Source organism: Peromyscus californicus, unplaced genomic scaffold (assembly GCF_007827085.1).
Source record: "Peromyscus californicus insignis strain IS unplaced genomic scaffold, ASM782708v3 Scaffold_4__1_contigs__length_199733344, whole genome shotgun sequence".
In the NCBI taxonomy this organism is placed as follows: Eukaryota; Metazoa; Chordata; class Mammalia; order Rodentia; family Cricetidae; genus Peromyscus; species Peromyscus californicus.
Window position 1 is genome coordinate 105,906,063 of NW_026294562.1, and position 1,140,000 is coordinate 107,046,062.

At 44.7% G+C, this 1,140,000-nt stretch overlaps 1 protein-coding gene and 2 long non-coding RNA genes across 3 annotated transcripts; all 3 read right to left on the minus strand.

Moving 5' to 3' along the window:
* Positions 1 to 10,946: 10,946 nt before the first annotated feature.
* LOC128095107 (uncharacterized) lies at positions 10,947 to 13,236 on the minus strand. Its single transcript, XR_008213157.1, has 4 exons — positions 13,158 to 13,236; positions 12,826 to 12,879; positions 12,155 to 12,208; positions 10,947 to 11,001 (listed from the first exon to the last, which is right to left on the minus strand). It is a non-coding gene; the product is annotated as an uncharacterized LOC128095107 (long non-coding RNA).
* On the minus strand, positions 13,235 to 19,477 carry LOC128095108 (uncharacterized). The gene is made up of 4 exons (XR_008213158.1): positions 19,423 to 19,477; positions 18,104 to 18,157; positions 13,860 to 13,913; positions 13,235 to 13,268 (listed from the first exon to the last, which is right to left on the minus strand). It is a non-coding gene; the product is annotated as an uncharacterized LOC128095108 (long non-coding RNA).
* Positions 19,478 to 48,654: 29,177 nt separating this feature from the next.
* Positions 48,655 to 784,012, minus strand: Tenm4 (teneurin transmembrane protein 4). Its single transcript, XM_052714273.1, is given in 34 exon segments — positions 48,655 to 49,585; positions 52,589 to 52,731; positions 58,918 to 60,532; positions 63,495 to 63,791; positions 67,767 to 68,002; positions 70,952 to 71,124; positions 81,406 to 82,283; positions 87,721 to 87,875; positions 92,339 to 92,571; positions 101,062 to 101,082; positions 103,304 to 103,553; positions 107,635 to 107,778; positions 110,038 to 110,305; positions 112,833 to 113,094; positions 120,259 to 120,378; positions 134,567 to 134,783; positions 147,874 to 148,020; positions 156,541 to 156,567; positions 164,265 to 164,450; positions 183,092 to 183,292; positions 186,936 to 187,130; positions 189,362 to 189,463; positions 224,915 to 225,125; positions 226,702 to 226,916; positions 233,318 to 233,488; positions 259,147 to 259,382; positions 272,533 to 272,788; positions 326,320 to 326,470; positions 326,473 to 326,531; positions 427,421 to 427,690; positions 430,935 to 431,222; positions 556,524 to 556,622; positions 638,616 to 638,671; positions 782,871 to 784,012. Coding segments are annotated over 32 exon segments (8,496 nt in total). The 5' UTR covers positions 556,534 to 556,622; positions 638,616 to 638,671; positions 782,871 to 784,012; the 3' UTR covers positions 48,655 to 48,826.
* Positions 784,013 to 1,140,000: the final 355,988 nt, after the last annotated feature.

Consider the following 1,140,000-nt stretch of genomic DNA (forward strand, 5'->3'; position numbering starts at 1 on the left):
AAAACAGTACACATAAATTGTATGATGATGAGGTCAGTGTATAAAATATATATTTGATCTATTTTAGGGGGAAGAAAGGCTTTCTAAGACCTACTGGTGATGCTGGGAGGTTGTTTGCTGAGAAGCATATACAATGTGAGTATACTAGGGTGCAAGCCTGAAACAATGGAGCTTGTAAATCAAGGAAGAAATCATAGATTCAGAAGGGCCCTGATTATTTAAATATTAGCAAAATAAACTATGCTAAATTTAATGTGAAATTAACTACCTTGGGAAATATTTACATACATATTAAGTGAATGAAATATTCATTTTACATTAAAAATTGCAAGTCGTCCATAAGCTAAATACTAAAATTTTGAGTGTTTAAAAATAAAAATAAAACATCACTGATTTGGGATTTTTTTCAGGACAATTAGAATTATTTTTAAATTTTTTTATTTATGTGTATATGTGTTTGTCTGTAGGTGTATATGACATGTATTTGCAGGTACCCCATCAAGACCAGAAGATCTGGAGCTGGAGTTACAGTCAGTTGGGAGTTGCTGGATGGACATGCTGGGAACTGATCCCATGTCTTCTGGAAGAGCAGCAGTGCTTTTAACTACTGAGCCATTTCCCCAGCCAGTGGTTCCCAATTTAAATTGGGATTTTGCTCACATAATGACTTTGAGAGGTATCATTTACTGATGAACAGAAATGTTAATTGGATGTATAATTTATTTTAGCATTACCATACATTATCTACTCATATACATATATATTATAATATAAACTTTTCAAGGGCATTTGTAAAAGTAAACGTCTTTATTTGAAATTTAAATTAATAGCATATATTTCCAATATATTAATTCATATGTGCTATGAGTACACAAATACAATAAATAAGCATAAAATAAAGATGTATATGGCATCATATACATGTATATATGTCATCATAATGAATAGGTTCAGTTTTTAATTCATTAGACCTCTAATTTTTTAAATGTGCAATCATTCCCTTTTGAAATATTTACTATTAAATAATATCATTTGTTTTATTTTTCTTAGTTTAGGCTTGCCTTTGGCAATGAGCTAAATCCAAAATTCAATTTACTATGTTAATTTTCAGATAATGTTAAAATTACTTTACTCTTTGTTACTTGCTAGGAACCAGAAGCTGGGTAGCTCAGAGACCTAGGAAATACCAAACACGACTAGCATCATCATCATCATCATCATCATCATAAATAATAATAATAATAATAAACAAAAGTCAATGAAATGTTTCCTAATGGTACTCTGCTATACTTCTAGATTGGAGCCTAACATAATCATCATCAGAGAGACTTCATTCAGCAATTGATGGGAACAGATGCAAAGACCTACAGCCAATGATCAGGTGGAGTTTGAGGACATCACAAGAAAATGGACCACCAAATCAACTAACCTGGGCTCATGGGGCTTACAGAGACTTAATTGACAAACAAGGAGCATGAAAGAGTCTGACCTAGGTCCTTTACATATAGGTCATGGCTGTGTAGCTTGGTGTTCTCATGTACCTCCTAACAATGAGAGTGGCGGCTATCTCTGATTCTTTTGCGTACTTTGGGGACCTTTTTCCTTCTACTGGGTTGCCTTGTCCAACCTTAATATGAGGGTTTGAGCCTGATCTTATTGTAACTGGATATACCATGTTTGGTTGAAATCCCTTGAAACCCTGCATTTTTCTGAAGAGAAATAGAGGAGGAGTGAATCTGAGGGAGAGGGGAGATGGGGGGAAGGGACTGAGAGGGGAGGAGTCTGGGGAAACTGTGGTTGGGATGTAATATATGAGAGAAGAACAAAAAAGAAAGAAAAAAAGAAAGAAAGGAGGGAGGGAAGAGAGGGAGGGAGGGAAGGATGGAGGGAGGGAGGGAGGAAGGAAGGAAAAGGAGGAAAAGGAAAATTATTTCATTCAGTGTGGGAGAATATAGTAATCTAGACAAAACAGCCACTGTCTTCATCAGATCATCTGTGTCTGCTTAGAGAAAACTACCATGAGTGGGACTGTTGCCTGTTAACATCAGAGAAAGAGTGAGGAAGAAGGGTCCTTTAACCCTTGTCTGAGGGTCTAGCTGCTCGGAGCTATTTGTAAGTCATTCTCCCCTGATTCAGTGCAGCTTCAGTAGTAACAGAAGGACTGGAGTACATGGGTGTGTGCATGTGCTGAGGCGGTGGGGGCGGGGTAACTCCATATGCATAGCTACAAGGAATCCATCATCTAACCTGAAGAATTTCTAGTGTGGCTGCACTGGGGTGACTCACACACTGTAAGTAAGCCCCCCCCAAAAAACTCATTAGTTTAGGCTGGAAAAAAATACATCAGCAGTTAAGAGCGCATACTGAACTTGTAGAGTACCTGAGTTGGGTAATATTCGTAATATATATATTTAGATTTAAGAAAATCTTTAAATTCAATTGTTGTGGATATCGCTCTGTATAAATAAAATGCTGATTGGCCAGTAGCCAGGCAGGAAGTATAGGCAGGACAAGCAGAGAAGAGAATTCTGGGAACAGAAAGGCTGAGTCAGGAGACGCTGCCAGCCACTGCCATGAGTACCAACATGTAAGATACTGGTAAGCCACAAGCCATGTGACAAGGTATAGATTTATAAAAATGGGTTATTTTAAGATAAAAGAGATAAATAACAAGAAGCCTACACGGCCATACAGTTTGTAAACAATATAAGTCTCTGTGTGTTTCCTCGGTTGGGTCTAAGCGGCTGTTGGACTGGCGGGTGAGAGAGATTTGTCCTGACCGTGGACCAGACAGGACTAGAAAAAATTCCAACTACATTCAGTAGTCCCCATGGTTGAACCTTGGTGGAATCACACTTTGGGGTTATTGCTTGTGGCTCTATAGATCCTGTTTACTTTTTCTCAAAGAAGAAGATTTTACAACAATCCATTTTAGAAATACTTGAATTAAAGGCCAGGGAGAGAACACTTACTGTAAAGACAAATTGTGTAAGAAGTTCCATGGCTCATTGATATAAGTTGCACAATTTTCCAGTGCTTTAAGAAAGTATAATTTTTTTATCAACTATTAAAAATTCATAACCTAAGGTACATGTGCTACAATATTATAACTTAATTTTCCTACTTGTTCAATAGCTGTGTGAATGATGTTTCTAAGTATAATTGTCACACATGATGTTCTAATCAATATTCTATTAGTCTTACCTGTTTATGAGAACATACAGAAAAAGTGGTAACGTCAGTTACTAGTAATTTCAACTCCCATTATAAAACATTACAGCAAATTAGTTATTGGTCTGCTTTCCTTTTGCCTCCAATGCAGGCAAAATAAAGATAAAAGATATGTTTCTTTTGATAAAATCTATATTATGCATAGTGAAGACTGTACATTCTAGGTGGGCTAAAGAGAGTAGTTTGTAAGGTATTGAACTATCCCATAAGCCCGCTGAAGAATTAGTACAGTTATTGAGTAGAAGCACTGTTAAACCATTGGTCATGTCTCTGAAGATGCTAGTCATTCTAAGAGGCTGAATCTCTCAGGTGAAGAACTCAGGCCACACCCCTCCCCCACTGCAGCTTTCCCTCTCCGGGACAGAGATTTAAGAAGTCACCTGCTGTGATTTACAAATCTTCCCCTTTGGTCTTAGTACTCAGATCCTCCACCCATTCTTGACAGATAGGCCATCTCAGACTGAAAATACACAGTGTGAAACTTCCTGCCACCTCTAAAAGACCTAATAGCCAAAATCTGGCTTGTTTTTGGACATTAAACATGCTGTTTACATCTCCTTGGTGAAAGTGTTCTAGCAAGGGTCAGTTCTAGCAATGTTTGAATAAGTCATTTAATTTGGGAAATTTCTCTGAAGGCTTTGCCCTAAAGGTTCCTCTCCACTAATCATCTTGCTTGCTTGCTTTCTCCTACTCTTATTTTAAACTCTCCATGTTAATGAAGTCCCTCTCCAGGCTTCAGTGGAAGCTTTTCTTCTCATTTACTGTGCTGGAATGCTGTTTGTAACACTTTGTTCTGTTCCTTTTCTAGTGCTTTCCCATGACAAGGCCGGACATGGTCGCCAGGATATTTCTCTCAATAAAGCTCATTTCTGAAATGTTATGGGTGAGTTGCTTTTTTGAACCCACTTGCTGTACCTTTACGCTTGCATGTCTAGCAAGGGTGTTCTTCCTACATTCACAGAGGCAAAATGAAATTAACTGTTGCACCAGACACTGCTGCTGGCCCGCAGGAACACAAAGGTATACAAAGATAGAGTCTCAGTTCAGCTTTAGTTTACAGAATCCACTCGGTACAGTGTATAAGCAGAGTGACATCATAAGTCATTTAAGTCTGGCATGCTTCCTTCACGATCAACTCCCTGTTTCATCACAGTTTTACTTATCACATATTCCCAGACCTGTGTTGTTTGGTAAATACATTTAATGTAAAAAAAACACTAAGTGGAGTGCTGTGGGATGGTCTGTATGTGCTCTGATTGGTCAATAAATAAAACACTGACTGGCCAGTGGCCAGGCAGGAAGTACAGGTGGGACTAACAGAGAGGAGAATTGAGAGAACAGGAAGGAGGAAGGAGACACTGCCAGCCGCCGCTGCCATAACAAGCAGAATGTGAAGATGCCGGTAAGCCACGAGCCACGTGGCAAGGTATAGGTTTATAGAAACAGATTAATTTAAGATATAAGAACAGTTAGCAAGAAGCCCGCCACAGCCATACAGTTTGTAAGCAATATAAGTCTCTGTGTTTACTTGGTTGGGTCTGAGCGGCTGTGGGACTGCCACGTGACAGAGATTTGTCCCTGACTGTGGGCCAGGCAGGAAAACTCTAGCTACAGTGGAGTATATTTTTTTAAAAAAATAGTTCATGAAAAAATACTTAACAATATTTGCTACACAAATTTATGCTTAAAATACCTAATATAAATATCAGTTTCAACAGTATAAAAACATGCATTAGATTACTAAGTGGAACACATTTTGTATGTGTGTCAGTGAGTTTAGAAATGATATTTATTTAAAGCACAAATGGCAAAGCAGGAATACAATATTAGGCACAGCAAAGTTTTCTATGAGGTTACTATAGATTAATTGCTCAGTGCTTTAAATAAGTATGATATAATATAAATATTACAACATAGAAAACACCACACTCAATGCCATGGTTTAGCAGCATGAGAAATCAGATGTGATACTCATTTTGCAACAATAAAACTTCTACTCAAAGAAAACAATCCCACACTATATTATTTTGTAGCCATTGATAACCACATCTGTCTAATTCTAATAAAATCACATTCTACATTATTTTGTAGTGCTACTACAATATTACAATTCCCAGTTTCTAGCTTTACAAGTTAGAAAAGCTGTAATAAAATAATCTTTTTAACATTTTTTCTAACATTTAAAAATTAATTTAAAAATATATGCACTATATTTTGATCGTATTTTTTCCTTTCCCCAAATTTCCTGAAGTTAATCTATTGTTTTTAAGTAAAGATTGAACTCTTGAATAAATCAACCAGTTTGTGTTGTCTTTAGTTTACAAGAGTTCAAGCTTTAATTATTAATGCCAAGGTGAACTTTATTTTGTTAGTAAAGTTTTGGACAATGGAATAGCTTCTCACACCACTAAAACAGATCTTACATTGATGGGCAAAAGTAGATTATTTTGTCTATCAGATAAAGCCAGTTTATTGTGTTAGTTTATTTTATTTAAAGCAGAAAGCACTTCAGCACATTGAGTTAAGCAGCTCTCAGGTTAGAGTTAAGGGCTTCACATTTCAAAGGAAGAAGACCTGCATGTTTAATGTTCAATAGCGCTGACGTCAATTCAATAGTACTCCACTCCATCCAAATGAATACGAATATTTTTAGAAACTTGGTGTAGTCATCACAGACTCCATGCACTATGTAATACATCAATACAAAGCTTTTCAATTTTTGTTTCCCAGTAAGTGGAATAGCTTAAAAAACAGCCCTTCATATTTTAAACTGGTATTTAAAATGAGCAAGAAGATGAACTAAAATTTCAATATGGATTATCTTTGAAGAATTTACCCAAAATCAAACAGGGATAATTCTACTATACTACATACTAATAAAAAATGAAAATATGATACATGGAATGACTCAGATAAATCATTTGTGATACTTAATTATTAGTATATGTTACTGTGTGTGCATAAATTCAGGATCAGTAATTTGAAAATTTATTATATACTACTTTTAAACTGTTACAATCTACTTTATCTCACATAAATAACCTTATATTAAATTACTGTTAATTATTTCCTTTCCCTACTTTATTGACTTTGTAACTTATATTTCAATGTTAAATATATTTATTTTTATTTGAGACATATTACTTAAATGAAGTAGCAATTCTATATCTTCAAGTTGTAGATTTTAGATGAGAGATGACCGAAATAAATGATACATAATACCTCAAATTTTATAAATATTTTAAAATAGAAACACTTAAAATAATGTCATGGTTTAGCAACAAAGTCAACTGTAGAGTATCAGTCATTTGCCCATACAAATATTAGCTGACTACAGCCACTGTTAAAAAACCGAAGTAATTGATCTATCTTAAGTTGGTGAAATTTATTGTTTGATATTAGTTTTTTGAGATGAATCAATGTCAACTCAGGCATGAATAATGAATTATTTTTAAATCATATGAAATGTTCTATTTTTTATTTATAACTTGATGGATTTATAATTTCTATAATTGAAACTATGAATAAAGATGATATAAACATACTTATATGTGGACACATAATTGAGCATGAAAAAAATATTATTTAGGCTAAACATTCAAATGACAGAGAAGATCATGTTAGAGTCTATTAGGTAAAAAGAACTAATTCTCAAAGACACCAGTGTCAGTTCACAAACAGTACAAGTTTATGATGATCATTATTTAGTAATAATTTCATAAATAAGAACATGCCTAACAGTCAAAAAATGGTTATATGAACACTTATTGTTTGCATATTGACTAACTTTTAATTTATCCAACCATAGTGGGTAGGTACCTTGAGAAGCATAGGATAAGTAAACTGAGCAAAGTTATGTAGGTGGTAAGAAGTTAAGATAGTTTAGGAATTTGAATTTGATTTCATTACCCTATTATCTACCACATTATATTTTATCATTTGAGGTCAGAAGAAAAGCAAAAGATTTCAATTTCCTCAAGCAAGATTTCAACCAAATTGTGAAGAAATTTTATACCATTAATCATCCAAAAGCTCTGAAATAATACAACTGAAAATTTAATTGGTTTTATAATAACTAAAATTTCAAAAGAATTTTTGAATTCCTTTGTAAATTTTTGAATTTGTAAAAATCAACTTAGATTGTACTGCTGAGATATAAAGGCTCAGTGAGACAATATTTAACATGGAAAAAATGTTTATAAGACTAAGATAACTCTAAAACTTAGTCGTGTTTTTAATTACTCTGTGACTTTGGATCACTGAAGAATGAGCCATTTGAGAAAGTAAAATTTTGACGTTCACCACACAGTCTGTTAGGAACAGTATAGAAATTAAGACAGAAAGAAGTGTCTATATAGAAGACATTAAAAGATATGGGTGGTGCAAGAGATAGGACTATAGAGCACTCACTATGAAAACAGTAAAGTATTAAGTGCTTAGCAGTAAAGATACAGGGCATTTGGATAGAATAATATTCAAGTAATGAGGTTAAATGTCTAATAAAAAGTCTTCCACCAAGAGTAGCCTATGTAGAAAATCAATGCATTCTTACTGAATTTTTCAAAAAATTTAAAGAACTAAGACTAATTATTCAATAACTATTCCTAGATTAACAGGGTGAGAACCTAACTCATTCTACAAGGCTAACATTGCCCTTGTAAAGAAACCAGACAATGATACGAAAGTAACAATTGAAGTATATCCTGATGATTACAATTTAGAAATTATAAATTAATAATAAATGAAATCAAATATCACATAAAATTACTCATTAAGATCAAATGAGACTTATTTAAACAGTGAAAAGACAGCTCATATATAAAAATTACTAAATATATCACACTTAACAGTGAATAATGAAAGTCACGTGATCTTGTCAATGGATGTAAAAAGTATTCAATAACTCTCCCATCCTTCATAGTAAAATCCCTGAACAAATTAGTTACAGAAAGACCGAGATTCAGCATTAAATATATTACATATAGCACATCATCAGGTGACATCACGCATAACAGGGAGAAGACTGGTAGTGGCCTCTAGAATCCTCATCCAGATGAAGATGTACACTCCCACACATTTTAAGTGAAATAGTACTGAACATTTCTACAGCAATTAGACAAGAAAAATAAATAAAAGATACACTAGTATGAAGAGAGGAATCAAATCCTTTCTTATGGTAGAGTAACCTAAAGACTCCGTCACAGAAGGACTATTGATCATATAATTCAGCAAAGGAGAAGGTTAAAAATGCAAAATGTAGTATTGTTAAGATACACTGATAAACTTGATAGAGATAAGAATAAATGATAGAAAAAGATGAAAATTGCAACAAAGAAAATTACAAAGGAAGTAAAAATCTAAAGTGAAAATCCACAACACTGAATACCTATCAAGATACTAATAATGTTCTTCATAAAACTACAATTAATCCTACAATACATGTAAAAGCACCACGACTCTCCCAATAGCCAATGAATGCTGATCATAAAAACAGAGCTAAATTCAAGTCATACTAAGGTGTCACAGTAACTAAAATAGCATGGCATTAAAAAAAAAACAGTCTAATGGAACATATAAGAGATCTCAGAAAGAAACCATATATCTACAGATAGCTGATACTAAACAAGAGGTCAAAATCAGGCATTTTAGAAAGAACAGGCTCTTTATTAAATGGTGCTAGAAAGAATATTGTGTATTGACCCTAAAGTATCACTCCTTACAAAAATCATCTCAGGCTAGAATTACAGACCCATAATATAAAACCCAACATGTGGAACTACTTGAAGAAAAGCATAGCAGGAACACTTTCAGACATCTGCATAAACAATAATTTTTGATGATTGCCACTACAAAGGAAAGTAGTAGACAAATGGCGTGATATCAGATAAAAAGGCTTCTACACAGCAAAGCAAACCATCAGTAGGGTCTATACACAGCACAGAAGAGGGAAAAAAACATATGTCAACTATTTGACGAAGGATTAAAGTGCAGAACATAAAAGGAACTGGACACAGCAGTAGTGACAACTACCAAATGAAGGACAGGATTAAAAAGGGGCCAATTATCTGAGTGGACACTTGTCAAAAGAGGTAAAATGAACATTTTTCAAGATGTTCATGAGGTAAATGCCATAATACTCCAATTAGAATGGTCATATACTCCAGTTAGAACAGCTATTACAGAAAAGGCAGCAAAAGCTGCAAAGATACAGAAAAAAGGAAGTGTCATACACTGTTGCAGTAATTTAAAATAGTAGATCCATGTGGAAAACAGTGTGGAGGTTCCCAAAAAAGAGTAAAAGTAGATCTAACGTATGGTCTAGTCCTCCCCATACTTATTATATTTCCAAAGGGAATTAAATCCACCTACCAAATGCTCCCTGCACTCTTGTGCTCTTTGTGGCACCAGTCATGACTGCCAGGATATGGAATCAACAGACATTAATGTCCACAGAAAATGTGGCAATTATATCTAATGCGGTATTAGTCAGGCATAAAGAAAGGTGAAATCCTGTCATCTGTGAGAAACTGAATGGAATTGGAGGACATTATGTCATGTGGAATAAGGTAGACATGGACACTAGAAGACAAATGGCTCTTGTCCTCATTTATATGTAAAAGCTAAACTGAATATAGGATAGTTCTAATACTAAGAATAGTGGGGGGAGCAGAATGAAACATTAGCAGGTCCAAAAACAGTGGTAGAGATAAAAACTTTTATTTTTACCGACCTCACAATAGTTGTGGAATGACTACAGTTCACATTAACCTAATATACAGTCTATGACTATCTCAAAGGCAGAAGCTTCAAATATAAGAAACAAAAGGTCATAAGCCTGTTTTATCAATGCATTATTATAGATCTGCATTAAAATATCAAAGTCTTATCTATTAATATCTGAAATTATTATTTCTAATTAATCTAAAATCTTTAAATCTCTTTGCTTCTATGGTAGTCAGTATTTTGGGTTGTTTTGTAATATTTTACATCTATTTATTTTGTTTGTCTTCTTGTGTGCAAAAAATGTGTATGGAGGTCAAAGTCAAAGGAAATGTGTATGGCGGTCAAAGTCAAAGGAAATGTGCATGGAGGTCAAAGTCAAAGGAAATGTGCATGGAGGTCAAAGTCAAAGGCAAACTTGCAGGAGTCAGTTCTCTCATTTTCCCCGTGTGGATTGGGGAACTGAACACAGGACATCAGGCTTGCTGGCAAGCACTTTTACCCACTGAGACATCTCACCTGCACAGAAACCATTAATGTGACCATAGCTACGTTTTTGCTGCTATAGTCCTTTATGAAAACTCTCCTTCATTAAAAATCCTGTTTCCAAGCCCATGCAATCTGACAACATAAGACAGCCTACAACATAGATGGATGCTTGCACTCCATCTACTGATAGGCATTTCATGCTTTCACAATGTGTACACCGATCTTTGCACATTTCACCCCCATGGAGAATACCAGGGGCTGAAACTGTTGAACAGCAGTCAACATTTATCTAGAGAAGCAGGTAACTCTCGACGGAGGAGTTGTTTGATTCATTCAAAACTGTGACAGTAAAATGGTTAAGCTGTACTCTGAGTTAGTGATGAATTTTGACATACTGAAGAAAGTGGTTATTTTTCAGCCTCAGATGCTGCCTAGAGCTTGCATGGGTAATATCAATCTAAACACACAGTGAATAATTCAAATAAAGAATGAAAAAAAAAAGCTTACTCTCTTTCCGGGAGGACCTGGTGGGCCAGCCTCACCAGATGGACCAGGGGGACCCTGGAAATGAATACAGTTAGATATAAATGTATAATGCACTGTTTAATAAGCTGGGTATTTTTCACAGCTAACATAATTTCTCCAAATAGGAAATGAAACTGACTCTCTGCTCATTTATACACATCTGTCTTTCCTAAAAACCTCAGCTCCCAGTCAGTGGGCTGAACTGCTTCTACATATCCACAGAGTGAGCTAGAAAACTTATTTAGTAAACTTCTTCATGGATATAGGAAAGTGCTTCAAATTTTCTTTTTGGAAGCCTATGCCATTTAAAAAGCAATAATAAGGTTTCAGCAAACCCCTAACATATACATGTATACATCTTATCATATCTTACAAACTGTGCACATATTGACTTACTACCTCTAAACTGCTTCTCATACAACACTAGCATTTTGTGCCACTGTGTAAACAACTATATGAGTATATGTGCTCTAAGTATACCTTAGACTTCCAACACCTGAGGGACCGAACCTTGTAAGAGACTCAGCTGTCCTCAAAACTATTTAAGTTAATGCCTTCCAAATTTCTCCTTTCCTAAGGAACTCATGTGGCCAAAACACTTCTGTGTCGTTCAAAAAAATATTAAAATGTCTATACTGTAATTTCATTTAGCTTCTTAGCTAAAATAGCTTAAGAACTACAACAAGATATAGTCTGATATTCTTATTTTTATACTTATTAATATTTAAAAAGTATTATCCTTCTATAAACAAGTGGGAGTCTAGGTGTCTCTGACTCTTTTGCCCATGTGGGGGACCCATTTTCTCCCACTGGATTCCCTTTCCCAGACTTTGATTCCAGGGTTTATGCATACTCTTATTTTATCTTGTCTGCACTCAGGCCTCCTCTTTTCTGAGGGAGTGGGGAGGATGGGTCTGGAAAGGAGGGGTGGTGAAGGGGGCTAGAAGGACTGGAGGGCAGGAGTCTGTGCTTAGGATGTATTGTATGACAGGAGAATGGATAAAAATTAAGAAAAATAGATAAGTAACAGTAGGACAAGCTCATAAACATATTATGACACATTTCTGAGAAATGTGTACACAATATACACAATGAGCTTCAATTGTGAAAGACTGATCTTTCTGAATTGTCTTTTAAAAAATATTTGGGCTATGTAAGATGAGGGGAAAAAGTAAGCTTTCTTGCCTACCGGTTGCCCTGGATCTCCATCTTCACCCTTGTCTCCCCCGACACCATCTTGCCCCTGTAATTGACAGTAAAAATTAACACAGATTGTTATATCTTATTATTATAAAGTTACAAAGTTTACACAGACTATCTTGATGTAGCGGTGAAATAAACTGTGATCTGATGAACAAGTAAAATTACAGTATTTATTTTTTTTGGATAATAGTGCCTCTTCCTCTTTCCACAAATACTTGGGAAATTGTTATTATACTTGACTGGGTATAAATTATTATTTTTTTTTTTATAAAGAAAGGAGGAAGACTCACTGGATGTATAAGACTAGCGCTTCCATTCACCAGGAACAGACATAATGCAATTCAAAATAGGATTTGCACAATAAATAGCATTAAGAAATAAAGTCTGAACTTAGAAATAAAAGTATAGCTGCTACTTAGATAATTTGTTTGGGTAATCCAAACAAGTTTCAATAATAGTGCAAATGAAGAGGACAGTTGTGCAAGAGAGGTACAAGAGTCACCAGTTGGATAGACCTTGTGGTCAGTGTGATTTCTGGTGTTTCATATGGCTCGCTGACCTTAGAAGTTCACTTGTAACATAATTTTTTCTAATTATTACTACAGACTGAGGGAACAACCCCAGCAAAGCATCCTTTTATTTCTCCACGGTACTTACAGCAGGGCCAGGTTCTCCAGGTGGGCCAGGATCTCCAGGAAAACCAACAGGCCCCTAGAGAGACGGTATGAAAGGAAAAATAGAATCAAAACAAAGTTCCACAGGGTTGTTTGTAGTTTAAGAAGTTAAAATCATGGCAGCTGCTGGTTAGATATATTCTCCAGCTAGAAAAAAAAATAAATTAATAAAAATGAAAGGAACTAAGAAGGGATGCAAATATATCAAATGACATAATGACTTTGATTTTACCGGAATTCCACATTTTTAATCTGTCTATGAGAAGCTAATGAGGGAAACTGACACACATTTCACTTTAAAGGGGATAAACTCACCGGGTTCCCCTTGGGACCATCATCACCGGGCGGCCCCTTAGCACCAGCAGGACCCGCAGCACCAGGGGCCCCAGCTTCTTCTCCTTTCTCTCCTCTCTCTCCTTTGGGACCCTAAAGAATACAAAAAAAAACCAGTTACTTTATAAACACTGTTTCCAACTCTTAATACCAAAATAGTGGGCTGGAGAATTTTCAGTTTTTCTACTCTGTATTCTATATTGCAAAATTTCTAACAGACTCTGAACTGAATTAATTAAATGCCAATAGTCATGAACCCTCAATGCTAGATTGTCAAAACATTTCCAGCTTGTCAAGGGACTATAGAAGATTTAATGGCAGTTTAATTTATGTTATAATAATAAATTTTAGTTAGCAAATGTTTATTTAATACAGCAAGAAAATTGTTTTTTATCTATTATGGACAGTTCACTGAACACAATGTATATAATGATTGTCTTATCATTTTAATGACTTAAATCATGTAAATGTGACCTTTTAAAAACTTAGATACTATCAAAATATGCAGAGGATAGTCAGTTATTAAATAATATGTTTATGTATTCATGGTCACAGTTAATAAGTTGGAAAGGAAGAGTAAAAAACAGATACTGTTAGGATTCAAGTTCAATGTTCAAACCCTCTAAAAATAATTCCTAAATATCTAATGAAGCCTAATAATGGTTTTATGACTATGGGACTTACACTTGAGCCAGCTTCGCCAGGGGGCCCTGGGTTCCCGGCTTCTCCAGGTTCACCCTACAAAGAAAGTATCATATGAGGGTAAGAACATGGAAATCTTGTTTCTATTTGTAATAATGACTTTACTATGGCCATCCTAATTTAGACCAGCCTCTATCTTACTGTACTGCTTAAAACACACCAAAAATCTAATAAGAAAGAGAACTTGGATTAATGGTCTCAATAATTCAAGTGAGGAAACAGACTAAATGCTGATTCAGTTTTCATAGATGAAATCCAGCACATCAACCCAGGTTACCATGAAGCTACAACAAAAATCAGAATGTTTTCTAACAGTTTGCATTTGTGTGGCATCAAAATTCATATTATATCATGATTATTGATTTTAAAAATGGGAATATTTTTACTAAACTATAAATTCACTCTCTTGCTAATAAAATATATCAGCAAAAAACTTGGCACTATATTGATAATCCTATAGAATGAGTTAGTGGAGATCAGTGTGAAATTCAGAATGTACTTAATCAAAAGTCTTTTATTTAAGTGTTTAAATATTATAAATTTAATAGCTTTTATGATCTCATTTTAATCCAGTTGGATATTTGCCAGGTCATCTGACAAGTAAAAAAAATCTTAGAAAAACAGCAATCCATATTTAAATGAAGATATCATGAAGGGTATCCAATTTGTAATGTTTATGTACAAAGACACTTTCCTCAGATTTAGCTATGAAGTCTACTGCTAATGTTGTTCTTCTTAGAAATGCATAAAAATATGTCCTTATTCCAGTGATTACTTAAGTGAAAAGATGCAACACACACACACACACACACACACACACACACACACACACACACACACACAGCACACACTCACGCACACGCAAACTCACGCACATGCGCCCCGCGTACGTACACATGAGCCAATGTTCCATTCAGCACTCTCCTAACAACTCCAACATCAGTGATTGAAGGCATTATGAGGTGGGTGGGAGTCTTGTAGTTTTTAATTTTAAACACTGATATCCCAGGTCTTCCTGGCACATACCAGTAATGCTAGGTTGGTTTGAAATTTTCCATAGTAAAAGCAAACATATTCCAAAGAAGAAATTATTTCACAAAATTTCTTAGTCTTCTGAAATACAAAGAACATTTTGACTTCTTGAGGTGTTTGTATAGTTATGACAGCATCAAATACTTTCAAGGAATTCCTTAGTTGTGGAATTGCATGTCAGTTTTGTCTTTCCCAAGATAAATGGCAAATATATCCTGTATTTTGGACAATTATTACAAGTATAATATCACATCTACATTTATATATGAAGAAAAGACTCATTCAACTATCCTAATATGATAAAATAATATATCAATAATTGTGGGGGTTGCTATTCACATATTGAAAATGAAGCAAGTACTTTGTCATTCAAATAAACTGTAAAGCACCCATATTAAATAATTTAACACATGGAATATAAGCAACATTTACTAAAAATCTTGGAAATGAACTGAACACAAAATGTTTTTCTTATGTGTCACATTATCATGTATTATTGTGGAAAGTTGGAACTAGAAAATAAAACTATATATTTTTAAGTCAACATCAATATATTTTGCTCATCTCTTTCCATCTTTGTTAAACATAAAGGAAGTTATATTCTGGAAAATATTATTTCCAATTTTCAAAAATGAAGAAAATAATCATATCAAAAATGTATTTAAACAGTAACATGTAAGGGTAAAAACTTCTATGAAATCTTTGAGAATAGTACATCAATATTCACTTGCTTTCAGAATATTAAAATTCTTTATGCATATTATAAACAAACGCATATGATATAAATCACAAACTAATGAAGATAAAAATCAGTAATTCCTAAAAACGTCTGTACTAAAGTCTTTTAGAAATGGATTGACAAAATTGCAAACAAATACAGCAATGCAACAGAATATGTCATGTTAAGGAAGTCCATTCCATGGTGTGAATAAGGTAACAGGTATTTACTCTATGGAAATATAATGGTGAACGGGATAAAGGAGTGTGCACTTATCATGCCGTATTGCTAGTGCACTCTCCCCTTACTTAAGAGTGCTTCCTGCAGAAGCAACAACAAATTGTTCTGCATATTCAGAGTAATTACAAATTATTGTTATTATGAAAATGTGTTGCTTATTTGGTCTGAGTAAACTGTTGAGAAATCTCCCATAATTACACAGTTCATGAAGAACAGATTGGTATATTCGCACAAAAGAAATCATGGCTCATGGTCATCAGCCTCTGTTTTTCATTGTAATTGATGGATATAATTTTCCAAAATAGAAATTGCAGTGGAAATCAGTCAGAATCCATGTTGATGTCACAAATTTATAATATATAAGATATTATATGATATCAGACTTTTTTAAAGTTAAGATTAGGGTTTCCTATCATTTTTCTCTGTCATGAAAAAAAATTTTTAAAGGAAAAATATTGTTATCAAATAATATGTTTCAATTTAGGTATTTACAGAGTATAAAAGTCACCATAGGAAGATCCTAGCACATGCACGCGCACACACACACACACACACACACACACAACTTTAAAAATAAACAAATTTTAAATGAATAGATACAAATTAACTTAAAAAACTAACAGTCAAATCACCAGCCTTATTGAATATTACAAGACTCAAAAAATGGCAAACTGTTATCATTTGACCTTTTTACCTATATAACAATAGTGTGAGGACTTCCCTCTAACTCCCAATATTGGCAAAAGTGACTATTAATGGGATTCATAGAAGACAAAGTATAAAAAAAAACAAAGTACTTAAAACTATTCGCTTGTTATTGACAATCTTTAGGACATAGGTGAAGCACACTGAAATGTCTATTCAAATTACAGACTATTCTTAACTCTCTAGGCAACATCAGAGCCCAGAGGACATGTTCTCAAGAAAAAAGTTAGAGGGGGTAAAGTCCGGTAGGATTTTTCAAGACAGTGGTGTCTCGGATGCTGGTCTTGCCTTATGCTTTTTATGCTAGGACTAGTAAGCTTAATTGAGAATTTTTTTTTTCCAATAACTGCGCCTATCTCAACATATAGCTTTCATTTTAAGACTATAAACAAACCTCTAAAAGCAATTGTTAAGGAAACTGTATTCTTTATCCACTAAGAACTGTAAAGTGTAATTTGTTTTTAATTTAGTAATTAATGAGCTATTTGAACAGTGAGTCATATGCAGTTTATTATAAATACAAGAGTCGGGATGAAAAGCAGATATAAACATCAATATAACACAGTCTAATCTCATTATGCTGCTTTTTGGAGGGTTAACTCATTTAATGAAAATAAATGAATTTAATTATAAAATAAAATGTGTCAAAAAGAATGCAAAGCAAAGAAGAGAATCATGTTTCAAGGTTGAAATAAAAACATTACAGCTATTACTCAATAGTTAAAGTAGATGTGAAAATTTTACATAGTTTCCTTGTATAACATTTTATGGTATGAAATTAATTTTTTGTCCTTCAAAACTGGCAAATAATTTTCTTAAATGAAGCAAATGTCAATTATAATTTTCTTTAAAATTCTATTAAGACGTGAGGTTGAATACATAAATAAGAAATCAAAGAATCATTTTGACATTTCAAAAAAAGAAAGAATAGATTTTTAAGATGAAATAATGTTTACCAGGAAAAAGAGCTGTTCTGAGCACAGATGTTATGGCATACGCCAAGAGGCTTTGAAAAGTGCCAGAGATAGGCTGAAGTGTTAGTAATGAAAAGGTGACAAAAATCAGTGATTAATTGTTTTTCTGACATGAAAGACTCCTTCAGCCTCTGGATCAGTTGTAGAAAAGTGTTTCTCCTGCTTTAAGTACCAACTGTCACTAACTGTAGTCCTCGTCAGACATTCAGAAGCTGAAGTGTAGCTTGGCATTGTCGCTTTCTAACGAGAAACATTCACCAAATCACTGCAATTAAGCTTCAGCTTTCCCTGTTCATGAAAGCAGATAACTATGACTCCAACACTGTTCTGAGACAGGAAGTAATCCAGATGCAGCATCCATCACCACAGGTGGTCGATACAAAAAGACACAACATCAGATACTAATTTCAATCTGTGCAGGGTCTACAGTAAAATAATACTGAATTTGTGAATATATGTACAACACTTAGCACTGACCTTACGTTAGCAGCATGCAAAGTATGTCCCACAATTATCAAAGCTTGTGATTTCCGGCTGTCTTAGCCAGTGGTCCTTACCTTGTCTCCCACGCCACCAACAGAACCAATAGAGCCCGGGGGTCCTTGTGGTCCCTGAGATGTAGAAAAAAGAAACAGTGTTATACTTTTAATGAAATGTTCATTCACATGCACGTGTCTAGAGTTTTTAAAGAGAGCATTGTGTACAGGAATTTGGAGTAAATTGTGGGGTGGAACAAAAGTAATGACTTCTACAGTTGTCACACTTACTAAACAACAAATAATTTAATATATTATACCAGCTTTCAATTTCTCCAGAATTTGGAGCATAGGGCAAAAAGACTTCCAGATTTTGTCATGTACTTGGTAGTTGAAACAAAATTCCAGTGCCTATGCCATGGAAAATCAGGACAATTTTATGATATGATTTTATATTGAATCCCAGTCATGACTGTATTTAAGAATGACTTGCTGCATAGGAAAAACAAACCCCCTATAAACTGCCAGGCATTAGATTCCTCTGGGGGATGAAGGCTCCATATCTTTTCCAGTTTACCAGCTACTGATATTTTTTATTAGTTCTGACCTGATAAAATTAAAGGCAAGCATGTGAGAAAATAAATCCAATTGAAAGGAATGTGGAAAACATGTGGCTTCATTTGCAAACATGAAGTTAGAAGTGGATCACATAGGCCTAGAAAATCTATAGACGATAACAGTAGCATGGATACATTATTACATTTCCAAATTCTATAATATTCCATCAGAATGCTGGACCAGTTTCTAAGGGGAATGTTCTCTTTAAATGACTGAGAAGGAACTGTTCCTCTCAGTGGAAAGGGTGCACAAATGCACAATATTTCTCTGAATGCTTTATAGACTAGAAATGCATGAAGTAAAGCATTTAGATAAAAGCCTTTCTGTGGATACATACCTAACAGGCATTTAGAGTACACATCTAGACCAGTACATTCAAAGCCAATTACAAACTTCTCAATCATTGCCAGAGAAAAAGCTCAAACTGAAGAATTTAATAACTGTTTACAGAACAATATCATATCTTAGCTACAGTGTAAGTATACGCTTCTGAATAATAAGGTTCATAATGATACAAGTGATATTTTTCACCAATAAATATATGTTAAGTGTGAACTGGATTTCTATTTTTATACTAGTTTGTTAACTGGTCAGGAAAAAAGCTATTTCTTTCTGTCTATAATGATATGGATGAGTAGATGATCATTGGGTTCTTGTCCACTTCTAAGGATAAACCATGATGAGATTATCTCCATTGTATCTCATAAGCCATCTGCCAGAATATAATACTGGCACCAGAATGTCCCTTTGCAATTAATTAGCACACACTTCACAGTTCTTACATCAGCTCCATTGGGACCTTGAGGGCCTCGTGGGCCAGGAGGACCTGGTGGACCCTAGAAAAGACAAAATGACAGAGTTTGCCAAGATCACACACAAATACGGTAAACATTTTCATATTTTAAGATAACTAAGATAGTCTTGTGTCTATGAAATCACAGGCAGAGGAGAAACATCAGGTCTACAAACAAGCAGAATGAAGACAATATTATATCACACTATCAAATGACCCTTTACTCACTGATAGGAAATTAACACTTAAAAAAAAATTAAAGAATAGGAAAGCAACACAACGAAGCCTATTGCTGCTACAAATTATTCACAACAAAGTCAGTGACATACTATGGAAATATATTTTACAGCATAAAATAACCATAACGTGAAACAACAACAACAAGAAGAAAACTATTACTGGACTAGTTCAGAATTAGGGAATAAATGAACAAATATTGTTTTAATTCGTGTGAACATGATTGAGTGTATGAATCTCAGGTTTGACATTATAGAATTGGAAATAACTAGTTGCATTCCTACAATGAAGATGCTATGTCCTGATATACACTAAAATTACTCCCGGGATCCATTTGTTAAAACACTGTTGACCAACATCCCTTACTTCTAGGTTGCAATTAAGGTAGTTCAAAATAAAGAAATAAATAAAATGAGATGACAGAGAAATGAAATAAAGAGAATAGACAATAGTGAATACCTAGTCATTAGTATTTTTTTTTTTTAAAAAAATCTCAGTTTAATCCAATGCAAACAGTTGAAGCTTTTTCTAACCTGATCTATCATATGCTCCAGGAGAATGTATCAGTAACTCTGGGAACCACAGCACTGGCTCTAAAAGTGTACGACAGTGTGTCTCCTGCTGTTTCAGAGTATGTCCTCGTCCCCATATATACCGTGGATCCTCACAGTTAGATTTGCTGAAGACAGGAAAATTTTCAAAGTATATAATAAATCTGGGTGTTGCTCTTAAAGTGAATGAAATGTAACTTACAGCTATACAACTTCAAACTAGGAGTAGACCCCCACAATCAGGTGTAGTTGGTCAAAAACCTCCATGGTATTTTTGTAGATTTTTTTTTTTTTGTCCTATTGGTCTTTTCCTTGTATATTTTGGTTTCTGTTTTGTGGGGTTTTATATGTTTTTTTTTTTTTTTTTAAGAGAGAGGGCATAGAGTAGGTATGTGGGGAAGAGTTGGGGGAGGGCAAAGCATGATCAGAGTATATGGTATAATATGTTAATTAAAATATGTATTTTGAGCTGGGCGATGGTGGTTCATGACTTTAATTCCAGTACTATGGAATCAGAAGCAGGCAGATCTCAGTGAGTTTGAGGGCAGCCTGGTCTACAAAGAGAGTTCCAGGACAGCCAGGGCTGTTACACAGAGAAACCCTGTCTACAAACAAACAAACAAACAAAATATTATTTACATGTGTGTGTTGTGTATATGAGCATGTGTATGCCAATGCCCATGGAGGCCAGAAGAGGGCATTGGATGCCCTGGAGCTGGAGCCACCTGATATGGATGTTGGGAACACTTGATGTGGGTAACGGGAACTGAACTCCAGCCCTTGTGAGAGCAACAGCACCATTGATCATGGAACCGTATCTTCAGTTCCTGAAACTGTAAACATTTTCTATTAAAATCTAGAAAAATTCTCCATTACAACATTCTGGACAATGGTTTTTGTTTCTGCTTTTGTTATCAACATTAAGATAGAAAACACAGGTAACAAAGGCAAATACAGACAAATCAAGTTTCTCTCAAGTTAAAAGCTTCTGCATAGCAAATGATCAAACCACAGAATAGACTATTTGAAACCCTTATACTTAATAAGCTGAAATACATAAGATACTCAGTTCAATATTCAGAAAACAACCTGATTTGTATGTGCAAAAAACTGGAATAGAAATTTTCCTGAAGACATAGAAATGTTGAGTATGTTAGAATAAACAAACAAACCAATAAAAATATACAAAACTCAACACCACTAAACATCAGGGGGCATGAATGTGAATAAAAAACTCAGTGAGCAGTCAGTCACTTTATATCTGCTAAAATGGCTCTTATTAGAAAGACAAAGAGTAGCAATATTGTTAAGGATATAGAAAAAAGAGCACTCTGGCATGTTGATGATGAGATTATAAATTATTATAGCTGTTTTAGAAGGTAGTCCCTACTAAAAAATTAAAAATAGAACTACCAAATATTTCAAGCATTTTGCTATTGATATACATTCAAAAGAGCACAGGCTGCTCTTCCAGAGGACCTGGGTTGGATTCTTAGCATCTACCTGGTAGCTCACAACCATCTGGAACTCTAGTTCTAGGGGATCCAACGTCCTCTTCTGATTTCCACAAGACCTGGCACACACATGGTACACAAACATACAGTCTGGCAAAACATATATACTCCTAAGGTAAAATAATTTTAAAAAGTAATAATGTACTACTATATTCTTAGAATTGCCAAGACATTTTTATCTCAAAAGAAAAAATATGAGGTAATATGTTAATTGTCTTGAGTTAATCATTCTACAACATAAATATTCCATCAATCATTATGTTATTAATATATACAGTTGCTAATTTAAAATATAATTAAAATAAATTCAGAGAGAAAAATTTGAATATATAGTGAGTATTCTTAACTTTCAAGAGCCATCGAGACAGTCTATGGGCTAGGGTTACCCTACTGGCTCACGGAATGGAACTAAGATTCCTTGTATGGGTTTCTTATGTACCTATTAGGTTCATGAGTATAAGCTTGCATTCAAATTTTTTATGTGCTCATCCAGGCATTGCTCTAGGCTTTGAGAGAGACAATAATGAGCTATTCTGGAAACTGCCATCAGATCCTATCTCTTGCCCCAGCGAATAGGTGTCTCTCTCGGGCTTGGGATCATGTGGAAACAGTGAAAATAAGGAAGAGTCATTTTGACCAAGGCTGTATTCCAATCACGGAATGATCCCTGTCCTAGTATTTATCAAGTTTCCAAGTTTGTTCATCTTGAGAGCTTGATGACTCTTTTTATAAATTATCCCTTTTTTCTTTTTAAATCTTTTGAAAATTTACATTGTTTAAAAGTAAAGCCAGGCAGTGGTGGTGCACCGCCTTTAATCCCAAGCACTCGGGAGGCAGAGCCAGAGTGAGATCCAGGAAAGGCGCAAAGCTACACAGAGAAACCCTGTCTTGAAAAACCAAATATATATATATGAAGAGAGAGTTATAAGATCAGTTGAAAGGGTCCCCATACCCTTTAGTTAGTTTTGTATTTTATTGAATTCTGTCTTCATATGTGTACAAATGCATATTAGAATATTTATTAGAATTTATGTATAGGATATATATGTGGAGATGGACAGTTTTTTCCTGATCTATTGCAAAGATTCAGACATTATGCTCCTTTGTTTCCAGATTCTATACTGTTTATTTTTTTAGAGTTGGGACTCATCTTAAGAGCTTGGTTGGAGGTTCTAGCAGGAGAGAACAACTTGTATACTGTGTTGATTTGAATGAAAATGTCCCCATAGCCTCAGATATTTGAATACTTGGTCTTGAGTTGGTGGTACTCTTTGGGCAGGTTTTGCCAGTGTGGTCTTGCTGGGGGTAAGAGGTTTCAAAGCCAAAAGACATCCTCAGCTCACCTCGCTCAGTTTCCTGATTTTTTTTTTTAAGATGTGAGTTTTCAACTTTCAGGCCCAGCCACTCTGCCTCCACTCCTCATTATGGACTCCCTATCCCCGAGAGACCACAAGCCCAAATAAACTCTATCTTCTATAAGTTGCTTTGGCCATCATGTTTTAATCCCAGCAGTAGAAAAGTAACCACTACATATACTCTTGACCTCTAGCTTCCTCTATTGGAGGCAAGTATGAAGTAGCAGGAGAAAGAGAGAGAATGTCTGCCCAATTCTGCTGAATCAACTCTGGGGATGAATGGGTGATAGGCATTGCAGCCAGATCGCCCTTGTATCCTTAGGACTTCCTTTCATATAACCCCGATTCAATGATAAAGTTTAGAAAATTTAAGATTAATACTATTTTATAATACACACACTATTTTTCAAATTGTACCAATTATTCCAATAATATCCTTTATATAAAATTTCTCCTTGACCTAAGATCTAAACCCACATTATCTATTTAATTTTTATGTCTGTTTTTCCTCATTAGCTAGAGCTTATTTCTGTTGTTTATGATTGAAGGATTTTAATGGTATAGAGTCTGTTGTTTATGACCAAAGATCCAACACAATTTATCATCCGTTCCTAACCGACACTTTCATCTAGGCACAAAAGTCTGTCCCTTAGAAATCAGTATTGTAAGCCTCATTTTCATATTTATTTCTATTTTTACATAGGTATAGATGTATATCATATATACATATGTAACATATATATGAATATATATTAAGAAATTTATTCAGAATGACACTGTACATTCTCAATCTGTGATTTAAATCCAAGCCTATTTTATCCCAAACCCCTGGCTTATTTCATTTGAGGCTTGGAGATATTAGCAAATTGTAATCCCTCAGGAATCTTCCATGCTGGTTTGGAAAAAAAGAAAGACAGTTAATTAGAATAGATGACAGCGAATTTTAAACAGAGAAGTATGTACAAGGTGGAGATGAAACTTGATCAATAAATTTATATCAAGAAACATGGTCAGGGCTTCAATAGCAATGGAAGAAGATAAAATCAGTTTTCTTCCTTGGTGAAACTGAGTGTTTATAGATTGTCTGTCTACTGTCCAAAGTATGATTAATATCAATGCTGACCAGCTAACCTCCACCATCTGCACTGACAGTTACACATTTAGTTAGCTAACACTCTTAACTTTGACATCTGCTAATGTGACCATTACCTCGGGAATGTTAGGGACTCAAGCAGTTCCTATATGATTTCAATTCTTAGCTGACTGTTCTGATTAAGTTGACATTATCCAGTTCTGACATTTAGCTGTAACATATTACAAAGATCCTAATCTGTAAACGTGCATAAAAATCTGCCCTGTTTAGTCTGATAGTTTTAAAATATTGGCATTATAGAAGGAACTCTGAAGGCAAAGTGGTCTGATCCCTTCAAGAAATCTAGAGTTCTCTCTCTCTCTCTCTCTCTCTCTCTCTCTCTCTCTCTCTTTCTCTCTCTCTGAAAAGTAAGCATCAGGCAGGAGGAAAACCAGAGCTTCAAAACCAGAGCAAATAGCATCTGCTGTTTTGTGGGTTTAGTTCTGAATCTGGTGGCAAAGAGAAAATATGTAAAGGTGAGGAGCTTAGTTGATTGGGCATCTAGGGAGGTTGTTGGAAAAACTATGAATAGTCCAAGGGAAGCAAGAAGATGCTGACAAAGCAATGGGTCCCCTGCTGAGCCAGAAGCCTGAGACTTTGCTGAGGATCTCTGCATGGATGTGGGCCATCAGTGAAATACAGGAAGCATAGGGTAAATATATATTGGTGTCTTATTGCTCCCAATAACATACATTTAGCAGATAGGTTATCTTTTAATGCTTAACTCTATGTTGTTTATAAGTAACTTGCCTGGTAACAGTATGCACTCAAGCAATATTGTATTATATTATACTGAAAGATTTATCTTGGCTTGGCAGGGGCCAAGAGGTAGCACTTAAACACCCAAAGAGAGTATAAGTGCGGTTACCATAGTGGACATTGGACAGCCACCAGAGTAGCTTGGCTCATGTAGATTGCATTGGCCAGAGGATTGTAGACTTTTTTTTTTTTTTTTTTTTTTTACTAAACTCCTTGATTTTTCATAAACCAGAAGATTCTAGGTCAACGGAAGACAAGTTTAATCTGAATCATAAAAAGAGGCTCATGGCCCTACCAATCAGTTCTCAGACTTGAGACTCTTACAGAACACCCTGTAAGGGGAGACTGGGTACCCTTAAGGAAAGATACTACTAAAAAATTCATGTGATTAATATTTTGTCAGGATTTTCCTCAAAGGACACATAGCCTTTTATCTGAGTGACTGGACTGAGGAGAGAAAATCAGAACCTTTGGATACTACAGAGGCACAATGCCTCTGAACTGATCCTAGTTCTTAGGGATCCAAAACACCACTGTGGTCCACAGAGGAGGGCCTATGGAGGCCAGGCAATTATAGAGTTTTTATCCCAGGTTCCTCTGGAAATGGATCTAATAAGTCCTTGGACATGCCCTGTGGTCATTCCCCCGGTTACTGAAGCATAACTCTAGTAGGTAACACCGAGCAACTGACAGTCTCCACACTGCCTTTCTAACCTGTAGAGGACTGATCACCACCTTGGTGAGAAATAGTACTCATTGGCTGAGTGGAGTTGCCCCTTCCTTAGGAAAATGACAGATCCCCAAACAGTGCTTTGTTCCAGGAAGGATGACAGAGCTCAGCGTCAGCATCGAGGATCTGAAAGATTCCAGGGTGGTGTCCCATTCCCTTCCATTCCAATTATTTAACCTGCTTGTTCAGGGACACAGAACCTAGAGAACAAGAGGAAATCGTCACAAGTTTGAACAGGTGATATTTCTGACCGCAGGTGCCATACCAGGTGTGGTTTCATCAAATAAATTAGCACAGCAATTGAATTCAGCAAATCCGATTTCCTGTCCGTCCGTCAGTCCCCGTCCCCGTCCCCCCGTCCCCGTCCCCCCGTCCCCCGTCCCCTCCCCCCCCGGCTAATTTTCTTTCAGCTGGTACAACTAGCAACACACCTTTACAGTCTTTCCCTAAGCAAGTGTCACTTTTCTACCCTATGTCATAATTTAGTACACAGAGATCGCCGTCACTTTTTCCGTCTTCAAAATGCCACTCTGTTCTGTTCTGTTCCTGTTATGCTATCTGTTCATCGAGTGGACAAGAAGTAGAAAGTATTTCAGGCTTATTGGTTAAGATATGTGTCAGGCCCTGTGGTCTTAAGAGTGGGAGAACTATCCCTGACCCCCCACCTGCAACACTTGGGAGAACAGGCTCCACACCTCGCCAGGGCAGCACTATTGAGCGGAGGTGTGGGTGAGCTAGCCCCCGAAGTTGTGAGTATGGGAGAACTGCCCCCATTTCTCATCTGTCCTTGTGGCATAATGGGCGGGGGAAAGAAGCCCATCATCCCGCCCCCATCAACGCCTGGGGCATGTGGGGGAGCTGGGCCCTGTTGTCTTTAGAGTGAGAGAGCTATCCGTGATCCCCACCAGCTGCAACACTGTAGGAGAGCAGGCCCTACACGCTGCCGCCAGGGTAACTACAGCAGAGCCAACCCTGTTAGCGGAGATGTAAACATGGGACAGCGGTCTCCATTTCCCATCTGGCGGACGAACCCTACAGCTGCCCAGGCCCAGACCCCAGACCCAGGGTTATGACTTGGCCTGCCCCAACATCCACCCTCATCTATTATTTGCGAAGCACGTGAAGGGACCTGACCCACAGACCCACAGCTGCCGGTTCTCCACAACACAGGGCACCCGCGGGATGTCCAAGAAGAGTCCTAGTGGGGGCCCAACATCAAGGAGAGGAGACCAGGGGCCTCGAACCAAACCAATGGCTCTTTGCAATGAACACTTGCAAGTAGAGATGTATGGACCAAGGAATATATGGTGTGACTTGCAGCTTCCATGACAAGTTTTTTTTTTTTTTACTTTTCTCATTTTTTTTCTTCATTTTTTTCTCTTGAATTTTGTTTTATGGGTGTGTGTGTGTGCAGGTGCACAGGGCAGATGTGAAGGGACGGGGAATGACATGAATGGGATCAAGATACATGATGTGGCCGGGTGGTGGTGGCGCACGCCTTTAATCCCAGCACTCGGGAGGCAGAGGCAGGTGGATCTCTGTGAGTTCGAGGTTAACCTGGTCTACAGAGTGAGAGCCAGGACAGGCACCAAAACTACACAGAGAAACCCTGTCTCGAAAAAAACCAAAAAAAAAAAAAAAAAAAAAAAACCCAAAAAAAGTGATGTGAAAAACACAAAGAATAAATACATTTTATTAATAATAAAAAGATATGTGTCTGAACATGGGAAAAGTTTCAACAAAAATTCAGGGATTTGGGGCCAGAGACATGGCTCAGTAATTAAGAACATTTACTGCTCTTACAGAGGACCTGGGTTTGGTTCCCAGCACCCACACGGCGTCTCACAGCCATCTGTAACTCCAGTTCCAGGGGATCTGATGTCTTCTTCTGACCTCTTTGGGCACTGTTCGCATGCACAGATATATACACATTTATATGCAGGCAAAGCATACATGTACATAAAATGAAAGTAAATTTTAAAAAATCCAGGGACCTTAATGAAATTTCTAATGCTCCTTTGCTGTGGAAAAGGGGTGCAGGATAAGATGATATATATGGCTTATCTTACAATTAAAAAAAAAAAGATACACTACATAGTAGGCTCCTTTGGGTTTTGGAAGTGACGTTCCTCAATTTTCCTGCTTGTTCCATATTGAGAGCCGCTGGTAGTGAAAGTCTGTGAGAGTATACAGCAGTGACAACTAGTGTTCAGAAGGTCAACCTATCAGAACTAAGGAAGGGTTCTGTTAGAGGAAACCATCATGCAAGGCGTTATGGAATTACTGCCTTTTGAATGAACTGGCTGTCTCTTGTAAAACTTCTTGTGCAATAACAGCCATGATTCTCCCCATTTACCGTGCATCTCCATGTTATGTGTACATGTAATCTCATGACTGCATCTCAGTCTTGGGCACAACTTTCCCTATACATTTGGGGTAATTAGACAACTGCCCCAGCTGTGTTTGTTTTTCATAACATATATCTGGCCAGGGCCATTCTCCGGACAAAAGTATTTCAACAAAGATACCTTTTTCCAAGGACAAAACTGCACATAGATAAACATTAGCTCATCTCACTCACAGATAGAGAAAAGAACCACTAGCAATTAAATCCTCAAGTCCTTACCTTCACCCCAGGTTATTTACACAAGACCCTAACTTAAGAGATTTACTGCTCACATTCCTGGGAGGATGTTTTAGCCATTTGCTAGATATTGAGTTAAGGCAGTTTTCTTCCCACTGACCCAAGGAGATTGCCTCCAGGCCAGACAGGGCAAAAGGTGTCAAGCTTCTTTCTTGTGCAAATTAAGTTTTTATTCCTCCTCAGCCAGGTGGTATTCCTAGATTACTCGGAGTGAAAGTGCTTTTACTAACCAAATACTACATTCTCTGATATAGGTTGCTTAGCCACCTAGCATATGTCCCCCTCCCCATCAGAAAGCAGCTGCAGCTGGGATGAGCGGGAAAAGTGGCACCAAAGACAGTTTACTTTCTTGTGACTTATTGACCCCTAACATTTTACCTAGCCATTTCTAGATTATAGTTTGAGCACATAAATTCCCTAATTGATCTTAGCCTTTAGTTGACCCTACCAGAGAACTCCCCTTTAGTCACCCCCCTTTTGGGTTGTAATTGGAAGCTGACAATTAATTGCTTTATGTGTGGGTCCTTATCACCTCTCTCTGAGACCCTGAAAACTTCAAGCCTTGCATTACTTTGCCAAAGAATTACTGTGTGGGTATATATGCTGCTTCTCTGAGAGCACTGGGAGAATAGGATTGATGGAGAAGAACAAAGATAAAGACAGAGATGGAAAGAACTAGGTAGAATGATGAGAGAACAGCAGGAGGGACTGAGAGCAGGAGGGACCGAGAGGAGTTAAGTAAGAGAGCAGAAAAGAAACTGTGTAGACAGAATCGCCATAGAAGAATAAAGTGAATGGACTAAAGAACTCAGTGTGCTTAGATTCACTGAATATCCCTCAGATTAGACTCCTCAGCTGGTTGGTAGATTCTTCCACGAACCCTGGGAGCAAACAATATAGGCTGGACCTATTATTGTTTGCGTTAGTTCCATATGTCATTCTACCTGAAAATATGCTGCTAGTTTTGAATGGATGCTACACTAAGAGACTTCTTTGTACCAGGTCCAGGCTACTCTGCTATTTGGACCATGTGCCACAATTTATCAATGGTGCCTGACATTCCAATGGCAAATAGAGCTGCTGTTTGGAGTCTTTGGTAAACTTCTATGATGAATCACAGAAGAGTCCTTTAGAATCGTGAAGCAAAGCACTAATGTCTTCTGTGGACAATCATTTTCATTTTTTATAAAACAGCTGTGACTAGCTAGTAGGCCACAGAGATTGAATGCCTAGCCATGGGGCACCAACATACCAACGAACCTGAGCTGCCCATCATGCACTGAGTATCAGTTGAACCATCAAGCCAGAAAGCTGAGTGTACCCAGCAGTATCAAATGGAAGTGGTATACACATGACTAGGCTTGCGTTGACTCTGAAGGCTAAGTTACACGAAGACATCACCCAAATGTTTACAGTTCCCATCACTGCTACAATACTTTCTTGCTCCCAGCCTGTTCCTATGGCTTCAGGGGTTGTTCCCTACAACTCTTTGACAGAGAAAGAGAAAATTCAGGCCTTATTTACAGCTGTTTCCTTGTTTCCCCAGGACACACAGGCATCTTCAGGAGGTGCGCAGTGACTGCACTATATCCCTCTTTATGGGACAATCAGGGAGGATGTCCGAGAAAGAAACCCTCTTACTGGCTAGCACGTCACAGCACACCTGGCTCTTCACTTCTGCGTGGAATGACCAGACATGTGGTTCTATGGAGAGCTGTAGGCTGTGGTTGCTGGTTTGGTTGGATGGTCAGAGACTTGGGAGGAACATAATTGGAAATTAAGGACTAGGCATGCACATAGACCTTTCTTAGTGGGTTATGTTCTTATTTCATTTCTGTTGATACAATACCCTGACAACATGCAACTTAGGAAAGAAAGGGGATTATTATTACTTTTCAGTTTTTATTTACTTTTTCACACAATACATTTTGATCATATTTTGTCTACTCTCCCCAACTCTTCCCAGATCCTATCCACTTCCCTAACCACCCAACTTCAAGATTTTTCTCTAAAAGAAAAAAAAAAAACCAAAATCTAAGGGGAAAACAACAAAAAAACTAACTAAACAAACTAAAAGAAAATCAATAAGAAAAAAAAAACCAACCAAACAAACAAAAAACCAAAACCCAAACCCACCAAAGCCAAAACAGACAGACAAACAAGCAAGCAAACACAAACAGACAGTGCTCACACATAAAGCCATAAAGTCTTTCAACTCCTGGCGTGGGTCCTGCCCTGGAGTGTGGTTGGGATACCCAGCAACACCCCATCGGAGAAAACTGATATTCCCTTTCTCATCAGTTATATTTTCTTGGTTATGGATGGGACTTCATGATGTGCAAATTCACATGCCTATCTACACTCACCTCCATACTCTTACACTCACACACATTCTCACAGTTACACACACCCTCACACAAACACACTCACCTATTCTTACACACTCACACAGCCATACACACTTATACACATAATCATGTGCACACTTAAACTCAAATAATAGCACCCCCCCCCATACACACCACTACCACTCACACAAGCACACTCAACATTCACACTCAAACATATACTCGCCCCTCTTCCTTTACTCTCGCACAGTCTGTGTTGGTTCTGTTTCTTTCAAGAATCATGATTACTATAGCAGGCATTGGTGTTTGTGATGAGAATATTTAATTTCTGCTTAATAGGAAGGTTTACTTCACATGTTTAGTCCTAGTAAGCTGCTTATAAGTTACTTTTCTTGCAATACTAGGTACTCAAAAGTGTTGCATGGGATTAAGCTGACATTGGATAGAGTTACGCTACATAAAGTATTTGCCATCAATTCCTCAAAGCCCCGATAAAGGGGTTATTGGCAGATATAGCAACTATTTATTGGACAGATGTTGTAGAATAAATCTCAGTGACCTACCAGAGACACAAACAGATAAGACCCTTTTCTCTACTTTCACGGAGCCTCCTGACAAGGATCGCAGTTATGACTGTTGGTTGTCAATTTTATTACTCCTTATTCTTTCAATTCATACATTAATTTTCAAATTAGAAGTCTGTAGAATAAAACCAGCATCAGAATGAATGTCTGAGGTCGTTTGGGTGATCTAATCTAAACAATGGTGATGCAGACTTTTCCCCGTTTTGGGGCTGAAAGCCTCACTCATGCTAGGCAAATTCTCTACCATTGAGCGGTGTCCCAGCCCAGATCCATCCATTCAAAAAGCTCTAGGAAGAGCAATGTACTTCCTGTGTGATCTAGCCCTGTCTCTCAAAGCCAGTCCTGTGAAGTCTATTATTTGAACCTTCCAGTTTGGTGAATATAGTATATGTCTCCATTAACTTCTCTGATTTCTTTTGAATATGGGATACGAGGTGCTGTGGGATGGTCTGTATGTCAAATATGTTGCTGATTGGTCAATAAATAAATCACTGATTGGCCCGTGGCCAGGCAGGAAGTATAGATGGGACAAGGAGGAGAATAGAGCTGGGAAGTAGAAGGCTGAGTCAGGGAGACATGCCAGCCGCCATCAGGACAAGAAAGATGTAAAGTACCGGTAAGCCACAAGCCACATGGCAAGGTATAGATTAATAAAAATAGATTAATTTAAGCTGTAAGAACAGTTAGCAAGAAGCCTGCCATGGCCATACAGTTTGTAACCAATATAAATGTCTGTGTTTACTTGATCGGGTTTGAGCGGCTTGGGACTGGCGAGTGAGAGAGATTTGTCCTGACTATGGGCCAGACATCAGTTTCTTTTTGGTTTAAACATTGTCTTGTAGTTCTCAGCATACAGAGTCTGTGCATGCTTAATCAAATTTCTGACTACACTTTTTTTTCCTTGCAGCTATGGCTTTAAGATTTAGGGTTTTCAACAGATAATTACTATTATGTGGAAATAAAATTCACTTTGTCAATTGACTTTGTGTGCTTGCTAAAGTCACTAGTCAGTTACAGTATTATAGAAGAAGATTCCCCGGGGGGAGTTTTCTATGTAGGAAATCACGTTATCTGCACTTAGGGCCAGTATTAATTTTTTCTTTTGGGGCCACTTGCTATGTAGCTCAGGCTGGCCTCAAACTCATGCTTCTCCTGTCTCAAGCTTATGAACCTCTTGGCTAAATGTCACTTAGTTGTAGTATATTATTTTTCCATATTATTACACTTGCTAATATTCCACTGAATATTTTTGTATGTCTATTTATGAGAGATATTGGTTTAGACTTTCCTTTGTGTGATACCTGTATTTTATATTACTATAAAAGTAATGTTGGCTTAAAATGTGAGCTAGGAATTATTCCATCTTCTTTTGCTGTCTGGGAGAGGTTCTCTCTCTCTCTCTCTCCTCTCTCTCTCTCTCTCTCCTCTCTCTCCCTCCCTCCCTCCCTCCCTCTCCCTCCCTCCCTCCCTCCTCTCTCTCTCTCTCTCTCTCTCCTCTCTCTCTCTCTCTCTCTCTCTCTCTCTCTCTCTCTGTCTCTCTCTCTCAAAGTGAACAGATACTTTGTAGCTCAGACTGGTTTGGAAATTAATATATAGACCAGACTGGCTTCAAACTTGTGGTCCTTCAGTCTCATAGAATTATATATGTCCCACTATTATATATGTTTGCTGGAATAATATATGTCCCCATTATGCATGGCTGTTTCTCTTTTTGTGAGATCATCTTGCTCTACAGCCTAAATTGGTGTCAAACTGGTGATTCCTCGGCCTCAGCTTTGCAAGTGCTGGATTACAGGCATGTGCCACAGTAGCCAGCAACTCATTTCTTCTATTAATTTAAGTGTTTCAAAGAATCCATTAGTGAGCCGGGCGGTGGTGGCGCACAGCCTTTAATCCCAGCACTCGGGAGGCAGAGCCAGGCGGATCTCTGTGAGTTTGAGGCCAGCCTGGGCTACCAAGCGAGTTCCAGGAAAAGGCGCAAAGCTACACAGAGAAACCCTGTCTTGAAAAAAACCAAAAAAAAAAAAAAAAAAAAAAAAAAAAAAGAATCCATTAGTGAAAGTATCTAAATCTGGGTATTTCTTCTTCACAAACTTCATTAAAACTGTGGATTTAATTCAAATAGTATAATACTATTCAAACAATCCATTTTATCTTGGTGAGTTTGGGCGGTGGTTTGTGATTTTCAAAGAATGAGTCCATCTCACGGAAGTTGTAGAACTTGTGTATATAAAGTTGTTCATAGTGTTCTCTAGTTAGTCTTTTTTTTTTGTTGTTGATCTGTGGTAATATTCCTCATTTCATTCCTTGTACCTATGTCTTCTCTCTTCCTCTATTTATTAAATTTTATTAATATTTTTCTTCTTTTTTTATTTAAAAGTTTTTTCATTTTACATATAAACCACAGTTCCCCCCTCCCTCCTCCCCTCCTCCCACTTCTCCCACCTCCCCCTTACTCTGTCTCCCAACCACTCCTCAGAGAAGGTAAGGCCTCCCATAGGGAGTCAGCAAAGTCTGGCATATCAAGTTGTGGCAGGACCAAGCCCCTCCCCACTGCATCAAGGCTGAGCAAGGTATCCCTCCATAGGGAATGGACTCTAAAAGCCAGTTCATGCACCAGGCATAAATCCTAGTCCCACTGCCAGGGGCCTCACAAATTGCCCAAGCCACACAACTGTCACCCACATTCAGAGGGTCTAGTAATTTTATTAGTATTTTAAAAGTATGATTTAATTGATTTTCAGGGCCTTGCTTGTTGTCTGTTTAATTGATTTCTTCATTATCTCCTTTCTGCCTGCCTTAAGTTTCTTCTGCCCTTACTCTCCAGTTCCTTAGGGTGGAAGGCTTATTGATTTGAGCCCATACTCTGCTTCAGTTACATTAAGCTTGTGGGATTTCACTCTTTGAATCAGGTAATGGAATTGTGTGGTGATCGTCCCACATGTATTGGAAAAGGACATGCACTGTGCATTGTTGCTGGGCAGAGCACAGAGTCGATCAGCTTTAGCTGGGTGATGGTTGGCAGAGCACTGGGTCTACCAGATTTAGCTGGTTGATGATGGTTGGTAAGCACTGAGTGATCAGAACTGGTTGGTTGATGTTGGGCAGAGCACTGAGTGATCACATCTAGCTGGTTGATGACTGTTGGCAAGCATGGAATCGATCAGTCTATCAGATCTAGCTGGTTGATGATGATTGGCAGAGCACTGAGTCCATCAGTTGATCAGGTCTGGCTGGTTGATGGTTGGCAGAGTACTGAGTGGATCAGATCTGGCTGGTTGATGGTTGGCACAGTTGTTTTACAACCTCTCCCGATTTTCTGCCCACTAATTCTCCTGATGACTAACAAAGACACGCCTGTTGATGTCTCCAATTATGACTGTGGATCTGTCTCTATCTTCTTTCATTTCTGTCAAGTTTTTTCTCGTGCATTTTGAACCTGCTTTCAATGCGTGCACAATTAAGTACATTATGTCTTCTTGGTGGATTGACTCTTTTATCATGGTAATTCGTCCCTTTCTTTGAAGTCTGCTCTGTTTGATGTCCATGCAGTCACTCTGGCTTGCTTTTGATTACTGTTTTCATGGTATATCTTCTCCCATCATTTCACTTCTAACCTATGCACATCATCAGGTTTGAAGTGACTGTTTCACAAAGCATATAGTTGGATCATATTTTTTTTTTCCTGCTTTCTAACATCTCTTTTGTTTTGATGTGCTTGTACCGGTTTATGTTTGAAGTCATCACTGACATATTTACATTTAGGCTTTTTTACTGTATTATTTTTCTCTTAGTTTTCTTGATTTCTTTTGGATTTTTTTGAGCTTTTTAAAGGTTTATTGTGTTTTTGCCATGTCTTTGCTTTTTAGTTGTTGCTTCAGGACTTAAAACAGATGTCCATCTTGCTTTGTCCAGAAACAATATCTTATTATTTCGAGTGCAATGTGCAAATATGCTACCCAGGTCCCTTCTGTCCTTTTACTGAAAATCCATCCCAGAGTGCTGACCCTTCCATTTTCAACAGTGAAACGTATTTTAAAGAACTTAAAAATAATTTATTACGATTACCGAAACAGTTTCCACTTCTGCTGTTTCTTGATTCCCGAGGTTGCGAGTTCCTTTCTGGCCTCATTTCCACTGTCTGAAGAACGTCCCGGAGCAGCTCTGTGAGCACAGGTACTTGGGAGAAATCCCTTAGCTCAGTTCATCTGAGAATTTTCATTTGATCCTCTTTCCTGAAGGTTCTTTTCACTACACTCAGAATTATGAGCTGACATTTCTTTTCTTTCAGCACTTAGAAACGCTATGGGTCCTGACACAGTCATTTGAGTCATTGTTTCCCTGTAAGCCATGTGTTGTGTTTTCCCCTGAATACTTTCAACTAAAAGAAAAAAATCTTTAATGCATGTGTATGTACATATTCATGTGTGCACACGTGTAGGTGCACTTTCGTGTGTGTGTGCACGTGCGCGTGTGTGCATGTGGAGGCCAGAGGTTAATGTTGCGTGTCTTCCTTCATCATTCTCCACCTTATCTTTTGGGTCCAGGTTTCTGGTTGAACCTGGAGCTCATCAATTTGGTCAGACTGGCTAGCCAGTGAACTCTGCCAGTTTCTACCTCCCCAGCCGTAAGATTTCAGGCTTACACCCTGTTAGATGGTCCCGTGACCCCCGAGCCTCCAGTCCACCTTCCCAACCATACTTCCTCTGGCTGACTACGATGAATACTTTCATCAGCTTACTTTAGGCCCGCTGATTCTCTTCCTTTTCTTCTACACCTGGCCTGGCCAGCGGGTTTTGAGGCTACTGGTTCCATTTACTTTAGTTGTTATGTTTCACTTGCATCTGCTTTAAATCTATTGATTTTCTCAGACGTTCTATCTTACCAGCTGCTCCGAGCTTCTGTTCTTACTTTTATAATAGCTGCTTTAAAATCTCTATGAGACAATTCCCATATCTATGTCATCTCAAAATTGGCTAAATTGAGATTACTGTTTTTTCTTTTCTTTTTTAATATTTTTGGTTTTTCATGTGCCAACTATCCTGGATATATTTTTAATATAAGGTTCTACCTGGCAGTGGTGGCTCATGTGTTTAATCCCAGCACTTGGGAGGCAGAGACAGGCAGATCTCTGAGTTCAAGGCCAGCCTGGTCTACAGAGAGAGATAGATCCAGGAGGACAGGCTTCAAAGCTACGGAGAAACCCTGTCTTGATAAACCAAAAAAAAAAAAAAAAAGGAGGGGTGGGGAGGGAGGCGCTGGAGAGATGGCTCAGTGGTTAAGAGCACTGGCTGTTCTTCTAGAGGTCCTGAGTTCGATTCTCAGCAACCACATGGTGGCTCACAACCATCCATAATGAGATATGGTGCCCTCTTCTGGCCTGCAGGCATACATGCAGACAGAACACTGCATAATAAACAAACAAACAAACAAACAAACAAACAAACAAACAAATAAATCTTAAAAAAGGAAAAATAATATATATATAAGTTTGGGTATTATTTAAATCCTAGAGCATTTTTGAAGACTGGCTTTATTTTCATTTATTTAGTCTTTACTTTTTTTTTTTCCTTTTGAGACAGGGTTTTCACTATATAGCCCCCACTAGCCTGGAACTTTCTGTGTAGACCAGGCTGGCTTTGAACTCACAGAGCTCTGCCTGCCTCTGTCTCTGATATGCCACCACCTCTGGCCCATTTATTTATTCTTTTGTGTGGTGCTGAGAATTGAACACAGGGCTTTACGAGCTTTAGGTGAGGGCTCCGTCATGGAGATATATACTCACACCAAGTTGGGTATAGACAGCAATCATGAACACCCATTTGTAGACTGCGGTCCCTAAACTGGTTTTCAAAGACTTTGTAAAGCTATTTGGATCTGTTCTGCCCATGTGTCACTGGATGGGTCTAGGACCAGGCCATGGTCTATTTCTTAGCTTGGTTCTCCAAGCTTAGGGTCAGACCTGAGCATGTGGTACCAGGGATGTCTAGGCATCACATGTTCACCAACAGCTTTATGGGTTCCCTGTCAAGAGTTCCTCCCTCGCACTGTACAGCTCATGTTTTCTGTTTCCCCGAGAACCTCTTTTGGTTTTACAGTCAGAAGCCTCAAGCGTTATTTACCACTCTCTGACAGAATCTTCTGCAACTATACAAACTGCTTCTGAGGCCGATGGATGGGAAGCTGGAGAAAGATGCAATGGGCTCCCTCCATTCTTGAGACAACGCTCCAGTCAGCGGAGCAGCCCCCGTGTGTCCTAGTTAGGGTTAATGTTGTTGTGAAGAAACACCATAACAAAAGCAAGTTGAGGAGAAGAGGGTTTATTTGGCTTACACTTCTGTACCATTGAAGGAAGTCAGGACAGAAACTCAAGCAGGGCAGGAACCTCGAGGCAGGAGCTGATGCAGGGGCCGTGGAGGAGTGCTGCATGTTGGCCTGCTCCTCATGACTTGCTCCTTCCTTATGGCTTGCTCAGCCTGCTTTCTTGTATAACCCAGAACCACCAACCTAGGAATGGCTCCACTGACAATGGGCCTCCCCCTATGAATCACTAATTAAGAAAATGCCCTACAGGCTTGCCTGTAGCCTGATGTTATGGAGGCATTTTCCCAGGCAAGGCTCCCTCCTCTCAGATGACTCTAGCTTGTGTTGACATAAAATTAGCCAGCATACCTCAGACTGTGTATCTGTGGGCCTCTGAAGTCCGACCCTTCTAGAAGGTCCCTTTCCTGTTCTTTTCACAGGAAATAGTTGGTTGTCCTGTGCACTCACTTCTGGATATCCAGGTTCCCTTGAGCAGAGGCTGTGGGATCTCCAACAGTGAAAAAGAAGTATGCCCAGCGTCACCTCAGTGGGACTCTAGGTTCATGTCCGTATCCCCAATCTGCCTGCTTAGGTTTGCTTTTAGAGCGTGCAGGACTCTGCTCTATACATTCTATCAAGTTCTGCAGCTGCTCCTTTCTTGGTTTCAGAACCTGAAAGTTCTTCTAAGAGCAATTACATTGTGCCATGTTTGGTTGATATCCTTGGGAGGTCTGCCCTTTTTTTAAGGGAAACGGAGGGGTAGATCTGGGGGAGAGGTGGAGGGAGGGACTAGAAGGAGAGGAGGGAGGGGAAACTGCAGTTGGGATGTAATATATGAAAGAAGAATAAATAAAAGAGAAGAGAAAAGAACAATTGCAAGCAATAAAGGGAAAGCGAACTTAAGTCAGCATTTTTACATTGCGTTAATACCTCCAAATCTTACCTCTCCCAAGAGTAGGACTGACAGACTCTATGCCCGTCCTGTCCGGATATGGCAGTATACACATGGACTAGTCTTGCTTACAACAATAAAGCCCGATTGTTGTGATTGTTCCTACAAGCCTGAGGAGCTTGGAAACGTGGGGCCCAAGAACATAGGAAGCGGCGGCCCTCTGAAGAAATATCAGATTCAGGCTGGATGAAGTTCTGCAGTGTCACTTCCAGATGTCTCTCACAGATAAATGGCATGCAAAGTAAGGGGGGAATTACAAAATGGCTTCAGAAATAGAACAGGTATGAGGGAGATTAAATAACTGTCCTTACGGTATTCATGAGACAACTCAATGAAGTCAATGTGAACTGCCTAGCGCTGCCTGGCAAATGGTAGATGAAAGTTATTACTGCATCAAGCCAACTCTCAGAATCCCATCTCAGTCTCTTCATTTGTAAAGCATTGGCGACATCTCCTCAAAGCTGCTTAAGGACCTGAGGATTCCATCTTACCTGTGCAGAAAGGAAGGCAAGATACCACCAGTACCTAGTGTAATGCACATATCAACCACTAGATGGCAGATCAGGCCAGCCTATGTGGAACCCGGGATCCATGAGATGCTGGTCTTGTTTTGTAGTAAGAAGCTGCCTGATTTACCCACGGCAGCCAGCAAGCTTCTCTCTTGCTAGGTAGGCAGCATGGAGCTAAGGGTTAGAGTTGGTGGGGTCTTTAGGGAAACAAGTTCGTTTCTCTGCAGGGCAGAGAGGTAGTCCTCAGCTCCAGTTGGACCAGTGTTCAAGCATTTCCTAACTTAGCTGTGTCTGGATCTTTCATCTTGTCACCTGAGTCCCACTGCATCCCAACCCATCATGTATCACCTGTGTGCAAGTCCAGTCTGGTTCTGCTCTCTTCCTCCCCAGACTAGAGGCAAACTGTACCTATGTACCTACCCATACCTGACATCAGACGCCTTTCAGGGAAAGTTTACTAAGTGACTAAATAAACGCACCATGGTTATTCAGTTGGCTTTCACTAGCAGACTCTTGGTCAGGGTTTATACATTTCCGTTTTGTTTCTGAGCCCAAGAGGTAGCCTGGCTAACATAAATAGCATGCTAATTCCTGAAACTCAATTGCTTAGGCTCAAATCTTAGTTGTTCCATTTGCTAGCTGTATGTCCTTCCCAATATGCCTCAGTTTCTCCTCTTGAAGACCGGGGACACTAAGGGCACCTCTTTGAGTACCCTATGGCCAGGGTTAAATGAGCAGATGTACTAGAGAGCTTAGAAAATGCCCGGCACGTCGTAGGATCCCTGTCCGTGTTGACTGCCTTCTGAAACTTGCCTTGCCCTGAGGAAGACTGCAAAATGCATCCGAAGAAGATTTACCAAGGGCCTGGCATGCCTGCCTGACCCTGGCAGCAGCATCTAAGGAAAAGAAGTTCTTCCTCCTCCTCCTCATTGTCACATCACTGACGGTTTGAGGGTGCCCAGGGTAAGTCTCCAGCTCCATGAGTCAGGGACACTGCATTATCCACCTTCTTCCAGCCTCGGGCTCAGCAGTGGCTTCTTCAGGTGGCTACATGAGAGTGCTGGGAACAGCACATTTACCACAGAGGGATTAGCTCCACAGTGGCTCAAGGACCAGAAAGCACCAGGGCAAAAGAGGAAGGACCCCAAGGCTTATTTTCCTCTATTTCTTCACCAGAGCCTATTGTGCTTTTGAGGCAGCTTCTGAGAGCCATTGTTCAGACAGGAGTGGAGCCTACGACCTCGAGGAGCTCATCTTGTTTGTTTTTAAAACTATGTATGTATGTGTGCATGCATATATATATATATATATATACACACACACACACATACATATGTATATTTTCATTTGTTTGTGTGCACATGGGTGTGGAGTTCAAGGAACAATTTTCAGTAGCGTGTTCTCTCCTTCCACCATGTGGGTCCTGATGTCACCATGTGGGAACTTATGTCACCAGACTTGGCAGCAAGGACCTTTACCTGCTGAGGCAACTTAGAGGCTCTAGTCCTATATTTTGTTATGGGAAGCCATGTCCTGCCTGATCGCACATTAGTAAGGATTTCTCTTCTCTTCCTAGATCAGAGGCATACAGAAAGCTAAGAGAGAGAATCAGAGAAGCCATTTAGATGTAATATGTGTACACGGCTGGCTGTAGGTCACCAGGGATGCTGTATGAAGGTCACCTGAACTCCAGGAAGTGAAGGAACTGGACAGGAGACTGGTGTTGGCCAGCCTTTGTGCAAGGCAGGCTGAAGAGACGGCAAAGTGACCACTAGGTGGTGCTATCAGTGTGACGAAATCATGAGTGTAGCTATGAGAGTGTCAGCAGGAGAGCTGGCAAACGTCTCCGAGAGAAGACAATCTCAAGAGTCCTCATCTAAATACATTGCAGCCCTCTAGTGAGACTTGGGGTGGGAGTGGAGACTGACTTCGGAAACATGCAGGACTGTGCAAGGGGAGACACTAGGAGAGAAGGAGGCAAGTGAAGACTATGTGGCTGTCCGCCTTCTAGTCATCTCTTCTATTCAACTCTCAGCCCCTCTGCTGCCGTACTCTTGAGAGGCTGTCCTAGCATGCCTTGGTCCCTTTGCCCCACCACGTCTTCCACCTGAAATACCCCTTTTCATTTCTCTCTCTCTCTCTCTCTCTCTCTCTCTCTCTCTCTCTCTCTCTCCCCCCCCCCCCCTCTTCGAGACAGGGTTTCTCTGTGCAGTTTTGGTGCCTGTCCAGGAACTCGCTTTGTAGACCAGGCTGGCCTTGAACTCACAGAGATCCGCCTGGCTCCGCCTCCCAAGTGCTGGGATTAAAGGCGTGCGCCACCACCAAGCTCCTTTCTCTTTTGACTCAGTCAAGGTGTCACCTTCTTCTGGAATCCTATGATCTCGCCCCCAAAGGAACAACTGGCTTATAGCTTCTTTCTAACTCATTTTCCTCACACCTCCTCCTAGCACTTTGGTAGACTCGGGTGTTTATCATCAAGCCAGGGGTTTCTGGGTTTGCTTGATTCGAAGATCTTGGCTGACTTCAAGAAGCAGACAGCCACAACCCAACACATCCGAGGACTTTCCCACCCACACAGCATAGCCACTCCTTTGGAAATCCAGTGCCCACTTTGTATCAGGGGTCTTGAGAATGTCCTAGAATGCTGAGAGATTATCAACACTGGATAAGCAATATGGACACGACATGGCTTATATAACCCAGCATAAGATGAAAATAGAGGGTCCTCCCCCCTTAAAAAAAGAAAAAGAAGGAATTCAAGATGGTGACAGCAGGACACTGAACAGGGTCCTAAGCATGCAGCTCTGTAGGGTTGCACTGGCCACACCCATGTGGCCGGCTCCAAGTGTAGGAATGCAATACAATCTCAGGTGAGCCTGTATCTGCTGATGGGAACTTGAGACGTGGTTGTCCATCTCCCAGTTTCTTCAGTGCATGAAGCCCTTCACATGGGAAATTCCTTGGTTCCCCAACCTTAATACTAAGAGAGATAGTTTAGAATGTGGCATTAGGTAATCCTAGATTCATATTCTGATTCCATCATTAGACACAAATCATGAACCTACAGCTCCTCTGCAACACCATGTATTGCCTGTGGTTGTGGGTTCAATAAAGATGGATGCCTACTCTGTCTACTGAGACCTCACCATTAAGACATACTACTTGTCCCCAGAAATATCTGGTCAGGGAGACTGAGGCAGACATTGGGCCTAAGAGTTGAGTAACACTTGCTCAGTGGGGATCATCTCCTGTGTGCTTTTGGAACACAATAGGATCAGGTAAGGAATGACGGGGAGGAGTCCAGAGACCCAGGGGAGGTTGTACAGAATCACAGAGATGTGCACACCATTTCTCTAACAGATCTATGGTGCTTCTTGTGCCCGCTGCCAGGGTAAACTGGGAGTGAAACCAGATGGAGTCCTGCCACTGTTAACTCAATGCAGCCTGTCCTGCTGGCTTGGCTGCACTCATTACTAACCAATGGACATGTATCAGGACACAGGACTCTACCAGCCTCTCTGGATGAAATGAATGAAAGCTGTGTGTGTTCATTCTCCACAGCCAACACCGCCAAGTCTTCGTGAGCTGCCCTAGCAACTTCCTCTTAAGTGTAGAGAGAGACAGAAGTACGTGGCTCTCCAGGGCAGCTGTGACTGATAACTTCACACTGGAGGGACTAGACCCTTGAGACAGAGAGCCTGACCTAAGGCTGATGGGGAGCTGGATTCCTGTTTGGGGCACTGGGGACACTCAGATTAGATTCAATCTCAATCGACTAGGGGAAGCTTTCTCTCTCCCAGCGTGGCCCCGTCTTGAACAGCTCAGGTCAGGCTAAGGTGATGGCCTTCTGAGAGTGGGATTTGTCTCAGGGTGGTTTTGAGAATTTATTTCAGCTGGGTGTGAAGATTGTGCTTGAAAGACTGGCGGGTGTGAAGGTCTGGGTGCTTGACTGGGTGCTGACTGGGTGGTGCTGTCCGAGTTCTCAGGCAGCCTACTGTGGCACATGGGAAGGGAGGGTGGCACAGAGACCTAGTGCAGCTGCCCCACTGGGAGAAAGGGGAGATTTTCCTGACTCGGGGCATCTGAAGTGCCACACGTGTTAGGCAGTTTATTATGCACAAGGCGTCAAGGGTAGTGTAGACACTCACAGTTCTCCAAGGAGCAACACTGGGGACCTATTGGAAATGCGCATTCCAGGGCTACGCCCAGGCCTGCTTACTCAGTAATCCAGGGGAGGCAGGAGGTGCTATGCTTTTATAAACTGCAAGACAAAGTTTGAGAAGCACTGGGGTAGTGTAAAGAGTGCTAAGCTTTGGACAGCAGTTAAGGTAGGGGGGCTGGGTTGCCTGGACTGGGCTGGGGAGAGGGGGATTCTGGTGTTCTGAGCAGTGTACTGCTTTATGTACTTTCTTTTTTAAGTGATCCAAGAAGTAACCACCCATGAGGTGTGTGTCCCCACCTCTCATGTAATTAAGTGACCCACCAAAGGTCAGCTCATGGCACCAGAGTCCCCTCTGTGCCAATCTGACTCACAGTGGAAGGTCTTCACTGTGGCTGCTGCGTGCCGCTCTGCAGTGGAGTTGCCATCCGGCCTGGGTGGAAGAAAGGGGCCTCCAGCTTGAAGCTCCTTTCCCCAGAGCTTGGTGTGGGCCAACCCCAAGGCCAACGAGAGTGGCATGACATTCCTGGCCTGGAAGGACAGTGATTTGAAGTTTCCTAAAGTTTGCCATGCACACCCGGGAGCAGGGCTCCCTAAATAACTTCTTCAAAGCCACCCTTTCATCCCTGACTCCGAGGGCACACAGCTTAAGTGTGAGATTAAATGGGAGAAGGACCCGTAGAACTATGCTAGACTGAAAAGAACCCAGTGAGGTAAACACACTGCTAAAGCAGGTTTTTTCCTGTCTCCCTAAGTTGTACCAAGTGATTATAATCTTGTCTCAGTTGAACATGGACCTGTTCATCCCTGTGGCAGGTCCTGTGTCTGGTGGACAGGGTCCAGTGTTCCTGCCCTTTGGAGTCTGTCTCTGAAGCCAGTGAACATAGGAACCAGGACAGGACATGGCCCGGGGGTGGGGGGCAGTTTGGCACACTACCTGAGGTGAGAGCTGCTTCTATATTCACCCCGTCTTTTAGTAAAGTGAGGCCTCGGGTTTCTGTGGCCCTCTGGACATCTCTGTCCACGACACGTAGGACCTGCTAAGGACTCCGGGACTAAGATGGGGTCTTCCTCCAGCCCTCCTGATAACTGCCACTGTCTACCAATAAAGGCCACTGCACACCTTTAAACACAAAATAGTCTTTTATTTGTCAACGAAGGCTACACGGGATCACTTCTGATTTTCTTTTTATGCTTTTTTCCCCCTTTTTTTCTAGAAGGTATCTACATCTGCATTTATTTACAGCCTTGTTGGTATTTACACAGTCAAGAATACAGTGTTAGAAACACAAAAGTGTTGAGAAAAAAACTTCTCAGAATTAGTTCCAGACTTCAGGAAAACATTTCCACATGGTAAGGCCAGAGTCTCCAGTGTTGGTCATCCAGAGGCAGCTCAGAATTGTCCCTTGCCAGAGCTGCGGGTTCAGAGGTCCTCAGAACAATGGGCACGTTCAGAACAGTGGGGTTCTGGTGGTGAGTGGATCAGAGCTGCTGGGGACCCCCAGACATCTGTGGGTCTGCTTCTGCTGGGACAGCCGAGCCTGCCCATGGGCAGTCATCCCTGAAACATCTGCCCTTAGAATCAATCACATTTTTCTTAGGGACCAGGAAGTAGCCCAGTCTTATGCCTTTGGCATTCCCCAGAGGGTAAGAAACACAACACAGGGCCCCACCAAGGCCTCCCAAACATAACACAAGGTTCCCACCCCATGCCTTCCCGCTTTTGATCCTCCACAACACCTCAGAGCGCACCACTGTTCGGGGCAGTCAAGTACACAAGGCTGGTTTTGAGAATGAAAGGTTGGAGAGGATAAAGTTTCTCTCTGTCACCTGAGCAATGAGTCTTTACAATGAGTTTGCTGTTTTGGGAAGGCTAAATAAAAAGGCCTTGAACTACAGTTCTTTTTCCGCTTCCTTCCCCTCCCACAAAATATAGACAATGGTTTTGACCTAGCTGAGGATGGCATACCTCCCACGGAGGGCTTTTAGTCCTGATGAAGACCCCAGGAGGAAGGGGAGGCTGGGTCTTTCTGGGACCCCATGGGAGGCGAGTCCCCCCATCCCCAGGATCGGGAGCAACCTCTTGGGCTAAGAGGCTACTGTGAGGGGTGAAGAACATTCTCATCTTTGTGTGATGCGTGATCAAACCCCAAAGTCCAGCACCCTGCTGAAAGCCAGCAAGCTCCTCTTCCCGGGTACAAAACCCACTGTCACTCTTCTCACCGAGTGGCCACCAGAAACGCGAGGGCTGCCCATGGCAAAGCTGTTTTCTAAGATGTCACACTGAAAACCTACAAAGGCAGCAACTTAGAAGTCACAGCTGAGAGGCCCCTTGTTCTTCCTCCCTTGCTCTGTGTCTGTGAAGCCCTGCCCAGTTAACTCAGCTCTTCCGCTGCTCCATTATCTGCTCCCTGCCCCCATCCCATCCCTGTTATTTGCAGGCACTTGTCCAGCCTCAGTCTCCCATTAGCTTCCCAGCGTTTCTTTCAAAGCTTGCATCCCTCAGTTGAGTCAGTTAATTCTTCACCAGCGATTCTGAGCCAAGTGTCAGAGGCTAAGGTGTGGTTTACCGCGGAGTCGATATCACCGCTGTACCCTCTAGTGATGCTTATCTGGGAGATGGTTGTAAAGGGGTGGTGGGTCTCAGGGTATAGAAGACAAAATTGGAACTTGATAAGGTCTTGGTTAAGGTCATGAAGGAGGGGCTGAGGCTGAGGGACTGATTGGCAGTTATGGAGGGTGGAGGAGGCAGGAACTACTTGAAACGAACCTTAGCGGTTCAGAAGCTACCACCCTTCAGAATCGCAAACATCGACCAGTGAGGAAGACCTGGTAACTCTGTCAAGTGGATAGATGTAGTTAGTGCCCAAAAGACAGGTGCTGTCCAGGATGACATTTAATACTCAAAGCCTTCTACATAGGCAAAAGGAACTGTGGCTTATGCCTTCAAACCCACCTGGGAGGTGGAATCCAAACTTAAAGGGCCAAGGTCAGAGTACCCGTTCAGAGAAGACAGTATCAGTGTAAGGTAGAGCCACATGGTGCTGTCTAGCCTGCAGCTGAGGTCCTCTATAGCTCAGGGAAGCTTGCTTGTTTCCCCTGTAGAATCTAGGTACTCTCTCTGGGATATAGCCCAGGAAGAATATCGGGTCATTCCTTTAAAAAAAAAAAGAACACCCAATAATTCATTGTGTTTACTAATCCCTAAAAATCTATTCTTTGAGGGAGGAAGGTGGTGGAGGAGGAAGACACAGGCTGGACAGGTACAAGGAGATGGTTCCCTTGGGTCACATGTAGTCTCTGGGTTACAAGTAAATGTCCTCAGCACATCTCAGCCAACGTCAGGCAGCCAGCACCGGCTAGATCAAGGAGGCCAACTCACAGGACAACTCTGCCCCAAGGACCCTCATAGCAAAAGGACATTTTGAGAGGCATACGTCTTTTGGATACAAAAAGAATTATGTTTTTCAGGTCAAACTATTTTCTATCCCATCCAAGAACAATCGTGCCAGAAGCGAGTCCCCATTACCAGGTACAGTGGGCCTGAGGGGGCATCGAATCTGACCCAGCAGAGCTCTGATCCAGAGGCAATGAGCATCCAGTGGATGAAGCGGGTCGTGACACACTGTTGCAGCAGTGTGACATATTATTTTTGGAATCAGGAAGAGCACTTAGCGAAGACACATCCTCTAATCCCAGTGGGACAACATAAGGCGAGATGTCTCCTCCCCGAGAAGCGTTGGACACCTCCCTCTGCCAGGCAGAACCCAGACTCCACATCGCTCTGATTCTCATGCAGTAAGAGACCTTCTTGGTTTCATTAACTCATGTCGTATTCTGAAGACTCTGTAAGGCTATAAAGGTGCCATGAGCTTATCAGTCCAACAAGGTTTCCACGGGGAATAGCTTAGACTCAGAATTCATTTTCCACACTTAATGCAAATGTAACCCATAAAAGTCCTATTTTCTAAGAAGCCCGGCTCAAAAGGAAGCATTTGGCTTCCCCCCATCTCCCAGAGCCTCCTGTGAGTGCTAATGGCAATGGTATCTAGGCAGACAAACCACGAAAGGAATCCTCCAGTGAGCTCCCAGCTCTTGCTGTGACACTCTTCTGCTCTCAGACCTCCCCTGGCCCGCTGGCTGCTGCCTTCCTCTGGGCAGCCCCCCAGCACAGGCTGCACCTGTGCCTAGCCTCGTCCAGATGATGTGTGCATATGTGCAGAGGTCTTCACAGGAACAAAGGCTAGCCTGGTCTTCTGGATCCACGGGCACCAGCCTCTGGCACCACCATCCCTGATCCCAGTGGGGTTGAATGACCCTGATAGGCCATACCAAAAGAGCTCTTTCCTCTTATTTCAAAACAAAACCCCAAACAATCCTGGCTGGGGTTCTCCAGTGAAGAACTCCACAGAAGGGATTTCCTGAAAGTCCAGGCCCTGGGACTCCAGAGCCTCTGGGAATAGCCTGTAGAGGGAGGCAGAAGAAACGCCAGGAGCTGGTTACAAGGATCCCTGGCTCATGCCTTTGCTGACTCCTTTCTTTGGCTGGTTTGTTTCTCACACATCTTTCCGGGATCAAACACCATCAGGCATCTCTTGCCACACTCCAGATTCTCGGTGGTGGCAGCTGAGTACTGGAAGGGAGATAACCCAAAGCCATGGGGACAGGGCTTCCTCGTTCCCTGGACTTGGAGGGCTTGCTGTGCAGTGCTGGGTCTCACGTCTGACTTTGGGAGAGAGGAGGAGTTGAGCGAGGGACACCGTGGAAGGTCAGCCACTCACAGACATCCTGGTGCTTTTGCCCCTTGGAAAGGATGGGGCTCCAAGCCCAGGTTGTTACGTCACCAGACTGGGGGAAGGACCTAGGAGACACCACTCTCTCTACTTCATTATGGGGTTGAGGCTGGCACTGACAGCTACACTAGAGATTTGCAAAAGGGAGAGGGGGTTTCGTTTAGCATCAAAATATAAAGCTCGGGCAGGAGTTTGGGGTGGCTTGAAAAGGTGCTGAACAACATCACGGAATTTTCCAGAGCATGATGTAGGTCCTCAGGAGGCACAAAACACGGTGAAGAGAAACTCACCACTCTCTGTGGGAGCCTAACCAAAGCTCCCGAGGCCCCACAAGGCCCCGTTCCTCTCCGCACCCGTCACTCCCACCCAACCCCAGTCTAGGAAGAAAGGGTTACACATGGGACAAGTTAGACACTCATGTCTCACGTCACACTGGGGACCTAGGGATGGATGAGGACACACCCAAGGAGATGTGTACCCCAAAGAGAGGAGAAATGTACCCCAAACAACAGGGAAAATTCCTCAAGGAAAAAAGGGAACAAAAGACAATCAAGTTATCATTGTGGTCACACTACAGAAAAAAAAAAAAAAAAACTTCCATTCTTTGCAAAAAAAAAAAAAGTATGAAGGCCAAATTAGTGTTTTTCTTAAAAAAAAAAAAAAAGGATGTTGCACAAATTAACAATGCAACCAATATCTTTCTGTTTTGTTTTCTGCACTTGTTAAAAAAGTTTTTGTTTTTTGTTAAGTACAACACAGTCAGGTACACGGACACAGAAGAGTGGCTGTCTTTGGCAAGAAGTCCGGGCCTTGGCCCTCTCTGTCACCTTCGGCCCATCTCGCTCTGTCTCATGAAGTGGATGTTGTTGGCGCTGTCGGACAGTTCTGGGTACTGCTCAACGGAGGTCACAAAGAAGCCGTCGTAGCCTTGCACCCGCCCTGTGTTCAGCACCTGCTGCCTCTCCCCCTCTGTCCAGGCCCTCAGGCCTTCCTCCCCTTCCCGCAGTCTTTGCTGCTCCCGGGCCCAAGCCTGGCGTACAGCTCTCTGCCTGGCCAGCTCCAGCACCCGTGCCTTCTCCTCATCCACGGTTGTCCCATAGCGGGTGTTCAGGCACAGTGCCCTGTACTGCAGCTGGATGTCAGTGTAGCGTCTAGTCCTGCCACTGAGCATCGTGTTGATCTGGGACACAGTGACGTTGACCCCGTTCTCCAGGGTTCGCCGCCCCCCACTGAGGCCCAGGATGGCCAGGTCACCTTCAGAAGGTCCTGGTTTCACAAAGTAATGGGTATCCACCCCATCAATGGTGAAGTGAAGGTTCTCTAGATAGTGGGCATTGTTCAAGATGGCCGCAATCCTCCGCCCATCCTCACTGGCCACACTGATGATGTCTGTGGTCACTCGACCATCTTTCAAGGCAAACTTAACCCCCTTGCCAAAGATGGAACCACTGGAGGCAAACTTCTTTGTCTCTGGGGCCTGTTGGCAGCTGGTGATGGTGGAGCCATAAAGCTGGTCAAAGCGTTCCAAGGTAACAAAGGCCTTGAGTTGCTTCTGGACTTCACATTGTACCCCGAGGATAGACTGATGGGGGAGGGCCATGAAAAAGAGAGAGGGAGAGAGTAAGACAACGGGGAAAAACAAACCCCCAAAGCACTGAGAATCAGTGCAAATGGCGAAGCCAAACCTACAGGTATTTATTAGCTTGTAGCATCTGTTTTGATGGTGCTGACCATCAGAACACTCAGCCATCCTTCATCCATTCATCCCCACAACCTTCTATTCAGGGCCAGTTCAGAGAGCAGCTGCTCTGGCCAGGGCCTTTTCTGAGCAGTGGGGATACAGAATGAACTGGACATCACCTTTGCCCTCAAAGAACTCATTGTTTCATAGGCCCAGACAGACATGACAACAATATTACCACCAAATGTAATGACTGGTGGTCTAAAGGATGGAATAGCTAATAGATACAGTAGCATTTCTTGTTCTTCAAGCTCAAGAATTACCATTCAACACCCTTCTTGACCCATAGAAGATATTGTTATTATTTGCTGGTTACTTTTTTTTTTTGAGACAGAGTCTCACTATGTATCCCTGGCTGACCTGGAACTCACCATGTAGACCAGGCTGGCCTCAAAATCAGAGATCCACCTGTCTCTGCTTTCCAAGTGCTGGCATTAAAGGCGTGTGCCACCACATTCAGTTTCAAGTTCACTTCTAAGGAAACTAAGGCTGACACAGCTCCTCACGGGCCTACTCCACGTTAGTATTCAAACCCAGGTCTGTCTGACTCTGGAGGCCAGTGTCAAGGGCAGCTGCAGCAGTGAGAAGCAAACAGAGCTCGGGAGATGCTCAACCTAACGGTGGGGAAGAGAGGGAGCAGGTAGGGTTCCAAGGAGAGGGCCAAGCCCGAGTTAGGACTTCAAGGATGTGGAGGGTGATGTTAGCGGAGGGATGGAGAGAAATGCATGGTATTAGGAAAGCCAAGCATTGTCTCAGGCCCTCACTTTGTTCTATTGCTCCGCACCCCCATTATCCAAACTTGCCACGAACAGTCTCTGGCCCACAGTGCCTCCTTGGACCTCCTCAAGTATCCCTGCACTTGGCTGCTGTGGGGTCAGGTTGGATCCCATCGGCTTGGTGTACCATCTTTCTGGCCCTCTCCCACTCTCCAGGAGCTCGGAGAAGCTGTGCTCAGGGCTTTAGGGCTTTATCAGCAACTCAGGGCACAGGCTTTAGCAACAGACCCATCAGCCTCCCATTGAAATTAAGTCCTCTTTATAATTAATAGAACCCTGTCTGTGAACAATTATTTCCTAGAGTTTCACAAAAGCCGGAGTGCTCAACAACAAAGATCTCCAATGCTTGCCAAGGGCAGAAATCAATAATTCATTGACAGGCAAGGTTGGCAAACAGGCAGTCAGAGGCAGGGACACTGGGGAGCACAGAAGAAACCTGGCGGGGGAAGAAGCACTGTGTGGCTGGAATCAGCCTGGGGGACAGCCGATACTGGGACATCTGGACTCAGGGGCTGGGGTAGTAAGGTCCGGTACAGGCTAGGGCAGAAGGAGGAGGGGCTCTGTGGCCGGGCAGACTCAGCTTCATGTCCTCTTCTGTCATTTCCCAGCTGAACATCCTTGGGTAAGTTTCTCTGAGCCCAGCCCCCTTATTTATGAACTGGGCTGTTTACATGGTTCAGTTGTGTCCCAGAAGCCCCTACAATGTGCTAGCCTGTGTGTTGGGCACTAACTAACTGAGATGCATAACTTAAGCTGTTGGGATGCAGCATCTAGTGAAGGAATAAGAAAGAAAATAAAAGTTGAACAGAGCAAACCACTTGAGCAGACTCGTCCACAAGTCTGGGAGGTGATAGCAAAGATGAGCCTAAAGGAATTAATCTAGAATAAGAAACAGGGACGTGGTGCTGGTGAGCTGGCCCGGTTAGTAAAGGGTTAACCCCACATGCATGAGGACCCCCGGTTCAGATCCCCGGCATGCAGGTAAAGAGCTGAGCATGGAGGCACACGTCCATAATCCTGGCAGATACAGGAAGATCCCTGGCTCTTTTGGCCAGCTCGTCTGAATCTGTGAGCTTCTGGCTCAGAGAGAGACACACACAAACATAATCTCTCTCTCCAAAAGATGATTGTATGCGCGCGTGCGCGCGCGCGAACACACACACACACACACACACACACACACACACACACACACACACACACAACCATGTATACACGTATACCAAGGTGGAGGAAGGGGAATGGGAGGAGGGGGAGACCAGGAAATTTTGCAAGCACAGGATCATGCCATGCGGCACAGCTGCTTCTCCCAGAGTTTTCTATCCCTGGGCTGGCACCCCATGGAAGACTTGGTTTCTGCTGATCTACTCTTGCATCCCAGGGGTTGCAGTACAGAGCTGGACATGGAATCTGTTCCTGGTATAGTATTCATGAATGGAGGCTGAGCTTGGGATTAGCAGTGCATGAAGTGAGCAGCAGGTGGGATGAGACTATTGCAAACGATCTTTCCAGCCATATAATTCCAAGTCTTTGAAATCTGGTCATACAAGGAAGATTTTTTTTCTTTCCTATAGCCCTTCTAGTCATGTTCGGCTAGATGACAGAAAGTGGACAGATCTGGGTTTGAATCATTTCATGTATTAAACCTGTACATTGAGAAGAATACCAGCATGGTATATTTGTGAGCTAACTTAAGTACAGTGTCCCTCAATGCAGGTACATCAGGTGCTCAAAGAATATCACATCTGTATTCAGAACACGCCTCTCTTAGTGCTTTTGCCCGAATAGTGACAAAGGCCTATTTTTTTTTTTTTTTGTGGAACTCTAAACTTGGTGGACCACACAAAACTCCTTCATGCAGCCTGTGAGTGTCCATATGCTGCTACAGCTGGGCCCCTGGGGCCTGCTTGGCTATAGAGTTGCTGTTTTCTGAAAGCTGTCTGGCAGGAACCATGAAGGTGCTGCCTCAGTTTCCATCGCTGGCTTGAACATTCCTGCAGAGTTGGTGGGACCCCTCCTTTAACGTCAGAATGGCCTGAGGTGTGGCTGTCATGTGGGGAGGGGTTACCTTGCTGTTGTCCCATTCCTGAGTTTTCATCTGTGTGTGCACAAGCTCGTAGGATGGTTCCATGGCATCTGTGTCTGGTTTGGGATAGCCAGGTATCACGTTGTGTAACTGGAATCCAAAGGTGAGTAGCCAGCTGTTGACATCTGGGTGGAGAGAAGCAGAAATATGCCTAGGGAGTAAGTGGACTTTGCCCAGGGGCCACAAGTGGGAAGTGACTGGTGACAGGGCTGACATTTACATACACTGGGAAATAATGTCCTGGTCTTAAAGCCAAATGTGCTCCTGGGCCCCCAGCAATCCCTCTCCCAGGCATATGCTCAGAACTGTCTTCCAATGGGTAGAACCAAGAGAGGAAACCCAGGCAGAACCCAGGCTTCCAGATATCTCTTTCTTCTCTCTTCCTTACCCACTTACCCTGAGGTAGCTGCTGATGGATGAAGCTCTCCCAGGCCCATCCTCACCCCAAACATCAATAGGAAACACTTGCAAAGGTCAGAAAGGATTTTAATGGCTGCCTTGCAAAGAGAAAAATTCACTCAAGAAACAAACTGTGTTTGTAGTCATTAGAACCTCGGGGCCAACGCGCCTCTGGGCAGGCGCTGGCTAGTACGAAGATCAAAGGACTCTCCTCTTGCTACTGTCTTTCATTTCTGACAGTACAAGGAAGTCACCCGACCTCCCAGTGCTTTAGCCTGCTAGTCTCTAAGCTTACTAATCACATTCCTTGAGTTGCAAGTTAAAGACAAGGTATTTTGGTGAGCATTCGGCTCATGGAGTCAGAAATCTATGGTCCTGGGTTGGGGTGTAGTTGAGTTGGTAGAGCACTTGCCTAGCATGCATGGAGTCCTGGGTGCAGTCTCAATCACTACAAAATGTGATGCCTGTCATTCCTGCACAGAGGAGAGGGAGGCAGGAGGAACAGAAGTTGAAGGCCATCCTTGGCTACATAGTGAGTTTGTGGCTAGCCTGGGCTACATGAAATCAATCTCAAAACAAAGCCAAGCCAAGCCAAGGATGACAACAATAAAAATCCATCCAAATAATCAACCAAAAAAAACCCCCCAAAAGCCGTGACCTTAGATGGGGGTCGAGGTGGGCTATCAGTCACTTGGCCCATGTGGCAGAGAAGGCCTACTGTGCTGGTAGATGCCGTGTCCTCACAGGACCCCAAAGGGAGATGAGACCTGGGCCCATCTGTCTTCTAAATATGATAAAAATCAGACATGGATTAGGCATGGCATTGAAGGCAAACAGTGAGAAAACCATTGTCTGTCTGGCATCCTTGGAAATGGAGGTTGGTACTGTAGGCAAAGATGGCTGCACATGGTGAGGTGCCCTAGAGGGGGCAGTGTGGAAGTAAGCAGAGTGGTTCTTAAAGGCTGAGGAAGAACCAGAAAGGACAGAGCCTGGGGTGGCAGGAGAGAGGTGATCCGAGCCTTGCTGGAGGTAGTCTGTGCGGCAAGGCGGCTCAACCTTCTTTGGGAAGGGGCGGCTGAAGATGCTAAAGCACTCGTCAGACAGACTCAGAATCCAGTCTCAGTGGCAGGGGGGTGGGGTGGGGTGGGAGAGGTGTGCAAGGTTTCAGGCCAGCCTCAGAGCCAGGTGCCATTTGTCTTCTTTGCAATGGAAGCACATCTCTGTTGGAAGGTCCTGTGGATGACCCAGGCCTAGGAGGAAGTGATCACCGCACTCCCCGTGGGGGTCAACAGTGTGTTCTTGACACTGTTGTGACCCATGTGTCTCTCCCATCTAAGCCTCTCACATTTGTCTGCCTCTTCGGTTGTTGCTGTTTTCAGTTGTCCCAGGCCCCTCCACCGGGGACCCAGGTTTGTTCTCACTTCAGCCTTGCTATGCAGGTCACAGAAGGGAAAGAGCATGGCAGCTGGGGCCACACCAACCCACCTGCTGCCTCCTCAGTGTCTAAACGTGAACTTGGAGAGCTTGCTTAATCCTCAGAGATTTAGTTCCCTCGCTTGCATACTGGCAACAGGAATGGTCGTAACTACTCTTGGAGGAGAGTAAGGATATCACTTGGAGGTAGTTACTGTAGAGCAGCTGTTCCAAGCTTGGGCCTAAAACACTGGGTTGAATTCACAGTATCCAGATCAGGTACTGGTTTTCTGTCTTTGTCTATCCCAAGACCCCCATTTTCTTATTTGTAACAGGGGGGCTTGGATGACTTCTCCATGGCCCTTTCCTCACTGAGTTTCCAGAAGTCTCTCATTCTATGATTCTCGGCAGATGGGTCTTTGGGAATTAAAACAAGCAGAACACGGGGAGAGAATACCTCACAAAACCCTTTTTCTTCAGGCTGAGAAGGTGCATCGGGATTTGTGGTTGCTTCTATCTGGAATAGTGCACATTCCCAGGAAAGCAGGGGCCATGGGGGAGGGCTGGGCTTTAATTATGAGTGATGGAAGATGGGAAGCTTGCTATCACGTCTTTCAGGAAAATGTCAGAGATCTATTTGTTCACTCGCTTTCCTACCGGGCTTTTCTGAAGCGCTGGGAATTGTACTCTTCTAACCTCAGGGGCAGGCTCTCCTTCCTGTTGAAAAGCTCGGCTTTACCTGTCAGTCCCAGAAGTCACTGCTCTGCCGGGAGGGAGGGATAAAATGCAAACGATTTGAATCTCTTTCACATGTGCATAGCTTTGTTCTTCACAGAATGTATTTGAATTAAAAAAAAACACTAAGCATTTGAAGTCTGACACCGCAGTGTTCTAAGGCTTGCCTCCCCATGCCTTTGTGGGAGGGTTACTTTACCTGTCCTGAACTTCACTGTCTGCCTCTGTGTTCCCCATCCCACGTCTCGGTAAAGACTCAGCATGATGATGTGTGAGACATACCTGTGGCGGACATGTTAGGGTTGCCTCCCTCCCAGTGATCCAATTCTACCTTCTTTCTCTAGGGGTGGGGCCGGAGCACTGAAGCAGCAGTGGACCATGGATCCAGAATAAGCCAATCAGTGTATTCTGTCCTCCACAACCCCAGTAACTGCTCCGTTGTCACATGACCCAGGCCTACCTTACCAGAGCATACCTCAGGACCTTTGAAAGTATGTTTGGGAAAAATAAGCTTTCTTTGTTGTTGTGATGTGAATGAGGACGCACTTAGGCCGCAGAGAAGATAAAAGATGAGGTGTAGTGAAAATCAGTAGAATCTGAGTTTCCTATTAGCCACTGCAAATCATGTCTGATGGTCTGAAAGTCTGAGTGTTTAGACAACATTTATCTCTCTTTTTCATATGCCACAGGACCCACTATGTAGGTAAAATCAATTTTGGGGTCATGACCAGTATTTTCCTTGAAGTGGAACAGGCTAGACTAGAAAATATATAGACACCGAACTTAAGGACTGCATTGCAAACCTTTGGTTTTAGTGTTTCATTGTGATACCCCCCCAAAAAATCTTTTTTTTAAATTCTTTTTTAAGATACATTCTCATGTATTCAGGCCGTGTAGTCAAGGATGATTTTGAACTTCTGATCCTCCAGTCTCCACCTCTGGAGTACTGGGGTTACAGGTGTACAATTAGGTGCAACACCACACCAAATTTACTCAGTGCCAGGGATGGAGTCAAGGGCTTTCAAAATTCCTTTCTTAAGGTGGGCTCAAAGACACCTGTGAAAAGTGGCATGAGTTCCCTGAAGGCAGGCACGAAGCCTTCTTCTCTGCTGGGTCCTCAGCGTGAGCCTGGCACGGAGAAGGTATAACTAATATGATGTTTGTTGCCTTTAACTGTCTGGGAAATGAAACACACACTGAAAATGCAAGGAGTCCCTTGGACAGTGGACAGCCGTGCTAAAAAGCAGGCTCCAGAGACCAGTGTGATCATCATGGGAAACGCTCTGAAACCGAGAGCCCTGATCTGTGTGATGCTCCACAGACCCGTGGTCCTTCGGAGGCTCACGGGCCTCATCTGTAGAGTGCAGAGAATTGTCGTGATCTCACAGGGTTGCTGCCAGGCTTAAAGGAGACGGCGTCTCCAAGTGCTTGGTAAAGGGTGTTCAACCATCCAGTGCTATTCTGGGAGGAGACTATATGCATATGGTAGTGTACAAAGGAAGAGGGGAGGACGATGATACTTTGGCAAGCTTTAACCATTTTTTTAATGGAAAATTACATTTCCTATTACAGTATTTTTTTTTCCCTCCAGCTATAGTAACATGCCAAGATGTCTCACAGGAAACTCACTAGAGGGTGAGGCAGGGGGCGTGCTTTGTGCAGACAGATGTAATGGAAATGTCACCCTAATCTGTCAAGTCTCTCCAGCAGCCAAGTTGAGCATGGGAACACTGTCAAAATATATGTATTTATCCCCAGCCCCCGAGTATGTTTTCGTGACACCTGCGTACCACCGAGTCCTCCCTTGGATCTGTGTGTTTGGGACTCTTCCTCTTAATTGAACAACCTAGAATGTTTCCTGGAAAAGGGAACCCTCCTGCTGCTGCCAGCAGAAACAGGATCCAGGGGAGGCCATCAAGTTTTAGGGTGAGTGAGCTAGACACAATGCCCTCTCTCCATTTCTGTGTATTGACCCCGGTCTCCTGACTGTCTTTCTTGCTGCTACTTGATGAAATCTGTTTCAGAAGCCGGCCTCCGGGATGAGCTATTCTTTGAAGGCTTCCCAGCACTCTGTGGGGAGAGCCAGTTCCTAGTCTTCTGGGTTTTCATGGCCATCTGTGCAAACCTTCCCCTCACACTGGACCACAGCGTGCATTTCCTCTCATAGTGGGGATTCCTCGAGGGAGGGAATCATCTTTCTATTCTCAGAGCCTGAGCCTGGGGAGGGCGTGGAATGAAGGAAACAGACACAAAAGAGGGGCCTAGCGGATTCAATCACAAGATCACCAGCCTTTCTCAGTACAAATTCTCCTCACAAGGAGCTGGCTGGCTTCATCCAGATCCCGTAGAGATCCCTATGTGACTTGCTGGGTGATTGTAGCAGCCTGAGATGTCTCCATCTGAAGGACCTACAGGACACTTCATTTGCTAGCTGGTTTCAGAGAAATGAAAGCTAGTGTTCCCCTTTAAAGCAGAGGGTGAGGGAAAGGGGACCAGCATTTGCTATGTGAGGCATCAAATGCGGGTCTCACATCACCCTTGCCACTAAGCTTCTATTTGTTCCATGAATTATTTGTTTCTTTTTAATCTTCCTTTCTTGCCTGCTTAGGATGCATATACATATGTACACACACACACACACACACACACACACACACACACACACACACACACACACACACACACATTTTGAGACGTAGTGTTGTGTATCCCAGGCTAGCCTCAAACTCACTGTGTAGTCAAGGATGACATGGAACTCTTGATCCTCTACTCTCCACCTCCTGAGTGCCGGGATCCAATCTAGTGTTTTGTGCCTGCTAGGAAGCACTCTGCCAAATGAACTATATCCTCAGCTCTGGATGGTTTCTTAATCTTCTACTTTATCTCCACAATTACTGACTTATTTTTTTTTATTTTTGTTTTTTTTTTGAGACAGGATATCTCTGTAGCTTTGGAGCCTGTCCTGGAACTTGCTCTGTAGACCAGACTGGCCTCGAACTCACAGAGATATGTCTGTCTCTGCCTCCCGAATGCTGGTATTAAAGGTGTGTACTACCACTCCCCAGCTGACTGCTAACTTATATTGATGTCTTTTTGTGCCTGATTTAGTTTTTTTCCCTTTGCAACTGGGTCTCCTACAGCTCAGACTGGCCTAGAACTCCTGATCCTCCTGCCTCTACCAGACCCCCAGATTATCTGCTTTAGTTTTAGGTTTCTAATGGTTGCTCTAGGGTAGCATATGAACATTTATTCAACCAGAATAAGGATAGGTATTCTAACTGTCTGATTTATTTTGAGACAGGGTCAGGGTCTTACTATAGCCTGGCTGGCCTGGAACTCATTGTGTAGACTAGGCTAGCCTTGACCTCACAGAGACTTCTGCCTGTCTCTGCCTCCCGAGTGCTGGGATTAAAGGTATGCGTTACCACTGCCTGGCTGAGACACTAGGATTTTATGGTGAAGTAATTTAGGAGAGTTATAGATAAGTATACTAAAGAGCTCTTTTTACTACAGAACCTCTCAGAGCCTTCACAAACTGAAATATTATAAAACTAATATATTATGAAAAATTAAGAATGTGGTCCTGTCAACTATGTTTGATGATGGATCCATTATTTCCCGAGTAGTCTCCAAACCAGTTTTTCTTTAAATAGACTTTGGAAAACAATGCTATTAGGGATAGTCCGTGTCTCCTGCCACCCCCTACCAGCTTTCTCAAGGAGGAATGGGGTAGGTCCTGACCTAGGGTGTACCTCAGTCCTCACCTGTCATGAAGCACTTGATGTCCTGAGAGTTGCTGATGGGGTTGTTGTTCTTAAACATGTAGAGATGAAAAGGCACGATGCTGCTACTACTCAGGCGTTTCCAGAGTTCATGGTCTGGGCTCGTCCAGCGTCCGGCCAGCACATCATAATCCCGTCGGCCCATGTGCACAAGCTTGGTGAGCGGATCATAGAGGCCACCGTGGTAGCCGATGATGATCTGGAAGTTGGGGTTTGTGTCCATGTAGATCTCCCCATAGGCTGTATACAGGATCTGCTTAATCATCAGGCCAGTTCCACTGAAGACAGCAAGTGGGGTCCCAATGTTGTCACAAGCTATGTAAAACTCATCGCCACTGCTCAGCTCCATGGCAAAGAGGTGTCCCTGCAGGTCATAGTAGAGGGACGTGATCTCAGAGCTGGAGTGGTTGTAGAGGTGGGTGACCTTGGTGGGGTTGGTCAGGTCTGCATAGAAGAACTGTAGGTGGTGACTGTGGCTGCTCTTGCTGGATACTCGCCGCCCCAGGCCGTCATAGCGGTACCTGACGCTCCAGCCGCTAGCCCGGTTGTAGGCTTTGATGAGCAGGCCAGCTGAATTGTACTCGAAGACATCCCCACCCCGCTGCCTCAGGAAGCCATCCTCGTCCATCTTGTACTGCACATCACCCAGCCTAGTGATGCGGTCACGGAGGTCGTACCGTAGTGGTGTGAGCCGTGCACTGTTCCCAGGGCTCAGCAGGTGTAGGTTCCCGTTGAGGTCATAGCTGTAGCGCCAGAGCGGCTTGTCATTGATGGAGACTGTCTGCAGCTGGCCATCAGCATCGTACTCATAGGAGTAGCGGGTGGTGTTGGCATAGGGTCCCACCTTCAGCTCCTTCTTCACTACCCGTCCCATGTTATCATACTGAACAGTCATCCAGTACATGAGTGACCGGAAAATCTCATACTGTACTTCCTTCATCCTGCCATAAGCATCAAAATGTTTGGTATGGGTCATGACGGCTGTGGTGATGATCTGGTTGATGTCATAGTAGATGACACCAAACTTCCCAAACTGTTCTGTCTTCCCTGACACATCATCGTAGCGGTAGAGATCGATGGGCAGTGGGGTCTCGTTGATCACAGCCTGCATGCTGGTAACACGGAAGCTGTTGTCATAGTTGTAGTCAAAACGGGCATTGACCATGCCTTCCTCTGTGAAGCGGAAGATCTGACGGTCGATCAGGGGCCCAATCTGACGGTAGCGGATAGTGCAGGTAAAGCCCTCGTTCTGTAGGTTGACGGTCTTCAGCATGCCTGCTGTCTCATCATAGGTGAAGCTCACCTTGGTGGTGTCATACAGAGTCTCGGCCAGCTTTGACAACTTGCCATACTTGTAAATCACCCTGCGGCCAGTGCCCAAGTAGAAGGTGTGCAACAGGTGCCCATCCTCAGTGAAGTCCTGTATGACGGAGGCATTGCCTTCCGGGGGTTGGTAGATGTTTCTGTAGTAGCCCACTGAGCGAATGGTCTCCAGTGTCTGCCTGGCTACATTGGGCATGGTCACGGAAGAGAGGCGGTCATTCTTGTCAAACTCGAAGATGTACTGCCTCTGGCTGTGGAGGTGAAGCACCATGGACTGGAGGGAGAAGAAAACCATAGATGAAGGAGGTGAGAGAAGGAATGACAACCCACGTACCCACTTGTCCTGGAACTTGCTCTGCAGACCAGGCTGGCCTCAAACTCAGAGATCTGCCTGCCTCTGCCTCCCGAGTGCTGCGTCACCAGCTCCCAGCTGGTAGATTTGGCGGCTAGATGTAGGCTTGTTATCTGGTGACTTTCCTAAGGCAGAATATTCACTTTATGCCCCACTTCTGAATTCAGAAGTGGATGGAAGGCTGAGGAAAGTGGTGGCTTTGTATTGTGCCAAGCAGAGCGTTCCAGCCTGTGCACCAGGGGTTGTTAGGGAGGTGTGTGGCTGCGCTTTCTCTCAGCCTTTGGCCTTGCAGGGTCCACTCAGGCCGTTTGTGTTCCTCTTGTGAGCAAGCAGTCTGAGTGTCTGCTCTTTTGCGCGGTATGGATCAGATCATTTCTGCATGTGATGGGGTGCGAGACTGGGATGCTCTGGCCTAAAGTATTTGTAACAACTTCCCTCCTGCCTTCTCTGACCCAGACTTCTGACCTCAGTCTCTCTATTCAAGCAAGAAGGAACACAGCCTGATGGTCTTAAATCCTGGCAGCCTTTGCCTGCTAAACAGCTTCTGTGGCTTCCCTGTGCCTGTAGCATAAAGATCATGTTTGAGAAGGGCACTTTAGACTTTCCCCACCTTTTATGTAGTAGCGAGCTGTGGGCCCACCCTGGGGTAGGCAGGCTGGAATGGGAAGGGAGAACCTGTTCTACCATTGCATTCATTGTGCGACACTGGCATGTTCTGTCTTCCCAGGCATGGCTTTGCAGTGAATGGGATGACTTCCACAGTCTGTCCTGTAGCCCTACAACAGAACCTTGCTCTCAGGTATGCTCTAGCACAGGTAGAGACATTTACCATAGGACAAGCAGAGCCTGGGGCCCTGAACAGGTGCCCAGGGCAAGAAACAAAGTGAGGACTATGGATCCAGAAGTGGGGCATAAAGCAAATATTCTGTTTTAGGAAAGTCACCAGATAACAAGCCTACATCTAGCTACCAAATCTACCAGGTGGCACACGCCTTTAATCTCAGCACTTGGAAGGCAGAGGCAGGCAGATCTCTGAGTTTGAGGCCAGCCAGCCTCGTCTACAGAGCAAGTTCCTGACAGCCAGGGATACATAGAGAAACCCTGTCTTGAAAGAAAAACAACAAAAAAGCAACCTCCCCCTGCCCCTCAAACAAAACAAAACAAAAACCTACCATTCTCCTTCCCCCATATGAGACCAACTTCTGAATTTAAATAATTTTAAAAATTATCCAAAAATGTTTAGGATTTAGGTCATTTTTTTTACCTTTTCCTACTCTCTTTTCTGCTTTTTTTTAATTTTTTTATTTTATTTTATAATATAATTTAATTCTACATATCAACCACGGATTCCCTTGTTCTCCCCCCTCCCGCCACCCTCCCCTTTCCCCCAACCCACCCCCCATTCCCATCTCCTCCAGGGCAAAGACTCCCCCGAGGATTGAGATCAACCTGGTAGACTCAGTCCAGGCAGGTCCAGTCCCCTCCTCCCAAGCTGAGCCAAGTGTCCCTGTATAAGCCCCAGGTTTCAAACAGCCAACTCATGCACTGAGCACAGGACCCGGTCCCACTGCCTGGATGCCTCCCAAACAGATCAAGCCAATCAACTGTCTCACCCATTCAGAGGGCCTGATCCAGTTGGGGGCCCCTCAGCCATTGGTTCATAGTTCCTGTGTTTCCATTCATTTGGCTATTTGTACCTGTGCTTTATCCAACCTTGGTCTCAACAATTCTTGCTCATATAAACCCTCCTCTTTCTTGCTAATTGGACTCCTGGAGCTCCACCTGGGGCCTGGCTGTGGATCTCTGCATCCAGTTTCCTCAGTCATTGGATGGGGTTTCTAGCACGACAATTAGGGTGTTTGGCCATCCTATCACCAGAGTAGGTCAGTTCGGGCTGTCTCTCGACCATTGCCAGCAGTCTATTGTGGGGGCATCTTTGTGGATTTCTGTGGGCCTCTCTAGCACTTTGCTTCTTCCTCTTCTCGTGTGGTCTTCATTTACCATGGTCTCCTATTCCTTGTTCTCCCTCTCTGTTGTTGATCCAGCTGGGATCTCCCGCTCCCCCAAGCTCTCTTTCCCTCAACCCTTGTCCTTCATTATCCCCACCCACGTCCAGGCTGTTCATGTAGATCTTATCTATTTCTCCATTATTGGGTGATCCCTGTGTCTTTCTTGGGGTCCTGTTTTCCAGGTAGCCTCCCTGGTGTTGTGAGTAGCATTCCAGTCATCCTTGTTCCACATCTAGTAGGATTTAGGTCATTTTTGATTCCTAGTTTCTGAATGAAGTGAATCCTGAACCAAAGTGGAAGGGATTTGCTAGGCCTCCACCTGATATTAGCAGCAAGGGTTAAGTTTGCCTCAGATCTGACCTCCAGGCTTCTGCTTGGATCTCTAGTGTGAGGTTGCCCTATGTGTGATGATCCTGGGAGCAGGAACCCATCCTGTGTCAGCACCCTCCTGAACCACACTATGAAAGTCTTGCTTCAGAGTCCAGCTAGGATGGGCCTGCTCTTCTCCATCAGCAAGGCTTTCATGTTTTCTTGGCCTAGGGACCTCCTGCTCACTACACTAAACCCATCCAGATACCTCCTGGGACCCCCTTTCCTTTTGGAAAATGGGCATCTCCCCCTTTGGAAACCACAACAGTCAGATTTATCCCCCTGAGATCAGCAGGTTAGGCTTGGCCATGGGGAGCAATGATGAAAGCCAGTTTAGTTGTGAATGCCTTCAGCTATTCAGGAGGCCAAGGCAGGAAGGTCAGTCTAGGAGCCCAGAAGTTCAAGTCCACCTTGGGTAGTGTAGTGGTACCCATCTTAAAAAATAAAGCCACAATGATCAGGCTTCTGTGCATCAAGGCCATTGATGGAGGGAGACAGATACCTACCTTCTCTAAGTATGTATAGCTCCACACCTTCCCATCTGCAAAGATCCGGGATGTGATGCGCCCTGCCTGATCATATTCCATTCTCTCAGACATGATGCCCCTTTGGATTCCGGCAATGTGACCCCCAGGGGAGTAGGTTACATTAACACCATTCAGCCTGCTGCTAGGTGACCAGAGGCTAGGCCTCCCTGCCTGGTCATACAGGATCCGAAGGGTGAATTTGCGGTGGTCATCATAGATCTTCTCTGTGCGTGTTACACGGTCAAAGTCCAGAGACAAGAGGTTTCGGTTGTGAACCTGGGAAAAAGATAAGAAAGCAAGAGACTATGATGTGGACATCGGGGACCTGGCTCTGAGGACCAACTGCTAACTGTGTTGAGCTCCTGAGAATAGAAGGCAGTACAGGTTGTGGGCATCAAAGTCACTCTACCATCTGTTAGCTCTTTGAGGTTTCCTTATCTGTACAATAGAAAAAAATATACTTCGTTGGCCTGTTGTAAAAATAAAGATAGCATGGGTGATGAGCATACAGTATCTCTGGCCAAAGAAGGCACATGCTTTTATCATGTGATATATCAACAGGACTTAATTAAAAGAAGACGAGGAGGAAGGAGGGGAGGAGGAGGAGGAGGGGGGGGGAGGAGGAGGAGGAGGAAGTCAGATCTTTCTTAGCTCCATCCTAAAAACAGAACTCCCAAATGGACCTGGCAAATCAAGACCTGACCCACCCGCTCTGTGCCCCACGCTGTGCTGGGTTGGATTCCAAGGTCACCAAGCCCAGGGAAGCGGCAGATCTGTGGATTTCACTTTCACTAGTACAATAGATACTTGATGGTTTTCTGAGCAAGCCCTAGCATTCCTGGGGCTCTATACTTGCTACTTTTTGGGTCTCTCCTGCCTTTGCCCACAGTCAAGGCTTCTGGGTCATCTGCTATCTCCCAAGACATCTCCTCCTGTTTCTCCTCAGAGGTGGCTGGGAGGCAGGAGCGTCACATCTCCAGTGGTTTCTCTTGAAGTCTGGTTGGAACCAGTCTTAACTCTACAATACTTTGCTTTTGCTCCAGGATCAGGAGCCCCATCTCTATAGCCTCCCTGAGGTCTGTCAGGCCACCACCAACTCAGTGTCCTTTTTGAGTCAGAAATACAGACTCCCACAGAGGAAGCTGCAAGTTGGAGCTAGCTCTGTGTGTGTGTAAGAGTACAGAGGTATGAGTGGGGATACACAAGGACCTGGAACTTTCTGTTTAGGCTAGGCTGGCTGCTCAGCGAACCCCAGGGGTCCACCCTCTGTGCCTTCCCAGAGCTAGGATTACAAACATGTACCCCCATGTCTGTTTTTTGTGTCCCCCCCACAGGGGTTCAGAGGAATAAACTCAGGCTGCCAAGCACCTTACTCATTAGCCATTTCCCCAGCTCTCCTGCTCCATATTTTAATACAGAAATGTGCTCTGGAGCCCCTGGATTTGACCCCTAGGCACAGTCTGTCCCCAAATGTTAGCAGGTTCTTCAAAGCTAAGACTTCCCACTGGGGGTGGGGAGGGGTGCCGGCCTGACAGGGCACAGGGGCACCTTTGCTGTCTCTTCTACTTGTCATGCAGTAAGTTTGACAAGCAGGAAGACCCAAGAGGAAAGTAGGTAATTAGGTCACACGATGTAAAATGGCATGTGTGGCTTGTGGAAGTCAAAGGTCCTTTGGGGATCTGTATATTTAGTAGAGGGTTTTGGTATAGGCAGGTGTCAGGATTAAGGCTGAATTTCAACCTTGACTATGTGACTAGCTTTTTTGTGTGACCTTGGTCAAGTGCCTTTACTTCTCAGGGACTCAGGTTCTTCCTGCGTATACTCTTAGACTCAGGAGTAAATCACCAGGGGACTGCTAGGTGCATAGAAGGCACCGGATAAATGGCTATAATTACTTCTACTAAATGACAGCACATGATCATGGTCGGTCCTAGAGGAAGGAGAGGTGTGGGTGTCTTCCCCCACTCTCCCATACAAATGTCAAGGCCCCGAAAATAAGGATTTATAATGATGATGCTGAGACGGTTTTAGCTGTGAATGGCCTGGTTATAATAAGCTTGCCTTCCCTAGGGTAATCAAACACAATTGTAGAAGCAAAAACCGTGTGGCAGACAATTCCCGAGAAAAATCAGAGGTGTTTGGAGGCTCAACCCGTGTTCTTTGCAGAGAGGGTACAGGAAGAGAGGGGGTCACATTGTTGACAATGGCGGTCAACCTTTGAAAAGCACCTTTTGGGAGATCCTTTTATATCCCCAGTGTTGGTGCCACCTAGATAGCCTCCCCCACCCCCAAGGACCCTAGTGAAGAAGGGGATCTATACCTTAGTGAGAAAATTAATAAAACTGAGTCTCGCAGTTCACTGGGGGAAGCACCTTGTGTTTCCTGTGCTCTGCAGTGGCGGCAATGAGATTATTTTACATCTTTCTTTATTAAAAAAAATTCCCAGCTGTATAAAAAATGAGCTCCATTATGGGGAGGCACACCCGGCTAACATTCTCATTCCACACACTGCCACTGTGGGTGGCCATTTATTTTGGGAGGAAGCAGAGATGTGACCACCCGACTAGAGTATCATCTATCTCCGGCTGGGAGAGGGACCAATTAAAGCCTGGGAAACTTCTGGTCGTGTTCACACGGTAGAGAGAAACTCCTAATAGCACTAATCACTGCCCTTTACAGAGCACCTGGGATCTGCAGCCCTGGGCTAGGTGCTTTGAATACATCATCTCCTGCATCTGCAGAGGAAGTTTAGGCTCAGAGGAGTTGCTGGAGGCTACACACGAGACCCAGCGGGAATCCAACCTAGGTCAAACTTCCCATTTGGCACATGGCCTCAGATGTGCATTGAAGGGCTCTTGAGAATGCAGATGAGGGTTTAGTGAGACCACAGATGGTGGCAGGGAACAAAGACAGCTAGGCCTTCCACAGGAACTAGTAGGAGGCAGGTTTCCACATTAGCTAGCTAGCTACAGAATTCTTGGCTGTTGAGGGTGCAAAGGAAGCCTGGCTTGGGGCGGGGGCGGGGGGGGGGGGGGCTCTAGGTTCCGCTATTGGATAAGTTGTTTAACTGTTGTACTTCTGATGTGGATCTATTCCCCAGGATTTACAACCATCTAGTTTTATGAGTCTGAAACAATTACTTATCTTCTGGACTTTGCCCCATGTAGAAGATGGGAACATGTATATAAACTTTCCTGGTTGCAAGGCAGGGGGGATTCGAGAGGCCACTGTTGCTCTGAGGATTTATGTGGCTCACTTCAGCTCAGCTGCTGTCCACTGAGCACCTGTGTTCTAGGAGGTACTGGGCAGAAAGCCAGGCCCAGGTCACCAGCTGTCCCCCCTCTGCGGCCCTTTGGCTTCTGCTTTGTAGTGCACATTGCTGGGCAATCGGCTGGATAAATACTCAACCACTGAACTGAAGCTCCAGGTCCTCTTAACCCTGGTTTCCTCTTTACCACGCTTTACCACCCTGCTAGGCAAGTGCTCATCCATATTCTCCTCCTGCTTTAATGCCCTTTAACGGACCCTTTGCTTTTTGAAACTGGGGGAGAGGGAAGGCTACTGGGCAGTGAGTGCTGGGCCCAAGTTTCACTCAACAGAAACATGGGGATGGGGGTGGGGAGGAGCAGACAAGGTGCTCAGGGTTCCACATCCTGAAAAATGCTAAAATACCAGACCTCCACCCTCAACAGTGACAGCTATGGCAAGGTCATCCTGATGGGCAGGGACTTGGTACAGAGGCAGGATGGCCTTGAACTTGTGATCTTCCTGCCACCATACTTAGTCCTTTTCATCAAATGTAGCTTATTTTCTAAAATTCGGGGACATACTAGCAATGACAGCAACACCACAGCAGTAAGGACACCAGCAGCAGAGGTTACTGATCCCTGATGTGTGCCAGGCTCTGTGGGAGACGCTGGGCATGCCACTGCTAATCCCTGAAACAGCATGTAAAATGGGCTTTATCTTCCAGTGGCTGAAACTGGGGCTCTAAGATGACTGACATGCCCACGTTCAGTCATGGAATAAAATAAGTTGGAAACTCAGCCCAGACTCAACCCCAAAGCCAGCCATGTTCCCGGAAGTCAAAACTGAAAAGGATGTTCCACAGCCTTTTGTTACATGTGGTTCATGGTCTCAGGTCTCCCTTTGGCAGATGAGGAAACTGAGGTTTCAGGGGAAGTTTAAAAGATGGAATCTGGGTCTCTAAATATACCCCCACCAGATTAGTGCTTGCAAGATTCTGCTCACCCGCAGACGGCGCCCGAACACTGTGACCTGACCACGGGCCTGCTCCTTGCGCTGGCGCCATTCCACCAGGTTGAGGCCATTGTCGATGGGTAGTGTGACGTTCCTCTTGCCCACAGTGGGGTTGACAGTGCCAGCCAGCAGGTGGGGCTCGGTCTGCAGAGCCACTTCCATGCCATTGGCTAGCAGCAGGCGCAGGGAGCCATCAGCCCCGATGTAGTAGCTGTTCCGGACTTGGTCTGAAGGACAGGAGAGCAAAGATGCTGAAGAGGAGGGAAGATGGAGGCTAGGACGGGGGTCTGAATGTGTCCCCCAACTATAGAAGCAATACATTGTCACTGAAGAAAACTATGAAGGTATACGGAGACTAAGCCCACCACTCAAAACGATTGGAAATATTTTGTATGTTTGTAGAATTCACAATATTTCCTAATGCATTTACAGAGTCAAATAGTTACTATGGAGTTTTTCATCAGCTTATGCATCGTATCGTGCCATTAAATATTTTTAATAAATATTTGAAATAATAACTACAGTCTTCCATTATATGGCAATTCAATTTATTTAACAGCACCAAATAGATATTTAATTTGTTTCAGGTTTTTCCAACTACAAATAACACTGTAAGAAAATGTATGTCAATATTACTAAGTGGAAGAAGTTAGACACAAGTGGTCATATATCCTTTCTAGTTGGTAAGTGTTCACAATATGATAGCTAGCATTATTATTATTGTATCTGCTCAGTGAGTGTTTGGTGGATTAAATTAGGTATGTCCCAGGCTATGTAAAACCACAAAAATATAGTGCTGGGAATTAGAGAGAGAGGGTTCTGTGGTTAAGACATTTGCTGCTCTTGCAGAGGACCCGTGTTTGATTCCTAGCACCCATCTCTAATTCACAACCGTCTGTAACTCCAGCTCCAGGGGGATCTATCTGATCTCCTCTTTTGGCTTCCATGGGCACCAGACTTGAATGTGGTGCACATTTATAACTGCAGGCAAAATTCTCATTCACATAAAACAAAATAAATATATCTTTTTAAAAATATGTAGTTTTCATGGGAAACGCTCACTGAATCTTCCCCACAAGAATGACATCAAATTAGGTCTTCCCTTTGCCTCCCCACTCCATCTTTCCACACTTTATCGCTCACAGGGATTCTAAAATCTGCCTCAGTGTTGCTACACATCATTCACTGACAATCTGTATTCTGCTTCCACTCGAAGAGTGGAAACGCCTGTGTCAATTTATCTCGTAAAGCTTCTCCTTGCTGAATGCACATGTGTCTATTACTGTTGACTTTGGACGGACCAGCATGTGGGGAGGTCCATCTCTCACGATCCTAGTTAATGTGGGCTGTGACTGCCCAAGGCTGCTACTCATTAGCAGCTACTTCTCATTATTTCTCGTTCGGACCTGAGATGAAACCGAAAGAGCTTCTTACGAAGACTCTCCTGAGATGGCTGCCAGGCTGAGCACCCGAGCCTGGGACACGGAACAGACGGGCAACTTGCAGGGGTACCAGGCAGAAAATAGATACCGTGTCCTTGTATTCTAGGATGTGCTTTTCCCTTTTATGTCCCGATGTTTCTGGAATTGGGGTGTGTCTTACAATCTAGGCTGAACGTTGTGGTTTTATTCCCCTCCCCTGAAAAGCTGTGATTAAATGGTGGTACATTTTAAAACTGAGAAATGTGGCACTTTTGAATTTTAAAAAAGTTGCCCAAATGTAAAAATTTATTAAAGCAGGCTTAGCAGTATAAAGTGGGCAGATGCAACAATTCTTGAGGGCAGAAGGTAGGCTGATGGTCACACATCTTAACAGTCATTGGCTTTGCTGTCCTAGTTCAGACAGAGTTCTCATCAGATGGGGTCTGGCAACTTCTCTTGGTAATAATCCTGCCATAGCATAAACCCCACAGTGTGTCCCAACTCCTTGTTAAAGAAAGAAATTCCTGGACATGATCTCTCTTTCTCTAATAACATCTATTTTTCATCCAGCTTTTTGAAAGAGGAAAGCTATGTTTGGGAACAAAAGCAGTAATGCAAACAGACAAACATTTGTTTCCTTGTGGTAAATTCAACTGCTTACTAATTAATGAGTTAATCCAGCAAGTATTTTCCGAGCAATACTCTGTGCTTGGCCCATGTTGGTCACTTTACAAATGCTGTCTACAATATGTCTAGGCAACTCTGTGAGGCAGATCTTATAATACAGCCCCATTTCTAAGATCAAAAAAACAGGCTCAGGGAAGAAGAGTTGACTCCCTCCAGTTCATCTAGTTGGGACCATGCATTGGATAGCAGGTACAGGTGCCCCAGGTTCACTCAGGGATTCCACACTACCCAATACCCCTTCACCATGCTCTCTTTCCCTGGAGAAGAAACACAAGGGCTGAGGTATGAGAAGGCAGCAGAGAGAAAGAGAGAGAGAGAGGGATAGAGAGAGAGAGAGAGAGCGCTAGACCTTGGATGCACAGTGCAAAGCTCCTTTTACTATTCGATGTCAAGGGTTTGGGAGTGCCTCAAGCCAGGGAAGAAGGGAAAAGGCAGCCAGGGCTTTCTTAAGTGATGCTAGCTTTGCTTTTGAGTTCATTAAATCCACCAAAGCTTCAGGCACTACCCTGGGGTCACCACTTCCCATAGGAACAGTCTAGACAGGGGATCCACAGCAAGATTTTCTCACTGTCATTTACCTGAAGCTAAAATCCCAATCCATATCTGGGATTAACTGATGGGTGCATGGAAGGGTCTCTTTCCTGTGGAGTTCTGGCAGAGGCACAAACCTGTCCTGGGCTCCTGGAAGGATTTCTCCATGCTGCGATTAGGTGTAATTACTCAATCCTTTGTTCCCTTGCACCAGTGTGAGAGGAAAGGTTTTTAATCTGGGAGCCATTACCACAGCAGAGGAGGAGGTCACCTGGATTAACAGCTAATGGATTCTCTCTCCTTTGTTCTGAGAATAATAGGACGGGACAATGAAAAATTACTCCCTAGCATCTGGGAGACATTTTACAGGTCTCTGCCTGGTGTGTTTTACAAATGAGGTGACAGGACAGAGAAAAACCAAGAGGGAGTCTTTCTTGGTCTTGGACAGCTACTGTAGTAGTTTACTGCCCTGGTCATCTTCCTCCAAAGGGGTCTTCACCTCTGGGTCTCAAAGGCCCCAGGCCCTGGCCGACTTACCTTGCAACAGAGTGTAGAAGGCACCCGAGGCAGACAGGTTGGTGGTTATGGTGACGTCATCCTTGCTGGAGGTCTCTACTTGCACGTGTACTGAGCTGTCTGTATCGCTTCGGAAACTGCTCACCTGGCCAGTTGGAAAGGTCACATTTGTCAGGCGACCAAAGCTGTCATACCTAGAAACCAAAGGGGTGGCACTTAGTGACAGAAGTATGATGGTGCATGTCATGGTTAGCTTCAGCTGTCAAACAGACAAAGAGTCACCTGGGAAGAGGAAACCTTGATGAAAGAATTGCCTTGATCAGACTGGCACGTGATCACGTCTATGGGAGCATTTTCTTAATTGCTAATTGAGGTAGGAGGGCCCCTGCAGGTGGTGCCATTCCCTAGGCAGGAGGGCATGAGCTGCATAAGAAAGCTAGCTGTGCTACCCAGAGGGATCCAGCTAGTAAAAAGCATTCCTCCATGGTCTCTGCTTGAGTTCCTACCTCCAGGTTTCTGCCTTGACTTCCCTCAGTGATGGACTGTGATGTGGATGTGTAAACCAATCAAACTTATTCCTCTTCCAAGTGAATTTTGATCCTTGTTGCTGTGACCACAAAGCAGAACAGTGCGACAGCTGGGCTTGGGCTGTGACTTTGCACGTTCTGGCTTTTCTTTCCAGTCAGATCTACTCCCCAGTCTCCAACTTCTCCTTATCCAGGGTTTGACATAGTTTCCTAGATGCGACTTTACCTGCTGATAGCTAGCAGGAAAATGGATCACTTATCTGAATCTTTCTTTCTTAGTCCACATGGCAGGAAAGATATCCTTGCCATGCCGGCAGCCCAGCATGGAAAGGGCATTGCTTTCTTCTAGAATGTTTTGGAAGACTGGTGTACAAGTTGGTTCCCTCTTGGGACTATGAGTGCTCCAGGTCAAGACAGCCCTGTGGAGTCAGAACACTAGGCTGAGAGTCTGGGCTCACACCACCTGGCTTCTGTCACCTGCTACCATGGTGATCCAGGGGTGCTGACTCCCACTTCATCCCTGCTTCAGCATCGTTTGGGACAGACATCAAGAAAACAGTCAGAAATGAACAAATAAATGGACGCAGAAGTGGGCATGGGGAGAAAGAGACCATGGTTCATTCACACACTGCCTCCTGCAGGACGTGGCAGACCTGGGCACACAGTAGGTGCACGATAAACTGCTGAAAGCACAAATCTAGAGGCAACCACTCTCATTAAATGATACTTCAGCAATCTCCCCAGGCTTCTCCCCTGAGTGTTCATCTCCAAACAGAAAGAGGCTTTGTATCAAGGCAGACAATTGTAATTATTATGGAAGGTGGCTTGTACTGCATAATTAAATCGAGCCAGAGGAAGATACAATGAAAAGGCCCTGTGCCTTCAAGATCTGGTTTTCATTTTACATGCGACAGCCCAAACCCAGTAATTTCCACTCTTCACATATTCCATTAGAAGGACTGAATGTCTTAATTAAATGAACATCAAATGGAACAGCCAATTTATAAATTTTTGTCTCCTATTCATTAATTTCAGTATCTCCCAGAGCTTGAGAAATGCCGATGGATCTTCCAGCCTCCTGATCAATACCTGTGATTATCCCATCAGAGCACTGTTCCTTTCCCTCTGTGGGGAGAACTGGAGCCTCCCATCCATCCTCCGGGCCCTGAGCCCTCTGCCCTTTGGGCTGCCTCTGCAGAACCCCCACAGACCTGCTGAGAGCTCCTGAAGCAGGGTAGAGGGATCAGGGAAAGATAGTTCTCTGAGTAACTTAGGTTCCGGGTGGCTGCTTTGAGCCCTGGGTCTGTTTGGGTGATGTTGGGACATTATCTTAATTCTGATTATCAGGGCTTTTTTGTTTGTTGATTTGGTATGTTTTTTGAGACAGTGTCTAGTGTAGCCAAGGCAGGCTTTGAGCTAACTGTGCAGCTGAGAATCCTTCTGCTTCTACCATGGGTGATAGGATGACAGACATGCTTTCTACTACAAAAACTCCCAGAGCACTGATGTGTCTTCTTCCAAACCAGGAGAGATGGCATAGTCTGGGCTGGGGGTCCCATCTCTATCCTTAACAGAGGTGAACCTGGAGGACAACACTCAGCTCTGTTCCCTCCTAACCTTTAGGCCTCACCACAACCAGTGGTAATGCAGTCAGGCTCATGGCATAACCTCGGCATCTACACTTCCTCCTCCATGAGGGAGAAAAATACACAGTGAGGACCAAAAATGGTGATGTATTTCCTGTGGATGTGAACTTCTTACTAGGGCCTTCAGTATCCTAGGAGACTGTCCTCAGTGGAATGTTGGCTCCTAAAGGGAGGGATTCGACTGGTCATGGCTGAATGCCTAGAACTCGGAGTGCTTAAGAGTGTGAATGGGGGTTGGCTGTGCGACCTGACTCCTTCCTGTTTCTCTTTCTGCCTTTGCTCTTCTGAACTATGTTGGATTCACTATGCTTCTGTCCCAAACATGCTACGCCCAAGTGTTATGCTGGGGTGCTGTTCCTTTTGTAGAGATTGATTTCTTCCTTTTCATACTGACACAGCTAGTTCCTTTTATATTGTGTTTCAGTTCAAATACCCTAACTTCACAGTGAGGTCGTCCTTGACTGTATCTAAACAGAGCCCCCCCCCCATCTCTACCACATTATAGTTCTGTATCCTCTATCTATATTCACTATCTTATTTACCTGCCTCCTCATATTGGAATGTAAGATTCATGAGGGCAAGGACTTGGTCGGTATTCTCAATGTTTAGAAGAGACTGAGCATGAAGGTACTGCTCTGCGATGTTCACTGACTGAATAAGAGAATGCTAGCTGTTTTTGTTGATCTTTTTGGTCTGATGGAAAACCATCATATATTTTAGATCCCCTTCTATATGAAGAAAGAAGAGCTTACTAATGTTCAGAGCGCTTTTCAGGTATCAAGCGTCACGTTAGCATCTTTCAGGGTAGGGATTATTACTGTCACTTTACAAATGGCAATGATGGAGGTCAGAGAGGATGAACAACTTGCCTAGAATGACACAGCTCATAGAAGGACACATATTCAAAATCAGGTCTGCTTGACCATAAAGATTGTGGTTTTTGACCAAACTTTCCATAAAAACGATGCTGTTTCAGATAAAGAAAAAAAACCTTTGTGTTCATCTCTGCTTTAAAGGGGAAAAAAAAATCCTGTTTGGAAGTCTCAAGTGGGTCAAGAAGACTGACAGTTTTCAAGATGTTCTGCTTGGCTCCGGCTGCAGCTCACTTTGCTGCAGAGCCAGGTCCCTGTTGGAGAGGGGGAGGTAAAGATGGCCAGATGATTGGCTTGCCACCATATCTTTCCACTGACTTTTTTTTTTCACACCAGTTTTCCGAAGCATCTTTACAGCACAGTGAAAGAAAACACATAAAAGATTCATGGAGCTGCCGTGAACTTGGCTTTCAGAAGAGGACCGCTAAAGGGTACCTTCACACACGCTGCAAGGCTTTCTTCACACTGCATACTTCATTGCTAGCCACTCGCTACGTGCAGCGAGTGAGGAAAATGCCAAATTGCCTCTGTGATACACAACTTTTGCTGCTCTTGACTTTTCAGTTGGATAACAAATATGTGATTTTTAAGACTTACATCTGTAATGATTCTAAATACCAATGTCACCAGCAAAAGATCTGGTCACTCTGTCGTTTGTAAATAATTAGAATTCAAAGCCAGTTATCATGGTAGTTCCCTTGACCTCTGGTCACTGTAATGGATGACATCACATCACTGGGCATTCCTAAGGCCAGGCAGAGCCAGAGTACTTTCTGGATTTTACAGTCATGACTTGTACTGAGTATTTACTGCAAGATTGAGTCCCAACAATGAATTCTAGCATTCAGGATTACCAAGATCTGTAAGATCTGCAGACCTTATCATAAGCTCACTGGCCCTGTTCCAAGGCCAGGTGTCTTGTGGGAGAGCACTGAGGAGTCACATCCAGCAGGGATAGGATCCTGGCTCTCCCGCTTACACGGACCATGCCACGGAGTCAGTCAGTGTCTATGCGGACTGTGCTGCTCTCTCCTAGAGCTATCCCTTGCCACTCTTTGTTCTCTGAGAGGCCAGCACTGTAGACTGCACAGTGGGCACCTCCCCTGGTTTGCTTCACTAGGGTCAAGTCAGCGGTAGGCACTGGAAAGAGGTGAGATCACGACATGGTTTCCTTCCGTTTCTCCCTTAGTCCTTTCACAGCTGCACCTATGGCAGCTTCTTTTAGGTCTTTTCCCACGGCTACAACTTCAGGGACTTGTCCTGAAGGCTGGTAATGGCTGTTCATTCTTCTTAGTGCCTGTGGGTCTCAGCCCCTTTTGGTGATCCCTTATCCTTCCCTGTCCCTCTAGACCCCTTCATCCAAACGCCATTTTTGGAATCACATCTCCGTGGACAGATCCTTGTTTTTATTTTTTCTTTTTGCACTTCTATCTTTTAGTTTGAATGGGTTCTGGTGAGAATTTGCTGTTGTTCTTATCATTTTTTTCCTCTTATAAAATATCCCATCCCCCTTTTTGGGCTGTTTTCAGAAGATTCCTCCTTTTAAACAGTTTCATAGTTTGAATGTGATATTCTTAGAGGTTTCTGCCTGTATAAGTATGTGTGTGTATGCATATTTTGCCTGGTACTGCATATTTGCCTGGTACATTTTTGGACTACGGCCCACTATTAATTATGAGTACTTCTTGGTCATTATTTGCTCAAGTATTTCTTCTGTCTATTTTCTCTTTTCTAGACTTCCACGGCATGTACATTTGGCCATTTGATATTCTCCCACAGCTCTCAAATGTCCCACTCTGTGCTTTCTCTTTTCCTCTTTGTGTGTTAGTCTGGGCAATTTCTATTGACCTGACTTCTTTCCTTAGCTGTATCATGCCATCATCAAGAGCTGTGGGCCCATCAAAGGCATTCTTTATCTCTGTGGCCATGTTTCTCATTTTTAGCGTTTCCATTTGATACTTTTTCTCCCACATTTCTGCTGAAATTGTCCATCTGATCTTGCCCTGCTGCCCACCTTCTCCATTAGAGCTGTTAATATAATTACAGTTGTTTTAAATGCCCTGAAAGGGATTTTCAACATCTGTGTCATACCTGAATGTAGGTCTGATGACTACGCTTTTTGCTTTTCTTGTCTTTTTGCATGGTCAGTTGGAAAATGTGACATCTTGTGTAGGACAGTAGAAACTGCAGTGAATTTCCTCCTGTGAGGTCATTCGTGAGTGTGTGTGGGGTCATGGCTTTAGGATTAGGGCTGGCTTTGAAGTTCACTGTTTCTACGGTTAGCCTTGGTGCATCACAGGCATTAGGTTCTTCTAGCAATAATTTGAGAAACTGCTTTGCCAGAGCTGTTTTTATTGACTTTTTTCTCTGCCTCCAAGTCACTCACTCCCCCTTCAGCTTTGGGTTCTCCCTAGTACTGTCTTCGAGGGCCGTCTCCTGTGTGCTGGCCCACTCCTTACCCTTTTCTCTACTGTATTCTGTCTCTTAGTTTTGCTTCGAGATTTCAGGCAGTTGCGGGATGTAGGGAGCATTCTCCATTGTTCTGACAGGGCTTCAGGGGAGGCGCCCATGGGTGCCCAGGCTGTTCCCTGCTCCTGGCTCTTCTTAGGTAGCAGCCCTGGGCTAGAGACCTAGCCCCACTCTTCTCTCAGCAGTTGCTATTATGTTCTCTTCCTCTCTGTTTCTCATTGAGCTGAAATGGATTTTCACCAGTGTCTAAGGAGGATGCGCAAGTGCCGTTTTCCTTTGCTCCTTAGGGGAGACAGGGTGACAAAGGTGTGGGTGGAGGGGGCAGGTGATCCCTGTTAGCACCTGCCATGCCCCCCTCTCATGCCAATTGTGAGTGACACTTCCCCAAGTTCTTCTGTGTGTGTGTGTGTGTGTGTGTGTGTGTGTGTGTGTGTGTGTGTGTGGTTTGTGTGTGTGTGTGTAGAAGCCCCCATTGTAGTTTGCAGGGGTGGGGTGGATCATGAAGAGGGCATGGACTCCCCCCATCAATTTCTGCAGCTCTAGCTGAACTGCTACTGTGGTGTTTGGCTGTGTCTACCCAGGCAAGCTGGAGCTTAAACGTTGTCCTTTCTGTAGGTTGAGTTCTTGGATTTGGGCCAGTTGCTTGCCCTGTGACCGCAGAGAAAGGCGTTGAGGAAAACTCATGAATTTGTCTCTTGTCGGGCTTATTTCATTGTAAAGTTGGGAAGGATGCTCTTTTTAGCTCTCATATCTCTCAAGCCCAGACTGAAAGCCAAGTGTTCTATTTGAACTGTGTGAATTGAATTCTATGTCCTGCCAGGTGCACTGATAACGCCGGAGCCAGGATTGGTATCTAGTGTTCTCACGTGTGTCTCTTCTTAGCTCCCTTCCCTCCTGGATCTATGTTTCATTCATAAAAAATTAATAAGCACCTACGCGGTGGAAAAGCCCTAAACTCGAAGCAGAAATAAATGTAAAGAATTAGTAAGGGACTCGCATATTTAATGCGAGTGTGATCATAAGGGGAGTTGTCATGGGGCACTACGGGAGGGTAGAGCCACCTCCCCTTGCAGAGCATGCGGAAGTTTGTGACTCACTCCCATCCAGGAAGTCAATTTTGGAACTAGCCTCCTTCTGTCCGCTTCTTTCCTTGCTTGCTTTTCCTTTTTTAGACAGGGTCCCGCTATGTAGCACAGGTTGGCTTGGAACTCACTGTGTGTGTAGCCCAGACTGCCTCGGCTTCATGAATACTGGGGTTACAGGTGTGTACCACCACATCTGGCTTTATCAAGACTTTTTTTTTTTTTTGCCATTAAGTTCAGTGTGACTAGGAGTTGAATCTGAAAGCCATGGTACCACCTCCACAGAGCCAAAGACTGCATTGCCGTCTTCTAGAAGGGTTTTCCCAACAGACATGGGGCCCGAGTAACCTTGACTCTCCACAGCAGGAGACTCTAAGACAAGTTTCTCTAAAGTATATGCTGTTCATATTAGATGTCTTGTTTAATCTGTTAAGAGGATTGATAAAAACCAACTTAAAATTTGTTTTAGTAACAGCCCACACCACAGGCATGCACATTGGGTTTGGATCCACTAAGCTGCCTCATGATGCTAAAGGGAGACACTATATTTCAGCAAATGGTTCATTAGCAAAACTCTGCTTTATTCATTTAGGTTAAAATATGCTGTAATGATTTCTAGGTAGTTTTATCATTTATTAAGTAATTTCACTTTCAGAATTTATGTATGTATGTATGTATGCATATGTGTATCGTATGCATGTCTGTATGTAGTTTCAGATAGACTCAGAAAGAGATGTACAAAGGCAGACAGAAGACAGACAGACAGATACACACAGAGGTGTGGGGATCTTAGAGAGAAGGGGACCGAGACCAAGAGGGAGAGACCGAGAGAAACCATCAGAAGCAGACAGAGACAGACACTTAGAAGGAAAGGCAGAAGAGGACAGGTAACAGAGAAGGGGGCAGAAACCTAGAGAGTGAGGGAAGCAGCAGCTCAGAGAAGAGTGTAGAGCCCCAGAGAAACAGCAGGACAGACTCACCCAGAGAAAGGGGGCAGGGCAGGGATTCCGAGAGACAGAGGCTGGATACCCAGAGTGAAAGCAAGGCAGAGACAGAGAGAAGGGGGATTATCAAGTCTTTCCATCCCCAGAATGGCCCGAAGACAGCGACAGCTCTGTGTGGTGGAGACTCCGGTGTGAGGCCCCCAGGCTGCCCTTGGTTCCGTGGGTCCAGTCTAGTGAGAACTGGTGTCTTACACCGTCACTTTGTTTCCAATCTGAGCTGGAGCACTTTGCTGGGGCCCACAGTGCACCCCATTTTCTAGCCCATTTTGGGTACCCTCAGGACCTGACTATTTTCCTGGCTCATACCTCGAACTCTCAGACTTGACATTTGATTCTACTCGTCCCGCCTGACTTCTGGTTCCCCCCTCTAGTAAAACGATTTTTCTGCTGCTTCCCTTGCTTCCCTTGCACGCTGCTCCTGTAATTACTGGCACTGCCACAGTGTTGTTGCAAACAGCAACAGCAGATGTCACTGAACCCCCTGTATTTGATCTCATCGGTAGTCCATGCCTCAGACTGCCCCTAGAAACACTGCTTTAATCCCAGCTACGCAGGTAAGTCAGGAAGTACATAGGGAGCTGGGCCAGTATAGCAGGAGGAGCAGGGACTATGCTCTGCTTTATGCCTACTGCACAATTGGAAGTCATTAAGTACTTTCTCTGGGTCTTAGTGTGTTCATAGGTAAAGAAGAATATATGGATGATACTTCTTACTGACTGGGGAGACCCTTGTCAATGCATTTCTGTGTCAGGCCCAGGGGCTTGCAAACCCTAGGTGCTATATAGATAGATATTGGGAGAAGAGAGTGGTACACAGTAGGATCTAAAAATAAAAGTGAGTTTCCCTTTAATGGTAAGCATGATCCATTCCACTTTTGGTTTGTGCCAGGGATCAGTGTTCCTCCTCTGCTCCGATATAAAGTAAATTTGAAAAGTTTAAACGTTGTTTAAAAAATACAATTGTAAATTGGTCAAGTGTTCACCTTACAAATATGAGGCCCTAAGTTTGGAATCCAGAGTCCACATAAAAATGCTGGGCCTGGTAGTAAAGGCTTTTATCCCAGCACTGGGGAGGTGGAGAACATCAGATCGTGAAGCCTGCTTGGCCAGGTGTCTAGCTTCATTTCTGAGTCCCAGACCAATGACACACCTTGTCTTAAAGGGGGTGGATGGCATTCCTGAGGATGACTGAGGTTGTTCTCTGGCCTCCCTACACATGTGCTCATGCAAACGCATCCAAGCACTCACAGGAACTCATACACCCGCATAATCATTAAACCACCGTCACCTGAGGCTGTGATTTACACGGAGAAGGAGGGCTCCCTTTCAGGTGAAGGTGTAGTAAAGGATTTTAGTTTTCGGGGGTTGTGGGCGTGATAGTAGAATTGGTGTGTTCGCATTCAGTTTGGGATCTGAGGGAGTGACCTTGGGAACTAATTGCGTGAACAGATTTGCTCTGACAAAGAAACCCCTGTATTGGCTAAATAATGTATAAGGAGTTTCTACCAGCCAGTGGGGGAAATTGAATTATTTAGTGTATTTCCATTTCAATGAGTTAATCAAGATAATTGCTATTTTCCTGGATCTTTGTCTTTTCTTTGCAATTAACAAGGCCCCTGTTTGGAGAAAGGAATTTAGCTTGTGAACTTTGTACATAGGGTTATGACATTTTTTTTAGTGTAAATTATATTTAAAAATCAATTATAACCCCCCGCCATTGGATCCACTATAGTGTTCTCACTATATTACAGGCTGCAAATGAGTCTCTCTCGGCCTCAGTTTTTGTAAAAGAGAAAATATTACCTGTCACCCCCAGTGCTGTGAGGATTAGCTCAATGACTGGGTTTCTAGCACACAGCTGATGTTCAACAAGACTAAGTTCTTTGCCGGCTCCTGCGGCCTGTCTAATGCTGACATCTTCAGCAGGCTCAGCTGTCTTGAACATGACCAAGAAGAGAAACTTAAAAAAAAATCTCATATCGAAAAAGAGATGTTACAAGACCCATTCATTAAAACTGCACCTCCGTCTTCTATATATGTGTGAGATGAATGCTTTGCCTAGGACTGTAATGAACTGAACGTCTGCCTCTCTGGCCGCACTGCTTCGAGACGCCTCTCTTGTATGAAGAGTAGGAAGCAGTTACTTGAAGTGAGCACTCTGTTACCCCTGAACACAGGGAGCACAACCACAGCCCTGCAGTGAGGAGGGAGGCAGCCACACCACACCCATTAGACACATAAGCAAGTAGTTCAAAATCATTTAGTTCATTTAGGGGTGAAGGGTTCTGTGTCCTCACTTCTGGAAGTTATTTCTGTAGCGCAACAGGATAGACAATTGTTATCATTCCTTAATGAACTTGACTTATTAAAAAAAAAAAAAAGGCCGGGTGATGTTTATGTGTTTGAGAAGGGAGAATACAATGGATGCCATAAGTTCATCCAAAATTTAAAAAATGGAACTTCAGTGATGTAGAAAGTTCATCCATGTGTTCCTTCTATTATCACCTCTGTTTATATGAAGATATTAACCCTTTAAGCACTTTTGGTCTACGTCATGTTCCCATGGTAATATGAGTGGGTGTCTACTGTATCCATTTTACAGATGTGGAAAGTGAGACCTAGAGAATTTAAGCCCATGGTAGAGCTGGGATTAAAGCCCACATCTGTGAGTCCAAAGCTTATACCTTTTCCACTATACCATTTCCCTTTTAGGATAAATCATTCAGAACATGAACATGCATAACCTACCGCTGGTAATGGTTTTCAGCCCCAATCCTGAATTAAAACGGAATACATGAAAAATTACAATCTGTCAATTCATTCATCTTCAGTCTCACAATGCATCTCATAAAACACAACCATATCTTGATACTTACTCATAAAACGTTGTCCACCCATTTTCATTGCTTTTGGTTGCCAGGAGGCCAGAGTTGCCGTGGTATGTCATCATAGCCAGCTCGTGTCCTTGTGTGGTCACACTTCTGAGTGCACTGTTGGTGCCCATGGTTACCCAGTATACCTGGCCATCTGGGACTACCAGCCAGAGCGGCATCCCGGTAGAATCTCGGCGGACGTTCACCATGTTGCCATTGTTGTCCGTGATGTGTGTGATGTCGCCGTCCCCCGTGTAAGTAAAGTTGTACAGGTAGTCTCCTGTAGGCAGGCTCTGAGTGTACAGATGCTTGCCACTGGTGTCAAAGAGGTACAGCTCCTGGTCAATAGGGGAGGACAGCTCATACATGTTCTGGGTGTTGAGGAAAGGCTTGTTCTTACGGATGAACCGAATTCGGATGTTTCCAAGGTCGGCCACGTAGAGCTCCCCATCAGCACATACAGCCAAAGAAGATGGAGTATTCAGCTTTGCATCCTTGGCATAACCATCATCTCCAGAGAAACAATCACAGTTGGCATCGTTTTTACAGTCACAGCCACTGGGGGCACCAGCGACCAGGGAGATCTCACCACTTGTAGTGACCTGCCTGATGCGGTTAACCTTTTTCTCATCCGTCTCGGCGATATACAGGACTCCGTTGTGTGAAACAGCCAAAGCAGTGGCTGATTCCAGGGTTGCGTGGATGGCCACCTTGCTCAGCAGGAAGTGATCGATGCCGGGAACCTGGCAGTGCATAGGCCTCCCAGCAACAATGCGCACCTGGTGGTTTTCGGAGATCTGCAGGACCACATTGTTGTCGAGGACATAGAGGGAATTGTCCATTGGGTTGATGGCTAAGTCTGTGGGCCACTCCAGGCGAACCTGACAATGGAGACACCAACACTCAAATGATGCCAGGATGCCCACTGCTAGTCACCCCCAAACTCCCAATGACCCACTATTGTGTCCAAAGGGCCTTTATATACAGTTTGGCCCAGCCTGGCAGAGACTGAAGAAGGGGACCACGGCCTCAAAAAGCAGTAGCTGAGATGGAGACTTTGGAGTCAGACAGGCTTAGGTTCTGAACCTAGACCCATCACTTACAACCTTGGGCAGGTTACTTTGCTTTTCTGAGCTTCAAAAAATTCCTATTAGGAAAACAGGGGTGACAGCTGTACCTCCTGACACACAGTAAGTGCTCAAACTCGGATGATGGATACAGAAGTAGGAGGGAGAGGAAGATGGAGTCTGGAGCCTGACAGAGGAGTTGTTAGGAGGATTTAAAAAGATCTTCATGAAATGCTGACCTGACTCAGGCATGAAGATGATTAACACAAAGTTGGGTCTGGGGGATGTAAAGTGAAAAAACCCCATGCCCCTGTCTGACACCTTGTTCTATTTTAGTGATTTTCAGTTTTGGTTCCATATTCTCACTATTTATGGAGATTGTAGAAAACGTTCTGAGTTGGTGTGATTGGCCTGCTCCCTTGGGCTGTTTAAAAAACTTCCTGGGTGATTGTTTCTTGGGTTGGGGACAACACCTGGGTTCTTCTCTTAAAGGGGAATAATCAGACCTGCAGTACTGGCCTCCCCTTGGAGCTGGTCAGAAACCCACAATGGCAAGCTTGTCCCAAAGCTACTGAACCTGTACAGACCCCTTGGGCAACTGAGTTCACACTGGAGCTTGGCAAACCAGATTTATGTGGGGGTCTCTGGGTCTTCACAGAGCAGGTCCTCCTAGAAGCGATTAATGATACTTACGGTGGGACTTAGGCTCAGAGCCTGGAGCCTCACACTGAGTCTCTCTTAAGCCACGCTGGGAAAGTGGCTGGAATCATGGTGAGAATTCAAGTGGATACTAGTGGGCTGCAGCTCTCAGGGTCTGGGGCGAGGAAGCTTGACTCTAAGGATTGTTGGACATATCACACAAGGGCTGGCACTAAGAGAAGTCCTTGGCCAGCCACACTGCACACAGTCTGGAAATGCTGACCATGCTTCTTGCAGCTGGCTTTCCAGCTCTACCTGAAGACCCATCACCTTGACATTCCTGGGCTTCCTACAGACACTTGACATTGGGGTTTCCTCAGACAATATGATTAATGTAATTAGAAAGTTTATTTTCTAGGAATTTGCTCTTGCATGCTAGTGTCTATAGTGTTTTTCAATCACACCCATTTTAATAATGGCAACAAAACAACAAAAACTCCAAACCAAACAGAGCCAGCTCATATGCCCAACAACCGAGAACTGGCTAAATAATTATAGCAATTTACTTTACTTGTAAATTAGAATGCTGAGAATAATCTTTTAACATGATGCTCTAGGCCAGTGGTTCTCAACCCTTCTAATGCCGTGACACTTTAATACAGTTCCTCATGTTGTAGTGACCCCCAACCATAAAATTATTTTGTTGCTACTTCATAGCTGTTATTTTGCTAGTGTTGTAAATTGGAATGTAAATATCTGACATGCAGGATATTTGATATGTGACCCTAAAGGGGTCATGACCCACAGGTTGAAAACACTCCCCTAGGTGGATATGTAATGATGTGGGGGAAGTGTTTGCTCTGTGCTAAACAGAAAAAATGGACTACAGAGCTTCAGGAGGAGAATGAGATCAACTAGGGAAACACAGATGTTAGTTTATGGACAAAGAGGAGATTAAAAAGCTTGAAGGAAACATACCAAAATGTTAACCATTCTGGGATCAAGGATGGTGTTAATATTCTTTTTTATTTTAATTTTAAAAAAAGTTGCTGCAGTGTATATATGGTTGTTGGCACATGAAAACAACAACAACAACAATAACAGCAACAACAAAATAAAAACAACCAAGCAAACAACAACAATCCCCCCAAACGTTGCCCCTCTCTGTCCCCTTAGCTTAGAGCCATGCCCAGGATGGGCTAACACAGCCCATGCTCAGCTCCTGTATCTTAAAGCCTCTTGTTCCTCACCCAGCCCCAGCCTCCATCTGTCTGAAGAGCAGGGGAGCTTTCCGCCCCTCCAGAGCTACTGCTGCCCACACTGCCCAGTGCTCTCTGGGGCATGGTCCCGCCAGTTTTCAGCTACATCAAGAACACAGTTTGCTTTAAAGTGACAGGAGAAATTTCAATTTCCTAAAACTCATTCCTTGTCAACACTGGCCGCTAAATATTTTATACCCTCTGGTCCTGTGGCACCTTGGGGACTTACTTGCAGAGACCTTTCTGCCTGTCATTATGATGAAAAGATGGCGCACTGATGAGGGGGGATGGGTGGGAAGGAGCAGAGAGGGAGCCAGTAGAGAGACTGGGGTGGGGGTGGGGAGAAGAAATGAACAGGTGAGCATTTTAGCATTTTCTGCATGTTTCTTTATGTTACTATGTGCCTGGGAAAGAAGGCTGCTGCTCTCAGCTGCTCTGGGCTCTGACACACCGCTGGCTTGATGTCTCTGCTCCAGATCCCATGCATACACCTCTCTGGTTTCTCCTCTGGTTAATGATGACGCTGCCACAGCTTCAACCCCCATCATGGAAATGTTGGGACTGGACCTTAGAACTTCCGTGGTCCTCGAGCTCCTATGTTCAAGGGACCTGTGGTGGAGGGGGCTCCCTGTCCCAGCTGTCCTGAGCACTCTGTATCTCCAGTAAGGTATTTTGATATTTGCTTTGCCACAGAGTGATGAGTGTACACAAATACATTGTCACAGGAATAAGTGAATGAATGTCTACAAATGGTACACAGAGCAGGAGGGATGGGGGCAGGGTACCTCACGTCCTGTTTGTTTCCACAGTCACTAATGGGTCAGGTCATCTGACTCAAGTTTCTTAAACCCCCGCCCCCACACCCCCAAACTTCTTTCCCCATATGTAAATCAGAGCAATCAATATTATCCAGGGGAGCTATAGCAAATGAGACAATATACAAGGAAGTTCTTTGTAGAGTTTCAGGGAACTAATATTTACATCCTATTACCAGCTGGTGGCCCTGTGCTAGGCAATTATGTTCATGATTTCATTAGAAAGATTCATTTCCCCATCCTTGATGAAACCCAGTGTAGGGCTCTGTTTATAAGGCATTTCCTTTTGCTCAGCCTCAGTTTCCTTCACTCGGCCCTGGGGACTATGGCAACTCGATGAGAAAAGAGAAGTTGTACTCAGCTCTGACCTCATTTCTAGCAGAGTGCCTAGCACATAGCAAGTTCTCATTTTGGTTCCATAGTATGGAGGGGTGGCCCTATGTGGGGAGCTGAGAACCAGCCTCCAGGTCTTCGACATCTGCTTGTCTACCGCATGCCTCCTGCAGTATCTTTTGGGGTTTGGTCCTTCTCGCCTCCCAAATACCATGCTTACCTGCTTTCCAGGCTTTGGTCATGGTTTCTGTGGGTGTTGTTAGTAGAGGGAGCTCTGAAAATACCACCTCCCATATGTGTATGTAAAAATATATGCCTGGCTTAAGAGTTCATTGAAAAAGAAAATCAATTCTTACATTCAGACAAAGGCAGCAAGGACCAGGAGTAGAGAGTTTACTCCATGATTTCTCAGTATGTGGCTTTTGTGTTTTTTCCCCCTTCAACATGCCAGCTGCCTTCCAAAGCCTTTGGTGTGAGTGCCTGGCAGCGCCTGTATCTAAACCTAAACAACTTTCCAATGTGTGGATTGAAAACGTTCGGCTCCCTGTGCTGCCTGGTGGAGGGCCCATTTAGAGAAGCAAAAATACTTGTCTGCACATCCTTAGGTTTTGGCGGCTTCCTCCTGGGTAATTCTAGCTTGCTCACAGACTGGAGAGAGAAGCTCTCGAGCCAGCAAGGCGAAGCCTGCCAAACTGCAAAGACGAGTGGCAGAGAGCAGATTTTACTCTGGAACGCATCATCCCAGAAGCTGGCACAGGGGGACACCGCACCAGCATCGCGTTGGGATGGGATGTGGGTGCTGGAGCTGCCAACAGTGTGGTCATGGGGCTTGGAGGAAGGAGCTCAGAGATGTGTGTTAGTAACGGAGGAAGGCATGGCGAGAGGGGCTGGGAGAGAGCTCCTGTTGGCTTCTTTATGTTCTCTAGGCTCTGATAATGTTAGCAGGATGGATGCTCACCAACTGAACTCAAGCCAAGCCCTGATCCAGGACCTGGCAGTAAAGGACCTGGTCATTGCCAAGTCATCATAGGATATACTCAGGATATATTGGATAGCCAGTCACTGGGTCTCAGCTGGGTTCCTGCTGTCTACTTGCTAAGGCCCAAATTCCTTGGTATAGTACGAGGTCCTTCTCTCACTGGCTCTAGACCACACTTCTTATCTCAACTCCCTTCAAAGTGCCCTCTCCTTTGGCATTCAGCCTTCCAAAGTAGGGTCTCATGTATCTCAGGCTGGCTTTGAACTTACCATGTAGCTAAGAATGACCTTGAACTTTGGTTCTCCAGCCTCCACTTCGCAGAAGTGGGATTACAGGAGTGTGTCACCATATCTAATTTATATGGAGTAGGGTTTGAACTCAGGGTCTTATGAATGCTAAGCAAGCATTCTATCAACTGAGCTGCATCCCCAGACTTCCAATGTTCTTTGAGCACACAGGCCTAGTAACATCTTTGCATCTTTGCATATACTATCTCTTTTCTATTCTTTTTTTGCCATCCAGCAAACCCCTGGTCCAAACCTGGTACCCATGTCACCTCCTTACTGGAAGTGGATGCTAGGATGCTTTCGATTCATTACATCTGAAGTGATGAGCATTGTTGAACCCACATATTGTTTTATGTGTTTCCAAGGCAATCTTGCCATGCTGATGTCAATCACTTCATTGTATGGTTAGGAGAAATGAGGTTCAAAGATTTCCCAAACTCATCCATGCACCAAAGCTTTGGGTAGCTAAAGATCTACTGAGTGGTACAGCTAGGGATCAATTAGCTATCCAACAAATATGGGCTGTGCTGGCTGTATCCCAGGCACTCTGGTTAAGTAGAGGAGATGACAGGCAGAATTCCTGTCTTGGTGCAGCAGCTTATGGTATAGAAAATACACAAGTGTCTGTACGTGCTGTCAAAGAGGAAGTTCAGGGCTATGAGTTTAAATCCACACTGGTCCGCTGGCCCTGGGAAGGTTTTGTCACTGTCCTCTGTGCCCCCAATCCAGCCATACACTTGTTACACCTAACAGTAAACTCTCAGGGCAGCTGGGTTGGGGTAGTTTCTTCCTTGCCTTTGAACTCTGGGTACTCAGCACAGTGGGGCCCGTTCAAAGGCTTGAACAGTGCTAAGAGGAGTAGTCATCAGGCTGGCTCGGTAACAGAAGATGGGAAGAACACACAGGCACACAGGGTTCCAGCAGACAAAGTCTTCTTACCTGAGAAATATCCATGACAGAGTCACAGCTGAGGGGCCTGGCGGAAGTGAGGTCATTGGAGCCCAGCAAGGTGGAGATGATCCCATTTTGGTCGACGCGTCTGATCATTGTGCCATCCACGAAGTAAATGAGCCCAAACTTGTCCACGGTAATTCCTGGGGTGGAGAAGGCCAAACGGAATTCAGCATTGGAGATGAGAAGGAGCCATATAGTAGAGACTTTGGAATTTGACATCTACTCCTGTCTAGCTCTCTGTCCCTCTGCCAGGGTCTTGGCCATGGAGGTAAGCACTATAGCGCTGAGCTACACCCAAATCCCTCTAGTTTCCATTAACAAATTATTACTTACTTTTGTTTACTTTTAAATTTTAAGAAAAAATCCAAAATTGTTATTATTTCTTTGAGACAGGATCTCATATAGAACCCAGGCTGGCCTCGAGTTCTAGATATAGAGAGGATGAGCTTGAATTCTGGAAATGCGTCTCTACCTCCTGAGAGTGCTGGGTTACTAGTGTGCACTGGCACACTCAATCTTATGCAGTGCTGGGGATTGAACCTAGGGCTCTGTGCATGTCAGATAAGCACCCTATCAACTGAGCTATGCTCCCAGCCCTTCCAGTCACCTCTTATACAGATGAACGGGGGCGGGGGGCAGGGAAGGTGCCAAGGTTTTGAGTGTCCCATGAGCTAGGGATTAAAATCCATCGTCCTAGACCTCAGGTCCTGGCTTCCTACTTTGCTGTCACAAGAGACTTTTAATCTTTCACGTGGCTACCAACAGAAACTGGGTCTCTGAAGCACTTGAGGTGGAGGTCGGAGAGACATTTTCCAGCATCACGTCACTGTGAATTATTTAAATGAACCTATTTCTGAAGTCCTGCAAACACAATAATGGATCTCCTTCTTAGTCACAGTTTCTCTTTTCTTTCAAGACAATCATACTTGAAGTTCACCAACCCTTATTATTTCAGTTTCAGTGATCATTATAAAAGGCCAGTCTAAAAGAATCCCATGGGTTCGTGTAGAGAATGGGTTTGCTGCCTTTAGGGTCTGAGGAAGGCATAATGAAGACGGGGGTCCAGGCTATCAATCATCCAGCACCCCCCTTTTCACCTGCTGGGTTCTTTCACCTGGTCACCGTTCTCCAGACCTCTGTGACCAAGCACTGGACCTCTTGGCATCTGTTTTCTCACTTGTTCAATCAAAGGGCTGACTGCAGCCTGCATTTCTGCCTCAGCCCGAGAACTTACAAGGAGCCCATGGCACCCCCAGGTGGCTGCTTGAGAAGATCTCATGTGAAGCTTGCATTTCTGAAGGGCACCCTGGGTGATGGTACAGAACAGTCAGAAGGCAACTCCGGAGGTCGTTCCTTCTGGTCAGGAACTCATTTCAGAGTCACCTAGAGAACTTTTGCTTGGCCTCATGTCTGGCAACACCACTCAGGGGATGGCAGGGACTGGGGCTGATGGATGTGTTCCAAATTTCTGGGCGGTTATCTGCCACCCGTGTACACAGTGAGGGGTGGCAGGTTTTGAAATGGAGGCACAGGACTGAGTCAGAACCACGTGGTATATTGTGGGAAATGACAGACCCAGGAAGGGAGGTGGTAACCTAAAGGGTAACCTGGTCACGTGATACCCTCTGTTTTCTTCTGGCCAGCCAATGGGAGGAGGTAGAGGAGGCATGGGGCGGGGCATGCCTGAGCTATGGGGCTCCTGATTGGGTTACTTCACTACTGATGCTTGGTCTCCTCCTCATTGCTGTAGGGGATGGCAGTTGGTGACTGGGAAGGCCAGGGAGGGACCTCAGTTGGTAAAGAAAGGACCTGAGTTCTTAGTCGTGGAACCCACAAAAAAGAAGCAAGGCATGGACCAGGCAGTGGTGGTGCACGCCTTTAATCCCAGCACTGGGGAGGCAGAGGCAGGAGGATCTCTGTGAGTTCGAGGCCAGCCTGGTTTACAGAGAGAGATCCAGGACAGGCACCAAAACTACACAGAGAAACCCTGTCTCAAAAAACCAAACCAAAACAAAAAAGAAGCTAGGCATGGCAGCACTCTTACAATCCTGACATTGGGCAGGTGGAGACAGGGGGATTTCTAGGACTCACTGAATTCTGGGTCAATGAGAGGTCCTGTTTAAAAAAACAAAAAACAAAAAACAAACAAACAAACAAAAAACAACACCCCCCACCCCCAAAATGTAGAATGGCACCTCTGGTCTCTGGCCTCTGTACATATGACTGTGTACTCCTGACATGCACATGTTCACCTGCACAAATCACATAGACACACACATACACTCACACACACCATAGACACACAGACACAGACACACACACAGACACACACACACACATACACACACACACACACACACACACACACACACACACACACGGGGGTGGTGGTGGAGGGGGACACACACAGCTAACTTGGAATTCTTAGGTCCCAATACTCATTAGTTGACCACTGTGAGACAGCCAATGCTCTGTGGCTTCCAAGGCCTGGGTGGGTTCTCAAGTCCATGTGTCTCTTTCAGGCCAGCAGGATGGGTTCAAGCCTCCAGGGATCTCTGAGTGATGGCCAGAACACTCATTCCATCCCTCTTTAAAGGACTGGGAAGCTGGAAGAGGACTTCACACCGATGTGCAGGCAGCTTCAGGGCTGGGAGCCTTTGCTGTGGTCCTGCCTAGAATGTCAATTAATTTCCTTCCTTAAGCAGCAGGACATGAGTCTGCCTGTCTGCCTGGCTATGCCCCGTCTCTCCCTTCCATCTGCCAGGACTGATGAGCGCTCCATGAACAATTGGGTTTCTTGTTTACAAAGTTGGCTGCGCAGGCTAATAGAAGTGATATGTCCCCTGATTAATTACTTCATTTTTTCTCCTTTTGTTGTGCTAAATAGATGGACATCTTTTCTCCTCCCCACTGCAAAGTGACTGCAGATTGCAGTACCCTTGTCATTTCTATCTGGGTTAATTACAGGCTTTTGGGCAATGGTACTGCCACTCCATCTGTGTGGGTGAGGGAGGGGACCACAGGCGTTCAGAACAACGCAGAAATGCCAGGAGAGAAGAAAAATCTCTCAGCAAGGAACTGTTTTAATTGGAAGAGAGTAGGATGTTGCAGCTGACAGGGGCCTTGGGGATCATTTAGCCTAACCTGCTTATTTACAAATTGGGAAACTGAGGTTCGAAAGGGGAGAAGCCTCTATTGGTAGCAGAGAAAAATCTCAGTGCAAGCCTGTGCTTGCTCTCTACTGCTCACTCATTACTGAGGAGTCACAACTAACAGGGAGTTTAACCATTGACACAGTACTTCCCTTGTACAGTTATCACCTGACCATTCCATTAGTTATGTAGACAACCTGCCATGATGCTATATGATGCTATACGATTATATAATACACTATAATGATAACAATGGGGATCTCCTCTGATGCTGTGTTTACTGTGTACTTAGTTGTCTGTATTAGACATTTCTATTCCTGATATTTAAGTTGGATTATGACTATGTGGTATAGCCTTGTGGCACAGAGGAGGAAAATGAGGTTCAGAGAGGTTAAGCAACTTGCCCAACATTACACAGTTACTGGGTAACAAAGCCTGATTTGAACACATGATTTTTCTAGAGTCTAATGCTTTGATTTGAAACCAGACCTTGAAATTTGGCGCTCCTTAACAATATAATCATTTCTAACAGTTTTACAGGAAGGCATGTGAAATATATCAACTTTGACCTCCAGAACAGTCTTAGGAGGTAGGCACAGATGGGATTATTATCCTCATTTTTTTTTTTTTTTTGAGTAGGACCTGACGTTTAGAGGTTGGAAGTCACTGGCTATAGTGCTTGCAACATAGTAAATGCTCTACTGAAGGATGTCTGTTGGCAGTGAGGGCTTCTCTTCTGTCAGGCCTCCTCAGTCTCCAGGAGTACAGGTCTCTCAGCTTAGAGCTCCATACACAGCTCTTCCTTCTTACATCTCAGGGCATGTGTCTCCTCACTTCTATCAGAGTGCGTCCCATCCCAGATTCATTTATTCTGCTACAGTGAGCTTTGCTATGTATTACAAAGCTCTGTGCACTTGGTAAATGCTTGATGAATGCAAAATTAGAGACTCACTTTTTTGAGTCTACCTTATATGCAAGGAGGACAGAGGACAATGTCTTTGTGTAGCAATAACTGAGAGAAAGCCTGCACGGGATGGGGCATTGGTTTGTCAGAATCCTACACGGCTGTTAAAAATGAGTAGCTAGGAGACTCTTTATTGTCACGGAGAAGTCATGCTGTATCGTTTAGATAAAAGCAGCTTACTAAAGAGTATGCTTGATGTGGTTTCATCTTATTTGACTGCAGTGACTAACATGCACAAACATTCAGAGAAAAAGATGAGCAAAGACAGGTATTGTTAACTTGGATGTTTTCGGGCAGGTGGAATTATCACAGTTCCTCTGTATATGCTCTCTCTGCCTCTTTGTCTCTGAGGTCTCTTGCTGATGATTGTCTATATCATATATATCATATATATACACACATACACACACATACACACACATACACACACACATATATATAATTTCAATGTCAAACAAATGCTATTGTTTTAAATGCAAGGCCTTACCCCTGGGATTAGTGAGTGTGGCTTCTGTGGCTTTCCCACCATCTCCGCAGCGAGTATCATCAAAGGGGAGGCACTGGTCACCAGTCCCTGCCACCACCTCAGAGTTCTTGACCAGGTCCTTCACCACTGTGGTGGACTTGATCTTGAAAACCCGCCGGCTGTTGGTGTCAGACAGGAAGACGGCCCCACTCATGGGATCTGTGGCCAGGTAGTATTTGTGTGCTGGGCTGTGACTGCAAGAGAGGCAGGGCTAGGGTGAGCACTTTTCTTCTCTCCATCACATAACTAGAGATGCACAACATGACTATGGCCATACCACCCAGAACATGCCCGATCTCATTGACCTCAGAAACCAAGAAGAGTTGGGCCTGCTCAGTACTTGGATGGGGACATACAGCATGAATCCTCCACCCATGTGACTTTAAGCACAATGGTCTTATACGGATGCTATCTTTTTTGTGGGTCATCTGAGAGCTTGGCCTAATGATCCTCCCCCCTTCAATTACTAATGCAAAACCTCTTGCCTGGCCTGGGTTCATGGCTCAGTCAGTAAGGTGCTTGCCTTGCAAATACCAGACTTGAGTTCAATACCCAGAACCCATGTTAAAAACACACAAAAAACCCCCAACCAATCAAACAATCAAAATTCCTGCGGTGGGAATATGTCCGTATAATCAGTGTTCAGGAGGCAGAGATAGGAGAATCCTGGGGCTCACTGGCCAGCTAGCCGACACTCCTTTAGTCCATTGAGAGACTGACTCAAAAAAGAAAAAATTATATGGGGCCCGAGAAACACCACCCAAGGTTGTCCTTTGGTTTCTACATGCATGTACACATATCTAATGCCTAACTGCACAGACATGTGGCCCCCCTCCACATATATACATATATATATATATACCAAAAAATCCCACCAGGCCTCTTGCTGATTATTGCCTATATCAAATGCTAAAAACATACTTTCTTTTCTTTCTTTTATGTGTATTTGTGCTTTGCCTACATGTGTGTATGTAAACTGTGTGTGTGCAGTGCCCATAGGAGCCAGAAGAGGGCATCAGATCCCCGGAAACTAGAGTTACAGACTGCTGTGAGCTGCCATGTGGGAGCTGGAAACTGAACCCAGGTCTTCTGGAAGAACAGTAGGTGTTCTTAACTACTGAGCCATCTCTCCAGCCCAGCAAATGTTTCCTTAAAAAGATTATCAATGAAGTTTTTCACAGGAGACCTGCTGATTCAAGATAGGAGCATGGAGGAGGTACTTGGCTTTAAATAACAACCCAAGGATTTAAAACAAGCCTTTGTTTCTAAGATTTTTACAGCGACTTCCAATTTCATCTTGGGACTGACAGATAAGACACTGACTAGTCCTGCCTCCTGCCAGTGTCCACCCCACTTCCTATTGTTCCTCACGGTGGACTTGTCAGGAGTCCGGGTGTCTCCCTCCTGCAGTCAGGCATAAATGAGATGTAGGATCAGTTTCCAATCTGCAGCAAACTCCAGGAAAAAGGAACAGAGCAGAGGAGAGGTACTGAGAGGGGTCTGTTTCTGGAAGAAAGTCACAAAACCCGGGCTCTGGTGACAGGAAAGAAGCCAGACCATGCAGAAGCACGAAAGGGAGGAGGCACTCTAGCCAGAGGCTGGGGAAAGTGCCCAGGGTATGAAATCAGATCATCTCCATTCCAAGGCAGGCTCTGCAACTTGGATGCATCCCGTGGCCCCTGGGCCTCCAACTACCTTCAGCTAGAAGATGGGAGTGTTAACGCTTGCTTACACATTGGGAACATTCAAATGAAACTGCATCTGTCAAACATGTAGTGTGATGCACGGCACACAGGAGGTGCTCAGCAGTCACGTCTGCTGTTGAGTGATGCTGTTGGCCTTTGCCTTTGGAGATGACTTTTAGGTAGGCCTCTCCCATCAAGCCCCGATTCTACTACTCAGTGGTACTGATTATAGCTTCTTCCACATCTAGAGCACATGGTTTCTGGGCTCACCACTGGGAGCGCACTGTGATGTTGACTTTCAGCTCCTTTGTGTGCTCTGATCATTCTCTGGTCCCTCAATCTTCATCTCAATATTGTACATTTATAAAGCATAGAAATTAATCCAGGTCCTTTGGAAAAACTTTTTATTTTACAAACTGGTGATGATCCTACATGAAGCTTGGGCCACATGTGTGCAAGTGTGCATGTGTGTGTGTGTGTGTGTGTGTGTGTGTGTGTGTGTGTGTGTGTTTTAGGGCCATGGGGTTTTAGCTTGATCCTGACTTCTCATGATTAGAATATCCCTTGCTTTGGGTAGCATCCTCTGGGCCAGAGCAAGGTGTCCAGACCTGAGACTCTCATCATTTTTTCCTTTGAGTTCCACTAATATGACATTCTGTTCTCCGGTGGCACTTCCTCTCTAGCCCCATACTGTTATCTCATTGCCCCCTTGTGAATGAGGGCAGGGTCCTCTTCCGGCCCATGTCTTTTTCAGACCTTTTCTCTGATTTGACCCAAATCCCACCAGGTCGTTTCATCTTATAAGACTCTCCCATCTTTCAGAAGGAGCACAGATCTTCCAAGCCAGATGCACCTTGGGCCTTTCCTCACAGAAATCCCACACTGGGAACACCCATACCAGGCCCCTCAATGCATTTGGCCCTGCCTGCATCCACTCCTCTGCCCTGTTCCTCCTCTTTGCCACTTATTCCCCAGGCTCCCACTCAGGGACTTTTTCTGGCAAACTTCCCTGGCCATTTCTTCTCTGTGCCCTAGGGTTTATACTAGCTCACATGAAACACAAGGCCTGGCTATTTACATGTCTTTCATGCCACCTACCAGTCCTTAAAGGGGAAACTGCCAGATTTTTATTCACTTCTGCATTTCCAGTGCTCAACCTGCAGCCTCCCAGCCCTTCGGAGCCCCTTGTCTTAGGTAGGTGACATGTGTGTTTCCAGTTTATTTAGGTGGTATTTGCATTGAAATCACTTAGCTTTTCTTTTACTTCTCATGGGTTTGGTGATAATAGCCCAGACATCCTGTTTATCTTGAGATGTTCCCTGGGACTGAGAAGGAGGCACAGAATTAATCTTCCTAGACAGCCCTGATCCTGGCTTAATAAAACCCAGTGATCTTAGATCCTGCTCTGTCATGCCAGAGCATCCTGGGCTCCCAGCTTCCCCATGACAGCCAGGAGGCAGGGGGACTAGTTCATTTCTGTGTGCATCACTCATGATAAACTGGTGATATCTACCTTGGCAGAAAGAGGACCCTGAGGGAGGATGGTGGAGGCCCTGTCCACTTAGATTAGCCCCTTGAGTTTCCAGCTCACATCACCCTGTACTGCCCTGGAGAAGTGTCACTTGTGTGGAGCTTCTCAAATGGGTGAATTCCAGGAGAGGGTGGCCTTGGCAGGATTGTTCCAGATCCTATAAAATTATGGCTGCTTCTTGTATGCTTATCTGGTGGTCAGCATCGAAGGGAAATGCTTGCTCTGAATGGAGAAGGGGAAGGTTTAACTGGGGTGAGTCAATGAAATAGTTGTATATTCTTCAGGTGGCCAATGGTCAGGTCAGGTCTCTGCTCTGCCCACACACAGGCATTTAGAGACATATATACATACATTTATACAGACACACACACACACACACACACACACACACACACACACACACACACACACACACTAGTTGCTTGTTTTGAGACAGGGGCTCATTTATCCCAGGCTGCACATCAAACTTACCACATAGCTGAGTTTATCCCTGAACTTGGGATTGTCCTGCCTCTGCCTCCAAAGTGTTGGCATTACAGGTGTGTATCACCAAGCTTGGCTTTCTTTAGTGCTGGGGATAAAACCCAGGTCTTTGTGCAAGTACTCTGCCAACTGAACTACATCCCTAGCTCCACATTTCTTGCTCATGCCAGCTGGCATTGGCAGCTGCATTGTGTCTGTGGTTCCCACTGGTCCTTCCTCCAGGCTGCAGCCCCAGCAGCCTAAGGAACAGAACTGGGGAGCTGATCACATGGACTGGGATGTGTTTGACACTGAAGAATGTGGATTCTGTCCTGGCCTCTGTGCCTGCACTTGATACACATGGCCTCATTCCCCCCATAACTATCATATTGTGTAGGGACTGTCTTCTTACATTTCAGAGAACTGAGGCGGACAGAGATGAAGTACTAGACCACAAACTGAGGAGTGAGTTTCAATCTATGTCTGCTCAGCTCCACGGTCTATTCTTTCTAGTTCCCCATGTGACTCGTGACTGCCACAGTTCCCAAGCATGTCAGCACTGCATCCCAAAGACCGGAGGATCTGCTGCAAGCCATACAATCCTTGAAAGCATATGATGGAAGAAAGCTCCAGGCTTCCTTCGACTTGCTCATCTCAGGAGATTCAGCTGATCACTCCCTACCATTCCTGGACCCCCACTTTTCTGTCCTAGCACACCACGCCCTTGTGTTTCCACTAGAGCTAGGGCAGACCTGGCTTCTCATGTCTGTAGCACTTTCGATGGTTCTTCTCTCAATAAAACCTTGAACTTGGGACTGGAGAAATGGTTCAGCAGTTAAGAACATGAGCTGATCTCCCAGAGGACCTGAGTTCAATTCCCAGCGCCCACATGGTGGCTCACAACCATCTATAATTCCACTATTGGATCCAGTGCTCTCTCTGGCCACCAAGGGTACTGCATGCATTCAATATACAGACATATACAGGCAAAAACCCATACATATAAACCACTACCACCACCACTACCACCACCACCACCACCACCACCACCACCACCACCACCACCGCCACCACCACCTTCTTGAACTCTTTTAGATTCCCACTGCACAGACTCAGAGGAATTGTGCTGAATTTATGTGTGAATGAATGAGTGAATGATGAATGAATTTAGCCTCGTTGCTGGAGTATTCACTGGAAACACCCATTGCTAGTGATCTTAGACTGGCCATTCTATACATCAGAATCACCTGGAAATTAGAAGAAGTAGCCTGAACAAAAGTGACTGAAGGGCTGGGCTCTGCCTATAGGGTCTCTTTAAGTGACCCTAGGCACAGCCAGCTTTGGGAATCACGCAGAGCTTCTCAAAATTCAGTGTGCTCAGGAAACACTTGAAGACGTTACTAACAGGCAGATCTCAGTTCCATCATGCAGAGCTTGGCATTTCTGACAGTTGCTGAACAGTTTGACATCTGCTTCAAACCACACAAGCCTTGAAGGCATGTGATGGAAGATGGCATGTAGTGGAGGCCCCAGGCCCAGGTCCATGGACAGGGAACATTTTCAGGCTCCACAGACTGTGTCTAATCCAATTCTGATATCCAGGACCCTGAGCAGGGCCAGGCTCAGAGCTGGATCACAGCCCTGTTCCATAGCTTGCAACAGGGAACTCCAAGGTCTCTTGCTGTTTGCTAGCTCTGGGAGTGTAACCTTGGCTATGGTAGCATTCCTGAAGTCAGTGTGTTGAAGTCAATCCTCCTTCTACCCTCTTTAGGAAGAAATAGGGAAATTCTTGGTAAAGACAGGGAGCTTAGGAGTCTCTTGTGACAAAGATAATTTTCTCCCTACTTCTGAGGGAGAAACCTCCTTAGGTCCCAGAGTAAGATCTCCCTTGAGCAAGGGAACCTTATTTAACCACTTCGATGCAGCCCTGACAGAAATTAGTTCAATTTTTTTCCCACCAGTAGGCAGAGGTGAGTGCTGGAGCCAGATAGGCAAAGGTTCAAACACCAACTCCTCTACCCACTTATTACATTTGCTTGGGTAGATTGCTTTGCTACTCTGAGTCTCTGTTTATATCTGAGAAATGGGGGCAGTCACATCCACTTCAAAGGGTTATTGGAAGGATAAAAACCACATGAAGAATATAAGCCTCTGCATACAGTGTCTGTTCTGATAAAAACTGAGATGGTTAATAAGTGGTGACTTTTTTTTTTTTTTTTTTGAGACGGGGTCATCTATTCCAGGGGACCTAGAACCTACTGTGTAGCCAAGGATGATCGTAAACTTCTGGTCCTCCTTCTTCTATCTTCCAAGTGCTGGGATTAGAGGCCTGGATCACCACGCTCAGTTTCTGTGGTGCTGGGGATTGAAGCCAGGGCCTCAAGAATACTAACCAAGTACTCTACTATCTGAGTTACACCCCCAGCTCCGCATGGCAGCTTTTAAGCAAGTCTGGTGATCCTGAGAAATCTTTAGAACATTTATGTTGGTGCATAATAGAAAAGCTATGTATTCTTGACATAATGCTATCCTGTTAATCTATTTTCCATGAGAGTTAGGGGTTCCTTTGAATTAGTACAATACGTGTAGCTTGGTTTGAGGGAGATTATATTCATGCATACTTCTAAAAAGCAGGCTTCCAACAGTCCTCCTTGACCCCAGGGAAGAAATCATGGAAGACATAAGGATGCTTATTTCCTGAACAGCTCCACAGCAGCAGATGCTGAAGAGACTGCAACCACTGGGAATGCCCAGGATAGCAGGTGGCATGAGGCTGAAAGAGTCAAAGACCGAGAAAAGTCTATGCTGGGGGTATACACACACAGGCCAAGGTTCCCATGGAACCAAACGCCATTATTGGAAGAAATTGAAACAGTGGACAGATGAAGAAGGTAAACTCCTATTACTTCCTTAATCTGTCCAATATTCAGTAGAGGGGATGCTGAGGCTCAGAGAGAGAAAGGGATTTGCTAGTATCCAGGTACCAGCCAAAAAATCACAGCTGGGACTCAGGGTCCTGCCTCCTTGGTATCTTAGGAAAGTGGCTGGCCATGGGTGAGTCTCCTTTCCACTGTGCTTCACTTTATAGACAGATTTTTTCTCCCCCGAGGAAACAATGGGTTGAAAGAAGACAGGGGCCTGGTTTTGACCCCATACTATGGCTGTAATCAAAAGATCACTGAAGAGGCTGGAGAGATGGCTCAGCAGTTAAGAGCACTGGCTGCTTTTCCAGAGGACCCAGGTTCAATTCCCAGCACCCACATGGCAGTTCATAACTATCTGTAACTCCAGGATCCAACACCCTCACACAGACATACATATAGACAAAATACACATACATGCACATTAAAAAACAATCACTGAATGTCAGAAGTACACACACCCACACATATCCATACCCCTACACAGAGACAATCACGATTTCTTCAAGTGATAGGGGATGTGAATGGTCCCGTGGCATAAGACTTCCCAGCTGTGTCTTCCTGTACCACAGTCATGTCCCAGGGAGATGTCACCATGGACTGAATGATTCAAAGTTAAATTCCAGGTTTTAATTTAACACACACACACACACGAAGACAGATCATCGAACAGTCCAGTATCATCCATACGAAGCTCATTGAACTTAGGCTTCAGGGTGAACCAAGACTATTTCTGCACTGGGAAGTGCACATTTCCCACTGGGGACAGTGTAAACCAGGAAATCAGTTATGTTTCCATTATTACTCTGGCTGCCATGGCTTAGAGTTTAAGGTCTGACCACTGATGTTCTTCTTTGTTTTTACTTTTGGTCTCAATTTCGGCTGGATTTATCTTCTTATATGTGTCTTTGGTTGTAAGAGGACTAATTTCCTTTTTGGGGAAAGATGGAGACCTCTTATCATCATGATTATCATAATTATGGTAAATTGTAATATGCTAATTACAAACCAGTGTATAGAGACTGTAACAGTTATTAAAACCACTATCAACGTTTTTCCATAGTAATTTCTGAAACTTCTCTCTGTGCCTGAAACTGCTGAATAGTTTTCAGAGATCCTTTTTTTGTTCTTGACAATAACTTTTAATAAATGTAAGATAAAAATAATGAGAGCTGAAGCAATTACTCCAGGGTCATATCACTGGGAAATGCCATTAGCCTTGTCTGTAAACTGGCTATAGTCACAGATGTCTACCTCACAGGGTGGTTCACACATAAGGTGGTATTCATGTGAGTCTCTGCTGTGCAGTCAATACTCTACACATATGAATTATTACTTAAAGTAACATATGCCCATACACACACTCCTCCTCACGTATATTGACATAGACGCAAAGTTAATAATGACTGGTAGTTCAGGTTGTCTGTCTCGTCACTCTCCCAAACAGCCTTCTTTCGTCCCAACCTAGGACCATCCCACGCACCATTTTGATCTGAGTCTTACGTAGACAGCTGAGAGTCTTCCCTGCAGCTGTGCAAAACATAGCTCTGCTGCTCGTGTCAGTTTTCAAATCTACACACTGACAGTTTGTGTGAGGACTGTTCTCTTCATGAAGTCACTGTGATGTCCTATCTGGAGGAGCCTCTGGAGGGGGTCCCTGGCGTTCCATGTGCTCTGACTTTGGGGTCTGGAACTTGTCTGTTTTCATACTCTTTACCTCCATAAGATGGTCTCAGCACTTCCTTCCCATCATGGTCATTTCACTCAAAAGTCTAGAGGATGTGCTATTCTAAGGATTAATCATGCTGTGGGTCTCACGTTCTTCCCCTGTTACTCTAGTCTGTCACATCTATAGACTACAGGACAAGTGCTTTACTTTGCCACAGGTAAAAGGAGTTCAGACCTTTGCCACCTACCCCACCACTATTAGTGGGGTGTTCTAGATGCAACCAATTATCCCCTATCAGCTTCTAACCACACAGGGTTCCTTTGCCACTGAGCCATGTGAAATTGACAAGTGTGGCTTACCATACAGCATGCAACAAGGCAGGGGAGAGGCAGGAAATTCTCCACTGGTTGGCTTACCTATGTCTGAAATCTTTATTTCTGACAGAAGACAGGAGAGCAGGGAATAGAAGAAAGAACGAGGTGTTAGCAGCAGGGTTAGATGCATTATTAGCAGCTGAAAACTTGACAGCAATGGTACTGTACAACACTGTAATAAATAAAGACCTAGCAGCCATGACACTGATCCATTTTATATTGGATACCCCTTGTCAGTGAGTTCACTTACAAACAGCTACCCATCACGGAAGCAGCCCGGCTCCACCTGCACCGTACTGCTGACTTTGGGAAGAGGAAAGGCCTGATACAGTGTGCTGCTTTAGCAGGGCCTTGGAAGAGATTGGGGCAGTTGATTCTCTTCCCTGGACAGACATGCACCCAGAGGTACACAGGCTTGCTGCTCCAGGTCTCTGGATGCCTGCTTTCCTATGAAAGTTTTCAAAACATGGGGAGCCTACAAAGAGCCTACTCAAAATATGGCATGGGATTGGAGAAGGAGTATAATTAGGAAGGGTGTGACACAGAGAAAAAGGCCCAGCAGGAAAAGACTGGAAGAGGATGCTAAGATGACAATATACTGAGTTTCCTTTCCTAATTTCATTTATTATTCTTCTTGACCTTCTTGGAGACTTGTGTGATATTCAACAGTGGTAGAAGGGAGGGAAGGAGGGAGGGAAGGAAGGAGGGAAGGAGGGAGGGAAAATAGGATATCTTGTTTGGAGGCTATGAAATGAGAGGCCTCCATTTCCATGTGAGCTGTAGAATGATATTCATTCAGCAGGGAATAACTTTACAGGATGGAACAGCTCTCATTGTTCTGGGTGACTACTCTTTGGCAGGGCAGAGCTGTGTAATGGTCTTCTAGGTTTGGGTTTACCACTCTAGATGTTCGACTCTGGGCGCATCCTTTCAATTCCCTGAGCTTGCTTTCCCTTATTTGCCAAAGGTTGATAATGCTACTACTTTACAGAAGTGTCACACCGGCGGACAGTAGGAACCGAACTGTCCTTCCACACCCTTTGGAGGATGCCCTTCCCTCTCAAGTCACGCCTTGCTCATGTGGTTCCAAACCAGGATACAGGTGGGTTTTTGCTTCAAGACAGCTGTAGAGAAATCTTCCTGCAATTTCTTCTGAAATTGAGGGTGGGGCTCCCCTGTCTCTGAAGTGCGGCTTCTCTCTAACCGTAGAGCCCACCCTGTAGCAGGGCTTTGGTTCTAAAGAGACCTGGCTTATGGATGTCGTAGGATATTAGATCACAATGTGAACCCTGAGTTTGCATCTGCATTATTAAATAAAATCAACCTTGATTCAGGGACAGAGCCAGCAACTAGCTGACCAGAGTTAGACATAGAGAATCTGGAGGAACCAGGAGTATGGATAGAGAGACACATAGGAAAGAGTAGGGCGGGGACTTGGAGTTTCGGCTTCTTTTTGGTTTGCGATGAATGGAGATACTGTCTCTGGCCAAAAAGGAAGGTCAGCTGGTTGTTGCTTGTCCTCGTTGACCTAGCAGGTTTTCACCTCCCATATCTGACTTCTAAGTCTTTGTTGGCAAATAGAACAATAGAGACTTAGTTCAACCCTATATATCTCTGCCACTGCCAAGCTGGGGCCACTGCCTGACTGGCTGGTAGGGTGCTGACTGCATGGGCAGTGTAGCTGCAGATGGTAATTAAAGTATCAGTAGATTCATGTGCAGCCCCTAAACCAACAGAAAGACATCATAGGGCCATGGGGGAAATGCACAGTCGAGCTGTTCTCCAGCTGGATGGAGGGTTGCAGTGTTCCATCACTCATGGTCAGGAATGGGAGTCTCTCCCTGAGGGGGCTCTACTGCACCCAAAGAGCAGAGAGGCACAGCCTGCATCAGCCTCAGGCCTCACTTCACCTCAACCCTGACCGGACAGAGGTAACTGCTTCTGAGGAACACCAAGGAACAGGGCCAAATGTGTGACATTTGCTTGCCATGCATCCTTCGTTCTTGCAAGAAGACTCTTATAACCAGTTCTATCAGTTAAGTGCAGAAAGAAGGTACAGTGGCTCCATGGGGACCAATTTTCAGCTGTCAGCAGTCTTCCACATCATCTGGATGTGAAGGACAACTCCCTGTGTCTTCATCTCAAAGCACGGGGGAGGCAGCATAGTCTGGCAGGTGTGACTCTGTCCTGTCCTACTTCTCTGGTCCCCATGGGTAAGGATGTTGGGCCTCTTGATGTCAAGGAACATTGCCAGGAATCATGGGGAAGGCACCCCCTTACATACCTCATCTCCAGGATGTTGGTAACATTTCCAGAGGGGAAGATCCTGCGGATGTAATTGAAGTCTCCCACATAGAGACTCCCATCAGAGCCACAGGTGAGGGCCACGGGGGCCAGGAGCTTGTTGCCATCAGCAAGACCATTACAGCTGGGGCAGGAGATGCTCCTCCTGCGCCCATTGCCCATGATGCTGCCAATGACTGGTGGCTGCTGAGACACGAACTGATTCTCTCCATTCCCTTTGTGCAGGATGCCTGGGACAAGGAGAGGACATTAGCATCAGTGGTAGAACAGAGACTGGGTCCTTCTTCCTTTGGTTGGTCAATGTTACCGTGATTTTGCCAAATATATGAGGCCTTGGCCAAATACTTCCAGGCTTGTCTTACCATAGTGAGACCCAAGGGTACCTGAAAGACTTCACCATTTACTGACTGAATTCTCACCCTAGGCCTATGTGACTGCACTATTACCACTGCTGTGACAGACAGAATAAACCAGTAATCTAGCCAAGGCCCACAGACAAGAAGTGGGCAGGCCCAGAATCTTTCTCTCCCTCTCTCTGTGTGTGCATGGGTACATGTGTATATGTGTGCAGGTGTATATAGGTGCACTTGGAGGCCACAGGACAACTTGTGCCACCCTTCCTCGGGTGCTACCCTCCTGATAATTTTGGAGCAGGGCCTCTCATGTCCCGGAACTTGCTAAGTAGGCTAGGCAGGTCAGTGATCCCCATCTCTTCCTCTCTAGGGTTTGGATGGCAAGCATATTCTTTCACGTCTGACATTTTAAAAGATACACTTTACGTGTATGAGTGTTTTGCTTACATTTACATATGTATACCACATGTGTGCCTGGTATCTGCAGAAGCCAGAAGAGGGTGTTGGATTCCGTGGAACTGAAGTTACAGATGGCTGTGAGCCATCATGTGGGTGCCGAGAATTGAACCCAGGTCCTCTACAAGAGCATGCTCTCCTAATGGCTGAGCCATTTTTCCAGTTCCCAGCCTTCTTCTAACATCTTTTACTTGGGTTCTGGGGATGGAGCTCAGGTCCTTGTGCTTGCAAGACCAACATTGTATTGACTGAGCTGTATCTTCAGTCCCAGAATGCAGCTCTTGACCATTTAGGCCATGCATCTCTCCTAGGCTCTGTCTGAATCTGTGTACCACAGCTTCTTAGGTACACATGCTTGCTTTTCTCTTTCCACCAATCCCATTTCAAGCGTAGAGATTATGTCTTTTTCATTTCTGTATCCCCAGTGTCTAGCATAGAATTGGACACAGAATAGATACCAATTAATGTTTATAGAAATAAAGGAGAGAAACACAGTCTCTGCTCACCAACACGGACCTAGGTTGTTGCCTGGTTGTACAGTTGACAGGTTGATCCTACATCTTGTAGAGATCGCCAGTGTCTTCACTACTCATCCTGCCCTGGAGCCTCAGTTTCCCATCAACCAAATGAAGGGACTGACCTCATTTTCCTTCTCATGAATCTCCACTGTTTCTTCATTCTTAGCCATCCTTTTTTATCTGAGTATTGCCATAACCTGCAGGTTGGACCCTGTCTCATGTCACACCTGTTTCCACGATGCCTGAGTGGGACTGGGACCCCAAAGGCCACAAGAATCTCCTTTCTAGGTGTAACCTCTAACAACGGGTTTAAATTTTATATAGTCTAATCAGTTGTTTTTCCAGGTCCAAGTTTGTGCCTTTTTAGGTTTTTAGGAAATCCTTTCTTAAGATTTAAAAGTGGCTTATATTTTCTTCTATTAATTTTAAAGTGTTTTCACATTTGGATGTTTAAAAATATTTAAATTTATTTTGTATAGAATGTGGAGTGGGAGTGTAGCATAATTTTTCTATATACACTGAAGCATTTTCTTCAGTATTAATTCTGAAGCCTGCTATCCAATGATATGTGATGCTTTCTCTATAGAATATGAAGTTTCTATTTGTACACACGGTGTATATGGCAGACCTGCCCAATTAGCCACTGATGGCCCATTGTGGTGGTTTGAATAGTTGTGGCCTCCATAAACTCATGAGTTTGAATGCTTGGCCTATAGGGAGTGGCACTATTAAGAGGTGTGGCCTCGGAGGAAGTATGCCACTGTGTGTTTGGGGGTTTGAAGTCTCATACGCTCAAACTATGCCCAGTGTGGCACACAATCTCCTTCTGCTGCCTGTGGATCAAGATGTAGAACTCTCAACTCTTTTTCCAACACCATGTCTGCCTGCATGCCACCATGCTTCTTGCCATGATGACAACAGACTAAACATCTGAACCTGTAAGCCACCCCAATTAAATGTTTTCCTTTGTAAGAGTTGCCATGATCATGATGTCTCTTCACAGCAATAAAACCCTAACTAAGACACCCATCCATCCTTTCTTTCTTCCGTTGCTAATGTAACTCCTGACATCTAACTGGGCGTATGTGTCCCTGGAGCATTTATGACCCCAGGCCTGAGGCAGCCTCATCTGTGACTGAGTCTTGGCCAGTGGCACATAAGTGTCTATGCTGTGGACATCTGCTGGGCAGCATCCCCAGAATGGAAGGGCTCGGCTCATGGTCCTTTTTCTCCTCCTTGCTGATGGAAGTGTGGATGTGCAGGCTAGAGCTCAAGTAGTCACCTCGGACTGTGGCCTTGGGGGTAAATAAAGGCCAGTGTGAACAAGAACAGAGGAGTCTGGGCTTCTGAGCCTGCAGTCCAGGATAATCTGCCTCTAGGGGCTTGCAGGTGAGTGAGTGAGAAACCAAGTTGAGCTTGTTTGAAGTTCTGCTGCTTTGGAATTTTGGATACTGAGAACCAAACCGAGTTTTTTGTTTGTCCCATTTTCATACACATACAATGTACTTTAATCCCATTCAGCTTCTCCATTGCCTTCTCTTTTTCCTGTCAGCCTTGATCTTCACTTGGTTCCTAGACAGATACCTTTCTACTTCTACATCTTTTAAGAGAAAAAACTAGATTCTTCACATGAGAAAAAGAGGGTGTTTGAATCTAGCTTCTTTTACTTAACGCTCTTATCTCCACTCCTGTCCACTTCCCTGCAAATAATGTCGTTTTGTTCTTTGTAATGGCAAGTAAGACTCCATTATATAAAACACGTTTTCTTTATCTATTAATTTTTGATGGACTGCTAGGCTGGTTGCATAATTTGACTATTGTGAGCAGTGTGGCAGTAAACATGATACTTAGGTATCTCTGTGGTATGGTGAATTACATTCTTTGGTGTATCTGTTCATTTGGTTGATCTGTTTTAGTTCTTTGAGAACCTGCCGTACTTATTTCCATAGTGGTAACAATGACTTACATTTCTGTCAGCAGTGTATAAGTGTTTCCTTTCCTGTATTCTCTCTACTATTGTTATTTTCTTTTCTTCATTTTAGGTTTTTTTTTTTTAAATACAAGTATGTAGTGTATGTTGAGTATATTCCCCTCATACTACCCGCCCCGCCATAATCTTCTTGATGTTGGCCACTCTGACTGGGGCGAGATAGACTTTCATGTCTTGATGACCAAAGATATTAAACAATTCTTTCTCATATTTTCTGGCCATTTGTGCTTCTCCTCTGAAACCATCCTGTTCATCACTGGTTCAAGCTACTGATCCTGGGTCAGTTCTGAACTCCCTGCTCTGCCCTATGACTCTATTTACCCATTTCTCCACCAACACACAACACGGCTCCAGGATTTTCATTTTCTAACTTCATTCTGTGTCGAGTCCCTTTCCTTTGCTCTTACTTTAAAGACTCACAGGGATGGAAAGTCCTTCATTATACATTTTGATTTCATTTTTCCACTTCTCTACCTTAAACCTGCCGTGGGATTGACAAGCATTCCTTCCACTTTTAGACTAGGCAGGAGATGAGCAACATCGTTACTATGACTCCTATTCCAAGGCAGAGCATGGTGAGACTGAATTTCCTGAAGTACATAAGATTGACATCTATTGTAGATCAAGCCTGAAGTCCTAATTACCCTGGGTTCCAGCTGCTTATGCCTGAGCTTTGGAAGTTCTTCCTTTGATCTCACTCAGCTCCAATTACAATGGACTTCTCTTCAAGTCCTCTACTTTGGAACTCAGTGCCTTGACTCGGGCTCTGCCCTAGAGGATCTACTTGATATCCCAGGCTAATCCTAGATCTTCTGGGATGCTGCTCAGGGCTCCTCTCTCCATTGCTGCTTGGATGACAATGAATGAAGTGTTTCTCCCAAGCCTCTCTTGGAGCCCATGCTATTCACTGTATACATCTTTTTTTGAGGGTACATGGGATTGCAGAGAAGGTGGCACCTTAGCCTAGCTCAAGGACTTCCATGGTTCCACTCACCACTCTGGATGTTCAAGGCGTGGTGCTTATCCAGGCTCCAGCCCCCCAGTTTGGAGGCATCGATTTCATAGCCCTGCAACACTGCTGTCCTTTTCTCCCACAGGATCAGATCTGGGCAGGATTCATATTCATAACCCACGGAAACTATAGGGACACAAGAGCAAAGCGCACAGGTGAACAAAGCCTCTGACCTGACCCTTAGCCCGATAGGCAAGCCTCTGATGATCTTGTATAGAAAAAAAAAAAAGATCATGCTTTTACTTGGGCACTAGAACCATGTGAAGTACCAGCACAGTGATGCTGGGCCTTAAAAACTATTAAAAAAAACCAACAACTGTATATTATTAGGAAAAGTTAAATGTGCCACACACCTTCAAAGGACTCAAGTGAATTGATTCTGTCGAAATAATCCTTTAAAATGTTTTGTATATGTTGTGGTACTATTCATATGTGTGTGAGAGCATGTATATGTGGGTGTGTGTGGAGACCACTTGGCTTTTACATTTATTTTGAGGATCCAAAATCTAGTTATCATGCTTGCATTGCAAGTGTTTTTACTGTTGGTACCATCTCCCCATCCCGGAAGTAATCTTTAATAAGGAAAGTACCCCCATTAGCTCACCACTGTAACCTTATTTGTGGCAGTAGGTAATTGGAGGTGACACAATGTTTAATCAGGTGAGAATTTAATCATGTCCAATCCAGGGATATTACTCAGCCCCTGGACATCATGGTCATGAAGACCAGCTGATGTCATAGAAATGCTTAAAGAAAAGCACTCAGTTGAAAAGGCTGATTGTTTTTGGTCATCTGTGATTTTAAAAAATTCCTAATTCCCTAAGCTTGGCTTCTGTGGTGGCCTAGGCAGTGGTCTTGGGAAAACATCAGCTGAGACAGGCAGGCCATCTGAGTGCCCTCTTCTGAGAGGGCACTGTTTACCAGCTGACAACAGCTGACCATGTGGAAGAGACAAGAATGAGTAGCTGGTCAACCTCTGAAGGCTGTTCACAGATGCCTTGAAAGATGGCTACCTATCTACAGCAACAGGAGAGTGGGCTCGAAGATGTCGCCACGTCTCTGGCCATGATCATCTCAGCAAATGAGCCCCGGAACTGGAATCTCATGGCATGGACCTTTTGAAGCTGCCTAGTGGGAACCAAACATACTCATTTCACTGGAGGAGGCTTTAGGGTCTTGACTTTATTTTTATAGATGATAGAAGGGACTGTGAATGGTGAGATATAGAATTTCTGCTCCCAGAAAGCCCCTGTATCACAGGGTAGAGGTGCAAATCCCAATGAAGGGCTGGATGAATCTAGCTTTCTTCCATCTATCTGTGCTTCCTTGGGATGTCACCTTAGCATCCTCAAAAGGATGTGGCTGTGAGGATTCACTGTGATGCTAACATGTATGACAGCACAACCATGGAGCAAGCGTTCAAGGGAGCCTCTCATTCTCTTCCTGCCTCCCACCACTCCTTCCCACGCTCTTCTCTCTTCCTTTTCCAAGTACAACTTTACTTCTTGGTTCCTATCTGTTTTTGCTAGGTGAAGACAATTGAAAGAGAATAGGGTTCAAGATGAAGGAATTTGCTGGGCTGTTGCTCCTCAGTCATCTTGTTAGGTGTTGTGACTACTGACTGCCTATCTCTGAAGCTTCTGGGACCCTGCTCTAATGCAGAAGTTGGAAGAATAGTCATCCTGCAAAGCCCAAGATCCTGGTGAGGAGGCCAACTTTGGCTTCATTCCTAAAGAAGATAGTGAAAACTATAACAGAGGCAACTTCTCTGATGGGAAATAAAACCATGAGGTCACCTGGGCATGGTGTCACACACCTACAATCCCAGCACTAGGTTATGCTGACTCAGGAAGTTTGTGAGTTCAAGGCCAGTCTGTACTACACAGGAAATCTGAGGTTACTCTGGGTTACAGAGGGAGGCTCTGTCTCAACAAGTCAAAACAAATATGAGGCCAGAAACAAAGTTTAGCTCTTATAACTGAAAACATGGAATCAGCCCAACCTTAGCTCCTTTATTTTAATTTTAGAATTCGGCAGGATGGCTGTGGGGTGGCCAGATAACATATGCATATTCTACTTTTCTGGCACACAGTGTATTTTAGCCCATCACACACCACCATAGTATTTTTCTGAGGTCTGTTCTGATTCTGTAACCACTTTTCACGCTCGGGCTTTGCAATGCATCCTTCTAGGCTATGGATGGCCACTGAGGTCTTGCAGCCCCATTCAGCCCCAGGTGGTTTTGACCTGAAAAGAGGAAGGAAGGAAGGAAGGAAGGAAGGAAGGAAGGAAGGAAGGAACATCCATGAAGGAAGCCGCTTCCGGTTCTGCTCTGTCTCTGCCCATGTGTGGAGCCTGTGTCACAGACACGTAGGGGAGTCTTACCGAAGGCTTCCGAGAGTCCAAACACCTTCTGGTTGTAGACATCTGTTTTGTCCCAGATGAAATAATAGGACAGGTCAGGGGCTGCAGCAAACCACTTCCTGAAGAGGCGACCCTCGACTGCCACCATGAGGTGGACCTTCATGAGGTTGAAGGGGATTGTGGGGTGTGTGAGGCTGATCCTCAGGACAGACTTGTAGCCAGGGGTGCGGCTGCTCAGATAGCTCAGCCTCATCTTGCAGCCAGCAATGGTGATTTCCTCTTGCAGGGCCTACAGCACAGACAGATCACGGCAGGGATGTCACTGGAGGTCACGGCGGAAGTGACATTGAAGACTTTGTGGACTTCGGGTGTTCAGGGGGCACAGGAGGAAGCAGAAGGAAAGGAGGTGAAGAGGAGAAGGAAGAATAGCGGGAAGAAGGTGGGGAGAGGTGAGGGGAGAGGAAAGGGAACGAGGAAGGAGGAATAGCTCTGGTCTCCAGGCCGGTTCCTACATGGCGTACCTGCATTAACAAACTCACCTCCATGAGCCTCGGGGCCCCTCCCCTGTGTAATATGGATGAAGATATTTTATCAGAGCCCTGAGAGGACACATAAGATAATGCACATGGGATACTCAACAATGCACGCCTCTGACTCATTAGCTATTTCAGTCAGGAAAACACAAGAACCTGGGAATCTGCACTTCCTTACTGAATTAGCACCAGTAAGGCCACATCCGCGAAGTGCCAGGCCCATCACTGTCATTAGGCAGGATAGTGGTACGGCTGGTACCTGTGGTACAGAGAGCAGGGGTGCCATGAAGAGACACTAAGGTAAACTGCAGCCTGAGCCTGATGGATGGTTTCTATCCAAAGCTTTCTTAAAGTGAGATGTAGTTTCCATGTGTCCTTTCCAGGAAGGTCAACAGAGACCACACGGCTGACCAAACCCATCATCAGGCAGGGCTTGAGAGCCTGGCAAGAACCTGTTCCAACGTCCCAGTTCCTCTCCAGAGAGCTCGGGTTGGCTACAGTCTGCAGTGCACACTGGCTCCCAACTCCAGTGCCTTCCAGATGAGCCGAGTAGGGAAGGCAGCAGGCTCAGGCTGAAGATGGAAACAGCGAATTCCAGATGATCACCCGTAAGGCAAACGCAGGGGACTGTCATCAGCGTGATGCTCTGGGTTCTTTCTCAAGAAGGGAACATTAAATCAATTGAGTCTAACATGTCCATTCAAGGGACGATGGCTATTTTTACCCTGTGTTTACAGAGGAACTGAGCTGTTTCATTCTGTTTATTCCATAGAAGGATGTAGACTTTTTGTCTATGCTTCTTTCTTGACTACAGGAAATGCTATGGATTGGTAGGGACAATCCACTGTTGTCTTCTCAGGCCACAGTTTATAGTTCCAGGCAAAGCAGACTATACACGGGGGTGTGGGGTGTATGTGTGGGGGAGCCACAGGCAGCACTTGAGTGCCGGCCTGATGCCCTCATAAATATTTCCCTTCGTTAATGCACCCATCACAATTTCCACATCCCAGCACTTGCAAAGATTAACCAACAATGGGACTGGGAAAACAAAGAGTTCGTTTTTATGTGTTTTTGCGAGACTAACAATAAGCAAGGTTTGTGCCCCAGCTGAACCTGTAGGCACCCAGCTCAGAGAGCACTGTAAAGAGGGTGTGACCTTGAACCTCATTTGTTCCACAGTCCCTGCTCCTGGGAAACGATGTCTGGCTGGAGCTGAGCCAGGGCTGAGTAACAAATTACTTCTCTCCAGCAAGTTCTGTCTCTGCTGACAAGCATTTCATACAAAAGGTCAGCCTGGCCATTGAGACGGGAGACAGGCGCTGAATCTCTGAGAAGTGAGCACAATGAGAATTCAGAAACGGCCGTGTTTCCTTACTGGGGACTGGCATTGGAAACTGCTCAACAGGGCACACTCAGTGAGATGTGTTTGCTCATCCGGGCATGAAATACACACACATAAATGTATAAACGCTCTGTTCCGCCAGCACCAGGGCAATCCATTAACATGCACATTGCTGGAGGTCTCATTAGGCAGGCAGGTGACCCAGGCCTCTCTGGGCTTCTACACTGCCATTTCCCTATCCTTGGGCCTTCTTTTCTGCCTAAAGACATCAGACTGGGGATGATGGAGGAGATCCAACTCAGTATGGCTTTGCTCGGTGAAGAATCTATCTTCATTTTCATCATATTAAAATATATTTTTCTCAATTACTTCCCTTTAATGATAATTAAGAAAAACATTTGCATGTGTAGATTTGATCCAAAGCAATCCTTAATTGGCACGAAGGCAGCATGTGCTAAATAATCTTAGTAATAATAACAGCTAAAATTTATCGAGCACTTACTAGGTGCCAGACATTGTGCTAAGTACCTCACGTTACATTTTTCTTATTTACTCTTTATTAAAATTCTTACTAGTTGGGATCCCATGGCTTATTCCTATTCATAGAAACTATTATTATAAGTACTTTTAGCAGAAAGACCAAGAGAAGTGAGACTCTGAAAGCGGAGGAGGAGCAAAGTAGAGTGAACAGGATGGCAGAGTGGAAAGAACCAAGGAGCTTATTGTAAGCCCTAGTGTGCCAGGCAGATTGTAGGCCCACACCAATCTTTAGCATGGAAGATGGCCCTCATATCCTGATGCCATATCCACTATAGGATTTGGCCCTTGGGGTCTCACCCAGGCCTACATGGGTGCTTTATTGATTTCCACGGTCTCTGAGATTCTCCCCTGTCCCCAAATAAAATAAAAGATGGCCTGACGTCATCAAGAAATCTGAGTACCTGGATTTCTGGGACAATGGGGCCTTTCTCAGCACAGGAGCTAGCGAAGGATGTCAGCGGGGATGGAGACACCACAGGGTTGGGGCGGGCGAAGTTGCTCAGGTCACAGCTAGGAATCTCATTCTCCTCATGTCTCATGATGATGGTTTCCATGACAAAGAAGCGGTCCCAGGGTAGCCACAGGGTATGCTCTTGCGTGATGAAGGGTGCCCGTTCGAATCTCAGGATGATGGAGATGCCGCCGTTCGTGACCAGGTCAAAGCTGCAGTTGGGGACGGCAGCAGGAAGAAGAGGAGGAGGATGAGGACAATGAGATACTGAAAGGCGAGAAAACCACAGGAAGGGGCTGAGGCCTTGGTTGAGAACTACTCTAACATCCAGAAACTGGACTGCAGCCACAAATAGTGACAATGACTCCAGAAACCACTAGTTGTTGCTATAAAACGATTGGCCAGGGAAGGTTTACAGGCCAAATTAAGCACTGCACGGGAGCTGTTTAGTAGGACCCAGGGCAGCTGGTGAGCCTCTGCTACGGAGGTCCTGGTGCTGTCACTGTGTCAGAGTCAGAGCTCGCTAAGGAGCCAGCAGAATGAGACTGAGTAAGTGGTACCCGGGCATTGGGAACCCTGAATCCAGTCCTTACTGCCATGAACTATAGTGTGACCATGAGTAAATCAGCCAGCCTCTCTGAGCTTTGGTTTTCTCATCTATAAAACCCAAAGGTTCATGTGAATTACTTTTCTGTGTGTATGTGTATATGTGTGTGTGCCTGTATGTGCATGTACTGTCTGCCTGTGTATGTGTATGTATGGAGATCACAAGCTGATATGAAAAATTAAAAATTTAAATTTTTAATTGTTTTAACAGCCATCTGCATTATTAAGCCTGCTGAAAAAAAAATCAAATTTTAGGGCAGAAAATGAAGACTTGAGGGCAGTACAGGCGACATAACCCTTGAAAGACTTTGTTTGCATCAAACAAAATTAGAGAGTTGGTGATTTTTTTTTTTTTTGCTGGTTTTACTTTGGAATTGTAATCAAGGGTTCGATAACTTATGTTTAAAGGAGGAGGTATACCTGCTGGTCAAAATCATTTCTGTCTTGGGCATCCTCTTTGAAGGAAATACAACACACATCCTTTTCAAGGAAACAACCACACAATTTCCTTTTTCTATATATTTTAGAGTTACTAATCAAGTACAATTCTATATGTAGGAATATGCTTTCATCTTTAAATAAAAAATTAGCATTTAACAGATTTTTGAAAATCTATTAAACATGCATTTGCAAATGTATGCAAAGTTTTGGCAACTGCAAACTTCATTGTATTCTAGACAACATAAGCACAATTGTCATTGTTTGATACTATGGATCATGTTCAAGCCCTCACTTGAATTTACTTTGAGGCTTTGGTTTTTGTGTGTGTATTTGTGTGTATGCAGTTATAAACATAACAGAAGTGGGTCATAGTCACTGATACTAGTTCACTTAAAAATTTGGAATTGCAAGTAAAGAAAAACCTGATATTCGGACACATTCTTGACTTGTTAAAGACTAGTTAGATGTGGTTGAGTTTGTTTTGAACCAATGGATACCTACTTAAATATCTTCACTGTCCTCTCAACAAAGCAAAGTTATAGTCTGCTGGTCATGTTATGATTAGGAAGGAGCATGCAATCTCAAGTTTTCGTTTCCAGTGGAGTTTGGTTGTTAAAAGGTTTTTTTTGGACTAAGCTTTTTGGCAGTGAGATCTAACATTATCTCACTGGAAAGATGAAGGCCCTGGTTAGAAATAGAAGTGGAGATCCAGTCTCAGCGTGTTAGAATTAGGGTTATTTAAACACTGCATTATCATGGGACTCTTTCTGATTTTGAATTACAACATTGTTGCTCAGGAAATCAGTATTTTTTCCTAAGTATGTGCATATTGCACTGTTAGATCATAGAAATATATGCTTTATTTAATTCATTTTATGTATGCAAAAGCTATAAATCTTATGTATAATGTATTTTATATAATTGCAAATGCATTAAACCATTGTTAGCATGTACATCTGCAAAACTAGTTTTTAAACTTTTTGCCTTGTTTTTCATATTTTAAGGATATGCAAAAATATTAATAAAGTTTCTATTTTATTAATTTGAAAAAACCAAAAAACCAAAAAACAAACAAAAACAAAAAAACAAGCTGATGCGAGTGTCTTCTTCAATTGCTTTTGTACATTATTATTGTTTTTGTTATTTGATACATCACTCTCTCCCCTATCTCTCTTTTAAAATTAAAAATTTTTTTATACAGGGTCTGTCTATGGTCCTGGCTGTCCTGGAGCATACTATGTAGACTAGGCTGTCCTTGAACTCAGAGATTCTCCTGCTTCTGCCTCTCATGTGCTGGGAGTAAAGGTGTGCACCACCATACCTGGACATTGAGACAAGTCTCTTCCTGAACTAGATCCAACAGTTTTGTCTAGACTAGCTGGTTGGTAAGTATGTCCCTGGGACCCATGCGTCTCTCCTCCCAGCTTTCATGTGGGTGGTGGAGATCTGAATTCAGATCCTCATGCTTGCACAGAAGCACCTTCTCCACTGGGCCATCTGGCTGTCTCTCAAATGGATTGTTCTCAAGTCCTAAGTGGCCAAGCAGTTTGAGACTGTGCAATTAGAACCATGGTATCTTGTAAGTAAAAGGGGAGATGGAAGCCTGAGTGCCTGGCTGAGACGAAATCACTGTGACTGTGTGTCCAGAGCCAGTAGCTCAGCTTCTGTTCATGGCTCTCCAGCCATTCACTGCCTTAGACAGCTTTACACTGGACCTCTTGTTTCAGATTTGTGTGGGAACATGTAGACAAAATCCTCCTTACTTTATTTTACCCTCAAATAGGACCCACCTCACCCCCTGCCAGAACATATTAGTAGTTGTAGGGTTCTGGTGCCTCAGTCCCTACCACCTGCAGAGAAATTTTGCCAGGTGCTTGCCCTTATAAACTGTGGGGATGTACACCTTTCAGTTTTGGAAGTCCAAGGAGTATGAGTCCCCATTTGCATACCTTAATGTTTTTGTCAGCTCTCTGGGAGGGGGGTTAGCCTCTGTTCTACAGACACATGCTCAGAGGCTGGGTGAGTTCAGGCTGTGCACACAGGGACTAGAAATCAAGGTGTGGTACATATCCTGTAGGATTGTCTGCTGAGGCGAGAACAAGGCTTGGCTGTCACCTCAGGCCCTGTGTTTGGTGAGCAAGAGTCAGGCCTAGAGTTTTGTTATTTTCCTAAAAAGATAGTTTGAAGTCATGGAATAGCTGAGCCCCTGGGAGGGGAGTTAGGGATCGTGTACCCAAGTCTCTCCCAGAGTGATGGGCTGGTCACTTCTACGAGTCACCATCAAGGGGCCATTCATTTCATACTTGGCCTAATCTAGTTACCAGGTGCTTGCTGCAGCCACAGGAAGACAGGCCCATCTTTGGGTAATTCTGACCATTAGGGCTTTAGTTTTTGTAGCACATCTGGGTCTCCCTCATCCTAGTTCGTATGGATTGGGATTGTTTTTATCTGCTCTGATGACTTGAGACCAGTGGCTCCATCTGCCAGCTCTCCTCTACTGTAGTATCTCCTTGGACAAAGTCTTCTCAGGAGGTACATTTAGCTTTACAGTTTTATTTTTGAGACAGAGTCTCTTTATGTAGACCAGGCTGGTCTTCAACTCAGTTCTGTTCCAGTCTCAAAGATGTGAGATTTCATGTATGTGCTATCATACCCAACTAGGGTACACTTGCAAAGCCCATAGTCACTTTCTCCACAAGGCCTTGCTCCAGCAGAATTCTAGTTCCCTCCTAGGGTCTATTCTATCATGGCGACTCCTAAGAGCCCACACTGTAGTATACTGTAATTGCTCCAGTGCCTGGGCCATCAATTTCTCTGTCCTTCCAAGGACAGGTCTAGCCCTTAGGCTATAGAATGAATACATGAGAGACACTACCACTTGTGGTGATATACTGTGTACCCTAATAAAATTCGCCTGAAGATCAGAAGACAGAACAAGCCAATAGATTAAACATAGAAGCCAGGCAGTGGTGGCACACACCTTTAATCCTAGCACTCAGGAGGCAGAGATCCATCTGGATCTCTGTGAGTTCAAAACCACCCTGGACTCCATGAGACTGACTCAAACTAGGAGAGAAACAGAGCCAGGCAGTGGTGGTACACACCTTTAATCCCAGCACCTGAGATCTCATGCCTTTGCTTGGGAAGTTACACGCCTTTAATCCCAGCACTAAGAAGGAAGTGATACGGTGAGTGGAGAAAGGTAAAGGCGTGAGGAGACAGGAACTAGGGCTTTTTGGCTGAGAAAGCTCATTTGGCTAGAGACCTATTGGCTGAGGCTTTTTCAGGATGAGGAGTTGGTGAGGTAAGAGGTGGCGGCTATGGCTTGTTCCTTCGTCTCTCTGATCTTTCAGCATTTACCCTAATATCTTGCTCCGAGTTTTTTATTATAAGATCTTTAGAAATTCGAGCAACAACCACTGCTTCTAAACTGACTGTCAAATGCTCTGAGCCCCCTCTTACTTTGGCTACTGACACAAGTCAACTCTGATCACCTCTGTAGTTGGGTGAGACCCCTCAGTGAAGGATGTCATCATTGCCTTGACAAACACTCCTCTGCATAGCTGTGACTGCTGTTCCAGCTGCTCTTTCCTTCCTTCTGACATTTAACCATCTGTCCCAGAGGCAGCTGCTCATGGGAGACGACACTCCCAGTTGTGGGTCCTCAAACTCCAAAGACAGACTCTTCTCTCTGCGGGAACTTTCCACATACTTGGTTGCTCAGGGCCCTTTCTATGCCAACCTTTAGAAGTCAGACACCACCATCCTTCAGTAAGTGATGATGGAGAAACACCAGAGTGGGTATTTGTTGTTGTCTAGGAGTCCAGGCTGTGGCTGTCCAGGAGAATACCCACAGTTTTGGGGGAAACATTGACAGGCTGACATTCTTGTCACAGAACTAGTCAGGATCTGTACTTTGCCAGAATGTTTCTAACAACCAAACAGAAATTTGGCCAAGCTCACAGGCTTTGCTCAAGAGAGACAGCCTGTAGGGAGGGAGGGGCAACAAACGTGGAAAGATTTCTCTTCAAGGCTGTGAGCAGGCCAGGGCAGCTGGCCATGCCAGGAGATGAGTGCAATGGGCTGAGGCTGGGCCTGCTCATCGGGCAGGGAAACCCTGTTGTGAATGTGAATGTGACCCCAGAGGGGAGGCCTGGTTCCCAAATGGATCCCACTCTCACTGGTCCAAGCACAACTGCTTATATTACAGGTGAGTTATACCACCCTTCCAAACCTCAGTTTCTCTATCTGTAAAATTAGGCTGACTGTCATAATCACTTGGTAGGGATACTAGTTAGCTAGATGGGTGATGGATGGAAGCCCAGGCTCCCTCATATTCCCTGGGCATCACATTCAAGACAACCCCCTGTTTCAAGTCAATGAGCCTGACCTGCTCCCCGTGTTAAGCGTTGTCTTAGTTTTTCTTCATGACTTGTAATTTCCATCTTTTAAATGATCTTTTCAGGTAATTTCTCTGTTACTATTTTCTGTGTATGAACTGGTGTTAAAATTTGAAGCCGTGTGTGTGTGTGTGTGTGTGTGTGTGTGTGTGTGTGTGTGTGGTGGGTGGGGAACTGGTGAGAGTGTCATGGTGCTGCCTGGAGATTGAAGATGACACAGGCAACTCAGACGCAGCCTAGGCCTTCGGGGCATCTCCATTCATTCTCACCTCCTGCCTATCTTTATCCTCATGGCTTCTCCTATGTATCAGGGGTAAGAGAAATTGAGTCAGGGAAAAGAGGAGGGCAGTGGGCCAGATGCTCCCTGCTCACACACAGCATTGGAAAGAGCATTTTAGCCCCACAGTGCATGGGCAAGAACTGGTTTGAAATGCACGTTCTAAGCTGCACCATTTCTGACCATGTCACAGTATGGGAGACTGATGCAGGAAACCTCCCTTTGGGCACCTAATATCCTCGACAAGCAGTAGATATGGCCAGCATAGCACAAACAGGGAAATCATAGCCTAGGGAGCTAAAGAATGGGTGATTGCTGAGGTCGCCACATATAGGATTACTATGGCATGTTTCATGGACCTTGTCTAAGCAAGCCCAGAGGTGCCTACTGACAGTTTGCTCTTTCATGTGGTAAGTTTTGTGGCAAAAAGAGCAGTCTGGAAAAGCTCCATTTTTGATGACTGTTCCCCTGTGGGTGGGAGCGCTCTAAGAATATCCATGCCCTAGGATACCCACAGCTGCCATTTCTGTACTATCCCAAACCCGAAGAGAGACATAGTGAATAGGGGAAGCTCCTTCCTACCCTGGTGGGTCTGCTGAGGGGCTTCTGGGCAGAAATGTGCTGGGCAGGGAGCAGTGGCCTGGCCTGACCAGTTTGCTCCCTGGGGACTGGCACAGACCTCTTCCAGCTGGGCCCTTCCCACTGCCACGGAGGAGGGAAGGCACCCCACACCAAGCTTGCCAAGCTGTCTAAGAGGCACACATGTCTCCAAACAGATGAGTCCTGATTCATTATCACCTCGGCTGGGACATGCTCACATCTGATATTGGATTAAAGAGGTGCTAAAATCAATCAGGCTGGAGCATAATTTCTAACTCAGAGTGAAGAATCAACCGTATGGGCCCACGCTCAGCCAGATGGACTGACACCACCTGATTTCATTAAAAATAGAGGACTTAGCACCATTGACGGGCGAAATAGTCCACTCGCCTTCTCTTTTCTAAAATATTTGTGCTACTAGCTCCTCGTTATTCAATAATTCATCATAATTTGTAATTTCAACATCCACTATTTACTTGCTTACTATGTGTCGCATTAGGAAGTGAATCCTAGTGTGTGGCAGGAAATCATGGTTTATTAAACACGTACTATGTGCTAGGTGATTCCTCCTCCACTGTACTGTCCTATCCATTCTTCTGATTCTCACGACGGGTTTATGAGGCAGACAGGGTTACAATCATGCTATGATGGAGAAGCTGAGGGTTGGGGAGGCACTCTTTGCCCAAGTCTACTCTAGTCACCTGGGGAGATCCAGGGCCATCAAGGAAACCCTAGCTTTACTTCATACTGTTGATAGTTCTCAGGGGGAACTGAAAGGCCTATGAGGAATCACTGAAAAGATGACATGGATAAACAGCCCTGTGTTTACGTCAGAGCCTCATGGGAAGGTCGGGCTTAGTCTACAGCTCAAGGGACAGAGGTCAGAGTCAGGCACAGGTCACAAAAGACAGTCAGTCACAGAGCTGGGTGTTAGGAGGTAGGCTGTCTGGGTCCAAGTCTGACCCTCTGTCCACATAATCAATCCTGAGGCAGCTATGTTGCAAGACCACAGGCCGGCCCCAACTCTCCCTGGCCCACAGAAGGTCTCCTACCTGCCATCTTGCCTGCTGATTGTGTACCCAAAGAGGGGGTTATTGATGAAACTGATGTTCACACCAACCAGCGGGGTCCCATCTGATGTCATCACTTGTCCACGGATGACACATGCATGCCTGTGGGAAGAGAAGCGGGAACAGCATGAAGTACCTTTCATGGTTAGCAGGGAGCCCCCAGAAGTCATAGCCAGAAGGCTGGTCATTTAGACACACCTTACATCCAGGAGCCCCAGGTGTTCACTTTTGATAATAATCTATCACCTCTCAAGGTATCAATGTGTCCTTGAGATAACCACTCTGGGGAAATGTTTTCAAATTTCTCACCCCAACGTTGTTTTTCTAAGGCTATTATTTGATGTAAGGAGAGAAAGCTGATCCCAGGAAAGAACACAGTATAGTTACGATGGGACTACAGAGTCAGGTGCCCTGGGTTCAAATCCCAGCTCTGCTACTTGCTACATCTCTGAACTTGTGCAGCAGGTACGTGTCATGACAATGACAATGACAAATGACAATGACCACCATCCTGTTACTGAAAGTGAGGACACAAAAAGAGATCGGGATGGAGGGGTGTACCTCCTTCCACCCGGCATTAGAAAGAGAAGAATAGATGATCGCATCTCCTTGGGGTGTCTCCTTGGGAACCCCTCCCCACTCCCAGCCCTCACTCCTACTTGTTCCCTGTACTCTAGACGAGAAACCATGTGTTTTCCCTGAGTTTGCCAGGAGAATGTTGTGTGGTGTGTGTGTGTGTGTGTGTGTGTGTGTGTGTGTGTGTGTGTGTGTGTGATGTTCTCCCATCTGCCTAAAATATCATTTCTGCATGCGCCTCCCAACATTCTCGTCCCTCAACACCCACTTCAAAGGACGTCTCTCCTCGAAAGCTTTCTTGATGTTCCTGCTCAGGCCTCATACCTCACTCCCTCAAAACCTCACACAGATTCCTTGGCACCTTGCCAAACTGCATATCCCTCTCTTCACCTGTATCTCAGGCTGAGGGCATGGCGAGGCTTTCTCCATAGTGCAGTGCCTGGACCATAACTAGCAAGTATTCGGTCAGAGTAAAAAACAAACAAACAAACAAACAATGGGTATCGAGCAAATGAACGGGATTATTTGCCGTCGTCTAGTGTGACGGTTTGCACATATTTCGGAAATAGAATCATTTTATAGACGACATTTTCCAAGGACCTCAAAGTAGGAAAAAACCAAAAAGAAGACCTGCCCTAAATGCAATGGTGACAGAATTCCTCCTTCCTTTGGGTGGTTCCAAAGGAAACTTGGTGGGGCCTCTGAAGGAACCATCCGGAAAGTTGCAGGATCCTTTCATTTTAATAAAGAGGGGCCACCTTGTTATGTGCCTGAAGCCACTGGGAAGGTAGCAGTGGCTGGACTCTGGGCCTTACATTTCTAGGCCCAGATCTGTCGGTGTGTTTTCCACAAGCAGTGGGTGGGATGTCGGTGTGAGTGAATTCACTCTCCAGTGACTGCTCTGAGAGATCAGGCACTATGCACACAGCCATTGATGACAGGTCTCGGGCAAAAATGCAGGTGCTGTTACTCACGTTCTCTCCATTCTCCTGGTTCAGGAATCCCTTTTTTTTTTTTTCTTCTGGACTATGGAAGAGCTACTGATAAGGCCTGTGGGCATGTATGGGGGGAAAATAATCTCCAACTCTATCCCATTATTATTAGGCACCCAGATCCTTACTTCCCTCAAGTGATAAGCTTTTCTCTGTTTGATGAGAAAAGCAATTAACACCAGGCTTGCAAGCAGCTGGTCTCACTAGTGTCAGCTTGTCCTTTCTGAAGGCAAAAACAACTACCCACAATGCACTACAAGCTTCACCCCCCCCCCCCCCCCCACCTCACCTCACCTCACTCTGCACAATCTGGCTAGTGCTAATTCAGTCAGTGGTTTCCTTCCGAGGCCCTTGGTCTAAATGCAATTACGTGGCAAACCAGTTAAGCAGGCGAGGCTCAGTGAAGACTTGCAGTCCTGTTCCGAAGGTCTCTCAATGTATTTATGTGAAATTATCTTTCCACTAATGGGAAGGATTTATTCCATCAATTGCATTCAGCTGGTACTGAGAGAGGCTTTCTTTAATGGAGGACAATTGAATTTTGTATTGCTGGAACTTTGTCCTTCTAGTGAATTACTAACAGATCTCAGCGCCTGGCCCTGGCTACTCTCCAGCCTCCTGACATGCACAGTACCTTTGGATTCTGCCTGGACGGTAAGCAGCCCTCTGAGGGTGGTTTCCTTCACGGGGCTGCCCTGGCTGCCCCCACCCCATGCGCGTGCAGGCCAGCATCCTCTGATTGATTGCTCTTTGGGGGATTTCCTGGTCGTTGGGAAACGTTAACTCAGCACCATTTGGCTATGGTTTAGTCTCTGTCCAGCAAACCAGAGCAGATGTAATGTTAGTGCAGGCTCCTGCGGACTGCTTTGGATTCTGGAGAAGATTAAGTGGACTCGCCAAGCCCCTCCAGGCCACTGAGGCCTCATGGCAAGACAGACATTTGGCTCAGAAACCAAGTCCTAGAGGAAAACACTTCCATTCTCTTTCTGTTTAACCACAGTTTCCAGTTGTCAAGAAAACCCTGTTTAGCATTAAGACTTCCCCGCAAAAAAAGGAGGTGGGGAGGTCACTTTGTGGAGGCCTCTGTATGTGTTTCGTGCCATGTGCTTTGTCTAGGGAGGTTTGAAAAGACGTGAGTGCTAGATTTCCCAATGATTGCTTCCTTCACGCAGTTATTCAATGGGTACTACCAGTGGGGTATTGGTCAATGTTTAAGGCTAGATTAGAGAGTGCGAGGGAAAGAGAGTAGGAAAGGGGGAGGGGGTGGGACTGGAGCAGTTGTAATTTGTAGTATTTACCCATTCCTGTGGTATAAATACTCCCATCATGGCTGAATTCAAGCTACTGACATGAAGCCACTGAATACAGAGTTGGGAAGAAATGCACAGTAGTATACTATTATGTAATATTTCTGTGTCAGGGTTACATTAGTCTCAAATAAGCTTAAAAGCAATGATAATTATAAAATACAATCAAATACTTAGGAAGTGATAAGTTTTGAGTATTTGTAACCCTCTAATATAATTCAATTTTATATAGTTTAGGTTTTTTAATTTAAATTGAAAATTTTATTTTGCCTGTATGTATGTCTGTGCACCACATGCATGCCTGGTGCCTGTGGAGGTCAGAAGAAGGCATAGGATCCCCTGGGACTAGAGTTATAGACTGTTGTGAGCCACCATGTGGGTCCTAGGAATCAAACCTGGGTCCTCTGGGAGACTAGCCATATCTCTAACACAGTACAGTTTAATCTTTATTAATGGCCGTTTAGCAACCAGCCTACCGAATTCCTAAACATTTAATAATTGGTTCTTTCAGTTCTTTTTGTTTGTTTGTTTGTTTTTTGTTGTTGTTTTTGATTTGTTTTGTTTTTCAAGACAGGGTTTCTCTGTGTAGTCCTGGCTATCCTGGAGCTCACTCTGTAGACCAGCCATGAACTTGTTATGGACTCGGAGATCCACTTGCCTCTGTCTCCCAAAGGCATGGGCCACCATCACCAGGCTAATAATCAGTTCTTATGAGCTCAAATGGGTTGGTGTTTGCATTCCCGTGGGACATGGACACTGAAGGTCAGGCTTGGTGTTGTGACGGGGGCTAAGATACAATAGCTCCTTCTTGGACTGTAAAACTCTGTCTCGGCAAGAAACCACTGACGAAGGTGAGAATCATTGTTACTTCAGGTTTCCCAGCTAGCTCAGAGCAAACCTGGGCTAGTTGTTTGTTTGTTTGTTTGTTTTTCCAATTGGATAGATGAACTGGGGTCCTCTTGGAAGACAGAACCTCAACTGAAAACATGTGTACATCAGATTGGCCTATAGGCAAGTCTGTGTGGGCATATTCATGATTAATGATGGATATGGGAGGGCCCAGACCACCGCAGGCAGTACCACTCCTGGGAAGGTGGTCCTTGGCTCTATAACAAGGCAGGCTGAGCAAGCCACAGAGCGCAAGCCAGCAAGCAGCACCCTTCCATGGCCTCTACATCAGCTCCTGCCTCCAGGTTCCTGCCTGGAGTTCCTGCCCTCAAACCCTTCATGGTAGACTGCGATTGGGGCATGTAAACCAAATAAACCCTTTCCTCCCCAAGTTGCTTTTTGGTCACAGCATTTTATAGACAGAAATAGAAAGCAAGCAAGGACAATGTCTCTTATTTTCCTCTTGGTCACTTTCTTGGGACAATGGAGGTTGGGGGTACTACTTTCTAGTCACCCTTAGGGTCTATTACACTATCAGCACTCCAGTGAGGCTGTCATCAACTCTTCCTGGTGTAATTAATACCCTTTCCTCTGAGCGTCTCTAGACCTTATGATTATTTCTCCATGGCATTGATTGTCCCACGATTACACCGCTCACCTTTACAAAGCTGGCTCACATGTCTGGGACTGTGACTCACTTCCACTAGGTAGGGCAAGCATGGGATGCAGCCTCCTGTTTGTTAAGTGAATAATGACCAAGAACTTGAAACTCAGAGAGAATATATTGGCTCAAGGTCACCCAGATATTAACTCGATTGGCTTGGTTCTCATTTCTGAATCTTTATGGCGACTGCTGTGTCATATATCTACAGTCACAAAAATCCCAGCTGCCTCCAATGAGCCAGGCACTGTGCTAGGTGCTAGAGTTACTGAGGTGTATGAATCCCAGTTCCTGGTTACTTGCTAGAGCTTACACAAGCCATTTTGAAATGCCCTAGTGTGTGCGTCCCTGTTATCAGAGTGTCAACACATGGAATTAGCATATGTCAGGCAGCTGGGACACAAAACAAGCAATTAGGCTGGATGAACCCTGCCAGGAGGCAGCGCTCCTGGCAGGCCAGCAGGGCTGGTGTCACACACAATGGCATTAGTCCAACTGTACACTCAGAGCCTGAACAAGGTGCCCTTGCTGGTGGCAATGAGATCTGCCCAACTGCTTCCTGAGGCCAGAGGCCAGGCTTGGGATGGAGAGAAGAATCTGCTGGAGGGACAATGGATGGATTGCTACCCAGCCCTCCTTCAAACAGAATGGAACAGAGAAAAAGAAGCAGCCTCAAGTGTCACTCAAGGGGAAAGAGCAGAAAGAACTGTGGTTGGGAAGCCACAGCTTTTCTGGTCTGGTAACTAGCTGACTCTGGAGAACCGCCCCACCTTTGAACCTCCATCCTTTCAGGATTTAAGTGTACTGAAGTTTTCCCCAATCTGGTGTGAAACAGAGTCCAACATGTATTTAAGAGCTGGGGGTTTTGTTTTTCCAAAGAGTTTTAATAGTTTTTACCTGGTGCCATGCAACTCAGTTCAAGCAGCCTTCAGAACAGGTGGCTGGCTGCAGAATCTTAATGGGGTTCATAACCATGCTTACTCTCGCCTCTGAGCTGTTCTTATTGTCTTCCACTGACCTTGCTCCCTGGAAATCTGCCTGCTTATCTTTCAGCTCAGTCAGAGCATTTACCAAGCAGTGGCCACCATTCCTGGCCTGCTGGGCGATTTCTGTAGAAAACAAGTCACACTTATTCCCAAAGTGGGCTAAACTCCATGTAGATGGGGCCAATCACATTTCTCTCATACTCTGTTCCCAGCACTGGGCATGGCTGATGCTCATTTTTAGGAGGAAAAGAAAATCATCTTCCAAGAGGCTGTCCTAGAATTCGAATGCGTGGCATGGCATAAGCTCTTAATAAATTATTTACTGAATCAAGAGATGTGATGCTTCTCTTACTGATGGTGAGGGTGGTGTCAGAGAACCCTGAGCCACTTGACCTTAATGGGGATGTGTTTAGGGACCCCAGGCTGAAAGCACTGAAACTTCTTCCCAAGGTGGGGAGGGGATCCCTGCCCTCAGTGGTTCACTTGGCTTCTGCTTGCACCCCTTAATTCAAAAACTTAACAAAAATGTCAGAAAGGAAGTTAGGTTTCAGGTTTACTGTTTGAGGAATAGTGTGAAAATAGACAAAGGAAATGTTAGCTGACGGGAGAGAATCTACAACTTCTTTTTTTCTTTTTGGTTATTCAAAGAAAATAGCTGATATTCAGGGCATTGGAAAAATCAGTAGGGATCTAGGTAGCAAATACTAACTGCATGCTTTCCCTGCCTTACAGTGTTTGCTGCTCCATGCTGCTATTGGTTATGTAAATCACTGCACTGCATAAGGCACTTTAAGTGGATTTATATGCCTGACTTGTACAAACCCTTAAACTGTCTTCTGTGAGCTCCTGCTGACTGAATGGGATTTTTCCAGCACCAACCACAATTTATCCAAAGTCTGTAAGAGATGTGTCTACAATCATACTGCTTTTAAAGGAGGCTGGGCTCCAGGCCCAAGCCGGGCTGCTCTGAGCCAGTGCTCAGTAGCGTGAAGCTTCTTTGTGTGTTGTGCTATGTTGTGTGGCATAATGAACTAGTTAGAGCCAGCTGGAGATGTCGAGTGTGGCAGCATCTTGCTGGAGAGATTTTTGAAACGAAGATGCTGAACTTGGAACACACAAGATTCAGAACAGATGCCTCTACCATTTACAAGTCTATGACCTTGACCTCCTGATGCCATTTCTCTGTGCCTCCGTTTTTCAAGTTCTAAAACAAAGGCCGTCAGCTGAGTCCCTCTGCCCTATGGTTTGGGAGTTGGAGGTGGAGACTTATGCCCATCACTACTTATAGAAAGTATTTCTGGCAACGCCTGACAAAGAGCACACTCTGGTTAAGGTTTTGTGTTATTTCTGTATATCAGCTTCAAACAGCAACTGGGTTTCTGGGTGTTTCATCTCACCGAATCTTCAAAACAACCTAGTGGGAATCAGGAGCCTCATGATACAAAGAACGAGTCTCCTTTGTCCAAGGTTACTTGTTTCACTGCCCAAGAGCTTGATCTAGGTCCCCTCTCCCAGTGCACTGAATGTCTCTGCATCACCACAGCCTCCTCTGCTCATGCTTCCTGTGATAGACAAGGGGGAACATGCTTAAGCTGCAAAGCAAACAGAGATGGTAATTCCTTTTGAAATCAATAAAGGGATGATCAAGTGGCCGAGGAGGAGTTGTTAGCTGCTCATCAGGATGATGGGAGACGTTGCTGCCTGCATCCTCAATCGAATCCACCTTGTTGCTTTATCATCATAAACATTCATTTCAATGTGGGGAGGGATTTTTAAAAACCAACATGAATAATATATTACAGCTGACATTTTGGAGGAAGCAGGATCTTTATCTTTTTCCATCTTCCAGTAGGTAATTTATCATTGTCTTTCTTTCCTTTTTTTTCCTTCCCTTTTTGGTAACTGATGGGGTAGCCTGTCAGCTCAGTTTGTTGTGAAGGAGCAGGCAAGAGTGTAATTCAATAATAAATTCCCTCCAAGGCCAGCTGTCAGGAAGTTGGTGTTTATCTGAAGTTCATTAGAAGATCCCCATGGCTCAGCCTCTTGGAGGATCTTGGTGGCTGTCTGAGACCTGGGACAAATGTGGGGGCAGGAGTCTGGGATGGGGAGTGAATGCCCATCTGGAACTCGGTGACACCAACACTTGGGTGTAGTTTATGTTTGGCAGTAGATTGGTCAAAATGATATCACATATATGACCATGTCTTTTTTCCCATTACCTTTTCTTTTTGTAAACTCTCATGTTTAAAATTTCTGAAAACTTTGGGTTCTACTTAAAGGTGTAAAAGAAAATTTGAAGGCTTAAGAGGCATAATGGTAAGTTCCCCTCTGATTAGAGCTGACTTTGAGTCTTGAGTCAGACACAATGCTTTCACATGGTTTGTGAATCTTTCTGGGTCCCTGCCTTTACATCCCCTTTCTGGTCCCCATCTACCATGTGTCGCCTTCTCCCACAGGACCTCTGTGCTTACCATGCTCATTTACTTGACTTCCTAAGCCCATCTTGATTTCAAATGTTAGAGCATGCCTCCTAAAGAATGTGACCATAATTATCTTCCAGCTCCATTAAAATCCTCTATTTTCTGATTACCCTGGAAACTCATGCTGTTCCCCATCTTGGTTCCTCAATCTAGCATGCATTTCCAACTGCTGTGTGACTGAAACCCACAGGAAGTAATCCAGTTCTCCCTGCAGCACACACACATCCACACTCATTCACACACATACATATCCACAAACATACATATACATACACGTTTCACATAACCTCACACACCCACACACTCTCAGGTACACACATGCTCACACAGCCACACACTCTCACACCCCTTGCCATTTTGGGTCTTTCCCTTCTGTTTTCACCAAGTCCTATCAGCTGAGTCTTGTAGCATCCTGTCCACATCCATCTGCTGACTGAGTTGACAACCAGCATGACTTTCAATGTCATTTTGTTTCTCAGACCTAGACAGGATTCTCAAATATATTCTCAACCTATATGCAAATAGCTTTGGGTGCTTATTCTGTCAGTCCACCTTCTTGTAACCAGCTACTATTCATGGAGGTGATAGCTGCCTTACATCCAGCTTCCCAACCTTCTTAGTCCCGCTCAGACATCTGCATAGCCAGAAGAGGAAATTGCTCTGCCTTGAGGGTTTCCAGAAGATACACAGGCTGCTGTCCCTTTCTTGGCTGTCTGATTCCACGTTCCATAGTCTGTTGTATTTTCTTTCTGTTTGGACAGCTGGAGACCCTTCTTCCATCTGAGACCTCAGTAGCTCCTTCTCTGTCACTCAAGTCTCACTAGCAAGTGCCCCTCATGATATTCACCTACGGTGGCAGGTAAGGGCAGTTGGTGATCCTGGTATCCTGGTCAGAGAGGACAGTGGTATTTAAAGCATCTCACCTGGTGATGGTGACACCCAGGCTTGTATGTGGATCCCCTGAGGTTCTTTGCAGCTCTATCACTTTGTAAGGTCATAACGCTTGCAGTGGAAGAGTGTCAGGACTACTGTCTTGGTTAAGCCTATGCTAAGCACATGGTTTAGCATGGTGTTGGGCTCTGTGACACAGATGAATGGTGTTACTGTTTGGGTAGGAGGTGTTTCCTAAGGGAAACAGGTGCTGAAGGCTCACATAGGTGACTGGCTCACAACGGCTCTGGCCTAATTGATGGATGGATCTACTGATGGACTCATAATAATTGCCCACATCATTCAGATGGTGAAAACTGCAGGAGGTGGGGCTCTATTTAGGGAAAATAGGTGACTGAGAGGCACATTCTTGGGGTCATTGTCCCAAGTCCCTTCCTCAGTCTCTCTCTGCTTCCTAGCTACCATGCAGTGAACAGTTTTGTTCGGCCACACACTCTTGCACCCTGATGTTCTGCCTCTCCACAGGCCCACAGTGATGGAGCAAGCCACCCATGGACTGAGACCTCTAAACCATGAGCCAAAACAAACCTTTCCTCCCTTTAAGATATTCTCATAGGTATCTGTTGACACAAAGCTAACCAACTTCAACAGGAGGCGGAGGGAGGCCTTCCCTGCTTTCAGTCTTTTCTGAAGTGCTTTTGCCTCAGCTCTGAAACACCACTGTGGTTTCTTTTATGAAGTCCAACCTCCCTTCCTGAGGAACTGTGGCCCACCCCTCCATATTCCATTACTTCTGGCACCCTATGGGGTACCGCAGAGAAGCACGAGAATGCTACCCCTATTGTGTAGCTTCTTGAGTTACGTATCTCTTTGAGGACTCTCCTGCTTCTTCAGAGCAGGCATGGGGGGTGGCTGCTGCAGAGAGGCCTGTACTCTGACAGTGGGTTGTTCATTTCCATCACTCATAGGGGTCCATCCAGTTCCAAGCAGTAGCCTTGAACCCTCAATTTGAATCTCCCTGGGCCTGACATATGGCAGTGAATCTGCAGAGCAAAGAAGTTACCCTTCTGAGGCCTGCCATCCCTACAGAACTCACAAGCACTGTGGGATGACCGTCTGCCTCTTGGAAGCTGTGGAATGGAGTCGTAGTCAAACTAGGCAACTGTGGTACAGCACATAGGGTGTCAGGGTGTGGGTTCGGCACAGGCCTGTTACTGTTATACATGGACCCTGAGGCAGGCCTGTGCATCAGCTGCACCCTGGAGAAGTGGATCCCAATGTTAGCTGGCTGGCCAGAACAGTCTTTTCTTATCCGCAGGCAGTGATCCAGCAATCTAAACCCATTTCTCCCACTGTGGCAGCTGGACTTTTCTGGAGAGCAGTTGATTCTCAAGCTTTGCCTCCAATTAAGAAAGTGGAGCCGGCAGCTCTTCACACCATCGCCTCCGTCACTGCACCATTAGGTAATTATCCGAGGTGTGTCTGGGTGGTAGGTGCTTCCGGTTGAGCCTTTGTGTACCCCTTTCCATTTCACTCCCCAGGCAACCAACCCTCTGACACACACGGGGCTCCCCTAGTCTCTCAGATGAAGAGACTGGACCTCTGGAAGCATAACAGTTTTTCCCCAAGGCCATAGAGCAGGGAAAAGGACGCAACTGCCCTTCAGCCCAGGTCTGTCTTAATTGCAAGGCTTGTGCTAGTTTGTGATAGGTTATCACTATAAAAGCCACCATCTACTGATCTGTTAGGTGCCAGGCTCAGCCCATAACCAGGAGGAGACTCAGGGGATATGTTCCTGTTGGCGTGGAGCAGGCTGGCACGAATAGGACACTCCCTAAACAGATCCTTTATTTTAATCTTTTTATGGCTGCGATGAAATATTTACTATATTTCACACATTCATGACTTGCGGTAAAGTCAGGAAGGAAACACTTACACCACCCTCTCACATGAGAGGAAAGAAAGCAACAACCTGAGCTGGGTAGCAGACTCCACTTCATCCCAACTGCACGAAGAAGTTATACCTCTGGACCCACTTGAGACCATGGAGTAGGCACCTGATGCTTAAGTGTTTCTGATGACCAGTCACCCAGGCTAATTTGACAGAGGGATGTTTGGGGACCCGTGGTGATTGATGGCTATTTCTTCCGAATCTAGATCAGCAAGTAGCAGGGGCAAACTGATTCTGGCGAATGCCAGGAGAGAGGGATTTCATACTAACATTTTGGAACCTTCCATTATCTGCTCATTTGTAGAACAAATACCATATTCCTTCTTGAGGTGTCACAGGTTTGGAGAGATGAACAGTCTCTGCCTTCCAAGTGTCTGTAATGTAACTGAAGGTAACAGATGCGTAAACAAGGACCTGGGAACTGTCTTCTCTAGCTTCTGCTCCTCACCTGCAGTGTGGTGTCTGGCAGGTGACCCTGAATCCTCTGTATAAAACCAAGTAAAATATGTAATGTGTCCATCTGTCCTCCCTTCCCTTTCTTTTTTTCTCCTCCCCCTTCTTCCTCTCTCCCTTTCCTTTCTCCCCCTTTTTTTTAAAGTTTTATTTATTATGTATACAGTGTTCTGCCTACATGTATGCCTGCAGGCCAGAAGAGGGCGCCAGATCTTGTTATAGATGGCTGTGAGCCACCATGTGGTTGCTGGGAATTGAACTCAGGACCTTTGGAAGAGCAGCCAGTGCTCTTAACTGCTGAGCCATCTCTCCAGCCCTCCTTTCTCCCTTTTAATTTTTCATTCTTCAAGGCAATTTATGTGTACATGCATTCCTTGAGCAACTACTGAGTACTCTAATGCGTGAGACACAGGACTTGCCTGGAGCACACAGACCAGAGGGGCAGCAGATACTGGCATGACTCATTTTATTGAGTCCCTCATCAGAGCCATGTACACAGGGGTGGCAGAGCCGGGAGCTCAAGCGGAGGTTAGCTTTGGATCTTCCACTAGCACAGGCTTCTCAAGTCCACACTAGCCTTCGGTACTGGAGAAGCAGTGCTGAGAACCCAGTGCAGGCCCCACAGCCTCCCGTAGTGCTTAAGCAGCAGGCTCAGCACATAACCAGGAGGACACCCCAGGGGACGTGTTCCTGCTGGCACAGAGCAGGTTGGCATGAATAGGGCACTCCCTAAACAGAACAGCTACAGGCAACCGACAAACCGTAGCCCTAATCGGATGCCATATGGGCTGGTCATGAAAGGCTGAGCAAGTAACATTTTCCTTGGTAGGAATATTATTTATATCTGCAGTTGATTAAAAGAACTCACGCCAGGGGAAGGCCCACAAGCATATATACAAAATCACACAATTGAATAAGATAACAGCAGCTTCCTGCCTAGAAATAAAAGCGGCAGCTCTGGCCAAGAAACGTCATTTTTTTCCCCCCTCACTCTTGCTGTTCCTAGCTCTAGCATGTGACTGGACTTGTGCATGTGGAAAAGCCACTATATCCCTTTTGGGATATGTTTAAGAATGTGCCCTCTAACGTATCCACATAAGTGGGACATGTGTGTGCGTGTGATGGCTTGTGGAAGTGAGGTTGACGTTGGGTCTTCTATGCTCTTCACTTTATTTTTCCAGACAGGGTCTGTCACTGAACCTGGAGTCTGACATTTCAGCTGGAATGGCTGGCCAGCGAACTCTGGGGATCTTCTTCTCTCTGTTTCCTCAGCACTTGAGTCCCAGCAGCGTGACTTGGTGCCTAGCGTTGTATGTAGGTTCTGGGGGTCGGAACTCAGGCCTTCAGGCTTCTGCAGCAAGCACTCTCCTGAATGAATCATCTCCTCAACACTACCACCCACACCTCTAAAGAGGTGACCCTTTGAATGCTGCTGTGTGTTATGACCCCCTCTCTGGGCACAGAGTACTTCTGTCTCTCCTTTCACTTTTCCCATGTCCCGGAGTCCCCCACTAGGACTTGCCCACGGGGCACAGTGGGAAGAGTCTCTCATGGCTCTGGAGTCTTTGCGTCTCCACCCTTACATCTGCTCCTGGAGCCAGCACTGTGTGTTCACTGGTTCACCGTCTGCCTGATGTAGAGTCTTCCCAAATCAAGAGCTTTGAACTCCAACCACCGTGTAACCTCCAGAGTGACTTTAAACTGCCAACAGACCCTTCCTCCTGGGTCCCTTTCTACACTGTATCTGCTCCTTACCCTTTCTCTGCTCAAGGTGAAGCCATCGCTTTCCTCCTACCCCCTGGTCCTGCCTTTAGATCCTCATCCTGGTGACACCACTATCCACTCAGACATCCACCGACAGGAGACCCCTTGGACCTCACACCCATCTCTGTCCAAGCCATTGCTTCCTCCTTCCCACAGTCTCATCGCTTCCCACTTTCTCCGTAGGATGGGGACCCCTTGGCCCAGAAGTCCTGAACACGGAGGCACATGACCAGTGACTCCTGGATTCACTGTGCTGACTCAGTGGAAGCGGTGCATACATGAAGCATCACTGTATTGGAAGACATTCCAGAGAACTTACTATAAATCTTTCTGGATGCTGCATTGGTTTAATGCCCTTAGCAGATCAGAGCAGACAGTGCCATCTTTTGCTGGCTCCCGGATGCTGCCACGCCTCACGCTTTTCTGTGAACTCGTTCTCTCTCCTCTGAGCCTCCTCTCTTTCACTGGCCTAGTTAACTGTCTCTCATCTTTAAGACTTGGTTCTCACCAGGCAGTGGTGGCACACACCTTTAATCCCAGCGCCCAGGAGGCAGAGGCAGGTGGATCTCTGTGAGTTCAAGACCAGCCTGGTCTACAGAGTGAGTTCTAGGACAGCCAGGGCTGTTACACAGAGAAACCCTGTCTTGAAAACAAAACAAGACAAGACAAAACAAAACAAAACAAAACAGACTTGTCTTGCCTACTCATGTCCTGGATTCTCCTGCCCAAGAGCACCTCCTCTGTGTCCCTTAGGGTCCTTGTCACATATTTTTGGTCAAGCATATCGTAACTATATTCATTTTATAGCCCAGTAGACAGTAAGTAACCAACAGGCAGACAGTATGTTCCACTCATTTCTGTCATCTTAGCACTGGACCGGCCAGCACACAGTGGGTCTCAGTGAGGAAATGTCCAATGGATGACACAACTGTCAAACAAAGAATGTGTGGCCATGTGGCCTGGGGTGCCGCAGTGGTCCCTGCCTCCAGGTTAGTAAACAGCTCTGAGGGCAAACAGTGTCAAAGCCCTTCAGCTCACGTGGAGACCACAGGATCAGAAAGAGCTGACTGCAAAGTGGGTATTGATCCAAGATTCCCCTCAGACCTTTGATTTTTCACTCTTGCCATCTATCACCCAGTGGGAGCGCCAGAGCTTTGCTCATAATTTGGAAGCCCTTGGACAGCAGTTTTGTCAGTGTGGGTACTGGAGACTGCTTCTTCGCCTCTCCTGCAAACACATTAGAACCTCCAGGGCCCACCGACCCTCTCAGTTTGCTCACACCCAGACATGACTCAATCTCCCCGCAAGAGCTGCTGGTGGAGCTGAGCCCCAGCGACTCACCCTCCATCAAAGGGGTTCTCGCCAGGGATGATGTGCGTGCTGTCCCTGCCCACGAGGAACTTGATGCGGTCGTAAAAGGAGTGCAGGTTCTGTTGGGATACAGGGGCCTGTGTCTCTTGGATGATGTCCAGAGGGTCAGGGGAGCCGAGGCACAGCGGGTTGACATGACAGAGGGGCTGGAGGCAGCAGTCAGGGTCCATGCAGTCCACCAAACCATCTGCAGGGGCGACAGAGCACGGAGTTTATACAGCTATGTTCAATCAGCCATGTTAGCCTCGCTTTCCTTCCCTGGCAAACTTCAAATGCAGACATAAGCCAAGGTTTTTTTTTCTGAGCACAAGAAGACCCAGGTACTTCAGATACTTCTGGCCCCCAGCCTTTCAGTCTAACAGGTGATACACATATTAAGTAAGTCAGCATATGGTGTGTGCATTGTTTTTCCTCTTCTAAAGCAAAAGCAGGAAGAGTTTATGGGAAAGCCCAGAGGAGAGAGAATGCACACTCATCAGAGATGCTAAGCCAAAATGCTGGTGTTTGGGGGGGCGTAGCAAGGGATGAGGCGGCAGTGTTGGTTGGGGCAGCTGTGCTGGACTGTTTAGTTCATGTTCGTGAGCTGGAATTTTGCCCTCAGGCAATAGGTACCCCTACGGGCTTGAAATAGAAGGTGACTTCATTTGAGGCACACTGTTAAAACTCACAGGCAGACAGGAAGAGGAGTGGCGGTGCTGAGGCGGCACAGAGGAGAAATAAAGCCGCTGGTCAGAGCGGCCCACTGAGGGAGAATGGCCAGCAGATGCTTTTGAGAGACTCAGTGGATAACACCCGAGACCTGGGGACCACCTGGCTCTGGGCAGAAGAAAGGGCGGTAAGGCCCTGTAACTGGAGCATCTCCACCAGCTGTGGGATCGTGTGGCTCCCAGGCACAGCCCTCAGCCCTTCAGAGGCCCAGCTCTGCCTTCTGTGAGCTGTCATTTGTAGGGAGTTCTCTTTACCACGTAGATGGGTAGCTTCAGGACCCCCAAACTATGACAGCTTGTCGAACTTTCCAAAAATGCAAAGAAAGAGATTATCCCAGGTTACAAACTGGCTTTACTATTGCGAGGTACTTTTATAGTCCCCAAATAACAGTTTAGGATGGGTATCAAACCTAGAGAACAGAAGACAGTGACCACAGCGTGGGCTAGGAAAAATCCAGAGTCACATCTGTATATATTAGAGGCAGAGATGACACATGTACTGCCTGAGTTCAAATCCCAGCTTGCCTACTTATGAGCTGTGTGACACTGGAACACTTTTCTGCCACCCTGGTCACAGATGTGCTTTGGTCATCTCTGCTGTGCCCTTAGCACTTAGTAGACATGTTTAAAACATGACTGTTACATGAATAACAGCAACAACAAAGCCAAATAAACAATCAATGACCGAAGCAGGAGATACCGTGAGATGCTAGTCTGTAAAAGTCAGAAGATGATATCTTCAATCAACCATATTCAGCAGTATGATATGATGGTGGGATCATGAGACTGAAGTTTATTTATCAGCACTGTCTGTAAGACTGACCCCAGACAACTTGCCAAGTTCAACCTCTCGGAATACCGTGCCCTCACCAATAATGTGGGAGTAATCCTGGCACACCCATCTCACTCCCGTTTCCCTAGGGTTTATGGTGTAGAATCCGCACCTAGGGCATGGCATCCATAGGACAGTACACCCACTGGCTAGCCCCAGTTCTCACCTCACTGGCTGAGTCGCTCAGGCCTATCCTTCTAGGATGGTTCATGGCAGAGTAAACAGTGCTTAAGGAACTTATCTTTAGTCAAATGGCCAAGCCTCTTGGTTGAGCCCAATCCCAGTTTCCCATGCCCCCTAAGTAAATTAGGGTCAATCATCCCTGGCTATATTCCCTTTTTTGTTGTTGTGGTTTTTTCCACTTTTTTCTCCCATTTTCTGTATAGTACCCAAGAGCCTGTGGCCTCTTGGATGGTAGCACAGCCACAGAAACTGGATTCCAGAGCTAGATAGCTGAGGATCAGATGTCAGATGACCTTGGAGAAGTCACTTAAACTATCTGGTCTCAGATTCTTACATCTTTCTCTCTTTTGAAAATTACTACATTTTCTTCAGGTGTGTTTGTTTGTGTGTGTGTGTGTGTGTGTGTGTGTGTGTGTGTGTGTGTGTGTGTGTGCGTGTGTGTGTGTGTATAAAAGCATGTACCATAGTGTGCATGTAGAGCTAAGGAGACAACCATGGGAATCTCTCCTTCCACCCTGTGAGTCCTAAGGATCAAGCGCAGGTTGTTAGGGTTGGTGGCAAGTCCCTTCACCCACTGAGGCATTTTGCTTAGCCAGCTTCCCATGTTTCTTATGAAGATAATAGGAGTGTTATGTAAGTTTCCATCCCATAATAAACTATGGAGCACTACATCCCCAAATCCAACAGTGCTGAGTACACAGTAGGTACTAATACAGGGTAGTTTCCCCTTTGACCTTGAACTTACAGAACCACCCTGTGTCCCTCACCCCAGTATTATTTTAGATGGTAACCTTGGCTTGTCTTCTAGCTTCCAGGTCCCCCCACTGCCTAGCGAAGCACCCACCCTCTCCTGCCATCGGCAGGTTTCATCACACGTTTTTTCCATTGCCCTCATCAGATGTTGCTTAAACACATAATTACAGCCCAAGCAGAGGGTTATTTGCATTCTGCTATTGACGTGAGCATGACAGCTTCAGTGGCCGTATCCATAACTCCGCAGAGATGCTCCATTATTCAATCCCAGCGAGCAGGGACGTTGACCATTAAATCAGCTAGCACAATTGAAGGGCCGTGAAAAGTCATGGCTAATTTGAAATTTTATTAGCTCTTGCCTGCTCTTGTTTACCACCAAAGTAGTCCCTGGAAAGCCAGTCTTCACCTTTTTATAAACACTCTTCTTGGTGGCACCTGGGAGGGACTGTTTCCTGTCAGGGAGGGATGCCTACTCTCCAGCCCTGAGGAAGGTGCCCCAGGAATAAGGGTGGTTCTCATCGACAACTGTATTGGGTCGATGAGAGTGACAAATGGCAGTGATGTTGGGCCCTGAATACTTGATAAGGACTAATGGCCTTAGCTGCCACCCATCCTGGGAGGTAGCCCTGTCGTCACTGTCAATTCAGGGAGGGAACCACAAGTCAGGAGTGGTAAAGCAGTTGAGGGGGGATTTGAACTCAGTTCTTTCTGACCTATGGAATGCTCTTTAAGGCATTCTGGAGAGACTCATGAGCATAGTTTTTTAAGTGGAGAGTAGGAACTTAGGAATCCTACTGAAACAATGCCCTTCCATGCCATGCTCAGCACTTAAGACAATTTCTCTCTATCCAGATGGCCACACCCCATCCCCACATGAGTTGTGTGACCCTGCACAAGTTGCTTAATGTCTCCAGCCTCAGCTTCCTTAGTTATTCATAACAACAGACAAAAAAAGATGCTTCGTTATTTAGACTGGGGAATCTGTCCCCATCGCCTGTACAAGGCTTCCTTTGGTATCTGTGACAGTGAAACAGATTGTCTAGAAAAGTTGTAGCTTGACTGTCTCCAAACCCTGGAGACAGCATGCATGCTCCACAGTGAACCATATGCCATACCTTAGGCATTTTATTTAGGATTGCGTCTTGCATGAGTTCTGGAAAATTCTCTTATAAACTGGGAATGCGCCTCTATTTCTCTTTAGCCCTTTCTTCGGGATACTAATAAAAGTTCAAAGGGCCGTCTCCCATTTCATGCCTCTCAAGTACTGCATTTCTATCTTTTTATTTGTGTCTCATTCTGATCGATGTCCTTAGACTTCTATTCTACTTCACTTATTTTTCCTTCATTTGTGTCCGGTCTGCTATTTAATTCGTCCCCTGGCTCATTAGTTTGAATGACCATACTTTAAGATTTGTAGATGGTCTCTTTGGGACTTTTCAAAGTCTGCCTGTCTTTTTCCCTGATAGTATCTTGTTCCATCCTTATGGTTTTATACATAAGTTTATCTCTGTAGTGGTATAAAACTTATTTATGGTATAGTCTCTTTCGGATCACATTCTTGAGAGGGGCAATCCTCTTGTATGCTATAGTTGTTAACCGCAGCCTGTAGTCAGCCACTTCCCACCTGTTCTAGAATTCTCACTGGGGATCTCACATGCTTGGTTAACCCTCTAGCATGATTTTTTGGTGACTTCTGCCTGCCATGCCAGAGTACCACTCATGCAGGATTGCTTTTTGGGTGGATTTTTCTTTTAGCTTGGCATTAGTACTCTGGTAATAAGATTATTTCAGGACCTTTATGCTGTGAGCTCTGTCTCTCAAAGATGTCTCTTTCTGCACCCTAGCTCCATGCCACCCACTCTGCTCTGACAGGCACATGTTTTGGAGCTCGCCTTTGAGGGTTCCAGTTCTCTGTGTGGTGTCGGCAGCAATGCCTCACTGGGAGCGTGCCCTGTCACTATGAGTGTGTCATGGCTTCTCTGCCCACTGCTCTGGCTTTCCGTTTCATTTTATTTCTGAGTTCCAGGGCCCCTGCTCCCCCTTTCTCCTTAGCTAAATTTTAAAGGTAAATTGTTGTATCTTGTGGTCAATAGGGTGCTATGATGACCTACTTGGGCATTTTGCTGGAAATAACTGTCCCAGCAAAAGCTCTGAGCTTTTTGCTTCCATCTGTTAAATGAATCACCATGAAACCTACTTCACAGAGATGCTGTGAGAATCAGAGAGGGAGGTGGTAAGAAGCTCCTATGTAAGGACCCAGCCAAGGACACTTGTGGCTTCTGACAGGTACTTCCCTTCAGCGAGCATCCTGGTAACCTGGCAACCAGCTGCCGTTTGATCAAGCCCCGGTCTCTTCCTCTGCACACATTCCAGGTAGGGTTTTGGGTACAGTATGACCTCAAAGGACTGAACTGGATAAAGACAACCCTGGTGACACATGTAAATTAAGGTACTGAAGCTCTCAGGGCCCTTTCAAACTAGTGTCTATAAAAAGGAGATACCACAAAAACCACACTCCCGCCAGAAACTTTGGGACTGCAGAATTGCCCACTGTGTGCATGCATGGTGGGTTGTGATTGATGCCAGGCTAGAAATTCTGCCTTCCTTCACCTCCTTCTGCTGATGCTTCCTCCTCACACACTTGACAAATATTTGCTGAGCAGTAAATGTGGGCAACTCTCCTATTGTCATATTTAAATGAGACTCATATTTTGAAATGAATGGGACCCACAAACTTCACTCTCAAAGCTGCATTATATTAGCCCAGCGTTTGTACATAGCCTTTGTTTTCAAAAGTAGCATATAGCAGCCTGTAACACTGTGCATGTCTGCTCCACAGTGTGTGTGTGTGTGTGTGTGTGTATGTATGTATGTATGTGTATGTGTGTATATGCATGTGAATGTATGTATGTATTGTATGTGTGTATATATGTATATGCATGTATGTGCATGTGTGTGTTTGTGTGTATATGTATGTGTGTGTGTACATGCATGTGTGTTTGTGTGTGCTCTTTCACAATTCAACTTTCTTAGGCATCAATGATAAGTTTTTAGAAGATGTGTATGATAAGGAGAAGTGCTTTGGACAGGAAAGTGAATTCTTGGGAAGAAACAACTGAGCTATAATTGGGGAGCACCTCTGGTTTGGAAGTATTTATATTTTCTGGGTACCTCATGGCTCATTTAACTGTACATTTCAAATGTGATTTATAAATTGTCTGTGTTTCATATATTTGATATTTTCATTTAGAGGTCCTCATTTGATCACAGAAGGAAAAGTCAGGCACACAGAGAAATACCCTCAAGGGCCTTCAAATTTTCAGTGAAATTCTTCTGACTTAAGAACTTAACTTTTGGGAAAGAATATTTTTTTTCTCTCCAGAAACTTCCTTTTTCTTTGATCTCCTGAAACCTCACACTCTTATATGGTGATGGTGTGTAGAGAAATGGAAGAAATGCGAAAACTACCTTTTGGGCTCCTGGAGGATGGAGGGGCGCGGCGGGTACCACATCCAAGAGTGACCTCAGATGGAGAGTGGAGGGTGAAGCAAAGGGAAGAGAGAGGTGTGATTGAGTGATTTACCCTGAGTACTCTGCCAGTGAAGAAGAAAGGCAGATGAGGGGCAGGCGAGGCCAGGGTCTCCGGGACAGAACATTAAACTTTCTCAAGGGGATCATGTACTCCTGACCCTTGAACCCGAGATTCGGGTACTCAAATGCTGTGCACACTTCCACCTGTGGGCCCGCACCATGCCATCTCCCATCCTCTTCAGTGCCTGCCATGCAGGGAGGTATCAACTGCTCCGCAGAACTGGGAGAAGACAGACATTTAGGCTGGAAGCGGTCACTTTAGCCGTGGCTGTCATAAAAGTGAGTAGCAATATGCTCATGAAAGCCCATGGTGGGAGGCTCTCCAGCTTCTTGGGATTGTCCAGAGGTCAGTGGTTGTAAAGGAGGAAGTTAGCAAGCGAAGGCTTGGTGTCTTCCCCACGCAGTGTCTATACTTGGAGCTTTACAGTCAGGCACTGTGGTGTGGAAAAGGGTAAAGACCTCTGCTGGTTGCGTGGCTCTTCTTTGGGAACATATCCTAAGGACCTGATTAGAAATGGCTTCCCCTTTGCTATGTGACCCCAATAGCTGCTGTCCCTGAATGGTCACTTGATAATAAGTCTCTTTCTCTCCTGCCAGCATCCCCCTTAGTAAAAATGAAGGAAGCAGCCTGCCTGATACTCACCTCCCAGGATTCACATGCCATTGGCTGTCTTCACCAGGGCTGGCCAGTTGTGAGTTCTACTCAGAGTAATGGATGAGCTAATTTTTTCATCTTTCCAAAGGAGGGTATTGGTTTGGGGTTGAGATTGAGTGATTTACCCTGAGTACTCTGCCAGTGAAGTGGCGGAGCTGGGAATTCAGTCCCTCATCTTTCTCCATACATGGATGTTAGTTATTTCCACAGTCTACATCTCTTTACATCAGTGCTTGGGGTATTCTGGTTCCCCTCACTCCTGTTCCACTGAGACAGGGGCTGACTTGCTTATTTCTGCATCTCACATACATAGTACAGTACCTGGCCCATGCAAGCATCATGCTCACTGTGTAAACGAACAAATGCATGGATGATTATGTGAGGCTCCCATATGTAATGGATGAACTGTTTGGCCAGGCCCATCGAGGGTGGGAACCGTGACAGAAACTGTACCGGGAGAGCTCAGCCCTCTCATTGAGAAGAAGGGAAGCTCAGGAGGTAGTCGAGATCCCCCAAAGTGAGGACCCACCTCAGCCCAGGGTGGGATATATCCTAGAAGAGAGACTGCTTAACTGCAGACTAGGATTGCTAAGAACAAGCAGTTTCACTGTGGCTGTTCCAGGCTTTCTTGAACTGGTGGTTTTGAGAGCCTCTCTGCCAGCTTGCATCGGCCAGCCTCATCTTGCTGTTGTCTGCAGTCTGGCCATAGAACTGTCTTACAGCAAGCTGTGAGCAGCCCTGGGGGAGGCCCTGGGGAAGGAGGCAAGGGTATGCCTCCCCTTTCTGTACACATCCCACAGAAGTTTTTGTCATTTGCTATAATGAATTCCGTGCCTTCTTTCAAAAGGGCTTGTGAAATCTTTATCTGTTCCTTGGAACACAAGATTTTTAAAGGTCAATTTCTCTCTTGTCTCTTATCACGAGAAACGTGGTTTAGAGATAGTCTGGAGGGTGACCAGATTCTAGGGCTTTGTGTGAGCCCTCGTTCCCACAGTGGGAGATGGGGTGGAGCGGGAGAAGGAAGGATGGAGAGCTTTGTTTGCAGTTTTCTTGAAATTTCTCCTTCTGGGCTGCATCTGTCAGTTGGGGTATTGCAAGTCACAATTGTCTTTCATGGGGCCAAGAGCATCGGAAGACATGATGATACCTTGAAGCTGCTTCGAGAAGCTTTATCAAAAAGGAGCTGGCTGTTTAGATTCCAGGGGAGTTTTTATTCTGGCATCTTCTTTACAGACACAGCTCCTGTCTAGTCTAGCTCTCCCGCTGATCCACTGTGTGAGGCTGGGTAACTTATTTCAACTCTCTGAGACTCTGTGTCCTTGTATGTAAATGTCTCTGCCTGCAAGTTTGTTGAGGGGGGCGGAGCTTGAAAATGAGGCATATGTGGACTTTTTATTCTATGAATATGCACTTGTTTGGAATAGTTTTTTTTTTTTAAGATGAGGTCTTAATTGGTAACCCATGTTGGCCTTGAGCTTGCGATCCTCTGGCCTCTATCCCCCAAGTGTTAGAATTATTGGTGTGAATCAACATACCCAGTTTGGAATATGGATTTTAAGAAAGGAAATAAAAAAAATTAGTCAAAATCCACCAATATATATAAAATATACTATACCTTTGTGTGAAAAGGGTAGTATAAAACTTCACAGGGAGCAAAATTCCAATGAAAGACAATTATATATCAACATATATTTTATGGTAAACATGATGCTCTGTGATTTCAGGAAGAAAGTTGGGAAGAGAGCTGACACTTGCAAATGATGAGTTGAGTAGCTCACCCGAGGCCACACAGTCAGCACAAGGAACCCAGAATCTGGATCTGGGGGATGTGATTTTCCTCTTTGTGTTACAGTGCCTCATCGTAGGCATTTTAAAGCCATAGCCTGTAGCTTTTACTATGACCCTGCCATGGAGGCGCCCTGAGGTAACAGACACTCAGCACAGGTGGAAAACAGTTTCACCATCTCTGAAGCAGGTGTGGGAATTACGTGGATGGTCGCTGTGTGTCATGTGAGAAGATGTGTGTGATTGCGTTTCATGAAGGGATTCGTATAGGATAAGAGAGAAGAAAGTCGTCATCAGCAACTGAGACACACAGAGGAGCTGAGTGAATGTCAGAGCTCCAGTTCTTGCCTCTCTGGGCCCTCTCAGCACCCAGATCCCTGGGGTGAAATCTGAGGCATCTGAGAAACCCAACAGAGGCTTGGGAGACCAGCAGCTCCCTAGTCACATTCAGGATGCTTTCTGGTTTTCAGTTCAGACAACAAACAACCATATGTGAAAACAAAACAAACCAATAAACCTGCTCCCAACTCAACCATATTGTGTAACTTTTTTTGTGTGTGTGTCTCACAGATTAAAAACAGTGCAATAGCGTTCTTAATGAACCTTGGAATTCAACTTGAATTCGAAAAAGATTGCTTTAAGCCTAGAAAGTTGGGGAAATAAAAAGAGGAAGGAGGAGTTTTGAGGTAGTTTGAAGGGTGGTTGACACAGTAGCCAGGTCTGAGGTCTGGGTATAGGGAGGGCAGCCAGGCCTCAACCACACTGCTCCTAGTCAGTGGTATGGCCTGGACAACAATAGCTAATAAGCCTTTGTGTCCTTCTGCTAGGGAGATGGTGAGGGACATCAATACCACTTTCTTCATAGTGTCCCCATTGAGCAACAAGCCATCAAATGATACTGGAATTCTCCCATGCTCTAGAAGGCTCTGTGACATTTTTCAAAGCCTCTTTAGGCCTAGGTAGACACTCCCCACATTTCAAGGAGGAAGAGAGTCTCTGGGAGAAGGCAGAATACTCTAGATGCACAAGGCTACACGTAGTAGCTCATGCTGGAGCCTGGAGTCTCAGTCTGGGCCAAGCTACTGGGTTTTTTTTGTGTGACTATGAGATACACGGCTCACATCTTACTCTGGTTTTCCTGTTTCCTTGTCTGCACCATGCATGAGGGGAGAAGGAAGGAGATGGAGTTCCTTCTAGCCCTGTTACCCAACATTAAGCTCTGCTAATTTCTCCTCCAAGCCCCTGAGTCATTTCAACCACTCAGTGGGCCTCTTGCATTATCCCTCTCCATCCTGAACTACTTTCCAGCATTCTGCTGCATCCCCTGCCTTGGCTGACATGAAGGCGCTTATTTCATTCTGCTTCCATTAGATGTAGTCATTTGGAATAACAATTTCTTCTGAATGACTGTGAGCTTCCTGAGGGAGACTGGGCCATGATCACTGATCCTTGGATCCCCTCAGAAAAGAGTGTAGTGCCTTGTCAATAGCAAGAGCCAAGAGCATGTATGCTCGATGAAGGGAAAATAGTGCAGTGCTAAACAAGGCCTATGTGTGTGCTCCCGCACAGTGGAATAGTGCAGTGCTAAATATGGCCTATGTGTGTGCTCCTGCACAGTGGAATAGTGCAGTGCTAAATACGGCCTGTGTGTGTGCTCCTGCACAGTGGGGTAGTGTGGTGCTAAACATGGCCTGTGTGTGTGCTCCTGCACAGTGGAACAGTGCAGTGCTAAATATGGCCTGTGTGTGTGCTCCTGCACAGTGGGATAGTGTGGTGCTAAACATGGCCTGTGTGTGTGCTCCTGCACGGTGGAACAGTGCAGTGCTAAACATGGCCTGTGTGTATGCTCCTGCACAGTGGAACAGTGCAGTGCTAAACATGGCCTGTGTGTGTGCTCCTGCATGGTGGGATAGTGTGGTGCTAAACATGGCCTGTGTGTGTGCTCCTTCACAGTGGAACAGTGCAGTGCTAAATACGGCCTATGTGTGTGCTCCTGCATGGTGGCTCTACTTTTCCTTCTACAAACTGTCTCTGCTTGGGCAAGAGATAAAAAGACAGTAAGGGTAAGATTTGCCCCTCCTAAGCCTATAGTTTATTTCATCCATGCTACTTTACAAACAAGGGGCCCTCTGGGGTTCCTCTGGACTCCCCCAATGGACAGAAAGCCCACTGAACTTAGAGTCTACCAAAGTGAGGTATCAAAGACTTGCCCTCCTGAGAGGGTTGCATTTCCAGTCATGATGACCTATGGGAGGTCTTCCTGGGAAGCTGTGCCTCAATTCCCTCTGAGGTGTCAGTATCAGCTGAATGGCTGGATACTCTTCTGCGAGGGCAGGAATCCACAGTATCACGGTTACCTCCCTTTCCTCTCTCTCTCTCTCTCTGGCTCTTACACTTTGCAAGGGCAGAGACTCTCAGATTTATTTCTGAAGCTCTGGGAGCCAGGGCCTGACGCAGTGCAGATGCTCAGTGAACATTTGTGGAGCAAATGAACGAACCCACAGCACAGCTTTGTACGGTGTTGCCACAAAGTACGTACAAACTCATTTTCCTCTATAATATGCTTCAAGAAATGTATGAGGTATGTTCTCTCACAGTTGGGGATTTTCTGGTTGTTCTTTTTTGCTTTTTGCTGGCTCATTGCTCAGAGCAGCTGGAGAAGGCTCCATTTCCCTAGGGTCTGGATCATTTCCTATAACACGGGGTTTGGGGCTACTGTGGGCCCAGGTCCTCTGTGAACACTGGTTATTTCAGTATTGGCTGTCTCCGAAGCATGGTCACCAGGGTGTATACACTAGTGCTGCATTTTATGGGGCAGAGTGAACAAACCCTGATCTGTAGCCTGTTCTTGTGTGTGTGTGTGTGGGGGGGCACTATATGTTCTCTGAATATCACAAAGACACTTAGTTCCTTGGCTGCCCAGATGTTCCACAGCTGTGTGAAAGCTTGGGCCAAGACCCTGGACTCTGGGGAAGGAAATGGTTTCCCAGTGTGGCTTCTCTCCTTTTTCCTACTTTTCCATGGATATTACTGTTTATCACTGGCCTTGCAGCCACACAGGCAAAATGCAGTGGGATGATGAGGGCATCGTATAGACAACGGAGGCTGATCTCTTTCCTTCAGATGGAGTCTGATTGTTCTTTCTCTTGCCTGAAGACAAGACTGCTCGATACCCTACCCCACTTTGCCCTGCCCTTTTCTATGTGATCTCTTGAGAACAAAATGCCCCTTGCCTCACATAAAACCCCTTCCTGCTCTAGTAACACCTTCCCGACAAACGCTTTCCCATTCCCACAACTAACACGTAACCCTGCAACCACACTTAGCACAATCCATAAAACTCAACCTTCCTCTGAGTTTCTGGAGGATGAGCAGGACTCAAGCATCTCTCTCCCTGGTTCAAGATATGGCCCTCCAAAAGAGACTCTGCATGTTTGGGCAACTGAATGATGGATGCTCTCTCCAAGTTTCAGCTAGATTAAGGGACATATCAACACTGTGGGATTTCAGGAGGACACACACACCTCTGCTCAGAGATCAAGGCCTAACCCCATGGGCACCTTGTTCATAGTTTTTCTCATAGTTGGAGTCGGGGGTTATCTGCATGACTACTTTCTGAATTTGGGCAGTGGAAAGAATGACTGCAGGGCAGTCCGGACAAACATCAATGCTCTAAAGCAGCTCTTCTAGGATTCCAGAGCCAAAGCAGCCAAATGAATCAGAGTGACCACAATAGTACACACTTGGCCTTTGGATCCTTAAGTGGTCTGAGATTGTAGAAACACTGTAGGTAGGAAATTTCCAAAAGGTAGGATACCAAGTTTCTAGTTCACCAATTTCTAACATTCTGCAGAACACAAGGAAGTCTCTGGGTTTAAATCAAAGAGAGCTGCTTAAGTGTGTCAGCCGCCAGCATTAGAAAGAAAAGCTTTCTTTGTTTTCACATCTGTCTTTTTTATTTTTCCAGTAGTTCTCTGAGGTTGGTAGAAGCAGATTCTTCTAGGTGGGAATGTGGAGTATATTATGGAGTATATTATGCAAGTTTACACACTACAAAAATGGAAGCTAATTTTATGACTAATATAAAGACTTGAATAACCTTCATGGGAAAACTGCCTCACTTTACAATTGGAGAGAGTAAGGCTCAGAGACACTGGTATGGAAGCCCCAGGTGGAGGTAAGGTCAGAGCTGGAATCAACATGGGTTTTCACCCCAAGTTAATATTTCATAAGACTAACCCCTCTTCTCTTGGGTTTTGGCTGTCCGGCACTTGACAAAACTGCAAAGCAAAGTCAGCTATTATTACAAGCCTATAGGGATGAGAGAGTGTGAGGGGAGAGTGTCCCTGGTTGTTCCTGAGAAGGGTTACCTCCAGAAGCAGAGGCGAGACCTTGATCAAAGTGAGTGAACCTCCTCCTCAGGAGAAGCATCCTTCATGGCTTCTGGGATACAGAAGAGGGTTGCTTCTTCAAGCCCTGGCCAGGTAACCATTCCACCATGGGGCTAACTGAGGATGCTCCTCCATACCTTCTCTCCATTGGCCAATAGATGCCGATTAATTTCATTGACATTCATTTGTTTTAATTAATCAAAATGCAATAACCAGCAATAGCACCCAATCCTTAGGCTACCTGTACAGTCTTCTGTGTCCTAAAGGCCCCTCACTGTGGATTAGGATGTTGGGGCCTTGCTAACCCAGCAATGTCCACCTTTTTCTCTCTGTCTCCTATCCCTGGACCTGCCCAGGGCCCAGAGATGCCAGATCCCTACCTCCATCGTTGTCTTTGCTGTCTCCACAGGCCGTTTCCATGGAGGTGTCACAGCCAGCTCCTCTCCAGCCCAGCTGGCAGACGCAGTGCCACCCATTCAGGTCCAGGGTACATCTGCCATTTCCATTGCACAGGCCAGGACAGCCCTCTGCAAGACAAAGCGGAGAGTCAAGGGCTGGTGCCCAAGAGCAACTGCTACCTCTGCACTCATGCTCTACCGCCTGCCTATGTGATGCTTTCATATCTGCCAGTCTCAACAGCTCGGGGGCAGATACCACGAAGAATCTTCACTTTACAGAGAAGGCAGCAAGGACTCAGAGAAGTCAGGAGACTTACTGAGGGTATGGTCAGAAGCAGCAGAGACAGGTCTGGAACCCACAGCATTGCCACCTCCCCCTTTTCACAAATGATCAGGATTCGCAGCTGCAGCCAGTGGATTAAGCCTGCCTGAGCCTGATTAGGGAGGTCTTCCATCCATCCTCAGCCCTGTGCTTGGTCTCCTTGTCTCTTGCCTACAACTCACAGAGATACCCCTGCCTCTGCCTTCTGGGTGCTGGGATTAAAGGCGTGCGCTACCACACTTGGCCTGGGGCTGTACTTTTTTTTTTTTTTCCAGTTCTTGCAACAAGGTCAACTTTAGTGGATCTTAGGCTTTTCATTTATTTGGTCTCATTTTCTCCTAGACAACAGTCTTTGCTTTGAGAAAGAGGGCTTGGACCTTTCTGTTACCATTGTGTTTATACTCTAATTTGAAAAGGGCTCAGGAGACTGTCACAACATAGACTAACTCCTGCCCATCTCAAGTACAAAGGAAGATCTAAGCAGTGCTAGCCACTCACTGTGTATCTATCCACCTGTCACTTGTTCAGCATCTTCTCTGGGTTAGCTACAGTCACAGAGATGAATGATACCTATTGTATTCTTGAGAAGCAGGCATCCTACCAAAGGATAACCGAGTGCCTAGACGGAGGCCTAAACCACATCATGGGAAGTAGGGGACAGCTATGGCCATTTGAGAAGACGTGGATGACCTAATTATAGGACATGGGGCTGGAGAGGTGGCTCAGAGGTTAAGAACACTGGCTGTTCTTCCAGAGGTCCTGAGTTGAATTCCCAGAACCCATAAGGTGGCTCATAACCATCTGTAATGAGATCTGACTCCCTCTTCTGGCCTGCAGGGATACATGCAAACAGAACACTGTATACATAATAAATAAAATCTTAAAAAAAAAAAAAGAATAGGACAATACTTAGACCCTATTACTTCTGCTCTGACCCTATGATAAGGTGGGGACTTTTTGGTACTAGTCAAGTAGACTTACAGGTTTTTGATTACTATCTTTTTAAGCCCCACAGAGTTTGTGGCTCAGAAGGTAAAAACCTGAGCAAGAATAATGACCTGAGTTTGAGCCTAGGAACCTAGGGTGAAAAGAGAAAACTGAGTCCTAGAAATTGTCCCCTGACCTCCATGCCTGTGTCATGTTACGTACAAGTCCTGCATGCTTTGGTGTGTGTGTGTGTGTGTGTGTGTGTGTGTGTGTGTGTGTGTGTGTGTGTGCATACACACACACACACACACACACACACACACACACACGCACACACGCACACTCTTAAAAAAAGGAAGACATGTGTGTTTAAGAAAATGCTAGGTTTCATAGCTCATGTTAGCTTCTATTCTTTCATTTGAATACTTTTCATTTCTATTCTTTCACTAAAGTCCTTATTTCTATAACAGCCAACCCTCTTCTCTGAGTGGCTATCAACTCAAACTGTGTCGTCCATGGCTGTTTTCCCTCCCCTGCTCCAGCCTCCAGGGAAGGCATGGGTTATATTGTTTTACAATGATGAGCAGCAAACATCTATAAGTTGGGCTGTAAACTAAGCATTCTGCAAATGAAACCAGGGAAAATGAACCTATTACCGTTTGGGGGGTTGTTTTCATTTTCTTTCTTTCTTTCTTTCTTTCTTTCTTTCTTTCTTTCTTTCTTTCTTTCTTTCTTTCTTTCTTCCTTCCTTCCTTCCTTCCTTCCTTCCTTCCTTCCTTTCTTTCTTTTTTTGAGATAGTGTCTCATGTAACCCACACTGACTTCATATTTGCTATGCAGTTGGGTTGACCTTGAACTTCTGATCTTCCTAATTCTGCTTCCCAAGTGCTGGGGTTACAGGTGTGCACCACCATGTCTGACTTATGTGGGGGTGGTGGTGATTAAGGCCCACGCTTCATGAATACTAGGTGAGCACTCTATCAGCTGAGCTATCCATATCTGTGACTCATTATTTTTAAAAGGGACAACAAATGTGAATGTGGCCATGTAGTGCCAGACCTGGCACACATAGAGCAGCTGATTAATCAGAACCTAAGACTAGTGTTTCAAGGACTTTTAAAAATACATACTAAAATTAGCACACAAAGATTAAATACCATCAAGGGCTTTTGATAGTTGACTCTTATTCCAACAAAAATGTTCATTTCCACTTGAGATGGTCAGTGTGGATGCCAACCAGTCAATACAGTCACTGTCCTTTCCATTCAAAGGAAGACTCACTGGTTGCATGTGTTCTCAGAAGCCAGTGGAGATCACACAGAAAATGTAGTAGTAAACACAGAGCATGTGTGGGAGGCTACCAGCATGACCATCCTCAAAACTGATCAAGAAGAAAGCTGTCAAACTGAGTGCCTGGAGCAGTGGGTGACATGCAGGTGACTGTTCTGGGTTCTGACTAAGCCACCATGATCAGTCACACAGAGTGACCTTGGCAAGCAGAGCTTCTCCTGTCTTTCAACTAGTCTCACTTAAATTTTGTCCATCTGTCCAGGGACTGCTTTTAATTAATCCACTTATACTGGGGTTAACCTTAGAGGAAGAAGGTGAAAACTTTAAAAATATTAAGAGATTCTTTTATTTTTCTGTAAGATACAGCATCTCATAAAGTGCAGAAAGGACCCTTTATTTGTGCGCACAAGCTCAGGAGCCACACCAAAGGCCAGCTCTATGACTCTATGGTTGGTGGATTCAGCCATGTTATTAAATTTTTTGAACCCCAATATTCTTAATTATAACAAAGGGGCATCAGGAAGGCTCCACATGATAAGAAATCTGTTATAATCATTGGGTTCTGCCATTGTAGTGCCAAAGCAGGCATATGCTCTCTGTGAGTCATGAGCATAATATGTTCCAATAAAACTTTATTTACAAAAATTTGTGATGAGGTAGACTTGGTCTGTGGGCTATATAATTCTTGTAGATGCCTCAGGACAGCAAAGACAATAATAGGTGCCATGTACTCAAGGCCTACCATGGCTGGCCACTGGGCTAGGTGCTTTGCATAAATCATTCCTCAAAGAGGTGACTTTTGGGGGTTGGAGAGATGGCTCAGTGTGTAAAACACTTGCTGTGCAGGGGTGAGGTCCTGAGTTTGGATCCTTAGAATCCACAGAACCAGACACAGTCATCTCATTGTGTCTTCTTAGAGATGAGAGGTTGAGACAGGAGTCTCCCCAGAGGCTCAAGGGCCAGCTAGCCTGGGGCATCAGTGGTGAAAAAGAAACTCTGTCCAAACAAGGTCTGGGGTTATCCTCTGGTCTTTGCAAGCATGCTGCGGCTTGTATGCACCCACATTCGCACACAAAGCCTGGCTGTGTGTGTGAGAACACACACATTTTAAAAAATAGTCTTCCAGATTTTCAGAGAAGTTCCAATTTCACACCATTAGTCCCAAGTTTTTAACTGAAAAACAAAATATGATTTGTAGTTATGGGGACTCTGAAGCTTGGCAAACTTAAACTCAGATCTTAACAAGGTCATTGGACTTTCTGTTTGTGAGAAGATCATCCAATTAACTCTGAACTTCAGTCTTCATATCTGCAGATACGAAAGAGGCACTGAAAAGATTAAATGCCATGGTATATGCCAGTTACTCACCCAGTAAGCATGGGAGCTGGCAGTTCAGCATCACAAGGGGCATTTAGCATAATGAACCATTAATATTAGACCGGTTTTTAACACTGTGTAACTTGATTAAGAACCGCACTCACTGGAAAGTAACGGTACTTCGCTACTCCAAACTGTGCCATAGTTTAGGTCTCATAAATACTAATTTCTATGATGTGAAGAGGCACCCTGGTGACACGCTTCAGGGGGTCACCACGCCCTGCAATTGGCATTGGTGTAGCATGGGCAGTGTCATGAGTCCCAGTCAACCCTATCATCACCTCACACTTCCAGAGAGGCTGTCCTTCCAGTGACAATTACTCTGGTTATCGATTCATTTTGCAATTAGTTTAATGGTCTTCCCCCTCTGTTAGAAGGCAGGCTCCAGGAAGGCAATGGGGGGCTTCATCTAGTGCCTTCACACAGCAGGCCCTCACCATGTACTTGCTGAAATGAATCAATAGATCCGAGAGAAATGGGCTCTGCTTCTTCCCTCCTGACTGGGAGGAGTTGAGAAAGCTACCTTCCCTGTCTTGGCCCCAGTTTCCTGATGGATAACATGAATGGTACTTCTGGAAAAACTGACCCAGAGAAGAAGATCAGAACATCAGATTCCATCAATCAATTCATAAATTTAACACATTTTATGCATCATCTACTGGATGCCGGGCTTTGTGTTAATTGATGGGTAGAGGGAGATGCTGGCCTTGAACTTGTGATTCCCCTCCTAACTCAGCCTTCAAAGCGCTGGGATAACATGTTTGTGCCACCCACATCTACTGGGTCTTAAGATCTTAACCAGTCATTCTCATAGGGAACTCTGTGAGGCACTGGTGGTAAGGGGTCTTTAAATGGAGTTTCAGGGGCTGGATGTGGGGCTCAGTTGGTAGACTACTTGCCTTGCATGCATGAGCCCCTGAGTTTGGTCCCCCAGTACTAGATGTATAATCTGGGTGTAGTGGCGCATGCCTGTAATTCCGGTTCGTGGGAGGTGGAGGCAGGAGGATCAGGAAACCAAGTCATCTTTAGCTCTACAGAGCTCCAGGCCAACCTGGGCTAATGACCCTGACTCAAACAACAACAGTAACAACGACAACAACCAACAAAAACAACGGAGCCTCTGTTGTCAAGTTCAAAAACACTTCAGCTCTTGTCTTAGTCACACTGAATAGTGATAATCTGATTAAAGAAAACGCCTTGTTTATTTTCAGAGCATTTTCCATGTCGGCCTTGGAACTCTTCTTTCCCCTGTATTGCTATAATAATCTCTTTCGTGGCACCCCTCTTGGGTTCTTGTGGATTCCTCTGGTTGCCTATTGTACACACTCAGTGTTTCTCAGAGGCACCCAAGGGAGGGAAGCTCTTAATATGGGGCCATAGGGACACTTTATCCACTGTCAGTTTCTTCCGATGAACCTAGTTCCACCCTGAGGACCTGAGCAGTCCCTTTGGTTTCAGAGGGGCCTCGGAGTACTTGTGAGTGGAAGAGGTTCACTTTTATTCTCCATTGCTTCTGGCACCCATCACACCCCCATTAGCCAGCAGGAGGAAGTCTCCTCTGGGGTGACTTGCTGACTTTTTTAAAGCAATATGCCTATCCTTCCCCATGGCAGAAGCTCATTAATTCCACAACCCCTGAAACTCATCAATAATTCAGAACCTGAGTGACATTAACAATCCCCTATGGAAGGACTCACACCAGGCATTTGCTGGAGCCAAAATAATGTAGTTTTAAGATTTAGAGAAGGGCTAAGCTTTTCAAAAGAAATGATGCCCTTTAAATGACAAGGGACCACTTCATCTCAATATCCCCCTTGCAGCTGGCCAGCATCAGGTATGGCCAGGAGCCTTGCAGAATCTTGCAGAGTACTAAGCGGCTATGCGGCGTGCCTCCCGCCTACCAAAGGCCCGTCGCCTGCCCGTGTTTTGTTCTCTCGCACTTTTTCATCTCTGAGTTCACCTCCCTGCACAAGATCAGCATCTTTTCTCACCTAGATGACAGCACTAGTGTAATTGACCTTCTAGTTCTTAATATTCTCCCCAACTCCTTCTCACGAAACGGCCTAATGGGAGCCTTCTAAATCACAAATGTCTGCTGCCCTGCTTTGAAGAAACCTTTGGTAGCTCTCTTAAACCTCATGTCAATCAAATTCCACAATCTGCAAGCCCCCTGCCTAATTTGGTGAGGTCTCCAAACTGGCACCATCACAAACCCTTATCACACTTGTTGGAATTATTTGCTTTCGAGTCTTCTCTGACAGACTGTAGACACTCTGCGAAGAGAGCCATTTCTTCTGTGGAGCATCTACATTTCCTGGCAGGTTAGGAGGCCGCCGGGCAAGTGAATACTATTTACGTACTCTCTACCAACGCACTTGGAAAGAGAACAGAGTGGGCTTTTCTTTGAACTCCAAAATACCTACTCTGCTCTGACAAGTCTCAAGCAGGCTGTGCAGATCATGCAGGCTTTGAGAATCAGTGCCCATCACACTAGAACACTAGCCAGATGGGGTCTGGTTCAGATCCAGATTTTGCTAAGAAGCATTTGTCTTTTTACGCAAGTTCTGATTCACTGACCTCAGCCAGACAAAGGTCTAATGGTGGAATTTTCTGAACTGAAGATCAGAGCAGGTAGCTTGAGAAAGGATGGAAACTACTTGCCAGGAGGACATATGTGATTTGGATGTAAAATATTGGGAATTATGAGACATTCTTGGTGACTTATGGTGACAGAACATAAAATGTTAGAAGTCTGGATTTGATGAGAAAGTCCAAAGCTTTGGCTTCACCCCTTCCCAGAAATGTAACCTGGGTGAGCCCCCAAACTCCCTCAAATTCGGCTTCTTTTTTCAACCAAATGGGCAGCATTAAATCTGTTTCCTTTGAAAAAAAATTAACAGGACTCAAGACTCATGGGTGCAAAGAGCTTCACACAGTAGGGAGCAGTCACTTAATAATGATTCCATTATGAATTCAGTCGACACTCTGATGGTGATGATGTATTGAATGCTTGTCCCAGGTGAACACTGAGATACATCTATTTCCTGTTGGTACGATTTTGTTCTCAGCAAAGGCCAGTGTATTAAAGTCAATGAACCTTGCTTCCTACCCGTCTGGTTGGGTCCTAGTAATACATTTGCTGCATTGGCAAGGCTAGGCCAGCTGCAAAGCATTTAGTCTGTTATTGGTCCCTATTGTTAAAATGTGAACTGTCCCCCATACACTCATATTTGAACATATGTTTCCCAGCTGTTTAGGAAGGTGGTGGGACCTTTTGGAGGTGGAATCTCATTGGAGGAAAGTGTATCACTGGTGGTGGGCTTTGAGGTTTTTGGAGTTTGGCTGTATTTCCTGTCTTTTCTCTACTTTCTGATTGCTGATGTCATGGGACTGTCAGCCTCATGTTCCTGATACTACTTTTTCCACCATGATGGACAGTATCCCCTCAAACAGTAAGCTGAAATAAACTCATTCTCCCTTAGATGTCTTCTCCTCAGTAATTTGGTCATAGCAACAATAAAAGAAGTAATATAGTTCCCCAAATTTTTCCTTAATTTTTTTTTAAAAAAGTTGCTGTTCTCTCTTACCAAAAGCCAATTTACCCTTTTCTATTATAATTTCAGATTTTAATCTAGCTCTCAGAGTCCTTCAAGTCAAGAGAGAGAATAAGAATATGATGAAAACATAGTGTAGCTTAAATCTACCCAGCGACATTCCACCCAAGGACTAGCGCTTGGTAATCACCACTTCATGTCATCCTGAAGCCGACCTCGTGAGGCAGACCCACCACCGTGCTCATTTTACAGACAAACGTGCAATTGTGAAGTAACCTGCCCCAAGGTCACCCTGGCTATAAAGTGTGAGAGCTGGGATTCAAGGTCTGATCACAGAATATATGTTGCTAACCAACGAACACATGTATTGTGCCTGGTGTTACCTTTAGACCCAAGGATTCAAAAGCTACGACATGATGTTTCTCCATAGGAAGCATTGGGTCTTTCTAAAGTTTCAATCTGAGCCTTATTCTTACAGCTATGAGGTCTTTGTGGAGAATTAGACATCACCTAAGTGAATGTTTCAAATATTACAAATCACTTTGCCATTAGGGGATACTCTTCAAAGAACAAACTTACCAAAGCCGGGCCTTCTCTGTAAAGGAAAACAGACAGCGAGCAATAGACCACCCACTCCCCAAGGCTGCAGCCTCCTTCTTGTTTCCAGAGCCTGGCATGTGGACCTAGCACACAGTGGGTGCTCCACATGTGGCTGTTGGATGAAGGAACACAACAGTAATGGAATGCAGTCCTCAATATTGTTTTTTCTTGCTCTTGAGCCTCTTCCTTTTTTCAGGCCACCCAGGCTGGTTCCCAGTATCTGAGTTCTGATGGGCCAGAGGCCGTAAGGAATGGACGGGGTGACATGAGATGGGGTGGAGGGGGTGAGAGGTATGGGGGTGGGGTGCAGGGGTGATGGAAGGATAACAACACAATGGTAATGTCACAGACAGATCTGAGTGACTTGGGCAAAGAACAACATTCTAGGTCTATTAACCACTCGGTGACCCCAAACCCACCCTCATTAAGTAATGGATACTGTGACAAAGCTGGGGATGTGGCAGCATATAGACACTGTCATGCTAATGGTGTGTATATACATTTTTATACGCACATTCCTTTTATGCTCACACACAAACACAGACACAAAGACAATAGGAAAATAGAGGAAGACCATACCTTTAACTACCCTATCCAGATAGTGAGCTTGGGAGATAAAAGACAGGACATTTAAGGTAGGACCAAGGAAGAGCAATACTGCCTGCCATGTAACCATGCCAAGTGTTAGGAGACACTAGGGAAGGGTGGGGAGTCAGGGTGGTGCCCAATGTTTGGGACAGGACTCTGCCACGGTGTGAAAAAAACAAAAACAAAGTCAAAACAACCGAAGACAAAATGACATGGGATAGAAGGAAGGAGAGCAAGCACATCTCCCATCGCCAAGGGGTAGTGAACTCATTCCGGGATCAAGGCATTTGAACGTAATCATATAACGGAAGACACATGGAGAAGGCCAACAGAAGAAAGAAGCCTGGGAAGCTGCACAAGTGGCCACAGTCCTGCTCCGTCAGGGTCATTAAAGTTCATGGAAAATTACAGCTAACCCCTTGGTCTACCCAGAGCAATGGCCAGCCTCCCTCAAGGGGAAGCAGCTATTTCGACAAATTATCTGGGCAGACAAGTTCCCGAGAAATTAGAGGTCGGAGGTATGCAGATTTTGCACAATTTCTGATATATACTAGGCTTCTAGGTTGAGACTTTGGTTGAATACATTGCTGGCTTGTCTGTTTGGCATTTCAAAATTATCCGGGAACATACACACGTGTCTGCACAGACTTAAATGCAGAATATTTGGGTGTACCAAGTAAGATATACCCCTACTTCGTGCATCTTACGAGGGATGTGAAGCATAGGTTGATGGATGCCACCGTGAAAAGTAGGAAAAAAGAAAGGGAAAGTTGGCCACATCTTAACTCAAGAGACAGAATGATGCATGCTTGGTTTTCCAATGGAGGGGTTATTTGAATTATATGACAATTTAAAATCTTGCCTACTTGTGAGGATATGTGTCAAACATTGCTCTGATGTATGAACCCAGTGTGTACATGACGTAAGTGTCTGAATGCCCAGAACAGGACTGGCCTCTTCAGTCCCAGACTGTATCAGTAATATATTTTACCTTCCTCATCTAGGTATAGAAGATGCTTTCTTTTCCAGTTTCTCTACACCTCTTTTTCCTGTGTTCTCATACAGGCCAGGCAGGGGAGCAGTCTCCTAAAGCAACCAATGCCTCCAGGTAGGCTGTACCCCATCCTCAGCTTGATTTTCACATGTGACTCAAAAGTCCCTGAGACATGACTAAACTATAGTGGAGTGGCTTTTCTAGAAGCCATATGGTTATATAAACTATGAGAACATTTTTCTTCATTTCATAAACAAGATAGACAGGTACCATTGCTATCTATCTATCTATCTATCTATCTATCTATCTATCTATCTATCTATCCATCCATCCATCCATCCATCCATCCATCCATCCATCCATCTATCTATCTATCTATCTATCTATCTATCTATCTATCATCTATTTATCTAACAGTTATATATCTGTTTGTGTCAAAATATGGGTAGATGAGAGGCTCTGTTCTTGGTTCATGTATCAGTGCAGTAGCTGATATGGTGATATATGCACCAGGAGCCACATAGCCAAGTGGAGAATTGGGAACAGGTGATTGAGTAGGGCCTGCACACATCCCTTTATTCTTAGAGGTGCTAAGGTGGGGTCTGTAGAGCAGCAGGATGTAAGAATGTACTGTGAAGGGTAATGACTTTTAAGCAGGAGTGAATACACAAAGCTGTGGAATGGCAAACATAGGGACCACCCAAATGAAAAAATGAAACATGGGGAAAGCTCATCTTGAAAACAGCCAGGAGGTCTCTGGCCAAGGGGAGAATTTCACTGGCTCTTGGTTCGTCTGTTTCTTTAGTTGTATAAAAGTTGATTCATTTAAATTTGCAAAGTGGTCTAAACTCAGTGACAGAATGTGTGGTGTGGGCTGTGATTGCCCTCAAAGATGTCTAGGGTAGATGAGTCCCCCTCACTGGGATCCACCTGATCACCTCACTGTGCAGCTTGGGCTTTGAGGGGGTTTTCTGAACAGAAAACATTCTTGATTGTCTCCAGACTCAGTGGTGACTCCTGAAGGTTAGATATATTCCACAGGATAATCTCCTGAAAGATGGGGCTGCCTTCAGACAGATCTCTCTTTGAATGCCATTTCATTTTCAAGGGACTGTAAAGTACTATAGATCTCTATTACGAACAAATACTTCAGTCCCTTTTAAAAATGCTTGCTAATTTCTCCAGACCACAGGAGGGAACAGAAGCCAGCAGAAGCGTCTGAAGCCGCTCAGGGTGTTTTCACAGTGTGGGTTTTCAGGAGATAAGAGTGGGCATTCAAAATTTCAAATCCTGAGTCCACAAACCAAAAGGGGCTCATTTGTTACAATGACACCACAAATCACACTCAATAAAAAGGCTGGAAACACCAGCCACGGCCAAGTCCAAGAGTTCTCCGGAAATGGAACAGAACTTCCTTATCTTGGGCTATAGAAAATGGTGCTTGAAGTCCAACACCATTTACTTAAAAAGACAAATGCAGGAGCCTCCACTGTTACTGCTTGAACATCTTGACACAACTGTTCTCGAACACCACCTCGAAATCCATGATATTAAGGTATGTAGACAAGATGTTTGTGTTATGAAATGGGGGTCCAGGATTTCATGAAATCTCTGTCAGTCCACTCGGGGCTTCAGGCTGAAGGTGGTGGTGGCAGCAGCTCCCCTCACAGGCTGCAGTTATTTCCCTGTAGCTGCACGGATGTTTCTTGGGCTCTGGCTCTCTCCTTGTCACTGAGAAGATGGAGAAACTGCAGCACAGAGTCACTTACGGTAGGTTCTGGGGTGTGGTTTTAGGTCTCGTTGGCCTTCCTGGGACCACCAATGCGAAGATGCAGTTTTCCACTTTCCTGGACCCACAGAGGTTTCTAAGGGTTTCCTCACAGGAGCACTGGGGTCTCTATCAAAGACTGGAGGACATGGCAAGAGGCTGACCATTAGGACTTGCATCACTGGTTCACACTATGACAGATGAGGCAGAGATCATTATAGCAGGTGGCTGTATGTTAGTTATAATCACCCAAACGTCTTTCAGGCAGATACCAACTACCAATGTGATGGTCTTATTAAGATCTAACAAATTCATGTTCTTTTTCTCCTTGAATGCAGGACTGCTGGATGAATGGTCAGTGGTTCCCACCCTGAAATGACTCCACAAATCTCATTTATTTCCTTCCAGTTTTCCATCCTTATCACATGTGCTGACATCTCCCAGAGACACCCGTAATCAGACTCCTACTTTGATAGCTCCAGGTGGATCCTTGTGTGCTCTTTCCTCCTCTCTGCCTTTCCTGTTGGGTCTCAGGCACTGTTGTGAGAAAAAGCTTTGGAGGATGAACAGCACAGGGTCATCACCCCGGGTACTGACACCTCCTGAGTGGCTTCTGAGCTCTTATTGAAGAACAATCTGATTAGGAAGTGAAACCTGAGAGCTACCATTCAAAAGTGGACAAAGTGCTCTGGAAGATTCTGTAGTTTTCTTTAAAATTCCCCTTCATCATGAAGTCTGGTTTTGCTCACTCAAGTGATTGCATCATCAGAGTGTTATTTTGATCTTTCCTCCCAGAAGAGGCTTTTGTTTAAGAATCAGGGTTTATGTGATTGGACAGCTCTCCTGAAGCTCAGTAAATAATTCTGAATGTCTGGCATCTCCCGCAATCACAGCTTTGGGGTCAAGGTTGGATTTTATAAATGAAATCAGAAGCTGGCATTGCCCACACGTGTTTTGAGGCTTCATAGATGAAGGGCGCTGAGGTGAATGGAATAATCACCATAGAATTGATCCAAAATGTAAGTGTTTTCAGAAACAGGGGGAAATATTAAACACCTTCTTAAATTTAACAATGATTTTCAGCGTTTCTAAAGAAATTAGAGGTCAAGCCTTGGACTTGCGGGACCCATAACATTCCTGGAACAGACATCTAAAATGCACTTCTGATGACTGTGTATGTACCATATACTTGACGAATAGAGCCATGCCAGTCCATCTTACCTTAGCTTCTAAACTAGGAAAACACAGCTCCACACATGCAAGTGAGTGCCCCATATGCAAATGAAAGCATTTGTATTGAAGGAGCAAAAAACAAGATTGAAGAATCCGTCTTTTTTGGGGAGCAGTTTCAGGTGAACCACTTTTGGGATGATGGGTGGTGGAGGAGAGGGCTGGAATTCCATCATCACTGGTGACATCACCCAGCTGCACATCCTGTGATTCATCGAGAGAGAAACTGTCCCAGGCATCCATGTGGTTTTCCCAGGACAATCTCACCAGAGACCTATCCTCTAGGTGCTAAAAGTGGGTGATTCTTCACCAAAGGCACGGTAGGGGGTGGGACTCCAAGTGGCGCATTCTTACAATAAAAAAAAATCCTGTCAATAAGGAAGATGCCATTGACACATTTGTGTGATGTCTACTATAATATTCCACTCTGGGAAGTGTCATCGAGGGAAGAAGTTTCTTCTGCTGGGGACTTGGCCTAAAGAGCCTGAGTTATCTTGGTCTTTATGTGTTTCCTTCTTGCTGTAAGGGAAACATGTCATTCCTTCCTGTTTGTGGAGGGCAGCAGTGTGTAAATAAACAGACCCTGAGTCTTTCCCTTCCACCGCACGGAGGTCTCTGAATCAGCATCAAGGGTACCAGCGTCTTCTCCGGTTGGGAGAAAACCGGATGGCAGGGTAGGCACTAGCTGCAGGATAATGACCCATTCTGGCACAGTGAACTGATGACATGAAAAAACTGAATGCTTGACATCTCTGACTTCTCACATCAGTACCCTCTTTCCCCTACATGATGCTCACAGGGATTTTAAAAAAAAGAAAAGGATTTCTTCTTCTTACCACTTCAACAAGGAAAGGGGGTACTCATGATTGTCTCTCTAACTTGAGCCCCCAACCCCTTCTATCCTACAAGGTTACTGACGTGTTCCTTCAGCATGAGGGTGTTGGGTTTCTCACGGGGATGCAGCTGGCCACAGCAGAGACCCCAAAAGAGAAGGGAGCCATGCAGGGAAGTTACACAAGGACAAAGAGAATGCTCACCACACAATGAGAGAATGGAATTCCAAGCCCAAGTCCTTTCATCCGAGCCACTGTGACTAGCCCATGACCTCTTCTGTGTCCTATGACATTTTTTCTTTTTTTGATATTTATGGTTGCCAACCTTTCTCTTCTGCTTTGCACATTAACCTTGATGCATTTCTCATCTAAAGGGAAAAATCATCTGCAACCCAAGAAGAACCCATTCTTAAAGGGGAACAATGGGGCAAGCAGGGGAGGTGGAAAGGAGGGCAGGGCTGCTGGGTGCCAAAATAAATGGAATCTTCCTAAAGCTGGTCCAATGACTAGCTACTGCAGATGTAGCCCAGCCTGCCCATAAGCTCTGACATAATCCTCTACAGTGAGACCAAGGGAGAATTTCCCTCCAGGTCTATCAGTTGACACAGGTGAGAAGTCTCTCTTATAGAGGGCAGATACCCTCTGGAATTCGGCAAAGCAAACTCAGAACTCCATAAGCAAGGGATGAAAAACGTGTTCTCCTTGAGTTCTCACTGTTTGTTTCTTTTAAAATGTGTGTGTGTGAGCAGGGCATAGTGGTACACACTTAATCCTAGCACTTGGGAGGCAGAGGCAGGTGGATTGCTGTGACTTTTGGGGCCAGCCTAGTCCACATAGTGAGTTCCAGGACAACCAGGGCTACATAGTGAGACTCTATCTCAAAAACAAAACAAAACAAAACAAAACAAAAACGAGAGAGAGAGAGAGAGAGAGAGAGAGAGAGAGAGAGAGAGAGAGAGAGAGAGAGAGAGAGCATGTGTGCACAGCATGGAGGCCATAGAAAAACCTTAGGAACACTATCCATCTTATTTGAGATAGGGCCTCCCATTGGCCTGGAGCTCATCAGTTAGGCTACACTGGTTAGCTTCTGAGCTTCCTACTGCCTCTGCCACTCTGGTGCTGGAATTACGGGCATGGGCCACCACACCCAGCTTTGACATGGCTTCTGGGGTTTGAACTCAGGTCCTAATGTTTGCAAGGCGAGCAGTTTACTACCTGAGCCATTTCTCTGGAACCTGATTCCTTGTTTAAATGGGAACGGACTTCTGGGTTAAGATGCTGAAAGGTTAGGCTGTCCTCGGAGAAAGGGAGAGAGGAAAGCAGAGGCTCTCAGACGACAAGATTCCCTCTTCACTCAGGGAATTCCAAGACAGACCTGAGGTAGGATGACACTGTCATACAGAAGTCGTCAAGTAGCACACAATGAGACGGGGTGGCACAGTCGGCTGTGGGGGAGAGAAAGCTGTGTCACCAATATGAAGGCATCTCTGAGGAACATGGGCCAAGGCAAAGTGGGGCGACTCTGAGCCTGACTAGACCAACAGGGCCCAGCCTCTGGGCAGGACCTGAGCTGGATGCCTGGTGGACACCTGGGTACCAGCTGTAAGGACTGCAGGGCAAACAGCTGGGAAGGGAAAAAGCAAGCTTCTAACTCTTGTTTTAAAAAGTTATATGCCCTTTACGCTTAGGTCCCCGAGAAAGAGAAAATAATCCATACCTCTTTGCATTGTTAGAAGTGTAAAATGATGCAGTTAAAGCCTTAGGCACGGTGCTTGGCACATCATAAATACTCAACAATTAGAAGCCATTATCGTTAATAAATATAACATGGTCCATGGCTGTTTATTAACTTGGTGATGTTGCCGGGGACCAAAGATAGGAAGTAATGGTAAAACAGGAGGAACGGATACAAGGTAGTGTGCTCTTTGCTTAGAAGTCCTCTGTCTCTCAAGAGCTAGGGCTTTCCTTGCCATTTCTATGAGGCCCAAGAGGTCACTTTCTGTACTGAGAGGCACCTGGAATCTCGCTTATAAAAGCCATGTGCTTACCATCTGATCACAAGCCCTTTCTAAAAAAAAAAAGAGGAAAGGGAAGAAGTTAAAACGCGTACACAAAGCAGTTGATTCAATAAAGAGCTTTTTTTGGTGAGTGTTCATTCCAGGATAATAAACCAAGCGAAACGTCTGGCTGTGTTTAAAATCAACAAAGCCAGCAGGAAAGGCAGAGAGACGGCAAGAAGTGATCAGCTTGTTTTTAAAGCTGCCGACAGTGCTGTTTCAGCAGGGACTGGTGTGGAGCAGCCCCCAGAGAGGAGAAAGGAAGACAGATGCAGACAGGATGGAAGCCCGGGGCAGGGGAAAGAGGAATGCAGATGTAGCCTAAGGACCCTGGAGAAGAGTTTTCGCCAGGATTAGAGGCCTCTTCAGGAGCCTCAGATACTACTAGGATCCACACAGACATATAATGAAACTGCTAACGATGGCTACGTGTTTGGAGTATTCCACCCTGTGCCACCCTGTGCCAAGCTCTTTGCTTGCGATATTCTTTCCATCCTACAGGTGATGAAATTGAGATTCCGAGGGGGCAATGGCACGTGCCCACCGCTGCCATTTAATTCATCTCTGGGCAAAGAGCGATGTTGCCTTTAGCTCAGGAAGGGCTCACTAGCAAAACCTGCTAACCAGCTAGATGCCACGTGGGGAATGCAAACTGGAAGGATGCGTGTTGAAAATGACAGATGGTGTTTAAACCCAACTGATGTCCAGGAGAAGCCAGTCATAATGTCATCAGATGAAAGGACTTTTGGCATCTATCTGCATGCAATGGAGGCCCAGACTGGCCCCGAAGTGTCTTGCAGAGCACTCAAAATGCCCTGGGATGTGTGCCATACCGATGGTGCAGTGCTCGCCGTTCCAGCCGGGGCTGCATTCACACTTGCCATCCCGGCAGGTCCCATGCTCTGCACAGCGAGGGTGGCAGGCCCGTTGGTCGCACGCGGCCCCCATCCAGCCATCCTCACAGCGGCAGGTGCCTCCTACGCAGACGCCATGGCCACCACAGTCAGCAGCACAGATCTCTGTGGGCAAGAAAGAGGGGCAGAGGGGCAGGGGTGGGAGGAGAGAGAACAAAAACTCATTGAGCCAGTTGTTGCTGGGAACAAGGGTCACACTTGGCCACCTAGTTAGGCTCTGTGAGCCATGGGGGATTCCAGAGGCTTGGCCGAGTAATCTCCATGGACAATGACCGCCAAGAACAAGCCCTCAGCAGAAGCCTGCCAGCACTAGCCTCGTCACCAGAGTCGGAAGGGGGGGGATTGTGTAGCTCCGCTCTGTTTGCTTTTCCCTTTGCCAGTCTGTCCCTGCCTTTGTGCCTGCCACTTCCAAAGGGGACCGGCCTTCTGAACAGATGTGAGAAAAAGTCAAATTTAATTAAAAACCAGTTATGTGTGAAAACAAAGTGACAATGAGTCCCTGTCACCAAATGAAGTGCTTGTGGGCCTGGCGAGGACCCCATGAAGAGTTTCTCTACAGCCTGGACTCCAGTGGAGGCAGAGAGAGAGAGAGAGAGAGAGAGAGAGAGAGAGAGAGAGAGAGAGAGAGAGAGAGAGAGAAAGAGAGAGAGAGATGGGGGCTTGGGAGGTGGGTGGAGGGTGGTTCACTCGAGTGTTTTTCAGGGTTGTCCCAGATCTAGGTTTGTCCTGAGATGATGCTGGATTTAGTCTCCAGCCTTCAACTCCAGGCACCATTTAAATGAGCTTTCAGTTCCAAAGTAAACAGCTGGGGGAGGAGGACACTTCATGGCCAGAGTGGGGCTGCCTTGTCCTTCACAAAGGCTGGTCTGTGTGGGTGCAAAACACACAGGGCCCGATTCACAAGTCCCTTGGGCTCCAAGTCAGCAGCGGCTTCATGCTTCCTGAAAAGCTGGGACCAACAGGCTTCTAAACTGCAACTGCTTTTTAGGAAACTTGTGTAGCACCCCCTCCCTGCAGGATCTTCTCCAGGGCTCCGATGGAGGCCTAAACTTGATTGACTCATGCCTCATGGCCCAACAGTCCTCCAATGTATGTGAAAATCGCAACAATTTGAAATTTTTTGCAACTGGGTTAAGTGGAATGTATGTCAAGCTGTCCTCACCCTTTTCTCCCTTGTCAGAGGCACTGCTGGTCTAGAAGTTGCTAATAGTCTAGGCACTGTTACAAAAGGAAAGGAAAGGGACTGGGAGGAGGCTCAGTAAGAGTGTTTGCTGCGTAAGCGTAAGTCACCTTAGTTTGTGACCCCTGTACCCACGTAAGAGCTTGGCATGGCTATAAGTACCTGCAGCCTCAGGGTCTCCCAGCTAGCCAGCTTGGTTGAGCTTCAGGTTTAGTGAGAGATGCTGTCTCTATCACAGTAGAGGGTGATAGAGTAGGGGAACCTGAAGATGTCTAAAGTGCTGTTGGGCACCAAGACAGATTCTATGCTACAATACCCTCCATGTTACACAGTACAACCAGCAGGTCCAAGGCTTGCTCAAGGTCTCTCCTCCTCTAAGGAGTCTCCTGCAATTCACCAGTGGTTAGCCGCTTGCTTCTCCCCACCCCATACTACACTTTAAGGTGCTTCTCCATGTTACAGTCAGATCTGCAGCAGCCCCGGGCTCAGGTTCCTTCCTCCAATCACCTCTGTTCCTGAATTGATGTTTGTTAAATAACAGACAGATCAAGATGCCCCATGTGACAAGGGCCCGAGGGCTGAGAGTTCCTGTGTATGCCACTCAGCCTGGCTCAATGTCCAGCAAGCCTGTCTCTCTGCATCTCTGCAGGCTGAAGATGGAACTGGGGAACTCACGTCCCACATCCAGCAGCTCTCCAGGCTGGCATTCTCCTCAGACAACATCTTGGGCTTTCCCAAAGACAAAGAGCAACAAGCTTCAGGCTCCAGACCCCTGTGGGTCATGGGTTGGGTCATATCTCTGACACTTCCATCTGTTTGTGCACACTCAAAGGGCAGTGACCACCTGGTGACTCTGGGGGCTGGCTGCGCACCCTGGGAGAGAAGAAGAACTCAGCATCTGTTTGGGTTTGGCCAGCACTTTTTCCAAGTGGCAGTTGATGGTGTGAAAGTAAACAGCAGATAGTACTTCTGTTCACTGAGGTGTGAACTGGGAGAACTGTAAGCAGCTGAGACCAAAGCTGTGGGGTTTTAGGCGGCAGGGCATGAAGAGGCAGAGAACAGAGAGCCAGGCTTTGCCCTACACTTACCTACAGGCCTTCAAGTCTTAGCTAACAGGTGAGGTCATCCCTCCGTCTTTGGTATCAAAGGAGCTTGGTCCCCACACCACTAACCTCTTGAGTACCCAAATGCATAGGTGCTCAAGTTCCTTAGATAAAAGAGTACATGTGTGTTTAATGGACATACAGCCTCCTCTATACTTTAAATCATCTCTAGCTTAGTTTTCATGCCCAAACAACTGTGTTTGTAGCTGTTTGCTATCTGTGGAGAGAATGGTGGCAAGGAAAAGAAATGTATATTCAGTGTAGATGAAACTTGTGTTTCCAGTCTACAGTTGGTAGACTTTCCAGATGCAGAAGTTATGGACACAGAATGTGGGCTTCTCCTCAGACTTTTTAATTAGGCAGTGTTGACCTCTAGCCTGGTGACCTGCTCAGTTGCTCTGAGCTTCCCTTCCTTCCTCTGTATAAGGAAAATGCTGAGAGCCACACTGCAGAGGTGACTTCGTGCCTGATCTAAGGGTCAGGGAATCCTACTGATTCACTTGTAGTGATTTCTCACACATGTTTACCCTGAGCCCAAACTGTGCCCAGTGCTGGAAATGCACAGGCCAGTGAGATACAATCTCTGCCCCAAGAGAGCACAGTCCACATAAAACAAAAGTGATATTGGCATTCTAAATAGTCAATATATGAATATGGCATATGTATTGCACATAGCCATTACTAATGCCTGGACCTTTTTGCTTGGCTACAGTGGATTAAAACCATGGATCTAAAGAGGAGACAGATCCAGGACTTACCCATGGCTTTGTAACTTACTGACTGAATACATTGCACTGCATTATACGATCCATTGAGCCTCACTTTGCATTTCTGTAAAACAGGGGGAATAACTTCCACTGCACTACTCTCACTGGCCTGGTATTAGATCACACGAGGTAACGTGGGGGAAGATATTTTTGATTTAACACTCCTATCAAGTTTCACACTTTCCAAAGCACATTTCACATACTGTTTCTCACTAATTCTTACAACAATTTTGTGAGAACACCTTGTTACTGTCCTTCTTAGAGATGTGGCTTCTGAGAGCTACACAGTCCACGGACGCTTGATAAGGTCTTGCAGGCATCTCCTGCATTTTCCTTCTTTTGGCATCCTTCAAACAATGCAGTCCAGCAAAGCAGACATTTCTTTAAATGATGCCTCAGAATAAGCAAGACACATACCCAGGAGAGACCTTCCTCAAAGATCCAGCCGACCCCTCTGGCCCCATTGTTTTTTTCTTTGTTACATCCAATTCTAATCCTGGGAGTCCATGAGATGAAATGGGATCTTCCGGGCAGAGTTCCCAGGATGACATTGCATTTTGTTCTTTGCATGCGGAGTTGGATCACGTCTAAGCACTCTACTTTCTTTCTGGTTTATGCTGGACATGTTCTCCCATTGTCTAAGGCTGCCTGGTGGCTGGGTACTCCTCCACAGGCCCTTTACAAGCTGACTTGTGAGCTCTTGCACATTTTAATGGAAGGGGCCCAAACCGGGTGACCTTGATGTTTATGGGGTGCTAACTGATGGTAACACAGAAAAGCCTGTTTGACCTAGTGGAAGAGACCCTCAATGCATGACGGGAGGAGAAACCTGAGACTCTACTTTACCATTTGGCTTCAGATTGTAGTCTCTATTTTTCCCCTCAAAACTTTGATTTATTATTTTTGCCTGTGAAATGAAAGGAGCTGTTTTATTTTTCCTTCTCAGATTCTGCCTTGACATTAAAGCAGATAAAACTTCACAGAATGCATGGTGAGAACCAAACAGGACAAAGCTCTAGAATGTGCCTTGACGGCTCATATGCCATTTACATAACAGAAACAGTCTCCTATGAAAGTGGGTCACAGCTCCTCTCTAAATCTCAGGTTTCCTTCTTTCTAAATGGGCGTGGGGGGTGGGCATCAACCACTTTCAAGAATGTTGTTGCCGGGCTCATTCTTGCATGGGTAATTTCCTAAGGGCAAAAGTGACAGTGGACTTGAGAATCAAACCCTGACAAACCTTGCTTCCCTGTCCCCTAAGAGTTTTGCTCCAGCACAGCAGATGGATGTAACCTAGGTCTTTCAGGTTAGATGAATTGGCATGCCCCAAAGTAAGAAGCCTAGCACAAAATCTATGCCTGGCACAGTCAGAACATGATAAATTTCACATGTACTTTGTATTTATTTTTTTTAATGATAAAAGGAAATAAGACATGGAAAATGTGGCAAAGTCGAAAGATCAGTGTGCATGTTGATGTTCGCCTCACGCCTAACGTAAGAAAACACTGGGCAATGGCTTCTTAACTTTCATGCCATCAGAAGCAGAGTTTTCTGTCTGAATGCGGAGGACCCCAGGGTCTGGAAAGTAATTGTTTGTGACACACAAGCGGTAGGGTGGACTTGTGTTCAGATGGGAACACCAAACTTCCCAGCTGTGGGCCCCGGGGAAAACTCCTTAACCTTTCTCATACATACTTCTTCACTTGATCTGTTGAACGATCAAAGAGAGATAAAGAAATGCTTCCTGGAGAAGTCACTTCCATGTCTGTTAGTTCAAGCCCATCTCAGGGCCATGATATACAAAAATTACCATCAAATACATTCAAACAGAGGTTCAATGTTCTCAGCAGATAAGCTCTTAAGACCCCCATCTCCAATCTTTATGAACTCTGTAACTGTTAAACGTCTTGGTCTGTACACCTGCAGACCCATCTCCCTTGTGTTACCCCCTGAGCTGTCCCCATCACCTGTCTATGACACGGAAGGAAGTGGACACATGAGAAACAGGCGAAAAGGATAGGAAAAGATGTAAGAGTTGATTATTGGTAATTATGCCCCAAAGTGTATATACATCAGGGAAAAGTTGCCCCAGGCTCCTCTCATTAACCACCGATCTCCATTCAAGCCAAGATGAAGCCTGGGACCTATCACAGGTGTGTTTCAATTTGCGGGAACTTACTTGGCATCTCATTCTTTAGAAAAGCTGGTAGGTGAAGCTGTATCTTTACTCTAATGGGAGAGATTCATGCACACTTTCCTCATAAAGTATCATCTACTTGGAAAGATGTACATTGGCATAAACTGGGAGTAGAGAGGGCACCACACCCAAATGCCTGAACACGCCAATGGAACAAGGGAAATGAGGTGAAGATGGTTTTGAAATTCCTTGGGGGTGGAAACAGTCTGCCCTGTGTGACCTCTGGGAAGTCTTCCTAAGTCTGTATTGAGCCCTTAAGGGGGTTCTATGGTTCCATGTTGGACTTGAGGTTTGGAGAATGACCTTAGAAATTTCAGTAGAGGGCTTAATAGTTTAAAATGTTTCCTGATAGCATTTTCTGTCTAATTACTTATCTTTGAAATCTTGGCAGATGTTAAGTCCAAGTCACACTAGCCAGCATGAGTCAAAACAAGGAAGGAACGAAGTGTCCACATGTCCCAGAGTCATTGGTGGTGCTCATACATATTGCCCTCATTAACACCTCAGGACAGTTAGATTTGCACTCCTATACCCCAGCTGAGCAAACAGCTTGGGCAGATGAAGTGATTTGCTCAACAGTCTATTATCGAGAATGAAAGATGACTGCCTATCCTAGCTTTCTTGGTCCGTCAATTGTGCAATCAATTGAGGTAAGGCCTCTGATGCAATCTGACAGTGTTCTGTGAGTATAAATTGTTTAGTAGATCATTGCCTGAGTTAAACAACATGACTGCTGAAATTGGAAACCAAGGCTCTTTCCTCACCCTACTCTAAACCCTATTAGATTAACCGCCTCTCTTCTGCTTTTTTCTCTATCCATCTGCCCAAGCACCAGACTCTCTGTCTGTCTGTCTAACCAGCTACTTCATCATTTAGCATGTCACCATCCACCCACCCAAAGCATGTGGTTTGGACTAGTTGCTTCATCTCTCTATGCCCCTGCTTTCTCAAAAATCACATAGAAACATGCAAAATGAGGTAAAGATACCAAGGTCTTGGGACCAGTTCTATGAAGTCTGAGGAAGGTGCTTCATGTTCTTTCCACCTTCCATGGAGTAAATGATTATTATTCAGCAAGCACATCATGTTTGTGTACTGGAAATAGCCAGGGGAAGGGAGATTCCAAGATGGGAGGGGAACAAGGAGATGGCATCCCACTGGGGTGTCTTTGAACAGTTGGTGAGCACTGAACCCAGAGTGTAATTGGAGGAACAGGCTTTGTAGGCAGCTCATCACTTGGGCATAGAATACAGGCTGAGAGATGTATGGGGCACAGACAGTATAAGGGACCATCCAGAATAATGGGGAGGGGTTAAGCAATAGTGTCAGGCCTCAGGAAGTAGGGGGAAAGAATACCTGCCAAATGGAGTGCTGGTGAATAGATGTGAACACTGAGATAGCCCTTCTGTGGACTGAGCACTATAACTCTGCGTGTGTGGAGAACTGTAGCTGGAGGCCATGGGAGAGGTTGCCCATCATACCCATGCACAGTCTGCCTACTGGAGGGTTATATGTCCAGAGGTAGTGAGCAGTTGAGTGAGCCTGGGAACTGCAAGGTGTGTGAGAAAGAGAGGTACAGACACAAGGGAACTGGGTGGTGAATAAGGCAGCCAGAGGCCTACGACCCTGGGGTGGGGTAGAAACGGAAGAAGGAGGGAGAGCCAGGGGAGAGCTGAAGGTGGCTTGTAGGTGGCAGGCTGTCACCAGGAGATCCTCTCAAAGTGGATGGAGAGTCAAGGGAGGGAGAGCCGAGGACTCAGAGGGGCAGCTTTTGTGGTTAGAGCATGGGAAGACAGCTCAGAAACCTTCTAGCCATTCTATGGACAGGAAGACAAGGCAAGAAGGATAAGGGAGACTTGCCTTCTGTACATGGTGACAGACGTGCCAGTACTTGAGCAAGACCTTGTTATCTACCTCAGAAAAGCGGTCATGTACAGCCATCTTTGCCAATGCCACAGGAGAGCAGCCACTGTACTTTGGGGCCCTTCCTCTGAGCTTCTGGGTGGGTTCTTCCTACGTGGCCCTCCTTGGGTCCATCTACATAGGCTCAAGTCTAAACACTCTTTCAGTTCCCGCTCAGACACCAGCTCCCTTTTGGGTCCCCCTCCTTTAATCCTGATCAGAAGCAGCCTCATCTTTTCTGCTCCCAACACTCCAGGGCATCCCTGTATGCACTATTTTCTCAGGGTCATTCGTCTACAGGCATTGCCTGGAGGGCTCTGCCATCACAGATTAATGTCTGCATTTCCTGGCGAGTCTCACACGGCAAATGGGCAAATGTGTCTCCCACTACTTCTCTGTGTTGCCACACTTCCGGCATGGGCCAGAGTATACCATGTCATTATCCAAGGTTCTCTGATTTCGCGCGGAGCAAAGGGTCGAAGTCAGGTAAGGAGCTGTGTGTTCAGCCACTTCCCACCTGTGGAGAACAAGAGCTGCCTACCTCTGAGCCTTATCTGTGACATTTCTAAGATTGTGATAATGACGACTCTCCACCAGAAGTTTAAAAGTAATTCAAAAATATGCCGAGCATCTGCTATGTACATGATATCCCTAGAAGCTCAGGATGTGGAGATAATATAAAATTAGACCTATCTCTAAGGAACCCATGTGCAAAAACTAACACAAAGCCAGCCACTTGCCCAGCACATGGTAGGTTATTAGAGTACAGTTAATTTTTCTCCCCAGGGTGAGAATCTCCTTGGACTTCCAACAAACTATCGTTACCCAAGTATGGCAGCCCCTCCTTCCTTCCCTTGCAAGCTGAGCAGATGGTTGTTTTGTCTCAGTGCAGGTTTCTGGAAGAAACCAGGAGAGGAAGCAGGTACAAAAAGAGCCTCTGACATACGTCCCTGCAGTAATTAGTCTCCTCTAGACATGGAGGCCGAACTCAGCCACTCTCCTGTGCGTTTCAACTTCCCTCCCTATAACCCTCCAGCCAAAACTGCTCCAAGTCATGGCTCTGCTCCATAGACCAAGAAGGCACAAAGCTAATGAGCCTTGGAAAGCACATGGCCTTTCACCTCATTCGAGGAGCTTAGAGAGCTCTCAGACCAGGCAGGGACGAGAAACCCGGGATGGAGGCACAGAGCAGGGCTTCACACCTATTTCCTCCAGAACTTCGATTTCAAGTCCTGACAAAGCACCTTGGCAAGAAGCAGCAAGCCACTGCTATTCATCTTAATTGGAGGTGAGCTGGCTTCCTAATTAGAGGGCTTCAAACCCAGCCCAGAAGAGGACTCTGCATGGTGTCTGAATTGGCAGGATAACAAACCAGGAAAGGGCCAGGGAGAAGAGAAGCCAAATAATATGACCAGGATGCATATTTTGGCAGAGTTAGAAAATCCCTCACCCCAAACTCCTCCAAGAGAGCTAAAGGGGGTAAACTGAGGAGAAAGATGATGCCAAATCTTCCCAAAGATCTCTAATCCTGGCCCCCTTCTAGTCATGAGTCCATCTACCTAGTTTTTCTAGACACTGCCACCTGGATGTCCCCTTGGTACTTCAGACAGCATACTGGTCTTATACAATCTTTCTCCTTATTTATTTACTATTATTACTATCATTTGTGTGTGTGCATGTGTGTGTGTGTGTGTGTGTGTGTGATATGTGCACATGTGAGTGTGTGCCCATGCATGAGCCTGAGGAAGCCAGAAGAGGTTATTAAGTGTCCCAATATATCACTCCCCTTTATTTCTTTGGGACAGAATCTCTCGGCAAATCCTGAGCTAGGTTAGTAGCCAGGAAACCCTGCCTCTGCCTCCCATAGTGATGAGGATTTAGAGCTGTGCAGCCATGCCTGGATTTTTAATGTGGGTGCTGGGGATTTGAACTTGGGTCTTCATGCATAGCAAGTTCTCTTCAGCCCTGAACGTCTCCCCCCAATCCCTAGAGCTAGCTTTCTAAAACCAAATTTACCCATGTCAGACCACTGCTTAAAATTCCTTCATGATTCCCAAGGACAGACAAAAACTCAAACTTTCCCAAGGCCATTCACCTTCTGTTGCTTGTGTTCTCCATCACTTCTTTCTTTCATTGCTACCACAAATACCTAAGATGTTGTGCCACATTACTAGAAATGCCCAGAACAACACCCTGATCTATTTGTAGCAGATGCTACAAATACTTGGTGTTTACGGTGGGCTGCAGCAAGGAACTATTACTTTTGTCTAGACTGACCAATCTCTGTCACCCACTTTAACTCTGACCCCCCTCCAAGAAGCTACCCATATGAGCCCAGATGAAAGAACTGCACATATCCTTCCTGTTTCTTGGAATCGATTTCTATGGCACCATAGGGAGTTTTAATGATCAACTCAGCACAACTGAGAGTTGCCCGGGAAGAAAGTTGCAATGAGAGACTGTCTAGATCAGTCTGGCCTGTGGGCGCGTCTGGATTACAACACGTGAAGTCCTAGCCTGAATGTAGGTGGTGCCATTCCCTGGGTTGTCCCTGTTCTAGTTTGTAAAACACCCGAGAAAGCCGGGCGGTGGTGGCACATGCTTTTAATCCCAGCACTCGGGAGGCAGAAACAGGCAGATCTCTGTGAGTTCGAGGCCAGCCTGGTTTACAGAGTGAGATCAAGGACAGGCACCAAAACTACACAGAGAAACCCTGTCTCGAAAAACAAAACAAAAAACCCAAACAAACAAACGAACAAACAAACTCAAGAAAGTGAGCTGAGCACAGGTATGCATGTGTTCCTTTCTTGCTTTCTTATCTGTGGATGTGATGTGATTAGTTGTTTCGAATTCCTGATGCCTTGACTTCCCTGCTCTGATGAACTCTGACCTGGGATTATGAGCTAAAATAAACCCGTTCTCCAATTAGTTGCTTTTGTCAGGGTATTTTATCATGGCAACAGGAACCAGAACTGAAACACATGGTTCCTGGCACGACATGAGCTGATTGGCATGATCCTGATGCCTTGACTTGTCAGCTTAGCACAGACCTTCGCAGTCGTCAGTGAAAGAGTTGCATGGGGGGTAAATATGAACCCTGATCCCAGAGGGTCCTGGCTTTGAATCTTGGTTTCCACAAAGTATCTTTGGGCAAGTCACCCAAGTCCCTTGAACCCTGGTTTCCTGGGAACAGCCCCATCTGCCATGTCAGAGGCTTAGGTAGCTGCTGTTTGAATAAATCATGAAGCACATATGGGAAGGGGCTCTGTAAAATGTAACATTTCCATTCAAAGAACAGGCTTTTTTCTTCTTTTAAATTACAAGTTATCGTACCAGCAGTTTGATTCAGGAAGATGACTGGAGATTTGCTACAAAGTGTCAGCCCGAGCATCCAAACAGAAGCCTGACGCTGAAGTCCAATTGCAGGAGGGCTTCTATTTGCATACTGAAAGGCTCCAGTTCTGATAGAAAATGTTCCGGGGCTGTCGAGGGAAATTCTGTTAAATTACAAAGCTGCCAGCTTTTGCTTTATCAACCTTTAACTCTGGCAGTATTTAGCAGTGTGCCTGTCTGGGCTCAATTTTCCAGTCTTTGATTAAGTGCTGGGAACTGACCATCTCGTTCTGTCTAAACCTCTGCTACTTCCCAGCCAAACGGGTGGGCTCTTCCCTGCCTCCCCCATCTCACTCTCCTCTACACTAGTGTCAATCTCATAGATATTTATTATTCTGAACTTTGATACTTAGGCTGTCACTGGCTTTGGGAAGGGGTATGGGAAATGTCAAGTCTCAATGGATATTATTCCGCTGGTGAAATTCTAACCTTGAGTTTCCCGGCCTGTAACATACCTATACAGAAACAGCCCGGCCTGATCATTTCCTTTTGATGTTTAATTGGCTGTCGGCACAGTGCTTTCTGGGCTGAGAAGGTAATGTTTCTCAGAGAGAGAACAATTCTGGCTACACAAATGAGACTTGTAACAGGGGCGAATGCTTGACGCCGAATCTAATTTTCTCTCCCATCCATGAACATCAGACAATTTTTCTGGCATTAAAGCATCTCACTCTGTCTTTCTGTCATTAATAAGAATTAAATTCTCTTCCCTCAAATTTAAATGTAATTATATTTTGCCTCGTAAATAAAATTGAATTACCATTTTCAAAATTTAGCGCTAATGCAATGGCTATGTTCAGAGCTTTAATTTTTCTTAACCCTGATGCTACTTTCAGCTTATTTTTTTAAGCCTTTAGTTCATTTTGCTGTCGATTATGACTTAATTTAATACAGAGCTTTTCAACTTCTTATCCAGCCAATCCATCCAATTATTTATTGTTCTTTTACATGCTTTGTGATTTTCTTTTTATTTTCTTCTTTTCTTTTTGTAAGGAAGGAGAGAGATAGAGAGTGGAAGCTCGGAGGATCTAAATCTGAATTCTGGAAGGTCTCCATCCAAATTCTGGAAGAACCTAGGCCGGGTAGATCTGAGAGCAAAGAAAGAAGTGGAGTCTCAAAGGGAAATAGTTCAGGCTCATTGAAGCATTTGTTTTGTTTTGTTTTTGTTTTCCGAGACAGCTCTGCTTGTCTTGGACTCTCTTTGTAGACCAGGCTGGCCTTGAACTCTAGGAGATCCACCTGTCTTTGTCTCCTGAGTGCTGGGATTAAAAGCATGCACCACCATGCCTGGCTCATTGAAAGAATTTAATCCAGGATTTTGGTGTGCATAAGTGCTAGTGTGTGTGTGTGTGTGTGTGTGTGTGTGTGTGTGTGTGTGTGTGTGTGTGTGTTGTGCAAGTATGTATAAGTACATGTATGTGCATACGTGTGTGGAGGCCAGAGGTCACCCTTGGGATAAGTTGAGGCTTGACCATATAGCCTGGTCCTACTCCAAATCCCACATGATTTTACTGATAGCACATGCTGCCTTCAAACCCATGCCACGCAGTCTCTGATGCATCTCCACCTGTTATTCCATGAAATTCAAGTGCAATGAAATTACAAGAATCATAAACTACCAGCATGAGCATTTTACAGGCAAGAATCTCTGCCATGTACTGCTTCTGTGAGCCAGCAACCCAGAGGAATAAAACACAGTGACAGGCTCCTCTCAAATAAAAGTAATCTACAGGAGATAAGATGGGAGAGAGCTTGCTGAGCAGGGGGACTGAAGACTCAGTCCATGAGGCTGAGAAGAGAGGCTCTGGGGAGAGAGTGAGAAGGAAGACCCAAGAAGAACCTGGCCTGGGGCCATTGGGGCCTAGAAAGTGTCAAAGAGCCTGAATTGATTTTAGAAGCCAGTAGACTCTGGAAGAAAAGTAGGCTTTGCTGATTTTAAGGATAAAGTCATCCCTCCCCCTCCCTCTATCTTGAGCCAAAGAAAAACCAGCTAAAGCCCTTGGGTGGAGGCTGGGTACATAAGGAGTGTACCCGATATATATGAAAGTTGCTCCCCAGGGAGATGGCTGGGAAGAGGTGAGCCAGTGCTGGTCCTTGTCCAGGAAAGGTATGGGACCAAGAGGAATGAGGTCTGGACTGTGATGGAATGGAGCTGAGGGCTTGGCTTCAGCTCTGTGGAGTGAGTGGAGGCAGAAGGGAAGGGAGAGAGTGAAAACGGGAAAGGGAGGCACGAGACAGTGCAAATGTCCATCTTAGGATGCTGGGCTTTTCCCAGAAAGCTTCAGCTGTAGCCCTTCTTCTGCACTCCTTGGGGTTCTGTTGCCCCCCCCCCCCCTCACTTTGACACTCAGTGCACTAATCACGAGAACCCAATAGGTGTCCAGCCCTGTGCTGGGATACTGACAAACAGACCCTGACCTCATGTTGTTCAGTTTGTCTTGAGAGACATGGCCACGAAACAGCACTCAGATTACCACCATACTTAATGTTATGCTTTGGATCCTGAGTGGCCCCAGTGACCATATGTTTAAGGATTAGTCCCCGTTCTGCGGTGTTACCACCTTTTAGTAGGTGAGACTAAGCACAAATACGTTAGTTTACTTGGGGCACATCTTGGGAGGGAGTAATGGGACCCTGACTCTTGTTCCCTCCCTCTGTCACTTCCTGGCAGCCACAATGTAGCAGCTCCTGCTCCAACACACAGTGTGCTGCCTTGGCACCAACCCAAAAGCAGTGAGGCTGTGGACTGAACTTCCTAAACTGTGAGACAAAATTAAGCCTGGCTCTTTCTTACTTGATCCTCTCTCAGGCATTTTGACATGGTGACAGAAAACTGATGAGCATATTTAGGAAAGACTACACCCAAGTCTGGCTGGCATTTGCCACTCACTAAATGAAAGGCGGTGGGCACTGGGAGCAATCCTTCTAAGCTTCATGTTTCCTCATCCAGCAGTGTTAATAAGAGCAGCACTCATGTGTTTGTTATTTATCTTGCTGATAAGACAAAATAACCTACCAAAAGCAGTTTAAGGCAGGAAGGGTTTCTTTTGTCTCACGGTTCAAAACTACAGTCCATTGGGCTGGGGGAGGTTATGCCAACAATGGCTGGTGGCAGCTGGTCACACACAGCACCTTCAGTCAGGAAGCAGAGCCGCAGTGAACACTGGTGCTCAGCTGGCTTTCTGCTTTTTATGTAGCCTGGGAAGTCCCGCCCGTGGGGTGGTGTCGCCCACATTTAAGGAGTGTCTTCTCACCTCGGTTGACCTAGTCTAGAAACCGCCTCACAGATGTAACCAGAGGTTCATTTCCATGACTGTGCTAGACCCTGCCCAGTTGACAATCAACATCACCCTCGATATCACAACTACCTTTATGGGGCTCTTATGAATTCTGGCCATCTTAATGGCTACAGAGCATGCAGTTCGAAGGCTGGTCTGCAGTGAGCACAAAGAAACAGATGGCCTTGTAGATTAACAGTCTATACTACTGCTTGTCAAGAAAGGGCAAGATACTGGCAAGGAGACCTCTTTTTGATGGAAAAGTGTCTGAAGCAAGAGCTGAAGACTTAGATAGAGAGGGGCCAGATTTAATTCAAACTCAGTCTCTGGAAAGCTGGGAAAGTCATTTCTCCTCCCCAAGACTTTCCTTTCTATAAAATGGGGGTGGAGATCATATTCCCTTATCATCAGCATCAATATCACAAAGGATTTAGTCAGTGGCATATTTGAGGCAAGAGATTTGACTTTGTGGCTTCTGAGAGTCTGTCCCCAGCTACCTTATCTGGCTTGTCAAGAAGGAGGACCATGTGAATGAGACTGGGTTTGAGGAGATGTTTCTGGGAAGCAAGAACCTGAGTAAACGCTGTGTAAGATCTGACTTCACTGTTTCCACAGTCCTCACGAAAGTGCTGAGGACCCTGTCAGCTCACATTTCATTACGGGGCATGTTGACTTATGCTACCTTCATTAAATCCTGTTCTTGGTGCCAGACGCTCATAGCATGGAGGAGACAGTCTTTTCCCCTAGGAGGCAGCCAGCACAGTTATCTCTGTCAACCCATCCACTTGGCCGTCTGCACTGAGGATGGTGTAAGGATTGCTTAGGATGAGCCCGCTGGCCTGCAGCTCCTGACGAAGACTCAGCGGTATCTGTGCCTACCTCCTGTGCCAGGCGGCAGGAATCATAAATCACCCAGGCAGCGCTGGGCCGGGTTCTGGGAGAACTACTTCACCGACATTTTCTCACCTGCCCTCACAACAGGTCTGTAAGGTAAATCGAATGTAGGAGAAAACAGGGTTGAAGGGGCTCAGCCACTGGCTGAAGCTGCTGAAGGGCAACAAGGCTTCCTATTAGGGCTCTGTAACGGAGGCCGCAGTCCTCGAGCAAGGTCCCTGGACATGAGGACAGCCTCTTGGCTGTAGTGGGTCCAGGCAACGAGGTGTCTCTTGCTAGGCCTCACTAATGGTTCTTGAACAGCTCTTCTCAGTGAAAGTCCTTGGAAGGAAGGTTACAGAAACACATCACATGCTTAATCTGTGATGGTCACCACTATGCATGCGTGTGCAAAATGACTTAACGTAATGATGACACACTCCACTGTGATTTGTATTAGTGCCTCTGTACTTTCAGAAAAGGAAATTGAAGTACTGTCTGTCACCCAGCCAGCGTTACACAGCTCTTCTGCGGCAGACCCACTGGCTTCCTGAGGTGAAGTGACAGCCGAGGAGTGATAGTGCCTGGAAGGAGGCAGCATGGGGCAATAAGAAGCAGGCTAGACCTTGAACCCAGGGCTTGTGCCTGACTCTCATCTCCTAACTCACCAGTGTGCCTTAGGTGAGTCACAGCCAACCCAGGTCTTATCACAGGCATGCATATGATTCTGTGCTCACCACCATCTCTATCTTTCATGGCTCTGTGTGTGTGTGTATGCATATTTGTGTGAGTGTGTGTGTGTGTAGTGTATGTGAGTGTGTATGAGTATGTATATATGTGTGTGTATGCATATTTGTGTGAGTGTGTGTGTGCAGTGTATGTGAGTGTGTGTGCATGTGTGTGTATGAATATATATATACATATGTGTGTGTATGTGTGTGTGTGTGTTCCTATACGAAATGTCTTGGTGTGCCATGGGGTACTTAACAAACACAGTATGTCATTACTATTAATAAGGGGAATAATAACTAAGTCAGTAGCCATCTTTAAACTCCTGCCCGGGCAGCAGGCACAGGGCCATTTAGTCAGTTACAGACTAGAGACTTGAAGACAAAGTGCTCACTTCTGAGAGGTACACTGCAGCTTCCCTCTTGCTTTGCCCTCAGATATCTTTGTGAATACCTGGTACTTTCTCCAATGGGTGTTTTAACCAAATCATAACAAGCAATAACATTTATTGAGCACATATGGGCCAAGTTGCAAGCTAAGCTCTCTTTAACATTATCTTAAACAATTCCCACAAAGAAGTAGGTTCTATCATTATCTCCATTTATTTTGGCTTAAGGGGTGATATAACTGGTCTAAAGTTATACTTAGTAAGTAGCCAAGATTTGAACCCAGGTCTATCTGCCTCAGAGATTCCTCCCAGCATGGGACTCTCCTATGCTTTTCTATGTGAGTCCACATACATGTCTGGTATCAGCTATGGCCATGAGGCCTATGACTAAGAAGGATGAGATCAATGAATCTATTCAAAGTCCTTTTCAGTTGTGTGTGTGTGTGTGTGTGTGTGTGTGTGTGTGTGTGTGTGTGTGTGTGTGTTAGTACATGTGTGGAGAGATCAGAGGTTTTCTCTCTTGATCACTTTGAAACTTTATTTTTTGGGACAAGATTTCTGACTGAACCTGGAGATGTACTGGATGGCTAGAGAGCCCCTGGGATCCACCTGTCTCCACCCCTCTACCTAGTACTGGGGCTTTAGATATATAAGGTAGCACCTGGCCATTTACATGGGTGCTGGGGATTGACTTTCACGCTTGCACAGCGTCTGCCCATGGAGCCATCTCTCTAACCCCCTTTTCTAATGGTTTTGTCATCATTGTTTGCAGGCCCAACTGAAGAGTACTCAATAAGCTCAGCCAAAGGTATCCCTGCCTCCTCCCAGGCTGTGGAATTTCATTGGGGATTAACAGTGCAAGGCACGGGTTATAGACCCATCGTAAATTAACTTTTCGGCCACATAATGAACAATACAAGGCAGCGTGGCTTTAAGGGGACCATTTATTATATTGCAATAAACAGAGCTATATAAAGAGACTTATTCCTGAGACTGCACATCTGTGCTCACAATCATGTCTTTACGTGAGCTTTGCAAACAGGGATAAAAGTCCAATTTAGACTGTGCATTGAACAGCAATTCTCCATTCAGCAGGAAAGGTAATTCAAGCTTTTCTAAAGGCATGAATGGTGCATGGGTCTAGTTTTTGCCAGAGATCATAGCCATCTCTCTTGATCAGGATCAGAACTGTTAATCCAGACCATAATGAGCTGACTTGAGCTTTGCTTTAACAGTATGGAATGGTCGGACAGCTATTCGAGGTAAGTCTCCCTTCCCTACTTCCCAGAAAGCACACACTACAAGGCAGATACTTTCTTATCTCTCCATCCCATCTGATTAAAAAAGCATACAGTAGGTGTATTAGAATGTGGTGTAAGTTGGAAAGGGGGAGGCTGATTTTTTTCTTCCACAGGCTTTGTTATGGATGACATGAGTTGTACGATGTAAATCTACTACTGCCGCTGCTGTGTGAACTAGTTCACACATGTTCTCATTTAGTCCCCACACTGGGAGGGTCTAATCAGAGGGTGTTTACAAAGAGGTTACCAACAGAATTACCCTTTGTAGAACCAGATGCCCCAGTCATGTGCTTGTCCATCCATCCATCTATCCATCCATGCATCCATCCATCCATCCATCCGAGCAACTTTACCAAGCAGATGTAGTAAGTAGGTAGACCTATGTTGAGTCCTGGGGCTGCATCCACTAACAGACACATTTGCTACTGTTCATTCATGGTGACTACTGTCCAGTAGAGCTCTAAGCCAGAAAGGCATTGCAGGCACAGAGGACCCTAACATCCACACTGAGCTTATCTTTCACTCTAAGGAAAGGATGAAACTAAAAGGATAGATAGCATGGTGGGGAAGGTGCTCCCCATGACCCCTATTTCCTGCAGCGCTCTTAGGATCCCTTGTGGCCTTGGCACCAGATAAGTCCCAGTAAAATACATCTCAAATCATAGGAGCCACTGTCAGTGCTGATAAATGACACTTGCTATGGTTTAAAATTGAAATGTTCCTTTGTGGGCTCGTCTGCTGAACACTCTGTGCTCAGCTGATGATGCTACTTGGGAATGTTCTAGAAACTTGGAGAGCTGGAATGCTGCTGGAGGCAGCAGGTCACTGCTATGAGGTGAAGTGTTTGAATGTGAGGGGTCTGCCATAGGCACAGGTGTTTGAATTCTATGCCCCTAGCCGGTGCTGTTTGGGAGGGTTGTGGGGCCTCTAAGAGGTACAGCCTTAATGGAAGAAATGTGTCACTGGGGGTGGGCTTAGAGCCTACTCCCACTTCCTGCTGAGGCTTCCTTACTGGTAATAATACGGCCCTCCAGCTGAGCTCCTGTGGCATATCTTCCATGCCAGAATGGAATGAGTCTTCTGGGACTATAATCCAAAATAAATCCCTCCTGAAGTGGCTTGTCAGGTATTGTATCACAGCAACCAGGCAAGGAAGCAATACTGTCACTGTAGGCATGCCCTGTGGGTATCATGTCCCTGTCCCCCTCCTGTCTCTTGCTCTGTTTCTCAGCCATCATGTGGTAAAGAATGTCTTCCACCACATACTCTTACCATAATGATGGTGTGCCCCAAGCAGTCATGGACCTAACCTTCTGACACCGTGATCTAAGAGGAATCTCTCCTCCTTTAAGTCATTCTCTCGCTATTCTGTTCAGAGCTATACAAAAGTACCCAAAACACTGTTGAGAATCCCAGGGCTGGACAAGTTGAGGATGTGACTTTTGACTTCTTTGCTCACCCAAAGGGGAGGCATCAAAGTGTAGAAGGCAGGGAAGAAGAAGAAAAATCCACAACATGAGGAGTCCATGGTTAGGAGACTGAGGGCAGGGCCACACCACCCACTAGGGCTGAGTGGGCACATGTAACAGTGGAACCCTCCCTCCTCCCATGCCAAACCCTTTCCCCCATATTTACCAATGGAACAGTCATGTCCAGTCCAGCTTGGGTCACAGTTGCAAAGTCCAGTGTCTGGGAGGAAGGTTCCGTGGCCTGAGCATTGGTCCAAGCATGTGGCCCTGGGTGTTTCGCAGTTGGTGCCTCCCCATCCCACAGAGCAGTGGCATTCGCCTCTCACACAGACACCCCGACTGGAACATGTGGGGTCCATGCAGTCCACTGTGACATGGAAGGAAGATGGTACAGTGAATACTGGGACAGCAGAGTGAGGCTCCTGGGAAGGGGCATGCTGTTAAAGTGATCTGTCCACTCGGGTTGGTTGCAGGTACAGTGAAAAGCAGGCCTTCCGTGAATGGCGAACCTGAGCTCCTGATTGCCCAAGGCTGTTTCTTCACCTGTAAAATGCGGCTACAAGTCTCTGCTCTTTGGCTTGTGAGATGAACTGAGTATAAACATATATCAAGCATCAGCATGGCACCCGGAGCCTGCCATGTTTGCTAAAACTGCAGTAAGAGAGGGAGGCACAGATGAGGAAACTGAGGCTCAGAGGGCTAAATAATTTATGCCAGGTCACACACATAAATTCTAGCAGAAAGGATTTTCCTCGTGTGTGTGTGTGTGTGTGTGTGTGTGTGTACATGTATATGGTACATGCACATGAGTGTGTGGGTATATGTGTTCACACATGTGGATCAAGATGTTGGGTGTCTTCCTCTACTGCTCTCTGTCTTATTGAACTAAGACAGGATCCCTCCTTGAATGGAAGTTCTGAACTTTCTAACTATAAAACAGACATGGCCAACAATTCCTACCTATCAGGTCACTATAAGGACCAAGTGACAATGAGGACCTGAGAGACTATATGGACTATAATGTCACAGAGGGTTATTTTTCCATCCTTTCAGGACTTTGAGTAGTGAGATTTGTGCAAACTATGGGCTCATCTATAATTCAGACATTTAAATGCACTAATTTCATTTATAATCCAGAATATTTGACTTTTATGTTAAAGACTGGGAAACCTGGTCTGGGTATAAAAGAGTCACAGGCACAAAGGGGTGGAGACTTTACAAAGGAGAGCATTCTGGGACATTTGTTTTGAAGGCTAGTCTTCAGAGAAGGCTCTTCAGTCATCTCAGTTTTAAAAGGAGTTTGACTTGACAATCTCACTGGAGAGTGAGAAGGCCGGGGGCCAGGAGTAACTGGCGTTAAAACCAGAGTAGTGACAGTAGCAAAAACCGTCATTCATTTAGATGCTCATCTGTGATACATTTTGGTATTAAGCATTTTATGTAGCTCTACTTAATCTGTTATTTCTGTTCTGTAATTTTTCCAAGGCACTACAGAAGGAATTTACATTTCAGTCTCTCTCTCCTGTCTAGATCACTTGCTATTTTCTCTTGTGATCAGACTGGTTCAAAAATACATTTGTGCATATATGCTTGCATAAACACATGAAGGGCTTTAAAAATAGAAACCAAATCAAAACAGGGAAAGTAACAGGACAATGTGGGGAATTAATAAAGCCCAATGTAGGCAAATGACTCTTCTCTCATGGTCTCCAGACACCATTTAGTAACGGCTAAAGCATGACCTGCTGAAGTTCGGGTAATTAAAAATAATAAAGACAACAACAGTGATAAATTCTCATGACGGGCCTCAGATCCCGGAACCTCGGAAGGATTATTCCAGCCCATTAGGCTACTATGGTAATTCCCTTGGTCCAGAGAGCTTTCCAACTTGACAGGAAACAACTCAGCGTGTCCTACCCAGAGACCTATGAAGGTATTTTCCCATTTTGTGAGTGCCTGGCCCTGCTTTTGGTTGACCCTGCCTCTGAGGACCCCAGGGTGCCCTCAGTGTGGATCCTGTAAATATTCAATGTTAGCTTGCAGGCTGGGAAGGTATCAATTTTAGTGAAATGTACTTGACATTACAGACCTGTCTTTCCACAAACAGAGGGACCCAGGAACCAGAAAAAAAATCCCACAGTCTCAGTAGAATAAAGACCAGGAGGAGCTGGTGAGGGGTCACCTCCTTTTAAGACAGTTGGTCTTCAGGTCTCTAGGTAACTCAGAAGCATGGGGGGCTCACAGAGTTCCAAATGGCAGGGACAAGGTAGTTCCTGGCACTCCAGCTAGACTTGATGAACTCACTGAATGGCATTGGCCTTGAGCCCCAATCTTCAACTGAGGGCTGTTAGCTATGCTACAGTGATACTCTGCCAAAGAGGCTTTGAGTGGCCTGGATCTGCCCCCTTTGGGGCCTCTGGGTGACAGAAGCTCCAAGAAAAGATAAAGCTGTTTTCTTCCCTCACACTGAGACAGCCTCGTGAACATGGGTTATCTCCTGGGAGCTGTGCGTAATGCAGGAAGAACCAGCATGCCTGGGAGGGAGGAGGTGTCTGGGAGGTAGGCTAACTTGGTTTAGATTCTTTCTAGAAAGCATGCCAGACAGCCCCCTTTTCCTCTTTCTCAGAGCCAAGATTCCTGGCAGAAGCTTAGCCCATTAATGAATGACGATGCCCACATGGCCAGGCTGCAAGCACAGGCTTTTCCCCCAAAACGTTCCATGCCTCAGTGACCACACAAGCCATTAGATGCCCTTCAGGACCTAGAAGGCAGCGTCTCACTTTTCACTGCAAAAGATCTAAGTTTGCACTCTCCTGCCCCTCCCCGCATCCCCTTCAAGCATCCCACCCTTGGCTCCTTTCAAGCTTTAAAAAATATGGGGCCATAAACTTCAGAAGAAGGAAGAGGGAGAAAAGAGCAGGCTTGTTAGCTGATGTTTTATAAACAGGGGGAACCTGTTAGCAACAGAGCCCAGGGAGGAGGGCAAGGAGGAGGGAGGAGGAGGAGGTAGAACCCCCCAAAACCATTATTATAAACACGAGGCTGCGCAAGCACGTTTTTACCAGAGAAAAAGAAATAATAAAAGAAATCAGTCCCAGATGGCCCTCTTCAGAAAGTAGACCGGGAAGAAAAACACTTCATTTCAAATAGATAACGTAAATCAAAGTTCCAAATATTATTATTATTTTTTTCTCTTTGAAAAAATATCCCACAGCTCTGGGGCACTGTCCAGTGTCCTTCTGTCTGGGGGAACAAGACATGGGCAGGGCTCAGGTAGGACAGTCTAGTTCTAGTAGGAGTCTCTCCTCTGAAGGGTCTCTACCTCACATGATCAGAAGAAAGGGAGAGCGGAAGATCTTCAAGCTCAGGGTAAGGAAAACCAGGTTCCTTTGTTCTGGAGACTGCTCTCCTCTCTCAATAGCTCCTATCATCCCCAAAGCTACGGGGGTCTACATCAGGCCCCACTGGCTCACTGGAGGGCTATGTGCAACTGAGACAGGAAATGCCTTTCAGACATCGATCCCGCCTGGCTTCCTACTTTAGGTCTGTTAACGTTCTCTCTTTTAAGAATGGTGCTGTAAATGAAGGGTCTCCATTAAATACTAAATGGGTTTAGAAGACTAGCCTTCTTAGGAACCTCTCCCTCCCACTAGGGAGGTAGGAAACAGGAGGTGGTGACGGTAAGTGCCTACATTGACAAATGGCAAAGTCCATCCATTTCCAAACTGCGGATGAAGACAAGAAGGTGAAACTTGGTCATCCCCAGAATAATGCTACTAATATCACAGCCACATTTACGGAGCATTACTAGGTGTCAGCCACTGAGCTAAGTGCTTGATATGGGCTATTTAATTCAGTCCTCACAGTGGGCCCCTGAGGAAGGTAGCCGCGCTTTATGGAAGAAGAGACTGAACCGGGACTCAGATGTGTAATCGGACTTCCAAACATTAAAAGCTATCCCATACTGTGTGCTGGCCTCCACCTTAGAGGCAAGCCTGTGTGAGTCTTACCTTCCTCACAGCTCTCGCCCTTGTAGCCAGGGTTGCAGATGCAGGTGCCCATGATGCAGGTGCCATGGCTGCTGCAGGCCACATCGATGCATTGGTTGGTGGGCACGTCACACTCGGCACCCTTCCAGCCACTGTGGCATAGGCACCTGCCCTTCATGTACTGGCCATTCCCACTGCACAGCACAGGACAGGAAGCTGAAGAGACAGCACCGGGAGCCAGGGTGAATCACTACCCAGCACCTTGCCCTGGGTCTCCGTTCCCCCTCCCCTCAGCTTGGCCGCTAGCCTCAATTGCTTTGTCGGAAACGCCCGTGTGTGCCCATCATCCACTTCCCTTGTGTGCCTTCATCCCAGCTGAAACACCTCTGGAATTGGAAGGGAAGGTGTGTGATGCAAGGCCAGCAGCTGTCAGAGGTGCTACCGGTTCCTCCAGCCTCCGCAGATTCAGATGGAGCGCCCTGGCTGCCAGGAGCTTTAGACAGGAGGCTGGCATCTGTTCCTTATTACCACTGGAAAAGACAGTGTCTGGGGCTCCTGGCTGCCTGCATCACCCTTCCAGCACTCTCCTGTTAGCTCTCTGTTGTCACCCCACCCCCAACCCCGCCACTGCAACATCACTAACCCTGGTAAGTCTCTGCTTTCCTTGTCTTTCAGACCCCCATTCCAGCCCCTTACATTCCAGCCCCTCAAGAGAAGAACAGAGCCCAATTTAGCCCAATCTAAAGTATGTTTCCACTCTGCCTCTTAGCATAAAGGTTTTGTGATCATCTCTAGGAAGAACATTATATAAGGATAAATTATACTGCATTGTGGTGTAAGTACTCGCCCGTACCTGGGATACAATAAGGCTGTTATATACGCGACTCTTAACTTGAAATGTGTATGGAAAGAGATGGTAATTCTCCTTAGAAGGAATGACTCAGCTCCCTCTGCACACCTTCACTGTGCCCCACCTGGCTTCTTTCCTTTCTGAGAGCACTCAGCAGGCAATCGCCACGCTTCCCAGGCTGCCAGTGTGGCTGTCTCTATGCAAGTCTATTTAGCAGAGTCCCCAGAGCTATACCCTGGATAGAATTTCTAGGCTGCTATAGCCTTGGCCTGGGCAATCATCTCTGCTTTCCATTTTTGAACTTCACAAGCCTCAGAGTCAGGTCCAACCCCATCTCTTCTCTATACCTTTCTGAGTGGAACTTCCTCCTGCCTGGCTGAGATACCCACCCTTAACTTGCTGCCTCTATTTCAGGGATCCCAATGCTGCTTTCTAATAGTTGGTTTACTCTCACAGAACAGCCTGGGAGCTCCAGGCCTGGTGAGTGGGGTAAGTCTAGCTTCCGGCACAGCACAGACTTCCTAAATGAACATGAAGCCAGTGGCTTCTGGGTAGAGAGATGGAGAAACCGAGACAAGAGGCCATTTTGGTTTTCCCGTGGAGAACACCAAGTTCTCAGGACCACAGATCTCTAGAAATTTCCCTGTTCATGCTCCTGGGACAAAAATGAAGGCCAAAAGCACACAGTAGGTCTCAGGTAGCCTTGAGACTGTCTCAAAAGTTGTTGTCTTTATCAGTGTTACACTGAAGGTTGTGGTGGTATTTTACTTGTACTGAAATGTGATTTTAATTGTATGTTAATAAATAAAGTTGTCTGGGGGTCAGAGCTATTAGAGCCATAGCAAGTGCGTGGTGGCGGTGGCGCACGCCTTTAAGGACCTGGAGGGCGGTACATTCAGGCAGTGACGAGGCAGTCACATGTTTGGGTTTACAACCAATGAGAAGGCAGAACAGGAAGACTTTAAAGACATACACACAGGAAGTAGGTCCTTTTCGGAGAGCTCTCTTGGCTGGAGAGGATCCCTGAATCAGGAAGGGTGAGGCTCTTAGTTCTGACCTCTTGGCTTTCTTCTCTGAATTGGCTCTGTGTTTCTTATTTAATAAGACGGTTGGTTACATCTACAGAAGGTAGCATTAGGGTATGCATGAGAGGAGAGGCCAGATGTCCAAATCCCTCTGCTGGCGTCTTAGATGAGGTTCCGCCTGTGCTGTACAAAAGTGGAGTGGCTCCATGTGCTTCCCACCCACAGGTCAGAGAGAAGGGACATCAAAGGTGCTTGACAAGGGCTGATGGTCCCTCTAAAGACGGAATCAATTTTTCAAAGGAACCCCCTTCTCCACTCTCATTGTTCCAGTAAGGAACACAGTGCTTCCTGTCCTGGCCTATCCCGTGTTGTCCACAGCTGGATACCAATAGCTGATAGGGTGTGGCTCACCCTGCCAGCTCCCTTCCACAGGCTGCTGAGGAATGGCTCTTGGCAGTCCTTCCGAGGCACCTCAGGAGTCAGCTTGAGTCTGAAGCCCCCTCTGAAAAGTGCACCCCAGACATCCATAGTGTCTGGGAAGTAGTTACCCCTAGGCCCATGTAAGTGCTCACCTCGGCCGCAGTCAGGGCCCAGAAAACCCAGGAAGCAGTGGCAGGTCCCTGAGATGCAGTCACCATTACCGTAGCAGTTGCTGGGGCAGTTATCCACTGATTCTAGAAGAGAAGAGAGGGAGAGATGAGGGAGGAGACAGCTTCATGCTGCAGAGCCCAGGTCCAGACTCTTGAGTGCCAAGACCCACCTGAACACATGCGTGCATGCGCACGCACATGCACACACACACACACACACACACACACACACACACACACACACACACACACACACTTTTCTGAGACAGGGACTCAAGTAGTCCAAGCTGACCTTGAACTTGCTATGTAGTGGAGGATAACCTTGAACTTTGGATCCTCCTATCTCCACCTTGGGACTACAGGTGTGCACAACCACACCCCGTTTTATGCAGTGCTGAGGATGGAACCCAGAGCTCTGTGCATGGTAGGCCTGCACTCTACCCACTGAGTCACATCCCCAGCCCTGTGCCACAGTTTTAAAAATCATTGATGTATCTTTATAAATAGGTTAGCACTGCAGCTAAACATTGTTGGAGGAAGTATGACTTATGAACAGTAGTTATCTTTAGTTCTATTCCATGTATGCACAAGCATGTCTTCTCCTGCCTTCTCTTCCACTTCCCATATATCCAACTACCCCTCTGCGCCTGCACCATCACCCCGCCTCTAGCTGGGACTCTATGGCAGCCTGTGGGTGGCCTTTTAACATTCTCTCTCTCTCTCTCTCTCTCTCTCTCTCTCTCTCTCTCTCTCTCTCTCTCTCTCTCCCCCCCGTCTCTCTCTCTGTCTCTCTGTCTCTCTCTCTTCAAGACAAGGTTTCTCTGTGTAGCTCTGGTGCCTGTCCTGGATCTCGCTCTGTAGACCAGGCTGGCCTCGAACTCACAGAGATCTGCCTGGCTCTGCCTCCTGAATGCTGGGATTAAAGGCATGTGCCCCCACTGCCTGGCTCTTTTTAACATTCTCTGTTCTCCAGTGTCTTCACCTGATAGCCTGATAGATCTCTGTGATGTGAACTTGATGCTGTTATTCTGGTATTAAAAACCCTCCACTGGCTGCATGAGAAATCAATGCTCTGTCGAAAGGCACAGACCTTTCCCTCCTCCCCTCACTCAGCCACCCAGCCCACTTTTGAGTGGACTGTTTCTTCCTCTGACTCTCCTAAGGACCTCTGACAAATACTTTGTGTGACGTGTCAAGGAAGCACAATTGATTTCAGAAAGACTTTAATAAAATATGAAGCAGTTTGTTGCTCTAATTAGTAAACAGAATATCTACAAAAATGGTCCATTGAGAATAGTCACTTGTCAATAATTCTGGGTGCAGGACAAGGCACAAACAACTGTGCTCAGAACATCTGCTCGGGCCACGTAGTCCCACAAATCTGTTTTACGTCACTGTTACCAAATCTGGCATACACACACACACACACACACACACACACACACACACACACACACACACAGTTTCCATTTCATCAGAAAGAAAAAACAACCAAGAGAGATGAAACAATTTGCTGAAGGTCACGGAGAACAGTCACAGAGGCAGGATTTGAGTACATGCTTTAGGACTTCAAGCTTATACTCTGTCCATGATGCCACACTCTTTAGGCCCCGCAGAAACTCATTCCACAGCAGAAGCCAGGCATCTGAAGTAACCACCAAGGCAGCAGAGGAACCAGGGAAGGGCAGAGAATTCTAGAACTTTCAGAGGTTGAAGGACTCGAAGAGACCATTAATTTCTATGTACTCACTCAACAGAAGGGAAACCGAGACTCAGAGGCTGGGCATCGACCCACAGACTGAGCTGGTGGAGGAAAAATGAAAGGAGTCGGCTGGTAGGGCAGGCAGGATTAAGGATTCAGTTCTTCTTAGCTCACAAGGATCCATCAAGAATCCAAGACTGAGGGCTGAAGAGATGGCTCCACTATCCTCCCCTCTCTGAACCTCACTTTCCTGTTTATACAGTGAAGGTGATGGTACAGGTGACTCCCTGAGACTGTTTCCTGTTTTCAAATTGTAGCGATTATAGTGAGTGAGGAGATCAGTTGGATAGAGAGGGTATCAGAGCCCAAATGCAGCAAAGTGCTCAGGATACAACGGCAATGCTGGGACAGAGGGCTTGGATGGTAGCCTGGCGACCCAGAAGAGGAGTAGGAGGCACAGAAAGGGTTTCCTCGGGGCTGGAGCACACATTGCTCCTGCAGAAGCCCTGGTTTCGGTTCTCAGCACCATGAGGCATGTTCCCTGGGGCTTGCCGGAACTCATTCTATAACAGAAGCCAGGGGGTTGGGGCAAGGCCACCAGTGAAGGCAGTAAAGGAGCCAATGGAAGGAGAGAACCTTCTAGAACCTTCAGAACTTGAGAATACAGAAATGGGAACAAGAGGCACTTCTCACGTGTGGCCTCACTTCAGGGCTAAGCGGTCTGTCTGGGTTGTGAAAGAGAGAGGCTTGTGGGCCAGGGTCTGAGCGTTTTTCTATTTTCCACAGGCTTTTCCTGAGAGAGTCCATGTTCTTAGGTGTTTAAATCAGTACTGTCTTCCTAAATACATTTCTAAATAAAAACCACTCAAGAAATATCATTCTGAATGTTGTTTTAAAACCCAAGAGTTTGAGTAAAGTTCAAGGTCAGGTGAGTCTTCCTTTAAGCTACTGCTAACTGTATAATGGGAGGGACAGGCTCCCCGGCCTGGTGCAGCAGCCCGGTGCAGCAGCCTTGCACATGGAGGCAGAGGGCCTGGTTCTGCATCTCCTTATGCTCTGGAATGGCTGGGGGCCACGGCCTTGGGTCTTCCCCTACCTGTCTCCTCATCATTGTGCTCATTCCTCCCATATGTCCCTGTTTCCACTTCTGTTCCTCTTCCAGAGCTAATCCTAATGCCACAACCTCTGAGAAGCCTTCTTGGCAGCTTCAGCAGGCCAAGTTCCCATCACCATGGAAACACCATATGGTCAACTTTGTTGACTACGAACCTTCGAGTTTAGAAACTGACTTTATTCATCTGGGTATTTACCCTGGAATCTAAGCCACACAAGGCTCCCGGTCTACTTCTGATGCTCTCGCTGAAGGAATTCACTAGGGGGTCTCCCAGATCGAAAATGCTGTAGTTCAGTCTTTCTCAAGCCAAAGACATGGGCTATACCTCTCAACAAACTCACATGAACCACTAGCTGCATTTCAACAGGACCCGCTTGCAGGTGACTAGCCTACACTTTGTAGATTCTGATTTTATGAAGTCTGCAAGACATAAACCTGTTTATTACCTGCCAAAAACAGTTTGCTGTAATTGAGTGAGGAAAGCATATTTTTCTGGGACTCAGTATAGTGTCAGTTGCTAAATCTGACAGAATGGAAGCCGGGATGCTTAAAAATTTGTCCTGATCTGTTAGTGTTGGGGAAGGCGTACATTCTAAGAGACACAGAATAATTTGAAGAGGGCACTGTGAAACGGAAGGGAGTCATTTGGGAATATTTGCTTTTGATAAAATGTTTATGTGTATAGATTTTCTTCCACACAGAGGAATTTCAGCAACCTGGGATCTACTTAAGATGCTGGAGAGATAGCTCAGCAGTGAAACGAACTTGATGCTCTTGCAGAGGACCCGAGTTCAGTACCCAGCAACCACATGGTGGCTTACAATCATCTGTAACCCCAGTTCTAGGGGATTGGATGCCCTCTTCCGGCTTCTGTGGACACTGCATGCATATGGTGCCCATGCATACATGCAGGCAAAACATTCACACACATTTTTTAAAAATGCAGACAGAAAAAGAAAGGTTAAGATCCACTGACCACCTAGCATATCTCTGTGCTAAAGTCTGGGGGAGACGTGACCATCACAGACTCCCGAGAAGTGTGAACTTTACCACGCAAACCTGTTTTATGTTCCCAATCAGTGTGTGGTGAGTCTCTGCCCTGCATTCCTTCTGCACTGCTTATGCTCACACTCCAGATGCTTTTGTTTAGCAGAAGGTATACCTTCAGATCTGCCTGAATTGGAATTAAGAGTCCAGCTGCCTGTGAGGACCCGGTTTTCACAATTGAGTGTATGGCATGCTGGACAATGCAGGCCTTTTCGCCCTGGCTTTTTGTTTTCTATCAGAGCAGTGGGCCTTGGTAGGAGATCTTCAGGCATTTGTTTTCTCTTCCATCAATCTTGGAATGTAAAGCTTAAAAGTTTCTTTGCTCTTTCTCCGGACAAGGGTTGAGAGTGGGAATGTCCTGTGGATGCTGAGCACAATATTGCTGCAGATACAAAGGGGCATCTTCAAAGGGAAAAAGGACAAAGGTACCCCCCGACCCCCAGCACAAGGAGGTTTTGGGAGGGAGGGATTCATGACATAGATAGTGGGTATTCCACTGTAGGGTCTATTCTGTTTACTGATAACTTCTTATTGGAATCAAATCCTCAACATAGTCATACGGTCCCATATGACACTGAAGTCCTTTGAAGGCAGATACATGGGAAGTCCTGCCTGCATTTGCTCCTTCTATGGTTTTCTAAGGCACCACCAAGGAAACTATAGACTAGAGGAGGAGAATGGGAGGGACTCAGGAGCCTCCTTTTCCCAGGGCCATGATAATGCAAGGGAAGGGGGCATCTCCTCTACCAGCTCACACCAGGGATGGCCATAATGGACACATTTGCTTGTGGTCCTGGTTTGAGCAACCAGAACCCTATGGCCCTCAGAGAATGGTGTTGGACCCTTCACCAAAGACAAGGAGGGCCTCTCAGCATCCTCATCTCTCTGTTCCCCTCCGATGTGTCTGAGCCTGGGCTCACTACCCCCATTTTCTTTCTATTTCTGTGTCTCTCCCTAAGCTGTAAAGATAGGTGTCTGAGACTCGTTGAGAACTTGGCTGAGGAATGAAGGCTTACCTATTACCTAAGCAGTGGTCCAACCTTCTGATGCCTACTTCTGGCTGCTCTGTAGGATGATGACAGCTAATGCTGTAGACAAGATTGAACGTGGACCTCAAGACATGGTCTTGACTTTAGCTAGTGAAATTTACACTTCATGTTACATCTGTTCCATCCCGTTTGTTTCTGACAAAGACTGAGCTCAGTTTATGATGAGCAACCAAAAGGAGAAACAAAACAGAAGAGATGGCAATCTTAGTATTTAATTCTACCTTAGGTCCTGGTTGAGAGAAGAGTCTGAGGCGGCAATTCAACCTGTTCAATGAACCTATAAACACACAGTCATATAGTCTAACTCAGTCCTTACATTTCATCCTGTTCAATGAACCTATAAACACACAGTCCCACAGTCTATCTCAGTCCTTACAATAATTGAAAAAATAGGTATCATGGCCAATCAGTTTGCAGTTTAAATGGAGACTGAGAGCTGAAGTTAGTTGTTCAAGTTCTCTAAGAAGGTAAAGCTGGTAAGTGAATCACGACCTGGGAAGTGCTGTAAGGCCTGAGACAAAACACAGCGGACTCTGGAACCAGGTTGTCTCCTATGACACCTCTCCATCTTCCTTTGTGAAGTGGGGTTAGTAACAGAACAGTGCCTATTTTGGAGAGTTATCATAGAGAATAAACAGGGTCATATTGTACAAGTAAAGTAGTTGGCCCAGGACCTGGCTGAGTTGGTCTTTAAGGAAAATAGACACATATCTTCCATTTGTGAACTAAAACAAAACACTCATTTGGTCTAATAAATCCAAATAAGGAGATTATTATTATTAGAGGGTAAACACACACACATGCAAAACACAGAGAAACTCCTCATGGTAAAAATGAGAAAGCAAACAATCCATGTTCCTAGTGTGCAGGGGGCAGGGTGTTGGGGTAAATTTTCTCCTGGGGAAAGCATTGTCAAAGCAAATTAAACCTGTTGTCTCTCTCAAGCCCCAACTCCGGCACACTCATGCCAACACCTAAAAGAACTTTTCTCCCGTGTTTTCCAGATTGGCACTGGGCAGGCGCCAGGTGCTGGAAAGCTGTCCTGTGGCCTGTGAGGTGTCGGTCCCAGAAGGCACTCCAGCTTTCTTTGCAGATGATTGAATCCAAAGGTCTTCTGCCTGCAGCCGTCTAGGTCAACACAATGACAAAAACTTGACAGAACCCCTGACAGCCTGGGCTTGATGCCAGCCCTACGCTGGCATTTGAGCTGGGAGACCTGTTTTCAGTCAAACCCAGAAGTCTACCAAACCATGACAGAGACGCTCTGAGGAGGGGTCTAGGAAAAAAGTCTTCCCTCAGCTTTATATGTCTTGGCTCTTCCTTCATTATTTCTTTGGGTGAAATCAAATTCCACCAGCAAGATGATGAGTTCCTTAAAGACAGACGCCATGTCTGGTTTCCCAAAGAGCCTGATGAGGGTTAAACTCAAATCAAAATGGTCAACGACACTTGCCGTGTTGGCAACTAGGCAGGGACCTGATGTAGAAGGGGAGGAAGGTCCGAGAGTAAGGCACGGCACAGCGGTCAGGCTGGAGAGGACAGGGGAGCATTGAAGAAAAGACCTTTCCTTGCCTCTGTTCTTCTGTACGCTGCTTAGAATGAAGGCAGTGACAGGAAGCTCACAGCTGGACTTGCTGCATTCTCAGATCATATTTAGAGTTCAGAAGTTCACATCTGGCAGCCACATTGAAGAGACTGATAAGATAAGCCAGGGCATGCTCACCAAGGAACAGGAGGAAAGATAAGGAAAGCCGAAGCCACATTTCAAAGAAGGAATTCTTGAAGGGATTGAGAATTGATCTCAGGCAGTATGACCTTCGTTTAAAATACATACATTACATGAAATGAGAAGGAGATTTTGCTCTGTGGCCCTGATAGGCTGACCTATCCAATGAGTAAGGACTATCTATAGTCTGGGAAACTGGCTTTGTATGAGTCAGGGCAGAGCCCTACTTCCTGGTTGGGTTGCGTTCTACTTATGTGCAAATGTCTGTCCAAATACCGAGGACTGAAGACAGGATGTGTACACATCCTTTCAATCTACAGTATCACCCTCAATACAAAGCAGGGGTTTGCTGAATGCTTGCTAGCCAAAGGACTGAATGAATGGTGCATGGCCCATGCTGGTTAGTTTTTGTCAACTTGACACAAACTGGAGCCACCTGGGAAGATCACACCTCAGCTGAGGAATTGCCTCCATCACACTGGCCTATGGGCATGTCTGTGGGTCATTTTCTTGATTAACGGTTGATGTGAGAGGGTCCAGTTCCCTATGGGTGGTAGCACCCCTGGGCAAATGGTCCTGAACTGTATTAGAAAGAAAGCTGAGAAAGTCATGGAGAGCAAGGCAGTAAGCAATGTTCCTCCATGGTCTCTGATTCAGTTCTTGCCTCCAAGTTTATGTCTTGAGTTCCTGCCTTGGCTCCCCGCTGATGATGGACTGTTACCTGTAAGCCCAATAAACCCATTCCTCCCCAAGTTGCGTTTGGTCATGGTGCTTATCATAGCAATAGAAAGTAGCTAGAACAAGGTCATACATTTTCAGTCTCTAGATACATTCAAGCAGGGGATACACTAATGACTGGTGGGGATATCTTGGATGGGCGGTTAAATATAAAGCCTGAAACTTAAGGTATGAACCATTGTATAAAAGAACATGCTAGATATACCAAGAAACTTGGGCTCCTTTCCTGCTCCTGCCACCAGAGTTTTAAGTGACCCTGGCCCAGTCTCTTCCTGTCTCAGGCCCTATCTTTCAATTTCCAATGTTTATTTAATTTGCTTAGCAAGTATTTGTGGGGGAACTGCTCTGGCTTTGGAGGTATTCTAGTGAAGATGATGACCAAGGTGATTTGTGAAGTCTAACATCCAAAACCCAGTGAGTCAATCCCAGTTGACTCTATGGAAACTATATCAGTCAATGAAAAGCCTGAGAAAATCATCCTGACGTTTGTGGTTTGTGGGTGGAGAAGGAGTTTGCTCATTTCAGGGCAGACTCTACCATCTACTGGACCACTGGACTCACTGACCGCCACTGGCTGAGCCTGGCCTCTGTTCCTGGGTCTGTTGGCAGTGGCTTTCTCGGGTGTCACAGGCAGGCTGCTCACTCTGGTTCCACAACCTTTCCAGAGAAAAGGACATGTGTACTGTCCTGCTTTGACTGAGAGCAGGTGCTGAAGAGGCCCTGAGATGCAGGCCAAGTGGTGACAGAGACTGATAAGCGCTGTGTCACTCAATAGCAGGAATGCAGAGGAGGGCTGAGGGGTCAGTGCTCAGAGGGACCTTTCCTTCCTGGGATCTTTTACCCACAGGTGCTTCTGGCAACCAATACTCCATTCAAGTTTCTTCCAAAGCAACAGGTGCAGGCAGGCTGCATAACATCACCCTTCCTCTGTCTATAGTTGTCTGGACTAGGCCAAGCATCTCCTGCAGGGAGAGCCCATTTACAAGTTGAACCCCAGTCTGGGTCTCAAGCTACTGTTTTGGACCAATCAGGATCTTGCTTTTTCATATTCAAACTACAAGAGATCAACTAGAAAGGATGAATAACACCAACATTTGCTAGCACCACAAGGTAACTGGGGTTGACAACAATTAATTTTATACTTCCAAACAGCTAGTAGAAAGGACATTGACAGCACTCAACATTTGTCAAAGAAATCATAAATGTTTGGAGTGAGAGATATACTAATTGCAAGGATCTGGTCATTACACATTGTGTACATGCATAGAGACACCACCACATTACCCTTTTGTGCAAGTATTCTGTGTCATTTAAAACTGAAAATATACTTTAAAGATTGGGAATGTGGTGTTTGGTGGTGGGAGCAAAAGTCTAAATAAAGCGAGGAACCAATCCCAGTACTTAGGAGGTGAGGCAGGAGGGTCAGAAGCTCCAAGTCATCCTTGGGTACACAGTGAATTTGAGGGCTACATGATACCCTGTCTCAAGAAATAAACAAACAGAAAAGTAAAAAAAAAAAAAAAGAAGAAGAAGAAGAAAAAAGGAAAGAGAGGACTTGGAAAGGCCACTCTGGCTAAGGAGGAACCCAGACAGAGGAAGCCAGGATGCCAGGCTGTTAGCTGAGAGAAGCCAGGACTGAGGGCAAGCAAGGCCTACGGAGACAGGAGTTCTCAAGATGCCCGATTCCCAGAGGCTCTTCAGTGCCCTCAGCCCCAGCCCACAGCGCTTTGGGAAATGACTCTACTGCCAAGCTGGCTTTTCCTTGAGGTCACCTGAGTGTGCTTTTACCACTGGCAACTGAGAGAAGCCCAGGACATCATACACTCACCAGTGCCTCTTCTTGGGGTCGCCATACCTGACTCTGCAGGCTTGGAGTAAAACTGCCAAGTGCAGAACGTAGTGTTTTTATAGCATTTCCACACACAGGTATACTTGGTCCCTATGAGTAAAGGGTCATCGTTCCTTATGTAGGACATGTGGATGCATTCCTCACATGTAAGAAGTAAAGCACAGTGCTCACCCCCCCCCCCATTTTATACATGGGGAGAACATGCAGGCCCAGAGAACTTGCCCAACTTTCTGAAGCTCGGTGTCAGACTAGTATTGAACTTGGGTTATTCTACTCCCCTTTCACCTAGGGGGTCTCCTGTACAACTGCCTGTGTCACCCTTTTTATCTTTAATCTCATAGGTACAGAATCCAGACTGCCTAGAAGATATGCACAGCCCAGTAAACCCCAACAAGAGACAGTTTGGGTTTTGATCATTTACCAAAGGCCTACTATCATTCCAAACTGAGCACACAGCCGGAAGCACTCACAGGTGTAGCCTGTCTAGTATCGAGTCCTTATTCTCTAATCATTCATTCATCAAGCTAATGCTGTCAGGAAACCCCAAAGCCTGCTTCTTGTTCTCAAGGATCACTGGTGTATTTGTTTGTTTGTTTTTACTTTGACTGAACACCCATTATAAGCGGAGAAATTGTTTATCGTGGCTCACGGTTTTAGGAATCATTCCATCAAAGTGGGGAGGGAGGGTGGGAGTGAGCAAAACAATTTAGATCACAGCAGCTAGGAAGGAGAGAAAGAGAAAAGGAGAGAGAGAGAGAGAGAGAGAGAGAGACAGAGACAGAGACAGAGACAGAGACAGAGACAGAGACAGAGAGCAAGCACAAGCCTGCAATCTGGCTTTCTCCTTTCCTTTTACTCCACCCCCACCCCCAGTTTATCAGGGCAGTCTTCGGAACACTCTTCCTCCTACTCACTATACCCAAGTGTCAGGTCACTCTTCAGCGACCACTCACCTACTGCCAAACATATGCCTGGTCCAGAGGTCCTTCGGAATAGCGGCCTGCTTCTATGTGAGAGCAGCGATTTCCAACCTTTGGTCTACATCAGCCATCTCAAAGCTTGTTAGAACATAGAGACCATGGGCTCTACCCCTTGAGTTTTCAATGTGATAGTTTAAGGTAGAGAGGTAGGGGCCCGGGTGGTGCTGAGGCCAAAGGCCTAGGCCCCATGCTGAGGACAGCAAGGATGGCACTTTATACACAGGAGGGTGAAGACAAGCCAGAAGTGGCAGGAAGATGCAAAGAACCCAAGGATGCAAGAGAACTTGTGGCCCAGTTCCAAAGAGGAGGGCCTGGTCCTCCAGGAGCTACCATGTGAGTAGCTTCCAGAATAGACTGCCTTTTGAAATGCTAAGCAGCTCCGGGGAGAATGGAGGCCAAGCAAGAGCCAGATCCAGAATAGTCTTTTTTTTTTTTTTTTTTTTTTTTGGTGCTCCCACGCAGTGACCTGCTAATCATCTTGCCAACTTCATGTCAAGCCTGTCTTTGGGACAAATTACTTAAGAAATCAGCTTTCTAAAAAGCTCGACTCAGCTGCTGGCTAGAGACTTCCATCTAATGAGCATCACTTTGTGTGGAATTATTCCAGGCTGACAGACAATGAAGGAACAGGAACAGGCTTGGAGGTGGGGGTGGGGGTGATGCTAATGATTCCCCAATCATTTATCTAGGCTACTCACCAAGGCGTTCTCTTCTGCTTATGGATCACACAGAAAACCAAGTCTCCCTCTTGCCTGAGGTCAGGACAATTACTTTGGAAGATCCATACAACTAATTGAGGATGACTTACATGGCCCAGGGTAAAAACACCTTTGGGTGGCTCTGAGGATGCCTCAGAGGGTAAAAGTGTTTGCTGCCAAGCCTGAAGAGCTGAGTTCAGGTCTCCACATTCAAGCCAGACACATTGTGCAAGTGTCAGTAAATCCCAGGGCGTGCCACTGGGGAACTGGGAGGCAAAGGCAAGGACATTTTAAGAAGCTCCAGGACCAGCTAGTCAGGCTCTTACTTCAGCAAGGAGAGCCTGTCTCCGTTAAGGAGGAAAAGTGAGAACCAACATCCTTATCCCCTCATGCGCACACCTGTATCCCCACACAAGAACACAGACGCATCTACTCACAACAAAAATCTCCCCCAATCTAACCGACTAAATCCCTTACTTCAGAAGTAGAGCTGTCCAAGCCTGAGTTACCTCCAGCCCAGACCCCTGCATCAGTGATCTGTGTGGTCTTTGCTTGTTAGCCTTCCCCTTTCACACCTCCATGCTATGGCAGGCAGAGCTGTCAGTCTGGGATGGAGTCTCTTTCTCACCATCTGGAGCAGGCTTCACCAATGGGACCCCTCTGGACACATTTGTTTGTATAGTGTTTTTGAAAACTTGAATTAGATGCCAGGATTTTTCAACAAGGAGATTTCTGGGGAAAATCTTAACGCTGGTTTTTGTTTTAAAACTAGAAGCAGTGATGTGATAGCAATCTGCTTGCATTTAGGGGAGGTCCAGACCCCCGTGGTCAACCATGTGCACTCTGAAGCTTCCTAGCTTCCTGCCACCTGCCTGGTCCCAAGCTTCCGAAAGGCCATGGGGTCTGGAGCAGGGTCCCCCCACAGTGACTTGTTTGGGTGTCACAGTCACATACCATCTGTCCTATTGTTCACTTAGCATTTCTTTGAATTGTTGAGTTTCTGAAGCAAATTTATTTAAAACAGAATATTTAATATCACTATGAAACAATGACTCGCCATCCCTAATTACAGCTCTATCAGCTCACTTGAGTAAACCCGTGATTTCTGAAATAACCTGTGCCATCTCACAGAATCTTGAGAGCTACACTTTAGGAAACACAAGGAAGGTGTTTTTTACTGCCCTTTCACATGGCATTCTTTGGGGTCTAGCTCTGCTATAGAGTGAGTGTTTAGCATGCCTGAGGCCTGGGTTCAATCCCTAGTCCCCAAACAAAACGGAACCCAAACACATCTCTTTGCCTCAAAGGTCACCCTTCTCACGCTATAGTCTAGTTCCTCCCCATAATCCTGCCTCTTGAGTCCACTCACCCTTCTCAGCTTCCCTGGGGCAGTCAATGCTGATAAAATTCCCCCATTAATCCCCTCTTTGCCCTCCTCTTCCTTCAGATCCAATTTATTTCTTTTCAATGATTTATTTTATTTTTTACTTACGTGTGTATGTGTCTGTGTGAGTTTATGTCATGTAGCTTCATTTGTGTGGGTTTTCTCAAAGCCAGAAGACCCTTGGGTGTCAGATCCTATGGAGCTGGGGCTATAGCAGTTGTGAGCCGCCTTGAGTGTGTGCTGGGAACTGAACCTGGGTCCTCTGGAAGAGCAGGAAGTGCTCTTGACCACTGAGCCGTTTCTCCAGACCCCAGACCTAATTTATATCATGCCCCCTCCATGAAGCTTTCGGATTTCTCCTAGCGAGACTGAGCTCGCCTCTTCTCCTAATGGCAATTTAGGCCATTCTCCCTTGTCTTACGGCATCTACCGTGTGGTCATTTACAAGCTCACATCTGAGTGGACAACAAATTCCTGCAAAGGAAGGGGTCCATTGCCACTCATCTATGCCTCCTTATGACTGATGCTTTGCTTTGTCCCAAGGCCACCCTTGGTGAACTGCAAGCGACAAACACAATGACAGCTGAAGTCTTCGGGTGTGCTTGGCCTCCGGTGTTAAGGTTGGGCTCCCGCTCTGCGGCCTCCTCTTGTTTCCTTATTAACTTCTTTTTGTCTTTAAATTTCCATTCTGCCAACTTTTCCCAAGCCTGTGGTTTCACTGTCATCCCCTTCCACTGGACCCATTATATCCAGCTAGACCTGCTTCTGCGTTCTCCGCTCAAAACAGCAGTGGCTAACCATGTCGTGGGAGGGCATGTCCTAATGAAATTTTGTGGGGCCTCCATTCCCTATTTCAGTAGGAGCTGTCAACATGGTTTCCATGAATTATGGACTTGAATTGCTTCTACCAGGACATAGCACAAGAAATTGATTAGCAAGATGGATAAATTCTCTGCCTCTGGTGGATTTTTCTTTACAATAATCATAATATGTGTTGGTCAGTCACACAGTGATTTGAACAATCTTTCTTTCTTATTTATCTACTAGATAACACTCAGTCTAATAACTTGGGTCTATATCTACGGGCCAGAGGCCAAGTTGGACTGCTGCTCGACACCAAATCTTATTAGAGATCATGGTAATGTGGTTATATGTTCATGTTCAATATTTTATAGCTGTCCCAACCACCTAGACAGCTCATGCTCTCTGCCTCAAGGCAGACACCACCCCATGGCAAACACAATAGCTACATATCTTGCCAGGAACTGAGAAATAGCTGCTGCTGTGGAAAGTGCATAGAACCTTCCAGTCACTTCTGACTCACTGACACTGGCAGGCCTTTAAGCTGCCTTTGTCCTGGGTTGTAGTTTAAACACTGGTCTTGCCTACAGAGGAAGGCTGCCTTGTTCCCGGCCCAGTGAGAGGCTCACATTCTGCATGTCAGGGCTCCTGTGTATCCAGGGAAAAAGTCTGGACATCTCGAGCTCTGTATGCCTGGGTGAAGCAGCCTTGAGTATTCTGCCACCACCCATGGTGGGCCAGCCTTCCTTTAACCCCTTGTTTGGTTCTTTCCACTTGCCCAAAGCACCCAGTGGTCAGTGGGAGTCCTCATTCTTTGCTGAGCCTCTGGACTTTCTCAGGCTGCTCAGGCAGGAGCCTACTTCTAGCACGATTTGACTGCTCACACAGACAGAGCTCTCTAGTTCATAGCTGAGTATGACCTATGCTGTAAGATGACCTCTGACTGGAATTCCAGCTCTGACTCTCACTAGCATCTCTGAATTCTGGTTTTCTCACTCACATATCTTCGAGGCAGTCACAGGGTAAAGAGGATACAGCATACCCAGCATTCAGAAGGGCTTGCTATAAAGGTCTCAGCCATGAGAGGTAAATGAATTTCATAAAGAAAAGACACGTGTATGTGCCACGCCAGAATCTATGTGATACAATGGAAAGATCATGCATGGGCTTTAAAAGAGCAAGACCCCAGGCTTCTAATTCCATAGTGCCACACACATGTAACCTTGAGGGGGGTCACTTTCCTGTTCCACACTTCTGTTTTCCTGGTCTGAAAATGAGAGTAAGTGTAAAGCTCCTGACACAAACACACTCCAGTATCGGTAGCTGTGGACAGGGGGCCATGGGCCGTGCTTTGTAGCTGACTGTTGGCTGACCTTCATCGGGGGTGGGGAGGGGGGGCAATACGCTGTGTGTGCAGGTGTATGTGCTTTATGACACCAGGGTAAGAGTGAGCCTGGCTGTGGGCCTGGGAAAGCAGCAATTAACGCTCCCTCACTGTCTTCACAAAGAAATGGTTTATATTTTTAAGACACAACTGAGTCCATGGGAGATCATGTTTCTTCCACCTGCGGGACACACATCATACTGGGACAGGCCCACACTGTGGATGCTCAGTTCCCTCTTCCTTACAGCTCTGACCTCCCAGGCACCCACAGATATTTCATAGACACAACTTCCTCTTCCTGTGAAAGATGACTTTCAAGAGTCTAATTGACTGGGCCTTTCTCATGAAATCTCTTACTACTGGCTAGTTCCTGCCCCTACCCCCCACCCATGCCCTGGTCCTGTCCTCCATGAATGCCTTGGTGATGTTCATGACAAGGGATGATATATATATTTTATGACTGGGCCTGTTCTATCTCTACAGGCAGGGTGTAGGCCCCAGTGACCAAGGCAGTGTGCACCCAGGGAAAGCCACAAGACAGCTGTGGCCTACTCACTGTTTATTTAAACTGGGGGGTAATTAGGAAGCAGGATGGGTTTGTGGGTATTGAGGCTTCTAAGGGATGTAACAGCGTATAGGGGAAAAATGGGCCAAATCCTTCAAAGGGCAGATTCTTCCTGCTGATATCCCTCATATGGATCCCAGAGAGGGAGCACCTCTGTCTGTGTGAGTGGCTACAAGGCCTCTGTCACTCTGCCTTTCTGGCATCCCCAGGTACGTAAATGCAGGAGCCTTAGAGTGCTCAGGTCATGGTGGATACTGCCCTGGTCACCTGAAGGTTTGACAACCTCTGGTTTGCTCACAGTCTGGAGACAATCATCAATGACAGCTTCCTTCTCAGACTTACTCGGGGGACACTTCCTTAGATTCTGTGAGAGCCAAAGCGGGGCTAGAATCTGTGGTTTCTCACACCTCCCATCTCTGTTCCTGTGTTTCTAGTGTAGATAAAAGGAGGCTGGGCAGCTCAGCCAGCTGATGGAGGCCAGGAACAGGGTCGGGGGAGACTTCCTACAGTTCAAGCTGGAGGCTGGAGGGAGCTGTATTTTAGGTAAATTGAGTGCTGGCTATTGTAAATATGTCTTCTCTCTGAACAGCCTTTTGAGGTCAACTACAAGCAGGGTGGCTGAAAGCACAGGACTGGGCCTAGGGCTAAGGTTCCCCCAAAGTTTGCTCAGTCCTCAGGCTTTCTCACTGAGCTTCTGTGCTGGGATTCAGACTAAAGATATATATGGAAAAACACAATATGATGCCTACTGTCCATCAGGTAGCATCTATGTGACTCATTTAGTCCTTCCAGGGGTGATGGAGATAAGGACCTTCTCAACACCTCAGAGCCCAATGGCTACAGATCCTCTCTCTCCCAAGCCTCCCTCTCTACTCTTATTCAACACTCCAGGAGCTTCTTTCCTGGAGTCTGTGCCCCCTCGCTCTTTCGAGCCATTCTTCTGTGCTCTCTTGGTCTACCTGGGCATAGAGTGACCCTCATATTGGCCTTCTCAAAATCCCATAGACAGTTCACCTTGCACAGCAGCGCTGGCAATCTTCAGTGTTGTCCATGTCAAGTGTGGGACTGTGGGAAGCTCTCAGAAGACTCCGGCCTTCCTCTTTGAGGGCTCTTGGGAAGATGAGTGGTTTTTGAAAACTTAACTGGGCTGGCCACTTGCGATCCAGTAAGCCATGGCCCTCAGTGACAGGACACACTTGTCTGTTCTCTATCAGCTTGGGGACCTGATGCATTCAGTCTTCAGTTGTCTTATCTAGCGTTTATCTCCAGCCCATATCCACTCCGTTAATGGAGATTTTATTTTAACATTCCTATTTTTAATGTCCCGGGGCCCTTCCATACTCTCTGATTTATCCCCCACTGACTGTGTGCCCCTGTTTTATAGAGTAGTGAGATCGTTCGCCCACTGTCTTGATGGATCGATGCTTCTTTGCCTTTGAAGTTCCCATCATTGGAGTTGGCCCCACCATTTCTTTCCTTCTCATTCTTTTATTTTCTCCTATTTGCTTAGTCTTTTTCTCACTTGCTGGAAGATTTGCTCGGATGCCTGATAATCCCCTGGCCTCTTCATATTTAGGGATGAGAACAAGCAGCGCCCCGCCAGCTGCTGCCTGTCACTGCAGGATGGAGACTCTTGTATTTTGTGGCTAATCCCCTGCAGGCACTATCTATAGGGGCTTTTCATTCCCTCATATAATTTATTTTTCTAATAATCTCCTGCCTTCGACAGAAGACATGTATTTGGCTGTCAAAAACAGGGTCCAGAAATGTCACTTTCTGCATTTAGCTTACACTTATTTCCTGTTTTCTGTGTGTGACTCTCCCCTGTCCCCACTGTGCCTTCTGCCTGTTGTCCTGAGTATGAAGCCTCTCTGAATATGCCTAAGGAATATGCCTCAGTTCCCCTGTCTGTGTGTGAGGCAGGATAGCTGGGAGACTGACTGCAACCGCCTCTCTATCACACGGCTGTCTCACTTCCCAGCTGTGCCTCCTCTCGCCTTCACGGTCCCTGCTCTCTCTCCCCATCCCTTCCAGAAGTTACCTGGACTCTGCTTCTCACTGTGTTCTCACTTCTCCAACCACACATGCTCACGGCTCAGCTTTCTCCAATCCACCCACTCTCCCCACTGTCTGTCTGACAAAAATCTGCTGACATGTCTTGTCGGCCGTTGTCTCATTCTTTCAACCTTGTGTGTTTATTACACAGTTGTTTGTTTCAAATCATTGTTCACATTATAGGGGGAGACTCTGTTGCATTTGACACTAGCTTCTGGGTCCTCTGTTCTGAAGTCTCCTTTCCTCAGCTTTACAAATGGCATGCTTTCTGGTACTCCGACCACTGTAGTCTCCCATCCTCACTCTCCTTCCTAGTTCTCCCTCCACCTGTTAAAAGCTGGCCACCCTTAGGCATCTGTCTGAAGCCCTCTTCTCTGCCCTCTCCACTCATCTGCCCACCTGGCATTTGGAAGCCTCAGCTTAGACACCACACACTCACAGTTAAATCTTTCCTGACTCCTATTCGGATGAGGTCAGCATCCCTTGTTAAGTATCCCTAGACCCCATGCTTTTCCTCTCTGGGTCATCACACTGCATTACTGATCAAAGCCTGTCTTCCTTGGGAGACTTTGAGAGCATCCAGGGCAGAATTCATTCAGCCTCATCAGAGCAGAATGCAAGGCACACAGGAGGAGCAGAAGAGACACATAGTGAATATGACACATGCTGACAGTGACATATGAGTGAATGAATGAATGAATGAATGGCGACAAACACAAGTAAGAGCATAGCATCTAAGAGAATTCTTGTCCAGGTACCTCCTGAGATCATGGCTGTCAAAAACCTTTTTGGTTAAGAGCCTTAACTTTTCCAAACCTTAGCTGCCCCAGCTATGAAATATGGACAATAATCCCAGTAGCGTCCTACTTTCCTGTGTTGTGAAGATTAAAACAAAAAAAATGAAAACATGATGTCCCTGTGTTTAGTGAGCCACACGCTCTATACAATGCAAGGGATTATTACTGTCGTGTGAACTGTACTACACAGAAATTTCTAGCATGTTTCTGGCATGGGTGATGCCCGAAACAGAATGGCAGGCTCAGGTTTTCACATCTCAGGATTTTCTACAATACGCTTCCTTTTGTAAAGTGAATCCCCACTAAGCCTTCTCCATGTTCTTTAACACCAGGCACAGGGCTCTAGAGAGCACCTGGGGGCTTTCCTTTCACCTCAGGCAAAGCTGCTTTAGAAAGAAGGTGTGCTTCAGGGATTGGGGCTGTTCCTTAATGCAATTCATTAAGAAACAACTGAAAACGAGGAAAATATTTAAAGTATTTACATGCAAACACCGATGTGCAGCAGAGAGCTAAGACACAGGTATGTCCATACCACCTCACCCACAGGTCTTGTCCTGATCCTCTGTTTGTCCATTTGATCATTTGTGCCAAGTGGAAGAGGAGGAACTTTTAGAAAAATCCCAGTTGTTGGAGGTCTCTGGGTGACGAAAGTTTCATTTCCCATACATCCTGTCAGGGAGGACTCAGCTCAGAAAAGCAGCGGCCTCCATCCTGCCTGGCCAACCCTAGGCTTGATGCAGCCATTTTGTCTCCACAGCAGGGAACACGCAGTGGGGGAAAGCCGTGGTTTCAGAGCCAAGAGATGTGAGTTCACATTCACACATCCCCTCAGGATCAGGCAAATTACATTGATATGTATTGATAAAATAGATGTGTTTATATTGTAAATTCCACACCTATGTCCTACTTCTGGGGTCAAACATTTTAAGAGTTTTCCTATTTTCAGACTTTTTGTAAGAGTTTTAGTGACCATTTAATGTTCTATAAGTGGACATACCACGATCTACCTCAGTGCTTTCTTATTATTGGGCCTTCGGGTTGTTTCCAAATTGTCTCATTTGTAAACAAGGCTGAGATAAATATGCAGCTTTTTCCGGCTATGGGTTTATTTCTTCATGAGAGACTCTCAGAAGTTCACCATTTTTATGGTTTGATACAAACAGCCAACTTGTTTTCCCAAAGGGCTATAGTAATTCACAATTCAGCCAGTAACAGCTGCAGGTGCAGGTACACCACAGACTCTGTGGACAGGTAGTTACTGGAGTGATTCCACTCATGAGGTTAAACAAATTGACTCACCATTGTTTCAGTTTGTACTTGATTACTAGTGAGGGGAAACATACTTGATGTATGCTCCTCTCAAACCATTTATTTCTTCTACACATTCACTTTAGCCATTTTCCTGAAATACACTGGCATTCCCACTCTATGAGCTTTACTATTATATGTACATATATATGCACATTAGCTTTTAACTCTTGCTCTCCATATTTACTGCAAGCAGTTTCCCAATTTACTGTTTTTCTTCTTATTTTGATAAGCTTATAAGACATATGGAAACTTCAAATATTTATCTAAACATTTGGCAGTTTTTTCCCTTGTGAATTCTTCAATGAGTTCTAAAGCTTAAAAGTCTTTCTCTGGGCCAGGGATAGGTGATATTGGGTTTTACCCTCTTTGAGTTTGACATTTAAGTATTTACCTCTTTTGTCCATCTGGAATTCTTTTGGCTTATGTTAAGAGCTGAAGTCTGAATCTGAGGCTGAAAATTCAAATTCTTCTGGAGGCTAGGCAGATAAGTTAGGAATTTGGGACTTTTTTGGTTTGTTTCTCTTTAAAAAAAGATTTTGTTTTTAGTATTTCTAATTTGTGTGTGTGTGTGTGTGTGTGTGTGTGTGTGTGTGTGTGTGTGTGTGTGTGTGTGTGTGTCTGTGTCTGTATGTATGGACATGTGCATCTCTGTGTAGAGCAGATGATGTGAGATCCCCAGGAGTTGGAGTTATGGGTGGCTATGAGCGGCCCTGGTTACCGGGAACCAAACTCAGGCCCTTTGTAAGTGGAATAAGCGCCCTGAGCTGATGACCAATCTCTCCAGCTCCTGTTTTATTTGAGTCAGGGCCTCCTTTTTCTCTGGCTGACCTTGAACCTAGGCAGGTTCTGATCCTTATACCTTTGAAATGTTCCAGAGGGACGCTGATATGGATGGTTGCGGTTACATAAGGAGTCAATGCCATGGACAGATAGACAGACAATGTCACGCGAGGGGCTCTGAGGAGAGTTAAGGCCTCACCACTAGAGTCGGCATAGTAGGGGCTCCGAAGAGAGAAAATCAGGGCCCATGTGGTAGAAGTGGGAGTCTCCTCTTCTCTTTCTGATGATGGGGTCATTACATTTTTCTAGCCTTTACCTCCCGAATGCTGCTCTAATGGGCATGAGCTACCACACCTAGTTTATGTGGTGCTGGGGACTGAACCCAGGGCTTTATGCATGCCAGGCAAGCATTCTAAACAACTGAGCGACACCTCCAGCCATAAGCAGACAGTTTTCTGAAAATCTCTCTTGTAAATAGTGAAACAACATTGTGGGTTACAAAACAAGTTCATGTCCATCAGCCATGTCAATTCCCCTCATTACCACTCCCCAGTTTCTGGTATAAGCTGATGTTTTTCCATTTCTATCTATTGACTAAATCTTCTTTTCCCTACTCACTTGGAACTCTTGCTTTTCAAATGCTAATTTTTTAAAGTATCACTGTTAGTATTTCTAGGCAATTTTGTTTCATCAATCAGCTTGGCTCCCATTCTCTTTTAATTATTGTAGATATATGATATGGTGAGATCTTTAACACGGACTACCATTCATTATTCTTCCTTTGGAGAGCTAGTCTAGGTTTTCATCTGTCTACTATTCCAGATGAAGTCTTCAACCGTTCTGCCAGATCTCTACAATTCCCTTTAGGATTCTCTTAGGCATTCTTTCAAACCTACAAATTGTCATCCCAGAATATTTCAACCTTCCTAGCCCAGGAACATGCTATATGTCCTCATTATTCACATTCTGTTTTACATTGCTCAGTAAAACTCTGCAGTTTTATCATACACGTCTTATATAGTTCTCATTAAGATGGCATAGTAATATTTATTAATTTTCTTGAGTAGGACATTTTTAGTGTATTGCTCAAGTGGTTTTTCAGGTATTTTGGAAATACCTTGACTTTGGAAAAATCTATCTATACCTCAGTTGCATGTTTGGGCTCCTTATTAAATAATAGCTTTTCAATTAGTGATGTGTATGTATGTGTGTGTGTGTGTGTGTGTGTGTGTGTGTGTGTGTGTGTGTGTGTGCTTTTTACAAGTATAAACACATCCCTCACAAAAATAATAACTAATTTTGCCTCAGTCTCTTATTTCTGTTATTCTCTATACTGACCAAAGCTTCTAAGACATTGTCTACTAGTGGATATATCATACTTGGTTAGTGATTTTAAAGAACTATTTATAATATTTAACCTAGAAGTTGAATAATGGCATTTTGATAGACACTGCTGTTTCCCCTGCTCTTTCTTTGTTTTATTTTCAGTATCTTTGTGACCCAATATTGTCATCAGAAGGGCTTTTATCACTTGTACACACAAGTCAGCTCTCAGGATAGTACATGGTGCCCTCAAAAAGCATCTGAAATTTGAGTGCATCTGAACCAGATGAACTGGGTTAGGACCCTGGGTGTGATCTCACACAGAACTCCCTGCCGATTTTGGAAAAATAGGGTAGTAATTCTGACCATACAAGGTCATGATGAGAATTCCAATGAACTGGTGTATTTCCATTATACTCAGGGTTGTATTTGGAACTTGGAAAAACTCAGTGGGTTTTATTTCTTCTTCCTCCACTTAAAAGAAAGGTAAGAGTGACACATCAATATCCCCAAATGCAATCTTCCTAAGGAACACCTTGTGTTTAGAGGTCTGCAAAAATGCAGGTTCCATTTGTGGCAGACACTATGCTGGCTGTCCTGTTTTGGTGCCTATGGTCATTTTTCATGTTTTCAAACTATGCAGTCCATCTCTTGCACCCTGAAGGGGTTCTTTTGACCTGTGACACCCAATGGAAATAAAAAGTCAAGCTGACATGTAATATGAACCACGGCTGAAACAAACTATGCTTCCATTAGCCCAGAACATGAGTGTGCTCAGATAAAGGCAGGAAGAGGCAGCAGCTCAAACTTAAACCAGATGTTCAGAAAGCTCTGGCTTACACTTTTTCTATTGCCCTTCACATAACACTCATGAGCCTGTCATTGATGTAGAAGAAGGTCCAGTACTCTGTTTAAGCATTAGGAACAAGCTCAAGCCCTTGTCAAAGTCACCATCACTGAACCATGGCTTGATTTTGAAGGAGCCATTCCCCCAAGTAATGGTCCTGGGTACTCATTCTTTGGTATGGGGAAGTGCTAGAGAGCAGCAGAATTTCAGCACAGCCTGTACATCTTCCTCATGTGGTGGGAGGGAAATGGGGACTAGGGAAGGGATGCTCACTTGAGAGTGGTCAGTGTACATCAGTGATTCTTCAGTCAGACCTGTTTAGATGCAATTCAAATCCTACCTCTGTTTCTGCTGAATGCTGCTTGGGGGCAAGTTTGTTGGTTTCTCTGAACTTGGTTTCTTCATCTATAAGGGGAAATAGTAGCTGTTTCTGCCTGTCTAGGACTGTCACAAACTTCAAGTTAAGTGACCCATGTGTAACACTTCCTGCTTCCTGGGACCTGGTAAGCACATGCAACACTTGGGTGACTATCCCAATAATAGCAACACATACTCCTATGGGCCAGCATAATTCTGATTATTTTACAAATATTAGTTCATTTCTCTTCATCATTCCCTCAAGAGGTGGGTGCTAACATTATCAGTTTTTCAGATGAGGTAACTGGGCACTGATCAGTTATGCATCTTGTCCAAGGTCACACTGCTAATAAGTGGCCAAGTCTGCATGCAAACACAACTACTCGCGTCCACTTCCTAACCACTAGGCCCCATGGGCTCGGCTGTTGCTTTGCCTGATAGTCGATCCTTTGTACTAGTAACACTCAGGTAGTTTTTCACAGAAGAGAACACAAGCAGAATGGCTGTCCTTACAGGGCACCCCGTGTCTAGAAAGTGTTGTGGTGGGGCATCTTTAATCTCAGCACTGGGAGGCAGAGGAAGGTGAATCTCTGAGTCTGAGGCCAGCATGGCTTATGGAGCGAATTACCGAACAGCCAGGAGGACTACATGGAGAAACCCTGTCTCAAAAAAAAAAAAAAAAAAAAAAAAAAAAGAAAGAAAGAAAGAACTGTGACCCAGTGATAAGCTCTAAGACCCCTTATCTTCCCCCCTGCATCCTCAGGCCTGCTTTTCCCTCAGCACCTCCATGTGCCCCCATGCCCTGTCAGAGCTCATCCTCCGCCTGTGCCTCCCCCTCCTCCATTAGACGTCTACTGGGTCCCCAGCTTTCTTCTTTGGCTTCCTTCCCATTGCTGACAACACCCTCAGGGCTCCCCTCACCTTACATAAACCTTTCCTTCAACCTGCCTCCTCCTCAGGTTACGCCCATCTGTCTCTGAGCCTGCTCAAACATGAGCTGTTTCCATTCTGCCTCGCTCTCTCCTGAACTCATGGTGACCCTGCTTCTGCCTACAGCCTGCACCAGGGGTGGAAGCTGTCTCACAGAGGGTGCGCCCCCCCCCCAACATTTACCAACTCCAGCAGCTTCTCTGAAATTGCTCTCCTTAACTTCCTTGAGTTTAGTCTCTCCAGATGTCTTCCCTTTTCTGCCCTCTAGATGTAGGGGTTCCATCTCTAATTGAACCCCACTTTCAGCTCTAACATCTTAGCTATTCTACCCTGCTCCCTACTCTCACCCCCACGCTGAGTTGTCTTGGGGTTCTGTCTCCAGCTCAGCACTATGCTCAAGTCAAGCCATATTTAGCTACCTACGAACTGGTGTCTGCAAGCAACTAACATGCACTCTGAAAATCTGGTAGCAGCTCAAATCTAACATGAATTTACATCTTCCTAGCTCTTCCTCCTAGCATATGTCATTCATTCATTCATTCATTCATGCATTCATTCATTCATTCAGCTATCCCCTCCCCCCATGTGTGTGTTCATCCATATGGAGGGCAGAAGACAACCTTGGTGATTATTCCTCAAGTATTGTCCACCTTGTTTCATGAGGTAGGATCTTTCATTGGCCTAGGCTAGGCTGTCTGGTCAGTGATCTGCCTGTCTCTGCCTCCTCAGTGCTAGGATATAATGCCTGCCATCATCCCCAACTTTTTTTTTTTAGTGTGGGTTCTGAACATCAAACTCAGGTCTTTTACCAACTGGGATATTCATTTCTCTAGTCCTTGTCAACCCATCCTTAAAGATAAACATTTTGTGCCTCTCTTTAACAGCTAAAATTCAAGTGGTCAAGAACAGACTAGGGCATGCTAAGGTACACCCTCTCCTTTGTGAAAAGGAAATGCACTGCCCCCCTGTCCAGGCCCTCTCCTCTCCCCACCCTTCTGGCTACAGACTCAGCCTTCAGCTGGTCTCCTGTGTCAGTCTGAGGACCCAGCATCTCTGTGCATGCCACTAAGAGCCACACAGCACACAATGGGTGCTACAGCTTGGCCTAAACCATGCTGCATGCCCTCCTGTCTCCAAACAAGACTCCCAGCTGGTCTACAAAGTCCCTCCTGGCTGTCCTTGACTTCATTTTCTAGGCTTTTCTCTGGGTGCACACATCCTCATGCTTTTTTTCTTTTTACTCCCAGACTCCTAGACATACTAGGTGTCTTGCCCAAAAATGTAAGTGTGGAAAGGAGAGTGGTACAGACAGTAGGACCACGTGGTCTTGGATCCCAACCATGGCCCCTGGGGTGACCGGGTGTTTAATATATAGCTAGTCATTTCAAGAGCATGAGCTTCATTTTGCATTGTGGGAGAATACTCACTTTGTACACCTTGTTTTTCTTTTCTGTGTGTGTGTGTGTGTGTGTGTGTGTGTGTGTGCGCCGTGGCCCTTTCTGGTCAGTTTCTCAGCCTGTCATGCAGTTGTTTCTCATTAACCTCTCAGTTTCTCCTTGCTATGGACTGAACTGTGTTCCCCTACCAAGTTCGTATCCTCAACTGACTGAATTTACTTGGAGACAGGGCCCAGAAGGAGGTCATAAAGGTTAAGTCAGGGTATCATGGTGGGGCCTTAGTCCGACAGGACGCGGGGCAGCACTAACTTTGCCTCCTTTGTTCCGACACAAGTAAAAGGCCCCAGGAAGTGAAAGCAAGCTGGTGAGAAAGGCCTCACAGAAACAAATTCCACTAACACCTGGATCTTGCGTGCCTTGTTTCCAAAACAGCAAGAAAAGAAGTTGAGACCTCAGCCTGTGCGTTTTGTCCCGACAGCCTTAGCAAGCAAGCATCCTCATCTTCTCTCTTCCTTTTCCTGGCGACTGCTTCCTTTTGCTGCGTCCTTCCTCTTTCTACTGCTCTGCTTTCTATGGTGTCAGCTGCCCACCGTCAATCGAGGACAGTGTACGGTAAAGATGCTTTGAAAAAAAAATGCCTTGAATTGACACATCACTATCTACAAGTGGAGATGTTCTCTACACATGCTGTGCAGTGAATAAACAGAGATAGTCTGCATATCTATCACATCATTAATCTATTTGTGGTGAGGATACTCAAAATCTTCTAGCTATTAAAATATGTTGAGGGATCACTTTCAATAACTTTAATTGCAGCACACATTTGTAGTGGTCTAGTAGTTATTGTTAACTGCTGTTGCTTAATTTATTCATTAAATTTTATCATAGGTATATATGAAGACATCCAGGGGTTGGCATCATCTACTGTTTCAGACAACCACTGGGGTCTTGGGACACGTCCTCCACACACAAGCACTACACTCTTGTTCTGGGTTTCCACCTCCGCGCTGGCCCCGAGTTGCTGAAAATATTTACACACTGCTTCCCAGCACTTCCAGCACTCCTCACAGTGAGCCCTTTGTGCCTCACAGCCCCTTCTCCAGCCTTGGCAGTGGGGACAGCCCTCCTTTCTATGCCCACAAGAACTCCCACGGGCCCCTCTGTTCCTGCAGACCTCATTATGGGGTAATTACTCATGAAAGGGTCAGTTCCCCCACTTGATTGTAGGTTCTTTGAGGGCAAGGCTTGTTTTATTCACTGCTAAATCCCCAGCACTTCCTCCAGCAGATACTCAGCAAATGAATAAACATGAAAACAAATAAGAAGATATTGATGCTCTCACAGTGTTGTGAGACTCTCTGGTGTAGGCTTTTATATAGACCTTGGTGAGGCTGAGTGTGAAAAACCCTACACCTCTTGTACAAAACCCCATGGCTCATGCATACAGCAGCCAGAATTCAACTCAGCTCTGGCTAACACAGAGCCTTTGCTCTTCTTCTGGACCACACTACCTCTCTGGGCACAGCTCTGCTGCAGCTTTAATTCTGATACCCTTCACTAGGCACCACGGATGCAGTCCCGGCAGAGCTCCTCATCCTGAAGCTAGGGCACACCCAAGAGGTGTTACAAGACAAAAGGCCATACCTTTTGTCAGTAGCACCATGAAGGAAAAGAGAAGGTACCAGCAGCTCTCACAGCTGATGCACTGGCATCTCTTCTAGGCAAGAGAAGCAACATTTTAGTAACTGACGAGAAACAATATATCAGAAAACCCAGCCACCCATTGCAAAAATCAAAGTACTACTGACAAAATGTCTTCCATGGATGACCTCACCTGACTTGAGAGTGGGAAGAGAACTTTTAGCAGGGTGAGGCCCAAGTTAGGGATGCCCTCTCAGCCAGGAAGGTGAACCTCAAGCACCAGAGAGAGCAGGCATCCTGTATATCTGGGAGGCTTGGAAGCCATAGTCTGTAAAAGCCCTTCTGTCTTCATGATGTTCTGGCTATGAGTGCATAAGGACACACAAATGCCACCATGGTAGAAACTTGGATATAGACCTGGTCATTGACACACAAGAAGAGTGTGCAGGCTGGTTGCTAATTTATCTATGGGACCTTGCCCATAAGATAAGCAGTACTGAGCCTTGAATTCTTCACTTATAATATGGAAATAGACAGAGTCTAACTATCGGGTCATTTGGGAATTCATAATGTACTAAGTACCCAGGCTCCACAACATTGTTACGATCCTGGGTGAGTGATATATGAGGCTTCCCCAGGTCAGATTCAGTTTTCCTATCTTAAGAAGACAGAGAATTCAATGTTAAGGAAGGGTTCCAGCATTACGTAGCTTCACTGTGGGTGTGGATGAGAACAGAGTCTCAGAGCACCTGGGCTCTTTCTGCTCAACTTCCCTCAGCATGCTCTCCCAGTCCCCACCCTCACAGCTCCTCTGCCAGCCCCATGTCTTCACTCACTCCCTTAAACAGACCCTTCTTCCCCTCTGCTCCTCTCCTGTTCTAGCCTCCACCCTTGGAAAGTGTCATCCTAACTTCCGAGGCTGGCCAGTGACATCCAAGGCTTGGATGTCAGTCTGTTCTGCTCACCCATCTCCACTTCTGGCTCAGACTACCACCAGCGCTGCCTGGACAGCAAGAAGATCTTTCCCAGAGTTCCCAGTGCCTGTGACTTGAAGAAACTTTTAAATATGTGTGTCAGATTGACCCCATGTCCTGCAGTGGCTTCCCTTATTACTCTCCGGATTTGTTGAAAAAAAGAAATCTCGCACATGCCACAGGCCACATGAAGACCCTCACAGACGGGCTCCCGGCTACCGCTCCAGCCATTCCAGATACACACAGCCCCCTGAAGCCCACACTCCATGAGACCTCCTGAGTTCCTGGAACACCCACCCTGTTCCTTACCAAGCTTCACATTGCTCCTCCCTCTGTGTGGTCTGCTCTTCCTCCAGCTCTGCTCTTCATCCTTCCTGTCACACTCCACCCCCTGCAGTGTACTTCCGGCCTCACGGGTGCTCCTCTGGAGAGCATCTTCGTTTCTTACCCCAGTGCACCCTGACCATTTGTGGTCATGGAGCTTTACATATATGTAGAGTTCATGATTATATTTAAACTTGAGAAGTTAAAACATTTCTGCAGATTCCAACGGGGCAGGAAACATGGTTATTTTTTGTACACTGACATGAATGCCTGACCAGGCCATGGAAGATAAAAAGGCAGTTAGGAACCACTGGTTGAATAAATAGACAGATAATCTGATATTGTCTCAGTCTGTTTGCAATCTGGCCTTTGCTTTTCTGCCTCTGAGACTCCTGTCCATCCACCTTAAAATATCATATGAGGAGCTTTAAGGCTTCTGGACACAGTGTTGGGTTCTCTGGGTGGTGTGAAGAAACTGAAGCAAGTCTCTCCCCTCTTCCCCAGTTACATGTAGCATTTTCTCTTCCTTAGCTCCATCTCACTTGATCCCCCTGGAATCACTTTCAAGATCGAGTTGTGTAGCTGCCTCATGACTGGACCTAAGCCCTGGGTCAGTCTCCCACACAGTCCAAGGGCTTTTGGCTGGTGTTTGCTGACCTAAACAGCAGAGATGAAGTCTGTGGCAGATGCTGCTCACTGCTTACCCCACACTTAATTCCCTTGTTTCTGAGAGAAACCTAGTTTTGGTTGGAGAGCCAACATAGCAACTGTTCTGTTCCAGACATCTTATAACCCTGAGTATCCAGGAAACATAACTTAACCAAAGGGATGTGTGCTAGATGGTTTAGGGGAAAATCCTGTTTTCTTCCTTTTCTTCTTTCCCTAATGATCAGGAAAGTGAGGCCTGGCTCTAGCTCAAAGCATTTCCAGGACTTGGAATAGGTTACTTACCACTTCTGTAGTGTGTGTGTGTGTGTGTGTGTGTGTGTGTGTGTGTGTGTGTGTGTGTGTGTGTGTAGCAGTCACCTTATGACCACAAGAGGCAGCAAACATGAAAATAAAAGCTCAGAGCAAGCCCGGCAGAGCACAGAGGGGACGGGGCCTAGTCCCCAACGTCACCACTGAACTGCTGGACACACCTAGGCTGGGAGTGACACAAGGACATCAAAACCCCTGAAATGGCACTTGAGTGTGGTTCTTGCTCTTCACACACTAGTCACATGTCTAAGTCCTTCCCACACAGGCAGGCCCTCCTATTGCTGGGCATTCATGGCATCTTCGGATATCTTCTCTTTTCTGTCTTTGAGGTTTCCAGCAAAGCACTCAGAACACTCAGATATCTGAGGTAAGATACCCACAGCGGCAGCAAGTGGGGGGCAGTGGGGAGCCCTGACCTTCAGGGAGCAGGGGCATCTACTACAGGGCTAGCTTTCCAGTCCACAGACAGAGTGTTCTGATACTCCAGGCTCTTCCTCTGAACAGAGTTTTGACCATGATCTCCAACACGCCGACTTGAGCTCTCCTTTGACCTACAATTTATTCCCCTTATACCAATGCTCAGGATAAATCACTGTATCAGGAGAGGTGAACTCAGGGGGCACTGTTCCAAAGGAGTGTTTCCATTAGAAACCCCACAAAGCACTCCAATGCCATTTACAAGAAGGTTAATTTAGTATCAAGAGAGCCAGATTCATCACTACTCACTTCCTACTTGACAGAAGAAATCAAAGGGAAGGGAGATGGGGAGTGGTGGAGACTGACTTATTAGAGACTGAAAATGAGTCCTCAGTCTCCTTTCTTGGCTTCTTCTTGAGGTGCAGCAGCTGGTTTTTATATGAACTGTTTTCTCACCAGATCCTCGCAAGCATACTCAAAGGCTGGTGCCTAATCAGAGCAAGGGGATAAAGAAACAGAATGATCCAGCATGCTTCGGATAATCATGGGGGCACCTGATTATGAGAGCCCGCAGAGAGGCAGTGATGTAGGTGCAGGAACCGACGTGTCCCTTGTAACAAAAAGCAGTGGATTAGAAGAAATTGAGAGAGCCCACAGCTAGCACCACTGCCAGAGTCCTTGTGTCTTTTTCATGTCCTGCCCCCCACCCCAGATCTCCACCTATAACCCCAGTAAACTTCCTGGACGACATAAGTGAATTGTTCCTGTTCCAGGCCTCAAAAGAAAGCCCTCTGGCTTTTGTCCTTTTACCTTCTTATACAAAATCCTATCTCAATGCCCAGTCCTTTCAGAGTGAACTTTTTGCTCAGGGTGGCATTCAAGGCTTTCCTTGATGGCTCACTTCCCATCATGCTCTACTCACAGAATTGCCGAACCACACAGCCAACTCCTGGGGTCTAGCTACCCACCTCTAGCTCATGCCATTCCCAGGACTAGGAACAGGTTGCTTACCATTGACTTTCTATTTTTCCTCGGTAACGACTACCTTTTAAATTTAATTTTTATGTAGCCTGTGTGTGTTGCCTTATGCGCATGTGCAGGCACCATGGCAAACATACAGAGGTCAGAGGACAACTTGTCGGAGTCTGTTCTCTCTTTACAGTGTGTGGGTCCCAGGGATCCAGGTTTGGCAGCAAGGGCTTTAACCACTGAGCCATCCCACTAGCCCCCTATTTTCTTTAAATATGACTATGCCACCCACTCATTAAGGGCCAGATTAAATGTCCCTCTAGCCCAAGAGCCTCTGGGAGCCACTCAGCAGGACACACCCTCCCCCATTCCTGCTCCCCCCCCCTCCCCCCGGGAATGGCCTCCCTTGTGCTTTTCTTTGGCATAGAGGCAGTTTGTTCCTGTATAAACCCCATCTCCATCAATCCAAAGCACTAGCTGCTTTCTCTAGGTACTCAGCATGGAAAAAGGCAGGGATAGATAATGGACAGAAAGCCGGGAGAAAGGAGGATGGAAAGAAAGAACAGAGCTGAACCGCTTTCAGTGCCTGGGTGGATGGAGGACAGACTTCTGCAGCTGTCTGAACATAAACAAGTGGACCCTTCCTGTCAATTAGCACTGGAGGACCAGATCGCATTCCTTATAAAGACTCCCATGCCTGATGCTTCTTACAGTGGTTCTCATTTCTCTGACTGGATTTCAAATCCACCGTAGGCCACCTCTGTTACTGTGTCAGGTTGATCTGTCCTTTCATGCTTCGGCAGCAAGCCAAATGAAAAGATAAGTTGCTAGTTGGAGACCCAAAATACCTCAGTGCTAACTTGTCAGGCCTGGGGGTGGCAAGCTATCCAGGGGAAAGTATTCTCATTTTTCAAGTTTTGGATACCTTAAGATTTTTCACCACGGTCTTTTTAATGACTCCTCAAGAAAACTTCCTGAATTGATGCGAGGTGCTTGCTTATAATTGGGAGGCAAGTTAACAAGGGGAAGTTATGATCCACAGAACACAAACGGAAATGAAATATTAAATTGTATCCATGACAAATAGCGAGACTCTGTTGCATGGTGGGGACCTGAGGGGATTTAGAATTCAAGTTTCCATTCTTGCTTAGTCTTTAATTTTGGGGAAGTCATCTAAACATGCTGAACCTCAGCCCCTTCATCTGTTAAGTTAAATTGAAGTTAATATATCTCTCTTAAAGCTAGGGAGATGTATCAGTGAGTAAAATGTCTGCCTTGCAAGAACTAAGGCCTGAGTTCAACTCCCAGAACCTGCATAAAAAAAGCACTTGGGTTTAGTGGTACACATTATCCCAGTGCTAGGGCTTGATAACTATCCTAATCTAAATGCTGAGTTCCGGCCCAGGAAGAGACCTTGTCTCTCTCAAAAAGCAAAAATGGTGGATGGCACCTGAGGAACAACATCTAATATTATCCTTTGGCATCATATGTACTCGCACATGCACACACTTGTGCATGCACATGCGTGCGCGTGTGCGCACGCACGCGCGCGCGCACACACACACACACACACACACACACACACACCACACACACATACACCTCTTTCCTAAGGCTATTGTAAGTTACATAAGAGCAAAGCACGGTCTCCAACACAGGCTAGACATGCTTTCAATATTTGATGAATAAATTAACAAATGACTATGTGGAAAACAAATTAAATGCAAAAAACTTATAAGGGGTTGATCCAGGTCAGGGGGTGGGGGGCAACGTGCTAAAGACAAGGAAACCCTAAGCGCTGCAGTGAGGCAGATGTGAATCACACCAAGCTTCTCTTGCAGCAACCCTGAACCTCAACTTCCTCATTTGCAGTGGGGAGGGTTGTGTCCTCATGGAGTTACTGTAAGTCTTAAAGAATGCATGTAAAAATCCACTGCAAACTGCAAGAGGTGAGTTAGACTCTAGCTGGTGGGATATGCCTAGCCAGTGGGATCTTGTGACTTCATTAATACTTGCAGTCTGCAAGACTACCACCCCGCAGGGGAGTCAGGGGTAGAAATGGTCCCCGCTGATTCTGGATTTCCCCATGCTAGGGGAAGACTGTTGTTTTTGAGAACAGATGTCATATTTTATTCTAAAACTAGCTTGGGTTCAGTGGGGAGTGTGCAGGGGTGTGTGTGTGTATGTGTGTTTGTGCACGCGTACATGCGTGCACGTGTGTGGCATAGATCCAGTCTAGTGAGAGCTCTATCAACATGAGGTCTCTGTGTGGAAATATTTGTATATCCACTTTAGAAAGTGCTTTTAGATATTTTTTTCAAGGCAAAAGATAAACTCATTTAATTTAGAGTCATCAGCTGGATTGCATTAAATGGAGGGAAAAGCAAAATCGTACACAATGCAGCCATTTGTTAAACACAATTATTTCTCCCGTTACTTAATTACAAGCAGACATAAATACGCTGAATTCTGACATCTCAGGTCTTCTTGAATTCTCGATCTGTGTTTCAGCATGTAATGAAAGGAGGGTCATATTCCAATTTGTGTGTTAAGCAAACCCGAGAGTTATAATTGTATATTGGGACCATAATGACTTTGCTAAAGCAAGACCTAAACTTTTAATTAACCTGCCAAGACAAATTACAGCTCACAGTTCACAGGTAACGATCACAGACAGCTGAGACTCAATGCCGGGGACTCTCGGGAAAGAGGGATTAATAGCAACATCAGAACCAGTCTGTTTTTATATTAAAGGAAAAAAAAACAGTGTTCATTAAACAATCATTGTAGCTTGAAGGGAGGCAGACAGGTCAGAAAGGCAGTGAGAGAAAATGGAAGGAGAAAGGAGGGAGACTGAGCACTCTAACCCTTCCATCTATTGAGCACATGCAGCGGCCCCACAGGTACCAGGCACTCTTTACTTCTTTTTCTAATCAGCACAACAGGGACTGCAAACTACCACTTTAAACATTTTTTTTCCCAGACAGAAAGGGGGTGACCTGCCATTGACGACCACAGAAGCAACATGGGATTACAAGAGAAGGGAGAAGCAGGACTCAGTTCTCATGGGGTGTTTTGGGAGCTTTGTTGACAGGAAGAGTATGGGGACCCTCCCATCTGCCCACAGAGTCAGAATTTCTGAAGAAAGGGCCAGGAATCTGAACTTTTGCTTGATGATTCCTTAGTCTGATAGCCTTTGAGAAGGACTGTGATCATAACCCCTTGCTGCTCACAACATGCTCAGCAGCATGGGCTCCACTGGGTGCTGTCCCCCGAACTGCTGGAGCAGATTCTGCATTTTACCCAGACCGTTGGGTAAGTCTTCAATGCATTGATATACAGAAGCGCAATAAAGCTTAGTGGCTCTAGCATACATGAAGGGATTAAGGGACAGTTTTCATCATCTAGGTAAGAGGAGAAGAACCTGGATGAAAAGGAAGACCATGCTTTAATTATAACAGAGCAGGTTAGCAAGCTTTGACAAGCCAGGGGTTGGCTAAGGGGCATCCCACAATTTCCATGCTGTTTTAAGGTGCATATCATAATTAAAAATGGCTTTCTTTAGGGATTGAAATGAATAATCTCTATACTCAGTTACTAAAACAGAAATGGGACTGTAAATGCTCCTAGCTCTGTGTAGGCCCAATACTGTATGCCTCCTTGTGAACTGTGCCTAGGAGACCAGGCTGGGAGACCAGGCAACTTGGACACCATGGGACATGAGAATTATGTCCCAAAATCAAAGTCACCATATCAAGAAAGAAAATATGTAGTGGCTGCTGCCTAGCAGAACCTGAAAAGTGCCAGTTTAGATGTTGGTGCAGCCAGAGCCCAGCCTCTAGTGGCAGGGTCTGGGAGCTCTAATGTTGCCCTCCATGTTACCAACAGTTACTAAGACAGGGCTTCAGATTCCAGAATCTTAAGAAACCAAGAGACGGAAAAAAATACATGGTCTGCATGATGTTAAAAGGCAAGTTCATGGTAGAGCTTCCGGACTAAGCCTATTTCCCATTACACCACACAAGAAACTGCTCAAGAAGGAAACCAGTAGCATGGCAACTACCTAGACCAGGGCTGCTGAAGGGAACCTGGGCAGAGAAAAGGCCATGCTCCTGCTTATTCCCTACCAACCAAAGGACATTGCCCATGGAGACTCGATGTGCATTGTGGAGACAGACTGCATCGCCAGTCAAGGACAACGCAGAGGGACATTTCCTTCATCAACACCAGTTGTTGGGTGCCCATCCCCTTCTTTGCCATCCAGGCAAAATGTTAAGGCTGAGTGTGTAGTAGAAGCTCATCAGTCATGCTCCATTTAACAGAACAGCTCACTCTGCCTCAATACTGAGGCAAAACTGCAAATAAGAGGGAAATGGGCTGAAAACAACTATCGCTGTTAAGAGGGAGAATCGGGGTCTTGGAAGAATGTTGGAAACCTAGTGCTAAATTGAGTTATTTTCCTTCAACTCCATTTCCCTTGACAGAGAGACTCCCAGGCAAGGACCAAGAGCTTTCAGGGGCACCCTAAAGCATTCACAAAGCAACAGTCCTGTTCAGGACTTCCGGTCTGTGTTATGGCGAAGTTCTTTTTCCTTCAAGGATTTTTATTTCTAGACTGCTTCCTAATGCTTCCAACAGAAGGTCAGAAAAATTCTGACTTGGAAAACTAAGACTATCCATTTGCATATGGTAGCCATCTAAGGAGGATACAAAATCTATGAGAAGGGATATACCGGCAAAGATAAGAACGTCTTTTTAACAGGGAACTAGGCTACCTACACACATGTAGACTTTAGAGGTGGCCAAGGCCCTTTACCACTACATGGCACAGGGACAATGTTTCAAACTCACTTCTCATACCAAGGCTCACACTGTGTCAGAGAACAGGACATCTCTCTTATCAGCGAAACCCCAAGGGCACCTGCAGACTGCTCTTCCAGCTCCCAGCTTTGCAGTTTCCACCCTCTTTTCAAGCTGTTTTCTTCTTTCTCATCTGCCAGCATTTGTTGATTTCAAAAGTAAAACCAAACCCAAACCAAACCAGACCCAAACGACCAATCAGCGAGTTGAACTAGGTGAGGCTTTAAAGACAGGTTGGAGGCAAGTGCCAATGAGGGGAGATGTGTCCTCTGTGTGGCTTGCCACCCAGGATTCTTATCTCAATGTCAGTTTTGCCTCCTAGCTCTTGAGAGGCATCTGGGTGGTCCATACATCACCCTTTTCCAGCAACTTGAGTCCTTATCCAGGAAGTCTACTTGGAATGACTTTGCACCATGCTCTGATTGGCAGCTATAGCTCTGGGCATGACATATTCAATTCCAATACCCTGCCAGCACCATCTCCTGAATCCATGACCTTCCTCTCATTCAAAGACACCGTGGAGGCTATGGCTGCTTACCAATGGTGGTGGTGAGAAAGGAAACCACTTCAGACTCCTTCCCATCATTGTAAAAGGCCAGGTGCCAGATTCCCGAATCCAGATACTGGATGAAACCGGTCTCATGGCTGGATGGGGGAACGGCACCCCGGGACTGGCGCTGGGGACCCTCCAGACTCCTTGCCTCCTGGGTTAGGAGCCTTCTTCCATCCAGTAGCTCCACAAAGTCAAACTAAAGAACAAAGAGAGTAAAATTAGCAACAGACATCCCCACCTGCCAAGCTCCACATAGGAACTCTCCTAGGGAGTCTAGAAGGGAAGAAAGAGTCAGAAAGGGAAGCCAAGAGAGCGGACCAATCAAGCCCTCCCCAGAACTACAGTCTTCTAATTCTTTTGTGAATGTGGCGCAACTAATGATTATTCATTGTCGTGTTTTGTTTTCATTTGGGGACATGCAAGTCTCTACTTGACTATGTATATATTAAAATAGCTATGTTTTCTTTGGTGGCAGGTCTCTCAGTAGAAACCCAGCCACTTGGTGATCACTGGGGGTTCATGCAAGTATGGATGGTCATCTTAGGGGTTTGCAATGGGATTAGAACATGAAGTGGAGTTGGGTTAGTCATGAGCTAAGTTGTTTAGCTCAAAATTCCATCAGTAATTACATGCTGTGTCAAATACAAATGCCAATTGATTTGTATTTCAATCAATTGATTTGTATTCCAGAAAAGTCCATCATGCAGTGTGAACATCAGGTGGGGGGTTAAGCCCTGCTGCCTCACTAGGAAGCACCCCAAGTAACTACCTAGTTAGGTTTTAGTAGATGGAAGGTATTTATCTCACATAAACTGAAGCTGTGGCATTCAGGACTACTGTATGATGGCTTTGTGGTCACCAGGGATCAGGCTCATCTATAGCTCTGTGACCTGATCATTGGCTATAGTCCTAAAACTTAACCAAATGTTGTAGCTAAAAAGACCGCATATGGCCCTAGGATGCGTGATGGATGTTTATGGTTTTGATTATTTTAACTCCAAAGCTAATGTGGTGTGTGTGTGTGTGTGTGTGTGTGTGTGTGTGTGTGTGTGTGTGCGCGCGCGCACGCGCATGTGTGGAGGTTTCACAGGCCTCTGTTCTCTCTGACTCATGACACCTCCTTTTCTCATTTCTTTCTTTTCCTTTCCCCTTCCTCTCTTTGGATGCCAGAGACTGAATCCAGAGTCCAGCATGCTAAGCACATGCTCTGTCCCTGAACTAGACTCCCAGCCACTTGACCAATGTCTTTATTTCTGGTACATGTGTGCAAACAAATGTGCAATCCTGAAGAAGAGAGGAGATGCACGAGGCAAGGAAAGTACTGTTTACTTTTGAGCCAGGTCCCATGCTATGGGCTCTGTGACTGTTCCTTGTTACAAGGATCCTACTGGGCAGTTACTGTTACTCCCCACTTTATAGAGGAGGAAACTCTCGAGGAGACGATGAATCATGAACCCAAGCTTGCATAGCCAATGGCAAGAGGATTCATGCTCAGCGTGTGGTTTCCTCTTTAGGTCACATTACCTACTGTAACTTAGGAGACAGTGTGATAGCAGAAAGGCAGCTGAGAGGTGTCCTAGAATTCTCCAAAGAAGCTCCAGAGAGCTAACTTCACTTTTCTGGGAGGCAGGATGTTAGTGGGACAAATGGATGAGTGGCTTATAAGATAACCTGAAGTTACCTTCAGGCTTTAGGACCCAGCTGGGTTTCTGACCTGGGTTAGGATCTGAGCTGGCTCCCAGGAGGTCAGTTGGTGTGTGGGGTCCAGTTACCTGAGTATGGGAAGGGGGAAGGCCTTTTCTTCCATAGATGCCAACCAGAGCTGCTTTCCCCAAAGACACATTGAACTTCAGATGCACAGGGTGGTCTATGAACACCTGAGATCTCCAGAATGTTCCAGGTGGAATCTTCTGGGAAGCCCGTCTGCCCACGTCGATTTCGCCAGAGTCTATAAAACTGTCCTCTGGAAAGAAACTACTTGGCTTTCCTACCAAGACACGGGGAAGGGAAGACAAAAGCATTCTGGTTAGCCAAACATGATACGGAACCAGCGTCCCAAAATCCAAGGCTCCATTCTGCCTCACACCCCGACAGAGGTCTGCAGCTAGCTTCCTGAGCCCCCCCTCCTCCACAGGAGTAAGATAGTCTAGAGTTTTTCCTCCAGTGATGCTCAAATTGTTCTGCTAAAAATATTCATTCTTCCAAAGCAGTATGGGTCCTCCCAAAGGACCATCTGTTTACTGCATAATGCCACAGCTTGGTAAGATATTTTGATCCTAAAAATAATCATTGGTGGTCACATGAGAATAACTTTGTGACTGTGTGTGTGTGTGTGTGTGTGTGTGTGTGTGTGTGTGTGTGTGTGTAAAGGCTGTATGATAAAGTAGAAAGGACAGAGGGAATGAGGAGGCATGATGGGAGTAGAGGGAGGTATTTTATGTTTATGTGAGAACTGGAAGCCACATCCTAAGGCTTACATATGCGAGTGGGGGGTTGGGTTTGGAACAGGGCTATGAATTGACAAAGAGGGAGAAGAAGGTTCTGAAGAAGGGAGGAAACATGTCTGAGGGGGCTGTTGTATTTTGGTGGGTGTGGGCATCAGTGTGTGTGTGTGTGTGTGTGTGTGTGTGTGTGTGTGTGTGTGTGTGTGTGTTAAACTGGTTGAAGGAACTTATCAAGGGTGAAATCTATAGCATACTTAGAAATTTAACCCAGCCCTCAGCCCTGTACCACAAGGGGGGGAGGGCACTCAAGAATGAGATCTGCTCATTTCTCTTGTCAATCAGCAGTGGCTGCTTTCTGGGGGTGCAACACACCCCAGGAAGGAAGGGTACTTACCAAACTTCCTCTTCATAGTAATTAAACACACCAGCTTATAAGTGAGCTAAGCCCTAACTTCCTGCCTTCTTAGCAGTTGGGAAGAGGGGGGCAGGAACATTGGAAAGACCACCCTTAGGACCCTGAAAAACCCAAACTAAGCCAACAGGCTCCATTGTATTTGTCAGTAGTAACCTCCCCCTGGGCATCATGGCTTTGAGGCTTTTTGTGTGGTTAGAGATACTCAGAGATGTTCTAAGACAACAAGAATCATTTGCAAAGAAAACACGTTTGTGCAACGTTTTGCAAAAAGCATTTGGAGAGAAGAAATTACAATATCTCCCTGCCACCCCACCCCCCAGCTTTGGAAGACTCCTTACAAAGCACATTTGATGCTGAAATGGAGCTTGGCAGGGCATTGTTGTAGTCATAAAATATTTTACTGTTTTAAATAATAAAATTCAATTTAAATGTTAAACTTCTCCATATGTTATCATTCCCTTATAAACTCCTAGGCAGAAACATCAGGATTTTAGCTTCAAACCATTAAGTGTTATTTTAATTAAAAATGTGCCAACAAAAAAAAAAGTTAAAATGCACACTATCAATAAAAGTACCATGGATATTCTATCATTAACACAGGAAAGAGTTTGCATTTAATTCCTTATGGAAGGAATGTGCCCCAGACTTTTACCTTGAAAACGAAGGCACACAAACCTCCACATTGTGAGTCACGAAACTTCAAAGACAGGAGCCCAATTCACAAAGCATTAAGATGGGAGAGAATTATTCACATTCTTCTTCATCTGATCTGTGGGTTCCCAGGACTATAACCCTTTTATTGTGCAGGTAGAAAGTGGTACACCCTCAGCTTTAAGTTTTCCCAGGGAGGCAGAACTAAGGGGGCATATGAAACAAAAGCAGGGTACATTCTGAATTTTTCACTCCTAGGAAGGGCTGAGAGAGAAGCACAGACTGATAATTTGAGGGCCTGTTTCCTCTGAATGTAAGAAGGAGTCAGAGCCCAAGGGCTAGGAACCGTCTGTACTCCAATGTTCTAGTGTCTCAGAATAAATAATGGAAAACTGCTCCCTTGTTTTAGACAACAGGGCTCCTTTCTCCACAGCAAAGAGGAGATTGTAATTTGGTGACCTTACAGGTCAGAATGGGTCCAGAGATACCCTCCAAACCTCAGGCAGGAGGCTTAGGCAGGGCTATGTGGCTCTTGCCCCAATAAAGTGACAGGAGGGGATTTTTCTTTTATTGCACTTTCTAGTGGTTCAGGAATGTGGGCCAGGTGGGAGGGAAACTCTGTCTCCACACTGGACCAACTGTTGGTGTAGATTGCTGGTTGAGAGGAAAGAGTGAACAGCTTCTACCACCTTTAGTTCATGGGAAAGATGCCTGAGATTGCCAGGGCTGGGCTGGGGCTGGAAGAGCAAAAACAAACAAACAAACAAACAAAAACCCTTCCTTCTTGACTAAAGAAAAACCCATCCTGCCTTTTTGTTTGTTCAGATCATAAGATTTCTTGACTTTAATTCTGAGCACAAAGCATGAGGACTCGAATATAAAATGCCCCCACTGCAAAGCGGTGAAGAGTAGGGAACGAGGCTAGAGACCGGTAGAGGGGGAACATTCTGAGTATCAAACTCATCTCCTCATGTATATTCTGGAAGATAACAGGTATTACTAGAAGAAATGGTAGTGCAGGCAGAGGTTAATGAGTTCCAGCTGTGTCGAGTGCCTGCATTTTCATTAGTTCGGGTGATTCTCATGATACTAAGAACATCTCTACACTGAGGCTCTGAATGCTTAAGAAGCCAGTTGGAGATGAAGTCACTTGAGAAACCTCTTTACCTCTTAGAATATGGCTTCTCTGTAGACTAAATAAATGAGTGATGAGTTAAATATCTGAAGAGACACCCTCAGTGGTGATGGGGTGCACTGACCCTCTCAAAGAGCAGCAACTAATGGGGCTCATGGGGTAAATGTCAAGACTTAGCCAGGTCCTAAGTCCAGTTAAGAACTTTGTGGAGTAGCCAGGGTCTGGAGACAGTCTTGAGAAGCATGTTGTACCACTCACTATGAGGTATCTCTAGGCCTTACCAAATAGCATGTGATGCTTAGCTTAGACCTTACTCCTCCCAACAGCATGATTCAGTTTCACAGCATAGATTCTGTTGATAACCATCTTTTTCTTCTTAAATTTAGAAAGATTCAGGCTTCCTAGAGCAATGCTGTGCAAATATGCAATCACATTGTAAAAGAAATCTCTCAGCCAATTGATGAAATGATCGGGTAGGTCCACCAAATGTGGATTATTTGGAAGAACTGGAATTCCCATGCTTTCCAATCACAGTCTCTGACCAGAGACCCATCTATCCAGGTTCTAAACTTCTATTCCACTAACAATTCCTCTACCTTTTTTTTTTTTTAAAAATTCTTCTCAATGCAATAGATTGCACAAAGAATCCCTTAGTTTCCTTAGCAACAGTTTGAAATTTTTTTGGTTATCAAAATAAGCTGTTCCGTTTTGGAGAGCCCAGCTGAGCCTGTGTGCAGCAATTTGCATGGTTCAAACTGATGGGCAATTTTGATTCCATTGCAAAGAGAAAGCATGATTCCTAGCCCACCAAGTCAAGTGTCAGAAATGCTTGTTTATTCAGTGATGTCCCCCTTCCCCACTAATGCAAACACAAGGTCTTGCGGGGTTGCTTCAGGAAGCTGCTACATTTGGTTTGTGTCCCATGATGACCCTAAAATGGCTACAGCCACTTTGAAAATACAGTATAAATTATACTTTGATGTTATTCTCACAGACATGACAAACACAGTCCTGGGATTATCGTGTATTTAATTTGTATAATTAAAAAGATGTACTTTAAAAATATTTTAAAAATATCCCAAACCTTAGTGTCTGAAGTGGAATGGCCCCAGACTAGGTGGACAAGATGAGGGACACCAGCTGAACTGAGGACCACTCTAGATGAGTAGCTGCCCTCTGCTGGGCTCTGAGAAGAGCCATCCTCACCCTTGTTCTATGGGCAAGAAAACTAAGGCCAAACAGATGAGGAAACTAGTGTAAGTTAACAGAACAAAAGAAAGGCTGGGTTGAGAGCCACATCTGGCGCTGTGTGGCTCCAAGGCACACTCACCCCCTTTTAATCACCTCATACTGCTACTCCCGCCATCATGGTGCAGAGACGCTAATCTTCATTCTGTAATTGATGTTTTTCCCTGATACCGTCAGAAGGGACCAGAAATGTGCCCTCACAGTACAGTTAACATTTTCACTATTGAGATACAGTCTAAGGAAGCAGAGGTTTATCATCACAATTAAAAACAGAAACTGAGTAGACAGTGGTTTGACTGGGGTGGGGTGGGGTGGGGAAGAACCACGTGCTCTCCCATAGACTATAGGAAACTTTCCCTCTGCTTTTCAGGCACATGCACTTTTTTTCTCACAGTAATTGCTCTTGCTGCTGACTGTTTTCCAGTACTGCCCTGCATTTAAGGGGTTTATAAACAGGATTTCCATTTGCATCAGTAATGACAGATAATCCCTTTAAGCAAAAATACTTCAATTAAAATAAGCCAATAAGGCAGTGCAATTTTATTTTGTCTCTTATCTACACCTCCTGCCTTTCCGGAAAAACTAAAGAGAACCCAAATAACCCACAAACTAATTTCATTAGAGTGGAAGATTTCAGATAGACTTAACTCCCGCTGAAGGAATGTCTGTTAGGGATCACAGTGGGAAGAAACTACATTGTGTTACAGGAGACCCTTTGCTAATTCCATGATGGGTAAAGACATTTTAAGTGTGTTTTCACAGGCTGATCTAAAGACAGTTGTCCCTTTCTGAGTCTTCACTAGTGGCAATAGACAGTATAAACTGGTGTGAACATTGCAAGCCACCAACAGGACCATGGACAGTACCACCTTGGTTGGAAAGATCCCCAAAGACCATCACTTAGTCCTATGATGATTCTTTTAGAAATTTCACCTGTAGATTATGTAAGTCGCAATGCACTCTGTAGAGAACCTGTGCTCTGGGCACTGAGCTCAGCGCTTTTTTGAAGAGGAGAGAAGTGGAGCCTGGAATGTCTAGCTCAGGGGACATGCTTAAGCTTACACCCCAGTGTCCCCTTACATCACACTGACTCCTCTAGTGGCCTCATACATGCTACCTTCTTCCCTACCCTGCTACCGGGCAAAGGGGCATACATTATTTAATGGTTTAGGTCTTAAAGTCTTTAAAAAGACAAAGAGGCCTGGCCTTTTCTTTCTAAATAGTGGGTAAGTCTTTAGGTTTGATTCTTTCAGAAGCCTCCTCTTTTCATGTCCCTTAAATGTGTCCATAGGTCAGTAGCTGACCTTGAACTTCAGGATCATCATTGCCGAGGTCATGAGGAGGTACTTTGAGTAAGCACAAGTTACCCTTCTCGACAAAGGCAAATCTTTGAAAGGACACAGAGACCCACAAGATATGGCCCCAGAAGTAGGTGAGGCCAGAGGAAGCTTGATGTGAGCTGTAAAGGTAGGAGACATGGCTGCTCTGCTGCCTGGGGAACAGCAGAGCAGCAGCGCAGAGCACAGTAGATGCAGCGGGAGGGAAGGCCACTGCCCGTGAGCCTGAGCCACTCTTGGTTGACAGTGAAGGAAGTCGTAGCTACGAATTGTTATAAAGACCCCTGAGAAATTCAAAACCTGGGTCTGTAGACTAGCACTCAAGAATGCCAGACCCAAAATGTCACCACCACCTCTGTCGTCGGTAGAAATATCTTTGCCTCACTGCACAACAGGATTTCACATCCATGTCATCTTTGAGGTCCTGTAACCATGGGGGTGGGTCAGGTGGGAAAACTCATGGAGGGAGTGAGAGACCTCAGGTCCCAGATCTGAGTTCATATACTTAATTCTGACATTCTGTGGGCCATGTCACTTCATGTGATCATTTGTGTTTGCACCTAGAATGGACATAACTAATTATACCTACTTCACTGGGTTTCTGTGAAGTTTCAGTGTACAATGAAATGACCTTAGTAAGACGTTTTGATAACACAGTGAGTAAATGGTAATTATTGTTACTACTGCAGAAGAGGAAGCTAGGTCAGATAGCTTCTACTAGTGACTTGTTCCGGGTCACTGGGGTGGGTTGATCGCCTGGAATGTTTCCATTGAAACACACGGTCCAAAAGTCTTTTCACTGAAATACACTGTCCCCTACTATGTTCCACACATGACTCTTCATCCCACAGGGCTTCCCAGAAGTGCTCCCCCTGACCCCACACAAAGATGGATAGCTGGCAATGTGGATGCCCCTAATGCACCCTTGGAAGCATGGAATGGGATACTGCAGAGCACCCTGGGTCCTTCTGAACCCTGCTCTGAGCTCACACTGACAGGGAATTGCGGTGAAGACACAGGTAGACCACAGCCGGCATGGAGTGTACAGGATGGAGGAAGCATGAGCTGGAGTCAGGCACATGATGGACAGGATGGAGGCCTTCTCCATTCAAAGGCAGACACAGAGGACTCACAACACAGACGACGCAGCAACCCTACCTTCCGTGGCTCCTTTGCCTTTCCTGTCAGGGTTCTCTAAGCCAGTGCCCCCTGAGGGATACAGGGAGACGTCCGTTGGCACAGGCCAACTGCTGGCTGTGTCCTCCGTGATCTCATACATCTGCCCCTCCATCGGCTGCAGGTGCCAGTTTAGGCCAAACAGGTGCATGGCTGTGGTGAGCAATGAAAAAAGTCATCCTTTTCTGCTGGAGGTGGAAATGGAACTCCCAAGCCACAAGGAAAGGGGGTCTGGGGTGGGGAACACAGACCCAAAGTTCACTTCAACAACAGCCCCCAGAGAGAGATTTCTTAAAGTGTCAGGCCCTGCAAGGGGACTCGAGGTGCAGTGATGATCAAGGTTGAGACCCTGCCCTCGAGGGGCTCACAGTCTGGTAATGTTTGGAATGGATGAGAGAAGTTGGAGTTTCAGGAGGTCTTGACCTTTTTCTTCAAAAGAGAAATGACAATCTAGAGGGGAGAACTCTAATTTGTATCACAAAGGATTATTTCCTTAATATAAAAGTAACACCCACCAATAAGTAAAATTTAACAATGCAGTAGAAAAATGGGCATAGGTTATGGACAGAAGGTGACAGAAGAGGAAATACCAAGGGCTCTCAATCACATGAAAAGGCTCCTAACATCACTCACTCCAAAAGAAATCTAAGTTAAACTCTGAAATATTATTTTTCACATATGCTTTGGCAAAGACAAAAAGGACCGGAAATACTATGTTGGCAGAGGATGGGAAGCAAGCACCCGCACACTTTGCTGGTGCAAGCTCGAATTGGTATGTGATAAAAGCCATAAAATTTAAAATACATTCACCCTTTACCCTGGGAGTTCAAGGTCCCAATTCTAGAAACTTCTCCTCTGGATATACTCACACATCTAATAAATTATATACATACAAGGTTACTCATTACAGCATAATTGTAATAGCAAAATTTTGTAAACTGGTCCATTGATAAGAGGTTACGTAGGGTCTATCCACATAACATAATAGCAGAGATCACAAACAGACTGAGAAAGCTTTTTATGTGTTTTATTTTTTCCAGAAGAAAAACCATTACCTGCAGAAGAATGTGTTCGACACACTGCTTTTGGCTTTAAATTGTACAGAGTATCTAGAAGGATATGAAAGACTGTCGTAACACCAGGTGATCCATGTGAGGGAATAGGATGCTGTAGGGAATGGTGTGTGTGTGTGTGGGGGGGGGGGAGATGTTCTGCACATCTTCATTTTCTACCATGGGCATGTTTTCCTGATTTAAAAATATTTTTCCCAAGTAGGAAGCTATCAAATAGTCTGCTGCAACAATCTAGAAGAGGTGATAAGATACCCAAGAATGAACACTGAAATATCCAATGCTTGAGAAGGCTGTGAAAACTGGTTCCTAAAAGACTTGTAATCTAGTGTGTGGCAGCTGTGGCAGCTTCACTCTGGGAATCCAAAATGGGCATAGCGGTGCACACCTGTAACCCCAGCAGTGGGGAGGCTGAGGAGGCAGACTGGGAGGGGAAGATCTGTAGAGATGGGGAGCCAGTCTGCTCCATTTAGTGAGACCCTTTCACAAAACCAAAAAGTAAGGGTCATGAAGAGATGCCACTGGTAAAAGCATTTGTTACCCAAGCCTGATGTTCAATCCCTGGAAGTTGCCAAAAGCTGGTGTCTGGAGTATGCTTAGTGGTAAAGACAACAAAAGAAATTCTGCCTCAACAAAATGGAAGGAGAGAACAAACCCCTAAAAATTGTGTTCTGATGTCCGCTTGAGTGTTGTGGCATGCATGTGCCCACACTCACACATTACTACATTACACACAGACACAGACACACACACACAGACACAGACACACACAGACACAGACACACACACAGACACACACACACACCCAAAACAAAAAAAAAATCCTACAAAATGAAACAAGACGTGAACCTTGTCAGTGGTCTGTACTCAGCACTTTCAGGATGCTTCCTCTGCCTTTCACATATGTAGCAAGCCTTCACCTTCGTGGATCCCACGCCATGGTATATGTAGTACCCCTTCATCTCATCGATGAAGCTATTTTTAAAGGTCCTCTGTGGCAGGCTCTGGAGAGTTAGTATCGACTCAGACAGCCAAAGCCCACAGTAAAACCGGGAAGGCAGATGGATTAAGGAAGTCCTCTCAGAAGATCAAGGCCCAGAGGAGGGGTGGCTGAGAAGAAGGACCATAGAAATGCAGGAGGATCTACAGACAGGAAGGTCCAGGGAATTTTACTTATTACCTACTGTGTGTGTCTGGCAACTTATACACATTATGTCTAATTCTCATGGCAACCCCACTAGACCCAACTTTGAGAGGATAAACAAATATTAGGTTTTAATACAAATTAATTAAAAAATCAGAGTTAGTTGAAACCATAATATCTATAAGACAATGACTGAGATGTATTACTCTGTACCAGACACTGTGCTAAAACTAATCAGAGCAATGTATACTTTAGCTTTCGTGCCAACCCTAAAAGGTTAATATTTATAGCCAGACATTATAGATGACCAAGTGAAGGTAAGGGGGCAACTGGCAAGTGCAGGGTAAAATGGACAAGAAGAAGCAGAGTCTGGTCTAGAACCCACATCTGCCCAGACCTGAAAACTCACACCACGAGTCTTTCTATGGAGCCCAGGCTCCACCCACTTAGCTGCTGCCTCTTATCAGCTCTATTTCACAAGGTGGCCATATGAAGACACCCCTTCCTGGACGTCTGACAGCTTCATGGGACTTTTCGTCTGCAGACTGAATCACAGGACTCTTCCACAGGATGCTGAGAAATAGATCCTCGTGCTATAGATAAGTTCACGGATGGTGGATCTGAGGACCTACAACAGCCTTTAAGTCACAAAACACTATAGAGGAACTTGGCACACAAAACACATTCTTGTGACTCCAGGTCCATATTCAAATCATGTAGCGGACAGGCACATGCTTGATTCAGCCAGGAAGTTGCATCTTGGTGACAACAGGGAGAATGATCTTTGGCTTTGGCTTCTATGATGTGGGACCAGAGTAAGCAAACTGGTTCTGAACACTAATTGTTGCTTCCTTGCTGCAGTAGTATTATCTGAGAAATGGGGAAATACATTCCGTAGTGTTTTTAGTACCGGAACAGTGGAGTACTGTGTCAGAGGGGTGCTGTATCAGAGGTGTACACCATGCCAGTGAGTACTATGCTCGTAGTATACCATGTCAGAGGAATACCATATCAGAGGGGCACTGTTTCTGAGGTGTATACCATGTCAGTGGGATACTGCACAGTAGTGTACCATGTCAGAGAGGTTTCATGTCAATGGTGTAGCATGTAAGGGAGATACAATGTCAGAGGGGTATGTCCGTGGAGTACCATGTTGTAAGGGTACAATGATTTAGTGCACCATATCATCAGTGTGACACCATGTGGCAAGGAACTTTGTCAAGTGTACAGAACTCCCGTGTTTCCCCAGGCATTCGGTTTGTGCTGTCGATAAGAACAGTGATGGTGACATCAGCTGCTCCCACCGACTGAGCACCTTTTTAGCCAGGAGTACTGTGCCAGGTGCTTCACCCTGCTTTCCACTTCTGAGTAATGGTGACAATAAGGAGACAGCTTGCCCACAAGGAGGGAAACTGCTATCCTAGGTGGAATTAGCTCACATTCCTACTTACCTCCCCACTGCTTTAATCTATATATTGGCAACTCCAAAGGTAATGGAGAACTTCCTTGAACTACACACAACTCAGATGTTCGCCGTTAAATGAGCAGCACTTCTTCCCCCATTAGAGTCAATTATCTTATCTAAGAGTGCCAAGTGCTGTCTTGTTAAAAGGTCATGAGAATTAACTAATTCCAGAATGAATAGAATGCTCACAGCTCTGCGAAGAGAAACATTTTTATTGTCAAAGTTTTCTCTTAATTTTAGGAAGATACAAAAGCAAGCCTTTCCTTAAAAAATGAGGCAGGGTTTGGGTGGGTGGGAGGGCAGAGTCTCAGCGATGAATCTGGTTCCTAAGTCCAGGGTCCCAGGGGGAGTTAATAGGGTAAGACAGTTCACAGTAGGGGGAGGGATCTGGAAGTATACGGTGGTGGGGTGCTGACATCTTATCCTCTCTGTTCTGCCTCCCTGGTGGTAACAGAGGCCCACACAGCTGTGAGGGTGACAGGTAGTCTCTGGGGCCTGTGGAAGAGACCCCTGTGAAAGCAAAGCTCCATTCAAAACCACTTGTGACTGATTCCCCAGAGACTGGGCCACCCTGAAATAACAATGGAGGATGGTGGTAGGGAAAGGACCTAGGACATCACGATGGAGCTGAGAAATACCTTGTTGATTCTTCACTACTAACCTACTAGGCAAGAGGTACCCACTGGTGTATAGTAGCAAGTCTGTTGTGGGGGTAACCAACTATTTTCTGATTGGGATTCAGGCCAATAGACAGGAGGGAATTTAATCTGGCACTATAAACCTCATAAGGAGCCCGGGGCTAGGAGAACGTAGGCCTTAGTTGGGAAAGTGCTGCTGTTACTTTGCTAAATGAACATGATGTGCCTGTCAAACTGCCTTCTGCATAATTGTGTCTATCCCCATAGATGGGTGCTGTTGGCAGCGTTGGTCAGAGACACTTCTTTAAATAGCATGTTGGCCAGAGCGCTGAGACTATGTGACTGTTGAAAATGCTCAGCCATCCATGAGACACCTTTATCGCCCTCTCCCAGGCTCAGAAGACAAGAACACTAGGGCGGAAGGATTAGGTAGAACATTGTAGAATGCTACCTTCTGCTCATGGCGCGACCTTTGTACTCTTCAACTCACGCTGCTAGGATTACCTCCTGCACAAGACGGAGCCTATCAACATTCAATCATGGAGCAGGGAGGGCCTTCTGAGGCCCCACCCACCCCTGGCAATTAATAGCTGCTGGTGAAGAGAGTCATTTTCTGTTGTGGTGTAGCCAGTGGTAAGATGTTCATGCTTCTGTAAGTCACCTTTCACCCACCTATAGGCAAACCTAATGAAACTGTTTGTGTCACAAATTAAAAAAAAACAGGACATGAAAGTCACAGGGGAACTAGCAGGAAAAGGAAGGTGAACAGTGGGAGTGGGAGGGGCGCAATAGAGAGAAATGGAGGGTAAATATGATCAAAATGCAGTATATGCATGCATGAAAGTGTCGTAATGAAAGCCCACTATCATGCATGATTAGTATATGCTAATAAAAACCACTGGAATCATTGGAAGGTGAGAATTACAGATGTGGGATTTGAGGAGGCAGAGGCCAGCAAGCAATAGCATCTTGAAACCAAAATGAAAAGGACCTTTATTAGCCTGCCATCAGGGGTCCCAAACAGAAGTCATGCTAGTAAGCCCTCAGCTCTGTCACTGTCCTGTCTGGCAGGTGGTGAGTTTTACAGTCTTGGGTGATGGACAAGGGGAAGAGGGAAGAAGAGAAATAGTCTGCCTTACTTGGTTTTCTCTGACAGATGGGCAGACAGACAGACAGACAGACAGACAGACACACACACACACACACACACACACACACACACACACACACACACAAACACACACACACGCTCAGTCAGGAATTCGGTCCTCAGAATCCAGAAGCTGTAGCCACCATCCGATCCCTGACAGTCATTCAAGTCACAACAGTATCATTTGAAAAGTGTGCTCCATGGCCAACAGCTTGTGCATGTCACTCAGCCTCACGCTCATGTAGAGGTGGATTGGGAAACATCAGTGAAGAATGTATATATTGGTATTGAAACGGAAGCTGAACTAAGGGGACCTTTGAGTCACTGCAAAGGGTTACGGTGAGCTACCTACCAAGACCAGACAGCAGAGCTGCCCTAAAGGTAGGGCATGTTTCAAGCTCTTCCTCTTTCTACACTTTCCTTTTAGTTGAAGATACAGGCCACATAGAGCTACCCACAAAGTAAAGGGCAAAATGAGTGTTGGCGGCTGGGGCTGATGGGGCCACTAAATATAGGGTCTCTGCCCCACAGTAACCCTCCTTTGAAGCTGTATAAAGCAGTGAATGCAGTTGGCCAAATGTTCTGAAAGTAACAACCGTGGATTAAAAATAATAATAAAAGAAGCCAAGAAATATAAATGATCATTCCCCAGGTGCTAAGGATAGACCAAACCATTCAAACAACATTATTATTATATCATATGATATTATTATATCATAATTATTGTATTCTTCACTCTCTGAAGGATGAAGAGTAACCACCCACCAATAGACATTGCAGGATTATGTAAATTACACCCTGCACTGTGTATTTATAACGAAGGTGCAAATCCCAGCTCAAGTATACTGAGAGTGACCTAGATAAGAAACTTGGTTTCCCATTAGACAACTTGTAATTCAATGAAAAGGTGACAAGATGCTTGAAGAGTTCAGAGAGAGGCTGTGGAGAAGTAGCAGGGTTCACAGGATCACCTACATTGAAATGTTAATGATTTCTAAAAGCCAAGAGCCAGGGTGGGAAAGTTCAATCGCTCCAGCTCTGGTCCATCTGATCCTGGGGCTGACATTTTCCTATCACCTTTTCCTGCCCAGTGAGACATGAGCGATGGCTCAGAAAGTGCAAGCTTTGTCCTGACATTTGGAAAAAAAAAAAAAAGACTCCATTGATGTTCAGACACATGGAAGGCACCCTAGCACCCACCCCAGAAGAGGCAATTAACAAAGTCACTAAGCCAGTGGAGGACCAGGAAAAGGGGGTGTGCAACTCCATGCAGGAACTCCCCTTGCATTTGTTCTGCAGCAGCATTTGTCCAGGGAGAGAGTAGAGATAGTTATAACTGCAAGTAACTGTCGGTCCAAGCAGCATTTAAAACATAAATTTTATTTATTTATTTTTATCTGTATGAATATTTTGTTTGCATGTGTCTCTGTGCATCACTTGCATACCTGGTGTCCTCAGAGGCCAGGAAAGGGCATCAGATGCCCTGGAACTGAAGTTACAGATGGTTGTGAGCTGTCACGTGGGTGCTGGGAATCTAAGTTCAGTCCTCTGGAAGAGCAGCCAGTGCTCTTAACCTCTGAGCCGTCTCTCCAGGCCCATCAAGTGACACTTTTGTTTCAAAAGTGGGAACCAACCTGGACACATGGTTGGCTGCCTGCTTTTCTGTTTTCATACTCACATTTGGGATTTTTGTTTGTTTAAACCTAGTCACTTCTATGAAATTGAGGTCACTAGGGTGTTCTGACTTGTGGTCTTCCAAGGAGGGAAAAATAACAATATCAATATAAACCAAGGTGCCCTGAAAAGGTCACAGTTATGCTGGAGGTTTTGCAGATCAACGGAATAGAATTTCATTGGTTGAGGAGAGTTGGAATGCTGCAGATCTAGAGCCAAAATTACCTAGGGCTGCCTTCAGTCTTCTTAATAGTCTTTTATTACTTGCTGCTGTGAGCAATTTACTCTCCTTTTAACATCAGATAAACTTTGGGATGTAGTACATAATCAGACCACTGGCGTCCACCAACGCCAAAGCTAAGCTATCTGGAGCATCTGAGACTTGTAGGAAATCACCCTGCTTTGCTGTAAGTACCTGGTATCCCCACGAAGTATCTGGCAGATGCATTGATTTAGAATTTCCTTTAGTTTTTGGTGGCTATAAAGATTTCCTTAAACTATGTCCAGAGTAGAACATGTCACTAGAGTCACCTGAATCTGTATTCCCAGGTCATGGTCTCCATATTTGGCTGAGGACAAACTACTTCTCACTGGTGTTTGACAACAACACCAATAATGACAGAAAAGGCAAGACCACACAAACAAGAGCAGCAGCTTTTCATCTCTCAGCCCGCATTCCTGCTTTCCCTATAAAGTTACCACACTTGAGAGTTCTGACCGAGAACCCAGTGACACAGAGATGTGTGTGGCAGTGTAACAGGAGAGAAACCAGAAGCGGCCTGGACACCTGACACAGGAGACTGGCTAGGGTACAGCCACCACACACATGACAACAGCTATCATAAACATCAACGACAGCCCACAACGAAGAAGACATTTGAGATGTGGTGTTGGGGCAGGGAGCAGGGCATAAAAATGCAGGTTTTTTTCTGGCTGTGCTTCTGTATGTACTTCTGTATATGCATATAAAAATCAACAAGAGCCAGGCATGGTGGCGCATGCCTTTAATCCAGTACTTGGGAGGCAGGCAGGTGGATCTCTGTAAGTTCGAGGCCAGCCTGGTCTACAGAGTGAATTCCAGGACAGCTAGGGCTGCTGTACAGAGGAACTCTGTCTCAAAAAAACAAAACAAAACAGCAACAAAGAAATAGATTAAAAGGATACTTTGCTTTGAATCAGGGTGTTAGGCTTATAGATATGTTTTGTTCTCTAGTTTCCAAGAGCCTGTTAGTGCTATTCTGCATATGAGAAGAGGTTCTGTAATAAATCTCTGGCAAGGCAGGATCACTCTAAGGGTGATGGAGCACAGGGGAAGGGCTCTACCACACAGCAGGTGTCAGACCCCAGTCCCCAGAGCAAGAGTTAGACTGGGTTCACAGGTGAGAATGGAGCCTCAGAAAGGCTCTGTGACTCCCAAAGACACACAAGAATGTGACAGAGTGGCATTGGAATCCAGCTCTTTGTGGTTTCAAAGCCTAGGCTCTGAGTTATCATCTTCTGATGAGTTACAATGGCTAAAATTAAAACAGTAACAATAAAACAATGCAAATGTGTGCTGTAAGCACAGCTAGACTTGATCTTTGGGGCACTTCAAGAGGAATCCTTTTTAATCCTGACTGTCATAATCAAAATCACATGCATGTCAGATTGTAGCCAAACGCAGGGTGGGGACTGTCCAAAGCACAGAACATGGTTGTTTACTGACTTTGAGCAAAAGTCTTAGCCTCGCTCACCGTTAGCTTCCACCTCTTCAAAATGAAGCTTAGAACACCTATCCCAAAGGATCAAAGAGATGACATGTGGCATTGTCCCAGAGCAGTGCCGAGCACACACTAAGAGCTTGATAAATGGCAGCTGTCATAACCACCGTCACTTGATAGCTCGCTGTCCTTAGCTCCTGTACTTACTGAAAAATTAAGCCAGTTCTGCTGTATCCCCTGTTTTTCTTTCTTTCTCTGTATTCCTTATGACTTCCCTGCCACCCCGTCTGCAGGTCCCTGCTAGCTGCAGGCGCTCTCTTGTTCCCGGGAGTTGACAGACTTGGGGCACGGAATGAGAGTTATTTGTCCAACAGATAAAACAGCTTTTAAGGGGAGAATCGCTATAAAGCAGGCTGACAGGATCCCACCGGTGGCTACGTGGGGCTAATTTTAAATCAAGTAAATATACTGCTTTCCCTCTGGTCTCTGGCTAGAATGTGGCTGCAGCAATCAGGACTATGGTTCCTCACTCACAGACACACTGTTTCTGGAGAATGGGCTCTGGCATCATGGATCATTTTTCTGCACTGTATAGAACTGGGGAGAAGGGCCACTTATGTGCAGCAAACATGTGAGCCCATGGTCAATATGGATGCCCTTTTAACTGGAAGGAACAGAGAACCTTGAAAGGCAAACTGAAGATAAAAGGAAGCAGGACTTTAATTTGTACAGAAATTCTTACTGCAACAATGGACGAAGAAAGCCTCCCTTCAGCCCCAAGCAGGCTCTACCAAGACCTCTTCCATGCATTCCTACTGAAGGGGCTGACCTGCTCCCTCCAACCTTTCAAGCTGCCTCAGCCTCACCACCTGGCTTTTCCCTGTCAGTTGCCAACAATGCTGATTCTACAGTGGGGCCACAGCAATGATGAACGGGGATGACCCAGCCTGGCCTCAGTGGTCAAGGACATATGGCTACCTCTCCAGTGTTGGTACTCCAGTTGTGGGGTGACTTCCCTTCCTGCAGCTGCAGTCTCCTTGTCCCTAAGATGGCAGCACCAATCCCTGCCTTCAATGAGATGGAAGGTAGTGAGGTGGCGTTGGTGTGCACTGCAGTGTGGTCCACCTCATCCTGTTTCTGTGGTGTAGCAGAGTTGGTGATGAAAAGTAAAATAAGGAGGACTTGCAGAGTTAAAGAGGCCTGAGATTTTTGGTTGAGGATGGAGGAAGGTTGCTACCCTGAGCGTTTTTGCTTTGGAGACCTACTAGTCCCTTCAAAGAACAGTTGAGGAGACTCAGCCTTGGTCAATGCATTGGGGGAGGGACCTGGGCAAGAACTGAAGCCACATCTTCAGGCTACAGCTTCGAGCTCTTTCCATTTAAAGATCTGGTTCTGAAGGCACATAGAAAATCAATCACACGTGAGAGCAGAGGACAATCCTTAGAGCTTGTTGTCTCGCCCAGCACCACTTTCCAGTTAGAAGGAGTCCAACCCAGTGTCCATAGTATGGGCAGTAGGTCCCAGCTCAGGCCAATGAGGAGAGGCCTTCCCTCCCCTCAGGGCTGAGAAGCCTCCTTCCCGCCTCCCAGCATAGCTCCAGAGATGTGAAGTGGGGTGGACAGGGACTTGTGAGGATCGTTATTAAAACAATCACAGCTCTCACTTAAGAACTGTTCTCCTGTGCATGGTATAATGTTGGAGAAGTCACTTTTACCATGTCACTTAAACAACTCTTCAAGGCAGATACTGTTAGTAACCCAATTTATAGATTAGGTGTCTCAAAGCGGAGCTGGACAACAGATATTCACTCGGTTTTGTAGTTTTAAAGAAGCGGACCCCTAATTGTTTACAATTGCACCGTTTACTAACGTGGTGCTATGGCCACACACAGAGTCCTAGTGACTCTGGGTCCTCAGCTTTGCTCACGCTGTTGCCAAGGAAGCAGAGCCCCGGCAGGCCCCCCTCCCTTATTTCATCTCAAGTGGAACAAAAGTGGCTTCATAAGACCACTGCGGAGGGAACAAGCAGTCAGAGAGTGGCCCTACAGAGAGGACATGCTGAAGCCTGCTGAGGGTCTGTCTGCACCTTACGGTCCAGGCTTTACTAATGACCTTGGGATCAGAGAAACCCGGGGGGGAACAGCGGGCCTATTCACACCACCCAGCTGGGGGCAGGCAGCGGTGCCTTCTGGGCCGCAAAGCCCTCAGCAGTCAAGCCTGGGAAACTGCTTGTCACTTCCTCAGGGGGTGAGACAGAGATTCTTCTCTGCAGCACTTGCATCCAAGCTGCAACACTGATCACAAGTCTACCGACGGCATGCATGGCGCATGCAGTGACTGCCTGTTACTCTAATCCCACCCTCCTTCACCTTCAGAGAAGATCCAACGCAGTTGAATTTCAAACGTTAAGTTTGGCTAGTCCCGGTGGCGAGAGAGGAGATACCTGCTGCTATGCTCCACTTCCATACCCCCTAGATGATAGGCTATGGTTGGGGCCCCAGGACAAAGCGTCCATGTCCTGATTTCCTTTGGCACATGAACCATGTGACTTATCCTTTGCTTTTTCTACGATCAAAGTCAATTAGGAAGTGGTCCCTACTGTCCTTCATGTGGGGTTTGAATTTGGGTATGTATTATTAGGCTTTCCTCCCTGGAACATTTGCTTTGGACAGGAATGAAGGCAGAGAACTTACCTTTATCGACTTGTGGGGTTTATTCTGAGGGGAATGTTTGCTGGGAAACCTCACAGGACAGCCTTTGATGTCCCCTCTTACCATGGGACTCTCCAGGCTCCTGCCCTCAGGCATTCCCCACTCTTTGGGATCATTGTGGTTTCCTTCCTTCCTGTCCCCAACTGTGCATATGACAGATATGAAGTCCTGTTGTTCTCTGTACACACAGACCCCTGTGTTCGGCTCAGTCTTTGATTAGGAAATTTGAGGGAAGTACAGGCACCATGAGGATGATGGTATGAACCATAGCTACGGGCTCTAATCAGAAGCTATCCCATGTCCAGTGCTGTGTCAGTGTCTAGATAGAGCAAATTCCAGGCCAACCTGGACTACCTGAGACCCCGTCTCAAAGTGCAAAAAATAAAAATGAATGAATAAATAAATAAATAAAAAGAATCCATCCTCACCAAGTCCCCCGAGGTATGTAGTAGTATTACCTGCCTTAACAAGATAAGGACATTGAGGCTCAAAGAGGTTCAGCTACGTGACTAACCTTTCCATTTAGTGCAAGGTACAGATAAGTTTAAATCTGAGCTGGGCCTAGACTCACCATACCCTATCACTTCCTGATTAAATATAGAACCCTGCAAATGGCAAACACGGTAGAGAAATGGGTCAGTCCTTTCATTATATGAACCTGCTGAACTGCTCAACTTTTCCTGGCAATATTTCTCTGAGACAACAGGCACTTGGGGTAAGATCTCATCACAAACAGATTTTAGAGGGCATTTCAGGGTGTGTTAATTAGCATGTCTGATGAACTCCATTCCTTCTTTCTACATGGAAGTCTTGCTTTGTGTGGATTCCATTGTCCCTCAATGCACCTGTCCAGTCAACATCAGTGCTTTTGATCCTGGCCTGGAATGTCTACTACCTTATCAACTTTTAGACAATTTCCCTTTTATAAGGCTTACTTCCGATATTGCCTCTTCCCTGGAGGACTTTTTCCAGGCAAATGGGACCTCACCCCTGGTCTTTACCCATTGTCTCACACCTCTCCCTGGCAATGCCCTGATGGTGTCCATCTGTGTTTCCATCCCTGCTTAGTTCCCTGCCAAGATTGTGCTCAGTCGGGTAGAGCTGCAGACAGAGCCAGGCCCCCAGCTCTGGCCTTTACTAGTCAGGCAATAGTGGGTGAGTCACTAGACTACGTTGACCCTTTGTTATTCTCCCCCATGTCAATCAAAACGATATAAAACCATCCTTGCATTCTTGAACAAATTACATTTCAAGAGGGCTCTTTAAAATTTATTGAAAATAGTCATTATTATCATATTGCTTAGCAGTCAGTGAAATGAAAATACTCAAATATTCCAATTTGATATAGTCTATGATTAGTACACAGACTGTTGTAAAAATTTCTATGTAAACTATCAGCAGGGTCTCAGCCTTAGGTTGTATATGCAACACTAATGGACTCAGTGGACCGTATGCCTTAGAGGGGAGTTAGGAGATACAAAAATGGCAAAGGGGAGTTTGCAGTTGTGAGAAAAAGGAAATGGCATTTACCCCCAAATTTTCACTGAAGACCTGCCCCCCTTCTGCCATCTTCTCTTAATATTCTTGCTGCATGTACAGCTACGTGCAATTGTGTGTGCTTATACAGAGACACACACTGACTGAGACATGTAGAAGAGGAGCAGGGCCTCACTCCAGCATCCTATGGATGGATTGATGGATGGCATTTGGGACAGTGTGACAGGATGGGGACCACGGCCCTGGCATTTGTTCTCCTGCCCATTGGAGGCTGTGAACAAAACCTAAGTCTAGGCTCAAGGGCATCAGAAATCTAGCCACCTGCCAATCACCAACAGGAAGGTCTTTCTTCAGAGTGGAATACAGTGACAACCTACAAGAACCTGCTGAAGCCTAGGGGGTGGCAGGACCAGAGTCCCTGATGTGTTGCTGTTGAGCAAGTGGTGGCTCGGTCTCAAGGTCTCCCAATAGTTCCCAGCCCACACTTCACCCCATTTGCTCAATTCAGAAGCATCAGGGTTATAAAGCATGGTCATTCCAAATGGCACAGACAGATTCAAGCTGACTCATTCCATAGAAATGCAGTCAGTTCTTCTCTGTAGCAAGGAGTTCCTTCCATACACAGCTCAAGTGAGAGGAGAGAGCCTGAGTCCTTCTGTCCTCAGCCAAATGCAGACACCAGAGGGAAGAGGGCAGCCTGGAAAAAGAACAGCAGCCTTCTCCCGCCCTTAGCCAGCTAGCTCAGAACCCGTTTCCCATTTGGAAACTGGAAGTGAAGATGACCCAACACCTAGCTAATGGTTGGTTGAGATTGTTGGGAAGATCAAATGCAAAAACCCAAGCATCATTTGGAGCTGGACCTCCAGGCATGTGGCATAGTCACAGTTCATGTGAACTGCTATTGACTGTTTCATCAGGTCCAACACCCCAAGGTGTCCGGGAGGGTCTTAGAGGAAAACTTCACACGGGAAGGCAAAAGCTCCAAGTGCGCTGTGAGCTCAGGTGCAAGGCGTTGGGCGTGTCCTCAGAAGAGGTCTGTTTTTTTGTTTGTTTGTTTGTTTGTTTGTTTTTTCGAGACAGGGTTTCTCTGTGTAGCTTTTCCTGGATCTTGCTCTGTAGACCAGGCTGGCCTCGAACTCACAAAGATCCGCCTGCCTCTGCCTCCCGAGTGCTGGGATTAAAGGCGTGCGCCACCACCGCCCGACTAGAAGTGGTCTGTATAGCGGTAGGACACCGGGTTTCTAGGCCCAGCTCTCTAGATGGCCGATTGTCACAGCCGAGTAAGTAATTTAACTACTTCAGCCCCAATGTCCACCTCTGGAGATGTTTTTGCTAACTGTACTTGGTGGAAGGAATGCTCCAGAAGGTTGATTGTCTGATAGGCCTCTCACAAGAGCCAGGCTTATGATGCATCTGCCTAGTCAGCCTCTCTTCCAATGGGGCAGGCAACAGAAGCCACCCGTACACATCTTGATTTCTATAGCTCTACACCCAGAACACTTTAGTGCAACAGACATTGAGGCCCAGAGAGGTAAACACAGAAAAGGACATGTAAACATGCCCTCCACAAATAACTGCTGTTTCTATCTGCCGTCCTCTGCCTCTGTGTGGTTAGTCCTCCCTCCAAAATTCATTGATATCTTCTCGCTCAATGTCTTCCTTGATTTGCAACTCCACCTCTTGTGGAAGTTTCAGCTGAACTTCCTGGTTAGAATGAATTGGTGTCTCCTGAGGGAGCCCACAGGGATGAGGTTCAAAGTCTATACCATAGTGTTAACAGCCACCTCATATTGCCAGGGGTTCCTTGCACATCTGGCTCTCTAGAAACCTCTGGATAATTCAAAAGCATTAAGCAGCTTATCCAGCTTTGCCAATCACAGCCCAGGAGGACACAGTCCAGCAGATGGGTCAGTGTTAGCCTCCTCACTGAGTGTGGGATGCTCCATCTACTAATCCCAAATTACTGAAAACCCTGCATCCAAGACAGCTCTAGGGTGTAGAACCTGAGAAGGTTAAACTTCTGGAGGACCCAGCTGCCTGACAGTGACACCTGAATGCACTCAAAGTCTTCTGTGGGCCTTGGGCTAGGCTAGACCTTTTGCAGATGCTGTCTCATCAGTGACTCAAAACACCGCTTAGATATCAATTGATAAATTACCAAAGAGGAAAGCTGGGGAGATGACTCCGTGCTTGCCTTGGAAGCCGAAGGATCAGAGTTTGATTCTGAGAAGTCATGCTAAAGAAAAAGAATCCAGGCATGGTTACCTCTTGTAATTGCAGCACTGGGGAGGTGGAGACAGGCAGAGCCTGCGGGCTTGCTGGTTACTAGCCTAGCCTCTTTGATGAGTCCCAGGCCAGGGAGGAACGCTATTTCAAGAAAAGATAGACGGTGTCTGAGGAACAACACCCAAGGTTGTTTTCTGGCCTCCATGTGCCCATATACCCATACACTCATGCACTCATGCACACACCACCCCCCAACACATGTGTAAACACACACACACACACACACACACACACACACACACACACACACACACACACACACAAAGAGAGAGGAAGTCAAGACTGATTCTAAAAGTAGTGGCCTGAGCTGCATGAAGACTGTACGGCTGTCCTTAGGACAAGGCTGTTACCGAGTGAAGGAAACACAGAATGGAAGAAAAAGTACTGTGTTTGTACAAGCATGGCTCCCTCCTCCCCATCTTTCTCTGCTCCCTGCCGAGAAGACTGGCTGAACCCTGCCTCCTGCCCATGTCCCAGGCTCCAGCACCCCATGCGACTCCCTGATTCAACTGACTTCACCTTTTACAGAGACTACAAAGTGAAACAATGGCCATCAAGGAAACCAGTCCCTCCCACGTGAGTAGATTTAAATTATGTGACCACACAGTAATGAGTCTGGAATAAAAATAAGACTGAAGGAAAAACTCTTTCCAAGGACTCTGGAAATTTGTAAAACCACAGCCTTTCCACATTTGTTGGGTGAAGTTGCAGAAGCACCCTGAGATACAGCCATGGCCATCTCCTGCCCACTATTCCTGTGTCCCCCCCAGGGGGCTTGATTGTCCAGATTGCTGGTATTAAGGTGAATACACTCATAAACTTGGTTCTGTCTTTCTTGGGACATTTTTAAACTCAGGAGCTGCTTGGCCCACAAATTCAATGTGTCCTGTCTGCCAGGGTGCCGGGAGACAGACTGTCCCTGCTGGTGGCTATTACAAGTTAGTACTGGGTGCCAGCAAGTCACTTTATCCCCAGAATGGCCTGTTAACTGCATTCCCAGCCCGGGAGAAAGAGGCCTGTCGAGAGCAGGATTCTTGAATAAAATTGCCCAGTAACCAGGGACAGACTAAGGCAGAGTCCGGCTGCTCCTACACAGCCATCTCTGGCCTTCACTCTTCTAGTCCCACCCTCAACCCCATTTCCAGCAGTCATTTTCCACTCATGTGATCTAGACTTCAAAAGCACAAAAGAATTGGGAGCCTCTGATCTTCCCTCCTCATCCCTCCCACCCCCTGTCTAGTGTCTGCTGGTTCTAGTCTCAGTGTTTTCCCGTCTATCTTTCTTCCAAGGAACTTTGGCCAAACACATGCTGAACCTGGACATGAGTAGCTGTGGTGACAGCACAGTATGATGGGGACACTTTCTATCTCCATGGAGCTTGTAGCCCAGTGGTGGAGACTGATAGTCACCACCTAATGTCACAGTGATTTCGATTGTGACTGTGGTACCGAAAGACATATGACTAAGTTGCTGGCTTAGTGCGAGAGGTATTCAAGGGCTTCCCTGAATAATGGCATTTAAGTAGAGTTCTTTTGTGGGTTTTTAACTTGGGTTTGTTGAGGCAAGGTCTGGCTTTGCAGCTGAGGCTGCCTTCAAACCCACTGATCTATATCAGTCTCCTGACTGCGTGGGTTATAGTAGTACACCCCCATACTTGGCTTGGGTGAGGGTCTTGAAAAAGAACACAGGGAGAGAAGCAGGTGGCAGGTGCCACCTTCCAGAATGAAGATGTGCTTCCTTGGGTCACTTGTGACCCCCCTCCCCCACTTCCCACTGATCTCAGATGACCCAAGATCACACACAAAGCTCCATGCTTGCAAAACAGTGAGAAGACGAGACACCTGAGTAGGGCCTGGGATTCAGTCCTATCCCGCAGCATTGACCTGTCAACACCCGATCACCCAGGAATCCCATTCTGGAGGAAGAAAGAAGGAACCAGCGGCGGCGACGTGAAGATGTCCACGGAAGTGTTATATACACAAATGAGGAGAGCAGTAACAGAGCTAATGAACTTGACAAGGAAGAGAGCTGGGCCACGCTGGAAAGCACATGCACACAAAGACTATCAACCTGTGCATTCATGTCGCTATGCTAAGGCTATGGCTGCTGCTCCTTAGGAAGGTCACGTGCAGCAGCACACTGAAACTCCAAGATACACTCAGAGTCCCATTCTCGTAACTCATGTTAAAAAAAAAGAAAAACATCCAGGCATGGTACACACTTGTCATCCCAGCAACGGGAAGGTACAAACAGGCAGATCCCTGGGGCTTCCTGGCCAGCCAGCCTAGCCTATTGGGTGAGGTCCAGGCTGATGATAAACAAGACAAACAACAACAGACAGAGAGACAGACAGTGCCAGGGGAACCACACCTGAGGTACAGAGACAAGACACCGCTGCTCCAGGAACTTGAAAGACTCGAACATATCTTAACATGTTCTCAACACTTAACTGGGGTCAGAGCATTATTTTAGGTAGTTGCTGATTTTAAAGTTAGTAGCTAAATGCATTCTTTATCACACTTCTCAAAAAGCAGTGCCTGAACTGAGAAGGGAAGAGGGGTTTCCAGAGGCCGAGAGCAAAGAAAGGGAGCTGATGATGAAGAGCAGAGGGAACTTTCTAGAAGGACGAAAAAGTTCCATGCTTGGCTCACATTGGTGGCAACAGGTTTCCTGTCTGTCAGAACTCACAGAATAGTGTCTATGTGGCCATCAGATTGCAATAACTGATTTAAGAAGCAAGGGTGGGGACCTCGTGTCTGAGTAGGTGTGAGGGTGAGGGAGACATTCTTGAGTGGCGGTGGTACCTAGTTCTGATGTCAGGCTCTGAGGTTACAGTCAGAGCCCTGGACATTGCTGTGGGAGGCTGATTTCATCCGTCGGCCCTGGAATTCCCTTCCACCTGCTGTATGCCCTGTGAGGCTCGTCTATGTGGCTCCAAGGGGCTCTGGCTGCTGATTGGGTTCCATCATCAAGAGATGGGAGGAAAGGAAGAGAGAGAGACTGAGACATGTACCGCTCCATCACCACCATTTGCTACTGAGGACCAAAGCTCCCAAGAAGCATCCTAAATTGGCCTTCTCCAGGCTCTGGTAAGCACTCCCTCTTTCCCTGCCATGCCTGGAGAAGTAACAATACCCTGGTACCATTAGTTCAGTGTCATTTTGCTCCTTGGCACATTGGTACTCGCCTTTGCAATTAGCTTCTTTATTACATAATTCTCAAATTAAAAAGCAAATGAACACTCAAACACACAACTAAGTAAGCAAATAGAACAACCTACTGCTTGGTAGTTCTGCTGCCAGGAAGGTCACCCCCAAACTGTTCTATCGTGAGCAGCTCCTCAGACTGGAAGACTTTCTTTCATGCTGAGCTGAAACATGTTGAGTGAGTCATAATTTCAGTCAGTCTCTTGTTTGTTCATTTTCATTCCTGCCTTACAAGTAAAAAACTGAGAGCATGATGAAGACGAGCCTTGCCTGGATGGCAGGGCTAGTATCTGCGGGGGGGATAACACAGACAAAGACCATGGGCCTATAAAGTCTGTGCACTTACCGCTCCTCTCATTCCAGATGCCTGTGCATGTGGGCAGAGGCCAAGGGAGGACACCAGATGTCCTCTTCTACCACTGTCCAGCTTACTTCTTTGAGATCGAGTCTCTAGCCAAACATGGAGCTAGCATGGTTAGGGTGGTCAGCAACCCTCAGAGATCCTTCTGTCGTGTCCTCCTGACATCATTGGGCTTACAGACAAGTGTACAACTATGCCAGGATTTTTCTGTGGATGCTGGGGATCCAAATTCTAGTCCTCATGCTTATACCCAATGGACCATCTCCCAAGCCTCTCCCATCTTTTTTACACCTCATGCCTGACTCTGTCCTCTGAATTCCACAGAGTGAGTCTGCTTGCTCTCCAGGACAGCATTTCTGACATGCCAGTCTCTAGGCCTTCTTTTGGGGGAGCTGGAAAATATTTGTCTGATGTCAGTTGTAAAGAACTGCTGTTAGCGATTCCTACAGAGCAGTGAGAGGAATCAATCTTAGAGAAAAGGCATTAGTGCAGGATCCTGGATCTCCATCCCTTCCTCCCTGTGAAAGATCAGGTTCTATGGATTCCTTCCCCCATTCTTTGGGCTATAAAGCTAAACCCATGGCTTCCATCCAAAAGACCTGACATGAGGTTGAAGAGAAAAGAGAAACCATGAGCCTAGCCACTCACCAATAACACCCAGGCTCAAAGTGCAGCAGGTCTGTGCTCACGAAACAAAGGACATCTAAGACCTGAGGCTGCATGGAGGAGCCAGACTCCGATAAGGAACTGGGGAGGGTGCTACCATCGCCCTAGCTTCCGTGGCTAATGTTTTCCCTATTCTTCTCAAGTCCAATTCATTTGTACCTGAATCCCAGGAAGTAAAACAAACATTTCTGTCACCATGCTTTGGCTCATATCTTTCTAAGTTGAGTACCTACAGCAGACTTAAGCATTATGTAAGGTCCTTAATTCAAGAAAGCCTTTTTGAGCACAGCCACCTTGTGCTGGGCTCTGGGCAAGATAATAGGCTACAGGAGATGTGTACTGCAGCCTTCTTGGGACAACATGTCTACTGTCACTTCCTGTGGTATTGCTGCCACACTGAAGGCCAGTTTATGAGGTGCTGTAGTGTGAATGAGAAATGTCCCCCATAGACATTTTGAACTGCTGTGGGATGTTCTGTATGGCAAATGTGTTGCTGATTAGTCAATAAATAAAACACTGATTGGCCATTGGCTAGGCAGGAAGTGTAGGCGGGACAAGGAGGAGAATAAAGCTGGGAAGTGGAAGGCTGAGTGAGAGAGACACTGGCATCCGCCATGATGAGAAACAGCATGTGAAGATGCCGGTAAGCCACGAGCCATGTGGCAAGGTATAGATTAATGGAAATGGATTAATTTAAGCTATAAGAACAGTTAGCAAGAAGCCTGCCACGGCCATACAGTTTGTAACCAATATAAGTCTCTGTGTTTACTTGATCGGATCTGAGTGGCTGTGGGACTGGCAGGTGAGAGAGATTTGTCCTGACTGTGGGCCAGGCAGGAAAACTCTAGCTACATTGAACGTTCGCTCCCAGCTGTTGGCGCTGTCTTGAAATGTTATGGATCTGTAAGAATTGGAGCCTTGCTAGAGGAAGTGAGTCACTGGGGGTGAGCCTTGAGGTTTCATAGCCTGGCCCCACTTCCTGCGCACGCTCTGCTTTCTGATTACGTATAAAACGTAGCTGTCTGCCTCATGTTTTTGCCATCATACCTTCTGTGCCGTGATGGACTCTAGTCCTTCTTAGATTATAAGCCCAAATCAAGACTTCCTTCCTCACTGCTTTTGTTAGGTACTCTGTCCGAGTGATGAGGAAAGTCACTAACAAACGGGTGAGGTGTCAGAGATCTTTCAGGAGCCCGCATTCTCTGTGACCACATTAATTGCCCAAGTGCACCTCTGCTGACACTTTCCAGATGGCCTCAGGAACTGGATGACTCAGGCTCCGCCAGACTCAGCACTGCAATAATGTTCCACCAAGCAAAGCTCTTTCAGAACTGCCTCTTGAAGAACAGCAATTAAGCTTGGCAACGTTCTCACTTATGAATTAAACTATCACCACTTGGTGCCAGAGTTTGTATAGTGTTTTCAACCCACACCTAGTTTCTGGTAGAGGTGAAAATATGACCTAATTAATAAAAAGATCTGTCACTGCTTCTGAGCATGCAGGAATGTCCCACCCAGAGGTGGCTACAGCTCCTGTTTGTGAGAGCATGCTGGTACGATTCCTGTAGTCACAGAACTATGGACCGCAAGGAGCTGAATGAGATCATCTACATCCATCACATCCCAGGCTGAGAGAGTTGAAGTTCAAGGAACAGGAATGACAGTCTTCCAAAGTCACCAGCAAGGGATGTCTCCTTGATAACAGGCCCTGTGCTTTTCACCATTGTGTCCCTTAGCCTAACTACAGCAGCTCTATATTATTCCTTCTACCATATACAAGTAGAAACAAGACTCAATGGGTTATACTACTGGAGGGCACCATGCTTCCTTAAAGATATTACCGTTAAAGCATCTCCACCCTTCAGGGTGGGCCTGGACTTAATGTGGAAGAGCCAGCATCCCAGGGTGCTCTGGGGCCTTCATCTAAATGGAAAGCCTTTCTCCACCTGATTCCACCGGGCTCTCCTGCCAGACAGGTGCTTGAAGCATCCTCAAGATCATAACCTGCCGCTCATCCACTGCCGTTTACACAGCTTACAGAAGCAAGGGGAGCTGTCAGCCTCACATGGATACAGCTAACTGTCAGTGAAGCAAAGTCAACTTCTGTCCTAGTTAAAGAAGAGACATCGGGGGTGGGGGGCACTTTAGATGACAATTCCTTTTGTGGCTGCTCTCCTGGAACAGCCAGACATCCTACAAATGTGCTCTGACAAGCGCCCCGTTTGCTTTCTCAGCTGCTCTAGTGAGGAATGCAGACTAGAAAGCTGGCAGGTTATAGCAAAGCAAGCTTGGTCCAGGTCTTCCCTCAAAAGATAAAGAGGAAGATAGTCTGCTTTGTGACAATGACAGAAGTCACACCAGTATCCAGCTACCACTTATTCTCTCTGCACCAAGTGTGTGTGTGTGTGTGTGTGTGTGTGTGTGTGTGTGTGTGTGTGTGTGTGTGTAGGGCAGGGTAGGTACTCTATAAACTTTCTTCCTCAAATTTCATGGCAACCCTGTGATGTCACCACTTATGTCCCCACTTTACAGATATGGAAACTAAAGCTGCAGAACGTGCAAGCAGAGGAGATGAGGTCTTAAAGTCAGCGGCCTAATTTCAGAAGCCAGGCTCTCCAGGGGGATCTGTCACTCATGCGAGCCATGCCCATTGTATGAACGATATGGAAATGCAAAGCTGAGGTTCTGAGAGGTTAAGAAAGGCGTCTAAGCCTACCCAGTGAATAAAGATCCAAGGTGGGGCCCAAAGTGGGGTCTTTCAGTTCGGCATCATCCATTTGAGCTAAGGACCTACAGCACCATGCCTAAAGGCATGGTTTTGTAGACCCTAAGCCTTGGGTGAATGGCAGCTGTGTCATTTACTGCCTGTAGCATCCTGGAAAGTTGTCCCTTTGAGCTTTAGATCCCCATGAGAAAGAAATGCTGATTCCACAGAATCACTGGGAGGGCCCAGAAAGAAGAAGCATGTCCTGGATGTGGCCTAATGCCAAGGCCACATTTGAGATATATATATATATTTTTAAATCAAGATTGGAAACCTACAACATAAGGGGAAAGACTGAGCTCCAAGGATTAAAAGTATTTTTTCAAGTGTCAGAATCCCTATGGTTGGGAGAGTCACTTCTTAATGTTAGCCACGTGACAGTAAGTGAGTCATTTTAGCTCTGTGGGACCCAGGGTCCTCAACTGCAAATAGGATCCAACCCAGTGGCGTTAGGAGATTTCAATAGAAAAGTGCAAGTGAGGTGTCTGAGCTAGAAAGAGGCCTGTGGAAAACTCAGAACTAAGAGCAATTGATCTTGTGAATGACAGTGACCACTGGCATCCTTCCTAGTCTATAGTTTTGTTTTACTGAAAACGCTCTAAGCATGATCAAAATGCTAAGAATAAAGCATCGTTTACACGACGGCACAGCATTACCCCCATACCACTTTCTCCATGTTGTTCTGAAGCAGATGTCTCTAGAAAAGGAAAGGTAAGGTAATCCATGGGGACCAGCAAGGATCTGAAAACAGGAAGAAGAGTCAAGTGGGGTGAGCACACCGCATGGCTGCCTGTCCGAATGGGAGTCCTTTGGAGTAAAAAAGACCTACATTTGCCCCTTTGCAGATATCACATGGCTGTGAGAAGGTCCTCCGTGAGGGGGGGGGGGTCCACCCCAGCCAAATAAAGCTTGCTGGGGGAAGTGAACGGAGAGAGCCCAAAGCAAGTTTCCATGGAGTGTTAACTCCGATTTCTCTATTTTCTCATGAAAATACCAGTAAATATGTCTGAAACTTAAAGGTCACTGGCTGCTCATTTTTCAGCACAGTTCCCAACTAAGAGGCTGAATGTCAAATAGATCTGTCAGGATCACCACCTTGATATGGCTGCCCTGGGCAGATATTAGCAGAAGCAACATTCTTTTCCCGCCCTCTGCTTCTGTCTCCTCTCTGCTGGCTAGGTGATGCAAGTCTTATCTGAAATTTGATAGGCTGTAGAAAATAATTATAAATGAAAAGGTTATTCATAATTTTTAAATGAGTTAATTAGTAAACCCAGTCAGACTCACTCATTGCAGTAATTAATAATTGATTATACTTGAAATTAAACACAATTTTTCATCAAAAATCTAATTAAATATCTGTGCTTTTTGCCTGTTGATTAGATCAGTTGGTCTGCTGGAAAAGAGTCATTGTTAAGATATTTGTGCTTGGCTGAAACAATTAATTTGATTTTTAATAATTGATAGTTCCTTACAAGTTAGTCATTACAGCCTGCAATTATGGCCAAGCAAGATGCCCACATGCTCATTCTAGCCTTCATCAGTTGGAAGAGACCAGGTACCAAGGTTAACATGTCCAGCCCTTGAAAAAAAAGGGTGGCTGGTCCCCACACCTGTAGGGCATTTCCCTGCACTGCTTAACTCCAGCCTCACAGACATCCTTCTGGGAAATCAGTCTGAGGGTGAGCAGTCGCCATGTGGGAGAGCTGGTCTCTTGGACTGTCTGATACTGAGGCCATGCTCTTCCCAAGCTCTTGCTTAGCTTGTCCAAATGACAAAGGGAATGCCTAGACTTGCCTCTTTGGTGTCTTTCTTGGGGGTGATTGCTATAATCCAGCCTTACATTTATCACAAGCGTGTATTTACTCTTAGCGAGGACATGTTATTTGTGGACCAACTACCTCTGATTGGAGTTGCAAATTCTCCTAAACTTATCTTACATCTACCTCCTTTCTCCCCATGCCACATTGTCATGGAGCCATCAGTTTTTCCTGACTAGTTATTTGTAGCCACTTCCTAATAGCTCTGCCATCAGTTCCTTCTTTATGTAATGAAAACCTAACTGGCCTACCATTGCTGATAGCTCTTCCATGGTTCTCTGATTGTCCACCCAATAATGAGCCCACCCTGTTTGCTCCAAGGTGTTCATGACAGACATCACTAACCAATCACAGAGGTTCTTTTACATTTCATCTGAATATAGCCTCAGGATCTTTCTCAATGTAGCTTTCCAGGCAGCAACAACAAATTATTGGTAGAAGACATATGAATTGTGCACCATCTTGTTTCAGAGCTATGCATTCTCTAAGCCTATATTCATAAGGGGAAAAAAAAAGACCTGACATAGGGGAGATATTAGAATATTCTTGGAACTGTCACCTTCCTAACTGATTTTAAGAAACTGAGGACCCATTAGAGGAAATTTAACTTACAGTTTACAACAACATTTGAACTCCATCTATGTTCCAATTTTTTTCATTTCCAAAACAAGTGGTGGTTCATGTTCTATTAATTATTATTATTTTTTTTGTGATGTCGTGGTAGTACCTCTCAAGACAGGCTCACTTTGCACCCATGTTGACAGCCTGCTAGAGAGTTCTTCACAGGGGGATGTACTCTGTCTTCCTTTGACCTCTGCTGGTCAGTTATAATTCCACTTATTGGCATATACTGACAATCCCATTTGCTTCCAGAACTTTCTCTGAACTCCTTAACATGGGTTCAAGGCCTTCTTAGGCTAGCATCATCTACCTCCAACCTTGGAAAAGGCACCCAGAGCTAAGGCACTTTGGATTCCTTTCCTCAGAGGCTTATTATCATAGAGGTCTCAGACTCCTCACTGAGCCCACTTCTTTCTAGATTAATTGCTTTTCCAGGAGAAGATCAAAGAGGGGAATCACAAGTAGGAAACCAGATTTTGCTAATGCCAAGGAGAAGCCATCTGCTGGAGCAGAGCCACAAGTCACAGAACTGAGGACTTTCTTATGTACCCTTGGGTCAGGTAGGAACTCCGTGCTCCCCTCCCCCCGTCTCCCCCTCCCCCGCCCCGCGCCCCAAACCAGTGTGGCTCTGGACCTCTGCTCTTCCCTCAGCCAGCTCTCAACTCACTGGGGCCTGGTGCTTCTCATACAGGATTTCCTTGGGTTCTAACTGTACTTGAACAATCATGGCAGTTTCTGGCAGTTTCTACAATGCTATCATACCACCCTGCCGGAAACTCACCTGGAGCTTTCCTGATCATTTCCTTTCACCCTTAGGATCATCTCCCTATCTGCTCTTCAGTTTAGCCTTCCTGACCCAAGCACAGAGGACAGAGTGACCCTATGGCGTGGGTCACAGACCACACCAGTGCGAGATTTCTTGGTACAACCTGTGTCCTATGACTATGATGCTGGTGCAGTGCCTTTGATGACCCCAGGTGCTTTGGTTGGGCCAAATGGGAGCCACGGGGAGCCAGGGGGGTGGGGAGGATGTGCTTACCCACGAAGTATGCGAGCAGGATGACCAGTGTGGCTGAGATGACGATGGCGCTCAGGGCTGCACACTTCCAGTTGCAGTACTTGGAGGGCTTCTTGAGGTTAAAGGCTGGTCGGGAGAAGGTGCTGCGGGGCAGGGGCCGGGGTGGGGGCGAGTACACGGTGCTAGATGTTAGAGGGTACCCCGGGGATGAGGTGCAGAAGAGCGGGGAGGTGCCTCCGGGCTTGAAGAGGAAGTGCCTGTGGATAGAGAGAGGCGGGAAGGTGTCAGGGTCTGCCAGATAACCAGGTACCCAGGCCAACCTGTAAGATAAAGGCGCAGAAGAAGGAGCATGCAGAGGAGCCTAGAGAAAGAGAGAGAGAAAGAATCATCACAGGGAAGATGACAGGGTCAGGAAAATCACGGACTGGACCACAGACAGGGCACAAGAAGACACGTTTCCACAGAGCACTAGTAGGACAGTGCTACCCACAGGAACACCCACCCAAGGCGGGCAGCATGACTCACTCAACAGAGGTTGCCCTGAAGTCCTTTTCCTGGGAACAGTGGAGCTGGGGTGGGGGATGGGTCTGTTTTCTACAGTCATTACAATAGCTCAGGGAGTGTGTAAAGTCCTGCCTGTCTCTTGGAGGCCACTGGTATTTTATTTTTTCCTGTTGTTCTAATACCTGCATTCCAGTACACCTTGGTAAGGTGCTGGAAGCCCTTCTTTTTAAATGAGGCTTTGATGGGGTAGAAGCCAAGAAGTCACTACTAAGTTCTGCCCATGAGTGGATGGCTGGTAACAGTGCCCTCACAGCCTCAGGAGCCTGGCTGTTGTCTACAGAGCCCATGTGAAAGCTATGTGGAGGAAAGACTGGCAATTCCACCCTGTAGCCCAGCTGCAGTCTTGAAGGCAGTGGAGTATAATCAAAGCACATGGTTGTGGCCAGAGGAAGTGTTGAAAAATCCTGCACAACGTGACCTGAACCATGGCCATGCAAATGGTCTTGGACTTGTGCAAATCTTGAGTGGACTTCGTGACTTGTACCACACAGCCTTGGAATCTTAGGACAAACCCACTCCTCCTAGGGTAGAAGACATTCAGACCACAGAGTGTACACTCAAGTCCAGAATACATAAGACACAGGGCCTGTACTGTGTAAGAATTGCTACATGAGATGGTTTCCAGAATGGCGAAGGCAGCCGATGAGATGCTGAGGGCTGCATATTAACAAGACGGCTGTTAATATGCTGGGGATGGGTAGTAGGGAGTGGTAGGGTATTCCAAGGACAAACTTGCAAGTTGAACATGGACTTGGGGATGTGCATGCAACATGGCATCCCTTCCCCCAGGCATTCCCAGGGAAAGGTCTCAGGGGTCTGCATGCAAGGGCAGGAGCGACCAGGAGAGCACACACAAAGGAGGAGCATGGGGGTGCCACCTACCCGTCACTGTAAGCCCCATCATGGCGGGAGGCGCTGAGAATGTCCATCTCAATGAGGTTGTCCTGCAATGTCCCTAGGAAGGGCTGCTTGCCTAGGTTTCTACGCACACATGGAGACATGAATGAGGCAATGAGTCATGCATCGATGAAGGGGGTAGTATAGAAACAAAGGAAGAATGGCTATCGGGTGCGGCTGTGCATGAGACCAGCAGGGACAAAGGTTCCAGGCAACAGGTCAGTGTGCAAAGCCACATGTGCAGAGGGTCCCCCTGGCACACAGCATCCAGAGGGAGCACTCTCTATACAAACCCGCATGGCTGGAAGCTGTGTGCATCCGACTCCGGTTCTCAGCAAGGAGGACTGGAAGGTGCCCAGCAGTGGGCGAGGCACATTATATCCATTTTCTCAAATGTTCAAAATAGATGCTATGCAAAGAAGTCAGGGTGATCCCACTTCTACAGATGAGGACACTGGGATGTGGAGTTGTCGTGGGACCTGCCAAGGTCACCAGCAACAAGGTTCAAAGCAAGAATTTGAACTTGTTTATCTGGATCCAAAGCCCAACGTTCTCTCCTTGACTCACTCCACATCTGCTAAAGCAGCTTCTGGAAACACCCACTTGGCTTCTCTGAATACACAAGAACACCAAGCACTTGTGACCACTGTCTTCTAAAGAAGGAGAACATTCTGGAAAGCCGTACCCTGCCCAGGTCCAGCAGAGCCCCGGGGACTCGATTGGTGCACTGAGATAGGGCCAAAGAATCTGTATTTTTCTTAAGTCCCTGTGGATGAGGACCTGGATGGAGTCTTACCATCTTTCAGCTTGTGTGAGAACTGGGTGGTAACTGATTAGTAAGCAAGATAGTCCCCTGAAGACATAGGGTGGGATCTTTACCTATGAGGGCAGGACAATGCTTATGCATTCACCTGACTGTGCCCCAGGATAAAGACAGCCATCTGGGTCTCAACTGTACTTGCTAGGTGATGCCATTCACCCTCAAGTGCTCTGGACCCCACTTCCAGCTAGTTTCAGGACTGCTGCTGCCTCACGGTAGGACATACTAGAGGGAGGAGAGATGGCAGCAAGCCACCTCTGGGCTCCAGTCCTGCCAAGGAACCCTTCTGCCTCTTACCGGGCCTTAGAATGGACCACTCCGGTGCAAGGACTTCCTGATGTACGACTTTGGGTAAAAATCTTAACTTCTTTTAATCATCCTTGCTGCACACTGGTGATTACAGCACTAAGAGATGCATAGGTTGCGATGGGGTCCACTGAGATGATGCTAACTGGGACAGTTGCCTTATCCTGTAGCCCCACACATGGGCTGCTGCTCTAGGAGTTCTGGGATTGGCTTACATTTTTTCTACACCCCTACTCCTATGGAGCCAGCTCTGTCACCTTCCTTTCAGGCTGGTGGGACACAGTTCAGAGAGGCAACTTTTCTGAGGTCGGATCACACGGGGAAGAGGTGGCAGCGTTCGTCCTGGAGCTGGTTTGTCAGGGCCCAGAGCTCAGACCCTCTGCTCCACACCTCTGTGCACTCTACACAGTCTGACCTTTGCCTACCACTTCCTCAAAACAAAGAGAGAGAGAGACTGTAAGGACCATCTGGAGGTCCCACGCCACTAACACTTCAAGGACAGTGGAGTACAAAGTGATACTGTTTTGTAGCTAGGACATTGACAATGAGGCACTAGTGGGCCTTGTCCTGTAGAGAGTCACAAAACAGAGCCTGGGCCGTCACGACTGGGATTTTCGGTTGTGAGGCTCCCAGTGTCTGGGAGGAGTGCATGCAGGGGTTGGCAGTAAGCACTGTCCATGAGAGGCCTGAGGAACAAGGCAGATCTGAATTCCGGCCCCAGCTGCATCCTTCATCCCCCTTAGGCAGATAATCACTCGGAGAATCCATCAAAGGGTGGTAACTGCCCACTTACACAACCAGAGGTGAACATGTGGATCTTTTCTCTGCACTTAACCCTCCCCAGTCTTTCCCAGGCCCAGAGATCTTACAAGATCTGGTTTGGATTGCTCCTTCAAAGTCATTTTCCTGGTACAGATACACTGGCTTCCTTGCTTCTCTCAAACAAGCTAAGCCTGAATTGTCCTTCCATACATACTCCCATACATCATACCTCCTTCCACAGTGATGACTTCTCACCTGCTTCCAGCAGCTCCCCATCTTTCCCCCAGCCACTCACTGACTCCTTGCACTGCTTTAGTACACACATAGTCGCACGCATGCATGCACGCATGCATACACACACACACACACACACACACACACACACACACACACACACACACGCACACTGTGTCAAGCCGTCATGTAAGATCTCAGGAAATGATGATGGGGAACACAGGGGTGCTTGTCTGCAGAGTATGTTTCTTTCTTTTGTAATTCCAGTTCTATAAGGCACTTGTCCTTTCTGTCTAGCTTGTTGCTATGTGCCTAGAGGAGAAGATGGTTTGCTACATATATGCAGTCACTAAATAGATCTGAGCTGAGTGCTGCTAGATTCGGTATATGCAGAAGGAGGCCTGCCCGGCATATGGCAGACACATAGTGCCTAGAGACAGCAGCAGGCAGTGGTTATTATTATCTCCTCTAGTCTCTTGTTTTGAGGAGGATTTTTAGTCTCTCTTCATCCTATCTCACCCTGCACAAGGAGGCCCCACAGTGTCAGCTCAGAGGACCTAAACAGAGTTCTCCAGTCTTGCTGCATTGATGCTGGCTACATAGCCTGTTTCTGGGAATACTTAGGAGTTTGGCATCAGTCTACATTCCAGAGAATCAAGCCTGTACCTCATAATCACCAAAAAGTAAACAAATAAGCATTTTTTTTTAAAAAAAAAAAGGCCAAGAAATACGCTCAAAATGTTAATGATAGGATATTTCAAGTGCCTAGATCAAGTGATTTTTATTTTTAATCGGAGTGTCTGTATGCATGTTCATGTGCGCTGGTACATCAGAAGGTTGGAGGATGATAACCTTGGGTGCCCAGCCCTCGGCATCATTCATCTTTTTTTCCTTTGAGATAGGGTCTCTCACCGGCCTGGAGCTTGCTAATTAGGCTAGACTGGCTGGCCAGTAAGCTCTAGGGATTCATCTGTCTCTATTTTCCCAGCAGTGGGATTATAACGTGTCCTATCACACCCTGAATTTTTATGTGGGTTGTGGGGATCACACCATGTCTTCGCACTTGGAACGTAAGCACCTGACCAGGTGAACCCTCTCCAGCCCTATTTTAACATTTACAATTTGAAAAGAAACATGTTTGGAAAGGGAGAGAGCTGACAAGTGTCACTTAAAAGCACAGAGACGGAAGATAAGGAGACAGGCAATGGAACGGAATGAAGGATTTCTCAAGCTACGCAGCGATGGATCTTCCGAAAGTGCTTCTGTTAGCATGCCAGCTCACTTGGGCATTCGTCATTTACATCACTTGGAATTGGGGGTTGGGGGACACATGCACTCGCTGAAAGTGATGCTGATTCAGACTGCTGTTGCTGTGGTGAAACGCTATACTTTTCAAACTCTGTTTAGTTCTGGTTCAAATTATTTGACTTGTGGGACTGATGAGGAGACTGAGGTCCAGGGAAACCTGTATCCTGATCCTAAACCCACACAAGTCAGTGAGTGGCAGAGCAGAAATTGAGTCATGGGTGCCCTGGCTCCCAGATCATGAATTCCCTAAATTTTATACACCCCCCCCCCCAACACTTTAGATGTCTCGTTCCTCTGAGAAATAAAAGGTTCCTGGAGCTTTTCTTAGGATCACAAGCTGTTGTGCCCACCTGGGATTGCAGTCCTCCTGGCAGCTCCCTGCTCACCCCTGGGGCAGCTCCCTGCTCACCCCTGGGGCAGCTCCCTGCTCACCCCTGGGGCAGCTCCCTGCTCACCCCTGGGGCAGCTCCCTGCTCACCCCTGCTGGCAGCTCCCTGCTCACCCCTGCTGGCAGCTCCCTGCTCACCCCTGCTGGCAGCTCCCTGCTCACCCCTGGGGCAGCTCCCTGCTCACCCCTGGGGCAGCTCCCTGCTCACCCCTGCTGGCAGCTCCCTGCTCACCCCTGCTGGCAGCTCCCTGCTCACCCCTGCTGGCAGCTCCCTGCTCACCCCTGGGGCAGCTCCCTGCTCACCCCTGGGGCAGCTCCCTGCTCACCCCTGGGGCAGCTCCCTGCTCACCCCTGGGGCAGCTCCCTGCTCACCCCTGGGGCAGCTCCCTGCTCACCCCTGCTGGCAGCTCCCTGCTCACCCCTGGGGCAGCTCCCTGCTCACCCCTGGGGCAGCTCAAGTATGGATGATTGACTTATGACTAGGTATGATCTTCTTGAGGGTGGGTGGTGTTTCTACCTCCATTTACAGTTATGGAACCTGAGGCTTGGCAAGACTTCTGAGGTTCATAAGGAAAGGAAACAACAGGAATGGGGCTAAAAGCAGGTGTCTTTGACTTCCGCTGTGCTTGAGAGGGAGCTTGGCAGGCAAGTGCTGTGCTGCTGCAGGAGACCTTCTCTGAATGGGGAGGGATTTGGTCCCCTTTACACACAGAAGAGTCCCTCAGCAGCCTGAAGCTGAGGCTTCCAGACCTACCAGTGTGATCCAGGGCGGGAACAATTAGCCTCAAAAGGGGAGAACAAATGGTCTTGGGAAGTCCCCTGACCTTCAAGAGAAGTGGGTCTTCAGGATGGCCTCACCCAACAGCCAGAGTGCTTACATAAGCCACTGTGCTGGACTGTGTTTCTGTCCACAAAGCCCTGGGACGGCCCTCATCACATCTGACTGTCGTCTCCATTGAGAGGTGTAGGGCAGTAGCGGTCATACCCTACATGCTGCAGCTGACACCTCATGGCGTGCGGGTGTCAGTGACTCAGCCAAGTGACTCCTGAGGAGCCGGCTACAGCCCTGGTGTTCAGACACATGAACGAAGGAAAGAAACAAACAAAACCCCAGCTCTTCCGGGCTGCAGCTAACCTCTGAAAGGCCCATCTCATAATGCCTACTTAGAAGTTGTGAGCAGCGACTCACTAACTTCTGTAGTCCTGACCTCATGACCTCAGGATAGGTGGGACGTCCTTTACAATGACCTGATGCCCTCTGCTGCTCATTCTCTCTGTCATTCTCAGGAGACCTCTGGTCTCCCACTTTACCCAACTATTTATCATCCTACTCAAATCCTTCCTCTTTTCCTGGCTCTGTTCCTTTGTCCAGCTTCTCTAAACTGAGTATTTTCTCTGCTGAAACCCCCTGCCAATGGATGCCTTGAGAAATCGTTTCATTTCTTACTTATTTTTGAGACAGAGTTTCACTACGTAGCCTCAAACTCACCATCCTCCTGCCTTAGTCTTCTGATTGCTTAGGGCTACCTCACCTGGCCCAAGAAGACACTTGAAGTTATCAGGAAGATGGCTTTGGACAAAGCTAGATGCAAGGACTTTGGGAGATGGCTCAGGTGTTCTAGCCTGCCCACATGCTGGCTGCAGGATCTTAGGCAAGTAACTTACTATTATTATTATTTTTTATGATTTGGATCCTTCCTCTCTCCACGGGAGGTGGTGATGGTGTGTGTGTACCAATAAGGCCACTTTCTCATGCAGAAGCATTAGAAGCAGTCCTGACTGTGTGAAAGGCCTTGTCTAAGACTGGCCTCTAGTTGGCATCTGGGAACGTGGGCTTCAGGAGGGCTCCCCGTGTGAACTGACAAGGTGATTGCTCTGTGTGCACAAACTGCATATTCAACCTAATGCATGTTTTCTCCCTGGAGGCTGAAATTTCAGTATGTTCCAGGCAGAGGTTGTCCATATGGTAACCTTTATTATAACCCGAGGACACTGGGTCCCTACTGTGCCTCCTGGCTGGCAGAACTCCACGTGTACCATAGTTTTTGCTGGGGGAGCAGGGTGTGCCTATTCTGGGTGAAGCTGCTGGGACCTTGGGCTTGGTTTGAAGCCCTTGATTTCACCCCACCTCTATCCTTCACCAATTCTGTTTCCCATCTTTTCACTGCAGTAAACTTAGAGCTGTGCTCACAACAGTATCGTGTGCCCTATTAGCCATTCACCAAACCTGGAGTGGTCTTGGAAACCTCAAACAGACCATCTGTGGGAGAGCTGGGAGGATTAAGGGGTTACATGGGCGAAGGACTCTGAGTAGCACCTGGCAGCTCCCAGGGAAGTCTCCAAGAGTGTTTGTCATGGTCACTGATGCTCTCTGGCACATGGAATGATGTCTTCTCCTCTGCTTGCTCTGTTTGCTCCATCCATGGATCATCCATAGTGCCTGTCTTCCCTCCACAGGTCCACCTCCCTCTAGGAGCTCCTTGCACAGCAGTGGGGTTTGCCTTATATGAGATCTTATACACAACTGAGATCAAATCACCCAGCGACAGGGAAGACTGCCCATTCCAACTTGGCAGTGTCTGTTTTACAAATAAACTAATGAGGCTCAGGCAGGTTAGGTGACTTTCTGGGGTTGCCCTGACCCATCCCCGTGTCTCATTTGGGGAACCACAGTAGGGTTGGCCTAGAGATCGCAGGGTAGTCCTCGTCCCTGAGGTCACAGAGGTGGTTTCTCAAATTCAGTATGACCACAAAAGGGCTCCAGGCTCCTGACCCAGTCCTGGGATGAGCTGAGGCAGAGCAGAGGTTTGGCAGCCTTCTGTTTAGGCTTCCCCTTCATCCAACGGGAGCCTGATTAATCAGCCAGTCCCTGTGAAATCAATTAAATGCTGATGCCACCGCATGTCAAAGGAGTGGATCAGAGGTTGGGGGACCTTCGACACGTGGCTCCACATAGAAGAACCGCAGATGCTCCTGTAGGGCATACTCCAGGTCTAGGCAGCCCAAGTATGTCCAGGCTCCTCCCCGGATGACTTAGTTAACCGTGGGGATTGGAAGAGGTACAGGGGATAAGAAGGGAATGAGCCTCCAGAAGCTCCCACTCTCCATCCTTCTGGTTGCCTTGCTTTTCTGCCAGGATGAAATACAATCCCACTTGGTCACCCTACCAGCAGCTATGGTATCTGCACACAGGAGCTTAGCTTCTCAGTATGGACTCTGCTTAACAATGAGAAAAGGATGTGTGTGTGTTGTGTGTTGTGTGTGTGTGTGTGGTGCCAGGGGGGCTCTCCTGGGTATTGGCAAAAGCTGTTGGAGATAACCTGTCAAGTAGGACTGGCTCTATTGGGCCTCCTCATCTTCCTGTCTGTACCCTCAGGACTTCTGACTCTTCATCTCAGTCACATGGCTCCGGGGCCATTGGGAGGCTGTCCCTTTCCCCACTCATGTCTCAGTTAAACATATTTAGTCACCCGTGTCTTCCATCTTCACTCTTTTTGTTTGTTTATTTAGTTTTGTTTTGTTTTGAGACAGGGTTTCTCTGGCTTGTTTTGGTGCCTATCCTGGATCTTGCTCTGTAGCCCAGGCTGGCCTCAAACTCACAGAGATCTGCCTGGTTCTGCCTCCCGAGTGCTGGGATTAAAGGCGTGCACCACCACCGCCCCACTCCATCTTCACTCTTTTTAGCTGCGTATTCATATTTTAAGGCCCTACCATGCTGTGGCAAGCACTGTGCCATGTGCTGGGGACCCCGCAGTAATTAAAGCACAGTGCGTCCCCCAGCTTCCTCTGCCATGACGATCTGTTGCAAGGGGCTGTTTTCTTTGCTGTGTTTACGGATAACAAGTACTACTGTGAATTAGTGGAGCCCCCAAGACAGCATATTTCAATTCAACTAGGCCCTCTGAATGTGGGCGATAGTTATGTGGCTAGATCTGTTTGGGGAGCCCCTGGCAGCGGGACCAGGATTTATCCCGGGTGCATGAAATGGTGTTTTAGAGCACATTCCCTAGGGTGGGACACCTTGCTCATCCTTGACACAAGGGGGAGGGGCTTAGTCCTTCCTCAACTTAGTATGCCAGACTTTGTTGACTCTCCAAGGGAGGCCTTACCCTCTCTGAGAAGTGGATAGGGGGTGGGATTGGGAGAGATGGGGGGGCAGGAGAGGGGGGAAAGAACTGGGATTGATATGTAAAATGAAAAAAAATTAAAAATAAATAAAATTTTTTAAAAAAGAAAAGCCTGTTGGTGGAGGATGCTGGGTTAAAGATGGCTGCCAAAGCTTTGACACTTCTCCCACTGAGAAGTGGGGCTTGAACTTGACTGGCCCATGACAAGTTCAACCAACAAAATAAAGCAGAACTGACACTATGCCATTTCTAGGCCCAACTTATAGGAGGATCAATGGCTTTTGTCTCAATATCTTGGAACCCTGATTCACACAATTGTCCTGTTCAGAGGATCATAAGCAGAAGTCCCAAGGCACCTTAGGGCTGAAGGAGTCCCCACAGATAAGTGAAATGCATGTGATGAGTGCTAAAGATCAGTTGACTCGATTAATACAATGTGGAGCAGAAGAGTCATATATCCAAAACCTTTTCTACTTCCTGACTTCCACTGTGAAGAACCAGTCGCATGTTTCCTAAGCCACTAAGTTGGGAGGAATTTGTCATGTAGTAATAGGCAACTGGAACCAGAAATCATTATTGTTTTCAGGGGTGAAAACTCGCAAGGTCTAGGTCCACTAATGAGCAGTAGGGTGGGAATTTGAGTGTGTGTGTGTGTGTGTGGGTGTATCTGACCCTGAGGACTGTGCCTTGAAACACTCTAGATGGTGAATGGCCTGTCATATCCTCAGGACACCAGGTCACACTTCTGCAAAGCAGTGAAGGGACAGACCCTTCCCACTCCTCTTCACTCCTGTGTTGGGTAGGGACTCATGGATATTTTCTCAATGACTTATTTCTTCAGAGTATTGACACAGGGAAGCAGAGCTTTATAAAAATATAGGAAATGGCTCTTACAGTGTGGTTTCTAGATGCTGGGCACTGTATATGTGTTCCTTACATTTGCTTCTTTCCAAACTCTTTGAAAAGCATAATTTTATATCCTAATCTGTCAATGAAGAAATCAAGGCTTGGGGATGTTGAATAATTCACTCAGCTGGCAGTTATGTTTAACGTACAGATCTCATGTGGTTGAAGATAGCTATGAATGTGGCCAAACACAAAATCATTAACTTACCTAAAGCATTATGAGATGTGTGTGTGTGTGTGTATCATTAACTTACTTTAAGCATTATGAGATGTGTGTGTATGTGTGTGTGTGTGTGTGTGTGTGTGTATCATTAACTTACTTTAAGCATTATGAGATGTGTGTGTATGTGTGTGTGTGTGTGTGTGTATCATTAACTTACTTTAAGCATTATGAGATGTGTGTGTGTACTATTAACTTACTTAAAGCATAATGAGATATGAGTGTGTGTGTGTACAATTAACTTACTTAAAGCATTATGAGATGTGTGTGTGTGTGTGTGTGTGTGTGTGTGTGTGTGTGTGTGTGTGTGTTGGTTGGTTGTTCTGTCTGGTTTTTTTTTGTTGTTAACTTGATTATATGGTTCTCAAGTGTGAACTTATTTGACATGTCATGTTGTCACGCAAAAGGTTCAGCATGCTTGAAAGCCAACGTAAGAGGATGCCCATCTACTTAAAAAAGTCCACAACCTTTTCCTGATGCTCAGTGACTGATTCTGCCCACTGAACTCCGCAAGTCTCTGTCTTCCACTTCATCTTGTTAGTCTGGTGCCACCAGCCTGGTAAGGTCAACATTAACATGCAGAATTCTGATGGTGTCATCTAGCAGAGTTGGTACCACTCTTAGTTTGGTGGGCTATCCTCAGATGCACAGAACTCTGGAGACACAGAGGAAGCCTTCTTCAGCTACTCAGCCGGGCTTCAGGACTAAGTAGGACTCAACTAGACTAAGAAGTGAAGAAGAAGGCAACCAGTGGCAGCATGCAGAGGCCTGTGCAGAAGCCTGGAAGAGCACAGACTTGGAGAGGGCTACATGCATACACTGAATATTAAATATATGCAATCTAACTATATATAATAATGGTATGCTGCACGTATACTGATGAATTATGAAAGGGTGTGCATGCCTATATGCAAGTTTTGGTGGATTGAAGTGGTATTTTTCTTCTTGCTTATTCTATTTGCTAACTGCTCTATGGTGGACATTATTTGAATGATAATGAAAGATGAAAGCACAATTTCAATCATTCAAACAATGGAGACAGGAGGACAGAGGACCAGCAAGGCAGGCAAGTTCTAGCTGATGGTGCAGGGGAGGTGAGTTGGGACAACCTTTACATCACATATTGACCATCTGGAAAGCCTCTCTTGGTGCCCTTCTCCTGCCTCGCTTTCCCCTGAGAAACTTACAGACTCACAGGAGGAAGTCCTACTTTGCTTCTAAAACGAACTTCCAAGTAGCGAGAATGGCATCCATGATCCATGCAGATGGCCAGAGCCACTGATTAGTTGCTGGTTTCCATCAGCCATGTCCCACTCAATAAGCACTGAAAATAATGCAGACTTGGTTGGCTACCCTGGGTGGGATAACAACAATGAATCCACTCTGTAACTGACAAGGGCAAGAGAGGCATTTTAGAAGATGTGAACAGAAATGGTAATAATTAAGACACTGGGGTGGGTCATGGTAGGCTCATATCTCTGAGAAACTTGGGTTTGGAAAATGGGTTTGGGAAAAAGATTCCACAAGTATAGAATGTAACCAAAGGGTTGTGATTTTTCTCTTGCAGACCCCACATAATCAATGTGCCAATACCATCACCATCATCATCCTGTCAGGCAGAGGCAGGTGGATGGACCTCTTGTGTGTTGGCTCATTTCCCTTCCTCAAATGTGGTTTGTCTTTGTACTCCTCACAAAGAACAGGAGTTTGGAAAAAGAAAACCTATGCGTGCCGCTTCTTTAAGAGAGAGGGTAGAAGAAGATTTGCTAGGCCAGCCTGGAATACTTCACCTATGATTTAGAAAGCAGGGAGAGAGGCATGCCAAAAGTGCTCTGCTCAGGTGGTAGAATTACAGATAATCTAATTCTCTTTTTATCTTCCTATAATTTCTTAAGTGAGCTGCATGGTTTTATAAACACACACACACACACACACACACACACACACACACACACACACACACACACAATTTGGAAAACAATGGCTAAGCACAGGGGAGGGAGATGGCTGCAGGACTCAGCCTGGCTGCAGTCCCTGGGCTGAAGGAAACATCCCATGGCAAATCCCAGAAGAAGGGAATGAACTACAGGGCAACAGTACTGGACAGAGAGTCTAGCACCCTGGGTTTGAGTCCTAGCCATGTATCAACCTCCCATGTGATCTGAGCTGGTCACAAACCCACTAAGTCTCACCTCCCAGAACTCCTGAATGAGGGCATCATGGGAAAACCCATCTCATCAAAACGTGTAGAATACATGGAATCACCATATGAAAGCCTATGCTACCGATGCTGATGGGAAAACCGTAAGGGCTTTCTGGGTACCGAAGGGTTAATAGACCAGGAAACAAGAACAGAAGTGGAGACTGGCCTTCAAAGAGCACCTTTCACAGTCCAGATAGGCCTGATGCTAGGCGTAGAGCAGTTGAATCACACACAGCTGGCTGAGTTGAGGACCCATTCCAAGTGGATCCGAATGCCTGCCTTGTCCTAAACCTGTGCCTACCTCCTTTGTGCATTTCTTGCCTACTTTTATAAAAGCCTTGCCCAACCAGCCTCATTGCCATTGTGTAGACAGGGCAGTGATGTTCGTGAGTTTATCAACTTGACTGATATCATACCTTTAATAAACAGCAGGCTAGCACTGGACCTCAGCTCTGGTGGATTCTAAAATCCCAGCTTCCCACAGCTCTCTCCTACCATTGGAGAGTCCCAGCCCAAGGTAAGGCATTTCATACCAGCTTCTCTAAAGTGATAGGAGGCAGAGACACATTCCCTGCTGACCTGGCCAACAATAGACTTTAGACCTTGGTTGGTCTGCCCTCTGCCCACCCAGCCCTCCCTTTACCCTCCCAGCCTCGGTCCACTGGGACCCACCTGGTCTCCAGTGGGATGTTACTGTTGAGTAGCCAGTTGTCCTGGGCATGGGTTGGCTCCTGGGCGTTGCCTGCTGGGGGCTCCCCGGAGAGTGAGTGGTCTGTGGGTGCCGGGCTGGGGTTGCTCCTGGGGGTGAAGTTGCCCCTGTTCAAGGAGTTGATGGAGGCCGCGTGGTGCTGGTTGGGGGTATGGGCGTGGGGGAGTGGTGGCGGTGGTGTCCGGAGCCGAGGGTGGTTCTGCAGGCCGCCGGGATGATCTAGGGAGCAAGCAGTCATGGTCAATGTGCTGCTGGCTGGGTGCCGCCCCTGTGGGGAGGAACAACATTAGAGGCCTGAACAAGACTGCAGGGGCCAGAATGAGTGCATCTGGCACTAGCAAATTACACATTAATTCATTCAGTCCAATTCGGAGTCCACAGAAAGTTCTGAGTTCCTTCTGTTCTGTGTGTGTGTTGGGGCAATAAACAAAATAGAAATGTCCACCCCATACGTTGAACTTAAACTTTAGGAGAGTAATAAGAAACAAGATCTTGAGAGCAAGAGCAAGGGAGAGAGAGCAGGCGTGAGCATGAGAGACTAGTTGTCCATGTCAACAATTTGACTCCTGTCAACAACACCACATTTTATCTGTCAGACTTTTGTGGGTTTTGTCTTTACAGTATACTCTCACACCGGTAGCTTCCTCACCTGGGAATGAGTGTGTTTGACATAGAAGTTTTGGTGCCCCAATCCAGACTTAGTGATTCAAGAACCCCAGGGAAGGGGCCCAGGAATCAGACCTTACAGAGCCTCCCAGTGACTGACCCATGCTTCACTTTGAGAATCACTGACCCAAGGAATGGTGCACAGTAAATGAAATTAACAAGGTAAATAAGCCGCAATGTACAGTTAGTTAAGAGTCTGATTGATCTAAGAACACAGGGCCAGGGTAGAGGCTACGTCTGTATGAAGCACATGTACCTAGGAAGGTATCGACCGGATGTCCTCTGGGAGAAGGTGGCTTTTGAGAGTGGTGGGCATGCTGTGTCGGGGTGGTTAAAAACTACCGGAATACTTACTGAGCACACACTGTGTGCCAAAAGCTGTTCTGAGCCCCCACACAGATGAGAAGACTGAGATAAATATTTTCTTCAGTCCCCTCAGTGACCTAGAGCAACAGGTATTATTATTATCACTAATATGCAGGCAAAATCCAGGTTTTGGAGTGGATACTTCCAGTTCCTATGGGAATGTGGTAAAGTGGACGCTATTTGCAAATAAATAAAGAAAAGAAAATTTGCTCTCCTGATGACAGGTCTGTGGGTGACTCCCTTTCACCTAAGCTACTCCAGAAGCCTCCTCGCACAAAGCAAATAGTGTAACAGGGGAAGAAGTTAGAAAATTAGACTCCTGTCTAGATTCCGACACTTACTAAACATAGAACCCCGGATGAGTCACTCAACCTCTTTGAGCCTCGGTTTTCTCATCTGTGAAATGGGAAGTGCCTTTATTACCGAGATGAAAGTGCTACAATGAGAGCAAATTGGGCAGCTGACGGGAAAGAGATACGTTAATGGAGGCTGTATCCCTCTGCTTTTAAAGCTACCTCTTACGGCAAAGAGGTACAAAGTGATCTGGTGGGACACTGGGGGAGGAGGCTAGAAGTAGAACGGAGAAGGAAATGATAATACATCCCAAGGCGACACATTCCAAGCTGCTACCTTCAGTGTAAAATGTGTGCTGGGCCGGTAGACCCTCTGGACTCTGATGAACACCTGCCTTCCAGCCTCCTCTTTCCTCAGCTTCCTTATAACGATCGACTCCAGCCACGTGACCCTCAAAGGTCAGGAGCGGCTGAAACTTCATTGCTGGTAAGCAGGGTCCCCAGAGTCCGTCCTGTGTGGATGAAACCCAGTTTCCCTGAAGATGCTGAAGTCCTGGGTTAGCAGAGAGCTAGCACAGTTGTCCCTTGAGGGGACAGTGAGAACCTGGAAGTCACTATGACCTGTGTAGGTAGAGTAGCCACTCTTCTCCCGGTGAGCAAATGGCCTTGTTCAAGAAAGTAAGCAAGGGGAGGGCCAATGGCTGTGTCCAGCTCTTCTCAAGCAGCACTTTGGTTTGTCTGTATGAGACAGGGTCTCCTACATACCTCTGGCTGTCCTCGATGTCAGCAGTTCTCAAAATGTGGGTCATGACCCCCTTGGGGGTTGACTGACCCTTTCACAGGGGTCATATATTTGATATCATGCGTATCAGATATTTACATTGTGATTCATAACAGTAGCAAAGTTACAGTTATGAAGTAGCAACGAAATAATTTTGTGGTTGGGGACCACTACACCATGAGGAACGGTATTAAAGAGTCACAGCATTAGAAAGGTTGAGAACCACTGCACTATGCAAACCAGGCTGTCCTCAAGCTCAAAGAGCTCTGCCTCCCTGCCTCTGCCTCCCAAGTGCTGGATTAATGGTGTGAACCACCAGGCCTGACAAGCAGCATTTCAATAGAGGCAGACAGAATCTGGGCAGGACCCAGCATGAGAAGAAGCCTCGGGACTGAGTGGCCCATGCCCTGTGTGGCCTTTGTAGCTGCAGGGTACCACAGCAGAGAGGTAGCGAGTGATCCTCCCATGCCATGGCTGTCCAGGGCCAGCAAGGAATGGCAGACTCATCTGCCCTGTTCTAGAAGGTATCCCCTTACGACATTTTACTTAATTGATATTAACAAACGCTGCTGTGTATTTAAGTACCTACTATGAGCTTTCACATCCTTAACTTTTCTAATGCTCACAACAAGCCCTTGAGGGAATTATTGGCATCATTGCTATTTTGTTTTAGGTGGGGAAGCTAAGGGCGGAAAAAAAGTAAAGGTCCTTACGAAACCACAGTGTGACTTCTGTCTTCTGAACCAATGTGCCTTTGCATCTAACACAGATCACTGTAGTCCACGGCCAAAGGCAGTAAAAGTACCCTTAGAGAGGAGAGGAGTGTCTGGGCTGGGACAAGCTGGCCTAAGACAAGACTTTTACTATGTGTCTGAGCAGTGACACATGCCTCAGTAACTGTTTAGAAGTGCCAGAACATTGTAAAGTTCTGCTATAGTTTCAATCCAAACTCTCTTCCCACAGATCCAGCAGCCACCCATATCACTCCATCCAGCCATGTATAATCTGAGCCATTTTATTTTACAGACACCACCTTCAGTGAAGGCTACTAGAGTATCAAGTTTGGCAAGCCTGTTTTTCCAGAAGCCGTTTTTGGTTCTCCTAAAAACTCCTTGGGTTTATTTCGTGACTCATGCATATAATTGCAGAAGGAGGCTGAGGCAGGAGGATTGTTTCATATGAGTTTGAAGTCAACTTGGGCTTCACAGAATGTTCTATGATAGCCCGGGTTATAGTGAGATCCTGTCTCATAAAACCCCAAATAAATAAATAAATGTTTGTAGCTGTCATGGTTCTCCAACACCTTTCATTTTATATGTGCAGAAACCCTGAACACTGGCTGGTGTCTTTGCTGACTCTCCTCAAACTGAGATCATGCAGTCGTGCCCTTCAAGTGCTGAACAGAGGAGTAGATCACAGAAGTAGTCTGGGCCTTGGTGTCCCACAGCTCTGAGTTCAAGTTTTGTCTTTTCCACTTACAAGTGGTAACTGTGGGGCTGGCAAATTGTTTCCTGACTTCCCATGCATGCTTTGGTGAACACATACACACACACACACACACACACACACACCATGGCATAAGCACGTGCACACACATACATACATACACATGCACACATATGCATGCATACACACACATGCATGTGTATGCATACAGGTGCTCAGCACAGTGCCTGGCATGCAGCATTTTAACTGTATGGTAACTATTTGCTTTCCAGTGTCACAGACTAAACCCAGGGCCTCACATGTGTTAGACAAGTACTCTGCCACAGATCTACATCCCAACCCTGCAAATAGTAGCTACTAGTCCACAATAATGATAATGGAACATGAATGAATAGACCATAAAGCATTAAATGTCACCATGGAGATGACTCTTCAGCATTTACAACAGAAGTTCTAAAACAAAGGAGTGAGGGGAAAGAACAGGAAAATACTGAGCAGAAGGGCAGAGCCCATCTATGATGGTTGATGGATTTCACTGTGGCCAATCCACTGACTTCTGGAAGCCAGAAGAGTGCCTGGAGCTCAACATAGATCAGGAGGCAGCCAGAATGGCTGGCCCTGACCCTCAAGCTAGCTACCCAGGGCTTCAGATTTTCAAAGAGAAAGGCTGTTTGATGCATTAGACAAGTCTCTCAGGGCAAATGAGGGCTGATACCAAATCTACCTGTCCTGAGCTCACAGTGGGCCCTGGGGAAGCCCTATGTTTTGTTCAGGGACCATTGGGCTCTCAGATAAAGTTACACTCCATCCTTGACAATGTTTCGGGGGTAGTTGGTTGAGAAGAGTACAGAGCACAACCCAGGAGTCTCACAGAGCAGCTTCAGCTCTGTCGCTGACAGGTGAAGTGACATTAGCACAAGCCACCACTTTTCCGAGCCTCTAGCTACTTACTCATTTAGAAAATGTACATGTGTTAAAAGGTCCAATAAAAGGTAGAGAGAGGATAGTCTTTTATAGGTTGAAAATAAAGATTCACAAACATGGTCAACTTTGAAATGCTCAATCTAGTTAGACATCTGCTGATAGAACTGTGTGTGACATCATCATGCACACCACTTCACATGTATTGAGCCTAAGTGACAGACACTAAATGCTTTACTTAGAAAACCCTGCAAGTCGCCGGTGGTGGCGCACGCCTTTAATCCCAGCACTTGGGAGGCAGAGCCAGGCGGATCTCTGTGAGTTCGAGGCCAGCCTGGGCTACCACGTGAGTCCCAGGAAAGGCGCAAAGCTACACAGAGAAACCCTGTCTCGAAAAACCAAAAAAAAAAGAAAACCCTGCAAGAGTCCCCAAAAGAAGAGGCTATTGATATTCTTCACAGAAAGTCCAAACAACTTGCTCACATTTAAGTGAGGGACCCAGAATTTGAACTTCAGCAGATTGGCTTGAAGTCTGCAGTGTGAAATCCTTCACTTGTGTTCATTAAGTGAGTCAGGACAGGCCAAGTGTACCCAACAATGTCTGTCACACAGGGTGTACCTTCCAAGTGTTGATGACTGTCATCCTTATCACCTGGTACTCTAGCCTCTCTGGAGCACCCCGCAGGCACAGAGGGTGGGGGCTTAACTTTAGCTCTTGGGGTCCAGGAAGACTGCATGAGAGGTGAAATATGACCTGTGTCTGGGGGGGGGGGGGCACTCCAGGCAGAGAACGATGAGTGTGCAAGGAATTAGAAACCTAAGAGAGCTTGGCTGCTGGGGCACACTCAATTAATAGTGTGAGTGTCTGTGAGGAGCCGTGGCTGTGGGTGAGGTAGCGACAGTGAGGCAGGCCCAGGTGGTGGCTGCCTGCAAGTGAAAGGCTAGAAAACCTGGTCATCATTCGGAGGGGAGGAGCTGGTTCTGTGGCCACTTTGGCATTGAGAAGGCTCTGAGGCTGGTGGAGAATGAGGCAGGGGGTGGGAGGTAGAGGACCAAGCATGCCCCAGATCAATGGCAGGTACCTTCGTAGGAAATGGGTTGTAGTGAAGTAGGCCCCGCTTCTGAGAAAAAGGCACAAACTTTCACAGCTTTGGTTTAGCCACTGGACTCAAGTGCTGAGCTCTAAGGACATCAAATCGTTCCAAGAAAGGGTTCCAGGTCAGGAGCTCTCATACACCAACTCTGCCAAACCGCAGACAGGTGCCCAAAGCTCTCTTTGCTTCAGAGTTAATGATGACCACAGTGTGCACCGCAGTCATTAATCGGGCCCTGAAGATCATCAGATATGAAAGATGATAGAATTTAATTATCATAAAACACAAAAACTCCAGCTGCCTGAGCATGCCAACAGAAAGAATTATTTGGCTTCCATTAAAATGCCATCGACCACCACTAACTTAGGATGGTGATGTAGAGGTGCTGAGACCTTAGCTAATGAACCTTGGCCTGCAAGACCAATTTAGAGAGGCCAGAGAGCTCTTTTTCACCGCAGTCCAGAGCAGCAGCTGACGGCCCCGCTTCTAATCTCAGGTCTGCCTCCTTTAAGCTGTGGTGGCACAGATCATTTATTTAACTTGAGTTTTAACTTTGTCACCTGTCAAAGGTATATGACAGTAGCTGGCAAACTGTAAAGTCCCGTGTAAGAGTTAGAGAGAATTATCATTAGTATTATGTTTCAACCTAGAATGGATTCTAATATAAAAGCAAGCCCTGGTGTGAGCAGGAGGTGAGGGGTAGATCTTAGGGGTGTATTTTTCGTTCATTCACTTTGTTCCTGTATTAAATGCTTGCTGTTCACTTTCATTGATGTCTCTTTAACAGCCAGTGTACAGGAATTCTCAGTGGTATTTGGCCTGACATACTAGATGGACTCAGGGAGAGGGACAGGCCCTGCAGGTGGGGCAGCCCCTCCAGAACTTCCCATGCTGGGGGTAACATAGCCTTGAGGTTGCAAGACGGCTGCTTTACTTTCTCATTGATGTGAAGCAGAGCAAATACCCAGGTGATGATAGTGCTTTGCATTGTGCAGGTTGGAACAGTGGGGCAGGGCATGCCAAAGCTCCAGCGTCTGGTACAGTGATTCCTATGACGGGGCTAGAAATGAGGGGGCATTCTCAGAGTCCCCGAGGCTGCACTGGCAGGACACAGCTAGGAAAGCTGGCAAACACGTCCTGGTTAGCCCATCCCAGAGGCATGCACTGCAGTGGCAGTGGGAAGGCAGACAGCCACGTCACTGTTTGCTCCACTCTTAGTTCTAGATCATTCTCTGCCCTTCTCTGACCCTTGAAGACAGCATGCCTGAGATTCCCTTGTCCCTGAGCTGAATTCCAATAGATTTGGCTCAATGTGAGGCCAGTAGAATGCTTGAGGCAGGACAGCAGACTGAAGGAAAACCCCCCCACCCTCCTCCCCCACCCCTACCCCCTCCTCTCCTCAGCCCCGTGCAACCCACTCAGGACATAGTTCCCCAGCAACAGTGACATTTCTCCAGGTTACAGAACATGTAGATGTAGTTGTCTAAGAAACTTCTAGGAAGAGCAAGGGCTGGGTCTGTGTGCTAAACTAGAAAAGGCTTAGGTGTGTAACGGGGAGGGAGAGGGTATCCAGGTAGGTGGTTGGTGTGAGCAAAGGCTGTGGCTAAAACAGACCCAAGATGGCATGGGGACTTGGCTGCCTGGAACAGAGTTCTACTGAGAGGTCACAGAAAGACAAGTCTGGAGCCTGGCAGTGGCTTTAAGGGTGTTCAGGGGCTCACTCTGACTTCTGAATTTTCAAAGTCAATGGTAGTCATGATAATGAGACAGAACCCTCAGGGCATTAAATGAACCTGTAGTTTCTGTCCAGCAATAGATGCCCTGCTGGATCAGGACTTGGGATGGGGTTGGGTGGAGGACCCTGCTCTCTGTAAGCAAACAAGGAGAGCAGAGCCATGTTCTAAGACCATCAGAGAGAGACACAATTGGCAGTGCTCTCTACTCCCAGTCACAATCATTCACAAACTAAGCGAGCTCATCAAGGCCCATCCTTTCTAAGTGTGGTGTGTGGCTGGCTTGGCTGGGCCTCCATCACAACAGTATGACTAACTCACAGCATCTAGGCATGCCTCTTGTGATTGTTGCTGTCAGAAGCTAATTCACACTGTGACCTCCAAGTAAGGCACCTATTGTACCTGAGTCCCAATTTCCTGGACGGACAAACAGTCCACGAGGTAGAGGGAAGCTTCTCTAATTTTAGAATGCAAGACTGAATCATGTGTGTTGGGTGAACTTGTGATATTTTCTCATGAACATCTGGATGCAAAAGATACTCCCAGCATCCTCTGTGTGGGATATGCTGTGTGGCTGGGTACCAAATAAGGTGAAAGAGAGGAATAGGCTGCTTCTTTCTTCCCTGCTTCCTGTTTCCATGTCTCCTGCAAGCTTTCCTCTGGATTTATAAGTACTAGTGCTAGAGACACGGGTGGGCTGGACCCAGTTGCTGCTGTAAAATTTTAACAGATTTGTTGGAAAAGGCCAACTGGAAGCCTGAAGCGTTGTTGGTGGGGTGTCATTTCTGGGTGTGTGCATTCCCTCAACTTAAATCTATGTCTACCTCGAGGCTGAATTTGTTCTGGGAGCTTTCTAGCTGTCAAGTGAGTTTTCCTTCCTGTCACTGTCACCTTTGTAGCCTTTTCAAAAGTGGTCTGACCCATAAACAGTCAGGTCAAGGCCTAAATCAACAAAGGGTCACAGTTGATAGGTATGACAGGAGCGATTTTGAGTGTGTGTGTGTGTGTGTGTGTGTGTGTGTGTGTGTGTGTGTGCAAAGAGTGCCTGTGTGTGTTTAACAGGAGTAGGGTGTGTTGGAACAGATACACAGTCCATGGAGTGCAAAGCACCAAGAATGAGGGCAGGCTATTGTCACACTGTGCCATAGGTGGAGAGGGACTAGTGGAGACTCCCAGATGAGATCATCTCATACAGTGGAGGGTGACCTTCCACTGGACTTATTATTGCTTCCCTAACTTCCTGAGATAGGGAATGGTCCCAGAGGAAGGAGGAGGACCACTCCTGTCAGCCTGGAAATGGAGGGCTTAAAGACTGTGTGTGTGTGTGTGTGTGTGTGTGTGTGTGTGTGTGTGTGTGTGTGTGTGTGTGTAGGACTAGCTTTCCAAGCCTCATGGCTTATGTCCACACAGTCTACATGCCAGGAGGTTAAACACCCAGTTACACCCTGTGTGGCCGAGTTCAAGACTGAAGAACTTCCCATTTTGGCTAGTAACTCATTCATGACTTTGGATGGGCTTCAATTTGTCTATCAGGAAAATGGGATTCCTCCATTCATCAGAGGATCTCTGGTAGTCTCTGACAGGCTTTGATAGTCTGAGTCCTAGTGACTTCCTTTTGCTCCTCTCAGGGAATGTCCTAGAAAGAAGATGGCAGGATGGGAACTCTGACTGCCCTCAAATAGACTGAACTTGGAAGAGGAATGGATTGTCTCCATGGAGCCTTCCACAGATAAATCCGGACCAGGCCAGGCAATTACTAAAACTCAACAGCAGTCCATTTTAAGAACAAGCAAACTGGATCATGTCATTCCTGGTCTTCAAGGCTGTTGGTGGTTCCTCTGCATGGTAGTACCCACACTCTCCACCTCCCTCCATGAAAGGTGCCAAGCTCAAGCCCGTCTTAGACCCCTTCATGGAGCTATTTCAGTCATAGCTTTGCATATACTGTTCTGATTGGAAGGCCATGTCCCCTTCATTTTCGAGTTGACTCACATTAGAAGCTGCCTTCCCTAGGAAGCTTTCTGTGACTCCCTTTTCCCTAGTTTGAGGTAGAGGCTCTTCCTTGAGATTCATCAAGCCTCTATAACTCACTAAGTCATCACCATATTCTTAGAGCGCACTGGAGCACACAGTTTGATGGAGGGAAGGGGGCCCACTAAAGGTTTGTGATGTGGCCAGTATGTAGAAGGGGAGGGGAGATTTAGGCCTGAAGCTGCCCAGCCTTAATCGTGGCACTCACATACCCCAGGAGCCTGCTCTGGGTTCTTGTTCCCTTTCAGCCAACCTGTTGCTATCACCTAGGTGTGCTGGTGTCTATCACAAGATAAAGCTATTTCTTCAGAATTTACTGATGGAAATAAAGTTGAAGGAGAGAAGGGAACACGGTGATTTGTCCTCCCGAGGGGACTCTCTGGATGAAGAGAATTAGAAACGACCCCATAAACTGCCCTGACCTTCAGCACTGGGGTCTGTTTCCACGACACGGGCTGCTCCCTTCAGAAGCTCCGAGAGCCATGTCTTTATTTCTATTTCATACCCTCCTAACTGCTGATGAAGACATAAAGTGTTTACAGGCACTCAGTTATCAGCTGTGCTCCCTGTGCAGTTTGGAGACTGTCGGGGCAAGTGTAAAGAAGGATCAGTGTTCCTGGAGTACCCCAAACCCTCCATGCCTCCTGACTGTCGGCAACAGTGCTTGGGTGCAGAAGCCGGTGGTGTCGTGGACCCCCAAAAGAGGGGTCATGATATAAAAGGGACAGCACCAAGAAATAGATAGTATCTGTGTTTTAAAGATCGGGAACCTGGAGTTCTGTGTGGTCCTGTGGGTCACCCACTTTCAAAGCCCATGAACAGACCCTCAAGCCTGACTTCAGAGGCCACCCCAGGGGCCACCCCAGGCTTTACAGAGCTGAATGTGAAACCCCTGAGTCCCAACCACAGCAGCGTCCAACCCCATCAAGTCTCAATACAGCATGGTGGCATCCTGTTCGTGTGATGGGCACCTTTCTCCTTCAGGCTCTAACACAATGGGAGAAGAGGTCAAAAACATCAGTTCGTTACCCAGGCCAGGGAGGTACTTTTCATCACTCACGACACCACCACAGCTGGGCTTTCTTTCTGATACACACTCAGGAGGTTGTGGGCGGGCATTCTACTCGTCAATGTCCAGAAGCCCAGTCATACTGGAACAGGGAACATTTTTGTCCTCTTGCGGCCCTCTGCAAAGGGCCTGACTCTGTCCCCAGGCCACAGAAATGTATTATTAATACCAATAATGGCCTCAAAGTATCAAAAGGAAGGCCACTGCTTATTTTGTTAAGCACTTTTGGTACCAAGTGTCTTTGAGGCAGTAGGAGGAACACATGGTTCTGTGTTAGGAAGGTAGCCTGGTACTGAAACAGCTGTGGACTAACACGTATGGACTCACACATGTGACTGAACTCATCCTATGGCATCTTCCTGATATGAAATATGGAGATACCAGTCCTGGGGGACAGTGCCCACAGAAAGAGCTAAGAAAACCCATGGCCCATAGCATCTGCCCTCTAGCTTTAACTACATCTATCATTGTATTCCAGAATGGGAAACTGAGGCACACACAGGAGCAATCTGCTCTTGCTCCATTGCTACTCAGTGCAAAGATAGGACTGCATGTGTCACCTGCCTGTCCTGGCGAGGGCAACGGCACACTTCCCACACTTAACCCTGCTGTTCACTTCACCTGGCAGTCAGGAGGCACCCTGTAAATGCTGTCATTATCAATTGTATTGAGAGGGGTCTCTTCAGTGCTGCCCTCTGGTAAATGCCCTCCCAGGAAGTGATGGGAGTTCTTTGACCTTTGACAGCCACAGCATCCTGGACTGCTTCATACTGGCACATCTTGATGAAGGTGACAGATTGACTAAAAAGGTCCGAGAACCCGGAACAGGACTGCAGGGCATATGAGTACCGTAACTCCAACTCCAGCAGCCTCAGGTTCCAGTCTCACCTTTCCTGTTACACACTGGCCTTTTTCCATTCCCTATTATCCGCATCAGCAAGGTCCGTGACACCACGAACCTGATTTCGATGCAGAAGGCATACACCTGGGCTCATTCCCCAAGTGGATTCTTTTCTTTCGGCTGTGGAATATTTTATTTTTCCAATTTCAGAATCTACTTATGTTAAAAACGGAAGAGAAAGAAATCCAATCAGCCCAGCTCAGGTTTGCGAAACAAATAATGCAGCCAGCACAAAACCTTAATCAAACAGTTATATTCATAGCCATGGTGATCAGAGCTCTGCCTAATTTACACCGCCCAGGGTGTCCTAGGAAAATGCCTCCTGTCAACATTTGCAACCAACACCAAGACAGACGTTGAGGAGGCAGCATGGTTATCCAGGCCTGGCATCCTGGGAAATCAGGGGCACATGTGGACTTGTAGGCTTGTCCCTCAACCTCTGCTTATACCTGAAAGCCATTCTATAGTCTCTTTTTCTTTTCGTTATGTGATGAGGGGAAAGAAGTGAGCTCTGAATCTGGCTGCTTCCTTTGCTTTATGTCTATGGTTATGGTTAGAATGTGAATTGTCCCCTGACAGCTCATGTGGGAGGAGGGCTCAGCTGTTGGAGGAGGTGGAATCTTGGGGACTGTGACATTAGTAGAAGTGGGCCATTGGGGGTGGGCTTTGAAAGTACGACCTCTTTCTGGTCCTCCTTTAAGCTTCTGCTTCCTGATCTACCAAGATGTGAACAAGCCATGCCACAGGCTCACACCACCGAGGACACCATCCACCCCGGATGCCACGCCATCCACACCGTAAAGCACTGATGTCTTCTGAAACCATGATCGAAGTCTACCCCTCTCCTTGAGTTGCTTCTGCCAGGTATGTTGTCATAGCAAGAAGAAAAGCGACACAACTAAGACAGAAAATTGGTACCAGGCGTGGATTCACTGTGAGAAAAGTGACCATGTCATCCTTGACCCTTAGAACTGGCCTGCAGGATGTGAAGGGGTTTGGAGTTGTGGGTTAAAGAAGCTGGAGAATGCTGTATGCAGTGCTTAATGGGCCACTGTGGTGGGGGTTCAGAAGACTGGAACGCCGATAGAAAGTGTGGGCAGTAAAGACTGTGCTCATGAGGCTTCAGAGGGGACCAGAGACTCCACTGAGACATAGCCAAATGCTTGGTTCTCAGCTGGCACTACTATTTTGGGAGGTGGTAGATCCTTTGGGACTGTGGCCTATTTAACAAAAAGTGTATCTCTGGGGGCTGGCCTTGATGGCAACATTGGTCTCTGGTTCTGCAGAGGCCTGAACTCCCCACTTCCTAGTTTGATAAGATTTGAACCAGTCACATCACAAGCTGCTTCTGCAATGGACCGATGCTCACACTGCCCTGCCTTCCATGTCACGATGGACTGACCCAGCTCTGGAAACCATGATCCAAGGAAATCCTTCCTCCCTTAGGTTGCTTAGCAATGAGAAAAGTAGCTGATACATGTTACTCCAATCTGTGTAAGAACCTTTGGGGGAATTACTACTCAAAGTCCCAGTTTTGTAGCTGAAGAAACTAAAATACAGAGAGGATTTTGTAGGTTGCCCAAAGCCTGATTTGCTGATGGAGACAGGATCCAGACTTAGGTGGTCAGCCTTGGAGTCTGTGTTCTTGATCCTCACATTCCATGCCTTGACTGTCACGCGCATCACCCAGCATGCCGGGTGGTAAGTTCTTCACTACTAATCGGAAGCCCAACAGTCAGCCAGTGCTGCTGTAGGATGATGACTCCACTTTCGGTGGGGCTTTTTGCAGCAACGGCCACTGTTCATAACACCGCTGTTGGATGGTGTGATTTGTAAGATCCAGGAATCAGTGTGGGATTATGAGGTCCTGTAAACACCTAGCGCTTCCGTTCACTACGCTACAAAGACTTTATGGATGAGAGGGGAAATAGGGAAGATGCTGCCCATCTGGAAATCAGGCAGGAGTCACTTGATTGGGCTGTTTCTTCCCACCATGCCTTTGGCCCTCAAGCGTCTAGTATATAGGGCCTTTGCTTGCAGCCATTTCTTCTCACTTCAGTTACCTCCGGACTGGAGCATCCCTACTGTCGGCGGGTGAATCTGGGTAGAATAAGGCAGCCAATGAGCACCCTTGTCCTTCTGGCTCGGGTGTCTGATTCAGGTAGAGATATGTGACCCTGCTGTCTTTTCCGGCTTCCTCCTCACTCCCTGAGGTTGGAACTCACCTCAGACCCTGAAATGACACATCCAAGCCCTTCCTCACTCTGCAGACAGATTCAGCCCTACCCTTTGAAGGTCATTCATACATTGTGACCGTGATCCTGAGATCACAAGTACCTGCACTCACTCAAGTATACACTAATTCCTATGTCCATGAAAGTCTCTCACTGCTTTGGGGGTCCCTTGAGATAAGTCCATTCATTGCCATGCCACGTGTACCCAGTGTGATACTTGCCACATAGTAGGAACAAATGGTGGGTGAATAAGCGAACAGAAATGACTGTCTCAGACTTCACTAACATTTAAGCAAATTTCATGAACATTCTGTCCTTACAATAAAGGATGTCCATTTCCACTTCATAAAGCAAATGCCCTGTAATGATCTGTGGGTAGTAAGTAAGAAGAGGGTGTCTGCTTTTAAGTGGACAGAGCAGGATCAGCACAGAACCACAACAGCTGTGCTTCTGGGCTTGGAGATGGGCAGTACAGTCTGTGGGTCATGGTGACATGGTTTGTGCTTTTTAAAATAATGTAATATTTTTATTTATGCTGAGAATTTCATACACGTATACAATGTATTTCAATCTTCTCCATCCCCTCACTCCTCTCATCCAATTCCTTTTGCCCACCCAACTTCATGTTATTTTTAGTTGTTGTTGCTTTTATAACCCACTGGGTCCAATCAGTGCTGCTCGAGTGTGCATGCGTATGGAACCAGCCACTGGTGCACTGGCAACCTACCAGTGGCCACGTTCCCAAAGAAAAATGACTCTCCCTCCCGCCAGCTGCCATAAATTGCCTTTAATGACCCTTCAATGGAGGGTGAGTCCTCAGGAGCCCCGCCCCATCCTCACTGGAATTTTGAGGTCTGCACTTTTCTTCACATCCCCAGTTCCTGCTGTATAATGCAGGAGCACTGTTACTAATCACACTTACTCCCATTGATTTTTTTTTTATCCCTGAGGACAAACTACCTCATCCCTCCTTAATCTAATGACTAAAATTAGGCAAACGCAGCCATCTGATACACATTAGGCATCACCCCAGAAAGGAAGACATCAAACGAAATATGACCAAAACCCTTCTAACGTCTCCATTCTCTTAACTGCCCATGCAAATCAGGCAGAGGCCTTCCAAATAGGGAAAAGCTGTTGGAGGCTGTGTATGTTCTCAGGACCCTTCTTTGGGTCAGGTCACCCAGGGAGCACCTCTGGGTGCTGCCCCCTTTCCTCATGAGCGAGCACTGAGCCTCCCATGCCAGGCAGGCACTGTGGTTTTAAGGCTTTACGATGGTGTTTTCCAATCCACAGTGTTGCACTGTGAAGACTTAACACCATCACCCTTATTTCACACAGAAGGAAACTCGTGCTCACGAAATGAATGGGAAGCTCCAGGCTGCCTAGAAGGTGGTCAATTCAAACCCAGGACCAACTTAATCCTGCATGTGTAGGCACCGTCTCCCCTCACTACTTCCTTCAGCAACCTAGTGAAGCTGGAGATGGCCAGCTTTGTGAAGACTGACTTACAGAACGCAATGGGTACCACCTGCAGCCTTGCATTCGGAGGCCTAGAGAGGGATGGTTGAGATGCCCAGGTTCATCTTGGTTCTGGATATGCAGGACCTGAGGTCTGGTCAGGGAAGGCCATAGAGGAGCAAGCACCTCCAAACACATGGGAATTGTGCCTGAAGGAACTTCAGAAATAACATCTCTGTTCCTCCCTCTCAAGGACTCAAATGTGGCACTGAGGAAGATCTCTAAATGTCAGAGCCTCTGTGAAGATTGTCTGCCCACTGCTTTCGCACACATTCGAGGTCTGCGCTATAATTACAGATATTTCTTCCCTGGCCCTCCATATTTGCCTTGTCTGAGCCCATCTGTGCTGGGCTGGAGTCAGCACAGGAAAGCATTGCAGGCAGGCTCCCAGAGGAACTCTGTTGTCCCAGCAGACTGATGGGGAAAGTTGCTAATTGAAAGTGGAAGGCCAAGGCAAGAAGAAGAGAGGCAGTGGCTCTGGGGAGCCTGGAGTGAGGGTGACTGCTCCAACCAAAGCCCTGGCTTTGCTCCATCCCAACAGCACATGCTGCATCGTTCAGCTGCCATCTCAGACTTCCTGAGGATCATGGGAAGCCCTGGAGCCTCCATATTCACAGACCTTTCCCCTCCTGACCTCAAGGTAGAGGGCAAGCCAGACACTAGCACCTACCATGTACTAAGGCCAGGTGATGGGTGTGGAAAGAAAGAAAAGGAAGGCCCTAAGGTACCAAGCTTCCCTCGGGGCCTAGGCTCAGGGCAATGAGCCCTAACTGTAGGCAGCATGGAAATCAGGAAGGTCCTGGGTGCGTTGCATATCCAGTGGGCTAGGGCTCGAAAGGACAGATATTCTCTTGCCAAATTTGAAGAGGGGACCCAGGAGGAGCAATAAATAACTACCAGATGGCGGCACGCAACAGGCGCACCGCAGGATGTTTTGTTCAAGGTCTCAGAGGCAATCTCTGGAGGCCTTGAAGATGGACACAGCTACATGATAAGGACAATGTATAATATGCAGGGACAGGGCTAGCATAGGCAGGCAGGCAGAAAATAGAGGGAATGTGGTTTGTAGCATTCAGAGGCAATTAATTTAATTAAGCATTGCCCTCCTGATGTCTTTATGGTGACAGCTCTTGTTACTTAACTCTTCCTGTGTTTTTGCCCAGTGTCTCCAACTAGGCCATCTTGTCAAAACATTTCTTTAAATCTCTGGCTCTCCCTAGAGTCCACGTAGTTCTCGGTGTGAGACAAAAGCTGCCACAACCGTTACTAACAAACGGAGGACCACTTTCCCAAGTTAGAAAAGGATGCCAATGATGTGACTGCCACTTCTGAACATTCCATCCAAAGGCCAGTCACTGCTTCAGAAAGGAAGTCCACTGCATGGCGAACACAGACGAAAGGTAGATCCATGTGACAGTGTGAATACCCTGGTCACCTGTATCAAAGGCATGATTGCAGTCCAGAAGGAGCATCGCCCCACAGGTATGGTATACTTCAGTGAGCATTATAGCCCAAAAGACCAAAATAAGAAAATAAACAAAATATCACAAGCTCAACATACAAAGGTTGCGCTAGGAGGCTCCCGGGGGAGGTGGGGAAGCTTCGGGACTGACCTCAGAATCAGGGAAAGATCATTAGCACCCACCATCCTTGTCCCCATGTCCTCAGACTGCAGGAAACAGCTCAGCCAGGCCTGTACTGCCTCTCTTTCCTCCTGGCACCTGCTGTCTGCCAGGCAATGAATGAATCAGAGAAGACAATAACAAACAAGAATGCTTCCTCACAAACAGAAGGTAGAAAGGTCAACACTGTGCAGCAAGTGGCGTGTGGTCAAGTTCAGGGTGTCACCTTTTCAGTCACCCAAGGGCTCTATGATCAGAGGCCTCATTCTTTATTTCCTATTCTGTTACCATCTTGAAATTCTTAAAATCAATTTTAAATAAGGGGCCCTACATTTCCATTGCACATTGGGCCCCATAAATTATGTGGACACTTCTGAATATGGAAAAAAAAAGAGCTTTGCCATCTGGCTTCCATTCTGCCCTTTGACAGAGGAGTAAGGTCATTTGGGGAAGTGACCACTGCTGAAGGTGTTGGAGAGACAAAGAGGTGACTCCATCTCCTAGGGCAATGAATAGTTCAGAAATGAGTATTTAACCTAGTTTGGGACAATGAGACTCAAAGGTGGCTTCCTGACAGTCCTCTTTGTTTTTTAACATCAATAGGTATGAAGCCAGTCTTTCTTGGCCATTAAATGTTCTACTGCTACTAACCGCCATCTTCCAGACACAAGGCGGGGTCAGCTTGACTAGATCAAGGAAAGCTATGGAGAGTGCCCAGATCCTTCACAGTTCCATCTCTCTCCTGAGCAACTAACCCTCAACCTACCCAATCCCTGGGCTTCCTTTTACGTCAAACAGCACCCCCCGCCCCCCAGTATTTGGTGCTGTTGCTGAGTTGCAGCTAAAAGTATCTCAAGCGACACAGTCAGACGGACTTCATCTGAAATCCAGTTCTTGCCACTTACCCACATTACACCTTCAGCAAGCCTTATTTTCTCTCTCTGACTAGAAAATGAGGGTGAGTAATCACATTGTATAAGCTAGCAATGGAGACCAAAGGCAGTTATTCCGAAAAGAAGCTCGGACAGTGCCGGCTACATGGAGGGGCTGGGTCACTGACAGGAATCATGGTGGTCAACTTCTGAACCCGATGGATAGCTGCTGCCACTGAATTTCCTGGTGTTAGGTGGATAATGAGCTAAATATCCCAGCTACAGAGAAAAGCAGTAGAAATCCTCATTAAAAAGAAATTCCTTCCTTTGCATAAAAAGCAATGTACAACTATATCAATAGAATTTAAGGGACTGGAGAAGCCAATTGAATCATGTGGACATTGCAGAGGTAGTCAGAGGTTTGCTCCTTTGGAAATCAGGACCTTCCCCAATCACTCCTCACAGTGGGGCTTTCTTCTTAATGAATGGTAACTGCAAAGTTCATGGAATAGTCCAAGATGGCAAGGGTGAGATTTTGCAAAAATAAAAATAATAGTGGTGGAGCATGCCTGTGGTCCTAGCACTTGGGAGGGAGCAGTTGCAAGATCTCAAGTTCAAGGCCAGCCTGAGCTACATAATGAGACTCTCAGTCAACAGAAATATCACTTCCACTGCCAATACCCACCCTAGTTTCAATTGCTGTTTGAGTAACCTTCTGAGATGGAATTCTTACACTATATTCTAATGTTGGTCTCTTGAAAATGTTTAATCTTCCCCAATAAGTAAGTAACAACCAAAATGTATGATTTCATCTTAAGAACTGAATTTTAGTGTAGAGAATAAATTCTAATTCTAATGGTGATGGGAAATAAACAAACCACTCCACTCACACTTGAGTTATTTCTACTTTAAAAGAAAAGTAGGTGTAGACAGGAGTGGAGAAAATGGTTCTTTCTTTACCCATTATATGAACCATTTTGTAACCGGATAATTTCAGAAGAATCTTAAAAATTTCTACTCACATAGGCTCTTTACCCTGCCTTACACTGTCTCCCTATGAGGCTGGTACAGGGAGAGAGAGACAGAGCCTGTTAGCAGCTCAACAGACACGTACCCCGGTGTGGGTGTTTCTCAAAGATGGCACCAGTTGTGCTGGGGAGATGGTGACATTGCAGATGCTTTCACAACCCTTCCATGTCAGTTTGAGAGTTCCCATATGGTACTTTTACAAAACTATCAGAGGAATGTTCCAGAAAGGCATTTCCCTGCCTGAAATCTTTCCCTGGTACCTTATCACCCTTAAGTGCAAGTCTCTCAGCCTGACATTCAAGGTCCATTAAGATTTGGGTTCTTTTATAGTCTCATCTGTCAACAATCCCTTGCATTAAGCATCCTGTCGTGGTCGCATGGAAACCATGGAAATTTCCCAGAAAGAAAGAATCAAATTAACAGCTCAGAGAAAAATGAAGGCATATGCGAGAAAGGATGGGTGGTGAGAGGGTGTTGCTTAGCATAGAAGGAAAGACAATGGAAACCAGAACCCCAAACCCCACACTTCACATAATCATTATTATAGAGCCAATGACTGTTCGTTTATTTAACAAAAAATGATTATACTAATTATGAGGCCTTGTGGGAAGAAGAACAGCAAGAGAGCAGGTGGTATGGGAATCATCTTCCTTATACAAAATCAACAGGGGAACACCTAAGAGAGAGAAGGGCTGACTCAAGGGCTTTTCTTTTGTATTGTAGACCTTTGACAGAAAGGTAACTTCTAAAATTGTGGGTACAGATCACTTTCACTTACAAATAACCACAAGGAAGAAGTTGTTCTAAGTCACAGAAGCCCAACTCCAGCACCAAGTTTCATATGAATGTCAGAGACGCTCTGAGCCAGGGGTTCTCAATCTGTGGGTCAAGACCCTTAGGGGTCAAAAGACGCTTTCACTGGGGTTGCTCGAGGCCATTGGAAAACACTGAGATTCACATTATGATTCCTAACAGTAGCAAAGTTACAGTTATGGGGCAGCAATGAAAATAATTCTATGGTTGGGGGTCAGGACAGCATAAGGAGCTGTATGTATTAAAGGGTAGCAGCATTCAGAAGGTCAATAACCACTGTTCTGAGAGAAACCCCAGAAAACGGAGCTGCAGAGTGGTGATTTACAAAGGAAGAGAACATGCTTTCCAATGCTGCAGTGAACACCAGTGACTGGGAGGTCATCTGGACATGAGCTTGAAGGCTTTCCAAATGTGTGCTTACCTGGCCTGACAGAAGATAATTCTGCAGACTGGAGGACCAAAGATTAAAACTTTTCTGACATTGTACATGTTTGATGCTTCTTACAAAGCACTGCCATTCACCAGAAGATTTGGTGATTATTTCCTAACATCAAACTCATCTTTGCACACTGTGCACCAATGTTCAGTGAACCATTGGCCTGCCGTCCCTGTGTGAGCAGGATCTGAAATTTCCTCAGCAACAGTGGAATATTCTGCTGTGTGACCGGAACTTGTTTTGGATGAATTATCTGCTTGTGTGCATTGCGACTAGTAGCATAGGGATTGATTTAACGTTGAAGTCATTTCCTCACTGCCCCATGCCATTTTTTTTAGTGCTCTATTTGCTTTGTCTGCATGGATTGTATGGCAATTTATTCCCCGTTTATTTTTGAAGGAAAGAACCAGTGATGTATTACTTTTGTATTAGAAAAAACAAACAATATCTGTAAGGAAAGTGGTGGCCTCCATCCAGACCTTTGCTCATTCTTCTACTACAGGTAATCAGGCAAGCATCAGGGAGTATGAGGAGATGATCAGCAAGGGAAGGCAATTGGGGAAAGCGGAAACAGATCAGAATTAAAGGTCTCTTGAAGGAATGAGATTTGAGTAGAGAGCTATATGACTCTGAGAGGGAGAGGCTTTTGTTATAGGAGCCTTCACTCCAAACCTAGGAGGGATGGTTGTCCCATCTGGGTAGAGGCTGGCTGGTTATGTCCCAGAATGTTCAGTAGACCAGACAAGCACATGACTGACACCCACACACTCACGTCCTGTTAAAGGGCTCTTTGCTTTGAAAACTTACAAGATGTGTACAAGTATTCTGTCACCCTCACTAACAGTGTCTTTCAAACCAAGAGACATGTTGAAGCCCAGATCCTGGCACAGAGCTGGCACCCAACCAGGCATAGATCTCTCCCACCCATCTCAAAGGGTCTCTTTGCTGTTTTTTATTTTTTAATATAAAACAACTGAAGTGTATTTGTTTAAGATACATTGTAAAAACTCAAAAGGATGCAATTCGGAAGAAATAGGGCAAAAGTAAAACCATAGTTGAAGATCCAGAGTTGATACAGAAATGAAGAAAAAGAAAGTAAATCCAGACTGGTCAGGGCTCTTGGCTGGAGACCCGCTTTGGGTGAGTCTCCTGCAGGTCCTTCTTAGAAGCCACCGGCCTTTCTAACAATTGGTGGCAGCAGGTTGCTCCTCTAGCAAGCTCTGGGTGGAGAGCATAGTGGATCCTGCCATCAGTTAGGGTGGACTGTTTGCTTAGATGGATACGATGCTGGGTGTCCACAGTGTGGGTGTTAGACGGATGGCCACTGGAGAGCTACAGGGGGCGCTTATTACTCAGATCCTCATACACTGTGCAAGCTGCTCCATAGAGGATCTCTGTCCATTTGAAAAGCTTGCCTAGCTCAGGGAAGGCAATTCCTTTCTCATCAAAAGGGTCATTATCATCCCCTGGAGCTGGTGACCCTTACCTGGCTGGGCTCCCTTATAGGCAATGCTGCTAGTGTTTGTTAGGGTCATATTTTTTCCCTTTTGGCAGGGCCTCCTATAGACCATGCTGACCTTGAACTTGTATAGCTCAGGATGATCTTGATTTTCCTACCTCTGCCTCCCAAATATAGGGATAACAGTCATGGACCATTCACTTGGTCATGGTTTGGTTGGTCGTCAAGGCAGTGTTGGGAAGGAGAAAGGAACTCTGAGAACACCCCAGCACTGCCTCTTCTGTCTGTGCACAGCAGACCCCCGAGACAGCAGGACTCCCATTCCAATGCCCTGGACATCAGGACATGTATCTTCTAAGTGGTTTTCAACCACCCCCAGACCTTCTTTAAGGAAAACACCAAATTCAAATCTCCCACTGCCCACTGGTCCTTCCATCCACATGCAGAATCCCACAGCAGGGTGAAGGATGACACTACTTTCTCCAAAGCTGCCATCACCACAGTCATTCTATTCCATGCTGCCCCATGGGGCCCTGGGTCTTTCCTAACGCCCTACTCTGCAGCCTCTAAACAGCAGCCTGAGGTTTTGGCTCTTTGTCTAGTGACAGCTCTGATGTGGCCTGTAGCAGTTTTTTGGAAGAAACAGGGAAATGCAGGCAGAAATGCCATCTTTAGTAGAGGCTGTCCTACCCACCTGACTGTGACATAACACTTAAAGAAACCAAAAGGTTTTTTTCTCCATAGTCATGACGATAAATGTATATGCAAAAGCTTGGGAGGCCACTAATTCCTAAAGCAACTTCTCATTAATTAAATATTCAATAAAGCAAAAATACTTAAAGCAATACAGAAATGGTTCCAAAGTCTACAAAGGGATTAACAGAATTATTTAGCACTGAAAAATAGCTTTCAGGCAGGGGACATGGCTCAGTGGATAAGAACACTTGATTCACAAGCATCAGGGCCTAAGTTCGAATCCTCAACACCTATGCAAAGTGGCAAGCATAGCTGAGCATGCCTGTAACTTTGGCACTGGTAGGCAGAGATACACATTCCAAAGAACAAGCCTCTGGTTGAGTGAGAGACTCTGAATCAAAGCAATAAGGTGGAAAGCAGTAGACTAGATCAGGAATCTTGCTCTGGCTTTCACATGTGTGCACATATTCATATATGCATTATATACAACACATTCAAATACTTTTAAAGTATGAATATATGTCTTAGAGACCTGAGGACATAGTTCAGTTGACAGAGTCCTTGAAGAGCACTCACAACCACTAGGTTAGATCCCAGCACCCCATACAATTGTGCATGGTGGTGGACGCCTGCATTCCTGGTGTGTAGGATGTAGAAGCAGGAGGATCTGAGTTTAAGGCCATCCTCTGACACATAGTGAATTCTGAACCAGCCTGGGCTAAATGAGGCACTGTTAGATAGTCATGGATCGACAGGGAGTGTGTGGGGGACTGGAACAGGAAGATCAGGCGGGGAGGGAGAGGGAAAAGGGGTAAGTGAGGGAATATGGGGAGGGACAGCTAAAACAAAATGCCATTTGAGGGGTCATATGGAAACCTAATACAGTAGAAGAGTATTAAAATATAGACATATATGAAAGAAATCTAAATTGGAATCACCAAATAATGGGGCAGCAGGGTGGGGGCATCAAAGCCACAACTAGACATCTTTTACCACCAAATGAAATGTCCAGTGCTGGGAATGGGTTACAGCTAAGTGAGTTCCTGGCCAAAGAGGTCCCATGGAAACCCCCAAACAACCCATGCTATTGCCTATTGGTTGCTCACCACAGATTGGTGGTAAGACCCTGTTTCTGAAGACAACACCTATATTATTCACTGAACGTGGAGAAGTCAAGCTGGTGCCTACCTAAAGCCTTCACCTCTATTGACTAGTTAGTGTTCATGGTACGGGAAGGTATACTGTACAGCACCATAGGAGAAAGGTAAACACCAAGTCAGCTACAAACCCGGAGATCTACAGTGATGACCTGCCTGAAAAATACACCGGTGCAGTAGTGGTACAAAAGTTGTGGGAGTAACCAACCACTATCTTATTAGAATTAAGGTCAGCTCTGTGAGATGGAATCCATGGCTGACACTGCCCAGGTGACCAAGAACCTGAGGCTAGACAGGCTGTGAACCTAGGAGAAAACCAAGTACTATTGTTCTGCTAAAGGAATGTAGCAATAAAGTGACTCCTAATGACATTCTGCTACACTCATAGATCATTATCTTGCTCAGTTATCATCAGAGAAGCTTCCTCCTGCAGTAGATGGAAACACGCACAGGGACCCACATTGGACAAAGTGCAGAGAGTGAGAGATCTTGGGACACTCAGTCCTAAATGGGATATCTCCGTCATTTCTCTTCCCTCAGGCCTCGGGAACTCTGCAGAAGAGTGGGTGAATAATGTAGGAGCTGGTGGGTATGGAAGACAGCAAGGAAACAAGTCCTTCTAGACACAACAGGACTAATGCACATATGAACTCTCAGAGACTGCGGCAGCGTGCACAAGGCCTGCACAGGTCTAAGCCGGATGAGGTCCCAGTGCTGAGAAGGGAAGACGGCACAAGTCCCCATCCCTAACCCAGAAGCTATTTCTAATTGAGAACCACTCACAAAGGAAAGTTCAGTTTTCGCCAAAAGAGTGTCACTGGGTATACAAACCACACTTAAGGGCAGGCTCCACGCCCAGCAATAGATGGTCAACCCGAAGCTAACTCAATGGTATTTCTTGACTCACAATGCTTTGTTTAGCCATTTCCCCCCTTGTAGACCTTTTGCTTATATACTGTGGTTTCCAATTTTATTTTTATGGGTTTTCCAAGTGTGCAAATGTGTGTGTTTCAGCATCTGGATGAGTTTCTTGTGCTTTTTCTTTGGCTCTTTTCTTTTCTGTTTGTTTGGTCCTATTGCGGTTTGCTTGTTTTTATTTTATCTCATTGTTTTTAGATGCCTGTTTGTATTCTAATGAGAGAGAGAAAGAGAGGGTGTGGAGTTGGATAGATGGAGAAGTAGGGAGGATCTGGGAGGAGTTGGGGGAGGGGAATCATAATCAGAATATACTGTATGAAAGAAGTCTATTTAAAAAAAAGTACGAAAGAAAGAAAAACTAGGTAAGAACTATATCTTGGAAGGCACAAGTGTGGAGGTTACAAGCATGGCTTTGGAAACAGATCTAAGTATGTTCAGATCATAACTTTCCTGGTTCCTGACTGTGTGACTATACGTATACTGCATAACTTTTTGAATATGCTTTTCTTCACAATTAATGGAATTAATCCTAGCCTGTAATTATGTAATCAATGATCATCGGCAGAATTAAGTAAGGGGATGAGAGGCCTTCTGCACAGACAGAATCCTGGTGAGAAAGTGCTGAGTAGATGGAGTCGGCCTTGAGACAGAACTGGATCCCAAGCCAGTGTCTAGAGACTGTCTGGCTTCTCTTTCCTCATCTGCACAAATGGGAATTGAGCATCTGATGTGGAGGTAGGCTTCCTCTTTCTGCAGATCATGGGCGCAGGAACCTGCAAGAACATGGTGGGGTGGGCCCTAAGTGGGCCCACTGTCAGGGCCACAGCGCTTTCTCTTTCCTCTGGACAATTCTGCCCCTAGACGTTTTATTCCACAAGGCACAGACACAAAAATTCAACAAGTACTGAATACCACCTTCCTAGGATCTGCACAAAAAAGTAGCCCCATGCCTTTAGCCCTTTTTACTTATAACCCAGACTCTTTCAAAGACCACTAGTGAATTTTCACCTCACTGCCTCCCACCAGGTGGTTCTAGACATTCACGGGGTGAACTCAGCTGTCAGTTGAGGTTGAAATAGGCAGGACAAAGAAACAGTCATCAAAGTGCTTCCGTGTGCGGTGAGTAATTACAGAATCTGCTAAATTACAGTGATTAGGCATTGCCAAGGAGAAGTCAAAAAAAGTCTCCAGCAACTTTGGAGATGGGAGGGGGCGAGTTTAATTAAACAGTTCTTTGCTACTGATTTAATCTCTCCCTTGGAAAAACCCACAGGTTCCAAGGGACAAGAGGGAGAGAGTGCAGAGAAGGACCCAGGGAAATCCTCCCACAATGGAGCCGCCTGGGTCTTTAAAGGGTTCTTGGGGAGTTGTGATGAAGTGAGAGATGGTGGCCTTTATTATGGAAATGCCAGAACTAAGCCCAGGATTGGGGTCCTTGAGGGAGGCCATGAGGAGGGTCCAGTTATAACCATTCCTACAGGCCTGCTGGGGCCAAGCCGAGCCTCAAGTGGCTATAGATTTTCTCTTGAAGGATTTATTCTCCTTATGTCAAAAGTTCACTACCCCCAGACTCTGTCATTTGGGTACAAAAAAAATGTGCTTTTAAAAAAGCCACCAAACATTGGAAACAATGGCTTCTCTGCCATCTACTTTACCAGCAAAGGTTCCTTTGAAGACTAATTAAATTTCGATTTTGGACTGTAGAACACCAGTGCAGTCGTGGGCTGGGCATGGAGGGATTAAACTTAGACACAGAGGAATAGCTCTGAGCCTCTGTCCAGAATGGATTTCTGTTTTACAAGGAGAGCCTCACAGAGGGATTCTAAGGACGAGAGAAGGCCTGCTGAGCTGCCAGTGCCCAGGGAAGGAAGTCCCGGAAGGACTGACTACCAGTGGGCATCTAGTTCCTGTTTAACCACTAGGCCTGTGGAGCTGGTAAGAGAACTCAATGGTTAGCAACTCCTGCTGCTTAATCATGAAGACTGGAGTTCAAATCCCAGCACCCATGTTGGGTAGCTCACAAATGTCTCCAGCTCTGACAGTGCCCTCTAGTCTCCATAGGTACCTGAACACACATGTGCACATACACAAAGATATATGCGTATACACGTAAGTAAAAATTTCAAATGCAAACAACATGGACATTTAAACACAAACACATTGCACAGTTTTAATATGATGAAGTGATAGTAAGATTCTTAAATGAGAAAGGAACTGATTGACCAACCTCCTGGAAGCTGTTTTGATAACATTACTTTATTAAAAACCTCTTGTGGCTCCTCCAAATACCTCTCTCCCTGCATTTAGTGAGTTAGCTGGAATGTAGTAAGGAGAGCAGTGGCCTTGAAGTTGGTCTTTACAGGCATGCCCTTTGAGATACCTGTTCTTCCTTCTACCCAGAGCTAAGAGTTATTTCTCTTGGGTGTGTGTGTTCTTGACAATGACTTCAGATCTCTGAGTCTAGTGGCAGAATCATTCTGAAGATGAAATTCCATTCGTGTGAAGTGGGTTGGGCCACTGTGGGTCCTCAAAAAAAGCTCCCAAATGTAGTAAATGCCACCCTGAATTCCAGCTGGAAGAACATCCCAGAATGGTGTGGATATGAGCCCTTTCTTCCGTGATAGCAATAATTAAAACCAGGCTGCTAGCAAACAACAATTGGCCACATTGACCCTTCGGAGGCAGGAAACTCTCATTAAAAGGTCACCTTTGGGGCCCAGACTGCATATGGTCCAGGGGAAGGTTCCAAATGGCTGTACTTTCCTTTTCCAGCATTGCCAACAGGATTTGAGAATCCACAGGGCTTCATCTGCTGTTCTTTAAGCAAACAGTTAATGTAGTTTGAAAGTTCACTTCATCCTTGTGATGGCTGCTAGCAATGCTCCCCCAGCATGTTCACTCTCCCTTTCAGGGAGGTCAGGGCACTTTCCCAGAAGCCTCCAAAGTGCTGTACTGTGACATGGATTCTCCTTGCCCACCAATCACAAGGAATGTTACAAGGCACATAGTGAGTAGCACCCTGCCTACACCTTCCTGGTACAGCCTGGAGGATTTCTCATTATCTCTCTTTTACTGGAAAGCTACTGCATGTCTGTGTGTGTGTGTGTGTGTGTGTGTGTGTGTGTGTGTGTGTGTGTGTGTGTGTGTGTTATGACTGCACATGCCCCTTAATGCATGTTTGGAAGCCAGAGGCTGATATCAGGTATCTATTTCTATGTTTTTCCTCCTTATTATTCAAGACAGGATCTCTCACTGAACTGCACTGATTAACTGGACTGACTGGACAGGAAGCCCCAGCAAGCCTATTTCTTCCTGCCAGGTGCTGGGATTATGGGCATGACACATCACGAGGCCCAGCTATTATGCGGTCGCTGGAATCTTAACTCAGGTTCTCCTGCTTCTGCAGCAAGCATTTACCAGATAAAACATCTCCTTAGCCCAAAGCCAGCCTTTACAAAAGGCATGCTACCACTGAGCACTATTAGTGGCACTGATACATATGACAAAGGATACCCAGAGCCCTGAAGGGAGATACTGTAGCAAGTGACTATGTGGGACCAGCGTTGTCCCGTTGTAAAGCACACAACCTAGAGCTCTGCTTTTCTCTGCTATAAAATAATATAAAAGAAATGCAGTGAAAATGATGCCTGCACTTGCATCCAAGTATCCAATGACAGTGTCAGAGAGAAGTACTGGCCATGGAGACCCAAAGGAAGGAAAAGGCATTTACCAGTATCCACTGTCATCTTATTTAATCTTGACAAAACATCCAGGGGGTGAGGTGTTATTGTCCCCCTGTTCAGTATGTGGTAAGTGATTGGCTTCAGTCCTGATGCTGCTAAGGGGTAATGTCATCATTGCCATGGCCAAACTTTGCTTCTCATATCCGTCACTCTCGACAACTATGTGACCTTAAGCAGGGTAATAAAACCTCTATACCTCAGTTAGAAATGATATGAGGGGCCGGGGGTGTAGTTAAGTTGGAAGTGTTTGCCTGGAACGCAGGAAGACCTGGGTTTGATCCCCAGCACTGAGTGGCAGTGCTACCTATCATCCCTTCACTTGAGAGGTGGAGGCAGGGGGATCTGAAGTTCAAGGCCTCTTTAGTGAGTTTAAGGCCAGCCTGAGCTTCATGAGATATAGACATCTAGTAGACTGCCTGGCACATAGAAATACTTAAGAAATCATAGCCATTGCCATGCAGAAAGGGCTAACCAGATGAAGCACACCAGACTTGAGGAAGGTCAACCTCACTGCTTCAACTTAGCAAAATCCACAATCTAGGCATAATGAATTTAACACCCTACAAAGCAAACAGAGCAAGTAAAACACTGTCCTGAGACGGGGAGGCTCCACCCCTGACAGATCTTAGGTCAGATCCACACAACACTTGAGGCACATCAGTCCAGGTCAGGCAGCTACAGGCCGATGGGTTTGACGATGTTTTGTCTTCTGCTCACCCTTCGGTGGGAAGACAGCTCTGTGACAGCATGAACAGTGCGTGTGTGTGTGCGTGCGTGCGTGCGAAGTGGGTAAGGGAGAATCCTGGAAGTGTTCTGAAAAAATAGCAGAATAAATATCACCAATACTCAGCTAGCTTCCTGGGGAGACTGGCTGACCACCTAAATCTGGAAATCTACATCCTACTCTCCCCATTTGGACAAAGGGAGGTGGTAAGACATACATCACAAAGTTATAGGTCTTGGGTTCAATACCTTTGCCATTGAATATACCAAAGGGGAGAGTGAGGTGCCCTGGAGAGACAAGAGCATATTGAATTTAGGCCCTGGTCTCAGGGCACCAAGTGTCTGCTGCAGGTCGCACTTATATAAAGTGGGGCTGCTGCTGACCTGGGTAGAGGCCTCCCATTGAGTCTGCGGTAGGGGCTGCCCAGGGTTTCTCCTCTGGATGAGTAAGACTTGTTTTCCTTATCTGTATGAAAGGCATCACACTCTCCTCAGAGGTCAGAAGCGAGAAAGGAAAGACACGGCAAAGAAGTTACCTAGACCTGCACCTCACAGGGGTGTAGGAAATGTCGGCAATTATTATTGTAATACAGGTTTGGGGGTTAACTTGCTGAAGAAATTCAACATATTATTATTCCTCTTCTTATATCTACTTCATAGGCCTTCAATTAAGGCATAATTAAAGATTAGCTGAGGTTACAGGGGGGCTGCCCACATTTACTTTCTTCATCGGTCCTCTGTGCTCCTTGTAACTTTTATTCAAGCCTCAGGCAAGACATAAAGCTACTCTCCAAACCTCCGACCCTGCTAAAGGCAGATGAGATTTTTGAAACATGTGGAGAGCATGGCTGTGGATTCAATCAGTTTGTGTCTCAGAGGCGTTCTGGAGGCCAGGGAGGCTGCCGAGGAAGCAGGGGTGGGTGCTGAGGGTGACAGCTCCAGCTGGCTCCTGAGGTGCCAGGGGCAAGACCCGGTGTGCTCTGGTGTCCATGAACCTCTGTTCTGGTAGCACAGAGTAGGAGAACCTCTCTGTGACCAGAAGAAGTGCACACATGTGAGATCCCCTCACCCTGGCTGTGCTTGTGAAGAGTCCAGGGCCTTACGTCTGGCTATTTCCATCTACCAGCTGCAGGCTGGAGTTTAAAATCCCTTTGCAGGAAAAAGGGAGGGAATGAGCACCACGCACAGTAAGGATGAGACCTCCATTCTGCCTCTGTGAAATACTTCTAGGAAGAAAAAAGACAGTCATAACTTAGGCAAGGCACAGTTTTGCCAGTGAAGGGAGCCCGGCCCAGCTCCTCAGGATGGATCCAACCCTGGAAAAGGGAGCTGAGCAAATGTTGCTGGGGAAGCCTCAGCCCAAAGACCCATCGACACTTCTACCCAGGCTCATCCACATATGTTTTAAAAACAGGAAACCCAAACCCTAAAAAGAAGGTACCAACATTAGCCACTAAAAGACCCCAGTTCCGTCCCTCGTTGCTTTGTTATATGATGAATATAGGATTCCTAGCAAATGAGGAGTCATCTGGGACCTTTCCTGTTAAAGACTCCCTAGGCCTCCATTTCTTTACCATTTGGGAGTTAAACTAGAAGAGCTGGGGGGTTTCTTCCCTCCACTCATGTCGTGGCAGTGCAGTGGGCACGGCTTGGGCACATCCCAAGAACTCTGCCTGCTTCCCAAGGTGACTTGCACACAATCGCTTCACATGAGATCAAATTTCACATACTCCGGGGATCCAGCCATTACCTCGAGCACGCTCACCTGATCTGCTTCTATATGAGTTCATAAAGTAGGCGGTGGGAGATGTGTTAATAGCTTTCATGAGGTGCTGTGGCCCGGGATCTGGGGATGATATGAATTATGCTTTGTGTTAAAGTCTACTTTATTCTCCTGGGAGGAAGAAAGCAGACATACTCTAGGTGGATTGTTTTGGTTTGGTTTTTGGAGCCCAGGGAGTTTTGATTTACTGTGCGGAGGCGATTGTGTCTCATGGCTCACATTGATTTGGGTTCTACTTTTGTAACTCTGTGAACTTTGTGAGCAAGGAAGCATAAGACTTTTAAGAGTTTCTTGAACCCTTGGAAAGCAGGAAGGGGAATGTGGGGGCTAAGCACCTCTTAAGTTCTAGGCACCTTTCAACTCCCTGGGCAGCGGCTCTGTGAGACCAGCTGTTGTGCTCTGCCCACTTTACAGGTGAGGGAATGGACTCAGAGAAATAAGCTAATGAGCCAAGCAAATGGGTTTAATTACAGAGTTAGCATGCTTTGTTTAGCACACATGTGTGTGTGTGTGTGTGTGTGTGTGTGTGTAGAAAATGAAACGGAAGAGTGATTCTGAGTACTGGATTAAGAAGCTTGGGTCAAAGGCAGGTATCTGGTACATGGAAACACACAGGACAATCTCTCATGCATTCTTCAGAAAGTTCAGAGGCCCCACGGTGTCCTGGTACATCGCCACAACATAAATTGTAACAAATATACAAACATGTGGGAAACTTTTAGATAGGAACCATCCCTCTGACAAAGAATTTCATACTTCCAAATTCCAAAGAAATACATACTTCAAGAAAATTGTTAACATATTTTTAAAATCCTGTCTAGGGAGTTCAAGGAGCTGAACTCTGGTCTAAATCTACTATGGTTGGATGGAACCAGGTCGAGCCAGTCACCCAGTGACCTGGAGGCAGCGCTTGCTCCCTTGAGATGGTGGGTTGTACATCCGGGGCGACCTCTAAGGCTTTTCTGAGTTAAAGTTCTAGGATGCCATCTGCAAAATCCACTTAACCTAACAGCTCATTCCCCAGTGAGGGATAAATGAGGTGTTACAGGGCTGCCTTGCGAGTTTTCATGTGGGCAGTTCATCTCCTTCAGCGGGGAGGTGAGTTCCTGGAGGGCTGGAATGTGTCTTAACGTCTGGCGCCTAGCACATGCCCACAACTGTTAAGTTGACGAGCAGAGTGGATGACAGAGAGGATCTTATCATTCCTAATGCAGTCTAAAGAAAGTGAACTTAGGAGCCAGAAGCATGAAATCTTAATATCGCTTCCCTCTGAGCCCTGTTTTCCTCATTTACAAATTGGGAGCAATAACGTTAGGCTTCCTCACAGGGTTGTTTACCTCTTATTATTATTGCCAAGTTCAGGATTTTTATTGAAAGGAAGGTGAAAGAGAGAGAATAAACAAAAATCTTAAAGGCCGCAATTAGCTCTGTAATGAATAGCTTTATTAGCCTAATGGCAGCTGCATAGATGTATCCATGTTCGCTTGGTGTGCAGTTTGGCGGGACTGTGAAGTGGGGAGTGCTGATCACGGGCAAGAGATCATCTCTTCGACTAGTGGGTAGTATAGTCTATGTGCCTCTCGGTATTCTACACTAGCTGCGGGAGGCGGGGACCGCCGTTCTCATTCTCAAGATCAGAGAAGCAAAGTTCAGAGAGGTTAGCTCGCCTGCTAACGTTATACAACTGGTAGAGGCCAGCGGATGGGCAAGACCGGAAGGTTTAATGAACTAGACTGCAAGTTCCCACTAACCCGAGCCCTTCAATAGCCTCTCCGCTCCGTCACGACAGAGTGTGCTAGAGTGAGCACATAGGTGGGCAAGAGGAGATACCATGCAACTGATTAGAGCCCACGGGTCAAAATCAAGATGGAGGTCGTAAATGGGGGGAGAAGGGAACTGGAAACTGCTATATATTTTCACCAAATGTAAAGATCGGTTAATTAAGGAACTTACTCAGTAGAAAAATGGCATTTAAAGGACCCTTCAAAGCCACTTCCCTTCTTCAGGAATTACTTTTCATCACTGTGATTTTTTTTTAAATTAGGTTGGAAATGTGGCCCAGAGCATTCCTGATACGGTTGCTCACAAACCAGTGGTAGAGTGTTTTGTGCATGAAGGACAGTGACCCCAGGCACGTCTGAATCTTGGGGCTCAGAGGAAGAAGAAAGGAATCATATGAACATTGTCCTCCCTCCATCTGGAAATGAGACCCAACAATATTTAGGTTTGCAGAATTTAGGAGTGACTATGCCACAAATGCCAGCAATGTGTTGTACTGGCTACAAGTCCTGGGAATTCCTAGGAGGATACTATCGCAAAGGGGCTGGGAAGTTGTTCAGTCTGTATGAGGGCTCCAGTTCCATCCCCAGGACTCACATCAACAGCCAAGCATGGTGGTACGTGCTTCTAATCCCAGTGTTAGGGCGGTGGCTACGAGCAGATCCCTGGTGTCTGATAGCTGCCAGACAGCCTGCTTAGCAAAATGGTAAGTCCTGGTCTCATTAGGGGATCCTGTCTCAAAACAAAAAGGTGGCTAGCTCCTAAGAAATGGCATCAGAGGTTGGCTGCTAGTCTTATAAGCACATGTACTCTTATGCATACACGTGTACCCAAGTAACAGCGCGCGCCCCCGAGGTGGGGAAGCACTGCATATACCTCCTGCTTAGAGACACCAGAGGACATTACCTAACAAATTAACGTCTCTGAGATCTCATGCAACAAGAAATGACCTTAGTCTTCCCAGAGTTTATGTGTCTGTGGAACCTCTAATCCAAGCAATGCCTGTAAACACTGCGCAGGGCTAGCTCTTCAGGAAGAGCATTTGGAACACTCTCTCCTTCTTGCTTCATTTCAGTTATTCCAAGACTCAGCTCTCTGCAGTCAGTCACTGTCATGATTACTGAATGACTTTTCTAATACGAATCCCGACTTGACTTTACTTTTAATCGGAAACTTTCCATGACTGCTCATTGTTCTAGAATAAAGCACGGGCTCTTCCGCCCGATGTTCAGGCTGCTCCCTAACACCACGCTAAGTAACAGCAGCCCTAGGCTACTCTCATCACCATGCTGCCCTCTGGTTCCTGATGATGCATGCTCGGTTTCAGCTTATATTTGTTTATTTTGAAATAATCTTGACTCATCTAAAAGTTGTAAAAAAAAAAAAAAGTACAGAATTCCTTGGTACTTTTTGCCCACTGTCTCTCAGTGACAACGTTCAGCTTTTCCCAAATAGTTCTCCTCGGTTCCTGCCTCTGACTCATCTGTCTTGAAGTCCATGTCTGTGTCTCACTTCTCTTTGCATCTGTCCTGGAACCTGGCACTGAGCACGGATCAACAGATGTAGGTTTGGGGTTCCCAGACTGACTGTCCCATTTCGTGGTAACAGTTCAAACAAACCAATGAACAAACAAACAAACAACAAAAACCAGAAGCAAAAAAAGAAAGAACCAGATCAAACCCACTCAGAATTTACCATTACTTCTTTGAAAAAGATACCTGAGGGTGAAGGATGAAGCTGGAGGAAGGGAGTCCTGGTGAGCAAGTGCCTACCCCGATCTGCTCTTCTGCAGCAAGCACAGCTTTGTGCCAAGCACAGCAGGCCATCATCTGGTCGCCCACAGACATGGCAAAAAGAGGGCTGCCTTGGCTTTCTGGCACCTTGTCAGGCGTACGGGGCCTGACTTGCATAATAGATGCAGTTTACATAGAGTGGGTGGTGAACACATTTCTGTACACATCCATCTCCCATCCCAGACCAGATTCCACGTGGCTGCAGCAACTTTCTCCCAGCAAAAAGTAAGTGAACAGAGAGATGAGTTTCCAGGCAGTACTCAGACTCCAGAAGAATGCTTCCCCTTTCTCCAAAGACTGGGCTGTTTCTGGGTCTAAGAAGACAGTTTGCTCTCTCCATTGTGGAGCTAATCATGCCAGAGCCCTGGGTGACTTAACTGCTGCCTGAGGGAATCTCGTGCAAACTTAAACCGAGACTGTCCACTTTAGAAGGCAGCCCTGTGGCCTTTCCAGTCTCGATAGGGGGCGGGGGTGTGTGCTAGTTCACACCCATGCCTCCTTTTTCACTCCGGCCATGGCATTGTCTGAAACAGTTTTCCTTGCTCTGCTTGGAGAATTCCCAGGTAACACAGTCTGAGTGACAACAAGTGTCCAGTCCTCTCGATCCTGCTCTTGGTCCCCGCAGCAGCCCATAGCAACTATAAGCAAAAGGGGTTAACTGCTACCGACCTCCTGGAGAGGAGGCGGGTTTAAATGTAAGCACACATAGAGCACCCAGAACAATCAGTAGCTCTTAACCAACCTGCCTGTGCAATGGCTGCAGTGGCTACAAAGCAAGGCGTTTCATTATCTGCCTGTACGGTCTTTACACCCTTGCCAGGCCACCGGCTCTTGGAGGGCAGGGATTAGGTTGTCAGTTGTATGGCAGAAGGGAAATTAATTACTTTCTAAGAACTTAATATTCTGTGGACCCTAGAGTGGTATGCTTTTACCACAACATGTATGAAGCAGAAAAGTACAAAGAGGAAAACAAAAGCCATCAGCTCCAGGACCCTGTAGAGAACCAGGGAGATGGTTCTCTCTGCTGGGGGACCTGCTGGTATATGCACGTAAACTTAGTAAATTAGGTCCATGTCCACTACAGCATTTCTATCCAGTTTCTTCTCAGGGATTTTTATACCTTTATTATTTCAACTATAATTGTAGGTGCTGGGGATGCAGCTCAGTGATAGACCACTTCTCTGGCATGCATAAAACCCTGGACTCAGTAGTTCCCAGCACTGAAAAAAACCAACTAACCAACCAAACAAACCTACCAAAACCAAACCAAACCAAATCCCCAAGATTTTAATAGCCACTCAAAACATGGTTGTGTGGACAGAAAACAGTGTTCTCTGACCCCCTTCTACTACTGGACATCCATGGTGTTTTCAGTGTTTTTGCTTTTGAAACCACTTCAAGGGACAAGGTGTTTTGGGTTCCAGTTAAACAGGTCTTTCTCCCATTGCAGGATTGATGCTCTGGCCGAGGAAGAGCAGAGAAAGGTTCTTCTTCCTGGGGACAGTTTAAATGACCATGTGGAAGAAGAGCAGATGTTTCCAGGTGGGCCTGCCTACTCAAGAGACAGACCAGACTGTTGGCTCAGACTTAAGTCCATTATGCCTCTACCCCCCAATATTCCATCCCATTAACATTCCTCCTGGGAAATGCAGTTCCAAAGGACAGGCAGGCATTGTTGGGACTCAAGGGCCCTGAGAATGGGCCTGTAACCTGAGTCCCACAGGCTTGGACTCACTTGGGCAGGTCACTGTGGGGACATACTGGTGACAGATTAAAGTGCATCTCAGAGGCCCAGATTGTGTTTCCAGAACACAGGTGTGGGGAGATTATCTTTCTGACAAGCCAAGCACTTAGCCCAATCTCCACAGCTGCCTTTGCTCCCGTCTCTCCTAGGCCTACCACCAACAGCAAACTCAAGCCTTTCTACGTGAGATCCAAGAGCTGTCTTCGCCACAGCCCCCGTGCCCCAAAGACTTTACCCAAAGAGCCTGACAAATTGCCTCACTTTGTCACCCGAGAGAATGAATGAGCATCCTGCATCAGGAGTGGCTGCACTGTGTGTGTCGCTCCACGACAGCGTGTCTCGGGAGCTCTCTGCTGGAGTGGTGCCGAGACAAACAGGCACTTTGACATAGGGGGCCTGTCTCCTGTTAGTTGCCTGCCTGTGGGCAGACAGAGTGGTTTTTGAGCCTTTCGGTCGCGTCATCTATTAAAAAGGGGCCTGAGTGTCTGTCCTATAACTGCTGTGAAGATGAACCATGGACTGACACATGAAAGCACTCGGGGCCCCAAGGAAAGGTACCAGTGGAGACATGTACAAGGGACCTGGTGGTCTTGAAGAACAGGAGGTAGGTATGGGCAGGAGGGCCTCCACACCGCAGCCTAGGCCTCCCATAGCCCTTAGCCAGGCTGTGGAGGGAGGAGAAGAGAGGAATGTTCAAACAGGGTAGGGCTGTTCTGTGCAGGTCTTGATGACATGGGTTCAGGTGTGACTCGGAGGCAGCTTGGTCCCAGCTCTGGGGGCAGGGAGGCAAGCGCTGGCTGGGGGCCAACTAGGAACATGCTAGATGCAGGTGCTGGGCAGGAGGACATGGGAACAAGGGCCCAGTGGCTTTCTGAGGCCACCCCTAGGTGTCTTGCAATGCAGAGCAGGCTCTCTCCCCAGGCTGCCCTGACTCATTCTCACCTCACAAAGCTGTCCCTGAAGTGGGTAGGAGCTGCCTTTGACAGAACCCAGACTGCATTCCTGACCTGTCTTTCTCCCGGCTTCTCTTCTGTAGGCTTGAGCATTTTCTGATCTCCTACTGTGTGCTGGCTTCATGCTTTTATCCACAGACTTCCCTGGATCCCTGTAACATTTGTGTGATGTAGTTATCTCATCCTATACCAGTGGGAGACTTTGGGGACGAGGCCCTTTAAATGGAGAGAACCAGGACAGTACAGTTAGCTACACTGAAGACACTGTGGACCTTAGACCAAGTCACCAACTGTCATTCCTTTAGTGCAAGGGCAGAGCTTCCCCCATCCATCCATGCATCTTAGTGGTTCATAGGTGCAAGCGTGTGGCAACATGAGCAGCCTATCCTCCAAGAGCTGATGGGCCAAAGAACTGACTCATCCCATTCTTTGGGTACCAGTTCCCCTGATCTGCTCATCTTTTCCGAAGCCCTCTTGCCAACGACTCTCTTCTCTCTCCACATAAGAGTAATTATCCCTATTGTGCAAAAGAGAAAAGCAATGCTCGGTAAGGGAGATGGAGTGTCTAATGCTATGTGGCCACACATGGGGAGAGCAGTGAACTGAAGCCTTTCTGGATGGCTCCAGAGTTAGCACACTATCACCAGTCTTTGCAAGGGAACTCCCGGAAGGCTAGGAGGCTTGTGGCCTCCCAAGTGTAATGAAGGTTCCACCAGACCTTTCACCTGAGGAATTGTTCCCCTCAGATCCTGGCACAAGGATTCTTTTAGATCCTCTCTTCCTGGCCCAGAAATTGCACCAGTTCTGCTCCCCAAAAAATGAGGCTTACATAGCCATCCTTAATGAGCACATTGCAGGTGACAAGCCCTAGGCCTGTTTCAGTCATCAAGTATGCAACAGTCCTCAGTCTGGCTCAGGAGGGACCCTGAAGGAAGGTGGTGATTTCATATTCCAGTTTCTAGGCTGTTTTTCAGAAGCTTGGGGTATAGTCCAAACAGCATCCCGACTCTTGGAAATTGCGAGACAGAGCAAGAAAGCACACCCTGGTGTGGTGATGAGGGCCTGGGGTAGGCATGGGGGGACTCTTGACCTGGGTAGTACAGAGATTAAAGTGGAAATGCTGACCCTCACCTGCAGAAGGCCAGGAAACAAGCTCAGTGCCCTTCCCACCCACATCTGTCCCATTCACGTATTACTTCCTCTGTGCATGGGGGAAAAAGTCACACTCAGCAAATTGACATCATTTACTTGCCAGTCATAAATTCTCATCTGTCTGGAGCAATGGAAACTGCCAAGGCAGATCAAAAAACGATATTTTTCTTTAGTAAGAACCCTCCTAGATCTTTGGTAATAGTATAGATAGGACAGCCCATTGGATGGTCTGAGTGATCCAAGAATCCAGGAGCCATATTAATGTCAAAACTAGTCATGAAAATAGACACCCAAGGAGCTGAGGATATGACTCCATTGGTAGAATGCTTGTCAGCCAGCGTGATACCCTAGGTTTGATCTCCAGGATCATATAAACTAGGCATGATGAAGCACACCTGTAATCCCAGCAGTCTTCAGGAGTGGAGGCAGGAGGATCAGAAGTCCAGTGCCATCCTCAGTTATATAGCAAGTTTGAGGCCAGTCTGGGATGTATGAGATCGGCCTCAAATGAAACAAAACAGAAACTCCAGATACTCAAATGGGAAAGCTAACAGAAGGTAAGCAAGCATTCCTCCTATTTCCTGCTCTGCGTTGGAAAAGCTCCTATGTACTAAGTACCCAAGCTGCCGAGTATGTTATTAACAGCATGCCTGCTTACATACAACTTCTGGGGACATCTGCTGTGCAAAGGTGTGAATGTGCCTGTGGTACAATTCCTATTGTACATGCTGGTAGGGTCCACCTTCCCACACCTGCCCTTGTACGTACTCACACTGCCATGTGCCTTGTCCCACGGAAGCCAGCAGAGCAGGTGGCTTTCACTTCCCTTTAGTGTTAAGGCAGGGGAAAGGGAAGGTCCGGAGGACCCAGAGACTTTTGAGTAAAGAAGAGCGGGGCCCGAAGCACTAATTGCTTGGGATGAAGTGGCTGAGGTTGTTTTGCTTTGGATTGAATAACCAAGCCTGTTCCAAAGCCACCCAGGTCTCAGTCCCGATCCTGTAGAAATGAACAAGGCACCTGACTCCATTGTGCTGTGAACATCTTTGCCCAGCTTGCGGCCTGCAGCAGAAAAGAAAGGGCTTAGGAGAATTAGTACCCCCGTGCCCTCCTGCGAGGCAGTGGCCTTGCTTTGGAGTGAAACATGGACAATTCTTCTGCTGTGTCCTCCTAGCCCTTCAAGCCTCCCAGAGGTTGAAAGATTCGGCTCAGATGCACCTTCAAAGGGCAGCAGTCACAGCATGCTTTCATCATGGGTTGGGGTGTTGTAGGTAGAGCTCTGGATGTCGGCTGCCTTCCCCTGTGCTCAGTCCTGCTGCTCAAGAGTAGCTCTGGAGAGATGGGTCTGGCTTTCAGGGGGGCTTTTGGTCTCTCAGGTTTGGGGCTAATTGTGGCTCTGTTCATCAAATGTCTAGGCTAGAGTCTCTGACAAAGCAGTCACTGCCCCCTCGTCCCTGGGTTAGCAATGCCATACTCTGTTGCACCAACAAAGCTACTGAGGCTCAGAAAGGTGTACTGATGTGTCTGGGCCATTCCATCAGTGAGTAGCAGAGCTGGGGTCCAATCTAGGCCTGTGACACTTCAAAACCTCTTTCTGTTTTTCTCAGACAAAACATCTCCAAAGGATAAAATAAAACAAAAACAAAAACAAAAACTTTTGGCGTGATTTTCCATATGACTTATCTTCTATTAAGAACTGTACTTTGCCGGGCGGTGGTGGCGCACGCCTTTAATCCCAGCACTCGGGAGGCAGAGCCAGGCGGATCTCTGTGAGTTCGAGGCCAGCCTGGGCTACCAAGTGAGTTCCAGGAAAAGGTGCAAAGCTACACAGAGAAACCCTGTCTCGAAAAACCAAAAAAAAAAAAAAAAAAAAAGAACTGTACTTTGAGAGCCAGAAAGATTATTCACTGGGTAAGCATGCTTGTGGCCAAGCCTGTTAACCTGGGTGAAGGCACACGCATGGATAAGGAAATCAGTGTGTTTTTTTTCCCAGGGTTTTTTTTTCCCTTTGACTACCTTTTAGATAAAAACAGGAATTTCTGAATAACTATTTTGTCCATTTCTATGTTTCTGACATACACTGACATAATCAGAAAGCGCTTCATGCACCCAATGACTAACTACACACCTGTGTAGGCTGGGCAACTATGCACTAAATATTTTTGAGGCTGAAGCCCAGAGAGAGGGACCAGCTTATCCAAGGTCACACAGCTTCAGAAATCCAACTCAAACTCAGAAACAAGACTCCCTGGCACAGCACCCCCGACCCCCAACCACAGAATTCAGCAGCTTCTGTGTTTGATTGGATTGTGGTCTGGGCTGGAGATGGGGAGGGGCATAGAGCAGAGTGCTTGGGGCCTGGCTGGGAAAGCAGAAGGGAACAGAAAAGACTTTATGGCCAATGGCTTCCCCCTTAGCAAACTTTACAAAGGAAAGCTCGCCTTTGCAGTGCAGAGGTTTTTCATGTTGCAGCTCGCGTTGAATTGTTTTATGCCGCAGCCATAAACCTCTGACAGAGAGGGTGCAGGGACGAGCCTGACCCAGGTTTAACTGTGGCCCAGCCACTGTAAAGCTAGGGTTATGAGGCTCACTTCTGGTGCCAAGGCAGTTTAACAAGTATGAATGCACATAATTCCTTCCAGCCCTGCCTCGGCATAGAAGAGCTGGGGTGGGGCTCCCTATATCCTGGGACAATGTGGTTCCTATTACCAGCCATAGCGCCTTGCTGAGGTCCCCTCTATGCCCAGCCAGACTCCTTTCATCACGATACCCAGCTTTGGGTCCTCTGTAAAACTTCAGAGTGGTTCTGCAGCCCAGCAGGGAAGGAGATGGGAGGAGTGGGTGCTCTCTCCAAAAAGGGCCTGTCTCACCTGTTTGAAGGAACCCTGTCCTGAACTCCAGTCTCTCTGCAACCCACACACAACCACTACTCTTATTCTGAAAAATCTCACCCCTAGAGGAACTCTGAAATAGTACAAAAACATCCCTACATTCTTTAGCTAAACCTGCCATGGCTAACATGTTGCCATGTTGAGGAATCTATATTCATATGTAGTTTATTTTTTTTTAAACACAAGTTGCAGGCTTCAGTACATTTCCTATTAGCACACAGCCTAGAATCAGGATGCCCCTGTAGCCTCAGTATCACAGCATAGCTAAGTTAATGAGCAACAGCCCTGCAGTGTTCTATACACACCATATCCAAAGACTCCCACATTTTTCTTTACATCTTAAAAATAAATCAAAATCTGATCAAAATATAACTGAGATTTGGTTGAATTTTGTTGAAATCTCTTAATCTAGAGATGCTTTGCAGCTACCCAAACACCTACAATTCCTCTTTTTCATGGCACCGACTTTTCTAAGCCACTGGTTCTCAACCTTCGTAACGCTGTGACCCTTTCATACAGTCCCTCATATTGTGGTGGGCCCCAGATATAACATTATTTTCATTACTACTTCATAACTGTTATTTTGCTACTGTTATGAATCATAATGTAAATATCGGATGTGCAGCCTCAGGGGGGTTGTGACCCACAGGTTGAGAATCATCATTCTAAATGGTCCAGCCTCTTGCTCTGGGTGGGCAGGCTGACTGCGTCCTCAGCTAGCTTTCGGCTCAGCATCGTTGGTGAGCCTGTCTGGTGTGACAGGCTGTTCATTCTACCAATCCCTTGTTCTTTCATCTCTCCCTCTTGTCTTTCTTTCCTTTCTTTTTCTTTTCTTGTCCTGTTCCTGAATTCTGGATGGAACCCTGGGCCTTGTGCATGCTAGACAAGTGCTCTATTGCTGAGCTCCAACCCCAGTCCTGAGCTTCTCACAGCATTGCTCCCAGCCACCTCCACCATGGAGCTCTGTCAGGCACTGCATCCCTGCTAGAATTAGTTCCCACCATGGTTTCTTCTTTTGTAATTAGGAAACAATCTGTGACAAAGGACCAACTCTGTGGGTCTGTCATCTAAACTGCCCCTGCTCTCCCTGTGCCATCCACTTTTCTGGAGGCTCAGCCTCCATGAAGTCATGGTCTCCAGGAGCCAGCCAGATGCCAAGGTCAATGGGTATTTTCACATTTGCCTCCCTCTACTTTAATTTCTCTTTAGTTGGACATAAAAACCTAACAATTTCACATATTAATGGGGAAATGTGTATGTGTGTCCTCTTGATCCCTTAGCTTGGGCTCCTCCTAGAGAGTGGGGTCTAGCTCAATATCTGGCAATCTATAAATACATCAGACATCTTTGTAGAATGAATGAATGAGTGAGTGAATGAATGAATGAGTGAGTGAGTGAATTAGTGAGTGAGTTAGTGAGTAAGTGAGTGAGTTAGTGAGTGAGTTAATGAGTTAGTGAGTGAGTGAGTGAGTAAGTAAGTGAGTGAGTTAGTGAGTTAGTTGAACAAACATGTCAGGGCAAAGTCTGGACTGGAAAGGCTGGGCTTGGCATCCCAACTCCCAGTCTTCATACAGAGAGTACATTTAATCAATAGTTTTCCTATTTTGAAAAAAACCTAATATTCAAAGTGCTCATTAATAGGATCTTATTCAAAAGCGAACATAGGGGACGTTGGAAGGGCTGCTGTAACTGAAGGGTCTAGTAAGGCCAATGAGGCGATGATGTATTCCACTGGTGCAGTGGCTCAGGGAAGGAGGGAGCGAGTGAACTCTGGAGGGCCATGACTGCCAGGAGAGAAGGCAGAACTGGAATCTGCAGCGAACAGAGCAGCTGGACTCTAGTCCAGGCTGGTTAGGTGTGGGCCCCATGTAGGATGGGTGAAGCTACATCATGATCCTCTCTGTCCGGCTCCACTCCCTTCTCACCCTTTGTCACCACAGTACTCTTTGATGTGGCCTGTGCATTATCCCAGGGCTTCTCCTGCTGGGCTGGGAGCACCTCTGGCTGGTGAGCAGAGTTTCTGGGAAGCAGAGGGGGCAGAGGCCTCCTGTGCTGGGAGGGACTCAGGGCCAGGCTGCTGAGGGATTTGATGACCTGAGAAGCCAGTCCATTGTCCAGGCCTTAAGGGGCCACTGCCCCCTTGCCATTAACTCACCTCAGGATAAAGGCCATCACCAGTTCAGACAAATAAGCGGCTCAGCCGGACCTCATGCATCATCTTGTCACCCACACAGGGGCCCAACAGGGGTGTCTTAGAGCCGAGAGCACTGGAGTGCAACTCAGCAATTTCCATTCAGCCGGCTTCTGATCAGGGCCACGGGGTTTGTTGCCCAAATGCACACTCAGCTCTGCCCTCCCCTCCAGCCAAGGGGGCTAGCAAGGAAATCTCTGATCTGCTTTGGAGGTTCCCCTAGACCCTGTGGCTTCCTGGGGGGCTGTCAAGAAAGGAGGACAAAGGCTGTTAGACGACCAAAGAAGGGACCCAATGGGGCAAGAAGAGATCGGGTTGAAAGGCCAGGCACACTGGGGGTGCAGCATGCCACCTGCTATCTGTGCGATCCTGGGAAGATTGTTGTATCTTTCGAAGGCTTACTTAGCCCAGTACGTTACTAACAAGAACAATGACAACAATAAAGAATTTCCATTTCGATCTTGACACCAGCCAGGTACTTCGCTAATGCTTCACCTCACATTCTAAAACTAGGGAAAGGAGGAAACTCAGAGGTTCAATCATTTGCTAATCACAGCTAATATAGTAAGGAAGCTATGTTGTAACTCTCTTGCTCCAGAGCCTTCTCATCTCCTGGTGGATTCAGACTGGACAGAAGAGGCAAAGCATCCAGCACAGCACCTACGCCCCGAGGTGCTTGATGATGGGACCCACTTTTCTGCCACACAATCTGAATGTCACTTCAAGCCCAGTTGGGTATAGAGTAGCACCCCGCCTTCAGATGGTACTGCTTACTCCATCCCCATGTCAACCCCCGGAAGATGGCGTTTGCCAGAGGACTGCCTGACAGAAGGAAGAAGGTGAAGTGGATGTGGGTCTCGATGGTGGACCTGTCACACTAGCTCTTATTCCACAGAAATGAAGAGAATTCTGCCTGTCTTCAAGGGTTCCAGTGGACCCCAGTGTCTCTGTCACATAGCTGCTCATAGAGGACAGGACTGCAGTCTGACCAGAGCATGCATCTAGCAAAGAACCCTAGACAGCGTACACCAGGCAGGGACTCTTGTGTGGTAAGACCCCAGCATGAACCTGGGAGTTATCTGGCTACATATAGGCAACTAACATGCAATACACCAATGTCAGGCCAATCATCGGTGAACATGCAGACGATACAGGGATCCTCCAGGTTGCATGGAACCTCTGTAGCTCCAGCCTGGAGAACCCACTTGTCCTCATGATGCCTGCCTACTTCAGGGCTGAGCTGTTGAGGTGTGAGTCCATCCCCCAGAGGCCGGAGGAGAAAGCAGACTGATGGATCTTCTCCACGGGTCCTAGCACATAGTTGGTCCTGATCATAATTTGTTCAATTGAATTGCTTCTGAAGGGTAAACAAGGCTCTTTCTTTCCATATTAGTCAAATGAGACCCCCACCCCCACCCCGGTCTCACTTTAAAATGAGTAAGTGTACAGAAGCTTTGGCTCTCAGCATTGCTAGAAATCAGCGGCAGGCTTTGTCACTGGGCATAGAGGACGCTGTCTTAAGAAACAGGTAAAGATTGGACAGAGGGCCTGGGCTTTCACGTCGGGAGTGAGGCCTTGAGCCACTGAGATTAGGTTTTGGAAGGATCACTATGGCTGAAGGGAGGCATGGGAAGGAGGCAGCAAGGCAGAGGAGATGGTACTGCGATGGTTCAGGGCAGGAATACCCTAAGAAGCACTATGAATGAGGAGAGCCGAGTCCATAAAATCAGCAAACAGGGAGGTGGCATCTCAGCTTCCATTTCTTGTCAGGATGACAGTAGACAAATGATCAAACTTCCGTACATACGCAATAACCTTCTCACCCTGAAAAAATGCCCTCTATTGGTTTCTAATAATAAGAGGGGAGACTTAGGGGAGAGTAGGCACGGGGGGCAACACTGAACTGTAGCTTGCTCTGCCCTTGAGCCAGTCCCCGGCTCACAGATGGGTACTGGGTGAGACAGAGCGCTCCTAAGGTCTCACAGGTAGTGGGGAGTAGAAACGAGTTCTCCTCGGGTATGTATGTTGGAAAACTTCCTCTGGGGCACTGAAAGAGAAGTTTCTGGAAGTATAAATACATGTACTATTATCATGAGCTGTTGCTGCAGCTTTCTAGAGTTATTTATAGAAACATGATCTACCAGGAGAGAGGGAAGGGGGCATAAATGAATTACCAGTCAGTTTCCTCTCCTTTCAACTCCATGGGGAAGGCCGCCGGCCAGAAGGAAAAGGCATCACGGTGCCAGACCGGTGGGGACCAGGAACAGTGCAGAGACTCTGGCTAGGAATTCAGCAAGGCAGTGTTTCTAAGACCCCCTTGCTATGTTTGCTTAGCTGCTGCCTTGGGCTCCCTTCCTCCTTCCCGGCCTGAAATCTTTGGAAGTCACCCAGGGCAGTGTGTGTGTGTGTGTGTGTGTGTGTGTGTGTGTGTGTGTGTGTGTGTGGTGGGGTGTCAGCTGAGAACTCCTAGGCAGAGTTATTAATTGCTGTGGCTCGTCTAAGCCTGGATGGGAAGGAATGAAGGCATCTGACTTCTTTCCAGGAGATCTGGAAACTTTTGTGCTACGGACGCGGGAAGAAGGAAAGCGACCTCCGCTGGGCATCTCTCGTAGGGAAGATGCTCTGTTTTCTCATTTGCACAGCAATCTTGTGAAGCTGTCCAAAGAAATCTGACAAAAGAAGAGCTAGGCCAGGAAGAGTTTGAACAGACTCCACATGGCCACACATCACAGCAGGGATCTGTGCACCCCCCAATCATCTTTCCCTACCCTGCTTCCATCTGGACACCCCCCTAATCATCTTTCCCTACCCCAGTTCCACGTCGCGCCATTTCTGGTTCTTCTAGTTGTGTAAAGCAAAGATTTTTTTTTTAAGTTGTTGAATCTCAAACACCTACATAAATAATGGCAATTCAGAGGAAGCCACATGGTTTCCTGGTCCACACTGAGAGCCATTAACCAGTAATGGGGGATCCAGCTGAGCTCAAAGCACCCAGCTCAGACCTGATGACAGGGGTAGAGGGCCAGAGACAGAGGGGGAGGGTAGGAACAGATGGCCTGCAAAGACCAAGCTTAGGGGAGGGAAGAAGACTGGGTGCTGGGAGCAGCCGGAGACATTTATTCTCAAGGTGAGAAGGCTGTGGGGGGGGGCACTAAATGCCTAGACAGCGGTCTAGAAAAGGCTGCAGAGCTGTGTCCCCTGTGGATGATCTACGGCCTCTGGTGAGAACAACCATTAAATAGTTCTCCCATGGGGAGGGCTTCCTTTTTCAACCCTTTGCACGAAGTGATGGAGGAAATCTCGCCTCGGCATCCAGTGCGTGTTTTAACATTCAACACTTGCCAATGTCCCTGTTTAACAGAGAGAGGCAAGGCTTTGCTCCACAGCCTTGAACAGGCATGCTCTCCTCAGAACATGATAACCCGATTTCATTGTGTTTATTTTTACAGTTAGCTTCTATTTATGGCCAATCATACACTTGCCATATGGCAAGGGAATTGCGGCAGTGGTACCCAATTCCCTCTTAAACCAAGGAAATTCAGTTAAATCAAAAAAGTTTGGGGAAAGAGGCAGTTTAAAAGAACATACTAACAGTGTTGGTGGGCATGATGCTAGGGTCCACACCGTGATGCAGACACAGAAACAAACATGGTCTGGAAAACGTTGATTGTGTCCAGTTCTTTCACTGCCCAGACTCGAAGGACAAGACTCCTGCAGGGTGACACAGAAGGCCAGAGATAGACTGAGGGCACCACTCGGGTGTCCTGATTTGTAGCCCCGTCACTAGTGGAATTTCACGCTAGCTCGGGTCTCAGCAGCGCCATCAGCTGAGGTTTGGAACTGGAGAGCAAGCTTTGTTGATGGCAGTAGCCTCCCAAGCTGGACTGACTGTTGAATAAGCCAATCCTAAACGGACATACAGCTGCCCTTCTGCACACTCTGGCACACAACACTCATCGAGGCCCAAGCTCAGGCATCCTTAAGGCTCTGGGGATCTAAGCGTGAAGGTGCTGGACGGGAACTTCGGGAAAGAGAGGTTTGCCCACATGTGAGTTATGCTAACTTCCCAACTCTCCTTGGCCTCCTTCCGGGCTCCTCCTCAACAGCCTGGGCACCCAGGTGTCAGAGATCCTTTCAGATGTGGTCTGCTATAAAGGAGGACTCTACAGAGCCGGCCACTAACATTTCCATGGGAACACAAAGCAGACTGTTTCCAGATGGAAAAAGTCAGGGCACATGGCTGACATGCCTCCTCGTGGGGTGGCCTTGGAGTCCTGAGATCCAATCAAGCCACACGCTAAATGTGCTATTTTTGTACTTTTTAATACAACTGTATTTGGGGAAATGAGTGGATAAGAAATAACGTGGGTGACTAATTAGAGGGCCTTGGTTCTCCCAGGACACTGGGTTACATTAATTCCAAGTGTGACTTGTTTATTTTGTAGGGTCAAGGAGAAGCTTTACCTCCTAGAAAGCCAAAGTGGCAATTAGATTACAGTCACCAGAGTCTGCCTGAGGTAACGCATGAAAAAGGGCTTTGTAAACTACATAAAATAGAAGTGACCCTGTTGAGGGTATCCCTGCTGCCCCCAATTAGGGGGCATAATAATTTGTTCCTGGTGGGAGGCATAGGTGAGCCCTAGTCTAGTTAAAGGGAGCACCTGGCAGAGGACAAAGAGCAGAGGAGATGGGCCTACAACTGCAGACCCTGACTGCACCAGGACCGGTCTCTACCTCTGTGGATCTGCAAGACTGTGCCTGGGTGGCTCAGTGCACTGCTCCCGTGTCATGTGCCAGGGGTGCTAGTGGGAAGGAAGAAGTAAGGACAAACAACGGACTTTTCTGTGTAGTTGTGATTGTTTTCAAGTTTGAAGTTAGGAGGCAAACATAGCCAGAGCTGGCCTCCACAAACTTGGAACTGACACAGGAAATAAGACACTGGCAGAAGCGATATCTGCTCTGAAGACAACAAACCTTTGTTGTTTCAGCAGAGAGAGCTCAGCCAGGAAAATGCTTGTCTCACAAGTGCCAGGACCTGAGTCTGATTTCTAGCACCCACATAAACATCTGGGTATTGTGGTGGACACTTAAAATCCTAGTGCCAGGGAGGTAGAGACAGGAAGATCCCTGGTGCTCACCGACTAGCTAGATACACATAATTGGTGAACTCCAAGCCAAAGGAAGAAGGAAACATTGCTAAGGATGGCACCCAAGGCTGTCTCTGACCTATATGTGCATGCATGCACATGCCCCCCTCCCCACATGTCCACACACATTGAACAACAATAGCAACTTTGAAGCTGGGCATGAATATGGTCATGGGTAGCCGTTCCTATAATCCTAACACTTGGGAGGCTGGCATGGGGGGATCACAAGTTGTAAGTCAACCTGGACTACATAACAAGGCCAAGGACCCAAAACACCAAACCAAACCAAACTATACTAGCTAAGCAACCAACCAATCAACTTTGTTTGGTTGCAAAATTTGTCTTGAACAGCCATGAGGCCTGGAGTCTGTCTGTCAGTTTTTCTTTCTTTTCTTTTCTTTTTCCCTTCCTTCCTTCCTTCCTTCCTCCTTTCCCTCTAGCATAAACTATTTGGATGCTTTACTGCAGAGATGGTGATGTGCTTGGTGATGGGAGGGGTTACAGGGCGAGTACACAGCGTTCACTCTATTTACTTTGTGAAATCTGAAAACACTGGAATCCACAAGGCATGTGGTTCCAAGGGCTCATTTATTTTATAAGATCTTTCTGCTTACAACACTGTTCACCTTCATCTCTCTGAAGACCATCCACCAACATTTAGCATGTCAACGGGGATGAATGAAGAAAGGACGGATTTCATTTGTCTTCCTTGTAGGAGTAAGGAGATTGAACTGACTTCGGCACACAGCTTGTGTCTTAAGAATATATTCACCAACAAGCATCTTCTGATGCCAGAAGAGCTGAGGGAAGCGGTGGTGGACAGGATTGACAGAGTACTTTACACACCCTAGCAGCCTTTTGCCCTGGGAACTGTCAAGCAGGCAGACCCAAGTCCCGTGGCCACCATGGATTCCACGAAATTCATAGTGAAATAAGAAAAACAATCTGGCTGGGCACATCTCTCTATCCTTAGAGGCAGGCATCACTTGCCTTCTGATTTCACAAGTTGACTTAAAAGGACCCAGCAGACTCCCCTGGGAATACTGCATAGGTTCTAAATTAAGGTTTTTTTTTTTTTGTTTTTTTGTTTTTTTTTTAAGAAAACACATTTTGGAGGGAGCTTGCATACATAGCAGTGTTTCCCATTTAGAAAGAAAAATAAACACTCCTCTGCTGGATTGGAAGTCAAAACAAAAATAATCCCAGCTGCCTAAGACCTAAGCAAGTCAATGAAAATGCTAAACAACCTTGCTGCTGGCCAGTGAGGCATTTTCTAAGGCCAGGCAGGAAGGACCCGGAGCCAGGGAAAGCCAAGGACACATGTAGGGTTTGGTTTTGGGGGATTTTTTTTTTTGCAATAATTTTGCAACAAATTTTTGTATTGAAAATATCTAGTCTGATTCATCTATGAAACCCTTGAAATCCTCATAGAAATATGCCACAAAGATTCCACGTTATGGTCTCAGAGAGGCCTGGTGTTCAAATCTGACCCTATCACTTAGAGGCCCTGTGAGGCAGAGGAAGGGGCTCACCTCTCTGGGGCCCTGTTACTTTGGTGAGACTGAAACATGTCGCAGGGTAGATAAGAGGAGTCAGTGACTCCCTAAGGAGGCTCCCCAGCGCTGGGTGCTCATCAGTGTTTGTGAGGTGACAAACAGGAGTGAAACAACCCAGAAGTGTTCAAAAAGAAAAAAGTCCAACCCAGCTCTGGGGAATTCCTTCTATCTTCAGTCTTACTGTGGATACAGAAAGACCTGGGGTTGGCATGAGATAAAAGAAAGAGAGACTCTGGAGGCAGTACGCTTTGGTTCTGAGTCTCTGTCTTCCAGTGGGGCCCTGGTTAAGTCACTGCCCTCATCTCTGGGCTTCAGTTTCCCCCAAAGTGAAATGCCAATAAATTCAAGCCCAAAGATGACAACGCATATAGGAAATGTGTGCATACAGAAGGTGCTCATTAGATGCATGTTCTCTCACCATCCCCCAACACCCCCAGGCTTCGAGAAGCTCTTCACAGCCTTCTCAGGGCTCTTTATTTCCTGACCCTATTAAGCCCTACCCCTAAATTTCCAAAGCCCCCTGGCTTCAGAATTCAGATGAGCACAATTCATGAAACACTGTTGGTTCTAGACGTTTCTATGGGGTTAGGACAAGCATCTACTTAATCCTAACCACTTCCTGAGAGCCTGGACTGTGACCAGTTGATATTTTGGTGAATTCTGTTCCTATTCACACCAGTGACTTCTGGACGAGTGCCCTGGGGGAGGATTAGGGTTGTGATGACAGAAAGAGTCCTTTACCCTCTCTTCTTTTCTGTGGGGACAATGAGCTGTGTGGAGAAGCCCCACGCTTCGCTCTGCACTTTACATGGGGATTTCTGCAGGGCAGCTCTGAGGTCTGGCAGACCCAGGTTCCAGCTCTGGCTGGAGCTGACAGGGCTGCTAGGAGAGACTCCGGAAGAATAGCTAGAAGGCAGCCTGGGCCCTGAGAAGGCTGGTTCCAAAGGGACAGCTCCCTCCCACCACTGGAAAGTGAGAAACCTCTGCACTGTCATCCTCCAGTAGCCAGGGAAGCAGCCGGTGTCATGTAAAGAACAGTCGGAATGAAGTCTCAGGTGAGCCACCCTTCAGGGGTTTAGCATTTGACCTGCCTAGGGTGGCCTCAAACCTCAGCTCAGTAGCAGCAGAAGGTGGGGTATGGCCATAGGGATGCCCAGGACCTCTTAGGTTAGCAAAGTGCTCTGCTTTTGACTCACATCCCTACTACACAGCTTTGTCATTTTAAAACTATCGAAACCACAGCAGGTTGTCCTTACCTCATGGGTGGAGCAACTGACTGGCTGTGAGGTGATAGGGACCTTGGCTAAGATGGCACATTGAGGATCTGGCTCTGTAGCTTGCTCACTGGGTCATTTATTCACTTATGAGGTAAACGCTGAATAAAGAGCATTTGTAAGACTGGGGACCGAATTGATAAAAGTGTTGTTTCTGGAATACAGATTGCATGAGAAAGTCACTTTTCACTTTGCTGTATTATCGGAGGTGTAAACAGACAGCCTTACTTTTATAATTAACAGAAGCAATAAAGATAATTTCATTAAGATATATTCACCTCCCCCTGAAAAATCAAATAAAACCTTACAAACATTTACTGGACCCACAATGTAGTGACCTGCTTATTGTCACTTGCACCAGGACAGGACCCTCCTACATGGGACTTCAGGGCCAGGAAGACAGTAGGACTCTCATGGCACCTACCCCAGAACAGGAGCCAAGTAGGACGCAGACTCTCCCTTCCCGCAAAGGACACATTTACCAATGACGTTTAGAGCGGCCCTGGGGAAAGACTCCATAGTATGTCAAGGCCCCTAGGAAGTAGGAGCACAGAGGAGCTGAGCTGAGCTAACAGCGGGAGGCCAAAAGCCTCCCGTGGGCTCTGCACATCAACAAAGCAGCAGCTCCTCAGCCTGCCTCAGAACTATGACAAAGCCGCTGCTCTGGGTCAGTTATTAGCAAAGGGGGGAGATTAAGGACCTTCATCTCTTGTCCTCTCTTTTCCTGCAAGCCTTATTTACTCAGAAACGAATGAAGAACATTATCATTTATCTATCAATCTATCTATATTTGTTCTATATATGTGCACTGATATATACATATATTGATAGATATTTACACACATAATTTTTCTTCCTCATTAAGCTCATGATGATAACTGGCAGGGGCATGATCAGCACCACATGACATTAATAAAAACAGAGTATCTTAGAAACTGCTCCATCCCTGGTAAGATGGCCTGAGGCGAAAGAGTGATTTGTCAAGGACAAATAGCCAGTGAACTGCAGAGCTGAACATGGAACACAGGTCTTTCTCCTATAGTTCAGGGTTCCTGTTTCTGTCCTCTTTGAGGATGCTCTGTCTCAGAGGAGGCCCCAAAGATATGGGGCCCTGGGGTGAATGGGTTTGGTCAGAGTATGCAGGGCTTGTGTGTGCATGCTCTATTCAGGCCCTGCAGAAGCCAGTGATGTTCTCTATGAAACCCGTCATACCCTTCCGTGTCAACAACTGTTTTGTGCCCAGTTCCGAAGTGCAAAGGAGTGGGAGCGGGCTCCCCAGCTCCTACCCAGGATTCTATGTCTGTGCATGTCCAGAATAGTCCTGGTATCAAAGTCTGACCCCATCCGACCCATTCCTTCCCACCCAGCCAGCATCTCCTCCAGGAGGCATTTTCCAGTTCTCTCAGGCAGTGTGGAGACTTCCTTTCAGTCACCCTGGCATCCAGCATACTAGGCTCTGTCCTCCCTTATCACCTTTAGCTGTCTCCCTCTGCTCCTGAGAGAAGAGACAGCCTTTGGTATCTCCCTGAGTGTGCTGAGTGCTCCACGACATGTGGAGAGCTTTTTACAGACAGCTCTGTATGTCCTCCACAGGGAAGTGGCAGGTGACGAGGCAAGCCCCACCATTTCCCAAACTTCCATCCCAGACACTATGATGCTCTTCATTGTGACCTGGATACCATGTTGCCTGCTTTTACATTTGAAGAAACTTGGGGAGTCAGTGAGACTTGTCCAAAGCCCTCAGGCACAGGGCTTCCTTTGGATGCAGAGCTATATGGTCCCGGTGTCCACCGACAACCCTGGCTCATGCTTCTCTCAATCTAAGGCACCTTTTCCAGAATATGGTTTAGAATGTAGCTCCATACAGGCACGTATAGGATTTATTTTATTTGAAATTATGTGTATATGTGTTTATCTGTGTATGGGTACATGCACATGTGTGCTGATGCCTGCAGGGGCCAACAGTATTTGATCTCCCTGGAGCTAGAGTTTCAGGTGATTGGGAGGCACCTGATGTGGGTGTGGGAACCAAACTCAGCACCTCCAAAAGAGTAGTAGTCACTCTTAACCCCTGAGCCATCTCTGTAGCCCCATACAGGCAATTATAAATAAATGCCTGCCACATCAATACAACCACCCGCAGTATTTGTTAGGAAAGCCTAATTTCTTTTCTTCTATCAGAAACCTTTGAAGGTGCCATTATTGTGACCCCAGGTTCTCTCACACAGAGTCTTATATCGCTCTTGCTGGCTCTAATCCCCAGCAGGAACATCTTTGCACAGAAGTGCACTGGCCCCGCTGGACAGGTGGGTGTCTCGGGCCAAGTGTAACAGTGCAGGATCAGGGTGGTGCTCCTTCACCACATCCTCCAACCTCCCCTCCTCAAGGAAAGCAGAGGGAAGTGGAGAAAAGGAGTGAACCACGGGGAGAGCATGCTGAAACCCAGCTCTTTTGCCTGTGGTCAGTCAGCTCTGCAGCTGCCCTGAACTCCAGGGCAGAGTACTTTCAAAAACAGCCCTGAGCTTTGGGCAACATCCTGTCCCTCAGTTTCCTCATCTAATGAGGGACCCTGTAATACCCCTCTCTGGGTAGCCTTGTGTGTAGGATCTGATGAAGCAACAGGTGACTGCCTGACGATCTCTCGCACCCAGCAGCAATCTGATAGGAGAAGCAGCGTGTCCCCTCACCCTCCAGTTTGTGTCTTTGTTCCTGCCTGGAATTGAGTCTCTTGCTGTCTGTGTACCTCTGTCTCGCGCACCTGTCACGGGACAAAGCCTTCTCCTTGCAGCAGAGACTGTAGCTGGCTACCCCAAGCCCACAGAACCGCCCAGGTCCCTGCCTGCTCACGAGCCCCTCCATGCACCAGGTCACTCGGCTCTTGCAAGGGGCAAGCGGCCGGAACAGGCATACATAGCCCATGAAAAGAAACAAACCATTAAAAGTTAGCAAAAGAGAGAAGCACTTACCGTTTGCTGCGACCCCCAGGCTGGCGGAGCCACTTTTAACTAAGAATGAGTTAGGGACAAACTCTTCCTCAGAGTCTGAGTCCGGGGTTGGCTGGGCCACACCGTTGCCTAGCAACCGCCTCTGGCTCTCATTGGCCGGAGGGGAGGGGGGGGCGGGGAGGGGGACTGCTCAATAGGGGTTGATGAAGCAGATGAACAATGCAAGGGAGCACCTGCGGGCCACAAAGACAAACACAGACAGAGAAAAATAATGAAAATCGGTTTCGAAGCACACGGGGAAGGGGGAGGCAACAAAATAAAACACGCATCAACGGGGGAGGGAGCTCCGAACGCTACGATCTACTGCACGTGTGGCCTGGACAGGGGCTGTCCCTGTGCAGAGAGAGTTGGTGAGCAGCGCTTATTCTGAAGAGCAGGGGCGGGCCCACAGAAGTAGGCCTAGCAAAGACCACCTCAGAAACAGCAGGAGCGTCTTGTTTAGCCTTTCTTCTTTTCTTTGACAGAGGCCAGAAAGCCTGGAGGTGTCTACTGCTGACTGAGCCTTTACAGAACAAGAGGCTGCCTTCTATGAGCCACAGTGGCCTCTCTGGTAAAATGAGCAGCAGCCGGGGTTGGGTGAAGGCTGAGCCCCTGTGACCCAGCCATTCTGTGATGTCACTGAACTGAAATGATGTTCTTATTAGTGAGATTTGAATCCGACTTGCCTGCACCAAGTTCTGGGCCTCATAAAAGGTAGTGAGAGCTGGAAAAAATGATCTAAGGCTCTCTCCTCCACCTTTGGCGGTCTACAATTTCAGTGTAACAGAGTTTTAGTTTTCTGAGGATTTAACATTTTATGATTCTTAAATTCTGACATTCTTTGCAAACTTCTTGAAATCAAGAGTTTTAGCAGTCTTACTCACTCTTTTTTCCTTTGATCGTAACATAATGCCAGGCTCTCACAAGGCACAGAAGAGATATTTGCTGCATATATTAATGCTAGAGATACAACATGCTAGGATCCTTATGTCCTGATAGCTGAAATGATAACACCCTGTCATATCAGGACGCTGGCATTCTATGAGTTCCAAGACAAGACTCTGGCTCCGAGTTTCTGTGTTATAGAACTAGCATATAGTTCTATGTTTCCAGCTTTCCATAGTTCTATGAGTAAACTCCCAACTCTTCAGAAGGAGGAGGTGGCAACTTGGAAACACTCACAGTCTTGTCCTTTCCACACATGCAGTACATCGTGTACAAGAGGGGACATAAACACAAACACATAAAAGTATACAGTACAACACAGGCACCACTCGCCAGCAAGGGCTGTTATTTTCTCCCACCTTGACTGGCAGAATGTGTATGATACCATCGTATGTGAACAGCTCAGCAAACAGACTTAACCCCAGGAAACACAGCCCAGCCCAGATGGGTCATCGTAACATTTAGCAGGATCTTAAGAGGTACAGAACTTCTGACTTGTGGCGACATATGATAGAAGGCTTCTCAGCTCACAGCTACCAAATCTGGCAGTATTTAAAGGATTCCATCACTTTAGCGTCAACCCCTGAGCTTAATTGTGCATAACAACACTTTATAGAATTGCTTTGTGATCATTTGACTGGTTATTTCAGAGATTTACCAAGGGCAATGGAGGTAGTGGGGATCAATGACCAAGGTATATTCTTCGGGTGGGTTTTCCTCCTGGGTCTTGGTTTCTTTATCCAAAAACTTTGGACAATGGTTAAACTGTCCAAACTCATATCCCCGATTCACCACGAGAACCTTCCCTGACACACAAGTCAGCACAAGAAGGCTGAGCACACCTTTACCTGCCTCAGCTCCCCATCTGATGCCACTGTTCTCTGTTATAGTTCAAACATCTACAACTGCCTCCAACACTAAAATGTACAATACATCCTGAGGGCATGGTTCACACTTAGAATGGGCTTCATGAGTTTAACAGAACTGAAGTGTACGTCACTGCCTACCATTTTATTGCTTCTATGATTTGGGGGAAATGACTTCCATGAGCCCATTTGAAAGCTCTCTGCTCCACATGCACTCTGATTTTTGTCCAGTCGCTGTAAGCACTAAAGCTGATCTTTGTGAGTCTCCAGTATACACGAACATGGAGGAATCTAGGGTCAGTGCTCACTAAATGTTTAGGAAATTGAACAAAACCATCACACCAAGACCCCTGTTCATGACTCTTTTCCCTGCAATCCCAGTTTTTGAACTTTTTTTCTCTACCAGGCTGCATGTATTAACACATATATACTCATTTTCTCATCTTTTATTCACTCTCCAGTCAGAACCTCTGATGAGTCTGAGATAACCAGGGTCACACCACATACAGAAGTTACAGATTCAGACCAAAGCTAAGATAGAGGATACATTGTTCCAGGGTGCCTATGACACCCTCCCTCAGCAGAACTGTCAAGCTTCACTGACTTTACAGTTATAGAACTAAGTTAATTGTTCCATCTCAAACTTCAGGACCCAGGTTCAAGTCTAGTCCTATGTCTCCCTTAGGGCTTCCCATCTTCTTCTGCTTTCCTGTCTTGGTCATTCCTTGAGTTAAGGGTTCTTCCTGAATAGTCATCAGAATTCTCTAACAAAGAGTCAAATCTTCGGAGGTTGGGAAGTGTCTATGAGGTACAGACATTGCCAGAAATGTGTTCATTACCTTCTGTTCACTCACTGGCAGCCATTAATCACAATGATCTCCAAGGTAGCTGATTACACAATAATTTCCCAATAGTCAAGAAAACCTTAGGAAATATTTCCTTTGTCAATTCAAAAGTAGTATGTGTTTTATGATGCACATATCATAGCAACTGGAAAATGTGGGTGGAATGGCATGGTTGTTATCCTTGGATTTGTTTATTTTTCTTTACTAGAGTAGTGGATGTCTGGAAATGGACAGTGAACGTGGCTTCATCCTACAGATATCTCCTAAGTGTTTACTGTCATGCTGGCAGAGGAGGATCACAATGAGAGACCAGGCACTAAATGGCCAGTGGGAGAGTAGAGAAAAGGAGAGCACACACGGGCAGAGGTGGGACAAGCCAGACAGCATGCCACCCGATGTAAGGATGGAAGGCTGGGGTTCATTTCAGCTGGGGAAGCAAGACAGGCTCCAAGGAGCCATACAAGATTGCAATGGACACACTATGGTATGAACCTGTTTGGCAGAGGGCAGAACACTCACACTTAAAGCTCCCTTGCTTCTGCTGGTCTCAACGATCTATCTATCCCCTTCTAAAGTCTTGTGCTACTGTCAACCTCTCATCCGGTCTACAGAGACCTCTAGAGGCGGGCCAGTTGCTCTTGCTCCCCTGGATTAGCCATTTTTCTCTAAAGGTGTGAATGGACCCAACTCTTTGCACTGAATCCACCTGGGTGGCATGCCTAGAGTTCTATGGAAGTTTTACCTCTGAGCTTTGCACACGCTGTTCATTCTCCATGGAGTCTTCGCTCTCCTTGCTACCACCCAGTTTGTCTTGGTGGTCTTACCTTATCCTCTGGGCTTGACTTCATGTGACCTTGGGCAGAAAAAAAGCCTCTCTGATGCTGCACTCCTGGATTTCACCCCACTTAAGTGCTCCCCTGAACACCCTGGATCCTCCGTGTTGCAACTTTCCCTACTCTGCAGTGTTTAGTTGTTCGTGCCCTGCTTGGCTTCTCTGTTAACCTATTTTTCCTGCCAGGCTTAGTGTCTCCCCTAGAGTAAGCAGGCATCAATATTTGCTAAGTGAATGGAAGGGAGGAGATTATCTTGATTGGGAGTAGCTTTAGATGGTGGATACTAGGAAAAGGAAATCAGATTCTACCTGGGGAACCATGGATGCTTTTGGAGCTGGAAGGTGACAAGACCAAGGAGTGCTCTGTAAGCTTACAGCATCTACGCAGTCACCCAGATTTCCTTCCTGGTTCACAGCTCAGTAGGATGTTAAATGTCAACATGACCCAGGGATTGCCTTTAGAGTGGAGCCACCTGCATACTCACGTAGGCCAATAAGGATGTCTGACTCCTGGGGGTCAGGGATGCTGAGGGGAACCCGGAAATATAGATGCTGCTACTGTGTGGTCAGATGAGACAGGATGACTGGAATTAGCCTTCCCGACACCATTCCAACAACCAAGGGGGCTGCAGAAGGGTGCAAAGAGCCCGTTCTTTGGGGAAGGTTACAAATAGCTACTCTGATTTGAAAAGCTTAGGGAGACAAGGAAGAGACATTTCAACTTGTAACATCAGTTAGACATTTGCCTCTGTGTCACTCGTATGTATTCCTTTCTGTGCACGCATGCAGGAAGAACTTGCCTATTATGTAAACTATAGAATAACTGTATCAATTAAATACTAGATTGCTTGAATTTCTTTGTAATTTTAATTTTTGTTAATTCTTGTACAGATATATATTGTATCGAGCATCTTTTCCCAGTTCCCCCTACTCTCTATTTTATTGCCCTTCACCTTTCTCATTCATCCCCTAGACAATGTCACCTCTACTTTCATTGAATATATACATACATGTCATGTACATTGCTTACTGGGACCCTGTCCCAGTAAACACAGCTTTGGCACGGAGCAGGTGAGGATTGGCAAACTGAGGGAGAACAGATATTTGCAAGGTTGGAGTGGGAGGTGGGACAAGCATGGCAGAATTCTTGCAGGAGACCAGCAACGGGTAGATGCTTTTCCACAGAATGCTCTAGATACAGATTAATTCTCATGCTAAAGCTTGAGAAATAAAATCATATGTCTGCAGCCACAGGACTTATCAGAGAACTCAGATCTCCAAAGCTCTTAGCATTGAATCCTGAGGGTGGAATTGATGAACCCTAGTTTGGATTCCCAAAGAGGCGCAGGGAAAGAGACACAGAGAAAGCAGAAGGACCGTGACCTCCCCACTGGTCAAACCCGGGATCAAAGCCAAGTTTTACCAGCTAGGTGACATTGTGTGTCACTTCCTATAGTCTCTGTTTTCTCCTTTGAAAACTGGAGCAACAGCAGTTGAGTGCGAAACGTTGCTGGGGATTTGTGGCCTGATACTCACTAGCAGTCCAGTAGTCTGCTTGCTCCCAGAAAAGCCTCAACCAATATGGCTCTGTCTGGTGTCTCTCCAAGTAGAGACCAGAAGAGGTGGGTTTTGGAAAGAGACAACGACAGTTCTGCAAGTCTGCCAATGAGACTTTTACAAATTAGTATTATTGATAATGTAACAAAAGAAGAAAGTATTTGGGAGAGAGAGAACTGTAAGAATACAGGTCAGAGAATCCAGACAAATAAGGCACACCTTTGTGTGAACTGATGGTAGATTTTTTTTTAAACATTTGAAATCCAATACATATACCGTCATGATGTGCTAACACTTGGGTGGCCGAGGCGGGAAGAATGCTGTGATTTGAGGCCACCCTGTCTCAACCACCACAAGCAATAATGAAACACAAACAAACATACGAAGGATAAGAAGGAGTGAAACGGAAAGAACTCTGGCCTCTAACTGTAGTACAACAGTCCTTGAAGGAAAATCTTTTAGCATTCTGCATTCTGCAAATAATTTTGGAGTGTTCCAGAAGACTAAAACTGCATGGCACTAGTTGATAGACTAGTTTATTTCTCTCAAAGAAGAACCATTAACAAATATGACTCTTTCCCACTTTGCTTAGCATTCCTGAGCAATCCATTTGACTGCCTAAAGGAAATTGTATTGATCAGTGTTAACCCCATCTAGGCTATGGTAGGGAAATTTGTGGCATGTGTATGATGTAGAAAGTGGTGTGTGTACATTGTAGAAAACTGTGAGCCCTTATCTGGTCAGTTTTAGCTGTGGAGAGGGAAGTTCATGGGAAATTTCTTAGGTCACCTGGAGAGCTTCCTAGGAACGATTGGACAGGCAGCCCTGAGGCATGGGAGACTTTATGCAAAGTGCCGAGCCTGGCTCACAGACATCACTCAAAGACTGACACCTAACATACACATACAGAACACAACAATGGATGGGTTGCCTCTTCTCCCTCTTCTCTTCTGGCATCATTCAATCACTCTACCTAGAAGCAAGTGCCTTCCCTGTCTTCTCACGATCCAGCATCATCCAGCTGTCCCATTGAACAAGTAAAATCTTACTCAGTACTCAAGTACTGAGAAGGGGAAGGGGCACTGACAATACCTAAGAGACTGGGGGTTGGTCAGGAGCTCTATTGCAGCAGCAGCATGGCCTGAATCTTCTGCCAGTGAAGTGTGTTCATGTCTACAGCTTGAGCAGTCTTTTCTTCTGGCAGGGACCACGCCCCACTCATCTCTGTGCTCTGGCCCAGCCTGGAGTCTCCCATCAGCAAGAAGTTGCACGACTTGCTCCCCTGGTTATTTGCACTGATCCAGTCTCATTCTTTGTCAAAGGGATGAAAATCTGGTAATCTAGAGTGCCCACCTGGTCTGGCTTTGGGGACAGCTCCAGTTTGTACCTGCTGTTCTGCACTGATCACTAGTGGCACTCTGTTATGTAAAGGATCTTATTTGGATAAGGTATTATGTGGTCATGTTGTAGGGCAATGAGGTCCACAGCAGAGGCAGCAGTCTTGGGCCATGGAGCAGGAGGCAAGAACACTGGGCACACTGTTCATGATCCCAGATGGGCACAGAGCATCTATGGTCCCAGCACCCCTCTTGCCTTTCACTTGAACTGAAACCTCCTAGGTTCTTTCCTGGTCCACCATTCCCAAAGACGGAAGCAACAGTAGTCTACACTTCCTGGTGTTCAGAAGACTGAAGGAGACAATGAAAAGGATTCAGAACAGAAATGGTTTCAGTTGCAATGGAAAATCAGATGCTTCCAGCACAGCAGAGGCTCCTAAGATCTTTATAGAAGTACGAATTTGGAGAAATGTAATTGAAGAAGAAAGTGAGCTAAACTTGAAAAAAAATCTTTATAATGTCATCACCACATGAGCAGTTTTAAATTTGAATATGTGTTTACATCTTTAAGCTGTTGTACAATGACATGCTGGAGAAATGGTCTAGTGTGTAGAGGTCCTTGTCATCTAGCCTGACAACCTGAGTTTGAGCCCCTGAGCTCACATGATGGAAGGAGAGAACCAATTCTTGGGAGTCGTTATCTGACCTCCCCATGCACGCATTGGCAGATGTGTCCCCTAAATAAATAACAAATAAAAATGTAAAAACATTCTGTAATGAGCATATTTAATTATTTTCATATTTTTAAGCTGGTGTTTTAAAACTGTAGGGAAAATGGAGAATTAAGCATGAAAATATCTTGTGTTTAGTAGTTGCTAAGGGAGACGTTGGTCTTACATATAAATACACATTTATACACTGAAACTAATAATATATCTAGGTATAAACTGATTTTTAACCAAGAAATTCCATTTCTATAATTTTATTCAAGAGTAGCTTTTGAAAGATTTTTAGGGGTGTTCTTATTACATAACAGTAAAAAAGTAAAATTTTAAAGAAAATTCTAAAAGGGTTATACATCTTTCATTGTAAAAGCAAGTGCAGGGCTGGATAGATGGCTTAGCAGTTAAGAGAACTGACTACTCTTCCAGAGGACCCAGGTTCAATTCCCACCACCCACATGGCATCTCATAACTGTCTGTAACTCCAGTTCCAGGGTATCTATCATATCATACAGATATACATTCAGGCAAAACACCAATGCACATAAATAAAAATTTTAAAAAAAACTAAGGACATACTTACATAAAGTTAAGACACAGAAATACAGTGCCAGGATAGACAGATAGATGTAAACTGTGTTTGTAAGTAGGAATTGGAAAAACAGGATGAAAACTGCATGAAGGAAGGCTCTTTTGACTCTTAAACAAGTGTGTGTGTGTGTGTGTGTGTGTGTGTGTGTGTGTGTGTGTGTGTACACATGCACATACACACAATCTGTAAAAAATGTTAATATCAGTTATTTTCAGACAGTAGGATTATGAAGTTTATTTATTTTATATTCTCCCTCCCTTCTTTCCTTCCTAACCCCCTCCCCTCCCCCTCTCATCTCCTCCCCTCCCCACCCCACCCCTCCCCTGCCCTTCCTTTCCTTGTTTGGTTTCACTCTGTAGCCCATGCTTGCCTGGGACTCAGTATACAATACAGGCCTGTTTCAGACTCAAACTCATGGCATTCCTCCTGCCTCAGCCTTGCTGGGACTATAGACAAGAGCCACCGTGCCTGACTTCTTCACTGCCCATTCTTTTCAAGGAACAAATTCATTGGTAAGATTTGAAAACAAACAGCAAACAATAAAAGTTATTTTAAAGGGAAGATAACACACAGAGAAATACAACTCAGGAACAGTTTTCTCCTTAGATCCCTGGGGGGAGGGAGGTAAGAACAACCCGCAGATCCCAAGCTCAGGCCAGCAGCACAACCTAACAGATCGGTGGGTCTCCTGCCTGCAGTCCAGCAGTCCCTCCTAAGTCACCCATCCCCACAGTGTTTGTTTTCAGAAGCAGCTCCTGGTCATCTATCTGCCTCTATGACTTACACTGGGAAAATGGTCTTTGAGAACAGGACACAGTAAATTACTCAGGGCACTTCTCTCTCCTCCTCACAAATTTCTCAGGGAGTTGTTTTGTTTTGTTTTGTTTTTCATTCATGAAGAACAGAGCTCTGCTTTCATGGACTTGCCCAAGGAGTAGCTTCCTCTTCCACACTGAGAAGATAGCCCTGGGGTCTTCACATGGGGACGGACAGTCTGTCAGATAGTATGCTGTGTGGCAGAGCAATATTAGAGGAAGACATTCATTTATTTTATATGATCTCCATTTATTGGAGAAATAATTCACATGTCATACAAGTCACCCATTTCAAAGACACCATTCAGTGGTGTTGAATATATTCATTGAGCAGCATGACTGTTACTCTAACCCATCTTAGAATGTTTTCATTACCCACAAAGAAAGCATCATAGTCAACTGCTGGCGTTCCTTGTGGTTCCTCCAAACCCTGTTACTTGGGACAGTCACAGATCTGTTCTCTATCCCCATGGTTTTGCCTATTCTGGAATTTTCAAGGAAATGGAATCATCTATTTCAGGCTCTTTTGTGACTGGCTTCTTTCACTGAACATGTCTTTAAAAATTACCTAATATTTCCCCATGCTGCCAGATAGCACTGCACAGGATGGATCCGCAACATTTTCATTGTTTCCCCTCTTGGCTACTATTATTGGCTGTTAAAACTCGCACTCGAAGTTTTGTATGGTAGTATGTTTTCACTTCCCTTGGGTATAAACTTAGGTGTGGAATCGCTGGATTGGATGCTGTCCTAGTTAGCTTTGTCAACTTGGCACAGCCTAGAGTCACTTGAGAAGGGAGTCTCAACTGAGAAATTGCTCAGATCAGAACAAACTATGGGAATGTTCGAGGAGGTTGTCCTGATAGTTAATTAGTATAGAAGGACCAGCCCACTGTGGGTGATGCCATTCCTTGGGCAGGTAGTCCTGGGCTATATAAGAAAGAAGAGCATGAACTGGAACAAGGCCTCAAGTATGTACCATTTCTCCAATTTCTGCTATACTTCCCCGGCTCTGAGTTACCTGGTTAGAGGCAATGCTGGGAGGAATAACAAGCAGGCATGACTTCCCTCAATGATGGACTGTAACCTGTAGGTTAAAACAAACCCTTTCCTCACAAAATGGTTTTTTTTTTTTTAGAGTAACTTATCACAGCAACAGAAAGGAAATGAGAACAGATGGTAAGTCCATGTTTAACCTTTTAAAGAAGTGTCAGCTGGCTGTGCAAAGTGGCCGTATCATGTTACATTCCCACTAAGAGCTGACTTGTCTACATCCTTGCCAACACTTGTTATTATCCAACTTTCTAAGTGCATCTGTTCTCGTGGGTTTGATCTGCATTTCCCCTACAGCAAAGCTGATTGGTTTTCATGTGCTTCCTCACCACTTGGGTATCTTCTTTGGAGAAATTTCTCTTTGGTTTCTCCTTGGTTACTTTACCTATTTTTAAACTGAGTTATTTGCGTTTCTTAAATTTTATTTTTATTTTTTATAAAACTCAGTTGCAGCCCTGACATTTTCCTTCAACAATTTCTTTTATGTGTACTTTCTCAGGCACTGTTCTGAGCATGACTAACAGGTAAAGAAGGGCAGATCCTTGCCCTCAGAAAAGTTGTATTTTACTAGAAGAGAAAATCAGTAATCTATAAAGTAAATATCTATATATGAGACAGTCAAGCGGGGGTAAACGATATGAAGAGATATTAAGAGAGTACAGGGCCAAGTGTGATGCTGTGGGCATGTTGTTTTTAGCAGTGTGGTAAGGGGTGGTCCTTCTGAGCAGGTGACAGTAGAGGTAAGTGAAAGATGAGCCATTTAGTATCTGAAGACTGCCTCTGCTTCAGGTAGAGAACCCGGCAATGACAAAACCCTTGCAGCAGAACTGTCGTCATTTGAGGCACAGTAAGGAAGCTAACAGGGTTAGATGAATGGAATTAATAAAGAGAGGACCACAGACAAGCCTGGAGACCTTTCCAGGGGCTAGGTCATAGATGGTTACATTCTGCAAACTAAGGCCACCAGGCGCGTGTGTCTTATGAGTCATTTTCCCCAGGACATGGATGGATCTTATTCATCACATGTGTCCGCAGTGGTCCCACACATAGTTGGAACCTGTTACACGTTAGAGTGGGTCGCATTCCATGTTAGAGTGGATCATAACTTACTAATCTCCTAATCGAAGCAGCACCGAGCTGTAATAGTGCTTACGTTTACACATGAGCTTCGCATTTGCCATCTCCTCTGATCTAACCCTATCCTTCTCCCTCTGTGGATAGGGGAACTGAGGACAGGTGATGCGATTTGTGCGGGGACACATGATTCCAGTTATAAGGGGCTAAATGAGACTCTAGCCTAGGGGAGGTCCAGTGAGTAAGATCTAGACCTGAAACTCAGACTTTGGGCAGGTTGCTTATCTTTTAAAAACAGGATGTCAAGATCTGGTCCTACTCTACATGGTCCCATGAAGAAGAAATGAACACATGAAGATCCAGCAGGTGATCGATCATTCTCTCTCTCTCTCTCTCTCTCTCTCTCTCTCTCTCTCTCTCCTTCCTCCCTCCTTCCCCCTTTCTCCCCCCTCATCTCCCTTTCATGGCCAACCACAGTCAGACCCCAGAGCAATTCTGTGGGAACCTTGACTGCAGACAGAGTGCTAAAGCCAGCCTTTACCCTGGAGGGACCCAGACTTCCAGGATGCAGGAGACAGAAATGCATCACATGACACAGGAGAGGCCTGGATGAAGAGGGAAGGAAGTGGCAAGGGAGGGACTGATGGAAAGGTGATTGGCAGATGCTCTAAGTTCCAAGTCCCAGCAATAGCCTAGGGCTCCTCCCAGGCTTTTGCAGCCTTCCCCAGGGGCTGGCTCCTGATGGGTATAGGATGCTTTATCTAGGTCGCTGGAGGCTAGGGCAGAAAACTACTTTCCATGGAATATGGGAAAAGAGGAAGATGCAAGGCCATCTGTATTATCTCTCTCTCTGTGTGTCAAACTGTGCTGGCAAATGGGATGAAACAGCCATTGAAATTGATGGCAAACATCAAACTATCTGGCTACAGAGAGTTCGCTCTATCAGGGAGGCCTGGGCAGCTTAACTTCTATACTGAGATGTGATTAAGAAAGTGCTTCCAAACAGCTGCTCAAAATCATTTATTACTTCCTGAGGCTGTATCTCCAGATATCTGCATTCTCCCACTCGATTTACACAGCTGCAACACTCCAGGCCTCATAACCGAGGAAGAGTAAAACCTGAGTGCCAGTTCCTCTACTCGGGTACTGGCGATCTCAGATGCAGAGGCAGAAGTCAAGGATGGGGAACCGCTGGGGAAGAAGAGCCAGCTTCTGGAGAGTAGGGTGGTTACAGACATTAACTGGACACATACTATGTGTCCAGTACTGTGGAAGCCTTTTTATATGAATCATCATCTTTGATATGCAACCCTTCTGAAAGATGTCAGGGTCCTCCAGCTGACAGATGTAGAATGGGATGCTCAAGCAGCGTACCCAACGTTCCTCAGCTCACGGCTGCTGGGCTGGGCTGTGGACTATACTCTCATGAGCCCTAAGCCCACACTCTTGCCACTAAAAGATCTGAATGTGCCAGACTAGGCTAGGCTGGCCAGCAAGCTCAAGGGATATGCCTGTCTCCACCTCTCTGATGCTGAGATTACAAGCATGCCCCGGTCTGTGCAACATTTTGCTTCTTTAATGTGTGTTCTGGGATTCAAACTTAGGTCCTCATGCTTAGAAGTCAAGCACTTTACACACTGAGCCATGTCCCACTCCCTTTCGTCCATCCTTTATTGGGTACCAGAAGGGGTCAATAATATGGGAAGTCAAGCTACTTTCTCAAACCACTGAACTGGGGAGATAGGGAGCTGGGCCTCAAACCCGGATCCTGAAATCAGAGCTGGAGTTCTTTCTGGAAACACACTCTGTGTTTTGTGAGGTCCTAGAATGGGAGTCAGGGATGAGCATAACCAATGAATTGGGTGAAAACCAACCAGGAAACAGAAAGTGTATACAAATAAAGCCACCATTGTGTGCTTATCAGTTGCAGTGTTTTCTAAATAACTATGAGATCTCAATAAAAAGTTCAAAAAGTAACACAGAGCCATGCTTGGTGAAGGTTAGCATTCCGTGAGTGACATGTCCTGGAATGGCTTTTTTCTGCTAAGTGGACTGACTCGAAACAGCTTGTCTGGGCTCGCTCCCCAGTCTCATTCCCGTTAGACTTCTATAGATTCTTACAACTTTGAGGGAAAGTATAAACAGAATAAGAGCCAAGTGATCCATGAGTTCCTCTCTGTCACTCTTGACCATCTTGAAAACTCAAGAGACACACTTGGGGCAGAGTGGACGGGGAGGGAAATGACTGCCCAGCCCCATCTTGTCTCCCGGTGACTTTGTCTCATCCAGGCGAAGGGTATCCCCAGAGGAAGGTTCTCAAAGGAGGATCCTTGAGTCGGTTTGAAGGACGAATAAGAAGAAAAGCAGACTTGCTTTTTACTCTAAACTGTTCTGTGTACACAAAGGAGCTTTTGTGTGAGAAGGGAAAGGAACAGACATTTATCACAGGCCTCTGGTGCGCTGAGCACTCTACTGAGTTCTTTAGGGGTGCTTCGGCAACACGGCCTTCACAAAAGCTGTTGGTCCTTGCTGAACAAAGACTATTCAAACCTGAAAACCAAGGCCTTGGCAGGGCCAGTGCGTCCCTCCTCACTGCTGTGACAAATATCTGACAAACTCGACTTGAGAAAGGGAGGGTTTATTTTCATTCATAGCTTGAGGATAGAATCGATCATGGTGGTGGACACAGGGCAGCAGGAACATGAGGCAGCTGGTCACATGGTACCCAGTCAGGAAGCAGGGACATGAGTGCTGGTGCTCAGCTCACTTTCTTCTTTTAGTGAGCCCAGGGCCTCAGTGGACGGGTCCATGCTGCTCACATGTAGGGTATGTCTTCCATCCTCCAACTGTAATGAACTCAATCTGCAAGTTCCCTCACAGACACAACCAGAGATTTGTCCCCTAGGTCCTGTCACGTGCACTATCAACACCATCCTCCACAGCCAACCTCTAAAGTCTGTAGGGGACTCCTGCCTGACTTCCCAGCTAATGGTTTGCCTTTCCTTGACTTACAGTGACATGGCCACAGAATCTCACTTCTATTTCTGTCACAGGATGCTCTTCCTATGGGTCTCTGTCTTCATATGGCATTCTCTCTACAAGGCTACTGGTCCTTTTGAATGAAGGTCCTACCCTACCCAAGATGACTGCCTCATAGTTAACTGTAGTTACAGTGACCTGATTTCTAGATAGTCATGTGCTCAGCATCTGGAGGTTAGGATTTCATCCTATCTAGTTTTGTGAAGTTGTGGGGTGATGGGGGACCCTACTTAACCCACAATACCACCTTGTAGAGCTTCTAGCATAGAACTTTCTTTGACAGATGGGTAAGTTGAGGCATAGAATGGCCAGATGACTGGCTCAAGAGCTGTAGGGGCAAATCACAAACCTAGATCTGCCCACAATGCCCAAAGGGTGTCTGCCATAAGGCTCTACCTTGCCAACATGGGGTTTGCTCAGCTGGTGGCCATTCACATGTAAGGACTTGCACATATACCTCTATGAGGTAAGTGTATCCCCATCTTACTGCTGAAGAAAATGAGCTCTGGATAGGCAGAAGTCATGGTGTTTGGAAAAGGGCACAAGTAGAGAAGACTTGTCTCTCCACACTCCTGCAGTCTCACTATGAGATCAATGGCATTGTGGTCGGGGTTGGACAACAGAAATGGACCAAGAACTCAACAAAAACTGGCTTGACCCTCAAAGCTTTCTGCCCATCCTAACAGAATAAACTGAAAAAACATTAAGGCTTTGAATATTTAGGATTCTTTTAATCAAAAAAGTCCATCTGGAGATAGATGAATTTATCATTTGGAAGCTGAGGGTACTAGAAGGACCAGTTTAGGCAGGGTAGCAGAACCACAGTATGGCTAGCCAAACAGTGCCTTGCTTTCTGGAGGGCAGAACACAGTGAGATACTGGTATGCAAAGCCTCTTTCTGCCTTTTAGGCAGATCATGAGGAGCAACATTCCTTGACCAATTCGAAGGACTGCATTGGCCTTGGATTTCATAGGGTTGGGGAAATGAAGGAAGAGAAAGGGGCCTGCAGGGTAGGAAATGCATTTAGGATGTTCCTTTGTGCTAAATGCAGAGTGTGTTGGTTGGGGAGGCAGGTGTGTGCATACAAATCTGTTCAATGTGATCTACCTTAGGTCCTTGGGCAAGCCAGAGAATGCAAGTACCAGTTACAAGAGATGCTCAAGTCTCCTTTTGGGGGGTTCTTCTACATATGTGTCATGCCCAGACAGTTTCTCACAGTACCACAATGGCTCTAACCAACACTGCAGTAGAATCATGGAGTTAGATTAGGCCCTTACCTGCCTTTGCAAAATTTTCTGTCTAGTGGCCAAGTGAATGCAGAATAGGTCAATTCCCCGAATGCTATGAGGCCAGGCAGCCCAGAGAGGTCCCTTAACTCATGGAGGACTCAATGTCAGCTTCCTAAAGGAACTGATGCTTTTGGAGAAGCCTAGTGGTAAGCTCTGGGGGTGAGGCTAAGGAGGCAGGTAGGCACAGATGTGTGCTGAGTGTGCATGTGTGTGCTGCATGTGTACAGGGCAGGTTGGTCAATGTCCTAGTCAAAAAGAGCTGCATGTGCTGAGGCCCACAGGTAGGAAAGGGTGCACTAATGCTAAGGAACAGCAGGAGGAGATAAGTGTTTCTAGAGAAGAGGTAGGGAGGGGCATAGACCTGAGTAGAGAGAGAGTTGGGGGTCTGGGAAATCCTCCCGTACAATCTTGTCTGCCATAGTTCTTTGGTTCTAGACCCACCAGCAGTAACCAAGTAGGCTGCACCACCAGAATTGAGCCACCAAACTTGGCTGAAGCTGAAAATGAACATGTGATCAGGCTACCTTCTGAGCTCTCCTAACGCTCCAGTAATAAAGCCAGCAAGATCGATTTGCACCATTCTGCGCGTCCCGAGTCTGTCTCTCCGAGTTTCTCTTTATTACTCCCATTTAGCAGATGAGAGGAGGGAAGTTCAGGAAGGTTAAGTGACTACATTCTGAAAGTCTATGATTTTCTGAAGGAAGCCGCCCTCGAGCATTCTGCCTGAATAACCCAATCCTTTGCTCTCGGGAGGAATTTAATTCGGGGGAGGAAAAAAAAAAGACTCCTAATCACCACAATGATCACAGTGGCTACTATCGATTTCATACTTTCTCCTTAGCAGACCCTCTATCACACTATGTGGAAGACACATATCCATTTTTAATCCCCACAACCATCTGATGAGGCAGATACTTATATTCTCCCCATTTCAGAGATGAGGCGCCTGTTTACAGTGCTCAATCAGCCTGGCCAAGGTCATGTGGTCCCACAGCCTGAGCAGCCAATCATTCCCCTCTGAAGCTTAAAATCAGTGGAGATCTTGTAGCCAAACTTTAGGGAGATTTTCACAAGCAGGAAACGGTGGTATGGAGCAGCCTCGCCTTGCAGCCAGAGCATGAAGCCTGTGTTTAAATCTGTTTTACCATTTACAAGCCGTGCAAGGCTGAGTGAGAATTCCTAAGTTCTCAGATCTTCAGCACTCCATCTGTAGATGGGGACAGTGCTAGGATCTGCCTCACAAGCTTGTGCAGGGTTTGAGTGCAGACCTCAAAGCTCCACTTGGGCATCTGTGGTTACTTGTTACCTGTTCTGCACCAGGCATTATACCTGACGCGCCTTATCTCTGATTCTCACAGGAATGTGTGTGTGTGTGCATGGCTGTGTGTGTGTGTGTGTGTGTGTGTGTGTGTGTGTGTGTGTGTGCATGGGTGTGTGTATGTGTGTGTGCATGGGTGTGTGTATATGTGTGTGCAAGGCTACGTGTGTATGTGTGCATGGGTGTGTATATGTGTGTATGCATGGCTATGTGTGTGTGTGTGCATGGCTATGTGTGTGCATGTGTGTGCATGGCTATGTGTGTGTGTGCATATGTGTGTGTGTGTGTGTGTGTGTGTGTGTGTGTGTGTGTGTGTGTGTGTGTGCTGAGGATTGCAGAGCACGACAAGCAAGGGAGCAAAGGCAGGAGCAGCACAGAAGACCGAATTGAGGCCTCAGCTATTGTTCTATAATAGAAATGTAATTATTTCATAAGGATAATAACAACTCATCCCTTGCTGGTGCAGGAAACCCTTCCATGCCATTATCTCACTGCATCCCATAATGGCCCCACAGGCTGGGGAGCAGAGCTAATTACATTATGTTTTGCTTGTGGCAGCCTCTCTTGGTCGCTTACCAATACCCATTGCCCTTGCTAACAGCATCTTGACTCTTCGGCAGGGCAGGCCTCTATCACATGCCCCGATTGCTGGATTGTGGCTGGCAAATGACAGTATTCCCAGTCTCCTCTTGGGAGTGTGACCATGGGTCAGTTTGACATGAGGAGAAGCTTGGGGTACCCTGGATGTTGAGCCATCTGCATATAATGCTTGAGACTGTAGTAGCAGAAGCCAGAAACCTGTTCTGAGTTTTGGTAAACCATGTCTGGAATTGCTTTGCCTTAGGACTTCTCACTGAGTGAAATAATGAAGGACTTAGTTGATAATAATAATAATAATGGTTACAGGTGAGTTGAGTTTGGCTTTTGTATATGTCATCTTAAGATATTCCGCCTTTCTTTGGAAAGTTGTAAAGATTAATCACTATCATTTTGACTGGATTTGGAATCACCTAGGAGACACACCTCTGGGTGAAACTCTGAGGATGTTTTCAGACAGGTTTCACTGAAGAAAGACCCACCCTGAATATGGGTGGCACCATCCCATCTGCTGGGGTCCAAGGCTGAATAAAAGTAGGAAAAGGAGGAAGCTACCTGAAAACTAGCATTCATCTTTTCGGCTTTCTGACTGTGAACACAATGTGTCTGATCATCTCACAGCCCTAGCACTGTGCTCTCTATGCATGATAGACTCTATTCTCTGAAACACCCCTTTGCTTGAAGTTGCTTTTGTTAGATATATCATCATAGAAACAATAAAAATAACACAGCATTCCTAAAAGTCTGCTCTGACTACTCCAGCTTTTTGTACTTATTTTCAAGTCACAGCTTATGCTAGGAAGAGCTCCACTGCTCTGCTCAGTTGCCAGCAAACTGTGGCTCTGTTCTTTGGGTTTCCCTTCAGACATCTCCAGTGTCTGAGCTGATGTGTCAGAGGGCAGGCATGGGAAGCACACCCAAGAAGCCTGGTTAAATTGGCTGCACAGTGATCCCAAGGCTGCTTCCCCCACTGTTACATGAGATGCTGGTATCTGCTTACAGGCTGGTTGTGGTGAAAGGGTGGGCACTGGTGCTATTGGTGTTCCCCCACGGAAAGGCTGCTTCCCTCAGTCAGTAGCAACCCCAACATTTTCTGGTTAAGACTTCATGCCAGGCACAAGGAACCTGTGGTGAATGAATCCTTTGCTTTCTTGGTCTTTCTACTCAATTAGGCAGAGACACTTGGATGCCTTGTCTCATTTCATCCCAGGTCCACTAAGACTTTTGATTCTTCTAAGGATGAGTGGCAGAGAGCAATCTTATTAGGGATAAAGCCACAGTAAGAAGTCCCACCTCCTGGGCTTCTACTTCCTGCCTGTTTTGGTGATGGCAAAGGCATGATATCTGGCTGTAAACCTTGACTTCCTCTTGGAGGATCCCCACAGCTGGCCTCAGTGTCATCATGACTCAGGTGGTTAAGCAGGGCCCCTCTTCCAGCCCTTCTCAACACCCCCATAGAGCCTGCACTTTGAAGCCTGTCTAGATGCAATGGGGACCATCTTGCTGCCAATTTTCCACACAGCCATTCAGCCAGGCCTGAACTTGTACACTTCCCAAAGAGGGACTTATCCAAAATGCAACAGATGACTCCCTGTGTCAAAAATGATTTCCTGAGGTCCAGATGAGCCATCCCAGGCACTACAGTGCTCATTGGTGCTAATGTCTGCTGCTGCTTTGTGAGAAGTTGTTATTCTATGATGAAGCCTCTGCAATTAGCTTATGTTAAAGGCAGGCTGAGGACTGTCCTTGCTGACCTCTGTAGAGGAGGGTCTCCATGGCTGCTCTCACAGTTCCTGACTACACACAAGAACTTGCTGTCTTGATTTCTCTGGTCTTTTTGTAGACTTTTATTATGACATATGATACCCTTTACAATATCTGTTTGGAAAGCATATTTCAAATACCACATCCTTGGGAAGAGGTGGAAGAAATCACCCTTTTAAGCAGGCTGTAAATACAAGGCCATTTAATGCCTAGCCTCCCATTCATATTTGTTAAAGCACTCATTTACTTAACAAGTCTTCATTCACTCATTCATTTATTCATTCAAAAAATATTTCTTGAAAGTCACACATGGTAGTCCCTGGGGCTATGCCAGTGATACTATCCTATGTAAACTCACAGACTCATGGAATGTTCGCTGATATTCTTTGCATAGGAAATATTTCCATAAAGGCTCATGTATGGGGGATTGCTCCTATCTGGTAGTGCTGTTAAGGGATGATGAGATCATGAGGGTATTCATTTTATCAGTGGTTTGATCCATTGATGAGTTTATACTGAATGGACTATTAGAAGGTCGGCCTGGTTGGAGGAAGCAGGTCACTGGGGGAATACCTTTGAAGTGCATACTTTGCCTGTCACTGGTCCCTTTCTGTCTACGCTTTTGCTTCTTGTCTGCCAGGTGGTGAGCAGTTCTGTACCATCATGCTCTCTTGGCAATGGTGCTCTGCCTTACCACAGTGGACCCAAGGAATCATGGACTAAAACCTAGAAACTTTGGGCCCAAAAACATCTTTCCTCATTTAAATTGCTTCTTTTTGGTATCTGCCACAAAAACAAATACACAAACAACCCCCCCCCCACCAGCACTTACTGTGTGTTATGTTTATGTTATTTTATGATGTAGCTGCCTGAGACGTTTTATAGGTGAGGGTGACCTCTGCCAAAGCTCAGATCAACTGAACCCTGCCCTTCTCTGTGTTTCCACTGTGTTATGCGTTCTACTCTGCAGCACAGAACTGAGGCCTACTGTGTGTCTGCAGTGGGGATGCAGGTGGGTGAGTCAGGCAGAAGCTTTACACAGCCTGGACTACATCTGCTGGAGGGGAGGTGTGGTGGCTTGAATAGGAATGGTCCCCATAGACTCATGCATGTGAGTGCTTGGCCCATAGGGAGTGGCATTTTTAGGAGGTGTGGCTCAAGATATGCCCAGGGTGGTACACAGTCTCCTTCTGCTGCCTACCAATCAAGATGTAGTACTCCAGCTCCTTCTCCAGCACCATATCTGTCTGCGTGCTGCCATGTCCCACCATGATGATAATGGACTAACCCCTGAAACTGTAAGCCAGTCCCAATTAAATGCTTTCCTTTATAAGAACTGCCATGGTCATGGTGTCTAGTCATAGCAATAGAACACTTTAAGATATAAATGAAAAATTCTAGAAATAAATGACTCCTACAGCATAGGATTCTGAGCAGTGTGATAAAATCTCATGCTAGCCCATAGGTCCTCCCCAGGATGAGAAGCATCCCTCCATCCATCTTTCTTGCCTATTAGTATCTTATCAAGTATCCAGTTATCAGAGTGACACTGTCTTATACAACAATGCTTGCCTTCCACTAACTTTTATTTGCTTAATAGTAATTATTAAGCATTTAATAAATGATGAGATCAGGGAAGATATTAATGAAATGAGGACTAAGAGACAATACAAAGAAACAAAGAAACTGTGAGCCAGTTCTTTGAAAAGATAAACAAGATTGACAAACTCTAGCAGAACTGGAGAATGTTCAGGTTACTGAGTGGAGGTCCTGCTCTGCCCTTGGTCTGACCAAAAGAAAGAGGGCTCAAATCAACAAAACTGGAGATGAAACAGGGCGAATTACAACATATGCTAATGGAATCCAGAGTGTTCTTAGAGAATTCTTTAGAAAACTACATTTTAAAAACCTGGAAAATGAAGACATGGATAAATGCCAAGACACAAATAACATACCAAAATTAAATTGAGAAGATATACACAATTCAAACAGATCTATAATAAGCAATGAGATGGAAGCAGTTTTGAGGAACTTTCCAACAACAGCCCGAGGTTCTGCCTCAGTCAGTAGATGCTTGTCTAGCATGTACAAAGCCCTGGGTTTGATCCCAAACACCACATAAAACAGGTATGATGGCTCATGTCTATAACCCCAGAACATAGGAGGTAAAGGCAGGAAGACTGGGAATTCAAGACCAGCCTTGACTAAATTGTGAGTTCAAAGCCAGCCTGGGCTACACAAGACCAAGACCCAATTTCAAAAATAAAATAATTAAATTAAAAAGAGTCTTCCAATATAGAAAAGCTCAGGACTAGACAGACTAACTACCAAATTCTACCAAACTTTGGACAATAATTAGCACCAGGGCTCCTCAAATTATTCCACCAAATAGAGTGGGATGGGTGTTACCAACCACATTGAACAAAACCAGTATTACCCCAGTACCAAAACCAGATAGGGTACAATAGCCAAACACTATGGACCAATTTCACAGGTGCAAAGATTTGCCACAATAAATTCATAAGCTGAGTTCAACAACACATTAAGAATGTCACACACCGTGGCCAAGTCAGTACTGTTACAGAGATGAAAGAAGACGCACTATAGCTCATCTCCGGACTCAGGGACAGACGTCACATCAATAGCTTAACAGATGCCGAGAGGACCTTTGACAACGTGCTCCACGCCCATGAGAAAAGCCTTGAGGAAACCAGGGATTTGTGGGAGAGTGAGTAGGAAGGCTCCTCAGGTCAAGTCACTTACTGTCGAAGCCTGACAACGTGAGTTCAATCCCTGGTTTCCACGTCAAGTGGAAGGAGAGAACAGATTCCACAAAGCTGTCCTTTGACCTCCATCTGTGTGCTGTCACACGGGTCCTGATGCACAACCTAGTAATCAAAACTGTTCTAAAAAGAGAAATCGGAACTAGAACCCACCTCAACACAGTGAAGTCTGTATGCGGCAGACCTACAGCAATGTTACACCAAATGGAGGGAACCTGGGGACACTGGCTCTAAAAGCAAGAATGAGACAAGGATGTTCACTCTCTTTCCTCTTATTTAGGATAGCACCTGAATTCTAAGCCACACGTAAGGCAAAAGAAAGAAATAAGAGGGATGCAAGGAAGAAAGAAAAAAAGCAAATTAGCCTCATTTGCAGATGATATGATGGTACACTTAAAAGACTCTAAAACAGTGGTTCTCAACCTTCCTAATGCTGTGACCCTTAAATACAGTTCCTCATGTTGTGGTGATCCCCAAGCATAAAATTATTTTCATTGCTATTTCATAACTGTAATTTTGTTGCTGTTATGAATTGTAAATATCTGATATGCAATCCCTGTGATAGGGTCATTCGACCCCCGCCAAAGGGGTCACGACCCACAGGCTGAGAACAGCTGCTCTTAAGACTTCACCATAAACTCTTTCAGCAAAGCAGCAGGCACAAAACTGGCATACAGAAAGCTGGAAAACAATTCCATTCACAATAGATGAAAAGACGCTTAAGAAGAAGAGTCACTGAGAAGGAGAGAGGCCTCTATAGTGCAAACTTTAAAACACTGGAGAAACTGAAGAAGACTCTAGAAGATGGAAAGATGCCCCCTCCCACTATACACACGTGCGTGCACATGCATGTGCACTCACAGATCAGCAGAGTTAATGCACAGAAACTGTCTATGTTACCAAAAGCAACCCACAGACTCAGTGTAGTCCGTACATTAAGGGAAAAATGCCAGATTCAGAAAGAGGAATACTTTGCATTTGCATGTGTGTGTGTGTGTGTGTGTGTGTGTGTGTGTGTGTGTGTGTGTGTTTACACACATACATGATGTTAAAGTGCTTGGGGTGGTAATGGTGGGTAAATACGATCTAAGTACAGGATATGAATATGTGAAGATAAAATAATGAATCTTATTACTTTGTATGTTAATTTAAAATAGGTTAGTACAGGCTAGGGCTGTAGCTCTATAATAGGGTCCTTCTCTCATATGCACATTACTCTGGGTTCAGTCTCCAGATATGTGGATGTCAGAGGACAACTTTGTGGGGGTTTGTTCTCTTCTTCTATCTTATGGGTCCTGGGGATTGAACTCAGGTCACCAAGCTTAAAAGGCAGGCCTCTACCAACTGAACCATCTAATTGTCCCCCAGCCTGATTTGTTCAAGGTTTTTTTTTATCATGAAGGGATGTTCAACACTGGCAATGGCCTTTTGACATCTATTGAGATGATAATGTTATTTTTAAAGTTTTCTTTGATTTATTTTCATTTTATGTGCATTGATGTCTTGACTGTATGTATGTCTCTAGGATGTGGGATCCCCTAGAACTGGAGTTATAGACAGTTGTGAGCTGCCATGTGGGTGCTGGGAATTGAACCTCGGTCCTCTGGAAGATCAGTCAGTGCTCTTAAGCTCTGAACCATCTCTGCAGCCCTAATAAAGTTATTTTAAGACCCCCCCAAAATGCCTCTAACATGAAAGACTTTTAATTTTTCAAAAGGCAGAGAACAGATGTTAATTGAACACATACTATTCTCCAAACATAGAACTAGGTGATTTTTATATTTTATTCTTCTGTGTCACCTCTGTGATTATAAGCAGGATCATCCTGGTTTCTAGAGGGGGCAACTGTGGCTTGGGAAGATTCCATGGAAACCTGTCATGTTTTAAGTGAAAGACGGGTATGGGACTACATTTTCTGACTTCTGGGACAGAACTCTGAAGTCACATGGACTAATCTGACTTAACCAGATCCCATACCTTGAATCTAGTTTCCTAGACAGTCGAATGGAGATAATTAAGTTTCCTCAAATGGATTCTGTGAAGTTTAGATGGGGAATGAATATGAGTATGTGGTTAACGCCTGCTCAACAAAAAGTTTAATAACTTCCGGGACTAATTACAACAACTGAAGCAGCTACTATTTTATTGTTTCTTCTCAATCATATTATCCCTCTGTCAATCACACTGCCTTCCAGTAGGGCCCATTTATATGTGGCCTGTGGTGACGATGATAGCATAATTGTGATGTTCAAGGCAATTGTTTTTTCATAATGTTCTAGAAATAATCCAAATACCCATCAACAGATGCATGGGTAAATGAATTGTCATGATTCATGCCTGCCATGTCAAGCTACATAGCAATGAGCAAGTGCATATGCAGCACTATGGATGAATCCCACTGACGTTCACACATTTGTGGCAAGTGAAAGGAACCAGACACAAGAGCACATGCCTTAAGATCTGTCTCTACGAAACTCAGTTGCTCACAGAAGTGACGCACAAACTGTGGAGTGGTTATCCATGTGTAACAGTGCTTGGGTTGCAGAGAGCAAGGGGGTGCGTGAGGGAACCTGCAAGGATTTGTTGACAGTCTTTCTTGTTTTGATCTGTGTATAGCTACAGGGACTGACGGACATGTGATCCAGTATCACCCGGCAGTGCCCTGAAGTCAGCATGCTTTATAGACGTTAGTGTACACATGTCCTTTAAAACTTTCTGAGCAAAGAGCTGTTATGGGAATTCTGTCATGGGTCGGCTAGCCAATTGAAAGGAGCGGCTTGTCCCAAAGGGTGGAGTTTTTATTAGATGGTATGTGATTGAATAAAAGGCAGGCCCGGAGATGCACGGTCTCTTGGAAGGTAGACTGGCAGCGAGCCACAGGAGAAAGCACAGCTGACCTGGTTCAGGTTCCCCATCCCCTTTCAGAACGGAGGTCATTGGTGGTGGCAAGGGCAGCCAGTAGTGGTGTAGCAGCTGGACCCATGGCAGATTCTTCGTTCTGTCTTATAATTATTGGGCATGGATTTATACTGAGATTAAATGGTAAAGTAACCCCTTGGCTTCCTTCTTTAGAGAGCAAGTCAAATGCAAACCTTTTTTTTTTTTTTTTGAGATAGGGTATCTATCAAATCTAAAAATGATCAATGTAAAGTTTCTGTAGGTAATAAACATTGTGGTTATCTCTAGATGCTGCTTTCTATGTTGTAGAACCCTGAAGCACTTTTAACATTCTATCTCATCTAAGTTTTTCTAAGTGTTGGGAGTGGACACCAAGGGCCTTGTGCATACTAAGCAAACCCTAGTCCCTTCCCTACCCATTCTTTTATTTTACTTTTTAAAAATAGGGTCTTGTTAAGTTGCCCATGGTGGCTTCAAACCTGAATTTCCTCCTGTGTCAGCCTTCCAGGCACCTGAGATTGTAGGGTGTGCCGCTTCACTGGGATTATCACATCAAGCTGTCACAACTTTGAGGGGTAGGTACTATCTTTTCTATCTGAAAAATTAAGAAGTTGGAATATGACGACTCATGTTCTTTGCCTCAGGCCACTCACCTTCATGGGGCCAGGACTGGGGGCCAGGTCTGTGCTTCACCAAGGCCTTCACTATAATTACCTCCCTCCATTCTAAGGGACCCCATGTGAAGGCCACCCTCTGGCTCCCACTTTTACATTCATTCTCTTGTATAAGTCACAGTGGAGCCGACTCGGGACCCCAACACTGGGAATACAGAGCATTTCCAAACCTAGGAAGACCTTGTGTTTCCTCAAATCACTTGTCGTGGGGAAATCAGCCACCATGGTGTGAGGATGCTCGAAGAGCTGTGAGGAGGCATGCATGGTGAGGCCCTGAAGCCACATGCCAGCAGCCAGCCTCAGTCTTCCAGCACTGAGTGTGCCATCCCAGAAGTGGATGCTCCAGCTCCAGTCACATCTTTAGATGACTGACTGCAAGCCAGGCTGAGACCTAAGTCTGGCTAGCATGCCAAGATAATCATGAATCCTGGCCCCCAGAAACTTTGAAATAATAAATGTTCCAAACAGTTAAGGTGCAGGGTAATTTATCACAGAACATGTGAAAAATAATACAAGGGGGGAAAGACCACAGTCATTCAATGGTGAGCAACTTTTTAAAAATATTAAGTTTTTATTTGTTTCTGTGTGTGCATGTGTGTGCTGTGTATGTGCACATGCGTGCACGTGCATGTATTTGCAGATGTCTATGAAAGCCAAAAGAGGGTGATGCCCTGGAGTTAGAGTTAGAGTAAATATTGAGCCACCCAATATGGGTGCTGAGAATCAAACTCAGGTCTTCTGGAAGAGCAGCAAACACTCTTATCTGCCCACCCATCATCTCTTCAGCCCTTTAAATGAAGAAATTTTCTCTCTCTCTCTCTCTCTCTCTCTCTCCTTCCTTCCCTCCCTCTCCCTCTCCCCCCCCCCCCCCCGGTGTATGGCGTGCCCACATGCATGCATGCAGAGGTTAGAGAAAGACATCAGATGTCCTGCTCCAAACTCTCTGCTCTGCTTTATTCCCATCTCACTGAAGCGGAAGCTGGCTGATGGAGCTGAGCTGGTGACCCGTGAGCTACCAGGATCCCCTGGTTCTGTCCTCCCTCTCCACTGGCATCACAGGCACAGGCTGCCATGTGTGTTAGGGATTCAGATTCAGGTCCTGAGCCTTCTTCAGCAAGTGAGCCATCTCCTCAGTCCCCAGAACCGACTCAAAGGACTCAGAAAGCCTCACTTGAGGGCCGAGATTTGTGCGGTAATTCCTAATGGTTTCAGTTGTTCTATCTTCATGGTTCTCCTTGGAATTTCATTTTTGGGTTAGATCTACAAAAGTAAGACTGTGGATCAGCCATTCCACACTCCAGCTATATCCCCATAACCTTAAAACTGTAGGCCTGAATAACGTGAAACTGTGGAAAGTAAAACCTGCTCATTGTTTATTAATAAATTAGCTCCATGAAAGACAAAGAGCACAGCCGTTCAGTGGCATTTGGTAACAGCTCTCCTCATTAGAATATTAATCACCAGTGTCAAGACTCACTGGATTCTATTAGCATTAAGCAAAGGTTAGCTTTTGGTCAGCACTTAACATTTAAAGACTGCAAGAATCACAGGACGTGGGGAAGAGCCTACCTACATGTTTGGCCCCATCTTCTGTCCCCAGGCAGATGCTTTCATCTTATTTGATGTACCCAGAGGTAGAGACCCACACGCCCTCCTCTGGTAGTAATTGTGCTTTCTATGTTTTGTTTAATACCGACAATCAAACACATTTCTGTACCTCACACCCAATTCCCCGGCTTTCATTTTGACACCTTTTCTCTTGCTCCGTCTTCTGAGAACAAGAGAATCAAATGCTAAGAACCGTCTTCAGAGACACGGTGCAGAGGGTAATGAAATCACAACTCAACCTTCACATCCAACAGCTCACACTCCTCGGCGTGAACTTCACTGGAGTTTCCCCACTCCTGCTGGACACAGCCTCTCAGAACCCACCCCTCTCCAAAGCCACAGTGCTCGAGAGTGTGGTCTGCATGAAGACAGCTCTGCACACCCTCTTTCACTGGCTCATAGGATCATTTCGTAACTTTTAAACTTTTAGACTTACAGGCATGTGAGAGGTGTAAGAGTCCTTTGATGCCACCCTGGAGTTTTGTGATACAGAGAGAACTGCTCGAAGCCGCTCAGCAACAGGGTGTCTGGGCTCGGCCTGGGACCCATGCTTCCTGATTTAGCTTTAAGTGTCTCTAGTCTCTTGTGTGGCTTGAGATCATCACTCAAGCATGCCCCACCTGCATTTAAGTCTATTTTCTGTTCCTATTGATAACATCAAGGCAGTGCCATCTGCAACAGTAAGGACATGAGCCTAGCCAGGGCCTTGGAGTCTGTGGAATACACTGTAAGTTTTTTGTTTTAGTAAAGACAATCTCAGCGTGCTGTTCAGGAGTGAGCTACAGAATACTGCCAGCATCACAAACACAAGCTACTGAACAACTGAGTACAGGATTCCGTTAGCCTTTGAGAAAGGTATAGATGCATGAGCTTGGTATAGAATTTCTAGAAAAACACACATAAAGTTGTGAATGACAGGGTGAGGTAGATACTAATGCCCCTTGCTTTTCATTTTATACCCTCCAGCATTAATTGAATTTTTAACTGTGTGACGTCATGACTTTTTATAAGAAAAATGGCATAAATATTTAAGTGTTTATGCTGGGGATTTTTGTGGGTTTCCTCCCTCTGCTTGTCACGCTTTTCCATTGTTTGACTTTTTTTTTAACCTATCATGCACTATTTGCATAATTAGAAAAAAAGATATTAAAAAAAATACATAGTAGCTGTAGTGACCTGCACCTAAAATACTTGTTCTAGGTGACACTTTTAGGACACAAAGGGTAACACTGCACAGATGAAATCAGTTTGCCCATGTCTCATGGCGATGATTCTTGAGGTGGCTGTGAGATGCCTGTGTGCATTGAGTGGCTGCAGCTGCCTGTATAGGTCTTTTCAGGTTGTCACAGTGACTAAGATCCCTATTGCTAGCACTTAATACCCTGGTGCCATGAGTGATAAGAAAAAAAAATGTTCTGCCCAAAATGCCAATGCAGTCTTTCTAAGAAATACTCATAGAATATTTGAAAGTAGATTTGTGGAATGTCTCTGTCCCCCAGTTGACCTTCACACTCCCTTTGAAGAAGAATTTGTTCTTGTCTCTTGTTGATAGAGAGGAAATATTTAGGAAGTAGGTTCCCTGCAGGCCTTCTAGAGAAAACTCCCTGAGAAAGAAAGAGGCAGATGGGGGCAGGATTGCACGGAGTACCTGAGAGGCAAGAGAATTTGAGCATCAGATGAATGCTTGTTTATGCACATGTTGTGCCAAGCCCCCTTAGTCTCCTCCCATGGTTAACAGAGAGCTCTCAGCCCCATTTTACAGATGAGTAAGCTGAAGGCAGGAACTTATGCCACTGAACTTTGAGGCCCTTGGCTAGCAAATGGCTCAGTTCAAACCCTGGCTTGGCTTCCCAAGCCCTTACCCCTTGCCAGGCTCCAAGAGGCTTCCCTCACAGCCACAGAGGAGACCAGGTGGCACCTGGAAGCAATTTCTTCCCTGGTTTCCCTGCAGGAGCAGGGCTACTTTGGTAAGGGAATTCACGGTGGGAAATTAACCTCTGTCTGCAAGGGCCAATTACACAGTCTGGAAAATAAAGAGCAACCTAGGCCTGGACGCTGGTAAGCACCCTCCTGCCTCCGCTGCCTGTGGAGGTAGCCAGGAAGAGCCTGGGACAGGGCAAGGGGAACCTGCTCTATTTTAAGAAAATAGTTCTGTTTGATTATCCAATAATACCAAGCTATAAAGCAGGGACAACTATGGATTTCCTCTAAATTTGAAAAATTGTGAGCCATTAACTTTTCACTTTTAAGGCAGATCCATTTGAAAAGAATCAAATTCCCCAGGCTGTGGAGAGAGCAGGAGTCAGTTACCATGGACTTCTGCTAGGGACAGATGCTGAGAGAATGAGCAGTTTCTGAGATTGCTTCCCACCATCCCACTGACCCTGGGTCTCTGCCCAGGTCCTCTCCTGAAGGCACAAAGAGTTTCTTCTTCCATGGGTCCTTTAAACACTGGCCAGTGTTCATTCCTTTAGACTCATCTCAGCTATGACTTCTTCCAGGTTGTCCTTTGTGACCCCTGCAAGCTGGCTCAGGACCCTCCAAATCCACATTGCTGCCTTCTCTCTTACAGAGATCCCTTTTTCATAGGGCTCTTTGATTGCACTGTGCATTTCTTTAGGGTGGAAAACATCTGATTCATATTGGTATTCTTATTGCTTATAATAGTGCAGGCACCCACTATAGTCATGCTTTCTGGGTTCATGGCTGTATTGCCTGTGAATGGATTTTTTCCTCCAAAGGTAACACTTGGTGTGGATCTAGAGTGAGAAGTGGACTTCACCAGATAGGTGTGGGAAGCACAAGATGGACTGAAGGGATACAACAAGCAGACACAAGAAATGTGGAAATACCTGATGAGTTAGTTGCAGTAGGGAATAGAGAAAATTAGTCCTGAAAGAACAGTCTAGAAGAACCACTTATTACTTATGTGACCTGAGGCAATTTATTTAACTGTTTGCCCTTTGGTTTTCCCAGGATGACTTTAATTAGGTGTTTATTAATGGTTTGCCACAATGCCAGCCATCCAGCGAACACTCAATAAACTGTGGGTTTAACTAATATTATTCTGGAAGGCAATGGTTATTTTGAAATTGTGTCTTTGTTTCTAAGAAATTGTTTCCTTAGATGACTAAGACTTTATAACTAACTCGTGCTATTCTTATGGTTATTCATTGGTGCGATTCATTCATTATTCTAATTCACGTATTGAGGAACTACTATTGGCAAGATATTGCAACGTGCTGTGAGAGCCCTTGCCACAAAGTCTGAGGACCTCTGCTTTATCCCCGGAATACACAAGATGCGAGGAGAGATTCCCACAAGGTCTCCTCTGTTGACATGTGCACTGTGAGACATGCACCCCAAATAAAATACTACATGTAACTTTAGAAAACTGATTATCAGCCACCAAAATTCAGAACCTTGTAGGGGTAATGAAACAGACATGGAGCTCTGGACTAGGAAGAGTCCAGGTAGAGCTGAACAGAGGGAAGGGAGAGTCTGTGGGAAGATGGTGAGCTACAGAAAGAGAAACTGGCTCATAGGAAAAGGATGATTGGTGTCCTCAACATTTTCTTTATAGCTTATTTTCAGTGATTTTATTATGGTTTTATGTTTGTTCTTGGCATTTCTTGAGCTTCCTGAATCTGTGAGTTTAGTTTATATTAAATTTGGGGAATTATCATCTATTATTTAGATACATCTCCTTGTACAGCATTCTAATTTCATGTTGTACTAAGTAATATTCACCTACAGGTCATTCGAAGCTCTCTTCAGTCTATCAGACAGACAGACAGACAGACAGATACACACACACACACACACACACACACACACACACACACACACACACTCCTTTTCCTTGAGTTTGGACAATTTTCATAGCCCTATCTACAAACAATAGTTAAAACAATCAATGAAAATTTCATTTCCAATATACTTTTCAATTCAAGAAGTTTCATTTGGTTTATTTCTTCAAGAAGATTTCCTCTTGGCTCACTCATGTTTGTATGGCTTTGCTTTTCTTAATTATGGGTCCTGTACCCTCCTTTGCATGCATGGTGTTTCCGCTGTCCATTGTGTGTTATGAGTGCCATGACATCTGTGTTGAGTTTTGCTGAGGTGGGAAAGGAATTTCTGGGTAGATTAGCATGGTCATGTCAAAGCTTAGTCTAAACTCCATGAGAACAAGTAGTCTTCACTCCCTGACTAAGTTAACCCTAACAGATGACTTTCTGCGGCTGCTCCGAGAAGTCTACAACATCCACACAAGGCCTTTCTACTCCAAATGATTAACTGTCTCTCAGCTTGTGCAAGTCCTGGCACACAGGTGCTCAATAGGGCTTTTATTTTTGGATTCCTTTCTCTCTAGTTAACCAGTTTTCAGTTCCCAACATGCCAGCATCTGCACCTCCACTGATAAAATGGCTGTGTTCTGTTTGATCTCTCCTTCACGGTTGCTGCATAAATCTCCCCTAGGCTTAAGCTGGGATAGCCAAACATGTGATCAATGCTGTTTGCTCATCTGAAACTACAACTTGGTATTGCCTTTCGTTCATTATCAGAAAATGATAATTTTATATATCATGCCCATTGTCACAATTATCTATCAGATAGGATGGGTAGTTCCAGTCACTAAAGAATAGCCAGAATAGAAGTCTGGAGAATGGAGATTGCTTAGAGTTACTTGATGAATAGGAAGGACTTAGATATTAGGCAATGAATGAGGAGGCTCATTTCAGCAAGACTGGCAAAGATTTGTTGAGTTCCTGACATGTGCTATGCACTAGGGATTTTGTGGTGAACAAGACAGATGTTGTGACCTGTGTTCATGTCAATGACTTTTGGGATGCCTACTCTGAGCAAGTCACAATTGGGGCAGGAATTTGGTGTCACAATAAAGAAAAAAGGCATACTTCTTCTCTTTAGAGAGTTCACCACGACTTTAGGAGAGAGATATAAATGAATCAGCCAGGTGACGAAGTCATGCCTAGGGTCCTGTTGGAGAAGAGAGGTGATAGGTGTCCCCACCTCTGTGATATACGCACAGTGTTCCCAAGAATGACTAAGAGTTAATCAAGAGACAATGTCACACACAAAGGCCCTGCAGGAAGCTTGAAGTATCTCAGTATGTTCAGATGAGATGAGTCTGAAGAACAGATAGGTCTCCAGGGGCAGTCTAGGCTGTCTGCTATGTTCATAGTTTGGATTTTATCCTGAGGGCAGTGGGAGGAGCCATGGAAAGCTTTTAAGCAGGAACTGGAAAACTCCTGTCCTCAACATATCCCAGGAGGCAGCTAACCAATCTAATACTCCAAGGAAATTTATGGGCCTGGGAAGGGCTTTAGAACTTAATGCTTTTCTACTAGAAATGGAAAGACCTTTCATGAAAGCCATTTGGATAAAAATAATAATAATAATTCAAGATAGTAACAAATGGATCCTATGGGGTCTAAGTCACATCCAAGAGATGCAGAAAAGAGATACAGAAAAATAGTGGGTGTGTTTCCTCAGGAAGCTAGTAGGTTGGAAGTATTATAACACTTTAGATTAAGAATGGCCCTTGAAAAAAAATCAATCTCTCCCCTCCCTCTCAAAAAAAGAAACTGAGACCCAGTGAGATGACATACAGATGAGGGGCGACTGAAGAACTTTTGCTCTGCATAGGTAGATTGTCATTTGAATCCTGGCTTAGCCATGTGCTGGCTGTGGCCTTGAGTAAATGACTTGTGCTCTCCGGGTTCTGGTTCCTTTGTTGAACATCAGAGGATAACAAGTCTTTCTTGCTGGATTGAAGACAGACATACAAAAGTGACCCAGAGAGAAGCTGTTTTAGAGCCTACAAAGAACTATTCTGTGGAGGCTTCTCAGCTTGTCAGCTGCCTATCTGCACAACTGATTCCACAGAGGAAAGAGAGCCCATCATGAGACTGCTTCCTTGGAAACAGACCCAAGAAGAGGGAGAGGAGGCAGTAGATTAATGATAGCAACAAATCCCCACCCGCCCTATAAGAAAATGGGCCTTATTTTTCTCCCTATGTATCTTGGCTGACCTTACTATCATCTCTTTAATCAAATGCAGGAGTTGGGGTGAATTGCTGGTTCTTGATTTAGACTTTAAGAGAATGGCCACTTCTGCTTCCTGTCTATGGGAATGTTCAGCTCATGAGATCAAGTTCTCAGGAAAGGAGGCCGAACTAGGCAAGGCAGAAGACCACATGAAGAGAGAGAAGTTCCAGCCTTCCAGCAGAGCAAAGCCATTTTGGGAGCTCTAGCCACTGCCATCACAGCCCCGTAGCTGAAAACCTGGAGTAGGACTTAAGACCTACTTGGTCAACCCACATAATTATGAAAAAAAATACATCATTGTTATTTTAAACCATTTGGGGAAGTTCATTCCACAGTGAAGGACACTCAGAAGAAAAAGGAAGGTTTGCTCTCCTGCCTAGATCCAGGCAAGGTTTGAAGCTTGCTGGGAAGGTCTCAAGCAGGGATGCTCTGGGGCCCATGCACTAAGACAGCACACAGTGAGATGTAAGTCCTTCTTTACCTCCCAGTCACAGAGCATCTACATGTCAATGACAACAGTGGATGGAGCAGAGCAACAGCAAGGGAAGGTCTGCAGCCTCAGGACTGCTCAGAGCACACTACACGGCCAGAATTGGTGGAGGGCTCAGCTACAAGTGAAGAGGCAAAAAGTGTAGCAATGGCAAGTAGAATGTGAATTATCATGACGTAGCTTAAACTCATTTATAGGCTTCCAGAAAGCCCCAAATGGGTGGTAGACTCTTTGAAAGTTGTTGGTGGTAGGGGAGTAATACAGGAAATATAGATTATTATTCAGTGTGACCAAAAATTGAAAAAGCATGGGAACAGTCACATTTTTGTAAGTAAAATTACTTTTTAATTAATTAACGTATTTATTTACTTTTTATGTGCATTGGTGTTTTACCTGCATGCATGTCTGTGTGATGGTGCTGGATCCCTTGGAACTGGAGTTAGAGACAGTTGTGAACTGCTTTGTGGATGCTGGGAATTGAACAATGAACCCTGGTCCTCCGGAAGAGCAGCCAGTGCTCTTAACCTCTGAACCATCTCTCGAGCCCCAGTAAAATTCTTAAAATAGTGCTTGGTCCATGGTAAGTGTTCACATGTGACAGTCTTTATCATTAGGGAAGGGGTCCTGACATTCAGGGAAGTCTAGCAGTTTCTCTCCATGAGACTTGATCCCTTGCCAACTAGTCTAAGGTTGTTTCAGAGGCAGCTGCATTTACATGAAGAATGCAGAGGATACTCATGGGAGACTCGGGGAAATCTCATCAACCTCTAGAGTTTGCATTTGAAAGTCCTTGTTTTGGGACAAAAAGTAATTCTGGGCTCTTGGGTGTTATGAATCTCTGAATCTTGAAGCAAATGTCACCTTTCTTTGTCAAATCATTTTGCAGAGGAAGCTAGAGATAAAAGTGACTTCTGTAACTTTCAGTCCGCTCAAGAAAGGTACGACAATTGTAATACAGGGCTACTCACAGACAGGCACAGCCCCCCTCCCAGGCAGCAAAGAGGACAGAACCTCCACTACCAGCTCTCATCTCATGGCGAGAGGGGTGAGGCCCTGTTTAAGGGCACAACTGATTCTTTGCTTCTGTGCCCAGAAGTTTGACTCTTGAGGAATTTGGAGACTCAATGCACTTGCAGGCTTTGGGCAACAAGAGAGGGTCAGCTTTAGGCTGGCTCCTTTATATATTAGATCTGTGTGTAGGCTCTCAGATTCCTAAACTGAATAAAGGTCTAGCATCCAAAATGATGGAATTTGGAACTGCAGCACAAGGAGGTGCGTACAGTTTCATGAAGTCACAAGTGCTCGCATAAGGGGAGAGACAGGTCTCCTCGTTCTTTGCTTAGCTGTGCACTGTCTGAGGAAAGATCATGTGAAGGCATTCCAAGAAGGCAGTTGTTAGCTTATAACCCAGTCCCTATAAACAACCAAGTCTCCAGAGATTCAGGCAAATCCTGTCAGCCTCTGTCTTGGGCTTCATGCTCCAAAGCATTATATATAAATATATGTTTCATGTGCCACCTACTCCAGGCTATTTTGCTAGAGGTAAGTCTTCCTTCCTTAATGCTCAAAAAAGACCCCCCGGGGGGTCCAGGCATAGCAGAAATAACCCCCAAGGTAGAAAAATGAACTGGAATTCTGGTCTGGCTAATTTCTAGTTGTGTAATGATAGAGAGGCATTCAACTTATCTGAGCTTCATTTCCTTTTATTTTTAAAATGCAAGTAATTAAACAAACGTGTGTGTGTGTGTGTGTGTGTGTGTGTGTGTGTGTGTGTGTGTGTGTATGTGTGTGTGTGTGTGCCATGTGTGTGGTTGCCCATGGAGGCTAGAAGAGGACATTGGATTCCCTGGAACTGGAGTTACAAGCGGTTGTGAGCCACTTAACACAGGTGCTGGGAATTGAACTTGGTTCCTTAGGGAGAACAGGAGTGCTCTTAGTCTTACCTACTGAGTCATTTTCCCAGCTGCCATCCCCTTCATTTCTTTATCTTTGAAATGGGACTAACAGCATTTGCCTCACCTCTCTCTCCTGATCAAATGAGACCATGGCTGTTGAAAGAGTTTAGAAACTTGAGAGGGGACTCCTAGCTGTGGCCAAATGAGGACCTTGGCAAAGCAGCTCCCCTCAAAAAGAACTAGAAAGTTGGACAAAAGTGACAAAAACATCCATTTCAAAGTCCTGGAAACTGAGCAAAGAAATGATATACAGTAATCAAATCTCTTAGATGAGAGAAAAAGATTCTGGAATGTTCTAAAATCTAGAGGCAGGAAGATTAAAACATAAGAAATGGAAAACATGGGTTGATATGAACCGTCTTGTCCACATGCATTTTCTCATTTATTCTTGTAAGGAATTTCCAAACCATCCCGGAGTGCAATGGCATTTGCTGCTCAGTATTGCAAAGAAGGAAGAAAAAGAGAAAGAAGAAATGGAGCCTTCTTAGAGCAGTTCCAGGTTTTAGCAGAATCCTTAGTATTAATCTGAAGAATTTGTGATAAATTAAGATGCATTTTGTAATCCTCATAGCAACCACAATAAACCCTTAAGCCATGTTTAAAATACCAACAAGGGAATTAAATGCAATACTGAAAAGTTTTCACACACAAAGGGTTGAGACGGAAGAGGGGTATTCAAAAGACAGGACATGTCTAATGAGCAAATGAGAAATGTGAATCTAATCTCATAGACATTAAACATGACTCAAGGGAAGGAGGGTGCCGTGTAATCCAATTTCTCTAGGAGGCTTACCTCAGCTACCTCAGCTTGATGATCAGACAAGTAGCCTGAGAGGACAAGAAGAGAAGCTTGATGCCATGCAAACAAGAAGCCACACAAAGCTAGTGTGGCTACTGTACACTAACTTAGGAGAAGAGACATTTCCAGAAACAAAGAGAGGTGTGGTAGAAGATAGTCAGCACATATGAAAGTATGCCGTAGCTGAGTGCCCGTCTAATGGAAACTGTTTGTCGGTTTAGGAGTAGTGGTAGTGTGCGGTTGAACCTAGGCTTAGCAAATGTTAGGTAAATACCGGACCCCTGAGCTGTAGCCTCACCCACTTTTCTTCTCTTATTTGGAGACAGATCTCACTAAGTTGTCCAGGTTGGACTTGAACTCACTCTGCATCTGAGGCAGGCTTTGATCTTTCTGCCTCAGTCTTCTCAAGAGTTGAAATTACAGACATCCACCACCAGGCCCTGTCTAAACAAAACTAAAGACAAAAACAAAACAAAACAAACAAAACTAAAAGCCAAACAAATAAAACAATAAAAAAAACCCACTCTCAACAGAAAAACCAGACAGAACACTAGCATGCTATAGAACAGTGGGTCTCACCTTCCTAATCCTGTGACCTTTAATACTGTTCATCATGTTGTGGTGACCTCTCACCATAAAATTATTTTGTTCCTTCTTCATAACTGTAATTTTGCTACTGTTACAAATCATAATATAAATACTTGATATGCAGGATATCTGATATGGGACCTCAAAGAGGTCACAACCCACAGGTTGAGAACAACTCCTATACAAGATTAGATCAACATTGTACAGCCACCAAATCTAACAGATGTCCAGCGGACATCCTACTCAATGTTTGCCAAGTACACACCTATCTCAAGAGGACATGGAACACTCTCTACATTATGTGTTAGGCCAGAAGACAAATATTAATAGATCTGAAGGGATTGAAGTTATACAGTGTGTTATCACCATAGCAGAATTACGTTTGAAATTATTACCACTATCACCGTCACAAAGAATGAAACAGGGGAACCCCTGTCCTATGCCCAGTTCATCAGAGTACAACCTACAGCAGGCAGAGGTCTCTCTCCTGGGAGTACTCAGTTTTTAAAGCATAAGAATGGCATCCCCAGTACTTCTCTTTACCTCTTCTTGATTGCTACTCTATGGAGTGCAACTCAGAAAAAGTTCTGGAGACTTTCCCATTGGTTGGTTGTCAGGGTCAATGCTGTAAAAATGGAGCATTCACTTATATTGTCTAAAACACAACCTAGGACCTTATTCTGTACAGACCTTCATTGTGGGCTCTGAGTAATACTGCAAGTCCAGTTCATAGTCCGACAAATGCCGAGCAGCATCACTTACTAAGTCAAGGACGTGCTTTGGAGCACTTCTTTAAGAGGTTAGCACTTGACTCTTCCCCGAAGCTTCGTGATGCAAGCAAGATCCCCTCATTTCACAGATGAGAGAACTAAGACATAGATAGTTGTGTTCCAAATTCATAACGGAATATGTTAGGCCTGGCATATGTACCCATCAAATTTACCTGAATAGCCTGGGCCTCAAAGCCTGCATGAGAGAGAGAGAGACTTTGCTACCTTTGGTTACAGAGTATAGAGTTAGAGAGAATTCTGAATGCAAAGAAACAGGGGCCACTATAGATGTTTTAGACAGTTATGATGGACAGTTCTTACAATTAAAAAGATTTTTTTGTTTAAAAAGTTTTTAATTTCTTTGTTTGATGTGTATGGGTGTTTTGCCTGCATTGTGTCTGTGCACTACTTGGTGCCCGGTGCCTCTGGAAGCCGGAAGATGGCATCAGATTCTGTGGACCTGGGGTTACAGATGGTCGTGAGCTGCCATGTGAGTGCTGGGAATCAAACCTGGGTCCTCTTCAAGAGCAGTCAGTGCTCTTAACCATTGTGCTAGCTCTCCAACTCTGTCATGGTTAATTTTATCTGTCATTTGGGCAGGCCATGGAACCTAGATGTTTGGCCAAATATTCTGGATTTTTAAAATGAATGACTATTTAAGCAGATAAACTTTGAGAAAAGCAGATTGTTCTTCACAAAGGGGAAAGGAAGCCTCTTCCAGTCGTTTGGAGGCCTTATTAGAGCAAAACCTGACTTCTCTTAAGGTCATCAGACAGCCCCCATCCTGGGCTTACCACACTTCATTTCCTGGTTCCCAAATCTGCAGCCCATCTTTCAGAGTTTGAGTTTCCCAGCTTCCATAGAGGCACAAGCCAATTCCCCACCATGAAACACTTTGTGTGGAGTCCGACACCTCACTGGAACAGTTTCTCTGGAATAGCCTGGCCAGTACAACATCTCAATGACCTTTAAATGAGTTTAATTGACTGGAGCACTCAACTATTTTTGGTGAGCATTTAATACAGTGAGTGGAGGGTGGGCGGGGAGAGCTGCAGGGGAGGCAGTTTATGACTCTCCCTCTGTGGGTATGGACACAGAAGTGGAAGAAAGACCTTGACAGTGTTATCCTTAGTATGGTGTGCAGAGGCTAGAACACAGGCCTCCTAGTGCCCAATGGTGTGCAAAGAGAGGCTGAGTCTGGTGTTCGGACCCAACTCCTGAGACTGCATGCACAGAGTGGGTTCCTGATGTAAATAGGCCCGCCTGGCCACTGCTGGAGGGAGCGTTAAAACCTCAACCAGAGGCTTAGGCAAGGAACTCCCTCCTGGAAGACAGAGATACTTTGCATAGGCTTGGGTTCTTCCATCTTGAGACCCATAAAGGACCCTCACATCCCAAGTGAGCATCTGTGGGTGAAGGCATAGTGCCCCCATGCTGGCTCCTCCTCTAACTCTCTCCCCTTCCCCTTTCTCCTCTTAAAGGGTAGCCATCTTTCCCAAACCCTCTGCCTTCCACTCACCCCACTGAACTGCAGTTGGAAGATGGCTTTTTTTTTTTAAACCATCACTGTACCCTGAACCCTCACAAGGGCCCACTGTGGCCTGTTTGTTGCTAGTTCTGCCCCAGATCCCAGTCCCAACTTACTGTGTGGAGTTCTAGCAGGCATCACTTAGCAATGTGTGGTGCCACTGGGTTTAAAACAGCAGGGAACTCTGAGTTTCAGAACTACAGCTCCTGGTTGGTGAATGGGATTTTTATGAGGCCGCCACAATCAGTCTTGCATACAGGGTGCTAAAAATTTTTATGGCTGGCTAGGATTCGTTGGAAGCGCCAAGCTGGAACGTGATGGAGTTCCCTATTAGAGAATGTCCCCAGGAAAGCAGGCTTGCATGGTTCCCTGGTACTCGGAGGTGTCAGAGAGCTGGTTTTATGGAAAGCAATTTCCTCAGTAAAGAAAAAATATGCTCCAGAGACAGAGCGATTTCGGCACAGGGGCTCCGCCGCCCCCGGTTTAACCGGCGTCCTTAGCAGGCGGTCCCTGGTGATTGCAGAGACAAATGGGTCCTAAGTATTCTGCTGCCAGCAAACTGCTCCTCTGTATCTTTCTTTAAAATATACACTTTTTTATAAAGATAATGAAAGTTCTCAAAAAAATAAAAAAATAAACCACATTGCAATGACATCATTCACATAACACTAGCCTTGGTATTTTGTTACATATTACAGGTATTTTTGACAGAGTTTGAGCATAGCTGTGACATAGCTTTATAACTTTTGCTTAACTTTTTTGTGATAAACATTTTGGAGTCATGGGAATCTTTTTGTAGATAGGCCTCATTTTAAGTAACTTCATAATATTCTGTTAGGTTGATATGTGTAAGCTGGTGCTACTGTTTTTTGTATTTTTGGGTTTGGAGCTGTTGTGTGTGTGTGTGTGTGTGTGTGTGTGTGTGTGTGTGTGTGTGTGTGTATAAATAATGACATCATGAACATCTGGTGATATAAAACTTGCTCACATTTCCCGTGAGTTCCTCGGCATGAAGTTTAAGGCCCAGAATTCCTGGGCTCACGGACGGACTATATTTTACAGTGTCATGGTATATGTTTCAACTTGCCTTCCATAGAGATGATCAGGAGGCCCTTCTTTCCACCCTCCACAGGGATACCTAGGTGGCCACACCTTTGTGGACGCTGTGCTCTTCAGCTCCTAACACATCAGATAATTCACCTCACTGTGTTGTGAGTTTTCGGGTTAAAGGCCAGGCTGAGCATTTAGGCCATTTGTGTATCACCTGCCCTTTCTGTTCTAGCAGAGCCCTTGTACTGCACGGTTTTCTCTAGAAAGACTTGTCTGCTTGTATTTGCTACAGGAAGATGTTTCACTCATTTGTTAATCCTGGAACATTTCTCCGGTACGAATCCAGCAGGGGACACACGAGGGTCTAGTGACTCATGGTATCTGTTCCAGGTCCCAGCTTCTGGGGGGTGTGGAGGGATTGGTAGGATTTGTTAGGTATGTAGGGTACACATGCTGGGGCCTGATTCAATTACAGGTCCTCAACTAAGTACTTTATCATTCTCACACTGGAGCCTGTACACCCAGATCCTGGGGACACGAAGACCAACCTACACCCTTCTTTGTAAGTTAACGAATGCTCCTGTGCCTAGAACCTAAGAGGGAAACAAATGCTATGTGATAAGGGTACGGCCCAACATTTGAGGTTCACATTGGAGCCTGGCTCTTAGGCTACAGGGCCACACAGAGTTGATGTGGAGGGGTTCCCCCTCCTTACCTTTATATGGTATCTTTTATGTGTCAATCACCAGGACAAGGAGTTTAAAATTTAGCTTTTGCTCTAGAAGAACTCACAGTTATTGGGGAGAGGGCTTTCCAGGGAGTGTGCAGTGTACATACATACGGCAGTGGGTAACGGGGCCCCTGGTGCTCAGAGGAGACTGGGGGAGGACAGGGTACAAGTCTTCATTTGGCTTATCCTATGGTGATGAAGTGTCCCACCTTCAGGTTACCAGGTGACGAGCAAGCAAGGAAAAGATGGACAAAAATCCCATCAGAAAGCACTAGCCCCAGTCCAGTCCACAGGGGCTTGGGAGACAGGCTACAGGCTTCAGAGCCAGGCTCTGCCCCTCATTAACTGGGTATGCTCCTTTCCTCTGGTTCTCAGTTTTCTGATCTCTAGAAGGTTGCTTGTGAAAAATAGATCAAGTACACAGAATGTTTGATAGAAAATTAGTGAGTTCCCATTTCTGTCCTTCCTTACTAAGCTTTTTGGGAATAGCCTCTTTTTAAAAAACTTGCCTGAATAAGCAAAAGTTAAGAAGAAGTCTCACATGGATTCTGCTCTACCCTGCTCCTTAGAGAATGTTCCTTGCCTCTGCCTGGCTGAGCACTATCCAAGCTCTGCCTTTCCCTGGCCTCCCAAGTAATCCCCCATTGGAGCCACAACACTGGCCCTGTCCTAGGTATCTTTGCTCTGCTAAGGAAGAGTCCCAAGACCCAGCTTGGTCTCAGCTTTACCTCCGTGTCTGGGTGTCTGCTTTGGTAGCCTGATTAAGGCCCTCCTAGGCCAGCCCTGCCTTACTTCTGTGAGTCACCTTCTCAAGAAGACCTCTCTGAGGCCCTGGCATGTGTGCTTAGATTCCCAAGTGTGGAACACAGGGCCAGTCCCCTGCCTGCACCCGACTGCTGCTGGATAGAAGCCAGCCAAGCCCTTGCTTGAGCCCCTGTCCAGCTTCCAGAAGGCAGCCTAGCACCACTGCCATTTCTCTTCACTTCTCTGGCGGCTGGGAGGCACCTTGGACCGGAAGTGGGCGTTACTTAGAAGAACATTACACTGGGCATTAACAGAGTCACCAGGCATAACAAAGAGGAGACCATTCCTCATAAAGGGGATCCTAAATATCATCTTAAAAAAATCTTTTCAAAAAAAAATCTTTTGACTCCAACTGTCATTGTGATTCAGGAGACCTCACTCTGTAGTTCCTCTCTCAGTCTCCCTTCTTCAGGTGACATCCTTTCGCCTGGGAGGAACCTCTGGACTGTTTTCTGCCCAGGGCCATGGGAGTATACAGCAGGTGACAACTAGTGTTTGACAAGTTGACCCACCAGACGTATAACTCCCTGATGGGGAGCCTCACCTGGCATTGGAGTCCCTGGCTGTGGAAACCGGTGTTTTCTGTCTGTAACTTTCTGGGGTGCCACTGCTATGCCTCCCTAATAAGAACAGCTGTGGGGTGCTTTCCACAGCCCTGTGGTAGTGTGTTTTACATCTCTGGGCACACATTCTGCTGTGGATTTCTGTTTAAGCTGTATAATCCTGATGAACAGAAATATTACCAGAATACTCTTCTTTACTGACACAGAAAAGTAATAGCATTCTCAGTTTCAAAGACAGCCTTTTACACATTTTGCAAAGATCTTAGAACTAGTCCAAACAGACTAAGCTGCCCCTACAGAATATACACAAAGACCAATTCCCAGGTGTTGTTTATTGCTAAATCAAGGCCAGGGTGTCTACATCAAGACACAGTCTGTGCAGTAGCTCCCTTTCTGCATGTACCCTGATGGCTCAAGGTTCAGCCAACTGTTTAATGTCTGGGACCCCTCACCAACTTAGAGCTATGTGCATGGGTCAGTGTGACATTACCAGCCTAAGAGAAACTACGTGACTTATCTTGTGTTTTGAGAACGGGTAGGGCCCTGAAAATGAAACTTATAATTGTCCAAAGTTTGGCTGTGGAGCAGCAGCGGCAGTGGGGAGAGAGATGGCTGTGTAGAGCTATGTGAGAGCTGCTGCAGCATGTGAATGAAGTGTGTGTGTGTGTGTGTGTGTGTGTGTGTGTGTGTGTGTGTGTGTGTGCTGGGTGAGAGATGAAAAAGAAGAAGAAGCATGAGAGAAATGTGAGGGAGTGAATGGGTGAAAGAATGAGTGAGTAAATAATGTAGAAGTAAGTGTGTGTGTGTGTGTGTGTGTGTGTGTGTGTGTGAGAGAGAGAGAGAGAGAGAGAGAGAGAGAGAGAGAGAGAGAGAGAGAGAGAGAGAGAGAGCTGTGTGAAAGAGCTACTGCTGTGTAGAGGAGCTATGCCTAGGAACTGTGGAAAGTGCTGTGTGGTGAGAGAGCTATGTAAATGAGATGTTTAGCTGTGGCCATGTGGAGATTTGGAACTGTGTGGAGGCAAGGAAGATGAAGCTGTGTAGAAAAGAGATGCAGAAGAGAAATGTATGTAAAAGATAGATGTATAGACATGTGAAAACAGGTATAACCGTGTATAGAGATGTATGGCCATATGTATGTAAAGAAAGACATGTAGCTGTATGCATAGAATGTAGCAATGTGGAGATATGTAGCTATACAGAGACAGAGTCAGAGACCATGCTTAAGATGAAGTAAAAGAGAAAGTTAACACCAGAAAGCTTGTGTGTTTCCTTATTTGACCAGTCACAGATAGATTAAAACTTGTTCCTAATTACTCTCAGAATAAAAAGTTTCCTACCCCTCACTACTCTGAGGCATTACTTTTATTACCCTGAGCGGATTGTGGGAGCTGTCCTCTCACGGTTTGTGTTAGTTTTCCCTTCCATACATCTTTCTATAAAACTTGACAGACTGTAACCAAGGTGCCCATGTGGAGCCTTCATGATAGAAAGTGACCAATCACTGCTGGTTCTTGGTCCAGGCCACGGCATTTCCACTGGAGAAATGGGACCGATAGAATATGAACTTGAACTCTGTTAACATAACTTTAAGAGCTTTGAACTAGAAAGACATAGAGAAGTCAGATCTGTCACTACATAAATCCTTTAAAAACATTTATTATTATTTTTAAATTTATGTGTTTGTGTGTGTGTCTGCATGAGTTTATGTGTACCGCATGCATGTAGTGCCCTCTGAGGTCAGTAGACATTGTATGTCTTGGAGCTGGAGTTGATATGGGTACTGGACATAAACTTGGGTTCTCTGCTAGACTACGAAATGCTCTTAACCTCAGAGCCGTCTCTCCAGCCCTCACCTCTGTGTTTAATCCCTGTGCACTCAGCTATGCCCCTTCCATGCAGGCGGTGGTCTCTTCTCCTTAAACAAGACAAACTCTTCCAAATTAGGATGTTTAAGGAGCCATCCCACTTAAGCCCAGGCTTTCTCCTGCAAAAGCTCAAAAGAAATGGGTGCTGAGCTGGGTGGTGGTGGTCCACACCTTTAATCCCAGCACTTGGAGGCAGAGGCAGGTGGATATCTGTGAGTCTGAGACCAGCCTTGTCTACAGAGTGAGTTCTAGGACAACCAGGGCTGCACAGAGAAATCTTGTCTCAAAAAACAAAACAAAACAAACAAACAAACAAGAAAAAAGGGTGCAGATGGCTACTAAGCACCCATTTTTTTTTTACCCTGGATTTCCCCCTTTTAATCTTAATTAATAACTGAGAATGTGGGATGTGGGAGCCCACAGAGGTTTCCTAGTGAGATCTGAGCTTGCTTTACCAGCAGGGATGCATAAAAGAATGATTGGACCACAGGCCTGGGTACTAGGTGTTTGGAAGGGTCTACACTTTGTTGTATCTAGCAAAGGGGAGGTCTTTTGCCTCACCCTGTGGCACTGTTATAAAAAGTCCTTTTGAATAAAGTTCTGGGCTGTTGGGTATTGACCCAGGTCCTCCCAAAGCTATTCTGTATTTCTGTCTTCCTTCTTCTCGGCTAGGCTTATCATTCTACCTAATATTTCTTATTCCTCTCTCATGATAGGAACCCTTTAAAAAGTGGGAGCAGGCCTTTCACAGTGGGAGTGTTTATTTAGAGGAGGAAACTGAGGCAGAGTTTCCCCACTGTCTGACACAGAGTAGGAACTTAATAAATGCTTATCAATCTGAACTGACCTCTAAATTTGTGAGAAGTGACATTTTTCTGAAACTGTGAGAAGTGTAAGCCTTATTGACAATGTGATCTGAAACACTAGATTAGTTGTAGGGGAGAGGACCACAAGTTCTGAGTTTGCTGTATATTCAGTGTCTATCACATGTGTGCTCTTCCATCCAGAGCACAGAACGAAGACTTCACAGCCCTGCTCAGCCACAGACTACATTTCTCAGCTCTGTGTATCTAAGGAGACCCAAGGCACTGGATTTCACTTATGGAATTGGCCAGAACAGATAATGACTATTCTCAGCCCAGATGCATAGGACTCAGGTTTCCTCTTCACTGCTTTCTCTTTCATAGACACCTCTGAAGTGCTAGGCGAAAGAAGAGCCACAACACAGAAAGAATACAGGTCTCTCAATCATACCCAGCATAAAGAGATGTTGCTGCCATCAAGGAACACTGTCCCAGACTAATGCAAGAACAAGTGAGATTTTTACAAGCCTCTGGATATTTGATTTAACCTGCCAATAAAACTGGCATAGAAGTTGGTGTTGTTCTCTCTCTTCATGCTTCCTAGGAAGGGTACATTCATGGAATGGCAAACATTCTTGATGTCAACACAAGAGCACCCATTGAGAACCTTCTTATACTTCTTCCCCAGTATCCTTTCCCAGAAGTAGGCACACTAGACTAGCCTTCATTCTCTGTAGTACCACCTGGAGGTAGTGGTAGAATCCAGGAAGGCTGGATAAGTAAAACGTCAAGGCCAAATCAAATTCACTGGAAAGGGGACTGTAATCAATTAGCCATGTCTGCCAAGGGTGTAGGAGAAGGTACCTTGATCTGTACATGCATGCCTGCTATTCAGGACTGGAAGCAATTATTCTGGATTGTAAGTAATCATAAATGAGGAAATACTGAAAGCAATACAGGTCTTCCGCTGAGAACTAAAGCTCAAATTCTTAATTGCAGCTTCCAAGACCCCGAGTACTCCAGCTAGCCAGGATGGTGACTTCCAAGACCCTTAGTGCTCCAGCTAGCTGGGATGGTCACTTTTCTGGGATGGTCACTTTTCTGGTCTCTTTACCTTTTGCTCTGCTCCCTGCTCACCCATGGGCCAGGCCTCCTTGCTCTTCCCTCAACTCACCAGGCATTCTCCTGTCTCAGAGTCTCTGAACTGGCTGCTCTTGTCTCATCTCCTCATCATTCTTGGTTTAAATGTCACCTCCCAAGTCTCTTTTCTAACCAGTTTATTTTAAAATTCCACCTTCTTTCCTGCTGACTTTCCTGCCCTATGCTCCCAATCTCCTCCCTTCCTACTCTACTTTTCTCTGTAGTTCCTCACTGTCTAACAAACGATGACATTCCTACCCATTTCACTTGTCTCTCCTCAATGACAGGTGTTTTTGCTATGTATATCTCTAGTGCGCAGCGCATTCCAGAGCCTACAAACAGAACTGCGAAGTACTGAGCTGGTCTGGGACTCTAGCTCTGTGAAGTTTCTTCCACAGCAAGAATCTGCCCTTTACCTCACCCTCTAACTTCTTCATTATCTACAGGATGCTGAAGGCTGGAAGACCCCAGCAGAGTAGGTCAGACCCAGCTCTGTCCCTCACACAGCTCCTCAGTCATGCAGGAGTGAATCTCTATTTCTGAGGTTGTGTGCTGACAAGGAGGCGGAGGCCAGTAGAGCTGGGGAATCCATTTATCTACTAATTTATTATCTAATTAAGGATCACAATGACAGTGCTATTTGTTCCAAAATGCCCGCAAACTAAACCAATACAGCATATGCACATTCTAATCAATTAAAATGGTTCTCCTTAATGTCTGCCTTCAGCAGCTAGTAACTGTTGCATTCCCAGGTCCAGGGAAGGGAATTGCCTTTGCACTTCATTAGACCCCAAACAGTTTAATTGCTCGGTGGCCACCAATAGTGGAGAATGAGAGGGACCCAAGGTATCCAGTGAAGTGTGAGAGGGACTCTCTGCAGAGAGAATTGCTTTTGCTCTTTTCCTTTGCAAAAAAAGTAATATAAAAGAGAGCATGTGGGTTCTGGCAGACATGAAGGGGAGAAATGGTAAGCAAAAGCCTTCACCCATTAGCCTTGCAGGCCTGGTCAGAGGCTGTGGCTTTTACAACCAGGAAGGCCAGGGATAGTGGATTTGTTGCTAATTGTTAGGGTAAGCAGGGAGGGTCATGGTCTCCTTCTCGGGCAGCTCCCTGATTCTGCACTTACTTCATGACTTCACTCTGAGCTGTGTGGTGTCCCTAAAAGACTAGACATCTTCTAGGTTTATATTGGCGGGGCCTAGCAGGTGGTTATAGGAAATGTTTGTTGAGCTAAACTGAAATCAAAATACCTATTTAGGTTGTTGGGAGAAAACATCAGTTTTCATCTTGCGGTTTGGAGGCCAGTGATCACTAACTTACATTATAACAATGCATGCTTATTATCTGCCAGGCACCATCTTTTAACATGTAGAATCCACAGAGGGAGGAGGGTGGCTTGGGGGTGTGCGCGCACATATATATGTGTGTGTGTGTGTGTGTCTGTGTGCGCATGCACATGCATATGCAAGTGTGTAGGTATACTCACAGGGCATGTGTAAAGGTCCACTTTAGTTTTTGAGACAGAGTCTCTTTTTGAACCTGGAACTCATGGATTGTCTAAACCTATCAAGGTCACAGGAGCCTTTGGCCTCTACCTCACCGTGCTAAAATTACAAGTGCATACCTCCACTTTTTAGTTGGGTGCCAGGGATCTGGATTCAATTCTTATGTTTTTGAAACAAGTACTCCACCCATGAAGCTATCTCCCCTAGCCAGCAGGAAGTACTTTTATCACCCATTGCAGAGATAAAGGATTGCTATAGAGCTGGGATTTAAACCCGGGCAACTAACCCTTTTGTTCACAGTCAAAGCCAAAGCCATTGCAAACACTTTTGGCTGTGCTGAGTGGTAGCAATAACTGTCCTCATCACATGGTGCTCTACTGCCTCCTGAAGAAGGAGAAATGCTAAAGGCCACTTCTCTCCAGTTTACATCATGGATCGATCAGCAAAGTATGAGAAAAAGAGAGTGCTGATTTCATAAGGAAAAGCTCTCTCTCTCTCTCTCTCTCTCTCTCTCTGTGTGTGTGTGTGTGTGTGTGTATGTGTTCCAAGAGACATACTTATTGTCAATTCTCCTACAGAGCAAAAACCTATTAAATTAAAGTAATGGGTCATGAAACTCATTGCAGCTTTCCAGTAAGACCTATTATGTGAAAGGACCAAAGAAAGGAGGGAAAAAAATCCTACAGTATTCTTGCATGTGTGCTAGGCTTGCTGTAGGAGGTGCCACCATGAGAGAGACAGCTCCTTCCCTTGCGGAGCTTAACATCTGGCATGGAGACATGCAATAAAGGGAAACAAAAGGAACAGCCAAAAGAATGGACCTAAGTATTATGCTGGAGATTAATTATTTTCATTTAGACTCCTTGAGAGAGGAGGGCAGAGAGTTGTTCAGATAAGATCACCAGAAAGGGCTGGAAAGACGGCTCAGCAAGAAAAGGAGTGTGTGCAAGCCTGATGACCTGAGTTCAAGTCTCAGAACTGACTCCACAAAGTTGTCCTCTGACCCCCATATGCAAGCCATGGCATGTATGTCCACACACGATAATAATAAGTGAATTCATAATAAAATATTATTAGGAAAAATCTCTCAAGAAGGTGACCATCAGGTTGATAGCTAATGAATAAGAGAGGCAAGGACTGTCAAAAGAAGTTGGAAGAGCATTCCAAGAAGGGGAGTAGCATGTGCAAAGCCCAGAGGCGAGGGTAGTTTTGATATGTCAGGAACTGAAGGTGTGACTGGGGAAGCATAAGCAGAAGAGTAGAGAATGATCTATAACCCATCAAAGACATGAGTATGTCTTAGAGATGCTCTGGATTTTTTTTTTTTTGAATAGAAGGAAACCATAGAAGACACAGGAATTGAAGGGGGCATGTGACATGTTATTCCAACTGCAGCAAGGAGGTAGATTAGTCCATTCCTCAAGACAATGAAAGCTGGGGGCCACACAGGATTGGGGATTACAGTTATGATTTGTATTTAATGTTTTATTTGGAGGCACACTGCAATCAGGATGAAATGTAAATGAGTAGTTTGAAACCGAGGTGTAGTTTGGCATTTGAGGTGATGACTGGGTCAAAGTCATAAATTTGGTTGACAATTTGTAGAGAAATTTTTTTCTTTGGGAAAGCATCCAGCTGTCAACCCCATATTGGACCCCAAGGGGACTGAGAGGAGAGGTATGATTCTGAACCAGAGAAGAACAATGTTGTGGGATATCTGTTCACTGTGAAGATTTATTGCTGTGATTGGTGTAATAAAAAAGTTGAATGGCCAGTAGCTAGCTAGGCAGGGGTCTTCTAGACAGAGAGAGAACACTGGAAAGAAGGTGGAATTGCCAGCCAGACACAGAAGAAGCAGGATGGGCAGTATGGAGACACCAGGGAGACACTGAAGAGGTCGGACATGCAGAATAGAGTAGGGTAACCGAGCCATGTGACAGAATGTAGATTAATAGAAGAGGTTAATGTAAGTTATAAGAGTTAGTTGGGAACAAGCCTAAGCTAAGGCCAAGCTTTCATAACTAATAAGAAGTCTCCATGTCATTACTTGTGAGCTGGCTGTCCAAAAAAAAAATTTGACTACAGAACAAGTTTTGGCATTGAACAGACCAGCTGGAACCTCCCTTATGGCGTATCTTTGTTGTATAAACTGCTGTAAATTTATTCATCTTCCTGAGCTGCCTGTCTATAAGGGACAATGATACCAAATATCCTATACACCTTCCTGAGCTGCCTATCTATAAGGGGCAATGATAGCAAATATCCTATACACCTTCCTGAGCTACATGTCTATAAGGGGCAATGACAGCAAATATCCTATACACCTTCCTGAGCTGCCTGTCTATAAGGGGCAATGATACCAAACATCCTATAGCATTGTCTGAAAGTGTTATCATGTTGATATGTGCACAGCCTGGTTCCTGGTACAGGATAATTTCCCAAGCAAGCTATTATTCTCATTAAGGAAGATGCACAGAACTGTTGGGGGATGAGAATGGTGGAAGAGAAGAGATCAATATTTATTTACCTATTTAGTTAGTTTTCTGAACTTCCGGCAGATCTTTTGTCTATCCCAGAAGTTACAAGTAACAGAGCAGTTCAGACTCCATAACTTAAGAAAAATGGCTGAAGAAATAAAGTCTAAATCAAGGAAGTTGAGGCTCAATGAAGTGGGGTGGGGAGGGAGCAGCCCTCAGTTTCCACACCTTTGAGGTGTTTCACATGAGGAGAGGAGCTGGCCTTGCTTTGTGTGGTTCTGAAGGTGGGAAGCAGAGGGGCAGCTCTGGTGGGCTCTACTAGATTCCTGGAAGAATGTTCCCAAGCAGGGCCCAGAAAAACTGACAGGTATGCAACTTTGGGTCTTTAAAACATGTTTACATTTGTAAAAAGGACTCTGGAATTCAACAATGTGGAGTGCTGGGAAATGTGAGGGAAAGAGAATGGATGGGGCAGAATGAGTTTCTAGTGAAGATCATCACATGTTATTTGACTTTTGAGCCAAGGAAACACACCACATGTTCAAATATTAAACTGGACATGGACAGGAAGCGAACAAGCATGAAGGCAGGGGACTTGCAGGCAGGAGGGTGGCTGGCAAGCATACAAGCAGTCAGGCAAGCCAGTACATTGGAGCCCCAAGGTCCACACACATGGTTCAGGTTGCCCAAGGGGCAGGGCTGGTGATGCGGGCATTGCACTGCTGGCCTGTCCAGAACCCAGGGCTCAGAAAGTCTCCAGATCCCATTTAAATTCTACTGCTGCCATCCTGAAATTATTACTCATTGTACACAAAGTGCATTTTCATTTTGAATTTGGTCTCATATACAATGTAATAGGTCCTGCTTGGAGAAAAGGGGGAATCTCACTCTCAGAGGTCATATTTCCTGACTGTGTGTAATAAACCCCCTACTTCTAGTTGTTTCTAACACCAAGGTCTATAGCTTGGATGAGCATGAAGCAGCTGGCCTGGGATGATCGTGGTTTGTGCCTGCTGCCCTAGGGTTCTTGGCTGTAAATGTTTAATGTTTCGATTGTAAATTCACCCTAAAGTTCTCTCTCTTGCCAGTATCCAGCTCCTTGTTCTGGTGGTCAGGGATGGGAACCCCATTCATTTGGGATGCTTGAAGATCCAGGCTGCTACCTGGGCTCTGTTTACTACATCAAAAATGTATACACACACACACACACACACACACACACACACACTCAGTCTGGCCTAGCTCCCTGGTAAGCTGATTATTTATAATGTGGTAGAAGATAGTTTTAAGATAAGGAAATGGAACTTGGGCCTGATTGAAACAATGTGCTTATCTCTGTCTCAGGAGGCAAGAGTGGCTGGTGAGAGAGAGATTACCCGGAATAGGTTTACTTGCTTCCTGGAGACCACCCCCACACCCCGCCTCATTTTCCAAATGGGTTTAATATATGAGAGGTGATTTGAGCCAGGCACAGTGAGTAGAGTGGAGGTGATTCACTAAGGCCAAGCTGATCCATGTGTTCTTCATAGATTTTTTTTTTTTTGCCAGACTTTCAAATTAGCAGACTTAGAATGGCCGAGTTGGCCGAGAGGCTGAAATGGAGATGGTTTTATAGAGTTAGCATAACCGCATTTCACAGAGGGACAAGTCCAGAGAGGGGCAGGACTCTGGTAGGATAGAAGCATGACTCTGACTTTCCTACTCTTCCACTATCTCTTGGGTTTCTTTTTCTGGAAGATTCTATTCCAGAACACTTGTTTGGGTTGTTTCCCTCCACACTCTTGTGACCCAGCGAAAGCCACTCTCCCATGCACAGTGCCACCCTATGCTTGTACTTGAGAGAAGGAATTCCTCTAGGGCCCGGCCCGTCGCTGGGTCCCCAGGACTTGGACCAAAGCCATATAGGGGGAGGCAGTTGAGCAGGAAGCAGCATCGCATTGGCACTGAACCTCCACTCTTTCACTTCCTCAAAGATGAGGGGAAAGGACCTGTCAGCAGAGGTGGAGCAACCTATCCCCTCCAAAGCCAGCTCCTGCGTCTGAATGGACCCAGGGTGCCAATACCCTCACAAGAACCAAAATAGCTAAGCCTGTTAGAGCAGAAAGAATCTTTGGAGTTCCTATCAGGTTGTTGCCTCTTCTGGAATGCTCCCTCCCAAGTACTCCTTTTGTTTTGTTCTCAAAGCACCCTTCCACCCCAATTCTTGCTTTCTTATTATTTGAATGAATATTTATTGACCATCTTCTAGAAATTGTGTTCTGTGCTATGCACAAGTCCTTTGGTAGCAGTTGAGAGAACAAGGTCACAGCCTGAGGAGGAGAGTCTGATGGAAGAGATGAGTAAGCAGATATGAGAAGGCGAAATTGGAAGGGAGCCCTGGGAATACAAAGGATGCCCTCCTCAAACCAGGATTCCCAGAGAAGTGAGATATTGGAAGGTGAGTCTGGTGTCTATGAATTGGAGAAATAAATGACCCTCAGGCATGTGAATACTTGTTGCTATTTCTTCTTTTACTATCTTGCTACTGTGCCAGCTAAAAAGCTTTGTGAAGATTTTAAGACTCTTTCATCTTAGCAGTGTGATGGTGGTACACACCTTTAATCCCAGCACTCAGGAGGCAGAAGCAGGCAGATCTCTGTGAGTTTCAGGCCAGTCTGGTCTACAGAGCAAGTTCCAGACAGCCAGAACTGTTATACAGAAGAACTCTGTCTTGAAAAATCAAAACTAAACATGAAAAACAAAAACAAATACATACAAACAAACAAAAAACCTCATTCATCTTTTTACATATCCATAGCTCATCTCCCATACCCAGAATTCAACACTTATTTGTTAAACAAAACAGTCAATCATAGCCCAGATGTAGTGCAAAACAAAGCATCCACTCTGCTAGCACAGACTTCACAGGGTTATGTGACTGATACAGAGAATTAAGAGACCTCCCACAGCCCCCTGCTAGACAGCAGGATGGCTGGGACCATTCTGTCACCCAACCTCAATCATCAGTTAGCATTGCAGCAAGATTGAACACTAATTTTGCAGACATTAAAATTAAAAAAAAAAAGCTATTAGAAATCTCTTCCCAAATGTTGTGCTCATGTTGCTAATTCTGTTTTAATATTAACTATCTCATTTGGAAATTACATTTCAATAATGAAAAGGTTATCTCTACTGTAAGATAAATAATGAGAAAGACTCACTGGCTTAGACTTGATCGTTTGAGTTTCTGCCATTGGAGCTGTGGTCTCAATTACGACCCAACACACTGATTAAATATCAGCCAAGCATGAACAATAGCTTCCAGCTCAGATCCTCCCTCCCCACCTCATCCCTGAAAGCGTTTGAACCTTAGAATATAAATGGGAATTTTCCTCACATAAAAAAGACAGCAACAAAACCCCTTGCATTTGGGACCCTGCTGCCTAATGTCACTGACATTGTCACCAACAATGTTCAGATTGCTTGTGTGGGCCTTTCTCTTCTCTGAAATCAAAGATCTAAGAAGCAAATACATAAAAGTTAAACAACAAAACAAAAAAAACAAAAATTGGTCCATCAAGGTGGTTCAGTGGGTAAAGGTGCTTGCTGCCAAGCCCCACAACCTGAGTTCAATCCCTGGGACCCACATGGTAGACAACTTCAAGTTGTCCTCTGAGCTCCGTATGTACACCATGACACATGCAGCCCATCCACAAAGCATTAAAGAATGTTAAAAATAATCTTAAAGGACGAGTGGCTAGACAGATGGCTTAGCAGCTTTGAGTACTCACTGCTCTTCCAAGGGATTCAGGTAGATTCCCAGTACCCACCTGGTGGCTCCCACCACTTGTAATGCCAGTTCTAGGAGATTGGACACTCTCTTTTGGCCTTCAAGGGCTTGGGGTATGCATGTGGTGTAAAGGCGTATATGTAGGCAAAACATCCATACATATAAAATAAAAACCAATTTAAAAAACGAAAAAGTCAGGCGGTGGTGGTGCACGCCTTTAATCCCAGCACTCGGGAGGCAGAGCCAGGTGGATCTCTGTGAGTTCAAGGCCAGCCTGGGATACCAAGTGAGTTCCAGGAAAGGCACAAAGCTACACAGAGAAACCTTGTCTTGAAAAACAAACAAACAAACAAACAAACAAACAGAAAAAAGGACAGGGTCTTCTCACTTAACACTGTGGCAAAAGGGACAACTGAGTTTTTAAATGTTATTTACTTTTCTGTGTGTGAATCTGGGAAGCTTTTCCTTCTACATACCCCTCATCCCCCTAAACTTCTGCATTTTCAAGTCTGCTCCCAAGAACACAAGCTTCTGAAGACAGAGGCCTTTATGATCTCCTCCCGGGTCCAGGCAGCTTCTGTTGAGGAAATGGTCATGCCTCCTGCAGCTGTTCCTCTTATATACAAGACTTATGAAGAGATGCCTCGGGTTCACAGAGCTTCTGAGGACAAGGTAAACACTACTGGAGGAGGGATGTGAGGCAAGGATAGGAAGATAGCTGATAGTACACATTCACTTGATTCTCACCCCTGACAAAGGAAGGAGTTGTGGTATTTACATAGTAATATTAGCTGGTCATTGGTTAATGGCAGCTCCCATGGTGTGTGTAGCAGGGTAAATGATTGGGGATGAGGGAAAATTGAGCCAGAATTGGGGCTGGCTGCATTGCCATCCTTAGTGGGTATGAATTGGATACCTACTACTCACAACTTTAGATGAACTCTGACCATATGATGACATGGAAAACCCCAAAGCATCTAAAGGGGCAAGTGTAGGCTTTGAACTAAGATTTTAGAACATGAGAGATTCTCTAAGCTACTTATCATATTCTAGTATGCCATCGCCACATGTATCCTATTGGCTTAATTTTTTTAATTACATTTATTTGTGTCTGGCTATCTCTCTGCTTACCATGGGGGCATGTATGCTGTTGAGAGAACAACTTGCAGAAGTCATATCTCTCCTCCTGCCATGTGGGTCCTGGGGCACAATTGCAGTTCATGAGGTTTAGAGGTAAGCAGCTTTGCTCACTGAGCCATCTGGCCAGCCTCCTACTGGCTTTGATGGTACAGACTTTTTCCAAAGGAAAATTCCTGTGTCTTTGGGTTGAGCAAGTACAAGATCGTGCGAGAAGTATGAGAGTGGGTGGAGACACACAGCCAGTTTGGCTCAATCATTCCTCCATGAAAGCAAGTTTGCAGAGAGACCAAGGAGGTTTTGAGGGGTGAGATAACCCAGGGATGTGGTGGCAGACAGGCGAAAACACTAATAGGAAGTGCCAGGGAGCCCCAGTAACAGTGCTGACTTTTACCAATTAGCTGACATTTCACCAGCCACCTATTTGGGGCCAGGCACGATGTCATCCTCACATGAATGTATCTCAGGGAATCTCACAGCCACCCTGGAAGACATCGTAAAAACATGATTTTGCCTATGGAGTGACTGAAGCTCCAAAACTTCCACAGTAAACTGCAAATCAAGGCGGGAATGCGAGCCTGTTACTCATGGTGTGACCCTACGGTGCCCTGCTCCTTGGCTGTTCCTTCACAGCCCTTCAAAGGATGTGCTACTGGGCTCAGCTAGGCGGTAAACATCCCCTGCAAAGGATCTTTGTGCTGATTGGTGATTAAAGCAAACAAGATAATCAGTTCCAGGACCAGAGGGAGAGCGGCTCTCACCCTCATGCATGCCTCTATTCACAGGACCCTGGAAACCTTTCAACATGGCAGCGGCTGCGGCAATTACCCCTTAGACTGCAGAATAAAGGGGTCCTGTCTGGAAATGCAATTATTTCAGAATAAAAGGTTTGAGAAAGGCATACGCAACAAAAGGAAGTGTTTTGGTTTTCTGAAAGTGATATTCCCAATGAGGGCAATGACTAGCTTTGATCATAGTCTATAAAGCTTTGTTAAAAAAATGATGGGGATGATGAAGATAACCAAGAGGGCAGTGATGATGCACATATTAAGAGGATGATGAAGATAATGGTAGTGATGATGAAGAGGGTGGGAACAATGGACATTCCCTAAGCACTTAAATAGGCCAATTGTTATGGGCACTTCAGACTGTGATTATCACAGTAACTGCAATGGGGATAAGCATCTCTACATAACACACAGGAAACTAAAATTCAGAGAAATGAAGTCACAACCCAAAGCATGAACCCATAACCACTAACCCAACAAACTCCCTTTATTTATTCTTCCATTTGCTCATTTACTTTGAAAAATCCATTCATTTATTCAGCAAACACCAGTCTCGGGTCTACCTACTGCAGCTACTAGACCCTTCTAATTTCCATGTGTCAAGAATATGCCTCTATCCTCACATTAGGGATAAATGGAAATGAGTGTGAATTACATTCAAATCAAGATTTATCACAATGAATGGTCTACAACTAGTGTAAAAAGAACCATTAATGATTTTTCAGCTCCTATAAGCTAATGCCAATTATCTGCTTCGCTCTTAATTAATGTGGCAATAAAAAGCTACTCAGTAATTGGTTGAGAAGAGAGGGGCTGCCTTGCATCTCCCTGATGTCTGTGCCCTAGGTGGCAGCCCAGCTGAGCAGGGTTGGTGGATTCCAGGAGGAGTGCTTAAGGCTCACAGAGCCGGGCTAGCATCTGGGGGCAAACATGAGTGGAGATTTAGACAGACAGCACTTACTGCTTGGCTACTGTCTATAGGATAACGGAGGGTCTTGTTCTCTGACACTGCTGAGAGTCATTGCTAGATATCTTGTATGACACAACAGAAGGAACATTAGATACTGTTAGAAGAACTGTACAGTTCTTAGGTCATTCAGTTAGTAACTGAAAAAAAAAAAGCATTTGACCATATCTGTCCATGAGCTTTGGAAGTTTACATAAGAGTTGCCGTAGAGATACTTCTCCACTCATTCCGTAGTGAGAAGGACAGATACAATGGACTTTGATAATGATGTCAGTGCAAGGCTGATAGCCAGGGGATCTGGATTGTAGGTCCACGTCTATCTCTGACTTAGACTATTCACCTGCCTGGAATGGATTTGTTCTTGATGCCTCAGGGCCCACTATGATTGTAATGTGTCCCCCCAAATTCACGCGTTAGAAACGTACTTCCTAATGCAACAGTGTTAGGAGGTGGGGCCTTTTGGGAGGTGTTTAGGTTACAAAGATTCCTATCTCATGAGTAGATAAATGCATTATAATAACAGCTTGACAGAGGAGGTGTGGCTCTTTGGGCCTTGCTGCTTTCTGCTGGGTTTGAATTCACATGGTTCTCCCTGTCCAGAGGCCATAGTGTTCAAGGTGCCACTTAGGAAGCAGATGGCAACCGAAGCAGACAAGGCAGAATCTTCACCTCCAGAGGCAAGGGGCTGCTTGGTTTGATGCCCCAGGTCCCTTCAGCCTCCCTGACTGTCTTTTTCCATTCTAGTCTTAGTCGCTCCCCTGCTGTTTAAGTCATCTGATCATAAAACAAGGCCGATGAAGCATATATTGATCTTACCAATCTATGCATCTTAAATGTAAGCCCTCATAGTATCCTCAAGCTGTGCATATCCAAGAAAACACACCTTTGTAGTCAACAAGTAACCTAATGGGAAAGTTGTACCCAGTCTGGAGAAAATTGAATTATATCCTGAAATGAGGATATTGTGGTTCCTTGCCTAGATCATCTGTGCACATTTCCCCCTCAGTGAGAAGGCAAGAATGGGAGGGCAGGAATCCCGTTTTCTACTCCGTTTGCATTTCCCATAGGCCCTGCACAGCCTTGGCATAGAAAGAGATCGGTAAGGTTCACTACCTGAATCACTGTAAAATGACGGCACCTCTCCTCAGAGGTCATAGTGGGCGGAACCAAGACTGCCACCCGCAGATTCCACAGGAGGAAACTGGGGCGCAGAGAATCCAGAAGGCCTGGCCAATGGCTGCACATTACATAGCAGCGGGGGCGGGGCTTGTACCAGGTCTTCGGACTCCTGGACCAGGCTTCATACCACACCCACTGATGGAGAGATTGGTTCCTCCTTCAGAAGAAAGAGAAAGGTGTTAGGAACTGCCTCTTCTGAAGAATGGCAGTGTGCTCTGGGAAGACCGCCACAGTCAGCACTGGGTTGCTGCGGATCCTTTGAGAAGCCTGGAGGATGCTGGGTAAGGAAAGTGAGGGCAGACCCTGGTATTTTCCCACTTGAAACAGCTCCCTGTTGTTGCCATAAAAGCTTGGTTATTTTGTCCCTAACATTAGACAGTAAAGTCCCTCAGGCAAGGTCTAGGTCAAATTCATGTGCATTTCTCTACTTCCAGCATCAAGAGAGATTTGGTGTAACACTGGAATCAAGGAAAGAATGGTTAAGTCTATCAATGTGGGACATCTGCATGCATTCAAATACTAGGTGTGACCCCATAGACCCTCGAGCAGCAACGTGCCTTGTAACAGATATCAGTGATAAACATATTTTTTAAAACTATTCTGTAGGGCAGGAATTAGCTCTTACTTTCAAGATTTATTTTAATGTGTGTGTGCGCGTGTGTGTGTGCATGCACCTGTGTATATAGATGCCCATGAAGGCCAGAAGAAAAGGAATCAGATCCCCTGTAGCTGAAGTTAGAGGTGGGTGTAAGCCACAAGATGTGGGTACTGGGAACCAAACTTGGGTCCTCTTCAAGAGCAGCAAGTGCTCCTAACCACTTAGCTATCTGTCTGACCACTATCATTTCAATCTAGCAGATGGTGTAAGATTCATTTACTGAACTGTGTCAGGTCTGTTGCTGGGGGTAGCTCATCCAAATCTTGGCAACGGTGGGCACTCTGTGATGGGTCCTATTACTATTCATACCCCTTAGATGAAGCCCAAGGTCTTATGGGTAGAAACCTTATTTAAAGTCCAACTGATCCGGCTCCCCAGCCTGAGCAGTTCCAGCCAGAGTTGGATGCCCTAATGAGGTGCTTGTCACACTGACAACTGAATGGAAGGTAATTGGGACTCTTAGAGGAGCAGCATAAACAAGCCCAACCTCTGGGTGTGAGTTGCATGGCTGGTTTCTGATTGCATACATGCATGCTGAGTGAGAGTGGAGGGGAAGGGAGGGAGGGAGGGAGGGAGGGAGGGAGGGAGGGAGGGGGAGAGAGAGAGAGAGAGAGAGAGAGAGAGAGAGAGAGAGAGAGAGAGAGAATCTGATCCCATTTGGGGATCAACTCTTAAATATTCCCAGATGCTGCAAACCTCTGTTCCCTATGCTGTAAAGTGGGACAACAGTCTTAGTAGCGATCTCAGCATGTCTGAGCCAAACACAGAACAGCACCTGCCAGGTATGAACTGGAAGTCAAATGTCCTCATGCCAAGAAGAACCACAGGTAGTATATTTGACTTTGTGTGTGTGTGTGTGTGTGTGTGTGTGTGTGTGTGTGTGTGTGTGTGTGACATTCCTTAAGGGTATTCCACCAGCTCTGCATGCAAAGTCAGAAATAACCAAACTATAACAGTGAACACAGTGAGATCAATGGAAACGAGCTGTCCAACCTGGCACTGTTAGGACAGGTAGGAGGAAGAAGAACAAGTGTTGGCAGTCGGAATTCAGGGCGTGGGAGAGCAGTTAGCAGCTAGGAGAGAAAGCTCATTGTCCAAGGAGCCGAGTGGGAAGGTTTGCAGAGAACACCACCGAGCCAGCACCCAAAGCTGCTTTCTCCCATCAAGGTGTGGAAAGAACCTTGAACTGTTGGGCATCTCCCGTCCCTCCCCAGTGGACCAGAACAAGAACTCAGTGGTACTAGAGAGCCCTCTTCACACTTTTTTGAGTGCCTCTTTGGAGTCGAGCCCTGTTGGGGGACTTTCTATGAATTAGTTCATGTGGTCACAACAGAATGAAGAATGGAAAGGATTACCATTCCAGTTTTATAGGGAAGGGGCTCAAGGACTTCCTGTCAGGCTGAGTGAAAAGCTGGGTAGTCAGTCTGGTTCCCCAAGCCTCACAGAATGGCTTCCTTGGTAAAATGAGTCAGGGTGATTGTATAGTGGGAAGGACAGGCTGCTAGGAGTCCCACAGAAGAGCAAAGTCCACATAATCTCTTGGGAATAAACAATCCTATGTGAAATAAGCAATCCCATGATGATTCTGGAAACTTTCTGTATAAGACTATGTGCACGGAGCAGGGACTCAGTGAAACCAGTGACCAATATTCTGGCTTTTCTGATACTTCACATTGAGGTCTCCTTCTCAATGTGATCTTCTTAAAGATTCATTTTTATTTATTTATTTTAAAAAGTGTGTGTGTGTGTGTGTGTGTGTGTGTGTGTGTGTGTGTGCGCGTGCGCACGCGCACACGTGCATTTGAGCGCACCCCGTAACTGTGGCGAGCAGGATACATGCACATGAGACATTGGATTGCCCTGGAGATGGAGTCGGTAACAGATAGCTGAAGTTGCCTGATGTGGGTGCTGGTAACCGCTTTCAGGTCCTCTGAAAAAAACTAGTATGCTCTCTAAACTGCTGAGCCATGTCTCTAGCCACCAGTGTTACTTTTTAAAAGACTAATGGATAGAGAGGAAGAGGAATAAAACGTTGTTCCTAGCAGACGCTCCCACAAAAGCCCCCTCTGTGAAAGGGGAGAGGATATGAGATGACTGAGGAGGCAGAGAAGGGGCAAATGTGGACTTGGGCCCAGAGATTTGAACTTGGAATTTTCTAGACCTAAATAAGAGTCTTGTGAAATTCAAGAGGAGAGGTTAGAACAGAAAATGCTCCTAAGAGTGGGTTTGTGGTTTGTGGTTTTCCTCCACAAACCACAGAAGGACAGAAATTCTCCCCAAATTAAGGAGAGGCCAAAGATTCCTGTATTCTCCGAGTTTCTGATCTAGCAGCGACTTGGTGATCACAAGCTCCAATTCCCATTTTCATTTCCAGCTGCAGCCAAGGTCAGGAGAGAAGGACTCTCCCTGGATCACACAGCTATTTTGCAATAGACCCAGAATCAGAGACTCCTCTGATCAAAGGTAGTTTTGGAAGAGGGCTATGTGAGTGAAGTAGCCATAGTACCTGGGTCCTACCTGGCCACCCAGATCACCCATGGTGCCATCCTGGAGATTGGCATTCTCAGCTGCATCTTCTTTCCTGAGTGCTGAAGGTAGGTACAGTTTATCACAGTCTTTCCTTAACTCTCTTCCACTCATTTCTTCTTACACCCAGGCCTGTCACTGCCATGGTCATTTCTCTGATCTTCGAATCTAGCCAGCTCCAAGATTTCCATGGGTCATGGAGAACCCACTTCCTCCAGGCATCATCATCTGAGAAGTGTTTACTGAATTTGTCATGGCTTCAGCATCCTTAGGTCTAGCAACAAGAGCCAGGTACACGTTAGGTATATGCTAATGATTGAGACTCACTTCAGCCCCACAGTCCTGCAGCACAGGTACCACTAGCTCCTTCTGTAGACTGATGAGGCTCACATGGGTTCACTACTAGAAAGGTTATGCAGTTATCATAAGAAACGCCTCAATTTGATCTTGAGAAATAAAACACTCTGTCTTTAGTGGGCAAAAGTTGGTCAAGGCCTGACTACATGTATTTGATCCCAGCTCCGCCACTACTTGGCTATGTGATCCTGCACAAGGTCTTAATTTTCCTCTGTCTCAGTTTTTGCTTTTAATGGGGTGGTAGTAAAGATTTACGGCAAAGTAAATGTACAGCATTTAAGACATAATGAGAGAGCAATTAATATTAGTTGTTGCTCTTGGTATTACTAGCATATGTCAATTTATCTAGGTCTCCAGACTCCAGACTTTGAACTATCTGTCCCTCAAGCTTGTCTGAAGTAGTCTAGCCTTTGGTTCTCTGGAAAATGGAATATGAGGTGGCCGTTCTCCCGAGGGAGGTTTCTCATACTTAGGAGCACCCCTGAAAGGACAGAGGGGGCCAGCTTGGGCAGGGGAGAACTTGAGGTGGAGTACATACTGCAGCCAGTGTCGTGGAGCGCTCCGGAGCTGAGCGGCCTTTAGAAGTCATCTTGCACTCAACTACTGTCAGTGAGAGTGTTGCACAGGTCCGAAGTACACCCCAATTTCTGCTCATGTGCCTTCACTCTCTGCTAGGGTTACAAATATTAGAGCCAGCCTCTGCCTGCAAGGAGCTCAAAGCTAACACACAAGGCATCTTCTAGAGCTGCTGTGTTCCCTCCTGGCCTCCCTTCCACAGCCTGGTCTGTTGCTTTCATGTGTGCTTTCTGGGTCCCGGCAACACATGCTCGAAGCATTTAACAGATGGGTTTCGCTTGTGTTTGCCGCCTCCCCCACCTTCAATCGTTTGCTTTCTGTCCAAGGGCACTGGATCACAGGCTTAGGCTCCCCTTTGTCCGTGTTCTCTACTTACTGCATCATTAAATTGTTCTCAGCCAAGTACAGCAACCTATTTCATGTTAGATGTTTGGCTGTCTTGGAAACCCAAGAGCCCCTGGGGGAACTGAAGGCCCGAGAGGACAGAGTGATTTAGAACTCCTCAAAATCAGGCCCCCACATTTCTCAGTTCTATTCCTATAGGGGCCTTTGCAGTTGGAATCTTAATTCAGAAAGTTACCTTCGAAGTTGGAGGGCAAAAGAAAGCAGGGAGAGTGTAAAATGGGATGAGGGTGGTTTGGTATTTGTAACAAGTAGCTCTCTCTATCCATGTGGGCTCTTTTCCAGGAAGCCCTATTAATAATACTATTCACTATGGAAACGGCTTTCATTGTGAGAAATCCCCAAGTCCTTTATGGGGAGAAATCATATCACCCAACAATGAACTTGATCTGCTGAGCATGGTAAGTTAACAGCTGTTAAACAGCTGTATTTCTCTAGCTGAGGGAAAGGGCCTCAGAACAATTTAGGGAAAGACACTAGCCACCACACTCCTTCTTTAATGGGACAATCAGCATCCCCCCCCCCCCCCCCCGCCATGGTGAAGAGCGCAAGACTGTGCCTACTCAAATGGATGGAACTAGAACAAATCATCCTGAGTGAGGTAACTCAGACCAGGAAAGACAAACATGGTATGTACTCACTCATAAGTGGATATTAGTCATTAAGTAAAGGATAACTATGCTACAATCCACAGCCCCAGAGAGGCTAGATAGCAAGGAAGGCCCAAAGGGTGGTGCGTGGATTTCCCTGGAAGGGGAAATAGATGAGATCTCCTGGGTAGACTGGAGGTGGGTGGGGATGGGAACATGAAGGGTTGGGTTGAGGGGTGAATGGAGGAGGAGAGTAATGAAAGAGATGTCTTGACTGGGGGACATTTCAGGGTCAGGTAAGGGAAACTCCCACGAATCTATAAGGATGACCCCAGCTAAGACTCCTAGCAATAGTGGCTGGGGTAGCCTGAACTGGCCTTTTCCTACAGTCAGATTGGTAACTATTTCAGTTGTCATCAGAGAGCCTTCATCCAGTAACTGATGGGGATAAATGCAGAGATCCACAGCCAAGCACTGGGCCGAGCCTGGGGAGTCCTGTTGAGGAGAGGAAGGAAGGACTATACGAGTCAGGGGCCAAGGTCATCCCAAGGGAACCCACAAAAACAACTGGCATGCTCATGGAAGCTCACAGACAGGATCCACGGCTAGGGAGCCTGCATGGGACAGGGCTAGGCCCTCTGTGTATGTGTGATGGTTGTGTGGGGTTCCTGGCAGTGCGAGCAGGGCCTGACCCTAGTGCTTTGGCTGGCTTTTGGGAACCTGTTCCTCATGCTGGGTTGACTTGCCCAGTCTTCATACAAGGAGAGGAACTTAGTCCTCCCTCAACCTGATAGGCCATGCTTTGTTGGCACCCATGGGAGGCCTTCCCCTTTCTGAACAGAGGTGAAGGAGGGGTGGATTGTGAAGGGGGGAGGGCAGAGAGAGGGAATAGGAAGAGGGAGGAAGCTGCAGTCGGGATATAAAATAAGTGAAAAAATTTAATTAATAATAATAATAATAATAATAATAATAATAAAGAGTGTATCTATTTGGTATTCAGACAATCAGAAGAGAGACAGGGGAGCCAGGACAGTCACTTGGGGGCAGAGCTGGAATATGGCAAACACCTCATGGGCCAGGTACTGTGCTAAGCCATTTGCAAAGGATCAATTAACTCCTCACACCTATGGGATTTGGAACCTTTGTATTCCCGTTTCATATGACAGGAAACAATCTCAGAGAAGTGAAAAGACCCTTCCAGGTTTACCTGGAGAGAAAGGGGAGCACAGGTTGGGCTTCCAACTTCTCACTCAGAATAAGAAAAAAATCTCAGAAACTGCTCCATTCCCTTCCTTGAACTGACTCTACAGAGGGGCTGTGCCTCATACAAAAAGTGAAAGAAATGGGTGTTTCATCTGAACATGTCAACCAGTCAAACTTGGCATGTCTTTTCCTTCCAGCAGGGAGGAGGCAGGATCACACACAGGGTATCCGGGGCATCTGTCCACTGGTCCTGGGCTATCAGCTCTTGCTCCTCCACTGCTGGGAGTTTTTCACAGAAACACATGGAACAGAGGGAGCCAGGTCTAGGCCCTGTGGCAGATGACTGATGGGCCTCATATCCTACCATCCCCGGGAAGGGCCGATCCTCCTTACTTATCATTCAGCCCAGCTAACTTGTCAAACCGTTTCAGCAGACCCCTTAAACAGCCATTCTTTCACCAAGAAAAGCCAGGGTGGCAGGCACTTGATCGAGAGCTAGCACCCCTGAGAAGCTGCTCATTGGCCCTGGGAAAAGGCCCTGATGGATATGGATGGGGGTAAAGGATGGAGAAAGCCAGAGGGACATAAGAGACAGGCCAAAACAGGAAGGAGGCAGACAGAAAGGAGGAGGAAGGCAGGGGGTGGGGAGAGAGAGGAGACAGGAAGGCTGGTGAAGGCACATTTATGTAGGTGATGGATGATGTGATGAAAACTCCCTCTCCCCCACAAGGCGGGGCCTGGGTTTGCTCACTTTTACATCTACAGCACCCAGCCTAGTGGCTGAGATGAGGGAAGGGGTGCTTTAAGTATTTATCAAGTGAGATTAGAAAGAAAGAGAAATAGTAGGATATCAGTCTTGGAACCGAAGAGGAATGCAGCAAAGGCTTAGTTATTAAATACCTCCTTAAGGTCAGGAAGTAGCTATGGGCAGGGGAGTCCAAGAGACCTTGTTTTCAGGCCCGGGGTCCAGCAGCTCCCACAGGAAAGAAGGACTGAGGGAAAACGACCAACGGCCAAATGCTGCCCTCAAGCAGCTGGGCCCAGGCCAGGGTGGGCAGTCATAGGGACAGACACCTCTTCATGAGGACCCAGAAGCTGGCAGCATAACCACAGTCTTGGAATAGTGGAAGAGGAGGGTAGACAAGGGCAGGGTGAGAACTCACTGCTGCTCTCTTAGAATCCACCACCAATCCAGACATGCCATGGGCCCATAAAGAAGTGTGCCGAGTATGGAATGACAACCGAATTGAAGGATGAGAAGGTCAAGGCTGGAGGTTTGAAGTGGTATCTGTGGAGGAACAGTGTGACATGGGAGGTGGATACAGAAGTTAAAAGGGCCCTGCCTTCAAACTTGGGGTCTCTGGGCACAGTGAATGAATCTTATTTCTACTCACACACTGAGACAGCTGGTTCTCAAAAGGTGCCCATTTTCTTCCTCAGGGGATACTTGAACATGTTTGGAGACATATTTGGCTGTGACAACTCAGGGAAGGTGCTAGGGTCCAGCTGGGGACTGCAGCTAACATGCTACAACACGGGCCAAACTCTACAGCAAGGAGTTAGCTGTTGAACATCAGGGCGTTCTGTAACTCCCTGGGCCAAGGGCTCACTGTCTCTGACTCTCAGGCCTCACTGAGAAGTGCTTTAGTCGTTATAATTAAATTAACTGGTGTTGCTAAAGATCCACTGAGCACCAATATGTGAAAGCTGATAGCTGCCCTCTTGACTTTCCTCTTTAAAGCAAATGGATAGCAGTTTGCACTCAGAGACACAAGCCTGTTCCCCTCATCCACAGGCCTGAGGTTACACTGGCCACCACAGTGACACCCCAGAGTGTTTCCTTACTAGGGGCTCCCCATCAGATTTCTGGAATTTACAACTTTGGACCATCGACATGGAAGGAGCAATACTTTGCCTGACAAGTAAAGAAGCAGATGTCCAAGAGAGCCTTGATGTAGCCAGGGTTCTGGGGCATATGAGTGGCAGACAAGGCCTAGAATCCAGGCCTCTGCATGGCCAGTCTTGAGTTTCTTTCTATGAGAAAGAGTCTCTGGGAACTTAGTTCCCAAAAGTGCCTATTTCGGTGAGAAGGCGTGAGATCCACAGGCGGTCTGCTGTAAGCCTTGTAATCATTCAGATAACCACGTTCAGCTTACCCCAGACCTACTGTTGATGAGAGCTCAAGAGCTCAAGATGAAGTTCTCTTTGGAGCCTGGGGTTGAGCAACCTGCTTGTGTTGCTCAAAGACTTTCTTAACCATTCATGGGGGGGCCTGAAAGAGCCAAAGACCGAGACATCTGTGTAACAGCCAGGGTGTGTCTCCTTTACCTCCCCAAGGAAAGGTGGTGCTGGGTAGTGAAAGAATTGGGACAAGCCACGCATGGTGGCTTATGCCTGTAATCCCAGCAATATGGAAACACAGGCAGGAAGGTCAGGAGTTCAAAGCCATTCTAAGTTACATAGTGAGTTTGAGGCTAGCGCAGGATACACAAGACTCTACTTGCTATATAGATCAGATACTTCTCAACCCTTGTTCGAGAAGAATCTCCTTGCAATAGATGGAAATTAAAACAGAGACCCTCAACTGGTCAATGGGGAGAGAATAGGATACTATGGAGTGCCCAGCCCTAAATGAGACATACACATGATACCCCTCCCCCCCATGATTGAGGAGGGATCTTTGAGGAAGAGGGGATGGAAAAATACTAAGAGCACAGGTAGTAGATGACATCAAGGAAATTGTGTTTTCCAGACACAGCAGGGCAGGTGCACAGCAGAACTCAAAACAATTGTGAGCCCACTCAAGACCTGTGCAAGTTCCAGTCAGACAAAATCCCAGAGATGAGTCGGGAGGGAGAAGATGAGGTCCCACCACTTGCTGAGGAGCTAGTGCATTGGAGAGCCTCTGGGAGAAGGAGAGTCAGTTTTCTTTAGTGATATGACCCCTGGTGGATAGTACACATGCCAGGGCAGGCCTGACTCCCAAGACTAGCTAGCTAACACAAATTGGACTGGATGGGAAAAGAAAAAAAGAAAAGAAAAGAAATCTTTTCTGGGTGGGAATAGATGGTGTAGGGGTTATGAGAAGAACCTTGAGAAGGAGATAGGTTCAAAATACATTGTATAAAATTCTTAAAGAATTAATTAAAATATTGTTAAAAATAAATAAAAAGCACTGCAAATAGGTACTGGTATTTCTTCACCATTCCCCGGGCCTTGGAGACTTACTTTGATGATTAAAAAGCTGCTCTTCACTTGCCCAGGGAAACATATCAGTGGCGGACTCATTTTGAGTGAAAATGAAGATCACAGACTTGTCCTGAGAGATGGGGTCACTTAACAAGGCACAGAGCAGCGAAATTGTCCCTCTCCACCCACCTACTCATCTCTGAGCGCTCCCTGACCCCAGAAGGCATGTCTCATCTTCTCTTAAGAGTCAAATTTGCGCTACCTCATGACTCTTATGGATATGTGGACAGCACCTGATATATTATGGATGTGTCCCGACCAGATTCTAAGATCTGTTCTGAGGTCTTGGCATGAGGATGGATGGAGAGTGGTACTCACTAAACATTTGTTGACATGCCGAAGCTGGCTGTGTTGGTGAAGTGTTTGCTGTACACGAATGAAGACCTGAGTTCAGATCTCCAGAACCCACTTTAAAAATATCAGAGGTGACAACACACACCTATAATCCCAGTAGTGGGAGGCAGAGACATGAGCATCACCAGAACTCACTGGTCAGACAACCTAGTTGGATCAGAGAGAGCTCCAGATTCAGTGAGGGAGGCTGTCTCAAAAGATAAGGTGGGGAGCAATTGAGGATAGAGGAAAACACCCCAAGTCAACATTTAGCCCACATATATACCTACACACTTATGAACACACATACACAACACACACACACACACACACACACACAGAGACAGAGACAGAGAGACAGAGACAGAGTCAGAGGGACAGAGACAGGGACAGACAGAGACATAGGGTCAGAGACAGAGTGAGACAGAGATACAGAGACAGAAAGAGCTAGTTCCTGGTATCAAAACTGTTTTGAAGGGGAAAGGTACACCAGAAAGAAGAATAAGTAGTGTTATGCCAAAGGATGTTCACACCTGCTAATCTTTTACTCTGTGTGACACTGTGGTGATGGGCCTAGTCCTCCTGACAAGCATATAAATAAACTATAGATGGTAGTTAACTTTTGATAGACTTATGTTCCAATAAACCCACCTTATGTTGAAAATATGGTAAGTAAAAAGATGCACTCAACCTTCCAAACATCAGAGCTCCACCTAGCCTAACTTACGGTTTCTTTTTTCTTTTAAATTTGCCCTCTTCCTATGTAGCTAAAGATGGCCTATAACTCAACATAGCCAAACCTGCCTCACACTTGTGATCATCTGGCCTCTGCATATCAAGTGCCAGGGCTGTACGCATGCACCATGAAGCTCGGCTTACTCTAGCCTGCCTACAGTGACCTGTTGTTGTTTAAAGTTATTTAATACACCTATTTTATAACAGGGTGCTTTCTGTCTCACACAATTGACTGAATACTGTCAGAACACAAAATGCAGAAAGGTTATATGTATATAAAGCCCCCAAAAACCCACTAAGCTGGGTCATCAGGACCCAGGGGCCACTTGTGTTATTACCCCCAGTTTCCTGGTAAGGAGATAGTATTACATTCAAAGAGCCAGGATTTCCTGGTCTACCTAGCTATTGTTTGCTGTGCTTTGGCTGCAGAAATCTATTTCCTCAGTCGGAAGAAATACATAAAGGACTTGATTTGATTTGTAGACTTCAGATTTATGAAGCTGTTTGTTAAAAGGTTCAGTGAAGAAACAGATAAGTGATATTCTGCTAAGGACTTAATGACCTGGCTGCAGATTAACACTCCCCCAAATTCAGGTCTTTTCAAGACATCCAGGGCTCACCATAGTCATTAATCATTGCAGGTGACTTAGGGTAATGCACACAATATAGGTCACAGGGTGAGAAAAGCACAAAGCTGCTATTGCGGGGAGCAATTCTCAGTGTATCTGTAAAGTGGGGCTGACACACAATACACACAGGTCTGTTGTGAGGACATGACCTGAAAAGTATCCTAATGAGCCGCAGCCCAGGAGCACCGGCTACTGTAGCTGTGGGAGGTTTAGCATTTTGTGTCCACTACCAAATGCTTAATTTCAAAGCAACTTTAATTATGTACATGGGAAAAATTAAGAAAAAGGAAGAAAGGAAGAATGGAAGGAAAGAGGAAGGAAAAAAGGAAGAAAGGAAGAAAGAAAGAAAGAAAGAAAGAAAGAAAGAAAGAAAGAAAGAAAAGAAGAAAGAAAGACTCTACCCCCCGACTAGCGTACAACAACAACAGGCTGGCTTACAGATGTCGGCATGTGAGTTCAGTGTCTTCTCTTCCCCTCTGCATGTCAAGGATGAAAGGACCTTGTAATTTGTAGTGCAGTCAGCACAGCCACGGATGCTATTCTGGTGCTTCACCAAGGCGTGATCCTTGTTAACCTCCAGCTCTCAGAGGCTCGCGCCTGAGAGCCTGCTCTCATTGTGGGTATAATTACAGACATTTTTAGCTCTCCAGAATCCCTTTCAAAGAACAAAATGTTCGGGAGAAATCCTAAGCCATCATGTAGGAAATATTGTGGAAGTTTAATTAATTTTTTTTTAAATGTTAGGTTTAAAAAAGAAATGTTTGAAATGTCTTAAAAAAGCATCCCCCAAGCTCCGGTTTGGGACAGTTGAGATGTCTGTGAGATGTTACTGGGAATTCCATAATCAGTCACTGGTGGTCAAGCAAGCCCAAAGGGATGGCAAGGTGACTTGTGGCTGTGGGACTTGGCTAGGCAGGGACCAGGCTGGTGTACTGGGCATATCTTTGAAAGTAGACACAGTAGTAGGAGATTCTGGAACTTTCCTGGAAACCTCTGTCCTGAGAACATATAGGGAACTCATTTTAGAAGTCTTTCACATGAACCCTCCCTGGTACCAATGATGCTGAGAATTGAACCCGAGCCCTTGTTCAGGTGTGTCAAGTGCTCTACCGCCGTGCCACACACCCAGCTCTAGAGTCTCTGCTGCACACTGGTTTTCACACTGTGCTCATCAGGATCCCAGAGGCTCCTGAAGGAAGTCTGAGGTGCTTAGAGGCTCTGGACTAGTTCCCATACTCCGCTGAAAATGTGGGGAGTCACTTTTCCTCAACAGAGGAGGAACTGAGGCTTCTGGGCCAGCACAAACCTCATGTTCATCTTCAGACTACACTGCCTTCACTGTTTCCAGTCAACGGTGGAGTTACTCTGAGAGGTCTTACCAGGTCACCTCTGACCTTTGAAGGGTGTCGGTAGCTCTCCCAGCCTCTGTTTCCCCAGCTGTGTGGTGATCATAATTGTCTTGTAGCAGAGGCTCAAGACGTAACAACCACCTAATCCTAACACTCCTGTTACTTCTGTCTGTATTTCACCTTTACATTCCCAGATCACCCTCAGCCATAGCCATTTGCATCCTGTAGGTCTGGGCCACATCACTGTGCCCACACTAGCTGATGTCTCCTTATCCTCTTTTCTAATTCCTCCTTCTAACATTTCTGGTCTATTGGTTCTTCATACATAAGAAGTATACATTCAGGCTGGAGAGATGGCTTAGAGGTTAAGAGCACTGGTTGCTCTTCCAGAGGTCCTAAGTTCAATTCCCGGCAACCACATGGTGGCTGACAACCATCTATAATGAGATATGATGCCCTCTTCTGTCACGCAGGCACACATGCAGACAGAATACAGTATACATAATTAATCTTTAAAAAGAAAGAAATACACATTCATTGTAGAAAATTTTAAAATTCAGATAATAAAAAAAGAAATAAAGAAAGCAATCACCCATAATTCCACTCCTTGGAGCTACCCTGGTAACAAAAAGACACATTTCTTTTCGGTTAATATCCTCTGTGAAATGCCTTCAATACTTCTGGAGGCTATTCTCCACTGTGTGGTTAAATGTACATTTACCATAATCTCCCGTCCTTTCTGAAATGTTAGTTTGCATATCTCTCCTCTAAAAAAATAATACTAATGTATGCATATATTTTAATTCAAGCAACACAGAAATAAGCTGATCATAACTGTATATATCTTGCCTTACTCCTTTCTACCCCGCCCATCCTACTCATCTTGGGAGGCAGCCACTGTTCATTCGTGTATGTACAGACATTTCTCTAGTCATTTCCATATTATAGTCAGTTGCTGACGCTTGAAAAAAAAACCCTGAAAGATGGCCTCAGACCTCGTGCTTGTTTCCTCAGGCCTTGTGGATCATTTTGCTCCAAAGCATCTAGTCTTCAAACTGGACTCAATATTTTTTCTGAAATTAACTTTCTTAAAAAGCTAGGGCAGGGCTGCTCACCTTTCATGTATGTGTGAGCCACCAGGGAGCTGGATGAGGAAGGGATTTGTCAGGAGGTCTGAACTGGGCTGGATTCTGCACTTGTAACTGGCTCAGGCCATTGGTTCCCTGGAGCACTGTGGGGAACAAGAGTCCAGGACATCCACCCCCACTTGAGTCGGGCCTTCAACACCCAGCTGCCTCTTTCTCCTATTTTTCCCAAATACTATATCTCTATCCTTTACTGATTGGCCAGAATAAAGTCTAATGCACAGGTCTTTCTTGAGATTTTAGGTAACCCATGATAAGGAGTTTTGGGGGATGCTGGGTCCCCAAACAAATGGAATTTGGTGTGAATCATCTTCTACAAGGGCAAGAGACAGCATCATCACCATACCAAATGCACAAAGATGTGGCATCCAAGAAATGCAGCCACAAGGAGGTTTTAACTGCACTGGGTGACAGACGGCAAAAGAAGTACAGCAAAATTGGAACCCCTAAACTCAGCTGAAAGAGTTAAGTACTTTTTGACACCCCAGCTAAAGAGAGGGGTGGAGTGAAAGGAGCAGAGATGGACAGTCAATGAAAGAATCTACACTCAAGTTTCTTCTGACAAAGGATGCTGGGCAGGGGTGGGATCCTGGTGGAAATGGGGTGACTGGGTCAGTATACACCATTTAAGAAAGTGGGGACAGTGTGGGGTGGGGCTGTGGCACAGGCAAGAAGAAGCATTAGAGGAGAAGCTGCTGCCCAGTGGTACAGCTGCCAGTGTGGCTTCTGTAGATAGGTCTACACCAGGGAAGCTCACCAAGATCTATGCCACTTAGTGCTGATCCTAAAGCAAAGCCCATTGGTATCTTACATAGGACCATGCGTTTGGGACTCAGTCAGATGAATTGTCATCCAGCCTGGAGACTAGTGAGAAGCTTTGAATCCATTGTATTCTGAGAATTAAAGAACTAGGGTTCCCCTAGGATAAGACCATGTCTGCCAAGTATAAACCATGTCCTATAGTTTCTACAGTTAAGCACAAGGCATTTCATTGTGCATTTTAATTTTTTTAAATCTTTTGGATACTAGAGAACAGCTTACAACTTTGCCAGACCACAGCATCTTAAATTTTCCCTGATAATGGTTGGCAGGTATTTTTTCCACAATTTGTCTATAAATATCATCCCTCCAAAATAACTCAAGCCTACAAAGAACATAGAAGGAAATGTATTTACAGTTTTCACTCATATCCTCCAGATCTCAGAAATCAACACATCTTTCCAATAAACTTTCATGACTTGATCAGCATCAAAATCCTCAGAAAGACTGGGTTTCCCCTTCCTAGCTGAACCTGAGCAACAGCAGTAGAAAATGACTCCTGTGTTGGAAGAGTGAAGAGCTCATACTTCAGAACCAATGCCTGTCAGTCAGTCAGAACCCCAAAGACCACGCGCATGCGTGTGCACAAGTGTGTGTGTGTATGTGTGTGTGTGTGTGTGTGTGTGTGTGTGTGTGTGCATATGTAAGTCACAAGTTCAGATGTTGGTCCATATTTTGTATCTTGAGGCAGGGACTATTGTTTTTCTCACTGCCTATGTCAGGTTCCTGGCCCCATGAACTCCTGGTGATTCTCTTGTCTCTGTCTCCCCTCATCTCCCTGGAGGAACACTTGGATTTACAGATATTCTTGCTATCTATCTGGCATTTACATAGGTTCTGGGGATTTGAATTCAGGTCCTCAGACTTCCCTACCAGGTGCTTAGCCCCACTGGGCTATCCTATCATCCTCAAGATACCTTCTTTTTATGGAACATCTTCAGGGACAGGGGAACAGGAACGGATGACAAACACCTCAGCCAGTGACCCTGTAAAGCCAAAGCCAGATGAAAGAAGGCAGAGGCTGCTGTTGTCTGGGTTATCTGTTTTGTTGTTGCTGTGGCCCAGAATCCAGCTCAGCCTGATGGAGTAGGTGCTGCATCCATTTCCCTTGAATGAATGGGTACAGGGATGAGAGCCTGATCACTTCTAAATCAATATCCCCAGAAGCTCTTATTCAGCTCCAGGTGTCTAGTAATTATCTCGACTTAGATGCCTCCCAGGTGCTTCAAGCTCATCACATCTACAATTCTAACTCATCAAACCCCACTCCCTGTCCCTGCTAACTGCTCCTTCAGGACTCTGGAATTTCAACACCATCTTTAATCATCGGAGCCTCTCCCCCTCACCTTCTTTATTTACGAAGCTCTCAGTGTGAGTGGTCCTTCTCCCTGATGCCTTTGGATGCATTTCACCCAATCCTTTTCCTTGGCTTTCTTATTTGAGCATAGATTAGAATCAGAAGTAATACTTGTGCCTTTAGATTTTCAGATTTTAGTTGTGTGTGTGTGTGTGTGTGTGTGTGTGTGTGTGTGTGTGTGTGAGAGAGAGAGAGAGAGAGAGAGAGAGAGAGAGAGAGAGAGAGAGAGAGAGAGAGAGGACAACTTTCAGAAATGGGTTTTATTCCCAGGGACTGGACTCAGTCTGTCAAGCTTGGAACCACTTGTCTTAACCTGTGAAGCCATCTTGCTGACCCTTCCTTCCTGTACCTTTAGGGATCTGGAAAGAGAGGCTGGGCTAAACATACAGGCAGCTGGACTGTCTCTGAAGGGCAAGGAAAAGTTGCTTCCAGCTCATCTTTCTCCACTGTCCTTCTAGCTGCAGGAAAACAGAACTCTGATTGGGAGAAGCAGAGGAGGCCAGGAGCTCTAACCACAACCTACCTAGTTCAAATCCTGACTCAGGAAGGAGCCATCTTAGACTGGCACTGAACTTGGCAGGGAGGTTGCAGGAAGTGGAGGCTCCCAAGAAAAGGGCACTGAAGGAGCGTCTCGTCACTGCTCAGCTTTCAGGTGTCATGAGGGAAAGGCAAGGTTTGGGGCTTCTGATGGTGTCCCCTGAACACCCAAGACCTCCAGGATCATGCTCGTGGTCACAAAAGATGTAAAGGTATTGCCTGGTGGAAGCTGGGGGGTGTACTGAGTAGGACTGCAGGGGTATGGCAGGCTTGGGCTTCTGTTGGATGGGTCAAGACAATCCAGGGAGCTGAGCCAGCTCTGGACTAGGTGATCTCAGGGTGGGGACAGCTGAATGACACATCGGTGGGGACAAAGATTAGAGGGAGGTAGAAACTGCCATGAACAAAGCAGAGACGGGGCTGGCCTGTCACCTTTACAGCACATATTGGCTTTGTCCTGACCTGAACATGATCATAGGGAGGGAGATGATCACAGTCTGGATGTAGAGAGCACTGAGTTTCATGATCTCTGTCTTTTTAAAGTGAACCTATGACTTACCGAGGGGCTGGTGATATGCCAGGCACTGTAGCACGCTCTGCATATGCCAACTCACAGAGCCCTTCATGAGAAGGGCAGGCATTGCAGACTTTCCCAGAAGAGAAGGGCTTACCAGTGCCCATCACATTTCTGCAGTTACACAGGCCAGTGTCAGAGTCAGGTTTTGCATTTGGAGTAACCGACCCTAAGTCTGGCATGCTCACCTTCTACACTGTCTCCATTGCCTCATTACCACCATCGACTCTATTCGCTCTTGCGATGATGACTGAGCCCATGGCAGCCTCTGTACTAGACATGGGGAACATGGAGTACAAGACCTATTTTCTGACCTCACAGAGATGAAAGATGCACCCCCAGCCTCTGATTGGAGAGCTGCTCAGGTCCAGTCTCCATGCATGGCAGTTTAAGTTTAGATGAGAGGTTAAGTCAGTTAAGATGAAAAAAAAAAAAAATTTCCCTTGGTTGTACTGGTTGCTTCCAAGTTCTCAGTAACCACAGAAGACTGAAGGGTGTTGCATGGGAAAGCTCAGACAGGAAATCCAGCCATTGCAGAGAGTTCTGCTGAGAAGTGTAGTTGAAAAAGAAATGGTCCTTCTACTCGAAGTAGTTGTGTCTGCTTTTAAACTATCTGTGTGGGGAGGGTACACATGCGGAAGTCAGAGAGTACCCTGGACTGTCATTCCACCTTTGGCCTTGTTTGAAGCAGGGTCTCTGCCTGCCTTATCCACCCCCCTGGAACTGTAGACACATGCTACTACACCTAGCTTTTATGTGGGTGAGGAGTCTTGAACTCTGAGCCTCACGTCTGCATGGCAAGCACTCCCCACCCCCCAGCATTTTCCCCAGCCCTGTACCTGCTCTTTATAAATCCTATTCTCTCTGTCTGGTTTTCTGTCTAGGCAAAGAAACGAGCACAGAAACCTATTAGAGCCGGAGTGTGTTTTCTTTTTCCTGCCTGCGCTGGGTACCTGCTGAGTCATTCTCACTCCTTTTCTTACAGCCCCCACAGGGTTTGGGAGCCGTGGTGACAGCCAGTGAATGCTACCAGAGGAAGAAGCATAGCCCTGGGTTTCTCTCTGTCGCCAGAACTGCCAGCCTGGCCCAGATGTGATTGCTCCGGAAGCTGGTGGAAGCAGAAAGGAGCCAGTTTTATATCAAGACTCTGGAGGCAGAGAGAGAAACCCTCTTTTGACTTGTGAGCTGACCTATGGAATATAGAGATGGTAGGAGGGAAGAGTGTGTGAGGCCCAGGACAAGGTCTCCAGTAGAGATTTGCGGAAAAGAGCCTCACTGACCAGCAGGTAGGCAAGCCCCGTTCAGAATGAGGACATTGGCACTCCTGTCCCATGTTAAGGCTTTTCTGCCAGCTGCTAGATCTGCCAGCTGAACAGAACCTCTATGTGTCTCTAACCATGTCATCATCTCTTTCCTAACCCCATTAGTCTCCTCTGATGACTGATGATGGGCCCAGAGTAAGAAGACAGGATGACAGACATTGTGTATAGTACAAAATCTAGATAGATAGCTGTGACAAAGAGGCCATCTTATAGCCAAACCGAGACAGGAAGGTTCCTAGTTCAATACCTGCCTGGGTTATAGAGTGAAGCAAAGGCCATCCTGAGAAACTTGGTACCTCTAAATAAAATGCAAAAGAGGGTTAGAGATATAGCTCAGTGATGGACCATATGCATAGCACGAACAAGGCCCAGGATCAATCTCTAGTCTTGCTGAAAAGAAAAAGAAAGAAAGAAAAAAGAACCCATGTTGAGTGCATGTTTGCCCATGGAGCAGTAGCCGGCAGCTTGGCCCGAGTGTCTCTCTGGTAGCCTACATAGTCGAGTTACAGCTCATGGTCCCACCTATGCAGCAGCTTTACAGGCAAAGATGGGCTCAACCAATCAGCTCAGGAGATTAAAACCAACCCATCAAGAAGCAAGATGATAAGAAAAGCAGCGCACTGGGCCTCTAGAAGTCCAATCAGGTAGACTCAGCACAACACCAGCCTTAGATCCGGAATGTCTAGCCAGCAGCAGTGGCTAGGATAATCAGCAGGGTTGGCCACTGCTCTTGATTTCCATGCCAGTGACTGATCCCCTACTCCACCCACAAGCCCTCTAGAAACCTCACTCCTTGTGATAGTTTGAGTTCACATCTCTGTCCCTTGTGTGACTCAATGGCACTTTTTTTCTCTGACGGAAGCGCCATTCATTCTCTGGTTGGGTGGAAGTTGAAGGTGAGTGACCTTGCAAAGGCCTTCTACGTGCCAAGCAGGGTTTGAGGTGTTCTCATGTAAGATGCCAGATTCGATGCCTGTCAATTAGATGTAGTCACCATCCCACCTCACAGGAGAGGAGCCAGGTCCACTGAGATTAACTTTCACTGTCTCCCAGTTGTCTTGAAGCTCATAAGGAAGGGGTGCTCCTTCCTTAGTTACTCAGTGAGAGCAAAGATCCCTGCAGGCCAGGAGGTACATTTGAAGGCTTCCTAGAGAAGCCCAGCGTTGGGGAGCACTGATGTCTCTCTGGGCTACAGCTTCTTTTTCTACAAAATGATATCCCTAATAAGGCCAATAAGATGGTAGGAAACCTCTGAACAGGAACGCAAACCTATCCGGCGTGTCCACAGAGGTGCTCCATCTCCCACACTGGTTGTACTCTTTCCCACTTGCCTTCTTCAGCCTCCAGCCTCCTGCCTTTTTCCTGTGCCCGCCCAGCAACCTTAGTCATGCTGGATCCGGTCCCAGGCTACTTGGCTGCAGTCTGGTGTTCACGGCACTTATTATTCCAGGCACCCTGTGATTTACTTTTCTAGTGAGTTAATTGCAAAATCCATATGGAGTGGAGAGAAAACATCCACCCAGGCTTGCCATGAAAAGCAGGGCACAGAGGAAGCTTTCCATCTTGGCCGGCGCGGCCTGCAGAGGCAGGGGGAGGAAGGCGTTGCCACATGGTTTGTGCACAGAGCTCAGCTGCCAAGCTCAACGCAAGGCATGCGGTGTTTGGGCCCAGTGATTCCCTTTTGATTTTTTCCCACTTATCCCTTTACACAGACATCTCTCTCAGTTTTAGAGACACACTATGGGCATAAGGTCTAGGTGATCAAAGAAGGCCTGAGAGTTTTGAAAAAAAAAAATCCAAAAAACAAAAATGTCATCCCAAGCTTCTCTCTCCAGAGTCTCATCTAATAAGTCTTGGATGGGGCCATGATTCACCCCTGTACATAGATAATATTGCCCATCTGTAGGCCAAATGTTGAGAAACAAGCCTGCAAGGTCAAGGTCAGTAGTTGAGGCATTAGCAGAACTTAAGAGAGGTTTTTCATTCTCATCTATCCAGTATGTGCCCTTGGAGAAAAAGTCACATCTCGGAGCCTTAGAATTCTTTAAATCTCTAAAGCAGAAAGCAGAACACCCACTTGACATGTGCATTGAGAGGATAACACCATGATCCTAGAAGTCTTTGACACAACTCCTTGCTTATGGAAGGCACACACACACACACACACACACACACACACACACACACACACACACACACTTCCAAAGACAATTCACTTTTCTTTCCTAGGAAGGCACTCTTTAAAACTAGCCCGAGGCAACTTAGCTACTGAATGTTAATATATTTCTGTATGTGTTTACTGTTTACAATATCCACTGAGGGGCCTTGAGGGGGAAAATCAGCTCTTGTTTTGAAAGCACTTTGAAGATGAAAAGGTGTTCAACCCTCCTGAGACTTGGTTGGTGGAAGTTTAGACAAATGTTTATTTTAATTTGTTGAGTTATAACTTATTAAAGCTTCTGAAATGTGGAAATACTATTTTTGTTCTCACAAGGGATCTAACAGTTTTGAATAGCTTATCATTAATTCATTCATTTGTTCAAAAAGCACTACTTGAGCACCTGGGTACCAGGCCCGGTGAGCAAGTGCCAGCCCTCTGGGACATGACCTCTGAACAACAATAGGGATTTAATATCCCCACAACAGGACTGCAGAAGCCCAGGAGCTGTGACATCCCCCAGCCTGAGAGACTGGGCCTGAGGAAGGGGACAAGCAGGAAATGACTCCATTTTGAAAGCATCCAGATTGCCGTACAATTTTCAAAAGCAATTCTGGTTCTGGGACAGATGTGTAATTTGAGATCCCCAGAGGAAAGTACCATCTTCCCCAGAGGTCACCCCCACACCTTTAATTCCTGAGACGCTGGGGAAAGTGGCAAGTCTCCCCTAAGCCTCAGGCCCTAGTACTCAAGGGCTTCACAAACACCTTTGATTTAGAGGTTCCACGGGCACTTCAGACACAACCATGTCTAGCTCTCAGCTCTTTATCTTTCTCTACAGTCACGCCCCAGCGTTCCCTCACGGCATCACCCAGTTGCCTTGCCAACTGGCCTGACTGATTATGTCCCCTCAAAATTCATATGTTGAAACCTAATTTGGGGCATTCTCTTAGTGCGATGAGCCACAGGTTTTAAGAGGTGATTAGGTCATAATGGCTCTGCCCGTATTTCTGGGATTAGTGCCATTATAAAATAGACTCAAAGACATGGCTCTCCTTTCCACCATGTGAGGACATAGAAAAAGAAACAGATGGTGGGTCCCTCACCAGACAAAGAATCTGGTGTTGCTTTGGTTGTAGGCTTCTAGACTTCAGAACTCTGAGCAATAACTTTCTGTTGTTACATAACTTACAGTCTGAGTCATTTAATCATAACAGGCCAAATGGTCTAAGGCAATGGTTCTCAACTTGTGAGTCGTGACCCCTTTGGGGTTGTCAAATGACCCTTTCACAGGGGTTGCTTAAGATCATCGGAAAACAGAGATATTTACATTATGATTCACAACAGTAGCAAAATTACAGTTATAAAATAACAACAAAATAATTCGATGGTTGGGAGTCACCGTAACATGAGGAACTGTATTAAAGGATTGTAGTATTAGGAAGGTTGAGAACCACTGGTCTAAGGCATACATACAGTCAAAAACTGTATCACAAACCTGTGTTCATTTTCTCTCCCACTCACATCTATATAGCTACACATTTCTCTGCTTCCTTGCAGTTAGGCAGAGCCATATGACTAAGCAGACCTGTGGGCTGTGAAAAGCAGCCAGAAGGCCATTTGCTGCAGACATGGAACCCCTATTCCTCTGGGTCCTTGAGAGACTATGTGGAACAAAGTTTGACTAGTAAGGCACGTAAGGTCTGTTAAGTCACTGAAACACTAGGCTCACTCCTAATTGTTAGTTTCCTCATGAACACAGACTGACAAATGCAGAAATACCGCTTCTATCTATAATCGCCAAAACAGGACCTGGAGATATAAGTACTTATGACACATTGGACACAGCAAGGTTGCAGGAATGAATATGCAAATAAGTCTAGAAAATGGAACTTGAGACCTAGAGTCAAAGCAAAACAGCCCATGCTAAGCATCCCAACATTTCCTCTCCCCATAGTGCTCATCTTGTCTCCATTTGGACCCAGGGTAGGATTGAGCCTTTGGTTTTTGTCTCTGAAATAGATCTGTATTTATGCCAATCAAAAGTAGACACAGACCCTGGTGTATGCTTCAGTGCCTTGGGGAGACTGGTGACCCATTTTTATCAGGTTTCCACCAAACTATACTCCTGCATGCTTCCAGGGCTGTATCTGAATTTGGCTCCAAGGATGGAGATTCCTAAACTCTCCAGGCCAAACACTTCTAATTCTGACAGTTCCTTCCCTTACACCAGATTAGATAATAGCCTCATTAGGCCAAGTACTTCTATACACTTGTGGGGAGGGGCTCACTATCCCTAAACCTTTCAACACATTTCAGTGGAGCACAAAAGCAGAGGTTCCAAGTTTTGGACTGAGTCCACGTATTTAAAAAAAAAAAAAAAAAAAAAAAAAAAAAAAACCAAATACAAAAAGTCTTTCATTCCATTCCAGTGTCACAGGTTTTTGAGGTTCCTGCTTAGCAGAAGGACAGAGTACTCATACAAATCTCAAGCTGACAGTTTAGAAATAACATGGTTTGAGAAGTGCTTGAATGGGAGGCAGGTGCTCAGGAGGCAAGGAGGATGACTAGGAAGGATGGAAGCTCTCCCCATCAAAGGAGGCAGAGCCAAGCCTTGGTACCCTGATCAAGACTGTGTTTCTCCACTCTCTGGCTGTGCTAGGATGGAGGTAGCTGGGCCTGAAACAAGGAGGAAGCTGAAGGAGCTGAACACACAGAGCAGCACAGAGAGAAGGTTCATATCCTAGCAGAGCACCTTAGGACGCTGTGAGTTGGGGCAAGATCCATGCCCCTGCGGTTCTGAGTTTTCTCTCTAGATAAAGTAGAGCAAAGTACGGGAGCTTTCTAGTTGTTTTGGAGGATCACATAGATTGTATTCTGCAGTTTGTTAGCCTGCATCCTCTCATCCCAAACACTTCCGGGTTCCGAGGACTGATCCAATGGATGCATTCAATAAATGTATAATGGCTGAAGGGTTGCTTAGTGGTACAGCGTGCACTTTGCAAAGCCTGGGGTTTGAGTGCCAGCACCAAAAGCAAAATGAGACACTGAAAAAGTAAATATAAATAAGATAAGATGTTCTAGGTTTTTATTTCTGTCCCCCCCCCCCCGCACATAAAATTCAGTGGCACTGGAATTCATTCAACTATCTAGTTCTAGAACATTCTCAGCACTCTAAAGAGAAATTCCCATTCCCATTAAGAGTTACTCCCGTAATCTGGCACAGCCATATCTGAATGGAATGGCAGAAGTCATAAAGCCAGCACAGCTGCTTGACAAAGATCCAGCAAAGCTGAGCCACATGATGGCTGCCATGCCACCTTTGGTTTTCATCTCCATCTGTTACATACTTGGGGAACTTTTAATGTTTGTACAATTTGGGGATGTTGGATTGATGGAAAATTCCTTATGAATCATTTATACCTTCTCCCAGGAATGCTGCTTCTAAACTTCCCCAGGAAAGTCCTGAACATACTATTTCCCCCCCACCACCACCACTTTGAGGGAGATATCCTTATCTACTTGAAGGTCTTCCTTATGCCTTGGAGGTTGTGACATATAAAGAAGAAGCCAGAGGTCTCTTTATGAGGTTATGAGAAATTCTTGAAACATCTGTCCCTGTACTTACATTGGAACAAGATATTCAAAACAAAGTAAATTTTAAAAGGTCAACAAGATTCAGTGGGCTAGAGAAATTGTCCACAGTTCAGATTGCAAGGCTCTTCCCACTGTACACTCAGACAATTATGTGGCATACAACTGCCCTACACAAAGACATATTGATGAGCAAGGTGTGGAGTGGAAAGGTGATAAAAGTATGAGGTGTCAGGACCCTCTCTTAGAAGTTAGCTCATGCAGAGCCACTATAATGTCATATGACCAAGGAACAACAGAATGCCAGAATTAGACATATAGACAAATTCTATAAAGATATAAATGTGAACATTGATTGTATTATGCTAGAATTTAAATAATAACTACAGCAGTTTTATCCTGAGGATTTTTCATGGGCACTCTGACCACTAAGAGCTAATAATACACTGCTTGAGACATGGCAAAATGCCCAGGGTGGTTGAAGATTTTGTTTTGATCTAATGTCCTTGAAGCAACCAAAGTTACCATCCTGAGAACAGATTGTCATATGCCTCTAGATTCTTAAAAATTGGGTTATGGGGTTAATGAGTAAGAATGATAACTCTGTTTATTAATGATGTCAAAACTTTAGGGGAAATGATTGGAAATGATAACTCTGTTCTGTCATAGTTTATTAATGATGACTAAAAGATGAGCAAAAGGAAGTGAAACACATGTCCAAAAACAAAAATGATATGATCTATGTTTTGGAACATCATGAATGTATCCCTGCTAACTAAATTCTGTATAAATAAAGAAACACTCTGGCTGCTAGTCAGTCAGGCTGCAAGATTCACCCGACCACCATGGCCTGGCTCATTTGCTTCTCCCGCTGACTCCTTATACCCTCTGCAGGACCCATCCACTGCTGGGGAATGGCTCCCGGCACTTATCCTCCCAAGTTATGGTGGTTTTAGATAAAGATCAGACTCTAAAGCATTTCTAGTAGCTGTTCTTGTATGAGCATAGGCTGGTTGAGAGTGAGCATCCACAGGATGCTCTCTGCAGTGGGAGGTGTCGGTGGGAGAGCAGGTATAGGTGCCATTAAGCAGTGAAGAAGTTCATGACAGGCGTCATGGGAGAACACAATGGAGATGGAAGCAAGTAAGGCAGAGTGGAGAGCCATGATGCTAGTGAGGTCAGATGGGGGACTGGTAGGGCTGGATGCCAAGGCTTAGACCTAAGTCCATGAATCTAGGGATAGTGGCTCAGCGCTTATCTGGTTTGGTGTGACTTGGGGATGCTCATAGAAGAGAGGGTTGAGACACACAGCTCTCTTCAGCTGACAGGTCTGAAGTAGAAGGCCTGGCCTGTCTCCCTCTGGAGTTGCAATGCAGCTGACTGGGAGGCAGGCAGCCATGGACAGTTAATGAGTGATTTATTGGTGTTGCCATATAGCAGCTTCCCTGGGACCTGTTCCTAATTAACAAACACTAACTGGATGATCTCTCTCTCTCTCTCTCTCTCTCTCTCTCTCTCTCTCTCTCTCTCTAAGTTAAGAAGTCTCCAAAGCCTTTCTTCCCTGTCTTAATCAGAGGGAAAGGCTTCACCTAAGCTTGTTGGCTGATTCTAGACTACAACAGCTATTTAGCAGAAAATTTACACTTGTTCTCTCTCTCTCTCTCTCTCTCTCTCTCTCTCTCTCTCTCTCTCTCTCTCACACACACACACACACACACACACACACAGCTTCATGTATGTTTAAATCCACACACACTTGTTTCCACACCTCCCAAGGACTGCCGTAATTTGTTTCTGCACTAAACACTTACATTGGTGTAACTTACATACTGTTAAGTGTGCCTTCACTTGACACTTGCAAGTGCTTACACAGGAATTCCAGCACAGATACATCATCACATCATCAGGTTATCACACAGACACACATACTGTTGTTAAGGCTTAGCTGCCGGCTCACTTCTGAGGTCTCGGGCAGGAGTGTGCTCTGGGGGCATCTTGTTCCCAGTGAAGGGCTGCGTCACTGAGAAGGGGTGTGGGATTGGGTGGTCTGACTTGGCTTGATCAGGAGAGAAGAGAAGCTTCAGGGTCTCTGGAGTCCAATATGGGGAGTGGTAAATTGTCCTTCATTCAGACTACAGTGCTCTTTCCTACCTACAGTTCATGGAGCATATAAACTCAAGAATTCCACTTCTGATGGGGAGAACCATGGTGCCTAGGATAGTGCCTGGCACATAATAGGCATCTCTAATGGGACCAGCTGGTTTCCATTCAGAAGATGCATCATTAAAGTCTTATGCCCAGGACCTAAGCACATGGCCGTATTTGGAAATAAGATTGCTGTGGCTGGAATTGTAAGATGAGGTCACATTGGAATTAGAGAGCCCCCCTTATCCAATCTGCCATTATAGGAAAAGAAATAAATACGTTGACAGAGAGAGAGAGCCATATAACAGAGACAGCAGAGACTGTGGTGATGCAGTTGCAAGACAAGGAATGGGAAGGATCGCTAGCAAACCATCCACAGCCGGGAGGAAATGAGGACAGAGCAAGGAGATTTCAGAGGGAACACATCTTAGATGTCAAACTTCTATCCAGTAAGGAAGTGGGAAGGTGAGAGGTTTTGGTCACTCCAAGGCACTGAGTCTTATATTCTGTGTGTGAGTTCTGTATCTTGTATCCTTACTGGACCTCCATCTAGGATTCTGAAATAATGTGCACAATGCACAGGATGGATGGAGAATGCCTTCCAACCTGCATGTATTTACCGACTCTCATGTCCAGGCCCTGATACCATGGAGACAGACGCATACACTACAGTCTTGCTAAGACACATATAGACCTGTGCAAATGTCTAAATATAAAGGAAAAATAATGCATCCAACCATTAGACACAGTTAAAGAGGTCATGAACAACACCCCTCATGAGATACTACTGAACCCCTGAAGGGGACAGCAAGGTTAACCATCACTTCCACTTTAAAGGTTTCACCCCAGTTTTGAGTGGTAGGCCTTGAGCTTCATTAAGACGTCGTTGTGGTGGAATACAAAACTGATCAATAATGGGCAGCTCCTTTTCATAGTAATTAGCCAGCTGTGCAGGAATGGAGAGTAGACAAAGCGTAACCTTGCTCTCTGGGGATGCCCGACAACCAGCTCACTTGATTCAGCTATGACAGCAAGCCCCTAGGCACCTCCTCCCTCTGCCAGGGCAATGGCCTTTTTGGAGTCCTGTAAACTCCGTGTGTGTGAACACTATGAGATCTGTTACAAAGCTCTTGTCTTGGTCTTTGCATAGCAAACAGCTCGCTCGGTCATTTCTTTCAGTATCCATGACATCTACCAGTCAAGGATGCTCCAGGCAGAGGAGAGAATGTGGGTTCCGGAGCCATGCGGATATCCATGTTTGAATGTTTGAATGTGGGTTCCGGAGCCATGCGGATATCCATGTTTGAATTTGGTGTGTCTCACTCCCTGTTTTCTTATCTGCTCAAAAGGAAGATAGCAGTTTCATAGAGACAGGAAGAAAAAATAAGGGTTTTTAAAGAGTATGTTTATACTTGGCCTATAATAATGACTACTGAATATACATTATTAAATAAATTTTAATAGCACTTAATTCAGTAATATAATTGTGCCTATTATTAAATAAGTCATTTTTATTATTATCTTCTTTGAACACTAGAATTTGTCAAGGGTACCCACAGCTCACTGAAGGCTCCCCAAGCAAGTTCGCATACCTGGTTCCAATGTCTTATTTTTTATTTTCAGGTTTGGCATGATATGATGGTTAATGCCAATCACCAGCTGAGGCGATCTAAAGTTGCTGGGCATTGGCAGAGGAGTTTCTACCTTGGGGTTGACTGAGGTGGGAAGACCTGCCATAAATTCAGACATCACCATCCAATAAGCTGGGGTCCGAGAGGACATGAGAGGAGCGCCAGCCCTTTCTCTCTCTGCATCCTGACTGTGGGTGCAAAGTGACCCACTGCCTCAGAGTCCTGCCACCATGCCTCCCCTGCCATGCTGGGCTGTACCCTTGAACATGAGCCTTTCCTTAAGTTGAATTTGCCATTTCAGCGAGAAAAGTAAGTTATAGACATAAGAGAGGGGAAAAGCAGCCTGTGGTGGCCAGACACCATCCGCTAACAAACAGTGGCATTTTCCTGTTGGATGTAAACAACCAACACCATTTTTATACACCAGTTCCAGACAATTCTGTGACAGCAACGGATGAAGCCAAAGACAAGGGCACCCTGGGGTCATTTCTAAACTCAGGCAAACCCCCAAAGCACTGTCCAAACCACAGAACAATTAAACAGCTCCCACACTGCTGCTTACTATTAGAGACAGATACTTCCTTCTGTGGTTCTCTGATAGTCCTTCCTTGATTGGCTGGCTACTGGCCACTTGATGCTGTTCCTAGCCCTGAGGTGTCTTTCTGCAGGGTGGCTACTTGGGGACTATCTACTGTCTTCTCTATATCATGAGCCCCTAAGCTGAGACTACCTCTGGCTTCCTGTAGCCATGCACAGCTAGTCCACTGCATAGCCAAAAGAAAGAGTTTCATACTGTTCTGGCCAGCTTAATTCACCCGCACGCCACAGACCTAGGAGCACGCTTTACCGTGAGATTCATTTGAACGCAGGTTGATTTCCTCTAAGAGCCAGCATTTCATCTCTTCTTTCCTTATTGCACCAGACATCAAGTGTTCTTCATTAGGCAAGTTCTCCCAGCTAAAACTTACAGCCGCTGGGTAAGACTGACTGCAAGGATAGGGAGGGTTGAGAAACTTCAATGCTGCCCTGAGAAGTGTGGACTGGGTGGTCTACTTGGATCGTTCTTTGATCAAGCAGGAGGCACATGCAAGGGCAGTGTGTGAAGGAACTAACCCACAGCAGACCCGACATTGCATCCTTAGAGAGTTCTTCTGCCTGCAAGGCTGATCCCGGGCCGGTGCCTGGGAACCTGCTGATAAAAAATCCCTCCTTGAATCATGAGAGTGACTCATGGTGCCTGGTTGCTTATCCAAGGGACGTGCTTATGTTAAACAGCTGCATTGTTTCTGAGTCTGGAATTTGGTGTGTAGCCAGCAGAAGTTACCTATATGATCAGTTCCCTGATGAAAAAATGTGGGCTCCATTATTCTCCTGTGCTCTTCTGGATGACACCACCCTGTGGATGGCATTACAACTCATGGCTGCAGGGTCAAGCTCACCCTCCACCACTCAGCCATGGAAGCCTCTCAGATGCTTGGAGCTGGCTCCTTCCCCACTCTGTCCCATACGCCTGACCCTTAGAGGCTTTGCTTCGAGTCTCTTTTGGATCATAAATTTTGGCAGTGAATCCTGCTGTATGTATATTGGGCCCCACCAGGATTTCACTGAACTGTGGGTGTGTCCCAATGTTGGCTCCAAGTTCTAGTTTCAATATCAGGGTTCAGAGACTGGTGATGATAGAGCTGTTTGTGGAATGCAGGTATTGAAGAGTTATTGTGAGTTATTTTGTTCTTTCTAAATGCGAATAATAATGGCCAGACTAGTGGGGCAGATTTCTAAGACCTTTTAAAATCCACCTGGGGACAAATGTGGCACAGATATTTTCTTCACATACAACCCATCCTTTAGCTCCTAATAGTCATGCTGAAGTTGTGAGTGAGAAGGTGGTGGGTACAGCTAGGAAGAAGCCTAAGTCCTATGTGATGGGAGGCGTAAGGACTGGAAAAGGTTACATCAAGATTAACACATGAAAGAACTCAGTTGGCAGAGAAAGACTGGATTTCCTTCCCCAAGCCTACATATAAAGGACAGACTATGATGGAAAAAACCCCATGCTACACAAACGTGGGCGAGAGAGGCGCTATGGAAATGACCTATGAGGGGTCAGGAGTCCCTGTGCTCCTACCCTTTTGAGTGAATGCTCTAGCTTCAGCTTATGAGCTCACTCCCACTCTTTGGAGCACATTTCCCTTTCTTAATAACTTTCTATTTCTATTTCTGAGCTGAGGTACAAGAGCCCAGAAACTTCAGGTGCCCTGGGACTCAGATCGCTGTAACACTTGGGGTGTAAGCACACACTCCCTCTTAGCTGCCAGGTGCCTGGCTTCTAATTGCTGCCTGACTTCTGCCTTCAGCCCATTTGGTTCCTACTTGAAGCAGCTTCTGCATTTTCACAGCCCACTTCACACCCAAGATGGCTCTTCTCTCCACCCTCTTCCATCTTTACAAGGAGCTAGAATTGCAAACAATTTCCCTTTGTTTATGCCCTGCTTTGAACCTGGGTTGTTTCACACACTTAAACTTTCTTCATAGAGGTGCACTTGCAAAAGCAATTTAGTGTGTAGTTAGGGTACTACAAAACTCAGTGTAGCAAGCTCATTAGTGTTCAGAACATACAGGGGTTGCCTATGTATTCGAAGGGAAATGTGTTTCTTCCAGAAGGCGGCCTGGGAGAAGCCTCAGAGGAAAATCAGGCTTGCTGGAGCCCTTATACTTGGCCCAGGTACCTGGGAATCATCCCTGGAATAAGAGCCAAGCTGACTGGCTGCCAGATGGAACCATGAGCAACTAACTATGCGTGGGTGTGGAGTCAGAAAGACTTGGGGTTGAATCCCATCTCTGCTCCCATCCAGATGAGTGATCTATGAGCATTTCTACCCAACGATGAGCCTCCTAGCTACCTCCTCGGTTCCTGCAGATGTTAAACAAGGTCATAAGCCATGAAGTGCAATGCAACTAATAATAACAACATACTTTGCACAGCACCTCCTATGTGCCGAATAATATTGCAAGTGCTGTGATTCTTTTCATTCACTTAATCCTTACAACTTTTCCTCTAAGGTGGAGAACAGAATTGTCCCAACTTTTCAGACAAGAAAACAGAGGAATGGAGAAATTAAGGGACTTTGCCTTGCGATGTAAAACCACACACAGTTCAAATCCAGACGATGGCTCCAGAGTCTGAGCTTAAGCGTGGGCAACTATGTTTTTCTAGAGGGGTAAGTCTGCAATATCAGCATCCTTTTAACCTGCAGAAACATTGGTAGTCATTCACTCAAACTGTTTCGTATCCTGTCTCCACTAGGCAACACAGCTAATGACTCAAGCTTTGGATTTAGATAGGAATTCTGGGACTTCCTACCTGGCCAATAATTAAAATTTTTAAGGCTTCATTTTATCCATTTATAAAATGCTGATAACAAATGGCTTTGCAAACTGATTGGGGCAATTAAATGAAAGAAGGCACCCCTACTGTCTGGCTTGTTATGAATGTACACAATAGATAGTAAGCATCATTGACACTTTCGTTAACTAATGTAGAGTTTACAGTGAAAAGGAGAGGGAAGGGCAGGAAGGAGGGAGAAGGGAAAAGTTAACCCGAGTGGATTAGTCACTCTGCATTGCTCTGACAAAACACCCCAACAGACAACTTAAGGGTGGGAAGGTTAATCTGGGGTCATGGTTTTAGAGGTTTGAGTTCATTTACCCTAACAGGGAAGGCTTTGCAGAACAATTCACATCTTCACTTCATAGTAACGAGGAAGAAGAGAGAGCATTACAGGAAGTAGGTAGGGATAATATACTTCAAGAACTTGCCCCGCACCCAGTAACCCACTTCGTTCAGCCGAGCTTCACTCCTCAATGCTTACAGAATCTCCCAAGTCACGCCAGGGTCTTCATCCTAAACATTCAGAACAGGAACAGGAACAGTTCTGAAAGAACCCATAGGAGTGGTGCTGATGACAGCTTATGCACCTGTCTTAGTTAGGGTCTCGATTGCTGTGATAACACCACACACAAAAACAACTTAGGGAGGAAGAGGTTTATTTCAGCTTCCCTATCACAGTTCATCCATCATCGAAAGAAGTCAGGGTAGGAACCTAGAGGAAGGAACTGAAGCGGCAGCCGTGGAGAAACACTGCTTACTGGCTTCCTCCTCAGGGCTTGCTTATAGTATCCAGCACCACCAGCACAGGGATGGGTCCACCCACAGGGAACTGAGCCCTCATTATTGAAGAAAATGCCTCCCGGGCTTGCCTACAGCCTGTCTTCTGGGGGTATTTTCTGAATCTCAGTTCCTGTCTCTTGGATGGCTCTAGTTTATGTCAAGCTGATAAAAGACTATTCAGCACAGCACCTTTGCGGATACTCCAGGAGCCCTCACTCACTGGAGTTAAATGATCTACCTGCAGGTGTGATCAGTGAGAACTTCTTGGTGCTCACTGAGGTCTTCTATCCAGGATCCTATCTTCCTGTTTTCTCTTTTTTCACACCTTCTTCACGCTTTCTCTATATAATTTGCAGGAACCCAATGAGCTAGCCCCCTGAGTAGAGAGAGGCCAGGTATGTCCCTGCATGCTTCGTCCCTGTGGAAACTAACCAGCATGGCAGCGCATCATTTTTCTTTTGAGTCTCATCCTTCACCTCATTTCACTTCTCCCATACTCTCCTGAAATTATATCTCCCAAAGAAGGCATGAGCTCTTCTCCTTGCTGAAGCTTTGTTTTCTAGAAAACTCAGACTAAATCAGTTTTATCAATAAAAGAGGGCAGAAATTCTATATACAAGCAAACTGTCTAAACTAGCTCTATAAAAACTGTGTATACTAGGGAACTCTCTGGTCCGAGTTCAGGAGACAGGACCTGAGATCGTCAATGAGTCAAGCTCTTGATGAACTCTCTGAGGCAAGAGCATTCTGAACACAGGTTCCAGTTAGATCTGGAGACTTACTCTGCCAGATTGCTTTGAAGTTCATGACCAAAGGCACTGTCGTCTTCTAGAGAGTAAGATCTCCCTAGATGTCATAATCTGAAGCAGGAGAGATCTTTACTTTCTCCCTGGTAAAACTTTGCTTGGTTTCTTTTCACTTTCAGAGCAAAGGCTGCATGCAAGGCGGTAGTAATTCAGCCTTATCCTCACCATCGGGGAGCCTGGCTTTCCCTTTGGCCTATCGCTTAAGCTTCAGTCATAACAAACGTTAGCTATTTAATAAACAGTATATCCAGCCAGCAGTCAGACCCAACCCCCTTACTGCCAGGCATGCTCTTCTCTTCAAGGCTGCTTCCCTATCAGAGACAGCTGGCCTTGTCACTGTGGGAAGAGTTTGGGGGAGGGCCTCATCCTCTCTAAATTACTTAAGGAGGTTGGTCCTGGGTTTCCCCTGAGCCTGGCTCCAGAGATCCTAGGGATAACCAGTGTCATCCTCCCCGCATCAAACTTCATGTATCAAGCCCATATGAGCCCCTTGGGCCCTGTTCACCTTTTGCCTACCCCATGCTTCCCCCCACAATGAGGTCAAAGGAAAGAAAGCTGTTTCTACATGGTGGCCCATCTACCTGGGTGATTAGTGTGAAATTTAATTGCGGTAAGGGTTGGGGAGATGCTAAACTCACTAGCCATGCTAGCTAACTACATGTGGTATTCTTATATACGTGCCCCAAGGTCCTGCCGTCACTGTTGTGCTGAGCAGAGTGGTCCAGATGGCTGAGTAAATCCACATGATGACTCATCCAGCCCCAGGTGTTCCAGGGCTGCACTTCCTGCTGGAGGATGCTTTTCTTACCACCCTCCTAGTCCATGGCTACCCCTGGTTTATTAGTCATCCATTTACACAGGAGGGAGAGAAAGAAGGGAGGCAGGTTCCACAGGCCAGGCGGGCCAGCGCATCATACAAGCTTTGAGCCTGTGAGCCAGCCTAACAGACCCCAGAGCCAGAAACTCTGCCCAGATGTCTCAGACAGGGGACCTTAGAAATAGTAGGCTAATAGATTTTGGTTAAACCCATTATGAAATGAATCATGGAATTTTTGAGCTAAGGGTTCTTTAAAAGTAAGGGAATTAACATTTACAGGATCCAGTTATGTGCTGGACACTTTCTTCAGATCTTTTAAAAATTATTTCTTATTAGTGTGTGTGTGTGTGTGTGTGTATGTGTGTGTGTGTGTGTGTGTGTGTGTGTGTGTGTGTGTGTGTGTGTGATGTGTAATGTGAGTGTGAGTGCAAGCATGCATTCACACAGTACGTGTGCCACCACACACAAGTGGAGGTCAGGTGATGACTGGGGAGGAATTGGTTCTCCCCTTCCACTGTGGGTTTGAGGGACCAACCTGGGGTGGTCAGGTTAACATGGCAACTGCATTTACCTGCTGAGCCATCTCACTGGTCCTTTAAAACTTTGGGGAAAACTAAAATGTATAACCATAGATGTATTTTCCACGGTGACCTAGTACATAGGCTTTGTGTAAAGAGTCCCTGAAATCAGCATCTTACAGAGTCAACATCCATCTGGCTCTGTGCTATGTCTTCTCTCCTGAATCTCCCAAATTTATTATTTTACCAATGGACATAGAGTTTACGTCACAATTGGATATTAACCCCTGATTGAAAAGTGGTGTCCTGTTCCCTTCATAATAGGCTCCTTCTACCTTTTCCATACTCATCATGTCTTTAGGTAATAGGCTGCAGAAGGGGAGACTGAGGCTCACTCAACCTTAGTAATTTGCATAGAATTCCTCAGTTGCTATGTGGCTACGATGATTCCGAGTGTAAGCCCCACACCCGTCCTCCTCCCATGCTACCCCACTGCTGACGGATGCTCAGAGAAGAGAAATAACTGGCCTAGGGTCACAGTAGGGCTGGTGACAGCCTCATCCTGAAACCAGATTGGTCTCTGGATGCTACACTGGCACTTCTCTCCCCTCAGCAGGAGGCTCTATTCCCACCTCTGGTGGAAGTGAGTGAGCTGAAGTTCAAACAGGCTTAGGAACCAACTTGCCCTGGACAAGGCTGAGCTTACCAGAGGAGGAAAATGCCTCTCGAGTATCTTGGGAAAGAACTTGGTCATTGCATTACTTCCATGGGAATTGAAAGTCATGTTGGCACAAATTAAAAGTACAATTCTTGATTGCTGCACCTCTCTGCATACCCACTGGGTCTTAACAGAGTTTCAAGAAAGCAATCCATTTTCATTTAGCAAGGACCAAATCTCCCCATCTCCTTCTCCTTTCCCAATGCAGAAATAGGGCACAGCCTGATTAGCACTGCTGACCAAGCTTACAGGTTGGAGGGAGGGAGGGATGGAGGGAGGGAAGGAGGGAGGGAGGGAGCACCAGTTCCAGTCAGGACTTCCTTAAGTCCTCTTACCAGGAACTCCCAAGGACAGCATTGTTAATGGCCTTCAGACCACAGCTGCCAGATCACAGCAGAGGGACTGCTGTAGAGGAGAGGTCCTGGTCATGCTGTCTGAAGCCACTGAACAGAGGAAGGATTGGAATTGTGGCTAAAGGTGGGATTTTAGCAAAATAAGCTAGTAGCAAATGTCTCACGGGGAAGAGAATGCAAGGCCAGGGTGGGAGGGAGGAGGCAGGATCAGAAAACAAGATGATCAGCAGCGGGATGGAGAGCTGGGATGAGAAGAGCCTGGGGATGTGGTTCAAGATCAAAGCCACAAGCTTGGAGAGAGAGAGAGAGAGAGAGAGAGAGAGAGAGAGAGAGAGAGAGAGAGAGAGAGCGCGCATAGGATGGGCCAGTAGCTAAAGGATCCAGCATCCGTGCCAAAGTAGCTGTGTGATTAGAGGATCAAATAGATGTTCTCTTGCTCTAGAGCATCTGGGCATCCATGTTGGTCACGGGACTGGGAGTAAGCGGGTGGGATAATCCTTGATGCTAGCAAGATCTTGGGCAAGCAGGACAGAGAAGCTCAGCACAGAGGCCACCCTGGCTACTTATAAGTCTTGCATACACTGTCAGAACCCCGCATCTTTTTTTGCCTGAATTTTTACCATAGCATCACACTTCAACCTTTGCCTGCTGGAGCCTATTCTCAACACATTATCCAAAATGATCCCACTCACACACTGGTTAGACCTCATTCAGAATCTCCGGAGGCTCTGCTAGTGACAGCCTGCACACCCTCCACCCCAGGCAATCACTTTGGCCTCCTTGCTGTTCAAACAAGCCATTTCCATTCTACATCGAGGTCCCTGCAGCTGTCCTTCCTTCCCTCCGCTCGCTGGCTTTTATCCAGTGTCCTCACAACTCCTGCTATCAACAACCAAGCTGCAAAGTCATGTCTCTAGGAAGACTTCTCTGGCCTCCATGTTTAAAATTATAACTCCCTTCCTTCACCCTGGGACCTGTTCACATAGCACTTAGTATCTCGAGCACCCTATACAGTTTAGTTTTTCAACTTGTCATCCTCGGTTCTCCCCATTGAAATCTAATATCCTTAAGAGTGAGTAGTTTCACCAGTTTTGATGGTTGACAGAATCCCTGTACTTAAAACCATCCCTAGAATATAGTAAGTGCTCAAAAAATAGCATGGCGTCCGAAAGATACATTATTGTAGTGAACTGTCTTGAGATGATGTCTGGGTTTGCCGAGAGTGGACTGTAGTATCAAGAAGGTCCTCCTTTGTGTCAGACTCAAGCATGTGTATATCAAGCATCCTCCAAAACCCTGTCCTGGGTCAGGCTACCCACTAGCTCCGGAACAAGGGCAGGGAAAAACAGCAAACACCTAAGGATATTAAAAACATTGTGTCCTTGAGAACAGCTAGATGGCAAATCACTCCCAACAGACATTACTATTGTTTGTCCCATAATATAAAAACGTGCATGGCTGTAATAAGAAGCCAGAAGCTTGCTGATGGAGAGACTCTCGGGTGGGAAATCCAGCATGACTGATTCTTCCCCAGTCGGTTTCTGTTGGATATTGTGAACCCCATTTGATGATGTTACCTATGTTTGCTCTCTCTCTCAATCGGGTTATTTGGTTGTCTCTGCTGGATGTTAAAAGCACCTGCTATGATGTTTTTTGTTATCTATCTGCTACTTGCTATTTGTTCTCTAACTTTTGTTTCCTACAAGCTTAATAAACTTGCTCATTTGAAACTGAGAGTATGGCTACTGTGTTCTCCAGATGATTCAGAACAGTGCTGAACTCAGTTATATGTCTTCCCGACTCTATCCCCAGATTCACCTAAAAATATGCTCACATATGTCTATTCAGCATGGCCTCTGGGGACCCTCTTACTGTCTGTCCATACAGAAAGCCCTTCCTTTGGTCTCTTTACCTGTTAAATCCCTTCTCATCCTCAAAGCTTGGGGTCTAGCACCTCCTTCATGGAGTCTTCTTGGACGCTTTCTGATTGAAATTTTTCTCTAGCTTGACACAGTTTGAAAGTGACCTGGTGTGATTTTTATATCCTGATCATAATAGAGGGGTTATAAGTTCATTTGCTTTCCTGGAAGCTTCTAACATGGACAAGTAAATTTATGTTCTAGATATAGCCAGAGTTATTTCCCAGACCTCATGCATTGAACGTTGAACATTTTGTTTCTACAAAACACCATGGAGTGGGGTGGTCAAGCAACATCATGGTGATGGAATGGGACATATTTGGGTTTAAGTCTTGGCTTTGTCTCCTTCAACATGCCACTCATCTCCAAATCAGTGTGCTGGCCTAGAAAATGAGAAAGGGTCTCTTCTAACTCATTATTCCTAAATTCTCTGACTCATACCAGGTCCTTTCCAGTCCTGTTTAGAACTTGGGGGCTCATGGTGTGCTCAGGAGTTACATGGCTAACTGTCCAATAGGAGACAAACCCCCTGAAAACATGTTCAGGTAGGGGTGTGGGCTGGCCCCCCAAATAGGAGAGCACTCATTGTGGGTGTTCAGTCTCTAGTCCAGCTGTCTGGCTCACCTCCCTGTTTGGGAAGATGCTGTCTCTTTGCACAGTAGGCTGAGTTGCAGCACTCTGCACATTTCAAACTTACTAGCAGATTTTCATCTAGATCTTGGAAAGAACGACTCTTAAGGATCTGGGGCTAGGGAGGGTGGAGGGCAAACCCAGCAGACTTGGTAAGGACCTCTTTCTTCACATGCCCCGGAGATGCCCGACTGCTCTGTGGACCTGCTGCCTCATTAGCTTAACCCACAATTTCCCCTTTGATGCCAGAGTATGTAATCATATGGGGGAGGGGTAACCTGACTTTCCTACATTTGCTTTTCTAAGTGAATTTTTAATTTGGCACTTGGGATGAAAGCACAGAGGCCACCCAGGCCTCTTCATGCCTCCAGGTCTGGCTCCTGAAGTGGTCTCTCCTGGGAACACCCCTCTCTGGTGCAAGTTAAGATCTTAGCAGGCCCTCAGACCCAGGTTCAGAACATGAGTGAGGAGAAGGACTGCCCTCTACAACTTAGGGAAAGTGAGTGGCTCTTTCCTCTGGACCTTTAAGCAAATAGCACGATCGATCGGATGCCTGAACTCAGGACTTATAGGGCAGGGACTTCCCAAGTGGTATACAGGCTAGCAACACCCCAAAGACAGCATAAAGTTTGATATTTTTAATTGTCTGTGCGCATGTGCATATATAGTTATGTGGGTTTGGATAAGTCTATGGGTATTCATGTGCATGTGGAGGTTAGAGGTCAACTGTGAGTATGGTTCCTCAGGCACTGTCTATCATAATTATTACTAATTTTTTTTGAGATAGGGTTTATCATTGGCCTAGAGCTTACTAATTAGGCTATAATGGTTAGTTAGTGAGACCTGGGGACCTATCTGTCTCCATGACCCCAGCACCAGAATTACAAGGTTACCACTACACGTGGCCTTTTATTCTTTTTAAACATTGGTTCTGATGATGGAAGTCAGGCTCTCATGCTTATGTAGGAAGCATTTTACTGACTGAGATATCTCCCCGGCCCCCAGATTTTATAGTTTTTAACTATGATGATTAAACATAATATTGCAGCATTTAAAAGAGCGTAGTTCAGTGGTATTAGTGTGCTCAAATTACTGGATGACCATCAGTCTTATTTATTTCCAGAACTGTCTTATTCTCCAAACTGGAATTCTGTAGCCAGTGACAATCACCAGTTAGGATCCCCTTCCCCGTCTCTAATAAAGCGAGGCTCTGTGGCTCAGAGGGGTGAACCACCTTGCTCAAGGTCTCACAGCTGGGACTTGGTGCCACGGACTATGAGGTCAGGTCTCCTGGGGGCTCCAATGTTGGATGCCTCTGCTGTCATACAGAAGCACAGGGGACTAACTTCCCACCTCCCCCCACAACTGCTCTGCTTTCCACGTCCTAGAATAATGTCTGCCATGCCAGAGACATTCAGCAATCTCAAACAAATGTCACATGACTCCACAGAGAGATTTTTGCCACCCTGCCTCAGCATTGGGAATGGAGCCCCAGTCACACCCTCTCCCTTCTGAAAAACATTCATTGGATGCCTACTGGGTGTCTGTCATGCTGGATCCTCCTTGCTGCCTGCAGCTTGCTGCCTGCTCCAGGAGCAGGGACCTGAAGCCTATCTCTGTCTTGAGGAGGAAAGCTTGTGTTTGTATCACCCGGTCAATCTTGTGTTTATTTCAAATGTTAAGCAATGACATAAAAGCTGCTGACATGAACTTTCAGGAACAGAAACTGGCTTTAATGGACCCTATAAAAGTTATTGCTGATGACAGTTGCACGCAGCAGCCCTGTGACCTCATCAGAAGCTCCCACTGCTGCCAATACTGTTGACCATTACTATTGACTGACGCAAGGCCAGGTGTGGAAGTGGAGTGCATGTTTCTGTGGCTGGAGGTCACGGGGGTGGGGGGGGGGTGGGAGGTGGGGAGGATTATGCTTTGCTCTTTACATCTATCAGGAGGTCCCTTTGAAAACTTGGATGCACATGGCTGGTGGTCTCAAACGAGAGACCCCAAACTTCTTATGACTCAGATGAACGCAAGCGAGGGGCCAGAGAGAGCTGCAGTCCAATCAAAGCTTTGCCACTGGTAGTGACTGTTGTGGTAGATGGCTTTTGTTTGTGGAGTGTTTGTTTTCCCATCTGCCGGATGGGAATGTCACTGCAGTGTCATGAAGATTAGAGGCTATCACATGTGTGCACTGGGGCCCTTGGCAGGTGCTGATTTCCTTTATTCCTGAACGATGACGTCATTGGGATGGGATGAATGACTAACACGTCCGGTACACTGATCCCTCCTCCTCTGAGGAGATCCATGCTCTCCTCAGAGAAAATGGAGAGAGCCAGGTCTAGAGGGGTGGATGGTGGAGTAGCAGAGGATCGGGTGGTGGGAAGTTGGATGGGAAGGGCAAGGAGAAGAGGAGAGCCTGGAAAGAGGAGACTCTCTTGACAGGACCTATCCTCAGTTCAGCCAGGCAGACGGCACTGTGCTCCTCCTCTCGCTGAGCCTCAGTTCCATCAGCTGAGCAAGTCATACAGACCGAATCAATGAAGAGTCGCAAGCCATTCTGATGACCACTATCATGATTCAGGCCAGAGTGTAAAACAGCCATTAGCACAACTTCCCAATGGAGACGGGGCTTCAGAGTATGGAAAGCTATAGGCTGTCGGCTCTGGGAGTCCAGGCCTGAAAGGGATGCACAAGTCAGGGATCCTTTGTTGGACTTCCCTCCTGCTCCTTTGCCTTTCCATTTCTTCTGAGTACAGCTGCCTTAGAACTCTGTGGTCCGAGTGGAGATGGGAAGCGGGGGTGGGGGTGGGTGGGTGGGGGGAGCCATGCCTATGCTGGGGAAGCAGCAACCAACCTCCTGGCCCCACTGCCTGCTGGTTCGCGTATGTCATTATGCCCCCAACAGAGGCTTAATTCAGCTCTCGGGGATATACAATAACGTAGGCGGTGTGTGTCTTACCCTGTCATGACTTTACAGAAAATGATCCTTTATCAGCATAGCAAGAAGCCGTCAAAAGCACACACAATCCTAGCGTTTGGCTACACAGAGCACTCAGCAGAACAAGCAAAGCTAATGGAGTTAAGATTTTAGATTGGTAAAAAGGCCCGAGTTCTAATTCCATCTAGCACATGAGCCAGACAGATTGGTTGGCCTCTGTGGCTACAGTTCCTTGTTTCTGTGCAATGGTTGTAATAAAACTGACTTCAAAGGGTTGAAGATGGACTCCCGTGACTGAAGTGCTCAGCCGTGTTCGCTCGGGCACTGATAATCAAGAGCTGTGATTAACTCTCTGCATCCCTATTACTTTCAGCCCATGTACCTTCGTCTTCATCATGCCAACATTAGACAGTCAGAATCCCACGTCTACCAGTCCGGAACGTCATTCCGCTCAGCAGGTATGAAAGGCCGCTATCAGAACACTGCCCCGTCCCCAATGAGCTGAGAATAAAGAGTTCTGTGGCTGAAGACTACGATGTAGGCTATCTAAAAACGCCGGCAATTTGTCCATCAGCGTGTATGTTAATATTTTAAAAGCTCAGAGAAGTCCTGCACAAAAGAAACTGATTTAAGCTTGTTTAATCTAGTGTTTCCTCACTGTCACAAAACACTTTCCCTCTCCTAATTTAAGAGCTCAGAAAATGAGAGATGCTAACGTCATTAAACTCTAAATGAGGAAAGTAAGGGCAAGAGAGAGGATGCATCTCAACCGATGCCACACTCCAGACCAGTGATGGAACATAGACATCCTCTTCCCCCAACTGGACCTCCTTAAACCTCCATTAAAATATGTTCTGTGGTTCTATGGGTTAGGGGGAGACAGGGCTGATAGCTCAGTCGGGGCCTTGGTGGGAGATGGACGTATACAAGTTATCCACTGTGGAAGGGAAGACCCACAGGGGCTGAGGTCACTGGACCCTCCCTGGAGTTGGGGGAGGGTGACTTTGTCAAGTTAGTACCCAGGTCCTGCCTCTCCCTGACTCCTAGGAAGGATTCCACTGACCGAGATGGCAGAAGAGACATCTAGAATCCCTTTGCAGCTGGCTCTTTAGGGGGATGAAATCCTCTACCTGGTTCTGACTATCATGGTCAGCTGCCTGATCTCTAATCTGCGCTTTGATCTTGTGCAGCTCAGCTGAAGCTGTCTTGTTATAGACTAAAGGGGCTAAGCCCTCACCCTGACCCAGATGCTGGCTGGGAATCCAGGTTCTTGCATTTAGAGCTGGCAGCCAGTAGGGGGCACTGGCATCTGGCTGGCTCTTCTCGTTCCGTTTCTTGACAACGTCCCATGTTGCACCGTGTCAGTCACAGGGGTAAAAGCCCAGATTCCTGGCCGGAGCATCTCAGAAACAAAAGCCTCCCCAGGGTGGGGCTGTTCTAGGCTCTGCCAGTCTCTCCAAGGCCCCAGTGCTGGACCACAGTGTACCCCTCCACGGGGCTGGCCTGGCAGGACAAACCACACAGTGGCAGGCTGGCTGATTTCCCAGCAGCTGGGCCACACACAGGACCAAGGCAGACTCTGAGTCCCTAGGGGCCCCACCAACAAGGAGAGGAAGATTCTGAAGCTGGGCTCCCATCCCTCTGACATAAAAACACGTGTAACTAGTTGTCCTTTTCTAAGACTTTAGCACCCCCGAACCTTGGAGGATGGCGCTGCAGAGCCAGCTCCTCATGATGGCATGCAGATGTGGATGGAACAAGGCCTTCTTTTCACCTTAAAATTTATTTTTACTTTCTTAAGTCTGATTTTAATTGACAAATAGTGATTGCATACGTTTACAGGTTATAGTGAGATGTTTTGATAGATGTATGCACACGTGTGGAATGATCAAATCAAGCAAACTATGAGTCCGCCATCTTACATTTTGAGGGAGGAGAGAACACTGGCAACTATATCTTTAGTAATTTTGAAATACATGTTATTGTAGGTTGAGGACCCTTAATCTTAAAAGCAGAAACTCTGAAGTCTAAAACTTTTGAACTTTGTGTTGGAATAGGGAGCATTTCTAAATTTCAGATTTGGGAATTAGAAATGTTCAACAAGTAATGTCTATTCAACTAGACCTAGTTTGGGAAAACTATGATTCCCTGACTCCAAGCTTTTGGGTTACTGGACACTCTGTACATATGATCATGTAAACTTAGTCCTCCTAACGGAAACTCTGGAGCCTTTGAATGAAAGCTCCCTACACCCCAAAGGTCAAGCTGCTCCCGTATGACAGTCTTGGACTAGACCTTCTTCTGAGCAACAAAAGACAGCAGAATGGGACAGGGTCCCTGGAGATTGCCTAGGACTGGGGGTTGGGGGTTGGGGTGGGCAACTGGATGCTCGAGAGTCTAAGAGCGGAGCTGGGCACTGTGGACTCCACAGAGAACCAGCTCTACAGGGGATGGCTTACAAGCATCCACAGCCCTTGCTCCCTTACCTTGTGAGCAATCACCCAGCACGTTAGCCCTGCCCTGGTCTGGACTGAAAGTGCAGTGACCCCTCTCTGACATATCACTGATGGGTGGGTATTTCATGTGACATTACAAAAGGCTCTGACTTTTGCCCACTGAGGGCAAAGCAATTTTTCATCGGCTTCCCCAGAGCCCCTGTGATAGAGCAAGAAATCAATATTATAATTAAAACCACGGTCTGGCAATCCTAGTAACCAACAGGCCAGGTGAGGCACTCACCGGTCTCTGTGTTCTCATGCTCTGTGTCCGTGAGCGTGAGGTTGGAGTTGGCCCGGCTGGACAGGCAGGAGCTGCGCCCTGACCGAGTACTCCGGCCCCACAGGCGCACTGGGTGTTCAGGGGAGAGCACAGTGTCTGCTTCCAGGTCTGCATCAGAGCTGGCCCCCATGGAATAGCCGCAGTGTGGGAGGCCAATGTCTGTCCGGTAGAGGGTCCCATGAGGGGGAGTCATCTCCCCGAGACCCAGCTCACGCAGGGTGAAATTGGTGCCTGGGAAGAAAGAAGGTAATTACGGTGAGGGTGCTGGGTGAGTTTTCCAAACCAGAAGCTCCTTCACCCTGGATTCACCGCTGCACTTTAAACTGACTGTAATGGCTCCACCCACCTCCTCCGACTGTAGGGCTCTTTCTGCCCCTCCTTCCCCAGCCAAGCACTGTGCATCTAAGCTGATTCAAACTGCCTTCCTCTGTGAAAGCTCCCCATTACCTACCTATACTTGTGCATAAAACTCTTTCTCCCAGTTCCCTCGGGGAGATGCCTTGCCTCTGGGAGTGCCTTTAGATGGTAGAGTTGTCGGCCACTTCTGCTGAAGGTGGCTTCTACACAGGCTGAGACTGTATGTCTTGTTTATTTCTAAATCTCTGTGTCTCCAGCCAAAGCCAGTATAGTGAAGGCGCTCAGTTTAATATGTCTGTTAAATTATGTTGAAGTTTCTGTCTTCTTTCTCAAATAGGACTTGCCAGCAAGTCCAGAACCGAGCAGAAACTTCTTGGATGAGCCCTACATATGTCTCTGAAACCAGGAGCTCTTTTCTGGCTAGGCCAGAGGAGCCTGGATAGGGAAAGAGTTCAGAGGCTGACACAGCCATGATTTGAGGTTAAAGTCGTGAAACCCTTCCATACTAGTGGGTAAATAATGTGCTCGGTGCCGGAAGTCCCTAGTTCCTCTCGTACTCTGCCCTGGCTATTCCAGCCACTTCTCTCCCACCCCTTTCCATTATCTCCCCTAGATCCAGCTGCCAGACAAATAGTTTCATGTCAGCAGGCCCTGTGCCTCAGGGACCTCTGGGCTCTGCTCAGTGGCCAGGCAAATGTTCTGATTGGCTGGGGGGTGGGGTGGGCCAGGCCAGATGTTGCATACTCTGAATCTCACCCTTGTATGCCATATTCCACTCTTCTCTGCTAATTTTTTCTCCTTCTAAGAAAGAACAAAGTGTGCACTGGAGCCCCAGTCCCGCTATGCCCTTTGCAGGTCTCGGCACACTCCAAGTCCTAGCTGCTGTATGCACTCCAGGCCTGTGCTGCTCTCCACCCAGCCCATGTCTGCGCTTTACTGGGCTACTCCTCTCAAGAGAGGCCACTCTCATGTTATAAAGAATAACTGCTATGCTAAGTGAAAACTCAAATTTATTTGCCATAAACAGCCTGAGCCACATTGATTTCCACGTGGCTTGCTCTCCCTTCCCTTTTAAGCGGACAGAATTGGCATCAATACCCATGAGCTGAGGCACCCTGAGACAGAAGGAATGCAGGGTAAAGGCCAACTCCTAGAGGTCAGGGATCCTGGTGAGCCAACAGGGCCCTGCGTGAGGTGGGAGATTTGTTTCACCACATGGTCTGTTTTGTGACCTTTGACCTCTTTCTTGAGGAGCCCAGAACATGGATTGCCATCCTAACCTCCCTCAGCATCTAACTATATATAACCTTGGGCTGGTGGTCACCTGAGCGAGCTTCCTTCAGTTGGGGGATAGCCTGTGCCTTGGTCCTTCAAACAGTCTTTTAAGATCCCGGATGGCAAGTGAGCAAATGGCAATGCACACGCTTGAAGATGCGTATTGTTGTTCACAAGGACCAGGGAGGCTCCTTTCCGAGCCTGATGTGCTGGGCTTGCATCTGAGCCGCTGGCTCACTGAGTTCTGTCAAGCATAGGCTGGGCAGTGTTAGAGGAAAGCTTGGAGGTATTTAGTCTCTTCCCTTCACGGAGGCTCAGCGGTGACAATGAGGAGTAGGTAGCATTTATAAAGCATCAGTTACATGCCAGGCTCCGGTGGCAAAGATATTGTTTACAGTCCTCACTAATCCTCACGGGCACCCTACCATTAGGTGCCATTATCCCTCTGCACAGGTGAGGATGCCCAGGGCTGTCACAGCCTCAGAGCCAGAATTCAAATCCAGATCTGTCCGATGCCAAAGCTTGAGCTCTTAATCACGAGCCAGGGAAGAGCTGTGGAGCCATCATTTTTCAAGCCTGAGAGGCAGCCTTGCAAGGGGAGCAGCTTTCATGTGGATCCAGGCCTGTGGGAGGGAGTGGAAATGAGGCCATAGGTGTGTGTGTGTGTGTGTGTGTGTGTGTGTGTGTGTGTGTGTGTGTGTGTGTGTGTATGCGCATGCCCGCATGCCTGCATGCCTGCATGCTCCTCTAACTTGTTTGATCTTGGATACATGATTCAATTTGGGGTTGTTGTGAGGATTAAACAGCATTGCTAAGATGTATCTACATTACATAGCCTGCTGCATGGCTGATGCTGTCTGTGGAGCGGGTGAGCACAGGGCAGAATCCCAGTGGACTGCTGCCGTTGTGAGGGAAGATGGTCACCTACCAGGACTCACAGAGGCGTGGAGCAGAACAACAGGCACCCTGGAGGTACCACAGTAGAAGTGATCATCCTTGCGGGATGCAACAGTAGTTCAGATGGGCTAGCCCACGGATGGTGGGGTGTGGCGATGTGGTGGAGAGGCAAGAGACAGAACATTCTAGGAGGATGAGGAGGAAACTGAGGAAGGTCTCCTAGGATCAGGTTGAAGAGCCTAGAGTCAGTAGTATCCGAGGCCATGCTCAAGCTTCATTGTGGCTTGTGGAAGAGAATGGCCTGAATGGGCAGCTCTGGCAGTGGCTGGTCATCGAGGTCAGTCTTCCAGGACCTATAACGAGGTCCAGGACTGGGCAGTGGCAGAGCAAAAGGAGAAAAGGGCTTGGCTGAAAGGTATTCTGGGAAAAGGTGGCTAGACTTTGGTGAGGACTGTATGGAAGAAGTGAGGGAAGGAGAGCCTGACCCCAGGATGTCTTCCAAATCGCTAAGTGTTCTGGTCTCACCATCTTGGCAGCTGCTTTTCTCTCAAGGTCATGCAGCTAGATGAGGAAGATGCTAAGATATGCTTGTTGAATGAAGAAGTCCCCAAACTAAGCACTAGCATTTATTTAGTGCTTACCTCTGCTATCATTGCTTACAACTTAAAGGTGCCATCCCACTGAGGCCTCCCTTACCAGTCACTGCAACAGGGAGACTGCTCCTGGCCATCTAACACAAGGACAGGGTTAGCAGAAGAGCATGACTCCAGGCTGGTCTGTTCTAGCAATGAACTACAGAGCAGGCCCTCAGCAGATCCAGGGGCCAAAACAGCAGGAACTTGGGTTTTTCTAGAGTCACCTCCTCCCTGTCCAGCTCACCTGCATTTTCACACGGGCACACACCTGTATACACTTGGGCTCATTTCACACTTCAGTGTGCACTCACCTGTGCGGCAGAACTCCTCGGCCTCCTGTGGTACCATGTCCTTGACGCGGCTGCTATAGGCTAGGCGGGCATCTTGGTCATAGGCCTTCAGGGTCTCACTGGAGCTGTAGGACTTCTGTGGGGCCTTGCCCTCCTCGCTGTCTGCCGATGAGCTGGTGTAGCGGCGCTCAGCATCGCGGCGCCGGGTCAGCGAGCGGTAGGGCTTCCTCTCCTTCACGTCCATGGCCTCTGGCCCACGCTCCTCCACATCCACGAATTGGGCCCTTGCCGCACTCAGGGCCGAGCGTTCTGCAGAAAGCCAATGAAATGCTGAGCCTCAGATTTGGGTTGGGAGAGGCAATGCCAAGGGCTATCCTGGACCCAACACACTCTTGGAGCAAAGTGAGTCAAGAATCAGGCTGCTGAGGTGTGGGCAGGCTCCATCACTAACCTGCAGTCAGCAGTATAGGGTACTGGCACTCAGTGCCTCTCATGAACAGTCCTTTCACTTTCTGTTACTGTGCCTAACTGGGGATGCCCCATGCTCTCCTCTAGGGCTGGAGATCAATGGGGCTACCAACAAAGACCAGACGTTGCTGGTATCTAATGATGGTTGGAGGCAGGAACTGCATCCATGTTATTTCCATCATACATCAGGCGAGAGAGGGACTAACCCTGAACTTAGGAGTTCTTTGGGAATCTGAGAAATGACTGACTATAGCCAGGCTGGGAAGTAAGTATTTCTTCAGTTATCCCATGAGCTCACTGTAGGTCTGCAGACATCATTACTGTCTCCAGTAACAATCTCCATATTGATTTAAGTAGTGGCTGACTTTACATCCCCACCAAGAGTATATCAGGGTTTCCCCCTGTCCCTGTCTTCACCAGTATCTATTGTTATCTGTTTTCTCAGTGACTTGCCATTCTGGCTACAGAAGGGCAGTGGCTTAATTGCTCTAGACTGATGGCCTGGGAGCTTTTAACTGAATGACATCTTCATTTCTCCTTCTAGAGTCTTTCTTTAGCTTTGGGTCACAGGCACAACCTCTCCCCACCCCTGAATGGGCCAGGAGTTCAGTCCAGAAAAGCAGTGTATCATTCAAACAATCAATGAGACAACTTGTCTCTCTTGAAGCCTACAACCTCCTGAGTTCTGTTCCATTTGTCACAACAACATTTCCTACTTCACTGTTTCATTAGAGAAATAGCAGAGCAGGAGCTCCATGATAAATGGAAGGCACCCAGGGGCCTTGGTGCCTGGCCAGACTCCACCAGTAAGAGTGGCACTTAGTGTCTGCCCATGACGCAGTTGGTGGGGTAGGGTTAGGGGGCACTTTGTGAAATTTTAAGATCAGCTTGGAATTTGGGTTCTGAAATAAAATATGTAATTTAAAGACATAATCTTTTATGTTTTTATTTCAAAATATGTTGCAAGCCAAACCAAACCCAATGGTAGACCAGATTTGATTTGAAGACTAGCAGGTCTACTTGTGGTTATTGGCATCAGATCTTCCTTCCTAAGACCTCAAAAATCACTTTCCAGGGTAGCTCTGAGCTCTGCTCCAGTGCTCCTCTAAGTTCAACCCTGTACCTTAAGCTCGAGACCACAATCACTTTGCAAGGATATGGTCTGGCGTAAGCATTGGATGTCTTTGGATGTATTATGGATCCTGATTGTTTACTATATAGACTTCCCTTGACATGTTTTTCTGCACTGCTCAAAGCATCAACATTTGTGATTTTATTGGTGTTGCACAGAAGCCATGGAGCATACAGTGTGACTGTTCTCATGGATCCTGAACCAGTCAGTTTCCTACCAAGGCATATGTCATGAGTCAGTAGTAGCAAAGCTGGTATTACTACAGAGCCCAAAGTTGTACCTAGATGCAGTTAAGATGGAATGGATTTCGTGGGGGTCTTAATTCTCAAAATGTCCTTGATAATTGGGCAGCAGTTTGACCTAGGATACACAAGAATCAATTCATGTGACTAAGCCCCAAATCTAGGCTCTGAATTCTGCTAACTTTTAAAAAACATTTATTTATTTTTATTTTATGTATATAGATGTTTTCCCCGAATGTATGTGTGTACCACATGTATGTCTGGTGCCTGCAGAAGCCGGGAGATGGCATTGAATCCCCACAGGGGGATTCCAGGACTGTACTCTGCCATCTCTCCAACCCTTGCATTCTGCTGTCTTGATACTCAGCCTCTCAGTTCTCACTGCCAAGACCATGTTCTGAGGGTCTGAGAAGCAAGGCCCCAGGGAAGACCTGAGATCATTCACACCTTCTCTGCCAAGGTCTTTAAAATTCCTTGACTGTAATCCTTAGTTTAAAAACCATCTTGACATACATCCCATCTATACATTGGCAAGTGAGTATATTTATGGAGTATGTTACTGGGAGCAGAAAATCTATACAAGTTACTGCATGGCAGCTAATGCTTGCCCATAGAGCCCATGTTAATCTAATAGTTTTTAAAAAGATTTATTTTTATGTTTTGTGTGTGTGTGTGGTTGTGGAGGCCAGGAGAGGATGTCTAATTTCCCCAGGACTGGAGTTAGAGGCAATTGTGAGCTACCTGACATGGATTGTGTGGGAAAAAAAGAAAGAAACAAGCACTTTTAACTGCTGAGCCATCTCTCCAGCTCATCAATCTTTAATTTTTAAAGAAAGGCTGATTATAACTCTTTAAATTGATATTATGACCCAATAATGGCTTTTGACCCACAGCACTGTTCTAGTTTAATTTGGGTGAGGATTTATAGTAACGGCTGCAACTGTCCCCTGTGGCTTTTCCAGCCCCAGAGTGATAGAAGTGTTGCTGATGTGAACACGCACATGATAAGGGTTAGCCATCATGAACAAGCATCACTAACACATCTCATGTTCATACCAAATTAGCACCAGCAGCAGCAAATGTATTTGCAGTGGAAGCCAATATTTGCTGGGTGCTTAATTTACCTGCTGCCATAAGTGGCAATGTCAGATTGCCTTGCCAATCCTGCTATGGAGGTCGTAGGACTATCTGCAGATTTCAGTCTAGAAGGGTGACTCTCCTGTCCAAGGTCACACAGCTCTGCTAGAGCCAGGGTTATGATCCAGAGAAGTGAATTTGGCACATGGTTTGGTGGATGGTTTTGCCCTCCTGGGCCGGCTGTGCTGGTTGAATTTCCAAAGCCCAGGTCATGACATCAATTGCTCGTGTGCCCTTTGCATCCCTGCCTAGCTGATAGGACCAATTCTAGCTTCTTGACCAAAATGAACTTATAGATTGGAACCATGTCATTAAATCCCAGAACCACTTTCACGTCCTTGTGCAGTGTGCATCCCCACCTCGCTGGGCATGTTGTGCCTTCCCTGTACATGCAGATAACTAGCTACACTTTTGAGTGTACATCTCCTCCTGAAGGCAGGTCTGCCTGGCAGCCACGAGGCTTGCAGAGGTTCACTGCGTAAATCAGCGAATAGAGAATTGTTTGGCCCTTACTTCATTCCTGTGACCCTAATAAGCTTTTTGGGGTTTGCTTTGGTTGAATATGTAACAACTAAACTAGTTGAATCTAAAAACTAAATTAGAGGCACTGCTTATACGTGTCCTTTTAAATGTAGGAGTCAGTCTGTCTTGAAAGTCTGTGTCCCTGCACTGACCAGCTGGGTGGCTTTAGGCAAGATACTTAACCTATCTATGCTTCAGTTTCCTTCCCAGCAAAGCTCTTTCGGCTCTTCTGGGGATGAAATGTGTCAATACATGCCCCCGGCACAAAATTAATGCTCCATATGTGTTAACTATTAACTTTAGAAACGCTGTTTTAAAAGATGTAATTGAGAAAGCTTCAACTAGATGTCAGCTACAATTGAAACAGGGACACCTCCCAGAAACATATGCTATGGGGGCTGCTAAACCAGTGGGTGATAATACTCCCCACCAGGGTTTCTTCTGGGTAAGCGCAACAGCTTCAAGAGGAAAACAGTAGCTGCATGCAAGTTCCCGGACAACACAGTTACCGACCCGGATGTCCCCCAGCAGAGCAGAGGCAGGGAGAGCCTGCCTTTCCCTCTTAACATAGCAATTCAGTAAATATTTACGTTTCTGAACAGATAGGAGGTCAGGCAGAGTTCACACTTAAATTGGCATTTAGTGGAAGGAGAAGAGGTTGGGTAAAAGAGGGACAAGATGGGAAAGAGCTCCGTGGAAGTAGGCAGTAACCTAGGGCTCCTGACAGAAGGATAGGGAGATTGCTTCAGGGGCTGTTCCTGTGCATGGCTCTGGGATCATGGGTGGAGGATCACAAGCAGGAGGAAACACATGACTTCCACACACCTGCTATTTTTCTTACCCATGGCTATGACTTGAATGTGCTTGACATCCCTTCCCACTCCCTCCACACCCCTCCTTCACACCATTGCTGTGTTGATGGTATTTGGGAAATAATTAGATTTGGAGGCGGTCATGAGGTTGGAAGTCTCCAGATGAGATCACTTGTTTATAAGGAAAGGGAAGAGAGAGGCCTAAGAAAGTTCCTCTCCCATGTTCTGTTCTGCTACCTGATACCCTCCATCACATAGTCACAAAGCAAGAAGATGCTCACGTGATGCTTCCTTATATGGCATTTCCTGAATTTCAGAACTGAAAAACAAGTAGCAGTCAGCATGTATATATACCCCTCCTCTATAGCAACTGCCAATGACTAAGAAACCCACCAACCTCTGAGTTCTCCACTGCCCACAAAACGGAAGAGAAAAAGGTATTCCAGGCCTTTCTAGCCCTGGCCCTTAAAACACTCTTTCTGCATCCTCTTACTGCCCTGGAACAACCCATTGCTCCAGTTTCTTTCCCCTGACATGCATCTCTGTTTCAGTTCCTGTTCAGAATAGTTGTTGGTTTTTGTTTGTTTGTTTTTGTTCTGTCTTTTTTTTATCAGTCTGACACAAACTAAGGATCTAAGGTCAACTGGGAAGGGGGAACCTTAACTGAGAAAATGAACCCATGAGATTAGTTGGTAGGCAACCATTTTCTGGATTAAGGATTGATGGGGGAGGGCCCAGCACACCGTAGGTAATGCCACCCCTGGGTAGGTGATCCCAGGTTTTGTAAGAAAGCAAACTGAGCAAACCATGGGGAACAAGCTAGTAAGAAGCACCCCTCCAGGTCCCCTGTTTCAGTTCCTGCCTCCAGTTTCTTACTTTGAGTTCCTGCTATGACTGTTCTTCATGATGGATTATAAACTTAAGACAAAATAAACCCTTTCCTCCCCAAGTGGCTTTTGATCATGGTGTTTATCACAGCAACAGAAGGCAAGGTAGGATAATCTGTAGAGCTGCCTGCTGTTACTCAAATCCCCAGTGCCCTGTCCTGATGCTGAGCATTCACTGTTGTGTTCACCTGCAGGAGGAGCAGAAGGAAATGAGGAGCTGGAGTGTGGCTGTTGAGAGGTCTATGGATGTTTCCCTTGCTCTTTTTTTTCTCTGCAGGTATCTGCCCACACCATTTCCCTCCAGTGGCCTCTCTATCTCAGTCACAGGATCTTCCTCTGTGCAGTTCAAGGATGGGCGCTCCCTGATGTTTGAGATCCTGGGCATCTCCCCTTGGTTGGTTCTCTGAGTCTGCCACCTTCATCAATGTCATGTAGGGCGAATCTGTTTCCTGTAAGGCTCTTGGCACATGATATGGCTTCACCTCTTACTGGCTGGTTAACTATCAGCCATCACCATCACCATGATTCTTCCTTTAATCATGACAATGGCTGCCATGTTCTCATGATTTGTATTACATTGAATTCTCCTAAGGAGACATGAACAAATGTCTATTTACACCAGGTAGGGCTTCAGTGATAAACCCAAGAAATGATTTCACTCAAATCTACCTTGGCCAATGAGTTTAACTGGGTTACTGTCAGGAACAAGAAGAACTTTTGAGGGGCTGGCTACACTATGGAAGAAAGTCTTTCCTAGCAATTATTGGCCTGATTGTATATCCCCTGAGAGGGGCAGGGATTGCTGTGGCTAGTGTGCGTCTCCTGAGTCCCTGCTGTCCTCAACATAAATGGCTCCAGTCTTGTGAGACTCTCCTTCAGGTAATCATGGCTTCTCTGATTTCAAGAGGCAACAGCAATGTCATGCCCAGAGTAGAGAGTTCCACAACAATTTGCAGTTGGCTGGCACAGGCTAGTGTTCTCACTGGTCTCCATCTCTGTGACTTGGTTTCATTTTATAGAAGAAGCAAAGGTTTAGAGAAATTAAATAACAAGCTTGAAATGACAGGAAGGTCATCAATAACTTCCTATTTCTTTTATCAGGGGCAGGATGAGCTCAGGCCAACTCCTAGTTGTATGACCCTAAGAAGTTCTCTCAAGCCAAGACACTAGATGGCTAGATGCTTTGCCAACTGCAATGCTCTACGCTGGTATAAGGGATTAAGACATTTTAATTAATGCCATAGTTGTTATTGTCCTGCTCCTCGTCGTCTTTTTTTTTTTTTTTTAATTTCTAAGCAAAATATTCTCAAGAATGTAAACCATGAACTAATTTAAGTAGATGGGGATGCTTAAGGGTACTCTGGTGAAAAAATGAATACATGCCCAAGGAATAAATAGTAGACCAGGCTGTAGACCTCTAGCTAGATGAGACAGGTGCCACTGTGGCTCCAGCTGAAGTTGGCAGTCTCTGTGTGAGAATGCTGATGTTGACCACGCCTAGGAGCCAAGCAAGGCCTGGGCACGGGCTCCACTGCCAGCCCCTCCTATGTACAACTCTTTGAGATTAGCTGTAACCCAGGCATCACAAAGGTGCAGTGAGAACATGTCCTTTCTGAGAGACTGGCAGACCAGTCACTGTGCTGGTGTCTCCAGAGATGACCATGACACAAGCCTTGAAGTGACAACTTCCTGCCTGGCTAGAGTGTCGGCAGAAGGCCTCTCAGTGGGAAGTGCTTTGATAAATTAGGAACTGCAGATTCCTACATTTCTTGTTAGACTCTGACATGGGTATCATATTTGGTCTATCAGTGGTCAGAGAAAGGGGCTGGGACAGGAGAACAAAAGAAATTATGTATTGAGCACAGAGCATAGCCTTCCCACACTGCCTCATGTTTCTCATCACAGAGATCAGGCTAAAGGTCTCCCATTGCTGATACAGTTTACACAGTGGGTAAAGGACAAGGCTGGGACTTGAACCCAGGACTCTCTGATTCTAAAGTCAGCATTTGGTATTCATTAATGTGTGTGTTTGTGGTATATATGCACATATGTGTGTGTTGCACCTGCTTGTGGAAGCCAAAGGAGGACATGGGCTCTACTGACTGATTGCCCTCCATCTTATTCCTTTGAGACAGGGTCTCTCACTGAGCCTGGAGGGAGATTGGTGACCATCAAGCTCCAGAGAGCCTCATAGCGCTGGGTAAGTCACAGGCTGTGGTGCGGCCATTCCTTCCTTTTTGTATGTGTGCTGGGGATTTCAACTCGGGTCCTTAATTTCTTTGAAGCAAGCACTCATACCACATTTTGGTATTCTTACTTTGGTGTGGTGTGGTTTTCCTTTATATTGAGCTAGTCTTGAAAGGGTTGGAAGGTTTGAGCAGGTGTGTGAGATGGGGAGACCAGCCAGGGATCAGAGCAGCATTTCAGATAGGGAAAGAACCAACAAAGACATACATAAGGGAGCAGCAGTCAGAGTTCAGTGGCAGAGTTCTCGCTTAGCTTGTGCAAGGCTAGAGGTCAAATTACTAGTGATGGAAACACGAAGCTAAGAGATGCTATGTATGCATTCAGTTTACGGTGAGCACAGTGGCACACATCTGTAGTTCCAGCATCTGGAAGGTAGAAGCAAGAAGATCAAGAGCTCAAAGTCAGCCAGCCTTGGCTACACAGAGAATTTAAATACAGTCTGGGCTACATGATACAAACCTGCCTGAAACAAACCAAACAAGTAAACAAACAAGCAAGCAAGCAAGCAAACAAACAAACAAACAAACACCCTGTTCTCTTAATGCCTCCTCATGTCCTGGTTACTGTGTGCATATTATTCCCAGTTCCCATGGCAACAGTGCGAGCTAGGTGTTATTCTCTTATTTTATATTTTCTCTTATTCTTGTTTCAGCAATGAGATAACAAATGCTCAAGGGGGCAAAGTGAATTACTCTGAATCACATGGTTCGCTCATGTCTGGGTCTATATTTGAAACAGATTGAGTGTTTAAAAGCCAAGAAAAGCAGCAAACCCCTAGTGCCACAGGCTGAGTCACTGGGTAAGGAATTGCTAAATCCCTTTCTTGTTTCAGTACTGCAGGGGTACATGCTGGCATCACGTGGGAATCTCCCTCTGCCTCCTCCCTTATGGCATCTTCCCTCCTCTCCAAATGATGAAGTCTTGTCTTATTGTTCAAATTTTCTTTGAAGTATCAGAGGTGGAGACCTGTGCTGAGTGCTTGCTTAGCATGTGACTCCCAGGAGCCTCTATTCAGCAGGCAATTCAGATAGGACGAAAGACAAAGAAGAGTATCACAGAGTCATTGGGCTAGGCATAGGTCAGTTGTACAAAGATGATCAGAGTCCTTCCCTAGAGACCATGGTGATGTCTAAGCCAAGGATAAAGAGGGCTGGGTAAAAGGTGAGCAGGATCCAGGGTTTTGAGGTAAGGAGAGAAAGCGGCATAGATTTGTGACTTCCAAACTGCTCTGATAAACTGAAAATGTACTGAGGCTACAGTCCAAGGCCCACATACATCATGAATGCCTCATGTGTTTGTGTGTGCCCTTGCGTGCATGTGTGGAGGGCAGAGGTGTATATGGTTTGTCCTTTTCTGCTACTTTCCACTTCACATTTTGAGACAGGGTCTCTCACTGACCCAAGAGTTCACCATTTCAGCTAGGCTGGCTAGACAACAAGGCCCTGGATCCTCTTGTCCCTGCACATCCAGCACTAGGGTTACATGTGCTGGGGACCTGAACTCATGCTTACACAGCAAGCATGACCACTGAGTCACCTGCCTAGTCCCACATAACACATTTCTAACTAAACCCCAAACGTCATGAAACCATGCTCAGTCTTACAGCAAGGGTGGAATTTGATATTTTCAAGTCCATGCTACTTACATAGAATTATAATGGGTTGCCGACTAGCATTAGAATTCACAGTTGTAGGTCACAGCATGGATGAATGACCTTGAGCAGAAAGAAGCCAGGTTATTCCCAGACTATGGGGAGGGAAGAAGTGGGAGATGAAGCTTGCAGTATGGAGTGAGTATCCTGATAGATTTCCATACATTTCCATAGTGTCAGTGGCCAGTGAGAAGTGGAGGGCATGTGGCAGAGAATGCTAGCCAAAGGCCTAGCGAAGTTCTCCGGGAAGGTACCTTCAACTGAGTTCAGAGACCCTGATGCCTGGGGCAGTGGGGTAGGATTAAAACTATCCAGGAGAATGGCCTGGGTGTGGGGCTGGTGCAGAAGGAGAGGTCTCAGAAACAAAGCTTCCATGGCTTGGGAGTAACCCACATCTGGACCTTTCACATGGCCTCCAGTTGTATTTACATAGAGGTGGGACATGGAACATCTGTGAGGGAGTATCCATAGACAAGTAAGCTCTGGGCTGCCAATACATCTTTTCCCCCACAGCCCACAGGGAAAAGGGCTGTTATCACCTGCTTACCCAAAACCAGCCAGGAAATTGACTGAATTCCTGCCGGGCTAAAGTTTTATCAGTTTTGCTTAACATAAGCAGAGGGTGGTATTTTTAGTTCTCTGTGTGTCAGAAAGGCCCCTAAACATTTTGGAGCTAACATGTGTTCTGCAGAATGAAAGTCCTGGGGAGTAGCTAGGCATGTATAAAAGAATAAATCTTATTTTCTGTAGTCCTTCAAAGTTTGCTCTTAGAATCCTTTGTTTTCATCTGGGGTAGGAAAGGCATGGCCCTTATGCTGGCGCCAGATTCTGTGCTGGACTCCGCAAGCCAGAAGGGAGCTGTCATTTCCCCCATGATAGGGATTTGGGAAAGGCCTACAGTGTTGAAGGGGTACAAGTTCATGACACCAGGACAGACCCTGGAGCTCTCTGACTTCACATTTATGCTCACTGTTACACCCAGAATACATTTCCGTAGCCCTGTCACCATGGGGGAACCTCTCACCATTTCAACAGGGCGACAGTGCTGTTAAGCGTGAAGCCCGAGGGCAAGGTGTTCATGTCTATTCCCTCACTGAAGCCACACCATGCCCTATCTACAGTTTACAGATGGGAATCTAAGACCAGACAGCTTCAACACTTGGCTTAGGGAACACTCTAGGAAGAGGGTATTGGCAGGACTCACATCTCAGCTGCCCTACCCCAAGGCTCAAACTTTGAGCCAACCTATACGGCTTCCCACCTGGTCATCCCTATTCTAATTTGTACCAATGTTTTATCATTTCATTTTTTAATAGTGTTAGTTCTTTTGGTGGTCTACCTGGCCTCTGGTCTGGGCTAGGCGAAAGGATTTCAAAGCAGTTTCTTGGTAGCCTGGAACTGAACATCACTCTGGGCCAGGAAGAGGGCTTTCCTGGGAGTGAGCTGGATGGAGTGTGGCCCTGTGCCCAGCCTGGCTGTGGGGACATCTCTAATCAGTGGCTGCCAGGCAGATGACAGATGGTGCCACTGTTTGCGGGAGCCATCTTGCCTTCTGCTGGAGGTTTGTCAGAGGCCAGGTATCAAAGGGCAGAGGCTCTGATCCTGAGCCAGAGGGCTCCTCTTCAAAGAGCTGGGCATGCGCAGGACCTGGGGACACAGCAGGACCTCAGTCAGCAGGAAGCTTGATGATGGTTGTGCTGGCTACAATCCGTTCCGTCCAGTTTTTGTGCCCAAAGCCACTGATCAGCCAAAGCGTCTCCTACAGATACTGTCTGTCACCTCAGAGTTCAGACAGAAGGTAACACTCACATTGTATTCTTGATGTCTCTTGGTCTCATTTCAACTAAGTTGTCGTCACGTGACCCCAACCCTAGAGACTTGGCTGTCTCTCGGGACAGCTCTGCCTGCCAGCTTTTACTTCCTGTTATGGAGTCAAAATCTGCCTCCTTTCAGCTTCCTTCCTTCTGTAGGCCACAGCTCTGTCCCCTGGGATTCTAGGAAATCTGTCTAGTGTGTTATTCCCCAGAATAATCCTTCCAGACTGAAGATAGGGCCAGTCTGCACCCTTGAGTTCTCTGTCGGTGGGAGCATGTTTCCAACGGTCTTCAATTCCTTGCCTTCTTGGTAATTTCCTCCCCACCCCAGATTTGTCTGCCTTGGTACCCTGACCTTCCTCTAATCAGGCCCTTATAAAATCTGGGGTGTGGGTTGAGGAGCTGGATTGGATTTGGTCTCCAAGGAGATACAAAGCCGTCAGAAGGTCAAACACATCTACCCTTGGGTCCAGCACCACCAAGGACCAATTGACACAGGTGACCTAGGTGCAGAGATGGGCCAGCAACTCTAGACCTCTGCTGTCTAGGGAGATGATCTCTGAACTGAGCCACCAGACTGAGTCTGGAGTTACCCAGCGGAGCAGAGAGGAAGATGTTCTGTCCCCTGGCTGTCCTATGCTGCTGGAGACTTCATAGATTGATGTCCTCTCTACTTCTCTTTCCCCAGCACCCCTCTCCATCTTCCCCCAGGAAGCTGGTCCCATGGGTGCTCAAAGCCGGCAGGAGTGGTCTTCCCAGACTCCAGCTTCTTCATGAACACCACCTTGGGACATTGTCTACCTTATTCAAAGTTCAGCTCGCTGACTAGTAAATCTGTTCCTTATCCTAAGGAGCCCCTGCAAGAGTCAAGGCTGCAATTCAGTTTATTTGGGTGCTAACTATGCAAAAAGTTTTCTTTTTTCCTGACCTTCAGTGGGTTTGGTCTAGACCTACACTATGAAATACTCAGAGTAGAGCAGCAACGCTGATTGATTGAACATGCCCTACTGTGGCCAAGTCTTAGGCTGCAACTACTTGGGGCTTCCACCAGGCCTCCTCTTCAACAGATGGGGAGGGGGGAGTCTGAGTGGGGAGCCAGCTCTCAGAGTGGCAGGCAGCAGTTCAAGGCTTCTAGAAATGGCAAGACTTTCAATGAAGTGCTCAAGCCACTGCTCAATGGCTATAAGGTTATGGGCTCAGAGCCTTCGGGGACTGACCCAGGATCAGGGTGTGGCAGGGCAGGAACTTGACATTTTTTAAAAATATGTTTTTAATTAATTCTTTGACTATCACACAATGTATTTTAGTTACCTTCCACTCCCTTCAAATGCATTCTTAGGGGATGTCAAGTTATTATCTGTATTTCTTAACCACTTTTTCATAGTTTATTTCTGTGCCTGTCCTCAGATTCAGGTAAATTATAGACATTCTTTTAATTGCTTCAAATCCATAGTTTATGTCAGTTGATATTTTAATTGTCTACTCTGTTTATCTATTTAATTGTCGTGTGAGTGGCTGGGTGTGTCACAGTGCATGCTTGAAGGTCAGAGGGCAACTTTCAGGGATTGGCTCTCTCCCATCATGTGGAGCCCCAGGACGGAACTCAGGTTGCCAGCCTTGTAGGTCAATGACTATACCTGCTGAGCCATCTTGATGGCCTAATATTTTAAAAGTTTATGATTTTTTTTAATATCCCAGTCTTCTGATTGGTCATCTCCATAGCCACCAATTCCTATTTCATTTAATAATTCTTATCCTTTAAAAACACTTTTTATTTATTCTGTGTGGTTTTCACATCATGCATCTCAATTCTATTCATCTCCCTATCCCTTCATATCCACCCCTCTACCCTTGCATCCCGCCCCCCAAATAAAATAAAATTTAAGAGAAAAGAAAAAAAAGAAGAAAAAGGAAAAGAAAAATCTCATCATGGAAGCTGCAGTGTGTCACAGTGAGTCACACAGTAAACCCTTTTGTCCATGTATCTTTACTAGCAAGCATTCATTGCAAAGGGTCATTGGTCTGGTTCGAGACCTCTGGCTTCTGCTACATTGTAGATGCTGGGCCCTCACTGGGACTCCTCTTGGATATCCTGTTGTTGCCCTATGTTGTGGAGATCCTGCAGCTTTGGGTCTGCAGAACCGGCCCCTTCACATGCTCCAGCAGTTCATAGATGGGGTGGATGTTGGGATGGGCCGACTCAAAGCTCTGGTTGGGGGCCTGGATGGTGGCAGGCTTAGTCAGCCCACCAGCTCTTCCCATCCTCACCACCAGGGTGTGCTCTCTGGCACTTCTTGGCTTAGAACTTCACATTTTGATCCCCTCTGCTTGCATCCTCTCTGCAGTCACTAAGAATTAGACCCTCTTAATTCTTTGTTTAACCTCTCTTAACTCTCTCTCTCTCTCTCTCTCTCTCTCTCTCTCTCTCTCTCTCTCTCTCTCTTAAATGATTGGATCCCACCCTGGGGTGTTGCAGTACCACTTAACATCCCACATCTGGTACTTTCACAGGCCGTGAGAGCTGGTGACGTATTCTTGAGCAAATCCCCTAATGTCTCTGCCTCAATTTCTCCATCTGTGAGAAAGACCTCCCAAACCTGGACCACTGCTTTCTTGGTAGTTACTACATCTTGATGGCAAGGCCAGTCTAAAAGCAAAGGGAGGGTCTGCTACATTGAGCCAAAGAGAAACAAAGTACAGGGCTCTCCAGAGGTCACATATGACATGTGCACCCCACCCCAACCACCTGCAGATCCCTCTGATTATGTCTGTGCTTGGTGAAAACCCAAAGCAGCCTGAATACCACCAGTGACATGTCACTCAGCAGCACTCAAGACACACTCTCCTTGTGTCCTGCTCAAGTGGCTGGAGCCCTAGGCCCCATGAGCCTAGCCTTTCCCTAATGTACATTCCAAATCCCACTTTCTCCTTAGACCACCTCCCAAGATCAACATGAGTCCTGAGATTTGTATATAGGGAGCAACAGCCTGTGATCCCAAAGACCTTGTGTTATAATGAGGAGGCTGAGGCACAGCTATAATCCAGAAGTGAGGGGACAGGAGCTGTCAGCTTTTTTTCTGGGTCCTTCCACAGCCTCAGTTCTCTGTATAAGATAATGGGTATCATATCTGTGCCTGAGGACTTCTCTTACCTTCCACAGAGAGACAAACAAACACACAGACAAACACAGACACGGACACATACACAGACACACACACACACACACAGACACACACACACAGACACACAGACACACACACACACACACACACACACACACACACACACACACACACACACACACAGTTGGCTGTCAAGTGCCAGAATTCCTGCATGGTTCATGGATTGCAACACCCCTTAGGCACACAAGGCTGGTTGGTGAGGGTGTCACAGAAAGGGATGTCACATAGAAAGCAAGGCAGAAAGAAGAGGCTTTGGCAGAATTTCACTTGCGTATCTGGGTCCTCAAGTCTGGGAGTAGTGAAGAAAAGTCCTTTAATGATGGGAAAACCCTAAGTGCCTGAAGCTGCCTCCATTTCCAGTCATTAGGGCAGATATTAGGGTCCTCTTGCCAGCAGCTGGGTGGCCAGGCAATTTTCATTTCAATAATTAGCTGTTGTAAGTCTTACAGAACTGGAGACAGATAAAGGCAGGACGGGTCTCTCACGAAACTAATTGTGCCTAGAGTTGTACACGCCTAATCAAGCCTTGCACTGCCTCCATCCCTTTCATCCAAAGGCTCAAAAGACTTCACCATCAGTAATTAAGCCTCCTAAGTGTCCTAAAGAAAGGAATTCTCCAGGGCAGTCTGAAGGGAGAACGGACTGCCAGGGTGGAGGTGGAGAAGGCAGCCGTGATGCTAGCTCCTAGAACAGGGCCTAGGGAGCCAAGAACAGGTGAATATCCCTGAGAATGGCCCTCAGTGGCTACTACCTCTGTGCTTTCTGCCACAGCAGAGTAAGTGGTGGCTTCTGCTGGGTCTTGCTAAGCCACAAAAAGCCTTTCTTAATTTCTCAACAGGGTTATTCCATAGAAGACATGTCTGTTAAAAAGTTCTGGCAAGGGTGAGATAAAACCACTCTCTCAGACTCAGGGAGTGTAAAGGAGGGGGTTATCCAAGACTCATCTGATGCTGGGTGACTTCTGTACATCCAGACCTTGCCATCCTTTGAGGGACCTGTGATGACATTGCATCCTCCAATCTCGCCCTTACCCAGCCCAGTCTGCTAGTGAGCTAACACTTGCTTTCTTTAAAAGAGCTTTCCTGCTGGCTCTAGCTCTGCTTTGGAAGGCTCACAAACAAGAAAACCCTTCTCCAGGACAGTCTTTTCTCTGGGCCCTAGAAAGCAGTAGAACATAGTGGATAAAAATGCAGGCTTTTTATCAAAAGTGCCATTCAAACAGGAAAAAAGAGTTGATAAATCATACTTCTCTGAAATGCTTGTGTTTTACAAAAGTCTGTTCAGAGGACGAGAAGATATACTACAAAGTGGGAGAAAATTTGTGCAAACCACCCGTCGACAAAGGCCTGGTATTCAGACCCCACCAGGAACCCAAAACTCAATAGTGAACTAAACAGACACTCAAAGAGATGAGTAAATATTTTACCAAAGAGGCTATACAGATGGCAGAGAAGCCCAGGAAAAGATGCTCAACATTGTTAGCCACCAAAGAGGTGGGAATTAAAATCACTATGAAACTATCACCCTATACGAGTCAGCAGGGCTAAAATGAAAAATAGCAACAACTCTCAGTGCTGACAAGGATGCAGAGAAACTGGATCACCCATGCATTGCTGGTAACAATGAAAAATGGTGCAGTCCCTCTGGAAAATAATTTGGCAAATTGCTTAGAAAACGGAGCATGCAATTACTGTACAAGCTAGCAATTGCACTCTTGGGCGCTTAGCCCTCAAAAATGGAAACTTATGTGCACACAAAAGCCTACATGACAACATGTACTGAAGAGTTAGTCTTAATAGCCAACGACTGGAAACAGGCCAGATGGCCTTTGACAGGGGATTGGTTATATCAAGGTAGAATGCCATGGAACACCACTTGATGATAAAAAGGAATGAAGTAATGACACCCAGGAATCTCCAGGGACTCATACGAAGTGGGGGGAAAAGCCAACCACAGAAGGTTGAATGCTTCCACTTCCATAACATTTTGGAAATGCCAACCCTTCAGGAGGAGAGACCACAGAGGGACGGGGTAGAGCGTGGCTACCAAGGGCACCGTCAGGGAAGCCTGCGGGGGAGGACATCTCACTATCTTTCCTGCCTAGACTCAGCTGACCACACTGTCACATTTCATTGAACTAACCAACGACTCTCAAGTAAAATAAAAAAAAATGGGGTAAGATGAATGGAGTGTCCCAACTCTAATATCCTGGTGGTGACATGTGCTCTCTTATTACTGCTTTGCAAAGCACTCTGACGGGGAATACTGTGTAAAGGACACACAGAATATCTCTGTATTATTTCTGCATGTGAACTACAATTATCTCAATGAAATATTTTTAAATAAGTGTTCTGAGTAAATGCATTTTGAGTCAGGCACACCTGCATTTGAATGTTGAATCTACTTACGTACTCCTGTGCTCCTTTGGACAAATAAAGTACCTGAGCCTGAGCCTCAGTTTCCCCATCTATAAAATGAGGATAGTACCTATTGTTCTGCAGGGCTGTTCTGAGGTTTGAGGTAATCCATGGAAATACTTCACTCTGGGCCTGGCACAGAGCAAGGGCTCAGTAGACAACAGGTGTAGATCTTGCATCCTTATCCAGGAGAAATATTTCTGTACCTTTGCCTGGTTTATCACCACCCTTTCTCCTTTCTGCTCATCTTCCTCTGAAGAAAAGGTTATTTTTGGTCAATATTTCTCTTTTGAGATCAGATGACACCAGGTACATTCAGGGAGGTATGACTTTAGACTCCACGTTACCTTTATAATGCCAGGATTAGCAATGACAGAGGCTGTGCTTCCACTTCCATAACATTTTGGAAATGCCAACCCTTCAGGAGGAGAGACCACAGAGGGACGGGGTAGAGCGTGGCTACCAAGGGCACCGTTGGCTATTAAGACTAACTCTTCAGTTAGCAATGCAGACAACTGTGACATCTTATGATTTCTAGCCACAAAGATACACTTTACATGCCATTTATTTTCTGTGTAATATCTTTTTCTCTAAGAAGGAAGAAAGTGGCCCAACTTCATATTTGCCCAGCCCTGGGTGTCGGTATTAATGCAAACACCACAGGCATGCCATCTCCTGCTTCTTCCTAAATCTCCAAGACATCCCTGGAACCTAGGTATGCTGGTAGACAGCTATAACAACAACTTCCAATGAAGCACATCTCCTTGTATCCAAACCCTGTGTACCCTAACCCTGCCTCTAGGGTTGGCCATGTGTCTTCCATCTTGTGGACCGAAAGACTAATAGCAAACTCAAAGCAGAGACAGGGAAGACCCTTGAGTAGGAGGGCTTGCCTTTTCTTGCTGCTGTTGGACAATTAGCATGATACAAAGAGCTTTGGATCTTGCTGCTAGACCCAGGGCTGAGCAACAAGCTCTTACTGGATTTAGCCACATGTGTGAAGCCATAAGTGCATAAGTTACCCAGCTCTGCCCAGCCCTCATCACTGACCTTAAGAACCAATGAATGACTAAAGTAAGCCACTAGATTTCGGGGTGGCATATTACGTGGTAAAGAGAAATTGCTATAAATATTACTATAATTTCCATATTATAGGTGAGGAGACTGAGTGAGACTCAGATGATTCAAGTTAAAAACAGCACTGTACAACTTCTACATTTCTCCCTTGTTTTTGTGTGATTTATTTAACCTACCACCACCCTGCATCTCTTCGATAGCTTACTGCTTTTATTGATATTAGTCTATATTTACGTAACTGCTTAACCATATGCTCTAAGCTGTGTGCTCCCAAGACCCTTAACCAGTAGGCACTTAATATACAATGATTGATTAACTGGATAAATGGGCAATGTCTCTGAGTTGTGGGCTGTCTCAGACAGAAGACCCGCACCCAGGGAGAAGGACCCTGTCACCCAGTTGCATAGGTAGCAGGGCCTGGACTCTGGTGAAGCTCTGCTCTTCTAGCCCAGAGTGCAAAGGTCTGCCCTTAAATTTTCCATGCATCCCGAGGGCGAGACAGATGAGGAAATGAATAACTACCCCACAGTTAGGAGGGAATGTTGCTGGATGAATTCCATATGTTTAAGGAATGCCGATCTCCATGCTAAGAGCATTCTGATCAAAACAAGTTCCCAGCTGGAACAGAAGCATACCAAGGGAACTCCACTGCTTGGGATTGGAGATGCCCGTTAGCTGAGGTCTTGCCTGAACTTGTATCCAGTCCCATGCAGACCCAGGAACATGGATCCTACCCTGCAGACTCAAGAGGACAGAATGGCCCTGTCTTTCCTCAGCCCTAGGTCAGGCTGTATGTGGGGCCAGCTTCAGATACATACATCCCTTTGTCCTGTCCTCCTGCTCTGCTTACTATACAGAAGTGGTCCTCTCAGAATGCCCTTAAGCATTTTGTCCCAAGAAGCCCCTGACTATACCTAAGATGATGTTTACCTTTACAGCAGCCATCAGACACCAAGACCAAGCTGTATCCCTCTGTTAGCTCCGTGAGCTCCCGTGAACTGCCTCCTGGGTGGCTGCGGCATCTCTCTGCTTTTCAGGAGGGTCATGAGTCTGTCCCCTCTGTGGGGAAGCCCTGGCCCTTGCCCCTCTCCTGTCTAATGTTACACTTGGGTCATGGCAGCCTGGCTTCCTGGGGACTTTGTTCTCTTGATCATAGACCTAAATTTGTTTTCATTAAGAAATGCTGCCCGTCACTCCATCAATTCTGCCCTTTTGGGTTGTTAACCTCAATTAATGGTGCCAGCCTTGGAGGCCACTCTGCAGGGGAGGGAGAGGAGTGGGCCCCTCAGCCTCAGCAGGCTGGATTACAGGGGCTGAGCCTGACTTTGGCTAGGCAGCAGAAACCTCCATTTATCTGGCTGTATTCTTAACAGACCACCCATCCACACCTCAAGGGTCACCACTGTATCCACCTTAGAGAGGGGAGTCTCCTAAGAGAAAGCCGTGGCCATTGAGAGCCCTCTCTCTGTGGTCAGGATTCAGATCCCTGCTCTGTTGTGTCCCACGGTATACCATGACACTCACTTCTTTAACCCCCACTTTCCTCCTTCAGAGTGGAGACACTAATCCTACCTCCCTGGTAGGGGAGGGGCTCATGATTTAATGAGGCAAAGCACTTACAGCAGGCCACAGCTGACACTCGGCAGTTTTTTTCCTGTGTGTGTGTGTGTATGTGTGTGTGTGTGTGTGTGTGTGCCTAAGGGGTATGCATATGTGTGTGGATGTGAGGTCATTCCTCAGAAACTGTTCACCTCATACTGTTCACCTCCTTTTTTGAAACAGGGTCTCTCACTGGCCTGGAACTTGCAAAGTAGGCTACATTTCCCAGCAGGTAATCCCTAAGGACTTCCTGTCTTTGCTTCCCTAGCACAGGGATCTGTAGTACATACTAGTGCTATTATTATTGTTATTATTATTATTATTATTATTTAATGTGGCTCCCAGGGAACAAACTCAGGTCCTCATGGTTACAAAGCTAATTCTTTCTGGCCTGAATAGTCTTCCCAGCTCTGGAATCAACTAGTTCTCCTCTTCACTGCAAAGCTCTCACTGTAGCTTGTATTTAGTTCTGGCCTTCTCCACCCACTCATCCTTGTTGTAAGACACAACGAACTCCATTTAGCAGGACTTAGTCATTCATTCAGTCACAGAATAAATATCTATTGGGAGCCGACAACATACCCTTATTAGTGATGAAATACAATATGACAAGGATCTAGTGATTTTGAGCAGGCAAGATCTGGTTTGAATCTCACGAGTCATGGTAAATCATCTGGGCTTTGCCTTCCCCCTTGTCATGGACTGTTAATATTCCCAGTGTCCTACTTTTCCTGATGACCTATACCATTGTCTGACTGGGTCCTCCAGAGGCACAATGTGACAGTGCCTTCCCAGCAGGGACCCTGGTCTCTTCCAGCTCAGGCCAACAGGGAGGAGGGGGAGCCCTGAAGCAATTACCCCAGGTCACTGTGCAGACCCGTCCTCTCTGGGAAACCTGAACCACCTTCAAAGAGGAGCTTTTAATTGGCTTAGGCTCTGTGCCCACTCCAAGACAGCTTCCAAAAATAGGATTAGTGCCCCCTCCACTCCACACAGCGGGCCAAGACCCCACATACAGGGCAGGTGGCTGGACACTAGCCCACTTTGCTTAGACCTTCTTGAGATGTGCTTTTGCTATGGCTTAGTGGGAGGTGGGGATGGGCTGCCTCCTAGATCCTGTTTCTTCCTATTGCCACGAATTCAAGAAATGGGTGTTTAGATGAGCCTTGGGTGAAGAAAGAATTGAGAAGGGCCTGACCATAGATTCTTGTAGACAATGTGCAGACTTAACAGTCAAAACCTATGACAAGAGATTGGCTACATGTTGCTCGATAGCCCAGGCTACTCTGAGAATATATCAAGTTGAGGTCTTGCCTGGACCCAGTAGGCTAGTCATGTTATGTCAGCTAACTTTGTATTACCCTGAGTAACAGGTGATACAGGCTCCTTCCCGGAGGTCAGAAGGCAGCCAGAGGAGTGTGGAGTTCAGCTCAGGAGAGCTGGCTTTGTGATCATTGGCACATGGCAAGAACGTACAAACCATAGCTCCAATAGTGGCTTTTAGTTACTGGCCATCTTGCAGGTACCTGGTGATGCTTGCTTGTCACATCTCTACCATCTTCTATAAACTCCATATCTGATGGGCAAGGACTTGTCCTGTATCCCTCCAGGTTTTTGTGTATGTGTAAGATGTGTTCACATGTGTGAGGACGCAAGTGTATATGGGTAGATGAATGCGGAGGATGGATGACAATTTTGCATTTCATTCTTTAGGCAGCATCTACCTGTATTTGAGACAGGGTCTCTCGGCCTGGAGCTCACTCATTCAACTAGGGTATCTAGCCAGCAAAGCTGACATCTTCCTGTCTCTGCCTCCCTAGTGTTGGGATCACAAGCATGCACCACCACACTTGGCACGAGTTTTACAGGAGTTCTGGGCAGTCAGTCCAAGTCCCCATGCATGCAAGGCAAGCACCTTGTAGACTACACCAGCTCCCCATGGCATCACTCCACTTTTGAAGGGAAATGGCATTCAGAGGTTTACACAGTGAACCTCAATGTTTGGAGCTACAACTTGGATATGATGAAGGTTTACAGTCTGAGATGAGGTCTGGGGTGTGTCACACCAGCAGGGGTACAAGGCCTTGAAACTGTACAACACAAATACACATTATTCCCATTGAGGAAACGAAGCCTCCACCAGGTGAAATGACTTGTCCCAGATCATGTAACTGGCAAGAGGTAGAGCTGGGATTTGATCTTTCTCTCTGAGCCCTAGTGTCCCTTCCACTCGGCTGTAACTGCCTCTTTTATGGCAGCCTGTGAGAGGATTTCCCTGATGCAGGACAGGGGCTACAGATCTGCAGAAGCAATCAGGCTGATGATATTTAAATACTTGGCTATTTGAAAAAACATAACAACAAACAGTTGAGAATAAATGCCAAACCTCTAACTGGTTAGAAACACCACCTGAGGGCACAGAGATTTGTCAGCGTGACTGATGCTTCCTGCTTAAATGCAACAGTGTGCAGACACTTGTGCAGAAGCAAAGCAGGCTGGGAACTGGCAGAGGCAGTGTCTGGGGAGAGCTGCAGAGCTGAAAAAGCTCCACTTGTACCTAGTCACTGATCTGGTTCTCTGCCGGGCGCATCTCTAAAGGCAATAGCAGCCGTACTTCTTTTATGAACGAGAAGTCAAGACCCTGAGACACTGAGTATTTCTCGAAAGTTGCACAGCTGGGATTTGAACCTTCAAATGTTATACTGAATATATATGTCTACATATGAATTTTATCTCCTGCATGCGTCTGTTGCCCACCCCTCATTTGCTGCCTGTGGCTTCAAACCTTGTCTTTGGGACCTGCTGCATCACCCTTTCCTAAGGACCTCATTTGAACTAGTTTGCATATGCCATGGGATACCCCAATGGGGTTTTTGTGGTCCTATCCTGTAGGATCATACTATCTAACTGGGGAACCGATCCAGACATAGCCAATCCCCAGTCGAGCTGCTGCAGCAGGGCGGCTTCATCCAGTTAAATGGGAGAAGAGCTAGCCTTGCTTCTTAAGGAAAACTGATGCTTGTGAGAGTTGACGGGGGGGGGGGGGGAGCAGCGGGCATTTGCCAGTCCCTGGTGTTGGGGAGACAAGAGAAGGACTAGCCTATTGGCCCCCATCTCTGGGCTCATCTGGGTGGGCTCTCAATTACTTCTTAGGTGTTCACATAGGTGTTCTTCTGGGATTTCACATGTGTGGTCAGATGCTTTGTTAAAAACAAGTTGGGAAACTAGTCCATCTACATAGCGATTTGGCCTGGCCTCAGCAAGAGCTGTACAGAACACTGGCTTTTCAGCTGGGATAACTTGACTCCTTCGTTCTTCCTTTTCACATTTAAGAACTCTATCATGAATGACAGCTGATTCTTTCCACACCTATTGGCTACCTTTTATGAGCTAGCTAGCACTCTAGGTTTTAGAAATACAGAACAACAACAACAACAGCAACAAATCTCCCACTTTACCTGCATTCTTCCACTCTCTGGAAGCTTCTTCACAGCCTTCAGAGTACTATTTCTAAAAGAGACTGAGACTACAATCATGCCCCTGTGGTAGCTTCCTCCAGCTAAATGGGAGAAGAGCTGGCCTGGCCTTACCTTCGATGACTTTGCTACTTCACAGACCAGTGACAGACACAGCGGCTGAGAGCCTGTCAGAAATCTAGAGTCTCAGGCTCCACCTCAAAGCTCCTCAACCCTTATCTGAAATAAGACCTTCAGGGCTCCTCTATGACATCCCAATCCTACAACCTGCTGCTACCTGCTCATGTCCTCTCTATCCTGTTTTCAAACATACCACTCTTCATGCACTCTATCCCAACCACCTCTTCTCTCCTTCATCTTGTACACGCACCACCCTCTGCCTAGAATATCTTCTTTTCACATGGGCAGCTAAATCCTTGCAAGGCAGGCTCCCACATGCCTGGGGTTCCCTCCACTCCCCCTTTCCCGTCCACACGACTCTTGAGGCCTAGGCTCCTCTCTTCTGGAGCTCAGGGCTCAGCAGTTGCTCTGCTGTTTATGCAGGCATCTGCCTTGTTATGAACATGGTGAGTCCGAGAAGGAGGCAGGGATGTGCCTTTCTTCCCTTCACATCCATTTTTCCAGATCCTACCTCAGTCCCTAGGCCTCTAGGCCAGTGGTTCTCAACCTGTAGGTCAAGACCCCTTTGGTGGGGTCAAATGACCTTTTCACAGGTGCTGTGGGATGGTCTGTATGTCAAATGTGTTGCTGATTGGTCAATAAATAAATCACTGATTGGCCCGTGGCCAGGCAGGAAGTATAGGCGGGACAAGGAGAGAACAGGAAGCTGGGTGAGGGAGACACTGCCAGCCGCCATCAGGACAAGGAAGATGTAAAGTACTGGTAAGCCACAAGCCACGTGGCAAGGTATAGATTAATAGAAATGGATTAATTTAAGCTGTAAGAACAGTTAGCAAGAAGCCTGCCATGGCCATACAGTTTGAAACCAATATAAGTCTCTGTGTTTACTTGGTCAGGTCTGAGCGGTTGTGGGACTGGCGGGTGGCAGAGATTTATCCTGACTGTGGGCCAGGCAGGAAAACTCTAGCTACACACAGGGGTCACTGAAGACCATAGATATTTACCTTACAATTCATAAGACTATCAAAATTACAGTTATGAAGTAGTAACGAAAATAATTTTATGGTTGGGAGGGTCACCACACTATGAGGAACTGTGTTAAAGGGCTGCAGCGTTAGGAAGGTTGAGAACCACTCTGCTCTAGGCCCTTGAGTGCAGATGGGATTTAGAGATTGCCTTAGGAACACCCAGTTCAGTCAGAAAGACAGGCTCTCAGAGTTGTGAGTACAAACACATGTTCTCAGCACAGATCTGTAAATAGGATGTTTACTAACCTGAACTTTTTCTGAGGCTGCTAGAGGCAAGGAAACCATCACTTCCCCCCTCCTCCTTCTAATTGTTCCCTGAGGAATAGCCCCTTGCTTCCAAGCTGTGTTCTCAGAAGCCCCAGTCACCTACCTCTGTCAATCATTTCAATAAGCAAAGTAACACATTAATTATTACCAGCCAAGATTTGCTGAACACCTATTTTGTGCCAGGCCATCAAGGCTGCTATTTGGGGTATAAATATAAATAACTCCTGATTGCTGCGCTCTTTGAGGTTTCTTCTCCAGCTCAGAGGAGGGGTTAACAATGTGGAAAACTGGGCTGCCCAGCAGGATCCACTATTTCTAGAGTAAATTACTCTACCTCAAACAGCCTGATTTTCTCTATCTATATTATAAGGATTACAATTTCTGTGTTGTCCACAAGCTTGAGAAACTCAAACAGAATCACAAATTTGAAAAGTATGTGGCAATTTATAAAACGCTATATTAATCGTATCAATGGTTATAAAGGCAGACACAGTTGATGGCCAATCCAAGATTGTCTACCCACTTTTTCCCAGATTAAACTAAATTTGTCTAAGGCAAGTAAGACAAATAAGACAATCCTGCCTAGTTTCTGTTTGCCAGATCTTCAATTTCTTAGACTCCCTTGCAACTATTGGTAATCACATGAATTTATTCTGGCCAATAAGATGGAAAGGAAACTCACTGGTAGAAGGAACTTGAAAAGGAAGTGACTGATAGCATTTCTTTCTTTCTTATCATAAATATGAGGTCAGGTGGCCATGATGGAACCCTGCATTGACAGACTTAAGGATGGTGATATAGCCCCTTTGCTCTTTCTGCCTCTCCTATCTCTGTGCCTCTCATACCACTTGAGGCACCATCTGTCATGGGTGGCAGCTTCAGCCTCCAACCAGATGCTATCTCATGGCAAACTCTGAGGGTCAAGCTGATGTGACAGAAATCATGATGAGATGTTGATGCTGAAAGCACTATGGCACTGTAGGGAAAGACCTTGGGGTATAAGAAGCACTAGACTCGGTGAGAGAAAAGAATGGGGGCTCAAGTCAGAGTAGGGCACCTTAGATGTCAGAGAACACTGGGGGCAGGATTGGGTCTGCACCCCCTTCGTTCTGTCTCATGGGAGATGATCTCCGTGTAATGAGATGGTTGTCCCAAACTGGCTTCTTGCCTTCTCTAGAACTTCCCTTTTTCTCAACTCAACAAATGGTTAGTAATCAAAACAGACCCTTGAAAATCTACAGGTGTGGATGGAATGAGCCATTTCAGGGGTAACTCCACCCACAGCCTTTGCCTCATAGATGAGGAAATTGGAGGTGAGGAGGGGTAATTAGGCTTATCTGAAGAGCCAATGCTGAACCAGGTCTTCATGTCTTTGTGGTTAAGGCCTGGGTTGTCTACCACAGTAGCCATCAGCTACATATAATGGTTAGATTTAAATTTCTAATGGCAATTAAGATAAAATTAAGGTTTTTAATTGTATTAGTCACATTTCATGAGTGCAGCAGCCACATGTGAAGACTGGCTAAGTGTAGACAGTGGTAGTCTAGGAGCTTGGTATGGTCAAAGAATAGCTCATGAGTCCCTATCTGACAAGCTAGCGCAAGGATCCAAACATGGTGTCTCCTGTTTGGCTTGAAGCAGCAGGAAGGGGTGGGGGAGAGAATCTTTTTCAAGTATGAACAATTGTCACTGTACAGTGTGCCTGACATCTGCTAGCCGGTTGTCTCTCACACCAGCTCTATACCACGTGGCAAATAAGGCAGTGAGATACAGGACAATGACAAAGACCTGTCCAAGGTTATGAAGCCAGGGGATGGTAAAGCTGGAATTCAGGCCCTTCTCTGTCTACTGCAGCTCTGCTCCAAGGGGCCATTTTGGAAGTGTTCCTTCCCTTCCTTCATTTCTGAAGGATGAACTGGATCTTTTCAGTGATGAAAACCAAATTCAAGAAGGGGGGTGGGGCTGTGAAGGATAGTTTTCACCTAGGCCCAGAGGGAGGTGGCTTCCCTTTCAGGGCACCTCTGTTTCTTTCTGTGGCCTGGGAGGCAGGTCATAGGGCAAACTCATTCTTTCCCGGGCCTCCCCTCACAGGCCAGACTGAGGCCTCCATAAATCAGGCTCCATTCACCCCTTAGACTCCAGACAGGAGTGGGAGTGAGGGGCACAGCTTCTAGAAGCTGGGACTGCTCAGCTCCCCCAGGGAGCTTGCAACAGCTTCAAAGCCTGGGCCTGATTTACGAGGCTGCTGATGGCTCCAGGCTGTCCTAGATCTGTGTCTGTCCCAGCCCCAAGTTGAACATTTGACCAGAGATGGGTCAAAAGATCTGAGGCCTGATCCAGCAGAATAGGCCAGATCTATTCCATCTGCTCTCCAGAGGGCTTGGGCTCAGCTGTGTCTGGCAGGGGAGGATGTCCCTGGCCAAGCCCATTTTTACCTTGCTGGAAGGTGGGGTGGGGGAGGGGCAGAGGAGGCATGGCCCGACAACCTTGGATGTGGGGTCCTGGTTGTTTGAGGAGCTACCTATGAAGGTAATTCTACAGCCAGCCTTCAGCCATCATGGTAATCCTTTAAAGAAGTTTAGACCTCTTCTTAGATGTGGGAACAGCAGCTCAGGAGGGCAAGTGGTATCCTAAGGGGTATGCGGCAGACAGCCAGGACAGTCACACACCTCTGCTTCTTGCCCTCAGCTCCCTGCACAGCATCCCGTATTTGGCCTTTCTCTCTTGATCAAGAAAGATGAACAACCCTCATGGAGAACAGTGATCAGGCTCCTTTGCATTCTCCCACATGCTGTACTGAGGGGTGAAAGAAGCCTGAGTCATCTGGCCCTGAAACACCGAGAAAATAGGACGAGTTCTGATGCCAGGGCCAACGTCAGGCCTGCAGCCTGCAGCCTGCAGCCTGTAGGAGAATTGGGAACCTGCTCGCCTCAGAAAGGCCCTCTTAGCCTAAGGCCTCAAGGGGACCAATCACATCTTCCTGCAGTGAGGGACCAGACTCCCTGGGGTTCAACACAGCCCTAACTCTCTCAGTTCTCTGCAACTGTGGCGCCACTTGCCATTCACCCCAGCAGGCACCAGGCCACCCTGTTATCATTATTTCTTTTGGTAGTCCGGAAAGTAAACATTTTCATCCGATTTGCAGGGGTTCAGAGGGGTTTATGACTCACAGCTAATGCACAGCCGCACCAGAGCTCAGCCCAGCTGCATTATCTCCTCACCCCATCATGCTTTCACTGCGACAATGTAGCTTCTAAGAAAGGGCTAGCCTGGGCTAACCCAGTGAGGTTCTGGGTGCCATATGGTTGCCATCTCTTTGCTGTTCTGTCCAGAGGGTGTCCCACATCCAGGAAGTAACAAACACACACAGGAGAGGTTGCAAGTGTGGATCCTACAGTCTGAACCTGGATCTAGATGCCACCATGGCTTCTTAGCAGCTGTGTGACTCTCCATAAAGAACGTCTCTGGATCTGGTTTCTGATTCTGCCTCGCTACTCAACCCAGGTAACTGATTATTCCCATGGAGCCTCTAACATCCCACTGGCCCAAGGTCAGCAAACGGCAAGTGTTCAGTATCGAGATGGCCCTGCTTCCGTTGGATCCGGGGAGGAAATAGAGTGAAGAAAGTTCTGTTGACTCAACAGAGATGAGTGAGTCTTCTGTGATGTCAGTGTTGGGGTGACAGTTCACTGTTACAGGGACAGCCAGCTGGAGCTTGCCCGCACAGACAGGCGCCGGGTAAGTTACCAAGGGTCTTCTTTATGTCCGTCCAAACCTGGGCACATCTCTTCCCTGCCCTCCAACCTTCCTCATGACCAGCTCTGAAGGTGGCACGCAGCTGTCTGGGCAGCTGTTCCTTGGGACCTGTTCCCTGCTCAGCAAGGCTGGGACGCCAGAAGACCAGATCCAGCCAAACACATGGACCTGCAGCCTAGTAAAGCCCACAGCTGGGCCACTGGCTGATGTCTCTTCTGTTCCTTGGAATATTCTGGCAATGCTAAAAATCATTTCAACAACTTATAGACATTTTCCCAGGATATTCTGGTCTCTAAGGGAACAATCTGCTCTTTTCTCACACTTTTAAATCCCTTTTCTTGGAAGACCAGTTCTTGTGTGAGTACGAACACACTCACACACACATACTTAATTTGGCCCTGGATATGATTAATAAGATTTCAGTGTATAGACTTTGGGCCCTGCTAATCTCACTGAGTGGATTTTATTTGCAAGTTCTTTATAATAAAGTTCTAATTATTAAATTTTTTAAAAAAGATTTCAACAATGCATCAAATAATAGTGATTACTAGACAATTCATTGAGCTCACGCTAATTAAAAAAGTAGCAATGAGTCCTCACAGGGGACTCGTAAGGACTCTGTTATCCCTATTGTACAGATAGGGAAACAGAGGCAGGTTGACTTGCCAGAGACTGCACAGCTGGCATGGAGTACAGGGTGGAGACATGGTGCCCAGGGGCATGATTCCTCCGCCCCATGCCCTTCCCCCTGTCCCAAGGAGCTGTCCAGGCTGAGCTGCTCCTTACTTGGGTTGTAAGGCTGGCAGAGAGGGACACTCTCACTACTGGAGTCTTTCCCGGGAAGCCCACACAACTCAGAATTCTTTGCACTTTCACCTGCGGGTTCCTCTCTGACTTTCTAGAACAGTGCAGCCCTGGCCAGCTGTTCCTGCCCTCTGTGGTCTGAACAGATACTTAAAGTTCAGATTCCTTCTTCCAGAACATGCATTTGGAAAATGAAATTTCCCCAATTTTCTCTCATACAAAAAACCCAAACCAACCAACCAACCAACCAACCAACAACAACAACAACAACAACAACAACAACTGCAGCTCCCCAACCCTTCAAAATAGATCAAAGGAATCCTAAAAAACATATTTACAAGCAGCATCTTGCACTACAAGTCGAGGAGAGACCAAACAATAAGCTGGGTGGTACTACCAGGACAGTCCCAAACAATGACCACAACAATCACCTGGATGCCAATAACCACACTGAGGATCCAGATGATGGTATTGACTCCAGGAGCGTGTGTGTGTGTGTGTGTGTGTGTGTGTGTGTGTGTGTGTGTGTGTGTGTGTGATATTCACACATCCTTCTTAAAACCTGAATAGGAGACCAGGTAAGAAGCCTTGAAAAATTAACACCACTTGATTTAGAATTCCGAGTCAATAGACCACAAGAAAATAAAACCCAAACACATACTAACTATCAACTATGACAGTGGGCCAAGCTCTACTCAGCTGGCAGCATAAACATCACTAAGAAGGGAAATGTTCTTCCTACAGCTGGCAAAGTCTCCGAAGGAGGACTCGGGAGAGTCACAGGTACATGCATAATTCTCACCTCACAGGATCCTCTGTCCCCAGGGCCATTTGCTGTCTGGCGGTGGCCTGCCCAAGATATGTCATTATCTGTCATGTGCTGCCTTCCACAGCCTCATCCTGGCTCTCCTGCGACACCTCCATCCCATCTCCTGTCCAGTGATAGCCTTCTCTCATAGACACCATGGAAACCTATCACTCCCAGCCAAGGGTTTTTTCTCCTGGCTTCCCCTCCTTCTAGAAGATCATTCAGCTTTACCCCCAGGACCCTCCTGTCTCCTCCCTCACAGATGCTCATTAAGGCCCAGGAATGTGCTCCCAGCCAGGCACCTGCTTATGCTCAGGCTCCACTCAGCATGAGTCAGAGAACTTGCCTCCCAAAGCAGGCCCTTAGCAATGGATGGCTTCTCCCAAGCACTTGCCTAAGGAGGACTCACCCTAAAGGCAAGTTGGTGGCAGGCCATCAGAACAGGCTCCCACCCTCCTGGAACGGGGGCAACAACCCCCCCTCTCACAAAGAAAAGGAGCAGAAAGAGCACTTGCCTAGCAGACACAAGTGTCAGTTTGGATTCAGTCCCCTCTCTGCCATTCTAGGCATGTACTGTGCCTTGTAGGGCCTCAGAACTTCCATGTACAGAATAGGCCAACATGCCAGACCTCAGAGTCATAGACATCAGCAACTTTTATCACCGTCTCTGGACAATGGCGACGTGAAACGGGTATGGCACTGCAGCTAGATAAACCAGAGTTTCCTTCCCAGCACCCAAACCCGGGAAAACGAATGAGCACTCCTTGGCTTTCCTCATCTGTCAAGTGAGGACAGAAAGAGCCCCTTCAGCAGTTCCCCGGTCTGACGTCAAAGGAGATGTTACATGTAGGAATGGTCTTACAAACGGTTAACCAGGGACAATGCAAGCATTGATCCTGCCTTGCCCAAACCTGCTTTCTAGTAGCTAGTAGGTGCCCCTCGACATCACAAAGGCATCTTGTTATCAGATCCCCTGACCCTTTCCTCCCTCTGTTTGTGTGACCCCATTGCCCAGCCCGCTCCAAGGTCATTGGTTGGTTTCAGGTATCACCTGGGCTGTCCCTGGGGTGGAGCTCAACCCAAGGAAGGGCTCCTAGGATTTTCCTCCACGGGCATCAGGCCTAGTCTGTTTCTTCTGCTCTTTGCAAGGCTTCTCTCCACGGGCTTTTGTGGCACATCCTATTCTGTGGGTCCTCCTCACCTTGCCGTGGTCCAGGGTCCAGACTGAAGGTCCATGAGAGCAGAAACCTGGTGTCCTCCTTGCCTTTGCTATTTCCTCTCAAGATGGATGGTGTCATCACTTATTTTACTTTTAGGGGTGTGTGTGTGTGTGTGTGTGTGTGTGTGTGTGTGTGTGTGTGTGTGTGTGTGTGTATGTTTTTCTGGATATGTGCACATGTGTGAGGGTACCTGACGAGGCCATAGAGGAGATCAGAAGCCCCTGGAGCTACAGTTACAGGCAGTTGTGAGCTGCCCAATGTAGGTGTTGAGAATCAAACTCAGGTGCTTTACAGAAGCAATGTGTGTGCTCTTGATGGCTGAGCCATCTCCCCAGCTCCCAAGGGCTGATGATCGACCTTCAGAATTATCATCTGAGATACTATGTGCAGACTGTCTTTGTATGATTTTGACCTTCAACCTTCCCCCACTTTTCTTCTTTAACTTTCAGTGTCTTCTTAGGGATTGCTTAGGGAGGATCTGGACCCTGTGTTACATTTGTTTGTGCTGCAGAATGTTACTTTAACTGTGTAAAGGTGTGTTACATCTGTTTGTGCTGCAGAATGTTACTTTAACTGGGTAAAGATGTGTTACATTTGTCTGTGCTGCAGAATATTACTTTAACTGTGTAAAGGTGTGTTACATTTGTTTGTGCTGCAGAATGTTACTTTAACTGTGTAAAGGTGTGTTACATTTGTTTGTGCTGTATTTGTTAATGATGTAAGGATGTAGTTATGTAAACATATGTAGTAATGATGTAGTTATGTAAACATACGTTGCATTTGTTTCACCTTGCCTGCCTAAGGCATCTGATTGGTCTAACAAAGAGTTGACTGGCCAATAGCTAGGCAGGAGAGGGATAGGCGGGGCTGCTGGGCAGAGAGAATAGGAGAGAAGAATGAGGGAGAAGGAGGAGGAGAGAATGAGGGAGAAAGAGAGGGACACACTTCGGGGGAGAAGCCAGGCAGCTGCCAGGCAGCTGGACACGAGAAGCAGTAAAAGTAAGATATACAGAAGGATGAAAGGTAAAAAGCCCTGAGGCAAACGTAGATAAATAGAACCAGGTTAAGTTAAAAGGGCTAGCTAGAAACGAGCCTAAGCTAGGACAAGCATTTATAACTAATAAGAAGTTTCCATGTCATGATTTGGGAGCTGGTTCGTGGCCCAAAAGAAAAATCCTGGTATAGGACCTTAGCTCTTTTTTTAATTTAGATATTCTTTGAGGATTTTATGGATGAGTAACTCTACTTCTTCCTTTTCTACTCCTTTCATGTCCCCCATTCCATCTCAAATTCATGAACTCTTCTTCTTTATTATATAATATAATATGGTATATAATATATATTATATATCCATCCTAGTGAGTCCATTTAGTGTTACTGCTATGTACAGGTTTAGGGTTGACCACTTGGGATTGGATCACCTTCCGGGGGCTGGACTAGTCCATGGGAAACAATAATCCTTTCTCTCTCCATAGCTATTAATTACCTGTAGCTCTTCTTTTAGGCCTCGTGAGATTTCCCCTCTTCACACTGGCATGTCAACTGGTATTGTTGTGCAATCTTATTTATGCAACCATAGTTTTGGGATTTCATGGGCTCAGCTTCCTTCCCTATCATTATTAGATGTCCTGGCCTTCTGGCTCTTAGCAGTTTTTCTGTTTTCCTCTTTTGCTATGTTTGTTGAGACTCAGGTTTGGGGTTGTGCTGTAGATGTATAAACTGGAGCTGGGCACCCCACAATCAGTTCTTGCATTTTGGCCAGTTGTGAATTTCTGTTCTGTTCTGTGAATGGTCTATCTGCCGCAAAAAGAAGCTTCTTTGATGAGGGCTGAGAGCTACACTTATCTGGGGGTGTAAGGATTTAGAATATAGTTTAAAATTATACTGGTTTGTGTTATGTTTTCCTCTAGGGTCCATGACCTCACCAGCCATAGTTGGTTAGATTTACAGTACCAGTCATGAATTCCCTTCTGTTGAGCCGGCCTTAAGTACAATGGCTGTTGGTTACCCCCAGGATATAAGTGCCATTATTGTACCCTTGGGAACATCTGCTGTGCTGGCCATTGTTGGATCCTAGCTCTGTAGGGATGACATCCAGCACATCTATCTATATGGTCATTTAAAGCTGGGTCTTCTGAGACCTTTTTGTATTCTTCATGTCAAGCCCAACCCAGCAACAGCTTTTGTGATTTCTAATGTACCTGACAGGACATGGCTTTTTGTCAGCCTGCATCTCTCTGCCAAAGGAGCACCTGTACTGCCCCCTTCTCACGCATCCATGGAAATTTTGTTCGTATGCGTCTGTGCATCCATTTGCTGCCCTGTGTATGGGGAGACACTGTCCACAGTGGATCAGCAGCAGCCGAGGACTGTCTGGATGAACAGTTGCTGCTAAGATGATCTTCGTCTGGTGGCTTCAGAAGGAACGCTGACAGACATTTGCAGCCCTCCCTACTTTGAGCACCCATTTCCTTATCTATAAACTAGGAATAGGAATATGTAAATCACAGGGTCTCTGTAAGCATCAAATGATATGAGAAATGCACCGCATACAGAACAGCATCTAGCACACAGGAAGTCTTTAGTTTGTATTGTCCACAACCTGGCTAAGAGGTCATCACCATGTGAACTCTTCCCCTCCTGCACACCACTGACATCTAGTGGTAATCTTGAATAACTACAGGTGTGCATACCCAAACCTCCAGCCCCTTTCCAGGATTGTAGAAAGGCCTTCAAGGAAGGTCAGCTAGGTTTCTCTCTGCTTTTCCAAGCACTTCCATACTTATTATCTACTATTAGCCACACTCTAACATTTATTGTAAATAATAATGGCAAACAGAGGGTCAAAGGCAGATGTAAGACTGGGACAAGACCAGTCAGTTGGTCAATCCTAGTTCAGGGAACTTGTTAATGTTATTTTTATCCACATTGTTCCCTGTGCCTAGGACACTGTCTGGCACACAGTAAATACCCTGTAAACATCTGTACAAGAAATGTCCCTCTACAGTTTAGAAGTCCACATGACGACAGTTAGTAGTGTTGTTCTTGGGTCAGTCTATCAAGGAGGTTCCTTCCACTGTCTCCCAAGGTGTGAGACTGGAGAAAATTATTTAGTACAAATGTCCCCAGCTGAGGCTGGAGAGATGGCCCAGGAGTTAAAAGCACTTGAAGCTTGCAGAGGACCTGGGTTTGGTACCCAGAACCTACATGGTGGCTCACAACTGTCTGTAACTCCAGTTCCAGGGGCACCAATGCCCTCTTCTGGTCTCCATAGGTACTGCACACACATACATGTATAAAATAAAAATAGATACAAATCTAAACAAAGAAGCAAACAAATACTCCCAATCCTCTTATCTGTAAAAGGAAACTCTTCTGGAACCCCTGTCCTCCATGCCTTTTCTCTATCCACTCCCTAGATAGGTCAGGTTCAGACCCATGCAGGGTAAGACATAAGACACCAAGTGTAAGAGGCTGTGAGCTGGGAGAGGGCTGATTTACCTTCATGCTCTATGATATTGAAGATTTAACCAGGGCCTGCAGCATGCAAAGCCCCATCTCCAGTCCTTGAGTACTTCCCTGGGAGAAACTAAATGGCATCCCAGGACTCCACAGAAAGGCAAGAATCCTGGCAAGTGGGTAGCCGCCTGAGAAGGGGAAGACCTGGGCATCACGAGGCTTCAAAAGCAGTAACTTGTCATGCTTTCTAAGGGAGCTGGGGGTGGGGCACTGGCAGCACCCATCACCATTATCCCTAATTGTAAATACTTTCATAGAGACAGAAGAGGCTGAGGTCTGTAGAGCAGTTGAAGGCCAGAGCAACACCTTGGCCCCAAACCCTGGGCTTTTTATTTCCCTTCTTCCTAGAACTCCCCATCCCAGGTTCTATCTGAGACCCTCTTTCTGCCTCACAGATGAGACCTGAGTGTTCCTCCATAACATCCCAGATGAAGTCTGTCTCATCCCCTCTTCACCAAACTTCACCAGTTGGGAACTAATTGTCTGGTTGTCTGTTCTCTGTCATTCCTAACAGAACTCTAAGTTTCTCTAAAGAAATATTTGTCTTGTAGGAGTCCAAGAAACTCTTGAAGAGGCCAGAGTTCAGCAAAAGAACATTTGGCTAGTGTGCTTCAGACTCAGGATTGATGCTCAGTACTGCAGGGAGGAGGTGGAGGGGGATCAAGATGGAAGGAGGGAGGGAGGGAGAGAGAAGGGGGAATGAGGAGAAAGAGGATGAGGAGAAGGAGGGAGAGATACATAGTGGGTACTCTAACTCAGAGTACATACGAGAATAAAGACATTCTGTGGCCCTCCCTACTCAGGAAGGCTCACTACAGACCTTTCAGCGAGTATCTGACCCTCCAAACTGACATGATTTTGTTTTAAGTAGATTATCCTGAAAGATTTTACAGTATGCAGATCTTTGCATGCACAAGCCAGTAAGGCACAATTTATAATTAAATTCTGTAATTATACTCACTGATCCCACAACTTAATACAACACAGGTGTGTGCCGCCGACTAACCCCAGTTCTGGTTCAAAAGGGTGAAATCACTGTTTTCTACCCCCTCGACATACTTAATTGCTGGTGTAAAACCAACGCATGTAATTTGGCTTCATTTGGAATTCCCACTTCCTTACCACTTCCTTGAGCTAAAATTTTACAAACTCATGTTACCTATCCCCACTAACAAATCTAGTCTGACCTTGGGGAAAAACCTGCACCTAGAAACTCAGGAACAAAAGATGTGTGGAAGCAGTAAATTCACCTTTCTCCAGGGTTCCTGTTATTCCTGCCCTCACCTGCTTCTCCAGGGTCAGATTTTAGAATCCTGATCCTTCATATATAAACAGCACACCACAGTCTATAATACACTATCTATGGCTTGGTCCATTTGTTCCTCACAACAGACCCGCAGGACTATTTAGATTAGTTTATCTAAATGGTAGTGACTGTGCTAATATTTCACAAGGCTCTCTTCAAGCCTCAGGATAACTATGTGAAGTAGCTGCCTTTTATAGACTGGGAAACTGAGGCATAGAAAAGCTAAATGAGGGGCTGGAGAGATGGTGCAGAGTTAAGAACACTGGCTGCTCTTCCAGAGGACCTGGGTTCAATTCTCAGCACCTACATGGCAGTTCATAACTGTCTGTAACTTCCAGAGGACCTGGGTTCAATTCTCAGCACCTACATGACAGTTAACAACTGTCTGTAACTTCCAGAGGAAGATCTGACACCTTCACACCAATGCACATAAAACAAATTTAAATAAATCATTTCTTTTAAAAAAGAAGAGATAAATGATTTTCTCTAAGTTACAGAGTCAGTAAGAGGCCAGGAAGGATAGAGAGTTCTACCTCTGAGGCCCAGAGAGCTACAGGTGTGGAGGGGTGGGGCTTTCTGAACACTGAGCATGGTGCTTCTCCATTCGCTCTCCTGGGCGTTGATCATGGAGGAAGCCAGCTCCAAGGAAAGAAGACATTTGGGATGGGCAGCCCCAGGCTTGAGTCCTGGCTGTGCCCTTTACCAGTAGAGGACCCAACAGTCGTCCAGCGCTTCAGAGAATGGGTGTGGCATTTCTCTAGCAGATCTAGGACAAGGCTGTGCTGGGGACCCGATGGAGCATAAAGAATGCTTGGGAGGCTGATGGACTTTAGTTGGACTGTCTCTGAACTAAAGCTACTTGGAGGGGCATTTACACCCAGGCCTTAGGTTAGGTATTAGCTAGTCCAACCTTCTACATTGAAGAAGGGAAGTGTGAGGCTCAGGGAGGGCTAACTGACCCAAGGTCATAGCACAGGTCATGGCAGGGATGGGACAGGAACCCGCACCACTGAGCCCCTACCTTCTGCTCTTTCTACCAAAGCAGCTTAGGAACTCTTCAGAGAGGTGGCACAGTAAGCTTTGGTATAAGCAGAGCGCTGACCAGTGCCAGCATTAATGATGCCGTACTGGGTGGCTGCAAACACAGCAGTAACTCCTCAACCATAAAAACAGATAAAGTCTTTCTTATTTATCAAATATGCTCGTAACCCTTCCTCGACCCCTGCCAGCTGCTGCCCTAAGACCTTTCTCTAAATGAACTTACGGTGCCATCACTGCAGGCCTAGGTGTCCCATTTCACAGATGAAGGAACTGAGGTCCTCTTGGCTTAGTTAACTAGTGCTAGGTCCTACTTCTGGTAAATCAGCAGTACTTGGATTTGAACCTAGGGAGTTTGGCTCCAGAGTCCACATATCGTAACTACCACGCTGTGCTGCTTCTCGCTGGGAATAAGGAATCACTGCTTCTATACTGTGAGTTCGAGTGTGCACATGGGTGCTACCTGAGGTAAATAGCCATGATTAAACGGAAGGAGTGAAAGTTCCCCAGGAGTAACTTTTCAGGGTATTCCCAAATAACCAAACCTGTACTTCTCTCCACTGGGTCCGCTGATCACACCACACCTGCTGCCCACAGGCCTTTCCTCCCAAATCTATTCAGCCCTCTCCTCCAAGACTCAGCTAGAAGCTAGCTCTTTGTGAGAGACCCTTTCCACAGTGTCTCTGGTCATGTTGGCCATGGCGGTTAACATTGATAGTTAACTTGGCAGGATCTAGATTGGATTACCCAAGGAGGAAAAGACCACTCTGAATGTGGGTGGTACCATGGGGTCCTAGCCTGAATAAAAAGGGGAGAGCTAGCCAAGGACCAGCATGCTGCTATGGGTGAAAATGTGTCTAGCTGCTTTATGCTCCCACAACTATGCTGTCTCCACCATGAAGAACTGTATCCCCAAACAACCCCTTCCTTCCTTCATCCATTGTTTTTGGTCAGGTATTTTGTAACAATGATGGAAGTAATACAGTGGCCAACACTCTCTCCCTCAGCAGGGATTAGTACTGCAGGCTGTGATGGAGATGAAGGCAAAGATAAATGTTGCCCTAACTGATGATGAACTTAACCATGACCGAGGCCGTACATGTCTATTTAAGGCTTTTCATGCCATACACCTGCAGGGGGGCACCTTCCTTGTTCATGACATTTTCACACAGGTTGTTGCATATAACGAATACTGAACCCAGTTGCGCAAGTCCGGCCACCTTGTGTGAGCAGGGGGTCCTGAATGGGACTCTGACCAGGCCACAGGGCTGGCTAAATGACAGTGCTGTCATGGGCAGGCAGTTCCCAAACCTCTTCTCCAAGAGAAAGCTCTTTACATAATGGTTACAGCCAACACCCGCTTTCAGGAAGGACCAGCAAACAGATGCTTGATGCGGGTAGGAGGGGTTAGACAAGGAACAGAGCATTTGCACAGTCTTGAGATATCTCCCTACAAAGTTCCTATGACCCAGGGGAGACAGCAATGGAAGAAATCAGAAGCCACCTGTGATGCTAGCTTTGCGTAAACATGGATAGGATGGCCGGGAATACAGGCAGAGTTTATATCAGGGATCCCTTTGAAGGGGCTGTACAGGTATGGTTGACCTCCATAATCAATTGGATTCAAGAAAGAGAGATGAACTTTGAGAGTCTGGGTGGGCCCCTTCTAATCAGGTAAAGGCCTCAGGAGCGAACGCTGTGGTTTCTCAGAGAGGCATTCCAATCTTAAGACCACAGTGGCAGTTCCTGCCCGAGTCCCCAGCTTGCTGTCTGCCCTGTGGATTTCATACTCTTTAGCTGCACAGTCACGTGCACTGATTCCCCACCAGAAATCCATGTGCATATGTATGTATTAGATTATAAACATATGGATATATGCATGTACCCGTGAGAATGTTCTGTTGGCTCTGTTTTCTTGGACAGTGCTGACCAACACGGTATCTTAAGCAAAGCTCAAGGGAGTGTCATTAGTAAGAGACAAGAGGGCCGTGCAGCCTGGTGGACCAATCCCCTGCCTCCCCGCAACCCCTGACACGTTTTTGCGGGATTTCTAATGTAACTGAGAACAAAAATGAACTAGTAGAAGAAGCGAGCCTATGTTGTCCCTCAGTTGCTCCCAGGCAAGCAGTGGTGACGGCCCATGAGCCTGGCAGTCACAATAGCGCTCCTGCGTAGACAGGCTCACACTTGGTGGATGTGTTCACACGAGCAGCATCTGGGTTCTTCTGCCCCCAGGATGCCCTCCCTCTTCTCCCCTCTTCCCCTCCTCTCCTCTCCCCTCCCCTCTTCCCCTCCCCTCCCCTCCCCTCCTCTCCTCTCCCCCTTCTTCCCACCCAAACACACACTCACAAACACATCTTGGGTTTCAGCAGGCCCCTGGTAATCTGGTCACCTAGGTTGTACAAGGCCAGCCTATGCAGAGAGTCACTTTGCACACATTTGTGGGCTCTTCAGTTCAGCTTATCTGCCTAGAGAGGGATGTTAGCACTTCCGCCGTGTGCAGGGATAGGGACCGTTCAAGGAAGACAGGTGCCTGCTATCCTTCTGAGCTGCAGGTGCCTTTTTATGGAAGCAGAATATTACCTCTTAGTACTTACTTTACTTCTTGTGTTTAAATGTACCATTAGGGCTTGCCAATAAGTTTGGTCAAGGACAAATCCCGGGAAGCCCTGTTGGCAGGCTTGGAGCTACAGGCATGGGGACTCCCATACGGAGGGAGTGAACTCCAGCTCCAGAAAAGAACCACTCTGTTTGGGGGAGACTTCTGAAATGAACCCTTGGTTGTGCCCAGAGAACAAGTCTATGATGCCTCCTAGCATGCAACAGGGGACAGAAGACAGTGGGAACCTGCAATGCAAATTCTGCGTTGGCCATACAGGGGAGACAGGTTAGGGTAGCAGCAGGCAGAAGTTCGAATCCCAGCCCAGCCCATCAGAATCTCTTTTCCACATACAGATGGGAATGACAGGTTTCAAGGAGCTGCTGAGACAGCCTAATGAATACGTTTGGGGAAATGCCTAAGCTAGTGCTTGCATGCCAGACATGGTTAGCTTGGTGTTTATAAGAAGAATAGACTAGAGAGCAAGAACAGGTGGGCTTTGAAGCCTTGTTCTGCCACATACAAGCTGTGTGACTCTCAAAAGTTCTGAACCAGTCTGGTGCTTAGTTACCTCATCTGTAAATGGAGATGCCAGAGGGTAGCTGTATGACCTCTGTTAATATTAGCACAACTATTGTTCTTACTACCGCTTTCTCTTTTACCCACCTTCTATCCCAAATGAATGTTCTTGCTGATGAATTCCTATTCCTGGAGGCCTAATTTAAATGTCTCGTTTGCTAGAAGTCTTCCCTAATTCCTTTGTTAAAAATATAGCCTCCACTATCTCTGCTGCTGGGACATCTTGTCTGTGTCCATCATCCTCACCCTAGCATGAGGTCCACCCTGTCTTAGAGAAGACCCTGGCTTCTGCATCCTCCATAGAGGACCAGTTCTCACCTGCTGTTAGTATCTGCTGGGCAGCCACCAACCTCATCAATTTAGCACACGGAGGAGACGGTGATGGTAGACTGCCCCTAGTGCATCAGCCTGGCCACCTTGCAACAGAGGATCCATGTCATCCCGGCATAGCGTTCAATGAACCCTGGGGGGCAGCTCTAGCCTGGGGTTAGGAGTCTAAGGGGTGTCATGGAAATGTGCTGTGGAATGAGACATGGGTCACAGGCATTTTCTCAGCAGCCATCTTCACTAGGTCAAGAACTTGACCAGAGTCAGGTAACAGTGAAGACCCAAGAGTAGAAAGGTCCCCCACTCCTTCCATTTCAGGGTCTTCAGGAGCCAGGTTGGCAAGGATGTGCACTTCAGGCAAGTTCCAAGTTCAAGAAATGGTCTCAACTTGGGTAATGCCTGGGGAGGTGTCTTTGGAACCAGGGCATGGGACCCAGTGGCTAGGGCCTCTGGCTTGGGAAGCCCTTCCCTGCTTCCACTGCCTGTGAAGGATACCTGTTTCTTCTTGTGTGCCAGGCAGGCTTCTTCCTCTCTCAGATTTCATCTACTCTCTAAGAAGCAGTGTTGGAGCCCCAGGAAAAGCCTGGAGAGTGGACCAAAGCTGTCCTGGGCAGTTTCTAGGAATCCACGAGTACGTCCCTTGGGATCCCATGCTCGGCTAGGGCTAGTGACTTTGCCCCAGTGTCCCAAACAACAATGCAGTCCACGAGTGGCTAGGCACCACCTCCATACATAGCACATGTGCTGTGGCAGAGGACACAGACTGAGCATGATCTGAGACAAAGTAAGGCCTGGCTTCGCACTGCTCCAGGGCTGCCATATAACGTGGGGCAGGTTGTTTACTGTGCAAGGGCACAGAGCTGACAGGGTTGATTTAGTGCATGTTCACCTCTGTCGGGGGTTGGCGGGGAGCCCCATGCTCTATTGCAAGCCTACTGTGGTTAATAGTCATCCTTTTACTCCATTCCAATGCTATATTACACACCTTCGGAGCTAGCCTCTGAGGCGCTCTCAGGTGATCATCTTCCGGGCTGGCCAGGCTAGGCTTCCTACCGTTCTGCTTGCCTTCCCCAGAGAACCAGCTCCTCTTTATTCAAGGTGAAGTCTGCCTCCTTTAGGAAGTCTTCCAGCCACCTCTCCCAACTCCTAAGCCACCTATTCTTTCCATGTCCTCTGAACACCAACTAGCCCATTCCTGATTCAGACCGAAGTGCAGAGACCCAGATCTTACATCTACCAGGCACCAAATTGTCCCAGGAGGAGAGACACACGAAATGGGAATCCTTACCCCTCACTGGCTTCAGCATCTTCAGGCCTCATTCAAAGTGACAGGGACGGAGGCTGGCCATGACCGTGGTGAAGCAGCTCGCCCTCACTCAAGCAAAGACAAACCTACTCTGTCTCCTTGTCTCTTGGAGCTGAGAAGCAGTGAGGGCCCTGGGGGTCAGAGTTGGCTGGGGGTCAGGGATGGAGCTGGACTCCTTTCAGGAAATGGAGGAGGAGGAGGAGAAGGAGGGGGGGAGGAGGGAGAGAAAGGGAGGGCTGTATTGGAGCAGATCCAAGATCCAGGGAGGAGAAACATAAAGAAAATTCATAGCCTTCATATCCCAGCTCTCTGAACTTCGTGGGATTCTGACTTACTCCCCTGCCCATTGGACTGTGTGTGTGTGTGTGTGTGTGTGTGTGTGTGTGTGTGTGTGTGTGTGTGTGTGTGAGAGAGAGAGAGAGAGAGAGAGAGAGAGAGAGAGGGTGTTGGAGGGTTGAATCTCAGATTTCATGAAATCCATTTTAATCACCCTCTGCAATCCACAACACTCTGTAATTACAAGTCTCTTATGCTTGAGTATAAAAAAACCTCATGGAGAAAGCAACATTAAGCTTGCAAGCGGAAACATGAAAATTCATGAAACGCACAATTAAGGATCCGATGACAATGTTAACTCTCTCCTTTGCCAGCCCAGGCACGGGGAGATTACCAAGAAAATGGGTGAATCTGAACCCTGAAGCATGAGCTGCCCATGTTGGGAACCCTGCCCCTGCCCCTCACAGTCTCTGGTGGATTACCATCCCAATAGACTACCCCATGCTGCTCAGAATGCAGAGCCTGAGCACTAGGCAGGAGGGACAGGCTCAACCTTAGGATGGCAGAAAGGAAGAAGGATGTTGGACAGAGGATGGCTGGTACCTGTTGTCACCCACAGATCCTCCAAAAAGCTCACCCAATCCTGGAAGTTCTTTCCAGAAGGAGGGCTTCATGGAAGGTGGGAGTACAGCTCCTCTTGTCACAGTGGGACCAGTTCCCTGCTTGTCCTTCCACTCCCACTCAGTGGAGACTCCACTGCTCTGCTTCCCCCTCCATTTCAATGCCTTAACACAAACCCTATGAACAGTCCTCCCTTCCACTGTACAAGCTGGCTTCCAGGCCAAGGCTCCCTAAGCATATGTTTGCAAAGCCCTTCTCCACCCCTTAACATGTCACTTGAATAAAGCAAAACCCAATACTGTAGCTGAAGAAGAACCAGCTTAACTCTGAGACTTAGAAAAACACGACCTCGGGAAGATGAAGGATGTTAACCAAGTGCTTGCTGGTTCCCATGGGGTTGGGTGCCTGCGGGCGAGAGGGAGGAGGAGATTAATCAGGGTTTATGCCTTTCCGTGCTCGTATGTATTTTCTACAGTGCTTAGGACCTACAGTCAGGAAGTAGCGAGATAAACTTGAAATGTCACCTCTGTTCAAAAACCTTCTGTAGTTCCTTATTTGTTACATGACAAACCATAAATCCAGTATCTGGTATTTATAGTCTTCTAGGGTCTGGTCCTCATCAGCAGGATTGGCTTCATGGTGTGTGATGCCTGAAGTTGCACAGGACCTGTATTCAGAAGCGAACGGGATTGGCAGAAGCTTCCGCTATGGCTTTCTGAAGTTTTAAAAAAGCCTGGCACATACTTGTTGTTCACCATATCCCATATCAGTCTCTTGATCCATCCAGTTCTTTAGCCCTTTGGAGTGCTGTGGCTAGCTAACAGGAGTCAGGGGCTAGTGCAAGGGGCACTAGGGATTCTCAGTCAGGTTGTGAAGGACCAGGATAGACGGAGTGTTTGCTGAATGTCTTGAGCCTTCTTCTAAGCTCTAGGACAAAAACTGAAGGAAGCAGACCATCTGTCCCTGCCCTGTGGAGCTTAGATGCTGACAGGGGAGACAGATAATAAATAAATAATTCTCTTGGCTGGGCAGTCCTTTGAGGAAAAGCACAGAAAGATAAAATGGTGAGGGCTGGAACTGGGGGTGGCGGTGGCGGCGGGGGGGGTGGTGTGTGGGGCACACTATTCAGTTCCGAGTAGGAAAAAAGTCAATAAATCATGGATGATTCAAACACAGAAGATGTTGACACAGAAACCGAAAATTGCAATACACTGGGAGTCTGTCTTTGTAGAGACTGAGTTAGGGCATAAAGGAGCAGGAACTTGTACAACCTAGATGAGCAAGGATGGGGCTGGGGAAGGGCTTGGATTTCCTCAGCTTTGAGTCCCTTTTCCCCAGCTCGCAAACAGGCAGAGACCACTTTCTCCTGGTTATACTTAGGAATTCTTTCTGCCATTCTTTCGCTATTACAGGAGAGGCTAGCTAGATTTTCCTTTCTCCTAATCTCGGCAGCAAATTCCACCTCTCCCCACCCCACCCCCATGCTGGCCCTCCTCTGGGTGCTTCCACATGGACTCTTTATCCTCAATCTTACCCTGTAGCCCTCGTCTTTCTCTTGAGTTTCAGAGCTGAATACTAACTGCCTTTGTTTTCTGGGGCTTCTGGGCATCTGAAAGAGGGGAGGCATGGCTCCCCACTGGTGTCAGACCCTGCCTCATTTTGGGCATTTCTTTGTGCTTGCTAGGGATACCAGAGCCTGTGGACAAGGGAAGGAAACTGATAGGTAGGGAGAGAAAGTGACCAGGCAAGGCTCCGTTGCTTCTATCCAGCGGGTCAGCTGCCTCTCCTCCCTTAGAGACCAAGCTCCTGTTGTGTCCCGCTGTGTGTGACCCTCAGGGCCAGTTTAGCTCTAGAATTCTAGGTTTCTTTACCCTGAGAATAATGCAGCAAGGGTAGAATTTAGGAGAATTTTCTATAGCCCAGGGTCACAATAATAGCTTGGCCTTACCAAGGACCCCAGTTAACTATTGCCTCGGTGACAATGGGACCTGAAGATGCTATGGAAGATCACATGATACTGAAGCACAAGATGGAATGTCAATATAATAACTGACACTGACCTGTCCCCTTAACCGGAGCTGTCCACACAGGAAGTCAGGTAGTTCTCAAATGGTTGTTGGGTGGGCAGAGCAAATTCCTCTCTTACTCTGTGACATTGTGGGAGCAGGGCATAGCATACATAGTATGTGCACCTCCATTTGTCACACAAATTCACTGATGCTTAGAAATGCTAAGTAGTGCCAGATGTGGTGGTACACTCCTTTAATTCTAGTACAAAGAGGCAGAGGAAGACAGATCTCTGAGTTCAAGGCCTGTAAAATGAGTTCTGGGACAGCTAGGGCTATACAGGGAAACCCCGTCTCAAAAAACAAGCAAACAAACAAACAAAAAAGAGAAAGAAATGCTAAGTAGCTTGCTTGAGCTCACATAGCTGGTACCTGACAGAGCTGAGACAGTGAGAGGCCAGCATCCCTTTCTGCTTATTTAACCACTAGGAGATACTGAATGGATGGTGTTGCCATAGATAAGAGGGGTAATAAGCTTTTGTCTAGGTCAAGTTGAAGTTTCACCCAATGTGCTGCCACCGTGTAGATGGGATGAATTATTGCTGAAAGTGCTCTCCCCTCCAGGGACTTTTCATAATCGGGGCTTTGTGTGAAACATACTCGGTGAGAGTTCCCTCTTAAATGATGCCTCCTGTAAAGCAAGTAAATAACTTTGTTTCTGAAGATGCATAATTAGCTGTGATTTGATTCACGACACAGTAAATCTCCTGGAGTCAGGACCATGAAGTCTGGGGTCAGGTAGGCTTTATGTTCCAATTCTGGGTAGCATTAACCACTTTGCCTTAGACACGCAGGCCACCTGGTCTCAGACTTCCTTGTTGGCAAGACAGAGACAACACCACCTCTCTGGACTCTTCATTTATAGGGAAATGGGACAACATGTATAATGTGATTAGCGTAGACCATACCTATGATAAGAACAATTAAAACGTTTCTGGTGAGGGGGAATCTAATTTGCTCTCCAGCTCAGCTATTCAAGTTATCTATTGTATTATCACCACCACTATCGTCGTCGTTGTTGTCGTCATCATCATCATCATCTTCATCATCGTCATCATCATTATTGTTGTCATCTTCATCATCTTTACTTAGCTATCCTAGGTAACTATTCAATTTGCAATGATAATGTTGAAAATGGAACTATCCAATTTGCTGTCCAATTCAATTCATTAATTGTAATAAAACTCCAATCTTAACATTGACTCTGGCAGGAACCACACCCTTGGGGGTTCCGACCACACGGTACCCGCATGGCTTCCCTTCAGCAGTTCTCTTCATCTTAGAGCCAGGCACACACACTAGAATGCTGTGAGGGAAATGAGCATTCCTTTGGACCTGAGGGGCATCACTCTTTCCTGCCTGGCCTAAGCAGGCAGGTGGCTATTTTCAAGGCTGATTTGGAGCCTGTCTAGTGTCAAATAATCCCAGTCTCTTGGAGAGGCTGATGTTTGGAGGCTGGGAGTGTCACTGGGCCCGGCCTTGTAGAAGCATGGACCTGACCCAAGAGGCTTTGTATGGTGAAAGCCAAACAGAGCTTTTGGCTTAATCAAGAATTACTTCCCCCAAGGACTCTTGGGAAGAGGATCCGCCAAGTTTCCCACTGCCTCAAATGATGTTAAAGTCAGTTGGCAAGTGTGGTTTTTTGCATGTTTTCTCTGAAGAATGTCAGGCCAAAGGTCATTCAGAAGAGTGAATGGAGGCAAACCTTGATGGGCCTTGCCTTAGTTCAGTGACTATGAGAAGTCATCTAAACTTAAACCTCACATGGGTATGCAAGTGTTTACAAACATGTATCTCCTTCCTGGCTCCCTCTAGACACATCTGTGCAGATAAGAACATACATATGCTAGGTTAAAAAATGCTTTTGAAAGAACCTGACAATTGATAAAGAGACAGGAAAGGGATGCTTGAATACAGACACTGGGTCTTAGCAGCTGTGCTAAGCCGTTTGTAGATACTATTGTCTACTTCCCTCACAGGGCCTCTGGAGGACAGTAAGCTGACCTTAAAACAAACAAACAAACAGACAAACAAACAAACAAAGATCTGGGTTCAGTGAGACTGTTTATTTGGTAAAGGCACTTGCCATGCAAGAATGATGAGCTGAGTTTGATCCTTGGAACCCACAAAAAGCTGGTTGTGTGAGCTGGAGCGATAGCTCAGCAGTTAAAAGCACTAGCTACTCTTTTGGAGAACCTAGTTTGATTCTGAGCACCCAAATGGTAGCTCACAATCACAGTTCCGGAGGCTCTGGCGCCCTCTGCTGGTCTCCTCCGGCAGCAGGCAAGCCTGTGGTACACCAACATACAGGCAGGCAAAACTCTCATACATATAAAATAAAATAAAAACTCTAAAGCTGGATGTGGGGACTCACATCTGCAATCCCAGTACTCCTACAGTAAGATGGGAGTCAGGGACACTGCCCTGGAACTTGTGGCCAGCTAGGCTGAAGTACATCGTGCAGCGGCCGAGACAGGAAGAGAGACACCGCTTCAACAAGGTGGAAGGAGGCCACCAACTTCCCAAAGTTAACCTTTTACCTGCACAAGCATGCTGGGGTACGTGTGCATCTGCACTGACATGAACATGCACGCGCGCGCGCACACACACACACACACACACACACACACACACACACACAAAGTAAAATAAAAACCAACACATAACATCCACAGCATACAATTTACCATGTTAGTAATTTTCAAGGATCCAGCTCTGGCACTAAGAAACAACTGGTTACGCTTCCATTATGAACATCCTTCCCCAGGACCCCTGCCACCTGCAGAGCTGAAACTCTGAACTTATAAGACAATGAAAGCCCCATTCTCCTTCCCTGCGACCTCCCAAAACTGCCATTCTACTTTCTCACTCTACCGATCTGACTGTTCTGGTCCCTCATAAGAATGGATTCATCTTCTGTGGCTGGCTTACTTCACTTATGTGGTGTCCTCAAGCTTCTTCCATGTTCTAACATGTGAACCGACTTTTTCAAAGCTTAGTAACATCCCATGGTATAGATATGCATGGCCATTCATCGCTTAGCAGCCCCTTTACCTTTGGCTATGTGAATGGTGCCAGGAATGTGTGTACACAAATATCTCCTCAAGGTCCTACTTTTTATTTTTTTAGATGTGTGCTCAAAAGTGGAGTTACTGGGTCATACTGTGATTCTGTTTCCAATTTCAATTGCTGTATTGTTTTCCTTTTAATCAATCCCATTTTAGAGATGACAAAACTGAGGCCCAGAGGCTAAGCAGCAGGTGCAAGGCTATACAGGTTAGGAAGTGGCAGTCGGTCACACTGTCCTTCAGCATGCCTGCACTGACTGAACAACAGTTCCCAATGTTGGGGCTCAGTTAGGGCATGGGCATGGGTACCCCCAGCACCTTCATTAAGTTCCTGGGCCTCTGGGTCTGGAGAAAAAGAACCATGAAAGTACCATCCAAGGGGTTGGGAATGTAGCTCAGTTGGTAGAGTGCTTGCTAAGCATGCGTGAAACCCCAAGTTCAATTCCTAGTACGGCATAAACTGGGCATCATGGCATATGCCTCTAACCCTAGCAACTTGGGATGCGGAGGAAGGGGGATCAGTTCAAAGTCATCCTTGGCTTTATAGCAAGTTTGAGGTCAGCTTAGACTGCATGAGACCCCATCTGTAAAGAAGAAAGAAATGTCCTTCAAAAAGCACATGAACCAATCCCCAAGTGTTTCTGATGGGTGCCAGGTTTGACAGCCATTGTTTACTATTGAGATAATTACCACCAGTTTTGTCTTGGTACCAATTTCCCCGTCACAATCATTCTGCACCAGATCACTGGGCATGTAAAAAGGTCTGGAAGTTGGGGGAAAATGTAGAGTTACCAAGGAATTTTCTACACGGAGCCCAGAGCCTGGTCTTTGACAACTGCTGCCTTTTTTTTTTTAAAGGGTGGCACATTCAGTATTCTAATCAACGAGGCATCAGCCAGGCGCCTGCCCAGACCTCACTTAGATTCCTGACTAACGCTCATTAAGCAACTCAAGTCAATGCGTTCCCAAGTGTTCACAGAGGCAGGCTGTTGGCATTTTAATCTCATTAGGGAGTTGGAGCTCTAAGTGGCAGTGGTCAGAGCAGCCTTATGCACTGTGGAGCAAGGTTCTTCAGACCCAGAGTACACCACTCTGCCTCACCCATCCCATCCCCTCCAGATCTCCATCCTCCCCTGGGCCTGCAGCAAACTCTCTGGGAAAACAGCTTGACGACTTCTAAGGCAACAGCTACAGATAGCTGGATAACCAGCTCAGGTAACGCAGAACAGACCTGAATTACTTCTCTTAGCCTATCCTGCTCAGCTGGCACCAAGCCATGGGCACCACTCCCTGAAACCAACTGTCTGGGACCCCTCCTCCATCAATACCGCTGATAAAAGCCAGAGCAGGCCTTGGGGCCTTGGGAAAGAAGCAGCCACAGGCAATATTCCCAGCACAAACCCCTCATTGTTGGAGGAGGACAGCATGGGAGAGGCAGAGGAGTGCCTATCTGTTGTCACTGATGGACAACTGAAAGGACTCCTGAAAAATGACCCTATGTGCTAACAGATGGGGGGATATGCAAATACACAGCCATGACCATCTACTTCCCTGAAAGAGAAGTAGCTGGAGCCCTTTCTGCAAAAGCTCACATGCACACACACACACACACACACACACACACACACACACACACACACACACATTAATATATGTACATACTTATTACTCTGCTTAAACTAAACAAAGAATCAAATATTAAGTAGATTCATCCATCCATCTACCCACCTACTCATCATCCATCCATCCATCCATCCATCCATCCATCCATCCACCCACCCATGCATACATAAATACATTTGTCTATTCAAACATTGACTTGGCCCCTATTGTGGGCATGAGTCAAACTGGAAGAGAAAACAATCTAGATTGGAGCTTTCTAACTGGGAGACACATTGGTACTGTCACGATTTGGGAACCCGTACACTATTTCTCTATACACTGCCTATATATGTCAATGTCTTGCACAACATACGTGGGAGCTATTATGATCTGCATACATTCATTTCAACCATTACTAGGTTCATAACAGCTTTCTGTCATGTATTTCCTGAGTCAATGAAAGCAAAGGGAATAAATGTTCCCCACCAGGAGACTGTGGATCTGCTTTGGCAAACAAAAGGATAGACTCACACTGTTCGGATTTGTGATGACAACAGCCACAGTCAACAATGTGCTGTGTGTTGGGCATCCCTCTAGAAGTGTTACTTTCTGATCCCCACAATAAATCTATTAGATGGCCATTACGATTCTTTCATTATGCAGATAATCACACAGAGCCAGGGGGACTCATACAGCCTGGTCAGGTCACACACTAGTAGGAGCAGAAATGGGATTTAAGTTCAGGAAGCCTGACTCCCAACTTAGAAATTTTTAGTTATCCTTGTCCAGGTAGGAGAGATTGTAGACTCTAAAACACCCATTTTAAAGATGGAGAGACTGAGACTTAAGAGGCCATGTGGCATGCCTAGTAAATTCCAGAGGGAGTTGGGGTAAGAATTTAGCCTCCCTGGCTTCCATTCTTGTTCCATTACTGTTGAAATAAGCCAGACTTCATCCCAAAGTCAAAATTTCCTGGGCTGGGAACAAAGGAGTCAAGAGCCTCTAAAGGTCAAGATCAAGTAGATACTGCCTAGACCATGGCTTCTTTCCCTGGGCTGTCTAAGATTTCCTTGGAAGAAATTCCTGACATTTGGGAAGGAAGACCCAGTCTGTGCAGACAGGATGGAGTCTCTGTGCTCCAGGTCATGAAGAGCTTCATTTAGGGCCTAAGGGCATTGTGAGGTGGCAGGCAGCTCTTCCGTGCCCTGCACAGACTTGATGCTTCTCTAATGAGCAACACACTCTCTCACTGCCAGGAAGCCCCAGGAATGAGGGGCCTGCTCCTGTGAGCAAGTGGGGCCAGGTAAAGCCCAGCGGTTTATATGGGGGTTATCATTGGCACTCGCTGCCATGGCAGGCCCAAAGGTTGGCCAAGGAATTGCTGGGTTGAACCACAAGTCCCTGGGAGGTAGGAGGTGGCCATGAAGAGACTGGAACATGGAAACTCTGGTGGACTCTGCATCTTCTGGACACTGCTGACATGTCCAGCTCAGGTAAGCTTCTGAGCTACCTGGGACCATCTTCTGCATCTACAAATGAGGACAGCACCTTGCTTGTTGTGACTGAACATAGGTGGGATGCTTGGCACAGTTTTGTTTTGGAAAAAGGAGAGAGGAGACTGTAAGAATAGATTGAAGTTGTCTAAATCTTATATCATAGAAAAATCAACTTTTTTGGTGTTAGAAATAAAATGTGGGTTGCTGGGCTGAGAGGTTGGGGGTTCAAGATCTTCCCTATTTGACCTTTTTTTCCCCCCACAGTGGGCCTATGGGTCTCTCTAGGGAATTGTTGGACTATGTGCTCACCTACTCTCTTTCTGGTGTAATTAATAAAAATAAAGGAAATGAGGAAGGGAGTATGAAGGGAGGGAGGGAGGGAGGGAAGGAGGGAGGGAGGGAGGGAAGGAGGGAGGGAGGGAGAGAGTGACGGAGGGAGGGAGGGAAAGTCCACTCTCGCAGTGATCACTGGGAGGAGATCCACATTGCTGAGTATGTTAGAACATGAACAGGCCCCTACCCTCAGAAGCTATCAGTCCAGGGGCAAAGTCAGAGACCCAACAGCTGAGAGATTCGAAGATGACTTTAAAGAGGGATGTGTGCCCCAAGGAACACAAAGAAACAGCCCTGATTTAGTGATTCAGTGACTGGGGAGGGCAGCTTGGAAGATAAGGATGACAGCTGCTTAAACTTCCCTGGTGACGTCACACAGAGGAAGGATGGGATGCATGACACCCTGTAGATGGCATCATAGCCCTCGGTGATTAAGGGGATATGGGGCCTTGATGTCAAGGAGGTCTCTGCAGCTCTGCCTGTGTACCATGTGTGAAGCAGGAGGTGTGAAGAAGACACAAGGTCTCCTAGCTCCATAGGTCAGATCCAGTACACCACAGTCCACCTTCCCAGGGAGACGAGGGCACGAGGGGCTGCTTCCTGTGAGGCCCCGTGAGAAGCACCAAGAGCAGGAATGCTCTGATAGGACTATACTCATCTACAGACAGAAGCTTGTCTGGGAAGTCAATGGCTGCTTGCAGAAAATTAATAATAGATGCATTTGAGTCCCTGGGACCAACCCACCCTGGCAGCTGCTCCAGCTCTGAAAACCAGGAATGGAACCTAAGCCTGACCTGGAACACTTCTGCCTATTGTAAAGGATGGAAGAGCATCTAGCCCTTCCCGGGGCTGATGGGGAAAGTGGATTTGCAGGTGGTTCAATCCAAATAGGGGATCCTTCAGGCTGCCAGGAGTTGTTGGAAAGGACACCCGGGAATGGTTCCTTATACCTACAATGTTTGCTTCATGCTGGAGCCTTCTAGGAAAGAGATGAACACACTTCCCTCTGGGGGCTATTGAGACGGCCACTGCTTTTGCAAGGGAGGCGCCTAGACGACTTGTCCAAGGAACTAGGAAGGAGGACCAGCTCTGGAATTCACACCCAGGTGGTCTGGTTCCAGTGTGCATGCCCTTAAACCGTTGTCCTTTATTATCTGTTTACGTATTTAGAGACAGAGTCTTCCTATGTAGTCCAGGCTGGCCTTGAACTTGCAATCCTCCCGCCTTAGCCTCTGGAACGCTGGGATTCCAGGTTTATATCACCATGCCTGGATTAACCATTTTACTACTTCTATCTCTTGCCTTTCTTTTCCCAAGTAGCTGGGAGAAAGGGGGCAGGTGAGGAAGTAAGGGCAGAGACCCCGAATTAGGCTGCCAAAGCTACACTACAATGCCCTTGCCTCTGCGGAGAGCTCCAAGTTCTTCTCGGCAAGGGAACACTTTAGCCATCACTTCATTTACAATTCTTGGAGCATTTACTAGGGGCAGACTGGACCTTAAAAACACACACAGTTTCCTTCTCAGAGGAGCCCAGTTCTCTTTTTGAGGGCTCCAAATCAGCCTTCAAGCCTTTTTAAGGATGGACTTTTCTATCTGAGGAATAGAGAGTTTTGAATAACATAACAGGAAATATGGAGATTTTAGGACAAATAAGTTTAGCCCAGAACCATTAGCATACTTGCTGCAGGTTTTCTCAGAACCTTTAGTGTGCTGGTGGTGTTAACGCCTCCCCAAATGGATTCAGTGCATGGTGCTTCTCAGATTATTCAACACCACACACACACACACACACACACACACACACACACACACACACACACACACACACACACACACACACACACAAAGGAATAACTATTCTGCAGGACTGATACGTCCTAGAGACAGTTTAGGACATTTGTCCTGGAATAATTATGATGTCAAATTGTGTCTGGTTTTGAGTGTTGGATTCTTGGCAGGGCTGTGAGGCTGGGGAATCTCTTCCTCATCTCTCTAGCTCTGGCCTTCAGCCAGACCTACAGCAGCATGGGTCTTCAAAGAGGGCATAAGTGAGTGAGTGCTGTAGAACATAATTCCAGATCTGTACCAACATTCCCAGCAGCATCTGCCTGCATCTCTTTATCCTGTCTCCTAGGTGACAGGCATTTCCTGCCTTACAAGTCTCTGGTGAGGTTTTCCTTATCACCCAGGAAGGCTCCATCAGCATGAGGCTCTACCAATTTCATTTACTCTGCCTCTTCTCCCTACAAGGGACTGCAGGCACTTCCCTGATACACACAGAGGTTATTCTTTAGAGACTTTATGTAGATACCTTCCCTTTCCTCGGTCTCTAGCTTCAACATCTTCTCTGCCCCCCTCTCTAGCAGCCTGGGCAACTCTATACTACACTTACCCTTGTATCTGTGCAGGTGGACCCATGCCCTAAGTAAAAAGACCCCATGTAGTTTGTGCTATGAGGTCCTGGATAGAAGGGTTGGCAAGGGGCTAATGATACCCACCATCCTGTGTGGGACGGTTCTGGGCCCTTTGCACAAACTTGCCCTCACCTAGAAAGCTCTATGGTTACCCAAGCCCAGAGTAGATGCCCTGTTGCCCAAAATTCTTAACAAAAGCACAAACTAGCCTGGAAATGTGCTTTATCGGATCTCAGTTACCCAGTGTGTTTTCTTCACAGTTCTCCGGCTTCTACAGCCATTCCACAGCTTTGGCATGGAGGCTGTTCTCCACAGCTGGAAAAGTGATTGAGTGTACCGGTGAACCAAGAACAAACTCAGACTAAGGAGGCAGGAAGGAGGAGGGAGAAATTCTGGGGAGCCAGAGTCAGGCTAAAGAAGCCGAGGTGCAAAACAATTGTCCCCCCCCCCATTGCCCAGACCCTGCCCCAGTCGCCAGCATCGTGCGCAGGGCTGCCTCCCTCGAGGAAGGTGCCAGACTCAACAGTCCACCCATCTGGCCTCACCATGCCACCCATCTCCATCTGGTGAACACTGGCTACACGCTCACCATTCACAGTGATAGGAGGCCTGGAGGCTGCCGCCCATCTCTCTGCTGCCCTAGCTCTGCTCTTAAGTCTTCTTTGGGTTTCAAATTCCTCACCTAAAAATGGAAGCTTACATTAAATTGGTGGCTTTCACTCCCTGCCTGTGACTCATAGTAAGAAATACACAGTGAGAGATACCCAAACCTTGCAGACACAGATAGGGCGAGGCACCAATCTGCACTATTACTGAACAATACCAACCTTTATGACCCACCATGTTTCCTCCATTATTGTCACCTGCATTTGTTTATTAAAGTGTGTCATAAACACGGTGGAGGGAACCCATCAGAACTCAGCAGCTTGACGTAGTTTCAATGGAAACTACATCAAACGGAAGCCAGGTCCAGTATGATGCAGACACATCATCCCAGCTACTCAAGAGGTTGAGGCATGAGGACTGTAAGTCAACCTCACTCCAAAGTGGTCACAAGGTTGGATGGCAACTTAGTTTGATTCTCGTCTTTCTCCCTCTCCCATATCCCCTACCCCTTTAAAAAGAGGGCTGAGAGCCGGGCGGTGGTGGCGCACGCCTTTAATCCCAGCACTCGGGAGGCAGAGGCAGGCGGATCTTTGTGAGTTCGAGGCCAGCCTGGTCTCCAAAGCGAGTTCCAGGAAAGGCGCAAAGCTACACAGAGAAACCCTGTCTCGAAAAACCAAAAAAAAAAAAAAAAAAAAAAAAAAAAGAGGGCTGAGTATATATCTCAATAGTATACGGTTTGTCACTGAGGTGTAAGGACCTTAATTCAATCCTTAGTACCAAAGGAGAGAAAAGAAAAAAAATTCTTCATGTAAGCAGCCCTCATGTCAAAGGACAGAACAACGTTAGTACCTTGGAAGCCATTTGCCACTCTCTCCAAAATCCCAGATCCTCCCCTAAGGGTGATCACTCCCCAGACGTCTATTGCAAGGATTTGTTTGGCCTGCTTTTGTCCTCTCTAAAAAGGAGTCATGAAGCTTGGTGCCTGGCTTCTGTCCCTTAGGTTTATGTTCGCAGGGGTCGTTAGCACTTCTGAAAGAGCATTGTGGGAAGAGATTGCATTTTGTCCTTTAAAGGCTGAGTGTGGCATGGGCTTGGCACACCTGTGTGCCACTTGTGATTTTATGTCATATGACCCATGTGTACACTTCATGGTATACCCCACAGGGTGGAACTGCTTGCATTGCCTATGTTCTGAGTGGTTGGTGCTGCTGAACACTGTTCCAAAGTCAGCATACCAATTCAACTCAACCCGTGTGAATGTATGTATTCCGGTGGCTTTCCATGGCCACCAACATTAGGTGAAATCCATCTCTTCCACTTGAGTCTTTCTAACGGAAGCATGGTAGTGGTAGCATTTCATGGTGGTTCTCATGTACCTTTTTTCTCAATAATAATGATGTTTCCTTATCTCTGTTGGTTGCTTTGCTATCCTCTTTTCAGAAGTAGCTAAGCCCTTTGCCCATTTTTTAAGAGCTGTTTGTCTTTTTCTTATTGACTTATATGAAGAGCTAATTCTTACCTATTGCACACGTTTTTGGATAAGGAATCTCTGTTGAAGAGTCAAGCATGGTGAGGGGGTAAGGTGAGCCTATAATCCCAGCTTTCAGGAAGGGAGGCTAAGACAGGAGAATCGTGGGTTCCAGGGTAGCCTGGACAACAAAGAGACCCCATTTCAACAAAACAAAAATAAATAAATACATACAATAAAAATATTTTCACCTTCTCTATAGGTTAATGGGTTACTCTATTTAATTTTAATAAATGATGGTCTCTAGTGACCAAATTAATTTCATGAATTGTGAATGGACTACCCACAATTTGTAAAGGGTTTCAGATTGATTGTGTAGTGTCCATGGATCTGGATCTCTCCTAAAGGCACATCTAGCCCTAGAGCAGTCAGAACATGTCTGTGTCTGCAGTCAGCAGCTAGCTGTCTGGAGAGCAAGGGCCAGGAGAGTAGTTTTATTTAGTTAAAACCAACTAACAAATCTATTTTCTGCCTTAAATGACAGCACCATCCAATTCTCCTGAAATTCAGCTCTGCCAGACTGAGGGAAAGGACTTTGGGGATGAGCAAGTTGTGGGACATCTTGGCAAAGACAGAGGATATATTAACCATATGGTTCTTCATCCATGGAGATGGCTAGATCCTTAGAAAATGGTCCCAAGGTTCCAAGATATTCCCAGAGGTCCTCTATATCCAACAGGTACGGACCACACTCTTTAATTCTGCCAGTAGCCAGTGGCCACAGGATCCAGGCTTTGCAACATCTAGAGTACTTTCTTAGTTGAGGGGTCATTTTGAGCAATCTCATCCCAACTCTTCAGAGTAGCTTTCTCCACAGACTCGAGGCTTCAGGAAGGCAGAGTAGTGCCATTGTTGTCAAATAAAGTGACCCTATTTAACCTGAGATAATGGAGCTAATCAGTTGACAGTCGGCGATAGAGTCAGGTTGACTGACTTCATGGCCTGGGCTATACTTCACGGCAGGAACCAGACACTGTGTAGAGACTGTTCATGTTAAAAGGGCTGGAGGTTCTCACACACACATACCCCTGTGCAAACACACAGAGGACCATACATAAACATGTGCACACACATAGACATATACATGTGTATATACACACTTCTGTTTTCCTCAAAAATCTGTGTGCTGCACTCGAATGGTTCATCACACACTCATCCAAATTTTACCTTGTGCTGCTTTGAAAGTGTTTAAGAGTCCCTAATGCATGTATAATTCAAAAGCACAAAGTGTAGGGCATTTTACACTTTACAACTCTCATTCACATCCAGTATCTCTTTTGACTCTCCCAACAGCCTTCTAAACATACATAGATACATTATGCGTTACATGGCCCCTGATCAGTGAGTCTAGAAGCCTCACTCCAGGGACATGAGTTCTTGCTGCCTAGGACTAGAGTTGTGACCCTGGCTATGGGGTAGGAGAGTTTGTACAGCTCTGGAACCCACCATTATTTTTCCCTTTCCATTGTGTGTTTCCATGGCAATCAATCTATCCGTATGAGATTCTGAGTTTTAACTTCATCCACTCTCTTGGCTGGGGCTTATGTTTGAATGGGAGTTTATGAGGTATGAACATTTCTCCTGTATGCCTAATAAACATGCTATATCTTCCTGTTCCTTCTTTATTAGAGTCACCACCATCTTTTGTCCTCTCTTATAGCCAAAGGTAAGTAATTCCATCCCTAGTTAATGAATTCAAGGACTCTTAATGATTGTGAATCTCCTAGGGACTAGGCACTAAATACCACATGTACATTGCCCCAACACAGTGTCACACAGACCCTCTCCAACAGGCATTAGCATCCCAGTTCCACAAGTGAAGAGCTAGACATTTGCTGATGAGAAGCGACAGTGTATAGCCGCATGCATAGTCTTCAAGCCTTAAAAGCTAGGATTAGACCTAGGTCTCACTGACCAGCAAATCCTTACTCATTCCAGTGCCCAAGACTGCTGGAAGCAGCCACTTCCTTACTGTGAGTCAGCAAAACCATATGGATGGAGGAAGCAGCCCTGTGGCATCATCTTGCCCCATCTCCTCCTTTCCTCTAAGCTCAGAATAACACAGCTGACTCAGCGTGAGCAAAACCAGAATGAGAACTCATGCTTGCCTCTGCACTGCCCTCCCACAGCCAAGGTCCTGCAGTGCCCTGAAGTCTGTGCTCTAGGCTGGCTCCAGTTTTAAGGTGACACTTGCTGGGTTGGAATGATGAGCTGAGCAGGACTTGTCCTGGACATGAAACTATGCGGGATTATTAGAGGAACAAGGAATTTAAAAAATGATGGTGGGGTGGGGGGTGTGTGCTCTTGGTGCACAGCCATGGTTAGGACTGTCTAGCAGGGAAGGTTTGGCAAGTTAGGAGTAGGAGGAGTGGATTTCCAATTGAGACAGCTGAGAGAACTCTCTAAAAGGCTTGAATATGGACAGATACCAGCTTCCCAAGTGGTTCCCGGAGCTCTCCAGGTCCATCCCGGACGTCCATGGGAAACTCTAACAGACAGTGAGAAAGAGAAAGACTCCACACTTCTAACACCCTTTCATCTCTGAGATTCCATAAGCCTGTGAAATATATGCAAATCACTACAGCAATAAACGCATATTCCCTGCTCATTGTTCTTAGGGGGGAAAAACCTTTATTATAAAATAAATGGAGATGAAGTTACCTATTAGTGCATATTTAAGAGGCAGGGTGAGGGGGAGCACCTGAAACATTAACTAAAGTCATGAATACTCTGAAGTGGAAAAAAAAATTGACTCACTTTTTAAAAAATCTTCTTAAAAGGGTCTAAGAATAGTCCTTCAAATAATCCTTGAAGTACGCAATTTTAATTTGGACACATGGTAATTTCAGTCTACCTGTTGGAAAAGACAAGAGAGAAATCAGTCATTGTTGATGAGGATTGATGTTCTTACAAGTGTCAGAGAAGATTCTGGAAGCTTAGGGGCGGTGCAAGGGAGAAGGGGAGGGGTGGGCTGGAGGAGCCACAGCATTGTGGTAGCCCTAAGCCCTAGGCTGGGTGTGTGAGCAAGTGTTCAGTCATCCCGTGTGGCAGGAATGAACGAGAAGGATGGACGGATGAGGGTTATTGTCACACTTTGGTACAGAGAGATGCCCTGGAGGCTCAACTCTTCAGCTCTTTGGGAGGCGCTGAGCCTACCGTGAGAAACAGCCTGTCTGTGGTGTAGTAATATGAATGAGGGATGCTGGGCCAGCTGCATCTACAACCAGAGTCCTGGCTCTGCTGCTACCATCAGCTCTAAGCTGGCTGATTTATGACCACTGTTGTGCTTAAATTGGATACATAGGCCATTCATTAATTTTTAGCCCTTTCCTTTTCCTAATATAAGCACCGAAGACCATAAATTCCCCTTCTAAGTATTGTTTTGGCCATATTCCACAACTTTTGATATTTAATATTTCCTTGATTGTTCATTTATAACTATTTTATAATTTCTATTGTCATTTCGTTTTGACCTGTGAGTGAGTTAGTAGTGTGCCTGTAAAAAAAAATCTCTAAATACAGTTTTTGTTTTGTTTTGTTTTTAGAAAACCTCTCATTTTCCTGTTATCAACTTTTAGCTTAATTGCACTGTGGTGAGAGAATGTGGTCTGTAGGATTCTGATTCCTTGAAATGTATTGGGAAATGGTTTATGAACTAAAATGTAGTCAACTTTTGTAAACGTTTCATGTGTGCTTAGAATGTTTATGCATTTTCTGTGGTGATCTCAGGCCAGCTTCGATTTTGCTTCCTGCCTTCCTCTTTTCCCTTCTTTCTCCCACCCCTCCTTCCACCCAGGGCCTTGTGTGGTCCAGGGTGGCCTCAAATCACTAAGTAGTTGAAGATGACCTGTGACACCTATTCCTCTTGCTTCCACCTCCAGAGTGCTAAGTGGGGATTGAACTCAGGACCTTGTGCACGCTGGGTAAGCACTCTAGCCGAAGGCCCACTCAGCAGCCCACTCTCCACTCCGTTTCATAACCCATGAAAGAGGTTGTGGGCAATCCACACAGCTCCCTCCCTCTTGCAATTTAAAATTCCTCTTAGTACGGGTAACAACAAATCAACAGACAGACAGACAACAACAAGACAAAACAAAACACAGAGAGTACATGCGAAAGCAGTCCAGGTTGGCCTAGCTTTTGTTTATAATATTACCTGTAGCATCTTGTGCTCACCAAGCCCTTGAAGTTTCTAAATAATGACCACATCTGTCACTGGGTCTTAGCAAGTCTGTCTGAACAGAAGTTGTGGTGTCGCTTAGAGAGGTAGGGGTGTAGGATACTGCCAGTGAAGCCTTGACACAGGGGAATAGAGTTGGTCCCTGTGCCCTGGGTCTCTCTACTACTTCCTTCTGTCACTCCTAGCCCTGCTCAGACACATCTTCTCACTCACTGTCCTCCAGCTCCGCCTTCCCGATCACCTGCAACGCTGACCTCGTTTCTAACCTGCTTCGTTCCAAGATTACATTCTGACAAGATTTTAATATACAACTCCAGGAGGTAGATTCAGAGGCAATCTCCTTGGCAGGTGTAATTCTGGAACAGGGCTGGGTTTAGGTAGTGGGCGGCAAGCAGAGAAGCATGGAGCTGACAGAGTTTCAACACTCTTCCATTCGCGAACACTCTTCCCATGACCTTGCCCCCTCCCCCATCCCATGCTCTTTTCTCCCCGGAGCTTAGCTGAAAGAGCTGTCTTTCTCTCTCTTCTACACCTACGCTCTTTACAGATCACAGTGGTGTGGCTCTCACCCTCAGAATGTTCTCATCAGGATCATGATGATGTCACTGCGAGTTCTCAATTCGTGGTGGCCTCTCTGAGTCATCTGCAGCAGGAGCCACCCACCCTTCTGGAAACTGTCCTGCCTCAGCATTTATGCCACCGACTTCTCCCAGCTCCTTTTCCCTTCTAAGGAATCTCTTTGTGGTTTGAACATGAATCTCCATAATTTCATTAGAATCATTTCAAAAAGAACAATGACCCGAAGGCACTGTTTATTAAGTACACACTAAGTACATGCCAGTTACTGTGTTTAAATTATCTTATATCTCTTCATCTGCACAGTAACCACCAGAGGTAGATGTTATTATTTATATTTTCCAGATGAGAAAATGGAAGACTAGAAAAGTTCTATAAACTCCTAGGACCATTCAGCTGAGACATGGCAGATTTAGGAGTTCAACGCCAGGCCCATCTAAGCCGCAGCATGTGGACTCAGCTTCGAGGTCCTCATGCCTGCACCCTCCTAGCTCTTGGTCTCTGGGATTACCATCCCCACACAGTGCTGCACATTCCCCGCTTCACCCTGCTTGGCTCACCTAGAAGGCCTCTGGTCTGCAAACCACTCATCGCTCCAGGCTCTGCTCAGATGTCCTTCCTCAATGCTCTTGCCAAGCCTAGTCAATGAAACTGTTCCCATCCCTCATTGTGAAAAATCTCCATCCTGAGCTACCCACGGGCCCATCTCTCCCCTGGGAATTGCACAGAGCAGATTGTTTTTTTCGAAAGTCTAAATATTAGAAGCAGCCAAACAAAGGGATTTGTTCTCAATGAATTTTTCTTGGTTTGGTTTCTTTCTTCCTCTCTCTCTCTCCCTCCCTCCCTCCCTCCCTTCCTCCCTCCCCCTCTCTTCTTCCCTCCCCCCTCTTCTTCGTGATTATTGTTGTTTTTTATTTTATTTATTTGTTCTATGTGTATGAGTGTTTTGCCTAGATGCTACCACATGCATGTCTGGGATCCATGGAGGTGAGAAGAGGGCATTGAGTCCGCTAGAACTGTAGTCACAGATGGTTGTGTGTTGCAAGTATGCTAAGATTTGAACTAGGGTCCTTGAGAAGAACATCAAGTGATGACCCATCTCTCCAGCCATCCTCACGATCTTTTTTTTTTTTTTTTTTTCAAGACAGGGTTTCTCTGTGTAGCTTTGCGCCTTTCCTGGAACTCACTTGGTAGCCGGTTGTGGTGGCGCACGCCGGTAGGATTTGCTGAAGGAGGCGGAGGCAGGAGGATCACGATCTTTTTTAATGCTCACCCTTTGAAAAACTATTCCAGGCTGTATATGGAAGGAATTTTACTAGAAGTCATGGTGCTTGAGTAAGGGAGGAGTTCTGCTCAGCATTTGGGCATGGATGCCATTCACATGATCTGGCCAGGATAGTTGCCAAGGTTACTAAACCAGGTCTTATCAATTTCCTTACCCAATCACCACATTTTAAAATCCTATTTACACATCAAGCCACACTCAAATGCCTCCTCATTCTTGAGATATTCGGCTTCTCCTGCCCTAAGAGGTGTAAATGAATCCAGTTTCACTCCAGAGTATCTTTGCTTGCTAAGTCACACTTGGCATTCCATCATCCATCATGAATGTCACAGTTCAAGCAGAACTGCAGCATCTTCATTTCAGGCCCCCATCCCCACCCCAGTAGCCTCTGGACTCAAAGGTGCATTCAATTCATTCCTGGTGCATTCAGAACCAAAGCTAGGGTTTTGCACACAAATGTCAGTAAGTGACTGAAACAAGATAGCATTGGCATCTAAAAGTCTCAGTGGAATGAAAATGCAAATACATGGCACTAAATAAGTACCAAACCCATCCAAAGCTAGGAAGATCCCAAAATGGGGAGGATGTTTCTTCTGGGCATGAAATTACTAAAAGCCTGTGCATTGTGCCTCACAAACATGTCAGTGAGGTGGTTTTTGACACTCTCCAGGTAAATCAAGCATTGGAAGTCTACATTCAGATACATCCCAGTTCCCCCGTCAAACGATCGGAGTCAGAACTTGGAAGGCAGAAAGGGCTTCAGGCAGTCACTATAACCAGCTCCTCTCACAGAGGCACAGCAGCGGGACAAGAGGGGCTGTGTCCAGGAAGCTCCCTGTCCCCTCCCAGACTGGCAAATGAAGCCTCCAGGAAGCCAAGTGCTTTTGGTATCACTAAAAATAAACTCTCCAAACTTCATCTAGATATATCGCAGCTGCAATTTACAGCGTCTAGAACTTCACATGGTATAATTAGCAAATGGATTACAATGATTTATTTTTGGTTTCAAAGCTCAAATGAACACAACCTTCCAGTAGAATGGGAAAAGAAGAGCCTGGGAGCCAGCCACATTCCTTCAGCCCCCTTCCAAAGCCATAATTTCCACGCTGGCAGGCATCCACCTACTGATGTCCAGTGGACATGCCATGAGAGGGGACAGGAATTCTGGGTTCTGGTGTCCCTAGAAAGCATGACTTTGGAGAAAAAGCCTCCAACAGGGCATCTTCCTGGTTACTTTTTAGCAACCAGGAAGATGCCCAAATCACCGTTTATATACAGGGAAACCCAAAGGCATTTGCTATGGAAGAAAGAAGAGCCACAAGCCTTAAGTTTATCTCTCGAAGCATTAGCATGTACTAAGCCAAACACAGCCAAGACCAATCTCATGGAGGGATTCCCTCTGCAAATACTAGATGTGTTTTTCAGGACAGCTTCCCTCAGCTTGCCTGGGCACAGGGAAGCCTTCTGTGGTGGCTCAGCAGAGGATGCCCAGAGAGGCTGAGCCATGCTGCTAAAGGAAGAGAGCATTGGGCTTGGAGCAGAATTGTCTGGGTTTTCGTTCCTTCCATGTGCCAGGAATAACAGCCCCTCTGAGGACTTTTTATAAAATAAACGTAATGAGTAACTACATCAGAAGATTGCTGTTGATGAAATGAGAAAAGATTGTGAAAGGGGTTTTAATAAATGAATAGTAGAGGTTTTTGTTGAGTAAATAAATTCCAGAATAGTTCTTTCTTTTGCATGCCTGTGAGTACGTGTTTATATGCGTGTAGTTGTACACGTGTGTATGTGCCCACGCATGCGGAGGCCAGAGGTCCATGTGGTGTATTGTTCTCTACCATAATTTTTCAGACAGGCCAGCCAGCAAGCTCCAGAGACCCCCTTGTCCCTGCCTCTCAAGCCCTGAGATTCTAGGTGTATGCCACCTCTTTATGTAGGTGCTGGGGATCCAAACACAGGTCCCCATGCGCAGCAAGCATACTACTGACTGAGCAAGCTTCCCAGTCCCCCAAAGGATCTTTTAGTCGAGGACTTTATCTGACCAAGGTCCTATGGAATGTTATGGGGCCAAGGACAGAGCAAAAGAAAGCCTGGGAGGTTATCTTCTCTAGTTTCCTGCATGGTGTCCTGGCAGAGACAGGTCTCCCAGCAGAGCCATTTGGAGCTGGAAGAGAGGACTGGGTTTCAGGTCAAAGCATTAACAGCTTGCCTGCCACACTAAAGGCTTCTCCCTTAAACAAGCCAAATCTCCCAAACGCTGACACAGGAGGTGAAAGGAGGCAACCAGATAAAGAAGTGCTTCTCACAGTGAGGGAAGGGAGGCAGCACATCCCCAGCATCCAGCCTGTACCAGGCACAGAACTGACGCTTTCACATTGCCCTCATGTGCAAACCTGCTACCTGCCAGCATGCTCCATCACCCACGCCGTGCATGCACTGAGAAGCCTCTTTTCTCCCTTGACTCTAACTGGCCCACCTAAATAAGATGCTGGCTTTTACGGCCACTCCTTACTGGTCTCTAGGCTGAGAGCACGTCAGTGCCCTGGTCTGCAATCGGGAAACCTCAGACCTGCCTGAGTCTCCCAACAACTTTCACAGCCAAGAATGGTGGGCTTAGGACACCTTTAATCCCAGCACTCTGGAGGCAGAGGCAGGAGGATCTCTGAGTTTTAGGCCAGCCTGGTCTACAGAGTGACTTCCAGGGCAGCCAGGGCTACACAGAGAAACCCTGTCTGGAAAAAAACCAAAACGCAGAAAACAAAACCAAAAAACAGCCCCCTCAAACCAAAACCAAAACCAAAACCAAAATCAAAACAAACAAACAAAAAACCAGACTGGTGGACTTGAAGAGCTTTAGAAGATGAGAAGAACTGGAAAGACTGAATTCTATGTTCAAGATTGCTCATAAACATCTCTCCATCTATCCTCCACCCCACGGCTCCATCCAAGACACAGAGGCCCCCACTCTTCTGCAAGCCCCTCCTCTCTCCGCTCTCAGTCTCCCTTAGACTGAGTACCTGCGGCAGCCCCACTACGCTCACACCAGAATGTCGGTCCTTTTCATCACTGTTCTTCAGAGTCCTGCAGCCACCTACTGATCTCACTGACTTCTTAAAATGGCTTTAGCACTGAAGACTGAAGCCAGGGCCTTCTAGGCAAGCACTCTATCATGCTACTTTACAGCAGTCTTTACCTTTGAAATCAGGTCTTGCTGTGTCATCCAGGCTGGCCTTGGAGTCCCAATCTTGCCCAGCTTCCCATACCTGGGACTTTAGGCCTGCATCACCAGACCCTGTATGAGAGCTTCTATAATCAGTGTCTACCTCTTGACTTGAAGGTCAACCCTCTGAGCAGACAGACTCAGGCCCATCCTCCCGGAGCCAGGCACACAGTGAACTCATCAGCACCTGTTTTGTTGATGGTTCTAAAGCAACATGGGGCACCTAGCAGGTGCTTAGTAAAAACTTACTAAGGACGTTTCCATGCAAGTCAAGTCCTTTCCTGAAACTGTTACAGCTGGGCCCTTCCTCCTCTGTTCTCCCCTGCATTTCCGAAGTCTGTGCCTTTCCGTGTCTTATTTACTCCTGTGACTTAATCATTATTTAGGTGAGCAGCTTGTCCTCCCTGCAGACCCCAGCAGCTTAGAGAGGAAAGCAGAGGAGGTCCATGGAGGGAAACCCTGGGCCTAGGAGGTCCATGGAGGGAAACCCTGGGCCTAGGAGGTCCATGGAGGGAAACCCTGGGCCTAGGAGGTCCATGGAGGGAAACCCTGGGCCTGGGAGGTCCATGAAGGGAAACCTTGGGCCTAGGTTCTTGGAAAGGGACACATAGCAGGCAGAGACCTCACAAGCTATTTCTGGAGTCAAGCTTCCAGCCTTGGGTTCTGGCTTCATGGGCATAAAAATGCCTTTCTTCCCCACTCCCCCTTCTGCGTGAAATAAATAGTTAGCCATTAAGATGTAAAATGCAGCTGTCACAGTTCATAGAAGAACAGGCAGGTTAATATGGGTTCTTTAGAATGTCATTTCCTCATATTAACCCCAGAGCAATGGCGACCTATCAAAATGCACTGTGGAGGGCTCCGGAAGCCAGTTGCTTTTCTACTTAAATAATATTTGATGTTTAAATAACATTTGATGCTTGTTTCCAAATAGAGTTGGATACTCTGCTTTTTCCCTCCTTCTTCCCTTCCTCCTTCCTTCCTTCTTCTCTCTCTCTTCCTCCCTCCATCTTCATTCCTACTCGAAGAATATATCGGCTTGGATTTCTCCCACAGAGATGTATCTGTGGGTTACCCTGGAGTTTGGTTCTTGCCTCCGGAGCCCTCTTATCTCAGATTCCTCTTCTCTTTGCTATTCATTACCTCCCCCCATCTCCCAGGCCACCCATCCTACCCACTTGCTGCCTGTCATAGAACGAATGTAATTTTGAGAATGTTTTAGGTTCTTCCCTGCAGGGGGTGAGCTTTATTCTCATGACAGATGTAAGCAGTCACAGCTGGCCTTTTCCAGCACATGTGAAGAGCCACTGCGCTCAGAAGAAATGCCTAGTGGTCGGTCATCCTTGCACTCTGCAGGCTTGAGGGGTGGGATTTGCACTGAGGCTCCATCCAGCTGGCAGCCTGAGGAAGCGGCACTTGGGCCTGTCCTGCCCATCAGACCATTTCAGTTCCAGGGCTAGTTGGTACCCTGTGAGCATCTGTAGAGCAATCCTATGTGTCAAATGGCTATTTGTGAAGTGCCCATTGGAATTTGGCTTCCCTCTGGCTGTGCTGAACTGTGCACACTACATGTTTCACAAGAAGTCCTAGAGGGAAAAGCTGAAGGGTAAGACATTGCCTCCATCAAAACTGCTTGCAGCTCTTTCAGTGCGCAAGGTTTTCAGACCCTAGTGCTCTAACACACTGTTTCTTGTTGTTTTCTCTTCCTCACATTACTGAGTACTTCCTCTTTGTCCTTGAAGACTTAAGCCCTCCTCATCATCTGGCTGGCTCTGGGTCTGTGGATGATTCTTCCTACCCTATGTTTCCTTGAGGATCTCTCTTATCTTTGCGCAGTGGTTCACTGTTGTACCTGCCTCCAGAGGATGTCTGAGGGAGTGCCTGCCTGCCCAGCACACACATGCAAAGAAGAGTCAATGCATTAATTAATCCATGCATTGACTCTCTGCCTTACCCTCAGAAGAATTTAAGGAAACTCGAAGATCAAATACACCCCCGAGGAGCTTAGAGTCAGTGGAACGGCAGACACATAAGCATTTTTCAAGCACAGAAGGGCTGAGATAATAAGATTTGGATGAGGGCTCTGAGGAAGGGGACCTTCCTTCTGGTAGCCTTTGGACCAAGCATGATATGAGGGTACACTTAGTGGATGCTTCTTGAACACGTGATGTAGGTTGATGGGGAAGACTTGAAGAGCCTTAGAAAGCACGTATTTTAGCAAGGAAAATTGAAGCCAGAGAGGGAGCCAGAGATAGAGATAGATAGATAGATAGATAGATAGATAGATAGATAGATAGATAGATAGAGCCTGCCAACTAATGGCAGCTGAGAAATGACCCTGGGACTCCCGGTGGTGACTAGGAACTCTCGATCCGGGTCACTGACTGCCCGTCTGGTAAATTGCTGCTTCCTGTGGAGCCTCAGCTGCTTTGCTTATAACATCAGAATGGTGGAGCTGACATCCCTGATGATAAGCTATGGCATGGCCAGGTCCTGTTCAAATGGTGTAGCTGTGCTTCTTCCTGTGATACACGCTCAAGACACACATGGTACAAGGAACCACCGTTGCGAGTCCCCGAGGCCCAGTTTCTCCCTGGAAATGCTTCTCTGCATAGACTTCCAGACTTAGTTGGCCCAGCAACCTGCACCACTTCCTGGCTAAGCTCTGATCCTTCTGACCACCCTCCATTTCCCTTGTTTTCTCTTGTATACCTTCATTCAGTAAATGTGTGAAGTCACTACCCAGCAGTATGCTCCATGTCTACAGCTATAGTGATAAAGCTGACCTAGAGTTTTCCTTTTGGAAATTAGTGGATGTCCTGGCCTGAAGCTTGTTGGTACATAGGCTACTGGGCCCCAGACTTTTGGTCCTCATCATCCTGGTCTTTGGCTTCTTAGTCCTCAGGCTCCTGGTCTTCAACCTCATGGTCCTCAGTATTTTGGTTTTTGGCATCCTGTTCTTCAGCAATGCACTTAGTGTGGATGGCCCCCAGCTCTCAGTGGTTCTGGTCATGTTGTATGCCTGCCTGGAAGGCATTCTCTATGGTCTCAGGGCTTTTATTCACTCCCAGGGCCTTGCCTACAAGTTTCAGCTACCTCCTTTATACTTTTCCCTGATCTACCTTCATTAGGGTCCAGAGCCATTTTCTTTCTTCTGTAACCACACTATGCTGTATTGGTGAGTTCTAGCTCTTGGATGCATTTTTCTGAACTTTACAAGGCCAGATAATTCTTTTCCATCACTGCATTCCAGCAGTGTGCAAGTCAACAAGTACTTGGGAGAATTTGAACTGATTGAACTACATCTCATCAGTGTCCTCTTACCAACCCAGGCTGCAAAGAAGGGCAGAATAGTCCTTATCACACCCTTTATTTTGCCAGCAAAGCCCAAACTGGTCTGTTCAATAGCTTCTTCTGACCTCGGAATTTGTTCTCAGCTCACACAGGCTGCATGAACCTTGAACCTGAATCCTTTATGTCTACTTAATGCTATGGACTTTACAAGCATGTGCTGACAAATGTGCATCATCCAAAGGAGGAAAATTCACCTTTGTATCCTTTTCACAAGTCAGATGCACTCTGAGGACCATTAGCTCTGCTTTCTACATCCTACAGTCTTGGTTCTTTAAGGAGGGAACAATGATAGCCTTCTGCAAAGTCTGATATCACAGGAGGTTGCAGAAACGGGCAAGCCCCTGTCTTGGCCTAAGACCACTGGGGGTTGAGCTTCAGCTCTGACATGCCAACTCTAAAGCCCCAGTGACTTATTCATTTCCTGTGAGGAGGCTCCAGGTTCTCATCTGAACATCAACATTGGATCACACAACCTTTCTGCTATTGCTAGACTTTTGGGATATGGAATGTGACTGTGGACTCTCAGTGAGACGTGACCCTTGGGCCTCTTGGGAGAAGTGGGAAGGTACATAGAATAAAGATATCATGCCTCTTTATGGTTTATAAATCTGAAGTTGAGGTTACGCACAATGTTCCAGTGAAGCCTCCAACAATGTATGTACAACACACTCTGTCATTCCTTTTTTTACAGAGAAGTAATCGAGGCTCAGAGACATTGGATGATTTGCCTAAGAACATATTGCCAGAGGGTGGCAGAGAGGTTGTCCTGGACTAGTGAACTTTCTGCCTCAAAATCTGGAGCCTTCAGTGGTACCAGGCCACAGAAGAGGCCATTTAAACATTTACATGGGTCTTCAATTAATAGATATGTAATTCTGTTCTGATGGTCACCTCTAAAGAACTATGGTGACAGTCCCTCCAAAACACTAGTATAGTTAAGTGGTTTATGCTCACTGCATAGCCACTAGCCCATCTACCTTCCTGGGGATGGAGTCAAGGACAGTTGTTGCAGAATATTTGCTTACACTATGTGAAGTGTGTCACAGTGATTGGTTTAAGAAATAGCTGAATGGCCAATAGCTAGGCAGGAGGGATAGGTAGAATTTCTGGAGAGAGAGGAAGAGAAGGGGAAATATAGGCTCAAGGATTATGCCAGAGAGGCCAGGAGACGTTGGCTGTACAGAAATGGAGAAGAGGTTCAAAAACCATTCAGTAGAACATAGATGAATAGAAGCAGATTAATTTAAGTTATAAGAGCTAGTTGGGAGAAAGCCTAAGCTAAAGGCCAAGTTTTCATAATTAATAAGAAGTCTCCACGTCATTATTTGGGAGCTGGCGGGTGGGACATGGAAAGACTCACCACAGAGAGTGGAATGGATATATGTCATACCTAGGGCCAGAGAAGCAGCAGCCCCATCCTGCTCTTCCTCCATAATCTTCAGTTTGCTTTCTATTTCTGCAATAAACACCATGACCAAAACCAACTTGGGGGGGAAAATTCTATTGCATCTTAGAGTTTATAGTCCATCATGGAGGAAAGTCAAGGCAGGAACTCAAGTCAGGACCTGGAGGTAAGAACTGAAGCAGAGGTCATGGAAGAACACTGCTCACAGGCTTGCTCCCCATGGCCTACTCAGCTTGTTTTTTTTATATTGTGTAGGACCACCTTTCCATGGGTGGCACCATCCACAGTGGGCTGGGCCCTCCTACATGAATCATTAATCAATAAAATGTCCTGTAGAGTTGCCCCCATGCAACCTGACCGAGGTGTTTTCTCAAATGAGGCTCCCTCATCCCAGAGGATTCTAGCTTGTGTCAAACTAACAAAACAAAACAAAGCAACTAACCAGGAAATTCCACCAAAGTGACCTTGGAAGCCAGGATGTTAATGCTGAAGAAGCATGACCTTCAGGTGTGATAAGAAGAAAGAAATCTTCGTGTGCCCACTAAACCAAGTTTGGAGATCCTCTCTCACTCTATCTTATCCTAGTCTACCCTGACTACTGATTCTAAGTTGAAACTATTGACAGAATACCAGATCTATATGGTGAAAATAACGGTTTGTGCCCACAGGGCCTCTGCTCTCATCCTGTGCAGGAGGTAATGTCCCCTCTGCTTAGAGAAACTGAGAGCTTACAGGACTGAGTACCTTCCCCACCCTCACAGAGCCACTGTCCCCAGGGTCTCCTTCCCGTGGTTTCTATGATCCTACTGTCCTCCTCTCCATCTGTGACTGGGGAGGAGAGGGAAGCTTCCACCGTTCCTCTCAGTCCTGAGAAACTAAGGACAGCCACACTCCTCCCCCTGTGCCCACTCTCCTGGCCTGGCCCAGTTGATAAGAAGGGTGGCAGAACCATAGGTTCATTCACCCAGTCACTCACTGCTTCCACTATCACTCCACCTCTTCATTCAGCTACTCATTCATTTATCCACTCACTCACTCATTCATTCATTCATATTCATTTCTCCACATTTCACCATGACATATTTACTCACTTATTCACGTGTGGGCTTCTTAACAGATTCATTTACTTTTCCATTCATTGATTCATCTTGCTTATCATTTTTCATCCACTCCTTTGATCAACCTGCTCACTCATAACCCTTCTCACTTACTTTCCCTTCCTTTCCCAGGGACAATCACATTCATTCCCTGCCTGTCCCTCTCTGCTTTTCAGCACAGCACAGCATCCTACCAGGAAGCTGAACCTCCCTTGGCTAGGTCCATTAGTCCTCCCTTCCAGAACATTCTCTTCCATTTGAACATCAGCTTGCTGAGCTGAGCAGGCATGTCTCCTGGTGTGCGGGGGACATGCTTTCCACTCAGGAACAGATGTTCCTGTAATTACTGTTTTGACTTTCACCCCCTAATGCCAGAACATTCTTTCCACAAACTCCTGCAGCACACAGGAAAGCAAGCAGACAGCATGGGCAGGGAGCTCAGTGCCTAGGGGTACAGATTCCATGGCATGATGTAGTGCTGGCAGCCAGGCAGGGCATTTGGAGGGCCTCTCTACTCCAGGATATGGGGTCTTAACTGAGCTGGGACAAGCAAGGAAACTCTGTAAAGCAAGATTGGGCCTCCTAGGGAGGAGGGCTGATGGATGCCAGGCATGAGCAGCCTGGCGTTTCACCTTTGTGACAGGCCACAGGAGTCCGAGAACATTTCCCACCATGGAGGACACTGTCAACAATACGAAGGCAGAAAATAAAAATGATACTTTTCTAGCTTCTTATGTGTGCTGAGTGTTTCTCACACTCTATGCCAACTGTCCCTCAATGTGGTCTCCCCAGCCTTTCATTCTCCTGGGTTTTGGCTGGCTTGTGACCTCTCAGCCAAAGACTACATTTCCTAGATTCCCTTGCTGAGAGATGCATCCAACAAAGTTGTGGCCACTGGGTGCGAGCAGAGATGATTTCTGCGACCTCTCAGATGTGCCCTTGAAAAGAAGCCGGGCATTCTCCACTTCCTCCCTGTCCACCTGTAGCAGAGAGTGGCCCTCAGAGAAAGAGAATTACTGTCATCTGACTTTGGGGTTAAGGAAGTGTTACAGGGCCTGGAGGAAAAAGAGAGAGTCGGTCCTGGTTCCTGAAGAAACGGGGGAAGCAGACTTTGTCTCTTGGGTGGGATCTCATGCATCATGCTTGGCCATAGTGGTTTGGTGTGACAATAAAGCAGCAAGCCAGTGTGGACTCCACGCTATGGAAAGAGGAAGTGCCTGCCTTTGCATCCTGTTTCCTGGTGGAGAAACACCTCAGAGGCACACTCTTGCCTCCTCTCCCTTCCTTGAGCTGTCTTCTGAGTACAGAGTCCCCTGAAATCTCATGTCTACTCAGAGCTCCCAAGTAGGAACTTGGGAGTTGTAATAGCAGTTTGAAATGAGATCACAGTGGGTTAGAGTGAACGTCACATTCAATGAGAGCCACTAGAAAACAGGAAAAGACACTGGTCAGGGTAGGGGACCTTTGTGACAGTGCAGGAGGAGCTTGGACCTACAAGCAAGGAACATCAAGGACTGTGCGCAGCAGCCAGAGGTGGCGCTAGAAAACCAAGACTCTCTGAGTGGAGCGTGTGGTGCATGCAGGAGGAAGACGACCCACCCCATCCCTGGACGGCCTACAGAAAGCAAACCTTACCCTTTTGCTCTGGTTGAACCGGTCTCTTTTTCCTTCCTCTACCCTCTGCTCTCCTCTTCAGAAAGCCAAAGTTGCATGATCCCAGGGTGAAGTGGCAGCAGGTCCTCTGGCTACAGATGTGCAGCCACACTGAGGACTTTGCTTTGGGATCAAGGTCAGAGTAGCCTCTGAAACCATGCCACCCAGCGTGAGGGCCTGGTCCACCATTAACTGTTCTGTGTGGCAGGTGAAATTAAGTCTTCATTTTCATATGGAAAATGGGGGTAATAACAATCCCTTCCTTACAGAATCATTATGCCATTTAAATTAGTTACTACTAGAGAGCACTTCAAAAGATGTGAACAAACAGTGCTTTGTCAGTGTTAAGGCTTGGCTAGTGCTGATAGTGCAGTGTGACTGTTTTTATTATTACCATCCTCCTCTCTCTGATTCCCCTGCATTTCAGCTAACACTCAGGATGGATGACTGGCATTATTTTCATATCCTTCTTACTCCCCCAGAGCCCCAGAACTTATCAACTTGAATCTTCATTAGTCTCTTTTTGCAAGTGAAGAGATAGTCTCAGAGATGAGCAGGGACCCCTGGTTACCCTTGGAGGCTGCACAGTCTCTGTCTGCACTGAGGGTTGAGCTACTAGGCCCCCGACTAGGTGGGATCGGCTGCAAGCCTCCCATGCATCCCAGAGGTGACAGGCTGCAGCGCAGAAGGAAGAAGTCCTTGTCACTCCCAGTGTAGGCAGGCTCTGCCAAAGTAGAGGACTCTGTATGGCTGAGGGCTGCAGAGAGAGAAGCACAGTACATACAAGGCCTCTCTTCCTGGTAGGCTCTAGGGCCTCAGCCCTGGGTGAGGACAGCTTGCTTCCTTGATTCCTTAGGGAGGCAATCTGCTCCCACGGTACAGAGAGGTCAGAATCCCCCTCACCCCAGCTGCACAGATGGGCAGAGAGGAAAAGGTTGGGGTTGGAGGAAGCAGGGGAGCCAAGGGAAGGAAGGGGCGGGGCTGAGAATTCTAATTCCAGATGCAGGGCCAGGTACTCCATCTGTCTCTATGCTTCATCCTGAGAATGGTCCCGTGCTACATGTGCAGAAACTGAGGCCAAAGAGTGGGAGGCACTCATTCAGGCCTCATTACCTGGAACATTCGAGGGAGTCAGCCATGTCTGGCACCTGTTTTGACACCAGGGAAACATCAGACTTCTCTTCTATACTGCAAACAGGCAGGGTCCTTAGGGTTACATGCAGACTCAGGAAGAACTGGAGCCTGGGCAGGTCCTGCCACACTTCAGGGGTTGATCATTGACAGCATCCGCACTGGCTTAGGTGGTCCTGAGTGGCACCTGACATCCCGTGCAGAGCTTTCACTTTTATTATCTCTTGGGGCGTGACAACATGGAGTGATTGCTTATTGTGAGCTGTTCTGAGTGACCGCACTTACATATACTATCTCATTTTTCATCATGCTCTGTTAACATGCTTCACCTAATTCATGGGGAGAATGAGGCACCGAGAGATGGGTTCCCAGCAAAGCGGGGTCACCCTCTGTCAGTCAAGCTCAATTTTGTAGACTGGCCATGATTAATTCACTCAGAACTGTTGGGGAGGTCAGTTATACTATCATAGAAGAGGGAATGAAGAACAGGCCTGAAAGTCTGAATAGGAGTTAACCTAGGCAGAAAAACATAGGTGAAGAGTGGGCCAGTGCTGTGGGATGTCTTTCTGTAGAGTGTGAATATGTGTTGCTCACATTGGTTGATAAATAAAGCTTTCTGGCCAATGGTAAGGCAGAATAAGGTTAGGCGGTACATTCAAACTGAAGATGGAGATGAAGAAGGGTGGAGTCAGAGAAGATGCTGCGAGCCACCCAAGAAGCAAGGTGTGAAAGAACTGGTAAGCCACAGACCACGTGATGATACATAGATTAATAGAAATGGGTTAATTTAAATGTAAGAGCTAGCTAGTAATATGCCTGAGGCATTGGCCAAGCATTTATAATTAATATAAGCCTCTGAGTGATTATTTGGAAACTGCTATGGGACAGGGTAGGACAGAGAAAAGCCTCTGGTTACTGGCCAGGAAGTCCCAGACAGGAAAGAGGAAATGAGAGAAACTTGATCAATGGTTAAGAGGCAAAATTATAGTGTGCAGAAAGAATCCCAGGTAGCTCCACATGGGTGGGGGTAGGAGGTTGAGGTGTCATTTTGGGAATGAGGCTGCAGAAGTGAAAGGGACTGGCCCTTGGTGGTTGAAGAATGCCAACATAGATGCTAAAACAGTTTGCTCATCCCTTAGCCACACAGGGTTTGATTATTTCCCATAGGAAGTTACATCACAGGAAGTTACCAGCAGTCAACAATGTCATCAAAGCTCTGCCAGCCTTAACATTTTCCTCAGGTCTTATCTTCATCTCTAGTTATAAAGCAACACGGTGAAACACAGAAAGGTTAAGAAAGTGACCCAAGGGGTCTGGCCTGGAGCAGAAGGAACTGGGTAGTCTGGGTCTCATGTCTTCTGTTAATCCCACATTTTTGTGCATTTTAGAAAGCACATTTTGACTTTATGATGCCTGATGAGGAGAAAGGATTTTGGACAACAGGAGGGAAGGGGAGGTACTACTGCCTGGGGGGGGGGGCAGTCTCTAGCAGTGCTGGAAAGAAATCACAGAGTCAGAGGACTAGACTTTTCTACCTGAGGGGCTTAGGAAAAAAGACACTAGCGTTCCTCTGACATGGCCACTGGCAGGGAGGGAGTGTCAGGACACAGAGTCAGGCTTGGCATGGGCTTGAGGGTAATTCATGACTAGAAGCTCAGGGCGGGCTGCTCATCTGCTCTCTAGACTGGGCCCCATCTGTGTCTGTAGGACGATGGCTGGGGCACTAATGTTGGACACAGCAGAGATTCCAAATGAAGAGTCACACCTGCCATCCCACAACACTGTCACTGGTTGCAGACTCTCCCTGCGTGTGGTGGTGCTGAGACCAAACCAAGCAGCAGGCAGTGTGCAGAGCTGCAGTCTTCTGTTGTCTGTGCCCGGAAGCAGGAGGAAGGGACAGCAAGGCACACCGAGAGCATCAGGGAGGACCCAGGCCTGTTCGCTGCCACCCCTGGTGACCTGAGGAGCTGTCTCTGCAGCTGTAGATAAAACTTTTACTGCTGGGTTAGACTAACTGTGGAATCTCAAGTCTTGCCTGCATCCACACCCCTCTGTGGTGTGACTCCTGGGAGTCTGTCCTGCCACCCATTAAACCTAGGGGAACAGGCCCAGGCCAGTCTACAGAGGATGAAAGTCATCAAGTTTCCTCTTGTGGTGGTACTATTTCTTTGCCCTAGGTGACACTCAGCCCCAGCGGATCTATCAGCTAACTCAAAGTACCTAGCTCATCCTCTCTGGTCCTGGGAAAGAGAGAGAGAGAGAGAGAGAGAGAGAGAGAGAGAGAGAGAGAGAGAGAGACCCAGATACCTGTGAGCACATGTCCATACGTGCAGAGGACAGAGGGCAATCACAGGTTGTCTTCCTCAGGCACTTGTCCTTTGCATTTCTGTACTTATTTGCTTATTATTTATTGTTTTAGAGATAGAGTCTCTAACTGCCCTAAAAGTCATCAAGTAGGATAAGTGGGCTGGCCAGAGGGCCCCAAGGATCTGCCCATCTCTGCAGTACAGGGACTACATGTGTACAGCAGCAGGCCCAGCATGTTTTGGACATGGATTGCGGCAGTTAAACTCCACTCTTCATATTTGCGCGACAAACACTTTCCAAGGGAGGGACTTCTCTCTCCAGCCACAGACTTGGCTAAGCTTCAAAATGAAAGTCCAACACCTCAAGAACATATTTAGGCAAAAAGAGACGGCCAGTCACTAGGTCTGACATCTGGGGTATGAATGAGCCAAGCTAGGCTTGGTCTAGACTCACAGGTCTTCTGAGCAGCCCCGAAGACGCAGAAGTCACACCCAGCCATGGCGGTACTTGAGAAAGTTTGGAAGTTGCAGGAAGGTGAGGAACCTGTCTGGACTCTTTGAGCCAGTAATGACTCTGGAATGCAGACTAGGGCTCCAATCCCTCTCCTTCTACCCAGCTGCCTCTTTAACCAGCACATTTGTGCAGCAGGAACTCGAGCTTCCCCCAGAGACTGTTAATTTAACAAATATCTGCTCATGCTTGGCTCTCAAAGATGGTTTTCTTTACAAGATCCAATGTCAGAGCATATGCTATGACCCCCTTCCCAGAAGCCCTGATGAGACCTGTGCTTAACCACAAGCCACCACCAGTTCCACTGTGGCCACAGAGCAGGAAAATGGCAAGTGCTTGTCAGTCAAAAAAGTCACGTGCTCAGATGTGCCTCATGGAACGTGCACTCCCCATGCCATACAAGCCCAAAGCCACCTAGACTTTGAGCAAAACAGGAGCTCACTGGGGGATCTGAGTTCTAATTCTGACATACACTAGCTTCTGGACCTTGACCGCATTATTGCCCTTCTCTGTCAGATTGGGTATTGAACCATTTTATAAAACCAGGATCATCCTTGGTGGATTCTTCATGAGTAGAAGCCATGGCTTGTTCAACTTGGTGTCTAGAGCCCAGCACTAGGCATTGGACCTGCTTACTAAATGTGTATTGATGAAATACGTTGCTTGACACCATGTGGGGTCATGACAGTTCGTCTTGACTGTCAACTTGATTGATCTGGGAAACATCTATGCAATTTGTAAAGGACAGCTCCGGGTGAGCACATTTCCAGAGACAGTTTGATCCTGAGGGCTCTGGATTGTTCTGACCCACTGATGGATCAATAGACTATTGGAAAGTGGTGGAACTTTGGAAGGTGGAGAATGACTGGAGAGGCATGCCGTTGAAGACATACCCTTGGGATTTTATATTGCTATGGCCCTGGCCCTTTCCTATGGTGGCTCATCTATGTTTCCTGTCTGCTATGGTGTGAGTTGCTTCACCATGCCCCTGACGTCAGGGCTCAGAACCCCTGAGACCCAGCAAAAACAAATCTGTCTTCCCTTCAGTTATTTCCATCAGGTATTTGATCATAGTGACAATAGAAACAACATAGGACGGTACGTGTGTGTGTGTGTGTGTGTGTGTGTGTGTGTGTGTGTGTGTGTGTGTTGTTGTTGTTGTTGTTGCTTCTGCTGCTGCATGCATCTGAGTTGGTGGGCACACTAGCTTGTGTTCTGTCTGCAGATACCAAAGGAAGGCATTGGGCATCTTTCTCTACACCCTCTGCATTACTGCCTAGAGACAGGATCTCTCACTGAGCAGGAAGCTCACTGTTTCAGCTAAGCTGGACGGTCAGCCAGTCCCCAGCATTCTCAGGTCTCCAGCCACCAATTCAGGGAAAGGTTGGGGCATGTGCATCCATGCCTGACTTTTGGCATAGATGCTGAGGATCTGAATTTGGTTCTCTACTCTTGCATAGTAAGCATTCTCACTCACTGATTCACTCTCCCAGCCCCAGCTTCTGTTCTTTTTCTGCTCCAAAAGCAATGAGTTTCTCTAGTCATTTTGGGACCTTGGCAGATTCTCTTGGAAGAAGTACAAGTTTTCTCCCATTCCAAGGAAGAGTCATACTGAACTTTGTATTTTTATCTGGGCATCATTGCCCCTAAGTGATTTGGTTTGATTGTGTTCTTATGAGCCCTTTCCTGTCTGGTTGTTGTGAATACATTTGGGATAGAGACAGCTTCAGAATTTGGGTAGAATACTGGTGGCGGGGATGGGGGGGGGGCACTGGTGGTCTCAAGAGTCTGATGGGGAACAAGGAACAAACAGAGCACCAGGAAGACCCCTCTTCTCTCAAGTGCCAACCAGTCTCAGGAAGCTGGGCAGTAAGACTTCATTACCTCAGGATTCGGATGCTAGGCAGATCACTACCTGTCTGAGAGGCAAGATGAGTCAGCTGCAGCAGTAGCTCAGACTATCCTGGGCTTTTTCACATTCAGGAGGTTCAGTTACACCTCCTCAAAGTTCCTATGCTGACATTCCAACTCCTGGCACCTCAGTCATGTGATCTTGTCTGGAAATAGGGTCATTGTGGAGGCAATTCATTAATTGAGGATGAGGTCAAATCTAGGTAGCCTGGGCCTGGAACAAGTCAATGGAAATTTGACCCAGGTGGTGAGCCCTGGGGGAGCATCTTGAGAAAGGAAGGCAGGGACCAGGTGATGCATCACATCTATTAGTCTAGGAGTGCCAAGGCTGACAGTGACTAGCAGAGGCTATGGAAGAGGAGGAGCAGATGCATCTTGCAGCCTGAGACATCAGCTGAGTCTCCCAGCCTCCAGACGGTGACTGTGTGTAGTCAAAATTACCACCTTGTGGTGCCTTGCTGTGCAGTTCTACGCTAGCAAGATCATAGAGGAAGAGTATGAGATACCTTTCTATGGTTTAAGGTCAGGAGGGCAGCGCAAATTTCCTCAGTTGGAGGAAGAATCAGGAAGGGGATCACATAAAACCACAGGGACTTGCACTGATCTGTGCAAAGGCTCAAGTGAGTGGGAAGTAAAAGGCTGGGACCCTGGCTCATTGGTGCCACCAGGCTCAGGCCCATGTAGCTCTTCTTCCTTTTCCCTAATGGAAGCATGTGTCAAAGCAGAGGTAATCAGAGGTAAGAAAATGAATGCTCAGGATAGGGCGATGTTCTTGTTAGCAAGGTGGAGGCTGAACTGAGGCTAGAACACGGCAATCTACAAATACCCTCCAAATCCCAGCATGCGTTGGCCAGCAGACACACAAAACTATGCCGTTTGTGTGAAATGCTACAGCTTCCGTGGGCACAACTGTATATTTAGACATTCTCAAGGAGGGAGGCTGGCAGGAAAATGGTTCTTTCTATTTTCACAGATTATTTTAGGAGTTGGGACAAGTGAAGATTTTCTTCCAAGGCTGGAGGAAGTCCTAGCCATGAAGACGCTGTGGAGTAGGAAGTAAACAGTTAGTGTCTACCTGAAGCCTTTGGTCAAAAGATCAACCATGAGGTACTGTTAAATGGTGGCGAATCCACAGGCTGACTAAGTAGCATGTTTCAGAAATCATTGGGGGAGGAAGAGGAGAAGGAGGAGGGGAGCATGGCATGAGAACCCGAGTTCCATCCTAGGGTAGGAGCCGCATGGCATGGATGATGAATCAGAAAGCAGGGGAATGTGCCCTAAAAGAATCCAGGAAGCTAGCGAGTGGAGAACACTCAGCTTTTGGGGATATCATCAGCCTGGCTAATGCTGAGGGGTGCTTCATACTTACCTAGTGTTTGTCACACAGGAAAGAACATTTTCAATAACTTTCTAGCAAGCTCACTATTCTCTGTAAATGACAGTGACTCTGTCACGCAGAGAATGTCCTTTGGAGGGTGTGATGGTTAGTTTTAAATGTCGGCTTGCCAACCTAGGACTAGTTGGGAAGAGAGTTGAGGATCTATCTACATCGGTTTGGACGATGGACAGACACTTCTGTGAGGGGTTGTCTCGATTGCCAGGTGATGTAGGAAGACCCACCCTGAATGTGGGAGGCACCATTTTGTGGGCTGGGCTCTGGACTGTCTAAGACTAGGAAAAGCTGGCTGAGGAGTAAGCAGGAAGGCAGCACGGCTGCATCAGTTGTTTTTGTTTTTTTGTTTTTTTCTGCTCCCAACTGTGGAAGCCACATGAAATGCCCCTTTAAGTTCCTGCCTTGATTCCCCTTTAATAGTGGACACATAATAAGCCACACACTTTCTTCCCCAAGTTGCTTTTCTGTCAGGATGTTTTAGCACAGCGATGGAAATGAAACTGAAGAGGGTAACCTGAAACACTCCTTCCTCATGCTATTCCGGAGTCAGAAGGTGTGAGCCAGGCCTGCCACTGGCAAACAAAGATGCAAGAGTAGCCCACTGCAGCTTCTAAAAGAGACACCAAGGACCGTAGCTTCTATGCATTCAGCTGATGACTCAACCAGGTTCCCAGCCTGCCCCTCCCTGGCTGGATCTCTGTTTATCCAGTCACTCGGCTAGGAACACCTCACCCGTCTTCTCACTCTCTCACTGCTCCTAACCCAGAAGCCCATCTTCCCACTCAACCTGCACATTCCATCCCCATGTGTCCATCTGCCTCATTCCCTTGACTCCACCCCACCCCTGGGCATGGCTGCCTCTCTGCTTAGGAGCAGGAACCTTTGGCTCCATCACCCCACTCAGACACTTGCTTTTCTTCTATGGAGGGGAGGAGAGAAAAGAGGGTAAAAGGAGGAGAGAATGGAGGAGCAGGGTAAAGACAGGAGGGGACAGAAGAGAGTTCTTTTTAAAAGCACAAATATGATCATACTTTCCCCTTAGCCAGAATTTTCTATCAGCTTTCTATTGTGTTGAGAATCAAGGGCCATCCTTTTATCTTTTTCTTACATGTTTGCACAATTAATGTGCATTACATAAGTGCATGCACAAAATGTAGGTATATTGAGCATATGCCATGCAAGGCTAGCCTCTAGCTTCCAAGCTACCCACATCTCTATTAGGAGAAATCATAATTCCTAATGTTGAGAGGCTTGTTGTTGTTGTTGTTGTTGTTGTGTGTGTGTATTCACACATTCACTCATGCAGTTGGGGATAGAACCCAGGGCACTGGCTTTATGCCTCTGGGCAAGTGAGGTACCATTGAGCTGAATCCTTAACCTTTGTTTTTGACATTTTTTTTTCCTTTGCTTGTTTATTTGAGGCAAATTCTCACTTCCTAGCTCAGGCTGGCCTAAAATGTATGGCCCTGTTCTTCAGCTTTCCAAATCCTGAGATTATAACCACCACGTCTACCCCGAGTTTCTAATGGTATTTTCCATGAGAAGGAGGCCCACAGGTGTCTCTGTCCCTTCAGCCATAGGCAGTACAACGAGTCACTGTAGCAGTAAACAATGAATAAACTTGGCTCCTCTGAGCACTACCGTCTTCTAAGCCCCAGCAGTTGGCACCATACTTCTGCCTGTTCCAAGGAGCTGGCTCTTCCTCTGCCCCACCCACCACTGCCCATGACCAGATGGGTCAGTCTGCCTAACTCTGAATCCAATTACCAAGTCTATTTGGCACTCAGACTAAACTAAGTTATTCATCCTCGGCAATCAACATGGCATCTTGGCTTCCATCTGCCACTCTTTTCTTCTCACTCAGTGTATCCAAATTCGGGTGAAGAGAGGAATATCACTTATTGGACTCCTTCAAAGACTTCAGATATTCCCAGGAATAGGAGAAGCCTGTGCTTCAAGCCTGACGCAGAGCCACTGGCAACCCGAGTGTGCCACCCTGGCTCTGGAGATAGGAAAGCTGCCATCCAACCACAGTTGCTGCCTGAGTGGCAATCACATGGGTCTCAGTGAAAACTCAAGCGCAGATTTAGCAGCCACATTTAGCTCAGAAGAATGTCTCCAGGAATGAATCACGAAGGGAATACTGTCATTTGTGCAAAGAGACAGAGGGTTATGAAGGAAAACGTGGCTAGAGAGGCACACTTCTGTTTATGAAAACAGATGGCCCCTTTGAAAAACAGAAAGCCCAAACAGAAGCATCATTTATCCCAGGAGCTAAGCGATTTTCCTATTGACATCGAATCAAAAGCCTATCTCCTATGCTCTTTAACCCCCCGGAGGGTTCATAAATGGCACTTCTTAAAATAAAAGCAAACGGAGTTCTCATGAGGATGTGAGTTACATAAGACAAACCAGGCTCCCTGCTCCTATCATTTAATCCTCCCTTTGCTCTTGGCCCAGGTATTGCAAAACAAAACAGCAACAACAATGACAGCAACCCTTCCGACAGTGAGCGTGGCTTGCAAGAGGGGACAAAAAGGGAGCCTAATTTGGGACACTCCCCACAAGGGCATATTGACACATACTACTTTCTCATACAGTCCTACAGCAATAAGGACAGTGTCAGAATCTGTCATTCTCTTTCTTTGCTCTATCCTCCCTTCATCCTTCTGACTCTGTAAAACATCAGCAGCAAAGACGAAGCTGCCTATGCTCTTAGCTCAAGCTGAGGCCTTGTCTTCTCCGTTCTGTCCCTTTCCAGACTGCTCTGTGAATGGGAATCTGTGTACCAACTATGCAGAGGTTAGAGGGTCTCCTTTTGGCTTGTAGTTGGATCCCGCCAGTAGGAAGCACTGGTGGGAGGTCTCAGCTAGTTGGGAGAATGATGCTGGGGTATTTATTCTCTGGATGACGACTCTCTGGGCTGTTGATTAGCAGGGGCTGCGTACATATGTAGGAGGGCACAGATCCCCTGGTTGAGTCTTAACTGCAGATACAGCTGTCTCCTGGGGCCACTACTTTCTCTCTTCCTTGTCCATTGGGCCTAGAATGATAGTTCTCAGCTGTTGTCAGTCATGGGATGTGCCACCAACTTTAGCGGCTGTCCTTACTTCTACTCATGGTTTTTAAATCATCTCTCCCCTCCCCTGCCTCAGGACCTCATGTGATGTGCACTGGTTTCTTGCCAGGACCTTATCAACACAGGACAGCTTCATGTCAACAGTTACATCCATGTCTGTCTTCCTTTGACTTCAAATGGATCACTTTCTCTCTTTTTAAAAACACTTCCCCATGAAATGATTTTAACAGGGCTTGAGGTATAGCTCAACTGGTAGAGTGCTTTCTTACCACACATGAAGCCCTGGCTGACTGCGATACAGCACTACGTAAAACTGGGCATAGTAGCATGTGCCCATGATCCCTGGACCTGGGAGGAAGAAGTAAGAAGTTCACCATCATCCTTGACTGTATAATGAAGTCAGGGTCTGCATGCATTTCACAAGACTCTATTTTGGGGTGCAAATAGGGGAGTCTTGAATAAATACCCCAGAAAATTTGAGCACAGAAAAATCTTATGGACTGTCCAATCTGATGTTAATTAATTAATCAATCAATTAATTAATTAATTAGTACTATTTTTCTAAAGGCCTTTGAGAAAATCTAACACCCATTCATGATGAAAGACCTGGAGAGAATGGGGATAGAAGGGATATATCTAGACATAATAAAGGCAGTTTGTAGCAAGCCTATAGCCAACATGAAATTAAATGGAGAGCAACTCAAAGCAATTGCACTAAAAACAGGAAAAAGACAAGGCTGTCCACTGTCTCCCTACCTATTCAATAGTACTTGAAGTCTTAGCTAGAACAGTAAGGCAACTAAAGGAGATCGAGGGCTATAGTCTGGAAAGGAAGAAGTCAAAGTATCTTTATTTGTAGATGATAGGATAATACACATAAGTGACCCAAAATTTTCCACAGGAAACTCCTACAGCTGATAAACACTTTTAGCAAAGTAGCTGGATACAACATTAACTCACAAAACTCAGTGATTTTATATATATAAACCTCCTATATACAAAGGGCAAATGCACTGAGAAAGAAATCAGGGAAACAATACCCCTCACAATAGCCACAAAAAATATAAAATATCTTGAGTAACTCTAACTAAGCAAGCCAAAGACTTGTATGATAAAAACTTCAAGTCATTGAAGAAATAAATAGAAGAAGATATCAGAAATATCTCCCATGCTCATGGATCAGTAGGATTAACATAGTAAAAATTGCCATCCTACGAGAAGCAATCTATAGAGTCAATACAATCCCCATTGAAATTCCAACACAACTCTTCACAAATCTTGAAGAGACAAATCTCAGCTTCATATGGAAACACACACACACACATACACACACACACACACACACACACACACACACACACACACACACACACAAAACCAGGATAGCTAAAACAGTCCTGAATAATAAAAGAACTTCTGGAGGTCTCACCATTCCTGATTTCAAGCTGTACTACAGAGCTATAGTAATAAAAACAGCATGGTATTGGCACAAAACAGACACATTGAACAATGGAATCAAATTGAAGACCCAGGATGTATTATGTTACGAAAGGATCTATTTTCAATAAAAGTTGAAAAAAAAGAAAAAAGAAAAAAAGAAAGAAATGAAAAATTTTAAAAAAGCAAAGAATTATTGAAGAGGGGTTTGCCAGGTATGGCAGTATTAACAGTTTATTATTGTTTATAAGGCAAAAAAACAAAAAAACAAAAAAAAACCACCTCATTTTCTAGAGGTCAATTTGTCAAAAATATCCTGAAAACAATGTTAAATTCCTATAATTCAGATATTCTAATAATCCTCAGATTTACACAAAAAAGTTTATAGGGATATTAAAATACTGAATAACTTGTACTGTTTGAGTATCAACTACTGGAGTGCCAGACTGGCACTTGGTCTGCCTCGAGCAGCACACCGAAACAGTGGGAAACAGGAAGGGAATGGGAATAAACTCCTACCTTCCCTGTTATGGAATACTATGCAACCACACACAAGGATTTATTCTGCAGGCAAATATATGACGTGGAAAGATACGCATGTTGTTCAATGAAAAGGAAGGTCACAAAACTCTAAAGAATGGGTGAACATGTTCAAGGAGCAGAAGCTATTAGCCTGAGGGTGTTCCTGTCCTTTGAATCTGTACATACGAAGTGCAACATGATGCTGACTGCTCTTCATTTCAAACTGAAACCCAGCTTGAAAGTGTAAGAACAGCCAAGGTTCAGGCAGTCATAGACAACTGGTTTCAGCTCACCGCACCAACACCCGCTCCAGGCAGATGCCTGGCTGAAGCCAGGCAGGTAATCCCTGGATGTTGCTTTGGTTTCAGGCCTTCCAAATCCTGCTATTTTATTCAAGCTGCCAGGCAGGGATTCTGAGTGTTGCCTGGCCCACGGAGGTGCGCGGTTTGCGCTAATAAACTCTCCTGAGTTTAATTCGCCTACACTTTTTTTGTTTAGTCGAGTGTACTTGCCTACACATCAGCAATGCTTCCTTTAATGTGGCTCATTTCCTCCCATTTGCTTATCCATAGTTTCTAAGACTTCAAGAATAAATAGTTTTACAAGTGAGAAAATATCACAATAAAACGTAGTTTCCAAAATCACCTGGCATAATTTTAGAGATGTGTTATCCAGGAACTACTTATTAGCAGCCTCCGATTTTACGGAACACACAGCCTGTAAAGCTAAATATTTAACCAATGGTTTCTGGTCTCCCTGGAGGAGGCTGGCATTTCAAACCCTTGATATTCAGACCATTGGCCCCCTCAGGTCCATTGCCTTTTGGGTACTACCAACTCCAGTTCTGTGCAGGACCCACTGCCTTTCCACAAGACAGACATGTGTCCCAATCTGAGACTGTTGCCAGTATTCCAGCAGTCTTTTTCAGGTATGCTCTCCCCTGAACATGTAATGTATTCCTAGAAGATTCAATGACATGTTATTAATACCTAGATAGGCTGTCAATCAGCAACATCTTCTCAGAGACACTTTCTAAGTCAGTCATATAAAAAAAAAGCTATTAAAACAAAAAGATTCAAGAGACATCTTCTCAATAGTACTCTTAATTATGAGGCACCTAATTATTTGCTCCTTAATTTTCTCTCTGCCTCTGCTTCCAGAGGACTTGGGGAAGGCAATTAGCCAACACGGAACTGCATGAACATCTATGTGTATGAAGATTAGCTTCTATGGATGTAGCCATAGTAGTGAGTGAGGTGTACTGCGTCCTGCCTCCTCAGTAACAGTAGTGTGGAGTTAGGATGTGTAAGCAACACATGTGGGTTTTATTCATTCAGGAAGGAAAAGCACAAGATAAGGGCAATGCTGCTAGCATCCAGAAACCAGGATGGAGGAGAGAAGAGAATTTGTTTGGTCCCTTTTGGTTCCCTGAGAACCTCTGGCATTAACCCTTCTATGGCTTCCCAGCTGGATTCTCAGCTGTGGTCCCGCCCTTTCTTCTGACTGACACTTCCCTGCCAGTCTCTTCTTCATAACTTATAGATGGAACATTTTGACTGTTCTGTGCCAGGTCTTCCAGAGGCCTCCCAGACATAGGATGGCTGCTTTGAATGAACCTTTAAAACACGTCTAAACAAGTGGTGTGACCAAGTTTCAAGTGGGATTTCTGTAAGTGCTCAGAATACAATCATGTCGTATGAGTGCTTTCCTGGCAAAGGAAGGCTGGGGGCTTGCAGTTTCACTCCAGTTTTAGTGGCTTTTAGACCTGGGACACCCTTCATCCTGCAGGTGGATGCTGAGTTCTACTCGCTGCTCATCACTTCATTTCTTTTCTCTTCTCATATAAACAGTCCCTCGAGCATCTGAACGTGTCGGTCTAGGGCCAGGCTCAAGCCTGGAACTGACAAAACCCCTGTCAGTGCCTCGGGTCTAAAGCAGAGCTCAGAGAACAAATCTATGGCACATTAGGTGACAGTGACTGCTGCAGAGGAAAGCAGAGTAGGAGGAGGGGGAGTGACAGTCGAGTTCTGTTCTACAGTGAAATCAGAAAAGGTGAGGAAGTGGGCAGCAACCAGGACAGGTTTGCAGGTGACTTCCGGATTCTGCTCCAGGAGGCACAAAGACATGTGGCGAGAGAGATGGGTGTGTTGGAGGGTGGTGAGGAGGCTGGTGCAGCAGAACTGGGATACAGAGAGCAGAGGGAGAATAATAGTCCCTGGCACCAGGGTAGAACCCTCTGTAATCCTGTGGAGCCCCATAGGATGCTGGGCAGATTTTGGCTTTCACTTGGTGATCGGAACCTTTAGAAAGTTTTAAGCAGAATATTGAAACATAGAAACGGACTAGAGAGGAGCAAAAAGGAAGCAGGAAGCGTCTGAAGAAGCTACCGGTGGTGACGGAGCAATGTAGGTGGAAGATAACGAAGAGATAACAGACAGAGAAAAGGTAACAGCTTGTGTTCTGATCCTTAGTGTGGTTTGATATTAATGATGGTGGATTGGATGGAGCACATGAGAGAAACGGAGGACAAAGAAACATGCTAGAGCCTTCCCAAGGAGTGTGGGACACTCCTTTACACACACACACACACACACACACACACACACACACCCTGTTTTGTCTCACACTCCCCTCCCTGGGAAGGCTTCAGCTACCCAATTGTTTAAATTCTCTGTTTATATATGATTTCTAGAAAGCAGTCATATATAAATGCCCTCTAGCCTTCTCCGCCTAACACTAAATTCAAGCATCCACCAAAACCAGCAGTGTCTTTTCAACTCAACCACACACATAACTGCTTTCTGACTCTCCCTCCTCTTCATCACCTATGGCAGCACCGGGGATCATTTCGCTAAGGCCAACCACCTTCATGTTTCTTTGTCTCCTCTGTTTGTCCCTCTCCTATGATTTACTTCTCTGCCTAAAACCTTCTGAAGGTTCCCATCTCAGCCTGAAAGGGAGGTCTGCCCAGTATCCCATGGGGCTCTAGGTAACAATCAAGGGGACCCAATCCCACCCACAACTTCTTAACTCATTCAGTAAGACCAAAGTTACCTCAACACCAAAACTAAAAAAGACGTTTCAAGAAAACTGTAGACCAATATCTCTCATGAGCACAGATAAAAAATATTATCATATTAGCAAGTCAAGCTGAGTAATACACAAAGATAATTATAGATCATAACTGCATGGGGTTCCCTCCAGCTATAAGGCTGGTTCAACATTTAAAAATCAATTACCTAATCCATCACATTAACAGGTTAACTATCCCATAATCACATATACAGATTCAGAGAAAGAACTGGACAAAATTCGATATGCATTTGTGAGAAGAACATCGTGACCAACTGAAAATTGAAGGGAATGTCTTCCCTTTGATAAAGGATCTCTACAAAGGCTCACAGATAACATTGCTGTTTACAATGAGAAGGCTCCTCTGCCAGGAACCAGGCAAGAGTGTTCCTCTGACCACAGCTTTCAATATTGTATTGGAAACCTTGGATAACACAACAGGTCATGAAATAGGAGCAACGTGTACACAGACTGGAAAGGAAAAAAATACAACTGTTTGCTCACAGGATACATGCTTATCTAAACAGAGATCTGAATGGACTGATGGAGAACTAGCCACGCTAATACAAACCACCTGGAACTAACAAGCAAATGAATAGCAAAGTTGCAAGACACAAGGTTCGTCTATGAAGACATGCTTTCCTGTACACCAACAATGAACAGGGGGGATGTGAAAGTTAAATGCTTATTCCCACTGATATTTATGTCAATAGAACAAATTACATATAACTATGAATTATTGCATACATTTCCAATTACATACAACAATAACATAGAGACAGAAGTTTGATGAAAGAAATCAAAGGAGAACTAAATGATGGGGAGATGATTCCATGTTTTTAAAAGGGAAGACCTGATATTTCAAAGATGTTTTCTCAGCTTTACCTGTAGGTTGAGCTCCATGTCAACCATGTCTCAGCAAGTTATTTGATGGATAATAAGAAATTGATTGGCGGTTTATATGAAAAGGTAAAAATCCAGAGGAACAAACATTTAAGAACTTCAAGACTTACTACAAAGTTACAATAATCAAGGGACTGTGGTACTGGCAACAAAATAGACAAACGCATCAATAGCATTAAGAGCCCAGGACTCACCCAAAGATAGGCATCTGTGGTTTTCAAAAAGGAGCAAAAAGAAAATAGATCAAAGATGGTGTCCCAATTAGCTTTAACAGTCAACCTGAAGAAGGCTAGATTGAGTAAGGAACTGCTTAGATCCGATTGACCAATGAGCATGTCTGTGGGAGATTATTTTGATTATTAATCAATGTAAGAGGGCTCAGTCCACTGTGGGCAGCACCATCCCTAGGCAGGTAGATCTCGGCTACAAGAGAAATGTAGTTAAGCATGAACCTATAAGTGAGTTGGAGTGCTCTGTTCTTCTATGAGTCCTGCCCCAAGTTCCATTAATGATAGGCTGTGACCTGGAAGTTTAAGATGAAATAAAACCTTCTTTGAGTTACTTTCGGTCATGGTGTTTGTCACAGTGACAGAAAGGGAGCAAATAGTGATTTTAGTAAAAGGTTTAAGAGCAACTGGACAACCATGTGCAAAACAATTAAGCACAGACTTTTCATCCTTCAAAATAAGTAACACACAATGGTCATGGACCTAAATATAAAATTCAAAACCACATAATTCCTAGAAAACAACATGAGAGAAAACCTAGAAGAATTTGGCTTTGGTGACAACTTTTTGGACACAACATCAAAGTCACAATCCATGAAAGAAAGAATCAATATGCTAGACTCATCTAAAATAAATCTTATCTGTGAAGGATTATTTTTTTAATGAGGCAAAAAGTCACAGATGGGGAAGGAAATATCTGAAAGAAGCCATGAGATAAAGGATTTTTATGCAAAACATAAAAAGAATTAAAATTTGACAATAATAAAGTTGATACCTGATTACAAAGTAGATAAGAGACTTGAATAACAAAAAGATTTCAGCTGAAGTAGCTACTCAAATATAATTAAACATATAAAAACGTGTTCAACAACATACAGCAGTAGGGAACTTCAAATTCAGACAACTTTCAGAAACCACTAGAACCTTTTAGGACCTCTAAACTCCAAGTCACTGGCAAGATCAGTGCAGGTAGGGATGTGTAGTAACAGGACTTCTTATTCATTGCTGATGGATAAGTTGGGGTGACCACCCTGGAAGACTATGCTGTAGTTTTTTCTGAAGCTAGACACGTTCTTATTGTCCATCCCAGCAACTGTACATCTTGGTGCTAAACCAAATGAGTCAACAAATCCTGTTCACACAAAATCCTTCATGTGAAGGTCTACAGCAGGTTCATTAGCATCTGCCAAAACTTGGCACTGACGTAGGTGTCTTTGATGAAGAGAATGGACCAATCAACACGAGTATATCCAAACAATGAAGTGAGCCATCAAGCCATGGAAAAGCATGGGAGAATGGAAATGAATATTGCTAAAAGAAAGCACCTGATCCAAAAAGCCTAGCTGCTCTAGGATTCCCATCATATGACCTTGCCAGGGGGAAGAGGAAGAAGGACTAGTGGGCAGAACATTGTGTGAGTCCTCCATGGTGGATACAGGATATTATATGCAAATTTGTCTAAGCCTATAGGATCTATAAGCCCCAAAATGAATACTATTGTAGTCCATGGACAGTTGGTGGTAAAGATGTTAGCATTGGGTCATTAGCTTTTGTAAATGTACCACTCTGGAATTTTCCACAGGGATCCTATTTACTGTGAATGTTGGCCTTCTGCTGACTGATTTTCAGAGTCATGGACAACGTAAAAGCAAAGGTAGATATGATGTTGCCCAAGGTTTGGGGGCACTTGTTTATCCCTGTCCACAAGATCGTTATTTTGATGGAGTCATAAACTCTAGCACTCTTTATAAAAAAAAAAAAAAATAACAGAGCACTGGCTTAGACAACAAGAAGCGTGATTCCACCCAGTATCTCCCCCTTTTCAGAATTCCTCCAGTTATAGTCCCTCTAACATCTGCAAATGAGGTAACTACCAGAATGGCAGTAATGACGACAGCAGGGCTGAGTGTCTTATGTGACTCAATCTGGTATATTCTGCCTGCAGAAGAGTTGAATTTATTGTCCCCATCATCTTGGCAAGCAATTAAAAAACAACAACTCAGTTCTCAATTTCAAAGACAAAAACCCAGAGACTGGTAGATAAGGGTCATGTGTCCAAGGTAAGAGGCAAGGCTGAGGTTTGAATTAGTTCTAACTGCAAGATCTATTTTCTTTCTTTTATACTGCATTGCCTTTAAGAATTCCCTCATGTACTGCCTAAGTAATACCATCGCAACAAGCCTCATGCTAGCTGCTGTTGGCAAAGCTAGTGATAACTTCAGTGTTTAGGGTGGTGGTTGTGGCTCAGAGTAGAGATTACCCTGGTCAAAGCAGGGAGGCAGGGACCGACAGTCTTGCTGCTCCTGAGAAGGTAGTCTACATCTCAGCTTCTTAAACTGTGGGCTGCCACCCCTTGGCATACACAATGGAATGAGAATGTCATGGAAAAGTTGGCAATCATTAAAGTTATTTAGATAGGTAATAACAGCAAAAATTGATTCAATATCAATTAAGTACATGATGAATCCAAGGCGTTTGTAGAAGTACTGACCTGTATTGTGTCACACTGCTTATGGCAACACACATACATACACAAAGGCAAAACATTCCTACACATAAAACAAGTAAGCATAAAAGGAATTGCTGTTTCAGTTGCTAGCTTGAGTTTCATAAAAAAATTATTCAATGAATTTTGGCTTGGGATCAAGACAAGATTCCCAACCCTTTTTTAAAATTTTGTGCAATATAGTTATGTGAAGTGGCATTATCACCAATGGCAATTATAAAATCAAAATACAGCTCAATGCTTCACTTCCTGCAGTAACAAATATTTAGGTAAGACTTGGTTGTTTATATAAAACAAATAGGCACATTCATCTCATTGGCATGCAGATTTCCTTTCATCTTTAATAAATGGTAAAATTATATACACCAAAGCATTGTTTTAAAATAAATTTATGTATATTTCATTATCAGTTTGTTTGATTTGCATACCTATTTGATATACTCATAGACCTACGGTCACATAAATTTTCTTTGGCAAATAGGAGCTGTGAGTACAAAAGTTAAAAAGCCCTGTTCTCAACACAAAGCCACTTGCAAAATCTTTAATAATAATTAAATCTATTCACCAAGCAATTGTTCAGACCAGGTACTACAGTGGAGGCTATATGGACTTGTAGTACATAGACACAGTGGAATTCATTTAGCAGTAAAGAAAAAATAAAATTTAAAAATTTGTAGGGAAATGAATGTAACTGCAAAAATATTTTACTAAATGAGACAAATCCGGCCTCAGGAAGGCAAACACTGCAGGTTCTCTCTCGTATGTGGATCCTAGCTTCTGATTTTTAGATTTGTATATTTAACTTGGAAAGTCTGTAGAGGTCATGAAGCAGAGAGGGCTCATGGTGTGTGTGTGTGTGGGGGGGGAATTTAACTAGGAGAAGGGGTAATAGAACACATGTGCCATGAAATTAGAGGAAGTGAATATTGGGGGTCAAAGCTTTAAGCAGGGATGGTGGGGGGGCAGGGTAAAAGAGGCAGTAGAGGTGGGTTCACCAAATTAAGGATTATGAAAGAGTCTTACGGAAACCCACTACCTTGTAAACTAATTTAAAACACAAACAAAACCATCTGTAAAGGAGCTTGAAGGAGGTAACCTGTGTGAGTGGATACTCCTGCTTCCAGAAGACCCACTACTCATCTCTGTGCTAGACATGGAGAACACTCAATGCATGACTTTATTCACCAGGAATATTCAACATAAGCATGTCTGGAAAGTAGAATGTGGACTAGTGATTATCTCGGATTTGGTGTGTTGGGGACTGGGAATGGTAGATAAAGGGTACAACATTTTTTAAATTGATGCTTTGGGAATTTCACATCATTTACTCCAATCCCAGCCATCTCCCAGTACCTCCACATTTGGATGGTCCTCACCCTTGTAGGGTCCCCACAAAGGAAAACTAAATAATAATAATAATGATAATGATAATAATAATAATATAAAGATTTTAAAAAAGAAGAAAAATAATAAAAATATAAAATAAAAATACAGATAAAAATATCAACTTTAATTAAAAAATAAACAAACCGACAAAAAACAAACAAGCAAGCAAACATATCAAAAAATCCACTTTGTTCCTCTGTCTTTGCCTCTCTATCTCCTCTTTGCTCATCTTAGTGGCACTGGGAGCTGCTGTGTATCATGTAGTATACCCCTTTGTCCAAACAGCTTTCCTTGCAAATATGGGGTACCTTCTAATGAGTTATTGGTCAGGGAGGCTCCAGAGACCCACCCCCCAAAACAACATAGGCGAATGCCATTGCTCTTGGCTTTCCACCTTACCTAGACTTTAAGATCCTATTGCTGAAGATACTTCATACTTCAGCTGCAAGACTTAGAGAAATTCAGTGGGAACTGACCTAGAAACTTCTTTCCTGTTGGCTAGCTTTCATATTGTCAGAAGGTATTATCCAGGCTGCTGGAGGAGAAAATACATCAATAGCCTTACTCAATAGTAGGCCCTGTGATATGATTCTGATCTTCCAATGGAAGATGCTCCAGCTGGTGAAATAATGGCATGGCTGTTATGGGTGTAGCCAATTACTTTCTAATTGGATCTGAGACCTGCTCCACAGGAAGTCATTCAAGCTTAGTAAACAATGCAAATAGATTATGGCTGGAGAGGTCATAGGTGCTAAGTGGGAAGCCTATAGCTGTTGTTTTACTGAATGGTCATGTTGTAAAACTGCCTTCTAAATATGTATGCTTATACCCATAGATTAGTGCTGCTTCCAGCCTTGGTCAGAGAAGCTTCTCGTTCATATACAGCAGCAGTTATAAAGAGAACCATAACTGGCCAAAGGGGTTATAGTGAAAGAGAGGAAGGAAAGAGTGTAAGAAAAAAGAGGATGGAGAAGAGTGTCTCTCCATAAAATACTGTCTTCTGGAAGTGACATGGCCATCCCACTCATGAACGCATACACCTGTGGTTACCTGCATGAGACTAGCACAAGATCAAGCCAGTCAGCATCCCAGCATGGAGGAGGAGGGGCCATGAGGCCCCACTTCTAGATCAGGAGCTATTGGCAGTTAATGGCTACTGGGAGATGGAGTCCTTTTTCTCCTTGATGTGGTCACCGGTAGGTTGCCCATGCTCAATGGATAGTCTCATGCCCATGTGCATGTGGGCAGTACTAACTAAATTCATTGGGTTATATATATTTAAGAAGAAGAGGAATGAAGGTGGGAAGGGTTATGCTAGAGATGGTCTCCAGGAGTGGGAGGGGGAGTACACAGTGGATGTAATCAAGATACATTGTGTACATGTATGGAAATGTCTAAGAATAAATGTCATTATTAATAAAAAAAAAACCCTAAAAATAGGCAAGGGCGTCTTCTCGGTTTCATTGCTACTACCCCTTGCCATTCTTCCCTCTCATCTTTGTCCCTGGAAGATTAAGTTTCACACACACAACTCTAATATGCTCACAAGCTTTGGAGTTGAGATGACCCCCCAGCCCTTCAACTCCAACACAGTGACCTGAACTCTGTGTATTTATTTGACGACAAGAGGGGTTTGAGATACAGTGGTTACAATAATCCCTTCCATTGGGCAGAGAGCAAAGAGTGCAAGACTAAGAATAGCTACATGTATAAAGAAAACAGAGCTTCTTGCTGTCTGTCAGAGAGAGACGAGGCAGCCACGTGGGCTTGCTGCTTGCTAATGCAGTGTCCACAACTCCTGCTTGGCCCATAGATGGGTCCTGAATAATTAATCCTGGGCCCGCTCAGCCAGAAAGTGCTTCCTAAATAACCTTCTGTCAATAGTGGTTTGAAGAAAGACCAAGTTCTAAATGTAATACTTTTCCACTGATTGGCTTTGTACATGGTCCCCTCCTGGGTCACCTCTTCAGGCAGGCACAATTTGTTAAGGGCCAAATGTCCCCCTTCACTACATTTCTATGTGGGAGCCCTAACCACTGGGATCTCAGACTGTACACAGGGCCTTCAATGAGATGATGCAGCAAAAGTGCCGTCTTGTGAATGGGCCCTAATCCAGAATGCTATGTGGCCCTGGGAGAGGAGGAGCCTGGAACAGACACACAGACAAAGGGTATGTGAAGACACTCAGTGACAACAGCTATAGACTAGCCCAGGAGAGATGCCTTGGAAGGGACTCCCACTGCTGACACCCTGACCACAGACTTCCAGTCTCCAGAACTGGAAGGAAATCAGTGTTTGCCATGTGAGCCCCCCTGTCCATGGTACTTTATAGCAGCTATTTGCAATCTTGCTCATTTGCAGAGAACCAGGTTCCAGGGCACTGCTATTTAACACCACCAAGATACACATGTATCCTTGAGGTCTCATTTACTGAAAGGGAGTCCTCTTTACAGAAGGCTTCTTTGAGCTTCCTTTTTCAGTAGTAGCAAGCCTCGGTAGGTGCAATTAAATCTCACTGGATACAGTGAGTTAGAGAAACATCCCCTGGGGATCAGGAATTGAGAGATCCATGAACACAGTCCTAGAGGTCTGAGAATCTCATGAAAGCTGTGGAACTTCTCCCCAGGAAAACAGAATGAAGAGCTGAACTTCAAGGAAGAAAGGGAGACAAAGGAGAGAAGGAGAAGAAGGGAAGTGAACAGAGACTGAGAGAAGGGGAAAAGGGGAAGATCCAGGAGCGGGGAGGAGGGAGGAGCACGGGGTGGAGGACCCAGGAGGGATGGGAGAGAAAGGGCTCATCCAGGCAGAGTTAGAGCAAGAGGATGATGGCATGTGGTCAGTGCAAATCCCAAGTCCAAACCTCAGAAAGGCATTAGAGGTCCAGATACAAGGACAACTGAGGCTATGTTAGCTGTGAACATTGAAAATAAATATTTAATCCTCTGAGCTAAGCTAATAAAATGCACACACACACACACACACTCACACACAAGCACACGAATGTGTGTGCACATCAATGAAAGTTCAAAGGCAACTAGTTCATAAGAGGTGGAGATCAATGGGAGTGGTGGGGGACAACAGAGGGTAATGGGTAAATGTGGTTCAAATATGTTACAACATGTATGAAAACGTCACAATGAAGCCCATCATTATGTATAACTAACATGTGCTAATTAAAACATTTACAAACACAAATAGGCATTTAAGGATGTCGCCAAAATTATGAAGACTTCTCAGTGCTCACGAGAGTTTTTAGTATGAAATTCACAGGTATTAGAATCGATATGATTGGCATAGTTTCCTAGGTAGAATGTTACTCTTGTTGAATTGCAGGGAACATAGAAAATATGTATAAAGGCTTAGCAAGTCATTCAAAGCACTATATCATGTGATCAGGAATATGGATATATTATGGAATAGAATATGCAATTAATTCCACATTTCATAGATTTTCATTTGTGATTTTGGGCAATTACTCTAAGTGCATTAACTTTATTTGCATATCTCCATAGAAGATGAAATTCATGAAGTGATGTAATACACGTAAATTTCCAGCATTTTGTAGTGGAACTAGTAAATACTAGGCCCCTCCCCTTTTTCCATACTGAGTTAGCCTCCTCCCCTCCCCGTGACCTCACTGTAGTAACCTTCACCATTATGCCAAGTATTTTACTGTAATTTTGTGTCTACACATCTGTTCCTCTAGTTGGGACTGTGTTTCTTTACAGAATGGTCTGGGTTGCACTCTTCAATAATTTCCAGGGTTTGGCTCCATTCTGATATAAAGTAGGTGCTCATCATACAGTGAGAAATTAACCTGTGGTTCCCTTCTGTAGCACCTCTGAGGTGGCCTGACTAGGCATCTGCAATGAGATCACGTGATTATCTTCTCTTTCCTAGACAGAACCCTTCAAGTCCAAAATTCAGTCTGAACTCTCCTTTCGTGCCATGGGTAAGTGGCGCCTGTGTAAAAAGCTGTAGGGCCCTGATAAATATTTGCAAAATGAATTTTGCTTTGATCTGAATGAAAAGCAAAGCTAATATTGACCAGGCTCCACAGTTGGCATGAATAATAGTGGAGAGGCCTGGCAGTGTAATGCCAGAAGCTGTTTAGTCCTATGGGTTTTTTAGGGTCAAGACACATGTTGGGCTAGCCTTGTGGTCTCATTCCTGGGCTCAAGCTGCAGAGCATTGTGGGACCTTTGGGCCATTGATAGGCAGAAGAAATGACCGAGGAGCAATGGTCCCCTCCTGTTCTACTGGTGGTTTCTCACCCCCAGCAGGATGAAGACAGCAATCTATTGATTGAAATGGCACTCTCTCTGGGCAACCTTCTAGAACCTTCGGTCTAAGCAGCATTGACCACACTCTTCTCCTTTCCTTCTATGTAGCTTGGGAGAGAAAAAAAAGTATTGCACAGCTCCAGTCACACAGGGGATGAGCTCAGCATTTACATGTTTCTCTTGTTTGCAGGATTCCTTGGTCGTATTTGAAGAGATGTCCAGATTAGCCAGCAAGCCAAGCACAGGCTTCATTCTTTCCTCTTGTAGACCACTGGTTAAAGTGCCCCAGACACTGCCTTGCCCTCCTTAGTCTCAGCTAGCTTCTGAGTTTGCAACAGACTTCGATGAGATAAAGGGTGCACCGTGTGTCCCCGTGTCTTGCCAACAGCAACTTCTTTTTCCTCTCCTCACCCTCTCTCGCAGGCAACACGTAAGACTTATTTTTCCTAAAGATCTTCAAGGCCTGGCAAAGACTAGGTGCTCCTTATCCATTTTCAGCTTCAGTGTATGCGTGTCAAAATGTATGCAATATCGTCCTCTACCTCTGTAGGAGACAACCTGAAGACCCCAGACAGGCAGCCCCTCCAAACTGAAACACAGGCTTCGATGGAATGCACATGGAAGGAAATGTTTAATAATGTAAATAGTCAACATGAATAGGTAGTGTGGTTCAAGGAATATGGTTTTTTTTCTGTGTTGCAAAGCAATTTAAGGTATAATTACAGTTAAAAAAAGATTTTGAGTATCAAGCTTACACCAGAGTACCTCAGGCATGCAGAAGATGCTTTGGAAAATAATCCAGATGAGATGGTTATTTCCTCCCCTAGAGAAAGAAGAGTGACAGCCTTCTCCGGCTATGATTCCTCATTCCTTGTTTGTATTATTCCCAGCATGGCCAAGGCTAGGTGAGGATGTTTCAGGAGGTACAAGGACTAGCCTGAGGAGAATCCCTAACACAGCAGTCTATTCCTCCATGCTCTCCAGATCCCAGCTTAGCAAAGAGAAGGAAGTCTCCACACACAGGGAGATTTCCCACCTACCACCACTACCATGACCACTACTAATGGCATCATCACTTTTGTGTGTGGATGTATGTACTCGTGTATCTACACATACAGATATACATGTATATGTGGGTCTGCATGCATGTGTGTGTGCATAGGTGGAGATCAGAAGTCAACATCTGGTCTCTATCCTTGGGTGTCATGCCTTTGTTTACAAAGAGACGGTCCCTCCTTAGTCTGGTACTCCAATTTGATTAGACTAGGCCTGCTGGCCAGTGATGCCAGAGATCTGCTCCTTTTCACCTTCCTTGTCCAAGGATTAGAAACATGAGCCACCACACCAGATTTTTGCTGTTGTTTCTAAAACTGGGGCTCGAACCTAGGTCCTCATACTTGCAGGGCAAGCACTTTATCAACTGAGCCATCTCTCCAACCCATGGCCATCATTTTGTTTGTTTTGTTTTTTGAGCCAAGGTTTCTCTGTGTATGCATAGTCCTGGCTGTCCTATAACTTGTTCTATGGGACCAGGCTGGCCTCAAACTCAGAGATCCACCTGCTTCTGCCTCCCGAGTCCTGAGATTAACGGTGTGCACCACCACCACCCTTCATGGCCTTCATTTTTTTCAGCTCCTAAGTAAAAAATCCCGTTCACCTTGGGCACAACTCATCTTCCTCCTGGTCTGATAGATCTTCTAGATCTGAAATCTGGGCCTCAGAGGACCAAGGTTCTCCAGTTTGTAGGATCTAGGCAGCCACATGGCAAGGATAGCCAGGGAATGAGGTCTGAGAGGGAATTTTGAAGCCCTTTCCCAACTTACACAATGCCTTGTCAGCAACACTTAGATCCTGGGTTGAAAGTGGAGACCATTTTCAGAGTTATGCACTTGTGTTTCCCATCTGCCTAGGTCTTCTGGCATCGTATTTTGTGGCTATGGAGCATGAGACCGAACTGGCTGGCCCTTTCTCCACTTGCTGAGTGACCCTGGTTTCCTTTGGTCTTCTGCCTCCCCTGAGGAGTTGTGCTGAGTGGCTTCTGGGAGCACTTTCTGATAATTAGCATATTGACTGAGCAGTGACAGCATGGGGCAATGGGCCAGGGACAGTTGTCTCCTTCATCTCTCAGGAGGCTGGGAGGTACATGTTCCTCTCCCCACCTTGCAAGGAAATTAAGTGAGAGGAAAATGAAAACTTACTCAACTTGAAGTGTCATTTACCTCCCCATAGGGACATAGCAGGCAACCACTGTGGACTTCAGGAGGGGTGTCTGAAGATGGGAGAGTAGCCAATCAGGAAAGACAGGAGGTCAGAAGGATGCAAGGCAAAAGGGTATGCATAGGACCAGGTCGAAGGCCAGGAGCACCCATCTGAGCCTGAGACTTTTTGGCTCTAACAGTGGGGAAATTATCTTGTGTCTCTGTGCATGTTTACCGCATCTTTAAACTGGGGACGGCGAGTTCTAGGGATGAAACTCAGCTGGCCCAATGCTTGTATGAAAAATCCTCAGCACCACATAAGCAGGAGTGTGGTGGCACATGCTTGTGATCCCACCACTCCAGTACTCCAGAGGTGGAGGCAGGAGGAGAAAAAGTTCAAGGTCATTGATGGCTATTTAAGTGACTTTGAGGCCAGCCTGGGCTACATGACACCTTGTCTCAAAAAAGAAAAATAAAAGGACAGCGAATCCTTCCTCACTTATTTCACAGGCTTGCTGAGAAGATCACGTGAGCAAGCCCCTCTGACAAGCACCCCACTAAGCACTCCAAGTCCCAGCCTGAGTGTAGGCTAGGTCTGTGGCCCCTTGGGCTTCAGTCCCAACTCTGCCACCCACAGCTGTTATGGGAAGCAGTAGCAGTTTCTGGCCAGTCCTGGCTGGTATTCTGTCAGAAGTAATTATTGTTAAGCCAGTCATACCCGGGGCAGCTCAGGTGCAGGTTGGGAATTGCTCCCCAAGGATGTTTCCAGGGTGACACATCTCTTCCTGACAGGGCCACGGTCACACTTATTCTAAGGCTTTCTCTCCCAACCATGGGCTATTCATCAAGCAGGATGTTTTAAAGGCCAGAAAGACCCTTTCTTCTTTCTATGGCCTAGGGATTTGTGTCTCAGCTGCAACACTGCTGGCCCAGACCATGCCCAACTTTCATTTCTAGAACTTTCTATACATTTCACTGGAAGCCTCTGGTAGTAGCCTTTGTCCCGGGATTGAAGGTGCTGCTTCTTCCTGGGGTACAACTGCAGAAGTGGGGGGGTGTCTAACAGATGCACTTGGGTTCTAATCAGGGATTTTGATTTTTGAGATATTTTTAATAGGTTTTACAGCTAAAAGAAACCATGCTCTGAACACTCAGTGCTCTATGCCAACCCAACTTCAGGTTCTTTTCCCAGTGGGTTTTTTTTTCATGTGCCAACTAGAAAACAAGCTTGGCATTGGCTCCTCTCAGAGGCAAAGGTATGACAGCAAACAGGCTGGGCCTGTTCCCACTTCATTACAGTTTACAGAGATCGCTTCAGCTCCCTGGAAGACTCTGGGCTTGTTTCCTCGGATAACACGATTTGATGGGGGAAGAAATAGGCTCAGAAAGAGTTGGGAGAGACTAGCAGAGGTTTGGCTCTCTCGAATCACTTGGACAGCTCTCAGGATGTCCCTTCAGGGTCCAACACCAGACCAATTGACCCAGGACCCCTGAGGGTAGAGTCTCCACCCCTCACTGGTGGCTTGCACACGAGTGTTAACACTAACATTTTGCCAGCATGAGTGTGTGAATCCCAGATAGGTCTTGACCCAGGACTACCAGAGCCCAAGTTCGTGAGCAGGGTGCTACACAGCCTCCTACAGATCCTCTCAGAATCCCAGGTTTAATACTCTCCCTCCTCATCACACAAACTCTTCCCACGCAGTCCTCCCCACTTCCCTGACCTCCTGTGATTTCATTTTCCCACTTGGCATTTTGTTTTGATGTTCAAGGCATAAAGGGCCAATAGCATCCCCCAAGCTATTTCTCTCCAAAGCAGTGAAATAGCTTAGCAATTTTGGAGACATTTAAAATGCATTGTTTTGCTGGGGGACCCGATGGGGGAAATCCTGGCTTTCTCTTAAATCCTATCATAGAATACTGAGTGCTTCCAATCAGGACAGTTTTCTATCTCAGAGTCATGTTAGTCGTGAAGGCAGAAGCCTGCTCTCCTGTGCCAGGCTCGGGGAAGAAGGAATGGAGATATCTTCAGTTCACTGCAGACCACAGTCTCAGGATTCCTCATAGAGACCCAAGTCTCCACCATATGACTCTCTCCTGGGTCCCCTCTGGAACAGGGCAGAGGCACCAGCTAGTGAGGCCCTGGTCATGCTGGGACAAAGGTCCTAACACTTACTCAGCCTATAGCAACAGTTGCTGGTCTTCAAGCGGTGATGATGGAGGCCGTTATAGAGCACAGGTTTCTGTGAGCCTTTTGAGTGAGGTCTCTTGTGTGAGTGGAATGACCAAGGTTGGACTATGATTGCCTGGCTTCTTCCCTCCCTTCCCCTCCCTCCTCTTTTCTTCCTTCTCCCTCTCCCTTTCCCCTCACTATTTCTTTTTGACAGGATTTGCCCATGGAGCTCAACCTTACAGTTCTCCTAGGATCACAGGCTTGCACTACCACACCTGGCTGGATTTCTCTTTCTAACAAGGGCTCTTTCTCTCTGGATGGTTTGGTTTTCAAAATACCATCTCAAAGACCAAGCTATAGAAACTGAAAATAGAAGCTATTCTCAAACCAGAGAGATTCTGACTCCACTGGCTGGGGCAATGGGTGTGCAGTTTGTGATGTGTGTGGTGCCTGTGTATGTGTGTGTATGGTGTGTGTGTGTGTATGTGTGTGTGGTGTATGTGGTGTGTGTATGTGGTATTTGTATATGTGTGTATGTGTATGTGTGTGTGGTGTATGTGGTGTGTGTGTATATGTGGTATATGTGGTGCTTGTGTGAGTGTGTGTGTACATGTGTGGTGTGTGTGTGTGTGTGTATGTGTATATGTGTTGTGTGTGTGTGTGGTGTATGTGGTGTGTGTGTGTGTGTGTGTGTGTGTGTGCGCGTGCGTGCGAAGTTCTGAGCACGTGATGCTGTTGAGCATGGGTAGTTGAAACAATGGTGGGTTTGCTGGGGCGCTCATGGCCTTGCTCCAGGTAAGCTGGGGAGTAGGTGGGAAGCACTTGGCCTGTTGTTGAACACAGCTTCGACTCCTAAAGGACCTGGTATTCGCAGCCTGGTTCTGTCAAGCGGTGTGCAGGGTAGGTAGCCAAGGTCAGCAGTGGTATCTTGCTCCTGGAGCCTCTGTTCTGAGTGCCAGGGAGAGGGGTGTTAGGAGATCACGTGATAAGATGGGCTCAGTGGGTCAGCAGAGGCTGGCAGCTTTCTTGAGTAGCAACCTTGACTCTGGGCACCAGAAACACGGTGATTAGGTTGAAAGAGTTGCCTCTGAAGAGCCCTGACCGTGGGCAGGATCCCATCTTCCCCACACACTAGTAATGAGAGACAGAACACAGTGGCGGCAGCAATGGCCGTGAGGAATGTGACTGCTGGGCCTCGATAGGCCAGTTTCAAGCACTGCTTCAGACACTTAGGAGTTCTGTGTCCTTGGGCTATAAACTTAACCTTCTTGACCTCTATCTCTAAATCCAAGATGCTAATGAGAGCTTTGGTGAGGATTTGATTAAACTAATTAGCTTTATGTAAAACCACTTGGAAGAGCAAGTGGGACATAGCAAGGAGCATATAAACACTCACTGTCACCAGTAATTGTGCCAGACATTGCTTCAGGTCCCACATCCATAAACCAGGAGTAGTAACATATCCAACTCAGAACAAGGGAGGGGAAGTGTGTATGCATTACCTGCCTCATCCGTAGGAGGCAGCAGTACAGGTTTACCACTGTCCTTAGTTACCAGCAGTCACTGTGCATGCTGGGCAGGGCATGGGAGACTTCTTGAAGCAAACTGGCCAACACCCCGGAATAGATTGGAGCTTTCTTAGGGGAAGTGCCTCTTGACAGTGGGTCTGCATTTCGGACTTGCCAGGATTCCCAAGCCAGTGGCTGCAGGAGGGGTCCTTAGAGAACCCATGAGTCTACCTACCTCTGATCTCTGCTGATTGCTGTCTGTAACTGATAGTTCTCACGAACATGTCCTGGAAGCTTTGCACTCAGACAACAATCCCTGTCTTGCTTGCTTTCCTGCCATGGCAGAGGGATGGATGTTAAATTGAACGCTTTCCTATAGTCTAAGAGCTAACAGCCTGCAAGGAGGGTACAACACAAAAGGAGCCAAGGAGGGTACCACACCAAAGGGGCCAAGGAGGGTACCACACCAAAGGGGCCAGTGGCCATGGGGCCAGCTTCCCAGCCTCCTGTGCTTTCACAGCACACAGGATGCCAGGAGCTGCACTGAATCAGGGACACAGAGTGGGTGATGAGCAGCTGAGCCTGCTCTGGGTCTGCAGGGTCTTCAGAAACCTCCTAAGGCTCCCTTCCCCATTCCTGGGGTGCAGTTCAGCGGCGCCCTCTAAAAATAGCAGTGGTTATTCAGGGAAATATTGTGATCTGTCTCTGGGGATGGCAGTGCAGGCCTCCTTCAAAAATAGAACCCCAATCAGGTGTGCTTCCTCATCCCTGTCTCTCGCCATCAGTCCCAGAATCCTTTGGAGGGAGCCAGGGGCTGGGGAGTTGTCGGGGGGCTGGGCATCATGAATATTGGGAGTGGGAGAGCCAGGGGTTCTTCCTCAGTTTGTCTCCCTAGAATCGCTTACTTTGCACTTAAAAAAAATATCCATTATTCATTATTCTAGGTAATACGGAAATCATCGAAAGGTAATCTCATTAGCCAGAAATAACAACTGACTATTTTTTCCCTCTTCCCTCAGCATTGTACCATTCCCACAAGTGTGTGTACATGTTCACATGCTGGCACACACATACACACACATATGTATACACACAAACCACATATTTCCTGTAACACATGCATACATATTACATATACACGCATGAACACACACAAGAACACACACACACACACACACACACACACACACACACACACACACACAACATACACCATGTACACACATACCCCACCACACCTATTTATATAGTTGAGATAGTGCTTCGCAGTTTACCCCGCCCCACCCCTCACTGAAAATCACACCAAAAGCGTCTTCCCTCATCATTCTTAGTTTTCTGCATCTGGACTTCAATTGAGCATGGCATAAAGATGAAACATATGTGCTTGCTCTGGAATGATCTTGCTTCAAGTCCTTGGGTCTGTGGCCTTAGGCCCTGAACACCAGTGATTACATCTGTGAAATGGGTCAGCAGTCGTTACCACCATCATAGATGGATTGTGACAAGGGCAAAGTACAAACTTTCCTAATGACAGCTCAAGGACCGCCGAAAGGTCATAATACAATGAATAATGACAAATTCTGTTCAACTCCAACTGAGGTCAAGATCTCTTTATTCCCTCTAGGGACAGATATGTAGCATACTTCTAAAGCCCACCACAGGCTTCCTCTCTGGAAAGTTCTAGAATTCAGAGAGCAGATGACAGTAGCTCCCAGGCTGGAGACCTTCCTGGGTTAACTGGTGAATAAGGGAGTTACAAGCTCTGGGTTTTCCTTCTGGGGTCTTCTCTGGAGTCCTGCCTTTCACCTCCACTGCCACATACATCCCATGAAACTCTAGAACACGTCATTCCACAGGGTGACTCTGTGAACCCCCTTTAGGGGTGTGGGTCAGAGCCTTTATTTCTAGCTTTCAGAAGCCCCCTGCTCTGATTCAGCTGAGTCCATCCTGGTAATATTCCTTCTCCAAATCCAATCTTTTCCCTACTCCAAACCTCTCATAGTTTCTGGAAGTGTTATGTTCTGGCCCTTAATGAAGAAAAGATGGCTCAGAAAAGGTTAAGCAACAGCCCTGTACTCACACAGCTATTCATCAACCAAGCTTGGATTATATGATTGGTCCAGCTTTCCTCTAAATTCATGAATAGAAGTTCTGGTCCTAGTAACTCAGACATGACTTTATTTGGAAAAGAATTAAAGAGGTAACTGGGTTGAAATGAGATCAGATGTGTGCCTTTAATCCATGGTGACAGGTGTCCTAAAAAGAAGAGGTTGAGGCACAGACACCACACAGTGGGGGACAATCATGAGGATACCATGAGAGGGTGACCCTCTGAAAAGCAAGGGGAAGGGCTGGGAAGAATCCAGACTCGCCAACACCATGATCACAGACTTTGCCTCCCACAACACTCAGAAAACAAATTTCAGTTCCCCCGCTCTGCTCTAAGGTATAACAGAAGTTCTAGCTAACAAATATTAAAGCTTAGAAATAGAAACGAGACTCTTACCAGTGTACAAGACCACAAAGTGATCCCGCAGCTTTTGTTTTATTTTGTAATGACCTTGTAAGGTAGAGAGAACATTTCCCCCCATAAGAGTAGAGAGTTGGTAACATGCATGGAAAATGCTGAACCCAGTACCTGACAATAGCAGATGCCAAAAGGCCACTGCCATCACCCTTATGCTTTGTGACTTGCTGTGGAGTCTAAGCAGGTGAAATGACACACGGAGATAGGTTTCGGATTCCTTGAAGGGACAGTTGCCCAGGGTGAAGGAGCCGCTTCGAAAGGAGTGAGGTGCCATTCCAGGTCACTGGGATCACAGGAGGAATGGTCACTGGGGACCATGTGGTAAAGCAACAGTTTTCGCTGTCACTCTCAGAGCGGTGGCAGCTATGCATGGGAGTACTTTAAGGACGTTCTATCTTGTGTTTGGAACATAGTAGAAATTAACTATCCAGTGGTTCATCTCTGTGCTACTGAAGGAGAAATTCAGAGGGTGCAGCTTTGCTCACCCCCTGGGGGATACAAGCACACCATGAAATTTGGGAACAGGATGTCTGGACAAGACTGGATGGGCAGAATATCAAGTACAAGGTGACTCTTAAAGCCCTTTAGAACCAGAGACTTGGAGACTCAGGAGGACGCAGTCATCTATCCTCTCCTTGTCTTTCAGAAGCTACACACTCATGAGTGTCAAGTGTTGGGGTTGGTGAGCCTCCTGTGGTATCAGCTGACCACATCCCACTGACCTCCCATCTGTGAAGCTGAGAGGAAGACTCTTAAGACTCACATTACAGTTAGTGTCCTGCAGAATATGCCACAATTTTAATATCAGAGCTGGAAAGGGCCTCAGAGACAGGCCACTGGAGTCAACTAGAGACGAGGTTCATCCAAGGTCACATATCAGTGATGTAGGCCAGGCCTTCTAGGCTTGCTCCTCATCACTGTGGGGCTCAGATGGCACAGGGATGCCTTTCAATTTTAAGCTGATCATTCTTGACAAAATGTTTCAAAGTCAAGGTGGGGGCAGGAGAGGACAAAACTGTTGCTTCAGGCACAGTCACAGCCTTTGAACTTTCTGCTTGTCACTAACAGTTCCTGTCCTCGTTGGGAGATTGTTTGGCCTCAGAAATACTTCTACCTGGGGCACCACAAGAGACTCATGTTCTGGTTGCCTTAACATCCAGAGTCATGAGGAGAGACACTTGATTATCTGTCCTGGCTGAGAGTGTACTCAGTGGATGGAAATGTTTGTATCTCGAACGGCTTTTTGACCTAATTGAAAAAGGCCAAGCTACAGAGGCTTTGGGAAGGAGCTTTGGTTCTACCTAGTCCAGTAGAACTCACTGAACCAGCACAGAGAACACAACCAGGACGATGGTGGTTAAGAAATTTAGACTTGGGTACCTGCAAACTCATATGCACATGTGTCGAGGTCATTGTTCAACATTGGGTGTCTTCATCAATTGCGCTCCACTGCAGTTTTTGAGACAGAGTCTCTCACTGAACCTGGAGCTTGGTGATTAGGCTGGACAGCAAGCTCTGTGGATCTGCCTGTCCCCCCAATGCTTGAGTTACAGATGCAAACCACTGTGTTTGACTTTTGTATGTGGCTGATGGGGATCTAAACCTGGGTATTCACGCTTGTGCAGAAAATGCTTTACCCATTGAGCCATAGGTATGCATTGATAACAACAATGTTGAGGCTGCTGATCTAGGAATCACAGTTTGAGAACCATAGGAAACATCAACCTGCTGTGCCTTTCTCATGAGAGTCTAGGGATGGCTCCTCTGCAGGACTGCTGCCAGTCTGTCTCTGCCATTTGCCTGCAATGTTGAACTTCAGACCATCCCATACCATCTCTGAGTCTTAAGCTTCCTATTTGTAAATTACAGAACTTGGGAGTCAAAGAGAAATAATCAGGCAAAAGAGTTCTGAAAATTGTTAAGACTATCCAAATGTAAGAGGCAACAAACATTGATCGGACAATCCTTGTGAATCAGAAGTCCTATTGGATGATGGGAATACTGACCTGGATAAAAAGAATCTGTTCTTGGGAACTTTGGGTGGATAGGGAAGACAGTGAGTGCTGAATGGCACAGTTGGTGTAGTAGCCAAGAATCACAGTCGCCTGTGATGGATAAAGGGTAGAGCAAGTGGCTTACGACCAGCTGACATCCCCAGTGCAGAGAGATGCCACTGGAGGATCTTAAGGGGAAATGAACTGGGTCATGAATTACCAGGAAGAACAGGGCTGGAGGCTGTGAAGCAGTAAGCTGCTGCAGAGACGCAGGAGTGAGATCACAGAACTCTGAACTGATTTGAGATTTGCAGGAGAAAATTCACAGGAGAGGTGAATGGCTAGATTGGGGAAAAGGTGAAGGCACAATCAAGATGGCGTACATGTTCCTGGGCCACCAACTAAGATGAGGAGAAGACAATGTGGACTAGGGAAATGACTTGGAAGTAGAGACTATGCTGAGTCTGTTTGGGGGAACACTGAGCCTGATATGTTCACCTCTTAACAGTCTCCTGCATGCACTGATCATGGTGCTGTCCTGAGGACCCTCTGCTGCCACATCACTTAGGCGTTCTCCACTGTGAAGGACTCATCTGTCTCCATTCTCTTGCCCTTGGCACCAACCTCACTTGCCATGCCCTGGTGTTGTGAACTGTATTGCTCTCTACCTCTTCATTTCTGTCTGTCTGTCTGTCTCTCTCTCTCTCTTTCTCTCTCTCTCTCTCTCTCTCTCTCTCTCTCTCTCTCTCTCTCTCTCTCTCTCACACGCACGCACACACACACACGCATGCACACAGCTGTATCCTTCCCATCTATAGAGTCACCTTCTAAATGAACAACAGTGGCAATCAGAAAGCAATCCTCACTGGGCAGTGGTGGCGCACGCCTTTAATCCCAGCATTTGGGAGGCAGAGCCAGGCAGATCTCTGTGAGTTTGAAGCCAGCCTGGTCTAGAGCATGAGATTCAGGACAGGCCTCAAAACTACCCTGTCTTGGAAAACAAACAAACAAATAAACAAAAACAAAAAAGAAAGAAAGAAAGAAAGAAAGAAAGAAAGAAAGAAAGAAAGAAAGAAAGAAAGCAATCCTCTTTTCTTCCCCAATACAATGGCTGGGTGTGCAGATAATGTTTGTGGTTGTTGCCACAACAACAAAAAGGATGTTGTGAAAAATGGGGCTTCTGCCAAAGAAAAGGAGGGAAAAGCCTATTGAAATGAACCCAAGTGCTTCAGAAACTATTTAAGGTGTCCAAAACAAGAGTCTACTTATGTTTCCCGACTCTCTGCTTTGCCCATGCCATGGAGAAGAGGGGACCATATTGGGATGAGACAGCCTCTAGTAATAGACCCTGTAGCCTGTGGGGATCCAGATGATGGAGTGACTACTCTGATTTCCACTGTGAATTGTGAGCATTAATGAGAACAGCTCTCTAGGATTGTCATTATCTCTCAACCCAGTGAGAGCAGATACTCCTGGAAGGCCTGGGTGACTTTAAGAAAGTCATGGTCAGATAAAAATACGCTATCATGTTATTGGGTCCTGGGGAGAACCACCTTCATCCCTTACTATTTCCCTGATTGTTGTCCTATTTGATTCATTCTCACATCTGTCCTGCAGGAAGAGCATTGTTAGGTTTATTTGATAGAGGGATAAAGTAGAGGGAAAAAGTTAGTTGTCATGGCCTGTAAATAAACAGGCAAAGCTGGAATTGTAACCCAGGTTACATGAATTAAAAGTCTATAACTAAGCTATAATCAAAAAGACAGATCATAGTAAGTATTGGTAAGAATGGAGGGAGACTGGAATTCATGTGTATTGCTGGTGGCACTTGAAACCATCTAAGAGTTCCTCTAACAGTTAACAATTAGATATGTCTAAGAGAAACAAAATGGATAGCCACACAGAAATCCACACAAAACATCTACAGTAGTATAGTACAATTCTTCATTACAAAAGGGTGAAACTGCCTCATACATTTATCAGACAATCAACAATGAAATACAGATATCTATATGATAGAATATTGGTCAGCAATAAAACATAAGAAATTACCAAAAGAGAAAATCATGTGGATGAATCCTGAAACATATTAGATGAAAGAAGCCAGTCACAGGAGAATGAAAATGGAATGGTTTAATTTACTGGAAATGTTCAGTACAAGCAAACCCAGACTCTGGAAGCACAGCAATGGCCATTGATGGCTGTCAGATGGAGAGACATGAATAGGGGTGGAGTAAGGCTTATATTGGGAAAAATCTGGAATGACTGCTAATGGGTTCAAGGGTGACGCTAGAAATGTTTCAGAATGGACTGTGGTGAAAGCTTATGTGATTCCATGAGTCTACTAAACACCACTGAACCACACACTTAAGGGAGTCAATTATACATCAGTTGTATCTTAATGAAACTATTTTTTAAAGCATTGATAGGGTATTAAAAGAGAAATAATGTAATAATAAAAAGAAATCAACCATGATCTTCCCAAGAGAATTCTTCTTTCATTCATTAAAATAAATTTGGGCCCATGTTACATGTGAGGTACATAGCTAATATAAAAACATTATGTGGAATGACTGATACCAATTTGGGTTATAAATAAGGAAGAAGATAAATAAGACCAGAAGAAATCATGAGACATTTAATTGAGCTTACAATGTTTCCTTTTAAAACTACTCACAATATATTTTGTTTTATTTTTCATTGAAAAAAAAATATACTGAGCTTAGTGGTGGTGGCACACACCTTTAATCCCAGCACTTGAAAGACAGAGACAGGCAGATCTCTGTGAGTTCAAGGTCAACCTCGTCTGCAATGTAAGTTCCAGGATAGAAGGGTACACAGAGAAGCCCTGCATATATATAAATGATGGTTAACTTTGATTTTCGACATAATGGGATTTAGAATTACCATGGAAACACAGCTGTGGGCATGTTTATAGACAGGATTAACTGAGGAGAAAAGACCCATCCTGAATGTAGGGGCACCATTCCATGGGTTGGGGTTGTAGACTGAGGAAAAGGAAAAGTGAGGTGAGCAGCAGCAGCAGCGTTCCTAACTCTCTGCTTCTTGAGTGGAGATGCACTATGGCCACTGCCTCAAGCTCCTGCCATCTTTGTCATGATGGACTGCACTCTTGAACTGGGAATCAAAATAAGTTGGCTCACACAAACTCCTTCCTTGAGCTGCTCTAGTCAGGTATTACATCACAGCGGGTGGAAAATAACTAACTCAGAGATAGTTGCAAATTTACACGTGGTTGTTGGAGCAATTTGTAGAGTCCCTTGCTCATGTTCCCAAGTGTTTTTTCAGTGACAAGAGCTTTTGAAAGTATAAAATGCTAACACAACTGGTGGACGATCCGCCAGCTTATTTACATTCTCAGTGGGATTGTGCTCCTCTGGACCTGTGCTAACTTCTATATAATTTTGTCACCTCTAAAGGGTTTGTGCATCCCTCAGTACAGTCAAGACAAAGGCATTTCCAAAACCATAGAAATTCTCCTCATTATACATATACAACACATACAAAACATGCATGCACACACACACACTTATTTTTTCTAGAGGGGAGTTGCATGTGCTACTGCACATACATGGAGGTCAGAGAACAACTTTCAGGAGCTGGCACTCTCCTTCTATCATATGTCTTTACCTGATGAGCCATGTTTTCGCTCCCCCTGTTTCCCCTTTTCTAACTCCAGTCCCCCCACCCCTGGTTCCATTTATCTACTGTCAACCACTAACCCACTCTCTGTTTATACAATTTTGTAACTTCCAAAATCAATGGACTCATACAGTATTTATGTTTATAAATTTGGCCTTTCTCATTCAGCATAATTCCCTGGAGAGTCATCCAAGCAGTTGGGTATATCAATCATTCATTCATTTTTTGGTGTTGAGAAAAGTGAAGAGGCATGGGATGGATGGACCACACTTGTCCTCAGCACTGAGGATGCTTGCAATTAGAGTGATTACCTGTTTTAAATCTCCTCTTGGGTAGTAGGTATGAAGACTTTCACTGCATTCTCTCTTTATCCCAAATAATGCTTAATTTAAATGAGGAAGGAGAAAGGGGATGTCAGGAATCCTGGGCCAGCCTCCCACCTGAGCATCTGGTCTGGTATACAGGAAGTGGGGCCTGGGTACCAGATGACTTAAGATTCTAATCTTCACATGGGAGCACAGAAACGTCACAATAAAATGTCCCATGGTCCTTGAGAAAGACCCAGAATGGCAGCAAAGAGCTGCCTAAAAGCCTGGAATACAGAATGCCGATTGCAAAGGTGGGAATCTTCTTCTAATGAGGTCAGTAATGTTTGAGACTTTTCTTGCCTGTGAGTAGATAATGAGGCCCAAATACTATCTGTTTCTGCCAGGGCCAGAGGAGCCATGTGGAGGACTCGTTTCCTGTGTACCTCCCACACTGCTCCCCCTGTGGCTTTCTCCTTCTTTGCTTAAATCCTTGCAAATATCCATTATGACTTTCATAGCCCTGGGAAGAACAGAAGGAGAAAACAGAGCCATGCCACAAACATCCTGTGTGAGCTTTCTTAAGGCTCAACACTTCCTTACCCACACGAGCTTCAGCTTAGACATCCATCTATGCCCCTCTCTGCCCAGAGAGTATTGACACATGCTGGCATGGCCACATAAGTGCGATGACTCCTGCTTTGGGACAGACAAGAGCAAGGCAGTCATCCTAAGATGTCAGGGCAGCCTGCATAGTAGGAGCTCACCTTTCAGGGCTCCAGGAAGATTGAGCAGGGTTTAGAGAGCTCACAGTATCCAAAGATCGAAGCCCACTCCTAGTCTCTCAGATAAGACATGGTACCAGAAAAGCCAAATAGCACACATTTCTCCTGACCTGGGCAGTAGATTTGAGGCTCCCTAGCGCCTACCTGCTGTTCTGAGTTCACAAAGCCACTCAGGACCAGACCTTGGCCTACATGTTTTCTCCTATCTGAGATGTCATTGTGCAACAGAAGGATGAACATGGCCCTTGCAGTCAGGTTCTGGGCTCAGTCTCTAGCTCTGCCAATTGTCACCTGAACAAACTTTCCTAGAAAGCCCATCCCCCCTACCCCACCTGGCCCCTGGGTCAGATTCGGAAATATCTCCAGCCCATGCAGCTCCATCTGGAGTACCCAGAGTGCCACATCCACATACCCAAGATGCCGCAACTCCCACCTGCCAGTGGCCCATTGTGAAGGTCAAGGAGAGAGCACACAGCAAACAGCGGCCACTTGCACTGTGCTTTGAAGAGCAGGAGATTGTTTTCCCATTTCTAAATTAGCTTGTTTCCTGTGTGTCTAGACTCCCTATCTTTCCTGTGCCTGTGCTTCCTTTGCAGACATTGAGGAGAGTGAGAAGGCAGGGGTTGAGTGGGTGTGGGTGCAGACTGGGGCTGAAGAGGTGGACAGAACTGCACAGCACATCCTCCAGGTCAGGCAGGATCTGTAGGGCCTTTGTCCTGACGTGTTCTTTTCAGAGATTAAGAACCACATAACTGCTGTTCCTTGCTACAGGAGACAGGCTTGTGGAGAAAAACCTGGTGTCAGACAGAAACCCTTCTACCTGGCTCTGCGGAACACGGTGACACTCCTTTACTCTCCCGTACATGGGCCTGCATGCTGTCTTCTGTGGCAAAGGTGACTTGCCTGTCACCCCTGATATACATAAGCCCAGACAGGAGTCAGGGTTGGCAGCTGAGCTGGGATGACTCTGACAGGGCTGGAAGAGGGAGACAGCCCTGCTCACTGCCAGACAGGAAGTCTTTTCTGTCCTTTCTCTTCTTGGACTAGGCATGGGCTTCAGAATGGAACAAGCCTTTAGCCCTGCTCTGGGGAAGGCCCTGTGACACTCAAAGGGACATTAAGTCCAGGGGTAAAAGATAAGCAGGATGAACTGCCTATGTTGGCTTTGCAGTCTGTTCACCTAGGGCAATGCCTAATTTCATATGAGCTTTGGTTTACCTGCCTGTAAAATGGGTATTGTCAAGATGGAGTCAGAAGCTTCTTATAAAATGGGGTTTCTAGGGAGAGACACAGCCTGAAAAGCTGCTGTTTTATTACGTAGTGTGGAGTAATTTGGAGCACAGCATAGTTTGATCTCAGCAGGGGTTATGATGATGATGGTGGTGGCGGTGGGAGATGGATGGCTGAGTTGCTTTGAGAGTCAAGAGAAGTGAGGCATCAAAAGACCAAGTTAGCAATGAAGGGCAATGTTGGTTCTAAGCAATGGGGGGAGAGAGCTGACTCTCCAACAGATACAAAACGGGGGTGCAGCTTGTACAAGTCACCCTTCAGGAATTCTTACAGGCCTTCACTGGGGCAGGAAGGATGCAGACAGGTAAGCAGGATTATAGGGCACGGGGGAGGTTAATCTAACCTCCCTTCTTCAGCTCTCCCTGCGGCTGCCCCCAGCGCTGCCCACTGTGGGCTGCTCCCCTCCAACTCTCCTTGTGGCCCCCAGCGCTGCCCACTGCAGGCTGCTGTCCTCTAACTGTACCCTACCTGCCTGGGCTTGAGTCAGCAGGTTGCTCCCTCCATGGTGTTACAGAGACCAAGGGCTGAGGCCTTCAAATGAACTGAAAACCCAAGAGAAAAAAAAAAACCTAGTAGACCTCGAATCCATTTAAACTCCTTGAATATCACAGATCACTCCACGCCCCATCCTAGGTGACTCCAAGGGCTCTGGACAATGTATATCTTCATGGGGACAAATGTAAAAGCTCTCTTATGGTTCTTCTCTCCAACCCCCAGGACAGAGTAGTGGGAAAGAGCTCCCCCAGCAAGCATCTTTACTGTTGGGCCTTCTGAACAAGCAAGTGGTGGCTCAACAGAGGTAGGGCATCTCTAGCTGCCCGCTACACGTCAGGGAACTTGCAGATATTATGTTATGCAATCCTCACAACAACTTGGTGAGGAAAGACATTACCCCACTTTGCAGATGAGGAAACAGAGGTGCAGTGTGTTTAATTTGTCCTGGTTATATATGTTTTCTACAGGACTGGCAGCTTTTGATTTTAAGTGTGGGTGACACTAATGCTGCTGATCATTCAGTTACACCAGCCACGCTCACCCTCTCCCGTTCGACGTGACTCTGCCTGCTCTACCAGGGAACCTTTATAAACTTGTTTTTCTAGACTACTCCCTGTTTCCTGTCCATTTGTTTTTTACCGCATGCCTGTTTACATACTGTTGTTGCCCTTGAGGGAACACAAACCATCATAATGATTAATATTTTCCCACCCCCAATTCCCAAGTAACAGTTTGACCCCCTTAGAGATAGTACTGTCCCTGCTGAAAATACATAAATTAACGTGGTGGTTCTCAAAGGTGGGGTGGGAACCACAGCCTGAAACGTAAGAAGGGAACGGAGAAGGACCATTTCACTGAGTAGTGTTTTCTTTTGAGGGACTAGCTATCTTCGGTCTGTTCATTTCTAGTTCTCGTCATCATCCCTTGCGCTTCTTCTGGTTCCTACACCTCTCCCTCAGGGAAGTCCTCGTGGGTACCTCTCCCTGAAGCTGTTTCGGTTCCCTTTCCACGCAGCAATGCCAAACAATATGGTTGCAGTCCATGTAAGTGTCTTGGTCTGTAAGGAGAAGGACCATAACCTACCCATTGGCACATTCTATAACCTTGTGTGGGCACAGCACACAGTAGGTGCTTAGAAAATGTTTGCAGAACGAATGAGCCCAAGTGATAAATGACCTTGCCTACTCTGCCTGCCACTGCTTTGCAGGGCTTGGTGCTTATTCTAGGACCAATCTGGGCTGGCTGGCTCACAGGAATAGAGAGCAGAGGGTGGCATTTGTTGGGTATTTTTGCAAACAAGTTTCTGTTTGTCAACATCTGTAGGTGGTCAAGGTCCCTTTGAGGCTGAGACAAGCACAAGCCAAGCCCTCAGAAGACTGATAATAATAATGCTGAAAGACAGATTTCTATAGGGTGGAAACATCTCCATTCTCTTGACTTAGAAAGAAAACTACACTAAGCAGCAATTGTATAATGACCAGGGAAGCCTTAACTGATGACGTCACCCAATTATAGCAGTGGCGGCTAGCAATGACCACTTTAGACTTCTACTTCCAGAAATACATCCTGATGCTTAATATATTCATTTACCTTTAAATGTATAGCTAAGTTGGCAAGATGGCAGAAGGAAATCCTCAAGACCATAACAACACAACATAACATGAATCCACAGAGGTTACACAGAATGGGATGTGTCCTTAGGGTATCTGATCATCCTTGGTGGTATTGGGGCTTTGAGTTACGAAGCAACAATACAAAAAACAAAGCTACAGATCATCCTAAAGAGGGAAGACAGGCTGGAATCCTCAGATATAGCTAGGGTTCCAAACTTTGGTGTGTCCATGAATTGGAAAAACCCAGAACCCCACACCTTCACACCACAGGACACAGCAAGGAAACATGGCCCTGTCAGAGGCAAAGGAAAGAGAAAAAAAAGATACTGAGAATTTCCAAGCACAAAATGGCCCTTATGGGTATTGCTTGGTGGGCAGAAAAATACTCACCCCCCCAAAAAAAAGCCCAAAGTCCAAACTACTTATTTAATTTGAAGTAACCCTGAGGTGGCTTCCTCTAGAGCAAATGTAAACCCTTTCTGCCACAGTGAATTTTCACATCAGGCCTCAAAGAGATTCCAAAGTTTCAAAATCATGAACTCATACAATCAAAAAGTACATAAGGAGCCACCCTCAGAAGAGGCAGAAGAAGATGGTGAAATGACCAGCCCTACACATGGGAAGTCCCAAGGCCACCAGGCACTAAAACAGCAGGTGCAGTATGTACACACACCACAAGGACTGTGAAAGTTTCCCCTGAGATCACACTGTCAGAAAAGAAAAACCGGTTCAAAGAAACATGAGCTTCTCAAAGCTGGGGTTCAAAGCATGACTTGCAGTGTTAGCATGGGCCTTAGTGAATCAAAAACTACAGGCTTTTAATCCCAGCACTCAGGAAGCAGAGGCAGGCAGATCTCTGTAAGTTCAAGGCCAGCCTGGTACACATGTTCGAAGACAACCAGGGCTATATAGAGACTTTGTCTCAAAAAACAAAAAAGAAAAGAAAAAGAGCTGTGTATATCAGGTAAATCTCTGAGCCTCGGTTTCCTCATCTGCAAATGGAAAGAGGCTCCATGTTAAGTCCGATTCTTTACATTAGCATTCTGTCACCCTGGACAGCATCTCCTGGTTTTTTTTTTTTTTTTTTTTTTTTTTTTTTTTTTTTTTTTTTTGTGTGTGTGTGTGTGTGTGTGTGTGTGTGTGTGTATGCCACCGCATGGCTATAAGCATTGTACATGATTTTTAGTCCTTGTGATCTTCCAGCAAAGTACGAACTAATGATATCCATTTCGTATATTAGGAAACAATATCATAGACAGCTGGTAACTTGCCTGGAGTCCAGAACTGGCAGTCCAGGATTGGCCTCCATCAATGTAATCTGAGAGCCTTCTCTCTACCACTCAGTCCGTGTCCTCCTACTAGGCTTGATGCTCAACATCTGGTGTTCTCTGACCTGTTAGGAGTCTTTCATAGTAGAGGGTCACTCACTGACTCGAATGGGCTACTAGTAGCACCCAGAATAACCACTTCAGAGGGGAGTGAACTACAAAGTTAATTATCAATCACCCAGATTTCCGAGTACAGTCTACAGGCAACGCCTGTGCTTATTTGCTGATTTGGATGAGAGCCCCCTCTGACAAAGTAGCAAACAGTGACAGATTGCTGAGGCTCATCTTCTAAACAGCCACTCTCGGAAAATGACCCATTCTGAAAGCACTTCTCCCCACCCTGCTTTTCCTCATGTGCCAAATGAGGGTGATGAGTATGTAGTATCATAGGCTCTTATCAGGGTTAAGTGGGTTAATACAAGTTGGGTGTAGAGGGAGCACTCTGCAGATGGTAGTTCTAGCTAGAGTTGTTGGTGTTGCTTACCCACACCCCTTGGGAATAGGTGGGGCTGTGTGGTGGATGACCTTGAGCCAATTCCAGCTTCCCTCACTTCCCAGCTATATGACTTTAAGTCACTGACCCTCTCTGAGGTTCCGTGGCCCCATCTCTGAATCAGAAATAACAATGCTTACCTCTCCCGGTAGTTGTGAGGGTTAAATGGACTGTGAAATGCTCGGTGCAGTGGCTGACATCTTAGAGGCCCTCAACAAATGTCTCTTCTCACCCCTGGAGCATTTCTGCACATGTGGATTTTCCACTATGGTTACAATCCAAAGAAGCAGAGGATGCTGAGCCTTTGGTTGACTTGTTCTTTTCCACCAGGGGAACTTTCAGGAAAGCAATGGGAGGTGGAAGATATCTAAACAGATTCCGTTCATGGTACGGAAGTCAAGGCAATACAACCATCGAGGTCCAAAGCCTTGGAAATGAGTGGTTAGACTCCTGCCTCGGCTGCCTTGACAAATTGGGCAGGGAAGTACATGGCTGAAGCTGCAGTTAGCAACAGGAAGCAAGCCTTGAGATCTGGTGATTGAATCCACCAAGGATAATGACACCAATCTTCCATTTGGAAATAAATTAGCCATTTAGCTTCAAGTGGCAAAAAGGCTTTGTGATCACTTTGACCACACACACACACACACACACACACAGATACACACACACCACAGGGAGGGGGGAGAGGAAGAGAGACAGAAAGAGACAAGGAGGGAGGGAGGGAGGGAGAAAGGGAGAGGGACACACACACACACACACACACACACACACACACACACACACACACACACAAACCTCTCACTGTGCACCACTCTGAGGAAGCAGGATAGTTAAATAAGTTTGACATGAAGGACGATGTGAAAGGGTTCAGAACCTACAAAGCCACATCTACAGTACTGGCTGGACTCAAGGCTTCTAAAATTAACCCTGCCAGGCCTGAGGAATAGGCTGATTTCTACACAAGATTCTGACAATGTCTGCCTAGTCATTGCCTCTCAAAATGAGGCCAGGGCCAGAGGAGGTTCCATTTGGGTAAGCAGAACTGTGAGCTTCAGACTCAGTCAGGGGTACTGTTTGGATTTCTACTCAGATTAACAATTTGCTCTTTCGAAGCCTAATCATGTGTTTTGTTGGTCCAACGATATCAATTAGAGGAAGATGATGGAGGCATTGGAAGGTAGTGGGCACCCCAAGTCTCTGGGTGAAGTTTGGAGTTACAGACTCAATGCAGGAAATGCAGCCAGAGAAGATGGACAGAGCCTGAGAAGAAAGCCTGAAACCTATGAGAGGTTAACATGACCACTGTTGAACCTCTGAGGACTCCACCTTAGAGTGATAGCCTGGCTCTCTACGAGACCAGACTCACCATTTCCTACCAGTGTCATTGATAAAGGACAAAGCAAATAGCACTGACTTCACCATGGCACAGCTATGCCTTCCTGGGCAAGATTTTTCTCTGAGTCACAGCTTAAAAATAGGAAAAGTCCTATGTCATACGCGCACAAATATATAAGCTTTGTACTAGAGTTAAAACTTACACCGTGTCTACCACAGATGTGACACATAGCAAGAGTTCACTAAATGCACATTCACCCTTGATAGCTGATGTCATTGGCACTGCATGTGACAGTACATTCTTAGCTTCCTAAGACTGATTTGTTTCATTTTTTTTATATATGTATAAGAACTTGAGTGTCCAATTAAGGATTAGTTTTCCAAACCGACCTCATATCCCAGTCCCTTTGATTTCCCTGGTTCCTATCACCAACCAGGATGGACATCACTGAGAGGGTCTGACCAACTGAGTGTATCAGAGTCACTAGTACCTCTACTTGGTAGTAACTTGGGGTTTCCATCTTAACTGTGATATTATTCAATGAAAAGGAGGCAATGCAAAAGTGGAGATTGGCTGCTGTCTCTGGACATAGTAGACACCAAAATTTGGAAAAAGAGGCATTTTTTAAAGTGTTTCTATCCATTTTTCCAAGAGTTAAAAATATGCTTGGAAAGGTATGATTATGGGGGCAGGGAGGCAGTATATATGTGTAATCTATATGCTTATGGTGCTCATGTGTTAGGTAATGTACATACCCGTGAAATTCCCTTGAGATAAGGTTTTTCACTGAACTTGGAGCTATGCTGTCAACGAGCAAGTTGACAATCCTCCTGTTTCTGCTCCCCACAGTGTTGTGGTTGCAGTTACATACATCCACATCTGACTTCCAGTAGGTGATGAATTCAGATCCCAGTGTGTACACAGCACTTGCTTTGGTCCATTGACCCATCTCCCCAATCCTGGACTATAGTTTTGTTTGTTTGTTTTCTGTTGTTTCCAAAAAGTAATATGTAGCAATAAACACTCATGTCCAAACCAGTGGTGTTGAGATCAGATGAGTGAGTAGGAAACACAGTCATGAGCATCATAGGCAGGCTGGATGGAGTTTCACGTTTGAATCCCAGCTCTGACACTTACTGGGCAGTCTGTAGACTAGTAGACATTTACTAGACAGACTAAGGGGTCATAGGGAAGAGAGCCTCAATTCCCTCATCTGTACAATGGAATCTCCAGGGTAGCTGTTGTGCTAGGAGCCTGAGGAATGCTGGGCAGTGGGAAGTACTCAGCTACCTGTCTCCCTCCTGTCATTAGCCTTATCTTCTGGGTAATGGACATTACTTTGTTTGCTAATGAACTGGAATTAGTTGGGAAGCTTTTCTCTGCCAGTGGTCTCCTGTATGTATACATATCAAAGAGATGCTCCTGCAAAAACTTTTCATGGCTCCTAGCTTCTAGATAACAATCATACAAGGTGCCAACTCCCCACCTGACACCCCAACCTTTCCACAAACAGTACTCAATTCCTTCTGGAACCCTGTCCTTAACTACTTTCCTGTCAAAATGTCCACTCTTGTGGCAGTTGCTAGGGTACTGGATGCTGAGCGGAGCTTAGCCAAGACTCAGGGATGATGAAGGATGGCATGAAAAGCTTCCCATTGCCTTTTGAAAGGGGCCGGGATAGGAGGAGGTATTTGGTGACAAGCATAAAGACTGAGCCTCTGCAGCAGCAAGGATCCATCCCAGAATTTCTGTCCCCTCTCCTCACAAGGCTCCCAAGCTAGTAGTCAGTGACCTCTCTTCTGTACAATTTTCTTTTCTTTTTCTTTCTTTCTTTTTTTTTTGAGACAGGGTTTCTCTGTGTAGCGCTGGCTGTCTTAGAACTCACTATGTAGACCAGGCTGGCCTTGAACTCACAGAGATCCACTTGCATCTGCCTCCCAAGTGCTGGGATTAAAGGTGTGTGCCACCATACCTGCTCTCTCTGTACAGTTTTGAAAGTATGGATGCAGGGATCCCTGAGGGTCCCCAGGACCCCTTAGGTCATCTATGTGATGAAACTATTTCCAAAAATGTTCTCTCCTCATTTTCCTTCCCACACCCTCATGGATGCAGGTGAAGCCTCCAGGCTGGCAGCAGAGCAAGGACATCTTCCGCTGAGCCAACCACTAAAGAAATCTCCCCACTGTAAAGTGGGGCCTTCCTATCCAGCTCTCCTTTTCACTTTTGTAAACAGTTTTCATAGAAATGTGTTGTTGATGCTGCTATTGGTATTGGTATTTTATCTTAAATAAGTTATACAGACCAATTTAATATTTTAATTATTAATTATTAATATGACAAATAAATAGACACTATCTCATCATGTACAATCTGTGTAAACAACCCTCCCACCTGGAGCTGTCAATAATATTAAAGAGGACAAGTTCCTGAAAACAGGAAGCTTGCTGCTTGATGATGGGATGTGGCCAAACCTTTCTTTCCTACCCTCCAGGGTGGTTTCCCTAACTCCCTGTGAAAGCCTTTTCTCCCCACTGGAGCCTCTTTCCCAGGTCTGTGGAGGTATGAGACAGAGGCTTTGGCATGAGAAAAGCTGGGTTGCATAAGCAACCTCATGCCTCTGATTTGCTATGGATATTAAATACCTTTTTATATGTGTATAGACCACTTCTATATTTTCTTTGAATAAATATCTACTTCAGACTCTTGGCTCATTTAAAAATATGTTTATCCTATTATCATTGAGTTGTGTTTTTTATATATTGTAGATAGAAGTCCCTTATTAGATATATGGTTTGCAAACACCATCTCCTATTTTGGAGTTGCCTTGCGGTAGGCAGTCCGTTGAAGCACAAAACTTAAAAATTTTGAAATCCACTTTACCTATTGTATTCCTCTTCTCCTTTTGTGGGTGCCAAATGGTTACATAATGCATATTTACACCCAAGTTTTCTTCCAAAAGTTTATAGTTTTAGGTTTAGATGCAGGGTCATACTTTCTTCTGAGGTCACTTTTGCATATGAGGAGGGGGTCTACTTCCAAGCTTTTATGTGTGGATAGCTATTGTACCAGCATCATTTGCAAAGACATAATCATCTCTGTGCTTCCAGAGCCTCACTTCTCATGAGCTTTAAGAGACCACCCACCCTTTAAGACTTTAAGGGAGTTTAATGAGATACACAGGGAGAAACAGCCCGTGGTGCTCCTGGTGTGAAGTAATAAATGCCAATAGCTGAATGAATGAACAGTGGATCTGAAAAGGTCCTGAAAACGGCCACCATTGCTACTATCTGACTTGAGCTTTCCATTCCAGAAGCTCTTTAGGTTCAAGGCCTTATTGACTTGTCACATTGCCATCCTCAAGACACCAGCCTGCAGTCTCTCCCTCCATGCCCCTTTCTTGTCTCCTGCTTCTCTCCTTCTCTTCGTTCTTCCTAACTCTACCTTTATTTGAAGTAGTAAATGCTTTTGTCTTGCCTACTTGATTAATTAACTCTAAGCTGTGAACCTACTCAAATTCTTTTTTTGTCATTGGAGTGAAAAAGCTTGAATGAGTCAGCCCATCAATTAAAAGGTCTCTAATTTAAAGATTGCCAAGTGACACCCCTAGGGATAAGGAGGTTGATCTGGGTCACCCTTGCATGTGGTTGTCCAAGATGGGTCAGTGTGAAGCTGATCCTGGCTGTTTACATTCTTGGCTCCCCTTCCTTCCCAGAGAGATCCTTTGAAGTCCTGTCTCCCTCCTCTGTGCTGTTTGCAACACCTCCGGATTTAGCTTAGCTCTGAATTCATTAGTGTTCCATTCCCCTTCTCTTCCTGATCTCTGAGGCAGGTGGTAGGCAGGAGGGGGCCTGGCTGATAACCAGGGCTTCCCAGTGCCTGACTGAAGGCAAATAGGACCTGAAAAGGAGGCGGAGCCAAGGGGCCCTGGGCTGACAAAGTTCTGTTCTATCTGTTGAGTCCAGTGAACAGTAACCAGGTCCTTCCGGTGTAGCAGGCTCAAAGACCAGGATCTGTTGTTGCCTTTGAAAGTCCTGGAGCTCTGGGTGCTAGATGGGACAATTTGACTTCTGTGATGTGCTCCAGGGGCTTCAGTCTCTTGGGCAAGCAGAGAGAATGGTGGAGGAGAGAAGAGTGGGCATATCCTGGTTTGGGGGTTCAGCATTGGTCAAGTCCTATTGGGACTGGCAGGGAAGTGAGCAACCGTGGAAATTGTTGATCAATGACTTCTCATTATTCACTCACTCTGTCTGTATTTACTGTCTATCGTGTGCTAGGCATCATTCTAGGCATGAGGACATTGCAGGGACAAGGAGATACTTGTTCTCCTGGAGATCAGATCCTAATGGGAGATGACTGGAAATGAATAAACATATCTTGCAATAGATAACATATCAGGTGGACATAAATATTGCAACGGAAGAGGGTTCTAGAAAGACCTAGGCTGGGAGGAATGGTCTTTCCCACAGTGTGTGGTAGGATAAGGAAGGCTATGCCCCTCCCATATTCCTTGCCATTGGGGCCAGAGGACCCCCCTGGACCTCTGCAGCCATTGGGGCAGCAGACATACTTCCACTAAAAGCATCTCATTGTGCATGGGTCAGCTCACAAGGACAATGACTTTTACTTCTGTGTGCTCTGTTCTCTAGGCCAGAAGTGTTTTTCTCAACGGCTAGGGGAAAGCCCATGCTAAGTGTTCCAAAGCAGGAACATTCCTATGGTTCAGTGAACCTGGAAGAGGTGAGCAGCATGAGAAACTAGTGCTTAGAGTCCTGGATGGAAAGGGGACCCAGGGACTAGATATCAAGGCTGGTGGGTTGTAGGAGGGTTTCTATTGTTTTTTTTTTTTTTTTTGTCAGTGTAAGGTAGATGATCACAAGAAGGTTTGGCAGACACATGATATGATCTGAGAGGTGCTGTGACAGGTGCTTCTGTGCTAGACAGATGAAGGGACGAAGGCTACCCAGCCCAGTGAGCAGGTTACCATCAGAATCCAGGACCGAGAGTGTCCGGGTCAATGTGCAGACAGAGGAGGTGGTCAGAGGGATGAGAAAAGTACGGAAGAGATTTGTCAGTGTAAATACTGCACTGAGTGCAGAGATGGGGTGACGGCTGATGGAGCTGGAGAGACAAGGACTTGCTGATGTGTGTGACCCCACCCTGCCAGATTCAGATCTTTCAACCAGATCTTTCTGCACAATGTCTTTCTTTCCTCTCTTGGTACAGATGAGCTCAACAAGCCTTGCTCCAGGCCCAGCTCTGTGGGTGGCACCTTAAAAGGGATGAGTAATTCAGTCTCCCTCTTTCAGGGCTGAAGCCGGTGTCTCGAAGTGCAGCACTCCATATTGGGCATTTTGAGGAAGCAGGGAAGGGAAGCCCTAGTTGGAGAAGATTTCTAGGAAGACCAGGGACCATATTTATAGGGTTTATACAAAGTGGGGGAGATCCAGTTACAGTTCTATTGGAACCGTTAGACATCATGGTCATTATTGGTCAACTATGTCATTATTGCACACGAGCCTTAGGTGGGGTTGAGGAACACATACGCTCTCCTCTTACCTGACTGAGCCATACTCAGTTTTCTTATCTTAAAATTGGGGCTATGAAAACTGACTTACGGGGTAATGTGAGCTAAGTGAGATGTGTAAGTCAAGCCTCTACGCATGTGATCTCATTTTACTTGTCCCTACAGACAGAAGTTCAAACTTTCAGGGGCTCTTGGAGAGCCATCTGCCCAAGGCAGAACATTTGCTGTCCTGTGCAGTTATATATGCTCCAGCCACCTCTGGTTTTGTTATTTCCCAGACTATGGTAACTATTCCATATATCTTTGTTGATTGGCAATATGAATGTTCCAAACAGGTTATGCAACAGCCAAAACACAGTATTTTGTGTTTGGAAGACTGTGGATAGTACAGTGAATGCCTCCGAGTCTCCCAATTGTTGACCTGTGAGATGAAAATAATTGTCTAATCTAGTGAATGTGGTTAGGGCTTGTTCATTATCTCCTTCCCACAGACCTCAGGACCTTGGACATCAAGCAGAGACTGAAATACCCAGTAGGCTAGGCATGTCACTTCTGATCCAAAGTGCTTAACAGCCAATACCTTCCAGCTGTATGTCCTGGAGCAGGGACCAAGGAGTCCATGTGTTCCAGGTAGTATGAGGGCTCTCTACCAGATGGCACTGGCCTTTATTATGAGTAAGAACTCAGTCTGTTTATCCACTGAGATTCTGGAGCTGATTCATTACTACAGCAATGTGGAGTCCATTAGAGCCCATATGTCTCCTTATGGGACTGCTCAGAGGACAAGAATCTGAGCTTGGTATAAGTGGATATGCAGTACATTTCCAGTGAAGAGCTTACTCCCCTCTCCTCATTTCCAGCTCTGCAGCTTCCTTCATTGGGGTCTCTTTCCATGAAAGAAGCTGCCCTACTGTGGGCCACACTCCTCCAGCTCGCTCCTTTCCACATACAGCCCCGCTTTATCATCACTGAGCTGCATTTCCTACCCATTATATATTGCCACGCTGTGTGGCAACATGAAGAAAGCCTTCCAGAGAACCTTGGACCCCTTCTGACAGTCCCCCACTCACTGCTGTCTTCCCTTACTCAACCATGCCTCTGGCTTCATTACGAGCTCCAGGACTTGCACCGTGGTCTCCTGGATACGATAACGAACTCCAATCCATCATAGCTTTTGTTGTCCTGGACAGATGTGACTAGTACCCATTTGCTGCCCACACCACCATCACATTCCTGTTGGATGTCCAAGCCCACTTATGCTGTGCTGCTTGCAGTATGAAACATGAGGAGGATCCCAGGGCCAGCAGCCCAGCAGTAGTTCCACCATCTCCTCACCAGGCAAACACTCCAGGCACTACAGCTCCCAGCAGCCTTTGCCTCTTGTCCTCTTATTAAGACAGGCACTACAGCTCCCAGCAGCCTTTGCCTCTTGTCCTCTTATTAAGAAATTCGCTGCCACTGTCATTTGATCTCCTAAATTTCCTGTACAGCCTGAAAAGCATATGTGTTTCCAGATTCTAAAATGCATTTCGGACTAAGCCTCAGGCTCGCAGTTGATGACAGAAAATCAGAGATGACAGGAACTGACCTGGCTCCATGTCAGCACTTTGGGAAGAGTTGGTGTCCGCAGGCCCTGCAGCCCCCTCTCTAAGGCCATCGGATCCTGGAGGACAGGGCGGTGTGCTTTCTGTTGAGGAAGAGAAGAGAATGGATTAAGTGAGAGCGTGATTGGTCCCCAGTGCTTCCCCACAGTCCTCTCCCCAGCATCCTTTGCAAATGTACGTTAGTTGGGAACACGGCATTTGTTCCTGGTCCCAGGGCCACGGAGCAAAGCAAGCGGTGTTCTAAACCCTGAAGACCTTGGATAAAGAGGTCATCTCCACAGCCTCTCCATGGGACTCAGGAGAGCCGTCCCCCCCTGCTGCATTTCTCTTGCTGTGAGCAGTAACACTGTCTTCCAGTCATTACCTGCCTGTATGTTCTCCTGTAGAGCCAGCCTCTCCAGGGCAGGGCCTATATAGCTGGTCTGTGCAACTCAGGTGCCAGTATAGGGGTGTGGCACAAAAGCGACTGTCCGATGGACAGAGAGGATTGATCCTGTGCTGTGATGGCGTGGAAGGCACACACACAGCATGGGGCTGAAGTCTTGTGGTGGTCCTGTCAGCGGCATGCCGGAAGAATGAGTGAAGCACCTTGGCTCTCTGAGCATTGGCATCTGGCATAGAAAGTGGACCTGCTTTGCTGGGATGTACCATACAGGGTTTCAGAGTCACTTGGGCAGGGGTTCTCTCCCATGAAGAACTCTGCTCTGGCCCCCTTGCTATGGCAACCCCTGCCAAATCACTTTCCCTTTCTCAGCCTCAGTTTCTTTATTGGAAAGGAAAAAGTCTGAACTGGGTGACATGTGAAGTTCTTTTTTGCCCTAGAATTAACAACTACGAATTTGATTAATCAGTATCACTAGTATCTTTGCATAGTAAATGTTTGTCAAACGAATGCAAGAAATTCTGTCCCATTTGAAAGAAAGGTAGGGAGGGGCTACAAGGTTTTAAGTCATTTGCCTCTGGTGATTGCAACAAGAGGAACTGGAATTTGAACACAGATCCTCAAAGACTGCAGGATCGCGGACATAACGGACGCTTCCACAACGCCTTCTGCGTAAAGATCCTACAGGTGAAGACCTGAGTGTCAAGACACTTAATGGATCTGAGTTTTGTTCTCGAGCCATTATTTGAGAAGTTCCCTGAATACATATTTGCCAAATATACTGAGGAACCCTGCTAAGAAGACATTATTGTCTCTTATAAGGTGAGGAATTGCTGGTAATTCCCATTAAAAACAACGATCTTGTAAGTGTGAACATTTGCCAACTCTCTGTATTTCCGATGTTTCTTTACTATAAGTTCTAATTATTCTAAGCAGAGAGCAGTTGGCAGGCAGGAGCATTTCCAAGGCTCTGCCCAAATGCAGGGCCTCCCACCCCCTCCCCAGGGTCAAGCCCTACCGACCTCATGAGCGTCTGGAGAAAAACTAAAAAAGTTCTTATAAATCAAAATCAAAGGCTGGGGAGATGGCTCAGTCCAAGACCTAAGTTTGGGTTCCTAGAATCTATATACAAAACCAGCCCTGGCAGCAGGCATCTGTTAATGCTAGCGGTGGTGGGAAGGGAGGCAGTCAGGCAAATCCTGGAAGCTGGCCGGCTAACTCGCCTAGCCAACTGGCTGAGAAGTTCCAGGTCAGTGAGAGAGATAGACCCTGACTCACACAAAAAAAGTGGAAAGCAGTTGAGAAGCAATACCCAAGGCTGACCTCTGACCTTCACTCACTTGTCCATGTGTACACCTGTGCACGGGAGCATAGGAGCACACACACACACACACACACACACACACACACACACACACACACCCTTAGTTAGGGTATGACTCTCATTCTATGCCTCTCAAATGGCTCTGGGACTTTGTCCTTGCTTTCTGTTGCTGTGACAATCACTGTGACTGAAAGCAGCTTGGGAAAGAAAAGATTTATTTCATCTTACAACTTACAGTCCAATACTGAGGGAAGCCAAGACATCAACTCAGGCCTGGATCCTGGAAGCAGGAACTGAAGCAGAAGCCACTGATGCTTGTTCAGCCTGCTTTCTGATCCAGCCCAGGGGTAGCACTTCTCATAGTGGGCGAGGCACCCCTACATCAATCACTCATCAAGAAATGGCCCCACGGGCATGCTCATAAGCTAATCTGATGGTGGCAGTTCTCAATGGAGGTTCCATCTTCCTAGATGACTCCAACATGTTAAGTTGACAAAAACTAACCTGCAAAGACTAATTCCTATTTACAAAGCCCTTATTCATGAAAATATCATTCCCTGGGGCTTCAAAGAGAGTAGGAACCCGCCTTGTTCCACCCCACCCATGGGCGAGGTAAAGCACGCCCAAATGTCTGTGTCTGGACCTATCCCAAATGAACTGTGGCTTTTAGGATCTAGATCTGTTGGGTTTGTTCCCAACATCCTCTGGGGTCCTCGTCCCATGCTCTGATCTGGGTGGATGATGCGTGACTGAACACTTGTCCGGGATTTAAGATTCCCCTTAGCCCACAAAGGCTGCAGGCCAAAGCTGTGCCCCTTGGCTCCCCACCTGGAGGAAGCTGCAAGGGCTGCCCTGCCTGTTCCCTTTCTGCCTTCATCATGGCTGAGGCCTCAGGGAAAACCACCTCTTTAGTCATTTCCTGTTCAGTTTTCAGCCCGGCATTCCTTCTCTTTCACAAGCCTCCCGTAAACATCACAATGACTGTTCATAAAACCAAAATATCCATGGTGCTCTAGTTTGCTTTCTATTACTGTGATAAACACCATGACCAAAAGCAACTTGGGGAGGAATGGGTTTGTTTCAGTTTATAGTTTACTGTCTGAAGGAAGTCAGAACAGGAAGCCATGGCAGGAACCTAGAGGCAGGAACTGGGGCAGAGACTAAGGAGGAGTTCTACTTACTGGATTGCTCCTCACGGCCTGCTCATCTTGTTTCCATAAACAACCCAGGACCACCTTCCCAGTGGTGGAACTGCCCATGGTGATCTGCACTCTCCTACATCAATCAATAATAAAAACTGTACCTGACAGACTTGCCTCGAGGCCAATCTTAGGGAGGCATTTTCTCTTCCCAGATATATTAGATTTGTGTCAAGTTGACAAAAATCAGCTGGCACATATTAGTGTCTGAAAAAGTTTTAACACTCCATTTAAGATAAGTCTAGTTAGGAAAGGATGACATTTATTCATTCATTCATTTATCTTTCATTTATTCATATAATGAGTCTGATGCTGGGTGGATACACTGAGGACAAAATCCTGACTTCAGAAATTTTACAGGCAAGGAAAATAAGGTTTGGTCACAAAAACTACTACGCTCCAGTAGTTTTGTAAGAGATTCGGATAAACCATAGGCAAAGGCAAAATGGAGGGATCCCCTTGGCTGACAAACCAGGAAGGGCTTGATAGAGCATGCGTTAAGGAAGTCCAGACTTGCCCCAGGGATACCGGGGTGGGGGGGGGGGATGGAATTCTCCCATTAAGGGAGAAAAAGTGTAGGAGGAGTAAAAATGGCAAACACACGCACTTGTCCCACAGTGTAGCTATGTATAGGGTAACAGATATGGACGTCAGAGGACATGAGAGCTTCAACACACAGGGTCTGGAAGGGCAAGTCAAGATCGCGAGTACTGCTTAGACAAAGGAAGGCAAGGAGGGCTTCTGAGAGGAGGTGTGATTTTACTGGAGATCTGCTATAGACAGGTGAAGAGTTTGAAGAGGAGGCAACTAGGCCAGGAAGCTCCCGGCTATAGGTTAGGTATTTGGCTGGCTGTTAGGTATTTCGATCTTACTGAGCCTTCTAAATAACTGCAGGAGGCAGACATTATCCTTCCTGACTTGCTGACAAGGAAGGAAGGATTTGGGGCCTCTACACTCCTTGGCCCTAATCCTCAGGCAGGAAGCAATGGAGACATGCTCTCAACCCTGTTAGTTCCTTTGCAAGTGTGCTTAGAAGCATGTTCTCACTCCGTACAGAACATGCCTACCTAACACACCTGCTTCTGCTTCTACGTCACATCCTGTATGGCCCAGGATGTTTGTGGCTCCATCAGCTCCTGGGCCATCCTGACAGAGAGCTCATGGCTGGCTTCTGTTAGTGTCTCCCCTAAAGGAGCACAGATGAAGGAGATAAAATGTTCCTTGGTTCCTTTGTACCATTCTTCACAATGTGGGAGGGAAACCACCTTCCTCTCCATCCAGGAGCATTCACTTTCATCTTTCACTTCTCACCTAAAGCTGAGATCACTCAAGCAGTGGGCTCCAAAACCCAAGTATTGTTTGTTGCGCACACAGAGACCTGGGTGTGAGACAGAAGTCGTGAGGGCGCTAGTATGTCTTTGCTCATGGAGAAACTCACTATTTTAGCCCAGGGCAGAGGATCTACCTGTCACTGGTCTAAAATTTCTGAACTATGAGACCGAGTGAGTCTACCCTTCCTTAGGTGGCTTTCTCAGGTATTTTATCACAGTGACATTAAGTTTAACAGATGCTCCACATGCACGGAGAGTCCTCCCTGAACAGTGAGCTCATTCCTGAGTCCACCTGGAGCATCACCAGCTCCCTGGCTTGGGGCCAATCTCCTGGCTTCTTATGCATTCTCATTAAACAGAGATGAAAATAATGAATGGCATATAATAACTACCTTAGTACATCTATGACAATGGACAGTGAAATAATTCCTTCAGTATATTTATTTACTTTGTTTTTAGAGAGAGTCTAGAGCTGAGACTGGCCTCAAGTTATGGCAATCCTCCTGCCTCAGGCACCAGGGTGCTCTTCTTGTCTTTTAATACACAATGTTCTAGGCATTGCTAGCTCTTCATGAAGATGCTGTAGTGGTGAATATTAATTATCAGTCTGACAGGATCTAGAATGACCTAGGAGACAATTCATTAGGCATACCTGTAAGGGCGCTTCTATACTGAATTGATTCATATGAGAAAACTCACTTTAATTGTGGGTAGTGCTATTCCACGGGCTGGGGTCTCAGACTAAATACAAAGGAGAAAGCCAGCTGAACACCAGCCTTCACCCCTCTCCCCTTCCTGGCAGCAGATACAATGTGACCAGCTGCCTCAGGCTCCCACCTCCATGATGGACTGTACCTTCAAACTGTAAGCCAAAACAAGCCCTTCCTTTCTGGAGTTGCTTTTGTTGGGTGTTTGATCATCATGGCCCTGACCTCATGTAGTTGAGCTTCTTCCAGCTGAAGAAAGGAATGTGGGAAGGAGAGAAGTTCTGAAACCATATCAAGATGTTCATACTCTTGCTATCATCTTCCTGACCAGAGTCCTGCAGTTATTTGACTTTTTATCTTTCTGTAGACTGGATGCTCCTTGGCAAAGGACAGCATTTCTGGATTTCCATGTTAGCTGCCTTATTTCTGAGACCCAACCAAGCCCCCAGAGTCTTCAGCTCTTGTGAGATTTATCACCAGTTTGTTCTGAAGAGGACTTACATCTTCCAGAACACAAGCAATCCTCCAGAAAACCATCTTGTTATTGTATAAATCATTAGCTCAAAATATTTCACCTTGTTGCTTTGCTGAGAGCTTTGGCGTCTAATCCATGCCAATTACGAGTGCCAACCTATTTGATAACATCTTAATATTGCCAATTTCCCCAGCTCTCTGCCCAGAATCAGACCAGATTGAGAGATAGGGGAGCCAACAAGGCCTAACAGGGGAAGCACGGCATATCGGAATTAGATCCAAACCCTCATCTGGTCATGTGAGTGCAGCCCAGCCCAGTGCAGCATCAGGATGAATGCTCAGTAAAGGTTAATTCCCTTCCCTTCCTCTGTCTCTGGAGGAAAACAAAGCCATTAAAATAGCAAGTCAACGGGAGAAGAGAAGACACACTGCATGCCTGAGTTCACTTATAATACTGACCTTTGAAGCCTATCTCCCTAGACTAAGTGAAGCTGATTATATCATTTTTTATTATGGTAGTTGCAGTTGCTGGTGGTTCAATGTTCAGATCGGAGAGTAAACACACACATAGTCATATACAAACTCACCAACAGAGACTGACTCAAGCCCAGAATGGCACCTTTTCCAAAGAGCAAGGCAGTAGCCTGAGCCAATCTGGCTTGTCCTGCTTGGGACAGATCCAGGTGAGAGTCCTGTGCTCACCTACACGCCTTCTCTCCCACCTGACCTCCTCTCTGCAGTCGACCTTGAAGAGCAGCTCAGGATACCATTGGTGTACTGGAATGTTTTAGGATGAACAGCTATACTTTTAAAATGCATACGGGGGAAATAAAGGCAGCAGATGGCTTTATGCAATCTCCTTATGAATTTATTTTATTATTTTATGTCTTTTTTTCTGTAATTGTTGTCACACACACACACACACACACACACACACACACACACACACACACACACACACACTGTATGTGTGTGCAAATACATTTTCCTAAATGCATATGTAGTTCTCAGGCCTATAAATTTTTAACTGGATGTCCTCATTTGTGAGTGAGTAAAGGAAGCTTTTATGCAGGGCCTCTGTAGTCAAAACCAGCCACCTCTAGATATGTTGTAGAGAGGCTGTGTGTGCGCTCTGCTGATGTGGAAAGCAGGTTAGACCTAATCTACCATTTTCTTGTTTGGGCATAGTAGTTAGGTTTTTCTATTTAGTATTCTCTCTGGTGATTCCGATGCTTACGCATGAGTGGCTCATGGCATGCTATGAATTGTGAGACTTCCATAGGTTTGCATTCAAATCTGACTCGTGTGTGTGTATGTGTGTGTGTGTGTGTGTGTGTGTGTGTGTGTGTGTGTGTGTGTGTGTGTGTAATGACTGAGAAGAGGTTCTGTTGCGGGGACCTGGTAGAGAGAAGGTCAACTATGTGTTCTCCGCAGCAGAGAGGCTTGAATCCAAACCCTCAGTAGGTGATAGGCCCTTCTATTGCTCATCAAGATAAAACTGCATCATCCGGGTAAACTGATGTCCTTAGAAAAGGGGTAATGTTGGCACAGAGGCAGATGTGCACAAAGGATAATGGCATATGACAATGGGACTTAGGCCGTCACAGGTGAGAGCTTTCCAGAAGTCAGGAGAGAAGCTTGGAACAGGTCATTTTCTGTTCCAGCACCTTCAGGGAAGCCTAGCTCCACTGTCATTTTGATCTGGGACTTTTTGCCTCTAGAACTGTGAAAAAATGTTTTCTGTTCCTTCTCCCATTCCTGTATATGGTTTCCATTACAGCAGCCTTTAGAAACTCATACCATGGGTGTGGTAGTTAATCTTGATGTCAATTTGGCAGGATTTGGAATCACCATGGAGACTTCTGGGTGTGTCTGTAAGGGAGTATTTGGATTGGGTTAACTGAGGAGAAAGACCCATGGGCAATGTGGGCAGCAGCATCCCATGGGCTCGAACCTCAGACTGTGTAAAAGGAGAAGTGGACTGAGCACCAGCTCTCCTCTCTCTCAGCATCTGGACTGTAGACACAATGTAGCCCCATGTTCCTGCCACGCGGACTTTTTTGCCGTGATGGACTACATCAGAGGTTCTCAACCCTTTTGGGAGGTCAAATGAATCTTTCACAGAGGTTGCATTACGATTCATGATTGTAGCCAAATTACAGTTATGAAGTACCAACGAAATAATCTTATGGTTGAGGGCCACCACAGCATGAGGAACTGTATTAAAGGGTCACAGCACTAGGAAGGTCGAGAACCACTGGATGGTGCTGTGGGATGTTCTGTATGGCAAATGTGTTGCTAATTAGTCAATAAATAAAACACTGATTGGCCATTGGCTAGGCAGGAAGTGTAGGCGGGACAAGGAGGAGAATAAAGCTGGGAAGTGGAAGGCTGAGTCAGAGAGACACTGCCAGCCGCCACGATGAGAAACAGCATGTGAAGATGCCGGTAAGCCACGAGCCATGTGGCAAGGTATAGATCAATGGAAATGGATTAATTTAAGCTGTAAGAACAGTTAGTAAGAAGCCTGCCACGGCCATACAGTTTGTAACCAGTATAAGTCTCTGTGTTTACTTGGTCGGGTCTGAGTGGCTGTGGGACTGGCAGGTGAGAGAGATTTATCCTGACTGTGGGCCAGGCAGGAAAACTCCAGCTACAGGATGGGATGCTCAAACTGTGAGCCAAAATGGAGCCTTCTCTCCTCAGTTGTTTTTATCAGGTATTTCATCATGGCAATGACAAAAGTCTGCAGGAAAGAAGGAAGCGTGCAGACCGAGAGAACTGGACCAGAGCCACCCACAGCACAGAACAAACCTCCCAGGGATAAAACTCCATCCTAACTCCACTGCACCTCTGCCTGTTCTCCAGCTGGCTCAGCCACCTCTGTCTTGGGTTCTAGAAAAGAGTAGGAAGTCACTTCGTTGTAAGTACAATGGACTGGGCGTGGGGGTGGAGTTCTGTCGCGTCAAATCTCAAATGAATAGCAGCAGTCTTAGCTAATATTGCTATTAATATTTAATAATTACCATTGGCATTAGAGTTACGGAGAGGAGGGACACAAATGGTTCCACTCGATGCTGAATCCATCAGGCTGGGGATAGGCCATGGGATCCCACTGCTGCAAATGCTGTCTTAACACAGTCCAGGCAGAGATAGGCCAGTCCTGCCTGGTTGCTGCTGCTGCCTTGCACAACCTAATCCTCTCCCTGCTTCCTTTAATCCCGCTCACAGCCAGAATAAAATTGGAAAGGATTTTCTTCAGCGAAGTTATGCCTTTCTTCCCAGTCCAAACACAATTGTGTGCCTGGGTCCTTGCAGTGCTCCAAAGCAAAACAAAAGAGTCACAAAGCTTTTCTCATGCTTCATGTTGTTTTCTTGGCTGCACCCACTGAAGGACCGTCATTTCCTGTGTTCTGTCTTGGGTTTTTTTTTTTTCTTCCACATCTACCTCTGTCCAGAGCTCTTGTGCTAGCAGTAAGGGCTCTCAGCGAGTAGAGGAGGGAAATGTGCTCACAAAGCTGAAAGGCTGGAACTTATTACCCTTCTTGGACAAGAACAGAAGGCCCTGAGGCAGTTCACTAGCTTTTCCTGATAGCTCCTGAACAGGGCCCTTACCAGCAGAGTGTGCCTGGATAGTGGCCTCTGAGTGATGGGCTTGATCATGTACATCAGAAGATAACTGTCCAAGGTCTAACTTAACCTTGAAGGCTGCCATGGTGGTGAGGATGGACAGAACCATTCTACCTTGAAGATCCCATGAAAGAAAAGGGGCACGGTCATCTCCAAAGGAGTTGGGACAGCAGTTATACACAAGAGCCAGAACTATTGACAACAGAGTGTGACATAGTTCTCTGCCCTCTTCCCAAGGGAAAGGGAAATCCTGATCTTCAGTCTTTCTATTCGGGAGATTGCATGGGAACAAGATGTCTTTACCAAGAAGTCAGCTGTTATGATCAGAGAAATAAGAAAAGAGCAGGTTTCAGGAATGGAGGGACCCAGCTAAGCACTGGCTGAGGTCGATGGGTACATCTGAGAAGACTGAACAGCCACTGCTTGGCTACTCGCTGCTGATCCATCCCCTATTCAGCCATTCTCTGCTCTGGTCTGTGGGGAACCAGTTTTCTCAGAATGCTTTGCTCACTGGATTTTGGATAGGTTTGGCTAATGAAAGACCCTGAGACACCAGAGTCTCCATCCCGCTCTTGCTTCGTCTTAGACAATATATTCAGCAGTGACCACATACATACTATCTGTTGTTTCAGGTCCTGAGAGGTACTCTACAATGTGCTTCTGGCTCCTCCTGATTATCCCAGCTTCTGGGATCTAGAAATGTCACCTCCTCATTGTCCTTCCAGCCTAGAAGTGAAAGGGATGGCCTGCAGCAGCTGTTCTCTGGACAGCTTCTTAGCTGTTTCCTCAATCTGGGATCAGTTTCCTGTACTAGATTCCCTCTGCTGAAACACCTGGGGTTTTTCTGTTTTCCTGCCTGGACTTGAGCTGATCAAGGTACTGAGAAAATCTGCAGGTGGAAGTGCTGTCTGGAAAGTCTCAGGGCGAGAATGCACCAAGGCACCCTGAAGGTCAGTGTGTGGGCTAAGGTAGGGAACTCATTATGGGACTGGCCAGAAGTTAAGCCCCCAAGGAAATGAGCACTAGGGGAGGCACGTCTGAGGATGAGAAGGAGGCTCTGCAGAAAGAAAGGTAATAACACACAGACAAGTCTTTGTGTGTGTGTGTGTGTGTGTGTGTGTGTGTGTGTGTGTGTGTGTGTGTGTGTGGCATGAGTGAGTTGAATGTGACTCTCTTCCTGGTAGATGAACGTAGGGGCAGGCCAACCGTCAATCAATTCACTGAATGCCAGTAAGTTCCACTGTGACACACAAATTCCTAGGGAGGTCAGGGTGTCCTGCTTCAGGTCAGGGAAGCCAGTTTAATGAAACCAAAGCTAGGCAAAAAGACAGTACTCAGCAAAGATGGTGAGACATGTTACTATGGGGATCTTGTCTGGGTGGATACTTAGTATTGTACAAGGTTAGCGTTGATCCTTCCAAACTCAGAAGGGTTGAGAACACCATTTCTTCTAGATAGGGGATGGATGGGGGCGGGAATATAATGGGAACTCTTTCCTCCCTCTGGGGCAGTCAATGCCTGGTAGAATTCTATGAGAGGAAGTCTCTTGGTTCTAGTTATAGTAGACTGACCACTGAGAGCTAGTGCAGCCTGTGCTAGTAAAGAAGCATTTGAACATTTTTTTTAAAGTGTGTATAAAGAGATAGACACCAGCCGGAACCAAAGAGACCAAACAACAACAACAAAAAGACCAGAAACGAAGGCACAAAGCCCAGCAGGCTCTCCATGTGAACTCATCCCCCGGGTGGCAGGTTCACAGCAGAGGTCAGCTTCTCACAGTGAGAGCAGGGGTTCTGAGATCTCATGACGTATTTGCTTTCTAGCTCAGCTCAAGCCTTTGTCACAGGTGGCCTTTTATTGACTGACCCAAGTGTCTGGGACCAATGTCCTCCAGAGGAAGTGCAAGGACCACCAGGTGTGGGACATCAGGGCTGTTAATGAGCTACTGCATATTTGCTTCCCTGGAAATTGGCCCCAGGGAAGAAACCGAGGCTGAGACTTCGATGACTTCCTCTCATGCTCAGCATCCTTACCCACCTGCTCAGCCCTCCGAGGCCCACCCAGGTGGACACAGGCCAGGCCAGTTCTATCCTAGTAAAGCTGAAAACATCGCCAGAGAAGAAACCACAGCAGGAGAGAAAGAGCGGCTACCCAAAGAGGAAAAACGGGAAGATCCAGGTGGGAGGGTGTGTTACAAATATCTCCCCCTTTACTTTTCTACTTTTTATCACACACATCTCCTCCATGCTTAAAGTGAGCATTTCTGAAGTTACGGATTTCAAAAATACTACAAAGACAGTAAGTACCAAGAATCCCTCGATAACCTGCAGTGAGTTTTCCTCATACTATCCTTTCAATTACTATTACTTCCATACTTTCATTATGCTTCTTTTGTTACAGATGATAAACCAATCCTGGGAAATTATTTTAACTAACAGCTATAATTTATTCACCTTTCCCGGTTTTCTATCTAATGCCTCCTTCTCTTCCAGGGTTCCTAGCAATGATACCTAATTGGATTTAGTTGTCAATGTCCTTCCAAGTTCCTCTCGGTTAGACCGCTTCTTCAGACAGTCCTTGACAGTTTGGGGGAAGCAATGAGAAGCAGGGTCTCGGCAGGATGCTTCCACGCCAATGCTTAATGTGGATTAGCAACTCAGCAGAGTCTACAGTCACTTAAGAAGCAAACCTCTGAGCATGTCTTTGAGAAGATTCGAGATAGAATTGCTGAACTGGAAGGGCTCACACTAAATGAAAGAAACTCCATCCCATTGGCCGGGCTCCTGAATAAAAAAGGAGAAAACGAACTGAGCACCAGGTCACATTTTATCATATTCTGTTTCCCAACTGTGTAGTGAATATATTCCCACCACCAGATCTTCCTTACCATGGTAGACTGAATCCTCTCAAGCCAATAGAAACCCTTCTTCCCTTAAGTTGCTTCTTCCTAGGCAGTCTGTCCTGACTAGCTTTATGTCAGCTTGACCCAAGCTAAAGTCATCTGAGAGGAGGGAACCTCAATTGCCTCTATAAGACTGGGCTGTAAGGCATTTTCTTAATTAGTGATTGATGGGGGAGGCCCCAGCCCATTGTGGGTGGTGCCATCCCTGGACTCTGGTCCTGGGTTCTATAAGAAAGCAGGCCAAGGGAGCCATGGTAAGCAAGCCAGTAAGCAGCACTCCTCCATGAGCTCTGCATCAGCTCCTGCCTCCAGGTTCCTGCTTGTATTCCTGCCCTTGCAGCTTTTGATGATGAACTGTTATTTGGAACTCTTTCCTCTCCAAGTTGCTTTGGTCATGGTGTTTTATCACAGCAATACTAACTCTAACTAAGACACTGACATAGCAGCATGGAAAGCATCCAACGCACACACTGTTGGACTCCGTTTGGATTGTTCTTTGAGGCTACGGGATCAGGAAGGGTGGCTCACTCTTACATAAGCCCTTACGTGTCCCATTGTTCCTTGTTATAGAAATGGCGCCTGAACCCTGGCTGGGACCACTAGTTGATATTTCAGACACACAGCAATGGTATGTATGTTGTCACCACAGCATTTATACAGTCCTGGTATCCTTGTCCCTGGAGATGCCACCAAACCCTCATAGTCTGGCTACATGCCACATCTCCAGCACTGAGTCTTGAATTTTCCTCCACCTCCTTCTCTATCCTTGCTAGAAAGTTCCTACATCTCTCAGATTTATGCTTTTCCCCTTTCATTCACCAGACATGTTCTGCTGGCTTCCTGGAACCCCCATTGAATGTCGTAGAATAGCACACAAACCCTCATCCTGAGAGTGGAACTTACCCCGGTCTCTCTGTGCTGCATGGACGGTTCTGGTCTGACCCGACCCTCTGACTCCACCCCAAGACTCCCATGCCTGTCCGCCCACCCCCCCATGGTCGTTAACTTGCTTTTTGTTTGTCTGTCTGTCTTTGCTGCTGTGAACTTCCTGATTTGGGTCTCTTGTGTTTACCGGGACATTAGATGACAAATATTATCTGCCAAATGAAGGCAGGAGCTCCTGGTGCATTTCCTACACTGTTTTAGAGTTGCCCAGGCTGGCCTGTTTCCTCAGGTGGATGACTAAGTTCTGGAAAAAGGCAGACCCTGCTTAGCAAAAGAAGCCTGATTGCAAATCTGGCAATCGAGTCGCTTCTTACAGATTTTTCAGAACACACTGGATGTTACCAGCTACTGTTCTTTTGTTTAGGACGTCATCTTGCTCTTTCTGCAGGAACGTCCATGCAAGACCATCTCCAGACATTGAAAATCTCACAACTTCTCGATAGTGGGGAGATCCTTTTTCCATCTAGATCTGGGTTTAGGACTCAAACACTGCTCACTTCCATGACTAGATGGGAAGACTTGGTCAAGGCTAAAACAATAGCATCTCTGACACCAGAGGGCAGGGTCTGGCCTTACCCTGACTGGCAGAGACCCAAGCTCTTAAGCCTCATTTTCCACATCAGATACTGATGTAAGATAACCCTCCACTACCATGCAGGGGGTTCTGCTGAGAGGACCCAGGGATCCAAGCACAACAGCACAGTTTGTCAAAGAGAAGCCCAACCACAGGGGAAAGGAATCATTGCTCCTTCTCAGCAGTGCACCCTCATTTCCTGTTTTCTGACCCTGTGACATTTGGCTGAGGAAAACCTTGCTCAGCCAGGGAAGAGAGGAGTAGTTCCATTGCTTCAACTAGAACTTTAGACACAAGTGGCTAGGCCTTTAACTAAGAGCAAAATCGAGGGCGGACCCCAAAACACATAAACATAAGTCAGTGGCCTGATGGCGTAAAGAACCAATGATTTGCCTCTGGATGCATTTCTGGGACCTTTCCTGCCCCTTCAACTCACCCATCTAGCCGAGACAAGAAGAGTGTGTGTGGCCTGTGGAGACTCACTCCAACACTCAGTGTAGGTTTTAGGGCACTGATGGTACAACTTAACATGAATGGAAATGAATTTTACTCTGAAATTTGATACAGGATAAAAGAAAGAAAGTAACTAAAAAGGACATCGGACTGAAAATCCCGTATCTGTAGGATGTAAGGAGGGATAAGGTTGATACCCCTCGTCAAAGATCCAGTGTAAATGATGAGGGAAGGTTAGTTGCCCAGTAAATAAATTGGGCAGGAGGCCAACTGTATGTTAAGTGAATAGACACATGGGGAAAATGTTGTTTTCCTACTAACTAAATAAATGAAAAACAGAGCAAAGCAAAATCATTTTATCTAAATTAATCATCTTACTTTCTAAATTAGAATTTAACTTCAAATGACTGCAGACTCATTGAAAAGCTACAATCTATTTAGAGGCAGCTAATTTATTTTATTTTATTTATTTATCTTTTTGAGGCAGCTGTTTTAAAAGAGCACTTATTGGGCACCTGCTGTATACTCCCCTTATTAGATATAATGAATACATGAATAGACCCCCAAAGAGAGGCTGAAGAGAGGACCTGAGGTAGCAGGCGAGGAGACAGGGCCAGGCTGCAAAGCTGGGGTAGATTCCTCAGATGCAGAACCCTCCTAAGGTGACTCCCACCCTAAGGCCAAGGTCCACATAGAAAATCACCGTGTCCCCTCAGAAAGGACAGCTGGAGGGCTCCCCAACCCCATTTCCCAGAGCTGACTGGAAGAGCAGGAGGCAGCGGCTGGTCTGGTTGATGATCTACAACTCCCTGGCACTCAGCAGCCACAGGAGGCAGGGGTGCCTCATGTGCATCCCATATGACCCTCTCTTCACACACTGACAGACCCAGGCCCAGAGAAGTGTGCCCGCTATTCCAGACACACAGTGCTGACCACAGAAAGAGTCTAATGATGGATTGCTCTGAGTGAGATTCCGAACTCCTGGGAGTAGCAGTGCCAGGGAGAATAATTGGTTGACCAGATGAAAGTCAGCCAAAAGAGAGGTTTGATCGGTAATCTGGCTGGAGGGTGGAACCTGGACACCAGCTTGCAGGAGGTTTGATAAGAACAGGGAGCCGGAAGTGGAAAGTGCTCTGTCTTGGGCATTCCTTCCTCTCGGCTACAGGCTGCTACTCTAGCCCCGTAGAACAAGGCACTTCTCAGTTTGGTCTCTGTTCTAGCAATAATAATCCTAAACCCCCACATGTGTAGTGTTAGGCAAAGCTTTGTTAGTACACAATGGCCTGGTGCCAAGCAAGGGACTCCAGAAGTGTCCATTGAGGCTGACAGGCAGAGTAGGGACTCTTCATCGGCTACTCCCTTCACCTGGACTCTTATTCCGAGACCTATCTCTCCATCATGGAAACTAGACTGCTCACTGACTTTTGTATCCATCTCAAATCTGTCATGAACTGTACCTCATAGTAAATAGTCACACCCTCTAACTATTTCTTGGATGGATGGAAGCTCATAGGTGACTGGTTAAATGGACACAAGAAATTGTTTACAAAGGTCACCCTCAACAATGTGATTGACAGGTATAAAGCAGCAACAAAGAAGACCCAAGAGCAACCTATGTAAAAGGCTAGATGACTGCAGAGGAGCCTGGGGCTGGGAGAAGGAGTGTGTGAGGGCAACTCTTGGTTGTCAACTTGACTACATCTGGAATTAACTAAAACCCAAGCAGCTGGGCACACCTGTGAGAGATTCTTCTTAATTAAATCATTTGAAGTGGGAAGACCCACTTGAAATCCAGATCTTTTGATGTGGGAAGATCCACCTTTAATCTGGGCCACTCTTTTTGATGGTAGGCTATATAAAGGATATGGAAGAAGGAAGCATTTGCTCTTTGCCTGTTTGCCCTCATTCTGGCTGGCAAGTCCATTCCTTCACTGGCGTTAGAGCCTACTTCTTCAGGATTCCAGCATGTACTGAAGACCAGCTGAGACATCCAGCCTGTGGAACTGAAAAACTACCAGATTCTTCTACCTTCCAATGGTAGACAGCCATTCCATTGTGGGACTAGCTGGACCACAGCCTGTGAAACACTCTAATAAATCCCCTACACACACACACACACACACACACACACACACACACACACACACACACACATATATATATACACATTCATCCTATCAGTTCTATCCCTCTAAAGAACCTTGACTAATACTAATAGAGGGGTTTTGGCCACAGTAGCACATGGACTCGTTAGAACCTGTGAGTAATGGTAGGAAGGCTGAGAGACTGGACAATGAGGCTGGTCCCCCATTTCAGACAGTGCAGAAATGGTATGTTTGGCTAGGCATGGACCCAGGTGTGCCACTTCATATTAATGTCATATGACTCAGGAAAGGAGATTGTGAGCTGGGCTTTGTCAGAAAGGAAGCAAGCCTGCCAACTTCAAGTGCCCAGGGCACGTTCTTACCCCATTTCTAGCTGCCAGTTGCTTGGCCATCGGGAGGTCCAAAAGGACCAAAGCCAGGAATGACCTGAGCAGAGCAAACTGAAGTCCCTTCTGTCTCAGCTAGGTCCTGAGCCCTAGTGAATAGGACAGAAGGGGCTCTGACCCCTGAGTCCCCTCCTGTATGGCATCACCAGGGACAGCATGGATCACTTCTGTAATGGAATGGGTCCCAACTTAGGCTGTTCAGTGTAGTGCAAAGAGCACAGCCTTTGGAGTTAGGCAGGCCTGGGTTCAAATCCCAGGTCTGCAGCTCATTAACAAGTAGCCTGGGGTGAGACCCTTCTCTTTTCCAGCCTGTTTCTTCATCTGTTAATGAGGGTAATGATGGCAATAACAACCACTTTCCAGGGTAAATGTCAACTTAAGCAAGCTTGTATAGGCCTGAAACTCTCCATCCTTAGATATTCCTGCTAAACATTTAGTTCATCATTTAAGCAAAATGGAGAAAATTGCTATGAAAAAGTCTATGTGTATTTATTACTTATTTCCTGTGTGCTTGGCACCCTGGAAACTCAAAGAGGGGCAGGAGGATGGAGAGTCAGAGCTCCGTGGACTTGAAGTGAAGCGTCTCATGCTATCCACACTCAGTCCCTGGTTGGGTGTGTATATATACTATGTGTGATCATCACGGACACTGGCTCTCCCGGCTCAGTTCTATTTCTGCAGTTCTATTTCTGCACCAGTTTGCCTCAGGCCTGTGCACTTCTGCACACAGTACGGTTTTCAGACTGAGGAGAAGAAACACATGGAGCATGGCGGAGGCTTGCACACATCCCCTCCCTATGTTGCAGAGCACACCTTTCCCGGGTGTTCTCAGAGACTCCACTCTGCTTTCTCATTTGAACGCTTAATGGGTTTCACCCTCTTAAGTGACACCTGCTGGAAATGTAATTGTGCACATAATTGCTGTGTGGGAATGGAGGCCGGCTTATTTCCCAAAGCTGGTGCTTCCCTTAGGAAACAGCAAGGCTGCTTCCTGCATCCCTGCTGGTGGAGCATGTGGTTGGCTTTCCCTGATCTGTTCTGGGCAGCTGGCCAGGAGGACTAGCTAGGCGAGATTGCAGCACTTGCTGTAGCTTTACGATTTCTAGAGATAAGACTGTGGAGATGGTTTACTAGTTAACGCCCTTGCTGTGCAAGCGTGAGGACCTGAGTTCCAATCCCCAGTGCCCATGTAAAGGCTGGACACAGCACACATGTCTGTTACCCCACTGCTGGGAGTGCTGGTGGAGATAGGCTCATTCCTGGGGCTCATTAATTAGCCAGCCTAAACTGATGAGCTCCAGGTTCAGTGAGAGGCATTCACATCTTGGAAACTAAGCTGGAAAGCAATAGAGGAAGGTACCTGCCATTGATCTCTGGCCTACACACTCACACGTGTGCACACACATGTATCTCACATATACATACCATTTATAGAAACAAATACTTGGTAGAAGGCTCACTGAAGCCATGGGGCTTAGCACAACACCCAGAGGGGACTAAAAGCCCTTGCAAATGATCCTGACAATCATTCTAGCTAAACACCTATGGTTCCCTCCTAGAGAGGACAAAGTGAAGAACATGAGTCACGAGGACCTGGGGATAGTCAGAGTTCTTGTTGTGGTCCTCGATAGTCGTGCAGTAGGGACCCGTGGTGGCCACCATTAGTGATCAGGGACCAGATATGGCTATGACTGACTCCAAGAGCTGAGGTCAGGAAAGTATGGAAGGTCAGAGAAAACAGAAGAGAAAGCTGGGGATGGAGGTGGGGGAAGCAGACTTAATGGCAGGCTCTATACAGTTATAGATGCATAAACAGTCAGACATAAATGAATATGCAAATGTGTCAATACATATTAGATCACCATGCTAAATAACCTGCCTGTGGTTCTTTGAAAATGACCGTTCTCTCTGGCCAGCACCCTCCTTCCAGACTGTTCCATACACTTTGATTTAGCTTGCAGAGATCTGGCTAAACCACGGGATAAGACTAGAGTTTTGAGCTGGTAGTCACATACATGTAACCCCAACACTTAGGAGGAAGAGGCAAGAGGATTTTGAGCTCCAGGCTGTCTTGCACTAATAGTGAGGTTCAGGCCAGCCTGAGATACAAAGTGAGACCCCGTTTCCGCCTACCCCTCAAAGAAAATCTCAAACCAGAAAGAACAAAATGAATTAGGATGTTTTGTCTTCTTTTAAAAGCTGAACTTGATTACCTGTTCATATTATTTCCTTGATCTCTGATGTCTTCAGGTCCACATGCTTCTCTCTATATGTCATTGAACATGGGGGGAGGGGAGTTGCTGCTGTTGCTCTACGCCAGGGACCAGTCTTCTGAGAGTGTCTGTAATTCTTTTTCGGGGAATAACTTGCCCTGTAAAAAAGGATGCGTGGGGTTTCTGGGACCCAGATCCCTGGCTGCCACTCCAGAAGGATGAAGCAGGGCTGGGACACATAACAATTCTATACCTTGGTGTTGCAGCTTTACAAGAAAGCAGAAAGTCACATGGTGTGTGTGGAAAAAATTCAACAGCCTCCTGGAGATGTCTGCCCTCCACTCAGTGCCCTGAATGTAATCTTCACTCCAGCCCTTTGTGAGTCTGCTCCCTGGAACATTAGTCACTCTTTTTTTTTAAAAAAAAAAAAATATATTTATTTATTTCATGTGCATCAGCATTTTGCTTGCAAGCATATCTGTGTGAGGGTGTCAGATCCCCTGGAACTGGAGTTACAGACACTTGTGAACTACCATGTGGGTGCTGGGAATTGAACCCCGGTCCTCTGGAAGAACAGCCAGTGTTCTTAACCGCTGTGCCGTCCCTCCAGCTCCCACATTAGTCACTCTTAAATGAGTTGTTCCCTCTTCTTTCATCTTTGAAGATTCTGTTTAGTCTTTCTCATGCTGCGAGCTCCTCCATGACTACCAGCACACAGGGGTCACTTTGTATTCCCTTTGCCATATTCTCTCCACACTCACCTCAAAATCCTCTCTGTTCCAAACATGCTGGACAGTGGGAAACTAGAGACCCCTTCACTCCCCGATAGTCCAGGATGGATGCTGGCACCACAGGTGGAGCCTGCACTCAGGGGCCTTCCCAGCAGCCCACTGGTATCCAGAGGGCTGCAGCCTCCATGGTCTGGTTTCTAGATTTTAAATGTCAAAGAGCTAGGACAAGAGGGATTCTGTGCCATGCTGGGGCCTTCTCTGTCCTGTGGTAGCCAAGCTTGGGTCCCGGCATTCCTTGAAAGTGCACAAGTAAAATTAAATAAATAAATAAATAAACGCCCACAATGAGCCAATGAGATGGCTCAGTAGGCACAGACACTCGCTGCCAAGCTTGATGACTTGAGTTGGATCCCCAGGATCTATATCGTAGAATGAAAGAACTGACTCCCACAAAATTCTCCTCTGGCCTTCAAATGCACACACCATGGCACAAGTTCTCCCCCAACATAATCACATAAATAAATAAGCAAACAAATAAATATAATTTTAAGTATTACTTTTTTTTTTTTTTTTGGTTTTTCGAGACAGGGTTTCTCTGTGTAGCTTTGCGCCTGTCCTGGAACTCACTTGGTAGCCCAGGCTGGCCTCGAACTCACAGAGATCCGCCTGGCTCTGCCTCCCGAGTGCTGGGATTAAAGGCGTGCGCCACCACCGCCCGGCAAACTTGGCTCTGCACCTCCAACCAATCTTAGAAGGGCTTCAAGGCAAGGTTATGCTTTGGGCATAGGGAAGACAGAGATGTAAGAATGTCCGCTCACGTAGTCTATGGTATGGGGAAGACATGTGTCAATCTAGTTCTGGCTAGTCTAAAGGATTTAGAGGAAGTCATTGGGCCGCTTACGCACTACGTGAGCGGACATTCTTACATCTCTGTCTTCCCTATGCCCAAAGCATAACCTTGCCTTGAAGCCCTTCTAAGATTGGTTGGAGGTGCAGAGCCAAGTTCCCATGTAGGCGCTCTACCCCTGCTGGGGGGCCTGGGGGCTGGGCACAGCTGCTGCTCTGCTAAGGACTGGCGAATCAAATCACCTGGCTTATTAACATTGTGTATAAAATAAGGGTTAATAGTGACGGGGTGGGCTGAGCGGATTTCTTATCAGAAATGTGAAAAGACTATTGTATGGACAAATTGAAATGTGTTTTGTCGGCACAGAGACTTATTTATTTTATTTATTTATTTTTTTGTTTCCTGCTTGGCTGGCTCTCTGCCGTGTTCCAAATAGCTGAGGGACTTCCAGATAATCAAAGCTCGCTCACCATACATACTGTTATCAACTCCTTTCAGACCCTTCCTGTCCAGATGTACAAAGAGAATAGCGAAAGGAAATAAATCCAACACTTCCCAGCTACACCCACTAAACCGCCAAATCTCTGCAGTTCTGAATCATCAAACCTTGCATTTCTCATTAACTGCCCCTCATATGCAGCATTTTCAATTAAGCTGGGAGCACTGCTACACTAATTATGTTATGATATTAGTCCCTGCAGATTAATATGCAGCTAACAGTTTAGGAATGCCGTCTGGATTGGATTGTTCAATCTACTTGCAAGGAAACACTTCCTGGAGAGCTAGCTGTCCCTGATTCGGGACTGGACATGAGTGCTTAGTTTTGTGAATTGACTTGACTGCTCTACTGGATGCCCATTCAGTTGGTTTTACTCCTCTGGGTGTGTTGGCAAGGGCGTTTGGTGGAAGAGACTCTGTAGACTGAGTCTGGATGGCGCTCCTCAGTATGAATGGGAATTGGTCAATCCTTGAGGGCCTGAACAGACGGGAAGGGTGGAGCATGAGCTGGGAGACCTGCATTCTGCCCTCGGCCACCAGTCTTTTATTCTTGGAGGTGCATGCTATGCATTCAGAGGCTTGGGCTTGACTGGCATTGACACCACTGGTTTCTCTGTGCCTGCTGGCAACTGGTGAGACTTCTCAACTTGCATAATTATGTGAGTAATCTCTTTCTCTCTCTTCTTTTAATCTACCCTCTTGGTTCTGATTCTCTATGGAGCCTCACCTATCACAGGCCTGAAGAGCTGGGTGCTGTGCAGTGAGCTATGAGGTTCTAGCCTCCTGTCTGCGGAGCAGCTGTACCTGTGCCAGGACCTGATCCCATGGAGACACAAGGCCGTGTTTTGTGTTTCCTCTGCAATCCATATAACCCTGTGCTCATAGGAAGTGCTCAGTTAACACTTCCCCAACAGACCTGCCTTGAAAAGTCCCACTGAAAAGCTACAGCAGAACATCTGCCAATGTCTGCTTTTCATAAAAAAAAAAAAGAGTATGGCTCTGTTCCATGAAAAATACAACCAGAGAAGGGGAAGGAAATCATATTTGCTGTTGCAAGTTCTAAGTTAGACACTTTCAAAACACACAGGCTCATGTCATGCACCCAAGTATCAGCTGAGAGAAATGTTGTCATTTGGATTTTGTAGGGGGAAGTGGGAGTAGTGACTAGCACCCTTGTGCTGTCCAGCACATCTGGAATTGATTAACTTTGCTGTAAGGGTGCATGGAAAGGCACCAGGCATCACAGGGCACTTTAAGACATGTTTCTGTGCTCAAGAAGGACAAAGGGAACATGTCAGCATTTGACAATACTGAATGCAATAACTAGCCATGACTAGTCACTCCTGGGCACCCTGCTAAGTGCTTTGCATCCCCTCCGAGCTAAGCATCCTCACTCTGCATCCTGAGAATTCAGAAACAGACTCTGGATTCTCCAGGAATAAAGAGAGGGAGGGCCGGGCCTTTAGCTAAGGTATCCTGTTGACTATGAGTAAGTCACGTCAGAGCTGTCCATTTCCCACTTTGTAAAAGTAAGAGCATGTGACTACTTCAGGGAGCACACGAGCAGTGCAAATGATATCATAGGTCAGTTGTCAAAGGTGTTATGGGCCGGAGGCTGTCACAGACACAGAGAGCTATGGTAGCCAAGTGCTCTGAGATCGGATTGCTCAATTCCATTCTTGCCTCCATTGTTAGGTGGACTATGACTGTGGCACACTCTGAACTTTGCACACTTCCCTCATCTCTGAGATGGGGATGACAATAGTGTCCATCTCATAGGGGTGCTCCACGGACTAGATGGACTGTATCACACAGACAGCCAGGAAGTAAGCCTGGGGCTTTTGGATGCTCAACATCTCCCTGTTGTGGATTCTATCCAAACCTTGCAAGGCAATTTACAAGTCCATGTCTTAAGCATAAGGGGTCTGCATAAGACTGTGAATGGCTATTGGTAACATGGCTGGTAGCCAGATCCATCTAAAGCAGCAATTCCAGAAAGCCCCCCGGCATTGCTGGTATATGATAGCTGCTTCCTGGACTGGATTTCTATGGAAACTCAGAATCAGAGAGATTAACTTCTGCACCCAAGGTTAGAGGACTAAAAAAGAGCAAACTGAAGCTTGTCCCCCACACAAGTGACAGCAGATCCTGGGCTTCTTTGATTCGGTATTAATCTGTCTCAACCTGGAGCTTTTTCAAAATAATCCCACTAAAACCTTTTTCTTGTGTGTGTATGTGTTTGTGTGTGTGTGTGTGTGTGTGTGTGTGTGTGTGTGTGTGTGTGAGAGAGAGAGAGAGAGAGAGAGAGAGAGAGAGAGAGAGAGAGTGAGAGAGAGAATATAGGTTTAGTTTTAAGAAACAAAGAAATTTGTATGATATTTGAAACTGAACATCATCTTTCTTTTCAGTGAAAATCAAATAAATAAATAAAAATGAACAAAATCACAATAGAGAAGGTCAATTCCAAATAATGTCCTCCAGGTTCTGCTGATTCTCCCATTTTGAGTGGCAGGGCTCAAGTCATCATTAGAGAGAATTTTAGTTTAAGTGTCATCTTAACATGCAACAGTGTCCATTGAACACAATTAAACATGCTAAAGGATGAGTTGTGTTATCAAAGTGCCCACTTCATTCATTCATCCCAGCACCGCAAACCAGTCATTTGCTCTCTCTCTCTCTCTCTCTCTCTCTCTCTCTCTCTCTCTCTCTCTCTCTCTCTCTGTCTTTACATTAAAGAAGAAAAGTAGACAGGCACATATTGCTAAATGCTAACTGTCCACATTCACACGGAAAGCACAGTCTCTGAGCCCAGTAGATACAGAGAAATGGTGATGGAGGGGAAGCTAGACACCCATGCACTACTACCCAGAGGCACAGAGGCTCCCAGCTTCCAGCAGAGCAAATGGATTAGAAGGTTTTTCTTTTTCCCATAGACACGGCACACAGTGGTGGTATGGATTCTATACAGTTTTTGTTGAGATAAAAAGGGATAAAAATAATATTAAAACAGAAAAGTGGAGATTCTCTACCCATTGCTTCTACTCAGGGAGCCCCCTCCTCCCAGTAAGTTGAGCAATGTTCCTTTTGAATATAGGATCTTTCTAAATTTTCCTTGAGTCAATTTGCTCAGTTTTCATTTCTCAGAAAATCTGCCGTCTTAAGGTTTTTGAGATACGTTAGAGTCACAGAGTGTTATTCTGTTGGATTATTAAACCGCATCAGTTGCCTGCTTCCCCTTTCCTTTACCAGCTCTTCTCATTTTAATATTGATGCTTTCCATAACTTTTTTATTAAGCACTTGCTGGCCAAAAAGCATACACAGGCGATGCCATGTCAAGATGCTAGCCACTGGGTTGAAAGGAAACCCGAATGTGTCTGAAAGAGAAGGCTTTTGTTGGAGGGGGAAAATGCTTCAGTGGGCCAGTCTGGACATGAAAAGGAAGGGACGCTTGCAGGGTTTAGGAAGGAAGAGTTATATTTTTTTTTTTGTCTGTGAAAGCCATTAATGTATGGACAGAAGAATTTTGAAAGAGAGGTCCTGTGCATGGGTGGGTGGGTGGGGGGGTGCTGGCTGCAGATGGCATGCAGGGTAAAATTGGCCAGGGTGACTTGGGACTGCTTTAGGCTTCTGGCAGTCTGCTTTAAGGTACACTTACGACACTGATCACTCTAAAGGTAGAGAAAATCCTGGGAGTTTGGTGCAGGCCCACCCCTGAAATCATGTGAGCTATATCAGCAGGCAGAAGGAGATATTTAATGGAATTTGGTATAAAGCAGAGGCAGAGACTTGATAGTACTTAATACATAGGTCACTGAGGGATTTTGAGACTGATCACAAGACCCATGTCCTGTAGAGCATCATTAGAATGATGTGCTCATTTATGCTAAGGGAAGGGAGCGTATGTGACACTTTGGCACCATAGTGAGTGTCCAGCGTCAAGGTACAGGCAGGCAAGGAGGAAGGGCTCAACTAGAAGCAGGTCCAGGTGGATCAAGATCAACTCCCACTCTGCTTGGAGTTGGCAGAAATTGCTGCCAGTGTGTGGCAGGACCCTCGATTCATTCCTGAAAGGCAGGGATAGGACCTGGGCCAGTATATCCTCTACACTCCCAGACAGACATCTTTGACACATAGAAAGGTACAGAAACCATCCACAAAACAGCATGGGGACAAACAGCTCAAATGTCATTTCTGATCCTTGCATTTGGGGCCCATCTCAATTAAGATCAGTTAGAAGTCAATTTCACAGTGGCTGGTTTTTGAAGATCCTCGAAAAACGATAAGCTGGAAATAGGCAGTCACTTCCTTCAGGAGTAGAGGCCATCCCCAACAGGGTGCTCTGATGCTTTATTTTATTTATTTATTTTGATTTGAATTTAATTTGATAAATAATGTTTATTTAATATTTTTTCTCATTTCAAAAGCAATGTATGTTCAGAAGATAAAAGCAGCTGTTACATCCCATGCCTAGCCTCTCACCAGTGATGAATATTTGTTTGGTTTATCACAAGCAAGCCTGAGACAATCACCTAATGCAGATGAGTAGTAGTTTTCAAATTCAGGGGGAAAATCCGAAAAGATGAGAAAAAAAGGAACAAAGTCATGCAGAGTCCCGCTACCCAGAGAACCAGTAGGCACAGGTATCCCTGTTTTGATTTCTTGCTGGCATTTTTCTGTCATTGTTTCACGTAGCTTAGATGTTAACTCTGGGAACTTGCATCCTGCCTTTGGCATTTCATGGTCTGCCAGAAACATTCGCCCTGTCATTAAAGCTTGGCAAACATCATTTTTAACGGCAACAAAATACTCCATCCTATGAGTCAGCCACAGTTCACCTAACCAATCTCCTAAAGTGAAGCATTTAGTGGTTTCCAGTTTCCACTCATAAACAAAGCCACAGTGATTGCCAGTATGGATGCAGCTTTGCCTGCGTTTCAGATTATTTTCTTAGGACAGATTCCCAGAAGTAGAATTATTGGGTCAGAGGATACAGGCTTTTCAGATGCTCCTGAATTTCATTCTCAGATAGAACCCTAATATCCCCTTCCCCCTGGAGAGTCTGAGGGCCCCTTGATGTACTTAGCAGACTGACCCCAAATGTGCATTTTAAAACTATCCTCTTGGGTCAGGAAAGGGAAAACACTATTTGTCTAGGGCCCTGACCCAGAACTGGAAGGATGTGGTTACTGTCTCCATGGAGACACATGGGATTGCATCATGCCATCCCCTAATTTCCTCTCCCCTCATCCAGAGCTCCCTCTTTTTGTTCTGATGTTATGGCCCTAAGTATAGGGCACAGAGAAGGCTCTGCATGGCTCAGCCCATCACATAGCACAGCTCCATAGGATGCAAGGAAGGGGTAGGAAGCATCTATGCTTCCAAGGTCATTTGGCATTTTTTTCAGTCTTGTATCAGGTTGCAGCAATCTTTTTCCCCCTTCTTTTCTTAAAGTACCCCCCTACACGAGAAAGCTTTGTGTCATGTCAAAGAGCTGTCCTGAAACGCAGTCTACGTGATGGATTTGGGGGTTGGGTTCAGTTGGCCTTGGAGAAACTCTTGATTTGTTTTCTAAGGTCACCAGAGGTGCCTGACTAGAGAGTAACGAGGAACTTACACAAAACAATGAAAAACTTCAAAGGGAACCCAGATGGGAACTTCTATGGTAGAATGAGAACTCCAACAGGGGTTTTTATTAGGGGAAAAAAACCCTCAACACATAGGGTGAGGGTGGGTGCAGGAGCAGAGCCCTGTCACCAGGGAGGGTGAGGTTCTCCCATGCAGCAGAGGCTGTGTGTGTGTGTGTGTGTGTGTGTGTGTGTGTGTGTGTGTGTGTGAGGGGTGACCTCATAATCCTTGTTGCAGCTAAGAGGGCAGAGACCAATGCAGGAATCCCATCAAAATACGGAGACCCATAATGCCTAGCTGAAATCCCTGACCCTCAGCAGCTGGTGTCCAGTGGCAGCTACAGCAATGCTTCCCTTGCTTCATGTGCATGGCAGACAACTGGTTTGTATTGTTAACATTCAGAGTCTGATTTGGTGCCTGCCTCTCTACGTTCTTCCCAGGCAATGCTGACTGTTGGGTCAGACACCACAGTTTGAGTAGCAAGTGCTTCTCCATTTTAGCAAGCATTACAAATTACCCAGAGAGCCCCTTCAAGCACAAATGCTGGGTCTAGCCCCGGGAGCTTATGACTTAGCAGTTCTAGGATGGAACCTTAGAATTTGTGCTATGTGAACCTTCCAGGCAATACTAATGCTGTGTAGGGGACAACCCTCTGTCCCTCGACACAGACACAGCCCTACGCTCACGTGCACACACACGCGCGCGCGCGCGTGTGTGTGCGTGTGTGTATGTGTGTGTGTGTGTGTCCATGCATGTGGAAGCCAGAAAACCACCTCATACTTTCTTTGAGATTCCCCTTGGTTTTTGTCTTTGTTTTGAGGCAGAGTCGTACAGTGGTCCAGAACTCGCTGATGTGACTAGGATGTCTTGCCAGCTCTCTCCAGGAGTCCCCTCTCTGTCTCTCCAACCCTCAGATTATAAGCACATGACACTACAAACTCACAATTTTTATATAGTGTCTAGGGGATCAAACCAGACCTCATGCTTGCTGGACAAGAACATTGCCCAATGAGCTATCTCCCCACACTCCAAGTCCTAAGTTCTTGGGATGGTTGGGGAGCCAGGTCCTCTACTAGAATGCCGGCCTCAGTCCTTTTGACTCTGCAGAGGATGGCAGACCATTGTTCTTTGCGGGGTGTCTGAAAGTGGGCTGCCTTTGTCCTGAGACCCTCAGCTTTTGTCAGTGGCATTGGGAAGGATGGGACCTTGTGGGTAGTATAGCAAGTCTCTAAAGCCCTTTTAATCTCCTTGCTGAAGCAGGTGGTGGTAGGAGGGGTCTGAAGATTCTGGAGCCTTGCAGTATATCAGCTCTATTATGTTGTCGAACACAGCCTCCTGTTTGTTGGGTCTTGGAGTTTAATAAAAAATAGATTATCACTCAGTCCAAACTTTACAAAAGTCCTTGGGGAATCTGAGATGAATCATGTTAAGCTCCTGTTATAAAACAAACAGTGGTCTCTTTCACAAGCTTGTGTCCACAGTGGACTACAGGGAGGCGGGGAGGAAAGCAGGGGAGGAAACGCACTGATCAAAGTGAAGTCCACTCTCAGGGTCTTTCTTAAACACCAGAAACCTGACAAGGAACACGTAACCCAGATCCTTGGCTGCCTGGGGAGGAGGATGCTTTACAGGGATGTGGTCTCTTCCAGCAGAAGAGAGCTACGGAAAGCAAGTTCCCAGGAGACACCTCTTCCAGAAGCTCTTCCTGGATTTCACCAAGTAGAAGCACTCAAAACTTCATCTTGAACACAGAAAAGCATTTCTCTCTATTCAGACTGTTGATCCCTCAAAGGTTGTCCTGTTGGACTAAGTCTCAAGGCTGGCTAGACTCAGGCACACCTGTCCCTGCAGACTAAGGATCTCTGTGCCACTGCAGGGTGGACTGGTTTGTTTAGCTGAGTTTCTCAGCCCCACTTTCTATTCCCTCTGATTGAGGAGGGCACCTCATATGCTGAAAGGGCTCTGAATGTGGAGTCATCAAACCTCACTTATGACTTCATTCTGTAATCCACAGAAAAAAAGCAAAGAGGGGCTGGAGAGATGGCTCAGAGGTTAAGAGCACTGGCTGCTCTTCCAGAGGTCCTGAGTTCAATCCCCAGCAACCACATGGTGGCTCACAAACACCTAAAATGAGATCTGGTGCCCTCTTCTGGCACGAAGGCATATATGGAGGCAGAATTACATAATAAATAAATAAATCTTAAAAGAAAATTTAAAAAAAAAAGAAAGAAAATGCAAAAAGGTGGACAGATAAATGGGCCAGATTTATGGGGTGCTTATGAAATGTTACCTCTTGTTAAGCCAAATGCTATTTTATTCTAACATTGTAACAACTTCATTCAATGACATCTGTTTATTCTGTTATGAAGGCTTTCACATGGTAGTCCACGTGAGCCTCAAACTCACGGCATGCCTCAACATTCCAAGTGTTAGGATGACAGGCATAATATTACTTTTACCGGCCTGACATTGATGACAAAACAAGCAGGGGCCTTTATTCGGGAGCCTAGATGGACTGTCTGCCTATAGTATACGATAGCAAAAAGACAGGACAGCAAACTGGGAACTTCTAGAAAAAAAAATGTGATGTTATTTTGTGATGTTGTAGACCCTGGGCCTAGACACCAGTAACCCAAACCTCAATTAAAAACCCAGGAGATTTGCACAAAAATGTCCTTAGCGTCATCACATGTAAATGTCAACACTGAAACAACCCAAATCTTTAACAGCAGTAGAAAGTGCGACAATCTTGCATTACATCTGGGGGTCGGTCTAAGAGCAAGGGAGGCTGAAGAAGGCCCTGAGCAGTAGCCTGGAGGCTTAGTCTACACTTCCCAACCACAGAAATCCATGTCACTATAGCTGCTGCATTCTGAGGCCCCAGCAGGTCCAGATCTGCTTTGGGTGTTTCTATTCTTTATTAATTATTCTTACAATGGCACTGCAATGTAGCCAATGATAATTTATTCTAGAGTAGTGGAAATGTGTGAATATTTTCAGTGTTCCTGGTTTAGCTATGACAGAGCCAGGATTCAACATGAGTCTGTCCCAGGTGACACCTGCAGATATGTTTACTGTTCACTCTGCTGCCTGGCTTCCCAACATAGGGATGATCTCTTGTCTATGGGAAAACAGAGAAGCCCAAAATGACATGACTCTTCTGCAGCTTTGTTGTGGCTTGCCCTGAATTCTATGTCCTCTCATGTCGAAGGCAGGACTTCAATAATCTCCCTGAGGCCCAGTACCCTCCAAATTAGAGACCTTCCCACTCCCTTTAGGATCAGCTGGGACACCTGTATGTCATCCCAATGAAGTGCCAGGTACACAGCAGATGTTTAATATTAGTTAGCTAAATGCTAATCCTGTGGCCTTTGTGATCGGGCTAGGGTAGAGGTCCTACTAGTTTCTCCTTGCTGAGAGTCCATATGGACTACAACAAGGCCATACTATCCTGGGTAGTCAGGGACTGCTGTGTTGGAGAATTCCCACCAGGGGTAGAGGACAATGCGATGTCATCAGGGGAGTCCTCACTTGGTAGAGCCTGTTGGGGATGTTGCAACTATACCTATAATTCTATCACTGAAATTATTTTGTATATTTTACCAAGAATTCAAAAATAAAACTCTTGCCCAATAGTCAGTGAAAGGATATTTTAAGCAAACAAATTTTTTCTTTGAACACTATTAAAAAAAAAAACCCACATACCTTTCTCTTGCATCTTCACTAGAAACCTTTGAGTTATGAAGTGTACTTAACACCATTAATTGCCATGGAAACTACAGCATCTTCTGTGGAATATGGTAAAGTTTTTTTTTCTTTGAAAGTTTCTCTCTCTCTCTCTCTCTCTCTCTCTCTCTCTCTCTCTCTTTCTCTCTCTTTTCAGCAAAAAACTTGGAATAATGGGCTGCTTCCCTTCCTTTTGTGGGACGACAAGGTTCTGCTTCTCCACCCCACTCACTCTAGACACGTTCCGTCTTTCACCTCTCTGGGACAGAGGACACTCCTTACCAGGTTTCCAGGAATGCAGGAATAAGAAGAGGGAAAGAGTAAGAATTTCCGCCTGTGATCTACTTATAGATCTACTTATAACACTCTGCACCAATGCTTCCCAGCTCCCTGTTTGTGCCCTGCCTCGATTTTCATCCGAGGCAATACCTGGAAAGGTGGCCATGAGACTAAATGAAACAATCCCAGCATAGAATTAATTCATCAGGGCACCAGACGCAGGCCAGGCACCCTGGCAGCCATTATGTCTGTTGAGGTGCATGGGAGAGCTAGAATTTGAACTGATAGCTGGTGATTTTCATTCCTGCTTTGGGCAGTGGTTATGCAATTTATAGAGGTGTTTACACAAGGCCTTGACTAATTATGTGGTCTTCACCAATTTGTATTCATTCTCATTAACACAACTGTAACATAATGCAGTGACAATTATTTTGCACAAGTGTCATTTGAGTGCTTACAATAAACCAGGAGCTTTTGTCTAGTATTGACTCTGTGCAGGGCCTCTTCTGGTTGTACCATTTTATTGATGAGGAGACTGAGGCACAGAGGGATTGGATCCACTCTCCCACAGCCATAGAGCTAGAAAGCATAATTTGAACACAGGTTCCTCTAGTCCCAAAGCTAGTCTGTGAATTTTCTATTGCACTTTCAGTCTGTCTTTTAAAGGTGTGACCCCCACCAGCCAGTCACTAAATCATTAATGAATTGATTTATTCATTAAATATGTTAAACTTCTATTATATGTCAAGCATAATGCCCTATTTTACATTTATCTGCCCAGAAGACTCCATCAGATGAACTCCCCCAAAAGGAATTATATCAAACAGCCTCCCAGTCACCTCAACATACCCCTGAATCCACACACTTTATTTATTTGAGAAACTGATATCAATTTCTCTCATTTCTCCATATGCAGGGTCAATAAGCCCAAGATGGAGGGTGGAGGTTTGGATTGCAGATCCCTTACTCCCTAACTCTGAGTCCCCAATGACTCATTCATGTCCCCCAAGCTAGCTTCTCAGCATGATAACAGGAGCCCTCCCAGGAGGTGATTCAGGGTCTGATGTCAGGAGAGGCAGGTGAGGCCACTGTTCTGGTAACTCTAACTGGCAGGGGTGCAGTAAGCACTTCCCTCTGCGGCTGGTGTGCAGTTACACCAACAGCCCTTACACCAACACTCTGCACCAGTGCTTCCCAGCTCCCTGTTTGTGCCCTGCCCTGATTTTCATCGGAGGCAATACCTGGAAAGTTGGCCGTGAGACTAAATGAAACAATCCCAGCATAGAATTAATTCATCAGGGCACCGGACGGAGGCCAGGCATTATGTCTGTGGAGGTGCATGGGAGAGCTAGAATTTGAACTGATAGTTGGTGATTTTCATTCCTGCTTTGGGCAGTGGTTAGACCAGGAACATCTGTCATGAATGGAGCATTAATCCACACGTTCTTAACACACTCAAGTCCAGCCCACTGGACTTGTTCTTTCAACATCTTTCTGAAGTTCTGCTGTAACTCTTGCTCTTCTAATTAAGGATGTCTGTTTTCCTAGGAAACGTCCCTTCTATCATTCCAACATTAGATACAATTAAATTTCTTAATGACATTCATGGTGATTATGCCACACTTCTAATTGAAAATGAATAATTGAAATTCTAATTATTACAACAGTCAATAGAAGGTAACTCAAGACAGTAACTTGTTGGGTACAGCTTAAATTCTCAATTGCTTTTTAAATCCAGTAGGCATCCAGCTAGTCAGTTACTTAAGGAAAACATATGGTGGGGGGCACATCTTGGGAAGAAGCTTAAAATACAAGGAACCACTCACTAGTAGTTTTGTTGAGGACCTGTAAGTGTTGGATTTGTGGCTTTGGCCAATACAGAAGACTGGATTCATGGATTTTCTTTCCTATTAAGCCTTATAAAACATGAGGCAAAGTGAAGTAGAAAGGAAAAAAAAATCAAATAAGGAACACTTACCTAGAGTATCAAGTGAAAAAGCAGGAGCCATGGTGACTCAGAATTGTGGGAGACACAGAGAACTTAAGAGCTGAGGGCTGGGAGCTTAACTTTCACCTAGGAGAATAAGACACATCCCCAAGCCATGCGAAGCCAAGAGTTAGAACATTCCCTGACTTCTGCCTAAAGGCTGGCCTGCAGGGTTTCTTGTAATGATGAGGCCTCTGTCCAGCCAGCGACATGGGAGACCAAGAAGCTTGTGTCTGCTCAGGGATTGGAAAAGGAAAAAGTCTCACAATTAGAAAAATGAAGTCTCTGTTACACACAAACCTGAAATTTGGGTTCACAGCACTGCTTGGTTGCTGGGATCCTACCCCAAGAAGTTAATGTGAAAAGTGGCCAGAAGCCAGTGCATCCTTGGTGGTGGTTGGTAACAAGCACATGGTAATTCATAGACTCTGCAGAGGCCTTTTGGCAATGTTGAATACAGACAATGTTGAATACAGAAAAACCCACTGGAGATGGGGGGAGATGACCAGCAACAACAATAAAAAGCAAAACCAAGGAACACATCATCTGGAAATGAGCTTACCAAAAATTACAACTCACCCAAGCATATTTTATCAACAGGCACAGCAATGGGAGCTCACACCCTTGAAATACTAAATAATCTGATAGAGTATACATGTAATAACGGAGTAAGAAGAGAAGCGAAGGGATAAAATTTATATTAGAGAAACAGCATTAAGCTCTTTTAGCCACGAAGATATAAAGGTTTGAAACATAAACAAGTGAGAGTCAAGAATTTTTTTTAAATCACCATTTATATTAAACTTCAGAAGTCAAATGAAATTACAGATTAAATACAATTAAAGGGGATTTGGTAAACTCAAAAATGTGTTTGTGGGGCTGGTGAGATGGCTTAGCTGGTAAAGGTGCTGGGATACATGGTGGAAGGGGGGCACTGACTCTCTGACTTCCACCCCCCAGGCTCTGGCATCTCTGCACAGATACACACACACACACACACACACACACACATGCACACATACACACACACCACACACACATGCACACATACACACACACCACACACACACATACACACAAATACACACACACAAAACACACACACACACATACACACAAATACACACACACATACACACACACACCACACACATACATACACACACATACACACAAATATACACACACACATGCACACATACACACACACACACCACACACACACATACACACAAATACACACACACACACACACACACACACACACACACACACACACACAAACAAGAGTGGGGGAGGGAGAGGCATAAAAATTTTAAGTCGGTTTGTGGAAATTCCCCATAATGTAGCACACAGGAACAGACAGAAATGGCAACAGTTCTGTTAAACCAAGTGGTGGGGCATGGGGTAAAGCCAACCAGCATACAAACTGACAGACAGTATGAGAATGTTCACTGAAAAACCCACAAAACCTGAATCTTGCTTCCATGTCATACTCCTAAAGGTTAGCTTAATATTAAGAATTAAGAAATAAAGGGAAACTGGATTAAAGTGGCAGCCGTCTCTGGAGAATGATGCTGTGAGCATCTCTCTCTGGTGTTAGGCAGGAAGCTAGAGCAACTGTGGGGGCTGGTACCTGCGGCACAGGTTGGTGGTACTGTTCCATTCTCCACACATCACCTCAGGCCTTGACTCCCGGCACTTCTCCATAAGGGTGGAATGCATTTCTCTACTCAGTATTGGGCTTGGTCATGCGACTTCCTTTGGCCAACAGGGCACTAACATGTGCAGTAACGGTAACAGATCTACTGCCATAGCTTGCATGCGACATCCACATGTCCCAACTGTCCAAGGGGGAGGACAAGAGATTCCTGGGTACACTTGAATCTACCTTGAAGATTGGAGGTAACCCTGGTTTAGATCGGCAGGTCCCAGGCGACCCTCAGGCACAAGTGAGGGGATAAATGATTATTTTAAGTTCCTGTATTTTGAGATGGCCCATTAATGCAGCTAGATTGTGACAACAATTGCTGATTAGCTCAACAAACTTCACAACTCTTGAGAGGGACTTTGCTGACCCCTTTCTATTTATTTCCTTTTATATTTAAGCAAACCTCATGGGCCCCAAGGGACAATGCATTTGCTCAGTATAACTCAAGTAAGTTCAAGAATTAAGACTTAGACTATTTCTAAAACCTGGACTTGTCTGGTTTTTTTTTTTTGTGTGTGTGTGTGTGTATACTCAGTTCTCTCCTTCCATTGTGTGGGTTCTAGGAATTGAACTCAGGCCATTACACTTGGCGGCAAGTGCCCTTACCTACTCAGCCATCTTGCTGGCCTTCTAAAGCCTGAATTTTTAATGTACTAGCCAACTGCAGCTCAGCACTTTTGTTGTAGAATAGACGGATGAGTGGATAACAACTTATCTACAAGACCAAACATGTCACCTGCAGGCACTCAAGCTCACACTCAGGGCCTGAGCACGTGAGGTCTGGTCCCGTACATCAAGGTCCCCTGAGGGGTCCATTTCTCTTTATGAGATGTCTGCTGCTCAAAGAACTTGCTCAGAAAATGAATCCCCTCCATGCCAGGGGAAAGGAAAACACACTGCACTGGAGTGGAGAATAATCACAGCCTGTCAGACTTCTTGGCAGGCTGGTGATCTTCATGGTCCAGCAGATGGTGTCAAGGATGTGACCCCCAGAGGTTCTCAATGGGCAGTTGACAGAGTCCTCATCTAAATGGACGACACAGAGTCCCATGGCTGATCCGTGCCTTAGCGCCTGGTACTTAGCAGCTGCCAGAGACTGGCCTGATGAGTAGAGCTTTCCCTGGAACCAATGGCATCCTAAATAATTCATCGCCTTGTTCTACTCAGTGTGGGAGTGATGAGCCACTCGAAGAGGTACAGAGGGTTCCCTGTGACAGCAGCAGGAGATAAAGACATCTAGACCCTCCTCCCGCGCCCTTTGGTTTGGCATCTCCAACTAAGCCAAAATAAATTTGATGATGACATTAAAATACTTGTGATTTAGATCCTGCATTTGATGTCACAAAATAATTTAAAACTTATTTCCAGTAGAAACACAACAAAGGATATAAATGTATTCAGGGAAGAACAAATGTTCTAATAAACATATGAAAAGATGTTTGGCTGCATTGATAATTAAAGAAATACGGATCAAAACAACAAAGAAATGGTATCTTTTTTTTTTTAATCCTTATCGGGTTGGCAAACATTCAAAGGCATGATAATTCCAAGGGTTTGCCTATTGGGAAGGGGCTTTCTCACACATTACTTATGAGATGGCCATCAGGGAAACTTTTTGCAGGCTGATTTGGCTGTCCTCCCCCCGCCCCCCACTGAAACACAAAGTATTTTGGTTCATGCATTCAGTGATTAGATGACTTGATAGTTATAGCCATCCCCACCAAATGCACCGAGACAGATGACACAAGAGATCATTGAAGAGTTGTGTGTGACGGGCTGCATTCAGAACCATGCACATGTCTGGGGGCAAAGAACAGCTTCAGGTGCATTCATACAACGGAAAAGCATAACACAACTCCAAAGAGTGCCTGAACTCTGGGGAGCAAGCTCCCATCCACCCCATTAAGGTAAAGCAGGGGACAAAATTACCTCTATGGTATAAATAAAATACAGGTCTAGCTTTTCTTTCTTTTTCCTGGAAGAATGAGGAGAAGCACCTCTGGAGACAAGCAACCATGGGGAAGAGTTAAAGTCACCATGGGCTCCAGTACATCTTCAGAACTCGGCACTTTGCCACCAGGCACCTCTCCCACTCATGTCACAGGAGCTATTTGGGAAACGAGACTATGTGTGCGTTCTTCATACCCTCACACACAGTGAAAAAGACTAACAAATATAATGACATACTATAATATGAAGGGTTGATAATGTGTGTTCTATTGTCATGAAAAGGATGTGGAACAGCAGAAGGTAAGAGGGACAAGGACACACACAGGCACAGGCACAGGCATGGGAGTGCTGGGGTGCAGGGCGGGGTGGGGCACAGCTTCCCAGCAGGGAGCTTTTGTTCTAAATAGGAAGGGATAGTTAGTAAAAGAAACAACAGGGATGAGGCAGGGGAAGAGTAGAGAGACAGGCAGTGTCCTCCTAGTCCTACAGAGACATTACCTTCCCAATGACAGATTGTCCTGGGACTCCAGGACAGTGGCAGGAAGGGTCTAACAAGTGACACCCACCAATTTTTAAGAAGCATCATTGGAAAGGACCACAGGTGACAGGAAATTTCCCGAAACTGTGACAGAGAGATGGGCACATTGCGGTGCTTACTCCCCCCAACCCCCTGCAGGAAGGCAGATTCAGGAGGAAAATGTAAGGTGCCTGCTAACTTTTCTCCTTGGGTCCTTACTGTTATTTCCCAGTGGGACATGTGTAGCCTCATGTATCCCTTCCCTCCTCAGCCCCCAGTAAGTACCTGGTACTCAGGGAGACCTGTGGGTGGGCCAAGCTCTCTGATGGAAGTAGCCTGTAGGTGGATCCCATCTCCCATACATCCCTGCAGGGCAGCTAGGTCTCCTGCAGAGCCCAGAGTCTGCTGGAGGAAGTTATTTATACATGTGAAAAGTTTCAAAGAACTCCTGGAAAGGCTGACCTAGTTCACCAGTTAGGGATATCTGAGCAATCAAAGTTCATTTGACTCCATCAGATCAAATGGAAAAATAAAGCTAAAATTAATGAAAAATGACAGCATACAGCTCCTTACAAAAGCACCTTTGAAGTACATTCAGCCCATTTAAGAGCCACCGTTAGGGGAGGCAGGAGGTTCTAATGACCCCAGCTACTGGCTCCGAGAGATAAGGTGGATAAAAGAAATCCACAGATAATCACAATTAAAAGTCCTTTATTCTTTCTTCCCATTTCAACTTCATCCTTACCACACTCTTGTGAAGCCCTATAAAGTTCTCTGATCTTGTCTTTGGTCCCTTTTCTTGTCCGGGTGGAGGAGTTGATAAGCTAAGGGAGAAAGGGTCCCGCTTGGGAATCTTCCTTGCTCAGACCTCGCTGGTTTGGGTGTGCTCCCACTGCACTCCAGCTCCTTTCCCTACCCTTCCTGTGCTAGTGGCTTCCAGCAGTACACAGACCTTCCCCTTTGACCTCTACTTAGGCTTAGCTAATGGGAGGCTCCATCTTTGGAGGAGGAAAGAGAGACTTTTGACGTTACTAGACATCCTTGCTATCTACAGAGTTCCTGCTTAAGAACTCTGCAATTGAGTTAGAAGTTAAAGAGTCATATTTCAAGAAAGTTTATGATTTTGTGTTAGGCTACTTTCATAGCTATCCTTGGCCACATATAGTGGGCTGTGATGTTGGACATGCCTGCCAAGTAGGCTATAGGCTTGCAAGGGCTTGTTTTCTCTACCTAACATCATGCTTTATGGAAATGTCTTGGATAGCTGCATCACTCTCCATGTCTGGACACCCTGGTCTTCACTAAACCCTTCAGCAACCCCATTTGAATATGCTATCTGCTTCTAAATGTACCCTTTATTGTTTTGTTCAATGGCCTCATTTTTCAGGGGTGTAGAAAGTCTCAAAAAACATATCTGACTTGCCTAAGTTGCATATTAGAAGTTGGCAGAGCTGGAACCAAAGTGAAGGCTGCCTACTAATGTGAGAAATCCATGGAGTCTATTTAATGAACAAAGGAATTTATTTGGGGGTTAACTCACTACCATGGGAGATTTATTGTAGGGTCCAGGAAAGCTGAGCTATGTCCCACGCTGATTTGCCTGGTCCAAGATCTCAGCATCTAATACCACGAGGAGGCAAAGAGAGATCTGCATATGGGCCTCCCAGATCTTAAGGGTCCCGAGTAGACATGCCCCGGGGTATGTACTTCAAGGTCATAGGTAGGTGTAACAGTTACCTGCTACCTCACTAGGGGTGGTGCTTCAAGGTCAGAGCTAGAACAGCTACCCACTACAGCCTATTACCAGTGCTTGGCATCTGACAGCTTCATTATGTGGCTGTGAAAGCAAAGCGGGCAGCCAGAATTTGCAAGATGCTGCCAACCATGAAGGAACCACTGGGAAGCTCCCTCTGAGAGTTGGAAGTATGCAGAAAGTGGGTCACTGAGAGTGACCATGCCATATTTTCCAGATGTCCAAAGAATCCTGCCTTTCACTGTCTTATCTTTTGGATTCTAACTGTTCAGCTCCCATCCCAGTCATATACTGGATGCTGAGCCTCACATGGGCTACCTTTAGATTTCATGGCTATTATTGGACTCCAGAACACTATGGGGATAGGACTTAGCAGTGGGGTAGCAGTGCATGTAGGTAACTGCCCAGATCTTTCTATCCATCTGTCCATTCACCCACCCACCCATCCATCATCCATCCATCCATCCATCCATCCATGCATCCATCTAGTCAGTGCATAACTACCAAAGGACGACTATCCAGGCCATTGAGTAGTAGCCAAAATAAGCAAAACAAGACAGGAAATCTGTGTTGGCTGCAGTATGAGCACTGCAGAGGTGACTCTGTCTAGTCAGAACCAGTGGCAAAGGCTGCATTTTAAAGGATGCATGGAATTAGCATAGTGGAGCTACAGAGCTAACGAAGAAGTGTCTTCGTTAGGGTTACTATTGCTATGATGAAACACCATGATCAAAAGCAAATTTGGGAGAAAGATTGATTTGGCTTACACTTCCACATTGCTTGCTATTCATTGTTGGAGGAAGTTAGGATAGGAACTCAAACAGGGCAGGAATCTGGAGGCAGGAGCTGATGCAAAGGCCATGGAGGGGAGCTGCTTAATGGTTTGTTCATCATGGCTTGCCCAGTCTGCCTTTTTAAAAAATAGAACCCAGGACCACCAACCTAGACCTGGATCTTATGGAGGCATTTTCTCAGTTGAAGTTCCCTCCTTTCAGAAAATTCTAGTTTGTGTCAAGTTGACATAGAACTAGCCATCACAGAAGGTTCTGAGCAAGGGCTGATAACAGAGGATGCCCAAAGTCCAGCATTTTAAGCATGAAATTCATCCAGATGGGAGATGGGCTGGAAAAATAGACAAGGACCAGTCATAGCAGCCCTTGGCCAGTGAACCAAGGAAACAGGCCTCTGTTATGAAATTGGCAGTCATGGTCCTGGCCAGTCAAGTCTTTAGCCTCTAGACTGTATGTTATTCCCCAAAGGGATGTAGCATTTCTTAAAGAGTTTATTTTCTTGGTAGTTTCAAACTTACTTTGAAGTAAAAAAAAAAATAATTCAGTGAACTCTCATAGACCCATTACTCAAGATGCTCTCTAGCTGTCAGGCTTGTTGCTCAAAAAAGCCTGTAGGGGCAAAGAGTCTCAGGTAGTGGGAAAGGACATACCAGTGGGCTCTGTGCAGCCTGATGGAAACCATGGCCAGCACACATTGATCTATTTATTTCTTCATATCTGTACCCAGGAAGGGAGAGGGATCCGTAGCCAATATAATTAAAATAATAAATGAGAAAGAATTCACCTGAGTCTTTGACACATGGGCTACCAAACAATTGGCCAGGCAATCCAAGTCTCCCCAAATAGAAGTTTCTAGAATGAGAGGGAATACATAGGCTACTGCAGCAGGTCATGTAGACTCTCCACCTGACCTGTTATCAAGGCCATGGTTCAGATGGGAAATTTTCACACTGAACTGGAGAGCAGAGAGCATCCAAACTCCACAAATGCTATCATTAAGAACCATCATGGATAATGTGGTTTTAATTAGAAGGGTTGAGATACTGGCAAATGTTCAAAAGTCTTGTCATTTGAGAATCCACCAGTATCATGGGTGCAAACAGCTGGCTCACATGAAAAATTCAGGGCTTCTTCTTGACAATACCTGGAAGATGAGAGTTCACTTGATTATTGTACCTGGAAGATGAGGGTTCACTTGATTACTGGGACAGACTGGGTGATTGGAATTTTAGTTATTCCCCTTACAATGGGGAGGAGAGAAGGGCATAGGTTTAGGGTCCTGCCACATGTTTAAATGACAGACTTTGAAATTATGTTACCAGTGACCAATGGTCAGACATTGAACAGGCTACATAACCTTTCTGACCCTTGGCTTCCTCAATGTGTAAAATGTACTTCTGCGATCTAGCTAAAAGAGTAAGTTAGTGCACCTCAGTATTGTTTCAGATGACCTGGTATGGCTGATGTCCAGAAAACAGAACTTCCTCCCCCTTGCTTCTTCTCTAAGCTGGTATAAAGTGGTACCTCCACTCTAATACAAGTCTGTGAATACAGTCTGCCCCCATCAACCATTCTATACAACTGCCATCCTCCATAAAACAGGACAAGAACAAGGGAGGCTTTAGTTCAGAAGAGCCAAGTTTGCAAGAGGCAAAAGTGACTTGCAAATCACTAGTTTCTAAATGTGGGGCGTTAACTGCCTCTAAATCCCATCAGCCTCCTGCACCAGGGGATCTTTACTGACAGTGAATTCATTAAACACAAATAGATGGCCAAGCTTCTGAGCAAGGCACATAGTCCTTGTCTGCTCACAGATTCAGGGGCTTAAGCAGACACAACTATTTCAAACAGGCTCAGGCAAAGCTGTGTGTCTCTTCTAAGCAAACAATCTCCCATCTACTCCCCAGTGTCATGGAATGATGTGCCTGCCGTTCATTGGTCCAAGGCCTCACTTCTCTAAGCAGGCCAATCATCTCATCTGGAAAGAAGCAAGTCCAAGACGAGCAGTCTGAAACTGAGTTTTAGTCCTAGCTTTCCCACTGACAAGTTATGTGGCCAGGGACCATTTCTTCATTTCTTTGGAGTATTCAAAATTGTGATGATAAAACTCAAGTGGTCCAGCAGACCAGCTACAGTGTGCTAGGTCATATACTTAGTGTTGGGTGAGCTTGCAGTTCAGGAAGGAGCCGAATGTGCTACTTACGTAGCTCCCTAGACTACCATGGCTCATATAAAGTTACAAGATGGAAAGGATGGTGTTCAAAAGTGAATGGATGTCTACTCACCCACCCACCTACATAGTTTATACAGTTTTTTCTCATATTCCCACCCAATTCAGTAATAAATGTTACAAATATTTAGTGAATGTCTATTAGAGCCAAGTCCTAGGAATTGCATAAATATCAATAAACAGAATATTTGAAATCACTGCTTCTTGGGAACTTACAAAAGTGAAACCCAGCCAGCCAGTCATTAATTCGTTCACCCAGACATTTAGCTACCCATCAATCTATCTACCCACCTGTTCTCTACTCATAAATCCACCCATCCATCCATTCATTCACCTAGCCATCTGTCCACCCACCTGTCCATTTATTAATAAATCTACTCATCCATCATCCATCCATCCACCCATCCACTTGTCTATCTATTTGTAAATCCACCCATCCACCCATTTATCCACCCACCTATCTATCTACCCTCTTTTCCATCTACTCATAAATCTACTCCATCTATCAACATATCCATCCATTTATCTTCTCATGTGTCCATCTATTTGTGACTCTATCTATTGATCCCTTCATCCACCTACCTACCTGTCTATCATTTGTAAATCTGCCCACCCATCTCTCTATTTACACATCTAACCCCATCCATCTATTTGTAAATTCACAAAGTATTTCTTCATTCATCTACCTGTTCATCCATCTATTCACTATCTATAAGTCCACCCAACCATTTATTCATTGACACACCCATCCATCTATCCACCTATGTTTTTATCTAGTTGTAAATCCACTCATTCATCCATGTACGTGCGCATACATTTATTTGCCCTTATACCAATGAGCTGTGTCACCAAGTATTCATTAAACAACCACCAGGGTCTTCCATTGTGCTACTCAATGGAAAGAATTTTCAAAATAAACAACTGAGATGCTCTATGCAGTTGGGCATTAACATACTTGGGGTAACCACACCCCAAGATGGGTCAACATGAAACTATTTTTCAGAACGGATCCCTGGAGTGTGATCTGTTTATGATCTCTTCTCAGACCCATTAGTTAAACATCTCTCTATATGGCAAGAAACAGTTAAGACTAAGGTTAGTGAGACAGAGTGGGCAGCCATTACTCATCCTTCAACAGTGGATGGCTGGAGGGCTGTGGCTTCCTGTGAAAGGTTGCAAGTTTTTAATAGACTGAATATCATACCTTACACACAACTGTACATCAGTTTTATTGTGCAAAAGTATATACTGTTGTGGTAATATATGATCTTATTTAAAAGCATCAGTGTTCTTAATCATTATGCAATCTCATAACTGGAACCAATATAAAGTGAGTGAAGGGCAAACCATGGAAACTTTAAGGAGGCACTCCTACTCCAGTGTGCTGCTGCAGGACTGTGATCCTGACTGTGAGTGCCTCCTTAAGTTTCACTCTGGGTGTCTCACTTATACCTCAATCTCATCAGCAATCAAATAGCAATAGCCCTTCAGTAAATAACATTTATATTCTTGTAAATGTACTGTGGATGCTTTTACATTATTTTGGTGTTCATAATCATTCTGTTAAATGTCTACAATTAGTACCAGTTTGAAGAGAATAAACTGAAACTAAAGAAGGGATGTATCTTCAGATTGTAGAATCAGGAAATCCATGCTTCCCTGAGGCCCAAGACACAGTGGATCATCATGGAGCCCTCACTCAACTGTCACATCAGCAAAGCATCATTTGCCCTAAGGCACACCTCACATCTCTCCAGGCTGCCCTCATGTTGCCTCTCCTGGGATCCCACCTTACATAGGCAGATCTGAGGATCTCCTCAGAATCCAAATCAGATCATTCCCAGCCCTCCCTGGGACACTCCTGTCCTCTTCCCAAAGCTCCTTCATCAGAGGGGCAACAGGGCTACCGGAATAAAGTTTCCTCAGCCTGGCTCTTCCTCCTTCTTAGAATCAGAGGAAGAAGTATGGAGAAAGTGGGCCAGCTCAGCGGGAACAACTACGTCATCTGGAGGCCCATGTTCAAAGATGGATGCATAACTGGATGATGACAATTTGCATGAGAGGCAATGTCCCTGCTTGCTCTGAACTGGCAGGTGGAGTGAGAAGCCAACGGGTGGGTCATTTCTGAGTGAAGACAAGCAACCCAGACCTGGCCAGTGAGAAGCTGCCCACATCGTGTCTCAGTGCTGAACACACGACTTGGGGTGGGCTGCCCTAGTCCACTGCCTTTACCATCCTGGGTAGGGAAAGTTGGCACTATTTGGCTTGGTGCACAGAGGCCAGGGTCAGGGGTTATAGAACGCACACTAATTAGGCACCACTGTTGTGCCTTTTGTGAGTGTTCACTATGACCCTTGAAGTACTAAGGATATAGGTCCACATTTCTTCAGGCCAGTGCCGACTGGAGAACAGTTCTTTCTATTTCCTGGGTCTGAGGGACTTAGCGGGGGGTGGGGGGGGGTGGGGGTGGGGGGTGGGGTGAAGAGACAGAGAAACGGGGAGGGGCTGCAGGACAAGAGAGTGCAAGTCCACTATAGCTGTAGATCATAGAGGCCTGCAGCTTTGGGGGTTGTTTTTCCTTGGTGGGAGTATACACTGGGTTGAGGATGAAGCTTTTAAAACATAGCACAGAGCTTGACAAAACAAAGCCAGCCACCTTCTTCCTCCACAACCTCTCAAATTCCTTCTTGACCCTAGAGACAGAAGCTGGAGCAGGCGTCTGAATCCCTAAGCAGAAGGACTTACACTGTCAGCACATAGCTTCCTACAACCCTGGAATGGATGAAAGCAAGACCTGGGCAGGGTCCTCAGGGATTCAAAGGAACCTATGGGATTGACATGTGATCAGAGCCCTTGATGGGCTATTTGATACTAAAAAACAAAAAACAAAAAACAACAACAACAAAACAAACAAACAAAAAAACCCAACCTTCTAGATGGATTGTTTCTAGAGACAGAGAAGCCCTGTAGAAGAATATATGTCGTATCAGAAGTCAGTAGCCATGCTGGCTGATGCAAACCCACTCTGAGCCTGGCAGTCCAGGCTTGCCTCACCCAGAACATGGTCGATGCAGTTCTGCCTCAACCCTCAGAAGCTCCTGGTTTGGTCTTCTCACTCAGGAATCCATGCCTAACTCCCCGAGCTTCTGGGAGAGCAGAGAAGAAGCTGTCCATCTGTGCTCTTTCCCATGCTGCGTTCCTGATGCCAGCCATGGATCTGACAGCCCAATCTAGACCTTTCTTTGAAAATTACCAGATTCAATAACAACAACAACAACAAAAACCCCATTTGGCTCAGGGCAGGGAGTCCCCGAGGAAGTAGATGCCAGCTCTGACGATTCAATTACTATGACCCCTGGCTAGAACTGAAAACAAATTTTGTAAGTGTAAACTGGTTGTTCCTTCCAGTGCCCTTGTGGCTTCAAAGATTGGTCTTCCCCCTCTCATGTTTTCAGACACCAAGAAGAGATACTTTGGAAATGAGACCTCAATATAGAACCCTGAAAATTATTTAAACAGGAATGTGAGACACAGTGAGTCACGAACCACTTAAAGAAGCAAATTGGTGTATTAGGTATAACTGTATTCCAATGTTCAAATCCCTTCCTGCTAATCCTGGGCTGGATATGCGATCTTGGACAAGTTGCTTAACATCTTTGAGTTTTAAGAATCTCAGCTATAGGCTCAGTAGTGGTGATACATGACTTTAATTTCAGCACTCAGGAGACAGAGGCAGGCAGATCTCTGAGGTCGACGCCAGCCTGGTTTATTGAGTGAGTTCCAGGACAGTCAGAGCTACACAGAAAAACAGAGAAACTCTGTCTGGAAACCCACTCCCAACTCAAAACAAAAACAAACAAACAAACAAAAAAACAACAAAATAAAACAAAAAGCAAAGCCACTGAAATCTTTCCCTAAGTCTTCAGAGAACGGACCTAGCATAATGTGGAGTCAAAGTGTCCTTGATATCTGAGCAAGAAAAGCAGGGACTCCTCTGATGCTGGCTACATCCTTAGCTTATCAGCATGTAAGTATGAAGAAAGCTGCTGCCCATCCCTTCTCATTGAGCTGCCCAGGCAGCTGCAGAAACCAGCCAGAATGATTCTCTCCCATCCCAAGCCACTGAAGCTCTACATCCATCTTTTGGCCTTTGTGTTTTGTCATTGGAGGAATTAGATTGTTATTAATCAACCAATCAGTCAAATAAGGCTCATTACCATTGAAGAAGAGAAAGTATGCTTTATTTATGCAATTATAAGGCATTTAAAATACAAAGGGATTATTATTAATACCGGAGCATGGCAATCTTCCCAGAGTGGTAAACCGACAAGAGCTTTGTTCTTGAAGAGGCAACATAGCCCTTGCAGACTCCTGTCTTCTTGCTCCAAGCTCCTGGTGTGTGGTGAAGCCTCATGAATATGCAAGAACTTTTAGAGGGCCCCCCCGTACTTAGTGCTATTTGGAGTGAACATCAAGGATAGGAAGTTAGATATGACCTACTGTGTGACCCTAGCCAAAACAAACTCTCTGTACTGTGGTTACCCAGGCTTTGAGCTTGTCCATATCTGAGATTTCTAAGAGATGTCTGATGCAGGGTTCCCAAACACACATGTCTGCATAGGGCCCACAAGGAACCTCATTGATAAAGGGAAACAAGCCCTGAACAAAGAGATATTTATTATATCTACTGGGTTATTCTGCTGCTTCGAACAAGGGACAGGAAGAACCAACTAAACCCCATGGCCTACAGCCCCAGGTTGATAGTCCCAGTAAGCTGATAAGTCCCAGTACACATCAGGTGGCTAGCTCACCAGCTTGTAGTTACTTTCTGGTAACATGGGGTCATGTCTTGTTTGACTTTCCACCAGAAACTTAAAGCATGTAGGGAATAGTAAGTTCTGACTGGATGGGTGAATGGATGGTTGGGTAGATGGGTGGATATATGGATGGATGAAAAGGGTAGATGGGTGCATGGGTAGATGGATAAATGGGCGCATGGGTGGCTGAGTATATAAGTGGATGGATAGATAGCTGCTGGGTAGCTGAGTGGGTGACAGGTGGATAATGGATGGGTCATTGGGTGGATAGGTAGATGAGTGGATGGCAGATAAGTGGGTAGATGGATGGATGGATGGATGAGTAAATGAGTGGCTGCATAGAGTGGCTGGGTCCACAGGTGGCTGAATGGATGGGTGAGTAGGTGGAGTCCAGACATTCTTAGTTCTTTAGTATGATGCTGAATAACAGAGAGGTTTAGGGCTCAAGTTTATACAGCCTGCTTCTATAACCACTGGCCATGGGAAGTTGTTTATTCAAACTTATCTATGCTGTTAAGTATAAAAAATCATATTCCATTTCACAGACTAAACCTATGAATAAGACCTTACATTTTGTTTAAAAATATTTATATTAAATTACACATTAAAATAGTATTTTGAATATATCAAAGTATTATTTAAATTTGAATTACTTGAATGTATCAAGTATTATTAAAACTAATCTTATCCATTTCTTTCCCTTTTTATGATATGTTTTGTTTAGTGGACAACTTAAAATACTATAGTTCTATTGGAAAATATAGCCCTAGACTATTTTTATTCTACTTCTTTTCCACAAATTATCTATATTGTATGATTATTTTTTCAGCAATTCTTGCCCACCAATATTCTCTGTCCTTTCCCTCCCAGCCTTCAGGGAGGAGGATAACATGGTACCATGAAAGGTGAGGAAGGACTCGGGACTAAGAGAAGGCATCCCCTCTGCACAGCTATGTCCTTATGAACAAGAATAGTCCCCACTGCCTCCTTCAAAGGTGTTCTCTCTCTGATGGCCTCGTAGAACTCTTACTTCCTGCTTGGGGAACTCCTTCTCATCCTTCAAGACCCAGATCAAACTGCCTCCTCTAATCTTTCATGTCATGCCCCCGTGTGTCCGTCGTCCAGACACTGAACTCAAATGGTTGCACCTCCCAAGAGTTCACATGGTCTTTTATATTTTTTCATATGTTTGTGTAGTATGACATGTATGTGCATGTTTACATGTATGTGGGAGTGAGTATGCATATATGTGCATGTGCCTGTGGAAGCCCAATGGTCATGTCTGAAATCTTCCTTGATCACTCTTTCATGGCAGGGTCTCTCAAATAAACCCAGAGCTCACCAATATACCTAGTCAGGCTAGCGGGCTCCCTCTGAATATGCTGCCTCGGCCTTTGTAAGCCAAAATTACAGGTGAGCTGCTATACCCACCTATGTGAGTATATACACATATATGTGAGTTCTGGGGATCCTAACTCCAGCCTTCTGGCTTGTGCATTAACCATTTAGCCATTTCTCCATCCCTTTTGTGACTTCTTGAATGCAGGGGTGGTCCTCTCTGAGTCCCAAGGCTTGTTAGAAGCCTGATACATGCTCAGTGAATATTGGATCAACAGAAGCCTCTTTCTCCTCAAAGGAAATAGGGAAACATTGTGACAAGCTCAGTCTAGGGAAAGGGAATGGTTGAAGTCAAATCTGCTCACTGGGAATTCCCAGGCCCTGTGGACACCCCTTGCCACAGCTGATGCTCAGGGCTCAGTGGAGCCTCACAATATGACTGCAGAGAAGGAGGGACAAGGGGATCCCAGCCCATTCCTCAGGTCCTTCTCTTGGCTTCTGTTCCCACCGAGACGTTCTTAACAGAGTCTTCACAGCCCTCTGCTTACGCTGTGTACTAGAGTTTAGGATGTGAAATAACAGTGTGACAACCACTGTTTATTGATGTTGATGGAGACGAAGGAGGCCTTGAATTGCCTAAGGCAAGACTTTCGAGTTTTTTACAGTCACGACACAAGTGACCAAAGAGAATGGCGAGACTGTCAGAATTGTCTAGAAGGAGGAACCATGGAGGGGAAGGCATATGTATGTGCACATTTGCCTGTGCAGGTTCATATAGAGGCTAGAGAATCGAATTAGGTGTTTCCTCTACTACTCTCCACCTTATTGTTTTGAGACAGGGTCTCTCACCCAACCTGGGGCTCATAATTTCAACGACTGGCTGACTAGTGGGCCCCAGGGACCTACCAGTGTCTGCTCCCTGCACTGGGTTATAGGCATGTGTGCTGCCATGCCCACATTTTATGTGGGTCCTGGGCTTCTGAACCCAAATCTTTGGGCTTTCACAGCAAACACTTTATCCACTGTGCTATCTCTCCAGCTTCGTAAGAACCATTTGAAGCCATAATAGTCACTAATGTGACCAGCTGCCTCCCTCTCCCACTGACATGGACCAACTCATTCCTGTGGCCATAATTTCTCCACCATGATGAAGAGAAATCCTCCTGAAATAATGATCCAAGATAAATCCTCCTTCCCTACTTTGTGGTAGTGATGAGGAAGTAACTAGTAAGCCAGGCATGCCTGGCACTAAAAGTTGATCCCACCGTCCTCTGCAACTTACCCAGCATTTCCCTCACCACCTTCCTAACTTTCCAAAGGGCCATAAATCTGAAGGCTCTCTGCCCTAGGTGACTCAAGTTTTGTGGGGAAAAATAGACATGCTCACAGGTTAAGAGACACAAACAAGGTTGAGAGGAAGGCTGATCACACAAGAGATGCTCTGGGACTCCTTCAGGAGTCTAGTCCTCAGTGTAACTAGCCCAAACTCCTCATCTTCCTTCTACAGTTGAATCTCCCTCATCTACCGTTCTCAGACTGGGATGGAGGCAATCTATTACCATCCACATGGAATAACCACTGACCCTCCAGTCCTCAGTCCTGTAACCTACCACACCTACCCAGACACAATGTACCTCCCTCACCCTTCCCCTCCTCCAGAGTCTAGAGCCCTATTATCACACACTTAGTCCACAGCTCTTGTCGGTCTCTAAAGGTCTCCTCTTGACAGGGTTCCTGCCCGTGTTCATCCCACTGTTCTGTGGGTGCTTCCTACTCTACTCTAACCCAAAGAAAAGTGTCCCAACATGAAGACAATATGAACACTGCCTCGATGCTCAATCCCCAGCCCCAATCTCAGGAGTTAGGAAGGTGGTGAGGGAAATGCTGGGTATGTTGCAGAGGACAATGGGATCAACTTTTAGTGCCAGGCATGCCTGGCTTACTAGTTACTTCCTCATCACTACCACAAAGTGAGGAAGGAGGATTTGTCTTGGATCATTATTTCAGGGGGATCTCCATTCATCATGGTGGAGGAATCATGGCAGCTGGAATGAGTTGGTCCATGTCAGTGGGAAAGGGAGGCAGCTGGTCACATTGTGGTGGCCTACCAAGAAGCAAAGAGCTCAGAGCAGAATCAGAAACAGGTATAGCCATCAAGGACCAGCCGTGGTGATGTAATTCCATCAGCTAGGCTCCATCTCCAAGATTCCAAAATCTCCTACAACAGTGCTTACAAAGCTGGAGAGAAACGCCTGGACCTGTGGGGACATTCCACATTCAAGTCACAGCACAGGGTGATGGAGTAACCTGTAGGGATTCTGTTTTGGAGTCAGACAACACTGACATCCAGTATCCAATCTTCTGCTTCCTTCTCCATTCTGTAAAAGAGATAATCGTATCTGATCCCATGGTGTAGACATTTCAGATCCATAGCTATATACCATAGAGAAAAAAAATGATACCAGAGAATCTGGCATGTAAGTCCACAGCAGATCAGAGTTGCCTGAAGAGAAAAAAGGTTATTCATGGAAAGTAGGGCTTTGTCTCCTTAGGGACAACTGTGATTTCTGCAGAACTTAGGTCCTGTCCCAGATGTAACACTTCATTACTGGAAAGTTCCAGACACCTGCATAACTTATAAATTGATCACACTTTTGACCTGCTGGGTTACCTAACCCTCTTCCAATGTCATAAAGTTGGAGATTATCTCTGTTCTTGTCATGTCAGTGTGAAGAATTCCAGTTTGTTTGGGCTTTAAGCTTCTTAACATTAATGCAAAGAAGAAAACATAAAGTTTCCAGTGTTTAAAATGTTCAAGAGGGAAAAACGAATTAATTAAGTAAATTGCAAGTGGTCTTGGCATTTGGATCAAAGAAAACCTCCTCCACTCTGAACCAGAAAGTTGAAGGAAGGGAGAGAGGGAATACATTTTGCTTATATCTGGATCTTAAAGGCCTAGGCTGTGAACAGTGTAGGCTTGGCAGTCTACATGATCTCTGTTGCAAGGATTCTACGTGTCCATTTTGATACAAAAGACAATATGTAACTAAACAATATGTAAAAGAAAAGTACTTCAATAAAACTTTCAAAACAATGTACCGCCTGATCCTAGAGTTCTATAACACACCACAACCCGGATGTTAGGGTGTGTCACTGAAGCTCTTCAAATCTTACGTCCTGTCCCCAAATGCAGGAGGTATTGCCAGAGTGAGAACCAAGTGGAATGACATACAGTCAGACCTAATTATTCATGGAGACCCCATTTACCTTGCTGCTCAAACGCATTTGTGAATTTGCTTCTTCACTAACTGTGCTGGTAACCCTACATTAAGTACTCTCAAGATGTTTGCAACATGCACAGAGAGGGGGGAAACTAAAGTCACTCACGGTGATCACCATGTGTAAGCTGAATACAGCAGCAGTTTGCTTCTCTGTCATGGTCTACTTAGTACCACAGTTTTCACGTTTCTGATTCTGTCGGTGACTTCCTGAGCAAAATGCCCTCAAGGCTGCGTCTAGTGTTCCTACATGCAAGGAGATTGTTTAGTGTTATGTAACCTTCTTCCGCACCCGAGTTCAATATTAATGACTTATAAGTATATGTTAGATCAGGTATGTTTAAATAGAAACGCACAAGAAATGAGCTTATGCATTGATGGTTGATGGACAGGTGGTGGTCAGAGGCTGCAGCAACTTCCTCTAGCAGCAAAGGTTTGGGCTTTGCTAATTCAGAGTTCATATCCACTTTGTAGAACGTAGCTGCCATGAGTAATGAGAATCACCTGCATGAATACACGGTCCAAGGTGGTAGCTAGCAATCTATTCGAAAACTCGTAGTTAATAATATTGTGATGACAGGCTATTATTACTGGTTAGTCACAATGCTTTAATGCTATCACTAATTAAGCGTGATAGTTTTCTTCGGCTTTTATAATCTGGCAAGAGTGTTGCATTACAGTTATTAAGTGGTTGTATCTGAAGTCAGCCGGAGAACATGTCCACTTCTTTCTCCCAAGACTTTCCTGAAGGGAAACAAAAGTAAGGCCTTCAAACAAACAGTCTCTGAGGGCCTTCTTCAGACCCAAGCAGAAACGAAGTACTCTCCTGGTCAAATGAGCAGCAGCCACCAGGGAGCTGTATCTAGTGGGGCCTTGAGGCTGGGCTCTATCTTGAGATCCAGCCTTTGGGGGCCCTCACTCCCTGCTGCCCTAGTTAAAATGCCAGCCTGGTATTTATTTGTTTGTTCCCAGACAGATGCCAATTATAGGGGGTTGGGAAAAGAGACAATGGCCCAGATCTGATTGACAACGGCTGCTGAACAAGGAGCCTCTGTGGCATGGTTAATGAAAAGGCCACTGTGTTTTTATTGTGTCTATTTGATTTTAGAGTGTCGTTTATAAAAACAATTCAACCAGCAGGATTAACTGCTTCTGGGCTTCCTCTTTTCCCTGAAGCTCTGTGGGTGTCCTGCCAGCCCCACCACTCCTCCTCTCTTCCTCTGCCCCCAGCAGGGTCCTTCCCACACCTTCCATGGCTTCCTATAGGCTGAGGCTCCTCTGCGATGCTGCTGCTGACATCCAGCTTCCCTGACTCCCTCTCCACCTCCAGCCTGGACCCACAGTGTCTCCTCTTGCCTGGGCCCTCAGGAACCACAGAGGCTGTTTCTCCCATCTTGTTCCTGACTCTGGAAATGGTATTTCCTCCAAGAAGGTTTCAGCGAGTAGGGAGGGCAGAGTTACTGTGTTAACAAGGGAGTCTAAGTGGGGCTTAGCACAGGCACAACAGCAGTGCACCATCCAGAATGATCCCCAGTGGTTTTGTTTTCTTTGTCATTTTGCAGCCAAAGCAATTTAGCTCCTAGGCTCATAATACAAACACTACATTATGTGTTATGTGCATTGTAGCTAAATAAATTCTTTATCATCTATCTATCTATCTATCTATCTATCTATCTATCTATCTATCTATCTCTACCATCTATCATCTATCTATCTATCTATCTATCTATCTATCTATCTATCTATCTGTCTGTCTGTCTGTTTGTCTGTCTGTCTGTCTATCTATCTATCTATTATCTATCTATCTATCTATCTATCTGTCTGTCTATCTCGTCTATATATATCTATCAATCATCCATCTCTACTATCTATCATCTATCTTTCTATCTATCTATCTATCTATCTCATCTATATATGTATCTATCAATCATCTATCTCCACCATCTATCATCTATTATCTATCATCTATCTATCTATCTATCTATCTATCTATCTATCTATCTATCTATCTACCTATCTATCCATATCATCTCTATATATCTATCAATCATCTATCTCTACCATCTATCATCTATCTATCTATCTATCTGTATTATCTATCTATATATATCTATCAGTCATCTATCTCTACCATCTATTTTATATCTATCTATCTACCTATCTATCTATCTATCTATCTATCTATCTATCTATCTATCTATCTATCTATCATCTTTAAATCCAATTGCTATACTTCCCTCCTAAGTGACCTGATGCCATTTGCATTGTATCAAATTTAAGTGTGACACATGGCACATAGTTTCACTGAATTCTGCATCCTCTTTCTCTAGTTATCTCTTCTTCATTCATCTCACTGACCATGGTTCCAGTCCTGTTCCAATACACTCTTTACTCCTAGTTCAGCTCTACCAGCTGTTCATGATTCTTCTGCCTTGAATAACCTCCATTTATCTTCCCTAACATGCACCCACCAATCCTCTAGTGTTTTGTTAGATACCTCCTCCAAGAAGCCTACTGTGATTTCTTCTGCTGTGGGTGGCCTTTCTGTGTTTTTTGGCTTGCACTTGGCATATAGCAGTTGCTTTCAAAAATTGTATCTAATAATTATTTGAAACATTCCTATATTCTCAACATTAAGTTGAGTGTTATCTATATACCTTGGGTAATTAATAAGGTATTTTTTTATTTTCTAAAAATTCAGGCAAATAATTTGCTAATAGTTAAGCTTAGTGTTAATGACTTTCACCCAGCCCATCTATACATACCCATTTACATAGTCATAAACATTCACGTACCCATATTCATACCCATCCCCAAAAGAAAAGACTATTCAAATATCCCACCACAGTGAAGTCCTAGTCTCAGTAGAAATTAGTTGTAAATTCTTATGAATTTCATTCTCGGTTCCTTCTGTGGCTCGGGTTGACACTGAAGTCTGGATTTGTGGACTAGTTATGTGATGAAATCTCAACACTTCCTTTTCTACTTTGGGAAGGATCTGCCTAGACTTTCTTTGATTATGCTCCCTGTATTCTCCTTTCTTCAGAGAAGAGGAACTTTTAGGTTCCATCTAAAGTCTTGATGTAAGACCCCAAGGCTCTAGTACAGGGATTTCTCCACAGTGAAGGTGAATGGGCTTTCTTAAATACAACTGTGTGTCTATTGAGATGCATCCCAGAGTTACCCAATAGTCCCACATGCACACAGATCCTTATAGCTTCAGTAGTGGGCCTTCCTGCACAAGGCAGAACTTCAGGTATTGACCCGAATATATCTCCCTACACTATAAGGCATGATGAAGATTTCATGAAACTCCCTGATTACCAACCCTGAGCACTTGTTTCTACACAGGCCCAGGATATCAGAAGAACAGCCCTTACCCGCCCATTTTTGGCCTCACAAGGCACCAAGCAGCCTTCCTTGGACAGGTTAGCCCCCAAAGGTCCTCTGAGATCACCTACCCAACTCACAGACACTGAAGGGACTCACTGGTGTGGCTTCACTCCAGTGTAGCACTAAAAAACTGTCAGGTATCCTGTCCCCACTACCAGTCAGTTATATGTAGTAGTCATGTGGGCACCTACTTGGGCCCACAGGAGTGACCCAACCTCCAACATCCTGTATCTGCAGTCAGCTGAACTAAGATCCTCCATAGACCTGCCCACCTAAGAGGGTTGTATTCTGGCTATCAAACCCGCAGCTCCTGAAGTTCAGACCACTGAGAGACCTGCATACATCACTGATGTGAATGCAGCTGAAGACACTTTATAAACTGAAGCCCCAAGGGAAACCTGAACCAGCACAATCTACCCAACCAGTACCCTTAGACGCATCACCATGGTACAGTCTTTTACTTTCAAGTGCCATCTCATAAAACTGATAGAGAGGTAGCTGGTCTTCCAGATGCTTTATAGTAACACAAGAGAAACAAGAAGCAAGAAAAACCAAACCTCAACTTCATGACTCTTTAGCAACAAATACCAAAGAAATGATGCCAACTGGCTGGCAGCCAGGGATGGAGTGAAGAGAATAAATAATACGTGTACAAGATAGGAGCTCAGATTGTACCTGAATGGTGGCATTCTGTGGGCACTGACTTGTAGATGGTCCAGCAGAGAACACCTGTATACATCATCTCTCTGTCTGAGCCGTATACATTAACTGAACAAGTTTTACCTCTAGAGCTGCTTTGGGGAGTAAATGTATTTAGAGGAAATGTACCACAATCTCACACTTTTAAAGCCCAATCTCCCGAACTTACATTTCCAAGGTTCTAACCCTTCAGGCACTTCCCATGTCCAGATAGGTTAAATCCCAATATACTGTAAGGCACAACAGTGGACCATATATGTAATTCTGTTGACTTTTTACAAGAGAAAAGTATATTAGTTTTAATAAGATGGCTTTACTTTTATTTATAAATATATTTTCTTTAAATTATGATTCTGATATATGATCAAAATAAAAAAATTGTGATATTTGACATTTTTCCACATAGTTTCTTAACCCATATGTGTTTTGTATCTACAGTACACATCCGTGAGGACTAACCACATTCCTAGTGCTCAGTAGGCATCCTTGGCTAACAGGGGAACCTTCAGCTGTCCTCAGATTCTCCAAATGGCTACATTTTCTCTGACTTTTCACATGCTGGTCCCTACCCCTCACCACCCCAACTCACTCAGCTGCCTATGAACTTTCAGATCATAGGGCACCTTCTCCTAGAAGGTTCTCCTGGGTCCAGGGCATCTCTCACATGTCCCCATAGCATTTTAACCGTTCTTAAGAACGCACACTAAATGGATGACAATTGTTTCGATTTCTTTAGCTTTAACTATATCTTGTTTATAGAAGAAGCTTTGATGTCTAGGATATGTTTAGTATACAGCAGGCAAGCAGTCAGTGGAGATGATTTGACTAATTAAAATGAAGCTCCCTTCAGGCATTGCACGCATTGCACGTAGGTCTATTCGGTTGGCCCTAAAAAAGGAAGAGAAATAAGTTGTTCCTCACCTACACAGTTACCCACAGGAGAAGGACATTAGTTCAAATTCCAGTTCTACCCCTTAATGAATTTGTGTCCTGGCCAAGTCCCTTAACTCCTTAGAGACTCAGTTTCCCATCTCATGAGTGAGGCTCTCTATCCCTGCCATCCATCATGGCTCCACAGATTAAACAATGAGTGGTGTAACATGGTCCAGAATAGGACCTGGTCCACAAGACCTGGCCCACAAGAAGCTCTTAACATCAATTTCATGCAGTTGAAGTGACATCAATTACAATTTCCTGAATCACAAGATAACGTCCTTAGTTATTATTAGCTTTATTTTATAAGACCTTCTTTAAAGGCAGCAAATTCCTACAGCAATGCCACCTAAGCCATGACAGCCTCCAGCTGTAGGAAATCACCTCAATATGAAAGTATTTGGAGACCAGTAAGTTACTGCCCTCGGATCAAAGGCATATGGTAAGCTCAGGCCCTTCACCCACTCATACCTTCACTCTGGAGTGTCCCCGGGTAGTACTCTTTAGTAGAGGTGTCCAGCTTAGATCCGGGTCACATGACATGGAGTCAGGGGTCTTGAGCTTCACAGTGTTCTGGAATCTAGATGGAAGGGATGGCTATTCACTGAGTCCCCACTGTGAACCAGCAACTCTTCTGCAATACTTTAATAAATATCTCAAAGTCTCAAAAAGATTCCTTCTTAGCATATTCCCTATTTGTCTGAGACAGGATCTTTCTGCATAGCCCAAGAGCTTGCACCGTAGACCAAGCTGACCTGTGTCTCACCATCTGCTTGCCCCATCCTCCTGACCTATTCCTAATTTTTGAGAGAAAGAAATACCCAGTCCAATGTGAAGTTTCCCCCTCCAGTTTGTGACAGAGCCTAGCCGGAACCTGGACCCATGTGTCCAACCCAGCCAGGCTCTTAACCCCACAGGCTGACTCCCAAAGTCCATCAGTGTTTCCCTCATGCACCTCATGGGCCCCAAACTCCTCAAACATGTGGAGAATCAAACTGACAGGTATGAGTTTATTGGACTTAATGCCAGCAATAAACTTCAATGTCAGCAGGTTAGAGAGACCCATGCAAAGATCTGAGGGTGGGGTGGAGCCTTGCTCTTTGTAGGGGAGGGGGTCTGCACAGCTCTGGGAGATCCAAATAACAAGATAAGAGAGCCCATCAGTGGCAGCAAACCAAGAACTCTTCTGGTGTATTCAGCTGAAGTGGGGATGGGCATCAGTAGGGTCAGAGGGCTGAGATGGCCAAGCAAGCAACTGAAGGCAAGGGGAGATGCCAGCAAGGGTCACCTTAGCTACTAAATGTTTCAGTAGGTCAGAAGTGAACAATTAGATGGGGTCAGGGGTCAAGGACAATAGGCAGGAGGACTCCTCCATTTAGATATGGAACCATGTTTGTTCCCAAGTTCCATGAGGGGCTTCTGCAGATGGTGCCAAGCTGGTAGTTCTCTCAGATTTCTGAGGCCAAGAGGACAAACTCTAGACCTGCCTGACCGAAGAAGATTTGGTCTTTTATTTGCTTGTCATACAAAGGTCAATATCTTTCTAAAGGGCCCGGGAAATAGGGTCCAGATTTGCTCTGTTGAAGGTATCTACATGATGGCAGTTTCTGGTGTTCTTTTATTTAAAGCAGCCCCCTCTGTCTCTCAGGGTTTGTTCAATGACATCTTGGTCAAATAGGGAAGTGGGGAGCCTAGCTAACTAAGTGGAGGGGTTAGGGCCTCTATGTCCATCCCTCCTCTAGGGAGACCCAGATCTGAGCAGCAGAATGATTTGAAACTGATATGTTGACACTTGCATTTATGTTGTTGGGCGATTCTGCTGAAAACCGGTGGGGGTGGGGTGGGGACTCACATACAAAACCATGGCAACCAGTATAGCGGAAAGATGGCTGGTTTGACACACAGTGGAAAGACGTAAGGTGAAGCTGGAACAGCCGATGATTAAAAATATATGGGGAAAGTCAGGGGAGAAGGATCCGTGGCTAGGGGTGCAAGTTGAGTTTGATCCCCAGGACCCATATGGTGGGAAGTGAGAACCCACTCCACAAAACTGACCTCTGACCTTGATGGGCATGCCGTGGTGTACATGTAAACACCACACACACACACACACACACACACAGAGAGAGAGAGAGAGAGAGAGAGAGAGAGAGAGAGAGAGAGAGAGAGAGAGAGAGAGCTTTGTTCTTACACTGGAATGGACATGCTCAGCAAACGACAGATGATTGTAAGCACTCTGAAGGGAGTGCCTGGGTTACAGGCAAACACCATGCCGCTCTATATAAGGCACTGGAGTGTCCTTAGCCCTTGCTATTCATGGTTTGACCTTCCTGGAACTGATCCACGACAGATACCAAAAGTCAATGATATTTCCATCTTAGTTCAGTTGTGAAATATCCTTCCCCACGGTGTGGCTTTGGGTTCCATTTTTGGCTTCATCCTTCAATTGTCATGTGACACTGACTTCGAGTCTTTCCTCCGACCTCAGTTCCCTGGAGGGTGTTGAGTATTCTGGCTTTCACACTGCATTCAGTGGAGTCCAGGCCTCCCCTCTTTCCTCTTCCCCACTTTATCAGAACACCTCTGTTTTTCTCTTTTGTATCTCACAGGTCCCTATAAAATTCTCTTTGAAGATGGGTAATGGAGGTCAGTAAGTTTGAAATCCCCTAACTGAAAAATCTCCTATGTTCCTCCCAGCCCTGACATTCTATGATTCTCAAAATCACCAACTCCCAATCTATCTGCAAGAACAAACAGCTCCCAGAGATGTCTCTAGGGGCCAGGCATGTGTGAGCACTATATCTGTGCATGTTGTGTTTCTAATTCTCTAAAGTGTGTGTGTGTGTGTGTGTGTGTGTGTGTGTGTGTGTGTGTGTCTGCGTCCCAGATACAAACCACGTGCAAACATTTTACCTGGAAACATCAGCTGTTCTCAGAGTTATTTGTTTATGTGTCAAAAATGCCTGCAGGCTAAGAGGGGTGAGTGTGTTCCCATGCCAGCCCAGCCATGTGCTCTGAAGTCTGCAGGGGAGACAGAACTGTGCCTGCAGACTGCAAACAAGCAAACCAACTGAGAGAACAGAGCTCCAAGATGAAAAAGGGAGAGAGACAGCATGCTCCAGGAACCATATAAGAGAGTGACATGAATGCAGAGAGCACACACGGAAAGGGCGGCAGGCAAGGAAAATAGTCTCCCACCTCTCAAGGGGGCAATGTGCTTAGCCAGGCCCATCCCGGAGCTGCAGCTTCAGACATGGCCTGAGGGTTGAGAGTAGTTGAAGCCAGCTCTCCCTGGCTGATGGGTAATCCTTCCCATCCTGTGTAGACAGGCTTTCTGGGCCTGCCTAAGATTCCAGAAAGGGGAGTGAATGAGAAGAAACACCAGACCGTGAAAACTCCTAAGTCATCTCTATTTTTCTTGGGATCATGTGGGTTTTATTGGAGTTGGGAGAGGGTGGGGAACACATGCTTTTCTGATTATCTCCTCATTATGCCACCTAAAAGTCTACAGATAAACAGACTGCAAGGCAGGGAGGCCTGGTGATCATCTGGTTCACCTCCCTCATCTGAAGGGTAGAAAACCCTGATGTGGTGGGAAAGCATTCTGGCGTCTCCTCCTCCTAGTCCCGTCTCTACCCGTCAGAGAGTAAGCTGAGTGGAACCCAGGGCAGACATCAGGCCACAGGACACTCTATTCAGTCATGAAGTCTCCTTAAGAGATAAGGATGAGGGGGGCAGGGAGCACAGGTGGACTTGGTTCTTAGAGGGGAATATCAAGGCCTCTGCATGTGGTTGTCAGGTTGTACCCCACACTATGGAGAAAGGGAGACCCCAAAACACCTCTACCCTTTCTGCCTTGGACCTTTCTGGATACAGAACTCTACCTGTGTGGTAGAAGTATATGTTTCTATTTAATCTGCATAGAAGGGCCAGAAGTGCCTCCAACAGTGTGGAGACAGTGGTAGAGAAAGAAGAGCAAGGACAAGGAGGCGACATGTGAGAGAGAGGACATGCAAAGAGCCTTTGTGAAAGACACATGTCCCTGGGCTTCTCTTCTGACCTAGGTACACTGCCCTATGTGACCTCCGTCCAAAGCATCTACAGGACAAAGCCAGGGACACCCTTCTTTGGGTTCCAACTCAAAGAAGAGCTTACTCCTCTGCCTTCCCATTGGCCAATTTCGGTAATCTCAGAGTTCCCCCAAGGCTTCTGCCACGATATTACTTCTTTCTACTATGGAGGCTCACTCTACTATCTGCCTCCTCCCCGGCAGCCCTGTTTTGTGCTTCCTGCCCAATTCCAGGAGAGAGGAGGGGAGGCACGATCCAGCTGCTGCGTCTGCTTCTTGTAAATACCCACCCCCCCACCCCCTCCCACCCCCCCCCGCCACTCAGCTGCATCCGCAAGGGCTGAAGACACAGATTCTAAATATAGACTTATAGCCATCCTCCTGCCTGGCTAATATTAGCCCTTTTGTGGAATCCACGGACAGCATCGTTCCCTCTTTTTGGCTGTGCTGGTGGGAATCCTTCTACTTATAGGAAGGCTCGCAGGCTGAGCCAGCAAGACTGAGGAACACATGGAGCCAACTCCTGCCAGAGTTCCCCCATTTGGGCCGTGCCAGGTGATTTATAGAGCTGCTTTTCAGACAGGAAATTTATGTTTCTGTGAACTGGGAGGCTTGGGAATGGGGGTGGAGGGTAGGGAGGGGAATGGGCAGCTCTGGTTAATTGAATTCGTCAGCTACCAGATGGAGGGGGTACTAACATTTGTTGATAATTTTCTCTGAGCCAAACCTGATAGCTTTGAATTTCACACACACGATCTCATTGAATTTTTCCAACAGCACTCTGAAAGGAGAAGGTTGCTGCCCTATTTTACAGATGAGGCCACTGAGGCTCACGGAAGTGAAGCCATGAAGGCAGTTTACCCTACGGTCAGTGGCTCACCAATTTGAACCTAGGGCTTTGTGACTATTAATAAAACCTCACCCTTCTTCATGCCATTGGATCTGCCTGTTCTGGCCCTGGCAGGATGTCTTTGGAGGATGCTGGGATTGTGCTGCTTTGTGGTGCATACGTAGTTATGGTCAGAGAGGTTTGGATGTTGAGTCTTAAGATTGTCTGCTGCCAGGCCAACTGGGGTAATCTGTTGAACTCATCCGGGCCTGAGTTGGCATTCAGAAAGAAGGAAACTCAAAGGGGATTATGGCCCTGACCCTCAGAGACTGCCCTGTTTTCTGAGTCCTTTCTCTTCTCCCCCTCCCCACTTTGTGCTCTTAAGTGAAAGGCCGGCTTTGGATTGTCACTCCTCCTTCCTCAGCCTCCCAAGTGCTGAGACTGTAGGTGGACATGGCCATACGTGGTGCTGAGGTTCTTCCATATATTGATGGCCCAGATTGGAGCACAAGGCACATGGTGTGCGAAACAAACTGATTCCCTCCATAACTCCTTCCCATGAAGCATGAGAGAACAAAACAGACACGATGGCTTTGTCAAAGCAGCATGTCAGTGAGGGCCTTGTGGTGCCCCAGAGTCACTCACAGCAAAGAAGAAAGTAGTCATGAGAGACGTGAGTAGAGGCAAGGCGTGGGAAACAGCAGTACTGATGCTACTGCGTGCTTCTGTCCCACCTTGCTCCAACAAGGACATGCAGCAGGACGTTTAGGAGCTGCTGGTACCTAACAGGATGACGATGTCATTTTCCAAAAAGATGTAAAGTCAGTGAAAACAAACGTTCTAACTGAGCCTGCCCACCCCCTCCAGAAAATGAACATCTCTGGGCACAGTGACTGATGAATGTCCCAGGAGCTTATTCTCTGGCAGCTGCAGAAACACACCCAGCAGGGCAGTCTGCCTCATCACCAACATCTGGATTAAAGACTGGGAACTGAACACCAGGGCCTCCTTGCAGCTGGGAAACTAGAGGGAGTTCCCAAGAGCCTTTGGGAAGGATTCCCTTCCCAGGCTGCAGACATCTGGGGGGTTTTCCCATCACAGCAGCCTCTGAGGATGAAACGTCCAGACTCTGGATACTTGATGTAGTTTGCTGAAGTTGAGCGGATACTAAAATTGCATTTCTAGAACTTTCCCCACACTATTTCTCTGAGGAAGGAAGCAGACCCATTAGTGAGTCACTCAAGTGGCCCGTGGTAGTCTCTTGGGAACTCTCCGAGTTCACAGCTCCCAAGTGGTACTGAGAATGTGTGTACAAGTGACAGGCAAGCGCAGCGACACTGTCACGACCAGGAAACCACAAACAACAGGATAGTTTTCAAGGTGAGGCAGGGCTTTTGCATTTCTCAGAACCAATCGAGCCTGAAGGGAAATCTCGAAGGCACATCCCACACAGCACACCAAAGGGGCACTTGGGAGCTCAAGGATACAGACATATGTAATATGCACACTTGAGACCAGACCTACATGTGCATGGAGCAGAAAGCACATATTCTGAGACTGCAGAGCCTTATGTGACCACCCAGTACCAAACAGACAGGCAGACACACACACACACACACACACACACACACACACACACACACACACACACGCGCGTGTGCCCGTGCACTCGTGCCTCAGTCTTTTAAGCATCTTGGACTGTCGCCTGCAGCAAGGGAGGATGGTTTTCTTGGGCTGGAAGTCCAGTATATGAGGGATTTTGCTGCTGGGTACCTACCTGCTCTGGAATAATCCTAACCTGATGAACTCAACCTCACAGAACTCTCCCACCTGTCAAGAAACTCATCTTCAGCATGTTTCCTAATCTCTTCTTCCCAGAAGGCATTGGAGCAAGTCTGCCAGGCAGAATCTGAGTAACAGCCCTTGGGACATAGACATCTTCTGAGAGGATATCAGAGGGGAGGATGTTAAGTGGAAGGCAAGAATGAAGGGCAATGGAAAATCAGCCTGCTCAAGGTCAAGTATAACTTCCTATTCCACATGGAACACACCTGGTCATGATGCTATAGATGATTATTCAATTACTAAATTAAGGGATATTTCAGGTGAGCCTTTCCATCTGGAGTCTGGTCTCCTCACCCCTCTGAAGTGTTGAGTGCGTGTTCCTAGTAACAAGATCTACAAGCCTTCCTGAATCAGCCTAGAACTTCCCATCAATCTCACATCTATCTCTTCCCAGTGTCTCTCTCTTACTCACTGTTTCTGTCCCACTGAACTTGCCTCAGAGCCCTTGTGTAGACTGCCTTCCCCTAACCCCCTCCACTGCGCCACCTGGTTATCTTTTCATTGTGTTCTTTACTTTTAAAATGCCGTGGATTAATCCCAGGGACATTAAACCCCCCCCCTCGGAAAATCCTTTGCTTTCTTCTGTCTGGTGAACTCTTTCTCACCTTTGAAGATGTACCCCAAATGTGGTTTTGCCCTGGTGTTTGAAGGTCTGTGTCCTCCAAAATTAATATTTAAAGTTAATGTTGCAGTGCCACAATTTTAAGAGGTGGAATTTTGGGAAGGTGTTTGGGACATGAGGGATCTGCCCTCACCAGTGGATTAGTGTCTTATAAAAACAGTGAGTCAGTTAGGCCCTTACATCCCTTCTCCTGCCATGTGAGGACATGGGATCATCCACTCTAAAAACAGAGCAAAACAGTGCCATCTTGGAAGCAGAGAGTAGCCCTCAGCACACATTAAACCTTCTGACCCTTTGATTTTTCCATTGTTGGTCAATCCCCCCCCAAGTTTCAGGTGTTTAACAGACCATGATGTCTTTCTTTAGGAACTTCCTTTTCTTTCTTCCCCCAGGTACATTTGACCACAGTCTCCAAAGGGCTTCCAAAGGACCCCCAGAGACCCTCTTTCAGCCATCTGCAGGTGTCTCCCCTCAGTTAGCAGTTCCAGGGGGAAGTCATAGTTCCTTTATCCCAGGGCCTAGCTGTGAGTGGACAATCCCTGTGGGGAAACATTAGGGCAGGGGCTATAACTTCAGAGCCTGACTCTGGACCTGGGGACCCCTTAGCTTGACCTTTTGCCTTTGGGTGGAAAGAGAATCAGTAGATGTCATGTATGGGAATCAGATGGTAGAGAAAGCAAGTCAGGAGCAGACACAGCACTAAACTTATCTCTTAAGGTCACTGCAAAACATATGCCCTCCCCCAGGACACATGCCAAGGTATGACTCCCATCTTCCTACATCCTTGTCCCCCTAGCCTGTGGATCGTGAGATCCTGTGGATCTCACACTATCCTTCCAAAGTTCTTCTCTTGGTGGGGTCAGGGGGATGAAGCTTTATTAAAGCCGCATCCCTCCCAGGTTACACTGTCTAATACCCTAATGCACAGAAGCCACAGCCCCGCCATTTGTCTGGATAAACCGGAGCAAGCCAGGCTGGGTTAGGAAAGCAGGAGCTGAAGGTCTTGTCTGCTCCCTTGGGGTAGCTCCTAATGGATTAATACCTGGTTGGTCTACCCAGTAAAATAGATATATAAAATGAGATGATTTAGAATCTTTTTTTCCTGGTTGGTTTATTTAGATTTCTGAAAGGACAGTCAATTCTTTTTGCAGTTAGACAAAAACCTAGAATGATTAAAGGGTGGAAGGCTGGAAATAAATGCAACTGCAGAAGCATTCAACTGTCTTTACGTGTCAATCATGGTATTAGGCTCTGAGAGAAGGGAGAATGGTAGCCCCACACTTGGAGACTAGGTGGAGGGATAAAAGAGCTTTGTGTTCACAATCAGTTTTAAAGCAATTCAGTATCCAAAATGCCTGGGAGGTACAGTGATGTTCACACTAACTCCCCTTGGCAACACCATGAAGGAGACATCACAGTCAACTCTGTTTTGCAGAGGAAGAAGCTGAGACTCAGAGAGTTAGATGAATTGTCAAGGATCAAACCCACAGTGGGTAAGTGGGGCTGGTCAGTATAGTTCTCAACACTGGTGGCCACACATCTATGACAGGCTGGGACTTACCTTTTGTCCAGCAGGCAACAGAGATTCCTAAAACCTTTGGAGGTCCTTTGGTTTTTATTTTTTATCTTTCTTTCCTTTTCTTTTGTTCTGTTTGCTTATTTATTTGTAGAACAGGGTCTCCTGAAGCCCAAGTTGGCTTAGAGCTCATTATGTAGGTGAGGATGACCTTGACTTCTTGTTCCTCACCTCTCTATCTCCCAAGTGCTGGCATTACAGGTGTGTGCTACCATACCAAGCTTATGAGACCCCCTTTTCATTTCATTGTCCAAATAACCTAGGTAGTAGCATCAGTGACCATTTTTGCAAATGAGAAAAGCTGGGTTCAGACCCAGCTTGAATAAGAGTCAAGGTCAGGTCAGAGTTCAACACTTCCTACTGTAACCTCCTAGTCATCTGAAATGGCATTTTTAGGTTACAACAGACAGGAAAAGGCCTGTGGAGGTGGGACTCTGTGGCAAGGCTCCAGGAAAACTGCATTTATGCAAGAAGTCTCAAGGTCTAAACATAATGATTTTTTGGTGGCATCTTATTTCAATGTTGACTTTAGTGCATTGTAGGACTTCTGTTTGGAAAAAAGTCCCGAATCCTTAAAACTTAGGATGTCCCAGGATAAAAAGCACACAGATCTTTTAGTATATGCCTCTTGGGTTTCTGCAAATCCCTTTCTAGTTCTTCCTTTGAAACCTTGAGAATGCAAGAATATACACTGTGTTCTGTTTGAACCTCAGCCATGTACCATAGGCTAGCTAGGAAAACTATGTGTTGGTCAAGACTCCATGTAGAGGACATTTCTCCTGACACTGACCAATCCTGATGTCTCCTTGCTTATATTTCTGCCATCATACCCATTTTTCAGCTCTATCCATGCCCAAGAGTTATTGTGTATATAACTTGCTCCCTTCCTGTCCCACTCAACAGACCATCTGCTGCTCTAGGGTGGGGATTCAGATAGATTCCTTTCTGTACAGACACTCCATAGAGGACCTGACTCAGGAAAGGACCTTAATAAATAATTGACGCATTAACTAATGAAGAGGCTGATTGGATGAATGTGCAAGAGATCACATCTCCAGCCCTCTCCATTATAAATGTTCAGGATTGCTATTATCACGTGTACTATAGAGAAATTGCTGTATTTATGATATAATCTCAGACTCCTGTTTTTCTGTGACAAACCATTTAAGACAAGAATATTCCTTTCTCATGTTCACATGTTAAAAAGTAACAAAAACAAACCCGGGGTCCTTTGGCTAACCCCTTCAACACTAATCTATTAATATGTGTGGATGTTTTGATTTTCTAGGGTGACCAGGATGGCTTCCAGGGAAGATAAAGGTGTGAACATTGGTCTTGTTCAGCATATACTGGAGAGGCCAGTCTTCTGTCTATGATGATGGGGGAACAGTCTGCTTCAGATGAGAATCTATCCAGACGTCTGCGCTGAAATAGTTTCAGTTATTTATTCTTTAAAAGCAGGAATTCCATCTGTTCTGCCCACCCTTGGTATGCAGTTTAGGGCCTTGCCTGGCATAATGGCAAGAAATTTACAGTTCTGTTTAGGGAGAAATGTTCAAGATTCAATTCAACATCAAGTTTTTGTGTTCATTGACTTTTGTTCCCCTCTGACACAATCATCTGAAAAGACCTAGCCATGAGCTGTCAAAAACTTTATTCTCATCACGACTTTTTGTTTTTTTGTTTGGTTGGTTTTTTGAGACAGGGTTTCTCTGTGTATCTCTGGCTGTCCTGGAACTCCCTTTGTAGACCCAGCTGGCCTTCAACTCACAGAGATCTGCCTCCTTCTTTTTTGTCTCTTCTGTTATTTCGTCTCTTCCCCCTCCCCCAGAGCTGAGGGCCAAACTCAGGGCCTTTCGTTTAATAAGCCAGGGCTTTACCACTGAGCTAAATTTCCAACCCCTTATCACAGCTTTTTAAAGTTTTCAAGTAAGAAGCAAGATTTATACAAATACTTAGTAAATTCTTGCAAGAAATAGAAGATGGGAGAAGAACTCTTTCTAAGTTATTTTATGATTCTGATGCCCAATCCAGACAGACAACACAAGGAAAGAAAATTACATATCAATATACTCCATAAATACAGATACAAAATTTCTCAATAAAAAACTATTTAGTTGGCATAAAACATACAGAAGGCCAAGTGGGATTTCTCTAGGGATGTCAGAATGGCTTCTCATGCAAAAACTAATCAATATTTATTATATACTGTATTAAAACAATAAAGGACAATACCCCACAATCAGGTCAGAAGACACAGGGAAAACATTTGACAAAATCCAATACTCTTTCTTGACAAAGGACACTCAATAGACTATGAACAATTGTAATCCTCAAGTTGCCATGGGCCATCTATGAAGCACTCGTAGCTAACTTCAGACTTGGAGGTGAAAAAGGAGAAGTTTCTCTCTTAAGTTTAGAAACAAGACAAAGTATCCACTCTTAACACTTCTCCTGAACACTGGACTAGAGACTGATAAACTAATTAAGATAAGTTAATCAAGAAAAGTAAATAAACACATTCAGATTGGCAGAAAAAGAGAAACTGTCTCTATTCATAGATGGAAAGATCTGTGAGTGTAGAAAATACTAAGGATCTCTCTCTCTCTCTCTCTCTCTCTCTCTCTCTCTCTCTCTCTCTCTTTCTCTCTCTCTCTCTCTCACTTAGAACTAATAAACAAGTTGATTAGGATGGCGGTCTATAGGACTGAGAGTCAAAACTCAAGGTGTATAGAGTATAGAAATACTCCAACAGTGATCAATTTTAAAATGCAATCAAGATAACAACTTTATTTGTAGTGCTATCCAAAAGGAATAGAATAAGAACACATTTAAGAAAATAATATAAACAATGCATATTGAGTATTTTTAAAAAAAAATCACAGAGAGGAAAAATGGTAAAGTCTTAAATAATTAGGATAACATCCCATATTTATAAATCGAATGACCTAATAGTAGAATTAATTTTTATTTTGTTTCATTTTTAGAAACTGAAGTTTAATGCTGGAGAGATGACTCAGCAGTTAAAAGCATTGGCTGCTCTTCCAGAGGACCTGAGTTCAATTCCCAGCAACCACATGGTGGCTCACGACCATCTATAGTTGGATCTGATGCCCTCTTCTGGCGTAAAGTCATACATGCAGATAGAGCACTCATACATAAAATAAATAAATTTTAAAAAAGAAACAGGTGTAGCTTCTCAAATGTGTATTTAAATGCATGAGATACAGAAGACTGAATCTCGGGAAGCAAGAAAAAAGTTGAGGTACCCACACTTCTCAACTTTAAAACTGCTGTGCAGGGACAATAAGAAAGTTGAGGGTCACTGGAAGGATATAGATCTGAGGAATAAAATGGAGAGCTCAGGAATAAAGTCTCACATTTATGCTCAATTGATTTCTGACGAAAGTACCAAGACAAATGAATGGGAAAGGAAAGCCTTTTTAATCAATGATTCAAAGATAATTGGACATCTTCATGCAAATGAATAAAGTTGGGCTCAGACATCATTCAAGACACAAAGCTTAACTCACAGTGGATCACAGACCTAGATGTAAGAACTAGAAGTATTAGAGGAAAAAAGCTTCCTGAGTTTGGATAAGCGGTGGCTTCTTTGATGTGACACAAAAATCACAGGCAACAAAAGAGAAATGGGATCTAAATTGGACTTCATCAAAAATTTAAGAATTAGCTTTTCAGAGCATACTCTCAAGAAAGGGAAATGACAGCTCATGGAAGGAGAGAAAATACTCTCAAATCATGGACAAATGACTTAAATCAAGAATATATGAAATCTTATAACACAACAATAAGGAAGACAGACAAGCTAATTAGCAAACAGGCAAAAAACTATAATAGACATTTCCCCAGGGAATTTTTTTAAATTGCCAATAATCACATGTAAAGATGCCACTATTCGTTGTTATAGAAATCCAAATCAAAATCACCAGATAACACACCAAAACCTCTAGAATATCTAAAAAAAGTTATATAATGAAAAGCAGTGAATAGAAAGGATATGAAAAATTGGAAACTTCTTGCATATCTAAAGGGATTATAAATGGAAAAGCTGCTTTTAAAGATTGGTTGGCAGTTCTTGGAAATATTAACCACCACGAAGTTACCATAATGTAGGACCTAGCAATAGTACCTCCAGGATAGACCCAAAGAATGTAGGACCTAATATATCACCCTCAGGATTTACCCAAAGAATGTAGGACTTAGCAATAGCATCCTTATGATCTACCTAAAGAATGTAAGGCCTGAAATATCACTCTTGGGATATACCCAAAGAATTTATACCTAGCAAAATCACACTCAGGATCTACTCAAAGAATGTAGAACTCAGCAATATCACCTAGAGAATATAATTGAAGAAAATAGAACCTGGCAATAGCAACCTCCAGATATACCCAAAGAATGTAGGACATAGCAACAGAACTTTCAGAATATATTCAAAGAATGTATAGCTCAGCAGTATTGCCTCCAGGATGTCCCCAAAGAGTGTAATACCTAATAATATCACACTTAGAATATACCCAAAGAATGTAGGATCCAGCAATATCACCCTAAGGATATATCCAAAGAATGTATCATCTAACAATACCACTCTCTGAATATACCCAAAGAACTGAAAATATATATCCACAAAGAAAATCTGCACATAAATCAGTTTTTATAATAGTCAAGAAGTAGAAACAATTCAACTGTTTATGACATAATAAATGGGTAAACATTGTTAAGTTGTGTGTGGGTGGGTGTGGGTGTGTATGTGGGTGTGTGGGTGTGAGTGTGTTAGCAGAAAAATACTGATTCATGCTACAACATAGATGGACATTGAAAACATTATGCTAAGTGAAAGAAAAAGACAGAAAGGCAGCATCTTGTATGATTCCATTTATATGAAATCTTCAGAATAGACAGGTCCATGGAGAGAGAAAGCAGATTAGTGGTTGCCAGGGATGGGGGATATGGAGGATGGTGAATGACTGCTAATGAGGGTTTCTTTTGGGGGTGATGAAACGTTCCAAAATTAGATAGTGATGATGGTTGCACAACTCTGTGAGTACTCTAAAAACCAGGGAATTGTATGCTTTAAAAGGGTGGATTTTATGGCATGTGAATTATATCTCAATAATGCTGTTATAAAAAATATGCAAGAAAGAGGCTGTAGGGAATCTGGAAAAAATGGAAACAGCTGACTTGCTAGAAGTGGTACGACGGAAGGTGATTTTATTTCTTTTCCCATTATTGTTGTTTGTGGAACAATAATACGAAAAGGAAGGAGACAGGGAGTGGGGCTTGGTATAGAAAATAGGCCCCAGGTTTGGAGTCAGGAGAGCTGAGGTTTCTATCCCTCATGCTTCTAGTTGATGACCATGTACTATTGAGGACATGTCTTTGCCTATCTGGGCCCAAGCACTCTTTTCTCAGATGCAGGATAATAACACCAGCCCTTAGAACCACCATGAGAAGTCCGTGAAGCCTTCCATGCCCAGAGTGGCGTGTGGCAGGTTCCCATAGTGCTTGCTTTACTTCCTTTATTCACTCAGTTCTAGAGCACCAACTACCTCCTGGGACAAAGATGTATCAACGTGAGGCTTTGTTCTTAAATGTGTTAGAACTGAAAGAGGAAGGCAGACATAGCAGTCGCTCCATGGTGTTCACTGGGAAAGGATAGCAAAAATTCACAGATGGTTTGCTGTATAGCTGTGGGAACAGAGGATACATTTCCACACTCGTGTTGGGAGCTACTGGTGAAGGGGCTAGACCAAGAAATTCAGATCAAGGAAATAAAGACAGAATCACAGCTCCAAACCCTCATCCCAGCTGTGTTTGCTCTGTCTATGCTTCCTCACGTACCATCTCAGGCACTCCTCAGACAATGGCTACAAGGAAAAGATGGCAACCCGAACTGAAGATGACAAGCTAGTTTTGAAGAGCTTGAGCATTTGGTTTCATGCAGCCACTATGAGGGATGGCATCCCGCCCCCCAACTTCACCATCACTACCTCTGCTCAGCAACCCAGCCTCTACCACCAGGGAGAAAGATGATGAGAAGGTGACTCCTCAGACAAGGAACAGGAATTTCCCCAAGTCATGGTGGTAGGATAACATGTGAATATCCCTTTCCCTTCCTTAGAGTCAGGGGAGTATCACGTCAGACGGAAACCCTGAGACTCATCGTCCTTAGATCATCCAATGAAGATACAATGCCATCTTCCAGAAAACCATCCTGGTCTGCAGCTCACCAATGTCCAGTAAGTACTTTCCCAGTGATGCTACTAAGTCATGAGTGGAGGGAGGGTGCTTAAAACAACATGTTTCCTCTTGGTGGGGTATGACCATCAGCCATCATGAAGTAGGGCAGCTGGGGTGACCTACAGTTGACCTTGGACACAGACATGACAAAGAGACAAGCAGAAGAACTCAGTTACTGCCAGGTCCATGGTAATGATGATGAAGCAGTCACAGCTTGGTGAGGGGTGGGAGTACAGAGGGATGCTGAAGAGTATGGAAGGTAGGAGGGTGACCAGGAGTTGGTGCTGTTTGGTGATGTAGTACCTTTGAGTCACCCATACTTATATAAGAAACCCCTCATGCTTCCATAAAGTAAAGGCATTGGCTTACCGAGTTAGACTGGTATAGAATTGTTTATCCATCTGTTGGTGACAGTCTGGGGTGAATCAAGTGTTTTTTGTGTTTCCCTAAGAAAAGTTAGGCCATGTCAGGAAAGCAGAGCATTCCTCATTCCCAGAACACCATCATTATACTGTTGCTCCCCCAGGATTTGGGGCCTGAGCAATACAGTGAGCACAGTCTATACCGACACCATAGTAACTGTAAAGACCAGAGAGGTCAACCGACCTATGCTTGATTGCACAGAAAATCTGTAGCCAAGACAGAAGTGAAGCTTTGAATCAGGATCTTTGTTCACTCATGCTGATTCTAAATTCCATTCTATATCGAGAGGTCATCGTCTCAAGGGCCAAGGGCACACTCCACAGACAGTACAGAAGACATGCAGTGCCAAGGAGCTGTGGAACCATGCTTTAAATTTAAACTCTGCGTCACTGGTTTTATGCCTATGACTCTAGGGGTTAGTTCAACACTTAGCACAGAACTGGGCCTCAGTGGGTCTTCTTTGAAATGCTCTAATCTATCTTAGGTTCTGCTGGAGTCTGCTTCCAGCTCAGAACCAAACTCCTGCCTTTACCAAAACCAACTTCCATGAAGGCAAGGACAGCAGCAGGATGCAGACCTTCCACTCAATGACCCCAGCAACCCTGGAGGGGCACTGGCAAGCTTGTGGCTGCTGGCCAGCTGGACCATGAGCAGTGTCATTTATCAAGAGTCATTAGCAGCCCTGACTTGGCTTAGGTGTCTACCCCAGCCCAGTGGCTATGACAGCAAGTTTGTGATCCCAAAGGTCCCTTGCAGTTCAAACATGTATAGAAATGAATAAAAGGCTCTACTCTGCTCAGATTGAGAACCAGTGTGTGCCTGGGAAAGAAATAGAAGGTTCTCCAAAATGTTCAGTGTGTTTTGGGGGTGAGGGCGGGGGTGGGTAGCTCCCACAACTCTAATGTGATTTCCACTGACTTGGTAGATTAACAAACCACATGTTGGAATAACAACCAAAGTCAGACCCCATTCACCAAGGAAGACCATTGAGAAATCACCCCAGGGGCTGGGGAGATGGCTCAATGGGTAAATGAGAACCCGAGTTTGATCCACAGCACTCATGTGAAAATCTGAATGTGGTAGCATACCTCTATAATCCCAGCACAGAGACAAAAGGATCCCGGGAACTCTCTGGGGAGTCAATCTATTCAAACTGGTGAGCTCCAGGTTCACTGAAATAGTGTCTCAAAAGATGAGGTGGAAAGTGATGGAAGGTGGCATCCACATATGCACACATACACACACACACACACACACACACACACACACACACACACACACACACACACACCACCCCACCCCCACACATGCAAATCAAAAACCCTAGCAAATATACCAAAAGTACAGAAGGGAGAACACAGGAGCACAGACCTAGGGAGCCATAGAGACAGATAAAGCCTGGTTTTCTCTTTCACAGGATGTCTGATCTTCAGAAAACACGGTAACCTCCCTGAGCTCCCCTAGGTCATCCACATCCACTAACATGGATACAACCTGCCATGGTTAGGAAGGCTACAGGGCTAATTGCATGGTCAGCCTTACTGGGGATTAACCATAATTGCAAAGAGAGTGTGGACTAGGAAATAAAGGGGAAAAGAAATGAATTTGGGGTGGGGGAAGGTGCATTGAGCAAGGCAAGAACACAGTTCTGCACTTAAATGGAATGTGGTCAGGGAGCATAATAAGGAAAAATACGAGAAAATCACATTTTCCAGCAGACATGTCAGGGAAATTGTCCGAGGTCTGCCAAGTGTTCGATCTTGCCAGCTCAATCATAACACTGAAGACTTATTATTACACCATCAATAAACGTCCCCTACAGATGGAGGGGGCAAAAGGAACTAATAAGTTCCTTCTCATGAGTGGATTCTAGTGATTGAGAACATTTATCCAAAGCACCGCATTTGGGGGAGTTCTGAGACTTCACTGAAACACAGTAGTAAAGAACTGAGTGTTAACCAGAGGTGTCTACGGCTGGCAGGCAAGAATGGCAGCTGCCTGCTATGAGCAAGGGAACCTAAGACTCTCACTCCTCCAGCTGTGGAGAGGGTTGCTGTTGGATCCTCAGTTGAGCCCCTCTCTGCAAATGGCCTTTAGCTCAAGACAGTGGTCACCTGTGGGCAGTCTGTAGCTGTCACTGCACGGGCAGTGAGGTAAACTGCGCTAGATGCAGTGTGGGCTGAAGAGGCATCCTGGCCCCATGTTTGCAGTGGGGTCAACTGACGAACAGCTATGACTACATTGTAGCTCCCCCTCACCCCCACCCCCCACTCTACCCCCACCACTCCCTCCACCTTGTCCTGGTTCCTATTCTCACTGACAGTGGTTGGTTTGGGGAACATGCCCCTGTAATCCTTCTGTGAGGAAATCTTCCCCAGACCGAGTCAGGGACACCCCACTCAATCCATCATTGTATTGCCATGTCTGCGTATGCTCTATGTCTCTGTGCCTAGCTAATAGCTTGTCATCTGTGTTTACTTACTCCTCAAAAAGCACTCAGTGTTAGCCAATGGGAACAGCACGTGTACCCTCGGCTTTTCTTTTTCCTATGTGGCACGGGAACTCAAAGATAAGTTCTCCATTCTTTCTTCTCCGTGGCTGAAATCTGAGGTAAAATTTTGCTGGTTTGGCTCTTTTCTTCCATTTCAGACACTCCTCCTCCTAGCCTCTGACTCTAGGTGAGATTGCTCTTGTCCACAGTTTAGTTCTGGGGATCATCATAGATCAAAGATGTCATCGGGGGCCTGAAGAATACATTCCCCTGACTCTCAGCATGATGTAGTTGATATCAACTTAGATGTATTATCACCAGGACAGTGAAGGCAGGTTATCATTAACTCCTTTGAATAAAAGGCACAGACAGGTTAAATGGTTCCCACACCACACAGCACTTCTATTGCAAAGCCTAGGCTGAACTTTGCCTTTATTGATTCTGATGCCTTTCAGGAGAGAGTGCTGGAAAACATGGGAATTCGCTTAGGGGACCCTTTGAACTGGTTCCCTTTCTGCTATCCTGACACCCCAGAGTCTTGGTTATGTCTAGATCCTGCAGCGAGTACTGAAGAGCCTAGTAGAGATGGAAGATGGTGTAACACTTCAATGTCTAAGTGTCTGCTACAGGCTGGACAAGAGCCTTCTTGCTTCTGCTTGGACTCCTCCCTCAATGGGTAGCTCATTGTTGAGAAGACTTATCATCGTGTTATTCACTTGCCTGCATGATTGCACCGGCACTAAGGCTGTGATACTGAAAGGAGATGATGGACACAGAACCCAGAGTACAGTACTGAGCACACAGAAGGGGCTCTGAATGGAGTGCTTCCTGTTTCTGACAGATACAGAACAAGTAGGTAGAAATGGAGCCCAGCTCTTGTCCCTGAGCCAGGAATGTTCCTTACAATTCCTACATAGTCCCACATAGAGCCAGAGAAGCACACAGGTTAAGTATGGCTTCTGCCACCATGCCATCTAAGTGTAAGGCCTGGCTCTACAATTTGGCTCTGCCATATACCCTTAGAGAAGTTGCCCAGCCATCTGTGCCTCAGTTTCCCCATCTGTAGGATGAAGAGGGAATTATGCTGTATTTCTTAGCAAGGATTGCCATCTACATGCTTAAGTTCTGCTGGGTACATGGTACATGTTAAATACCATTTCCATCATCATTCACGTTCTATCGACCAGGAAATTGAGACAGGAGATTCACCCATTTCCAGAAACCCTGGTCTACCTGGATCCTGAGTGCACACATTTATCTTCATAGACTATTTCTTCTGCCATTCCTCTTACTTGTTGCCTTTTTAGAACAAAATGACTAAAGGACACGTACGCAGGAGGGGTTCCACCTGAGAAGCCTCACTGTTTACTCTTTTGAGAGACGCTCTCACCTGCTCTGCAGGGCGAGTCACAAGTCATGTGATACAATGTGGTGCTACCTGTTCACTGAAGAGACATGCGGTGGCTGAGACAGCAAAGACAGATCCAGCTCCCAGACCTGCCACTGCAGTGAACCTTGGGCTTTTGATTTGATGGGAAGATTGGGCGACAGACAAATCCACCAGCCCCATGTACCAGTGTGAGCTGGTGACTTCCCAGGGACCTTGTGACTTTGGGGCAGACTAGTCAGTAGAACAAACAATTGTCACCAAGCCTGAGTGTTGAGTTGTGTGCAGCAGCAGCTTGATGACTAGTTACTGGCCTGCTGCACCTGTGTGAGGAGCAATTGACATGAGGCAGTCCCTTTGGCTCTGCACAAAGGACAGCTCGCAAATGGAAGTCAAATGCAAAGTATTTACCAACTGCTGTCCATGGGCATTGCACAATCAGAACAGACAATGGGGATGGGTGTGGGCTGTAGAACAACACTGCCATGGGGGCTGGATGCCCCAGCTGAACATCTGTCCCAGCATCATAGAAACTTAACACATAAATAGAGAGGAGAGATGCCACAGCTGGGGCCCAGGAGTCAAAAGAGAATTTCTAGCTTATCTCACATAAAAGTTCCAGAGAGGATTCCTGACCCATACCCATGCTCTGAAGAGCTTGGGTGAAAAAACCACTGCAGTGCAGGAAAGAGACAGGGCCTTGGGCTTCAGTTCAAGACCCAGGGCAGATTCTCCCTTTGGTGCACAGGGACAGCCACCAAGACAGCCATGCTCTGATTCTATCCAAAGGCAAGTCTCTGATGCTCTAGTTCATTGGTCATCATGTGGTTACTCTGGCTACCTTTCAATTCACCAGATTCCCTGGCTCGGCTACTTTTTATATAGGATGCCAGTTAGTCATTGCTGTCTCCGAGAATCTGAACAAAGCCTGGAGTCGTGCAATGTAAGGGAACCCTGGAAGCTTATGGATTCCATCAGAAATCTAGTCACATTCCAGTAGCCCCTTGAAGCCTCTCCAAGGCCCTCTTTTCTGACTCAGTTCAGCTTCTCTGCTGCTTGACTTTACAAGAGCACATGTTCCCACTATCCTTTGGACAAAGTCACAAGGGGTCAATTATCTTGCCACAATGAGGCTGGAGGACCATTTCGCTAGCTTGCATAAGATGAAACTCCACATGATGAAACACGTCACAGGCCCAGGAGGTCTTGTGGCAAGGGGGTCCCTTGAGAGCAATGCATCAAGATTTGCCTCCCCCAGCCCCCTTCACTGGGCCTCACTCACCAATGATTTGGCTGTAGAGAACTTGTCAGATCTAAAAGAAAAAAAAAATCCCCCAGAGGATGCTGCAAATATCCCCAGTATTTCCCATGAATTTAGATAGCATCTCTTGATGCTGTCTTTGTCCTACCTGTATGTTACAAACGAGGTCTACTCCCCAGGAAGACCCCATTGTACATTGATTCTATTAGTGACTCTTCATCTCATCTTTCATACATTACATGGCTTCTCAGCCTTTTCTAGCTTCACCTTTGGCTGCATGGAAACACCGCTTTAGGTTGTCAGGCACTAGATTTGAGTGACAGCTTCATAAGAATTCACAGGTGCAGCGACGACCGCCAGCTGTGTCTATAAGGAAGATTACTTAAGGAAACCAGTGCATCTCAGTGGGCAGGACCTCCACTGAGCACCAGCTCTTACGTCTGTTAGGCCAGATCCCTCCCCAAGTCTGTTACTGTTAAGTTGTGTGCAACCTGGGAAAGTGACTCAACGTGTTCAAGCCATTGCCTTTCCTGTAAGACGGTGATAACTACAGCATCTAGTGTAGAGGGTGCTGCAGAAATTAAACAAAATAACACAGTCGTATGTCACACCGGGATGTTTTGACCAATAACAGATCACATACGCAATAGCAGTCTCCTGAGATTATAACTGAGCTGATAGAATTCTTACTGCTTTGTGGTAACATCATTATCATGGTAGAGTTCAGTGTGTTATTCATATGAGTGTGGTGATGCTAATGTAAGCAAGCTATTGCACTGCCACAGGTGTGAAAGTGTAGCATGTGTGTTGCTTACAGTATACACTACTTGTTAGTGATAGCAAGCTACTGTGTAAGTTTATGACTTAGTATGTTTTTTTTAATCATACTTTTAGAACACACTTCTACTTACTACAATAGAGCACCCCTGAGCACCAGTTTAGTACAAACAGTTTAGTTTAGCACAAAGAGTATGGCAAGTGATGCCAGCGCCAGACTCACTTATCTATGCTAATTATATATCTGAGGGCATCAAGAGGTCACGTGGAGTGACCAAACCCTGTACCATTTAGAAAGAGTCCATACTAAGAATGGCTACACCATGAAGAGGTCACCTCACCTCACCTCACAGTTCTTGGTGCTCATCTCATCCCTAAGTGACACACGAGAGCCCTTAGTGTTATGCACAGTTAACACACAGTCAATAACTTACTACTAACACTGTTGATCATTCCATCCTGTATACCTTAGTTGCTGCAGACCCTGTGCCTGCTGAGGCTGGGGCTTCCAGTTGCTACCTCAGGGAACCTCACCATCCAATGGAAGAAGACCACAGACAACCGAGGGTTAGAATGCAGTATTGTTTTTAAAAGAACCAGCACCAGTCAGTGACCATTTGGGCTAGGTATTGTACGCTACATGCTTCATATAAGGCCAGTGTTTACGGCTTCTAGTCTAAATACCTGGATGCAAATTCCAGAATTATTGCCAGATACTTGTGTAAGCTTGGCCTCATTCACTTACTTTTTTGAAATGGAGTTATCTCATCTTGAAAAAAGTTTAAAAAATACATATATGTATTATACATAGTAAGTCACCAGAGGGTCTTGTTGATATTATTTAATGTCCATTTGCTAGAGGGTAGAATAAGCCTTGGCAGCAAGAACATTCAGGAATGCATGGGGAAACTGCCACTGAGTGGCTGTGCTCTCCCAGCCCTGGACTGTGTGTCTGGGTAAATCTGAAGGCAGGCAACAGGCCACCGGGGTGTGTGACAGGATTGAATCTCAGTGGCTCTTCGGGTTTGGAGCCCATTGTAGCTCAACGATGTCAGCCCTGGAAACCAGAAGCTAGACCCATAGATGAAGCAGTTGACAAGAATCAGGCAGAAGGCTTCAGATAAATAGGACAGACCTCCAGGATGAAGGTGGACAGTGCGGGTAGGAGGCCAGCGGAAAAGTAGTCTGAGCTCCAGGAGAAGCTGGCACTCTAGGCTCTCCCAGACACGCAAGGTTCACACCCCACCTCTACAAGGCTACGAGGCTCTTGCTGGCTCCACTCAGGCCTTCAGCAGCATCTGACTGAAGAAAACTCCCATCACCTTTCTCATTATCTCAGTCTCCTTATCTCCAGCCAGGAGAACTGTCCTGGTCTTGTTTCTTTTGTGGGATTGTTGAAGGATCAAATGTAAAAGAACCTTGGAGAATATAAAGTTCTATAAAAATGATGCATTATCAATACTGACACCCCTACTCCTGCTGCTTCTATGACAAGTACTAACGACGGCTATTATATATCTGTCAGGTGTACCTTAAGGATTATCAGCAATTTGCCCTTCATTAAAAAAAAAATGAAGAAACTGAGGCTGAAAGAGATAGATGCACCATCTAAGCAGACTCCAAAGTTTCCTGCTAGGACAACGTGAGGCACCAGGCGTTAGAGTTTCAGGCACATAGCAGCCCTCCTGTCAATCCAGACACCAGCTTTGTCCCTTATGAGCATGGCAAGTGGAGAAGTCACAGCCTTGGAGGGAGAGGGGGGCTACAGAGTATGTGAGGGGGAAGCTGCCTTGGAAAGATCAATATAAGGAACAGGCATCTTATCTGACCCCACATCTCTGTCCCCTGGCTAGGCAACCACTGACAAGGCACACTTTCAAGACCAGTATGCAACAGCCTGTGCAAAGAGATTGAGTAGATTTGGTGAATAGAAGACCAAGTTAAAACTAAAGTGCAGGAACATACATACATACATACGCACGCATGCACGCACGCACGCACGCACGCACGCACGCACGTACTCCTACTCCGCGGGGCTTCCTGGAGGGAGCCAGAGCCTTCTCTGGAGACCACAACCTGTCTGGCCTAGTCCCTTTCAGAGTACTGTGGGGATAAGCAGGAGTACTTCAGACAGAACCTCACATTGCAGGGACTGATTGCCTCTGCAGCAGAGCTGTGCAGATTAGAGCGCACCGGCCCATCAACTGAGCAGGTGAGAGAAACAAAACAACACAGACTCAGACCTGTTTACAGGAACGACATTCTTGTAGAGAGCCTGATAAGTCTGTTGCTAAGCCTGCCTTGCTTCCTGTCACCAAGCACCTGCTTCTCATGCAGGAAAGATAATCACTCTGGGAATGAGCTCTGCTCAGGAGACCTGGCAGAATGCTCACAACGTAGAGCCAAGTCTGCCTTTCAGCAGGCCTTCCCCTTGCCCTGTTTGGGGTGAAGGGAAACTCTACCTGGCAAGGAAAGGCTTTGCCCTGCTGGCTGGCTGCAGCTGAAAGTGACCTACAGAGAAAGGAAGCCGTCCACGAATTCCAACTTCAGAGCAACTGCTGAACAAAGACCCCAAAGATTCCTGCTGGGACAACATTGAACATGAGGGGATGAGGTTCCAAGAGCATGGTAGCTATCACCTGTCAGGCCAGGCAGTCACCTGCTTTGTTAGTGCTGAGTGAGACAGGTGGAGGGAAAGATCACAGCTCTGAAGGGAAGGGGTACTGTAAAGGGGGTGTGTGTGTGTGGCGGCGGTGGGGGGTGGGAGGGTGGGGGGAGTGGGTGGGTGGGGGGTGAGGGGTGCCTGCCACAGAGAGACTAGTGTAAGAAGCAAGAGTTGGTAGTTGACTCCAAAGAAGAAGGTAAAGGAGATCTGGGTAATTCTAGCCAGGATGAAGGGACAGCTGGCCTCCCCTTGTCATCAGAGAGGTTGATAAGGCTTGTTCAGAGCCATTCTGGGGTCTGGAGAGATGGTTCAGTTCTAAGCGTGCTTACTGCTCTTCCATAGGACCCACATTGAGTCCCCAGCACCCACACTGGAAGACCACAAACACCTAGAACACCAGCTCTCAGGGAATCCAATGGCCTTTCCAGCAGAGGCTGATGCTTACACACATGTGGCATACACTAATAGAGACACATGAATAAAAAATTAAAATAAATCATTTTAAACCCATTTCAGAGCCCTGCTGAATATATATTTTTTTCTTGTAAGAATTGCTTTCTAGGTATTGTACACACAAACACACACACACACACACACACACACACACACACACACACACACAGGGGTGCTTTGTTTTTCTCATCCTCTTCCTCTCCCTCCCTCCCTTCCCCCTTAACCAACAATGTGTGTCTTCTCCATTAAATAGGACCACCAGCCACCCCCAACACACACTCAAATAGAAATTCCAGGTTGGGCCTGAGGTTATTCATGCACCCTTTGAAATTCTGGACTTTGAAGGGGCCCAAGAGCTTCAACTACCAGAAGTCGTCCTCCATATAAACAAACAGCCCAGCCTCTAATCCTTAGCACTTTCCATGCAGTGCCCGAGGCAAGGGTCTGCAAAGGCAGGAGCTCAGAGCCTGCTTTAGAATCTGGAGCCATTAAGCTCTGGGAAGCAGCAGCCTTCAGCAGGGTCACTGCACAACAAGGGGAGTGTGCCCCACAGCCCTTGGCAGAGTCTCTCCGATATGTAAAATCTCAACCTCTTGGAGGCAATGGCCCTGGCCCTGAGCAGGTTTCACTCTGGTTACCAGCTTGCCCAGAGCTCACAACTGTCTTCACTCTGGGAATGGAAGGCACTGCTTTCTGCAAAATAAAGACTTAGACACGGGAAAACAACAACAACAAAACAAAACAAACAATAACAAAAAACTCTATGCAGAAAATATCCCTGCATGGGCATAGGGCCTAGCTTGATGTCCACTTCCCCCAGCACCATCCTTTCTGCTGAGGAATAGGTTTAAAATGGTCATTCACAACTAAATTTCATTATATACATGTATGAAACCGCCAAATAATTTCTAAATAATTCTCATCCATGAGACAAAACCCCTGGAGGAAAGTTCATTGAGATCAGAAATGCCTTGGCATTAGTCTGTGTCTCAAGCACATCCATGGCACTTTCTCATTCATAAATTTACCATCTGTGCCAAATAACACTCACCAATGGTGTTCCATTCTGCAACAAATGTATCAATCACAAAATCACTATAACCACGAACTCCAAAGTGTGTGTTAGAAGTTTCTATGAAACAACAAGGATGGAAGGAGAGGCTAATGTCCTGGAGACACAGCCTACTCCATATTAACTTGTCATTCTGTGTCCAGCACAGAGCTGAAGCCTGATATTCTGATGAAAAACAGTTCAAAAGAATCACTGAAAATGAACAGATCTGAAGATGAAGGGTGAAATTATTTGCTGAAAGCCACAGAATAGGTTGTTGCAGGACCTGAGAACAGATCCATGGACTCCTGATTACACAAAACATTCAGGTCTACCAAAGAGACAGACCATGAGTGGCACACCAGTCAGGCTCTAATGAGTCCTACCATCCTGAGGAAAGGCCTAACATGGGCCCAAGAGATCTACACAAACTTGCCTCCTCAAAAGCTCAACCAGATCATGACAATAAAACACAAATAAAATCATAACTCAGTTAATACCCAAACACTTCAAACCAGCTTGATTCATTTCCTTACTTTTGCACAAAACAGAAAAGTCAGGAGACTGGGGTACATGTGCTTGCAGAGCTGAAGCCCTGGTGACCTTGATTCAGGCCCAATGCAGCATCATAACTTACCTACTGCCCAAGTGTCCGAGAAATCACTAGCCCCCTCTCAGCCTCAGATTGTCCATCTGCAAAACAAGAAGACAACCACAATGAACCCTGGGTGTCCTCTACACTCACAGGCATCACAAATTCCACACCTAACACTGCCTGCCACCTATTCACTAGCCCATGGAATAGAAGATGTTTCTGATGCTCAGGGGCCACCAAGGAACTATTCACAAAATGAAGTGTAAGCACAAAAAATATTAAGCTGGATGATGGTTCTGTGTCAAGCATAACACCAGCAGTACTTATATGTAGTACAAATTCTAGTTATAAATGGCAGAAATGCTGTGGAATAATCCTTTTGTATACTAAAAAGATTTGTCACTCAAACTAGTTTAATAAAACACTGGTTGGCTAGTAGCTGGGCGTGAAGTTAGGCAGGAAAGCCAAAGTGAGAATGCTGGGAAGAAGGAGGGCAGAGTTGAGGAGATGCCAGCCAGCTATAGAGCAAGCAGGATGTGTAAAAAATGAGGTAATAAGTTATGAGCCACATGACAAAGCATAAATAGAAATATGGGTTAATTTAAGTGCAAGAGCTAGTTAGTAACAAGCCTGAACTACTGGCCTAGCATTTATAATTAATATTAAGTCTCTAAGCGATTATTTTAAAAGCAGCTGTGGGACTGGGCAGGACAGTGTAACTCTGGTTACATTTATGTCTCAGTATGGAAAATTCAGCATTCCAATCATTTCGGCACACTTTTGATTTTCATAGATGCCAACATACAATGCTAGGGACACTGTAAGAAAGATAACACAGAGAACTATCTCATACACTCTCTTTTGGTATGTGGGTACTTTTTTAACATTTGTTTTTAAATTTTTGTTAATGTATACTTGTGTGTGTCATTTGTGTGAGTAAATATTGTGTTTCTGAGGGGCCCTTGGAGGCCAGAAGCAGCCATCAGGTCCCTTGGAGTGGGAGTTACAGTGATTGTGAGACATCCAACATAGTGGTGGGAACTGAAACCTAGGTCATCTAGAAGAGGTGGGAAATAGTTCCTAATGGCTGAGCCATCTCTGCAGCCTCATTTGTGAATCATTCTTACAATCATTTTTCTCACAGGAATATAGTTTACCATTTCTCATGGCAGGACAATGGAACATGAAATCTAAAGGACTCATCAGATGATGAGTCCTCCTTTTCTTTTTCCCAGTGTTAGAACAGGACTGCTGCCTTTCTTCTACTATCTCAGTCTCATCCCTTGAGTCCCTTTCTCCAAACACTTTGAAGGCTTGTGCTTTGTCTCTGGCAGTAGTACTGTCTATACTGGGTCCAGTTGAGTACAGGGTGGGCAAGTCTGGCCACTGGACTCACCCTAGCCTTCAGCTGAGACAACTCAGTCTGGAAAGTAAGGGAGGCAGATCAGCCAGCTGCTTACAGATACTGCTTTCAAATTAGAAACAAGAGGCCAAGAGAAAGAAAAGGAAACCCGTCCGTCTGTGCCCCTACTATGTGACAGCTGCTGAGCTGACACTACTTACAGATATCATCTCATGATCCTCACAACCACACTGGGAAGTTTTCACAACCGAGAAGGCTATTCAGCCTGGCTGGCAATCCATCCTAGGTCTGCTGCAGTCACTGCAAGGCACCATCACTTTTTTTTTTTCCATATCTGTGTGTCATTTATACGATGACTTACTAAGTTTTCAAGTTCAATTCACTTTTATTCTTTGCTTTACATAATTTTCAGAGTTTCTGTTACTTTACATTTTAGGTATTTATTTCATGTGCATGTGGGGGTGGGGCATGTTACAGTGCACAGGTGGAAGTCAGAGGACAACTTGTGGGTACTGGTTCTCTCTTTCCGCCATGTGGGTTCAGAAACTAAACTCAGGACACTGGGCTTGTTGACAGGTAACTTTACCTACGGAGCCATCTCCCTGGCCCTTAACTTCATTTTAAAGAGATCTATAAAAAGAGTTCCTGCAGCTCTTTGTTTCTTGCCCTTCTCTCAGTGGTCCAATAAAAAGCAACCTTGTGACAAAGATGGGGTCTATAACTCCAAAAGGGCTGCTAACAATGCAAAAGAGTTCATCATAGTAGCTGTTCTACACACGCATGTCTACGAACCGCCAGGGTTCAGGTGCTGTCTACGTAACATATCTGCCCATATCTCATTAGAATCTGTAACTTTGGAAGTCTAAAATTCTCATCCATTTACCACTTGGGAGGATGCTTGCATTTGGCCCCTGGCTATTCTGTGGCCTCAGAACTTAGAGCTATCATATTTTAAAGCTAAACTAACAAGAGAACTTTACACTTCGTTATGTCACAAAAGTTTCCCAAGGTCATATAACTAGCAACCGAAGAAGCCAGGACTTGCCATGTCTAATCCAGTGCTCTGTGAATTTATTTACTCCCTCTCCTGCAACCTGTTCTCAGAGCTCCAATCTATAAGTCCCTGGCATTTGGCCACTAATTAAGTTCTATTTCCAAATCAAGGCAGGCTCAGCCCATTCTGTAACATCGTCAGCGTTTCCATCAAGTGACAAGATCCTATCAATAGCTATTTAAGATCCCAAAAAGGGCACTTTAGCAAGAAGCATCCAGGCTTCAAAACATGTGACTGAAAGTGATTCTTTATTCAAAGATCCAAGATAGTAACCAAGGGAATAGAAAAGGCCTGTCACATAATATGCAGGACTCCACCGTCACTGGAAAGGAGGACGAAACCCCAGCCATCAAGGGGCCGTGCTGAACTCTGGCCGATGAGGCTGTGGAGAGGGCTTGTTAGAACTCTAAGTTCCCACTTACTGTCATCGGTTTAAAATTAATTGGCGTGAATTTTTTATGAGAAGAGAGTAAAAAGGTGAAAAGGCCTGTAGAAGTGGCTTAGCCTGCCTTGGTGAAAGTTCTCATTCCTTCAAGGAGGACTTGTCAGAAGCAGCAACGGAACATAGCCCTGATCAGTTTCCCCCAGTCCAACAACCCCTCTCTCTGGAATCCTCTGCCCACCAATCCACATCAGAACTAGTCAACTATTATAGTCTGTGATATTGCAGTCATAGATTGTTTCTCTTTTATTTACCAGAATACGCTAAAGATTTTCAAAAGGTCCTACCACCTGGCAGTATCAATTTAGATCCAGGCCCCTCCAGCCTTTTTATAAGGATACTGAGAAACAGATGTAGACATAGTATGTGTTCAGATGTTTTACAAAGCAGGGTCACACCATGTACACTGACTTTAATATCTTTTTAACTTAGTAAAATAGCATACTCTAAAATAGCTATATAGATAGGTAATTAATACCCCACTGATACAGGTATAAGCGTTCCAATTTTTTTGCTAATTAATATTTCATACATATTTCTCACATGGCAGTCTGATTATAAACTTAGGCTATGCTGCTGAACAGTTTTTAAAAATGTGTAAATGTGCCCCCCAAAAGAATGCATCAACTTTAATCTCTACCAGCAGCCCATGCGCACACCAGCTCCTCTTGCTCTTGTCAATATTAAACATTAGGGTCCTGGTTTACCTCTGTCTGCATGGTAGGTGCATGGTGCCTTGGTATTTTAATCTGCATATCTTCAATATAAACATGTTTTTCTACATGTCTTAGCAATTAACTTTGTTGGGGAGCTAACATGATTGCTGCCCTATATCCATTTCTGAGTAGGTGCTAGATTCTCCGTGTTGGTACAAAGGGATTGGCCATTTGTCTTTTCCCTTATTATTACACTTGCAGAGGCTGCTATTGTGAGCCTTCTTCAAGCATGTTCAATCACAGCACTGTCTCCTAATTGCTTCCACCACAGTCCCGGATAGCTGTTTTGACACCATCCTGCATGTCACACTGGCCCTGGCCAATTATTCCCCAACGCCTATCAATTCTACCTTCAAATATTCCTTAAATCACTTCATTTCTCTCCCTCCACAAGAGCCGAGGGAGATCTGGGCCTTTCTCCCTGTGTTAGCATGGCAAGCATGTTAAGTCCCTAACAGAGTTAATTGCTAAAACATGTAGAAAAACATGTTTACGATGATGACATGCAGATTAAAATACCACGGCACCATGCACCTACCACGCCGACAGAGATAAACTGGGATCCTATGTTCCCCAATTCAACCAAGCCACCAATGCCTCTCACAGGATTTCTGCAGGACCCTCCTGCCTACTCTGCACATATCCTCCACTGTAATTCTCTCCCCAAAAGTCTGAGCTGTTTTGTTAGTCTGTTTGTTGTTTTTTTATAAATGAGTAGCCCCTAAAACTTCCTGCTCTATTGAAATAAAAACCTGAAGTCTGTGCGGAGCCCTTGAGCCTTAGAAGGCTATTTCTAGAAGTTGGGAACAGCACTGCTGGGTGTCCTGGGTATCTATTTATGTCCCTAGGATTACAGGTATGTGCCACCATACCTGGTTCCTCCAGATTTTAATGATGACAGAAAGAAGATGAGGGGACAAACAGGGTTCATATCATGCCAGGCTTTGACTTAAAGCAGTTGTGAAGGACTATCACATCTTTTTTTCCACACATAAAATTTAAGCCTTAGCCTTGGCAATAAGAATCCTAGAACTGGGAGTTCCTCGAAGACTAGATCCACATCATATGCTCTTCCACAGCTCTGGTGTCTCTTTACTGTCTATGCCCACATTCAATAAATGTCTCTTCAATGGACTCAATTTTAAGTCAAATTATGTAGTAATTACATCAAATTTACCCTCTTCCCTCCCACATTCAAAAATAAATTTGCATGACTGGAATTATTGACTTGATGAATTTTTTTTTCTACAGAGTCAGGCATATATTTATGGATATTTCCTCCTAGGTTATTTTTCTGAGTTAAATGGGGGAAGTAGATAAAGGAAAGAGAGACTCTGCTCTCCTCTGGCTGCATCTCAACATCTCCGTTCTGCTCCCTGAGTCTACCTTGTCCTCAGTACAGCATCCAGTCACCAAATTACTGAAACTCTATTCACTCTGCACCCACTCTCCTACCGGGTGTCAGAGAGGGACAGAAAAGGTCAGGTGGGATATTAGTTGTTAACTTGACAGGATCTAGAATTACCTGGGATATGAGCTTCTGAGCGCACCCGTGGGAAGACCCATTGTAATTAAGGCTGAGTCCATTCCCTGGGCAGGGGAGTCTGGACTGGATAAAAGGAGAAAGCGAGCCGGGTATCAGCTTGCATTCATTGCTCTTTGTGGGTGTGATGTGGCTGCCTGCATTCAATTCCCACTGCCTTAATGTCCCTGCTATGGTGGAGTGGACCTTGAACTGTGAGCTGAAATGAACCCCATTCCCCTTAAGTTGTTTCTTATCACAGCAACAGGAAAAGAAATGATGGTAGGTGCGGTGCCATCTCTTTAGGTCGGTGTAGACTCTTCTCAAGTTAATCTACCCCAGTTGCTGGGTATGTGTTATTAACCTGCTTTGGTCCTCTCTGACCGTTGGCATATGGAAGTGGAATCTTAGTAAATGAGGAATCTCTGGACCCTGAAGGAGGCACCAAGAAAGATCCAAGTTCCTCTGCTGTCCCAGTCAAAGTCAAGTTTCCGTTAGGAAGCTAAGACTAAGCTACCCCCAGTCATTTGGGTTCTGCATCTGTCCCAGCCTCACCCACAAACACTCTAGTCATTGCGTCAATATCTCTTCCCCCGCCCCTGAAAAGTTCTCCTCTCCATCCCAATATCCAAGGAAGAGTACTGGGGACAATGGATGGTGCTCTTCAGTCCTTAGAAAACATTGCCAACAACCACTGGCTCTGCAATGAGAGCCTGAGGTTGATCCCTGCCTCCGATTTCCTCCCAAGCATGTTGACCTCAGGCAGCATTTGTGATCTCCCTGAGTGCCCATGTTTTCACCTGAAATATATGGATACTGAAAGCACTGAACCTCGGGGTTGCCACCATCTTTATGTGCCTGACATCTAGCAGAGATTCAACAAATTGGCAGATACCATGATTGCAATGACGTCGCCTGAGTTGCCAACAGGATAGTTCAGCTTCTTTCTTATTCTGGTGCCTCTCTTCATGGGATCCCTTAAGCTTCTGCCCTCACATCAGGGGGCAGTAATGTTCCTTTTCTCCCTGCTCCTATCTTTTGTAAGCTTTCCCAGATCCCTGTGTGCTGCTTGCCGGGTATCTGTCTTGTGTGGCTTCAGGTCCCAGCTAAAAGATCTGGCATTCCTTGTTTAGACCTGCTCATGATTTTACAGGCAACTTGTTTTAGTTGTGCAGCCAGAACAGCCCAAGTGGACCATGCACTGTCCTAAATGCTGTAGAAACATCACTGCATTTAATCCTCGTTCACAGTTTTGTGAGTTAGGGGCTGTCGTTTCCTTATTTTACAGATGAAGCAGGAACACTGAAAGGCTGACAGAGTTGCCTCAAAGCATACATTGAGTAGTAGAGCCAGGATTTTGTTCATTTGCTTGTAGGTTTGTTTCAGACAGGTCAAGCCTGTAGCCCGAGAACATGGGATCCTTCTCCCACAGCCTCCCAAATGCTGAGACTGCGGGGGTATACAATCACATCTGGGTAGGACCTAGATTCAGAACCCCGGCAAACTGGCATTGGAACATCAATCCAGCTGGTGAGGTGATTGTGATAGGGTTAGATGGGGTGCCAGGAACTCACTGAGTTCCCAAAGCCTACCATTCCAGTGGGAAACAAGGACTTGAAGAAGAAATCATAGCTGGATCTCAGAGTTGTCTTGTGCCCATGTGTGAGCGTTGGGGATGGAATGGAAGGTAGATGCCACAGTCATTCCCCTAACTGCCCTGAAAAGGGAGCACCTGAACTTCTAGGCCCACCTATCAGGAAGGCTGAAACACTCACTGGGTTGGTCTTGTATCAAGGTGGATGCCAGACCTGAGTGAGTTATGTCCCCAGTGACTCAACACAGCAGGTATGAAGAAAGCATAAACAGTCCTTCTGGAAGCTTCCATAGCCCTTCACCCATGAGGCTCCAGAGACCCTGGAAGTTCAGACATGTTGTGTGAGCTCCGAGTGTCCGTTCTTTAGGAAACTGTTGGTCTAAGCAACCCAGTCTCCTTGCCACCAGATGGCCGAGTGAGGAAGTTATCCCCAAGGATGACGCACTGAAATTTCTCATGTCATCCTTTGCTGGGGCTTGGATTTTTTCCCCTGGACTTCTATTGCTGATTAGGGTATCAAAACATGCTCACTGGAGCTTTCTCCTGGGCATTTTAGAATCAAAGGTCCTGACCTTTCTCACTCCTTCTCAGTTAGATTTCATCTCATGTGTGTGGTCAGGATGATGGAAGCAATTTAGGATGAAAAAAATATATACTGTAGACACAAGGTCTCAACCCCCACCAGCTAACAACTCCCCAGGGCCTGGCAGGGCCAAAAAGGAAACACTAGTGCATTAACTGACTTTCCAAGGACCAGCCAGGGCCTCCAGACAGCTGTCCCATCTGCAGGCACTCCCAGAGGGGTGTTCCGTGTTACACTGCTTTCAGGGGGAGTTTGCTACAAAAATAATGGTTTTCATTATTTATCTAAAAACACACGAGGTCTAATAACTACCCAAGATGTTGCCAGTTTCTAACCAGACCCATGGAGCACTGGGAGAGAGGCTTTCTACTCTTCACAACTCAAGCAAGTAAGTCTTGCTTGGAAGAGCAACTTGTCCACCCAGCAATTTCATGCTCACGCTTCCATTTGACACACAATTGCCAGCCCCCATCTCTGGGCTGCACATGGGAAGGAACTGGTGACTGAGAAAAATAGAGAGAGCGTGGGCCTCATCTGTGTCCAAATCCCAACTTAAAAACATTAATTATTTTTGAGAATTTCATGCAGGCATAAAATGAAATATGATCATAACCACACCCTATTTTTCCCTCCAATGCTCCCCATATACTACCAACACACCCCCTTCCGAATTCCTCTCTCTCTCTCTCTCTCTCTCTCTCTCTCTCTCTCTCTCTCTTTCTTTCTCATAAAGCACTAAATTCAGGTAGTACTGACTGTATGCACACCAATATCGGATCATCCACTGGAATATAGGAGACCTACAAGTGGTCACATCCTCAAAAAAGAATGAGTCTCCCTTCCCCAGCAACTATGAGCTTCTAATAGTGCTTCAGTAAGGGGTGGGTCCTGGAGACTGTGTACCCTACCAAAGTGTCAAACCCCAGATTTGTACCAAAGGTGTCATGTGACACTGAAAAAGTTACTTAGCACCTCCAAGCCTCATCTTCCTTAACTACAAAGTGGGTCTCTTTATCACAATATTCATGTATATTATGAGAATTATAGAGGAGAGCTGCCTTCCTGGCTCCACTTTTGTCTTTCAACTGCTCATCCTGGATGACAAAAAGTGTGTGTAAAGCACAAAGTGGAAGAAGGGGTCCCGTGCTCAATAGTGGGACCCAGTGAAAGCTCTGCTCGAATAGATGAGAATGGGAAGTTGGGAACCCTTTGCCATCAGAAGGTCCATGCAGGAGGTGTGAAATATGGACCCATGTGAATGGGCAGGCAGACAGGCAAGAATATGTTGAGCCTCTGAGAGAGCAGCTGAATGTGTGGACTAGGAAGGATGAAGTTCAGACGTCTGGTTCTGCCAGTGGGATTGCAGTCAAGGGGTTTGAAGCTGGATGCACAGGGCCCACTTTGTTCTTGAGTCCCTGATGGCTGCCATGAAGACATACTGAAAGGTGACGATGGGATGGAGGCTGAAGCAGACAGGTATAGAGTCACAGATGATCCAGCTGAGGGCTTCTAGTCATAGGCACCAGGCAACCCTGTTCAGTCACTATGTAGCATCCTATGTAGCCCTGTTCCTACAGGCTTTAGGCCTGGCTGCTCTAGAGCTGTCCTGAGGAAAGTCCTTTTAGACATCGGCTGCAAAACCTACCCAGCATGCTCCTTTCTGACTCAAGTGGTACAGTGTCTGCTGAGGCAGGCCTGGCAGCCCCTGTGCTGACCTGTGTGGAGCTGCTGTGTGGAGCCATGGGGAGGGTGACTGAGATACCACTCCCACCTCTACCAGTCAAATGAATTCTGCACCACTCGGCCAGAGCATTTTCACATGTGTGGACCATGTGCCCAGTTCTGAGAATGACATGTGATTTCAATAGACAAGGCCACAGGCCCAAGAGGTTTTTGGTGAAGGCAGCACCAATATCCTACCATCCCCAAAGTAAGTTCTTGAATATGTTCAAGAGAGGGCCAAATAACAGTGTTGTTGGGACAAAAGAGAGCCTCAGATAAGCCTTAGTGGCACCAAGAAAGCTTCATGGACAAGGCAGCACTTTCTGGGTCCTAGAGACTCAGAAGTTACTAGTCATGGGCTGGAAAAAGGCGTTAGAGGCCGAGAGAGGAAATGTGTGGAGAAAAGGGCCTTCCTGCTGTAGCTGGACCTCAAGGTTGAAGAGGAGGTAACAGGAGACACGGGCAGAGAGGTAGGCAGAGGTCATACTGAGGGGGTCTGGCATCTCTTCCTGCTTTCTTCTCTGAAGCAGCAGAGAAATGGTCATGCAATAAGAGCCAAAACAATAACTGTTACTAAGTACCCACCATGCACCTGGTAAGGTGAATTATTACATTAACTTGACCTAAATGTGTTGAATTTCGACTTCAATGGTCCTCGTGAGCTAGAGACATCAACATTTCTTCTTTTAACTTAAACAAAGGCTCAGAGAGCTTACATGGCCTACCAGGGGCCACAGAAACAATACTGGAAACCAAATACCTGACTTTCATCCAATGATGCCATTGTGCGACAGTCTCAAGGGGCAGAGACAAAAGTACGTACTACCTCCCAACCATCAAGGAAACAGACTCAGCATCACCACTGTCACGCTTGTTATGGACTCCAGATTTCATCCCGTAAGGGAGAAATACGCTAGAGGTTCCTCTTTGTAACAGGATTCTCTGGGATTCCTGAGGACTCAACCACTGGCAAAGAGACCACCTGAGGCCATGGACAGCTTACAATGCATCAGATGCTTCCATTCCATATTTGCAGTAACTGTCACAGCAACGTTCTAAAGTAGGCTTTCCTCCTCTAGTCTTATAGTTGCCATGGAAGCATGGGAGGGTGATACGGTTTCTCAACTGCAGAGTAATTAGCATGAAAGAGAAACAATTGTTTTGATGCTAGGAACCACCTATGAACCTCAGACTCTGCAGGGCAGTAGGTCACACCTCAGTCTCCAGCCAAAGAGCCTTCCTCTGCCGGTCCCCATGTCAACAAGTGGAGCGCCTAGGTCACCCTCAGAGCAACTTGTCCCCTATTTCCATCCAATAGCTAACCATCTTGTAGCTCTGCTGGTTCTGCCTTCTTAAGTTCTCCCAGCTTCTATCCACATCTGGTCTCTCCACTTCTGCCTGCATTTGTGACCCTAGATGAAGCCACAGTCATCTTTCACCTGAACTTCTGGTATGGTATTATCAGTAGTTCTATCGTGCCTTGTACTCATAGAACAAATGGTCCCTGCCCTGGTTACAAGCCCACTCTGACTCTGGCCTACAGCTCTGCTTCCTCTCACTTGGGATGTACGTGTGTGTGTGTGTGTGTGTGTGTGTGTGTGTGTGTGTGTGTGTGTGTGTGTTCACATGTATGCATGTTCATGTGGAGATGAGAGGTCAACCTCATCACCCCACCATCCTTTCCTTTCCTCCTATATTCTGTCCTATGTGACTCTGGACTCTGGCCCTCCCTATGCCTGTTCCTACAAAACAAAGAGAAACACCCAAACTCTCTGGATCTGTGATGCCCCCATGGGGGTCTTTCAGAAGAACAGGGGTGGGAGGATGTCAGCTGTGAGAGATGAGACCAAGATATTTGAGCACTAGACTCTGTCCATCACAAAAGACCTGGATGGGCCTTGAGCCTCCTCTTCCCTCCTCCCTCCTCCCACCCAACCCACACTTGTCTGGCAGTACCAGCCCTCCTTAGACTGTAGACCAGACCGGGAGGCACTGGTCTGCTGAAATTGAATGCCTTCTGAGCTGCATGGGGCCCAGGGGAGCACCTCCACAGCTGCATCAGCTGTGGAAGCAGATGGGGCTGGGGGAAGGGGGGAAGGGCTGGGCTGCTGAGCAAGCCTCTGGGCCTGGTGGAACCTGGGGTTCTGCAGTGACTCAGCAAAGTCTTACCTCTGGGGACCCATGAACCCCTTCTGCAGTTCCTTGAAGCACATAGATTCTCTCCCAGAAAGAAAAAAAATCCTACATCTTTTAAACGCATAAAATAAAAACCAATCGGATTACAAAGCGAACCAATTATATTGAAATAGTTATCAAAACGTTAAAATGAGAAATTTGTGATTGTTATATTTTTATTTCTTTTCCAAATCATAACAAGATCTAACGGCTTGTCTAATAACTATCGTAACCTTGAGGTAGTGATGAGTGCAAATGATATTTTGAGGCATCTCCAATAACTATAATGGGATACAAAAATATCTGATTCTTCCTGGTAACAAAGTCCCAGAAACTGTTAATGCTATTGTGGTTTATTGCCTATATTCGCAATGGGAGAAAATGCTAACTTTCAGTTATTTTCTTTGCGGCCACATTAAGAAGCTCTGATTTAGGGCAGTAACCTCACTTTACAGTGGAAGAAACTGAGCTCCCAAGGGAGGGGCAGGTCCCTGAACAGGGTTCTACAGCACTTGTGACTCAAATCAGACACTAGCGTGGGCACCTGCTGCCCCCTTAGCCACACTCTGCCCATTCTGCAGAGCCAGGGCCAAATGGGAGACTCTCTAAACCCATGACACAGGACAGTCATTTCATTCTCTCGACCTTGGTCTCCTGAGCTGCAAAAGGGGACTAGCCACCCTCACCTCAGCAGGCTGCAGCAAAGTCAGAATGAGGGAATGGATAGGAATGTAGATCTTAGTGGCTGGAAGGGTTTATGCAATGCGCAATGTGTGTAGACTCTCCTTTCCTCCCAATGGGGTCAAAGCTCATAAACCCACTGTAAGTTAAAAATACTGTTGAGTCAAAAATGCACCGAAAGGGTTGGGGAGATGGCTGGGTTGGTAAGTGCTGAGCGTGAGACGTGAAGAGCAGCGCTCTGATCCTCAGCTCCCACGTAAAGCCAGACACAGTGGTGTGCAACTGTAAGCACTGGGTGGAGGAGAGGCAGAGACAGAGATCCCTGGAGTTCAGCCAGCCGGCCTAGCCAGATCAATGAGCTCTAGGCTCAGGGAGAGGGCCTGTCTCAAAAAATAAAATGGAGAGCAAACGAGGAAGACACCTGAGGTTGATCTCTGGTCTACACACACACACACACACACACACACACACACACACACACACACACACACACACACAGAGAGAGAGAGAGAGAGAGAGAGAGAGAGAGAGAGAGAGAGAGAGAGAGAGAGAGAGAAGTACATGCAGGACATGAATCCGCATGGAAAAAACAAAAACAAAAACACATGTAACCACATGTACGTGCACACACACAAATGTGCTTAGTACACCTGACCACTCCAGCCCAGACACAGTGCACTGAGGGGTATTGGTTGTTTGTTTCCCCTTTCGATTGTGGGACTGACAGCACCTTGCTTCATTGCCCAGCATCATTGAAGAGTATCTTACAGTTTATCCCCAGCCTAGCAAGAGACAAGCACCCACCACTTCAAGTGGGCTTTCTACCGATCGTGTCTCTTTTGCACCATTACACACAATTCTTACTTTGAATAACTGCAAGCTGGGACTGTGTATCAATAATATGCATAGCTGTACTCTCATGAGAAACCACACCACATGCAGGTCCAGGGAGGCAAACTCACTTTCCCAGACAGAAAGTGCAACAGAGGGGGAGGGGTGGAGACTGGCAAACAGAACCTCATACCCCTGTGAAAGGGGGTACTGGTTAGTTTATGTCAACTTGGCAGAAGCTAAAGTCAGCTGGGTGGAGGAACCTCAATCGAGAAAATGCCTCCATCAGATTGGGCTGTAGGCAAGTCTGTAGGGCATTTTCTTGATTCGTGATTGAAATGGGAGGGCCCAGCTCACCTGTGCCACCCCTGAGCAAGTGGCCCTGGCCTGTATATGATGATCTCAAAAATAAACAAAAAAAGTAAAAATTTTAAAATGAATTAAAATTAAAGAAAGCAGAGCAAGTCATGGGAGCAAGGCCATAAATGGCTCTTCTCCACAGTCCCTGCTTCAGGTACTGCCTCCAAGTTCCTGCCCTGCTTGAGTGCTGCCTACTTTCCCTCAATGATGGGCGGGTATCATGATGTGGAAGCTAAAGAAACCCTATCTTCCCCAAGTTGCATTTGGTTGTAGTGCTGAACACAGCAAATGTAGACAAAGGGGTAGCCACCATTCAACGCAGTGCCCTTCAGAATGCTGGGGTGCCACAAGGGAAGGCAGACCTGCCATGGACAAATCAGGCTTTCTAGGAGGTGGTGGAAACAGTTATTTTGGTGAGATATTGGTATTTTTTTTTAATGCTAAGACAGAACGTGTGACCAAACCTTGTCTGTTTGCTGTCTCTCACATGGACAGACATGTGAGTTCTCCCAAGTGAGGACAGAGAAGGTAAAACAGGGCAGTGTTTCCCAAGCAGGTTGGTTCAGTGGCCCTTGCCCCACCCTGGTCCTAAGGTCAGATGGGGCCCATGGAGAGTAGGCGTTCTCAGGCAACTAGAGCCCCCAGCTCTGGCCATGGATTTTATAGCGGTTCTTTAGCCCTAGCAGCTGGGAAGCTGCCGTGTTTTATTAATAACCCTGGATCGTGCTCACAGCACATCAAGGTAAACAGAGACATTTCCAGGGCGTGCGATGCAGGCAGTTCTAACAGATGAAGAAGCAGCCTTCCAAATATAAATAGGAGATAAGATAAATAGACCAAGAGCCAAGCCGGTTTCACACTGGCTTGCAGGCTGTGAGCCACACACCGTGTGAGCGGCACACTGTGCAGCATGGATGGTGGGGCTGGAAGGAATGTTCATGTGGAGGATGGGGAGACACCCAGAGAAAAGAAAAGACATGCTGGGGTCCTGTTGATCATTTTGATACTCATGAGTTCTCACAGCATCGGTTTCCTTATCTGAGAACTCTTAAAGTGAAATCCACAGTTCCTTGAAAGTGTTCTACTGTTTCCCACTCAAAGTCTTGTCATGCAGAGGTGACTATCTCAGTCTTGACCTGAATGATCCATCTGAGTCAGTCTGTGAGAGCCTGGCCCCGACTCCTCCATGTAGAAACAGACATAAAGATGCTGGGGACCACAGTCCTGGTGCCCCCATCAACTTCAGCACACACCCAACGTGATGGCCACAGTGGGTGCTTTATTCTGCTCCATCCACCAATCCCTACTCAGTGCTCAGATTTGACCTGCACACAGGGGTGCTCCATAAACCACTGTGATGTCAATTCCCACCTGTGATGGCATAAGGAAGCTGCAAATAAATAACCTGTTGGGAAAGAACTCATCAAACTCCACCTCGATATCATCCTAGCATGTAAATGGTCCCAAAGCTGAGACAGAAGAGAGCCTTTGGTCTGTAACATCAAAGAAGAGCTAAAACTCTGGTGAGCAAGGTACGAGGTTTCTTTGAAAGTCTCTTGGGAACAGATGGAGGAGGGAAGCTAAGTAGTGGCTGAAGATCTAAGAACTACCAGGTTCCACCTGGGTACCTCATACACTGCCTCTCCATGAGCTTTGAAGATGATGGGAAACACCCACTTTAGAGGGATGGAGAGAGCAGAGGCTAAGGGTCACAGGATAGAGGGAGGGCTGGAAGCCAATGCATGTGACTGTGGGGTTCCTTCTTGGATTCTCACTGCTCACTGCTTATCCTAGTTATGGAGAGGCAGGGATGGACTTTGAATAAATTATTTCTCTCCTCCCAATCTGCAGCAGTGACACTGTCGGAGAGTCTACGCCATGGGAACATTCTGATTGCTCTGTGCACACTGGGCATTTGGGACTCATGGTGGCCCAGACCCTGCATAGGACAATGATTAGTACACTGATTTCCCATACTTCCTAAGTGGACAAGGCAAGGGCTTGGAGTCAGAAACCAAGGTCCTGAGTCCACCAAAACCCTCTGATTCTGTGTCTATGCTTAGGCTGACAGGAGAGTGGTCACAAGTACGCTGTCCAGTGTTGTGTCCGACATGTTAAATGCTGGTTTCCTGGGTGTCCTACCACTCCCGCTGTAGAGATCTTGGGAGCTGAGTGTGAGAAACAAGTAACTGAAAGATGAATGGAAAGGGACAAATACAGCAGACGTACTATTTAGTTCCTGGGACCTTGCTTCTGTTGTACCTTGTTAATCCTACTTTGTGGATTGAGTTGATGCTTTACAAGCCTGCAATATACAGTTTTATGAGCCCATAAAAATCTTCAGAGTGGAATCAAATTCACTTGCTACTCTCTGGTTTGAGGACTAGAGTTCCTCAAGCTTCCTCCCCAAGCTCTCTGGTCAAATTTCCTCCAGTGAGTCTTATAGTTTTCATGCAAATCTGCACACACACACACACACACACACACACACACACACACACACACACACACACACACACACACACCATGCTGCCCAAGCCCACCTCTAGACCTTTGTTCATGCTGACTGCTTCTCTCTTGGAACAATCCAAACGCTTCAGTGTCTCCCTCCCCCCTGCCCATATGTGGACAGCATCCCTGTCATTTAAGCCCATCACCTTGTCCCTTCTTAGAGGCCCCCAGAGCTCTGAGAAATGGCTGCCCATTTTTTATTCTTTCCTTCCCTGGGGCTGTTTCATTAGCTTCGAAGCCCCTATATACTCCTACAAAAAGAGCACCTCTAAGGCAGGGCAGTGCAAGCTCTCATCTGCTATCACCAGGCCAGAATTTCCTTCCTGTCCATAAGCCTCATAATTAGTGTTCTTTTCTCCAGAAGGTTTTTCTTGGCTCAGCAAACTAGTTTCTATCTCTTCCATTGATGAATCCCTGGAGTACTTCCCCTGAATCATTTTCAGAGGACATCCTACATCCTGCAATGGAGAATGGTCATTTATGTGGCTGGTCCTCAACGCTGAGTGCAGGAGGGCAGGGCCATATGATGTTCACTGCTACGTTCCTGGAATCAGCACGAAGGTGGACGTGGAGCAAGATTTCACTATGTGTCAGTTTTACAGGGCTGGGATGATGAGTTGGTAAGGTTCCAGCCTTGCAAGTGCAAGGTCCTGAGTTTGTTCCCTAGTACCCATGTAAAAAACCCAAATGTGCTGGCACTCACTTGTAATCCCAGCAGTTGGGAGGTGGAGACAGGAGGATCACTGGGGCTATACAACTAGCCAGTCTAGTCCAATAGATTAGCCCCAGGTCCCAACGAGAGACCCTGTCTCAAAGAACAAGATGGACAGCTCCTAAGGAATGACACCAAAGGTCGTTGTTTAGCTTCCACATTCATATACATACATGTGCATCTGCTTACACACATACACAATAATAATAACTCAAAACAGTCATAAAATACTATGTGCCAGATATTATTGCATCTGCTGTGTCTTAGATTATTTAATACTTTATATATTAGTTTAATTAGTATCTTAAATACATTAGCTTATTTAATGCTCTCTAAATATTTATTTTACATATCTAATATGTACAACCTCTCTATGAAGTATGGCCTGTTATATTGCTTTTCTGTTCGTGTGTGTGTGTGTGTGTGTGTGTGTGTGTGTGTGTGTGTGTGTTGGTGGGGTAGATATATTCCAAAGCACATGTATGGAGGTCAGAGGACAACTTATAGGAGCTAGTTCTCTCCTTTTGCATCTCTTATTTTGCAATGTGGGTCCTGAGGATGAAATTCAGGTCCCCAGGCTTGGCACCTTTAACTGCCAAAATCTCACATTTGAATGAAAAAAATCAAGTTACAGAGGGGCTAAAAAATACACCCAATCAAGGCTGAGCAAGCACCAAGGCTTATGCTTGAATCCTGGCCATGTTGTTCCAGAAATAAGTTTTGAAAGCACTGACCAATAAATAGCACCTCCAAGTGCAACCAGGCAAGCATACAGTAGGATGTGTTCCCAACAGCCCTTCAGTGGAAGGCTACCACCCATCACAGGGAGTCCCGAGACACAATGAGTACTTGGCAGAGTGTGTGCCAGCCCTGCCAACCATGCCCTAAGCATGGTCTGAAGTAGGTTGCTTCCTTTCGCTTAATGAGATGCCCAGTTTCCAAACCACAGAGCCCTCATGGTCGGGAACTGTGTGCTTTGCTACCATCAAGGCTGGCTATCCACCTACTTCCGGAAACCCCATCCTTAGCCACTGTCAGAAAGTTTCAGCCTGTGCAGCTAGTGACGCTTCCTGACCCAAAGCCAAAGACAAAGAAGCAGGCTTGAGACCCTGTCTCTGACTGGATGCCTTTATTATCTTTAACCCCATGTTCATACATACAGTATTAACTTCTTCTCATATTACACAGTGGGGTTTCTAGTATTTTAGAAGGGATTCCCAAGCCAAGTGAAACAAAGGCATTCATCTGTTTATATTCGCAGTCCTGTGCGCAGGGATGAGTGCTCCCAACAAAGGAAACTCCTGCTGATGGTTCTGAAGTAACTGACGAGTTCGTCGTACACCAGTTCTTCACTACAAAGTAAAGTAGATCTCACACACACTAGACTTCCTTCCACACCAAAGCATCTCCCATGTAATGCTGTCCTAAAGGGTAATCCTCTGCTAAATCCTATACAATCACTTTCAATGCTGGCTAGTAATGGATACCAGGAAGCTAGTGAACTTGTCCGGGCTCTCTGTGCATTTGCTGACAGCAACTCCAGAGAGCTTCATCCCTGCTGGTTTCAAGGCTCAGGAAATAAGACTCTTGAGTCTCCCTTTGAGTTTGTTTCACATAATCCCTCTTCTGTCTGTTTCATGCTCTTCTAGGAATGTGTGAGGTTCCAGTGGGCCATTGTCCTTCATGAATAATGGCTTCAGGCTCGACAAATGGCCTGCCATCCATCATCAAGGAGCTCCAATGGCAACAATAGAGGTGCTTCTGTGTCCCTCTGCAAGCAGGCAGAGGGATGGCCTTGCCTGGGACCTGCCTCCTCATGTCCTGGAAGGGGTACCAGGAATGCTGGGATTCTTGGGGCAGGGAGGATAGATAGGTAGAGACATTTTACTTTTACAAGAAGTCCTTCTCATTTGTGGGCCCTGTTTGTGTAGTCTTTTGCCAGGCGGTTAATCCCTGCTGGCATCTGTCTTGCACCTGCATCCTGCACCTATCTGCCATCATGTCATCCACCTCCCTATTGAGCTCAAGGATCTAATAAGATGATTTTACTAACACTGCACTGCAAATCAGGAATGGGCAGAGAGCTTAAGGAGGAGCTTAATTCATGTTAGGAAGACCTGGGTTAAAATCTGCCTTTGCCATTTTCTGGCTTTAACCTGACAGGTAGGTTAATTAACCTCTCCAAGCCTCAGTTTCTTTTCTATCCAGGTAGGAGGAGCAATGCCTGCCTCGCAATACCATGAAATTCAAGTTGATAAAGAGAAAATGGATGCAACCTCTGTCTGTCCTTATGTGGGTGGATTCTGCATCTTGGAACACAATCAGGACTGAAAATATTTGAGGAAAAAAAATCATGTCTGTACCAAGCATGTATAGGCCACTTCTAATTCTCACTATCCCCTAAACAATCCATCTAACACCTATTTATACAGAATTTATATTGGGTATTGGAAGTCATCCATAGAGGACTTCAGTTAAATATAAAGATGAACATGGATTACAAGTAAATACTACAACATTGTACTTAGGAGACTTGAGTGTACATGGACTTTGACATCCTCAAGCGGACCTGAAGCCAGTCCTCTAGGTCTGTTGATTGACAACTCTAATCACCGAACCAAATATACTTATTAAAGGCTACTATTGTTTTGAAAATGAATACCACAAAAATACTAATACGGATTCTATATTTTCCATAAAGCTCTAAATGTGATGGTAGAGAGAAACAAAGAGTTTGTTTGTGGGTCTTCCATTCCAAACAGCTCCAGTACAACCTGGATCAAGCTGAGATGTTGGCTCTGGCACTCCCTGCATGACCTCATCTGATCCAGCCGTAGTTTCTAAGCCTCAGCTCCCTCCACTTCAGAGTGAGATAAACGAGATCGACTCCCAGGTCTGTGGTGTCAGATAGCCATGGAAGGAAATGTGCGAGTCTTTCATTCTGTGCAAAGCAGGTGTAGGTCACCTTGCTACATCAGCAACTTCCTTACAGCAGCAAGTGGTAAGATAAGGTGGTCTTAGCTCTTGGCTACTGCTCGATCTCTGGGCTTTTAACTCTGTTTGGCTCTGTGTTTCTTATTTAATAAGACCGTTCAGAATCGCATCTATACTTACGAGCTATTTAGGGGGAGCCCATCACATTGTCCAAGGTGCTGGAAGAACTTTGACAAAAAAGAAGGGGAAGCAAAGGTGGCTAGAGCCTGATCTCATGGAGAATATGGTGCACACCATGGCCACTTAGAGAACTTCTAACAACACCAGAAACCTGCTTTCTACTCAGAGATTCTGATGGAACTAGGTGAGGCCCCTCTACCAGCATTTTGCAAAGCTGCCAGGTGGTCCTAACATAGCTGGGACCAAGAAGGACTGCTCTAAATCTAGACGGGCACGAACGCACAGCTGTTCCTGGTAACAAGTGTGGGACCCAGTTAGATTTCATAAAATGTGAGTCATGGTCAGAGACTAAGGGAAAGGCCTTGTCACCCGAGCTGCACACTAAGGCAGGAATACAGCTCACCAGAGCAAATCTGTAAACGGGACGTTCTGTGCCTTTTTTTTTTTCCATGACTCCAAGTGAAGGCAAAGACACAGTCAGTAGGCAGGACTGAAGTAAACCAGAGACACTGGCAGGATGTTGAGCCAATTCCCACAAGCAAGGCTCTTTCACTGCTCTGTCAAGTCCTGCCCCTCCACACAACTCCTCGGCAGGGTCTCTGCCCCAAGGTGCTCACCCTTGAAGACCAAGAGGCTTCCTTTGTGGAAGAGTAGTCATAGTTTACATCATCAGGCGACCTCTAGAAGGTTCCTTGGCTTCTTGATCAACTGGTAACATAGGTCTCACAGAGAAACTGGAATTTGGATTGGGGGGAAAGGGGAAGGAGGGCATGGGTTTGCTCTGTCCCTGGTACTGAACAATGGCTGTCCCGGAGAACCCAGGTGCTTAAGGTACTGCCAGAAGAGAAGCCCTATCCATATCCCATGGGAGCTTGTTAAAGATGAAGAATCAGAGACCCCATCTCGGACCTGATGAGTCAGAACCTGATGCTTGCCAGCACCTAGATGATCTGTGTGCCCATTAAAGTCCAAAATGCAGCGTTTTCCAGGGGGAAGCTACATCTCTTTCATGAGCCATGAAATGAATTTAATGCATCAGAAAGATCATTTTGAAGGGTTTGAAAAGTGAAATGGGTTTGAAAAGGATTAAAAATGTCAGAGTTCATCCCAGGTAGCAACAGCAAGCTTTGTTCTTACATGCAGTTCCTAAGCGGGACCTAACTTGAAGTCATTACTATGAGCTGAGTTTTAAACAATGCCTAAATCTACTGTTTTTCTTAAGACCAGGCACTGGTGATTCTTATCCAGTATCTCTGAGGACTCTGAGCAGGTTGGAAAACAGATAGCTGGAGAAAAGGAGGTTCCAGCACAACAGAGCAAGAGCGAAAGAGTGACCCTGGGGCTGCTGGAGAGGCACACAGCTGCAAGTCATGGAGAACAGAACAATTCCCAGGGCTGGTTTTGATGTCGTTCAATAGCTCTTGCAACAGAAGTAACAACCCAACAGTGGGCAACTGCGACATGGACAAGCAAGCATACTGGCACAAGCAGAGGGGACAGCATCTGAGTATCCCTGACAGTATCCCGGCCCATAGAGGGATTTTAAAGTACTCTTTGTTTTTCTTTCCAGTTCAATGGCATTTTGTAGCATTGTACCCCACCCTGAGAACAAATATGTCAGTGATTCTACTTCTCACTGTGAGCAGCAGGTTTTCTGTACTGCTGGAGTCTCTCTTGTTTCTCATGGCTTCTTGCCACTTGTCCCAGGAGGGAGTTAGGGGGCAATGTAGTTTATGGTCAATGGCCAGGGTTCTTTGCACTGCTGCAAAGCTTTCTCTCTACTCACTATTCACCCCTCCCGTGCCCCAGAATGGAGAGGCACAGCTCCGGAAAACTTTGGAAAGACATAAATGGAGGCCTCTTTATAACGTACAAAGATGCTTTGTTCACTCCAAGGGGTGACAGGACCACATGTCAGGAGTGGAAGTGACACTGTGATTTTTTTCTTTCTTTCAGGACTGGGCAATGGGAGTTATTAACCTCTGGCCACATGTCTGCTATTTCATTCACACAACAGTGTCCTACATTCCATTTTGCCCAGAAAATTGGTTTCTAATGCAAGATGACAAAAATGACTTTTAAAATCATTTTCTTCCAGGCTGGTAGAGTTTATAAAACACTGAGCTCAGTATCCCCATTTTGGTTAGTTCTGCATGGAGAGAGTGGGACAGGATGTGTGTGCATGCACACACACACACACACACACACACACACACACACACACACAGAGAGAGAGAGAGAGAGAGAGAGAGAGAGAGAGAGAGAAAGAGAGAGAGACAGAGACAGAGACAGAGAGATAGAGTCAGAGAAAGATACAGAGAGAGAGAGAGAGAGAGAGAGAGAGAGAGAGAGAGAGAGAGAGAGAGATTTTCAAAATCAAGGAAGATACAACTTCTTTTTGGGGGCACAGGTTTGAGACAGGGTCTTTCTGTGTAGCCCTGGCTATTCTGGAACTCACCAGGTAGACTGGGCTGGCTTTGAACTCACAGAGATCTGCCTAATTCTGCCTCCCAAGTGCTGGGATTAAAGACATACATCACCATGTCCATCCTCACACTTCTTGTAGCTGGTCTTGGGTCTGTCCTAAAAAATGACAGAATCAAGACCAGTATCTTCTCCAAAAATAAGCTCCTACCTACAAACTCCACTTGGATAGTTCCACTTTATATTTTAAACAAAGAAATGACTAAAAGATAAAAATCTACAACTTGTGAAAACAAGTGTTCTTATTCAGGGTATCTTATTTCTAGAGTCATTGTGAGTGCCCCAAAACTTTAAAATGATTGTCCTGGCATGATATGGCAGGTGGAGTATCTATTTCGGGAAGCTCAATGATCCAGGGCCTTCATAACTTTATCTCATTAATGCAAGCAATAAACAATGGGGTAAGTACTACAGTTTCTATTTTCCGAGATGGTAAAACATGAAGCCCAGAGAAATCTATTGTCCTACCTCAGAGCACACAGTTCATCAAAATGATACAAGCAGAACCTGAACAGCAGCACATGTGAACACAAAATGTCAATCAAGTTGTCCAGGGGTCAACATGCTCAACTGCTTTTCTGCCTCAAGTTCCAGAAGCCCTGGAGTGTCACAGTGGCTTTAGTGTGTCAAAGTGGCCCTGGTCTGTCGAGTGGCCCTGGCATGTCACGGTGGCTCTGGCATGTCACAGTGGCCCTGAAGAACCACAGTGGCCCTGGTGCATTACAGTGGCCCTGGTGTATCACAGTGACCCTGGTGTGTCACAGTGACCCTGGTGTGTCACAGTGGCTCTGGTGTATCACAGTAACCCTGGCATATCACAGTGACCTTTCTTGTGGTGTATTATTATTTTCTTTCCTTCCCACTGTCTTCTCTCTGGGTCCTGCATTGAAGCTGGCTGACATTCCCCTTGCTGCTATCCTGGATGGGTGGATGGTCACTCACAGAAGGAAAGTTTCTGGAAGCTTTTCATGCTGGCCCAAGTGACACCCACCTGCTTCCCTTCTATTCAGTCAACCACTTTGGAAAACAAACAAACAAATAAACAAACAAACAAAAAAGTAACCTATTCCCACAGTGGGGACATCTCAGTCAGATTCATCTGTGAGGCTGAATTTCCTCAATAGTACAGTTTAAGCATTCCAAAACTGGTTAATGCTTGGAGGAAAACGGTGCCATCTGAGAAATGACATTTTAAGAACCCTGATCTGAATACAAAGACAGTTGATTTTACACAATAATATTTTCCTTGGGGCCTCCGGTGTTCTGCACTCTTTGAATAAAGGGCTACAAAACTGTATCAAGCCATCATCTCAAACCATGCATTTATTTACCAGGAAAATACAAAATCACTGTAAATTCTAACAAGAATCAGCTGGAAGGAAATTTGTTTCGGCTTTCCAACAGACTGTGCCTTACAACGAAGCAGCCCTGCTTGTTAGTAAGTTTTACCCAAACTTGTGCTAGTAAATATTTAACTACTGTCCTCCCCGAAGGAAAAGTAAGTAAGTCAATGAATAAATAGTGCTGATTTGCAGAGTTTGCTCATTCCTGTGGTATAAATATTCCTGCCATGGCTGGCTTCGGGCAATTGGTTAAGTTAGCAGAGGGGAGCTGGAAAGACAGGAACAGAAGCAAGGATCTTGCTCTTTCTACCACCAAGATAAAACAGACTTCAGGAGGTCAGGGTAATATCATAAAAGAATTGGGAAACGGTGAGTGTCAAGTGCTTCCTCTTTGTTTTTAACATAATTTATTTACAAGTAAGCTTATGTCCTTTAATTTTTAATTCTAACTGTGTTTAATAACTAGCTCACACAAGTTCCTTAATAATTAACGATGCACTGACGCCTTCTTGTCAGCCAGCTTGGAGGGTGCAGACCTTCATGGGGCCTTTAGTACCCTAGGGATGGAGGAGGTAGACCAGTGGATGCTGAATGGCTGCTTATCACAGAGGTTATCATATAAGTCTCTAAGCCCACACTGCCAAGGCATCACCCACTGCTATGGCTGTAGTCTTACTGTCCTTTAGAAAGCTTGTTGGCATGTCATGACCCCCGATGTGCCTGTAACAGTGTCAAGAGCTGTGCATGCTTTAATTCAGTATCTTAACCAAAACCTCAATAGGTAGATTTGGAGTGGATATCATTCCCATTTTACAGATTGAGAAACTGAGGCTTAGAAACATTAAACAACTTGCCTAGAATCAGAGAACAGTAAGTGGCTTTGTGGAAATGTTGGACTTCTAATCCTCTTTCCTTAAACAAATATATTCCTCTGACATAACAAGCCATACATTATTTCTACTATTCCATTGCCCTCCAAGACAAACTTATCTGGAAAAACAAAACAAACAAAAACAGTTTATTCACAGTTGAAGATTTTAGCATTGTTTAGTCTCTGGGATCCAAAAGTTAAACAGCCCAGAGCTTATAAAGAAAGTTTTTAAATGAATAGCACACTCCATTTTATTCTGTTGGTTTGATAATCGGCAATAAAAGCAATGAAATTATTAAGACTTAAGTTAGGCTTTTTTATATAGAATAATTATTATTGTAGATTCCTCCCCCCCCCAAAAAAAAAAGCAGTGAAATATGCACAACTTAGCTTTCTTCCACTAATGAACAATGTGGAGTACACCAACAAGATGCCCAGCAATGTACAAACTTGTGTGAGGGCTTGAGCATTGTGCTGACTGACAACATCCTCCTTTGCTTTATCCGGAGGAGACCACAGGGGTAAGCTATACCCCCAGGTGGATAGCTCAGATGGGCCTGACAACATATTCTGGCATCACACAGGTACATGTTTTAATTGAAAACCAACTCCTTCACTCCCTTTTGTACCTCCAGACAGGACATTCTCTAACCCATCCTGAAGCTCTCTCCCCAGTCTCCTAATCTATGGTAGGTGATCATCGAAGCTGGGTTTACCCTGCAGGTGGGCAGATATTTTTACCAATATGCTAAAGGCTCCACCCATGGTTAGTGGGCCCTGGGTCTAACTCCCACCCCATATGGTATACTACCTACCTTCTACAGTAGAAGGTCCTGCAGGGCAGGCAGATCACACACAATCATAGTAGAACTGGTAGAGAGAGCCCAAAGGACACAGCCCACTTCTGCAGTCTCCAGGAGAGCCAGCCAAGACTACAAATGAATGCAAATGTTTGCACTCAGTGTTTACCTGCAAAAGTCTTTGTTACCAACTTCAGCAAGATCCCTGGGCCATGCGGATTGGTGGCTTTTTCATCATGCCTCTGTAGCATAGACAGGCTGGAAACAGATGCATGATGCAAACTGTCTAAATTGCAGGCAATGCTTTTGTTGCAACAAACACAGAGAGTACTATCTGGCTCTTGGCTGGGAGTGAAGGGGTTTCTCACTTTTAAAAGCATTCAAAAATAACAGTTGAGGATGAAAGGAGCACTGTGCTAATGTTTTCAGCATGAATGACACGGCAGGCCAGGTTTTGGGTTTTTTTTCCCCAATCATCATAAGCAGCAATTCAAGGTGTCTATTACAACTCCACTTCTTGGATGCTAAACAAGCCTCAGACATTTGGGAAGCTCACACTGCCAATAAATTGTACAGCCATAATTTAAAGCCCTGTCTGCTTATGCTGAGAATGCTTATTCCAACTACACTGCAGCTCATGCCCACAATAACGGAAAAAAACAATAATTACTAAGGGCTTATTTGGTACCAGTAATAATGATGAAGATAATAGCAATGATGAAAATGGCTGACATTTCTGTATATGCCAGGTAGTGATAAAACTCGGGTTTCAAACCCTGCTGAAAACTTTCACTTTCGAGGTGAGAAGACAGACTCAGAGAGCTCATGTGACATACCCCAAAGTTGTGGAGTGAAGGCACTTAGGTGCCTCCACGTGAATGCTTCTCTCAGCTTCTTCTTATCAGTTTGGGGAAATAATAGATGGTGCCAGCCATTCTCACATGGGGAAAGTGAGGTCTTTGGAAGTCAAAAGATTTCTTCAGAGATGCATGACTGAGAATTTTAAGCATTTATCTAGTGAGTGGTGATCGTGTTTCAGGACAGAAGACCTGACTTAGGAGCAAGCTTATTGCCTGCTGTCTGTAGAACATCAGAAATCCCTTATCCTCTGTGCCTTACTTTACTCTGGAGAACTGTGAGGGGCTCCAACGGACACCCCATCCCAGCTTTGCTATACAGGCCCCTGGCTGCCACTAAGAAGTGTGGGGAACTCTCTCTCTGCTCAGAGAAGAGAAGGGTTGCCTTCAGCTCCACACTCCATCATCCCCACTGCCCTGCCCGATACGTTTCCAGGCAAATAAACAGCCCCAAACGCTTCCCAAGTCACTGCTTAATGCGTCTTCTCAGCATGATCCCGTTTATGAACGCGTAGAAAGCGTTTACGGCAATGCTGTTGATGGTTTGATGTCCCAAATGATTTATCAGAGAAAGGGCTGTAGAGGAACAGTAAACCATCACAGAGAAAGAAGGGGGTTACCACCCAATTTCTGCTGGCGAGGACCGAGACAGCTATAGCTGAGAGGAAACAGGCAATCTGTCAGAGTTCGAACAGCTTGTCACCAAGCTCCTGTGATGACTTTCTCCACAAACAGGGGATGACAACAAGATGGACAATTTGGGACACATTGAAGGAGTTGGCAGGAGCTCACAAAGCCTGTTGTCTCAGAGCCTCAAAGGCCTGTGAGCTGCTGAGTGCCGTGTGTCTCAGGACTCTCCCCATCTTAGCTAGGAGCTGGCCTTGCACAGGCCTCACTGGAGCTAGTTTGGCCTGCCCTACGGCACTGGGGGAAGATCAGGCAATGAGAGTACGGGCAAAGGGTGGATGAGCTGGCAAATGAGGACATACTGGGCTGTGTCCCAAATGGGATTCCGTGGGCCTGAAATCCACGTGAGGTCAGGGTCACACGGACTTTCTGAGGGGAACTGATGAAAAGCACAGGTCACAGGCTCTTGGCAGGCCCTGTTCAGTTCCTCTTGCCTTCTCTGCATCACCTCAGGCTAAGCCCTTCTCACGACTCAACTCCCACATCTTCACGTCACAGCACCAGCTGCTGCTCTTCCAGCCAGCCAGCCCTATGATGCTCTGCTGGCGAATTCCTACCCCTGTCTTTGGTTTTCCAGGCACCGCCTGACTGTGAAGACTCCTTCCACATCAAGGCTGGATTCCTCTATGTGTCTGTTCCACACACATAGATGAAGCTCGGACTAGCCTGGGCTCAGCCTGATGCTCTACTGTTTGATGCCTTGAGAGTCCGAATGTCTATTAAATGAGGGGTTCCGTGTTAGCACTTTACACTGGGCCCCACCAACTATGTATCTGGCCCTGTTGGTTGTGGCTCCTCGTACCGTACAGGTTCCTGTAGTGCATAGCTTACCATGGCTCTAGTTGTCCGACTCTTTCACTCTGTCTTATTACCAGAATAGGAGAGTGTTTAGACAGTGAAATGGGATGCCAAACCCTTTCCAAAACTCTGTGACCACAAACATGCAGATGAGATTGAAAAGGACTTTCATAACCCAAAGTGACTTATGAATTAGCTTACTTCTTTGAACAGGCAGATTTCAGTGGTGACTTAGTACCTCCTAGTGGGCTACTGGGACAAGAAGTCATTCTCTCACAAGTCCGTGCTTACAGGAGAAAACAAACTGCTCTAGCAGGATATGTATCTTACAAATATATATATATATATATATATATATATATATATATATATATATATTTGGACTGGAGAGATGGCTCAGTGTTAAGAGAGCACTGCCTGTTCTTCCAGAGGTCCTGAGTTCAATTCGCAGCAACCACATGGTGGCTCACAACCATCTGTAATGAGATCTGGTGCCCTCTTCTGGCCTGCAGGCAAACATATAGGCAGAACATTGTATACATAATGAATAAAATAAATCTTAAAAAATTATTTATTTGTGTGTATCTGTGTTTTGTCTGCATTTTGTCTGTGTGAGGGTACCAGGTCCCCTGGAACTGGAGTGACAGACAGTTTTAAGCTGCCATGTGGGTTCTGGGAATTGAACCCAGGTTCTCTGAAAGAGTAGCCAGAGTTCTTAACCACTGTGTCATCTCTTCAGCCCCACCCACAAGACATATGTGATATATGTTCTTAACGTGTGTGTGTGTGTGTATATCAGACACACACACAGAGAGAGAGAGAGAGAGAGAGAGAGAGAGAGAGAGAGAGAGAGAGAGAGAGAGAGAGAGAGGTGTAAGTGCAGATGTGCCTGTTTAAGTCAGAGGACAATGCCTGAAAGTCAGTCTCTACCTTTCTACTTTGCTCTTAAGGCACAGTCTCTTTTGTTATGCTTGCTGCTTAGTATTATAGGCTAACTGGCCTACAAGCTTCTGGGAAATTCTCTTGTCTCCACTTCCCATGCCACTGTAGGAGTTCTGGGATTACTGATCCATGGCCCATCACAAATGCTATCCTTTGTGGGTTGAGGGGATTGGACTCAGGTAGCCAGACTTACGAAAGTGCTTTTGCCCACTGAATCCTTTCCCCACCCTCTCTTAACATCCTTAAAATGAAAAAGTAGTATTTTCCATTGGAATCATTATAAAGGACCTTGTAAGCCAGAATGACTTCAATCTGGTCTCTGTACCTCCTCAAACAGACCACTCCACTCATATTGTCATGGGGTGAGTACTACCAAGGGTCATCTCCATGCCTGATACTGGATTCTCCAATGGATATAAGACCTACAAAGGCCTGAGATACACTGGCTCTAGTGGAATGTGCTCACTTTCCCATAATGACCCACCATCCAAATTAATGGGATATCATAAGACCCTGTTCTGTATACCAAGGTGCAATATGGAGAGCCTACTAGGATGTGGGATTACAAATTCCTGAAGCTCTTCTCAAAGACTTTTTTTTTCTTGCCTCCTGTCCTAGAAGGCCTAACCCAAGACTTAGCATGTAATCAGCATATGATAACAGTGGTCAGGCACCTGTATGAATCGATGCATGAATATGTGACCCAAACTTCTAGCAATCCATCTGGCTTGCTTCCATCTAGCTGAAGATAGAGCTGTTCCTCAGAAATACTAGCCTCCTTCCTAGCTACAGATCTTGTGAGAACTTCCTGGGTCTGGGGACTCACCAGCTAAGCCAGTCCCTTCCAAGCTCTAGGGGGTTCCTCTGTGTGTACCTGGATCAAGTCAGGAGCTACTGTGAAAGTGTTTGTGGAGACCATTGGCATTGATAATCTGTTGACTCAAAGCAGATTATTCTCCCCAGCATGGGTAGATCTCATCCAGTCAGGCCTCATAGAAGGCCACAAAAGAAAAGACCACTGTTTCCCAAGAGTGGCACAGAAGTATTGCTCTGCCTCCAGGTTCAATGTAGAAATCCTGCCTAAACTTCCAGGCTGCTCAGTTGGCCCTGTAGATATTGGACTTGGCAGTTCCAATGATCACATGAACCAATCCCTACAAATAAATCTCTCTTTTTAAAATATGTATTGCACAGATGTAAATCTGTGAATATGTCAATAGATTCATACACATATTAGCTGTTGATGCAGATATATAGCCGGCTTATATATCCATAGAAACAGGTAGATAGACCGACCTACCCTCGCAGTTCTATTCCAATAAGGACCCTGTAGAGTACCTGAATACTCTGAAGTATCCTAAATGACATTACCACTCTCCCCAGAGGCTATGTCCACCAGAGTGTACACAGCTAGCACACTGGATACTTGAAAGGGATGCCCCAGAATCAAAGTGAGTGTGTGGAACCATCTGCTTAGGTTTCAAAAGGTGACAGATAAAATGGAAGTCAGAAAGGGGCCACTCCTAGAAGAAACCCCTGTGCCTTCAGTTGCCCCAGGGAGTCCTGGTAGATACACACCAGCACAGGGCTGGGATGTGATCTCATGCACCTCCACTATCTGCAGCTTACAAATCGATAGTTGAGATGTTCCAAAGTTGACTGGAGGGTGAGGGAGAGGAGTCAGGTGTCAAAGGGAAAGGATGGCTGTGGTAGCTTTAAACTGGATCTGATCCCAAACTGAGACGTGAGTGGTACCCATGCTAAGGATGCGGGGGAAGGGGAGGCTCCCATCTCCAAACCTATGAAGACCTCTCCAGACAGAGATATCACCTATGAGAAGTCTATCACCTTTTCCTCTCAAAGACACTATGGAGAAGGAATGACTGTGCCACTTTGAGGAACCTCAGACCTGGGAAGTGTTCAAGTTGAAATTGTAACTGACAGCAGTTACATATATCCCCCTTCAATTTGTCCCCTCTTTGCTCTGTGATGGCTAGTTTTATACTAACTTGATACAAGCTAAAGTCATCTGAAAGGAGGGAACTTCAATTGAGAAAATGCCTCCATAAAATCCACCTGTAGAACATTTTCTTAATTAGTGATTGATGGGGAAGGGCCCAGCCCATTGTTGGCAGTGCTATCCCTGGGGTGGTGGTCCTCAGTTCTATAAGAAAGCAGGCTCAGCAAGCTATAATGAGCAAGCCAGTAAGCAGCACTCCTCCATGGCCTCTGCACCAGCTCCTGCATCCAGGTTCCTGCCCTGTTTGAGTTCCTGTCCTGACTTCCTTCAATGATGACCAGTGATTTGGAAGTGTATGCCAAATAAACAAGTTTTTTTCCCAAGTTGCTTTGGTCATGGTTTTTCATCACAGCAATAGAAACCTCTAACTAGGGCATGTATTGAGAAGAACACTCCATTGGCATAATTTTAGTTTCATCAACTACTAGCTGTGTGAGCATGGACAGAAAGGCTCTCAAAAGCAGAGTCTGCTGTCAATGGCTGCCTTTAGGATTACATATTGAGCATCATGGCCCCAGCTACTTGAGAGGCTAAGGCAAAAGAATCACTTGAACCAGTGAGTTCTAGGGCAGCCCGGGCATCATAACAAGACCTTGTGACAATTAATATTGTCAACTTGACATTTTCTGTAGTCAGCTATGAGACAAATCTCTAGAGATATCTGTGAGGAAGATTCCAGACTGGATTATTTGAGATGATAAGAACTAATCAAAATGTGAGCAGCATCACTTCATGGTCTATGGTCTTGGGGCACAATGAAATAATATTATGTCTCTCTTCTTCCTGACTGTGGATGAAATGTGACTAGTTGCTTCGTGTCCCTACCGCCATGACTTCCCTGCCATGATGGACCATATCCTCAAACTATGAACCCAAATATGCCTTTTCTTCCTTATGTTGTATCTGCCAGGGATTTCATCAAAGCAATGAGAAAAGTAACTTATCGACCCCTTCTTGAAGGAAGGAGTACCAACTGATATCATGGCTATCTGGTGCCCGCCAGGGGCTCGGGACTCAGAGACTGTGGTCATCCCTTTCCAGTTCACTGGGTCAAAGGTATGGAGGAGGCTCTGGATTGTTCCTGCATCTCTGTTAGCATCCCCACACCCGCCCCCCTACACACACACCAGCAGCACATGTCACATCACACTCCTCGGCTCCTGCCAGCCTCAAGGGAGCACAAGGCTCCAGCACCACTAAAGATTTTCACACAGGTGGGAGGGTGGGGGAGGGTGTTGTGAAAAATCAGGAAACCAAATCACTTTGTGAACTCATTAAATATGTGCCTGTGTGCATCTCTGTGTATTTTTCTCATTCCCACTTTGGGCTGGGTGCCTATTATTAACCACCACCCTCAGAGAGAAAAACGTGAGCCCTATCCCAGGGACATACTTAGTGGGAAGAGACTTCCTAATATAGTGAGTGCCATCAGCAAGTTCTCCCAAAGTCCCACCACTCTGAAGGAGAACCTGGCTCCAAAGCTGCCTGGTGCCCCTCTGCCTGCAGACTGAAGCAGAAGCTCCCACTGGACATGGAAGAGCCCTGAAGATCCCTTTTCTACGTAGTCTCCACCTCTCCTAGACACCACCTTGCCTAATCAGGCCACCCAAGGTTAACTCACAACCTTCTCGTTACAGTGACTTTGCTCATGGCCAGCACTACCCAGTGTTCCCTGGGTCTATGTCTTTATCCCAGGAGTGTCCAGCCAGCCCTCAAGACTTTTGGCAAAGGCTATATTTTCTCCAAGCCCATCATGACTCCCAGTCCAAAGAAATCTCCTCTCCTGAAATCCCATCTCTCCGGGCTCATTTTTCTTTAACAACATTCACTGTTTGGTATGACACATTCCTGTATATTTTGAGTCCCCCTTTCCTGCCTGTCCACTGCCTGGTCCAGGTGGGCTTTGTAGCAGCAGCCATAAACCATAGTGAGATATAGAGCAGGCCCTCTCTCAGCAGAATCCCAGGATCCTATCTAAGGGCGATGGGGCTCCAGACCCACACCAGTCTCTGTCAGCTTCAGCTGTATCTCCTCCTTTTGGGGGCTGGGGCAAGTCTATTCATTTCTGTTCCTGTGTCCCAGGCCAGGGAATACTGCAGCTGTTCATATTGACCCACCATTAAATATGGTAGGAAACTATTTATAAATTAGAAAACAAAAAAACCAAATCAAAACAAAACCAAACCCCTGGACCACAAGTTCCAGAAGGCCACCAGCCTTGCCTTGCTTGTTTTTCTTACCCTGCTTTCTTACCCTGCTGAATGCTCCATCACAGCAAATATTCAATAGTTGATATGAGCTACTCAGAACTGAATCACACATAAGTCCTGGTTCTTCAAACAAAACATTAATCTTCACAAATACTTAGGCACGTTCCCCAGCTTTAGCAAAGTGAGGTTGTATAAGTCAACCAGGACATAAAGCAAGAAGACTATATAGACAGATTTAAGTGCCAAAGGAATAGATAATTTTAATGGATACTGTATTTCTACAGGTATAAAATCCTCTGATTGAGGCAGAGACTGAGGGTTCCACTGCCAGTTGATAGTGAAGTTTAATTTGAATCAATGAGGAAGGCATACAAGCCATTACCTCTCAGTGTACTCCTTCCCAGTAAATGAAAGTTTAGGGCCAACATCAAAAGTACATTCTAAAGGAAAGGTGTGTGAATTAACAATTCCCCTGTCATCACTATCACCACAAAATGCTCTACAACACTTAAACAATATTTATTACCTCGTTGAATTTAAGTCAGTGTCAATGTAAAGTTCATAGTGCCTCTGGTAAGTTAAGTTCCAAAGTTCTCATTTTACAGGTAAGAAAGCTGAGTCTTAGTAAATTAATTAATGTAGCTTTCCCAAGCTCGCTCAACTATCAAGTCAGAGCAAGGCCAGACTTGGAAATCAAATTAAAAAAACAAAAACAAACCAAAAGCAAAACTACCTAGTTTTGTGATCTTTGCACAAAACCAGACCAACTAAAGAATATTACTAGCAAAAAGACACCCCGGGAAAATGGATCAAAGCTCAGTTGTCTGAATCCTGGCACCCTGAGGCGTATGTGTGTGCTTGCAAAGAGAGATACATCACTCTTGCAAATGGCACTAAAATGGCAAGGTCTCTGAGCACGAGGACTCCAGGTTCTGCCCTGAGAACCATGGAGGAAAGTGTTTCCAGGGTGCAATTCAGAGAAGAGATGCTTCCAGGAGCAGCAGCCCTACAGAGGACCCAGCCTGTCTGCCAGTCCAAGGTGCACCAGGTCACTCAGCATGCTGAGACTGCTTGAAAAGGTATCACAGCAAGATGTCTTGATATCTTTTCCCTCTGTTTTCTGGAACTCACACACTGACCTGTTAGACTAATCCTACCATCCAGTCAGGACTTCTGCTGTAATCAAGAACTTGGGAAGAAGACAAACAGATGTTTATCACATTCCTGCTCTGGTATGGTACCCAGTTCCATTCTCTTCCCAGGGCTCCCCAAGGTGGGTCTGTGTACCCATCAGTCAATGTGGGCACACCAGCGCAGAAAGGTCATTGAGTAAACAGTCAAAGAGAGCAAGGCAGGCTCTGAATGCCAGCTCAGGGATGCCCCTCTCTAGCACCCTACTCTTTCTTCTCAGGCTAGGCAGAGGGTCTTTGTCTTTTAAATTTCTAAAGATCAGAGCTCAGGGAACCATGGCATGTGTAAAGGCAGAGGCTGGCTCCTCAGTGGGTGTCTCTGATTGTCTGGTTGACTCCAGGAAAGTCACTGGATCTCATGGTGAGAGATTCCTATTCTTGGGCTAGCAAACTCCCGGCTGCCACACCTATGGGATTCTCTTCAGGATGCCCAGTTGGAGGCACTGAGGATGCAGTATGGAGGTATAGGGAGTAAGTGGAGAAAAGTCTGTATAGATAGCATCTTCTAGAATATGTCCATTCTTTTTATGGTTTGAACAGACTCGTGCTGGTACACATTTGGAGAAGCAAGGAAGAAAACCAACAATGACTGACTCCTATGTACTATGCCCCATACTAAGCATTTTTATGTAGTATATTGCATTTGATCACTCACAGCATGTTGCAAAGTAAACCATATGAGCCCTATGTCACAGATGAAACTGAGGTTCCTAGGAGTTCAAGGTCTTTTCTAATTTTAAAGAACTGATACAGGCCAACGCTTGATGGACTCCCAAGATTGCTTCTTTTTCTTTCTGTGGTACTCAGGATTGAGTCCAAGACTTCATGTGTGCCAGGCCAGTGATCTCCCACTAAGTTATATTCCCAGGCCCAGGGACTGTTTATGATGTCACAGAAAGGTTTCTCATGGGACACTTCCCAGCTAGTCAGTACCTGGCCCCATGGAAAATAACCATCTCACTAGACACTGGCCTACTGGTCACCACTCAGGAGCAGCTAAGTTCATCAAAAACCTGGAGAGTTTGAAGCATCTGCACCCATAGCCAGAGGAATGGATAGTATTTATTTATTTATTATTTATTTATTTATAATTGAGGAAAAGCCTGGAGAGTCTGAAGTATATGCACCCATAGACAGAGTAATGGACACTTCTTATTTGTTTGTTTGTTTGTTTGTTTATAATTGAGGGCAGGTCTCACGTAGCCCAGGCTGGTCTCAACTGGTAGCAGACTCAGCATATAGCTAATGGTAACCTTGAATCTCTTGTCCTCTTGTTTCTACCTCCTGAATGCTCGTGCTTGGGTTGTAGGCCAGGTTTTAGCAGTGCTGGGGATGGGGCCCATGGCCTTATGAGTGCTAGGCCCTAGACTGAGCTATATCCACAGCTCTCAGAGAAGCATTTCCGCTCTCCCGTCAATGCTTCTCCTCCCCGGGAAGCATAGAGATTTCCTTTCCACTTCTCTAAATTTAGGACTACATGCACCATGGGCACACGAGTAGGGATAGGAAAGTTTCCTCAGGCCAAAGCTGGTTGAATTAAGGATTTGAAGAAACTTGAGGCAGAACCCTCGTCAGCAGTGGTGGGTGAGACCCTTTCTAGAGCATGTGCTCTTGCAGAGGTGAGCCTTCTAGTCATCCACCAGATGCTCACTACATCTGTCAATCCCCCCCACACACACCTGTTTTTTGTTTTGTTTTGTTTCTTTGACCTCCTGTCATCAAGGACAGGTAATAAAATAGTAAAAGAGGATGCTTGGAGCAAGAACGGTAAGCAGACAGGAGGACTTGTCTGTATTGGGATGTCTTGAGGAGATGGCACATGGCTGGAAATCCAGTCAGTAGAAGGAGGCAGCGGCCATGCAAAGACTTGGGGACAGAAGCACAGATCCCAAGGTGACGATATCAGTTTCTCCACCACGGTAAGGAGGCCAGGTGTGAGAGGCAGGGCAGGCAAGGAAGGTGCTGAGATTGGAATCTGCACATGGAACACACTGGGCGGATCCCAACAAGGAGTGGATTTTAGTCCCAGTAATCTGGGAAGCATAGAGGGTTGTTTTTTTTTTTTTTTAAGGGGATAGGTGGCAGGAACTAGTTTGTATTTTTCCAAGGACTGCTCCAGCTCTTTGAGAATGAGTAGACAGTAGGAAGTTTAGAAGCCAGGAAGAACCTGCTGAGTAGGGGATAACAGTAGCTTAGACTAAGATGGGAGAAATCGAGAGAAAGGGAGGTTCAGAGAGTCAGGCAACAGAGTGCTGGAAGTGTTTAACTTGGGAGGCATCCCTGTTTGCCAGTTTCCATGGTGTAAACATCCCACTGTGGCCAATGTCAAGCTGTCAATGTGACAGAGTACTGAACTGGGAAGAACTGCGTATAGCAAATTCCTACTAGGTGGTGGGAGCCAACCCCAGCACACCAGTAGTCCAGAAGCAGTCTCAACAGTGAGGGACTGAACATGTTGGTGGGGCAGGGGAACCAAAGATGACCTCAAAAGTTTGGGCTAGAATGACAGGAAGGAGAAAGAAGCCATTTCTTGAATCCCTCCCAGGCCTAGCTTCTGGATTCGAGAAAGGCAGAAGGCTATGGAGAAAGAGCACAGTCTTGAGGCTCAGAGCGCCTGAGAGCTGATCCAAGGCTTAGTCCCTTCTGTTGCCCCAGCATTTGGCTTGACACACAGACAGAATTTAGTAAGGGATGGGTGTGAGAACAAGTGCACGCTTGATTGCCTCATCTGCAAAATGGAACGGTGGTGTGAACTCCCTCCAAAGAGAACCGTGAGAATCACACAGGAGATAATATAACAGCTTCCTGAGTGAAGACCTACCGTTCCTTACACACCTGCACCTGCATCCTCACATCAGCCCTTCAAGTTTTACTTTCTGATTTCATGGCCGCTGAGCCATGGGTCCAAACACATCACCTCACACGTTGCAGAGCCAGGATTCAAAGAGGCTTAAGCTGTCAGACTGATTTCATAGTAGCTGATGCAACCCCAGCCAAAGGTAGGTCAGTTTCTACCAGGGACAGCAGGGCCATATGGGTATGAAGGACACAGTAGGGACCAGGGTCCTACCAAGCCCTCTGGGCAAATCGCAGATCTTCAAGGATGTCTCCCAGGAGCAACGATGATCTGCTTACACTGTTTGGAAAGAGTGATGGTGGCTGGCTACCCCGCTGGAAACAGCCTGTATGTGGTCAGCACAATACTCAGTGTGTCTCCCTGATGGAGACAGGCTGACCTGTCTCTGACTGATAAGTGATTCTTTTTAAAAACACATCTGCATGGCCAACACATTTTCCCCAGGCTGACAGAGGGGTAGGAGCATGGTCCTTTAAGCCTGAGCTTAAGCTCCACTCTGATTACTCCGGAGCTGTGTGGCCAGCAGCCAGCAGGTCATCGGAACAGGCAACACCTGTCTTTTCTCACTTGGAAAATAGGAGTACAGGAGAGTCCTCCTGTCAAAGAGCTGTAGGGAGGACTGAGGGGCTCATGGAGTGGGAAAGGACAGGCAAGGGTCAGTCCCAGCATCCTCCTTCCCTTCCTTGTAGAGGCATGATTTGTACTCAGACACCTATTGCACATGGTATCATCAGACTAAGCAGGAGTGTGTGTGTGTGTGTGTGTGTGTGTGTGTGTGTGTGTGTGTGTGTGTGTGTGTGTGGTGGGGGTGATGAGGGGAAAAGCATCCCATCAGTCCTTATTTAGATATACAAATGTAAGTGACACATTAGTTCCTTCACACCTTGGGAAGGGTATAAATTGTCAGATGCCAAAGGCAGACTAATAGTCCTGGAAATCACAGTGCTTCCTGCAACTATAGAGCATGGAGGCTCATGGGGCCTGAGGCACTCAGCTGTGGCCCTCCTAACTCTGGCAGGGGCTACAGATCCGATCTCTTCTTTGCCATGTAACTGGTTCCAGGTCCAGCTTTGGTGTTCTTGGTTACTCCCACAGAAAGGGCACCTGTTCTGAAATCACTGCTGTCAAAACCTGTCAGGTTTTGTGTCCAGGTCCACAGCACAAGTCCAGGCAGACTGAGTGACACCGATTGTCATGGCAAGAGAGCTCTTTGCTTTGCTAATGACAAGTGCCTTCTACTGAATGCTCACTCAGTGCCAGACTCATCCTCAAGTCACCACACAACCTGTAAAGCAGTTTTGGCTACTCGCCTCATTTTATAGTGAAAACTGAGACCAGAAAGGTTGAGAAACTAGTAATCTAGAAATTAAACTAGTAATCTAGAAATTAAACTAGTAAAGCAGAAATCGGGCAAGCCCCAAGGTAACCCAATACCAGAAGTCAAGGTGTTCACTACCACTTTGGGCTGTCCTTTGTTTTCCCCCAGTGGATGAGAATGGTATATTCCTTCTGGTTACAAGGATCCCAGAACTTACCAATGAGGGCAGAGTCGCAGCCAAGTGGCCACAGAAGCCAGAAAGCCAAGTCTGGATTTAGGGCTTTCAGAGACTTGTGTAAGAGAGTAGGAAAATTATGGAAGCTTGCCACCTCTCAGTTCTGTGTACCAGGTGACAGCATGGATCCCTTCATCTAATTCCATTCTTCCTTTACAGAAAGCTGAAAAAGCTGAACTTCTCACATGAAATCCAACCCTCCACCACACCGAAGACCAACACTATGCTCATTATATCATTCATCAAAACCCTTCCAGGGGTGAGTGACATCCCAGTACATTGTGATCTATAAGCAATCTTCATACTTCTTCATTTTGCTAGGATACCCAATTCACTCTTGCTGTGGGATGGTCTGTATGTCAAATGTGTCATTCTGATTGGTCAATAAATAAAACACTGATTGGCCAGTAGCCAGGCAGGAAGTATAGGCGGGACTAACAGAGAGGAGAATTGAGAGAACAGGAAGGCGGAGGGAGACACTGCCAGCTGCCGCCATGACAAGCAGCATGTGAAGATGACAGTAAGCCACGAGCCATGTGGCAAGGTATAGATTTATAGAAATGGATTAATTTAAGATGTAAGAACTAGATAGCTAGAAGCCTGAGTCATTAGGCCCAACAGTTTAAACAATATAAGTCTCTGTGTTTACTTGGTTGGATCTGAGCGACTGTGGGACTGGTGGGTGACAGAGATTTGTCCTGACTGTGGGCCAGGCAGGAAAACTCTAGCTACACACTCTCCCTCCAAGTAACATATGGACACACCCAGACCAAGAGCTTTGGTAGATTTCTATCCCATAGGTGATCATTAGAAATGACTGATCTTGATACAATACACTGTTCGAGCTAAGCCTCTCACAATGTTGCCTTGCATACAATGTCCTCTGGGGCTGGAGAGCTGAATTCTGTGTCAGTAACCTAGATCAAGTTGAATGACCCTAGTTCTGAAAGAGTGGCCTGAGGTTCTGCCTGCCCATCCCAATATGAAACTTCAGAAGCATGCCCAATTCTCCATCTGTGAAACAAGTGTCCAGGTTGTTTTGGTTTTTGGTCAATTTAACTTAAGCTACAATTATCTGTGAAGAGAAACCTCAATTGAGAAAATACCTCCATCAAATTGCCTGAAGGTAAGTCTGTTGTGCATTTTATTTATTAATAATGGTACATTTTCTTGATTAATGATTGATAGGGTGGGCCCAGCCCACAGAGCGAGTAGACCTGAGTTGTATAGGAAAGCAAGCCAAAAGGGACACCATCAATAGGACAAAACTGCAGCCTACAAAATGGGAAAAGATCTTCACCAACCCTACATCTGATAGAGGGCTGATTTTCAAAATATATGTGTAAAAAAAAATTTCAAGAAGCTAGACATCAAAAATCCAAATAATCCAACTAAAAAATGGGGTGCAGATCTAAACAGAATTCTCAACAGAAGAATCTCAAATGCCCAAGAAACACAAAGAAATGTTCAACATCCTTAGCCATCAGGGAAGTGCAAATCAAAATGACTCTGAGATTCCATTTTACACCTGTCAGAATGGCTAAGATCAAAAATACAAGTGACAGCTCATGCTGGTGAGGATGTGGAGTAAGGGGAACACTTCCTCCATTGCTGGTGGGATTGCAAATTTATACAGCCACTTTGGATCAATATAATGATTTATCAGAAAATTGGGAATCAATATACCTCAAAACGCAGCTATACCACTCTTGGACATATACCCAAAGGGTGCTCAATCATACCACAAGGACACTGGCTCAATTATGTTCATAGCAGCTTTGTTCATGACAGCTGGAACCTGGAAACAACCTAGATGTCCCTCATTTGAAGAACGGATAAAGAAAATGTGGTATATTTATACAATGAAGTATTACTTAGCTGTTAAAAAACAATGACATTATAAAATTTTCAGGAAGATGGATGGAACTAGAAAAAATCATCCTGAGTGAGGTAACCCAGACCCAGAAAGACAAACATGGAATGCACTCACTTATTAGCCATAAAGGAAAAGATAACCATGCTGCAATCCACAAACCTAGAGAGACTATGTAACAAGGAGAGCTCAAGGGAGGATGCTTAATTTTCTCTGAGAAGGGGAAATAGAATAGATTTTGTGGATGGATTGGGGTGGGTGAGGATGGGAACATGAGTGATCAGGTCATGGTGGAGGAGAAGGAGTGAATTGAAAGAGATGACTGGAAAAGGGGGACATTTCAGGATGAGGGAGAAACATAGTGCAAGGGAAATTCCCAGGAATCTACAAGAATGACACCAGCTAAGATGCCTAGTGATAGGGGATATGTAACCTGAAATGGCCATCTCTTGTGACCAGGCAAGACTTCCAGTAGAGGGATTGGGACATCAATCCAGCCACATAACTTTCAATCTACAGTCTATCCAGCTTATAGGATGTGCTAGGTTAAAGGTGGCACAGAACTTGTGGGAGTGGCCAGCCAACGACTGGTCCAGCCTATCCCATGCCATGAGAATGACTACACCCCTGAACAATGCCTAGAGTGCCAGGACCCAGAGGCTGGATGGCCCAGAGACGTAGGATAGAACCAAACATGGTTGTAGGAAAAAGTCAATGTAATGATGCCTAACAATACTCTGCTATACTCGTAGATAGGTGACTACTTCAATTGTCAGCAGGGAGCCTTCATCCATCAGCTGACAGGGAAACAGATGCAGACCCACAGCCAAATATTAGACTGAGCTTGGAGAATCCTGCTGAAGAGAATGAAGAAGGAGTGTAAGAACATCACAAGAAAACCCACAGAACTAACTAACCTGGGCTCATAGGAGCTCACAGAGTCTGAATTGACAACCAGGGAACCTGCATGGGACTGACCTAAGCCCTTTGCATATATGTGACAGTTGTGTAGCTTTGTCTGTTTACAGGACTCCTAACAGTGGGAGCATGGGCTGTCCCTAATGCTTTGGCTGGCTTTTAGGACCCTATTCCTCATACCAGGTTGTCTTGTCCAACCTTAATATGTGGGATGGTACTTAGTCCTACTGCAACTAGATACACCATGTTTTGTTGATATCCACGGAAGGACTGTCCCTTTCTGAACAGAAATGGAGGAAGAGTGGCAGGGGGAGAGAATGGGAGGAGAGGAGGGAGGGGAAACTGCAGTGGGGATACAAAATAAATAAATTAACTAGAAAAAAAAAGAAAGAAAGCCAAGCAAGCTATAAGGAGCAAACCAGTACACAACACTTCTCATGGCTTCTACTCCTTGCCTCCAGGTTTCTGCCTTGAGTTCTTACCCTGACTTCTCTTCATGATGGATCACACTGAAACTGTGCTGAAATAAACCCGTTCCCACCCCCAAGTTGCTTTTGGTCATGGTGTTTTATCACAGCAATAGGAAGCATGGATGGCCACCAACCACGAATACGGCAGAGAATTTCACAAGTGTCTTTGGGACAGGAAGCTCAGTGTTTGCCAACTACTGTATGCTTCTTTTTCCATGGACTCCTTCAGGGGGCACACACTGGGCTCCACTATATCCCATTTGTAACTGACATCCAGGAGGGCTGAGCACCATCCTTAAAGTCAAAGTTGGCATGAGACAGAGACGTGATTCCAAAAAGGCCTACCTGTTCATCATCCATCCATCCAAACAAATGCTTATGCAGAAAACACCATACAGCAGACAAGGCTATAGTCACTAAAGGACACAACTTTCTTGACTACCGCATCACTGCCCATCATCTTTTGTAGGCAAAAATTCTAAGGCTCTTTCATCAACCCTTCGATGTAACTCAGCTTCTAGACCATTGTTGTCTAAAATGAACATGGACCAACATCTCCGTGACTCTGAAGGGAGGGTGATCTTCGGACAGAGCCTAGACAAGCATGTGGCTGGGAGTGATTCCCTTTGATGTGGCAATCTCTCCTTTTACTCACAGAGCCTCTGCTCACATCAGCTCTTCTGGCCCCACAAACAGCTTTTCAACTGGAACCGTGAAAATTGTTTTCACAGCTGTTGGTACTAAACCATGCCTGTTCTTGAGTACTGGATTTAAAGAGCCAAAGAGGAAAACCAGACAGCACTCCTATCATCTGTAGTGCTGGTTTGAGCGACAAACAATGAGCATATTTCAAAAATCTATGTTATGTGTTGCATTTTCCTTCAAGAAAAATTAAGGCTTAGAGAGTCCAGTGATGTGTCTGTGCTCATCTAGCCTAGGAGCAGGCAAGCTGGGGTGTAAGATCTTAGCCCTCTGGCTCTTGAGCCTTCTTTTGCCTCCTGGGCTTTCTCATTTGTATCTGTGAAGTTTCCTTTTCTTTGAACAGACCCATTGCTTTGGGATACAGTGTTTGATCCGCTATCTGGTGACACTTTCTACCCTTCTTCTCAGTACAAAGGGTGAATCTGTCTCAGGTTTCTGCAGCTCCTGGACACATCAAAGCTGTGTAGACAAATCGCACTAAGTATGTAGCTGGGCTAGACACAGAAGCAGAGAGTGGACAGAATAACAGCTCCAACCGGGCCAATTGCCAGAATCTGAAACCATAACCTGGCCATCCTAAAAGCAAAAAATTGCCAGGAATATGTAACAAATCTACTGCGTCACACTCAGGAAACTACTCTAGGCCAGTGAAAGCCTGTCTGAACACAAACAGGGTCTGTTTGTTTGTTAGTTTTTTGAGACATGGTTTCTCTGTGTTGCCCTGGCTGTCCTGGAACTCGCTCTGTAGATGAGGCTGTCCTGGCACTCAGAGATCCACCTGCCTCTGCCTCCCCAGTGCTGGGACTAAAGGTGTGTGTCGCCATCGCCCAGCTATCACCCAACAGGGTCTTAAAGACTGTTGTGTGTTGGTGCTGAGTTTCCTAGTTGTTCCAGGTAACAAGAGATGCTCATACACAAATCTATGACAAAGACTCCAAAGAGTAGTTGTTACAACAGTGTCTGGGCCGCCAGCTCTCTGAGCCTTATTTCCCACAAAGATTCTTGTTTAACACATGACCACAGTGCCCATTATCTCAGGGCAAACTCCATCCTCAGCCTTTCGGTCTAAAACCATCTCCAGGAAACAACCTTATTGTTTAGCCCAGAATTTCCTACTCAATGTTCTCAAAACATGGTCACGGTGTCCCAGGACTTGAGGGAATGCTGAAGACCATTTCCCAATCCTGGAAAAACCCTATGAATGTTAGCATGTCACAAACACCTTTGAGAAAGAGTGTTTCACTTTAAGCCCAAAGTTCTTATTTTGAGACAAAAATCCTTTATCTGAATAGCACCCATTACCATCCCAAGGGAAAGCATGTTGGATTAGTCAGCCATGTCACCCACTTCCTTCTGCAGCCCTTCTGCCTGTAGGGTATTCACTTGCACTAGACCCTCTGACAAATGTATCCTTTCTCTCCCTAGAAAACTTTTAGTGATGCTTCAAAGTCTGATTCAAGTGATGACTTTTCTGAACAATATTTCTGTACATCTGAGCTTTGATTTTCTTGTCTTGTTGATAGCCTTTATCACAAGACTTGATACAGAATGATCTTTCCTACCCAGTGGCAGGAACTAGGCCTGATTCTTCTCTGGAAAATGTCTGCAGAAGACACAGATCCTGGCACAGTAGGCAACAGATATTGTGCGTGGGATGCAAGAGTTCATGAATAAGAAAACGAAGGAGTCCGTCTTCAGTTCAAGGTAGATCTGCTGCAGAACCCTGCCAGCGAGGCCAGTTGTCTAAGGCAATACCTGCCATGCTCAAGGAGAGTCAACAGGTCACTTTGGGAAGATTCAAAATAGATGCCACCCTGCTACATCACTTGTTGTTGCTAGGAAACAGCTAGTTTGCTACAAGGCAGATTGATTAGTGTTGCAAGGAAGACAGAAACCAAGAAACGACTTCATCTTCACCCTGTCCAAACTAGGCATCAGCACACCAGCTCTTATCTAGCCCCGGTGGAAAGGCAAAGTTTGAAATCAGTTGAAGATTATAGGTGCTCCCTAGAGATTTTCTAAAGTGCAGAGTGCCTCATAAGCACCGAGGCCAGAGTAGGGCAGACTTCATCTATGCGGCCAGCTCCCTCCAGTCTTTTACTTAGAGTCTGTGCATATCTGTGTAAGTGGAGTCTGGTGGGGACACAGCCTGGCAAAATGTCATTTCCATACCCAAGGAGAGCCTCTAAGAACTCGGGAAGAATTGCTGGTTGTATGCTTATAAGTTATTACTACAGTGCAGTGAGGAGGCCAGAGAACTCCCATTTATTGTTTACTATTTTGGATCAATTACTAAATCCTTCTGAGTCTTATTGCTCCCATCTGTAAAATGGGGATTATAATGATCCATTGATGACATTGCTATGAAGATGCAATGATGAAAGATACGCGAAGATCCAGATCCACGGGGTGGAACATGTCTGTGGTTCTCCACCCTTCTTCCCCCTCTCTAGAACATTAGAAGGCAGAGAGGGCTCCCTAGCTGTCACTCCTGCTGCTGGCTGCCTGGGATCTCCTAGGTAAGGGGATAGACCAGTGTGCACTGACTGCATGCTGCCCAGCAGGATGAGACAAACTGTAATTTCTAAGGCTGAGACCTGGCCCCACTCAGGCACACAGCATGGAGCCACTTTGAAGGATTCACATTCAAGTCACAGTCTCCCCAGGCCCCAGGGAAAGAAAGGCAACAGCTGAGGGAACAAGGAAGTTACCAAGGTAAATCATTCCTGATTAAAGCTGCTGGCCTAAAGCCAGCCCGGCCAGCCTTCCCAATGTTTAAGTTTGTCAGTACTTGCCTGAGACTCTCACACACCTTACATCCACAGAATACCTTATGGTCCGAGGCATTCTGGAAATAGTAGTCATTTAGTAAATCTTGCTATGTACAGGAAATCAGCCTGCTGGGTACTTAAAAATAAGAGAAAAGAAGAACAAAACAAATGAAAAACTCATTGAACTGGCCGAGGCAGTCCAGGAGGAGCAAGTCTATGGTGTATGCACCAATGTCACATCCTACTGGAAACCAGCTCATCTAGAGCCCAGGAGTATTTGTATCATATGAGCCTATCCCACTGTAACCGGGGCTGATTCAAACAGAACTGGTACTTGTGCCTTGGAGGGGACAACCCTTAACTGTCCAGTAACCTTGCTTTGTCTTGGTTAGGCTCCTCATCTGATGACTCGGACCTGTACTGGGGGGCTAGAGGCAGTGGTTAGTAGAAGAGGGAAGAAACAGAAAAGGGATTGCCAAGCGTCGTCAGGATATGGAGAAGGCCAGGGTGAGTAAAATGGAGTTTGCGGTTCAAAGCTTTGTGGATCTGTAAGCCATTAAGAAGTAGGTGGTCTGAGAACAGAACAGAGCAACCACACACAGAGGAAGACATGCAAGTGCCCCAGTGCCCTACAGCTCCCCACCTGGGATTTCTGAGAGGCTCTGCTGCAGTGGGTTCTTGTCTGTACATTCTCCCTGTGCTACACCGCAGGCCTTCCTCTCTGTTGTAGCTTGAGTAGGCAGGTCACTATCCTACGACATCTAGGAGCCTGTGCAGGGCAAGATCAGAGGGGACAATGTTATCCTCATTCCACAGATGATGAGCTCAAGGACCAGGGAGGTTCTGAGACCGACTGGCTCTCAAAGCTGGATCTGTATCCAATGCGATTTGATTCCAGAAGGAGCTTCTCTCCATGTCTCCTCTTGTTCATCAGGCTATGAGAAATGACAAAAGACCCACTGAGTCTCAGAAGAAAGAAGTCATATGATAGAGATACTGTGATGACATGCTTCCCAAATGTCCCTTCCATAGACTCTGATGTGGGAGACTGAGGTTGGGGGTGTCATTGTATATTTCCTGCTGCTTTTCTGTAGTCCAGAACAGGGCTTGCCCCAGAGCAGATGCTTGGAGATGCGTGTGGAACAAATGACTGAATCCACTAATCAGACATCGGAATTTCTGACCATGGTAAGATTAAGAGATGTTCGCACACCCTCAGCACTGGCAGCCAAAAAAGCCACTGCACTTGGGATTCCAGATTCTTTGGAGGCAAGTTTTCACTTCCTTCTCCCTTGGGAATGCTCTGTGAACAACAGCTGCTATCAGCTTGAGTTCAGCTCCCGGTCAGTGCCGGGATATAAGAGGGCTGTCTAATCCTTGGAATGGGATGGCCTCTGACTGCCACCCAAATGGCAGAAGTTGGAATTCTCTTCATAGCATCTCCAGCAAGAGATTTGGGTGCCTGTCCACAAGCCCAAGGAATTGCAGCCAGCCTGTCCGTTCCCTCAGAGGCAGCTGCACAGGTGGAAAGGCGACTTCTACCTACGGACTTCTGCTTCTTTCCCCAGGGCTCTGGCCCTAGCCTTGGACCCACGCGGAAGCAATACAAACTATTTCAAATAAAACACATAGCAAAAAAATCATCCTGAAATGTGGCCTAGGGAGATATGAATTCTAAACTTGTTTAGTGAAATTTGGCCAGTTACTCTTAGCTTCTCTGAATCCAGAGTGCTGGAAACCATCACTCAGATGTGCAAGTCAGGACACTCTGGAGATGGGCTCTGTGTACTTTGGGGACACAGACCTAAAGCTCCAGACTCCCTCTCAAGTCTCATACCCAGCATAGCAACAGAGCCGAGATCCTGCAATTCAGGGAAGCTCTTAATCCAGCTTCCCCAAGACTCTGTCTTCAGGGTCAAGAGAACAACAGGCCACGGGGTAGCAAAGTGGATGGACCTGTCTACTAATGCTATGCTCCGTGACCCAGGGAATAAAGGACATCAGGCTCAGTGGGCACTTTGACAGAGATGTCCTTGTACATGTATTCCCTGAGCCTCCGGCTTCTCATCTATAAACAGGCCAGGGTGCCTGCTCTTTCTTCAGCCAATCATCGTCATAGAGATCAAACTTGGTAATACAGCAGGAAAAAAATCCTTCGAAATGCAAAGTCCTGTGCCTTTGTAAATCACCATAGCACACTGGAAACAGCACTGCTCCCTCTGGGAGCCTGCGCCAAGTCCAGGGACTCCTGTGGAGGAGGACTGTGGGCCGAGCACTTGCTCTCTGCCCCTGAGTACACCTCTCCTTCCCTGGGGCTCACGGAATATCTAATGTAGAGCCCTCACATTATTGAAGTAAGTGTTATTAATTCTCATTTTATAGACCCAAAGCTGAGAACCAGAAAGACTAGGTCAGCTGCTAGGTCTCACAGTTATTAAATAGTAACTGTGACCTGGGGACAGAGTCACAGGAGAAGAAAGAGAAATGCAAGGCCTAGAAAAGGGGAAATGAAGGGGAAGGCAATATCAAAAGGGGACGGGGAGAAAGGCAGGGGAAGAGATGGGAGAAGAGAGCAAAGGGTGTGAACGAACTGTCTTAGGGAGGACCTTGGGGAGGCGAACAATCTCCCAGGTGGGTGGGTGTGGGATGGAGGTGGGTGAACTCCTCAGACCCAAGGGGGGGTCTACAGGCCACAGCATGAGGAAGTGACAGGTCAGCAGAGACATTCAGCTGAGCTACAAAAGCCTTCTGCCAGGGTGGCAAAAAAAAAAAAAAAAACATTAAGCGAGACTTCCTCAGGCTTTAGAAATTGCTGAAATACAGAGGCCGCAATGGAAGATAAAGTGTCCTACAAAGGGAGCACCGAACGGAATCAATTTCCCCGGGCCGACTTTTATGTCCTATTATAAGAAATTGAAAAATTATTTCTGCGGGAATGTCGCTTTGCCGGTCCACCTCTTCTGAAGATATTGAGGAGGAAAACGGCTCCCAATAAATGGGCATCAGGGTCTGTTCTCCATCACCAGAGTTGATCCTCTGCTCTGCGGCTCAGGAGCTCAACAAGCGGAGTCACGGGATGGGGCTTAGAGAGGGGAGCTCTCTGTTAGAGTTTGGGGGCTGGCCTGGAGAAGGCAATCAGGACAACTGTGAGCCTCAGGGACCTATAGGTCCCGTTGGCAGTCCCGTGGAATGTGATACTCTTGAGGCTGGCTAGACTGAGCCAGGGTGGAATGTCAGCATTCCCTAAACAGGATGTTACACTGCACAGTAGACTCCATCTGCAGCTGCCGTACCATACACATTTGCTTCTGTTCCCACCACATAAAAGGCCTTGACAACTATCATCCCACCACTCACAGCCACATTCCCCTCACCATGACGTTCTTACCTAGTCACACCCACACAGACTTTCCTTCTCTGCCCTGGCATCCATTTAGAACGGCCGGTTCTGCATGTCAGCCTGGCAGATCCCTACACATCCTCCCAGAATGAGAGTGGATGAAACATTCCTGCTTAAGAAGCCCCACCTGACCATGATAGACCCTTACTGTGCCCATGTCCTAATCCCCAGAACCTAAGACTGTGCGACTGCATGTGCTAAGAAGAACTTTGCAGATATGATGAAGTAATGGATCTTGATATGGGGACATTATCTAAATAAGCCCACTATCATCTCCAGGTCCTTATTGGGATTAAAGGAAACTCAGAGTTGCAGAATATGAGCACAAGAGGTTGAAGGAAAGCCTAGGAGGAAGCACAACCCAAGAACAGTAGGTGCCTGTAAGAACCACAGAGGTGGGGGTGTGCATTCACTTTTGGAGTCTCAAGAAGGAACCTTTCCTGCCAATGCTTACACCCCAGTGACACTGACTGTAGAGTTTGGAGTTCTGTGTCCATAAGAAAATATGTGTGCATTGTTTCAAGGCTTTGATTTTGGGCACATGTCATAGCAATGTAAGGTACCAATGCACAAACACACTGATATCCTTCTCCTTCCCCTGGGCTCCTGGAACTCCATGTCCACTGTGGGACTTTTCATAGCTGTTGTTCTCAAGGTCCTTCTGGGTGCTAGACCTATCTGAAACCTCTACCATCCACACACACATTAACACAATTAATCTTACTACAGTGTTGCTAGGCATATCCATTCCTTCCGATTACAGATGGGAGAGCCTAGAACCATTGAGTCAGCCTGTGATCTTCAAAGGGACATGAAACTTTGCTGCACCACAGTGAGAGGAGGGCTTTGAGGCGGTGTGCAGAGGCTGAACAATGACGTGAAGGACAGAGAGCATCATGGGCAAGGAGAAACTGGAAGAATATGGAGCCAAGGTCTCCCTGGCAAAGGAACAGAACACTATAAGATCTGGGAGCTGGATTGGGGGAGGGGTGGGCAGGAAGGAATGCAGAGAGAAGGAATAGGAATGGTGGTGTTGGTGTCTGGAAACCAATGGAAGTGGGCAGACACCCGGCCTTTCTTTAAAAAGCATTACATGACTGGCAGTCACGAGCTCAAGGGCCCCAAGCCAACCATCAAGGCTAGGGCCTCTCAGCCCTCACTCCATAACAAGAGTCACTTGAGGAGTGCTTAGATTCCTGTGTCCAGGCTGCACTCCAAGCCACTGAACCCAGTCTCTAGGAGTGAGGTCAGTCAGGGCTCTCTGGGAAATTGCAAATCCCTCAAAGACTGAGCAGCTGTGCACTGGGACCTGTCTCCAGGGTCAGAATGCCAACTTTGATTCATATGAACTCTACCTCAGCGGATTGTCTTTAGCCCTTCCCATGCTACTGTTACACTTGCCCCTCCCCCATCCCTGAAGCACTGTAGGAACATGATCCTTCCTTCCTGCCCTTGGTCCGAACTGGGCCTTCGGAGGTGTTTGTGCAGTGTCTGAGGAGTAGCTCCCACCACTCTCATTTCCCTCACCAGTCAGTGTCTCAGTAGTTTGGGGGCCTTATCCTGGGACTCATGAGGCCTTGGCCCTTACAGCTCACATGAGCATAACAAAAGCTTGCTTCCAGATGAGCCATCCTTAGTGTGAATGGCCTGGAGACAAGGGAAAGGTCTTGAAGGAGGGGGGGCACTTCTTGCTATTGGCTCTGGAAGTAAGGGATCAACTGACTTAATCCTTATTCCGTGTCTGATTTTGGAGCATGTACAATCATGCTAGTCAATTTCTCAGGATTCCTCATGTGGCAGCTCGCTGAATTGGGCATCCTGTTTTACAGCTGAGCTTACAAAGGCACAGGGAAGTGGAAGCACATGGCTTAAGGTTTCATAAATGGGAGAAGTTAGAGCTGAGTCCCACACCCAGGTCTGCTGACTCCAGAGGGTGACCTTTGACACTCAGTGTCTAAGTTTCTCACCTGTAAAATGAATGGCGAAGCATCAAATAATTCCTCGGATGCATTAAAATGTACCATGTTTACCTGTCTATGTGAAGTAGGTGGTTCGGTACTTGGATGTAAACACTTGACAGGGAATAAGACGCAGAGCAAAAGCAAGGTCTCCTATCCCTGTTGTTGCTCTGAGCTGGGTGGGTCACTGCCGCTCTGGCTGAGCTGGGTAGGTGTCTGGAACTCTTAATCAGAGGGTATGGACACCCACCCAAAAGACTGTGAGTACCCAGTTCTGGTGGTCTGGTGCAAGAGTCTTTAAAATAGAACCTGTCTTCAGGCTGTGGAGATGGGTCCATTGGTTAAGGGCTTACTATGCAGGCATGATGACCTAAGTTTGATCCTCAGAAACCACATATAAAGCTAGGTGTGATGACACATGCTTGTAATCCCAGCTCTGGGGAGTCAGGGAGGGGTGGATCCCTGGGACTCACTGGCTAGCCAGCCAGCACAGACTACTTGCTGAGCTCCAAGTCAATTCTATCTCAAAAACAAGGAGGATGAAATGGGAAGAACAAGTCTTGAGGTTGGCTCCTAGTTCCCACACTCATGTGTATGCATGTGCAAGTGCAGACCCACAACCAGTGAAAACGTCTACCTTCTCCCATCCCCCTTCAGCCCTTCTTTTTGACTTTTCCAGAATTGCCATGTTTTGTGTTACTAAGAAACCCAGCAGCCCAAGCAACAGGAAGAGAAGACAGGATACTGTCCCAATTCTACCTACATTTTCTACCTAAATTACCAAGACAAATATTTCAGGAAACGGCACATGGCTGGAATGGGTAGGTAATTTATTTTATTTACCATCTAAACACACTTGAGAGCGGGAGATAGATTCATTCACATTGCAGCCTCGTAGTCAGATGCGATTCACCGTAGAAATCACCGCCATCCGAAGCTTCCACAACTTCCAAAGGGTAATGGATTTTTTTCAGCTCATCTTTCTTCCCTGCTCATATTTGCTAGAGGATTCCAAATGGGTTCTATTTACTGTAATTACTGTTCTAACTGCAGCTCACTTGCAATGCATCAGGTTAACACTAACAAGATACCCAGCCGATGCTGGTAATGCGTATTCATTGTTCCAACTCTTTACCCACCCCCTTCGGTGTTGTCTCAATTCTATTTCCTGAACCCAAAGGGGAGGGAGCACAGCCAAGAAACAGGGATGCTTTTTCCTTTGTTTCATTCTTCTCTAATGCCATGGGTTTTTTCCTCAATGGATATCCATTGTTACCAGACTTTGCTTCTCTGTGTTTACATGCATTACAACAAATGTTATGATTTTCTCCCATACTCATTTACATTCTTACCTCCTCTCAACACTTTTCATAGTCTTAGTGTCATTAAATTCCGTACTATAACTATTTGGTTATTAATAAGAATTTGCATCTCCAAAGCCCTGACAATTTGTAAAATATATTTTTTCCTGTGTTATTTCTGTAATCAGAAGAAAGTAATTATCTGATGTGTTACAAATCTCTGTCTTTTAGAGCTGGGGAGGTGGCTTTGTGGGGGAAGCACTTGCTGTTCCAGCATGAGGACCGAGTTCGAATCTCTAGGACAGACATAAAGCTGAACGCTATAGCCCGTCTGCCTGTAATCCCAGTATTGCTAGAGGGAGACAGAAGGACCCCTAGAAGCTTGAGGGCTAGGTACCCTGGCATACACTGTTGACAAAAACAAGACATCCTATCTCAAACAAGATAGGTCCAGGACCAACATCTGAAATTTTCTTTTGACCTTCACATGTGTGCTGTGGTGCATACACACACACAGACACATATACATATACATACATACAGAGAGAGATTCACAGAGAGACACACACATACATACCACCACCACCACCACCACCACCACCACCACCCAAAGTTTCGTCTTTCAATCACTAGGTAGTTTTATATTCATAACATGGATATATAGATAAAGAAACATGTGACAGTAACAAAAGACAAGGGTTTAAGTTAGTGTTTCAGCACTGACTAGCTATGAGGTCAGGTTATCCCTCCCTCTAAACCATGCTTTCCTCCATGTAAAAGGACAAAACTAACACCCATGTCGTGTGTTGTTGAGAAGTTCCTTGCAAATAGTATGAACTTAAAAAGGCATCTTCGTTACAATCATACCTCACCAACTATTCCAATTAAGCGCAGACTGTATTGTATCTTCCAAATGGGCAGATCTGGAAAAGGCTTATAGAAGAAACCCATGCTATTTGGTGTGGGGGAAACCCCTCATCATTCAGAAACTTAACGAAATGTAGTTTCTCAGCTCCTTTTCGGTGAGGTGGGCGTGGGTGCGGGTTATAACCTGACTTCATGAGCTTGATAGAGGAGCAGATTTTTCTCTGACAACACCTTGATGACTCAGTCTTGGTCTTAAGGATATAAGAGACATTCCCAAAGTCTCTTCCAGATTACTCCATTACTCAAGTGGTTGCAGACCTCAAGAGAACACGCTGCTCTCCTCCTGCCAACAGCCGTCACTACACACAGTGAGCACAAGCACCATGCGTTGATTCTGTGGTGAGAGTCTCATACATGAGGCTTTTGATCTGTGTCAGACAATAGCCTTCAAACTGCAAGTAACATCTAAGTTACCTTACCCACAGGAAGGCAGCCATTCCTACCTCCAGGGTGTGAAGAATAAATGCAGACAGCTAGTGATACCCATAGGCACTCAACTATGACTGTAGCAGAGGTTGTCTTTGTCATGGTAAGAACCTGTGTGTGTGTGTGTGTGTGTGTGTGTGTGTGTGTGTGTGTGTGTGTGTGTGTGTCTGTGTAGCGGGGGTAGACTTTTGATACATTTTGCACCAAATCCTCAAGGCTTTCTCTATGGATCCTGAGCAGGCATTCAAGGAAGCCCTGATCTGCCTAAGCTTCCGAACAGGCTACAAGACCCATGAGTCATCAAAGAGTGTGAAAGAGGCCACTTGACAGCCTGACTTGAGGGCCAGGGTCTTGTCTCCACCGTTGTGAAATGTCATCACAGTCCTGCTGTGGGATGGTCTATATGTCAAATGTGTTGCTAATTGGTCAATGAATAAATCACTGATTGGCAGTGGCCAGGCAGGAAGTATAGGTGGGACTAACAGAGAGGAGAATTGAGAGAACAGGAAGCTGGGTGAGGGGGACACTGCCAGCCGCGATCAGGACAAGGAAGATGTAAAGTACCGGTAAGCCACAAGCCACGTGGCAAGATATAGATTAATAAAAATGGATTAATTTAAGCTGTAAGAACAGTTAGCAAGAAGCCTGCCACGGCCATACAGTTTGAAACCAATATAAGTGTCTGTGTTTACTTGATCGGGTTTGAGCGGCTGTGGGACTGACGGGTGAGAGAGATCTGTCCTGACTGTGGGCCAGGCAGGAAAACTTTAGCAACACAGTCCCCCATGAGAACCTCATTCTTAGGGCCCATCAGGACCTCATTGTTTATGAGTAGGATCTGCAGGGAGTCATATTTCCTCGAGCAAGAGCTCACCCCCTGGGCTTCTCTCAGTTTCCATCACTACCTAAGTAAAGAGAAATATATTCTTGTGAGGTTTGACTGGGTTAGCCTATGTGCAAAGGTTTCTGTAGCTCAGGCTGGCCTTCAGCTCCCAGCCCCCTTTGCTTCAACCTCACAAGTGCTGCGATTATGGGCAGGCACCACCATGTCAAACTATTATGTTTAAGTACTACCTTGCCCTCACCTGCCTTGACAGACATCAGGGGCCCCATCTTCCCAGGATACTTGAACAAAGCCACCATCTCTAACTTTTTGTACCCAAATATAGTTATCGGTCTTTATCAGCGACATCAATTCATTTATGAAATTTGTATTTATTAAACATCTCTGGTCCAGTGATTATGATGTGGATACAGGGGTACAGTGGTGAGCAGTATTGTCTTGGTGTCTGAGCTCATGGCAGCTTTATTCTAACTGCAAATGCTGCACCTAGACAGCCCTTCCAACCCATTAGAATCCCCTTCATTGGTGTAGGGGATCAAATAAAGGGCTTGCACAAGATGCCAAGCATCCAGAACAGGTGACCCACTGATGGTCAAATTTAAGCCCTGGTTCTGTCACTTGCTAGATATGGGACTGTTAGAGACTAGATGTCTGTGCCCCCCAAACCTCCATATTCCCAAGTTGAATCAACACCCAATGTGATGGTTGATTGAGGAAGGATGGACTTTGGAGGCAGAGTTAGATGAGGTCTTGTGGGTGGAGCTCTTATGGTAGGAGGAGCAGATTTATAACAAGAAGAGAAAGGAAAGGCCACTTCAGGAAACACTGAGAAGATGGCCACCCAGAGTCCAAGAAGGGGTCACCAGAAACAGAATGAGCCATACATTGATCTCAGACTTCTCAGCTTCCAGTATTGTGAGAACCATATTTCCTTGGTCTAAGCCACCTAGAGTACATGTACATGGTACTGCATTATACCAGCCACAGCTGACCAGTATTTTTTATGTGCCTCAGTTTTCTCATCTAGAAAATGGAAATGACTCTAACCCTACCTCAGAGCCTAAATGAGGAATAGAAGAAATGTTATGTCTCAAATGCTTAACACAGGACTTGGAAAGAGAAATGTCCTTCAGTGGACAATGGGCTGGAAGAGGCTCTCGAGGCTCCTGTATGATAGAAATATGGCTCACAGTGGGGATCCTTGCTAGGAAATATCTACGCCAGGGTGTTTGAGTCTTCCACCATCCAGGGAAAGCCCCATGCTTCCTCCTCTTCACTATCTGACATTTTGTCTGCCCCCTGGCCCTGTCACCTTTCTCCTGTGGTATCAGGCTCCCAGTGAGGTTGCTAGGAGACAGACAGCCACAGTTGGAGTCTACAGCTGGAATACCACACCTGGAATTATCTTAAATTAGGTTGTTAAAATTTGTCCCTTTGAAGAAGACCCCAATTAAAATGAAACAACAAAAAAATGTAATAACCAAAGTTTGCTTTGAAAAATGCTAGGAGAGGAATTAGCACTGAGCCACCCAAATAGCACATTTATCCTAGCCCAATATTTTTCATTTGCTTTGTTCTTTATGGTGTGTGAATAGTCAAGTTCCAGTTCTCACTGCCTCATGAACACACACTCAGCATTTCCCAAGTGCTAGTCAGAACAAGGTCCTGGGCTTAATGGTGACTAAGACACTCACATGCCTCTGCCTGCATGGGGCTTCGACTGCAGTGAAGTGATATATCCTAATCTGAAAGTAAAGTATTTTCAGATACTGGCAAGTGTTATGATGAACTAAGGTGGGAAAAAATGGAGAGAGAGGAGAAAGAGAGGGGACTGGGGGTGGGGAAATTGTTTGGAGTAGCCAGGAAGCTTTCTCTTGAGTGGTTTCTGAGCAAGGATTACCAAATTATTGCATGAATGACTGAATGTTGATCTTATAGGTGTGGAAATAGAGTCCAGATGTGCATGGCAGCACACAGAGGGGCCAGGAATCCAGCTCTTATTCTCCTCATCCTGGTCTGGAGGACGCCAAGTCTAGAAAGTCCCAGGACAAGGTGAGCCCAGCGTACATGAAGATGGAGTTCCTGGTGCCCATGCTCTCATGACCTACCTGCCATCGCCTACAGTGTGCGGGGACCTGGAGTGCACGCACACTGGCTGTGGAAGATGCAGCAGACGAGGGTCCTGCCCTCAGGGACAAATGCATGCACAGCTGTGCCTCATGACAGGAAGCACACAACTGGGGCCCTTCCAAATGAGACTTGTCCCAAGCCAACCGGGGACAGTTCTTCTGACGTTTGGTGTGTTTTGCTGTCTAAGGAGCATTCTTGAATTAGCTACCGGGACCACATCCATCTTTGCCCCCCAAGTAACTCAGGCCCGACTTCTAGGCACTTCTCCCATTCATACCTTGTGGGTGCTGTCATAATCTCTCACCTGGAGTCCTCAGCACCCAAGCTACCACACCCTTTCTAGAGTGTCCTCAACCCAGCAGCCAAGTGTCCTACTAAACACTGATCAGTCACCTCACCCTACTGTTTGGAGTCCCCAGTGGTCTCTAACACATTCAGTGTAAGAGCTAACCTACTTCCATTGGCCACATGACCCTCTCGATCTGTCCTCTTTCATTCTAGACCTCTTCTCTAACATCGTTCCCTTCACTCACTATCCTCTGCCCTCTCACGTCCTTGTCCCTCTCTCCAGGCACCAGGACTTGGCCTACCTCAGGGCAGTCACATGCATTACCTGGGAATGGCCTTCCTGCTGGGATTTTCAAAATTTGCCCCCTACTAACCTCATCATATTTTAATTTGAAATCTCTACTCCACTCCCACCAACCTTCCTTATTCCCTACTCAAGTGTCTTCTTATATGCAACATACTGACTTACTTTGTTTTTGGTCTGGTTTCCCTTAACAGGATGTAAGGTTCTTCATGAAGGAGATTGTTACATGGTTTGCAGTGCCAGGCTTGAAACAAGCCTGCCTTTCAATTGACTTCCCTCTTTCTGGTTCAAGGTAAGATTATATTTATTTCTAAACACCCATGGCTTTGGTGCCATTACTGGACAAGCTTCCCTTGGAGCCAAAAAGGTGATGAGCCACTTTGAGGTACCATGGAAACAAAGGGAAACCAGGAGTACCTGGTCTAGGTCTTGGTTCTTTTTTTTTCCCACTCCCTAAGTAAGAAGTGTCAGTGTTCTGCTCTGTAAAATCAAGATGATAATACTTATTTTGTAAAATGAGATGAGATTACATATATAAAGAGTCCAGAAATGTGTGCGGCATAATGGACGTATAAGAAAAACAAAACAAAACAAAACATAACAAAACAAAACAAAACAAAAGCATTCAGCTGGCCCTGGACCCTGGAGAGTCTTGATCATGAATATCTCCCACACACATCAACTTCTCACTCTCTCTATCAATCTACTAGAAGGACTTTTGGAGCCCAAATGTGCGGTGATGGAGGATCTTGAGGGGTAAGAGGAGGGTTACATGGTCATAGGAGACTTTGAGTAATACTGGTCTTTGCATCTGCTGACTGTATGATCCAATCACCAGCCATGAGCGTGAGGGGAAGTCCAAACCTTCTGGTATTGTTGAGACCCTGAGTTCCCAAAGAATGCAGCAGCTTCCTTCTCTGACCTGATCAGACCCAATCGGTCTGCTCTCTCCAGGCCGGCATCTCACACCACCAGTGGGATGACATCTGTGGGAACAGAGAGGAGCCACAAAGCATGACTGCCTGCAGCTAATTGATTTGTGGGCATTGTGGACAGAGGGACGTGCAGGACTCGGGAAGAAAATCAGGAGCAGGATGTTCTGGGGAGATGGTTGCGAGCAAAAGGGGCAGCTCTGTCTGCTGCTGGCCAGCTGGTCAGCCTGCAGCAGCTTCCACAGTGGCCTCTGGAGCTTAATTGACAGGAAGAACAGAAAATACAGAAGAGAGCAAGAGAGTGGCATAAGATGGGGACATGAATGCAAAACCACCAGTCTTTTGAGCATTTCCTGTGTTCAAGTGTTTTTCTAAGGAAGTAGGAAAATAAGACGAAGTGTGATGGAAAGAAAGGTGGGTGACAGAGGCAGAGACAGAAGGACAGAAACACAGGGATATGGGTATCCACCTTGACCACACCAACAATGGAAGAACAAGACTCTGCAGTGTGGGGAATGAATCTGTCTTCCAGTTAGGAGACAGACAGTTCAGAGCACTTTTGCCTGACAGAACATTAAGCGGGCTTAGCTTATGGGAAAATACAATGTGTGGTGCCTGCTGAGGGTCAGGGATGGAAGTGAGTGTGATGGGCTCACATTTACCTCTGGGACAGGATCGTCTCCAGCGTCCGTGGCAGAATGTCCCACAATAGTTGGGTGTAAACTGATTTTTCTTTAGGGGTTATTTTTTCCTTCAGAGTTCTCCTAGGGGAGGCCCAGCTTCTATTGAAGGACTCTACATTCTGATGGGCAAGTTCGAAAGACTTTCTGAACTCAGAAATCTCCACTGTCAGACCCACCTTAAACATGGTTTCTGCTTGAACTTATGTGTGTGTGTTCCTATGATCTACATGTGTGCATGCATATCCATGCATATAAATGTGGGCATGCACAAGACGCAGCATGTATGTAGAAGTAAGAGGGTGATTTCAAACGTCAGTCCCTTCCATCATTTATTTGAGCCATGGTGTCTTTCCTGTTTCTTTTTGCTGTGTATGCCTGCTCTCTAGCCTGCAAGCTTCTGGAGAATCTCTTCCCCCTGCTTCTTATCCACTCACGGGAGCTGTCTGTGCTGTGTTACATGTCCAGCTACTGTGTGGGTTCTGAAAATTCAAACAAGTCCTCACACTAGCACCACAAGCACTTTGATCTACTGAACCATCTCCCCAGCTCTGGTCCTGTTTTCCATTGATGAGGAAATGTATTTCACTTTGAACCCATCGAACTAGATTCTGAACTGCTACAACTTCCCAAGCCTCTATCTGTTGCCTAACAAAGGTGGCATCCTGGGGCTGTGACAATCTATAATGCATCACAGCTCATAAATAAGTCCGACGTGCTGCCTGGTTCATGAGAAACACTTATAACCAATCGAGCAAATCAGAAGAGCTGTAGAAATAGTTTTCGTTTATATACCGACTGCCAAGCGAAGCTACAAAGGGTGTGCTTGTGATCAACCAGCCAGCCAGAGATGGGTAATTCAAATAAAAGAATGAGAAAAAAGATGGTTTATAGCAAAGGGCCGGCATGCTCAGGGCTGTAGGCCAAGTCCACCCAGCCAGCCAATTTTTGTAAATAAAGTTTTACTGGCACACAGCCCCGCCCATCTGCTTGCCTGCCATAGATGGCTGCTTTCCATGACAATGCAGGTTGAGTGCTTGTGACAGAAGCTGTGCAACTTGCACTATTGAGAAGATTTACTAGCAGTATTTTTAAAGAAGTTTGACAACCCTGACTTGCGAGCCAGACTCAACAGTTTCTTTTGTTGCCAGAGGCTAAACCTTGCTCTCTGGGTAGGTTACCTTGCTACACTTAAAATGTGGATGTATAATTGTTGTCTACCAAAGTAAGAATTAAGTTTGGGAAACAAAATAAAGGGGCTGGAGAGATAGCTCTATCAGTAAAGTGCTTGACTTGTAAACATAAGGGCCCGAGTTCAATCCTCAGCACTCACTTCAAAGGCCAGGTGTGGTTGTACACCCTTATAACCCTAGTTCTGGGAAGATGGAGGCAGTGGATTCCTGAGACTTGGTGGCCACAGGCTAGCCTACCACCAAGCCTTAGGTCTCAGTGAGCGACCTTGACTCAAAAAACAAGGTGGATGACTCCTGAGGAACAATACCCAAGGCTGGCTTCTGCTCCTCACCACACAAATGATTTAATGGAAAACATGAAAGCTTAAAAAATAAAAACAAAAAAAAGTATTTTATACACCACCTGACACATAGTCAGTGCTCACCGAATGGCCTCCTGTGTTATCCAACATTGTGTTCACAGAGCCTTTTTCAGGATGCAGAGATGGGTTGGTGTGTGAACTGGGTTTAACTTCCCATAAAACCTTGAAGTTGAGGGAAATGGGCATTTAGTGGGTAGCTTTTTCTAAGTTCCTATCATTTCATTTCTTTGGTTCCCATAAGGACTTGGTATTTTTTTTTTTTTTTTTACAAGTGAGGCCATCAAGATTCAGATTTAATACCAAGTCCCAAATAACAAAGAGGGTATGCATACCTGTATCTCTTTCCTTCACACATTAAATATTTTGCTGCCTTAAAATATTGTGGTTGAAAGTGCTAGTGATATTTTATTTGGAAAGACTTCCAAATCCTGAGAGGTTCCTAAGGACCAAAGGGATGTGACTGATGGAAGTGTCCGAGGACAAAGTTGGGACCATCACTCCATCTCTGTTTTTGCTGATTATATGCACTGGGAAAAATTAAAGTTTCAAGGATTCATGATATGTCTCCTTATGACACATGCGAAGAAATCCATACACAAAACAGAATTTGAATTCCAAAAGGTTCGAGTCAGCCCTAAAGAAAAGCTGGCATGGATAGAATAAATTATGTGCAATATTCTATACTGAGTATTGTTAGCTTATGAAGAATTTCCCATATCTAACTTTATTTGATGGTCAGAGAAATCATGTGAAGAAGAGGCACATGTCATAACCTTCCTCTTTTATAGAAAAGAAAAACAGACCTAGAAAATGAAGTGCCTCAGCTAAAGTCACTCAGCTGAGCTGCAGCTCACACTGACATATGAGACCAGAGTGATGAATCATGGGACCTCAGTGGAACAAATTCATACAATTGAGTGTTTGTCAAGATGAGAAATGAAAATTACTCTGATGCTTTTAGCAGCCAGAATCTAAAACTTAAAGGCAGGAAGCACATTTTCTGAGAGGCTCGAGAGACCCTAGAGGCCCGAGGCAAACCCCCTCTTGTGGTCTTTAGACCTTCAACTTCAGAAACCATGGTCACCCTAGGCAATGGTGACGTAAGCCACCCATGGGGTTCTCACCAGTGGTTCGTGGACATCTGGGCAACATAAACAGAAAGTATTGGGGCCCATCAGTGAGTCCCTGCCATCTGTTTAGGAACAGCTGCAAGGAAGAAGACCAGTAACTGTGTTCTATCCTTCACCATTTAGTCTCTTCTAGATGAGTAAGGGGGTAGAGGTTATTAGGGATTCTAGGGTCCTGGATTCAAGTCTACCCAACCAGTCACATAGCCTCAGGCAAGTGATATCCTTCTCCACCCTTAAGTATCTTGTCTAAGGAGGCGGCAGGACTGACTTGTAAGCATCAAATAAGGACATTCATGTGAAACGCCTGCCCCTGTGCCTAGGACTGAGTCCCTTCTGCACTAGTACAACACTGATCTGCAGGACAGCTAGTCTCAGAGAAAGACATTGGGGATGCTCAGGCTCCTACTCTGACTGTCTGCCACCATACTGCCCAAGTTAACCCCCAAGGCTCCCAAGCTCTAGCTCCCTCCCCTAGCAAATGGAAACAATAGGCCCCATCTATCTGTCTAGTGAGGCCATTAGGAGGATCAAGTGAGGTAATAGACAGGCTAGGGCTTTGTAAACAGCAGAGTGCTGTGCACAAATGAGTCAAGGTCATTATTACCATCATTACCACTGTCAGTCCTAAGTGACGGAAGTGTTATTATAGTAAGGGAGTTATCTGCAGAGCCGTTGCGATTCATTTTTACGTCTGACAGGACAATGCATTCTCAGATTTTTTTTTTTTAAACTTTGGTTTCATGACCTGGTGCTTGCTCTCAGAAATTGTTCCTACACTCCATATCCATAATGGATATCATACTCTAATGAGAACTCCTCCCTCCTCCCCATGTCTACTACAGTCAAGGAGGTCTCCTTTGGGGATATGAACATGCAATCAAAAGAGTAGAATCGGGAGGTGTTAGATCTACTTTACAGAAGTCAAAAGCTGCCTGGGAATAAGGCAGAGACCTTCCCCGCCCCGCCCCCAGCTCCCCGACTCCAACAAGCCAGGGATCAGAGGAGCAGAAACATTCCTTCCTCATTCTGCACGGTAGGTGATTTTTCAAGAGGTCACTGTGGATTCTTTTTTTTTTTTTTTTTTTTTTTTTTTTTAATAAATTGTGCCACCAAGTAAAGCAAAAACTTAACCTGAACTTTGATTGATATTTTATTTGGAAATTTCAAAATAAAGTGGCATACTCTCAAATCCCACACACTCTTTGTTTCACCAAAGAGGCTCAGGATTTAGATGTTTCTGGGGGTTGGGAGAGAAATCTCAGAAAGTAAAGGAAAGCAAGGTCCTGAGTTCAATTTTTAGCACCACGTTAGAAGCTGGATGTGGGAACATAAACTTACAACGATGTCATCATCAGAGAGGTGGTTACAGGAGGCAAGCTCCTGGTCCCCAAAGAGACCCTATCTCAAAAATTAAAGCAGATGGTGCCTGAGGAAGAATAACACCCAAGGTTGTCCTCTGGCTTCCACACGCGCTCACACACATGTGCACGTGCACTTGCGCATATATGAACACAAACACACTCTCGTGCGCATATATGCATATACACAAAGTTGATCAACCAAATGTGGCGGGAAATACGTCTGCCGATATGAGGTCACTTTCAGAGTTAGCTCAGACATCGGCTCAAAAGGCGTACAAGTAGGGTCTAGTTACCTCATCTGGTCCCAGCGTGAGGCTATTCTCAATCGTGTAGGTGTGTTCCACTTCTCCCTAGAATTCCTAATTCATAAATTACAAGGATTTAGGGTTGTAAAAAGACTTGTCAAGCCGGGCGGTGGTGGCGCACGCCTTTAATCCCAGCACTCGGAGGCAGAGCCAGGCGGATCTCTGTGAGTTCGAGGCCAGCCTGGTCTCCAAAGTGAGTTCCGGGAAAGGCACAAAGCTACACAGAGAAACCCTGTCTCAAAAAAAACAAACAACAACAACAAAAAAAACCAAAAAAAAAGACTTGTCAAAATTCTTGCCCCATGTGTTTGGTACCCATGGTGTCCATAACCTCTCGACTTAGAGATTCCTGAAGCATGTTGAAAAGGAAAATTTAATAACCTTGTTGCTAACCTTGTTGCTATTGATACAGTACAAAGGGCTGGTAATTGTGCAGAAGACTAAGACATCACTCTCAATTCACCTTGCACCAAGATCTTCTGTCCCTCCAAAGGAAAGAGGGTAGAAAACAAGTGTGGCTGGTGCTTTTGGTTGTTGTTACATTTACATCTTAGGTTGATAACCTCTTAATTAAATTGTCCCGTCAATTTCTAGCAACAAGCAACAAGTGCAATTACCTGCCCTGGTGTGGCAGGTGTGTTCATAGGTGAATCTTCTCCAAAATATATACCATAATAACAGTTAATTCCCAGAATATCAAAATAGTTCAAGTGCAACACTGTGTATTAACTGGGAGATAGAAACAGAATAAATGATATAGAAATGTTAACATAGTAATTACCATGTCCAGGGTTGTACTGTCCTCTGGTTTCCACACACACACTCACACACACATGTACATACATGGACACAAACATGCTCTTGTGCATACATACACACAAAAAAAATTGATCAAATAAAATAAGCATGTGTGATGGAAAAGTACATCTCCTGATCTGAGGCCACTTTCAGGAGGCCTCAGACATTGGCTTAAAAGATGTACAATCCTAGCTTGATCCCAGGGAATAGTATAACCTGAGCTATCCCCAGATAGACAGCTCCTTTATGGCACTCCTTGCCCAGTGCCTCTGGGTCTGAGAGACATGAGATCTGTAATCGAGCATCCTACTGGATAAAAAAGCTCCCCGAATGCTTTAGAATGACTATTTCTTTATCCACTTTGCAAACTCCTCTCTCCCCTCAATATATGGTAGACAATTTCAGGAAATTAAATGATAAATATTTTTAAATGACTTCCAGCTCAGTGTCAGCTGAATGAATGCCAACATTATATCACGTTGCTCTAAGGTCTAAGAAGCCATGACTGGGTGGCTAGTGAGCGAAGGTCTCTTTTCAGGAAGCTATGGGCTAAAAAGAGGAGAAGCTGTGCTCAAGGCTGGGCACTCTGGGGACCAGGAGGAGAAGCAGGAAGCCTCATCAATCACCAGTCAGCCTAATGACAAATGCTTATCACCATATGGGGAAAGCAGGATGCAGATTGTACAGACACTGTGATCATGGGAGGATCAAATCACACATTTATGAAAAGTTCCATTCAGAAAATCCACGCTGGCTGTGAAGCTAGATGCAATCAAGAAGATACTATGCTGGGCCCTGCTAATAGTTTAGCAAAGAAATCTACCTTTATCTTTCATTGTATTTGCTATGTATCTTGCAAGCTGTCTTTTTAAAAATAAAAGGAATACTTCTTTTATGACATAAAACAATTACAGTATTCTAAATAACAAATTACAAAATTCTATAAGCCAGTCAGAGAAATATGAACTCTTGCTTGATATCTGACACTAAGTACTTAATGTTAATGCACACATGATCTCATGTTTGGTTTTTTTCCCCCTCAAAGTCAGGGGGAATCTTAAATTTTTTAAACACTCACCAAAGTGTTTACAAATGAAATGATTTGATGAATAGGATACTGACAGTTACTGACTATAGATGGTGAATATATGGCGGTTATTATACTAGTTTATATTTTGCATAAGTTTATTTTTATACTCCCATCTAAAAAATTTAAAAGTCACATTAAAATATGTAGGATGAATTGGCTAGAAAGTGTCGAGGTCTTAAGCATGAAGGGTAGGAATGGAAGTGGTAGGTGGAGAAAAGTGTAGCCGGTGCCTATATAGAATCAGATTTTTCTTTTTGATGTCGAGGTGGGGGTCTGTCCACTTAGGCTTCCCTTGAAACCTTCAAAGCCTCCTGAGTCCTGGGATTATAGACATATGTCGTCATACTCAGCATGGATCTACTTTTGAATTATTTTGGGGGAGAACCTGGAGAGATGACTAGGTGGATAAGAGTACTTATGGAAGCAAGAGAATTGAGTTCAAATCCCCATCACACTTAAAAAGCTGAGCATGACTCTGTGTGACGGTAGCCCTAGCACAATGACTGACATAGGCAGCAGATCTCATACACAAAGCATTCTGGGATATTCTATGGATTCCGTGTCCCACACCTCCTGCTCATCCCTTAGGCACAGGGTGGCCATGACGCCTCACTCTTGTTAGCTCCTGAGTTCCTCACAACTGCCTGTCATGTCCTCATTGTTGCTCACATCTCTCCACACATAGGCAGCTGACAAAACTCTCTTCAGTCACCCTATTCTAATGGGCCATTTATTTCCGGCTGAGGCCTTGATAAGCACAAATAAACTACTGTGAAGAAAGAAGAAACAGTTGCTCTTCCAGATATCAAGCCATGTTCTTCACTGTGTGGGGACACTAGGGAGATAAATATTTCAGCAGAAGAGAAAGGGAGGGATGTTGGGATTTGATGCACATTGCAAGTGGCAGTTCAAATCAATGACAGAAAGGAACAGACTATTCAGAAGCAGTATACGGACAAAAATGAGACTAGCACAATAAGACATCTCACACATGCTTACTTAGAAGTCCACAGAACATATTCAGTGATAGAGAGAGACAGGCTGGAGCAAAAGTATGGGACCATCAGAGGGTCTAGAGTAGATGCTGAACCCAGTTAGGAAACACATCATTCCTACTTAACAGATGGGAAGGGAGGCCCAGACATTACATAAGCGGTCCCAATTCACCTAGTAAGTGACAAAAAGGAATCTTCCATAGAACTTGGCCTCACCCATCTCTGGGCTTGAAGGAAAGCTATTTGGCCCCATTTGTTCCAGCATTCCAGGCTAGGGTGAACTTGAACACAATGAGTGCCGACAGCTGCTGCATGTCAGCCGAGAGGGAAATAATACCTGTTCATCAGGGAGCTAATTCTGCAAAGCTCACCGTCTAATAGGTACTGTATACACGTAAATAGGATGCTCTAATCAGCAGGAAAGCAGGAGCTGCAATCTATTCCTCATGGACCTAAAATATAATGGAGCTAAATTGAAGGTTTTACGATACACAGAGCACTTTACTTGGAGACCGATGCCTTTCCAGGCAAGGTGTTTATTTCTAGAACAGGTTCCCACACTCTCTGACATCTAGTCCTGGCTGTGAATAAAGCAATGTCCAGAGCAGGTCTTCAATGCTTATAGAGCCCAGAGGAAACAGGGCAGGGCAGAGATTAGGAGAACAGACTTAGAAGCCAGGCAGACCTGGCTAGTTCAAAGTCTTATGACGTGGCTCGGGCTTTCAACCTCTCCAAACGTGTTCTCTCACCAGCAGATGACAAGAGCCACAACATCCATCAGTGGGCTGGAAGATGAAGTGGTATTAACATAGCTAGCCAATGGGCTTTAATTAAGACCAAGTTCATTTCCTGGTGTGGCCCTTTTTTTTTTTTTTTTTTTGCTCCAGAGAATATTCCCAGGGGAGAGTTCTCAAATGTGAGCTGTACCGTTGGAGTGTGCACACTGCCTCTCTGCTGACTACTCTGATGAGGATGATGAGCAGATCACAGAAGGCTGGCCACTGGTGCCACACCAGGGTAGGCCACTCCTGTGTGTCCTATCGCCTTGTATGGATTTTCTGTTTCCCTCCCTTTCCCCTCTTCTCCCTTATCTCTCCTCCCCCTCTCTTTTAAAATGTTTTACTCTGAGGCCGAGGAGATGGGCTGAGGGCGTGAGAAGACTTGCTGTGTAAGCAGGAGGACATGAGTTTGGAGACCAAGCATCATGTAGGGAGTTGTACGTGGTTATCCATGTGCCCACAGCCCCAGCGCAGGGCTGAGGGTCAGAGAGAGGATGATCACTGGGGCTTGCTGGCTGCTAGCCTAGCTCCAAGTTCAATGACAGACCCGATTTCAAGTGAATGAAGTGAGAATGGTAATCTAGGGTATCTGCTGTCCTCCTCTGAACACATACACATATGCACTGTATACCCAGACAGCGTTCCTCAAAAGAGCCACTTCTTATTTTGTTCTAGGTTTTTCCCTTGCTTGCTTGTTTGATACCGTCTTTACATGCAGCTCAGGTTTATCTAGGACTCACAGCCTCCTGCCTCGGTCTCCTGAGAGCTGAGACTACAAACACGTACCACCACAGCTGGCTTCATTACTGTTTTTTAATTGGCATGTAACAATGGTACATGTTTATGGAGCACGGTGTGAAATTTCAATACACACATACATCTTATACTAACCACATCTGGGTATTTAGCACAGACATCACCTCACACACATGTCATTTCCTTTGGCAAGAACATTAAAAACCCTTGTTAACTGCTCTGAGGTGTTTCAATATTGATACTGCTGGCCATTGTCACCCTATTGTGCACTAGAACAAAAGACTTTATTCCTCCTAGCTATAACTTTGTATCAGTTTTTATTTTAGTCAAATGAATTTATAACATGTTAAGAACATAAATTTTCACATGAAAATTTGGATTTCCAGTTTTCCTTGGATCAATGAAAAGTGTAATATCAAAGCAGTTCCATGCTTTTTTCATTATAATGAGCAGAAGCTGTCTGCTTGACAATGGTCACTGTGGACCACCATTGCTACTGTCCCTACTTAGCCCACTGGTTCAACCTTTCTGATTCCTGAAACTGTTTTGGACTCATCCTGACATGAGCTTTCTTCCCTCAATTTGAAGGTAAAATGATATAAATTTGAAAATGTAAAGTCAGAAAACTTGTGATCTGTGTGGTGACGATGGGTTTTGGAACTTGGATGACCTCAGTTTGACTTGTGGTCCTGCCACTTATGGCTCTGTGGTACAGTTTGTTTCTGGAATTCAGCTGTCTTTGAATCTCTCTCTGAAATGTATGAAAAGTATTGAGAAAGCATACATCCGCTCCAGCTCAAATAAGGTTTAAATGAGACAGTGGGTATAAAGTATTTCAGTGTGTGGTCAGCAGCAGACCTAAAAAGGATAGACATTTCATAATTATTGGAGGGAGGAAAACGGAGCCAGGAGACCAAGATTATGAAGAAACCTATGAAATCTCCTCCTGTTGCTTTACTAAATGGGACTAATAATAATAGATCTTCTACATTTATGTTAAACAGAGAGACTGTTTCATCCATGATGGTTTTAAACAGTAGTGGCCTCCATATTTTGTCTTGAGATGCTAATCTTTGAAACACTTGGGGATCTTTGTCCCCCATTGTCTCAATGACATATCTGTGACTTTGTATGCTTTGTGGCAAGTAATACGTAGCCTAAAGCAATGCATCTCACCATTCATCTTAATGTACGTGGACATGGCTGTTTTCAGTTAGATTTGCCACCTTCTACCTTCCAATTTCATTGTGTTCCCAGAGATGAAAGGTTCTTTTGCTGATTAAGACTGAAAATTCTAGGAGTGACCCTTATTTTATCTAAGTGGCATCACTGAAGAGATATTTTTCAAATGCCATCCATGAAACATGAGAATGAGTAATCAGCTCTGGCCACAGAAGCCACTTCCTAAACACATGCATGCTCCATTAAGTCCATGTGTCAGAGCTTGTGATTGCTGGGCACAGGGGTACAATAGGAGATGGGACATAACTGGTCGCTATGGTCCCGAATGACATGTGCTTTCTCAAGCCTGTCAGATCATTGTCATCCTTCCTTGCATCTCAGCGGATTCCACAGGCCTCCTCAGGGTCCTCCCTGGATGCCAAGACCTGGGACAAGGGATTGGGCTCCTCTCAGCATCTCTCCCACTCCCTTATGATCTTACCACTTTTTTCCTGTTTAAGTTTGATGTCCCCCCCACCCCCACTCCAATTATCTCTGTAAGGAGCAATTTCAAAATTCACATACATTTAACTAAAATCCTCGCAGGTGTGGAAAAGCCGTAGTAAAATCAAAGCAAGGCCAATTTGCTAGTAGGCAATAAATTGTCATATGCTATTAATAGCAATGGTTCTTATTAAATACCTGTTACACCACCCCCATTTCATCCAACAGCAATTCCTTGAAGTATTAGGACCACACTGTTGCAGATGAGAAAGCTGAGGCTGGGATTACACTGGAGCCCCAAATCACACATGGGTACGTGCCCGAGTGGGAGCTTAACCCTATCTCAGTCTCCCATCAACTGGAGCAGCCGTCTACTGTGCCATCACGGGCAGCATATGCTTTCTTTTAAAATCCATCTGTAACTTGTCATTTTGTAATTCCCTTTTCTCAGGAGGATTGGATAGAGACACTCAAAGTTACTCACTAGAATCATTTTCAATTACAGTAGACACATTTTTTCTTGAAACTTTAGCTGTTTTTAAGAGGAACACAAAAACCGTGTTCAAAATCCTCCCACTAAGGGTATTTGCCTGATGATCCCAATCCCCTGACTGCAGGATGAATATGGGATCGCCATCCTGACTTTGGAGAAAATAGGTGGAGTCACAGGGAATCAGCAACATAGGAACAGCAGATGGTTTTTCAGCTTCGAACACTAAAAATGGCAGCTCCAAGGGGCTTTGAACTGGGATGTTAAGCATTAATATTTGCTTCTTCAACTAGGGAAGGACTACTCTGATGTGATGCCTTTCTTCCCAAAGAATTGAGATAGGGTGTTTCCATCGTCTTGAAAACATAGCTCACGGACATTTCCTCTACCCAAGGCTTGTCGCAGCCCCCAGGAGGAGGTAGTCAGCCTCAGTACTCCAAGAAGCCACCATATCATGAGCTCTTCTAAATTCTAAAAACATGAGATTTTAATGTAAACAAGAGCCAAATGTTTAAATGTTATGCCAGAGACAGAAATCAAATACCCAAGAGGGGCTGAGCCCTGCAGCCTTCTGAGGATTCTCTCTGCCAGGGATTCAGGACACAAATGATGGACATGTGAGTCATGGATGCTATACTTTGGAGTGTATACTCTGATGGGAAACAGGCAGTAGCAAAGGATAACTGAGCAGATTAGTGATCTACCACAATAGTGACAAGTACGAACAAATAGAAAGCCTCTAGAGCATGGGAACAAGGAAGCTGCCCCACATTGCAGGGTGTTTTGGAAGACCTGTGAAAGCAGAGGCAGTGGGGGAGCATGGTATGTGGAGCTCAGAAGAAAGCCTAGTCCAGATAGAGAGAAACCTGGGGAGGGGACAAGACTGGGGGAGGTAGCAGAGTTGATTGGTGCAGCCGGGAAGTATGTTAAGGACTTGGAGCTTTATTCTGGGATCAAGAGGAAGCCACAAAAGCAGAAGAGACCATTGTGAAATGTCACTGTGGCTGTAGAACAGAAGGTTGTGGAATGCCGAGATGATGAAATCATATACAGATCGAGAGACCAATTTCCATGCCCCACTTTGCAGCCCCACATGCAGAGGCCTTATGTCAGAAGGCCCAGATTGGCTGCTGTGAGAACATCAGAGAAATTGGCAAACACTGCACAGACCGGGGAACACTCTTCTTTTTCTTTCTCAAAACTGATTGTTAAATTTCTGCCATTTGTGTCAGCAGCTAGAAAGGTCAATAAAATGGGAAGGACAGTGAGGGACTCGAATCCAGGCAGGACAAGGTAACAGGAGCCAGGGTGCTATCATGGGAGGTAAACAAAAAGAGGTAAGTGTGTGCTTATATGCCATTTGTGAAGGCTACAAAGGGAGCTTATGACTTAAATGTGCTGAGACTATTTCCTGGACCCTTTCCCAGGACCAGGCTAAGGATGCAGGAAGATATTCTTACACATCCTCAGGGAGAGAAAAGACATGGAAAAGGACTCTAGCTCATGGCAGGATAGGCCAAGTTTTGGGACACACTAAATTCTGTAGCATACATTTATGCAGTGTAAACGGCAGCAGCAGCTATGACCATACTTATTGAGTGAAAGGGGCATTGTTACTACCCAAGGGATAGGTGCTATCAGTCCTATTTTATAGATGATAAAAATTTAACTACTTGTCCCAAATTCTCACCAGTATCAGAGAATACATGGGAGAAACTTTCCACTTCTCAGGGTTTGTGGCCTTGAGCTCAGCCTTGAGAGCTGGGATGTAGGAGATGGGGGTGGGGGTGGGGGGGAATGGACACTGGAGGCAGAGAGGCCTGCATGACCACAAGAAAGGATGTGGGAGGCCCAGGACTCTCAGAGCATGCCAGTGAGTTCCAAGCCGCAGCTTATGGTCTTTGTCACGACTTGACTGCAGCCCTCAAATAGCCATAGACAACATGGAAACAAACATGTATGGCTGTCTTCCAAAAGACATTTATTTATGGACACTAAAATTCGAATTTCATACAGCTTTCACAGGCTACAAAACATTCTTTTGATTTTTATTTCCCCTAACATTTAAGACATAGGAGCTATCCTTAGCACATGGGTCATATAAAAACAGATGTTGAGCTTTGATCTGGTCACTGGGCTGAAGTCTGCATGAGATCAGCCTCCACCAAGAAGGGTTGTCAGGAGAAGTTTTATGAGAGCCACACCGGTTCTTTAAAATTGCTGATAGCCTCATTTGGAAATCACATGGTAAGATTGGGAAGACAGGTAGAGCTGTGTGAGCACCTATAAGAGCATCACTATGCAGGAATGGGCGTGCCCTCTTCCCTTCACACCTCAGCACGAGTATACAAGAAACTCTAGTCAAGGTCTCCCTGAATCACTCACTCCCTATGAGCCAGCCAGGAAGAGGGCATTCACATAGCATGGTGCACGGCTGTGGTGCCTGGTGATTTTCATTACCACCCACCTTTACCCTGCCTCTCCATTCTCCCTCTCCAGAAAAGTCGAATAGTTCCTTAGAACTCCTATTTTTCACACCAGGAACTAACACATGGCAAGCTTTGCCTAGTACACATTTGTTGTTGGTTAGGTACCATGGAAGAACTGCCATCATTTGCTACAGGTACTTGTCTACAAACATGTATGTATCCATCTATGTTCTCTCTCTCTCTCTCTCTCTCTCTCTCTCTCTCTCTCTCTCTCTCTCTCTGACACACACACACATATACACATATACACACACACACATATATATATATAAAATTATTTATTTGCTTTTAGTTTTTCTTGGCTATAGGGTTGGGAGCTTTGGGAAAACCTCATTGGTGTTAACCCAATGTATCACTGGCCTGCTTACAACATCTACAATGGAGCAATTTATCATCATTTTGATTCAAATATTTGGAAGAATATAAAAAGGAGAGAAAGGAAACAAATGTGACATTCCAGTGGCCTGTTATGATGGGGGTGGGGTTTCCTCCTTAAAGACTGCAAAAAGTAACAATTTGAATAGGTCCCGATCTTCCCTTTGGAGGGAATAGTATGCTTTTCAGTATCAAGAGTCTAGCCTCCATTGTGTCGGATTAACAGCAATAATAATTGATGTCCATCTGGCTATAACTAGATCTGAGTCAGGCAAGTGGAGGCGGCTATAGTTTACTCAAGGTGTAGAAGCCAAGTCTTGCCATTTCTGGATCACTGTGGCCCATTGGGTAGGGAGCAAGAAGCCAGAAGTCCAGCGCTCACCCCAAGACTCAGGGTCCTCTGGGGCAGGCCAGGCCAGCCTCACCTCTGCCCCTCAGGCAGACTGTCAAGGGCAGCTGTACAGTTTTGTTGAGCCTCTGTTTGTTCAACAAATCAGGCCTCCAGGAATAGTTTTCTAAATTTAATGAGACGAGCCAGCAAAGGAAATCATCTAGCTTCAAAGTAGCCCAGAGCCCCAATTAGCAGTCTGATTTGGGGTAAGTCACTTGACCTCTCTGAGCTCCAGTTTCCACAAGTCTGCCTGGATGGAAGACAGCGAGAAGTAAATCCATAAAAAGTCGAAGCAGCAAGTGTAGGGTCCATTCTTGGCCAGCACTCCAATGTCCCAGGGACTACCTTGCACAGCGGCCGGCACAGGGTGCAGTCCAGAGATAAGCATGTTTACAGCCCTTCAGATCTGCTCTCCCACATTCACCCAAGGAGACAGGCTTTGTGGTCAGGCTGCATATCTTTGAATCCCAAATTCTTCCATTCACTAACTAAGCACAGGAACACAGGCACTCTTTGGACTTATTCCTCATGCTAAAAACACTTATGCTAACTGCCCTTGTACGGCAGGGCACTGCGAGGAGCCAGCCAGGGAGCACAGTCCCTACAAAGAACAGAGAGCAGCAGCTGCCATAGAACTATTAGTGTCTACTCTCACTGTCAGCATCGTCACCATCGTGCTGTCCTTGTGTTGGGTAAGCCAATTAGCCTCATTTCCAACCTGAAGAACGGGGATAGTAACACCTGTCTGGTGGGAATGTGTGGAGCTCAGGAATTCAAAAGTGACAGGAACCTGCAACCCAGCAAATAGCAAATAAATATTAGCTTTCTCTCTCTTTGCCTTCCCAATTCCAGTAAGAAGACAGCTCTGTGGAGGGGCTACCCTTTTCTGATGCATGGGAGTCCATTTTCACCTGCTTTTCTTTCCTTGTAAAATCTCTTCCCCACCCTCTTTGCTCTTAACTGTCTCCAGTCTCTAGACAACAAAAGAACAGGCTACCTTCTAGCTGGGAATGAAATCTGTTTTCTTTTTCTTGTCTTTTCTTTCTTTTTTTTTTTTTTAAGGCAGAGCCAAGACTTAGTAGCAAGGCCACCACCAAATTGCCAACCAGAATCAGAGGGTTCTGAAAGCCGCTTAAGAACCTGGGCAAGGGTTTGCAGCACTTAACTGCCTGAAGCCTCTTCAACTGCAGCCTGTCACCCCCTGAGTTAAGTAGCGGGTGAAATCAGCATGTATAATTCTCATCTAGCAAGTTTCACAGAGGCGCATTACGTTTTGGCATGATTAACACCTCTTTCACTCAGGTTTTTTTTCCCTTTCTCATTTTCCTTTTCCAAGGACCAGTCAGTGATAGGGTTCAAAGAAGCAGAGAGGACAGAGGTGAGAGCTTCACTAGAGCATGTGCTCAGCTTTAAGTGAAACTCTCAGACAATTGATGGGCACGGGAAAAGACATTTTTCTCATGCTCTCTTGCCAGATTTAGCAATTTACTATCAGGCTCCTCAGGCTAAGAGGGAAGAGGACTGGTGTGCAGAAACGCAGAGAGAGAGCTTCTGAAATATAAATTCACGGTCCACTCATCTTTCCACCCATCCACCCATCCGCCCACCCATCCTTCCATCCATCCATCCAGCCATCCATCCATCCATCCAGTCAGCCAGCCAGCCATCCATCTACTCATCCATCCACCCATCCATCCATCTATCCACTCACCCATCCATCCATTCACATTTCCTTCCTTCCTTTCTTCCATATGTCCATCCACCCATCCATCCATCCACCCATCCATCCATCCACCCATTCATCCATCCATTCATTCATCCATCCATCCATTCTTCCATCCATCCACCCATCCTTCTATGCATCTAATAATCTCTCCCCTTTTTACCAGGTTAACTTGGATTTGTCTATGAACCTCTGCCAATTTTCTTCTAGAACCTTTGAAGATTGGATCAAAAATTCCCTAAGATCTCACAGTTGTGACTAAACCTCACTTAAAGCACTAACCACAACAGAAAATACTATACTTATTTGTGTGAATACTAATTAATGGCTGCAAGAGCTCAGTTTAAACCCTGGTCTGCCTACCTCTAAGGCAGGAAAGTTCAAGCTGATCTTGGGTCTCCAATTCACAGGCTGTTCTAGACTTTATCACCTGCTTTCTCTCTGTGTCTATTTCCCCTGTAGTAAGGGAATCATGTGTCATGGGTTGTGGCATCTAAATTCCTACCCTACTTTGCTTTTCTAGGATTTGTTGTCAGATGGGACTCATGTGCATAAAGATTGGTCTCTAAAGAGTGGAGATTCTCTCTGGCCCTGGAACTGTCTCCTGCTTGCTGTCCTGGCTTTCACTGTGGCCTCTGCATGGAGAAGGGTCCAGAGAGTTGGGGGCCTCGCTCAAACACACTGCTGTTACTCACCCCTCAGTCTTGTCTCTTTCCTTCTGTACATTGACTTTGAACTTGACAGGTGCCCCTGGGCCTGACACCACAGACTGATGGACAGACAGCAGTAGTGATGGACAAACTGCAGTGATGATGGAGGCTGATTGAATGCAGTGCAGAGCACCCAGGGGACCCTCTACTCATTAACTATTGCTTCTGTGATGTGAGGTATGAGCACCCCTGAAGTTCAGAGAAATTAAAAAGTGGAGAATTTAATTAAAGCCCTCCCAGTTTAATTGCTTTCCTGTTGGCTTACGGGGTCCTGTGAAGGAGAGAAAACAAAACTATCAGCCAGGTCAGTTTGGGATTCACAGGTTTGGGCCTTCTGCTGAAAGACATGATGTCTCACATTCCTTTGCCTCCAGGAGTTACTAGAAGAAAGCAAAGAAGAAAAGTTTGTGCTTTGGTGGGCATAATACTTAAACCTCCAAAAACATAAATTCTAAGATTAAAAAGGGATGGATGTGATAACCCCAGAATTAAAGAATTTGCAATTTCTGTACATATATAAATTTTAGAGAAAATACTTGTTTACCACTAACAAGAATTAATATTTAGAATTCACTAGATGCTTCTTGCAGAAGATAAGAAAATTAAAGAACCTCCATTGACAAATAGACAAAGAACATGGAGGAGTCAATGACAAAGTACAGTAAAGGCTAGCAGGCAAACTGACTCTGTGCTAAAAAAGACAACAAACAAAGAACACCCAGCAAGAGATGAGTACAGCCTTCAGGCTGATAAACATTATAAGTACTGCTCCTTGCTTTCCAGGCTCTGACAGGGTATAGAATATGGGAAGCACCTGAGACCTTAGAAAATGTGATAGATTGAGAGGTCACCTAACATGGTGTTATGTCATCCTGTACCTTGATTTCCATGTGTAATTTACTAAGCTACTGAATTTCTCCAAGCTTCAGTTCTAGTGTGTGTGTGCATATGTGTAAGTGTATGAGTGTGTGCATGTATGTATATGAGTAGATGAATGTGTGCATATGTGTGCACATTTGTGTGAATGCATGAGTGTGTATACATGTATATAAGTGCATGAGTGTGTGTACACATGTGTAAGTGCATGAGTGTGTGTATGAGTACGTGATATGTGTGCATGTGTGTGTGCATTTGTGTGAGTACATGAGTGTGTGTACATGTGTATAAGTGCATGAGTGTATGTGCATATGTGTGAATGCATGAGTGTGTGTGTATGAGTACATGAGTATGTGTGCATGTGTGTGTGCATTTGTTTGAGTGCATGAGTGTGTATATGAGTATGTGAATATGTGTGCATGTATGTGTGCATTTGTGTGAATGCATGAGTGTGTGTATATGTGCATAAGTGCATGAGTGTTTGTTCGTGTATGTGAGTGCATGAGTGTGTGTGCGTGTGTGTGGGTGCATGAGCACTCACTGAGTTGAGATGAAGCACACACAGACATGTAAATGGAATATACATGAAGACCCTAATCCACCAACCAAGCTCTGTCCACATTAGGTACTCCATCAGGGGTAGTTTCTCAAAACCAACTCTAATGTGTCCATTATCTTTAGCATGTGTAGTTTACTCCCAACCTGAGCAAAACATCCTCTCAGGAAGGATCTAAGGCTAGACATGGTTGTGGACACATCTAGTCCCTACTTAGGAAGCTTAAGAGGGAAGATCACTGAAATCAGGATTTCCAGACCAGCCAGCGCAACGAAGTGAGGCAAAGGCAAAGAAAGCTCTAGATTTCCAAGCCTAAGAGTAGCTGTATTTAATAGGAAGAATGGAGACAGTGAAATGCCTGTAGCAATCCATTTCAGGAAGACAGAAGTCTCTCGAAGCTGCAAATCACTTTTACTCACATCTTCTATTCTGATCTCACCAAAGCCACAGAGTCAGACATAGCCTCCATTTATGGATGCAGAAGCAGGTTCAAGACAAGGGTGTTTTGCTCAAGGTCACTGAATAAGTGAACCTCAGAAGCAGGACATATAGCCCTGTCTCCAGACCTGTCACCAAACCACACTGCCCTACTTGCAGAGCAATGAGACCAAGAGTGGTTTGGAGGTCCCTTGGCAGAAAGAATAAGAATGTTAATAACAGTTATGTTGCCTAGAAGCCTGATAATTTCAAGGTACTTTTATGGTATGACTTCAGTGAATATTTTAAAAAAATGATAATAACAACTTGGGCTGGAAGCTGGAAGGGAGCCAGGATTTCTGCTAGCCACTAGCTGGGAGTGTCATGGGCTAGGTCCATGGGCTCAGGCGCACAGAAAACACCATCTTATCATTGTAGGACACAGTTTCTCTACCAAGATCATCACTAGTCCTTTGAATCTGTGGCTCATTTACAGTCCTGCAAACTCTGTTACTTCTCATGTTCCAAAGGAGAAAATGCACACACAGTGTGCCCTTCCCACAACAGCCCTGAGCTCTTGGTCTCCCTTCCATAGCACCTTCCCTGGGGTGTCCTTTGCCACAAGCCTGGACACTGTGGCCCCCAAATCCCATAAGTCCTTGAGGAAAGGCACAAAAGAAATAAAGAGTTGTTGTGAATACAATGGCTATTACTGACAAGGCAAGAGACCTCCTGGGGACGGCAACAGCAAATGTGATCACCCCTGTCACCAGCCCCTGTAATTTTCAGAAAAAAAAGGAGGCTTTATCTGTTTCTTAGCTCAAAGCTCCACTATCACCCTGATGCTGGGGCAAACGGTCCCTAAATGGCATTCAGAATGTGAGCAAGTCAGTGGCTGTAAAGCTGCTGCTAGCTGAGGAAGAGCCTTAGACACCAGGCCGAGGCTGGACTAGGAAATGGCGAGAAATCCTGAGAGCCTGCTCAGGGTTCCTGCCCTGCCTCTCCTCTTGCTGGGCAGCTGAACATCACGTACTTCCATCAGGGTCACTGAAAGTTTGTCACAGACAGATGGACGTTTGTAACATTTTTTCAGATAGTAAAATATATCTTGAGTGGCGATTTTATTTTTATTTTTTCCAATCTCAGTCTCTAAAGGTCAATCCAATACATACTAGATGGACATCCCAGTGTTTGCAATACAGCCTGGACCCATGTGATGGGATTTGGAACCATTTTCTTTTGCAGTAAAATGTAATAAGAAAATCTGCAAGAAGGGGAGGTTAAAATTATATGTTGAGGATAGTGAATGGCCTCGCTGTGGCAAATCTTCACAGTCCTGGTTTCCTTGGTAGAAGGAGAGCTCTACCAGGCCAGAGCTCCTATGTCCAACCAGCAGTGGAGGGGAGAGGGAGAGGGGGAGCCGGGCATGAGTTAACAGTCCCACAGCTGTTAACTACCCTTATCTAAAACTCAGAACGGATCCTTTTCTCACAGCCAATAACATAAGCTGAAAGGACTGTGATAGAATCAGCAGAGCAGGTGTGAATCCTGACTTGCAAACAGCAGCCTTAAAAAATTAAAGAAGGAGGTGCTGGAAAGATGGCTCTGTGGTTTCCAGTACTGACTTCTCTAACAGAGGTTCTAGGTTTGATTCCCAGAACCCAATGGTGGCTCACAACTGATTGCCACTCCAGTTCCAGGGGATACAATGCCCTCTTTGGGCCTCTCAAGGCACCAGCATGTACATGCTACACATTTTTTTTTTTTAAATGAAGAGGGTCTGGAGAGATGGCGCGGAGGTTAGGAGTACATACTACTTTTGCAGAGGACCTGAATTCTGCTCCCAGTACCCATATCAAGAGGCTCGTAACCACCTTTAACACCAGCTCCAGGTGATTATATGCCCTCTCCTGGCCTCCATGAGCATGTGTACCCATCTGTGAATAACCACATATGCACACAGACACAGACACACGCACGCACGCACACACACACACACACACACACACACACACACACACACACACACACAATTTAAAAACAAAAATAAATCTTTAAAAAAAATGAAGAAGCCATTGACTTTTACAGTTTCACCTGTAAAAAGGTGACAAACTGCTGGCTGGTGTGGAAAGACATGGGAGCACTCGAAGTTAGGGTTCTTGGCAGGGTGTCCACTCGTTGCTCATCCATCTGGGTTCCGCATTACTCCTTCTTGACAAACTCACAGGACTGTATAAGGGAGATGGATGGCAAACCTCAGTAGCCTAAATATAGGCTATCCACAGCGTGGTGGGGACCCATCCATGGCGACGGTGAAGCGTATCAACGCAGGCACATCAAAAGGACAAGGGGGGACTGGAGGCTTAGGACTAGAAGCTTGGCAGGTTTTGTTCTTTAGAGCAGAGGGTTTTTTGTTTTGTTTTTTTTCAATCATTAAAAACACATACAGAATGGGCATTAAATACACAGTGATCTGTCTGTCTAGTTCACTGCTGTATATTCGAGGAGAGAACAATTTCTGAGAAGCAGTAGGTATTTAATAAATGTCGGGTATGTCCATCTGGAGATGAAAGATGAATGGGGCATAGATGAAAACGTGGGCTGCGTGGGGACAAGGGGAGTCACTGGAGAGTGGAGACACTGAGAAAGGGAACACAGGCAGGTCATATACCATTGCTAAATTTTGCTCTTCTCTAGGAGTACAAATTTTCATTTCAAAATATGTGTTTTTGTTTATCTTAAAGGTAAAATAAGGTGGAGGAGCTGATTCTTAAAATAGTTGTTTTATTAAAAAAGCCTGGCACGACACACCGTGCAGCTAAAAGTCATCTTAAAGCCATTAAGGTAAAGGCGAAGACACTTGGTCCCGAGCTCATGGGCTTGTTCCTAGTGGTCCCCTTTAATTCCACCCTTTCCCCAGCAAAGGAAAACAAGAATTCCTTGATTCGGAAGGAGAATGTAGGACTACCTAAGGCTGGAGGAGGAAAGAAGGGGAGGGAGAGGGGGCACTCAGGAAAGTGAGGGGAGGGGCTGCTGGAGTTTGAATGGGCTGGCTAAGTCGACCTGTCGAAACATCATCCCAACACAACAATGTCAGGCGTTGGGACCTGCTGGGAGGTGCGGAGCGCATGAGATGGAGAAATGTCAAATGGGGTCACTACTGCACAAGCTGTTGTGAAACCCCCTCTTGCCCTTCTGCCTTCTGCCATAGAAGGACACATAGGACGGCCTTTGTCATGCACCTGTGCCATCTTCTTGGAGCTCCCAGCCTCTAGAGCAGTGGTTCTCAGCCCTCCTAACACTGCGACCCCTTAATACAGTTCTCATGTTGTGGTGACCCCCAACCATAAGATTACTTTTGTTGCCATTTCATAACTGTAATTGTGCTACTGAGCAGTGTCTCAGTTCCTAAGACCACTGGAAACACGCATCCTGATGGTGATGACCCACAGGTGGAGAACTGATGTTTGAGAGTAATGAACCAATAATTCTTTTTTCGTAAGCTATCCAGTGCCAAGTACAGTCATGTACAACAGACTAAGACAGTGGAACAGAAGCGACCAGCACTCCCTCTCAAACTCTACAAAAGAGAAACAAGATGGCAGTTTCTGTGAATCTGCTGTCAGAGCCAAAGGTCACGTGACAGTTTTCCAAGATGAAATCCAGGGAAGCAATGGGCCTTGAGGACTGAGTTTCTTCCAAGAGGAATCTCTAATAAGTGACCACACTTGCCCTGCCAAACCACGAGCTTATTAATACATAATTAATTGTGAGCCCAGCACTATTGCAAGGATTCAGGTGGATCTGGGGATGACAATTGAGTCATAGTGTGGCAAAGCCACTTGTACATGCCTCTCTACATAAATTTGTACCTCCTGGCACACCAGTCTAGAAACCGAATCTAAAACAATCAATATTTTACATACTGTCCTCTGTTACTTAAAGCTGTCCTTTCAAATGGCTTCATCTAGCCCACTGAGAACACGGTTGCCAGAAAGCCCACTCCCTGACAGGCAGAAATTTATTTCTACCTTGCTTCCAAGTTCTCTGCTGTGGATGGCAGCAGAATAGACCTTTACAGATAATACGTCCCTTTTGTTCTCTTGAATCCTATCTTTAAGGTAAGTATTCAAAAATGGCATCAATGGATCACAGCTTTGCAGTAAATAAGAAATAGGATGCTAATTTTGCCACAGACTCACTAATTTTATTTTCTTGCTAACTGAATGGGAAGAATGATGTCTGGTTAATTTCTAAAACAGCTCGAGATTAGAGAATGGTATCATACATACTACAACCATGTTTTAACAGAGTTCAAGAATACACCATGTGGATGGTAAGTGCAACAGAAAGCCTGGGATAATTAGTAAATACACACACACACACACACACACACACACACACACACACACACACACACACACACTTCATAGGAATTCTGCTCTGGCAGCGACAATGGGCACGTCTTGAGCTCATTTTCCTTTCAAAGACTCTAATACTACTTGGTCTTTTATCCCTCTGGGCATTCGTCCTTGTGGGAATTCCATGAGAAAAGCTGGAAAGGAATGAGGGAGGGGGATTTCAAGTATTCCCTTTGTCTAGCCCATAATAAGGATTATTCTAGATCTTTTGTCTAACACTTATAAGATACCATGGCAGTTAATGAATAAGTTAATTGGTTAAATCATTCTACTTGGGACTGCCAATTCATCCCTGCGTGCCTGTGATGTGTGTGGAGAAGATTAAGGCTGAGCTTGAGAAAAGACCAAGACACCAGATGGCTTGAAGTACCCCCAGTAATAGTTTGATTTTTTAATTAGTGGTGTCGCATATTTTCATCAGAGAAAATTTTGGAAAAATAGGAGAGGTAAAGAAGTAAAATAAAAACAGTTATTCCACAGCATTGCTATCTGCAATTAATATTTTGATAGATTTTAAAGTGAATTTGCTTGAACCTTATAGGTAGGCTGCATGCAACATTTTCTCCTGCTTTTCCTTTTCAGCATTTTAGGTTTCTAATAAAAAATATTCTTTCAACACATTTTACTGGTTAAAGAATATTGCCTAGAATGGATATATCATGGGCATTAACTCATTTACCTGTTAAACAGTTGACATCTGAAATTTCCTTTGGTATTTGTTATTACCTGCTCATATGTTATGCACCTGGGTCAATGAAATTATCGTCTCTCTCTCAGGAAGGAACATTTGAAGCAGATGATATGCACACATAGTTAGTCAGAGCTGTGTATATACAATAAGAGGAGGGGCTCTTCAGCTGAGTCCTGAGGCCGGAGGAGTTAGTGAGGTCAGAACAGGAGTCGCAGAGTCAGACGCTGGAGGGAAATGCATATGCAAACACACCTGGGCAGGAGTTGAATGCTCCTTGCAGATTGCACAGGGCTTCTTTCACGGTTGGACTATGCAGTGAACAGGGAGGCGGGCCAGCCCCAGGTCACTTTAGCCTAAACACATTGAAAAGCCATTCGCACTGTGATAAATGCAAGGTGCGTTGTAACATTTGAAAGGCAAGGTGTGTTAACACTGAGAACACTGTGGGCCTGGATTCTTCAAACCTGACAAGCCTCTAATTAGCAGCCAGTTTGCATTCAGATTTCACGGCTGGCCGATCTGCCTGTCTACGCACTGAGGACCACATGTACAGGACAACAGGCATCCATCCAACAGAAGATGAGCCCTGTTACCTCTCAGATACATGCAGAATCTGTCCTTTCTTCTTTGGTAGATTTCACCCATATGGAAAGCTATAGGGGGAAAGATACCAGGAAGACTTCAAACAACAAAATTCAATATTTGGGGCAAGATGCCCTCACCTAAGATTTGTCTCAGTCCTCAGATGACCACTGGGTGACATGGTCAGGTAGACAGTCTTTTTGGTGTTAGCTAAGGCAAAGTCTTTCTCTGTAGTCCAGGTTGACCCCAAACTCATGATCCTCTTGCCTCATTCTCTCAAGGGCTAGGCTTGCAGAAATGTGCCACCATGCCTGGCCAAGCTTGGTTATGATTGCAATTTTGTTAACAGCACTCTGCTAAAATGCTCTCCCCCATCTCAGGTAGACCCAGCTGACTCTTACTTATCCTGCAGCTTTAGCCTCAACCTAAGGCTTGCCATTTCCTGAACGTTTTTCCAGGAGGGGCTGAAAATAGCCTTCCTGTTGATACATTCCTCATCCTACACTTGCCATAGTACATGTATTAATCGCTTGACCTATCTGGCTCATAGTCTGGGTTGTGAGATTCAGAGGGCTGGCAGAGAATATCTGCCCAACAACTTCCTAAGTGATGAATGGATATGGGCTGTGATCCCAAGATCTCAACTTTAAAGCATGTTAGAAGCTAGCCGATGTGTATGCCATCCCCGAAGATAGGAATGACACCCTACCACCTGCCTGTCCCACTATTATGAGGGCAAGCTTGCCGCCTCTGGGTGCATGGTACTCTGCCTCACCTCCTGTGTCAGAGTGAGATCTGTGGGTATTTTCTGCAGTCTGAGTGTTGGTGTGGCTATGGAGGGTGAGAAACAGTGGGAGAATCCTGAGAGTGAGAGGAGAGCTCTGTCTGGGATGCACTGAGGTCCAGTCATGTTCATGGACCCCCTTCGTCCTTTGCAGCTACTAGATAGCAGTCAATGGAGGGAAGCTGAGTAGGGACAGGGCTTATGGGTCAGGGGAGATGACCCTGTCTGTGTGAGATGGCAGGCATGTTCAGAAATACAATAAACACTGAATGAGCAGGGAAAAGTAAAACTGCTCCAACATGGGTGGCTGTTTGTTTCTATTTTCCATTCAAATTAAGACAGATAGAAAAGCACAAGAGAAAGAACGAATGCCCATGTGGAGCTGTACAGATCCTAGAGACAGAATCCAATGCTATTTCAGAGACCCTTGGTTAATCATGGGAGAATCCCCATCCTAGGAGACAGACACAGTAGCTGGGTCAGGTCTTGGGAACATTCACTGAGGAGTCTCAGCCCTGTAGGATGCTAATAAACATAAACAGAACAAAGATGCAGGCTTGGGCAGCTTCTGGGAGCTTCCTAACAGCAGGACTCAGTAGAACTCAGGAATACACCCAACAGCCCTCCAGGGAGAAGGAACTTCCCCAAGGCTAGCCATTGCCACAGCAAACCTCCCAGTTCAAAAGTCCCAGGGGACACAGACTGGTCTTTTATCTTGTTCCTCAAAGAAAGTTAACAGACCCACTACTCAGAAGTGAAGGTTGAAGTCTCCACAGTGTGTGGATCAGAAAGCAAAGCCAGAGCCTTGGAGGGTGGGATAATAGAGGCTGTGTGGTGAGACTTGGGGCTGAATGCCTGTGCGATCACAGTCATAAGAGGAACCATTCTGAATTGCGTTTTCTCAACTATAAGTTGACCATGAGGATAAACAGAGATGACCTCTAGGAAGGCAAAGATGCAGGATCAGCACATAGTAGGTCTTCCTGGATGTTGGGTATATGGTCTGTGTAGATCACACGCCCCTGCTCTACCAGCTGCATCTGTCCTTGGTCACAGCCCTCCCAGGCACCCCAATTCCCTGCTTTTATCAGCTCTCAAGTACTTAGACAAGGGGCAGCCAAGAACAATGTGGAACTTCAAAATAAGCACCCTACCCCCACCCTGGCACATGGTGATTTTAGCCAAAGATACAATCACACCCCTGAAGTTAAATGGCCTGAAACACTCGAGGAAGAAAGAGTCAGTGCGAACAGCCTTCTAAATGCATCAGTTTTCTGGACCTTTCCCAGCTCCCTGTCTCCTTAACTATGGCTTCTGCAGTGGCTCAAACACAGGACGTGGCCTGGAATTTCAACAGCCCCCAGTATTTGCTCAGCACTCCATCATTCATTCAACACATCTTGGCTGATCCCCTCTCTAGACAGACTTTGCAGCCAGGCATTAAGGTGCAAAAGAGCTGCCAGTCTGCCTGAGAGGGGAGGGCAAGGGAGTCAGTTAGCATCAGGACAGAGTTACAAACGGCCCTGTGACCAAGGGAAGGATGAAGCATTGGCTCATTCTAAAAGTGGCTTCAAAATCAGCTTGCATTTAGGAGGCAACTGGTGTGAGCCAGATTCTGGGATGAAGATACTTACATAAATTATCTCTACTCAGACACAATTGTGATGATATTTTACAAAGATTCAATGGAGAACCAGGCAGATAGAGGAGTTCTCAAAGCTAAGAAGCTCATGAGGGGAGGCCATGATTCAAACTTTAGTCTGCACCACTGGGCCACTTGCACCAAGGGGACTGTGCCTATGTCAGAGGGCCTCTGAAAGCTAGAGAGATACAGCCTGTGAAATATCATTCTTCTGGGGCTCTGGATACTCATGCTTTTGTGTCTGTGTCGTGTGTCTATGTGCGTGTATGCACGTGGAGGCCAGAGGCTGACATCAGGTGTCTTTCTCTGTTGCTCCCCTCCCTCTCTCCTCCCTCACTCCTTTCCTTCCTCCCTCCCCCCTCTCTCCTTCCCAGCCTGTCTTCCTCCCTCCTTCCTTCTTTCTTTCTTCTTGACACAGGGTGTTTCACAGAACTTGAAACTCACTGGTCCAGGACACTGCCATGACTGGCTTCTACATGGTTTCTGGGGGGGTTAGCCCAAGTCTGCACGGCCGTGCAACAAGCATTTTAACCACTGAGTCATCTTCACAGTCCCCCTAACTGTAGGCCTTCTGCCTTCTAGTTTCTTCCTCTGATGAGGGAATAAAACCTCTTGCTGTGTGCATGCTGTGATCAGAGCAAAATTTAGTCACAAACTGAGTTCCCAAGGAAGGTTTTCCCAGCACGACCCCCCCCAGGTCTGACAGAAGGCCTCCATGCCTCTCCTGGCAGTGGTCCTGGGAGACAGGTTACCCGAGATTCCAGGGTAGAGTGGCTCCTGTAATGAGGAACCCACAGGCTAAGCTCTCAGTGGAGCCCGAGGCTGGGCACAAAGGAAGGAGGAGAACTACCACAGACCTTCTCCAGGACAGGCTACTCTGGCTCCCTGCCTGAGACGCAAAACCACTCTTCTCTGGGCCAAGGATCCTTGGAGGAATATTTATGAGACATTAAAACCACTGCCATCACATCTTTAAAAATTCTTGTATGTGTAATTATGGGTCCAGGGATTCAATTCCTGGATGTGGTATTAATTACTTCCTTGCAGCTTGCAGTATTCGGGGATGGGAAGTGGGGGCAGGCACCCTGTAGGCTTCTTGGATTTCTTTTTGCTACTGCAGACACTTAAGGCTTGTTGCTACTACAGCGGCCGCCTTGACCCTGCCATACTCCATTCTCATGTTGAGTTCCTACCAGAAAGGTTGGTTGGCCCAGTCCATGTATCATTCTGGTTCCCTAGCTGGCAACACTTAGTTGTCCTTGGCCAGTCAAAGGCATTAGAGAGAGACAGGGACTCAGGGAGTAGGACCATTCCTGCGGTCTCTCTCCTACCATGGTTTGTTTATGGGAGGGCGGGTTGTTCATCTTCTACCCTAGTCTAAAACAAAAGGCCATGCTGACTACATCCTTGGTAAATACAATACTAGAAAGAGTAATAGAGACTGTTTTCCCATAGTTTAGTCACTTACTCAAAAGCCCCTTAGAATATTCTATGTGCTAAACCTTGATCAAGAAGTCAGCCTTCAGAAAGGAGCATCCTTGGGAGGTGTATGTGCCTTGGAAGTCTGCAGGACATTGAGCCTCTGGTGTGTACTGTGTACCAAGAAAACCTTCTATACCAGAATAAAGATAAAGTTTCCTCATCTTACTGACTCATCTGGTACGACACTGCCAGCCACACACTTTATCTGGGGTATCAGGAATTTCCACACCCTTGCCATGGGAGCCCTGACTACACTGTGTAAGATCTGGATGAGTGGAATCCAAACAGAATCTGCACAGAGGCCTGAGTTCAAATCTTCTTACTCAGAGTTTCTTCTATGAGCCATAAGACTCCTTGATGCTTCTAGAATTCACTCAACAGCCATGGAGCTTCTCATTTAGGACCAGCCTTGCACAGAGTTGAGCTTCAGATGCTTGTTCAGTCTCCTTTCTCCAGGGACACTCAGATCCCTGTCTTCTTGTCACCCTCACCCTGCTACTGGCCCTGAGCCTGGTGTTTCAGCATCAGTCTGTCACTAACACACTACTTACCACGCTACTGTATCAGCACACACCAGAGACCCTCTTCCTAAGCTCCCCACCTGCGTGAGGCCTTGGACAATGGAGGGACAAAGTCCTTTGTAAGAATTCATTGCCCTGTCCACAGCCACTTGTCACTGAGCAGTGCTGTGGGCTGCAGGGAAAAGAGCCACGGTCCACTTTTGATCCTTGGAGGAATGGAGAGGAAGTTCCACCATTGGATGAACTTGACCTTGTCTGAAGTTTTTCATCTTGGCCAGTCATTAGGGTTGGGCGAAGAGCTTTCTTCAGTCTTAAGGCCCAGTTTAATCTCCAGACTGATCAAACAGGAGTCTAGTGTTGCTTCTCATGCTCATGATGTAAATGTGCAGCCAAGACTAAGGTCACCCTCAGCATTTTGGGTTAACTTATACCAGATGGTTAATCATGTCTACCTAGAACATGGGTTTTAGATGGAGCAAATAGGGGATTTCCATCACAGAAAACCGAAAGAAGTTGGGCTGCTAACTGCTCTATTTATGTTAGAACTTCATTTACAAAAATGTAATCCCCTATTAAGAAAAGAGCATATATGGATTAACTCCTGTAATCAAAAAATGTAATTAATAACCCAGTTACAACAAGATTTTGAAGAGCTAATAATCCCTAAGTACAAATTATGCACGCTCATTAAAATCAAACTGTTATAAACTCCATTTATTCAACAAATAATTCCTTGTCTGACAGCTTGCTTTATTTTACAGCTATAGAAAATGAAAATGTGTTTCCCTCATCATCTGGGATTAAACTCTTAGAACTTTTCAAAGGTTTCAGCCCATGGGCAGCACTTTTTCCACACCTCCCTCTTGGGGACAAGGGCTTCCTGTCCTTTCTCCCTCCAGACCATCCTAAATTCCACCTACCAAGCCTCCTTTGCTGCCTGTTGCTTTGACAGTGCCCCATCAGACAGCACAGAAGAATCCTACTCAAGTCACAGTATATGGGCTCCTTCCATCCGCAAAGTGTTCTCAAGTCGTTTACTCAAATTCTCTCTCTCTCAGAATAATGAAAAGAGGTGACACTCTGGAATTAGATTCCTCTACCGAAAATTCAACTGTGGGAGCTAGCATCAGACCCACACAGGTGTGGTTACCTTATATGTGACCAAGAGGACACTGTTTAGTAGTGGAGGAAAAGGAATTTTGTCAGTGGGTATTTCTAGCTCAGCTGGTTATCCCTGTGCAAGAGAGAGAGAGAGAGAGAGAGAGAGAGAGAGAGAGAGAGAGAGAGAGAGAAAGAATGCACTTTGACCTCCATCTCACACTGTAAAGGAAAATCAATTCCAGATAGACTGTAGATCCCAATACAAATGGTAGAAAAAAATCAATTTTACAAGAAAACATAATATAACATCTTCATGACCTCAAAATAGGCAAAGTTTCCTAAGCATGATGTTAAGATATGTTAATCATAAAGGAAAAGTTACCAATTCAAGAAGGTTCCAAAATGGAAACTTGTACTTATCAAATGATACCATTAAGAAAGTGAAAAGCTAATTGTGGTGGCTAATCTTAATTGTCAACTAGATGAGAACTAGACTCACTAGGCTAATTGTGGTGGCTAATCTTAATTGTCAACTAGATGAGAACTAGACTCACTAGGCTTTGGGCCTCTGCCTGGGGGAGATTATCTTGGTTATGTTATTTGGGGTAGGAAGACCCATGCACTGTGGGTGGCACCATCCCTGGATTGAGATCCTGGACTGTAGAAAAAGGAAATGAGTTGCTCAAGCATTTGCTGCTCCCTGTTTCATAACTGTGGATACAAAATGTCCAGCTGCTTCAAGTTCCTACTGCCTCGATGTGAGCTAAGATAAACTGTCTCCCCTGTGTTGCCCGTGGAAGGGTATTTTAGCACAGCAACAGGAAAAGGAACTCAAACAAGTCACCAACTTGAAGAAGACGACACTGTCTGATAGGGGATTTAGACTCTAATGTACTGGGAAGTCCCATAGACAAACAAGAAACAAAAAGTAGACTGTGTGATTCATTGTTTAAAAAGCAAGTCGTAAATAAGCACTTGACAAAAGAGGATATCCAAAGGGCCAATAAGCTTGTGAAAGGTGCCGCGTGTCAATAAATACTAGGGAAACCTAACCCACAATGAGACACAAGGATGTGACCCCTAGGGTGGCGACAGTGAAAGTGGCAGTTGTTAGGGAACGTGTGCTTGGAGTAGGCAAGGCAACCAGACCACACTAACGGACAGCTGGGTTTGGGTTTGTACCTGGCAAAACCTAGTAAACAATATGTGTGTGTGTGTGTGTGTGTGTGTGTGTGTGTGTGTGTGTGTGTGTGTGTGTAGATAGATGGATATAGCCCAGAAATTCTAATCCTAAAATCAAAGCAGTACCAAAGTCTTTCACAATCACCCTTCTTTTTTTATTTATTTTTTTATTAAGAGATTTTCTATTCATTTTACGTATCAACCACAGATTCCCCTGTCCTCCCTCCTCCCACCCTTTTCTTGAAGCACCGTTTGTAAACACCTCTAAATGGAAAGCAACTACAATGGAAAGTCATGGAAAGTCAGAGCCAATACTATACAGGGATGATAATGAATGAACAACGACAGGGTAGGGCATGGATAAATCCAAACAACGAAACACTGAGTAAAAGGAGCAGACAAACTGAGCCTATGCTCCATGACTCCACTACCTCACCAGAAAACTGGCCAAACTACAGTATTCTAAGTCTGGATAGAAAGTAACCTAGCAGGAAGTGAAGAGAAAGATAGAACCTGGAACGGGAAAGAGGAGCTCTCAAGAGGTGGTAATGTTTGCTTCATGATTAATGTTCTGTTCACTTTACAATGTGCTGACCATCCTTCATGTATAGTACACATGCATTAAAAGTTTACACGCATACACACACACACCTCTACCACCAACACAAACAAACCAACCAAACTTGACCAGTTTACCTTTTAACTATGTGACCTTAGGCAAAACATGTAATCTCTTGCTTCTCATGATTTGTTGAGATGTTCAGGTTAAACTGGAAAAGAAACAAAACAAAGTCCCCAAGACGTATATCCACAGACTCCTAGCCCTAAACGTTGCGTATATTCCCTTCCTTCCTTTCTTCTTCCTTTCCATTCTTCCTCTTCCCTTCCCTCTTGGAACACCATAGTATCTTTCTGTGATCTGGGATCTTAGAGACTTAGTCTTTTTTCTCTTACATACATTTTAAAAGATACAAACCCAAACCAAAGTAAGTACAGCAGCACCTGAGCAGATGTCTTGAAGGTCAAAGAGGGCACGAGGCTTTCACAGTAGTGTTGGGAGGTTGAGAAGTATCATGTTGCAGCCACAGCATTGGGGGTATGAGTTACACCTGTGGGTGAACCTTGGGTTGCAGTCAATTCAGAAGCATTGGTGTTGGGGATTGCACAGGGACTGCAGGAAGAATGCAGTGGGATGCTGCATATATCACACTTTCCTTTAACCACACATGGGCTGTTTTCTATGGTGAAATTCTTCACAGACCAAAAAGAAACCAAGGAAAAACCTACTTTGCCTTCTCAAAACAAGTGCCAAAGTCCTGATACAGGAAAGTCTGAGTTACAGAAAACACGAGATTCCCAGAAAATAAATGTGTGATTACCGAGAACTTGAAACCCACTACTGCCAATGACTCCTCAACCCGTAATACTAGACGGGCTCCTGGATGGTAGTGGGTTCCTGGCATTCACATGAGCAGTCCCTTCCCCAACTGCTTAGCTTGTGCTTTGATCCTTTATCTGCCAAGCAAACATTCTCCATCACTGGAGAGCTAGATGTGGGCATTCCCACATAAAGGATGGGCAAGACCCAGAAGTAAGAAATGACCACCTGATGTCACCAGAACAAAGCCAAGAAAGAGCAGAGACATTTGTCTCTGTGTGATTGGGGTAGGTATCCCATAGACATTGTCCTGTGACCTATAGTTCTCAGTCCTGGCTACACCTCAGAATCACAGAAATGTTTTCAAACAATGCTTACGCGGTATTAAGCGTCTGATACCCAGACTGTATGTTAAATGGGCTTTAGTGCAGGCACCATCATCAGGGTGCTTGAGAATCACCCAGGTCATTCTAGAAAATTATAGTCTTGGGCCCAAGTCTGTTTCCGTGTGACCTGTGGACTATGAATGGCTTTCACCAGAGAAATAGTTGCAATGAATTCCATGGTAGGGAACATGAGCTCCAATTAGGCAAGCTCTGATTTTAGACCCAAGAAGTTCCATTCTTCCCATCAGCAGATGTAAAGCATGAAAGAGAACTCACAAATGGTAGTCACTGGACTGTGGAGAGATGGGGGAGAAGGGTGGGGAGAGGTTGGTTCAGGGGTACGGTTTCCCAGCTGGCTACCTAGTTTGCATCTCAAAAAGCTAGGAAAGTAATTCTGAATGTTTTCAATATAAAGAGATGATAGGTATATGAGGAGGTATATGTCTAATCTGAATTAAACACCTCTCATATATATATATATATATATATATATATATATATATATATATATATATATATATATTCATATATACTTATAAGCCTCACATGGTACATCATTAATTCGCATAACTTTTATTTTTATGTTTTAGCTTAAAATTAAAAATTTGAAAACAAAAAGTATTCAGTGCTCCCTACACACTGAATTTCATCTCTATAAGGCTTGTGGAAATGTCCTTTCCCTCTTACTGTATTAGCAAATGACTACAGATGGATCACATATCTCTAATGTGAAACTCTTGAGCACGAAAGTATTTCAGAGGCTGAGGAGATGACTCAGCAGGTAAAGCGCTTGCCATGCAAGGAAAAAGCATGAGGACCAGAGTACTGATCCCCAGAACCCATGCAAATGACAGGTGGGTCTGACATCCCAGCTGTTTTTTTGTGCTCTGAAGGTGGAGACAGGGGACCTCTCGAGCAAACAAGCTTGCTAGGCTTAGCTTATAGCCTGTATCAGTGAGCTCTGGGTTCAAATAAAGAGACCCTGTTTCAACAATTAAGATGGAGAATAATTAAGATACCTCATTTTAACCTTGTGGTTCCCATATACATGCATACTCACATGCACCCAAACATATACATGTGAACATGAATACACATATCATACACACATACAAAAAGAAGTATTTCATATTTTGAACTTTCTTCTTATTTGAGAGTGCTTGCTTATATAAAAATTATCTTCAGAATAGCACCTCTAAAGGCAACACTCATTTATATTTCATATACCCCATCTACACATGGTACAAAGGCAATTTTATATGATATTTTAGATAACTGTTGTATAAGACAAAGTCTGTGTCCAGTGAATTATATGACTTGATGTATCCTGTTATCACTCAAATACTTTCAGATTCTGGAGCATTTCAGGTCTGGGGGGCTAGTGAGGTTCAATGTGTACTCACTTAACACTCTCCACTTCCCCTCTTGGGCTGGAAACCTAAAATATTTATATCTGGCCCTTCGCAGCAAGTATTTGCTGACCCCTGCTATAGTTGATAGGAAATGGCTAAATCGTTTTTAGCAGAAGAGAAACATGGTAAGGATTTGCTCAAAACGGCCCTCTGTAGCAGACTTGAGGTGAATTGAAAGAGGAAGGAATAAGGAAAAAATGCCATCATCATTTTGTCTTGGCTTAAGGGTGAGCTAACTGGGAGCGGTGGGAATGATGTGGGTGAAGGACACAGACCTCAGAGGACTGAGAAGCAGCAGGAGCATTCAGGGCAATGGCTGATGGACCTGGGAGAAGAGGGCAAGAGGAGCTCCCCAAGAGACCTTGTTAGAGCCACAAGGAACGAAATGAGCCACCGGCACCATCATGGTAGTTTACAAATATTCGAAGACATGAAGCAAGGGATGGGAAGAGGGCTTATTCTACTTGTCACCCCAAAGGCTTGCACAAACCTGGTACAGAAGGATCCAGAGAAGCCCTGCCTGAATAAATTTATCAGCAGGTTTACACTGGTGGAATTGATCCAAGCATGTTCAGTAGGAAACAAGAGTCCCTTTTCCTTCCCCTCATTCTCCTTACAGTTAACTTCCAAAAGACCCTCCCTATATGTTCTTCCAAATAGCCCTTGGAGTTGGTTCACTTCCTGGTACTTCTGTGTATAGACACTTTGGCACAATGAGGCAATTGTACTTTAACCATTTGGCTCCCCAAATCATCCTTAGTACCAACCCCTATGACAATCAAGTAGGCTATACTGTCCTCATTTTACAGACAGGAACAGGGACGTAGAAAAGCTGGAAGTTGACTCACAACACATAGTCAGGAAAAGACAGGCCAACTCTGCATATTTCCCCCTCAGTGTGCTGTATGGTTCTAATTGTTGTCAGAATGCCTCCTGTGTGACATGGGCTCCAAACCTTCCCTTATATACCCGGGACCAAACTCTTGAGGTTCTGGGTTTGAATTCCAGCCCTGCAAATCTTTCTACTCTGAACCTCAGTTTCTCCATTTGGAAAAACAGGGGGTGGATTCCACTTTCTAGAGTTGCTGAGAGGATTGCATAAGGCAACATAGAGTGCTCAGTGCAGGCTCAATGATGCACTTGACCCTCTTTGGTTGCTTCTTCCTCATCAGTCCACATTCTCAGTGGAGCCTGGCTTCAATGTGCATACACAAGGCTGCAATGGAGTTACAAATATAGACTCAGGAGCCAAAATGTTGGAGTCCCAGCCTGGCTGTACAACTAACTAGCTGTGTTACGTTAAGGGAGGCACTTACCAAAATAGATGCATAGTGGTTACATAGTCTTAAGAACTCAGTGAGTGGCATGTATGTAGGCTGTCAGCCCCAGAACCAAGCTGTAGTAAAGACCCAGGCAGGGTAGTGTGAGTTATTGCTATTGTTTTATAGTTCAGTTTATTTCCCCTACATAGTTCCCCACTAGTCCAGTTACGCAGAACTAACTGGATCAACCCATACTGGGGTCAAGGAGCAGTGCTGGGAGCCTGCCAAAGGATGTATCCATCCAGGGCTTATCAGTACCCTTTCCATGCCCGATCTGTTCAGTCCTTGGGGATACCACATGGAGTAAGTCCCCCTCCTCGTCCCATGACTGAGGTCTTCACAACTTGATGAACTCCTAAAAATTGATTGATACAGTGGCACACAGGCAATCATCTTCCCTGTATGGGTTTATACAGTAAAGTAGCCAGTATTAATCATTGAGAGCCACAGGCCCTTATCAATCCTGACACTCAAAAAAATTCTGAAACTCAAAGGTTGCTTGGGTTCTTTTTTTTTTTTTTTTTTTTAATAACTCGGTTGATGGCAAAACCTGACCTGCAGTGATGTGAGGCTATTTATTGTCTTTATTTTTCCCACTTAGTGTGACAGTCAGACATTTTCCTGAGAAAAATTAATAGGCTTGATTATAGAACACTGCCCCAGACTCCACCGGGGGTATTATAGAATATACAGTATATGCAACCCATTTCCCTTCAAACATCCAAAGACACAGATTCCTAAATATATCTGACCCCAAGGCTCTGGATGATGGATTGTGGACATGCATTTATTATTTCCATGGGACAGCTGTAATCACTCCTACTGTTCCCTTCAACCAAAAGACACAGAAAACTGGTGTTTGCCCATAACTGAATGACTTTTTATTTCTCTTTGAAAAAAAATCAATATATTGTTAAGATCCAAGCAATAAAATCAGCTTTCCTTTTTTTATATACAGTTTATATTTCATACATTTACTTATAGCCAGTCCAGATTCCTACAGACTGTTCTCAAACAGAAGAATCCTGCATTGAAGTTAAGGCCAGTCAACATCTACCATGACTTAGCCCCAGGAATACCGCAGGCTAGATGCAGAGCTGAAGCAGGAACTCTAAGGGTGAGGTCTGCATCAACTACCCCCAAGGCCATAGTCATTCATTCTTTCTTTGTGATGGTGGCTCACAGTGTTGTCCTGCAGGGTCACAGAGAGTGAGTGCTGACATTAGGCAGGACAGAGCATATTGTGAACTCGGTTCAAGGAAAATTAAACAATGACTTCATTGGCTAATTAGCAACTGTGGTCATTTCTGACAACTGATGGGTAACAAAGTGACAGGTGACATCCAGTAGCCTGGATGGCTGGTTGCCTGCTAGTGTTAGCTCCTTCAGTGAAGGAGAGTCTTAGAGGAGAGTACACCCATAGGGTGTTTCTATATGTCCTCTGGGTCAGAATGTTTGGTGTCCTTGACTCCTAAAGGCATCTGTCTGAGCCCTGTGCCCCATCCTTTTTCCTTTCTCTATGGCAGAACTAAGGCAGATGTGCTGGTAAACAGGTATTCTGATCTCTGCTGCCTACTTGCTATGCAAATGGGGACAAACGACCGAGTCCCTCCAAGTGTCCTTAGTTCACTCAGTTTGTGGGACCTTATAATGGAAGTCCTCACTAACAAATCTACCAACCACACCTCCATACAAGAAGCAGCATAATGGAAAATGGGCGGCCACAGAGGACAAGAGGAAGGGGCACCTCCCTCACGACCCTCAATGCGTGCATCTCTTGCTATGCTTCTCTTTGGCCTTGGCTTCCAATCCCCAAATCAAGCAATTCTGACTTCTTGGTAACAAGATACTTCTGAAATGCAGCCTTGCAAGTACTGACCACATTTTGTAAAATGGATGGATCAAAGCAAGCCTGAACAGCCATCCTGTTACCAGGCCAGCATGGAAGACACGGGGGCGAAACACCCAGAAGGACGGCACTTTGAACATGGTCTTGCACCTGGGAAATGCATGACTAGGCAGGACCAGGCATATATGTGCTCTGAGGGGGTACAGTAGGAAGATGAAAGATGACCCACTAAATCTGTCACCAGCTCCACTTTGACAGACTCACACAAGTTAGAAAAGGCCATGGGCAACACATCACTCACATCTCAGGACCTTACTATGACTTCAAGTGGCCACAGCATCAGGTGCAAGAGCAACTTCTAGGCTTTTCCAGAATTTCTCTCATCTCCCTCTGGGCTTTTATCCACTACTCCTTCTATTCCACCAAATGGACAAATAACACTGGAGTTGGGGACTGAGTTAAAATCAGGTTCATTTTTTCATCATTCAGGATCACTAAATACCAGAGGCCTGTTCTGGGGCTTGGTACTCAGGACACAAAGATTCGTCACACACGTTTCTCCATGGCCTCAAGCAGAAGAGCCAGTGAGAGAGTCTGGGCCTCTATTTGGTCTTTTTAAAAATGTGGGCCGACAATAGTGGCTGCACTTCACTGTTAGCCTAAGGAACACTGATGGGCCACAGGTCTAGCGCGAGGCAGGGTGCGACATATACCAGATCTCCCCGCGCTTATTTTTCTTCTTGAATCTTTGCTCAGAACTGCCCTCCCCACGCCGCCCCAACCCCCACCTCACTAAGTTTTTACCTTTCATCTCGACTTTTCCACGGCTGACACGTCTGTAAGATTCAGGGACTGTTGATCTTTCTGACGTGTCCCCTGACTAGTTTTCCAACATTCTCCAGCTGCATGAATCTTGAGGCCTCCCCTCCCCCACTGTGTGGTCAGACTTCTCTCATCTGTGTCTTACCTTGCCCTACTTCCTTGCCTCTCATAGTCTTTGCATTATTACACTTTATATGCCTAGTTCTTGCTCTAGAAGTATCTGGCTGATTTATTATGCAAACTTCCTTGAAAAGGGAGAAAAGAGATGTCCTACAAAGTCCCTCCAAAGACTGGGGCTACTCAGGAGCCAGTCTCTCTAACAGTTGAGGCAGAGGAACTCTCCTCATCAGAAGCCCTATGGTCCCCAGATCTGAATGGCTTCACCACTTGCTCCTTCCTGGCTCCCAAAGCAGCCAGTTCCTCACACTGCTGCCAAGGACCTTCCACTTCAGGTAGAAGAAATAGTTGGCAAATGACAGCCCTAACTGGAAGGCGATCAGGGCGATGGTGTGATAGCCCGTGGTGAATGAGCTCAAGTGTCTGCCTCTTTTCCCTGTGTGTCTCTCAGAACAGGACCTCACAGTGCCTTCCTCTGACCTACAGGGAGTCTTGCTGGGGCTCCACAGCCCTTTCTGCTTTCCATTCCTTAGCACCAGTGTGTAACTTAGGCAAAGACCACAAGACCAAGACGAAAGTGGCTTCAGTAACTAAACCACCAAGGCCAGAGCAGACAGACAGACAGACACAGAGAAAGCTGCTCTTTTTGTGGCAACACTTAGGGGAACCTCAGCCATCTTTATTGATGAAGAGAACTTGACTTTCCTCCCCTTTCTCTCCCTTCTTCCCTCCTTTCTTTTGCTTTCGTTCCTTCAGCCTTGTCTTCTTTTGCGTTTGCTTTTTTTAGTGTTTGGGGATGGAGCCCAGGACCCTGTACATGCTGGGCAAGTACTTCATCACTCAGCTCTGTCTTCAGGTCTTTCTCTCAATGGATTTTTCCTGAATACTGCTTCTGGGGGCTTAAGAGCCTAGACAGGGACATGGGAGCCTTAGAAGGGGCTTTCTAGTTCAAATGACAGATTCTGGTCCACAGTAAGTTACAGTCTTGAAGCACTGGGAAGGGACATTCCAAGGACTGGGCTGGGGAAAAGCCGGAACTAAGAAGACAATAGCCATGTCCATAAATGAGGACATCAAACTTAAGCCAGCCTGCTACATACCAGGTAGTAAATGTGTATGATCACCGATTTTTATGTGCGTTTATCTTGTGTTCAAAATGTATCCTATCGAACACAAATTGTATTTTTTTATTACATTTGTATTTTACAAATGACAAAACAAAAGCCTAGGGGACTTGGTGACATAAACATGGTCAGAGAACTAGTGAGCAGAGCATCAGGATCCTCATTGATCCAGGTGACCCCATGTCACATGGCTCCTGGGGAACCCCACAGACCTGCCCATCATAGGCTGCCTGATATAATTTCCTGAGCTAACCTGTTATCTTGAGTTTTTGGATATCCAAAATTGATTCCTTCCTGGACCAACACTAGCCGCCACTCATGGACTGTGAATCAGGACATCCTGGTGACTCCAAAGAATGTTAAGTGTCATCAGAGAACACAAGTTGTTGGCTGCTACAGAGGCCATGGTGTTGGCTCTGTTGAAGCCATTTGTGTCTGGGGAAGCAAGGAGCTGCTCCCAAGGACCACATTCTTGTCTGACTCAGGGAGAGCTGGCTGCTAAATGGCTGCTAGATTGGGGGCAGCGTTTATAACTTTTTTCTTCTCCTTCTGGGCCCTTGCATATAAGCATCAAATCAATTTTCGATGCTGTCAAATGGAGCTAGCATGGTAGAGAGTTAGAAAAAAAATAGTCAGGCCATTAAAAGTCCTGACTCCATGCCACCAAGCAAGCCTCATTCATAAGAGACCCTTCATTAAATCTGCAAGGCATCCTTGTACAAAAGGAATTATTATTATTATTATTATTATTATTATTATTAATTATATACTTAAATTGGAAAATGAAAACTCAAAGAGACTATATTTTAAATTAACAAATACACATCCGTGTGTTGCTCATTTGCATTTACCACAACTTGTGCAAAAAAATGAGTAGTCCAGTGAAGGCAGAAGGTAGGCTATCAGGAATACAGGCCAAGATCCTCTGTGTGTTGTTCTCTCTCACACATTCTCTGAAGCACCCTACCACTTATATCCTTTAACAGAACTCCCACCACCACCACCGATGTACACAGTACAGGATTCTGGTGTGATTTTCCTGTGAATTCTCAGCAGCAACAATGACTGGTGTATCTCAGGACCCTGAAGGACAGTAAGTCTCCAGGTCACCATGGCTACTTAAAAGAAGGCAATGGTGTGAAGGTCAAGTTCCTCTCTGTGCTTCTGCTTTCTTATCCATCCATATTCATGGGAGGATTAAAAATGGCTGCTGAAAAGGCATGATGGGCGAGAGCGAAGTGAACTTTCTTGTAATCCACATCAGAGGGAAGGTTTGTTCTCATCCCAATCTGGGCTGTGTATTAACAACATGGGCCCCCAGTAAGAAGAACAGAATTGGGGCTGTGTATTAACAACATGGGCCCCCAGTAAGAAGAACGGAATTGGGGCTGTGTATTAACAACATGGGCCCCCAGTAAGAAGAACAGAATCAGGGGTGTTCCAGAACTGATTCAACTGCATTTAACAAAGGTATGTTGAAAGCCTGGCTCTGTAATAGAAGACAGTCAGACATGAACCAAAGAGAATTCAGGGCACAATACATGAGATTCTAGACTACGAGTGGGGACCAGTAAGGAATTCTTGGGCCCATGCAGACGCTGGTAGAGTAGCCTCTCAGATAACTAAGAAAGGACATTCCTGTCCAGGAGGGGACTCTAGGACTCCATCTAAAAAAATAAGAACATTCAAGATAGTCAAGATCCAGAACTAGTCCACCAACAAAAGGATGAAGAAAATGTTTTATAAATAGATAGTGGAGTTTTATTCAGCCATAAATTAAAAATGAAATAATGTCACTGCAAGAAAATGGATGGATCTGGATGTTGTGATGCTAAGCAAAGTTAGATAAACTATCATAAAAAGATAAATGTCACATTTTCTTCCATATGCAGAATCTCTCTCTCTCTCTCTCTCTCTGTGTGTGTGTGTGTGTGTGTGTGTGTGTGTGTGTGTGTGTGTGTGTGTGTGTGTTTAAGAGTAAGAACTACTTAGGGTAGGGAAGGGACTAGCCAGTGGAAGTGAGAATAGAACAAGAGAAGGTAATCAGAGGATAAAGGTGAAGGAAGTACAAAGATATTCATGTCTACAAATATCATAATAAAATCCATTATTTTTGTTTTTCAAGACAGGGTTTCTCTGTGTAGCTTTGCGCCTTTCCTGGATCTCACTTGGTAGCTCAGGCTGGCCTCAAACTCACAAAGATCTGCCTGCCTCTGCCTCCCGAGTGCTGGGATTAAAGGCGTGTGCCACCACCGCCCGACTTTTTTTTTTAAAAAATCCATTATTTTGTACCATCATTTTTTTAAATGACTAAAAAGTCTTTTCTAAAGGGGAAGCAAGACTTAGCCAAGTGGAAGGCATTCCTCTCAGAGCGGACAGCACAATCACATCACAGAAGCCTGAGTAGGGTGATGGACAGAGGGACACAGGCAAGTTCTACATGGAAGACTTCACAGGGAAGCTCACCAGCCTCTGAGAAGAGACAGGATATGTGTGGACAACAGTTACTGTAGCTACCCTGCATGGCTTTCTAGAGGCAGAATCACAGAGACCGCCCCATGTGTCCCCAACCTAAATGATTCCCAGTTTTTCCATTCTTACTGGGATTTGCTGGCAATTTTCTGAAGGCAAACCAGTCCCAAGCAACATAGCAAGAGTTGTGACTGTTTCAGCAAACAGAGTCTAGGGGTTCCATATTCTTCACTGAGGAATAAACATCAACTGAAATGAGTAGTTGTTCCCCATATTTACATGTTATTTTCGTCTCCATTGAAACATTTCCAGACAGGGACTGATCTACTAGGAAGGCAAAGAAAAAAATTGCAATCCCTGCTACCATAGCCAAGGAGGGGAGACTGCTGGGGTGGGTGCTGCTGTTTTCTGCTCATCAGGATAATAAAGCCTTCGATATTTTAGAGTGTGAGAGGGGAGCGTAAAGTTAGGCGACAACCTGGAAAGATTGTGTTCAGCATGCTACCTAGGATAAGCTTCTCTAATAAAAACAGCCGGAACTATCAGCAGCTTGATTAACAGATGTTTGCTAATTTGATAAACCTAAGCCACATGTGTCGCACAGCAAAAGGAAAGGACATGGAAATGTGGGTTTGAGGAGACAGACAGAGTCAAACATGACTCTTTCTACTTGGCTGGATTGAATTACGATGACCTTAGGCAAGCCATTTAGACTCTGTAAGTTCCTTCCTCTGTCAAGAGTGGGTTATAAAGCCTTCCTTGTTTTGGTTGTGAAGATTAATTGGAATTGTGTATGTAAAGTGCCCAGCAAAGTTCTCGACATGCAACCTGCACTCAATAAGTGGTAATTATTATTATCTCATTAGCCCAAACTCCACCCAAGGCAATAACCCTTCTTTAAACAGACAACAAACTAGAGAGCTATCAGGTCACTTCTTGAATAAATATTTGTTGGCTGGTTTTGTAATTAGTTGGCTACATACCCAGGAGACATACACGCATACACACACTCTCCAGGAAGATTTCTCAAGTCTTCTCTAGGAAGGAGCTCTCTCATCAACAGACCACACCTCTCTGCACTGGTTGACAGTTAATAGTTAAACACCAGCATGCAGCCAGACCTTCCCTGGTTCCCCTCCAGTTCCTGCTATGTTTTCTTAGCTATTTTTTTTTAAACCACACAGATCCTTTGAGAACTTCCCAGAACACAACATAATCATGGAACCAACCATTTCTAACTTCCGAGCACTGCAAACCTGGTGGAGACCTTTGTGCACTTGGCCAGACCACGTCGAAGCTGGCACCTCACCAAAGGGGGTGTATACTGCAGGTGCTAACGTTCCAAGCGCCCCTCGAGCCCTCTCCTCCTGTAACTTCAGAAGAGACCCAGGGGCTGGCCTTGCTTCTTGTTCCCTGAGCTTCGGTTTCACCAGTGTCAACTGGAGAAGTTAAGATCAACTGCATCGTAGCACACTTTGACTATTAACTAAAGTCTGTAGTCCACAGTTCACATTGTGGTTTCCCCATCTAGCGTATCTTTCGGCCTCAGTTTCCTCAGAACAAAATGGAGATGTAACCATACCCACCTTGTAGGACAAAAGTGGACAGGGACCATGCATGCTTAGCACAGGGCCTGGTACAGAGTAAAGCCAGAATGAAAGTTGTTTACTGCCATTTTTTCTCTTATTGTATCTATCCCCCTGCCGTATTTCTTCCCACGAGTCAGTGTCGTTCACCATTTTTCCATTTAAAGAATGCTTCAGAATTCACACTCAGGTCCAGACAGTGCACTCCTGAATGTTATGCCTGAGGTATCCAGCAGGGGGGGCACTTTGATAGGCATTTATGAAGTCTTTAAACTGTGAAAAAAACAATTTCAAATATTGACTTAAAAATTGGTGACTAGTAGATTGAACATCATAATAAAGGGATGCCCAGAAGAAGTAAAAGCAAGTGATTCATAGATGTTCTCAGAGACAGAGTTTTAATGTCCTGGCTCCTTTATTAAGGGTCTTCCCTAGCGCTTCTTCCTTTAAAAACAAAACATGCATTGAGGTGTTACTTGTGTAGGCCTTGTGCTAAGCATTGGGAAAAGAAACCAAATAAGCTAAGGGTTCTTCTGCCCTCTAGGAGCTCACATTCTAGGGGAACAGATTTATACAAAGAACACAAGTCCCCCAACAGAGAAAGGACAAGCCAGAGCTTCAGACCCCATGTGAGATATCAAGAAGCAAAAGATCTTTTCCAGAGAAGGTAACGCTTATATGGAGCACTTTTCAGCCATTTTCCTTAGACAGTTTTGCTGGTTATAAAATTAACACATAGTCATTACAGAATACTTGGAAAGCATATTATCAGAAAACTAAAACATTAACCATTTTCTTACCACTAGAGGCAATGACTGATACATTCCAGAGCATTTCTCTTTTAATTTTTCAACCCACAAATTTAACCAATCTATATACAATGAAAAAGACTTTCTTATTCAATTAACATTAAACACAAACACTTTACATTGAGTTCAGTCCAAAAACAAAAAATAGCCCTGGATCTTTGCTTTGGTAACTAAGCCCAGGAGCTGAGGAACCAGGGCTGGCCTGAAGCAGCAATTGATGTTGAGTTGGATGTTGCTGAGCAAGTTGCATCCGAGGTGCCCATGGAACATCCCAATTAGGGATGGAGCCCAAAGACACTGCAGAACTGGATCCAGCACTCAGGAGACAGTTTAGGCCTACAGAGTTCTCAGCAAACAGGCAGTGGTTGATGCCATGGGGATGGAGGATGTCCCACAGGGAGGGTGTGCAGAGTGAGCAGAGAGATGACTAGGGTAAGGCCCCTGCCCTCTAGAAGCTCACAGTCTAGTTGTGTTCAAGTGCAAGTCATTTACCCCCAGCTAGATTGTAAGCTCCTTGAGGGCAGTCACCACTTCAAACACAGCTGTACCTCGTCAACCAAGGGGGATAGGTTTCTGTAAACCCTTGGGGCAGGAGAAGTCAGGCTTGAGGAATTTAGGACCTTATTGGGGAAAAAACAGGGTTAGGGGAATGAGGTCACAATGAACTTCTGAAATCATATTTTTACATTGATAGAAAATTGACAATGACAGCATACTAAAAACATTGAAAATCTGTGAAAATTAAAATGATCAATATCAACATATATTAACAGCATATACTTTACAAGTTATTTTCATTGACTATTCATTTAGTAGGCATCTCTTTGTAGCTGTAACAATATGTATATAAAATCATTTTTGCATTTTTGAGAGAAATACAACTGCTGAGAGTCATTTCTGTCTGTGTGTTCCCCATGTAACTGGTCAGTGCATTTTGTTTTTACTCTTCTCATCTTTAACTTTGTTTATGGAGGTACTGGGGATTGAACCTAGGGCCTCATTAAGAATTAGGTAAATGTTCCACCACTGCGCTGCACTCCTAGCCCAGTACTAGATATCTTTTTGACTTTTATTACTCTAGTGTATTGACTTCTAGCTCTTGGTCCCACATGCAAATGCAAATGCCTACCCACATCCTACCAGACCAGATCACTGCTGAGGTCTGACAGTCCCCCTGCCACTAACATCTTTCCCTCTCTTCATGGACCCCATGGGAACAGGCAGACTCCTGCCTAACTTGGATCCTCTGTAGCGTCTCAGAGAGTGCATGGAAAGTGGAGTTATCAATATTATAGCTGAATGCTATTCTTTTTGAAGGCTTAACACATCCTTCACTTGCTAGTTAGGGTGGATGCTCAAAGAACTCCTGTTGAACTTAACAATTTCCTAGCCCAAAGTAAAGGATGTAGATTATTTTCCCTCTCTCTCCACTCACTGCTGCAAATGAATATTAAACCTTCACACAGCCCAGAAATATTTGCAGGCACATTTAATTTTCCCGTCTGGCAGGTCGTGACGACAAGAAGCAACTAATAGATGCAATCTATCTGCATTCAGGAAGGCAATTTTGAGTTCCACATGACATGCTGTCAATAGAGTCAAGTGATATGGCCCTTTAGTAAGGAAGTTCTCCATCTTTTCCAGCTCGTGGACCACCTGGATAAATCCAAAGACCTGCTAACCATTGGTTCCCATAGCATATTTATGATACAAAATTGTCACCTGGACTAAGTGGGAGGATGAACATTGCTGGATAAGACATCAGGATGACAATGTCTTTTCAATGAAATAATCAGGTACACTTATGCAGCCCTTTACAGTCTACAAAATATTTCCACATACATTTTCATCTCACTTTTTCTTAATAGCACCCCTGTGGAGGTATTCAGGGGGAGGTATTGATTGATATCTCCATTTTGTAAATGCAGAAACTGAGGCTTTCCCCAAGGAAGCAGTCTGATGAGGACAATTCCTCTACCCATGCTCTGTTTCCTGTTGGCTCACAACTGGAAAAGGAAAACTGAATGGGGGTGTCATTCTATCACCATGGAATTGCCAGTGTCCAGGAGGCTGTCCCTGTCCTGTCCTTCTCCCTCATCCACAGCTGTCTTCCCTGGTCCACAGAACACCCTCTAGTGGCCATCCAGACTATCCATAGTCATACATTAGTATTGTGGGTAGCAGAAGCGACACTCAGTACCACTGGAACATGCACCACATACACACACACACACACACACACACACACACACACACACACACACACACACATCTCATCGTCTCTCAACCCAGCTCTAGGAAGGAGGTTTTGCTGCTCCTGTCTAACAAATGAAGTGGATTGTATTTAAAAAAAAAAAAGAAAGAAAGAAAGAAAAGAAAAGAAAAAAAGAAAAGAAATTTTCTCAGCTCCAGGGCTTGAAGTGGAAGAAGTCTACCAAACTTTTGGTAAGTAGCACAATTAAAATTTGAATGCAGATTGGTCAGTGCCAGCTTTTTGAGTATGCTTTCCTACCTGCCTCTCTGCTTCTAAGGAGCAGACCAGGGTGACGATGTCTGTAAGGCCCCTGGTGGCCTCCCATTTAGTACTCTACAACACTCATCACAGGTACCCTTTTGGAGACATACAAACAGGCCCAGAAAGACACTGATCTTGACCAGGGTCAGATGCCTACATTGACAGAACCGGGATTTGAACTCGGGGTGCTTGATCAGCAAGAGAACGAGGACTTGAACTTGGTTTTATTTTCTGGACAGAAACAACCCGAGGCCTCTTACTATCTTGACAGCCAGGTTTGCTCTGTTTTAGTCCCCCAGCTCTGCACAACCATGGTTCAGAGAAAGGGGCCACACTAGCAGGGATCCTCACAGGCCCCAAAGCAGACCACTTTGTAGGTAAGAATCTCCCATCAAGAAAACCTCCTTCATGAGAGAAGAAGTCTTGTCTTAAATTAATTCACTGAGACTCCTTAGTTTCAGCTTCAGAAAACCAAAGACTTTCCACACCAAGGGAATGGGGATGAGTCTGCCCCTATTTCACAAGATCTTTGACCTGGACACTGAGTTCCAAGCAGAAGATTAAGTTAACTTTAATCTCAATTTTTAACAGAGGTTCCAGAAGTGACACTCAGTATCACAGACACATATTGTCTCACCACCTTTCCCAATGAGCTCAAGACAAAAAAGAAAGAAAGAAAGAAAGAAAGAAAGAAAGAAAGAAAGAAAGAAAGAAAGGAAGGAAGGAAGGAAGGAAGGAAGGAAGGAAGGAAGGAAGGAAGGAAGGGAGAGAGAAAGAGGGAGGGAGGGAGGGAGGGAGGAAGAAAGGAAGAAAGAAAGAAAAGAAAGCTGCATATGCTGAGTCAAGCCTGGAGTCTAGAGATGATGAAGCCTCTGGAGGCATTTGGTTGATGAAACTGGTCTTCCTGCCCCCCAACCTGAGCAATCAGAACTCAGCAGAGTGCATACTCAGCACCAGCATGAGTCAGGCATGTGTAAGCACCCATTTCCACCAGCGAGCACATGCACCTGCGTGTATACAATGGCCGGGGGTGGGGAGTGGCTTCAAAATGACATCTTTACAGCTTCAGCTTCAGTCTTTCTCTTTGGGGTGCTGGGGATTGAATCTGGGGCACCATGCATGCTAGGCAAGCACTCTACAGCTGCTTTGTGTGTTCAGCTCTCCATGTCCACCCACCTCTTTTGGAGACAGGATCTAATTATGTTGACCAAGTAGGCCTTGAACTTTTATGATCCTCCTGCTTCAGACTTCTGAGTAGCTGGGATTTCAAGCCTGTGCCACTAGACCTGGACTCGCTTTGACATAGTAACTCACTAGGCCTTCCAAATTAATAACAAGAAAAACAATAAAAATCAAAATGATGATGTCCACCCATTACTAAATAATGGAGCTACTTATTGAGCTATGGCTGACCGGCAAGCACCCCCACAAATCACTTGATTTAATGTTAACAACAACCCAGAGGAAAGGAATTCTTTGGGTTTTTTCAGGGAGGAAACTGAGGATCAAGTTTAAACACTTGCCCAAGGTCACACATTAGTAATCACAGAACCATTTGGTCCATCTAGTGGACGCCTGTGCTTTGGTGGGGAAAAGGGAGCCTAATAGATGTTTTTAATCATCAAAGAAAAATCTAGAAAATATAACAAACATTTTTAACAGACATGATTGCTTCAGCAGAAATGATCACTATTAACATCCACAGATTTACTAGTGTGATTCTCTCATTTGACTGAAATAAAGCTACAGGTGCTTGAGTCTGAGGACTGCCTGATAGGGCTACATGGTATGACCCTGTATCAATAAAAAAGAAAGGGGGACAAAAGAGATAGAGACAGATTCGATTCCTAGTATCCACATATTGCCTAACAACCATCTGTAACTCCACTCCCAGGAGATCCAGTCCGTTCTTATGGCTTCCAAAGGTGTGCATGCACAGACATAAATATATGCAAAATAATCATACACATGAAAATTAATCTTTTAAATTACAGATGCAATTGGTAGATTGCTTTCTCCCTTTGTGATACACCTTGAACATTTCCCCACATCTTACAATTTCCCCTATAGACCTTAGTGAACAGCTGTATAGTATTCTGTATCTGAGATGTCATAGCTAACTCTTCACATTGGGCAGGTGAATGATTTCCAGCCTCTGTGTATATACATAATGCAGAGGTAATCTCTTCTGTCCACCCACTTCCTCTCAATCTACATTATTTCCTAAGAAGCTCTGGACTCCAGACATGCTCCTAATTTTATGTCCTTATCTAGAACCCCAACTGGGCAAGAACAGCTCCTAGGTGAGTTTCTAGATCACACTACACAGCCCACTGCCAAGCAAGGACCAGAATCTCCACTGCGGATGGGGATTGGGGTAGAATACATGCTTTGGTGACTCTGGTTCTAACCATACTTACCAGTACTGATGCTCAGCACTGCCTCTTCTCCTGGCTTGACTATATATATGACTATTTCAACGGAAGAGGCCTAGAGTAAGAATAGCCAGCAGAGCCTGGGGACTGCAGGCAGTCTTCTGGCTCTCATTAGATGCTCCTTCCACTGTCTTGACCCCAGACACACCCACAGGCTTCCTGCAGTGTTATTAACCTAGTATTGTTTGGATTCAATTGACTCTTTCTTGAATCAATTTATTTAAGAAGGAAAATGTATCCCATTATGATCATTTAAGAGACATCATCTTGTGGACAGAGAGAAAAAGTTTAAAAATGAGTGCCAGGAAAACCAAATGGATACTGTTGCTCCCTAATCCAGACTCAGGCCTTTGTTAAACAGGGAGCTGAGCAAGCGTCACTGAGGTATTAAATATCTACCAGCCCCAATATCAGGCTCTGTCCTCAACTAAATCACAAAGAGTAAAGAGGAACTGAAACCGACTTTATCACCATGTGATTCAATGGCATTTAACACCATGCTTAGGTACCACACACAGCCATTTAGTACCTGTCCCTGGTGGAAAACACTCATGGGCCTGACCTTCTCCATTTACATTGGGAATAAAAGAGCTCTAGAGGTTACAGGATAAAACTTTGCTGTATCTAAGCTTAGCAGGAAAGCTGAGCCAAGAATGCAAGCCTCCTGTACGCCTATCTTATTTGATGGCTCTTGAATTTGTTTATCAGCTTTGGGCAGTGGCATATGCGGGGAGAGAAACAGAGTTTATTTTGATATTTGTTTATAAGATCTCAGAGTATATCACCACATCAGAACCTGGCCTGTGAGCCTGTCTGTGGGTCATTTTCTTGATTGTTAGTTGATGTGGGGGAGCCACTGTGGGGGTGCTATCACCAGGCAGGTAGACCTGGGATGTATCAGAATGGTAGCTTCACCTGAGCTTGGGAAGCAAGTCAATAAGCAGCCTTCCTTCATGGTCTCTATTTAAGCTGCTGCCTTGAGTTCCAGACTTGTCTTCTGACAACAACTGACTATAACCTGGAAGCCAACTAAACCCTTTCCTTCTCCAGTTGCTTCTGGTCATGGCAACAGACAGCAAGCTAGGGCAGAAGGGTATGGTTTTCCAAGTGCGGATTGGGCTGAGGGTATAGCTCAGTGAGAGAACACTCACTTAGCATACATGAAGCTCTGGATCCCTCCTCCAGCACTTCCAAAAAAGTAAATCAAACCCTTTTCTAGTTTAGCTATCCTTAGCAAGAACCAGCATAGCCACATTAATCATTTAATGGTTAGCAACTAGCTGCTATTTATTGGGTACTTACAGTATACTTGGCACTGTGCTAAACCCCTTTGTAGACACTGACTCACTTAATCCTCACATGAATTCTATAAAGGATCATTACCATCTGCAGTACACAGAACTGGGAACCAAGGCGGACACTGAGGTTAAGCAGTTTTTTTCCCTCAGATCACACACGTAAAAAGGCTTGAGGTTGTATTTTATTTTTATTTTACTTGACTTATATCCCTATGAAGGAAGGGCAATTTAAAAGCTATATCAGCTTAACTAATAGTTTATCCACTTATCAGTATAACGGGTGTGCCTGTGTTCCCCAAACACCACTGTGTGTTGGAATCACCTAGATGGCTTGTTAGGACAGAGACTGGGGAGACCAGCCCCTGGTTCTCACTCAGCAGGTCTAGGGTGGGGCAGAGGACTAGCATTTCCAGCCAGTTCCCAGGTGGGGATGCTGTTTGCTTGAGACCACACATTGAGAAACAGCAGGTAAGAGACTCATGTGCTGTAGTGGCAGATAGACACCATCACAATCTTGTTTGGTCCACCTGCTTTCTGTGGGATTTTCAGCGAGTCACAGAGTCTGATCTCAATTTTAAAGGAAAAAAATGCTATCAGCTAAAGCCAAGTGAAGATTACTTTGCATGAGGCTATGCATATAACCTGTCAAATACCTACTATATAGTAGGTATTCAAAACATGGCTTCTAATAATGCTGATTATTGATCCACAGAAAAAATTCATATTCTTTGCCACTGATTACCTTACTGGAAAGAGAAAGGAGTGCATTGGTCCATTTGGGATAGTGGCATTTCATCCCAAATAATCAATCTTAATCTCTCTCTCTCTCTCTCTCTCTCTCTCTCTCTCTCTCTCTCTCTCTCTCTCTCTCAGAGGTATCATGTATCACAGGCTATCCTCAAACTGAAGACATAATCTGGGATAATCTTGAACTTCTGATCTTCCTGTCTCTATTTCCAAAGTTCTGGATTTTCAAGCATGTACCTCCATGCTTATCTGAAGCAGTGTAGGGGCTTTGTGCCGCTAAGCAGGCACTCTACTAACTGAATTACACCCCCAGCCCATGTCTACTTTTTCTATGCAAAAAAAAAAAAAAAAGTTAAAAAGTGGTGGCGGGTGAAAAAGAAAGGCAATAGTGATGGGAAGCCCATTGGAGCAAACAAGACAGTGGATTAGAAAGGATTCTGCTCTTCCCAGCACTCAGCCTCGCTGTGGGAGCATTGCCTACTGGGAAAGGACTTACAGGCCAAACCGTGGTGCTTGGTGGAATCTGGTTTGTTTGAAGCTCACTACAGAACAATCATTATAAAATAGCAGTTTAATTGCATGGGGTTTTAAAAGTACTTTGTTGCTGAATGGAATAAATGGGAAGTATTAAGCAATACCTTTGGTCTTTCTTTGCCTAATTTGCAAACTGTTATCTGTGGGGAAGAGGTGTGTGTGTGTGTGTGTGTGTGTGTGTGTGTGTGTGTGTGTGTGTGTGTTGGTACATGCCTCACAAGCACGTGTGTGCGTGTATATCGTGGTGGTGGCATTTTAAAAGCAAGCCACAGAGACAAATCTTTTGTGAGCGTTTCTTCCTGAAAAAGCAGAATGTATGAAAAGGGTGGGACTTGGCACCAGGACTAAATATAGCTGAGTGGTACTGTATTGGGGGTACCCAGGCATATCATAGAGTTTTCTAAGAGTGTTTAGAACATAGAACATTTAAAGGTAGATTCAGGTGTAACTGGGTGGTGCTTAAATCCTCAAATGAGGGATGCATTTCTAAGGCTATCTGAGGTGCTATAGCTAGCGGAAAGTGGCCACATTTGAAGAGAAGTCTCTGCCTTCTCTGAGCCTCCTTGAACTAAGTGGCAATAGTGTAGCCTGCATGTAACCCCGAATACTGTGGGCTGAGAGATACAGAGTTTCTGAGACATGGTATGCATTTAACAAGAGTGAGCTCTTTTCACTCCCCATTTCTTTCTCTTGCCACCTTCAAAGCCCTTAAACTTCCATAGCTAAGATCCGGGCTCTACAGAGAGGAGAGTCTCTGAGTATCTCTCTCCATGTCACCCAAACCCCAAGGCCATAGTGAGTCACCCCTGTGTTCCTCTTCACACAACACACACACACACACACACACACACACACACACACACACACACACACAGAGACAGACATAGACAGACACAGACAGACAGACACACACACACACACACACACACACACACACACACACACACGTTGTTGCCCTATAAGCCCAGGACACCTATTCTATACAGAGTACTTCTAAACTCATTATGGCCCTTACAGCCAGGACATTTAGCCATTTCACACATACTGGAAGTGAAACCCAGTAGGGGAGGCTGAATGCCTCTGCACTAAGAAGTCACAGGTCTAAAGAGTATTAGATTGTTTGCAGACCCTCTGCCTCCACTGGGCTCCCAGTGAAGTCCAGAGCCTACAGTGGTGCTAATGTTCTAACACCCCCAATAGCCTGCTGAAGGCCACAGCAGTACCCCACTGTGTTGAATGGCTTCACTCTTGCTTGGTTTGATGATCATTAATGCACCGCCCAGTCACTTCCAGGTGGGCACTGCTAGCCTATTTTACAGCTGAGATTCTCCAGAGCATAAACTGTGCTTTGGCTCCTTGGTGCCTCCTGGCTCTGCCTCCTGTTCCCCCTCCCTTCTGATCTGGCATTGTTCCATTCTCTTTCTGTCTCCCACAGCATCCTTTCTCTCTCCTAGTCTCCCCTTTCACCAAAGGGTAGAAGGTAAGAGTATCTCCTAGGTTTCTTTCCATCTCATCCGCAAGTCATGTTAGAGTTCAGAAGAGGGATGCTCAACTGAGTTAGCTCTCAACTCTGGACGGCTTCTCCATGGATGGCCCTGTTTCAACTCTGTTAACATGTAAAGACGAGCGCTGGGCAGCAGTTCAAACCACCAAACAACACTGTTAAACACCACCAAATGTTCCCTGTCAAGAGAGAAGTCCACAACGGGAGGAGTTGATGTCTCAGTCCCCACTTGGCAGAGGAGCCCAGCAGGGCCTGATGTGGCTCAGCCACCACACCACAGAGCTCAGCCTTCTGTTGGGTTGAGACCCTCAGGTCTCAGGGGTCAAGTCATGAAAATGGATGGTAGCCTGGGGGCAGCCACCATGACAGCTCAGGAGCCTCCAAGACCCTGTGACAGGACAGGGCCTTCTCAGTTCTTGTAGTGCCTTTCAGATCAGCTGAGTCCCAGAACATTCTAACAGTCTGTCAGAGGGTAAAGCTAACCAACAAGGTGAGAAATGTCAACCTGAAGAATGGCAAAGATGTTTGGCTCCCTCAGCACAGTCAAGCTAAGGGACAAGGCTTCTGTTGTCCATGAATCCCGGACAGCCTTAGCAATGATGCCAGGAAGAGGCTCCGACCAGCAGTTATCAGTGACTTCCCTGACACGGAGTAGCCATCCCTTCTTCAGCACAAAGTGAGGTGACTGGCAGAGGACTTGAGCCAAATCACCTGATGCATTCATCCCATATGACTTTGGACAAGTCACTTAATCTGTCTAAGCCTCAGTTTCTTCAAATGTGATGGAAGAAAAGTAGGAGACCTTATCCACTTGGCTTTCAAGAAAATAAAATGAACTATTTACAAAGTGATTTAAAAAGCATCATGGTATCATAAGCACTAGTAAGTATTTGTTGAGTAGATACCACACCTTCCAACAGCTTCCTGGAGAGCGAACCTCTTAGCAAACATATTAATTATCATATCTTCATACATTCAGTTATTTTTTTCTTCTCCCCTGCATTCCTAGAGTATTCTGTCTGATCACAGTGCTGAGAACTCTGGGTCACCAAAGCATATTCCAAGAGCATCGTCACTGTCATATGGCTGTCACTACAGCCCCACTGAGGCTGCTCGCAGACAACACACGGCCCATGCGGGAAGAGAGAAGCAGAGGGGGTCATCACACAACAAAGGCCAGGGCAGAGAACAACACTAAGAATTGCTTACCCAGCATCTTAATGATGTTGTAACAACCATGGGTCACCTAATCAGATGGTGGGCGAGCATGAGTGCATGCATGCGTGCATGTGTATAAGTCTCTTTCTAAAGGGCAGCTTCATTCTCAAAGGGCTACTATTTTAAAAAAATGGAATGAGAAACAGCAAAAAGAGGTCAGAGTAAAAAAAAAAAAAACCCACAGTTTGAGTACTTCGGAAAATAAGGAGGTTGTCCTAGCTCTGGTCCTACTGCATGTAGGGCTCTCAAACCTCCTGGCAATATCTCCTGTTCTCAAGATGACCCTAGGCTCGCACACCAGCCTCTTCACAACTCCTCTGGCAGCTCTTAGCCTCCTGAGAAACTAGCCACTGACGCCGGGGCTTTGGTTTGCAGCTCCTCAGGAGCCGCAGCCTTTTAGGCAAGAAGCTAGATGGTTCTACCTCTGCCTGCTCCATGAACCTCTCTATCCTGGCACAGGGACTCCAGTCCCTCCTGCTGATTGGTATGTGTACATCAGAAGGAAGGCGCACATGTTCCCATGAGACCTTACTGGCTAGCCCCTAGCAGCTGCCTCAGCTGGAGAGGGCCGGCTCACTCCAATTTGGAGATGATTTTAGCTCATGAAAACTGCTTATTAGGAATGTTGGTTCAACATACCAACCAAATGTAATGCATAAATCATGTTTGGATCCTAGTTTAGGGAGGAAAAAAAAAAAAGAAGCTGTGAAGACATGTTTGGACAATCAGGGCAGTGTGATGTGAACTGGAAATCAGATAACTATTTATGGTGTTATTAGTTTTTTGAGGTTTAAGTACCATTAAAAAAAGCAACTTCGCTCTCTGTGTACTTATGTCCACAGAACGAGGAGGATCCGTACAGTCACATGTGTCACTCATGAACATGGATAAAGCATACTCAGAGGATATTTTAAGAAAAAGGAAGATTAATTCCTTGTGGCTCTGCACAGAGTTCATTCGTGCATCCCTTATATGGAGAACTGAACCACAGGACACATTTATCTCCACAATTCAAAATTCAACTTGCCTTTCTCTCAAAGTAGGAAAGGCTCTAGTTTCTGCCCTGCACCTCTTCTTGCACACACACATGTACGCAGGCAAGCAAACACACACATGGGCACACACTTGCACTAGAAGGTACTTTCTTCAAGCTGAAAGCCCTAAGCCCTAAGAGAAAATTCAGAAGAGCTGTTACAGAATAATGACAATCTGGGTCATTCTCCACTCCAGTCTGTGCTGGAGGACTGGGGTTCAAATTTGGCCAGGATCTGCCATTTATTTATTTATTTATTTATTTATTTATTTATTTATTTATTTATTTATTTACTTATTTATTTACTTATTTATTCATTTATTCCTAATGCATGTGGGTATTTGCCTGAATGTATGTATATGTGCCATGTGCATGTCTTGTACCTGAGAAGGTCAGAAGGCATAGGAGCCTCTGGAACTGGAGTTACAAAGGTTGTGAACCATGGTGTAGGGCCTGAAGTGTAGGGACTGAACCTATGTCTTCTGCAAGAGCAGCAAGTGCTCCTAACTGCTGCTGAGCTATCACTCCGGCCTTTGTGTGGGTATTTTTGAGAGGGTATTGAACCGATCCGAGTATCACTTCCTCCAGTGCCACCAGGGAATATAAATGGCCTGATTGCAAGTTCCACAGGGTTACTGTGAGCACCAGGAAAAGAATGGCTGTGAAGATGCTACATCAACATTTGCTGTCACTACCTGTGATTACAGCATACAAGGCTGCTGCTGGCAGTGGCAGTGCACGCCTTTAATCCCAGCACTTGGGAGGCAGAGGCAAGCAGTTCTCTCCAAAGCAAGCCTGGTCTCCACAGTGAGCTTCAGGCCAGCTAGAGCTATGTAGTGAGACAATGTCTCAAAAAGCAAAACAAAATAAAAACAAAAAACAAAAAAAAAAACACAAGACAGACAAACAAAGACTCTCAAAACATAAAACTAAACAACAAAAACAAGCCTGAAAAACTAACCCTCAAATGTAGGAGTAGGGGTGAGTATCCATTCTTTGACTAAGGGGTCCTGTGATAATCATCTTCTGAAACTGGACTTCAAGAATGTGTCACTCAGGGCTGCCTACTGCTAGTCACAGGACTCTCCAGCCTCCACCTGCACTGCCATGACCAAAAGTTATTCAGTTATTTTAAGCAAGAATTTGGAATCTATAAAGTCATCTTATACAAATGGATCTGAAGCTTGGTATAAGCAGGCCTAAAAAGAGACATGGAACTCAACCACACAAGCAGGCCTGGGCCATGGATAAAGAATGCCAAGCTTGTGACTGGAAGTCTCCTGAGCACCTTGTGACTTTACACAGGGGCAGAAAACCTCATTCATGCAGAAACTGTGAATGGATTTAGCCAAGGCCTTGTCTGACCTTTCCCCTGTCCAATCTGTGAAGAACAGCCTAGCTTAAGGCCAGGGTTGCATACATAAGTGGGGACAGGAAATTGGCTTCACTCCTGACTCCATCACTTTATAACCCTGGACAAGGCACCTTGCGTCCCCAGAAATCTTCATAAAATTGTGATGTTTCTGGGTGTGATGGCATTTACTTGTCATCCTATCAATAGGGGGTATGAGGCAGGAAGATGAGAAGTTCAAGGCCAGCCTTGGCTACATAGAAAGACTCTCCTAAAAAAAAAATAATAATAACAATGAAAGAAGATAGGTTAAATTAAGGCTGTTCCAGTCCTGACCAGTTCTAAGATTCTATGATTAGTCTTCTCCTGGGGGAAGCCCTCCTAATCTGAAAAACAATATTTGCTGACTAGAACTGGTATCTGAAAATCAAGCACACTTAACCAAACAAAGAGAGCAAATAGCCTCAGAGCACTTTAGATGTTCTCATGACTATGCATGGAAGAACATACATTGCAGTTTCCAATCTAGATGGTTCGCAGGAAGTTATCTATTGGTAATTAGGGATAAACAAGTCATCTACAGACCTTATTTAAAACCAATAAACAATACCAGCATTATAGACAGCCATTGGTGGGGGCATCCAATACAGGCTGAATTCCACACCAAGATATTTGTGTGTGAGTCAAAGACCACATCAACGGTGTGGTGTGGACTTGTCATCCTTGTTTTATAGAGAAAGACTGCAGCTCAGAGAGCTTAAAAACCAAGTCCAGGGTGCCAGTGAGCAGTCAATCATTGCAGTGGGGTCTGTGCTGCTCTGTCATCTTGTAAACAAACTTCAATTTGAGTACATTGTTTGTCCTTCATCTTTAATGTCAGATTCTGAAAAACATTGTGAAGCTGTATTTGAAAGACAACAAACCATTCTACATCGAAGTTGCATAGCTTGAGTTTGGATACAGACGCACCACTGTGAAACGTCACAACATCAGGGGAGGAGACACGCATCACTCTCTGTTTCCCTGCCCCATTTCAGAATCCCTCCCTGCTCTCCCCAACTACTGATCTACTCTATTGGGATTGGATTATTCTGAACATGCAGGGCTCTGGACAAGTGGAACTACATGGTATATAGTCTTTTTGACTCATTGTAACTATTCTGAGACCAATTCATTCTATTGGGATTATTAAGAACTCATTCCCTATTGATTACTAATACATTCCACTCTTGGGATACACTATGATTTGTTTATCTGCCCACCTGTTGATAGCCATTTCTGGTGCTTATCATTCTCACCTTATACAAGTAAAGCCACTCTTAACATCCTTGTGAGGATCTTGGTGTCAAGATATTTTCATTGCTTAGCTAAGCATTTAAGAGCGAAGAGGCTTGTCATAAAGGAGGTATCACTTCGTTTTGTTTTGAGACAGGCTTTCATTTTGTAGCCCAAGTATACCTAGAACTGACTAGGCAGCTCAGGCTGGCCTTGAACTCATGGTGATCCTCCTGTCTCAGCCTTCCAAGTCCTGGGATTACAGGCATGCACCCTAAGCTTGGCTTATGTTTCTAAGAAGTTGCCCAACTGTTTTCAAAAGGAGATGCACTCGTCCTCTGACATTTAGGCTGTCCCACCGCCTCATCAATACTTGGTATAATAAGCCTTTTCAATTTCAGATATTAAGTGAGTTTGGAGCGGCATCTCATTGTGTTTTTAATTTTCATTTCCCTAATGATTATTGATGAGTAGCCTTTTGATTGCTTATTTAAAATATTAAAAAAAAAACCTTCAGGCTCTGCCAATAAAGTGTTTGCCATACAAACACAAGGACTCAAGTTCAAATCCCCAGCACCCATGTAAAAAGTTAGATGTGGAGGCTCCCATCTAATCTCAGTACTGAGGGGTACAGATAAGAGGACTTTTGAAGCTCATTGGCCAGGCAGTTAACCCAATCAGTGGGCCCCAAGTTGAGTGAGAAATTCTATCTCGAAAGAATGAAGGGGAGAGAGCAGTTTAAAAGACACCAACATCAACCTTTGGCCTTTTCACACACACATGAACAGGTATATACAATTGTGCCATGCACACTCACACAAATTGTTTAGGTATGTCATCACACTCTAATCAAAATAACATTATTATCATTATCATTTATCAAACTCTTACCCAACTTTGGAATGCACACAACACCAAGAATTTTACATCCATCATGTCACCTGACCCTCACAACATCCTAAGCAGATGGTATGAAGACCCAGGTTTACAGAGTGAGAAGACACTCAATGAGACCAGAAGCCCCTTGGGCTCCTTTCAGGTCCTGCTCCAGCCATCCAGTCTGAGCTGACCTCTACTATTGCTCTCGTGCAGAGCTTGCGTCTTCCATCTCAGTGAAGCCAGAGCACTGCTTTCCAACCAGACAATGCAGATGGACACTGCAGATAAATGTGACATCGACCCTTTCTTGCCGCTCACCCAGTCATTCCCTGTTTGCTAGGAACACAGGACAGGTTAGCCAAGATACACTGTGGCTGAGGTCTTGATCAATACATCAATACTGGATAACATTAGAGGGAGAGTAGATATCTGGAAAGCAGTTAACTAAGAGCCTCCAATCTAAAGACTGGCGTAAGACATCAATATTTAGCACATTTGTGCAATGCTGAAGAAATCACTCCAAAAAACCTCTGGCTTTGTTTTCTCTTTGAAGGCAGGTATCTCAGCTTTTGATTCTTAGATAAGCACTGGAAACACATCTAGAGTTGTCTTAGCCCAAAGACTGAGGCCTAGCCTCTAGTGCAAGGTTGTATATCCAGTGGGAAACCTGAGTAGCTTTGGTTCTGCCCATTACCCTCTCTGAGGTTAGTTTCTTCTCTGGGCTGTAGGTGGCTCCCTCTTCTCCCTCTTCTAGGCAAGATAGGTTATTTGAACTTAAAGGTTTGCAGGAAACTGCAATCATGTGTGTGTGTGTGTGTGTGTGTGTGTGTGTGTGTGTGTGTGTGAGAGAGAGAGAGAGAGAGAGAGAGAGAGAGAGAGCGCAAACAGGACATATAACATGGAGGCTATACCCAATAAAAGAGCTGCACCCAAGTTTCAACTTTGCATTTTGACTCTGCGATCCTGGCTTTGAACTGTGTGGTTGATGCTCCATGTCTGTAGGTTATATCCTTTGAAGAAGATGCATGTCTGTGATTTTAGGTGAGGCTCTTGGCATTGTTTCTATTTAGATTGTGACATCATCTAGACATAGTTCCTTTGCTCCATCAGAATAGAGATCAAATTCCTTAATGGTCTTCCTCCGTCCATGGTCATCTCATCCTCCCTCATTTCCCCAGCCCCACAAGCCTCCTCAGAGATTCTACATAGTTTGCCTTCTGTCTTGGGAATCCTCCCACATACCCTCACTTGAGGATCTCTTCAACTGTCAGGGCTTTTTAGAGGCATCTCTATTCTCTGAAGTCTTCCCTGGTAACCTCCAGGCAAATCGGGTCACCCTCTTAACTCCTGGATGCTCACTTCCAGGTAAGCTCTTTTCCCACCATCTACCTCAAATGGTGTGTGAATGAGCAATGGGCTTGTGTGTCTAGCCTCTACTAGACCAGGATTACCCAACAGAATGAAAATTTAAATACAATAACTAAGCGTGCATAATGAATAACATTAAAATAATTAAAATTTAGCTAGGTGGTGGTGGCACATGCCTTTATTCCCAGCACTTGGGAGGCAGAGGCAGGTGGATCTCTTGAGTTTGAGACCAGCCTGGTCTACGGAGTGTGTTCCAGGACAGCCAGGGCTACAAAGAGAAACCCTGTCTCAAAAAAAACAATAATAATAATAATAATATAAAATAATAATAATTTAAGTGTTATATAGTACACTAAATAAAATGCAGAATTCTATTGTATCCACATTTCAAGAGCCCAGTAGCAGACAGATATGGTAGCACACACCCATAATCCCAGCTACTGGGGAGGCAGAAACAATCACAGGCTGAAGACCAACTCAACTACCTAGCAAAATCTTGTCCCAAACCAGACAAAGCAAAACAAAGCAGAATGAAGCAGAAAGGCCAAAGAGCCTAATCGCTGCTTATGACTTACAGCGACAGCACAGGTACAGAACATGGCCGTCTAGAATACTCCCGTGCAAAAGTCATCTCAGTGGTGCTAAATTTGCTTTAGAGTGTAACTAGTTTCCTAAATAGGGAAATGTACTGGGATTGAAGTAGGAGAAATGTAAACACCGACATACTGACATTCCTGGCAGCAAGGTGGCATAGCTATAGAGTCGCAGTCAACACAGTGACTTTTAATCAGACTCTGGGGGCTAATTCTGTGTTTTAGGAACTTTAACCCACTCTCCCCTGTACAACTCCATCCCTGATATACCACCCTTGGCTTGAGTCCTACTGAAATAATTTGACTTTCCATTTTTCCACTTTTTTTTGTTTGTTTTTTGAGACAGGGTTTCTCCATGTAATTTTGGTTCCTGTCCTGGTTCTCGCTCTGTAGACCAGGCTGGCCTGGAATTCACAGAGATCTACCTGCCTCTGCCTCCTGGGGTCAAAGGCGTGTGCCACTGCTGCCCAATTTTTCCACTTTTTAAGACATACTGCTCCCTGCACCTAGAATATCCTCCTTTGTCAGCATGACTGGCACCAATCACCCTTCTGGACAGTTCAGGCTTTATCTTTTTTTTTATGTCTATGTGTGTGTTGTGTGTGTGTGTTTGCATATGTATGTGTGTACATGCACGTAGAGGCCCAAGGTTGACTATAGATGTCCTCTTTGGTTACTCTCTGCTTTATTTATGAAGGGGGTATCTCTGAACTGAACCCAGCACTCACCAGTTTGGCTAGTCTATCTATCCATCTTGCTCTGGGGGAGCCCTTGTCTCCACTTGGGGACCCCCTGTCTCTACCTGCTGCATGCTAGGACTACAGGTGAGCTGCTACACCCATCCAGAATTTATGTGAGTGCTAGGGATCCAAATTCCAGTCCTCATGCTTACAGAGCAAGAGCTTAGCACACTGAGCCATACCCCCACCAAGCTGCTTCTTTCCCGTGAGACCATCCCGACTGCCTCTAGGCAGAGGTAGCTCATATGTGTGTGTAGGGACACTCTCACCCTCTGCAGCCACTCCTTCCCGTGGCTCTGTTCCAGCAAGCTACACTCTCTTTGGAGTCAGGTGTTGTCTCTGCCCCTGACTCTGTCTACCCCTATGCCAGGAAAATCAGACGTCCTCCACAAATATTACTTGAAAGGCTGAGTAAAGGGATGATTGAACTGCCACATTCCCAAAGAGGAATTCCACCTTGTGTTGAGCCACAGCCCTACTGCCTGAATAAATAAATGGTCTCCCTAGGTACCCCACGCAGGAAGTAACTTTCACTGGATTGTTTATGCCCTGGGTCAGATCTATCATAGGCTGAGCCCAGAAATGTTTGAAGGATAGGCTGGAATGAAGCCCATCAGGACAGCAGCTGAGCCATATCCCTGCCTCCAGTACACACTCACAACTAAAGTAGTCAAAGAGACTTAAACGCGCGCGCGCGCGCACACACACACACACACACCTGGATTTTTAAAAATACATAGGAAAGAATTCAAAACAACTCCTGCAAGCCATGGTAATATGGAATTAAAAACTGAGGTGCCTCCCTCTGTGCTGAGTCAGTGGCCTTTGTCTGCTCTGTGACTCACTCCAAGGCTTACCAGCTACCTGAGCAGCCAAGAAGAGGAAGCCAAGGCTCACGCCCACAGGTAGGAGTTCTGCTCCTCCTCCTGTTCACATGGGCACCCACAGCAACCACTCCCCTGGGATGGGGTGCTCTCTCCTGGCTCTCCAGGAGGCAGCTGGGACAGCCCATTGCTCTTTCCTTGGAGTCAGGCACAGGTAGTGAAGGCTGGAAGAAAATGAGCACTGCAATCAAAAAAACGTGTTTCAGACCTGACTCTGTGACGTTGCCTTTGTAATGAGCTAAAGAGCCACCACATGTCACTAGCCATGGGTCATGCTGCTTAAAATTCCCCAGCCTCTTTTCCTTAGTGAAAAAGAACTCATCTCCTAGGTTGGTTGTAAGGAAGTAAAGACGTTAGGGTTGGCCGTGTGGTCATGGTTTAGACAAGTTAGATGTCTAAACCATGGTTTAGACAAGTTAGTGTTCTATCCAAGTCTTGATCTTGTGTCCCCTGAAGAGGTTTGATGGTTGATGACACTGCCTTTCTGCCCCCAGCAATGTGGATGCAACAAATAATCCCTGAGTTCCCTCTAGATTCAAGGTAGGGTTTCAGATTGAGACTTTCCATGTATGTTGTACATGTGTGTGTACACATGTGTACTTATGAGAAGGAGGGGGAGGGAGGGAGAGAAAGAGGAGGGGAGAAAAGGAGGGAGAGCGAGATTTTAAAGTTCCCTTAATAGAACACCATTTCAATATTTTTATTCTAATCCACTGTGTTCTCTTCGCTTCATATGTATTTTAAAAGCTTATCTTTGCCTTTTAGCTCTTTCACCAGCAGAAATCCTCCCCAAAACATAGTAAAGGTTTTCTCCCTCCTGATAACATACAAAATAATAGTTAAGTGCTTATTCCTTATACTTAAATTTTTTGATGTTTCCTATAAGATAAGTTGGAAAGGGGCAGAAAAAAAAAAAAAACTGACTCCATTTATCTGAGAAGCTAAGACGTCAGGCAGGGAGGCAGGCTTGTGGCCTGCCAAGGCAGGCAATCAGAGGGACTCTGCAGGCTATCCAAAGCTCTTGGTCCCAGCACATTACTAACGGAGAAACCACTGCTCCAACCCTGTGCATTCAAGAATCCATGGGCTTCATTGTGAAACAGTTCTTGGAGGCACCCTACTCCTCTCTTGGAGACATTCTGTAATTCTTAATTTGAGAGTACTTTCCTCCCTTCACACTAGGAACTGAACCCAGGCCATTAAACATGCAAGACAAGCACTCTACCACTGAGATACAGCCCCATTCAGTTGGGGAATTCCTACATGCTCTTTATCCCACTGCAGATGCACCCATAGGAAAGGCTCCATGGCTCGGGACAATGCAGATACATGTCTAGCCAGCCTTACTTGGCATTTCCCAAACTTATTTGGAAACAAACAGTTTGCCAAAGGTTCTTCTCCCCCACGAAGGGAGAGAACTGTTACTCCCTTCCACACACCACACATTCATGCACAACACAGAAAAACGTGCTTTACAGCAAGGCCAGAGAGCCAAGATGGGGGTGGGGGGCCGGGGAGCAGGGGGCAAGGCAATGCATGTGTTCCAGTTGGATAAACCCAGGCTCAATGATGGTTCCACCAGCAGTGTAGCCTTAGAGACTCCTCTTAACCTGTAAGAGAAGATCCAGTGGGCTCCTGCAGTATTGTGTGTCCCATGAGATGATGAGCTATGACACACACACACACACACACACACACACACACACACACACACACACACACACACCGAGGCATCTGTCACACAGGATTGACTCTGAAAATGTGACTCTCCCTCTTCCTTCCTCTGCAGAATCATAAGCGGAGATGTTGGGAAACATACCAGTCATTTTCTTCTTTTCTTGTAAAACTTAAAACTGAAAACATTTCATATAAGAAGGCGTCTTTGAAGGAAAGGATTCATTCCATGAGTCTGCACATTTTCATAAATAAAGTCATGGGCAGGACACTGCTCTCTTAATATGCACGTGTGTACGTGTGTGTGTGTGTGTGTGTGTGTGTGTGTGTGTGTGTGTGTGTGTGTGTGTGTGTGTATGAAGGAGAACTGAGTATTTTATATAGCTATCTAAAATTTAATAACATGGAATCTGCCTGTGTCAAATATTACTTTATTTAACAGAATGAGATATCACTTGATAGAGTCATAAAGTGCAGTCCTATCAAAATACAGCTGTTATTAACATTACGAACAGCTATTTTATCATGGAGAACGTTATTGAAACCATAATGATGGACACTTTTCAAGTAACTTGTCCCTAGCTAATTTCCAGAGGCCCCTCCCCCCAGAGACTTCATATCACAATTCTAAGCGAGGTTTCACACACAGTAGAATGAGGACTTTAAAATGCTTAAAGGAGAGTCATCTTGGGGTCACTGATAATTAAATAGGAGCTGGAGGAAGAGAATAAGGGAAATGTCTAATCTCTGACTCTGAAATGAAGACACAGATAACATTGGGGCAGCAGCAGCGAGGCCATCCCAAGCTGCAGCACGATTCTTTTCAGTCCAGATGTCTATTTCAAATGCCCACTAAAAGTCTATGATGAACTTTAATTACGAGACACAGCAGATAAGAGTCCATCTCCTTGTTTCCCATTGTTAGGGGTGGTTTGAAGCTGCCAATCATTGCCCCTTCAAAGAGGCCCAAGATACAGAGGCTGGACAGTGAGGGAGGGGCTCTATCTGTTCCGCCCACACCCACAGAGCTGACAGACTCAAGTTAAAATGCCCTAGGGAACTGCAAAGTGCTCTGAACCAGCTTCCCACCACAGCTAGTAGCAATCTCCCTGTGATGCAATACACAGGAACCACGAGGCCCCTCCTCTTCCCACTCTTCAGCCTTCTGAGGCTCATCTTCTCACCTCTGTTCACCTTCATACTCTCAGGGGGTGATATGAGCTGGCACCCTGTAAGCCAACAGGTGATGCGAACCTATATGTACATATGATAGAGTGCAGCCGAGTGTACAGAGCCTTCCAATAGAAACAGCACCAGCTCTGGAGTCAGAAAGACCCAGGGACCTGAAGATCTCGACCCCCACCCTTCCTGTTGGCTTTACCATACTAGCTACACAACCTCTCTGTCTGGAAAATGGAGACAAGCTACCTGCCACCTCCCTTTAATAGGAGGCCACTGGTCCATAACAGGACACCCGATACTGTCATTCTCCTGATAGAAAGGCAGAGGGCCTACAGTCAATGTTTGTCTGCCTCTTTGGTTTCCTATAAAACAGCTCCCTCCACCCTGGAAGAGAAACGCGCTGCAGAGGCCAGCTGAGAAAGAAAAATGTTAAATAATTCAGAAGCACTAACATCAAGTCTGATGTCGGTATAAAAATAGTTACAAAACACCATACTCTTCGTGTTTTTATTACAACAACCTCAGCTCCCTGGTAGAAACAGGAGGAGTGAGGGTCTGGCCTGGCTAGAGCTGGGCCTGGGGTGGGGGCTGGGGCTTGTGAGCTTCCTAGGCTTCATCTGACCTTTCTAATGACTAATTTTTGTGCCGTAGCAGGGCAGGCATTTGCTTGTCACAGCTATATTTTAAAACTGCCTTCTGATAGGCTGGCTTATTTTTAAATCCCAAGTATGCTCAGCTGGGCTGCTGGAAGCACGGGAAAAGCTTTCTCTGCATCTGGTCTTCTGGTACACCCTCCAAAGACTCCAGGCCCGATCCCAAAGTGCAAATTCAAAAGAGAAGACTAGGAAGGCTACTCTAAATCCAGTCCCTCAAGGGATCTAATGCCATGGGTCTATGTCATTCAGAAGGATAGTGCTGTCCCTCAAACCACAAATTCTAGGAATAGCAAAGGACAGTTCTAACAGATAGACACTAAGGCCACAGGACCCTATCGGGTGCTCCACCCATATGACCCTCTAGAAACACCCCCCCACACACACAACCCTCACAGCAGATGCAAGCCTCCACATTTATATAGGTGAGGAAATGGAGGTTTGAGAAAGTGAAGAGACTTCCCCCCCAAAAGTTCCACCTAGTAGGCAGGGCTTGCCGGGGCAACCTGACTCCCAGCTTGTGGCCTCTCCCCCACACTTTCCAGGGGAACTGAGTGTATGGTTTGAAAGGGTCTCCATGAAATATTCAACCACATTCTTAGCTTCTGGCTGCCTCATCCAGACCTGATCTGAAAGCTTACTCAGGGCCTTTTCTCTTGCAGAGGAGCTGCGCAGAAAGAAATTTCCAATCTATACTTAACAAGATGGGGGAAACAGCAACCATTCTTGGCCTGCTGCGGGACACATGGCAAGTCCATGCACACCTGAAGCCCTGGGAGAATTAAATGGAGGCCAGAATCAAACCCACCTCTTCGGGAAGCTAAGAGACCACTGGGTCTATTTCACAGGGAAGAAGAACGGGTGATGAGCAAGTGAGAGTAGGCCTGTGGGGGTAGACGGAGGAGGGAGAGTAACCCTGACCGCAGCAGTTCACGTCCTTACGGAAAACATGCTCTCATCTTTCCAGTCTGACCACAAGCTCTTCTTTCTTTTGGAAGCTTCTCCGGCCTCTGCCAGGCACCGTGGGAATGAGAGCTCTTTCCCAAATGCATCTGCCCTGAGCCAGGCTCTATGCTAGTTCGCTCATTTAGTCCTTAAGTTGGTCTGGTTACCACATAGTGAAGAGGAAAACCCGAAATCCAAGAGTTTAGATAACTGGCCAAAGGTCACACACATCAGCACAGTGCTTCTCAATCCAAGACAATCTTGTATTGCCCCCCCCCCCCCCATTTCCCAGGTGACATTTAACGATGTCTCAGAAAATCACGAATCCGTCACAAGTGGTGGAGAAGGCACCAGAATCTAGTGATCTGGAGGCAACGATGACTATCCTACAATGTATAAGACAGTGCAACCGAGAATCACCCAGTCAATGGTGCCAAGTTTAAGGCAGAGATGGCTGAGCCAGAACTTAAGCAGAGGTCCTCCTGACTCCAAGTAGGTGTTTTAAAATACTCCCTTGGATCCCAAGAGCCCTGAATTCTGAGCAGACTCGCCCACTCCTTTCTTCTCACACCGTATGTAGTCTGAGTTGGAGCTCACTCAGCAACCTCGTGTTGCTTCACCAGTCTTATGCTATGATGGTGCCCAGGATCCTGCTGAGGAACCCCACTGCTGTGTGGTGTTTTGTTTGTGTTCTGACAAATAAAGCTAACCTGAAAGATGAGAGAAGCAAAGGAGCAGCCACTAGTGACTTCTTACCTCTCCAGATCCTCTGACTGAATGGGGCCAAGAATTGTCTCCATCCGTCTTACATTCCTCTCTCCACCTCCTGAGTGCTGGGATCAAAGGCATGACCCTCCCAAGTGCTGGGATTCAAGGCCTGTAACACCACTGCCTGGCTGCTATGGTTATCTAGTGGATAGCTCCACCCTCTGATCTCCAGGCAAGCTTTATTTGTAAGAACACAAACAAAATATCATACATCTCCTTGACAAACAAAATATCATACAACACCCCACCAAAAGAAACCAGCCATTCTCACCCTGGATCTTGGAAGAGAACATTGAGTGTCATTTTCTAGCCCCTGCAAGAAGCCCCTCGGGAGTCTCAACCTCCTTGCTCTCCTCCAGAGATCGGAGGCTCACTCCCACCACAGTAGCCCAGTACTTAGCAAATAAGCTCCTAGCAGCAGATCTGAAGACAGCTTTTCATCCATCTTAGCCTTCCTCAGCATCTAAAGCCCTGGGGGGCGGGTAACTGCTGATGAGCCCTTGATGAGCCTGTAAGAAACTGGCCCTGAAGTCCTGGCTACATACTGCTGAGATCTGGAGTATTGAAGTTGAAGCCAGGCAGGATTATATTCAAACTTGGCTCCATTGTTTACACAGAAGACAATGGAGCATAATAAGTACAGCTGGCAGAGTTGCTACGATGGGCACATGCAAAGCCTAGCTATCTTCACTGGCAGAGTTTGATGCAGAGGACCTGGCTGTCACTCCCTGCCTCTGGTATGAACTTTGTGACACCTGCTGGCTTCCCTCTGGAGTCCATTTCTGAACAAGTGAACTTAATTTTGTGATGATTAGGGGGGTGGAAAACTGAGATGGGTGACAACAGATCAAGAAATGACAACCATGAGAGTTACCATGGCGATGCTTTAAACATGAAAAGTTCTAAGAATGTTCTGGAAATTACAGACAGGCCTGGATGTGTGTGTGTGTGTGTGTGTGTGTGTGTGTGTGTGTGTGTGTGTGTGTGTGTGTGTGTGTGTACACGCCTATTTTGATGCTATGAGGCTGTCACCCAAGCTCAAGTCTGGAATGAATTTTTCCATACTACGTATATATTTGGAATCTTAAGAGAGAGCCTTAAAGGGTCCTTCCAAGAGCTCAAAATAATTTCGAAAACAAGGTTTGATTTAGCAGTAATGGTAGGTGTCTGCTCAAAGGTTTGCCTGAAAATTCAGTGACCTCTGGAGATGGGACCAATCTTGTTTCTGGCACTTGGCGAGTTCCCCACCCGCTTCCATTTCCCATGGGCTAGAAACCTCTATAGGAGGAACACTTGCTTTAGGACCAGGTGGGTTTGTTTATGGACCCAGTTCTCTGACTCACTGTGGCTCATGACTTTGGGCAAGGTGCCTGACCTCTCTGAACCACCTTTGGAAAGAAGGACTAAGAAGACTTCCCTGTGCGAGGCGGGGTTGTTGTTATAGACATTTCACTGTCCCCACCGCTCCATAAGACCTATATGAAACTGATGGCTGGTGAGGTGGTTCGGTAGGAAAAGGCACAGGCTGCTCAGTCTCATGACCTAAATTTGATCATTGGGATCCACATGGTATAAAGAGAGAACTGACTCACAAAGTGTCCACTGACCTCCATACAGAGGAGGAGCACATACACCTACCCACCCATATTCATGCACACACAATAAATAAATTAAAATGTAATTCTTTTTCTTTCTTTCTTTCTTTCTTTTTTTTTTTGTTTTTGTTTTTTTGTTTTTGTTTTTCAAGATAGGGTTTCTCTGTGGAGCTTTGCGCCTGTCCTGGAACTCACTCTGTAGCCCAGGCTGGCCTCAAACTCACAGAGATCTGCCTGCCTCTGCCTCCCGAGTGCTGGGATTAAAGGTGTGAGCCACCATGACCCTGCTAAAATGTAATTTTAAAAAGACCTCCTGGGCTTGTTGTAAGGATTAAATGAGACAATGCAGGCTAGATGCCTTGTACAATTTAGCAAAACACTAAATGGTTTGACCTGTCAGACTCACTTGTCAAGGCACTGGTGTTTCCTCTGTGAACAAAAGGCAAAGATCTCTACCTCCGTAGGGATTAACAGCATTCACAAGAGACTGAGATCAACAAACAGTGGCCAGACCAGACATGAGAGCAGATCTAGGACCCAGCACTTTGGTAGCAACTGGCCAAATTGATGAACGACCCTGACCCTCCAGCTTTCCCAACTTTTACTTCCACTTGCAATCAGAGGAAGGCAACTCCACTTTATAAACCAGAGTTGTAGGATGCTGGCTTCTAGTTAGCTCTCTTCCCTTGGCAACAGCCTCTAACCAGAGAAGCCCGAAGCCTCCCCTGCTCTCACTGTGAAGCTGACTACTCTCCTGCCTGCCTCTGAGGCACTGACAAAGGCAAGTGATGGTGGCTGACTCCCTTGTTATAACAAGCTTTGAATAAACAGTCTCTGCCTGTGCCTATTTGGGTAGTCTTTATTCATTTTCAGTCAATAAGTGTAATAAATAAGTAAATTACATAGCACGCTCTGCCCTTGACCCACCTCCTCTTTTCAGATTATTCTCAACATAGCAGCTAGGGTGATCTTGTTAAAAACACTAGAGCATAACATTTAACACGATGGAAAGAAGAAAATATATAGTAGGGTTAGGGACGCGTGGAACAGTAGAGCAGGGGTGAGTGTAAGGTTCCGACTGCAAATAGATTGTCAATGGCAAGGCTTGGTGAGAAGTGGCTATTGGAGCAGAACAGGGGGTGGGCAATTACCCCTGGGAATATCAAGGGGAACAAGAACAAGAACAAGGGAACTCTTGAAGCAAGAGTGGACTGGATACTCTACAAAGCGAGGAAAAGAGGTTTGGGGCAGGGGGCAGGTGGGGAAGCCTGGTGAGGGTGCTTTGTGAACTTTGAAAGTACATTGGCCATTGCCCTGAGGCAAGTAAGGATCCCTTATTGAGGTCTGAGCAGAGGAGGGACAAGACCAGAGCTATATTTTAATATAGGATTTAAATATAGATGTAAGAAAACAATAGGATCATTCTAGCTGCTAGGATGAAAAGGAACTGCAAGGAGGCAAGGACAGACTGAGAACCCAGGGCAAGAAGATGCCACTCTCCAGATGAGAGAAGATGAGCACAGAGCAATTTGATAACACTAAGGATGGTGAAAATATGTCAGCTTCTGGGTCTTTTTTTGAAGGTAAACCATCCTAAGATCTCCAGATGGTTCTGTATTCAGACATGGAAACAAAAACAGGCATTAAAGGTGATTCCAATGTTTGGGATCTATGAAGCATAGGATGTAGCTCCCACTGGTCAAGACAGGCCAAAGACTATAGGCAGAATGTTTGTTGAGGTAAAAATGAGTTTGGGACGCATCATGTTCAAGACAGCTATGAGATTATTCAAGAGAAATACCCAAGAGGAGGTTGGACTCTTGAGGCTAGAGTTTGGAGAGCACTCTAGAAGAATCTTCCTTCTCCTCTTCTGGGTGCTCAACCTTCCCAGAAATTCTGGAAAGAATGTGTGGTCTAAGTTCAACTGTGTCACCTGCTGCCCACCTCACCTGGCATGACACAGTTTTAAACACACAACCAGAAGCAGAGTGCAGTGAAGGTGTATGCTCTAAGGTCTCCAGAGACACCCTGGTATCCACGGCAAGTGACAGTCTCTACAGCTCCCAACCTAACGTAGGAATGATGAGAACATCTTTGACCAAACTCCTCCCAGACTAGAAGAACCCACATTTGCTTCCTGCTCCTGTGGGTCCATGAACAGCACGGATCAAATGCTCTGAAGTGCTACACCATCTTTGACCTAGAAATTTCAAGCAAAGAAAATGGGTGAAAGGAACTAAACAGAAAATCCCACAGCTGTGTGAACCTCAGCATTATTTACAGGGGTAGAAAACTGGAAACAGTGGGAAATTAGAGAAATAATGGCGCATCCTTGTGATGGAAAATTACATATGTAAATGGCATGCTGGAAAGAAAACTGTAATGGCACGGGAAACAATCTTCACATTAAAGTCAGAAAATAATGCGTATAATTTGCTCTCTGTGGTAGGGGTGAGCAGGATTAGAGGAAGATTACAATTTCAGGTAAAGGACCAGAAACTTACAAACATTAGTAACCCCAGTTCCAGGGGATCTGAAGTCCTCTTCTGACCCCCATCCTTGTGGTGCACACAGATACATGCAAGCAAAACATTCAAGCACATAAAATAAAAGTAAATAAATCTAAAAGAATTTTTTCAAAGACTTGCACATAAAAACAATATTTGCGAGAAGACCAAATGTTGGAGAAAACCGTTGTTTGTGTAGCTACAGGGATGTGTGTTGTCTTCACTTACTATCTGGGTTACCTTAGGCTTTCTAAATGTTCTGGTGTTAGTGCGCATTGTTCATATTATAAGGGAAAAAACACATAAATAAACATGATATTTTTTTCATTTTGGTAGTGCAGAAAATTGAACCCATTGCCACATGTATGCTAGACAAATGCTCTATCATTCAACTATACTTCCTGCCCCCAAACATGAAAAAACTATAACATCTTTAATGTAATACTTTAATAATAAAATTGCTACCTCCTCCACTATATGTCACAAAGCTTAATAGATTTAAGGATGGCAAGGAAGCCTGGAGAGCAAAATGCTCCAACAGCAAGTGCAATTGGTCCCTAGCATGACGATGATGGCCACTGTTTACTACATTGACTGGCACCATGCAGCTGCCACTACAGAGACAACAGCAACCCTGACAGCCAGATGCACACCGCTGATAGACCTCATTCGTTCTACGACGGTGTACAGCTGGTACTTATGGACTTGGGGAGATGAAGAGAAGACTGTAGAAACAGTGGAAGATCAGAGTTTCAGAGCCCTGCTCAACCGAGAACAGGGTGTCCGTCATCAGCACTTGTAGCTCCAGGGAGTCTCTCAGGTGCACTCTCCAATCTGTCGAATAAGAATCTGTGTTTGTGTGAAGAGGCTGTGTGTGGTGTGTGCACGTGTGTACAGGAGCATAAGTGCGTGCTTTTCTACATATGCCTTTAGAGGCCAGAGGTTGACATTGGGTGTCTTTATCTGTCTCTTGATACCTTATTTTTGAGACAGAGTCTAGCAATGAACCGGAGGCTCATCATTTTGACCAGCCTGGCTGGTCAGGGAGCTCCTGGGATTGTTTTGCCTCTGCCCCTCCCAGTTCTGGTGTTATAGGAGCAGGCCAACATGCCCAGCTTTCCCATGGGTGCTAGGGATCCAAACTCTGGTTCTCCTGTTCATGTGGCAATCAATCATTTCTTCTACTGAGTCATCTCTGCAGCCCTGAGAACCTACAACTTAACAAGTCTCGAGCTCGTTCCTACATGCCTTAAGGTATTTCTTGTTTGTTATTTTGTTTTGTCTGTTTCTTGGGACAGGCCTTCCTATGTTGTCCAGGCTGGCCTTGAATGTGTGATCCTCCTGCCTTAGAATCTCAAGTTGCTGGGACTAGAGAAATGCACTATTACATCTGACATTAAAAGGCCTCTCTATAATACAACTCAGTTTCCAGGTTGGAGGTAGATTTGAGATGCTCTCAAGAAAAATGCATCCAAAGGAGTGAGGAATTCCTTCATTTTATTATTTGTATTGACAGTATTCATATTTATGTGTGTGTATTCACACATGTGACTTGAAGGAGGACGTATGTGCCATGGCACATGTGTAAAGGTGAGGGGACAACTGTGTAGAATGTGTTATCTCTTCCACCTTTGCTTAAACCCTAAGCATCATACTCAGGTAATCAGACTTTCATAGCAAGCACCTCCCCTGGTGAAGTCATATTGCCTGCCAAGGACTTCTGAACAAATTGTAGTCATCTACAAGATGTAAAATCTCCCAGACTCCCCAAACTGCAGAGCCTTCAGACCCTTCCACAATGTCAAGTCTCCAGCACAACTTTGGGAGGTTACTACCGGGAGGTGTGTCTTTGACATGCTGAAGGAGATGAGAGGGCCGGCCTCTCTTCTACCTGGGGAAGCAGAAGAATCCCCACAGGCTGGGGGAAGTTGTACAGGAGTGGTTAATGGGTGCAGCCCAGGAGAGCATAAAAAGAGCAGAAGCAGCCCAAAGGCCTAGCCTGACACCTCCAGGCAAGGCAAGGCTTTCCAGATGCAGAATGCAGCTGTTGGAAGGAACAGAGCAGGCCAGGGGAGAAGGCGGACTCTCCCATGGAGATGCCCCAGTTTGCCAGAGGCAGGGTGGAGGGCAGAGCAAGGAGCCTTGATTACCATATTCTAGTCCCCTGGCTTTAGTGAATTAGGTCACTCACCTCATACATAAATTACTCAATATGGGATCCTTTCTGCTTCTTTGAAAAGGGGAAGAAACTAGCGTTTAACGAAGCTCCACTCTGTGAGTCATTTCTCAGCCCTGGCTGTACTTTGTGATCATGGCAGTAGCTTTGCTGGCTCCGTCCCCTCCCCCAACCACACACACACACACACACACACACACACACACACACACACACACACACACACACACAGGTCGAACACTCATGGGGGGGGGGAAGGGGCTGGTTTTCTGTAAGAACATCCCAGGTGAGTCTACCGCAGGGATGGGGTCAGAAATCCCTGTCAGGCACTGTAATGAAACCGTCGCTGGCACTGAACAGTCGTTCAGAGAAGCAGGGGAGAGAATCTTCATGGCTTTGTAGATGATCAAGCTGGTGCAGGAAGCAGAGAGACAGTAGCTACTGCACCAGGATCTGCTCAACAGGGATGTCTGGCTTGCCACTTCTACAGACATCTTCATTATCAACAGGCAAAGATGCCGAGGTCCTGGAGCCAGGCTTGTCCAACCTTGCAACCAGGATCTTCAAATCCTCCTATGTCTTAGACAACCCCCCCCCACCCCCCCACCCCCCCACCCCCCCCACCCCCTGCAGCGCAGACCTCTGCCCACCACTGAATTGCACTCACAGACTTCAGAAGCAGGTCAGAGGACCCAGAGCTGAGCAGATGGTGGAATAAGAAGAAATATGTCAATGCCAGAAGCCACCACTGGCACAAAGGACACTGACCAAAAGATACTACACAAGTACCACACAAACCCTTTGGAGACAGACTTCGATTTCCCATTTTATTACTGAAAAGAGGGTAGGTGCTCAGAGGATTTCTATGCACCTTGTTTGAATGTATACAACCACCAGGTGACAAGACAGAATTCAGCCTTCACTGTGCTGGCACCTCCCCAGTCTTGCAAGACTTGCCCCCCCCCCCCCCCGCCCCCAGGCAAAGCACTCTACAAAACCACAGCACAACGGAGAGCCATCAGCAATTAAAGGAAAAGGAACTCAGAACTTCGCTGTACCTCAATCAATTACTTTTCTTTCCTTCTCGTTTCTCTTTGTTTACTGTGGTGCTGAGGATTGAACCCAGGGCCTTGCAGTGCCAAGCAAACCCTCTGCTACTGGGTGAAAAGTCATTAAATCACTTTGAAGGTTCTGGGAATAATCATGTTGACTCAGCAGTAACAAGGACTCCCAAGCTTGTCATAAATTATCTTTCCCAATAACCACGCTAGCAACCCTGCCAACTTCTGAATATTATTCCCATTTGATGAACAGAGAAACTAAGGCATGCAGACGTTAAGTAGCTTGTCAAGGTCCCACAGAAGAAGGCCTTAAAACTGGGAGTGGTAACTCAGTGCCACTTTGAGATGCCAGGGGAGAAAGCTCGGGAGGAGATTGCTCAAGGTTGTCGTGAGTGTACTGATCTACAGTCCTAGACACTTCCTGGAATGTGGCTCCACACTGAGCCTCACAGCCACTGTCACTTAGCAGCTTGGGACTATTTTTTAGTTAGGGGCCCTTTGAGTTTTAATCAGTCAGCCCTGCGAACAAGGCATTCCAGCTTTATTTATTCCTTGGGAGAGAGAAGCAGCAAGGGCGGAGACTGGATAGGGGCTTACACGGCATTTCAGCCCTATGCACTGCAAGGAAGCCCATAAACACAATGGACCAGGTGGAAAACAGCTTCCTAGTCTGGACCAGAGACAGATGGGGACCACAGCCAGCCACATCTGTACCAGTTTTGGCTCTACCAATCTGATAAGCCTGTCAGATAAGGATCATAGAACCACAAGACAGCTTCTACCTTCCTCTGGAGAGTGGGGATCCCACAAATCTCCAGGGAACATCATGAGTGTACATTCTAGACAGTGCACACCAGGCCCTAACATCATCTGGATCTCTACTTGCTTGGACTGGATCTTTACTAACGTGAACACCAAATCCTCACTGCTATGAGATGTGAGGTTGATTTACTGCACTCTCTATTATTAATAGATGAGGACAGTGAGGCACAGGAAGGTTCACTCAAGGTTTCCATGCCAGGAAGGTGATGGTTCAGGGTCTGAGTACCAGTTCTTCCTCTGAACACAGTCTCCAAAGTTGTTGGTCTTCTCATTATCCTACCCTGCTCATCTGAGTCACCTCAATGTCTTCTCTTTTTTTTCCTTCCTTCCTTCCTTCCTTCCTTCCTTCCTTCCTTCCTTCCTTCCTTCCTTCCTTTCCTTTTCCTCTCTCCCTCCTTCCCTCCTCCTCCTTCTTCTCTCTCTCTCTCCCTTCCTCCCTCTCTCCCTCCTTCTCTCTCTCTCTCTCTCTCTCTCTCTCTCTCTCTCTCTCTCTCTTTCTCTCTTTCTTTCTTTCTCCTTCTCTGAACCTGGAGCTTGCCAAGTTGGCTATCAGTGAACTTCAGGGATCTCTCCCCCACCCAGCACTTGGGTAGCAGGCAAATGCTACACCCAGCTTCATACATGGCAGCTGGGGTCCCAGGCTGGAATACAGCATTATGGAGGTGAAGACAGGAGGATCCACGGAGCTTACTCCCCAGCCATTCTCGCTGAAAGTTAGATGTCCTCAACGTTCCCTGAAAGATCCTGTTCCAAAAAATAAGGTAGTGAATAGCTGAAGAAGATACCCACCGTCATCTCTGGTCTCTGCAAGCATGCACACACACATACAAACAAACAAAACAAAAAACATAGACAGGTATAAATAGGGATTCAATAAATAAAATGCTTTACTACCAGTTAAATATGGTTGAAAACCTCACTGGGTATGGTGATGCACACCTGTCATCCTAGCACTTGGCATGCTGAGGCAAGAAGGCTGCAAGAATAACATTAGCTGGAACTACTTATTAAGTTCTAGGCCAGCCTAAGCTATACAGCAACCCTGCTTCAAAACAAATAGACAAATAAATAAATATAAAGGAAAGGAGGGAAGGAAAATTTTTAAAAAAGAAATCAAAAACAACTTTTCTTTTCTCTTTTTTTTTTTTTTTTTTTTTTTTCTTTTGAGACAGGGTTTCTCTGTGTAGCTTTGGTGCCTGTCCTGGCTCTTGCTCTGTAGACCAGGCTGGCCTTGAATTCACAGAAATATGCCTGGTTCTGCCTCCCAAGTGCTGGGACTGAAGGCGTGCACCACCATGGCCCGGCTCAAAAACAACTTTTAAACTTTGTATAATATTTTAAACTTTGTCCAGCCCATTCCTTACTCTTTCCTCAACTAATAAGCAACACTGCAGGGAATTTTGCTATTCTGAAAACTTCTCAGTCTGTCTCTGAGTATCTTCCTTGGCTGAGTCCCTAGAAGTGGAATACTGGACTAAAGGGAGGAAGGGTTTCTGAGACTTCGGACAGTTACTGCCCAGTTGCTTTCCTCGGAAGAGTACATTCATTTGCATTTCCACCAGTGCAGAAGGAAAGTACCTCTCTCCCACCACTCTCTCCAGGAGCCAGCATTGTCTTAAAAATAATCTTGGCTAATAAGAGAGGTGATAAATAATAACATGAGTCTTCAAAGAGGCGCAGGGTGCTCATCTTACAAGGGATGTGTGGCGCTGCCAGGATTTGAGTTCATCATTTGCTGTCTAGAGTTGGCTCCCTAATGGCTACCCCAAAGTGCTGTGCCGCAGTTTGAGCTACTCAGTATTCTTTATGTGATAGCCAGTTTAGAGAAGTTTTATATTTTAGTTCCATGAACGGCAAGGACTTTTGTCTTATTCTTTGATTATCCCCGTTATCTAAGAACTTTCCACATCTATGGAAGCATTCTCTAACTGCAGTATCTGTTATGGTAGCCACTATCCATAGACGGCTTTTGAGCCCTTGAAAAATGGCTTCTGCAGCTGGGGAAACGGGAGTCTTAATTCTGTTGTATCTCAGTTAAATTTAACTTCCTTGTGACTAGTGACCACTGAACTAGATTATGCAGCTCTTTGCTGTCTATTGCACTGTAATACACACTATTGAGTGAAGAACTCAGGTTGTCTCCTAACTCCACCTGCCACTACCATATTTCCATCAGGGCGAGAGTTGGCCTCTTACCCCCTCAGCTTCGTGTGTCCATTTATTCTCTCAAATGGAGGGCTAATGCTACTTATCAGTCATGTGGGGTGATGTAGGGATCAGCTAATTAATGTTTGCAAAGAGCTGCATTACTAACTGGTTCTCAGAATAATTGCACCTTAATAAAACGTTTAAACAACCAGTTCTCATCCAGAGGCCAAAGAAGAGCTGGGTTTATTTAGTAAAATGCTGGTTTCTCTGACTCATCCTGAACTGGGCCCTTTCACTGTGGACCTTATCAAAACAAGCCCCTCATTGGGAAGGTTCTATCAATCAGCAGATACTGATATGGGTCTTCATTGTGGAGTTGCTATTACAAGTTTGATGAGGAAATTAATAATACAAACAAGATTGGGGAGGGTGGATATTTAACCAACTTGAACAAATTGCTTTTAAGCTCTTAAGCACTTTAATTGCTTACATGATAATGATGTATATTTGTAAATGTCTTGATCTACTCCCAAAGTTGGCCGGGGGGGGGGGGGGGGGGAGGAGAAACTCTTCTAAAAACAACCAGTTTGTTAAGTGCTAAATTTTGATGACATGGCATTCTAGAAAGTTTTACGGTTGCCATTTTATGGAACAGAGGAGGTAAGAGCTAGAGAGACTCACTATCAAATGTCAGTTCCAGGCATGTGACCTTGGGCAAACTGCTCCTCTTTACCAAGCTTCCTCATCTGGAACAGACTCCAATGGCACTTGATAGGTGTTCCCTTGATTCTTGTCTCTTATCTTTCACTCCTTCACAACTTAGGACAAGAGGGTTCACTATACCCTTCTAGCTGTGTCTGTGGACATGAGGATGCCAGGGATCAAGACCCATAAGGTAAGACAGATGCTCTCTTTCTAATACAAGCCCTCAAATCTAGGATAGCTAGAACCTCTTGGTGTCTGGGGGTCACTATTGTCATGTTCTAAAAGAACATCAGAGAAGAAGGTGCTTGGAAACATTCTCCTCAGCACGTGCTTTGGACACAAGCCTGGCGTCCAGTAGTAAATCGGTTGAAAGTACAATTCTTGAGTCCTCCAGCCCACTGAACCAGAATATGCCTCTTAACGGGATTCTCATTTAGGTGCAGACACATGTTCAACTCTGAGCAACACTGGTTCCCAATGCCTCAAAGCTACTCTCCTCTCCCAAGGCAATTTCAGAGTGAGGAAAACTGACTCTAGGGATTAGCGAGGTATATGCAAAGCTCCTGCCCTTTTGTTTGACTTTCAAAGGGTTTGAAGAGCAAACCTCCAAAAACCAACAGGTGTTTCACAGCAAGAAAATAGACTTTTTCGGGGGGGGGGGGGGATTGTTTGTTTGTTTATTGTTTTGAGACAGGAGCTCTCTAGTTAGCTCAGGCTAGCCTTAAACTCACTAGGTATCCCAGGCCAGGCCGGAACTCTTCGCCTCCAAGCACTGGGATTGCAGGTATATGGCTTCAGACCCAGTTAAAATCCCCCCCTTTTTTGAAGCCTAATTTCTAGGATGCTAATGGTTAACTGATTGCCCTTGTTATCCTCTGTCTCTCAGCTCCCATATCACAGCTGAACATGGGACAAGTGGGGAGAAGTGGGCAGTGACCACTGCTCTATGGACTGCTTCACTTGTGGGTTTCCACCTGTTCTTCCCAACAAAAGAAAAGCCAAGACAAATGACAAAAACATTCTTTCACTTTCCTTGATGAAACCAGAGTGTCGTGAGTATCAAAGGCAGCATCTAAACCTTGTCTGAAGTCAGAGGCAGTGACCAACAGAGCCACGCGCTGTATAGTGACAAGCCGTCATCCAACAACCCTGAGGTGACCTTTTTAACGGATCTAAGGGAACTCCTGATTGCTCCTGCTGAGGATGGGGACACCTTGGGAATGGGAGGCTTCCCTTACCGGTTCCACAGAGTTCTGTGTCAGATGACAAGTCATCTAACCACAGGGAATCAATCTTTTCTGGGTCACAGAAAAGCAACCAGGGAAGGACCAAGGCTGACAAATATCCCCTCTGACTGAAGTGGATGTGTACTGAAGGGATGAGATACCCAACTGATTTTGCTTTTGAAACAGCAAGTAGGTACAGTGAGTGATTTATTTACCCATTGCCCTGGGATAGTGAAGAGAACCAGGGGTTGATTTAGAGTGCAATGCCACTTGGCAGGTGGGGCAACCATGCTTCTTTGAGAACTGTGTCCCTCTCCACTGTCTCTCCCTGGGACCTCCTAGGTCAACTGAAGGCCTGGGAACCAAGGAAAGGGAAGAAGTGGAAAGTGTGGCGCTACCCTCTCTGCAAGTGCTGGAAGGCACACTCACTTCTCCAGGGAACTGTTTGTCATTTATCACGGAGCCAACCCCACCTCCAAGGCGGAGGAACATATTTACATATCTCAACTCCACTTCTGGCTGAAGCACCAGAAAAAGTGATGATTCCAAGACAGCCAGGGAAGAAAAATGTTCTTGGAAAAAAGAGAATTCGACTATCAGTTCAGCAGAACATCTCAAAGTTATGCAAATCCGCTGTGAGGTTTGCATGTCACCTCTCCTCTCCTCCACCACCTCAGTGTCCAAGCTTAGAGGGGATGGGAAAGTAAACAGTCAGAGTCTAGCTTAAAAAAATGTAGACAACACAGCTTACCCTACTGCTTCTCGTGTGTGGCAGAGCCTTGGTACAGTACATGCCTTTGACTCTGCAGTCCTACTTTCTAGGAATTTGTTTTAAGGAAATGCTCAAATTCTGTGGAATGTACAAAGCTGACTATTGTGGTTATGTTACAACAAAAGACTAAAAGTAAACAAGAAATCAAAAAGTGAGCACTGGCTAAACAAAAGCATGTCATATTAAAACATCTGGGCTCTATACTGCCATTGGAAACTATTGCCTCTCTCTCTCTCTCTGTGTGTGTGTGTGTGTGTGTGTGTGTGTGTGTGTGTGTGTGTGTGTGTGTTTGCAAGTGTGCGCGCGCACGCATGCCCGCCTACAGGATGTTACAACAGGATAGAACTATATGCTTTATTGCTAAGTAAAAATGAGCATTTAAAATATTACAAATATGATCTCACTTCTTCTGTACTCATAAGGTCTCAAAATACAACCCCACAGCAAGTAAACCTATTTTGATTTTGTTTTTGTCTATATTGTCTGAATTTCTTCAATGACAACATTTTACCTAGGTTATCTAAGTAAAAACAACAGAGAAAAAGGATGACAAAGTAATAAATACATAACCCATACAGTACACACCATATATGTATGTGTGTGTATGTGTATGAACACATGCACATAAACATATACACATTTATATTTACAAGTTCCATTACTTTCCTATGGAAAGTTACAAGGTTTGGGAATCCTTACTTAGCTGCCTGGGAACTGGGGCACGTTACTTCTAAGTGTCTCCTACAGCTGTCTGCCAGAGCAAAGCAAAGATGAAGTGATATGGCTCTCAGTTACAATAAACTTGTGTGATAGACCATGCAAGAAGGCAGGTAAAAATTGGCCCCTTAGATCTAAAGTTGACTTTAATTGACCCTCCTAGGCTTTTAGAATCAAATTTGCAAGGGTGTGGTTTGAATCCTATTGTTCCTTCATCTCACTGTTTAGATTTATGGATGTGGGAGACTGTCCTGGGCCTGGGGATACAAAAGCTGGGGCCAGGGCCGAGCAGTTCTCTGTCTGAATAGGACAAGCGGCTAAGGACTCAGGCACTCAGGCAAGCACTTGCATGACTGTTTATTCAATCTCGGTTTCCTCCAACCTCCCTCACAGTTCAAGAGTAGAAATTGGCGTCATCAATTGAGTCCCACACTGGTGTTGTCCAACAGTCTTTCACTTAAATTCCTAATCACCTCTTTTCCCAGTTGTAACTTCTGATCTGAAAATACCAGCTTATATAATATGCCAATCTGCACAAGGATGTAATTCTGTCAGAAAAAAAAAGGGGACCCAATGAAACACAAATTCTAACAAAACTGGAAATGACTTTTCTAAGAAAAGAGAAGATATTTTTGTTTCAAGCACTTGAAGCTGGTTTTAAACAGACTTTGGATGCGATGTTGCTGGTTCTTTGGGCACTGTTGATTTCTGTGACTAACCTCTTCCAGCAAATGGACAATACTAGAGAAAGCTAGAAGAGGTGGGACAGAATGATCATCTGTGAAGTTTGCAGAGGTTTCGTGGGCGCCAGGGCTTACAGCATCGTAAAGTAGATGGCATTATCACATTTTGCAGGGGAGAGAAGTGAACCTCCCAAAATAACCTGCCTAAGGCCACTCGGTCACAATCCCTAATGCGGAATCCCCATCAACATCCTCCCACAAAATAACAAAAGGCTGAAGGGATTATACTAAAAAGAATTAAATTCTATTGGAGGAGACTCCTCTAACCCAATGCCCACCCTTCTGCGGGAACATCTGCTCACTACTTAGCATTCCAGACCATGCCATTTGCTGTGCTCCTTAAACAGAGCACTGGTTGTGACCCCCCACCCCACCCTGGGGCAAGGACTGACTCTCCTCCACAGGGTGGTTTCATGGCTTAATGCCCAAAGCCTACTTCCACCCAGAGATGACTTGATTAAAAGCAAGACTGGCAAACCAGGAGCGGGAGAAATCTCTAGAGAATGGAATCTCTCCATCCCTCACACCTTCTCCACCCAAGAACATGGTAATTTCCCAAGCTACCCTGCTTCCTGCCCCGACTCACTTCAGTAACCAGCACCAGGAGGAAAAGCTGCTAAACCATAAGAGCATCTACAGAGGCATCCACCACTCTAAATATCCACAAGGACCTAGGCCTGACAATTAAGTGCTGGGAGCAGACATGAAGTACACACTGACCCAGTCCCTCTAGGAGAAAGGGCGTGCTTCCTTCTTGTCACCCTCAACAAAGAAAACGGATTCTTTTACAGGAGTCTTACAATGCCTAGAAATAGGAAAAGCCCACTTTCAGGCTATGGTCTGGCCTGGTCACAAACCTCTGGACTCCTCTCTCCAACACACACACACACACACACACACACACACACACACACACACACACACACACAGAAAACTTGTTCTCACTGCCACCACCTGTGAAAACAGTCTTTGTAACTTTAGCATAAAGAGAAACCGGCAAAGTATAGCTGCAGGGCGCTTGAAGCGCACCCAGGGTCTTACAGAAAGTGATCAGGCATTGGAAAGGGTGGGATACTGATACATGCTGGGACCCAGGCTGGATCTCGCTCCTGGTGGGAACTTGGCTGCCACAACTCCGGTTTCGGTGACCAGGCCCCGCCCACTCTGCAGCCAGGCCATCGACCACTGATCAGGCAGGCCACCAAAAAGCCCTAGGCCGAGGGCGCCCGGCCCAGGTTGGCAGAGAGCTGAAGGGGGCCTCAGCCAACGCTGGGAAACCCTTCCCGGAGGCTTCTAGAGGTGGATGGAGAGGCAAGTCACGTGGGGCCAGAAGCAGGGCTGGGGAGCTAAGTGTCAGGCCCCGAGAACTGGGAAACAGGTTGTCGCCGAACCCATCCCCACCCCCAAGCCGCGAACTGACTCCCGCCATGCCCTGGGAGCGAACCCGGCCGCCTCCGGGGTGCAGTCCTCCTTTCCCAGCTCCAGCAACTGGGCCAGAACCACTAAAGCAGCCCAGGCGAAGGCGCCTTCAGCAAGGTCAGGACGAGGCCGGCCGGCACCTGGGGATTTTTCCCAGCCCAGCATTGGCTTTGCAATCGCATTGTTAAGGATCATGGCAGAGGCAGGAAATCCGAACAGCCCCACAGGTCTGCGCGAGGGAGGATTTATTTTACAGCGCCGAACACACTCAGACAGACTCGGGATTTCAGGGGGGAGGGGATGCGGAGTTTCAGGACGCTGGAATGTGGCAAAAACAAAACCCTCCCCACCCATGCACGCTATCTTCTGACTTAGGGGAGGGAGTTCAGGGCCACCAAGTCTCAGACTTCAGCGTTCCGCAGGGTTCTGCCAGAGCTGGGATAGCTTTTCCCCTCTACAGGCGAAAAACAAGATTTAAAAACACTCCACTACTGTGGTTCTCTATCAAAGCCCATCAACGTGCGACAGGCTGCGGCAGCGAATGGAGGCAGCGAGATGGGGAGCGGGGGAGGGCAGGTGAGCGCAGTAGAAACAAACTGTTTTCCGTCCAGGAGAGAGGCGAGGGGACAGAAGCCATATCACGCACCCATTCCGATCGCATCCGCATTAGGTACATAAATCCTTGCTCCCCCACCCCCAACCCCTCATAGAGGCAAATACTCTACTTCCTAACCCACCACCACCACCCCGACCTGGGCCTGCATGCCTGGGGCACCTGGACATTTCTAAAACGGACACGGGGGCAGGGGCGCAGGTTTCTAAACAAGTGAAGGACGCTGGATTTAAAGACAGGGAGGGGCGCCGAGAGGGGCCAAGGAGAGATTCTTGGGACTGCCTAGAACACCGATTTTCCTAAAACTACGTTCCATGGAAGGCCTTCCAACACCCACCTCCCCGGGTTACAAGGCTCCAAAGGACTCAAAGAAACCCGAGTTCTGACCCGCTTTTCTTCACAGATTGATCTTGGATCTCCACCCACTCAGTCCCTGCTTCAGTAGCTGGCTCCTTGGGGGTGGGGGGGGGGGCAGAGCTTTAGCACCCAAAGCCCATTTCAGAAGTGGGCGCCTCGGTACAAGATGTCCAGCTCTCCATTCTCGAAGTGGATCTCCCTCCCAGGTACTTACAGTCCTCAAGCAGGAAAACTTTCAGCAAGAACCGGGTGCTCGCAACACAGTTCTGGGTAATCACCGAGGCAGCTTATATAATTGCCCGCGATACTGTTCGGCAGATATCCTCCGTGCACGGCCTCACAGCTCAGCACATGGGCACCCTCTGGCCTCGGCGCTGGGGATCGCGAGTGTGCCCCACCGGCGCCTTCTACGAAGCAGCAGGGCGATCTCCAGGGCAAATCAAACGCCAATAGTGCGCTCAGATTCCCCGCAAACCCGGGCTAACTCCCTGCGTCCCTGTAGCTGCGTTGGTGGCTTACTGTTAACAGCATGTGTACAAACCTTCTCTCCAGGGTTGGAGAGGGGGGTGGTGACTGGGTGGGGGACTGGTGTAGGTCTGAAGAGGGGAACCTGAGCAAAACTCTCATTCACACAGAACCCGAGTTCAGAAACCGTCTTAACGTATCCCACTGAAGGGGGTGCCAATTTCCAAAGTTAGAGACCACGCAATTGAATTTCCAGTACTTTCCAACCTGGCCTAGGCGGGGGCAGGGCAAAGAAGAGGAAGGCAGTGGCCGGAGACACCCACCTAAGGACCCGCCAAGAAGCACCGACCATTCAAGCCATCTCCCCCCTCCCCCCGCCAAGTAGTTAGCGGGGTATTCTTGGGTTACATGTGGACGGAGACACGGACACACACACACACACACACACACACACACACACACACACACACACACATTCCGCGCCACCACCTTCTGTCCGCTCCTCCAATGTAAAGACTGCATTTTTAAATCACTAGAAAAATGACTAAGGAGCTCAGAGATCACATTTCAATATGCAGCACATTTCCTGAAGCTGGGGGTGCAAGTAGTCACACACTCACACCCGTGAACCCCCAGAGAGTCCGCCCAGTGCCTGCAGCCTCAACTCGCTCCGAGACAAACCGAATGAGAAACAACGCGGACCAGGAGGATAGGTAGCCTGTGGGGTTGCAGAGGGCGTGCGGCTTGGGGGTCGCGTCCCTGGGTTCCCGGCTCCAACCGCAGCGCGCACGGGGGCCGCTGCAGCTGGCTGTCGCCCCGCAGGGCAGGCTGCAGCACGGGAGCCCGGCGCCGCCTCGTGGGCTCCTCCAGCGCCCGCCGGGAATCTGGGGCGGGCGAGTCTGCAGAGGAGCTGCGGGCGACTGGGCCATGGTGGGGGAAAGGAGTCGGGTGCATCAGACGAACCTGGACCGATCCCACCCGTGGTCCAGAGTCTAGGGCTGGCTCCCACCTCTCCACTCTCCCCCAGCACTCGCTCCCAGGCTCCAGTCCGCGGCGGACTCCCGGGGCTGCGGTGGCCGAGGCTCTGGGCTCCAAGCTCCTTGCCTTGCCGGCAACCTAGACGCCCGGCTCTCCTTCTCTTCCTCCCTCCCTCCCCGGTGCGGAGCAGGAGTGCAGGCTAGCATCTCCCGGAGCCCTCAGCGAGCTGCATGAGCTGCCCGGACCTGCGAGCGCAGAGAGAGGGGCGATGGAGCTGGCGAGCCGCCGCCGCGGTCCCCAAGGCGCTTTTTCGGTAGAGCTGATCACGCCGCCTTACCGTGGCTGCAGGCTGCCACCGCCGGGGAAGCGGGGACGAGGACGGCGGGGAGGTGAGGCACTGCGCCGCTGGCTCCACCGCTTCACGAGCCGGATAGAGGCGACCAAGAAGGATCAGGTCCGGGTTCTGCGCTCAGCTCCGACGAGACCAACAATAGCTCCCGCGGGGAGCGGAGCCCCAGCGAGCCTCCAGCGGCGCGCACACGCCGGGCTCCGGCTCCCGGCCGCTCCCGGCCGGCGTCCCTGCCAGCACTGCTGCCCCACATGAAACAGCTGCAATCCCGAGGATTCTGGGGGTTGGGGCGGGGGTGAGCGCGCGGGTGTGTGTGAGTGTGTGTGTTTAATAGCTTCCCTCCTCTTCTTCCCCTCCCTGCCTGCTCGCCTGCCTGCCTCCGTCCCCCACCCTCGCTCTCTTACACACAGGGCGAGCTAGCGAGCGAGACACACTCACACACACGCACGCACACACGCGCGCGCGGACACACACACACACACACACACACACACACACACACACACACACACACGCAGGTTACATGAATGGGAGGCGGGAGCCAATCCTAGGAGCCCCGGCGAGCCGCGCTTAGAGTAGGGCTGCACCACGGCGCCGGGGGGCGCCACACAGGTGATGAGCCCCTCCTCCCGTGGCTACTCGCCCTCCTCTCCGCTCACACGTCTCTGTTGTGTGCATGTCTTCCCTTATCTCCTCCATCCCTTTCTCTGAGCTGCTTTCTCCATCTCCTCATCTCATTTTCTCTCTGGAATTCTCCAAGCTCTTAAGTTCAGTATTTTTCTCGGATTCCTCTTTGACCCTCCCTTCTGGCTTCCTCAGAGGCCCTTCGAAAACTTTCTCCTTCCCTGCCCCTACTTTTCACTACTTCCTTCCCTCTTGTCTTTTGTTCTCATTCATTCCCCTCCGAGTTGCCCGACTTCTCTCTCTCCTCACACTTCTCTGCTGGTCTTGGCCTCCCTCCTTGCCTAACCCCCTGAAATGCTTTTCCAAGCCTCCAACTCTTCCCGGGGGTTGCCTTTGCCAGTTGCAGCAGCTGCTCGGCCAGAGATATTTAATGATTCCTTCCTTGGGCATGCAAGATGCCTTAAAGAAAGGCCTTCCTTCCTCGGACAACTTCCCCAAAACCATGGTAACAGCTACTGAGTCATGATAGCAATCACTGGGGGTGAGGGTGGGGGTGGGGGACAGTAGTGAATATAGTCCAAGAAATTCCGATTCCTCTTGAATTTGGATCGTAACTGACAGCATATTACCAAGGCAAGGACGTTTGTTTGTGATGGAGAGAGAGACAGCTTGAACTCAGACTTTTCCGAGAGAGACTAAAGGAATTCCCACCTGAAGTCAGCTTCACGCTGACTATTGCAGGACTTGACTTTAGAATATTTCCCCTCGCCCAGCCTCACTTTGCTCACCTGTAAAACAGGTTATTGCCATCTCACTGGAAAGAACAATGGACAGAAAGCATTGGAGTGCACAGGAAGTACTCAGCACTGGCTTTTTTCACCTCTCCCTTCTTCTGCTAGCTCTCTATAAAGTGCTCTGGGAAGGATAAGGTGACAGTGTTGATTTCATACTAACGTGAAAGGAAGGTTGGGCTCTTAAAAACAAACACCAACCAACCTGCTGCTATGTGTTCTAGAGACCCTGTGCTGATTACAAAGCCATCCTGGTTTATAAATTTGGGGTGCTAGATGCTTAGTATATTCCCACTTTAGCATGCAGAAAAGCGAGAATGGGGATGGTGTGGGCAGATTGCTTTATAGTCAGTCCAGTCTATTTTTAAAATCCTCATGATGAGTGAACACTGACCAGAGACAAAGCCTTTGAGACTAACTAAAATGTCAAGCCTTTGGAAGGCATTTATCAACTACGTGTCCTCGCTGTAGACACCAAATGCTGAGTACCATCATGAATGACAGTCACATTATGTCCTTCAACAAGTACCTGTTGACCATCTAATCTGTGGCAGGTATGGAATGGGCTCTGGCTGCTTAAGTGTGAAGCTAACCGTCCCTGCTTTCTGGACCTCAGGGTCCTAGACATGTCTAATAAGTACATGAGAAAAAAGACACACAGACTCTGAGCAAGTGCCATTTCTTCAGTGGCACTTTCTGACCTTATTAAACAATGAAGTCCATGATGGGTGCAACAAGGGATGTCTGAAGGTGAAAACTTGGGAAATTACTTTCAGACTATGCACCTTCTTCAAGCGATAAGAAAACAAACCCTGATTTTGAAAGCAGTGGGTGTTTAATGAGAAACAAGATATTCACATAGTCTCAAAGTTATCTCCCCACAAGATTCAGATCATGTCAGAGGAGGCAATAATATCTTTAGACCAGAAAACTCTGTCAGAATCCACCTTCATCAAAACATTAAAGTCAACATCGTAGGGATAGTAACAGGCATCATGTGCCCCTGACACAGTGTATGATGAAGGATATAATGGCATTTCTGTGGTATGTCTGCAAGAAATAAACAACCAGAATCTAATCATTGAGACATGTCAGACAACTCCAAACTGAGAACTCTACACAAGTGCTGAATGCTATTCAAGAACAGCAAAATCATGAAAGAGGACTCCAGAGTAGTTTCAGAGAAAGGAACAGCTTAATTGATATGACAATAAATGTGACATGTAATCCTGGATAGAACATTAGTGGGGGGAATTGACAAGAGTTAAATAAAATTTATATTATACAATAGTATGTCCATGTCAATTTCTAGTTTGGGTGGTTATATAGGAGACTATCTTCCATTTAAATGAATAGGCAGCTGAAATATTTAGAGGTTCTAGAAAAAAGAAGTAGTAAAGCCAAACCTTGCCTTTAAAAAGAGACACAAGTGTAGATGTGTCTGCCTGAAAGGTACAGTATAAGCCCAGTATGTCCATCCTAGTTTAGGGGGCAAGAGAAGGCTTCCTGCAGTGAGGTTAGCTTCTCAAGGCAGGCTAGAGTGTGAAGGGAGAGAGGCTGCTTTCTTAGTCAGGGAACCCCACAGGGCATGAGCAAATGCATGAGGCACTTAAGGAAGCATAACTGAACATGCAGTCCATGAGTGGATCAAGTTTAGAGCAGCAAGCATGCTTGGATGATGGAGGGGTCTGCAGGAAGCCAAAGATCCAAAGGTCTCAAAGTTCACTTGCTGGGAATGGGAGAAAGCTACTGAAGGTTCTTAGCTCTGCAGGGATGTGCTCTTTCGTACATTTGAAACAAGATGATTTGGCAGTAGGAGGGAAAAATAGAGGATTGAGGATAGCTTGGGAAGACAAAAGGTAGGACTAAGCAAGTCATTTAGGTAAACTGAGGCCATTGTCATGAAGAAAGATGAGGAGCGATCTGAAAGCTTGGGGATGCACAGTGAGCATGTTTGAGTGGCTGACTAGATGGAGTTGGGCTGGAAGTCCAAAGTCACAAGCAGTTTTGCAGTTTTGTTGTGCTGGTGGGGGATGGAACTACTCTCATTGCAGTGTGGGGAGCGAGTTCAAAAGGAAGTAGAGGTCTTGGAGGGGAAATGAAGTCTGTTGTCATATGTGATAATCCAACTCTGTTGCTAACTGCACATGCTTCTGTGTGGGTGTATCGGGCCACAGAAAACACATGACACTAAAAGAAAGGATCTACCTTCTGTATTCCCCCAAAGCCTGGGATATCACTGACAAGAGACCTACATCATTTATAATGATGGCGACAGAGATCAAAACAACCTAAAAGGTAAGTATGAAAAGTAAAATGCAAACAGCCTTTGTGATGATATTATACATATACTCATAAAGTACATTTCATCTAATTTTTCATACCATCAAAATATCATTGTTATTATGTAAAAAAAATTAGCACAAGATCCAGAATTGATAATTATACTTCGAAATCTTCTAGTAAAAATATCTGGGGAATGAAAGGAAAGAAAAAATAAAAATATGTCAAATATTAGGTATGATTGCCTCAGGTTGGTGGGATTATGAGTAACAGGTATTTTCTTTTTTGTATTTTTATATGTTCTCTAACTTGCATAATAAATGCTCCTTATTTTCATAATAAAAAATAAAGAACTGTCATGGAAAACACACACACCGCTGGACACCCTCCCCATCCACTCTATCCCTTTTCAAGGTGCCCTCCCCGTGCTTCTGAAGAGCTAAGTCCCTTCCAAGCTTCCTCATCCAGAGGGAAATACCAAGGCATTTAACAAACCAGGGGAACTTATCAGCTGGTCTGGAGAGGGGAGGGAGTGATTTTGTGGAGGAAGATGCATTATTAGAGCCGTCAGAGCTGTATATATTAAAGATATTTGCATTGTCCTTATTGATTCTGTAATATGTTACAAGGAAAAGAAAACAGTGGGGCCAAGAAAATGTGAGTCTTTAAAGGGCAAGTTTTAATTAGGAAACATATTTATTTGAAAAAAACAAAACAAAACAAAACAAAAAAAAACTTCTGTTCGGAGACCAGCAGTTACTACAGGAGGGTTTCTGGATGTGAGTATTCCAGGCAAGGGGTCATCGAGGGGCGAAGGCCAATGCTTGCTGCCTGCTGCCTGATACTTCCTCAAATACCAAGCTGGTTACATAGGATTTAGACACCCACTGATAAGCCCCAGCAGACTTTCACAATTAGAGGGTAAGGAAAGGGCCAGTCCATGTCCCCAGGCTTTGGAAAGCTTGTTGTAAGCAGAAAGCTCCAGAGTACAACCCCTCCACCCACCAGGCCCGAGTTTCTACCTCTTGTTTAGCAGGAGGGCCCAGATCTCCAACCTGAATAACAACAGTAACACAGCACCTCAGCAGAGCCCTCTCACCTTTCCATCTGCTGATTCACTCAAGCCCTTACCCACCTCAAGGGGGAGCCTATTACCAAGAACGGGGGACCACCCAGAAATGGTCAAAGACTAAGCAGAGCTGAAGGGTACTAAAAGGGGGGCAAGCGGGGGTGGGGGTGGGGTGCAGAGGCAGGAGAAGTTCCTGGAAGTCCTGGGGTGTGGCCTGGAGCTTCGGGGATGTGCCCTCTGTAGGATCCTCTTGATATCAGAGGACAGGGGGCAAGTCTCTGAACTCAGTGTGCTGCTGGCTCAGCAGCGTGAGAATGGAAAGTTAATGTCAGAAGACCAGTCTCCCTGCCTTTCCATGCTCAACCACATTTGTAAAAGGCAAGAGGTCAAGCAGTGACTCCTCTCTGGCAGGCTGACTCAGGGAACCTCTGTGCTGTCTGCCCATCGTTTGTCTAACCTGTGAACTATCTTTCTGCCTGATGGGAAAGAGAGGCTGGTATTTGGGGGATAAACAATGACCGACACTGTCTGCTAGAAAGTAAGGGGGAACACTTGTGCTCAGAAACATTACAAACACTTGTCCTCCACCCTGCTCCTTCCTCCTAAACGTTCAGCAGCGTATCTGGCACTTACAGATCCTTAGCAAAAAATCCTTCACTGAATTAAGAAATGGATGTTAATATCAAGAGCCAGCATGGCCTGAACACTGTGCTGAGAAGCTCGCTTCAGTCGTAGCACCATGCCAAGTGATGGACACCATCTGTATTTCCACATCTAAGGGGAGAGAACGGAGACAGAGGGAAGTCAAGCAAGGGCTAGTGACATGGCAAAGGGGCTTTACCTGAGTTCGATCTCTGGGCACCACATAGAAGGGGCAAACTAATTCTCCTAAATTGTCTGTTGTGCTGGCTAGTATTATGTCAACTTGACACAGCTAGAGTCATCTGAGAGGAGGGAACCTCAATTGAGAAAATGCCTCCATCAGATTCGGCTGTAGGCTAGCTTGTAGAGCATTTTCTTAAGTAGTGATCTATGAGTGAGAGATAGCCCAGCCCATTGTAGGTGGTGACCCCCTTGGGTTGAGTGCTCTGGATTCTGTAAGAAGGCAGGCTGGAAAAAGCCATGGGGAGCAAGCCAGTAAGCTGCACTCTTCTATGGCCTCCAAATCAGCTCTTGCCTCCAGGTTCCTGCCTTGAGTTCCTGCCATGACTTCTTCAGGGATACACAGTGATATGGAAGTGTAAGCCAAATAAACTCCTTTCTCCCTAAGTTGCTTTTAGTCATGGCATTTCATCACAGCAATAGTATCCTTAACTATGGCACCCTTAGATATCTATACTCAGGTCCTGACATGTCATGCACATGTGTGTGCGTGTATACTCGGGCAATAAGTAACTATAATTTAAAAATAAAACAGAGAAATTAAGCAAATTGCTGAAAGTCACTATTCTAACACTATTCTAACAAATGCCAGAGCTAGTGTCCAGTTTATATAGACTCTACCTGACCACCACACTGTATTGGTTAGGTGGATGGAATTGTTGATAATAGTAGTGCAGTGAGCTTGCAGCACAATGTATGGTTTATTTAAGCTTGTTGAGAGTAGGTTAGCACATGACTTTCCATGATAATGCCCTGTTTATTTCCTTCATTGCGTAGCTCTCAAGTTGGAGTTGCAATTGCTTTGTTTATGAACGTGTTTTACTTTCAAAATGCAAGATGAAGTTCCACGAGTGGAATGACCACACTATATCTTAGCTGCTGGTGTGTTTCCTAGCACTAAGTAGGTGTTAAAGAAATACTTGTGAAGGGAATAAATGAACATGAGCGTCTGTTGTTCCAGAGCAGCAGAACACCCATGAGCTTCCATGCGTGTACCCCTGGTGAAAGCTGGGGATTTTCCATGAATTCACTCTATTTCCATGCCAACACTATACTAGCTGCCCTTGAGGGCACGCAGTTCGGGCAGCGGGGCTGCGATTCAGATGAGCACGTAATGATGCCGATGTCAGATTGTGCCCTTCCACTGACATTTGCTCCCAGATAGCAGGGAAAACACTGGTCAGAAAGCAGCAGCATCTGTCGTGGTCAAAGGTGACTAGCTGGCAAAATTTTGTGGCAGAAGCATTCTCTCTGGGTAGCCACCTCCCTGCCCCCACCTACCATCACTACACAGTGGAGCTCCATCAGCTGACCTTGCCAGCCTGATGTTTTCTTTCTGAGAGCACTTCCCAGGGATCTCTTCAAAAGGAATTCTAATGCTTTTCTGTATCTCCAGCCTGCTTGATGCCATGTGATACTCTCCAGAAAGGGTGCCACTCAGCCAAGGCCTCCGTTGCCGCTTTCCTCCCACCTCATCTCGCCACTGGCCTAACAGGCTTCCTTGTCACCTGCACAGACATGTCCTTTACACTCGCAGTAGGTCAGGGCAGGTGCTGGTGTTCTGCAAAACTAAACCAGCTCCATTCCCTTCCTCTAGAAGTCTATGGCCTTTCTGAGAACTGTGTATTGGCAGAGATAACCAAGAAGGGAATATAGAGCAAACCAGAAAGCTTCAAGTATGGCTTTCACGTTTCAGAGCCTTTATGGTGTGAGTCACCACACTATACATGCCAGGCACTTGACAAGTATTCACACATGAGGTCCTTATGGATCCTGTTGGATGAAAATATTGCCATCCAATATTTTCAGGCCTTAACAGCCTATGGATGCAGTAATGGAACCTAACACTATTCTATTCCAAATACTTTTCTTGTTTACAGTATATCTGGAAGTGTGTGTGTGTGTGTGTGTGTGTGTGTGTGTGTGTGTGTGTGTGTGTATCCTTATTTTTCATAGTTATATGCTATTTCAGCATACATATACGTGATACTTTGTGAAGCTGACCGTAGAGATCACAGTAATATGATAATATTCACTGAAATAAAACCCAGGTAAATAACATAAGGTAAATCACACAGCAGTTGTCCCAAAATGTTGACTAGGTAAATTATATTGCCACTGTCATGTCTGTTGATTGCTAAGCAAAGCAACCCAGAAGAAGGTAAGATTTTAGGTCACTTCAGAAAAGCCAAACATTCCGTCACTTGTTGAAGTACCTGAAGGGAGTTGCTTCCTTTACATTTTTAAAGATTTATTTATTATTTATTTATGTGTATGTGTGCAAGTGTGGAGGTCAAAGGACAACTTGTGGGGTTCTTTTAGCTCTCTCCTTCCACTTTATTGGTTTTGGGAATTGAACTGAGGACCTCAACTTATTGAGAGGTGCCTTTACTGACCCTAAAAATGTCCAGACTTTATGTGAAACTGAAAATGTAAAAAATTCCAAGAGAAATCATAGGTGACAATTTATCTAATGGAGGGAGAGTGAATAAGGAAGACCTTCTCAAATGTCATATTAAATGGAAGAAATCATAAAAAATTATGTAAAATTAAAAATACATGTATACTGATGTCTAACTCAAAAGTCAGAAGAACAAAATGTTGGTGAAGTATTTGAAGCATATGTGAAAATGTGAGTTAGTATCCTTAATAGACAGTGAGGTTATACAGACACATAAGAAAAAGACATCTTGGGGCTGGATAAATGGCTCAGCAGTTATAAACATGAGCTGCTCCTACAGAGGGCTAGGGTTCATGTCCAAGAACCCATACAGAGTGTCTTACAACTACCTGTAACCCCAGCTCCAGGGGACTTCTTCTGGCCTCCTCAGGTACCTCCATGCATATGCACATACCCACACACAGACATGCAGGAATGCACTTCATTTATTTGTTTGTTTGCTGGCTTATTTATTTAGACAGGGTTTCTCTGTGTAGCCGTGGCTGTCCTGGAACTTCCTCTGTAGACCAGGCTGGCCTTGAACTCAGAGATCTGCTTGCCTCTGCCTCCTGAGTGCTGGGACTAACAGCGTGCGCATCACCACTGCCCAGCAACATACACATAATTTAAATAAATAATGAAAATAAAAGGGAAAAGAGGGCAAAGGACATGAAAAACTAATTTATAAAAAATGTACTTTTTTGTACAATATACATATATACATATTATACATATATGTTATGGATGTAACTCACTAATGACTATGAAATGTGAGATACAATGACATTGTGTTTCTGTTTTATTATGGGTTTGCTCATCCAATGAGAAAACATAAGAAAAAAAAGTACCAAGAAGACTGTCACTTTCCCTATTTATTTTTTATATAAGAATATGGACACAACATTCTTAGATTATTTAGCCATATTCACTGAAAGGTCTCAGCTGAGAGTCACTTTTCACCTAGACTCTGTGCTTGTCAGTGTGCATTTAATGTTGTTAAAGAGAATAATCATAGGACCCAGAGAACTGTAGAAAGCCATTTTGTAAGTGTTGTGAGCAGTCCAGGCCTATTGGAAATACCTTAAATATTAACCTATTAATTTATGATCAAATGCCTTGTGGTACACAGACACATGATGGGCTGTTATAGAGCCATTGTAGATCATGATGTAAAACAATACTTAATGAATTTGGGAAGGAGTTGCATTAAATATTTTTGTGACTTTTCTTTAATGCATTATAGAGAATTCCAAGCAAAAGAAAAGGTGATAAGCTGACTCCACCCGTCACCTAGCTGCAGAAATTGTTAGCACATGCACATCCAGTTGTGGCTGATTGACTCACACTTACTCCTTTCCATGTTATTTGAATGCAGACTATAGAAATTATTTCGTTTGCCCACAAATATTGCAGTAGCCATCACTATAAGATAGGAACTATTTTTAAAATGTCTTAACAACAATGGGTTTTATATGAAAAACAACAGTAATTTATCAATATTATCCAAGTATCCAGTTGCTGTTAAAATTATCCTGTTTCCCAAGTCTCTTTTCCCAGTCTGTTTGTCTGTGTCATCATCCAAGTGAGTCCCACATGCTGTCACTGGTTGACGGGCCTCCTGAGTTCCTTTTGATTTACAGGTGTCCTGCCATCTATTTCTCTTCTCTTGGAAATTAGTTGTTACTGTTTTATCCTAGAGTTTCCTACAGTCTAGTTATTCATTGTACTTTTCTGGGGGATGTTTGAACACATTCTTCCCCCCCGCCTTTCTGTAAGCTTGCACTTCACTCCAGAAGCTTGGTCCCCTTTAGAGTTAACTTTTTGGCAGGACTGCTTTATAGATGGTAGGGTGTGCTTCCATCTGTCTTTGTGATGTCAGCAGCCTTTGGTGCTCATTGACCAGATTCATCATTTCCCCAGAGGTTGGAAAGAGGTAATCGTCCATCATGCCTTCTTCACTTTCTAGCAGAATACTTCTATAAAGAGAAATGACCTCTCCTGAGCTCCTTGCTTATCTTAAAATGGTAGGATCCGTTTTTGATATTTTTCCTTTCACCTGCCAGATTTCCAAAACACAAGTTGGCTCCTTAGCATCTCCCAGAAGTAAGCAAGTCGATTTATGCATGTGCGCGTGCATGCGTGTGTGTGTGTGTGTGTGTGTGTGTGTGTGTGTGTGTGTGCGTGCGTGCGTGCGTGTGTGTGTGTGTGTGTGTGTGTGTGTGTGTGTGTGTGTGTAAGAATCATTAATGAGGGGTTAGAGAGAAGGCTCACAGTAAAGAGTATATAATGCTCTAAATTTGGTTTGTAGCATTCACATTAGGCAACGTTCAACTGTCTGTAACTCCAGCTTAGGGGATCCCAAACCAGCTTCTTTAGACACTTGCACTCAAGTGCACACACCCTAGCCCTCACATACATAATTAAGGATAATGCAAGTAAGTAAGAAAAGAATATTAGGGAATTTATGCATTTGAATATATCTGGTGTATTGTCATTTGTTTCAAGTATTAACTAAATATTTCCTAGTTATCCTATCTTTGGTCAGTGGGAACATTTTTCTATGGATTCCTGAGATTTTGAAATTGCTTTTTTTTTTTTTCTAGTTTAGTTCCAGAACTAAACACCGTGGTGCCTATTTGCAAGCCCAGCACTCTTGAGGCTGAGGCAGGAGAATTTTTGGTGTAAGGTAGCCTGGATTACACGGTCTGAGAACAGCCTGGGCGAGATGGCAATAAGAGCCTGTCTCAAAACAACAACAACAAAACAAGCCCAAGTGAACAAAAAACAGTCAACCAAACACCAATGAAAGGATTGTTCTAGGTTGAGCTTATATCTATCAAAAAATATAACTGAAATTACCTAGGACATCTGTTTTATTTCTTGGGATTTATTTATTTATTGCTTAATTTTAAGTAGCAAGTTTGTCTAGAATTCACAATCTTTTTTCGGGGGGTTTCAAGACAGGATTTTTAGAATTCACAATCTTATCATTATGGATTATTCATTACTACTACTTTATTCTAGCCCCTTTTGCCCATTTGGAATGACCAAGAGATGTGTAATTTTTAAAAAAGAAAATTCATATGAGCTTATATCAAAACTTTTCCACCTGCAGGGCTAGAGAGACGTCTTAGTGGTTAAAAGTGCATGCTACTCTTTCAGGGCCTCAGTTCCCTTCCCAGAAGCCATGTTGGGCAGTTCACAACTGTATGTCATTGATGACTCTGGCTCTCATAGACACTTCTCTCTGCTCCCATACACAAACACAATTAAAAATAAATCGTAAAAAATGAGATGTGTTCACATTTTATTTAGCCTCATCAATTTCCTCTTTCTTTCTTTTTCCATTGCAGACAATACCACAGAAAATGTTTAATAATTTCAAAAATAGCCATAACATTTACATTGATGGAAATAATTGTAGATACATAGTGTATATATACATACATAATATTTATGAAAACCAGTCAACAGTAAGAGAGAGGGGTTAGGGGTTAGCAGTAATAATTCTTTTTGTTGTTGTTGTTTGTTTGGTTTGGTTTTTTTTTTTGTTTTTTTTTTTTTTTTTGAGACAGAGTTTCTCTGTGTAACAGTCCTGGCTGTCCTGAAACTTGCTTTGTAGACCAGACTGGCCTTGAACTCATAGAGATCTGCCTGCTTCTGTCTCCCAAGTGCTGGTATTAAAGGCATGCACGACCACCGCCCCGCAGCAGTAATGATTCTTGATGATGAAATTAAGCATAAAACTTAGTTTCTTTTTCTTTGTTTTTTTATTATTTACAAGATACCTAAAACCAAAGAATTGGCATGAGAAAAAACATTACTAACCTCCCCCCACAAATAAACCAGATAGTATAAATTACAACATTATAAACTACCCATCTTATACATGGGTAGAATAATGATAATCTGTGACATCTGTTAAGTGCTGTACTATTTACAAAGTATTTGTTGTTTTTCATGATCACTTCAACATATTTGTGAGATAGGCAGGATAGGTATATTGTTTTATGTCAGAAAATCCATGTGCATATCTTTAATGCTAGCACTTGAAGACAGAGACAGGTGGATCTCCATGAGTTCAAGGTAAACAAAAAAAGAAATCTGAGGTTTAAACGTAGCACGGATTATGGGCTCAAGGTAAAAATCAGGGCTGCCCATTTATTGGCCATTGCCCCCTCCCATGCATAAAACTAGCTCTCAATGGTCTTCACTATAAGGTTTGACAGTGGTCATCAGTGTATGGTTTGATGATGGTCGTCACTGTATGGTTAGACAATGGTCATCACTGTATGGTTTGACGGTGGTCATCACTGCATGGTTAGACAGTGGTCATCACTGCATGGTTAGACAGTGGTCATCACTGTATGGCTAGACAGTGGTCATCACTGCATGGTTAGACAGTGGTCATCACTGTATGGCTAGACAGTGGTCATCACTGTATGGATAGACAGTGGTCATCACTGTATGGATAGACAGTAAGGGGAGACCTATGCTGTCCTTCTTGTTGGTCAGGATGCTGTACCAGAGCTTCTTTCAGCGTGGGACCTGAGGATTCACATAAATGCCAATCTTTTTAAAGTACATAACTAAACTTATTTGTGTGAATGACCAATAGGATCCCAAATATGCCTGGATAGTGGAGAGGAATTTAATGAAATAAATGGTGCTCAGGTTCGGTGTTACGTGTATGTGACATGAGAAACTGAGGCGTTCTGTTACTCCTCTAGCCAGCTCAAGGACTGGGGAAAGAACTGTCTGCCCTGTCTTTCTCTAGCTGCCCTTCTCAGTTCTGGCACTCCAGTACTTGGTCCTGAGCAGCCCAACAGCCAGTGACTTGATGTCGCTCTTCAGGGGGACCGGCATGGGGATGGACATGGCTATCAAAGCACAAGGCCTCTACTCAGATTTGTCCCACAATGTGGTGGGAAGAAGGTTGAGGTTGGGCGATGGGAAAGAGGCTACCTCACAGCAGTGTCTGGGTCTAAACCAGTAAAGACCAGTGAAGACCAACCAAAAGGAACATTTTAAACTTTATTTTTTGAGTTTTTTTTTAATCAAAGTTATCCATGAGCATAGTTTTAAAAAGTCAAATACTGTGTGGATTTGGTGCAAATTAGAAGTCCCTTGCCTTCGAAGTCACCATCTAGTGACTTGATAGTCTCTCTCCATAAAAGCAACAACTTCTGTTTCGGTTGTGTCTTACAATTTTCACTTACACATTTCTAAATATTGTACCAATATACAATAAACTTCCTATCATCAAGGAGTACATATGAAATACACTGGTAGTTTCAAAAGTAAAGTTGAGGGATACAGCTTTTTCCTTATCCTCTCCATGCACCTATATAATCATTCAATTAAATGTTAGTATTTTTATTACAAAGGTTTTGTTAAAATTATTCTCAGTTAGGACATATCATATGCAATAGTGTACATATAGCTCTCTTGTATTAAGTTTTATTTTCTCTTCAGTATGTCTTTTTTTTTTTCAACATTTGGGAATTGATACTGCTTGATTCCCTAAGCTATAAACCTGATGATATATTCTACCCATAAAATAATCTATCAATTTTTTTCTTTGTTTTTTTTTCTTTCTTTTCTTTTCTAATAGACTTTTCCCATTGTCCTTGATGTCCCCGTGGGGGCTGGTTGTGTTCTGGGTTCTTTTCTGGGATCCCCTTTTATCGTATTTCTGGAAATTCTGCTGTTCTGATATGTTTGGCTCCGAGGACCACATATTCTCTTCTCTTTACTCTTCTTGGAAACAAAGGTCTGGAGAGCCTTATTTGACTGTTCCTAAAATTCTAGACAGAAATAATTTCTCTATCGCCCTCCTGATGTTGATGGCTTCATGTCTTCTTTTTTCTATGAGCTGTTGAGGAGTCCAGTGCTCTTTGTCCTGTTCTGTGACTCTCTTACCTTTTACCCTTCTCTGGAAGTTTGAAAGAGCTCTTCACTTTCCCATATTAAAAAATAATATTACATGTATGTATTGTTCTCTCTGTCTCCCGCCACCGTGTGTGTGTGTGTGTGTGTGTGTGTGTGTGTGTGTGTGTGTGTGTGTGTGTGTGTAAACTCACAGTGACTGGGTGGAGGTCAGGGCATAACCTGTTGGGGTTGGCTCTCTCCATCTATCATGTGGGTCCCAGCAATTAGAGCCATCTCTTCTGGCCCCATTTCCTAGGTCTCCATTTCAGAGGTCACAGGATGCTTGCTGTGGGCCTAATTTCATCCACTGTGCTAAGCTGTTGCTGGATTTTTTTCACTCTAGAAAATCTAAGATTTGCTTTGATTATTTCACTGATAATTCTTCTTTGTTTCCAAAATTCACCATATTCACATATTAGAACTTACAGGCAGTCTCTCATTTTTAAATCTTCTCCTTGTTTTCCATATTCTTGTCTTTCTGTTCTACTTCTGGGAGATTTTGTCAGTTTTGCCTACTAACCCTTCTGTTGACATTTTTGCTTCTGCTGTTGTGTTTTTAATTGTCAGGAGCCTGTTTTAGCTGTTTGAATGCTTCTCTTTAAATAGCCTCCTTGTTTCATGCATGCAGCATCTCTATGGATGCTAACAATTTTTTTTAATGAGCTGTTCTATCAATGCTGCTCTCATCATGTCTCTGTGTTCTTTGAGGTTTGTTTATGTATTGTTTGACAATTCCATACACATATATAATGGATGATTGCCATATTCAACCCTAATTCTCTCTTACTCACTCCCATTCACTCTGGAACCCGCTCCTTCCCAACATGTCCCTCTTATTTTCATGCTTTTTTAAAAAAAATAATCCACTGAGTTTAATTAGAGTTGCTTGCATACACATGGGTATGGGATAAAGGTTTTGTTTCTTTGGGGGGGGGCGGCTAAATTTGAGGTTATTAAGAAAAAAATGTTTAAATTTTTTAACTGCTGAGCCAGTTCTTGTTAAATCAGAGAGGGGAGAGAGGGGGCTGGAGAGAGAGAGAGAGAGAGAGAGAGAGAGAGAGAGAGAGAGAGAAGCACAAGCTTTGAGACTTTTTAAAAAGTTATTTTGGGTTTTTTTTGAGTTTGCCTGTTTACATTAATGACTATGCTCATGTTTGGATGGTCTAGGTGTGTACATGCATAATCAACCAAAAAACAGTTGGATAATCCAAGATGTAGAACAAGACTTGTTGCTGGTAGGCTTTGTCAAAGGATGCTCTGGCCAGGTAATTTCCTTGGTAAATTCCATAACAGACCTCTCAGTTTCTTTAGAAAGTTCCAAGGGAGGAGGAAACTGGCTGCTAGGATTTTCTGGAGACTTAGCATGGGGGAGGGATGGAGAGTTGGTTTGACCATTGTAGACAGAATTCACTTATCTCTGTTCCTTTCTGCAGCACATTGTATCTTCCTATATTAGACTGATTCCTGGATTCCCAGGAATATTAAGTGCACTGTGTTGAGGGGACAGACACCCAGGAGAGTGGGATAGAGGGGTTGAGCTGAAGACTATCCAACAGCCTTTCCATTTTCAACTCTTCCCAGACCACTGTTGCTAGAGGCACCTCAAGCTTCCCATTTCCCAGGATCCCTAGAGCTCTGTGGTGACAGTCAGATACCCACAGGCTTTTCCGACGGGGAGCTTAGGATCCACATCCTCAGGTCTGCTAAGCCAGTTCTTGTTCATCAGCTGTAGTTCTAAAATGCTAGTGGCTTCTTGGCTCTTTCTTCCCTTTGTGGTTATGTGTCTTTTTTAAACATTTCTTTCTTCAGTTAGTAGTTATTATAGAAGAAACAAGAATTGAAGATGTGTTTCAACCTCATGAGCAACAGGAGATGAAGGCAGACACTTCACTCAGCTACCCCCGGGATCTTGAGACCCTTTCTTAGTAGCCCCATGGCTCTATATACCATTCCCAGGCTGTGGGGGAGTTGGATGGGGGTCCTTAGTGTCTCCAGCATTGCAGTGCAGATAACCATGTCTGTCTTCTAGTTGTGAGAACAACCAAGGTGACATCTGGTCTGTAATCTTAGTTCCTACTTTTTTGAAGAATATCTATAAATGCCAGTCACATATATTTGCAATATTGCCATTTCTGGCTGTATTGGTGGCAGAGCTTATTGGGTTATTGACAGAGAAAATGAGGCCTACATGGAATGAGAGGATCCTCCTTTAGAAATCTTTAATGAAAACCCCTAGATTACAAGAGATAATAGTGGTGATGATGGTGATGACGATAGTTAATATTTAGCAGGAGCCTATTATGTGTCAAGGGGCTTCCAATGTTATCTCAACCGAACACCATGACATCTCTGTATATGTGTTTTTATCCTCTATACATCTCTGTACATCTGTTTTTTTTCCAGATAGGAACAAGCTGCAGCACAGAGATGTTAAGTCTTTAAGTCAATATCACACAACAAAGACATGGCAGGTCACAAGGTTAGAGTGTCTAGTTCACCCCAGAGTGATTACTCCTACAACCAAGACCAGAGCTTCTCAAACTTTAATGCTGTCACAAATCACTGAGGATCTTGTTATAGTGCTGATATAATTATATCTTGTTATAGTGCAGGCTCAGCAGGCCTGGTATGGGGATAAAGTCTGCATATCTAGCTAGCTCCGGGTTGATGCCTGTGATACCACAAGGACCACATTTCAAGTAGTAATCTCTAATGATCTCTAGGGATACCACATTGCATGGAATCTTGTTTCCCAAAGGCACGAATGAGACCACAAGAATCATGATGTGCTCTCTGTCTCTTCCTGTGTGCATATCCAGAACCTTGGGCACCTCTGCCTTCACCACACCCTTGCTCAGGAATCCTTGGCAAGATTCTACTACTGTCCTCCCACTGCCTTGAGGACAAGATTCTCACTGCTTGCTGTTGCCTTTGGAGTGAGCCAAGGGTATCCCTGTCATTTACTGTTCACACTGATTCTAGTGCCTTCTCTGAACACAACACTGGCATTCTAAGCAGGTGTCCTGCAATATACAAGTCCTAGATGTGGGACTGGAAAGATGGCTCAGTGGATAAAAAGGGGCTTGTTGTCAAAGCTGATGACCTAAGTTTGATTCCTGGACCATACATGACAGAAAGAAAGAACCAACTCCCACAAAGTTGTCTTCTGATTTTCACATGTGTGCAGTGGCAAACATGTACACACACACACACACACACACACACACACACACACACACACACACACACACACTACATGTAATAATTTTTTTAAAAATCTCAAGTTGTGGCAATGTTTCCCTGAGGCCCTCAGCAGGGTTGTTCCATGTCACCTATGGAGACATGTGCAGAAGACTCTCCCGCTCAGTGTCACCTAAGACCCCAGGCAGTCCTTTTCTGTACCTTGGGTCTCAGAAGTCCCCTTGTGAGAACAACTCTGTTAGCTGCTGCCTACACAGCCTATGCCCTGGAAATACAATATTTGCTTTCTGGCATCTTTCTCTTTCTTTGACTACTAGAGCAACTCTCCTGGAATTCACCAGCCTGAAAGCAAGTCAACTGGAGTCAGCTTCCAGGTAGGTGAAGCAGGTGATGTCTGCGAACTCAGCTGATATATGCTACTACATCTGAGTCTCAGCCTAGGCTCTCTGTGCCTGCCTTTTTCTCGTAGGTTCTCGGGGACCACACTAAGGTCTTTGTGCTTGTGTGGAAAGCATTTTATTGACTGAGTCATCTCCCCAACCTCAATTTATTATTTTTTATGTATCGGAAGGGAAGGAAATCAGTATGTTCAAGAGACTTCTACACCCATGTGTTTACTGCCTCAATGTGCCCAAGGAAGTTGTGGTCACCTTTTGTAAGGGGTGTGTGCCCTCTGCGTTGGCCCAGCCTGGCTAGGTCCATATTAGCAGTCTATTTCACTCAAGTCCTGGAAGAATGTGTGTTCATGATCTCTTGCTGGCAGTCACATGGATGAGCTGCATGCTGTCAGGTAAGTACTTATCCTTTCTAAGACCTAGTGTCCAAATTATATGGTGGGGATAATAAATGCTCACATTATTGCACAGGCTGCATTAGTGTGCCAGGAGGCTCAGCAGCCTTCTGGGGAAGGAGGGAAGCATGTTAGGCTTTGCAGATCACATATGATTTCTTCATTTTCTTCCTCTCCCTCTTCTGCTTCTGAGATAGGGCTTCATGTGTTCCAGGCTGGCCTTGTGCTCCTTACATAGCCAAGGAGAGCCTTGAACTTCTGATCCTCCTCCCTCTACCTCCTCTTCTAGGGACTGAGCTCAGGGCTTCAAGCATGCTAGCTAGGTAATCATTCTATCAACTAAAGTACCTCCCAAAGTTGCATATTCTTTGTATGTGTATCATCCTTAATTTTAAAACTAATTTTTTAAAAAAGAAAAATGTAAACATTCCTCAGCTCTGAGGCAGTACAAAGACAGGCAGCAGATTCGGCTCCAAGCCTGCGAGCTTATAAAGCCTTTATGGTAATGCCTGGCACCTGGCGAATATCAAGAAATGTTTCTTCTCCACATCACAACAGCGGGCCTCTCCCTCTCTCCCTTTTAGACATGGGTGGATGCCACAGTGCCCATCAGAACTCTCACTGCCATTCTGACTCTCCCCAGACAAAATGGGTGGGGAGGTGGGGGTGCAGCATTTTGTCTGTTGAGACACGTCCTTCTGAGTGAAAAACCTGTATGGGGTATCAAGAGCTCCAAGGCAGCATGACAAATGTGGTGCAACCATGTCACTACCATGAAATCAGAGCCATTGTTTAAGCCATTTGCTAAACTGCATCTCCATCCCCACTCCTCTGTCTAGACCATCACCAAACAATCAAATCGGGATGGGGAGTTGGAGGTCCTCTGAAATCTGATGAGAGGTTCTTTATGCTCACAGCTTTCCTCCTTTGTTTTTGTTATTTAATTCCCCTCTTCCCCACCCCCAACAGCTTGTGTTGCATTATTTATTATTTAACTTGAATGCTGGGGATGTAGCTCCAGATGAAAAACATTTGACAAAATAAAATTGCATTGTGTTATGTGACTCTCATGCATGCAGCTTGGCATAATTAAAGTAAGAGAGACATGATATTGTTTTCCTGTTCAAAGAATATGATGGTTGCATCTAAAGAAATGTCAGTTATTTTCTGTGTTGTCCACAGAACATAAAAGAACCAAGGAGCATGTCGAATGATTGTCCAAAAGACACATGTACTTTCTTTTCTCTTGTTATTTACTAAGAAAGGGAATGAAGTTATATAGGAGGGGCATAAGCTGAGCTTCTAGAATATTTTGACTTAAATTTTCTTGATCCGGGCATGCAGTAGGTGCGTTATGCTTCTGGGGATTCACCACTCTTAGGTCCTTTTAAAGAATGCTACTTAGATACTGGGATGGTTCGTGTTTGTCGTGTACTTGACAGATTCTAGAATCATCTGGGAAATGGACCTGTGGGCATGCCTGTGGTGGATTAGCTTGATTACGATAATTGATGGGAATAGACTCGTTTTCATTGTGGGCAGGAATTGGCGGGGGGGGGGGGGGGGGGGGGGGGGGGGATCCTGGACTGAGTAGACTAGGGAAAGCTAGTTGAGCACACATTCCTTGCTCTCTTCTGTGAATATAGTGTGGCGAACTACTTCAAGCCCCAGCTGTCTTGACTTCTCTGACATAATGGACTATATCATGAACTGAGAGCCAAAATAAAGCATTCCCCCCATAAGTTGCTTTTGTCACAGCATTTTATCACAGGGACAGGAAAAAGCAACTGAGACAGGTATCTACTAAAGGATCAAATCCTATGCTAGTGCTAGAGTGAAGGGGCAGATAAATGAAGGGCCCTACAATCCAAGAATTTATGAACTAATGAAGAAGGTAGATGTATTAAGCACATCATTTCATCATCAATCACTAACTGGTACAGTTATAGCAAGAGCCAGTGTTCAGCAGGAACTTGGGTGTTATTTTAAATGCTTTTTATATGATGAATCCTTTTAGCCCTTTCAGGCAACCCTAGGAGTTATATACTATTACAGATTTCCACATATGGGGAAACTGAGGCCAGGCACAGAACAAAGGGTTTAAACTGTAGTTTGGGAATTGAGTACAGAAAAGTGTCTATTGTGTTTGGGGATCAAGTTCTTTCAACAGGCAAGAGAGAAGGACATTTCATATGGAGAAGGTGTATCTACCTTACCCACACCAAGATGAATTTGTAACAGACCCAGAAAAGAACACTTTCGTTAAAGAAATGGGTTTTTTTTTTTTGTTTTATTTACAGGGTGTGTGTACGTGCATATGCTCTTGGACTCGTGTGCATACCTCAGAGTTTACATGGATGTCTGAGGACAACTTGTAGGAGTCTATTCTCTCTATTAAATGTGTCCCAAGGATTGAAGTTGGGCTATCAGACCTGGTGGCAGACACCTTTAACTCAGCCATCTTGCCAGGCCAAGAAGAACGTGTCAAGTCCCACTCATACACTTGCTTGTTTTCAAGCAATACAGCATTATGAATAGTTGTTTATTTAACACTAGTCTTTCCTGTGGTTCTGGAGACTTCAGGGTGTCTGTCTTGTTGACTATCATATGCCTAGTGTCCAGCATGTGATTAAAGAATAAATTTTGAAATGAAATCTGGTCAAGGCAGAGGAGCAGATAGAGATTAAGGTGACACTGGCCAATGTGGACAAAGGTTAAGGCTCAGTTCCATTTTATCCCCATATTAGCATTTTAAAAACTCTCATTTCACGCTGCTCTCTTGTAGACATGCCCACGGTATTCTTAAAAGGCTTTAAAAGCACAGTATTGTCAAAACTCCCATTACTGTATGTTTCAGTAACATTCTGCACACAGATCCGCAGCAATTACTTTGCGCACAGAATTCTAAGCTGAATTCTGCACTTTACGCAAGATAGCCATTAATTAGATGAAATGATGTTACTGTTGCATGCAATGTGTTTTAAAGTGCAAAGCCATGTGTGACAAGAAGTGAACTTTCTTCTTTTCTTTTGCAGAAGAAAACCATGCCAACGGCCAATGCAAAAGCCCTCGGGCAGTCAGGCTGCTCTGGCAAAGCAGGCAGGCCTGTGCAGAGAGGAAAATGTTTTGGCTTTGCTAGTCAGGTGAACAGAGATATCTCAGGCTGCGGGTGTGATGGAGAGACAGGGCTGTGGGATGTCTTTTTGTATGCCGTGAATATGTGTGGCTTCTATTGGATAATAAATAAAGCTGTTTTGGCTTATGGCAAGAAAGCTTACAGCCAGGTGGGAAATCCAAGTAGAGATACTGAGAGAAGAAGGACAGAATTGAGAGAGATGTCAGCCCCTGCCAAAGGAGCAACAAGATGCCAGCAGACCAGTAATGCCACGGCCACGTGGCAACATACAGATGAATAGGAATGGGTTAACTTAAGATGAAAGAGCTAGCTAGCAAGAAGCTGAAGCCATAGGCCATACAGTTTGTAATTAATATAAGCCTCTGAGTAATTATTTTATAAGTGACTGTGGGACCGCAGGTGGGAGAGATTCATCCCAACCGCAGAGCTGGGCAGGACACAGAGACACTTCTCACTACAAAACAGGATTATTTGTTTGCCAAGGTCTTTAAGATAGAGCAGGGAATGGTTTGGAGACTGGAGTATTATCATTTTCATTATTATTGTTATTATTTGGCTCAGGATCTACTTCTGCTAGGCAAACACTCCATACCCAGCCTTTTTTTCTATTTTTATTTGGAGATGGAGTCTTGCTTGCTAGTTACCTAGGCTGGACTTAGACTTACTATATAGCCCAGGCTGGAGTTAAACTTGCAATCTCCCTGCCTCAGCTTCCTGAGTAGCTGGCATTATGGATACCTACCCCCATGCCTGATTTAAGATGACTTTGCACATATTCAATTGAATATGACATCAATCTAGAAGTTTTTTCTAGCTCTTATAGATATTGAAAGGAAAGGGACAGGGTGTGGTAGCTTTTATCCCTACCAACAAACTTTTTATTAGGAAATTATATTAAATATGATTAAAATGTTTGATATAAGTGTATTATTTATTTCTGGAATTATTTCTCAATGTGGGGCCACTGATGGCTTCTTACCTACAGTCATGCAGAAGGTGACTGATTATAATCCCTACCCATCAAGAGCAGGCCTGGGAGCCCTGACAGCCACAGAGCATGTCCTTTGGGCCTCCAGTGAACACCATGTTCGTAAGAGAAGGTGGCAAGTTCCAGGGTGTCCTGGTAAGTGGATTTACACAGGAGAACACAAAATGACAAACTTTGTGTCAGCCTGACCTGAGTTCTGCTTTTGGCTATATACCTTAGCAGTTGTGTGTCTCTGGGAAAATTGCAAGGCTTGCTGAGAAACACATTCCCTGGCCCCTCTGACTTCATTTTCAAATCAGAGTGGAGAAGAAAAGACAAACTCAGTGACATGTTCCTTTAGAGATGACAACCCAAAAAACCAATAACTTGCCTAACTGCATCGCACAGAGACGTGCATTTGGAAAGAGCCTATCACTCGGCTCTGCCCAAGGCATGAGGCAATGGGAAATGTGAGAGTCGACTTGTTCTCTTGCTGTTTTTTTTTTTCATTCCACAAATATTTATGGTGTATTTAAAATGTACCACTATGCCAAATCCTGAGGACACCCTGGAGATCAAATGTAGACATGGTTCTTTTGGAGTGGTTTGTGGTTTGCTAGATTCTTCCATATACATCATCTAAGTGAGAGGAAATCAGCATTGTTGGAGACTCCACACTATAGATGACAGATCTGAAACTAAGAACAAGCAAATTTGGGGAGTGGTGCCAAAAGTTAGCTTCAGACAGCGTTCAAGGAGCATGCATTGTTCCTGAGGCCTTCCTGTTCCTGCACCAATATCGCCAACCTCAGTTTAGTGTTGGAGGCAAAAGACTTGCTTACTCAATTGCATGTTAATTTTGCAATACAGACACATTAATTATTATCTTTGTATTTCATTGGTGCTATTGAAACCCGGAGAGATTTGGTGGCCCACACAAGAACACTCAACTACATAGGCCAGAGTAGAAGCTAGATTATGGGATCCTTATGTGATACATTGGCAGGTAACACTATCCATAATTCCTGCTTCAATATTTCCCAATTTGGGAACTTTGAACTCCATGGTCTTAAACTATTTCCGTAACCTATATAAGTTATAATTACATTCCAGTTAATAGGCCATTCTATAGCAAAACTTCAACACACAGCGAGCAAAAGCTTGTAGGCTTGGAGTGTTATTTATAGACAACTCTGAGGACTGCTATTACTCCCTCTACATGTACTGCATCTAAGTGTTTACTCGTATATGCAAGCTGGCTACACAGCTCCATTTTTCTTTATTTCTCCTCAGCAAGAATGGGGAAATAAACTTCGAGCATATGGAAGTATTTCTACATTGCTAGATTTTTCGGGGTGAGGGTGGGAGGGTGGGAGCATAATTTGCAGCTGTGTGTCAGAAGAAATATGTATTTCAGAGTGAGGATGATTAGACCAGGTTCCATGTGGCGAAAGTTGTTTCCAGAAAAGCATTTTTTAAAAATTCTACTTTGCCCCCAATTTAGCATTTGTGAAATAAGCATGTCTCAGTCTGTTCAACATTTGCCAAGATACAAACTCTGAACAACCCTGGGACATTAGGCATCACTGTGGTTGTCTTTGCTGTGTGCCCACTGGGTCTACACAGGTGTGGAACAAAAGATAAAGGCTTCACTCAAGTGTCTGTGGCCACACTTGCTGTGGGATGTCCTGTAGGTTGTAAATATATGTTGCTATGATTGATTGATAAATAAAATGCTGATTGGCCAGTAGCCAGGCAGGAAGTATAGGCAGGACAAGAGGAAGGAGAATTCTGGGAAGTGGAAGGCTGAGGCAGGGAGATGCTGTCAGTCGCCACAAGGAGAAACATGATGTAAGATACCAGTAAGCCACGAGCCATGTGGCAAGGTATAGATTTATAGAAATGGGTTAATTTAAGATATAAGAACAGATAGCAAGAAGCCTGCCATGGCCATACAGTTTATAAGTAATATAAGCATCTGAGTGATTATTTTATAAGTGGGCTGCGGGACTGTGGGGCCTTGGTGGGGCCTGGAGAGAAACTCTCCAGCTACATACACTAAATTTTATTTTTATTGTGTGTGGTTCCTGTGGACATGTTCATGTTGTGGGGGAGCTCACACATGTATGTACATAAGTATGGAGTCCAGAGACTGGTATTCAGTTTCTTACTCTGTTACTCTCCACCTTCCTTTTCCGAGACAGGGTCTCTTCACTAAACCTGGAGCTCACTGATTCAGCTAGATTTACTGGACAGCTAGCTCCAGGGATCTTCCTGTCTCTGACCCCCAACCCCCACCCTTCAGAGCAGGGGTTACAGACAGGCACTGTCATGCCTGGCTTTTATATGGGAATTAGGGATCCAAACTCTAATCCTCATAGTCAGTCATGTGTCAGGCACCTTACCCACTGACCCATCTCCCCAACTTTCTGTTTGGTTTGTTTGTTTTTTGAACAGGGTCTCACATAGCTTAATGCTGGCCTTGAACTTGCTATGTAGCTGAGGAGCTCTTCTTGCCTCTACCTTCCCAGTGTTGTGATTACAGGTGTGCAAAACCACACCCAGTTTATGTGGTTCTAGGGATTGAACTCGGAGCTTCATGCATACTAAACAAACACTGCAAAAACTGATCTGTATCCCTAGCCTGTCACCCTGAAGAGTTTTTAAAAGTAAATTAAGTGACTAAATGTGTAAGCATGATCTGTGTTGATGGCCCATTTAAACCTAGTAAGCCCAACATAACAATTTCATGAGCAAATCTATACATACTACATTATTCTAGTCTCTAGAGAACAAAGCTTCTTAACTGCCAAGGGCATGGCAGACAATACGACACAGACTTTCAGTGTTTTAAGAAGAATCTGTTTGTCTCCTTACATACCATGCTTACCCTCACATAGGGTCTATCTCTTTAAGGCACTGCTCATCCATCTCAGATAAAGATAGGTCAGGTGCACCAGTCCTCACTTGCCCATTAGTAATGTGTACAGACAAGAAGAAACTAGGGGCATCTGCATGATATGGAAGGACTCACGGGTAATTCTGTGCTGGAGGGCCCGATGCATACTGACGATTTCACCCCCACTTCGCTGTTTTAATGGTGCTTGAAGAGGAAGCAAAGGTGGGGGCTCTCCTCCTGCTTCTCAAAGATTCACAAAGGGCCCTCAACAACCCCCCCTTCTTCCTCCTGTGTTCCTGGCTATAGGTCACTGAGACCTATCCTTACCCATGTTACAGTGCAGGCGTCCTGGGACTCCTCCTGGGATTGGGGGATTGGAAGGGTGAGCACTTGTTCTCACTGCCTTCATTCCTGGTACTCTGGGACCCTGCACCATCACAGCTCTGTACATTTAGACAGGAGCCTAATGGGTCTTCTGTTTTTGATTTTTAAATTGTACTGCCTTTCCCATGTGCCACATAAGTCAAATTCATGGATATCTAAGGATTCTAACACTAGCATTTAAAGTGGTGGTTCTCAATCTATGGGTTGCGACCCCTCTAGGATCGCGTGTCAGATATCACACTTTTCAGATATTTACATTACAATTCATAACAGTAGCAAAATTACACTTATAAAGTAGTAACAGAATAATTTGATGGTTGGGGGTCACCACAATGTGAGGAACTGTGTGAAAGGGTCACAGCATTAGGAAGGTTGAGAGCCACTGACTTAAAGCATTTAGAAGGAGACAAGGGGTTAAATGATTCCGTAATCTGACATTGCCATTGGAAAGTTCCCAATTTTGTATCTTTCTCCAAAGCAGTCGAACTGGAATAGCAAAGTTGGTGGCTTTGGCACTCTTGCCTCCCTCCTGCTCTATCCTACAGACCTTCTCTCCTGCCAAGGGGACTGGTGCAGTGCCTGGCATGTAGTAGGTACTCAGGAAAGAGCTGCAGCTTTGCTTCCCCATTATTTTATTCTAACTTAATTTCTCCTTCATATGCAACGTGGCAAAGATTCTTAAGCATTGGTTTAAAGAGCTATTAGTTATGCACACCTTCCTTAACAAAGTAACTCTCGTTAGTGAAATACCAATCAGATATTACTCAACATGCAGTTGATACTCAGGTAATACGCAAATCAGTGAACTGCAGGGCTAGCTCCAGGAAGGTCTGAGGCATCTCAGTAGGAAGGGCACTGGGTTCTGTGTGTGAACACATACCCGGTTTCCCAGGACAGTTGGGTTTCTTATAATTTTACCTTTTTAAATAAGGCAAGTCATTGAATGTAGAGTAAGAGATGATTACATTATTATGCCACAGTTATTTATTTATTTTTGGTGTGTGTATATGTGGTGTGAATGGGGTATGTGGCGGGTGCATGTGTGGTTGATGTATGCAGGCATGCATATGTGAAAGTCGGAGAAGAACATTGGGTGTCTCCTTCTAGCACTTTCCACCTTATGTCTGAGATGGGGGTGTCTACTGAACCCAGAGCTTGCTGTTTCAGCTGGGTGGGCTGGCTAATGAGCTCCTGGGATCTGTCCATCTCTGCCTATCAATGTTGGGGTAACAGGCCTAGCTATACTCAACCATGGCTAGCTTTGAAAAAAATCTGGAGGCTGGGGATTTGAACTCTGGTTCTTTGGTTTCCATAACAAGTGTTTTTACTCAGTGTGCTATCTCTATGGCCCTGATTTTTCATATAACTACAAGGTCATTAATTTGAAGAACAATTTAAAGAAATCTTTCTTTTTTTCAGATCAAAATGAAAATTTATTTTGATAGGGAAAAAAATCAAGCTTCTGTAGTTTGGGACACATGGTAAGCATTCAGGGAGAAGTGGGAAACACAACCCTTTGTTATTTGAACCCTAAAGACACTGAGAATCAAGTCATTTTCTGAGTCTTCATGCTGTATGTAGTGTATTGTACTCTACAAGATCTATGAAAGCTCTTTCCTATTATACCCATTTTATAGGTAAGGGAACTGAGGCTCAAGTTGACACATCTAGAAACTGGCAATACAGACTGCTTCTGATCTGTGGCCTATTTGGGGGCTCCTGTGCAGTATCCCTTCCAGCCGTGTATACAATTTACAGTGTACAGCACACCAAACTGAAAACCACCACCGTACAATGGAAAAGGAAAATAGACTTCTTCAGATGTGACCCAAAGCAAAGATCTAATTCAAAATCATTTAGCTTCCTCTCTGCCACCTGAGACCTCAGCCATATTTCTCCAGCAGCCAGGGCTCACTGGAGGAAGACTTACAGACATAGTCTGGCTGACTGACTTTTCAGCATCAGCATTTACAGAGACCCTGCTCTCAAAGGACTTACCAGTTTCTGCCGCTTAAAACCACACTTACTGCACAAACACCCATGCCTATACTCAAAATTCCCAGTCCTGGAGTTTTAGCAAACCCTGGCTGACTTTTACACTCTGTGTCTGTGTCTTCCAACTGCTGAGCACCCTGGGAAGCCAGTGCTCCGTGGGTCCTTATGATGCAAGAGGCAGAAAGAGCCTCTTGCTGAAATTCATGTGTCTCATCTTGGCCACCACTCACAATCTTATTTTTATATTTAAAAAAAAAAAACCTTAAAAATGCTGACAGTGGGGATCTTTTTTCTGAATACAGGCATACTTCTAGGGACCACAAAGGGAAGAAATCATGGTGTGAGAGATCAGTCAACAGACTACAGAAAAACAAATTTCTGCACACCTGAATATTCATTAAAAAATGAAAGGAAAGTAGCATGAAGGAAATATTTTTAATAGAAGTGACAAAGGCCTAATATCATTAATAGGGATGAATCTTTCATGAATTGAAAAAAAGAAATCAGCAGAAAAATGGACAAGGGCCATGAACAGAAAATTAAGAGTATAGACAATCTGCAATAAACATGAAAAAGAGTTTCATCTCAGGAATAATCAAAGAAATGTAAATTAAAATAATATGAAAGGACTGATGTTTGCAAACTCTTTGTCAAAGGTGGAAAAGATAAATTCCAGTGTTTGTAAGCATGTAGGATGTTTTTTTTTTCCATTTCTCAGTTTGATGCATACAGACTTGCCTCCCATGACCATTCAGCTTTGTGTTTCTTTGACTCTAAAGGTTTTAAGTGTTGAGGTTCTCTGACCCACTAATTCTAATTTATATACCAATAAAATAATGAAGTAGGAGTTGTGTTCATCATGGCGTTGTTTACATTAACAAAACCTGGGCTCATAGGAAGCTAAATTCCCAGAAAGAAAATTATTTGAATAAATTACAACATGTATATTGCTACACAGGCACACAAATTGTAATGAATGTTTGGAATGACATTAGGAAATGTCCAGCATATTTAATGCATACATATGCATACACAGGCACGTAGGCATAATGTAATCTCAATTGCTTAAAAGAATATCCAGTAAACATTGCATAGACCAAAGCAAAGGAAGCTCCCGAGTGTGCAATGTTGACTCTGGGTGGAGGGACTATGGTATTACGGCAATAAGAAAATGTGGCAGCCTGTGTTGGAGAACTCTCTGAAGAAGTAAACCATCCATGGCAGCAAACTGTTTCAGACCTAGGCCTTAAGCAAGAGCTGAAACTCGACAACCCCATTGGAGCATCTCTGACTACTGTCAACATACCCTGGAAACAGACGATGACTGCACGCTTGTTTGCCTTTGTGCACTAGAGATTGAACCTAGGGCCTCACACAGCCTATACATGCTAGACAACCTCTCTACCACTGAGCTGCACCCCCAGATCTTTTAAAATGGGGCATGACCTTGTGACATTTGCTTAGAAGTAGGCTACCATGCACAGGGGATATCTGCTAACAGAAAAATGGCATGCACAGGGTGACTATGTGACTCACTAGGTAGAAACACATTTTTTCCAGAAAAGCACTATCACTTATTACAATAATTCTAGAAATATTAAAATGTTTGCTTAATGAATATCTATATCTATATATCTATATATCACAAAAGTTGAGACAGTATGGAGAAACAGAAGAAAAATTCAGTTCTCCCATGCAAAGATGGCTACTGTTCACATTTTGTTATATTTTTACCTATAAGAATGATATAATTTTAACTGGTTTGTTGTTCTTTTGGGTTTTTGATATGTTTGATGTGTTTGTATAATTGCTATGTTTCTTTCCTAAAGAAATAACTTTTATGTTAACCTACTGATTCTCTCTCTAACTTTCTCTCTCTCTCCATCTCTCCCCATTAGAGACAAGCTAGTTATAATTTAAAGGAAATACAATTAAAGTGTGTGTGTGTGTGTGTGTGTGTGTGTGTGTGTGTGTGTGTGTGTGTAGGAGATAGACAGATAGAAAATATGTAGCACAGTGGTATTTTTATCCCAAACTTTGATATGTATATCCTATAAGACTTAGAAACTTTTAAAATTCTCTCTTTGAAACTGAGACTCAACTATATATTAACAAATCCCCATCTCTAGGTTCCAGGGCCAGGCAAGAAATGTAGGCATCTTCTAACACTGCTCTCCACCCATCGAAATGAGAATGAAACCGAGGACATTTGGTTATTTGTTTATTTACTTATTTATTTTTAGATAGGTTCTCACTAATGATGTAGTCCTGACTATATAGATCAGGTTGGCCTTGAACTCACAGAGATAGATGTATCTCTGCTGCTTCTCAAGTTTTGGTATTAAATAGGTATGCCACTCCATACCCCTGGATCATGTCTCTATTTTTAAGGGACATGTGTTTTTCCTTTCATGCCAGAAAATACTCTGTAAGAGTTCTTTGGGTCGATGACTACAATTGGCCACAGTCATGGCCAGTAACGTCTTGTGAACCAAATACATTTCTCTCTCAAATTTCAATGTTCTACAGCAAGGAAATTCTGTTGCTAACACATGCTGTAACACTTGGGTTGTGTTTGCAACAGAGCTGAAAGCCTGAGAACCTCCTAATACTTGAGTAAAATACAGATGATATTTCTAGCCATCTCTGCTTCATTGCTTTAGAAAATAATGAGCTATGCACATGAGTAAATGAAAGAAGACACATAGGGAAAAGCTTTCTGGGAAAAATCAGTGCCCACATATCAAGGAGGTCATGTTAAAAACAGATGTGGACTTTGTAGCTTCTTTGATCTTTCTGTTTTCAGTCATAAATTTCAAATAATAGTCACTAATGTAATAACTGATACCATTATTTGTTGCCTCAAGCATGCTCTGCACATGTCACATTAATTCTTGAACAGTTCTTGGTCTGTACCATACCTCACAGATGATGAAACCAATGCATGATGGGAGAGACCACCTGAACCCGTGTTCTGTTTTGCTATGCTGCAGATATCTTTTGAATATAGTCCTTGGACTTTGCTATGGTATTTGCTCTTTGAAAAAGAGTCACTTGAAATTTGTTCTTTGGCTTATGACAGTTCCCTTGAGTGTGAACAGCAGGACAGTTTGTTAAACACATTGTTTTCTCTGCCTTCTTGTATAGCATCAGTAACGAGTATATATCTGCTATGAGAGTTACCAAGATCAACATATATGGCATGCATATGGCATCTAATTACCTGCACAGTTCTATCAAAAACAAACCCCAAACCAAGCAAGCAAGCAAGCATCTAGTTCACAAACGAAGGAACTGAAGGTAAGGCATAGGCAAGATGAGTGACTTGCCTAACATACAGCTAGTCAGAGACATAAGGAAAATTTGACAGGCTGGAAAGATGACTTTGGGTAAAGGCCCTTGCTGCTCAGTCTGATGACTGACCAGAAGTTTGATCTCCTGGATCTACATGGTAGAAGGGGAGAACCAGTTGTTCTCAGACCTCCACAGAAGTGCTTTGGCACAGGACCCCTACCCCACTAAATGCATAAATGTAAGAAGACAAGAACACTTATAGTTCAGCCATTCAGCTGCCCATCTTCACTAATCAGTGTGAGCCCTGCATCCTAACATCACAGAATGCACAGAAGAGGACACTGGGAGAAGCGTCCATGGGTGGCCATAGAGACAGCTCAGAAGCAACTGCCATGCAAGTTTGACAACCTGAGTTGGATTTCCTGTATCTTACACATAAGTGGAAGGAAGGAAGCAAAGCCACAAAAACTGTCTTCTGGCTCCCAAGTATGCACAGTGGCTCAAAAGCACACACACATGCAGATGTGGGGGTAGATAAGGAAATTGATTAAAGAAGTTTCTTTGGCTGGGCATGGTGGAATATACGTGTTATCCTAGCCCTCAAGAAGCCGAGCCAGGAGGATCACAACAAATTCAAGGTTGATCTGGATGGTATAGTGAGGTTAAGCCAGCTTGAGCTCTGCAGTGAAACCTGCTTCTAAACAACAAACTAAGAGGCTTCTAATTGCAAATCAAGACCCAGCTATACCACTCCTAGGCATATACCCAAAGAATGTTCTACCATACCACAAGGACATTTGCTCAGCTATGTTCATTGCAGCATTATTCATAATAGCCAGAACCTAGTAACAACCTAGATGTCCCTCAACTGAAGAACGGATAAAGAAAATGTGGTACATTTCCACAAATGGAGTATTACAGAGCTGCTAAAAACAATAACATCATGAAATTTGCAGGCAAATAGATGGAACTAGAAAAAAATCATCCTGAGTAGACCCAGAAAGACAAGCATGGTATGTATGCACTTAAAAGTAGATAGTAACTGTAAAACGAAGGATAGCCATGCAGCAATCCACAGACCCAGAGAGGCTAGGTAACAAGGAGGGATCAAAGGGGGACATTTGGATCTCCCTGGGAAGGGGAAATATATCTCTTGAGTAGACTCGGGGTGGGTAGGGATGGAAACATGGGGGATCAGGTGGGGTGTGTGATGGGGAGAGTACTGAAAGAGATGACTGGAAATGGGGAGCATTTTGGGGTCAGGTAGAAATCTAGTACAAGGGAAATTCCCAGGAATCTACAAGGATGACCCCAGCTAAGATTCCTAGCAATAGGGGATATGTAGCATGAACTGGCCATTTCCTGTGGCCAGGCAAGACTTCCAGTGAAGGGATTGGGACACCAATATAGCCACATAACCTTTGTCTGTGAGGGTGGCATAGAAATTGTGGGAGTGGCCTGAGAGCCATACCGCGATAGTGAGCCCACCCCTGACACTGCCTGGAGTGCCAGAACCCAGAGGGTGAATGGCCCAGAGACCTAAGACAGAACCAAACACAACTGACAAAAAAAAAAAAAAAAAAAAAAAAAAAAAAGAAAAAGAAAAAAGAAAAAAAGCTCAATGTAAGGCTGCCTAATGATGTTCCTCTATACTCATAGATTGGTGCCTAGCCAGCTGTCATCAGAGAGGCTTCATCCAGTAACTGGTGGAAACAGATGCACAGACCCATAGCCAAACATTAGGCAGAGCTCTGGAAATCCTGTGGAAGAGGCAGAGGAAGAATTGTGGGAGCCAGATGGGCCAAGGACACCACAAAAACAACCCCACAGGATCCACTAACCTGGGCTCATAGGACCTCACAGAGACTGAACTGACAATCAGGGAGCCCGTGTGGGACTGACCTAGGCCCTCTGCATATATGTGACAGTTGTGTAGCTTGGTCTTCTTGTGGGACTTTTAACAGTGGGATCAGGGGCTGTCTCTGACTCTTTTACTGGCTTTTAGGACCCTATTCCTCATGTTGGGTCACCTTGTTTAGCCTTAATACAAGGGGAGTTTGCTTAGTCTTACTGCAACTTGGTATGCCATGTTTTGTTGATATCCATGAGAGGCCTGCCCTTTTCTAAATAGAAATGGAGAAGGAGTGTATGCGTGGGGCAGAGGGGAGGTAGGAGAGGGACTGGGAAGAGAGGAGGGAGGGGAAACACACACACACACACACATATATACACACACACACACACACACACACACACACACACACACACACACACACATATATATATATATATATATATATATATATATATATATATATATATAAAGTTTATGTACAAAGGAAGAGCAAGCCCAGAGAGAAGATTGTGCATGGGTTACCCAGGGAAGAAACAGAGGTATTGGCTCTCAATTAAAAATCTTCAAAATATTTATAATGTTATATATATATATATATATATATATATATATATATATATATATATGATTTGTAGTCACAGGTGGGACTCTTGTTGGTAGCTTCTTAGGCTGCAAACTCCGACCTTCTAAGAGCTCTGTTCAGCTTGTTGGCATCATCCTTAACCCTCAACATTAACACCCTCAGTCATAAAGTAATGTCAAGCACTCCCAAGAGGGCAGAAGACTCACCTGCTCCTACACCTCCACTCTAATCTGCATGTCAAGCCTAGTGTGGGGTAATACCAGTGTAACCCAGTGCATGTCTACCCATGGGAGGTGGCTACTGAAACCCAGAAGCAATGTGGGATGCCATTTTCACTAAAGTTTTGGACTGCTTTGGTCTCCCCTCCTGCCTCATGCTTTCATGAATTTCCAGTTCCCCGGGCCTTACCCCATCTGTGACAGAAGCTTAATGGGGTGGGGTGGCAGTCCCTGAATTAGAGCAGAGAAAAGGAACTAAGGTAGGCTGAAGCTTCAGGTCGCCCAGTGTAGAGCTAAGTGCAGCTGCTGAGACAGACTGTTAACCACCACATTGAAACCCAGCCCAGCCTTCACCGCTCTGTCACTTCATGTCACAAGGCCCACTAGGGAGGAGGAGGAGGACAGTAGTAAACAGAGGCTTGACCTTTCCAGCCAGTCCCATAGCTGCACTTTGGGTCCTCGCCATCCCCCTTAGAGTTTGCTAGAATTGGCTGGAGAACAGTCCTTGACTCAAACGACTGAAAAATATACTTAACACCACATTGATTTTCCATATAATTTTATAAGCACAAACATTCTCTTTCATTTCCTGACAAACAACTAGATTCCCCAAAGCATTCAATAAAAATCAGTAATTTGCACATCACTATCTCTCTCAGAGGCGGCTGTTGGGAGTTAGTCATCAAGGCCAAGGTCCTGACACTTCCACCCCCTCCCCAAACAAAGCAGAAAGTTGGGAGGTTGGTGGCCTGCTTTATAGACTTCCTGATGCCTGGTAAGTGTGCTTACTCTGCAAGCAGAGAGGGAAGGCACCACCCTACACAGGGCACTGCCCCACATCTCTGCCACCACAGAGGCTGCTCAGTCCGCTCCCTGCCTGCTCCGCATAGCCATGAGGGAGAGTAACTCCTTCCTGCATGTGTCAAACTGAAATGTTTAACTCAATGACTGACAAATGCCTGAGGCTAAATGGGCATCCAGTGCTCACTGGCAGGTATTACTCCAAAGTTGCATCATCGAACAAGCAATGACTGGATTGAAGACTGGAAGCAGGTGGTTTTCCATCCTAGGAATCTACACGCCATGCCCAGAGCCAGGAACACACAGGGTCCTCCTCCTCCCTCTGCGAGGTTTCTAACTTCAAGCATAGCCTTTCCCCTTGCCAGCCCCTCCCCATCCAAGCGGCAGCCAGCTGCTGCAGGGGGCGGGGACAGCGGAGAAACGGAAAAGTAGAGATTCCTACCTACAAGTCGGGTCTCCTCAGGTCCTGGAGAAGCGCGGTTCTCAGGAGACAGGGCACCAGGGTTGCCAAGGGAACCTGAAAGACTAGTTTGCCACAATCCTGCAGGGAGGTTTCAGTCATTCAAAACCGCTGAAGCTCAAGAGTCTGAAGAAGAAAAAAGGAAGGAAAGGCAAAGAATGTCTCTCAGCGGCCCGGCAAGCAGAGGAGTCCAGATTCGGGGCTCTTCCCATCCCCACCCAGGGCTGGTTGTCAGGGAGCCTGTGTTCTTGCTTCATGTTTCAGGGCTGCTGTTTTCATTTCTCTTTCCTGAGCCCTGGCACTGGGGAGCATGGAATGGCTCAACCTGTTGTAATCGAACATGTGGGTTGCTGCTTGTTGCAAAGATATTGCAGCAGCCTCTTCATTACAAGAGGCTGTTCTTGGATTCAAAGAATTAATTTCCTTGCCTGTGGGTGCCTGCTTGTGCTCCCGGATGTAGATGGAGCGGGGTGATTGTTAAGAGTGCGGACTAGGGACACTGGGAGCGGGGGTCCTGATGCTGTGTTCTCTGGTTTCCACTATCTTGACTTATGTCTGGTTCTTAAGAGATGAGGTGTAGGAGTCTCCTGCTATCATCCATGTGTAGGTGGGACTCAACCTCAGATTTGAAGTGTAACTTTAAGGCCGACTCCTGGAATCGCAGTGGTCCCAGTATCTCAGGCTCTCTCATCACAGAACATAGTCTGGGTGGGACTGTCCTAGGAAAACAGGGAAGGCACTCATGCCCCAATTTGCTGGCTCCTTCCTCCCCTCATTCATTCATTCCTGAATGTGTGAATTCATCAGTCTATTCATGTCCTCATCATTCATCCTTGCTCTAACTAGTTTATGTATTAATTTACCTATTCCCTCTTATGTTCATCCACCTATTCAGTATTCACATATATTTTTATTCATTCATTGATTGACACATTCATTTGCATTATTTATCAAGATTCATTTATTCACCTATTTATCTTTTCATATAATCTATATACTTAATAAACATGCATGCCTTAATTTTGCATGTATGAAGCATTTACTTTTGGTTCCAATATCCAACCATCCATCCGTCCATTCAACCATGCAGTAAATCATTTTAAATTCACTGATTCATAGATTTGATAATTTTTCATCTGTTTATGCACATATTCATACAATTCTTTATTTGTTGAAAATGCATCTTAAATCTTATTATATGCTGAAAAAAAGAGAGGACACCAATTGGTAGCCCTGAAAACATACATGCAAGTAACATATGGATGCAACAGGCTAGATTTAAGAATATATATGTGTATACAAGTAGGCATGCAAAAGCAATTGATGAAAAATTCCATGAATTTGAAGGAGAGCAGAAACGGGTATATGGGTGGGTTTGGAGGAGGAAATGGAAGGGGTGGATGTTGTAACTAAAATACAATCTCGAAAATCAACAACAGCAAAAGAATGAACTCCTTATCAAACAGTGGGTGAAAGAAGACACAGATGCAAGGAACTAGACTATAACTAACACAAGAGGGAAGGTGATGATTCCAGGGTGCAGAGGGGGTGTGAGGAAAATTTGTAGGGAGAGCTGAGAGCCCTCCCCCTCCCCCAGGGGAAGAGGGCTGGACTTGGAATTGTCTTACAGAACATCAGCCTTGAACCAAGTTCTCCATCCAGTGTAGCTTTGCACTAATTAGGTAACCTCTCTGAATCTTGGTCTCATCTGCAGAATGGGCATGAATTGGACTGAGGATATGGCTCAGCTGATAGTGTGCTTATCTAGCTTGCACAAAGCTCTAACCCACATGAATGGGTAGTGGTTGCCCATACCTGTAATATCTGTGGAACTCTGGAGTTGGAGGCAGGAGGATCAAGAGTTCAGGATCATCCTTAGCTATGAGTTTGAGTCCAGCCTGGGAACATGAGACCATGTCTCAAAATAAAATAAGGAGGAATACTGCCTACTCTCTGCTCTGAGTGGCTGGGGCAACTAAGAAGGTCACTGATGTCAAGGACCTGGCAGTTTAAAAGCAGTGCTCTGTAAATGTTTATCTTTTCCCTCCTCCTCCTCCTCCTCCTCCTCCTCCTCCTCCTCCTCCTCCTTCTTCAAATTTCTTACCTAAACCCCTGTCAGCAAGTTTCCCTTTCCCTTCTCTGGAGAGGGAATGGAAGGAGGCTAAAGGTGGTACTCACAGGGGGTGGCTCCAGGGACCAGAAGAGGCAGAAGTTAATCTCCCAAAGGCTTCTAGCCCTTGGGGGGCCCTGGAGAAATGCCCAGGGAAACTGTCAAATAGACTTTCAGATGGAAAATCTGCCAAGTGAATCAGCCAAAGAAGTCTGTTACCATAGGATTTGCACAAACCCTCTGCACTGGGTGAAAGGGGAGAGTGGATTTTTATTAAGAACTGAGCAGGACCTGGGCCTGGCAGCAACTTTGGGAGGGGGTGCCTGGTGGGAGGGGTGGGATCTGCCTGGCAGGTGCATGGGTTTGGGAGGACAGGAGCAGGAGTGCCACCTTTGGAGCAGTCTGTGCTCCCAGGCAGGGCATGGGGAGATGCTGAGTGCTCTTGCAGTGGCCTCATGAGCCAGATGTTATTACAAGCCAGGAAACTCAGAGGTTTAGAAGTTTGTTCAAAGTCACGCAATTAATAAGTGGTAGGCGCAGAATTTAAATGTAGGCTTATGTGAGTCCAGAACCTCTGCTGTGATCTGCCAGTACACCCTTGTTCATGAAGGTTGTCCATTGTCTGTGGTCATTTCTGCAAGGTCTATTAATTGGGGTGTTATGAGAAGGATCGTCGTCCTGAGTTCTTTACTGTCTTTTCAAACTGAAACTTGAAATGTGAAGAGAAGTAGGCCAAATCTTCAAAAGACTCTATAACAATCTGGGGGCTGGGGAAACTGCTTTTGGTAAAGCACTTGTGGTGCAAATATGAGGGACTGAATTCAGATCTCCAGCACCCACATAAAAGCTGGCCATAGCAGCACACATCTATAACCCATTTCTGGGAGCAGGTGGAAATCTGTAGACTCCTGAATCCTGCCAGCTAGCCAGTCTAGCCAAATGGTGAGCTCCAGGTCCAGTGAGAGAGCCTGTTTCAAAAACATAAGTTGGTGAGCAACAGAGGAAGATACCCAGCATTGACTTCTGCTCTCCCTATGCACACACACACACACACACACACACACACACACACACACACACACACGCACGCACACATGTGCACATGTACACACAGAGAATTTAATTGGGGGTTATATATAATATGTACTTGTGGTATATATTGTTTTCCTTATTTTAAAATATCTTTGGAAGTGAGGACATAGGTCATCAAACACCAATGGCTCCCCTTTTGCTACATGGCAGAGGCTATGGGGCTATGGCTATCTTCACAGGAGTAGTTTCACAGTCTGTGCTTGCAAATGAGAACTGAAGAATGTGGCAGACTCAGCACTTGTATTCCAGACCCACGTCCACAGGTATGGTGGGACACAAAAGATCAGAATGCTGGCTAGAATGAACAAGGTCAGTGGCAGAGACTGAACTGTATTCCTTACCTCCTTGAAGTCCTAGGTCCCACACCTTGTGACATTACTGTATTTGGATCCTGAGCTTCAGGAGGTAGTTTAATTAAAATGAGAGCCTTTGGATGGACCCTAATCCAATCTGGAATCCTTCAAGAACAGAAATGAAGAGATAGAAGTGTTCAGGGGCTGCTGTAGAGAGTCACAACCATGAAGAATCAGCAAGAAGGTAGCCCTTTGTAAGCCAAGCCAGCATGCCTTAGAAGAGATCAACCCTATTGGCACCTTAATCTTGGATTCCAGACTTTTAAAAAGTGAGAAAAATATTTGTTGTTTAGGATATCCAGGCTCTGTTGCTGGCTTATTAAGCCAGGGCATAGCTGTGGGGTTCAGGGTAAGGATGGATGGGGATTTGGTAGGGACTGGAACAGTGGCCTTGTGTCTAGCAGGAAAGGACCTTAGCATGTTAACGAGGCTCCTGAGCCAGCTGAGTCAGCTCTACAAGTATGCCTCAGATAAGGAGATTGTGAGAAGGGGAGACAAGTCTGTGCTCCAAAGACATATTCGGAAGGACTCAGAGTGGCACTAGGAGAAAGACAGATGTCTGAGGTGTGACCATTCTTTCCCCACCAGGAGAATGGCCTAGGGTTTGGGTTTCCTATGGTAGTAAGCCTGAAGATTTCCCAGTAAAAGTGGCTGACTGCATGCTGGTTTTATTTCCCGAACACTCTACCAAAGCTGCAGGGGAATGTTGTTTCTGAGGTGTAAGCTGAGGATGGCAGGAAGGATGGGCGCAAAGATAATAACTGATTGTAGGTGGCAAGGGAATCAGTGGGGGCAAAGCTGGAGTTTTTATAATCGTCACCACTGAATTTGCAAATGGCACAGGACTCGACAACTCCAATTGTAGCTATGTTGATATTTCATCTCTACCAGGAACTTTGGATTAATTTGTGTTCGTTTCTTCCTTATGACTCTTGACACATCAGAGGGTGTTTTTGAAAAGAAAATTTGGGAATTAATCTTTTTTGTTGTTTTGTTTTTGTTTTGTTTTTCAAGACAGGGTTTCTCTGTGTAGTTTTGGTGCCTGTCCTGGATCTCACTTTGTAGACCAGGCTGGACTTGAACTCATAGAAATCCACCTGGCTCTGCCTCCTGAGTGCTGGAATTAAAGGCATGTGCCACCACTGCCCGGCTGGGAATTAATCTTATGGGTTAAACAATAAATATAAACACAATTTTTCACTTTATTAAAGAGAAATGAGCTCCTTCTTACATAGCCAAATAAGGAGAAATCAGCTGTCATTTAATTAAATGTTCAAACATGGAGTGAACAATAGCAGGTCCAATATTGGGCCTCCTCCACTCTGCAAGCAACTGAATGATCATCAGTGATCACGTAACCAACAGTAATGTAGCCATGGCCTGAAGGCTAAGTGTCATCACACTCTGGACTGTTGGTAGAAGACACCAATAAAAAAGCAAATCTACCCATCCAGAGTGTGCGTAAATATACATTTCACATGCGAAGCCTCTCATAGACGGTGCTGACTTTTGTCTATTAAAGTAGCAATGCGTACAATTCTAGGTTAGGGGTAACGACTACGTTAGAGTCGTTCATTTAACAGAAGCTGCTGGAGGACCAATGACACACGGGGCACTCCGCTGGATGCTGGAGACACGAGAGGGGACAAACTCTGCACTCAAGATGTGCTCAGTGTAAGGCACCAGTGAGAACACACCCGGAAATCAAAGGAACACAACTCCATTTGAAGCTACAAAAGGAGAGAACAAACCAGACACAAGGAAGCCCAGAGGAGGAGACTTTCTTAGATAAAAGCACTTTTTTTTTTTTTTTTTTTTACAAAAACAAAACAAAACAAAACAGAAAAACAACACCTCACTTGAACCTGGCATTTTGTAGAAGTAACTAACATCTAACTCTCATTGTTGCCAGAGAGATCTTTTCAAAGAAAGACTTGAGGACCCCCTGGCTGCGCTTCAGTGGCCCTTTCCCAGGGGGAGTGCTCAGGTGCCTGAGTGCAGTGTTGTTCTTTTAACCGTTTACCTGTAGAATAAGCGGATGTTTGACAGTACCACAGTGTGACTAGGAACTTGGAAGTGGCTTTCTGCCCCCTGCTTTCCTGTGAGTTCGTACATTCTGTGGAGTGTGGTTCATGGCGGTCTCACTCATGCAGCATGGTGGGGAGAAGAGCTTGGAGTCTACTGATGGGGGGGTCAAGTTCCAATGTCACATGTTCCTAACCATGTGACCTTGAACAAGTTATTGAACTTCCCCTAATTTCAGTTTGCTAATCTACACACTGAGAATATTAATGATAATCATAACAACAACAATAATATCTACTAGGAAGGATAGAGGTGAGGATTTCAAATTCATAGGAAATGATCAGCAGACTCTTCCTTATGTGTTAAATATTCAGTAAATATAGGTATCATTTTTATAATTCTCATGAAAGCCAACAAAAATGCCTAGGCTTTTCCCATTGCTCAAGGCATTGGGGAGGGGGCATTATCCACCATTAGCCACTTAATTGAGTGTTCACTCAATTTGACCATCAAATGAGTGAGTCAAGGTTATTTCCACATTTCAGTTGGAAAGATCAAAGACAGATCTCACTGAGGAACCTAGAACCAACGTTTTATGTATTGACAACTCAGGAGATAGAGTGGAACAGAGTACATTCCAGAAGGAAGCTGACTTTATGACTGGTTAAAAGGAGGCTGCTCCTTAAATTTAACCCTAGGCTGTCTTAGAAAAGAGAATTCTTTAAATTTTTTTAGCATGCTTTAACTACAATGACTTAAAAAAACTACAAGATCTTTTTGCAGGGGAAAAATAATGAGTGAAAGGTGTTGAAAGCTTGGCTACATGAAGAAGACATACTTCCACGCCACATTTGATAAGCACGTGCTCAAATACTTGATACTTGTATTTCAGAAATCAGATTTGGGAGAATAATGTTCCACAAATTGCTAGAGGAAAGAGCAAGGAATTGTAGCACGAATCTTAAAGAGTCTTATTAAAAAAAATCAAACCTGAGCCAGGTATTGGGGTGAACTGGAAGATCAGAGAACCAGAACAAGCCACAGCTACCTCACCTTGCCAGATCCTCAGCTGGTCTTGTTTCCTCAGACTGGAGGCCTCTGAGTCCTCATCCAGAATGGGTCTCAGCTGAACTGCTGCTCAAAAGCCTGAATGCTTAACCAGGCCAAATGCTTCTAGTTTCTTGTCCTCATGCCTTATATACCTTTCTGCTTTCTACTACCACTCCCTGGGATTAAAGGCATGTGTCACCATGCCTGGCCGTTTCCAATGTGGCCTTGAACTCACAGAGATCCAGAGGGGTTTCTACCTCTGGAGTGCTAGGATTAAAGGTGTGAGTACCACCATTTTCTAGCCTTTGTATCTAGTGTCTGTTCTGTCTCTGACCCCAGATAAGTTTATTAGGGTGCACAACATTTTGGGGAACACAATACCACCACAAGGAATATTTGTGTTTACCCTTGTTTGAGACAGGGTCACCAATAATCTTGGCCTGGTGATTTTGAGGCCTTGCTATAGTTACAGTTTGTGGCATGCTGGAAAGGAAGCCAGAGGGGTCTGAGAGGCCCAAGTTCTAGTCCTTTGTGTACCCTCCCAGAGAGTTGTCTCCTCTCACATGTATGTCTTCTTTGTATGTCAGGTGTTTCCCGTTTATATAATAATGAGATCCCCGACACCTAACTTTTTCACTGCAAGGACCCCCTTTTCACAATTTGCCCCATTTTATTCCCTGCAAGATTTTTCCTACTTAATAAACATGATTGGGAAACATTAATAAGCTTGTTCAACGGGTACTGAAAGCAGGCATATTATCTGGGAGGCAAATTAGTCTTTGGAGGGCAATTCTATCCCAACAGTAGAGACGATCCCAATAATAATTCAGACTGTACTAAGTACAATCATTTATTAGGAGTTTACTATGTTCCAAGCACTCTGCATTCATTGTCTAGCAACCTTCTTTCTGAGCAGTAGGGAATCACTATCTTTTTTTCCATTTCACAGAATGGGAGACTGAGGCTAAGGGAGTTTGGAAGCTTATCTAAGGCTACACAGTTGGTAAGGGTCAGGCCAGAGTTTGTTCAACTCACATTTGTCTGACTTCATAGCTCAGGTTCATGCCTGGTAAACTCAGGGGGCTCTCATTTCTGACAGAATGATGCCATTGTGGCTGGGGGTGTAGCTTAGTGGTATAGTGCTTGCCTAGCTAAAAGTCATGGGTTCAATGCTAAGAGAAGAGAAGCTGAGGAATGCTCCCTGTCTAGAGCTCAAGTTGTGAAGTTAGGGAAGATATAGAATGTTGAATCATCTCCAAAATTCCCCTAAAGCTGTGTCTCAAATTTGAGACCATATGTAGCAAGAGCATCAGGACTGATCTGAAGCACACCTTGCCATCAAGGTGAACAGAAGTACCACCTCATTTAAAATATTTAGATTACACATTTCTTTCTTTTCTATGTTCTCTATTCCCCCTCCCTACTTCCTTTTCTTTACTGAATGATTTTAGCTGCAATTACTTAAATTAGTTTCCTCTTTCTGCTGTAACAAATTAGCACCCATTTAAAGATGCCAAAGAACAGACATTTATCATCTTATAGTTTCAGAGTGTCTAAGTCCAAAATAGGCCTCTCTTGGCTAACATCTAGTTTTCGGCAAGGACTGCACTACTTAGGAGATGCTCAGGTGAATCTGTTTCCTCGTGCTTTTCCAGTTCGCAGAGGCCATGGCTGCTTTCACTCTCAAGGTCTTGGGGTTAGGACCTGGATGTCTTTGGGTTCCCTTTCCTGCTTAGCATATGGCTTAAGTTAAATTCACACACAGTGAAATACCATGATACTAAACCTATGTGCTCTTAGGAACACATATGCTTTCTCTGGCTATGGTATTAGGATGCTCTGTCAGAGTCCTAAGACCCAGCCAGTGTTTACTGTCGGTGCTCAATAAACGCTTATCAAATGAAAGGATTATCAAATGAACAAAAATAGTTTTTCTCATTTGACTTGTCCAGATTTCCATGTTTCAATGAATTTCGAAACCACAGAGAGTCTTCTATATGCCATTTAGCTTTCACTATGGCTAACACGATGCTTTATAAACATATCCTTTCTTTAGGCCACTTAGACTCTGTTCAATTTCTTCAGTGTGTGATGTTATAGAAGTTGCTTGCTGTTATGATAAAGCACTGACCAAAACCAACATGGAGGAGGCAAAGTTTTATTTGGCTTACATTTCCAAGTCATAGCCCACCTTTGAGGGAGGTCAGTGCAGGAACGTAAGCACAAACATGGAGGTTGTTACTGGAACAGAGACCACGGAGGAATGTTGTTTACTGGTTTGCTCAGCTAGCTCTGTGCACAACCCAGCCCTACCTGCTGGTAGATGGCACAGCTTTCAGTAGGCTAAGCCCTCCCCTGTTGTAGAATATTATTTTAAGGTGTGTTACTTTTGCTTAAGTTGCATTTGTTTAACTCTGTGAAGCTGTGCTACTTTGTCTGTTTAACACACTTGATGGTCTAATAAAGAGCTGAACAGCCAATAGCGAGGCAGGAGAAAGGATAGGCAGGGCTGGCAGGCAGAAAGAATTAATAGAAGGAGAAATCTGGGAGGAAAGGAAGAAAGAACAAGAGAACAAGGAGAAGAGGATGCTAGGGGCCAGCCACCAAGCCACACTGTGAGCCACAGAGTAAGAGTGAAAGTAAGATACACAGAAGTAAAGGAAAAAGCCCAGAGGCACAAGGTAGACAGGATAATTTAAAGTTAAGAAAAGTTGGCTAGAAACAAACCAAGCTAAGGCCAGGCATTTGTAATTAAGAATAAGTCTCCTCCATGTGTTTATTTGGGAGCTTGGTGGTGGGTCCCCCAAAAAGAGTAAAGAGTAAAAACAAATAACACTTCCCCATCAATTAGCAATTAAGAAAAAGCCCTACAGGTCTGGGCATGAGCCAACGTGACCTGAACATTTCTTCAGTTGAGGCTCCCTCCTTTCCGGGTAACTCTGTGTCCAGTTGTAGCTAGCTATGACCGAAGTCCATCAAGGACCCTTCCAACCTGTGTTTCTGCTAAAACTTTTCTGGAATGGGTGCCCAACACTCCCAATTCAAAAGTTAGGATGCAGACCAATAGAGCTGGGAGTGGTGAGAGGTGTTCACAGATCCCAGCCTTTAAATTGAGATGGATGAGGGAGTTTGGAGAAGGCCACCAATGAGCTTTGATCTCCAGCCTTGCTTCAAAGGGGCAAGTGGTACCCTTCCTTCCTTCCTGGGCTCTCCTAAGAACACTGACAGAACTCTATAGATCGCCATGGAATGTGGAGTCCAGATATCCAACTGACATCTAAGAAATCTAAAGGGAAGAGGTTGCCCATGGCTGCTTCTTCATCAGAGGAGCAAAGAGAAGCGATGGATCAGGAGTGGTGTCTCAGTTAGGGTTGCTAATGCTGTGATGAAACACCATGACCGAAGCAAATCAGGGAGGAAAGAGTTTATTTGCCTCACACTTCCACATCATAGTTCAAGAACTTCAAGACAGGAACTCAAGCAGGGCAGAAACCTCAAAGCAGGAGCTGATGCAGAGGGCGTGGAGGGGTGCTGCTTATTGGCTTGCTCCTCATGGTTTGTTCAGCCTGCTTTCCTACAGAACCCAGGACCATCATCCCAGGGATGGCACCATCCACAATGGGCTGGGTCCTTCCCATCAATCATTAATTAAGAAAATGCCCTACAGGCTTGCCTACAGCCTGATCTTATGGAAGTTTTTTCTTAATTGAGGCTCCTCCTTTCAGATGACTTTAGCTTGTGTCAAGTTGACACAAAACTAGCCAGCACAGGTGGCCTGTCTTCTTGGAATTCTACACCACCAGTCTGTGCTACCTGAGAAAGAAGGCAAGTACAGGGTAGCTCTACATGCTGGCCATAGGGGTATCTTGAGCAACAGGAAGCACGCAGCAGAAAGCTGGAGAACATTTCCAGGGACCAAGAAAGGAGTCATAAGTGGTCAACCAGAGGAGGTGCTTCCTGCCCTCAGCAGCCAGGGAACTCAGAAGCATCCAAGATTATGCCCTGCAACAGGCAGCAGCTTGATCAGGCCTGATGCACCTGCAGGGCCTCAGGGGTATGACTCAGGAAGAACTGGTTCACACCCCCTTTCTCCCTGTCCTTCCCACAGCCTTGATACAAGCCTCCTGCTGAGAGTCACCCTGGTTTGGGCTGAAGCTGTCCTTTTAAAGGAACAGGAGGTGTTATAACAATCACATGGACTTCTTCACACAGGCTCTTGGTTCCTCTGTGGAACTGGCTTTTGAGTTTCGTGTGGTGGGCCGGGGTAGACAGAGCCACATAGAATAGGTTGAATAAAGGTTTTGTAATTTTTCCACCCATCCCGGTCAGACACGCTCAACACTTGTCCTTATGCAGTTGGAGCCCCAGAATGGAGTCTCATTCACCTCCAAGTACCTGAGGGTCCCCAGCCTGCCTCCCTGTATATTGCTGCAAGACCTCCAGAAACGAGAGGGGTTTTTCTAATCATCTCCCTCAGTGTCTGTAGCTTAGGTACTTTGTCTTCTCCAATGACCGGTCTTCGATCTCATGGTCTTTGCTTTCACTGTCTAACGAGGTGTGCTGTATGTGAGCATCAAGATAGCTCGGTGAGAAGGGCACAGTCCTTTGGGCCAAGATGCTGGTTTTCCTGGCTGGGTCCTGGTGGCTTTGAGAATGCCTGGCAACACATGGGTATCACGAACTTTCAAAGCACCATTATCTGAGAACCAGACTGAAAACTGTCTATCCTTTGAAACACATAGAAGATGAAAGTGCCCAGACACCTGAGGGAAAACAACAGTGAGCATGCTGCCTCTTCTAGGGACAAAGTCTCTCTCTGAAGTACCAGGGGTCATGGGGATGATGTGTCTCTGGTTGAAGAAGTGAGAAAATCACATGGGCTAAGAGATGAGGTCAGACATAAGGTATTATGGTGATATTTTATTTGTACTGAAATGTGATTTTATTTGTATGTTAATAAATAAAGTTGCCCGGGGGTCAGAGCCAATAGCAAGCCATAGCAGAAGCCAGGCAGTAGTGGCACACACCTTTAATCCAGATCATATGACAGGCAGATCTCTGTGTGTTCAAGGATACAGCCAGCATGGAGACACATGCCTTTAATCTCAATACCAACCATAGAAGACCTGGAGGTCTGTATAGACAGGCAGTGACGAGGTCATGTGGTTGGGTTTACAATTAATGAGAAGGCAGAACAGAAAGTCAATAAAAAGTCAGATACACAGGAAGTAGGTCTCTTGCTGAGGGGAAGGACAGCAGCGGCAGGAAGGGTTAGAAGAAGGGTTTTTAGTATCAGTTCTTACTACTGCCCTGACCTTTGGGCTTTTAACTCTGCATTTGGCTCTGTGTTTCTTATTTAATAATAAGACTGTTACATCTACAAGGTATTCAGTCTGATCCTTGAAATGAACAAGGCTTAGTCAGTCAGATTAGAATGAGGTCACAGGACTAGATAGAGGCAGGCAGGGACAGAGGTTAAAATCCAGGTCTGCCTTTTCCTCATACCCTGTACTGTCATAGGATTGGAAGGAGTTTCTAGAAGAAGAAAATTAGGCCTTTCATGACTGAGTAAGTGAATGAATGAATAAGCGAGTGAATGAGTGAGTGAGTGAGTGAGTGAGTGAGTGAGTGAGTGAGTGAATAAGTGAGTGAGTGAATGAGCGAATGAGTGAGTGACTAAGTGAGAACACAGGCCAGCAGGGACAGCACTATCCCCAAGACCGTCGAGGAGTTGGCGAGTTCTAGGCCTGTGCTTTTCACTCTGCATGCTGAGGTGGAGCTCTGCGGCTCTGTTTCCACGAAGCAGCAGGTGTCAAGGCTGTAGGACTCCTCCACACCCCTGTCCCACCAGGCAGCCAGTGTGGGTTGTGTAAGGACAGCAGACACCTGGCTGGGCAGATCTTGTGTGCCACCCTGCAGTCACACAGCTGTTGGCTCCCCTTTCCTTCTCTTCTAGCCTTCATTTGCACTAGGTTTCATATGAAGCCATCAACAGTGCAACACAGGAGGAGGTGGAGGCCGGACAGGAGAGTGAAGAGTGGGGACTTCCCATGTGATGATGATGCACTACACAGCTAACTACACAGCACACCAGCCAGCACACATGTAGCATTTATCATCTGGAGGCACGCACTGCCATGGACTGAATTATGTCCCCTCCAAATTCATCTGTTGGAGCCCTACTCTGAAGTGTGGTGTTATTTGGAAATAGGGGCTTTGGGAGGTAATTAGCATTGGATCAGGCCATGAGGCTGGGGCTGATAAGGTGAGATGAGTGACTTAATAAGAGATAGAGAGAAAGAGATATAGTTCCCTGTCTCTGCCATGTGAAAGAGAAAAAGAAGGCCACACCCGTAGGTCAGGAAGAGAGCCCTCACCAGAAGTGACTAGATTACCACCTTGACCTTTGCCTTCCAGCTTTCAGAACTGTAATGGGTGTGTTTATTTGTTAAGTCACCAGTTGATGGCACTTTAATACACAATGACCTAAGACGACCAGTACACCATGAGAAACTCATTTCATTTTTTGTTTTGGTTTGGTTTTGTTCTTGTTTTTTTGAGATAGGGTTTCTTTGTCTAGCCTTGACTGTCCTAGAACTCTGTAGATCAGGCTGGCCTCAAACTCACAGAGACCCACCTCTACCTCCTGAGTGCAGGGACTAAAGGTTTGTGCCACCACTGCCTGGCCCTCATTTCACTTTCTAACAGAAGCATGGCCGTTACTTCTTCCCTTCTGCAGGAGAAAGGTGCTGGGCTAGGTACAGGGACAGCTATGAGAAATGCCATGACTAAGTTGTTGGCTTGCAGGACGTCATCAGTCCATTCCAGGTCACTCCAGGATGGCCCTGAGGTTCCTGGTGCTCAGATTGGAACTCTACCCATGCAGGTGCATCCATTTCTCTTGCTTCACATGAGAGCTGTGCTCTAATGCCCTATTGGGAGCACACTTCTTGAAGCTTCCTCAGTCATCAAGAACTCTTAGCTTTGAGTTCTGACTCTAATTTTCTCATTCATGCAATAGAGACAGTAATGACACACATTTCATAGAGCTAATGTGGGGATCTGATTAAAATGAGACGTGAAAAGTGACAGCTATGCCAGTACATAGCTGAACCTTCATGTTGGCATGGGAACTTACTGTAAAGTGCCTCGAAATCCTCCATAGGTTTGGCCTGTGCTTTCATGCTCACAGTGATGGTTGCACCATTCTTGAGATATAGGCTAACTGAGGTTGACTTCTATCTACTGGTATCTAATCTTTTCCAATGACATTCACAGGGCGTCCTAGTGAACTTGGGACTGATGATAAAGGTGACTACAATAACAGTGATTCTAAACAGTGAGTGCCTACTGTATGCACATACACTGCAATAAGTGTATCATCCCAATCCTTTCCCACAACCAACAAGGTTAGAAAAAATTTACATCTATTTCAGGAAGAAAGAAACTGAAGATCAGAGAAGTTAAGGAATTTGTTCAAAACTCTCTGGGAGAGATGTGATTAAGTCTGACATCTACTAATTTCATAGTCTAGAAACCAAGCCACATATTTCAAACTACCCCTGATAGGGGCCAGACTGGGAAGCTAATTGATGTCCCAGGTGCACAGGAATGGCAGTTGTGAACTGGAGCTCTCTTATCCCAGTTAACCAGGGTGGCCACTTACCAGCTTGGGTTCATATAGTCATGGTGGGGGAGGGAATGCAGACAGAGGACCATATTTTTTTTTTTTTGGTTTAATACAGTATAAAATATTATCCCAACATTGAACAAATGGCCTATGGTCTAACTTCTATGTGGGATATCTGCTCCTTAAGGGCACATTTGAGCTGCAGGGCTGGAGGCTATCATTCTGTCCCTTCTGTTCCACTCAGATTGAGCAGCAGCGTGTTACCCAGAAAGCTTTGCTTCCATTCTCATGGTCTGTGCGGACACTGATGTTGAGTGTGAGGACGATCGTGGTCAGTGGGGACTGGTGGAGAGCCTCCTGCTGGAGGCCGTGGATATCTGTGGGTGAGGAGGAGGAAGGGCTTCTGCAGTGACAGAGAGAGGAGAAGCCACGGAGCCCTGGGTGCTGGGAGCCTTGTGCAGCCATTGACATCTGCTCTCTTCCCATGGAGCCCTTCCTCCAGCGAACCAGGAGAGCCACCTCACCCTTGCTCTGTAATCCCCAGGCCAACTCCATTTCACAACTTCCCAGGCAAAGGTCTCGTTTCCAGTGCTTTCCCAATCCTGCCTGCTGAGCCATTTAACCTCATGTCCCCTGGCAGAATGAGGCAGACGGTTGACAATGTTCTTTATGAAAAATATCCCTGTGACACAAAAGGAACTGAGGTCTCTGTACCATGGGAGAGTTCATACACAATGACATCTGTCACTCTCCCAGTGTCACCTTTTTTCTTAAGTAGAGACTGGGTGTTAGAGATATTGTAGAGCCTGCCCATGTCACACACACACACACACACACACACACACACACACACACACACACACACACCTGTCTGGATTTCTGAACTGATCACCTGAGGTGGATTTAGACACAGTGTTGCTTTTGATACTCTGCGTTGACAGGAGCAGCAAATCTTCATCCCTCAAACTGAGGCCAGTGACACAGTAGCCACGTCCTGGCCAGCACTAAAGCAGAGATAGACCAACAGCACATCTCCCATAGCCCACATCTCCCATAGCCCACATCTCCCATAGCCCACATCTCCCATAGCCCACATCATCCATAGCCCACATCTCCCATAGCCCACATGTCCCATAGCCCACATCTCCCATAGCCCACATCTCCCATAGCCCACATCTCCCATAGTCCACATCTCCCATAGCCCACATGTCCCATAGCCCACATCTCTCATAGCCCACCTCTCCCATAGCCCACATCTCCCATAGCCCACATCTCCCATAGCCCACATCTCCCATAGTCCACATCTCCCTTAGTCCACATCGCCCATAGCCCACATCACCCATAGCCCACATGTTCCATAGCCCACATCTCTCATAGCCCACATCTTCCATAGTCCACATGTCCCATAGCCCACATCTCTCATAGCCCACATCTCCCATAGTCCACATCATCCATAGCCCACATCTCCCACGGCCCACATGTCCCATAGCCCACATTTCCCATAGCCCACATCTCTCATGGCCCACAGTCATTCATAGCTTCTCTGGTAGCTTGATGAAGCTAGAGGTTATGATCAACTAAATACAGAGCCACGCCTCACAGCAGCTCACCAAACCTCCACCCCAGGTCTTGGAGCCATTTTGTGGTTACATTCCTGGGTTACACAGTTCCATTTTTACATCAGCTGATTTTATGGTTTCTCTTTCCTTTCTCTTCCCTTTCCCCTTTCCCCTTCCTCTCCTCCCCATCTCCTTTGTGCTACTCTCTCTTTCTCTCCTTTCCCTTCCCTTCTCTCTTTCCCTTTCTTTGTTTGATCATTTTTCTACACACAGGGTCTCTTGCAGCCGAGGCTAGCCTCTAACTCAATATGTTGGTGAAGATGTCTTTGAACTCTTGGTCTCCCTGCCTCCACCTCTTAAGTGCTGGCACCACTACAGGATTGTGCCACCATTCCAGGGATACTTTCTTAATTTGTGTTATTTATCATTTTTCTTCAGCATAATTCCAAGATAAGTTTGATTTTTTTATTGTATCTTTAAGATATCAATACAAGAGCTTTTTTTTTCTATTTCTATTTTTATTATTGCCTCAATGTTCTTGGGTACTTGGCAGAAAAGTTTTTGTTTTATTTTCTAATTAAAAATGTTCATGAGCCTCTTTGATATTCACATTTTCACGATACTTTCAACATTCAACATTGCTGGAACGGTAAAAATAGACCCACGCTCCTTCAAAATTGTCTCAAGAAAAGGTGACTGAAGTCAGATGTTGGTGGGTGGCTGCTTAGGTATGTGTCTTTAATAAGTTTTCATGGAGTTCTTAAAAATCATCGATTTATTTATGTGCATATATGCGCTGGAACTTGTGAAATGGTTATAGGATGACTTGCAGGAATCAGTCATTTTCTTCTTCTCTGTGGGTCCCGGGAATTGAACTCGGGTCTTCCGTGTTGGTAGCTAGTGTCTTTACGCATTGAGCCGTTTCACTGGCCCTCATGGGGTTTTAGAATAATGTTTGCCTGGCACCACGCTTGAGAGCCAATATTTAATTCTGCAGTATTCCTGTCTTTTCGAAGTGCAAGTCTGGGTTTATGGAAACTAAAGGACTTATCATAGGTCACTTGCAGGTCACTTAGAAAGTTGTCTTGAGGGAAATTCTGGCTTAAAGGGCATGACTGGGCCACATGAAATTTGAGTACCACACTCCCATACAGAGCTGCACTGCTGTCCTTTCTGTCTCTTCACTGCTCTCTCAAGATGGGCATATATCTTTCCAGACTTCTACCCCTGAAAATAAGGGTCTTACAATATACAATCTTTTTTTTTGTTTTGTTTTGTTTTTTGAGACAGGGTTTCTCTGTGTAGTCTTGGTGCCTGTCCTGGATCTCTCTCTGTAGACCAGACCAGGCTGGCCTCGAACTCACAGAGATCGGCCTGGCTCTGCCTCCCGATTGCTGGGATTAAAGGCACCACTGCCACCCGGCACAATATATAATCCTACTTTGGAGGGTGAGACTGGTGTTGGGTTTTGGGAACTTGACTAAAGGTTTTTTTTTTTTTGCAAATAAGGTTCCTGATCTGCTATGAGTTCTCTGATGAAAATATCTCTTGAATTGGCTAGTTATTCACACACTAATATGACTCTGACCCTTTCAAAAGAGATAGCTCTTGGAGAATACAGCTATGCAAAGGGGTGGAAGTAAGACATGGGAAGCTGGGTGGTGGCACATACCTTTAATCCCAGCACTTGGGAGGCAGAGGCAGGCAGATCTCTGAATTCAAGGCCAGTCTGGCTCACGGAGTGAGTTCCAGGACAGCCAGGGTTACACAGAGAACCCTTGTCCCCAAAAACAAACAGACAAACAAAAACACAAAAAAGTAAGATGTGGGGAATCATCACTACACTATGTAATCCTCCTTATCTTTAAGACCCCACTCAAATGCAATTTATCCCAGGATGCCTTTCCTGATCTCCATACTTAGAGAGCTTGCTCCCTTTTCTCTGTCAGAATAACACTCTATGTTCTATCACTGTATTATGCTCTCTTCATTTGTCTAGTTATTTGTGGGCTTATTGTATATTTCCTTGTTGATGGAGAACCCCCAAAGCCTTTCGGTTTATTTCCTTATCTATGCACTAGGTAGATCACAGAAGGTAAGGTTGTCCTCTCCTAATATAATCCTGAAATCAGGTCTGGAAAGAGAGCGCAGTGGACATCTCTCCAGAATGTTCGTTTTGCAAGTATGAGGACCTGGACTCCAGATCACGGCACCATATAAAAAGCTAGGCATGGTCATGCATGCCCGTAACCTCAGCGCTGTTGGGAGCAGAGAGAGGAAGCTTCCTGGGGCTTCCTGGCTGACGGCCTAGCTCAATTTCAGAGAAAGATCCTGTCTCAAAGGAATAAGGCAGAGAGTGGTAGACAGGGCACCCAAGGTTTTCCTCTGGCTTTGGAACATGCGCGCACACACACACACACACACACACACACACACACACAAAACTCTGAAACCCCTACAAGTGAGACGGAAGTCTCCTGTGTCCTGTTTTGTCCAGGCCAGGCTTCACTAACTCTGGAACATTCTTCTTAGGCAGGTTTATACCTTTGCAAAGGAGCCCCAGGCCCCCTCGACACTCTGTGCACAAACAGCAGCTTCTCCCACGGTGCACCGCCTGCCACCCTTCTCTGGTTAGAAAACTGCAGGCAGTTTCCCAGCTGCCACTCTTCCCAGCGTTGGGAGCTTGAGCAAGCAGTGCTGCTTCTCCGTCCTGTCCCCTCTGTGATAAAACAGACACAACCTTGACTCTGAAGGCTGCTGTTCAAGACTGAAGTGGCCAGCTGCAAAACAAGCCTTCGCACAGAGTAATCTCAACAAATAGCAGCAATTATTTTGTTCAGTGAAGAAAAGAAGAAAACATGTTTGGGACAGTGTCCCACATATGGTCTGGCTACAAGAGCAGAAAGAGGAAGGTTGATTTACTTATTTTTTTTTTTATCATTTCAGGATGCCTGTGGCAATATGGAGTCAGAACTGTTTAAGCCACTGGGGCTCAACTCCTGCTCTGCTCATGTTAGTTGATGGATCTGGGATCCATTGCTTCCTCCTTCAAAGACTAGACTCCTCATTCCCAGGAAGGGGGACAATGGTACCTAACAGAAGTGTAGTGGTTTAAGGGGAAAGTCATTCTCAGAGCTGTTCACGGTCCAAAGACGCACAGTGACATCGTTAATCTTACATGTTCGACTGGGAATTGGCCACCTCTCCATCAAAATCTGGGTTCTGGCTCTTCTCTCCTTGAAGTTAGGTGGGCTTGAAAAATGTCTAGGGTGGGATGAAAGAGTCTATGCCATAGGAAAAGGCCTCCAGTACCTCCAACCAATAGTTGGTATCTGCCGCACAGATATGTGTGTGGAACCCTTAACCTTTAACCCTAACCCTAACTCTAACCCTAACCCTCAACCCCGAAGACGTTCCCAGTTGTTTCCAGCCTCGGCTTTCCCAGAGGTAGACCCAGACATGGAGGAGCAGAACCAGCCATTTGCAAATATCTTTCCAAATACCTGACCTACAAATTGTTTTAAGCTAGAAAAATCACAGCAATATATTATGTAGCAGGATTTTAATAAAACCACGAGTACAGTAAATAGCAGACAGAAGGAGCAGCAGGATTTGTGATTAGAGAAGTTCCTATCATATCCACTACAGCTGCCCTGCTAGGCCAGCAGCTGCCAGAGACTCCGCCCCTGAGGTTTAGGTCCCGCCTATCACCCTCTCCGCCAATGGGGATTCAGCCTGTGAGCTGCCCTCCAGCTCCTGCGGTGGCTGTGGGTCAGAAGAAAGGCAGAGGATGTGGAAGCTGGCTTAGGTGGCTCCTGAGTCACAGCAGCAGTGGCGGGTCAGCTTTCTGTCCGATGGGGGTGGGTGGGCCAGGGGGTGGCGGGTGGAGATGCCTTGGTAGGAGTGGCCGCCCAGACCGGGTGAGGGCAGCTCCTTAATCTCTATTCTCCGCAGCCTTTACATACTGGCCCGACAGAGGTCAGCATACTGGACACATTCTTTGTTGTGGTTAAACCAAGCCCTTAAGAGCTTAGAATTGCTTTAAGCCTGATTAACTCCGGAGGAGACAGAAACATTTACATTTGGGGACAGAAGAATAAGATACTTAATCGCCTCTTAAAAACAAATGCTTTCCTTGTTATTCAAAGCCAGGCAACTCTCCCTCTTTCTCTTCTATTTCTTTTGTTTTCAAGTTACTTTCTCTCCTCTCTTCTTCTTCAGTCCTCTTTATTGCTCATCATTCTTGCGCTTTCTCTAAAATTTTTTTCTTTTAGATTTATTTATGTGTATGAGTGTTTATGAATCTGATGACCCCAGAGGTCAGAAGAGGGTGTTGGATCCCCTGAAAGGGGATTTAGGGATGATTGTGAACCATGTGGATCTGGGGAGCTGAACCCAGGTCCTCTTGTGGGAGCAACAAGTGATCTTAACCTCTGAGCCATCTCTCCAGACCCCTTTCGTACCCAAATTCCTTATCGTACTGGATCCTCTTCTGTGTCTCCATGTCTCTGTTGTGCCTCTCTGGATAGCTTCTGGTTTTGGGGTCTTTCGCTATCCTGTTTCTTTGCTCCTGGATGGTGAAGCACACACCCGTCTTTGAATCAGACATCGGTGTGGTCCTCAAATGTTTACTAACAGAAGGGCTTGAATACTGGAACCCCTGATGCTGACCTGGTTTAGTTCTGAGCAGTGATGGGGAAAGTACCAAGTAGAGTGTTTCAAATCCAATGATCCCTCGTCAGCGGGAGGCCTAGTGGAAGCCATGTTGGGTTTGAGGTTCCATCACAGATGTCTCCCATGATATCTTTTGGTGATAATCTCAGAGGGATGAGCAAGGGTGGTCAGCCTCTCTCTGAAGTGTTGGCAAAGAGCCTTGGACTTAGGGTAAAGATTTCATCTCCTACCAGCCGTTAGCGGGTCACTTTATCTCTGAGCCTGTTCTTCACCCATAAAATGGATAATGGCCATCATCTTGCCTTTCTCAGGGGGCTATTATGAGGCACATACAAGCTAATGAATGAGAAAGCATTTTGCAAAGTATAACGTGCTGTACAAATTTAAACCCTTTTTATTATTGTTGTTATCATGATCATAATTTTTATGTTGTGCTAATGCTCATCTTACAACTCATCAGTATTAAGAAGCAGCTCTGAGTGGAATGCAATCTTGCTTCTCCCTCACGTGTGAATTTAAGGCATCCTTGGGAATAAATCACTATTTCAAGGGGCTTCATCAAGTCTCCTGCTTCCTCCCTACTCTGCTCAGTTTAGTTTGCAGAAGAGCTGGGAATGCCGAATTTATCCTCCTGGCCTGGCCTAGCAGCTTCCCGAGGTGGTGTGTTTGCCTTCTTTACCCACTATTGCTCCCTGAAGTTTTGCCTCATCTCTCCCTCTGCCCGCTGTGGAGTGAGCATAGCCTCAATCTCTGTGGATGGCACAGAGTAGCTTCTCCAAAGGTCACCCTAGTACACCCTAGTACACAGATGACCTGTTCTCAGGGCCTGCCCCAGTTCCTCTGCTCCAGCTTCTGCTACCCTCAGTCTCAGTCTCTTGGGCTCCCCCGTGTGGCAGGTCATGGCCACGCCTGCCTCAAGACCCTGGAGGAAGTCCTCCATCACAGAAAGTAAATGCTGCTCTGACCATTGGCTTCCCCATCTTTCCCAACTGAGACCACTCACTCTCCCGACTTTCACTGCAGCTAGGAGGAGCAAGGGTAGCTATTAATGCCTTGCTATTAAAACCAGTCACCATCCTTGCTTACCCTGAGTCAGCATTCTCTCCAACCTGCAAGCCTGGATCAGAGGACCTCCAGTGAAAGGAGCTTACACAGGGGAGGGGTGTAGGAAAGAGCTCTGCTCCATCCTCCTTCAAGGCTTCACTACCAGCACTGTGATAACCCACCCAGACCTACCTTGACCATGCCCTGATGTTCCCTGTTTCTCACTCTGTGTTTCACCCATTCCTGCATCACCCTCTCTAAATCTTGGGATAGCCCCCAGGGCCTCTCAAATCCACCTTTTGCTACCTCCCATGATGACTCCAAGAGGATCTAGCAATGCATTTTAAGATGAGGAAACAGGGTCCAGGAAGTGAAGCACCTGGCCTGGCGTCAACCAAAGTGGAAGATCATGCAGTCACCAGGGCTACTTCCTTCATGCTCTCACCCACTGATTCTTGGCCTCTGTCCTCATGGACCTCAGGGTGGAATGGGACAGAAAATCCCATAAACAGATCCTTGCCACAAACCACGGCCATCATGGCATAGGAATACATTCGGAGCTCCAAAACCACACAAGAACTAGATATTATTTTGCCTGAAGAGCTGACTGACGGTGGTGCTAGTGGTGTGTGTGTGTGTGTGTGTGTGTGTGTGTGTGTGTGTGTGTGTGTGTGTGTGTGTAGAGGGGACTGCTGTGAGGCAGCACCATCAAGATCTTCCTAGAAGTCAGAAACTCTAAAGGGAAAACAGACGTGTTTGTGCGGTTGCTGCCACAACCCTGTCTATGACAGACAGTGCTAATCAGTCTTGACCAATGAACCCACCAACCAGGATCTGCTGTGCCAAACCCTCCTCTGGTCTCTCCTTCTTTGAAGAACTGGAACTCACAGAATTCTCCTAATGTGACAGTCCTGTGACACCAAAGGTAAATATTACGTTGTGTCACCGCTCATATCACACCTACCAGTGAGGTGGTCACAACGGCTGTCACTTTAGAGAAGAAGAATCGAGGGTCAGAAATACCCCTTTCTTGGCAAGGTCACACAGCCAGGGAGCTGGAAGAATTCAGCATGGCGCTCCAGTGTGTCTCACCTCAGAGCCTAGGGCTTCTTTTTTTTCTTCTCCTAAATCATTATAAAATGTTTAAGCGTTGAAAAAGGTTGAAGATGCATGCATATGTGCTGTCTCCATTCTCCAGTAAGGACATGACGCCAAGCCTGCTTTATTTTTGCAGAATGCCACAGTGCCCTTCCTAACACATAAATAAAAAGGATTTAATAAAGCAGTTGAGCAATGCTCAACATTTCTCAATGATACAGGCTCTTAGTGGAGTTTTAAAAAGAATTTTCTTTATAAATTGAAATCGTGTCTTCAGATATTTCAGCTATTGCAGCAAGGAGAGTCTGTAGCTCACAGACTGGCTTGTCTGAGGAGTAATTTAATGCCACCGACATAGATCTCGATTTCTCTTTTTACCTTTAATCAATTTTAACAAGCCAGATGGTCATTGCAAATGGCTTCTCTAGCATCTCCCTTTTCTGCCTCCACTGTGCTGGGGGATTTATTGGAATGTGGTTCCTGGAACAATCTCATCACTTCCCATTCTGGGCTTTTCCTGTTGCCGCCATTCATGGCAATCCCCAGCATCTACAAGTGCACCTTCTCTGGCTCCTCAAGTGGAAGGAGCTCTGCTTCTGTGCCTTACCCTGTCCCTCAGCCCCCGGCAGCAAAGAAACACACACATGCCTTGCATTAGTTATTTATGTTGTAATTTCTCATTAGACAGCCTTGCTCATCTATAATCTATGCATCAGGAATGAGTATGGCGGTGGAGGCCATAGTTTCCCGGCAATTTTCTTCTTTATGATCTTTAATACCTACAGTATTGGAACTAAGTTGTTTTTGTTTTTGTTTTTTCCTGTACTCACTTTTATACATATGACCACAAAGAATGAGAGAGGCGAAGCAACTCATGGTTAGTTTTGAGGCTGAGGGTACATTTTGATTGCCAATCCTCTTTGCTAGAATGTATTCGTATATTGTTTAAAACGTGGAAATTGGTTGCAGTTTTACTAAAACTCTCAGCCGTCAATCTCTGTATTTTATAAATATTTATTGATCACTTACCATGTGCTAGGATTTATGCTGGGTTTGGGGGAGACAGCAGTGAATGAGATAAAAAAAAAAAAAAGATCCTTGTCTCAGAGGGCTTAGCGTGAAGACAGGAATGGCTAGTAAAGAAGGTTGTGGTAGGCTGAATAATGGCTCCCGTCAAAGGCCTCCTCATCCTTATCCCCGGAACCTCTGAAAGCTACCTGACACTTCACAGATGTGATTAAGTTGTGCCTTTGAAATGGAGAATTAACCTGGATTAACCAGGTGGGCCCAATACAATCAAAAGAGGCTTCAGAACAGGGAGCCGCAGGCTCTCTGTCACAAGGAACATAGGGCTGTGGAAACCGAGGGCAAACTGCTGTGACTGGCAGCTCCGAAATGGGAGGGGCCAGATGTCAGAGCAGGAGAGCACCCTCCTACTAGATGGTGGGAGGGCAGAGGAAGGGGTCTTCAGAGCCTCTGTCTGGAATGCAGTCCTGCCCACCCACTTCAGACTTCTCACTTGGGAAACTATCAAAGAGTAACTTTCGGTTGCCTGAAGGCAGTTGGTGGTAAGTTTTACAGATTATGATCCTAGCTGAGAAGAAAGGTGAAATCACACTGAGATAACAACCTGAGAAGGCTACTCTGAGAGAAAGGATCGGAGAACCATGCCCAAGAAGGACACTCCAGGAGAGGGAAGGGCAGGTGCAAAGGCCCAGAGCATGGGGAACAAACATAGCCATGGTGGGTGGCCAGACTTCAGCAAGAGCAGGGTGGGGGATAAGGGGTGCTGGGTGGGGTGCTGTCAAGTGAGGTTGGATAGTTACACTGGACTCAGAGATCATAGTGTCTTTGAGACCACAGCAAGGGGTCTGGCATTTAACTATAAACCAAGAGGAGCTGCTGGAAAATTTTAAGGTGTGTGTGTGTGTGTGTGTGTGTGTGTGTGTGTGTGTGTGTGTGTAAATTGTCATTGCATTGGTCAAACTTCCATGAAGAAGACCCTTCCTTAGGACAAATAGCAAACTTCGAGGCAATCAAGACCAACATCTCCTCCACATGGGTGCACCTATGTCTGCTCACATTCCTAGAGCCAGCTCAGTCTTCCATGGGAAGCAAGGACTTCTCTTTATGCTAACCTAGCTCTCTAATGCTTTCGGGCAGGGCCCCTGAGTACACAGTGAATAGACAGTGCTGTAACCTTCAGTAGGATTTATGACAGTGAGAGCTGACCCCTGACATGGAGGCACTCAGCATTACTGCATTACTGAACTTGAAATGCTCCTGCCCAGGGGTGCTTCTTTCCATTTGAGGCACTCTGTGACTCTCTGGCTCATTATTTAAATACAGCTTTAGACCGTAAGCTACGTAAAGCAAGGGGCCATCTGTACTTTATCTCTGTAGCCCCAGATTAGCACGTAGTCAGCTCCGTAGGCCCATGTTGAAAGAAGGGCTATGTGGGAAAGAGGAACACCAATAGGCTAGACCTCTTTTTTGGGGGGTGGGGGTGGGGCAGGGTATGAATCAGAAATAGGAAGAATACTAACAAACAGGAAAAGACTGGTATCAAAACACCTATCTGTGCTTCTGTTCTAATTACTGTTCAGAAGACATGGCTTTGTTCTCGTGCAGCTGATACTAGGGAGCAACATGAACATGAGACAAGGCTTCCCCGCTCCCCTGAAAAGCCTGCTGGATGCTCAAAAGCAGCCAGAGTGTGTGGGAACACATGAAATGCACACACATATCCAAACATCATGCAGCCTCTTTAGTTTCTTGTACGTACTGTTGTGGTCAGAATGTGAGGTGTCCTCCACCAGCTCCTGTGTTTGAACACTTCATCTCCAGCTGGTGACACTATTTTGGAAGGTTGTGGAAAGTTTAGGAGGTGGAGCCATGTTGGAAGAAGTAGGTCACAGAGGGCGGGCCCTGAGGTTTCCATAGCCCAGCCTCACTTCCTTTTCTGACTGTGGATACAGTATGGGCACTTTCTCTCTCTCTGCTCTCTTCCTGTTGCCACACTTTTCCTTTATGGGATGGAACATGTCTCCTAAAACCATAAGCCAAAATAAACCTTTCCCTCCCTCAATCACTTCTTGTCAGGTATTTTGTTATGGTAATGAGAAAAGTAAAATATACACATGCTATTATCCACATCTGTGCACATCTGCCTTTCCAACAATCTGTCTAATGTCAGATGATGGTTCTACCATCTCACATTTCTACCAGCAGGTCCAAGCTGTAGGGCTTTCTCAAAATGAAGTGCTTATTATTCTGTTCAACCATTAAAATTGTTTAAATGATGCTACCTTTTGTCACTGGATGTCTGTGTGATTTTTTTAAAGTTATGCTTCAGTGGAGACGTTTTAAAGTGTTGTGGCCCTGCCTCCATTTCCCTCTAGATTCTGTCCCTCCTCCCATGAGTGAATTTGCATATCTCAGTGATTTTTCAGAGCACATATGGGGTAAGATAGAAGAACTGACTGTACTGTCTTCTGTCTGCAACACCAAGAAAACAAGAAAATACACAGTGATTAGCAAGAAATTGAAGTCAAAGCAATAAGCACGAAGGATGATTCATGATGTCCTTCTGGTGTATAGGACACTCTTACTGTTTATTCCTTTTTCATCCAGTCTTTCATCCTTTTACTTACTCTCCAGCTAACCCTCCAGTGTCTACTGTATGCTGGGTCCCATCATAGGTTCTGTTGACACAGCAAAGACCAAAATCAGAGGTCTCAGAAAAGCTTAGGGTTGGAGGTGGGTGTGATGATGCACACCCATAATCCCAGTACTTGGGAGCTGGAAGAGGAAGGTCATGAGTTCAAGGCCAGTCTGGACCGTTAAGTGAGGCCCTGTCTCAAATAAAACTCTTCAAGTTGGAAGAAAATTATATCCATCTATTTCATCACTGCAGGCTTTGCAGGCTTCTTTCCAGTACCATCAATGTACTTACAACCTAGTACTTCCTACTATCACTGTGTCATTGTTCTCAATTCTTTCAATGACTCAGGAGTGTAAGGGAGACAAACTACCTAGTCCTCTCAGTTTCCAGATGAGGATTGTGGGATAAGCAGGAAATGGTAGAGAGAGCCATCTGACTCCAGCCTGGGCTCTTGAATACTGCCATTGACTTCTGGGGAAGAACACATTAAGTCTTCATCTTTGGAAGAGGATAGAGGGTGGTCTATCCTTCATTGGAGGCAGTCTCAAAGGACAAAAACCTATGTGAAAAGTTGTCACTAGGATTCATGGTAGTGGGAAAATCTGTATTTATTCAAGAAAATACCTTGGAGGCCACTTCATTTCATGGGATCAGAGGAAGATGAACACCATGCTGGAAGGACACCAAGTTACAATGTGTGAAGTTGAAGTTGTGGTATAGTATAGAGGTGAAAGATGAAGGGCGATGTAACCTGACAGCACAAGATTGCCCATGGGGAGGTCCTATGGGTCAGATATGTCAGGCTCCCAAAGGCTGGGGGAACCCTCTATATTTTCTCTTTTACATTATCTGCTTCTTTGTGCTGCTGACCTAATAGTAACCAGCCTGCCACAAAACCATTTGCATACTTGGGGAAGATCAAAGTTCGAAGCTGTGTTTCCACCTGGGGTGGACTAGCAGACCTGAACCGGGGGGAGTAGGCCAAGGACATGAGCACAAGATGATGGACAGCTATCTTTGGTTTTCCTTGGTCAACCATGGGAACCTGCAGCCTACTGGGGTGGGCAATCAGAACAAGCTGGGTGCTATGAACTTTTCTGGAATCTGAGGGCTCACAGAATCTGAGCAGGGCTCAGGTGTAGACTAGGGGTATCCAAAATCCCTCAAAGGCTGAGGAACTTCAGATGGCCTTTGGGTTAGAGTTGTCAAGAGCAAGAGCTTTTAAGTCAAGACAACCAGGCCATAAACAACAGTTCAGTCTGCCTGCACCTACTTTACCTGCAGCATGTGGGGGAAGCATTGAATGCTTACCCAATGCAGTGGCATAGTCTTCAATCCATCAGCAGTTCTTATTATGACATCCTCCAAAACTGGGGTGTGATGGAGCCACTCCAGCGTGAGCAAAGTGGGGAAATCAGACCTGCTGGGGAGCGTGAGCTGAGAGATAAAAGAGGGAAAAGGCCTTGCCTGGCACTAAGGTAACTGCTCACTAGGTATCCAGTGGTCAAGACCAAGGCCAATCATGAATTAGGAAGGAGGAGTACTCTGGTACGGTTTGGATCCAGAATGCTCCAAGCTCTTTTGTGTTGAAGACTTGGTTCCCAGCTGTTGGTACTACTGGGAGGTTGTGAATAATGGAAACTTTAGGTAACAAGGACCAGAGGGAAGAGGTAGGTCACTTGAAGTGTATTTTAGGAGCCCGGCCCTTACGCTTCTCTTTTCTCCCTGGCTGCATGAGATGAGCAGTTTCTTGCTCCCTGCCATGATGTACATCTTGTCCTCAGTTCTAAAGTCAATTGGCCAGGTGACCCTGGACTAAAACTTCTGAATCCTTGAGGCAAAAGGAGGAAATCCGTTCCCCCTCCTCAAGCTGATCATCTTCAGTGTGTTCTCACAATGATGAGAAGTGAATTGCTAACATCCCTTTCTTCAAAGGTTGTAGGTTCCAGCCCCACTTGCTACCCTGGCCTGAATACCTGTTCAACTTGTGTGTCAGGAAGATCCAAACAACTGGAAGCTGTTACCCTTGTGTTCATTCCCCCACCTCTGCCATGGCACCTTCGTTCTGGCTCAAGACAGCCCTAGGTTTGAAAGAAAGCACTTCATCCCCTCATTCTCTCCCTCTTGGCTCCAGCTGCACCCCTCTTGGTGACCTGGTTTCTCTACCCCACTCGTCCAGGGCCAACCTCTTACAGGCAGGGTCCTTACCACTCATACAGCTGACCAGGAGACCACTTAGCTGGAGGCTGGATCAGGGACCTCCTTTTGGGCTCGGAAAGAGCCTCCAGTGAGACGAACCATTGCTGTCATTGTCAACAGCCGTCAGAAGGCAGCAGATGCTCACTGGCCATAAAGGGCGCAAGTCCTTGCTGGGGAGCTGGGTGAGCTGCAGAGATCTTGTATGCTATTTTTGGTGCCTGGACACAGAGGTGCCAGAAGAAGATGCCAAGCTGGAAGGCTGCCTGCCCACTGAGGGCTGGCCTCCAAGGGCCCGCCTGTGACTTTCAACTCCAGCTCTTTGTTGTTGCTCTTTTTCTAAGACAAGGCTTTCTAGGCTTGGCTGATGGGTATAGCTCTCCCTTTAGGGAGCCAGAGTCATCTGAGAGGGTGGCAGTCACTTGGCTGTTGAACTAAGCCCTCTACTCAAAGGCAATCCATTGTACCAGGTTCCTTAGCTCCCATGCTGCTTCTGTTTAATGGGTGAAGAATCCGGACCTTGGGAGTAGGAGAGATTCCCATAAAGCCATTTTCCAGAGAACTCTCTCCTTTTAGTCGTTGCTGCCAGTTTCTTGAGAATGCAGAGTAAAGTGTGAATCAGGGTCCCTGCCTCCGTTCTTTACCCTAGTTATTCAAACTTGGAAAAGCATATCGTCTTCTCCGAGTCCTCCTTTCCGCTCTGTGAAGGGGCAGTGAGAGGCTGTCCCTCCAGAATGGCTGGAAGCTGAGGGTGAGGGGATGGAGAAGGCACGAGGACCTGAGGTGGCTTGCAGAAAGAACTCAGCGTTTATTAGAAGTTGATGGTGTTATTCCCGCTGGTGGACCGTCTGCCAACACGTGACCTGCACCTCAGCTAATCCTCACAACAACTCAATGAAACAGACCAGCTCACTCTCAGATGAAGAAGCCGAGTCCCAGGAGACAACGGGATTCCTAAGGGCACACAGCCAGGGAAGGGCTGCTAGTAGGGCGCAGACTACGAGCCTTGAACTGGGGCCGCTACTCTGTTCAAGGTCTGCATCTCAGATGCGCTGAGGTTCCCTACATGCTGTGTCCCCAGGAGATTTAGCAGAGGGGACAAGGGCTGTCCGAGCACTGGTGTGTTTATGTACACACATGAAAAGCATACAGGTTGGCAAGGAAGAGGAGCGAAAGAGCTGACAGCCAGCACCAGACTCCACAGACTCCTGCTCTCCAGTTCTCTCCCTGGCTTCTACAGTGTCCCTGAGACAAAGAGAGAAGCCCATTTAGAATCACTCCGGTACATACCATAATCCTGTACATTGTCCACCCTGCCATTGCTCAGTGGCCCTGTGGTGCCCAGGGGTTGTCCTTTTATGCATAGTTCAGATATCCATACTCATACCCATACATATACCCAATGGCTGTGGCCTGCATGGTCTGGACCTGAGTTGTGTCTCAGGACTCCCAGCTTTGCTTCGCTCTTGAGTGCTCTGTCTTCTAGATCACTCTCAGGCACACCTTTTCCTCCCAAGTGTGACCCACACCTGCATCTCAGAGCAGCACTGCTACCGCCGCCGGCTAGCTACTCTTGGTGTCCCCAAGAGTGGCCTTCTCTCCTATGAATTTCACAGGGACTTCCCTCCTTGGTACTTCTTCCTGAGTTTCCCCAAACAGGAAGAGTGACAACTTGAATATCTAGCTGTCACCTAGCCCCATCCAAAGTCTCTTCCTGATCCCAATACATCCCATTGGGGAACCTGACTGTTCCCAAAAGAGAGCCCCCAGGAAAGAGGTCTTTAGATTCTTTTTATTTTCCTTTTCTTTTTAAAAAGATTTATTTATTTATTTATTATGTATATAATATCTGTCTGCATAGATTCCTACACTCCAGAAAAGGGAACCAGATCTCATTATAGATGGTTGTGAGCCACCACATGGTTCTGGGAATTGAACTCAGGACCTCTGGAAGAGCTGCCAGTGCTCTTAACCTCTGAGCCATCTCTCCAGCCCGAGGTCTTTGGATTCTTAATTGCTGGGGAACAAACATCCACCATGGAGATTAGTGTGAGGGAAACACAGAAAGAGGTTTAGCAAGTATTTGCCAGAGTCTCGAATGCTAATTTCTGACCTGAAAGCTTTCTAGTCAATCCCTGGCAAGGCCACATTGAGCATAGGTAGTGCAATTGTGAGACAATTAGCATACGTGTCAGGTACCATTGTGTGTGCTGTAGCTGTTTTAACTCACGCAGTTGCCATGACCCCAGCAAGCAGGAACAGTGCTCATCCATTTTGTGGATGAAGAAACTGTGGCAGGAGAAGCCACGCAGCTTTCTAGGTTCACTCAGCCAGGCAGGAGTGGAGCTGGGGTTCCCATGGAGATCTGGCTCTGAAATAGATGCCCAGAGCCACACTTTGAGTACTTCCTCTGGCCCTGGCCTTGTGATAAGTACCCTATGAACATTGCTTCATTTGACCCTCACAACAGCCCTTTACTATGGAGACAACAAAGAGAACCAATCTGGCCGAGAGGTGGATGAGAGGAGCTTTGAACTGAGGGCTTTGTGGGACTTGTAAATCTCTAGCCTGGCTGTCGCAAACAGAACAAAGGATCCTTAGGTCAAGGAGCATCCCACAATGTGTAAAATATACACAAGAAGTGCTTCTTTAGCTTGCTGGAAGCATTCACTGCTGCCAACTTATATCATCTACTTCCCCAAACCGGGAAACTGCCTAGCCTAGGTTAGTCCCAGGTCCTGAGCGCCATCTTTCCCTCCTGGCTCTGCAACCAGGAAGGACTAAAATAAGACCCTATTTCTTCAGTGTCCAAGATGTAGCCACTCCCAGGAGCTGTTCCCCTATCTGCACGCTCATGGAAAGAATGCTTTATACAAACATAACTGGCCTCATTCATTCATTCTTCATTCATTCATTTATTCAACAAATACTTATTGAGCAGATATTATTGGATCAGGTGATAGGATAAGGCAGGAAACAAGCCAGGCCCCAAGTTAGGCCCTCCTTAGAACTTACATCATGGTGGAGAAGAGACCTTTAGTATTTTTGAAGGTTGAGAGATGGGGAGGGCTGGAGTGGGAATGGAAGTTATTTTTAAATGAGGTGCTGCAGAAGACCAGCCTGAGACTGAGCTTTGAGGGAGGCTGAAGGAGGTAAGGGAGGCAATCTGCAAGCTCCAAGTTCTAGGCAGGAGCACAGGGACACTAAGCCTCCAGTGGGAGCCACTGAGGCCCCGCTTCAGGGCAGTGATAGAAGGGCCGCAGGAGATGCTGGAGGGATGTTTATTCATTTGTTTGAGGAAAGTTCACACTTCGCCAATGTGTTAATGGCAAACTTTTCAATAGCAGTCTCTAAAAAGAGGAACTTAATTACAAACTAAAATATGTGTGACTGTGAGATAGAGCTGGTATCTGGAAATCCTGGGAGTAACACAGGCCCTGGGCAGACAACAAGGAAGCTGTGTCAGCTTTGACTTTGGGTAATCCCCTACCTTCTAAGTCACTGTTTTGCTGCACAAACATCTCAGGTCTCCCCCATTTATGGCTTCCTGCCATTCTAGGAGGCTCAGCCTCTTTTTCTGTGGACTAGGGGTTAAGATACTTGCTTGGTCTCTGCATTGTGCTATAGAGTCAGGCAACTGATATACCTGTGTTTATGCTTGTGCTCATGCTTGTGTGTGCCCTCACATGGAGGCCAGAGGACAGGGTTGTGTGTCCTTAATGGCTCTCCACCTTATTCCTGACGACGAGGTTTCTCACTGAATCTGGCGTTCACCAATTTGGATAGATAGGTTGGTCAGCAAGCCCTGGTATCCTGTTATCTCCACCTCTAAAGCTTTGGGATATAGGTGCATAGTGCCATACCTGGCTTTCACGTAGTTGCTGGAGTTCTAAACTCAAGTTTTTATGCTTGCATAGTAAGCTCTTCATAAACTGAGTCATCTCTGCAGTCTCTGGGCCTTGTTTTTAAACAGAAAAACAAGGAGGAGCTGATACTTGATGAAGACTGGTTTTCTCTGATGTTACCCCCACATTAGCAACCAAATCTACCACTCCTTTGTGCTATGGGCATTTTTTCCTTCTCACTGTAACAGCAACATTACACCGTGGGCATTACCATCTTCTGGAGGACACAGAATGCAAGAGAAGAGGACTGTGAGCATTGCATGAACAACAACCTATGCTGATGATATCCAAGTGCTACACAAACAGTAAGGCTGAGGCCAAAGCTAAGCTCACAGAACAAAACTCAGCCCAACGCAACCAAATGTCCTCAGTGGACAGGTGTGTCTGCCTTTGAACAAGGGTTGCTGCAACCCTGCGAGGGAAGGGACTGGGAGTGCATGGGATGGCCATTTTGGGGACTTAGAGCTGTGGACATATGTTTCATGCCTGCTCAGGACAATGAGGTAGAAAAGCTGCCGGCAAGTCCTAGCTGCAGGCCTGAGCCTGGGTGGGGTGAAAGACATATGCCCAGCACCCCGATAGGGTACCCAAGTTTGTCAAAAGACCACGGTATCAGTCTAACCTGCAGGATATTAAAAAATGCTAAAATGACCAACAAGGACCCCACACAACAAAACAAAATGAATATAAAGGGAGAGAAGGAGCAAAAAATTCATCTTATAGGTTTTAGTACCGATATATGTATATATACACACTGTATTAAAGGCCCTAAACAAAACCATCTTTATTAATATTTCCACAATGGTGATAAGATAGATGGAATGGAATTAGATATGAAAAAATGTAATATTCTGTGAAGGAAACTCTGGGGAGACAGGGAGCTATGAAGGTCATTTCTCATTAAGGGCGAACTTTTCTGTGATTTTTGCCTCTGACTTTATCCTATGAATCCTCTGCCAGAGCCTGCAATATGCCCTGCTTGTTTTGTGTGCTGGGGACAGGCTGTGTCACCCAACGGCCCCCTCAGCTAGGCGGTGTCAGGCTATTTTTAGCTCCTCCAAACAACTAATGGCATTATTGTCCATTTCCCTGTGGTGAGCTGTTCTGAAGCTTCCCAGCTTATTAACTCTGTGAGTCTTAGATGCCCAGTGCTAGGAAAACAGGGTTCCTTTGAATTGGAACCCGGGAAAAAGCAAAGACTTCTGAGTTCCAGAGGTGGCAGCTATCTCAGTGGCCATGCAGACTTTGTTGTAGACCCGAATTCTGGAGATACAACTCTTGGCTGTAAGATGTGCACAAGAATGTACACCCCATGGGCAGCATTGGTACCTAGGAAGGACTTGTGATGGAATTTGAATTTGAGTACCTTGGAGAATGGTTTTAATTGGCCATATAGTCTTCTAGAAGCATTTGGATGAAAATTGGAGGTATTTGGACAGGTCCTAACTCAATTGGTCCGATTACTTATAAATGGGACAAATTCAGTTATGGAGACACATAGAGAGCCCTGTGTAGAAATGAAGACAGAGGCCAGGGTGGGGCATGCACAACCTCCATGATGTCAAAGATGGATGCCAAATCACTAGAAACTAGGGGAGTGGCCTGAGTAGACTCCCCCTCATAAGCCTTGGAGGAAACCAAACCTGATGATACCTTGATTTAATGCAGTCTCCAGAGAAAAGAGAAAATCTACTTCTTTGTTTAAGCTACCTAGTTGGTGACATACTGTGATGGCAGTCCTGGATATCAAATATAGGGAACACTAGTAAAATGGAAGGCAACATAGATCCAAGGCTGTCACCTGCCATAGAATTCAAGGTCCAGGGTCAGAAATGTTTCTGGGACAAATCAATGAAACGACACAGAAGAAATCCTTCACACAGTATTTCTGTGTACCACTTGTGGGCTTGGTTCCCACAGAGAACAAAGATAGCATTGGATCCCTCAGGACTGGAGTTATAGACAGATGTGAGCTGCCATGTGGGTATTAGTCATTGAAACCCAGTTCTCTGGAAGAGTGGCCATTGCTCTTGACCACTGAGACCTTTCTCCAGCCCCAGTAGGTGCTCTTAAGACTTATTAGGTAGATGAATGAATGAAGTTATGAAAAAGACATCAATCCCAGAACTTGGCATGGGTAGATGGTCAATGAGTATGTGCTAATTGTATGGTCATCAGCATTTGCATTTATACAGCTTTGCCCCATGAACCAGGCAGTACTCTAAGTGATTGACATACAGTGATTGACATGTATGAAATTCTTACAACAATCCCATCAGCTTAAGTGATCCCATTTTGCATTTCTTTCATTTCTGCTTACATATACCAGGATGGACTCTGAGGATGACCTAGAAATTTTGATCCTCTGTCTCTATTTCTTGTGCTGGGATTACAAATATGTAACTGGCTCACAGAGTTTTGGTTCCAGGATTGAACCCAGAGTTTCATGCATGCTAGGCAAGCATTCTGCCAATCTATATATATCTCTACCTAGTGATCTCATTTTAAAGATGAGGAAACTGAGGCACAGAGAGGCTAAATAACTTTCTCAGATTCATTATCAAGTGGTAGAATTGGCTATTTGGTCTGCATGTCTATTGATCACTGTTTCGGGATGCCTGATCGCACTGTGGAACTCTGAGACTGTGTTAAAAAAATTAACCTTGGACCATGGGGCAGTGCCAGTGACGAGTTGACAAGAGCCATAGAGAGTGCGGAGGACCCAGGAAGACAGATAGAAAGACACACAGGAATGAGTAGGGAGGGACTTAGAGATTTGCAGTCCTTTTTGGTTTGGGGCAGGTGGAGAGATGCTCTCTTGCTAGGTCTTCAGCTGAAAAGGAAGGTCATAACCTTCTTGGCCTATCTGAGCTAGCAGGTTTTCACTCCAACATCTGACTCCCAAGTCTTTATTGGTAAATAGAACAATTTAGATAAAAACAAGAGAGTTCAGTGATGTACATGAAGAACTCAGCACATAGTAGGAGCTCAATCTGGATGCAGAGAGTAGTTGGGAGTCTTCTCTGGGGAAGGCAGGGAGCACAAGACTTGCCCTTGGTGGCCTTGATTCTCTTTCTTATCCTCTGCTTTCCACAGATCCTTGGAGTTTTATACTCCTCCAGACTTAAGCCAGACTAGAACCAGAGGGCCCTTTTTGGTGCAAAGCTAACTTATACAGGTTCTGTCTCTACTCCCTTACTGCTTGTCTGAGAGGAAGCCAATCTGGTGCTGAAGAGGGGCAGAGGGGTGGTATAGCCTTGTATCATCTGTCAGGAGGCAGGCTGCACATTGTCCCCACCTAACCTCCATAATTCATCCCAAACCAAGTGTGAGATGCTGACTTGGCGCTTCCTCCACAGGCCACAGGCTGGCTGTTCTTGCGCCTTCCTAGACTCAGCTGGGCTGTGCCAAGTCTCAACCCTGGCAGTGATTTACAGTGTCATGGGCTGGTGTCCTCCACCCTGACCACGGCTCTTGCCCACAGGTTTAATTATTTAAACAGATTTTACATTTTATGAGCATGCCCTCAGGCCTGGCAGAGGAAAGAGAGCCTTAGGAGGAAAAAGTCTTTGCTTGAAACAGTAAATTGAACCATGCAAGGACAGAGTTTGGGAAGCATTCCAAATTCCTGAATGTGAGCATGGTATTCAAGGCCCTTTGGAATTCATTCCAGGTTGCACGGTGCCCCTCCTGGGCAAAGAGCATGCCTCTGCCTCACTGTGGAGCAAAGAAATACATGGTCATCTTTGTAAGTTTGGTTTGCTTCTGCTAGCCAGCCTGCCAGTAATGCCCTGTCCTGCAGAGATCCTCATGGACACCCACATACTTACTCATCTTCTAACAGGAGGAAGGATTGCTGATGCAGTAGTAACCAGCCTCATCAACTCCTCCCTCCACACAGTTCCCACTCCATAGCAAGAGACTTCCTTACATATTCCTTGGAGACATTCCTCATTAGGATCTAGCTACATGCTACCTTCCCTGCCTGCCTACCTTCCAGTGAAACCAATTGCTCACAGGAAACTCTAGTCATCTATCAGAGCCCAACTTCCTTGGACCATGACGAACGGTGAACTTGAAGCCTCTTCTCTTAGACTGTGACTTCCTTCAGGATGGGACTGTGGAATTCAGTGTCTATTCTAGCAGGGATGAGGCCTGCTTTTTTCCAGAAGAGACTCCTGGGTGTTTTCTCTACTTGACACTTCTTGGTTTGGTTGGTTGTCTGTTCACTCACTCACTCACTCATTCACTCACTCACTCACTCACTCACTCACTCACTCACTAACTCATTCAACACACATTTATTGACCCTGTGCTGGACTAGACCCATAGAGACAGCAAAGCTTTCCTGCCTTGGTTGCTCATTTTATAGCTGTGGAATCATTTGGTAAATGGCTGTTCTGAGGTCCTAGCCTCTCAAGCAGTTGCAGGCAGCCATTAGTCCTGGGATGGTATGCACACCCAGGCTGGGCTAGAGAGGACCCACCCAACACTCAGGCCTTTGGGGCCTGTGTTTCCCTTGCCCTGCTCAAAGGATGAAGTTGGGGAAATGAAGCTCACCAATCTCCATCTTCCTTGCTCTCCACATCTGTGTAAACTGGGGATAACGAAGTCCAAGGCTATTAAAATAATGATGCAAATAATCCACATTTTTCATCTTAAAAGCACTTCTACTGAATCAGATTAATCTTCCCTGTACCCTTGTGTGTAGGTAAGTGTAAATTTGTGCTTATAGATGAAGGAAACTAAACCGTGAGGTGATTACTCTCGGCCTCAGGCTACAGAGAAGGCAAGGCTTTGAGCAGGGACTGGATTCATCACTCATCCCTTATTTTGAACAGTTTTTCAGACTCCAAGGGCCATGTCCCTTGAGCAACTCTCAGGAATTTATTTGTCTTAGTGGTGTGCATGAGGGTGCTGGAGCTATGCAGATTAAATGCCACACCTATGGCTGACCTCTGACAAGTGACTTGAGCTCTCTGCCTGCTCTGATGTTCTCACTTACAAAATGGAGATAATGACTAGCTTGCAGGGTTGGGAGGGGATACTAAATTAGTTTATTTTTTATAGTTATTTGCACAGTATGCAATACAGTTTTCTTAGAAATATAGAGACAAAGCATGAAATGAGTGAGGTCTGTTTATTAATTATCACTGTCATCATTATCATCACCATCAATATCACCATCATCAAAATCACTGTCACCAAGCATCATCATCATCATCATCATTATTGCCATGACTACCAAGTATTTATTCAGTTTTCTTATGGCCTTCACTAAGTTCCATGGGTGTCACAAAAATAGTGAACAGCACTTTTGCCCTCAAAGCTATGCTAAGACATCATCATCACCATCATCATTGCTGTGCATCATCCTTTGGGAATTGGCATGTTCCAGACATAAAGGTGCTGAGATTTTGCTGCCTTAATAGACTGCACCCTGGAACTGTGAGGTAAAAAGAAACTTCCCCTTAAGTTGCCTTTGTCAGGGCATTTTAGCACAGCAACAGGAAAATGAATACAGTCTTCAAATAAAGGACATAGTTGGGTAAGAGGAGAGTTATGTCTGAAGATAGCTGAAAAAAGCAACGGATTAAAGCCAGGTTCATAGAACAGTTTGTAAGATGTGCCATGGAGATGTTCAGAGCACTGCTGAGGTTTCTGGGTAAGTTTAGGTCCTAGGGTCATTCAGTGTCTAATACTGGCACATGCTCTGTTAGGGGCAGGTAGATATATAAGTCATAGAAGCTAGCTTTCTGGTTTTGGTTTTGTTTTGTTTTCCAATGTTGTATCAAGGCAGAAGCATTAGAGTTAGACAAGCTGTATGAAGATACTGATAGCCATTTTGATGTAAAAACACAACTCTTACCTCAAAAGGGATAAGGGATAATTTATTCTGGGGCCAAATATGAGGGACCATGGCTATCTAAACACAGATTTAGGTTACCTCAAACTCTGTGCTCCAATGAGGCAGCAATTTCATGAACTTTTTATAGTAACAGAACAAATAAGCTATAAATCAAGGCCCTTTTCAAATACATCAATGAGTACACCAGGCAGGTGACTTATAACACAACGGAGAGAACTCTCCTGTGGGCATCAGATGATATCTAACTGCATTCTTAGCCCTCTGGTTGGCGGAAAACTAGGGTTTTGTTAAGTTAATACATTCCAAAAGGTTTTTACTTGTTAACCCTATGATAACACAGTGGTAGGCAAGCAATAACTGTGGGGCTAAAGACAGCACAAGACACATTGTAATTAGGCTCTGGCCCTGCAACATTCCCATATCTCCACATCAATCAGTCAATCCACCTTTATAGTCACAGCTCTTTCTAGGAATTCTTATACACAAGCACTCTGCATATGCTACCGGGAAAGTTGCCTAACAGAGAGATTATCCTACCAAAATCCTCACAAAATCTCTGAGTGGTCCTTCTAGTTTCCATCTCAGAGACAAAACACTGAGGCAGGAAGAAGACAGGGTCATGTGACTTGTGCCAAGTGGCAGAGTTGGTCAGTGTGATAATCAGTTGGGCATTAGCTCTTGGGGTCGGGGTTGGGGTGAGTGCTTCAGGAAGGATGGCTGATAGACTATTATCCTGGAAGCCTCCTGCCTTATTTCCTTCAGTAAGAAGCTGTGAAGTTGGAAAGTCACGCTGGCTAATAAACATTTAACACGTTTACCTGCTGTTAGGGGAAGGGTGTGCATAACCTCCATTTGCACCTCCACTTCCTCATCGCCCACATGTGCCTGCTTCTAGAGGTGTGTCTGTGTCGTTAATAATGGCAGAATAATTGTACACACTGCTCTGTGATTCCTTTGAATGCAAAATGTGATCAGTCCTCAGAACAGTTTGACAGGGCCAGAAGGAACTGAAGGACACGGGGACCAGCTACTGTGCGAGGTCTTGGCTTAAGCCAAATGTTTGCACTACTTTCACATCAGCTTCTTTCAAAAGGCCCTCATGGTAGGCTGCACGGCTGACGGGTGAAAGACATCAGGGCCACAGAGACCCACAGGATAACTAGAAAGTAAGGAGAAAGCTGGACCAAAGAGAAACTACGGTCCAAAACTGCTAGAGACCACCTTCAGCACAGTTATGTGCAATTCCTAACATTCCTTGCAGTGGGGAGGGCTCACATGACTGGATCTAGTCAATGGAATGTGGGGGATGAGATGTAAGCCATTTCATGGCTTCACTTCTGGAAACCTCTTCCTTGGAATCTTAACCTCTTCAGTCTCGAGGCTCTACAGAGATGGGATGTGGAGCTCCAAGATGGGTAGTGCTGGGATCTCAGATGAAGACTGAACTTCCTTGCCAACTCTGACTGCTTTGTGATAAGAAAAGTAAACTTTTACCATGGTAAGTTTTTAAGGATTCATAGATCAGTGCAGCTCGCAGTCACTAGAGTAGTGTCTTTGTGTAATAGATGACGAGTCACAGCTGGTCAAAGTGTCAGGAATGAGTGTCTATGAGTGCTCAGCCATAAACGGTCCATCTACATCACAGCCTCACCCAAGGCTCCAGGACCATCATGGAAAAGGGAATGGAAAGGTTGTAAGAGCCAGGGAAGACTGAAGTAAAACAGTCTTCCAGCCATGACAGGACTACTGCCCTGACTGACAGCGACTGGAGATGACCACACAAGACCCATATGAGAACAAACTAGACAACATTCTGGCATGTTGGGATGAGCTCACAAGTCCTGTCCCTAGTGGAGTGTTACTGACAGTTGATGACTGCCAGACAAGGGGGAGGTGGCTTTCTTTGTTTGGGGGGGGGTATGTTTCCTCCTAGGTTGACTGTGCTCTAGAGGATGGTCCCACACCCGTGCGTATATGGGCAACACAAATTAGACTCAGTTATTTTCAAATTAAAAGTACATGAAAATGCGAAGGGAAGACAGGATGGAGTCTGGGAAGATTTGGCTGGGGTGTGTGTATAGAGTAAATATGACCAAAATATATGCATGAACAAAATTTCAACGAATAAAGTTTTTTTTAAAGACTAGAAAGGTTTTAAAGATCATCTACTATACCCACTAGCATCATTTACTTATTAACTACTGAAAACGAGATGGCTTTTTAGAGCGTTTATTTTCTAATCATTTTCATTTATTTTATGCTTTGGAGGATCCTTGGGAGAACTTTGTGGTTCTAGTATCACAAATATTTGTATGCTTCTGGACAAAAGTTATCTTCATCTTTATTAGTTGAACATCTTTTCCTGTGTTCTTGTTAGTGTTTTCATGTAGTAGATGATGAGTCACAGCTGTCCAAAACGCCCGGAATGAGTGCCTATGAGTGCTCAGCCATAAATGGACGTCAATAGCACACCTTCACCCAAGGCTCATGGACTGATGGCTCATGAGAGAGCTCACAGAAATGGTGGTTCAGTGATCAAGGGGGTTTGGAATGCTATTTGGCTACCATTTTCACTTTGGACAGCATTATTCTCCCCCTCTCCCCAGAGTTGAGGACTGGATCCAGGGCCTTGTGCTTGCTAGGCAACTACTTTACTACTGAGCCAAACCCCCAATCTTTCTACAGAATTTCTTTCTTTTCTTTTTAAAGATTTAGTTATTTTAGTTTTATGTTTATGTTTTGCTTGCACTGTACGCATGTGCACCTCACGTGTGTAGTGTCCATAGAGGCCAGAAGAGGGCATCTAATCCCCTGGAACTGGAGTTAAGGAAGGTTGTGAGCCAGCAAGAGGGTGCTTTGGGTCCTCTGTAAGAGCAGCAATTGCTCTTAACCATCTAGCAGTATCTCATAGCGGGGGAAGTGATTCACCTTTCCCCAACCTTATTGGGACCCCACTTGATTGCGTGTGGTGAAAATCTATCTGCCTGTCACCTAAGTCTCATTCTGTATTAGAATCATGTTACCAACACTGAGTACTGGATACCAGAGTATGGACTTCAGAACAAGACTTAGATGAGGCCAACCACATGGGTTGTCCAGTATTTCTTATATCTCTAGGGATTACCAGTCATATACCAGGAGGTAAGTCTATCAACATGGCATAATCTTTCTTGAAGATATAGAAACAAGAACATGAAGTTTTTGTAATTATTTTTAAACTTCAACATTGCGATGGGGCACCTGTATAAGCAATACCTGAAGATGTTTTCTTTCCATATTCTCTGATCTCAAGGTTCCTCTTCCTCCCAAAGCAAGCAAACTTCCACAGGAGAATGCTTATGTGTAAGTGAAGTGTATCCTGCTGCCTGGCTGCTTTGATGCCACAGTTATCAGCCCTGGGTTACCCTGCAGGGTCAAGGCTTTGCCTCTTACTGTACTTCCCTGGGAGAAGCGCCTTGTAAAATAATTTTATGCTTGCACTGGACTTCCTAATTCAGAGGAGGTGAGGAATTAAAGCCTAGGTATTCTTCTTTGATCTGCAAATAGGAAGAGGCTGGGTTCTATCGGAAGGGCCTTCTGCTCTCCAGCTTCCCTAGGGACCCCCCCGCCAGGTCTGATTCCTCCCTTTTTTTCATGCTTGCTCTAGTCCAGAGGTGTGCATCCCATGCATTTGTTCTCTCCTATTTCAATTAAACTAACTGTCTATATCTCCTCTCTGCTGTCACCTTTCTTAATATTTTTATTTTTGTACTTAAGTTCACAGTGAATGTCCTCTTTTCAGTAACTTTCCCCAAACTCTTTCTAGAATGAGGCAGCATATAAATCAATTCAAGAAATTACATAACACTCAAGAGGCCAGCCTTGTCGAAATTCTAAGTGGGCCAGATTATTTCTCTCTCTCTCTCTCTCTCTCTCTCTCTCTCTCTCTCTCTCTCTCTCTCTCTCTCTCTCTCTGCATGGACAGAGGACAATCTCAACTGTCATTGCTCAGGTGCCTCTGGTTACCTTGTTTTTTTTTTTTTTTTTTTGAGATAAGTTCTTTGATTGGCTGGAACTCACCAAGACTAGGCTGGAAGACCACCGAGCCTCAGGAATCTGTCTGTCTGCCTCCTCAGTTCTGGGATTGCAAGCCTGTGTCACCACCAGGATGGAACTTTTTGTTTGTGGTGTCTGGGGATCCAACTCAGGTCTTCATGGTTTCAATGTAATCACTTTCCAGTGGAGCTACATCCCGAGGCTTCTCCCCACTGTGTTTTCCATGGTCAATTTGTAGTCCTCAGATTCACTCAACCCCACTGTTTCTTCCCTGACTTCTCATCCCTTATGACATTGATAAAGCACCCCGGAAAAGCCACAGAGGGTGAAGAACTGGCATTTCCCACAGACCAAGGAGAGTCCACAGCTTGCCTTTTGTCTGCACCAGAAATGGTGAGGAGCAAGGGGGATGAGGGAGCTTTAGGAAGGGGCCCTGTGGGAGAGACTAAAGCCAGGCCACTGAGGTAGAGAAAAAGATGCTGGTGCTTGTGGGGGTGGGAGTTGGGGTACTGGGAGGGAGTATTAACTTGAGGGGTGGGGATGGAGCGGTTCATAGGGAGAAGGAGGAAAAGCCACAGTCAGGTGCATTGGCGGGACCTGGTTGCACTATTTTTAAGTGAGTTAAAAAACAGGCCTTTTTACTTTTGTGTTGGGTTAAAAATTTTTATACTATTGGAGATTTGTGCTTAAAACATGGCCACTGAAATCAGCTCAGGGAATTGAGTTTCTACCATCAAACATTAAAAAATCACTCTGGATTTAAGAAATCCATTTGCTAGCTCAAATGCTTTCTGTATATTTGTGTAAAAGGGCTCATACTCATTTCCCACTCCCTGACTACCACACGTGGTTTTTGCTTTCTGGTGGGGAGAGGACACAGAACCACTGTTTCAAACAGGCTCACCGTCAGGCCCCCTCCCTTCATGGTTGAATTAGAGGCCTGACACATTGCTATGGGGCAATCCTGACAAGTTCTGTTGATACCAGCAGACTGTAGATACAACCCCTGCCTGTTTGGGGCTTGGAAATAATGATACAGAACACAAATCCACCTATACCACTGGCACATGTGGACTGATATCTATATACCCTGGGGACACTTCAGTGTCAAAGACGGAAGACCTGTGGCTTATACTCTTATGCTTTATTTTAAAAATTAATTTTCATATAAGTGTGTATTGCATGTTAAATTCTTCTCCATACTCCTCCACCCTCTTCCCCTTCTTTTTCTTCTTTCTCTCTCAACAATTCCCTTTGTAATATTAGACAGTTTTATTTCTACTTTCATGTCATATAAACACATTTTAAAAAATCTATCTGGAAATCTAGGAACATGAGAGAAAACATGACATTTGTCTTTCTGAGACTGGCTTAATACACTTCACACATTATCTCCTGTTGTATTCATTTTCTTGGGAATGATGTAATTGCTCTGCCATTGTACATACGTACTATGTTTTCTCACCCATTCTCCCATTGTCTCAAACGTAGGCTGGATCCATACCTTAGCTGTTGATGCTGCAAAAAATACTATGTGCAAGTATCTCTGAGATGTGTTAGCTTGGAGTTTTTGGGTAAATTCTTGACTCTAAGTTTCAGGAAGGAAAAACTAAAGTCCAGAGGGACAGCATACTGACTCTTAAAATCACATTGCCAGTAAGGGGAACAGCTAATACTGGAATCCAGACCTTCAGAGGTTGACTTTGAAGAAGGCTGCAGGCCTTGGTTTTGGAGGGGATGGATTTATTGGACTTCTGTTATCTGCCAAACATGATGTTTATGTCTAGTATTTTAGTGTCGCCACTACTGTTACTATGCAGGTACCACCCGCTTCAGTGACTTCTTACTGAGTACCTGCCACATGCTAGGCACTGTGCTAAGAACTCACATAGTTTGCTATCCATTACATAGCCCATGAGGCAAATATCAGTACTGCTGCCATTTGGTACCTGGGCAATCAGCTTTCGATAGCTAGCTGTGTTGCCCAAGGACACATAGCTGGGAAGTGTGGGAACTGGACTACGGACAAACCCAAAGTGCTGGGGCTCTACAGCTGAGTTCTTCCCTGAATCTTGTTATTCCTCCTTAGGAAGGGTTCCCTCTCAACGTGCCTGACTTTTGCCCCACAGTGAGTGATTGCTGCTGGAGTGTGGGTGCAAGATGCAGCTTTCTGAGACACGTTCTCTTCCCTCTGCACTGTACCTCCTGTTCTTCTGCTCTAGGTGCACATACTATCATGCGTGGGATGCTTAAAGGCATTTGGTCAATACTGGTTCACCTACATTATGGCCAGCTTCATCTAGTCTGTGTAAGCGCATTCTATGATATTTGTGCAACAAGACTGCTTTTAAAAACCCACTATCACTGTGTGGCACACACAAGTCCCAACACTTGAAAGGTGAAAACAGTTCAAGTCCAAGGTCAGACTGGGTTATGTACTGAGACCTTTCAAAGTCAATGGCAGAACCAACAGTGAAAACTGAAACAGTGTATTTATTAAAATGTACCCGCTAGTAAGAGCTGCTAAGGGAAGAGTACAGAACCATAAGACAGAAGGAACATGTAAATGTCAGCGTAATTGCTGTCCCGATTCTACCACATGCAACAGGTTGACCAAGTTCCCTGGGCCTCACTGTCATCATCTGACAAATAAGGATGACTCAGTCTGAGGGTCAAATTCAAACACAATATGAGCTCTGGAAGTTAAAAAAAAAGTCCTAGGGCATCCTTTGCCAGCTCTGGCTGGTCTTGCTCTTGAACACAATTCAGAGAGAGCCTGCAAAGCCTCGGAGGCCCCTGGAGTCAGGGGCCTCTATTGATTTTCTTTCTGCTGTGTGTGATGTTGGCTTAGAAGTCTGGGAACACAAGGCTGGAACAGCATTTGCCTAGGGCCATTCTGGGTCATGGGACATGTTCCGATCACTCCCTGGTACACGATTTTGACCCTCTTTGCAAGGTGATGCTCAGTATTCTCTCTCATTCTCTATGAATGATGGAGGAGGGGAAGAATTATCTAAAAAACATTTTGGGGAGATGGAGTCCCTAAAGTTGGAATTCAACATCTTTCTGTAGACACTTAGGTGAAGCACAGAAAAGGTCTGTGGTTTGGCGGCAGAAGTTTTCCCAGAAGAATGTCAGGTTGTACATGTGCGTGCATGCGTGCATGCGTGTGTGCATGTGTGTATGTGTGTGTTTGTACACATGTGCCCATGTGTGCAGGCCTGTACATGCTTGATCTGGGTTTGAGCTATCATATATTTATATGCAGAGCCTCTAATGCTATCAGGAAGCAGGAGGCTTATATGGTTTTATTTGGGTCCATTGGAAATCCACATAGGCATGAAGAATGCGGAGGGTCAGCAGAGTGGTGCTCAGACTAGGTGTGGCTAGAACCCAGGGAGCTTCCAGACAACCCTAAAGCCCCAGGCATGACTTTGGAGAGCCTGCTGGCATGAGTGTGGGAAGACACAGGTATCTAGCTGTAATTTTAGAAGACATTTTTTCCTGCGCTCTTCAGGTCAAGCATGGCTGAAAGAATAGACAGATCACAGCATAGAAACCAGACATGATTTTAAACTCCGGCCTCCTATGAGTGATCTAGAGACTAGTATGTCTGATGCATCGTTTCATTGCCTACAGAATTCCCTCTGTATGCATGCAGGAACACTCTCCTCTCACAGAGAGGGCAAAGGTCACATGGCTGGGCAGGCTCTTGCCTTAGATCAAAGTGTCTTTCTCATCCCTCTCCACTGGTAGAGCCATGGACACAAGGTGTCTTGACATTGATAATACTGGAATCCAGTGCTGCTGGGATGCACTCCTCTGGGTAAAAATGGCTTTTCGCTTAAAAAGTAAATTACAACGGGTGCATTTTCCATCTGCCACAATAAAGAATAATTTCTCTTCCTTGTGCACAAGAGCTCCAATTATGATTTAATTCAATTCCGATTAACTGTGCTTTGATGGCATTTCCATTACATAAAAAATAAATGTATTAGCCAAGCATAATGTGTTTTGACTATAGTTCTGATGCTAATAAGGAGGCTGTTTGGCGGCTATGATCCCACACTTCATTCGGCAGTTGTAAAGAATGAGAAGAAAAAAAGGGGATGAGGCAGATTGCTAAGAAATCCTAAACACTAGGGTTGTCACACGGTTTTCAGGGGCCCCAGCAGGGCTTCACAGGTTTGTTCTCCCAGCCTCTGTTTGAAATACTTCTATATGTGGGGTGTTTGTTCAGTCTATTGGAGTCTTCTTGGCAGAGGAAGGATGGTGGGGACTCATGGTCCTGGAGCTGACGGCACACCTGGAAACTGTATGAGTTAGTGTGAACAACGCTTCTTCCTTCTCATAGAGGCTGAGTCATCACCAGCCTTTGCCTGAACTTTTTCTCCTGGTCTCCGGCTGGATAATCCTCCTGAGACGCCCCTCATTAATCTGAAAAGTTATTAATCCCTTCCTGGGCAAGTCCTGTCCTGATCTTTCCTTATATCTGTTATTTCCCCAAGGGGTCCTGGTGTGGGATTCATGGGAAAGGGGAAGGAGACTTTCCTTTTTGCCCACACTCTCACCTCTGAACACTTTCTCTTCACTCCCTTGTAGCAGGAGCTGTCTTCTTCTGGCTTGAGCTAACGGCAAGGTTACTGTGTTTGTGACCTGTGGCCACTTTCACAGGGTACCCAGCCCCCAGACTGGGCATCATGCTCTGTTCTGTTTATGTGTTTGTTTTTGTTGGTTTTGGATCTTGTGATTTTGTAGATGTATATAGAAAGGTATATAGGTACTGTGGTCACATGCACTTCCCACCATCCCGTTATGCTTCTCTCACTCCTTCTGGACCCCCCTTCCCCTCCAGTCCCTCAGTTTGAGATATTTTGTTTTAAAGCTTAGAGGTGGGGCTCTCAGTTTCTTGCTATTAAATCTTCCAGTCACTGCTTCTTAGGTTTCTATCTGCCCTGTAAGGAATTCTCTTTTTTTTTTATTTTTATTTTTTACACATATAGATTTTTTGCTTATATGTAAGCCAGCCTACCACATGTATGTCTGGCGTCCATGGAGGCCAGAAGAGGGAATTAGATTCCTCCAAACTAGAGTAACAGGTGGTTGTCAGCCACCATGTGGATGCTGGGAATTGAAACCAGGTCTTCTGGAAGAGCAGTAAATGCTCTTAACCACTGAGCCATCTCTCCAGTTCTAATAAAGAATCATTTAAGCACATTTTTTTCAAATGCCCCAAGCAGTTTCTCTTTGGCTGAAATCAAACTTTCAAGAGGTAAAGTAACTGTCCAGAATAATGGCCATCAACACTATGGGGACTTCAGGACTTAAGACTGTGTACGCTGATTTATTCTGCTTGGTTAGATTTGTAATCCAAGTATAAGTGGATCATGTGGTACATATGGTTTGATCCACTGTTTAATATATTGCACAAGCTTTATTTTCTCATTTGAATTCAAACATATTTTCATGACTAATGCTCAACTATAAAGGTCTATTCTACTTTATCTATGCAATCTTCTGTTATTGAAAACTTGGATCTTCTTTGCTTCTTCACTCATTTAAATAATTACATGGAACAACTCTAGCTATGACAGCTGCACAATTGGTCCACCCTAATTCTTGACTAAATAAATAGTAGCTAATTGAAAATCTGCTCATCTCCTCTCCTCTCCTAAATCTTCTAGCAATCAATTAGAAAGAGCTTCCCTTTCATGTGATAAATTTCAAGGAAACATTCTGCCTCCGCTGGTGATGTTTTAAGCTAACCACACCAGGTTAGAAGCCAGATAGAGGAGAGGTGAGCCCACATGTGAAAGTGTGAGCAAGCTGTCCAGAGGCAGACCTCCCAGCCTGTATTACTATCCCCAAGGTACTTCCACTAGCTCAGATTGTCTCCCGGCTCACCACATTTTTGAATGTTATGTCTATGCTGTTTTACACACTGGAAAGTAATGTCTTCATCTGCTAGAAGGTTCTAGACTTGCCATACTACAGTCATTATTTTAGAGTGGGGACAAAAACAGACATCAGATACTACAAGAAGGAGCCAGGAAACAGAAAGCCTCTTCAAAATAAGCAAAGAACCCATGTGATGGCTGAGCAAAGGTGGTTCTCTCTTTGTAACACAAATTTCTAACCAGTCTTATTAAATAAAAAACTCAGGAGCCAGGTATTGGGGTGAATTCTGAAAGATCAGAGAAGCAGAAAAGCCACATCCAACCTCACCTTGTCACCTTCTCATCTGATCCTGTTTCCATGAATCTTCAGACGGAAAGTTTCTGAGTCCTCACCCGAATGGATCTCAGCTAACTGCTACTAAAAGCCCAAAAGCTTAAAAAAGCCAAAGTTTCTGGTCCTCATGCCTTATATACCTTTCTCCTTCCTGCCATCACTTCCTGGGATTAAAGGCATGTGTCTTTCCCAAGCAAGACATGAGATTTCAAGTGCTGGGATTAAAGGTGTGTTAGGCCTTGAACTCACAGAGATCCAGATGGATCTCTGCCTCTGTAATGCTAGGATTAAAGGCATGTGCTACCACTGCCTAACATCTATGTTTAACATAATGGCTGCCCTGTTCTCTGACCCCCAGATAAGTTTATTGGGGTGCACAATATATCAACCACATCCCTCCATTCCACCATCAAGAGAAGGAGGAACATGGGAGGGAGAGGAGTGAAACAAAGAAAAGGAGGAGGGAAGGAAGGAGAAAATTGTTGACAAAAGATGAATGAAAACCCAACCATGAAGAAATACATTGCTATGGAACAATTTGTACACTGTGAATATGTATTACTCTCATTGGTTAATAAAGAGCTGAGTGGCCAGTAGCTGGGCAGGTAGAGGTTAGGTGGGACTTGTAGACAAAAAGAGAGCACAGGGAGGAAAGAGTGGAGTCACTAGGAGACACAGAGAGAAGGAAGATGAACATGCAGTGCTGAAAAAAGGTACAGCCACTCGACAGAGTTTAGATAAGAAATAGGGGTTAATTTAAGTGGAAAGAGTTAGTTAGTAACAAGCCCAAGCTATTGGTTGAGCATTTAAAATTAATAATAAGTCTCTGTGTGGTTGTTTGTCCTCTGTGCTGGTTGATGGTCCCTATGAAAAGCTCTGCCTATAATACATCTCAAAGAACAAAAAACAATACATCTCAAAGAATAAGAAAAACTTCTGCTTTGTGTTGCACTAGAACAACATTAACATCTTAAATTCCTTGAAAATAGGTTCAACAAAAATGAGACAACCAACTCAGCACAGCATTCGGAGAATTCACAATGCTTAGAAAATTGATGAAAAACTACAGTATTATGGAAATAACAAATTACAAACAAAAATAACTAAATTAGGCAGCTGAAAATTGCACTGCTGTCATAGTAAAAGGTTTGCTGTAATAACAGTGTAAGCTGCTGTAAAGAACAGAGATTAAGGTCCTTAGTGAGGAGGGCAATTTAAAAATAAAGGTCATGGTGTCTCTGCTGAGGAGCAACATTTGGGACAGAAGACACATTTTCCTTTTGTCCTCCAGAGTGACAGGGCAAACCACACTTCAGGGAAATAGATGAGGTGGTAAGAACAATAGTCTGTTCCTATCAAGTTCCAATAATGATCACTCTGACAATAAACAGGGAAGAATAGGTTGAGTTCAAGGAAAGAGGTCAAGCTGACTCCAGACTTCTGCACACACACACACACACACACACACACACACACACACACACACACACACACACACACCTGACACTAGAAGTTACTAAAGCAGAGCCTGAGATGTCACTAGGGAGTGACAACACAGGTACTGAGCACTGTGTGTGTACTGAGCACTCCTTGTGGATATACAAAGGAAAAAAATCATCCAGGTCTGGAGATGGTCCAGAGGGTAAAAGTGCTTTTTATACAAGCCTGAAAAGCTGAGTTTGTTCCCTGGGACTAATGTAAAAAGCCCATATGGTTGTGTGCATCTGTAATTCCCAGAATCCTACAGAGAGATGGGAGGCAGAGATAGGAGGACTGGGCCAGCTATTGGCAGCAGGGCAGAAGCAACCAGACAGGCTCTACCTTAAGAAGGGAGAAGGAGAGAACTAACTCCCTCAAATTGTCTTCTGACCTCCACATGTGTCATGGCACATGCACAGTCACCCACCCTCATACCCACCTGCTCATAAACATATACATATCATACAACACCCACTCACACACCCACCCACGTACCTACTGACATACCCACCCACTCACATACACATCATACAACACACATAACACACACACACACACACACACAAATAAATACACTAATTAATAACAACAATAAATAAAATAGCAAAAAAGTAAACATTGTAAACAAAATATAAGAACTCAGTTTTGATTGTATTTCCAGAGAAAACTAGTCAGTTGTAAGCTAGCCAACTGGAATCATAAAGAGCATGAGTAGAGAAGATGCAGTCAGAGTTAGACAATATTGGAACAAGGTCTGCAGGAGCAAATGAGAAAGTGTGGTCTTAGGTGGCTATGTCAGCTAAAGCATATTTTAGACACAAGTCACAGGGAGAAACAGTGTGTTTTCAAGGCATGTGGAACACAGAGGCATGCACATTATGACACTGTGAACATCATGTTGTAAATTACAAAGTTGATGCTGGAGAACCATGCAGTTGAGTCATTAAAAAACTGCAAACAAAAAAAACCCCTCATTTGCTTTTGTTTGTTTTAGCTTTTTTTTTTTTGAAGACAGGCTGACTAAGAACTCACTACATAGCGAAGGATGACCTTGAACTTCTGATCCCCCTGCTTCTACCTCTTAAGTAGAAATAGAGACAAACTGAGATTATGAACACATGCTACTATGCTTAGCTTGTGCATTTATTTTTTTATTTACTAATAAATAAAAAAATGTGGGCCCAGGGTGCCGCCCACATTAGGTAAGTATTCTACCTCCTGAGCTACATGCCCAACCCTTGTGATGTTTAAACAAGCTTATGATTTTGTCTTGGGTCAAATTGGTTAACTACCAACTATACCAGGGAACATGTGGTCCATGGGCTACAGGTTAGAACTTACATGAATCATATGTTTTAAAAAAATAGGTTAGCTGATGATGAAATTAAGTTCACTATAAAATGAACAGATACATAAAATTCTACCAGTACAAATGTCTTGGCAAAAGACTGTCGATTAGTATTCAATCAGTTTAAAATAAAACAAAGAAAAGCATTTAAACAAAATATTCTCAAATAAAATGCTTTCAACAGATAGAAAGTCATGGTTAAAAAATTATATGAATTTATACTGTTATACCATAGAACTTAAATATTATAAATTTCAATACAGTAAAATTACTAACATCCCTGAGGAAAAAGAGGAGACAGAGGAAGAGGGAAAATTGTCTAAGTGCTAATTTTCTCATTTTTCACAGCAAAGAATCATTCAACACTGTTTAAGACCATATTAGAAAACACAGACTTACACTTTTCAAATCTTTTTAAAATATCTCCCTGAAAAGAGACTTATTTTATTTGCATATTTGTTACTGAATTTCATCCTCCCAAGTAGATAAATTGGAGCCCTAGGCTCCATTGCCTCAGAATGTGACCCATTTGGAGACAAGGTCTTCACAGAACTTAAATGAGGTCATAGGGGCAGACCATAAGCCAATATGACCAGTGTCCTCACAAGCACAGGGCAAGTTGGACATAGACTTGAACACAGGGAGAAGACAGCGATGGAGGCGATGATCTCTGAGTCTGCCAGGAGCTGGAGGAGAAAGAGGATTTCATCAGCGGATCCGCCGACCCTCATCCCCAAACTGCAAAATTGAAACAACAACAAAACCGGATTTGGTTTGTTTGTTGTTGTTGCTTATTTTAGTTTTAGCTTTTGATTTCTAAGACAAGATCTGATGTATCCCAGGCTGGCCAAGAACTCACTATGTAGCAAAGGATGACCTTGAAATTCTCATCGTCCTACTCAAGAGCTGAGATTACCAACATTCATCCCTGTCAGACAGCCTCGCATCCCATTTCTGACCCCGAGAACGGGGAGACACTGAGGGGCTGTTGTTCGAAGCCACTTGATGTACCGTGCTTTTGAAACGATCTTGCAAATATCATGTAGTGGTTTTAAAAGGAATGTTGTATAAATGGTGAAAAATTATCTGTCTGAAGTTTACTAATCCTCCAGTTTAAAGTCAGTTTCTATGTGTTTCAATATATAAATACATAAAAAAAATAGGTTGTTTTTCTAGTTGCAGCGTTATGAGGGACTCTGCCCCAAGCTATTTCCATCTATGTGGTGCTTTCTAAACAGCCCCACCTACCCATTTTCTGTCTACAGCTCCAGAAACAGAATGAAATGTCATCTTGTTTTTAATGATGCTTATTACTACAAGATCAGATTTAGGTTGGCTGTTTTGCTTTTTAACACTCATTTTTGAAATGTTTTTCAATGTGCATGAATACTTCAAAAAAAATAACATTGCAATGAAAACAATCTTTTTTTTTTTTTTTCCAGTTTGGCTCATGTCTATCTTCCCCACTTTTTTTTTTGAATGCTAGGTACTGTTATATGGTGCCTGAGTAGTCTTTGGCTCTTGATACATGTAGTTAAATTCCTACCCAGATTGCAATAGTATATGCTTATGCAAGCAATGAATTAGGTAGGATGTAGGCTGTATTTTGCATTTAAAGTGTTGTTATTGAAATAACAATTTGAAGAGACTGAAAATATGTTAGTATTTAGACTAAATGCTTCATTTTAATGGCTAGGGGTTGATTTTTTTTTTCAAGAAAAGGTCATCTTCTACTTCTTGTTCTATCCAAACAAGTTTTTAGACTTTCTCTGTGGTTGATTTTTTTTTTTTTATTTACGAGAAGCACATCATTTATACCTGTTTACAGAAACAGACACATACGCACAGGAATTTGCCCAATTTGTTGCTACTACTCTGTTAGTCTGTTTTGCTTTAAAGTTTAATTATTGATGTTTTAAAATGTACATAAATGTAAAATTTGTTTTTGTCAGGTATCTTGTTTTCTTCTTCTTGGTTTTTAATTTATTATGGTTTTTGGGGGCACATCTTATCCAATTTCAGCATGTATATCATACACTCAAAACCGACCTGACTTCTCCTTGAAGGTTCTGTCTCTCCCCCACTCTCTGCACTAGTATTTTTTTTTCTCCATTTTACTTTCTCCACTTTGAGACAGAGCCTCATCTATCCCACGGTGGCCTTCAACTCTCTGTGTAGCAGAGGATGATCTGAACTGCTGAGTTCCTCTTCTTCCATCTCTTGAGTGCTGGGATTGTAGATGTGCACCACCATACCTGATTTCTGTGGTCCTGGAAATCAAACCCAGGGCTTTGGATATAATAGGCAAGTGCCACCTGCGCTACATCCTCAGCCTTTTCTTCCTTTCTCCTTTTCTCCCCCTCCCCCGTCCTGCCTGCCTACCTGTCCCCACTCTCTCTTTCATCCCTGGGATTCTTCCTCTTGCTCATTGTACAGATGAGCCCTCTACTACTGAGCTAAATCCCCATTCAGCTCACTTTAACCATGCCAAAGTGGAAAAGTCATCGGCTCTTAGTCTGCTCACAATGTTGTCCATTTATATCACACCTAAAATAAACCCCTATCCACTCAGCAACCATTCTACCTCCCCACTCAGCTCCCCTAGCAACCAGTAATCTTTCTGTCACTATAGATTTGTCAGTCTGAATGTTTTGTATATCTATAATTATGCAATGTGTTGTCTTTAGATCATCATTCATCCCTGCTGTCTTCTTCTTCCCATGTTTTCAAGGTTCACACACACTGTAAAATGCACTAGTATTTCACTACTTTTTAATATTGCCTGTCTATACATTGTATTGTATAGACAGGCAATATTAGTTTATTCATCAATTGTTAATCACTTGGATGATTGGCTATTGTGAGTAATAGTGAAATGGCCATCAGGTTAAACTGTCAAACTATTTTCCATATTGCCTAAAGTTATTTCATATTTCTTTCTGCAATGTATGAGGTTTGAGATTTATCATATTCTCCCATCTCCAGAATTTATTTTCCACTTTTCTCTTTTTTAAATCTTTTTTTTTAATTTTCACTTTTCTGTTTAGCAACAATGAACATTCTAGTGAGCATGCAGCCCACAAGCTCATCATAGCTTCGATTTGCATTTTCCTAATGAATAATGATGTTGAGTTTCTTCTCAGGTGATCTTTCTGCCACTTGCATACTTTTTTTGGAGAAACATCTACCAAGTCCATTGTACATTTTAAAAATGAAAGCATTTTGTTGAATTATTTGTTGTATCTTCTAGATACTAAATGCTTGTTAATTGTTTGATTTGAGAATAGCTTCTCCCATTTTACAGGTAGTCATTTTCATTTTTTTGATAGTGTCCTCTAATATTGATCAAGTCAAATCCATCTATTTCTTTCTTTGTTCCCTGTGTTTGGCTTATCACATTTAAGACTCCTTTGGCAATCAGGGATCATAAGGATCACATTTAAATAAATGTAAAAGTCTACGTTTAAAAGTAATTCCATGCATTAATCTGGTAGTTCCAGCATCACCCAAAGAGATTTTTTTCTCCCAATTAAATGAGCTTACTCCTCTTGCTGAAAATTTACTGACTTTGGATCCATGGTTCATTCCTAACACTCATTTTATCTCATCTCTAGCAGCAAAAAGGGTCACACTCTTGCTTGTTCTGTTTTGTGGTAAGTTTTGACATCAGGGAGTTATGAGTTCTTGCTCTCTCTTTTTCTCTTATTTTGACTATTCTTAGTTGTATGCATATAAATTTTTAGGCTCTTCTTGTTGGTTTCTACAAAGAAACTGGTTGGGACTCTGACTGGGAATGTATAGAAACTAGTCAGTTTAGGGGAAATATATTTGTAACAAAATTGTCTTCTGATCCATGAATGTGGGATGTATTCCTATCTATTTAGGTTTCTTTCAGCAATGATTTTGCAATTTTCAGAGTGAGCGTTTTGTTAAATGCATTCCCATGCATTATTTTTTAATGCCTTGTAAATGTAATTGCTTTCTTAATTTAATTTTGGGATGCAGCGTGAACTCGCTATTTATTGAAAGTTGTGCAAAAATGGCAATTGATTTTTGTATATTGATCTTATATCTTGCAATCTTGCCGAAATCATTTTTTACAAAGGTTTTTAATGTAGTCTTTTCAGGATGTTTTATGAGGTACTATCTACAAAAAGGCATGACTTGACTTCTTCCTTTATGACCTGGGTACCTTTTAATCCTGTTTTTTATCTGATGACATTGATACTATGTTATAATGAACAGGTGAAAATGTACAGAATCTTGGGAGATGGTATATGATTGTTCACCATTAAATGTGATGCTAGCTATACATTTATCATAAGTGCTTTTTATCTTAGCAAAGATGTACCCTCCTATATTTGTTTTCTTTGAGTTTTTTTTTTTTACACTGACTGTATGTGTTTATGATGGACGTGCATGTGTGTTTGTGCATTCATGTGTGTAAGTGTAGGCACATATATACCATAGCATGCTTACACAGGTCAGAGGACAATGTTGGGTGTTGGTGCTAATTTATTTGAGAAAGGGTCTATTTTTACTCGCTGCTGCATATGCCAGGCTATCTGGCTCACTAGCTTGGGCGGATTCTCCTGTCTCTACCTTCTATTTCACTGAAGGAACTCTGGAATCATAAACCCATCCTCCTGCTTTATGTAGGTTCTTGGGATTTAAACTCATGTTCCCATACTTGTTCAGCAAGAACTTTGTTTGTTTGTTTTGAGACAGGGTCTCTCTACTTAGCCCTGACTGTCCTGGATTTCATAGACCAGGCTGGCTTTGAATTCAGTGATCCACTTGCTGCTGCCTCCCAAGTGCTGGGATTAAAGAAGTGTACTACCATGCCCAGCTGTTCAGCAAGCACTTTATCCTTTTACATCCCACAGCCTGCTCCTTTAATTTTGAAAGATCTTGAGAAAGCCTCGTGTTAATTCATCTTTTCATTAATGAAGCAGTTGACTTTCAGGATCCATCCTCCCCCAATTTACACACAGAGTCTAGCTATGTGTCCCAGACTTGCTTGAACTTGCTATATTGCCTAGGCTAAAACTACACGCAATGTTTCTCTTGCCTCAGCCTACCCAGTCAGGGACTGCAGATGTCTGCTATTATGCCAAGGTCTCTTTGGAGTTCTTTGATTGTTGATTACACCCACCTGTAGGTCTATCCAGGAGCTCCATCTCCTCATCTGTCAGTTTTGCTTGTTTGATGCTTTCTAGGCATATGGCTATTTCAGGTAGGTTATCCAATTTATCAGCATGCAGAAATCTATAATACTGTTTTGTAATCCTTTTTTTTGTTTGTAAAATTGGTAAATAATGTTCATACTTTTAAATCTTATTTTAGTAATTTCAGTTTTCTCTTTTCTCAGCACAGCTAGAGATCTGTCAATTTTGTTGATATTTTCAAAGAAAAAATATTTTGTTTTATTGATTGTCTATAATATATCTTGGATAGTTTTGTTTTGCATTTTGTCTCTGTTTCCATTTTGATATTTCCTTCCTTCTGGTAGCTTTGGGTAGAGTTGAGTACTCTCATCAGCTCTTCAAGGATTACTTATTTGAGAGTTTTCTTGTTTTTTTTAATAGAGGCATTTATAGAGATGATTTTTTCATTTGATCACTGTTTTCACTGTGTCCTATTTTGTTTTAGTGTGTTTTGTTTTCACTTCCATTCATTTCAAAGCATTTTCTAATTTATATTGGGGCTTCTTTGATCTCCTGATTAAGATGCTTTGATCTACATGTTTTGAGTATTCTATATTAATTTCTGTCATTTTGTGAAAATTATCCCATTGTGGTAGCTGTATAATGTTAATATTTTAAGGTTTCTATTGACTTCTTTTATAACCTAACCTATGGAAACTGCTTTATATGAATTTGAGAAGAATTACTTTTGTTACTGTTGAGTGGTAAATTCTGTATAGGTATAGTTAATTTATAGTGTTGTGCAAGTTTTCTTTATCTGTTGCTGTTCTATACATTATTGAAACTAAAGTTGGTTGTTTGTATACATATTTTAGAATTCTTTCACTTTCAGCCTAAGATGAGTCTCTCATGGGAAGTATATAGTGTATCTTAAAAAACATTCTGTTTTAGTCTGAGAGTTTAGTCCATTAACATTTAATGTTTACTGATACTGCAGGGCTTACTTTTGCTATTTTTCATATATATCCATATATGTGAGTGTGCATATAACACACATATCATACATATTTTACTCTAAATTTGTCCATTTTTGACAATAGATACATTTTTATAGTGCACTCTTTTGGTTAGATTCTAATTTTTGTACTATTTATTTTAATTCTTTCCTTGGAGTCATTTAAGAATTATAGCTATTACTTAAATTTATAGAACTTTAGTCTAAATTAATAACAACTCAGTTTCAGTATTATACAAAAGCCTGGACTTTATTTAAACTCTGGCACAACCATTTAATGTTATTTTGCAAATTGCATCTTTATACATCTGTGACCATTTACATAGATTTGTAATTGTTCTCTTATGTAGTTGGTATGGGTTTGAATATAAAATGTTCTTTACAGGCTTGTGCTTTGAATGTTTATTTCTAGGTAGTAGTGCTAGAAAAGTCTATAAGACCTTCGGGAGGTGGGGCCTAACTGTAGGATGGAATTAACTAAGAGGAAGACTTTGAAACTATACCTGGTCCTTAATTCTGTTTTGCTCTTTGCTTCATGGTCCTCTGAGATATGAACAACTGTCCTATGTCATATGATTTCACTGTCAAGATGTCTTGTCCAAGTGCATAAGACAAAGAAAACACTTGAATGTGTCCAAGTGAAACTTTCCTCCCTTACGTAGTTTCTGATAGATATCTTGGTCATGGTAAATAAAAGTAATTAATAGAGAAGATTTATATTATAGCAGAATCATTGCTGTGACTAAACAGGACTATGTGATTCTCAGGTCTTTGGAACAGATTTGAAGGAGGAATTTGTAAGAGTCTGGAGATGTGGACTAGAGAGGCCCTAGAATGTTATAACTAGAGAATAAGTAAACATACTATGGGGATTTGGAAGACCAGGATACCAATAGCAATATAGCTAGCAAGGACCACACTGGAGGTTTCTGATGGGAATAAGGACTCTGCTAGGAACTGGAGTAAGGACAATTTGAATTACAGCATGGCCAAGAATTTGTGTCTGTTTTCCCAGTGTCCTGATAATTTGAGTGAGGCCCAAATCAAAGGTAATGGTCCACCTTATTTGGCTGAAGGAATTGCAAGGCAGTGTAGAATTAAGACTGCTGAATGTTTTTAGCTAGGCTTACAGTGAAAATTAGGAACTTTGAGCAGAATGGGAAGATATGAAAATATGAAGATTAGCCAGAAAGGGAACACACACATACTAAAACTGACAGACAATGAGGCCTTGATTATTAGAATGATTAACATTATGAAATGGCATCCAAGCACTAAAATAATAGGTTAGGTCCCTCAGGACCACTCTAGGAATTGGTGAGACCCCACCCACAGAAGACTCCAGGATGTAAAACTCACTTGGAAGATTTCCCTTTAAAAAGAGAATATCCCTTGGGTATTGTACTTTCCCCCAGCCACCTAAGGAAGTTTTTCCCCAGGTTTCTCCCTCAGGCTCTCAGAGGCAACTTCAGCCAAGGTCCGAGCTGAGGAAGCTACTGTTCACACTGGTGGCAGAACTTGGCCCTGTCCGTATGGTACCAACTCTGTACCTCTACAAAATGCAGGGTGTATGCATTATAGAGTTATGAAGTCAGGCAGCAAGGTTTTAAAGGAAAGTCTTGGAGGTTAGGCAACGCATTGCATTGCAGGGTAGGATCCCTGAAGGGAGCTCCTACAGGTAATTGTGTGAAACCTTGAGGTTAAAACCAAAGTTGAAGAGGAGACCTCAAGAAATTCTGCCAAGGAAAGCCTTAGGCAATGATGAAGAGAGAAGTAGATCCAAAACAACCAAAAATGGTCACAGGCATGGGACTGCGTCAGTCTGGTAGAACTCACATCGTACCATCTGCAATATTCTTGAGCAGAGGACAGGTAGCTGATGAGCCAGAAGTTGCAGTGAACTGAACTCAGCGGTAAGTGATAGGATGTTACAGATGGTCTGTGGTGTTTAAACCTGGTTGTCAACTTGATTGGATTGAGAAATACCTAGAAGATTGATAAAACTTACCTCTGCTTGTGAGGATTGCCAAGGGGGAGCCCACCTGAAATGTGGGTGGCACCATACCACACACTCAGACTCCAGATAGAATAAAAAAAAGGGGAAAGGAACTTTCTAGCTACTATAATTGAGTTTTCCTGCTCCTCCATATCCTCCTGCCATGATGGGCTAGACTGTACATCCTTTGCCTCTTAAATGGTTTTGCTCAGGTATTTGGTCATAACAATGTAAAACCAACTAACAGCAATTATATATTAGCTTAATGTTTATGAAATATGATTTCTATAGTTAATACACAAATACTATATTTTTATATTTTATTTTTTAAATATGTGGATGAGGGTAGGAGTAGGAGTATAGATTTATTTATGTTTTGGTTAGGGTTTCTCTTGCTGTGATGGAAACATGACCTAAAGAAAGTTGGAAAGGGAAGGGTTTTCTTGGCTTATATTTCCACATTGTAGCTCATCATTATAGGAAGTTAGGACAGGAACTCGAAAAGGGCAGGAACCTGCAGGAGCTGATGTTAAGGCCATGGAGGGGTGCTACTACTAGCTTGCTCCTCATGACTTGCTCAGCCTGATTTCTTATAGAACCCAGGATCACCAACCCAGGGATGGCACCATGCATAATGGGCTTAGCCCTCCTCCCAACAATCACTAATTAAGAAAATCTGGATCATATTGGAGGCATTTTCTCAATCGAGATTCTGCCCTCTCCAATGACTCTAGCTTACTGGATAGTCATAAAACTACCCAGCAATCTATGTGAATATGATCTTGTGTGATGGGTAAGGAGTGAAAAGGGGACATAGGCTTTGGGAACTGGACTTGACCCAGTCATGGCTGTTCTTAGCCTTTTGGCCTCATGGTGAACACTGGGGAATTGAATTCATTGTCTTACCATGAATATCTGAATTCTGTGGGATTGTCTTCCTGCATCTTTCAGCTTAAAGAATCAGGTCACCAAATCTCAATGCACTGGAGAGTGAATTTCCCCCGTGCTATTCTTCTTAGCTTCCTTCTTTCTTTCATTGGCATAGAAATATCTTTTCCCTATCACAAGTGTTGAGACCAAAGCACTAATTAGAGGGAGATGCATGTCTGTTTCTTTTTTAAAACCTTGTATTTGTGCTCCTAAACAAGCTTCTTCCACCAGCTTTTATCCTGGGAAGTCCTGAAAGAAGCCTGGGAGAGTCAAGTGGGATCTGTGTATTTTGTGACCCTGAGACAAAGGGCTAGGACCAGCTATGTTTGGTGAACTGCTAACATGGAAAAACCATAGGTTATGAAATTTAAGTAGTCTATAATTCAAACTCTATGGTTTTGTCTGTGATTTGGATTTTTTTTTTTTGGTTAATCTGTTCACTTTTCTGGACCCTGGGATTCTCATAAAATAGGAATAAAAATTTCTACCTAGTAGGATAATGACAAAGAGAAGGGGAACACTTAAATGTCTGCTGCATTGGTGAGTGGATAAATGATTGGATGGTGTCTATCAAACACTGAAGCCTCAGCTGATCTAAACATTCCTGGATTTAGAGACTGGTAGGAGAGGGTCCCTGGGAAGAATTTTACATCAATTGATAATGTTTAGAATTGCCTGAATATGGGGATAGTTAAACACTCTGAATTTTGGGTTCTTCGCTGCCTTTAAATTTCCTACAGGCAGTGTACCCCTTATAGCTTGTGTCACAATTAGGTTGATAGGCTCCCCTTCTCCTCTTGGCACCCCAGGAAACTTCTCCACTGGAGATGTGACTTGAAGATTATGGAAATAACGACCTGGCCCTGGCTGTCCCTCTGGGCCCTTGCTTGTAGATTTTGAGCTATTTCAGAAACTCCCTGCCTGTTCAATCTGAAAAGTAGTTTGCAATGGAAATTTTTTCCCCCTTGAAATCCTTGTTAATCTAATTGCAATTGAAATGCATAAATGAAATGACAAAAGCTGCATTTTATCAGCAATTATAGCAATTTTCTTTTATTTACTGGAGTCTGACCTCTGCTCTATTGATGAATCGGGCTTTTTCAAGGTCTATTTTCCCATCAGCGAAGTCAGGCTGTTTGTAAAGTGATTGGCACAAAATGTCATTCTCCCCTCACCTGGTATTTTTTTTCTCTCTCTCAAATTTTAAAAATGTGTCGTAAGTCTGAAGAAGCTGACTAGGAATTCATAAAGCCTGTGGATTTTCATGAGTGGGTATTTTTTTAATCCAACAGGAGTTTTTCTTCAATAATAAAATCTGAAAAATAAGTGGCATTTAGCAACTCAAAACTCTGTCTTTTGAGCCTTTAGAGATTTGCTGTGTGAAATCTCCATCCATTTATATTTTCAATCTCTGTCTAATCGCTGCCTCCCAAGGTGACATTGTCTGTAAGTCCGTAGGAGCCTTAAGACTGCCAAAGGTTCCTCTCTATATATGCAGCCAGTTACCAATTTCTCACAGCAACTCGGGTCTTCCGTTTCTCTCCACCTCAGTGGCCATTGCACTGCTCAAGCTTTTACTAGCATTTCCCTAGACCTTTGCATTGGCCTGTATACTGGTCTCCCTGTCTTCAGCTTGAATTCTTTTCATTACTCCTTTTCCATCTTCCACACAGCTGCCAGAATGATCTAAGGTGCCCCATCACCCTCAGGAAAACATCTCACCTCTTAGGATGACCTGCAGGACTCTGAATGACCGGTACCTGAGTCTCTCCATCTGTCTATGTCATGATCTGCTTCTCGCTGCCCTGGCTCTCACCCTGGCTCCGGGGATCCTGAACCCATTCTAATCTCCACATGGTGACCACGACTGCCCTTCTGCCCTGTGCTTAACTTCTTCTGACGTCTGGGAAGCCTCTTCCTGCCTCTCTGCACTTCTGGCTAACTCTCACTCGGGCTTTACTGGGTTATGTGTTACTCTTTGATTGACCCTGTGCATCCCATTGTCCAAGGGCAATGGCTGGTCTCCTGTCTGTATTTCCCCATTATAGGGAAGACAGCTTCCCTGAGTGTAGGAAATGTCATTTATTTAGCTCTGTCTCTTTGGCACATAGCTTAGGTAGCCACTTAACAGACAACGTTTTTTAATAAGTCGTGTTATGTAATAACTGTGCCATAATCTCCAATTTCCTTATCTTCTTTCCTCATTCCTTGCAATATCACCCTCTCCATCTGTGTGTACTAAGCTGTGTGTGAAGTTCTCATCTGGCCCATCTCCATGCATTGCTTTGAGGGGCAAATGAGCTGTTGAGTATAAATATGCCATATAAACTTGAAAGCATTTCCTAATGTTAATTTTTTTATATTGCTCACTTTTGACACCTCCATCTAGCTCCCCCATCACACCCTACCACCCCATCAGCAACTAAGACTGAATAAAAGATACCAGTTGTTGAACAGAAATCCCAAGACAAACCAAATGCCTTCTGTATGAATGATTTTCTCATTGATGTGACAGAACTCCTGAGAAAAGAAACTTAAGGGGAAGAAAGGATTTATTTCAGCTCATGGATTCAGAGGGCACCATCCATCATAGTTGGGAAAAGCATGGCAGCTGGAGCAACTTCATCCATAGTGACAGAGCATGAGACACAACTTATTCACATCTTGGTAGATTAGGGAACAGAAAAGTTACTGGAAGCTGGCAGGGCCAGGCTGGAACTCTTAAGGACTGCCCCTAGTGACTCACTTCCACCAGCCATACTCCACTTCCTAAAGGATTCACAACCTTCCAAAACAATGGCTTCATCTGGAGACCAAGTGTTCAAATGGATGAACTTACAAGGGACATTCCACACTTAAACAAAATATACTGACCAAGCAGAATATCAAATGAAGTAGGTGCAAATTAATTTTGATTGCTAACTTACGTTAGGACATATTCCTATTCACTCTTTTTTCTCCTCTCAAACCTTAGGGACTTCCTGGCCCAAGACAATTTCCTACTTCCTTTTTCTTAGACTGTCTTGTACACTGAGCAAGTAGCAGTTAACACTGTAAGCTACAGTTGGGTTTAGCATTTATCACGTGGCAAGTATCTTTGACCCCTTTAATTCTCTCCCAAATACTTGGAAATTATGATAGTCAACCTTGGTTCTCAACTTGATGGGATTCAGAGTCATCATGGAGATACACTCTGGGTGTGTCTATGAGGCTGTTTGCATAAGGGTTTGGCTGAGCAAATCACCTAAGATATGAGTAATACCATCTTGATGTCTGGAGTTTTGGGCTGAATGACGAAGGAAAAATCAAGCAGAAGTTCCTGCCACCATGACTGCCGTATTATGATGACAGTACCCTTAAATTTTGAAGCAAAGTAACCCTTTCTCCCTTATGTTGCCTTTGTCATGTGTTTTTCCCCCTAGCAACACAAAAAGTAACAAATTCACTCTTCTATTCTTCAGAAGCTCTAATTGGTAGGAGGAAGCAGTGAACTTAGAGATGTCACGTTGAATCCCCATGCTCTCGTACCCTTGAGGAGATGTCTGTTCCTTCCCTTGGACTGTAGTCTCTTGACTTGTGCTGTGGGATGGTCTTTCTGTACACTGTGAATATGTGTTGCTATCATTGGTTAATAAAGAAGCTGCTCTATCCTATGGCAAGGCAGAATAGAGCCAGGCAGGGAATCCAAGCCTAGACACAAGGAGAAGAAAGGTGGGGGTCAGAGGAGACTCTGAGCGCTACTGGGGGAGCAAGAGGGAATGGAACACAGCTAATGCCATGAAGCCATGTGGAGAAACATAGATTAGTAGAAATGGGTCGAATTAAGTTGTAAGAGCTAGTTAATGATAAGCCTGAGCCATAGACCAAATAGTTTACAATTAATATAAGCCTCTTCGTGTTTATCTGGGATGGAGAGGCTGCAGGACACAGGAAAACTTTTGGCTACAGATATGGGTCCCTTAGGTGGCCTGGTTTTTTAGACTCTTGTCCTTTTCGTCTTCCAGGATTCTGGAGAGGAAACCCTACTAGAAGTGCTGTGTTATCGTAGGGGAAAAGATCTGTGACGACAAAAGGTCCAGACTGGCTTCACAGCTTTAAAATTGTGGTTAGTCCCAATTCTAGATGATGAGAACATGTGAAGCTGACCTCAGGTATGCACTGGCAGGTTGGCTGCTGAATACTATATGATTTCCCAGAGCTTCCCACCTTTGCCATTCATGAAAATTCCCTTCCATATATTGGTATCTTAAAGCATAGCTTTCTGTCTCTGTCTCTGTCTCTGTCTCTCTGCCATTCTATTTTTATGAAGGAGAAAACTGAGGCACAGAACCAGGTTATGACATAGTATTACTGAGATCAGTAACCCTGATTTGAGAGCATAGTGACCCTGACTCTTTATGCCACTACCAAGCCTGCTCCCAGCCATCTTGGCAACAGATATTCCATTTACACTGTGCAGTCTGGTCAAATGATAAAATGTTTCTGTATGTCACATTTATCAAAGGTGTCTCAACCAAGAATGCACATTATTGCGGTTAGCCAAGTGGAGCTCCTTTGTGCATGGAAACCCAAGCTGAAAGGCATTTCTTTGATCTCACTTGTTTGTCCTCCTCCTCCCCCTCCCCTAACTCCTGACAATAGCACCTTAAGTCCATCTGGCTGGGAGTGTACTGACTGAACTGCCCAGGACTGCAGAGCCTGGCACAGAGAAGAGCTGCTTCTTACTCAGCAGGAGGCCTGTGTAAACCAGGATTCTAGGAGAGTTGGGCAGAATTACCAACAAGACACACATTTGGTATGATCCTCTGGCTAGAGGGATCAGGAAGTGGATTTTCAGGAGTCCTTGAAGGGTTTGAGATTGTGCATCATCAGAGAAAGTCCAACAAGATGCTCTTGGTAGAAGGCTGGATGCACAAACACACACCACCCCAAAGCCTAATGGCAGGGAATCAGTTCTCTTTGTGGAGAGTGAGAGAGTCAAGTTTGCATTAGGTCTTGACTCTGCAAGGCAACAGGTAGTTAAGTCTTCCAAGTGTGGCCTCCTAGGTAGAAAAGAACCAGTGCCCATCGCTGGTAATTTATTTCTCTCCTGGTAATTTATTTCTACACTTGTCATCTAGTGCTACCAGATATTTAAAGTATGAATAATGGGGACCCATGGCAAGGGAATCAGAGTCTGATATTTCTCTTCATTGAGATTAATGATTGTAATTTTACCAATGGTGGAGGGGAGACGGGGGTGAGTTGTATAAGAAGAATGGTCTGCTGCATGAGGACTGTGGGTCTTGTACGAGGCTCAACTTGACAATTATAACTTTGCATGCTTACACTGAGAGGCTTGATATAGCAGAAATCACTGCAAGTGACGACTGCTCTTAGGAACAGCCTGGGAGAGCTGAGTCCTTTTCAGGTATGCCAGCTTATATTGTGCCCAGGACAACATGGATTTTTAAAGCCCAGTTCTGTATCTGTTCATATACCCTGAAGAGCACCCTAAGCATTCAATATATAGCTAACAACTAAGCTCAGAGTGAGACCATGACCAGAGAGGCAGTGTGTTACAGCAGTTAGAGCAAGGACTGTAGGGCCAAGCAGAGGAACGAAGTTGAACACTTGTGAGCTACAAGACCTTGGGCAAGGCAGTTTCATTTCTCTGAGTCCTCAGAGTCCCTCATTCATTGGATGAAGGTGATATGAGTATATGTAAGGTACACGGAGCATGCTAGAAGCTCCAAAAATACAGAACCTTTCTTTTTTTTTAATTCCTGATGTCTTTATCTTCCTATGGCAAATGTTCTGCTTAGAAAAGTTTTACATGTATGTTAAAGTTTACAGTCATGTAAACAGATGTAGAAAAGTCACTTGAGAAAATTCAAATATCCCTTCATGATTAAAAAAAAATATCTGAGCAAATGGAGACTAGGAAGAACCCACTTTATATAATAAAGGTACCAAATATGATGCTCAAAGAGCATCAGGCTGAACAGGGAAAGCAGAAAGTTTTCTAACACTTAAATCAGGAAAAGGATGTGCATGCTTCCACTTTTATTCAACATGACTTCAGTCAGAGTCATCAAGCAAGAGAAAGCCATGAAGGGTATCCGAGATGGGGGGAAAAAGTCAAATTGCCACCATTTGCGTACTATGTGATCTTGTATACAGAAAAATATGAAGACTCAGCCAAAATCTATTAGAACCAATGGGTTAATTTAGCAAAGTTTCAGGACATAAAACTACCACAGAAAAATCAGTAGTGGTGCTATATGCCAATAATATTAAAAAAGAAACAGATATCAAAATGGAGTCCCATTCATATTAGTTACCCAAATAGCTAGGGGTCAATCTAATCAAAGAGGTTAAAGATCTGTAAGACAGAATTATAAAATTTTGATGAAAGAAACTAAAAAGAACACACAGCAAAGAAAATGGGACCCCATGCTCATGCAGTGGATGAATCAGTATTGTTAAATGCTTCATACCATCTAAAGCCATCTGCAGAAACACTGAAAACCCATTTAAGTATCATTGACATTCTTTACAGGACTGGAAAAAAAATCTCTAAATTTTGCATGACACTAAAAAATACCTGAATAGCCAAAGTCATTTTGATCAAAAAGAACATAAACATTGCACTACTTGATTTCAAAATATACTACAAAGCCAAGGCTATCCAGCATTGTACAGGTACTACTCATAAGCAGAATAATCAACAGAACAGGCTAGAAAGCCTAGAAATCAACCTGTATATCTACAGTCGGTCAAGTTTTAATGTGGATAATAAAACATATGTTAAGCTAAGAGCAGCCCTTTCAGTATATGGTGCTAGGAAGAACTGGATGTGCACATGCAGAAGAACAAGACTAGAATACTATCCATTATCAGTCATAAAATCCTCTTGAATCGACAAAAGTGTAAGAGCCCAGGGAATAAACTTTTAGAAAGAAAACATAGGGGAAATGCATTGAAACACTTGAATAAATAATGACTGTTTAAATAAGACCTCAAAACATAGGAAATAAAAGCAAAAACAGGCAAGATTATATCAAACTAAAGAGATGATTCCCAGCGGAGGTGGGAGGGGGCAATGATCAGCAGAGTCATGATACGGCCTGCAGAACTGAGAAGAAACTTTTGCAAACTCTACCCCTGAGAAGGGGTTAATTCATCTAGGGTATGTGAAGAGTTCTAGCAATTTGGTAGTAAAAGCCACAAAAATAGAAAAACCAGAAATAACCCAATTAAAAACTGGGCAATAGTTGAGTAACCACTGGTGAGCCCACCAGGCTCCAATGGAGAGTTCCAAACCCACGTTCATACAGATGGCCCTGGGCAAACTTGCTTGATTTCCAAAGAAAATAGAAACACATGGATATGAAAAAAGGACTTGTAGGCAGTAGAGGGGGCTGATAAGGGTAGGAGGAGGACAGGGGAGGGGAGGGGGTGAAGGGAATCAGAATGCATTGTATACATGTATGAAAATGTCAAAGAACAAATTTAATTAAAAAATTGGGAAATAGAGCTGGATAGACATCTTTCAAAAGAAGACATAGAAACAGACAACAGTTACATGACAGTCAAGGTCACTGTCACCATGGAAATCAAATCAAAAGCACAGTGAGGTATCATCACAGTCAAGAAAGCATGCACATCCCTAAAATGACAAGAGATAACAAGTTCTAGCAAGGATGTGGAGGAAAGGGCACATCTTGCACACTGTTGGTGGGGATGGAGACTAGTATACCCATTATAGCAAATAAGAAACTGAAGACAGAACTGTTCTATGAACCAGCAATCCCACTCCTGAGTATATATACAAAGGAAATGAAATCAGTGTAAAGAGACATTGGCACTTGCATGTTTACTGTAGTACTATTCACAGTAGCTAAGAGATGGTAATGACCTCACTGCACTTTGAATGGATAAAGAAAGTGTGGTATGTATGCACAATGTAACACTATTCAGCAAGAGATAATGTCCTCCTGACTCAGCCTTCCTGTTCCCAGAATTCTCCTCTGTCTTTGTCCCACCTATACTTTCTTCCTGGCTACTGGCCAATCAGCATTTTATTTATTGACCAATCAGAGCAACACATTCTCAGCATACAGAGTGGAGCCACCAGCCAGACACAGAGGAAGCAAGATGTGAAGGCAGAACTGGGAAAAGGTACCAAACCATGTAGCTAAACGTAAATAAGAATTATGGGTTAATTTAAGTGTAAGATCTAGCTAGCAAGAAACCTGTGCCATTAGGCCAAACAGTTTTAATTAAAAAAATAAGAGAGATAATGTCCTATGTGTTTCTCAAAGCAAATATTTTGAATGTTTCTACCATGAAGACATAATATTTGAATAGAAAAATGCTTTAAAAAACACAATACATATATAAAAGTATTGCATGGTACCTTATAAATATCTGTATTTTTGTTTGCTTTCATGTATCAGCTAAAAATAAATTCAACTAAAAATGCAGGTTGGGATGATAGCTCATTGAGTGACACACGTGCCTTGCGAGCATAAAGACCTGAGCTTGGGCCCTAACACCTATGTAAGAATGCACACTCAGTGAGAAGAGGAGGATTGTCTAGCTCATCTAGCATAATTGGTCAATCAGAGAGCAATTGGTCAATCTCATCCTGGCCATTGAGAATCCCTGCCTCAAAGTGGGTAGATAGTGTTTCTCAACTGAGGTTGAGGTTATCCTCTGGCCTAATCACACACACACACACACACACACACACACACACACACACACACACACACACACGCACACAAGCACGCACGCATGCACACACACCACATAACTGAATAAAATATTAATGAAAGAAGGAAAAACTCCCTGAGTAAATAACGTTTATATCTCAGGAAATCTGAAGAAAATGTGTTCAATAGGCTCTCAGTGCTTCTCCACCTCTGAATGTGTTTCTTCCTTGGTGACATGGTAACTCCTAGGTAATGGGAGGGACTAATCTCTGATTGCCCAGTCAGAGCTGGACTACGGTGTGGGGTATGCCACCAGCTCTAGACAGAGTTCAGACATCTTCAAATCCTATCCTGTGACTCCCTAGCTCAGCACTTTGGCTAAGAGTGTTTGCCTCTCTTGGCCTCATCTTTCTCATCCGTAAGATGGGCATGCTAATATTGCCTGCCCTACGGGACCGTCATGTCAAGACATCTGTACACTTGGGTCATCAGAAAATTGCTTAGTAAATACTCTGTAATTACTTGCTGTGACTTTCCTTCAGTTAATTTTTACCCCAAGAGATTGATTTTGCTTGTCTCCATCTCTCATAATTGCCCCTTACTGAAGATATGTCTATTTCTGTCCCTCTGTCCCTTCTGCTATCATCCTAGAACACAGCAGCAGGGCACTGAGGAGAAGGTCATTTTGTAAATGAGGACACTCATCACTTGAGATGCTGAGCATGTTGGATGCTTTCAAATACCTCCTTAGACACTCATCCTTTCCTTTGGCACCTGAGGAACCTTGTCACATTTGTTGAGCAGGTTTTAGGGCAGAGGAGAAGAGAGTTTACGTTTGACAAAGGGGAAACTGAGGTACTCCTGACTCTCTGCTTTTTTGACTGGAGACTAAGGAATCTCAAACAGATAGTATCAGGGACTCTTTCAGCTCAACCTTCTAGACATGAAGACAGCATAAATTTAATTTGTCAGATCCTAAAGAATGGATGGATGTCACAGGGCGTGATCTACTTCAGGTATGAATCATACATTTTCAAAAGCAGTAGTATAATCATGTCACTCTTTAAAAAATCAGACAACTATGTATTATTCCATTTAAACAAAATAAAAAACACCATATAAGTCTGAGCATGACTGTGCTCATGTTCCCAACAATTAAAATCCTGAAATGCTTTGTTCCAAATTACAGCATCAACAGTATAGCTAAATAATCTTTGGATGTTTTGAGAGGGGGTGTGTCTCCATAGAAATGACAACAATCCCATTAATTGCAGAGCATTTCATTATTTCACTTAATTTCTTATCATTGTCTTTCTGCCCAGCATGTGATTGCAAGCTCATATCCCTCATTCAGAGAAGAGGCCTTCTTTGATTTGGGGCATGGGTGTGGGGGAACCTCTCCATTCTGTAATGAATAGCAGTTTTCAATAATTTCAGGTCCCATCTTACTAGAAGAGACCAAATTATCCCTCACAGTCTCTGATGTAATGGTTTAAGAAAAGTAGGCCTTGCAAAGTGACACATAGGTGGTGTCTCTGCTCTGGTCAGATCATAGCTGAAGGTAGGTATTTTCTCAATCACTCACAGGAGGTCAAGTTTGTTCAAAGTCTCCTTTTGCAATAAGCAATTCTACTGACCAAGGCAGTCAATAGAATGTTGTGAGGACCCTGTGTTGCTCTCTAGACTGATGGTTAGGTTATTTCTGGCAAAGTGAATCTCTGATGCTAAGGAAGAGCTTCGATTCATGCTTTCCTGATGTCTTACTATGAGGCTCGTTTTAAGTCCTTAACCTCTCTACACCTTAGTGACTTCAACCAAGAAATGAGAAGCAACTAAGATGTGTTTTTTTTTGCTCTCTCCTTCCCAGGGTTGTGCTGGCTCTCATGAGAAAGTGACATTAGCATAGTCTTTGGAAGTTTTACAAAATTTCACAGGTTGGTATTTAAATTATATTGATTAGTAATCAGCATAATCATGTTTAAAAAGAAGTACTCAGTCACAAACCTCAGGGATACTCGCTCAATCAAAACAAAATACCTACTGTGTGTACCCTGCACTCTTCTGCCAGGTTCCATGGGGAAATGCTCAGTAGGAACATACTTGCCTTCTCCTCCCCAAGCTGCTGTGATGTCACCATGATACATCATTCACTTCCCAGCCTCCCTCCCTCCTCCTGTTTCTCTTTTCTTCCCTAACAGATGTTCACTGAACGCTTACTGTGTGACTAGTCTTATTCAGATCATAGTGACACAATGGTACATGAGACAGAATCTTTACTTCTGAGGGGAGGGATGTTAAATTACAGAGGGTTATAAACAAATAACATACATAAGGTCAGGTAGAGATAAATGCTCTGGAAATAGTCAAGTGGGGTGAGAGTCTAGTGAATGATGGGGCTACATTAGGCATAGCAGTCAGCTAAGCCCAAGGCTGGAGGAACGGAGGAAGAAAGTGATGTGGGCATCTAAAGAATGCTCCAGGCATCACAGGGGGACTGGGAGACCTGGAGAACGGAACAAGAATCACGATCTGTATAGGCCTTAGGAGGCTCCCGTGCCTATTAAGTGCAGAGCAGACTAGGGAAGACTGGTGGGTGGGGCTCATCCCATCATCTGAGTTGGGGAGCTGGCTGGGGACAGACGAGAGCTGACAATTGCTCTAACTAGACTGGCTTTGATTAGAAGCCAGGGGGTGGGTCTCATTGAAGGGAGAACCAATGGGACTGGAGGGTGTGGCAGTATGGAAGACAGCAGTCACGCTTAGCACTTAGGCATTAGCTTGAGCCACTGGCGAAAGAGAGCTTACATTCCAGCAAGATGAGGGTGATGATGGGGCAAGCAGATGGAGACTGCTGCCAGAGGCCTGGAGTCTTCACTAGACAGCGGCAATGTGCCCTTTGGGCAGAGGTGTCATCTGATCGCATTTCTACCCTTTGATGCCGTCTAACACAGTACAGGGCTTTGCACCAAGTACAGTGACGAATCTGCTCATGAATCAACCCCTATGTAACAACACGCAGGACACGGTGGACCCATCCCTGTGAATTCAGACAGTGTATGAGGATGCCCTCAGGACAGCTCAAGAGACAGGGTGCCCTGACAGTCCTACTTATAAAAGCATCAGAAGGAATATCGGGTGATCCTGGGTATTCTCCTTTCCTAATCATAACCCCAGACTCCGCTCAAGTACACAGAGCCACAGGTTGCACACCAGGTGCCCCCAGCAGTCTCCCCCTGGTTTCCAGGCTTCTCGCTGAGAGCATGATGCGTTTTGCCTAGAGTTGTGGTCACGTGCGGGGAACTCACATTTGGGGGAAATTAAGAAGGCACAGCAGACAACTATTGCTGGTTCATTAGCTGGCTGGGAGCTGTCACCAGGTCATTCCCTCAGACAGAGAAAAATGAGGCTGCTTTGGGAAAGGTAAGAAAAGGTGTCAGTCAAGCACCTCCCAAGACAGCCTCTTGCTGTCTGCACCTCAGGCCAGCCAGCATGGCATGACAGAGGGAACCTATACTGAAGGTCATGAGACAAGAATATAGGCTTGCCGTAGCCCACTTATGATTATTACCATGGGTGGGTCATGATTTCTGTCTCTTTCCTTATATACACTTGAAGACAATGGCTGGCAGGTTGTTTAGAGGGACCCATTTTTAACATACACTGGAAGGCAGTTACTATCTAAATTGCTTTGCTCTTTTTAAATGTAGGGTTCCCCAGGTTGTCATCTTCCTCTCCATACTCTTGTTTGTGTTTGTTTGCTTTCGAGGCAGGGTTTCTCTGTGTAACAGCTCTGACTGTCCTGAAACTCACTTTGTAGACCAGGCTGGACTCAAACTCACAGAGATCCGCCTGTCTCTGCCTCCTGAGTGCTGAGATTAAAGGTGTGCACCACCACACCTGGCTTCTCTGCATACTCTTGATGGCTGTGACCCTCTGTCATGTTAAATGTTCCCACTATTCCCACCAGTTTACGATGATACCAGTTCCACTAACCATAGAGCCAATGTCTTGCATGGCATCTTCACTCACAGATCTCCCATAGAAGCTTAAAATTGAACTCACTCCCTTTCCAGAACTTGCTTTGATCTCAAGTTTTGCGCTTTCATGAATGATTCAAGGACTGAAACCATTCTGTGTTCTCTAGATGGTTGGTTCATTTCCACACCCTATCCTGTCTGCTTAGGTCCTGAGTCAGCCAGGTAACACCCGATTTAAACCTTTAGGGATCTGTGACAGTCCTAACCAAACCAAATCAAACATCCCAAGCATCCCCTTGTGTACCTGATCAATGGTAATTAATAAACAAGAACACTGTTCAAGAACATAGAAGCTCATTTTGTAAAGCTATAGGTAGTTGCTTATTATGTTGGGTGTTATGTTTGTCACGCTCTTATTTTATCTTTACACCAACTAGGAATGGAAGACATTCCCTCACATGACAGACTGAATGCAGACTTAAAGAGACATGCTAACTTTCTTAGAGAACATCACTGGCAAGTATGGGGAACTGGGACTAAAACCAAGTGGGATTAGACGTATGAGATGTGTCCAAACTTCTGCCCTGCTCTAGAAAGGAACAGCCTCCACAGTGGTCATCTCCTAACACTCTCCACTCAGTGTCTTCAGGACAACACTGACTTCACCTCACATCCAGATGTACTTTTCTATCATCGTTCTTGCCTCTGCTCTTTTCTCTGTCCAGGAACTTATTTCCACTCCCCCCACCATCTCTGTTTCTCTTGGCTCCATTCTAATGGCATCTTGGTGAAAACTCTTCTCTGCACCCCAGGCAGAATCCATCATACTGTCGGTCCTGTCAAAGCACTCCACTTTCCCTCTTCTAGAGCATCCATCATACTGTGATTTGAATGTCAGCTCACTATTAATACACCACAAGACTCCACGTTGTTTGATGGCAGGGACTGTATCTGATTCCACTTTGTAATACTTTGTCTCTGCTCTCCATGCCTAGGCTAGTGCCTGATGCATGGGAAGTACTCAATTAATGGCTGTTGAATTAAATGGAACCTAGCCACACACACCAAGAAGAGAGTAGATGGTATCGCTGACAATGAGCATTTGGCAGAACAGGGATGTAATTCAATGTACCTTACCCCTCGCCTTTATTGATAATTCTTAATGCATCTTGTTTTGTGCTATGAAGTTTGGAGAAAATGGAAGGCAGGAAAGGAACAGTTACCATACTGACTCCATTATGTACTTACTATAGCTCTGCACCAAGCATACAAATTATTTTATTCCTTCTTATGAAGCAGACAGAGTGTCTAACATGACTGGAAAGTCTGAATTTTCACACCAGAACATTAATGGGAATGGATATTCTAATACTATAGCTGGCAGTAAAAATGTAGAAAAGGCATTAGGCTAGAACTAAGATATGACATGGGTCCTAGATAAAGTCACTTTTCCCTGCATGACTTAGAAATCTTAGGTTTTTGTTTGGTTGTTTTTCATTTATGAAACTGACAGTGCTCCATATGGAGCTGATTTCTATGGGTGATACAATCTCCTGGGATCTGAGATGATCTCTTCTTACCATTTTCAATACTTGATATAAGTCTATTTATATGTTGAATAGTATTAACACCTCTAACTGACCCCCCCTCCCCGCCGCAAGTTTTTGTCCATCTAGAACTTGTGATTGTGATGTTATTTGGAGTTCTGTCCATGACACATGCAAGCTCACTAAGATGAGGTCATCCTAGGTTAAGATGGGCTAATCCAACGAGGAGAGAGAGGTTTAGCCAAACAGGTAAACGGAGAGGAGGGGACTGTGGGAGGATGGATGCAGAGTCTAGAGGGACACATCTACAAGTCAGAGGACACAGAGGGGGTCAGCAAGCCACTGGAGTCATGAGAGAAGCATGGAACAGACTTTCCCTCAGAGTCTCCTTTTTGGAGAGGATCTTGTTAGCTCCTTGACTGTGAACTTAAGCCTCCAGCTGCCGGAACTGCAAGGATGATATTTCTGGATTTTAAGCCACCCAATTTGTTAAGGCCAAGTGTTGAAGCTCTTGGATCTTGAGTGAAGTTGATGATGATGAGTTTGCTGACAGCAAAAGCAATGATAATAGTGACAAGCTATGAAAACAGGACAGAACTCAGTCTGGGGAAACACCACTACTCAGTCTGAAGGTGTGTGTGAGGGAGTGGAACAGTGTTGGTTGGGCAGTCTCATTTACAGGTCTTGACATGGATTTAACTTGGCTGCCTTAGAAGGTCCCTTAGAGTGTGACTGGCAGCCACCCTGCAGGAAAACCCCATGCATCTCACATATAGGAAAGTTGTGACAGTCATCTCTAGGTGCCTTGGACAGAGAAAACATTATTTATTATATAGAGGACAGAATGCCTAGGGGCAGATACTGGACCCACAGGCTCTGAGGAGGAATGGATTAGCTCCTCATAAGGGTGGGTCTATTCACCTGTCTTCTAGGTGAGCAGCAGCCATATCTAACTGTGCTAGGAACTCTTCAGCTTAACCTTGGGAGGCCAGCTGGTGCTGCAGATGCACCAGGTGTTTAGATAACCTTGGGAGGGCCAGCTGGTGCTGCAGATGCACAAGGTGTTCAGGTAACCTTGGAAAGGCCAGATGGTGCTGCAGATGCACCAGGTGTTGGGTAACCTTGGAAAGGCCAGATGGTGCTGCAGATGCACCAGGTGTTGGGTAACACTCTGTGTTACATATATTGATACACTTCACCTTTCTGTTTAATGCTCAGAATCGGAAACCACTGATGACCTACAGAGCAACCAAAACATTTAGAAAGCTCAACTGCCTTGTCTCAGCACAGAGGAATGGAACCTGAGGCTTTGACCTTGGAGCCTGAATTATACAGAAAACTTGGCGAACCTTCCTATCCTTCTGAATGGCGAGAATTATCAAAAACTGGACAGCAGGGTTCTTGGTTCAGGGTTCTTAGTCACTGTTCTATTGCTGTGAGGAAACATCATGACCAAGGAAACTTATAAAAGGAAACATTTAATTGAGGGCTTGCTTATAGCTTCAGAGGGTTAGTCCATGATCATCATGATGAGGAGTGTGGTGGCAGGCAGACAGGCATAGTGCTAGAGCTCATGCTAGTTGAGAACTCACATCTGATCTGCAAGTTCTAGGCAGAGAGAGAACAAGTATGGGCCTGGCATGAGCTTTTGGAACCTCAAAGTCTACTCTGAGCGACACACCTCCAACAAGGGCACACCTACATCAACAAAGCCACACTTGCTAATCTTTGCCAAAGAGGTCTATTAACTGGGGGCCAATGATTTAAACACAGGAGCCTGTGGGATCTTTCTCAGTCAAACCACCATACTGGTTAAAGGCCGGAGTACCTTAGTCCACATATCCTGTTGTCTTTGATGATTCAACAGCTTTTTGCATTAAGATTAAAGCTGTGTGTTCTAACAAGTTCAAAGTATGTTATTATCCATCTTGTTTAGCATACACTTCACCCTGGCCCAAATTTCAATTGGTATGTGTATGTGTGTGTCCATATATCTATATAGGTGTGGGGGTTTCTTGAGTCTGTGTGCCTGTAGAGGCCAGATATCTGGCGTCTTCCTCAATTATTTCTCTACTTCATGTTTTGAGACAAGAGCTTCTCATTGTACCTGGAGCTCACTGGTTGGCTAGGCTGCCTACCCAACAAGGCCCAGAAATTCTCCCGTCTCTGTCTCCCCGATGCTAGGATTACAGTCACATGCTGCCACACCTGGATTTTTATGTGGGTTTATGGGATCCAAACTCAGGTCACCATCATGCTTGTGCAGAAGGCACTTTACCAACAGAGCTATCTCCCCGGCCCCTTTCGTTTATTTTATACATAACTTGGAGGTTCTGTGTCTTTGACATTCAAGTTAATTTTACTTGAAAACTCAAATCTAGGCAGTAGGACCTTCGAGTACCTCCCCTCTATATTTCCCCTCCCTCCACTCTTTCTCTCTGGAGACAGAAACAGAGAGAAAGGAATTGAGGGCAACGATGTAATTTGCCTCAACCCTCTGGTTCAGCTTTGGCCTAGTACGCTGAGTGACTGTGTCGGCTCCCTCTCCTCTGTTGTCTGTTCTATATTACTCCAGATGAGGAGGGAAGGAACCCCTTTCCTTCTGGTGTTCCCCTTCTTAGGTTATTGTTCATAAAGCATTGGCGACTGGTTATGCTATCAGAAGGCTTCCCTGCTCCAGTCCTCTTCACATCTTGCCCTCATCAGGTTCTGCAAAAAAAAAAATGGCTCCTTTACTTCAGGCCTATCCTTTAGTGGAAACAGAAATTTGGCAGGGACTTTGGGATTTTTTTTCTTGCCTACCCTGTCTATTCCAGGAAGGTCAAGCAAGGAGTTTAGGAATGACATAATCCAGATATAAATTACGTTAGGCCCCACTCCCTTAGAAACCAAAAGGGGCTAGTGTTCATTACACAGTAATTTTCACTGGCTCTCCTCCTTTTCGGTTGTTTTCCAGATTCCTTTGCTAAGCTATACACTTCATGGAGAAAGGATTGGGTGGTACCATTTATTGGTGTCCCCGAGCACCCACTGTGGTTCTTGCTGAAGCAAAAGGGCACACAGGGAGCTGTGTGGAGTGTGGGCATGAACTGACTCTCTAGATGACCATTTTCTAGGGAGGTCACCTTCAGAGACTGTCATTTCTTGGCTTGGACTTTGAATAACAGAAATAAGAATGCCTGCACTCGGGAGAGTGTCAAATGGATGAGGTATTTTGGGGATGGCTCTTCTTATCTCTGTGGCCACAAGCCCTAGCATCTTGGCCTTGGATCTTTTGCCAGAAGCCCTGCTCAATCAGTTTGCCTCATTTGGATCAATGGGGGTGCTTCACTGTGCAAGGGAACTCATTCTCTATAGCCCCAGGAGGGCCTGAGTCAGGCTCCCTTCCTGGGAGGTTTCTATGTTAAATGTCCAACTAATTAACAGTGCTCAGTGGAGGGGACATCCCTTTGATTAATCACAACTTGCAGGGAATACAGAGACTGAAAAAGTAGAGCCTTCCCTTGCAGAGTGTCTGCCATGATACCACGGGCTAGGTATCTATGTGAAACAAAAACCTAAGCAAGCTAAATGAGCTAAAAAAAAAAATAAATGTTTTGAGGCAATTAATCATATATGCACTTTGCCTTTGAAAGCCTGTTTGGGAAGTTTCATGTACTGTGATCTGAAAGGCAGCACTAACTCAGAGAGGAAGATGGATTCTGGAGAGTCAAATGTAAGAATTTGGATTTGATCTCTAGCGCATTATGCCTAAGGCAACCTTTGAGACTATACCTAGAAGCAGGTGAAGCACAAAATAGAGATTATCACTGAATGGAATAAGTGAGACAAGATACAGATACACTCACAGGAGGAACCTGGTCTCTGTCCCATCAGCACCTAGCACTCTGTGCAACACACAAAGCTAAGGGAGACCCATTGATGTGCAGGAAACACAACACTCCTTTGCCAACAAAGATAGTCCATGACAGTTGTAGGGAGGTATACTATTTGGTTTATGATTTTCTTTTAACAATCAAAATATGCCTTATTTATAAGATACATAGATACTAAGGAAATACTGTATCAAAGTTTAATTGGTAAGGTATGTTCTTTCAAGGTGTGTGTGTGTGTGTGTGTGTGTGTGTGTGTGTGTGTAAATACAGTATTTGGACACTAAACTTCATTTTATGTTTATAAAATGTTATTATCTAAGTAGTACTTGCTTGGCTTTGGTCTCTTAATTTTTTTTGTTTTTGTTTATCGAAATAGGGTTTCTCTGTGTAGCTTTGTGCCTTTCTTGGAATTCACTCTGTAGCCCAGGCTGGCCTCAAACTCACAGAGATCCACCTGCCTCTGCCTCCTGAGTACTGGGATTAAAGGCGTGTGCCACTACTGCCCAGCTGCTCTCTTAATTCTTATTTCATAAATTATTTCCAGTTCAAGAAGAAGACAGAGAAGGGCTGGAGAAATGACTTAGTGGTTAAGAACACTTGATGCTATTGCAGAGGACCCAGGTTCAATTCCCCAAACCCACATTAGCTCACAGTTGTCTGCATTCCGGTTCCAGGGGACCCAGCACCATTTTTGACTTCTGAGTGCACCAGGTGTTCTTGTGGTCCACATACATACATGTAGGTGAAATATTCCCCCCAATTCCTGTGGCCATGGAAGACATCACTAATCGATCACCATACTCTTTCCTATGAAGCTCAGAGGAGGGGGAATCTGAGCCCTCTTCATGTGACCTCTTGGGCAGTTCCTCCTAAGGATGTAGGCTTGGCGTTCAAGATCAAGTTTTTTTGATGCCACAATAGATGTTGTGCTTGGATTAAGCCAAACCACTGGAAGGCCTTGCAGTTGAATTGTACTTTCTTCATATCTGGTAGCAATGCTCTTGACTTTCATTGAGGAAAGGTATTAGAATTGCCTTCCAGAACTGTGTTTCTGCAGGAAAGTGGCCGAGGTCCTGTTCACTACATCACTGGATGAGCTTCATGAGAATGTGTTTTAAGTTTTGGTTGTTAGGAGACGCTTTGTAGCTCAGTAGAACAGGCTCCACCTCTTCCTCTAATAGTATCGATGATGAGCAGGGCCTCTTTCTTTGCTTGTAGTTGTCAACGAAGACACAGGCACATGAGAGATCATTGCTGATTCATTTAGTTTTAATCCCAAGCTGAAAGCGAGTTCCTCAACAAAGTCGCCACCACTCTAGACAACCAATATGTTATGGCTCCTTTTTGGCTCCTGGCCTTTATATATGTTCCAAGTTACTTTTGTTTCATATCATGCACTGGCTTGCATTTTCTGGTATGCACTCTCACTGTGAGCATTCTTGTAGACCAAAGTAAAGTTAAAGAAAAATAATTGAAAGTTGGGTTGTTTAGCTAGTCAGGCTAGCAGGAGTTCAGGTAGGAGCAAGAAAGGGTCCAGTTTTTCATTGAAGAACACAAGCAGCTCATTTGGTGATATGAGGACCCTTCAGTTCTGGGTGACTATGGTAGGGAGCTTCCTGATGCTCAGCCTCTGTGTAATCTCCTCCCCAGTATCTCACTACCTGAGAGACCCTAAATCAGGGGTAATACAGTTTGTTATTCAGGGTAAATAAATGTAGGGTAATTTGTGTGTGTGTGGGGGGGGTGTAGTAATGGAAGAGTTAGCCAGCTACATCTTGCTGTTCATGTCAGCCTACCATCTGAGTCCTGGGACAGAACTGACAGGAAAGTGTTTCCCTCAGTCTTGGTACATAGCTATGGAAACCTGAGCTCCTACAGGAACAATGTCATGGAGAAGTTCATTGAGACAGTGGTGAAGGATTGGAAATCAGGCTCTTGATTCCGGGCTCAGTGCACTTTCCTCTCTGACACTGCGTTCTTAACTCAGACAGGGGCAGGGCTGTGTGATAAATGATTAACTCATTAAACTGATGGACCTTGATGACTTCTGTCTGTATTCTCTCACTCTACAGCCCCAAGCACATATTGACTGTCTGTAGTGTTGGTCATTTCATTGAATGGCTCACTTGCTACAGGTTCTCTTCTTGTATGATGTAGGTTGCACAGTGAATATATTGGGTAATTCTTACTTTAACACAAGCACACAATAAGAACCTGTGTGTCAGGCACTTTTGCACCAATTTTACTCATCTTATGCCATTAGCTTCACCTCTGCCCCGACAAGGATGTTACTGGGTGATGTTGGGAGTCTTAACTTCTTCTAGCTCAGTCTTCTGTAACCCAGCTCTGCCCAGTTCAAACCTGAGGTTACTTCTCCACAAATAAGTAGCCTAAACTTCCCTGGGTCACTAGATAAATTCTAGAATACCAGTAATTCCTGACATTGAGGGAGAAGGAGCTCTTCCCTTCCTTCCTTCCTTCCTTCCTTCCTTCCTCCCTCCCTCCGTCCCTCCCTCTCTCCTTCCTCCTTCCCTTCCTCCTCCCTGCCCTCTCTTTTGTCCTCTCTTCTCATTAGTATGGGAAAATGTCATTTTAAATAACTGTAAAACCCCAAAGAAAAAAATTCCAATACCCATACTAATTTTTACACTTTTGCCATGTGCAAGTTGAAAGACTGCATTCTCTGAATCCCTACTGTATTAAAGGACATCTTCTTGTCCCCAAGAAGTGAGGAGGGGATGAGTGAATAAAGACATTTTGAAATTGGCATCAGCTTCATCTTCAATAGACCCTTCTCAAGGACTTTTACATGTAAACAAGATCGTTAAACACTTACTGTGACATTTATTACCTTTAAATATTCATAAGCCAGTGAGCACCGGGAAACACCCACTGCACTGTGTTAGCTGACCCAGCCCCTCAGAATACAAGATTTGCAAGTCAGTACTTTGCAGAACCTGGAGAACTTCATGTCAAAGCTTCTTCTTTGGAAGCCTTCATGGTACTCACTACATTTGTGGATCCTCTTGTTTGCAAATAAGGAAGAAAATCTCACAAAATAGCCTGGGTCTGTTCCCTGACACATGTCAGCAATGGCAGCAAGAGGATGTATACTCTATGTTTCTCACTTTTACATTTACATTTCTTTTTTTTAAATTTTATTTTACAATACAGTTCAGTTCTACATATCAGCCACGGATTCCCTTGTTCTTCCCCCTCCCACCCCCCTCCCCTTCCCCCTAGCCCACCCCCCCATTCCCACCTCCTCCAGGGCAAAGCCTCCCCCGAGGACTGAGATCAACCTGGTAGACTCAGTCCAGGCAGGTCCAGTCCCCTCCTCTCAGGCCAAGCCAAGGGACCCTGCATAAGCCCCAGGTTTCAAACAGCCAACTCATGCACTGAGCACAGGACCCGGTCCCACTGCCTGGAGGCCTCCCAAACAGATCAAACCAATCAACTGTCTCACCCATTCAGAGGGCCTGATCCAGTTGGCGGCCCCTCAGCCATTGGTACATAGTTCATGTGTTTCCATTCATTTGGCTATTTGTCCCTGTGCTTTATCCATCCTTGGTCTCAACAATTCTCGCTCATATAAACCCTCCTCTTTCTCACTAATTGGACTTCTGGAGCTCCACCCGGGGTCTAGCCGTGGATCTCTGCATCCAGATCCCTCAGTCATTGGATGGGGTTTCTAGCATGACAATTAGGGTGTTTGGCCATCCCACATTTCTATTAGCCCCACCCATGCACATGCCCTTCCCTGTCCCTAGTGTTAGGCCACTAAATTCTGCAAGGATAGGGATACCTCACACTCAGCCTTGATGATTGTGACCAACGTGTGTGATGTGATTTTCCAGGTGTGAGAGGAGAAATCAACCCAGATGTTAGTGGGACGATAACTTCTGAACTCAGTGGTAAAACTCTTGCTCTGTTTGCGTCCCTTTCCCCTCTCAGATATGGAACAGAAAACCATGGCTTGTTCATGAAGTTAGAGCAGTGGGCATTTGACTAAGATGTGGAGGTGGCTAAGCAAGGATGGGCAGGGGAGACAAGGGGGTCCATCTCCACCTGTCACTGCTGTAGTTGACATCACATCTCTTTCATAGCAATAGCGACCCTAACAGTGATTACTGTATCTGTTCAATAAGGAAGCTGACTTATGTGGATGGAGTTTATGTCACTGGTCTCAGGTCACACAGCTGAGACTGACACTTTGCTAATCTGACCCTGTGTTGAGGACACTTTCCACTGCAAACACCCAATTCTGCAAGTTCTGTGTTGGTCCTCTGAGGCCTCTTGGAATTCATTAAAGGAATTGCAGAGGAAGAACAGGAGTCAGAGACACGACAGGAGAGACATGGGCTCTTTTGGACTAGTGGTTCTGTGGTTCTCCTGCGCGAAGTAAGCCTGTTCTGTGTGGTTGTAAATGAAAAATTGTATCAACCCAAAGAAGCAGATAAAAGGAATCATTTTCAACCTGGCAACAAAAAGGTGATGATAATTGGGTGTTGAACATTTTTTCCTCCTTGAAAACATTCAGCAGGGTCTGACTGAGCCTGTAGCTGAGACTCTGTGGTGGAGATTGCTGTGCCCTGTGTGAAGCGGAGCTGGCATGAGCTCAGAGCCTACTCTTTGGTTAACTCCTGTGGAGGGAGGGCTCTGTCACCATGTAGCTTGATGGTCAGTTAGGTACTCTGATGAAGGAAGGACTTACGTGTAGACACAAGATGTCACAGAGATGCCACAGGCACTACAAATACTTCATTAGAACTTGGCAAAGTTCTTTTTTTTCATATGAAACAGAAAACCACAAAGTGTCTTAGACTGGAATCTGAGCGTTTGGGAATGTGGAAAGTGGTCAACGGTGATCAGGAGCAAACATGTGCATTCTTCAGTCAACACTGCAAAGACAGATGCCCAGCAGGACTAGAGATAAGCTGTCCCCCGCTTCCAGCCCCTGGAGGAAAAGAAATTCCAGTTGAGTCAAAGACTTGTAAAACTAAGCATGAGGAGTCATACGTGTGTATGCACAGGGTGTATGCCAGATGCAGGGCTGGTTCTTACTCCTGCAGCAGTTGGTACACATTCTGAAGTTCTTGTGTGTGCATTATTGGTCTGGCTGTTGGAGCTGTATGTGTTTTGGTTTTCCAAGTCAGGCTTCTTCATGCTGCCCACATGAGGTCCTCTACCCTTGCACTGTGGAATGTGCTGTGGAGCTTTGTGATCTATTTCTAGCATGGCTCAGGTGGCTCTATTCTTGGCTTTCTCCCATTCTTACTAAATGGACAGTAGGTAAAAAATAGCAGTTGCATTTGAAATGTTTTGTTATGTGGAGCTATTGAATTAGGACTGGGTTTGATGTTTGTTGTAATTTTTGGATGTTCCTTTCCTGTCCTTGGTACTCATGTGAAAAGAGAAAAGAAACTCAAGGTGTTGTTAGAGGTCATTAGCAAATCAGTTCTGAAAAGACAATTTCCCTTTTCTCCTCTTTGAAGTTTCTGTAGTGGTTGATTTGAGGAGCACCCTGAGATTGCAAGGCAAGCCATTAAAAATGTGCCGTCCACAGCGACTTACAGTGCAAGGCAGGGGATTCCAGGCCTAAAGAAACTACACAAAATGGGGAAGTAAAATTGATCCTGAGGTTGATTGAAGGTTGCAATAGTACAACCTGATTGTTCTTCCTGACTGTGCAAGCCCATGCTACATTTGAACTTAAAATAGAAACAGAAGGAAAACCAAATGTATCTACATAGACTTTCAATAATTTTTTATTAGGATTCTTGGATTTTATTAAGTTAAAATGTTTGGAAATCATTGAGTTAAGAGGTAATTTTTTTTTTTGAAGAAAAGAAAAAGAAAAATCAGTCTTCTTTGATCATCATTGGTTTTCTTGATTCTTTAGGTTGTGATTGCCAAGGTAGCACAGGACTAGGGCACACTTTGGCTGGCAATGTTGTGCATAGGTAAAGTATCCTAAGGCAATTCTTTCCTTATTGCCTAAGAACTACTTAATTGGTTTTCATCTAAGGTTGTTTTCTCTTTACTATTTCTCGAATGTCTATTTTGTACGTGCATGTGTGTATGCATTTTTTTGTGTGTATGTGTATTCGTGTATATGTATGTGCATGTGGAGGCTTCAGACTGATGCCAGATGTCTTCTGTAATTGCTCTCCACTTTAGTTTTTTGAGACAGTGTCTCTCACTTAACCCAGAGCTTTCCAATTTGGCAAATGTGGCTGGCCAGCAAGTCAGAGGGACGCTCCTGTCTCTACCTCCCTAGCACCAGAATTACAAGTACATGCTACTATACCTGCCTTTTTACATGGGTGCTAGGCGTCTTAACTCAGATTCTTATGAATGAACGGCAAGCCCTTATCTCCCTTGCCCCAAATACCTATTTTTTAAACCAAAATTGTTTTTTCTTTTCTGAATGCAGGTGGGTTAGATTCATTCAAAACTACTCAATAAACTATACATCTCTTGATATTTCAAAAATAGTTCTACATGTGGAAACACTAGAAAACAAAGAAAAATCTCCAACCTCATTGAATTTGCCTTCTCACAGGTGGAGATGCACATATAAGAAAAATGTACAACGCATCAGGAAATGATGAGCGTTTTGGGGGAAGTGAAGCCAAGGAAGGAGGAGGCAGGTGAAGCTTGCAAGCATGGCATCCTATTTGGGGTTGCAGAGAGCCTGCAAAAGGATTTGAGCAGAGTCTGGAATAACATAAGGGAGCATGGCATGGGAACGTTTGGTCAGAGAGACTGTTCTCAGAAGGCAGCATGAGGTGGGCCTTGGATACCATGTGTATACATTGGAAGAAGGAAACAATGGATGTGGTCAGGTTTCTTTAGCCCAGGGGTACAGCAGGTTGTATCTCCCTCGACACTTGTCTTGCTCTGTACTCACCTCATTCCTACAGACATTGCTTCTCAAGGCAAGGACACAAACTTTCTGGAAATCTTGGGGACTGGAAGAATCTTATGGTTGTTTAATTCTGCCTTGTAAGGTCCTACTGTTCAATAGATGTGGATATATGTATTCTTCTAGTTCAGGTTTTTTAGCTTCCAAGCCAGGCCCTGTCGAGAGCTGACCAATGGGTACATGTTAGATTTACCACCACATGCCCAGAATGTTGATGGTAGTGGGGGTAGTGATAATGGTGGTAATGATAGTTGGTGATCATGGTGATGGTGACAGCAATATCTACCACTTGCTGAACACTTTAAGCATAGTCACCACAATTTTGTAGGACATCCAAAATTATCTGTCTGCAAATGGGGACACTAAAATGACCTACTGAACACCTCTTAGAAGTCATGAGCATGCATTTAAACCCATGTCTACCAGAGAGAGTAAAATCTAAACCTCTCTGTGGTCATTAAGCCTCGTTCCAAATGTATGCCTCATGAGCCTTGGGTAAAGGACAGATTTCTTTTATGGCTTCTTATTGAGAAGGACACATTGAAAGGCATTTTTTCAGAGCCTTGCCCAGGGAGATGGGTCTTGTCCATCATTTACCGAAGCGAGCCCTCCTTTCTAAATCATGAACAGGCATCACTTCCCTAACCTGGCATGCTGATGGCGTTCATCTGCCCTGCTTCAACCATCAAGGGTCAGCCTCACATTTGCCACACACTTCTCCATCCACGGAACCTGAACCTCTCGTGCCCCGATGCAGGTCTCCATCCACCGAAACTGAACCTCTCGTGCCCCGATGCAGGGCTCGTCTCTAGCTAGTGATTTTCTCAAGACTGGATCTCAGATAAGTCCTCCTTGGCTCCTTCTGACCACCACCCTAGGTCACAATCCCTTTCTTTAACGTGAGGATTTTACAAACGCTAATCTATCTTTTGCCAGGATTCCATGCCTTCTGTACTTACTTCTTTGGAATATGCTCCAAAACAGTCATTTCTCCCTGCAGCCAAATTTCTAAGGGAGAGGTTTCCTGTGTTTAAGCCCAAGATTTCAAGGGCAGATGAAAGCTTTTTCAAGAGTTAAGAAAAAATACTATCATTTCTGTCTTTGGCAGAACAGCTGCATTTGTTTTCCTTGAAATCCTTAGAAATTAAGCCCATGGTGTATTCATTTTCAAACTATAGAATGTAAGCTACAGAAGCAAATGGAAGAGAAGAAAGACACATTTGGCTGAAAACAGAGTTTTCTCAAATTGCTCGGTCACATGAGTTTGTCTAATGCAGGAACTGCCAAAATGTATTCACAAAGGGCCAGGACACAAGTACACAAGAAACCTAAAGGTTTCATGGCCATGTGGCTATTTTCACCTCTGCCATTGTTATGTGAGAACAGCTATAGGTGACATTCAGCCAGGTGAATGTAACTATATTCCCACTAACTTTGTTTTCAAATCAGATAATTAATTAGATTTGGCCTCTAGGCTATGATTTGCCTATTCTTGGCCCAATGGAAGAAAACATAGTATGTGTCAGTGAATCCTAGCAACATATAGAAATAAAAGTCATAAATGAAAGGACTGTTACAGATCATTTTTTTCAGCCCCTTAATTTTACCTACATGGATTTACTGGTTACTGTAGCTTATGTCTTATTAATAGCATCAAGAAAGTTGTACTATATAGTGTCTGTGGCAAAAGTTTCTAGTCATCCTTAATAACTGTTCTCTGCAGTTTCCTTAATAACATAGTCCCAAGTTCTATTTGGATCCATGGCCACAGGAATAAAAAGTTATTTCCTAGAGCTGGAGAGATGGCTCTGTGCTTAAGAGACTTGCTGATCTTGCAGAGAACCAGTTCTTAACTCCCATCAGGTGGCTCACAACTGCATGTAACTCCAGTTCCAGAAGATCAGATATCTTCTTCTGGCCTCCATGGGCACTGAATTCACATGCATATACCCCTCTTCCCATGTACACATACTTAAAAAGAATAATGTATTTCCCAGCTTTCCTTGCCTTTGATTATGGTTATGCTCATAATTTTATCAGTGCTAATGTGACTGCCTAGAGAATGTGTCCTTAAAAGAGGGAATTTAATATTCTTTCTCCTGTTTTCTTTTTTGCTTACTAGAATGTCACAGCGGTGGCTGGAGCTTATGTGGCCATGCTGCACATTGGTGGAAGTCCTGGATTGAGGGGTGTGTGTGTGTGTGTGTGTGTGTGTGTGTGTGTGTGTGTGTGTGACAGAGAGAGAGAGAGAGAGAGAGAGAGAGAGAGAGAGAGAGAGAGAGAGAGATCAGAGGCCTGTGCTAAGTTGGAGCACAGCTGGATTGAGTTGCCTCCAGACCAGACCTCTCCTGACTGCACTTGGAAGATGTTGACCTCTTGTCTCCTTGTCTGGATTGCATCTGCTGAGTCTGCAGAAATTCTTATTTCTATTCTTTTTTTAAACCATCTTCTTTCACTGCTTTTAGGATTTTTCCCTATGTCTTTGGCACTTGTGATATGAATTGGTATAACTTTGTTGGTTTACTAAAGGTTCTAATAACCTTGTGTAAATTTGGCTGCATGGTACAATAGTACCTCACCTTAGGTCTCATGTATCTTTTTCTGTTTTCCTGGGATGTCTCAGACACCTAGCTACATCTTGTGCAAGCTGCTATAATTTGATGTGTGCAGTTAGGAGGTACCAGAGAGTTAACAAGTGTGGGATCATCTTTGTCAAATGGGGAGTACTTGAAGACTGCATGCTATTCCTTTCCTCCTATAGGCAGGTAATTTCTGAGCTGCAGTTTCTAGAGATTTTGGGAAGTTTCCAGTAGCACTGAGTACCGGTTCCCTAGTTTGTTTTTTGTTCATCTGATACAAGTTAGAGTCATTTGGGAAGAGGAAACCTTAATTGAGAAAATGCCCCCACCAGATTAGGCTGCAGCTAACCTGTGAGGCATTTTCTTGATCAGTGACTTATGTGGGATGGCTTAGACCATTATAGGGGCTACCAACCTTAGATAAGTTGTCCTAAGTTGTATAAGAAAGCAGTCTGAGCAAGCCACGAGGAGCAAGCCAATAAACGCATCCATCCACGGCCTCTGCTCCAGTTCCTGCCTTGAGTTCCTGCCCTGACTTCCCTCAGTGATGGAGTGTGACCTGAGAGTTGTGAGATAAAATAAACTCTGTACTTCCCAAGCTGTTTTTGGTCACAGTGTTTTATCACAGCTTCAGACCACTGTGTTAGGCTCTGCTCTGGATGGAGTTCAGAGTGAGATTCCCTCTAAGGTGGAACATAGAGTGAGTGCAAGAACATCACAGATGAGTGCTTTTGGGTTAGACTAGACTGAAAGTACTATAAGAATTAGAAGAATACGGAGAGAAAATCCAGGGAAAATTAGAGGAAATTTCTTAAAGAAATAGGAGGTGGTGTCTTCTACCACAGGAGACAGGGGATTGAGCTCTCAAGGTTTGCCACCAGTTTGGATTTATGATCAGAAACTGGAGAAGTGAATCTAGTTATGCAGTTGGAAGTGAGATAGATTGGCTTTTATTGTACTTGATTCCTAGAACTATAGGGTTAGGAGGCTAATCGAACTGAACTTGTGAAGGCAACCGAACAATGCTCATACAATAGCATCATAGCTGTGCTTCCCACCTCCTGCCTCTCTGCATGGCCTGTCATTGCTCCTACTCAACAGCTGCCAGAGAACTGTTCCCAAGGCTCATCTTGGCAAGACTAGACTTCCTCATGGACCATCAGTGTCTCACCACGGCTTACTGCAGACCTTCTATTTACAGTCTGTTCCCAATTTACTCAGCATTTCAGTTCAGTTGGATTAACACCATTCTTGAAAGCACTCCCTACCACCCTGTCCTCAGTCTATCTTCTTTGTCTAGAATAGTCTTTGCCTATTGCAAATGTACCCATCACTTTTGAACCTCTCCCAAATGCTACTTTCTATAGGAAGTCCAACCTGCCAGAGGTGTCCACACCACACCCTGCAGTGAACCATAAGAACTCTTGTATCTCCTCTACAGAGCTGATTTTAAGATACCCTGCATTAAAGATATCTGTACAAATACTTGCATTACCTGTAGGAGATGAAATTTCTTCTTCCACCCATGAGGGATGAATTGAATTAGATGAATATATAACCAATATACAAGAGGCACCTGGTGAACTATAAAATATGTATATAAGTTCTTCTGAATTAAATAGAGTTTGTGAATGGGAAAAGAGGGACGTAAGGAGAGGAGAATTCACTAATACAGAGCATCTACTATGTGTCAAGTGCTTTCTAGAGTTCTTTCATTTTCTAGATCTTCACAAACTTCTAGAAAACAGAGTGTGAAATTCATTTTAGAGATGAAAGTGAAGCCCTGAATGGTGGTATGAATTAATGGAGATGTACAGCTAGTGAGGGATGGAATAAAGATTTGAATTCAAATCTCCATGGCTCCAAGGCACTTGCATTTTCCATTATTGGAGAGGGGACATGAAATTTATAGCCCTAACTTGAATACTTTTGGGAATAAAAACGAGTGCTATTAATAGGTACCGTGGGACAACTTAGGTAAACTGGGACTCTCCAGGGTGAAATGTCCTATGATCACTCTAATTATAAACTGCCCCTACCTCTTTCCTCTCAGTTTGAGTCAAACTAAAATAAATCTCCTCTTGACATTTTACTTCTCTCAGTTTTAGGAACTGGAAAGAAATAATGGGGTATTGAGGAATTTTCCTTTACTAATGATTGGAAAGAAATTCACATTATCCAATGGGGTGGATAAGGGATTGTGTCTTCTCATATTCCTTTAGGACTGTTGGCGATAATCCTTGGAACTTTTCTTTGCCTCCTCTTAGAAGATTGGGGTGAGTAACTATTTACTTCGGTGGCACTAAATGAACTCATATGGTTGCACTGGTGTCAGGCATACTGGCCCCATGTCTAGCTGTTACATGTAAAATGGGCAGTGACCAGGGCTGTAACATGGCTGCCTTTTGAGCTTTTATTTTGCACTGAGCTTCTTACTTGCATCACCTCACTGGTTTTGTTTTATATATTATCTTTTCCGTTTCTTGTGATAGCCATGTAAGATAGGTCCTAAGTTTATTCTTATTCTTCAGGAAAAAAAAGTGTGCAGTGACCAACTGATTTGCCCAAACAACTATTTGAGTAGTGGAACCTAAATTGATTGACTCCAAAGACCCATGTCCTAAATAGTGAGATTTGTGGCTCTTAGGAAGCAATCAGGAGACCAAATCTATGGGTTACCAAGAAGGTTGAGCAGTTAGCTCATTTACAAAGGTTGCAAGCATTGTACCTAGTCATAAGCAATTGTTCCATCAATAACAAACGGTATTGTTATTTTGAACTAAACCTTTGAGGAACAGATGCTAAATACTTATTGATATTTACTTTTTCCTCATTCGTATTCCCCTTTGTTCTACCACCAAATCACAGGTTAGAAATATAAAGGGAAGTTATCATTTACCAAGCTAGTGCCATACCCTTGACATTGACACAACCAGCCTCTTTCCTTGTTGAAATTACAAACTATGATATGTAAAAATACTACTTCATTTAACACAGACATGTCCAAAATGCAGTGAAGTCACTCTAGAATCTCTTCATCCGTTATATTCTAGACCATGGGGATCCAGAGCACAAAATGTACAGGATAAAAAACAAACAAATAAACAAACATTACTTTCACTCAGGGAAATAGGAAGAGTTGAGAGCAATATCATAGGCATGGTGTTAACTTGGATTTTTAAAGACAAAGATGGTTTGTGATGATACTAAGGACATTCTAAGATAAAGGATCAGTTAGATATAAATATGTAGAGGAGGGAAATTCCACAATGTGTTTAGGAAGTAGCTGAGTTAGTTGTGAAGTTGATGTGGGAAAGGGTAAGCCCAGAGATATGGGGTAAAGTCATCAGATATGGCCACAAGAAGGGAATTATTTTACAATTCCCCCAAAGTCTCCCAGGAGTTGTGCTAGTGTTTTATGCATAATACCTTGATGTTTACAGGAGCGGTGTGTGAACAGGCATAGTTAAGGTATAAAATGTGGTCAGGGTTACGTCCCAGCATGGAAAGAAGCAAGGATGCCTGCCAAGCATTCTCGGGGCCTTGATGTCCTTTCAGTGGCACCTGAGGGATTTCTGGGATCTAGTTCTCCTCTAAGGTGCTGCTGATGGCTGCTTAGGCCAACAGTTCAAGAGTGCCCCTTTGCTGGAGCTCACAGGGACATCTTTCCCTTACTTCCTTATCTCATTTTTGGCAAAGCTTTGGAAATGTGTGCTTTGAGACTCCTTTCTGAACACATCATGGAGGGGACTGACAACTGGCTATCCCAGAGGAGTTGGATTTCGCAATTAAGATGTGTAAAAATCTCATTGCCATCACACCCTTTATGCTGGCATCTGGGCATGGGTCCCTTGGGATAGCATTCTATCATGGCGTCATGCCTTTTCCTGCAGTTTCCACGATGTTGTCAATACTGAACATATGAGACTAGGATTATTTTCTGGTTGGGGGATGCATAACAGAGAAATCCCCCAAACTATAAAAAAATGCAATTATGATTATAAAAGACTTTTCATCAAATCAGTGGATGAGTGTTAGAAAGATGCTAAAATCGGCAGACCTTTAATTTCCATTTCTTTGGAATACTCTTATGAGCCTTTTTAACTTCAAGAACACTGTTTGGAAGACTACTGAGGTCCAAGAGGAGGAAACTGATGCTGCACAAACTGTGTTTAGCACTGTGCTGGCTGAGGAGGCTCAGCTCAGGTAGAATTTACCAAGAATTTCTACCAGGCACTATGAGACGAAGTTAAGTCTCTCAGCCCTACCTCACGGTGCTCATGTAGAAGTCTAACCCAGCTGCGACCACATTTGGAAATCTAGAGGTAAGTGTTTGAAGCAGTAATTAAGTGGAGGTCTTTAAGGTGAGCTGTATTCTGACATGACAGAGGTCTTTATAAGAGGCCAATGAAAGTAGAAAAGCACAGAAGGACCCTGGGAAGACAAAGGAGAAGATGCCATCCGTAAATAAGAAGAGGAGCCTCTGAAGACAACAATCCTTTTGAATCCTTAATTTTAGACTTCTAGCATCTGAAATTGAAGGGTATACATGTCTGTCCATTAAACCACATAGTCCATGGTCTTTCATTATGGCAGCCCTGGCAAACTTGAGGCACTAGAGATTGTCAAGAATTTTCTTCCTTTTTTACTTAAGTGATTTATTTTAAATTGATTTATTTTTTATTAGTTTTAGTTATGTGTCTGTGTGTGTCTGTATCAATGTGCATGTGAGTATAGATGAGTGCAGAAGCCAGAAGTGGCCATTGAGTCTTCCAGAGCTGCAGTTACAGGCACTATCTCTACCTTCTGAGGTAAGAATTATAGGTATGGCATAGGTCCATGCCTGGAAGGCCCATGCTGACCAACTCAGCTGCCATCTAGGCCCAGATCCAGCACCTCGAGTTGGTCCACTCCAACATCCACTCCATCTACAAGCTGCTGGAGTGTGTGGAGGAGCCAATCCTGCAGAACCAGATCCAGGAGCACATCATTGCCATCAAAGATGAGAACTTGAAGCATCACTGTGATCCAAGATGGCGGCAGCCGCTGGCACCCACCTTGGGTTCCCTGCAAGCATAATGGTCGTGCCTGGTGAGCCTCAGGGTGGCCAGCATCATAAGCAAGGAGGTGTACAGTAGTCTAGAGTTTGTGTGGATACCATCCCCGGATGCCCTGCCTAGTTGCAAGATCACCCTGACTCTGGGCAACAGCAATGATGAGTCTCAGCAATGGTCAAGTGTTTATGGTGCTTCAGGAACCAGAAACTTTGAACCAGAACAATGACTTGTTGTAATGAATATTTGCATGTAAAGCTGTTTGGGGGAAAACTACACACACACACACACACACACACACACACACACACACACACACACACACAGTAATGCAATGCTACTTCAATGAACAAGTATTTGAAGGAGAGGTGGGAAAGACAGAGGGACAGAGCTATGTATGGGCTCAGTGGAGAGAGGCAGAACTAGAGAGGCCGTGGTGGTGGTGACAGATGTGGGAGAAGAATGTGATAAATGGGGAAGCATGTAATGCCAAACAGGACCAGCAGGGTGGTATGTTTCAGCCTGGAGCTAGCACAGGCCCTGCCCCCTGAACATGCTTCCCAGCCACTTGATCGCCCTGGCTCGGAGCAGTGACAGGATATCTGAGATGGAGAATGGTTCATTTTCTGGATTAGGCCTCCTTGGAAACCCTGCATGGCCTGTGCTGCCCCCAGATGTCATGCTGGCATCTGTGATCCATGCTGTAACCAGGGGATGTGCTGGTGTCTGTGTTCCTTGCTGCTGACCGACACTGTGTTGATGTCTGAGGTCCATGTGGATGTCTGTGGTCTGTGCTGCCACCAGAGGCCATGCTGAGGTCCATGTTGCCACTTGGGGCCATGTTGATGTCCATGGTTCATGTTGCCACCAAGGGCCATGTTGGTGTCTGTAACCCTGCTGCAGTTGGGGGTGTGTGTTGATGTCCATGGCCTGTCTTGCCACTGAAGGCCATGGGGATGTCAGTGGCTGTTTTTGCTGCCTGAAGCCACGTTGATGTGTGTGGCCTGTGCTGCCACCTGAAGTCACGTTGATGTATGTAGTCCATGTAGCCTCTGAGGGCCATATTGGTGTCTGTGACCCTGCTGCAACCAGGGACTGTGTTGATGTCCATGGCCTGTGTTACTACCAAAAGCCAATGGCATGTCCATGGTCTGTGCTGTCACCTGAAGCCATGTTTGTGTTGTGGCCCTTGCTGTAGCCAGAAACCCTGTGGAAGTCCATGATCCGTCCTGCTGCTGACTATAAAGAACCAGGAAGCTTCTTTTGCAGTGGTATCTATGACTATGACTCATGATTAAGAATGAGATACCCAGAAGGTTTCTGTGGCAACCTCTCCACATCCCTCCCAAAAGAAACAGTCTAGAAGGGAAGCCATTGAAGAGAAGTCTTAAGAAGTGTGGTGAGGATGCTGAAGTGTAGCTCTCCACGGATGAGGGCTTCTGGTGGGGGTGGGGGTGGAGAAGGACTCCGTTTTCTTTAAGGGCCTGGCCACTGGGGGGTTGACCATGCTACAGCTAGTATATCGGCAAAACAAATTGAACTTTTATTTTTTTCTTCTTCTTTTGTTTTGGGGGAGGTAACAGGGTGGGGAGTGGACTTGGGAGGATGGGGAAGTGAATGTGATTGGGGGTACATTATGTGAAATTTCCAAATAATCAATAAAAAATTGTGATAATAATAATAATAATAATAATAATAATAATAATAATAAAAGAATTACGTGTGCACTGCCACTCTCACCCAGCACTTAAATGGGTTCTGGGGATTCAAGCTCCAGTCTGCACACTTGCACTGAAGGTGCTCTAACCGTTGAGAAAGCGTTCCAGCTTCCATCCTTTAGCTGTCTAAGTTGCAAATTTTCCCATTTTCACTTTAGGAAAGCTCTTGAAAGTTTCTCTGTGACAGATCCAGCTTGCTAGCAGGACTACTCCTGTGCTTTGGGCTCACTATTGAGGAAGCTAAGAGCTACTTGAAGGTAAACGCTCTACACCATGATGGCTAATCTGATATCTGGGAGACTAAGTGTCTGGTGTGAGGAAGCTCACACAGCATGGGTGTGCCAGAGCGAAGGAAGGTGCGTGCTTGGGAGCACAGTAGGACAGCATAAGATCTCATTAGTCTGCTCTGAGAGTGTGCAATTTGAAATGTAACAATTGCCTTTTCTGGAATTTTCCACGTACCATTTTTGGACTGCAGTTGACCCAAAGTAACTGGGAGCATTGAAGGAAGATTATAAATAAAGGAGGCTATCGTATTAGTCATAGAACATCTGGGAAGCACAGGGAAGTGTTAATGAGCAGATAAGTGCTTGTATGAGCTCATGGTTCTGAAATGGTGGTTCTGGGCATATTGGCATCTTTCCTTTCAGTTGTTTTGTTAACATGAACATGCAACCAAGTCCTCTTTTTCTAAAAACAAAATATAATTTTGAAATTTAATTGAACGGTAAAAGCGTTTTCCCAGTTTCCATCAAAAATGCCCAATTGCCATCTTACTTTCCCTTGCTGAGTCTTAGGCTTACCTGAGTACCACCTTCTCTGACCAGAACAATTTATGAGCTACAGTGGGGCAGATGGAGCCCTTGTCAAGGGCATTAGGACCCAGCGCTCTGCCCTTCCCGACACTGTGTGTCCGTAAGGCTTGTCTGGTGTCCATACACTGACCTCAGTTTTCTCTTTCTTATGCAAGGAGACTAGTCTGAGAACACATCCCAGGCATATCTTTCTGCTCCATGTGCATCTTTATGCAACTTTTTTTTTTCTCCCAGTAAAGTGCTAAGATAGGTTTAATGACAGAAAGTTAAGAAAAATTTCCGACCAGCTTTCTTTCAACACAACATCACTTTGAATACACCTGATCAGGAATACTTTGCGCAATTAAAGAAGACAGATTGCTTCACGGGGACAAAGAGCTGGATGTATAAATTAAACATCACCTTCCTATTCATGCCACTCCAGCACAGTTCTGAAGGTTCGGAAGGCAGGAGTGAGTGCCAAAAGTACCTCCCTTCAGGAGGCTCCACAGGTGGCAGCTCTCTGTCTCATCCTTGGCTGGCCTTTTTCCTCTGTTTGGTTCTCAGGTTCACCCTGGGCTCTTTCCTTTCCTCTGGTTGAATCATAACTTAGAAGTTAGACAGAAAGTTTCCCTTGGCATGTCTTGTGGTGCTTGAGTTAGCTTCCTTCAGTTCTATGGAGAAGCTAGAAGGGATGGGGGCCATCAAGATGCTTCAAGTATTGACATTTGCCAACAAGCCTGATGACCTGAGTTCAATTCCCAGGACTTAGACGCTGGAAGGAGAGCACTGACTCTCAGGAGAAGCCCCCTGACCTCCACACACAAGTTCACAAACGTAACTTAAAAGGCTAGAAGGGCATCTGCATTGAAGGTTTTGAGTTACTCAAATGACTCACGGGCATGGACTAAGCGAGGTTGGATCTTAGTCTGTTCATTTATTCGTGTGACTTTGAGTGCTTGTCCAAGCCTTGGTCTCCTCCTCCAAATGCTGGAGATCACATGGCCACATTTAGCATGATGCATTCTGAAGGGAAATGCACAAAACAGCACATACCTAGCATATGGCCAAGGGAGCATAGTAATCATCATGATGGTGGTGGACTTGTGCATGTGTATCATTTGTGTCTTAATTGTGAAGAATGCGCTGCTTAAAGTTTCTAAACATAATTCTTAAGACAAACTCCCAGTAGCCTGGAGCAAGAGTGTGTCCTTAGTGTACAGGAGCACGGCAAATAAGATTCAGTTGTAATAATCCGATAATTTTTCCTTGAGGAATGATAGGAGTTTTCAAGCCGTTCCCTGGGGGAGATTTTGATAAGAGCTTTTGGTTGATTACTTTTCCTATCCCATGTCCTGTTTGGCCGATAAGCTCCCAATCGCCAGGTTTCACATTGTTTTTATCTTCCGGGACTGCACCCATTCCATCACCATCATCTTTTCGGCTGTCAGAGTGAAACAGAAGGGAGACAGGGAGCTACTGGGGCACTGGGGAGGGATGACTAAACCCTGAGGCAAGCGGACCGGTTAGTGCTACCCCAGTAAGGGTTGTTGTGGATGCGGGAATTAACGTAATCTACAGGACACAGGTTCCTGCACTAATCTGTATTCAAAGGCTGGCTGTCACATGGCACTGAAGCTCCAGACCTCCTCTAACTCTGCCTTGGGCTAATCAAATGCCGGAGTTTTACAATAGCTGTTTCAGGTCAATGTGCTTAAAAAAAGAAATCCCATTATTATCTCTTGGGACCCAATGGTTGTCTGAGAACCGTGGAATTTTACCTCAGAAAACATTTAGCCCAGAATCCAGGCCAGTGGGCAAAGCCATGGCTTTTCCAAAGCTCTCACAGAATAGTCACAGTGCTTGTCATTCAAGGGGCACCCACCTTGGATAGGCTGACTCTGGTCCTTTGTAACTGTTCAGACATGCTTGCATCTGTACATGGAAGTGACTCAGTGGCTCATTCTGAATAGCTTCGGAGAGCAAGTTCAGTTTTTACTTATTGCTTCATCTTGACTAAGAGCCGTTGTAGGTATTGTTGGGACAGAGACCCTAACAAGCTTGAAGTCACTACGATAAGGCCCTGTTTGGAAAGCTTAGAGAACCCAAGGGGGAAAAACAGAGCCTGTGCTTGACTGGGGACTGTTACAGACTAATGAGTGTGTCTCTCCAAGCTTCGTAGTTGAAATCCCAGCCTCTGCTGAAATGATCCTGGGTGGAAGTGGCTTCTGACTGTGGAGCCCTTTTGACTGGAGCAGCGGCTTTGTAAGATGGGACAGGAGAATATTGCCCTTCTTCTCCCCACTATGTGTAGATACAAGGTAAATATGGCTCCCTCAACCCACTATGAGTGTCTTTACCACACACTGGATCTGCTTGCACCTTGACTTTGGATTCCTCACCTCCAGAACCAGGAAAAACAAATACCTTCTTTCAAAGAGCTTCCCCAAGTCTATTGCAATTAGTTACAGAATCCTGCGCCGAGACAAAGCCTGTAGTGGGCACTGATTTGTCCAGTGTCAGTGTGAATCACCTTCTATGACACATTGCTGTGCTGTAGAGGGAAAGCTACAAAGTCTGCTTCCCAGAGTGCTGATGGCAGGAGACCCAGATGTGATTTAGATTTTCTTATTAAGCTACATCTGCGCAAGGATGTAACAGGGTACCGCTGAGCTTTTTCTGTTTCTATTGCTGGGAAGGAAGAGGAGTCACGGAGGGAGGCATGTGATTTTGTGTGTGGCTGTAGCAGAGATCCTTGTGGGCATTCATTTGGAGCACAGCCAAAGTTAGAACACCATTCTGGAGTCAGCATGCCCAGGAAGGAGTCAGCTAGGCAACTTTTTGTTGTTGGATGTTTCTGAGTAGAGCAGATAAACAGACTTAGAAGCTCAGTTCCTCTCTGTGGCTTCAAGAGTTTTTTTCTGGAACCTGTGCCTCCAATCAGCTCCTTCAGATCTCAATAGTCCTAGATGCCAAGATAGACAAACTTAGGCTCAGATGGTAAAGACCATTAGACTTTTGGAGACTGCGTGGTTTCTGATACAATTCTTATACTGTGACATTGGAGAATAAAAATGGGTTTAAGCAATGTATAACAAATAAGTATGACTGTTTTCCAATAAAACTTTATAAAAAGCAACCGGTAGGGCAGATCTGAGCTCTGGAGTACAGCTGACTGATCCCCTTCATAATATACCCATTTTGCTTCCTTCCTTTCTTTCTTTCTTCCTTTTTTTTGAGACAGGGTTTCTCTGTGTAGTTTTGGTGCCTGTCTTGGATCTTGCTCTGTAGACCAGGCTGGTCTCGAACTCAGAGATACACCTGGCTCTGCCTCCTGAGTTCTGGGATTAAAGGCGTGCACCACCACCACCACCACCACCACCACCACCACCACCACCACCACCACCAGGCCCACTTTGCTTTCTTGACAGAGTCTCCTTTATATCGAGTACTGACCAACTCAGAAATGTTCAAATCCAAAAATGACTATAATGTGAGAGAGAAAGAAAGGGGCATTTATGCTCTGACCCTTTGGTTCAAGGGTCAGCAAGGAGCCAGGTTATTAGTAGGCATAGCACACAGTAAGAGCGACAATGGTATTTATTTTGTACTATGACATCTGTTCTTCCATGTTCTCATGTAAAGTATCTCATCTGGCTTTCACAACACCCTGCAAAAGAGGTATAGTTGGGAAATACTGAGAACTCTCAGAAATACTTTTCTTAAGGTCACTGGGCTCATGGGAAGACAACACAGAATTTGAAACCTGGAAGCTATGCCTGTCTCTTAGTTCAGGAATTCTTCTAGTGTGCTATTTTGTCTTTTGGAGCTTGCAACTAAAATCTAGAATAACTTGAGGACAGTCTGAGGACATGAGGATGTTATTCGTTGAAGTTTTGAGGGCACTGCGGGACTCTGCTAAGCAATGTATGTGCTGGAAAGTAGCAGCATTTGGAAGCTCATTTTAAAATGCAGATCCTCAAAATTCATCTAGTGATTACTGAGTCAGAACCTGCTTTCTATCAAGATTTCCAGGTAATTCACATGCACAGTGCTTTGGAGAAGCACATACAGATGATTCTTCAAAATGAAATGATTGGAATTGAACCCTCAAAACTCAGATCTAGTACCCCAAGCTCATCTGGAAGTCAAAGCATGGGGAAGCTGGGGAGTGTTAGAGCAGTGAGGATGAGGAGGATAGGGAATGTTAGAGCAGTGAGGATGGGGAGGATGGGGAGTGTTAGAGCAGTGAGGATGGGAAGGGTGGGGAGTGTCAGAGCAGTGAGGATGAGGAGGATGGGGAATGTTAGAGCAGTGAGGATGGGGAGAGTGGGGAGTGTTAGAACAGTGAGGCTGGGGAGGATGGGGAGTGTCAGAGCAGTGAGGATGGGGAGGATGGGGAGTGTTAGAGCAGTGAGGATGGCGAGGATGGGGAGTGTTAGAGCAGTGAGGATAGGGAGGATGGGGAGTGTTACAGAGTGGTAGGGATATCTGTGGACCATGTCGATGGGAGATACTGGGATACCTGATACTCCTTGACCAATCACCTGAAACTCCTTGATCAATCATTTCTCCTCACTGTTATTTTCTTTCCAGAGGATGGTGTATACACATAGGAGGAAAAATAAGGTATAGTAAACTCTAAGGTAGAAATTAAGACATTTATCTTTGCATTTTATTATCTAGTATTGTCCCAACAACACTGTATATAAGTGTTATTTTTATTATCATCACCATCATCACCACAAACCTATCTATGGTACATTACTGGTCCAAGTCCCAGACACATATCACCAACTTAATTCTAAGACTAAATTTGTGGAGCAGCCCTATTCTCTAGAGAGGAAGACAGGAGCAGAGAACTGAAGTAACTTACTCGTGGCTACATCATTAGTATGTCATGGAGCAGGACCAGGGAGTCCAGCAACCTAAGGACACAGAGCTGACGTAGGGCACAGCACAGCCTTGCTTCAGACCAGTGCTCTTTGTCAGGACACTGTGTTCTCAAGTAAGGAGAGACTGTTGGAATCTATCCCAGACTTCTGAATCTACTATTTGGGATACATAATTTTTAAAATCCCCCAAGATAATTCTATTGCCTAGTTCTGCCTCTTACCCTAGTTAGGCATATTTATAATTTTGTTGGACTACTGGTTCCTTAAGGATGCCCTGTTTTAGGCATCTCTGTGAGCATTCCTTCAGTGCCCAGCTCTGGACTTGCCTCAGTAACTTTCTTAAATGATTGTGGTTAGAACAGAACTGTGTCCCAAGGTCTAATCACTTGATGGCAGTGGTTCTCAAATGTTAGCGCACACCAGCACCTTCTGGAAGGTGTTCAGAGCACAGATTCCTGGGCTTATCTCCAGATCATCAGTCTGATTTGGTTGCTCAAGAATTTGCATATCTGATGAGTTCCCAGGAAGTGCTGCTGGTGGTGGTGGTGGTGGTGCTGGTGTTGCTGCTGCTGCTGCTGCTGCTGCTGCTGGTGGTGGTGGTGGTGGTGATGGTGATGCTGGTGCTGGTGTTGGTGGTGCTGGTGGTGGTGTTGCTGCTGGTGGTGGTGGTGATGCTGGTGATGCTGGTGCTGGTGCTGGTCTGAGGGCTACACTTTGGAAAATGCAGGTCTGGAAAAGTTCCAGTGCTTTGAGGGATTCACAGGGGACACAGACAAGCGAGGAGTGGCATCATCATGTTTTGAGCTCATGTTTCAAGAAATGACTCAGCCTGCCATTTTTTGAGTACATGATCCATAAATTAAGGCTGGGCCAAATGACATCTGACAGCATATGCTTTGAGACGATTGTGCCTTTAATTTTACCTCATTTAATAATGTGGAAACTATCATCAACTAATTGGGATTACACGATCAATTTTTCCATTCTTCTAAAATGTTAACAACACATCATTACAGAGTAACAGTCAATTTACTGACTATTGATTTGAATATAGCACATTTCACAAAACCATATTTGTGTTAGAAACAAAAAAATCTGATATGAAATAAAGACTGACAAGATGGAAGAAAAATAAATATCTGTATGATATTTTTTTCTTACACTTCGAAATTAGAGTGGAGGAGGCTGGCTGTGGAGGCTGTTAGTGCATGGGCACACTGAACCCACACGTGACCGAGGAAGACTTCAGAACCCTCTGGTCTTTGAGAGTTAACCCTTTCCTTCTAGTGACAGGAGGAACTGGAGGGGCAGATGATGTCTATCCCATTCTGAGAGATGCACTTAGAGGATGGGGACCTCTTGGCAAGGGGTTGGAAAATGGTAGGTAGGAAAGACAGAAAGTTCTCCCTGAAAAAGTAAGCACCAGGGTCATCTTCTGATTACCTTCATAACATCAGTTCTCATGTTTTCTCTTGAAGCTTGAACCATTCTGGCTGGCGATTTTTTAATATTCTTGTTTTTTCTTCCCACTAACACCATAAGCTCCTTGAGGGTTAGTAATATTTCCTACTCAGCCCCAAATCTCTGCTATCAATAGTATGAAGCCTCAGTGCATGTTCATTGATTTTGATTAAAAAACAGTGCTATCTTGTGGCAAGGGGTACATCCAGATATGTGGCCCCAATGACAGAACTGTGTGTGACTAGAACACAAAACTTGTTATGTTCTGCATGTGAATTTTTATACCTCTATTTATATGGAAGTAACAATGGTCTTTGTGAAGAGTAATTTGATTGGCAGTATGCTCACACATTAGGTAGGTGCATAATGAGTACTTGAGATTTTCTGTTATGTTAACATTAACATGTTTATTTGTTTATTTATTGACAGGAGATCTTACTGTTGCTCAGGCTAACCTGGAACTCATTACATAGTTCACTTTGGCCTCAAACCCTTGATTCTCCTGCCTTAGCCTCTCAAAGGTGGAAATTATATGTATGTTCTACCATATCCAATCCAAAATTCCATAGTTGAAGTTAAAAGGTATTACGAATGTCACAGATTCTTTTATCCTTCTTTCATTATTAATCTTTTCTACATATCTACCAAACCACCTAATTACCTGTGATAGCTAATATTGTCATCTTACCAGGACCTAGAATCACCTAGAAGACAAATTCCTGGGCATGCCTGAGGAGCTTCTGGATCAGGTTAATAGAAGTGGGAAGACCCAACTTAGCTGTAGGAAGCACTGTTTCCTAGGCTGTGGTCCTAACCATAGGAAACCCTGTTTCCTAGGCTGGGTGTCCTCACTGGAGGAAGCACTGTTCTCTAGGTTGGGGTCCTGTTCTCAATGAAAAGGAGAAAGCACCCACTTTCATCTCTCTCTGTTTCCAGACTATGTGTGCAATGTGATCAGCTGCCTCAATCTTCCACCCCTAGGGCTTTACAGCCATGTTGGATGGAACTCTCCAACTGAGGCGGGGTCAGTCCTTCCTTCTTTAAGGTGCTTTGTCAGGTATTTTATAGCAGCGATGAGACCTGTAACTAACACACTATCTATCACTTACCTCTTGTCTTTCATGCATTCATTAACTATTTACTTAACTAACCGGTCCATCTGAGTTACGTGGCTGTGGTAGCCTGGAAAGTTTCCAGAGTTGGTTGCTCTATGCCCTATGAGTTCAGTCCTTGACAGTGCCAGCTCTAATAGACAATGGGGGTGTGGGCACTGGCATTTGTCATGGCTGAGAGGTGGACTATGGAGCATATCCAAGTGACTTCATGGCACTTCGGAGAGCCATTCAAGCCTGTGTTTCCCATCAGAGTACTTGGGGAAGCCACTTGAAGCAGTGAACTGTGATGGGCACATTTACAATTATATGGTATTATTCATCACAGCAATATTGTATTTAAAGAAACCAATAAAACAGATGGAAAATGGTGAAGATGTGACTATTTTAGGTGGCATGTTTGTTCAGCAACTGGCACAATAACAGAGATGCAGAAGAGCAGATGAGATGGGAAACACCAATTATTTTTAATTCTCTTGAAGAGGGGGAATTGAGATTACAGTCCTGACCTTCACAAGGCAGAAAAATCATCTGGAGTCTAGAAAATTCAAGATGGTCATGAGATGCTTGGAAGAGCTAAAAAAAAAATGTTGTGACTTTTATATATAACTCCTTCCAGAAGCGGAATCCACTGAAGTACTTCAGTCTCTTTACAGGCTAATGGGAGAGGGGAGGATTGCATTATTTAATTAAAATGCATGAAGATTAAAATGAAATAACATTGCTAAAGCAGTGGTAGGAATGCTACGTGCAGCTCAGCACAACCTGGCCTCCTACTGTCTTCAACACCTAGAATATCCTTTTTCTTTCTGCATAAATGCTATAGCGTATGGTGAAGAATAACCAGGATGATTGTTCAAAGGAGATGAAAGGTCTAATTTAAACGTGAGAAATGACTCTGGTTTCTCGTCAGATCATATGAATCTTTTGTCTTTTACTAAACAAAAGCCACTTGGGAAGGGGTGCTGTTAGGACATTTAGCTATGGAAGCATATTAGGGAAAGAGGGCATATAGACACACAGAACATGTTTCAGAAAATGTCATTGAGTAAAAGTCATCCATAGTTCAGCTCCAACATGGGGGACATCCTCCAAGAATGCAGCAGCTCTTACTAGTGAATATAACTGAAATAGAGGGAACAGATAGTCCAGGAGAGCATATGGTGTCCTGGACAGCCCAGGGACATTGGGAATGTCATGGATCACCCTATGTAGAAGACCAGGAGATAAAAGGCATGACGTGGGAAAGCAGTACAATGTGCAGACTGCCCACACACTGCTAACAAGTTCTAGAAGCTGAATTAGGCAGTGTCCCAGTTACATTTCTGTTGCTGTGATAAAGCACCCTGACTTTATTTTATAGACAAAAGCATTGACTCTGGTTTATGGTTCCAGAGGAATAGGAGTCTGTCAGAGTCGAGAGTAGAGCCACAAGCGACAGGAGCAGAGAGGGCACACTGTAAGTGGGGTGAGGCTATAAATTCTCAAAGTCCACCCCAGTGACATACCTTACAGCTAACCCCCATGCCCTAAATGTTCTATAGTCTCCCAAACAGTGCCATCAATTGGGGACCAAACATTAAAATACCAAGTGGGGCCAAGGGAAATGGCACCATGTAAAATCTAGTCAGGGATGTTGGAAGAGTTAGAGACTTTTCTGAACTAGTGGAGGGTTCTCCAAGAGATGGCCATGTGATCAGGGATACCGGTTGTAACAGATACAATGGCAGAATGAGCAACCACAATTGACACCTCTGTCTCTGTTATTCAGCGTGTGGTCTTGGGCAAGCCATTTTACTACTCTAAGACATACATGTAAAGTGCAGTTAGTAATCCAGCCCTGAATTTTTAATGTGTGCATGTTTGTGTGCTGCCATGGAGACTCACTATATCATGGAGGATGAAATACCACGGTGCCATGCTCACTTACAAGCTTATTATTTTATTACTGTTTCCCTTCACTCTTGATGAAGGTGAGGAGTAGGATGGAGTTGTCAATAGGCCCTCTCTTGAGACTTTTTCCTTTGCTACAGTTTTTTCCCTTTGGTGGTGATGATGGTGGTGGGGACCATGGCAATGCTCTGCTTCCCCATTTAACTTCATAGAACAGGACTTCAAAGATTTCAAAAAATGTCCTGGCCTTGTGGTCTCTGTTACCTCGAATCTACAGGGGGATGCTGGGGTACCAAAGATGCATCAACTGTGAAGTACTGTCATATACAAGGTTGCTGTAGCTTAACTAAATCTCCATTACAGCATCAGTCTTGAGGCATTATGAAACCCGAGAGTGGTCACAATGCACTGTGGTCCCTCTTTCTTTCATCTACAAATTAGGGATGAAAGTCCTGATGCCTGAGGCTATTGTAGGATCAAATGAGATGAAATAAATTTCCCAGCAAATAAATAAAAATCCAGCAGATGCAAGGAAAAAAAAAAGAAAGAAAATGAACAGAAATAAAAATTATAAGAAACAGTAATTAGTTACTGGAGTATATACACACACATTTTGCTGTGTAAATGTGTTATGTGTTGTTTATCTTTTTTTAATATATATATTTGAACTAGAAATGAATTCAGAAAAAAAATGAAGCAGTGAATGGAGCCACAGGAGCTTGGAAGTTTTTCAACATGGAGAGAAGATGCAAAGCCCCACTAGAATGTTCTCTGGCCCAGAGGGCCTGTTCAGGCTAATCCACAGGAGGATTCTGGACCCTGCAGCCTGAAAGACATTAACACACCATCCAGTAATGGGGTTCTAAGCGAGCACCACAGCTTTTAGTGGCTCCTCACAGCTCTGAGGCCCTGCAGAGCTCAAGCTTGCTTTGTTGTCTTGCAACACTGCTGATTCATCTTTGTGGTATGGTGTGAGATTCAAGTCCAGAGTCAGCTGCACTCTCTGGGCACCCGTATTTAGAAATGGGATGTGAGATTCCACTTTTCCAAAGCATGGCTTTGCCCCTCTAGAAGAGGCTTATGGGTGGTCCTGCCAGATGCAGAGGCCTGGCCGATTTAACTGTGACTGGCCTGTCTCAGCTCTGTTTATGAGCAGCTGTGGACAGGAAGAGGGGACAGCCAGCTGAGGGCTACTAACCGCACGCACCTCAGGCTGATTCTCAAGGTTTCTCACAGTTCTACTTACAGAAATGGATTCTGAGGATGCAGACTGTTATAGAACATTTTTAGGAGCATTGGGTTTTGAAATAATTTATAACTCATGTCATGCTTTTCTCAATACCACATAGCAATAGCATTATCAAAATCAAGATTTTTTTTTTTTGGTGTGTGTATATGCATGTGTGTGTGTGTGTGTGTGTGTGTGTTTGTACTTGTGAAGGTCAGAGGTTAACATTGATAGCTTCCTTAATTACTCATTGCTTCTAACGCACTATATATATATATATATATATATATATATATATATATATATATATATATATATATATATTAGGAAAAGTCTGCCAATGAACCTGAAACTTGTCAGTTTGGCTAGACTGCCTGGCAAGCGAACTCTAGGGGGACCCAGGAATTCTCTTGCCTTTGTCTCCCCAGTACAGAGGAACACACTGCCTTGTCCATTTTTTCTACATGGGTTCCAGGAATCCATCAGGTCCCCATGCTGGCACCGCAAGCACGTGACCAACCATCTCCCCAGCCCCTAAAGAGAAGATTTCGATGCTAGAATTAGAGTCAGCGAGCTCTTGGTTACCATAATTTGTTTTTGAAATCCTTCTAACCCTTTTCTGGCCCAGTTTATACATTTTAGAAAGAGAAATGAGAATAATAACACTCCAGAGTTACGCTTTGTGAAAGATAATGTAAGGGGCCTGAAACTCAACCCCCATTTCAGTGTCTTAGTTCCAAATGGCATTCCTAGCCTTTGACAAGCAATTCAGCCCTTCACCACAAATTCTCTCAAAAGCTTTAGGTGCAGAGTGGATTCATTACATCTAAGACACTGCAATAAAACATGGCTCACTCCATCACTCTGCTGGTTAACACCTTTTACACATCCCAGATTCTCCAAAGCCTTTCTGTTTCAGGTGTTCTCAAAAGAACCAGCCCTAGCCAGCTCTCTGGACTGCCTTTGCTCCTGTGGCTACCTTTCCTGGCTTTGTCTGGAAACAGAGGGCCCTCAGAGTTAGTTCTAAACATCAGATCTTTTCCACTTGAGAAGAGAAGGGCAGAGCGAAGGTCATGGATACTTGCTTGGATAATTGGGAAGAGAGGGGAAATTAGCTACAAGAACCTGGAGCTAGGAACAGAGGGGCAAGAAATACCACATTCTGAGGAAAATGCTCAGAATCCATACATCTTAGCTTTGACCAAATCTCTCAACTGTAAGTTGTCTGAACAGACTAAGGAGACAGGGGGGATTCCTTCCACTCTAAGTCACTCCCTTCGCCCATGAGCAGAGGGAAAGACTAGGGCTGTCACTCAGAAGGCGAGACAGGCTTCTCCTCTTCCATTTGGCATCTGTTTCTGCCCTGAGTTTGCTGGTCTATTTCCTGTTTGCTTGAGCACAGGACCAGATAACAGGGGAGAGATGGCAGAACTTGGAAGGGAGCAGGTGGGCAGTTCATATTCTCAGTGTATGGACGATCCTGACAGGGGAGGCTAGGGAGTAGAGTCTACTCTGGACAGTGGCCGATCTAGAGTTAGAGTTTGTGCCTTAGCAATAACACTGGCTGCTGGGGGTGAGGACTGGCTGCAAGATGTTGAATGATAATTTGTATTCTGACAAAGCTTTCCTGGAGATCAGAGGGAGGAGCTAGCCACTAGTCAACCATAGAGGCCAAGCAGTCATGGCACACACCTTTAATCCCAGCACTTGGGAGAAAGAAGCAGGAAGATCAGGAGTTCAAGGCCACCCTGGGCTACAGGAGATTGAACCAGTCTAAAAGAGAAACAGAGCCGCGTGGTGGTAGTGCACACCTTTAATCCCAGCACTTGGCAGGACCATGCCTTTGATTCCAGCATATGGGAGGCTCATACCTTTAATCCCAGCACTAGGGAGGTGGAGGTAGGAATATAAGGAGGGTGGGGGTAGAATCCCCCTATTTGGTTTGTGATTTCATAGAGGTAAGAAGTCTCTAGTGGCTGGCTTCTCTGCTTCTCTGATCTTTCAGCTTTACCCTTGATATCTGACTCCGGGTTTTTATTGTTAAGACTAATTGGGATCACACTTCAGCAAGAGGCCCCATGGTAGACTGCTTTGAATGGGAGCTGGGACTGCTGATTGTTTGCTAGAGTCTGGCAAAGGTGTGAGCTCTGTCACTCCCTCATCTGAGAGCTGTGCCTGCCAGGTCCTCTGAAGAGCTCTCATGTACACTCAAGAGAGCACCAGTGTTTGAACACCTGCCACGCAGAGGATGCCATACTTAGCTTGAGACATTCACAGCAGCACCTGGTAGATGAGAGAGACCTGCGTTCTCCTGTCTCCTTTAAATTTTGGGCATTCCTACTTCTCTCTATCTCTGTGACAAGTTACTTACCCCAAGGCCTCCTGGGCCCTGAGGAATGAGCATGGGAAAGGATGAGACATCGTGGGAGATTGAATTTGCAAACCAGGATTTAGGCATTTTTAGATTGTCTCCTGACACTTGAGAAGATGGAGTTCACCTCAGTGCCATCAAGGGGTGGGAAATATCAGAGAAAAAAATAGAAATTTGGGGGGTTGAGGGTGTAGATAGGTTGGGAGAATGCTTGCCTAACATGCATGAGGTCTTGGGTATGATACCTAGCACAACTGGGTATGGTGGCCAGTAAACCCAACACTTGAGAGGAAGAAGCAGGGGGACCAGGACAAGATCATCCTTGGCAACAGAGTGAATTGAGTCTACTCTGTTTTAAAAAAAAAGAAAGAAAAGAAGAAAGGAAAAGAAAAGATAAAATCCTCTATTTTTATTTGTGCCCTGTTGAGCCCAGATTGCTCAACAAACAGATCATATTGGATAAATATTTTTTTACCCCTGAAATAGCAATATAAATAAAGGTATTCTGCAAACTAGAATGTGTAATACAAATATTAATGATTAGTCTTTAAAAATGGGAGTAGAAAAATGAAGGAATTATGGATTTATTTTACAGTACTATTTTAGCTCTCCAGGCCATGAGTCCTGATCTGTAGTGAGAGAGAATGAAGTCATCTTTTAACTTATCTTTCCCCAGTCAGGGGGAACCACACATGTGCTTTCTACCTGAGAATGACAAGGCTCAGGGAACTGGCAGGGCAGGGAAGTCTATCTTCATGTCCTTTCTGATGACATCACCATTTCTTACAGATACCCAGGGCCTCCTGACAACTTTCTTTGATCTCTTATCACTCAACTATAGATAAAGTTTGAGGTTCTACTTCCAAAATGCTCCCACTGCTAACCCTTCTCTATTTATGCTTTGTTTTTGCTTGAGAAAAGGCTCATTGGCTTCAAACTCACTACACAGCTAAGCATGACTGAACTTCTATCCCCTGGCTCCGCCACCTCTGGAGTTCTGGGAGGTACCATAAGTAGTGCATTTGGTGCTGGGGCTCAACCCAAGGTCTCGTGCATGTTATGCAAGCACTCTCTGAGCTGAGCAATTCCCCAGTCCCTCCTCTATTGACAGTACAAATGACTCTGGAGAGGTGCTATGTGTGCCTTGGCCCATTCATTCAGTTCTCAACAGAAGTTCTGTGAGGCAGCTATTAACACAAATCCACTACACAGGCCAGAAGCTGAAACTCAGAGAAAGGAAATCACGTATTGAAGCTCAGATGGCAGCAGGTTGCAGGGAGGTTCCTGACCCCAGCGGTTGACTTTAGCCTATGTGATTCTCCGTGGATTTCTCCATCTCCATTCCTCCTCCACCTTGCTGTGTTACCTCATTCTAAATCTGACAGTGTCAGTACCTGGATTAAACCTGTACAGGGGCTGGTGCTGGAGAGATGGCTCATTCAGTAAACAGCCTGCCCTATAAGCACAAGGGTCTGCATGCTGTCACCAGCACTTACATACAACAACAAGTGTAGTTGACCATTCTTGTAATTTCAGCACTGGGGAGGCAGACAAGGGGATTCCTAGAGCTGGGTGACTAGCCAGCATTCCAGGTCAATGATCCTTTTCCCTCAAAAAGAGGTTGACAATGCCTGGACAACCACAACAAAAACTGTTCTTTGGCCTACATTTTTTTTTCTTTTTTTTTAATAATTTTTTTTATCGGCCATTCAGTTCTTTATTAGACCATCAGGTGTTTTAGACAGACACAGTATCACAGCTTCACATAGTTAAACAGATGCAGTATAAACAAAAGTAACACACCTTAAAATAATATTCTACAACAGAGAAAGAACAAAAGAAAAAAATCCTGCATTGTTACAGGGTTTTACATAATGTTGAATGCTTTCTATATTCTTGGAGGAGGTCTGTCTGTCTGTCATGGATTCTCCCTGCTGATGTCCCATGCAACCTAAGTCAGAAGCTCGTTTTTTAGTAAAAGGGGCGACCTGTAGGGTCCTGGCCCCCGTTTTGGGTAACTGTTGCCTTGCTTGCTGACCTTGACCTTGATATCCTCCCTATGCTAATTCCCTGCCGGGTTCCACCCTCCTGAAAGCTTAAGGGAAGTTCCTTGTCTGTGTATCCTGCATATTGGGCATTAACAGCTTAGATGCAAGATTGTAAAACATCGGTAGCGAACTTCTCCCCTCCAGGGTTCTCCCATTGTGCTGTAAGCCTGTATTTAAGACCTCCTCCCTCCTTCAATAAACAGCATTCAGCATTAAAAAAAAAAAGCCAAGTTACAATGCAGTAACCGGACTTCATGGCCTACATTTTTATGCACACATCTGTACACATGTACACATATACACACAGGAACACACACATGGTTCTTACGAGGGTTTCCTCATATCTTTTGGCAAATTCTACACTCAGTTCTGTCTTCCCTTACTATCCCCCAGAGAACCTCATGACTCAAACACATGAGCGGCTTGTGTTTAGGAGTGTTTTGGCATTCACAAATAGCTTTCACATACATTATGTTAGCCACCCTCAAAATGACTCCTAAGAAACACAGAGAAAAAGTGGTAACCGACTCAATTTAAAGATGGAAAAATTGAAGCAGAAACTAAATGGATGCAAAGTGTCAGTGATTGGCCTTAAACACCCATGCCCATTGACAGTGCCCCTTGAGAGAGGACTGATGGCTTGGGGTATGCTCATTAGTCTTTGTGTGTTTGGTAAACATGACACAAGCTGAAGTCGTATGGAAAGAGGGAAACTGTTGAGAAAATACCTCCATCAGATTGCTCTGTAGGCATATTCTAATACTACACCTTGCAGAAGAAATGTAAAAAAGGCATCAGACTAGAACTGAGATTTGACTTGGGTCCTAGATAAAGATGCTTCATAGCATGATGTGGAGATCTCATTCTTTTTCATCTATCACACTGACAGAGAGTCCCATGTAGCTAATTTCCACAGATCATGCTGTCTCACAGGGACCTGTGATTTTCTACCATTTTTAATACCTGCTGCAAATTTAGATCTTGAATAGTCCCACTCCACCCTCAAGTTCATGTCCACAGGCAGACTCTTACAGCACACAGAACACTTCATGGAAGTCTGCTTCCACTCTTTCTCTTCACAAAGCCCCAGCTAGCCTTGGACACATTTCTCCAGTCTTTCCTTTAACTGAACTGGGTGCTTGGTCCCAGTCCCTGACTCCAGCAGCCTACCTTCTTTCCAAGCCCATGTCTCTTGGCTGTGATTTACAGACTCAAGTCTCAGAATCAAAGATCTTTTTGGAGTTCACCTTTGCAGGCTTATGCCTGAACTTGAACTCTGTCATGCATCACACCAATACCTGGTCCAAGTGCTGGGAAGGTCTATTGAACTGTTTTCTAAATGTCTCTGGGGATTTTCTTACACAATAGGAAGTCATTTTGGCCTCCCTGTCTAGAGGTCAGCATTCCTCACTGTCTACACTATATCTTTTTAAAAAATAAAACCAAATTTTCAATTAATTTTTAAGTTAGGATACAAAGTAGTAGATTGGATTAAACACGTTCATACATATATGTTAATATGCTTTGCTCTTATTCGTCCCTCTCCCTTCTGCCCTCTCCCATCCCCCTGTCCCATCTTGCTGATCCACCAAATAGTCCCTTCTTTTGTTTTCAAGTCACAAATATCCCAATGCTTTCTATTTCCCCTCCTCCCTCCCCTAAAATCTTTGTCCCTCTGATTTTCCCTTTTTCTTTTACTTTCAGCAGACACACACACACACACACACACACACTAATAAAGTAGCAATAAAATAATTTCAGGTTGGGGGTCAACACAACACAAGGAACTATATTAAAATTTACAGCATCAGGAAGATTGAAAACCACTGTTTTAGACATTAATCCCTTGTCTGGTATGTAGCTGGAAAAGATTTAATTCCACTCTGTGGCTGTCTTTTCACAGTCATGCTTGTTTCCCTTTGTTGGACAGGAGTTTTCACATCTCATGCATTCTCATCACCAACTTCTGGGATTACTTCCGGTACTAGTGGCTACCTTCTCAGGAAGTTCTTGATCATGCCTATATTTATATATAGTTTTCGTCTAGCAGCTCCAAAATTTAAGGGTCCTGATGTCTTTTTAATTGATATCTGTGTTGGCTGAGAGATATGAATTCACTTTCATTATTCTTCGTGTTGATCCTCACTTTCTCCAGCACTGTTGGTTGATGTGAATGCCAGATTACTTCTTTATGTTATATTTTATCACTAATTACTATTGTGTGCATATGAGAGAGAAATATAGAGGGAGGGAGGAAGGAAGAGAGAGAGAATACTGTGGGAGTACAGGTGCACACATGCCACAGCACGTATGTAGAGGAGTGGAGGACAGAAGGCAGTTCTCAGGAGTTGGTTCTTTCCTTACACATTAGGTTCTGGGACTCAAACTCAGCATTTCAGGCTTGCATAGCAAGCATTTTTAGCTGCTTAGTTATCTCACCAGCCTGGCCAGATCATTTCCTATGTGCATAGCCATGTGCTGCTGTGGAAATCCTCTGAATGTGTCTCTCTCTCTCTCTCTCTCTCTCTCTCTCTCTCTCTCTCTCTCTCTCTCTCTCTCTCTGTCCATCCTTCCCTTCCTCTCTCCTTATGTCTTATACTAAGCTCAGAGTGATGACTAACTTTGGGGATGCAGAATTCTACTGATAAGAGGTTAACACAAATTGGAATGCTTGAAGTGGTAACAAGGTACATCAGCAAAGCCCAGGGGAGAGAAGATGAGGCAAAGTGGCTGCTGCAGAGAAACAGTGTCCCCTGGCTCTTTGACAGAGTCCATCCTAGGGCAACACATTTAGAAAATCACCCACTCTTGAACAGTAACACCCTGAGAACTGTCCATATCCTTTGACCCACTAATTCTCCTCTTCCTCTGTCCTCAGAACCAGATCAGAAATACAGATGCAGCTTTCCACACAAGCATGTCCATCATTGGTCTACTTATTATAATAACGAATATTGGAAATAACCTAAATGCCCGATCTGGGATTGGTTATGTAAATCCTGACTCATCTGTCTAGCATAGAACACTCTGTAGCCATTTAAGCTGATGTTTATGAAGGCATTTTCATGGCACGGTTAGATGCTCATGGTGCACTGTTAAGCAAAATCAAGCAGAACAAATTTTTAGGAAAAAAATACCAATAACATTATGTAAAAAGTATAAATGCTTAAGAAACATCCTGGGGAAAAATGTACTAATATGTCAACAGTGGCTGAACTCTCAGTGGGAGTGAAATTTGCTCGGCTTTTTCAATTTTTCATAATGATCATATAATTATAACTAAAAAGGGAGAGGATAAAATGAACTAAGAAGAGAAGAAAGGAGATATTTTAGCTTTTTAAATTAGGAATATTCTGGATGGACCTCAGTTGAGCCCTTGGTTCTGTAAGTTTGCCTAAAGGCCACAAACATTTGGCTCTACCAACCAGAAGAACCCTGTATTTGAAATCCGGAAAAAGATGGTGCCTGGCAGTGGGGGATAGTTTCCACACAATCACCTTCTTTAAGAAGCTTTTCCTGGATGAAGATACACACACCTCTCCATATTTGTTGGTCCCTCGCACAGACCATCTGTGTGTTAACATCTGAAGGATTTTGTAGCATTTTAAGGAAGGATCTTGGACATCATTCATTTATCCATTTTTATTCACATAGTCTCAGTCATTCTAAATAACATTTTACTTAAAAATTATAATTTTTACTCTCTGAAAGGTCTACACATTTATACAGTGTATTGTATATATAAGACAATATATCTATATCTACATATAGATACATAGATAAATAGATCATGTCCATCTACCATGACCTGACCTGCCTCCAACTCCTTCAGTGCTGCATACACTATCCCCCTCTCATCTCCATATCTTCTATTTACTTCTTTCTCGAGTGAGTTCTGTGTTAACAGTGGTGATCTGTACACTCTAGTCCTTACTTCAGAGGCACTTGGGGTGCACTGGGTAGAGTCGGGGTGACCAGTGTGCGAGAGAACAGGTAATGATAACACACTGTGTGAATCTCATTCATCATTTCTCCATACAATATCCTCTCTAAATACTAGTGCTGGATGAATCATGCTTTGATGGGGATGGGGGTCACATAAGAAGTTATGTAATCCCAATACAATTTGGGGGTGCTATATAGTACCCTATGTATTGTTCTGATTAATGCCCATGAAGTAAATATTCTCTGTGTCTTGAAGCTGAGCTCCCCCTGCATTAGTGGGGCTGACTCATACCCCCCTGCATTAGTGGGGCTGACTCATACCCTGATGGATTCCTTTCCCTGAGGCATGCTCACTGCTTCCTTCCATGTTTGCCACTCAACTCACTGCCCTCCTAGCTGCCAGAGGTCACACTTCATCTCAGAAACTTGACTTCTGGCTGTATTCTGCCCATATTTGTTACTTCAACCCAACATCTCCCACTTTGCTGCCTCCTGCGCAGATGCCAAGGTCATCCTTGGTCATGTCTTAGAACTTGAAGTCAGAGAGCTGTTCCATTGGATGACCTTGGGGAGTGACTTTCGCTTAGCTTTTTTTTTCTATCTCTTGTGTTCCCCCCAACATTTATTTACTACATCCCCTACCAGGGAACTATTTATCTAGCCCAGAGAATGATGTCCCAGCCAGTAGCAGACAGGTAGACTTCTTCTGGCTACAGAGAGGCTCAGGGAATGTCGTATAGCACACATGAATCAGTAAGAAGAAATGGAAGTTGTGATGGTACTCCTGGAAATGGGGGTCTAATTTTCTCTTATGGGTTCTGGAACTAAGAGAGCTGAAGGGGCTGTTGCTACCTCTAGCGTCATGGATATTCAGCCGGGAGCAGCCTAGTGAAAGGTGGGACTAAGAGATGGAAACATAAAGCTCCAATGGGAGCTTGCCAATGAGAAACTTGAACTAGCTACTATTACGAAGGTTGAATAAGGGGACCTTTCTCTGTGGACAGGAGTGGGACAGGATGCCTAAACACATAATGCAAAAACATTGCAGTGACACAGGGTCAGCGTTAGTGGAGTTGTTATGGCCTCTACAAATAGATGTGGTCAAGGATAATTCCTGGAGCTAACAAAGGGTGGGTCATAGAGAGATGGCTTTGAGAAAAAAACTGTGATCTTCAACTGTAAGATATAAGCAGCTGAAGTGCCTCTGAAGAGGGGAAGCCAGGAATAAATATCTGACCTCCCTTCTTGTTTTCTCCATGCTTCTGTGTTTCTGTTGGTGATTCCCACTGTTTAAATACAATTGGAAGCCATAGCTTATTGGAGTGGTAATGATATGGCCTGGTCATTAGAGTTTAAGTCAAGCAGTTTACTGGCTGGGCCATCTTCCTAGTCCTTCCTGAACATATTAAATGACTCCCATTAGGAGCAGAATGAGGAGAACAGGAACTCATGGTCATAAATCATATGGTATCCCATGGAAAGAATTGTATCACAAAGGATGGTTAGAGATGCCACCACTGAACATCAGGGCATGCTGTCCACATGTGTACCAGTCTCTTCAGATCTTGGCCTCCAAGGAGTCTTGGTAGAAGTCATGGAGGCAAAAGGGAGAAGCCATTGATTTCTGGAATGTGAAGACTCTCAGGCCTAGGGTGCCACTTTTGAAAATACTAGAGGCCTATAGTAACCTAGTAATTAGATGGGCGCCATTGCTGGCATTTGGTTCATGGCTGAGTGATCTGAAGTTTTCTTTCATTCTTTCCTCCTGTCAACTCGGGCTGATTAGGAAGGCATATGAATCTTTCCTTACACATCATTTTCCAAGTCTGAAGTGAGAAATTGAACTGAACTCAATTATAGAAGCTGATTTAATGTACGTAATTGTACTCAGGAGTTAGGAATTTGGAGGGTTCCCTGGAGGATGGGGTCGATCAAGTGGACTTGGGGTTACTGATGTCCACATGTAACCTGTGGCTGTGCTCAGGGTAACCACATCCCACTCCCTAGCACCCGCATGAGTCCACAGTGACGAGATGCAGACACTGGAAACTCAGCCCCTGGGGAGGCTGTCACTTCCTCTAATGGTTCGGCTTATGAATTTTCAACTGATTTCAAGTGCTAATCTGGAAGCCTGCTTGATTTCCTTTTTTCTTTCTTTCTTTTTCTTTTTTTTGTTAAATATGCTTCCTGAACAACTGCAACAAAATTAATGAAAAGAAGTTAAGCCAAAGAGCAGAGGTGAGAGGAGGGCAAAGCCTCTCTCCTGAGAGAAAGGGTTCGAGAGCATCCTGTGGCAGGATGGGCGGGATTGACGGCAGGGGGCTATGAAAGCTCTGTGTCCTGGACCTTCAGAACTAAGCATTCTCTTAGTGACTGTTTGACCAGCACCTACTCCATGATGGATCTCATGTCCTTGCTTTTGCTGCCTGGAATTGACTGACTTCAGTCTTCAGATGACCCTCCCTGGCAGGTGGTGGCACTCCTGAGTCACAGATGAGGACAGTGAGGATGAGAGGGCACTAGGGCCCCTTTAAGGGAGTGATCGCTTGGGAGCAGATCCCAGGGCTGACAACAAGGCAGGGACAGTTGTGTGACGTCCTAGTGTCATGCCAGAACTTCAGAATCCAAGGCACAAAGATTGCCAGGCAGCGCAAATGCACTGCCTGCCTGTCTCTCCTCCTGGGACCTCTCGCCTTTGTCTCTTGCTCCCCACGTTTCTTTGACCTTATGTCCCATTATCCCCATCTCATCCTCCCTCCAGAAATTGTCCTTCATTTTACTCTCTTCTGTCTCACTCTCAACAATCTTTGATCAAGAAATGGCCACAAGGTTTTTACTCCAAAGGCAAAACAGGAGACTCGGGCAATGAGATAGTCCTTCAAGGTAATGATAAGTAGAATGCTATCAAGAGCTACTGAGGTTGAGTTATGAAGCTTTGAAGGGCAACATGGAGCAGCTGAAAGATGAAGGGACAGTGACTGTACTTAGGGTTGCTGTCATGCTCCTATGCTTTGGTCTGGCTGTTACAAGGGGAAATGCCTGACTTACATTAGTGAGTACTGGTCAATACAGAGGCTATGTAGAGTTGATCATGAAATAGAGAAAAAAAGTAAGCTGGAATCGGCTCTGTAAATTAGGAGGCAGTTGTAGGAACTGGGGACACATAGACAGGGAGTCACAGAGCTAGAGAGAAGTAAGCAGTGATGTATTCATGAAAGCCAACAGCAGGAGGGCCTCCCGCTGAACCTCAGTGTGCTACAGTCACTAGTTCAGAAGGACCTGGCTCTTCTGGTGCAGGGCAGACATACCTAAACTATGTCATGGTTAGGAAGACTTGCTCTCACTGGCCCTTTCACTGGTGGGTACCACTGTTCCTGCCTCAGCTTCTGTACATACAGACTCACTTTGGTTACTCTGACCTTGAGCTCAACAAGGCAAGAACCAACTCAGCAGTTATCCTGTCTTTATAGATGGCAAAACGGAGAGTCAGGCAGATCAAGGATCTAGTTCAAGTTTGCAGAACTAGGAAGTGGAAACATTGGGATCCATCCAGTGATTCTTTCTCCTTGTCTGTGGAGCTTCATACCACACTGGAAGGCCACACCATGCAGGACTTGGAGTCGAGCTGATCTGTCTCTGAATGTCCGTTGTACAACTTATTAGCTACGTATGCATTTCCACTCTCCGTTTCCCCATTCTTCTAAATTATGGTCTCTTTGTAAAGGAGACATCACAGAACTCACAGGGGGAAGAACTCCTTAGGACTTGACTGCCTTGTTAGTCATCCTGAGTACTCAGAAGATGGGGCCATGCAGTAGGCCTGGAAGAGCCTGATTAGGCCCAGAGAATAATTTTCACCTGCCAGAATCAGGCCTTCGGTGACAAAAAAATGGGGCTGCAAATGCATTTTCCAAGGAGAGCTCAGACACTGTGAAAACAAAATGGAACGATTAGGGAGGCGCTGGACCATAGGACTGCCTTCCTTGAACATGTCTCCTAACCTTGCAGTGAAGCTGACCCTCTCTCCCACACTGACAGTCTGCACGGACAAGAGGAAACAGGCTAAGTTCTTTTTAATGTATATTAAATTGAGCCTGTCAACCTTGACAAAGTCCCTTTAAGTGGATGATCACTAAGGGGATAGCCTGCCGGAAGCAACACTGCTTGGAAAGCTGTGTCGATGGCACTCCCTCCCACAATTCCAGCTTCACAAAGGCTGGACCCCTCCCTTTTTCCCTTCCTTAAAAGCTGCCCTTTATTAGTGCTTACAATGGGAATGAACCTGTGCTAAGGACCTTACATGTATTCTACCATGTTATCTTCCTAACAGTCCTAGGAGAGGGGATCCATTTTATCCTCATTCTATAGAAGAAGTAGGAATCCAACTGATTCTAGTTCTTAAATAATGGCATTCTACAAGTTTATACAGATTTTATCTATGAGCTCTCAGGATCTTGTGTTCTTTCAAGCCCGGGCCACTCATACATGCATTTTTATATAATTGCAACTTTGGTTGTTATGTATCTATAGTTTTTATTCTTTTAAGAGAGTTTGACATTTTTCTTAAACTAATATTTTCAAACAGTGCAGAATACTGTCTTAGAAAACACCAAGCCTGGGCCAGCAAGACAGCTCAGTGGATAAGTGTAGTTGATACCAAACCTGTTGACTTGAATTTAATCCCCAGATCCCACATAGAGAAGTAAAGAATAACTGTGTCACGTATACTCCATATAGACAAACACAGGTGATAAACATGTGTTTAAACCTATGATGAAAACAACATCAAGAAAGCAAACATTAGTCTCTAGCCTTACTTTGTCTCTTCCAAATGCTGTTACTGATATTACAGAGGTGGTGGTTTGAAAGAAAATGGCCCCCAAAGGGAGTGGCATTATTAGGAGGTGTGGCCTTGTTGGAGAAAGTGTGTCACTGTAGGGATGGGCTTTGAGATCTCTTTTGCTCCAGCTTTCTTCACCGTGACAATCAGTTGACTTCTGTTGCCTGCAAGATGTAACACTCTCAACTCCAGCACCACATTCTCCTGTATGCTGCCATGCTCCCCGTCAAGATGATAATGAACTGAACCTCTGAAACTGAAGCGAACCACCCCAATGAAATGGTTTCTTTATAAGAGTTGTCATTGTCATGATATCTCTTCATAGTAATAAAAACAAACTAAGATAATCTCCAAATTGCTAAATAATATGTTTATAATATCTACTTTCTTTCTTTTTTTTCCCTTATCCCTTTCAGTGGTGCGGGAGATTGAAGTCAGGGTTTTGTGCATTGTTGAGCAGATGCTCTACCTCTGTACTACAGTCCAAGCTTACAGTGGCTGCTTGATTTATTCACTTTATATATTGACTTCCAAAAAGCAGATGGAGACTGGTGTTTCTCTCTCTCCTGTCTCTGTCTCTTTGTCTTTCTCTGTGTCTCTCTTTCTCCCCTGTCACTGTCTTTCTCTCTTTCTCTCTCTCTCACTGATTCCCTTTCATGCCAAGAACATAATTCTATTATAGTTTGATCCCCAAACAATGGATACATTTGTTATGACTTTATAGTTATTAGTCACAGCCAAGGGTATCTCCTTCACTGCTTCACAGCTTGCTTTTCTGCCCTCTAAGATTAGTAATTATTTTACTTTTCATTTGTACACTTCAATATGCCTTTAATTTTCCTCGTATGTTCTAAGATCTCAACTCTCACCCATCAGCAACTCTTTAAAAACTTCACATATCAATTCCATTTTCCCTGGAGATTATCTCTATAACAGCCTACCCTTCTGTTCCAGTTTGAAATGGGGATACTTTATAGGTGGTAAAGGGATCGTCATCTGACTATCATCCTGAGAAGTTATTTTGTTTATTTCTCCACTTCCTGCAGCCCGTAGCTTCCTGCAATAAGATTTACTTTTCAAGACAGTTTCTAAGAAAGCTACATTCAAAACATTTACATTAAAAAACTTCTGTGTTTCTCATCTAATTCTTCAGACTCATGTGCTAGTTTAGCTGAGTATAATTCTGTAGTGTGGATTTTTTTTTTCTTTCAGAGTGGTGAAAGCAACTCCCTCTTGTCATATAACTGCATATTACTGCTGGTCTTATTCTTGATAAAGTTAAGGTTAATTTGATTCCAAGTTTTTTTTGTCTGTTACATTTTATTCTCTTTAGAACGTTAGTATAGTCTCTCTATTCTTTGGGTTCATAACTCTCATCATGATACAATTCAATGTGGATCTTTCTGCCCACATTGCAACAGAACACGATGGATCCTTTTAATTAACTGTAGGCATTTGATTTTATTTCTGGGAAAAATTCTTTGCACATTGATTTATGGTAAGAAGTATGATCTAAAGCATGATCTAGTCTATTTTATACTATATGGAAGAAATGGTGTTGATTAGTGTTTATTGATATTGAACTATTCTGTAATGCCAGACACTGGCACAAAGAATTTACACATGTTTGTATTTAATCCTTATAGAAAACATCTAAGTCAACTCTTGGGATTGTATGTTATGGGTGAGAACCCTGAGACTTGAAGAAGGGGAACAATTTGTTCACAGCTACTAAATGTCACAGAATTCCACCAAAGTCTGAAGAACTTAGTGTCCTAAACCACAGTTCCTTAACGAGGGATTTTAGAAATGCCAGTGCCTCATACACTTTGGAGTCTTCAGTGTTTGGTAATACCAGGATAAACATATGTCCCACCTGTGAAACTTCTCAGTGCTGTGGATACCCTAATGTGTATAGCGAGTCTCTAAGGATGAGACTGTGATGTATCATCTTCCAGAGTCGATGGAGGTGATGGGGAAGCTATGCAATGAAAAGCTGCTGGAATTTGAGTGTGGGATACTAACTAGTTCTGTTTGTAATCATGCTGCCCACAGGGACTTGCTGCGTCTCCCTGGGCTCCTCCTTTTCCCATCTTGCTTGCTTACTGCCAGTCACTGTGCTTTCTTTTCATTTGGTTTGTTTGTTTTCCATCTTCTTCATTACACAACATGCATACTGGCTGCCTTTCATGTCAGTGGAAGCCCCTTTGTTCCGGGGACTTCCTAACACGCTGATAGAGACCATGACTAAGTTAAACATCCTCATCCAATCCACACTTGCTCATCCTTCAGAGCTTAGCAGAAAAGTAAAAATCCTCAAAGAAAGCATCCCTAAAATCCTAATTAGCTTAGGTTCCCATGTACTGTATCCTCAGAGTACACTGGACCTTTGTACCATGCCAATAATAATGTTTATCTCTTGTTGCGATGGGTGATTTCAATAGTTACCTCTCCCGTATTAAGAAACACTCAGGGAGTTAGTGAGGCACACTTTGTCTGTTTCTCTGAAGGCTTTTCAAGAGAGGTTTAAGGAAGGACGGAAGACTCATTCTGAATGTGAGTGGCCCCATCCTGAGAGACTGGGACCCAGGCAAAATACAAGGGGAAAAGGAGGATGTCAGCTGAGCACTAGTATTCCTGACCCACCCAGATGTGACCTCAATGTCTTCCCTTCAATTTTGGACTTGTACCTTCAAACCATGAACCCAAACAAACTCTTCCTTCTTACATTGCTTTGCATCATGTACGTAACTAATAATGTTTCTATAATCATTAACAACATACTAATTAAGATCACATACTAATATGCCTCTTTGTTTATTGCCTTTCTATGGACTTTATGTTCCTCCCAGGCAGGTGACCCTGTCTGCTTGTTTATTACCACATGCTAAAACCTACCAACAGGACCTGTTGTAGTTTGAACATAATATATGTTGAAAGCTTGGTCCTGGAAACTTTCTGAAGTAGAGTCTAGTTGGAGGAAGTGCATCACTGAGGGTGTGACTTGTAGGGAATATCTTTGTAACCTGCTACTATCTCTTTCCTTATTTTTCTCTTAGCCACTGTGGGATGCAAATCTCTTTTCTCCCATGCCCTTCCTTCATGATGCTCAGTCTCACTGTAGGTTCCTGAACACAGAGCAAGCCAACCAAAGACTTAGGCCTCTGAGACCATGAGCCAACACAAGGCTTTTCTTCTAGAAACTGAAAACAGCCATCTCAGCACTGAGGAACTACAACAGCACTCCATTTAGGCCAGGTTCTCAGTGAACATTTGTTGACTAGATGCATGAATGACCAAACAGAAGGGTGCTAAAGGCTTTGGTCATCATCATTAACAATAAACTAATCAATGAATAGTGCTCAAAATGGAAGCTCTGGTTACAGTCCCAAAAGCCCAATTGTGCTTCAGAAAGGATCTGTAGCAAGACAGGAACATAATGCAAAACATAGTCTCAAATGTATGAATATTCCATGAAACAAAATCCTAATTTCAAAAACAAAAATTTCATCTCCGTTCTGTGCATGAATTATTTCACCAACAGGTATCTCAGCATGAAGCTGCCTTCACCCCCAAACACTCATCCTCAAAAGCATATTCAAGTAGTTCCTTGTGGCTCTTGTAAATCAAGCTCTCACCACAGAACCACAGGAGCAAATGAATATTCTCTTCAAGGAGCAGGAAGGCAAATGCACAGAGTGAGAGGAAAGAATCAGGGTGGATCTTAGAAATGACCCATTTTCCCAGCCTTGGCTGGCTAAGCATGTAAACTTGACCCAGAGACCAGGGCCAGTGATTCCTTCTCCTGTGGAATTTCTTTACCCCACTGAGATGGGCGATTGTGGTGCCTCCATCTTCTAGTTTTACCACAGAGGGTCTCTGAAAAGATCCATATAACATTCTCCAAAGCACAATACTTGCCTTTCTAATGATCACTAATTTTGTTCTTCTTGCTCCTTATCTGGCTCAATTTGCCCTGAATTTATTGATTTACTACTCAGCTCTCCCTATGGTTGCCTGTTCCCTATAGTGGAGTCTCTAAGCATAATGATAATGCATCTCTGGCATACACAGGACACACCATACGTTTATTGATAAAGTAGTGAATGATATCCATAGCCATGAAAAATGTATTCTTTTATATATAGTATTCTTTATATTTCAGCTGTGTGTGTGTGTTTTTGAGGGGGCGCTGTGCATATGCACATATATGGCAGTCAGTTTTCAATGCCAGGTGTCTCTACCAATCTCCCCAACCCCTTAGTTTTTGATTTGGAATTTCTTACTGAGGCTGGAGCTCATTAATTTAGCTAGAAGTCTGGCTCTAGAGTCCCAGTCTTGTGTCCACGTTCCCAACACTAGGATTACAGGCATATGTAGCATACATAATATTTTATGTTTGTGTGGTAAGATCTCTAATCCAGGGATCCTTTATTGTCCCCTATTATACAGTAGAGGAAAGCTCAGAAATTTCACACAAATTATTTCTTATGGATCCAAAGGACAATCCCCAAGCAAATGACAAGTCATTGAAGATGATGTTTAGAGCATGCATGCTGGCTAGACTTTGTGTAATTCACACTTTCACATGTTGAAGTCTTAACCTCCAAGGTGATGTTAGAAGACAGGACATTTGGAAACTGCTTAAGTCATGAGATCAGAGTCCTAACAAATGAGATTAATGCCCTTATAAAAGGTCCCTGGAAGCTGCTTGGCCTTTTCCATCATGTACAGATGCTGTGAGAAGGTACCATCTATGGAAAGGGAGGGTCCTTACCAGACACCTGTTCTCATAGTGCTTTGACTTTGAATGCCTCAGTTTCCAGAGTAGTACAAAATAAATGCCTAAATTTTCTAAGGCATGCATTGTGAAGTATTTTGTTAATGTATCTGAGGTGGATGGATCAGACTCGTGATCTGGGGCATGTCCAGGATCTCAGGATACCTTGTGCTGCCCCTTGCTCACCCTGGGATGTTGTTGATCTCTTGGTGTGGGTCTGTGTGTAGCTCTACTCTGACGCACCTGATTGAGCAAATGGGGAGGGAATGCCACCTGAGTGTTCATTTTGCCTGGCAAGCTCTACTTTTACTTACCATTCAGTCTTCTGCCAAGGAATCCCTTGTTGGAGACTGACCCAGGACTGTTTGACCCAGGACTGTTATGTCCTTCGTGGAGTCTTGCAAAAACAGGGCATCCTTGGCCTAACCGCAAAATGTACATTTAGATAAACCACCTGGCATAAACTGTAATCGGCCAGCTGCAAAAGCCTGGGACCAAAGAAACACCCACCCTGACCACCCTGACTTCTTCTCAAAAATTTTCCACTCTCCTTTTCCTGCTCCCCCTCCCTGCCTGAAATCCTGCTTATAAGCTGCAACATCCTGCCAATAAACGAGACCTTGACGCGACTCAGACTGACTCTGTCTTTCTTTATGTGCCTGGTCTCCTTCTTCTCTCGCCCCCATTGGCTTTCAGGTGGTTCCCTCCTCGAGACCCTCGAATAACCTGACCTGCTGGGCGGGTCAATCCCTTCCTCTTGAAGGCTTTCCAGCGGCATCACTGGCCTGTTTGGGGTATAACACTCCCCATTCCATGCAGGCACAGTGCTCTCTGCAAAGCATGGCCTTTGCAACATGACACTGGGTTGCTGCTGGCCTGTTAGCCTCAGTGAAGGATCCCTGGATTAGAGATCTTACCACACAAACATAAAAAATTATGTATGCTACACATGCCTGTAATCCTAGTGTTGGGAAGGTGGACACAATATGACCCCTGGGACTCTAGAGCCAGACTTCTAGCTAAATTAATGAGCTCCAGCCTCAGTAAGAAATTCCGAATCAAAATCTAAGGGGTTGGGGAGATTGGTAGAGACTCCTGACACCTGACTAAAGAGGCTACTCTGTAGACTAGAGTCAGAGGTTTGTCAAGCAGCTAGGATGGCACTCCAGATCCCAGCCTGGTTCCCTGGCCTAGTGCTCTTTCTCAGATACCATGTTCCTTCACAGATCACAAACTATGAACATCAGGAGAAAAAAAAAATAGATCAAATGGCAGCACAAATCCAAACTGGCGGCCATCCTTGGGATGCAGAGAGGCCGCCCATCTGCTTTCCCTGTGTTCGAAATCCACAGTTGTGCCCTCCATGCTGAGAGAGCCATCAGCAGCTGGCCCCCTGCTGTGAGCGACAAGAGGAACAATTTATTATAAAGGCCTTCTCTAAATCAATCTTCCAGTCAACCTGATGTCTGGGAGCAGAAGCAGCTTGTATCAAGGTCCCCTCCTCATCGTGCATCTCTGAAGTCATTCCAGCCCCACTTGGTCTGGGCCTCCATGGCCTTAGACTCTGGACACTCAGTTCCAGGAGCCATTTGGGAAAGTCACAGATTTGAACAGTTTGTCCCTTCAAAACAGAAGGATTCACTGCAGGCACACCAGAGAGCTATAGCCTCTGGGTGAGACCCGGAAGCACTCTGCTGAGGTTGTCCCTGTAACAACCTTCCACAGCTGATGCCTTTTGAGTGTCAAGCAAGGGTTCTAGCTTCTGCATCTGAGAACACCCCTTTTTTAAATTTTGGGGATCTCTAAAACAGTCTGGCTCTGGTCCTGTCCTCTGCAGATGGAAGCTGGTCTTGGTAGGCCAACATGAAACTTTCCTATAGACCTACTTTATATGAGACTTAAGGTAACCATGTTGGTTCTTTGAAGTCCTGGACAGTGTACATGGCTCTGCCTTCTTTGGAGTGCCAGTTCCAAGGATCAAAAGTAGCTGGTCCACATTTATTAGGGACCCAAGATGAGATCTGATACAGGGATAGCTGGGACAATGTTATTTACTAGCTTGGGAATATGAACTAGCTACCATTCAGAGACTAAGGTTCTGTTAGAGGAAATCCAAAGGCTAGGTAGAGAGGAGACTTCAGGGTTCCTAGTGGGACACACTGCAAGATAAAGTGGAGGACAGATGATGGCTAAGCAGAAGCCAAGGTATGGAGCCAATGGGCAGGGTCATTGAAGGGAGGACAGGAACAATGACAAGGCGGGAGGAGTCATGATGTCAGGGACCTCAGGACCCTGCAGTACTTCTAGCTATACCTCACCTCCCATCCACATGACCATGCTTTCTGAATCCCAAAGTCTCATTAAAGAGCTTTGAGTTTTTGCTAGTGCTGCTGAGATTACTGGAGTAAGACCCAAATAGTTTTTTAGGGGAAAAGAAATGGGCACACAGACAAGGATTTAGTTCATCAATGCATACTCAAATGCTGAGTTGGAAAGTGTCTGAGTGACCATGAGAGAACAAGGTTCTCTTTGCTAGCAGGCTGGTGTGTGTGTGTGTGGGGGGGGGGAAGTGTAGAATCTAGGCAGGTTCAATGGGTCTTGTGAAAGTCTGAGAAGGGTATGTCAGGTTAGGAATTTACAAGATTCTGGGAACTAATAAAACATAAAATTTGAATATTCATTTGGAGAAGAAAATGGAAGAATGGGTTATCTGGTTAAGAAGCAGAAATCTCAACACAATAAAGATGGAAGGAGCCTTCATGATCATCAATCCAACCACTGGATTTTACCTAAGAGGAAACTGGGATCTGGGAACGGACATCATCTTCTACACTTTCTTGGAATCTTTCTGGAATTTTCCAAGGATGTTGGAGTAGTGCTGAGCACTGGTTCCAGCTTCTAGCTGGTAACTAATGTGTCCAGAGGGCTTTTCCTTTTCAGCCGGATGCTTGTGGGGGGCATGATATGGATCTGAAACACACCCCAACACTTACATGTTAAAGGCTCTGATCCCTAGCATGACAAAGGTCTTTGGACGATGTTTGTATCTTGGCAGCTGTGACCTCATGAGTGAATCAATCCATTGCCAGAGTCACAATTTAAAGGGTTGTAGGAGGTGAGAAAATCTTTAGGAGTTGGGGCCTAATTGGAGGAAGTAGGTCTTTGGGGACATGCCCCTGTGAGGTGAATATCCCCCTCTTTTCCATACTACTGCCACTATGACGTTTTGTCTCACTGGACAAACCATGAGCCAAAGTGAACATTTCCTTAGTTAAGTGTATTTTTCTTGGGAATTTGTCAAAGCAACAGAAAGCTGATTAGCACATAGACAGGAGGAAAATCTAACACACTGCCCCTGGACAGAAGTGCTGAGAACTAATCACAGCCAACAGCGACAGAGCACGTATTAATATTTACTGTGTGAATAAAGGAACAAACACATGTTTGGCTCCTGTGCTTCTGCCAGCCTGGAATGCCCTCCCCACCTTGTTTTTGGTCCTTGCCAGCCACCTGGCATAATCTTAGAGTTAGGTCCCATGCCCACCTCTTCCAGGAAGCATCTGTGACCACTGAGCTCTGCAATGTGGAGGCTCTTCCTCTCCTTGGGCCCCTCAGGCTTTGCTGTTCACAGGGACACTCATGTTCCCTGATAGGGTTCCACGTTTCCCATTTCTGTGGTACCAAATCTCCTGTGGAGGGCCTACCTCTCATATGTCCGTAGAGAGCAACACTCAATCTGGCTTTTGGCACAAATTAGCCCTGGTGGCTCCTTTTAGGTTTTTCAAAATTGTATTTTGTGTCTTCTCTCTTATCCTACCGAAACTACTTTATTGTTTTTTAAATCTACTTTCTACTATTGCCTGTCAGTGTTTTCCCCATTTCTTCAAAATCTTTAATGCTAATTTGAGCATTCCATAGTTCACAGGCTCACAACTCCCAGCACACATACAGAGAGAGAGAGAAAGAGAGAGAGAGAGAAAGAAGAGAGAGAGAGAGAGAGAGAGAGAGAGAGAGAGAGAGAGAGAGAGAGAGAACGAGAGAGAGAGAGAGAGAGAGAGAGAGAGAGAGAGAGAGAGAGAGAGAGAGAGAGAGAGGGAGGGAGGGAGGGAGACTAAAGATCAGGAAAGTAGAGTGACATCTTAGGTTTGAGCTTTGATGTTGATGAATGTGATGGATTGAGTTAAAAGCCACTGCCACATGAGGTGAGGGCGAGGGCATGGCAGGGAGAACCACTGGTTCAGCTATCTTCATGTGCAAGAGTTTTAGGGATCTAGAGGCCAAGCTTTTCTAGGTCTCAGAATCTTTTTGTATGGTGTGATCCATGAAGACCAGATGAGGAGCTGGTCACTTCTGGGAGCCCATGGGAATGTGGTAGTCACTATATAAACTTGGTAGTCATTTCTCTAATGCTAGACCTCGTCATTTGTTCTGGGATGTTTGTCTTATGTTGGCAGATCATGAGGTGCTTTTTATTTATTTATTTATTTATCCATTTATTTATTTATTTATTTTTGTTTATTTTGTTTTTTTGAGACAGGGTTTCTCCATGTAGTTTTGGTGCCTGTCCTGGACCTCTCTCTGTAGACCAGGCTGGCCTTGAACTCACAGAGATCTTTCTGGCTCTGCCTCCTGAGTGTTGGGATTATAGGCGTGCGCCACACAGCCACCCGGCATGAGGTGCTTTTCCAACTCTCTGACAAATACAGTCTTTCATATACACCTCTCTTCTTACATTATACCCCTCTTAATTTTCTGTACATTCACCTTTGAACACCACACATCAAGGCATACTTAGTATGTGCCAAAGGAATTCCCATGTTAGATAACTTTCTTTTGACTTCACGTATACTGTACCCATACTCCATGGATTGCATCAATGGGCTCCTTGGCTCCTGGCTCACTCAATGATTAGCTCTGACACGAGGGAGGAAGGAAGAAAAAAATTTGAGTTCAGTGCTCTGATGCACTTTCTGTTGGGTCTCTGGGAGCTGGCAATAGCCCTCTGTGCCAGGCCCTAGCTCCTGATGGAGGCCTTCTCCACAGCTCTGGGTCTGTCTTTATCTGTAGTGTGCTAACAGTTTTCTGGTCTTGATAGTCTTGTCTCCTAGAGTTTTCCTATACCTGTACCAATTTTTATACGTGGTCCTTCCTCCTGTGACAGTTCAATTTAGGATGCTTTATTTTGTTGTGCTATGAAAGCAGCAAGTCTTCAGCAGAACACACCCTTGAAGAGCGATCTTTGCCTGGAGTACAATACTCTAGATGCTGGGCAGCATAGTGAGCGACAGTTCTGTTAGCCTCTTGATCACAAGGAGATATGACCAAATGCCACTGTGTGCTATGCGGTTAAGCTATGCTGTCTGGTAGGTTAAGTATATTAAATGCCTTTTCAGCTCACAATGCATCAGGATGTAGCCCTGTTGTAAGCTGAGGAGCATCTGTACTCCTTTTCTTAAATTCAATTATCAATTATAATTTCTCAACTACCCAATTTTGTATGCCATCTGTTCTCCCCCTCCCCCTGGGACCATGACTGGGAATGACTGTGAAAATAAAACAGAGGGAATAATTCCACTTATGTGATGTACCTATAATAGTCACAGTCAATGAGACAGGAGAACCATGGTTCCCAGGGTCTGGCAGAGGAGGGATGGGGAATTATCATTTAATCGGTACAGAATTTCTACTGAAGATGATGGAGAGATGCCGGAGGTGGGCAGTACTGATGATTACTCTGTGATGTGCATGCATTTCATCTCACTGAATACATACTCAAAATAGATCACGTGGTGAATTTTATGTTATGTATGTAGTACCAGGATAAAAATAATAAATGAAAGAAAAATAAAAAGGCAATGGCTTATTGATTTCTGATAGGTTGAAGATAAAGCAATAGTTTTGCTTTGCTTTTTGTTTTGTTTTTCACTTTCAATATACCAAAGGAGGGACCACATTGGATCATCACATATACTAACTAGAAATTTTTATTTTTGATCCCTTTTAAACATATTTGGGATGCTATTTAACTGACTTGCATGCCTAGAAGTGCCAATCATAGAGAAAGAAACAGTGCAGGCACTCACTTCTGAGAGGTACCTCCAAAGCTCTAGCCTGTCTTTCCAGCAAAGGCTGCCTGGTCTCTTGCTGGTCTCTTCTCACTCCCCTTTCCATGCTTGCTCTGCAGAAGTCAGCCCACAGAGTCCCTTCTAATCCCAGAGAAAGTGTGACCCAAAGATTCCCTTTCTTCAGGATAAGGATAATGGCTTTGTTGTTGTTCCTCATTCAATTCAAAAGATGCTGAATAGTCCTTAGCACACAGGGTGATTGATGACAACATCACCTAAGTGGTACTGTGCAATTTACATAACAAAATGCACTATAACCAGAATGTGTTTCTCCCTGGCTCTGAATTTCACTTTCAGGAAAACTGTTCACTCAAACCTATACATAGCCTAGAGTCTTGACAGCAGTCTGGTGTGCAGGAACAAAGGAAGGCTCTGAGTGCTTTTCTTACCACCTTTCCAGTTTCCTGCAGTCTCAGAAAACAGCCAAACACTTCAAGGAAATGTGGACTGCCCTCCAGGAACCTTGGAGGTGAGCAACATCCACAGAACTTCCGTTTCAGCAAAAAGGAGCCATCTGCTTGGCAAGAACTGTCCTTAGACTATGGCATCCTTAATTTCCTCCCGCTCTGTCTTTTTCGAGTAGGAAACTACATGGCCTGTTTATCCCTTGGTCTGGTGTTGTTTTAAGTATATCTTTTTAGTGGAAGAAAGAATGTAGTTCTATTTAGAAGATAACAATTGCTGGGGAATTCCAATCCCATTCACAAACACTGCTCAAATAACCAGATTTGCTGGTGAGCTGGCTGGGTGAGCCCTTGCTACCTCAAGACTTACCTTAGGCTTGTACTCTCTGAATTTGATAGTGGGAGGTCTTCACACAGTGGTGTGACAATGCATTAGAATACTAGTGTGCTCAAGTCCTTAGTTCTTTTTTATAAAATTTTAATTGATTTGTACAACTCTTTCTACATTAAAGATAATGGGCTGCCATGTATCATATTCATCACATTGTAAATTAGTTAATTGTCTCTTAGTTTCATTTGGAACACTTAAGGAGAATTTTCACTTTATACAGTCCATATACAACGTTCTATCTGTGCGTCATATTATTTTGTTAAAACAGTACTTAACTAAGTGAGTTAAAGGAGCGTTTTTACATATTGGTAAGAATATGTTTCATATAACTCACCAGTGCAGGAAACTGTTAAGATCCGTTTTCAGTATGAGGTAGGTTTAGAGTTCACAGGTATGGAGAAGCAGGAGGTGTTAGCCTCATCCCTCCCCTAGCTGCAGGCTGGCTCAGGCTTACCTCACAACTCTTTTTTCTTTAATTGAATATAGATTCTTCTCTCATCCAATACATACTGACCACAGTTTCCTCCAAGAGACAATAACCAATCATGACAAACCAAGATACAGAAACACAAGGCAAAAGCCCTCATAGCGAGGTTGGACAAGGTAATCCAATAGGAGGAAAAGTGTCCCAAGAACAGGCAAAAGAGTCAGAGACACACCCGCTCCCACTGTTAGGAGTCCCACAAAAACACCAAGTCGACAGCCGTAACATATATGCAGAAGACCTGGTCCAGATCCATACAGGCCCTGTGCTTGCTGCTTCAGTCTGTGAGCCCAGGTGAGCCCTGCTTAGTTGATTTGGTGGGCCATGTTCTCCCAGTATCCTCCATCCCTCTGCCTCTTACAATCTTTCCTCTCCTTCTTCTGTGGGGTTCCCAGAGCTCTGAGGAGAGGGACCTAAGGGAGACCTCCAGTTTAGACTCTCTCTCTGAATAATGTCTGGCTGTGGGTCTCTATACCCACTCCCGTCTGCTGCTGGAGGAAGCCTCTCTGATGGCAACTGGACAAGGCATCTTACAATTCTTGAGAGTTGCAAAGTTACAGGTAGTCTGCTAGGTGAGCTCATGATCAGAGAAGAGGACAGTCTCAAGCCCCAAATTCTTTACTAGATAAGGCTCTGTGACCCAAACCTATAGGATGGGGAGTCAGTGGAGGGGACAAGTCCTGGCTATAGGAGAGGGAGTCAGTGGAGAGGGCAAGTCCCGGCTACAGGTTGGGGAATCAGTGGGGAGGGCAAGTCCTGGCCTATGGGAAGAGAGGAGAGGGATTTCTCTCTCAACAGGAGATTTTAAAAACAATTACCTTGTACCAAATTGGTGTGGCAGCCATTTTGCCTTTTCTCTGTACTGGTGTGCCATTCTACAGAATTGTGCAATAAAAATGGTTGTGTTTTCAATGGACTCTTAAATTTGTTATTATCTTATTTCTATCACTAAGAAAAAGAATTCTCATGAACTTTCCAGAACCCACAAATGATGTTCATCTCCTTTGACCCAATAATCCCCTGTCTTGGTATGAATGCTGAAGAAAGACAAAGATACATTTTATGCACTAAGATGTTCCTTAGAATATTTTTCATTATGGAAATAATTGAATATAATGCTTAAAATTTAGAATGCCTAATGATCACTATGTAATGATTACAATTTTGCTTACAGAGAAAATTCCAACACGTTGGAGAAGCATTTGCTGTAGCCATGGTATGCAACAAAGCTAACAACATGGTCTTTGGAAAAAATAATATAACAAGATAGTCTCGCTTTGTACTGTTAGCCAATTTCCATGGTGTAAACATTTCCATCACACTGTTTTCAAGTTACCAGTGTGAATGTTAGTGAACCCACATTTGGAAAGAGATGTACATTGGCTTTTGTAAACAAGTATAAGCCAGTTCCAGCAAGGCACTAGATATAATAGTTACATGACAAAAATGCCTGGAGAAGGGTGTATGCACACAGTATGATATCAGCAATGTAAATAATCTACCGGGAATGACTAGAAGAAAACGAAGGGTGTTTGTTTCTAGGTTCACCCTAGCAACCTCAGTTCTTTCTTCCATTAAGTCTGCCTACTTTTGAGACCAATATACTGTCTACTGTTTTGCTATTGTTTTCACTTTCATCAAAAACATGATATTAAATTTGTTCTTTGACATATATAAATACACAGTATAGCATTCTTTTGACTGCCACTGCCTCTTATCTTCCTCCCACCCTATAATCCACCCTGTCTTCCCTACATGTCCCTTTCCCACATTCATGTCATTTAAAAAAAAAAGTCATATGCGCTGTTAGTTATCTTTATGACATTTTTGAACTAAGTATGGTTTTGTGGTTCTCCCTCTGACTACTCTTGGCCCACCCCTTGCAGTCTCCCCTCCAGCCTCTTTTCCTCTTCTGTGTCTCACATGTCTTTTTGCCCACCCCTTGTTCCCTCTTCGTCACCTATTATTATCTTGCTTTGTTATTTTTCTACAGGTTATTTGGGGCTTTATCCACACTTATATCTGTATATCTGTATATATGTACAGAGTTTCTCTGTGTAGCCAAGGCTGGCCTCACACTTATATTCATTCCTGTTTTAGCCTCCCCTATGCTAAGAATGGCAGGCACACCCAATCCAAGTATGACCATTTTAAATACCTCACACAATTGAAATCATTCAATATTTATCTTGAGTCTGGCATATTCAAAATATTGTCCCCTAAGTTCAACTGTTGTCACATACTCATATTACAGAATATTGTTTTTAAGGCTGAATAACACTGCAACCTGTACATCATGCTTTCCTAATCTGTTTAGCTATTGATGGACATTTACACTGCTTGTTTGTGCTACCTGTACATCATATACAAGATGTCACAGCTATTACGACCAGTGGACAACAAACATGGGGAGATTCTAACAGTTCTTCAAGGTTCTGGTTTTAATTCTTTTGGATAAATACTCAAAGTGTAATTGTGGATCATACGATATTTCTATTTTTAGCTTCACACACACACACACACACACACACACACACACACACACACACACACCAGGAAGTGTTATAAATCCAGATTTACTCCCTGATTTCAAAACTATTTTGTTTTGTGAAAGCCTGTTTCTGTAAAACTTGATACTGAGCTTTAGAAAGGGACCCCGCTGAATGCATAGCCTCTTTTGAAGATATTATGGACATTTTGTCAGTGTTAATCTTTTCAATTTGTAGACATAGAGCTTCTTTTCATTAGTTCTTTCTTCTGTGATTTTGTTCTGACAGATGTGGTAGCACAGACAGACCTGTAATCCTAGCACTTGGAAGGCAAAGTAGGAGCACCAGGAGTTCCAGGCCACTCTCAGTATGCAGTGAGTTCCAGGCCAGTTGGTGCTACAGGAAACACCGTGTCAAAGGATAAATAAGAAAGAAGTAACATGTCCTTACGTTCCTTAATTGTATTTCTGAGTATTTTATTAATTTGAAAGCTACTGTAAATGAGGCAATGTTCCCTAACTTTGCTTCCAGTTAAGCTATCTCATTTTTATTGTACATATTCATTATTGGTTGATTGATTGATTGATTGATCTTGGTGCTGAAGATCAAAGCCAGGGTCTGAGTGTAGCAATTGAGTAGGCTACCCTCTGGGCACACCATCAGCTCCTGGAACTCTGTGTGAAATTTTCTATCTGCAAGTTTATATTTTTGTTGTTTATAACAACTCTATAGCATATCTAGAATTTTTTTTTTACATGTAATGTATTGCTATCTGTAAACAGACTTCTTCATGATTTGGTGGACTGTGATTATTTTCTTGGCTAATGACCCCAGTTAGGACTTCTCACATGATGTTGACTTCTCCCTGGCTTGTTGCTGATCTTAGAACAGTGGTTCTCAACCTTCTTGATGCTGTGACCCTTTAACCCAGTTCCCCATGCTGCAGTGGCTCTTAGCCATAAAATTATTTCATTGTTACTTTATAATTGTAATTTTGCTACTATTATGAAATGTGATGTAAACATCTGATAGCAGGATATGTGATGTGTGACACCCAGAGGGGTCACAACCCACACGTTGAGAACCACTGTCTTAGAGGAAAAGCTGTCAACCTTTCATTTCTGAGTGTAATGGTGTCGGTGGGGTTTCATATATTATGGAAATTCACCAATTCCTAGCTTGCTGTGAATTCTTTCATAATAAACATAATTAAATTTTACCACATTTTACTGCATCTACTGAGATCATATTATGATCTTTATCCTTTTCTGAAAATATTTTTATTTCTTCTTTGAGATTTCCATACAAGTATAAGTATATAATGCATTTTGATCTTATCTAGCTCACAGATTTTTAATCCTTCACTATGCTAAGGTGACATGGTGTTAATTGACTTTCATGTTGAACTACCCTTGTATCCCAGAGACAAATCCCATGGGTCTTGGTATATGACCTTTCTAACATGCTGCTGAGTTTAGCTTGCTGATATTTTCTTGAGGATTCTTCTTTTTGTGTTCATCAGAGATTTTGGCCTATTGTATTGTTTTGTGTTCATATAATAATCTGGTCTGATATTTTTCAGCTGGTAGTTACCCTTCTGTGTCTTAATAATTCTTTGAAATTTTGGTCATGAGTATCAATTAGCATTATTGGGGCTGGAAAGAGCACAGTGGTTGAGAGCACTGGCAGCTCTTCCAGGGGACTGAGTTTGATTCCCAGCACCCACATGACAGTCCACAACTGTCTGTACCTCCAGTCCTAGTGTATCTGACACCCTCTACTGGCCTCCTCAGGCATTGCATGCATACCATACACAGACACTCAGAACATATAAAAAAACAAACAACACATAAATTACCATTAATATCAGAACCGAATGCTGTTTTTCATGCCCCCTTCTGGCCCTTCCCACTACTTATCCCTGAGCCGGCTTGTTTTTGAGACACACAGCAACAGCACTGCTTGGACTTCCTCTTCCTAGAGCCCTTTCCAGCTTTAGAGGCTCCTGTTCTTCTGTTGTTCTCTTTCATCCTTTTTGAGGAAGGCACTTGATTAGCATATGCCTTGATAGCTCAAATGTGGCTTAGTATGTTCCTATCATGTAGGATAGATATGTAACTTCTGTCACAAGAAACTGAAGGACTACATCTTGACTCCGGAAGGACTGAGCCCTCCCACATCACCATAGATAGGAAGCCTGTGGCCAAGATATTGAGTTAAGCATGCGCAGTGAGTCAGTGGCTGGCAACCCTCACCTCCTGACTCCTGAACAGGTCCAGTGTCCCTTTAAACACCACTGAGGGAAACGGTTAACCTAGAACTTCCTGTGTAGGAACTGGCAAGAGAAGATGGTCTCCTCAGATCCCTTCACTTTCTAAGTTAGACAGGTACCCAACACTATCACTAAGAACTTCTCTCAGATTGCAGAGGGTTGTGATGATTCCAGGGAAACAGCATGCCACCCCTCATTTGTGGAAGCAGCCCACTCCTTTGAACAGGTGCATTTTGGGATATGGTCAGCCAGTGCCTTGAGAGGGAAAACTGGACGGTGTTTGAGGGAATAGTGAGAAGAGAACCCACACTTCAAAAGCTTCTTCCCATCAAGTGGGAATTATCTAGAAGGTCATGGATCAAGGTAAGCAGCAACAAGAAAAGGCATGGGATTGGGGACACACCTGCCTTTCCCTGGGTAAGGTTGTCTCACATGGGGCCGAGAGAGAAGTGCTCCCAGGTTCACAGTTAGGATATTTGTGGTTGCACCTTAGACTTTTCTCAGTTTTAAAGATGTGGCATTTTGCTCTGTCCTCTACCCCCAAGAAGCAGGAGCTGCTAGTCAACGTGAACATTATTTGTCTTCATTGATATGCTTGTCCAAATGCTGTCCTGTCCTATTTACCCTCATTACTCTCCAGTCAATCTCATTCCTGGGTATCTCCCAAATCACCCCACTTGCATCTGTCTCCATCACTCTGAGCCAAGCTCCCACCACAGGCTGCCTACACAGTGCTGTAGCCTCTGCCTTGGCTATTCCACAAACAGCTGTCTCCTTTCCAGTTCACTACATACATGGTTGCCAGGGTTATCTCTTTAAAGTGCCAGTGAGTTCATGTCACTCTCTGATGATAATCTGATGGCTTCCCCTTTCTAGTAAAGCAAAATCAACAACCTGCATATGGCTAATGTCCCCTTACCAACCTCTCATCTTTCTGGCTTTGTGGGTCCTAGCTCCACTTTCAGCTCCCCGACAGTTTCATGCTGTCCCCTTCAACACGGGTTTGGAGTGTGGTTTCAGCACTGCCACCTACACTCCCCAAGGCCCACCTCCAGCGCCTTCCCCCAGCTCAGCTACCACTTTCTTGGGGAGTCTATTTGCTGACACTGTTCTTTAAATGATCAAGTCCTTTGTCATGTTCTCAGAATGCTATTCCCTTGTCCTTTAAGACATTTAAGCTTTGAATGACACATTTACTTGCATATATTTGATGAAATACCTCTCACTTTGACAATGGATGTGGTGATATCAAAGACCATGTCTTTTATCTTTGATTATTATATTTTCAGCATCTGTCACAGTGCCTGGTAGTTGCTCATTAAAGGCCTTTTTATTTTCATATTTGAGACAAAGTCTTACTCTGAAGCCCAGGTTAGACTCAAACTCATTGTTCTGCCTCTCCAGTGCCTAGATTCTAGGCATACACCACCACACCGGGATGCTAAAGGTATTTGAATGAATGAGTGGATGAGAATCCTCTCTGAACCCTGCAGACTATGCTTATGGCTTATTTTGCCCTTCTTTATATCCACCTAACATTTTCCCCATCTGTCAAATGGAGCTAATCAAATGCCATTATTGAAGAGAATGTAAGGGCTGCAGAGATGGCAGTGTACAAAGGTGCTTTCTGTACAAGCATGAGAGCCTGAGTTCATATCCTCGTATCTACTTAAAAGTCAGGAGCCGTCACTTGTTTCTGTAGTCCCAGTGCTAGCAAATACACAGATTCCAGGAGCTCACAGGCTAGCCAGCCTAGCTGATCTGCCAAGCTGCAGGTCTGGTAAGAAACCCTAACCCGATCAGAATGGAATAAGATAGAGTGATAGAACAGGGCACCTGACATCCTCCTCTGGCCTTAGTGTATGTGCACAGGTGCATGAACCAGCACATACACATAGGCACACAGGCACACATACACACAGATAGACAGACAGACAGACAGACAGACAGACAGACACACACACACACACACACACACACACACACACACACACACACACACACAGAGAGAGAGAGAGAGAGAGAGAGAGAGAGAGAGAGAGAGAGAGAGAGAGAGAGAGGTGAATCATGATGATGCTTGTGGATATACTCACCATGAAAGTTATAACACAGTGGATACTCAAAAACTTGCTTGTTCTCTGTTTTCTATTTCTCTCTACAATTATCCTTATTTCCTTCAAGCATGAATGTAGTAAAAGGAACTTTTCTCACCATCTTCACCTCAACAGCACCCCACCACCACCCCAAAGTCTCCCACACAGTCAGCGGATCTGCACAGATACCTATCTCTATACTTGCATGGTAGGGCTGAACCGCTTGTTCGTATTCCCTCTCCCCTCCCTTTCCTAGACCCCATCCTTAATGATCTCATCTCCCTGTGAAGCATCTTTTCTGATCACATAACTCTCGGCCTTCTCTGGTTAATTCATTTTTGATCAACAGGACGGCTCTGCGGTTCCATTCCTGTGTAGTGTGGCCTCTAGAGTCCCCCTTGAGCACCGCAAGGCAGTCAGGCTCATTTGAACAAATTGCTTAAGATGTTAAATTACATTCGACTGTCCTTAGGAAGAAATGTTTTTTAAAGAATGAAGAAGATGAATATCAATTGTGCTCCTGCACACAATCTTCAATGCAGCCTTATTTCACTGCTCACAGCCCCCAAGGCAGGTTTTTATTGTGCCTGGGACTTATCCCGAGTGGAAGACTAAAACCATTTTTACTGTCTTCAGCTGACAGTCAGTGGGAAGGTTCTAGAAGCTTGGACCCATGCTCACAACACAGATGCAATAGTCTTGACCTTGAGAAACATGCACTGAATGGGGGCGATTCTGCCACTGACTGGTACTATTATTTGCTCATCTGTCCATGTTCTTCCCCTTTCCCTGCTCGTAGCCATTTGTTGGAAATCTATTTATCTTCTAAGATTCTCTCAGATATCAGCTCCTTCTAGAAATTTTCTATTCTTTCTTAGAATATTCTTCTTTAATTGGGTTGAGTACGTAACTTGAACACAGTTTGATTTTTGTATTCAACCCTCTGGGTTTCTTTGTTAGATATTTTTCTTCATTGTTAGAATGTGAGATATGTCAAGTTGGGGAAGTAATTGTATCCTCAGCCCCAAATTCAGTGATTGGTGCACACTCTAAGCTCAATAAATGCTTGTTGAATTGAGTTGATAAATTTATTCAAGCAATAAAAATCACACATATGTTGAGCACCAATTACATCTTTAATGCTAAAAAACACAGATCTGGCTTGCTTCTAGATCCTGTCTTTTTGAAATTAGAGATTTTTTTCTTTTGGAAATGACAGAAACATGTATTAAGTTTCATAAGTAAAATCAAAGGGATATATGAAAAGTGCTATGGAAGGTCAGAAGTGGGTGCTAGCCCGGACACAGACGAAATGGATGGGTTTGTAACCATGGGGTAGCAAATAGAAACTCAGAGGCACACTACCAGCAATTTAGAGGAGACAAATGGCTGGAAAGCCAGCTCGGTGTTTAAGAGCACTTGCTGCTCTTTCAGAGGACCCAGGTTTTGTTCCCAGGACACGAATGGTAGCTCATACCCAGGGGATCTGATGCCCTCATTCCTAAAATGTATTCTTCTCTCATACAATATGTCCTGACTGCAGCTTCCCCTGCCTCCACTCCTTCCAGTCCCCGCAACACACACAAACACACTGTCCCTGTCCCCCAGACACAACCCCCCAACTTCTGCTAGAAAAGAGAAGACCTCCCAGGGGCATCAACCCAACATGGCACAAGATACAATAATACCAGGCACAAAACTCTCACATCAAGGCTAGGCCGGTCAACCTAGTAGTAGGAAAAGGGTCTCAAGATCAGGCAAAAGAGCCAAAGATACCCTCACTTCCACTGTCAGGAGTCACCCCTCCAATACCAAGCCAACAAACACAACATATATGTGGAGGACCTAGTGCAGACCCATGCAGGCTCCATGATTGTCACTTCAATCTCTGTGATCCCATGACCCCTGGGTAGTTGATTCTAAGAGTCATGCTCTTCTGATGTCCTCTGCCCCTCTGGCTCTCACAATTCCTCCTCTCCCTCTTCCACAGGGTTCCCCAAGCTCTGAGGGGAAGGACACAATGGAGATCTCCAACCTGGGCTGATGCCTTATTTTGACTTCTGTTGGCACCAGGCCAGCACTTGGTGCATATACATACATCTTGGCAAAGCACAAACAATAAAAATCAGTACATCTCTAGAGGAGGTTGTCTTAGTCAGTGTTCTATGGCTGTGAAGAGACACCGTGACCACGGCAACTCTATAAAGGAAAGCACTGTATTGGGGCTGGCTTACAGTTCAGAGATTGAGTTCATTGCTATCATGGCAGGAAACATGGTGGCATGCAGGCAGACATGGTGCTGGAGAGTTAGCTGAGAGTTCTACATCCAGATTGGCAGGCAACAAGGAGAGAGAGAGAGAGAGAGAGAGAGAGAGAGAGAGAGAGAGAGAGAGAGAGACAGACTGGGCCTGGCTTGGGCTTCTGAAACCTCAAAGCCCACCACCAGTGACATACTTACTTCTTCCAACAAAGCCACACCTAATAGTGCCACTCCCTGGTGACCAAGTATTCAAATCTATGAGTCTATGGGGGGCCATTCTTATTCAAATCACCACAGAGGTAAACAAAGGGTAGTGTAGCCAGGGCATGACCTATTCTTTGATATTCTGAATAGACTCTGATGTAGGTAAAATGTTATTTTTATCACGAAAGTTGGGATTTGAATATGAAGTGTTCCCCATAGACTCAGGTGTTTGAACACTTCATTCCCCATACAGTGGTGCTGTTTAGGAAGGTTGTAGAGCTTTTGTGAAGTGGAGCCTTGCTGAAGGAATTGGCTTGCAGGCGTGGAGATGGTCCTTGAGACTTTATTGACTGGCCATACTTCCTCTTTACTCCTGCTTCCTGAATATGTGTGCAGTGTGACCAGCCAGCCTTCAACTCCTGCCACCATGCATGCTTTGAATGGTGCTATGCTTTCCATGTCTTCGCTGCCATGATAGATTTTCTGTGGTGCTATAAACCAAAGTAAACCATTCTCCCTGAAGTTATTCTTATACGGGTATTTTATCACAGCAACAGAGAAGGAACTAAGTCCATGACTATTTCAATTCTTCAAGTGTGACTTACTTTAAGTATATACTGTTAATCCACAGTATAGAGAATAGAACCATACCTAAGAGTCCATGAAGTGTGGGTCAGCTGATAGCCAGAGCATTTGGGCCCAACTAGCCATATTTCCAACACATTGTCATTACTCGCCTTCTAAAACACTTTGGTTTAGCATTAAAGCTTGGATATTAAAGAATATAACTCAATACAAACAGTTTATTCTGCACTAATGTGCTGGATGACAGCACTTAGTGTTACAGGTGTCACAAAAGGCAAATCAGGTAGTCCATCAAGAGCCGTATTAGATCTTACCCTACTCTGGAAGGAGCTACTGTACTGGAAGGAACAAGAACAAGGGGCCCTATGCCTGGGTTTTGCGCTTGCTATGTTTATCTTGGGCATAGACGGGGCTGGTATATTGTCATCATAAGAATCTACGGCTGTCAGCATGGTGGGTGAGCTTTATGGGTGGGTCACGGAGGCAGGTGGTCTCCAGGAATTTCTGAGCATGCTCTATGCACGGACCACCCTTAGAGATAGGTGCCCTTGGGATGCAAGTTGCATAAACATCCACACTCATAGATGCTGTTGTGTGAAATAGAAGACAAATTAGTGCTCCATGGAGGAAAACCTTTAAGGTGAGAAATTAGGAGATTTGGGCCCAATTTTTGTCAGCTCGATAGGGTAGTGGCAATCATTTGTTTCCAGTACATCCTATGTACCCGTGGCTTGTGGTCTGGAGTAGAAAGCAGCACAGAAGCCTGGTGTAAGACTACCTTCATCTAACCCACACTGTCTTTGAGGCCCTCCTAGCCTTACAAAATCATCTCTTTAAATGTTAATCATTATTATTATTATTATATTTTATGTGTATGGATGTTTTGCTTACATGTATATATGTGTATCATGGGCATATATTGGAGGCCAGAAGAGTGAGTCAGAGCCCCACCCTCCAAACCTTGAGTAACAGATAGTTGTGAGTTACTGTGTGGATGGTGGGAACCAAATCCAGGTCCTCTGGAAGAGCAAAAAGTGCTTTTAACTGCTGCTCCAACTTTTCGGCTCCCAAACTGTCACTTTTGGTTAAAACAAAAAGCCCTTGGGAAAGAAGAGACATTGTTTCTAGCACTCAGTTCTGAGCCACTAGTTCCCCCAGTCAGTGCTTTTCTATTCCTCTCCCACATTCTGGTCCTTGGTAGGGATGGCCTGTGTTCATCTCCTCTGCATGATGTAGGGGAGGAGAATTAGATAATTAAAAAGCAGAGGCATGGCTTGGAAGACAGTCACAGCTTCAGTCCAGTGCCTTTTATTGCTCTCCTTCATCCCTTCAAAGTCTCTCTTGGTTTCAAAACACTTAAGTATCTGTGCCTCTCTGAGACCATTTTAGGACTCCTCTAGAGGCTAGAAGAGGCCTTGGCCTCCCCCAGAGACAGTACAGTGTCACCAACAAGATTGATATCAGTACAGACCAGCTTTGGCAGAAAATTGCAGGGGACAACAGACCATCAGTTGTGCCCTCTTCCAAGAAGCATTTAATGAGCATTTGATGGAGCCCAAATGCCTTTTCAATCCTCAGATCGTAGCCAAGGATGTTGCTGCAGCATCATCTTACAGATAGATACACAAAGGGAGGGGCTAAGAAGGGAGGCTCGTTACTGGGATCAACTTGCATGCTGGGAGAAAGATGCTCATAGGTATTTGTGCATAACCTCATGAGCAGAGCTAGACTGCACAGCACACTAAAGGCAAAGGGGCTGTGGGAAGTCAGCATCTGGCTCTGCCTTCATTTCTCCATTGGAAACACTGCCTCTCTCCTTTCTGCTTCCTTCTCCGAAGTTGTCCTGTTTCTTTTACTTTCTGGGACAAGCTGGGATGGTTCAGTCATCTTCCCTTCCTTGGCAGGACAGAGCTTAGCCACAGGAAACTCTACCATGGCTCAAAAACAATTGTTTCATTCTAAGCCAGTGTAAAAAAGGTGTATTTTGCCTTATGACAAGTGTATTAGTTATTTTTTTTCTCATTTCTCATTGCTGTGGCAAATTCTCTGACAAGAAGCAGCTTGCCCTAGAGTTTAGGGGATGACACCCAGTCACCACAGTGGGGGAGGGACCACAGGTCATTATATTGGATATGCAGGTAGGGAACCATTAAATAGGAAGTTGGACACGCTATAAAATTTCAAGGCCCAACCTTAGTGACCTATATCCTCCAGCAAAGCTCCACCTCATAAAGGTCCCACAACCTTCCCAAACAGTACCATCAGTTGGAAACAAGTGTTCAAAAACATGAGCCTACGGGAGACATTTCACATTTAAATCATAACAACTAATTATATGTATATGTCTATATCATGTAATAAAGCTATAAATTTACTTGGAGCATATACATTCATTCAGATACAAAAATAGCCATCTGCAAACATACGTTTGTTTTAGAAATATGTTGAAAATATTTCATGGAGCACTACATTCTAAACACTGTGATATTTTCCATTCGTTTCTGTCCCATTGGACAAAGGACTGTTTATCATCCCATAAACTGACTAGAAACTGCTTAAGGAGTTGCTCTGGGTGTTGGCAGGCTGCAGGCCCAGTCTCGGGCTGTCTGTATCTCTATTAATCTGCTTTGGTAATGTCAGCCATCTTAACGATATGGTGGCTCTCAGGAATTATGTCTCCAGCCTAGTCCTCCTCCGCATCTCACTCATACATGCTCTACCTAGACATCATCATGTCTTCACCTTTCCTGGAAGCCCTCTGGTTCAGCCACAGTCTCTCCCTGGATCACCCTAACAGCATTAACAGACACATTCATCTTCAGCCCAGCCAAAGCTGCCTTTAGAATCATCTGCCAGGTCAGCTCACTTCTCTGCTGGAAAATTTCCCCCATCTTGTGCAGAGGGAAACACAGTTTCTTCATGGCCTTCAAGACCCTCCTGCCTCAGACGTCCACGACTCTGGCCTCAGCCTTGGCTGCCCTCCTTTGTCATTCTGCTCTGCCTGTCCCTCGCCCACAACAGCCACACACTTAACTCTAGGCATTTACTCTAGCTGTTCCCGTGGCCAGGAGCTCTTCTAAAAGTATGCACAGGGCTCATGGTGTTAATCAGGGTTCTCCAGAGAACACAAAAGGATGTATTCCAGCCATTGGTAACCATGGGGTACTGGTTCCAGGAATCCCTTAGATACTAAAATGCATAGATGCTCAAGTATTTGATAGAAAGTGGCTTCATGTTTGTGTATAATTTGTGTAAAGCTTTTCATCTACATAAAATCATCTCAAGATCACTTGGAATGATACAACATAAATACTATGGAAACATGTTACATTGCATTGGATAAAGAACAGTGGTAAGAAAATATCTGACTATGTTCCGATCTCCAGCTAATGGAAACCATGGATGTGAGGCCCATACATTTGAAAGGCTGATGATGTAGGATAAAAAGGATTTATTATAGCAAACTGGCTCATTCTGAGTATACAGCCAGGTCCCAAGACTAGCAGTCGGCAAGCTAGAGATGCAGGAGAGCTCTTCCAAGTTCAAAGGCCAAATAAAACTGAGGCCCATCTAGCTATGAGAAATTCAGGCAGGGGGGTTCCCTTTTATTTGGAGAAGTTTAGGGCTTTGTTCCACACAGTATTTCATCCAACTGGACAAGACATAACCTTCTACAATATACTACTTCAAATGTCAAGTCGTCGCAAAACACCTTTGCATGGTATTCTCAGAATAATGCTTGGCCAAATATCTAGGCATCCTATGGCCCAGTCAAGTTGATAGCTGTAATTAACCAACACTCTTCTTCTTATACAGTCCCTAGATTTTGGTCAAGTGTGACTTTAGCACTGAGATTTCCATAGCTAATTATTGATAATGAAACTTTACTTCCATACCATGACTTACCCAGTGACTCATCTTGCTTTTCTTTCTCCAAAGCACTTCCCACTAACCTGCCATTTAATATATATGCATATATATATGTCACTATAATTTATTCATTCTTTTCACTTAGTGCTATTTATCTAAGGCCATAAAGTCTTCAGAGGACAGGGACCTTGCTTTGTTGGCACTTGCATTTCCAGTACCTCAAACAATTCCTGACACCAAACAACTGCTTGTACACTCTTTACTAACTGGGTATATGGTCTTCTACTTGGCCAATGAATGAAGTCATTTTTGAGCTGTATACCTTCATTTAGTCAGTGGTCAATCTGGGGTGTGTGTGTGTGTGTGTGTGTGTGTGTGTGTGTGTGTGTGTGTGTGTGTGTGTTATACACATGTTCATATGGCTGTACGCATGTTTATGGAGGTCAGAGGCCAATGTTTGGTGTCTTCCTCGGTTGCACATCTCCCTCCTTTTTGAGCCATGGTCTCTCATTGAACTAGCTCACTGATTGAGCCAGACTGGCTGATTTAGCTAAATTGACTGCCCTCTTAACTGGGATTGTGATGGCACGGAGTCAGCCAGAGTGGTCCTTAGGCATAGTAAATCTGCACACAGTGAATCTAACACATGTGTGTGTTAAGCCATGTATTCTCTCCCTTGGTTATGGACTGTCCGTAGGTATCTTTCTCTTCTTTATAAAGTCCCACAGAAAGTGAGTTTTCAAAGGACATAAGAAACTTGAAGGCACTATGGACTTTCAGAAGAGGGAGAGATCTGAGCTCAGAGTAATATGGAGTCTCCATGTGAAGACTGAGCTCTGAGAGCAGGATTGTGTAACACAAATTGCTAAACTGTCTTAAGAGAAATCTGGAGCCAGATATTGGGGTGAAAGCTGAAAGATCAGAGAAGCAGAACAGCCAGCCATTAGCTTACCTCTACAAAATCCTCAGCAGAGAGAGAGAGAGAGAGAGAGAGAGAGAGAGAGAGAGAGAGAGAGAGAGAGAGATCCTGCTTCTTCACACCTTATATACCTTTCTGTGTCCTGCTACATTACTTCCTGGGATTAAAGGCGTGTGTCACCAGTGCCTGGTTCTGTTTCTCTCATGTAGTCCAGTGTGGCCTTGAACTCACAGAGATCCAGACGAATCTCTGCCTCCCGAGTGATAGGATTAAAGATGTATGCCAGCACTGTCTGACCTCTGTGTCTAATTTAGTGGCTGGCTCTGTACTCTGATCCCCAAGTAAGCTTTATTGGGGTACATAATATATCACCACTGAGTGGGAAGGGCATGTCAGGCTAAGGACTAAGTTAAAGTATAAATACAGGGTTAAGAGTATAACTGTGGATGCAAACCATAGTAGAAAAACCTCCAGGAAGTACCAGTTGACAATTGCTATGCTGAGAATGAGTTGGTCAGGTACATTCAAGGAGTGTGCAACTCAAGTGTCCATGTTTGACTTTCCAGTGAGGTGGTTTGCTGACCTGCATGACACTGCATCTCCGGCCCTCGCTGATGCTGGGAGCTCAGGCATCCTCTGCTCTCCTGTCTAGAGTACCTCTGATGTCTGATAGGAACAGGTGAGAACACAATGACCCTGGAATCAGTGAGAAACTGCATCTGTAAAGCTCTCATCTCCATCTTCTGAGTGTTTAATTAGTTAATTCTTACACCTTCAGTTGCACAAAGGCACCTGGGTAATACTGACTCCAGCTCTTTCTATGGGAGGTGAGTGGAGAGGGCAGGCACCTAACTGAATGATTATGAGTGTGACAGAGCCCTGGACTCCCTCTTGATTTCACTACTGCTCCCCATTGACTCCGACTTGCTAACGAACTATGCCAGTAGTTGCTATGGTATTCCTTTTTGCCTTCTTCCTTTTTTTTTTTTTGGTTTTTCGAGACAGGGTTTCTCTGTGTAGCTTTGCGCCTTTCCTGAACTCACTTGGTAGCCCAGGCTGGCCTCGAACTCACAGAGATCCACCTGGCTCTGCCTCCCGAGTGCTGGGATTAAAGGCGTGCGCCACCACCGCCCGGCTGCCTTCTTCCTTTTAAAACTCACCAACTTCTCATCATTTTAAGGACCTCTTCAAAGAACAAGATTAAAAGGTGTTCTTAGCTCACTGCTCTTTGACTTTCTCTTTTTCTATATTTTTTTATTTTTTTCCTGTCTCTATTCCTCTGTCTGTCTCTATTTCTGTCTGTCTGTCCCTTTCTGCCCTTTCTTCCTCTGACACATAATGGAGCGTTATAATTGAAAAGAGTACATAAGGAACAATGAGAATGTCCCTTAATAGCTGGGCTTCACTGGGCAAGTTGTATCTCCCTATAGGTAATCCCACTGAACATGGTGTGTTTGCAGAAAGTGAAGGCAGAGCAGAGCCATTGAAGACAAACCATTCTCCTTGTGCCAAGAGGCCCAGGGTCTTCTGCTCTGGGTTCTGTCCTCTGCCAGCTCTGCAGGCCTCCTGAGTAGATCTTCCTGGATCTCTAGCATCTAACTTGATGGAATAAAGATCACACTAAACTGTGAGGGCGAAGGGGAAGTGATGGCCTAGCAGGTGGTTATGGCTTTCTGCTCAGGCAGGCCAGGGTTTATTATCAGCTGCATGGCCTTGGGAAGTTACTTATTAATAATTCTTAGTATTCTTTGTGTATCCGCTGACAGAGTAAACTCTTATACTGTGTCCCAGTGATTTTTTTTTTTTAGTGCTATGAAGGGGCTAATTTTATTTGATCCATTTATTTCTCAAGACAGGGTTTCATATACTCCAGATGGGCCTGGAACTATGTAATGGGTGACCTTGAATTTCTGACCCTCCTGAGAGTTTCCCTAGTGATGGGGGGGTACCGGTGTTAATTGTCAAATCCTATGCAGTGCTAGGACCCTAACCCCAAGCTCTGCGCACGCTAGACAATAGGCTATCAGCTAATTTACATCCCAGCTCTGTTTGCTTTATTTTGTAGAAAAAAGAATGGGGTTCCAAAAGGCTCAGGTGATTGCTAGGAGCATGAAAGCAGGGACAGAAACACTCTGTTAGCTTTGGAGCCCGTATTTTGTCATTGGGGTACTGTGGCACCAAGCTTCTGTATGGGGCCTCTCAAGTTCACAGGTAAATTGTTCTTACGATAAGTACTAAGTAGTTATGTGTTACTGTGAGGATTAAGTGAAATAATACACATCAGTGACTTAAGGCACATTGTGTGTGTCTATACCATTATTTGTGTGCGTGTGCGCGTGCGTGTGTGTGTGCGTGTGTGTGTGTGTGTGTGTGTGTGCGTGTGTGTGTGTGTGCGCGCGTGTGTGTGTGTGTGCGTGTGCGTGTGCGTGTGTGTGTGTGTGTGTGTGTGTGTGTGTGTGTGTGTGTGTGTGTGTATGTAATCTGTTGGTTTATGCGGGCAAACATATATGTATATCTGTGGATACCAGAGGATGCCCTCTAGTGTTGTTCCTCAGGAGCCATTCACTTTGTTTTTTAAGACTGGGTCTCTTGTTGGCCTGGATCTTGCTGAATAGGCTAGGCAGGCTGGCTCTTCAGAAAGCCCCAGGGATTCTCCTATCTCCAGCACCAAGACAACAAGCATAGGGCTCCATGACTAGCTTTTCAATGTAGGTTCTGGGGATGGAACTCAAGTCATCTCACTTGAAAGGCAAGCACCTTGCCAACTGAACTATCTCCCTATGCCATCTTAAGTATTTAGTTTTGGAATATGTGAGACAAAATACATACATGGTTATGAATAAATGGTTTACAACCATTTAAGTACTGCGCCAGGCACTACCAAGATATCTCTCTCCAGCATTCCTTCTAGCTTTTGATTCAGACCTGGTGTGACTCATAGTCCTCGGGCTGTCAGCTCCAGCAGGAGTTCCCAGACCACTTTATGCATCGATGACAAATGAGATCCACAATGCTTTGACTTCTGTATTAATTAAATGTGAGAAAGCAAGCAGCTCTATGAAGTGACATCTTTGTGTTTCCTAACTTTGTATTTCCACCGTGCCTTGCGGCCACACCCCTCAGAGCAACATCGATTCAGAATTCTGCTGTCTGAATGATGAGTCACAGGTTTGCTACTGAGTTTCACCCCATGTTCCAAAAAGGAAAACTGTGCCTTGAGAAGCACAGGAAAAGAACAGTCAGGCAGGGGCTTTGGGTGATTTGTGCCAAGTGTACAGACGCCATGCTCATCTTCACTTGCATAGACAATAGGCATTCATGGATCCCTTCCTCAATCCTTGGTGCTGGGGAAACGATCAGGTGAGTGTGACTTCCTTTCTGGAAGAGGGAAGGGAAAGAGCTTCCTAGTTACTGCCTGCTTTGGGCTTGACATTTAAATTCTTACAACAACCCATTTGAGGTATGTGTTACTATTCCTAGCTTGAACAGGGATTGAAATTCAGAAAGTTCAGAAGTTTGCTCAAAGATCCTGGAGGAAGGAAGCAAAGACAAGGCAGCTGATGGCCCTGCCACCATTTTATTATATCTGCTTAGAGAAACTCATGTCCCATGGGGAAGAGACACCCAAATAATGACTCATGCAGAGAGAAGCGTCTGGATTGTTAACCCTGTGGTGTGTAAGGGTCAGCAGTAAGCTTCTGCCAGCAGCTATGGCTGTTCTTCATTCCCAGCTTCACAGCATGGTTCTTTACAACCCATGTTATATCACTCTTTCAGTCCACTAATAAATGCTCAGGAAGTTTTAAGGTCACATTGAAGATAAGTAAGTGTTAATGACAGGCAGGTCTGGCCTTCCTCATGCAGGTGGAAGAAAAACTGGAGGACTGGGTGCCCACAACCTTCTTAAACATGGGTCTCACCACACAAACTCTCCTCCTGTCCCAACCCCTGGTGCTAAAAGAGGTGGAGTGTGGAGCTCAGCCTTGAACCTGTGCACTGTGAGGCATCAGCCCACTGCTGAAACATCCTTTCCACTCAGTCACTGGTTCTTTACATGTCCAGTCATCCACATCCTTCTTCTTCCTTTCAGGGCTTCATGCACTGGCTTAACTTCTACAGCCAGCTGGGGGCATAAGTCAAGCGCTTGCTTTCCCATAAGGCCTGGCTTCTTCCCAAATGCAGTGAATGGACCCCTCTTCCACCTGTTTTATCATAGCGCTTTGCTGATGCTTTTGCAACAGATCATCACATAGCCTGCCTGGGAACGTCCCTGATCATGAATGCTCGCACTCATGGAGGAGATTTGATCATCTTCGATTCCTCCTCAGGGCCTGGCAGAGCCTTGCTCACAACGCATACTCAATAAAGCATTACGGGACTTAACTAGCAAACCATGAAGTGTGAAGAATGATTCTAGTTCCCAAGTAAACATTGGCCTGTGTGCCGTCAGACCATTCCTCTGTTTTCTGTTGCTTTGCTGTGGGTGGCAGGGCTCTCATTCTTACAAAACAGTTCTCAGGGTCATGTTTCCAGTTCTGAGATTACTCTATATATCTGGAACCTGGCTCCCAATTCTGTCTTTGCTACTAAACATTATTGAGAAATTCAGGTTCATTGGACTTTAGATTGCTCTTTAATAGAATGAAGATGTTGAATTAATATTCTGTGAAGACCTAGGCACTCATCTATCTATTCCTTTGTATCTACGCACACACTCTCTCACACAGAACAGTGGATTAAGTACCTTTTCTTTGCCAGATGACTGGGCTTCTTAGTGAGTTCAGCATGGCTCCTCCATGCAGTAGCTCACCTTAGTGGGGAGTGCTGTAAACAGGCCTGCTCTCTAGAGAAGGTGATAGTCTGCTGTGGAGTCAGCAGGAGCCAAGGGTTTGAGGATGAGATGAGAGTGTAATGGATGGAAGTTGGAGGAAGGAAGTCTGTTTTTGTCTCAGGATAATAGAGGGATTTGTTTCATCAATCAGACAAGTTGCAAAGTGATATCCCCACCAGCAAACATACCCAGAAAGAAGCTGCATGATTCCATAGCAAGTGATGGGGTGCTTCCCTGCTTGGAGAAGGTAGACTGGGTGGCTCTTGAGAAGGGCATTTGGGTCTAAGCTATTAGAATTCTAAAAGGCAAGCTCTCCACTCTTCGAAGTCAGTGGTTTTGAATCTCTGTGAAAACTAGCATAGCTATCCCTTCACATGAAGCCTTGTGGAATCCATCCAGTAAACCTGAACCTATTCTAAGATCTCCTCTCTGGGTCCTATTCCTCTTATTTCCCAGGAAAACTGCAGCTTCACGGGTCTAGAGAAATGGCTCCGTTGCTGAGAGCACTTACTGCTCTTGCAGAGGACCTGACTTGGGTTCCCAGCACCCTCATTGGGCAGCTTACAACCATCTGCAACTCAACTCACAACTGCCTGTAACTTCAGTTCCAGGGGATCTGACACCCTTTTCTGCTTCTGCAGGCACCTGCCCGGTGTAGTGCACATAAACTCAAGTACACACACACACACACACACACACACACACACACACACACACACACAGAGAGAGAGAGAGAGAGAGAGAGACCACCACCACCAAGAACAACAAAAAATGAATAAATACATAATTAAAACCTGGGCTTGGAGAGAGAGTTCAGAGGTTAAGAGCATATACTGTTTTTCTATAGAAGAAAGTTCAGTACCAGGGAATCCAATGGCCACTTCTGCCTCTGTGGGCACATATTCATATGAATATACCCACACATAGACATACACTCATACACATTCAAAAGAAATGAAATAAAACTATAGCTTCAGAGGATCTAGGCCCTTTGATATTCCTGTGACTGCGAAGATCTGTTCTGCCATAACATGCTGGTCTCAACTCCTCACTTTCTCTTGTCCTCGTGGCCCTGTGGCCATACTCTCATTTTTCTTGCTAATTTATCTTTGGTCACCAGGTTAAGGATCTTCCTGTGGGACAGGCAGCATATTGTCCTGTCTCTAGGTCTGCCTGTGATTATGTCATGTTCTGAGGCTGGGCCTTCTGCCAGCAAGTGTCTTCTCACTCCCTCCTGCCATCTCCATGAAGACACTGCAATGTCAATTCTGACCCTCTCCTTTCCTCTTCACCCTCTCCCCCCGGCCCTGAGGACCTCCACTCATAGGCAGTAGTTCACATTTTCCAAGTTTCTACTCTGAGCTGGCTTAATGCTCACAATTGGTTCTCACATCAACAATAAGAGATGGACATTAGCTTTTGCACCTCTGTCATGAATGAAGCAACTAGGTCTCAGAGAAGGTGAGTCACCCAAGGCTTGCAGTCTCTCAGCTGGAAAGCACTCAGCTGGGGTCATGTAACCGGATCCGCCATGTTCATTTTCAACTTCATGGAAACCCAATCCCTCCCCTCCCCTGCCCAGCCTGGCCTGGTTCTTCCTGGCTGTTCTCTCGGGTTTCTCACCGCTCATAGATAGATGTCCTACCTAGCTTTTATTACAGTCTACTTTATCTTCACTCTGTTCATGCGCGGTCACACTAAGTTCTCACTCTGTGTTGGACATGAGTTTTAAACATTTGATATCTTTTCACCAGATCTTCAGTAGGCATACTTTGTTTTAGCCATCTTGAAAATGAGAAAGTTGAGGCCCAGTGAGTTGAATAACACAGCCACACAGCTTTTAAATGGCAGGGCCAATGAACTTTGGGCCTCTGGTGGCAGAGCCTCGATTCCCAACAAGCAGACCATGACATGCAGAGTTCTGCCTGGCTAATTTATGTCTTCTCCACCAGCAGCAGCTAAGATGGTAAGATTCAGTGACACAAATCCTCAGTGGGGCTTGGTGAATGCCCCTCTCCATAGGTGTCAAAGTAGTAGTTACCCTGCAAAACTTTTTAACATGGGACTCTTCAGCTCAGGCTGATAAATCAATGGTCAAGTGTGTTTGTGCATGCCTGTGTGTGTGTGTGTGTGTGTGTGTGTGTGTGTGTGTGTGTGTGTGTGTGTGTGTGAATGTGTGTGTGTGTGTGTGTGTTTGTGAGAGAGAGAGAGAGAGAGAGAGAGAGAGAGAGAGAGAGAGAGAGAGAGACGGGATGGTATTGGAGATGTCTCTACATAGATTAACTTGATAAGACAGGATTTGTTCATTCCCTCCTGGCTGTATCAGAATATCTCACTCTGCTGCCATGAATAGCTGAAGTGTGACCTAACAAATAGATCTCCCCTGTTGTTCTGAATTTGGTAGATTTATGGTATGTGCTTGAAACCATGAGTTGGAAAGGATTCTGAGGTCACATTTGGTCCCAGCAGGAAAGAGAGAGACAATCTATTAATAATGTCTGTCATATGTATGGGAGGTGAAGGTGATACATATAAGTTATCTGATATCATACTCTGATTCCTTATCCTGCATCTTGCTTATTTTATTCTCATTTAAGAGTGACTGACCCATCCTTAGCCTACAATGTATCCTGAGCTTTTCCTGGGTCTCATCTAGTTCATGAGGATGGGCTCACTACAAACCAGGTAAAAAAATAGACAGAGGGAAGAAGTTTATCCATAAAGAGGTTCTTTGTGTATATTTCTGATGTTCTTTCATGATTCAAATAAAGCACGGGGTAGAAGAGATTCTTCCCATCAGTACCACCCTGCACTCTTTCTTACAGGGAGTTATGGCAATACAGAACAGTATTTCTCCTGTTTTGCACCTGCTCTCCTGATGACTTGGACAGCTCTAGTGGCTGGTGAGATTTTCAATGTTGTCGTAGATGCTTTCTAAGCTCAGTTTCAATCTCTTACAGGTTGAAAGCCACGTGACCTCACCTTGCAAAGCTCTCCATTCCGCCCCCATCATTGTCTCCCTGTCATTCTCTATCACAACAACCTGCTTTATTTTCCTCATGCCTGCTTCAGTGGCTTGTCTTCATTTTCTTACTGATTTATCCACTTGTTAAGGGTCATTATACACATGCCTCTGCATGTTTGTAAAGGTAAGTTTTGTTTTTAATTTTCTTATGCACCCATGTATCCTTCATGCCTCTGAGATAAAGCGGAAAATGTGAGATTGATTCTAGACATTAGATGCCTTGCTCTGAAGTGAAGGGAATCTGAGATTCCAATGTTCCTTGTAGGGTTTGACCAGCTGCTACATGGAGACTGTGTTCTCTTGCAGTCCCCCAGATCTCCGAGAATTCTTAAAGCTCAAATGCCTCTCTGACCTTGAAGATATCTTCCTACTGTGCACATCCACCTGCTTTCCATCAAATCTGTCACAGGCTGGAAATAACTGAGAACTCACAATTCCATTCTGAGAGTGAATTGTGTCTCTTCATTCAAACAGCCTTCTGGGACTAAATCCAAAAACTCCATGCAGACAGGCAGAGTCTTGTGCCCAGCATTCTCCAAACTGACATTCGTTCAGTATCTCCCCCACTCTCTCCAAAAGCTTAGTGAGTCCTCTTTGCCTAAAGACCGAAAGTCTAACGTTTTAGGGGGAGATATTCAAAGACTTTCAGGTGTCCTGGCTTTTGTCCTTTTGACTCAAGATAGGTCTGAACCTTGACTGTTTCCCCAGACATGCCTTGCACAATCCTCTCCTCCTGTGATCCCTTCTTGGGCATCACTCTGTGGATAGTATTCTCTAGTCTTCCTTACCATCACCGGAGATGACTGTCCCTTGAGGCCCTCAACCCTCTCCTCCTGCGATCCCCGCTTGGGCATCACTCTGTGGATAGTATTCTCTAGTCTTCCTTACCATCGCCGGAGATGACTGTCCCTTGAGTCCCTCCCACCCTGCACATTCCTACACTCATGCTTACTAACACATGATTTTAAAATGTATCATGCCCATGCATTTTCTTAAATCCCAACCCTCCTGGGAGCAAGTATGGTCTCTAATTTATCTCCACCTTCTTAATGCCCAGCAAAGTATCTAGCCCAAATTAGAAAATCTCAAGTAGAGCCATATCTTCAAATTTGGAAGTGAAAAAATGAAAGTTCAGAAAAGAAGTGTCCTGTCCACATCTACACAGGTGGCTGCTAGAGGAAGACCTGGGCACCAATCTCATATTTATATTAGAGGCCATACATTCAAATGCCACAAGGGGCCACTGGCAGAAGGTTAGTGGTAGTGTAGGAATGGGAACCTATCTACCTAGAAGAAACCACCTAACATCTACAGCTGACAGCCATCAGGCAGTCACATAGGGTCATCACTGCCAGACATTCACATTCGTAGGAAATCTGATACACGACATCTTAGCACATTTTTTATCTTGCCAACTTGACCTAATTAAAAGTACCACATGGTCCAAAGCACACCCCCTCTGTGAGCCAGATGAGGCCTAGTCTGCCTTTTGTGACCTGTGCTTTTTTTTTCCTGCATAGGGCATCTCTGGACAGAGGACCATCAGTTAAGTGTCTCAGGCTTGCAGAGTCAGAGGCAAGTTCCAGTTGCCTTTGTAGCTGAATTATTTAAAGCTGCTGGTATTAGGCTGATCTTAGAGCCTTCAAGGTGAGTGGGATGGGCACCCTTGAGTTTCACATGGGTGCTTTGAAGTTGTGTCAAGTCCAAATGACAGTTTTCCTGGTCATTAAAAATGGTCTGGAAATGGACTCGGCTGTGGATAAATGCAAATCAATACAAATTATGAAAGAGGTCCAGTGATGGATTGGCTGCCTGTCAAGAAAGATGAAATACTGAAGAAGTGCTGTGAGAAGGTGGGGGGTGATGATGTCTGAATGCCTGGCTCTTTGGAAGGGGAAGGCAATTAACTACATCACTGTTCTGGTCTTGGGCTGGGGTCTGGATTGTTTAGCTTTAGAAGTGATCATCTCTGCCTTAATGTACACAGTGAGAGCCATGCAACTGGAGTTTGGTCCACTCTGACTTGAACAGCCATTTATTATGACAAAATGAGTGGGTATTGACCTGCAGACTCTAATGCTGGGTGTCAGTGTATTAATAACAGGCTGTTGCATGCTGTGTCTAAATGCTGGGGATGAAAGGATCGCCATCCTTTCAAAAAATCAAAGAGCTAGTGTCACTTAGATCTGCAGTGATTGCTCCCAGGTTATCTACTTGCAAATGTGAGTTTAGGGGTGTGAAGGGGAACAGCAGGGAGTGAGATGGGTTCAAACTGAAACTCTACCGTTGCTAGCCTCTCATCCTTGGATATTTCTGTTTAACCAGGCTTTGGTCTCAGGACTATCATCTGTAGACAGGGGCATGATATCTTCCTTTCACATTGGCTGGGATCTGAGGCCAGTAAACCAACCTTGCACAGTGTGAGTCACAGACTTGTTGCTGAATGCACACTCGATTCCCTTTTCCACTCAGTTCTCAAACCACCTAATCAGAGATGGTCATGAGACTTGCTTAGCTCTCTACCTGACGTTGCCTCAGGCTTTCCTCTGTTGTGCAAGAAATCCTTTTGTGTTTCCCAGCTGCCCTCTACCCCCAAGGACTAGGAATTCAACGTAGGCCTTGTGTGTCCTAGATAAGACTCCACTGAGCTATTCAAATCAGACCTCTTTTTACCTTTTCATTTGAGACAAGGTCTCACAGAGTTTCCCAGGCTGGTCATGAGCTCATACTGTAGCTCATGTAGGCCTTGAACCTGAGATCCTCCTATCTCCAGCTCTTGAGTAGCTGGGTTTATGAGTCTTGCCCATTGGTGGCAGCTACTGCTTCTCCTCTTCATCCTCTTCCTCTTTTTCTTCCTCTTCTTCTTTTCCTTCTCCTTCCTCTTTCAGTATTTCATCTTTCACATTCCACAGTGGGTACCAAAATGTTCATTGTGACATGTGTGGCTCAGGCATTTCACAGGCAGCATGTTCCCTGCCAGTCACTTGTGCCATGGGGTTATTCTGTTCCACCAGGGCACGTGACTCAGGTGAACCCCTGAACATGCTAGTCCTAGAACCTGCAGAGTTCCTGACTCTTCCCCTCCCTGTTCCTGGCATGGACAAATGACTATTGGGAATAGAATAGAAGCTACAACTTCAATGCCAGAGGGTGAACCTAGCAGGCATCCCTGAGTAAGTCACTTCTGAGCTGGAATGTGGAAGATCGGGGAGATTTTTCTAGGCATAAAATAATGATGATCAATGTGGGCAAGAGAAAGCCTATGTAGAGGAATGGCCACATGAACATAGGGGCTGTGCAGCTGGAGGAGGAGGCACACTTCAACATAGTGTGTGTGAGCTTTCTATCTGGTGGCCACATTGCAGTCCCCCACAAGCTTGTTAGGAAAACACTACACTTCCTGCTTTGTGGAGGGGAAAACTTCAAGCTGAAAGCTTAATCATTTATTGGGGCCACACAATGCAAATGTAGCTGAGGTAGATTCTGAACGTGGGTCTGCCTGACTCTGATGTGATGTTCTTAACTCCCACTATATGTGGCTATTAGGATTTAGGGATATAGTGCTGCTAGAATTCCCCAACATGCTGGTGTTAACTTAATCCCTAAAGGTGAGCACAAGTGACTGCCTTTGTTTTTAAAAGCTGTATTCCTATGCATGTGCACCTTTGTGTGTCCATGTATGTGTCGTGTACATGACCACGTGGTTTGTGTGAGTGTGCTTGTGTGTGTATGTGGAAGCCAGAGAAGAAGTCAGGTGTCATTCAAGTGACATCCACTTTATTTTTCTAGCGACAGAATTGCTTCCTGGCTTAGAGCTTGCCAAATTGCCTGGCTGGCTGGCAAGCCCCAGGGATCAGTCTGCCTCTGCGTCACCAGTGCTGGCTTTTCTGTGTGGGTCTGGGGATTGGACTCAGATCCTCATACTCACAAGGCAAACACATTACTGACTGTGCTATCTCTGCAGTCCATGACTGCCTTTCTCGAAGCTATTCTTTCTCAATTTTGAAAGTCTTCCATTGCTTGGAAAAACTATCCTCTATTTGCATGGCAGAGTGAGGTCAGCACGTGAGGAAAGTCATTTTCCCACACAGCTTATTTCAGTTTGTATTTTAGCCAAATCGCCTGAGATGTTTTCAGCTTGGACTGAGGACAGCTTGCTGAGATCCATACTGTCTGACTTAGGGAGTTTTTAATTTTACCGGGTATGTTTCACTGTGCTGCAGCCCAGGCTAATCACCATGGTGATATCTTGGGACATTGGATAGGGTTAGCACAGGAGCTGGAGACAGCTACTCCTATAGACTGTGTTAGTGCAGGTGAACAGGGCCTTCTGATAGATCTGACACCTCTGGGATCCTTCTGTCTGCTGTCAGGATGTCTCCGATGCCGTGGGCTCCTGAGTTCTGAGCTCTTACACCATCTTTCCCCTAAGTGCAATCCTCAGTGTGGATTTATTAAGTTAGATAAAGACATTTCTTTCAATAAGGTAATGTAAATAAATAGATGGATACTAAGTGAGCAGCATTAAACCTATGCAGGTACTTCCAAGGAATGGTCACATACACCCGGACCACTCAGGCACTTCCAGTGAATGGTCACAAGCACCTCAACCACTCAGGCACTGCCAAGGAATGGTCACATACACCTGGACCACTCAGGTACTTCCAATGAATGGTCACATACACCTCGACCACTCAGGCACTTCCAAGGAATGGTTACATAGACCTTGTCACAAAGCAAAAATAGAAGCAAACAGACAAACGAGGTTCTATTTCTGCTCCATTGTACACCTCAGCTATCCAGCTAGATCATAGGTGGCCAAGTCAGTCACCAGTTACAAGTCCGATCCGCTGTCGCAGTGTCTCCACAGTGCCAGAAACATCAGAAGAGAAAGCCAAGCGAGATGCAGAAGAGACTTTCAATTAGACTTGATTGCTAGCACAGAGTCCTTGGTCCTTCTCCAGTTCCCATTTGTTCCCTAAAATCAGGAATGTGCAGCATCCTCTCGGTTGTACATTCTGTGTCCATCTCCTGTGTGTTAGCAAGTATGCACATAAAAGAACTCAAGATGTGATTTGTGGAGACTGGTCCAAATGTTTACTTCGGGCTGTGGAGATGTCTCAGTGAAGTATCCGCCATGTGAGCATGAGGACTTGACTTCCGTGCCCAGCACCAACATAAAAAGCTAGGTGTGGTGGCGTGAGTTTGTAACCCCAGCACAGGGGAGGTAGTGGAAAGAAAGAGATCCCGGAGGCTTGCTGGCCAACAGTCTAGTCAAATTCTAGTGAAAGATCCCCATTTCAAAAAACAAAGTGGGCAGCACTGGAGGAGAAATATCACCTGAGGTTGTCTCCTGGTCTACACACTCACACACACACACACACACACACACACACACACGCACACACACACACACACACACACACACATACACACACATGTGTGCACATGTACCTACACACACATAGATGCACATGCATACATACAGAACTCACTTTATTATTGGTTGATCATAGAACAGTAAGCATTATGGTTTGAATATGAAATGTCTGCAATAAGTTCATAATGAATATTTGGTCTCAAGCTGGTGGCACTGTTTGGGAAGCTATGAAGCCTTCGGGGTAGGAGGTACAGATAGTGATGGTGGACTACTAGAAGCTGGCCTTTGAAGATTATAGCCTGCTATCTCCTCAGACCCAAGTTCCCTGCTTCCTCATCTACCTAGATTCCAGGAGCCTCCCCACATGCTCTGGCCGCTATGAACTTCACCGAGCCTTCCCAGCAATGATGAACTAAAACTGTGATCCATAATGAATCTTTTCATACCTCACTTGCTTCCGGAAGGTGCTCAGTGACAGTCATGGGAAAACTAGTGAACACAGTGGGCAAGTCAAGTCACCCTCAGCCCTTTACATTGTACCAGGAAAATGGGTAGCAATACCTGCCTTGTCTCTCCCCTAAGACAACTCGGAAGACAGTGATGTGACATATGCACATTAAACTTTATGAACCCCCTTTGACCTGTGAATTGCCTTATTCATTTAAGCCTCAGTTTCATAATCTGGAAATGCTGTTCATCCCTAGGGAATGTACTAACACAGTAGTTGGCACAGGGCATGCATTCAGGTAATGAACGATGTAAAAGAACCAGTCCTCAATCTCACGATAGCTTTCAAGGTTGTAATAATGTTAGGATTCCTTTGTACAAAGAAAAAAGTGCATTGTAAATATCATTTATGATAACAGTACTTATCACTACAACTATTATTTTATCATATTTGGAGAGCTATCATAGCTAGTTCATACAGAATTCTGCTCCTGTTCTTTCATAACAGTAACACAGAGCTTAATTAGCCTCAGTATTAAGCAGGCATGTTAGCAACTGGCAATTGAATAGAACCGAGCAGATGTGAGCAGCACTCACTTGTGAGGGGTGCTACTCCACTCCACCACAGCTGTGGAGGGTCCCTTTTCAGTTGGTGTTACTCTCCGGGACTCTGGGCTGCTCACAGCCCCATCCTGATCGATGAGGCTTTTTCAGCTTCCTTCATAAAAAGTAGTATGCGCCAAGCCTGCTGGGGCAGGAAATAGTTTTGCGCTAATGAGTTTGTGCTTCGCTGACGCTTTCCCATTAAAATCATGTTAACCATGCCCCCCCCCCTTGTTAATCATCCCAAAATCAGTTTATTAATTAACTCATTTTGGGAAATGGCAATTTAGTCAGAGCTCTCCAGCTCATTAGCATGTTACCAGGACAGAGGAAATAGATGTCACTGAGACCCCTCCCTGCATGCTCAACTCAGTCAGCCCTGTGACTTCTTCAATGCTTTCGCTCTGTCCCTCCACTAATTCACATGACAAAGAGGAACTGGAAGTGTCCTGGCTGCCTGACTCTGCATTCACTTGGGGGCAAGAGCTGTAAAATACACTCTTTGTCTCAAGAACATCTTAGGCTAAGACAGCAAGGGTGGGAGTGAAGTTGGGAGTGGGAGAGTTGGAAGCAGAACACAGGGGCTTCATGTAGTTCTGGAACTTTACTCCCCACCCCCTCCGGCACACTCTACGTGTGTGTGTGGTATATACAGTTGTTTGCCTGTTTGTGTATATGTGCACGTGGCCATGTGAAGTCAAATGCCTGTGTGTGTATGCCCACACAGAGGCCAGAGGTTGACCCTGAGTGTCTCTCTCTATTGTACGCTGTCCTAGTTTTTGATACAGGGTCTCTCTCATTGAACCACAGGAATGTAAAGATGGCTACATTAGCTCCTGGAGATCACCATTTGTCTAGACGAGTTGGCACGAGAGCTGAGGGGATCTGGCCTCCTCTGTCTTCTCAGCACTAGGGTTACGGATGCACAACACCATGCCTAGCTCTTATTTGGGCACTGGCATCCCAACTCAGGTCCTCACGCTTGCCATGTCTGCAGTCCTGTTCTGGCATTTTTTAGACTATCCATCCATCAGGCATGCCTCAGGAGCATGCATAGCTTTTCAAAGGCACTTTGAGTCAGTGAGAAGTAGATAATTGCATTTGTGTAGGGAGTGCTGAGACTTTCCCACTCAAACTCCTGTTTTATAAGGATGGTAATATTATGAAAACCAGGATCTCATAGGAATGGAATGATTACTGTGTGCCAGGCACTGTCCTAACTACTGTGTGATAACTCACTCAGTGAATCATGGTGATTAGTGACTTACTGAATGAACGACAATAGTTACTGACTTACTAACTTACCTAATGCTCACTGTAGACTGGTAAGATGGGCATTGTTAATACCTCCATTTACCAGTGGGGAAACCAAGGCAGGTTACAAAGATTTGGACACAAACCATTTAGCCTCAGAATTATAAGTCAATGAGACCCAGGAAATGAAGTGACTTTTCGCCATTACACGGTGTGTGTGTGTGTGTGTGTGTGTGTGTGTGTGTGTGTGTGTGTGTGTGTGTTTCACTCCTCTCCAGTGGCCAAGTCAGTATTTTTTCCTTCTTTGTCACGCTGTTAGTTTCCAGAAATTCCCATCCCTTGGCTAGGTTTCTCATAAACTATAATTCAGATCTTGTGCACTTTTGGGGGGCGGGGAGCAGTTCAAGCTTCGGGTTGACTCCTTATCTTCAGTGTTGGGAGAGGACATGCCTGAGTAGAACCTGTGAGTGGGATGTTTGAATGCAGACATAGGATTTAGCCATTGATAATGTAGGATCTCACTCCAGAGGAACTAAGCTTTTTAACTGACTGGGGATCAAATGCTTTATTAAGCCCCAGTCTTCTCATATGAAAAATAAGCCTGTAGGTGGATACCCAGGGCCAGTATGGTGATAAGTGTCCTGTCACTAGAAGTCACTGTGATGGATAGCAGAAGTCATTCACTCTCCTTATTAACTTGACTTCCTTTCAATTCCAGGCTTGTCCCCACTGCAGAAATGAGGAATCTGGGGGGCAGTCTGCCTGTGTGGAGATGGTGGCCTTTCCTTCAGCTTATCAGGGATTAAAGGATAGTGCTGGGTTTAGTGAGCTAGTCTGCCCAGGCTGCCTTCAGGTCATTAAGGTATCCCAGCCAGAGAAGCATGCAGAGTTACCCTGTCACTATTCAGAACATCCTTGGTTGATTTCTTTCTTCCTTAGGAGGTGGGATGATGCTGGGATCTGACCAAGTCATGGCCCTGGAAGGGGTATGGTCCCTTAAATCCTTCAACTATTATTTATATCTGTCAAATGCCCATCTATGCTTCCCCTTCTATGTGCTTATAGCTGATTTTTCTATAATCATTAAAAAGACTATCAAATTGTCATAGGTGATATACATGTCTTCAGGTAGTGCCAAGATCCAAAGTGGGTGTTCTGTGAGTAGACTACCTCTATTAGTCACTTTCAGGTTAAGATAAATTAGGAAGCCATTTTTCATCTTAAACAGGTAGCAAGAACAGTACTTATAATTTTAGAGGTGTTGGGGAGAATAAACAGGTAAGCCCAAAGATCCCAATGGTGCTTGGCTGTGAACAGAAAGTTCGTCCATAAGAGACCAGTCATCATCATTGTTGTTCAGTGTTGCTTGCTCCTCTGTGGTTGGCAAGGATGCCAATCAATTGTACCATGAGCCAGAGACAAGACTTTTGGTAAAGGAGCTGGGGAATCGGTCATGAGTGTTCTCACAATGGAGTCCAATCAATGGGATTGAACACTACTTGGTCTTTACTGCATCCATCACTCTAGACAGGGAGGTCTGTGAGCACGGGGAGGTCATGGCTGGTGCTCTGCATGCAACATCACCATCCACCATTGTAGGTGACAGTGAGTGACAAAAAACCTTAATCTGAGTCTACAGAGTGCAACTAAGATTTATGATAAGAGGGATAAGAGGCAAGATCCGTGTAAATACCAGCAAATACTATGCAAATAAAATAGGTTTGTCTAGTTGTGTTGAACAATTTGCTAGGAGCCTAAAGATATTTCTTATGAGAGAGGTGGAGAGACTTGCCTTGCAGCTGACAGACATGATCTCGAGAAGCAGACAGAAGGTCAGGCCTGGGTTCTATAGCAATGACTTTCAATATTCTTGTGTTTTTTCTCTTAAACTATGTGCCTGTGTGTATATTATGTTACATATGTGTGTATGCTTAAATGTCTGTGTGCATGTGTGTGGTTGTGCCTTCCCATTCATGGTGTGCAGAGGGGCTAGAAGGTGTCAAATGTTCTCTATCCTTCTCTCCATATTTCTTTGAGGCAATGCTTCCTCCTGAACATGGGGCTTACATTTCGACTAGGCTGGAGTCAGCAAGCCCCTCCTGTTCTTGTTCACACAATCCTCTTGCTCATACCCCCAACTCAGAGCTGGGGTAGGGTTAGAAGTGTTTACAGGGATGCTTGGTTGTTATGTGAGTGCTGGGAGCTGAACTCCAGTCCTTATGATTGCAGAACAAGTGTTCTTAGCCACTGAGCCATCTCCCCAGCCCCAGAAGGTTTTTTTTTCCATAAGTAACATTCAATCTGAAGACCAATATGCAAAACAACAACCAAAGAGGAAGACAGGAGCAATGAGTCATCACATTCAACTCTTTGCCTCCTCAAAAATAACATCCTTGGTAAGGTTCATGATCTTCTTTAGAAGATGCTTGGAGATGCTTGGAGAAGATGTTTTAGACATACTTGGAGTCCACCTTCCTTCAAGGTTCTCACAGCAGGATGTTGTTATACCGACTGGACAGCTAGCTTCCTACAGGGTCTTCTTCAGGAGTTTCAGCCCTTCTAACCCTTGTTTAAGTGGGACATCTTTATTCATAAAGGAGAGCTGGAATCATCACCAAAAAGGGTTCATTTCACCTAAATGGGATAGCTACTAAATATTAAGAACTGTTTAGAGAGGGATACTGACTGAACTGAAAGGAGCTTGAGAAATACTTTGTCACCCTCCTCGTGCTCATGATGAATTGGGGTCCAGGAAGAAACTGAGTGCGGGCTGTTCCCTTAGCCTGACTCAGGCCCAGAGTTGATTTCAAAGTTGATGATGACATGATGGGAACAGCTGCCTCCTTATCGAACAGCTGCTACTTCATGATACCTTGTTCTAGACACTTGAACACCTGCCCTTATTTAATGCTCGCATTCCCTCTGTGGCGCAGTGTGGCAAAGGATCTGCTGTGTGTTCATCAGACCTGGCCTCTACTCCAAGACACGAGTGGCATTTCCCACCTCTCTTTGAAAATGCGTTAGGTTGCAGTCCAAGGAACAACTAAATTCCAGTCTACAAACTGTGGGTCCTAGTTATATATCTTTTCTTAAGGCATGTTCTATGCAACCTTCAACACCTCCCTTTCCCAACACAGCTACTTCAGGGGTCATATGACCAAGATGGAGAATTACCAGGCAAAGAGGGGCCACCCAATACCCTATCTGTATTGGTCGGAACATGGATTGGTAAGAAGCAGTGTAATGAGGTTCTGAGAGGATCGTTTCCTGAAATTCTGACTAAGACATTTAGGTTCTATTGTGGTCTCATTGTGCAGCTTTTAAAATGAAGACATACTGATGTAGAAGAGACAGAGAACGGGACTAACCATCATTTAAATCCACATTGGTCTGACATCATAGTTTGAATTTTCCCCATCATACCACAACTATACAATGGAGGGAGCCTGTAATGAGATGGAGAGACATCCAAGAACTCTAACACATGGGCACCCAGCTGCAGAACTTGGGATAGGTTTCTCTGGCTTTTTGAGTCCTGTTTGCTGGCTTAGTAAAGGCCACACCAAACATCCCCCATCTTTTCTCCTCCTCATCTTTGGAGGCTGACAGAGAACGCTCACCGAAGGTGAGGAATCTGCAGCATTAGACTGAAGCATGAGGCCCGAGGTTGACTATCTACTGTTTGCTGTGGTTCTTGGTCATGAGCCTCCTCTTTTATTTTCTTTGTCAGGATCTGTAGCAGCAGAGGGCTGGGGTGGATGATATGTGAGGCTGCCGTAAGAGTGAAGTAACAGGACCCAAGCCCAATGAGTTTGCAAACTCGGAAGTACCTTGCATTGGCAATGGAGCCTTTGATATGGTCTTTGTGGAAGGGGCAGAATCTTTTGCTCCAAACCCTTGCTAACATAAGTAAGCTATTTCTTCTGTACTGTCTGTCCCAGGAAGACGAAGAGGTATTGGAAGTCACTAACAGGGAGAAAGAGATAAGAACGTGGATAGTGAACAGACTATGATCCCCAAGCAATTGATGAACATAGTAGTAACAGCTTATCCTCATTTCAAAAAAAAAAATGTCAACCTGAATGTAGAATAGTGATTACCAGAGGTTAGGATGGGGGCAGTGGGTAAAGGGAGACAGCATGTGATTAGTGTTCACTATGTGCATGTGCTGAAATATCACACTGAACTCCAGAAATAAAAACAATCCTAACAAGATGACATTGCCTGGAATCCCTTCCCACTGTCCTTTCCTTTCTTATGTGAACAGAGGCTTTCCACCTGGCTTTTCCTCTGCTCCTTTTACCATCTCTCTTTCCTCATGACCTCTCTAGCTGCTTTTCTCTTCTTCGAAGCCTTTACCAGTCATGGCCTGATCACACTGCACACTGCCCTCTTGAAGTGAGCTTCCCAGGAGCAGGCCCCTGCCTGATTTCTTTGTGGCAGCCATCTCACTTGTGGAAGAATGCTTGGCACCCACTATTTGTTAAATCAGGTAAAGGAAAACTTATCTGCTTCGTAATGCAGAGAGAATTCCCAGAAAACAGAACATGAAGGGACCCACATCATCAAGTGTTCACACACAAAAAATCTGCTTATAGGAGGCAATCTGGCAGTCAAGAGAGCTAGAACTTGAAGAACAGAGGACATTCCCCAGAGCCAGGGCTTGCACTGCCTCATGGGCCTCTTCTGACCATGGAAGTGGGGCACCTTGTCTGAGGCCCCATACTCATGCATGTAAACTGTGGGTTATGATTCTGGTCCCTAAGAGAGATGGCCTGTTCAGGCAAAACACTGATTCCTTGTCTGCGCCCCCACTGTCTAGCCTGGTGAGATGTTGTATGTGGGCATTTATCACAAGGATGGAAGACCAAAGAGTTTTCCTTTGTTTCTAGGTCTCCTTGCTCTGGGTCCTAAATTGTCACTCTTTATGCCTGATCTGTGTCCACCCTGTCCTGTGCCAGAGCTCATATTATCGCAAAGCCTGTTCCAGTCTCTCCCCCATTTACTCATTCACTTTTCCCAAATGAGTTTCTCCTGCCTTTTAAAGGCATTTTGTTCTGCAAAGACGGGGCAACTGTGGTTACTCAGTTCTCCACCCTCAGTGCCTCACAAGGGACCGGGCACCATATAGTCATAGGGACAAGAAGATAAAAACAGCAGATGTCATTCTGTAAGCACGTTGTTTGTCACATGTGGTGTGAAGAATTTTACACGATCCACTTAATTTGAATGCAAGAGTTGGCGAATTACCATGTCCATTCTCCAAATGATAAGATGTCAATTTATTGGTAGGCCACAAAACACAAAAATTGTAACATTCACTCAACCAAAGAGTAACTGAACTGGAGGAGTGATGTGGCTTGAACTGCATTTTCCACTCTGTGACTGTGTTGGGATGTGTGTGTGTATGCTCAGATCTGCCTCCTCAATGCCATTTCCTAGAGTGTATAGATATGAAAACGAGCTGAATTGAAATGGGAGTTCACCACGCCCATCAGGCCTTTAAGGATTGATGAAGCAAGCCCTTTTGCAAGACTTTAACCTTGACCTTTTCCTAGAGAGACTCATTACTCAGCAACATCATGACGTCCCTCAGATACAAGTGACACGTGGGTCCTCGACCCCATCCCTTAGCAGCAATTACGAAAACTCACTTGAGTTGCAAATTAATATGCAATTATGATTTTGGCAAGAGCTCTAAGGAAACCCAAAAGGGCTTAATTGAGTGGCATTTTCCCATGCACCTGTCCCCAGACAAATGGGACAAAATGCTTTCCGACGTGCACTGGCTCCAGATAGTAGAGGGGAAGCTGTTGGAGTCTCAGGAGGCCATGGGCACTGACATGTGAGGTGTGGTGATGGGAATTCAACAGGACAAGTATAGGCAATTTGCGTTTGCTAAGCTTCGGTGGGAAATCCTACCATTTAGAAGTGTACACTGTAAAGGAAGAGATAGAAAAACAAATCTTGCCACAAATTAAAGTAAAATGTCACACGTTTTCCCACATGGGATTCTCTGGAGCCCAGTCAGAGACTTGAGCATCAGCCTATGCGAGGGAAATCTGAGAAACCTGGACCTAGCCTTGGTGCCACACACTCTTAACTTTGATCCCTGCAGCACTGAGGGCAGAGTCAGTCCAGCGATGAACAGAGGGAGGAGGGTTGAAGATTCAAGTCAAGCCAAAAAATGATTATGACATCTTCTACTTCATATCATACCCAAAACCAAGTTCCAAATGAAAGGGGTTTAAGCAGAAAGGTCAGAAAAAGAGCAGGATATTTACACTATCTTGGGAATCAGGACCACTTTCCTAAGCAATACAAGAAAGGAAAGATAACTATTTTTGAATTTGTAGGCGTTTAAAATCTATGTATGCCAAAACACTATAAACAAAGTCCAATAACCCCCAAACAAAATAAAGCAATTGGTAGTGTCAAAAGAGTATGATAATGTGTATGCAAAAAGGTTATAGAGGCCTAGTCAGTATATCTGCATACATATTGCTTTCACAGACAGAAGAAACACTCTTTTAAAAAAGGGTGAAGGCTATACACAGGGAATTTGTGAAGAGAAGATTTAAATAACCAATAAGCATATGGAAGATGGCCATCCTGAAATGCAAATTGAAGTAACAAAGAGATGGCACTTCTTATTCTCTAGAGAAGCAAACACTTTAGACAGCAAAATGTTACCATGAGGTCAGAGGACTGTGGCAGTCCCATGTACTCCTGGTTGGAGGATGAATTACTAGCACTTTTTTTCAAAAGTTTTACCTGGAACTTTTTGTATAATCAGCACTACACTATTAGGAATCATTTGACTCCAGACAAAGGTTCGTTGTGCTCTAACACATATAAATACACAAAGATTTACTTGTAATGAAGTTCAATGCAGCAAATAAACACAAATCAGTGAAAAATTCCTAGAAACCATTAGAATGTCCATGGATGTGGGAACGGAGAATGAATAGAGGTTTGTTTATACTAAGGAGCTGTTACAGCTAGGTGTGGGGTTGAGTCTTAACTATGTTTGTAAAGCTTGACCTGGAGAACTCTTGCAAGGTTCTGATATATTATATGTAATTTTGAAGGTAAAAACACCACCCAGAATATTTGTGCAAATATTTCTATGATGACATGAAATGGGAGTTGGCTGGGGCATAAATATTAGACTTTTACTTATTAATCTTTAATTAGAAGGCATGTAAATGCTTCATGATTAAAAAAAAATCCCTAAACTTTGGGAATCTAAAATGAGGACCACTGAGGATGGATGAATGAACTGAATGAATGGTAAACACTAGAAAACAGGTGTGTGGTATTGGAGTCCTTCCTACCAGCAAGCTTCAGGAAGCTGCGGGGTGACTTCCTGTGGGGATGCTATGGAAGAGATCCCTGGCTTGAGTAGGAGTTTTATTTGAAGACATTTAAATTCTCCTCTTGATGCAGGAATTGCTGGTTGGGTTAAATGACAACTATAATAACAGAGGGTCATAGCAAATCGATAAGAGGAGGCTTGCAGGAGGTGGCCACAGCCTCAGCAAGGGGCAGTTCCTCAGTGGAGTCAGTAGAGGTGAGGCTAAAGGCCACCAGGGTTGATGAGCTGAGGGTCTCTGATGGCCGTTGAGGGCACATCCTTAGCAGTCTGGAGCAGCAGACATTGGGTTGCAGAGGATGTAGGGATGGGGGAGGTGAAGGAGGGAGCCTGCAGGGTCAGCAAACTCTGGGCAGGAAGAAGTGGGAAGACAGGGTGTTAATGAGAGAAAGAAGGGCAGAGCGGGAGGTTAGAGTTGGATAAACCTGAGCATGTTCACAGAAAAGTGATGTGAGTTGACAATCCATTGAACGGTAGTCACCCAGAGACTGGGAATGGATGACAGCGCATGAAGGAGAGCATAACCTGGGGACAGAGTCCCTGTCCTCTGAAGCAGGAAGGTGGTCCAAGGTCAAGATGCAAGGCTTTACTTTGGAGGGTTTAATCCAGCAGGTCTGAGGACGTAGGAGGCAGGTTGCTAGCTCTCTAGTCTGAACTAAGTCTTATGCCTCTTAACTAAGGTGGAAAACTTAAAGCCTCCTTCTCAGGCTTGCTGGGCATGCTAGAGGAATACACAACACCTGACCTGTAAATGGCACTGCATAAATGACAACCGTGACTGCCTTAGACAAGCATTGTACAGAGAGAGGAGGCACCTGTAAATCACACAGAGAGACACTGGTTGGAATTCAATCCTGGTCACTCATTCTCTGGTGACCACGGAGAGCCTAATGGAGGCTTTTTTTTTTAATGAATTGAGACTCTGAATATAACGTTATATATAAGGTTACTGTGAAGTTTAGAGATAAAGTTTGGCAATGATTGTGGCTGGAACAAAGAAATTGCTTAGTAGAGAGAAGCTGTTATTGTTTTTCTTTCTCATCATCTTTTTTTTTTTTCATGAGAGCTGAGGTCATGGGATGGGTAGAAAGAACAGTCTGAGAAACAGTTTCCCAAGTGGCAGAGACCCTGCTCCATTACCACGGTATTCTCTAGGGTTCCTAGGCTTTCAGGAATTGGGAGTAGAAACACTAGACAGGTGAGAAGGGAGGGCAGGATGGGTAAGTCTCTTTTCCTCTTTTGACCACACCACCCTCACTCTATCTTGTAATTCATTTATGATGCATCATTTCTGTCTTGTAAAGATTTCATTGTACATCTGGGGTATTGAGTGGAAGATGCAGAAAATGGGTCCAGCTGGACTTGATTTGATGATGTGTTTCCCGGGTGATACTGGGCAAGGGATTTTATGAGCTTCAGCTATCTATCTATGAGCTGTCTCCTAACTCCCACACTGGATTCATTAAGCCAGGCACTAGGTAGATGCCCACCAAATGTGAAGTTCCTTTCTCCTGGATGCTAATGAGGACCCTGTCTTGTTCATCTGATTCTTCTCCACCTACCATGACACATGACTGAAAGAAGACACATTGTATATGTTACATTTCATAAATAATATTTCGTCAGTCAGTGAATAAAAGGGTCAACACATGAACTAGTGAGGCCTGGTGAGGTCAATGTCAAGCAGATATTGCAGCCCTCTGCCCACTGCATGGAACACAATGCATGGGTGTGGTTTTAGAAAGAGCAGGACTCAAGTGATCCTCTCCCTTCCTGTCTTCAGGGACAGTGATACGATGATAGATTTTATTACTGCTGACAGTAATTAGACAAGGGGGTCACTGCAACCTCTCTCTTTCCAAGCTCCAAGGGCTTTCATTTCCTGCCCCTCCCACATGGTTCCTCCTTCACAAGACTCAGGGTCCAGAATGGACTTTTACAGCGGATCCCAGGTTGCCTAGAAGACTCTAGCAAAGACCTTGAGTCCCAGACCAGCAAGTCAAATCCACATGCTATGGAAACTTGGCCTGCCAGTATTATCCACTTTTCTTACCCTCAATTCTGTCTTCTGTAGAATAAAGTTTACATTAAACGATCCTGGGGGCTCTTTCTAGCATCAAGATCCTTCATGCACATCCATCTCTGTTTTAGTGTGTGTGTGTGTGTGTGTGTGTGTGTGTGTGTGTGTGTGTGTGTGTGTGTGTGCATACTCATGTGTGCTTGTGCAGGGGGAGTAGGCGAGCCCCAGGGGATCTGCCTGCCTCTGCTTCCCAGTTGTAAACACAAGCACCACTATGCCCAGATGTTTGTTACGTGGATTCTGGGGATTGAACTTGGGTCCTTATGCTTGTGAGGCAATCGTTTTATGGACTGAGCTATCTCCCCTATCCCCTACACCCAGTTTTTCAAAGCAAGTATTCAGCTAGATTTCTCATTCAGATATATGTATAAGACTGTCTGAGTAGGTTTTCAGGAGTTCTGTTCTATATCCCCAGGTATTAATAGATGCTATTCTAACCTTAATAAATTATTTTAGTAAGTTAATCCTAAAAATACCCACCATGATCTTCTTCTAGCTTATAGCTTATAGAGTCATGTCCTGCTGTCATTTGTTTGGCCTGCATCTCTCCTGTGTCTTTAAAATCCTTCATTTATTTAACATGCATTCTGCTAATCTGTTTCTCACTGCTCCTCTGTTCCCTGAGGCTTGTGAGTTTGAGTTTGTGACTCTAAAAACTCAAGTCAGAAGGAGCGGAGGTGGACTTGTCCGGGACCTCTCAGTTGAAACTCCACCAAGAACTTCTGACTCTCCCCCAAGCTTCTTCCTCCACAGCACTCTAGAGGGAAGTTCAGATTCAAGTGGCAAGGGGATGAGCAGTCTCTTGACGTAAGCTAAGCTGCAGTGGGGGTAACTCCTATTGGGAAGCTCCCATGAAACGTATTTTAGTAGGAAGAACAGAGGATGAGAGCAAAAGACGAGTGTTAGATGGGTCTGGCCTTAGCTTCTGCATCTGTAGAAAATAGTGTGATTCTACAGTGCTCCTTAGGAGCCTGGGGGAACTTACAGTAAAACTTCTAACTTAACTTTTTAAGTTAAATTAATGTTTAACTTCTCAGGAATATAGAAAGGAGTCAGCATATAGCAGCCCTGTGATGGTCTGCACAAATCAGCCCTTTCCCTGGGAATGGCATGAATACAAGTAGGCTGTTTCTCTTCTGATCCCTCAGATTGGAACTATCACGCATATTCTGTTTCATTCCATGAAGATGGAAATTTGCATAAAAGTGCATGAGTGTTTTGAGCTCTCTATAAGGGAGGGATTTCAGAAAGCCAAGGCTCAGCCCATAGAGCAGCCTTAGTATCTACCCTCCTTTTAGGTGGCACTCAGGCCCAAAACAGCTCCCTGCTAGGATGCCTTAACTGTCCACCAGACCCGATTCTTCTGAGTCTGCATTGTGGAAAGAAAGCATTTACTTTAATAGTCCCCTACTCGGTAGGCTGAGAGGTCCTTCCTGCAAATATTCCCCTGCAGATGCATCACGTTCCTGACAACATATTCTCTCACCCAGCAGATCAGAACGATCATTTAAAACCTCGGAGTGAAAGCCGGAGCTTCTGATTGATCTGATAATATTGTCTCAGTCCCATTTCAAACTACCTGTTCTTTAAATTGCATATAAAAATACAGCCCATGCAATATTAATACACCAATGAATAATACACTAACAATTTGAAACACGCCCAACCACCCAAAGATTTTTCATCTCCTGCATGTTTCATCTGAGACAGCTGGTATGTACTGAATAATCGTTAGAATGATGAAAATGTTAATAACAATGAAATAAATATAGAACAGTTTTGCCATAGTGGGGAAAGCATGAAAGGTAATTCTCAATTACGAGTGAGAAATGACCGCCTGTGATCCAAGGATGGGTTTTTGGCTTTGATGTATCAGAGATAAGGGTGGTGGCTGCTGTGTGAGTTTTGTGTGTATAACATAGTCACAGCTGTCCAGTGCTATTGGAAAATGTAGCTTTGTACAAGCAAAGGGTTTGTAGACATCGGAAGAACATGGTTTGAGAGAAAAGACATGGATTTGGAAACAGCTGGCTTTGGATTCAAATGTTCAGCCACATAATTGGCCTATCAATTCTTTTAGCCTTCTGTTTTCTCTCTGGTAAACAATAGTAAGAATGGTGACATGGCCCAGTTAGTAAGCCTGTGTGCAAGCAAGAGGACCCCCGAGCTTGGATTCCCAGCATCCATGCAAATTGCCAGGTGCAGCAGTACACACCTGTAACCCCAACACTGAGGAGGTAGACACAGGATGATCCCTTGGACTCACTGGCATTCAGTCTGGCCTTATTGATGAGCTCCAGGTTCAGTGAGATATTGTGCCTCAAAAGTAAGCTGGAAAGAAATTGAGGGAGACACCTGACATTGGCCTCTGGCCTACACACACACACACACACACACACACACACACACACACACACACACACATACACACACACACACACACACACACACACACACACACACACACACACGGAAACAGCAAACTAGCATAGCTTCCCCAAGGGTTTCCTGTGAAGATTAAATCAGGTCATGTACACGACAGTTCCTGGTCTAAGGCCTGACAACAGCAAACTGCTTCATTCTCAGAGCACAATCTGGTACCCACAATGCTTTGTAAGTGCTCCTCCATGCTGCTGAAGTTTTAAGCCTTGAACTATACGGGAATGGGTTAAAAAAAATCTAGAGATACTTTCCTACTGATCTGTGGATGTGGGAACATATCACCGACACTGGGATTCTGAGAGCTCTGGTTTCCACATAGAGAAGCCTTGTAGCTCACCTACCTCTAAATACAGATCTCTGCAAGCATGGATGGTTCATGCAACCAGGAAGGGACCTAGCACACCAGGGTTATGAACTTTCTTGACATGGAGCTTTGTGGGGGAAAAATTATTGTTCTGAGAACAAGATTTTCAGTAGGATTTTTTTGATGATGAGTTTTATGACGGGGACTTTGTCTTACAATTAAAAGAATACTTGCAGCTATTCATTCATCCATTCTTGTTGAGGACTGACTGTGAGCTAGTCACTATACTTTGGAAACAAAAGGTAGAAAGATATGATGGGATGATAGGCCCATGAACTGTTGACTAGTTAAGTAGAACTAAATAAAACACTAAAACATGGGAATGTTCAGTCTTCTCTGACAGCTGTGATTGGGGACTACCTCTGGAAGGAGGTGACATTTAGGAGAAAGAACTTAGAGATGTATCTTCTGGGCTTAACACAGAACGAGAAAGATGCAAGCTATTGCAGGGTAGCAATGATGCAGGACAGACTCTGGGTACCACACGTGTCTGAACATCAGGGTGCTGGCTGGGAATAACGCTGATGTAGGTTTCTGTGAGTCACAGGAGTCCCAATGCACTCCACTCCTCTCTCACCTGTGTTGTCTCATTTGGTCGTCTTTGCCTCTGCAGACTATGCACGGTGTCACCATTTTACCCTTGAAGGAACTGAAACAGAGAGGTAATGAAGGAGGCAGTTACAGCCTCAGAATTTTATTTCATCCTTTGGGGGCAAAGCCTGTGCTTGAACTCTACTAGATGTCAGGGTATTGCTTTCAAGGGGGATAGGAGGGAATGAAGACCTCACACCTTAGAACTGCTGTGAGGTAAGACTTAGGTGCGAGCTGGAGTTCTAAGATTTTAAGCAAGATATGATCAGTCCCACCTTGCGGACAGGCTGGCTGCCCAGTCCACTGTTGGGTGGAGTTAACAAAGGAGCTGCTTTTTGAATTAGCTCTTGACATGTGAGTTAGGACTGCGGCCAGCCTAAGAGAGGAAAGGGCATTGTAGGCAAGGGACCACAGTGTCTGAAGAGCTCACACCTAAGGCTAGGGGTCAGCAGCAGGCTAAAGGGGAGGGAAGAGCAGAGAGGAACAGAAAAGAAGGAACTGGAGAGGACTTTAAAGGCTTCAGGATATCAGGACTATCGTTCCACGTCTCTTTCTGACTATATGAGACAACTTGGTTAGGCAAGGCCTTGCACACCCTTTTAAATGTTACTTTTGTCCCATCTGTCCAAGGACTTGTCATGAAGGAAAGTCTGGTACTGTGAAAATAGAGATCAGAAGTCACTGGTGGGAAATCATTCAATGAATATGGGTGCAATATACAGTATGTTGGGAAATTGTCCGTCATACGTTGTTTAAGGTTACAGAGAAGCTGGCTCTAGAAGGAGGGTAGACATTCATTTGAGACACACATGTGTTTGGCTCAAAGTCTCCTTCAATGCCCCTTGTCCAGGGCTGGGCTGGGGCCCTGCCTCTGAAATGGGGAAGGAGAAGAGCATCAAGCAACTAAGGGTATTAAAATTATATGTCCTTGAGATCTGGTAGAAGATATACCAGTTCCCAGGGCAATTACTGTTGTTTATTCCATGGCATAAAGAATGCCTGTAGTGGGAACTGGAAGCCCAAAGCTCGTTGTTGGAAATACTAGATTGGAAACTGCAGCATGACTGCTGCTTCCTCAGCCAGTCCTGCTGGGTGTTCTAAGTCCCCAGTCTTGATTCCCTTGCTTGATTTCTTTTGATCAGGCTACTCAGTGTCTCTGCTGGACATTGCCAATGCTTGGTTTGATAATGTTTTGTCATGCGTACATTGCTTCTACCTACTGTCTGCTAATCCTTGTTTTACCTGTGCTTGCTATGTACTTAAACTCACTCTTTTGAAACCAGAAAGATGGCTATCATAGGTCATTCTCTGGATCACAAGGAACAACCAGGAATTACAATATAATGGACAAGGGCAACTTGGCCTAAGACATAAGACATTCTAGGACATAAGATATCATGATGGGAACAAATGAACTTGACTCTTGGGAACCTATTTTTGTCAATTCCTCCAGTAGGCAGGAGACATCAAGGCTTCTCACTCTAAAACTCAGCTAAGAACTCCTTGAATGACCACTGTTTAATCATTTAGCAGTTGGGGGAGAGTTGTGAACATGTGACGTTACTAAGGTCCTTTTTTATAAAGCCAGTCAAAAGGTGGTGATAAACCTGTTTGTGCTGTGTGGCACAGGCTATGTTATTTTGCCTTCCAGAAGACCTCAGATTTCCACCAGTAAAAACAGGAAGTAGATACTCCCAATGGCTGTCTCAAGGTGCTATGTCCCATTCTAAGAGAAAGTGATGCTTCATCCACTATCATCTATGCAAGACATCATTTCCTGGCATGTGGATATATATTAAGGGAATAATACAACCACACAACAAAGGAAGACAAAGCAATAAGGAGGAAGATTCTAGAGTCAAACAGGGTTAACCATATTAGACAGGATTCTTTACTGGACCAGTAGTAGGGCACTGAGACTCTAGTGAAATGAGACATGAGTCTCTCAGAACTCGATCAGATCACCCCTGTCCTAAAGCTGGAGTTCTATGGGTCACAGTTGGAGAAATGCCACACTAGGCTTGCCTAGTGACTTCATACCCTGGTCTGTCTTCCCTGAGGCTTTCCTAAAGGCAGCCTCCTAGAGAACATGTATTGGTCTGGATCCAGAGATCCTGGTATTTCAAGTCCAGTCCTGGCATCCTTTTTACACTGTGGCTCTAGATTGGTCATTGCCTCTCTTTTTTGCAACTAATCAGATTGGGTGATAGGATCTCTGACACACTTTCGAGCCTAATACTTTATGAATACATACTTTTCTATAACTTGTTCATTTGTTCTTTCATTCATTTTGCAAACATGTGCAGAGCAGAGATTGACATATTAGCTGCTGGAGATAGATTTCAAAATATGTCCAGCACCTGACCTAGGCCAGTGAGAGAAAGACACACACAGACAGTTGCAAGCCCATGATCAGTGTGGGTGTTCACACATGGCTTCAGTAGAAGCTTGGTCAAGGCAATGTGACACTCAAAAGATGAACAGTTGGCCAACAGAGCTCAAGAAAAAGCTGTTGGTATAAAGAAAGAGGTGAACTCACACACTCTGAAAACCATAGGGATGTCAAGGATGCAAATAGGTACAAGAGCAATGAAATAATACATATGTACTTGCTTTAATCATTTCTAAGTGCTGAAACCCAAGCAAAAAGTTTTTATCCTGATTTTATAGTTGAGTCTGTAGCAGCTAATTCAGTCAGTTTTGGAGGAGACTGCGCCCATGCATATAGTTAATGTTTAGTTAACTTCAAATAAACTGTCCATTTCTTCTGTTATTCATTCACTTTTAACCCAGCACTCATCATCATCTCTCTCTCCTATCATTCAAGGTCCTTCTGGCTGCCTCTTAACAACTCCACAAGGGCCACAAAGTTCAAACTCCTTTTACTATTAGCTTCGACAAAATAGTAGAACGCATGAGAATTGTGGTGTGTTTTAATGTAAAAATGGGTAAACTGTAGATTTTGCAGGCAACAGCTTTTCTCTCCATTGGGGATGAATAGTGGGGATTAAGGACTCAATTCATTCAGCTTTCCTTCCTGACTCTATCAATCAGCTGTTGGAAGCCCATCCCATGCTGGGCATTGAATGGAACACTTGGGCTTATCTCCAGTCCTTCTTGATTCAGGGCAGATGGTATCTCTTCTGGGAGGTTGTTAAGATTTAAGAATAGATACTTCATTGAAGTTAGTAGGCCAGCCTAGATGGTGAGAGGACAGAAATGATCACAGATTTAATAGGCTGTCAGATGTTTTTGTCTATGTCCCCCAAAGAGAAGATACACACTATGTATTGGGGAGTTGATAACCAAGCAAAGAAGATAGGTGATTTGCTATTGACTAGCATCCTTGATACAAAGTGTGAATTTTCTCTTTTATTAATTTATTTCATTCAACACACTTCTAGGTGACCCTACTGTGTTTCAGGCACATTGACAAGCACTTGGGATGTTTAAATGTTATAAACTGATACTATATTCAAACAGCCAAAAGTCCATTCATTTGATCAATAACTGTTTGTTAGTTCTATTATAGCACCAGAGAGTGTGTTAGGCACCAACTATTCTTTCTGGGCCATCCTGTCTGGATGAGGCTCCACATCCTGCCACAGAGTCAAAGAAATTCACTCTAAAAACTGATTCAGAGACACCTGAGCCAATTCATCAGAAAAAAAACACACATCATATCACTTTGGGGAGAGGGGTCCCTGAGGGGACCCTTGGCTCCATTGGCAATGGAGGTGTGTGTAGCTTGAGACTTTTGTGAACACTTACTACTAGGAAGGAAGCAATACAAGAGTGGAGCCAGCCCAGAGCCGGCATCAAAGGAGGCTGCTAAGCTGCTCTGGCCTGAGCTATGTGGCCCCTCACTCCCTGGGATTGCTGACAGTAGAAAGTTAAGTCACCGGTCATTTGAAACAGCTAGTGCCAACTGATAGAGTCACAGACCCATGGCATCGTAATGGAAGAGGGTTTTGGATAAAATGTTGGGACAGTGTACAAGAGAGACTGATCTCTCTGATGAAGCACTCGGCAGACAGGTGACATGGTTTAAGTCAGGTCATCAGTGACGTTGATTACTTTCAAAGCACAGCTAAGGACCAGGTGGAAATGTGCAAGGCAGGCCTTGAGCGCTAAGGGGGGATTATCTATCAATGTAGGTGGTCCCTTCTAGAAGAGGAATCAGCAGGGGCAGAGCTGCAAGGCCAGAGGCACAGGGAACACTTCAGAAGAAATATTTGTCTGGAGCCAGAGGTCTGTCCTCAGCAGCGACAGGAGTAAGGCCAGGGCATGCAGAGGCCAGCCCTCCAGGGCACTGGATGTCAGCCTCTGCTACTGGTTTCCACAGCAGATCTGTATCTCTGCTCTTGGGAAGTGTAGAATGGTTCTCAGCTGCCTCATTCAATGCCCCCTGCCCTGGACACTAGGACCCAAAGGAAACCTCCTGGACCCATAGCAGGTGTCTGGGATCAGAAGCCAAGCCCTGGGCTGGCTTATGATAGACGCTGGAGGCCTTTTCTCTCTCTTCTGTTTCCTTCCTAATAGCACCTGCAGGCTTCTCACTGCTTACCTTTTGGGAAAGGGAGGGACGATCAAATGGGAGAAGGATCAGTGAAATGAGCCTTTACAAGCCACACATCCTAACAGTATCTCCATCCCCATGGTACATCTTCCCACAGATGCAGGGAGCTGAGAGAAGGAGTGGCCAGGGACAGGACCATCAAGGTTCTCTTCACCTGTTTGGGCCCTGGTACTGGCTTGGATATGGTCTGTCTCCTCCCAACCCCAGTGTGAAACTTAGTCCTCAGTGCAGCAGTCCACCAGCTTGAGACCTCTAAGAGGCAAAGGTTACAACAAAGCTGGCTTCCCACAGCTCTCACGGGACTGAGTTCATTCTCATGGGAGTGGGCCAGTTCTTGTTGGAGTGGGCTATGGTAAAAGTGAGTTTTGTACCTGTGGCTCTTCCTTGTTGCTTATCTCCCTGATGACCCCCTTGCCATTCCACCTTATTATGACAGAGCACAAAGATTACCAGAAGCTGGGGGAATTCTTGTCATTTTCCAGAAAGCTTTACAGTCTCTACAACTATGAGCCAAAACAAGTTTTTATACCTTATAAATAACCTAGTCTCAGGCATTTTGTTACAGCAACAACAATGATCAAGATGTGGCAAGAAAGAAAGGGACCTTAGGACCTGTGCTAATCTGTTCTCAAGGTCATGGTGACCCTGTCACACTGAGCTTATATGAAATTATAGCTGATTGTGACTCAGGACCACAAAGGATTCAGTCTGCAGCCAATTGGTTCCATTGCCTTTGTGTCTATGGCAAGGCAGCATATCATGGAGGAAAAACTGCTTACCTCATGGCATCTGGGAATCAAATGGAGAAAAAGGATCAATAGACTCCAAATGCCCTTCAAGGGCACAACCCCAATATGTAACTGCCATCAGTCAGACGTCACTGTCTAATATTCTACTGTCTCCCCAAATACCACAGGCTGGTGACCATGCCTTAGGCACAGGGGCCGCTGGTCAAGAATCCAGCTCTAAACCATAAAAAGATACATTTTCAACAGGTAATTGGGACTGTCCGTGAGGTTTTTGACCTCCCTAATGCAGAGGGTAGGTGTGCACAAGCATGCTGCTTGTGTCGAGGTGGGCGTTTCAGACTTCTTCAACGCAGCTCAAATTAGCTGAAAGCTTAAGGGAAACAAGCATTAAATGCAGGGCCAGTTCACGATGTGACGTCTGTTCAGACACTGATGGTCCCCACACTCAAAGCGCGACTGATGCTCTACTGTCCCCATCTTGAAACTTTTAATACTTTTGGAACAAAAAGCCACACAGTTTTTTCATTTTGCATCACAGCTCACAAAGCTCCTGTCCTGCTTGTCTCCGATAAAGAGCTACAGGCAGCCAAGGAATGCTGAGAGCAGACAAATAGATTTCCCCAGAGAAGAGCATGCCAATTGGTTATGCAATACCATTACCAAATGGTCAGCCCTGAAATCATACATATGATAACATTGTGCAGACTGAGAAGGTGGTATTTAGGGATACACACACACACACACACACACACACACACACACACACACACACACACACACACAAATATACATAGAACAGCAATGAAAAGAGAAGATATAAATTTGAGAGAGAGCATGGAGGCGTGTATGTGACAGCTTGGAGGGAGGAAAGGGAAGGGAGAAATGATGTAATTTTACCATATCAGAAAATGAAAGTTCAAAGGTCATTTAAAGACTACACTAGCAGTCTGTTCCTTTGGCCATCTGGTGGTGAGTGTCTGCTTTGCCAAGTCCCTGTCCCTGCCTTCCCTCTCTTCCCTCCCTTCCCTCTCTTTCCTCTCTTCCCTCTCTTCCTTCTCTCACCCTCTACATTTAGTCAACTCTTCATATTAACTGAACTTCCTCTTTTTCTATCATCTTACATTGAACTTGTGTCATTGATACTTTTCAAAATATAGTTACCTTTGCCATGAAGATGAGTAGTCTGAGCTCTTAGAGAGAAAGATCTAGATTCAACTGTACAACCTTGGACAGCCTCAACTCTCTGAGCCTCAGACTCTTCGTTGGTCAGACAAGGGGGAAACCCGCTTCTCACTGAGCGTCGTTGAAGGCATTAGCTGAGATACAGCAAGCAGCTCCTCTCTTCTCCTTTGCCTAGGGCAGTGCTAGTCTACACTTACTGCCCAGACATGATTACTAACAGGGCCTCCTTTGACCCCAGTAAGCCCCCAATTTAGATGCAAGATAGTTTTTCTTTCTGGTTTCACATTTTAAAAGCCCCAAGAAGACATCTGGCATTGAGTAGGTGCCCAAAACATACATGCTGAATAAGAAGGCTTTTTAAAATTTTTTTATTGTTCCTTCCCTTTGTAGTGTGTGTACATGTACAAGTACACTCATGTATACCTGCCAAGCTTGACACATCTAAAATTAATGGTAAGGTATTCAAAAGCTTAAAACTACACAACTTTTAATATATGCTGGAACAAAATCATAAACTAGCACTTTCGTCGTGTCTCTTACTCTTCAGTGGCCACGATGATGGCCTGTCTGCCATCCTCACAGTTTCACCAAAGAAAGTGAAAACTATACTAAATATTTGATTTTAGTATTTGATTCCAGGGGTTCTCATGTGTTCATCTATCAGGGACACAGAGGCAAAGGGTCTTGCGAGCATTTTTGTTCTAATGCTTATCCTGAATAATCATATCCACAGTTCCCTCAGGTCCTCTGTGCAAGAATGGCACCTGAGAAGGAAGCTCTGGTCTGTGAATACTCAGTGAATATTTGCTGTGTGCTGAAGGACACAAACAACATACTGCTAGCTTTAGCAGGGATGGTGACCCCTCTGGGAATATTCCCTGGGGGAACCACCTTCATGGAATTTTGTCTCATCTTGCACAGTTGTCCTCTGAGCCTGGAACTGTAAACTATGGATCTGGTTGGTGTGGTTTACTTGGTACTTTGGCCCAAGATTAACTGCAGGCAGGATATTTTTACCTTATTACTTCTGTCAGAAGACTTTGCCTTTGCTATGAGAGTATGCTTGGTTCTTTGCTCCAATACCAATAAGGGTTGCTACTTTGTGGTAGGCAAAGGGGTTGGAATTGTTGGACCAGAGCTGTACTGGAGCTAACCTGGACATCAGTGTGATCCCAAATGTCTCACAGGTATTCCATATTACTTGTGAATCAGTTAAAAAATTAAATTTTTATAAAACTCATAATGAATATTCCTTATTAAAATGGATAAGCTTAAAATCAACTCATGGCCGTCAAAACTGACACCCCACACTAGGTGTTTCATCTCAGCAGTCCTTTAATGCTTGATACCTCTTTCTCACTTCTTGGGAGTCAGGCTGTTCTCTAACAGCAGAGCGTGTGTGTGTGTGTGTGTGTGTGTGTGTGTGTGTGTGTGTGTGTGTGTCTTTCCAGAGACTGGAAACTTGCTGAGTTCGCCTTTCTGCATCATCCCAGCTTGGGGCGATCTGGCTTTGAACTCTACTGCTTGCCAGGGACCGGGAGGGAGCTCATTCGTCAGGCCATTTGTACCTGAGTGTGAATATCCTTTGGGTATGAGAAAATAATACAGAACCTTGTGAGGCATGGTCAAGACTTCGGCTGGGTTTCATTTTGAATGAGTTGGGAGCCCTGGAACATCTTGTGTGGAGGATTGACATGATTGGACTTAGGCACTAAAAGGCTCATCTGGCTGCTGGCTGGCAGGCAATTTCAGTCATTCAGGTGAAACACACTGGGTGATTGAGTCCAGGCAGGAGCCAAAATGGAATAATGTCCTAACTAGGACAGGAGAAGACTACTGTCAATGGGCTTGTTCCTAGACCCTCATAGCTCCCTCATGGTTCCTAACACAACAGCTTCTGACCCCTGCCTCTTCATCATCTCTGTGTGTGCTTCCTGTTCCCTTGGATGTCCTCGTGTCTGTCAGAAGCAGTGGGAAGGAAAATCAGGTTCTACCCAATTAGCTCATCTTAAGTGGATTTCACTGTGCATTTAATTAAACCTGTTATAATCTTGAAGGGTATTTTGATACATGGTACTTGATACAGAGTAATTAGACTACTGTGAGCATGCACATAAATATCTTTGGGCTGGAGTTTTAAGCTGGGCATCATTGCTATAGGTTTATGCAAGCAACCCTGCCAGGAATTTCAAAGCCAACAATGTTTCTGCCTTCCACAGTTTGCAGCCCCTTCAGCCCTTCTGGTGAGTGGATCAATTGCAAGGTCATCTGCTGGCTTAGAGGCAGGGCTCCTCATCCTGTCACTCTTCTGCTCAAATGATTTTATGGCTTCTGAGTGTGTGATAAGGTCAAAACTTCTTGACTGCATTCTTGGCCATATGCAATTTAGTTAAAGTCACTCTATTTCACTCTGCAAAATTTTATTCCATGGAACACTGAGAGCTCAGTCTGCCTTTAAGCCTTTGGCTCAGCAGTTTCCTGGGTATTGGAATATCTTAATCTTTAATTTTGTATTTGTCTAAATAGGGTCGGTTGTGTTGCAGTAACAAATGACTGCAGTGTCTCTCTTAGTGCCTTACTATATAAAGAGATATGTTTCCTGCACTTTCTCACTCATTCTGTGTGAGCTGCAGCTCAGCTCACCAACCAGGTATCAGAGTGAGGGAAAACAGAACTGGGCGAATCACATACTGAATTCCAGTGCTCCTACTCAGACGTGGCATATTTATTTCCAGTAGTGTTTCCTTGGTCAAATCAGTCACATGGACAAGTCTGCTATCAATAGTAGGTGAGGATACACTCCTCTCCCAAAGAAAGAGTCAATGTCTGCAAACAGTAATAGAATCCAGAAGCAATTTCATAGATTTTTTTCTAAGATGACTCTGTGTTTTTATTCTCCAAGCGGTGGGCATTCTACTTCCCACCATAGTACTGAAAGTCTGTGCTTGTGTTTTCTTCTAGGAATATGGAGAAGCAGAGGGCAGGGGCAGCACTGTCACCTCCTGCTTGCAGTGCCTGGGAAGGTGCTTTCCCCATTGGAACGCTTGATGTTCCTTGAACAGCATGAGCTGCATTTGGCCAGTGTACCAGTCTGGATTCAGTATTTGGAATCTGGGAAGCCTGAGAAGGGCTGAAAAAGCATGTGTGTGTGTTCAGTTAATAGTTTTATCTTAACCCTTTGGACAGGCTTGGAATGTAGGGACTGCTTCTGTTTCTATCTTCTATATGAGACATAGGCATACCTGCCTCCAAGGAGGACTAAACCACGACCAGTTCAAATCAAACTTTAAGTCATGGTTCATTATGAGCCTACTCACTCATAGCCAAAGGGATGAACCCATCTGCCTACCAGGAGGAAGTCTTTGTCCATCAAGAACCGGGACAGGGGTAGAGAGAAGCCATTTAGTTATCCAGCAAGATTCAGGTAGACTTCCTTCTCTGTGGGACTTTATATATTGCATACATTTTGACACTAGGTTATTCTGTAGACAAAGCTAGAGAGTACAGAGGAATCCTTTGGGATGAGTGTAGAGTCAAGGGAGAAAATAGGAGTACTCAGTCCTAAATGGGATGCCACTATCAAACCCTTCTCCTCAAGGCTCAGGCATCTATGTGGAAGAGGAGAAGAAAAGAATGAAAGATCCAGAGGTGGTGGATGACTCCTAGGAAATAGCATCTTCCAGAAACAACAGGGAAGATGCAGATATGAACTCACAGAGATTGTGCACGCCCAAGACCTGCACAGGTTCAAACCACACAAAACCCCAACACTGAGAAGGAGAAGTAGATATGGGGTCTACCCCAATCAAGAAGCTATTTGCAATTGAAACCTGGTGGGAAATGGAAAATCAGTTTTCTCCAGTGGAGTGTCCCTGGGTGTATGAACCTCAGTCTAGGCCAGGCCTAGTGCCCAAGAGTAGATAGTTCACACAAAACAGACTCCATGTGTTGTATTTCAGTATATTTTTGTCTTATTTGTTTGATTTTTCAGGTTTTGTTTTCTGTTGTGTTTTGAGATAGATACATAATAGATCGATCCATCACTCAATCAATCGATAGATAGAAGATAGATAGATGATAGATAGATAGTAGATAATAGAGAGAGAGAGAGAGAGAGAGAGAGAGAGAATAACATTGGGTGGGGAGGATCTTGGAGGAGTTGGGGTAGGGAAAAGCATATGATCAAAATACACTATGAAAAATTTGAATAAAAAATACAGGAAGGGAAGGAAAAATTAGAAGAACCAAAATAGCTATGAATATGTTTTTAGAAGTATAAAGTCATCACTATGTTAATTATTCAGGGATATTACAGATGCACCTCTACCTGTGAGAGCTGTGTCCTGATAAACGCATGCTGAGATAACAATATCAGACACCGAAAATGAATTTAACACACCTACCCTACTGAGCACTGCAGCTGAGCCTCTGCTGGCTTAAATCCACACAGGATACTTCCAGGTGCCATCCACAGAGCAGAATCACTGACACAAAACCCGTGTCGCATGCAGTAACCATGTGCTCCTGTGGACTGAGGACCATATACCACAGCATGCCCCTAGGAAATTTTTGCAGTTCAGGGGTCATCTGTGACTGCCAACATATGTGCTAAGTATGAAAGACACGGAGGTGGAAAGAACTAACTGATGTCCTTGAAGAAACCTTGAAGCTGAAGCAGGAGGTCACTCCCAATGGAAGCGTAGGTGAAGAGCACCAGGAAGGAGGTGCACAACAAGTACCTTGGGGGGCACAAGAGGAGGAGGAAAAGGCACACCTAATGCAAGCTGTAGATCCCAGCAGGATCAAGCCAGACCAGAAGAGCTATTAACTAGATTGTCAATAAAGTCATGGTAAATGTTTCTAATGTTTTTTTTTCTAAAAGCCTCCAAGCATTTTATTGCATTTGACCCTTCTTCATCTAATGAAGCTATCTGCCTATGCCAAGTGGTGTCAGCATGCCACTTAATATGTGGAGCCAAGCCCAGGCTAAGGTCCATGAGGGAGAGGGGTAGTCACATGGGCAGTCCTTCCCCTACCCCTTCACTGTAAACAGCACATATATTGCTGTTAAATCCCACCCAGGCCAAATCCAAGCTGTAGTTAGAGTATACCATGTGTCTAGACAGTGACAGTTATTCTTGCTGGGGGAGCTAATTTGCACTGGCCAGGAGCAGGGACCGGGGAAGCAGCCTGGGTATCTGCATGGCATCCTCACTCCACTTCTAAGCGCTAGTCCTTTGCTGCTCACCTTTTGAACAGGGAATCTGAGGCTCTGCTTTGCCGACTTCCTGCTGCTACTGTGAGTGCCTGGACAGCTCTCTCCTTTAAACCCCCTGCCACCAGCAATGCCTAACAACTGCTTGAGATTTGTTCTTGCCAAACACTAGGCCAGGCACTTTCTTGGAGCCCTCCTCAAACTCTCACGGCTCCTCCTGTTAATTGTGTCTCTGTCGACATTGTAAGAATGGTGCAGCTTTGGTACCTCAAGTGTTCTGTCACTGAGAACAGCTATGGGTGGATGAGAAAGACAGGCCTTATACCTAGGCTAATCCTGGGGTGCTCCCATGCAAAACCCTTCCTGATCATTCCCTACTCATGAAGGCAGCAAAGAAATGGTGTTGAACCCAGGTTCCAAGAACTTAGGAAAGATGCATCACAGCCATGCCCCCTTCCTCCACCACCCCCCACCCCCGTTTTGACTCCACTTTAGCAAATCCCAGTCTAGTACATTTGAAGTATAGCCCAACAATGAGTTTCCCCTGCCTTTTTTTCCTTCATAAGTATTTAAAAAAAAAATGGTCCAGGTAATTTTGATGAAGGTGATTCTTAAAAGAACTTCGCTTTGATTTAAATGATACCTTGTTTCCTCCTGTGGTACTTGACTCTGATCTATGTCTTGGCCTCTCCTAGCAAGTTGGTTATCCATCTATCCTCTGCCTCTGTGCACTGACGTGTTTGCTTTGGCGATCGGGGCAAGAACAAGGACAGGGCCACATTTATGAACAGAACGTGTAAATTATTCTAGACATCACTGGAGCTCTGCCTTTTTTCTGTTTCAACCATAGACCCTGGAGATGTAATGGAGAAACCTCCCCTGAGTTCCCAGCCTTTTCTTGGTCCTTCTTTTACTTAAATAATATATATTTAAGGTATGTAACATATTGATATATGTATACACATATACATAATGAGAGTTTAACACCAAACTTGGAGGTTTTCAACATACACCAGTTGCTCACACATATTTCGTTTTACTTCCTTGAGAACCCAGGGAGCCAGAGTTTCTCTTCTTCAGATGAGAAGGATTGGTCCCAGAGGGGTTTCTACTTCTGCACATGTGGCTCTGAACCTAGGTTATCAACATCCAGAATTTGGTCTCTTAATACTGTCCCTGCTCCATTGGTGATTTATGGGGTCTGTGGAGAATGCGGCTGACAGTTGGCTATGGCAGAGGGTTGAGGCAAGGTAACGGAAAGGGAATATTAGTTAAACCTCTCTGAAGCTCAGCTTTCTCATCTTTGAAATATGAGCAAACCATATGTTAAAGCCCAGCTTCTTAAACATTAGAGACAGTAAAGGTTTCTGAACTCATAAGGATGAGGTATTTCTGGCAGTGTTGATCCATGTTGAACTGTGTGACTTTGCTCAGTTCTGAACACACATCTTATCCCTTTTCACTGGGCCTGCAGTTTTGTTGTGTAGCACCAGGAACATGGTGGGAAACACTTCCACTTAGAGGTGACTACTATGTGTTGTGACCAGGATTATTGTGCCACACATTCAGTTTTCTGCTTGTCTTGAAACATAATGCTTTAATTAAGAGAACAAAAACTTCTAATATTTTCCCAATGCCAGTCCTTAGGGTCTAAGTATCAAATCAGTACATCTTCGCATTGTGTTGTATTAACACATTTGATTTAAAGTTTGCTATTTGAATTGGTGACTTTAGTGTCATGTAAAAAAAAAAAAAAAAACTACTGTTCATGTAGATCTCTTCCATTTCTCTGTCATTGGGCGATCCCCGTGTCTTTCTTTGGGTCCTGTGAGACAGTTGATTGGCTTGATCTGTTTGGGAGGCATCCAGGCAGTGGGTCCGGGTCCTGTGCTCAGTGCATGAGTTGGCTGTTTGAAACCTGGGGCCTATGCAGGGTCGCTTGGCTCGGCCTGGGAGAAGGGGACTGGACCTGCCTGGACTGAGTCTACCAGGTTGATCTCAGTCCGTGGGGGAGGCATTGCCCTGGAGGAGGTGGGAATGGGGGGTGGGTTGGGGGGAAGGTGAGGGGGGCGGGAGGGGGAAGAACAAGGGAATCCGTGGCTGATATGTAGAACTGAATTGTATTGCAAAATAAAAAAAAATAAAAAAAAACCTACATGAGTTTAATTTGGGATTAGCACAGAAATTCCAATAGTTACAGAAATGACCCAGATATTCTTCTGTATCTTGTACTACTTACTTATGCAAAGCAAAGTTTTCAGTATTGATGATTATAAAACCAAAATATTGATCAGCCCTGCAAAACTTGGAAGATGGTCTGTGCTTCAATGTACCAAATATTCAGCGAAGATCTTATCTTTATGTATAAATCAACAAGCACATCCAACCATCTCATTAGTATGCAAATGTGTTTTCATCTTAACAAATGGTAAAGTCCTTTGCATGGCAAATAGTTATTTCACAATAAAATTTATCATGGTTTATCATCAGTAAATGCTGGTTTGTATATGCATTTTCTACATCTATATTGTATCACATAGAAATTTCGAGGGTGAACAGGTGTCTCCAGTGGGAAAAGCTTAAGAAGCCCTACTTTGAAGCATGACTGCAGATCTAATGGAGAAAGTAAACGCACTGAAGTTTCTGACGTGTGCTAAGATCTTCGTATACTTGGTACAGGAACCGTTACCTGATTGGAAAGAGAAGTGTGAGCTGCCTGCTCCTTGGGTCTCTGTGACAGGCAGAACCAGGTTTATTAAAGAGTTTCCTTGTTGGATTCTGCTGGGAGATTTGAGGAGTTAAAACCCATTTTTCAAAATATGTTTTGACATTTAATTATATACATCCTCCTCCTTAGTTATAACTTCTCTTGTCATGCCTGCAACCAACTGTGGCTCCTGATGTAGTAAAGTAGAACTCCTGTCCCTCCATGATCGGTTTCCTGCCTTTGACAATTAGTGGTGTGAAGACTGAAGCCCAAACACCCAGGCAACTTAATTACTTCTCTTTCTCCTTCCTTTAGTCAAGAACCAGCCAATGACACATTGGCTTATCTGAGGTTTTTAAAAATGTGACTTTCGACTGTGCACTGGAACTGATGACCCTTCTCTCAGACCACATTCAATTAATATGCAAATGAATCAGACCTTCAGGGTCAGCATCCAAGTTCAGATTCAAAGCAAATCCAAAGATGGAGGAGGAGGGAGCATTAAGTGTTCTCGGGTGTTTGGCACAGATCAGAGAGGATATAGAGTTTGGGACCAGATCAGTCTGCACTCCACCACCTATTGCTTGTTGCTGTGGTCATGACACTGACCATACTTGAATCTTAGTTTCATCAGTCTTAAAACAGGAGTGATAATATTCTAGTCCAGGGATGTTACAGTGCTTGATCTGTGCCTAGGGCCTCTCAGCTAATAGCAAGACTCACTGTTTCTAGCCTTACCTTCTTTCTGGTTCAAATACTCACTGCCAGTTAGAAGCTGACAGGAGCTGAGTTGGCAATGCTCATGAATGAAGAGAGCCAGAGGGGCATACAGAGCAGCTGGGAGTGGTGAGAACTTTGGCAAAATAGAGAGCACAAGCCCCATAGGGACACAAGATAACAGCAATCACCTATCCTCAATGGTACTCACTTAGGTTTTACCAGTTTCTGATAAAAAAGAGTTGTTTATTTATTTGTTTATGTGTATGTGTATTTATATATTCATATGCATGTGTAAGTGCCTGAGTATATGTACGTATGTATAACATGTGCATCCAGTGTTCCCAGAGGCCAGACTAGTGCATGAGATTCCTTGGAACTGGAGTTACAGTTGGCTATAAGCTAACAGATGTGGGTGCTTGGAACCGAAGCTGGGTCCTCCCTAAAAGCAGAAATGCACTTAACTGATGATCCATATCTCCAGCCCTCACAATGTCACAATTTTAAGAGGAGCTTGAAATCTAGATTTTTATGAAATAGCATCCAATAATTGTTGGAAGACAAAGAAAAGAAGCCCATGCCTTGTCTCATCAGACGAACACACGTTGTGCCTGGGGAAGAGAGTGCTCATTTGGCTTTGCTCTTAGGTACCCTATAGCTGGCCTCCTGCACTCTTTGTCTTCCCTTTAGCTCCTTGGGTTTCTTCCATTCTGTTCTTGTTACCCTCCCATGACCAAGAGCAAGGGAAAGAGTCTGTCTCTCATACGTAGAGTGACTTCTTTCATCTCCACAGTGACACGGGAACAAGTTCTCAGGTCTACCCAGCAAACGTTTCTAACAGGGGCTGTGTTCTGGGAGGCAAGGTGCCAGGCTGGAGGAGACATGAGAGGAACAGAAAACTCTGGAGAACTGCTCAAACCCATGTTCCACTTCTAGCTCTTCTACTGGGTGGCAGAGCAAAAAGGCCACTGGAGAGATTCGCATCTTGGTTTTTCATTCACATGACAGGGTTTACAAAACAACCCCCATCTCTGCTCTTCTAGAGCAGCTAGAAGATCTGATCATAAGTACAGTTTCTCAATGCCTGCTCTAGGCCACACACTTTCAGGAAACTAGACAAACTGGAATGATGGAAACCAACCCTTTTTGTAAATGAAGCCTAAGTGATGGAGAAATATATACATTCAGGAACATGTGCCCTAGAAGAAGGTGACTGAACCACAGGAAGGATACTGGAACAGTGGGGTGGGAGGTGGGGGGTAGAAGCAAAGGGCCTCCAAGTCCTGTAGGAGTAAAGAGGTCAGAAACATTACAAAAAAAATTATTGGGTGGGTAAAAGAAAACTATAAGGGTATTTTATCCAACAGCAGTAATGCTGCAGAAAGATGTGGGGTTTCATTTGGTTAGTTGCTGTTTATTCATTCAGGTCATTCACTGGGTACCTACCATTACCTATTATAGTATTAGGAAAACTGATTCCACTTATGCTAATGATGCTGAGTACAGACTGTGGCTTCCATGGTGTTTCAGTCTCTCCTAGGGGCCACTGAGATTTTATTGAAAGTGAACGGACAAATGAATAGATGTCAGCTCTGGTCCAATCTTAGTAGTGACTTCCAAAAGTCTTTGTAAATGTCAGTCTTTTTTGATGCTACAAATTCAGATCTAGCTGTCAAATGAACATCATTTGGAAGACCTTGTGCTTTAGAACTCTCAAGTTCCCATGGCTTTGAAAAGAACCTGTTTCTTGTATGGTCAGTGTACTATTAATAAATTCCTCTGGGAAGGACTCTGGAGACAAAAAATGCCCATGGACATGGCAGCCAGCGTGCAGCAAGCTCTTTTCCCTGACTTTCTCCTAGTCCTGCTTCAGTGGTGGAAAGCTGTGAATGTTTGTTTTGGCCCAGAGCATCTGCCCTATGTTTTAGCAGGTAATGAGGTATGTCTCACTGCATTCTGGAGCCAGGTGGAGCTCCCAGAAAAACAAAGCAAAGCTGGCCCAAGGCCAGGAAGAACAGGGTGGGGACCAAGAACTGGGGAGAAGAGCTGGGGAAGGTGTGAACGTTGCTCCCAGTAAGTGATGACTAAGCCTGAGGCTTCAGCCACCTGGGACTTCTGGCAAATATTCAGCTCATGAAGTTGATCAGTACAGAGCTTCTTTTTGACCACAAAGAAAAAAAAATCTTCATTCCTTTACACACCCACTGATGCCGCTTCCTTCCTTCCCTCACTCATCCAGACAACCTGCTCTACAGGCGGGCTCACTAGCCATGGACACGCAGAGATAAACAAGGGGGATCAAGACAATGGACATGCACATTAAGACAGAGCACACCAAATGCAGCAGAAATGAATGAGTTTATGAGGAAAAACTCCAGAGGAGAAAGACAGCTCACTGAGTCAGCAAGAATCTGAGAAAGTTCCCCTGAGAAAGTGGTAAAGGGGCTGTGTGTAAGACCATAGGGATAAATAATATGGAACCTTATCCAAGAAAATGTAAAGAGCAATTTGAAGGATGTGAGAAAGGTCTAATGTATTCCAGGAAGGAGGAAATTCTAATATGTGGGTACATCATAGGCTTGTGCCATTTGTACCTCATCCCACAGCATAGGCTGAGTTTTAGCTTGCTGAGTTTTCAAGAATGATCCAAGAGGGTATCGGCCTTGAAGGTTCATCTTTTAAGTGTGTGTTTCCGTGTGAGTGTTTGTGCATTTGAGTATGAGGGTGAGCATGCACTTGTGTGGCCGTGCATGCAGAGACCAGAGGCTGATGTTGAGTGAGCATCTTCATCTCTCTCTCTATTGTCTCCATCTTGCTGTTTGGACAGGGTCTCTCACGGCCTCTGGAGGGCACCAGTTAGCTAGAGTGGCTGGCGGGTGAGTTCTAGACCCATCTATCTCTGATGTTCCGTGCTACAGTTCTAGGTTCATACCAGCATGCCTGGCTTTTACATGGGCACTAGGAATCTAAACTCAGGTCCTCAAGCTTTTGTGGCACACATTTATTAGAAAGCCATCTTTCTCCTGGTGAAATCCAGCCTCATGTCAGAGCAACTTATTAATCAGACTGTGGGCTGGATTTCAAGCCTGAGTTTCTCCCAGACAGCCTCTTCACAAAAGTTTCCAACCCTTCCCATCACAGTCTGTGACATTTGTCTCTCAGCTTCCAGACACAGCTATTCCACCCCAGTGCTTTTTTCTATGCCATTCCAAGCAATTATTCCCCCAAAGGAGTCTGATGCAGTTCTATGATTTTCTGAATAAATCATTCACTCGTCCCTCATGGCTTCAGGTTAAAAGCAAGCCACGTTGTCACACCCCATGGAAGTCCTTCCCATCTCAGTGCATATTTACATTCATCAGATGCGTGTAGTGACCTGGATAGGCATCCGTTCCCTTCTGGCCACACCCCTTCCTCTTACTCAGAATACCCCCACCAAGTTCCCTCACCTGCCCATTCTCCATTAAGCTGATGTCAAGATTTCCACTTCTACTCATCATCTTGTTATCTCCAGCAAACCCCTGGTGGCCCCCAACTTCTGAACAGACTGGGGTCGCCTCTACCAACCTGGTTGCTTAGCCCAGGTCATTCTCTCCTAGTGAAGGGACTCGTGGTATTGAGGTCTTGACAAACTATGTCTTTGCTGACAAGATTTAAGTAGCAACAACAGCCGTCACTTACTGAGAACATGGTGTCCAATACTAATGGTTTCCCTATGATGCAGGAATTAGCATTCCCAGTTTATAGCTGAGGAACTAAGGCAATGTGGGGTTTATTACCCAGTGCAGTAGTTCTCAAGTGAAGTTCTAGTTTAGCAACTTTGGACAGCGGCAGCAGGGAACTTGACAAATGCAGATTCCCAGGCTAACCCTGGATCTACTGAATTAGACCTTCACCAAGGGGCTCTACCACATGTACTTAAAAGGTAATCTCAGCGCACAGGAAAATTTGGGAAACACTAGCCTGATGTCATCTAGCTAGTGACAAGTGAAACTGGGGGTTAGCTTCCTTGGATGACAGTTGGAAAAAAAACTGCAAAAGTTTGTGCCTTTGTTTTCTGTATTATGGCTAGCCATTAGCTTGGCTCAGAGAGTCAGGTGGGGTCTCTCCTGGTGGGTGTATTTAAAGTCACAGTCTCTTCCTGCCTACAACCCACTTCCAGCATTTTGTTTATCTCTCTCCTTCAATTCCTACACAGGGCTTCCCATCGGGGATCATCCTGCATATTTGAAATACATATTTATTAGTAATCTGTATCTTAGTGTGGTCTTCTATGGCAAAGGACATAGACTGTGTGAATTAAACCACAGCGGTTTATTTGCACACAGTTCTAGAAGCTGTGAGCTGGGTTCAGGGTTCTGGTAGAATTATGCTCCAGTAAGAGACCTGTTACTTGCTGACTCATGGATAGCTATCTTCTTGTGCTTCTATGTGCAGCCAAGTCTGATTATGAGAGTGAGAAAGTGCCTGTGTCTCATTTTAAACTAGTACTAATCCCATAACAAATGCCCACCCCCCTGTTCTCATTTTACCTAAATAATGTCTTCAGGCCCCATCTTCTCATCATGCCTCTTGGGAGGCTAGGACTTTGTGTGCATTTTGGGGAGATACATTCACCTATAACAATTTTATACCACCTGAATATAACAAGTCCCTCTGGTTGGGGGTGGGGAGAGCATGGGTTTAGTCTATGTATGGAACATTGAGAACACATAGTAGGGACACAATTAATACTTCAACAAATCAGTCACACAGTTGGCTGGTGATGCAAAAAAGAGTTTGAGGCTGTGTTTACATGCATTTATATAATACAGCCTTATTAAAACATTTCATACTAAATATGAAATAGTCCATGTATGGGACACTGAGAACACATAGTACAGACAGAATTAATATTTCAACAAATCAGTCACACAGCTGTTGGTGACACAGAAAGGAGTCTGAGGCTATGTTTACATGTATTCCAACATCTATATCTACTTCTCCCCCTTCTTCGCCTCAGTGTCTGTTCTGATTAGCTGCATGTCCCTCCTAGCAAGGCCATTTTCCAGAAACATCCCTTTACCAGCCACCACTTGCAGGAAGAGCATCTCTTGCCCACAATGCCCACAGAATGGTTACCCTAGGCATGATCTAGCTAATTTCCTCAGTGCGTTGTCTTAATGGTCCACGAACTGGAGATTTTCTCAGTAATGACAGTAAATGCATTTGAAATGTACATATCGACCCAGGCAAGGCTGCATATTTGCTCATCAAATTTTCATGTTAAAATTAAAATCTTTTTTTGTGGGAAAAGAGGAGCTGAAGTGTTGATTCCAACCCATCTCTGTGGCATCCAATTTTTTTTTCCCAATGAAAAGAGAAGCTTCCATCTTTCTCTCCTTCCTTGACTACCACTCACCACAAAGAAAGAGGGGAGAAGCTGATTTGTTTAGGACCTACCACATTCTCCTTATGATTCTTATGTAGATGTGCATGGGATACTTGCCTTTGGGCAAAAGAAACCACTGTCATTCCCTCATTTACCTCAAGTAAAACCTTCCCAGAGTTCCCAGTGGCATCCACCCCCACAAAGATCCTTAAGCCCTTGTTAGGAGATAGAAAGCATCTATCTGGTTCCTTCATCCAGTCGCTCTGGAACACTGCCTCCCTCATTGGTCTCTTTGTCATAGTGTCTCCATTGTGATCTGTTATCACCTGGTTATATCATTTTAGGTCCTGTTAAGACCCATAACTATTTTGTTCACTCATTTGTGCGTGTACACATATGTGCAGGTTCATTTTACACAGGTGTGCATATGGAGCATATCTTCTTCAATGCTCTCTATCTCATTTGTAAAAACAGGGTGTCACACTGGGCCTGAAGCTTGCTCATTTGTCTAGACTGACTGGCCAGTGAGCCCCAGGGACTCTTCTGCCTCTGCCTCCCCAGCTCTTGGGATACAGGCACCTGGCTTTTTGACCTCTGTGTTGCTGACTGAACGCAAGTCCTTCTGCTTGCATGGCAAGCACTTTACTGTCTTTACCCCACCGTCCCAGCCCCTCATTAACTTTATTTATTTTTACCATTTTTCCCCCACACTGCTGTCCACTCTTAGCTAAGCCAAGACTTAGAGAAACTTAGCTGGCCCCTCCTTTGTGGGGTTGGGAAAGGGAGACAGCAATGCTCACTGATTTCTTAATTCATCTGCTGTCCACGGTGGCATACCATGTTATCTGTAACAACTTTGAAGGAGGAAATAGCAAAGCTTTCTCAATGAGGCTACTGAGGTTGACCTGGTTACAGGAATTTGCCAATGCAAACCAGAGATGTGAGGGTTCTTCAATGATCGACCAAGTCCTGCCCAGCTCAGGAGCAAAATCAGCTGACCTGGGTTCTGATGCTGGCTCTGGCACCCCAGCTCAGGTGATGTATGACAAGTTTTGTTTCAGTTTTCCCATCTGTGAAATGAGAGTAACAACAGCACCTGCTTCCCCAGATTCAAGGTCAAAAGAGTCTAAAAATATAAAGACGTTTGATCAGTTTCTTGTACAGAGCGGTCACTTGATACATTTTGGCTGGTGTTTTGATTCCACCAGCATGGTGATTCATAATTTCTCACATTTGAATTAGTTTTTACAACGCAATCTCCTGCTAGAGAGTCGTCATCAAACCCCTGCCAATGTTCTCTCGGTTCTCAGTTGAGCAAATGAAGGAGCAGAGTTTTGCAGCTGCTTGGTCAAGGTCACAGAGTGAAGAAGTCAGCAGTGAGGAAGTGAAGATGAAGACAGCTCTTTCTGCTGTCTGCTGTCTCCTGTGAGTTCCAGGTCTCCATGGCCACCCTCATGGCATTAAGGAGCCAAGACTTTTCCGCTTCTTCAAAGAAAATTACCAAAACAAGGTGTGCTATTTCTTCATCATAATAATATGGGAGAGTCAAATCAAGCCTTATAAGAATGTCTGGTAGGAGCATGAGACAGACTGTCTCATTATGGTACAAGACTCCCTATTGAGCAAATGAGGGTCTTTCTGGCCTCATCTGGTCTTCTGTCTTTCTTAAAAGACCCTTATCAGGTGGACACCAATAATAGTAGTTGACTGAAAAATGTCCCTGAATCTTTCTCTTCCACCTACCAGGCTTTTTTTTTTTTTAAGTTCCCTATCAGATTGCTTCTCGGCCTTCTGGCTAACATCAAGTGAAGTTCCCTATCAGATTGTCAAATCTACCATTTGAGATACTTCTTAGAGACCAGGCATTGCCCTTCCAGCATCCTTCCTGTAGGACAGGGGATGTTCTCAGACTGCAGCTCATTAGCATACAGTAGCACCTCCGAGATTTCCTTCTCTGGGTGCCCCAGAAGGTTTGCCTGGTCTCGTAGCCACATTGTCCAGAAATGGCCCACAGTTTCCAGAGCCTCCAACACTCATTGTTTTCCTTAGACTCATCTCTTCCTTCCCCCTCTGTCTCTCCTTTTTCATTCACATATCTTCTTTCTCCTTCCCATCACGTGACAGTCTTGCCGTGCAGCCTAACAAAGCTTTGATGCTGACTATGCCTTCAGTCTTGAGGTCTCCTCTGCCCCATCTCTTGTCTTGAGTTCTCCTTCTGCCCCACCATCTCTGTGCTCAAAAGCATAGCACAGGCATCTGAAGCCACAAGTAGAGTTCTGAGCTGTCTTCTCTGTTCTCCCTTGTCTATCCAATATAAAGTCTCATGGTGATGTAACTACTCTAAGTCTGATGTCTAAGAAAGGCAAACTAGCATGCACTGGAGTGGCAGCTATGGGTCAGCTACCCCTTTTCCTTATGTTATTTTCATGGTGCCTCAGAAAAATCCAGAGAGGTAGTTCCCTCATATCCACTACATAGAGAGGAAAATCAAGACCCAAACAGATGAAATAAAATGGCCAAACTCATACTTTTGAGGGTTTAAGTCAGATGTTGGATCTTTTCTTGCCTGACATTGAAGGCCAAGTCTTTTGGCTGCAAAACACTAGCCAGCATTCAGGAGCTTCAGGCTCTTGTTCTGCTTTCTGGAGTAGTTAAGTATGCTGTTCTTAGTCATTGCGACCAGGCTGAAAATTAGGGCAATACATGTCAACTTCACACTTCCGCAGTTATCCTACAACACGAAACACGTGCACCCATACATAAAACAGGACAAACCATCAGGTTACCAAAGATGTTTTACAACTTACAATCAAACATCACTCATGAAATCTTCCCCTCCATATTCACCAATTAGGCGGCCTTGTCATTTATCTGAATGAACATCAAGCAGATCTCCAGCTATTATTTTAATTAATTAATTCGGCCCTTTATCTACCCTCCCCAGGCCCTGGGAGACACCTGGCTTATTTCCACAGCAGTCCCTGATGCTCAGCTCTCAGGCTGCATCATGAGTGGCACTCAGAGCTTCCTGCAAGGCCAAGCACTTAATCTCTTTAACGGAGACCTGTCATCACTTGCCTTCACTCCAGAGCAGCCCCAGCCTGTGTTGAGACATCCTGGCTCATGCACCCGTCCCTCCCCTTCCCATTGTAAGAGCCACCATCTGGGTTCAGACACTTCTCAATCCCTCTCTGCATCACTGTCACCGCAAGTCACCCAGTGCTGCCTCTTTGCCATGTGGCAGGCTCCCTGCCTCCTATTTCTTTGATCCTGTTCACAAAATGACCAGGCAAATTGAGTTGCTGGTTTCATCTTCTTCAAACGGAGATCGGGTCTAGCAAAAGCAAAGTGACTTGAGCAAGATTCCTCCACTGGGAAGCTGTAAAGCCAGGATTTGAACCATCCCTGTGGGAACAAGGTCAACGGCTGAGATCTGTCCACTTGCCCGTATCCTCCAGTCCTGACTTTAATCTGGTAATAAAAAACAGGAGCTAGCTAGCTAGGCTTCAGACTTCATAAATGAGTATATTCAGGTGCCGGGGTGTTCCAGTGAAAACACAGCGTAATCAGGGCCTGTCCTGGTGAGATAAGAAATGTCAAGAAAGCCCTTTGAGGAGGATGGCCATGCCACGTAAATTCTCCACACAGTCTTCTGGACGCCTCAGTAAATTCTGCCTTGCTCTTGACATTTATGTACAGCATGTTTGTTTGGTGGTGGTGGCAGAGCCAGAGGATAAAGAAGAGACAAGAGATGTAGATCACACCCTGTTTTAGAATGGAGGCTGGCTGTGGAGAAACTACACTTGAAACAAGATTCAGGATGGAAGCCTCTCAGCCTTTGGATGAGAACAGCAGTGGCTCAAATCGTGAACATCTCCTAAAGACTGACATGCCCCTGCTAGGAGGTAGTAAAACTGTTAAAAGACAGGGTCTAGTGAGGGGCTTTGGATCACTGGTGGCATGCCCTGGAGTGGGCTAGTGGGACACTAATCCCTTCTGTCTCTCTTTGCTTCTTGGCTAGGAGATGAGTGACATTTATATGTCCTGCATATGCTCCTGCCATGACTCGCTGCCATCACCACAGGCCCAAAGGCTCTGCTGACCATGGAATGGAAGGTAAATATTCCAAGCCATGGGCCAGAATAAACCTTTGCCTCTTCTTTTTATAAGTACAAACTCTTAGCTCAGAAAGTTAGCTCAGAAAGCTAACAGAGGTGAATAGCCAGCTTGTATGAAAGCACAGAGCTGGGATGGGGCCCACATTGCCCAGTCACTTTGTTCCTGCATGCAATGGCTTCCTGAGGATTCTCCCCACATAGAAGATGCAGAGCCTGTTTGCTCATGTTCAGAAGGCTCCAGAATTTGCACATGTGCCTGGGACCAACCCTGCATCCCAAGCCATAACGCTGAGTTCTGCCTTTCACATCTCCTGGTCCTTATATTTATACACACACACACACACACACACACACACACACACACACACACACACACACACCCGCACACGCACACGCACACACACACACACACACACACACGTGCGCGCGCACACACACACACACACACACACACACACACACACACACACACATATTTTAAGAAATGAGAAAACAAAAGCTAGCTATTTTATGCCCATTGCCTCATAGCTCTTTAGATGCCCAAGAGGTGTCTTCTCTAAGTTTTTGGGCTCTTTGAGCCTTTACATAGTACTTTCATTCGATGATGTCATGATCTGGCCCAAGATTTTTTTTTTTAATCTGTATGTGTGTGTGGTGTGGCAAGAGAGAGGGAGAACATGCATGTGCAAGAGTTTGTGCCCACACAGTGCATGTGTACAGGACAAGAGGACAATCATAGATGTTAGTATTCACCTACCCCCTTTGTTTGAGTCATGGTCTGTCATCTTCCTGTTGCACTGGACACTGAGCTAAAAGAGTGAGAAAGTTAAGTATTTCATCTTCTCTGATGTGAAAACTGAGTTCCACAGCTACTGAATGGAACACTGGGCTCATCATATGGTTTCCAAAATGTCTGCTCAATGTCAAATATTCCTGGAAGCTGTGGCATATATTCCAATCTTAGACAGCCCAATGCATATGGGCAGATGAAGGCTGTGGAGTTTGGTATGAAGAAGTCCTGAGCCAAGTGTTTCCTAACTTACTCAGTCAGGGAACCACACTTTACAACATCCTTATACTCTTTGGGAATTATTGTGGGTAACCCTCCCCCAGATGCATGGTTTCCACTATGGTTTAGATGCTTCTCTGGAAGCTTGGTCCCCAGTGTGGTGCTGTCGTGGTAGTGGAATTTTTGAGAGGTGGAGTCTAATGGAAGGCAACAGGGTAAAGGAGCTCACCCTTAGAAGAGAGTAATGTTCTCATGGGGTGGGTTAGTTCCCATGAAAATGGTTATCGTTCAGGAGGTTAACATCTCTTTGGAAATACCCTTCCACATAGGCTACTTATTCTCTCCCACATACACTTCTACCACTGTAATGCCATCTGCCAGGAGGTCTTCACCTGAGCCAAGCAGATGGCACTGCCATACTCTCAGTCCTCCAGAACCATGAGCCAAATAAACTTCCTTTCTTTACAACATACCAATCCTTACCCACTTTGTTATAGCAATATAAACTGCAAGACGGTGTCTACTGTTCTATAGTTTGTCTGAACAGCACTGTGAAGAAGACAGTACATTTATGCTTTTCCACTGATGGCATTGAAGAGCAGAGATGTTGAGGACTTGTACCAGGGAATGCAGTAGGTGGCAGATAGAAGATAGTCAGTGTCTGATTTGTGGGGTAGGGTCTTGTCACTGAGCTGTACGATCTTGTGCAAAGGCCATTTATTCCTATATCATTGAGTCTAGACTATACACATGAGCACATATATACATACACATACATACATACCCCACTTTAGAGACAAGGAAAAACTAAAGAATGGAAATCTAATTTAGTACAGAGGAGTCAGTAGTATCTCCAGAATTGGCACAGTAATCCTGAGAAGTAATGATCATCATCCATATTTTCTAGAAAAGCATACAGAGGCTCAAAGAAGCCAGGTAACTTTCCCAGGGGTTCCACCCTTCCTAGACAGTCACCTAAGATGCATTTTGTCTTATTTGACTCAAGTATACTCCTTTTTGTCTTCGGCCACACTTCCCCTACTGTATTTCACCAGCTTTCTAATCCTAGAGGCCACAGAAAGAGCTAGGTTTACCCAGAGAGCACTGATGTTTAGCCTTCTATGTGTTGCAGCCATTTGTTTAGACAAGACTGGCCCCTCCTGGAGGATCACCAAGAGGAAGCACATTGAGAATTCATAATTGCACTCAAAGGAGATCAAAGGGAGACAGTGTCTGAATAGCTTGACAGTGTTTGGCTCTATCCTGGAAAGTGCATTTGGAATGTGATCCACTAAACCAAAAGAACAGTTGGTGCCCAATTTATTAGGAAACTGAACAAAATAAGCCTGACAGGGCCTGGTAAGACCTCAGAGCAAGAAGCTACTTGCATGGAAGAAGCCATGACAGGAAGTGGAAAGGCCAAGGTCATGTGTGATGCACCCAAACAGTGTGAGGTCTTGTCAAATCTCCTAATTTCTCTTGGCCCTCAGTTCTTCCCTTAAACAATAAGGGGGTGCTAAGGACGACTGCAGTGGTAATTACTGTGAGCGACAGTTCTGTCTGCCCGACATGGATTCTGTCCTGCGGCATAGCTGGGAAGAAAGTTGGGTGAATTCTGAAGTACCTGTGGAATGACAGAGGGTAGTTTCCATACCTCTCTGGTACAGAAGGGGTTGGGAGCTACAGACAGGACCATAGCATGCTTGGGTCCAAGATTTTGGGGTGGTTCTAGGCCCTGGTGCATTGTGTTCCATGGGGAATTGATACAGGGCTTGTCGGTTGTTCATCTACTTGGGAGTGGGGTCTGGAGGTGCAGGACTGTTCTGCTTTAGACCTGACACTTTATCTTTCTGCTCATCTAGAGAGCAGGTACAGAAAGCTAAAGAGGGAAGGGAGAAGAACAAGGGCCTCAGACTTTGAAGGGGAAGCTAGAGTTGTTGGACAGTGAGCCTGAGCGGTGGGGATGTTCAGACATTCCCAAACAGGAGGCTGTCGGAAGCCCTAGCCTGGACCTCAAGCATTGACTTTGTAAGCAGTGCTGCAAACTCACAAGCCTGGATGAGCTCAGACTTGAGTGTGACTCATTCAGTGAGTCCCCAGCCTCCGATTACAATCACTTCCTTCCCAGGTCCCACACTGCACTGTGAAACCTCTGCCACAGGAAGCTTGTGGTCTCTGCCCCAGCTTCCACTGAACAAATCTTGTGTGCAGGGGTGAATCAGCCCCCACTGACTGGCTTTGGCACTAGATTACAGATACCACCAGAGTCTGGGAAGACACCTTAAAAGACTTTACCTCATTTGGTACCTCAACAATAGAAGTGTTCTTTGGGCCCTGTTACTGTTAGGGAGAGACATACAAGGCAGCCACACCTGGATTCCGACGTGTAGGAGGGCATCATCAATATTTCAGCAGCACCAGCTGTTGGGAGCCACACTGAGATCTCCTGTCCACCCCTCCTAGCAAAGCCGCCAGCTTTTTCACCATCAAGAATTGCCAAGGGTTCCTAGAGCCATGGCTGTGGGGGTGGGGGTGGGGTGGGGGTGGCGGAAACAATGCAGCAAGGCTTCAGGGTGAAGCTTGGATATTTCTTCCGCAGGGGAGGCCCACCTCTGGACCGTAGCTGAAGCAGCAGATTCAGGGCCAGTGTTCTGGCTCTAGAAGGGTTAAGTGCAGCAGAGTCATTGACACTCAGTAGTGCCTTGATGAATAACTGCTGAGTGGGCTGACTTAGTGGGGAGAGCTGGTGTGCGAAGAAGTGGCTGGAGTCAGATGGGATGGAAGAAAGCTGAGGCCTCTGGGGTGTCCTTTTGAAGAGGGAAAGGAGGAAAGAAGAGAAGAGTCCTAGCTGGTCTCCACTCTAGGACACAAGTGTTGGGTCTGGCATGTCAGAGGAGCCACATCTGAAACCCGAGGCAGAGGTTTAATTCCCCTCTGTGAGCAGATGCTTGAGAATCTACCTGCAGTGCTCCGAGACAGAGCATTTCTAAGCGACAAAGGTAGCCTTTAGAACTGGGTCTTTTTGATTTACCTACCTCTCTATAACTAGGACTTTCCCCACCACTTGATAGAGAGGACTGAAGTCAAGGAGGCAAGTTCAAAGTAAAGAAAGGCAAACTGGGGACTGAGAACCCAGCCTCTGGCCTCTCAGCTTTGGTCTTCTGATCACATCAAGGATGTTGTCCCCAGGTGCACAGTTGACTTTCTTTCTCTTCTTCCCTTTCTCTGCCCCTCCACCAGCTGACTCTTCGTGCCCCCAGCAGCCTGTTTGGCCCCATCCCCATGGGGCACTGACTCCCCCATCTCCCTGCAATCTTCGTTGATTCCCTCATCTGTTCATGAAGCCCCTTCAGAAAGGATTGACATCTGGCTCACAGCTGGCCAGGGTGCTGCTCAAGCAACCACGTGGTGACGAATATGGGCTTTGTGTGTGTTTATTTGTCTTTTCCCTTCTGTAACAAGATTGGATAATGAGGCTGATGAATGCTCCTCCTGCTTGAGACTGGACTGAGCCCTAATGTCACTAGGGTAAGTCTTGCATGTCAGAGTCCTCTCTGGGCCCTGTGCACCCATGTACAACACATGGGGCGCTCAAATGACACCTAAGAGCTCTCAGAGTCCACCTTCTAGCACTCTGCAAAGCTGTTCACCAAGCATGTAGCAGAAGAGTCAAATATACTTCCCTATGCACTGTCCTCTCAAAACTAAATATGCATAAGCTATTTTGATGTTTAAATCAAGCCCAAGCATTTTCTATTCTCTTAATTTTTTATGCTTATATGAATTTTTAAAAAGTAGCCATTTTACGAGAAAAATATTTTTTTCACTTAACAAATGCATGGAATCTCAAACTCTGTGGAATCTCAAACTCTTTCTGTTATTCTCATGTATTTTTTAATTAAGAAAAGCAGAAACGTATTTAAAAAAACTAGCCTAGATATAAAAATCTTTCTGGGATCCCTCTTCATGTATGTTGTTCAATTGCTAATTGTCAAGTTGGCTGGGAAAGCATCTCCAGTTGCTTGATCAAATGCCAGTGCTGACCTGGCTGAGAAGATATTTGTAGATGGGATTAACAAGTATAATCAAGGTAAAGCGGATTACCTCCCTAGTGTGGGTACACATCACCCAACTCTCTGAAGCTCTTAAGAACAAAGACAGAGATATTCCAGAGAAGAAGGCTTTGTGGTCCTGGCAGTGTTGGCATCTTTAGTATCCCAGCTTGCCCTCTGACTTCAGAATGTGCTGGCTCCCACAAGCCTGTTGGCCAATGCTTTAAAATAAACCTTGCAGAAGACCAGTTAGGCTGCCCAAAGACCTTCTCCACTCTCGCTGTTCCCCTACACCCAATCCTTAGGGTCACCTCTAATGCTGCAACAGAACACCAGTGGCAGCCTCCTCTCCCCTTTGTGCATGCCTCCTGTAGATCCCACAGACAATCCTCCTGGCTTCCCTTCTCCTACCAGCCCCCAACTTGGCACCCTCCTCAACCACAGGCCATGCCTGCCAGAAGACCAGGTAGGCTGCCTCAGACCTTCTCCACTCTTTCAATGCCCCCAGACCTAATCCTCAGGACTGCCCCTAACTCTGCAACAGAACACCAGCTGCAACAGCCTCTTGTCTCCCGTGTCCATGTCTCCTGTGGACCCCACAGACCCAAACCCACATCAGCTTCCATCTTTCCCAGCCTTCAACATCAGCAGATATTCCCAATGAACACACCAACCAAGCAGTTCCATAAAACAGGTGACACACAGCCAATGCACTCTCTGAAAATTTGGAATAGGAACAGAAACCAAAACACCTACCCAACAAAGACAAACCCAGAAATCATTACCCAGACCTATAATCACCCCAAACCCAGATACCTGGATGCCAACATAAGGACAACATCAACAACAGCCAGGGCAATATGTCTCCACCAGCCCAGCTATACTAGCACAGCAGCCCCTGAACACTGGAATAGATATACGTAGCTGAAGCACAAGAAAAAGACCCTAAAACCAACTATATAAAGATGATAGAGGTCCTTAAAGAGGAAATGAATAAATCCCTTAAAAAATCAAGGAAAACAAACAATTAGAGGAAATTAATAAATCCCTCAAAGAAAGCCAGAAAATCAGAAACAAACAATTGAAATCAATCAATCAATCAATCAATCAATCCCCTAAAGGAAGCAAAAAACAAACAAACAAAAACAAAACAAACAAATGAATAAAACTGTTCAAGATCTGAAAATGGAAATATAAGCAATGAAGAAAACACAAACTGAGGGAATTCTGGAAATGAAAAATTTAGGAATGCTAACAGGAACTACAGAGGTAAGCTTCAGCAACAGAATAGAGGAGATGGAAGAGAGACTCTTAGGCATTGAAGATATGATAGAAGAAATGAATACATTGGTCAAAGAAAATGTTAAATCTAAAATATTCCTGACACAAAACATGCAGAAAATCTGGGAAACTATGAAAAGATCAAACCTAAGCATAATAGGAATAGGAAAAGGAGAATAATCTAGCTCAAAGGCCCAGATAATATTTTCAACAAAATTATAGAAGAAAAAATTTTTTAACCCAAAGAAGGACATGCTTACAAAGTACAAGAAGGGTACAGAACACCAAATAATTTGGACCATAAAAGAAAGTCTACTCGGCACATAAAAATCAAAACACTAAACATACAGAACAAAGAAAGAATATTGAAAGCTGCAAGGGAAAAACACCTAGTAACATATAAAGGCAGACCTATTTAAATTACACCTGACTTCTCAAGAGAGACTCTAAAAGCCAGAAGGGCATGGATAGATGTGCTGCAGACTGAAAGATCACAGATGCCAGCCCTCATTACTGTACCCACCCAAACTTTCAATTACCGTTGATGGAGAAAATAAGATGTTCCATGATAAAGTCAAATTTAAATAATGTCCATCTACAAATCCAGCCCTATAGATGATGCTAGAAGGAAATATCCAAAACAAGGAGGCTAACTACACTCAGGAAAACAGGAAATGATCTTACACCAGTAAAACCAAGAGAAGGGAAATACACACACACACACACACACAACCACAACAACAACAACAGCACTAACAACAACAACAGTACAGGAATTAACAACCATTGGTCATTGATATCTCAATACCAATGGCCTCAATTAACCAATAGAAAGACACAGACTAACAGAATGGATGAAAAAACATCTTCCATCCTTCTTCTGCATGCAAGAAACACACTTCAACATCAAGGGTAGACATCACCTCAAGGTAAAGAGTTGGAAAAAGATATTCTAAGCAAATGGACCTAAGAAACAGGCTAGTGTACCTATTTTATTTAATATCTAACAAAATAGATAACAAGCTAAAACTAATCAAAAGAGATGGGAAAGGATACTACATACTCACCAAAGGAAAAATCCATCAAGATGACATTTCAATTCTTAACATCTGTGCCTCAAACAAAAGGGCACCCACTTTTGTAAAAGAAATACTACTATCACTTAAATCACACATTGACCCTCAAACACTGATAGTGGGAGACTTCAATGTCCCACTCTCACCAGATGACAGACCATACGGACAAAAACCAAACAAAGAAATGTTGGACCTAATGGACATTATAAACCAAATGGACCTAACAGATATTTACAGAACACTTCATCCAAACACAAAAGAATATCCCTTCCTCTATGCACTTCACAGAACTTTCCCCCAAATTGACCACATACTAGTACACAAAACAAGCTTCAATAGACACAAGAAAATTGAAATAACCCCCTGTGAACTATCTGACCACTACCCATTAAAGCTGTATATCAACAACAGAAACAACAGAAAGCTTGCAAACTCACGGAAAGCAAACAACTCCCTTTGGAATGAAAAATGAGTCATTACAGAAATATAGAAAGAAATTAAAGACTTTATAGAATTCAATGAAAATGAATACTGAATATAATCAAACCTATGGGACATAATGAAAGCAGTACTAAGAGGAATGTTCATAGCATTAAGTGCCTACATAAAAAAGTTGGAGAGATTTCATACTAGAAAGTTAACAGCACACCTGAAAACTCTAGAACAAAAAGAAGTAAGCATACCCAAGAGGAGTAGATGGTAAGAAATAATCAAACTGAAGGCTGAAATCAATAAAATAGGAACACAGAGAACAATATAAAGAATCAATGAAACAAAGAGTTGGTTCTTTGAGAAAATCAACTAGATAGACAAACCCTTATCCAAACTAGCTAAAAGATGGAAAGACAATATCCAAAATAATAAAAACAGAAATGAAAAGGGGATATAACAACAGACACCAAGGAAATCTAGAAAACCATAAGGATATACATTAAAAACCTGTACTCCACCAAATTGGAAAATCTAAAAGAAATGGATAATTTTCTCAATAGGTACCACTTACCAAAGTTAAATCAAGATCAGATAAACAATTTAAATAGACCTATAACACCTAAAGAAATAACGATCATCTAAAGTTTCCCAACTGAAAAAAGCCCAGGACCTGATTTATCACAGAAATCTACCAGACTTTCAAATAAGAGTTAATGCCAATACTCCTCAAATTATTCCACAAAATAGAAACAGAAGGAACATTGCCCAATTCATTTTGTGAGGCCACAGTTAACCAGATTCCCAAACTACATAAATATTCAACAAAGAAAGATCATTACAGACCAATTTCCCTCATGAACATAGATGCAAAAATACTCAATAAAATACTTGCAAACCAAATCCAAGAACATATCAAAAAGATCATCCACTGTGATCAAATAGACTTCATCTCAGAGATGCAGGGATGTTTCAACATCCCAAAATCAGTAAATGCAATCTACCATGTAAATACACTGGAAGCAAAAAAAAATGATCATCTCATTCTACATTGAAAAGGCCTTTGACATAATATAACACCCTTTCATGATAAGAAGTCTCAGAGATTAGGGATAAAAGGGACACACCTAAATATAATAAAGGCAATTTACAGCAAGCTGAGAGCCAACACAAAATTAACTGGAGGAAACTCAAAGCAATTCTATGAAAATTATGAACAAGACAAAATTGTCCACTCTCTTCATGTGTATCCAATATAGTATTTATGTTGGTTTTAGCCAGAGCAATAAGACAAGAAGGAGATCAAGGGGATACACATAGGAAAGGAAGAAGTCAAAGTAGCATTATTTACAGATGATATGATAGTATACATAAGTGGCTCTAAAAATTCCTCCAAGGAACTCTGTAGCTAATAAACACTCTCAGTAAAGTAGCTAGATACAAGATTAACAACAACAAACTACAAAACAAAACAAAACAAAACACCCAGTATCTCTCCTATATACAAATGACTAACTAGCTGAGAAAGAAATCAGAGAAGAAACACCATTCATAATATCCTCAAATAATATAAAATATCTTGGAGTAACTCTAACGAAGCAAGTGAAAGACTTGTATAATAAACTCTAAGTCTTTGAAGAAAGAAATTGAAGAGAATATCAGAAGATGTAAAAACTCCCATGCTCATGGATTGGTAGGATTAACATAGTAAAAATGGCCCTCCCTCCAAAAACCATCTATAGATTCAATGCAATTCCCATCAAAATTCCAACACAATTCTTTATAGACCTTGAAAGGACACGTCTCAACTTCATATTGAAAAACAAAAACAAAAACAAAAACAAATCATGATAGTTAAAAAAAATCCTGAACAATACAAAAACTGCTGGAGGTATCTACATCCCTGATATGAAGTTGTGTTACAGAGCTATAGTAACAAAGACCAAATGGTGCTGGCATAAAAACAAACACATTGATCAATGGAATTGAATTGAAAACTAATACATAAATCCATACCCCATATTTTTCATAAAGAAGCCAGAAATGCACACCAGAAAAAAACACCATCTTTAATGGCACTGGTCAAACTGATTGTCTGCATGTATAAGAATGCAAATAGATCCATATTTATCACCCTGTACAAAACGCATGTCCAAGTGGATGGAAGACCTCAACATAAAACCAGACACACTGAAACTGACAGAAGGCAAAGTAGGGAACAACCTTGAATGCATTGGCATAGGAGACAACTTCCTAAACAGAGCATTGATAGCACAGGAGTAAAATCAACAATTAATAAATGGGACCTCATGAAACAGAAGGTTCTACAAGGCAAAAGACACCATCAGCAGGACAAAACTGCCACTTACAGAATGGGAAAAGATTTTTATCAACTGTACATCTGATAGAGGACTAATATCCAAAATATATAAATAACTAAAGACACTAGACATCAATAAGCCAAATAATCCATTTAAAAATGGGATACAAATCTAACAGAGAATTCTCAACAGAGAAATTTCAAATGGCCGAGAAACATTTAAAGAAATATTCAACATCCTTAACTGTCAGAGAAATGCAAATCAAAACTACTTTGAGATTCTATCTTACACCTTTCAGAATGGCTAAGATCAATAACACAAATGAAGCTCATGCTGGCAAGGATGTGGAGCAAGGGGAATATTCCTCCATTTCTGGTGGGAGTTCAAACTTGTACAGTCACTATGGAAATCAATATGGTGCTTCCTCAGAACACTGTGAATCAATCTACTTTAATACCCAGCTAAACCACTCTTGGACATATACCCAAAGGACTCTTCATCCTACCACAAGGACACATGCTTAACTATGTTCATTGCGGCTTTATTCATAATAGCCAGAAATTGGAAACAAGCTAGATGTCCCTCAATTGAAAATTGGATAAAGAAAGTGTGGTACATTTTACACAATGGAGTATTACTCAACTGTTAAAAAAAGATGAAATTTGTACGCAAATGGAAGCATATAGAAAAAAAATCATCCTGAGTGAGATAACCCAGACTCAGAAAACCAAATATGGTATGGATTCACTTATAAGTGGGTATTAGCTGTTAAGTAAATGACAATCAAGCTACAATCCACAGACCCAGATAAGTAAGGTAAAGAGGAAGGCTCTGGGGGTTGGAATGCATGGATCTTCCTGGGAGACATAGAATAGATTTTAGGGGTACACTGGGGGCGACGAGGGACAGGAATGGGGGGGAACTGTTGTGTGTGTGTCAGAGGAAGAGATGAACGGAGAGAGTGCAGGGAGAGATGGCTGGAATTAGGTGGCATTTGGGGCATGGTATTGAGACCCAGTGCAGTGGAAACTTCCTAGAATCTATGAGGGTAATCCCTAGTGAGAACCTCTAGTAATGGAGAATACAGAGTCTAAACTGGACATCTTTTGTAGCAAGGCAAGGCTTCCAGTGGTGGGCTGGGTTGCATTTGGTAGATTTGTTGGCTAAGAGATCCCATGGAGATCCCCAAACATCCCAGGCTGATGCTAGGACAGAGTACCATTCCCAGATAACTGACAGTAGGACCCTATTGCTGGGGACAACATCCACACAGCTTATTGAACATTGAGGTAGAGCTGGTGCCTGCATGGAGCCTTTGCCCCTATATTCTAGTCTCTTTGGTGTAGGTAGGTACTCTGTAGGTTACTGAAAGTGAAACCTAGACATCAACCCAGCCACAAAACCCTTGACTTATAATCTGTCAGCAAGATGTGCTGGGGCAATGGTGGCTTAGAACTTGTGGTGGTAAACTAATGTCTTGTTTAACTGGAAACCCATAGCACTAGAGGGAACCCATGCCTGAACCCACTCCTGGCATTGCCTGGATGGCCAGGAACCCCAGACTGAATAGCCCAGAGACCTAGGATAGAACCAAACATAACTGGCAAAAGAAAATTATTTATATATTGTATATATATATGATATTCTACTATTATATATATATATATATATATATAATATTCTACTATTCTGCTATACTCAGATCAGTGCTTTGTCCAGTCATCATCATAGAGACTTCTTTCAGCAGCAGAAGGGAGCAGATGCAGAGACCCCACAAATAGGCATTATGTGGAGAAAGTCTAAATTGGAGGTCTCTATTGGGCCCCTCCCCTAGGAACTTGGGTAACCCCATGGAAGAGGTGATAAAAGATTCTAAGAGTCAGAGGGGATGGAGGACACCAGGATAACATGGCACACTGAATCAGCTACTCAGGGCTCACATGGACTCATAGAGACTGAAGCAGCAAGCACGGGGCCTGCAAGGATCTGCACCAGGTCCTCTGAGTAGATGCTATGGCTTTAGCTTGGTGTTTTTGTGGTACTCCTGAACAGTGAGAATCAGTGTCTATGACTCTTTTGCCTGCTCTTGGGACTCTTTTCCTTCTATTGGGTGGCCTCATCGAGACTCAGTCTAAAGACTTTTGCCTTGTCCTATTGTATCTTGCTTTGTTGTATTTAGTTGTTGTCTCTTGGAGGTCTGCTCCTCTCTGAAGGGAAACAGAGGTAGAGTGGATCTGGGGGAGAGGGGAAGGTGGGTGGGGAGCTGGAAGGAGTAGAGGGAGGGGAAATTGTGGTCAGGATATATTGTATAAGAGAAGAATTTATTTTCAACAAATAAAAAATAAACAAAAACCTCAATGTTTCTTCCCCTGCCTCTATTGACTATCTATGTCTCATTAGTTCTGTTTCTTTGGAAAACTTTGACCAACAGACATTTGATAGATCCACAGATTTTGTTTTTTACTAGAAATACTAAAAATTGTTGTTCTTTGTTCTTAGAATTCTTTATGCAGAAGCATCACCTTCATTTTCCAGCTGTGTTATGCTGTGACTTTGAGTGTAGGATTCAAGTGACCAGTGAAAAATCTAGGCACACCACTTACTAGCTATTGGCTCAGTGAAGATAATAAATACTTCCTCTAGACCTTAGTCCCCTCACCAATGAAGCAGAGAATGGGCAATGTGCTATGTGAAGATGAGCCCTTGTTTGTGTGACTGGAAGGTCACATGCGTTAGACCATGTGGCACACAGCATGTTGCAGACTAAACACTAACTGATGTTCTTACTAGTACTCCCCCCCTCTCCCCTCCCTTTTAAAAAGGAGATTATTAATTGGATTTCAACAACATTCATAAAGCAATGAATGGTTGCTGGGCCTTCTGCTGGGGAGCTGGTGATGGGAGATGATAGTCAGTGTCCTTATCCTTCAGGACTCAGAGTCAATTGAGAGGAGAAAGTGCCACATGCTTCGAGAACCACAAGACAAGATGGTATAAATCAAAGCTCTCTCAAGACTTCAAGGACCTACCCAAATCCTATCTCCTTCAGGAAACCTTTCCAGATCTGCGTGGCAGAAATTAATCTCCCAACTCCCGTGTCCCCAGGGCCTTTGGCTTGTACCTTCCCTACAGTACTTACCACTATTTACCTTGTATTAGAGTGATTTATGCACATGTCAGCCTCTCCCACTAGAATGTGAGTTTCTGAGGACAGAAATATTTATGAAGGGCCTTCCTATGACTTTGGCTATTGTATGAAGGACCAACTTAATAACATCCATAATCCATCTCACCTTTTACAGTGATTTTATGGCAAAATAATTAAAAGTAAATGCAATTGAAGAAATTACTCTCATGTATTCATACTTATAGCCAGCATGTTTTCTCCATGCCCATTTTATAGAACTGGGTAAGAGACAGGTAGCTTGTTGAGACCTGTACAAGGTCATAGAGGTTAATATTGGAGGTAAGCCCCAAACCCAGGCAGGCCATTTGTGCCATCTGAGACTGGCACTTAACCCACGTGGCTGTGTTGCAGATTCCTAGTTCCATTAAGTCACCCTCAGTGAGCAATTCTGCATTCCACTGCACATAAGCTGTTTGGCTTCCTTGTCATGAGTGTGTTTTAGTAAGTTCTCTCTCTGTTTCAACATAAAATGAAGCCAGATGAAACAAACTGCAATTTTAAGTGTCCTTGTGGACTGGTTGGGAGTGCTGCCCTGGTGACTTTTAGGTTACTTTTCTGAAGAAACTTCCCCAACAAAATACGCATCTTCAGTGATTAGATTTGGTATACATAAACACCAATCTTTCGATTCTTCCTCCTTGGAACTTCTCTAGGCCTTTGATAATATCAAGAGACAGCTCAGTTATCAAGTATTGACAGATGAGGTCACCAAGTTCTTGAGAGGTGGAATGAGTAATGTGCCCAAGGCCACTCACTGCCACAATTCAAACCCAGAAGTGTTTGATGCTGAAGACTTCCTATTAACTTCTGTGGATTTTCTCCTTTGATTAGGAGGGGTGGAATCTTCCAACTTAATCATTAAATAATGACATGACCAAAGAATCAACTTTGAGATTGATTGGTACCCAGAGCTATAGGCATATATGATGTTTTGGCCTCTATAGCCACACTGACTAATGGATAGACTGTCAGCAACCCTTCATCTTACCACTCTCATGCCTTTACTTCTGTTGTGGCTCCCACTGGGAATATCTTCTCTCATGCCAATGACCAAACTCATGTTCCTCTTTCAAGGTCCTATTGGACTAGAAAAATTGAGCTGAGGCAAATCTGTACTTTGACAAAAGCAGACTTAGTACAATGGACTTAGCAGCAGGAGGAGTCAGAAGCAAGGATAACTAGGAATGAGAATGAGGATAGGGAAGTCGGGAAGGCCAGGCTTTACTAAGGAGTGTGAATACCCCGTTGGAAAATGAGAAGTCATGGAGATTTTCAAACAGACAGTTGGGCCATATAATATGACTTGCATTGTAGGAAGGTATGTATACAAATGAAAGTCAATGTATGAGACTGCTTAGTGGACTTGAAGGGTTAATTTTGTAATGCTTTAAGCCTGGCCTTGGAGAGCAGTTGTGGACTAGAGATGAGAGTAAAGGAGAGTGGTGACTTAACAGAGTAGCCTGGAATTGTTTTCTATTAGAATCCTGTTGAAGATAGTACAACACAAAAAGAAGCATTCAGGGTGAGGACAGCAGTATGGGCTATGCAACTCAACTCAGCCAGCTTCAGAGAGGTTGGCTTTAAAGTCATTGAGATTTAATTTCTTCACACATGGAATAGTAATACCAGTGGGAGTCCATAGAAATAAGGGATGTGGTTGATCAGTTAGTGACTCTCATAAAAGAGGGTGTGGGTGGACATTTGAACTAATCCCTGGGGTACAAGTGCTCATTTTTGTTCCCTGTCAGCTGTCAGAACTGGGAGAATAGCTGGACTTAGGCACCGGATGAATCTCTTTAGCATGAGCATAAGAAAGGCTTTCAAGATCTGTTGTAGAAAGCATCCTATTGAATGAAGGAAATGCACGTGGCATGGCTAGTTAGCTTGTGATTGGCACAAATGAAGACTCACACAGGATACCTGGGCTTAGTACCATTATTGGTGCCTGGTGGACCTACTGCAGAATCAACTTCCGTTCTTACTCCACTAACTTACTCCACTTACTTCCTCTAATACTATGAAATCTCTGAAAGTCAATATTCTCTTTTCTAGACACCTGTGCAGCTAGGAGTCAACATGGACAGAGCCCTGGATAATAAGAACATGTCTGCTGGTGGGTTCTGGAAAGGGAGGAGCCTCCATCAGTGTGTTCCAGGGCTATTCTGTTCTTTATTCTTGTCATAAGTTCAGGAATGATGCCTAAGTCTGGTATGATCATCCAGGACCATGAAGAAAAGGCCAAAAGAATCAGGAAGACACCATCTCAGCACCAGAAACCTATAATTTTACCTGGTTCCCATAGCCATACATTTATTCGGACTTCTTGGTAAAAAGAATAAATCTTTCATTCTATTCCCTTCTTTTCACATGTTTCTCATTAGGTAGATACCTGTGTCTCTGTCTATGTCTCTCTGTCTCTGTCTCTTTCCTCACCCCTGTCCTCAGGCCCTTCAACACCATCTCAGTGTTCATAAGTCTGTCAGGGCTCAGTCAGGTGCACCTCACCTATGAGCCATATGATAGTGAATCTTGATCATCAACTTGATGGGTTTTGAATCACCATAGAAACAAACTTCCAAGTGTGACTGGGAGGTAGTTTCTAGGCAAGATTTACTGAAGTAGGAAGACACATCCTATATTCACAAGCACCATTACAGTATAGTTTGGGGTTCCAGATGAAGTGAAAAAGAGAGTGAGCTGAACATAAACATCATTAGTCTCTTTGCTTTCTGAGTGATGGTGCAATGTGATCAGCCACCTCAGACCCCTGCCACCATGAGTTTCCTGAAAACATTGACGGTACTCTCAACTAAAAATCCGGAGAGAAAATAAATCCTATTTCCGTTACTTCGCTTTTGTCAGGTGTTTTTTTCCCCAGAACCATGTAAAGTAACTATTATAACCTATCTCTATACTTCCATGCAACAGGATGGCCCTTCTGAAATGTATGCTTTAAATACTCTATATTTTTTAACCCTATTCTCAAATGGTTATGCACTTTATTACTGCTATTCATAGATGACCTCCTTGGGGACAAGCTAAACTCCCTAAAGACAATATTTTTTAATTAAGTGGGGGCATTCCAGGTATATGGCATAGTTTTACACAAATATTAGATGTTATCACTATTATTATTATTTCAAGTGTCTGGTCAATTCTTTCAGCATATATGTACTAAGACTCTGCTGCGTGTGGTTTCAGGGTTACTAGCACAAACTCAGATGACAAACAACCTGGGATCTTTAGGACAACATATTAAGTTTCGCCACCATTAATATAAGTAATAACAGTGTCAGACATGAAGTAATTATGCAATAATTATTCATTGCTGTTATTATGATTAAACCACCTATTAATCTCTAAATATATACCTAATCCTATTTTATATAACCTGTATATCTATCTATACCTCTGCAATGTTTAAAAAAATACTTCAAATGAAACTTATTTAAATTCATGTATACTTAAGTATATTAATATTCACAAATAATTCACATTAACAAGCATGTTTTTTTTAATTGATTTTCTTTGGTGATTGTAGTGAGAATTCCACAACTGAAGAAACACTGCGACTAGAGCAAAGCTAGAAACAGGAGTGACTGAAGTACACTAGGAAATACGTTGCTTTAAGACCATGTAGGTGTCTACTCTGATTGCCCTGGTCTTGTATTGGTGAGCCTGCATTCACTGAGTCCCCATTGTCAAAGTCAACCCCTTTTTTTCTGGACCATAGAGACCCCCAGTCTGAACTCAACTAGAGGCATCAGGTGTTAGCATCCTTTCAACCAACTGCCCAAGAACCAGGGTTCTGTGTATAAACCCTGAGTCCAGTTCTCAGTGCCATGTGCTAGAGTTGTGATCCCTTTGGGCCTCAGTTTACCATACACAAAGTGGAGTAGTGAGAGCATCTCTGTCCCTAAGTGATTTCAGAGCTTTGCTGAGTTCATCCAAGTCTGGTTGTCACTCCTTGCTCTCTGCGGTGCCCCTTCAGCACAGCAGAGCTCTGTGCTCACCCTCCATACTACAGACTTCTTCACTGGCCAAGCTGCTTTTGATTCGGCAGCAGATATCATAGAGGACACTGTGCTGAGGCACGTGGCAAGATATGACCAGTGTCCACAGGGTTCCTAAGCTTTGAAGGTGGTAAACAATGAAATTCTGTGAGCAGACCAACTAAAGGACTCCTGACCAAGATACCAATATATGCTATCAGTATGGGATCTTTGGCATATCTTCACACATGTAGGGCATAAGGCTCAGTGTAAGGGTGTTATGGCAAACATCTTGGGGAGATAATCCTAACCCCTTTAAACTGATGAGGATTATTAGATCATTGATGAGTTAAAGGGAGACTAAGTCTTGTTAAGTAGCTACTATAGGCTGGCATGACTGTATGGGTACTACATATATAATCATATTTAGCCCTCACTACAGTTCTATGGAATAGATACTAGCCTTCATTTTGTAGAGGAGAAATTTGAAGCACATAGCTCTCAAACTACTTGCTTTAGGTTAATCAGCTAACAAGTAGCAGTTATGGGTTTGAATCCAGGTCTTTGATGACATAGTTTACCTATTTCCCAATGTCTTGCTGAAAAGGAGATAAGGAATATGGAACTGGGGGTGGATGGAGAGTACAGTGAGGGCTAAGGCTGAAGAGAAGCCACACTGTTTATCTTTCCTGTCTTTATACAGGGTCAATCCCCTCATGAAATTCCTGCCAGGTGCACACCAACACAGAGAAAAGGGTCTGTGCACAGTTTCATCTGCAGAGTGAAAATTCCTGGGTCACGTGGAAATCTTTCTTCAGACACTAAATGCTTTGATCACCTTCTTCATACGAATTCCACATGGAATGCTGCTGTCTGATGTGCCGCCTAGATCAGAGTCCAAATTCCAACACATAAGCCGTCAGACATCAAGCTGGCAATCTGACTTCATTGAACATTAGACGCTTCATCTACCATGGGATTCCTGATGTCTCAATCCAGAGGACAATGATTAGAGATGGCAAAGTAAGGTATAGAGTCCATCATTAAAACCTGGAGATGTGAGAACTCTCTCAGTCTGCTAACCATTGTGCTGAGAGAGCAGGTGCAGGCAGATACCACCAGAGCAAGCTGGACTGCTGTGTCCCACCAGGTGTGATCTATGAGACTTGTCTGTGGCGTTGTCTCCACCCAGCAGGCACCTGCAAGCACTCTTCTCCACTAGTAGTATTTTAAATGCAATTAAGCCCAACTCCAAAAGTAAGCCATGGTGTAGCATTGAAAATATTTTGAACGTGTTGGGCTCACAGGCAGACACTTCAGCCAGGCTTCTATTAGTCACCCTACATTTGTAGTCTCCAGCTGGCAGGCTGGCCAACATGTTGAGACTCATCAGAAAACAGAAGTAGTTTCGTAGGGCAGTGAGACAACTTGAGAGAGTTTGCTGAAATGGAAGGGGAGGGAAGGCATGTGCTATAATCTGTAGAACAACAAATAGAAAATATTACAGCTCTAGGATAGGATTTGGGAGGGGGAATTCGAAGCACCAGAAGGGGACAAGCTAGGAGAGTCCAGTTATTAGACAGCACCTGCTACGAGAGACCAAAATATCCCAGCAGAATAACACCTCCTCAGCAAATTCTGCAAAACACTGTGGTAGATGCAACAGGGACGGTGAGGAAGCCTAGGATTTAGTTACTCCTGATCAACAGCATGAGCTTGAGAAATTCTTATTTCTCTTATTCACCTCCCTTTTGGTAGGGTTGGCAAAGATTTGAGAAGAAACTGATTTATAGTTTATAGTATATGAGCAGCTGGGTGAAGCTGGTGGTTGATAATGCTAATCTAACTATTGGATGGGCCTTTCTTTCTTCCCCCATCTCCCTTTACCCCCCTTTTCCTTCATCCTTCCCTCCCTCCTTCCCTCCCTTCCTCCTTCCCTCCTTCCCTCCCTCCTTCCCTCCCTCCCTCCTTCCCTCCCTCCCTCCTTCCCTCCTTCCCTCCCTCCCTCCCTCCTACCCACTCTTATTTACTCATTTTCTTCATTCTTTTTCTTTCCCTCCTTTCTCCCTCTTCAGTCATTTTCTCTGTTCCTTTCTTCTCTTATTCACTCTCTTCCTCATCTCTCTTCAATCTTCCTTCCCTCCTCCCCTCTCTCACTTCCCCTTTTTTCCCTCCCTCCCTTTTCCCATTTTTTTCTTTTCTTCTGTTTTCCATTCCAATGTTCTTTTCTTAGACACCCTTTGAACCAGGAACTAAAGATGTGGTGGATGAATAAACAGGTTTCCACGCTGTCAAGGAAACCAGCATTGATCAGCAGATGTGCAAGGACCAGAGTCCCCATAGCAGATGCGTGTCTGCTATGGCCCTGTGGCCTACCACAGGTACCTCAGACACAAGTCCAGCATTAAACTCATGACCTTCCCTGGATCCCAGCTCTTCTTCCTGAGTTCCTGTCAGAGTGTGTGGCTTCCCCTTTCACTTGTCCAATCCACATCAGAGCCTGAATTACTTTCTTGTCACCTCTCCCTTTGCATTTGGTGTGTTCCTGAGTCTGTGAGCTTCTCTGCTGGTTTTTTTTTCCCCACACACACTTTTTTAATTTTTGAGGTCACTGTTCAAGTTCAAGCCTTTGTGATCTCTCCTCAGTACTAACGGTATGCCCATTAGTCTCCATTTTCTCTCAGAGTCATTCCTTCTCAGTTAGGCTAGAATAATCTCAAGTTATCTTTGCCTTGTTGATAAAAGGGCCTGTTGTTACGTGTACATGTCCTCATCACCTGAAGGCCCCAGTCTCAGATTTGTAAGTCCCACTACATAAACCTCCCTGTAATTCGGTCTGCCCTTCTCCATCTGTGCTGGCTAGTTTTTCTGTTTAAAGACACTAAAGTCACTTGTGAAGTGGAAACTCAATTGAGAAAATACCCCAACTTTATTGGCCTGTGGGCAAGCCTCTAGGGCATTTTCTTAATTAAAGATTGATTTAGGTATGCCCATCGCACAACAGGCAGTGCCACCCCTGGGTGGGTAGTCCTGGATAGTATAAGATAGCAGGATGGGAAAACCGTAGGCTGCAATCCATCCAGTAAGCAATGCCCTGGCAAGGCTTTTGCTTCACAGTTCCTGTTTCCAGGTTCCTGTTTTGAGTTCCTGCTTAGCCTTCTCCCAGTGATAGACTATAATCTATGAGGTAAAATACACACTTTCCTCTCCAAGTTGATTTTGATCATGATGTTTTATCACAACAATAAAAACCCTAACTAAGACAGCTGTGGAGCCTGCATGGGACCAGACTAGGCCCTCTGCATACAGGAGACAGTTGTGTAGCTTGGTTTGTTTGAGGGGCCCCTGGCAGTAGGATCAAGATCTATTGCTGGCACATGAGCTGGCGTTTTGGAGCCCATTACCTATGGTGGGATGCCTTGCTCAGCCTTGATGCAGGGGAGAGGGGCTTGGTCCTGTCTCAATGTACCAGGCTCTGCTGACTTCCCATGGGAGGCCTTACCTTTTTGGAGGAGGGGATGGGGAGTGGGTCAGGGGGAAGGTAAGGCAGGGTGGGGGGAAGCAGGAGGAGGAATGAGAGGGGGATCTATGGTTGATATGTAAAATTATTTTAAAAAAGATACCATCCACCATGCTCACAAGTGCATGGAGCTGGATGGTGTATCTCCTAGATCCCAGCCAAAAGTGCTCCCTGCACTGATTTCAGCCAAGTTATATCCACTTCACATTTGACACTCCCATGAACCGTATATCTCTGGTCTCGCTCCATTATGGGGATAGTTCAGTTGTGTTTATTGAGTGCCTATCAACTTCAGAACTATGTAAGGTCTTTAAAACACATTGTTTTCAATGTTCACACCATTCATTGTTCTCATGAACACTTCCTTTGGCAAAGTCTGATCACTTCAGTCCCCCAGCTCCTAGAGCAAGGTCTTACATATGGAATTTGTTGAATAAATAACTGAGTGAACTCCTATTTTATGGCCATGAGGACTGAGCATAGAGAACATAGTAACATGTGCAAGGCATGAGTAATGGAAGGAGAATTTTCCTAGAGATTTGACTTTTCACTATAACATAGTGCAGAGTGCACAGGCACATGGGATTTGGTCTTCAGGGTCCCAGGAGAGAATGCTACCAGGAGAGAGTGGGGAGTGGAATTCTCCTTTAGGCTGTGTCAGAGGTGTGTGTGTGTGTGTGTGTGTGTGTGTGTGTGTGTGTGTGTGTGTGTGTGTGTACTCAGCAGATCAAGGAGAGGGAGGAAGAGATCCTGGTCAAGATGGCAGTCACATCTCAGGAAGGTTACTGTAGAGAAATGACTGCAGAGTGCCCTCCCTCTTCTTTCCATAGCCACCCTCCTACCCACCTCTTGTTCTATTCATCATTATCAACAACAAAAAGACAAAGTTAGTAGGAGAGTCTTAGTCTATGTTCAACCTGCCTTATCATAATAAGAGACTTCCTTGCTAAATGCCGAAGTGACAGAAAATACCGGCCCCTGCACCACCTCACCCAGACCCTGTCCACCCCCCATCCATGCTCATCAGTCATCGGTTTACCCATTTGAGCAATGGGAGGAACAGCTGGCTCCACCATCAATCTCTGTTTCCCTGAATGCTTGGAAGTAAAAGAATCATTTGCATTTCAACAATAGTCCAGCAGCTCTTTATTCCATCCATCAGTCAGATGGTAAATTGGTTGCCTGACTTCTTTCTGAGCACTAACTGAATAACTGCATGTCATCCACACAAATTTGCAGCCTCGCCTAGAGCAAATTTTCTTCAGTAAGTTGGGGGATCTTTGACTTTCAATCTATATAATGTCGATATATTCAATGTGGAGTGTGTATGTGTATGTGTATGTGTGTGTGTGTGTGTGTGTGTGTGTGTGTGAGAGAGAGAGAGAGAGAGAGAGAGAGAGAGAGAGAGAGAGAGAATAATGGGTTCAGGAAGGAAGAAAGAGAAGAGTAGACTGTAAATTAAGAGGTTAGAATTGCTTACACACACACACACACAAACACACACACACACACGCTATTAATTAAAATGGGAGAATAACTTTTTCACTTGGGGTCACAGGCAATGAACATTTCTTGGGGAGGGGGAGTGAAGCCCCTAATAGTCAGAGATTTCCAAGGGATAATAAATTCTCAAAAATGTGACTGACACTGAACAGATTATCTCCTTAATCACACCTTTATTTCTATTAAGCAGGGCTTATTCTCCCTGTAGATTTCCAACATGTGTTAGTGCTGAAATTCCTGTGGCAGAATCAAAGGGCTGATCGACTGGAGCTTTCTGGAGGGACTCTACAAACAGAAGCAATCCAGTGAGAGGGCTGGAAAACCAGCAAGGGGCAAATGCAGCTTCCCTGTGTTCTGCTTTGGAAAAATGTCTCATTTCCCCAACCCAAGCAAAACGTCAGGAGAATGAGTACAGCAGTGCCGGAGAAAGTATGTGAATGTGTAGGCCATACAGAATGTCCTTTTTATCCCAAATGGATGGAACCCAGAGCCCCCCAAATCAACTGTTTCAAAGGCCTGACTTTCACAGCGTCACAATTAGTGTTTATTTTACACTATTATTTATTTTGAGTGTTCTGTACCTTTTAGTTCAAATATGTAACCATGTGAGAGCATAAACCTGGCTATAAATCCCCAGAAAGTGGAAACTAACCAGCGCTGCAGAATCTAGTATAAATTTGAGCCTCAAGAGGATCCACGGCATGCAGACCTAGGCCCTCTGGAATAGTCAGAAAATTTGAGATTGACCTCTCGCCTCCATGCATATACACACACAAATATACAAACAACTGTACACACACTCACACATACCAGTTTAAATTTTAGTAACTTAATAGTTCCCAAATGTTTTAAGTATTTTTAACATTTCTCAGATTTTGTTTCGTGATTTTATTTATATGAAATTCTTATCTGTATGTATGTATGTACATCATGCATATGCCTGTTGCCTGCTGGAGCCAGAAGAGAGTACCAGATCCTCTGGAACTAAAGTTACAGACATTTGTGAGCCACCCAATGTGGATGTCAGGAATCAAACCCAAGTCTTATACAAAGGCAGCAAGTGCTCTTAACCACTGAACCATCTCTTCAGACCCAGGTTTTATAGTGTTAAGTTGAGGACGTCAAAGAGCTTTTGTTTAGTTTTCTTGGTGTTTATCATGCTAGAAGTTAACACTGGAAAACTATCAAATAATCAGTGGGTTCACATACATCCCACTATCCATCAGAGTGATGGCCAAGTTGCTCACCAATGGCCAATGATTTGATCAATTATATCTTTGGAGCCTCCATAAAAGTCCATAAGAATTTGAATGGATAGAGTTTAGAAGGAATTGCATCCTGGAAAGAAAAGAAGTCCTGTTCCCCTTCCCACATGCCTCCCTGTTGCAAGTTGTCTTAGTTAGGATTCCTATTGCTATGCCCACCACAAGTCTTATAAAGGAAAACATTTAATTAGGTCTGGCTTATGGTTCAGAAGTTTAGCCCATTATCATGGCAGGAAGCATGGCAGGAAGCATGGCAGCATGCAGGCAGACATGATGCTAGAGAAGGAGCTGAGAGTTCTATATCTGGATCCACAGGCAGCAGAAAGAGAGAGAGAGAGAGACACTGGGCCTGGCTCGATCATCTGAAACCTCAGAGCCTACCCACCCTCCAGTGACACACTTCCTCCAATAAGGCCACACCTCCTAATAGTGCCACTCCCTATGGACCTACAGGGGGGCATTTTCATTCATACCACCACACAAATATTCACTGGTGTCCTTTGTAACATCCTCTCTCACAAAGCCCTAGAGTAAGTATGCCCTTGCACTCTCTGAGCCTCTCTAGGGAAGCATTCCTGTCCGAGGAGGGGCTTGTAGGAAACCCTTCCTGCTTATGGCTGGCAAGAAGCACAGGTGAAAAAGGTGGGTCATGTCACTGACATCTGGAGGAGGAGGCAGTCTTGGAAATCCAGCCCTCAACCCATGGCATCTGAGGCTATCTGCCCATGGGAATCCAAGCTATGTTTTCATGGCCAAGGAGAGTAATGGATAAAATACAGGACCCTCAATGCCATCCTGAATTTATGGAATCTACTTTTGTTATTTCTCCCAATCAAGAGATGAAATATTATGTGCTGTGGTGGGATGCACTAAACATTCTGATATTAAAGAGAAGCCCCATTTCTGGAGAAACTGAAGATCTTCTAGCCACAGGTGTTGGTTTTGACTGAGACCTGTGTATATAAAACAGAGAGCAGGGACTGGGCTGCCTAATGCAGGCACAGATCCGGGGAGGCCTCTGCTAGTCCTGATAATGAAGATGGAATTAGGAGAAACCCAGCCAAAGCCAATTAAAGTATCTTCCAGCTCTCTAATTTATTTCTGTCTCCGTGGAGCAAACACAAATTCCCATCTTATGAGATGAGCTTGAAAGCATTTAAACCATGTAAAGCAATTTTTAAAACAGTAGACAACATTACCATTCTCATTTTGAATGAAAGATCCAATCCTATGATAATCACTCAGAAATATTTTTACAAGTTTATTTCTTATCATAGATGATGTACCTATGGGGAGAAATCAAAGCCATTGAGCAATAGGATTTTGGAGTCACCAGTTTTAAAAAGTCAGCTTTTAGGGATATTTTTCAAAGCACAACTCAAGAAACTTGGAAACAATTGAATGTGAATTTCTAGTTAGGAGCTTTCAGTGATATTTACTTCTATGTTTTTCTACTACTAATATATACCCATTGTAGAATCTGGACAATGCAGAGAAATTACTAGGAGGAAACAGCCATTAATCTGCATGTAGCATTTTATGCTTGCATGTATCTCCATTTCTGTATTCAGAAATTTAGAGTTGTTTTGTGTCACTCCACTGTTTGATAGCTCACTTTCCTTAAAATTTTTATTGCGTAGTATTTCATACTGAAAGGGCTATAAGTAAGGTATAGGCAGTTATAAAAATAAATGAATACTTATGAAGCTGCCACCCACCTTTAGATTCAAAGCTTTCCAACATGGTTGAACTGCAGGTTTCTCTCCAATTTCCCCAAGGGGTAGCTATGCTAATTTTTTGTGCAACATTCCTCTGATTAGAAAACTATTTTTGGGTTGGTGAAATGGTTCAGTAGGTAAAGATGCTTGCTGTCAAGTCTTATAACTTGGGTGTGATCCTGGAGAGAGGGCCGAGCCCAGTTGTCTTCTGATCACCACACATGCATTGTGGCACATACATGCATTGGTATATGCATATACAAAAAAACTAAATAAATTAGCTTAAAAATAACCACCTCTTAATGCAGTCCTAAAAAGCATTTTACATTTTGCCTATTTTGAATCTTACATTAAATACACACTTACTATATGTTTCTTTATGAGATTATTTTAATTTTTATTCTGTTATGTATATATAAAGTTTATCTAAGTTATTGTGCGTGATCTTTTTTTTAAATATTATTTGCTACATTCCATTATCTTATACTTTATTCTTCTATTGATGAACATTTGAGTTGTTTCAAGTTTCTTTTTATTTAAAAACACTTTCTGCCCTGGTAGTCAGTCCTTACATCTGTTTCCTGATGACTGGCAGTAGACAATTTTCTAGGAGTCAGAGAGTCATGGAGGGAGTTATAAGTATAAACAGCTCTCAAACTGAGTAGCCCTACCTGTAAGCGTCACACTACTCTTGCTATCATATAGAGTCAGCATATTTTTACATCCTCCAAAATATTGCCAATATTTTCCAATATCGATATTTTCTAATTTGGTGTTGCTCTAAAGAGCTCACTTGAGTTCCTATTTTGCAAATCTTTAATTTCTTTAAAATATTTGCTGAATAGCTTGGTTTCCCTCGCTGTGATTCATTATGTAAGCTCCGTGCTCCTCTCTCTACTATCATCATTACTTTCTCTTACTACTGTGTAGCTATAGCACCATTTTCTTTACTTTTACAGCCCTTTGGCTACCATTTCTTATTAATAAATAAATAAGTGTATTTATTTTACATCCTGGCTGCAGTTTCCCACCCCCATCCTCTCCTCCCCGCACCCCCAACCTCCCTTCTGCCTCCCCTAACCCACTCCTCTCCATTTCTGTTCAGAAAAGGGCAGGCCTCACAAGGATATCAGCAAAACATGGCATCACCAAGTTGCAGTAGGACTAAGCATCTCCCCTTGTGTTAAGGCTGGGCAAGGTGATCCAGATATGCATAGCATCTTATGTGACAAAGCAGAAGTTCCCTCTGACTCCTTGGGCTATTGCTGCCACTCCAGACTGCTGAGTTTCAGAGCCAAGTGGTAAACTTCCCAATTTCCCTTACACCTAGGTGGGGCCGGGTAGCTTATTCCTAGGACCCTGACAGGAAAGCAGAAGACTTCTGTGGGTTCAGTTGTTTCCGTAGTTTTCCTGGTAAAAAGACAGAGACGTGGCTGTCACTGCCCTGCACCATCCTCACTTAATTCTGACTTGAATGCAGAAGTGATGTGTGAAGTGATAAGAGCTCAAGATCATGAGGGAAAAGCAGAGAGATTTCTGACAATCCTGGCTTTGGTATTTTTCCTACCCTTTCAACTCCAAACTTCAGGCTAGGTGATTTAAAAACAAGTTACTGGTTTGTTCAAACACTGCAAATCTAACTTGCTATTAATCAGAGCAGCAGCCCTGTTGCAGAGAACATTGTTTTATCCATGTAATCTTCAAATGGAATTATACTCAGTGATGCCCAAAATGGTAGTAAGAACTTTCACAACCAATTTTATTGATTTAAAATGCAAAATTCTCCATGTGGCTGGTGTGATCTGATATGGCCTTTTCTCTCCTTTTAGCCTCATGGAGCACAACTCCAGCTCTTCTTCATTTGTGTCTGTCTGTCTGCCTTTTCATCCTGACCAAAGTAAACTTTTCCCTACTTCTTGTCCTTCAGGACATCTATTCCATTTGCCTAGATAACAGAGACTTTAACTTTTATCTGCTTTTAAAGTATATTCCCCTGTTCTTCTCTCTTCACACTTTGTTTCTTCCTCTAGGGTGTCTGCTTCCTGGGAGAATGCTCTCTGTTTGGGTCACTGACTTTTATACCCAGCACAAATGAACATGGCATGTGAGAGACAGAAAATGCTCAGGTGAGTGGGAAGTTTCCTGTGTGCCAAGAAGGTGTCAAAAACTGTCTGCATGGCTTCCAACCTCCCAAGCCCCTTCCTAAGCCTGAAGTTCTTCATTTTTGAGTTGAAATATGCTCTGAGAGAGAGAGAGAGAGAGAGAGAGAGAGAGAGAGAGAGAGAGAGAGAGAGAGAGAGAGAAGAGAGAGAGAGAGAGAGCAAATGTGCATACTTGGATAGTTCAAGTCATTTATCCTGATGGGAAAAATCTTCATTATTTCAGCAGCAAAAATTCTTTAGTTTTTGATCATCTTTCAATATTTGCTCTATTGACTTTAAAAATAATGTTGGGTATAATTATCACTAATGATAAGCACTTATGAACATTATGTACTTAATCTGCCAAGTCCCTTATTTATTATTATGACGATGTGGGCTCTGTTATTATTCTGTCTTTCTAAGAATTGAGAAGTGAGGTGACACAAGAGTAAGTCCAAGCTTCCTGGGGTTCTTAGTCACCGCAAAGTCACTGTGGTTGGTCAGTTACTGTAACAGGGTTTCTTTTGGGCCACCAACCAACTCCCAAATAAAAACATGGAGACTTAGTATTAGTTATGAATGTTTGGCTTTAGCTTATACTTGTCCCACTAGCTCTTATATCTGAATTCAACCTGTTTCTCTTCATCTACATTTTGCCTCTGACTTTTTATCTTTCTTTCATTCTGTGTGTCCTACTCCATGTCTGGCTAGCTGGTGGCTGCCTGGCTCTGGGCATCCTTCCCCTCCTCTGATTCCTCCTATTTAGTCTCTCTGCCTGCCAGCCCCACCTATCCTTCTATTGCCTAGCTATTGGCTATTCAGCCTTTTATTAGACCAATCAGGTGCCATAGGCAGGCAAGGTGAAACAGTAATGCTTCTTTACATAATTGAACAAATGCAGCATAAGCAAATATAACACACCTTTATATAGTTAAAGTAATATTCTGCAAAATAAACCAATGTAACATCTTTATATAGTTAAAACAATATTCCACAACAAGTAACTATCCACCTAGAGGCTTATTCATTTTTTTAAAATTATTTTTTGTTTTATTTTATGTGTATGGGTGTTTGCTTACATGAATGTCTGTGTACCATTTACATGTTTGGTACCTGCAGAGGCCAGAAGAGGATATATGTGCTCTGGCACTGGAGGAGACATTTGCAAGCCACTATGTGGGTGCTGGGAATCAAGGTCCTCTGGAAGAACAGTTGGTATTCTTAACTCCAGGGCTATATCTCAAGCCCCCGTTGAATCTGTCTTATGGGACCTTCATCATGTTAGCTTTCCCTTGGTTTCTTTTTTTAATGAAAAAAAGTCACTGTAGAATAAAACATGCTAACATGATTTTTTTATTTTAAGATTTCAGTTAAAGATTTCAAAATACTCTTCTATTATCATCTGGTTGTATTATTTCTTATTTATTTATTTATTTATTTATTTATTTATTTATTTATTTATTTATTTATAGAAAAGCAACTCCCAAAGACTCTTATGCAGTGAGGACATATTTTCATCTCAATATTTCCCCTTCCTTTATCTATAGCTCTTGAATGGAAAATTGTCACTCAAGCTAGTGACCCTGAGACAGAACCTTCAGGCAGGAAACAGTGGATAAGTTCTGCTTCTGGCAGCATGCTTTGGAAGTCCAAAGAGTAGATTCATACATGGCATAGAGATTTAACTGTGGATTTGAAAGCAGACTCTTTGTTAGCTCACATCTGAGCACTTTTCATGCAGGGGGCTGCTATTAAATGCTGGCTGAAATGCAGCCCAGGAACACCCCAGTATTTTACTGTAATATTCTGTCTTCACGTAGCTTATTTTTCAGTGACAGTAAAAAACTCAATGATTTTCAAAAGTTGCCCCAACTCACTACTCCAGTCTTTCCTCTAACATTCCACTCCTGTACACAACTCTAAGAGATTACTGTCTCTGGACACACCCTAATGTTTCTGAACCTGTGTCTGTGACTTTTTCCTTCTGGAATGCCTGCCTCCAACCCCACCCCTTTTACAGAAACAGGCTACCTCATCATTTATTTCTTTCTTATTATGACTTCTTCATTCACCCTTTTCCACATACATGAACTTGCAAGTCCTTAAGGTGTGATCAGAACAACATTTTACAGTTTGTAGCATAGTGTGGCTTTTGAACTGGTCACAACTCTCTGTGCTACCACAAAAAAAAAACATAGATATTGTGATGCAGTTTACTAAAACACAAGTTTCCATTTCTTAGTTTGAAAAAGAAGACACTGTTGTCTCCTCTCTAGGACTGTCATGACAAACAAAGATAGGAACACATGAAGTACCCTGCAGCACCTGCTATGCGGTCATGTTGAGACCTGCTGGTTTATGGGATGCTGGAATTCAAACAAAGGTCTTCGTGCTTGCTAGACTCTCAGCCTAAACAACCATCCTACCATCTCATTCCTTTAAACATTAGACCCAGATAATCAAGTTCAAATTCCAATTCTACTGTGGTAATATATTATGTCCCCCAAAATATTGTGTACCCTAATCAAACATAGCTAGGGTCAGAAAACAGAACAGCCACTAGATTAGATATAGAAGCCAGAACATAGTGGCACACATGCCTTTAATCCTATCACTTGGGAGGCAGAGGTCCCTCTGGATCTCTGTGAGTTCAAGGCCACACTGGGAACAGAGCCAGATGTGGTGGCACACACCTTTAATCCCAGAACTTGAGACTTCATGTCTTGCTTGGGAAGGACACATGCCTTTAATCCTAGGAAGTGATGGCAGGAAGCAGAAAGGTATATAAGGCATGAGGACCAGGAACTAGAGGCTTTCAAGCAGTTCAGCTGAGATCCCTTCTGGGTGAGGACTCAGAGGCTTTCATTTCATGGAAACAGGGTTGGCTGAGGAGTAGGTGAGGTGAGGTTGACTGTGGTTTGTTCTGCTTCTCTGATTTTTCAGCATTCACCCCAATATCTGGCTCTGGGTTTGTTTTTACTAATAAGACTTTTTAAGATTTGTGTTACACTCTACCACTTACCACCCTGGGAAAGTTAAGGCAAGATACTAATTCCTGTCTCACTTTTTCATCTGGAAAATAGCATTAATAATATTCACCTCTTGGGTATGTTATAGTTCACATTGCAATAGGTTATTGCCATGAAATAAGTTCATTGCTGAGAAGTGAGCAACCTAGTTACAATTTTTAAAAAAATAAATGTTTTAAGTAAGCTTATCATTTTGTATTGGGGCACATTCATAGCTATGCAGCGGTACATGAGACCCACAGGCCTGAGTTAGACATGTCTGAACCTTGAATGGCGTTAGGCAGGGAATATATTCTATCTGGTTCTGAGCTGGCCACTCATCTGGATCTACAGTCTACCCTGTGCCTGACTCAGGAGGCCCTCATTTCAAATTCTTGGTTGAATGAGTGAATCCACATGCTCTGGTTCTTTTCTCTTCCTCTTGCATGCCTGGCTGTCGACAGGGTTGGTTTCTTTCCTCCAGGAGTAGAAGAGGGTGTCACTGTTTTGATGTGCACAGGTCCACAGGCCCTGACACCTGGCGTCACTGGGTCAATTTCTTGCAACAGAGTGGCAGTTTTTCAGCTGTGTTCTCCTAAGGAAGCACTCTGTGGCAGAGTGATGGAATCAGCAGGAGCTGGCAGCAGGGCCAGAGCTCCACCCACCACTCAGCAGCCTTTTGCCCCTTCTTCAAGTCCACTTACTTAGCAGAGGCTGACCCAGGGAACGGAAAGTGACTTCCTTTCCAGCGTCACCAGGGCCCAGGCCATTGTCCTTCTTGACTAGGTACAAGATTTACCTTGTTCTTTTGGCAGATTCACTTAGCTGATGCCCTGCTTGGCTGGCTGTGAGAGGATTTTTTGCTTTTTTTTTTTTTGTGGGGGTCTAATCCCTTGAATCAATATTTGTTCCCACCCTCTCTGTTTACCTACAGAGACTGCTAAGCTCTTCTGGCATCTCTGAGACAGGAGACAAGGGTAAGTCTGCAAAAGGGGCTAGGGACATAGAAGGAAATCTGTCTTGATGACATCTTAACAAGTTAGGACTTCGCTTTACAGCAATGCCAGCCACTGACTTGGTGACTTTGTTTAGTCTCTTTGGAAGCTTCCAGAAAGAGGTGGTGCAGGAGGAGTGGAAGATACAACCAATTAAAATTCAGTTCTGACCAACAAAGAAAGTAGGCCATGGCTAGCTAACAGAGAGGCATTGAAAGTGAGAGAGAGGTTCTGGCTCCAGGAGCCCATATTGCTAGAATATTCTTTTGTTTCCAAACAAGAGCACCTCCAGAAGCATGGAGTCGTGCTGTCTGCGTCTGGGTTCATAAAGTGTGTATCACTCTCACAGAGCCCAAAGCACGGTCCCTTTGGCTTGCTTTCCCATATCCCTCTTCATCACTACAGGACACAGGATATCCGTGTCCATTAGCATAGCTGAGTCTTCTCCCCTTTGCCAGATGTACTGTCTGCATGTAGCCGGCAGGCAGGTTCTGAGACTGCTATAGACAGATGTCATTTCACAACACAGGCAACCTCTCTGCCAGAGTAGAGTCTCTCCCCAGGTCCTCCACTGGCTGATGACTTTGTAGGTCAGATGAGAGGACAGAGAGAGGAGAAGGGGAAGAGATGCTGAGGAAAAAGAGGCAGGGCTATGTGAGACTAGAAATTCTAGACTTTGGATCAGATGTGATGGGAGGTCACTCAGAGACTGGCACAGCCTCTTTTTATTTCTGTCTTTGAAAGTGGTAACAAAGTACAAGTCAGAATGTCAGTCAAAAACTTGTAGACTGCATCTCAACAGCTAAATGTCATTGAAATTCACAAAATTTTTGTCTTTTAGATATAGCACATTGCACAAACAGTTGTCTCATTTCTACACAGACTTTAATTTGATTCTTCTCTTGAGCAACTGAACAGGTCAAGTGGCTGATTTCAGCCTAAAATTTAACTGTTAGAGGCCACAGTTGACATTTTGGACAGGATCAAAGGTTGCCATCCCTGACTTAGTTGTGTTATTGAAATGAGACTTAGTTCTGCTTTCTCTAGCTGTCACATGAGCCATTTTAACAATCATACTGTCACGCCCACCACAGAGGACAACGGGGCATCACCATTGTCTGGAAGGCAGCAACTCCATGTTCACAATGTTGATTCCATCGATTGGTGACAGTGGTGTGTAAAGAGAAGAGTCAGTTGGAAAGCCAATTGCTATCCAGTCATGAGCCATCTGTGATGGGTAAAATCGAGAGCTTCATAAACAAGAGAGGACTCAAATCCGGTTGAATGATTCAGAAACTCTTTTTTATAACCTCTAGAGTTCAGAGGATTAAGCCATTTTAAGAGATCAATGTGATAAAATATCAATATCACCATCATTACAAGTCAAAGCCTGACTTTGAAAGACGTAAGGGGTCAGAATAAACACACATTCTTCTCCTGTGACTGAGAATCATTGCCTTGCCCTTGAGTGGCTTTATCAGCTTGGCAAAACTCATCCACTGTAGCAAACCCAAAGCCACCCAGGCTCAGCTTTCCTTTCAGTATGAAAGTCATGGGCTTTTGAGTCTGGAGCAGCCCTACTTCACCTAATAATCACAGGATTATTTTGAGTTCTGAGTGGATAGGTAAGATTAACAGCAAGAGTTGACACCTAATGAATACTTAACCCAGTAGCTCTCCGCTAAGCATGATTTTTATCCTCCAGAGGCCATGGTCACAACTGTGGAAGATGTGTGAAGAAAAGTGGCAACTGTTGAGCAGACATGAAGTTTGTTCATATACATACAATCTACCAGACAACTTTTTACCATTACATGTCTCAAATTGCCAATAATGCCAAATCTGAATAGCCCTGTCTGGCTATGAAGCCATACACATTAGGTATTTATTTACTCATACCTGATTCCTACCAAATACACAGATCCCGATATGTGGGTGCTGCAATTTCAAGCAAGTGACAATAGCAACACCCTCTCATTTGCAAAGTTCCATAAAGAATCAATTCAGTTTTTGAAAGAATTTATTTATAAGAATTTTTTATGTAATCTTCATTTTATAGGGAACGGAACCCAGGCTCAGAGACCCACTTAGACAGCATCCCCAGGAGTAGGGTCTTGCCAACTTTCAGCTCGTGAATACTCCCCCACAGACTTTGGCACCTTGAATAGTTTCCTTAAGGGTGGAATGAGATCTATCACCCCATCAAGAGAGTGCAAATGCTGTAAGGAAGGTCTGAGACCACACATACAGCAGGCCCTCCAATATCAGAATGCTACCAATGCCACTAGTGCCTGATGAGCAGCAAGCAGCCATCTACACCCTGTTTCTATGATGAGAGACTTTTCCATTCAAGTCAGACCCCCTTGCGTCTGTGGCCCTTGTGTAAGCCTCCAGCTCCACCAGGCTAGGCACCTACAGTTGATTTATCAATGAGAAATACCAGCTGTCAGGCCTCACTCTGGGCTGGTCACTGAGATCTACTGGGATCCATCGACAAGGTACCTGGGGGCTAATTCCATGACAATTCTGTCCCTATCTAGAAGGTCACCTGTGATGATATATTGTGTCCCCCAAAATATTGGGCACCCTAATAAAGCTTATCTGAGGATCAGAGGATAAAGCCAGTCACTATATTAAATATAGAAGTCAGGCAATGGTAGCACACGCCTTTAATCCTAGCATTCAGGAGGCAGACATCCATGCGGATCTCTGTGAGTTCAAGGCCACACTGGGGAATAGAGCTAGGCGTGGTGACACACACCTTTAATCCCAGCACTAACCATACAGGTCTGGAGGTCTGTACAGAGAGACAGGGAAGTGATGTAGCTGGGCAGAGAGAGGAAGTGAGTTGGCAGAAGAGAAAGGCGTGGGTGTACAGGAAGTAGGTCTCTGGAGACTGAGGTGTTGGTAGGTGAGGTTGGCTGTGGCTTGTCCTATTCCTCTGATCTCTCTGTTTTAACCCCAATATCTGGCTCTGGGTTTTTTACTAATAAGACCATTTAGCAATTTGTCTTACAGTTACCTTTCTGACAGGCAGTTCTTAAATACTTTGTTAAATTTTTATGTTTTATTTAAATAAAAGACTGATTAGTATTGTGGCATGGTCTACTTACTATGACATGAGACAGTGTTCCTGTTCCTTTTGCTTGGGACCATCTAGCAGCTGATTTTAGCATATATGGTATGTCATTGTGATACACTGGTCATGAAGTCAGACCTTCTAAAACCTTTAAAAACATTTTAAAGATCTATCTATCTATCTATCTATCTATCTATCTATCTATCTATCTTCTATCTATTTTACGTGTATGGATGTTTTCTCTGCACATACATCTGCACATCAGAAGAAGTGATCAAATTCCTGGGATTACAGTTATAGACAGTTGTGAGTTGCCATGTGGGTGCTGGAAATTGAACTCAGGACCTCTGGAAGAGCATCGAATGCTCTTAATTGCTGAGCCATCTCTCCAGCTCCCTTCCATATCTTTGTACATCCCTTTATTCTTTCATTTACTCACTTAACTACATATTGAGGTCCACGGTGAACCTGCTTCTGTTCAGCATTTAGTAGATTAAACAGCACCAAATCCTGAGGTCATCTCATTCCAAAAAGCACTACAAGCATGTGAAGAGGTGATTTTAATGCATCAAGTGAATTAAAAGAGGAACATGTTGTGTCTGGTAAGCTTTGGCAGGCTGTAATCCAGTTCTAGATGTGGGTTAGTACATGGAGGCCTGGCTCCTTCTGGCTCCCTCTGACTTTCTCTGGGTGGTAGTGAGCAGGGGCTGGAGGTTGTTATCTATTGAGTACTCTGTAGCCTGCATATATAGGAGCAACCCTCCACAAAAGAAAAAACTGCTGATGTTTACCCTGGAAGGCCTATACACGCAGACTTTTTTGTTCCTGAGTTTGTCGGGTTTTGTTGTTGATATTTTTTAGACTGTATTCTAATTACAACATTATCCCTTCCTTTCCCTCCTCCAAAACCCTCTCATATACCTCTCCCTGCTCTCTTTCAAATTTATGGCCAATTTTCATCAATTGTTATCATAGGCATATATATATATATCTTAATGTAATCATTTGAATCAATATAATGTTGCATATATACATGTTTTCAGGGCTGACTGTTAGGTTGTGAACTACCAATTATGTGCCCCTCCCTGAGGAAGACTGCCTCTCCCACTTCCAGCTTTACTCAGTTGCCTATAGTTCTTTGTGTAGGGTTGAGGCCTCACGGGCTTTTCTTCATGCAGTTTGGCAAGTTTGTTGGTGTCTTCCTTGTTCAGATCATATTTGTGCAGTCATGTTGGTAAGACTTGCCATGTATAGCTTGTAAACAAGGTTTCATTATGTAGTTCTGGCTAGCCTGGAGCTCACTATGTAGACCAAGCTAGCCTTGAACTCACAGAGATATGCCTGCCTCTGTCTCTCAAGTTCTAGGTTTAAATGCTTTTGCTAGCATAGCAGGCTTGTCCCTGACTATTTGCAGTGGTTGTGTGTTCACAATGACCAATATTCCAAAGGCATTGAGCAGGTGAGTGGTAGCATACAGCTGTAGCAATGAGAGTTCTTCATCCAGTCAGGAGGTGTGTGGCAGTACCTTTAAGGATCTGACACTTGATCGTGCATTAGCATTCTGAGCTATTCACCATAAAGGACATGAGGGCACCCTGAGCAGAGCAAAGATGAAGGAAAGACGTCCTAGGAAGGATGGTGATGTGGCTAGAACAAAGCAGAGGGGATGGGAAGGTGGCAGGAGCTCTGCCAGGTTGGGCCATTTGGATGTCAGGCCATGATTAGAGAATTCCATAATCTGTTGGGTTCATGGCTGGTCCACACAGAGAAGGATACAGATATGGCAAGATGTGTATCACCAACTCATGTCTCTGGGAGCAGTGTGGATGTACTATAGAGGATGGACTGAGATGTAAGAGACAAGAGGCAGAGAAACCATGTGGCTGCTGCAACCATATAAGAGCAAGACATGGGCTTCCTTCTGAAGGCCCATTAAATCCTCTCTATCGCTCAGAAGATCCAACACACATTTATTGAATAGACGATAGGAAAGAAGCCAAGGATCAATGGGTTTCCCAAAAAATTAAAAGGCTAAACTAAGACCTGTGGAAATTTCACTTTGTTATTGAGTGGAAGTTGAAGTGCACACATTTGGTGGAATAAATGCCTCAAGATAAAAGCAATGAGGAAGATCAGAATGAGGACAGGTAAATGGAATTTGAGGAAGAGCTCATGTCTGCCCTTATTCTTGCCTTCAACGGAGAGGCCAGAGATCTGGCTCCTCATCCTGAAAAATCACAGCTCCCATTGGTTGGCACCTGTTGCATTTCATCAGGCACAGTGCTGGGAAGACCACTAGTGTTATCTCAATTGATCTTAGCAACAACTGACAAACAGCTCCATCAGCTTCATCAGAGAAGATCTCAGAATAACAAGTCTGAAGGGGGATTTGAACTGTAGTCTGTCACCTTCTAATCCCACTGCCTTTGTCCACTCAGTGAGCCCAGCATTTCTCTCATGGCAGGATGAGAAGAAGCACTTGAAAGCTCTTACCATCGTCTTCCTTTCTAGGCTGTTTTTAAAATACAGAATGCAGACAGAAGTAAAGGGACTTGGGGTGAGAAAGGAAATAGAAGGAAAGAGGAAAAAGAGAACAAAACTTCCACTAACTTTTGCATCAGTCTTTTGCAATCCTGCGATCCTCTTTGAACTCAGATTCCTTTCAGTAAAGTGACACAGAGGAGCCATGTCTTAGGGAAGACACATTTTGCTTCAACATCCCTAAGAGTCTGTGCCCTAGGATGAGTTTCTTGTATGGAAAGCAAGAGTGTTAAATATAATGCTTTAGTTAGTTTGTTTTTTAAAAAAATAAATCTAAAGATAAAACAAGCAATCAGTTCAGTTTCAGAAGAAAATAGATGTTATAATCCTTAGAACATTACCAGAAGCGATAAATACACAGAATATTTAATAGACTCAGGAAACAAAACAAAAAGACATGAATCTTAGAAAAGGAGTGGTCAGTGAAGGGGGACTGGAGGGTGGAGAGGCCAATGGAAGAAGGTGGGGTGAGAGTCACCAGAATGCATTTTTACATGTTTGAAATAGCCAAAGAATAAACTAGACTTCTTTAAAGAAAGAAACAGCCAATAAACATGCAGGAAGGTCACGATCTAGGAAAAGGGGTTGGGAGTTAGGGAGGCTGATATGGATGGGAGGGAAGTAAGAAAGTGAAGGAGAGTAAACAATTAGAATACATTATGTGTGTGTGTGTGAAATTTCAAAGAGTGAAATAAACCAATAAAAATGGAAAACAAAACAAAACAAACAAAACCACCCCAAAATGTCCAACATCATTAGCTATGGAGAAAATGCAAATCAAAATTTCATGGAGATTCTACCTCACCCCCATCTGAGTGGCTGCCATCGAGAAAACAAGAACAGCAAATGCTGGTAAAGTCGTGGGCAAAAAGAACCTGTATACACTGTGAGTGGGAGTGTCAATTAGTGCAGCCACTGGGAAAATCAAGATGGGAGCGGTGCAGACAACCAAAGGAAGAACTACCACGGGACCCAGCTGAAGCAACTCCCAGGTCACCACAGGCGTCAATGGTGGGACACAATAGAGGAATCCACACACTCTGGCCATCTTCAAAATGCTACTGTTGTAGAGTCAGTCACAGGGCCTGCCAATGGAGAAGTGGATTAAAGCCATTGGTATGCGTGTACAATGCAGTTTTACTTAGTAACAAAGAATGGAACTGTGGTGTTTGCTGGAAAGTGGCTTGAACTGGAGATCATTTTGTTAAGTGAAATTAGCCAGCAGCAGCAAAAGAGGTGTTATGTTTTCTCCTATATGAAAAGAAAAAATAAAGATGACCTAAAAACAGAATGAACTCTTAGGTAAGGAGAAAGTCTCCAGAGGCAGGGGATTGAGGCATGGGAAGTAAGGTAGTAGGGGGAGGCCATACAATTGAGGGTGGCATAGGTAGTAAAATAGGTATGAACTTTACAAGCGAGATTATAGAATAATTATAATAAATAAACGAGGCTGGAGACAAAGCTCAGCTGGTAGAGTGTTGGCCTAGCATTCAGGAAGCCTTGAGTTCAACCCTCAGTACCACATAAAAGTGGGCATGGTACACTCCTATGATCCCAGGCCTTGGGAGGTGGAGGCAGGAGGATCATCCTCATATGCCTGGTGAGTTTGAGGACAATCCAGGCTTCACGGTAAGCTATATGGAAAGAACATGAGAGACGATTTCTTTAACACACTGGAAAACCCAATCAATACTATCAAAAATGAAAGATAAACAGAATTTTAACTGCTGTTTATTCTTACTTGCAAATTTGATTATTAAGAAAATTGGACAGAACTATATAGCAACCATCACCACCATCATAAACCTCACCAGAGTGGGACAGGAGGGGGTCATGCCTCGGTGTCTAATTCAGTGGCTACATCATGAAGTGAAAAGTACATCGTCAAATACCAAAACAACTGAAAATGAAACAGTAAAATGGGCTTTCTTTGGACCGTCAAGTTTGGATGGCAAGTGAAGAGAGGGCGAGCTACTTTTTGTGTCATTGGGCTCTTAAATGTTATGCTACATATAAAATTAGAGTAAAGATAATATAATTATAATAATTAGCATTATTGCCAACCGTTATTTAGCAAATTATAAGATTTATGGTCACATATTCTCATTTTCAGGCTTATTTTATTTACCTCCACCAATTTTATTCAGGCATAAAAATATTAACAGCCAGATCAACAAACCCAAAAGATGCACAAATATTTGCTGTTTCTTTGCAGTCTATGGCAAAAATATTTCCATGTTTTCTAGTACAAAGAAAGATAAAACCTTCAAATGAATAAATATGGTTCACTTAATTTAAAACAAATATTTGAGGTCCCCCTCCTAACATAGCTGTAATTGTGAGCCGCTATGCATTATCCCGAACATATGCTTGCAAATGAATTTTGCTGTCATAAGCAGATAACTATGGTGCAGAGAAGAGTGGCTGAATGATTCAGACTCAGGGTCATCTAACTTACAAAGACACAAATTTTCACTTCATACCGACATTTGAAAGGGGAATAGCAAAGACAGAGGCATCAGGAAGTTGGCGTCAGGGCTTGGGAGATGGCTCAATGGGTGAAATATTTGTGGGAAATCATGACAACCCAAGTTCAGATCTTCAGCATTCATGTAAAAGCTAGGCTAAGCTGTATCTAAAATCTGAGCTCTAGGGACCAGAGACAGGGGCTTGCAGTTTGCCTGAAAGGGTGCAGGGCTCTAGCCAAGACTTCTCTATCACTCCTTCAAGGCTCAGGGAACATGGCTAATGTAGGAATTGCAAGAATCTAAGAGTTGGAAGATGGAGGAGGCACGCTGTGAAAGGCTGTCATCTAGACATGACAGCAATCATATTCATGAAATCATAGGAGCTGTGGTTACCTACATAAGACCTGTACAAGACAAGGCCTTTCAATGTTTCATTATGGGTATGGAGTGGCTCATGAGGCCACATCCCTTCTTGAGGGACAGTTGACAGATAATGGTTAGTTGGGGATAGTTGTCATTTTCTTCATTGGTACAGTCACTGATAAATTGTACATTCTCCAGTAAATAACATCCCCATGCTATGCAAGCAATGCTAATGATATTCAGTGGAACACACACACACACACACACACACACACACACACACACACACACACACACACACACACCAAAACATTAATGTAAGAGAGGAACTTGTTGGAAAGAAGGGTTTCAGTAGGGCAGGGAAGGATAATGGGAAAGTGACCAAAATTCATTTTATATAGTATGGAAGTGTCAAAGACTAAAAATAAGCAAAACAGAGAACAGTGATGATTTCTAATATGAAGAAGTAGGAAGACAAGGTCTTTGGATTCTTGAGCAAAAGTGACAAGATTTATAAGAGCATCGAAACAGCAGTAATATCTACGGCCACTGTGATTTCCGGCACTGACCGAGTCTCTGCAGGCATGTTAGACATTTTACAATTAGCATCTTATGTCATCCTCCCCACAAGATGGGCTGCTATCCTGATCTCAGCTCGGGGGAAGGAGTACAGAGAAGTTAAATTGCTAGGAAGAATCACCGAGCAAATATGCTTCAAAGGCACCACCCAAACCCAGGTTAATATCACCATGAATTCTCTGATATAAATAAGTCCCTGGAAGAGCCTCTCTGGGCTTCAGAAAGAAGTTCAAAGAAGTTGACATGAGGAGCAGAGAGAGCTTCCAAATAAACACTGGTGGATTTTCTGCGGTCTCCCTGTGAGTTGGTTTAGATCACATGCCCCAAATCTCCTAGGATGTCAGCCCTGGCCCTGAAGGAATGCAGTTCACAGTTGCAGACCCCAGGGCAGGGGATAGGAGGACAACTGGCAAGGTAAGCCCAAACATAAACTTTGTCACATCCCCCACTCCGTCTGCCGTGTGTGCATCATCTCTGATTCTTGGCTGCTCAATTCCTTTCTCCCTCCCTTTCGCTCCCTTCACCCTCCTGTCCCTTCCTCTCCTGTCTGTCCATTCCCATCCCATTTCCCCTTCCCTCACCCTTTCCTGCTCTTCCTTTCGTTCTCCTCCCCCAACTCTAGTGGAATTCCTAGACCCTGTTGCTATGATGACCTTTGTCTAGTCACTTTTCCTGCCTCTACAACCCTCTGTCTTACTTCCACTCCCTCCTCAGCACAGCACTGTCTGAATTGTAAACACAAGAGACGATTCCTTTATTTTTATTGTAACTAACAGAGATGCATTATTTCTCAGAGGCCTGACCATGTCACCTGAGAAAATGTATGTAACCACTGTACAAGATAGGCTGTATAAATGGAGAGACCAGTTGTTTCTGGTTAGCCACTGGTGTCTAAGACAGCAGTACTAGAAAGCCAGGGAGGCAATATTAAGGAAAAAAGACTATTCATTATATGTGCAATAAATGCTAGGCTGTTGGAAGAACTCCTATTCATTTACATGTAATCCACTCTTGGCTAAATTAACTGCATTTCTTATTGCTATGATGAAAAAACTGACAGAAAGCAACTTAAGAAGGATGCACTGTGGCTTACAGTGTGAGAGGACAGCCTGTCACAGCAGCGAAGGCAGCAGGAATCCGAGGCTCCCTGCTCACTTCTAGGCACACCAGGGAGCAGAAAGAGAGAACGCTGGTGCTCCACTGCCTTTTGCCTTCCCCCTTTCTATTCAGTCTGGGCCTCTGGCCCATGAGATGGTGGCACCTACTTCAGAGTACTTCTCTTCTCACTTAGTCCCCCCTGAAACTGCCGCTGCCGCCACCACATACCCAGAGGTGTGTCTCACTAAGGACCTAGATGTTTCTTAATCCAATCAAGTTGGAAATCAAAATTACCTATCCCATTGGCCAGTAAATAGCAATTTCCTTGGTATTTCCGATGGTATAGATAAGTGCCCACTCATTCCTTTATTGGGTGTAATTCATGGACACAACATCACCCCATCTCCTCTCTCCCCATCTCCTTCCACTGTTTTCTCATGTCCCCCAGTGGTTCCCTAACTTCTTCACTTCTTTCCTCCTTTTCTTGACTGTTCAGCTCTGTTCTGTCTAAAAGCTTTGGTTTCCACGAGTGGCACTGAGCTCGATGTGGACATGTCCACTGACCTTGAAGCAATCACTGGAATGTGGTGAGCAAGCCGTGCTGCTTGCATGCCCCTGGAGATGTGAACTATTGTTCATCCACTTCATATCCTCTGTTGAGCTAGGATTTGGCGTGGGTGTTATTTCCTCAAACATGCTTTCTTCAGACAGCCTGGTGCTAACCTCACTCCTTTGCTGAATTTGTGACCCACAGAGTGATTGTGTGTCTCTAGTGTTACATATTATGCTGTCTGAGGACAGAGGCTTCCTCACATCTACCACATATGTGCCATGTTTTCTCTACTGTGAGGCATAATGATAGGTCAATATATATGTATTTTTTTTTACTGAAGAGATAACTATAGACATTGTAACTGAATAAATACTAGGGAACTCATTCATATTAATCAGAGGAGCAGACACAATACTATTGTATTCCATTGTAGTGGGTAGCTGTTCCAGCTTTGACCTGGAAGTACTACCCCTAGTGAGGCTTCCGGTAACTGCCACGCCTACCTATGACCTGCCCCTGGGTCGGGGCTGAGATGGGATCCCTTAAGACCTAAGATCCGGACATGCAGGCTCTCTTGGTTCCTGGTGATCCTGAATGCTGGAAGACAGACCGAGTCAGAGTTCTCCAGAAAACCCTGCTGGATTGCACCTCACCTCTCCCGGATCCTGTAATCAACCCCTTTATTGGCTGTAAGTTACCCCCAAATAAACCTCCTTTTTAACTATGTAGAGTTGCCTTGATAAATCCCCACATTATTCCATGATTTCATTTGGCAAAGAAAATACATCGAAAGGAAAGGCTCTTGTTTATTGTACTTATGTCTGATGCTGGTATTTTGTTTTTCAGATTTATCCATATTTATCTAAAATTTCCCCCAATCTTCTATAATAAATATAAACTTTTAAAGGAAATGAATTCCTTTGGAAAAAAAAATGGTGGTTGCTACTGATTTTATGTCCAGGCCCCTATGGCTGAGAGCCTGGATGGTGCCAGAAAAGCCAGGAGGCAGTGTGGGTCTGGGAATGTAATCCAGCTAGTGCTGACTTATCGATCCGGAGCTGACAGCTGCTTTGATTGCTGGTGATGTGTCAAGTGAAGGTTTTGATGACATAAGTGAAATTGAAGAAGTAAAATCAACAGGCTGGAGATGGTTTTTAGGGGTGTTAGGGTGACACATGAAAGCAAGTGAGGGTTTGGAAAACCATGTGCTGGCAGTGCCAAACCCCAAATGATCAGAAACCGCTTCAAGATGTGGCTGAAGTGTCTGGGTGGAGGTGGCACACAAGCCATCCCACAGTCTTGGAGTTTTCCATCCTAGGCTGGCTGAGGGGGAAAGGCGTGTCCTCAACCGAGATGACGGAGTGGGGCTCTGTGGAGAGGGCTTATTTGGTTGGCCCTTCAGGCCTTTGCAGATATTATCATTGGCAAGCTGTCCTACCATGGGTTTGGCTCTCCTGAGCAAATTTTTTTTTTTATTAATAGAGATATTTTCTGAGCCATCCTTCAGCAGGCCTGTGTGCACATCTGGCTGCCGGGACTAACATCCATTCAGTGTAAGTGCCTGCTGTATGCAGAGCACCAGACTGCATTGTGTGATTATCGCATTAATGCAACAATCAAGATGCCTGCCTCAGGAAGGCAGCATGATTGGAGGGACTGCAGTCCAATCTGGAATGCCTAGGGGGTGCTCAGCTCCAATCTTTGCTTTATTTACTGAAAAGTTTCATCTTTACAGTTGGGTGGCTGCATCAGTTTCCCACAGTTAGAGCTCGTTCCTGAAAGAGGCTGGGCTGCCCTTGGCTGTGCCCTGCTTGACCTCCAAGTTCCTGCTGTTCCCAGAACACACTGGGCTGTCTAGAGTTTAAGTGGGAAAGCAGAACAGCCACAGTGCTGGCTCTTCATTGTGTAGTAACAGTAACTACCATCCACGGATTCCCTACTATGTGCCGACAATGTGCTCTGTGCCTTCTCCCATGGTCCCATTTGCTACTTGTGACATGCTTTCTGTACTGCCAAAGAGATCTCCACAGTTCTGTGTGCAACAAGTGCAAACTGTGGGCCAGCTGTGTAAATAAAACCCAACTTAAAGAACTAAATGACAGAGTTCAGGGCAACCACAGTCGGTGAAAAAGGAGGAAGAAAAATCTAGAAAGAGCTGATGCTAAATTGTGCTTATAAACGGTGCTGGAGTATTTGATTTACCCCTGTGTGTGTGGGGAGGGGAGTAGGGGGAGCAGTGAACATAGCTCTCTCCTAGGGCCAGGTGATCACAAGCCCACTGACAGTGTGAAAGCTTGCAGTGTGAGTCTAACCACAGGTGGAGGTTAGTTTGATGAGACTACTTGGCTTATTCACATTATGCAGTTATTTAGTTAAGCACTAATGTAGGCAATGCTGTGGAGGAATTTTGTAGATATAGTCAACATCTAGAATGAGTTGATGTTAAGCTAAGGACATTAGCCTTGATCATGTGAGTGTGCTTCATCTAATCAGCTGAAGCCATGAGAATGGAAGCAGATTTCCTGGGGAAAGGGATTTCTGCTTAAGTCTGTAACATCTAATTTTGCATGGGCCATATCCTCTAGCACACCCTTCTGATTTCAGATCTGACAGGGCTACAGTCATGAAAAGCACAGAGAAGAGAATCCTGCATCCATGAAGGGAGACTCAAGGAACCCATATGGGGCCATCATACATGGCCTACTTCTGAATGCAGAGAAGGAAGGAAGAGGGACAGGCTAAAATTTACAGTTATACCGCCTGGAATCTCCATACATAGGGAAAAAACAACTGTGTAAGTTCAAGAACTCTGGAAACGAGGGGTCTGGGAGATGACTCAGTTGGTAAAGTGACTTGTCACGAAGCCTGATGACCTGAGTTCGATCTCTAGGACCCACATGGTGGGCAGGAGGGAACAATTCACATAGGTTGTCCTTTGGCCTTCACACACATACACATGGACATACATTTGTAAAAGAAGTGACTGAGAACAAATGTAGTCACACACATGAATGCACACATGTCATACACACATACAAGCATAGTGGGAGCCGAAAGGTTAACCATGAAAACATGAATGTACTTAGCTGTATGCGGTGATTTATATCAAACTAATTGCTCGTTATCAAATTCTTCCACAAAAAAAAAGGACTCCAACCTTACAAGATTTCACTCATGGATCCTAGCGTCCATCAAAGGAAAAAAAAAAATCAAATCCTATCAGACATTAACAAGATTATTCTAACCTTGCATAAATTGTTTCAGAAAACCAAAAGGAAAAAGACTTCTTAACATTTTAGGGAGCCAGAATAATCATTGTAACACTTGACAAAGGATGAAAAAAGTTGGAATAATCTCCCTTGTGAATATACATACAAAAGCACTTAATGAAATATTAGTGGATTGAAAGACTATGGAAGGGAATAACATACCATGACCAGAAGATTTGTTTGCTGTCATATGAAGTAGTTCCAACATTCAAACATTAACTAATGTTATATTAACATTAGAAGAAAATCATATGATTAAAAAAGAAATTTTCAAAAATTAATCTCTCATTCATGATAAAAAATTTCCCAAAAATTTAAGAGTAGATGACAGGTGTACAAATCACAAATGTCTTATAACAAAAACCTAGAGCCAAATATTGGGGTAAATGCTGAAAGATCAGAGAACCAAAGGAACAAGCCACAGCCACTTCTCATCTCTCCAATTCCTCAGCCGATCTTGTATCCACAAATTCTCAGACTGAATTCTCTGAGTCCTCAGCTGAAAGACCACTAGTTCCTGTCTTCTCATGCCTTATATGCCTTTCTCTGCCCAGCCATTTTACTTTCTATCTCAATCTTCCCAGTGCTGGAATTAATGGCGTGTGTGCTTCCCAAATACTGGAGTTAAAGGTGTATGCCACTACTGACTGGCTCTGTTTCTCTCTTAGACTAGGTCAATCTCATGTATCTCAGTGTGGTCTTGAACTCACAGAGATCCAGAGGGATCTCTGCCTCCCGAGTGCTAGGATTAAAGGTGTGTGCTACCACTGCCTGACCTCTATGTTTAACTCCATGGCTGGTTTTGTCCTCTGATCTTCAGGCAAGCTTTACTTCTTAGATTACAAATATCACCACAGATGACAATTCCTATAAAATAATAAAGGATTCCTCTAGAAGCATCATAACAAATATGAGATGTAATGGCAGAATACTGAACACTTGACCTTGAAGACTAGAAAGGAGTCAAGGAGTGAGCATGGGAAAGAAATAGAATGCACTAGAAATGTTTTTATTTGCAGTTAATGTCATCCTTTGCATAAAGATATCTGAAAAGAAAGAACAACACACGTTTGATAGCTAATAAATGAATTTGGAAATAGTAGAATAGAGTAATGTAATGTGCAAAGAATCATTTGTTGTTGCATATTCTACCAGTAAACATGGAAAAGATTTAATTTGTAACAGTTCTATAGAATAGGGTATGAAATAAATGGAAGAAAATGTGAAGTACTAAAATTCTAAAACATTGTTGAGAGAAATTAAAGTAGGTCTAAATAAATGGAACCATGTGCCATGTTCAGCTTCTTAAGGAATCAGTTCATTTTAAAATCAATTTATAGATTTAATACAATATCAACAGTTTTTTTTGGGGGGGGTAGAAATTGACAAGACATTCTAAAATTTATGTGTAAATGCAAATAAATCTCAATAAACTCTTCCTTCCTTCCTTCCTTCCTTCCTCTTTCTTTCTTTCTTTCTTTCTTTCTTTCTTTCTTTCTTTCTTTCTTTCTTTCTTTCTTTCTTTCCTTTTTTTATAGTGTTTAAATACATAGGCTAGGATGGCCTGGAACACACAATCCTCTTGCCTCAGCCTGCTGAGGGCTGGGATTATCGATGTGTATTCTGAAGCCCAGCTAGTACACACTTTTCCTGAACTGGTACTAAGAATTAACCCTGGTGCCTCCCACATGGCTGATGATTTGAAGAACTCTTGAATGAGTAAAGCTGAAGAATTAATACTGCTTCATTTCAAGACTCACTATAAGGCTGCTCAAGTTTCAGGAAAGTATACTCTTAACATAAAAATCAAGAAACAGACCAGAGTACAGAACAGAGAGAGACAGAAGGTCAATTATAAAATCTTTCCAGTTTTCAAGAGAGGAACCAAGTGAACCCAATGGGAAATTTTGTTATGATTATAAAATACATAGAACATAAGATTTACCACTCATCACTTTAAGTGCTACTTCAACAACCTCGCATGTATCACACCCTGTGCAACCATCGCTACCATCAATCTTCACAATTCTTTTCATGAGAAATGAAAATAGAAACCTATCCATTAAATCACAACTTCTCCCTTTCTTTTATCCCCCTTCCTCTGCCAAGCACCATTTAGATTTTGTCTCTATGATTTTGACATTCATTCCAAGAGCCTAAGGAGAATCATACAGTATTTGTATTTCTATGACTGTCATATTTTACTCATCATATCATGTTAACAAGCTTCATGCACGTTCTAGTGTAGGTCAGAATTTTCTTCCTTTTAAGGCTGAATAATTCCTGTTATATGGATCACCTAACTTTGCTTATCCATACACACCTACTGTTAGAAACATGGGCTAACTTCCTACTTTAACTAATACAGAAAATGCTGTTGTGAACAGAGCTATATAAATTCGTCTTTGAAGCTCTGCTTTGGAAACTTTTTCATATACTCAGAAATTAAATTATGGATAACATGTTAGTAATAACAAGTGTTGGAGAAGATGCAGAAAAATTGGAAGCTGTGTGTACTATGTCAGTGGGAATATAAATGCTTTAGATATCTATTGATAATATTTCAAAGTTACTCTCACAACACTGAAAATTGAAGAGCCTAAGGAATAATATTAGCAAAATACAGCAACAATGTCTTTCCTTCTTGCCCTTGTTTGTATGTTGTCCTTGAAATGAGGCCCCTTGTTATTCTTGAAAAACCTCCAATACCTACTGTGGTGGTTTGAATGAGAATGGCCCCATAGGGTCATATATTTGAAAGCTTAGTTCCTAGTTGGTGGAACCATTTGTAAAGGGTTAAGAGGTGTGGCCTTGTTGGAGGAGGTGTGTCACTGGGGGTGAGCTTTGAGGTTTTAAAAGCCCATACCAGCTGCCCCCTCTCTACCTGCAACATGTGTATCAGATGTAAACTATTAGCTACATGAGCCATGAATGCCTGCCTCTTACTGTGCTTCACGCCATGATGTTCATGAGCTAACCTTCTGAAACTATAAGCAAGGTCCCAATTAAATGCTTCATTTTATAAGTTGTCTTGGTCATGATGTTTCATCACTGGAACAGAACAGTAGCTAAGATACCTACTCAACACACTTGATTTCTTCATGCATTCCATTGCTTAAACCCAATGTGTACAATCTCTTACTATCTTCAGATGCACCATATATTTCTTTCTTTTTCTTTTTCTTTTTTTTTAAGTCAGCTTTCTGTTTCTACAACAGCTGAGCATGGGGCATAGAACCGGATGCACAGCTTGGACTCACAGCCTTGGGCTCAGAGCCTTTAAGTTAGGAGCTGGCATCTTAGGACCATACTTCTTTCTTCCTCTCCCAAGGTTTTTCTACAAATAGCCTTGTCACCTTCCCAACTGAGATTTCCTCTGCCTCCTTTCCAGTTTCCTTAGGTGATTTATATTCAGTATGTCCCCCACCCCCTCACCTTTTTCTCTTTCTAACTCCAGAGAATGATAGTATCCATGGTCTTGAGCTACCTGTCTTGAGGGACACAAGAACATTACAAGCACTTTCTGGAGGCATTTTATGGTTTTCCTGGAACACTTTCCTAATCCACTGGGTTGTTAAACAAACAAGGACAGTTTTGAGAGCTCAACACAACTGCATTCTTTTTTTATTATTATTGTTCATCTATTTATTTCACATCCTGGCAGCAGCCTCCCCCCATCTTCCACTCCCAGTCCCTCCCCCATCCCTCCACTCCCACCCTCCAATCCCCTCTTCTGTCTCTATCTAGAAAAGGGCAGTTCCCTCATGAGTATCAATAAAACATGGCATATCAAGTTGAAATAAGACGAAGCACTTCCCCATGTATTAAGACTTAGCAAGGAGTAGGGTCCCAAAAGCCAGTAAAAGAGTTGGAGACAGCCCCTGCTCCCTCTGTTAGGAGTCCTGCAGGAGGACCAGGCTACACAACTGTAACATATATGTAGAGTGCCTAGGTCAGTCCCATGCAGGCTCCCTGGTTTTTGGTTCAGTCTCTTGTGAGCCCCTCTGAGCCCAGGTTAGTTGGTTGTGTTTTTAATTACATATGGACAACAGGCATGCTTCGTTGGTCCTGGAATGAATGTGTGAAGACACTATAGTTGCATGTCCACAACAAACAGGTACGCCCATCTCATAGTATAGTTTGCCATAAAAATGATCTGTCATGAGTTTATGTCCTCCCAGAGAGAAAACAAACAGAGAAGCAGAGGAAGAAACTCAGACACATGTATTCTGCATTGGAGTTGGATAGAGGGAAAGAAAAGAATGAATAAGGATAAAAAGAAAAGCCAGGAAAGCCCTGCAGGTACCAGTCTGTGCAAACACTGGGGAGGATGTGCATAGATTATCTGCTTTTATGCAGATGATATTTGTCCTTTGAAATGTTAATTGCTCTATTTCCTTAATTCTAAGCACAATGTGTCTTTTTCATATTTTAATGATTCTGAAATATGAGGGTGTGCATTATAAGGGATGTCAGAGAAAAAGAAAAACAAACATCACTGTAGTTCCTAGGGAGAGGAGTAACTTTCGGCAGAACTGTTGGTACTTGTACATGTATGAACTTGGCAAAAGTAGAGACAGTAGGTCTGTGAGTCTTACAGCAGGATGAGATTTTTGCATGGGCAGCGCTTAGGCAGCTGAATTCAACACCGAATTCAGATATAATCATTGCTCTGGATGTCCTCAGAAAAGCTGTACTATGTGTCACACAATAACAAAATGCTAATTCCTGCAGAAGATGACACACACCTTCCAACGGGGCAATTAAATTCATTGGAAACCACCAAACATCCTGGGGTGGCTCAGGGAACTTCACATCTAACAGGGACCGATGCCAACAGATCGTGTGCCAAGAATGACAAGTTTGGTACCTGTGGTCTATCTGCCACACGTGAAAGCTGATGTTCATCAGAAACTGACTGGTAGTGATCAACAGTTTAGTGAAGAAAATACAGGACTGAAATGTGAGTTTAACCATGAGGTTAATGTAGATGGTGTGGGTTTTCTTTTATTTGCCTTGAACTCACATTGTCAGTTGTCAAGATCTCAAAGGGGAAGGAATGAAAACCAGGTTCACCCCATGGTACAGCATATCACCACTAATAGTCAAGAGGGAGTTAAAGGTTCCTAATTGTCAAAAAAATTTAGACTGAGATGCTGTTAGCGTATGGGTGGATAAAGATCACTTTGAGGAGATTTTACGGATAATTTTACATATCCACTCACCCCTACTCAGGGCCCAGGAACTCCCAGTAAAGCTATTGACAGTTCAGTTTTTAACTGATTCTTCATGTTAAGGAAGAGTGTGGTACCTCTAGATCCATGGCCAGCTTAATCCTGGCTCTTTGGAGGCTCCATTGTAAAGTGGTTGTCCAAGATGCCACCCTATCATTTCTAGAATCTAATAAAAAAACCAGCTGTTTAAAGTGACAACAGCAAAGACAGATCTAGTTCTGAAGAGGAAGATTTGTGAACTTTTATATTGTTATACGTCTCGATACAGATACTATTGATTCAATCCCGGAACTAATAACATATAAATATGTATATGCACATATGAAAGAAACATCTCTACAGAATATATAATAATATAATTTTATAAGGTTCATATAGCATCAGTACAGTAACATTTAAGTTTTTTTTGTTGTTGTTGTTGTTTTGTTTTTGAGACAGGGTTTCTGTGTGTATTCCTGGCTTTCCTAGAGCTCACTCTGTAAGTGTGAGGCTGGCCTCAAACTCATAGAGATCCACCTACCTCTGCCTCCCCCATACTGAGATTAAAGTTGTGAGCTACTACCACCCAGTCATAAATGTAAAATTAATGAAGTGTGAATTATCAAGTATCTACCAGAATATTTAACATTAACAGCAAATGGCAAATGAGAAAAATTACTAGTTTTCTTTAATCCTAAATTAGTAGAATTTAGGTTCAAAAATAAAATGAATCTCTCACTCATTAAGATTTTTAGATGGGTGCTTTTAGCTTTTAGGGGTCTCACATTGAAAAGTAAGTATGTACCATACCACTCAAATGACCCAACAAAACGGCACATAAAAAAGGAATCATTTGTTACTAAACTTACACTCCTATTGTCTTTTACAGTATTTACAGACATGCTTGTGTTGAAATAAGAGACACATCCTTCTAGCCTGCTTTCCCAGAAAGGCGAAGCTTGATTGTAGGGGAGGTTAATATGCGATTTCCCTATTACATCCATAACTCTACAGAAACATTTGCTGTTCAATATTAATTTTAGTAATTGAACTGGGTTAAACAATATGGGAAAGATGCAAATAATCTCCTGCAGGTGTGCTGACAAGCACACCCGAAGTGGAAGTGTCCCTCACAGCTTATTTCAGATGGCATTTGGGGGTTTTCAGATGTGTTCAATATGTTTTTCAAATGTAATTGAAATTCTGAGTTAGTTTTTGTATGACATTAAAAAATGGAAAGATCTTGAGTATTCCAATGTTTTCAGCAATGTGCCAGCAATCCAAGAGCGATTGCACTCTGCTTGGGTGGGAAGAATAGGGATGGAATTGGTTTAGAATCTGAAGCAAAACTAGTAAATTATGTGTGATCCAGGCTGATGGGAACGTGGGAAGGGATGGAGGAAAATGTAGAGAGGTCAGGAGAATGCATAGACTGCGACTTTGTGTTCTGAAGGGAAAATCAGAGCGCAGATCTGTGACTCCACGTCTCACAATGGGAACAACAGGCTGGAAATCAGGGCTGCCCCAGAAAATTCAGAAATTGTTGCTTCAGGGGTACATAAAGGGGCATGGAAACAGTGACAAAGGTGTTAATACGGGGGAGAAAAACACTACAAAAAGAAACCAATTACTGTAAAGTGAATTATATTTTTCCAATCTGCTGCTTTCTTCCAAAATTAATGCTAGTATTACAGGCAAAATGTGTGGGAATGAAAAATGAAAAAAAAAGCGTTATGTTAACTGTGTGCTTTAAGTACATTCATTATTCCCAATCTGCACTTATATGCAGAGAAATATTTTCTACTAAAGTCTTGAAACAACTCTGTCTCTAGAATAAGCTCTTTTCTTTACAGAAACAAAAGGCATTCTTTCTTATGTCCCAACTCTGAGTAGTGGCCTTCCCAGTGAACAAAACTCTAGTCAACCCTCCCTGTAGAAATCACAGCAGTCCCCACTGCCCAACAGCAAGGATGCCCCAGAAACCAGAACAGCAAGCATATGTAAACAGAGTCCAGTCTTCCATGAGAACCAGCTTTTATCAGAGTCAGCAATGTTTTCAGATACCTCATTCTCCTGTCCAACTTTTGATTGCTTTCAGTCTGGGGCAAACTCACTCACTAGCATTTAAACATTTAAAGACGATTATTTTTCAAATATATTTGATATGCTGTAACATGATTCTATTTAACATAAATATTCTTTGAAGGATCTGAATTTCATACACACTTCACGTCCACAGGATTTACACAATTTTTTAGATAAGCCACTGTGACTTGGGGTGCATGCATTATGGCAAAGGTGTGGTTTGGTGAACCAGAATTTGGTCTCAGGCAGCCTCTGCATTGAGTCCTTAAATAACAAAAGGCTGCAGACTGGAGCTGACTGAAAATCTGAGAGCAGTTTCCTTCTTAAACAAATACCTAAGCCTCAGCCAATTACAGCAATCAGTCAAACCCAGGCAGCAACTAAATCAAAAAGGCTGACACTGTACTGAGTGAGCTGTAACCAATTAAGCCCAATTCCTCACTTCTGCCTCCTGTCCAGACACTGCCTGACCACGTAGCTGCCCAGTGTGATGTGATTAAAGACTCATGAATGAAAGTCAACCAGGAGCCTGAAACTCCATTTGTTACACTTTGGTCTTTGGGTGGTACAGAGCTGCACCTGTGTGCCTCCGGCAATCCAGGAGCTGCAGGTACCAACAGAACTTGGAAGACTTGGGCGGCAGGTTTGTGAACCATACATTCAAAATGACCCCAGAGTGAAGAAAATGAACCAAGCCAACTCCTTAAGCTGGCTTCTGGTCAAAGGTGAGCAACTGGAGGAGAAGAGTGGTATCACTCACCGGCGTCAGCAGGTATCTGGGAGGATGGACCCACTGGAAAGCCAACCTCAATCAAAGCACACTCTGTAAAGGGAAAGGAGGAAAGAGCATTATAACTCCTGGTGAAAGCCTAGGAATCCGTGAGAAAAAAACTGTATGCTACCACTTTTGGGCAGAACCATATTGTAAGGCCAGAGTTGGCAGGATGAGGAGGGAGCACAGTGTAGGTCAACGACCCTTCCCCCTACTTCTTTAGCCACAACCTTATAGGTTGATCTATTACAGTTATCTTTTTTGGTGAGGGTAGTTCTGCCCTCAAATTGTAACATGGTTTTTAATAAAAACCCACTGATCTGCCAGAAGATGAACTCAGTTCTCAGCACAGCACCCATGTTGGAGGGCTCACAACTGCCTGTTACTCCAGCCTCCTCAGGCACCTTAGTGCATATGTGTACACACATAGACATAAATAAACATGAAAAATCAAATACTAATTAAATCTCACGAATGGACCATTAAGTGAACTATTTGCTGCTCCTTCTAAAATGTAGTTCTCGTGAAGTTGTTTCCCACTTTGAAGGTGAAGGTCTAAATCCTTCCGCTGCTCTTTTAACCCTCCCCAGGACCTGACTCCAGCCTCCTTGCCTCCCATCTGATATTCTCTTTCCCTGCCATGCTAACTTTTTGTAATGACACAGGTCTGTCTTCAACCACAGCCTGAACTTGACACAATCTCTGGCCAACTTGACCCACTCATGCACAAGACAGCTCTTTCTGGAAAACTGCCCCCCGACATGCAGGGTTCCGTACAGTGTTACCTTCCAGGTCCTGAACCCCTGATTTCTAATTCCAGCTGAGCATGTAGCTGCTGAAGCCGTGACAAGTCGCTAAATGGCCATGTCCCTGTTGTTGGTATTATTATATGTCTTACTCAGGGTTGGGTTGTCAAGCACTTGTAGAGCTCCGGACACATAATAAGGGTTCTCAATAAGTGTCTGATGTATAGCTGTACAGACTGAGGGAATTAGCATACGTCAGAACCAGAGAATAATTCACTCGCTGTTTATCAGGCACGTACCTCCCAGGCCCAGAGCTAAATTCATTACAAATATTTTCCCTCGTCTTTTTGCCCAGATTCTGTCTTCCAATGGAACAAATGACTTGTCCTGAATCATTAAACTCATCCAGTGTTCAAGACTATTTATTCTTCAGTGTTCTCACTTGGGCTCAGGGCATTAAACCCAAACTTGCAGTTTGCTAGGCAAAGTCAGTTTGAGATGACTTTCTAAAAATTTAACTTTCAACTCATATGACCAACAAAGCTAGCCAAACTTCTCTTATATAGTTTTGGGTGAGGCCTTCACGGCCTTTAGTTCTTTCTGAAAAGACTTTCCAAGCTTGAAAGTCCAATGGGACATTTGGCTTAGGTAAGGGTTTAGTTAGCTTAAGAGATTGGTAACTGAGCTTACTCTTCCCTAACATCTGTTTTAAAAATATACGACCCAACCCATTTGCTTAAAAATTACACCTGTGTTATGACAGAAGCAGTTTCTGGTTGAAACAGAAACTGCATGACCTTCAGAGTCTAAAATATGTATATGTGTATATATATCTAATATATGTGTATATACATATATATATCTCAGATATTGTCTTAGTTAGGGTTACTATTACTGCAATGAAACATCATGACCAAAAGCAAGTTGGGAGGAAAGGGTTTATTTGGCTTATATTTCCACATGAAGTCTATCATTGAAAAAAGGACAGAAACTCAAACAGAGCAGGAGCCTGCAGGAGCTGATGTAGAGACCATGGAGGGGTACTGCTTACTGGCTCACTCAGCCTGCTTTCTTATAGAATCTAGGACCACCAGCCCAGTGAGAATACCACCTGCGATGGGCTGGGAACTCCTCCATCAATCACTAATTAAGGAAATGCTCTACAGCCGGATCCTATGGAGGCCTTTTTTTCAATTGAGGTCTCTCAGTTCAGATGACTCTAGCTTGTGTCAAATTGACATAAAACTAGCCAGGACAGATATATACAATGTTTCTTTATAGAAAAGTTTTATAATTCTTGGTCTAATTTCAACATTTCCCCCTTCTAGCTTCAACATTTCCCCCTTCAGGCCTCACTCATGCTAGGTAAATCCTCTGTCAATGAGGCACATTCCAGACTCAGCCTTTATAATACTTAATACAACACAAATGGATGTAAATAGCTATTATACTTTACTGTTCAGGGAATCAGAACAAGAAAAACGTCTGTATATGTTTGGTACAAATGCAGCTAGCACAAGATTCATTATATAGTACACATAAACAGCTATGTGAGTTTCTTTGAAAGATTTTCTTCATGTGTGTACATGTGTGCAGGTACAGGTGCACATGCGCACACACTTGTGTTGAGGCCAGAAGTCAACCTTAAGTTTTATTTCTTAAGGGCTGTCTACCTTGATGTTTGAGAGACGATCTCTTACTTTTACCTGGGATTCCCTAATTTGCCTCAGTTAGCTGGCCAGTAAGCCCCAATCATTTATTTGTATTTGCCTCCATAATCTTGGTATTTTAAGCACATGCTACCACATCCTGCTTTTTTCTGTGAGTTCTGGGGATCAAACTCAGGTTTCTATGTATGCCAAGTACTCTAGTAACTGCAAATATCCCTGGCTCTCTCTTTAAGTTTCAATGTGCCATGGATTGGATCCATACATATGGAACCAATAGCTGTGGAGGACTGACTATAGACTGGCTTTTGGTTCACATGTCATGCCCTCCTCACAACTCTTCACTATCTATGTCTCAACCAGGCCACAAGTACAGCTCTAACTTGGGATTCCATGTTGCCTTGCTTTTCTCCTCACTATGTGTATAAATAGTATTATCTTTTAAAGCAAATAGAGTGCTTGCCATTGACACTATCTTTCCATTCTCTGATTGAACATTGTTGGTATCATTCCTTTAATATTAAGTTTCCAGTGTAGGATACTGTGGTGGTTTGAATGAAGATGGTCCCCATAGGCTCATATGTTTGCATGCTTAGTACCGTCGGTGAACTCTTTGGGGAGAATTAGGAGATGTGTCCTTGCTGGAGGAAGTGTGTCACTAGGGGTGGGCTTTGAGGGTTCAAAAGCCCAGTCTAGGCCCAGTTTCTCCTCTCTCTCTCTCTCTCTCTCTCTCTCTCTCTCTCTCTCTCTCTCTTTCTCTTTCTCTCTCTCTCTCTCTCTCTCCCCCCCCTCTCTCTCTCCCCTCTCTCTGCCTGCTGTCTGCAGAGCAGGATGCAAAGCCCTCAGCTACTGCTCCATTTCCATGTCTGTCTGCTTCCTGCCATGAGGATCATGGACTAACCCTCTAAAATTGTAAGGAAACCCCAATTAAATGCTTTCTTTTTACAAGAGTTGCCTTGATCATGGTGTCTCTTCACAGCAATAGAATAGGAATGGAGACAGATTCTACTCAGTATTTCTAGAAACAAGGAAAGTAGAATACAGAAGGGGGCCAGGGTCACCCCCTGGTCTGTTAGCCTGAACGCAGTTGCTCTTAGTGCTGTGATGTGTTTCCTTCAGCCTTCTGTTGTAGCTGTACAGGAGTGTAGAATACACATCATAACATGTAAGTTACAGGTTTCCACACAGATCTCAAAGTTAAGAGTTTTAGAGTACCCAGTGATGTCCTCTTTGGAAAAGTTGACTTCGTATGGCTATTTTTTGATGCTGAATATTTAGGTTTTTTTTCTGTAAGTCTTCTCTCAGGACTCACCCTCCCTCCTAAGAGACTGTACTTTCCCTATAAGATTCTTTTCTTACTTAGTTCTGTTTCTTAGATTTTCTTCCAGAAAACTATTCCACCCCAATAAATACTTTTTGGTTGAAAAACTGTAAGATAATAGAGTATAAGCAGATTTTAGGGATCACTGAATCCAATTTCCCATCTTAAGTAAAGTCACCTAAGCAAGAACACACAAGAAGTTAACTGGAGAACTCATCCACCTGCTTTCAAATTAAAGACTGTTTTTATCCAGGCTCTAGCCTTCTCTAGAGAACGACTCTTCTGCTTCTGTTGAATAAGGCACGGAGTCCAGCTAAGTAAAGTGTATGCCTTGAAAAAAGATACTGACTGAAAGAAATAATAAAAAAGGCCATGCAAAAATACAATCAAATTTCTATACAAGTTTAATATTTGTGTATATATGAAATATTTCCATTTGAATGGCCTAGATTGCTTTTGGAAGCAGTCAGAAGGGCAGCAGTATTCTGAATGTGAATATTTATATAAAGAGAATAGTCTTTAATTACTTCCAGTTCATGGAGTTACCCACTGTTCTCAGTTTGCTTATATAAACTAGGCTGTTCTACTACAAGCATATATATATATATATATATATATATATATATATATATTTAATACACAAAGTCTCTTGGATTCTGTACAAGATTTTTTTTTTCTGATCAGCCTTAGAAAGACTTTTCTAAGAACAAATGTCACTTTCAAAATCCTAGACACTAAAAATGTTCATCCAGCACTCACTGGAGGCAAGACAGGGGCTCCAAGCCAGCTTGGCAGAGACCATGAGCTGGTGTCTCTCTCATGTGTTAACCTAGGCTATTTCTTTCTCATGGCTTTGCCTTGCTCACTCGTTAGAGTATGATGAATGACATCTTTCCCTTGAGTTTAGGCATAATTTAAAAAGCCATCTTTCTCTTTCCACCGAGTGCCAGCCGTCACCACATTGGCACTAAGACCGCACTGGACAGATAAATGTGTCCCTGCCTCATGGCTTTCACCTGCCAAGTTCCCTTGTAATTACTGACAACTCTCACTACGCTCTTCAGATCTCTGTTTCTGGCTTCACCCTTCACCTTGTCAGCACCTTTCCTAGGAAATGGACAACTTAATAAGGAGAATGCAGCAAGTTAATGCAGGCTGGTCAGTTATAATAATCTTCCTTTCCTTTCCTTTCCTTTCCTTTCCTTTCCTTTCCTTTCCTTTCCTTTCCTTTCCTTTCCTTTCCTTTCCTTTCCTTTCCTTTCCTTTCCTTTCCTTCCCTCTTCCTTCATTCCTTATAGCACTAGAGATTAAAGCCAGAGACCAGGCAAACTACCACTGAGCTATGTCTTTAGTCATTTTTGTATTATTACTGTTATTTTGAGGCGGGGTCTCTCTAAGATACTCAGGCTGGCTGGGAATTGGCCCTGTAGCCCAGGGAGGCCCTGAATTTTGTCATCTTCTTGCCTTAGTGTCCTGATTAGCTGAGATGAAGGGCACCAGAGTGATTTTCAGGGATTTCAAAGTCAGATCAAAGGAATCCATTTTGATAGGCAATCTGATTGTCATATGTTTATCTGGAAATTGGAAGTGACCACTTTATTTCTGTGTGGACAATAACACCAAAGAAATACAGCTCTCCATAAGAAAAGAAGCAAGTTTCCACTTAGAGAGGGACAGAAACAAGGGCCGTCTAGGAAGCCTTTCTGGGTTCAGCTGCATCTATGACCTGGTTTTCTAGGAGACATTTCGCTCCTCCAGGAATAAGCCCTGCTCGCTCCTTTGCTTCAGCTCTCTCAGGCGGTTTCTGCAAATTAGTGTCATGCGTCCTGACTAATACCTTGGGTGTTAAGGTGGGAGAGGAGGGGTGGGTACCACCTTGGTAAAACAAGTGCGGTGATCTCACCGTGAGGGCAGCTAGAGAGACTATGTGAAATACTGCCAGGCGGTGGTTACAAGATGAAGGGGGAGTTATGTGCCCAGGCTTGATGAAAGTTAAAAGAAAACTGAAAATGAAAGATAATCAAAACGCAGACCTGTCAGAATTTGAGAGCTAGCAGAAAGAGCCTTCCTAATCAGAGAGAAAGATAAAAAGCCTGGGAGGCAGAAATCACAGGAGAAATGGAGGCAATCTTAGGTGTGTATGAGAAGCATACTGAGCACCGGGTTTGGATGTAAAGTAATGAGATTGATTGGTTGTAACAGGAAGAATAGAATTTGAACATAAAAATCAGCTCTGGCTCATTAAAATGATCTTGTAAAAAGTTAAGATTCTTGTCCCTGCCTCCCAGAGTTGTGTAAAACAGTTCCAAAATGTCAGGAGTTCAGATGACATGGAATGCAATTGCAGACTCTACCAGACCAACCCTTGCTATCTGATGTGAGAAAGTCACCAAATCCTGATAGACCTTACTTAAATTGTTTTAACTGAAAAATGGTGAGTAGGATACAGGATGCTGAGAAATGAAGAGAGTGAGATTTACAAGTATCAGAGGGACTGGCACAAAGTCTGACAGTTATGTTGGTCCTTGTTTGGTGGGAGAGTTGATGATACTCTTCTGGGTTTTGTTAGTCTGGAAGGCATTTGGAGGAAGCACTGTCTAGCATGTTTGAGATGCTTATAATAAGGTGTGAGCCTAACAAATACTTCTCTGGCTTCTTTTCTGGCTGACGTTTCCTGGGTCCAGTTCCAAACTGTCATGTAATACTCTAGATCATCAAGCATGACTCAGGTCTTAATCCTAGAGTTCATATCCAAGTCCCACTCTAGGAGTTTCTGAGACTCTGGCGACCATGACAAAGGTAAAGTCTTATGCGAAGATACTCAAGTGTGTGAGATTGGAATCTGTTCATGTCAACTTCAGACTTATTACTGGATTTATTCCTTAAATATAACTACCACTCAACAAGGGAGCAAGATGTTCAGTAGACTACGGCTGTTTTACATAAACACGGGTCAACAAATTTGTATTCCTAGGCCACATGTCTTGAAATGACTGAAACAGTGTCAAGAGGAACAAAGAAGCCATTGACCAGTTTGTGACAGTCTGAGGCCTGGGCCGCTACAAATTTTATAAAAGAAGAATTTCATGTTTAACTTGTTTCTCTGTGATTAAGCTCTCTGTTTTGAGTATACTGCCTGAAACCCCATACATGCTGTAGAAAGGAAATACATGAAGTAATGATGGAGAAAAGTAAGAAAAGAAAGAAGGAAGAGAGAAGACAGGAAGGAAGGAAAGATGGAAAACAAAAAGATTGAGAATACATCTACGAAACAGGGTTGCAAGCTGAACAGTCTTTAGGTTCTTTCTACTCTAGAGACTGTAGAAGATGCCTAGTTCTGGGGGATTCTTAGACCCTAACCATAATGCATTTACTGGGACAATGACACAGACATTCTGGTGCCTGGTGCCTATTTTACCTATCAGCTAAGAGCCAAAGGTTTTCCCAAGGGAGCTAAGCTCACATAGAAGACACAGTTGTGAGCTGGAGCAGAAAGAGTGAGGAATGGGTTGTAGGGGCCCAGCATAGTTATCAACTCTGAATGCAAATGCCTCTGGCAAAGAAAAGCCCACAGACCAGCATATGCTCAGGGCAGAGTCCATCCATCCCCCATATATCTGCCCGTGAATACGGGTGAGTGCACTTCACACAGTGGACTAGCCTGACTTTGCAATGCATGGGGAAGGTGGATCAGTGATCTGGGTTCTAGGATTCAACTTTGCTACTGACTTCTTGACAGAGTGAGATTCATTTCTTTACATACGTTTAGCTCTCTATTCACTCACACTTAGTGACTGGAAAAGGTCAGGTTATTATAAGGAGGAAGTCCAGCCTCAGAGCATTCAAGGATACAAAAGGTCAAGTTTGACCATCAAGATGAGAAACTGATGAATATGAGGGGGTCAGCTAAAAGGAGGAAAGAAATATAATATATGCAAATGCATGGCTCTTAAATGTCGTATGCTTTATTTGGGCAGAGATATGTGGAAATCTGTACTGTTTTGACCTGGGCAAAGAAAAGAAAGGCAAGAAGTGAAGAATGTGTCTCAAAGGGACTGTTTTGCAAAGTACAAGGTTTTTGTTGTTGTTTTGTAGCAGCAGAAACTACTGAGGTCAGTTTCTGAAAGCCAGCAGGTCACTACTGAAGCAGTTTATGGGAGAAATGATATTGGTTGGTCTATAGTGATGGCTGTGGGCAATACACAGAAGCGGGCATACAATAAGAAGTAAGAGGCTGGAGAGATGGCTCAGAGGTTAAGAGAACTGGCTGAGATCTGGCTCTGATTCCCAACATCCACATGACGTCAAGCTGCCATGTGTAGCTCCATTTCCAAAGGGAGTCAATGCCCTCTTCTGACCTTCTTGGGTACCAGGCCTGCACAAGGTATACATATATACATGCAGGAAAAGCACCAATACACGTAGAATAATAAAACCAATCTAAATAAAAATTTAAAAAGAGGTTATGTCACAGGGATAAGTCCATTCCTGTTTTATCGACACAAAATGCAAGGTTCTAGGCCCATTTCTATATGGCTTAGATCCTTACCTACCAGGCTGGGTCTACCCTACTTTACAAGAGATCGGATCATTGCATTTGTGCTGACACACTGTTGTCACTTCTGCATGCTGGGCCAGGTCTGGTCTTTGGCTATGGTGCTATTAGCCAGATACCACATGTAGCCTGGGGAATATTTTTATTTTTTAGCTTGTCAGCATCCAAGGTCAGCGACTTCATCTGCTTCACTTCCATGAAGCCATAAAACCACTGCACAACTAATGTAACACAATAGAGCAAGGAGCGACCCCAATTTTCCACTGGTCGGGAGGCACCAAGGTCAGCTCTTCTCAGGGCTCAAGATATAACAGAATGAGAGACCTCTGCACCTCGGCACCACCTCTGCCACATGCATGCCACAGTTAAATGTGCAATTTTAAGAGGAACAAAATTGAGTTCAGAAAGTGGTGCTGAGACTGCAGGGATACGGTCACGCTTCTTGAGAACCTGGGTGTGGCCTGAAGGACCATGGCGGATACATACAGTCTTACATGGTTGTTCCATCTTTATATCCTTGCAACCCTGAGTATTCAGACTCCTGTTAGTGTTTCAGCTTGTCTAAGTATGTCCATCATTTCCTTTTGCTCATTATACTTTCTCCCATAGTCAATACAATGGAAGTTTCGGTGGTGTTTTATTGCCATTTATATCACTGTATGCACAATGCTTAGAACCAAATAGGTACTCAGTGAATGTCTGCTGAATAACTATATTAGTTTTTTATTCTGTTGGGATAAAATACTCTGACCAAAGCAATGTAAGGAAGGGTTTATTTGGGCTCACAGTTTGAGGCTACAGTACATCATAGCTGACAAGTCATTGTGGCAGGAGCTTGGGTAGCTGGTTACATTGTGTTCACAGTCAGGAAGCAGAGAGATTAGATAGATAGATAGATAGATAGACAGATAGATAGATAGATAGATAGGCAAATAGATAGACAGATAGACAGACAGATAGATAGAGATGAGATGAATGCTATTTCTCAGGTTCCTATATCCTTTTTATCATTCCAGAACCCCAGCTCTGGAATAACACCATCCATAGTTAAGGTGGGCTTTCCCACCTCAGTTAACTCAGTCTGGTTAATCTCTTACAGGTGTGTCCAGAGATTTGCCTCTGAGGTGATTCTACCTAAGGTTAGGTTGACAAAAAATAGAAATGATCACAATGATCAAAACATGTGTAGGAACTTCTGTGAAGTTATTTGAAGTTAGGCATTGTGTTTATTTACATTTAAATAGGATTGTTCATATTTGTTTTATTCTTCATTCAAAGTGCTTTGAACTGTAATTTAAAAAAAGGTCTTAGATGAATGCTCAGCTACACCCTCCTCTATTGTGGGTAATCTACAGCATGTTTCTGTATAGCTGGACATCCACCCATCTATCCTCAGTCATTCTCCCACTCTCTTTCTACTCATTCCCTCTTTAGTTTTGCCTTTGTTCTGCACCTTTGTAGAACATCCCCTGACACTATAGGGATAGCTGGGTTGTATTCCAGAAACTAATATATGCAAATATTAAATGTTATATGCTATATTTGGCCTGAAATATATGGAAATAAGCACTGTTTTGCCCTGGGCAAAGAAGGGAAAGGCAAGAGGCAAGGCCTGTGTCTCAAAGGGACTGTTTTGTAAAACATAAGTGGTTCAATTTTTGTTCTTTTTTTTTAGAGCAGCAGAAACCACTGAGGGAAGCCACCAGGTCACTATTAAAGCAATGAAGGGAGAAATGATGTCGCCTGGTCTATAGTGATGACTATGGGCAATACACAGAAGTGGACATACAATAAGAAGTGAGAAGCTGAATAGATGGTTCAGAGGTTAAGACCACTGACTGATCTTCCAGAAGATCTGGCTCCACTTCCCAGCACCCATATGCCTAGCTACTATGTGTAGCTCCATTTCCAAGGGAATCCAATCCTTTCTTCTAACCTCCTTGGGTACCAGGTATGCACAAGGTATGCATACATACATGCACTCAAAACACCAATACACACAAAATAATAAAGTAAATCTAAAAAAAAAATTTAAAAAGAAGCTACATCATAGGAATTTTAAGTTGATTTCTGTTTTACAAATGCAAAATACAGGGTCCTAGGCATGTTTTCTATATGGCTTAGATCCTCCCCTACAAGGCAGTAATTGGATTTTCCTTTTTCATTCTTCCAATTCCCACTAGAACTTCCTCATCTGTATGGCTGGTGCCAGAAGAGTTGTCCTACAGCTCTCTGTATGTACCTCGTGTATATATACAACCAACTAGGTAAAGCAGTTAGGTTAGGTACATCTCCACCCTATAACAATCACAAGTGTCCCCAGGGACAATCCACCCATGAACCTTGTGGTAAATTACATGGGGTATTCTTTTTTTTTGGTGGGGGGATTACTTTGTTTCTTCCCTTGTGACCATTTCAGAAGGCAAACTCTTTATTTATTTTAAATTAATTAATTAATTAATTAATTAAAATTTTCCCAGCCTGATCACATTTTCCCCTCCCTCTCTCCTCTCCTCTCAGTCCTTTCCCCCAACCTCCCCTTTCTACCCACCTCCTCCTCCTTTCTGGAAGGCAAACTCATATGCCCTTGCCCATTACTGCTGAATTCTAGAGTGTGGTAGCACAGAAGGACCCTAGTAAGATTCCAGAGGCCTCTCCCAGCTCTTTAGGTAACCCTCCTTCCTATAACCAAGCTCAGACTATCTCTGAAAAGGCTCTAGTATGAATGGAAGTTTCTTTCCCACCCACCAGTTCCTGAATAACCACTCAGAGGCTTAATATTAATTATAAATGCTTGACCTATTGCTCAGGCTTATTACTAACTAGCTCTTACAATTTAAATTAACCTATTTCTATTAATCTATATTTTACCATGTGGCCATGACATTACCAGTCTGCTGGCACTTTGCTCCTTGGGTGGCTGGATGGTGTCTGCCCCTACTCTGTCCTTCTTTCTCCCTGTATTCTGTTTGACTTTTCTGCCTAGCTATATTATGCCTGGCTATAGGCCAAATAAGCTGTATTTATTTGCCAATGAGAGCAACACATATTCACAGCCTACAGAAAGACCGTCCCGCAGCACTCTAGTATTGCTTGATAGGCTCTTACCCCCTCCTCCCAATTTCACTTCAGCTTCTTGAAGTGTGCTTTCAGTAAATAAAATAAAATGGGATGGTGGTAGTAAAAGTATTTGTTTCTATAAATAGAAAAGTACAAAAGTGTTTTTATTGCCTTATAAAAGCTTAGAAACCAATACTAAATACTAAAACGAAAGCAGGTATCTTATTGTTCTGTATTATATGTGGCATTTGGGTACCTACTTACAATGTTGGGCAGCAGGGCCTTGTGTAGCTTAACAACAGAAAGCCAAACACGGGTTCAAATGCAAAAGCCCAGCTCCTTATCTGTTTGCTCATTTGCCACCTGTGTCACTGACTTGGCTACATGACAATACAACCTTGATGAGTGACTTCCTCATTCCTTTGCTTCTGTGTCATCACTGATTGCAGGGTAATGCTAAGTGAGCCTGATGAGGGATAGTTCCACACCCAGATCACCAGAAGAGTAGAAGGCCAAGAATTTACAAAATGCTCACAGTAAGCTGGGCAATGGGGGAGAGGGGATGTACATGCAAATACTGTACCTGATTAAGTTTTTCAACTGGTTAGGCATGTGTTCCCATTTAAAAAAAAAAAAAAAAAGAATTGTATTTTATATGCATGGGTGTTTTGCCTGCATGTGTGTCTGTGTACCACATACATGCCTGGAGCTAGTCAGAAAAGGGTATCAGATCCTCTGAAACTGGAGTTAAAGATGATTGTGAGCTACCATCTGGGTGCTGGGAATCAAATCCAGGTCCTTTGGAAAAGCAGTCAGTGTTCTCAGCAGCTGAGCCCTCTCTCCAGCCCTGTGTGTTCCCATTGGAAACTCAGAGGACAGCGTTCATTCAGTTCACACAGATGTGAGGGGAAATCACACCCAAGTCAGACTGATCTCCAAAGCAATGCCTCTTTCCTCACTACCCTCAAGCTTAGCACTGCCCCCTTCTGTTCTTCTCCACTTTGTTGGTGGATGTATCTTTTAGCCTCCTTTGCAAGTGCAACAGCATTTCCTCTTTTATTCTTCTTTTATTTTAAACCATATTTGCAATATAAATGCTTAATAGGGGCTTCTTTAAAATGCACAGGGACCTGATTCATTTTAATTGTTCTCTATTAACTCATTTACCAGGCCTGGGAATCAGGCTCATCAGCTCCCATCTTTGCAGCTGGCTTGTCTTGAGGCTATCTATGTTCAGAACTCTCTTGCAGATTTTGCCCTTGAAAAATGGATTTTTATTTCTTTTAGTTGAGTACAATAAGAATCTCCAAACTAATAATGCTCTGATGTTTCTTCTTGCTTGCCTTGTAAAAAAAACTTCTATTACTTATATAAAAGTGGCAAGCTGCCTTTTTTATTGCTTCAAATTACTTGTGTTAAAACACCTCAGTGCTGCCAAGTTTCCACCTGAAGCCAGCGTTCAGATTCAAGTCACAAAGAGCCCCGTTCCCCACTCTCCTTTCCAGAGCTTCAACCTCAACTCTCTTCCAGTTTTAACTCTACTTCCTTTGACACTGAAAGATATTGAGATAGAAGGATTGCTTTCCTGTATTTGGATCAGGAAAGAGTGGATTCTGCTTCAGTTACTCAGATTCCAAAGGAAGTGAGAAACAATCCTGGCAGACAAGGCTGGGGGGTACTCGTGTGGAACAAGAGGTCTGTAAATTGTGACAGGAACACTGACATGAGTCACAGTGCCGTGCTTTGGTTACTCAATTTCCCCTTCCCCAAAGGAACATTATTCTTCAAGAAAAGCAGTATGGATTGGAGATTAGATGGCAACTTCGGGGAGGTGGTCAAACTATCATATTCTTGGGTGGGACTTTTCAGCAGCAGACACAGATTGTTCTCATCATATTATGGTCTATTCTTTATGCTGGGAGGGCTTACATGTGGGGAATGCTGGTGATTTGGCAGGTGTTCCTTTTCCAACTATCTTAGTTAGGGTTACTATTGCTGTGATGAAACAGAATGGCTAAAAGCAACCTGGGGAGGAAAGGGTTTATTTGGCTTACACTTCCCCATAGCAGTCCATCATTGAAGGGAGTCAGGACAGGAACTCCAACAGGGCAGAAACAGGGAGGCAGGAGCTGATGCAGAGGTCGTGGAGGGATGCTGCCTACACTGACTTGCTCATAGCTTGCTCAGCCTTCATTCTTTTTTTTTTTTTTTTTTTTTTTTTTGGTTTTTCGAGACAGGGTTTCTCTGTGTAGCTTTGCGCCTTTCCTGGGACTCACTTGGTAGCCCAGGCTGGCCTCGAACTCACAGAGATCCGCCTGGCTCTGCCTCCCGAGTGCTGGGATTAAAGGCGTGCACCACCACTGCCCGGCCTGCTCAGCCTTCATTCTTATAGAACCCAGGACCACAAACCCAGGGATGGCTCCACCCACAATGGGCTGGGCCCTCCTGCATTAATCATTGATTAGAAACATGCCCTATAGGTTTGCCTACAGCACAATCTTATGAAGGCATTTTCTCAATTGAGACTCTGCCCTCTCTGATGACTCCAGTTTGTATCAACTTGACACGAGACTAGCCAGCACACCAATTCTGAAAGGCAATTGGAAAGCACAAGAAGGGAGAAAATGGAGGAAAATGGCAAACTTAGCTTATAGTATGGTCCTGTCTTGTCTGGATTGTGGCCTGAATCTCTTCAAGGTTCCCAACACATCCTTGTTATTTTGGGTCCCATCTGGTGTTCACTTAAAACCCTACAGTGCATTTCTGAAGCTCTCAGTTAACCCCTGAGTAATGGAGCCATAGACAACATCCTACCCTTTGCATAGAACAAGCCTTCTAATCTGTCTTTGAAGTCTCAGAACTTCACGCCTTCTCATGGAATGCTTCCTGTGCCACCCAGCTGAGCAACTGAAGCAGTTTACATTCAGTAACTGTTTGTGTAAAGAATATGTCAGGGTCATATGAATCTTGTGAAGATAAATATTGTTTTGTGTATTTGAAAAATATGGACTCAAAAGCTGTTTAGTGAGGCATTTCGTTTGAAGGGAAATGTCCCAACAAGGAAACAGAGTTAAACTTAGCACAGTGGACTGCTTGGTCATGTCACTCAAGGCTATAAATGAAACTGACTTCTCTTATCACAGTTACCGGCAGGACTGCCAAGCAGATGCTCAGAGAGTCTGTCTTCTGAGAGAACAGCGGCTTCTCCTGCCAGGGCTTTGGCAATCATCCCACCAGACCCAGGTGTGCAGAATGGGTAGGGGTCATTTCTGGCTGACCAGATGGGGTAATGTGAATCTCTTTGAGAGTGTAACATCCCCCCACTAGTGTTTTCCTTTACTTCTTTCTCTTGCACAAGGAATCACTCCTCTACTTTCTTCTTTCATTTGCATGTGTGTGAGAATGTGTATGCACATCTGTGCATGTGCACATGGAGACCTGCGGTTGAAATCAGGAATCCTCCACAGTTGCTCTTACACTTTGTTCATTGAGGCAGGATCTTTCAAGCATGCCTACGGCTCAGTGATATGGCTCGCTTCACTGGTCACCTTGCTCTGGGGATCCTCTTCTCAGCCTTTCAGGGCTGTGATTAAGGATGGGCCACCATACTCACTCAGCAGTTATGTAGTTTCTGGGATCTGAACTCTGGTCCTCATACTTGCATGATGAATTCTGTGCTGTTGAACCATTTTAGTACTTTTATAAAATACATGTGGTCTTGAAAGTAACTTAAATTTGGTCAAAATCAGTTTCGTACTTTGAAACACATCACCTTCCTCAGATACCTCTTGGAAAGCAAATAGAGCCCTTGTTATTCTCATCAGCAGTGGCAATAATATGAGCATCTAACATTCGTCCCCTGAATATTGTGTGACAAACACAGCAACGAGTCCTTGGAGGAGTCTTTAACACAGAGTGTTTTATTTGAAGAGACGACTCCATGACATTTAATTATGAACATGGTACCTGGTACAAAAGAAATTCTTCATGTATGTTATTCATTTTTTTAATTTACACATTGAACTTTAACAATCATGTTTGGAATCAGTATGACTACATTTGTTTCTGTGTTTTAACAGGTCCAGAACCTGAGGTTGCTTGTCTACTTAATGCAGGCAGCATAATAGACCTAACACCAGAGGTGGCCTTCACAGGAGTGTTGCTTGTTCTCACTACACATAGGCCACTAAGAAGAGAATTCACAACCTAGGCAGAGATAAGGAACTACTTTCAGAAAACAGAGGCAAAATTATCAACTAATCATCAATTAAAATTTTATGTCTTATATCAAGAAAGTATGTGTGCACATGTGCATGCAGTGCAGAATATATATGTATATATATGTATGTATATGTATGTATGTATACATGTATATAGATGTGTATATATGTATATGTATATATAAAAATTTTGGGGGACTTTTTGCTGCAATGATTGGCATTGTGCTCACCTGGCTTTGCTTTGGGCTCTTGAAGTTGGCTCCAGAGAAAAGGCCCGAGAAGAGACTGGGAGCTCTGAGGGCCCTGCTGTGCTCCATGAGGTGCTCAGAGCAAGGAGCCTCTCTATTTCATACCCAAGAACTGACAAGAGCCCTGCTTCCCATTGTCTAATTACTCCTTTTGGGGTTTTGGCCCAAAGACTTCTAACTTCAAGTTCCATTATCTTTCTTGGATAAAACAATAGCAAATGTCCAACATTAACAAACTCAAGATCAATTCAATTGCAGCAGGCCCCTACACTTACATTTTTGGGGAATGCAGGAGAACTGGAGAAGTATTTGCGAAACCCACATCTCAGTGTTGGCTTTGCTACAAGGTTCTCTATTTCCCATGACCACAGTGGAGCAAATCCCTCTGTGGCTCTTGGTTTCCTTGTCTGAGGCAATGGAAGGCGTGAACCAGATGACTGGAATTTCCCACTTGAACACAATCCTACTAAGTCTGCACTGTGCTTTAGTGCATGTCAGACATGCACTGTCAGACATTAACACTTTAATTTATTTAGAAAGAATAGGTCTTAGCCTGTTTCTTTGTGTGTGTGGGTACAAGTGTGTGTATATGTATGTGGATGGCAAAGTTGGTTGTCGTTCTTCACGTGCTACCTCATTTTTGTTTGGATTTTAAATTGTGATTCATAATAAATTTATATTTTATTAGTGTGAACATGGATCATGAAGTCACGTGATTCTTTACAGTGAAACAAAACTAAGCATTATATATTGATTTTGTTCTAGGCCACATTAGGAATACTGTACACAGATCTCCATAATACATTTAACATGTGAAACCCTTTCAAATGTCAGCATAATGAGAAGCTATTACCCATCTATCCAAACGCTGCCATTGAAAAGGATGAAAGTGCCAGGAATTGTTGAAGATGTGTGGACTCGGGAACTTACAAGCTTTGTAGCTATGTGAAGTGGTACAAATACCAACTGGAAATCAGCTCTGCATTTTCTACCAAGACTGCAGAGAGGAACATATCTATTAACTCAGCAATCCCATTGGCTGGTGTATGTCAATCAGAAATATGTACACCTGTTCATCAGTTGATACATGTCAGAATACTCAAAATAACATTTCATAAGACCTAAAATCTAAATTTAAACTAATTCTCTATCCCAGGAACAAAAATAGTATAGTTTTCTATAACCAAAAGGAAGATACAGGCACTGACTTTGGGTTCTTATTTGATTTTCCTGCAGGCCTATTAAAGTAGGTGTCAGCTATGGTATTGAAAGTAATGCTTACTATAGAAATTACTCATGATTGAGACACTACATTTTGACTAGCCATGCTATGAACAAACCATGAATGCTAGATGAAGGTGACTTTAGACTTCCCATGTAATGACATTTTTTTTCAAGTCCTTTGTGCTACTTTTAGACAGTGGGATCTAAGTCTGTGTATGTACTCTACTCAACTCTTGGGACCTCGTGTACTCACAGATGTAATTGTGCAGCAACTGAAGAATACTAGCTGCCATCTCCATGCTGCTGTGTGGATTGTTGTGAGGATGCTCTCAGAATAATCCACTATATAATCCAGATGTCTCATATCTGGATGTGTACCCAAAGAAAATGAAATCATCATGACAAAGAGATACTTATATGTCCATATTTATGGTGGCACAATTCTCAGTAGCTAAGATATGTAATCATCATAAGTGATCATCAATAGATAAACAAAGATGATATATAAATATACACAATGTTATGTATACACACACACACACACACACACACACACACACACACACACACACAAACACACAATGGAGTGTTATGCAGCCATGGGGATAATGAAATCCTGTCGGTCATACATGAAAAGAAATGGAGGACATCATATTAAGTGAAAGAAGCCAGTCACAAAAGCACAAGTAGTATATGTTGTCTCTCATGTGTGGAACCTAAAAAGAGTCAGTCTGAATTCAAACTAGTTATTCACGGAAATTGAGAACAATGTAGGAAAGAAAGGGCAGATATGCGAAGGTTGGATTTAACCAGTGTGTTTGCTAGGAATCTAATGGAATATCTCAATGAGAAATTCTCTCTATCAGATCAAGCAAGTCTATAGGCCATTTTCTTAATTAGTGACTTATGTAGGAGGACCCAGCATGTTGTGGGTGGTGCCATAAGAAAGCAGGCTTAGGCAGACATGAGGCACAAGCCAGTAAGAACACTCCTCCATGGCTTCTGTATCTGCTCCTGCCTCCAGGTTTCTGCCCTGCTTGCATTCCTGGCCTGACTGACTTTGATGATAGACTATGATATGAAGGTATAAGTGAAATAAACCCTTTCCTCCCCAAGTTGCTTTTGGTCATGGTGTTTCATCACAGTGTAGTAATGCTAAGCAAGACAGAAAGTCAGCATTATGATTCTACTTTCTAGTAGAGAAACAAGGCTCAAAAGTAAGATGTCTTGGTATGACAAGGCACTCAGGTTTAGCCCTGATCACAGTTCAGAGTTTAGTTTCCTAACATCTTCTAACTCATACCCACCCATGTAACCTTTGGTTCTATCAATATCAAGAGACTCACGTACCTTGAGATACTTATGGAAAATTTTACAAAGGTTTCATGGGACCTGCCTTGCCTCTCTTCTAGTGGCTCAGCCCTGGACTTCAGTCCCTGAAGGGGCTGAATGCTACAATAGTATGAAATATGTATTTAGCATTTGTTCCCATTTCCTAACATATGAGAAAACCCTTCAGATCTTCAGTGTGATGAGTGCCTTGTCCGCTGAGGAGGTGTCTGTCAACACCAACGTGTGTGTTGGAGCAATTGTGTCAGGAGGAACTTTTCTCATGTCTCATGGATGGTTACTGGTTTCTCCACTTGAGGATTCTGTTCCCTCTGCTCACACCTCTCCAGCTCTCTGGCAGCTCCACCATTTCCTGGTGTTAGGACCTTTTGTGGGCCCTTGTTCCAGGCATTCCACTGTGTCCCAGGCAGAATGTGCAGGTGAGATGATGCCTATCTTGGTTAGACCCCCTTTCCCAGGAGTCTCAGTGTGAGCTGAGTGATTCAAAGGTTGACAGCCACCCAGGGCCCATGCAGCCCAGCAGTGCCAATGTTCCAGAAACCACCCAATGCTTTCTGATCTACACTGTCTGGAGCACCCCCACTCACTGAGACTTAAGCCTTTTGGAGTATGAGTCACCATTTTCATTCTCAGGACCCAGTCTCCCTTAATGAAATGAGCTAGGCAGATGCTATAGAATAGAACAATCTTCCTGGCTCAGCCCATCTTTGTGTGGATCTTCTGCTAGTATGAGGTCTTCCTCTGGCCGCCATTGCTTACAAAGCAGATTAGAAACTTGGCTTTGCTTCATGGTCCAATGTTCTATTAATCGAGCTCCCAGCCTCACACTCTATTTCCGACTCTATAAATGTCCTCATGTGGCTTCTTGTTTTCCAAGCCCTGGACTAAGAAGCAGAAACTGATTGTGAGAGCTAGCCCTGACATTTCCTAGCGATGCCATTTTCGTAACAACTCTGTTGATAATGACTCCCTTTCTTTGAGTTCCTATTACGTGCAGGGCATTTTACAGATCTTATTCAACATACTAAAATCAACCTGGTAGGTTTTTGTTTTTGATTTTTTAACTTGGGATTTCTGACAGTGTGTACAAGAATTTTAGATTGACCTAATTTAGGAAGGGGTGATGCTACTGTGGCTAATAGGTAGAGGCCAAGCATGCTGCAGACATTCTAGAACTCTAGAGCTACCATGACAAAGACTTATCTGGCTTCAGATGTCTGTAACACTGATGTCAAATATCCACCAGTCACCATGAGTAGGTGTCAGTGATTCATGAGAACCTGGAGTCTCAGAGAGGTTTAGTGAGTTGACAAAGGTGCAATCTGGTAATTAGTGACTGAAGATTCAAACCCTGGCCAAACGCAGTTCCAAAGCTATACTCTTAATCACACCCAACACCTCCAAGTGTCTGAACTCTTTTTCTAGACATACACAATCCAGACCGGAACCTGGAGTCTGACTCAGGGAAGGGTGGCTAGACACTGACACAGGTTGAGTCTATTCTAAGCTATTAGATCAGCTATCTACTTCTCCCGGCCTCCTCTTCTTGACTGTGTATTCCTTGGCTCTTTAGTCTCTTGTTCATGCTAGCTGTGTGTGTACAGAGTGAAAACACCTTGAACGTGTTCTTTTTCAATACATCACCCTCCCTGGCCTGCAGTTCGGCTGTAACTTCCCATCACCATATCTGTTGCAGACTGTCTTTGTGTAGTTAGCATTATTTGTCAATAAATCATTTCCTTTCCCTGGGTTTGAGTGCCCAGGGGCCACTGCATTTGGGTTCATCGTGAAAATCCAAATCATGTAAGTGGAAAGCATAAATAATTGATACACTGCTTATTCCCTGGCAGCCCCAGCAGACCTATTCACAAGTGCAGTTCCTCTTAGTCTTTGTCCAGTCTAATTTTAAGGTCTAAGGGTGTCGTGTTTCGACCTGAATAAGAGAAAGGTAATAGGCAGATGCTTTTCCCTCTGAAAGATGTGAAGTATCACGGGTCCAGAGGGGAAAGCTTTGGGACACACGTAATCACAAATGGGCAGAATTGAGTGAATATCACAAGTCTGGGTCCTTTCTCTTGTGGTTTTCAAGTGGGGAAGAGATACTAAGCCTTGTAAAATTAGTGTTTATTCTTGAAAATGCTAATAATAAAAAAACTCTATTAAAAGGGAACATCAATCCTGCTGGGAATGTAACAAATTGCAGCCTCAGGCCTATTTCTATTAATTTGCTTCCATTTGTTTATTTTCCCCTCTCATTGTCTTTCATGCAAAGGCAAGGAAATCAATAAAAGCACTTAACACAGTCCCTCCCTTTCCACTGTAAGTGAAAGCTAACGTGTGTGAAGTCTTACTCCTAGAATATGAGCAGAGAGTTCTTAGGAGCTGCCTTTCCCATTGACTTGTGAGATGATCTGCTAACTGTTCTGTGACCCTAATGTTATCTTATTCCTCTATCAATTATACAACAACCAATTATTTAGATTCTACTGTACGAACTACAGTGACCCCAACCTCACTCCTCTCCTGCCTATCAGGGTTGATTTCTTACATTACATGTTTATACTTCCAGGCTAGAAAGCCTTCAACAGTCATTTCCTGCATGGAACATGACAGTATGAGGGTCTATTGAGTGTGCAAGACTATGATATTCTAACATGTAGAGTCCAGCTCTAGTGGAATATCTGGGAGCAGACATACCCTGCTATCTAATGTAACCAAAGAACTGAGCAAAATACATGGAACAGTTGTCAGACAGTGGACATCAAATAGTGGAAAATACTAATCCCTGACAGGACACAGATGATGAGGGTTCTACTGGTGTCTGTTTATGGCCTTTACAGTCAGAGCACAGTAGCACAGTGAGGGGACCTAGGGAAGAGAATGGGGTATACCTTGACATTATAACAATAATAATGGGAATTTCACAGGTCAGAATAGCAAAATGAAGCCAACCACTTAGAGGGTGCCCTGGAGATTTCCAGAGGGTATTGATGCATCTTAGGCCATGAGTCAGACACGTTAGAAGAAAACCATCAAAGGAGAGGGAGGAACTCTTCCAAAGGATCATAAAGCCACAACTGGAGCTTATAATGGGCTGGGTCAGTTTTGGTTCTCTCACTAGCTCTTGGAAAATTGACAAAAATTTGGTAAAATATGACAACAAATTTTGTCTTACTTGCAAGACAAAGTTAGCAGCAGACAAAGGCTCATTTAGTATTGCAGAACAAAGTTTTAAAGTGCATTTAGGAAAGATTAAATTGTCCCCAAAGAATCTGACTGCATCTCTTAATAAAGTTTTAGAATATTTAAAAGAATAACAAAGCTTCTAGTCCCTATCCTGATACAATTCACAACTGGTAGCAGCCAAACAAGTGACAACAATCTAAAAAGGCAATGGCCGGGGATGTGAAGAAGCAGGAAGCTAGGACTGAAAATCACAAACACAAGTATCACCCAACTGTGGTGAAAAATAAGAGGCATAGAGCAGATCTGAGCTCAACGAACCCCAAATTAATTAACTTGAAATACACTACACTAAGCTGAATCATAATCAATGCGCTAAACCCGAAGATCAAGAGATCACCTCAGGAAGAAGTGGTAGACACTTAGCAGTCGCTTATTTCAGGACTTTGACCTATTACGCACCTCTGTTCTAACCATCCCCACGGGAAAGGAAGCATCTCTGACCATGGCTGAGAGTGTGCGCCCCCTAATTGAAACATCTCTGTCATTCCCTCCCAGGCCCAGGGAATATCACAGAAGAGGACATAGAAAGACAGTAGGAGATGGTGGATGGGAAGGAGATCTATGGAACACCACACCAACTTCTGGAATTTGACATGGCTACTGAACTTGTATCTTCTGCCACCTGTACAAGACCCTCACATATTAAAAAAGACACAAAGGTAAGAGGAGTCTAGCTGGGAAGAAGAAGGCTATCAAAGGAGTGTGAGGAATAAAAGAGAGTGGGGAGTGAGTATGTTTACACTACAGTATATACATGTATGCAACAGTCAACCCTAAGAAAAGCAATATTAAAATAAGGGGTGGAGTTAAGGGGTTACATCAGGAAGAACACAAGCATAGATGATTTCAGGTAGGAGTGAGCACCTCTAAAGAACTCAAAGATAAGTAATGCAACTCAGAACTCTACAAACAAGGATAGTATTTTTTTCCAAAAGTGAGTCAAAATACCATTTTTTTTTCTAGCAAAAGAAAGGTAAAGAAGTTGCTACTAAGACTGCAAACCTAGAAGTTGAAAGAAAAACCATATACCGGAGGGAAAACGTGCATCTCCACAAAGCAGTGGAGAGCTGTCCATTCTAAAATCCCTTTGTGGTGTTTTGGATGAGAATGACCCTCCTAAGCTCATATATTTAAATGCTCGGTCCCCAGTTGGTGGAACTGTTTGAAAAGGATTAGGAGGTGTGGCCTTGCTGAAGGAGATATGTCACTAGGGGTGAGTTTTGAGGTTTCAAAAGCCCAGGTCATTTCAATTTGGCTTTCTGTCTGCCTCTCCATTGTTGTCTCACCATGTCAACTCTCAGCTACTCCATCTACATGTCTGCCTGCCTGGTGCCATAAACCCTGCCATGATGGTCATGGACTCTAATCCTCTGAAAAGAAAATGCTTCTTTTTATAAGTTTCCTTGCTCATGGTGTTTTGCCACAGCAATAGAAAGATAACTAAGACACTCTTAAAGAACAATATGACATAATGAATAAGTAGACATGAAGAAAATACCTTATAATGGATGAAATGAAATGTGACTTGGAGAAGGATTATGACAAAGGTATATTCTAGGGCCAGTCATGGTGGCACATGCCTTAGGTCACAGCATGTGGGAGGTAGAGGCAGTAAGATCTGTGCAAGTTTGAGGCCAGACTGGTCTACACAGTGAGTTCTAGGCTAGCCATAGCTACAAAGTGAGACCCTGTCAATATATATATATATATATATATATATATATATATATATATATATATATATATATATATATATATAATTTCAAAACACATACAAAGATGATAAAACAAAGAGTTATTGTTAAGTGACAAATAAAACTGAATCACAAAACATTCAACTGGTTCGAGAAAAAAGACAAGAAAAATTGGTTAAGAACAGATTAGACAGAATCCAGCACATTCTAACTACATTAATAATCACATTAGACGATTTAATGTCAATACAAAGATGGAAGTGACTAAATTGAATAAGAAGGGATCCAATTATATGTTGCTAGCAATAAATACATTTCAAATTTAAAGACACAAATAAGGAATCAGAGAGAGCACAGAAAAATTGCCATGCTAATAGTATGAAAATAAAGACATAGTAAATGTGTAATTATATATTAACACTTATAAAAGTAAATTTAGGGTCAGCAAGATGGCTCAGTGGGTAAAACTACTTTTTGCTAAGCCTGATGGCCTGAGTTTGATTTCAGGGCCCCACATGACGAAAAGAGAAGTTATTACCCAAAGTTGTCCTCTATTCTCTGCTTGTGCTATGGCATGTGCACACTCATATATGTACACATACATACATGCATCCATAAACAAAACAAATAAATGAAACATAATAAAAATTTTAAATTATGAGTTAAAAGTATCACTAGGCATAAAAAACTTTAAAGAACTTTTCAAAGATAATTTAATCAGAAACACTCAAGAATCTTAAATATCTACCTTTAAATACATACATACATACATACATACACACACACACACACAAAAAAAAAAAAACCAATTTAAATCTGACCCTAGCTCCTTTCATAGTTACATTTCCTTCCATTATGTGCCCCCACCCACCAAGGCCAACAGGAATTGTAATAGTGACGTAGGGGCAGCTGTGTCAATTTACTGATCATCCACTGTGTACATCCTTTTCCTTAGTTTCTTCAATTAATTTTTGGTAACTATTATAGATATTCTCTCATTTGTTCCTGGCATGATTCCTTTAAATATTGTTGCTGTGTTCTCCCTTTAAATATGAAGTGTGTGAGCAGAAGGAACTCAACCTAGGTCTCTCTCTCCCATCCAACCACTCAAAACTTGTTGATTGCTGATTATGAGCTGTGTTCAAAGCCTGTTCTAAGAGATTGCTGGTGATGAGCCTCAGCTCCCATGGTTCCAAGGATCATCTCTGATCTGCTTTGCTGTCTTTGCTTTTCTTTTCTTCCATGAATGCCCTGCCCCATGGAAGGCGCTCAGTGCAGCATCTGCAACACGGGTAGGATGCATGGACTGAAAACGGCACATTTGCAATAATGTCCTGTTCTGTATCAGATTATATAGTGACCTTTCACATATATTATCACATTTATTCTTTGTTAGGACTTTTCTCCCTGCTGTGTTCCTAGATGAAACAACCTGACCATACTAAGTGGTGATTTCTTGGAATATGCCAATCATTTTCCCATGCAGAAGTTTTATATATGCCATTCCTTCTACCTTGAGTATGTTCTTTCATGCTCACTTGAATCATCCTGTCCCTGTTTTGTATCTCATCTGACATATGACTTCCTCTGGGTGTGTCTAACCCATGGTCATGCTATATGCAATTGAGGAGAGCGACAGATCCAGCCCAATAGAAAATCGCAGTCTTCCTTAAAATAGGACACTGCTTCTTTCTTTCTTTCTTTCTTTCTTTCTTTCTTTCTTTCTTTCTTTCTTTCTTTCTTTCTTTCTTTCTTTCTTTCTTTCTTTCTTTCTTTCCTTCTTCCTTCCTTCCTTCCTTCCTTCCTTCTTCCTTCCTCCTTCCTTTTTTTCTTTTTTTTGGGGGGGGGATAATATTATTGTTCAGTTCTCAAACATGACGTTTGCAGATGACAGTGCCATGCTGCAATGCCAAAGTCCTGACATACCTGTAGGAGACTTTTTCTGATCTTCCTCTCCTGCTTTGATTCCCTTATCACAGTATAGCCTCACATCGAGGCACTTTGGCTCTGCAGAGATCTAAGTATTTTCAATGTCAATGGCCACTGGGCATGGCACCTCACACCTGCAACCCCAGTTTTTAGGAGGTTAAGGCAGGAGGATTGCATTGAGTTTGAGGCCAGCTACTGCAGAATAAGTCATTGTCTCAAATTATTAAAAATAAATAAAGAGATCCACCCGGGGCCTAGCCATGGATCTCTGCATCCAGATCCCTCAGTCTTTGGATGGGGTTTCTAGCACGATAATTAGGGTGTTTGACCATCCCATCACCAGAGTAGGTCAGTTCGGGCTGTCTCTCGGCCATTGCAAGTAGTCTATTGTGGAGGTATCTTTGTGGATTTCTGTGGGCCTCTCTAGCACTTTGCTTCTTCCTATTCTCATGTGGTCTTCATTTACCATGGTCTCCTATTCCTTGTTCTCCCTCTCTGTTGTTGATCCAACTGGGATCTCCCACTCCCCCAAGCTCTCTTTCCCTCGACCCTCACCCTTCATTACCCCCACTCATGTCCAGGTTGTTCATGTAAATCTCTTCCATTTCTCCGTCATTGGGCGATCCCCGTGTCTTTCTTGGGGTCCTGTTTTCCAGGTAGCCTCCCTGGTGATCTGGGAGTTCAATTAGCGAGAATGAGGAGGGTTTATATGAGCAAGAATTGTTGAGACCAAGGTTGGATAAAGCACAGGGACAAATAGCTAAACAAATGGAAACACATGAACTATGAACCAATGGCTGAGGGGTCACCAACTGGATCAGGCCCTCTGAATGGGTGAGACAGTTGATTGGCTTGATCTGTTTGGGAGGCACCCAAGCAGTGGGACCAGGTCCTGTGCTCATTGCATGAGTTGGCTGTTTGAAACCTGGGGCCTATGCAGGGTCGCTTGGCTCGGCCTGGGAGGAGGGGACTGGACCTGCCCGGACTGAGTCTACCAGGTTGATCTCAGTCCACGGGGGAGGCTTTGCCCTGGAGGAGGTGGGAATGGGGCGTGGGCTGGGGGGAAGGTGAGAGGGGTGGGAGGGGGGAGAACAAGGGAATCCGTGGCTGATATGTAGAACTGAATTGTACTGCAAAATAAAAATGAAAAAAAATTAAAAAAAGAACTCTAGAACCAAAAAAAATATTAAAAATAAAGAATTCATTAGTCAGTTCTTTATTTTTATATTATTCCATTTTGTTATAGAATTATATGCACACGATTGTCCATTGTTCCACTTTTGAAACACTTTCTTCTGTGGGCTTCAGTGATAATACATGTTTGTTTTACTCACTCTGTTAAAGACTAATTTTTAAAGTGTTCCCCTGCTGTTGCCCCTCTTTCTTCCAGAATCCTGGACATGGGCGAGTTTGTGCTCAGTCTTAGTCTGCATTCTTTGTATTTCGCTCTGGTTTTGTATATCCATATAGTTTTAAATACCAGCAACACATTGATCCCATCTGCCTACTTAGCATCTCTATATGGATCTTAGCAGGCATGTGACATATCATGACAGGCATGTGACATGTCATGACTGAGACAGATTCTTCACACCTTCAGTCACATGAAACAGATTCCCTGGGCCTTGTCCTTTGGAGGAATGTTCTACTTCCCCTTTTAGTTGCACAGGCAAAAATATAACTCCCAATTGCTCTTCCCCCCCAGGTCTAATTATTAATCATTAGTAACTTCTGTTGGCTCACATTCCCCCCCCAAAAACAAACAAAACAAAACAAAAAAACACAACAAAACCAACCCCATGTTATTCTTGTTAATGGTCAGCACCTTAAACTGAGTCCTGGCCTTGGTTTACTAACTGTTGTTTCTACTCATCCTCTTGAGGCTTCTCTCATCATGTGTCCTTCAGTTTGCAGGAGGGACCATTTAACATGACAATGTAGACCTCACTACTGTATCTAATCACTAGTATTTTCCCACTGCAACCAGAAGGGTGGCTTCTTCAGTGTGGTGCTCTGCATGGTCCTACATGTCTACATCTGTTGTTTCCCTCTGCAATCTCATGATCACATACTCTCTTCCCCACTTATTTTAGTGGGGAAAAATTCCAAATATTCAAAAATATTCCAAATGTGTTGCTCTTTCAGGGCTTTCAATCTTGTATGGTCTATTTGGAAGGCTTTCTCCCAAGGTGTTTGAGAAACTAACTCCTTACTATGAAGGTCTCAAACATACTGTCTCCAGGAAGGCCTTCCCTCCTCTTCTAGAAAGAAATGGCTTGGTTCTCCATCATCACCCCAAATATCCTCTGTGTCTTAGCACTTCTGAGGCAGCAGTACTTTGCATTTATGTGTCTGCTCACTGTCACTCTCCTCCAAGTGGCAGCTCTCAAGCTGTGGACTGTACTTTACATTTATGTGTCTGCTCACTGTCACTCTCCTCCAAGTGGCAGCTCTCAAACTGTGGACTGTCTGCAGCTTTGTTGCTTTGGAACTTAGAAAAGTACCTGGTTCACAGCAGTCAAATACTTGTTGACTGCCTGCCTGGATTCTCTTTGCAGAAATTGTTTGTCTGGGCAGATTTCAATGACATCTAATTGGATATCAAAGGTTTGGAAATGTTTTCTCATGCCAATGCACATGCCTTTTCAAAGCTGACATGAGCAACCAAATCCCAATTAAGGCAAAGAGTCTTGCTAGAGGCATCAATGCAGTGGTTCAATGTAAAACATCCAGGATCACTTTCCAAGCTGTGAAGCCCATTGGGAACCACAAAGGTCTCCTAGCATGACTGAGGCATGCTCTAGAGCAGGGAAAGGGTCAAAGGATCAGTTTTGAACACATCATTTGGGGTTGTCAATGACTATTGTTACTAAATCCTCAACTCTTTTAGAAATCAAAGCATGTTTGTACCATTTTTATGATGGAACAGGCTTTAAAGAAACTATCTTTCAGTTAACAGTATGTATAGAATTTAGACATGTGGAACTGGGGAGATGGCTGAATAAGTAATGTGTTTGCTTTGTAAGAATGTGGAACAGAGTTTGGATCCTCAGAACCCATGTAAAACCAGATGAACTAGTGTATATTTATAATCTCAGCTTTCCTACAGTAAAATGGGAAGCTAAGACCAGATAACCTATGGAAGTTTGAAAAAGACTATCATAAAATATGCAGCAATGAACAAGAGACTGTTTCAAACAAGCACAAGGCAAGGAATGTCACCTGAGAATATCTTCTCACACATGAACACACACATGCACAGACACACACACACACACACACACACACACACACACACACACACACTCCTTCACACACACTTTTGTCCAAGATGAATGATTGTAGTAATTTTATTTGAAACAGCCCCAAACTGAAAGCAACCCAAATGCCCATCAACACACAAATGAAACATCAAACTCTGGCACAAATGATACAGTAGATTTAGAATATTATTTATCAACCAAAGCAAGGGATATCTGTTTTAGCTAAGAAAAAAAATAAACACCAAAATGATTAGGCTGAAAGAAGCTAGACATAAACAGTTGATACACTGTGGGTTCTTATACATACATATGCAACATTAAAAAAAGTAGTATAGTTAATGTATTATCTGTAACCGTAATTGTGTGTGTGTGTTTGTGTGTGTGTGCGCGTGTGTGTGTGTGCATGTGTGTGCGTGTGTGTGTGTGTGTGTGTGTGTGTGTGTGTGTGTGTGTGTGTGTGTGTGTGTTTTGGAGATGAGGTTTCCCTGTGAAGCTCAGCTTGAACTTGAACTCAATCCTTCTTCTTCTACTCCCCATGTGCTAAGATTCCAGGCATGTAACATCATGCATAGTTCATCAGAATGCTCTTTTTCATAGTGTTGAAGATTGGACCTAGGGCCTCGTACATGCTAGGTAAGCACTCTACCAGCAACCTACATTCCTGTCATCTGTCTGAAACTTATAACATTATAGGAACTGTATGGCATAGGTAATACTTTAACTTCTGTTTTCAGATAAAAATGGTGGCATCTCCTATAATATGCTGATGACTTAGGCAATGAGAAGGGGGGACTAGAAATTGTGCATTTGTTGTTGATGATTTAAATTTTATTTATCATTAAATTTTCTCCATGTAGTGCTGAGAAAAGAAAGAAAATGCAACCACCTTTGGAGTTTTATTGCCAAATGGTGGACACCTGATTTGTGCACAAATAATTTAGATGCATTAAATATTAGGAGCAGAAGGACATAAATAACTGCGGGCATTTGGGCACCAGTTTTACTCCTATTTCATTTTTTCTGCAAAGTCTGGAAAAAATATTTCTAAGACTTTCATCAGACAAGTCCTCTTCTGATGAATAGCCTTTAACAGCCATCCATGGAATCGAGCATGAAATCCAAATTCCCTAACAGAGCATTCGCGTCTCTTTAGGGCTGGCCCCATGGCTTCCATTGCTTGAAATTATCCTTCATTTCAGTCTTATGAGATCATTAACTCTTCTCAGAATGAAGCATGCTGTTCCCTACAACCCTGTGACTGCAGATGCTTTCTTCTCAAACATGCCCTTCCCTACTGGGTCTGCCCAGCCTACTCTTTTTCATTTGTCAAAAGCTGTTCTTTGAACAACCCCTTCATCTCCAGTCTTCCTTCCTCTAGAGAGCTGGTTATTGTCAGTTATTACACCAGGAGCCCCAACACATGCTTCCTAACACTGTATGCAATCAGCTATTGGCGCCATGTCTCTGGCCCAACACTGAGAAGTTCTTGAGGGCAGGAGCTGGTGCTGTGGGAAGTACTAATACTACCTGGCCCACTTCCACCTCTACAGGTCACTGTCACCATGGAACACCATTGTGTGTCCAGGACATGCATGTGGAGTGACACGAGAGGCAAATGTGCACATTTTGAATTGGGCAATGGGGAGTGTATCACAGCATGCAATGGTTCCCGTGTGCCAGGCATTGTGATAGGAACATGAAACTGAATTAAACAGAGTTCATCTTATTTTTTAAGACTGCCTACCATATATCATGAAGTGAGAGAGATACTTTACTATGATGTCTCAGTTAACCAAACAAAAATCAACTTGGTAGACAGGACCAATTGTTACCCAGTTTTAAAAATGAGACTGTGAGTCAAATGGTTTTGCCAAGATTTCCTATCTTGTGACAGCTTGAGAATTGGAACCAAGTCACAAGGTAAAGAACATTCTTCAAATAATTCAATCTATTATGTATGAAGCACCTGCTATTTCCCAGAAACTGTGCTGAATTCTGTATATATTATCACTAATTTTCAATAAGCATGATAACTGCGATTATCACCACTTTTCTGTAGAGACTCTGTGGCTCAGAGAGACAAAATAATTCTTCTAACAATGCACAGCAAATAAAGCACAGAAGCACAGGCTGGGGAGACAGATCAGTTTGTAATGTTCCAGCTGTTTATGGATGAACTATCAGAGTTCAAATGGTGGAATCTGTGTAAAAAGCTCAGCGTGGGACTGGTGAGGTGGTTCGGTGGGTAAAAGCATTTGCTATACAAGCCTGACCACCTTTGGTAGATTTCTGGAATCCTCAAAAAACCTTATGCTGTGGTTTATATCTGTAATTCTAGGCCTCCTAAATTCCAGGCAAGATGGAAGATAGAGACAGGGCAACTGTCTTGAAGGTTAGAGTTCAACTAGCCTGGAGTACACAGACTATCCGAAACAACGTGACCCTGCTTCATAAAGTCGAAGGAAAGAGCTGACTCTTGAAAATATTGTTCTCCCCATCTCTGTGTCTCTCTGTCTCTGTGTCTCTCTGTCTGTCCCTCTGTGTGTGTCTCTGTCTCTCTTTCTCCATGCATACACACAACAATAACAAATTGTAATCTCATTGCTGGGAGGTGGTAACAGGAGGATGCCTGAGGCTCAATGGCCAGTCAGTCCAGCCTAACCAGTGAGCCCCAGGTTCTAGCTTTTCTCATAAAATAAGGTGTGTTTCTCCTGGGTGTTAATACCCAAGGTTGTTCTGTGGCCTTTGCATGCACACACACTCATACGCACCAGTACCCTCCTTATATGGATCGAATCAGCACCATGGCTTACAAATGATTTCTATTCTGTAGTCAACCAATCCCACTGTAGTAATACAAGAGTTTACAGAAGTCCTCCTAGGTGAATGAATAGCTGCTTAAGCAGTTTCTGTAGGATTATAAACTAATGTACAAATAAGCTTGTTCTACTGAAATGGCAAACAAACGAGTCCCAGAAATTTCTGCACTAATAGAGAGGAGATGCCGTCAAATGCTTCCTTCTTTTAAGCAAGGACGGAAGATTTAGTCCTTTCCTCTCCCATTCCTGCTTTTGCACAGTCATCAAGTAATGCAGTCTATGGGCCTTTTAACAATAGCTGGAGTCATATCTTGGACACTATCAGCATGGCAAGTGCCCAAGATGTTTAAGACTCATAACCACCATGGAAGTTTAAGGCAGAATGAATGAATGATTCAACACATATATGAGAGGACTCTTCCAGTACCCAGACGTTTCTCACACAGAATAAGCAAAAACAAAAACAGAAGGGAAAATTATAACTTTTCCAAGGGTCTACATGTAGAAAAAACTAAGAGGCAGGTTTCTTAGTTGATATGAATGAAGCACTTGTACCTCAGGGGTTCAAGAAGACCATGAGATTTACTTCAGCAAAGGTGCTGCAGCCACTTGGTGGGGATGTTGTAGAGAAAATTTAAGAATTGTTAAGACCTTTAAAATTCCTCCCACCTCAGGCTCCTCTCATCCAAGCATGGCATTGAATCCAAATGCACAATACTGAAACCATATTTACCATGGTCATTATTGTGCCTCTAGTCATCAGGGGAGATGGATGTTGTCTTTGCTGCCTAGATGGGAACATCTAGTCACAAATAGAATCCAATCATACAAGCTACCGAATGGATGAGCCATCAGGGCATAGCAAATCAGAGTCCCTTGGGGGAGAAGATGAGTCACAGATTGCAATCATAGCTGGTGCTGTTATAGTCCCTTGGGTCCTCTGCTACCTAGCATTGAAATAGGCTGAAAATGTTGCCTCCTTGGAGTGATAAAATATTCCTTGGTAAGCACACAGATCTGTTTTCCCAAAGTAGATAAATCACTTATCTTTTTCTTCTCCTATATTTTCTATCAACTGTGTAAGAAGCCTGCCTATCAAATGTCCACTAAAAATCCACTGTGTCTTAGTAGTGCTACACTAAGGGTAAATACATGCATTGTCCTATGCCCAGGGTCAAAAGAGGCTCAAAAGTTTGCATACTTTGCTGGCAGTTGTAGAATCAGGGTTGCTAAACATAACATTTTTTTCTTGTAAAGAGCTTAATATTTTCAATTCCCAGCAAATTCTGGTTTTCACTGACGATATACTGTCATGAACACAAATGGCTTTAGGTGTCGAAGGGAAAATTGTTGCCAAAAATCTAGGTTCCAACAAATAACTCAAACAACTTTTGTTTCCTCCTTGGGGCTAAATACGTCCAGGCTGAGATTTGAATGCTAAATCTAGGTCACAAAGAACTTTGCCCCAAGAGTTCCCAGTCACAGGAAGGTAGAGGTGGCTTTGAAAAATGCTTGTATTGGGAGTGTTTCACAGAGGTATTACAGACTAAATTTACTCTTTGAAAATGTGTGTCCTGGGCACTTTCTCTGTGCCAGGTGTTCTACTGGGCACAGCAGTGGAGGGGACCAAGATGGGCTCCTTTCCTTAACTAGTTTGTATTTCAGTAGTGGAGAAGGCAGACTTGGAGTGTGTAATGCACCATTCTGTGTATTACAAGAAGGGTATTTAGAATGGGAGGAAGTGATGTAAAGGATAGTGCTATGGTTTGACTTAACAAGTACCCCAAATGTTTGTGTGTTGAAGGCTTGCTCCCAGCTGATGGAGCTCTCTGATATTATAAAAGGTTTAGGAGGTAGAGACTATTAGAAGGAATTTAGGCCATTGGGAGTAAGCTTTGCAGAGGATATCAAGACCCAACCATGTCACCCCACCCTCAGCCTCCAGGCTGCCATGTGGTAAGTTGCCTCTTCCACTACATATCCAACTCCCACAATCCACTCTGCCATCATAGGACCAAAGAAATGGGTCAAGTGACTATAGACTGTAGCCTCAGAAACCATGCATGAAAACAAACATTCCTTCCCTTTATGTTGATCATCTCAGGTTGTTTATTGCAGTGCTAGAAAGCCAAATAACATGGCAGGAGTCACTGAAGGTCCATTCTGTGGGCGGGCAGAGGGATAACGCTTATAGGAGACTTTCTCAAAAGAATGCCTAATATGTGAACAGGATATGAAAGTTTACCTTTTCTCATAGAAGTCAAAGGGGAGCCCAGGAAGACAGAGAAGCTCATGTAGAGCACCTGTAGGAGAATATGAATAGGATTGATGGGGAGCACTGTCTGAGGGATGGGGATGGCAGGTTACAGAGTAGAGGATGTGTTAGTTTCTGCAAATGTCATCATTCTTTGTTTCTAAGGAGGTAAAAGTGAGTAGTTTTAGAGAGGAGAATGACATGGCTTCATCCCAGAGATGCAAGGATGGTTCAATATATGAAAATCTGTCAATGTAATACACCGTATAAACAAACTGAAAGAAAAAAAACCCATGATCATTTCATTAGCTGCTGAAAAGGCCTTTGACAAAATCCAACACCCCTTTATGATAAAGGTCTTAGAGATATCAGGAATAAAAGGAACATACCTCAATATAATGAAGGCAATTTACAGCAAGCCAACATCGAACATCAAATTAAATGGAGAGAAACTCAAAGCAATTCCACTAAAATCTGAAACAAAACAAGAATATCTGCTCTCCCCATATTTATTGAATATAGTACTTGAAGTTCTAGCTAGAGCAATAAGACAGCAACAATAACAAAAAGGAGATCAAGGGGATACAAATTGGAAAGGAAGAAGTCAAACTTTCACTATTTGCAGATGATATGGTAGTATATAAAGTGATCCCAAAAATTCTACAGGGAATTCCTACAGCTGATAAGTACCTTTAATAATGTGGCAGGACACAAGATTAACTAAAAAAAAATCAGTAGCCCTCCTATATACAAATGATAAATGGGCTGAGAAAGAAATCAGAGAAACATCACCCTTTACAATAGCCACAAATAATATGAAATACCTTGGGGTAACTCTAACTAAGCAAGTGAAAGACCTGTATGACAAGAACTTTAAGCCCCTGAAGAAAGAAATTGAAGAAGATATCAGAAAATGGAAAACTCTCTCATGCTCATGGATAGGTAGAATTAACATAGTAAAAATGGCAATCTTACCAAAAGCACTACAGATTCAATGCAATCCCCATCAAAATCACAACACAATTCTTCACAGACCTAGAAAGAACAATACTCAACTTGGTTTGGAAAAACAGAAAACCCAGGATAGCTAAAAGAATCCTGTACAACAAAAGCACCTCTGGAGGCATCATCACCCTGACATCAAGCTCTACTATAGAGCTATAGTAATAAAAACAGCCCGGTATTGGCATAAAAACTGACATGTGAAACAATGAAATTGAATTGAAGACCCTGACATTAAGCCACACACCTAGGAATACCTGATTTTTGACAAAGAAGCCAAAACTGTACAATGAAAAAAAGAAAGCATCTTCAACAAATAGTGCTGGCATAACTGGACATCAACATGTAAAAGATTGCAAATGGATCCATATCTTTCGCCATGCACAAAACTCAAGTCTAAGTGGATCAAAGGCCTCAATCTAAAACCAGTTACACTGAATCTTAGAGAACAGAAAGTCAGAAGTAGTCTCGAACACATTGGCACAAGAGACTACTTCCTAAATACAAGTAGCACAGACACTGAGAGCAAAAAATAATAAATGGGATCTCCTGAAACTGAGAAGCTTCTGTAAGGCAAGGGACACAGTAAATAAAATAAAACAACAGCCTACAGAATGGGAAAAGATTTTCACCAACCCCACATCTGACAGAGGAATGATCTCCAAAATATATAAAGAACTCAAGAAACTAGACATCATAATAATGAACAATCCAATTAAAAAATGAGTTATAGAGCTAAACAGAGAATTCTCAAAGGAAGAATTTCAAATGGCCAAAAGACATTTAAGGAATTGCTCAGCATCCTTAGTCATCAAGGAGATGCAAATCAAAATGACTCTGAGATACCATCTTGCACCTGTCAGAATGACTAAGATCAAAAGCACTGCAAGACAGCTTATGTTGGAGAGGATGTGGAGCAAGGGGAACACCCCTCCACTGTTGATGGGAGTGCAAACTTGTACAGCCACTTTGGAAATCAGTGTGGCAGTTTCTCAGAAAATTGGGAATCAATCTTCCTCAAGATGCAGCTATACCACTCTTAGGCATATACCCAAGGAATGCTCAATCATACCACAGAGACACATGCTCTACTATGTTCTTAGTAGCATTATTCATAATAGCCAGAACCTGGAAACAACCTAGATGCCCCTCAGCTGAAGAATGGATTAAGAAAATGTGGTACATATACACAATAGAGTACTACTCAGCAGATAAAAACAATGACATCAAGAAATTTGCAGGCAAATGGTTGGAACTAGAAAATATCATCCTGAATGAGGCAACCCAGACTCAGAAGGACAAACATGGTATGTATCCACTCATAAGTGGATACTAGAAGTAAATCTAAGGATAACCAGACAACAGCCAGATAACTAGAGAAGCTAGCTAAAAAGGAAGATCCAAAGAGGAATGCATGGATTGCCCTGGGAAGGGCAAATAGATGAAATCTCCATGAGTGAACTGGGGGTGAAGGATGGGCAGTGGAGGGTAGGGGTTGGGGGGATGAGGACATAAGGGAATGGGATGGTTGAGCTGGAACAGGGATGTAGTGGGAAAGCAAATGAGAGATATACCATGATGGAGGGACATATCATGGGGATAGAGAGAAACCTGGTGCTAGAGAAGTTGCCAGGGATCCCCAAGGATGACCCCAGCTTGGACTCCTGGAAATAGTGGAGAGGATTCCTGAACTGAACTGGCTTGCCCCAGTGATCAGATTGGTGAATACCCTAACTGTCATCACAGACCTTTTCTCCAATGATTGATGGAGGCAGATGCAGAGATCCACAACCAAACACCAGGCAGAGCTCCAGGAGTCCAGCAGGAGAGAATAGAGATTCTATGAGCAAGTAAATCAGGATCATGACGGAGAAACATGAAGAGACGACCAAACTGAACTAGTGGGAACTCATGAAAGTTGGATCAATGGCCGTGGAGCCTGCATGGGACTGGACTAGGCCCTCTGCATGGCATGACAATTGTGTAGGTTGATCTTCTTGGGGGAACCCCTGGCAGTAGAATCAGAATCCATCCCTGGTACATGAGGGGGCTTTTTGGAGCCCACTACCTATGATGGGACACCTCACGCAGCCTTGAGGCAGGGGGAAGAGCTTGGACTTGCCTCTACTGGATGGGCCCTCCCCATGGGAGTCCTTGCCTTCTTGTGGTGGGGGGAGACTGGGGGGCAGGAGGAGGGAAGAGGGGGATCTTTGATTGGTTTGTAAAATGAATGAAAAATTTTTCTTAATTAAAAAAAGGAAAAAAAGAATGGCTATATATATTAAACATAAGTCTGAAAGAATGTAGCAGTGGCAAGTTTATTAGGGAAACAGCATCCTTATACCTAAGCGGTAGAAATGCAAACTAGCCTTTTCCAGGAAGATAATTTGATAACAAATAGCAATTCTACTTCTCGAATTTATCTCATAGGCAAAGTCTTGTACATGTAATGTTTGCCCTGAAAAACTGCGATCAAGCTAAGTAGTTTTCATCAGCAAAGGAACTGGCTAAATAAAGCAGCAAGTATTTGTACTAGATGAGAGGCTGAAATCCACAAAAACACCAATGCAGACAGAGATTCGGATAACATGGTCACAGTGCATTACTAAGGGAACCAAGGGGTTGCAGAACAGATGAGAGGCAGGTAGTGGGGTGGGCAGGTAGGTAGGTCAGGGGGATTGGTAACTACCCTAATAACTAGGAAAGCTGAGCTCAGATAAACAAACAAACCTGTAGCTGAAATAAGTAGAGATTTCAAAATCTTATATCTAAAATTTAAGAACATAAGAAGAAAATGCTTCATACTGGGGATAGCCTCCTCCCAATAAATGTCCTCTGCCCCTGGAACAGTGATCTAAGAATGCTGTGAAATTTTAAATTAAACTTCAAACAGGTTTATAGAGCTAAGAGAGAAAAACAATAGGGTTCATTCAGGCTCTTCAGCTTGGGGATGTCATTGTCAAAAACCATTTTAATTTCAATAGAGAAGCTAAAAAAATTCTTTTTCATCCTTGAAATAAGGGAGAACCAGAAATAGACTCATCTTCCAAGAAAATAAATTCTAGCTCCAAGATTTCTTAATCCCACATTGATTGGTCCCAAGTAAGAATGCACATTAGTAATTTTCCAGCAGCCAATGTACATATTTTCTGGAGGAAAAAAATATGTTAACTTGAGTGTAAATTAAATCTACAGTGTTTTATATACAAGGACTAGCATTAAAAAAATGATAATCAGGCATAAGAGGAGACTAGAGACATGACTGAAAATCAGTGGAATCAATACACAGAAGCAACAGGCCTACTGGGGATCCAGATAATGGAGTTACAAGACAGAAGCATTTAAATTAGCTGTGCTGAGGAATTCAACGAAGTAAAAAGACAATACTGAGAAGTTCAGTGGAGAATTAAAAATGCTATAAAATAGCCAAATGGCAATTCTTCAACTTTAAAATACAGACAGTGAAATGAAGAAGGATATGGATGCATTTAGTAGCAAATTAGAACAACTGAAGATTCATGAAGTTTGATACTAAAGTGGATGAATAAAACGACATTGAGATAGGGGATGCAGGAAAGAGTACAGCCGATCTTGGTGATCCCTTAGACCATACTTTCACCGTGGTGGAGACTGTAGGTGTTGACCACAACTTTTCAAGTTCTCTCCTGGGCACAGTGCTAGACTGTTTCCCTGCCTCCCTTGCAGGGACAGTGGCCATGTGATACAGTTATAACCAATGGAATATAGGAGGAAGTGATAAATGTCACTTCTAGGAATTAGCAATGTAAATGCGTCATGCACCATTCTCTCTTCTCCTATCTGGAATGCTGATTCACTGGTGACCCTGGAGGTTTCATGTTGAATATGGCTCAGACTTTATCCTGAGTACTCAAGGACTGAAGAAAGAGAGCACCACAGCCTCTGCCTTTGAGTGGACTCTAGATGAAGGAGAAAGAAATCTAAAGTGAGTTAGGATACCACGACTTCAGTTTGTCACAGCAGCTAGCTTTGCCTTTAATGCCTTCAGCACTTCTAGGGCTATCCTTTGCAGTGACTTCTGCTGTCTACTGCAGGTTGAGTTCCTATAGTGGTGGCTAAGCTTGATTATTAACTTGGATTGAATAAGAGATATGAGGAGGTCACCAGGAGTGTGTCTGTGAGGAGATTCCCAAAGATGATTAGATACGGGATGTGACCTGATCAATGTTTGAATCTACTGATGAGTTCAGCATCTGGACACATTAGTGGGAGATGGTGAAAATGTGGAAGGTGGAGCATGGTGGGAGGAAGTAAGTCACTTAAAGTGCCTCTGAGGGCGTGTCTTGTCTTGGCCTCTTCCTGTCTGGCCATCAGCATCTTTGCCCCGCTTTGCCCTCTTCTCCACAATGCTCTGCTATATGTGGGTCCCAGGGATGAGCTAAGGAATCATGGACTGAAACCTTTCAAACTAAAAACCTAGATAAAATTGTCCTTCCTTAGGTTGTTTCTCTCAGGTATTCATCAAAGCAATAAGAAGTCTGGAAAATACATACAGTGAAAAAAGACTGTCCAACTTTCTTAATTTTGCAAGCTGTTGGGGTTGAAAACATTTCTTCCTATTCTTACCTCTCTGTGAACTTACTCATTAGGTTTGTTTATTTATCTGGGACCACTCTCAGAGCTAGTGCTGTAGGTAATGAAAGTATCCTTTATAAAGAGTTCCCATTTTGGAACATGCTTTTGAAAGAGGAAATAGAAAGCCCTCTAACACAGTCTAGACAAATGACCTTGATTATCTGTCTCCTGTCCTCGAACTTGGCCGAAATCTGGAAGATGATTACACTAAATGAAACTTTACTGTCTTTCACTTCAAGAAAGTGAGATTTGATTTCCACCAATTAGCTCAGAAAATAGAATATAACACAAGATGTAAAAATGTGCAAAATAAATGCTCTATTAAATATGACATAAATCTGTGTCTACATCCACATGAGAAATGAGAAGATTGAAGAATAGATTTATAACTGTATGATAAAGGGAGCTAGTATTTCATTCACTTATACACTTACAAAATTTAAAGTTTTCTTCAGGGTCATTCAATCTGTTCTTCCCCCCTCCCTCACCCCTTTCCAGCCTTTGCAACTTGAATTCCTTCTACCACAGCGCCACCAAGTGGCTATTTGGAAACTGCTTGAATTCCTCTAGTGACAGGCAAGTCATTACATTCCAGGAAAGCAATTGTTTTCTCTGGGCAGCAGTGTTTTTAAATATGAAAGGCTAGATGTAAAAATTGCATCAAAGAAGTTGACTACAGCATTGATGTTCTTGTGAGCACACACATGATAATCTAGAGATCCTGTATATATGTGAAGAGATATATAGACATATCCAGTGTATATTTACAAGTAGTATAAAATGTGTGCATACGAAGTATATGGACAGACATAGACATCTCGATATATTCATGCACACAGCTTGATAATCTTTTCAACCATAACAAGATATGAACATTTCTGCTTAGTTTTTTCAATGGTTAAGATCATTTCCTATATTCTTAAGAGACACAGAGTATGCCTTTGTCTACTAAATCTTGCAAGATGAGATATAGTTTTCTGTGGCAATAATACTTACAAGATTGACTGCTTCCCTCTAAGAGTAAAATACTTTCCCCTGATAGGTCAATTCAGGTAGGAAGAGTGCACATGGAATCTGCCATTCCAAAACATGCTTTCCCCCCAACCATGTAATGATTTAAATCCATTCTCATTCTCATTTCTAGATCACTATTCTTTCAAGCATCAGTGGAGGTGTTTGGGGGTCAAAGGTTGAATTCTTACTACATTAAAATGGATGAATAACGAGATGTTTACAGATTACTCTTCAGAGGACAAAGTGTCCTCTGACCTATAGGTTAGTGTTAACAAACACCTTTGAGCTAGACAGAGTGGAAATCCTCATCTCAAACTGTAGTTAACAAAACTAAGAGTTGGGGAAGTTAGTATTGTGCCCTGAATTCATAGAGAAGCTAGCTAGTCCTGACGTTACTGGAGTGTTGCCTACTTAGTATCATTTAACTCCCATTCTCTATGAAGCTCAGTGCTTTGTTACAATGGCCTTGAATCCAGTATCACTTGTGTGATCTCCTTTCGTAGTTTACAGGTCTGAGTGTGCTTGTAGTACGTAGGTCTGTTAATCAGAGGTGTACTGGGGTTTGCTATGAGGACCTTCATTTCATGAATAAATCATGCAAAAAACACCATGCCTGATGATACAACTCTTCTGCAACCTTAAAAGCTACAACCGTAGCCGTCATAACTAAGGAAAATCAGCTCCAATTCTAAGATAGATGCTTTTAAGCCCTTTCGACAGATCACTAATTCAGTTTCATACCAATTCCCAGAAAAGATATGGAAAGTGATTATAGGAAGGTGAAGCAGCTGAGTTCCCTAACTAACAAACAGTAAAGGTTATGCGAATAGTCAAGCAGCTTGCCTCCAGAAGCTCAGGATGGCAGAGCAGAGAGCAAGGAGAGTTTAGAACTCTGATGGCATTCCAGATCAACCATGCTGCCCCCATGCACCTGTGCTGGACCATCCAACCCAGCTGCCACACCCCTGTAACCTACTGTGGTGGGAGTTTTCTTGCAGTTGACAGTATTGCTGGCTTCCCTTTGGCATGCTATGATAAATAGGAGAGACTTCTATCCTGGGTTTCCAGTGAGCATGGTTCAAGTTCAGGCAACTTGCTACATAACATGGAGAAAGTCATTTCGGTGTCCTGGGCTTAAGTTTCCTGGTCTTTGAAAGGAAAGAACTCAAAGGGATTTTGTGCCAGGTCCTTTAAAGTCTGTTCTGGGATCTTCCATGTCCCCCAGGCTGCATCACACGGGATGTGTGAACTGCAGCACCAACAGACCAGACGCAGCACTTGCTTCACCCAGGCCCCAGATGGAGACAGTTCATGGCAGAGCTGTCTCTAAAACTAATCGGCCTTGACCATGTCTTCCACTGCTTTTCTGGGCTTTGGTTTGTTAAAGCTACTGTAGAAACCAACACGCATCAAACTTTACACCATCACCGACCAACTTATTTTCTATTCTTAATTTCATTCCACTTTCCCTAAAATCATCCATTGGACACGTGCATGCCTATTTCATGCTATGAAAAGCCTTTGCAAAGCCCTGTTCCTAGGAGTTGCAGGGATTAGCAAGAGAAGTTTATCAAAGGAAGACAATTTTGTCAGGGCAATGATTTAACTTTGCTCTCACCTGATCCTTCCTCACAGATGTCAGAGTTGCGGTAATCACATTGTGAGTTCTGGTCGGAGAAGATGTCTGCATTTTAAAATGTCAACAAAGCAACAGAAAATCCCATATACACAAATATGTTTGGTTGCTAACAAGGCAGGAAGGATAAACACAGGGTAACTATGACAACTCTCTCATGGATTCTCCTTAGGAAGAAGCTCCTTGGTGAATATAGATTCAGATTGACTTTGAGGATTCAAGAAGCAGAGGTTGATTGAGTGTATTGAGCCTGGCTGAAGCTTGCATATGCTTGTGGACAAATTCTTCACTTCTGCTGCACATCAGAATCACCCAGGGGGCTTTTAAAATCCCAATACTAAGGCTTCCCCTAGAACATTTGAACTTTTAGCTCTCTCTCTTTCCCTTCCTCCTTCCTTCTCTGCCTCTATCCAAACCCCCAACCCTGTGTGTGAGTGTGTGTGTGTGTGTGTGTGTGTGTGTGTGTGTGAGTGTGTGTGTGTGTGTGTGTGTGTGTGTGTGTGTAGCATTGGTGTTTGTTTAGATTCCCTGGTGACACTATGTATGCAATGGCTGATCTTTTTTGTCAAGTTGATGTGATTTACAATCACCATGGAAACACACCTCTAGATGTATCTTTGAGGGATATTGGATTAGGTTAATTGAAGTTGAAGACCCACTTTTAAATATGGCTGGCATCATCCTACTGGCTGCGTACAAAGGAGAAAGTTAGCTAAACACCATCATTTGCCAGTCAGCATCATGCCCATGGATGCTCTGTGACCAACTGTCTCAAGCACTTGTGGGCACGCCTTCCCCTGAAGCATTAGGCAAAACCAATTCTTCTTTCTTTAAGTTGCTATCAGGTACATTTGAGACAGCAAGGAGGAAAAATAACTAACACACAATCACAAAACTGGGCCTCATTCCCTCCTCCTATTCAAGTATATAGTCAAGACACTCAAAAAAGGAAGAAAGGGGCAACTGTGAAGACAGCCACACTCACTGTCAAGTGCAGGTCTGTTTTCTTATGGTCTCTGCTCTCTACCATGCCAGGGCACTGAGGCTGGGGACATTATAGTCTTGGACAATGTCAATCACGCTGTCAATTCAAAAGGCAATGTAAAATTACATGGCAGACATGAAGGAGTACTTTGATCCAGTTGTTTTGAGAGTCAGCCTGTAACTTTGCATCCCTGTCTTGAAGTATGACAAGATGTTGAATTCAGTAATGACCCCGAGATGGCCTGAAGTAGACTGGAAGCTGGGCAAGTAGAGAATGGGAGAAAGAAAGGGCAACTATGTTTTCTGAATGTGTCCTACTCCATAAGGGGCCAAATGCTGAACACTGTAATAGCAGAGTTGACTTAATCCTCAGTCACAAGCTATTTAACTGGAGTGTCACAGGGACAGGAAATCGGCTGTTCACATATTCAAATAGTTTTGTACAGATTGACAAATAGCTGTTGTCACAGGCCACTTAATTGCTTCCTACTGTGAATATTCTTGTTTTCTGGTCACTCTCCTCTTTAGGGCCCTCTTAACCCTACCCAACTCAACACTCAAAGTTATCAACACATGGCACTATGGAGGCCTTGGGCACTGCTCTACAGCTCAGGCCTGACTCTTGCCTTGGTGCTCAGCACCCACAACTCTCAAGTGGTTTGGTCACTTAAGTATTGCCTCAGCTCCAAGACACACAAGGGCCATCACTCTGAAGACAGAACAAACAAACAAATAAACAAAACTAGCGAACCTCAGGTGCTTAGAGGGTGGAGAGACTTAACTAAAGTCATATAGCAGATAAACTTGAGTCACCACAGCCACTCTCTACACTTGAGTCTTCAGGCCGCGCTGTGTTTGAAGAACAACAACCCACGGATTCTCTGAAATCGATACTGCATTTTAACTTTCTCTCTCTCTAAAGCTGTAGTATGGAGGGCTGAGATGCTATAGTGGCTTTGTTGTATTTTCCTCCCAAGCATCATAAATCAGGATGCCTGTTGTGTACATACAAACATTGCCTATGGATTTACTTTTGAAATGAAAATTGATTTGAGAGGAATAACATAAGGGCTATCCTTGGAGCGTGTCTCAGGACTAAAGTCTAGGGAAAGTCACCATGACTGCATTACTGTGTCTTTTTACCACACTTTTGGGTTGATGATAATGTGGCCTCCAGAAGCTCATGTGTTTGAATACTTGGTTCTCAGCTGATGGCACTGTTTGGAAAGGTTGTAGAACTTTTAGGAAGTGGTTTACTGGCATCCTATAGCCTGGATCCACTTCCTGTTCACTCTCTGCTTCCTAATACAGACGCAACTGATCATCTGCCTCAGGCTTCTGCTGCCTTGCCTCACCTCCAGGCTAGACAGTATCCATTCTTAAACCATAAGCTCAAATAATCCCCTTTGCCCTTACATTGATTCTTGTTGGATACATGGTCACAGCAACCAGAAATATAACCTCTGCCTTTCCTTCCTTCCTTAGAAACACTCACCTAGAGACATCCAACTAGTCACTAACAGCAGCTGCCTGTGTGGGCCTTATGCTGACTGTGTGAGAGAAACATTTACTACCCCTTTATCGCATCTTCCTCACAGCTGGATAAATCTGGAGATATTTCTTAATATTGCAGAGCTGGGCTAGTTATTGTGCATCGAACTCTTGCTTTCTAGTCCTCCTTAGACTTGTAAAAGAATGGTAATAGATTCTATAAATTGTAGTGTCTCATCAGAAAGAGAGAGAGAGGGGGGCGGAGAAAATGAGCAGGAGTGTATTGTATTCTCATCACTTGTATAAGCATGTGGGTAGAAGACCATTGAGCTCAATGCCCACTCCTTGCTAGGCTCAGCAATGGCCCAAAGGATGTTGGGTGAAAGTGACATCCAATGTTGAATCACTATGTTTTATGAAAGAAGAGGAAAGGAAGAACTGGGATGGAATGTCCAATTTCTGTGTAGGAACACATAGTAAGCCACCTGCATTAAACCATACTTTTGAAGTAATATCTCAACATTCCAGGGCCTTCAGGACTTACAAATTACTTTTAAAAAATTAACTTTAAAGTAGGGCGTGGACCGCAGAATCTAGTATTTACCCAGGAAAAGCACCCAAATTTTGTGATCTCTGGACAATTAATCTCATGTCAATTTGCTGAGCTCTAGATTCCTTGCCTCTGGCTTCTGTATTTCTATGGAGGATTATCTGGAATAGATTAGCTGAGGTGAGGGACTTGCCTTCTGTGAGCAGCACTATTCCCTGGGCTGGGATTCTGGACGATATTCAAAGGAGAAAGTGAACACAGACGTCCGTTCTTCTCAGCTTCTTGGCTATGGATGCATGGTGGCCAGCTGCCTTATGTTCCCACAGCTCTAACACCCCCCCCACTTCCCCACCCCACCACCCCTCAATGGAGTATAACCTGGAACTGTGAGCCGACTTCAATCCTTTCTCCCATGTGTTGTTTCTGTCAGCATATTTTACCAAGCAACAGGGAAAATAACCAAGACAACCTCCAAGTCCCTCTTTGAGTTCCTGATGTTCTTGCAAAGGAAGTTGAGGGTTTGTGCAAACAACCTCTGAGATGGACAGAGAGTACAGCCACAGTGCCTGGGGTCCTAGTTGAAGCTTAGTTCAAAGAGAAGGTGCCTGTGATGATCAAAGCACATTTTTTTTTTTTTTTGGTTTTTCGAGACAGGGTTTCTCTGTGTAGCTTTGTGCCTTTCCCTGGAACTCACTTGGTAGCCCAGGCTGGCCTTGAACTCACAAAGATCCACCTGCCTCTGCCTCCCGAGTGCTGGGATTAAAGGCGTGTGCCACCACCGCCCGGCTGCACATTATTTTTATGCATGAAATTGGCAAACAACAAAAGAAAATAAACAAATAGTGATTTTAAAACAGCCAAAAACATTGTAAAAGAAGAGCAAGCAGGAGAAATTAACTCTACTATGTATTTCTTTTTAAAGAATTACTTTTTTCCCTCATCTAAAAATCACAGTCACAGTTCATATGATGGATCTAATTGGACAAGAGTTGGGCACTGATCCTGTGAAATGGGCCAATCAGATCCTATTCCTCAAGAACTGATAAGGGCTGGACACTGCCGAGTAAAGATGTCATCAGTGAGAGAGCTATCTGGCTGCTAATCCTTTGAGTGGAAATTTGGAAAACTGAAAATAGCAATGTAGCTAACTCCAGTTGATGTCAAACACAAAGCTGGAATGTGATCAGTACACAAAGATTGGAAGATGTTCATAGGCAGTAACCAGAAGAGAGACATGTACATAACAAACAGTAGGGTCAACATAAAGATAACGAACAAGGGAAGCTGATGCCTTGGCCCTTCCTTGTAGCATGAATCTTAAAAGTTCTTATTAATAAAATCAAACCTGAGGCCAGTTATCTGGGTGAATGCTGGAAGATCAGAGAAGCAGAACAAGCCACAGCTACCTCACCTTGCTAATTCCTCAGCTGATCCTGTTTCCTCAGACTGGATGCCTCTGAGTCCTCATCCAGAATGAATCTCAGCTGAACTGCTGATCGAAAGCCTGAAGCTTAACCAGCTAAAAGCTTAACTAGCCAAATACTGCTAGTTTCTGACCTTCACGCCTTATATATCTTTCTGCTTTCTGCCATCACTCCCTGGATTAAAGGCTCACTTCTTGGGATTAAAGGCATGTGTCACCATGCCTGGCTATTTCCAATGTGGTCTTGAACTCACAGAGATCCAGAGGGATTTCTGCCTCTGGAATACTAGGATTAAAGGCGTGAGTGCCACCATTTTCTAGCCTCTGTATCTAGTGGTTGTCCTCTTCTCTGACCCCAGATAAGTTTATTGGGGTGCACAATATTTTGGGGAACACAATACCACCACACTTCCTAGATAATTTTCCAAAGTCCTTAGCGATAAGGAAAGGAAATAATTCCAGACCCATATGCACTATTTGTTCTCTGCTGTGTATACCGTGGTTTAAACTCTATGTAGTTCATCTCAAGCATGATGGTAGTAATAATAGCTGTTATTTATTTCTGTTTTGCTGTGCACTTGATATTTTGCTAGGTGTATCATATATCCATATTCCCCTCTGATGGCTATTCTTATATTTTTAGTTGTGAGCCTAGCCTTTAACGGCTAAGCCATCTCTCCAGCCCAGCTGCTTCTGATGGCTATTCTTGATTGCCAACTTGACTACATCTGGTATAAATGACAATGCAGAAATGGGGGGCACAACTGTAAGAGACTTTTTTCTTGGTTTAAAATGGGTGAATCCACTTATAGTCCAGACCTTTGAGGTTGGAAGACACACACCTTTGATCCAGATCTTGAGGAGGGAAGGTATGCCTTTAATTTGCCATACCTTCTGCTGGAAGTCTATGTAAGGACATAGAAGAAGGAAGGGTTTGCTCTTTGTCTGCTTGCCCTCACTTGGCTAGTGCATTCCTTTACAGACATTAGAGCCTACCTCTTTGGGACTCCAGCATATACTGAAGCCCAGCTGAGACATCCAGCCCCGTGGACTGAAGAATTGCTGGATTCTTGGACTTTCTATTCACAGTCAGCCATTGCTGAAGTAGCTGGACTGTAGCCTGTACGACATTCCAATAAATCCCCTTTATATATTCATTCTATAAGTTCTGTTACTCTAGGGAACCATGACTGATATAGCCCCTGCTCAAATAACTGCAAACCCTAAACAGGCTTCTTGTCCGTATCCATGTTCCTTAGAGTACAAGTACCTGATGGTATATGATTCCTAAGTTGAAGGGGGAGCCAAGAGTCTGTGCAGGTGTGGACTGTGGGGGACCTTGGATACAGAAGTACAGGAGTTCTTATGTATTTGAACTGGGTCCTTTTCAGTATAGGGTGAAACAAAGGGCAAGCGGTGGGCTGTTTCTCCTACACTGTCGTGCTCCTGCACCGAACTTTGCAGAATACAAGAGCTGTAAAGTATAACCACGCCATCTGAGTTTAATCAAAATACATCTGTTTAAAGATGGATAATAGAATATATTTATTTAGTGCTTAATCATTTTTATAATCTTGAGATATTTAGGATATCTAAATTAGGATATACATTCTTCCATATATTCTCCCTCCTTGTTCTATATATTCAGAAGCCTTGGTGCCTGGTACATATCAAGGTCCTCAATAACGAGTCCACATTATTTTTAAGCTGTATTCTTACTTAACAAATGTTTTAAGTTGTGTTCAACACATTGTGGTGCAGGGGTGTTTTGAGATACTCTACAATTAAAATCTACAATTAACCATCCAAACAGAAGAATCTGAATCTTCGAACACGAAGGGTTGGGATAACAGCTGGACTGAGGCTGATCAAGGGGACAGAGCTACAGTATTCATAGCAACTACACTAGTTGCTAGCAATTAGTTGGGAGAAAGGGGAAGAGGGGAGCACAGAGGTGAACAGCTGCTGCTGCAGCTGTGAGGGAGAAGAGTGAGGCTGAATGCGAATCTAACTTCTTTCTGGGCTGCATTGTTTCGGCAGGAGAAGGGTCAGCCATTTGAGACTTTCATAGGAAGAATGATCAGCGAGTTGTACCCCTGGCTGCTAAGCACCTATCAAAAGTCTAATCCTGATCACTTTGCTGCTGGGAAAACTTTGTCTTTGCAATAAGGAAATAGACTTCAATGTGTGCAAGAAAAGACAGCGGTGCGGCGGGGAGCACCGGACTGGCAGTAAGAAGCCATGCCCCCAACTGCTGTTTCTTGGCAAGCCACTTCACCTCTCTGTTTTGCTGTCTCGCAAACATCACTAAGGCACCTGGCACCACCAACAGCATAGAGCCCATAGGTGAGCCTTTGATTCATGTCAGCATCTGATCTCCTCCTCTTGCTAATAATTTCTTTCTGATGAGGAGATGATGACTGCCCCCCTGCTCCCTTCAAGGACAGTTGTAAGGGCAAGCGAGTTAATGGATGTGAAAGTAGGTTGAAATCTGTCCAAATGTGAGGGCATGGTAATAGCATGTACTCCAAATGTAGAATGATTTCAAGGACCCCCCAGAGCCATGTCTGACCTCTGAGCTGTTAGGCTTCCTTTCCCAGTGGCCTGCAGAGGATGGCTGCCTAAAACTTCCAACAGTGCCAACTCTTAGCCATGCTATATTTTCCTGTCTGCCCTGAGCACTGCCAACAGCAGAATTAATCTCTTTCCCTGCTGTAGGACCTTTGTAACTCCAGTCTTGCGTTTTGGGGACATTATGAAGTAGAGCAAGCTAGCCATGAACACAGCCACAGTGACAGTGCAACAGATGACCCGATGACTAAGACAGTTACTGAGTGACTCATGGAGTGTGGGCATTGTGGACAAAGAGATGACTCACATCTGAGACAGGACAGCATGGGGTTTCATTGTGCAGTTTTGAGCTGTCATCAATCTAAAATGGAGGGTTTGTTCTTTTTTAAAACTTTCCATCTAATATTTTTGGATGGTGGTTAGTCACAGGTAAGTAAAACAGAAAGGGGAGATGCAATAAGAAGAACTTACTTTAGCTAGTGGACAGAATTCCTTTCTTTGGTCAACCCACTCCTGCTGTGGAGACTTCCTGCATGACCAAGAGAACATTCTTTATGGCATCGGCACTGTTCAATGTGGTCCACCATGCGGTACACAAAAGCTCAGTCATGTCAGTTTATTCTCAAGGAAGTGGTAAACATTAATTTTATTTTTGAGATTATAATATAATCATATCATTTCCCCCTTCCATCATTTCCTATCTCCAAATGCTCCATTATACCTCTCTCTACCCTCTTTGAAATTTATGTCCTCTTTTCTGTTAGTTATTGCTACATGCTTATGTCTATGCTCATATATATACATAGCTATAACCTGTTCAGTCTGTACAATGTTACTTGTATGTTTTCAGGGCTGGCCATTTGTTATTAGATAACCAATTGCCACACTCTCTCTGGAGAAGACTTTTACTCCTACTCTTAGCATTCCTTCATTGCTTGAAGTTCTTTGAGACCTTGTGGTCTTTCCCCATCCTCTTTGTCATGTGCATTGCTGCTGTCCCTGTTCAGCTCATGTTTGTGACTGGCAGCATGACACCATAAGCCAAGAACAGTGTCCAGAGTCATAATCGCAATTGTGCAAGGAGTACCTTCATAACCACACAGAGCAGCAGCTGCCCCTTGTGGAGCATATTCCCAGCATTCTGTTAGACGTGTGGTCTATTTTGTGGAAGGAACTCAGAAATTAAGGAGAAACTCAAGAGATGGATCAGTAATACAAGAAACAAGAAAGGCCAGTTGTGAGAAGCTACTGTGCAGGCCACGAATTCCCTAACCTTAATGTCCATTATCTGATAACAGTCTTACAGTGAGCCTGAGCATCACTAATTTTTCCATTTTGAGTAACCGAGTCTAAGTAACTCCCTTAAGAACACACAGTGCAGGTAATTTTTATCTAGGACACCAAACTCCTCATAGAAGCTCCCGAGTGTGAGCAGGCATTTTCTCTCCATTATTCTTAGCTATTGATCCCTGTTGGTTTCCTTCATTGATCTTATCATAATTTATCTTATTTATAATATAAAAGATATGAATTTTATCTGTTTTGTTCATTGCCTTTCTTTATTTTTATAAGCTCCCCAAGGGCAAAGACTGTATTCTTCCGTCATCCATCTACATTCTTCTACCTGTGTACAAATGCTCAATAAATATGTGTTGTTGAGGGAAAATGTGTCCAGGAGACTTGGCTATCACAATCACTGCTCACTTTTATACTTTTTCTGCTATGTTGTATCTTACTGATTTACACATCTCCTCACTGAGGCTATGAAATTGTGAGGTTGGCAACTGTACCTTTTGTCTTGGCATGCCAAGCCTGGCACACAGTAGATTTTCATGAATGCTACCTGCCTAAAAAGAATGGATTTACAACGTCCAGAGCAGAAGCAAGAGTCCCAATGCTGAGACATGGGTTACATGTGTTGACATTCCATGGACTTCAGGGCATGAAGGATACAGAATGAGGCTGTTGGAATGTGAAGATGGGCTGGGGTAAGGCCCTAGAAAGAAGGGGGAGGCAGGTGAGCAGACACCTTCATTGCTACTGTGGGGCACCTGGCAGGTGGTGGAGATAGACAGCCTAAGCATATACCTTAGGAGATGGGGGTGGCCGAAAGAAGCAAATGTTACCATAGAAATTCCCTATGGGACACATGAGGCAGGCTCTAAGAACAAGTGCCTGCCTCTTCCCTGAGTGAGAAAACGCTGAATGCTGAAGTATAATTAAGATGAATGTGCTTCCTGATATTTTTTCACAAATGCCACTACTGGAACACACCTTTTTCTCTCCCCGTTGGCACACTGGTCATTTGTTCATTCATGTCCTAATGGAAACCTCCTCTGCCTGTCTATGGACTATGTCAACACTTGAGGTCTATATTCTCAAAGCCCCACATAACTTATGTTTTTAGTATTTTCATGACTTTAATTGGTTAATTATTCCACTATGGGTTTGTGTCTCTCTGAAGAACTATTAACTCCATTATACAACTCACTATCTTATCCACAAAAATGTAGTGTGGTGGTCTAATCATGACTAACCATGGCTAGTTGTTTGTTTCTTGTTCATTATAAATTATTTGCTGAGTATAAAGGTACCGCAGTTGAGGAAATGCCTTTGTTAGGTACATGGCTGTTTTTCTGGGGAGTTTCTCACCGAACTATCTCTGAGCCAAGCACTGTCCTGCACATGCTAATAAAAGGCTAGTGATGAGAATGTAGACAATCAACTAGGGAAGTCCTTGGCTTAATACTGGCATCATGTCCATATTAATGGCTTTGTCTCCACATCTCTGAAACCTTTTTATTTAAGTTGTCAGGGTAAATTATAAATAATGAATGGTTATAAAACAAAGCAAAATATAATACAAGAGAAAGACACTTGCATCTATATGTGCAAGTTACATTAGGGAAGTTCTTGGCCCTGTGTTTAGGAAGTTGATTCTCTGGGCATGGATTGCAGTTAGGATTGTCAGGGGATTTTTAAGTATGCAAATTTCTAAGCTTCATTTTAGAGATCTGACTAGGAACCTCTGGTGCATTTTTGACTGCTGATCATCCAAAGCTTATGCAGCAGAGAATGTTTTCAGCCAAAGGGGAAATCTCTGGAGGAGATGTTTCTGCTACTGGCAGAACTGGAAATCAACGGGTTGACATTCTCACACAAGACAGCTTGGGTTTCCCCATGGTAGAGGTCTCCAACCTTGACGATGACTGGCATCAGATAAGAGGAAAATTTTACTGATTAAGACTTCTGGTCTACACTCTAGGAAGCTGATGAAGAGATTCATGAAGGCTGTGTCTGGGAACTGTTACATACATGGCTGGACATCCAACTGAGTGTGATGACCAGTTTTGCCCTTTAGGCCCATGTCTTATATTTCTTGTCCTGCTAACACATGTCCAAGCTCTGACTCACGCAGTCTATAGGCAGCTCAACCAGGTCATGGGCTTCAAGAAAACTTGGGCTTTGCATCCTGACCCTGATCCCACAGTAGAATAGGCAGTTCAGGCACCTTCTTCTCTTCCCCAGGGTTTCCTCTTAATCCTAAGAGCACCCTACCATGAGATCCAACTCATTATTTTCCTGGGACTCATATTTCCACATGGATGCTGGAAAAAGCTGGATAACTTCCGGATTAGAAATGGGAATCTGTAGTTTGGATGCTTACTTGATATCTGCTGCTTGCTGTCCCAGGCCCATCCGTGACTTTCTTTGCCTCTTTCTAGTCTGTCTCCTTCTGATTAATCTTGTGTGCAGATAATTTGCTCAATCACTCCTTTCAGTGGACATTCAGCATTTACCTGTCCAACTCTCTCCATGAAGTCAGGTCTCTGGTCACCCAGCATGCCTTGAACAGCTGCCACTAACTGTGCTACATATTGTGTGCACATAACTGTTAATTTCATGTTTATAGAAATCACACTGCACTTCCAAGTGATTGTTTTGTTTTCTTGCATGTGCACATGTGTGTTTTTGCAAGGGAGGGGTCAAATTAATCATGCATCTTCCCTTTCAGTAATTATTCATAAAGCTAGAATCATTTGCATCTTAAATAGTTCTCCAGGAATTCAGAAAAGATGGTACTACCGTCACAATGATAAACTCAATAATAATTAGAATTATTCCCAGGCTGTTGAGTAATGTAAACACATTAAAGCATTTTTGGTTGGGTTTATTATCTGCTAATAAAATGAACGCACAGCTAAAGGACAGTGCTGGATAGCAGCTGGCGCATGCGCTGTTCTGTTCTCCTTGGCTGTTTGGCTATACCCAGGTATTTGTATCTGCACAGCAGATGACTCTAGAAATCTGTCCCCACACAACTTCCAACTTATAGACTCAAAACCCATAAACAGAACAAGATGAAAACTAATTGGATTTTAAAAGACCATTCCTTCCTATATGTTGTGACTTGAAATGAATGTTCCCTGAGGCTTATTTCTTGGGGGAGTTGGCTGCAGGAGATGGGCTTTGGGGGAGTGATTGGATCCGGAGGGCTGTGATCTTATCAGTGGACTGATCCTTTGATGGACTCATACTTTGAAAGTGTCCTGCTTGAAGGAAGCAGGTTATTAGGGGTGAATCCACTCAGTGCCCTAGCTCCTTTCCTATATTCTCACTCTCTCTTTCTCTCTGTCACATTTCCCACCTCCAGGCTTTTCTGCTCTGGCATGGGGGTGGGGGGTTCTGCCACCATGACTGACACTCCTGGCACCCTAGTCCACGTCAGTCTTCCCATCTTTAAGCTGTCTTTGTCAGATGTTTTGTCCCAGCAAGGAGAACACTAATGCAGAAACTGATGTGATAACTAATGTGACACCTATTCAGTCTCCGGACAGACACGACCTTAAAGAAAATGATTGGCAGGCACAGAGAAGGATGTCTAGATGGCTGTGAAATGAATGAATGATTAAAGTGACAGAGACAGACTCATCTAGGTCACACTCCTTCATAGTAAGTGGGCTCTGTGTTGTCTTGACTTTGAAAGATTTGCCCTTAATTTCAGCCTTTGGTCAATGATTTAGAGCATGGAGAAGAGGAGAGAAGATGGTTGTGAATAGAGGTGATGGAGAGTGGATTCCGTTTTTATAGACCAGGGTAAAGAGGCTGGAGAGGAGGGTGGATTTTGGAGAATATCCAAGAGCTAGCAGATGCAGAGTCAGAGCACCTCCTTAAGATAGTCTTTCCACGCAGCTGGGCCAGCTGGAAGGGACTCTTTCAAGTCTTTCTTTTACAGGTCACACCCCAGTTTCCTCCTGTCATCTCCATGGCTCACTTGCATGGTTTCCAGTTTCCTCTTCATCTTTATCACCTTGTTGACTGGACTTCTTTCTTTTCTCAAAAAATGCACAAATATATATTTGTCATATGGCATATAACACATGTAGGTATGATCCTACATATGTAACATAAGTATATGTGATCCTAGTTCCCTATTGATGTTTCTTAATCAAAGCGTTATAAAGAAATTTTTGAAAGATTTAAAATTTTTACCATTTTAATATTAATTGCAATGAAAAAAATATTGCAAACCCTTGTTAGGACATATAAATGGGCAAGCATTCCACTTTCATTCTTACACTTAGCTAACAAGTATTGGTTAGGAAGCTTCCCATCCTGTGAAAGGCTTGAAGGCCTGCTCTAGACTGAAAGCTACCACAAGAGAACAGGAAGACTCAAGGCCATGAGGACTGCCCTATCAAAGAAAACCCTAAAGCCTTTCCATTTAGAAAAATCAACAGGAGGACCCGAATGTCACTCACCCCTGACATGAGTGGAAACTCCGGCAGAAGCTGTCTTTGTTCCCACACTAATCTTCAGAGCACCTTGTACTGTGCATGTTTTTTTCTTCTCTCGCGAACTCATTTGCACATGTCAGCACTAATTTTCAAATGTGCCCGGAAGCAGTGAAAAATGAAACTTCAGACTGGTAGCAGCTTTCAAATAGCGTTCACCCACAGCTGCCTCTCAACTTTTACTTGTTATTAAAGGGGGTGGGGCGCGAAATTGGTATTTTTTTTATTGCTCTAATTAAGTCTTTAAAAGCTGCAACCACACAGAAAAGTGGGAGAGGGAGGAAGTTGGGATGAGAAGGACAAAACAAAGCACTAGCCTAATATAATGCACAATGGCAAACTCTGCTGACATTCCCTTCTCCTGCAACCTACAGTCCCTGGTCAGCACTCCTCAAAGAGGTGGGCGTGACTGGACAGGAAACCGGTTTGTTTACTGGTGGAGCACAGGCCCCCAGGGGGAGATTAGCCCAGCTGGAAAAGATGGAAAGGAACAAGACACACTCTACAGAGCGCCAGCCTTGCTTCAGTCTCTTAGGAGTTTTCATTCTCCTGCCTCTGAGTTCTCAAGCCTTCTTCCTGGAGCCTATCTAGGGTGAGCAACAAAGAAATAAACACAAGGACAATGAAAATAACTGAATGGCATTCTTTCCACGCTCTGGGCTGTGTTAAGGGCTTTATGCAGCAAGTCTTATGTTATTCTTACAACCTTCTGATTCATTCACTCTTTATTTACTTAATTACTTACATCTGAGTATGCCTGTGTGCTTTTATAAGTTATGTGCACTACATGTGTGCAAAAGCCTGCAAAGGTCAGGAGAGGGCAATGAATCCCCTGGAACTGCAGTTACAGATAGTTCTGTGGGTGCTGGGAACTGAAGCCAAGTGTACTCTGCAAGAGCAGTAAGCACTCTTAACCACTTAGCCAGTTTCTCCTGCCTCACTTTTATGTGTTTATTAAACACACACACACACACACACACACACACACACACACACACACACACACACATACACACACACACACAGTGTTATTGACAGATGGACAGGATCTGAAAGGGCTCAGTTGAGCCAAACAGTTTAGCTCTAGAGTAGTGGTTCTCAACCTTCCTAATGCCGTGACCCTTTAACACAGTTCCTCATGCTGTGATGACACCCAGCTGCAAGATTATTTCGTTGCTACTTTATAACTGTAATTGGCTACTGTCATGAATCCTAATGTAAATATCTGATATGCAGGACATCTGATATGGGACCAGCAATGGGGTTGCGACCCACAGGTTGCAACCCACTGCTCTAAGGGTTGGCTATAAGCTGCTATTAGTGTCTGCTGTCTTGGAGAAGGATTTTGGACCAGAAAGTGATGTCAGTAGATCTAGAACTCCACCAAGGCTGGACCTACACAAGGAAACCCTTTGAGAACTACGATGAAGGTTTTGGCCTTTATTCTAAGGAGAATACACTGAAATAATTCTAAGCAAGGGAAGAGCATGCAAATTTTTATTTTCTGAGAGTGTTGATTTGGAGAGATGGCAGATGGGGATGAGACAAGCAGAAGGCAGGGACACCAGTGAAGATGGTGTGACATCGACCAGGTGGGACAGATGGTGGCAGATGGAGTAAGGAAAAAGGCAGAAGACTGGAGGGGGTAGATGACATAGAATGCTAGGGCTCAGTGGTACCTAGATGGATGTGTGTGTTGTACAGAGTAGAGTGGGGCTGGGGAGGAAATACCCAGGGCAAATACCAAAAATCTGATCAAAATTTGAAGAGGGGAAAAGAGCTAGAAGTTTACAGTTCTATAGACATGGAGTTTTACAGACAGCATTGGAAATCATGTCTTAACTGCTCAATTTCAACACTCCTCTATTCTCTCCCACTCATTTTCCTTAGAAAACAGATTCATAGTTCATTCCTTCACATTCTGTTCCAGGGACTGTCCATGTGAAATGGAAGAGTATATGGTCAGCTAGTTGGAATAATTAACTGGGACAAGCAGACTTGGAAAATCAGGGACATGTCATAAATCGAGAGAGCAAATGTTAAACAAATGTTTAAATTACCCTCTTATTTAATGAATACTAAATACTGTCTGCCATGACCACAAAGAAAGCAAAGATCTCTGCTCTCAACATCTCCATTAACCATTGTAATAGATATCCAGACTTGTGTAATAAGGTAAGAAAAATAAAATTATCATTGTTATACTTGAAGACCTGATTATGTATCTATTATATTTGCTGAAGTCAGCAAAAACATATTAGACTAAATGAATTCAGTAAAAATTGAAGGACATACGAACAATTTTATTTAAATATTAGTAATTAACAATAAGATATATAAATTATATGTATTTATAGACATCAATTGTATTTATATAATAATAATTAGCAATAAGAATAATAAATTTGAATATATAATATAGTATGAAAGTATTAGATTCAAGGATAAATAAGGAGACATTTCCCAAACTATAAAGAACAAAACGAGTATAATGTTCCATAATTAAATAAACAGAAAGGTATACCATGTTTATGGACTTGGTGAATCAGCTGTTAGTATATAAATATTGTCTATTTAAATTGATGTACATATTAAAAATAATCCAAGAAACAAATACCATCAATAAGTTTTTGTAAAAATTGACACAATCATTGTAAAATTCATGTGGGAATACATGATACCTATAATGGTTAGAATAGCATTGAAAGGGAATAGGAGAGGATATGTGCATTAACTTCAGGACTTATTGCTGAGCTGTAGATGGCAGAACAGTGAGTGCATCTTGACATTGTTAGTGTTGACAACATGTAGATAGTGGAACAGAAGAGTTAGGACTCACTCTGTACATATATGACAAACCGATTTCAGATGAAGGTACAAATGGAACAGTGGAAATAAGAGCTGCTCTGTTGATTAAACTATTAAATGCTACCAACATTTTAGAAAATGAGTTGGTGGTCCCCCTAAAATTAAACCTATCATCTGACTCAAGGCTTTTTCCTCCAAGGTACTTGCACAGAGAGGTGGCAGCCTACACCCCCCCACCCCCGACAAATTACAAAAATGTTTACAGTGCCATTATTTGAACCAGCCTCAAATGAAAGGCAGCAAAATTTCTGTCAAGAAGTAAATCAATAACGATCTTGTCGTTTAGCCATACAATGGAATACTACTCAGAGGTAAAAGAAAAAAATAGAGTTAAAATGTCTTGCTTTTTTGTTTTAATTTTTATTTTTTAAATTAGGATATGAGGTAGCAGGTTTCCTTAGGCATTTAGCACATATTAGGGTTTTGGTTTATTCCCATTCATTTCTCCTCTGCTCCATCTTCCTTCCTCCCTATTATCCTTCTGCCTTCAATATTCTCCTCTTTATTTGTCTCATATATGCACCAATAAAGAGAAATTTCAAAATAACTACACTGAGTGAAAGACATAAAAGTACCAACTGAGGGGTTTCACTTATTAATCCATGGGGACGAGAGATCCATGATTGTCTGGAGTTCAGACAGGACAGGGAGGGGCCCATGGCAGCCATTCAATGAAGATACAAAGATTTGGGTAGTAGTGAGTGTATATGTTATCTTCATTGTGGTGATGGTTTTCTGGCTCCATTTTTATGTCAAAGTATGGCAGATTATATAATTTAAACATGGAGTTTGTTGTATTTGATTTTATTTCAACAAAACTGCTTTAAAAAGTATCAATCTAGCTGGAAATGGTGGTGCATGTCTACAATCTCAGTGTTCAAAGGAACTGGCAAAAGGAGAATCAGGAGTTCAAGGCTAGCCTTGGCTACATTGGGAGTTGGAAATCAACCTAGGCTACGAGTGTCCTTGCCTCAAAAACAACAAATTCCAGACTAAAATCCCAAACTGCCCATATATTCATCATCAGGTTTTCCCTGCATTTGGAGAGCCTATGCTTCTCAGGTTGTGCCCTTGATGTCAAGGCACAGTACAAAGCATCTGTAGAGTGGTCAGAGGCCTAATCCTCTGCAGTCCTCTGTGTTAACTTCAGAAGGGGCAGCTTCTGTCCTTTGATAAAAATGGAAAATAGGTTTCTCTGTTGACTTATTTCTGCCCCCTGAAGAATTAGGTGGAGAGCTGATGAATGCAATAGTGATTTTTCCCCAGGTGTATTCCTGGACAAGTGAGATGCCCCTCAGTGAGGGTAGTAATTCAATTGTTCACCAGCATTATTATTTTGCATCGGGGGCTCCTGGGGTTACATCCTTCTACCTCATTTGCCAAGGTCTGGCTGTGCAAGATCTTGCCCAAGTCAAGTTCAAGTTGAAGTTGAAGAGAAACTTTCATTCTTTGTATCTGAAATTATTCTTGAGAACAGCTTTTGGTGTATATGTCTATAGAAACCTTTTAATGCATTTTTAAAAGTTTGTATTTATACATTTGTAATAGTAACTATGTATCTAGGTACATAGTTTGGAGTAGTCCTGTATTCTTTACACATGTTAGCTCCTTTAATCCCTGAGACAATAGAGTAGGTAGACAAGGAATCTAAATATTAGAATTCTGTTTTCCCAAAGAAATATTATGTTACTTTTTATTAGCACATGGATTTAAGTCCATGCCCTGCTGACTATGAATGATGCAAACTACTTTCCAGTCTGATTTGTAAGGGTTTCTCCTCCCCTCAAAACGTGTGAGTCATCTTACTGCCAACACAAAAGATACTAGTAAATAAATTGAAGCTCCACACCCCCACACATTTCTTTTGTATATTTCTCAGTAGACTGAGAGAGCTACAAACACTTCTTTGTCACTAATTCCTGATATATCACAGTTACCAATTCTTTGGTGAGATGTAAGTTTAGAAATAAACCAGGCCTAGAGAATATTGCTTACAGGAGAGGAGTCAAGAGAACAGGCAAGGACAGGGGTGGGGGTTAGGAGGAGGTATGGGGGGAGCAAGTAAATTTCTCATTTTCATACATTCTAAGAAGGGCAAGTTCAAGTTTAGAAACAAGAGAGATCACTCTTCATTCATTTGTCAGGGCGTGTCAGCAATACTGATGTGACTATTGTACCATGAACCTGAGAGAATCAGCTTGGGTTGATGGACTTAAAAATATTGAAGACCAATTATAGTGTGTGATAGCCTGTAGAATTAAGGAAGGGAAGGGTGGCGAAGGAAAAGGAAAAAAGGAAAGAAACAAGGAAGGAGAGAAACAAGGGGGAGAAAGGAAAAAGGGACACTGTTTGCAGCAATGGCGGGAAGCACACTCTGTGCTCACGGCCTTATAGCACTGGCTGAGAGAGTAAGACACCTGATAAAAGGAGCCATTAAGCCCCCTTTTCCTGAAGTCTTGCTGTATTCCAGGCACTGAAGCAAAGAGCTTTGTGTGTGTTGCCTTGTCTATGCCTCTCAACAATCCAGCAGTGAAACTGTAGGAACTATCACATTTGCATTTTATAGATGATAAAACTAAGATAGAAAATTCTAAGTACCTTGTTCAAGGGTGAGCAGACAGAGGACACAGAGCTGGGATTCCTGGCTACATATTTATTCCTGCACTGTAACGAGTCACCCAAGGCAATCCCCAGTCACTCTTCAAGGACTTAGCATGTGTGTCCGGTAGAGCAGTGAAGCTAAATGGCCAAGTAGTCAAGGGAGAGTTTGAGATTATCATCATGGTTTTGACTTGATAAGGTTGGGCAATAGGAAAGGTGAATTATAGTGGTATTGTTAGTATGGGTGAAGTGGTTAAAACTGCAGGACGTGAGAGACAGAGGGAAACAGGGATGGTGGCTCTTCTTCTAGTGCTGGTCATCTCCATGTGTAGAGAGAGGGTGGTCATAATCTGAATCACACCTTGAGACAAAGGGTAGAAGGTAGTGAGATGTTCAGTTAGAGTTGTAGAATGAAGAGGATTGTAGAAAGCCACGCCCCCATCAGGTCTTCTACAGAATCCCATATTTCTCTGCATTTTTCATCTGTTGTCATGTTCGGTTGGTCAACCTGTATTTGTTCTCCAAATACCATAAAGATTCATGTTTATTCCACAATATCAGCCTGCTTTCATCTCTAGTCTCCCAGCTGTCTGGAAACTCTTGGGGAGCAGAGATGATGATTTCATCGCAGTGTATTCAATAGGGATCTAAGACCTGACATATAGCTAGTGAGCGAGGAATGGCCTGGCCTGAATCCTGGGTCTGTCACTTAATAGCTATGGAGTCTTAGGGAGGTACTCATGATTGTGTGGATCTTAGTTACCCTGGCTGCAAACGCCTAAACTTGTAGAGCTGTAAGTATGTAAAGGCCAAGTAAAACAGTGTCAATGAAAACAATTTCTGAAAATGCAAAGTGTCATATAAATGTCACTCCTGGGTCACCTTAATTTCTCCTCTCCCACACCCAGTTCTAGCAACTCTCCTTTCTTCCTTATTGCGTTCATATCTCTGGTTTCGGTACTTGGTTTACACAGCTTTTTCAACCTTTCTCTTTTGAAGAGGCAAACTAGAAGCAAAACAAAAACAGGAAATAAATATATGTTTCAAGGACGTTTGCTTTGAAAACACAAGCGAGTAGGTCCTTGCTCATTAGGTTTTTCATTGTTGTTTCACAGTGAGAAGGCCCAAGAGCATTGCATTGTCTGTGATAGTGCTCTGGGGATAAGCTTCAAACAATGTGGCAGACTCTAAAGACTTCAACCCCAGAAGATCTGAACTCATTCCATACCACCCTTCAGAGCCCAGTCAATTAAGTCCCAGGATCAGACACAGACAGGGTGCATCATCTCTCTGGGGAAACAAAAGATGCTTCACCTCAGCTCCTGAAGACAGCCTCAAGAAAAATGTGATCTGTATTTCAAGGGTGGTGTCCTTGCACAGCTATGCATGAGAGACTAATTCCAAATTTGATTATCAAAACAAGATCTCATTTAGAACCTCTACATACACCAGCATGAGGGCCACTTACCTGAACATAATGTTAGTTTGAAAACTATAAGTAACTATCTGTCTCCCCGATTTCTGAAAGTTGTCTATAAATTTTTCTAAAATCAAGGCCATGTGAATTCAGAGGCCCCTGACTGCCCAAGATGCTGATAGTGACAATTGAGTGCTCAGTTCTAAATAAGTGATTTGTAACAACTTCTTCCCCAAGGCTCAGGGAATGTTGTGGAAGAAGCCACAGAAAGAAAGAGCTAAAATATATGGAGAAAGGCAGCAAGCCAAGGTGATCATAGGTTCAAGCCGTTATGATTACTGGACTACAGGACACAGGCCCTCAATAGTCAGTCATGACTCTGGGAGGGGATCATGGGACTCTACTCTTTACTGAGGAAGTACTGACTACTGATTGTCTCTGTGAGGGGTCGTCATCGTCTTTGACTGTGTACCCATGGATGAATCTGTCAGAATCCAATGGTAATTCCAATCCCATGGCCATATAAATGGCCCTGGTGAAACCCAAAGAGACACAAAGCAAAAAGATGTGAATGTGTGAAAGAAATTAATAGGAAACAGAAAAGTTTGGCATGGGAGGGAGAGACCTCAGAGAGTGTGAGGATGAGAATAATCACAATTCATTATGCACATGTATGGATTTGACAAAGAAATAATTAAACAAAACAAGACCATATGACTTGTCTAAACCAGCTGCAAGTTGGCCATCTCCAGCAGCTGCCTGGTACTCACAGACTCTAGTCAGCCCCACAGTCTCAACTCCGCTCTAACTGTAGTCATGTACCCTGTTCTACAAAGATCAAAGTTTTCTTTTCATTTTTCTTTGTATCCCACGGGCCCTATGCACCTTACAGGATTCCAATACACCCTTCAAGATCCAATTTGCTCATACACAATGCACTAGCCAATCCCAGAAAAGAGGATTCCAATACACCTTTCAAGATCCAATTTGCTCATGCACAATGCACTGGCCAATCCCAGAAAAGAGGATTCCAAGACATCCTTCAAGATCCAATTGGAATGTGCACACTGCACTGGTCCATCTCAGCAGAATGCTGGATTGATTTCTAACTTGCACTTTACTACTGGATGTTATAAAATTCTGTGGACTTCTCACTTGTGACTTTAACCTAAAGGCATTAGAACCTAGGACCTCACTCTGTTTCCTAGTATTTGACACCTAAATTCTGGCATTCAGGGAACACTTAAAGGCATCTCTAGTGTCTCTCGATCTACCCTATATATCTTTCTTTATTCTTTTGAAAATACCTGGAATATTGGGATTTGTTACTTGTTTGGTAAGTGTTGTCAAATATTTCAATTTTTCAAGTAAATTGGAAACATGAATCCTTATAATCGTCCTTCTAATATTTGAATATCAATTCCATGGTTTTTTGGCTTTTTTATTGGTAAGCAAACCCACCTCCAAAACAGTAAATTCTTCATAATGGATTTTGTCCACTAGACACAAGCTCAAAGGATCTGACCTGAATAGGAAAATACTTTCAAATTGAAAGTGGTAGTAGCTCTTGCACACTTATGATGCATTCTCTTCCTCCCAATCTCTTTCTTCCTGCCTTTCTTAAGGCACAAGGCAGAAGGCTGAGTCAGCCATATGACTGGAGTGAGACACAAAGTCTTTATATCTATCTATTTATTGATCTATCTATCTATCTATCTATCTAATCTATCAAGCATCTATCAATCAACCTATCAATCAACCTATCTATCAATCACCTATATATGTATGTATGTATGGTATGTATGTATGTATGTATCTACCTATCTATCTAATATATCAAGCATCTATCAATCAACCTATCATCAATCATCCATGTATGTATGTATGTATCTATTTATCTACCTATCTATTATCTATCTGTCTGCACACTTCACAGTTATATAATAGGTTTATTACTTGCTTAGCTTCAAGGCTATTGACCTTTAATTGACAGTGTGGAAACAATGAGCAATCAGTGTGATATGATCTGGCTCCCTAAACTCTGCCATGTAGAATGGGAGGCCAAAACTCAAGGTGACATAAAAGGACTGCTTTGTCCTATCATGCCTCTTCACACACCTCTGTGTGTTACAAGAACCTAAGACAGTAAAGGGGGGTTGTGCCAAGGCAGGGTTCAGTTTCCTGGCTAGACCATATTCTTCCTATCATACACATGCTCTCCTTGAAAAGCATCCCAAATGTGCTGCCTGAAAGAGAATGAAATGGGAATCAAGTTATCCCCTCTTCTGGGCTTCAAGCCCTGATGCTATTTTCAGCTCATGTCTTTCTTTTGCCTTCTGCCCAGTCAGCTCTTCAGTCCTGCCAATTCTACCTTGTTAATCCCTTCCATGTCTCATGCCCCTTGTCTCATCTCAATCTCAGCTGTGACTGGCACACTTTGGATGCTCAGCTTTCTGTATCTGGAGTATTAGTATGATCCCTTCACTCGGAGTTCTCAGTCCAGCCTCATGGTACTTTGCCATGAACTTCCTAAAGCATAGGGCCATTTTTTTCTATGTGAATATTTGATGGGTCTTTTTTTCTCTACTTATATCATATCCTTTAAGCTTGTGTTGAGCGACCAAAATCCACTATAAAGAATTTATTCTTTGGCAGGTGGGTTCACTTACTAATTAAGAAAGCAAACATGGAATTGTTATTCAAATATTGGAAGGCTGCTTATAAGGATTCTAATTTTACTTTAAAAAGTGGAATATTTGACAATACTGAGCAGTGATTCCCAAATAATAATCATTCTGTGGAGTTGAGTTTGGACATTGTGAAGGTTCACTGTGCTCACAGAGTCAATGCGTCCCTCCCCACAGTGACACATATGCATGGTTACTGGCACAATTTTAACCACCAAGACTATACTTACATGTGAGATTGAAGCTTTCCTCTCAAAAAAAGAATGCAAATTTCTTAATTTAGTATTTGAAGATGAGACAATGCAGTAGGCTAAATAATGGGCAGCATGCTCATATTCTAATGTCCAGAACCTGTGCATGCTTTGCCCAACAAAACAGAGATTTTGTATGTATTATCAAATCTTACTTTGAAGATAAGATTATCCTTCATGCCAGGTGGACCAAATGTAACATGATTAGGAGAGGTTGGAGGAACAGATATCTGAAAGTTGTTGACAGAGCAAGCATAGACTATGTTGTTGATGATACCACAACCTAGAAAATTCTGGAAGCCTCTGGAAGCTTCTGAAAGAGGCAAGGATTGACCCTGGAGCCTCTAGAAGGGATCAACTCTGTTGACATTGTGATTGTAGCTGTGTAAGAGTCATGTCAGACCAGCCCTCCAGAACTGTTGAAGGATTGTGTTATTTAAATCACTGCATTAAGTAACTATGGTCATTTGTGAAAACAGCAATAGCAGACCAATAGAACTTCACTCCAATGTGGTTTTCTTTCATATTGAGAGCATGTGTGGAGAGATAACTCTCTCCACACATTTGGCTTTTCATCTAGGCAGCCTTTTTCTTTTTTCCTTCTTTCCACATAATATAAATTCTGATTCATATAGTTTGCTGGAATACAGGCTTGGATTGCCCATTTTCTCATCTCTGTAACTCCAAATTTGTCACAGCTCTCAGATGCCCCCTATTCTTGAAAGCTGCTCAGTACATTTTCTCTATGTTGGACTGGACTTGACAGGAGTTGACTGCTTATCTTTATTCCCTTCTGTCATGTTACTAAATGCTGAGAATGCATCAGGGTTTGAACTCATGAGTCATTGATTATCTTCCACAATCCTCACAAGGCATCACTGCATGTGTATGCTCATGTGTGGATACTCTCAACTTGTGTGGATAAGCCTTCTTTATTCCATGCAAAACCTTGATCTTGACCATATTTCATGTCTTGACCTGAAAGTCTTGGCATGTGGTAGGAAATATGTAACCAAAGATGATCATAGAGGCCCTGGAAGAAGTCTTGGACTATGTGGGCCAGTAAGTTTTGTGTTCTGAATACACAGACTATGTATGGACTAGAAGATCAGTATTGGTACCCACATCTCCCTGACCTCACGGAAACCCCAGTCTTTGAGCAAAGACACACAGAGAAGGAGCAGATTGGGATTTCTTAACTGTAGAACTAGGAGAATCTTTTCTCTGACCTACTGGAAGTTCTAATTAAACATAACTCTACTTGTGATTATGTCTTCAAATGTTATAGAGTGTCCATGAGTGTAAAGACCATAGTGTATCTCTCTGTCAGTCTGCCAGGGTTTGATATGAGTATACATTCTGACTGAGCCAAAAAAGAGGTGTGAACGTATAGTAGCCTAAATTTACTGCTTATCTATCCTATGCTATTCACCAAGCTAAGTTTTTCACACATGTTCCCTAACCTGATCCTCAAAATCTTTTACCTACCTGCAGAAGAAGCATTTTGGTCAAAGCCACATGACCAGTGCATGCGGATCTCAGATTTCAATTCACACCTGTCCATCTCTACCTGCCACATTTCTTGGTTAATAGTGAATTCATTCAACAGTGTTGTAGTGTGGGCTCACTACGGAATAGAATCCTTTACTAAGTGCTGGAGACATAACACCAAGTAAATCAGATACTGTCTATGACCTTACAGAGCTCACTCTGCACAGAGGCATTCATGGAGTTGTAGAAACAAGTGAATTCTACTTCTATATGATGTTTGCTAAAGGCACAGATAGGTGGTGCACAGTCCTTCCATGATAAACTCTCAAGCTGCTACCAATGTACATCTAGACACTGTGTGTTATAGAGAGGAATCCCTATAGTCAACAGGTCCCAGGCCATGCAAACCATAGTGCAGTGGTTCGCCCCATTGATAAGGCTTCCTGTATTATACTACTAGCCCTCTTGCCAGAGTAACCATTGCCCTGTGTTTGGAGAGTTTTCTGATTGAGTTGTTAAAGAGAAGGATGGCTTTTATTAGAAAACTTGAGAGTGATTGGTAAGGTGATACAATTAAGTTTATTAACTTACCATGACACTTAATTTACTCCATTATTAGTATGAACATGAAAATTATATTCAGCAAGATGTATTTTACAAGTGTTTGGGGATTCTGTTAACTACTGAAAGCCTACTTGCTGCCAAGCAGGTTGACACCAACCTTTGCAATTCAAAGCAAAATTATGTGCTGAACACAAGAATGTCTGGTCCACTGTTCAAGGGCAGAGAGGGGGTCAGAGGCCAAGGTGGATGGGGAGGTAGATTTAAAACTTGTGGACATGTGGTGTGTGTCTCTCACATTCTTCTTTGCTCTGTCTCTCATTTACCATTTCACAAAGAAAGAAGAAAAGGCTTTCAGATTCTGCATATGGCATGAGGAGTGAGCTCACGGCTGCTTTTAATTGAAAGCTCTAAGGGAAAGCTTGGCAAGCAGGGTAACAGCTGTGGCACAGGCAACTGCCCCGTCACGCTTGTGTCACCATAATAGGCAGGCTTATTATTTTTTAATTAGGAGCTTCAGTGTTTTTGTTAGACTGTAAATGTGTCAGGACCCAGGGATTTGGCTATACAATGGACTGTCTTGCATTTAATCTTTATGGAAGAGTTGGAGAGACACAGGGTCAGTGTGCAAAAGACATTTTGTAATTGTGGGATAACAGTAGTTAACATTTACTAAGCAGTTACCACTTTCCAGGCCTCGGGCGGAACAGTGCTTGGACTCATTTATTAAACCAACCAAATGATACATATCCCTTGAACTCTTACCGTGGTCCATGGACTAATAGAGTCATTTTGGTGGATAGAGAAGTGATGAATAAAACCCAACTAGATTCTGCCCTTCATGATATTAGACAATGAGAAAACATCCTTAAACAGCTGAAATGGAAGATATAGTAATGGGAGACTTGGGAAGGAACCAGGAAAATGTCTTTTCTCCCGTGTTTTCAACACAAGGCTCCTCATCCGCCCCTGCACTAGCTCACAGCATACACACTATGGTTCTTTCTCTTGTGCCAGGCATCAAGTCCATTGACAAGTGCTGCATATCTCACCTCAAAATATGCCATAATATCATCTACTTCTCCCTCATTCTTCCTCCAATTTTAGCTTCTTGTACTTCTTCAGTGACCTCTCTACTGGTATCTCTAGTATCATTCTTGTTCCCTCTGACACACTCTCTACTCCCTAGGCAGTGTGACATTGTTAAAGCACATACTATATTCTGTTACAATTCTACTTAAGGATCTTAAGTAGCTCCCCACTGCATGATTTAATGAACCCTCTGAGTTTCTGGCTTATATGCTTCCCTTAATCATTATTCTCCAGTCTCACTGTGATGTTTAATGTTGGCTATTGACTGGATTGGAAGTTAGTAGAGCCTACTTCTAGATGTATGTATCAGGGTGCCTTTTGAGATGAAGCCCTGACTACGAGTGGCATCATCCAAAGGTCTGGCTACCTAGATGGAGAAAAGCAGAAGGAAGAAGACTGCTTATATGTGAAAGCCTGATTCTTCTTGAGCGCATGTGTCTATTGTTTATGACATTGTCAGGGCTGCAGCTTCTGCAGTCTCTCAACACTAGTGCCATTCCAGAGAACTATCAGGCCTGCAGCTTGACTGTGGTTGTAGCCTTGCTTTGAGGCCTCCAGGTTCTTGGGCTGAGCAGGTACTGCATTCTCCAACTCTTGAACGAAGATGACCACTGTGGGTGTATCCAGCCTCGGACTGTGTAAGTCATCTTAGTGTCCCCTCTTGCAATTATACACACATATTCATATTTGTTTACATCGTGTCTGTTTCCATCTTCAAAGGAATCTTGGTTGATACACCTACTAACTTTCTTTCGGTTCCTTCCATGCACCTCGAATTTCAAATTGTTCCGTCTGCCTTGAAAGATTTTCTTACCAGTTTCTATCTGACTATCTCATTCAGAATGCTCTTTCTCCAGGGAGAGCTCCCTGCCTCCCAACTCAAAGCAGATCTCTATTGTTTTCCTCTTGCCAATTTCTCTTATAGCATGTAACGTGGACTAGAGTTATGCACAATGATGTGCAACTGCTGTCTATTACATGTGCAATATGAACTTCTTACACTATGCCAGTTCTGCCTAGCTACACTGAGTCAAACCTGGCATGTATTTGCCACAAAGGTGAAAGAATTACTGCTCAAAGCAAAGGGAACCCTTGCACATTAACAAGGACTTTGTATTTTAAAGGAACAGCGAGACATCAAGAAGGTGATATTTTAACTTTTATACTAAAGGATATGATCACACTAAAACTAGACTGGGTCAGGAGCTGATTGGAGAAGAATTTCCCCACAGAACATGCTCCTGCATCTGATTTTGAGCTCTGGTCTCATTACTGGCTGTGTGACTGTGCTTAAGTCACATGGCCACTCTCCGCCTTCTGTTCTATGAAGATATACAGCATGTTTCTCCTTTTATGGACTCTCTTGAAAGCCCTATGATAAGAAGATTATTTCAGCCATTTGAAAAACCACCAGGCATTTGAAGGCTAATAGAAAATGAGACATATACAACAGGGACATGAAGGAACTTAGAGTATTTAATATTTATACTTTAAAATTTAGTTCCATACGGTCAACTTTTTCCAAACTTATTACCTTTCCATCTAGGTATGCACCCCAAAACAGACTGGTTTCTTTGTTTCATGGTATTTCCTTTTCTTCCCATGGAAGCTGCTATAGACAATATGACCTGCTCTAGATGATTTTTTTCCCTCTGATGTAGTGTATGTAGCTGGTTATGCCACTTGTGTTTAGTTCTAGCCAGGTTTTCCTTGCTCGATCAACACACTCTGAAATGCCAGTGTAACTCGGAAAACACAAGAATGATTTGATTTGGGTCTTGACCTAGCCAATGAATACTGGTACCCCTTTAGGGATGAGAAGAAAGGGAAGGAAGAACCTTGGGGGAGAAACTCTAACTTTTATCTGGCTCAGGGCATTTTGAGCAATGGAGGTATAAGGCAGGTTTGGAGGACTTAGGGATGTGAGATAATATTTTCTTACATGTACAATATACAGGGAGTTCCAGTAGCTTTCTGAGCTATGCTTTTAATATCCTCATTTATTACTAGTCTCTTCTAACTGCTACTAAAATT